Source organism: Haematobia irritans, chromosome 1, assembly GCF_050003625.1.
Source record: "Haematobia irritans isolate KBUSLIRL chromosome 1, ASM5000362v1, whole genome shotgun sequence".
In the NCBI taxonomy this organism is placed as follows: Eukaryota; Metazoa; Arthropoda; class Insecta; order Diptera; family Muscidae; genus Haematobia; species Haematobia irritans.
In genome coordinates this window covers 236,924,669-238,078,101 of record NC_134397.1, presented here as the reverse complement: position 1 = coordinate 238,078,101, position 1,153,433 = coordinate 236,924,669, and the positions used below count along the sequence as shown (strand labels likewise).

At 30.8% G+C, this 1,153,433-nt stretch overlaps 25 protein-coding genes and 4 long non-coding RNA genes across 40 annotated transcripts; 15 read left to right on the top strand and 14 right to left on the bottom strand.

The window, feature by feature from the left end:
* Positions 1-191,365: 191,365 nt before the first annotated feature.
* Positions 191,366-195,725, bottom strand: LOC142235440 (uncharacterized). Its single transcript, XM_075306697.1, has 4 exons — positions 195,681-195,725; positions 195,380-195,433; positions 195,222-195,240; positions 191,366-192,687 (listed from the first exon to the last, which is right to left on the bottom strand). The coding sequence occupies exons 1-4, from the start codon at positions 195,723-195,725 to the stop codon at positions 191,366-191,368; spliced, it is 1,440 nt and encodes a 479-aa protein (XP_075162812.1).
* A 62,595-nt stretch (positions 195,726-258,320) lies between these two features.
* Positions 258,321-297,147, top strand: Octalpha2R (alpha2-adrenergic-like octopamine receptor). The gene is made up of 3 exons (XM_075306692.1): positions 258,321-258,368; positions 259,111-259,269; positions 295,662-297,147. Exons 1-3 carry the CDS (start codon positions 258,321-258,323, stop codon positions 296,838-296,840), a joined length of 1,386 nt encoding a protein of 461 aa, XP_075162807.1. The 3' UTR covers positions 296,841-297,147.
* Positions 297,148-310,070: 12,923 nt separating this feature from the next.
* LOC142219580 (uncharacterized) lies at positions 310,071-310,485 on the top strand. Its single transcript, XR_012717642.1, has 3 exons — positions 310,071-310,154; positions 310,213-310,311; positions 310,416-310,485. It is a non-coding gene; the product is annotated as an uncharacterized LOC142219580 (long non-coding RNA).
* Positions 310,486-359,603: 49,118 nt separating this feature from the next.
* LOC142235425 (uncharacterized) lies at positions 359,604-364,496 on the top strand. The gene is made up of 3 exons (XM_075306678.1): positions 359,604-363,719; positions 363,775-363,839; positions 363,905-364,496. The coding sequence occupies exons 1-3, from the start codon at positions 359,604-359,606 to the stop codon at positions 364,494-364,496; spliced, it is 4,773 nt and encodes a 1,590-aa protein (XP_075162793.1).
* A 60,389-nt stretch (positions 364,497-424,885) lies between these two features.
* LOC142235782 (sodium-coupled monocarboxylate transporter 2) lies at positions 424,886-831,872 on the top strand. 8 transcript variants are annotated; one of them, XM_075307177.1, is made up of 15 exons: positions 424,886-425,180; positions 449,752-450,094; positions 570,490-571,263; positions 611,591-611,617; positions 665,635-665,656; positions 702,661-702,878; positions 708,579-708,726; positions 791,156-791,330; positions 793,073-793,208; positions 805,044-805,203; positions 817,742-817,960; positions 818,151-818,424; positions 818,747-818,857; positions 826,210-826,496; positions 830,635-831,872. In XM_075307177.1, exons 6-15 carry the CDS (start codon positions 702,668-702,670, stop codon positions 831,407-831,409), a joined length of 2,496 nt encoding a protein of 831 aa, XP_075163292.1. In that variant the 5' UTR covers positions 424,886-425,180; positions 449,752-450,094; positions 570,490-571,263; positions 611,591-611,617; positions 665,635-665,656; positions 702,661-702,667; the 3' UTR covers positions 831,410-831,872. The 8 variants fall into 8 exon arrangements, with proteins under 8 accessions (XP_075163292.1, XP_075163245.1, XP_075163177.1 ...); XM_075307130.1 differs by lacking the exons at positions 611,591-611,617; positions 665,635-665,656 and having other exon boundaries at positions 424,886-425,071; XM_075307062.1 differs by lacking the exons at positions 611,591-611,617; positions 665,635-665,656.
* Positions 444,734-445,273, top strand: LOC142219579 (uncharacterized). Its single transcript, XR_012717641.1, has 2 exons — positions 444,734-445,023; positions 445,086-445,273. It is a non-coding gene; the product is annotated as an uncharacterized LOC142219579 (long non-coding RNA).
* LOC142235420 (uncharacterized) lies at positions 602,675-611,601 on the top strand. The gene is made up of 3 exons (XM_075306672.1): positions 602,675-603,650; positions 603,905-606,589; positions 611,591-611,601. The coding sequence occupies exons 1-3, from the start codon at positions 602,675-602,677 to the stop codon at positions 611,599-611,601; spliced, it is 3,672 nt and encodes a 1,223-aa protein (XP_075162787.1).
* LOC142235416 (uncharacterized) lies at positions 675,997-679,917 on the top strand. Its single transcript, XM_075306668.1, has 2 exons — positions 675,997-676,973; positions 677,082-679,917. The coding sequence occupies exons 1-2, from the start codon at positions 675,997-675,999 to the stop codon at positions 679,915-679,917; spliced, it is 3,813 nt and encodes a 1,270-aa protein (XP_075162783.1).
* A 7,198-nt stretch (positions 831,873-839,070) lies between the features above and the next one.
* On the bottom strand, positions 839,071-839,804 carry Bet5 (blocked early in transport 5). Its single transcript, XM_075288503.1, has 3 exons — positions 839,589-839,804; positions 839,387-839,529; positions 839,071-839,326 (listed from the first exon to the last, which is right to left on the bottom strand). Exons 1-3 carry the CDS (start codon positions 839,685-839,687, stop codon positions 839,131-839,133), a joined length of 438 nt encoding a protein of 145 aa, XP_075144618.1. The 5' UTR covers positions 839,688-839,804; the 3' UTR covers positions 839,071-839,130.
* A 1,286-nt stretch (positions 839,805-841,090) lies between these two features.
* LOC142219575 (uncharacterized) lies at positions 841,091-842,513 on the top strand. Its single transcript, XR_012717639.1, has 3 exons — positions 841,091-841,425; positions 841,490-841,595; positions 841,661-842,513. It is a non-coding gene; the product is annotated as an uncharacterized LOC142219575 (long non-coding RNA).
* Positions 842,514-842,655: 142 nt separating this feature from the next.
* Epg5 (ectopic P-granules autophagy protein 5) lies at positions 842,656-911,854 on the top strand. 2 transcript variants are annotated; one of them, XM_075306905.1, is made up of 23 exons: positions 842,656-843,822; positions 846,846-846,966; positions 869,682-869,858; positions 869,931-870,248; positions 877,565-877,713; positions 878,058-878,285; positions 878,352-878,575; positions 884,027-884,202; positions 884,275-885,236; positions 885,305-885,698; positions 885,768-886,105; positions 890,627-890,750; positions 890,822-891,120; positions 891,191-891,665; positions 891,728-891,931; positions 896,442-896,994; positions 897,056-897,280; positions 897,366-897,538; positions 902,260-902,594; positions 902,662-902,985; positions 905,802-906,383; positions 906,460-906,519; positions 911,353-911,854. In XM_075306905.1, the coding sequence occupies exons 1-23, from the start codon at positions 842,900-842,902 to the stop codon at positions 911,612-911,614; spliced, it is 7,626 nt and encodes a 2,541-aa protein (XP_075163020.1). In that variant the 5' UTR covers positions 842,656-842,899; the 3' UTR covers positions 911,615-911,854. The 2 variants fall into 2 exon arrangements, with proteins under 2 accessions (XP_075163020.1, XP_075162991.1); XM_075306876.1 differs by having other exon boundaries at positions 842,657-843,822; positions 877,556-877,713.
* On the bottom strand, positions 852,800-853,601 carry LOC142235675 (uncharacterized). Its single transcript, XM_075306951.1, has 3 exons — positions 853,430-853,601; positions 853,171-853,314; positions 852,800-853,110 (listed from the first exon to the last, which is right to left on the bottom strand). The coding sequence occupies exons 1-3, from the start codon at positions 853,512-853,514 to the stop codon at positions 852,905-852,907; spliced, it is 435 nt and encodes a 144-aa protein (XP_075163066.1). The 5' UTR covers positions 853,515-853,601; the 3' UTR covers positions 852,800-852,904.
* On the bottom strand, positions 861,192-861,813 carry LOC142235733 (uncharacterized). Its single transcript, XM_075307008.1, has 3 exons — positions 861,718-861,813; positions 861,490-861,627; positions 861,192-861,435 (listed from the first exon to the last, which is right to left on the bottom strand). The coding sequence occupies exons 1-3, from the start codon at positions 861,791-861,793 to the stop codon at positions 861,230-861,232; spliced, it is 420 nt and encodes a 139-aa protein (XP_075163123.1). The 5' UTR covers positions 861,794-861,813; the 3' UTR covers positions 861,192-861,229.
* Positions 911,855-950,096: 38,242 nt separating the features above from the next.
* On the bottom strand, positions 950,097-951,213 carry LOC142219574 (uncharacterized). The gene has a single exon (XM_075288502.1). It carries the CDS (start codon positions 950,762-950,764, stop codon positions 950,228-950,230), a length of 537 nt encoding a protein of 178 aa, XP_075144617.1. The 5' UTR covers positions 950,765-951,213; the 3' UTR covers positions 950,097-950,227.
* A 45,049-nt stretch (positions 951,214-996,262) lies between these two features.
* CycB3 (cyclin B3) lies at positions 996,263-1,001,303 on the bottom strand. Its single transcript, XM_075306801.1, has 2 exons — positions 1,001,143-1,001,303; positions 996,263-1,001,073 (listed from the first exon to the last, which is right to left on the bottom strand). The coding sequence occupies exon 2, from the start codon at positions 1,000,769-1,000,771 to the stop codon at positions 998,927-998,929; it is 1,845 nt and encodes a 614-aa protein (XP_075162916.1). The 5' UTR covers positions 1,000,772-1,001,073; positions 1,001,143-1,001,303; the 3' UTR covers positions 996,263-998,926.
* Positions 1,001,304-1,001,784: 481 nt separating this feature from the next.
* On the top strand, positions 1,001,785-1,002,288 carry LOC142219573 (uncharacterized). The gene is made up of 2 exons (XR_012717638.1): positions 1,001,785-1,002,017; positions 1,002,075-1,002,288. It is a non-coding gene; the product is annotated as an uncharacterized LOC142219573 (long non-coding RNA).
* Positions 1,002,289-1,005,082: 2,794 nt separating this feature from the next.
* Vps15 (vacuolar protein sorting 15) lies at positions 1,005,083-1,013,576 on the top strand. The gene is made up of 11 exons (XM_075306737.1): positions 1,005,083-1,005,314; positions 1,005,379-1,005,559; positions 1,005,620-1,006,074; positions 1,006,139-1,006,766; positions 1,007,908-1,008,325; positions 1,008,400-1,008,992; positions 1,011,479-1,011,878; positions 1,011,943-1,012,399; positions 1,012,463-1,012,898; positions 1,012,965-1,013,140; positions 1,013,207-1,013,576. Exons 1-11 carry the CDS (start codon positions 1,005,220-1,005,222, stop codon positions 1,013,439-1,013,441), a joined length of 4,074 nt encoding a protein of 1,357 aa, XP_075162852.1. The 5' UTR covers positions 1,005,083-1,005,219; the 3' UTR covers positions 1,013,442-1,013,576.
* Positions 1,013,577-1,017,192: 3,616 nt separating this feature from the next.
* On the bottom strand, positions 1,017,193-1,019,231 carry P5CDh2 (delta-1-Pyrroline-5-carboxylate dehydrogenase 2). The gene has a single exon (XM_075306686.1). The coding sequence runs from the start codon at positions 1,019,027-1,019,029 to the stop codon at positions 1,017,275-1,017,277; it is 1,755 nt and encodes a 584-aa protein (XP_075162801.1). The 5' UTR covers positions 1,019,030-1,019,231; the 3' UTR covers positions 1,017,193-1,017,274.
* Positions 1,019,232-1,023,051: 3,820 nt separating this feature from the next.
* Positions 1,023,052-1,023,737, top strand: LOC142235350 (uncharacterized protein C15orf61 homolog). Its single transcript, XM_075306628.1, has 3 exons — positions 1,023,052-1,023,209; positions 1,023,281-1,023,467; positions 1,023,528-1,023,737. Exons 1-3 carry the CDS (start codon positions 1,023,108-1,023,110, stop codon positions 1,023,656-1,023,658), a joined length of 420 nt encoding a protein of 139 aa, XP_075162743.1. The 5' UTR covers positions 1,023,052-1,023,107; the 3' UTR covers positions 1,023,659-1,023,737.
* Positions 1,023,738-1,026,986: 3,249 nt separating this feature from the next.
* Positions 1,026,987-1,029,995, bottom strand: LOC142235287 (juvenile hormone esterase-like). The gene is made up of 5 exons (XM_075306562.1): positions 1,029,082-1,029,995; positions 1,027,827-1,028,037; positions 1,027,441-1,027,764; positions 1,027,253-1,027,385; positions 1,026,987-1,027,184 (listed from the first exon to the last, which is right to left on the bottom strand). Exons 1-5 carry the CDS (start codon positions 1,029,898-1,029,900, stop codon positions 1,027,001-1,027,003), a joined length of 1,671 nt encoding a protein of 556 aa, XP_075162677.1. The 5' UTR covers positions 1,029,901-1,029,995; the 3' UTR covers positions 1,026,987-1,027,000.
* Positions 1,029,996-1,037,735: 7,740 nt separating this feature from the next.
* LOC142235195 (juvenile hormone esterase-like) lies at positions 1,037,736-1,043,961 on the bottom strand. Its single transcript, XM_075306487.1, has 5 exons — positions 1,043,026-1,043,961; positions 1,039,462-1,039,672; positions 1,039,080-1,039,403; positions 1,038,866-1,038,998; positions 1,037,736-1,038,357 (listed from the first exon to the last, which is right to left on the bottom strand). The coding sequence occupies exons 1-5, from the start codon at positions 1,043,845-1,043,847 to the stop codon at positions 1,038,171-1,038,173; spliced, it is 1,677 nt and encodes a 558-aa protein (XP_075162602.1). The 5' UTR covers positions 1,043,848-1,043,961; the 3' UTR covers positions 1,037,736-1,038,170.
* Positions 1,043,962-1,049,669: 5,708 nt separating this feature from the next.
* LOC142235115 (carboxylic ester hydrolase-like) lies at positions 1,049,670-1,055,346 on the bottom strand. The gene is made up of 5 exons (XM_075306391.1): positions 1,054,427-1,055,346; positions 1,050,688-1,050,898; positions 1,050,286-1,050,606; positions 1,050,073-1,050,205; positions 1,049,670-1,050,000 (listed from the first exon to the last, which is right to left on the bottom strand). The coding sequence occupies exons 1-5, from the start codon at positions 1,055,273-1,055,275 to the stop codon at positions 1,049,814-1,049,816; spliced, it is 1,701 nt and encodes a 566-aa protein (XP_075162506.1). The 5' UTR covers positions 1,055,276-1,055,346; the 3' UTR covers positions 1,049,670-1,049,813.
* A 4,645-nt stretch (positions 1,055,347-1,059,991) lies between these two features.
* LOC142235040 (venom acid phosphatase Acph-1) lies at positions 1,059,992-1,076,577 on the bottom strand. Its single transcript, XM_075306293.1, has 5 exons — positions 1,076,026-1,076,577; positions 1,068,204-1,068,299; positions 1,067,873-1,068,115; positions 1,067,272-1,067,811; positions 1,059,992-1,060,297 (listed from the first exon to the last, which is right to left on the bottom strand). Exons 1-5 carry the CDS (start codon positions 1,076,173-1,076,175, stop codon positions 1,060,130-1,060,132), a joined length of 1,197 nt encoding a protein of 398 aa, XP_075162408.1. The 5' UTR covers positions 1,076,176-1,076,577; the 3' UTR covers positions 1,059,992-1,060,129.
* A 9,033-nt stretch (positions 1,076,578-1,085,610) lies between these two features.
* LOC142219572 (glutathione S-transferase 1-like) lies at positions 1,085,611-1,086,293 on the top strand. The gene has a single exon (XM_075288501.1). The coding sequence runs from the start codon at positions 1,085,622-1,085,624 to the stop codon at positions 1,086,288-1,086,290; it is 669 nt and encodes a 222-aa protein (XP_075144616.1). The 5' UTR covers positions 1,085,611-1,085,621; the 3' UTR covers positions 1,086,291-1,086,293.
* A 7,435-nt stretch (positions 1,086,294-1,093,728) lies between these two features.
* Positions 1,093,729-1,094,434, top strand: LOC142219571 (glutathione S-transferase 1-like). Its single transcript, XM_075288500.1, has one exon. It carries the CDS (start codon positions 1,093,756-1,093,758, stop codon positions 1,094,428-1,094,430), a length of 675 nt encoding a protein of 224 aa, XP_075144615.1. The 5' UTR covers positions 1,093,729-1,093,755; the 3' UTR covers positions 1,094,431-1,094,434.
* A 2,676-nt stretch (positions 1,094,435-1,097,110) lies between these two features.
* On the top strand, positions 1,097,111-1,097,932 carry LOC142219570 (glutathione S-transferase 1-like). Its single transcript, XM_075288499.1, has one exon. It carries the CDS (start codon positions 1,097,181-1,097,183, stop codon positions 1,097,856-1,097,858), a length of 678 nt encoding a protein of 225 aa, XP_075144614.1. The 5' UTR covers positions 1,097,111-1,097,180; the 3' UTR covers positions 1,097,859-1,097,932.
* A 7,359-nt stretch (positions 1,097,933-1,105,291) lies between these two features.
* Positions 1,105,292-1,106,071, bottom strand: LOC142234946 (glutathione S-transferase 1-like). The gene has a single exon (XM_075306186.1). The coding sequence runs from the start codon at positions 1,106,052-1,106,054 to the stop codon at positions 1,105,377-1,105,379; it is 678 nt and encodes a 225-aa protein (XP_075162301.1). The 5' UTR covers positions 1,106,055-1,106,071; the 3' UTR covers positions 1,105,292-1,105,376.
* A 5,355-nt stretch (positions 1,106,072-1,111,426) lies between these two features.
* On the bottom strand, positions 1,111,427-1,112,426 carry LOC142219569 (uncharacterized). Its single transcript, XM_075288497.1, has 2 exons — positions 1,112,275-1,112,426; positions 1,111,427-1,112,192 (listed from the first exon to the last, which is right to left on the bottom strand). The coding sequence occupies exon 2, from the start codon at positions 1,112,053-1,112,055 to the stop codon at positions 1,111,537-1,111,539; it is 519 nt and encodes a 172-aa protein (XP_075144612.1). The 5' UTR covers positions 1,112,056-1,112,192; positions 1,112,275-1,112,426; the 3' UTR covers positions 1,111,427-1,111,536.
* Positions 1,112,427-1,118,132: 5,706 nt separating this feature from the next.
* Positions 1,118,133-1,135,801, bottom strand: LOC142234696 (fibroblast growth factor receptor-like 1). 4 transcript variants are annotated; one of them, XM_075305897.1, is made up of 6 exons: positions 1,135,517-1,135,801; positions 1,134,684-1,135,235; positions 1,125,346-1,125,626; positions 1,119,637-1,119,752; positions 1,118,911-1,119,136; positions 1,118,133-1,118,853 (listed from the first exon to the last, which is right to left on the bottom strand). In XM_075305897.1, the coding sequence occupies exons 3-6, from the start codon at positions 1,125,470-1,125,472 to the stop codon at positions 1,118,243-1,118,245; spliced, it is 1,080 nt and encodes a 359-aa protein (XP_075162012.1). In that variant the 5' UTR covers positions 1,125,473-1,125,626; positions 1,134,684-1,135,235; positions 1,135,517-1,135,801; the 3' UTR covers positions 1,118,133-1,118,242. The 4 variants fall into 4 exon arrangements, with proteins under 4 accessions (XP_075162012.1, XP_075162077.1, XP_075162138.1 ...); XM_075305962.1 differs by having other exon boundaries at positions 1,134,684-1,135,123; XM_075306023.1 differs by lacking the exon at positions 1,134,684-1,135,235.
* Positions 1,135,802-1,153,433: the final 17,632 nt, after the last annotated feature.

The window sequence follows — 1,153,433 nt, the reverse complement described above, 5'->3', positions numbered from 1 at the left end:
TGTGATTGTTTCTTAAATTTCAATTTTCTTCGAGGCTAAATGACAATGAAATGATTTACTTTGGTATTTTTTCTTTTCATTCTGTTACTACTGGAAAATGTTGATGTATTGGGGTGGAACGAATTAATCCGTTGCTCTATTATTCTATCTGCAACTTCTCATCGGTGGAAATCTGGCTGGTATCGCCAGGTTTAATTTTCTTAAAGATCGTTTCTTTTCTTCACAATAACTCATTTTTGTGATTACTTTGCCCACTAAAATTATGAAATATTTCATTACACTTTTTTACCCCAACTTTTGAATGACCATGAATCAAATATTGAATTGGTTTAGTCATATCCGATTGTCTGTCTCTCCATGCATTACCTGGCCACCACTGTGGCCTTCTCCCTTTTCTGGCCTTCTCCAAATTCTTAGGAGGATAAAAATATCCTAAAAATATGCTAAACTTTCATATACTCTAAAAAATTTACTATCATTCAAAGACCTTCCCTTAAGGCTTTTGGTAGCAAAGAACATTTTTCGGGAGCTGTAGGCTTTATAAATTTGTAAAAAATTTTTATCAAACAAAAAATCTTTAATAAAAAAAACAAGTAAGTAAAGAAAAAAGTCGGGCGGGGCCGACTATATCATACCCTAAACCACCCTTACTGAATTAGTAATCATAAACATTTGTGGGGTAACATTGATATAGGTCTGGGAGATAAACCGCAGTTGCATATTTAAGAAAATTAAGGGGTACATGTTTATGGGTGCTTTGTCTCAATCTGACTATAGCTCATAGTCAATGTTGCCAGGGTAAATATTCGGTTTAACCTACAAAGTCAAAAAGAGTTCCCTACTTTCCCATACAATTTTCCCTACAATATTTTTCGTTTAATTTAAAAAAAATTTACAAAACAAAAATGGTTTATTATCTAAAAACATGAATATGCAACGTATATAACTTAGAATATAAATTTGTATTACCACCACGGTTGCCGTAGTTGGTAGAATTCTACCCAAAATAGTAATCTTTTTTGTTCAATCTGTATATAAAAAAAAACTTTTAGAAAAAGTTTCTATAAACAAATTTTTGTGAGAAATTTTTCTGTAGAAAAAAAAAATTTTGACAATAAATTGTATAGAAATAAAATTTTGAGAAAAAATTCCATAGAAATAAAATTTTGAGAAAATTTTTTATAGAAATAAAATTTTGAGAAAAAATTCCATAGAAATAAAATTTTGAGAAAATTTTTTTATAGAAATAATATTTTGAAAAAAATTTCTATAGAAATACAATTTTGACAAAATTTTCTATAGAAATAAACTGTTGACAAAATTTTCTGCAGGAATAAAGTTTTGGCAAAAATTTCTATAGAAATATTTGTTTGCTAAATTTGTGGTAATCTTCAAATTTTGTTAGATTTTTTTTGGGCACGAGTGGTAACTGTTGTTACCACACATTGTTAAAGATCAAGCCTTGACGGCTTCTAATTTCCTCCTCTAGAGTCACCAAAATGTAAAAATTATTGCAAATTATGTTGGATGAAAATGTCCCTACATTGTGGCCCTACGTCCCTACAAGACGCTAAATATTAGAAAAACCCTACATATAGGGAATTTCACCTACTTCTAGCTACACTGACTGTGTTGATATTGCACCTACGGAGTTAGTATGCCACTAATATTGAGGCCATTATTAAAAAAAGAGAAAATCGTTCAATTAGTGTGGGTAATAAATACAAATTTGTAAAAATCGAGCAATATTCTTATGTAAGAGCTACAAGTACGTATAAGAACGATCGGCTAGTACATAAAAATTTGAAATTTGAGTAACGTTGGTTAATAAATAAGAGTACTATGGCCAAATTTGGGAAAATCGAGCGATGCATATATATGGAAGCTATATCTAAATCTGATCCAATTTGCATAATATTTTGTGGGTTTGATTAATACCACAAAAGGTTACCTTGTGCACAATTTGAGTAAGATCAGTTAAGAAATGAGGCCTCTATGGTCAAACATAAGGTTATTAGGGGCAAATTTTTCAAAATCGGGCGATACATATATGGGAGCTATATCTGCATATGAACCGATTTCGATGAAATTTTGCACATATAGTTAGTACTATAGAGGACTGGATCTAGCCAACTTTGAGTAAGATCGGTTAATAAATAAGGGGTCTATGGCCAAATTTGGGAAAATCGGGCTATACGTATATATGAGAGCTATATCTGCATATGAACCGATTTCGATGAAATTTTGCACATATAGTTAGTGCTATAGAAGACTACATTTAGCCAAGTTGGGGTAAGATCGGTTGATAAATAGGGGTTTTATGGCCAAATTTAGAAAAATCGGGCGGTACATATATATGGGAGCTATAGCTAAATCTGAACCGATTTCGATGATTTTTTGCACATATAGTTAATGCTGTAGAAGATTATATTTAGCCAACTTTGAGTAAGATCGGTTAATAAATAAGGGTTCTATGGCCAAATTTAGAAAAATCGGGCTATACATATATATAGGGGCTATATCTACCTCTGAACCGATTTCGATGATTTTTTGCACACATAGTAAGTGCTATAGAAGATTACAATTAGACAAATTTGAGTAAGATCGGTTGTTAAATAAGGGTATTATGGTCAAATTTAGAAAAATCGGGCGGTACATATATATGAGAACTATAGCTAAATCTGAACCGATTTTGATGATTTTTTTTCACATATAGTTAGTGCTATAGGCGATTACATTTAGCCAACTTTGAGTAAGATCGGTTGATAAATAAGGGTTTGGTGACCAAATTTGGGAAAATTGGGCGATACATATATATGAGAGCTATATCTAAATCTGAACCGATTTGGATGAAATTTTGCAGACTTGAAGGGCGGTGAAAAAGATTACCTTTTGCCAAGTTTGGTGACGATCCGTTTGAAAAAAAGCGCAACGTGACCCCATTTGTCGAAATCGGGCGATACATATATATGGGAGCTATATCTAAATTTGATCCGATTTCCAAATTCAATAGCGTTCGCCCTTGTGCCCAAAAACTCCCTGTACCAAATTTCATCCAAATCGGTTAATAATTGCGACCGGAATCCTGTGAACAACAAATACATGGACAGACGGACGGACAGACTGACGGACGGATAGACGGACACCAAGCGCTAGATCGACTCAGGAGGTGATTCTGAGTCGATCGGTATATATTTTATGGGGTATAAAATCAATATTTCTGGTAAGCACATTTTTTGGCAGATCAAACTTATTATTAAAATTTTGACAAAATTTACTATAGAAATAAAATGTTGACAAAATTTTCTATAGAAATAACACTTTAACAAAATTTTCTATAGAAATGATACTTTAACAAAATGTTCATAGGAATAAAATTTTAATAAAATTGTCTATAGAAGTAATATTTTGACAAAATTTTCTTAGAAATAAAATTCTGAGAAAATTTTCTATGGATATAAAATTTTGACAAAATTTTCTATAGAAATAAAATTTAGACAAAATTTCCACTAGGAATAAAATTTTGACAAAATTTCCAATAGAAATAAAGTTTTGACAAAATTTTCTAAAAAAAATAAAATTTTGAGAAATTTTTTTATAGAAATAAAATTTCGACATTTTCTACAGAAACAATATTATGACAAACTTTTCTTAGAAATAAAATGTTGACAAAAATTCTTATAGAAATAAAATTTTGACAAAATCTTCTTCTATAGAAATAAAATTTTAACAAAATTTTCTATAGAAATAAAATTTAGACAAAATTTCCAATAGAAATAAAATTTTGACAAAATTTCCAATAGAAATAAAGTTTTGACAAAATTTTCTAAAAAAATAAAATTTTGAGAAATTTTTTTATAGAAATAAAATTTCGACATTTTCTACAGAAACAATATTTTGACAAACTTTTCTTAGAAATAAAATGTTGACAAAAATTCTTATAGAAATAAAATTTTGACAAAATCTTCTATGGAAATAAAATTTTGACAAAATTTTCTTAGAAATTAAATTTTGACAAAATTTTCTTAGAAATAAAATGTTGACAAAATCTTTTATAGAAATAAAATTTTGACAAAATCTTCTATGGAAATAAAATTTTGACAAAATTTTCTATGGAAATAAAATTTTGACAAAATTTTCTGTAGAAATAAAATGTTGACAAAATCTTCTATAGAAATAAAATTTTAACAAAATTTTCTATCGAAATAACACTTTAAGAAAATTTTCTATAGAAATAAAATTTTAACAAAATTTTCATAGAAATAAAATTTTGATAAAATTGGCTATCGAAATAACTAATTAATAATAATACATTTTGACAAATTTTTCTATAGAAATAAAATTTTGACATAATTTTATATAGAAATAAATTTTTGCGAAAATTGTCTATAGAAATAAAATTTTGCCAAAATTGTCTATAGAAATGAAATTTTGAAAAAATTTTCAATAGAAATAAAATTTTGACAAAATTTTCTATGGAAATAAAAATGATCTCCCAATTTAATTTCTTAATGGTCCAGAATCATATTTTTAATCCTCCTATTAACCCTTTTACTACCGATGTCCACCTAGGAGGACATTCGAAAACGACACCAAACTCTATTTTCCCATTTATTTAGTTTCGATTTATTTCGATCGATGTTATTTTAAAGTAGAGGCTGCAATCTAAATAAGCTATAAATAGTTTCCATATTGGTGAGCACTAAAATGCATTTTTATAAACTTCTTTAAAAATAAACGAAAAAATACGAAACTTTGAGTCCATTTTTCTTCTGTATGTCTCTAGTAAATGCACATTCGTACAAAAACTATAGCTGATATTTTTTCGGGTTCTTTTTTGTATTTTTTCTCACACTTCGATAGATATAATAGGGCAGCACTCAGTGATAAGAGAGAAGTTCACCAATGTGGTATCACAATGGACTGAATAGTGTAAGTGAGCCTGATACATTGAGCTGCCACCAAACCTAACCTAGGTCAAATAGTGCTTATTTTCATAGAGCTTCGTGGTCACAATTCAAGAATCTAGTTTTCAGAACAAACTCATATAGCTTTTAAAGTAATTGAGATAGGTCTTCAGAATTACAATTTTTATTCTACATGCTGTTAATATAAGTAAAAACAGAAGAAGTTTGTAACATTAGGTTTATTTCGGTAATGAAAGGGTTAATTAATTTATTTCTCTATTTATTTATTTACTGTTTATTTTCCTCTACTCACCCTAATGTCTCGAACTGTATATCATTAAGTTATAGTACTTTCTAACTTATTTACTTCTACAGCATTGCATTACAAGCAAATTTCTTTTGGTTTCTCTTAAAGACGACCATGCCCGCCCAATTGCCACCCCCGTATGGGTCTTGGTCTTGGTCAATTTAAAAGATTTAAATTTTATTCTTGAAAAACTTTAAGTCTTAGAATCGTTGCGAGATAATTAAATTCACTTATAATAGGAGTTATGTTCAACTTTTATGGGCTTAAGTTAATTTATAAATGCATCAATAGTTGGATAAACTATGACAATGAAATCTAATAGTCAAAGTAATTAAAGTTTTGCGTATTAGCGGGGAAAACGAAAGTGATGGTAATCCTATATTGAAATTCAGTGTTCTGATGATAGTCATGACAGTGTTTGAGTATTAAATTAACATTTTAATACTCTTCATTTCAAGCAAATCTTTATGTGTACAAATAAATTGTATTATTATCATTTATCATCATTTAAACCACAAACATTGACAATTTAAATGATGTGAAAATGGTCACTTTTAATACTAGCAATGAATTATTTTAATATTTATTTTTACAATAATATTTTAAAATGGAGATTCACTATTAATAAATTCTTGCTAATTTATTGCTTTTTGTTTTTAATTTCAGGTAAGTTTTACCCTTTTTATAACAATTAAATATGATGGGTGGAAGTGGAAAGGACTAAAGTAAGAAAACCGATTATGCTTTAACCGTAAATATAATTTTAAAGTAATGCCCGAGATGCACATGCCGAAGAGGACACTTAAAGGGTGGTAAATTAATTTATGCTGTGCCAAATTTGACACCGATCGGTTAGTAATAAAGCGCCATCTGACCCCACTAATGGAAATCGGGCGATACATACATATGGGAGTTATATCTAAATTTGATGCAATTTTTTTCAAATTTAATAGCGTTAGTTCATGACAAGAGTACGCCACTTACCAAGTTTCATTAAAATCGGTGAATTATTACGAGCGTAATCCTGCGAACAACACATGCATGGACGCCAAGGACTAGATCAACTCAGGAGGTGATTCAGAGTCGATCGGTATATATTTTATGGGATCTAAATTAAAAATTTCTGGTAGACACAGTTATTATACCCTGCCCACTATGTTGGTTTAAGTTATAAAAAAGCCGATTAAATACCAATATAAGCCAATTTATTCCTTGAACGGTATATATAGAGGAGTTAGAGGTGTGCACGTGAGTAATAGTTTACTCACGCTCACGCACACTCACGACTGAAAAATCATACTCACGCACACTCACGCACGATATTTTTTGGTAGGACTCACGCTCACGCACACTCACGAAAAGAAAATTTGTACTCACGCACACTCATGCACGAAAACGTCGTGATTCACGAAAAATACCGTGACTCACGAAAAATGTCGTGACTCACAAATAATTCTATGATTAATTTACCTTACCGAAGTGTCTGAAAACATGAACATTATTAAAATCGAGACTGTTATTAAACTCTTAACATCCCAGGTGTCACTAGAATTGTAATTGAATTTAACTCTTAAGCGTTTTATTTTTGTGAGCAGGAATATTTTCGTGAGTGTAATTCGTTACTCACGCACACTCACGAAGATATTATTTTCGTGAATCACGCTCACGCACGACATTTTGGTTTGTTATTCATGCTCACGCACACTCACGCTGTTGTCATGAGCGTGACTCACGCACGAATCACGAAAATTTTCGTGAGTCACGACTATTTTGTGTCACGTGCACACCTCTAAGAGGAGTCTGTTCAACCGAATCGGAAATTTATTCCTACATAAAGCTCCAGAAGTCAAATTTAATTATCGGTTTGTATGGGAGCTATGGAAATAAAATTTTGACAAAATCTTCAATGGAAATAAAATTTGGAGTGAAATTTCCTTTAGAAATACAATGTTGACAAAATCTTCAATGGAAATAAAATTTTGACAAAATCTTCTATAGAAATAAAATTTTGACAAAATTTTCTATAGAAATAAAATCTTGACAAAATTTTCTATAGAAATAAAATTTTGACAAAATTTTCTATAGAAATAAAATTTTGCCAAATTTTTCTATAGAAATAAAATTTTGACAAAATCTGCAATGGAAATAAAATGTTCACAAAATCTTCAATGGAAATAAAATTTTGCAAAATTTTCTATAGACAGAAAATTTTGAGAAAATTTTCTTTAATAATTAAATTTTGACAAAATGTTCCATAGAAATAAAATAATGTAAAAATTTCTTTTTATAGTCAAAATTTTAAGCAAATCTTCTACACAAAAGATAATTTAACATTTTCTATGAAAAAAATTAGGAAAATCTTCTACACAAAAGATAATTTAACATTTTCTATAAAATAAAAAAAAAAAACAATTTTCTATAAAAAATTTGACAAAATTGTCTACAGAAATAAAATGTTGAGAAAATTTTCTATAGAAATAAAATTTTGACTAAATCTTCTATGGAAATAAAATTTTGACAAAGTTTTCTAAGAAATAAAATTTTGACAAAGTTTTCTTAGAAATAAAATTTTGACAAAATTTTCTATAGAAATAACATTTTGACAAAAGTTTCTATAGAAATAAAATTTTGACAAAATTTTCTATAGAAATAAAATTTTGACAAAATTTTCTATAGAAATAAAATTTTGACAAAATTTTCTATAGAAATAAAATTTTGACAAAATTTTCTATAGAAACAATTATTTAACAAAATCTTCTATGGAAATAAAATGTTGACAAAATTTTCTATAGAAATTAAATTTTGACAAAATTTTCTATAGAAATAAAATTTTAACAAAATGTTCTATAGAAATTAAATTTTGACAAAATTTCCTATAACATAGAAATAAAATTTTGACAAAATTTTCTATAGAAATAAAATTTTGACAAAATTTTCTATAGAAATAAAATTTTGACAAAATTTTCTATAGAAATAAAATTTTGACAATATTTTCTATAGAAACAATTATTTAACAAAATCTTCTATGGAAATTAAATTTTGACAAAATTTTCTATAGAAATTAAATTTTGACAAAATTTTCTATAGAAATAAAATTTGTACAAAATTTTCTATAGAAATAAAATTTTGAAAAAATTTTCTATAGAAATAAAATTTTGACAAAATTTTCTATAGAAACAATTATTTAACAAAATCTTCTATGGAAATTAAATTTTGACAAAATTTTCTATAGAAATCAAATTTTGACAAAATTTTCTTAGAAATAAAATTTTCATAGAAACAAAATGTTCCATAGAAATAAAATGTTGTCAAAATTTCCTTTAATATTCAAAATTTTGAGCAAATCTTCTACACAAAAGATAATTTAACATTTTCTATAAAAAAAGAAATAACAAAATTTTCTATAAAATTCAATGGAAATAAAATTTTGAGAGAAATTTCCTTTAGAAATACAATGTTGACAAAATCTTCTATAGAAATAAAATTTTGACAAAATTGTCTATAGAAATAAAATGTTGACAAAATCTTCAATGGAAATAAAATTTTGATAAAAATCTTATATAGAAATAAAATTTTGACAAAATTTTCTATAGAAATAAAATTTTGACAAGATTTTCTATAGAAATAAAATTTTGACAAATCTTCAGTGGAAATAAAATTTTGACAAAATCTTCTATGGAAATAAAATTTTTACAAAATTTCCTTAGAAATAAAATTCTGAGTAAATTTCATATAGAAATAAAATTTTGACGAAATTTCCTATAGAAATAAATTTTGACAAAATCTTCAATGGAAATAAAAGTTTGACAAAATCTTTTATGAAAATAAAATTTTAACAAAATCTTCTATGGAAATAAAATTTTGACAAAATTTTCTATGGAAATAAAATTTTGACAATATCTTCTATGGAAATAAATTTTGACAAAATCTTCAATGGAAATAAAATTATGACAAAATCTTCTATGGAAATAAAATTTTGACAAAATTTTCTATAGGAAAAAAATTTTGACAAAATTTTCTATAGAAATAAAATTTTGACAAAATGTTCCATAGAAATAAAATGTTGTCAAAATTTCCTTTAATAGTCAAAATTTTGAACAACTCTTCTACACAAAAGATAATTCAACATTTTCTATAAAAAAATGAGAAAATCTTCTACAAAAAAGATAATTTAACATTTTCTATAAAAAAAGAAATAACAAAATTTTCTATAAAAAATTTGACAAAATTGTCTTCAGAAATAAAATTTTGAGAAAATTTTCTATAGAAATAAAATTTGGACTAAATCTTCTATGGAAATAAAATTTTGACAAAGTTTTCTTAGAAATAAAATTTTGACAAAGTTTTCTTTGAAATAAAATTTTGAAAAAATTTTCTATAGAGATAACATTTTGACAAAAGTTTCTATAGAAATAAAATTTTGAAAAAATTTTCTATAGAAATAAAATTTTGACAACATTTTCTATAGAAATAACATTTTGACAAAATTTTCTATAGAAATAAAATTTTGACAAAATTTTCTATAGAAATAATTATTTAACAAAATCTTCTATGGAAATTAAATTTTGACAAAATTTTCTATAGAAATAAAATTTTGACAAAATTTTCTATAGAAATAAAATTTTAACAAAATTTTCTATAGAAATAAAATTTTAACAAAATTTCCTATAGAAATAAAATTTTGACAAATTTTTAATAGAAATAAAATTTTAACAAAATTTTCTATAGAAATAAAGTTTTGACAAATTTTCTATAGAAATACAATGTTGACAAAATTTTCTTTAGAAATCAAAATTTTGAGAAAATCTTCAATACTCCAAAAAAAAACTATATAACAAAATTTTTAATAAAAATTTGACAATATTGTCTACATAAATAAAATTTTGAGAAAATTGTCTACAGATATAAAATTTTGATAAACTGTTTAGAAATCGAAATTGTGGGAAGGTTTTCTATAGAAATAAAATTTTGAGAAAATTTCCTATAATAATAAAATCTTGACAAAATTTTCCATAGAAATGAAATGTTGTCAAAATTTCCTTTAGAAATTAGACAAAATTATCTACAGAAATAAAATTTTGAGAAAATTTTCTATCGAAATAAAATTTTGACAAAATCTTCTATGGAAAGTTTTCTTAGAAATACAATTTTGACAAAGTTTTCATAGAAATAAAATTTTGACAAAATTTTCTATAGAAATAAAATTTTGACAAAAGTTTCTATAGAAATAAAATTTTAACAAAATTTTCTATAGAAATGAAATTTTGACAAAATTTCTATAGAAATAAAATTTTGACAAAATTTTCATAGAAATAAAATTTTGACAAAATTTTCTAAAGAAATAAAATTTTGACAAAATTTTCTGTAGAAATAAAATTTTTACAAAATTTTCTATAGAAATAAAATTTTGACAAAATTTCCTATAATAAAATCTATAGGACTAAAGTTTTGACAAAATTTTCTTTAGAAATGAACATTTTGAGAAAAAAATCTACAGAAATAAAATTTGGAGAAGATTTTCTATAGAAATAAAATTTTGAGAAAATATTCTATAGAAATAAAGTTTTAAGAAAAAAAATCGTATCTAGCGATGGACAATACCTCGATTGATCAGTCTTTTATTTCGGAATAAAATAAAACAAATCCACTTTCCTTCTCCCCAAATAGGGTTTTCCCAATTTTAAATTTTATACCTCATTCCTCTCCTATTTTTGAAACGTTTTTCGCAATTCACCTTTAGTGGCCATGGTAAAAAAATCTGTCGCCACTTGTTTGTCTTTCTATCACATAAAGATTAGGTTCCACTAACTAGTGACTATAGCCAATTGAAATTAACTTCAATGAAATGATGGGCATGTTTCCACGACATCCGGTCAGTTATATCCGGTCACGGGAAATAAAATGAAAATAGCTGCCATGAAAATATTTTGCACAATCGATAACATAAAATCTAATGTTCCATTTAAATAAAACAGAAAAAAAGATAAAGTTGCTCACGAGAGCAAAATAAAAATGGATCTACGTTGTGTTGAGGGGGTCATCATATTGCGTACAATATGAACTTTGACCTTTCTCAATGCTGAATATTATTTGGGATCACCCTCATCCTGCATGCTTTAAATTTACGTCTTCCCTGTTTGTTTATTTTTGTTTTTTTTTATGTTTTGCTTTTTTGTCCATAATATTAATAACATCCTTCCGATGTTTCATCCTTTTTTTTCGCCGTCATTGTAAACGCTTTTGATTATGATGCTGATGTGATGATGGCGATGCTGATAATGACAGTTCATCCAGAATCATGACGATGATGCTATGCTCTTGGATATGCCAAAATGAATGAAATAACGACAGCATAGCTGAGGATGCTGATGGCGACGATGATGATGGAGGCATGTGAATATCTTGCCTCTTCTGGAATGTTTGCTTGGATACCCACCCGGCCACCATATATATGCCTGAACATTGTTGGGCCTATGAAATTTAAAGCTGACTGCTGTTGTTGACATTTTCGAGGACATTAACTTTTATTTCGCATCGCTTGAACTTGAGCAAGATTTTTAGGAAACGGATACATTTTCAAAAGTTTACGGGAGTATCAACAGAATTAGAGGGGAATAGCAAACAAAGTTCGACAGAGTTGATTCTCGTAGGCATTCGTTTACAAATTATTCTCCCAAAAACACTAGATGGGCGGACAAAGGTAAATTGAATCTGAATTTTCTCGTCTCTAACCCTATTTTGATATTAATTAAATGGAATGGGTATGTGCAAAATTTGTGTAGGATCGGTTTGTAATATGGATGGTAGGGGTTAAAAATTCAAGGGCAATAATTTTGAAACCGGGCAAGATTGTTTTCTGTGTATATATTTATTTATTTTTTAATTTCATCAAAAAACGGTAATAACACAAAATGTTCGTCTTCTTTGAATTGATTTCTTTTGGCATGAAATATGGCCTTCAAGTTACCGACAAAGTCATAGCAGAAAATCTATAGAAAATTGTCTTGTCTTATAGAAAATTATGTCAAAAATTTATTTCTATGGAATATTTGTCAAAATTTTATTTCTAACGAAAATTTCTTCAAAATTTTATTACTATGGAAAATTTGTAAAAAATTTATTTTTACAGAAAATTTTGACAAAATTTATATTTACAGATAATTTTGACAAAATTTATATTTACAGAAAATTTTGACAAAATTTTAGTTCTAAAGAAAATTTTGTCATAAATTTATTTCTATAGAAAATTTTGTCACAATTGTATTTCTATATAAAATGTTGCCAATTTTTTATAGAAAATGTGGTCAACATTTTATTCCTATAGAAAATTTAGCAAAATTGTTTCCATAAAAATTTTATATCTACAGAAAATTTTGTCAAAATTTTATATCTACAGAAAATTTTGTCAAAATTTTATATCTACAGAAAATTTTGTCAAAATTTTATTTCTATAGAAAATTTTGTCAAAATATTATTTCTATAGAAAATGTTTGAAAATTTTCATTTCTAGCGAAAATTCTTTCAACATTTTATTTCTATAGAAAATTTTGTCACAATTTTATTTCTATAGACAATGTTGCCAATTTTTTATAGAAAATGTGGTCAACATTTTATTCCTATAGATTTTTTTTTTAAATTTATGTTATTTCTATAGAAAATTTTGTCAAAAATTTATGTCTATAGAAAGATTTTGACTAAATTTTACTTTATAGAAAATTTTGTCAAGTTTTATTTGCAGATACATTTTTGTCAAGATTTTATATCTACAGAAAATTTTGTCAAAATTCTATTTCTATAGAAAATTTTGTCAAAATATTATTTCTATAGAAAATGTTTGAAAAATTTCATTTCTATAGAAAATTTTGTCACAATTTTATTTCTATAGACAATGTTGCCAATTTTTTATAGAAAATGTGGTCAACATTTTATTCCTATAGATTTTTTTTTTAATTTATGTTATTTCTATAGAAAATTTTGTCAAAAACTTATGTCTATAGAAAGATTTTCACAAAATTTTACTTTATAGAAAATTTTGTCAAGTTTTATTTCCAGATAAATTTTTGTCAAGATTTTATTTCTATAGAACATTTTTTCACAATTTTATTTTCATAGAAATTTTTGTTAAAATTTTACTTCCATAGAAAACATTGACAATTTTTTCTTTAGAAAGTTTGGTAAAATTTTTTTCTATCGAAAAGTTTGTCAAAATTTTATTTCAATCGAAAATTTTGTCAAAATTTTATTTCTATCGAAAATTTTGTCAAAATTTAATTTCTATCGAACATTTTGTCAAAATTTTATTTCTGTTTAATTTTGTCAAAATTTTATTTCTATAGAAAATTTTGTCACAATTTTATTTCTGTAGGAATTTTCAAAATGTTATGTCTATAGAAAATCTTGTCAAACTTTTGTTTCTATAAACAATTTTTATACCCACCACCATAGGATGGGGGGTATATTAACTTTGTCATTCCGTTTGTAACACATCGAAATATTGCTCTAAGACCCCATAAAGTATATATATATTCTGGGTCGTGGTGAAATTCTGAGTCGATCTGAGCATGTCCGTCCGTCCGTCCGTCTGTTGAAATCACGCTAACTTCCGAACGAAACAAGCTATCGACTTGAAACTTGGCACAAGTAGTTGTTATTGATGTAGGTCGGATGGTATTGCAAATGGGCCATATCGGTCCACTTTTACGTATAGCCCCCATATAAACGGACCCCCAAATTTGGCTTGCGAGGCCTCTAAGAGAAGCAAATTTCATCCGATCTGGCTGAAATTGGGTATATGGTGTTAGATATGGTCTCTAACAACCATGCAAAAATTGGTCCACATCGGTCGATAATTATATATAGCCCCCATATAAACCGATCCCCCGATTTGGCTTGCGAGGCCTCTAAGAGAAGCAAATTTCATCCGATCCGGCTGAAATTTGGTACATGGTGTTAGTATATGGTCTATAACAACCGTGCAGAAATTGGTCCACATCGGTCCATAATTATATATAGCCCCCATATAAACCGATCCCCCGATTTGGCTTGCGAGGCCTCTAAGAGAAGCAAATTTCATCCGATCCGGCTGAAATTTAGTACATGGTATTGGTATATGGTCTCTAACAACCATGCAAAAATTGGTCCACATCGGTCCATAATTATATATAGCCCCCATATAAACCGATCCCCCGATTTGGCTTGCGAGGCCTCTAAAAGAAGCAAATTTCATCCGATCCGGCTGAAATTTGGTACATGGTGTTGGTATATGGTCTTTAACAATCATGCAAAAATTGGTCCACATCCGTTCATAATTATATATAGCCCCCATATAAACCGATCCCCCGATTTGGCTTGCGAGGCCTCAAAGAGAAGCAAATTTTATCCGATCCGGCTGAAATTTGGTACGTGGTGTTAGTATATGGTCTCTAACAACCATGCAAGAATTGGTCCACAGCGGTCCATAATTATATATAGCCCCCATATAAGCCGATCACCAGATTTACCCTCCGGAGCCTCTTGGAAGACCAAAATTCATCTGATTCAGTTGAAATTTGGTACGTGGTGTTAATATATGGCCTCAAGCTCCCATGCAAAAAGTGGTCGAAAGTGGTAAATAATTATATATAGCCCCCATATAAATCGATCCCCAATCACACAAAAATTGGTCCATATCAAGTTCATAATTCTATATAGTCCCGATATAAGCGACCCCCATATTTCAATTCTGGCTCTCTACGTACCGTGCAAAAGTCCATGTCGATTCGTAATTATTTGTAGACTTACCCATGCATAACTTTTTTGTCTAATATATACCACGTATGGACTAACTCACAATTTAGAAAACGATGTTAAGAAGTTTTAAGATACCACAACCCAAGTAATTCGATTGTGGATGACATTATTTCGTAGTTTCTACGTATATACTTGTTTTAGAAATAAAATTACGTATATACTTGTTTAAAAAAAATAGAAGATTTTGTCAAAATTTTACTTCCATAAAAACATTTTTTAAAATTTTATTTCTATAGAAAATGTTGTCCAAATTTTACTTCTATAAAAAAATTTGTCAAAATTTTATTTCTATACAAAATTTTGTCAAAATTTTATTTCTATAGAATTTTTTGTCGATATTTTATTTTTATAGCAAATTTTGTCAAAATTTCATTTTTATAGAAAATTTTGTCAAATGTTATTCCTATAGAAATTTTACTTCTATAAAAAAATTTGTCAAAATTTTATTTCTATACAAAATTTTGTCAAAATTTTATTTCTATAGAATTTTTTGTCGATATTTTATTTTTATAGCAAATTTTGTCAAAATTTCATGTTTATAGAAAATTTTGTCAAAATGTTATTCCTATAGAAATTGTTTTCAAAATTCCTATAGACATTTTTCTCAAAATTTCTATAGGAAATTTTGTAAAAATTTTATTTCTATAAGAAATTTCCTCTAGAAAAAAATTTTATTTCTACAGAAAAAGGTTTCAAAATTTCATTTTACTGGAAATTTCTAACGATAGCCACTTGAGATTTTCCAACCAAATATAAAGAAATTACACTATTATACTTGAATTTCATCACGAATATTTTTATTTCTTAATGCAATAGATCAAAATGCTTTTATCAGCTGTCAGACGAGGGGTTTTGAATTAATACCAACATGAAGTTTGTTGCAATCCATATCAGCCACCTGGTACTGTACTCTGATACCGGCAAAAAATGTTCATTACCAAATAATATCGGAGATAAGTTAGTTCAAAATTGGTGAGTTAGCCAAGCATACGAATGCTCGTAAGTTAGGTCAGGTTAGGTTAGATGCAGTGGCAGTCTGTGATTTCACTCACTCATTGTGATTTCGCTTCCATTGTAATACCATAGTGGTGAGCTTCTCTTAGTAAACAGTTTTTCACCTCATATAATTAGCCAGTTTTTTGTGCAAATGAAAAATAACAGCATTTCTCTTTGTACAATTCTCTGAGGAGCTTATTTGCATGGTTTGGATATAAAAAGAGAGAGAACGTTTTAAAGAAACCCTGTAGCTTAGATTTCAAAGCAAATTAGCTAGGGCATTTTCTTTATTATTAAAAGGATTTATTGGAAAATTTTATACAAGCTTCAAAGAGCTGTACTACTAAATATTGGTTAAAATAAAAGCAAATAAACACGAGGTACTTTTTTTCGTATGGACATGACAATCGCATAAATTTTAAGTCCCACAGCTTCAGGAAAAGTAGTTTAAATTAAAGGGGTATAGTGCAAAAAATTATACAAATAATACTATCTGAAACTAAGTATTTTGTCATTAATTTTCTTTTTTTATTTCGTTGATTTTTCTTTTTTTTTCTCGCTTGACTTATAATGAAGAAAAACGACAAACTCATAGCAAAATTTGTTTAGTGTGCTTTGGCCTTTAGTTTCTTGATATGAAAATAATGTGCTTTTGAACAAAATCTCGTCAAAAACTTTTTTAAAAGTCATGCCTACAGAATGTATGGCGGCGCTGTGGAATGATGACGACTGTCGGCTGGCTGGTGGGATATATGAAATTAATACCGTAAATTTTCACAGCACCATAAACAACCCAGTGAATAACTGTGATTCTCTCGATGTCTACAAAGGAGAGTGTATAAGAGTTTACATACCAGATTTTGTTGGTGTGTGTGTGAGTGTGTTTGTTTAAATGGGAAAGTGTTACAAAAACAAACTTAAGGTCGTTTGAACATATGAAGCTTATGACGACGTCGATGATGATATTCTACCCTGATCTCATATCAATTACACTCAAGCAAGCAGCCGGCATTTTATTATCAGCCAATTTCGGTATTGTTGGCTTGCCGTTCATCGTAAACAAAGAAACAAACAAGATAAAAAAAAAATACGAAGGAAAGTATTCAAGAAAGGAAAGGAGGAAAGCAACAAAAGATTATTTATTAAATAATAAAAATAAGAAGGGGTTCTTTATTATTATTATTATTCGAACTTGGTGGTATATGCATATGAGAGAATCACATTCATATACATATGGGTTGGTGTTGCTTTTTATTCTCGCCGTAATAGGTTGGTAGAGTATACACGATATGCTATTACGTTTGTAACACTACGAAATGGGTTAGCAAGGAAAAAGTTTTTTTTGTTTTTTTGAAAATATTGTTAACGGAAAAAATCATAATCAGATTTGGTTGCCATAACAAAAAAAATATATATATTTTATCTTATATATAACCCCTGTGTAAGAATGAGTTTGCTAGAATTTCTAAACCGCTGACAGGTTTATTCCTGTAACAATCCATTTTATTATTTACGAAATCATTTTGATCTATTGCATTAGGAAATAAAGTTATTCGTGATGGAATTCAAATGTGATAGTATGATTGCTTTATATTTGTCTGGAAAACCTTAAACCTAAATAGCGGGCATTGAAGAAACAAATATTTTCCAAAATGAGAATATTTTAGTTTTTATTACAGCATCTCAATATTTTGAAAGGAATATTGTCTATACCATATTCGTCCGCAAATGTGAAACGTGAAATGTGTTTTTTGAAACGCCCAGAAGGAGACGAAATACATACATGGTGTCTTTCGCAATAATGCTTAGAGCTGGCCCATGAGCCGTTTCCCGCAAAAATAGTAAATTTTTTACTGTTTTGTAGATTGGTAGAATTCTTAATATTGGTAGATTTTGCAAAGAGGGATTTCTTCATAAATTTTCTATTGAAATAAAATTTTGACAAAATTTTCTGTAGAAATACAATTTTGACAAATTTTCTATAGAAATAAAATATGGATAACATTTTCTACAGAAATAAAATTTGGACAAAATTTTCTATAGAAATAAAATTTTGCCAAATTTTTTATAGAAATAAAATTTTTTGACAAAATTTTCTACAGAAATAAAATGTTGACAAAATCTTCTACAGAAAATAAATTTTGACAAAATTTACTACAGAAATTTTTTTTTGACAAAATTTACTATAGAAATAAAATTTTGACAATATTGTCTATAGAAATAAAATTCTGACAAAAGGTTTTACAGAAACAAAGTTTTTAAAAAATTTTCTATAGAAATAAAATTTTGACAAATTTTGTACAGAAACAAAGTTTTGAGATTTTTTTTTATACAAAAAAATTTTGAAAAATTTTTTACAAAAACAAAGTTTTGAGCAAATTTTTATTGAAATAAAATTTTGACAAAATATAGAAATAAAATTTTGCCAACATTTTCTATAGAAATAAAATTTTGCCAAAATTTTCTATAGAAATAAAATGTTGACAAAATTTTCTATAGAAATAAAATTTTGGCAAAATCTTCGACAGAAAAAAATGTTGACAGAAAATGAAAAATTTTTTGACAAATTTTTTTTATAGAAATAAAATTTTGACAAAATTTACTATAGATATAAAATTTTGACAAAATCTACTACAGAAATAAAATTTTGCCAAAGTTTTCTATAGAAATAAAATTTTGCCAAAATTTTCTATAGAAATAAACTGTTCACAAAATTTACTATTGAAATAAAATTTTGACAAAAATTTCTCAAAACTTAGATTCTGTAAAAAATTTGTCAAATTTTTTTTTATAGGAAAGTTTCTCAAAACTTTGTTTCTGTAAAAAATTTTGTCAAAATTCTATTATCTATTTTGACAAAATTTTCTACAGAAAAAAAGTTTTGAGAAACTTTTCTATAGAAAAAAAAATTTGACAAATTTTTTACAGAATCTAAGTTTGAGAAAATTTTTTGTTGCAATAAAATTTTGACAAAATTTTCTATAGAAATAAAATTTTGACAAAATTGTCTATAGAAATAAAATTTTGACAAAATTTTTTATGGAAATAAAATTTCTATAGAAATAAAATTTTGAAAAAATTTTCTATAGAAATAAAATTTTGACAAAATTTTCTATAGAAATAAAATTTTGATAACATTTTTTTATAGAAATAAGGTTAGGTTAGGTTAGGTTAGGTGGCAGCCCGATGTATCAGGCTCACTTAGACTATTCAGTCCATTGTGATACCACATTGGTGAACTTCTCTCTTATCACTGAGTGCTGCCCGATTCCATGTTAAGCTCAATGACAAGGGACCTCCTTTTTATAGCCGAGTCCGAACGGCGTTCCACATTGCAGTGAAACCACTTAGAGAAGCTTTGAAAACCCTCAGAAATGTCACCAGCATTACTGAGGTGGGATAATCCACCGCTGAAAAACTTTTTGGTGTTCGGTCGAAGCAGGAATCGAACCCACGACCTTGTGTATGCAAGGCGGGCATGCTAACCATTGCACCACGGTGGCTCCCTTTATAGAAATAAACTTTTGACAAAAATTTTTATAGAAATAAACTTTTGGCAAAATCTTCTACAGAAAAAAAATTGACAAAATTTACTATAGAAATAAAATTAAAAAAAAAAATAGAAATAAAATTTAGACAAAATTTTCTGTGGAAATAAAATTTTGCCAACATTTTCTATACAAATAAAATTTTGACAAAATTTTTTATAGAAATAAAATTTTGATAAATTTTTTTATAGAAATAAAATTTTGACAAAATTTTTTATAGAAAAAAACTATACTAATTTGTTTATAGAAACAAAGTTTTGACAAAATCTACTACAGAAATAAAATTTTGCCAAAATTGTCTATAGAAATAAAATTTTGAAAAAATTTACTATAGAAATAAAATTTTAACAAAATTATTTTATAGAAATAAAATTTTGACAAAATTTTCTATAGAAACAAAATCTTGGCAAAATCTTTTACAGAAAAAAAATTTGACAAATTTTTTATAGAAATAAAATTTTGAGATAATTTACTATAGAAATAAAATTTCGAAAAAATGTTAATTGAAATAAAATTTTGACAAAATTTTCTATAGAAATAAAATTTAGACAAAATTTTTTACAGAAAGAAAGTTTTGAGAAAATTTTCTATAGAAATAAAATTTTGACAAAATTTTCCATAGGAATAAAACTTTGACAAAATATTTTATAGAAATAAAAGTTTGACAAAATTTTCTGTAGAAATAAAATGCTAAATTTTCAATAGAAATAACATTTTGACAAAATTTTCTATAGATTAATTTAATTTGTAAAAATGGTCGGCTGGTACGAATTTTGGAAAAATGTTGGTACAAAATAAAAAATTATTGTGGCAACGCTGGTGTTGAGGGTGTACATTGATAGAATATTTGTTCTATTCATATTCAATACAAGTAAGTAGTCGGATATACGAGGGCGGTTCGGAAACTTCTTAGCCTATCAATGAAAGAGAATAGTTAGTTTTTCAAAAATATTTTTATTTTTCCATATAATCTCCGGAAATTTAGTCCAACGCTTTTCTAGCTAATCTATCCCTTGACTAAAATATTTTTCCTCAAGGTCTTCAAAATAGTGATTTACAACTGTAATTCCATCTTCATTTGAGGTAAAACACTTGCCAGCAAGGATTTTTGTTAGATTTGGGAACAAGTAAAAGTCACTGGGAGCAAAATCAGGAGAATAAGGTGGGTGGTCAAGCAACTCGTACTTTAATTCGCTGATTTTAGCCATTGTTAAAACACTCTGCGCTGGTGCGTTGTCTTGATGAAAAATATTTGTTTTTTTTTTTTGTAAGCCAGGACGTTTTTCTCGAATTTGTACATTTCATTGATCCAAAAGGTTGCAATAGTATTCTGAATTTATTGTTTACCCTTTTGCAGATAGTCAATCAATAAAATACCTTTGAAGTCCCAAAAAACCGTTGTCATAACCTTACCGGCCGATTGAATTGTTTTTGCCTTCTTTGGGGCACTTCCTCCAGCTTCAGTCCATTGTTTGGATTGTTCTTTTGTCTCTGGAGTATAGTGGTGGATCCATGTCTCATCAACAGTTATGAAACGATGTCTAAAATCCATTTTATTTCGCTTAAAATGATCCAAACAAGCTTGAGAAATGTTCATTCTTATGCGTTTTTAATCGACTGTTAACAAATGCGGCACCCATCTTGCAGAAAGCCTTTTCATCTGTAGTTCTTCATGCAAAATTAAATGGACTCGATCATTTGAGATGCCCATGATATTAGCAATTTCACGCACTTTTATTCGTCGATCATTTAATACCATATCATGCACTTTGGCTACAATTTCTGTTGTTGTTGCTGTTTTTCGACGTCCACTACGTGGTTCATCTTCAATGCTTGTACGACCATCTTTAAATTCAGCAACCCAACTTTTTTACTGTTGCATATCACCTAACACATTCACCATATCATTATGAATTTCTTGTCCCGATAAACCTTTTTTATGTAAATATTTAATGGCAGCACGCATTTCTAATTTTTCCATTGTAAAAAAATTGCGGATGCGTCTTTTGTGAACACCTGTTTCTATATGAAGGAGTTGCCAGATCGAAACAAAATTTAACATGTGTTCATAACAGAGATGGAAGTTCCCAAAACACTTCACTTTTTGACACTAAGAAATTTCCGAACTGCCTACGAGGGCAGTTCCCCTTATGAGTACTCTTTTTCATTCTGTGATCATTACATTAATAAAATGTTTCTAAATGGTTCCATTGTGTAGGGTTTATATCGTTCGACTCTGCCACTTTTACTTCTATTCAGATTCTTCGATTTATTTTATGAAGTCATGTATACGGCTCGAATAGATATGGCATAGCGTTTAAAAGTGGAAGTAAATTGTTTGCCATAACTCATTTCGTTTCGTTTCGTTTCGTTTGCCTTAACCGCCAATGGAAAAAGACCAAGGAAAGGCCAAGTTTCCCAGCCAAGGGATGAAAACAGCAAATATTGGCTATGAAAACTTTTGATGGTAAAGATTTTTGTTTTGTTACAACTGCTTCTTTGGTGTTAACACCAAGATTTGATGCTATATTTTATCTTAAAGCAAGCAATTGGGTTCGGAGGGTATCCAAAACAGTTTCTTGCAATGGCCGGTCTTTGTTTATTTACGATGCCATTTATTGCGAATATTTTGTTTTTTTTATTCGTACTTTTCGGAGTATAAATGATGTTTATAGACCAAATAATTTCCACTTTTATCAGCGTTTTTCTATCGTTATTCAAATATGGCCTCACAACAAAGGGCTCTTTTTTTTCTTCTCCCACCAATCCTATGCAAATAGCAATGAAGTGAAATGATATAAAATTATTTGATTTTTATTTTGGGCCATTTTTGTTGTATAAATTTTTGTGTTTTATTTTATACAGCTATAGCCATAATTTCGATTTGGTTCAGTTAAGTTGAGTTGAGTTCACTTTATGGATTTTCTATATATATTTTTTTATTTTGTTTTATTTTTTCCATAATAGAGAGGGGGAGTGGGCCAGTTATAGTCTGTATAAACCATCATTGAAATCATTCACATATGCTGAATAGCCCTACATGAAAATATATCATGGCCATAAAAATTTAACCGTATCTTTGCTAGACCAGATGTCGTCTTTATGTTATCATTTAGGAAATCTCCTTCCAGTCGTAGGTCAGTAATTTTTATAGATTTTCGATCTTTTGGGGGAGTTTTTTTTGTACTGGCATATTTCATAGAATGTTATTCATATTTTTTTTATAGGAAAAACTATAATTTTTTCAAATCATTTATATTGTATTGTACATTATATTATTTTTTTTTTTTTTGTATTTTCATGATCAAAAATATAAGATTATTGGGTTACAAAATTCATGACTCAATTACAAATTTGAAAGGACCACTGTTAAGTCTATTTTATTAAAGACCATATAAATATTTTTATAGTCATTCATTTGGAGGGCAAGTAAAATATATTATTATTATTATATTATATCTAAGAATTTCTTATTGTGTTTTTGTAAAATAAGTTATGGCACACAAATGTTTGAATTTAATACTATTACTCATTTGTAATATAGCACAAGCGGGTATAAATAAGACCTCAAAGCTTGAAAAAGGAGACGTTTATTCCTAGCTAGTATAGGTTAATCGATAGATGATAACTAACTTCAAGTTAAATGAAATTAATGCAGAGTAAAACAATGTACTTACTTTCTGGAACATCGTAATGTTAAAATAGTTTGTTAATTTCATATAAAAGTAATCCAAGTATCAACCACCAATGTTAGTTAAAGTTAACAGAATGTATGACAGAGATTTGTTGATTCTCTTTTCTGTTGATGTACAACATTTCTAATGTTAACCGCTGCTCATATGCTATAGATATTGTACTGATTTCCTCATGTTTTCTCTGAAGTTGGATGATTATATCTCTGATGCAGGGATGCCAAAAAAAATTTTAAGAAGAATCGTCACTTTTTTCCGAAGAAATCGTCATAATCGTCACTTCCATATTAAAAATCGTCAAAAAATCTGCAATGTAAATAATATTAAAACCAAACTAATTTTTTGGTTAAAAACAGAAGTATTTATTTCATATAAAGAACAGAAAGTTAACATACATAACTATGCATTTCAACAACAAAAGCATGAATTCAGCTTTGTATAAAAATAACAAAAAAAAAAAACATATTTATGCTAGCGAAGCATTGCAATTCAAAAAATAATATAAAAATTAATTTTTTAATATATAGTTACTAATTCAGTAAGATTTTTATTTAATAGTAAAAAAATTGGAAAATCGGACAACACATACGTAAATAGTATGCGTTGCCCAATTTTCCAAAATTTTCCCTCCTATTACTTGACACTTCAATTAAGAAGTAAAATCTTCTATAGAAATCAAATTTTAACATAATCTTTTTTATTTTTATAAAATCTTGAAGAACATTATTTTATAGAAATAATATTTTGACAAAATTTTCTATAGAAATAAAATAATAAAATTTTGATAAACTTTTCTAAAGAAATAAAATCTTGACAAAAATGTCTATAGAAATAAAAATTTTACAAAATTTTCTAAACAAATAAAAATTTGACAACATTTTCTATAGAAATAAAATTTTGACAAAATTTGCTATAGAAATACAATTTTGACAAAATTTTCTATAGAAATAACATTTTTACAAAATTTTCTATAGAAATAAAATTTTTACAAAATTTTCTATAGAAATAAAATTTTTACAAAATTTTCTATAGAAAAAATTTTTTTACAAAATCTTCTTAAGAAATAAAATCTTGACAAAAATGTCTATAGAAATATAATTTTTACAAAATTTTCTATAGAAATGAAATTTTGACAAAATTTTCTACAGAAATAAAATTTTGACAAAAATTTCTATAGAAATAACATTTTGACAAAATTTTCTATAGAAATAAAATTTTGACAACATTTTCTATAGAAATAATATTTGAAACAAATGTAAATAATAATATAAACAAATATAATTTTGACAAAATTTTCTATAGAAATAATATTTAACAAAATTTTCTATAGAAATAAAATTTTGACAAAAATTGCTATAGAAATATAATTTTGACAACATTTTCTATAGGAATAAAATTTTAACAAAATTTTCTATAGAAACAAAAAAACAAACAAACAAAATTTTCTATAGAACTTTGACAAAATGTTCATAGAAATAAAATTTCGCGAAAATTTCTATAGAAATAACATTTTGAGAAATTTTTCTATAGAAATAAAATTTTAACAAAAAAAAAATTGACAAAATAAAGAAATAAACATTTTACAATTTTTTTTTATAAAAAAGAAATAAAATTTTGAAAAAAATTTCTTTAGAAATAAAATTTTAACCCAATGTTCTATAGAAATAAAATTTTGAAAAAAATTAATATAGAAATATAATAATAAGCAAATGTTTCGCTATTCTAATATAATTTTGACAAAATTTTCTATAGAAATGATATTTTGGAAAAATTTTCTATAGAAATAAAATTTTGACAAAATTTTCAATAGAAATACAATTTTAACAAAATTTTTTTATAGACATAAAATTTGACAAAATTTTCTATACAAATAAAATTTTGACAAAATCTTCTTTAGAAATAAAATTTTGACAAAATTTTCTACAGAAATAAAATTTTGACAAAATTTTCTACAGAAATAAAATTTTGACAAAATTTTCTATAGAAATACAATTTTGACAAAATTTTCTATAGAAATATTTTTTGTTTTAATATTTTCTATAAAAATAAAATTCTGACAAATTTTGCTATAAAAATTAAATTTTGACAAAATTTCCTATAGGAATAAAATGTTGATAAAATTTCCTATAGAAATAAAATTCTGACAAAAATTTTCTATAGAAATACAATTTTGACAAAATATTCTATAAAAATAAAATTTTTACAAAATTTTCTATAGAAATCAAATTTTGACAAAATTTTCTATTAAAAAAATATTTCGAAAAAGTGTTCTATAGAAATAAAATTTTGACAAAATTTTCTATAAAATAAAATTTTTACAAAATTTTCTATAGAAATAAAATTTGAACAAAATTTTCTATACAAATAAAATGTTGACAAAATTTTCTATAGAAATAAAATTTCGACAACATTTTCTATAGAAGTAAAATTCTGACAGAAATTTTCTATAGAAATACAATTTTGACAAAATTTTCTACAGAAATAAAATTTTGACAACATTTTCGATAGAAATATTTTTTTTTACAAAATATTCTGTAGAAATAAAATTTTGACAAAATTGTCTATAGAAATAAAATTTTAACAAAATTTTCTATAGGAATAACATTTTTACAAAATTTTCTATAGAAATCAAATTTTTACAAAATTTTCTATAGAAATAAAATTTTTAAAAATTTTCTATAGAAATAAAGGTTAGGTTAGGTTAGGTTATGTGGCAGCCCGATGTATCAGGCTCACTTAGACTATTCAGTCCATTGTGATACCACATTGGTGAACTTTTCTCTTATCACTGAGTGCTGCCCGATTCCATGTTAAGCTCAATGACAAGGGACCTCCTTTTTATAGCCGAGTCCGAACGGCGTTCCGCATTGCAGTGAAACCACTTAGAGAAGCTTTGAAACCCTCAGAAATGTCACCAGCATTACTGAGGTGGGATAATCCACCTCTGAAAAACTTTTTGGTGTTCGGTCGTAGCAGGAATCGAACCCACGACCTTGTGTATGCAAGGCGGGCATGCTAACCATTGCACCACGGTGGCTCCCTATAGAAATAAAATTTTGACAAAAGTTTCTATAGAAATAAAATTTTAAGAAAATTTTCTATGGAAATAAAATCTTGACAAAAATATATATATAGAAATAAAATTTTTACAAAATTTTTTATAGAAATAAAATTTTGACAAAATTTTCTAAAGAAATAAAATTTTGACAAAATAATCCACAGAAATAAAATTTTGACAAAATATTCCACAGAAATAAAATTTTGACAAAATTTTCTATAGAAATAAAATTTGGCAAAATTTTTGATAGAAATATAATTTTGGCAAAATTTTTGATAGAAATATAATTTTGGCCAAATTTTCTATAGAAATAAAATTTGGTAAAATTTTTGATAGAAATAAAATTTGTACAAAATTTTCTATACAAATATAATTTTGACAAAATTGTCTATAGAAATAAAATTCTGACAAAAATTTCTATAGAAATACAATTTTGACAAAATTTTCTATAGAAATACTTTTTTTACAAAATTTTGTATAGAAATAAAATGTTGACAAAATTGTCTATTAAAATAAAATTTTTACAAAATTTTCTATAGAAATAAAATTTTAACAAAATTTTCTATAGGAATAAATTTTTAACAAAATTTTCTATAGAAATAAAATTTTGACAAAATTTTCTATAAAAAAAGTTTACAAAATTTTCTATAGAAATAAAATTTTGACAAAATTTTCTATAGAAATAAAATTTTGACAAAATTTTTCTATAGAAATAAAATTCTGACAATTTTTGCTATAAAAATAAAATTTTGACAAAATTTCCTACAGGAATAAAATGTTGATTAAATTTCCTATAGGAATAAAATGTTGAGAACATTTTTCTAAAGAAATACAATTTTGACAATATATAGAATATAGAAATAAAATTTTTCTAGTATGGGATGTGCTTATAACTTTTCGACAAGAGGACCCCTTTGACTAAGCAGGTTGGAGTGTGAGAGCCGTTACAACTTATGGCAGGAGATTAAGATAAACAATAAGTTAAAATCTCTCACAGAACTTTTAGGTATATTTGAAACTTAGGATGAAACAACGACAAAAATATTCTCTAACAAATAGTGCATTATCACTACGCTCATCTGCCTTGGGTATTGTAATGATTTTCCCCCTGTTTACTGTGAAGTTAGATGCTTGAATTTCCATTTGCCTTATTTATGATGTGTCTGTAAATGTGAGAAATGTTATCTGTAACTGTAATTTGTAGGTGATTCTCTTTTCTGGAGTGATACCAGCGATTATTGGTATCATTGGTGTGATACCAGTGTTGATATACAACATTTCTAATGTTAATAGTTTAATGGTGCCCCCTTTCACTCTCTCTCTCTCTCTCACTCTCTAATTGGAAGTAAGAGCTCATTGGTGTGATTCTGGAGTGATGCCAGAGTTGATGTACAACATTTCTAATATTAATCGCTTAATGTTGCTCTCTCTCTCTCTCTCTCTAATTGGAAGTAAGAAATAAATTCTCATAGGTTAACCCTTAATAATATGCGTGAGTATCGGAGCCAATTTCCTTTGTGTTTAACATGGCAATATCAGTTATTGGAAATTCAATCTACATACTTTTACCAAATGAATAATAAAACGAAAACTATTTCAAATAATCAGAAAATATACATTAAAGGATAAAAGAAATAATCAATTAAATATTAAGACCAAATATATTGCGTCAGTCACCTATATTAATTTCTACGGATGGAACTAGGGATATCTGTATTTTGATTTAAAGTTTCGATGGCTCAATTGAAAAGACAACATGTGTTCGAAGGACAAAAACGGATCAGGTAATCTAAATCTGCCAAATCCCTTGGCTTTTTTACTGTTTTCGGCTATTCAATTTAACAATGTCCATCTCTCGGGATACCATATTTTTCGAAACAAAATTCAAATCCTCTATATGCATGTACATTGATTAAATTAAACTACAATGTTGCAAGAGATTTTCAAATAAAATTGGAAATGTGACATTTATTATTTAATGTTTTTGCATAAACAAAACTATTCCCCACAACTGAGAAAACACAACAAACACCTTTACTTTACTTTGGTGAGAAAAGTTTTGTACATACGTTGGGAAGAAAAAAAAAACAACCCAAAAAATTTTGTCATAAAAATATTTTCATTTAGTACTTAAAGTTACAGAGATGAGTTTTCCTTATTTCATTGCAAAGTCATAGGAGAGAAGTTCACTTCATACGTTTTATGATGTTAACATAACACGATTGCTTTCTTATTCCAACGCCATAGTTGCTCTTATACATGGGGAAGATTCTAAGGAAATAATCAAAGAAGAACACAAAAAAAAAACTACAAAGTAACTTTGTTAAATATTTTGCCAAAAACTTATAACAAGTTTTCTTATATGACATGTTTAGAATATCTTGGGTTTTTATACCCACCACCATAGGATGGGGGGTATATTAACTTTGTCATTCCGTTTGTAACACATCGAAATATTGCTCTAAGACCCCATAAAGTATATATATTCTGGGTCGTGGTGAAATTCTGAGTCGATCTGAGCATGTCCGTCCGTCCGTCCGTCCGTCTGTTGAAATCACGCTAACTTCCGAACGAAACAAGCTATCGACTTGAAACTTGGCACAAGTAGTTGTTATTGATGTAGGTCGGATGGTATTGCAAATGGGCCATATCGGTCCACTTTTACGTATAGCCCCCATATAAACGGACCCCAAAATTTGGCTTGCGAGGCCTCTAAGAGAAGCAAATTTCATCCGATCCGGCTGAAATTTGGTACATGGTGTTAGTATATGGTCTCTAACAACCATGCAAAAATTGGTCCACATCGGTCCATAATTATATATAGCCCCCATATAAACCGATCCCCCGATTTGGCTTGCGAGGCCCCTAAGAGAATCAAATTTCATCCGATCCGGCTGAAATTTGGTACATGGTGTCAGTATATGGTCTCTAACAACCATGCAAAAATTGGTCCACATCGGTCCATAATTATATATAGCCCCCATATAAACCGATCCCCCGATTTGGCTTGCGAGGCCTCTAAGAGAAGCAAATTTCATCCGATCCGGCTGAAATATGGTACATGGTGTTAGTATATGGTATCTAACAACCATGCAACAATTGGTCCACATCGGTCCATAATTATATATAGCCCCCATATAAACCGATCCCTCGATTTGGCTTGCGAGACCGCTAAGAGAAGCAAATTTCATCCGATCCGGCTGAAATTTTGTACGTGATGTTAGTATATGGTCTATAACAACCATGCAAAAATTGGTCCACATCGGTTCATAATTATATATAGCCCCCATATAAACCGATCACCAGATTTGACCTCCGGAACCTGTTGGAAGACCAAAATTCATCTGATTCATTTGAAATTTGGTACGTGGTGTTAATATATGGCCTCAAACTCTCATGCAAAAATTGGTCGATATCGGTCCATAATTATATATAGGCCCCATATAAACCGATCCCCAGATTTGACCTCCAGAGCCCCTTGGAAGAGCAAAATTCTTGCCATTCGGTTGAAATTTGGTACGTGATGTTAGTATATGGTATCCAACAACCATGCAGGAATTGGTTCCTATCAGTCCATAATTATATATGGCTCCCATATAAACCGATCCCCAGATTTGACCTCCGGTGCCTTTTGGAGAAGCAAAATGCATCCGATATGCTTGAAATTTGGTACGTGGTGGTAGTATATGATATTTAACAGCCATGCCAAAAGTGGTCCATATCAGTCCATAATCGTACATAGCCCCATATAAGCCGATCCCGAGATTTGGTTTTGGAACCTCTTGGAAGAGCAAATTTCATCCGAGTGAGTTGAAATTTGGTACATTGTGCTAGTATATGGTCGTTAACAACCATGCCTAACTAGGTTCATATCGGTCTATAGTTATATATGGCCCTCAGATAAATCGATCCCCAATCACACAAAAATTGGTCCATATCAAGTTCATAATTGTATATAGCCCCCATATAAGCGACCCCCATATTTCAATTCTGGTTCTCTACGTACAAAAAGTCCATATCGATTCGTAATTATTTGTAGACTTAACTATACATAACGTTTTTGTCTAATATATACCATGTATGGACTAAATCACAGTCTTTCGTAGAAGTTTCTACGCAATCCATGGTGGTGGGTACATAAGATTCGGCCTGGCCGAACTTGCGGCCGTATGTACTTGTTTTTTACTATTTTGTTTTAGTAGATTCAGGCAGGCAAATTTTAGTATATATAAGGGTGATGGAAGCCCAAAATCCCATGAAAATGTGCCTCAACAAAATTTTAACCGAAGTATGAAAATAGACTACAAAATTAGGTAAATTAGGAGCCATTTTGACCGTGTGACAATGAATCTTAACTGATGGAAAAATATGGAGTTTTAGGAAAAAAAGTACATATCGATCTCTTGCGAATCGCGTAGGTCCACTTTAGACTCTGTACATTTTTTTCATTTTAGTATAACACATGACCTTTAAGGCATTTTTGGACTTAGTAAAAACATTGACCTCCAAAGTAATCAGAAAATATATTCATCCTTTCTCCACTTCAGCTTATCCTTAATTGCTTTCACTTTCGAGTCCACCCAATGTTCCATATCTTCTATAGAAATTTCAAAACTTTATTACAGTCATTTGCTTCTTCTTCTTCTTTATGGAGAGGAAAAACCAGCACACACCACAAAGTGCCGTAAGTGTTTCTCATTAAATATATTTTCTTTAATAGGATTTGTCTTGGTTTTGTTGCATTGCAAACCAAAAAAAGTGCAATCCTTTATATGTATTTGGTGGTAAGATTTACCTGCTACTATAACCATAAATTCCACAAATGTACATAAAACAAAACGATAAAAAAGTTACATTTACTGTATCTACATACGTGGTCGAAAAGTTATCGTCGGAAATTAAAACAAAGTTGGATACTGCATAGGAGTCTCAGGTAGTCCATGAGACCTGAAGTAACAACTTTACAATCTAATTGTAATTAGAAACTTTGTCTCAAGAGTGGCATATGAGAAAAATCCCTAATTGATGTCGAATGCACCAAAATACCATGTTTAAATTATAGATAGTGCATATATTCACGATCTTGTCCAAATTCTGGGATGATCATACAATGGCCATATGTCTGTTATACAACAACCCTATGCTATGTTGTCTCTTTTACTCACTTAACAGCCTGGGTTAGTTTGTTTTTTCTCCAGATGCCCATTTTACTTGTCTAAAGCTCTACTCAACTCATCTCATATTAGATACAATAGAAAAGTAACAGATAAGAAGAGACTTGTTCTCACTATAAATAACAGAGCATATGGTCAAAACTTCTCTTCAGTCTATTTGTGTTGTTTATGTATGGGAAGCAGGGATATGATATTGACGAAAAAGTACTCAAAATTTATTAAACATTTACTTTTCGAAGCAAAAAGATGCTAAAATTATATAATATCAAAATAAACGACTTGTGTAAAAGTATACGTATATTTAAATCTAGACCAATTTGTACATTTTTTTTAGCTTTTCTAAAAAAACAAATATTTTGCAAAAAATTTTTTTTTATCGGAATTTTTGTCAAAATTTTATTTCTATATGAAATTTTGTCAAAATTTTATTTCTATATGAAATTTTGTCAAAATTTTATTTCTATATGAAATTTTGTCAAAATTTTATTTCTATAGAAAATGTCAAAATATAATTGCTATAGCAGATTTTGTCAAAATTTTATTTCTATAGAATTTTTGTCAAAATTTTGTCAAATTGTTATTTCTATAGAAAATTTTATTTCCATAGAAAATTTTGTCAAAATTTTTTTCTATTGAACATTTTTTGAAAATTTTATTTCCATAGAAAATTTTGTAAAAATTTTATTCCCATAGAAAAGTTTGTCCAATTTTTATATTATAGGAAATTTTCTCAAAATTTTATTTCTATAGGAAAAATTTTATTCATATAGAAAATTTTGTCAAATTTCATTTCCATTGAAAATTTTGTCAAATTTTATTTCCATAGGAAATTTTGTCCAAATATTTTTTCTGCAGAAAATGTGAAAATTTTATTTGTCAACCGGCTCAGGGAACAGCTCGTCTGTTCCTCAGGTGGCGGAAAAAATCACATTACACACCCAGAGAAGGAATATGATCACCTCAAACATGTTTTAAGAGCAAAATGTTATTTTTGGGTGGTGACCATGTAACATGGTTTTCGCAACCATGTTAGTTTCTCGGAAATCATGTATCTGATTTCGGCAAGCAGGTTATATTTGACGAGAAAATAACATTTTAGTGACAAACATGTTACATGGTCACCATACAAAAATAACATTTTGCTCATGAAACATGTTTGAGGTGATCATATGCCTTCTCTGCGTGCACGTTTTACATTTGCGGACAAATGTGATATAGACAATATTCCTCTCAAAAATGTTGAGATCCTGTAATAATCCTCACATATTTCAATGTTTATTTCTTCAATGTCCGCTACTTAAAATTTTTTAGAGTTGAGTTGATATCTGAGAAACGTTCACATTTAGGGCAGAATTACTCTATATAGAGTTATTGTGATGAAAAACTACCAAATGGCTCGCGGACGAGCCACGGTGCTTTTGGCAGTCGAAATGTATCAAAAAAAGCACAAACGTGTCAACTTTATCAACCCTGATGGGAAGCTGAAAAAATACAAGAGAGAGAGAGAGAGTTTGTAATTAATGGTGGTGGAACAGGAATGAAATGTCAAATTTTTAAGGAATGAAAAGTCAAATTTTTAATATTTATGCTGGAGAGCTTTACAATCATCGTACCTCACAAAGGCTGACACCTCACTCGGATTCGGATATAATATAGCTACACGCAAAAAATTGATTTATTTTCTGATAAACAAAATTTTAGACCAATGAAGTTTTCTTCTGTTATTAGAGAAGTTTCCTTCACACTAAAAAAAGTTCGTTGGGAACAACGTGTACCAATAACAACGAAAGGCAAATAGCCTTTAAAGAGAAAACTTTACATATAAAAAAACTTCGTTTGTCTAAAATTTCATTTCTGAGGAATGAAACATTTTTTTTTTGCATTGGGATGAATAAAATTTCCCTTGTCCCTCGATATTCGTGGGAAATTTTTTCTTTGATCATAACAACTCAAAATTCCAAATCTATTCACAACCAATGAGTCTATTGTCAAAGCCTTCATTTTGTTTGTATGACAATTTTCAGACAAACCAAATTGGGACATAAAGGAGACGTTGAGAGTTTCAAAATCTTATGGTGATTTCGATTGGTAAAAAATATGTTGCATATTTTACACCTTACCCCCATAAATCAAAAATTTTTTGTTCGATTGGAAAATTCATTGCGGCCTACCTAAAATGTGCACGTTCGATTGACGAGGTGTTCCCATCGCAAGAGCAAAAGTGCAACCCATTTTACACCGTACCTGGTCTACAGTGCAGATGGTTACACTTTCAATCAGATGTTGAAGACGCTTTTATTCTTCGACCTAAATAATAGCGTTGTTTCAAATGGAAAAGAAAGTGTGTGACGCGTGTATTGTGGTTGCTTTTCAATTTCTTCAACACAGCTGATTATGTGCAAAAATTAAAAAGTATGTACCTAGTTCCCACTTACGGACAACCTTCTACTTTCAATTTTCAAAAAAATCGGACAAAAGGAATACTTTCCCCACCTTCGCTCCAACCCGACCACGTATCGGAAAATCACGGACCCTAAATTCATTTTACAAACTACCCAAAGTTCCTTATAAATTCCAAGTAAATCGACAAAGTTTATTTTACTATTCCTCTTTCCCAACCATACATCGAAAAATCATGTAATTTTATCACCTCCTCCCACGTTCCCTGTAAATTTCAAGTAGATCGGAGAAGGTTAAATTTTGCTCTATTTTTTTTAAGGGACGTCACTTCCCCGAAAATTTCAAGAAAATCTAGAAACTTTCCTTCAAGTGTGGGGAAAGGAGAAGGTTCCCTCCCCACCCAAAAAAAAAGGTACACGATATCTCATAACCTCCCCCATAGCCTTTTGTAAATTTTAAGAAAACCTAAGAATTTTAAATTTTTCAGTTTTAGAGGAGGTTCCCCTTCCTCGATAAAGGAAGGCCTCTCTTCCCGTCCAAATATCTCAAAATCAGGTATCCAATATTAATTTCATAACCACTCCCCACGTCCTCTGCAAATTTCAAGCAAGTCGAAAAGTTTAATTGGTTCTCTGTATGTACTTAAGAAGAAGCGGGTGTCTCCCTATGCCGTTTTATTTTTCCCCGACCAAATATTACAAAATCAGGAACCTGGTATAAATTTCATATCCTTACCCAGTTTTCCGTATATCGAAAAATAAAGTTGTATTTTTTTGTCTAGACGCCCCCTTTACCCTTCCCTGAAAAATTCAACCAAATCGGATAATTTTGTTCCAATTTTCAAAAAGTCGGACAAGGGGCAGGCCTTCCCTCTCCGTCCAAATATGAACGCATCAGGCACTCCATATTAATTTCATAACCTCACCGCATGTTCTCTGTAAATCTCAGATAAATTATAGAATTTTAGTTTTTTCACTGTACTTTAAAAAAAGTCGGACAAAGGGATGGTCCCCCTTCGTGAACAAATATCGAAAAATAAAGTAGCGGATCTTTGTCTAGATGCCAACCCCAACCTTCAATGAAAATTTCAAGCAAATCGGTCAACCTTGGTCCAATTTTTAAAAAGTCGTACAAAGGGGAGGTCTCCCTCCGCGACCAAGTAAAGGTTATACGGTCAAAATTTGGTCAAGGGAAAACGCGTGTAAATCGGTGAAATCGTTTATTTAAAAAATCAAATTAAATTTCTTTTTCAAGTTCAATTAGTATAAAATTCAGGAAAAATATTCAGTTAGGCTTTCGCTTTTCCAAATCCGAATTGCTGGGCCTCACGCTTGACACCTGCCATCAGATTTGGTACAGCAACCTTGTCCACCTTCTTCGCCGCAGAAAGCCAGTTTGCCTTGAACTGCTGCTCGTCCTTAGCAGTTTTTTGGTCTACTTTAGGATCCGCTTGACAATAGCCAAGTATTTCTCAATTGGGTGGAGCTCTGGCGTGTTGGGAGGGTTCTTGTCCTTGGGAACCACCTGCACGTTGTTGGCGGCGTACCACTCCATGGCCTTTTTACCGTAATGGCAAGATGCCAAATCCGGCCAAAACAGTACGGAATAACCGTGTTTCTTCAGGAAAGGCAGCAGACGTTTATTCAAACACTCTTTCACGTAAATTTCTTGGTTGACAGTCCCGGAAGCTATGAAAATGCTGCTTTTCAAGCCACAGCTACAGATGGCTTGCCAAACCAGATATTTCTTTGCGAACTTTGACAGTTTTATGTGCTTGAAAATATCTGCTACCTTTCCCCTTCCTTTTACCGTACAAAACTCCTGTCCCGGAAGCTGCTTGTAGTCGGCTTTGACGTAGGTTTCGTCGTCCATTACCACGCAGTCAAACTTCGTCAGCATCGTCGTGTACAGCCTCCGGGATCGCGCTTTGGCCGTCGTATTATGTTTATCATCGCGATTTGGAGTCACTGCCTTCTTGTAAGTCGATAGTCCGGCTCGTTTTTTTGCTCGATGCACGGTTGTAGACGATACACCCAGCTTATTTGCGGCATCTCGGAGAGAGAGGTTAGGGTTTCGCTTGAAACTACCGACAACTCTCTTTGTCGTCTCAGCGGCTTCCGGTTTTCGATTTCCCCCCGATCAAGACTTCCTGGCTGTCGACAAACGTTCCCCAAACACTTTAATTACATTTGTAACGGTTGATTTGGCAACTTTTAGCGATTTTGCCAGCTTTGCGTGCGAGTAGCTCGGATTTTCGCGATGCTCGAGCAAAATTTTGATACGCTGCTCTTCTTGCTTGGACGGCATTTTGACAACTGAAGAGTGAATTCCAAAATCAAAATAGGAGTAACATTCTACACACACACACCTTCAAAATGAGGGGTATTCAGGTTTTTTAAATACAAAATTGAAAGAAATACGTCAAGTTTATATTGACCAAATTTACTGATCCCACTTATACCTAAGATTATCACCATTTCAAGATAGCTCACATAACGATCTGGCACATGACGATCAGTTGGCGCACATCATCAAGGGTTTTCAGAACCACTGCTATTGGATGACCTTCACGGAATTCGTCTTGGAGTGAACTATGACCTCGTTTAAATTCTCCATAACATCGATAAACCCTGGTCCATGAGAGAGTTTCATCGCCAAAAGTTGAATTAAACTCAACGATGCACTGTTGTTGAATCGAGTTAATCCATGTCGAAAGTTGTCAGGATAAATTCATAATTGTCCAACATTTGAAATATCAATTGCCACTCGTGCCATCTAAGGGGTATCCTATGGTTTACATCATACAACTTAAAGTCTTTCGCTGTTTGTTTAATGATATAGCAATAGATACTAATTAACATTTACCTACAAATGTCAACTCTTTTACTTTCAGAAAATCTTCAGCCTTCAATTGAAATTACATTCTAGGATTTGCAAACAAAATTTGCAATTTGCAATTGCAATTCCTTCCAAGTAAACAAGAATGAAGCTTCTTTAGCTCCTTACCCAAAAATAATTTCCTCTTTACAATTTTGTCAAAGAGTCAATTGATTTACAGAAGTAATCGATATGTGTTCTCTGGCAATACCGATACCAATCAATCAAGAAATTCCATTTATAGATTTCATAACGAGTATGGTAAAGAACATAAAATAAGGACATATTAGAGCAAGTGCTTCACAAAATTGTCAAAGAGACAACATTTTTAGAACGTTGATGGATGAATAGAGGCACATCATAGGAAAGCCATAATGGATGCTATGCTAAATTTTCCTTTTGGTTTGCAATAGCATGGAATTGTAAAAATTGCACAAAAGCATCATATTTGGTACATAAAAGAGGAGCACATGCATATCAAGGCCATATACTTTGCTCCATAAAATTTTGCAAAGTATTTCAAACATTTTTTTTTCCAATTTTCTATTTTGAATTAAGACAAATTCTCATTCTGCATTTTGATTATGGAATTAAAATAGCTTTAAAAATTTTTCGTTTGCAAATATGTAGTTCTGTGTTACTATTATAAATTGTAAGTTATAGTCATGAATATTCTAAAATTGATAAATACTACAAAAAAAACAAGGATTTTTACAAATATTTTTACATATTTTAATATTAATTGCAATATAAAATAAAGCTCATGGATTTTTATCTTAAGTTTTTTCTGAAAAATTGTTTATACCCACCAGCATAGGATGGTGATGGATGAAATTTTCTTGCGATTTATTTTCATTATTTAAAGTCATAATATTTTTTTTTATTTAATACACAAATTAATAAACTTTGTCTTTCTCCTTTCAGGTAAGTGTATGCGTAGAATTAAAAACAAATTATATTAGTTGCGGTAAGTTCAAGTATAAGAAACTCAATCCATCAAACATTTATCGAAATAGCTGAGAATTTTCCAAGATTATTTGTGCTAACATGAATAGTATAAAAGAGAGCAACATACATATAGACGACGAGCTGATGGCCTTAGTAGCCAATGCTACTTTTCTCTTTTTCATCACACATTTACTGTATGATTAAAATAAACAATAAATAAATAAAAATATATATAGAAGACGAGAGTATGTTAGCGGTGCATTTAGATGATTCAGAGAGATTATTCATGTTAAATACACATTACAATGTTAAATAGTCATTGCTGTGCTAGTGATCATTGACAATAACAAAATATTTAACTCTCTTGCTCTTATTATGTTAAATATGCGATCAAGGCTGTCAATTTTGTCGATTTCATGACATTTTGACGATTTTTGCCTCAAAAAATAGCAAATGTCGATTTTCCGATTTTTGACGATATTAGCTCCGTTCAAAAATGTTTACTAGAAGCCGTTTGTTAACACGTTTAGAGCCAACAAAAGAGAAAATACATTTCACAGTTGTCAAATAGAGAAATAGCAATTTTTTCTAGAGATTTCTTACATTTCGGAGCTATATTTAATTTTACACCTATGGTATTGGTATCACGGTTGCCACTCGTGCCAAAAATAATCCACCAAAACTTGAAAAAAATTTTACCAAAAATTTACCAAATTTAAAACAATTTTGTTTTGAAGTTATTGATCAAATTTTGTGCGTGGTATTAAAAAATTTTGTTTTATTCGAAAGAAATGTTTAATATTTAATTTATAGAAAATTTTAACAAAAATTTAATTCTATAGCAAATTTTATCAAAATTTTATTTCTATAGTATATTTAACCAAAATTTTATATCTATAGAAAAATTTTGTCAAAATTTTATAGCTATAGGGAAATTTTGTCGAAATTTTGTTTCTATACAAAATACACTAGCCAACAACCATTTTGTGAATTGTTTCTAGCATATTTTTTCTTATTGATTATGACCTATTAAACACGAAAATGATTTTTAAAAAATTTTCTGTCGATTGGTTTTCGAGATATAATTTTTTTAATTTTTTTTTTAAATTTTTGGAGGTACACCTACAATTTTGAGCATATCTTTCGTTTTCTTTGACCTTTTTGATCCTAATACTACTCAAATTAAAGAAAATTGAGCCGTCTACAACTCATTCTCAGAAAATTTTCAAATCGGGTAAGTAGTTTGGATGTTAGCGGCTTAAAAAGGTAAAAAAACGGCGTTTTTTAAGTAAAAATGTGGCAAAAAAAACATATAAAAATTCATATAAAATATAAAAAAATTTCTAACGGCAATTTTTTGTTTTTTTACGTGTAGCTTTACAAAGAAATTAAGCCCTTACTTAACAAAATCTGACAACAAATAGCGGACTTTATATCTCGAAAACTAATCGACAGAAAATTTTTTAAAAATCATTTTCGTGTTTAGTAGATCATAATCAATAAGAAAAAATATGCTAGAAACAATTCACAGAGAAAAGTTTGTTATTTGTTGCCTAGTGATATTGGCAAAATGTTATTTCTATAGAAAATTTTGGGAAAATTCTATCTCTATAGAAAATTTCGTCGCAATTTTATTTCTATAGAAAATTTGTGAAAATATTATTTGTCTAGAAAATTTTGTCAAAATTTTATATCTATAGAAAAATTTTGTCAAAATTTTGTAAAAATTTTAATGTTTAATATTGAATTTATAGAAAATTTTGGTAAAATTTTATTTCTATAGAAAATTTTATCAAAATGTTATTTCTATAGTAAATTTAACCAAAATTTTATATCTATAGAAAAATTTTGTCAAACTTTTATTTCTATACAAAATTTTGTAAAAATTTTAATGTTTAATATTGAATTTATAGAAAATTTTGGAAAAATTTTATTTCTATGGAAAGTTTTATCAAAATTTTATTTCTATAGTAAATTTTGTAAAAAATTTAATGTTTAATATTGAATTTATAGAAAAATTCAAATGTTATATGTTTAATATTGAATTTATAGAAAATTTTGGCTATAGGGAAATTTTGTCGAAATTTTGTTTCTATACAAAATATTGGCAAAATGTTATTTCTATAGAAAATGTTGGGAAAATTCTATCTCTATAGAAAATTTCTTCGCAATTTTATTTCTATAGAAAATTTGTGAAAATATTATTTGTCTAGAAAATTTTGTCAAAATTTTATATCTATAGAAAAATTTTGTCAAAATTTTGTAAAAATTTTAATGTTTAATATTGAATTTATAGAAAATTTTGGTAAAATTTTATTTCTATAGTAAATTTAACCAAAATTTTATATCTATAGAAAAATTTTGTCAAACTTTTATTTCTATACAAAATTTTGTACAAATTTTAATGTTTAATATTGAATTTATAGAAAATTTTGGAAAAATTTTATTTCTATGGAAAGTTTTATCAAAATTTTATTTCTATAGTAAATTTTGTAAAAATTTTAATGTTTAATATTGAATCTATAGAAAAATTCAAATGTTATATCTATAGAAAAATTTTGGCAAAATTTTATTTCTATATAAAAATTTTGAAAAATTTTAATGTTTAATATTGAATTTATAGAAAATTTTGGCAAAATTTTATTTCTATAGAAATTTTATCAAAATTTTATTTCTACAGTAAATTTTGTCAAAATTTTATATCTATTGAAAAATTTTGTAAAAATTTTAATGTTTAATATTGAATTTATAGAAAATTTTGTCAAAATTTTATTTCTATAGAAAATTTTGTCAAAATTTCATTTCTTTAGAAAACTTTCTCAAAATTCTTGCAAAAATTTACTTCTATAGAAAATTTTTGCCAAAGTTAGTTTCTGAAATGAATTCTTGCAAAATTTTATTTCTATGAAAATTTGTGCAAAATTTTATTTCTACACAAAAAAAATTCCGTAGTCAAACTAACGCTAAATTTTACTTATTTTTATTGGAAAAAAATTATTTGCTAGTAGTTAAATTTTATTATTTTTTCGAAAAATAATAAAAATCGTACTTATTTTAAGTATGTCTCAAAAATTTTATGAACTAAACGTGGGTATAAAGTTCAATGACCGTACACATAAGTTCAATATGAACTTAAGCAAACGTAGATTTTCGTACAATTCTGTGGTGTTCTAACATGCGACTCTATGGTCCTAAAATGGACTCACCATTTTATTAAACATTTGATATTGGTATTTGATGTAATAGCATTTACCTATCTTGAAATATTTGATGCCCAAATATTTTCAAAGATAATGTCTGAGCAATTCGTTTGGAATCTCTGCAAAAAAAAAAAAAATACCTCTCGAAAAATAACAGTCTCTCACGCAAAGCTGTTCATATAATTTGTATGTATTTGTAAACGGAGAATAACATAAAACGTGTTTATTATTCAGATTTAAATGGGAATGAGTGTGAGTATATTATTCACACTAACATACACATACATGTCCAACATGTGACATAAGTACGTACTCCAAAATAGACCAAAGAAAGGCGAATGCTATATGGAAAACAATATGTAACGACTGAGGGGAGAGGTGGGGGTGAGTATTGCTCCCATGCCTGTTTGTCTATCACGACAGTTGCTATCTGTCTGTCTCTCTCAATGTGAGGGTAATGGTGTCCTTAAAAAGATAACTGATGATACCAAGTACTAACTGCTGTTGACTATGTATGTTGCCTTTACTGCTACGCTATCACACAGAACTATGTTCATATCAGGGATCCGGAGCGGAGCGGAGCGGAGCGTGGAGCGGAGCGGAGCAAGCCCTTTTTTTGCCGGAGCGGGAGCGGAGCGGGAGCGGCATTTCTAAAATCCGGAGCGGAGCGGGAGCGGAGCGGTTTCCAAATGAAAAACCGCTCCGCTCCGAATAAAATATTACTTGAATGAAATGTGTAACTTTGAAATTACACTGTGTAGGTAATTTCAAATTTAGCTAGTACTTAGCGTAGTGTGAGTAAACGTTTAAAATGTACGATATGTATTTTTGTACGTACGTACATTGGGGAAAACACAACGTGTTTTTTAGTAATTGTTTTCAAAAACGGCAAATGTCAAAATATATATCTAGTATGTGTTGTAAAAGTAACAACAGTACTTTCGATCAATTTCATCCCGTATTACTACAAAGATGTTTGTAATGAACGTCAAATAAATGCAATTAAACGATCTTATTTATATTTAATTTTTTAGTTTTCTACACTGAAAAAAATATTGTCGTGAAGTCAAAGATTCCATGTCCTTAGAAAAAGAATGCAAATTTTGCTTAACATGGAAGACGCATTTCTCTAAAATATAGTTTTTTATACCCATCACCATAGAATGGTGACGGGGGTATAATAAGTTTGTCATTCCGTTTGTAACACATCGAAATATCGATTTCCGACTATATAAAGTATATATATTCTTGATCAGGGAGAAATTCTAAGACGATATAACGATGTCCGTCTGTCCGTCTGTCTGTCTGTTGTAATCACGCTACAGTCTTCAATAATGAAGCAATCGTGCTGAAATTTTGCACAACCTCGTCTTTTGTCTGCAGGCGGGTCAAGTTCGAAGATGGGTTATATCGGTCCAGGTTTTGATATAGTCCTCATATAAACTGACCTCCCGATTTGGGGTCTTGGGCTTATAGAAAGCGTATTTTTTATCCAATTTGTCTGAAATTGGAAATCTAGGGGTATTTTCGGACCATAAAGAGGTGTGCTGAAAGTGGTGAGTATCGGTCCATATTTTGGTATAGCCCCCATATAGACCGATTTCCCGATTTTACTTCTTGGGCTTCTAGAATCCGAAGTTTTTATCCTATTTGCCTGAAATTGGAAATCTAGAGGTATTTTCCGGTCATAAAGAGGTGTGCCGAAAACGGTGAGTAGCGGTCCATGTTTTAGTATATCCCCCATAAGAACGATCTCCCGATTTAACTCCTTGGGTTTCTAGAAACCGTAATTTTTATCTGATTTGCCTGAAATTGTAAATATTCTGGTATTTTAGGCTCGGTCCATTTGGTAATGCCTCCATATAGACCGACTTCACTTGAATTGCTTGAAACTCAATGTAAAATTTCCAGATTTTACTTCTCCATATTTAAGATTTCAAATCAAGACGCTATTTTATAATTTTCTTGCACACTTACAAGAGATGTTAATGATTCCTCTAAAACTCAAACAAAAATGGTTCTTATAAATCCAGAACCTGATATAGTCCTCATAGGTGAAATCTTTAAATTTATCTTCGGGAAGTGTCCTCAAGTCCTCACGCCCTCCTAAAATTTCAAAGGAAACCCTAATATTTGGTTCATGGTGGTGGGTATTTAAGGTTCGGCCCGGCCGAACTTAGTGCTGTATATACTTGTTTTCTTGTCCAAAAGGCAATAAACTTTTGATTGAAGTTGTAATGTCCTTATAATTAAGTGATTTTACTTAAAAATGTGTATCATAACATGAAAGATAAAATTTTTGAGGTAAGGTCAACGTGACTTTAATAATTAAGAAAAATTCTTTAAAATTAATAAAATTGTCTTTAAATTTGTTTCCTTTTTGCATCTTGCCTACAAAGCCAAAAAATCGTTAAAAAATAAGACATGTTTTTCAACACTTTATTTTAAAGACGCTTTTTACTTGAAACATAGCATAATTTCTACTGGAAGTCGAGTCTTAATATGGAAAAAAAAAAATAACTCGTTAACTCGTTTTTAAAGGATTTTGATAACAACTGACGAAAAAAATCTAAAAAAATTAAAAATTAACATATGCTTCCTAGAATGCTTCCTTTAATGAAGTCAAAATGGATTTAATATTTCTGAAAAAATCTTCAAAATTAATAAAATATTTCAACACATTGTTTTAAAGTCATTATACCCTAAACCACATAGTGGTTAGGGTACAACAAGTTTGATCTGCCAAAAAATGTGCCTACAAGAAATATTGAATTTAGACCCCATAAAATATATACCGATCGACTCAGAATCACCTCCTGAGTCGATCTAGCGCTTGGCGTCCGTCCGTCTGTCCATGTATTTGTTGTTCACAGGATTTCGGTCGCAATTATTAACCGATTTTGATGAAATTTGGTACAGGGAGTTTTTTTGGGCACAAGGACGAACGTTATTAAATTTGGAAGAAATCGGATCAAATTTAGATATAGCTCCCATATATATGTATTGCCCGATTTCGACAAATGGGGTCACGTTGCACTTTTTTTACTAACCGATCGTCGTCAAATTTAGCACAAAATATTCTTCTGTATCACCCTTTAAGTCTGAAAATTTCATCGAAATCGGTTCAGATTTAGATATAGGTCCCATATATATGTATCGCCCGATTTTGTCAAATTAGGTCATAAAACCCTTATTTATCAACCGATCTTACTCAAAGTTGGCGAAATGTAATCTTCTATAGCACTAACTATATGTGCAAAAAATCATCGAAATCGGTTCAGATTTAGCTATAGCTCCCATATACGTACCGCCCGATTTTTCTAAATAAAATAAAACTCCATTGAACAAATAATACAATGTTTGTACTATAATTTTCTCGAAGAGGAGCGGAGCGGAGCGTGGAGCGGAGCGGAGCGATTTTTTTTTTCTCGGAGCGGAGCGAGGAGCGGAGCGGTTTTTTTTTCTCCGGAGCGGGAGCGGAGCGGAGCGAAAATAATGGACCGCTCCGGATCCCTGGTTCATATCATCATATTTTTTATGGTATTTTCTTATTTTTTTTCTCTTTCGTTGAATGGGAAGTTATTTTACTTTGTAAAAAACTATTTTTTTGAGAGCACAACAAAAAACCACAAACACACAAAAATGGTATTTCAATCTCAGTACCAAGGACCAATATACGTATGTGAATAGATATCAGATGTCTTTGACAGTGTGTGTGTGTGTGCGTGTGTTTGGGGTGTAAATAAATATGAGTGTATGTATGTGTGTGATGGTATGTCCTCTAATAGTACACCATTGTGGTAGTTGATGACTTTTGAAAAAGTAAAACACACGCAAACAAATACTTTTCTTGCTAACGTAAATTTTTCCAGGGAAAAGAATATTTTTATACACTCCTCCCTAGCACAATGCCTCCCTCCTTCCTTGTCTCCCTCACCACCTTTCATTCCTTTGTCGTTTACATTGTCAGTTCTTCATTATTATTGTGATTTTTGTTTTTATCATATTTTTTATGAGGTTTTATCTTTTCAATCCAAAAAAGAAAAAAAAAAAACAAAAAAAGTGTATGTAAACAAACAAGACAGCGGGTGTATGAGGGAAAAAACCATATGACAATAAATTCTATTAATGTGTGTGCGGGTATTTGTATAGGGATATCTTATAGCCATGGCAAATGTGGTCTCTTGCTCTGTGTCCTTTTATGAAATCGCAAATGTGACAAAAAAAATACAAAATGTTATAAAAATATTGAAATTTATTGTCAATAGGGAGGAGGAATAGGACAGAGATTTTAAAACAACGTCATATTGAGCATATATGGTGTCAACAGAAATTTAAAATTTTTCGATTTACATTTGAATGACATTTTCCATAAATTATTGCACAGATAAATTCATGATAATTTTCGTTTTTTCCTTTATTAAAGTCAATAAATTTACAAGGTACAATTGTATCATTGAAAAAATAGATATTTGAGTTCACGAAACAATAACAAAAGTACGTATAGAAATAAAATTTTGGCAACATTTGTTGTAAAAAAATGGCAAAATTTTCAATAGAAATAGATTTTCAATAGAAATACAATTTTGAAAAAAATTTCTATAGAAATAAAATTTTGACAAAATCTTCTATAGAAATAAAATGTTGACAAATATTTTTATAGCAATAAAATGTTGGCAAATTTTCGTTAGAAATAAAATATTGACAAAATTTCTATAGAAATAAAATTTTTTTGGCAACATTTTTTAGAGAAATAAAATTTCGACAAAATTTTATTTCTAAATTTTGACAAAATTTTCAATAGAAATAAAATTTTGATAATATTTTCTATAGAAATGAAATTTTTACAAAATTTTCTATAGAAATACAATTTTGACACAATTTTCTATAGAAATAAAATTTTGACCAAATTTTCTATAGAAAAAAAATGTTGACAAAATTTTCTTTAGAAATAAAATTTTGACAAATTTTCTATAGAAATAAAATTTTGACAACATTTTCTATAGAAATAAAATTTTGACAAAATTTTCTATGAAAATAAATTTTTGACAAAATTTTCTATAGAAATAACATTTTGACAAAATTTTCCTTTGCAATAAAATTTTGGCAAAATTTTCCAAAAAAATGACAAAATTTTCCATAGAAAAACATTTTGACAAATATTTTTAAAGCAATAAAATGTTGACAAAATTTTCTGTAGAAATAAAATTTTGGCAATTTTTTTGTTTGTTTTAGAAATAAAATTTTGACAAAATTTTCTGTAGAAGAAAATTGTGACAAAATTTGCTAAAGAAGAAATTTTTAACAAAATTTTCTATTGAAATAAAATGTTGACACTTATTATTTAGATACAAAATTTTGAAAAATTTTCTATAGAAATAAAATTTTGAAAAATTTTCTATAGAAATAAAATTTTAACAAATTTTCTATAAAAATAAAATTTTGACCACATTTTCTATAGAAATAAAATTTTGGCAAAAATTTTCTATAGAAATAAAATTTGGGCAAACATTTTCTATAGAAGCAAAATTTTGACAACATTTTCTATAGAAATAAAATTTTGACACTATTTTCTATAGAAATAAAATTTTCACAAAATTTTCTGTAGAAATAACATTTTTACATAATTTTCTATAGAAATCAAATTTTGACAAAATTTTCTATAGAAAAAAAATTTTGACAAAATTTTCTATAGAAAAAAAATTTTGACAAAATTTTCTATAGAAATAAAATTTTGACAACATTTTCAATAGAACTAAAATTTTCACAGAATTTTCTATAGAAATAAAATTTTGACAAAATTTTCAATAGAAATAACATTTTGACATATTTTTTTTATAGAAATTAAATTTTGACAAAATTTTCAATAGAAATAAAACTTTAACATAATTTTCTATAGAAATGAAATTTTGACAAAATTTTCTATTCAAATAAAATTTTGAAAAATTTTCTATGAAAATAAAATGTTGACAAAATTTTCTATTGAAAAAAAAATTTTGACAAAATTTTCGTTAGAAATAAAATTGTGGAAAATTTTTCTATAAAAAAATAACAAAATTTTCCATAGAAATAAAATTTTGACATATATTTGTAAAGCAATAAACTGTTGACAAAATTATATATAGAATTAAAATTTTGACATTTTTATACCCTTCACCACTACTATGGTACAGGGTATAATAAGTTTGTGCGTTTGTATGTAACGCCAAGAAGGAAAAGTCTGAGACCCATCGTTTAGTATACCGATCGTCTTAGAACTAAATTCTGAGTCGATTTAGCGATGTTCGTCTGTCTGTCCGTCTGTCTGTCTGTTCATGTATTTTTGTGCGCAAAGTACAGGTCGCGGTTTAAGTCCGATCGTCCTCAAATTTGGCACAGGGTCGTTTTGGGGAACAAAGACGATCGCTATTGATTTTTTTAAAAAATCGGTTCAGATTTAGATACAGCTGTCTTATATATAAGTATCCCCGATCTGGTTATAATTGGCGTGTTTATCAACCGATGTTCTTCAAATTCCGTACATCCGAATATTTTATGAGTCTCGAAAAACTTGCGAAATATTATCCAAATCGGTTCATATGTTGATATAGCTCCCATATATATCTTTCGTCCGATTTACACTCAAATGACCACTAGGGCCAGAGTTATACTCCCATTTACGTGAAATTTTGCAGAAATAGCAGAATTATTATTGTAAGTATGCATGTCAAATTTGGTCAATTTTCGGTTCAGATTATATGTAGCTCCCATATATACGTACACCAGAGTTGGGAAAATATGATAGACTATTTCATATTTTAGACCCATTTTCAATGGGATTTTTCTCCAATTGACTGGATAGTTTCCTCAGAGAATACAAATATGGTCAAAAATCTCACACTTTACACAAAATTCTGTGATGATTTCCCCATATTTTAGCCATATCCTACACACTGCAATGCCATAATTTCCACAGAACGGATGAGTATCAAATAATATATCACAACCCACACTTGACCACAAATCTTGGTACGATCTAACCAATGTCCTTGTAAAATCGCCACTGATGAGTGGCAAAAATTGCAAATATTACTAAAATTGTCCTATATCTCGAATACATATATATCGCTTGATTAATCATAAAAGCTCTTTTGTACAATTGCATTAAAATTTCTCTCGCTTCATATGTCCCATATTTTTTTAGTAACATTGTTTTTCATCCCAGGGCGTGATCCGATTTAGATTTTAATTCTAGAGATTTTTTATAGAAATACAAACAATTGTCTCCATTAAAAGTAATTGTATCTGGAAACGCAAACCTTTGTACAGCTCCCAGCAAATTTGAAGTAGTTGAGATGGTAACACAAATGTTTGTGTACATAGTGGTGAAGGGTATAATATACTCGGCCCCGCCCGACTTTAGACTTTACTTACTTTTTATTTTTTTTTTCTTTTTTTTTTAGAAATAAAATTTTGACAAAATTTTCTCTAGAAGAAAATTGTGACAAGATTTGCTACAGAAGAAAATTTTAACAAAAATTTTCTATAAAAATAAAATTTTGACACTTATTGTTTAGAAATAAAATTTTGAAAAAAAAAATTTTAAATAAAATTTTGACGAAATTTTCTATAAAAATAAAATTTTGACCAAATTTTCTATAGAAATAAAATGTTGACAAAATTTTGTATAGAAATAAAATTTTGACAAAATTTTCTATAGAAATAAAATTTTGACAAAATTTTCTATAGAGATAAACTTTCACTTTATAGTGATTCCATTTAGCCCACTATTAATTTTAAAATTTTCATATTTCGTTTGAAAATTTAACCCAAATAATTAAAATACTTCTCTTAAATGTATCACACAGTTATCAGTTAGGGCTGCCTTAAATGACATTAATTTGGAATGCTATTAGAAAAAAGTCATTATCCCCCACATGCGTGACCATTGCCGAAAATATTTTGTGTCGGAAGTTTTTCTCTGTTAGCCAACATCCTTTTCACAATTTTTGTTATTCAAATGAAATATTCTGTTGGGTCTTTTGTTTTGCTTCTAAACAGAAAAAGTTTTAGTTGCTAACACGAAAACCATATACAACTCAAAAATCACCAGAAAAAAAAACCGGAAAAACTTTAAAATATTGAAACACACTTTCAAAAACACAACACAACTGAACACAAAACCCATCTATTCAAGGATGTAAATAGTCATTGGAATAATTTCCATATTTTCACAATTTTCTCAGCTTCCATGAAATTGTCATGAAACCAAAAGGATACAGTTTTTGTAGACGAAGAGTAGAGAAGAAAACTAAAACTATGCCTCATTTTTTTAGCTATTCCATTATTTAAGAACAATTGCTAATGGTGTTGGTTGTAGGGAAGAGGGTAGAAGAACTTTCTGTATGCCACATTATGTGGGTATAATTTTTTTTTTTTTTTTTGTGACAAATACATGAAGTTTGAAGTCCAATAACCTGAATAACTACAACTTGCAAAATTATCAACTATAAGCATGAAAACAAGAAACCAAGAAAAAATAAAAACACCATCAGGAATGAATTGGTATAAGGAGTTTTGTTTGTTTGTTTGTTATGTTTGTTAGAAGTTTACTTTTTTATATATACAGAGTAGCTGATATATAATGCAATAAACTAAGATGATTTTTTTATTATTGTTTTTCTTAATTTTATTGCTCAAAAGCAAAAATGTAGGAAATGACATCAAAATTTAGAATCAATTTAGATTTGTTCAACCATGGCACGAACAATGGTCGCCAAAAGACAAACAAAGCCATCATACGCTGCATGAATGTTGCTCTACGGTATATTGCCGCAATCCCAACGAAGTGTTGTCTTGAGGTGAGCGACACCTTTGTATGTTTTAATGCCATCTTTACTCTCCAAAAATGCACCAGGCGCCAAATTCCATAGGATTGAGATCAGGAGATTTTGGTTGCCATTTCAGATATGAAGCGAGGGACTTACTTTCTAAGTCATTAGCTCTTTTGTATCTATAGACATTTTTGTCAAAATTTTATTTCTATAAAACATTTTGTCGAAATTTTATTTCTATGGAAAATTTTGTCGATATTTTATTTCTATAGAAAATTTTGTGAAAATTTTATTTCTATACAAAATTTTGTCAAAATTGTATTTCTATAGAAAATTTTGGTCAAAATTTTATTTCTATAGAAAATTTTGTCAAAATTTTATTTCATTCGTTTTCTTTGTTATTGTTGGCTTCTCTTCAATCGTTATTGTTGTTTTTTTGTTTTTTGATCTCAGCTTAAAGCCATGCATTGACTAAACTACAAGTGTAGCTTAACCAACAGAGGAAAAGTATGCTTGTCAAATTTATTTGGGCAAAGCCCTATAGACTGCAAGATGGTTGGATGTACAGCTGTTTCGGAATTACCACATTCCTCATCAGCATCCCCTACTTGCAGCAAAACTATCAACCAATTATCAGAATAAATTCGGGTAATTCACTCAACCCAACGTGAACTACACTTGAACATCCCGAGTATTATTTCTATAGAAAATTTTGTCAAAATTTTATTTCTATAGAAAAATTTGTCAAAATTGTTTTTTATAGAAAATTTTGCCAAAATTTTATTTCTATAGAAAATATTATCAAAATTTTATTTCTATAAAAATTTTGTCAAAATTTTATTTCTATAGAACACTTTGTCAAAATTTTATTTCTATAGAAAATTTTAATTTTATAGACAATTTTGTAAAAAGTTTATTTCTATAGAACATTTTGTCAAAATTTTATTTCTATAGAAAATTTTGTAAAAATTTTATTTCTATAGAAAATTTTGTCAAAATTTTATTTCTATAAAAAATATTGCCAAAATTTTACTTCTAAAGGGTGATTTGTTAAGAGCTTGATAACTTTTTTTAAAAAAAAAAACGCATAAAATTTGCAAAATCTCATCGGTTCTTTATTTGAAACGTTAGATTGGTCCATGACATTTACTTTTTGAAGATAATTTCATTTAAATGTTGACCGCGGCTGCGTCTTAGGTTGTCCATTCGGAAAGTCCAATTTTGGGCAACTTTTTCGAGCATTTCGGCCGGAATAGCCCAAATTTCTTCGGAAATGTTGTCTTCCAAAGCTGGAATAGTTGCTGGCTTATTTCTGTAGACTTTAGACTTGACGTAGCCCCACAAAAAATAGTCTAAAGGCGTCAAATCGCATGATCTTGGTGGCCAACTTACCGGTCCATTTCTTGAGATGAATTGTTCTCCGAAGTTTTCCCTCAAAATGGCCATAGAATCGCGAGCTGTGTGGCATGTAGCGCCATCTTGTTGAAACCACATGTCAACCAAGTTCAGTTCTTCCATTTTTGGCAACAAAAAGTTTGTTAGCATCGAACGATAGCGATCGCCATTCACCGTAACGTTGCGTCCAACAGCATCTTTGAAAAAATACGGTCCAATGATTCCACCAGCGTACAAACCACACCAAACAGTGCATTTTTCGGGATGCATGGGCAGTTCTTGAACGGCTTCTGGTTGCTCTTCACTCCAAATGCGGCAATTTTGCTTATTTACGTAGCCATTCAACCAGAAATGAGCCTCATCGCTGAACAAAATTTGTCGATAAAAAAGCGGATTTTCTGCCACTGATTTTGGTAATAAAATTCAATGATTTGCAAGCGTTGCTCGTTAGTAAGTCTATTCATGATGAAATGTCAAAGCATACTGAGCATCTTTCTCTTTGACACCATGTCTGAAATCCCACGTGATCTGTCAAATACTAATGCATGAAAATCCTAACCTCAAAAGAATCACCCTTTATAGAAAATTTTGTCAAAATTTTATTTCTATAAAAAATTTTGTCAAAATTTTATTTCTATAGAAAATTTTGTCAAAATTTTATTTCTATAGAAAATATTGCCAAAATTTTACTTCTACAGAAAGTTCTGTCAAAATTTTATTTCTATTAAAAATTTTGTCAAAATTTTATTTCTATAGAAAATGTTGTCAAAATTATATTTCTATAGAAAAATTTGTCACAACATTTTATTTCTATAAAAAATTTTATCAAGCTTTTATTTCTTTAGATCATTTCGTCAAAATTTTGCCTGTATAGAAAATTTTGTCAAAATTTTATTTCTATAGAAAATTTTGTCAAAATTTTATTTCTATAGAAAATTTTGTCAAAATTTTATTTCTATAAAAAATATTGCCAACATTTTACTTCTATAGAAGATTTTATCAACATTTTATTTCTATAAAAAATTTCTATAGAAAATTTTGTCAAAATTTTATTTCTATAGAAAATATTGCCAAATTTTTACTTCTATAGAAAATTTTATCAAAATTTTATTTCTATAAAAAATTTTGTCAGAACATTTTATTTCTATAAAAAATGTTGTCAGGCTTTTATTTCTTTAGAGCATTTTGTCAAAATTTTACCTTTATAGAAAATTTTGTTAAAATTTTATTTTCATAGAAAACTTTATCAACGTTTCATTTATTTCGAAATTTTTTTTAGTTTTATTTCTATAGAAAAGTTTGTCAAAATTTTTTTCTTTAGAAAATTTTATAAAAAGTTTATTTCTTTAAATTCGTTTTTCATTTTATTTCTATAGAAAATGTTGTCAAAATTTTATTTTTATAGAAAAATTTGTCAAAATTTTATTTCTATAGAAAATATTGCCAAAATTTTATTTCTATTAAAAATTTTGTCAAAATTTTATTTCTATCGAAAATTTTGTCAAAATTTTATTTCTATAGAAAAATTTGTCACAACATTTTATTTCTATAAAAAAATTTATCAAGCTTTTATTTCTTTAGACCATTTCGTCAAAATTTTACCTGTATAGAAAATTTTTGTCAAAATTTTATTTTCATAGAAAACTTTATCAACATTTTATTTATTTCGAAACTTTTTTTTTTAAATTTCATTTCTATAGAAAAGTTTGTCAAAATTTTATTTCTTTAGAAAATTTTATAAAAGGTTTAATTCTTTAGAAAATTTTATTTCTATAGATAATTTTGTCAAAATTTTATTTCTATACAAAATTTTGTCAAAATTTTATTTCTATAGAAAATTTTATCAAAATTTTATTTCTATAGAAAATTTTATCAAAATTTTATTTCTATAGAAAATTTTATCAAAATTTTATTTCTATAAAAAATTTTGTCACAACATTTTATTTCTATAGAAAATTTTGTCAAAATTTTATTTCTATAGAAAATATTGCCAAATTTTTACTTCTATAGAAAATTTTATCAAAATTTTATTTCTATAAAAAATTTTGTCACAACATTTTATTTCTATAAAAAGTTTTATCAAGCTTTTATTTCTTTATAGCATTTTGTCAAAATTTTACCCATATAGAAAATTTTGTCAACATTTTATTTTCATAGAAAACTTTATCATCGTTTTATTTATTTCGAAACTTTTTTTAATTTTATTTCTATAGAAATTTTGTCAAATTTTTTTTTCTTTAGAAAATTTTATAAAAAGTTTATTTCTTTAGAAAATTTTATAAAAAGTTTATTTCTTTCATTTTTTTTAATTTTATTTCTATAGAAAATGTTGTCAAAATTTTATTTCTATAGAAAATTTTGTCAAAATTTTATTTCTGTAAAAATTTTTGTCAAAATTTTATTTCGGTAGAAAATTTTTTAAAAATTTATTCTAAAGAAAATTTTGTCAAAATTTTACTTCTATGTAAAATTTTGTCAAAATTTTATTTCTATAGAAAATTTTGTTAAAAAAATTTATTTCTATAGCAAATTTTTTCAAAATTTTATTGCTATACGAAAAAATTTTAGAATTATTTTTCTATAGAAAATTTTGTCAAAATTGTTTTTTTATAGAAAAATTTTTCAACATTTTAATTCTATTAAAAATGTTGTCAAAATTTTATGTCTATATAAGATTTTGTCAATCCCCCATTTTGAATACTTGGTCACTTAGACACCGCAATTTTAATGCAATTCTCTTGAAATTGTTAATCTAGAGCTATTTTAGAGCCATACGTGATATGGCAAATTTTGTGTGTAACGGGTGTGTATTTTGAAGTATCCAGGGCGGGGAGGGGTGTCATCTACACTAAATCCGTGGAGGTGATATTGTGAGTAATGTAGACGGGTACACTTAAAAAAAGTTTACTTGGATCCAAAGATTTTGATCTTCCTTTAAGGATTTTGGTATTGATTCCGAACCAAAGATGCGGCTTCTTTAAAATAAAGAAATTTTTTAGCGACCTATCCGGCTTTTAATCTAGGACCAATAAAATTAAAATTTTGATACAGATCTCATTTATCAAATATTCATTCTCTTTTCGCGGTTTATTAATTAAAAGTAATGAGGTACAAACAAATGTCAGTTTAAAAATTCAAATTATATGATGCCTACACTGAAAAAAATATTGACCTAATATGGAAGATAATGCAACTTAAATTTTAGGACTCAAAATTAACGCAATGCTAAGGACAAAATTTTTTAAAACAATGACATTTTAATTAAAAGAAAGTTTATAATACTTGCTTCAAAAATTTTTCATTAAATTTAGGACACAAATCTTGAAATTTTGCATCTCTCATGCTGAAGTTGTAGATCTTTGAAGTAAGGAAAATTTTCCTTAAAATAAAGAAAAGCATTTTTAATTTAAAGAAATCGTCATAAACTTCTTTGATTATTTAAATCTAAGATAAAAACGCTTCAAATATAAGCTAAGACTTATTTTAAGGATTTGCGTCTTTGGTTTAAAGTTTGTTTTTAGCATTAAGAAAACTGTTTTTACTTTGAAGTACCTGCCATAATTTGGATTTTGAAATTGGAATTTGTTTGTACATAAAAACCTTTATTAATATATCGCAAAAAGAAAATAAAAACTGGATGAGTGAGATATGTGTCCAATTTTAATTTATTTGATCCTAGATTTAAAGTCAGGGAGGTCCGTAAAAAATGTCTTTATTTTAAGGAAGCCGCATCTTTGGCTCGGAATCAATACCCAAATCCTTAAGAGAAGGTCAAACTCTTTGGATCCAAGTAAACTTTTTTTTTGAGTGTAAATATACCGGTCTTCCAATTAAATTGTTCTAGGACGTGACATGTGGAATGAGTCCAAGTCGTGCCATAAAATATAAATTTACCCCGTCAGAACTGGGTGTGGTTCGTATTTTGCTGGGATTAGTCCTGTACCGGTCCCGGGGGTCAATCCATTTACTGTACTTTTTTAATAACATCCTTTAGTTTCATGCTAAAAGAAAGCAAAACAAAAAAAATTGTTTATAAATTTAATATATCTATATATTAAATTAAATTCCTTGGCAGAAGAAATTCCACAAATCCCCCTCAAATTTAAAAAAAAAAATTCATACAAATGTTGACTTCATTTAGTTCGATTCGTTTTCAAAAACAATTTGTTTTGTTTCTCCTATGAATACAATGAATTGAATAAGATTGCTTTTTATATGTTTGTCAATTAAATACATCAGTAATACCTAGAGATTTTTCTCTTCATAAATGAATACATTTACATTCCTATTTACTGTCAATCTCTATAGGTTTTAAGCTGTTACATATGTTTCGTTTTGAGAACATTGATATCAGTGTTCAATAGACAGAATTCTCATTTTCGATGTTGTATTTTTTTATATCTTATTTAGCAGTACAATAACTAAGTGTGCGTGTGTGTGTTGTGTGCGTGCGTGTTAAGGTCCATGAATATGCGTGTGATCGTTATTTGCTTATTTTTATATCTTGTTCATGTTTTTCTGGTCTCTTTGCCATGCCCAGCCATAATATTTCTATAACATTATTGCTGCTGTGTTACAGTTGTTGTTATTGTTGTTGTTACCTTCTGTTGTCTCCATATCGATAGGAGCAATTACCACCAATCACACATTCAAACTATTTCATACACGTATTGCCATTAAGGGAGATGGCAAATCTCAGAGCAGACATTTACTTGTAGTCTCGAACACACACACACAATGTCTCCCACACTCTTCCCCATTCCCACTCTCTCCGTCTATTTCAACTCTAGTTGTAACTACCTCAACGCTTTACGCTTTATTCATACATTACATACACATACATTTTGTTTAACATCGACCCACATGTGAGTTTACTCAGTCACTGAGAAAACCATACAGCACAGCACACCTTTTGTCAGGGATAAAAACAAATTGGTTGTCTGTGTATTGAGTATCCTGTATTTTTCATGTTATTCCCTGTTTGTCAACGTATGAAAGAAATAAATGAATGAATGAATTCATGCTACATAAGCTCTCTCGTGTGTATGGCTGGGTATTAAAAGTAAATGCTTACGTTTTTTCACTATCTCACAATCGGCCTTATAGATACAGGTGCGTGTGTTATTATAAACATTTACACACTCTACCCTACCCCCCTCCCTCGAACACTCTAACTCAACACACATGATAAACAAAGTATCAGAATCTTGAGTAGCATAGTTTTTCTTTTACTCTCTCCCTTCCTCTCTTTCTGACTCACATAACATTAGCTTTATTCCTCATGTATATGCGAACAAGTGGACGTATACGTTATATGATTGTGAAAATTAGCCATACGTCACGTTGTACAAACCATAGAATATTTTGCACGTATCATCACTTTTCTCCTATTAGATTTAATTTATATAGTATTTCATAGATATATGAAGAAAATCAAATACATGGTCACTATATATATATTACAAATCAAGTGGCATAAAATCTCAAGAACAAAAGGGAATCTAAAAAAGTATGAATTTCATTTAGACACCTGTTATTGAGATTAAACGGTGAAACGAAAGTGAATGAAACACATTGAAATTTATACGATTTATTTAACAATTTTTTCTCCCCATGCCTTTACGTTACGGTTGTATAAGTGTATGAAAATCTGATAATCGAAATTATTGGATTTAAAATTACTTACCGATGTGGTTAAAATCTAAATATAATAGAGAAGATTTGGAAGATATTCCACACACATTTCGATTTAAGCGCTTCTTGAAATCTTGTACATTTTTTATACCCTACACCATAGGATGGGGGGTATATTAACTTTGTCATTCCGTTTGTAACACATCGAAATAATGCTCTAAGACCCCATAAAGTATATATATTCTGGGTCGTGGTGAAATTCTGAGTCGACCTGAGCATGTCCGTCCGTCCGTCTGTTGAAATCACGCTAACTTCCGAACGAAACAAGCTCTCGACTTGAAACTTGGCACAAGTAGTTGTTATTTATGTATGTCGGAAGGTATCGCAAATGGACCATATTGGTCCACTTTTACGTATAGCCCCCATATAAACGGACCCCCAAATTTGGCTTGCGAGGTCTCTAAGAGAAGCAAATTTCATCCGATCCGGCTGATATTTGGTACATGGTCTCTAATAACCATGCAAAAAATTGGTCCACATCGGTTCATAATTATATATAGCCCCCATATAAACCAATCCCCCGATTTGGCTTGCGAGGCCTCTAAAAGAAGCAAATTTCATCCGATCCGGCTGATATTTTGTACATGGTGTTAGTTTATGGTCTCTAATAACCATGCAAAAATTGGTCCACATCGGTCCATAATTATATATAGCCCCCCATACAAACCAATCCCCCGATTTGGCTTGCGAGGCCTCTAAAAGAAGCCAATTTCATCCGATCAGGCTGATATTTGGTACATGGTGCTAGTATATGATATTTAACAACCATGCCAAAATTGGTCGATATCGGTTCATAATTATATATAGGCCCCATATAAACAGATCCCCAGATTTGATCTCCAGAGCCCCTTGGAAGAGCAAAATTCTTCCCATTCGGTTGAAATTTGGTACGTGATGTTAGTATATGGTATCCAACAACCATGCAGGAATTGGTTCCTATCAGCCCATAATTATATATAGCACCCATATAAACCGATCCCCAGATTTGACCTCTGGTGCCTTTTGGAAAAGCAAAATTCATCCGATCTGGTTGAAATTTTGTACGTGGTGGTAGTATATGATATTTAACAACCATGTCAAAAGTGGTCCATATCAGTCCATAATCATATATAGTCCCATATAAACCGATCCCGAGATTTGGTTTTGGAGCCTTTTGGAGGAGCAAATTTCATCCGAGTGAGTTGAAATTTGGTACATTGTGCTAGTATATGGTCGTTAACAACCATGCCTAACCAGGTCCATATCGGTCTATAGTTATATATATCCCTCAGATAAATCGATTTCCAATCACACAAAAATTGGTCCATATCAAGTTCATCATTGTATATAGCCCCCATATAAGCGACCCCCATATTTCCATTCTGGCTCTCTACGTACCGTGTAGAAGTCCATATCGATTCGTAATTATTTGTAGACTTAACTATACATAACTTTTTTGTCTAATATATACCACGTATGGTCTAACTCACAATTTAGAAAACGATGTTAAGAAGTTTTAAGATACCACAACCCAAGTAATTCGATTGTGGACGACAGTCTTTCGTAGAAGTTTCTACGTAATCCATGGTGGAGGGTACATAAGATTCGGCCTGGCCGAACTTACTATAGACCGATATGGACCTAGTTAGGCATGGTTGTTAACGGGTATATACTAGCACAATGTACCAAATTTAAACTGACTCGGATGAAACTTGTTCCTCCAAGTGGCTCCAAAACCAAATCTCGGGATCAGTTTATACGAGGGCTATAACATATATGATTATGGACTCATATGGACCACTTTTGGCATGGTTGTTAAATATTATATACTACCACCACGTACCAAATTTCAACCAGATCGGATGAATTTTGCTTCTCCGAAAGGAACCCGGGGTCAAATCTGGGGATCGGTTTATATGGGGGCTATATATAATTATGGACTGATATAAATCAATTCCTACATGGTTGTTGGATACCATATACTAACATCACGTACCAAATTTCAACCGAATCGTATGAATTTTGCTCTTCCAAGGGGCTCCGGAGGTCAAACCCGTTTATATGGGGCCTATATATATTTATGGACCAATTTCGACCAATTTTTGCATGGTTGTTAGAGGCCATATACCAACATCATGTACCAAATTTCAGCCGGATCGGATGAAATTTGCTTCTCTTTGAGGCTCCGCAAGGCAAATCTGGGGATCGGTTTATATGGGGGCTATATATACCCTGCGGGAAATTGGTGCATATTGCCACTGACGGACCTATCACAGGACTGGTACCGGTGATCCAGTGTGTCGCAGTTTTTATTTTAAATACTCATAATTTAATGATTTCCATACTCGCTTGATATAAAAATCTTATTGGATCTACACATTTAGTGAAGTAGAATTACCAGAATAACCTATTGTTCAATATATATCAAAAGTTTTTCATTTCTGGTGCGATTCGCATAACCAAACTGAAACAGATTCCTAAGAGTTTTTCGAGACTGGTTCATGAGGACCTGTCTACGGAGTGCTACTATTAAAATGTCCCAGGACGTGTCCTAAGGAATGAGTCCAAGACGTGTCCTAAAGTGTAAATTTGCCCCGACAATGACAAACCCATGTTAAAGTGACCGGTCCCTTCCATACATCTTGACCAGAACTACGACTGGTCCATGCACACCAGGGACTAGTCCTGTACCGGTCCTGTGGTTGATCCATTTCCCGTAGGGTAATTATGAACCGATGTGGACCAATTTTTGCATGGTTGTTAGAGACCATATACCAACACCATGTACCAAATTTCAGCCGGATCGGATGAAATATGCTTCTGTTACAGGCTCCACAAGCCAAATCTGAGGGTCCATTTATATGGGGGCTATACGTAAAAGTGGACCGATATGGTCCATTTTCAATACCATCCGACCTACATCAATAACAACTACTTGTGCCAAGTTTCAAGTAGATAGTTTCGTTCGGAAGTTAGCGTGATTTCAACAGACGGACGGACGGACGAACATGCTTAGATCGACTCAGAATTTCACCACGACCCATAGGGTCTTAGAGCAATATTTCGATGTGTTACAAACGGAATGACAAAGTTAATATACCCCCATCCTATGGTCGAGGGTATAACAACATCTCGTGAAGTAGTTGGAATGTTATAACTTGATGTCATATTACATTCATATAAAAGCCATTTTAATAGACTTTGAATGTATCACGTTCAATGGATTTTTTGGGTGAATCTGCTTTTTGTTATTTTGTCAACATACCCAGATTCAGCACCTGGTTGCCGGGAAAAAAATCTTTCAAATTTTAAAAATTAAAGGTAATAGTTGCGATGATATGTCCATCTGTCTGTCTGTATATGTAATTTTGTGTGAAAAGTACAGTTCGTACATTAAGTCCGATCATCCTCAAAATTGACGTAGAGTCTCCATTCGGGTCAAAGACAATCGCTACAGGACAATTAGATAAGACACCAACTTTTGTAGAAGTCGCTAGATTTGACTAAATTATATGTCACAACCCATAATTTACCACATATCTTTGAGAGATGTAGCCAATATCCTTGTAAAATTTCCACTGCTATGTAGTAAAATTTGTAAAAATGCCTCAAATTGTCCCATGTCTCTAGTACATATGTATCGCCCATTAAATTAAATTGCATGAAAATGCCCAGCAAAAAAGAGCTTCAAAAAACGTAGTTTGGATCCCCAATCTGTGATCCGGAAGTAGTGCATACTTGGATCATCTCCAATGAATTTTATATGGGCTTGTCATAGGACGGAAGTACTCACTTTTTCGATCCTTTGCATTGCTTTAGAAGTTGTGCCCTAGAATTTAATTGAATGAAGAAATTTAAAAAGCGAAAAAAATTGTTCAACTCATTTCACTTTTTTTCCATCCATATGTTTTATTACAGTATTATTTTCCTATTATCTAATTTTTACAATTTGAATAACTTTTCTGTTCCGCTAAGAAGTCTTGTCGGTTTAGATTTAAATGTATGTTTATGGGAACTTGAACCTTTATAACAGGTTGGCTGATAAGTCCCCAGTCTAACAAGGAAAAACACATTTGTTTGTCAAAATTCGTTTTTATTATTCAACACAGTTCGCTTCAAGAGCGATACAACGATTATAACGACCTTCCAATTTTTTGATACCATTTTGGTAGTACTCCTTCGGTTTTGCCTCAAAATAGGCCTCAGTTTCGGCGATCACCTCTTCATTGCAACCAAAGTTTTTCCCTGCGAGCATCCTTTTGAGGTCTGAGAACAAGAAAAAGTCGCTGGGGACCAGATCTGGAGAATACGGTGGGCGGGGAAGCAATTAGAAGCCCAATTCATGAATTTTTGCCATCGTTCTCAATGACTTGGGGCACGGTGCGTTGTCTTGGTGGAACAACACTTTTTTCTTCTTCATATGGGACCGTTTTGCCGCGATTTCGACCTTCAAACGCTCCATTAACGCCATATAATAGTTACTGTTGATGGTTTTTCCCTTCTCAAGATAATCGATAAAAATTATTCCATGTGCATTCCAAAAAACAGAGGCCATTACTTTGCCAGCGGACTTTTGAGTCTTTCCACGCTTCGGAGACGGTTCACCGGTCGATGTCCATTCAGCCGACTGTCGATTGGACTCAGGAGTGTAGTGATGGAGCCATGTTTCATCCGTTGTCACATATCGACGGAAAAACTCGGGTGTATTACGACTTAACAGCTGCAAACACAGCTCAGAATCATCAAAACGTTGTTGTTTTTAGTCAAATGTGAGCTCGCGTGGCACCCATTTTGCACAGAGCTTCCGCATATCCAAATATTGATGAATGATATAACCAACACGTTCCTTTGATATCTTTAAGGCCTCTGCTATCTCGATCAACTTCATTTTACGGTCATTCAAAATCATTTTGTGGATTTTTTTTGATGTTTTCGTCGGTAACCACCTCTTTCGGGCATCCACTGCGTTCACCGTCCTCCGTGCTCACTTCACCACGCTTGAATTTTGCATACCAATCAATTATTTTTGATTTCCCTGGGGCAGAGTCCTGAAACTCATTATCAAACCAATTTTTTGCTTCCACGGTATTTTTTCCCTTCAGAAAACAGTATTTTATCAAAACACGAAATTCTGTTTTTTTTTCCATTTTTTCACAATAACAAAAGTTCCTTCACAAAAGACGCTCTATCTCACAAACTAATTGACTTACAGACGTCAAATTTTGACACGAATCATATGCATTTAATACTAGCGACGCCATCTATGTGTCAGACCGGGGACTTATCAGCCAACCTGTTATATAGCACCCAACAAATTTGAACGATTTCAGATGGTATCGAAAATGTAGATCTACAAATTGGTGCAGGGTATAATATTGTCGGCCCCGCCCGACTTTAGATTTTCTTTAATTGTTTTTTACTAACATTGTGTTTTGTCCCAGGGCGTTTGCCGATTTAATTTTTAATTGTAGATACTTTGTAGAAGTGTGATGAATAAATATGTTTATTCATATCACTTCAGATTTAAATACATGTATATTCCAATTTAGAGCTTTATACAGTTCCCAATAAATTTGATTGATTTAAGATGGTATCAAAAATTTTTTGTCTTCACTGTGGTGAAGGGTATTATATAGTTGGCCCCGCCCGACTTTAGACTTTACTTATTTGTTTTTCATATTTTTAATGAATTTTTTTTAACTTTTTGGTCTTCAAAAATATTAAAATGTTAAAAATTGTTCAAATTTTGTCGGAAAAATACTAACTCTTTCGAACAAAAATTTCGATTTTTTGTTAAATATTTTAGGTCATACGTTTCAGACAAGCATTAGAATGAATTAAAATTATAAAAAAATATTAAAATTATTTGGCAAAATATCACAATGTTTTTTTTTTTATTGATTCACATCCAAAACACTGAATTCGTATCAAATCTTAAGAAGTCTTATGACAAGCTCATATTAAAATCATTGCTTTTGCGACATCTAAAAGAAAATTTTTCACAACTTTTTTGGCGACGATTTTTTAATCCAATCACCAAGCTCAAAAACTAAAATTTAAATAAAATATGGTTCCATTCAAATCTCTACTAGTTTTTATTTGTTAATGACAATTAAATCCCATAATTCATAAATCACATGAGTTGGTATTCATAACCTGTCCCAAACCACAACACAAACTTATTTAATAATTAAAAAAAAAAAATAAGAAACGTCAGACAACTAAAGCTGACACCATCACAACATATAAGTTATTGTCCATCTAAATTTATTTAAATCCCAACTGTTTCATTTTCACTTGCTATACTCATATGTGTGTGTGTAGTATGTGACACTAGTGAGTGTATGTAATATAATGTGACATAAATTTTCTCTCTCACATTACATATAGAGCAACAATCACATATACAAAGGCTTTTGCAGAACATTACTCTAGAGGAAATATGCTCTCTCCTTCTCTCTTTCTTACCCTCTCCATTGCCTAGCTGGTTATGTTACTATAGTAGAAAACCTTGAGATAATCACATACACAAACACAGTCACACTCGCTATAGTTGATAGAGTCTGAGGGGAAAGTCATAGCATCCCCGTTGATGGTTGGATTCTACTGAGAGGATAATAATATAAGTGACCTTCAAATAAACTTAAATATTTATCCCTATTAAATGACACACACCACAGTTTCCATGCCGCCACTGCTACTCCGACTACTACTACCCAGCAAAAAAAGCGTCGCCAAAAAAGTAAGGAAAATGTTCTTTTTGGATACGGAAGTGGTGCAAAATTGATGCAGAAGCGATGAATTTAACATGGGGTTGTCATAGGACGGAAGTCCTCCATTTCAACAGCCGTTGCACAGAATTTACATCACTTCTTTAGGTGTGATCCGAATTCAATGTTTTGAATGTAAATTAAAAAATTCTGTGATATTTTGTTAAATAAATAATTTTTATAATTTTTTATAATTTTTAATGTATTCTAACGTTTGTCGGAAACATTTGACCACAAATATTTTTAGATTGGATTTAGCATTTTTTTTTCGACAAAATTTAATTGATTTGTACCCTTTTATGAATTCTTACTCTATTTGAAACAAATAAAAGTTAAAATTACCCTTTGATAGTATGAAAAACCAATTTATAAAAAAAAACTGAATTAAAAGAACTTCCTAGGTAGTTAAAATAAAGAACATCATTGGGAGTGCATCTTCTGGAAGTGCTCTTAAAGTTGTGCCTTTGGAAGAACTTCCAAATTTTTTTGCTGGGTACTGCAGAACAAATCAACAAAGCAATACACTCTGACCCCGTTCAAAATACTCACTGTTCCATGGTCGTACAAATGGTTGACCGCCTAGCTGGCTGGCTGGCTAGTTAGTCGCCTGACTCACTGACTGACTAACTGCTGTTTCATTGTTGTCTCTCCCTCTCTTTGGCGTTTGGGGTTTTGCTGTTAGTAAATCCTTAATGCTTTGCTCACAGCAAAAATGCTAAAGTGTCACATCATGGCAGAAGAGGAGGTTAAACTTCTTCTCTGGTATTTGTGTCCCAGAAGAGTAGAAAAATTTATGACTTGCTTTTAAAGCAAGCCGAGTTAAATTATGGCAACCAATGTGTCGGCCACGTTTTTGGCCAATTGATGTCTACATTAAATATTTGAATCGCAGATGAACGTAGTTCCATTTGACCAAGGCATTTAAATGTGAAAGCTTATTACTGAAGTGTTAAGGGCATAAGCGTAGGAAGGCCTCTGGGGAGGGGGCTTAGACCCCCCAGACAAATTTTAGCCCCCCCAGAATTTGAAACTCTATTTATGATTCTCCATTTTTCAATAAATGTCAATAGTTTTTTTTTTTTTTAATTTTTATAACAATTAAACAAGTATATACAATCGCACAAAGTTCCGCTAAAGACTTTCATGAACAATCGAATTACTTGGGTTGTGGTAGCAGTTGCCGATGGCAATGTTTGAAGTCAGATATTTACGAAATAAAGCTGTGGTTGAACTTATGATTGATTTTGTTTAGTCAATTTAATTAAAAAATAGTAATTGATATTAAAATTATTCTTTCATAAATTAATATCTTAATAATGCTGCGAAAAAGCGTCGCCAAAAAAACAGTGAAAATGTTCTTTTTGGGTCTAGAAGTGGTGCAAAATTGGCGGAGAAGCAATGAATGTAATATGAGCTTGTCATAGGACAAATGTCCACCGTTTCAACAGCCGTTGAATTTGCATCAACGGAAAAATTTCCAAAATTATCGATTTTTCTACAATGGATTTAGCAGTTTTGTGTCAAATTTGAATAATTTGTACCAATTTATTTATTCTTACTCTTTTTTTTAAACTATTTGAAAAAAAAGAAACAAAAAATTACACATTAAAATATGAAAAAAATGAAGTAAAAAAACTTCCTGTGTAGTTAAAATAATTGAGGACAAGTACTTTTAAAGTTGTGCCTTTAGAACAACTCACAATTTTTTTGCTGGGAAAAGTGTGATTGCTTTAGTTTAGTTGCTTTATTATAAATTAATTGTCGAGTTATTTTGATGTCTAATTTTTTATTCACTTTTATGAAATAAAACATTATTTGAACCTATAAGTTCATCTATAAATTTTTAGCTAGGGGGGCTATAGCCCCCCTAGGAAAATGGTCTAGCTACGCTAATGGTTAAGGGGAAGTAGCCGATTACATTTTCAGTAGATTATATCAAATCTTTATAGGAAATGAAATTAAACAAAAAATGTAATTTGCTATAAAGTGCAAGAGTATGATTTAAACAAATATATTAAAAAAAAAAAAAAACATGTAAGAAAATCTAAAGTCGGGCGGGGCCGACTATATTGCACAAAAGTTAGTAGACTTCTATAAATTCCCTAGACATAAAATTTAAATTGGCTACGAAACACTGAGGTGAAACAAACATGTTAGTAAAACAAAAAAAAAAAAAATTCAATGAAATCAAGGTAACACTCTGGCTTCCGGTGCCACATAAGTCCATATCGGGCGAAAGATGTAAATGGGTGTTAAATAAATCTAAATCTGAACCGCGACGAAATCAGAAATACATATATATGGACGCTAATCTGAATCGATTACAACCAAATTTGAAATGCTCATAATATATTTAATGTTGGAATAGACGTTGATACTCGAGCTTACTTTACATAAGCTACAATAATTATTGCGGTTCCAACAGGAATTAATATTTTTAGAGGATTAGCTACTCTTATGGAATTCAATTAACTAATTCTCCTGCTATTCTATGAGCTTTAGGATTTCATCAATATAAATTCTATTCCCTGTGTCAAATTTCATATAAATCGTATTAGAACTTTAACCTCTGCGGTCTTATGGGTGAAAATCGGGGGAAACATATATATGGGAGCTATATTTAAATCTGAACCGATTTCAACCAAATTTTCCATTGCAATATTAGTTCTACTCCCTTTTTAAAATTTAAAGCAAATCAGGAAAAAATTCTAGCTTCTGGGGCCATATAAGCGCATATCGGACGAAATGTATATATGGGAGCTATATCTAAATCTGAACCGATTTCTTTCAAAATCAATAGGGTTCTACTCTAATCCAAAGCACATGCTTGTGCCAAATTTAAAGGCAATTGGAATCAAATTGCGACCTAGACTTCAAAAATGTGTTCACAGACAGACGGACATGGCTAGATATACTCAGGGGCACGGTAGCCACAGTTTTTGATGTTTTGGTAGATTTTGCAAAATATTCCTCCCCAACTAAGAAGTACTTCAAAAATTCTCTGTAGAAATAAAATTTTTAAACATTTTCTATAGAAATACAATTTTTAAAATTTTCTTTTATAGAATGAATATTTCTATAGAAAAAATTTTGACAAAATTTTCAATAGAAATAAAATTTTGATAAAATTTTCAAAAGAAATCAAATGTTGATATAACTTTCTATAGACATAATATGTTGGTAAAATTTTCTATAGTTATAATATGTTGACTCAATTTTCTATACAAATAAAATTTTGACAAAATCTGCTCCAGAAGAAAAATTTCTGACAAAATTTTCTATAGAAAAAAATTTTGACAATAATTTCTTTAGAAATCAAATAATGACACAATTGTCTGTAGTAATAAAATCTTGTTAAAATTTTCTTTAAATAAACATTTTGACAAAATTTTCTATAAAAATAAAATTTTGACAAAATTTTCTATAGAAATAAAATTTGACAAATTATCTTATAAAAATGTAATTTTGACATAACTTTCTACAGAAAAAATATGTTGACAAAATTTTCCATAGAAATAAAATGTTGACAAAATTTTCTATAGAAAAAATGTTGGCAAAATTTTCCATAGAAATAAAATTTTAACAAAACTTTGTATAGAAATCAAATGTTGACAAAACTTTCTATGGAAATAATATGTTGACAAAATTTTCTATGGAAATAAAATGTTGACAAAATTTTCTATAGAAACAAAATGTTGACAAAACTTTCTATAAAAATAAAATGTTGACAAAATTTTCAATAGAAATAATATGTTGACAAAATTATCTATAGAAATAAAATTTTGACACAATTTTCTATGGAAATAAAATTTTGACAAAATTTTCTATAGAAATAAAATTTTGACAAATTTTTCTATGAAAATAAAATTTTGTTTTTTATTGTTGGTTTGTTCTTCACTCATATTTGTTGTTTTGATCTCAGCTTTAAAACCATTTTGTTGACTAAACTACAAGAGTAGCTTAGCCAACAGAGGAAAAGAATGTTTGACAAATGCAAGATGATTGGATGGACGCACGTTTCGGAATTACCACATCCCTCATCAGCATCCTCTACTTGCAGCAAAACTATCAACCAATTTTCAGAATAAATTCAGGCAGTTCGCTAAACCCAAAGTTAACCACACTTGAACCTTCCGAAAAAATGTTTATGATAGCCGGCTTATGCCGAAATAAATTCACACAAACATCTCTCTATTGTTTTGCCACTATCAAATCATCGATTTGAGTGCAGTTGGCTGGGTTTATTTTGAGCGTGCTCTCTCTTACTTCACTCGTGTTTTGTTTTTTATTGTTGGTTTGTACTTCAATCATATTTGTTGTTTTGATCTCAGCTTTAAAACCATTTTGTTGACTAAACTACAAGAGTAGCTTAGTATATAGGGCTTTGCCCAAATGAATTTGACAAACATTCTTTTCCTCTGTTGGCTAACGTACTCTTTAAAACTGAGATCAAAACAACACATATGAAATAAAATTTTGACAACATTTTCTATAGAAATAAACTGTTGAAGAAATTTTCCACAGAAATAAAATTTTCGCAAAATTTTCCATAGAAATAAAATTTTGACAAAAGTTTCTATAGACATAACGTGTTGACAAAATTTTCTATAGAAATAAAATTTTGACAAAATTTTCTATAGAAATAAAATTTTGACAAAATTTTCTATAGAAATAAAATTTGGCAAAATTTTCTATAGAAATAAAATTTTGATAAAATTTTCTATAGAAATAAAATTTTGACAATATTTTCTTTGGAAATAAAATTTTGACAACATTTTTTATTGAAATAAAATAATAATAATAACAAGTAAGGAAAGTCTAAAGTCGGGCGGGGCCGACTATATTATACCCTGCACCACTTTGTAGATCTAAATTTTCGATACCATATCACATCCGTCTAATGTGTTGGGGGCTATATATAAAGGTTTGTCCCAAATACATACATTTAAATATCACTCGATCTGGACAGAATTTGATAGACTTCTACAAAATCTATAGACTCAAAATTTAAGTCGGCTAATGCACTAGGGTGGAACACAACATTAGTAAAAAAATATGTGAAACATTTAAATCTGAAGCAATTTAAGGAAACTTAGAAAAAGTTTATTTATGATTTATCGCTCGATATATATGTATTAGAAGTTTAGGAAAATTAGAGTCATTTTTACAACTTTTGGACTAAGCAGTGGCGATTTAACAAGGAAAATGTTGGTATTTTGACCATTTTTGTCGAAATCATAAAAACATATATATGGGAGCTATATCTAAATCTGAACCGATTTCAACCAAATTTTGCACGCATAGCTACAATGCTAATTCTACTCCCTGTGCAAAATTTCAACTAAATCGGAGCAAAAAAATTAGCCTCTGTGGTCATATGAGTGTAAATCGGGCGAAAGCTATATATGGGAGCTATATCTAAATCTGAACCGATTTCAACAAAATTTGGCACGCATAGCTACAATGCTAATTCTACTCCCTGTGCAAAACTTCAACCAAATTGGGGTAAAACTCTGGCTTCTGGGACCGTATTAGTCCATATCGGGCGAAAGATATATATGGGAGCTATATCTAAATCTGAACCGATTTCAATAAAATTAGGCACACTTAACTATAGTACTAATTGTTCTTCTTGTGCAAAATTTTAAGTAAATTAGAGTAAAACTCTGGCTTCTGGGGCCATATAAGTCCATATCGGTCGAAATATATATATGGGAGCTATATCTAAATCTGAACCGATTTCTTCCAAAATCAATAGGGATCTATTCTGAGCCAAAACACATACTTGTGCCAAATTTGAAGTCGATTGAACTAAAACTGCGACCTAGACTTTGATTACAAAAATGTGTTCACGGACAGACGGACATCGCTATATCGACTCAAGAGCCCACCCTGAGCATTTTTGCCAAAGACACCATGTGTCTATCTCGTCTCCTTCTGGGTGTTGCAAACATATGCACTAACTTATAATACCCTGTTCCACAGTGTGGCGCAGGGTATAACAAGTATATACGGCCGTAAGTTCGGCCAGGCCGAAACTTATGTACCCTCCACCATGGATTGCCTAGAAACTTCTACTGAAGACTGTCATCCACAATCGAATTACTTGGGTTGCGGTAACACTTGCCGATGGCAAGGTATCTTAAAACCTCCTAACACCGTAATATATACCACATAGTCCATACGTGGTATATATTAAATTTTGACAACATTTTCTATAGAAGTAAAATTTGGAAAAAAATTTCTAAGAAATAAAATTTGGAAAAAATTTTCTATAGAAATAAAATTTGGAAAAAATTTTCTAAAGAAATAAAATTATGACAAGATTTTCTATAGAAATAAAATTTTGACAAAATTTTCTATAGAAATAAAATTTTGACAAATTTTTCTATAGGAATAACATTTTGACAATGTTTTCTATATAAATAAAATTTTGGTAGATTATTTTTGGCTCGAGTGGCAACCATGATTATGAACCGATATGGGCCAATTTTTGTGTGATTGGGGATCGGCTATATATAACTATAGACCGTTGGCATGCTTATTAGCGGCCTTATACTAACAATTCAACCGGATCGGATGAATTTTGCTCTTCCAAGAGGCTCCGGAGGACAAATCTGGGGATCGATTTATGTGGGGGCTATATATAATTATGGGCCGATATGGACCAATTCTTGCGTATTTGTTAGAGACCACATTCTAACACCATGATCCAAATTTCAACAGGATCGGATGAATTTTGCTCCTCCAAGAGGCTCCGGAGGACAAATCTGGGGATCGATTTATGTGGGGGCTATATATAATTATGGGCCGATATGGACCAATTCTTGCATGGTTGTTAGAGACCATACACTAACACCACGTACCAAATTTCAACCGGATCGGATGAATTTTGCTCCTCTAAGGGGCTCCGGAGGTCCAATCTGGGGATCGGCTTATATGGGGGATATATAAAATTATGGGCAGATGTGGACCAGTTTTGGCATGGTCATTAGAGAACATATACCAACATCATGTACAAATTTCAGCCGGATCGGATGAAATTTGCTTCTCTTAGAGCCTCCGCAAGCCAAATCGGGGATCGGTTTATATGGGGGCTATATATAATTACGAACCGATGTGGACCAATTTTTGCATGGTTGTTAGAAACCATATACTTACACCATGTACCTAATTTCAGCCGGATCGGATGAAATTTGCTTCTCTTAGAGGCTCCGCAAGCCAAATCGGGGGATTGGTTTATATGGGGGCTATATATAATTATGGACCGATGTGGACCAATTTTTGCATGGTTGTTAGATACCATATACTAACACCATGTACCAAATTTCAGCCGGATCGGATGAAATTTGCTTCTCTTAGAGCAATCGCAAGCCACATTTGGGGGGTCCGTTTATATGGGGGCTATACGTAAAAGTGGACCGATATGGCCCATTTGCAATACCATCCGACCTACATCAATAACAACTACCTGTGCCAAGTTTCAAGTCGATACCTTTTTTTCGTTTGGAAGTTAGCGTGATTTCAACAGACGGACGGACGGACGGACATGCTCAGATCGACTCTGAATTTCACCACGACCCAGAATATATATATTTTATGGGGTCTTAGAGCAATATTTCGATGTGGTACAAACGGAATGACAAAGTTAATATACCCCCATCCTATGGTGGAGGGTATAAAAATAATAATAAAATAATAATAATAATAAAAAAATAATAAAAATTTTCTATTGAAATAAAATTTTGACAAAATTTTCTATAGAAATAATATTTTGACAAAATTTTCTATAGAAATAAAATTTTGACAAAATTTTCTTTAGAAATAAAATTTTTTATAGAAATAAAACTTTGACAAAACTTTCTATTGAAATACAATTTTGACAACATTTTCTATAGGAATAAAATTTTAAATGATACTGGGATTTTCTATGTTACTGGGAACCTCACCTCACTCATTATCCTTCGTAAAGATAACCTGTTTAAAAAACCCCATCTTTTCGAATCAAATTTCATCCTAATGAAATTTAAAATTTTAATATCAAAAAGAATATTCCAGTGTAATAAGATATTCTTGTATGCCCTTGTATGCGTTCCATGCTTTTTTTTTCCTTTTGGTACTATTCCAAGTGAAATGCTTAACTTAATAAATGTGCCATGGCTCATTCATGCTCTTTTTCACTTCTTACTTATCCTCCTCTATTTTTAAGTAGTACGCGAATACGTCAGATTGTGTCAAAAATGAAGATTTTCTTCGCACTTGCTTTTATTCATTTCATCACGTTTCACTTTTCTTGCTGCTACTGTTGCTGCTGATGATGCTGATGTGCTGCCACATTTAAGTAAACAAAATAAAGTTTTTTAATTAAATAATGTATTTTTCGTTACGTCATTTCCAATGAATGAAGCTAAGCAAAAAAAAAAAACGAAACGAAACGAAAAAAAATCCACCATCTCAACGGAAGTTAAGAAAAGGGAAACATGCTGCGTTTTAAGTTGAAAAGATTTTAAGTAGTCACATTGGAATGTCTGCTTAGTTCATTAAAATGTGAAAAAGAATTTGAAAATTTTTTAAAAAATATTATCACACATACACACACACACAAAACAAAAGAAGAATTTTAATTGGAATCAAATCACGAAATTTGAAATTCTTAAACAAAAAACATTTTTGTATAGTCAGGAATTTCGATTTGAATGTTATAGGGCAGGCGAGAGAAAATGACGTTCAAATTCTTTTGATTATAAACTTCTTTGTCGCTAAACCCGATCATTTGCATACTGCCCAACTGTTGAGAATTCTCGTAGGAGAGGACCAAAATTCGACAACTTGTGTGCCATCGAAGCAACTGCTTGGCTCTTTCTTGCCTAGCTTTGTTTTGTGGATCCATGAGCTCCTGAACTCTTTGGAACTTCAAATTGCAATATCTCATAGGAGATAAGATAGGCACATGGTTTCTATGGTAATATTGATATATAGCATTTATATATAGCAACCAACACATTTGACGGATTTGATATGATGTGGATCTACAAAATAGCGCAGGGTATAATATAGTCGTCGCTGCCCGACTTTAGGCTTTCCTTACTTGTTTTTTACTAGCAATATTCTCAAGTCGCAGGACTTTAGCCTATTTAAATTTTCTAGAAGTATAAAAAAAATACCAAATCGGTTTAGTATTTTAATCCGATATTGGAATATACAACTTAATATATATCGCTCCCAACAAATTTTACGGATTTGTATAGTACCCAGCAATAAAAAAGAGTTTCCCAGTAACATAGTTTGGATCCCAAACTTGTGATTACGGTTGCCAAAATTGGTAAAATTCTACCAAAAATGGTAGATTTTTTACTGTTTGGTGGATTGGTAGAATTCTTAATATTTTGGAAGATTTGTAAAATATTACTTTCGTAACAGTATTTTGACGAAATAAAATTAAAAAAAAAATTCTATAAAATAAAATTTAAAAAAAAATTTCTATAGAAATAAAATTTTAAAAAAAGATTTCTGTAGACATAAAATTAAAACAATTATATACGGCCGTAAGTTCGGCCAGGCCGAATCTTATGTACCCTCCACCATGGATTGCGTAGAAACTTCTACGAAAGACTGTCAGTTAGTCCATACGTGGTATATATTAGACAAAAGAGTTATGTTTAGGTACGTCTACAAATAATTACGACTCGATATGGACTTTTACACGGTACGTAGAGAGCCAGAATTGAAATATGGGGGTCGCTTATATGGGGGCTATATACAATTATGAACTTGATATGGACCAATTTTTTGTGATTAGGGATCGATTTATCTGAGGGATATATATAACTACAGACCGTTATGGACTTAGTTGGGCATGGTTTTTAACGGCCATATACTAGCACCATGTACCAAATTTCAACTGACTCTGATGAAATTTGCTCTTCCAAGTGGCTCCAAAACCAACTATCAATTGATCGGGATTGGTTTATATGGGGCCTATATATGATTATGGACTGATATCGACACTTTTGGCAAGGTTGCTAAATATCATATACTACCACCACGTACCAAATTTCAACCAGATCGGATGAGTTTTGCTTCTCCAAAAGGCACCGGAGGTTAAATCTGGGGATCGGTTTATATGGGGGCTATATATAATTATGGACTGATATGAACCAATTCCTGCATGGTTGTTGGATACCATATACTAACATCACGTACCAAATTTCAACCGAATTGGATGAATTTTGCTGTTCCAAGGGGCACCGGAGGACAAATCTGGGGATCGGTTTATATGGGCTATATATAATTATGGACCGATTTCGACCTACTTGTGCATGGGTGTTTGAGGCCATATATTAACACAACGTACCAAATTTCAACTGAATCAGATGAAATTTTGGTCTTCCAAGAGGCTCCGGAGGTCAAATCTGGTGATCGGTATGTATGGGGGATATATATAATTATGGACCGATTTCGACCATTTTTTGCATGGGTGTTAGGGTCATATATTAACACCAGCCGGATCGGATGAAATTTGCTTCTCTTAGAGGCTCCGAAAGCCAAATCGGGGGATCGGTTTATATGGGGGCTATATATAATTATGGACCGATGTGGACCAATTCCTGCATGGTTGTTGGATACCATATACGAACACCATGTACCCAATTTCAGCCGGATCGGATGAAATTTGCTTCTCTTAGAGGGTCTGCAAGCCAAATTTGGGAGTCCGTTTATATTGGGGCTATATATAATTATGGACCGATGTGGACCAATTTTTGCATGGTCATTAGAGACCATATACTAACACCATGTACCAAATTTCAGCCGCATCGGATGAATTTGCTTCTCTTAGAGGCTCCGCAAGCCAAATCGGGGGATCGGTTTATATGGGGGCTATATATAATTATAGACCGATGTGGACCAATTTTTGCATGGTTGTTAGAGACCATATACTTACACCATGTACCAAATTTCAGCCGGATCGGATGAAATTTGCTTCTCTTAGAGGCTCCGAAAGCCAAATCCGGGGATCGGTTATATGGGGGCCTATATATAATTATAGACCGATGTGGACCAATTTTTGCATGGTTGTTAGAGACCATATACTTACACCTTGTACCAAATTTCAGCCGGATCGAATGAAATTTGCTTCTCTTAGAGGGTCTGCAAGCCAAATTTGCGGGTCCGTTTATATGGGGGCTATACGTAAAAGTGGACCGATGTGGCCCATTTGCAATACCATCCGACCTACATCAATAGCAACTACTTGTCCAAGTTTCAAGTCGATAGCTTGTTTCGTTCGGAAGTTAGCGTGATTTCAACAGACGGACGGACGGACGTACGGACATGCTCAGATCGACTCAGAATTTCACCACGACCCAGAATATATATATATACTTTATGGGGTTTTAGAGCAATATTTCAGGTTTTAGAGCAATGTGTTACAAACGGAATGACAAAGTTAATATACCCCCATCCCATGGTGGAGGGTATAAAAGAAATCTATAGAAATAACACCTTAAAAATTTTTTCTATAGAAATAAAATTTTGAATAAAAAATCTATAGAAATAAAATTTTGACAAAATTTTCTATAGAAATAAAATTTTGGGAAAATTTTCCATAGAAATAAAATGTAGAAAAAAATTTTCTACAGAAATAAAATTTTGACAAAATTTTCTATAAAAATAAAATGGTTTATGAGATAAAAAATCATAAAAATTAAAATAAAAAGGTCAACAATATCAACAACAAAGACAAAATAAAATTTTGACTAATTCTTCTATAGAAATAAAATTTAAAAAAAAAAAAATTCCTATAGAAATAAAATTTTTGACAAAATTTTTATAGAAATAAAATTTTGATTAAACTTTTTATAAAAAATAAAATGTTGATTAAATTTTCAATAAAAATAAAATTTTTAAAAGTGTTAATATAATTTTCGGTAAAATAAAATTTTTACGAAATTTTCTATAGATTTTTGACAAAATTTTCTACAGAAATAAAATCTTGACAAAATTTTCTACTGAAATAAAACATTGACAAAATTTTCTATAAAAATACAATTTTGATGAACTTTTCATAAAAAATAAAATTTTGGTTAAATCTTCTATAAAACTAAAATTTTTATAAACTTTTCTATAGATATAAAATTTTAATATCATATTTTGTAGAAAATAAAATTTTGACAAAATTTTCTAGAGAAATTAAAGTTGCTTCAGAAATTAAGTTTTGAAAAAATAAAATTTGACAAAATTTTCTATAAAAGTAAAATTGTGACAAACTTTTCTACAGAAATAAAATGTTGGCAAAATTTTCTATAGAAATAAAATTTTGACAAAACTTTCTATCAGCAGTAAAATTTTGACAAAATTTTCTATAGAGATACAATTTTAAACATAATTTTGTATAGAAAAAAAATTTTGACAAAAATAAAATTTTGACAAAATTTTCTATAGAAATTAAATTTTTATTAAACCATTTGAAAAAAATGAAATTTTGATTACATTTTCTATAAAAATTGTCAAAATATATTCTATAGAGATAAAGTTTTGACAAAATACTTTCCATAAAAATAAAATTTTTAAAAATTTTTCTATTGAGATAAAATTTTGAACAAAATTTCTACTGAAATAAAACTTTGACAAAATTTTCTATAAAAATAAAATTTTGATAAAACTTTTCATAAAAAATTAAATTTTGATTAAATTTTCTATAAAAATAAAATTTTTATAAACTTTTCTATAGAGATAAAATTTTAATATAATTTTGACAAAATATTCAATAGAAATAAAATTTTGAAAATTTTTTTTGGAGAAATAAAAGTTGCTGCAGAAATTAAGTTTTGACAAAACTAAATTTTGACAAAATTTTCTACAAACATACAATTTTGGCAAAATTGTCTGTAGAAATAAAATGTTGACAAAATTTTCTACAGAAATAAAATGTTGGCAAAATTTTCTATAGAAATAAAATTTTGACAAAATTTTCTATAGAAATAAAATTTTGGCAAAATTTTCTGCAGAAATAAAATTTTGACAATATTTTCTATAGAAATAAAATTTTGATAAAACTATTTAAATTTTGATTAAATTTTCTACAAAAATAAAATTTTCAAAAATTTTGCTTTAGAGATAAAATTTGAGAAAATTTTCAACAGAAATAAAACTTTGACAAAATTTTCTATAAAAATAAAATGTTGATAAAACTTTTCATAAAAAATAAAATTTTGATTAAATCTTCTATAAGAATAAAATTTTTATAAACTTTTCTATAGAGACAAAATTTTAATATAATTTTCCGTATAAATAAAATTCTGACAAAATTTTCTATAAAATAAAATTTTGACAAAATTTTCTAGAGAAATAAAATTTTCTGCAGAAATTAAGTTTTGACAAAAATAAATTTTGACAAAATTTTCTATAAAAATAAAATTTTGAACAAACATTCTATCGACAGTAAAATTTTGACAAAATTTTCTATAGAGATAAAATTTTAACATAATTTTCTATAGAAATAAAATTTTTGTTGTTTTTTATTTCAGCTTAAAACCATACATTGACTAAACTACAAGAGTAGCTTAACAACAATGCTTAAAGAGCAAAACCAACAATAACAAAACAAAACAAATGGAAAAGAAGAGGAGGCACGCTCAAAATAAACCCAGCCATGTGAATTCAAATCGATGATTTGACAGTGGCATAGGAAAAGAGATATGTTTGTTTCGAATTTATTTCGGCATAAGCCGGCTATCAATGTAAAACCTTTTTTCGGAGGGTTCAAGTGTGGTTTTTGTTGGGTTTAATAAACTGCCTGAATTTATTCTGATAATTGGTTGATAGTTTTGCTGCAAGTAGAGGATGCTGATGAGGAATGTGGTAATTCCGAAACGTGCGTCCATCCAACCATCTTGCAGTCTATAGGGCTTTGCCCAAATAAATTTGACAAACATTCTTTTCCTCTGTTGGTTAAGCTACTCTTGTAGTTTAGTCAATGTATGGTTTTAAGCTGAAATAAAAAACAACAACAATGCTTAAAGATCAAAACCAACAATAACAAAACAAAACAAAAAAAAAAAAAAAATAAAATTTTGACAAAATTTTCTATAGAAATAAAATTTTGACAAAATTTTCTACAGAAATGAAATTTTGACAAAATTTTATATAAAAATAAAATTGTGACAAAATTTTACTACAGACATAAAATTTTGGCAAAACTTTCTATAGAAAAAAAAATTGTTGACAACATTTTCTACAGAAATAAAATTTTGGCAAAATTTTCTATAGAAATAAAATTTGGACAAAACTTTCTAACAACAGTAAAATTTTGACAAAATTTTCTATAGAGATAAAATTTTAACATAATTTTCTATAGAAATAAAATTTTGACAAAATTTTCCATAGAAATAAAATTGTTGCAAAATTTCTATAAAAAATAAAATATTCACAAAATTTTCTACAGAATGAAATTTTGACAACATTTTATATAGAAATAAAATTTTGATAAAAATATTTATATAAAAAAATTTATTAAATTTTCTATAAAAATAAAATTTTCACAATTTTTTCTATGGAGATAAAATTATGACTAAATTTTCTACAGAAATAAAACTTTGACAAAATTTTCTATAAAAATAAAATTTTGATAAAATTTTTCATAAAAAAAAAAACAAATTTTGATTAAATTTTCTATAAAAATAAAATTTTTATAAACTTTTCTATAGAGATAAAATTTTAATATAATTTTGACAAAATTTTCTATAGAAATAAAACTTTAACAAGATTTTCTAGAGAAATAAAATTTTCTGCAGAAATTAAGTTTTGACAAAAATAAATTTTGACAAAATTTTCTATAAAAATAAAATTGTGACAAAATTTTCTACAGAAGTAAAATTTTGGCAAAATTTTCTATGGAAATAAAATTTTGACAAAACTTTCTATCAACAGTAAAATTTTGACAAAATTTTCTATAGAGATAAAATTTTAACATAATATTTTATAGAAATAAAATTTTGACTAAATTTTCTACATACATAAAATGTTGACAAAATTTTCTATAGAAATAAAATTTTGACAAAATTTTCTACAGACATAAAATTTTGACAAAATTTTCTATAGAAATAAAATTTTGACAAAATTTTCTATAGAAATAAAATTTTGACAACATTTTCTATAGAAATAAAATGTCTACGGATCCAAATATAAAATTTTCATTGCTTGGTTGGCTACGCTTTTGTTTTTTGGTGGTGGGATTATTCCAGTACGGCTTTTAATTTTTGGTACCCTGGGATATTTATCTAAGCACGGAATATTATCGATTTAGTACAAAGCAATTTATCAAAAGCTGCTCATTTGAAATATTTCATCAGCTAATATCAATGATTTCATTAATATTTCGTTTTTTAACATTTTGTTGCTCTGACAAAAAAAAAACTCAAAGACCAAACGCCAAACATCATTTATTCAATCAAAATCATGAAAACTCCTTAAAGAAAGCAACACGAAAGAGTGTTTTGAAGAAGAGAAGAAAATGAAATAAATGGCAAAGTGGTCTTTAAAAGTTTCAAGAAACTTGTATTGATTCAATAAATCATGTTTGTTGGTTGAAAGGCAACAAAAAATAAAAAAAGTTTGAATTTTATTAAAACAACAGCAAGAACAAAAATACACAATAACGATAAGAAAGAAAACGAGGAGAAAGTATGAAGTATAACAGCTAACTCATCCAAAAAGCTGGGGCCAACTCATCCATACATAAACAAAACCGACCCACACACACACCCATACAAGTCTAGGTAATAAGCATTGTTGTCGATATAAATGAAAGCCGCCAACTAAAAGAGATTAAAAACTTTTCGTTTATGTACTGGAAACAATTTCCTAAATAATTATTTCCCTCCAAAAAAAAGCAAAAAAAAAAAAAAACAAAAACAAAATTAATTTCTTAGTTGGCCCTTCTTAGTGTCTGCCAGTAAAATCAGTTTTGTTTTTTGTGGGGATTTTATTTTTTCATATTCGCCATTACCTTCCATTTCTCTCTCGGAGTTTTTGGCAAACATCGACTGCTGTCAATCATCCTGCTGCCTAGACTCTTTACTTTGGACCCAACCTCGCAAACTCTTTCCCCCGAAACTTTGGAGTTTATAGTCCAATGATTGGCAGTAGCTACTAAGAAAAAAAAGAAAACAACTGCTCCTTATTTAGCACAACAGCTAATGGTTCATTATATTCTTCACTAGCATTGCCATTAAAATCTCTCTCTCGCTCTCACTCTCTCCCACTCTCCTTCTTTTTCGATTTTGGCTTAAATCCAACCCCAAGCAGGAAAAGAGTAAATGTGAACGCTTTCACAGAAGCATGAACGTATCAATGGATGGGGATGCATGCAACCAACCAAGATTTTGTTGCGAAAAGATAAAGTAGCTGCACCTTTAAAAATAAGTTGGGTCATAAATAAGGTTTCGTCCTTTGACAGCATGGATAAATCCTTATTCGTCGTCGTCTGTAAAGAGATTATTTTTCAAAGGAGGGATTTATATGCCATTACGAAACTCTATTGGTACCACATTATTTATAATTGGGAGTGTATGTGTGTGCAATTGACAACAACTAAATTGACTTTTTAAATTGAAATAATATATTAAAATTCCCATGCGAGAGCAATATTTGTGAAAATTTAATGAGAATTTATTTCAGCTACCGAGAAGAAATGAGTTCAACTGAATTGAAAATTTATATAAAACAAGTAAGGAAAGTTTAAAGACATTCAACACTATGTTTATAAAAATGTTTATTTTCCTATATACATTTACTTAAATCTGAACCGATTACCACAAAATATGTTGCACTTCTGAAAAATTACTAGATCTAAAATTTAAATCGGCTACTGCCTATTGTGCAAAATTTTAAGTGGACTGGAAGAGTAAAACTGCGAACTTTGATTACACAAATGCGTTCACAGACAGATGGACGGACAGATACACATGGCTAGATCGATTCAGGGGCCGGCCCTGAGCATTATTGCCAAATACACCATAAGTCTATCCTGTCTCCTTCTGGGTATTGCAAGCATACGCACTAACTTATATAACCCTGTTCCACTGTGTGGAGTAGGTTATAAGTATGGGGGTAAAATATAATAATTTTTTTTAGTATTTGCAACATTATATATTATGATCGCTCATATTAGCGTCAATTTAGTGCGTGTGAAAATATTCCTAAAATTATAAATGTGTCGAATTTTAAACGCTCTAACGATTAAAGCTTGTATAAACAAGGGGAAATTACTACTTCCACAAAAATGGCGAACTTATGGACACACAATGACTTAAAAAATAAAAATTTTAAAGATATTGAATTTATAGAAAATTTTGTAAAAATTTTATTTCTATTGAAAAATTTTCTCAAAATTTTATTTCTATAGAAAAATGTCTCAAAATTTTATTTCTATAGAAAATTTTGTCAAAATTTTATTTCTATAGAAAGTATTGTCAAAATTTTATTTCTATAGCACATTATCACAAAATTTTATTTCTATAGAAAACTTTCGCAAAATTTTATTTCTATTGAAAATTTTGCCAACATGTTATTTCTTTAGAAAATTTTCGCAAAATTTTATTTCTACAGAAAAGTTTGTCAAAATTGTATTTCTATAGAAAATTTTCTCAAAATTTTATTTCCATAGCAAATTTTCACAAAATTTTATTTCTATAGAAAATTTTGTCAACATTTTATTTCTATTGAAAATTTTACCAAAATGTTATTTCTTTAGAAAATGTTCTCAAAATTTTATTTCTATAGAAAAATGTCTCAAAATTTTATTTCTACAGAAAAGTTTGTCCAAATTATATTTCTATAGAAAATTTTGTCAAAATTTTATTTCTATTAAACATTTTGTCAAAATTTTATTTCTATTGAAAATGTTGTCAAAATTTTATTCTCAAAAAAATGTTTTCAAAATATAATTTCTGTAGAAAATTTTGTCAAAATTTTATTCTCAAAAAAATGTTTTCAAAATATAATTTCTACAGAAAATGTTGTTAAAATTTTATTTCTATAGAGAATTTTGTCACAATTTTATTTCTATAGAAAATGCTGTTAAAATTTTATTTCTATAGAGAATTTTGTCAAAATTTTATTTCTATAGAGGTTAGGCTAGGTTTGGTTAGATGGCAGCCCGATGTATACGGTTCACTTAGACTATTCAGTCCATTGTGATACCATATTTGTGAAAATGTTCACAAAATTTATTTCTATAGAATATTTTGTCACAATTTTATTTCTGTAGAAAATTTTGTCAAAAATTTATTTCTATAGAAAATTTTGTCAAAATTTTTTTTTCTATAGAAAATCTTGTCACAATTTTATTTCTATAAAAAATTTTCTCATACTTTAGTTTCTATAGAAAATTTTGTCAATATTTTGTTTCCATAGAAATATTTTTCAAAATTTTATTTCTATGGAAAATTTTGACAAAATTTGATTTCTAAAGAAAATTTTCTCATACTTTTATTTTTATAGAAAATTTTTCAAAATTTTATTTCTGTAGAAAATTTTGTCAAAATTTTATTTCTATAGCCGATTTTGTCAAAATTTTATTTCTATAGAAAATTTTGTCAAAATTTGATTTCTATAGAAAATTTTATCAAAATTTCATTTCTATAGAAAATTTTCTCATTCTTTTATTTCTATAAAAAATTTTGTCAAAATTTTATTTCTATAGACAAGTTTGTCAAAATTTTATTTCTATAAAAAGTTTTGTCAAAATTTTATTTCTATAGAAAATTTTGTAAAAATTGTATTTCTATAGAACATTTTCTCATACTTTTATTTCTATAGAAAATTTTACCAAAATTTATTTCTATAGCCGATTTTGTCAAAATTTTATTTCTATAGAAAGTATTGTCAAAATTTTATTTCTATTGTAAAAATTGTATTTCTATAGAACATTTTCTCATACTTATATTTCTGTAGAAAATGCTGTCAAAATTTTATTTCTAGAGAAAATTTTCTCAAAATTTTATTTCTATAGAAAATTTTTCAAAATTTTTTTTCTACAGAAAATTTTATTAAAATTTTATTTCTATAGAGAATTTTTGTTAAAATTTTATTTCTGTAGACAATTTTGTAAAAATTTTTATAGAATATTTTGTCAAAATTTTATTTTTATGGAAAATTTTGTCAAAATTTAATTTCCATTGAAAATTTTGTCAAAATTTTATTTCGATAGAACATTTTGTCTAAATTTTATTTTTATAGAAAATTGTGTCAAAATTTTATTTCTATAGAAAAGTTTGTCAAAATTGTATTTCTATAGAAAATTTTGTCAAAATTCGATTTCTGTAGAAAATTTTGTCAAAATTTTATTCTCAAAAATATGTTTTCAAAATATAATTTCTACAGAAAATGTTGTTAAAATTTTATTTCTATAGAAAATTTTGTCACAATTTTATTTCTATAGAAAATTTGTCAAAATTTTGTTTCTATAGAAAATTTTATCAAAATTTTATTTCTGTAGAAAATGTTCACAAAATTTATTTCTAAAGAATAGTTAGTCTATAGAAAATTTTTTTAAATTTTGATTTCTATAGAAAATTTTCACAAAATTTATTTTTATAGAATATTATGTCAAAATTTTATTTTTATAGAAAATTTTGTCAAAATTGAATTTCTTTAGAAAATTTTATCAAAATTTCATTTCTATAGAAAATTTTCTCATTCTTTTATTTCTATAGAAAATTTTGTCAAAATTTTATTTCTATAGACGATTTTGGCAAAATTTTATTTCTATAGAAAGTTTTGTCAAAATTTTATTTCTATAGAAAATTTTGTAAAAATTGTGTTTCTATAGAACATTTTCTCATACTTTTATTTCTATAGAAAATTTTGCCAAATTTTATTTCTATAGAAAATTTTGTCAAAATTTTATTTCTATAGAATATATTGTCAAAATGTTATTTCTATAGAAAATTTTGTCAAAATTTCATTTCTAAAGAAAATGTTCTCATACTTTTATTTCTATAGAAAATGTTGTTAAAATTTTATTTCTATATAGAATTTTGTCGCAATTTTATTTTTCTAGAAAATTTTCTCAAAAATTTATTTCTATACAAAATTTTTTCAAAATTTTATTTCTATGGAAAATTTTGTCAAAATTTTATTTCTATAGAAAATTTTGTCAAAATTTTATTTCTGTAGAAAATATTGTCAAAATTTCATTTCTGTAGAAAATTTTGTCAAAAGTTTATTTCTATAGAAAATTTTGTGAAAATTTTATTCTCAATAAAATGTTTTAAAAATATAATATATACAGAAAATGTTGCTAAAATTTTATTTCTATAGAAAATTGTGTCACAATTTTATTTCTATAGAAAATTTTGTCAAAAATTTATTTCCCAAAAAAATGTTTTCAAAATATAATCTCTACAGAAAATGTTGTTAAAATTTTATTTCTATAGAGAATTTTGTCACAATTTTATTTTTATAGAAAATTTTGTTAAAATTTTATTTCTGTAGAAAATTTTGTCAAAATTTTATTTCTATAGAAAATCTTGTCAAATATTTATTTCTGTAGAAAATTTTGTGAAAATGTTATTCCCAATAAAATGTTTTAAAAATATAATCTCTACAGAAAATGTTGTTAAAATTTTATTTCTATAGAAAATTTTGTCACAATTTTATTTCTATAGAAAATTTTGTCAAAATTTTATTTCTATACAAAATTTTCACAAAATTTTAGAATATTTTGTCAAAATTTTGTTATTTTATTTCTATAGAAAATTGTCTCTGATTTTATTTCTATAAATAATTTGATCAAATTTTTATTTTTATAGAAAACTAGCGTAACCCGGCCCGCTTCGCTGCGCCTTCCGAAGCGTATTTGGAGGAACATTTTGCATTAACTTAGTCAACTATATCCTTCGTGCTGAAAACAAATTCGAAGATTTCAATTCTTTTAAACAAATCGGACTACTTGATTTTTCGTTTATAGGTACAAATACGGCGGGAGAGGGTGTACCCTTTCCTCCAAATTTTTTTAATAATGTTCTGTATTCAAGTAGTTGTACAATCTTCTATATTTCTTGTGAATTTTAAGTGGGGTTTGTCAAGGAAAGGTATCCTCAACATATCTGAAAATTAAGCACTATATTATAATAATATACAAAGAATTGCTGTTTCCCATCCAATAAATCGGAAAAAGCAAAAGTAGTAAAAAATTTTACCACATTAACATTTGCTAAAATGTTGGAAAATGATGCACCCTCTACGTTGGCTGCCAATTTCTTGTAAATTTAAGTTCTTTACTAAAAAGAAGTCTGGCAGAAGCCTGTACAAAAATCATAAAATTATGTACCGAGTTCCCATTTACGGACAACCCTCTACTCTCAACTTAAGAAAAAAAAACGGACAAAAGGTAACCCTCTCTTTACTAAAAAGAAGACTAAAAAGAAGTCTGGCAATTTCAATTCAATTCAATTTTCCCCTTCCCCAACCAGATATCGAAAAATCATATAGTAATTTAAAAATTATGTATACATTTAATCACCTCCTGCCACGTCCCTGTAAATTTCAAGTAGATCGGAGATGTTTAAATTTTGCTCTATAGTTTTAAAGGGACGTCACTTTCCCCGATACAATATCGACACCCCTAACCTTCCCTGAAAATTCTTGAAACTTTCCTTCAAGTGTGGGGCAAGGAAGGTTGCCTCTTCGTTCATAACCTTTACCTTTGCAAATTTCAAGAAAACTTAAATTTTTTTTGTAGTTTTAGAGGAGGACCTCCTCCCCGACCAAATATCGAAAAGTGATTTAGCGCTTTTTTTGTAAACGTCCCAGAAAATGTCAAGCAAATTATAAGCCTAACGGGGCGGCCTCTCTTCCGTCCAAATATCACAAAATCAGGTATCAACTATTACGGTTGACGGAGGTTACGATCTCTCCCCAGTCCTCTGTAAATTTCAAGTAACTCGGTAAAGTTTAATTGTTTCTCTGTATGTACCTAAGAGAAGCGGATGTCTCCCTATGCCCTTTTATTTTTATTAAAAAATCAAGTTTAGTTTTGTTTGAACTTTCAAAAAAAAAAATTTGGGCAAAGGGGTGGTCCCCCTCCCCGACCAAATATGGAAAAATAATGTAGCGGATTTTTGTCTACATGCCAACCCCAACATTCAATGAAAATTTCAAGCAAATCGCATAATTTTGTTCCAAGTTTCAAAAAGTAGGGCAAGGGGGAGGTCCCCCTCCCCATCCACATATGACATCATCGGGTACCCCATATTAATTCCATAACCTCACCACATGTTCTCTGTAAATCTCAGATAATTTAGAGAATTTTAGTTTTTTCACTGTACTTTAAAAAAAGGCGAACAAAGGAGAGGCCCCCCCTCCGCCATCAAATATCGAAATAAAAAGTAGCGGATCTTTGTCTAGATGCCAACCCCAATCTTCAACGAAAATTTCAATCAAATCGGTCAACTTTGGTCCAATTTTCAAAAAGTCCGACAAAGGGGAGGCCCCCCTCCGCGACCAGTTGTCAAAAAATGAGGTACCCTATTTTCACCACAAGAACGCCCCCTACGATCTCTGAAAGTTTCAAGTAAATCGGTTCAGCCGTTTCGGAGCCAACTCGGTACATACAAACAAACAAATAAACAAACATAGATTGCATTTTATATATATAGATTTTGTCAAAATTTTATTTCTCACCAAAATTTTCTCAAAATTGTATTTCTATAGAAAAATTTGTCAAGGTTTTATTTCTGTAGAAAATGTTGTCAAAATTTTATTTCTAGAGAAAATTTTCTCAAAATTTTATTTCTATAGAAAATTTTGTCAAAAATTTTTTTCTACAGAAAATTTTGTTAAAATTTTATTTCTATAGAGAATTTTGTCACAATTTTATTCCTATAGAAATTTTTGTTAAAATTTTATTTCTGTAGACCATTTTGTCAAAAATTTTTTTTTCTCAAAAAATATTTTCAAAATATTATTTCTACAGAAAATTTTGTCAAAATATAATTTCTACAGAAAATTGTGTTAAAATATAATTTCTACAGAAAATTTTGTTAAAATTTTATTTCTATAGAAAATTTAGTCAGTATATTATTTCTATAGAAAATTTTGTCAAAATTTTATTTCTATAGAAAATTTTCACAAAATTTATTTCTATAGAATATTTTGTCATAATTTTATTTCTATATAAAATTTTGTCACAATTTTATTTCTGTAGAAAATTTTGTCAAAATTTTATTTCTATACAAAATTTTGTCGAAATTTTATTTCTATAGAATATTTTACCATTTTTGTTTTTTGTAGAAAATTGTTTCAAAATTTTATTTCTATAGAAAATTTTACACCTTAGCTTTAAGTTCTTATTTTAGTTGCGTTTTTGTTGGTCCACTAAAAATTTCATTTGGTATTTGTACGGGTTCAAAAACCCTCCACTTTTAACGTTAATGAACCGCCATCAATGTCTAGCCATTGCCAGTCGCCCTCATCATCCTGGTGGATAACTTGCCAAGTGGCAAAAGTTGCTATTTATTTTGTTCGTAGAGCGTAAATATGTCAACCTTAATAAATTGGCTAATATGCATAATTTATGACAACTTCCAGAGAAGATGCTATTTTTCTATTTATACACCTTGAGAAAATATATAGATGCTATTTTTCTATTTATACACCTTGAGAAAATAAAAGTTTTTTTTTTCACGAATGATTCTGAAGCAGGGTAGATTTTTTTTTTAATTCAATTTTAGATTTTATTTTACTTAATGAAAATGTAAAAATTCTTATCCAATCTTAAACATTTCTTAAAGCAATGTAAATTTTTTTCTTATTAATTTTTTAGGCTTGTTATTTATCGATATAGACACAAGCGTTCTAAATCTAAGTGTTTTCCAATATTCGAAATAAATTATATTTTTGTTGTCCAGTTTAAAGCAATCAAAACCATTTCCGCCTCCAAAAAAAATGTAATCTACCAAAATTTATTGTTGATTTTTCGAGAAAATTTCATGGTTATTTTGTTTAGTTTCATATGACTCCGGACAGAATAAAATAAATTGTTGCCCTATGTCCCCAAGAGGTATATTTACCATAGAATTTAGTACTGCCGTTCGGCCAACATAGAGAATCGCCGTTTATTTTGTCCCAGGTAAATGATAGATATCCATTAATGATGGTTATTGTGATTACAAAGAAGCAACAAAATAGGCACACGAATAATTATGGCAAATAGCAACACAGTTTATGGGATACCAGAGATTTATTTTTCTTTGTCACTTTTGGGTCTAGGAAACATAAATTTCGTTATCATATTGGGCGTGTGCTGCTAGCTCGTTTAAACCGGGCAAAGTTTTTGTTGTTTTTTTTTATCATTTCCCTCGGTTGGTATCCTAAAGGCAAACAAGATAAATAATTAACATAATATAATTTAAAATGTCTAATGTCCAAGGGGATTATTTGTCACAGTGATGGTAGATAGTAAAATGGTTTTCTTCGTTTTTTTACGTATTGGAATATATACAAATGTTCCGATATGAGAAAGAAATTATTATTAAGATGATAATAAAAATTTGTAGGGAGGAATTTATAATTCGAAGAAGACGATTTCGAAACTATCAGACAATAATTTGTGACAGTAAAATTCGGTAGGACCTCGTTTTTACATCCACACATATTCAATCCCTATGAGTTGGAGAATTGAGTTTCCTTTTAATAATATTCTATACAAGTAATACTAGGTTAAACTGGCAGCCCGATTAAGATTCAGGCTCACTTAGACTATTCAGCCCATTGTGATACAAGTAATATTAACTAAAATGTGATTAATTTTCCTTAACATTCTATTGGATAAAAACAAAAATGTACGAGAAATAAAATGCACTTGCGATCCATCAGTTATTTTAGTTTAACGCACCCATGTGAACGCCATCTGTCGAGCATTAAATCTACACACATTGTTGCTTCGGAGGTCAACTGACTGATAGCTAATGTCCGTTATGTGAGTGTGTGTGCGTATGTGTAATAAAGCTGCAGCCTATAAGAGAGACTCGTTGCTCAGCAAAGGGTGCCAAGTTGCCACAGATGGTAGAATTCTACCAAAAATGGTAGATTTTTTACTGTTTGGTGGATTGATGGAATTCTTTATGTTTTGGTAGATTTTGAAAAATAATCCTATCGAACTAAGAGGCACTTCATAAATTTTCTATAGAAATAACCTTTTGAAAAAATTATCTATAGGAACAAAATTTTGACAAAATCTTTTATGGAATAAAAATGTTGACAAAACTTTCTAAAGAAAGAGAATTTCGACAAGATTTTCTATAGAAATAAAATTTTGACAAAATTTTCTATACACTTAAAAATTTTTAACAAAATTTTCTACAGAAATGAAATTTTGACAAAATTTGCTATAGAAATATTTCTATAAAAATAACATTTTCTATAGAAATAAAATTTTGACAAAGTTTTTTATAGAAGTAAAACTTTGAGAAAAAAAATTTCTATGGAAAAAAAACTTCCGACAAAATTTTCTGTAGAAATAAAATTTTGACAAAAATTTCTAAAGAACTAAAATTTAGACAAAATTTTTTATAGAAACGAAAATTTTGACAAATTTTTCTATAGAAATTTGACAAAATTTTGACAACATTTTCTATAAAAATAAAATTTTGACAAATTTTTCTATAGAAATAAAATTTTGACAAAATTTTCTATAGATATAAAATGTTGACAAAAATTTCTACAGAAATAAAATTTTTACAAAATTTTCCATACAAATAAAAAAATTTTGACAAAATTTTCCACAGAGATAAAATTTTCACAAAATTTTCTATAGAAATGAAATTATGACAAAATTTTCTATAGAAATAAATTTTTGACAAAATTTTCTATAGAAATGAAATTTTGACAAAATTTTCTATAGAAATGAAATTTTGACAAAATTTTCTATAGAAATAAAATTTTAACAAAATTTTCTATAGAAATAAAATTTTAACAAAATGTTCTATACAAATAAAATTTTGACAAAATTTTCTATACAAATAAAAAAATGTTGACAAAATTTTCTAGAGAAATGATATTTTAACAAAATTTTTTATAGAAATTAATTTTTGACAAAATTTTCTACAGAAATAAAATGTTGACAAAATTTTCTATAGAAATAAAATTGTGACAAAAATTTCTACAGAAATTAAATTTTGACAAAATTTTCTATACAAATAAAAAAAATTTTGACAAAGGAATAAAATTTTCTATAGAATGAAATTATAGCAAAATTTTCTATAGAAATAAAGTTTTGACAAAATTTTCTACGGAAGTAAAACATTGAGAAAAAAAATTTCTATAGAAATAAAATTTTGACAAAATTTGTTATAGAAATTAAATTTTTTTATATTTTCTATAAAAATAAAATTTTGACAAATTTTTCTGTAGAAATACAATTTTGACCAAATTTTCAATAGAAATAAAATCTTGAAAAAATTTTCTATAGAAAAAACTTTGAGAAAGTTTTCAATACAAGAAAAAATTGACAAAATTTTCTGTAGATATAAAATTTGACAAAATTTTATCAAAAATTTCTATTGGAATAAAATTTTGACAACATTTTCTATAGAATTAAAATTTTGACCAAATTTTCAATAGAAATAAAATCTTGACAAAATTTCCTATAGAAATAAAACTTTGAGAAATTTTTCTATACAAAAAAAAATTGACAAAATTTCCTGTAATATAAAATTTTGACAATATTTTCTATAGAAATACAATTTGGGCACACTTTTCTATAGAAATAAAATTTTGACAAAATTTTCTATAGAAATAAAATTTTGACAAAATTTTCGTTAGATATAAAATGTTGACCACATTTTCTATAGAAATGAAATTCAGAAAAATTTTCTATAGAAATACAATTTTGTCAAAATTTTCTATAGGATTTAAATTTTGACAAAATTTTCTATACAAATAAAAAAATTTTGACAAAATTTTCTATAGAAATGAAATTTCAATAAAATATTCTATAGAAATGAAATTTCAACAAAATTTTCTATAGAAATGAAATTTCAACAAAATTTTCTATAGAAATAAAATGTTGACAAAATTTTATATAGAAATAAAATTTTGACAAAAATTTCTACAGAAATTTTGACAAAATTTTCTATACAAATAAAAAAAATTGACAAAATAAATATAAAATAGAAATAAAATTTTCACAAAATTTTCTATAGACATGAAATTATGAAAAATTTCCTATAGAAATGAAATTTTGACAAAATTTTCTACAGAAATTAAATTTTGACAAAATTTTCTATACAAATAAAAAAATTTTGACAAAATTTTCTACAGAAATAAAATTTTTACAAATTTTTCTATAGAAGTAAAATGTTGACAAATTTTTATATAGAAATAAAATTTTGACAAAATTTTCTATAGAAATAAAATTTTTACAAAATTTTCTATAGAAATGAATATTTGACAAAGATTCTATAGAAATAAAATTTTCTGTAGAAATTACATTTTAGCAAATTTTTCTATAGAAATAAAATTTCCACAAAATGTTCTATAGAAATAAAATTTTGACAAAATGTTCTATAGAAATAAAGTTTTGCAAAATAAATTTTTTTTTTTTTGATTGGTAGTTTTTTTGTAAAATTTTCTCCAAATTTTGGTAGATTATTTTTGGCTCGAGTGGCAACCGTGCTTACAGTTCACCGCTGAGATCTTTATGTCTATAGTTCCCCTCCGAGACCTTTTACAGGGACTAGGTTAGGTTAGGTTAGGTGGCAGCCCGATGTATCAGGCTCACTTAGACTATTCAGTCCATTGTGATACCACATTGGGACTAGGGACTACAATTGCACCACAGAGATCTTGGGATTTACAATTCCGTCAGTGAGACCTTCGAACCTACAATTCCCCATTGAGAACTTCGCGCCTTCTGACACACTGAAATTTTCTGACCTACAGTTCCATCACTAATTCTTTCGGTCCTACAGTTACACCACTGACATCTTCGGAGCTATACAGCTCCACCCTGAGACCTTTTGGCCTACAGTTTCCCATTGACACCTTGGAGTCTAAAGTTCATCACTGAGGCCTTCGGTCCTACAGTTTCACCACTGAGACATTCTGACCTACTGATCACTGAGTTATTCGGATGTATAAAGTTGCGCCACTGTGGCATTCGGGCCTACAGTTCCACCACTGAGATTTTCGGATCCACAGTTGCACCACTGGAACCTTCGGATCTACGGTTACACCATTGACACATTCAGGCTTACAGTTCAACCACTGAGACCTTCGGACTTACAGTTCCAATTACTAATATAAATATCTTCAATTACAGAAGTGATAGGTTCAATCATCAAAGTCAATTACGAAATTAATAGTTAAAATTAAAAATTAATTGATGCAATTAATTTTCGTGAATGATTTTTGTTTCGATAAAAAAATTTGTTGAATCAATGAAATTTTTAGTTGAATATTGTTTACAATTAAATTAAAATTTTAATTGGAAACATTTTAGTGATATTTTTTTCTGTGTAGATACATTGGCGTATATCACACAAGCTGTTTATAAAATATTTTAAATCATCAAAAGCTAATTATTTAATATTTAATTCGAGAGAGATAAAGACTTGTGTTCTTATTCCGTAAACATCCATTAATTACAGAGACCCTGGAGACGACTGAGCTTACCTCAGTCAATGAGAAAACCCCATTACGCCGCCCTATGTTAATGACACTACAAATTAAATAAATAAAATAAATATTGTAAATCACAGAAAAAAAAAGTTTGAAAACACTAAATTTAAATGACTTGAAATAAAATTCATAATACTTAATTTTTTGTATCTCAGTGTATATGGTTGAAATGCTCACCCTTAAAATGTATAATTTTCCCACAGAGAATAGTTTTCCAGATTTTCACCTTTCTAAAATGTTTAAAATATTGCCGCCTACAACTTGCTGCAAAAATTTAAAGCATAAATATTTCTTTAGAAAAACTCAAACAATAACAATCATTTACCATAACCACAATTTACACCTATTCTACCAACACCACCACCACCAACTCAAAAACACACACATATTGTAAATCTGTCAAATCGGTAGCACAACAGCCTAAATGGAAAAGTCAATCCACCGTGTCATGAGGCGTCTGTAAATTTCAAGTAAAAATATGCAAATTGCCTTCATAAATAGAATAAAAGGGCGGCAAACATTGAAGATAATAAAGATAACAAACAGTAGCAGCAAAACAGACACAGCGACAAAGACAGTGACAATCTGACAAATGTGTCTAAAAATAAATATTTTCTAAATTTAATTTCTTCTGACTTATACAACCGGGTGACTCTCAACACACACACAAAAAAAAGAGAATAACGGTAAGACAAAATGTTAATGCGAGGTAAATAGGAGTAGGAATGAGAAAGAGTCGTAGGGTGTGGTGAAAATCATAATTGTTGACTTTTAAATTATGTTCACATTTTATTTGTGCCTCAGTGAAATTATGGCGTTGAAGGAAAGCAAGAGAGAGAGGGATATACAGAAATTTAATCTCGCCTATACAGAGACTCATTGAATTCATAACATTTATCCATTTACCTGGGTCCTCAGTAGTAATGCCGATACAAGGAATACACATAGCTCTCACTCCCATCAAAGACACACACACAACCGTACCAATGGAAAACTCATTGGAGAAACATTCACTCACACCATCCATTTATGGGCTCACAGCACTCACAATTTCATTCATTCGTTAATGGCTTAAAAGCTTTTTTCGGTTCATATCACTCAGAGTAAATTATAATAACTTTTTCACAGCCTTTAGTTTATGTGAAGGCTGTTGTTGTAGTAGTAGTAGTAGTTGTTGTTGTTGTTTTTACTTTTGTATTAGCTGTATAGGTTTTCAATGTTAGTTCAACTAAGAGCTATTACACTATTTCAGTTCAAAAATTTTCAATCATGCGGGACTAGCTGATATTGAAAATTAAATAAAACAACTTTTCACAACACAACTGATAATTTTGTGTATTAAAAAGAGTGGCCGAAAAAATATGATTTTTGCGTCCATTAAAAGGAAATAATTTATAATCAATGTTAGGTATACAAAAGAAAAATAATTTAAATATATAGAAAGTAGTAGATATTTTCTATATTTAAAATTAGAAGAGATTCGGTACACTGAAAACAAAAAACGCATGTCCGTTTCCAAAGATTTTTTTACACTAATGATTCTGGTATTGATTGCGAGCCAAAGAAGTGGACAATTGTAATAAGGAGTAGAGTTTTGCGTACTCTAGAAAACAAATTTTAATTTATTCGCTTTTTCAGCTTTTTTCTTCATGTGCTATGAAAGTCCATTAAAATTTTAAATTCACATTCCACTTCAAGTAGAAATTATGCTATGTTTCAAATAGAAAACATCTTTGAAATACTCGTAAAGTGTTGAAATACATCTCATAACAGGTTGGCTGAAAAGTCCCCGGTCTGACACATAGATGGCGTCGCTAGTATTAAATGCATATTATTTTTATATAGTACCAACCTTCAAATGATTAGTGTCAAAATATGACTTGCTTATAACTTGTCGATAAGAGGACCCCTTTGACTGAGCAGGTTGTAGGCTGAGAGCCGTTACAACGTATGACTGGAGAATAAGATATATATTAAGTTAAAATCTCTCACAGAACTTTTAGGTATATTTAAAACTTAGAATGAAACAACGAAAAAAATATTCTCTAACAAATAGTGCATTATCACTACGCTCCTCTGCTTTGGATATTGTACGAGTAATGATTTCCCCTCTGTTTACTGTGAAGTTAGATGCTTGAATTTCCATTTGCCTTTCCTGTAATTTGTAGGTGATTCTCTTTTCTGGAGTGATACCAGTGTTGATGTGCATCATTTCTAATGTTAATCGTTTAATGTTGGTCTCTCTCACACTATTTGTTAGTAATTAAGAGCTAAGTACTCATTGGTGTGATTCTGGAGTGATGCCGGAGTTGATGTACAACATTTCTAGTGTTAATCGCTTAATGTTGCTCTCTCTCTCTCTAATTGGAAGTAAAGCTAAAGCTAAAGTTCTCATAGGTTCACCCTTAATAACATAATTGTAAAAGTTTGTTTTTTTTTTCTTTGTAGTCAAGATACAAAAAGTCGAAAAAATGAAAGACGATTTCATTAATTTTTCAGAATTATTGAAGTCAAGTTGACCTTATTGAAGCAAACCAAACAAACGAAATTTATAAATAAATAAATTTTTACTAAAAGAAAACTCAAATTCTTTGCATTAATATATAAGGAAAAAATTTTGTATATATATATAAAATTCAATCTATGTTTGTTTATTTGTTTGTTTGTATGTACCGAGTTGGCTCCGAAACGGCTGAACCGATTTACTTGAAACTTTCAGAGATCGTAGGGGGCGTTCATGTGGTGAAAATAGGGTACCTCATTTTTGGACAACTGGTCGCGGGGGGGGACCTCCCCTTTGTCCGACTTTTTGAAAATTGGACCAAAGTTGACCGATTTGCTTGAAATTTGGGGTTGGCATCTAGATAAAGATCCGCTACTTTATACTTCGATATTTGGTGGCGGAGGGGGACCTCCCCTTTGTTCGACTTTTTTTTTTAAAGTACAGTGAAAAAACTAAAATTCTCTAAATTATCTGAGATTTACAGAGAACATGCGGTGAAGTTATGGAATTAATATGGGGTACCTGATGGTTTCATATGTGGACGGGGAGGGGGACCTCCCCCTTGCCCTACTTTTTTAAACTTGGAACAAAATTATGCGATTTGCTTGAAATTTTCATTGAATGTTGGGGTTGGCATCTAGACAAAAATCCGCTACATTATTTTTCGATATTTGGTCGGGGAGGGGGACCACCCCTTTGCCCAACTTTTTTTTTTTAAAGTACAGTGAAAACAAAACTAAACTCCCCCGACTCAAATTTTACGGGAAAATTAGTGAGGTTATGATATTTATATTAGGTTCATAATTTTTTAATAAAAATAAAAGGACATAGGGAGACATCCGCTTCTCTTAAGTAACTACATACAGAGAAACAATTAAACTTTACCGAGTTACTTGAAATTTACAGAGGACTGGGGAGAGGTTACGATATTAATAGTTGATACCTGATTTTGTGATATTTGGACGGAAGAGAGGCCGCCCCTTTAGGCTTATAATTTGCTTGACATTTTCTGGGTGGTTTACAAAAGATACGCTACATCACTTTTTGAAATTTAGTCGGGGAGGAGGTGCTCCTCTAAAACTGCAAAAAAACAACAATTCTTAAGTTTTCTTGAAATTTATATAGGCAGTGGGGGAAGGTTATGAACGAAGAGGCAACCTTCCTTGCCCCACACTTGAAGGAACGTTTCAAGAATTTTCAGGGAAGGTTAGGGGTGCTATTCACTATGGTGTTTGTCGATATTGTATCGGGGAAAGTGACGTCCCTTTAAAACAATAGAGCAAAAGTTAAACATCTCCGATCTACTTGAAATTTACAGGGAACGTGGGAGAAGGTGATTAAATGATACATGATTTTTAAATTAGTATATGATTTTTCGATATCTGGTTGGGGAAGGGGAAAATTGAAATAAACTTTGTCGATTTACTTCGATAGAATTTATAGGGACCACTGAGTAGTTTCGAAATTAATATAAGGTACGTGATAGTCCGATATCAGGTCGGAGTGGAGCGAAGGTGGGGGGAGGGTTCCGTTTTGTCCGTTTTTTTTTTCTTCTTAAATTGAAAGTAGAGGGTTGTCCGTCAATGGGAACTCGGTACATAATTTTATGATTTTTGCACAGGCTTCTGCCAGACTTCTTTTTAGTAAAGAACTTAAATTTACATGAAATTGGCAGCCAACGTAGAGGGTGCATCATTTTCCAACATTTTAGCAAATGTTAATGTGATAAAATTTTTTACTATTTTAGCTTTTTCCGATTTATTGGATGGGAAACAGTAATTCTTCGTATGGTTTTATAATATAGTGCTTAATTTTCAGATATGTTGAGGAGAAGGATACCTTTCCTTGACAAACCACACTTAAAATTCACAAGAAATATAGAAGAAGGTACACCCTCTCCCGCCGTATTTGTACCTATAAACGAAAAATCAAGTAGTCCGATTTGTTTAAAAGATTTCAAATCTTTTCGAATTTGTTTTCAGCACGAAGGATATAGTTGGCTAACTTAACGCAAAATATTCCCACAAATACGCTTCGGAAGGCGCAGCGAAGCGGGCCGGGTTACGCTAGTATTATTAATGAAATAAAGACTTTCAATAAAAAAAAAAACCTAAAAGAAGCCTTTTATATTTTACCTCAAACGTAATTTTGGTAACATTTAAATAAAGTACATTTCTAGAATAGCATTTTAGCATGTATATTAAAATTATTACCAGTCAATCATAAATATATTTTTATATAAAAATATCCATAAGCCTTCTCATTTGACGGATATGTCATTTTGGTAACATTTTGTTTCAATTACCCTGTAATGGGCACTATTTTATTTTAATTTTACTTGCAAAATTACTGTACTGTTGTATTATTCTCTTCGTACGTCAAAAATGTAATATCTATTAATTACCGTTTTCTTTTTTCTAGGTAAGTGTAATATTACGTTAAGAGTAACGGTTGGTGAGTTATACAACATTGTCAATTTTTCAAAAGCTTCAGTTTATATCTAAAATTTTATTTTATTATTAATATATAACATATTAAATAAGATTTCATTCATTTTACCTTATCCACTATGTGAATTTAACAATTACCTGCTTAATGCGGACCAAACAAAAGTCTTTTGCTTTTCAAAGCCACCATCTCTTAATGGTGACTTTCAACCCAACAACAATGAAGTGCAAATTTCCCACTCAAAATTCACGAAAATTTCATTTTTATAGCCTCTGCTAAATAATTTTTAAATGATTTGAACGCATTGTAAAACTTTTAGCTGTTAAACCCTTTTTTTCATTTCGATGGCCTGGCAAATGTGGAATGGCCATAAATTGTGATCGTTTTAATGTCGCCAAAGGGAATAAGGATATTAGCGTAGTGCCAAATGTTAACAATAAAATAAAAAATATCACCGATATAAAGTTGAGACATAATCGTTAAGAGTCGACCAAGAGTATGGGCATTAACATTAGGAGGAACTAATAAAACGCCTAAGAATTGCAAAAACAACAACAACAAAAAGAACAAGGGAAGTTTTGTTTCTTTTATCGCCACTTGGAGAGAGAGACATTAAGATAGCGGGCCAATAGAGTGTTAGAGATTTTTTTCTTGATTTTTTTATAAGGCAATTTTCTGATGGGGAAATTGCATATTTAAAAGTAGATTTTTTGTTTGTTTGATTAATGCAAATGATTTCTTTAATTGTATATTAAATTAAATAAATGTTGCGAAAGGGTTTTCTCAATACAATTTAGTTCGAGTTATCAATTGTAATGGAATGGGGGGGGGGGGGGGGTGAGAGAGAAGTGGCGAATATCAGTAGTATAGTACTAAAATGAGAACAAGGCAAGATGAAAAGGCATTGTGGAGAACAATATTCTAGAGAAAGAGAGAGAAGGCTAGGAAAATCAGAGAGAAAAAGAGCGCTTTTATCTTTCTCTCGAGTTGTGATGAGACCATTTATTGTGGGACTTGGCATATTTAAAGAGTTTTTGTTTTCTTGATTAATGAAAGTGCTTTCATATCATTAAAATGGTTTCTCAATACAATCAGTTCATGTTATCAATTATAATGGTTAGGTGGATATTGGTTGTATTTAGCTAAAATGAGAACAACAACTGAACTGAAGCCATGAAGAAGAGTAATATGGTAGAGGAAGAGAGAGAAAACCTGCTCCACACTGTGGAACAGGGTATTATAAGTTAGTGCATATGTTTGCAACACCCAGAAGGAGACGAGATAGACACATGGTTTCTTTGGCAAAAATGCTCAGGGTGGGCTCTTGAGTCGATATAGCGTCTGTCCGTCTTTCAGTGAACACATTTTTGTAATCAAAGTCTAGGTCGCAGTTTTAGTCCAATCGACTTCAAATTTGGCGCAAGTATGTGTTTTCGCTCAAAATAGATCCCTATTGATTTTGGAAGAAATCGGTTCAGATTTAGATACAGCTCCCATATATATATTTCGCCCGATACGGACTTATATGGCCCCAGAAGCCAGGGTTTTACCCTAATTTACTTAAAATTTTGCACAAGAAGAACAATTAGTACTATAGTCAAGTGTGCCAAATTTTATTGAAATCGGTTCATATTTAGATATAGCTCCCATATAAAGGGTGATTCTTTTGAGGTTAGGATTTTCATGCATTAGTATTTGACAGATCACGTGGGATTTCAGACATGGTGTCAAAGAGAAAGATGCTCAGTATGCTTTGACATTTCATCATGAATAGCCGAACGATCTGCCACAACGTCGAATTTTCAGTGAATGGGCTCTAGAAAAGTTGGCAGAAAATCCGCTTTTTTATCGACAAATTTTGTTCAGCGATGAGGCTCATTTCTGGTTGAATGGCTACGTAAATAAGCAAAATTGCCGCATTTGGAGTGAAGAGCAACCAGAAGCCGTTCAAGAACTGCCCATGCATCCCGAAAAATGCACTGTTTGGTGTGGTTTGTACGCTGGTGCAATCATTGGACCGTATTTTTTCAAAGATGCTGTTGGACGCAACGTTACGGTGAATGGCGATCGCTATCGTTCGATGCTAACAAACTTTTTGTTGCCAAAAATGGAAGAACTGAACTTGGTTGACATGTGGTTTCAACAAGATGGCGCTACATGCCACACAGCTCGCGATTCTATGGCCATTTTGAGGGAAAACTTCGGAGAACAATTCATCTCTAGAAATGGACCGGTAAGTTGGCCACCAAGATCATGCGATTTGACGCCTTTAGACTATTTTTTGTGGGGCTACGTCAAGTCTAAAGTCTACAGAAATAAGCCAGCAACTATTCCAGCTTTGGTAGACAACATTTCCGAAGAAATTCGGGCTATTCCGGCCGAAATGCTCGAAAAAGTTGCCCAAAATTGGACTTTCCGAATGGACCACCTAAGACGCAGCCGCGGTCAACATTTAAATGAAATTATCTTCAAAAAGTAAATGTCATGGACCAATCTAACGTTTCAAATAAACAACCGATGAGATTTTGCAAATTTTATGCGTTTTTTTAAAAAAAAAGTTATCAAGCTCTTAACAAATCACCCTTTATATCTTTCGCCCGATATGGACTAATACGGTCCCAGAAGCCAGAGTTTTACCCCAATTTGGTTGCACAGGGAGTAGAATTAGCATTGTTGCTATGCGCGCCAAATTTGGTTGAAATCGGTCCAGATTTAGATATATCTCCCATATATATCTTTCGCCCGATGTGGACTAATATGATTCTAGCCAGAGTTTTGGCCCAATTTGGTTGAAATTTTGCACAAGGAGTAGATTTAGCATTGTAGCTATGCGTGCCAAATTTGATTGAAATCGGTTCAGATTTAAATATAGCTCCCATATATATCTTTCGCCCGATATGCACTTATATGGACCCAGAAGCCAGAGTTTTATTCCGATTAGCTTGAAATTTTTCACAAGGAGTACAATTGGTAGTATAGTCACGTGTGCCAAATTTGATTGAAATCGGTTCAGATTTAGATATAGCTTCCATATATATTTTTCGCCCGATATGGACTTATATGGCCCCAGAAGCCAGAGTTTTGGCCCAATTTGGTTGAAATTTTGCACTAGTAGTACGATTTGTAATATAGTCATGTGTGCCAAATTTGGTTGAAATCGGTTCAGATTTACATATAGCTCCCATATATATGTTTTTCTGATTTCGACAAAAATGGTCAAAATACCAACATTTTGCTTGTAAAATCGACACTGCTTAACCGAAAGGTTGTAAAATTGTCTCTAATTTTCCTAAATTTCTAATACATATATATCGTGTGATAAATCATAAATAAACTTTTGCGAAGTTTCCTTAAAATTGCTTCAGATTTAAATGTTTACCATATTTTTTTTACTAACATTGTGTTCCACCCTAGTGCATTAGCCGACTTAAATTTTGAGTCTATATATTTTCTAGAAGTCTATCAAATTCTATAATTCTATAATATAGACGGCCCCGACCGACTTTAGACTTTCCTTACTTGTTTTTTACTAACATTGTGTTCCACCCTAGTGCATTAGCCGACTTAAATTTTGAGTATATATTTTCTAGAAGTCTATCAAATTCTGTCCAGATCGAGTGATATTTAAATGTATGTATTTGGGACAAACCTTTATATATAGCCTCCAACATATTTGACGGATGTGATAAGGTATAGGAAATTTAGATCTACAAAGTGGTGCAGGATATAATATAGTCGGCCCCGCCCGACTTTAGATTTTCCTTACTTGTTGTTATTATTTTTGGTGGATTATTTTTGGCGCAAGTGGCAAAATGAGCAAAAACTTGCAATTTGCCTATCTAACAACTGTCAAATGCATTTTCTTTTTTGCTGGTTCTAACCGTGTAAACGAACTGCTTCTAGTCAAAATTGTTGAACGGAACTAATATCGTCATTGTTGGGGCAAAAATCGGAAAATCGGCATTTGCTATTTTTTTGAGTAAAAAATCGTCAAAATGCCGATAAATCGGCAAAATTGGCAGTCCTGGTCAGAATAAAGAGATATAGAGAGGGAGAGTGAGAGTGAGAATGTTACGAAAATCTCTGTAAACTTTATCTTTTGCAAAATTTAGTTTGAAGCAAACTAAATAATCACTTAAATAAGAAGTATTCAATTAACACATAATAGGATGCAACGTTATACTAGAGAAAGAGAGCTAGGAAAACTTTTAAACCAAACCAAACCAAATTGCACAGGTGTGTGGGGGGATAGCAACGATAGCGGGGATGAGTGGAATAATGATGGAATATCCCTGAAGAGTATGAGAAGTGGACTGTGTCTTTTGTATAGGCCAATTTATTATTTTTATACCCTCCATCATAGGATGGGGGTATATTAACTTTGTCATTCCGTTTGTAACACATCGAAATATTGCTCTAAGACCCCATAAAGTATATATATTCTGGGTCGTGGTGAAATTCTGAGTCGATCTAAGCATGTCCGTCCGTCCGTCCGTCCGTCCGTCCGTCTGTTGAAATCACGCTAACTTCCGAACGAAACAAGCTATCGACTTGAAACTTGGCACAAGTAGTTGTTATCGATGTAGGTCGGATGGTATTGAAAATGGGCCATATCGGTCCACTTTTACGTATAGCCCCCATATAAAGGGACCCTCAGATTTGGCTTGTGGAGCCTCTAATAGAAGCATATTTCATCCGATCGGGCTGAAATTTGGTATATGGTGTTGGTATATGGTCTCTAACAACCATGCAAAAATTGGTCCACATCGGTCCATAATTATATATAGCCCCCATATAAACCGATCCCCAGATTTGGCTTGTGGAGCCTCTAAGAGAAGCATATTTCATCCGATCCGCCTGAAATTTGGTACATGGTGTTGGTAGATGGTCTCTAACAATCATGCAAAAATTTGTCCACATCGGTCCATAATTATATATAGCCCCCATATAAACCGATCCCCAGATTTGGCTTGTGGAGCCTCTAAGAGAAGCATATTTCATCCGATCCAGCTGAAATTTGGTACATGGTGTTGGTAGATGGTCTCTAACAATCGTGAAAAAATTGGTCCACATCGGTCCATAATTATATATAGCCCCCGTATAAACCGATCCCCAGATTTGGCTTGCGGAGCCTCAAAGAGAAGCAAATTTCATCCGATCCGGCTGAAATTTGGTACATGATGTTGGTATATGGTCTCTAACAACCATGCAAAAATTGGTCCACATCGGTCCATAATTATATATAGACCCCATATAAACCGATCTCCAGATTTGGCTTGCGAAGCCTCAAAGAGAAGCAAATTGCATCCCATCCGGCTGAAATTTGGTATATGATGTTGGTATATGGTCTCTAAGAACCATGCAAAAAGTGGTCCACATCGGTCCATAATTATATATGGACCCCATATAAACCGATCTCCTGATTTGGCTTGTGAAGCCTCAAAGAGAAGCAAATTGCATCCGATCCGGCTGAAATTTGGTACAGGTTATTGGTATATGGTCTCTAACAACTGTGCAAAAATTGTTCCACATCGGTCCATAATTATATATAGCGCCCATATAAACCGATCCCCAGATTTGGGTTGCGGAGCCTCAAAGAGAAGCAAATTTCATCCGATCCGCCTGAAATTTGGTACATGATATTGTTATATGGTCTCTAATAACCATGCAAAAATTGGTCCACATCGGTTCATAATTATATATAGCCCCCATATAAGCCGATCCCCAGATTTGGCTTGCGAAGTCTCCAAGAGAAGCAAATTTCATCCAATCCGGTTGTAATTTTGAACATGGTGTTAGTATATGATCTTTAACAACCGTGCCAGAATTGGTCCATATCGGTCCATAATTATATATAGCCCCCATATAAAACGTTCTCCAGATTTGACCTCCGGAGCCTCTTGGAGGAGCAAAATTCATCCGATCCGGTTCAAATTAGGAACGTGGTGTTAGTATATGGTCGCTAACAACCATACAACAATTGGTCCAATCACACAAAAATTGGTCCATATCGGTTCATAATCATGGTTGCCACTAGAGCCAAAAATAATCTACCAAAATTTTATTTCTATAGAAAATTTTGTCAAAATTTTATTTCTATAGAAAATTTTGTCAAAATTTTATTCGGTTCATAATGAAATGTTCATCATCGACAAAATTTTATTTCTATAGAAAATTTTGTCAAAATTTTATTTCTATAGAAAATTTTGTTCAAATTTTATTCGGTTCATAATCATGGTTGCCGCTCGAGCCAAAAATAATCTACCAAGATTTTATTTCTATAGAAAATTTTGTCAAAAGTTTATTTCTATAGAAAATTTTGTTACAATTTTATTGCTGTAGAAATTTTTGTCAAAATTTTCTTTCTATAGAAAATTTTGTGAAAATTTTTATTTCTATAAAAAATTTTGTGAAAATTTTATTTCTATAGAAAATTTTATTTCTGTAGAAAATTTTGTCAAAATTTTATGTCTACTTTGTCAAACTGAATTGTAGACGTATTGGATCGATCTTTTTTGATTTAATATATACCACGTTTGGACTTACATACAATTTAGAAGATGGTGTTAGGAGGTTTTAAGATACCTTGCCATCGGCAAGCGTTACCGCAACTTAAGTAATTCGATTGTGGATGGCAGTGTTTAGAAGAAGTTTCTACGCAATCCATGATGGAGGGTACATAAGCTTCGGCCTGGCCGAACTTACGGCCTTATATACTTGTTCAAATTAATGAGAAATAATTAATTAAAATCCAAACGAAACCCAACCGGAAAGTGATGTAAGAAATAAAAAGATGAACAAACAATGAATTTCAATTTACAACAACAAATTTATTGATGATAAACAAGTAAGTAAAGTCTAAAGTCGGGCGGGGCCGACTATATTATACCCTTCACCCCTATGTAGGCCAAAATTTGTGTTACCATCTCAACTACTTCACATTTGCTGGAAGCTATATAAAGGAGACAATTTTTTTACTTCTACAAAATCTCTAGAATTAAAATTTAAATCGGCTAACGCTATCCAGTTAATTGGAGGAAACTTCCATTGAAAATGGGTCTAAAATGTGTAACAGTCTACCATATTTCCCCAACTCTGGTGTACGTATATATGGGAGCTATATATAATCTGAACCGATTTTGACTAAATTTGACATATATAGTTAGAATAATAATTCTGCTATCTATGCGAAATTTCACGTAAATGGGAGTATAACTTGGCCCCCCTCGTCATATGAGTGCAAATCGGACGGAAGATATATATGGGAGCCATATCTAAATCTGAACCGATTTCAACCAAATTTGCCACAATTACCTATACTACTAAACGTACTCCTTGTGCGAAATTTGAAGCAAATCACGGCAAAACCCTGGATTTTGAGGCCATATAAGTTCAAATCGGACGAAATATATATATGGGAGCTATATCTAAATCTGAATCGATTTTGACCATATTTGGCACATGCAATAGTATCGTTAAAAGTACCGCTTGTGCAAAATTTGAAGTAAGTCAGGGCAAAACTCTGGCTTTTGAGACCATATAAGTCCAAATCGGGCGAAAGATATATATGTGAGCTATATCTAAATCTGAACGGATTTTAACAAAATTTGACACACTTAACGATACTACTAAACGTACCCCTTGTGCAAAATTTGAACTAAATCTCGACAAAACTGTGGCTTTTGAGGCCATATAAGTGCAAATCGGACGAAAGATATATATGGGAGCTATATCTAAATCTGAACCGATTTCAATAAAATTTACCAAGCATTGGTAGAATGTCAATTCTACTCTTTATGCAAAATTTCACGTAAATCGGTAGTAAACTTTGGCCTCTGTGGTCATATGAGTCTAAATCGGACGAAAGATATATATGGGAGCTATATCTAAATCTGGACCGATTTGGCTGATATTTTGCAAGTTTTTCGAGACTCATAAAATATTCGGATCTACTGAATTTGAAGAACATCGGTTGATAAACTCGCCAATTATGACCAGATCGGTGATAAATATATATGGCAGCTATATCTAAATCTGAACCGATTTTTTCCAAAACCAATAGTGATTGTCTCTGTCCCAAGAAACGGCCCTATGCCAAATTTGAGGACAATCGGACTTAAATTGCGAGCTGTACTTTGTGCACAAAATTACATATACAGACAGACGGACAGACAAACAGGCAGACAGACGGACATAGCTAAATCGACTCACAATTTAATTCTAAGACGATCGGTATACTAAACGATGGGTCTCAGACTTTTCCTTCTTGGCGTTACATACAAATGCATAAAACTTATTATACCCTGTACCACAGTAGTGGTGAAGGGTATAAAAAGGGAATTAGAAAGGAGAAGAGAGGCTCACCTTTATGATGCGGCAGGAAAATTAGCAGTGAGCGATAGAAAAGAAACTTAAAACCAGCTAACTTAAGGTACTAAATTTTAATATGCGATAATTCACAATAGATTTTAATTCAGCAATTTGGCAATTCAAAATATTAATTTTAATTATGATTTTATGGAAATTCAATAACAATAATTCAGGTTATAATAATTCAAAATTCATTTACAATAATTCAACTGAGCTCATTTTAATAAATTCAAAATAGTTGACAAACGTGAAGTTTATCCATGCCCTCGGCCTTTCACTTATGCAAAATTCGATTTGCAAAGCACCTTAGCAATGGACTTTAGCCTCGGCCAGAATGTGCTGGTTGCGCTTGGGACGTTGGTTGGAGCGTCTCTTCTTAATTATGTTGTTAGTGTGAGCATGTTGTAACGTGGACTGTTTTGGTTGACTTCTTGTTGTAGTTGGTGTTTGCGGTATAGGGTTCTTCGTGAACCATCTGATGAGCCTTCTGGTTTGTGGAGTAGTTGTATAGTTTTGTCTTCCCGTGATTACGATTCGTTTCGTAGTGGTATTGTTTCGTGATGTTGTTTGGCGTGTCGTTGTGTTCCCGGCCGTCCGTTCCCTAGGCAGGCGCTGTTGCGGATGACGTCCTCGCTATTTGTGGATGAAACATCGTGTAATTCTGATAGCCGCATTTACGGCAGGTCGCAGGTGAATTGCACCGTTCCGCTGTGTGGCTTTTTGCCAAACAGTTCATGCAGTAGTTGTAGGTGCGAACCGTCACCCTCCTATCCGTCATAGGCATAATTATCGCGCAAAGAATGTCTCTCTTTGCAGATGCCGCAGTCATAGACCTGATGGCGGGACATTTTGGTTTAGGGATCTGTAAATGAAAAGGACTTTAGTAAGCAGTAAGCACTTGGTAGTATTGAATTAAGACAAAATACATTCGGACCAGTATAGTTTATGTCAAATTTCTAGTAAAGCACATTAAATTAAATCTACTTGATGAAGTCACAATTTAATCATACGGACAAATATTTTGTCATTTACTTATATCTTTAGTATAGAGCACAAAATTAAGTAACAACTTAGTTCATGCCGAAATGTGTCTTGCCTGCAAATACTAAACGAACGATAGTCAAGTAGAAGCATTAACAAAAAAAAAAGACAACAACAAAAGAAAGAAATATAAAATATATTATATTTAACCCCTTTCTTCGTTATACAAAGAGCATACGAAAAAAAAAATCCCAACTTAAAATTCAATGAAATCCAAAAGATTTATTAGCTTTTCCTAGAAGTTTATGCGTTTTTAATCCGCTTGCTGCTATAACAATGTTCTAAAGTGCTCGTATTAGTTATTTCCGTTGATAATTTATTAATATTTACAGCAATATCCGTTACATGAAAATCCTTTGCTACAAAAAAAAATCATAATTATTCTGCTAAATTGTGAACAAAACTTCAACAACCATGGAAAGGCAATAAGTACTGAAACAATAAGCTAGAGCAAGAGAACGAGAAAGAGGGAGAGAGCGAGGGCCATGTAAAACTCTGGAAACTTTAGTTTGAGAGCAACTGAACATTAATCACTGAAATTAGCAATATTAAGTGCACTACTCTAACAATAAATGAACTCATTTCATCTATGACATTTCATAGTAAACTCTTCAAGCAAGGTTATTTTCGGGGCACTAGAAGAATGTAAAGATGCAAAAAAAATATTAGCAAGTTAAAAGTTAAATGAAATATTATTTTAATATTATTTATTTTGTTATTATTTTTATATCATGGACCAATACTACACATCGCGAACATCATTGTGTTAGTAGGGGACTTTATAAACAATACATCGAAACCAAAAAAAAAGAAAACATTAACAAAAAAACTTAGCAACTATGAAAATAATTTTCCATTAATGGTTGTTATATTGAAACATCGGATATTTCAAAAGCTGTTGCCTTGAAGCTTTTCCTCTAATTACAGAATTAATAACCAGTAAGGAATCAACCTCAGACAAACATGGATAAATCGAATCGGGGCACGGTTGGGGAAATAAAGTTTTGACAAAATTTTCTATAGAAATAAAATATTGTCATAATTTTTTTATAGAAATAAAATCGTGAAAAAATCTATACAAATAAAATTTTGACAAAATTTTCTATAGAAATAAAATTTTGACTAACTTTTCTATAGAAATATGTTAAAGTCTTAATAAAATTTTCTAAAGGGTGGTTAAAATTTCAAGGGCCGATGTTGATTTTGAATAAAACACAAACTATTTAGGAAATTATTGTAATTTTATTTTATTATGATATATTGGTATTATTCAATTATGTATGGAACAAAATATCGGCCAAATAGGCGCCGCGACCTCGGTGGCACACCTTCATCCGATGGTGCAAATTTTCGATGACGCTGAGGCATAATGGAGTTTCTATGCCGTTAATGTGCCGAATTATCTCATCCTTTAGCTCTTGAATTGTTGCTGGTTTATCAACGTACACCTTTTCTTTCAAATAACCCAAAAGAAAAAAAGTCCAACGGTGTCAAATCACATCATCTTGGCGGCCAATTGACATCGCCATTACGTGAGATAACACGGCCATTGAATTTGTTGCGCAAAAGAGCCTTTGTTTCGTTAGCTGCGTGGCAAGTGGCACTGTCCTGCTGAAACCACATATCGTCCACATCCATATCTTGCAATGCGGGCCATGAAAAGTTCTTTATCATCTCACGATAGCGAACACCATTCAAAGTAACTGCCTGACCGGCCTCATTTTGGAAAAAATACTGCCCGATGATGCCGCCAGCCCATAAAACGCACCAAACAGTCACTCTTTGTGGGTGCATTGGTTTTTCGACAATCAATCTTGGATTCTCATTCGCCCAAATGCGGCAATTCTCCACTGAGGTGAAAATGTGCCTCATCACTGAAGATGATTTTCTTCGAAAATTGATCATCCACTGTTGCCATTTCTTGGAACCATTCTGCCCATTCACGATGTCCATGGTTCAAATTGAGTATAAAAACAAAATTAAAAAACAAAAAAAAAAACTTTTCTATAGAAACATAATTTTGACAAAATTTTCTATAGAAATAAAATGTTGACACAATTTTCTATAGAAATAAAATTTTGACAAAATTTTCTATAGAAATAAAATTTTGACAAAATTTTCTATAGAAATAAACTTTTGACAAAATTTTCTATGGAAATTAAATTTGGACAAAATTTTCTATGGAAATTAAATTTGGACAAAATTTTCTATGGAAATTTAATTTTGACAAAATTTTCTATAGAAATAATATTTTGATAAAATTTTCTGTACAAATACAATTTTGACAAAATTTTCCATTGAAATAAAGTTTTGACATTTTCCATTAAAATAAAAATTTCGTCAATATTTTCTAGCGAAATAAAATTTTGAAAAAATTTTCTTCAAAAATAAAATTTTTACATAATTTTCTATTGAAATAAAAATTAAATTTTCACACAATTTTCTATAGAAATAAAATTTTGACACAATTGTCTATAGAAATAAAATTTTGACAAAATTTTTTATAGAAATAAAATTTTGACACAATTTTCTATAGAAATAAAATTTTGACAAAATTTTCTATAGAAATAAATTTTTGACAAAATTTTCTATAGAAATAAAATTTTGACAAAATTTTCTATGGAAATTAAATTTTGACAAAATTTTCTATGGAAATTTAATTTTGACAAAATTTTCAATAGAAATAATATTTTGATAAAATTTTCGGTACAAATAAAATTTTGACAAAATTTTCCATTGAAATAAAGTTTTGACAACATTTTCCATTTCCATTAAAATAAAAAAAATTAAAAATTTTCCATTAAAAAAATTTTTCTAGTTAAATAAAATTTTGAAAAAAATTTCTATAAAATTAAAGTTTTTGCAAAATTGTATATCAAAATGAAATGTTGACAAAATTTTCTTCAAAAATAAAATTTTAGCATAATTTTCTATTGGAATAAAAATTACATTTTGACAAAATTTTCTATAGAAATAAACAAATTTTCAGTATAAATAAAAGTTTGGTATTTTCTACAGAAACAAGTATATACGGCCGTAAGTTCGGCCAGGCCGAAGCTTATGTACCCTCCACCATGGATTGTGTAGAAACTTCTAGTGAAGACTGTCATCCACAATCGAATTACTTGGGTTGCGGTAACACTTCCCGATGGCAAGGTATCTTAAAACTTCCTAACACCGTAATATATACCACATAGTCCATACGTATAAAATATTAAACTAAAAAAGGCCGATTAAATACGTATATAATTAAGTTTAAAGTTTCTATAGAAATAAAATTTTGACAAAATAAAATTTTTCAACATTTTTTATAGAAGTAAAATTTGGAAAAAATTTTCTATAGAAATAAAATTAAGATAAAATTTTCTATAGAAATAAAATTTAGATAAAATTTTCTATAGAAACAAAATTCTGACAAAATTTTCTATAGAAATAAAATTTTGACAAAATTTTCTATAGCAATAAATTTTTAACAAAATGTTCTATAGAAATAAAATTTTGACAAAATTTTCTATAGAAATAAAATGTTGACAAAATTTTCTATAGAAATAACATTTGACAATGTTTTCTATAAAAATAAAATTTTGGTAGATCAATTTTGGCTCGAGTGCTAACCATGATTATGAACCGATAAGGACCAATTTTTGTGTGATTGGGGATATAGCTATAGACCGATATGGACCAATTTTGGCATGGTTATTAGCGGCCTTATACTAACACCACGTTGCATATTTCAACCGGATCGGATGAATTTTGCTCCTCTAAGAGGCTCCGGAGATCAAATCTAGGGAACGGTTTATATGGGGGCTATATATAATTATGGACCGATATGGACCAATTCTTGCGTGTTTGTTGGATACCACATTCTAACACCACGTACCCAATTTCAACCGAATCGGATGAATTTTGCTCCTCTAAGAGGCTCCGGAGGTCAAATCTGGGGATCGGCTTATATGGGGGCTATAAATAATTATGGACCGATATGGACCACTTTTGGCATGGTTGTTAGAGACAATATACTAACACCATGTACCAAATTTAAGCCAGATCGGATGAAATTTGCTTCTCTTAGAGCAATCGCAAGCCAAATTTGGGGGTGCGTTTATATGGGGGCTATACGTAAAAGTGGACCGATATGGCCCATTTGCAATACCATCCGACCTACATCAATAAGAACTACTTGTGCCAAGTTTCAAGTCGATAGCTTGTTTCGTTCGGAAGTTAGCGTGATTTCAACAGACGGACATGCTCAGATCGACTCAGAATTTCACCACGACCCAGAATACATATACTTAATGGGGTCTTAGAGCAATATTTCGATGTGTTACAAACGGAATGACAAAGTTAATATACCACCATCCTATGGTGGAGGGTATAATAAAGTTTTCTATAGAAGTAAATTTGTTTTGCAAATTTCTAACAAAATTTTCTCTAGAAAAAACTGTTGACAAAATTTTTTATAGAAATAACATTTTGACAAAATTTTGTATTGAAATAACATTTTGACAAAATGTTCTATAGAAATAATATTTTGATAAAATTTTCTGTAGGAATAAAAATTTTTAAAAATGTTTCCATTGAAATAAAATTTTGATAAAATTTTCTAAAGAAATAAAATGTTGACAAAATTTTCTATAAAAATAAAGTTTTTAAAAAAATTTCAATATAAATAAAAGTTTCGTATTTTCTACAGAAATAAAATTTTCTAAGGAAGTAAAATGTTAACAGATTTGTAACAAAATTTTCTATAGAAAAAAAATCTGATAAAACCATAAATTGAAATAAAATTTTGACAACATTTTTTGTTAAAATAAAAAAATTCGACAATATTTTCTAGTGAAAAAAAAAATTTCTACAAAATTAAAGTTTTTGCAAAATTTTATATCAAAATAAAATTTTGACAAAATTTTCTAATAAAATAATATTTCTAAAAAGCTTTAGTTTGAAGTAATATTTTGACAAAATTTTCTTTTGAAATAAAATTTAATAGAATTTTCTATTGTAATAAAATTTTGACAATATTTTCTATAGATAAAGCTTTTCCAAAACTTTCTATAGAAATAAAATACTGACAGAATTTTATATAGAAATAAAATGTTGACAAATATTTCTGAAGAAATTACATTTTAACAAAATTTTTTATAAAAATAAAATTTTGACATTTTCTACAGAAATAATAGTTTGACAAAATTGTGTATTGAAATAAAATTTTGGCAAAATGTTTACAAAATTTTCTATAGAATATTTTCTACTGAAATAAAATTGAGACAAAATTTTCTATTGAAATAAAATTGTGGCAAAATCTTCTATTGAAATGAATGTTGACAAAATTTTCTATTGATATAAAATGTTGAGAAAAATTGCTATGGAAATAAAATGTAGAAAAAATTTTCTATTGTAATAACATTTTGGCAAAATTTTCTATTGAAATAAAATTTTGACAAAATCTTCTTTACAAATAAAATTATGACAAAATTTTTAATAGAAGTAAAATTTTGAAAAAAAAAATCTATAAAAATATAAATTTTCTATAGCAATAAAATTGGATCAAAGCTTCAAAATAAAATTTTTTACATTTGGAAGATTTTTGGTAAAGGGTGCTTAAAATTTTGTTGGAACGAGTGGCAACCGGCCCTGAGTATTATAGCCAAAGACACCATGAATCTCATCTCTTTCTGGGTGTGGTTTAGGGTATAAGTATAACAATACACTCGTCAGCAATACACTGAAATTATTTTAATATTTTTTTCCTACTAATAAAGCCTATTTTAAGCTAACTTTTTAATAATGGAGGCTGTAATCAAGAACACTTCATTAAATTGAACTAATAACCTCAAATATTATTTGGTTTACTGAAAATCGATCGATTCTACACCATCATGTTTTCCAATTAATTAACGTAATACTTATTTTTCTTTTTATCTAAAATATTAAACCCATGCTCTTTGAATAAAACACATAATTACTTAAATTTCCACGTGCCATGAAGTCATACAATTAAAGATAAAAAAACATTTATGAGCAATGAACGAAGGTCCTTAAATATCTACCGAAAAAAGGGAAACCCCCTTAGACAAGAACGACATGACTATAAAAACCACAAAGACACGTTCTTGTATCTGATACACCTGAGGTCAGAATTGAGGGTACAATAAAAAATAAAAACAAATTTTAAAGAGATTTTCCAAATGTTTCTCCTTTTCTATGGCTTTTATATGGGACATTAAATTTATACCCATACTTGATAACATATAGATGAGCTCTTCCTCACACACTCTCTCTAAAACAAGAGAGAGAGAGAGAGAGAGAGAAGAAGTTGAGAGAAGCCCACTAAGATATTCAGTATCACCTCTACTTAATTTTTCATTACAACGCCAACCAGTAGAATATACCCGTCTCAACTATGAGTATCAATTTTGCTCTCAACTGTTACTCTCTTGGCATATGTTTCTTATGTGTGTTATTCGTTTTTCTTGTGGTATGTATTTTTGTCGTTGTTGTTGTTGTTGCTACTCTTTGCGTTTTGTTTTTTGTAACACATTGTGTATGGCTAAATTACATACAGAGGCTGTTGTGTCATTTTACCAACTAAATGCCGACATTTAAAAGCATAAAACTAATTTAGAAGGTAATGCAAAAACACACAGACATAATTTCGTAATTTTTTACATACACACCCAGAGACGCGTGAGTCAAAATCAACCAACACAGCATGTCCCAGTGGGAAAATTGCGAAGTACCGCAAAAATCATACCTTCTTAGCCCATGATTTTGGGATCCTTAACACCTTCCCATATGCCTGCTCCTATCATGCATTCTATAATGCCTTGCACTTCCTTTCTAAAAAATGCCCGCACACATTATTCTGTGCCTTCTTTGGGAATTGGAAAAAGAAGGACCTACATTGTTGTTATAAGAACGAAAATTCAGTTTTACAGACAGTTTTAATCAAATCTTTAATTCGTGAAATTGAATCTGACTTTAGGTGAAATTAAAAGCAATATTTCTTCCTTGAAGTTAAAGAAGCAAACAAATTGTCTTTGATAGATCAGCTCGCCCATTCTCTCTAGTAATTTTGACAACTTGTTTCACGGTATGAAATTGAAATCTTTTTTAATGCGAATCGTAAAGTCCAATAGGAAAACATGTATTAACTCATTCTCATATTAAACAAGTAAGGAAAGTCTAAAGTCGGGCGGGGCGGGGCGGGCTATATTATACCCTTCACCACTAAGTATACCAATATCTTAACACCTTCAAATTTGTTAGGAGCTTATAGAGGTTTATGTTATTTTCCCATATACAAATATTTAAATATGAACCGATTTGGGCATTTTTTTTAAACATTCACAAAATGTTTAGACTCAAAATTTACATTGGTCTATGACCCGGACGGACAACAGTGTTAGTAAAAAACAAGTAAGGAAAGTCTAAAGTCGGGTGGGGCCGACTCTATTATACTCTGCACCACTTTGTAAATCCACATTTTCGACACTATATCAAATCCGTCAAATGTGTTGGGCGCTATATATGAAGGTTTTTGTCTGACTCCATCTGAACAAAATTTATAACCTATAGACTTAAAATTTAAGTCGGCTAATGCCCTGGGATGATACACTATGTTAGTAAAAAAATATGGGAAACATTTTAATCTGAACCAATTTTGAGGCAACTTCGCAAAAGTGTATTTATGATTTATCGGTCGATAGATATGTATAAAGGAATAAAGGAAAATTTGAGTCACTTTTACAAGTTTTCGACTTAGCAGTGGAGTTTTTGTAAGGAAAATATGGGTATTTTGGTCATTTTTGCCCAAATCGGAAAAGCATATATGGAAGCTATATAGAAATCTGAACCGATTTTAAACAAATTTGACATGCATACTTACGGCCATTTTCATGAAGATCCGTTAGGCTTTAACTCCCAGTTAACAGAAAATAAATTGCAAATATCTGCTCTCCGGTTAACTTTAACTGAAAATTTTTTGGCAGTTAAGTTCCTAACTGACATATGGAATATATAGGCAAGATTGCAGCTATGGCCATACTACGGTTTAACGGATCACTAACGGAGCTTCATGAAAATGGGAGTTATTATTTTAATTCTACTCCCTGTGCAAAGTTTCACGTAAATCGGACTAAAACTTTGAACTCTGTGGTCATATGACGGAAAATCGGGCGAAAGATATATGGGAGCTATATCGAAATCTGAACCGATTTCAATTAAAATTCGATCGCATATCCAGAACCTTAATTCTACTCCCAGTGCAAAGTTTCAAGTAAATCGGGGTAACTCTTTGGTCTCTGTGGGTATATGAGTCGAAATAGGTCGAAAAATATATTCGGGAGCTATATCTAAATCTGAACCGATTTAAACTAAATTTGGTATAATTAACAATACTATTAAACGCACTCCTTGAGCAAAAAAACTCTGGCTTTTGGGGCCATATAAGTCCAAATCGGACGAAAGATATATATGGGAGCTATATCTAATAATTTTGCATATTTGACGAGAGCCCCCAAATATTCGGCCTTGCGAATACGTTGATAAATACGTCAATTATGGCCATATCGGTGATAAATATATATGACAGCTATATCTAAATCTGAACCGAAGTCAATAGCGATTGTCTTTGAGCCAAGGTAAAACTCTGTGCCAAATTTGAGGACGATCGGACTTAAACTGCGACCTGTACTTTTCACACAAAATTACATATACAGACAGACAGACGGACATCGCTAAATCGACTCAGAATTTAATTCTAAGACGACCGGTATACTAAACATACAAATGCACAAACTTATTATACCCTGTTCCACAGTAGTGGTGAAGGGTATAAAAACGAACTAAAAATAAGGACAAAATCATTGGCATTTCATTATATTTTTTTGAATCGTACGAACATTTTCTTTTGCTTTAGTTCATATGGAATTTATGCTTGCTTTAGTTCATATGGAATTTATAAAATGTTTGAGACATACGTACAAAAAACGAAAATTTCATTGGGATGTGGAAAATTTCGAAAAAAATAAATAAATTTAACTACAAACAAATAATCAATAGTTATCAATAATTATTGTGCAATAAAAATAAGTTAAATTTAGCGTTCGGTTAACTACGGATTTTTTCGGTGTAGTAATATCGTCTTTTCATTTTCCCCTAATCAAGTATATATACACTGTATATAGTCGGAAATAGATATTTTGTTGTGCGGAATGACAAATTTATTGTACCCCCATACCATTCTGTGACGTCAGGTATAAAAAGGATTTCATACTCATTCTTTGTTGGCTGCCAAGCTATTAATTTACTTATTTCTAGTTACTCCTAACTTTGGCCTTCTAGAAGGCATTCTCTGTAACATATAAAAGATCCGATACCCATTATACGTTCACTTCCAATGGAAGGGAACGCGGAATGACCTCACGTGTAGCTTAAGTTTACCTTTTGGTGCTCACATCACTTAAATGTGTCGTAGGCCAGTGGATGAGTGTAGGACTATCAATAACGAGGACCCCGGTTCAAATCCCGACGGAGCAGAAAAATAAAAATACACTTGAGGTAAATATTAAAATCTCAAAAATAAGATAAACTGTATAGGAAAAGTAAGTCAAATTAAGTTCTAATATAAAAGGTATGAGGGCAAATGTTCAGTTCATAGACAACCTTGCTTTCAAAATATTTATTTTTACACGCTTTCTTTTATGCCTTCCTGTCCAGGCCTTTTTGAGGGCCTTCTTTGGAAGGCATGATTTTTGTACTTAGTATGAAGGCCTGATAACATGGCATCGACGACATCACCTCTAGAAGGCATACGAATAGAAGCGAGAGGCAAGGCCTTGGTCTCCAATCCAATCCAATGTTATTTTGAAATGAACACGTAATGCAGCGCCCAGGCCTTATAGCTACCCGGACAGCACTTCCATCATCGATTCCACGTCGCTTCCATTTCCCGCTGGGGTAAGAGCAAACAGGACACGTGTACATGGCACACATATATATCCAATTATTTTAGTGTGGCTGTGTGTGCGCCTATTTGTAGGGGGTGTAAATACAATGTACAATGATGACATGGTGTGTGATAAGTACCTTCATTAAGGACCCTCAAAGAAAAGTACACTGCAAAACTAGCTGCTGTTTATAATAGAAAAAGGCTTTGTTATAAAAAAACAATAAGGAAAATACAGTGCATTACAATTTTCAAACTTTTTACACACAATTTAGGAAAAATAAAATAGGAAAAACAAACAATACACAATATACATAAAATGTTTTAATAATTGTTTCGATAAGGACTACACACTTAAGAAAACATAAGGGAAGGCCTCGGCTGACTATATTGGACGTGGAAGTCAAAAAACATCCAGGACAGACGAAGAAGTTTGAAGATTCTGAATTTGAAGTATTATCCGATGAAGACTTGTGACAAGATAGTTCAAAGTTACATCCCAAGGATGAGCTTAGGTTTCCTCGTCGGCTTAGGTAAGCTCAGTTACCTTCAGACTCTATGCCAGGACACACTAAACCTTTCAGAATAAAATTATAAGTGTTTATCTCTTTCTCTCTCTCTCTCTCTCTCTCTCTCTTTCTCTCTGATTGTTAATCGGTAAATGGAATCTTTACTAAGATGAAGGAGGAATTCGCTTCGTAGCTAATCAGAGAAACTTCCGATAGGAACGTATCCGTGGTGAAACTGTAGATCGGTAGATCTCAGCGGTTGAACTATGGGTACGAAATCCTCTGCAGTGTAGCTGTAGGTCGAAAATCTCAGTAGTGAAACTGAGACCTGAAGGCCTTAGTGGGGCATTGTAGGCCCGAAGGTCTCAATGGGAAACTGTAGGCCCGAAGGTCTCACAAATGAATTGTATAGATGCGAAGATTTCAGTGGTTGAAGTATAGACCAAAAGGTTTCAGTGGAATAACGTATGACAAAGTGGGAAGATGAAGGCGTGGTTGCTACGAGACAAAAACAATCTACCACAATTTGGAGAAAACTTTGCCAAACAAAAAATCTTACGTTGCAAAATTTTATTTGTATAAAAAAAGATACCAAAAATTTATTTCTATATAACATTGTGTCCAAATTATATTTTTATGGGCACGGTTGCTACTCATGCCAAAAATAATCTACCATAATTTGGGAAAAATTTTACAAAAAAAGTCTTACTTTGCAAAATGTTATTTGTATAGAAACATTCAACAAAAATTTATTTACATAGAATAGTTTGTCAAAATTACATTTCTATAGAAACTTTTGTCAAATGTTTATTTAAATAGAAAGTTTTGTCAAGTATTTATTTTAAAGAACTTTTTATCAAACTGTTATTTCTGCGGAAAATTTTATTAAAATTTTATTTCTAAAGAAAATTTTCTCAAAATTTTATTTCTAAGAAATTTTTCTCAAAATTTTTTCTATAGGGGTTTTTTTCAAACTCTTATTTTTATAGAAAATTTTGTCACTATTGTATTACAATAGAAAATTTTATCAAAACTTATTTCGATAGAAAATTTTACTTCTGTAGAATATTTAGTAAACATTTGGTTTCTATAGAACAATATGTTAAAATTGTTAACTTTTACCCAAAATTTTGCCAAAATTTTATTTCTGTAGAAAATGTCAAAATTGTATACCTGTAGAAAATTGGCAATTTGTTTTTTTACTTCTATAGAAAATTTTGTAAAGATTTTATTTTTTATAGAAAATTTTGTCAATAATTTATTTATAAAGAAAATATTGGCAAAATGTTATTTCTACAGAAATTTTTGTCGAAATTCTATTTCTATAGAAAATTTTGTCAAAATCTGATTTTCATAGAAAATTTTGTTAACATTTTAGAGGATGCTGATGAGAAATGTGGTAATTCCGAAACGTGCGTCCATCCAACCATCTTGCAGTCTATAAGGCTTTGCCCAAATAAATTTGACAAACATTCTTTTCCTCTTTTGATTAAGCTACACTTGTAGTTTAGTCAATTTATGGTTTTAAGCTGAAATAAAAAACAACAACAATACTTAAAGAACAAAACCAACAATAACAAAACAAAATGAATGGAAAAATTTTATTTCTATAGAAAATTTTGTAAAAAAATCTTACTTCCATAGGAAATTTTGTCGAAATTTTATTTGTCAATCTATTAGTTCTACAGAAAATTTTGTCAAAATTTTATTTCTATAGAAAATTTTTTCAAAATTTTATTTCTGTAGAATTTTGTCAAAATTTTATTTCTATATAAAACTTTGTAAAAATTGTATTTCTATAGAAAATTTTATCTAAATTTTACTTTTATAGAAAATTTTCTCAAAAATTTATTTCTCTAGAAAATTTTATTTCTATAGTAAATTTTCTAAACATTGTATTTCTATAGAGTTTTTTTTTCAAAATCTTATTTCCATAGAAAAATTTGTCAAAATTTTATTTCTATAGAAAATTTTGTTAAAATTTTGTTTCTATAGAAAATTTTGTCAAAATTTTATTTCTATAGAAAATTTTGTCAAAATTTATTTTATATCTATAGAAAATTTTGTAAATTTTTTTTCTATAGAAAATTTTATCAAATTTTATTTCTATAGAACATTTTACTTCTGTAGAATATTTTGTAAACATTTTTTCTATAGAAAAATATGTTAAAATTGTTTACTTTTAACAAAAATGTTGTCAAAATTTTATATCTATAGAAAATTTTGTCAAAATGTTACTTCTTATTTCCATAGAAAAATTTTTCAAAATTTTATTTCTATAGAAAATTTTGTCAACATTTTGTTTCTATAGAAAATTTTGTTAACATTTTATTTCTATAGAAAAATTTACTTCTGTAGAATATTTTGTAAATAATTTTTTTTCTATAGAAAAATATGTTAAAATTGTTTACTTTTAACAAAAATTTTGTCAAGATTTTATATCTATAGAATATTTTGTCAAAACTTTCTTCTATAGAAAAATTTGTCAAAAGTTTACTTCTATAAAACATTTTGTCAAGATTTTATTTTTTAAAGAAATTTTGTCAAATTTTATTTCTATAGAAAATTTTACTTCTGTAGAATATTTTGTAAACATTTTTTTTCTATAGAAAAATATGTTAAAATTGTTTACTTTTAATAAAAATTTTGTCAAGATTTTACATCTATAGAATATTTTGTCAAAATTTTACTTCTATAGAATATTTTGTCAAAATTTTACTTCTATAAAAAATTTTATCAAGATTTTATTTTTTATAGAAAATTTTGTCAACATTTTATTTCTATGGAAAATGTTGTCGAAAATTTATTTCTATAGAAAAGTATGTCGATTCTCATTTCTATAGAAAATTTCGTCGAAATTGTATTTCTATAAAAAATTTCGTCGAAATTGTATTTCTATAGAAAATTTTGTCTCAATTTTACTTTTATAGAAAATTTTCTCAAAATTTTATTTCTCTAGAAAATTTTGTTAATATTTTATTTCTATAGAAAATTTTGTTAAAATTTTATTTCTATTGAAAATTTTATCAAAATTTATTTAATTTCTATAGAAAATTTTGTAAATTTTTTTTTTCTACAGAAAATTTTGTCAAATTTTATTTCAATAGGTTAGGTTAGGTTAGGTGGCAGCCCGATGTATCAGGCTCACTTAGACTATTCAGTCCATTGTGATACCACATTGGTGAACTTCTCTCTTATCACTGAGTGCTGCCCGATTCCATGTTAAGCTCAATGACAAGGGACCTCCATTTTTTATAAGCGAGTCCGAACGGCGTTCCACATTGCAGTGAAACCACTTAGAGAAGTTTTGAAACCCTCAGAAATGTCACCAGCTTTACTGAGGTGGGATAATCCATCGCTAAAAAATTTTTGGTGTTCGGTCGAAGCAGGAATCGAACCCACGTCCTTGTGTATGCAAGGCTGGCATGCTAACCATTGCACCACGGTGGCTCCCAATTTCTATAGAAAATTTTACTTCTGTAGAATATTTTGTAAACATTTGTTTTTTATAGAAAATATGTTAAAATTGTTTACTTTTAACAAAAATTTTTGTCAAAATTTTACTTCTGTAGAAAAATGTGTCAAAATCTTATTTTTGTCAAAATTTTGTTTCTATAGAAAATTTTGTTAAAATTTTATATCTATTGAAAATTTTACTTCTGTAGAATATTTTGCAAACATTTTTTTCTATAGAAAAATATGTTAAAATTGTTTATTTTTAACAATAATTTTGTCAAAATTTTATATCTATAGAAAATTTTGTCAAAAATTTATTTCTATAGAAAATTTTGTCAAAAATTTATTTCTAAAGAAAATTTTGTCGAAAATTTATTTCTGTAGAAAGGTTTGTCAATTTTTTTTTTTTCTATAGAAATTTTTGTCAAAGTTGTATTTCTATAGAAAATTTTGTTACAATTTTACTTCTGCAGAAAATTTTGTCAACATTTTATTTCGATAGAAAGTTTTGTCATATTTATATTATTTTTAATCTCCTTGGCTTTTTTCTGGCAGTGTATATAATTAGGATTTTTCCATGTGTGTTGTTATGTATCTTTTGTCCTTTGTGCATACATGCAGTGCCGTATTACCACATTTTCAACACTTGTAACAAAAACGAAATGGGGAAATGAGGCGACAAAAGATATTTTAGCGGAAAGCTAAATGAGTTCAAAAAGAGAACCACAAAAAAAAATAACATTTTCAAACATTAGAATAAAAATACGAGCAAAACCAGACGTGTGTTAAACCAGCAATGTCACTTTAGTGTAAAAAACAAGAAGAGTCCTTATGTGTATGGGGTGCCTCTGACTCACGACCGCAATAAATGAGAGCCAAAAAGGGCGAATTAAATATTCAAACAGTGCTAAAGGTAGCGTAAAAGCTCCAAATACAATTTTAACAGTTTTCTTACAATACTGGATTTCAAGTAAAATTACGCAAAAAAACTATTGGAATTAGGGAAAAGTAAAACAAGTCTATAAATAATTGTGAACCGTTATAAACTTAATTTCTAACGGTAATTAGAGTTTTTAACCTAATCGTATGAAATTTGTTTCTAAATTTTTGGCCAAATTTTCTATGGAACTAAATTTTTGGCCAAATTTTTATAAAGAAATGAAATTTTGACAAAAGTAGTTAGTGAAAAAGCCCAAATTGCAGCAGAATCCCTAACAATTAATTTTAAATTAAGGATGAACTACCAACACAGAACTCCCCACTATCATATATATATATATATATATATATATATATATATATATATATATATATATATATATATATATATATATATATATATATATATATATATATATATATATATATATATATATATATATATATATATATATATATATATATATATATATATATATATATATATATATATAAATTTAGTTCCATAGAAAATTTGGCCAAAAATTTAGTTCTGTAGAAAATTTTGTCAAAAGTTTATTTCTACAGAAAATTTGGGCAAAAATTTATTTTTACAGAAAATTTTGTCAAAATTTTATTTCAATAGAAAATTTTGTCACATTTTATTTCAATAGAAAATTTGGCAAAAATTTATTTTTATAAAAAATTTTGTTCCAATTTTATTTCTATAGAAAATTTTGTCAAAATATCTTTTCTATAGAAACTCTTCTCAAAATTTTATTTCTATCGAAAATGTTGTAAAAATATTATTTGTTAAAATTTAATTTCTATAGAATTTTTTTGCCAAAATTTTATTTCTATAAAAATTTTTGTCAAAATTTTATTTCTATAGAAAATTTTGTCAAAATTTCTTTTCTATAGAAAATATTCTCAAAATTTTATTTCTATCGAAAATTTTGTCAAAATTGTATTTCTATAGAAAATGTTTGCCAAGATTTCATGTCTATAGAAAAATTTTTAAAAATTTTTTATTTCTATAGAAAATTTTTTAAAAATTTTTTATTTCTATAGAAAATTTTGTAAAAATTTTTTATTTCTATAGAAAATTTTGTAAAAATTATTTATTTCTATAGAAAATTTTGTTAAAAAATTTATTTCTATAGTAAATTTTGTCAAGATTTTATTTATAGCAAATTTTGTCAAAATTTTAATTCTATAGAACATTTTATTTCTATAAAAGATTTTGCCAAAATTTTATTTCTATAGAAAATTTTGTCAAAATGTGTTTTTGGTATATTTTTTTTTTTTAATTTTATTTCTATAGAAAACTTTGCTAACATTTTTTTCTATAAAAAATTTTGTCAACATTTAATTTCGGTTTAAAATGTTGTCAAAACGTTATTTCTATAGAATATCTTGTTTAAATTGTAATTTATAGAAAATTTTGCAAAATCTTATTTTTATAGAAAATGTTGTCAACATTTTATTTCTGAAAAAAAAAATTGTCAAAATTTTATTTCAATAGAAATTTTTGTCAAAATTGTATTTTGATATAAAATTTTGTTAAAATTTTACTTCTATAGAAAATTTTGTCAACATTTTATGTCTATAGAAAATGTTGTCAAAATTTTATTCCGGTATAAAATTTTGTTAAAATTTTATTTCTATAGAAAATTTTGCCAAAATTTTATTTCTATAGAAAATTTTTTCAATATTTTATTTTAAAGAAAATTTTGCAAAGTTTTATTTTATAGAAAATGTTTTAAAAATTTTATTTATATAGAAAATTGTTTCAAAATTTTATTTCGGTATAAAATATTGTTAAAATTTTATTTCTATAGAAAATTTTGTCAAAATTTTATTTCGGTATAAAATTTTGTTAAAATTTTACGTATATAGAAAATTTTGTCAACATTTTATGCCTATAGAAAATTTTGTCAAAATTTTATTTCGGTATAAAATTTTGTTAAAATTTTATTTCTATAGAAAATGTTGTCAAAATTTTATTTCGGTATAAAATTTTGTCAAAATTTTATCTCTTTATATAATTTTGTTAAAATTTTATTTCTATAGAAAATTTTGTCAAAATTTTATTTCTATAAAAGATCTTGCCAAAATTTTATTTCTATAGATAATATTGTCAAAATTTTATTTCTATAGAAAATTTTGTCAAAATGTGTTTTTGGTAGAAATTTTTTTCAAAATTTTATTTTTATAGAAAACTTTGCTAACATTTATATCTATAAAAATTTTGTCAAAATTTAATTTCGGTATAAAATGTTGTCAACATGTTATTTTTATAGAAAATCTTGTTTAAATTGTATTTGATAGAAAATTTTGCAAAATCTTATTTTTATAGAAAATGTTGTCAAAATTTTATTTCGAAAAAAAAAATGTTGTCAAAATTTTATTTCAATAGAAATTTTTGTCAAAATTTTATTTTGGTATAAAATTTCATTTCTAAAGAAAATTTTGCCAAAATTTTATTTCGGTATAAAATTTTGTCAAAATTTTAGTTCTATATCTATTTTATATCTATAGAAAATTCTGTCAAAATTTTATTTCTATAGAACATTTAATTTCTATAAAAGATTTTGCCAAAATTTTATTTCTACAGAAAATTTTGTCAAAATGTGTTTTTGGTAGAAAATTTTTTCAAAATTGTATTTCTATAGAAAACTTTGCTAACATTTATTTCTATAAAAAATTTTGTCAAAATTTCCTTTCAGTATAAAATTACAAAATTTTATTTAGAAACAAATTTTGTCAAAATTTTATTTCAATAGAAATTTTTGTCAAAATTTTATTTTGGTATAAAATTGTATTTCTATAGAAAATGTTGCCCAAATTTTATTTCGGTATAAAATTTTGTTAAAATTTTATTTCTATAGAAAACATTGTTAAAATGTCATTTTATTTCGGTATAAAATTTTGTCAAAATTTTAGTTTTATAGAAAATTTTGTCAAAATGTTATATCTATAGAAAATTCTGTCAAAATTTTATATCTATAGGAAATTCTGTCAAAATTTTATTTCTATAGAAAATTTGTCAAACTTTTATTTCGGTATAAAATGTTGTCAACATTTTATATCTATAGAAAATTCTGTCAAAATTTTATTTCGGTATAAAATTTTGTAAAAATTTTATTTCTATAGAAAATTTTGTCAAAATTGTATTTCGGTATAAAATTTTGTCAAAATTTTATTTCCATAGAAATTTTGTCAATAGTTTATTTTGTAGAAAATTTTGCAAAGTTTTACTTCTATAGAAAATTGTGTCAAAATTTTATTTTTATAGAAAATTTTTTCAAAATTTTATTTTTATAGAAAATTATTTCTCAATGTTATTTTTATTGAAAATTCTGTCAAAAATTTTTTTTCTATAGAAAAATTTCTCAAATTTTTATTTCGGTATAAAATGTTATCAATATTTTATTTCGGTATAAAATTTTGTCAAAATTTTATTTCAATAGAAATTTTTGTCAAAATTTTGTTTTGATTTAAAATTTTATTTCTATAAAAAATTTTGGCCAAATTTTATTTCGGTATAAAATTTTGTTAAAATTTAGAAAATTTTGTCAAAATTTCATTTCTATAGAAAATTTTGTCAAAATTTTATTTCGGTATAAAATTTTGTTAAAATTCTGTAAAGTCTGTTTATGTGGTAAAAATGCCTTCATTTCAAAGAAGCACCATCTTTGGCTCGGATTTAATTTCAAAATCTGTAATAACGGTGAAATGTTGAGATCCCAATCTAGTTTTGTTTAATATGGGTTCTAGATACAAAAATTTAAAAATTTCATCTCTAAAATCTTCGCTAATCCCTCGCAGCTTTAATTAAATATGGCAGAAGCGTACATATGTCAATTAATGACGTTTTCTTTGCAAACAACGAAACGAAATGAAAAAGCACAAACGTTTGAAAAAAATATTCACATTTCTCAGCTTGATTTCAATTATAGATGTTGGTAGATTTCATCTTTTTTTTTCGCCAAAGTCAATTAACTTTTTAATCATAAGGGCACACATTCATACACATGCATGTTAATGCAAACTGCTCCCAATTTTTCTTTCGCGAAATGTCATCAATGGCAAACAAAATGTCAATGAGAATGGAAATTATTTCCTTAGAAATTGAATACGCGGGGTTCTGTAAATTGTAAATTATAGATTAACAAAATGGTGAACGGTTTCCAATTTCCCTTTGATGTCAAACGAGAAATGTTATAAAATAAAATGTTTGTGGTAATTTTTAAGAAAAATAGTCAATTATTAAAAAAAAAACAGGTGATAAAATATTCCTATCTGGCAAAATATAATTTTCTCCACTATTACACAAGAGGATAGTGGAAAAAGTATTTTCATATTGCAAATTCAATTCATTACCGTAGTTTTTTTAAATTGGTAAAATTTTAGTGGAGCAATTTGCATTTTTGTATATATTGTAACGTTGTTCAGTTTGATCAGCTGTTGTTAGTTTGGGTAGCTGATATTTGCTTGGTTGTTTGTGTGTGTGTTGTATTGTTATGCTGGTATGGAAAGTTTGAGAGTCACTTGGAGAGCAATTATAGGAGGTGAGAAAGAATGAGTTAAAGCAATCACATTAATATTACTGTATTTTGTCAATGCAGTAGACAAACTATGGAAATAACTAAAATGGAGCTTCCGAAACCAATTTGTACTAACCTAAAAATATGATTAATATTTAATGATTAAAAATAACAAGTGTAGAGAATATTATTGAAAAAGAGTTTACCAATTAATGGGAAATTTGACATTTTTTTTTGTTCAGAATGCTGTATAAGTACGTCCCAAATCAGTTTCAACCTGAAGGCAAATGTGTCGAAAAGTTTTTTCTTGCATATATAAGTTGACGAAAATTGTATCAAAATTTGTATAATGTGTCAAGAAGATGTATGTACATGTTCAGGTAATGTAATCAGAAAATTAGCCATTGCAACTAAATGTAGTAAACGAATATTAATGAAAACCAACAAACTAGGTTGGCTGATAAGTCCCCGGTCTAACAAAGAAAAACACATTTTTTTGCCAAAATTCGTTTTTATTATTCAACATAGTTCCCTTCAAGAGCGATACAACGATTATAACGACCTTCCAATTTTTTGATGACATTTTGGTAGCACTCCTTCGGTTTTGCCTCAAAATAGGCTTCAGTTTCGGCGATCACATCTTCATTGCAGCCAAATTGTTTCCCTGCGAGCATTTTGAGGTCTGAGAACAAGAAAAAGTCGCTGGGGGTCAGATCTGGAGAATACGGTGGGTGGGGAAGCAATTCGACGCCCAATTCATGAATTTTTGCCATCGTTCTCAATGACTTGTGGCACGGTGCGTTGTCTTGGTGGGGAACAACACTTTTTTCTTCTTCATATGTGGCCGTTTTGCCGCGATTTAGACCTTCGAACGCTCCAATAACACCATATAATAGTCACTGTTGATGGTTTTTCCCTTCTCAAGATAATCGATAAAAATTATTCCATGCGCATCCCAAAAAACAGAGGCCATTACTTTGCCGGCGGACTTTTGAGTCTTTCCACGCTTCGGAGACGGTTCACCGGTCGCTGTCCACTCAGCCGACTGTCGATTGGACTCAGGAGTGTAGTGATGGAGCCATGTTTCATCCATTGTCACATATCGACGGAAAAACTCGGGTGTATTACGAGTTAATAGCTGCAAACACCGCTAAGAATCATCAACACGTTGTTGTGTTTGGTCAAATGTGAGCTCGCGCGGCACCCATTTTGCACAGAGCTTCCGCATATCCAAATATTGATGAATGATATGACCAACACGTTCCTTTGATATCTTTAAGGCCTCTGCTATCTCGATCAATTTCATTTTACGGTCATTCAAAATCATTTTGTGGATTTTTTTATGTTTTCGTCGGTAACCACTTCTTTCGGGCGTCCACTGCGTTCACCGTCCTCTGTGCTCATTTCACCACGCTTGAATTTTGCATATCAATCAATTATTGTTGATTTCCCTGGGGCAGAGTCCGGAAACTCATTATCAAGCCAAGTTTTTGCTTCCACCGTCTTTTTTCCCATCAGAAAACAGTATTTTATCAAAACACGAAATTCCTTTTTTTTCCATTTTTTTCCCAATAACAAAAGTTGCTTCACAAAAGACGCTCTATCTCACAAACTAATTGACTTACAAACGTCAAATTTTGACACGAATCATTTGAAGGTTGGTACTATATAAAAATAATATGCATTTAATACTAGCGACGCCATCTATGTGTCAGATCGGGGACTTATCAGCCAACATGTTATTTTTATAGAACATTTTGCAAAAATTCTATTTTTTATAGAAAATTTGGTTATCATTTTATTTTTATAGAAGATTTTGCCAACATTTTATTTCTATATAAAATATTGCTAAAATTTTATTCCTATAGAAAATCTTATCAAAATTTTCTTTCTATAGAAAATTTTGTCTTAATTGTATTTCCATAGAATATTTTGTCAAAATTTTATTTCTATAGAAAATTTTTATAAAACTTTATTCCTAAAGAACATTTTGCTAAAATTTTATTTCTATAGAACATTTTGTCGAAATTTTATTTCTATTTGTTTTGTTTTGTTATTGTTGGTTTTGTTCTTTAAGCATTGTTGTTGTTTTTTTATTTCAGCTTAAAACCATACATTGACTAAACTACAAGAGTAGCTTAACCAACAGAGGAAAAGAATGTTTGTCAAATTTATTTGGGCAAAGCCCTATAGACTGCAAGATGGTTGGATGGACGCACGTTTCGGAATTACCACATTCCTCATCAGCATCCTCTACTTGCAGCAAAACTATCAACCAATTATCAGAATAAATTCAGGCAGTTTATTAAACCCAACAAAAACCACACTTGAACCCTCCGAAAAAAGGTTTTACATTGATAGCCGGCTTATAGTTTAGTCAATGTATGTAGTTTAGTCAATGTATGGTTTTAAGCTGAAATAAAAAAAAACAAAAGCTACTCTTGTAGTTTAGTCAATGTATGGTTTTAAGCTGAAATAAAAAAACAACGAAATTTTATTTCTATAGAAAATTTTGTCAAAAATTTAGTTCTATAGAAAATTTTGCCAAAATTTTATTTCTATGGAAAATGTTGTTAAAAAAATTGTTAAAATTTTGTCAAAATTCTATTTCTATAGAAAATTTTGTCAAAATTTTATTTCTTTAGAAAATTTTGTCAAAATTTTATTTCTATAGAAAATTTGTCAAAATTTTATTTCTATAGAAAATTTTGTCAAAATTTTATTTCTATGGAAAATTTGTCAAAATTTTATTTCTATAGAACATTTTGTCAAAATTTTATTTCTATAGAAAATTTGTCAACATTTTATTTCTATAGAAAATTTTGTCAAAATTTTATTTCCATAGAATATTTTGTCAATAATTTTATTATTATAGAAAATTTTGCAAAAATTTCTATTTTTAAAGAAATTTTTGTTAACATTTTATCTTTATAGAAAATTTTGTAAAAATTCTATTTTTTATAGAAAATTTTATAACATTTTATTTTTATAGAAAAATAAAAAAAAAATATTTTTATAGAATATTTTGTTGACATTTTATTTTTCTAGAAGATTTTGTCAACATTTTATTTCTATAGAAAATATTGCTAAAATTTTATGTCTATAGAACATTTTGATAAAATTTTATTTCCATAGAAAATTTTTTCAAAATTGTATTCCTATAGCAAATATTAGCAAAATTTTCTTTCTATAGAAAATTTTGTCTTAATTATATTTGTCAAAATTTTATTTCTATAGAAAATTTTGTCAAAATTTTATTTCTATAGAAAATTTTGTCAAAATTTTATTTCTATAGAAAATTTGTCAATATTTTATTTCTATAGAAAATTTTGTCAAAATTTTATTTCTATAGAAAATTTGTCAACATTTTATTTCTATAGAAAATTTTGTCAAAATTTTATTTCCATAGAATATTTTGTCAAAAATTTTATTTTTATAGAAAGCTTTGTTAACATTTTATCTTTATAGAAAATTTTGTAAAAATTCTATTTTTTATAGAAAATTTTATAACATTTTATTTTTATAGAAAAATAAAAAAAAATATTTTTATAGAATATTTTGTTGACATTTGATTTTTCTAGAAGATTTTGTCAACATTTGCTAAAATTTTATTTCTATAGAACATTTTGCTAAAATTTTATTTCCATAGAAAATTTTTTCAAAATTTTATTCCTATAGCAAATATTATCAAAATTTTCTTTCTATAGAAAATTTTGTCTTATTTATATTTCCATAGAATATTTGGTCAAAATTTTATTTCTTTAGAAAATTTTTATAAAACTTTATTCCCAAAGAACATTTTGCCAAAATTTTATTTCTATAGAAAATTTTGTTAAATTTTTATTTCTGTAGAACATTTTGTCAAAATTTTGTATCTATTAAACATTTTGTCGAAATTTTATTTCGAAATAAATATTAAAACAAATCAATAATCGATTGTTTCTATGACCTCAAGCCGAACAAAATTAATAATCAGAAATTTTATTTCTATAGAAATTTTTTTCAAAATTATATTTCTATAGAAAATTTTGTCAAAATTTTATTTCTATAGAAAATTCTGTCAAAATTATATTTCTATAGAAAATTTTGTCAAAATTTTTTCCATAGAAAATGTTGCCAAAATTTTATTTCCATAGAAAATTTTGTCAAAATTTTATTCCTATAAAAAATCTTGTCAACATTTTCTTTTTATAGAACATTTTTTCTTAATTATATTTCCATAGAATATTTGTTCAAAAATTTTTACTTATTTAAAATTTTGCAAAAAATTATATTTTTATAGAAAATTTTGTTGACATATTACATTTATAGAAAATTTTGCAAAAATTCTATTTTTTATAGAAAATTTTATAATATAATTTAAATTTATAATTTAAAAAACAAAAATTTATTTTTATAGAATATTTTGCCAACATTTTATTTCTAAATAAAATATTGCTAAAATTTTATTTCTATAGAACATTTTGCTAAAATTTTATTTCCATAGAAGATTTTATCAAACTTTTACTCCTATAGAAAATATTATCAAAATTTTCTTTCTATAGGAAATTTTGTCTTAATTATATTTCCATAGAATATTCGGTCAAAATTTTATTTCTTTAGAAAATTTTTGTAAAACTTTATTCCCAAAGAACATTTTGCCAAAATTTTATTTCTATAGAAAATTTTGTTAAATTTTTATTTCTGTAGAACATTTTGTCAAAATTTTGTTTCTATTAAACATTTTGTCGAAATTTTATTTCGAAATAAATATTAAAACAAATCAATAATCGATTGTTTCTATGACCTCAAGCCGAACAAAATTAATAATCAGAAATTTTATTTCTATAGAACATTTTTTCAAAATTATATTTCTATAGAAAATTTTGTCAAAATTTTATTTCTATAGAAAATTCTGCCAAAATTATATATTATATCTATAGAAAATTTTGTCAAAATTTTATTTTTATAGATTTTTTTTTAATTTTATTTTTATAGAAAATTTTGTCAAAATTTTATTCTTATAGAATTCCTATAGAAAATTTTGTCTTACTTTTATTTCCATAGAATATGTTGTCAACATTTTATTTCTATAGAAAATTTTATTTATATAGAAAATTCTGTCAAAATTGTATTTCTATAGAAAATTTTGTCAAAATTATATTTCTGTAGAAAATTTTGTCAAAATTTTGTTTTTATAGAAAATTTTCTCAAAATTGTATTTTTATTGAAAATTTTGTCAAAAAAAAATAAAATTTCTTTAAGTTCTATAAAACAAAAAATGTAGCAGTTGACTAATTTCATAGGTTTAGTATGGAATTGCTCCTCAGGGTTTCCCCTCCATTCCTTATCAATATAATAAATGGCGTGGACTTTAATAAATAGAATCCCACCATTTATATTTCCTTGGAAAAAAACAATCAACAAAATCTCCCTGAGGCAATATTATAATTCTCAGAAATTTCAATGTATATCGCTATCATCATGATATTCCAGCTAAATGTCCGCTGATTGACAATTCAAATATTTTACATTAACTTTGCCTCATTTATTTGTCGCATAAAAAGGACGGAATTGTCAAACAAAAATGTGAGCCATCACCTTTATTCATTTTGTTTATGGGACATTGGTCTGTTTTTTCTTTGCAAATCATCCTTTGGTGATGTAATTATTTTTCCGGGACAAGGAGCCCATAACGATAAATTCTTGAGAAATGATATTTACTTTTGTGTGTGTGTTTTTTTTTCTTCCTCTTCTTATTTTTTTTTTTTTAATTTTTCGTTCTTTACTACCTTCAGAGACATTGAAACGGTCTTTTATGGCAAATTGACAGTGTAAGTGTTGAACTGTGCCAGGTGGCAGCTGTGTGTGTATGTGTGTCGCAGGAATAGCAACCAATGCAGAGCTGAAATCGTTTTGTTTTTTCTTCGTTTATAGTCTAAACGGCTCTCAAGAAAGATGAATCGCAAATGACATCTGGGCATAGAAATGATTTTTACAGAGCTTTGTAAACGAAAACGATATATTTTTTTGTGATTTATTTGGGCCAGGTGTTTCCGCCAAGTGATTTAGGAACCATGATATAAAAGTCAATAGAATTTTTATTTTAACGAAACATTTAAGTAGGATAATTTGTTTTTAATAAATTGGATCATCAAAAACGTGGGGATAATTGAGGGTGACTTAAGGTGGGTATTATGGTCGGATTTTGATAGCGGCTTTTTCCAACTGTCACTTAGTCGAATCAATCAATTTTAAACGATAAAATTGTGAACAATCATTGCTTTAAAACTTTTGCATACATGCTTCGACAAGATTTAATAAAAATATACTCGCCGTCATAAACATTTGAACACTTTTAATTTAGAGTCTTGGTGGAAACGTGATGTTGCCTTTTCTTTTTACACTGAAAAAAAGGCATACTCGGTTCCAAAGATTTTGTCTTTACTTTAAAAAATTTGGTATTGATTCCGAGCCAAAGAAGCGAAGAATACAAGTAAGGATACTTTTCAGACACAATTCTCTTTTAATTTTAAATTTTGTGTACTTGCTTCTAGGAAGCAAATTTTAATTTTTCGCTTTCTCAGCTTTTTTTCTTCATACGCTATCAAAGTCCTTTAAAAACGAGTTAACGGCAACTTTATTTTCCAAATTAGGACTCGACTTCCAGTAGAAATTATGCTATGTTTGAAGTAAAAAACTTCTTTAAAATAAAGTTTTGAAAAACATGTCCTATATTTGAACGAGTTTTTGGTTTGTAGTCAAGATGCAAAAATACAACAAATTTAAAGACAATTTCATTAAATTTAAAGAATTTTTCTGAATTATTAAAGTCAAGTTGACCTTTGCCTATAAATTTTTCCTTTCATGTTAAGATACCCATTTGTAAGTCAAATCACTTAATTATAAGGACAATACGACTTCACTGAAAAGTTTATCGACTGTTGGACAAGGAAAATAAATTTATTTTAGAGAAATGCGTCTTCTATGATAAGCAAAATTTGTATTCGTATTTTAAAGACATGAAATCTTTGACCTCACGACAATATTTTTTTCAGTGTAATTGCGAAAATTTCCATTGAAGCCCTTTGACTTTTTCACTTCCAAGGATGTCCTCCGCATAAGGTTTTCCAAACTACGATGTTGCCTTCGTTGTGTTAGTTTGAGTAGCTGTTTGATTGGCTGCATGTGTTGTGTTTGATTTTATACTGATATGGACAAAAATAGTTTGAGAGTTACTTGGAGAACATTGATAGCAAAGTTGCCACAATTGGTAGAATTCTACCAAAAATTGTAAACATTTTACTGATTGGCGGATTGGTAGAATTCTTGATGTTTTGGTAAATTTTTCAACATATTCCTCTCCAACTAAAAGGTACTTCATACATTTTCTATACAAATAAAATTTTAACAAAATTTTCTATAGAAATAAAATTTTAACAAAATTTTCTATAGAAATAAAATGTTCACAAAATTTTCAATAGAAATAAATTTTTGACAAAATTTTCTATAGAAATACATTTTTGACAAAATTTTCCATAGAAATAAAATTTTAAGAAAATTTTCTATAAAAATAAAATTTTGAAAAAAATTTCTATAGAAATAAAATTTTAGCAAAATTTGCTATCGAACTAAGATTTTAACAAAAAATTTTTTAAGAATAAAATTTTGGCAACATTTTCTATAGAAATAAAATTTTGACAAAATTTTCTATAGAAATAAAATTTTGGCACAACTTATATTAGGAATAAAATTTTGGCAAATTTTTCTAAGGAAATATAATTTTGACAAAATTTGCTATAGAAATATAATTTTGACCAAATTTTCTACAGAAAAAAAGTTTTGGCAAAACTTTCTATAGAAATAAAATTTTGACAAAATTTTCTACAGAAATAAAATTTTGACAAAATTTTCTATAGAAATAAAATTTTGACAAAATTTTGTATAGAAATGAAATTTTGACAAAATTTTCTATTGAAATAAAATTTTGACAAATTTTTCTAAGGAAATATAATTTTGACAAAATTTTCTATAGAAATAAAATTTTGACAAAATTTTCTATAGAACTAAAATTTTGAAAAAAATTTCTATAGACAAAAATGTTGACAAAATTTTCTATAGACACAAAATTTTAACAAAATTTTCTATAGAAATAAATATTTGGGAAAAATTTTTTTGGGAATAAAATTTTGGCAAAGTTTTCTATAGAAATATAATTGTTGTTGTTTTTTTTATTTCAGCTTTAAACCATACATTGACTAAACTACAAGAGTAGCTTAACCAACAGAGGAAAAGAATGTTTGTCAAATTTATTTGGGCAAAGCCCTATAGACTGCAAGATGGTTGGATGGACGTACGTTTCGGAATTACCACATTCCTCATCAGCATCCTCTATAATTTTGCCAAAATTTTCTATAGAAATAAAATTTTGTCACAACTTATGTTAGGAATAAAATTTTGGCAAAGTTTTCTATGGAAATATAATTTTTACAAAATTTTCTATAGAAATATAATTTTCACAAAATTTTCTATAAAAATAAAATTTTGACAAAATTTTCTATAGAAATAAAACTTTAGCAAAATTTTCTATCAAAATAAAATTTTAGCAAAATTTGTTATAGAAATAAAATTTTGGCAAATTTTTTTTAAGAATAAAATTTTGTCAAAATTTTCTATAGAAATATAACTTTGACAAAATTTTCTGTAGAAATAAACTTTTGACAAAATTTTCTATAGAAATAAAATTTTGACAAAATTTTCTACAGAAATAAAATTTTGACAAAATTTTCTATAGAAATAAAATTTTGACAAAATTTTGTATGGAAATGAAATTTTGACAAAATTTTCTATAGAAATAAAATTTTGACAAAATTTTCTATAGAAATAAAATTTTGACAAAATTTTCTATAGAAATAAAATTTTAAAATTTAATTGTACTCCTAGTGCAAAATTTCAATCAAATTAGGCCAAAACTCTGGCTTCTGGGGCCATATAAGTCCATATCGGGCGAAAAATATATATGGAAGCTATATCCAAATCTGAACCGATTTCAACCAAATTTAGCACACATGACAATATACCAGTTGTACTCCTTGTGCAAAATTTCAAGCTAATCGGGATAAAACTATGGCTTCTGGGTCCATATACGTGCATATCGGGCTAAAGATATATATGGGAGCTATATCTAAATCTAAGTCGATTTCAATTAAATTTTGTACACTTGACTATACTACTAATTGTACACCTAGTGCAAAATTTCAACCAAATTCAAATACAAAAATTTTGTATAGAAATGAAATTTTGACAAAATTTTCTATAGAAATAAAATTTTGACAAAATTTTCTATAGAAATAAAATTTTGACAAAATTTTCTATAAAAATAAAATGTTGACAAAATTTTCTATAGAAATAAAATTTTGACAAAATTTTCTATAGAAATAAAATTTTAAAATTTAATTGTACTCCTAGTGCAAAATTTCAACCAAATTAGGCCAAAAATCTGGCTTCTGGGGTCACATAAGTCCATATCGGGCGAAAGATATATATGGGAGCTATATCTAAATCTGAACTGATTACAGTCAAATTTTGCACACTTGACTATACGACCAAGTGTTATGTTTGTACAAAATTTCAAGCAAATCGGTATAAAACTCTGGCTGCTGGGTCCATATTAGTGCATATCGGGCGAAAGATGTATATGGGAGCTATATCTAAATCTGAACCGATTTCTTCCAAAATCAATAGGGTTCTGTTCTGACCCAAATTAGAAACATGTGCCACATTTGAAGGTGATTGGACTTAAATTGCGACCTAGACTTTGATCACAAAAATGTGTTCACAGACAGACGGAGGGACGGACGGACAGACGGACATGGTTATATCGACTCAGGGACCCACCCTGAGCATTATTGCCAAAGACACAATGTGTCTATCTCGTCTCCTTCTGGGTGTTACAAACATATGCACTAACTTATAATACCCTGTTCCACAGTGTGGCGCAGCGTATAATAAAATTTTGTTGTTGTTGTTGTTGTTTTTTTTTTTTTTTTTTTTTTTTTTTTGATTTCATCTTAAAACCATACATTGACTAAACTACAAGTGTAGCTTAACCAACAGAGGAAAAGAATGTTTGTCAAATTTATTTGGGCAAAGCCCTATAGACTGCTAGATAGTTAGATGGACGCACGTTTGGGAATTACCACATTCCTCATCAGCATCCTCTACTTGCAGCAAAACTATCAACCAATTATCAGAATAAATTCAGGCAGTTCATTAAACCCAACAATAAACCACACTTGAACCCTCCGAAAAAAGGCTTTACATTGATAGCCGGCTTATGCCGAAACAAAATTTCTCTATAGAAATTAAATTTAAGGAAAATTTTCTATAGAAATAAAATTTTGAAGAAATTTCCTATAGAAATAAAATTTTGATAAAATATTCTATAGAAATAAAATGTTTTATAAAAATTCTAAATAAATAAAATTTTCTATAGAAATAAAATTTTGACAAATAAAATGCAACCCTCGTACATTTTGACAAAATTTTCTATTGAAATAAAATTTTGACAAAATTTTCTATTGAAATAAAATTTTGACAAAATTTTCTATTGAAATAAAATTTTGACAAAATTTTTTATAGATATACAATTTTGACAAAATTTTCTGTAGAAATAAAATTTTGGAAAATTTTTCTTATGAAAATAAAATTTGTACAAAATTTTTTATTGAATTAAAATGTTGACAAAATTTTTTATAGAAATAAAATATTGACAAAATTTTCCAAAAAATTAAAATATTGACAAAATTTTCTAAAGAAATAAAATGTTTTACAAAATATTCTATAGAAATAAAATTTTGACAAATAAAAGGCAACCCTCGTACAATTAAGGTTCTACAAATCTTTCAAATGTTTTCCAGTGTAGTATACAATACCTTTTACCGTAGTATTACACTCATAACTAAGTTGCAGAACTATAAAAACTGCAACACACTTCTAATTTGCGAATTAACAATAGCATGGAAAAAATCCATAATTCGTTGAAATAGGTTAATTATTATTTTACCACCCAACCATAAAAACCAGTAATTAAAAGAAAGAAGTAAATCCTTTTCTGGTCATTAACAATGAAACATTCTAATGGAGTTGCATTTTTTTAGAATGAATGCAAAGCGCATTCCGGATTGTATGGTAAACCATAAAAAAAATGTTTCCCATTTCAGACGGGCCATTTGAAATATGAGTACTACGGCCGCTGCCTTTGCTGCTGCATGAGAGACTCTATGAATGTGCATACAATCCCATTTTATTTATTTCGAAACACAAGACATAACTTTTTTTATGCCACCCTCTAAACCAATTGAATATGGAGTAAGGAATAGAATCTAACACCTACATTCACCCGCCTGCCATAAGTCGTATAACCCAGTTTATGTGCAAGCATTTTTTTTTGTGCTGCCCCACTTCTATATCTCTAATTACATTTCAAATGATGCCATAAAATTCTTTGCACCCTCAAGCGTTGTATGGTGGGATTTCCCCTCACCCCTTGAGGGTTTCAGTTAACACATGTTCCACATGTGTAATACAAGCTTTCTAGATTTAATTTAGAAGGATATTGTACCATGTGATGTAGATGAGGTTTAAACTCAAATTTCTTTGGTCACCCATAGCACGAAGTATACGAAGCATGGTGGACTCATAAAACCGTGTTATTAAATTCTACAAAAAAATGCACTAAAAAATCACCAAAAAGAGAAAAAAAACTTTGAATGACAACATATATGGTGGAATGTTACGCTGTATGCGTGTGCGGGTGTGTGAGGCCAATTCGCTATATCTCTCTCTTTCTCTCGATGTCATAACAGAGAACTGAGTTGAGTATGATAAGAAACGAAATTAAAAAATGTCAATAAATTCGTTTGGTTGAACTTGAGAATACCTATGGATTTTTAGCCATGCCAGAGGCGGATTGGATTTGTTCCATATATTTTTCAATAAAAACAAGAGAGAACAATGAAATAAAAATTTTCACATATCTTATATCTTTTTTACAGCTTGATGACCTATTACTGTTTATTATTTAATTCGACAATGTACATTAAAGAATTTGAACGTACAGGTCCGAAATAGCATAGTTACTGGTCAGCCTTTACACCCGTTGGAAATATACATCTAATCCTGCTTGGATATATCATGGGCTAAAATAGCAAGAAATATAAAATCAGAAAAAACTGCGACTTATGTCAAAAGGTTAAATTCGAGACAAAGGCGAGACAGGCACTTTGGGAGTGAGTCGAGCGTGAAGGTTCATTAAATTTGAATTAGGATTTTTTTATTTTATTAACTGAGGGGGGTTTTGTCAAAATTTTATTTCTATAGAAAAGTTTGCCAAAGTTGTATGTCTATAGAAAATTTTGTCAAAACCTTTTCCCTATAGAAAATTTTATTTCTGTAGAAAATTTTGTCAAAAAATTATTTTTATAAAAATTTTTGTCAAAACCTTTTTTTTATAGAAATTTTGCCACAATTTTATTTCTATAGAAAATTTTCTCAAATTTTTCTAAACATTTTATTTCTATATAATATTTTTTGTTAACATTTTATTTCTATAGAAAATTTTGCCAAAAATGTATATCTATAGACAATTTTGTCAAAGTTTTATTTCTATAGAAAAATTTGTCAAAATTTTGTTTCTATTGTAAATGTTGTCAAATAATTTTTTAAAATTTAAAAAAAATATTCATTCAAAAATTAATTAATTCAATGAATTTTTTAATTGAAACGAAAATTAAAAAAAAAAAACATATTTTTTAATTGCATCAATTAATGTTTTAATTGGATCGATTAATTTTTTAATTGACTTTGGTTATTGATACTATCATTTCCATGATTGAAGACATTTCAATTAAACATTAATTGCATCAAGTAATTTCGTGATTGAAGGCAAGAAATATTTTGTGTGTGTGTAGTTACGATAATGAAGTGCCCGCTTGTTCGGCAAGAAGCCATTGTCGCATTTTCGCTTTTTATATAAACAACTACAAGGTGGACTGGTTATTTAAGAGGAGATAAGTAATTCTGGGAATAGTCGAATAATTATAACACAGATAACTGGTTGCCTGTAAAATCGATGCGGGAGAACTCTCTTATTTGCTGGACAATTTTTACAGCTCTCTGAGATAATTATCCGTTATTTTGAAGAACAAACAAAGCAACAAAGCTCATCTCAATACTTTAGAATTTTCAGAAACTCATAATTTAGTTAGTTTTCTGTTGGTTTCGTAGCAAGAAGTTTTTTGCAGAGCATTAAAAAACAATTTAATAAAAACGTGTTTGGATATATTGCGGAAGTTTTTTAGTAAGTACACTAATAATATGGTATACATTTTGCATTATTTTGTTAATTATATTATTTATTTTCAGGTACCACTATATCATTCAGATACACATGCTATGCGGTGCGTTCCCGTAAAGACACCTTTCTATTATGTATTCAAATTAAGTTTTATATTTTGTATTTTTCAATTTAACGTTTAAATATGTTTGTGAAATATATTTAATTTTAATTTAATATAATTCATGTTAATAAATAAATTAAAATAATCAAATTATATTTTAATCGATTTGTGGTATACTTATTACAATACTGAAATTAAGGTATTTATATATGTATCCCACAGTTACTATTTATTTCTTGGGCTATACGTAATGGTAAGGATATCCAATTGGCTCCCTCCAATGACATCCCCATGTTAAATTCACCAGTTAAATACATGTCGAGTAGATTTGGTAGTAACTAGTGGTACATATTGGTGATAGGTGAATTTGATAGTCAATAACTAGTTACTTGAACAAACGGGTGGTTACGTGAAATTTTGGGCAGGCTTACTTGGTAATATAAGTTTTTCCTGGGAGTATTTTCAAAATTATAAGTAAATATTCAAAGTCTTCAAAAATAGACTTAAAACTGTAGAGGACATTTAGGTTCACTAATAGATGCACCGAATAAAGGGTAAATCGGTCCACGAAGGAGACGAGATAGCCACATGGTTTCCTTAGAAAACATTGAGAAAATTTTCTACAGAAATAAATTTTTGAGACAATTTTCTATAGCAATAAATTTTGATAAAATTTTCTATAGCTATACAATTTTGGCAAGATTTTCTGTAGGAATAAAATGTTTGACAAAATTTTCCATAGAAATAAAATGTTGACAAAATTTTCTACAGAAATAAATTTTTGATAAACTTTTCTATAGAAATAAAACATTAAAAAAAATTTCTATAGAAATAAAAATTTTTACAAAATTTTCCTATAGAAATAAAATTTAAAAAAAAATTTCCTTCAAAAATAAAATTCTGACAAAATTTTCTACAGAAATAAAATGTTGACAAAATTTTCTATAGAAATAAAATTTTGACAAACTTTTCTATAGAAATAAAATTTGAAAAAATTTTATATAGAAATACAATTTTGGCAAAATTTTCTATAAAAATAAAATTTTGAGAAAATCTTCTTCAGAAATAAAATTTTGAAAAAACTTCTATAAAATTAAATTTTGTCAAAATTTTCTATATATTCAATATCTTCAAAAAATTTGATTTTCGTTTCAATTTCAATTGTTTGAAATTGTCTTTATTAGTCTTCATTTCTCAATATAATTACTATGCTGAGATTTTAAAAGTGACAGCATGATTAAGTTTCAGGCTCACTTAGACTATTCAGTCCATTGTGTCATGTTAGATCATACTATGAAAATCCATTGTGAGTAAGTTCTGCATTTTTTACATTTGGTAATTTTTTTTTTTTTAACAAAACATTGGTAGATTTTTGCTCGTTCTTATTCTCAACCGTGCCCCTGAGTCGATCTAGCCATGACCGTCTGTCCGTACGCACGTCGGTCTTTTAATACATTTTTGTAATCATAGTCTAGAGCGCATCTTTATTCCAATCGACTCAATTTGAAATAATTTTTGAAACGAGGTGAAAAATATGAAGTAAATATATATTTGTTATACCATAAATTAAACTAAAAGCTTATAATCTGAGCTATAAAAAAAATAAAATTATTTCAGAAATAAACTTAAGGGAATAAATAACAAAAAAACGCTAATTACGCTTAGCAAAAAACTTGTACACAAAACATTAATAAAAATTGTTGTTCAAATACTAAATATGATAAGTTTTAATAATTTTTATGGTAGCCTTAATCGTTTTACAGCCAGGAGTCTCTTTGGCATTGAGTGAGATAGGGTTTCGTCAAATTTACGCGAATTGAACTTGTTTTTACCATTTTTCTCTTAGGCTGTATAATTAACATTCTAACTATGTATGTCAAATTTGAGGACATTTTAAATGCTTATTGTCATTATATATTTTTCTATAGCCGAGAAAGCAACTATTTCCGCAATGACAAAATCCATGCCAATCATGAAATTGCATTGTCATGTTCGCCATCAACAACACCCCTGTTTTTTTGTAGTTGTGTTTATATACGTACCTTTGAATGCAAAGGCAAAACTATTATGCATTTCCCATTTTCTCGCAACTACAGAGACAGCTTAATGTCTAACAAAAGCTAAGGAATAACAAAGTACATAACCTCACAACAAGCCCCTTGGACAGACTCGAAGACTTTATTTCGATGCTTGGAAATAAAGTTTATTAATTTCATTTGAAGATTTCCTCTTATAGAAATTCACACTCACAAACATAATAGCAAATGGAATTGAGTGCAGTACAAAAACAAAAAAATGAGGACATCAGCATGAGATTACTAATCTATGGCCCACAGAGAGACAAAAAGAGAGAGCAAGAAAGAGAACAGCAATTAGATGCAGACATGGTGGATTTCATTCACCATTGAATCTTGTGTGACATTTTGCAAGAATAAAACTTGGAATAGAAATTAAAATGGATGAAACATTAAAATAAAAGCAATTAAGTGAGTGCTTAATATGACAAACGAAGTGTCCGTTCTTCGTTCTTATTCTCCACAGAGATTTTAAACGTCGATCTACATTTGATTAGCTTACACAATTAAGGTCAATGGAGTAAGCTGAGTGAGTGGAAATGAAATTCAATTACAATGGACATGGTTTTCAACACAGAAAATGAAAAACAAAAACAAACACAAACAAAAAAAAAATAATAAGTGTTTCTTACCAAGAATAGGGGACTTCATTCCCTAACTACAGCGACAACATTATTCTCTTAATATGAATGATTATGAAACCCTAATTTGGGAGCACTTAGTTTACACTAAAATAAATACTAGACAAAATAAAATAAATACTAGACAAAAAATTTATTGCAAATAATTTAATTTTAATTAAAAATTTTTATCATTAGTGTTTAAATTAATATAATTCAATTTTAGGCCTTCACTTGCAAGAATGATTTTTATTACTTTTACAGCAATGGTCTTTCAAAGACATAAGGAGAAAACCATCTAAGAGTATTTATCCTTCTATAAATCCCTTAGAAGCTTATTGCTATGGTTCGGAAGCAAAGAGAGAGTTCTTATCAAAAACAATTACATTGTTTTAAAAATAATTTAATTATGTTATTATTTTATTTTTAAAACTTATTTTTTTATCCTATAAAACCATATCAAATTGTACAGGTATACATAAAGTTAATTAAGCAAAAATAAAAAAGCAAATAAAATAAAATAAATTTGTATCTACTTGGCGATGTAAAATCGAAAGAAGCTCTTTTTTAACATCAACATGCCCAGATCGAACGTTATGGAACCCTTGTTGTTCTATACGAACTGATACAGCATTGCCACCATAACCTTTTTTATACCCTCCACCATAGGATGGGGGTATATTAACTTTGTCATTCCGTTTGTAACACATCGAAATATTGCTCTAAGACCCCATAAAGTATATATATTCTGGGTCGTGGTGAAATTCTGAGTCGATCTGAGCATGTACGTCCGTCCGTCCGTCTGTTGAAATCACGCTAACTTCCGAACGAAACAAGATATCGACTTGAAACTTGGCACAAGTAGTTGTTATTGATGTAGGTCGGATGGTATTGCAAATGGGCCATATCGGTCCACTTTTACGTATAGCTCCCATATAAACGGACCCCCAAATTTGGCTTGCGATTGCTCTAAGAGAAGCAAATTTCATCCGATCTGGCTGAAATTTGGTACATGGTGTTAGTATATGGTCTCTAACAACCATGCAAAAATTGGTCCATATCGGTCCATTTTACGTATAGCCCCCATATAAACGGACCCCCAAATTTGGCTTGCAATCGCTCTAAGAGAAGCAAATTTCATACGATCCGTCTGAAATTTGGTACATTGTGTTAGTATATGGTCTCTAACAACCATACAAAAATTGGTCAATATCGGTCCACTTTTACGTATAGCCCCCATATAAACGGACCCCCAAATTTGGCTTGCGATCGCTCTAAGAGAAGCACATTTTATCCGATCCAGCTGAAATTTGGTATATGGTGTAAGTATATGGTCTCTAACAACCATGCAAAAATTGCGGAGCCTCTAAGAAACGAAAACTTCATCCGATCCGGTATATATGCTCTAATGACCATGCAAAAAATTGGTCCATATCGGTCGATAATTATATGTAGCCCCCATATAAATCGATTCCCAGATTTGTCCTCCGGAGCCTCTTGGAGGAGCAAAATTCATCCGATCCGGTTGAAATTTTGAACATGGTCTTAAAATGTCGTCTCTAACAAACACGCAAGAATTGGTCCATATCGGTCCATAATTATATATAGTCCCCATATAAACCGTTCCCCAGATTTGATCTCCGGAGCCTCTTGGAGGAGCAAAATTCATCCGATCCGGTTGAAATTTGCAACGTGGTGTTAGTATAAGGCCGCTAATATCCATAACAAAATTGGTCCATGTCGGTCTATAGTTATATATAGCCGATCCCCAATCACACAAAAATTGGTCCATATCGGTTCATATTCATCGTTGCCACTCGAGCCAAAAATAATCTACCAAAATTTTATTTTCATGGAAAACATTGTCAAAATGGTATTTCTATAGAAAAGAATATCTTGTCAAAACTTGATGTCTACAGAAAATTTTGTTAAAATTTTATTTCTTTACAAAATTTTATGAAAATTTTTTTCTATGGATAGTTATGTAAAGTGTTTATTTCTATAAATAATTTTCTACAAATTTTATTTCTATGGACCATTTTGTTAAAATTTTATTTCTATAGAAAATTTTGTCGAAATTTTATTTCTATAAAATATTTTGTCAATATTTTATTTCTATAGATTATTTTGTCAAAATTGTATTTCTATAGAATATTTTTTCAAAATTTTATTTCTATAAATAATTTTCTAAAAATTTTATTTCTATAGAAAACGTTGTCAAAATTTTATTTATATAGAAAATATTGTTAAAATATTATTTTTATAGAAAATTTTGTCAAAAATTTATTTCTATTAATAATTTTGTAAAAAATTTTATTTCTATAGAAAATTTTGTCGAAATTTTAGTTCTACAGAAAATTGTGTCAAAATTTTATTTCTATTGAATATTTTGTTAAAATTTTATTTCTATAGAAAATATTGTTAAAATATTATTTTAATAGAATATTTTTTCAAAATTTTATTTCTCTAAATAAGTTTCTAAAATTTTTATTTCTATAGAAAATGTTGCCAAAATTTTATTTTTTATAGAATACTTTGTCAAAATTTTATTCTTAAGAAAATCTTGTCAAAATTTGATGTCTATAGAAACTTTTGTTAAAATTTTATTTCTTTACAAAAGTTTATGAACATTTTTTTCTATGGATAATTTTGTAAAGTTTTTATTTCTATAAATAATTTTCTAAAAATTGTATTTCTATGGACCATTTTATTAAAATTTTATTTGTATAGAAAATTTTGTCGAAATTTTATTTCTATAGAATATTTTGTCAAAATTTTATTTCCATAGAATATTTTGTCAAAATTTTATTCTTTAGAAAACGTTGTCAACATTTTATTTGTATATATTATTTCAAAATTGTGTTTCTATAGAATAATTTGTCAAAATATTATTTCTGTAGAAAATATTGTTAAAATATTATTTTTTCAAAATTTTATTTCTATAGAAAATTTCCATAGAAAAAAATAATAATTTTCAAAAAATTTAATTTCTATAGAACATTTTGTTAAAATTTCTATTTCTACAGAATATTTTGCCAAAATTTTATTCTTTAGAAAATCTTGTCAGAATGTGATCTCTATAGAAAATTTTGTTAAAATTTTATTTCTTTACAAAATTTTATAAACATTTTTTTTTATGGATAGTTTTGTAAAATGTTTATTTCTATAAATAATTTTCTAACAATTTTATTTCTATAGAACATTTTGTTAAAATTTTATTTCTATAGAAAATATTGTCAACATTTTATTTCTACAGAATATTTTGCCAAAATTTTATTCTTTAGAAAATCTTGTCAAAATTTGATGTCTGTAGAAAATTTTGTTAAAATTTTATTTCTTTACAAAATTTTATCAACGTTTTTTTTTATGGATAGTTTTGTAAAATGTTTATTTCTATAAATAATTTTCTAAAAATTTTATTTCTACAGAAAATTTTGCCAAAATGTTATTTCTATAGAAAAATTTGTCTAGATTTTATTTCTATAGAAAATTTTGTCAAAATTGTATTTTTTAGAAAATTTTCTCAAAACTTAATTTCTATAAAAAATTTTCTCAAAATTTTATTTCTGCTGAACATTTTATTTCTATAGAAAATTTTGTGAAAGTTTTATTTTTATACAAAATTTTGTCATAATTTTATTTATATAAAAAAATTTTGTCAAAATTTTATTTATATAAACAATTTTCTAAAATTTTGATTTCTATAAATAATTTGCTAAAAATGTTATTTTTGTAGAAAATTTTGTTAGAATTTTATTTCTTTAAAAAATTTTGTCAAAATTTTATTTCTATGGAAAATTTTGTCAGAATTTTATTTTTATAAAAAATTGTGTGAAAATTTTATTTCTATAGATAATTTTGTAAAATTTTTATTTCTATTAATAATTTTCTTAAAATTGTGGAAATTGTGTATAAATTTTATTTCTGTAGAAAATTTTATTTCTATAGAAAATTTTGTAAAAATTTTATTTCTATTGAAAATTTTTTAAAATTTTTATTTCTTTACAAAATTTTGTTAAAATTTTATTTCTATAGAAAATTTTGGCAACATTTTATTTCTGTAGAGAATTTTGTAAAATCTTTATTTGTAGAGAATATTTTGTCAAAATTTTATTTCTATAGATAATTTTGTAAAATTTTTATTTCTATTAATAATTTTCTTCAAATTGTGGAAATTGTGTATAAATTTTATTTCTATAGAAAATTTTATTTCTATAGAAAATTTTGTAAAAATTTTATTTCTATAGAAAATTTTTTAAAAAATTTATTTCTTTACAAAATTTTGTTAAAATTTTATTTCTATAGAAAATTTTGGCAACATTTTATTTCTGTAGAGAATTTTGTAAAATCTTTATTGGCAGAGAAATTTTTTTTCAACATTTATTTCAAAACGTTTAGAGTAGGTAGACCTTTTAACCTGAGGATTGCAACACTATGTTACCCCATTTCCGAAATATAAAAGGCAAAACTCGTACTATGCATGCCAAATTTGTTTGAAATCGGTTCAGACTGAGAAATATAGTGCCTACATGTCTCGCCCGATTTACACTCATATGACTACAGAGGCCATATTTTTACTCCCGTTTATTTTATTAGCATTGTGCATCGTTGCAGAAAATTAGGCGGTTTAAAATTTATGTCTAGAGATTTTGTAGAAGTCTTAAAAAATGCTCTTCAAATAGGTTCAGATTTTAATATGTGTAAATTTGATATGGTATAAAAAATGTAGATCGACGAAGTGCCGCAGGTTATAATATTGTCGGCCCCTTTCTACTATAGACTTTATTTAATTGTTTAGCTTAAAATATCCCCTTTGCAATACCATGAGGTGCAACACAACACTGTAAACAAGCGACACTGTAAAAAAGCGACTTTAACGGCCTCTATTGACAAAGTACGATAATATATTTTTGCGACTACCCAAATATTATTCAGATTAATAATCCATCGATATTTTGAAGCACAACTCGCTATCTTTGACACTATCGACTTTTGCTGGGATTTAATCCATTAAGTTTTTTTTATCATTCTTTCAGTGAGCCATTACAACCAGCTACACAATTCGCTTCCATAAACTTCATGAAAAACCACCCTAATACGCAATCACAATTTTTGTATTTTTTTACATATCAACATGCTCTTGACTTTTACGACGAAAACACGCTTCCTCTCACATAAAATAGAAAAAAAAAGAAGCATTTGACAAAGGCCAAGGTCAAGTGCTTGTCAAAAAGGATATTCCATTATTTTCTTTTGATTTGTATTGGAATCAGCCATCATCCAAGAACACAGACAAAAAAAAAAAAAGAAATCTCAACTATTTATGATAAATTTTTCGTGTAGAAGGAAAAAACAAATGGCTATGATGAATTATCGTAAAATTTATGAGTCAGTTTTGTTTTTTGCCAGCAACAGTGGCTGGAAATATAGCGTCGGAATGGCAAATGAAATCCAAGTAAATGGAAATCAAATTGAATCAAAGGATATGAAATATTTTCTATTTTACCCTCTTAGAGTTAAAAGATGTCATACCGTTCTTTGACAAATATTAATTTAGTAGAGACAAATTTTTAGACAGTGTTGGACATAAGAGACTTGGAAGATATAAAGAAGGCCTCATATGATAGTTTGTCTATCATGCTGCAAACTTGGCTTTATATACAACAGAGGTGTTAACGTGATACAAATTTGAAGCCAATTCGATCTTGAATGTAAGAAAAAGCGACCTCAGTTAGTTGGGGGGATATGCTCCATTATAATCGAACATTTTTATCTGTCAAGTGAAAAACGAACGAAAAAATAAAAGTATAAGAATATCTCAAAAACTGATCCCTAAAAAAATTTGACCTTTATTTTCGAATTCAGCAGATGAAAAGCAGATAAAAAAAGTCATCTCTCATCAAATGTACATGAAAACAATTTTACTTTGTAAATTAGTGTAATCTGTGAACATAGTTTTTTTCCGAATAGAGGCATTTAAAATGTTTGGCCTTTATTGAACAACTTTTCTCCCTATTTTTTCTAACAAATATAATAGAATCAACAATAAAAAAAATCCTCTCATTATTTATATGAATCTCATTTTCTCTTTGTCAATGGACAAAATAAATTAAAGTTATGTCAACTCTTAGATATCGTTGCTTTATTTGTATCTGCCTCTCTCACCCTCTCTTCCTAATGAGTTTTCTTAGATACATTTGTTTGCTCATCTCTTAAGAGATGTTCATATAACTGCTTTGCTCATCTCGTTTTTTTTTTCTCGAGAGGTTACGATGAAGAGTAGTGATGCTGTTACATTTATGTTGTTTCCAATTCAAAAAATATAACTGACACTTGATATTCATCAGAGATAGAGAAAAACAAAAATCTGCAATACCTTTAAAATTACCAGTAATCAATATCCTGCAACTCGCAGCATCAAAAAGAAAATCGAAGCCCATTGTGACCCTTCTTTATTCAAAGGATTTTTTTTATTAAATATCTTGGAGGAATACTTCCAGGATAATATTTCTTTAACATATTTATTTTTTTAAAACATAGTTTTCCATCTTATAAAATATTTTGTGGTCAGAGGTTGTTGGGATCCTTAGTACTAGGAAAAATTAATGCCAAATATCGTTTGGAATAAGACATGATGCCAATAAAAAATACCCTTTGTTTTTGGTAAGTTATAAAATACTATCGATTTTCACCCCTAAAATCTAAAACCTGTAGATTAAATGATTACAAAAAGTAAAATCAGGAAAGTTTACATACAGTTTCAAGCAATTTTCATGATCAGTGTGCCTTCTATACCCTCAAGAAATGAAATCGGTCTATATGGAGGCCTTACCAAATGGACCGATAAAAACTAAATCCGATACACGTTTTTGTGAGTCTAAAATACCAATAAATGTACATGGACCGGTACTCACCGGCACACCTCTTTATAGTCTTAAAATACTTCTAACAGGTTGCAGAGATGGTCTGTATCAAACTTTTTTAGGTTTGCGACTGTCACAAAGTTGTAAACGTCGTAAACGTCACATACGCATCGTAAATGTAGAAAAAATAACAAAAGTCGCAAACTGAAAATACTTTTATCGCGTCGGCTAGGCAGCGAATTCGATGATATCCAAGACGATGGTAGGTGCGAAGAAGTTTCAATTCTTAGGAATGTTCACAATTTTCGGTTTTAGTCCCCACATTTTCCCTATTGCCTTTTGCACGAGTACAGGGTAACCGTGGATTTTCTTGTCCTTTCTTAGCTTTAAGTTCAGTCTCCTGTCCAATATAACTCCAAGGTATTTTACACACTCACTAACGGGAATTTCGATACCACCTAAGAAAATAGGCTTGACCATGGGAAAACTTTCACAAATTTCTGCAGAAACTCATAGCAAATGCTGTCAAACTAAATTAAAAAATGTTCAGGATTTCTTCTATTCAAAATTTTGTTTTCTACAGTAGGTTTACGACTTTTACGACATACGTATTATACCGTCGCAAACGTATGTCGCAAAAGTCACAGTTTGTGACAGGCCAACCCTGACAGGTTGGGTGATAAGTTCCCGGTGTAACAAAGAAAAACACATTTTTTTGTCAAAATTCGTTTTTATTATTCAACATAGTTCCCTTCAAGAGCGATACAACGATTATAACGACCTTCCAATTTTTTGATACCATTTTGGTAGTACTCCTTCGGTTTTGCCTCAAAATAGGCCTCAGTTTCACCTCTTCATTGCAGCCAAATTGTTTCCCTGCGAGCATCCTTTTGAGGTCTGAGAACAAGAAAAAGTCACTGGGGGCTAGATCTGGAGAATACGGTGGGTGGGGGAAGCAATTCGACGCCCAATTCATGAATTTTTGCCATCGTTCTCAATGACTTGTGGCACGGTGCGTTGTCTTGGTGGAACAACACTTTTTTCTTCTTCATATGGGGCCGTTTTGACGCGATTTCGACCTTCAAACGCTCCAATAACGCCATATAATAGTCACTGTTTATGATTTTTCCCTTCTCAAGATAATCGATAAAAATTATTCCATGCGCATCCCAAAAAACAGAGGCCATTACTTTGCCAGCGGACTTTTGAGTCTTTCCACGCTTCGGAGACGGTTCATCGGTCGCTCTCCACTCAGCCGACTGTCGATTGGACTCAGGAGTGTAGTGATGGAGCCATGTTTCATCCATTGTCACATATCGATGGAAAAACTCGGGTGTATTACGAGTTAACAGCTGCAAACACCGCTCAGAATCATCAACACGTTGTTGTTTTTGGTCAAATGTGAGCTCGCGTGGCACCCATTGTGCACAGAGATTCCGCATATCCAAATATTGATGAATGATATGACCAACACATTCCTTTGATATCTTTAAGGCCTCTGCTATCTCGATCAACTTCATTTTACGGTCATTCAAAATCATTTTGTGGATTTTTTGATGTTTTCGCCGGTAACCATCTCTTTCGGGCGTCCACTGAGTTCACCGTCCTCCGTGCTCATTTCACCACGCTTGAATTTTGTATACCAATCAATTATTATCAAGCTCATTATCAAGCCAAGTTTTTGCTTCCACCCTTCAGAAAAGAGTATTTTATCAAAACACGAAATTCTTTTTTTCCATTTTTTTTTTTTCACAATAACAAAAGTTGCTTCACAAAAGACGCTCTATCTCACAAACTAATTGCCTTTCAGACGTCAAATTTTGACACGAATCATTTGAAGGTTGGTACTATATAAAAATAATATGCATTTAATACTACCGATGACATCTATATGTCAGACCGGGGACTTATCAGCCAACCTGTTAATTTTCTATAGAAATAAAATGTTGACTAAATTTTCTATAAAAATAACATTTTGACAAATATTTTCTATAGAAATAAAATTTTGACAAAATTTTCCATAGAAATAAAATTTTGACAAAATTTTCTATAGAAATAAAATTTTGACAAAGTTTTCTATAGAAATAAAATTTTGACAAAATTTTCTACAGAAATAAAATTTTGACAAAATTTTCTAGAGAAATAAAATTTTGACAAAATTATCTATAGAAATAAAATTTTGATAAAATTTTCTAAAAAAATAAAATTTTGATAAAATTTTCTAAAGAAATAAAATTTTGACAAAATTTTCTATAGAAATAAAATTTTGACAAAATTTTCTATAGAAATAAAATTTTGACAAAATTTTCTATAGAAATAAAATTTTGACAAAATTTTCCATAGAAATAAAATTTTGACAAATATTTTCTATAGAAATAAAATTTTGACAAAATTTTCCATAGAAATAAAATTTTGACAAAATTTTCTATAGAAATAAAATTTTGACAAAGTTTTCTATAGAAATAAAATTTTGACAAAATTTTCTACAGAAATAAAAGTTTGACAAAATTTTCTAGAGAAATAAAATTTTGACAAAATTATCTATAGAAATAAAATTTTGATAAAATTTTCTATAGAAATAAAATTTTGACAAAATTTTCTATAGAAATAAAATTTTGACAACATTTTCTACAGAAATATTCTATTTCTTCAAAAGAGTATCAAGCTTTAAATAATGAAGAACTGCTTACTATAAAAAAAATAATTGACACTTGATATCTTTCAGAGATAGAAAAATATTTTTCCACTCAAAAAACACCTCGGGTCACCTCGAATTTGCCCTCAATTCGAAGACTCACTTATTCTTCAGAGAGAAAGAGAGAGAGAGAGAGATAGGCCGACAGAGGAAAGATATCGAAAATATATATGAATAACTACAGTAAAGCCAATCAAAAACAAGTAAGGAAAGTCTATAGTCGGGCGGGGCCGACTATATTATACCCTGCACCACTTTGTAGATCTAAATTTTCGATACCATCCGTCAAATGTTGGGGGCTATAACATATACATAGGTTTGTCCCAAATACATACATTAAAATATCACTCGATTTGCACAGAATTTGATAGACTTTTACAAAATCTATAGACTCAGAATTTAAGTTGGCTAATGCACTAGGATGGAACACAATTTTAGTAAAAAAAAATATGGGAAACATTTAAATCTGAAGCAATTTTAAGGAAACTTCGCAAAAGTTTATTTATGATTTATCGCTCGATATATATGTATTAGAAGTTTAGGAAAATTAGAGTCATTTTTACAACTTTTCGACAAAACAGTGGCGATTTTACAAGGAGAATGTTGGTATTTTGACCATTTTTGTCGAAATCAGAAAAACATATATATGGGAGCTATATCTAAATCTGAACCGATGTCAACCAAATTTGGCACGCATAGCTACAATGCTAATTCTACTCCCTGTGCAAAATTTCAACTAAATCGGAGTTAGAAATTGGCATCTGTGGTCATATGAGTGTAAATCGGGCGAAAGCTATATATGGGAGCTATATCTAAATCTGAACCGATTTCAAAAAAATTTGGCACGCATAGCTACAATGCTAATTTTACTCCCTGTCAAAATTTCAACTAAATCGGAGTTAGAAATTGGCATCTGTGGTCATATGAGTGTAAATCGGGCGAAAACTATATATGGGAGATATATCTAAATCTGAACCGATTTCAACCAAATTTGGCGCGCATAGCTACAATGCTAATTCTACTCGCTGTGCAAAATTTCAACTAAATCGGACAAAAAAATTGGCCTCTGTGGTCATATGAGTGTAAATCGGGCGAAAGCTATATATTGGAGCTATATCTAAATCTGAACCGATTTCAACCAAATTTTGCACGCATAGCTACAATGCTAATTCTACTCCCTGTGCAAAATTTCAACTAAATTGGAGCAAAAAATTAGCCTCTGTGATCATATGAGTGTAAATCGGGCGAAAGCTATATATGGGAGCTATATATAAATCTGAACCGATTTCAATAAAATTTGGCACACTTGACTACACTACTAATTCTACTTTCTGTGCAAAATTTCAACCAAATTGGGGTTAAACTCTGGCTTCTGCGACTGTATTAGTTCATATCGGGCGAAAGATATATATATGGGAACTATATCTAAATCTGAACCGATTTCAATAAAATTTGGCACACTTGACTATAGTACTAATTGTTCTTCTTGTGCAAAATTTTAAGTAAATTAGGGTAAAACTCTGGCTTCTGGGGCCATATAAGTCCATATCGGGCGAAATATATATATGGGAGCTATATCTAAATCTGAACCGATTTCTTCCAAAATCAATAGGGATCTATTCTGAGCCAAAACACATACTTGTGCCAAATTTGAAGTCGATTGGACTAAAACTGCGACCTAGACTTTGATTACAAAAATGTGTTCACGGACAGATGGACAGACGGACATCTTTATATCGACTCAGGAGCCCACCCTTAGCATTTGTGCCAAAGACACCAAAAGTCTATCTCGTCTCCTTCTGGGTGTTGCAAACATATGCACTAACTTATAATACCCTGTTCCACAGTGTGGAGCAGGGTATAAACACCGACGGTCGCAGACAAGTTTTAGAATGTATCAAAAATCATAAAATTTTTTTAAAATTTTTAATTTGGTAAAATATGACAGAATTTTATAATTCATGTTTAAAACACTGCATTCGGATCACACTTTAAGAAGTGGTGCAAATTTAGTTCAACGGCTGCTAAAATGATGGTCATTCGTCGTATGACAAGCCCTTGCTAAGTTCATCACTTCTGCGCCAATTTGACACCACTTCTGGATCCAGAAATTTTTCACAAATTTTTGGGGACGCTTTTTTTGCTGGGTACTTAAAGCTATGACTTCAATGATTCTGACAATGACATTTCGGTGACCTTGAAGAGCTATTGTTCATAATTTATTTGTCTGTTTACAAATCAAATCAACATGAAAGATGTTTATCAAAACCGTAAGTGAGTGCTCAATGTTCTATAGATGAGTGAAAAACAAAAAAAAAAAAAAACCAACATACATATGTCGATTCTGTATAATGTCAATGTCCACAAAACCGAAAAGAAAGATGAAACAGAACATCGAGGCTCATAAAAATGATGGGAACACCATTTCATTTTGTCTCTTCCCGTTTTTTTCTGTGCCATCTTTCGATCAAAACAATCTTATTACCCACAAACTCAATTTCCACTTGAATATCCTTGTTTGGGGATATCAGGATATCACTCACTGTGGATGTGTATGAGTGTATAGGCTATGGGGGCTTGTAAGCCTCCATAAAAACAAGCATCCCAATACCATAGTCAATGTTTTGCATCAGTGCTTTGCATTTTCTTCTCGGTAAAATTTTCGAACTTTCTTTTTTTCTTCTTGTGTTATGTCCTGTCATCGCTACCCATCAAGAGTTTATATGCTGTCATTTTTCTCTCCTCATTTTTTTTCGTTGAAGACTTGAATTGTTTTTCGCCTCTTAAGTGTCATATGTTTGGATGATTTTGGTTTGGCCTTTACAGCGGCCTTTTGCCTTCTACACAAGGAGAATTTTTTTTTTGGTATTTAAATGCTAAAAAATATTGCCCATGAAGCCATTTTATTATGACAATTAATCGAAGGAATTTTCATAATACACTCAAACAAAAATATTTATTGGATCCAAGGATATTGGCTTTGCCTTAAGGATTTTGATTCTGTGTCATTTGAATTTTTTTCTCCCCGTGTATCTGTCCATTTATCCATCCAAATACACAATGTTCCGTTTTTTGTATGAAATGCCAAAGATTCTGTACCATTGACAATATCCTTCCGTCCTTCCATGGGTTATGCATAAAGACACATTTTCTTGTATTACATGAGGAAGAGGGAAATGTCCTATTAAGCATTATTGTATTGGATTGATTTTATTTTCATTTGTCTTTACGTGCAACCCCTGTGCCTGTGCCAAAGGACATTGTGGCCAAGGGGGACTAGCAATAAAGAGCCATGAGGCTGCTGGCAAGACGTTTTGATCCGGTGACTTTTATAAATGTTTTGATTGATTTGTGGTTATTTTTTTTGTGTCTTCTTAGAAAGCAGGCGAGAAAAGGAGAGAGTGAAAAAGAAAGAGAAAGAGAAGGATACCAATAAAAATATTTTTTGGTGGCCCTTTTTATGTTGGCCAGCAATAATGCCAATATTTGCTTAATTTGTATGCAAATCTAATTTTATTGGCTGGGACGTGTGTATCAAAAGTAATGACTTCATTTTCCTTCAATCACTCACCATGACCCTCCCTTCTCCATCCTTTTCATTCTATTTGGTGGCATTTGGTAATGGTAATGGCGTGGCGGTCTTCGTAAATATTATGTCCTGGCATTTGATAAATTGATGTTCTTTTGGCAAACTCTCTCTCTCCAAATTTTCGGTATGGACTAACAGATGCGACAAACATTTCTTGGATTATATTGGGGTGTTATTTTCTCTCCTTCTACTTTGACTTCTTCGTTATTTTCTTATACTTAATTTCATTGTTCATTCCAAAATCACTTTGATTTCCTTTGATATTGAAATAAAACAAGGGAATACAAAACCAAAAATATTTGCAATATTGGCTGTGGGCCAAATTATTTTTCGGATGGCATCATTTGTTTTGAAGTGCCCTAAGGATGACATTTGCACACACACACACATATACTCACACACCAAAGTACTGCAGTCACATGACAAATTTACAAATAATCCTCATAATAAGATTTTCATAACTTTAGCAAAATCAATAGTCTCACTGCTTAAGATATGTAAGAATAAATTTAAGTGGATTTTCAAGATCAAGTCGGCTAGAGAGCTTGGTTGAAACTCGTGCAAAAATAATCTACCAAAATTAGAAGAAAAATGTACCAAAAATCTACCAAATAAAAAAAAACCTATAGAGAATTCTGACAAAATTTGATTTCTATAGAACATTTTATCAAAATTTAATTCTATAGAAAGTTTTTGTCAAAATTTTATTTCTATAGAAAATTTAGTCAAAATTTGATTTCTATCAAAAACTTTTGTCGAAAATTTATTTTTATAGAAAATTTTTGTCAACATTTTATTTCTTTAGAAAATTTTGTCAAAATTTTAATTCTATTGAATATTTTGTCAAAATTTGATTTCTATAGAAAATTTTGTCAACATTTGATTTCTATAGTAAATTTTATCAAAATTTGATTTCTATAGACATTTTAGTCAAAATTTTCTTTCTATAGATTTTTTTTTTTCAAAATTTTATATCTATAGAAAATCTTGTCAAAATTTGATTTCTGTAAAAAATCTATCTATAGAATATTTTATCAGAATTTTATTTCTATAGAAAATTTTGTCAAAATTTTAATTCTATCGATTATTTTGTCAATATTTAATTTCAATTTAATATTTTAAATTTGATCTATAGATTTTTTTAATTTTATTTCTATGGAACATTTTGTCAACATTTTATTTCTGTTGAATATTTTGTCAAAAATTTTATTTCAATAGAAAATTTTGTCAAAATTTTATTTCTATAGAAAATTTTGACAAAATTTTATTTCTATAGAAAATTTTGTCAAAGTTTTAATTCTTTTGATTTTTTTGTCAAAATTTGATTCATGTAGAAAATGTTGTCAAAATTTAATTTCTCACTGCTTAAGATATGAAAGAATAAATTTAAGTGGATTTTCAAGATCAAGTCCGCTAGAGAGTACGGCTGCCACTCGTGCCAAAATAATCTACCAAAATTAGAAGAAATTTTTACAAAAAATCTACAAAACTTAACAAAAAAAATTTATTTCTATGGAGAATTTTTGTCAAAATTTGATTTGTATAGAAAATTTTGTCAGAATTTTATTCCTAGAGAAAATTTTTGTCAACATTTTATTTCTATAGAAAATTTAGTCAAAATTTGATTTCTTTCAAAAACTTTTGTCGGAATTTTATTTATATAGAAAATTTTTGTCAAAATTTTATTTCTATAGAAAATTTTTGTCAAAATTTAATTTCTGAATATTTTGTCAAAATTTGATTTCTATAGAAAATTTTAGCCAAAATTTGATTTCTATAGAAAATTTTTTCAAAATTTTATATCTATTAAAAATCTTGTCAAAATTTGATTTCTGTAGAAAGTATAGACAATCTATTCTATAGAAAATTTTATCAAAATTTTATTTCTATAGAAAATGTTGTAAAAAAATTATTTCTATAGAAATTTTTATTCTATAGAAAATATTGTCAAAATTGCAATTATATTGATTTTTTTTTTAAATTATATTCTATTGATCATTTTGTCAAAATTTTATTTCTATTGAATATTTTTTGTCAAAATTTTTATTTTTATAGAATATTTTGTCAAAATTTTATTTCTAAAGAAAATTTTTGTGAAAATTTTATTTCCATAGAAAATTTTGTGAACATTTTATTTCTGTAGAAAATTTTGTCAAAATTTTAAGTTTTTGATTTTTTGTCAAAATTTTATTTCCATTGAATATTTTTTTTTTTTTTTTTTTTTTTTTTTTTTTTTTTTTTTTTTTTTTATTATTAATAATAATTCATAATAAATTCATATACAATTCAAGAATTAAATGTCCCCCGCGAAGTTTATAAACTTGTATGCAAGGGAAAAGAAAAATAAATATTGTTATATATACAAATAATTACAAATGATTATTCTGAAGAATATTGGATTCCAATCAATATTAACTATTAAATAGTAGAATATTACAAAAACTTTTGATTATGGTATATATAATAAGCAATCTTTAATAATATGCCTTCATTGTGAGAGTAATAACTGCCGCTTTATTAATTTTTTTCGCTTATGCCTGTTTCCACTATTTAGAGCTTCTAGTGGCATCGAGTTGAATATCATAGGTAGCTGTACGTTTAATGACCTTTTTCCGTATTTGTTGTTGTGTTGCGGTACATAAAATCGTCCTTCAACACGTCTTCTTGTGTTATGTATGTGACTAATTGGTTTTAAGATTGAATCTCCATGAAATTCATTTAGTATTGTGTTTTTGTATAAGTTCGAGACGCTTAAAATACTGTGTTGCTGTGCAAAGATTGTTACATTTTGTCGAGGATTTGTAATTTGCTGTGATATATCATCGTTGTTATTGGTTATTATATTATGATCATTGGTTCTGTTTTTCATCAACATCTTTAAAAGCCTGTTCTGTGTTAATTGTAGTATTTTGCAATGTGATGATGATCCGAATGATGTTATTCCATGCCGTAGTTGTGATTCCACAAGTGCAAAGTAAGCCTGTTTAGTTACTGCCAAAGGTGCAGAGTTGTTGAGGTGATAAAGTATATATAAAGCTTTACGCAGTTTCTTGTTCAGTTCCTGTATATGGGACTTCCAGTTAAAATATTTGTCAACTACCACACCAAGATATTTTATTTCATCCACTACTTCAATAAATGTTTCGCAAGAATCATTATCAGCCGAATTTCGATATGAGTGAAGACATTGAGTACTATGAAATTTTAACTTAATGCTCGTATTACTTAAACTCGGCAGTCTTATGTGTAGCAGTTTGGTCTTATCGGCATTTATAATAAGTCCGTTATCATGGCACCATCTCGCGATATTATTTAACTCTGTTTGCATAATTATTTGTGCATCTTCCAGATTTGGGTGTGATACAATAACTGCAGTATCGTCTGCGTAGGCAAAGGCTTTACTATTCTTTAGGATATTAAGCAGTTCATTAGCATATATTAAGTACAGTACAGGTCCTAATTTAGATCCTTGGGGAACTCCATATTTTATTGGTATCTGTTTACTGACGTTATCGTCAATTTGTACTCTAAATGATCTACATTCTAGGTAGTTTTTAAACCATTGTAAACATTGTCCACGGATTCCATTTCTCTCTAAGGTAGACAACAACTTTCCATGAGAAAGACTGTCAAATGCCTTACTAAAATCAATAAATAAGGCAATACAGTGAGCTCTTTGATCAAGTTTTTGATCGACAAAGTTGGAAAAATGACCTAGAAGTTTGTTAATGTTTTTGCCTTTTTGGAAGCCGTATTGATTATCGTTAATGATGTTGTACTTGGATAGGAAATTATTCAATCTCCGTACTATGATTTCTTCCAAAACTTTTTCTAGCACTGGCAATATGGATATCGGTCTGTAGTTGTTGTAGTCGTCTTTTTGTCCCTTTTTGTAAATAGGTCTCACTAGAGATGTTTTCAGAAGTTGCGGTATTTTACACTCGTTTAGACTAGAATTTACAAACGTTGTAATGATTGAAACTAATTGCTCAGCGTTGTTTCGTACATCCTTTGGGCGAATTCCATCTACACCGGGTCCTTTTTTGAGGTTCAGAGTCTTCAATATATTTAATATTTCCAGTTCATTGGTTTCCTCAAAGTATATCGAGTTATGAATGCGAGTTTCTTGATAGGTAAATGTTTTAATGTTACAATCGTGTAGAATGGTTTTTACGTTTTCATCAAATTTTATTGCAAAGTTTTCTGTTACAACTCTTAAATTATCGTTTTTGAAATTTCTCTTTATTTCTTGATCCAGACTTAAAACTTTCTTACCAAGAATTACATTTAATGTTCGGTGTCTCTTTATTTTCTCCATTATTTCTCTTTTTTTCTTGAGAGAGGTAAACTCTACAATTACTTTGTTTTTGCTTTTTATTTTGTACATGTTCTCTATATCATTCTCATTTATAACTATATTAATCTTTGTTGCAATTTTTTCTATTATTTCTCCCGCACTTAAAGTCTCATTTTTTATATTACTTATTTCAATGTTCTTTCTTATTAGCTTCTGTTCTAACTTATTGATTGTCATTTCCATTTCGAGCAGTTTCTTGTCTTTTTCTTTGTTTTGTAGTTGTAATTCAGTAACCTGAGTATTCAAATTTACAAGGTTTTCGTTAATATGTGTAAGTGTGGTTTGTTGGTTTTGCAGTTGAGCGTTGATGGAAGAAAGTTGAGCAGCAATGTTTTGCATCATCATTTGCATTCCACCATGTTCTTCTGAGGTTGTTTGTTTTTGTGTTATGGGCGATTGTATTTGAAAAATCGGATTGTTTTTTATAGGATTAGTGGAGTTATTTTTCTGACGTTTGTTTGATTCGTCAAAGACATCATCATCATTGTCATCTTCTTCGCATCTCTTTTGTTTTTGTGCACTATTTTCACTTGAAGATATAACTATTTGGTAGGCAGTGTTCGAAGGTTTGCGTTCTCTACATTTATGGCATTTCCAGGCAGCCTTTTTTACTGCATTCATTCCAGCATATGATGATTGTTGTAAAGAACAACAAGGGGAAAAGTGAAAGTGTTGGCCACATTCTCCACATATCATATGTTTTTCCTTTATAGTTAGTCCGCATTGGGCACATAATGGAACAGTTCCTGATGGACTTGCCATTTTCGCGAAAATATGAATAAAGAAATATTACAGAAAAAGTTTAACACAGTTAAAATTGTTGTAATCGACGTTTAGTTTGTGCGCTATTGATAACAACACGTCCTTTCACAACGAAGGCTGCAGGCAAACTGCAGCCTTCGTTGATTTATGTAGAAAATTTTGTCAAAATTTAATTTCTATAGAAAATTTTGTGAAAATTTTATTTCTATAGAAAATTTTGTAAAAATTTGTATTATATTAAATATTTTGTCAAAATTTGATTTTTATAGAAAATGTTGTTAAAATTTGATTTCTATAGAAAATTTTATCAAAATTTGATTTCTACCGAGAATTGTAGTCAACATTTTATTTCTATAGAAATTTTATCAAAATTTGATTTCAAGAGAAATTTTTTTTTCAAAATTTGATTTCGATAGAAAACTTTATCAAAATTTTATTTATATAGAAAATTTTAGTCAACATTTTATTTCTATAGAAAATTTTATTTCGATAGAAAATATTGTCAAAATTGCAATTCTATTGAATTTTTTTTTAAATTATATTCTATTGATCATTTTGTCAAAATTTTATTTCTATTGAATATTTTTGTCAAAATTTTTATTTTTATAGAATATTTTGTCAAAATTTTATTTCTATAGAAAATTTTTGTGAAAATTTTATTTCCATAGAAAATTTTGTGAAAATTTTATTTCCATAGAAAATTTTGTAAAAATTTTATTTCTGTAGAAAATTTTGTCAAAATTTTAATTCTTTTGATTTTTTTGTCAAAATTTGATTTCTATTGAATATTTTTTCAAAATTTGATTTATGTAGAAAATTTTGTCAAAATTTAATTTCTATAGAAAATTTTGTGAAAATTTTATTTCTATAGAAAATTTTGTAAAAATTTTTATTATATTGAATATTTTGTCAAAATGTGATTTTTATAAAAAATGTTGTCAAAATTTGATTTCTATAGAAAATTTTATCAAAATTTGATTTCTACAGAGAATTGTAGTCAAAATTTTATTTCTATAGAAATTTTTTTCAAAATTTGATTTCAATAGAAATTTTTTTTTTCAAAATTTGATTTCGATAGAAAACTTTATCAAAATTTTATTTCTATAGAAAATTTTAGTCAACATTTTATTTCTATAGAAAATTCTATTTCGATAGAAAATATTGTCAAAATTGCAATTCTATTGAATTTTTTTTAAATTATATTCTATTGATCATTTTGTCAAAATTTTATTTCTATTGAATATTTTTGTCAAAAATTTTATTTTTATAGAATATTTTGTCAAAATTTTATTTCTATAGAAAATTTTTGTGAAAATTTTATTTCCATAGAAAATTTTGTGAAAATTTTATTTCTGTAGAAAATTTTGTAAAAATTTTATTTCTGTAGAAAATTTTGTCAAAATTTTAATTCTTTTGGTTTTTTTGTCAAAATTTGATTTCTATTGAATATTTTTTCAAAATTTGATTTATGTAGAAAATTTTGTCAAAATTTAATTTCTATAGAAAATTTTGTGAAAATTTTATTTCTATAGAAAATTTTGTAAAAATTTTTATTATATTGAATATTTTGTCAAAATTTGATTTTTATAGAAAATGTTGTCAAAATTTGATTTCTATAGAAAATTTTATCAAAATTTGATTTCTACAGAGAATTGTAGTCAAAATTTTATTTCTATAGAAATTTTTTTCAAAATTTGATTTCAAGAGATTTTTTTTTCAAAATTTGATTTCGATAGAAAACTTTATCAAAATTTTATTTCTATAGAAAATTTTAGTCAACATTTTATTTCTATAGAAAATTTGATTTCGATAGATTTTTTTTTTCAAATTATTATTTCCATGGAACATTTTGTCAAAATTTTATTTCTATTGAATATTTTGTCAAAATTTTATTTCAATAGAAAATTTTGTCAAAATTTTATTTCTATAGAAAATTTTATTTCTGTAGAAAATTTTGTCAAAATTTTACTTCTTTTGTTTTTTTTTGTCAAAATTGGATTTCTATTGAATATTTTGTCAAAATTTGAATCATGTAGAAAATTTTGTCAAAATTTAATTTCTCACTGCTTAAGATATGTAAGCACGGTTGCCACTCGTGTCAAAATAATCTACCTAAATTAGAAGCCATTTTAACCAAAAATCTACAAAGCTTAAATAAATTTATTTCTATGGAGAATTTTATGTCAGAATTTTATTCTTAGAGAAAATTTTTGTCAACATTTTATTTCTATAGAACATTTAGTTAAAATTTGATTTCTATCAAAAATTTTTTCCGGAATTTTATTTTTATAGAAAATTTTTGTCAACAGTTTATTTCTATAGAAATTTTTTTTATCAAAATTGTATTTCTATATGAAATTTTGTTAAAATTTTAATTCTATTGAATATTTTGTCAAAATTTGATTTCTATAGAAAATTTTGTCAAAATTTGATTTCTATAGCAAATTTTATCAAAACTTGATTTCTATAGAAAATTTTAGTCAAAATTTGATTTCTATAGAAAATTTTATATCTATCGAATATCTTGTCGAAATTTGATTTCTGTAGAATATCTGTTCTATAGAAAATTTTGTCAAAATTTTAATTCTATTGATTATTTTGTTAATATTTGATTTCTATTAAATATTTTGTCAACATTTGATTTCTATAGAAAATTTTATCAAAATTTTATTTCTATACAAAATTTTGTGAAAATTTTATTTCTATAGAAAATATTGTCAAAATTGCAATTCTATTGATTTTTTTCTTCAAAATTATATTCTATTGAACATTTCGTCAAAATTTTATTTCTATTGAATATTTTGTGAAAATTTTTATTTCTATAGAATATTTTGTCAAAATTTTATTTCTATAGAAAATTTTTGTGAAAATTTTATTTCTAAACAAAACTTTGTGAAAATTTTATTTCTGTAGAAAATTTTGTCAAAATTTTAATTCTATTAATTTTTTTTTGTCAAACTTTGATTTCTATTGAATATTTTGTCAAAATTTGTTTTATGTAGAAAATTTTGTCAAAATTTGATTTCTATAGAAACTTTTGTAAAAATTTTATTCTATAGAAAATTTTGTAAAAATTTTAATTCTATTGAATATTTTGTAAATATTTGATTTCTATAGAAAATTTTATCAAAATTTTATGTCTATGGAAAATTTTAATCACAATTTTATTTCTATAGATTTTTTTTTTAAATTTTTTTTCTATGGAATATTTTGTCAAAATTTTATTTCTATTGAATATTTAGTGAACATTTTATTTCTATAGAAAATTTTGTCAAAATTCGATTTCTATAGAAAATTTTATCAAAATTTGATTTCTGCAGAGAATTGTAGTCAAAATTTGATTTCTATAGAAATTTTTTTCAAAATTTGATTTCTATAGAATTTTTTTTTTTTTCAAAATTTGATTTCGATAGAAAACTTTATCAAAATTTTATTTCTATAGAAAATTTTATTTCGATAGATTTTTTTTTTCAAAATATTATTTCCATGGAACATTTTGTCAAAATTTTATTTCTATTGAATATTTTGTCAAAATTTTATTTCAATAGAAAATTTTGTCAAAATTTTATTTCTATAGAAAATTTTGACAAAATTTTATTTCTATAGAAAATTTTGTCAAAATTTTACTTCTTTTGATTTTTTTGTCAAAATTTGATTTCTATTGAATATTTTGTCAAATTTGATTCATGTAGAAAATTTTGTCAAAATTTAATTTCTCACTGCTTAAGATATGTAAGCACGGTTGCCACTCGTGTCAAAATAATCTACCAAAATTAGAAGACATTTTAACCAAAAATCTACAAAGCTTAAAAAAATTTATTTCTATGGAGAATTTTGTCAAAATTTGATTTGTATAGAAAATTTTGTCAGAATTTTATTCTTAGAGAAAATTTTTGTCAACATTTTATTTCTATAGAACATTTAGTCAAAATTTGATTTCTATCAAAAATTTTTCCCGGAATTTTATTTTTATAGAAAATTTTTGTCAACAGTTTATTTCTATAGAAATTTTTTTTATCAAAATTGTATTTCTATATAAAATTTTGTTAAAATTTTAATTCTATTGAATATTTTGTCAAAATTTGATTTCTAAAGAAAATTTTATCAAAATTTGATTTCTATAGCAAATTTTATATCTATCGAATATCTTGTCGAAATTTGATTTCTGTAGAATACCTGTTCTATAGAAAATTTTGTCAAAATGTTAATTCTATTGATTATTTTGTTAATATTTGATTTCTATTAAATATTTTGTCAACATTTGATTTCTATAGAAAATTTTATCAAAATTTTATTTCTATACAAAATTTTGTGAAAATTTTATTTCTATAGAAAATATTGTCAAAATTGCAATTCTATTGATTTTTTTCTTCAAAATTATATTCTATTGAACATTTCGTCAAAATTTTATTTCTATTGAATATTTTGTCAAAATTTTATTTCCATAGAAAATTTTTGTGAAAATTTTATTTCTATACAAAATTTTGTGAAAATTTTATTTCTGTAGAAAATTTTGCAAAAATTTAATTCTATTAATTTTTTTTTGTCAAACTTTAATTTCTATTGAATATTTTGTCAAAATTTGATTTATGTAGAAAATTTTGTCGAAATTTGATTTCTATAGAAAATTTTGTGAAAATTTTATTCTATAGAAAATTTTGTAAAAATTTTAATTCTATTGAATATTTTGTAAAAATTTGATTTCTATAGAAAATTTTATTTTTATTTTATTTTTAAAAATTTTATGTCTATGGAAAATTTTGATCACAATTTTATTTCTATAGATTTTTTTTTTTAATTTTGTTTCTTGGAATATTTTGTCAAAATTTTATTTCTATTGAATATTTAGTGAAAATTTTATTTCTATAGAAAATTTTGTCAAAATTCGATTTCTATAGAAAATTTTATCAAAATTTGATTTCTGCAGAGAATTGTAGTCAAAATTTGATTTCTATAGAATTTTTTTTCAAAATTTGATTTCTATAGATTTTTTTTTTTTTTCAAAACTTGATTTCTTTAGAAAATTTTATCAATATTTTCGGAGGGTTCAAGTTTGGTTTTTGTTGGGTTTAATAAACTGCCTGAATTTACTCTGATAATTTGTTGATAGTTTTGCTGCAAGTAGAGGATGCTGATGAGGAATGTGGTAATTCCGAAACGTGCGTCCATCCAACCATCTTGCAGTCTATAGGGCTTTGCCCAAATAAATTTGACAAAAATTCTTTTCCTCTGTTGGTTAAGCTACACTTGTAGTTTAGTCAATGTATGGTTTTAAGCTGCAATAAAAAACAACAACAATGCTTAACGAACAAAACCAACAATAACAAAACAAAACGAATGGAAAATTTTATTTCTATAGAAAATTTTAATCAACATTTGATTTCTATAGATTTTTTTTTTTCTAAATTTTATTTCTATGGAACATTTTGTCAAAATTTTATTTCTATTGAATATTTTGTCAAAATTTTATTTCAATAGAAAATTTTGTCAAAATAAAATAACATTTTATAGAAAATGTTTTTTCAAATTGAATATTTGTTAAAAATTTGATTTCTCTCAAAAATTTATTTCTATAGAAAATTATTTAGAGAGACATGTTTATTTATGCAAAATCAACCAAAACATCAAAAATTCTACCAATCTACCAAACAGTAAAAAATCTACCATTTTTGGTAAAATTCTACCAACTGTGGCAACAGTGCTAGAGAGGCAACCGAAGAAAATTATAATATTTCAAAATTTAAATATCTAAAACTATATAGATACATAACCCGATCGCATCATGTACGTATTAATTAGACCTAACAAATGTTTTTGATTGAAAACCAAATTTTTGTAATAAAAAAAAATTATTAAAAAAACTAAATATATTTTTTAATTGGATCAATTGGCATTATTTTGGTTGCAAAATTCAATTAACTATACTCTGCATCGTGGAAAAGGGTATTATAAGTTAGTACATATGTTTGCAATACCCAGACGGAGGCGAGATATACACATGGTGTCTTTGCCAATATTGCTCAGGGTGGGTCCCTGAGTCGATCTACCCATCTCTGTCTGTCCATCAGAGATAGTATGTATCAAGCTATTTTAGGTTTGCGACTATCGCAAAGTTGTAAACATCACATACGCGTTGTAAATGTAAGAAAATTAGCAAACGTCGCAAACTCAAAATACTTTAATCCCTTCAGCTAGGCACCGAATAATATCCAAGATGATGATATGTGCGAAGAAATTTAAATTCTCAGGAATTTTTATAAAATTATTAACGAGTTTAGAAAACTTGAGAAAAGAGTTATTTCAATTGGAGGCTCCAAGCCGAAATTACAATGAACTACGTGATGGTGCGGTAAACGTGACGATCGGTATTCGCTCATCTTTTCTTTGCAAAATTTCCGCAGAAACTGGAAGGAAGACTACTTGAGTCTTGCAAAAGTGAATTTTTGGGTCAAATAAAACAAAACTTAGTTAAAACTGTTCAAGAGGCTTTGCAACTTATACTGAATTTTACCGTATACATTTTTCTAGGTAAGTTTTCTCGGCATTTTCTAGGTAATTGGGGCATTTACGACTTTACGACTTTTGCGACATACGTATTATACCGTCGTAAACGTATGTCGTAAAAGTCACAGTTTGCGATAGGCCAACCCTGCTGTCCGTCCATACGTCTGTTTGTGAATACATTTTTGTAATCAAAAGTCTAGGTCGCAGTTTTAGTCCCATCGACTTCAAATTTGGCACACGTATGTCCTTTGGGCCTGAATATTTAGAAACCTTTCGATTTTGAATATGGCCCCAAAAGCCAGAGTTTTACACACATATGACACCAGAGGCCGTAGTTTCACTCAGATTTACTTGAATTTCTGCATAGGGCGTAGAACTAAAAGGTACACTTTGATAGAGTACCAATTTTGGTATGCTCATATATCGCGCTAGAAGTCAGAGTTTTACTGATTTTGACAAAAATTTTCTATAGAAATAAAATTTTGACAAAATTTCCTATAGAAATAAAATTTTGACAAAATTTCCTATAGAAATACAATTTTGACAAAATTTCCTAAAGAAATAAAATGTTGACAAAATTTTCTGTAGAAATAAGATTTTGATAAAATATTCTTTAGGCATGACATGTAGACAAAATTTTCTTTGGGAATAAAGTTTTGACCAAATTTTCTTAAGGAATAACATTTTGATAAAATTTTTTAAGAAATAAAGTTTAGACAGAATTTTCTTTCGGAATAAAATTATGACAAAATTTAGAAATAACATTTGACACAATTTTCTTTGGGAATAAAATTTTAGAAAAATTTTCTTTGGGAACAAAATTTTGACAAAATTTTCTATAGAAATCGACAGAATTTTCTTTTGGAATAAAATTTTGACAAAATTTTCTTTACGAATAAAATTTTGAGAAAATTTTCTTCATATATAAATAAAGTTTTGACAACATTTTCTTTGGGACAAAATTTTTTAAGGAATAAAGTTTAGACAGAATTTTTTTGGAATAAAACTATGACAAAATTTAGAAATAAAATTTCGACAAAAGTTTCTTTGGGAATAAAATTTTAGAAAATTTTTCTTTGGGAATAAAATTTTAGAAAAATTTTTTTTGGGAATAAAATTTTAGAAAAATTTTCTTAAGGTATAAAATTTTGACAAAATTTTCCTAAGGAATAAAATTTTGACAAAATATCTTTAGGAATAAAGTTTCGACAGATTTTTTTTTTTTGCAATAAAATTATGAAAAAATTTTCTATAGAAATTAAGTTTTGACAAAATTGTCTACATAAATAAAATATCGACAAAATTTTCTTCGGGAATAAAATTTTTGCCATATTTTTTTAAGGAATAAAATTTTGACAACATTTCCTTTAGTAATACAATATAGACAGAATTTTCTTTGGGAATAAAATTTTGACAAAATTTTCTTTAGGCATAACATGTAGACAAAAATTTCTTTGGGAATAAAATTTTGGTCAAATTTTCTTAAGGAATAAAATATTGACAACATTTCATTTGGTAATACAATATAGACAGAATTTTCTTTGGGAATAAAATTTTGACAAAATTTTCTTTACGAATAAAATTTTGACAAAATTATATACATATATAAATAAAATTTTGACAACATTTTCTTTGGGAATAAAATTTAGATAGAATTTTCTGTAGAAATAAAATTTTGAAAAAAATTTTCTTTAAAAGTAAAATATAGACAGAATTTTACTTAAAAATAAAACTATGACAAAATTGTCTAAGGAAATCAAAATTTGACAAAATTTTCGATAAAAATAAAATTTTGACAAAATTTTCTTTGGGAATAAAATTAAAAAAAAAAAATTCGTCAGTAATAAAATTTTGATAAAATTTTCTTTTGTAATAAAATTTATACAGAATTTTAATTAGGAATAAAATTATGACAAAATTTTCTATAAAATTCGAATTTAACAAAATTTTCTTTAGGAATAAAATTTTGACAAAACTTTCTGTAGGAATAAAAGTTAGACAAAAATTTCTGTAGGAATAAAATATTTATGCAACGTTTTTTGGGAATAAAATCTTCAGAAAAATTTTTTGTGGGACAAATGTTTGACAAAACTTTCTTTGGGAATTAAAATTTGGACAAAATTTTGTTGGGAATAAAATTTTCAGAAAATTTTCTTTAGGAATAAAATGTAGACAAAATGTTTTAAAGGCATAAAATTTTGACAAAACTTTTTTAGAAATAAAATTTACACAGAAGTTTCTGTAGGAATAAAATTTCCATAGGTCGAAAACCTTAGTTCTTAGTACCTTTATTTTTTTGTATTTATCTTCACAATTTATTACAATAAACTAGTAAAGTAAAGTAAATTTTCACAAAATTTTCTTTAGGAATAGAATTTGCTTTGGGAATAAATTCCTGACAAAATTTTATAAAAAACAGAACGTCAATCCTATTATACCATCATTCTATGGTAGTTGGTAAAAAATATCGGAAAGTTGATTTTTGAACATTTTGATTTGGTCGAAGGCCAAACTAATTTTTCTCACCCTGTTTGCGGCAAAAAAGTCCGCTATATTATCGTCCAGTGATCGTTTTAGCCTTCGTTAGATGGTAGATGTCGATCAAAATTTGTTTTCTCCAAACAAGGCTGGCAAAGACCTTGCCAGCCATTGGGACATATGCACTTTACTATTTATTTTCTCCAGAGTGAGCCGCCTTAGATTAGGTTAGATCTATTCAGACTCTTGTGATACCATACGCGTATATCGCGTAACACATCATAACTAAGCACATTTCATATCTTTACAATACAGAAAATGTCCACTTAGCGACTTAGTCTACAATCCCATTAAGGCATCAGTGGCACACATCGAATTTGTCCTTGCGAAAACTTTGCTCGTAGCTGTGGTATTCACTAAAGTTGCTAAAAGCAACCATATATTATTCCAACACCAATCTAAATGGCAAGAAATAAAAACGAAAAACTTTTCCCAGTATTTGTAACAAAAATTAATTCTATACAGAATCTTTTTTGTGGTTTAGCTAAATATTCCCCATTTTAGTTATATCGCTTGTTGCCCTCCCCCAAGGACAACTATTTATGCCATTGACAAGGGAGAAAATATTTCATTATTGGGGTAAAATAACAAAAAAGATAAAAACTTTGAAATAATAATTATCCAAAAATATTGAAAGTCATATAAAGACACAAACACACACACACATACTTGCATTTGTATAAGCAACCATGTATGCGAAGAAACCTCTTTACTAAATGATTTTTATTTAAAGCATACCTTTGGGGGTTTGTTATAATTGAACATAGTTTTGGCGGTATATTAGAATTTTGCCTTATGGGATTTTTAGATTTCACTAAAAGGTAGCAAACTTATAAAGATAATTTAAAGAAAGGTGGAATCTGCTCAAAAACCCTCTTGATAGTGGTATTTAAGTTTTTCCAAAAATTTAATAAATTCCCGGCCCCCTTTTCAATTTCAATGACTGTTGACGAAATTATCATGAAAGCGAAAGTCTATCGTAACCATGTGGTTACAACAAAACCCATTAGCCCACCCGCATTCTACAAATGCCGGTTGCCGGTCTATCTAGACTAATTGTGAAAAAGGTTGTATTTGTTTGTTTACCTTCCCTCCTTTCCCACTCAAAGGCACAGAAACAATCTGCAAACTTAGAAATCCCCTGTAACTACCACAACACTTCAAAATTAACTAATGAACGTTAAACGACAATTTTTGGCCTTCCATTCCCGTATACCATGATACTCGTAATGACAGGAGTATGCTGGCTTTTGCTTTGCATAACTCTCGCATGGCATTTACCCAGCCATTTACGTGTCTCATTCATTTGCATTACAAACTATGTGAAATTATACCTTTCTGTGTTCAACAACAAACCCAGCCAGTTCATTCCGCACTCCACCGAAGATCAGATGAGTATACATTCCGTGAAAAGGGGCCTCCGGAGAGATTTCGTCATGGTTTAAAACCACGGTTGCCATTCGAGTCAAACATAACATACCAAACCAAAAATCTCGTTTTGTCAAAATATTATTTCTATAGAAAATATTGTCATCATTTTATTTCTTTAGAAAATTTTGTCAAAATTGTGTTTATATAGAAAATTGTATTTCTATAAAATTTTTTTTCAAAATTTTATTTCTATGAAAATTTTCTCGAAATTTTATTTAAAATAAAAATTCTCAAAATTTTATTTCAATAGAAAATTTCCTCAAAATTATATTTCTATAGGAAATTTTGTCAAGATTTTATTTCTATAGAAAATTTTCTCAAAAGTTTATTTTTATTGAAAAATTTTTTTTTTAATTTTATTTCTATAAATTTTTCTTTTTTAATTTCATTTCTGCGAAAATTTTTTCAAAATTTTATTCCTATAAACAATTTTCTATTTTCTTTAAATTTGTTTCTATAGAAAATTTTTTTAAAATTTTATTTGTGTAGATAATTTTTCCAAAATTTTATTTCTATAAAAAATTTTGTCAAAATATTATTTCTATAGAACAGTTTGTCAACATTTTATTTCTATAGAAAATTTTGTCAAGATTTTATTTCTATAGAAAATTTTTTTAAAGTTTTATTCCTATAGAAAATTTTCTCAAAGTTTTATTTTTATAGAAATTTTTTTTAAAATTTTATTTCTATATATATTTTTTTTAATTTTATTTCTGCGAAAAATTTTTCAAAATTTTATTTCTATAAACAATTTTATTTCTTTTTTCTTCAAATTTTTTTCTATAGAAAATTTTGTTTAAATTTTATTTCTATAGAAAATTTCCTCAAAATTTTATTTCTATAGAAAATTTTGTCAAAATTATATTTCTATAGAAAATTTTGCCAAAATTATATTTCTATAGAAAATTTTGTCAAAATTTTATTTCTATAGAAAATTTTGTCAAAATTTTATATCTCCAAAAATTTTCCTCAACATTTTATTTCTATAGAAAAATTTTTTCAAAGTTTTATTCCTTAAGAAAATTTTCTCAAAAATGTATTTTTATTCAAATTTTTTTTTTAAATTTTATTTCTATAAATTTTTCTTTTTTAATTTCATTTCTACGAAAATTTTTTCAAAATTTTATTTCTATAAACAATTTTCTATTTTCTTTAAATTTGTTTCTATAGAAAATTTTTTCAAAATTTTATTTGTGTAGATAATTTTTCCAAAATTTTATTTCTATAGAAAATTTTGCCAACATTTTATTTCTATAGAAAATTTTGTTAAAACTTTATTTCTATAGAAAATTTGTCAAAATTTTATTTCTATAGAAAATTTTGTCAACATCTTATTTCTATAGAAAATTTGTCAAAATTTTATTCCAATAGAAAATTTTGTCAAAATTTTATTCCTATAGAAAATTTTCTCAAAGATTTATTTTTATAGAAAATTTTTTTAAAATTTTATTTCTATATATTTTTTTTAATTTTATTTCTGCGAAAAATTTTTCAAAATTTTATTTCTATAAACAATTTTATTTCTTTTTTCTTCAATTTTTTTTCTATAGAAAATTTTGTTTAAATTTTATTTCTATAGAAAATTTTGTCAAAATTATATTTCTATAGAAAGTTTTCTCAAAATTATATTTCTATAGAAAATTTTGTCAAAATTTTATTTCTATAGAAAATTTTGTCAAAATTTTATTTCTATAGAAAATTTTGTCAAAATTTTATTTCTATCGACAATTTTGTAAAAATTTTATTTCTATCGACAATTTTGTAAAAATGTTATTTCTATCGAAAATTTTTTCAATTTTTTCTATGAAAATTTCCTCGAAATTTTATTAAAAAAAATTCTCAAAATTTTATTTTTATAGAAAATTTGGTCAAAATTTTATTTCTATAGAAAATTTCCTCAAAATGTTATTTCTATAGAAAATTTTGTCAAAATTATATTTCTATAGAAAATTTTGTCAAAATTATATTTCTATAGAAAATTTAGTCAAAATTTTATTTCTATCGACAATTTTCTAAAAATTTTATTTCTATCGACAATTTTGTAAAAATTTTATTTCTATCGAAAATTTTTTCAATTTTTTCTATGAAAATTTTCTCGAAATTTTATTAAAAAAAAATTCTCAAAATTTTATTTCTATAGAAAATTTTGTCAAAATTTTATTTCTATATAAAATTTCCTCAAAATGTTATTTCTATAGAAAATTTTGTCAAAATTATATTTCTATAGAAAATATTGTCAAAAAAATTTTTTTTATAGAAAATTTTGTTAAAATTTTATTTCTATAGACAATTTTGTCAAAATTTTATTTCTATAGAAAGTTTTGTCAAAATTTTATTCATCTAGAAAACTTTGTCAAAATTTTATTTCTATCGAAAATTTTGTACAAATTTTATTTCTATCGAAAAAATTTTGTCAAAATATTATTTCTATAGAACATTTTGTCAACATTTTATTTCTATAGAAAATTTGTCAAAATTTTATTTCTATAGAAAATTTTGTCAAAATTTTATTTCTATAGAAAATTTTGTCAAGATTTTATTTCTATAGAAAATTTTTTTAAAGTTTTATTCCTATAGAAAATTTTCTCAAAGTTTTATTTTTATAGAATTTTTTTTTTTAAATTTTATTTCTATATATATATTTTTTTTAATTTTATTTCTGCGAAAAATTTTTCAAAATTTTATTTCTATAAACAATTTTATTTCTTTTTTCTTCAAATTTTTTTCTATAGAAAATTTTGTTTAAATTTGATTTCTATAGAAAATTTCCTCAAAATTTTATTTCTATAGAAAATTTTGTCAAAATTATATTTCTATAGAAAATTTTGCCAAAATTATATTTCTATAGAAAATTTTGTCAAAATTTTATATCTCCAAAAATTTTCCTCAACATTTTATTTCTATAGAAAAATTTTTTCAAAGTTTTATTCCTTAAGAAAATTTTCTCAAAAATGTATTTTTATTGAAATTTTTTTTTTTTAATTTTATTTCTATAAATTTTTCTTTTTTTATTTCATTTCTGCGAAAATTTTTTCAAAATTTTATTTCTATAAACAATTTTCTATTTTCTTTAAATTTGTTTCTATAGAAAATTTTTTCAAAATTTTATTTGTGTAGATAATTTTTCCAAAATTTTATTTCTATAGAAAATTTTGCCAACATTTTATTTCTATAGAAAATTTTGTTAAAACTTTATTTCTATAGAAAATTTGTCAAAATTTTATTTCTATAGAAAATTTTGTCAACATCTTATTTTTATAGAAAATTTGTCAAAATTTTATTCCAATAGAAAATTTTGTCAAAATTTTATTCCTATAGAAAATTTTCTCAAAGATTTATTTTTATAGAAAATTTTTTTAAAATTTTATTTCTATATTTTTTTTTTTTAATTTTATTTCTGCGAAAAATTTTTCAAAATTTTATTTCTATAAACAATTTTATTTCTTTTTTCTTCAAATTTTTTTCTATAGAAAATTTTGTTTAAATTTTATTTCTATAGAAAATTTTTTCAATTTTTTCTATGAAAATTTTCTCGAAATTTTATTAAAAAAAAATTCTCAAAATTTTATTTCTATAGAAAATTTTGTCAAAATTTTATTTCTATATAAAATTTCCTCAAAATGTTATTTCTATAGAAAATTTTGTCAAAATTATATTTCTATAGAAAATATTGTCAAAAAATTTTTTTTTATAGAAAATTTTGTTAAAATTTTATTTCTATAGACAATTTTGTCAAAATTTTATTTCTATAGAAAGTTTTGTCAAAATTTTATTCATCTAGAAAACTTTGTCAAAATTTTATTTCTATCGAAAATTTTGTACAAATTTTATTTCTATCGAAAATTTTTTCAAAATTTTATTTCTATAGAAAATTTTGTAAAAATGTTATTTCTATAGAAAATTTTGTAAAAATTTTATTTCTATAGAAAATTTTGTCAAAATTTTATTTTTACAAAACTTTTCCTCAAAATTTTATTTCTGTAGAAAATGTTTTCAAAGTTTTATTCCTATAGAAAAATTCCTCAAAATTTTATTTCTATAGAAAATTTTTTTAAAATTTTATTTCTATAATTTTTTTTTAATTTTATTTTATTATGTGAAAAAATTTTCAAAATTTTATTTCTATAAACAATTTTATTTCTATTTTCTTAAATTTGTTTCTATAGAAAATTTTGTTATAGAAATAGTTTTGAAAATTTTATTTTTATAGAAAATTTTCTCAAAATTTTATACTCTATAGAAAATTTTGTCAAAACTTTATTTCTATAGAAAATTTTATCAAAATTGTATTTCTATAAAAATTTTTTCAAAATTTTATTTCTATAGAATATTTTGTCAACATTTTATTTCTATAGACTTTTTTCACAAGTTTATTTCTTTCGCTTTTTTTCACAAATTTATTTTAATAGAAAATTTAGTCATAATTTTATTTCTATAGAAAACTTTGTCAAAATTTTATTTCTATAGAAAATTTTGTCCACATTTTTTAGAGATTTTTTCACAAGTTTTTTTTTTTCTATGAATTTTTTCACAAGTGTATTTTTATTGAAATTTTTTTCAAAATTTTATTTCTATAGAAAATTTTTTCAAATTTTTATTTCTATAGATTTTATTTTAATTTTATTTCTAAAGATTTTTTTTTTTCAAAATTTTATTTCTGCCTATACAATTATTTTTCGAGCTTTATGGACAGATATAGATTAAGGAACATGGTCAATAGAGCAATTGAAAAGAAAACGCCAGATACAAATCTATATTTTTACTTTTTCTATTTTTTTTTTCTTTTCAATTGCTCTATTGACCATGTTCCTTAATCTATATCTGTCCATAAAGCTCGAAAAATAATTGTATAATTAGATATAATGCATTTGGACGTCAATTGCCTGTTTCGGTATCAGGCTAACATGAAATATATTTTTATTTCTGTCAAAATTTTATTTCTATAGAAAATTTTGTCAAAATTTTATTTTTATAGAAAACTCTCTCAAAGTTTTGTTAATATGGAAAATTTTCTCAAAATTTTGTCACCATTTTTGCTGTAGAAAATGTTGTCAAAAATTTTCTGAAAATTTTATTTTATAGAAAATTTTGTTGCTATGGAAAATTTTCTGAAACATTTTTTTCTATAATTTTTTTTTTTTAATTTTATGTTTATGGAAAATTTTCTCAAAATTGTATTTCTATAAAAAATTTTGTCAAAATTTTATTTCTATAGAAAATTTTCTCAAAATATTATTTCTATAGAACTTATGTTTTAAATTTTATTTCTATAGACAATTTTTTTATAATTTTATTTCTATGAAAAATTTTTCAAAATTTTATTTCAATAAAAAATGTTATTTCTATTTTATTTCTAATTTTTTTCTATTGAAAATTTTGTTATAGAAATTGTTTTGAAAATTTTATTTCTTAGAAAATTTTCTCAAAATTTTATACTATATAGAAAGTTTTGTCAAAAATTTACTTCTATAGAAAATTTTATCAAAATTGTATTTCTATGAAAAATTTTTTTCAAAGTTTTATATCTATAGAAAATTTTGTCAAAATTTTATTTCTATAGAAAATTTTGTCAAGGTTTTATTTCTATAGAAAATTTTGTCAAAATTTTAGTTCTATAGAAAATTTTACTTCTATAGAAAATTTTATCAAAATTTTATTTCTATAGAAAAATTTTCAAAATTTTATTTCTGTTAAAAATTTTGTCTAAACTTTATTTCTATAGAAAATTTTGTCAAAAGTTTATGTTTGTAGAAAACTCTCTCAAAGTTTTGTATCTATGGAAAATTTTGTCAAAATTTTATTTCTATAGAAAATTTTCTCAAAATCTTATTTTTATAAAAAAATTTTCCAACATTTTTTTTCTATAGAAAATGTTGTGAAAATTTTCGGAAAATTTTATTTCTATAGAAAACTTTGTTGCTATGGAAAATTTTCTGAAAAATGTTTTTCTATACACTTTTTTTTTTAATTTTATGTCTATGGAAAATGTTCTCAAAATTGCATTTCTATAGAAAATGTTGTCAAAATTGTACTTCTATAGAAAATTTCTACCCGTAAAAAATCTACCAACTGTGGCAACCGTGGTTAAAACCCCTAGGGTTACAATGGCAATAAACAGAAATTTAATGAAATATTTTAACAGAACCTAAAATCGTATGGAAACTATAATAAAATGATGGTTCGTGTAGGTGGGGTGGTGACAGATGGGTGGGGAAAGCTTCAAGGGTTCGGTAATAAAAATAACGAGCAACTGCCACCACAAAAACCCCAACAAAGGAAATGTGGCCTTATGAAAACACAGCACTTGGGAATCATACCTAATGCCCCGCAGTTGTACGATTTTGGTATTTCCACGAAAAAGGTTATTAAATGTAAACTATACCTGTAGCTATTATTTTGCAAATGATTTTATACTTGAGGCCTATTGTCGATTTAGAGCAAAATTTTTAATTTCATTTAGGAAAATAATTAACATTTTGCTACATAATTATTTTTGGTTTAAAATTTAATTGAATGAAAAAAACAATTTTTCTTAAATAGTATTTTCATAGAAATGTAATACAAATGAAATCTTTACGCATCTACACTCAAAAAAAAAGTTTACTTTAATCCAAAGATTTTGTCCTTCTCCTAAAATTTTTAAACCCTGCACCACACTGTGTTATAACACAGTTTGTGTCATTGGCAATAATGCTCCGGGTGGGTCCATGAGTCGATCTAGCCATATCCGTGTGTCCTTCTGTTTGTGAACACATTTTTGCGATCAAAGTCTAGGTCGCAGTTTTAGTCCAATCGACACAAGTTTTTGCTTTGGATCAGAATAGAATAAAATCGGTTCAGATTTAGATATAGCTCCTATATATATCTTTCGTTTGATATGCACTAATATGACCACAGAGGCCAATGTAGTACCACGACCTAAAATATATTTTATATACTTTATGGGGTCTTGAGCAATATTTCGATGTGTTACAAACGGAATGACAAATTTAATATACCCCATCCTATGGTGGAGGGTATAAACATTAATTCGAATTCGAATGAGTGCTTTTCTTTCGAATAGGTTTTCATTCGATTAACAGACTATTTTTTGCAACATATTTGTACGTTATTTAGATTTTATTCCAACGTTTAATTCATCAAATTGGGGAGATATATTTAAGATGATAAAAATTGCATTTGGTTGTAGAAAACATCGAAACCAACATTATAAAATTATTTAATATTATTTTTTTAATAGAAAACCTTAAATATAAAATCAATTTAAGGGCGATTTTTTTTCCTTTTTTTGCGATTGGCAAAAAAATATATATTTTCTCTGTTCATAGTTTTTGCCGCCATAATAGCATTTTCACAAGAATAATTTTCTTATATTCGTTCAAAAAGTTCTGCCAACATTATAACACTTTAATGAAATCAATTTGCAATGATCATTCGCTTTTGTATGAGTGTATGTGTGTGCATGTATGTGTATCAGTATGTGGGTGAACAACAGGAAATGCAATCATAGCGAATAGCTTGTTTTTCTTGTTTTCATTTCGTGTGTTTTTGTCCAACCACTATGACCGGAAATGAAATGAGTTTGGCCAGTTATTGTTGATTATAAGGGCACTATGGGCACATGAACATTTTTGTTGTTGCTATAAAGCTCTTGTTTTTTTGTTGAACTCTCTTTCACACAAGAGTGAGAGACAGTGAGAGGGAGAGAGAGAGGAAGTGAGGTCTATTTTGTATTGAGGTGAGTTTTTGTGTTTGTCCACATATGTGCGTGTGTGTTTGTCGGTGAATGTGCTCTCTAGTTCACAGTGTAGCAAAGGTGTCCACACTGTTTAATATCCGACAGCCTCCATGTTTGTAGTCCGGACATGCATTGTGAATGTTGTTTGAGGCGTTACAATTTAGTTTTTCCTTTTTTATGTGGTTTCCCTCCCGGAGTTTTCCAATGCAGGCATGTATTTGTCTTACTTTATTGGCATGACCGTTATTGTAGGCTGTTGCTTTCCCCGTCGTTCTATTTATCATGAATAGTGAACACAAAAAAAAACAACAACAACAAAAATACATGAAATTCCTCATATCACTATAAACTATAGAGTGTATGTGTGTGTTTCAGTGCATTTCGCTAAAATCTGATAATAGCATGTAGAGTGGGTCAGTCAGTTGCAGTAATGCCAACAATTTAAATGAAATTTGAATTTTCACCTATAAAATATTTTTGCAGGTGTTACACACTAATTTCGAAAAAATAAAAATAACTACAGATCAGCAAAAAAAACCGCCACATATCCATATAGGTGGAGATAAACTATGGCAGGATGTAATAATGATTATTTTTGGAATTTATTAAACATTTGGGTATTGCATGCATGAATTGCATCAAGGTAATATGATACTATGTTAAATGGTATGTGTACACATTTAGATAATTAGATATTTTATGTTGTTTGGTGTTTAAAATTGTAGATAAATATACTAAAAGAAAAAAAAAAACACTTAAACTGGGTGTACATTTTTAAAATTAAATTATTTTATGGAAAAAATTAACTTTTTTTGGAGAAATTTTTTTTTTTTTTTCTTGACATTATTGGATTTTGAAGTACGATTTACGAAATTCTTCCTTTCCATAGAAACAAAACAGAACGACAAGTAAAGAACAAAACCATTGGCCCCTTACCATATTAGCCATGCTTTAGTTCACTATTCTTCTGCTCTAGTTAGCATCAAAATTATTTGTACGGTCACTGAAATTTATAAAATTTTTGAGACTTACTTGAAACATAGAAAATTTCATTGGGCTTGGTTGGGAAAATTAAAAAAGCAAAATTAAAAAAAAAAATAAAAACAAAAATGTGCAATGAAAATAAGTTCATTTTTTCATTAGTTTAAACGCAAACTGTGGATCAAAGTTCCACGGCCAATACTTCTTCAAGGAACAGATCCTAACAAACTCTACAGGAGAGCCTAAGGGCTTTGAGCATGGCATCTGTCTGGGCAGGACCCAAGGGCCTGAATGTTAAACCTAAGAAGATACAATTATGCCTATTTATTAGAGGGACTAAAATTGTCCAATATATCGAACAGAGCTTTTTGGGCAAGACGATTAGACATCTAACTGAATTATAAACGCCACATCAAAGACAAGACTGAAAAAGCCTACAGGTGGTGGATACTGTGCAGAAGATCGGTGGGCTTTGTGGCCTAAATATAATGATGATGCACTGCATATGTGAGAGCGCCATAAGGCCAGACCTGACATACCCATCGATAGTCTCGTGGACTTCGATGCAGAAAAAATGAGGAAGCGCGAAGCATGACAAACCATTAAAGGATAATTGGAGAGACGGTGGGTGAAATGGCAAATGCCGCCACAACCCATGATCGTATAACTAAGGTGACCATAGCTACCGCGGGTGACATTCCGACGCCAGTAAGATGGTCTTGGGAGAGGCGAATCCTAGAACAGACACCAGTGGGAAACAACTGCAACATCGATGAATCGCAGATGGGACTGGGCATATGTGTGGAGGACCCAGACTTTGAAATCCTATCACGGTTGCCACCGTTTTAGAGTAGTAGATTTACTGTTTGGTAGAATTCTTGATATTTTGGTCTTTGATTCTTCAAAATCTTCTTCTCCAACTAAGAGGTAATTCAATTTTCTATATATAGAAAAACAACTTCGACAAATTTTTCTACAGAAAAATTTTTTTTTTTTTACAAAATTTCTTATAGAAATAGAATTCTGACAATTTTTCTTATAAAAACAAATAAATAAAAAATTTCCTATAGAAATAAAATTTTGGAAAATTTCTTATTGAAATAAAATTTTGACAAAGTTTTCGACACAAATAAAATGTTCACAAAATATACTATAGAAATAAAATTTTGACAAAATTTTCTATGAAGATAAAATTTTGAGAACATTTTCTATAGAAATAAAATTTTGACAACTTTTTCTAAAGAAATAAAATTTTAACAAATTTTTCTAACGAAATAAAATTTTGAGACAATTTTCTATAAAAATAAAATTTTGAGAAAATTTTCTAAAAAAATCTAATTTTAAGAAAATCTTCTATAGAAATAAAATTTTGAGAATTTTGTTTATTGCAGTAAAATTTTTGCAAAATTTTCTGTAGCAATAAAATTTAGGCAACATTTTCTATAGAAATAAAAGACAAATTTTCTATAGCAATAAAAATTTGGCAATTTTTTCTATAGCAATACAATTTTGACCAATTTTTCTAAAGAAATAAAATTTTAACAAACATTTCTAAAGAAATAGAATTTTGAGAAAATGTTTTATAGAAATAAAACTTTTAAAAAATTTTCATTAAAAATAAAATTTTTACAACATTTTCCATGCAGAAATAAAATTTTCACAAAATGTTCCACATAGAAATAAAATTTTGACAATATTTTCTATAGAAGTAAAATTTTGACAAAATTTTCGATGTTAATACAATTTTGACAAAATTTTCTACAGAAATAAATTTTAGACAAAATTTTCTATAGAAATAATTTTTTGAGAACATTTTCTAAAAAAATAAATCTTTGAGAAAATTTTGGTTCGAAATGAAATGTTGGAAAAAATTTTTATAGAAATAAAATTTTGAGACAATTTCCCATAGAAATAACATTTTAAGAAAATTTTCTATAGAAATAAAATAATGACAAAATTTGCTATAAAAAAATATTTTATAAAAATTGCCTATAGAAATAAAATGTTGACAAAATTTTCTAAAGGAACACAACGTTGAGAAAATTTTCTATAGGAATAAAATTAGGAAAAAATTTTCTAGAGAAATAAAATTTTGACAAAATTTTCTATAGAAATTAAACTTTTAGAAAATTTGCATTAGAAATAATATTTTCTATTGAAGTAAAATTTTGACAAAATTTTCGATGTTAATCAAATTTTGACAAAATTTTCTACAGAAATAAATTTTAGAAAAAATTTTCTATAGAAATAATTTTTTGAGAAAATTTTCTATAGAAATAATTTTTGAGAACATTTTCTAAAAAAATTTTTTGGATCGAAATAAAATGTTGAAAAAAATTTTTAAAGAAATAAAATTTTGAAAAAAAAAAAATTATATAAATAAAATTTTGACAACATTTTTTATGGAAACAAAATTTTGACAAAATTTTCTACATAAATAATTTTCTGATAAAATTTATTATATAAATAAAATTGTGACAAAATCTGTTTGTTTATTTGTTTGTTTGTTTGTTTGTATGTTCCGAGTTGGCTCCGAAACGGCTGAACCGATTTTCTTGAAACTTACAGAGATCGTAGGGGGCGTTCATGTGGTGAAAATAGGGTACCTCATTTTTTGACACCTGGTCGCGGACTTTTTGAAAATTGGACCAAAGTTGACCGATTTGCTTGAAATTTTCATTGAAGGTTAGGGTTGGCAACTAGACAAAGATCCGCTACTTTATATTTCGATATTTGGCGGAGGGGGGCCTCCCCTTTGTTCGACTTTTTTTAAAGTACAGTGAAAAAGCTAAAATTCGTTAAATTATCTGAGATTTACAGAGAACATGTGGTGAGGTTATGGAATTAATATGGGGTACCCGATGATTTCATATGTGGTTGGGGGGGGACCTCCCCCTTGCCCTACTTTTTGAAACTTGGAACAAAATTATGCGATTTGCTTGAAATTTTCATTGAATGTTGGGGTTGGCATGTAGACAAAAATCCGCTACATTATTTTTCGATATTTGGTCGGGGAGGGGGACCACCCCTTTGCCCGATTTTTTTTTTTGAAAGTTCAAACAAAACTAAACACCCACGACTGAAATTTTACGGAAAAAATGGGTTATGAAATTTATATCAGGTTCCTGATTTTTTTAATAAAAATAAAAGGGCATAGGGAGACATCCGCTTCTCTTAAGTACATACAGAGAAGCAATTAAACTTTTACCGAGTTACTTGAAATTTACAGAGGACTCTGGAGAGGTTACGATATTAATAGTTGATACCTTATTTTGTGATATTTGGACGGAAGAAAGGCCGCCATTTTAGGATTATAATTTGCTTGACATTTTCTGGGACGTTTACAAAAGATACGCTACATCACTTTTCGATATTTAGTCGGGGAGGAGGTCCTCCTCTAAAACTACAAAAAAAAAACAACAATTCTTACGTTTTCTTGAAATTTACATAGGCAGTGGGGGCAGGTTATGAACGAAGTGACAACCTTTCTTGCCCCACACTTGAAGGAAAGTTTCAAGAATTTTCAGGGAAGGTTAGGGGTGCTATTCACTACGGTGTTTGTCGATATTGTATCGGGGAAAGTGACGTCCCTTTAAAACAATAGAGCAAAATTTAAACATCGCCGATCTACTTGAAATTTACAGGGAACGTGGGAGGAGGTGATTTAATTTATACATGATTTTTAAATTAGTATATGATTTTTCGATATCTGGTTGGGGAAGGGGAAAATTGAAATAAACTTTGTCGATTTACTTCGATAGAATTTATAGGGACCATTGAGTAGTTGCGAAATTAATATAGTGATAGTCTGATAGTCCGTGATAGTCCGATATCAGGTCGGAGTGGAGCGAAGGTGGGGGAGGGTTCCCTTTTGTCCGTTTTTTTTTTTTTTCTTAAATTGAGAGTAGAGGGTTGTCCGTAAATGGGAACTCGGAACATAATTTTATGATTTTTGCACAGACTTCTTTTTAGTAAAGAACTTAAATTTACATGAAATTGGCAGCCAACGTAGAGGGTGTATAATTTTCCAACATTTTAGCAAATGTTAATATGGTAAAATTTTTTACTATTTTTGCTTTTTCCGATTTATTGGATGGGAAACAGTAATTCTTTGTATGTTATTATAATATAGTGCTTAATTTTCAGATATGTTGAGGAGAAGGATACCTTTCCTTGACAAACCCCACTTAAAATTCACAAGAAATATAGAAGAAGGTACACCCTCTCCCGCCGTATTTGTACGTATAAACGAAAAATCAAGTAGTCCGATTTGTTTAAAAGAATTCAAATGTTTTCGAATTTGTTTTCAGCACGAAGGATATAGTTGACTAAGTTAACTCAAAATATTCCTCCAAATACGCTTCGGAAGGCACAGCGAAGCGGGCCGGGTTACGCTAGTCTTCTATAAAAATAAAAATTTAAGAAAATTGTTTAAAGACATACCATTTTGAGAAAATATTTGAATTAGACAATTTTCTATAGAAATAAAGCGTTGGCAACATTTTTTTATATAAATACAATTTTGACAAAATTTTTTTATAGAAATAAAATTTTGACGAAATTTTCTACAAAAATAAAATTTTGAGAAAATTTTCTATAGAAGTAAAATTTTGATAAAATCTTCTATAGAAATAAAATTTTAAGAAAATTTTCTATAGAAATAAAATAATGACAACATTTCCTATAAAAAAATAATTGATCAAAATTGCCCATAAAAATTAAATGTTGGCAAAACTTTCTAAAGGAACACAACGTTGAGAAAATTTTCTATAGGAATAAAATTAAGAGAAAAATTTCTAGAGAAATAAAATTTTGACAAAATTTTCTATAGAAATAAAATTTTATATAAAAAAAATAATTTTGAAAAAATTTTTGTATAAAAATAAAATAGAAAATATTTATTCAAGCTTGAGATAATTGTTTTCTATTTAATAAAAAAGAAAGATCGAATAAAATCAAAATTTCTAATAAAAATAAAATTTTATTAAAATGTTGTAGAGAAATGAAATTTTAACATTTTCTGAAAAATTTTTAGACTATTTTTGGCACAAGCTGTAACCGTGATAGGATCCATGGGTGTAGCTCGTGCTCCGATTACCGGACCACATCACAATAACTCAGGCTGAAGGTGACGCACTTGATATATAAGACCGTTTTATGGAAACACTAAAATTGAGAGCATATATGTGATGAATATGATCAGCAAATGATGGTGCATGTAGGGCATGTTTTGAGGATAATGAGACCTGCGAACACTATCTTTGTCATTTCCCTGCCTACACGAGACAGAGACCAAAGTCAAAGACCATTAAAAAAATTCATTCAAAAATTCAAAAAATCTAGTTTTAGTTGAAAACATATGACCTTAAGTCGAACGAATAAATTTTCCAAAACTATTTCACTCCGGCAATTCAAACATATCCTTAAATCAAGCTCAAATGCAATTAAAAGAATTTCTTCCATTAACCAGCAATAATCTCAAGTGTGTACTTAAGAACGATTGACATGTCCTATATTACCAAATAAATGTTGCTAATTTAATACAATAATGACAATGGCAATTGTGGGATATCTCTTAATGGCAAACATATATTTGGTTACATTTTAAGTACCCTTATTGACCTTGTTTCCTACATTAATGTGTACTCATGGGATGGATTTTAAGTGGATACTTTAGGAAGCGTGATCATCCACTTTGGAAAATAAATTATCCCCATAGTTCATAAAGAAGATATGGATTATAAAGATTGAAATTAATAATTTAATAGGCGGCCATTGCAACCTACCAATACTACTCCTCCTTTACCACTCCTCTCATACGAGTACTAAATAACAGCAATGTCGTTAAGCATATTGGTCATATTTAACACCTCAACATTTTTAGATAGGCACTTAAATACATGTCCTTGATTTTTGTTGGGGCGGACGGAGTTGAGAGGCTAATATTCTGTGTTTTATTACCATCATCGTTAAATTCTTTGTTGACTTTAGAAGCTAGTCATGGTCCCCTGAGATATTTACTTGGGCAAATCTTTGGTTCTCTTAAAGCGTGAGCAATAAAGAGAGAGAGGGAGCGAGAGAGTGTGTGGGGAAGTTACATTTTTCGCAGTATAATGTTTATGCTTGTGTTATCATAAATTATGATCCTAGTCCTAGGTATATGAGTTTTCCTGGTGATATTGCTTCTGGAACAGTTATAGCGTAAACGTTTTCAGACCCCCCCCTCCCAAAAAAAAAAAAAAACATAATTTGAAGCCTATTAAAAGCAGCAGTTAATTTATGATAATAGTGTGCTCCCGAAATGCTATTAACTCAGGTAAATTACAATACAATGAGATTTGTTTGCCTATGGGGGATGCCTGAGGTGAATAACGTATCTGTGTATGGGAGTGTTTTGAGATTAGCTTGTGTTACTGTAGTAACACAAGTCGAATACAGTCTCATGATTTATTCGAATTTTATTTCTGTATATAAGAGAGCTAAATTCGTAATTGTCTGTCCAGTGATGATAATGACAAACGTGAATATAATTGATAATACAAATTAGAACAAATGCAATTGTAAATGGTTTTATGAATTCTTTTATCTTTTTCTTAGCTATTAAATATTATGTATATTAATTTATATGTTGAAAAAATCTTTAAATTATTTTAGGTTCATTAAATTTCGATTATTGTTTGGTATTAGCTATGATTATAAATCTAGAGACTCGTATCATTATTAAAATATGTTTTTTTTTTCTTCTCGTTTCAGGTAAGTGCTTTCAATTGCTCTAAACTATGGTAAGGTAAGATAGACTAAATGTGTGTGTGTAGTGATGGTTCGACTTTAATTTCTTCGCGAAATACAAGGTAGTGTACAAGTGTTACCATTTTTAACGACCAAAATAAAGAAAAATCCATAGAAAAATCTGATGACACAATTAACTTATGTTTTTTGAAAAAATTAATTTTATTTTTAAAATTAAAAAAATAAATAATAATACAGTCTCTTGCAATGAAAAAAGATTTTGTCGCTAAAGATTTTTATATTGATTCTGAGCTAGAGAATCAGAGAATTGCACAAAAGATATTCAGGGTGCCTGCAACAAAGTTAAACGCTATTTTTTACTTTTTATTGTGTCTACAACTGTAATGAATGCTTGCTCACAACCAGTGATTTTAGTTGCCTCTATTTTTCTACTTTCTACTGAAGTAAGAGAGCTTAAGAGTATGTCTATTGTGTTTCTTGAACGGCCTAACACAACTGCAAATATCACATACAATGCTGCTTCTTGATCGAATACTGCTTTTCCATCTATATCTGTTGTGCCAAATTAATCTTCTGCATTGCCGTTGATGGCTGTCTTTGATGCTCTCCCATTTAATGAGAATTCAAGGTTGGTTTAGAGAAGCTTATGTATACCTGTTAAGCCTACTGTGACTGTTGAAGCCATTGTGCATGTTGTTTGTGCTAATACGAGTATGAATGCTGTTGTTATCAGTCATGAGGTGCCTGTTGTGAACATAGATTCTATATCTGTTGCGCCAAATTCATCTTCTCCATTGCCATTGAAGGCTCTATTTGATGCTCTCTCAATTAATGAGAATTCCAGTTTGAATTAGAGAGGCTTATGTATTCCTATTAGGCTTGCTGACACTGTTGAAGCCATTGCGCCTGTTGTTGTTGCTAATACGAGTATAAATGCTGGCGCTATCAGTGATGAGTTGCCTGTTGTGAACATAGATTCTGGTGCTAACATAGACACTGTTGTGTTGGATGATGTTGGTTGTGTTAAAAATTACATATCAGCAAACAATTTACCATGGAATACTGTTCAGCCAAGAAGAAATCGTAAAAACGATGTAATTGGGCAAAATGATAATGAAGACTTGGATGTCGTTACCAGGAAAGAAAAGGGTACACATCTCCTAGTTCCGTCCTACTGTTATTGAAGAAATGATTTTAAACTCGTACGTAGCCAAATATTTTAAGATTAATGCCAAAAAGTTTTCTAGCTACAAACTTGTAAAATGGATACCATTTTTAAGGAATAAAAAAATGGTATCCATTTTAAATTGTGTATTTCGCCAGAAGTTTAAACTTATGTCAAAATTTTATTTCTAACGAAAACGTTATACAAATGATTATTTCTATATAAAATGTTGTCAAAATTTAATATAGAAATTTGTGTCAAAATTTTATTTCTATAGAAAATTTGGGCAAAATTTTATTTCTATAGAAAATTTTGTCAAAATTTTTATTTCTATAGAAAATGTTGTCAAAATTTTTATTCCTATAAATAATTTTGTCAGCATTTTATTTTAAGCATTTATAGAAAATTTTGTAAAAATTTAATTTCTATAGAAAGTTTTATCAAAATCTTATTTCTATAGAAAAAGTTGTAAAAATTTTATTTCTATAGAAAATGTCATCAAATTTTTATTCCTACAGAAATTTTTGTAAAAATTTTATTTCTATAGGAAATTTTTATCAAAATTGTACTTCTACAGAAAATTTTATTAAACATTTTATTTCGATAGAAAGTATTGTCAAAATTTTATTTCTATAGAAAATTTTATCAAAATTTTATTTCTCTAGAAAATTTTGTCAAAAATTTATTTCTTTAGAAAATTTTGTCAAAATTGTATCTCTATAGAAAATTTTGTTCAAGTTTTCATTTCTATACAAAATCTTGTCAATTTTTATTTCTATAGAAAGTTTTGTCAAAATTGTATTTCTATAGAAAATTTTATCAAAATTTTATTTCTATAGAAAATGTTATCAAAATTTTATTCCTACAAAAATGTTTGTCAAAATTTAATTTCTATAACAAAGTTCATCAAAATTTTATTTCTATAGAAAATTTTGTCAAAAATGTATTTCTATAGAAAATTTTGTCCAAATTGTATTTCTATAGGAAATTTTGTCAAAATTGTACTTCTACAGAAGATTTTGTCACACATTTTATTTCTATAGAAAATTTTGTCAAAATTTCATTTCTACAGAAAGTTTTATCAAAATTTTATTTCTATCGAAAAAGTTGTAAAACTGTTATATCTATAGGAAATGTCATCAAAATTTTATTCCTACAGAAATTTTTGTCAAAATTGTACTTCTACAGAAAATTGTATCAAAAATTTATTTCGATAGAAAGTTTTGTCAAAATTTCATTTCTACAGAACATTTTTTTAAAACATTTTATTTCTATAGAAAATTTTGTCAAAATTTTATTTCTATAGAAGATTTTATTAAAATTTTATTTCTCTAGAAAATTTTGTCAAATATTTATTTCTATAGAAAATTTTGTCAAAATTGTATTTCTATAGAAAATTTTCTCAATCATTTTATTTCTATAGAAAATTTTTTCAAAATTTCATTTCTATAGAATTTTTTTTCATAACATTTTATTTCTATAGAAAATTTTGTCAGAATTTCATTTCTACAGAAAATTTTGTCAAAATTTCATTTCTATAGAAAATTTTTTCAAAATTTTATTTCTATATAGAAAATTTGTCACAATTTTATTTCTATAAAAATTTTGTCAATATCTCATTTTTATAGAAAATTTTGTCAAAATTTTATTTCAATGGGAAATATTGTCAAAATTTTATTTCAATGGGAAATTTTGTCAAAATTTTATTTCTATGCAACATTTTGTCAAAATGTCATCAAAATTTATTTTTATAGAAAATGTAACCAAAATTTTATTTCTATACAATGTTTATACCCTGCGCCACACTGTGGAATAGGTTATTATAAGTTAGGTGTATTTGTGAAAAATGCTCAGGGTGGGCTCCTGAGTTGATATAGCCATGTCCGTCTGTCTGTGAACACATTTTTGTGATCAAAGTCTAGGTCGCAGTTTTAGTCCAATCGACTCCAAATTTGACACGAGTATGTGGTTTGGCTCAGAATAGAACACTATTGATTTTGGACGAAATCGGTTTAGATTTAGATATAGCTGCCATATATATCTGTATAATTTTGGGTGATCTACGAGAGTGGACTGTAAATATGCTTGCAAACTCCCAAAATTATATCCAATTTGGTAGTTTCCAAGGCAAAAAAACAAAGAAAAGGCAAAAGGATTTCAGTTTAAATATGAATTACAATTTATTAGGTGATCTGCTTTCCGTCTTACCGCTTGTGTTGTAGCTGCCTAAGTGAAATACAAGCCAAACATTAAGAGGTCGAATAATGCAATTCAGCTAACATTTCAGTGGAAATTACGTTAAAATGGTGGTCCTTTATCCAATTGAGCAAAAGCTTTAATTTCATGAGTAGGTCAATTGGATATAGGGTTGCCATGAATTATGAACTAAATTATGAATCTTAATGTAATTAATGACAAAAATCCAAATAGAAATTCATATACATAAGACTATTCTTAACAGAATTCATTTTTAATTCTACGGAATAATTTTGTTAGAGATTCAATATAAACTTCATTAAAGGAAAAAAAGCTGTTGAAGGCACTTCAACATGTCGCCCCCCTTGCAGTATGGCAACATTAAAAATGACAAGGACCAGATATGGTCCAGCCAAAAACCGTGCTTTGAGCTATTGGCATAGATGTAGAAGTTTGGATAAGACCGGCTCGTAAAACATGTGGAATTAGATCGTTGGCAAGCATTATTTCAATATTGGTCGGATTAAAGAAATTGGGATCGGCAAGATCGGTTAAGTGTTTATAAACGTTCATTAATTTCTTATCAGTGGTATCTTCGGGAAATGTAGTATTAAGTTGCGACCTTACTTCTCCAGAAATTTGGACCTTGGCTGATCTGTCATGGTATGATAATAAGTTTATGGTACAGAAAAGTTTGTTTCCTTTATGTGTTGTAGGCAAACGCAGTCTTTCAACCAGGCCAGTCGAAATTACAGTTTGTGCTGCGCCCGAATTAAGTATAAGCCGCGCCTTCATGGGTCCTTGTGGACTGAGAACTCTAGCCAGAGCTGTGGGCAAGAAAATATGAGTTCGGTTGCGGTTGCTAAGGCGATCGCTTACGTAAGATTTTGAACTGGATTTTCGTTGGCTACTTGCTGGTTTTCGATTATGTTCGTTTTGTTTCGTTCTGATTGATGTAGAGTGGCTACGTCTTTAAAGAATGTCTCTCGTGGCACACCTTGCATTTGGGTAAGCTGGAAGTATTGCTGAAACGTAAAATTTTATTTAATATGTGAACGGATTTTAAAACTAGGCAACAAACGGTTAGATACTGGGCAATATACATAATTTACTTAAAGGTCGAACAATATTTCCGTTGTTAGTTCTGATTTCCGCAACACGAACATTCGAGTCATTACCATGAAAAACTTTTATCACTCGACCAAGACGCCATTCGGTAGGCGGTAATTGATCGTCCCTTACTATAACGAAATCATCCTCCTTAAGATTTTTCTGTACGGTTTTCCATTTATATCGACGTTGTAGCTCGCAAATATATTCAGTTTTCCAACGTTTGGCAAAGTGTAATTGTATGATCTTCAGTCTTTGCCAACGATTCAACAATGAGAGATTATCAGATATATCTTCGGGGATAGCAGTTAGTGCGGCACCCCTGATCAGGTGGCCCGGTGTCAACGGTGCCAATTCCGATGGGTCTTCACTGATAGGGGATAACGGGCGTGAGTTCAATATACTTTCAATGCGAATAAGTAAAGTAGAAAACTCTTCAAAGGTATATTTATAAGTGCCGGCAACCTTTTTTAGGTGAGTTTTCAAACTTTTTACACCCGCTTCCCACAAACCTCCCATATGGGGAGCGTGTGGTGGGATAAAGTGCCAAGTGAAGTTGTGAACATTGTATTTCGAGACTAAAGCCTTTCCGCGGATCGGAGGAAACATTTGTATTCTTGTTTTAGGATTCTACTCCCACCGACGAAATTCGTCCCATTATCCGAAAAGATCTTATTTGGGAAACCTCTGCGACCGACAAATCTACTGAATGTTGCTAAAAACGCCTCCGACGATAGATCGGAGCAAGTTTCTAAGTGGATGGTTCGTGTTGATAAACAAACGAAAACAGTTGCGTATCCTTTTTGAATTTTCGCATTTCTAAGGCATGACGTTTTCAAGTCAAACGGTCCAGCAAAGTCGACTCCAGTGTTGGTAAACGGTAATGAAAACGTACACCTTTCCAAAGGTAAGGCAGCCATGATTTGGTGTTTAACTCGATTTTTGTAAATAGTACATGTTCGACAATTTCGTATACAATGACGGACAGAGTTCTTTAGTCGGATAACATAAAATTCTTGCCGTATAGCTCTTAACATGATTTGATGTTCAGCATGTAAGGTAATTTTATGTGTAAAATCGATGAACAATTTACAAAATCGAGATTTTTCTGGGAGAATGATCGGATGTCGTTCATTATAACTTATATCTGCATTCGCCAAGCGGCCGTTAACACGTAGAAATTGATTTTCATCCAAAAAAGGATTTAGTGTTAATAGGCGGCTTTTTAAACTTATGGGATTCCGAGATTGCAGAGCACTATATTCAGGAAAGTAATATGTCTTTTGCGCAATCATAATTAATTGAATCTTAACATAATTTATTTCCGCTGCTGTGATAAATCTGGTTTCCATTTGAGGTGTTAATCTTTTCTGGCATTTCCTGACAAAACGAAACATGAATGAAATAACCCTCAATGCTCTATCAAGTGAAGAAAACCTTTCTAAAATCTCTTCTGATTGTAATGTAGTGTGATTGGTGTTAACTTTCCTTTCCAATGACAATTCCTTTAGTGAAGTTTGCTTTGGCCAAAATTCTAAAGGTTGTGTTAACCAATTCGGTCCATGCCACCAAAGGTTATTCGAATTCAACTCCGATGCCGTAGTGCCTCTCGTACCTATGTCTGCTGGATTGTCAGCTGTTGGGACATGTCTCCATGTGACATTGCCTACATTATCGAGTATCTCAGAAACTTTGTTAGCAACGAAAGTCTTCCAGTGGAAGGGTGGTTTGCTGAGCCATGCCAAAGTTATCGTAGAATCCGACCACAGGTAAATTTCAGAAACTGGTAAAGTAAGAGTTTCACATACAGATTTGAGAAGCCTTGAGAGTAATGCCGCTCCACATAGTTCCAGTCTTGGTAAATTTATTGTTTTTAAAGGTGCTACTTTACTCTTTGAAACTAATAAATTTGACGAAAATGTGTTATTCTAGTTAGTCACTCGTATGTATAAGCATGCACAAAATGCCTTTTCAGAGGCATCGCAAAATCCATGAATTTGCAAATGAGAAATAAAAAAATTCCATTTTTCGAAAGAGTGTTGTCTTATTTCTTCATCCCAATCTGTACCATCGACCCAGAGCTGTTGCATCAAAACTTTTGCTACGACGATGATGGGAGCAAGCCAACCCGCAGGATCAAAAATTTTAGCTACAATCGATAAAATTTTGCGCTTTGTCATCCGGTTCGAAGGACCATGTATAGTTTTGGGTGATCTACGAGAGTGGACTGTAAATATGCTTGCAAACTCCCAAAATTATATCCAATTTGGTAGTTTCCAAGGCAAAAAAACAAAGAAAAGGCAAAAGGATTTCAGTTTAAATATGAATTACAATTTATTAGGTGATCTGCTTTCCGTCTTACCGCTTGTGTTGTAGCTGCCTAAGTGAAATACAAGCCAAACATTAAGAGGTCGAATAATGCAATTCAGCTAACATTTCAGTGGAAATTACGTTAAAATGGTGGTCCTTTATCCAATTGAGCAAAAGCTTTAATTTCATGAGTAGGTCAATTGGATATAGGGTTGCCATGAATTATGAACTAAATTATGAATCTTAATGTAATTAATGACAAAAATCCAAATAGAAATTCATATACATAAGACTATTCTTAACAGAATTCATTTTTAATTCTACGGAATAATTTTGTTAGAGATTCAATATAAACTTCATTAAAGGAAAAAAAGCTGTTGAAGGCACTTCAACAATATCTTTCGCCCGATATGGACTTATATGGCCCCAGAAGCCAGAGTTTTACCCTAATCTGCTTAAAATTTTGTACAAGAAAAACAATTAGTACTATAGGCAAATGTGCCAAATTTTATTGAAATCGGTTCAGATTTAGATATAGCTCCCATATATATCTTTCGCCCGATATGGACTAATACGGTCCCAGATGCCAGAGTTTTACCCCGATTTGGTTGAAATTTTGCACTAGTAGTACAATTAGTAGTGTAGTCAAGTGTGCCAAAATTAGTTGAAATCGGTTCTGATTTAGATATAGCTCTCGTATATAGCTTTCACCCGATGTACACTCATATAACCACAGAGGCCAATTTTTTTACACCGATTTAATTGAAGTTTTGCACAGGGAGTAGAATTAGCATTGTAGCTATGCGTGCCAAATAGAGTGACCGCAACTTATATGGAGCAAAAAAAAATGTCGGAATCTTGTTCGCCTTAACCCCACAAAACGAATCCCCTTTCCACATATTGGAATAACCAAAATTTGAGCCCGATTAAACGACGTTAATACGTGCCGCTCGTCGCTCAAAATTTGAAAAAAAAACTAATATTTTGGCCAAAAAGTTGACGTATTGAGCCATAACTCGAGAACGGTATACAATAAACACACACACGATATCACAAACGATAGCTTATTTTGTTCTTAAAAATTTATGTTATGAACAAAATTGTTGTAACTGTGAGTCAAACCGAGTTACGCCAGCCTTTAGCTTCGAAAACGCGACCTGGTTCCACTAGGAGCATTCGCCTCAACCCCACACAGAGCGAGTGATATTTAAACGTATTGTATTTGCGACAAACCTTTAGATATAACACCCACCACATTTGACGGATATGATATGGTATCGAAAATTTACATCCACAAAATAATCGGCCCCGCCCGACTTTAGACTTTCCTTACTTGTTTTCTATATAAAATTTTCTCTAAAATTTATTTCTATAGAAAATTTTTCCAAAAATTTATTTCTTCCGACTTTTCTTAATTGTTTTTTATAGAAAATATTGTCGACTTTTTGTATTTTACTTACTGGTTTAATAATGTACTCAGTATTAGTGACCTACTTACTCTACAGTGGTAATATCAAGTATAGCTCATAATATCAGGCATTTCTGTTAGATTGAGATAAATCTCCCATAAACATGTACCCCATAATTTTCTTAAATTTGGAAATACAAATGCTTATAATTACTAATTTCGTAAAAGTGGTTTAGAGTATGATATGGTTACTCACTTGTTTTTATTTGTGTTCTAATTCGTCAATACACCCATCACAGAAATGGAGAGTGGAAAAGTTTTCCAAATATTTATTTTTAAAATTTTCAAATTCTTTCGAATATAAAATTCTTCCTTTTAAAGTCTCTCTTTTCTCCATTGCCAAAGTTTCATAAGTCATATTTGCATAACGTCATATTGGTTTAAGGCTCAATAATGAAAAGTTAACGTTTATAGTTGAACATATGCCAGTTGTAAGATATCTGTGGTGCATGAAGTGTTGAATGCGAATACGAATGAATTCAATGGGAAAGTATGCAACAAAATGTTTTAACTCTCTTACACCTAAAACTATGCTATATTTTTATTTGGGGGCAAAACATTGAAAATAATGCTTCCTATCGACATATAAAACACATTCCAATTGACACACAGAAACAAACACACAACCACATAGATGCAGGCTTACACGTACGTACCATTTACCAAGACTGGATACTAAGAAGTGTATAAGAATTCATATTGAAAAATACTTTTAGCAATAATTTGCATACAATTTGAAGCAAACAAACTTTTGCACATACATCCTGTACGTGCTTTGTGCAGTAACATTCACAATACGAGAACACACACACACATCTGTACACACAATTTCTTCCAAGTTCGATATTTTTGTATGTCTCTCCGACATCTAAACGAAAAGCACGCACACATAAGCATTCATAAATATTTTCTGAATGCTATGCAATTCTTTCAAATGGTATTTTAATGTTGCCACCCTATAGGGAATTGTTTTTCTCCCTACCTCCGGGAGATTACACAGAGCGAGAGTAAGTGAGTAAGGGAGAAAAAAGGTACTTCGATTCTTGTGTGTGTTGGTTCGTAAACTTTAATTTTATTACCCTGTAGATCCTTAAAGTAAGCTTTCAGGCGCTTACAAATTGATGTCGCATAGTAGTTTCTTCGTCTTCTTCTTTATCCATTTATGGCCCATATAAATGCTAATATGGGGGAACTATTTCTGTATTGAGAACATGAACATCACATAGCCTTCGCTGGATATGCAATGGCATTAGCAACTGGTTTAAAATAACATTTCATGGCATATTGAAGTACCCAGGAGTAATACCTAGAAATATGCTATAAAAATGTCGTAAAATTATGATGTGCAAAAAACAAGTCACCTCGAAATATCAGCATTAAACACCATCAGATAAGAAGGTGCTGATTAAGGTAGTTTTAGATTTTTGAAATGAAAAAAAAAACGAGACCTTAAAGATTTTCATTAAAATTCAGACTCATTAAAATTTGCTTGCATTGAAGATGGAACACAGCCCCGATGAACTTAAAGAAGGTCACATCCAAGCTGATAAAAAAACAAATTCGCAAATACCATTTTGTATCGTATTTTTGACTTCAATTCAGGGGTACTACAATCGGGTATTTGATCGATGGCGTATACATATATATCTCAAAAAAAAAAAAAAAAAACTTTACTTGAAACGTACGTTTTTGACCTTGCTTTCAAGAGTTTTGGTATTTATGTTATATCGAGCATTAAATCTTTTTTATATTAAAGAACTTAAATTTAAAATTAAATCAAATTTTTTTTTTTAAATTTTACTTCTATACAAAATTTTAACAAAATCTTAATTCTATAGAAAATTTTGTCGAAATTCTATTTCTATAAATTTTGTCAAAATCTTTTTTTTATAGAAAATTTTGTCAAAATTTTATTTCTAATTTTACAATTATTAATCGAGCTCTATGGACAGATTTAGATTAAGGAACATGATTAATAGAGTCATTGAAAAGAAAACGCCAGATACAAATCTATACACGCCTGGACTGTACATGTTTCGATTCGGGCGAATGAATCTTTCCACAGCCTTTAGTATAGATCTGGTTGGTAGAGATAACTGTCCATAAAGCTCGATTAATTATTGTAAAATTAGATATAATGCATTTGGACGTTAATTGCCTGTTTCGGTATCAGGCTAACATTTTTGTCAAAAAATTATTTCTTTAGAAAATGTTATCAAAATGTTTTTTCTATATATATTAAAATTAAAGGCAAAGTTAATTAATTTATTTATTTCCTTAGAAAATTTCGTCAAAATTTTATTTCTATATTTATTGAAATTAAAATTATTTATTCCAATGAAATGTAGAAGATTTTTTAAAAAAATATTTCTATAGACGACTTTGTCAAAACTTCATTTCTATAGAAAATTTTGTCAAAATGTTTTTTTTTTTCTATATATATTAAATTCAAAGTCAAAAATAAAATTAAATTTAAATTTAAATAAAAAAGTAAAATTTAAATTAAAATAAGTAAATTTTGTGAAAATGTTATTTCTATAGAAAATATTGTCAAAAACGTATTTCTTTAGAAAATTTCGTCAAAATTGTATTTCTATATTTATTAAAATAAAAATTATTTATTCAAATAAAATGTAGAAGATTTTTTAAAAATTTATTTCTATAGACAACTTTGTCAAAACTTCCTTTCTATAAGAAATTTTGTCAAAAATTTATTTCTTTAAAAAATGTTGTCCCAATGTTTTTTTCTTTATATATTAAAATTAAAGTCAAAGTTCAAAATAAAATTAAATTTAAATAAAAAAGTAAAATAAAAATTTAAATTCTATTTCTCTAGAAAATTTTGCCAAAAATTTATTTCTTTAGAAAATTTCGTCAAAAATTTATTTCTATATTTATTGAAATTAAAATTATTTATTCAAAAAAAAAACGTAGAAGATTTTTTTAAAATTTATTACTATAGACGACTTTGTCAAAACTTCCTTTCTATAGAAAATTTTGTCAAAATTTTATTTCTATAGGAAATTTTGTCAACATTTTATTTCTATAGAAAATTTTGTCAAAATGTTTTTTCTACATATATATTAAAATTAAAGTCAAAGTCAAAGTTAAAAATAAAATTTAATTTAAATTTAAATTTAAATTAAAAAAGTAAAATATAAATTTAAATTAAAATAAGAAAATTTTGTGAAAATTTTATTTCTATAGAAAATTTTTTAAAAAATTTTTTTCTTTAGAAAATTTTATCAAAATTTTATTTTTATATTTTTTAAAATTAAAATTATTTATTAAAATTAAATGTAGAAGATTTTTTTAAAAAAATTATTTCTATAGACAACTATGTCAAAACTTCTTTTCTATAGGAAATGCTGTCAAAATTTTATTTCTATAGAAAATTTTTCAAAATTTTATTTCTTAAGAATTTTTTTTTTTTCAAATATTATTTCTATATATATTAAAATTAATCTTAAAAATAAAATTTAAATTTAAATTTGAATTAGATATAAAATTAAAACTAACATTAAAATTTTTTTTTCAACCAAATTTGGCACGCATATTCTACTCCCTGTGCAAAATTTCAACTAAATCGGAGTTAAAAATTGGCATCTGTGGTCATATAAGTGTAAATCGGGCGAAAGCTATATATGGGAGCTATATCTAAATCTGAACCGATTTCAATAAAATTTGGCACGCATAGCTACAATCCTAATTCTACTCCCTGTGCAAAATTTCAACTAAATCGGAGTTAAAAATTGGCCTCTGTGGTCATATGAGTGTAAATCGGGCGAAAGCTATATATGGGAGATATATCTAAATCTGAACCGATTTCAACCAAATTTGGCACGCATAGCTACAATGATAATTCTACTCCCTGTGTAAAATTTCAATTAAATCGGAGTAAAAGATTGGCCACTGTGGTCATATGAGTGTAAATCGGGCCGACGGTATATATGGGAGCTATATCTAAATCTGAACCGATTTCAATAAAATTGTGCACACTTGACTACACTACTAATTGTACTCTTAGTTTAAAATTTCAATCAAATTGGTGTAAAACTCTGGCTTCTGGGACCATATTAGTCCATATCGGGCGTAAGATATATATGGGAGCTATATCTAAATCTGAACCGATTTCAATAAAATTTGGCACACATGACTATAGTAATAATTGTTCTTCTTGTACATAATTTTAAGCAAATTAGGGTAAAACTCTGGCTTCTGTGGCCATATAAGTCCATATCGGGTGAAATATATATATATGGGAGCTATATCTAAATCTGAACCGATTTCTTCCAAAATCAATAGGGATCTATTCTGAGCCAAAACACATACTTGTGCCAAATTTGAAGTCGATTGGACTAAAACTGCGACCTAGACTTTGATTACAAAAATATGTTCACGGACAGACGGACATGGCTATATCGACTCAGGAGCCCACCCTGAGCATTTCTGCCAAAGACACCATGTGTCTATCTCGTCTCCTTCTGGGTGTTGCAAACATATGCACTAACTTATAATACCCTGTTCCACCGTGTGGCCCAGGGTATAGTTAACTTTATAAAAAAGAAACTTTATAAACTTTGTTAAAAAAAAAAGTTTTTTGGTTCGATGATATTTAATCGAATAGATTATTTCCTTTATAGAATTTTTTTCAATTTGAATTTCCACAAAACACTTTTCTCCCTATACGTTTGTTATATTTTAGAAGAAATAAATTACACCAGTAAAACAAAAAAATACAAGTTTGAGAATCATGCAAAAATCCAATTGAATTTATTTCAATGCAATTTCACGACAAACAAACAAAAAACTATCTCACCACAGCCAGCATGTAATCATCAATGACATTTCAATGAATTTCTTATGTTTGTCATGCATAATAAAAGTTTGCCACTCAAGCAACCATCCAGCCAGAAGTGGGCTGGCTGGCAGTTTCGTAATGACGCTTCCTTGCTGTGTTCCTGCGTTTGTGGGTTCTGAACAGAAGCTAAGTTGGAAATAAATTTCCAATATTTTGTAGATTACAAATTACCATGATACTCGTGGTTTTCTCGCTCCTTCAATTTGCTACGTGTTCAGAGCAAATAAAAGCTTTGAGACAACCTCCTGCTGTTGTCTTAATGACCAAGTGACTGTAGGAGGACGAAAACGACGAGTAAATATTCAAGTTATACGTTAAGAAAGGAGTTTCGTTTTACAGATGCGAGTTTCACATTAAAAGTTTTCAAAAAGGAGAAAAGTATTTGTTTTTTTTCACTGAGGAAAATATGAATTTCTATGTTGTTTGCATAAAAGAGTTAATATTGTGCTATAAGTTTATGTATGTACAAAAAATGTTTGCGATGGAAATATAGCATTTGATTGAGAATATGTATCGATATTTCGATATGTAGCAAACGGAATGCAAACTTTTTATACCACCATCCCACACACATTTGATAGTTCATCATTAAAACATGTACACTGGTGCGTATACATATCGTAATGCAAGCATGTTGAGTATTCGCACCATGGTACGGTTGCCACTCGAGCTAAAAATAATCCACCAATTGTAATATGTATTATACCCAATGGATTTTGATGGTATGACATAAAACGAAAATTAAAAAAAGAAAATTTAGACAAAATTTTATTTCAAGTATATATCGAAATTTTTGTTTTCTATGGAAAATTTTGTCAAGACTTTATTTCAACAAAAAATTTTGTCAAAATTTTATTTCAATAGAAAATTTTGTCAAAGTTTTATTTCTATAGAAAATTTTGTCAAATTTTTTTCTATAGAAAATTTCGTCAAAATTTTATTTCTGTAGAAAATGTTGTCAAAATTTTATTATTATAGAAAATTTTGTCAAAATTTTCTTTCTTTTTATCTTTAAAAAATTTTGTCAAAATTTTATTACTTAGAATATTTGTGAATATTTTGCCAAAAATTAATTTGTTTAGAACATTTGGTCAAAAATTATTTCGTAAGAAAATTTTGTCAAAATTTTCTTTCTATAGCGAATTTTGTCAAAATTTTGTTTCTACAGAAAATTTTATCAACTTTTAATTTTCTATAGAAAATCTTTTGAAAATTTTACTTCTAAAGAAAATTATGTTACAATTTTATTGTTTTAGAAAATTTTGTAAAAATTTTACTTCTATAGAAAAATTTGTGAAAATTTTATTTGCTATATTTGGAACGTTTGTCTATATTTTATTTCTATAGAAAATTTTCTCAAAATCTATAGACAATTTATATAGAAATTTTTGTTTTCCACAGAAAAATTTTCAAGATTTTATTTCAATAGAAAATTTTGTCAAAAATTTATTTCAATAAAGAATTTTGCCAAATTTTATCAAAATTTTATTTCTATAGAACATTTTGTCAACATTTTATTTCTATAGAAACTTTTGTAAAAAGTTTCTTTCTATCTTCAGAAAATTTTTTCAAAATTTTATTACTTTAGAAAATTTTGTGAATATTTTGCCATTATTATATTTGTTTAGAACATTTTGTCAAAAATTTATTTCGTAAGAAAATCTTGTCAAATTTTTCTTTCTCTTGCGAATTTTGTCAATATTTTATTTCTATAGAAAATGTTACTTCTACAACAAATACTTAAAAAATTTAATTTTTATAGAAAATTCTGTAAAAAAGTTTATTTCATTGTTTTAGAAACTTTTGTAAAAATTTTACTTCTATAGAAAAATTTGTCAAAATTTCATTCGCTATAGAAACTTTTGTCAATATTTAATTTCTATAGAAAATTTTCTGAAAATCTATAGACAATTTATATAGAAATTTTTGTTTTCTACAGAAAAATTTGTCAAAATTTTATTTCAATAAAGAATTTTGCCAAATTTTATCAAAATTCAATTTTTATAGAAAATTCTGTAAAAAAAATTGTTTATTGTTTTAGAAAATTTCGTAAAAATTTTACTGCTATAGAAAAATTTTTCACAATGTTATTTCTATAGAAAATGTTCTCAAAATCTATAGGCAATTTATAAAGACATTTTTGTTTTCTAAAGAAAAGTTTGTCAAGATTTTATTTCAATAGAAAATTTTGTCAATTTTATTTTAATAAAGAATTTTGCCAAATTCTATCAAAATTTTATTTCTATGGAAAATTTTGTAAAAAGTTTCTATCTATCTTCAGAAAATTTTGTCAAAATTTTATTACTTTAGAAAATTTTGTGAATATTTTTCCATTATTATATTTGTTTAGAACATTTTGTCAAAAATTTATTTCGTAAGAAAATTTTGTCAAAATTTTCTTTCTATAGCGAATTTTGTCAATATTTTATTTCTATACAAAATTTTACATCTACAACAAATACTTGAAAAATTTAATTTTTATAGAAAATTCTGTAAAAAAATTATTTCATTGTTTTAGAAAATTTTTTTCTATAGAAAAATTTTTCAAAATTTTATTTGCTATAGAAACGTTTGTCAATATTTTGTTTCTATAGAAAATTTTCTCAAAATCTGCAGACAATTTATATAGAAATTCTCGTTTTCTACAGAAATTTTTGTCAAGATTTTACTTCAATATAAAATTTTATCAAAATTTTATTTCGATAAAGAATTTTGCCAAATTTTATCAAAATTTTATTTCTATAGAAAATTTTGTCAAAATTTTATTTATATAGAAAATTTTGTCAAAATTTTATTTCTTTAGAAAAATTTGTCAAAATTTTATTATTATAAAAAATTTTCTTTCCATAGAAACTTTTGTCAAAATTTTCTTTCTTTCTATCTTTTGAAAATTTTGTCAAAATTTTATTACTATAGAAAATGTTGTGAATATTTTGCCAAAAATTTATTTGTTTAGAAGATTTTGTCAAACAATTATTTCGTAAGAAAATTTTGTCAAAATGTTCTTTCTATAGCGAATTTTGTCAAAATTTTATTTCTATAGAAAAAATTTTATTTCTAAAAATTTAATTTTTATAGAAAATTCGGTAAAAAAATTTATTTCAAAATTTTATTTTTGTAGAAAATTTTGTAAAAATTGTACTTCTATTTTGTTAAAATTTTATTTCTATAGAAAATTTTGTTAAGATTTTATTCCTTTAGAAAATTTTGTCAACATTCGATTTCAATAGAAAATTTTGAAAAAGTAGATTTTCTATAGAAATATTTGTCAATATTTTATTTCAACAGAAAATTTTCTAACAACGTTATTTTTATAAAAAAAAATGTTATCAAGCTTTTACTTCTTTAAAGCTTTTGTCAAAATTTTGCCTATATAGGAAATTTTGTCAAAATTTTATTTCCATAGAAATTTTTGTAAAAATTTTATTTTATAGAAAATTTTCTCAAAATTTTATTCCCATAGAAAATTTTGCCAAAATTTTATTTTCGTAGAAAATTTTGTCAACATTTTTTCTATAGAAAATGTTGTCAACATTTAATTTCTATAGAAAAATTTGTCAAAATTTTATTACTTTAGAAAATTTTGTTAACATTTGAATTCTTTTGAAATTTTTTTTCAAAATTTTAGTTCTTATTTTGTTAAAATTTTATTTCTATAGAAAATTTTGTTAAAATTTTATTTCTATAGAAAATTTTGTTAAGATTTTATTTCTTTAGAAAAATTTGTCAACATTCGATTTCTATAGAAAAATTTGTCAAAATTATATTTGCTATAGAAACATTTGTCAATATTTTATTTCTGTAGAAAATTTTCTAACAACGTTATTTTTATAAAAAAATGTTATCAAGCTTTTATTTCTTTAAAGCTTTTGTCAAAATTTTGCCCATATAGAAAATTTTGTCAAAATGTTATTTTCATAAAAAACTTTAGCAAAGTTTCATTTATTTAGAAACTTTTTATAAAATATTATTTCTATATAAAATGTTGTCAAAATTTTATTCCCATAGAAAATTTTGTAAAAATTTTATTTTATAGAAAATTTTCTCAAAATTTTATTCCCATAGAAAATTTTGCCAAAATTTTATTTTCGTAGAAAATTTTGTCAAAATTTTTTCTATAGAAAATGTTGTCAACATTTAATTTCTATTAAAAAATATTTGTTAAAATTTTATTACTTTAGAAAATTTTGTTAACATTTTAATTCTTTTGAAATTTTTTTTCAAAATTTTAGTTTTTAAGAACATTTTGTTAAAAATTTATTTCTATGGAAAATTTTGTCAAAATTTTATATACTAAATTTATTAAAAATTAATAAAATATTAATCAACTATATCGACCAAAATACCTGCTTATTGTATTTTTGTGTGTTTGGTTAAAATATTAAATTGTTTTTTTAATAAAAAATATATATATATATATATATATATATATATATATATATATATATATATATATATATATATATATATATATATATATATATATATATATATATATATATATATATATATATATATATATATATATATATATATATATATATATATTTTACATTAATATATATATATATATATATATTAATGTAAAAATTGTCTATTTCACATGAACATGAAAATCGTCCCACAACAACTAATTACATGCATATCTTTTATGCTAGCGGCCGCAGACGTATGGCCTTAAGTCGTTGAGACGCAACAATTTTGCCATCTTTCGGCTTATTCAACCTCGTATAATTTACATTAAAATTATTTTACAGACATTATTCGCGCCTGGAGCGAAACAAGGAAAATCGTTCTCGATAATAATTCTTTTTTTTTTTGTTTTTGATAGAGGTGTGCGTGACTTTAAAGCATAAAATATATTCCTTCTTTGGCAACAAATAACTATAAATGTTGCTAAAAGAAAAGAAAACACACGCACACACACCCAATAGGACTTTTAAATATATTTATAGGTCATTTATAATGGAAAATTTACTGTTGATAATTTTTTTTTGTCATAAGTGTCTGGGAAGTTTAAAGTACCCAGCCGAGACAGGGAGGAGTTTTCGAATAGCCCAAAAAAATGTTAACATTCATCTCAGTTATCAGGCACGTGGAATAAATTCAACGGCAACTGACTTCAGTTTATAACATGGATTGTTTGAGTGAGAAGTACAGATTGTCGGTGCAATAACTTTTTAGGTTTGTGACTGTCGTAGCGTAGTAAAAGTTGAAAAAAGAAAACGTATACATCCCATACAGGGTTGCGGATATGTATTGCAATCTCAATTCAAGTAGCTATAATTTTTAAACCGCTCTGCATACAACTTACAGATTTGATTCAGCGACAGTGTCCCTTTTATTGTATACCTTTCTTATAAAAGCATTTTGATCCAATGCATTCAGAAATATAGCTATTCGTGATGGAAATCAGACGTGAAATTGTGATGGCTTTATATGTGGCTCGAAACCCCCAAAAGAGGCAATCGTAAGAGCCCTCCATAATTAAAATATAAAATATGAATTTCTTGTAGACCAAAGAAAAAGGCAACCACACCAGAATTGATCCGAAAAGTGAAGTCCAAATATGATAGAAATCCACGCCATAGCTTACTTACTCGTGAGCTAAACATACTAAACTCATATTGAAACATGAGCATATATTTCGACAAAATTTTCTATAGAAATAAAATTTTGACAAAATTTTCTATAGAAATACAATTGTGGTAAAATTTTCTATAGAAATAAAATTTTGTTGTTTTTTTTTTATTTCACCTTAACACTATACATTGACTAAACTACAAGTGTAGCTCAACCAACAGAGGAAAAAAATGTTTGTCAAATTTTTTTGGGCAAAGCCCTATAGACTGCGAGATGGTTGGATGGACGCAAGTTTCGGAATTACCACATTCCTCATCAGCATCCTCTACTTGCAGCAAAGCTATCAACCAATTATCAGAATAAATTCAGGCAGTTCATTAAACCCAACCATGAACCACACTTGAACCTTCCGAAAAAAGGTTTTGTATGATAGCCGGCTTATGCCGAAATAAATTCGAAACAAACATAGCTCTTTTCCTATGTTTCGAATTTATTTCGGCATAAGCCGGCTATCATACAAAACCTTTTTTTTTTTTTTTTTGAAATAAATATTTTTTTTTTTAATTTTCTATAGAAACAAAATTTTTGTTACAAATTTCTAAATAAATAAAATTTTTATAAAATATTCTATAGAAACAAAATTTGTACAAAATTTTCTATAGAAATAAAATTTTGGTAAAATTTTCTATAGAAAATATTTTGATAAAATTTTCTATAAGAACAATTTTTTGCCAAAATTTCTGTAGAAACAAAATTTTGACAAAATTTTCTAAAAAATAAAATTTTGACACAATTTTCTATAGAAATAAATTTTTGACAAATATTTCTATAGAAATATAATTTTGAAAAAAAAAATCTCTAAAGAAATAAACTTTTGACAAATTATGGCAAACTTTTCCATAAAAAAGTTTACAAAATTTTCTATATAAATTCAATTTTGACAACAGTTTCTAAAGAAATAACATTTTGACAAAATTTTCGATAGAAATAAAATTTTGACAAAATTTTCTATAGAAATAAAATGTTGACAAAATTTTGTATAGAAAAGAAATAAACTATTGACAAATTATGGCAAACTTTTCCATAAAAAAGTTTACAAATTTTTCTATATAAATTCAATTTCGACAACAGTTTCTAAAGAAATAAAATTTTGACAAAATTTTCTATAGAAATAAAATTTTGACAAAATTTTCTATAGAAAATAAAATTTTGACAAAATGTTCTATAGAAAATAAAATTTTGACAAAATTTCCTATAGAAATAAAAATTTGACAAAATTTAAAAAAGTTTTTAACAAGATAATTTTTACAAAATTTCGCAAATTTTTGTAGAAAAAAGAATTGATAAAATTTTCCATAGAAATACAATTTTGAAAAAAAAAATCTGAAGAAATAAAAAAAATCTAAAAGTTTTCAACAGAAATAAAAATTTTCTTCAGAAACTAAAATTTTGACAAAATTTTCTATCGAAATAAAAATTTGAAAAAATTAAAAAAAACATTTTTTTGACAACATTTTTTATAAAAATAAAATTTTTAGAAGATTTTCTAATGAAATAAAATTTTGACAAAAGTTTCTATAAAAGTAAAGTTTTGACAAAATTTTCTATTAAAATAAAATTTTGACAAAATTTTCTATAGAAATAAAATGTTGACAAAATTTTTTATAGAAATTAATTTGACAAAATTTGGGAAATTTTTCTGTAGAAAAAAAATTATAAAATTTTCCATAGAAATAAATTTAAAAAAAAAAAAATTGTAAAGAAATAAAATTTTGACAAAATGTGGCAAATTTTTCCATAAAAAAATTGACAAAATTTTCTATATAAATTCAATTTTGACAACAGTTTCTAAAGAAATAACATTTTAACAAAGTTTTCGATAGAAATAAAATTTTGACAAAATTTTCTATAGAAATAAAATTTTGACAAAATTTTCTATAGAAGATAAAATTTTGACAAAATTTCCAATAGAAATAAAAATTTAACAAAATTTTCAAAAAAAAATTTTTTTTTGACATTTTTTATAGAAATAAAATATTTACAAGATTTTCTAAAGAAATAAAATTTTGACAAAATTTTCTATAGAAATAAAATATACACAAAAGTTTCTATAAAAATAATATTTTTGCAAAAATTTCTATTAAAATAAAATTTTGACAAAATTTTCTATAGAAATATAATATTGAGAAAATGTTCTATAGAAATAATATTTTGACAAAATTTCGCAAATTTTTCGGTAGAACAAAAAATTGATAAAATTTTCCATAGAAATAAAATTTTGAAAAAAAAATCTGAAGAAATAAAATCTAAAAGTTTTCAACAGAAATAAAAATTTTCTACAGAAACTAAAATTTTGACAAAATTTTTCATAGATAATAATTTTGACAAAATTTTCCATAGAATTTAAATTTTGGCAAAATTTTCTACAGAAATACTTTTTTGACAGTTTTTTCTAAAGAAATAAAATTTTGACAAAATTTTCTATAAAAATAAAATTTTGACAAAATTTTCTATGAAAAGAAAATTTTGACAAAATTTTTTATAGAGATAAAATTTTGACAAATTTTTTTATAAAAATAAAATAGAGTTAGCATTTTTTTTTGACAAATTTTAATTTATACCATTTTGATAATTCGTATTCTTTTAGTATTTTAAACGTTAAAAAAAATTAAATTACCCGTTCATAATATGAAAAAAGCGAGTTATAAAAAATTTAATTAAAACAATTCCCTGTGTAGTTAAAATAAAGAACATCTTTGGGAGGTTTTTTATCCTATGTGCTTTTAGAGTTGTGCCTTTAGAACAATTTTGCTTTTGTGGACCTTTATGTTTTATTTTTTTACAGTCTTTTTATTTACCTTTTCCTAATTATGCAAATTCCTTTTGAGTAAAAATTTCAAAATATTAATTTTATAAAACAAATTTAGAATACTTCAATTTGATGTTAAAAATATGATCGTGAAGGTATTTTTGATATTTTTTTACGTTTTTTACGTCTTGGACAGATATATGACGTTTTCGACGTTTACAATTTTTGACAAGGGAAAACCCAAAAAATTGCTGCCTCGGACCATCTCTGATATGAACTAACGCATATGTTCAATTCAAACTCATATGGAGCTTAAATTAATTTTTTCCGTAACCGTTTCTACTTGGTTACAATTTATGCTCTCTTTTAAAATAATTAAAAGAATGTCTTTCAATGCAAAAATATCATTATCCACACATGAAAATCCTTAAACTTAAAAAAAAACTGACTCATTGTACTGAGGACATCTTTGACATTAATGCCAAAGTGCCAGGTGCTAAAACAGCATTTGTAGCTCAAAACAAATTGTAGCAATTTCCTTTTGTGTTCGATTGTGAACATTCTTTGTTTTTGTTTTTGTAACACAATTACTATGGTTCTCCGTGTTGTTGTTGTTGTAACAAAACTGTTGCTCCACCCATTCGTGTAGAAAATATGGAACATAATGAGAACCACACCACGCCACACCACGCCACACCACTATGGACGCGCTCTTGCATTTAACTTGGAAAATACACAGACACACACATACACAGAAAACGTACACAAATCTAAAGTGGATTTAACAAGGAAGCCTTTTATTTATTGCCATGGCAAAACAAAGACAAATTACACAAAATTTACGCTGACATTACATAGCACAGTGAATTGCAGAAAATATTTAGGTATTATGTAAAATTATGCAACGAAATTTTTAATAAAAAAATTAGAATAACAAAAAGAACAAAAAATTTAATAAAAATTATTTTTTATTTTTTATTTTTAAAATTTATAGATTTTTTGTATTAAATTTATTAAAACAAGAAAAACAGAACGCAAAAGAAATTAATACAAATTATATTTTTATACCCTTCACCACTACTGTGGTACAGGGTATAATAAGTTTGTGCATTTGTATGTAACGTCAAGAAGGAAAAGTCTGAGACCCATCGTTTAGTATACCGATCGTCTTAGAATTAAATTCTGAGTCGATTTAGCGATGTCCGTCTGTCTGTCTGTCTGTCCGTCTGTCTGTTGATGTATTTTTGTGTGCAAAGTACAGCTCGCAGTTTTAGTCCGATTGTCCTAAAATTTGGTATAGGGTCCTGTTTCGGCTCAAAGACGATCCCTATTGATTTTGGAAAAAATCGGTTCAGATTTAGATATAGCTGCCATATATATTTGTCACCGATCTGGTCATAATTGGTGTGTATATCAACCGATCTTCCTCAAATTCCGTACATCCGAATATTTTATGAGTCTCGAAAAACTTGCAGAATATCAGCCAAATCGGTTCAGATTTAGATATAGCTCTCATATATAGCTTTTGCCCGATTTACACTCATTTGCCCACAGAGGCCAAGTTTTTGCTCCGATTTAGTTGAAATTTTGCGCAGGGAGTAGAATTAGCATTATAGCCAAATTTGGTTGAAATCGGTTCAGATTTAGATATAGCTCCCATATATAGCTTTCGCCCGATTTACACTCAAATGACCACAGAGGCAAATTTTTTGCTCCGATTTAGTTGAACTTTTGCACAGGGAGTATAACTAGCATTGTAGATATGCCTGCCAAATTTGGTTGAAATCGGTTCAGATTTAGATATAGCTCCCATATATAGCTTTCGCCCGATTTACATTCATATGACCACAGAGGCCAATTTTTAACTCCGATTTAGTTGAAATTTTGCACTGGGAGTAGAATTAGTATTATAGCTATGCGTGCCAAATTTGGTTGAAATCGGTTCAGATTTAGATATAGCTCCCATATACAGCTTTCGCCCGATTTACACTCAAATGACCACAGAGGCCAATTTTTTGCTCCGATTTAGTTGAAATTTTGCACAGGGAGTATAATTAGCATTGTAGCTATGCGTGCCAAATTTGGTTGAAATCGGTTCAGATTTAGATATAGCTCCCATATACAGCTTTCGCCCGATTTACACTCAAATGACCACAGAGGCCAATTTTTTGCTCCGATTTAGTTGAAATTTTGCACAGGGAGTATAATTAGCATTGTAGCTATGCGTGCCAAATTTGGTTGAAATCGGTTCAGATTTAGATATAGCTCCCATATACAGCTTTCGCCCGATTTACACTCAAATGACCACAGAGGCCAATTTTTTGCTCCGATTTAGTTGAAATTTTGCACAGGGAGTATAACTAGCATTGTAGATATGCCTGCCAAATTTGGTTGAAATCGGTTCAGATTTAGATATAGCTCCCATATATAGCTTTCGCCCGATTTACATTCATATGACCACAGAGGCCAATTTTTAACTCCGATTTAGTTGAAATTTTGCACTGGGAGTAGAATTAGCATTGTAGCTATGCGTGCCAAATTTGGTTGAAATCGGTTCAGATTTAGATATATCTCCCATATATAGTTTTCGCCCGATTTACACTCATATGACCACAGAGGCCAATTTTTAACTCCGATTTAGTTGAAATTTTGCACAGGGAGTATAATTAGCATTGTAGATATGCGTGCCAAATTTGGTTGACATCGGTTCAGATTTAGATTTAGCTCCCATATATATGTTTTTCTGATTTCGACCAACATTTTCCTTGTAAAATCGCCACTGCTTAGTCTAAAAGTTGTAAAAATGACTGTAATTTTCCTAAACTTCTAATACATATATATCGAGCGATAAATCATAAATAAACTTTTGCGAAGTTTCCTTAAAATTGCTTCAGATTTAAATGTTTCTCATATTTTTTTTACTAAAATTGTGTTCCACCCTAGTGCATTAGCCATCTTAAATTTTGAGTCTATAGATTTTGTAGAAGTCTATCAAATTCTGTCCAAATCGAGTGATATTTAATTGTATGTATTTGGGACAAACCTTTATATATAGCCCCCAACACATTTGACGGATGTGATATGGTATCGAAAATTTAGATCTACAAAGTGGTGCAGGGTATAATATAGTCGGCCCCGCCCGACTTTAGACTTTCCTTACTTGTTTATTTCAATTTTTTTTATTTTTTATTAAATTTATGGATGAGCCATGGAAATTTGTCTCTCTCCATTAAACTCTTATGTCTTTAAATTACGAAAACTTTTATTTAAAGCAAGGAAGCTTTGTATCGCAAAAAAGAGAATAAAAATTCGATTAATGCGATCGGGATCTTTATTTCAATTTTAGAAGGCGTAAATTAAAAGCTCGCAAGCTTCCAAAAAAAATATATTTCTATCTTTGGCTCAGAATCAATATCAAAAACCTTGAGGGAAAATTAAAATCTTTGGGTCAAGTAAGCCATTCACCCCAAAAATGGCTTATTTGACTCAAAGATTTCCCTGCAAAAATATAGATTATTATTCAAAGGACAATATGTTGAAGACAAACCTATTTTTAATTCCCAGAAAAACTTCTACACTAAGTCTTGATGAATTTGTAAACGAACGAAACGAATTTTACTCTATCTGCACAACATGCCCTCTTATCTCCCACTGTATTCGTAAAGGGAGAACAGAAAAAAAGACCCAGATAAATGTTCATATACAATTGAAGAATACAGATCCGGACACAATCTGCCGGATGAACTGTTGAAGAACAATGTTAGGTAAATAGAAACAGGAACAGAAACTAAACCAATTATACACAACACAAAAATTGAAGAGAACAGAGTCGAAGCTTTTTATTGCAAGAGAAATTGCAGGAATTCAAGAATTAGCAGTCCACAGCAAAGTACAATGCAATTTCCCAAGAAAGGTAATAAAGTTAAGGCAGCAAAGCCATTCAGACTTTAGACAAAGAACTTGGACAAATAAAGAAATAGACTTCAAAGTTGCATTGTCCACAGGATGTCATTGAAAAGGTTTAAGGAATTATTTGTTTTTTTTTTTTTTTTTTTTTTTGGGCTAGAAAGGAAGAATAGATGCGATGACATTGAAGTCTAAAATATTAAATACTATTCAGTTTTGAAATATTTATGGAAATGTACATTAGAATGGAAGAGATTCTGGAAATTTATTATACATCTGAGTAATGTAGAAATTTAATTAATTTGTACATCCATTTACTCCTAACGATATACTTTTTATATCCTGCTCCACACTGTGGAACAGGGTATTATAAGTTAGTGCATATGTTTGCAACACCCAGAAGGAGACGAGATAGACACATGGTGTCTTTGGCAAAAATGCTCAGGGTAGGCTCCTGAGTCGATATAGCCATGTCCGTCTGTCCGTCTGTCCGTCTGTCCGTGAACACATTTTTGTAATCAAAGTCTAGGTCGCAGTTTTAGTCCAGTCGACTTCAAATTTCGCACAAGTATGTGTTTTGGCTCAGAATAGAACCCTATTGATTTTGGAAGAAATCGGTTCAGATTTAGATATAGCTGCAATATATATCTTTCGCCCTATATGGACTTATATGGCCCCAGAAGCCAGAGTTTTACCCTAATTTGCTTAAAGTTTTGCACAAGAAGAACAATTAGTACTATAGTCAAGTGTGTCAAATTTTATTGAAATCGGTTCAGATTTAGATATAGCTCCCATATATATCATTGGCCCAATATGGACTAATACGGTCCCAGAAGCCAGAGTTTTACCCCAATTTGGTTGAAATTTTACACTAGGAGTACAATTAGTATTATAGTCAAGTGTGCCAAATTTTATTGAAATCGGTTCAGATTTAGATATAGCTCCCATATATATCGTTCGCCCGATTTACACTCATATGACCACTGTGGCCAATCTTTTACTCCGATTTAATTGAAATTTTGCACAGGGTGTAGAATTAGCATTGTAGCTATGCGTGCCAAATTTGGTTGAAATCGGTTCAGATTTAGATATAGCTCCCATATATATCGTTCGCCCGATTTACACTCATATGACCACAGAGGCCAATTTTTAACTCCGATTTAGTTGAAATTTTGCACAGGTCGTAGAATTAGCATTGTTGCTATGCGTGCCAAATTTGGTTGAAATCAGTTCAGAGCTAGATATAGCTCCCATATATAGCTTTCGCCCGATTTACACTCATATGACCACAGAGGCCAATTTTTAACTCCGATTATTTGAAATTTTGCACAGGGACTGGAATTAGCATTGTAGCTATGCGTGCCAAATTTGGTTGAATTCGGTTCAGATTTAGATATAGCTCCCATATATATGTTTTTCTGATTTCGACCAACATTTTCCTTGTAAAATCGCCACTGCTTAGTCTAAAAGTTGTAAAAATGACTGTAATTTTCCTAAACTTCTAATACATATATATCGAGCGATAAATCATAAATAAACTTTTGCGAAGTTTCCTTAAAATTGCTTCAGATTTAAATGTTTCTCATATTTTTTTTACTAAAATTGTGTTCCACCCTAGTGCATTAGCCGACTTAAATTTTGAGACTATAGATTTTGTAGAAGTCTATCAAATTCTGTCCAGATCGAGTGATATTTAAATGTATGTATTTGGGATGATGTCATAATTTTTTATTAATAGGAAATTTTTTACAATTTTAAAATTTTGTATTTATAAGAATTTGTTCACTATGTCATGTCCATAGAAATTTTATAGGAATTTCGTAGGAGCTTTAGCTAATATACCCTATATGTATCATATATCTGGAAATTTTGTCAAAAATGTATGATTTTAAATTTTAACAAAATAGGAAAAACATTGAATTCAATTTATAATTACCTAGACATTTGTTTTTTGTGTACCACTCGTAAAAAAAAAAAAAAACAATTAAATGTATGAGTATGTTATTTGCGAAATAAGTTATTAAAATGTTTGCCAGTGAAAATTCATGTTAACGCTTTTTTATGAGACAGTTCCTCAGAAAAATGTGTTAAAAGAAATTCATAGAAAATGAGGAAAAATTAACGCGAAAGCTTAATAACATCGCTTGCATATTTAACCAAGCAGCCATGCATGCAACCAACATCACCATCATCATTATCATGAAATGTGAAGACATTAAAAAATGAATGAAAACGAATTGTTTGGGTTAGGGGGAGGGGGGGATGAAGATGAAAAGAAAACGAAGATTTTCACTTTATGGTCTTCGTTTATGGGGCATGAAACATCCACCTCTTACATTAGGCGGTTAGTCGGCCTTGTGGTTGTGTCGACAGAAAGCGAAAGGATAACGTCTTTTGACATAAAAACAAACAAACAGACATCAAGATAGACAACAACATGACTGAAGAGATTGATGGATGGTCATACTATAGTCGTGTTTTAGTTTAGATCCAAGTGGAAATTTCTTAAATTTAATAGAAAACAAGTATATACAGCACTAAGTTCGGCCGGGCCGAATCTTAAATACCCACCACCATGAACCGAATATTAGGGTTTCCTTTGAAATTTCAGGAGGACTTGAGGACACTTCTCGAATATAATTTAAAGATTTCACCCATGAGTATTTTATCAGATTCTGAATTTATAAGAACCATTTTTGTTTGAGTTTTAGAGGAATCATTAACATCTCTTGTAAGTGTGCAAGAAAATTATATAATAACGTCTTGATTTGAAATCTTAAATCTGTAGAAGTAAAATCTGGAAATTTTACATTGAATTTCAAGCAATTTTCATGATCAGTGCGCCTTCTACACCCTCAAGAAGTGAAGTCTATATGGAGGCATTACCAAATGGACCGATAAAAACTTAATCCGATACACGTTTTTGTGAGCCTAAAATACCAGAATATTTACAATTTCAGGGAAATCAGATAAAAACTACGGTTTCTAGAAACCCAAGGAGTTAAATCGGGAGATCGTTTTTATGGGGGCTATACTAAAATAAGGACCGGTACTCACCGTTTTCGGCACACCTCTTTATGGTCCTAAAATACCTCTAGATTTCCAATTTCAGACAAATTGGATAAAAACTACGGTTTCTATAAGCCCAAGACCTCAAATCGGGAGGTTGTTTTATATGGGGACCTTACCAAAGTATGGACCGATACTCACAATTTTTGGCACACGTATTTGTGGTCCTATAATACCTCTAGATTTCCAATTTCAGGTAAATTGAATAAAAACTGCGGTTGCTATAAACCCAAGAAGTAAAATCGGGAGATCAGTCTATATGGGGGCTATACCAAAATATGGACCGATACTCACAATTTTTGGCACACATATTTGCGGTCCTACAATACCTCTAGATATCCAATTTCAGGTAAATTGAATAAAAACTGCGGTTTCTATAAGCGCAAAAATTAAAATCGGGAGATCGTTCTTATGGGGGCTATACTAAAATATGGACCGGTACTCACCGTTTTCGGCACACCTCTTTATGGTCCTAAAATACCTCTATATTTCAAATTTCAGGCAAATTGGATAAAAAGTACGATTTCTATAAGCCCAAGATCCCAAATCGGGAGGTCGGTTTATATGGGGACTATATCAAAACCTGGACCGATATAGCCCATCTTCGAACTTGACCTGCCTGCAGACAAAAGACGAGTTTGTGCAAAATTTAAGCACGATTGCTTCATTATTGAAGACTGTAGCGTGATTACAACAGACAGACAGACAGACGGACAGATGGACAGACGGACAGACGGGCAGACGGACATCGTTATATCGTCTTAGAATTTCTCCCTGATTAAGAATATATATACTTTATATAATCGGAAATCGATATTTCGATGTGTTACAAACGGAATGACAAACTTATTATACCCCCGTCACCATTCTATGGTGGTGGGTATAAAAAATCATGTGATTGCAGAACAACTTATAACCAACAAATAGTACCAATTAAAATATTGATTGAAACTGAAATCGTATTCAATTAAACAATTAGCTGACCAAATTAATTTATTAAAAAAACTAAAGTCACTTATGAAAATCCCTTTTTCTTACAAAATAATAAAAATGTGGCGACTTTTTTCATTCATTGTTAAAAAGCTGTAACTTCTCCGAATTATTTTTTTTTTTTTTATAAATCAAGCTTAAAAGGTCAGCTCTCTAACACCATTTGGTGCCCAAAAATTATATTTTTATATAAACCTTAAAAAAATAAACAAATAATTCTATAAAAATTTTATTAATTCTTATTTCTTCATTTTTTTCTCTTTCTGTCTTGTAGTAATTTCGTTTCTGTAGATTTTTTTTTATTTTTCGTCTCTTGAGTTTAAGCAGAAATTAATTTATTATAGTGCTAAAAAAAATAATTTTATATAAAGCTTAAAAAAAAATATTTTTATACATTTATTATTTTTTTTCTTTTTTAATTTCTTCATATTTTTTATTTTTCGAAATTCCCTTCAAATAAATTTTTTGTAGCTTTCCTGCTCTTTTGTTTTGTTTTTTTTTTTTTTGTAGTTATATAAAGAAAACACGGCTATTGTCTGCCTGACAATAAGTCAATTGTTTTTCATGGTGAGTAGTACTTTGAAAAAAGCAGCCAAGAAAACACCATCATAAGCACAACCCATTCAAACAACTTCTACAATAAAATACCCAAGATCACGCAAAAAATGTGTTTTTATTTTATAGGCAATTAAAGTTCTCCAAAATAAAGAAAGATATATAAGTAAAAACAAAAACTTTAAAGAAACATACTAAAAACAAAAGTCATCTAAAATAATAGAATAATAATATCAAATTAAATTTGAAGAGGAGTAGGTGCAAAGATTTCATATTTACGTACAATTATTTTCTTATTTGACCCTAAGTCGATAAATTTTCCGGCAACAAAATTCGTTACTATTAGCAAATTTTTTGTCCTTTGGGTGAGATGGTGATTCGACTTTAAAATGGTAATCTTATAAATTAAAATTCTGTTAAACTGAAGTCAAATCAGTTTTAAAATATCTGATCAACTGTTCACGAATTGTATTTCTATTTCTATAGAAAATAGAAAAATAATTTTTTCAAAATATTATTTCTATACCAAATTTTGTCTAAATTTTATTTCTATGGAAATTTTTGTCTTAATTTTATTTCTATAGAAAATTTTGTCTAAATTTTATTTCTATAGAAAATTTTGTCTAAATTTTATTTCTATTGAAAATTTTGTAAAAAATTTATTTCTATAGAATATTTTCTCAAAATGTAATTTCTATAGAAAATGTTGTCTAAATTTTATTTCTATAGCCAATTCGATCAAAATTTTATTTATATAGAAAATATTTTCATAATTTTATTTTTATAGAAAATTTTGTCAAATATCTATTTGTATGGAAAATTTTGTTAAAAGTCTATTTCAATAGAAAAATTTGCCAAAATTTTATTTCTATAGAAAATTTTGTTTAAATTTGATTTCTATAGAAATTTTCGTCGAAATTTTATTTCTATGATATTTTGTCAAAGTTTATTTCTATAGAAAATTTTGTCACAATTTTACTTATATAGCCAATTTTGTAAAAATTTTATTTTTATAGAAAATTTTGTCAAAATTTAATTTTTATAGAAAAGTTTTGTCAAAATGTTATTCTATAGAAAATTCTTGTCAAATTTTTTTCTATAGAAAGTTTTTTCAAAATTTTATTTCCTTAGAAAGTTTTGTCAAAATTTTATTTCCTTAGAAAGTTTTGTCAAAATTTTATTTATATCGAAATTTTATTCCTCAAATTGATCGAAATGTTATTTCTATAGAAAATTTTGTCAACATTTTATTTTTATAGAAAATTTTCTCAAAATTTTGTTTATATCAAAATTTTATTCCTCAAATTGGTCAAAATTTTATTTCTATTGAAAATTTTGTCAAAATTTTATTTCTATAGAAAATTTTGTATAAATTTTATTTCTGTAAAAAATTTTGTCACAATTTTATTTCTATGGACAATTTTGTCAAAATTTTATTTTTATAGAAAATTTTGTCAAAATTTTATTTCTATAGAGAAGTTTTGTCAAAATGTTATTCTATAGAAAATTCTTGTCATTTTTTTTTTCTATAGAAAGTTTTGTAAAAATTTTATTTCCTTAGAAAGTTTTGTCATAATTTTATTTATATCGAAATTTTATTCCTCAAATTGACCAAAATGTTATTTCTATACAAAATTTTGTGAAAATTTTATTTCTATACAAAATTTTGTGAAAATTTTATTTCTATAGAAAATTTTGTAAAAATTTTATTTCTATTGGAAATTTTGTCAAAATTTTATATTATAGATAATTTTGTCAAAATTTTATTTCTATAGAAAATTTTGTCAAAATTTTAGTTTTATAGAAAATTTTGTCAATATTTTATTTCTATAGAAAATGTAGTCAAAATTTTATTTCTATAGAAAATTTTATTTATATCGAAATTTTATTCCTCAAATTGACCAAAATGTTATTTCTATACAAAATTTTGTGAAAATTTTATTTCTATAGAAAATTTTGTCAAAATTTTATTTCTATATAAAATTCTGTCAAAATTTTATTTATATTGAAAATTTTTTCTAAATTTTATTTCTAAGGGAAATTTTTGGTCAAAATTTTATTTCTATAGAAAATTCTGTCAAAATTTTATTTATATGGAAAATTTTTTCTAAATTTTAATTCTAAAGGAAATTTTGGTCAAAATTTTATTTCTATAAAAAGTTTTTCAAAATTTTATTTCTATAAAAAGTTTTTCAAAATTTTATTTCTATAGAAAATTTTGTCAAGATTTTACTTTTATAGACAATTTTGTAAAAATTTTATTTCTACAGAAAATTTTGTCAAAATTTTATTTCTATAGTAAATATTCTTAAAATTTTATTTCGTTTCCGAAAATTTTGTCAACATTTTATTTCTACAGAAAACCTTATCAAAATTTTATTTCTGTGGAAAATTCTGTCAAAATTTAATTTCTATATAAAATTTTGTCAACATTTCTATAGCAAATTTTGTCATAATTTAGTTTATATAGAAAATCGTGTCAAAATTTTATTTCTGTAGAAATTTTGGTCAAAATTTTATTTCTAAAGGAAATTTTGTCAATATTGATACGAATGTGATATTAATACCCTTCACCAGTACTGTGGTACAGGGTATAATAAGTTTGTGCATTTGTATGTAACGCCAAGAAATAGTGGTCATAGACCCATCTTTTAGTATACCGATTGGCTTAGAATTAAATTCTGAGTCGATGTAGCGATGTCCGTCTGTCTGTCCGTCCGTCTGTCTGTATATGTAATTTTGTGCAAAAAGTACAGCTCACAATTTAAGTCCGATCGTCCTCAAATTTGGCATAGGGCCATTTTTTGGGACAGAGACAATCGCTATTGGTTTTGGAAAAAATCGGTTCAGATTTAGATATAGGTGCCATATATATTTATCCCCGATTTGGTCATAGTTAGCGTGTTTCATAACCGATTTTCTTGAAATACCGTACATCCAAATATTTTATGAATCTCGAAAATCTTGCAAAATATCAGCCAAATCGGTTCAGATTTAGATATAGCTCCCATATATATCTTTCGTCCGATTTGAACTTATATGGCCACAAAAGCCAGAGTTTTGTCGTGATTTGTTTCAAATTTTGTACAAGGGGTACGTTTAATAATATCGTTAAGTGTGTCAAATTTTGTTAAAAGCGGTTCAGATTTAGATATAGCTCACATATATATCTTTCGCCCGATTTGGACTTATATGGTCTCAAAAGCCAGAGTTTTGCCCTGACTTACTTCAAATTTTGCACAAGCGGTACTTTTAACGATACTATGTGCCAAATATGGTCAAAATCGATTCAGATTTAGATATGGCTCCCATATATATCTTCCGTCCGATTTGCACTCATATGACCAGGGGAGCCAAAGTTATACTCCCATTTACGTGAAATTCCGCATAGATAGCAGAATTATTATTCTAACTATACATGTCAAATTTAGTCAAACTCGGTTCAGATTATATATAGCTCCCATATGTACGTACACCAGAGTTGGGGAAATATGGTAGACTTTTACACATTTTAGACCCATTTTCAATGGAAGTTTCCTACAATTAACTGGATAGCGTTAGCCGATTTAAATTTTAATTCTAGAGATTTTGTAGATGTAGAATTGTCTCCTTTATATAGCTTCCAGCAGATGTGAAGTAGTTGCGATGGTAACACAAATTTTGGCCTACATAGGGGTGAAGGATATAATATAGTCGGCCCCGCCCGACTTTAGACTTTACTTACTTGTTTTAGATTTAAGTTTATTTAAATTAGTTTCCGTTAATTTAAATTTCAAATTGTAACGATAAAATTACGTCATAACTTGTTAGAGACATTTCTTTATTTTCTAGTACTTTCCTAAACATCTTTTGTGTTCTTAGTTTTCCAATCGTTCATTGTAAAAGTAACGCCTTTTGTTTTACTTATTGTTATAATTGTAGTAATATGACCATAATCACTTGTGTTATGCCTGCACGACATCTACCAGATAGTAGAATGCACTAGATTATTAGCCAAGATAATGAGCATAAGCCTAAAAGTATGTATGCCATATCACCTGTACAATAACGCCCGATAGAAAGTTCTAGATAGCCAAGACAATGAACATAAGCCGATAAATATGTGCGTACCAGATAGTAGTAGATTAATCTAGAAGGTTGCAGGCCAATTAGCGAGAACATTCGAAATCGTCATATCTCGGTATATAAACCCCTGGCGGAGAGAGCTGTCAAGTCAGTCGTAAGCCAAAATTTATACAGTACACATCGTAGAGCAAATAAGTGAAACCAATCAGTTAAACAAATAAATTGTAGATTGTCGTTATTTGAAAAGAACTGTGTTTTAATTATCGGGTTATTAAACACGCCTCAATATAAAAACGTAACAATATTTTATTTTTATAGAAAGTTTTTCAAAATTTTATTTCTATAGCACGCCTCAATATAAAAACGTAACAATATTTTATTTTTATAGAAAGTTTTTCAAAATTTTATTTCCATAGCAAATTTTTTCAAAATTTTACTTTTATAGAAAATTTTGTCAAAAGTTTATTTCTTTAGAAAATTTTGCCAAAATTTTATTTCTATTGAAAATTTTGTCAATTTTTTTTTTTTTTATAAAAAATTTTTCCAAAATTTTTTTAAATAGAAAATTTTGGCAAAATTTTATTTCTATAGAAAATTTTGTCAAAATTTTATATCTATAGAAAATTTTGTCAAAATTTTATTTCATTAGAAAATTTTGTCAAAATTTTATTTCTGTAGAAATGTTGGTAAAAAATTTATTTATAAAAGAAATTTTGGTCAAAATTTTATTTCTATAATAAGTTTTTCAAAATTTTATTTATATAGAAAATTTTGATAAAATTTTACTTTTATAGAACATTTTGTCAAAGTTTTATTTCTAAAGGAAATTTTGACAATATTTTATTTTTATAGAAAGTTTTTAAACATTTTATTTCTATAGAAAATTTTATGTCTAAAGGCAATTTTGTGAATATTTTATTTCTATGTTATATTGATTTACTTTTATAGAAAATTTTGTCAAAATTTTATTTCTATAAAAAATTTTGTCAATATTTTACTTATATAGAAAATCTTGTCAAAATTTTATTTATATTGAAAATTTTGTCATTTTTTTTATAGAAAATTTTGTCAAATTTTTTTTATATAGAAAATTTTGTCAAAATTTTATTTTTATAAGAAATTTTGTCAAAATTTTATTTCTATAGAAAATTTTGTCAAAATTTTATTTCATTAGAAAATTTTGTCTAAATTTTATTTCTGTAGAAATTTTGGTAAAAAATTTATTTCTAAAAGAAAATTTGGTCAAAATTTTATTTCTATAATAAGTTTTTCAAAATTTTATTTATATAGAAGATTTTGTCAAAATTTTACTTTTATAGAAAATTTTATTTCTAAAGGAAATTTTGTCAAAATTTTATTTTTATAGAAAGTTTTTCAAAATTTTATTTCTATAGAAAATTATATGTCTAAAGGCAATTTTGTGAATATTTTATTTCTATGTTATATTGAAAATTTTGTGAAAATTTTATTTCTTTTGAAAAATTTGTCAAAATTTTATTTTTATAGAAAATTTTATCCAAATTTTAAGATGTCCGTTGGACCCGTAGTATAATTTCATTGTTGCAATTTCTCTACATTGATATCCACCAGTGCCCAAATTCTGTGGTTTTTCTCAATTGATGTTTTCAGTACATTTACTTGTCCAAGTTAGATAGTCTTGCCTACAAAACTTCGTTTTAGTCCTTTTAGAGTATAGGTATAGCTCTGTCTTGTCCAGTGGTTCTTACGTAGCCCGCATGTAAATAAAGTACCGAGTTGGTTTCTTGAGCACCCTGACACAGGAAATTTAGAGGTAGTTCAGAATTGCGACCGAAATCCTGCGAATGACAAATAATTGGACAGATGGATGAACATCAAGGTCGAGGCCGTCTCTTGAGGTGATTCTGAGGTTATCGATATAAAATTTAAGGGATCTAAAATAAATATTTCTGACAATTAAACCAAAGATTATGATAATTTTACTAGAAATTTGTTTCTTGCGTATACTTAAATTGATGTTGAATTTCACATCATATCAGGGCAATATTTTGCTCATATTTCTCTTTTATTGAAGCATTTACGGATGTGATATCTTTCAAATTCACTCTTCACTTTAATGTACTTTACAAGGCTCCTTCCTTAAAATGTAATCGTAGTTTCTTTAGAGTTAAATTCACTTTTTTTTTGTCATACATCCTTAATGTCATCACATCGGCCAACATATTCAGTCAGCAATCAAATTCAAGTCGTATTTAAAACAAAACAGAAAAACTTTTATCCGGATGCAGTCAAGGTAATCACAAATCTCAAAGAGCAATAACGAAGTAAAACGCTCTTTTTCTCACCCTCTCTCTATCACACACTCACTCACTTTCTCAAAGAGAGATAAAGGGAAATAGAATCGAGAAAAAATAAAGCAAAAAAAAATTCACAAAAGGCCACAAAAATAAACTAAAACAGAAGAGGAAGCATCAAATGAATACTAAAGAGAAAAACAAAAATATTAACATTGCATCTGCAACAGATTCAACTGTTCAACTGTTCTTTGACTAGTTTTTTTTTTGTTTTTGTTTTTATTCTGCTTTGTTATCTAAGGATGATGATAGTTCTACGAATTGACGACGATGTCTACGTTGGTGATTATCCCAACGATGATAGCAGAGTGGAGGGAGAACAGCTTGATTGTCGAGGAAGTTCAAAATCAAAAAGAGCAACCAACAAAATGAAAGAGGACATAATTTATTAAAAAATCAAATCATGAAATGAACATTCAGGAAATGCAAATTGAAAACTTAGGAAAAAGGATGAAAAGCGGAAAAAACAAACGTTTGAGATTTCTTTGCAATTGATAGAAATTTAATGTTTATGACAAACTTCCATATTTTATTGTTATTTAGACTTTTTCAAGATCAGCATTTTGTGTTTAGTCACATTTGGATTATAACTCAAAAAAATCAAAATGTGCAAGCCCGCAACTATAATACCTTAGACAATCTCCAAAAAATTTGTGATAGATAACTAAGATGTGCTAAATTCATTTGTCATACCAAACATTCAGAAGGATTGGTACACCGGAAAAAATATTGTCGTAAGGCTAAAGATTTCCTTGAAATGGTTCGTTTAGCATAGAACACATTTTTCTGATATGAAATTTTTTTAATGTTGTTATGCTTTTTTACTTTCATTCAATTCATTTTGATCACAATGACTTTCATAATTTAAAATATGTTTTTTCAGAGGAGAAATAAATTTGTCTATATTAAATTTGGAAATACTAATATTGGGAGGGACTCTATTTCTTATTTCAATTAAGAATGCTTTTATGATTTTTTTTTTTAAATTTATTTTATTGAACAATTCACCTTTGGTACAATACAAATCTGTCTCGCGCCATAAGACATTAATGGGGTTATTTGGCAAATTATTTATACAATATTAAAAACAACAAGTATATACGGCCGTAAGTGAGGCCAGGCCGAAGCTTATGTACCCTCCACCATGGATTGCGTAGAAACTTCTACTGAAGACTGTCATCCGCAATCGAATTGCTTGGGTTGCGGTAAGTTTTGCCGATGACAAGGTATCTTAAAACTTCCTAATACCGTAATATATACCACGTGGTCCATACGTGGTATACATTAAACTTAAAATTCACCTTTGGTACAATACAAATCTGTCTCGCGCCATAAGACATTAATGAGGCTAATTGGCAAATTATTTATACAATATTAAAAACAACAAGTATATACGGCCGTAAGTGCGGCCAGGCCGAAGCTTATGTACCCTCCACCATGGATTGCGTAGAAACTTCTACTGAAGACTGTCATCCGCAATCGAATTGCTTGGGTCGCGGTAAGTTTTGCCGATGACAAGGTATCTTAAAACTTCCTAATACCGTAATATATACCACGTGGTCCATACGTGGTATACATTAAACTTAAAATGGCCGATTAAATACGTAAATAATTAAGTTTGACAAAATTTTCTATAGAAATAAAATTTTGACAAAAAAAAATTTGACAACATTTTCTATAGAAGCAAAATTTGGACAAAATTTTCTATAGAAATACGATTTTAACAAAATTTTCTATAGAAATAACATTTTGACAAAATTTTCTATAGAAAAAAAAATTTTAATAAATTTTCAAAAGATTTAAAATTTTGACAACATTTTCTACAGAAATAAAATTTTGCCAAAATTTTCTATAGAAATAAAATTTGACAAAATTGTCTATAGGAATAAAATTTCGACAAATTTTGCAAGATTATTTTTGCTCGAGTGGCAAGCACGTTTATGAACGGATATGGACCAATTTTTGTGTGATTGGGGATCGGCTATAAATAACTATAGACCGATATGGACCAATTTTGGCATGGTTATTAGCGGCCATAAATTAACACCACGTTGCAAATTTCAACCGGATCGGATGAATTTTGCTCGTCCAAGTGGATCCGGAGTTCAAATGGGGATCGGTTTATATAGGGGCTATATATAATTATGGACTGATATGGACCAATTTTTGAATGGTTCTTAGAGACCATGTGCCAACACCACGTACCAAATTTTAACCGGATCGGATGAATTTTGCTCCTCTAAGAGGCTCCGGAGTTCAAATCTGGGGATCGGTTTATATTGGGGGCTATATATAATTATGGACCGATAAGAACCAATTTTTGCATGGTTGGTAGATACCATATATTAACACCATGTACCAAATTTCAGCCGGATCGGATGAAATTTGCTTCTCTTACAGCAATCGCAAGCAAAATTTGGGGTTCCGTTTATATGGGGGCTACACGTAAAAGTGGACCGATATGGACGAATTTTTGCACGGTTGTTAGAGACCATATACTAACACCATGTACCAAATTTCAGCCTGATCGGATGAAATTTGCTTGTTTTAGAGCAATCGCTAGCCACATTTGGAGGTCCGTTTATATGGGGGCTATACGTAAAAGTGCACCGATATGGACCAATTTTTGCATGGTTGTTAGAGACCATATACTAACATCATGTACCAAATTTCAGCCGGATCGGATGAAATTTACTTCTCTTAGAGCAATCACAAGCCAAATTTGGGGGTCCGTTTATATGGGGGCTATACGTAAAAGTGGACCGATATGGCCCATTTGCAATACCATCCGACCTACATCAATAATAACTACTTGTGCCAAGTTTCAAGTCGATAGCTTGTTTCGTTCGGAAGTTAGCGTGATTTCAACAGACAGACGGACGGACGGACATGCTCAGATCGACTCAGAATTTCACCACGACCCAGAAAATAAATACTTTATGGGGTCTTAGAGCAATATTTCGATGTGTTACAAACGGAATGACAAAGTTAATATGCCCCCATCCTATGGTGGAGGGTATAAAAATTATACGTATTTAAAAAAGGATTCATTCATATATGATTTAATGCAAACGTTTTTAATAACATCTTTATCAAGTTTAGAAATTCTGCACTCGTTGCTATACTTTTCAAAAGAATACCCTAAATAACAATATTGATAAAAAAAGGATCATTACCACCTTCATTACAATCAAATTCTATATTTGACAATATAGTTGAGTTACTTAAGCTTTTGACAGTCGTTTCAGAATTTTTGTATGAAAAGATGTTGTCAATTAAACTCATTACTGTTTAAATTGAAAAAAAATCACCGAAGGCACTAAATGAAAAGACCAGAAAGCAACAAGTTGGTACTTTTTTTAAGACATTAAACACACCAAATTGGCATCACTGAACACTACGCTCGTCTGTTACTGATATTGCCTTATTGATTTCCCTCTTGTTTTCTCTGATGTTGGCTACTTGTATATCTACTTGTGTTAATAATTATTTGTCTGTATTTGTGAGCAATATTATCTGTATCTGATTTATAGTTGATTCTCTTCTCTGATGATACATTGTAGATGTACAACATTTCTAATTTTAGTTGGCTTACTGTTGCTGCTCTCTCTCTCTCTCTCTCTCTCTCTCTCTCTCTTTCCATCAATCTCACATCACCCTAACTGTGACGATGTGCGAGTATTGGATAGGGAAAGAGCAGCAACAATAAGCGATTAACATTAGAAATGTTGTACACAGTTGGAATAAAATTTCAAGAATAATCGTCACTTTTTTTCCGAAAAAATCGTCATAATCGTCAGTTCCATTTTAGAAATCGTAAAAAAATCTGCAATGTTAATATATTAAAATAAAACTAATTTTTTGGTTAAAAACATGCATCTCAACAACAAAACCCTAATGAATTCAGTCTTGTATAAAAATAAAACAAAAAAACATTTTTATGCAATGCTATGCAATTCAAAACAATAAAATAAAAAATATATTTGTTTAATATATAGTTTTACATCAGTAAGTTTTTTATTTAAAAATAAAAAAAGCGACCTTTAATAATGTTGCCCGATTTTCCAAAATTTGACAATTTGCCAAAAATTTTTTAACAATAAAATTTTGCAAAATTTTCTTAGAAATACAATTTTGCACGAATTTACAATAGAAAAAAAATGCACAAATGTTCTATAGAAATAAATTTTTGCACGAATATTCTATAGAAATAAAAATGTGTCAAAATTTTCTACAGATATAAAGGCTTTATAACGTTTTCTATAGAAATAACATTTTGACAAAATTCTCTATAGAAATAAAATGTTGACAAAATTTTCTATAGAAATACAATTTTTACAAAATTTTCTGTAGAAGTAAAATTTTGACAAAATTTTCTATAGGAATAAAATGTTGACAAAATTTTTTATAGAAATAAAATTTTGACAAAATTTTCTATAGATATGAAATTTTGACAAAATTTTTTATAGAATTAAAATTTTGACAAAATTCTCTATAGAAATACTATTTTGACAAAATTTTTTATATAGAAATAAAATTTTGACAAAATTTTCTGTCGAAATAAAATGTTGAAAAAATTTTCTATAGAAATAAAATTTTGACAAAATTTTCTGTAGAAGTAAAATTTTGACAAAATGTTCTATAGAAATAAAATTTTGACAAAATTTTCAATAGAAATAAATTTTTGCCGAAATTTTCTACAGAAATACAATTTTGACAAAATTTTCTATAGAAATACAAATTTTGACAAAATTTTCTATAGAAATGAAATTTTGACAAAATGTTCTATAGAAATGAAATTTTGACAAAATTTTCTGTAGAAATAAAATTTTGACAAAATTTTCTATATAAATAAAATTTTAACAAAATTTTCTGTAGAAATGAAATTTTTACAAAATTTTCTATAGAAATAAAATTTTGACAAAATTTTCTATAGAAATAAAATTTTGACAAAATATTTTATATAAATAAAATTTTAACAAAATCTTCTACAGAAATACAATTTTTCAACTATAAATCAGATACAGATAACATTGCTCACATATACAGGCACATCATTAATAAGACAAGTAGATATGCAAGTAGCCAACATCAGAGAAAACAAGAGGGAAATCAATGCAATATCAGTAACAGACGAGCATAGTGTTTAATGTTAAGCATTATGTGTTGTTGTTGTTAGTTTCCGCTTTAATGTTATTTATATGTAAGTGTACCGTGAACGTTTTTTTTTTATTTCCTGATAAAATTGATAGAAATCATTAACCATTAAATTCGCACTGTATCGTTTAAGATACAAAGAGAATTTTGACCAAATTCTATGAAATGAAGTCTTATGTATTTAATACATATAGCACTATTTTCGAAAATATTTTTCTGTATCTGATTTATAGTTGATTCTCTTCTCTGATGATACATTGTAGATGTACAACATTTCTAATTTTAGTTCGCTTACTGTTGCTGCACTCTCTCTCTCTCTCTCTCTTTCCATCAATCTCACATCACCCTAACTGTGACGATGTGCGAGTATTGGATAGGGAAAGAGATAGAGCAGCAACAATAAGCGATTAACATTAGAAATGTTGTACACAGTTGGAATAAAATTTCAAGAATAATCGTCACTTTTTTCCGAAAAAATCGTCATAATCGTCAGTTCCATTTTAGAAATCGTAAAAAAATCTGCAATGTTAATATATTAAAACAAAACTAATTTTTTGGTTAAAAACATGCATTTCAACAACAAAACCATAATGAATTCAGTCTTGTATAAAAATAAAATAAAAAAAAAACATTTTTCTGCAATGCTATGCAATTCAAAAAAATAAAATAAAAAATATATTTGTTTAATATATAGTTTTACATCAGTAAGTTTTTTATTTAAAAATAAAAATAACGACCTTTAATAATGTTGCCCGATTTTCCAAAATTTGACAATTTGCAAAAATTTTATTAACAATAAAATTTTGCAAAATTTTCTTAGAAATACAATTTTGCACGAATTTACAATAGAAAAAAATATGCACAAATGTTCTATAGAAATAAATTTTTGCACGAATATTCTATAGAAATAAAAATGTTTCAAAATTTTCTACAGATATAAAGGCTTTATAACGTTTTCTATAGAAATAACATTTTGACAAAATTCTCTATAGAAATAAAATGTTGACAAAATTTTCTATAGAAATACAATTTTTACAAAATTTTCTGTAGAAGTAAAATTTTGACAAAATTTTCTATAGAAATAAAATGTTGACAACATTTTTTATAGAAATAAAATTTTGACAAAATTTTCTATGGATATGAAATTTTGACAAAATTTTCTATAGAAATAAAATTTTGACAAAATTTTCTGTCGAAATAAAATGTTGAAAAAAATTTCTATAGAAATAAAATTTTGACAAAATTTTCTGTAGAAGTAAAATTTTGACAAAATGTTCTATAGAAATAAAATTTTGACAAAATATTCAATAGAAATAAATTTTTGCCGAAATTTTCTACAGAAATACAATTTTGACAAAATTTTCTATAGAAATGAAATTTTGACAAAATGTTCTATAGAAATGAAATTTTGCAAAATTTTCTGTAGAAATAAAATTTTGACAAAATTTTCTATATAAATAAAATTTTAACAAAATTTTCTGTAGAAATAAAATTTTTACAAAATTTTCTATAGAAATAAAATTTTGACAAAATTTTCTATAGAAATAAAATTTTGACAAAATATTTTATATAAACAAAATTTTAACAAAATCTTCTACAGAAATACAATTTTTTTATAGAAATAAAATTTTGACAAAATTTTCTATAAAAATGAAATTTTGACAAAATTTTCTATAGAAATAAATTTTTGACAAAATTTTCTTTAGAAATAAAATTTTGACAAAATTTTTTATATAAATAAAATTTTAACAAAATCTTCTACAGAAATACAATTTTGACAAAATTTTCTATAGAAATGAAATTTTAACAAAATTTTCTATAGAAATGAAATTTTGACAAAATTTTCTATATAAATAAAATTTTAACAAAATTTTCTACAGAAATAAAATTTTGCCGAAATTCTCCATAAAAATAAAATTTTGACAAGTTTTGCTGTAGAAATAAAATTTTAACAAAATTTTCTATAGAAAATTTTCTATAGAAATAAAATTGTGACAAAATTTTCTATAGAAATAAAATTTTGACAACTTTTTCTGTAGAAATAAAATTTTAACAAAATTTTCCATAAATTCCATATAAAATATTTCTATGGAATAAATCAACATTTTTGTATATACTAACCACAAACATTTTATCAACAACTTCAAGATATTTTTGTAATTTGATAGATTTTTGATACAATTTTCTTCAAATTTTGGTGGATTATTTTTGGCACGAGTGGCAACCGTGATCATACTTGGTTAGCTGCCATCGCAATAAAGTTCCAGACAAAACCTGAAATCTTATTTTCTCTTTTTGGTATTTTACAATTCCTGGAGACTCTTAAACCGCAATTGCTTAACAGTCCATTATTCAAGGAGCTCATCCAGAATTGTACTGTAGATGTAAAATTAGGTATAGCTCCTACATGTATGAAATCTCTAACAAAAACTTGAAATTTCTCTGACTATTGTCAAATGTATTCTCTCTTTTGCTGGCTCTAAATGTGTAAACGAACTGCTTGTAGTCCAAATTTTTGAACCGAGCTTATGTCGTCATTTTTGGGGCAAAAATCGGAAAATCGGCATTTGCTATTTTTTGAGTAAAAACTCGTCAAAATGCCGATAAATCGGCAAAATTGGCAGCCCTGGTTGTACATCAATAATGTACCATCGGAGAAGAGAATCAACTATAAATCAGATACAGATAACATTGCTCACATATACAGGCACATCATTAATAAAACAAGTAGATATGCAAGTAGCCAACATCAGAGAAAACAAGAGGGAAATCAATGCAATATCAGTAACAGACGAGCATAGTGTTTAATGTTAAGCATTATGTGTTGTTGTTGTTAGTTTCCGCTTTAATGTTATTTATATGTAAGTGTACCGTGAACGTTTTTTTTTTATTTCCTGATAAAATTGATAGAAATCATTAACCCTTAAATTCGCACTGTATCGTTTAAGATGCAAAGAGAAAAAAATTCTTACGTCTTACAATTTTTTGTATTTAATACATATACCAATCTTTTCGAAAATATTTTTTTCCGGAAAATATGTTGTACTTCTGAGTAATCTGCAGTCAAACATAAAAATCAAATTTTGACCAAAAATTAAAAAAAAAAAAAAAAAAACAAGTAAGTAAAGTAGAAAGTCGGGCGGGCCGACTATATCATACCCTAAACCACCATTACAGAATTAGTATTCATATTTAAGCATTTGTGGGGTAACATATAGGTCTGGGAGATAAACCGCAGTTGCATAGTTAAGAAAATTAAGGGGTACATGTCTATGGGTGCTTTGTGTCAATCTGACTATAGCTCATAGTCAATGTTGCCAGGGAAAATGTTCGGTTTACCCTACAAGGACAAAAAAATTTCCCTACTTTCCCATACATTCCCAAACAATTTTCCCTACTATATTTTTCGTTAAATTTAAAAAATTTTACAAAACAAAAATGGTTCTAAGTACTTTATTATCTTAAAACATGAATATGCAACGTATACAACTTAGAATATAAATTTGTATTACCACCACGGTTACCACAGTTGGTAGAATTGTACCCAAATTAGTAATCTTTTTTGTTAAATCTCTATTAAAATAAAATTTTGGAAAAAGTTTCTATAAACAAATTTTTGTGAGAAATTTTTCTATAGAAATAAAATTTTGACAATAAATACTATAGAAATAAAATTTTGAGAAAAAAATTCCACAGAAATAAAATTTTGAGAAAATTTTTTATAGAAATAATATTTAAAAAAAAATTTCTATAGAAATCAAATTTTGGCAAAATGTTCTATAGAAATAAAATGTTGACAAAATTTTTTACAGAAATAAAGTTTACCACACATTGTTAAAGGTCAAGCCTTGCCGGCTTCTAATTTCCTCCTCTAGAGCCACCAAAATGTAAACATTATTACAAATAGTATTGAGTGAAAATGTCCTACATTGTGGCCCTACGTCTCTACAAGACGCTAAATATTAGAAAAACCCTACATATAGGGAATTTCCCCTACTTCTAGCAACACTGAGTGTGTTGATATTGCACCTACGGAGTTAGTATGCCACTAATATTGAGCTCATTATTAAAATAGAGAAAATCGTTAAATGAGTGTGGGTAATAAATACAAATTTGTAAAAATCGAGCAATATTCTTATGTAAAAGCTACAAGTACGTATAAGTACGATCGGGAAGTACATCAAAATTTGAAATTTGAGTAACATTGGTTAATAAATAAGAGTACTATGGCCAAATTTTGGGAAAATCGAGCGATGCATATATATGGAAGCTATATCTAAATCTGAACCAATTTGCATAATATTTTGCGGGTTTGATTAATACCACAAAAGGTTACCTTGTGCAAGATTTGAGTAAGATCAGTTAAGAAATGAGGCCTGTATGGTCAAACATAAGGTTATTAGGGGCGAATTTTTCAAAATCGGGTGATACATATATGGGAGCTATATCTACATCTGAACCAATTTCGATGAAATTTTGCACATATGGTTAGTACTATAGAGGACTGGATCTAGCCAAATTTTAGTAAGATCGGTTAATAAATAAGGGTTCTATGGCCAAATTTGGGAAAAATCGGGCTATACATATATATGGGAGCTATATCTAAATCTGAACCGATTTCGATGATTTTTTGCACATATAGTTAGTGCTATAGAAGACTACATTTAGCCAAATTTGGGTAAGATCGGTTGATAAATAAAGGTTTTGTGGCCAAATTTGGGAAAATCTGGCGATACATATATATGAAAGCTATATCTAAATCTGAACCGATTTGGATGAAATTTTGCAGACTTGAAGGGCGATGGAAAAGATTACCTTTTGCCAAATTTGGTGACGATCCATTTGAAAAAACGCGCAACGTGACCCCATTTGTCGAAATCGGTCGATACATATATATGGGAGTTATATCTAAATTTGATCCGATTTCTTCCAAATTCAATAGCGTTCGTCCTTGTGTCCAAAAAACTCCCTGTACCAAATTTCATCAAAATCGGTTAATAATTGCGACCGGAATCCTGTGAACAACAAATACATGGACAGACGGACGTACGGACGGACGGACACCAAGCGCTAGATCGATTCAGGGGGTGATTCTGAGTCGATCGGTATATATTTTATGGGGTATAAAATCAATATTTCTGGTAGGCACATTCTGGTGGTCGATCAAACATATTATACCCTGGCCACTATGTGGTTTAGGGTATAAAAACTACAAATTGGAAGTTAAATAATATTTAAAGGGTGATACGGTCAACATTTGGTCAATATAAACTTGACGTATTTCTTTCAATTTTGCATTTAAAAAACCTGAACACCCCTCATTTTGAAGGTGTGTGTGTGTGTAGAATGTTGCTCCTATTTTGATTTTGGAATTCACTCTTCAGTTGTCAAAATGCCGTCAAAGCAAGAAGAGCGCGAATCAAAATTTTACTCGCGCATCGCGAAAATCCGAGCTACACGCACGCAAAGCTGGCAAAATCGCTAAAAGTTCCCAAATCAACCGTTACAAATGTAATTAAAGTGTTGGGGGCCAGGAAGTCTGGATCGGGGGGAAATCGAAAACCGGAAGCCGCTGAGACGACAAAGAGAGTTGCCGGTAATTTCAAGCGAAACCCTAACCTCTTTCTCCGAGATGCCGCAAATAAGCTGGGTGTATCGTCTACAACCGTGCATCGAGCCAAAAAACGAGCCGGACTATCGACTTACAAGAAGGTAGTGACTCCAAATCGCGATGATGAACAAAATACGACGGCCAAAGCGCGATCCCGGAGGCTGTACACGACGATGCTGACGAAGTTTGACTGCGTGGTAATGGACGACGAAACCTACGTCAAAGCCGACTACAAGCAGCTTCCGGGACAGGAGTTTTATACGGCAAAAGGAAGGGGAAAGGTAGCAGATATTTTCAAGCACACAAATCTGTCAAAGTTCGCAAAGAAATATCTGGTTTGGCAAGCCATCTGTACCTGTGGCTTGAAAAGCAGCATTTTCATAGCTTCCGGGACTGTCAACCAAGAAATTTACGTGAAAGAGTGTTTGAATAAACGTCTGCTGCCTTTCCTGAAGAAACACGGTTGTTCCGTACTGTTTTGGCCGGATTTGGCATCTTGCCATTACGATAAAAAGGCCATGGAGTGGTACGCCGCGAACAACGTGCAGGTGGTTCCCAAGGACAAGAACCCTCCCAACACGCCAGAGCTCCGCCCAATTGAGAAATACTGGGCTATTGTCAATTGGAACTTAAGAGGACCAAAAAAACTACTAAGGACGAGCAGCAGTTCAAGGCAAACTGGATTTCTGCGGCGAAGAAGGTGGACAAGGTGGCTGTACAAAATCTGATGGCAGGTGTCAAGCGTGAGGATTTGGAAAAGCGAAAGCCTAACTGAATATTTTTCCTGAATTTTATACTAATTGAACTTGAACAAGTACATACGGCCGCAAGTTCGGCCAGGCCGAATCTTATGTACCCACCACCATGGATTGCGTAGAAACTTCTACGAAAGACTGTGATTTAGTCCATACATGGTATATATTAGACAAAAAAGTTATGTATAGTTAAGTCTACAAATAATTACGAATCGATATGGACTTTTTGTACGTAGAGAACCAGAATTGAAATATGGGGGTCGCTTATAAGGGGGCTGTATACAATTATGGACCGATATGGACCATTTTTTGTGTGATTGGTGATCGGTTTATCTGAGTACTATATATAACTATAGACCGATATGGACCTAGTTAGGCATGGTTGTTAACGGCTATATACTAGCACAATGTACCAAATTTCAACTGACTCGGACGAAATTTGCTCCTCAAAGAGGCTCCAAAACCAAATCTCGGGATCGGTTTATATGGGGCTATGTACGATTATGGACTGATATGGACCATTTTTGGCATGGTTGTTAAATATATACTACCACCATGTACCAAATTTCAAGCAGATCGGATGAATTTTGCTTCTCCAAAAGGCACCGGAGGTCAAATCTGGGGAACGGTTTTTATGGGAGCTATATATAATTATGGACTGATAGGAACCAATTCCTGCATGGTTGTTGGATACCATATACTAACATCACGTACCAAATTTCAACCGAATGGCAAGAATTTTGCTCTTCCAAGGGGCTCTGGAGGTCAAATCTGGGGATCGGTTTATATGGGGCCTATATATAATTATGGACCGATATCGACCAATTTTTGCATGGGAGTTTGAGGCCATATATTAACACCACATACCAAATTTCAACTGAATCAGATGAATTTTGGTCTTCCAAGAGGTTCCGGAGGTCAAATCTGGTGATCGGTTTATATGGGGGCTATATATAATTATGAACCGATATGGACCAATTTTTGCATGGTTGTTAGAGACCATATACTAACACCATGTACCAAATTTCAGCCGGATCGGATGAAATTTGCTTCTCTTAGAGGCCTCGCAAGCCAAATCGGGGGATCGGTTTATATGGGGGCTATATATAATTATGGACCGATGTGGACCAATTTTTGCATGGTTGTTAGAGACCATATATTGACACCATGTACCAAATTTCAGCCGGATCGGATGAAATTTGCTTCTCTTAGGGGCCTCGCAAGCCAAATCGGGGGATCGGTTTATATGGGGGCTATATATAATTATGGACCGATGTGGACTAATTTTTGCATGGTTGTTAGAAACCATATACTAACACCATGTACCAAATTTCAGCCGGATCGGATGAAATTTGCTTCTCTTAGAGGCCTCGCAAGCCAAATTTTGAGGTCCGTTTATATGGGGGCTATACGTAAAAGTGGACCGATATGGCGTATTTGCAATACCATCCGTCCTACATCAATAACAACTACTTGTGCCAAGTTTCAAGTCGATAGCTTGTTTCGTTCGGAAGTTAGCGTGATTTCAACAGACGGACGGACGGACGGACGGACGGACATGCTCAGATCGACTCAGAATTTCACCACGACCCAGAATATATATACTTTATGGGGTCTTAGAGCAATATTTCGATGTGTTACAAACGGAATGACAAAGTTAATATACCCCCCATCCTATGGTGGTGGGTATAAAAAGAAATTTAATTTGATTTTTTAAATAAACGATTTCACCGATTTACACGCGTTTTCCCTTGACCAAATTTTGACCGTATCACGCTTTACCAGAGATCAAAGTAATGTTGGTAGTGTAAACATACTGTATGTAAAGAAAGTGTTTTGACAATAGGATACAAATCATGTTTTGTTCCAAAATTAAATATAATGAAATTTTAAAAAATATTTTCTTATGTATTTTGAAAATTATAAAAACTTAGTTTAATTCACACCGTATTTTTTAATTTTTTTCCCCTAAAAAACACTTCTTTTTTTGAAAAAAAAAGTGGTATACAGATGTTGTTTATTTACCATTTTTCATATTATATGTTTTTTTTTCGGAGGAGTCGGTGACCTTGTGCATTTAATAATTAATTATTTATAAACTTTTTTTGTCATATTAATAAATTAGTATAAATTGTCATAATTTTCATGCAGAATATCTGTGACCAATAATTAAATTAATTTAAAATTTCAAGAATTCTTATAGTGGATTACCTCCTAATGAAGCAATTCAAAGCAATTGTAAAATATTTAACAATAATAAAATCCAATTCATATATATATTAATACGCTACACTTTTTTTTGGGTACATATTGTGGGCGTGTGAGAGGGTATTGTGTGGTAAATTTGGTATCAAATGAAAGGTAATTTTCTGTAGATATGGCGAATTGTTTTAGTTTTTTAAATTGATGCATGGATGCATGGAGTAAATTGCATTTTTCTAAAATTATTGACGTTGTTGTGTTGTAGTTTGAGAGTGAGAGCGTGAGAGTTGTTGTTTGGTTTGTGGGTGTGTGTGTAGTTTTGTATGCTGGCATGGGGAATTATGCTTGAGAGTCATTTGGAGAGCAGTGACAGTGAGAAGAAAGTGAGTTAAAGCTATGGGAGTAACATAATTGTATTTTGTATACGTAAACGATGGAAATAGTTAGAGTGGGTGGGGGAGTGTGGTGGGTGGTTGTATTTTTTACGTTTTAATATGATCAGTAGTAAATTTTCAAAGTAATATTACTCTAATTTTGTTTAAGAAAATATAAAACAATAAATTACACTGCTTCGATTTAATTTGTATGTGATTGCTACTATAAAAATGCAATATATGGATATGCGACTGATATAATAATAACATATTTTGGATAACTGGAAAGTCATTGCATTACTGTTTTTCCTTAATATTCAAAATTATCTTTTTACCAAAACTATTGAAATTCCCTTGAATCTGCAAACGAAGTTTTCATAAATAAAAGATAATAACAAGTATATACGGCCGTAAGTTCGGCCAGGCCGAAGCTTATGTACCCTCCATCATGGATTGCGTAGAAACTTCTTCTAAACACTGCCATCCAGAATCGAATTACTTAAGTTGCGGTAACGCTTGCCGATGGCAAGGTATCTTAAAACCTCCTAACACCATCTTCTAAATTGTATGTAAGTCCATACGTGGTATATATTAAATCATAAAAGATCGATCCAATACGTATATAATTCAGTTTGACAAAGTAGACATCAAATTTTGACAAAATTTTCTACAGAAATAAAATTAAAAAAAAAAAATTTCTATAGAAATAAAATTTTCACAAAATTTTCTATAGAAATAAAAATTTTGACAAAATTTGCTATAGAAAGAAAATTTTCACAAAAATTTCTACGGAAATAAAATTTTAACAAAATTTTCTATAGAAATAAACTTTTGACAAAATTTTCTATAGAAATAAAATCTTGGTAGATTATTTTTGGCTCGAGTGGCAACCATGATTATGAACCGAATAAAATTTGAACAAAATTTTCTATAGAAATAAAATTTTGACAAAATTTTCTATAGAAATAAAATTTTGACAATGATGAAAATTTTATTATGAACCGAATAAAAATTTAACAAAATTTTATCTAGAAATAAAATTTTGACAACATTTTCTATAGAAATAAAATTTTGGTAGATTATTTTTGGCTCTAGTGGCAACCATGATTATGAACCGATATGGACCAATTTTTGTGTGATTGGACCAATTTTGGTATGGTTGTTAGAGACCATATACCACGTTCCTAAGTTGAACCGGATCGGATGAATTTTGCTCCTCCAAGAGGCTCCGGAGGTCAAATCTGGAGAACGTTTTATATGGAGCTATATATAAATATGGACCGATATGGACCAATTCTGGCACGGTTGTTAAAGATCATATACTAACACCATGTTCCAAATTACAATCGGATTGGATGAAATTTTCTTCTCTTGGAGACTTCGCAAGCCAAATCTGGGGATCGGTTTATATGGGGGCTATACATAATTATGAACCGATGTGGACCAATTTTTGCATGGTTGTTAGAGTCCATATACCAACATCATGTACCAAATTTCAGCCGGATCGGATGAAATTTTCTTCTCTTTGAGGCTCCGCAAGCCAAATCTGGGGATCGGTTTATATGGGGGCTATATATAATTATGGACCGATGTGAACCAATTTTTGCACGGTTGTGAGAGGCCATATACCAACACCATGTACCAAATTTAAGCCGGATCGGATGAAATTTGCTTCTCTTTTAGGCTCCGCAAGCCAAATCTGGGGATCGGTTTATATGGGGGCTATATATAAGTATGGACCGATGTGGACCAATTTTTGCATGGTTGTTAGAGACCATATACCAACACCATATACCAAATTTCAGCCGGATCGGATGAAATATGCTCCTGTTAGAAGCTCCACAAGCCAAATCTGAGGGTCCCTTTATATGGGGGCTTTGCGTAAAAGTGGACCGATATGGCCCATTTTCAATACCATCCGACCTACATCGATAACAACTACTTGTGCCAAGTTTCAAGTCGATAGCTTGTTTCGTTCGGAAGTTAGCGTGATTTCAACAGACGGACGGACGGACGGACGGACATGCTTAGATCGACTCAGAATTTCACCACGACCCAGAATATATATACTTTATGGGGTCTTAGAGCAATATTTCGATGTGTTACAAACGGAATGACAAAGTTAATATACCCCCATCCTATGATGGAGGGTATAAAAAAATATCTTTCTTATAAAATGTTTGTGTAAATAATTATGTTTTTCCATAAAACCAACATTTTTATCTTTGGCGAATATATTTAATAAAAACAATGAACCCACCAGGAAGAAAATTTTTGGTTAATTTTAGAAAAATTTAATTAAACAGTATTAAAAACGCTGACATCACGCCGATATCACAAAAATGAGTAAATATTTGTCGACAAAGTCAAGAACATACATTAGACATAATTAATTTTTTTTTACTGTTTAAAGAAAATTTTGTAGTTTGAAGAACAAAATTGAAATTAAAACTTGCAAGAATGTTTTTAAAGTCATACGAAGTTTAAGATGGGCGCATTTGTAGTAAAATTTACAAATTTAAAGAAATAATGAACTATTTTGTGAGAAGTGCGAATTCAGCAAATCTTTATGCTTCATTTGTGTATGATTTTTCCTCTTTTTTTAGTTAATTTAATTAACGTATGCCAAAATTGCTAGAGTAAAGGAAAATTTTTCCAATTCCATGTACTAAAATAAAGTTAGATTGGCTTTAGTGGAATGTGTAAGATATTATTATCTCTAAAACTTTAAGGATATCATTTTTAAGATTCTCGAGTCCCACTACATTGCAAACATGAAACTGGGGATAAAACAATTTTGATGTGGGAATTAGGAAAATTTACTAAAGATCGGTTTGCATGACTTAACTGTTGACAGGTTGGTGACGTGACACTATGAAATTTTAACTTATTTGTCCAAAATCAATAAATGTAACAAACTAAAGATCAATTCCAAATTGAAGACGATCGGGCTTTAATAATAAAGACGGGACAACGGAAATATCTAATTCAATTTTGAATTTATTTCTTAGGATTCGGATACTGAGAAGACAATTTTAATAGGATAGGTTGTTATAAAACTAAACACTGGGCACATTAGTGTGTTGAGGAGTGAGAATTGCTTTCAGTACAGGAGCAATATAGAATACATATATACTAATCTCCTGAGTTTTAAGTTTCCAAAAAAAATTTCAATGTGGACTCAAAATTAAAATGTAGGGAAATTGCATTAAAAATTCATCATATTAGTATCTTTGAGAGTCTCTTTTATTTAATAACCTTGATTGAATTCTAATTGTTTTTAATTTCAAAATTTAATTTCATTACAGTGGCGAAAATATTTCTATTTGTTTTATTTAAAGTATGTTGGTTTAAAATACGGAAATTGTTTTTAAATTAGTGTAAGCGAATTGTCTTTTTTAATTTTTATATAAAAGTTGGTATTAAGTTCGCATTATGGCGCTAAAATAGCAAATTTTTCACGGTTGATTTTCTTCAATAATTAATTCGAAAAATATACTTCGAAATTTATACTTTGGACCATTCCCCAATAATAAAATTTTGCCAAAGATATAATTTCTTTCTGTTCTTACTGCTTTATTTTCGATTTTAGCGGCTGAACTCGAACTTAACATCCACCTTAAATGAGTAACATCAAACAAACACTAACTTGCACACACTATATTAGAAGAACAATATCAATTACTGAATTTAGAGTAGACTGTTTTAAAAACTAAAGAAGCTAAGTGTGTAATTTGTGTGATATGTGGATATAAAGTTCACTAGAGTTCCATATCATCTAGGACCTTTATACCACCCGTTAATGGCTTACAATGCACTCGATTTTCGAGTGCCGGGAAGGCTAGTAGAGTATAAAATCTCGATCTCGAACTTCTTTTCTATTCGATTAATAATTTCCGCTTTCAATATGTAAATATACGCATTTTAAACTCGATTCACAATGCCTTCAATCAAAATTCCATGAACTTTGGTAAGAGAAATTCGTATTTTAAGATAACCGAAAAACGTCACCTGTGTGATTTCAATTTATTTTTCTTAGTGTAACTTTCCGACACTTCTCCTTTCTTTTTCTTATGCTAAAAGCATTGCACTATTCTCTCGTCAATATCGTGCTGTCATGATGACCTTGTCACAATTTAAAATGCATTTATGCCCCAACACTGAGCAGTTATCATCAGCATAAGGCCAAAGGTATTGAAGATGATGGTAAGGCATACGCAGCATCATCCTGTGGATGGTTTATTTTCTATTCTATTCTTAGATGTCATTTTTATTGCTGTAAAATGAGATTTTGTACACTAGCTTTGAATGCAAAATGCAGATTATTGGTAAACAACAACAGCAACAACAACAAAAAGACCAGATCTTATTACGCTCACATGAATCCTTAACGTAATCCTATCATCCTTTCGCTTTCGAAAAATGGTTATTGTCAAATGCAATATGTGTGCAAGAAGGATATATAAGTGAACGAGAAGATGTATCTGTGTGTGTGCGAGAGAGAGAGAGAGTGTGTGATTGTGGTTGTATAGTTGCAAAGTTGCACTATAGTCTACTTGAACTTAATATGATTTTGCCAGCTATTTGTTGGTGTTATTGACGTTGTACATCTTTGAGATTGGCATTTCCCAAATTCTTCCCTGCCATCATCATCGTCATCATCATTATTTTTCCGTGGACCCAAAGCCCTTATCCTATACGTTTCTCTTCTACAAAGTTTATACATTCCCATCTAAAATCCAAACAATATCAAACGAACCGAAAAAGGATAATAAAATCCTTTGAAGTCTTGTTAGTCTTAACGAGAACTCAGAACTCAGCATACTCCTGAACTTCATATTGTGGACATACCCCAACGATGACAACGATTTATAGCGTTAGTTAGCATTTCGTTAAGCTTTCTTCGTTATGATGGCTATGGTGAAGGGTGAAGACCATCACTGGAATATCACCATCCCTGCCATCGTTCTCATAATCATCACCATCGCCATCTCTATTGGCATTCTCCATTCTAATGCGATTGTTAAGGAATATGGTTTGCCAAAATATTTTTCATACTCATCTTGGATTTGAGTTTTTTTTTTTTTTTTTTGGTTTCTTATCCTCAAAAGTCCTTGCAATAAACTACCATATATAAAAATCCTGAGTGTATTCAAGTGATATTAAACTACTCGCTTGATGATGGTGATGATGCTGATGATTTACGGCAACTCGTAATTCCCCCCTTTTTCGAACAGTGGGATGGATAATGAAATATCCCTGGAGAAAATGAAAATCTAAAGTGGATAATTTTCATGAGACGCCTTTTATATTAAAAATAACCTGCCATAAGTGGGCACTTTCCAAATATAGATAAAATTTGGGCGACATTTAGTGTCACTCGAGCCAAAAATACTCAACCAAAATTTGGAGAAAATTTAACCAAAAAACTACAAAACAAAAAATAATTATATTGCAAAATTTTATTTCTATAGGAAATGTTGTCGAAATTTTATTTCTATAGAAATTTTGCCAAAATTTTATTTCCATAAAAAAATTTGTCCAAATATTATTACTATAGGAAATTTTGCACAAATTTTATTACTATAGAAACCGTTGTGCAACTTTTATTCCTATAGGAAATTTTGTCAAAATTGTATTTCTATATAAATTTTTGGCAACATTTTATTTCTATACAAAATTTTGTCCACATTTTATATCCGTAGAAAATTTTGCCCAAATTTTATGTCTACAGATAATTTTGTCCAAATTTTATTTCTATAAAAAATTTTGTCCAAATTTTATTTCCATAGGAAATTTTGTCCTAATTTTATTTCTATAAAAATTTTATTGCCATAAAAAATTTTATCCACATTTTATTTCTATAGAAAATTTTGTTCAAATTTTATTTCCATAGAAAATTTTGCCAAAATCTAATTTCTATAGAAAATTTTTTTCAAATTTTATTTCTGTAGAAAATTTTGTTCAAATTTTATTTTTATAGAAAATGTTCTCCAAAATTTATTTGTAAAGAAAATTTTGTCAAAATTTTATTTCTATGGAAAATTTTGTCAAAATTTTTTTTCTATGGAAAATGTTGTGCAAATTTTATTTCTATAGAAAACTTTGTCCAAATTTTACTTCCAATGAAATTTGTTGTTTTCAAACTTTACTTCTATAGAAAATTTTGTCAAAATTTTATTTCTATGGAAAATTTTGTACAACTTTTATTACTATAGAAATTTTTGTCGAAATTTTATTTCTAAATAACATTTTGTAGAAACTTTATTTCTATAGAAAATTTTGTTCAAATTTTATTTAAATATAACATTTTCTCCAAATTTATTTCCATAGAAAATTTTATGCAAATTGTATTTCCAATGAAGAAAACATTTTTTTTTAATTTTATTTCTATAGAAAATTTGGCCAAACTGTATTTCTATAGATAATGTTGTTCAAATTTTATTTCCATAAAAAATTTTGTACAAATTTTATTTCTATTGAAAATTTTGTTCAAATTTTATTTAAATAGAAAATTTTCTCCAAATTTATTTCCATAGAAAATTTTATGCAAATTTTATTTCCAATGAAGATTTTTTTTTTTAATTTTATTTCATAGAAAATTTTGTCCAAACTGTATTTTTCTATATACAATTTTGTCCAAATTTTATTTCCATAGAAAATTGTATGCAAATTTTATTTCCATAGAAAATTTTGTTCAAATTTTATTTCTATAGATAACTTTGTCTAAATTTTATTTTTATAGAAAATTTTGTTCAAATTTTATTTCTATAGACAATTTTTCCAAATTCCATTTCCGTAGAAAATTTTGTCCACATTTTATTTCTTAGAAAATTTTGTCCAAATTTTATTTCTATAAAAATTTTCTCAAAAATTTTACTGCCATAAAAATTTTCATTTCTATAGAAAATTTTGTCCAGATTTTATTTCCTATGAAATGTTTTTTAATGTTATTTCTATAGAAAATTTTATTTCTATAAAAAATTTTGTCAAAATTTTAGTTGTATAAAAAAAAATATATATATAGAACTTTATTTTTATAGACAATTTTCCCAAATTTGTTTGCATAGAAAATTTTGCCCAAATTTTATTTCTATAGAAATTTTTGTCAAAATTGTGTTTCTATATAAAATTTTGGCAATATTTGATTTTTATACCAAACTTTGTCCACATTTTATTTCCGTAGAAAATTTTGTCCAAATTTTATGTCTATAGATAAGTTTGTCCAACTTTTATTTCCATAGAAAATTTTGCCAAAATCTAATTTCTATAGAAAATTGTGTGCAAAATTTATTTCTAAAGAAAATTTTGTCAAAATTTTATTTTTTTTTTTCAATTTTTTATAAATTTTGTTCAAATTTTTATTTTTATAGAAAATTTAGCTAAAACTTGTTTTCTATAGACAATTTAGCTAAAACTTGTTTTCTATAGACAATTTTTCCAAATATCATTTCCATAGAAAATTTTGTCCAAAGTTTATTCCATAGATTTTTTTTCAAATTTTATTTCTATAGAAAATTTTGTCTCTATATAAAAAAATTTATTTCTATAAAAAATTGTATTTCCATAGAAAATTTTGTCCAAATTTCATTTCTATAGAAAAGTTTGTCCAGATTTTATTACCAATGATTTTCATTAATTTTATTTTTATAGAAAATTTTGTCCAAATTTTATTTCTATAGAAAATTTTGTCAAAATTTTATTTTCTTAGAAAATTTGGTCAAAATTTTATTTCTATACAAATTTTTATCAACATTTTATTTCTAAAGAAAATTTTGTCAAAAATTTATTTCTATAGAAAATTTTGTCAAAATTTTATTTTCTTAGAAAACTTTATTTCTATACAAAATTTTATCAACATTTTATTTCTATAGAAAATTTTGTCAAAATTTTATTTCTATAGAAAATTTTGTCAAAATTTTATTTCTATAGAAAATTTTGTCACAATTTCATATTCTTAGAAAATTTTGTCAAAATTTTATTTTCTTAGAAAATATTGTCAAAATTTTATTTTCTTAGAAAATTTTGTCAAAATTTTATTTCTATGGAAAATGTTGTTAAAAAAATTAGTTAAAATTTTGTCAAAATTTTATTTCTATAGAAAATTTTGTCAAAATTTTATTTCCATAGAAAATTTTTCAAAATTTTATTTCTGTAGAAAATTTTCTCAAAATTTTGTTTCTATAGAAAATTTTCTCAAAATTTTATTTGTATTGAAAATTTACTCAAAATTTTATTTCTGTATAAAGTTTTGGCAAAATTGTATTTCTAGAAAATGTTGTCAAAATTTTATTTCTATAGAAAATTTTGTCAAAATTTTATTTTCTTAGAAAATTGTATCAAAATTTTATTTTCTTAGAAAATTTTGTCAAAATGTTATTTCTATACAAAATTTTATCAAAATTTTATTTTCTAAATTTCGAATCTAAAGGACCTTACAAAGAAAATTTTGTCGAAATTTTATTTCTATACAAATTTTTATCAACATTTTATTTCTATAGAAAATTTTGTCACAAATTTATTTCTATAGAAAAATTTGTCAAAATTTTATTTCTATACAAAATTGTATCAACATTTTATTTCTATAGAAAATTTTGTCAAAATTTTATTTCTATAGAAAATTTTGTCAAAATTTTATTTTCTTAGAAAATTTTGTCAAAATCTTATTTCTATACAAAATTTTATCAACATTTTATTTCTATAGAAAATTTTGTCAAAATTTTATTTCTATAGAAAATTTTGTCAAAACTTTATTTCTATAGAAAATTTTGTCAAAATTTTATTTTCTTAGAAAATTTTGTCAACATTTTATTTTCTTAGAAAATAAAATTTTATTTCTATACAAAATTCTATCAATATTTTATTTCTATAGAAAATTTTGTCAAAAATTTATTTCTATAGAAAATTTTGCTAAAATTTTATTCCTATAGACAATTTTTCCAAATACCATTTCCATCGAAAATTTTGTCCACATTTTATTTATATAGAAAATTTTGGCAAAATTTTATTTCTAAAAAATTTTGTCCAAATTTTATGTCTATAAAGGAGTTTGTTTAAATTTTATGTCTATAAAGCAGTTTGTCCAAATTTTGTTTCTATAGAAAATTTTATACACATTTTATTTTTATAGAAAATTTTGTCCAAAATTTATTTCTAAAGAAAATTTTGTCAAAATTTTATTTCTATGGAAAATTTTGTGCAAATTTTATTTCTATAGAAGATTTTGTCCAAATTTTATTTCCATAGATAATTTGGTCCAAATTGTGTTTCTATAGAAAATTGTGTCCTAAATTTTCTATAGAAAATTGTGTCCTAAATTTTCTATAGAAAATTTTTTCCAAATGTTACTTCTATAGAAAATTTTGTCCAAAATTTATTTCTAAAGAAAATTTTGTCAAAATTTTATTTCTATAGAAAATTTTGTCCAAATTTTATTCCTATATAAAATTTTGTTCAATTTTTATTTCCATAGAAAATCTTACCAAAATTTTATTTCAATAGAAATTTTGCCAAAATTGTATTTCCATAGATAATTTGTCCAAATTTTTTTTCTATGGAAAATTTTGTCAATATTTTATTTCTATAGAAAGTTTTGATTAATTTTAGAAAATTTTGGTTAATTTTAGAAAATATAACTGAACTGTATTACAAACGGAGATGTCACGCCGATTTTACAAAATAAGTAAATAGTTTTCGATAAATTTAAGGATATTGATCAGATATAATAATTTGTTTTTTTCACTTGTTAAAGAAAATTTTGAATATGAAAAAAAAATTTGAAAAAATTGGAGTTCAAAATTTTAAAAATGTCTTTATTGGCATACGAATTTCAAGATGGACAAATATGTAGAAAAATGTACAAATTTAAAGAAATAATTAACTATTGGAGAAGCTAAAGATTTACTTAATTCGTGGGAGACACGAATTAAGTAAATCTTTATGCTTCATTTGTGAATAATTTTACGCAAAAACTTATTTTAGTAAGGAAAACTTTCTCCAAACATAATAATTCCATGAACTAAAATAGAGTTTAGGTTAGGTGGCAGCCCGATGTATCAGGCTCACTTAGACTATTCAGTCCATTGTGATACCACATTGGTGACCTTCTCTCTTATCACTGAGTGCTGCCCGATTCCATGTTAAGCTCAATGACAAGGGACCTCCTTTTTATAGCCGAGTCCGAACGGCGTTCCACATTGCAGTGAAACCACTTAGAGAAGCTTGAAACCCTCAGAAATGTCACCAGCATTACTGAGGTGGGATAATCCACCGCTGAAGAACTTTTTGGTGTTCGGTCGAAGCAGGAATCGAACCCACGACCTTGTGTATGCAAGGCGGGCATGCTAACCATTGCACCACGGTGGCTCCTGTATTTCCTTAATTGGCTTTAGGGAAATACAGGCTTCACTTTTTTTTAGTGTATATGGTCGATTTCTGGTCTTCGCCTACTCGTACTTACCCGTTTATGCAGAGACCTCCCTGTATACTATCTCAAATTGTATCTGCCCAATTTTCACTGACTGCCAGTACAAGATTCGCTGCAAATGTCACCATCTATACATATTTTCTTCTTGGAGACATTTTAAAATAAATTTAAACAATTTATTAAACCACTGTAGCTCATCAATGATGATTTCGTCATCATCTCACCATCATTTTATAGCAAAATTTTACTATGGCACACAATTCATCCAGGGAATTGTTAACGAAACGAAATCATAATAAATCGTCATCTCATCACTTAGGTGCAAAGGCAAAAGGGGAGAGCGGTGTAGGGCTTTGTGTTGATAGATTGAGTGAGTACTGCAGCATATCCTACTCTAGAACTTGCTCAATGCTATCACATCATGTACACATACCCAAAGAGCACAGACACTTAATACCTCTTGTTAAGGACAATTTTATTGACAGTTGTATACGAGTATGGCGCAATAAGAGAAACTTGAGAATTGACTCCAAAATATAAACATTGAATACTGTAGTAGTAGTAGTGGTAGTTAAAATAGCTGAGGCAAATCAGCACATAAAGAAATGCTTCTAAATACTTCTCATGTAACAAACAGAGAGGGGGAGATGGAGAGAGAGCCATGGGGGATATGAGATAAATAAATCAAGTGATTGGAATAAACGAATCACATGAAAGATATCGATGCAATTATGTTAATGCTACAAATGAGATTGATCCCCATTGTAGCCATAGGCCACAAAATTAATATGGACAATTTTATTATCTCATTGATGTCTAACATTACACACCAATGACATTTTATTCGAGCAGTTGTTGTTTATTTCCAATTTTATTGACAAATCGAATACAAAAGGCACCAAATAAGTTATTTGAAATATATCCGGTGGCTAATCATGAAGTCATAGGAATATAAATTAACCTTGTCACCATAATATATGGTGTCGTCCTTTATGTTTGCACCCTGTTTTTTATGGAAATTGTTAAATAAAATGTATAGAATAAAGTTTTATGGGAGATTCGTTACAATGATTTTATTATACAGAATCAGGTGTTTATGTCAAAAAGGTGTCAATATAGTCTTAGTACTTATCCCATTCTATGAAGGCTATATAGTTAAAGTATCAAATTAATGGAGAAAATTAGATTTTCACTCAAAATCTGAAAACTTCATTCATTTTATGGACTCATAGATACGGATATTGCTGATGGTAGAATTATAACAAAAAATGGTAGACTTTTCATTAATTGGAGATTTTTCAAAATATTCTCTCCAACTAAATTAAATTTTATATAGACATAAAAATATCTATGGAAATAAAATTTTCTATAGAAATAAAATTTTGACAAAATTTTCCATTGATTAACGAACTTTTCTATAGAAAAACAAGTATATACGGCCGTAAGTTCGGCCAGGCCGAATCTTATGTACCCTCCACCATGGATTGCGTAGGAACTTCTACTAAAGGCTGTCATCCACAAACGAATTACTTGGGTTGCGATAACACTTGCCGATGGCAAGGTATAGTAAAACTTTTTAACACTGTCTGCTAAATTGTAAGTTAGTCCATAAGGGGTATATATTAAACAAAAAAAAGGCCGATTAAATACGTATATAATTCAGACAAAATTTTTTATAGAAATAAAATTTTGACAAAATTTTCTATAGAAATAAAAACTTGACAAAATTTTCTATAGAAATAAAATGTTGACAAAATTTTCTATGGAAGTAAAATGTTGACAAAATTTTATATAGCAATAAAATTTTGACAAAATTTTCTATAGAAATAAAATGTTGACAAAATTTTCTATAGAAATAAAATGTTGACAAAATGTTCTATAGAAATAAAATGTTGACAAAATTGTCTATAGAAATAAAATGTTGACAAAATTGTCTACAGAAATAAATTTTTTACAAAATTTTCTATAGAAATAATATTTTGACAAAATTTTCTATGGAAATAAAATGTTGACAAACATTGCTATAGAAATAAACTTTTTACAAAACTTTCTATAGAAATGAAATTTTGACAAAACTTTCTATAGTAATAAAATTTGACAATTTTTACATGGCTGTTAGAGGCCATATACTAACGAAATGTACCAAATTTCAACCGCATCGGATGACTTTTGCTCCTCCAAGAGGCTCCGGAGGTCAAATCTGGGGATCGGTTTATATGGTAGCTATATATAATTATGGACCGATATGGACCAATTTTTGCATGGTTGTTAGAGACCATATACTAACACCACGTACTAAATTTCAATTCGATCGGATGAATTTTGCTCATCCAAGAGGCTCCAGAGTTCAAATCTGGGGATCGGTTTATATGGGAGCTATATATAATTATGGACCGATATGGACCAATTTTTGCATGCTTGTTAGAGACCGTATACTAACATCAGGTACCCAATTTCAAACGGATCGGATGAATTTTGCCCCTCCAAGAGGCTCCGGAGGTCAAATCTGGGGATCGGTTTATATGGGAGCTATATATAATTATGGACCGATATGGACCAGTTTTTGCATGGTTGTTAGAGACCATATACTAACACCACGTACCAAATTTCAATCGGGTAGGATGAAGTTTGCTCCTCCAAGAGGCTCCGGAGGTCAAATCTGGGGATCGGTTTATATGGGAGCTATATATATTTATAGACCGATATGGACCAATTTTTGCATGGTTTTTAGAGACCGTATACTAACATCTGGTACCAAATTTCAACCGGATCGGATGAATTTTGCCCCTCCAAGAGGCTCCGGAGGTCAAATCTGGGGATCGGTTTATATGGGGGCTATATATAATTATGGACCGATATGGACCAATTTTTGCATGGTTATTAGAGACCGTATACTTAGATCACGTACCAAATTTCAACCGGATCGGATGCATTTTGCTGCTCCGGAAGGCTCCGCAAGCCAAATTTGGGGATCGGTTTATATGGGGGCTATACGTAAACGTGGGCCGATATGGCCCATTTTGAATACCATCCGACCTACATCAATAACAACTACTTGTGCCAAGTTTAAAAGTCGATAGCTAGTTTCGTTCGGAAGTTAGCGTGATTTCCACAGACGGACGGACAGCCGGACAGACGGACGGACGGACGGACATGCTTAGATCGACTCAGAATTTCACCACGACCCAGAATATATATACTTTATGGGGTCTTAGAGCAATATTTCGATGTGTTACAAACGGAATGACAAAGTTAATATACGCCCATCCTATGGTGGAGGGTATAACAAGTAAGGAAAGTCTAAAGTCGGGCGGGGCCGACTATATTATACCCTGCACCACTTTGTAGATCTAAATTTTCGATACCATATCACATCCGTCAAATGTGTTGGGGGCCATATATAAAGGTTTGTCCCAAATACATACATTTAAATATCACTCGAACTGGACAGAATTTGATAGACTTCTACAAAATCTATAGACTCAAAATTTAAGTCGGCTAATGCACTAGGGTGGAACACAATGTTAGTAAAAAAATATGGGAAACATATAAATCTGGAGCAATTTTAAGAAAACTTCGCAAAATTTTATTTATGATTTATCGCTCGATATATATGCATTAGAAGTTTAGGAAAATTAGAGTCATTTTTACAACTTTTCGACTAAGCAGTGGCGATTTTACAAGGAAAATGTTGGTATTTTGACCATTTTTGTCGAAATCAGAAAAACATATATATGGGAGCTATATCTAAATCTGAACCGATTTCAACCAAATTTGGCACGCATAGCAACAATGCTAATTCTACTCCCTGTGTAAAATTTCAACTAAATCGGAGTTAAAAATTGGCCTCTACGGTCATATGAGTGTAAATCGGGCGAAAGCTATATATGGGAGATATATCTAAATCTGAACCGATTTCAACCAAATTTGGCACGCATAGCTACAATGCTAATTCTACTCCCTGTGAAAAATTTCAACTAAATCGGAGCAAAAAATTGGCCTCTGTGGTCATATGAGTGTAAATCGGGCGAAAGCTATATATGGGAGCTATATCTAAATCTGAACCGATTTCAACCAAATTTGGCACGCATAGCTACAATGCTATTTATCCTCCCTGTGCAAAATTTCAACTAAATCGGAGCAAAAAATTGACCTCTGTGGTCATTTGAGTGTAAATCGGGCGAAAGCTATATATGGGAGCTATATCTAAATCTGAACCGATTTCAACCAAATTTGGCACGCATAGCTACAATGCTAATTCTACTCCCTGTGCAAAATTTCAACTAAATCGGAGCAAAAAATTGGCCTCTGTGGGCAAATGAGTGTAAATCGGGCGAAAGCTATATATGGGAGCTATATCTAAATCTGAACCGATTTGGCTGATATTTTGTAAGTTTTTCGAGACTCATAAAATATTCGGATGTACGCAATTTGAGGAAGATCGGTTGATATACACGCCAATTATGACCAGATCGGTGAAAAATATATATGGCAGCTATATCTAAATCTGAACCGATTTTTTCCAAAATCAATAGGGATCGTCCTTGAGCCGAAACAGGACCCTATACCAAATTTTAGGACAATCGGACTAAAACTGCGAGCTGTACTTTGCACACAAAAATACATCAACAGACAGACAGACGGACAGACAGACAGACAGACAGACAGACGGACATCGCTAAATCGACTCAGAATTTAATTCTAAGACGATCGGTATACTAAACGATGGGTCTCAGACTTTTCCTTCTTGGCGTTACATACAAATGCACAAACTTATTATACCCTGTACCACAGTAGTGGTGAAGGGTATAAAAATTGTGACAAAATTTTCTATGGGAATAAAATTTTGAAATAGTTTTCTCTAGAAATTAAATTCTGATAAACTTTCCTATAATAATAAAAATTTGACAAAATTTTCTATAGAAATAAAATTTTGACAAAATTTCTATAGGAATAACATTTTGACAAAAAGGAATAAAATTTTGAGAACATTTTCTATAGAAGTAAAATTTTGACAAAATTTTCTATAGAAATAAAATTTTGACAAAATTATATAGAGAAATAAAATTTTTAGAAAATTTTCTATAGAAATAAAATTTTGACAAAATTTTCTATAAAAATTAATTTTCTATAGAAAAAAAACAAGTAAGGAAAGTCTAAAGTCGGGCGGGGCCGACTATATTATACCCTGCACCACTTTGTAGATCTAAATTTTCGATACCATATCACATCTGTCAAATGTGTTGGGGGCTATATATAAAGGTTTGTCCCAAATACATACATTTAAATATCACTCTATCTGGACAGAATTTGATAGACTTCTACAAAATCTATAGACTCAAAATTTAAGTCGGCTAATGCACTAGGGTGGAACACAATGTTAGTAAAAAAATATGGGAAACATATAAATCTGAAGCAATTTTAAGGAAATTTCGCAAAAGTTTATTTATGATTTATCGCTCGATATATATGCATTAGAAGTTTAAGAAAATTAGGGTCATTCTTTCAACTATTCGACTAAGCAGTGGCGATTTTACAAGGAAAATGTTGGTATTTTGACCATTTTTGTCGAAATCAGAAAAACATATATATGGGAGCTATATCTAAATCTGAACTGATTTCAACCAAATTTGGCACGCATAGCAACAATGCTAATTCTACTCCCTGTGCAAAATTGCAACTAAATCGGAGCAAAAAATTAGCCTCTGTTGTCATATGAGTGTAAATCGGGCGAAAGCTATATATGGGAGCTATATCTAAATCTGAACCGATTTCCACCAAATTTGGCACGCATAGCTACAATGCTAATTCTACTCCCTATGCAAAATTTCAACTAAATCGGAACAAAAAATTGGCCTCTGTGGACAAAGGAGTGTAAATCGGGCGAAAGCTATATATGGGAGCTATATCTAAATCTGAACCGATTTGGATGATATTTTGCAAGTTTTTCGAGACTCATAAAATATTGGGATGTACGGAATTTGAGGAAGATCGGTTGATATACACGCCAATTATGACCAGATCGGTGAAATATATATATGGCAGCTATATCTAAATCTGAACCGATTTTTTCCAAAATCAATAGGGATCGTCTTTGAGCCGAAACAGGACCCCATACCAAATTTTAGGACAATCGGACTAAAACTGCGAGCTGTACTTTGCACACAAAAATACATCAACAGACAGACAGACGGACAGACAGACAGACAGACAGACATCGCTAAATCGACTCAGAATTTAATTCTAAGACGATCGGTATACTAAACGATGGGTCTCAGACTTTTCCTTCTTGGCGTTACATACAAATGCACAAACTTATTATACCCTGTACCACAGTAGTGGTGAAGGGTATAAATATGACAAAAATTTCTATGGAAATAAAATTTTTACATAGTTTTCTCTAGAAATTAAATTCTGACAAATTTTTCTATAATAATAAAATTTTAACAAAATTTTCTGTAAAAATAAAATTTTTGCAAAATTTTCTATAGAAATAAAATTTTGACAAAATTTTCTATAGAAATAAAATTTGACAACATTTTCCATAGGAATAACATTTTAACAAAATTTTCTATAGAAATAAAATTTGACAAAATTTTCCATAGGCATAAAATTTTTACAAAATTTTCTATAGAAATACATTTTTGACAAAATTTTCTATAGAAATAAAATGTTGATAAAATTTTGACAAAATTTTCTATGGGAATAAAATTTTGAAATAGTTTTCTCTAGAAATAAAATTCTGATAAACTTTTCTATAATAATAAAATTTTGACAAAATTTTCTATAGAAATACAATTTTGACAAAATTTTCTATAGAAATAAAATTTTGACAAACTTTTCTATAGGAATAACATTTTGACAAAATTATCTATAGAAATAAAATTTTGACAAAATTTTCCATAGAAATAAAATATTGAGAAAATTTTCTATAGAAATAAAATTTTGACAAAATTTTCTATAGAAATAAAATTTTGACAAACTTTTCTATTGGAATAACATTTTGACAAAATTATCTATAGAAATAAAATTTTGACAAAATTTTCTATAGAGAAATAAAATTTTGACAAAATTTTCTATAGAGAAATAAAATTTTGACACAATTTTCTATAGAGAAATAAAATTTTGACAAAATTGTCTATAGAAATAAAATATTGAGAATATTTTCTATAGAAATAAAATTTTGACAAAATTTTCTATAGAAATAAAATGTAGGTAAAATGTTGTATAGAAATAAAATGTTGACACAATTTTCTATGGAAATAAAATTTTCTATAGGAATAAAATGTTGTCAAACTTTAAAATTGTGACAAAATTATCTAGAGAAATAAAATTTTTACAAAATTTTCTATAGAAATACATTTTTGACAAAATTTTCTATAGAAATAAAATGTTTATAAAATTTTGTATAGAAATAAAATTTTGACAAAATTTTCTATAGGAATAACATTTTGACAAAATTATCTACAGAAAAAAAATTTTTACAAAATTTTCTATAGAATTACATTTTTGACAAAATTTTCTATAGAATTATGAATTATTGTAATCCTAATTAAGATGGATATTATTTCAACTAATGAAATCTGCACTATAATTATAAGACATTGTCTTGCTGTGTAGAAATATACAAATAAATAAATAAATAAATAAATAAATAAATAAATAAATAAATAAATAAATAAATAAATAAATAAATAAAAAATAAAATAAAATGTTGATAAAATTTTTTTTAGAAATAAAATTTTGACAAAATTTTCTATTGAAATAACTTTTCTATAGAAAAAAAATAGTACAACATTTTCTATGAAAATAAAATTTTGACATAGTTTTCTCTTGAAATTAAATGTTGACAAAATTTTCTACAAAAATAGAATTTTGACAAAATTTTCTATAAAAATAAAATTTTGACAAAATCTTCTATGAAAAAACAATTTGACAAAATAAATAAATTAAATAAAATTTTGACAATATTTTCTATCGAAATAAAATATGGACAAAATTTTAAATAGGAATAAAATTTTGACTAATTTGTTGATAGAAATAAAATTTTGACAAAATTTTGTATAGAGAAATAAAATTTTTACAAAATTTTGTATAGAGAAATAAAATTTTTACAAAATTTTCTATAGAAATAAAGTATTGAGAACATTTTCTATAGAAATAAAATTTTGACAAAATTTTCTATAGAGAAATAAAGTTTTGACAAAATTTTCTATAGAAATAAAATATTGAGAAAATTTTCTATAGAAATACAATTTTGTATAGAAATAAAATTTTGACAAAATTTTCTAAGAAAATAAAATTTCGACAAAATTGCCAAATTTTCTATAGAAATAAAAATGTCCCTAATAGGAGAGATCATAATATATAATATTACAAATACTTAAACAAAATTTTAAAAGAAAATAATTAATAATTTCTTTCGAAGAAAACAATTATTACCCCAAAATTAGACCAACAACTTCGAAAGAAATTTTTGTTTTAAATTTGGTAGATTTTTTGTAAAATTTTCTTTAAATTAAAATTTGATTTAGAAAATCCTCTTATTTTGAGGTATTAGCTTAAAATTATATTTACGACATCATAGAAAAATATTTATTAAAAATTTCACAAAACTATGATATTTTCACTTTAATGTTCATAATCTTAAACAATTTGTCAATTAAGCCATAGATAACATATCTCCTATACACATAACTTTTAACTACCATAAAAGTTTATCTCTCAAACATGCAGTTTAAAATGCATTGGCCATGATATTGCCATGAAGAAAATCCTCTCAATATTATAAAAGTTTTATGAGATAGAAAGATTAACTGCAACTCGTACTTATGCCATCATTTGATACCAGACCAAAGAAGGAGAAAGAAAGCTGCTTACGTCAAGTTCTTTGAACTGAGAAGTAGATTCTGTTGTTGTTGTTTTTGCTATTGCATGGTTTGCTTGGTCGATTGTTTGGTCACCCAACTTTGTTTAACTACCGAAAATTTAGTGATAAACAAGAGCAACAACAAGAACAAATCGCTTTAGTTCAACAAAGAAAAAAAGAAGAAACCAGTGGAACGATGCCATAGACCAAAGATAGTGTACAACAAACTAACCAAGCCATCTAGCCTAACCTTATTCACATTAGTAAACTTTTGCCATGTAAGAACATAGCAAGGATTTATAGTTTCTGGTAAGCAAGCTACAATATATATTTTATATATTATACTCTAAGCTCTTGGAATTTTCCTCAATATTTATTGTTGCTCTCAAAAGAGATAGAGAGAGGGAGAAAAAATCTAAGAATGAATAGCTAAAGCCAAAATCCAATATAGGATTTTGGTTAAATTTAATTTTGTTGCACACACATGAAATGTCTCTTGTGCTGGAGAGGTGGAGGGTGGGGTTAAGTTAAGCAACGAGGTAGGTTTGGTGAATGCAAAAGAGACTTTGTGCTCAAAGAAAATTTCTAGGAAATTATATATTAAGGAAACATTTCATATTTCTTGAATTCCGCTAGGCAATAGGCAAAAACAAGTTTCTAAACTAGAAGAGAAAGGGAGAGCGAGAGAGATAAAGTCAGGTCTTAGCAAAATCCTACAGAGGATTTTTGGTTAGATTTTATTTTGTTGCACGCATATGAAAGTTGTCATGGGGTGGAGAGGGAGCGAGGTCAAGTGAAGTAACGAGGTAGGTTTTGTGAATGCCAAAAACAATCACTCTGTTCTCAAAGAAAATTCTATTTTAGGGAATTATTCAAAATTTCTTTAATTTCGCTTGGCAATAGGGAGAAACGATTGAATTCCGCTTAGCAATAGGAAGAAACAATTTTCTAAACTAGAAAATAAGCGAGAGAGAGAGAGAGAGAGAGAGAGAGAGAGAGAGAGAGTAAGTAGTATTCATTCATTTGCTAAACCCAATATTGTACTTTGGTTACATTTCATTTTGTTGCACACATATTAAATATGTTATGTTGTGGAGAGGTGTCAGTGAAGCAAAGAGGTAGGTATGGTGAATGCAATAATCCCGTTAGACAATAGGGGAAACAAGTTTCTAAACTAAATAGTAATAAAGAGAGTGAGAGAGATATACGCAGGCCTTTGAAAACTCAATGTATGATTTTGAATACACAATTTAATATTGTAGCACACCTATTACATGTATCATGTGGTGGACAAGTGAAGCAACGATGTAGGTGTTCTAAGAAATTTTTAAATACTAAGGGAGAGAGAGTCAAAAGACAAAGTCAGGCTTTTCCAAATTCCAATATAGGATTTTAGTTGACTTGAATTTTGTTGCGATCATATAAAACGTGAAATTTGCGGGATAGGGGGTGAAGAGAAGCAACAAGGTAGATTTGGAGAATGCAAAAATAATTCGTTTTCTACTCAAAGAAAATGTCTACGTTAAGCAAATATCCTATATTTCTTGAATTTCGGCGATAGGGAGAAACAAGCTTCTAGGCGACAAAGTAAGAGAAAGTGAGAGATAAGTCCAGGCCTTTGCAAACTCCAATAAATGATTTTGATCAAATAATTTTTTTTTTTTTTTTTGCATACATACAAAAGGTGTCTTGTTGTAAGGGGGTCAAGTGATGCACGAAATAGGCTTTGCGAATGCATAACGAATTCGCAAATTTCTTGAGGGAGAATCCAGTTTCTAAAGTAAAAGCATATACCTTATAATACATAGATGAGCCATGGGTGTCAAACTATGTTTGAAAGTTCCGAAGATTAAGAATAAATGAGAAAAATAAGAGCACGCTTACATTCTCTTTCGTTTTCCTTTTTGTAGTTTGCCAATTTTACACAAAATTGGAACGTTTATGATGCACCAGAGGATTTATAAATAAATTAATATATTAAAAGTTCATATTTGAACAAAAAATTGTGACCAAAACCGCGAAAATACGAAATTTAATTTTGAGCAGCATTGCTCTTTACGAACAACACAAAAGCTAATGCACGAAAATTAATGTTTGGGACTGACTCTTTACGAAAAAATCAAAACGAAATGTCAGAAAATTAATTTTTGGAACTGACACATTTTTTTAAAAGAGAATAGTGGATCAACTATGTATTATAAGATCTATGAGGTAACTATGTATTATAAGATCTATGAGGTAAGGTAAGATAGAGAGGGAGAGAGTGTGTAAAATCCACATAGGATTTGTGGTTAGATTAAATTTTGTTGCACACATATGAAATATGTCGTGAGGGAAGGGGGTCAAGAGAGGCAACAGAATAGGTTTGGCAAAAGGATCGCTTTGAGTTCAAAGAAAATTGTTAGAAAATTCTATGGTAAGGAAATAATCAAAATTTGAATTCCGCTAAGCAAAAGCGAGAAACAAGTTTCTAAACTAGATAGTAAGAGAAAAAAACGAAAGAGAGATAATGTAAGGTCTCTTCTGGTAAAACCTTCTCTTTAAGAGAAGCTAAAGAAAATCGAATATTTCAAATTTTCGCCAATAAAAACGAGAGCTTTTATAAAAAGATATAATAAAATTATCTTTAAAATGGCAAAAATTTATTAAAACAAACAAAACTAGAACCATAAATAAAACCTTTAATTTTATGTACAAAAAAAAATAATGCATTTCTTTTTTACGACACCTGATATATTAACTCGAAATGGATTACCTTTATGTAATTTACTTAAAGATCGCACAAAATAACTTTTAAAATGAAAAATAAATTTTATATATTTGTGAGATAAAAATTTTCATACTACACACATACATATTTTTAAGGAATACAATATTAAAACTTCATTTGAAATTTATGACATACATTTTAATGCCCATTTTTATATTTTATTTTTTTTTTTCTCTCTCTCCCCCCAATCACATTTTTATGGACTTACAGCTTAGTGAAGATATTGGATATGTACTGTATTCAGCGTTGGGTTCCTTCTACATTCCCAGCTGCATAATGGTTTTCGTTTATATACGAATTTATTTTGCCGCCAAGGCGCGTGCGAGACGCGGCATTAAAAAACATCCGCGCAAAACAAACAACGAACAGGTAAGTCAGTCAGTCAACACAAATACTAACATAAAGTAACGACCATGCAAACAAACAAACGAACACCTGACAAACAATATTGAAGATTTAAATGCAACTAAATCTAAAATCAAGCACGTGCCTTTGGCATTCCAAAAATAGGAGGTTGAATGTTGGAACAAGTAGTGAATGCCAGAAGCTACCAGGTCTTTGTGATATTAATGTAACCAAAAAAATAAATAAAGGCGATTATGTTGACAGTTGGAATTTAAACTTCAAATTTGATTTAAGATGAGCAACAATCCACATAACCTGAGGACAATAGACAGACATTTTTAATGTTAAGGATTACGAGGGTATTTTTAAATGTAAGGGGAATGGGGCAGTTAAGCTAGTTAATCCTATGGCTTAAATGTAATTTCCTTTTCTATTTTCTAGGGACAAAAAAAATCCTATTTTTAGATTTTTCTATACTCTGAGCCACACTGTGAATCGGGATGTTTTTAACACTCAAAAGGAGATGGGATAGATGCACGGTGTATCTGGCAATAATTGTAAGGGCAGGCTTCTAAGCACGGTTGCCAAAGTTGGTAGAATTCTACCGAAAATGGTAGATTTTTAAGGTTTCATAGAGTGGTAGAATTCTTGATGTTTTGGTAGATTTTCCAAAATATTCCTCTCCAACTAAGAGGTACTTCAATTTTCTATAGAAAAAAATGTTTACAAAATACAACTCTAACAAAATTTTCCATAGAAATAAAATTTTGACAAAATTTTCTATAGAAATAAAATTTTAACAAAATTTTCTTTAGAAATAACATTTCGAGAAAAATGTCTATAGGAACAAAATTTTTAGATAATTTTCGATAGACATTAAATTTTGAGAAAATTTTCTTTAGAAATTAAATTTTGAGAAAATTTTCTATAGGAACAAAATTTTGAGAATATTTTCTTTAGAAATAAAATTTTGAGAAAATTTTCTATAGAAATAAAATTTTGGGAAAAATTTTTATAGAAATAAAATTTTGAGAAAATTTTCTATAGAAATAAAATTTGAAGAAAAATTTCTATTGAAATAATATTTTGAGATAAATTTCTATTGAAATAACATTTTGAGATAAATTTCTATAGAAATAAAATTAGGATAAAATTTTATATTGAAATAACATTTTGAGATAAATTTCTATATGAATAACATTTTGAGAATATATTCTATAGACATAAAATTTTGACAAAATTTTCTATAGATATAAAATTTTGACAACATTTTCTATAGATATAAAATTTTTACAAAATTTTCTATAGAAATGAAATTTTGAGAAATTGTTCCATACAAATAAAATTTTTACAAAATTTTCTATAAATAAAATTTTGACAACATTTTCTATAGAAATAAAATTTTGAGAAAATTTCTTTAGAAATCAAATTTTGAAAATTTTGAATAGAAATAAAATTTGAGAAAAATATTCTATAGAAATTGTGAGAAAATTTTCTGTAAAGACAATATTTTAAAAAGTTTTAATTTTCGTCATACAATAAAAGTATATCAAATATAATTTGGACAAAATTTTCTATAAATAAAAAATTTTGACAAAATTTTCTATAAAAATAAAATTTTGACAACATTTTCTTTAAAAATAAAATTTTGACAAAATTTTCTATAACAATAAAATTTCGAGAAAATTTTCTTTAAAAATAAAATTTCGAGAAAATTTTTTATAATAAAATTTTGACAAAATTTTCTGTAAAAATAAAATTTCGAGAAAATTTTTTATAATAAAATTTTGACAAAATTTCTATAGAAATTATATTCTGAGAAATATTTGTATTGAAATAGCATTTGAGAAAATATTCTATAGAAATAAAATTTTGACAAAATTTTCTACAGGAAAAAAATGTTGACAACATTTTCTATAGAAATAAAATGTTGAGAAAATTTTCTTTAGAAATAAAATTTCGAGAAAATTTTTTATAATAAAATTTTGACAAAATTTCTATAGATATAATATTTTGAGAAACATTTCTATTAAAATAACATTTTGAGAGAAATTTCTATGGGAACAACAATTTTTTATAAAAATAAAATTTTGACAAAATTTTCTTTAAAAATAAAATTTTGACAAAATTTTCTATAAAAATAAAATTTGGACAAAATTTTCTATAAAAATAAAATTTTGACAAAATTTTCTATAAACAAAAAATATTGAAAAAATTTCTATAAAATAAAATTTGGACAAAATTTTCTTTAAAAATAAAATTTTGACATTTTCTTTAAAAATAAAATGTTGACAAAATTTTCTATAACAATAAAATTTCGAGAAAATTTTCTTTAAAAATAAAATTTCGAGAAAATTTTTTATAATAAAATTTTGACAAAATTTTCTGTAAAAATAAAATTTCGAGAAAATTTTTTATAATAAAATTTTGACAAAATTTCTATAGAAATTATATTCTGAGAAATATTTGTATTGAAATAGCATTTGAGAAAATATTCTATAGAAATAAAATTTTGACAAAATTTTCTACAGGAAAAAAATGTTGACAACATTTTCTATAGAAATAAAATGTTGAGAAAATTTTCTTTAGAAATAAAATTTCGAGAAAATTTTTTATAATAAAATTTTGACAAAATTTCTATAGAAATAATATTTTGAGAAACATTTCTATTAAAATAACATTTTGAGAGAAATTTCTATGGGAACAACAATTTTTTATAAAAATAAAATTTTGACAAAATTTTCTTTAAAAATAAAATTTTGACAAAATTTTCTATAAAAATAAAATTTGGACAAAATTTTCTATAAAAATAACATTTTGACAAAATTTTCTATAAACAAAAAATGTTGAAAAAAATTTCTATAAAATAAAATTTGGACAAAATTTTCTTTAAAAATAAAATTTTGACAAAATTTTCTATAACAATAAAATTTCGAGAAAATTTTCTTTAAAAATAAAATTTCGAGAAAATTTTTTATAATAAAATTTTGACAAAATTTTCTTTAAAAATAAAATTTCGAGAAAATTTTTTATAATAAAATTTTGACAAAATTTCTATAGAAATTATATTCTGAGAAATATTTGTATTGAAATAGCATTTGAGAAAATATTCTATAGAAATAAAATTTTGACAAAATTTTCTACAGGAAAAAAATGTTGACAACATTTTCTATAGAAATAAAATGTTGAGAAAATTTTCTTTAGAAATAAAATTTCGAGAAAATTTTTTATAATAAAATTTTGACAAAATTTCTATAGAAATAATATTTTGAGAAACATTTCTATTGAAATAACATTTTGAGAGAAATTTCTATGGGAACAAAAATTTTTTATAAAAATAAAATTTTGACAAAATTTTCTTTAAAAATAAAATTTTGACAAAATTTTCTATAAAAATAAAATTTGGACCAAATTTTCTATAAAAATAAAATTTTGACAAAATTTTCTATAAACAAAAAATGTTGAAAAAAATTTCTATAAAATAAAATTTGGACAAAATTTTCTTTAAAAATAAAATTTTGACAAAATTTTCTATATAAATAAAATTTTACTAAAATTTTCTAAAGAAATAAAATTTTACCAAAATTTTCTAAAGAAATAAAATTTTACCAAAATTTTCTAAAGAAATAAAATGTTCACAACATTTTCTAAAGAAATAAAATGTTCACAACATTTTCTATAGAAATACAATTTTGAGAAAATTTTCTTTAGAAACAAAATTTCGAGAAATTTTTTTAATAAAATTTTGACAAAATTTCTATAGAAATAATATTCTGAGAAATATTTCTATTGAAATAACATTTTGAGAAAATATTCTATAGAAATAAAATTTTGACAAAATTTTCTACAGGAAAAAAATGTTGACAACATTTTCTATAGAAATAAAATGTTGAGAAAATTTTCTTTAGAAATAAAATTTCGAGACAATTTTTTATAATAAAATTTTGACAAAATTTCTATAGAAATATTTTGAGAAAAATTTCTATTGAAATAACATTTTGAGAGAAATTTCTATGGGAACAAAAATTTTCTATAAAAATAACATTTTGGCAAAATTTTCTATAAAAATAAAATTTGGACAAAATTTTCTATAAAACCAAAATTTTGGCAAAATTTTCTATAAATATAAAATTTTGACAAAATTTTCTATAAAAATAAAATGTTGACAAAATTTTCTTTAAAAATAAAATGGACAAAATTTTCTATAAAAATAAAATTTTACAAAATTTTCTAAAAAAAAAATAAAATGTTCACAACATTTTCTGTAGAAATAAAATTTTTACAAAATTTTCTATAGAAACAAAATTTTGACAAAATTTTCTATAGATATAAAATTTTGACAAAATTTTCTATAGATATAAAATTTTTACAAATTTTTCTATAGAAATAAAATTTTTACAAAAATTTTCTATAAATAAAATTTTGACAACATTTTCCATAGAAATAAAATTTTGAGAAAAGTTTCTTTAGAAATCAAATTTTGAAAATTTTGTATAGGAATAAAATTTGAGAAAAATATTCTATAGAAATTGTGAGAAAATTTTCTGTAAAGACAATATTTTAAAAAGTTTTAATTTTCGTCATGCAATAAAAGTCTATAAAATATAATTTTGACAAAATTTTCTATAAAAATAAAATTTTGACAAAATTTTCTATATAAATAAAATTTTAACAAAATTTTCTAAAGAAATAAAATGTTCACAACATTTTCTATAGAAATAAACTTTTGACAAAATTTTCTATAGAAATAAATTGTTCCATAGAAATAAAATTTTTAAAAAATTTTCTATAAATAAAATTTTTACAACATTTTCTATAGAAATAAAATTTTGAGAAAAGCTTCTTTAGAAATCAAATTTTGAAAATTTTGTATAGAAATAAAATTTGAGAAAACTATTCTATAGAAATTGTCAGAAAATTTTCTGTAAATACAATATTTTAAAAAGTTCTAATTTTCGTCATACAATAAAAGTCTATTGTAAGTTCTCTCTTTGTATAAAAGTAGTAACTTTCTCTGTCTGGTGCAAGCTAAAATCGTTAATACAATACGTTTACAATTCCAGCCACATTTTTGCTCCCAAAGAATTATCGCTAAAAGTAGAGATAATAATATGAAAAATTTTAAATTTAAAAAAAAAAAATTGAAATTTGGTATATATTTTACCAAAAATTTTTAAAATTTTGGTACATTTTTTTTGGCATGAATGACAAGAGTGCTTCTAAGTCTATATAGCAATGAACGTCTGTCTGTGAACAGATTTGTGTGATCAAAATCGCACCAGTTTTAAATGAAGCTCCCGTATAGTAGTTGCCTTATTTACACTCAAATGACCAAAGCGGCTAAAGTTTTATTCCTACTTTCGTGGAACTTTTCACAGGGATTTGCATGAAAACTTTGGTTGAAATCTTTTCAGATTTAGATATATGTTACCACCCATATATACTTTTTGCCCGAGATGCACTCATATGACCACAGAAGCCAAAGTTTAACTCCGATTTACTTGAAATTTTGCACAGGGAGTAGAATTAACATTCATATTATGTACAGTGAAACTTCTCAAAATTGGACACTCTGATAACTCCCAAATGTGGACAGTTGTTTGGGGACGTTTGCTATATTAACACATTAAAATTAGCCTTTCATAAGTGCACACCTCCTAAATGGGGACACAATTTTGGAGACCGTGAGTGTCCACCTTTCAGAGGTTCACAGCATTCCATATTCAAATCGGTTCAATTTAAATATAACTCCCATATGTATCATTAGCCCAATTTACACTCATATGACCATCGTAGGTCAAAATTTCTTTCCGATGTACTTGAAATTTTCGACAGAGAGTAGAATGAACATTTTAGCAATTTGTGCCAAACTTGGTCAATTCAAAAAAATCAAAATATGAGAAATTGTGTAAAAATTTGGTTTAGATATAAATATTTCCCAATAGTAAAGCCAAATATCTTAAATCTAATGAGCTGGTTTATGTTAAATAGTTTTAAAAAAATATTCGCCATTCCATTAACTTTTAACACCTTAAAGCTCCGAATAGTTTGTGATGTTTATAGAAACAAAAAATACGAAAAAATCTTACTCTTCCAATTTCACTTCACGTATTTGCTCCATGTTTAATTCACCGATTCTAATTCAAGTCATTGGTCAATGACAAATGCTTAAGTTTGCCATAGCAATTGGAGTATAATCATCACACAAAAGATGATCATTGCATTCACAAACATCATTGTGGACACACACTAGATTGGTTATTTCGTAGCATTGCTAAAGAGAGGAAAAAAAATGTGACAAGGTGTTAGTGCCACAATCTCACTCACTCACCAATACACCCATTTATGCATTGCATTGCATTCTCGCACATGAATACCCACAAAATATTCAAGCATTGTTAGACTAAGGCTACAGGTCTCTTCAGTTCTATGTCGGTGCAATGACAACATCAACATTTGCTTGAAATACCACAAGCAATTAACGCTGCTCAAACACTAAATTCGGCATGAGTCTAACTCGTTTGTAATTACATTGGAGTGGGTCGCGATGTCGAAAATGAAGAAACAAAAAACACAAATTTTAGTCGAAAATAATGGTTGGAGAATATAGCCCCATACTTACTCATATTCTATTGAATATAAGAGAGAGAGAGCAACCGTTCTATCGACACATATACTCAACACACCAATAATATTCCACCATTAATGGCATACTCTCTCTCTCTCTCTTGTAATCTCTGTAGATAAATATGCAAAAGAGATGTTATGTCCATATGCTATGGTTGTAGTTCAAAATATATCTCATTTCACAAAGATTGTTATGCTGTGACACTGATATTGCCAGAATAGCGAGTTATCAAGAAAAATTCTTAGAAAATTTTCTGTATATACGAGGGTTGCCTTTTATATTTCGGGATTGGAGAACAAAAACAAATATTAATTATCGAAAATTATTTTTTCAAAATATTCCCCATTAAGAAGTACACACCTCTGTATGCGTTTGAACCAATAGTCGAAGCACTTTCGCCACTCTGATTGAGTGTCTCCAAAGCATGCATTCTGCATGCAGTAACCGCTTCTTCAGGTGTTGAAAAACGTTGGCATCTCTTTTTATTTTTTACGTATGGGAATAAGAAGAAGTCATTCAGTGCCAAGTCAGGATTATACGAGGGACGACTCATCAAATCAATGTTAAGAGTGCTCACATATGCAGTTGTGTGAGAGCTCGCATTGTCATGGTGAAAGGTGATTCGTTTTCGGTGATTAGTATCCTGATTTCTGGAAAGACAAGTGGCCAACAAGGGGTTCTGCACCACTAAGAACAACACACGCAGAGACGGAAATGGCTATATCGACTCAGGGGCTGATCATGATCATTATTTCCAAAGACATCATGTGCCTATCTCGTCTCCTTATGCTTGTTGCAAACATATGCTAACTAGCTAATTTTTAGTGCCCTGTTCTACAGTGTGTGGCAGGGTATAAAAAGAGCTGCATCACGTTAACCTTTTAACTGAAATTTGACTTTGTTGCAACTCTTCGATTTTGGTTATAAAAAGTTGTGACCATTAGCAAACGTCAATTGGCTTAGACTTTTAAAAATATATAAAACATTTGTTGTTGCAAATTATAAAAGTTCGACTTTGAGTTTTCGATTTACAAACAAAATACAACAAGTATATACGGCCGTAAGTTCGGCCAGGCCGAATCTTATGTACCCTCCACCATGGATTGCGTAGAAACTTCTACGAAAGACTGTCATCCACAAATCAACTCACTTGGTTGTTAAATATCATATGCTACCACCACGTACCAAATTTCAACCAGATCGGATGAATTTTGCTTCTCCAAAAGGCACCGGAAGTCAAATCTGGGGATCGGTTTATATGGGAGCTATATATTATTATGGACTGATAGGTACCAATTCCTGCATGGTTGTTGGATACCTATACTAACATCAAGTACCAAATTTCAACCGAATGGGAAGAATTTTGCTCTTCCAAGGTGCTCCGGAGGTCAAATCTGGGGATCGGTTTATATGGGGCCTATATATAATTATGGACCGATATCGACCAATTTTTGCATGGGTGTTTGAGGCCATATACTAACATCACGTACCAAATTTCAACTGAATCAGATGAATTTTGGTCTTCTAAGAGGCTCCTGAGGTCAAATCTGGTGATCGGTTTATATGGGGGCTATATATAATTATGGACCGATATGGACTAATTTTTGCATGGTTGTTAGAGACCATATACTAACACCATGTACCAAATTTCAGCCGGATCGAATTAAATTTGCTTCTCTTAGAGGCTCCGCAAACCAAATCGGGGGATCGGTTTATATGGGGGCTATATATAATTAAGGACCGATGTGAACCAATTTTTGCATGGTTATTAGAGACCATATACTAACACCATGTACCAAATTTCAGCCGGATCGGTTGAAATTTGCTTCCCTTAGAGGCTCCGCAAGCCAAATCGGGGGATCGGTTTATATGGGGGCTATATATAATTATGGACCGATATGGACCAATTTTTGTATGGTTGTTAGAGACCATATACTAACACCATGTACCAAATTTCAGCCGGATCGGATGAAAATTGTTTCTCTTAGAGGCTCTGGAAGCCAAATCGGGGGATCGGATAATATGGGGGCTATATATAATTATGGACCGATGTGGACCAATTTTTGCGTGGTTGTTAGAGACCATATACTAACACCATGTACCAAATTTCAGCCGGATCGGATGAAATTTGCTTCTCTTAGAGGCCTCGCAAGCCAAATTTGGGGGTCCGTTTATATGGGAGCTATACGAAAAAGTGGACCGATATGGCCCATTTGCAATACCATCCGACCTACATCAATAACAACTACTTGTGCCAAGTTTCAAGTCGATAGCTTGTATCGTTCGGAAGTTAGCGTGATCTCAACAGACGGACGGACGGACGGACGGACGGACGGACATGCTCAGATCGACTCAGATTTTCACCACGACCCAGAATATATATACTTTATGGGGTCTTAGAGCAATATTTCGATGTGTTACAAACGGAATGACAAACTTAATATACCCCCCATCCTATAGTGGAGGGTATAAAAATAATGTTTCGTCTATTGTATCTCTTATAGTGCGTTCTTGCATTAAAAGCATGAAACGTGAAAAGTGAGAGTGACCACATATGGGGAGACCATAGCTTTGTTGTACAAGCAAACAAGAATATTTGCATTTGCCCATGCCTGTGTGTGTTTTTGTGTGTATGACAATGGCAGATCGTCAACTACGAGTATGTTGGCTATTTGTACGGTTTCATTTTGCTTTGCTTTCCCCCCTCCCCCATATTCAAGAGAAAAGAGAATAAAATTGCAAAGTAAACACTCTTTGGGGCCAACCACAATTGATGCCAGAACAGAATCTACCTCATAATCAACACCACCATTATACAAATACATTTGCACATGGAATGGCTACAATTTTATACGCACTATGGTAAATAGAGAGTTTGCAATTTGTACGCACTTGCTCTATTTCTAAAAAAACAACAACAACAGCAACAAAAAATGCAAAGAATTACAATGGCTTTGAGAGGTTTTCAGATGGTGAATGAGTTAATGCATAGCCTTAAAGTGGAGCCGAAATCCACGGTGGGATTTAAGTTTTTTTCTTGTTTTTTTTTTTTGTTTTGCATTCACTTTGAGGATTAATGGCAATGAAAAAAAAACATACAAAGTGAAATACCTACAAGAAAGAGAATTTTTAATAGGATAGACTAGGAACTAGTATTGCTATTTTGTTGCCAACGAAATAAAAGCCACAGCATGTAAATATGCTTTGTAAGTTTTGTATGCTGCTACGTACAGTAAAACATAGGAAATATTTTATCATTTTACGACATGGGTATTTTCGATTTTCGAAATAGAAAACAAGATTTAAACCAAAAGAATGTACAAACAATAAAAGTAATTTTTTGAAATTCTGCCCATATATGCTCGTATTAACACAGCGGCACACATTGTGACCTTGTGAAAGGTCTTTATCGGTCATCATCAGAATTCGGTGATCATCACAGTCCTCCACACCTCGTTCGTAAGACAACGTCCACTGGTTTAAAAGTGCTATGGTCGTAGGTGTCTATTGTTGGATCTAATTCTAAATAAATTTGAATCCTATACTATAAATATCAGATTTTTGTTCTATTGTGTAGATAGTCAATCCACCTCATCAATCAATCAACAAAAAAACTATTTCGTAATGCGCTTAAACATCCAAAACACTACTCTGAAATGTTATGTCTGTTGTTTGAGTATACGGAGATTATGGGTTCTCCGCATCTTTCAATATCTTTCTAATGGCCAAATTTTCATACGGGATTTAACATACGCAAACATTTCAAATGAATAATATTTCAACTATCTATTGCAATTTCAATAGGGAAGGTCTGCTAACACTAGGTCACGGATTTTTGTAACTTTATCCTTCATGATATCCATTTTCGAAATACCTCGGTCATCCAAAACTAATATATGCACATACGTAACTTCCAATGAAAAACACCTTTTGAAATTTCTACTGTCTTAGCTTTCAATCGAGGGTCTTCATGTTCAATATCACAGAAAGAAAAATTATATTCATTAGAGAGTATATTACAATATTTACTCATATTCTATAGAATATGAGAGAGTAGAGGCTCCATATATCCATGTACTTAACATCCGAAATCTTTTTCACCACCATTAATTGCATACTCTCTCATGAATTCTCTGATTTCCATACGTAAATAACATAAATATATTGAAGAGCAGTTATACCGTTATGCTGTGTTTGTTATTCAAAACCTATGTGGGAGCACTGATATTGACAGATATACGAGAATACTAAAGAGAAGACTCACAGAAAACAAAATCAGGTGCTGAATCGAAGTACATATCGGATCATAATCACCCCAAGTTAGACGAGTAAAAATCGACACAAAGAGAGGTGTTGCAAAATGCCTTAATCTAAGTACTCGCCATATAGACGCTTCTTGAATTCAAGTGCCATTAAAGATTATAGCGTTTCAAACCAGCGTTTATGGACTCTTAAAAATCCCTTGGGGAAAAATTCGCGAAAAAGGATATATTGTCCAAAGCAAAAGTACCGCTTCACGACTCCAAATCTATATTGACACGGTGAATGGAATGCAAACCAATGCTTTCAGAGGTGGTGGGGTTTTTAATATCAACACTCAAACATGGACACAAATTTCAAAGTGTCATAAGGGAACATTACTTCAGCGAGGCCGATTCTTATGTACCCTCCACATATTAAATTTCAATCGGATCGTATGAAATTTGCTTTTCCAAGAAATAAAATCTGGGTATTAGTATATTATGATATGAACCAACATGTGCACGGTTTTTAGGGGGCATATACTAATGTCACATCTACCGGATTGGATGACCGATCCCTAGATTTGAATTCCAGGAAGCTCCAGAATTCAAATCTGGGGATCTGTTTATATGGGGCCTATATATAGTTATGAACCGATATGGACCAATTTGGTTAGAGGCGATGGACTAAGATGAAATTTGCAAAGGACACCGCAAGCCAAAATGTGGGGGTCGGTTTATATGGGGGCTATACCAAAAAGATATGGACCAGTTTGCAATACCATCCGACCTATATTAACGACAACTACTGGAGTCAAGTTTCAAGTGGATAGCTTGTTTCGGACGGACAGAAGGACAATGGTAGATTGACTCAAAACTGGACCGACTCCGAACTTCACTACAATATACTTTATGTGGTCTGAGACCAATATTTCGATGTGTTACAAACGGAATGAAAAAGATAGCCCTGCAGTGGAGGCTATAATAATTTATCTTCAATATGTATCAAATGAATAAGCCAAATTTTGTAATTTTCAATTTCCATCCCACTGTTCCAAACAAAACCAACAAAAACAAAAACCTTGTAGCAAACATCTGAGTTTAATCAAGTTCCACTTACATTTGTGAATGTTAAATGACTTCGTATTTGCAGAAACAATTTTTTTCACCACCACCACACATACACACACACAGTTACGCATTGCCACACAGCCACAGCCAAGAAAGAGAGAGGGAGAGTGAGCGAGGTAAGAGGAGCGTAACAGCTTTCAAGAAGAGATATTGCAAATATTTAAGGGGTTATGCCAACAATTGTTTCCAGTTCAAAAATTAAATTAAATTCTTGGGATTCTTCATACAAGTGCCTTCCATCGCCTCCCCCCGCTTCCAACCATCCCATTCCATTCCATGGTGGAAATAAACACCATTAAAACGAAAAACGATGATAGTAGTGGGTGACCACAATGCAGCTAATGCTCACAAAGGGAGTAAATTCTCCGAGGACATGTTGTAGAGAATTTATTGAAACAATCATTTGCTTGGTAGAATATTTGGTTAGTTAGTTGGATGCTTTTTCAAATGGATTTTCCTCATTATAGTGTGTGGTGGGTATCAACGAACGAAACCAACATGAAATTGTCCGTATGTTTATGGGAATCATCAGTTTAGTTTAGCATTGAAGCAAGATGAGATCATTGTAGGCTTTTCTTTATTTTGTCACAAAGTTGGCAATGAGGAGGTGATCAATGTGTTTTAATTAACGTAGACGAAAAACAGGGGATGCGGTTTTGGTGTAACAAAAGCAATCTAGATTTCGAATATATGTGTATGAGAACAAAAAATGTTCTCTCTTCTTTTCTAACTGCCTGTTTATTAAAATTTAATTTTGAGACTAAAGAATCGTCAATAATCACTGAGTGGTGTCTCAAGAGCTAGAGTCTATAGCTTGGAAATGCATTCTGAACGCATAATGACTACTTTAGTTGCCAAAACAAGTATATACGGCAGTAAGTTCGGCCAGGCCGAATCTTATGTTCCCTCCACCATGGATTACGTAGAAACTTCTACGAAAGACTGTCATCCACAATCGAATTATTTGGGTTGTGGTATCTTAAAACTTCTTAACATCGTTTTCTAAATTGTGAGTTAGTCCATACGTGGTATATATTAGTCAAAAAAGTTATGTATAGGTAAGTCTACAAATAATTACGAATCGATATGGACTTTTTGTACGATACGTAGAGAGCCAGAATTGAATTATGGGGGCTATATACAATTATGAACTTGATATGGACCAATTTTTGTGTGATTGGGGATCGATTCATCTGAAGGCTATATATACCCAGCAAAAAGATTTGGAAGTTCTTCTAAAGGCACAACTTTAAAAGCACTTCCAGAAGATGCACTCCCAATGATGTTCTTTATTTTAACTACCCAGGAAGTTCTTTTAATTCAATTTTTTATAACATGGTTTTTTCATACTTTTGATGGATAATTTTAACTTTTTTTGTTTCAAATACGTTAAAAACAGAGTAAGAATCCATAAAATGGTACAAATCATTTAAATTTTGTGTAAAAAAATGCTAAATCCAATCTGAAAAAATTGTGAATTTTTGAAAATATTTGAGGTCAAACGCTTCCGACAAGCGTTAGAATCCATTAAAAATTTTAAAAAATTATAAAAGTTATTTATTTGACAAAATATCACAGAATTTTTTAATTTACATCCAAAACATTGAAGTCAGATCACACCTAAAGAGTGATGCAAATTCAATGCAACGGCGGTTGAAATGGAGGACTTCCCTCCTATGACAAGCCCATGTTAAATTCATCGCTTCTGCGTCAATTTTGCACCACTTCCGGATCCAAAGAGAATATTTTCATCACTTTTTTGGCGACGCTTGTTTTGCTGGGTAACTATAGACCAATATGGACCTAGTTAGGCATGTTTGTTAACGGCCACATACTAGCACAGTGTACCAAATTTCAACTGACTCGGATGAAATTTGCTCCTCCAAGAGGCTCCAAAACCAAATCTCGGGATCGGTTTATATGGGGGTTATACATGATTACGGACTGACATAGACCACTTTTGGCATTAAACCTTATCGGATGAATTTTGCTTCTCCAAATGGCAACGGAGGTCAAATCTGGGGATCGTTTTATATGGAGGCTATATATAATTATGGACTGATATGAACCAATTCCTGCATGGTTGTTGGATACCATATACTAACATCACGTACCAAATTTCAACCGAATCGGATGAATTTTGCTCTTCCATGGGGCTCGGGGGGTCAAACCTGGGGATCGGTTTATATGGCGCCTATATAATTATGGACCGATTTCGACCAATTTTTGCATGTGTGTTTGAGGCCACATATTAACAACACATACCAATTTAACTGAATCAGATGCATTTTGGTCTTCCAAGGGGCTCCGGAGGTCAAATCTGGTGACCGGTTTATATAATTATGGCTATATATAATTATGGACCGATGTGGACCAATTTTTGCACGGTTATTAGAGACCATATACTAACATCATGTACCATATTTCAGCCGGATCGGATGAAATTTGCTTCTCTTAGAGGCTCCGCAAACCAAATAGGGGGATCGGTTTATATGGGGGCTATATATAATTATCAACCGATGTGGACCAATTTTTGCATGGTTGTTAGAGACCATATTCTGACACCATGTACCAAATTTCAGCCGGATCAGATGAAATTTGCTTCTCTTAGAGGCTCCGCAAACCAAATAGGGGGATCGGTTTATATGGGGGCTATATATAATTATGAACCGATGTGGACCAATTTTTGCATGGTTGTTAGAGACCATATTCTGACACCAAATTTCAGCCGGATCAGAAGAAATTTGCTTCTCTTAGAGGATCCGCAAATAAAATTTGGGGGACCGTTTATATGGGGGCTATACGTAAAAGTGGACCGATATGGCCCATTTGCAATACCATCCATATACATAGCAACACCATATATATACTTTATGGGCTCTTGGAGCAATATTTTCATGTGTTACAAACTAAATGACAAAGTTAATATACCCCCCATCCTATGGTGGAGAGTATAAAAAAAGCCATTCGGTACCAGATCAGGACCAAAGGGCAGAAGATTTTGTCAAAGTTTTATTTCTATAGAAAATTTTGCAAAATTCGAATATTTTCTCAAAATTTTATTTCTGTCGAAAATTTTGCAAAACTTTTGTTTCTATAGGAAATTTTTTCAAGATTTTATTTCTATAGAAAATTTTTATTTCTATTGAAAATGGTGGTCTTAGAGCAATATTTCCTTGTGGTACAAACGGAATGACAAAGTTAATATACCCCCCATCCTATGGAGGGTATAAAAAAAGCCATTCGGTACCAGATCAGGACCAAACGGCGGAAGATTTTGTCAAAGTTTTATTTCTATAGAAAATTTTGCAAACATTTTATTAATTTCGAAAATTTTGTCAAAATTTTATTTCTGTCGAAGATTTTGTAAAAATTTTTTTTCCATAAGAAATTTTGCCAAGATTTTATTTCTATAGAAAATTTTGCTAAAATTTTATTTCTATCAAAAATATTGACAAAAATTTATTTCTGTCGAAAATTTTGTCAACATTTTATTTCTATAGAAAATTTTCCGAAAATTTTATTTCTGTCGAAAATTTTGTCAAAATTTTGTTTCTGTCGAAAATTTTTTCAAAATTTTCATAAAATTTTATTTATATAGAAAATTTTGACAATATTTTATTTCCATAGAAAACTTTGCCAAAATTTTATTTTTGTAAAAAATTTTGCTAATATTTTGCAAATTTTACGAAAATATTATACCAAACAGTAAAAAATCTACCATTCTTGGTAGAATTCTACCAACTATGGCAACTGTTCCGGAAACAAGCACAAAGATGCTATGCTCAGTAAGATTGTTATGCCAACATTTAGTACGCCTTAGCCCAACTTTGGTGTAAAATTAGTTGTCATTGGCAACAATTGCAGTGAGATCCATTTGAAATCTCTAATAAAACACCGTACTGTTCGGCTTGGATTCTAACTGAATACTAATTACTTTATTGACTAAAAACTTACATCTAGAATAATGAGAATCTTAAGCTATTATCATTCTTCTAGCTTTCTTATCACCTAACAAACGATCCCAAGTGAACATGCAGCACACATGCAGTTGCAACCCTTTGAATAGACCCTCACCTCACACATAAGTGTTTCTTAGCATCGCTGGTTCATATAGATCTTTTCTCTTATCTCATGAATGGAAAGGGAATGTAATAAAGTCAAGTGTAAACACTATGCTAGAGATTAGTGATATCTAGAGATATTTAAGTACATAGGACGTAGTTGTTCCATATGCATTTGTTTTAATTAGAACCCCTCAGAGATCCCATGTTCAAAGCATATTTGTTTTGAACAGGTTAGTTTTCTCTCTTTCTCTTTCTCTCTCTCTCTCTCTCTCTCCTATGGCTACTAGCAAGTTCATGGCAAAATTCTTCTACTATAAAAACCTATCTGTTCCATTTATCCACATTGTGGGATACAAATAATGTCAAGGCAGATAATTTCAACTCAACTCTTTGTGTTCATAACAAACTCTTTGTATTGTTCACCTGGACAATCACAGCATCCCACCACACCACAACACATACCCCGACAGTCTTTATTCTGATCTTCTGGTACAATGATTACCTTGTGCAATATGGTTTGATGGCTTTCCACTTTTCTTCTTCTACTCTTCTATCATTTTTCTGCCTGGTTTACAATTCATTATCGTTAGAAGGAAATCATTTGCGTCGACACTTGAAACTAAAAGGAAAACTATCTTCAACTTTAGCCAACAATGAAATGCTGTTTTTTCAATGGCATTATTGTACTTGTCCCCATTTTCAAATGGAATTCTCTAGAGAACATCCTTCGCGGCCATTTTCTTCATCGGGGAATAGTTTTGCCCAACACAAACGTTTTCGATTCGAAGATGAGATAGAGTCTAACACACAATGACAACTTAGAAATAAAGCAAAGGAACATTAAGGAACTTTTTCATTAAAAGCGATTGCGATAAATTGATTAAAAGTTTTTCCATTGTATAGTGGTTGGCCGCTTTTGTTCTAATTCTATGGCTGACATTAGGGACAGTAGACCAAGTATGATAATCGTTAGAAAAAAAGTTCATAAGGCCTTAATTTTGTTCTGAGAAATTAAAAGACTATATAGCTATGTCCGTCTTTCTGTCTGTTATAATCACGCTGAAGCCCTTAATAATGAAGCTATCATCCTGAAATTTTGCTTAAACTCATCCTTTGTCTGCAGGCAGGTTTGAAGATGGGCTATATCAGATTTTTATAGATCTTCAATACTAATCAAATCGTTTTGAGGTCTTGAGCGTCTAGACATCGCAATTTTTTCTGATTTTCCTGAAATTCAAAATTTAGAGGAATTTTGTGTGCACATTTTTTATTTTTATAGAAAATTTTGTCACAATTTTATTTCTAGAGAAAATTTTGTCAAAATGTTATCAAAATTTGTCAAAATTTTATTTCTATAAAAAATTTTAATTTAGTGGAATTTTGTGTGCACAAATAAGTGTGCCGTATATCGTAAAAATTTTCTAAAGAAAACGTTGTCAAAATTTTATTTCTATACAAATTTTATTTTTATAGAAAATTTTGTCACAATTTTATTTCTAGAGAAATATTTTTCACAATGTTATCAAAATTTTATTTCTATATATAATTTTGTCAAAATTTTATTTCTATAGAAAATTTTAATATAGTGGAATTTTGTGTGCACAAATAAGTGTACCGTCTTTCGTAAAAATTTTCTAAAGAAAACGTAGTCAAAATTTTATTTCTATAGAATTTTTTTTTTCAAAATTTGATTTCTGTAGAAAATTTTGTCAAAATTTTATTTCTAGAGAAAATTTTGTCAACATGTTATCAAAATTGTATTCCTATAGATAATTTTGTCAACATTTTATTTCTATAGACAATTTTATGTTTATAGAAAATTTTGTCAAAATTTTATTTCTATAGAAAATTTTGTGAAAATTTTACCTCTATAGAAAACTTTGTCAAAATTTCATTTTTAACGAAAATTTTGTCAAAATTTTATTTCTATAGAAAATTTAATCAAAACTTTATTTCTATAGAAAATTTCATCAACATTTTTTTTTGTAGAAAATTTCATCACAATTTTATAGAAAATATATTATAAATTTTTAACGACATTTTCTTACTATAGAATTTTTTTGTTTAATTTTTTATTGCTATAGAAAATTTTCCCAAAATGTAATTTTCTATATAAAATTTTGCCAAACTTTAATTTCTATAGAAACTATTGCCAAACTTTTATTACAATAGCAAATTTTCTCAAAATTCTATTTCTATGTTAAATGTTACCAAATTTTATTTCTTTAGAGAATTTTGTAAAAATTTAATTCTATAAAAACTTTTGTCAAAATTCTATTTCTATAGAGAGTTTTGGAAAAATATTTATTTCAATAGGCACTTTTGTCAAAATTATATTTCTATAGAAAATGTTTTAAGATTTTTATTTCTATAGAACATTTTTTAAAAATTATATTTCTATGAAAATATGGTCAAACTTTTATCTCTATAGAAAATTTTTTTAAAATTCTATAGAAAATTTTATTTCTATTGCAAATTTTTTTCAATTTTTTTTCTATAGCAAATTTTGTCAAAATTTTATTTTTATCAAGAATTTTGTAAACATTTTAATTCCATCGAACATTTCGTCAAAATTTAGGTTAGCTTAGGTTATGTGACAGCCTGATGTATCTGGCTCACTTAGACTATTCAGTCCATTGTGATTCCACATTTGTTAAATTCTCTCATATCACTGAGTGCTGCCCGATTCCATGTTAAGCTCAATGAAAAGGGACCTCATTTTTATAGCCGTGTCCGAACGGCGTTCCAAACTGCAAATTTTATTTATATAAAAAATATTATCAAACTATTATTTCTATCAAAAATTTGGTAAAAATTTTTTCTATAGAAAATTTTGTCAAAATTTTATTTTTGTTAAATTTTGTCAAAATTTTATTTCTATAGAAAATTTTAACAAAAATTTATTTTTGTTAAATTTTGTCAAAATTTTATTTCTATAGAAAATTTTGTAAACATTTTACGACAATCGAAAATTGTTGTCAAAATTTTATTTCTATAGAAAATTTTGTCAAAATTTTATTTCTATAGAAAATTTTGTCAAAATTTTATTTCTATAGAAAAGTTTGTCAAAATTTTATTTCAATCGAAAATTTTGGTCAAAATTTTTTTTTCTGTAGAAAATTTTGTCAAAATATTATTTCTATAGAATATTTTGTCCAAATTTTATTTCTTGCGGAAACGTTGTCACAATTTTATTTCTATAGAAAATGTTATTTCTATAGAAAATTTTATTTCTATAGAAAAGTTCATCAAAATATTATTTCTGTAGAAAATTTTCTAAAAATTTTATTTTTATAAAAAAAAAATTATCAAAATTTTTCTTACTATGCAAATTTTGTCGAAATTTTATTTCTATAAAAAATATTGTCAAAATTTTATTTCTATAAAAAATATTGTCAAAATGTTATTTCTATACAAAATTTTATCAAAATATAGAAAATTTTGCTAAAATTTTATTTCTACAGAAAATTGTATAAAAAGTTTATTTCTAAAGAAAATTTTGTAAAAATTTTATTTCTATATACAATTTTGTAACAAATTTTATACCCATAGAAAATTTTGTCAAAATTTTTTTTTTCTAAAGAAAATTTTGTCAAAATTTTATCCCTATAGAAAGTTTTGTCAACATTTTATTTCTATAGAAAATTTTGTCCAAATTTTATTTCTTGCGGAAACTTTGTCACAATTTTATTTCTATAATTGTCAAAAAATTTTTTCTGTACAAAGTGTTATCAAAATTTTATTTCCAAAGAAGATTTTGACAAAATTTTAGCTCTATAGAAAGTTTTGTCAAAATTTTTATACCCTCCATCATAGGATGGGGGTATATTAACTTTGTCATTCCGTTTGTAACACATCGAAATATTGCTCTAAGACCCCATAAAGTATATATATTCTGGGTCGTGGTGAAATTCTGAGTCGATCTAAGCATGTCCGTCCGTCCGTCCGTCCGTCCGTCCGTCTGTTGAAATCACGCTAACTTCCGAACGAAACAAGCTATCGACTTGAAACTTGGCACAAGTAGTTGTTATCGATGTAGGTCGGATGGTATTGAAAATGGTCCACTTTTACGTATAGCCCCCATATAAAGGGACCCTCAGATTTGACTTGTGGAGCCTCTAACAGAAGCATATTTCATCCGATCCGGCTGAAATTTGGTATATGGTGTTGGTATATGGTCTCTAACAACCATGCAAAAATTGGTCCACATCGGTCCATAATTACATATAGCCCCCATATAAACCGATCCCCAGATTTGGCTTGTGGAGCCTCTAAGAGAAGCATATTTCATCCGATCCGGCTGAAATTTGGTATATGGTGTTGGTAGATAGTCTCTAACAACCATGCAAAAATTGGTCCACATCGGTCCATAATTATATATAGCCCCCATATAAGCCGATCCCCAGATTTGGCTTGCGTAGCCTCAAAGAGAAGCAAATTTCATCCGATCCGGCTGAAATTTGGTACATGGTGTTGGTAGATAGTCTCTACCAATCATGCAAAAATTGGTCCACATCGGTCCATAATTATATATAGCCCTCATATAAACCGATCTCCAGATTTGGCTTGCGAAGCCTCAAAGAGAAGCAAATTGCATCCGATCCGGCTGAAATTTGGTATATGGTCTCTAACAACCATGCAAAAATTGGTCCACATCGGTCCATAATTATATATAGACCCCATATAAACCGATCTCCAGATTTGGCTTGCGAAGCCTCAAAGAGAAGCAAATTGCATCCGATCCGGCTGAAATTTGGTACATGATGTTGGTATATGGTCTCTAACAACCATGCAAAAATTGGTCCACATCGGTCCATAATTATATATAGACCCCATATAAACCGATCTCCAGATTTGGCTTGCGAAGCCTCAAAGAGAAGCAAATTGCATCCGATCCGGCTGAAATTTGGTACATGATGTTGGTATATGGTCTCTAACAACCATGCAAAAATTGGTCCACATCGGTCCATAATTATATATAGACCCCATATAAACCGATCTCCAGATTTCGCTTGCGAAGGCTCAAAGAGAAGCAAATTGCATCCGATCCGGCTGAAATTTGGTACATGGTATTGGTATATGGTCTCTAACAACCATGCAAAAATTGGTCCACATCGGTCCATAATTATGTATAGCGCCCATATAAAACGATCGCCAGATTTGGGTTGCGGAGCCTAAAAGAGAAGCAAATTTCATCCGATCCGCCTGAAATTTGGTACATGATATTGTTATATGATCTATGATATGATTCTAGAGAAAATTTTGTTAAAATTTTATTCGGTTCATAATAAAATTTTCATCATTGTCAAAATTTTATTTCTATAGAAAATTTTGTTCAAATGTTATTCGGTTCATAATCGTGGTTGCCACTCGAGCCAAAAATAATCTACCACAAGGCCGTAGCCAGGATTTTAATTCGGGGGGGTTCAACTTAAAAAAAAATATTCATATAATCTCATGTGTAGAAAATTTTAATTATGCATAGGTGTGTATACAATATTTTTATAATATTAAATTGAACCGACGGGATTTTTGGGCGGCAAATATATCAATGACTTCTTCAGTCGGCACATTTATTCGGCGATGAACCGACATTAATGCCAATCCTTTGAGTCTACTCTCGCTAGTCGAATTTCTAAGATACGTCTTTAATCTCTTCCATGGCTGAATAAGGAGGTTGAATCACGATAACAAAAACAACAAATTTCAATATGTTGTTTACAATTTTAAGAAGTCAAAATCAGCTGATAAAAGAATCGCATGGCATTGGTAAAAGTGGCAATTATTTATTCTTTCAATTGTCCTGAAAAAATAATTCAAATCCAGAGAAAAATAAAGGTTCAAATTTAATTGCGTCACCTATGAGTTATTGTGAAGTGGATAATTCATCCGAGGAACGCCGATATGAGACCAAAGTAAATAATGGAAGTCAGTCAAATGGATATTCGCCATCTATTAATAAAAACAGTTTATGATGCAGTTTAAAAACTGATGTGCGTGGTATTTTGGGTCTGGAATATGTTATCAAGATACTCAAGTCAACAATTCTCCAGCTATGAATGCGCGAGTTTGTTTGAGATGCATTTGCTATGCAGTGTCATTTGGAGAGCTGCAATCACCATAAACATATGATTTTGACATCTTCAAATTTGGTCGAAATAAAAAAATTTTAATCATATGGCCCCATGATTTAACCTTCTTGTTCAGCCATGAATCTCTTCATTGTTGAAAATGAACGTTCGGATGAGCACGTAGTAACTGCAGGGATGGAAAATGCAGTACTATAGTACTTTTTTCAAAACTTTTTCACCCCGGTCAGTAACGTAGTACCCCCGCGAATGATTTAGTACCTTTTGTGTAGACATTTTTGAGTCGATATCAGATTTATGGTATTTGACAAAATATTTTAATATTTTGAGAAAGTCTTTATCAACCTTATTTGCTACTAGTCTTTTACAAATATGGCAAAACAGACATGTTCATGTGGGAAGAAAATCTCGATTTTGTAAAAGACATAGTCAAAAACAGGATTTTATTGAACTTCAAGAATGTTTTAGTCGAAAAAAGAATGCGATTCTATATTATCGATTTTTTATTTCTGTAGAAAATGTTGTCAACATTTTATTTCTATATAGAATTTTTGCAAAATTTTATTTTTATAGAAAATTTTGTCAAAATTTTATTTCAATTGAAAATTTTGTAAAAATTTTATTTCTATAGGAAATTTTTGCAAAATTTTATTTCTATAGAAAAAATTTTGCAAAATTCTTTTTCTATAGAATTTTTTTGCAAAATTATTTCGGCATAAGCCGGCTATCATACAAAACCTTTTTTCGGAGGGTTCAAGTGTGGTTCATTGTTGGGTTTAATGAACTGCCTGAATTTATTCTGATAATTGGTTGATAGTTTTGCTGCAAATAGAGGATGCTGATAAGGAATGTGGTAATTCCGAAACCATCCAACCATCTTGCAGTCTATAGGTATTTGCCCAAATAAATTTGACAAACATTCTGTTCCTCTGTTGGTTAAACTACATTTGTAGTTTAGTCAATGTATGGTTTTAAGCTGCAACAAAAAAACAACAATGCTTAAAGATCAAAACCAACAATAACAAAACAAAACGAATGGAAATTTTTATTTCTATAGAAAATTATTGCAAAAAATACCTTTTTTGTACTTTCTTAAAAATTTTATTTTCCATCCCTGAGTAACTGGCAAAGTGACCAAAATTTTTAAAATATGCACGTTTGGATATATCCCTTTATTGCTTCCATCGCTAAATTAGGCAGGTTCTTTTCGCAGGTTTTGCTCCATTTCATTTACACACGTGTGTTTGGCTGTTTCGTTGTTGTTCTATGGCCAAACAAAGCGAGTCATGTTCACAAAAAGAACAACAAACACACATAAAAAGCAGAAATACATTTACCAAAAATGAAATTTGTGGTGCGAGAACAAAAACAATTTGTTTTTTTCGACCGTCGTTTGACGGGCTTTTCAACTAGTATTCTATGATTTGTGCAAGTTTTATAGGTAAGCGTTTTTCAAAATAAAACCTCCAGCTTTTCTTCAACATCTTCGATAAGATTTTTCTATGCAGCTAAAAATATATGTATTTATTTACATAAAAATATTCATTCATTTCGGGGGGGGTTTGATCCCCCTCATCCCCCCCCCTGAATACGGCCTTGATCTACCAAGATTTTATTTCTATAGAATATTTTGTCAAAAGTCTATTTCTATAGAAAATTTTGTTAAAATTTTATTTCTGTAGAAATTTTTGTCAAAATTTTCTTTCTATAGAAAATTTTGTCAAAATTTTTACTTCTATAGAAAATTTTATTTCTATAGAAAATTTTGTTAAAATTTTATTTCTGTAGAAAATTTTGTCAAAATTTTATGTCTACTTTGTCAAACTGAATTATATACGTATTGGATCGATCTTTTTTGATTTAATATATACCACGTATGGACTTACATACAATTTAGAAGATGGTGTTAAGAGGTTTTAAGATACCTTGCCATCGGCAAGCGTTACCGCAACTTAAGTAATTCGATTGTGGATGGCAGTGTTTAGAAGAAGTTTCTACGCAATCCATGATGGAGGGTACATAAGCTTCGGCCTGGCCGAACTTACGGCCGTATATACTTGTTTTTCTATAGAAAATTTTGTCCAAATTTTATTCTATTGACAATTTTGTAAAAATTTTATTTCTATAGAAAATTTTATTTTTATAGAAAATTTCTATAAAAAATTTTATTCCTATAGAAAATTTCATCACAATTTTATTTCTCTAGAAAATTTTGTCAAAATTTTATTTCTATAAAAACTATTGTCAAAATTTTATTCGATATAAAACTTTGCTAAAATTTTATTTATATAGAAAATTTTGCTAAAATTTTATTTCTATAGAAAATTTTACTAAAATTTTATTTCTATAGAAAATTTTGTTAAAAGTTTATTTCTATATACAATTTTGTAAAAAATTATATATCCTTAGAAAATTTTGTAAAAATTTTATATCCATAGAAAATTGTGTCAAGCTTTTATTTCTATAGAAAACTTTGTCAAAATTTTATTTCTATGGACAATATTACCAACATTTTATTTCTGTAAAAGAATTTGTCAAAATTTAATTTCTATATAAAATTTTGTGAAAATTATATTTCTATATAAAATTTTGTGAACATTTTATTTCGATAGAAAATTTTGTCAAAATTGTATAGTAAATTTTGTCAACATTTTATTTCTGAAGAAAATTTTCATAAAATTGTATTTCTATAGAAAACTTTGTAAAAAATGTATATCTATAGAAAATTTATTCAAAACTTAGGTAAGGTTAGGTGGCAGCCCGATGTATCAGGCTCACTTAGACTATTCAGTCCATTCTGATACCACATTGGGGAAATTCTCCCTTATCACTGAGTGCTGCCCAACTCCATGTTAAGCTCAATGACAAGGGACCTCCTTTTTATAGCCGAGTCCGAACGGCGTTCCACATTGCAGTGAAACCACTTAGAGAAGCGTTGAAACCCTCAGAAATGTCACCAGCATTACTGAGGTGAGATAATCCATCCTTGAAAAACTTTTTGGTGTTCGGTCGAAGCAGGAATCGAATCCACGACTTTGTGTGTGTAAGGCGGGCATGCTAACCATTGCACCACGGTGGCTCCCAAAATTCAAAACTTTATTTCTATAGAAAAATTTATCAAATTTTATTTTTATAGAAAATTTTGTCAAAATTCTATTTGTATAGAAAATTTCATCAAAATTTTACTTCTATAGAAAATTTTGTTCAAATTTTATTTTCGAAAGAAAATTGTGTTAAAATTTTATTTCTATTGCTGATTAATTTTTGGACCAATCTCCCAATTGCAGTGAAAACATTACGGCTTTTTCCATACGGACCAAATATATTCACTACTCTATTAATTAACAATGAATTGGAAATTGTTGAACATTATACAAACCCTAAAGATAATCAAATTCATCTACCTTACACATCAATCGACATCAATCATCGTCCTAAAACGAGAAGAAAAAAACACTTAATAATATTGACAAGAATAAATGCTGTTGTTCTTTTCCGTATTTCATTAAAAACGAACACGCGCCCCACACCCCATCTTTTTTCAGTCATACATAAATACGATGGCAAAAACGAATTCCATAATCCTAGCATACAAAAATATTTTGATTGTAATCAATCATATGAACATTTTAATGAACTGTTCAAGTATCCCCAATGAGTATTCTTATACAACCACATTACAGAGAACTCATGAGAGGAGCACAAACTCACACACACACACACACACACACACCGACATACTCTCCCACCAACACACAATGACTACTCTCATATTCGTATTTACTGATAATCTGCAAAATCCCATTGTCATTGCTTGTGGCCAAGGATGAGGGATCCTGGCAACATTGAGCACCACAACGAAAACAACAACAACAACATATCTTTAATCAGATGCTTTAATGATTATTTGCAAAGCATTTGCAAATATTCCGAAAATAATCTTCTGTTGAAGAAAAGCTCAGCCTTAGGCTAGAATCTTGAAAAAAAGGAAGAATTACTTGTCTTAAGATTTGCATGAAAGTAGCAATGCCTTGAAGGACATGATTCGCCCTAAAAAAATATTCACGGGTGAGAAGAGTGGAACTGATGGGAATCGTTTTACATGCTTCGAAGGGCAAATTCATCAATAGTAACACATCCAATGGTGTGTTAGCGAACACTGGGGGAAATTGAAAAGGCACTTGCGGCCCTTGTAATAAAATATAAAATTCGAAAATAACCAAAGGAATAATTTATGCTTACTTCGAAAATCTCAGCAAAAAAATTGCAAGTAATTCAACAAGTATTTCTTATTAAGAGCATCCCGGAATCCTCCATCAATTTTCTTCTACTTTCGATTATTAACTCATTTTGAAGTAGAATCTTGACAAAAATTTTTATAGAAATAAAATTTTAACCAAATTTTCTATAGAAATCAAATTTTGACATAGTTTTCTATAGAAATCAAATTTTGACATAGTTTTCTATAGAAATATAATTTTGACAAAATTTTCTATAGAAATAATATTTTGACAAAATTTTCTATAGAAATAAAATTATGACCATATTTTCTATAGAAATAAAATTGTGACAAAATTTTCTATAGAAATAAAATTTTGATAAAAACTTTGAATAAAAATACAATTTTGACAAAATTGTCGATAGAAATAAAATTTTGAAAAAATTTTCTATAGAAATAAAATTTTAACAAAATTTTCTATAAAAATTAAATTTTGAAAAATTTTCTATAGAAATAAAATTTTGACAAAATTTTCTTTTTTGACAAAATTTTCTATTGAAATAAAAGTTTGCAAAATTTTGTATAGAAATAAAATTTGGCAAAATTTTATATAGAAATAAAATGTTGTTAAAATTTTTAATAGAAACAAATTTTTACAATTATCTAACAAAATAAAATTTTGAAAAATTTTTCTATAGAAATAAAGTTTTTGGAAAACTTCCAAAGAAATAAAATTTTTATACAATCTTATGTAAAGGTAACATTTTCACAAAATTTTATATAGAAATCAAATTTTAACCAAATTTTCTATAGAAATCAAATTTTGTCATGGTTTTCTATAGAAATATAATTTTGACAAAATTTTCTATAGAAATAAAATTTTGACAAAATTTTCTACAGAAATAAAATTTTGACAAAATTTTCTATAGAAATAAAATTTTGACCATATTTTCTATAGAAATAAATATTTTCTATAGAAATAAATTGTGTTTCTATAGATACAAAATTTTGAAAAAATTTTCTATAAAAATTAAATTTTGACAAAAATTTTTATAACAATAATTTTTTTTTTTAATTTTTTTAATAAAATAAATTTTTGTGAAAATTTTCTATAGAAATAAAATTTTGACAAAAATTTCTATATAACTCAAATTTTGACAAAATTTTCCATAGAAAAAAATTGACAAAATATTCTATAGAAATAAAATTTTGACAAAATTTTCTATAGAAATAAATTTTTCTATAGGAACAAAATTTTGAAAAAATTTGTGTAAAAATAACATTTTGAAAAAATTTTATATAGAAATAAAATTTTGATAAAATTTTTTATAAAAATAATTTTTTGTTAAAATTTTCTACAGAAAAAAAATTTGACAAAAAATTCTATAGAAAAAAAATTGACTAAATTTTCTATAGAAATGAAATTTTGGATAAAAACTTTGAATCGAAATACAATTTTGAACATATTTTCTATAAAAATAAAATTGTGACAAAACTGTCGATAGAAATAAAATTTTGAAAAAAATTTCTATAGAAATAACATTTATCAAATTTTTCCATAAAAAAAAATTGAAAAAATTTTCTATAGAAACAAAATTTTGAAATAATTTTCTTTAGAAATAAAATTTTGAAAAAATTTTCTATAGAAATAAAATTTTGACAAAATTTTTTATAAAAATAAATTTTTGTTAAAATTTGCCATAAAAATAAATTGTTGTTAAAATTTTCTACAGAAAAAAAATTTGACAAAAATTTCTATAGAAATAAAATTTTTACAAGATTTTCTATAGAAATAAAAATTTGACAAAATTTTCTATAGAAATAAAATTTTGACAAAATTTTCTATAGCAACAAAATTTTAACAAAATTTTTCTATAGAAATAAAATTTTGATAAAAACTTTGAATAAAAATACAATTTTGACCATATTTCCTATAGAAATAAAATTGCGACAAAATTGTCGATAGAAATAAAATTTTGAAAAAATTTTCTATAGAAATAAAATTTTAACAAAATTTTCTATAGAAATAAAATTTTAACAAAATTTTCTATAGAAACAAAATTTTCTATAGAAACAAAATTTTGAAAAAAAAAATTTCTATAAAAATAAAATTTTGACAACATTTTCTATAGAATAAAAATTGACAAAATTTTCTATAGAAATAAAATTTTGACAAAATTTTCTATTGAAATAAAAGTTTGCAAAATTTTGGTATAGAAATAAAATTTGGTAAAATTTTGTATAGAATTAAAATTTTGTTAAAATTTTTAATAGAAACAAATTTTTAAAATTATCTAACAAAAAAATTGGAAAAGAAATAAAATAATAATTTTGGAAAAGAAATAAAGAAATAAAATTTTTATAAAATCTTATGTAAAGGTAACATTTTGACAAAATTTTCTATAGAAACAAAATTTTGAAAAAAAATTCTATAGAAATAAAATTTTGACAAAATTTTCTATAGAAACAAAATTTTGAAAAAAAAAGTTCTATAGAAATAAAATTTTGACAAAATTTTTTATTAAAAAAAATTTTGTTAAAATTTTGTATCAAAATAAATTTTTGTTAACATTTTCTATAGAAATAAAATTTTGACAAAATTATCTATAAAAAAAAATGTTTGACAAAATTTTCTATTGAAACAAAATATGGCATAATTTTGTACAGAAATAAAATTTTGTTAAAATTGTCTATAGACAAACAATGCGTTACAATTATCTATAGAAATAAAATATTGAAAAATGTTTCTATAGAAGTAGTTTTTGAAAAATTTCCAACGAAATAAAGTTTTTACAAAATTTTCTATAGAAATTAAATTTTAACAAAATTTTCTATAGAAATAAAATTGTAACAAAATTTTTTATAAAAATAAATTTTTGTTAAAATTTTTTATTAAACAAAATTTTTGTTAAAATTTGCTATAAAAATATAATTGTGACAAAAATTTCTATAGAAAAAAATGACACAATATTCTATAGAAAAAAAATTGACACAATACTCTATAGAAATTAAATTTTGACAAAAATGTCTATAGAAAAAAATGTTTGACAAAATTTTCTACATAAATAAAATGTTGGCAAACTTTTTATAGAAATAAAATTTTTACAAAATTTTCTATTGAAATAAAATTTGGCAAAATTTTGTATTGAAATAAAATTTTGTTAAAATTTTTCTATAGAAAAAAAAATTGTCACAATTATCTATAGAAATAAAGTTTTTCAAAATTTTGCAAAGAAATCAAATCTTTACAAAATTTTCTATAGAAATAAAATATAGACAAAAATTTTCTCTAGAAATAAAATGTTCTATAGAAACAAAATTTTGACAAAATTTTCTATAGAAATAAATATTTGACAAAATTTTCTATAGAAATAAAATTTTGACAAAATTTTCTATAGAAATAAAATTTTAATAAGATTTTCTATAGAAATAAAATTTTAATAAGATTTTCTATTGAAATAAAATTTGGCAACATTTTATATAGAAATAAAATGTTGACAATATTTTCTATAAAAATAAAATTTTTTACAAAATTCGTATTAGATCTTTTTCCAATAAATACCTGCGCATTTATCTTCCACTGTGCAAACCTACTCCGTCATTTTAACTTAAGCAGTTACTGTTGTGCTGCATAATAAGCATCGAGGAAAAGCCTCTTAATAACGCATTTCTGACAGCAGATCAATGAGTAAAACAAAAGAAGGTAAAAAAAATAAAATCGAGCGAGGGAAAAAACGCTGACATATTTCGTTTGGGAATGAAATCCAATTAGTGTGAATTTATATAACACATTTGCATTCATTCATTCGCTTGTATTTCAGTCAGCCAGCCATTCAGTCAGTCATACAGGCAGGCATGGAAGCAAGCATCCTTTTTGGCAGACTCTATACTGGTCCATATTGTGATAGATTGCACAAAGTCTGGGCTCATGACTACAATACATACACGCTAGTCTATGAAGGAGTCGAGTCGAGGACATGTCCTCGATGTTTTCGTTAGGTCTCATTTCCATGAGGGTGAGAGGGGCCGTAGGACTTTGTGAGTAAAATGAGTGACATTGTAGATTTATACGCGTCTATATTTTTGAAAACAGGAAATTGATCCATGTGTAAAAACTCGTGAGTAATGAACAGCTGCTTTTCACCATATGGGTATTGAGTTTATGTACGCCAAGGTCGAAGATGTCTTGGATATACGATACGTGGCATATGAACATATACGATTCAGGAAAAAAGTTAATTTATTACTATGGTGAAAGTAATTGGAATTTTTTATATTATTTTTTTTTTTAATAATTGGATGTGCATTGTAGAGAAAATGCCATTAAAATGAAAAAATTCTAAAAGCTTTTTTGAAAAAAATTTCAAAAATTTTGATTTTTATTAGAAAATTTTGTATAATACACAAAATGTATGTGACATTATTTGTTCTGAATTTGATGTCTATGAGAATAAAGATGATTTTTTAAATTTTGTTTTAATAAAAATCGAAAATAAGAAAAACATCGTTGTAAAAATTAAAAACAGGAAAGTTTTTAGAGCATTTTTTTGTAAAAAAAAATCAACTTGGATGTAATCTATTCCGAATTTTAAGACTCTTCAATACCCGCCTCAGAAACTTCCACCAAGTCTATGAAAATGGTCCAATATTCGTGTAAATTAGTTTTAATTAAAATGGGAAAAAATTCCTAAATTTTTTTTTCGACGGCTGAGGTAAGTTCAGTCACATCCAGGGTCTCCGTAAGGACTCACTAAAGTTTTGGAATAAAGAAGAATAAGGAAGAAGGAATACGGTTGACAGATAATCGTCAGGTTGTAAGTACTCCCCCTACGGGAAATGGATCAACCCCTGGATCGGTACAGGACTAGTACCTGGTGTGTTTGAACCAGGCCCAGTTCTGGTCCAAACGTATGGAAGTATCGGGTCACTTTAACATGGATTTGTCTTTGGCGGGGTAAATTTACACGATAGGACAGGACTTGAACTCATTCCAAAGGACACGTCCTGGAAAAACTTAGAAGGACTACCCCATAGACTGGTCCTCATGAACTAGTCTGGGACAAACTCTTAGGAAACTGTATCATTTTAAGCATCCGAATCGCACCAGAAAGGACAAGTTTTTCCAATATGTTGAACAATAGATAATTCTGATTGTTGTATTTTAGTAGAAGTGTAGATCCAATTAGATTTTAATTCCAAGCGAGTGTAGAAATCAATAAATTATATAAAAATTTAAAAAAATGTGATAAACTGGAGCACTGGTACTAGTCCTATGATAAGTCCATTCATGTCAATTTGCACCAATTTTCCGTAGGGTCGATTTTTCAGTTGGATGATGATGGGGATTTCGTTTCGATAATTAGTAGTCGGTGAAAACTTCGGCTCATTTATAATCGGGATAGCGGTGATTTGTAGATAATCGGAAACTGGTATTTTCGCTGAGATGAAGAAGGAATTCGGTTCCTTGATAATTGATAATCGATTAGAAATTCGGTTTATCGATGTTCGGTGAATGATGAGAAGTTCGGTTTGTTTATAAGCGTTAGTAGAAAAAACGTCGATAATCTGTAGTTGATGAGAAATGCGGTTCGTTAACGAGCGGTAATAGATGGGAACGTAGGCTCGTCGATAATCGGTTCGTTGTCTGGTTTGTTGGTGATTGGGAAGTTGTGTATTCGTAGTGAATTTCGCTTGATCCATGTTCGCTAGTTGATGACAAGCTCGGTTCGTTTATAATCGGGATTCCATTGATTTGTAAATAATCGAAAACTGGAAATAATCGAAGGAATGCGGTTTCCAGATAATCGTCTTTCTTTATGATCGTTAGTTATTGAGAATTCGGTTCTTTGATGATCGTTGGAGGATGAGAACGTCCGCTCGTAGAGATTCGGTTATTGATGGGGAATTCGTTTCTTTGATAATTGCAGGTCGATGAGTAATTTGATGATGAGAACTTCGATTTATCGATGTTCGATAGTTGATGAGAACTTCGGTTTTGTTATAATCGGTAGTAGAGAAGAAGAAGTCAATGATCAATAGTTGGCGATAAATTCGATTCGTTGATGAGCGGTAAAGTATGAGAACGTCGGCTCGTCTACAATTGGTAGTTTATAGTTCGTTGACAATTTGGGGGCTATTTCATCCGTAGACGATATCGATGCTGCTGAGTAGTTCGGTTCGTTGGTGATTGCAAAGTTGTGTATTCGTAGTGATGAGAACTTCGGATGTTCGCTAGTTGGTGCTAGGTTAGGTTAGGTTAGGTTATGTGGCAGCCCGATGTATCAGGCTCACTTAGACTATTCAGTCCATTGTGATACCACAGTGGTGAACTTCTCTCTAGTTGGTGCTAAGTTCGGTCCATAGTTGGTGCTAAGTTCGGTCTATATAATCGGAATGCCGGCGATTTTTTAATAATTGAAAACTGATATCATCGCTGAGAAGAAGAAGGAATTAGGTTCACAGATAATCGTCAGATTATCGTAATCGTAGTTAGATTCTTCGATTGCTTTTTGATCGGTATTTGATGAGAAATTCGTTGATGATCGTTGGTGGATGAGAAGGTCGGCTGATATAGATTCTGTTATTTACGGGGAATTCGTTCTTTTCGTTGATAATTGGTACTCAATGAGAAATTCGGTTCGTTTATAATCGGTAGTAGGGAAGAACGTCGATTATGGGTAGTCAATTAGAAATGCGGTTCGTTGATGATCAGTAGTGGAGGATAATGTCGACTCGTTGATAATCGGTAGTTGATGGTTCGTTGACAATTGGAGGCAATTGCATCCGTAGATGATTGGCTGCTGCTGAGTAGTTCGTTTCGTTGGCGATTGGGAAGCTTTGAATTCGTCGATTTGTAGGATATCGGGAACTGCTGATGATATCCTAGGTTTCCAGATGGGTTTTAGGGTTGCTACACTTGACTGATGTATAAGCGGTATGGTATCAACTTCGGTATGGGCAGTAGCTACAGCTACTAGTCGACGAGCGAACAGTAGGCCCGAAGGTCTCTGTGGTGGAATAGTAGGTCCGAAAGCCTTCTGTGGAGAACAATAGACCCGAAAGCCTTCTGTGGAGGACAGTAGGCCCAAATGTCTCTGGTCGGAACAGTATGCCCGAAAGTCTCTTCGGGGAGCAATAGGCCCGATGACCTCTGTGGGGAACAGTAGGCCCGAACTTCTCTGTGGGGAAAGAGTAGGCCCGAACTTCTCTGTGGGGAAAGAGTAGACCCGAATGTCCCTGTGGTAGAACAGTAGGACGAAGGGGTCTGTGGTGGAACAGTAAGTCCAAAGGTCTCTATTTTCGAAACAACAGGTCTAAAGGTCTCTGTGGTGGAACAGTAGGCCCGAAGGTCTCTGTTGGGAAGAGTAAGCCTAACGTTTTCTATGGTAGAACAAAAGGCCCGATGGTCTCTATGGTGGAACAGTAGGCCCGATTGTCTCTGTGGTGGAACAATATGTACAAAGGTTTCTGTACGGAACAGTAGGTATGAAGGCCTCTATGGTGGACGGGTAAGTCCGAAGCTCTCTATGTTGGACCAGAAGGCCCGAAGGTCTCTTTGGTGGAATGGTAGGCCCGATGGTCACTGTGGTGTGCGGATGAGCCCGAAGGTGTAATGGAAGGCCCGAATGTCTCTGTGGCGGAACAGTAGGCCCGATGGTCTCTGTGGGGAACAGTAGACCCGTAGTTCACGGGTGTGGATCAATAGGTCGAAGGTCTCTGTGGGGAACAGTAGACCCGTAGTTCACGGGTGTGGATCAATAGGTCGAAGGTCTCTGTGGTGGATCACTAGGCACGAATGTCTTTGTGGTGCAACAGTACAGTAGGCCCGAAGGTCTCTGTGGTGGAACGGTACACCCGTTGGTATCCGTGGTGGATAAGTAGGCCTGAACTTATATGTGGTGGAACATTAGGCCCGAAGGAACAATAGGTATGAAGGTCTCTATGGTGGACGGGTAAGTCCGAAGCTCTCTATGTTGGAACAGAAGGCCCGAAGGACTCTTTGGTGGAATAGTAGGCCCGATGGTCACTGTGGTGTGCGGATGAGCACGAAGGTGCAATGGAAGGCCCGAATGTCTCTGTGGAGGAACAGTAGGCCCGATGGTCTCTGTGGGGAACAGTAGACCCGTAGGTCTCGAGTGTGGATCAATAGGTCGAAGGTCTCTGTGGTGGATCACTAGGCATGAACTTATCTGTGGTGGAACATTAGGCCCGAAGGAACAGTAGGTATGAAGGTCTCTATGGTGGACGGGTAAGTCCGAAGCTCTCTATGTTGGAACCGAAAGCCGAAGGTCTCTTTGGTGGAATAGTAGGCCCGATGGTCACTGTGGTGGACGGATGAGCCCGAAGGTGTAATAGAAGTCCCGATGGTCTCTGTGGGAACAGTAGGCCCGTAGGTCTCGGTTGTGGATCAATAGGTCGAAGGTCTCTGTGGTGGATCAATAGGCATGAATGTCTTTGTGGTGCAACAGTACAGTAGGCCCGAAGGTCTCCGTGGTGGAACCGTAGGCCCGACGGTCTCCGTGGGGAACAGTAGGCCCGTAGGTCTCTGGTGTGGGAGCCACCGTGGTGCAATGGTTAGCATGCCCGCCTTGAATACACAAGGTCGTGGGTTCGATTCCTGCTTCGACCGAACACCAAAAATTTTTCAGCTGTGGATTATCTCACCTCAGTAATGCTGGTGACATTTTTGAGGCTTTCAAAGCTTCTCTAAGTGGTTTCACTGGAATGTGGAACGCCGTTCGGACTCGGCTATAAAAAGGAGGTCCCTTGTCATTGAGCTTAACATGGAATCGGGCAGCACTCAGTGATAAGAGAGAAGTTCAACAATGTGGTATCACAATGGACTGAATAGTCTAAGTGAGCGTGATGCATCGGGCTGCCACCTAATCTAAGTCTCGGGTGTGGATCAATAGGTCGAAGGTCTCTGTGGTGGATCAATAGGCATGAATGTCTTTGTGGTGCAACAGTACAGTAGGTCCGAAGGTCTCTGTGGTGGATAAGTAGGCCTGAACTTATCTGTGGTGGAACATTAGGCCCGAAGGAACAGTAGGTATGAAGGTCTCTATGGTGGACGGGTAAGTCCGAAGCTCTCTATGTTGGAACCGAAGGCCCTAAGGTCTATTTGGTGGAATAGTAGGCCCGATGGTCACTGTGGTGGACGGATGAGCCCGAACGTGTAATAGAAGACCCGATGGTCTCTGTGGGGAACAGTAGACCTGTAGGTCTCGGGTGTGGATCAATAGGTCGAAGGTCTCTGTGGTGGATCAATAGACATGAATGTCTTTGTAGTGCAACAGTACAGTAGGCCCGAAGGTCTCTGTGGTGAAACGGTAGACCCGTTGGTCTCCTATGGTGGAACATTAGGCCCGAAGGTCTTCGTAGAGAACAGTAAGACCTATGGTCTCTGCGAAGAACTCTTCGGTGGGACCGTAGGCTCGAAGGTCTCCGTGGTGGAAGAGTAGGCCCATAGGTCTCCGTAGTATAATAGTATGTCCTAAGGTCTCTGTGGTATAATAGTATACCCGAAGCTCTCAGCGTTGGAACAGTGGGCCCAAAAGTCTCTGTTGGGGAACAGTAGGGCAGAAGCTTTCTTTGGTGTAACAGTAGGCCCGAAGGTCTCAATGAAGGAACTCTAGGCCCGAAGTTCTCTGTAGGGAATCTGTATGCCCGGTGGAACAGTTGGCCCGAAGGAATCTGTGTTAGAACAGTAGGCCAGAAGGACTCTGTTGTGGAACAGTAGAGCTGTAGGTCTCTGTGGGGAAACAGTAGACCCGAAGGTCTCCGTAAAGAACAGTACAGCCGAATGACTCTGTGTTGGAAAAGTAGGCCGGAAAATCTCTGTTTATTTCTATTTTTTCGCGTCTACGAATAAATAAACTCAGAATATTATAGCCCTGCAAATAAAATACCAAAATTATCAAAAATCTTAAACTTTTTAGGGAGAAGGTAAAAGTAACTCTCTTACCGCTCCCTCCTTAGTAAAACAAACCCAAAACATCTCTAATTCTCTTCCATTCTCTCTCTTCTGTTTCTCATTTTCAGGTTACCAGCTTTACCACCGCCAATAAAAAAGGTACCATACCAATGCCATCCTCCAGTTCGGCATTACAAAAACATCAACAACACCAAATAGCCACCATAGAAACACCACCGAATAGTGCTGGAGCACTACCAATGCAAATACCCACAGTTACCTGCGATCTAGCCTCGGATATATCAACATCGGAGGCAGCCGAAATGGAACCACATCCCCTAATGTATCCCAATGCAGCAGCAGCGACAGTGGGGTCAGTGAGTTCAGACAATGCAATGGCACCATCTGCCAACCTAGATAGCCCAACGACGAATAACTCAACGTCCAATTGCAATGATGCCTCATCGTTGCGTGTGAGTACAATAACCACAGGGCATGGGGCAATAAATGTTCCGGTGCCTCCATCAATGGCTGCCAATAATAATAGCACATCAACGACCACAGCATTGGCGGCGGCAATGAATAACAACAACAATGGCTCGTTGCCAACAACAGCTACGGCTGGAACAACATTGACGGCAACGACAACTTTGCTCAATACCAAACCCACAACGACATTATCGACGGCCACCAATGAACTGAAAGTCTCACCGATTGCCGGACGTTGTAGAGCCCTATCGGTGGGCATAGATACCGATATGGTCAGTGAATTTGATCCATCGAGTTCGGACTCGGGTGTAGTGAGTCGTTGTGCTGTGGTGAAACCTTTGAAATTTCGTTTATGTCAGCCTATTTTTGGACGTAAATCCAATAATAGACGACAAAATGAAGCCAAAGCAGCGGCGGCCGCTGCTGCAGCAGCAAGTGCCAAAGATGGAGGCTCCTCATCGACGCCCACAACGGCAACAACAAAGGCGGAAATTGTGAAAGCCGAGCTCGAACCTGCCATACCCAAACCCCAGAAGCCTCGTGATCCCGAAAAGGAGAAACGACGAATAGCCCGCAAAAAGGAGAAACGGGCCACTCTAATTCTGGGCCTTATCATGGGCTCATTCATAGCCTGTTGGCTACCCTTCTTCTTCCTCTATATCCTGATGCCGGCGTGTAGTACTCATTGTCATATACCGGATTCGGCGTTTGCCATTGCCTTTTGGTTGGGCTACATGAATTCGGCGCTGAATCCGGCCATCTACACCATTTTCAATAAGGACTTCCGCCGGGCATTTCGGCGTATACTCTTCAAGTGATGTTTGGCCTATGTGTGCTGTTATCGGTGCGTTCATGCCAGTATCGAAAAGGCAACGGAACGTGCTATGGGCAGCACACCCATGGGTTATAACATGTATCATTTGCGACGTTAGATTTGGTTATTTGCTTAAATTTTGTTATTGAACGAAAACAAAATGCCCACCACATAACTACACTAATGACGATGATGGTGACGGTGATGGTAACGTGAGAGGGGATCATTTCTCCTTGCCCCAGGTTTCGTAAGTGATTACAAAATGTAAAAAAAAAAAAACGTAATTTATTTATCAAAAGCATGCAATCAAAACTCATTCAACTCGCAATTTTGAAAAACAAAACAAACAACACCAAACCAAAATTAAAAATTATTCGATCTAAAATCATACGAAATGATTAAAAATTTGTGGACTATCTAAGGACATGTGAAACATTTCACCAAATCAAAAAAAAAAACTCATCAATTTAAGTAGAACTCTATATAAAAATTTTGTTTTGAAAAAAAAAAATAACGAAACGAAATATTAATTTTGACATTTAATATTCTTTCATATTCAGTTATTATTGAAAAATGTAGGAAAAAAACCTCCATATGGGAGTTATTTGTAAGTCAGAATTTTTTATTATTATTTTCTATTGGTTAAAGGAAAAAAGCTCATTTTAAAAGCATTAAAAGGCTGTGACATGTATTTGCTAATTTTAATTTCTTTTTTCTTATTCGATTTCATTCGATATTTTTCGATTATCTATTTCAGTTGGGTAAGCTCTATAACTGAGGTTTCTCTTAAATTAATATTTCAGTAAATTAAATAAAATATTTCTCTCAAAGCAAAAAAACACAGTTTCTCATAGTTGGAATAAAACAGACAATCTTAGAATCTTTAATAAGCAGAAAAAAGCTAATTTAAATTTTAAACATTAAAACTATATTAATTCTATGAAATTTTGTTATGAAATAAGAAATTATCTATAATTTCTCTTGAGCACAAATTTAATTCAAACCAAAAATGGGCAAAGAGACTACGTGGCGTTTCGCTCTCACTCTCCAAAATGTTCTCTTGCTAAGCAAGAACACAAAATCCATATTTGATATGCCACCAAATATTTTCTCGCACCTGTTTCCCATGGTTTCAAGAGAGCTGTTTAGAAAGCCATAGGGAATACGAGAGTATTACAAATCATGAGAAAAACGACTTTGAAAACCTTTCGAATAGCTAAAGAAAAATCTTCAGAGCCTGAATTTATTTTTTGTTGCATATTTCAAGTTACATTTATCGAAAAGATTGGTCATATGGACTCCCACACAATCACAAATTTCTCTCTGCTCTCATCCCTGATTTAACCCCTAATATGCAGTGTTGCCATTTTAGCATTTTTGCTAAATTTAGCTGTTTTTTTTTTTTTTTTGTATTTAACAGCAATATGCCACCCAAATTTTTTTCGCACCTGTTTTCCATGATTTCAAGAGACATTTTTAGATATACATTATTAGTCATAAAAGCAAAAACATCTTTGAAAACCTTTCGAAAAAAAACTAGAAAGCCTTATCTTGTAGTAGACTTGTTTTTGTTCCAAAGTTCAAGCAACATTTATCGAAGTAACATACATAAAGAAAGTGGTTTTATGGATTCGCACATAATCGCAAATTTCCCTGGTTTGAGAATTTTGAGAAAATTTTCTTTGGAAATGAAACTTTGAAAAAAGTTTCTATAGAAATAAAATATTGACAAAATTTTCTATACAAACAAAAATTTTGATAACATTTTCTATAGAAATAAAATTTTGAAAAAAAAAATCCAAAGAACTAAAATTTCTACAATAATTTTTCTTTAGGAATAACATTTTGAAACAATTTTCTATAGATATACCAATTGGACCAAATTTTCCATAGAAATAACATTTTGACAAATTTTCTATAGAAATAAAATGTTGGCAAAATTTCCTAAAGAAATAAAAGTTCGGCAAAATTTTCATAGAAACAAAATGTTTAGAAAAATTTCTTAGAAATAAAATGTTTAGAAAATTTTCTATGCAAATACAATTTTGACAAAATTTTTTTCTATACAAATAAAATTTTGTCAATATTTGCCATAGAAATAAAATGTTGACAAAATTTTCTTAGAAATAAAATGTTGACAAAATTGTTTGAATAGAAATAAAACCTTGACAATTTTTTTGTACAGAAATACATTTTTAAGAAAAAATTTTTCTATTGAAATATTTGAGAAAATTTTCGTTAGAAATAAAATTTTTTGAAAATTTTCTTTAGAACTAAAATTTGAGAAAATTACCTTTAGAAATACAATTTCAAGTAACATTTATCGATGTACATAAGAGACTGGTCATATGGATTCGCACAAAATTGTAAATTTCTCTCTGCCTTTACACCCCTTTTGAGAATTTTAACAAAATTTTCTTTAGAAATGAAAATTTGACAAAATTTTGAAAAAATATTCCATCGAAATAAAATTTTGAAAAAATGTTCCATAGAAATAAATTTTTGACAAATTTTGTCTCTATAAATAAAATTTTTACAAAATTTTCTTTAGAATTAAAATGTTGACAAAATGTTTGTCTGGAAATAAAATTTTGTCCAAATTTTCTATAGAAATAAACTTTTGACAAAATTTTCTATAGAAATAAATATACGACAAAATTTTCTATAGAAATACAATTGTGACAAAACTTTTTTATAGAAATAAAATTTTAACCAAATTTCTATAGCAATACCACTGTGACAACATTTTGTCAATATTTTCCATAGAAATAAAATGTTGACAAAATTTTTTGAATAGAAATAAAATATTGACAATTTTTTATACAGAAATAAATGTTTAACAAAATTTTTTTTATTGAAATATTTGAGAAAATTTTCGTTAGAAATAAAATTTTTAGAAAATTTTCTTTAGAACTAAAATTTGAGAAAATTTTCTTTAGAACTAAAATTTGAGAAAATTTTCTTTAGAACTAAAATTTGAGAAAATTTTCTTTAGAACTAAAATTACCTGTAGAAATACAATTTCAAGTAACATTTATCGAAGTACATAAAGAGACTGGTCATATGGATTCGCACACAATTTCTCTCTGCCTTTAAACCCTTTTTAAGAATTTTGAGAAAATTTTCTTTAGAAATGAAAATTTGACAAAATTTTCCATAGAAATAAAAATTTTGAAAAAAAATCCATAGAAATAAAATTTTGACAAATTTCTTCTCTAGAAATAAAATTTTAAAACAATTTTCTATAGAAATAAAATTGTGGCAATATTTTGTAAAGAAATAATATTTTCACAAAAATTTTTATAGAAATAAAATTTCGACAAAATTTTCTTTAGAAATAAAATGTTTAGAAATTTTCTATAGAAAAAAAAATTTACAAAATTTTTTGAATAGAAATAAAATCTTGACAATTTTCTTTTACAGAAATAAATTTTTAAGAAAATTGTTTTCTATTGAAATATTTGAGAAAATTTTCGTTAGAAGTAAAATTTTTATTATTCTTTAGAACTAAAATTTTGAGAAAATTACCTAAAGAAATACAATTTTAAGTAACAATTATCGAAGAACATAAAGTACGATTGTGTGCGAAGGTCATATGGATTCGCACACAATCGCAAATTTCTCTCTGTCTTTAAACCCTTTTTGAGAATTTTGAGAAAATTTTCTTTAGAAATGAACATTTGACAAAATTCTCCATAGAAATAAAATTTTGAAAAAAATGTTCCATAGAAATAAAATTTTGACAATTTTTTTCTCCAGAAATAAAATTTTGAAACAATTTTCTATAGAAATAAAATTTTGAAACAATTTTCTATAGAAATAAAATTTGGATAAAATTTCATAAAGAAATAACATTTTTACAAAACTTTTTATAGAAATAAAATTTCTACAAAATTTTCTTTAGAAATAAAATGTTTAGAAAATTTTCTATAGAAATAAAATTTTGTCAATATTTTCCATAGAAATAAAATGTTGACAAAATTTTTTGAATAGAAATAAAGTTTTGATAATTTTTTTTACAGAAAACAAATTTTAAGAATTTTTTTTTCAATTGAAATATTAGAGAAAATTTTCGTTAGAAATAAAATTTTGACAAAACTTTTCTATAGAAATAAAATTTTAGCCAAATTTCCGATAGAAACACAATTTTGACAAAATTTTTTCTATAGCAACACCATTGTGACAAAATTTTGTCAATATTTTCCATAGAAATAAAATGTTGACAAATTTTTTTGAATAGAAATAAAATATTGACAATTTTTTTTACAGAAATAAATGTTTAACAATTTTTTTTTTCTATTGAAATATATGAGAAAACTTTCGTTAGAAATAAAATTTTTGAAAATTTTCTTTAGAACTAAAATTTGAGAAAATACATTCAGAAATACAATTCCAAGTAACATTTATCGAAGTATATAAAGAGACTGGTCATATGGATTCGCACACAATCGCAAATTTCTCTCCGCCTTTAAACCCTTTTTGAGAATTTTGAGAACATTTTCTTTAGAAATAAAAATTTGATAAAATTTTCCATAGAAATAAAATTTTGACAATTTTTTTCTCTAGAAATAAAATTTTGAAACAATTTTCTATAGAAATAAAATTTGACAAAATTTTCTATAGAAATAAAATTTTAACAAAATTTTCTATAAAAATAAATATATGACGAAATTTTCTATAGAAATAAAATTTTGGCAACATTTTTCTCTAGAAATAAAATTTTGGCAAAATTTTTCTATAGAAATAAAATGTTGTCCAAATTTCCTATAAAAATATCATTTTGACAAAATTTTGTCTCTATAAATAAAATTTTTACAATATTTTTCTATAGAAATAAAATTTTGACAAAATTTGCTATACAAATAAAATGTTGAAAAAATTTTCTATAGTAATACAATTGTGACAAAATTTTTTATCGAAATAAAATTTTGATAAAATTTTCTAGAGAAATAAAATTTTGGCAATATTTTCTATAGAAATAAAATTTTGACTAAATTTTTTTTTGAAATAAAATTTTGATAAAATTTTCTATTAAAATAAAATTTTGACAAAATTTCTTTTAGATATAAATTTTTAAAAAATTTTCTACCGAAATAAAATTTCGACAAAAATTTTTAAGAAATAAAATTTTGACAAAATTTTCTATAGAATTAAAATTTTGACAAAATTTTCTATAGAAATAAAATTTGGACAAAATTTTCTATAGAAATAAAATTTGGACAAAATTTTCTATAGAAATAAAATTTGTCCAAATTTCCTATAAAAATGTCATTTTTGTCTCTATAAATAAAATTTTTACAATTTTTTCTATAGAAATAAAATTTTGACAAAATTTGCTATAGAAATAAAATTTTACCAATATTTTCCATAGAAATAAAATTTGGACAACATTTTCTATAGAAATAACATTTTGAGAAAAGTTTTCTTTAGAAATAAAATTTTTACAATTTTTTTTTCTATAGAAATTAAATGTTTACAATATTTTCTAAAGAAATAAAACTTCGACAAATTTTTTTCTATAGAAAAAAAATTTTGAGAAAATTTTCTTTAGAAATAACATTGTTAGAAAATTTTCTATAGAAATAACATTTAGACAAACATTTTTCTATAGAAATAAAATTTTAATATTGTTTCTTGAGAATTAGAATTTTGACAAAATTTTCTATAAAAATAAAATGTTGGCCAAATTTGTGACAGACATTTTTACAAAAATTTTTTCTATAGAAATAAAATTTGTACAAAATTTTCTATAGAAATAAAATTTGGATAATATTTTTTCTAAAGAAGTAACATTTTTACAATATTTTCCATAGAAATACATTTTTTACAACATTTTCTATAGAATTACAATTTTGACAAATCGTTTCTTTAGAAATAAAATGTTGAAAAAAAATTTCCTAAAGAAATAAAATGTTTACAATATTTTCTAAAGAAATAAAATTTCGACAAAATTTTTTCTATAGAAATAAAATTTCGACAAAATTTTTTCTATAGAAATAAAATTTTATGAAAATTTTTGTTAGAAATAAAATTTTAATAGTTTTTCTAGAGAACAAAAATTTGGACAAAATTTTCTATAGAAATAAAATTTTGCCAATATTTTCCATAGAAATATAATTTTACCAATATTTTTCCATAGAAATAAAATTTTGACAAATCGTTTCTTTAGAAATAAAATGTTGAAAAAATTTTTCCTACAGAAATAACATTTTGACTTTTTCTATTGAAATACAATTTTAAGAAAATTTTCTTTAGAAATAAAGTTTTAAGAAATTTTTCTTTAGAGATAAAATTTTGATAATTTTTTTTTCGATAGAAATAAAAATTAGACAAAATTTTCTAAAGAAATAAACTTTCGACAAAATTTTTTCTATAGAAATAAAATTTCGACAAAATTTGTTCTATAGAAATAAAATTTTAAGAAAATTTTTGTTAGAAATAAAATGTTAATATTTTTTCTAGAGAAATAAAATTTTGAAAAAATTTTCTATAGAAATAAAATTTTACCAATATTTTCCATAGAAATATAATTTTACATTTTTTTATAACATTTTGACTTTTTCTATAGAAATAAAATTTTAAGAAATTTTTCTTTAGAAATAAAGTTTTAAGAAAAATTTTCTTTAGAGATAAAATTTTGATAAAATTTTTTTTCTATAGAAATAAAAATTAGACAAAATTTTCTAAAGAAATAAACTTTCTGATTATTAATTTTGTTCGGCTTGAGGTCATAGAAACAATCAAAATATTGGAAATAAATATTAAAACACATCAATAATCGATTGCTTCTATGACCTCAAGCCGAACAAAATTAATAATCAGAATAATCATAAAATAGGTCAACAACACACAAAAATACGAAATAAACTTTCGACAAAATTTTTTCCATAGAAATAAAATTTTGAGAAAATTTTCTATAACATAGAAATAAAATTTTGGCCAAGTTTCCTATTCCATTCAATTTTGAATACATTTTTCTATAGAAATAACATTGTGACAAACATTTTTCTATAGAAATACAATTTTAATATTTTTTCTAGAGAAATACAATTTTGACAAAATTTTCTACAGAAATAAAATATTGTCCAAATTTTTCTATAGAAATAAAATTTTGGCCAAATTTCCTATAGAAATACCATTATGACAAATTTTTTTCTATAGAAATGAAAATTTTGTAAAATTTTCTACAGTTTTGACAAAATTTTTATTGAAACTTCAGACGCTCTCCTTCTCCATTTTTATTCAGTAAGCATTCTTCGATTCGGATAAACCGTTTCTGAGTACCCATACCTATTTTTTAGTAGGTAGTTAGGACGAAAATAAGAAATCCCACTAAATCAATTATGGTCAAATTTATGTCATAATTTAGAGGAAAATATGTAATAATATTCACGCTAATCAATGAATATTGATATTTTATCAAAAATCAAAATTCTCCGCCAAAAAAAAAAAACGTTAATCCCACTCAAAGTCAGTATCATTAAGGCGACTTTAGAGTTGAGTTTGTTTTTTTTTTGTTCACTTTTCAATTGCAAAAACGGAAAATCGAACCGAATATTTGGCAAACTATGTGCATATAACTCAATGAACAAGCAAGGACGACCATCTCTACAACAGGTTCATCCATACAGAAATATTTTTTTTTGCATCTGTAAAGACTCTGTGACTCCCAAACACTTTGCCATGGAAACAATTCCATGGCATTTTACAATGATCGCATATGCAAATTCAATTCCAATTACAGGTTCGATTGAAACAAGAATGTGTGAAAGATGGTTGGGGAGTTGAACAAGTAATTTGCATTTTTTTGTGTTTTTTGTTTTTTATTTCTCCTTTGAGGGTATATGGGGGAATGAGAATGGTGTGCAGCTTGTATTCATGCATTTTTTCAGAGCATTCATTTAAGGGCAAATGAAAGGAGCCAACAACTAAACAACACACACTCATATACACATACTCAGAGAGAGAGAGAGAGCGAGAAGAATATGAACATCACGTAAAGTACCATTCGTTGTATCGATAACTTGATATTGGTTTGAAGAGTACTAAGGCTACAATACTCAAAGTTCAATTCAAGCAAATAGCTGACGTATCGCATATGCGGAAGCACACAGATACGTTGTTTCCTTAATCTGCTGGTGATAGTGGATAGAGGTAAAAGTTAAAAGTTAACAACGAATTAATTATAGCATACTTTTGGGGGTGATTAAGAAATATAAGAAACTTGTAGATTTGTTGGGATAAATTTTTATAAAGTGGAGAATTTTAAGATTTTAACCTCTATTTGATAAACACACATTTACGAAATCGGAGAAGTTGAAGTTGCATTGACATCCGGCTAACATAAAAATAGAAAATTTAAAAAACCTTTCAGCGATATAAAAATATCAACATTAAAAATTATCTACATTTTGACATATTTGTAAAAGTGTTTTTTAGTATTAAGAAAAAATTGTTTTTTCATATAAAAATCCAGGCTATAAATTGAATTTGTTTTCTAGAATATTCATGATTTATTTCTGTAGGAAGCTTACGAGGGTAAACTTTATTGAATGTTATAGAATTTCTAATTTAATTTCAAAATGGTAAGCAACATACCTATTGAAATTAACAAAGTTCCCAGCTACGGAGTGAAACACCTACCATGGCAATGAAAATAATAAATCATATAAGTTGAATTGCAAAAGCAATTATCCTTTTCCACAATACAATACTTTTAGATATCAGAAAAAAAATTTTTTTCAAAGTCATAAAAGATATTTTTTCATAGCTAGTGATAAAATAAAATGCTGGCAAAAAAAAAAAAAGAGCTAAACCGACTACAACTAAAATATTTGCTTTTAGAAAGTTTTCTGGTATTAGTTTTTTTTTATTGCCAGAGAAAATTAAAATATAGCTACAATTCATTTGAATGAGATTGAAACAAAATAAACTTAGAAACGGTGAACGAGGAGTATAAAAGAAGAGACTATGAGAAAACAATTTTTTAAAAATAAAATTTAATATATGTGTTTTGCAATTTTATTTTTTAACATACTAACGGCCATTTTCATGTATCTCCGTTAGACTTTAACTCCCAGTTAGCAGAAAGTAAAATCGAAATATCTTCACTCCGGTTAACTTTAACTGAAAAATTTTTAGAAGTTAAGTTCCTAACTGGCATATGGAATATATAGAAAAGATGACAGACATGTCCATAATATTTTTTCGTGTCTGCTGCTACATGCTTTTTAAATTTACTTATCTATCCGGCCCTCGAAAATCGAGTATATTGAATAATGAATAATTTATATAATTTTATATTAATATTAAAATATCGGTGAAAACGTTTACCTAGAGGAACCATTAAGACGATTTATTTCTTTAAAGTTTGATATTAAGTTCGTGTTACACAAGTGAAAATCACAAATGTTCCTTGTTACTTATCATTAATATGTTATTTTAAAGAAAGAAAACTTAGGTTTTACAAGGAAAAAAAGTCATGTCTTATTTATTTAGCCGTAGTTCGACATGGAAGCATTTGTTGTACATGTTTTAAGAAATTCAAAATTATTTTCTTGGAAATTTAGCCAACTTTTATATTTCATTTGTGTATAAAATTTTCCTCACTTTTATATGAAGTAACCAATGTATGCGAAAAATTATTAATATCAAGGAAATATTCTCAAAACTTAATAATTCACGATTTAAAATAGAGTTAAATTGGCTTTAGTGCTATAGAAAATTCACTTTTTTGTAGTGAAATAATTTGGTTTTTTTATTTGTTTAAAGAAAATATATTTTACTTTCTTCAACGATTTTGAAAAATATCCGATTAACCTCTCTTTTTGCATCTCATTCTCAATCTCACCACATTTCTCTAAGTATATGCATTCAAAATGCAATCGTATTGCTCTCATTGTTTTAGCTCACTCTCTTACTACCAAAAATTACCCAGACTTTCAAACTAACTTCCCCATACCAGCATAACAAGAGGCATACACAACCAACCAAACAACAGTTACTCAAACTAGCACAACAATGTCAAAATTTTTTCGGCTAGTCAATTTATAGATCACTAGCAAGATTTTATTATTTTTCTGGAATAAAAATATCCCTACTTTGCAAAATTTCTACAAAATTTCGTGCCTACCATATTCCCATCAGTAAATGCATACAAAGTAAAATTGAACTACTCTCATTGTATTAGCTCACTCTCTTCTGAAATGACTCTCAAAATTACTTCCTCATGCCAGCATAACAAAAGCCACACACAACCAACCAAACAACAGTTACTTATCAGTGAATTCTTGTACTAGGTTCAGGGATTTTTAACTTTTGTCGGTATATCGAATGATTATAACCTCATATAAAATTATTGCAAAAATTAAAGTAAAATTCTTGCGGCTTTTTTGGTGTTGCTATAACAAAATTGGAAATTTCAAAAGTCTTTAATTTTTCTAAAAACTTAAAATTCTATATCTCAAAAACGTTGCAATATATTTTAAAAATCTTTTCTTTTTTTTTGTTCATTTTAAATAACATGGGGACTGATAATATTTTTGGCTAAACTGCAGTTTATGGGCCCCTAACCAAATTGCTTGAAATTAATATATGTTATGTAGTCTGATGTACTGATTCTAACAAGGTAAAATTTTTGTCCCGGAAATGCCCTGGTCTTGAGATATAGCCCTCCAAAGGGCCAATAATATCTCCTTTTTTTATTGTCCAATCTTAACAAACTTGGTATCATATGAAAGCTTATTTAATGCACTTTTATACGCAATAAACTTTTTTAAAAAATCTTTTCTTTTTTTTTGTTCATTTTAAATAACATGGGGACTGATAATATTTTTGGCTAAACTGCAGTTTATGGGCCCCTAACCAAATTGCTTGAAATTAATATATGTTATGTAGTCTGATGTACTGATTCTAACAAGGTAAAATTTTTGTCCCGGAAATGCCCTGGTCTTGAGATATAGCCCTCCAAAGGGCCAATAATATCTCCTTTTTTATTGTCCAATCTTAACAAACTTGGTATCATATGAAAGCTTATTTAATGCACTTTTATACGCAATAAACTTTTTATAAATATGAAATATAGTTTGAGAGATATAAATAAAAATAGAAAATTTTTACCCTTATTATTTGTTATTTTCGTTATATCTCAATAAGTCTTCGATTATAACCTATGGTTTTCTGCACATATTTTAAAAGCCTATACTCTGGCCTTTTGATTGATGTATAGGTCCACTTTTCGCAAAGTTATTGAGCTTTTGTTCTGAGTAGGAACAAAAAATATTGATTATTACTGAAACATTTCCCCCACCCTTCTTTCTGCGTTAGCTCACTTTGGACTCTGCCCATAGGAGAAAGTCTTAAACCCCGGCCGAAGGCCGGCTACTTACCCCCCTTGGGTCTTCGTTAGCCCACTTTGGACTCTGTCCATAGGAGAAAGTCTTAAACACCGGCCGAAGGCCGGCTACATTCCCCTTTGGGATTGCGTTAGCCCACTTTGGACTCCGTCCATAGGAGAAAGTCTTAAACACCGGCCGAAGGCCGGCTACTTTCCCCCCTTGTGTCTGCGTTAGCCCACTTTGGACTCTGTCCATAGGAGAAAACCCCGGCCGAAGGCCGGCTACTCTCCCCCCTTGGGTCCACGTTAGCCCACTTTGGACTCTGTCCGGCCGGCTACATTTCCCCCTTTGGGATTGCGTTAGCCCACTTTGCACTCTGTCCATAGGAGAAAGTCTTAAACCCCGGCCGAAGGCCGGCTACATTTCCCCCTTGGGTCTGCGTTAGCCCACTTTGGACTCTGTCCATAGGAGAAAGTCTTAAACCCCGGCCGAAGGCCGGCTACTCTCCCCCCTTGGGTTAATTATAAGTATTAACATACAAAAATTATTTCAGTAATACTCAGAATAAAAACTCCATAACTTTGCTGAAAGTGGACCTATAAAGACATGTTGTACATCAATCAAAAGGCCAAAATATAGGCTTTCAATCTGTATATAAAAAATGTTATAATCGAAGACTTTTCGAGATATAACGAAAATAACAAAAAATTTGGGTAAAAATTTTCTTTTTTTATTTATATCTCCCAAACTAAGTTAAATATAAAAGGAATATATAAAGTATAAAAGTGCATTGAATAAGCTTTCATATGATACCAAATTTGTCAAGATTGGGCAAAAAACAAAAAAGATATATCACGTTTTTATTGACCCGTTGGAGGGCTATATCTCAAGACCCGGGTACTTCCCCCGGGTATGGGTCACTATGTTAGAATCAGCTCACCGAATGACACAACATATATTAATTTTAAGTAATTCGGTGAGGGGCCCATAAACTGCAGTTGCTCCATATTTGTTTAAATATACCTTGAATAAAATATTAGTATTTTAACTATATAGCATCAGCCAAATAGATCTGGTTATCTTTCAGGAATAAAAATATCTCATAGCCCTACAAAATTTCTATTATGAACATCTCTGAAAAATATCCGACAAAACTGATTTGTTTGCACCTAAAAAAAATCTCATCCTCACCCTATTTCCTTCACAAAATACGATCGTAATACTCTCGTTTCTTTACCTCACACTCTTATTAGCAATGGTTGCTCAATTACTCTCCAACTTTCTTCTCAATACCAGCATAACGAAAGCCACACACAACCGACCAAACAACAGCTACTCAAACAAAGGAAACAATTTTTTTCCACCAGTCAACTTATAGAATGTCAACAAGATTTATTTTGTTAGCTTTCCTAAATTCGTAGTATTAAGACCTTTGAAAAATATCCAACCAACTGATATGTTTGCATCTAAAAAAATTTCGTCCCTACCATATTCCCATATATACATACAAAGCTCAATCGTACTACACACAGAGAACAATTTGGTTGGAAATCGGTTCTGATAATGAAAATTCTACATTTAGAATTATATATTAGGTGTGTCCACCTATTTTCTTTAATGCAATCATCTTTTTATGCTTACTATCATTTGGCAATCATTTCAATAGAATTTCGTTTGTGATACAAGACAAATGGTTGAAGCAACAAAATCTATATATTTTGAAGCATTTGTTTCGAATTCTGTTGGCACAACCAACTTTAAATAAATTTCGTAACTGCCATTTAGCAATCAGAACTGACATACAGTATTCACAACCGAATCATATTTGAAATATTTTTAAATGTCACTTCAATTTTTGTTAATTACTTGGTTCTCAAAGAAGATATTTTTTTTTTGTTTTTCAATTAAACGTAACAAATGACGATTTTTAAAGCGCTACAAAGTGGCATCCACAATGTTGTTCAAAGCATTATTTTGAGGACGTAAGTAAAAGATACGTAACGATATAGGAGTGGATCATTTATGTTGGGTATATTATAGGGCATAAAAATCATACGTACCCCAATCGGATTTAATGACATATCTCCAGGATGCTTTGTGTACTTGGAACCTCACAGAGATGTCATTGTGAATAAATTGGTAGGTTCTGAACTGTTTATATACACATGAGTGCGCCTAAATCTAACTAATTTTATTTGATTTAATTTTAAACAATAATCCAATATGTCAACGTTGTACAACAGACCCAAGTGGATACAAAGGGCCATGGGCCAGATTATTTTTCATAATGCCTAACACACTATCGGGACGCACTCAGCAATAAGAAGAAGTTCATCACTTTTGATTTCAAAATTGGCTTGCTTGTCCAAACGTGTCTGTAGGCACAGACCAAAATAACTTATAGCGACCAAAAATAACTTATATGCAAAAACTAGTAATACGGGTCCATTTTTATGCATTTTAATATTTAAAAAAGTCGACTTTCAACTGAAGGTCATAATGGGATGTGTATTAAATTTTGTTTGCCCAACCGCCAAAACATTTTAAGGACATTAATTGTTATCATACATTGTATTTAGCTATACATCTTTAATACAAATATTTAAACGTATTTAAACCAAATAAAAAAAATAAAATTTAAATGAAATTAATTTGTAATTGGGGATGGGTGACACAACCAAATGAAGGGAACAACGAAAAATTCCATCGTCTGATACAACCAACTCCATATATAGTATTAGTTGGAGTTCCCATAATTCGATTGAGTCGACCGAATTTGTCGGGTGACACAACTGCCAACTGATAGTTGGTGCAACTGCCAAAAGGAGGTTGGCAATAAATTCGGTTATCACAACCAATCTGTATTCTCTGTGTACTATCATTGTTTTAGCTCACTATCATACTGTCAATAGTCAATTTCTCATGCCGGCATAATAAAACCCACCCACAACCAACCGAACAACAGTAACCAGGGATGGAAAATGCAGTACTATAGTACTTTTTTCAATACTTTTTCACCCCGGTCAGTACCGTAGTACCCCCGCGAATGATTTAGTACCTTTTGTGTAGACATTTTTGAGTCGATATCAGATTTATGGTACAATAGCTTTGACAAAATATTTTAATATTTTGAGAAAGTCTTTATCAACCTTATTAATAGTCTTTTACAAATATGGCAAAACGGATAAGTTCATGCGGGAAGAAAATCTCGATTTTATAAAAGCCTAGTCAAAAACAGAATTTTATTGAATTTAAAGAATGTTTTAGCCGAAAAAATAATGCGATTCTATATTATCGATTTTTTATTTCGGTAGAAAATTTTGGCAAAATTTTATTTCTATATAAAATTTTTGCAAAATTTTATTTCCATAGAAAATTTTGTCACAATTTTATTTCAATTGAAAATGTTGTAAAAATTTTATTTCTATAGGAAATTTTTGTAAAATTTATTTGTATAGAAAAATTTTTGCAAAATTTATTTTCTATAGAAAATGTTTGAAAAATTTTATTTCTATAAACATTTTTTGGAAAATTTTATTTCTATAGAATATTTTATCAAAATTTTATTTATATAGAAAATTTTGTCAAAATTTTGCTTCTATAGAATTTTTTTTCAAAATTTTATTTCTATAGAAAATTTTGTCAAAATTTTATTTTCTTTAAAATTCAGTCTAAAGGAGCTCTTGACAATAATCTTCCAGTGAAATTTTTGTTGAAATTTAGTAAAAAGTACCTTTTCGCTCAAAAAATACCTTTTTGTACTTTCTTAAAAATTGTATTTTCCATCCCTGACAGTAACACAAACTAAAACAACAACATCAAAAATTTTCGACTAGTCAATTTGTAGAGCACTAGCCGGATAAATGTTATCTTTCTGGAATAAAAATATCCCATATACCCACATTGAAAAAATGTTTAGAATTAACGCCTTTGAAAAATATCCGACTAACTGATTTGATTTTGTGCCTAAGAATTCTTATCCCCACTATATTGCCCCCCAGTGTATTCATACAAAATACAATCGTATTACTCTCATTGTTTTAACTCACTCTCTTATTGCCAATGACTCTTCTAATGACTTTCAAACTTACTTCCCCATGCCAGCATAACAAAAGCCTTGCACAACCAAAGAACAGCTACTCAAACTAATGGAACTACGTTAATATGTTTTGAGTAGTCAATTTTGATCGACATCACAAGTCGATTAATTTGACTCATTTTTAAAACAAATACTCAAAAGTCTATCAATCATCTTTTGATTATTTTTAACAATAAATCTATATCGACTTTTCGATCGGTTCGTCACCAAATCCTCGTTGAAGTAAAACAACGACAGATGGTATATGACATTCGCAGCCAGTCGTTTCTTTTTCTCTCTCCAATCTGAAATGGGAATCTAAAACATCTGACCATTTCGATTAAATTAATTTCTTTTGCTCTCTTGTTTTCTTTTTATTACCTAGCATCTCTTGAACGCTAAAGTAGGTGTGCAACAATGACAACAAAATCGTTTAATGCTTAAAGCTTTATCTACTAAATCCATTAACTAGAACTTAGTAAAGCCAAGATATGATATTTGGTGTGACATTTCCTCCGTCTGCATAGACTTTTACCAGTCGTTTACAACAGAATTTCAATTTAAATTGCATTGTTCTTTTTTTCATCTTTTTTTTTTTATTTTATTCTTTGTCACTCACCACTCTTGAACTTTAGACGTTATTCTTTGTTCCTATTTTATTTATTGCCAGAGCGGTCTTTTGAGGCTTTTTGTGTTTTTGTCTATAAAAGGACTTTTCAATGGGGTTGAGTTAGAATTGTGTTTTAGTTTTTTTTTTTTTGTTGTTGTTTGGTTCCATCTGCAAACCTTGCCACACAACTGTGGTTCTCTATTTTGCATTTTAGTTTTGCCCACTCTAAAAGCAATTCAGTGTGAAAGTGTCATTTAAAATGCACTTTTGATGTGGAAATTCACACTTTTTTATTTATTTTGTGCGTTCTGTGGATATTTGCTTGTTTTTTCTTTCTATTCAATTTCAAACTAAATTGGAGCCACGAAAATGTTGAAACGGGGGAGGTTTTAGTTGGTTCGTTTTCTATCGAGCTAGTATTTGATTTCCGATTGATGATTTGTAGGATTTGTGTGTTTTTTAATTTTTTTTTTTTTTTTTTAAATACTAGAAATTGCAAATTGACATATGAAATGCCAATAAAATTGAAACTGAAATTCTATTCAAAGTGATGTGAGCTTTATTTTGAATTTACTGATGGTGTCAACTTTTAACAAATAAATGCTATTTTGTTTTAAAATTGATGTTTTGGTATTTATATGAAAATATTTCCAATTTTTTGTAATAAAATATTTTAAGAGAGCCAATCATGCTTTGTGATATACACAATAAAGAAAATTTAAGAAATCGAATTTAAAATTGAAAAATTAAATTTTAAAACTTTATACAAAATTTTTGTTTTTTTTATTTTTCTATTTCTTTATAATATTTCTTTGTTGTTTTTTTTTTAAGGATTTAAGATTTGTGATTTTTATTTATTTGTTTGTTTTTTTTTTTATGGAAAAACATACTACGAATTGTTTATTGCCGTATAAAATTCCAATAAAATAATATAAATTAATAGAAATTCTATTCAAAGTGCTGTGAATTTTATAATTATTATTATTTTTTTTTCATGGTATACACATTAACATATAAACGTTATATTATAATTTTTTCATAAAATATTTTAAATAAAAATAAAATAATTTTTCTAGAGTCAATAACTTTTTATTAGACTATAAAAATGATTGCCTAAATTCAACGAAAGCAAAGTGTATACAGCAAAGCAAAGCAATGTTAAAATTTAAGAAGTTAGGTTCAACAATTTATACAATGCTAATCTTTTTTCTTATATTAAACAGTTGCACAAATTAATTTTTCTGTTTTGTTTTTTGCTTATTTATGACTTTTCAGGTTTTAGAATTTGTTTTTTATTTTACATTAAAAAGTAGCACAAATTAAATGTCAACAAAAGCGAATTGAAATTTTATTCATTCATTCTTTATTGATTTTTTTAAAATTAAATTTGTGGTAGTTTTGTGAAAGTATAAGTTTAAAATTTAAAAAGTTAGGTTCAACAATTTATCCACTGCTTATATTTTTTCTATATTAAGAAGTAGCAAAAAAAATATTTTTCTGTTTTGTTTTTTGCTTATTTATGATTTTTCAAGTTTTAGAATTTGTTTTTTTTTTTTTTTTTTATTTTATATTAAAAAGTAGCACAAATTAAATGTCAACAAGAGCGAATTGAAGTTTTATTCATTAATTCTTTATTGATTTTTTTTTAAATTAAATTTGTGGTAATTTTGTGAAAGTGTTTAATTTTTTCCCCACGTTTTATTTATTTATTTTTTATTTAGGATTGGTTTTTTTATTTTATTTGGAATTTATATAAAGACTTTCAAGCTTACTACTGACCCATATCGTATTTTTCAACACCTAATATAATTAACAATTTCTATCACTCAGTGCATTAATTGGTAACATATGCTCAATTCATGCTGAGTAGTAAGAACTTTTAATTATAATCCAAAAGTAAGAAATTCGGTGATGAAAAATACGACCTAATACCCAACGTAGTATAAGGGTTAATTGATCTTTTCAAACCCAAAAAAAATATTCCCATCAGTATATGGATATAAAGTACAATCGTAAACCTCACCCTCTTATTATCCATGATTTCTCAATTATGTTACTCTCAAACTTACATCTCCATACCAGCATAACAAGAGGCACACACAACCAACCAATCAACAGTTACTCAAAATAGTACAAGAACGTCAATATTTTTCCTACTAGTCAACTTATAGAGCACTAGCAAGATTTTGTTATCTTTCTTGGGATAAAAATATTCTTACTTTGCAAAATTTTTACACAATTTCGTTCTTCGACCATATTCCCATCAGTATATGCATTCAAAGTTCAATTGTAATACTCTTTATTGTTTTAGCTCACTCTCTTATTGTCACTACTCATGAAATGACTCTCAAACTTACTTTCTCATGCCAGCATAACAATAGCCACACACAACCAACTAAACGAGAGTTACTCAATCTAACACTACAATGTCAATAATTAAAAAATCAATTTTCTCCTTAAATGTTGTTTTAACCATTTAAAAGTATATTTTGTTCATCCTCAAGATATACAGCTTGATTATTCTATTTATTTGATTATTTTAATACTAGGAAACGCAAATTCACTTATTGCACATATGAAATGTCAACAAAAGCGAACTGAAATTCCATCTATTCTATTCGTTTATTTTTTTTTTTTTACTTTTTTATAAAATTTTCGGTAGTTTTCTGAAAGTGTTTAATTTTGTTTCACAATATTTTATTTTGCTTCTTTTGTTTGTTTTTTTAATTTTAGGATTTTATTTATATATTTATTTTATTAGTTTTAATATTAGATAACGCGAATTCACTTATGAAAGGCCAATAAAATAGTACTCAAAGTGATGTGGGTTTTATTTTGTTCTTTGGGATTGAACTTAAATAAATAAATTTTATTGTTTTAAATTAAATCTTTTGTTTGTTTTTTAATTTTAGCATTTTATTTATTTATTTATTTTATTAGTTTTAATATTAGGTAACACGAAGTCACTCATGAAAGGCCAATAAAATAGTACTCAAAGTAATGTGGGTTTTATTTTATTCTTTGGGATTGAACTTAAATAAATAAATTTTATTGTTTTAAATTAAATATTTGGTATTTATATGAAATAAAATGTTTTTTGTAATAATAATATTTTAAAAAGCAAACAATCTGTTCTTATATACACAATAAATTAAAAAAATAAACATAAAAACCTCTACGAGTTAAGCGAAATCAAATTTAAAATTGAATAAGTAAAATTTATCCAATGCGAATATTTTTTAATTTGTCTAATTTATTGGTTTATTTTTTTACGGTTTAGGTTTTTTATATATTTATTTGTTTTGTTTTTTTCTTTTTTTTTTTAATTTTTATTTATTTTTTTAATACAACAAATTTACACATTAACACAAAATTTGCTGTGTTTTTGTTAAATAAAAAAATTCATATTTATACGTAAGTTTTTTTTTTGTGGCAAACCACCAACAATCGTTTATGATAAAATAAAAATTATTGCTTAAAAAATGCATACAGGTTAAGCCAAAAGAAATTTAAAATGTAGAATTTTAAAATTTAGAAATTTAAAATTTACAAATTTAAAATTTAGAAAATTAAAATTTAAAAATTTTAAATTTAGAAATTTTTATTTTAAAGTTCACTGAAAAAATTGCACGAACATTTTTCCAATTAAATTAAATTTAATTTAAATTTGAGGATCTTAGATGAGTTTTAAATTCAATTAAAAATTTTATTTAGTCAAAAAAACATTTTTTTTGTGTTCCACAAGTTATCTAATGTGAATAATTTTTAAGATTTCCCTTTTATTGATTGTTATTTTTTTATGTTTTGGAATTTGTTTTTTATATTCAAAGTTGCAAATATGAAATCCCCATAAAAGTTAATTGAAATTCTATTCAAACTGATGTGAGTTTTTATTCTGATGTTAAGCACTTTAACAAATAAATTTATTTTTGTTTTTTATTAAATATTTGGTAGTTTTTTAAAAGCGTTTATAGTTTTCTTCTTTTTTTAGTTTAGGAAATGGTTTTTATTTTATTTAATTTAGTATATTTTTTATGTATTTATTGATTTTAATTTTGTTTAATGCTAGGAAATGCATATTCTCTTATGAGATGCCAAACAAATTGAACTCAAATTCTATCCAAAGTGATGTGAGTTTTTTTTTATTTGTTTTTGTTTTTCTAGTGATTTGCTTTAAAAAATAAATGATATATTTTTGGAGATAAATGTTTGATATTTATTTATTTATAACAAAAATAGTTAGAACTTTAACAAATAAATGCTATTTTTTATTAAACGTTTGGTATTTATATGAAGCATTAGCTTTTTGCTTTTTGGTTTATTTTTATTTACTTCATTGTAACGAAACTTTTAGAACCAAACATTCATATGCTTCCAATAAAATGTATTATTGTTACTAATGGTAAGAAAATGAAGAATGTAAATTCACAACTTAACCCAAGCGAATAATTTTGGGATTTTTATTTATTTTTATAATTTTTCATTTAATTTTTTATTATTACTATTTTTTTATTAAAAAAAAAAAATAATTTCAATTACACCCTCAAAAAAAATCGCTTCTCTAACATATGTTCCAAACATATTTTGCAGGAAACACATATATTATTGGATACTGCAGAAACATTAATATGTTTGTTTTATCTGAGCGTATTATATGTTTGGAAGCATTTTGATTCCAAAAATAGTATATGTTTGGAAGAATTCCCCAAAGAAGATTGTGCTCATTCCCTCACATAATTTTCACTACCACGAAATTTTTGAGTTCTTCGCATCTTTTTCTGTAATACAAATATGCTGTTTTTTCTTTCAAATGTCTATTCTCTTGGTTCCGAATGTATATTCTCTTTATTCTGAATACTCATTCTAATATTCAAATTAAATAGTAATTAGACTTAAGCATATAAAATTTATGGCCTTATCATGAAACAGTTTTCCGAACCAACATACAAGCGGTTTCACAGAAATTGCTCTCATTTCATTCTATCGCTGTGTTATGTTGATATCTTTTTATTCAACCATCCCGGTTTCCATCTCTATTTATTTCTCTATACTAACTCTCTCTCTCTCTGGCGCTCTTTGAATAAAGTATCACAACATATATATGTTTACTCGAAATTTGTAAATTTATATATGTTTACATTCACACATATTATTTTTATGAAACATTCATGCCCCAAACATAATATATTCTAACATATTAACATATGTGTCCCAAACATTTTGTGTTAGTTTAGGAACATTACATGTTTGCACTTAAATATATTGTGTTTAAAAATTGTGCCCGAAACACATTTTGTTTATATCGGAACATATTAAAAACATATTTTTCTAACAGTGTACCTTTTGAATTTGTCTCCTGCTTTATGGTTTACTGTAGCCCATGCTTTATTATCCTTTGCATTCAGTAAACTCATCAGTTGTTCTTTATTTTTACCAAGAAGGATTTGTTTGTATTTTTTCTTTATATTGAGAACATTGCAGTGACTATGGAGGAGGATAGTTATCAAGGTCAGTTTGTTTTACTACCAACCACAAGGGATCATAAACAACCGATAATGACACAGATGTTCAGAATTTATGTCATAGTTATTTTTATTTTTTACCCATAAACAATTCTGTTGAAGTATTTGCAAAATCAACTTGGAGTAGGGTGGATCGAAGAAAACATATAGCACTACATAGGCTTGCAGTGTGTGTGTATGTATGTGTGGGTTCACTGCCGTGAGCTGAGCTAAATTTACACAACTGTTGCTGTTGTTGAGTGGTGGCTTAGCTAATGGGTTACTTTCATGTTTAAATTGTATAGGGATGCAATATTATGAATTTTAATACTCTTCACCACTACTATGGTGAAGAGTATAAGGTTTGTGTGTTTGTATGTAATGCTGAGAAAGAGTAACCTAATAGTCATCGCTTAGTATACCTTGATCAGTGATGCCAATTTGGTGCTTTTAGCACCAAATGTAGTGCTTTTTGATTTCTAAAAAGCACCAAATTGCCTTTTTGGTGCGTTTTCAAAAAAAGCACCACCTTGCTGCTTTCTGGCATTTTCATTTAGTGCTTTTTTCATTTTGAACAGTATTAAGTTTAATTGATACAAAAATTTGGATTAAACTTGCAAGAGCTTAAGAAACTCAACTTTATTGCCAAATATAGAATTTGATTGTTATGAAGGTGGTATTGATTATTATACCCACCACCATAGAATGGTGACGGGGGTATAATAAGTTTGTCATTCCGTTTGTAACACATCGAAATATCGATTTCCGACTATATAAAGTATATATATTCTTGATCAGGGAGAAATTCTAAGACGATATAACGATGTCCGTCTGTCCGTCTGTCTGTCTGTCTGTCTGTCTGTCTGTCTGTCTGTCTGTCTGTCTGTCTGTTGTAATCACGCTACAGTCTTCAATAATGAAGCAATCGTGCTGAAATTTTGCACAAACTCGTCTTTTGTCTGCAGGCAGGTCAAGTTCGAAGATGGGCTATATCGGTCCAGGTTTTGATATAGTCCCCATATAAACCGACCTCCTGATTTGGGGTCTTGGGCTTATAGAAATCGTAGTTTTTATCCAATTTTCCTGAAATTTGAAATCTAGAGGTATTTTATGACCATAAAGAGGTGTGCCAAAAATAGTGAGTATCGGTCCATGTTTTGGTATAGCCCCCATATAGACCGATCTCCCGATTTTACTTCTTGGGCTTATAGAAACCGCAGTTTTTATTCAATTTACCTGAAATTGGAAATCTAGAGGTATTGTAGGACCACAAATACGTGTGCCAAAAATTGTGAGTATCGGTCCATATTTTGGTATAGCCCCCATATAGACCGATCTCCCGACTTTACTTCTTGGGCTTATAGAAACCGCAGTTTTTATTAAATTTACCTGAAATTGGAAATCTAGAGGTATTGTAGGACCACAAATACGTGCGCCAGAAATTGTGAGTATCGGTCCATGTTTTGGTATGGTCCCCATATAAAACGACCTCCCGATTTGGGGTCTTGGGCTTATAGAAACCGTAGCTTTTATCAAATTTGTCTGAAATTGGAAATCTAGTGAGATTTTAGGACCATAAAGAAGTGTGCCGAAAATGGTGAGTATCGGTCCATATTTTGGTATAGCCCCCATATAGAACGATTTCCCGATTTAACTCCTTGGGTTTCTAGAAACCGTAGTTTTTATCCGATTTGCCTGAAATTTTAAATATTCTGGTATTTTAGGCTCACAAAAACGTGTATCGGATTAAGTTTTTATCGGTCCATTTGGTAATGCCTCCATATAGACCAACTTCACTTCTTAAGGGTGTAGAAGGCGCACTGATCATGAAAACTGTTTGAAACTCAATGTAAAATTTCCAGATTTTACTTCTATAGATTTAAGATTTCAAATCAAGACGTTATTTTATAATATTCTTGCACACTTACAAGAGATGTTAATGATTCCTCTAAAACTCAAACAAAAATGGTTCTTATAAATCCAGAATCTGATATAGTCCTCATAGGTGAAATCTTTAAATTTATCTTCGGGAAGTGTCCTCAAGTCCTCAAGCCCTCCTGAAATTTCAAAGGAAACCCTAATATTTGGTTCATGGTGGTGGGTATTTAAGATTCGGCCCGGCCGAACTTACTGCTGTATATACTTGTTTTTTAATTAATATTGTTATTTAGCAAAAGCACGCACAACTGAAATAAGCAATAGACTCCTTCCATATATTAATATTTTGAAAGTTGAAAGACATCACTGATCAAAATGAATTGGATGAATGCATTAAAACTGATCACGGAGTATGAAGTTGAATAGCGGTTCATAACTTCATAAAATTACAAATTCAATACACAAAAGTTCTATAATACATCTTCGGAAGTAGAGCATTTAATTTTCGATTTTGTGGTGGGAAGTGGTATGTTAGAATTTATAATATATTTTTGGTGCTTTTTGCCCTTAGGGAGTTGGCAACACTGCCTTGATTGTAAGAATCAATTCCAAAGATGATTTAGCTATGACCGTCTGTATGTTCATTTATTTTTATGCTCAAAGTTCAGATCGCAAATTAAGTGCTATCGTCGTCAATTTTGTCACAAGTATTTTTCTTTGTTCAAAGATAATCTCGATTGATTTTTAACAAAAAAAAAAAAATAATGCCGGTTAAGATATAGATATAGCTGCCATATATGAATATTTAACCCTGCAAGGTTATTCTTATTTTTTGTACACTAAAGTCATCTTTCGTCCTTTTTGACGGCCTACTTCAAGATGCTTTAAATTGCATCATGATCAAAAACAAATAAACCAAACCTCAGTTTAATTTTTTTCAGTTCATTTTTAATTACTATTAAACAAAAATTCATGAAATCTTTGTATAAGAATAACATAAATTTGTCTATTGCAATCGACCAAAATACAATTTAGATCCAAAATTAAATTAACCCTTTCACTACTGATATCCACCTGGAAGGACATGACTTTGAGCGTTGATTATTCGTTATCCTTGTACGTTTTATTTAAAATTTTTGTTGGAGTAAGTTAAGGGGGTCCTTCTAATATTAACTTGCCAGTTTTATATAGTCCAATATGTGTTTCGTCAATTTTATGCAAGTTTTTTTCTATGAAAAACGTGAAATCCCCATTTTTTGTAATTTCTGATATTGCCCTTGAGTAGTTATGGTGTCCTATTTATAGTATACAATTGTTGATTTTTTCTGTATGATAGGAAGTGTTATTTAACAAAAAGGACATAAAAAATTGAAAATTGGGTATACGGTATAGACAGGGTAAGTCGATTAAGTCATATCCTCTATAATGGACATCGGTAGTCAAAGGTTGCAAAGTTCATACAGCCATTTAAATAGTATTAGACAAAAATATGTAACATGAAATGGCAAAATTCGAATTTATTGTAAAACAGAGTTTATATAGGGTACTTCAAATTCCATATGTATTGTAAAACTATTTCGACGAGTTTGAGATTTCATAGAATTCGACCCAATTTAAGGAAGTAAGCATCAAGCACTCAAAAATCTCAGTTTCATGGTCGCAAAACAAAAAAACATTTTATATAATATTTGTAGTGTAAAAATAAAACAATACCGTTAACATACTCCAACAAAGCTTATAAGAGTAATGTGCACGACTTTGAGAAGGTCTACTGCACATTACCCCATAGACAATAGATTTTACATAGATGATCCACTATTCTCTTTAAAAAAATGTGTCAGTTCCAAAAATTAATTTTCTGACATTTCGTTTTGATTTTTTCGTTAAGAGTCAGTTCCAAACATTCATTTTCTGGCATTTGCTTTTGTGTTGTTCGTAAACAGAAATGCTGCTCAAAATTAAATTTTGTATTTTCTCGGTTTTGGTCACAATTCTTTGCTCAAATATGAACTTTTAATATATTAATTTATTTATAAATCCACTGGTGCATCATAAACGTTCTAATTTTGTGTAAAATTGACAAACTACAAAAAGGGAAACGAAAGAGAATGTAAGCGTGCTCTTATTTTTTTCGTTTATTCTTAATCTTCCGAATTGTCAAACACAGTTTGACACCCATGGCTCATCTATATAATATCTATTGTGTATGCATTACCCTTGTAAGCACGGTGGACAGATTTTTTGGGAGAGATACCCAAAATTTCGAAATCCATGTTTTTACACCTATCATATGAAATAATACTACATTCTAATACATGTATATAAATAAGATATATCTAGTGGTAGCAAAACAATTTTTTTATGTTTTCGAAATGAATAGAAAAATGAATAACATTATTTTTGAATAGGAATAATGAAATGAATATAGTTAATTTAATAGAATAAAATGAAAATGTGAATATTTTTCTTATTTAGCGCCTAATTTCATACTATAAACCTACTAAAAATAAGAAAGAAAACATTATTTTTAAACTTAGTAGAAAGATACATATTAAATAAAATTAATTACAAGTCAATTGACTCCGTTGACTACCAATGTCCACTCAGGTGGACATCTTACTACACACACACTAACGTAAGTACACACCCAAAAATTGTCGTTTTGTACTATTTAACACTAGAATAAACAAGTTTTGAAGAAAAATAAATTTTTCAATGGCTACTTTTACTTCGGTAGTGAAAGGGTTAAGCATTGTCATCTGATGACGTTCTACGGTTAAATAGTGATTTATCAACGAACTTCTTCAAATTTCATTGTCTTATGAGTCTCCTAACATTTTCAAAGCTTCAGACAAAATGGTTCAGATTTAGACATAACTCCCATATAATGTATGTATCAGCCAGTTTTTACAAATATGGGTTTATTACTTTTATTTGTAAAACGATATTATTTCAATTTGACACCAAGTCTCAAAATTTTACCAGATTTTTATAAAATTTGGCAAAAGATTAGAAAAATATTATTAAACAATAATTTAAATTATTTAACACAATGGGAGAGCACAGCTGAAGCATAAAGAAGATCCCAGCCGGTTAGTGATACCTTTTTAAACATTTTTTTTCTAAAAATTCCTTGCTATAATCCCTAAATGTACTTTCCGATAATCCATAGATGGCATATGGTCACAAGTAAACATTAACATTATTTTTGTTTACTTAGAACAATGTTTGACTACTCCTTCGCATGTGTGTTTTAATGTCCACTTCATGGCCATTAACCCAAAAGAAATTACACAAGCCATTTATTTGCTAATGGTTGATTTGTTGTTTTTTTTTCTCTCTGTTGTAGTGGTTTATTTGCAGAATTTCTTTCTCTTTTTGTTTGATTGCATGTGTGTGGGAAGAGGGTAGATAAATAGTTTTGTTGTGCAATGCCACCATAAATTGTCGCCATCAAGTATTTTGGAGGGACAATGTTGAGTTTACCGAATGCCATAGCACTTCATAGCTATATATCTTGGAGTTTGGGATCCACTTCACACTCACTCTCTCGCTCTCTCCGCCGTCATTTGTTCAGCCCAGATGAACCATTAAGATAATCCCTACAGTTTGTGTCCGGTTTTATATTTATTAAAAATAAATTACTTGTAAAACATTGACATAGAGAAGGAGTGAGAGAGGGAGAGAAGGAGAGAGAAAGAGTGGTATTGCAATGAATTGGAGTGAAAATGAATATTTCGTATGAAGAGATTCCGATATTGACAAATAAGGGCCTTGTAAACTGATGCAGAGATAGAATTGAGTCGACAGACTTATTTATTTATTACATTTACAACAAAATTATAAATATAATTGTAAACTTACACTACCAGGGTCTTAAACTAAAACTTATTGCATATGGATCCTATAAGATTAAAATTTTATTTGTACAATATATTTCTGCGTAGAGAATCTTCGAAATATTTATGAATTACAATAAATAAATTAAAAATTGATAAATTGGTTATAGAATCCATAAATTGGCTGCATTTTTTCATAATTGTCACAAAGTTTTACTGGATGTTGTAGGTTTACCGATAAATGAGACCATTTTATAAACAAAGAAGTTGTAAATATAATTGTAAGCTTACACTACTGGGGTCTTAAGCTTAGACTTATTACATATGGATCCTATTAGACTAAAATTTTATTTGTACAATATATTTCTGCGTAGAGAATCTTCGAAATATTTATGAATTACACTAAATAAAAATAAAAATTGATAAATTTGTTATCGAATCTATAAATTGGCTGCATTTTTCATAATTGTTACAAAGTTTTACTGGATGTTAAAGGTTTACTGACAAAAAACAAGCAAATGAGACAATTTTATAAACAAAGAAGTTGTAAGTTTTTTTTTTTTTTGGTACTGCAATATTCTGATTTTTTCATCATTCCAAGGTCCTTGTAAACTGAAGCTTAAGGAATTTCTAGTTTCAAATAATACAAGATAATATCGATCAATTGAAAATCGACTCAGTGACGAGATATATTTACTAATCGTTATTTAGGGAACATTTGTGAAGTTAAAAGTATAAAGTCGCCTTTTTTAATAAGAGTAAATTTAAAAATCGAAAAGTAGATTTTTAATTACAATCTCTAGCGGCATCTCTAACAATCTCTTTTTTCTTACAATTTGACATGAAAATTACGCTTAAATCGGTTCAGTTACTAGTTAATTAAAAACTCCCGGGACAAAGGTTAACGTTCACCTCTATGACAAATATTAAAAAATGAGGTATTATATTTCTTTTCTCCTTTTTTTTAGATAGATGGAATTTCTTTGTCTATTAGAAACACAAAAATTACTGAGAGATCAACCTAAAGGAAAAAATCAATAAAAATATCGTACTCTCTTTCCACCTCAGAAACTCTATTTTTAATTCAAATTAAAGAGATATACTACAAACATGGTCTCAGAAACTCCTCCTTCTTTCTCTCTCTCTATTTCCTCTACTCTATTTCCACCTCAGAAACGCTATTTTCAATTCAAATTAAAGAGAGGTACTAGAATATGGCCTCAGTAACTTCTCTTTCTCTCTATCTGTTTCTATTTTTTTTTTGCAAATATTTAACGGTGTATTAAAAACACCAACGCCCATGGGGTGGTGCATTTCTAACCACCACCATATATGAGAAAACACTTAACCCTCTAATGCCCCAATGTTATTCAATGTTAACGACACAAAAGCAAGAAAACTAATCAAGAAAAATTTATACGGTAAAATTCAGTATTTGCTGCAAAGACTCCTGAATAGGTTCAACTAAGTTTTCTTTTTATTTTATTAATTTTTGTTGTCTTAAGGTGTGTTTTACTAAAAGTTTCCTTATTTAATGAAGCCCGCCTAAAGGCTGGATTGGGCATTAGAAGGTTAAATGGAATAACTCGGCAGTTATAAATTAAGCGATTTAATTCTTCGTCAATAGCTTTTTTACAGGATGTAGATCCTAATAAAATTGATAAAAATTAATAAGAACAAGTATATACAGCACTAAGTTCGGCCGGGCCGAATCTTAAATACCCACCACCATGAACCAATATTAGGGTTTCCCTTGAAATTTCAGGAGGGCTTGAGGACTTGAGGACACTCCCCGAAGATAAATTTAAAAATTTCACCTATGAGGACTATATCAGATTCTGGATTTATAAGAACCATTTTTGTTTGAGTTTTAGAGGAATCATTAACATCTCTTGTAAGTGTGCCAGAAAATTATAAAATAACGTCTTGACTTGAAATCTTAAATCTGTAGAAGTAAAATCTTGAAATTTTACATTGAGTTTCAAGCAATTTTCATGATCAGTGCGCCTTCTACACCCTCAAGAAGTGAAGTCGGTCTATATGGAGGCATTACCAAATGGACCGATAAAAACTTAATCCGATACACGTTTTTGTGAGCCTAAAATACCAGAATATTTGCAATTTCAGGCAAAGCAGATAAAAACTTCGGTTTCTAGAAACCCAAGGAGTTAAATCGGGAGATCGTTCTTATGGGGGCTATATTAAAATATGCACCGATACTCACCGTTTTCGGCACACCTCTTTATGACCCGAAAATACCTCTAGATTTCCAATTTCAGGCAAATAGGATAAAAGCTTCGGATTCTAGAAGCCCAAGAAGTAAAATCGGGAAATCGGTCTATATGGGGTCTATACCAAAATATGGACCGATACTCACCATTTTCGGCACACCTCTTTATGGTCCTAAAATACCTCTAGATTTCCAATTTCAGACAAATTGGATAAAAACTACGGTTTCTATAAGCCCATGACCCCAAATCGGGAGGTCGTTTTATATGGGGACTATACCAAAACATAGACCGATACTCACAATTTTTGGCACACGTATTTGTGGTCCTACAATATCTCTAGATTTCCAATATCATGTAAATTGAATGAAAACTGCGGTTTCTATAAGCCCAAGAAGTAAAATCGGGAGATTGGTATATATATTGGGGCTATACCAAAATATGGACCGATACTCACAACTTTTGGCACACGTATTTGTGGTCCTACAATACCTCTAGATTTCCAATTTCAGGTAAATTGAATAAAAACTGCGGTTTCTATAAGCCCAAGAAGTAAAATCGGGAGATCGGTCTATATGGGGGCTATACCAAAACATGGACCGATACTCACCATTTTTGGCACACCTCTTTATGGTCATAAAATACCTCTAGGTTTAAAATTTTAAGCAAATTGGATAAAAACTACGATTTCTATAAGCCCAAGACCCCAAATCGGGAGGTCGGTTTATATGGGGACTAAAGGGTGATTTGTTAAGAGCTTGATAACTTTTAAAAAAAAAAAACGCATAAAATTTGCAAAATCTCATCGGTTCTTTATTTGAAACGTTAGATTGGTCCATGACATTTACTTTTTGAAGATAATTTCATTTAAATGTTGACCGCGGCTGCGTCTTAGGTGGTCCATTCGGAAAGTCCAATTTTGGGCAACTTTTTCGAGCATTTCGGCCGGAATAGCCCGAATTTCTTCGGAAATGTTGTCTTCCAAAGTTGGAATAGTTGCTGGCTTTTTTCTGTAGACTTTAGACCTGACGTAGCCCCACAAAAAATAGTCTAAAGGCGTCAAATCGCATGATCTTGGTGGCCAACTTACCGGTCCATTTCTTGAGATGAATTGTTCTCCGAAGTTTTCCCTCAAAATGGCCATAGAATCGCGAGCTGTGTGGCATGTAGCGCCATCTTGTTGAAACCACATGTCAACCAAGTTCAGTTCTTCCATTTTTGGCAACAAAAAGTTTGTTAGCATCGAACGATAGCGATCGCCATTCACCGTAACGTTGCGTCCAACAGCATCTTTGAAAAAATACGGTCCAATGATTCCACCAGCGTACAAACCACACCAAACAGTGCATTTTTCGGGATGCATGGGCAGTTCTTGAACGGCTTCTGGTTGCTCTTCACTCCAAATGCGGCAATTTTGCTTATTTACGTAGCCATTCAACCAGAAATGAGCCTCATCGCTGAACAAAATTTGTCGATAAAAAAGCGGATTTTCTGCCAACTTTTCTAGGGCCCATTCACTGAAAATTCGACGTTGTGGCAGATCGTAAGTCTATTCATGATGAAATGTCAAAGCATACTGAGCATCTTTCTCTTTGACACCATGTCTGAAATCCCACGTGATCTGTCAAATACTAATGCATGAAAATCCTAACCTCAAAAGAATCACCCTTTATATCAAAAACTGGACCGATATAGTCCATCTTCGAACTTGACCTGCCTGCAGACAAAAGACGAGTTTGTGCAAAACTCCAGCACAATTGCTTCAGTATTGAAGACTGTAGCGTGATTACAACAGACAGACGGACATCGTTATATCGTCTTAGAATTTCTCCCTGATCAAGAATATATACTTTATATAGTCGGAAATCGATATTTCGATGTGTTACAAACGGAATGACAAACTTATTATACACCCGTCACCATTCTATGGTGGTAGGTATAAAAAACTTTTTGCAGACTCAATTAAGAAATTAATTGATCCAATGAAATTTTTGATTGCGTTGTTTTTTTTCAATCACAAAAACTAAAAGTTCAATTTAAAATTTAACTCTTGGACACTTTCGATTATTTTTTTATCTGATCCAGTTAAAACTTTAAGTCGTGTTGATCGGTAAAATCCGTAATTTTTTAATTGAGGCAATCAATTATTTAGTTGGACTTCATCTCCATTCACCATAACGTTTTTGATTTATATAAATTATATATAATTTAGCATTTTCTGAAGTGTTTTTCGATTATATTTATAGTTTTTCCATAGATTTGAGTAAACTTTTAAGTATTAAAATTTTTTTTTTATTTAGAAATATTTTTCAATTAATTTTCATTGGGATAATTAATATTTCAATTAGAAACATAAAAATTTGCAATAATTTTTTAATTGACTTTATTTTTGATCACAATAGTTTAGTCACACACTTTCAGTCAACTTTTTAATGAGAAATATTTTGATTACATTTTTTCTGTGTAAAAGCAATTATTTTTTTTTTGTTTCACAATAGGCCCAAATAGGGGCTTCTTTTAATATTCTATTATGTGGCTATACTCTCATGGCTATATGTAGAGAAAGTCAACACATTACCTACCTACATGTGAATGTGAATATTTTCTTTCAATAAATACATACATATGTTTGCTGTTTGTTGCCATTATTTCATGTCATACACTGGAACATATGCCCACATATAAGCTGGACCTTACCAATATTACTCTCACTGTCACTCTCCCTCTCTCATTCTCTCAATGTATCATTGTACTTACTGGTCGTTGAATACGAATATGAAGTGTTTGTTGGCTTTTGTAATACACCATGCTTGTAGAACACTCACACACGTACAATTAACTATACACGACCAAGCAACAAAAACATTAAATTCCTCTTTATGACATGATATGTCTGCACTTGACAGAAGCTTAAGAATCTCTTTGCCTTACACTTGAATATATATATGGAAATTAAAAGGCATACAAAGCTAACTAAAAGTGGAGAATAATGGTTAAGCTTTAATGACTTTAGCTTTGAAGCATTTTTTGTTGTTTTGAAAATGCAAAACTATTCTCCCATGTTGATTTATTCATAACAATAGTAGGTAATAATAATTATGCCAGTTTTATTATCATTAAGAGTAAACATTTAATTAAATCATATTGTATTGCAGAGCAAAATTTGATATTGTTGAAAATTTCAGTAATATTATTTTGAGTCTATTGGTATTTTATTTTTCAAATAAAATGATAATAGTCTCACTCAGGTTTCATTTAAGAGGATTGCAAATTGTGGTTATTTTTATTTTGGTCTTTTCGAGAGAAGATTTAAATTTATTTTGGGCAGTAAATGAAAGATGGGCAGATGGGGGGAATTGATTCAAAATAAATAGTATATGTATATAATATTTTCTTCTTTGAACTAAATTGAGTATGCAAATATATATGAATATATTTGTCTTAAATAAATACATGTTTCAATTGATGTATAGATATCTTGTAAATATATTCATATTTACCATATTGATGGGGAAAATGTAAATTGAAATTGATTCAAAGTGAAAGATGTTTGTAAAACTTGTGTATACATCGAATAAATATATTTTGTTTTCTTTGAAGTTACAGAAAATTGAAATAAACAATTAATATTTAATTTTAATATTTATCTAAGAAAATGTATCGAAGATATGATACAATTTTTTTATTGGTCATCTAGTTGTTATTTTGATAAGTCAGTTTATCATTCAGGTAAATTCAGCAATGCTTCAAAAATAAATTTCGAATTCCTGCTGCATTAGTTAAGTAACAAAACAAGATTAAGGGATTGCAGTAAAGTGTAAAATCTATCGCTGTAGTAACTCATACTGGATGATTCTGTCCCTATGCCATCCAAACCCTCAGCCCAATCATATTCGTTGAGTTTCATCACCTTATCCACGATTTGCTTTCAACTTAAAATTGAGAAAAAATTTCACAGAAAAAAACTCTTAAAATGCAAACATATTCTTTGAAGTAAATTATTTAAATTTACCTTCTAAAATATTAAAATGTAAATAAAATATTGTGTCGATTCTGCCAATATCAAGAAAAAAAACAAGAGAAAATTGTTAAATTGAAACAATATAAAATATTTCACAAAACAAAAAGGACATCACACATTATATATGTATGTATTACAATGCTATTGAATATATATTCATGAAAATTGTACAATATGAAACAATTGAAGTGGAATCTATAAACAAATTGATTTTTTTTCGCGGAAATTTATTCATTCAAACGATCATTCGTTGCTTCGTTGTTCATTCATTCATACTATGGTTCGCAAAAACCATATTTATTTATTCATTTAGCTGAATGTTTTATCCTCATTCTCCACATTCCAAATAGAGATAAAAGAGAAAATAAAATGATATTAAAGCAAAGGAAAAATGGAATCATCGTACAGCTACCACCAAATATAATAAATAACCAATATGACAGACTACAACTATTCAAAAATTCATGTGATATGAAAAATAATTATTCGATGGAGGAAAGAGAATATTAACAAAATTCCAAGAAAATAAAAGAAACTTGAACATTGTTCTCCATCTTTCGATGAATGAAGAATATCCTTGAAATTTCATCGGAAGCAAAAATTCCATGGAAGAAATCCCTTCCAAATTCTTTTTATGATACCATATATTTTCGCAATAAATCTTACATATTTTTTTGTGCTCTTCATCATTTTGATGGATGTCAGCAGACTTCATATGATGAAGGAATGCGATGGTCAATGGGAATAATGGAGATTCTGTTCCTATAGGAGGAAACCATAGACACTTTTTAAGACTGTAGTGGTGGTCTAGTTGAAAATTCAAATAAGAGAGTAAAAAAGTGAATTTCTATAGAAATCAAATTTTGACAAAATTTTCTATAGAAATAAAATTTTGATAAAATTCTCTATAGACATAAAATTTTGACAAAATTCTCTAAAGAAAAGAAATTTTGACAATATTTTCTACAGAAATTAAATTTTGACAGAATTTTCTATAGAAATAAAATATTGACAAATTTTATTACAATAGAAAATTTTGCCAAAAATTTTATTTCTATAGAAAATTTAGTCAAAATTTTATTTCTATAGAAAATTTAGTCAAAATTTTATTTCTATATAAAACTTTGTCAAAATTTTATTTCTATATAAAACTTTGTCAAAATTTTATTTATATAGAAAATTTTTTTCAAAACTATAGACCATTTTGTAAAAATTTTATTTTTGCAAATTTTTTTTTATTTCTATATAAAATTTTGTCAAAATTTTATTTCTATGGAAAATTTGCCAAAATTCTATTTCTATCGAAAATCTTATAAAAAATTTAATTTTTATAAAAAAATTTTATTTCTATAGAAAATTTGATCACAATTTTATTTCTATAGAAACTTTTGTTAAAATTTTATTTCTATAGAAAATTTTGTCAACATTTTATTTTTATAGAAAATTTTGTCAAAATTTTATTTCTATAGAAAATTTTGTCAAAATTTTATTTCTATAGAAAATTTTGTCAAAATTTTATTTCTATAAAAAATTTTGTCAAAATATTATTTCTATAGAAAAATTTCTCAAAATTTTATTTGTATAGAAAATTTTCTAAAATTTTATTTCTATAGAATATTTTGTACCAATTTTTTTTCTATAGAAAATTTTCTCATGTTATTTATTTCACAAACTTTAATTTCTATTGAAAATTTTGACAAAATTTTATTTGTGTATAACATTTTCTGAAAATTTTATTTCTTTAGAAAATTTTGTAAAAATATTATTTCTTTAGAAAATTTTGTAAAAATTTTATTTCTTTAGAAAATTTTGTAAAAATTTTATTTTTATCGCAAATTTTGCCAAAAATTGTATTTCTATTGTCCAAACTTATGAGTTTAGACTTATAAGCCATTACTCATATGTGGAAATGTTGTAGTTTTACGATACCATTTGAATAATTGAAATAACATTAAGATACTATTGTGAATTACGAATTTAGTACTAAGATATTTCGTGGCAAGTCATTGAATTACAATTTGGCCACTTGCTTTTTATACTTCAACGGTGAGCATAGAACAGACTCAATAAACCTGTAAAAATAGAACCCTAATATTCCTTTATTGTCTTTTGGTTCACTTGCCCATAATAACTCTTCCCTGAGATATTATGTTTGGCAAAACATTCCATGGTTGATCTCCTCTCCCTTTTGTTATCGTCCCTGCTGGTGGGAAGTAAATTCCAGAGGCCTATTCCCTATACAGTCCACTATCACTCCAGAGGTTGGTAAGAGTGAATTCAATCTCTCCAGACTTCATCTCTCGATACACATAAGTTTAAACACTATAGAAAATTTTGTCAAAATTTTATTTCTATATAAAATTTTAACAAAATTTCTTTCGAAAATTTGGCCAAAAGTTTTATTTCTATAGAAAATTATGTCAAAATTTTATTTCTATATAAAATTTCGTTAAAATTTTATTTCTATAGAAAATTTTAACAAAATTTTATTTTGAAAAACTTTTGTCAAAATTATATTTCTATAAAAAATTTTGCCAAATTTTATTTCTATAGAAAATTTTGTCAACATTTTATTTTTATAGAAAATTTTGTCAAAATTTTATTTTTATAGAAAATTTTCTCAAAATTTTATTTCTATAGAAAATTTTCTCAAAATTTTATTTCTATAGAACATTTTGTCCCAATTTTATTTCTATGGAAAATTTTGTCATTTTATTTATTTCTCAAACTTTAATTTCTATAGAATTCTCTATAGAAATAAAATTTTGCAAAAAATTCTCTAAAGAAATTATATTTTGACAATATTTTCTACAGAAATAAAATTTTGACAGAATTTTATATTGAAATAAAATATTGACAAATTTTATTACAATAGAAAATTTTGTCAACATTTTATTTCTCTATAAAATTGTGTAAAAATTTTATTTCTATGGAATATTTTGCCAATATTTTATTTCTATGGAATATTTTGCCAATATTTTATTTATGTAGAATATTTTGTCAAAATTATATATCTGTATAAAATTTTGCCAAAATTTTATTTCTATAGAAAATTTAGTAAAAATTTTATTTCTATCGAAAATTATGTCAATATTTTATTTCTATGGAATATGTTGCCAAAATTTTATTTCTATAGAATATTTTGTCAAAATTTTATTTCTATTGAAAATTTTGTCATTTTATTTATTTCTCAAACTTTAATTTCTATAGAAAATTTTGACAAAATTTTATTTGTGTACAACATTTTCTGAAAATTTTATTTCTTTAGAAAATTTTGTAAAAATTTTATTTCTATAGAAAATTTTGCCAAAAATTTTATTTCAATCGAAAATTATGTCAATATTTTATTTCTATGGAATATTTGGCCACAATTTTATTTCTATAGAATATTTTGTCAAAATTTTATTTCTATAGCAAATTTTGACAAAATTTTATCAAAATTTTATTTCTATATAAAAATTTGTCAAGATTTTATTTCTATATAAAATTTTGTTAAAATTTTATTTCTATAGAAAATTTTGTCAAAATTTTATTTCTATAGAAAATTTTGTCAAAATTTTATTTCTATAGAAAATTTTGTCAAAATTTTATTTCTATAGGAAATTTTCTCACAATTTTATTTCTATAGAATATTTTGTCCCAATTTTATTTCTATAGAAAATTTTGTCATTTTATTTATTTTTCAAACTTTAATTTCTATAGAAAATTTTGACAAAATTTTTTTTGTGTATAACATTTTCTGAAAATTTTATTTCTTTATAAAATTTTGTAAAAATTTTATTTCTATAGAAAATTTTGCCAAAAATTTTATTTCTATAGAAAGTTTTGTCAATATTTTATTTCTATATAAAATTTTATCAAAATTTTATTTCTATCGAAAATTATGTCAATATTTTATTTCAATGGAGTATTTTGCCACACGGGAGCCACCGTGGTGCAATGGTTAGCATGCCCGCCTTGCATACACAAGGTCGTGGGTTCGATTCCTGCTACGACCGAACACCAAAAAGTTTTTCAGCGGTGGATTATCCCACCTCAGTAATGCTGGTGACATTTCTGAGGGTTTCAAAGCTTCTCTAAGTGGTTTCACTGGAATGTGGAACGCCGTTCGGACTCGGCTATAAAAAGGAGGTCCCTTGTCATTGAGCTTAACATGGAATCGGGCAGCACTCAGTGATAAGAGAGAAGTTCACCACTGTGGTATCACAATGGACTGAATAGTCTAAGTGAGCCTGATACATCGGGCTGCCACATAACCTAACCTAACCTAACCTTGCCACAATTTTATTTCTATAGAAAATTTTGTCAAAATTTTATTTCTATAGAAAATTTTGACAAAATTTTATTTTGACAAAATTTTGTCAACATTTTATTTCTATTTTTTCCCCATAGAAATTTTTGTCAAAATTTTATTTCTATAGAAAATTTTGTCAAAATTTTTATTTCTATGGAAAATGTTGTCAAAATTTTGTTTCTATAGAAAATTATGTAAAAACTTTATTTCTATAGAAAATCTATTTAACATTTTATTTTTATAGAAAATTTTGTCAAAATTTTATTTCTATAGAAAATTTTGTCAAAATTTTATGTCTATAGAAAATTTTCTTACAATGTGATTTCTAAAGAAAATTGTGTCATAATTGTATTTCTATAAAAATATTTGTCAACATTTTTTTCTATAGAAAATTTTGTCAAAATGTCATTTCTATAGAAAATTTAATTTATATAGAATAATAGCGTAACCCACCCCGCTTCACTGCGCCCTCCGACGCGTATTTGTCATTACATATATCGAAAAATCATATATTAATTTAATCATGTATTAATTTAATCACCTCCGTGGGACGTTCCCTTAAATTTCGAGTAGATAGGAGAAGTTTAAATTTTGCTCTATTGTTCTAAAGGGACGTCACTTTCCCCGATACAATATAGACAAACACCGAAGTGAATAGCACCTTCCCTGAAAATTCTTGAAACTTGCCTCCAAGTGTGGGGCAAGGAAGGTTGCCTCCCCGTTCATAACCTATTCAAGAAAACTTAAGAATTTTTTTTTAGTTTTAGAGGAGGTCCTCCTCCCCGAACAAATATCGAAAAGTGATGTAGCGAATCTTTTGTAAACGTCCCAGCAAACGTCAAGCAAATTATAAGCCCAAATTTAAAAAACCAGGACAAGGGGCGCGGCCCCTCTTCTGTCCAAATATCACAAAATCAGTTATCAAATATTAACATCGTAACCACGCCCCAGTCCTCTGTAAATTTCAAGTAGCTTGGTAAAGTTTAATTGTTTCTCTGTATGTACTTAAGAGAAGCGGATGTCGCCCTATTCCCTTTCATTTTTGCCCGACCAAATATTAAAAAATCAGGAACACGATATAAATTGCATAACCTCACACATTTTTTCGTAAAATTTCAGTCAGGGAGTTTAGTTTTGTTTTCAATGTACTTTAAAAAAAAGTCGGGCAAAAGGGTGGTCCCCCTCTACGACCAAATATCGAAGAAGAATGTAGCGGATATTTGTCTAAATGCCAACCCCAATCTTCAATGAAAATTTCAAGCAAATCTCATTTTGTTCTAAGTTTCAAAAAGTAGGGCAAGGGGGAAGTCCCCCTCCCCATCCACATATGAACCCATCAGGTACCCCATATTAATTTCATAACCTCACCGCATGTTCTCTGTAAATCTCAGATAATTTAGAGAAGTTTAGTTTTTTTCACTGTACTTAAAAAAAGGCGAGCAAAGGGTAGGTCTCCCTCCGCCGTCCACAATATCGAAATATAAAGTTGCGGATCCTTGTAAAGATGTCAACCCCAATGAATGAAAATTTCAAGCAAGTCGGTCAACTTTGGTCCAATTTTCCGAAAGTCCCCTCCGCGACCAGGTGTCAAAATTTTATTTTTATACAAAATTTTGTCAAAATTTTATTATACCCTGCGCCGCACTGTGGAACAGGGTATTATAAGTTAGTGCATATGTTTGTAACACCCAGAAGGAGACCAAATAGACACATGGTGTCTTTGGCAATAATGCTCAGGGTGGGTCCCTGAGTCGATATAACCATGTCCGTCCATCCGTCCATCCGTCCGTCCGTCCGACGCCTTCAAATTTGACACATGTTCCTAATTTGGGTCAGAATAGAACCCTATTGATTTTGGAAGAAATCGGTTCAGATTTAGATATAGCTCCCATATATATCTTTCGCCCGATATGCACTAATATGGACCCAGCAGCCAGAGTTTTATACCGATTTGCTTGAAATTTTGTACAAACATAACACTTAGTCGTATAGTCAAGTGTGCAAAATTTGAAATCGGTTCATATTTGGATATAGCTCCCATACATATCTTTCGCCCGATATGGACTTATATGGCCCCAGAAGCCAGATTTTTGGCCGAATTTGGTTAAAATTTGGCACTAGGAGTAGAATTAGTAGTATAGTCAAGTGTGCAAAATTTGATTGAAATCGGTTCAGATTTAGATATAGCTCCCATATATATCTTTCGCCCGATATGGACTAATATGGTCCTCCAAGCCAGAGTTTTGGCCCAATTTGGTTGAAATTTTGCACAGGGAGTAGATTTAGCATTGTAGCTATGCGTGCTAAATTTGGTTGAAATCGATTCAGATTTAGATATAGCTCCCATATATATGTTTCGCCCGATGTGCACTTATATGGACCCAGAAGCCAGAGTTTTATCCCGATTAGCTTGATATTTTGCACAAGGAGTACAATTGGTAGTATAGTAATGTGTGCCAAATTTGATTGAAATCGGTTCAGATTTAGATATAGCTTCCATATATATTTTTCGCCTGATATGGGCTTATATGGCCCCAGACGCCAGAGTTTTGTTCCAATTTGGTTGAAATTTTGCACTAGGAGTATAATTAGTAATATAGTCATGTGTGCCAAATTTGATAGAAATCAGTTCAGATGTAGATATAGCTCCCATATATATGTTTTTCTGATTTCGACAAAAATGGTCAAAATACCAACATTTTCCTTGTTAAATCGCCACTGCTTAGTCGAAAAGTTGTAAAAATTACTCTAATTTTCCTAAACTTCTAATACATATATATCGAGCGATAAATCATAAATAAACTTTTGCGAAGTTTCTTTAAAATTGCTTCAGATGTAAATGTTTCACATATTTTTTACTAATATTGTGTTCCACCCTAGTGCATAAGCCGACTTAAATTTTGAGTCTATAGATTTTGTAGAAGTCTATAAAATTCTGTCCAGATCGAGTGATATTTAAATGTATGTATTTGGGGCAAACCTTTATATATAGCACCCAACACATTTGGCGGATGTGATATGGTATCGAAAATTAAGATCTACATAGTGGTGCAGGGTATAATATAGTCGGCCCAGCCCGACTTTAGACTTTCCTTACTTGTTTTTATACAAAATTTTGTCAAAATTTTATTTCCATAAAAAAAAATTGTCAAAATTTTATTTCAATAGAAAATTGTGTCAAAATATTATTTCTTTAAGAAATTTTGTCAAAATTTTATTTCTATAAGAAATTTTGTAAAAATTTTATTTCTATACAAAATTTTATTTCTACAGAAAAATTTGTCAAAATTTTATTTCTACAGAAAATTTTTTTTTCAAAATTTTATTTCTATAGACAGTTTTGTTAAAATTTTATTTCTATAGACAATTTTATCAAAATTGTATTTCTTGATATCCGGGCATACAATAACAATGGTCTTTTCAAATATTCAAATATTTGTGAGCTCAATTATTTCAAATCACCACATAATTGACCATTTTTTGCAAACACGAAGAAAAGATGATACACTCGACTCATGTTAAACTCCATGCATTCATCAATTTTTACTCACTTCATACATTTCATTATTTTCTTGATTTTACCCCAGATATAATGAAAACGCTCTAAAATTTCACCTGCAGCACATAATTAATTTTTGGCTACCAACATCCTCATGATTTCAAATGCCAGATAACGAATGTCACTAACACACTGACATGGGCAAAATGCCAACAAAATGAACGGTGTTTTGTTTGATTCCATCTCCATTAAATGATGGTTGTTCTGTGGTTATTCAAGGCAATGAATTAAATCAAAATATACAAGACCGAAACAAAAACAAAACCGAAAATGCAGGTTAAATAATTCATTCATATTCCTCGAAAGGCTAAAGAGCTTTTTTACTTAGTTATGTAAATAATATTTGCAAAAAATTGTTTAAATTTATTTTTCTATTATTTTTAAATTAAATTAAAAAAAAAATCAACAAAAAATCTAAATTGATTTAAGTCCTCAAATGAATGCAATTTAAAGTTTCACAACAATACCAACGAATAATTTCTCTTTGTCAAAAATAAAAATGAAATAAAAACTTAAAACAAAAAACCCCATAAATGAAATAACCATGAAAACCATGTATTTTTGCCTTAGTTCAATACTAAAATACCAATGAAATTGAAAAAAAAATTTCAATTGTTGATTCTGCCACGAATGTGGCCAAAAACAAAAAACCAAAAATACACATACAAATAAAACTATTGCCCAGATTAAAGAGTAACTGAATTGAGTTGTAGCCACAAAATAAATAAATAAATCACCTACAACATTCGACCGAAAATAAATCAACAAAATATTCCGCAACATATTTTTGCAATAACAAAAATTCTGAAAAAAATACCCACGAAACCTTATACTGAATTTATAAAAATATTAATATTTTTAGTGGTTTTTCATTTGTACTAATGGAAATGTTGGTGGCCCCGGGGCTTGCGGCTATCACTAGTTGTAGATATATGTGAGTTATTTACATATTGAAGGATTTAGGTAAAAACAATTTAAATGATTAAAGGTATTACACGGAAACCAAAACAAGTACTAAATAGGGCCAAAATTAGTGATAAATACAAACTTATATAATGTTCATCATTTATTGAAATATTTTGGCCCGGTTGTGGGAAATTTTCAATAATTTAAACCACACACTGTATTATTGACCATAAACACATAATGAAATACGAACCAATTTCTTAATTTCATTCTCCTACTTCAATCACGGTTGCCACACTTGGCACAATTGTACCACCGTGGTGCAATGGTTAGCATGCCCGCCTTGCATACACAAGGTCGTGGGTTCGATTCCTGCTACGACCGAACACCAAAAAGTTTTCGAGCGGTGGATTATCCCACCTCAGTAATGCTGGTGATTTTTCTGAGGGATTCAAAGCTTCTCTAAGTGGTTTCACTGCAATGTGGACCGCCGTTCGGACTCGGCTATAATATGGAGGTCCCTTGTCATTGAGCTTAACATGGAATCGGGTAGCACTCAGTGATAAAAGAGAAGTTCACCACTGTGGTGAATAGTCTAAGTGAGCCTGATACATCGGGCTGCCATATAACTTAACCTACCAAAACTGGTATAAAAATACAATTTTGAGAAAATTTTCTATGGATATAAAATTTTGAAAAAATTTCTGTAGAAATAAAATTTTGACAAAATTTTCTATTGAAATTAAAGTTTGAGAAAAAATACAATGACAAAATTTTCTATAGAAAAAAAATTGGGACAAAATTTTCTATAGAAATAACATTTTGAGAAAATTTTCTATAGAAATAAAATTTTGACAAAATATTCTATAGAAATAAAATTTTGGCAAAATTTTCTATAGAAATAAAGTTTTGACAAAATTTTGAATAAAAATAAAATTTTGACAAAATTTTCTACAGAAATAAAATTTTTAAAAATTTTCTATTGAAATTAAATTTCGACAAATTTTTCTATAGAAATAAAATTTTGACAAAATTTTCTATAGAAATAAAATTTTTTGGTAAAATTTTCTATAGAAATAAAATTTTGACAACATTTTTTATAGAAATAAAATTTAGACAAAATTTTGTATAGAAAGAAAATTTTGACAAAATATTCTATAGAAATAAAATTTTGACAAAATTTTCTATAGAAATAAAATTTTAACAAAATTTTCTATAGAAAGAAAATTTTAACAAAATTTTCTATAGAAAGAGAATTTTGACAAAATTTTCTATAAAAATAAAATTTTTGGCAAAATTTTCTACAGAAATAAAATTTTGACAAATTTTTCTACAAAAAAAAAATTTTAACAAAATTTTCTAAAGAAATAACATGTAAAAAAAATTTCTATTGAAATTAAATTTCGACAAATTTTTCTATAGAAATAAAATTTTGACAAAATTTTCTATAGAAATAAAAATTTTGGTAAAATTTTCTACAGAAATAAAATTTTGACAAAATTTTCGATAGAAATAAAATTTTGACAAAATTTTCGATAGAAATAAAATTTTGAAAAAAAAAAATTCTATAGGAATAAATTTTTACAAAAAATGTTCTATAGAAATTAAATTTTAAGAGAATTTTCTGAAAAAATAAAATTTTGACAAAATTTCCTATAGAAATAAAATTTTGACAAAATTTTCTATAAAAATAAAATTTTGAAAAAAATTTTATAGGAATAAAATTTTACAAAAAAATGTTCTATAAAAATAAAATTTTCAGAAAATTTTCTATAGAAATAAAATTTTGACGAAATTTTCTACAGAAATAAAATTTTGAAAAAAAAAACTATAGGAATAAATTTTTACAAAAAATGTTCTATAGAAATTAATAAAATTTTGATAAAAAACTATAGGAATAAATTTTTACAAAAAAATTTCTATAGTAATACAATTTTAAGAAAATTTTTGTGTAAAATAAAATGTTGAAAAAATTTTCTATAGAAAATAATGTTGACAACATTTTCCATAGAAAAATATTCTATGGGAATAAATTTTTACACAAAATGTTCTATAGAAATAAAATTTTAAGAAAATTTTCTGTAATATAAAATATTGACAAAATTTCCTACAGAAATAAAATGTTCACAAAACTTTCTATAGATATAAAATTTGAAGAACTTTTTCTGTAAAATAAAATGTTGACAAAATTTTCTATAGAAATTAAAGTATGAGAAATAAACAAAATGACAAAATTGTCTATAGAAATAAAATTTTGCCAACACTTTCTATACAAATAAAATTTTGAGAAAATTTTCAATAGAAATAAAATTTTGACAAAATTTTGTATAAAAATAAAATTTTGATAAAATTTTCTATAGAAATAAAATTTTTGGCAAAATTTTCTATAGAAATAAAATCTTGACAAAGTTTTCTAAATCAATAAAATTTTGAAAAAAAAATTATATAGGAATAAATTTTACAAAAAAATGTTCTATAAAAATAAAATTTTCAGAAAATTTTCTATAGAAATAAATTTTTGAAAAAAATCTATAGGAATAAATTTTAGCAAAAAATTTTCTATAGAAATAAAATTTTGACAAAATTTTCTACAGAAAAAAAATGTTGACAAAATTTTCTACAAAAAAAAAATGTTGACAAAATTTTCTATAGAAATAAAATTTTGACAAAATTTTCTATAGATATAAAATTTAAGAAAACTGTCGATAGAAATAAAATTTTAAGAAAATAAATTTTAAGAAAAAAAAAAAATGTTGACAAAATACTATAGAAATAAAATTGGGACAAAATTTTCTATAGAAATAAAACTTTGACAAAATTTTTTATAGAAATAAAATGTTGACACAATTTTCTATAGAAAAAAAATTGACAAAATTTTCTACAGAAATAAAATTGGGTTGTCCCAATCTTCTACAGAAATTAAATTTTGAGAAAATTTTTTATAGAAATAAAATTTGAAGAAAATTTTCTATAGAAATGAAATTTTGACAAAATTTTCTATTTTATTTTGTGAAATTTTGTTATAGAATAAAATTTTGACAAAATTTTCTATAGAAATAAAATTTTGACAAAATTGTCTTATATAAATAAAATTTTGACAAAATTGTCTTATATAAATAAAATTACAAAATTTTGTATAGAAATAAAAAGACAAAATTTTCTCATGAAATACAATTTTGACAGAATTTTCTATAGAAATAAAATTTTGCAAAATAAGATTTTCTTGTTTGTAGTTTTTTGATGAAATTGTCTCCACATTTTGTTAGATTATATTTGGCTCCAGTTGCAACCGTAACTCCAATATGAATATCATATTTCATATGAATTTTCTAAATACTAATTTGTATACAGTTTTCATGGCCTTTGTAAATCATGATGAACCAACTCAACAAACATAATTCAAATCGTACATTTAGGCATTTTTTTTTTTTTTTTTGATAGGCCTATTTAACGGATGATTAACCAAAACAAATTGATTCTTTGTGATTATGAATATATGTATGTAGAAAAAGAGAAGAAGTGAAAAAACACACATACTCTCTCACATACATAAGTAATGTGGAATATAGGTAGATATGAGAGCGCTTTGAAGAGAATATGTGTGGAATTTACATGAATGAGTTAGGGTGAGGTGTATATTCCAGGAAAAGAATGTGATAAACCTATCTACCATGAAGGAGATATTTCTTTCAAGTGCAAACACTAAATGATGAGAATTGTAAATTAGATCATATACTCAAGAAAACATAAAACAAATTTATTTAGATCCAAAGATTTTAACCTTCCCTTAAGGATATTGGTATAGATTCCGATCTAAAAATTCAGTTTCTTTTAAATTAAGAAATTTTCTTTGGAAGCTATATCGCTTAGCTTTTAATCTAGGTTTTGTAAAATTAAAATGAGGATACAGTTCTATTTTAACGAATTTATATGCTTTTAACAAAGATATATTAACAAAGTAATTTACATAAAAATAAATATGAGATTGATAATACAAATTATAACAGATACTTTAGCTTTTTTCTACGAACTTCTACATTATGTAGGAATTTTAATGAAGTTTTAAACCCAAATTTTAAAAATACATACAAATTAATTAAAACTTAAAATGTTAATCTCACCTTTATAAATAATTTTAAATAGTAAAAATCTGATATGGTAGTTAAAAAAACCAACCTACTGCAAAAAGCTTTATCACTTTCATTGAAAAAAAAAAAAAAAAATATTCATTGAAATTTAATGTTTGATTCTTTTTTGTTAGCTTATTAACAAATTGATTTATATATATGGTATTATGAAGGTAATGTCATATAATGGATATTATCCTCTTGGAATGTGCAATTGCAAAATATTTATTATAATGAGTGTAATATGCATACGTGTACAATAATTAATATTAATTATGTAAATACGATTTTTTTAATGCAATATTTATTGGTTTAAAAATTGACCAAATGCCACGGATATAGGTTTTTTTGTTGTTTGTTGTGGTTTCTGTTTACGAACCGCAAATATAAAAAACCCATTAACTAAAGTTGTTATTGACACAGCCATATTTGCAGGAAATAATTTGAAAATTATCGGTATCGATATGTTTTTTTAATAAAGTAAATAAAAATGGCTTCTTCTTCGGTGAACTTTACTTTTTGTCACTAACACTCATCAAAATTGCTATAAAGTCTTTTTTGCCTAGCAACAATGTTTTGACCACAGCGTGGAGTAGTGACATAGGTGAACACATATTATAAAGTAATACGTATAATACATAATAAGAGCATAATAATGATAAAAGAAAATTTTTGATAGTTATGTCGAATCGCAGTAATGTTTCTAATTGATTTAATTTTAGTGGAGACATTAGTATACTTCTAAAAATATTGACGTTGTTTTATTAGTTTGAGAAGCTGTTGTTTTGATGAGTGTGTGGGTGTGGGTTTATGTCAGAGATGGGCCGAGAGACATTTTTGTTTCTATGAGAGTCCGTATGATTGCTCTCTTTGTGTACTTTGACAAATATTAATTGAATTTGGAATTAAAAACAGACCAAGTTTACTTCGATATTAAGTTCTCTAATTCATTTTATTACATTTTTGAAGAAAGTTAGTGCATATTTTATCCATCTTATTTATTTAAAGATCCCTTTCATAACTAATAATATTACCATACTCCCTATAAATTGCCCAAGATAATGTTTGAGAGAGTAAGAGCATAACGCCGCTTAGTCTCTATGCCCATCACTGGTTTATGTTATGTTTCTTTTTTTATACTGACGAGGGGAAACATAGTTTATGTGACTAAAGAGCAAGAGAGTGAGTTAAATGCAATGAGAGTAATATGATTTTACTTTGTATATGTTACAGATAGTGGATGGGTGGGAGAATGTAAAGGGCATTGAGTGTTTTAGGTGTTAATATAACCACATAGTCAGATATTTTTGCTAAAGCCTTTCAAAATATTAATTATGTCAAATTAAACCTATTTACTTCAGAACTCATTCAGAAGAAAATTTAGAAAAATTATAAAATTTAGAAATATACACTCCGAAATTAAAAAAAAATAATAATAATAAAAATTTGGACAAAAAACAGGACACTGCTCTAAAAAGTTAAAATGACGAAAAATAATTCTTAAGCCTGTATAATTGGTATGGCACTTGGAATTTACCACAAAATCTGAAAAAAGAACTATTTGCCCAAATGTAGCCAACCAACATCGTCGAAATTCGCTTATTGATGGAAATGTTCCAGCCAAGGAATTTTTTGACAATTGACCTTCCTGTGCATAGTGCATCTTTGATACATACATTTTCGGAATGGATTGATTGGCTGTTAAAATATCGCGACCATCAACGCACACATGCTCAGGCGCCTGCCTTACGTTTCCGCTGCTGTCGATTTATTTAAAAGTAACTTACGCCAATCGATTGATAAAGCCACTGCATTCACAAGCCAAACTGAAGCAAATATAAAAACTCAAATCTAAATGGACAGTTTTAGTTACAAATATTTGTTTATGATTTTTTGCGTATTTAACATTTTTATACCCTCCACCATAGGATGGGGGGTATATTAACTTTGTCATTCCGTTTGTAACACATCGAAATATTGCTCTAAGACCCCATAAAGTATATACATTCTGGGTCGTGGTGAAATTCTGAGTCGATCTGAGCATGTCCGTCCGTCCGTCCGTCTGTTGAAATCACGCTAACTTCCGAACGAAACAAGCTATCGACTTGAAACTTGGCACAAGTAGTTGTTATTGATGTAGGTCGGATGGTATTGCAAATGGGCCATATCGGTCCACTTTTACATATAGCCCCCATATAAACGGACCCCCAAATTTGGCTTGCGAGGCCTCTAAGAGAAGCAAATTTCATCCGATCCGGCTGAAATTTGGTACATGGTGTTAGTATATGGTCTCTAACAACCATGCAAAAATTGGTCCACATCGGTCCATAATTATATATAGCCCCCATATAAACCGATCCCCCGATTTGGCTTGCAGAGCCTCTAAGAGCAACAATTTTTATCCGATCTGGCTGAAATTTGGTACATGGTGTTAGTACATGGTCTCTAACAACCATGCAAAAATTGCCAAAATTCATCTGATTCAGTTGAAATTTGGTACGTGATGTTAATATATGGGCTCAAACACCCATGCAAAGATTGGTCGACATCGGTCCATAATTATATATAGGCCCCATATAAACCGATCCCCAGATTTGACCTCCGGAGCACCTTGGAAGAGCAAAATTCTTCCCATTCGGTTGAAATTTGGTACGTGATGTTAGTATAGGGTATCCAACAACTATGCAGGAATTGGTTCCTATCAGTCCATAATAATATATAGCTCCCATATAAACCGATCCCCAGATTTGACCTCCGGTGCCTTTTGGAGAAGCAAAATTCATCAGATCTGGTTGAAATTTGGTACGTGGTGGTAGTATATGATGTTTAACAACCATGTGAGTTGAAATTTGTTGATGACAGTCTTACGTAGAAGTTTCTACGCAATCCATGGTGGAGGGTACATAAGATTCGGCCTGGCCGAACTTACGGCCGTATATACTTGTTTTCTATGACGTATAGTGACACTATGGAAATATGTGCCCAAAATGAATATCCAGGAGCCCTTTCGAAATATTTGTATAACGTTTTTAGCAAATACTCTTATTGTGATATTTCCAATACGAGCTAAAAACGTTTGCTAGTTTGGCTGTGGCTTTGAATGAGCAAAAAGATCACTAATTACTTATGGAGAAGTAAATTTGGACAAAACTCAAATGGCTCAAGACTTCATAAGTATTGAATAAGCTAGAAACAATATTTGCCAGTATTGGGGATTCGTCCGCAAATTGGGGATATTTTTCGTCGATGGGCACGAAATTTTTGTATTGGACCCTTTGAGATTTGGTAGGAAATTTCTAGAAATTTAGGGATCGTTCGGAAATTGTTCAGTATAATAAATCATGTGTGGAGTAATGGTTTATATTTAATTCTTTTTGCTACATTCTTAAAAAAAATGGATTAAAGAATTACAGCGAATCTTCAAACAAAATCCTCTTCTTTATTCCACGGCATTTACAATTTATTACAATTTAATATATACAATTAACAATTTAACATACAATACAATTTAACAACTTACTCTACTTGGCTAAGAAATGTGTATAACATTGTTATATTATTTTGTGAGGACTCGGTTATGAATGTACATTAATGATTTGGACAAAATATTCCATAAATATAGAATGTGGTTCCTTCGTATTGATCGAGCTTTCAATTTTATTTCTTTTTTTATTTATTTAAAATTTTGATGACTTTATAACCATAATTAATTCAGACTTTTCTGATATTTTGAGCAACCGTCTCCTGCTTTTGTGTTTCGAAATTTTGATCTTATTGCAACTCGAAAATTAGCATAACAACAATTTCATATTTTTTTTTTTTTTTGTTTTTTTTTTTCAAAAAACCAAAGGCAAAAATAAACATAAAATAAGTTTATTTTTGCCTTTGTTTTTTTTTCAACAAAAAAATGTCAAAAATTTATTAGAGATTTTTAAAAGGAATTTTAATTAAACTTGGGAATTTAGTGTTGCCACTGAGTACAAGTCACATTTAAATTAGAAAAAGTTTGACTTTAATTGGATTCAAGAAATTGTTACAGCGTTATTATACCCTGTACCACTCTGGTGGTGAAGGGTAAAAATATTTCTGTGCATTAAAAAAAACCAAATTATTTTATACGTTATTAAATGCAATCTAGTGCCAGATCTCGTATAACGATAATTCTCTGTGAGAATGTTTATATCTCAGATACTGTAACTAGACGCCTCTCTTTATTCGTGTTGCAAATTCATCACACTGTTAACCATTATAAAATGTTGTTGTTGCTATTGCTTTCAAACTAGCGGGGACATTTCAACTCAATGAATCTCTTCATGAAACTCACCACTTTTATACTCACTCTGCTCTATGAATGACAAAGCATAGGTACAGAAACGCGGGAATGGGAGAAATAAACTGTTAGCTTATGAAATTTACTTGCTATTAACTTACTCGAGTGAAAGTTTTAGGTGAGCTTGTGTGATAGTGTGGGTTTGATGCAACATCAATATACCCTGCAAGCAATTGAGTGTTTGTTTTATCGTCTTTCGCAAAAATGTCACTACTTCCAATCGCTAAGAAGTTTTCTGGTAGTAATATCTCAACCACAACAACAGTAAATACAACTATCGCGTGGGGTGTTTCCGTTGCGAAACAAATTCGACTCTAACAGCGATCAAAAATCTAAATATAAACTCCTTATGTCGACGTAGCTAATTTTTCAATAAACCCTCTATGAGAGTACATGTATGTAAAAAGCCACTATTAACCAACAAAGCGTGGGTAGCACAGAGGGAGAGCCTCTGACTTGAAAACGAAAGGTTCTAAGTTCAAGGCTCGGTGCGAGCGATCATAATTTTTATTTATTTATTAATTTTTTTTTTAATAGCGTTCGCTTTTTTGACTTCTTTTAGTCATTTGTTCCCCAACAAAGACTCTAACTCGATAAAAAAGTTTTATCTTTCATGGCGAAACTACTTCGATACACTTTCGATAGAAAATGTTTGCAGAGTTTAGGTGTTGATATAACCACATAGCCGAATATTTTTGCTAAAGCCATACAAAAGATTAATTTTGCCAAATTAAACCTAATTATTTCAGAATTCATTCAGAAGAAAATTCAGAAAAATTATAAAATTAAAATACCAAGAAAATTAATAAAATGTATATAAATAATAAATAATAAAAAAAATCTAAATTGTACAAATGACGAAAATACAGTATGTATCATTGGTAGGGCACTTGGAATTTTCCCGAAAAAAATATTGGCCCAACTGAAGCCAACCAAAATCGACGAAATTTGCTTATTCATAGAAATATTCCAGCCATGGAATTTTTCGACAATTAGCCATTGAAATCAATAGCCAAAATGAAACAAATATGAAAACTCAAATCAATTTGACATAAGATAAAAAAACTCTTTATAACCATAAATAATTTTGACTTGTATCTGTTAGTTTGAACACCCATCTCCTGGTTTTGTGTTTCGGAATCTTGATTTTATTGTAATTCGCAAAATGACATAACAAACATTTCATAGTTTTTCGATTTTATTTAATTTTTATTTTTTCAGTTTTTTTTTTTTTCAATAATAAAATATAAACTAGGGATTGTTAGGGATTTTTGTGAGGAATTTTAATTAAAATTGGGAATACCAAAGAGTCTCAATTTGGGGAAAAGATCCTAGAAAATAGTACGAACACTGGGTAGAAAATACCTTCAAATTGCAAAAAAGTTTGGTTTTAAGTGACTTTTACAGGGTTATTATAGCCTATACCACGCTAGTGGTGAATGGTTTAATATTTCTGTGCATTAAAAAAAACGAATTTATTTTATCCGTTATTAAATGCAATCTAGACTCAGATCTCGCCTTAACGATAATTTTTTGTGGGAATGTTTATATCTCAGGTACTGTCTATACTCCTCGCTTCATTCAAGTCACAAATCCATCACACCATTAACCATTACGAATGATTTTTTGTCGTTGCTATTACTTTTTACTGGCGGGATCACCTCAGCCCAATAAATCTCCTCATGAAACTCACCACTTTTATACTCACTCTGCTCTGAGAATGACAAAACATAGGCAGAAAACCTCATGAATGAGAGAAACAAACTGTAAGCTTATGAAATTTACTTGCTATTAACTTACACGAACGTTTTAGGTGAGCTTGTGTGATAGTGTGTGTGTGTGTGTGATACAACATCAATATCAGACTATTCATCGGCCATGGTTGCGTATAATTTATACGTGATATGTATATCATACGTCACCATGTTCGCAAAAATAGGCATCAATGTCATTTAACAATCAATTGAGAAATATAGGGATGTCCAATAAGTGGTGTTATTTTGGTATAAAAAGAAAAATTTCGTTTTTCAGGATAAAAGTTTTAAAGTTTATTTTATAACAAAGGTATGCTTATCAAGGATATTTTGGTGGTATTCGAGCTGCATGTGCGACAATTTTGCTTGGTTATTTAGCCAACGAAGAGGACAACAATTTTATACCAGAGAAATGCGTCTTCCATGCTAATCAAAATTCGCGTTCGTATTTTAAGGCCATCAAATTTTTGGCCTCAAGACAATATTTTCTTCAGTGTGGGTTATATATCCCTGTATCTCTCTAGACAGTACCAACTGCCTACAAAACAACCGAATCAGCGCTGATTTTTGTTGGCGATGTCCCGATTTAGAGCAGCTTCTACATAGCGCTGACGTGATTGCTCATTGTAATAGAAATATTGCTCAGAAGTGATATAAAATCTTGAGTATAGTATTGTTGGCGTGAAGGAAAACAGTACTACCTTTCATGCATCTATACTGTATGAATTGGTTGCAATAACGTAAACGAATGATCATAAACTAGTTTGATTACACGTTTACATTATTGCCACCGATTCATGCAGTGTGGATGCACTGCCTAATTTATTGTATACCAAAAAGCGCAACTAAACTCTTACTGCCGAAGTATTTTTTGCTGAGACTTTTATAAGCCATACAAATCATTGGGGATTCGAATCAAAATTCCCTTTCAAGTCAAACCCGTATTGTCGACTTTTTCATTGAAAGTGAATTAGTCGATATTTGAATTTACATACAGTGAAACTTCTCAAAGTTGAACACTCTAAAAAGCGGACACCTCTCAAACGTAGACAGTTTCCAAGAGACATTTTCAATATGACCACAGCAAAATTACCCTCTAAAACTTGGACACCTCCCGAGATGTGGACAAAATGTAAACGATCGTATGTGTCCACTGCTGAGAGGTTTCACTATATATAATTGAATTCCTAGGTTACCAAAAGTTGACTTTGACTTTTCGTTTTTTTTTTTTTTTTTGGGAAAAAATCGTTTATCCGAAAAGTAAAATTTCAATGTTTATTACACTAAAATCTCACAACAGGCTAATTCATAATAAAATATTTTTATAATATTTAAATTTTGTCCATATACTATTCTAAAAATTATTAGCTAGCTTGTAATTTTAATAATTTTTTTTTTTAATATTTGTATACCCTCCACCATTGGATTGGGGGTATATTAACTTTGTCATTCCGTTTGTAACACATCGAAATATTGCTCTAAGACCCCATAAAGTATATATATTCTGGGTCGTAATGAAATTCTGAGTCGATATGAGCATGTCCGTCCGTCCGTCCGTCCGTCCGTCCGTCCGTCTGTTGAAATCACGCTAACTTCCGAACGAAACAAGCTATCGACTTGAAACTTGGCACAAGTAATTGTTATTGATGTAGGTCGGATGGTATTGCGGTCCACTTTTACGTATAGCCCCCATATAAACGGACCCCCAAATTTGGCTTGCGAGGCCTCTAAGAGAAGCAAATTTCATCCGATCCGGCTGAAATTTGGTACATGGTGTTAGTATATGGTCTCTAACAACCATGCGAAAATTGGTCCACATCGGTCCATAATTATATATAGCCGCCATATAAACCGATCCCAGATTTGGCTTGCGGAGCCTCTAAGAGAAGAAAATTTCATCCGATCCGGTTGAAATTTGGTACGTGGTGATAGTATAAGGTCGCTAATAACCATGCCAAAATTGGTCCGCATCGGTGCATAATTATATATAGCCCCCATATAAACCGATCACCAGATTTGATCTCCGGAGCCTCTTGGAAGTAAAAAATTCATCTGATTCAGTTGATATTTGATGCGTGGTGTTAATATATGGCCTCAAACACCCATGCAAAAATTGGTCGAAATCGGTCCATAATTATATATAGCCTCCATATAAACCAATCCCCAGATTTGACCTCTGGTGTCTTTTGGAGAAACAAAATTCATTCGATCTGGTTTAAATTTGGTACGTGGTCCATAATTATATATAGCCGCCATATAAACCGATCCCAGATTTGGCTTGCGGAGCCTCTAAGAGAAGAAAATTTCATCCGATCCGGTTGAAATTTGGTACGTGGTGATAGTATAAGGTAGCTAATAACCATGCCAAAATTGGTCCACATCGGTGCATAATTATATATAGCCCCCATATAAACCGATCATCAGATTTGATCTCCGGAGCCTCTTGGAAGTCCAAAATTCATCTGATTCAGTTGATATTTGGTGCGTGGTGTTAATATATGGCCTCAAACACCCATGCAAAAATTGGTCGAAATCGGTCCATAATTATATATAGCCTCCATATAAACCAATCCCCAGATTTGACCTCTGGTGCCTTTTGGAGAAACAAAATTCATTCGATCTGGTTTAAATTTGGTACGTGGTGGTAGTATATGATATTTAACAACCATGCCCAAAGTGGTCCATATCAGTCTATAATAATATATTGCCTCCATATAAACTGATGCCGAGATTTGGTTTTGGAGCCTCTTGGAGGAGCAAATTTCATCCGAGTCAGTTGAAATTTGGTATATTGTGTATATGGCCGTTAACATCCATGCCTAGTTAGGTCCATATCGGTCTATAGTTATATATAGCCCTCAGATAAATCGATCCCCAATCACACCAAAATTGGTCCATATCAAATTCATAATTCTATATTGCCCCCAGATAACACAAGCGACTCCCATATTTTAATTTTCATGTCGATTCGTAATTATTATTAGACTTACCTATACATAACTTTTTTGTCTAATATATACCACGTATGGACTAACTCACAATTTAGAAAACGATGTTAAGAAGTTTTAAGATACCACAACCCAAGTAATTCGATTGTGTATGACAGTCTTTCGTAGAAGTTTCTACGCAATCCATGGTGGAGGCTACATAAGATTCGGCCTGGCCGAACTTACGGCCGTATATACTTGTTTATCATGATATTGCCAACGAGTTTATCTTCCATCATCCTCACTGAAATGATGATGATGATAAACAATATCAATTTCTATTTAACTATGATTAATGGCAAATATAACAAATGGATATTAATGTAAATTGCTTGCATGTCATATAAAATAATTTCATTCATTATTTAATTAAAAAGGCCAATGGATAATATGAAAAGGAGAATATACGAGTATTAAAAATTAAAAAAAAAAAAAAAAAAAAAAAACAAACAATAAGCCTTTGTTATTTTTTCTATAAATCATAAAGTCATTGATTTTTATTGCCAATTTAGTATACAATAAAAAAACGCCGGTGTTTTGTTCTAATTGTCATCTTTTCTGGTCGATTTTTTCCAACATTTTAAATTGTGATTTTGTTTTTTGATAAATCATAAAGCCAAAAATCAATTGGCAAAGGTCCAATTTAATATATAATACAAAATGCTGGTCTTTTATTTCTAATTGCCCACATTCCTAGATTTTTCCCTAACATTTTAATATGTTAGGTTAACACCCCAAATGTGGAAAATTTAGGGGTGCTATGGAAAATTATATTAAATTTCTTAATAAATTATACTCTCTAAAGAATATTAATTTTTTTAATCACATCTTCCCATTACGTCTCAAGTCCACCTTTTTATTTATAATTGCCCACATTCCTAGATTTTTTGCTAACATTTGAATATGTTAGGTAAACACCCCAAATAGTTGTGGACGATTTAGGGGTGCTATGAAAAATTGTATTAAATATCTTAATAACTTAAACTCTCTAAAGAATATTAATTTTTTTAATCACATCTTCCCATTACGCCTCAAGTCCACCTACATCAATGACTATAAAATATAAATACCAAAGTAAATAAAATTTCACAAAAGCCTAATTCAATTGAATACCTTCACTTTTTAGTTAATATCTTTATTAATCTAATGGCAACCACGAACAATAATAATAATAATAACAAAAAAAGGGCTGCAATAACATTCAAATCCTTTTCAAAATCCTCTTTCAAAATGTAAACAATTAAGGCCTCTATCAAAACAAAACCCACAAAAATGGAAAGCTATAAAAATAAAAAAAAAAACCCCTGAAGCCAAAAATTCGTATGAAGTATGCAAATAAACTTGGAAATGGGTATCAAAAGATAAATAAAAAAAAAAAACAAATACGAAATGGTCTTATTTGAATGAATCGCACATAAAATTATGTAAATTCGTATTTTCTTTATATAGGCCATATATCATATCCACAAAAATGGGAAAATGCAAGTCAAAATGTATTTCTTGAGAAAAAAATGGTGGTTGTTTATGAACATTTTTAAGGATTTTTATATTTTCATTTTAGATAAAATCCCAATCTAGACTCATTGTCAAATGATTACTAAGGTTTATGTTTTTAGAAAATATTCATAATTAGTTCGGACACTATTTGTCTCTCCTGACCTTAGGTTAGGTTAGGTTAGGTGGTAGCCAGATATATCAGGTTCACTTAGACTATTCAGTCCATTGTAATACCACATTGGTGAACTTCTCTCTTGACCTTAAATTAAAATCTAATCTGAACCAAAGTTCGCGACAATAAGATCAGCATTAATGGAGGCTGAAACTACCTTAGACACCTATAAGTTTACCTTTTAACCTTTAAGTTGTTTTTTGACGAATTTTCAACTTTAATACGTGAAAGGTTTCTTATTAAAGGAATTGTTGAACTGCGTTCCACAAAATCTATATAAATTTCTTTAAATCTTTCAAATGAAGTAATTTATGTGAATTATAATCCAATATCACGAATTTGTATTATCATAACATAGTGAATTATTCGAATATATTATAAGTAATTCTTCTAAATTAGGCTATATCTATATGGCAACTATCTATCCATGAACTTATCGATAAATATTTCTCAAATATAATATGTTCTCCATATTTGAATTGTTGTTCTAATAGATAAATCAATTTCACTCAAATAATCATAACGCCTGCGTGCGAACCATTTTACTTCACTTGTGCATTACAATCTGAAGCGGTAAGAAGCTATCCCCTGTCAATAAACTGCATTAAACTGAATCTGGATTACTTTTTTTCTTCTACTTGCATATAATATAACTGCATAAACTCTTGCGGAGATATACATTAACACCATACAGTCCACTTATAGAATCCCGCAATTGTTCATGGTCCTTTCGATCCGTCAGGAAAAGTGAAGGAACTGATTTGCTATATTTTGTTGGATCACGTCCACTGCATTTTAATTTGCAAACATATTTTCACCAAATATTATGGAGAGGAGGTACGTACAATTTATTAAATTGTGAACGGTCAGGGATATCAGTGTTTGGTTTAAAACTTAAATTGGAATCAACTAACTTTGTACAGTGAAATTGATGGTTATAATTATGCACTGAATTTACTGCTTTTTTCCATCTGAAAATTTGATTCAGAGAGCACATAGTCACCGCGTATTAAACACAATTTGTAAGCTTTGTTACGCAAGGCTAGTGGAGATAAGAGAGTAGAACTCTTTTCGATGTTACTTCATTTAATTTGGTGCTTCACGAGTATCCAATATATAAATTTCACCTGCGTTTCATATAGACACGTGAATTTAGGAATATATTAAGATCATTCTTTCCGAGGAGAAATAAATATTTGAATGGAAGAGGAAGTTATCTCTTTGGAAAGATTCTGACAACACTTTGTGTTAAAATTGTTCTACGGCTTCTTTATGCTGCCAAATAAAGGAAAAGAAAACGGAACGAAGAGACAACGTATGACTTACATTTACATGGAGTATTAATTTCAGTTTAACATATATCTTCTGTTGTCAATGCTTTGTGTTTGATTTTCTTTTACTTACCGGTAACATTGCACTGTTATCATATGTCTATTTATTGTCTGCATTTAAATTCCACATATTCCATGCATACTGTAAACATTGATGATCGACATTTCATATGACTAATGGTAATGTTTATTACATACATTGGCTCTGGCATCAAATTATTCTTACATTATTAACATTTGTAAAGACATCTTAACATTCATTCATTCTCTCTTGCAACATTCCTACAATAATAATAAACATCGGCTGTTGTTTAACGCTCACCTGCAACATATTTACCAACATTCCAACTCACCTACAACAAACCAGAGAGGAACTCTTTAAATGTTACCTTTAGTGGAAATATACCATAATATCATTCGAACGAGAAAAATAATTCCAACGAGAAAAATAAACGCAAAATACAGCCCAATTATTACTTCATTTCATAGTCACATATTATATTGAAATTATTTATCTGTCATTGTGGCTCTCATCAGAAAGTCTCCCGTCAGAGTTGCCAAGTGTCTTGGATTATCGAGAGGAAAATTCCTAATTTAACTTTCGTTCATATATTATCTATTGTAATCGTTTTCTTGAATTTAGACTGTTTTCGTTGTATTTGATTTTTTTTTTTAAATTTAAAGTTAATTCCACGTTGTCATTACTGGGAAATAAATGGATAAGATAAATTTCCATTTAATACTTGTTCAAAAAATAAGAAAACACAAGTCGGATTTCGAAACGTAGTGAGGCAACACTGATTTTCTTTCAATTCATTAATGCCCAATATTAATGAAGTGAGAATAGTATCTTGATCAGAGTCCAGTGTCATATGTGGTGATCATTCTACTTTGATATCAAGAAGTGCACACGTGATCAAGAATTTGAGAAATTAATTTTGGAAATTTATGAACTACATTTGTGATGGAATTTAATATGAAGGAACTTAATAAAGAGGAAGAAAGTGATTATTAACGAAAATAAGAGAAAAGCTAGAAAGTTACTGTGTTGTTTGCTAAAAACAAGGAGAAGCAGTTATTGGTTTTTGTGCATGAATATCCCATTTGGAAACTCCTACTATTTTCCGTTGGAGAAGGGATTTGTGTGGCCATTGGAGTGAAAATTTTCCCTAGAGTTTGTATTTGTGTTGGAACTGGTTCAATACTTGCCATTGGTGGAGTGTCTAACGATGCCCTGGTACACGGTTTAAGTTGTGGGTGGATACCAAAGGCAACAAGGTGTTTAGTCTTCTTGTATTCGGTGAGTCATCTTATATTCGGTGAGTCATATTGTAATTGTTTGGGTTACTAACATCTTGTTTACGGAAAGAAGCTTGCGTAAATAAAGACGAGGGAAAGTTCCTAAATTCTTTTCTTGATAAAAAAAAGAAGACAAATTTCATACTTAGTCATATTATGTTTATGACCGCTCCAGATGGAAGAGGGGATAAATTGGAAATTAAATAAAATAATTTTCATAATTGGCATACACCGAAACTGAAAAAACATTTTGAAAAGTTTGATAGTAGAGTTTGGCTGGAAGATAATAATTTTCTTTGAAAGAAATATTTATTGTCGTATCATATTCAAGTTTCTGTAAATCTGAGTCATATTTTATGCGAATATTACTTGTTTTTTAAATGTATTTAATGATTGCATATGGGAAATACTATTCCTAAAATTGCGGAATGACACAAATATTTTGAGAGAAGGATAATTGAAGTACCTCTTGAGTACTGGTGAGCCCATTGAAGGATCTATTATTACTTACTGGTTATTTTGTTGAAATTTACCCAACGTTACACTCAAAAAAAAAAAAAAAAAAAAAAAAAAAAAGAGTTTACTTGAGCCAAAGTTTAGCCTTCCCTTAAGTATTTTGGTATTGATTACGAGTCAAAGATGCGGCTTCTTTAAAATAAAGAAAGTTTGAGTGACTTATTTGGCTTTAAATCTGTAAAAAAAAAAAAAATAATTAAAATTAGAATACAGATCTCATTTATCAAATTTTCATTCGTTTTTCGCGGTATATAACAAATGCCAATTTAAAAATCCAAATTATAATGGATACTTCGAAGCAAAACATGTTTTCATAATTCAAAAAAGAAAGAAGGGAAAAGAAACTTTAAACCGACGCTAAATCTTTAAAATAAGTCTTGGCCTATATTTGAAGAGTTTTTAGATCTAAAGTTTCAATATTAAGGTTAATTTAAGGACAATTTCTTTAAATAAAAAATATGTTTCTTTATCGTAAGGAAAATTGGCGTAAGTGCAAAGTTATGCGACTTTATCTGAGTGACGGAAACATATAAATTCGTGTCATATATTTAATCGAAAAATTTTGAAGCAAAGATTATAAACTTAATTTAATTAAAATTTCATTATTTTAAAGAAATTTGTCCTCAATATTTTACAAATTTCGTATCCTAAGATATAGGTTGCGTAAACCTTAAAATTGCGTAAAATTTTTTTCAATGTACATGTAACAATTTTTTGGATATGCTGTTGAACTTTGCACATATTTACATATTGTTGCAAGACACTGCTATTTTTGGATATTTATTGATTTATTATAAAGAATATACCTGCATTTTGAATTTTTTGAATTGGAATTTATTGTTGTTGAATTTTTAAATATAAATGGTTTAAACAAAAGGAAAAGATATAAAAGGAAATTAGACCAAACTGAAGTTGTATGATTTCATGAGTATACATTAATGGAACAGTATTACCACAACCTCATTGCTTACTGAAATTACATGCAAAAAACAAAAAAAAAAGTTTTACCTTATACAGAAGGAAAAGAAACCCATAAAGGTAAATACTCAATTTTTTTTTTCTCATTTCACATCATGAATCCCTATCATTGGAATTGTTTCTATTTATTTATTTCGTCACAATGAATTAAGACGTGAATTTAATTTTGTGTTAACACGTCATTTTAAGATTGGAACCCTTGAAAACAAGTTGAAGTCAACTGGAAGTCGAATTATTTTCTCCATGGGTTTGATTTCAAAAAAGTTATGCTAATATCAACAATATTGCAAAAGTTAATTATTGATACGTCCAATACCCTGCAACAGCAACAACAACAGTTAATTTGAGGCGAAATATTGTTCTATGAATGCATGTTGAGGATAAATTTGGAAGAGAGTTATAGAGTGAATGTATGAAACCAAATTTCAAAGAGAGACTGTTTACAAATGTTCATGTCTGAAATTTCTATTTGAAGAGAATTTATAGCTATCCACATCATTCTGATATCTAAACAATTCATTGGATGTTACATGAGTATTTCGGTATTCATAGAACTGTAAAGAAGGAGAAAGAAAACTCTGTAGACTTTCGAGCATCGACCTGTAAACTTAGCTTTCTCTTATCATAGTCTTTTTTAACAACAGACATCTGTTAGTTATTATTCTTTGCTCTATAGAAAGAGACTTTGTTAAGAGAGATAATTTACTCTTGATTGGAAACCTGTTCTCTTGGGTGTATCTCACAGATACACAACGAGAAGTATCTCATTTAATATTGGAATAAAGATAACACTACACAATCTAGATATTTTTTAAAAGTTTCTGTAATAAAAACTTATTTTTCTTTGGGTGTGAAACATACGAACAATTACTGAACTGAATTTAGGAATTTTATAATTGCTCTAGTGGAGCTAAAACTTGTTCATTTATTTCATCTGTTGCATATGAACTCTTCATTTGTTGAATGATAAAATTTGCATTATTCATATTACTCTGGTTTAAATACTTACTTCATTTGGGATATTTGTACTTGTGAAACTGAAGAAAGGGATTTGAATTGAATTTAAGAATTACTCTAGTGAATTTTAAACTTTGATTTTATTTCATTTGTCGCAAGTAAGAGTCTCAAAGAATACTTATTGAATTGCTCTAGTAAGCTGTCACACTTTCGGCTCTTAAATTTGTAAGAGTGTTCGAATATTTGCTGACTATATTCCATATCGATCCTGCTGAGACATGTCTTCACAAAAGTTTATTTTCTTTTCTGACCAATTGGTCACTTACTGTGCGAACTTTAATGCTTGCGATATATCTGAGCATACACATTCAAGCTTGCAAGTTGACTTGGAAGACTTAGAACGCCGATGGCACACTTTGACGCAAGTCTATGAAAGTGATATGACTACGCAGGAGGGGTTCACTAAGGAACAAAGGGAATCAATGCATTCAAAGTTCAATGAGTCTTGCAAATCTTACAAAATTTGCAAAACTGCTATTTTAGATTTAATCGGAATTGAGAAAAGGAGAATGGAAGAACAACGGCGTCCAAATACCATTCCTGAAAGTAGGCCTACGGATGACACGGGATTCTCAATAAAAGTTCCACCGTGTGATACGGAATTATTTAGTGGCGGTTACGATAAATGGCCCAGTTTTCGAGACATGTTCTCTGCTATTTATATTAAACATCCGAAACTTTCACCTGCACAAAAACTATTTCATTTGCGAGCCAAAACGCGAGGAGAGGCAAATCAAATTATAAAACAATTTGCGCTCACTGACGACAACTTCAATTTGGCGTGGGAGGCTCTACGCCAACGATATGAAAATAAACGTATATTGATTAATCATCAATTGAGGAAAATTTTTGAGGCTGAGCGTGTGGTTTCGGAAAAAGGGAAATCTTTACGCAACTTGCAATATACAATAAATAATTGTCTATCCGTTCTGAAAGCCTACAATATATCTATTCTTTCATGGGATCCTATTTTAGTTTTCTGGGTTTCATCACGGTTACCGGATGAAACATTAACAGCATGGGAAAATTCGCTTACTGACCATAAGGAATTACCATCGTGGAAACGGTTGGATGAGTTTATTTCGAAAAGGCTTGATATGTTAGAGTCAATCTCAGATATGAGAAAACCCTCGAGCACAACCAACATGCAACAGAAAACTCAAAGTTTTCATACTAAGACCGAAAGTAACTACAGACCTTGTAAAGTTTGCAAGCAAAATCATGCTTTGCGAACATGTTCTAAATTCAAATCCTGGACAACATTTCAAAGAAAGAAATTTGTAACTGAAAATAGCGTATGCGAAAATTGTCTCTCATATGGCCATACTACATCAGCATGTCAAAGCGATCATTTATGCCAAAAATGTCAACAGAAACATCATTCACTTTTGCATCCTGAAAGTCGAGGTAGACACCAACGCAATCTGTCGTCACAGGTTGCAACATTTCATGCTGACACCTCATCCGATGATCAGCCGACCACGTCGGCGAACGCTTACTCTGAACCCAGTTCCCACGTTCACTCAAACTTTGCTAGTTCTGATGAGGAGACTGTTCTACCGACTGCTTTGGTTGATATGGAACATTTAGGTACGGTTTTCACTATTCGAGTTTTTATAGATCAGGGATCCCAGGAATCGTTCATTTCCACTAGAATTGTTAATCGGTTCTCAATTCCGACCAAGAAATCTTTCACGAGGATATCTGGTCTTGGGGGAGCTGTTTTAGAAAATTCGACTAGAATATGCAATGTCACTTTGAAATCTCGGAAATCGAAATTTACGTTACACACTTCTGCTTTGGTCGTTTCAAACTTGAAAAATCTAATGCCATGTGCACCCACGTATATCTCGGATTGGTCCAACTTAGATCGACTCGATTTGGCTGACCCAAACTTTTTCAGGCCTGGTCCCATTGATATGTTGCTGGGAAGTGATGTTTTACCGACCATTATTAAACCGGGTATAGAGAAAAACTTAGCAGGAAGCCTCTTGGCTCAGAACTCGGAGTTTGGTTGGCTTATCAGTGGCCCTCCAAAGCGACGAACAATCACTTCTTTCGCTTCATGGGTTACGACAAAGGAAACATTGAACGAAGATGTTAGGAATTTTTGGGAGCTGGAGGAAATCCCAAAAATTAAACAACGTTCAGACACTGATATTTGGTGTGAAGATTTTTACCGCAAGACAACACGTCGTTTGCCGAATGGGAGATACAAAGTGAAACTTCCATTTCGTCATGATCTCCCGGCCGAAGTGGCTCTTGGATCTTCCAGACGATCCGCTATGGGACAATACTTACACATGGAGAAGAATTTACAGAAAACTCCAGAACTTTTTAATGAGTACTCAAATGTCTTATCTGAATATATTGAACTTGATCATATGGAACAAACTGTATCAACTGAGCTCTGTCAAAATTCACGATACCAATCCTTTTATCTACCGCATCATGCCATAGTGAAGCCGGAGCGTACTTCGACTAAGGTTCGAGTGGTATTTAATGCTTCAAAGAAAACATCTACTGGATTTTCTTTGAACGACATTTTGCACACTGGGCCTATCTTGCAAAACGATCTAATGAACATTATACTGCGTTGGCGTTTCTTTAGATATGTTTTCAACGGCGATATTCAAAAAATGTATCGTCAAATTTATGTACATGAAGACGATCGTCAATTCCAGCGAATTCTATTCAGAAATTCTGAAACTAATTTCATACGAGATTATGCCTTAAAAACTGTGACATTTGGAGTAAACTGTGCTCCATATTTAGCCATCCGCACACTGTTACAACTTAGTGAAGATGGAAAATCCACTCATCCAACTGCGTCATCCATTTTGCAGAACCAAATATACGTTGATGATGTTCTTTCTGGGGGACATTCTTTGCCTGAAGCGAAATATTACTTAACTCAACTTGTTGATCTACTTGACTCCGCGGGATTTCCTCTGAAAAAGCTTACAGCAAATCATACTGACATTTTGGAAAATTTGCCCCCCGAAGATCTTCTAAATGAAGATTTCTTGAAACTGGAGAATACAAGTGAAGCGAAGACATTAGGCATTCGATGGAATGCAATGAATGACTTGTTTTATTATAAAGTTTCGGTTATTACTGTTCCGACTCCTCCTTTGACAAAAAGGAAAATACTGTCCATTATTGCCAAGATATTTGATCCCGCTGGCTGGTTAGCTCCGATTATAATTATGGCTAAAATCCTTTTGCAACAACTGTGGATTGACGGCACTGAATGGGATGAGGAAGTCAAACCTCATTCACTTGAGAAATGGAACCAATTTATTTTGAACTTTCCTGATATTGAACTCATTAAGATCCCCCGCTGGATTCACTACTCCCCCGAAAAACGGGTCCAAATCCACGGCTTTTGCGATGCTTCGGAGAAAGCATATTGTGCTTGCATATATGTTTGCACCATTTCCTCGGAAAATACTCGAACTTCGCATTTACTCGCATCAAAAAGCAAAGTGGCTCCCTTGAAAACGTTGAGTGTGCCTAGATTAGAACTCTGTAGCGCAGCGCTGTTGTCGAGATTATTGAAAACTGTTTCTCAAAACTTGACTTTCTCAATAACTGATATATATTTATGGTCTGATTCTACGATTACCTTGGCTTGGCTAGACAAGCCACCATACAATTGGAAAACCTTTGTAGCCAACAAAGTTTCAGAAATATTGGAAAATGTGGGAAACGTCACGTGGAGACATGTTCCAACGACAGATAATCCCGCCGATATCGGTACTCGTGGGTGTACCGCATCGGAACTTAGCACTAACTTGCTTTGGTGGCACGGGCCGAAATGGCTTTTAAAATCTGATGAATTCTGGCCAAAATCCATTACATTCAAGGAACCTGATCTAGATCGAAAAGTATGCACTTTCCACACTGACATGCAAACTGAGGATATATTAGATCGTTTTTCTTCTTTCGATCGAGCTCTACGAGTATTATGTTACATTTATCGATTCATAAGAAAATGTAAGAATCAAACTTTGCCGAACATACAAAATAACTTTATCACTAAGGAAGAAGTAATGATTGTCAAATTCAATTTAATACGTTCGGCGCAAAAAATGTACTATCCATCTGAATATCAAGCACTTGAGAGCAACATGCCCATTAATTCAAAAAGTAAATTGCTAACGCTAAACCCAAAACTTGATGAGTACAAACTGCTACGAGTAAATGGTCGATTGGCGAATGCTGATCTTAGTTACAACGAGCGACATCCAATAATATTGCCTGAGAAATCACGTTTCTGTAAGCTATTTATTGAATTCACTCATAAGATGCTGCTCCACTCTGAACACCAAGTCATGTTGCGTGCAATTCGCCAGGAATTTTATGTGGTCCGCTTAAAAAGTTCCATAAGACAGTGTATAAGAAACTGTCACACCTGTGCGATTTATAAACACCGTATTCGTACCCAGATAATGTCGTCCCTGCCAACTGAAAGATGTACTTTTTCCTTGCCATTTACATATACTGGAGTGGACTTTGCGGGACCATTTGATTTGAAAACATCTAGACTTCGGAACGCAAAGCTGCACAAAGGATACGCTGCAATTTTTGTATGTATGTCAACTCGTGCTGTTCACTTAGAGGTTTGTTCGGAACTGACAAGTGAGGCTTTTTTGTCTACTTTCACTCGATTTGTAGGAAGGCGCGGATTCCCTAATAAAGTTTATTCTGATAACGGAACGAATTTTGTTGGTGCTAGTAGGGTACTGAAAACTGAATATGAGAATTTTTTGAGAAATGTCTAAGTATCTGTTTCTGAAAAATATAGTACACATGGGTTTTCGTGGCAATTTATTCCGCCTCACGCCCCACATATGGGAGGATTGTGGGAGGCTGCTGTGAAGAGCATGAAAACTCACTTACGAAAAGTGGCTTCCAATATTAAATTCACTTTTGAGGAATTTTCCACTTTGTTGATTCGGATAGAAAGCATTTTGAATTCTAGACCCCTTTCACCAATCAGCGAAGACCCCAATGAACTGATTCCACTGACTCCTGGTCACCTTTTGAGGGGAGCTCCTCTTATTGCAGTTCCTGAAGAATACTCTGATAACTTGACACTTATGAATCGCTGGAAACGACTAAAGACACTACAAATACAATTTGCGAAAAGGTGGAAGACAGAGTACATTTGTGAATTGCAGAAACGACACAAATGGAAATCCACCCAACTGAATTTGAAAGTCGATGACTTTGTAATAGTAAAGGAAGATAATCTTCCACCTAATGAATGGTGTCTTGGTAGAGTTACAAAGGTTTTCAGAGGTAGTGATTCTAATGTTCGTGTCGCTGAAATTCGGACACAAAACGGAACACTGATTCGCCCATTAGTAAAACTCTGTATATTACCAAATGCTTAGAAATTACATTTCCAACCGTTCACAACTTAATAAATTTACGTTTACAGCTCACTATCTAGCCTTCCAAAATGCCGCATTTGTTTCAAGAGGCATACATTGAAAAACTGCCAAGCTTTTTATAACATGGATGTTACAAAACGAAGACAAGAAGTGAAAGAAAAGCGATTTTGCTTCAAATGCCTGTGTTCATCTCATACCCGTGAGTGGTGTAGATCTCGCAAAACTTGCATTGTGTGTAACAATAATCATCATACACTATTGCACGTCGATGACCACAACAAGCCTCGCCGTTCTCACCAAACTAATAATTCCAGCTCGTCACAAAGCTCTCACCGCCAAACTGAAAATTGCAGTCGCCCTAATTCAACATGTTCATCGACTAGAGCTAATCAGCCACGTCATCACGTTACCGGCAAAAACCAAGGTTCACTGCGTACTCCTCCATTGGTACACGAACGACTGAGTCGGAAAAGGAAAATTCACGTTTTCCTCCCCACCGCTTTAGCAAGGCTTCTCACACCTGATGGTCCTGTAAAAGTGAGATTACTGTTGAATTCAGCTGGCCTACGAACTTATGTTCTCAAATCTATGGTACAACGTTATCATCTACCAACAACGCGGAAAAACGAAGACGAATTCTGCACACTCAGCCTGCAATCGTTCTACGACTCAGCAGTAAAGATTCAGATCACGGGAGTGGTTCAACGTCGATTTGAGGTAGAAATACCAGAGACCACGGAGGACAAAAAACTGCAATCAATTTACAATCATATAGTGGACTTAGCTGACCCTCATTTCTTCAACCCGGTTAATATTGAAGTGGTTATTGGAAATGATCAGCTTTCTAAGATTCTATTGGCGGGCCTTATCCAAACATCCACCTCTATGCCTATTGCTCAAAGTTCAGTTTTTGGTTGGGTTATATCTGGTGCTTGTAATTATTAACTTGCAACGCTGCAAAGGGGGCGGAATGTTGAACTGCGTTCCACAAAATCTATATAAATTTCTTTAAATCTTTCAAATGAAGTAATTTATGTGAATTATAATCCAATATCACGAATTTGTATTATCATAACATAGTGAATTATTCGAATATATTATAAGTAATTCTTCTAAATTAGGCTATATCTATATGGCAACTATCTATCCATGAACTTATCGATAAATATTTCTCAAATATAATATGTTCTCCATATTTGAATTGTTGTTCTAATAGATAAATCAATTTCACTCAAATAATCATAACGCCTGCGTGCGAACCATTTTACTTCACTTGTGCATTACAATCTGAAGCGGTAAGAAGCTATCCCCTGTCAATAAACTGCATTAAACTGAATCTGGATTACTTTTTTTCTTCTACTTGCATATAATATAACTGCATAAACTCTTGCGGAGATATACATTAACACCATACAGTCCACTTATAGAATCCCGCAATTGTTCAGGAATATAAATGCAATTATGATTCAGTGGCTACAAGTTTCATCCCTTAGAGTGGGTTTTTGTCGCTCTATACCTACTGAGCAAAAGAGACAACGATGCCTATGACTAACTCGGTGCTATCCCAGCTACATATACATACCCGCAGTTACATACACAAAATAACAACTTCTTTTCCCTAAAACGAAATGTGTGACCCCGATGAAATTTGTTGCGCTAAAGAAACAAAAAAACTCTAAAAGAAATCTTGGTTGGTCTAAAATTTCCAAAAATAATCTATCAAAATTTTACCCAAAAACTACAAAATTTAAAAGAAATCTCATTTTGAAGGTTATAATTAATGAAAGTATGAAAAATGTTTTTTTTTCTTCTTTGAATGAAACCCTTCCCGCTTCGCTGCGCCTTCCGAGGCGTATTTGTAGGAACATTTTGCGATAACTTAGTCAACCATATCCTTCGTGGTGAAAACAAATTCGAAAAGATTAGAATTCTTTCAACCAAATCGGACTACTTGCTTTTTCGTTTATGGGTACAAATACGGTGGATATGCATATGTAAAACGGTTCGTCTTAAAAAATGTGGGGGAAAGGGTGTATCCCTTCTGTATTCAAGTAGTTGGACAATCTTCTATATTTCTTGTGAATTTTAAGTGTGGTTTGTCAAGGAAAGGTATCCTTCTCCTCCACATATCTGAAAATTAAGCACTATATTATCATAATATACAAAGAATTACTGTTTCCCATCCAATAAATCGGAAAAAGCAAAAGTAGTAAAAAATTTGCAAAATTAACATTTGTTAAAATGTTGGACATGGAGAACATTCCTTTCCCGAACATATACCGGAAAATGATACACCCTCTACTTTGGCTGCCAATTTCATATAAATTAAAGTTCTTTACTAAACAGAAGTCTTACAGAAGCCTGTGCAAAAATCATAAAATTATGTACCGAATTCCAATTTACGGCCAACCCTCACTTTTCCCCTTGCCCCAACCAGATATCGAAAAATCATATATTAATTTAATCACCTCCTCCCACGTACCCTGTAACTTTCAAGTAGATCGGAGAGGTTTAAATTTTGCTCTATTGTTTTAAAGGGACATCATTTTCCCCGATACAATATCGACAAACACCGAAGTGAATAGCACCCTTAACCTTCCCTGAAAATTCTTGAAACTTTCCTTCAAGTGTGGGGCAAGGAAGGTTGCCTCCCTGTTCATAACCTTCCCCCACTGCCGTTGTAAATTTCAAGAAAACTTAAGAATTTTTGGTTTCTTTGTTTTTCAGTTTTAGAGGAGGTCCTCCTCCCCGACCAAATATCGAAAAGTGATGTAGCGTATCTTTTGTAAACGTCCCAGAAAATGTCAAGCAAATTATAAGCCCAAATTTCAAAAAGCAGGGCAAGAAGCGGTCCCTCTTCCGTCCAAATATCACAAAATCAGGTATCAAATAATAATATCGTAACCTCTCCCCAGTACTCTGTCAATGTCAAGTAACTTGGAAAAGTTCAATTTTCTCTGTATTTTCGTAAAAGAAGCGGATGTCTCCCTATGCTCTTTTATTTTTCCCCGACCAAATATTAAAAAATCAAGAACCTGATATAAATTTCATAACCTCAAACATTGTTTCCGCAACATTTCAGTTGGGGGAGTTTAGTTTTGTTTTCAATGTACTTTAAAAAAAGTCGGGCAAAAGGGAGGTCCCCTCCGCAACCAAATATAGAAATATAATATAGCGGATCTTTTTCTAGATGCCAACCCCAACCTTCAATGAAAATTTCAAACAAATCGAATAATTTTGTTCCAAGACTCAAAAAGTAGGGCAAGGGGGAACCCATCAGGTACCCCATATTAATTTTACGTTCTCTGTAAATCTCAAATAATTTAGAGAATTTTAGTTTTTCACTGTCGAACAAAGGGGAGGCCCCCCTCCGCCACAAATATCGAAATATAAAGTTGCGGATATTTGTATAGAAGCCAACCCCAACCTTCAAAGAAAATTTCAAGCAAATCGGTCAACTATGGTACAATTTTCATAAAGTCCGACAAAGGGGAGGTCTCCCTCCGCGACCAGGTGTCCAGAAATGAAGTACCCTATTTTCACCATATGACCGCCCCCAACGACCTCTGAACGTTTCAAGACGTTTACGAGTCTACCCGGAACATATAAATAAAAAAACATACTTTGAAGTTTATATATAGATTTTATTTCTATAGATTTTGTCAAAACTTTATTTCCATAGAAAATTTTCTAAGAATTTTATTTCTATAGAAAATTTTATCAAAATTTTATTTTTTTTTATTTTATCAAAATTTTATTTCTATAAAAAATATTGTCAAAAATTTTATTTCTATAGAATTGTCAAAATATTATTTCTAATGAAAAATTTCACAAAATTCTATTCCAGTAGAAAATTTTCAGAAAATTTTATTTCTATAGAACATTTTCACAAAATGTTATTTCTGTAGAAAATTTTTTGTCAAAATTTTATTTCTGTAGATAATTTGGTAAAATTTTATTTCTATAGAAAATTTGTCAAAATTTTACTTCTATAGAAAATTTTGTTAAAATTTTATTTCTATTGAAAATTTTCGCAAAATTTTAGTTTAGTAGAACATTTTTTCAAAATTTTTGTTTTTATCGAAAATTTTGTCAAAACTTTATTTTTATAGAAAATTTTGTCAAAATTTTACCTCTATAAATATTTTTGCCAAAATTTCATTTGTATAGAAAATTTTCTGAACATTTTATTCCTATAGACAATTTTCTGAAAATTGTATGTCTATAGAAAATTTTCTGAAAAATTTATTTCTATACAAAATTTTCTGAAAATTTTATATCCAAAGAAAATTTTATGAAAATTTTATTTCTTTAAAAAAATTCTCAAAATTTTATTTTTATAGACAACTTGCTCAAAAATTTTATTTCTATAGAAAATTTTGTCAAAATTTTATTTTCATCGAAGATTTTGTCAAAATTTTATTTCTATAGAAAAATTTCCCAAATTGTATTTCTATAGAAAATGTTGTCAATGTTTTTTTTCTCAATAATATATTCCTAACGAAAATTTTACTTCTATAGCAAATATTGTCAAAATTTTATTTCTATAAAAAATTTTTTCAATGTTTTATTTATGTAGTAAAATTTTCTCAAAAGTTTATTTGTATAGAAAATTTTGACATAAGTTTTATTTCTGTAGAAAATTCTGACAAAATTTTATTTCTATAGAACATTTTGTCGACAATTTTATTTTTATAGAAAATTTTGTTGACAATTTTATTTCCATATAAAATTATGAAAAAATTTTAGTTCTATAGAAAATTTTGTCAAAAATTACATAAAGGGTGAACTATGTAATAATAGATTTTGATAATAGGGCCTAGCACAAAAATCAGAATTTATAAAGATATTGAATTTATATAAAATTTTGTCAAAATTTTATTTCAATAGAAAATTTTATCGAAATTTTATTTCAATAGAAAATTTTATCAAATTTTATTTTTATAGCAAATATTGTCAAAAATTTTGTTTCTATAGAAAATTTTATCAAAATTTTATTTCTATAGAAAATATTGTCAAAAATTTTATTTCTATAGAAAATTTTGTCAAACTATTATTTCCATAGAAAATTTTGTCAAAATATTATTTCTATAGAAAATGTTCTCAAATGTTCTCAAAAAATTCACAAAATTTTATTCCAGTGGAAAATTTTCAGAAATTGTTATATCTATAGAAAATTTTCTCAAAATTTTATTTTCATAGAAAATTTTTTCAAAATTTTATTCTCATAGAAAATTTTTTCAAAGTTTTATTTTCATAGAAAATTTTTTCAAAATTTTATTTTTATAGAAAGTTTTTTTTTCAAAATTTTACCTCTATAAATAATTTTTACAAAATTTCATTTGTATGGAAAATTTTCTGAACATTTTGTTCTGTTAGACAAAATGTTGTCCAAATATTATTTCTAATTAAAAAGTTTTTTTTTCAAAAATTTACCTCTATAAATAATTTTTACAAAATTTCATTTGTATGGAAAATTTTCTGAACATTTTGTTCTGTTAGACAAAATGTTGTCCAAATATTATTTCTAATTAAAAATTTCACAAAATTTTATTCCAGTAGAAAATTTTCAGAAATGTTTATTTCTATAGAAGATTTTCATAAAATGTTTTATCTGTAGAAAATTTTCTGAAAATTTTGTTTCTGTAGACAATTTTCTGAAAATTTTGTTTCTATAGACAATTTTCTGAAAATTTTATTTCTATAGAAATTTTGTTTAAAAATTTTATTTGTATAGAATTTTTTTTTGAAAATGTTATTTCTATAGAAAATTTTACTGCTATAAAAATTTTTCTGAAAATTATATTTCTATAGAAAATTTTCTGAAAATTTTATTTCTATAGAAAATTTTCTGAAAATTGTATTTTTATAAAAAAATTTCTCAAAAATTGTATTTCGATAGAAAATTAGCTCAAAAATGTTATTTCTATAGAAAATTTGCTCAAAAATGTTATTTCTATAGAAAAATTTAATTTCTATAGAAAATTGTGTCAAAATTTTATTTCAATTAGGGGAATCTTATTTATGGATACAAAGAAAATCTTATTTTAGATGGTTAAAAAAAATAGTGGCCGTATAGAATTGGTTTTTGGAAAAAAAACAAAAGAAATTTTATAAATCCTAAAAACTAATTTCCAATTTTCTTCATTTTTAACAAAGAGTCGACTAATCGTAAAGTCGATATACGATTAAAATGTAATTGTCTTTCACCCACTTTCAGCTCAATTGCAAACATTCACATTAGCATAAATATACACTTGAACAAAATTAACACACAAATCCGTAATTTAAATTTTCATTTAAAATGGGCAAATAAGGTATTTTCTAAGACTTGTCTACACGAACTTCATCAGTAAAGGAAAACAATTGTTGAATATACCGGAATATGCTTAAATAGAAATCTTCGGAAAGCAACTTTCCTTAGTTATTGCCAAAGAGAATTTTAACATATAAAATTTCTATGAATTTATTTTTTCGAATTAATTGTGAAAAAAATGTAAATATGCCAACAAAAGTTTTATTTGCCACAAAGAGGTAAATACTTTTTTTAGTCGTGCGCTATACTTTTTTGCTTAAAAAAAAATCACAATTATGTGGATTAATATTTGAAGAAAACATCAAAACTAGAAATGAAGGTAATAACAAAAAAAAAAACTACCAGAAAACAAAACTGAAAAGAGAAACCCAACTTTTTTATTTCAATCATTCTTTTTGTTTTATTTAGGTTACCTATTTATTTAAAATTCACTCTTTTTCCCTTGTTTGTTGATTTTTACTATAAAAAAAAAAATCAACAACATTAGAGTGAAAAATTCAAAAAAAAAAGAACAAGCCATAAAGGTAACAACACATAAAAAAAGGAAGAAATTATAGAAACGACTTACAAATAACCCTTGAGTAATATTAAAAAATAATAATATTTGCATAGGAAAATTCAAAATAAACAAAAACTACAGTAACAAAAAATAAAACAAATTATACCATACAGAAAATGGAATGTAGCTAAACAAAAAAAATAATTTAACAAGGATAATAACTGAACTGAGAAATTGAAGTTTCAAACGCAGGAAAAGAAGAACTTTTTTTGTAATTAAAATTTATGAATGACTGCCAAAAGGTAAATGAATGTTAACATACAAAATAAACTCGACTAAAGAAAGTTAAATAAAGAAATATCAAACAAGTTAAAAAAAAAAAACTACAAACAAACATAAATGAGCAGATAGCAAAATAACCAAATCCAATGTCAAAAATGAAACGAATACCAGAAAAATAGTAAACAAAAAAAGCCACACCGCCACACTTCCTAGAATCCACAGATAACACACATAACGAAAAATTAGTAATAAAAAATAATAGTTTAAGTTTCTTATTATTATCATTATTATTATGCGATTTATGATTATCATTTAGATACTGATAGGCAAAAAAGCAAAACTTGAAAGGATTTTATGTTATGCTGTATGACATTGAAGGTAATTGAAGTCTGCATTATTTCCATGATAATTAAATGTATCCAACATTTTTATACTGCCATAAAATATCATAACTTTTAAAAGAATCATCATTAATATGTTTAATTTTTTTTAAATTTATTCAAAGAACTCCAAATGAATTACTTTAATTAAAGAAACAAAAATCCATCTTTGAACCACTTAAATATGAAGAATGAATTCAGGTGCGATCGGTCATTGCACTATTAATTACCGATATCTAGAATCAATTTTTCTTATAACAAAAAAAAATCAAGATATCCTTGGCGAATTCAATTTTTTTTTTTAATTAAATTTTTAATTTAATTTTTTTATGAAAACAATCGATGCTATTTTTTCCCTCATATACCCTTGGAGAATTATTTTTAATTAAACTAACTAATTAATTAAACTAACTAAATAATGAGGTGGGAATATGGCATCTACGGAATCGCCAGGATTTATTTTTCAAATGACAAAAAATGTGACACTCTTGATCAATCCAAGTTTTATATTTATTTATTTTTATACCCTCCACCATAGGATGGGGGTATATTAACTTTGTCATTCCGTTTGTAACACATCGAAATATTGCTCTAAGACCCCATAAAGTATATATATTCTGGGTCGTGGTGAAATTCTGAGTCGATCTGAGCATGTCCGTCCGTCCGTCTGTTAAAATCACGCTAACTTCCGAACGAAACAAGCTATCGATTTGAAACTTGGCACAAGTAGTTGTTATTGATGTAGGTCGGCTGGTATTGCAACTGGGCCATATCGGTCCACTTTTACGTATAGCCCCCATATAAACAGACACCCAAATTTGGCTTGCGATTGCTCTAAGAGAAGCAAATTTCATCCGATCCGGCTGAAATTTGGTACATGGTGTTAGTATATGGTTTCTAACAACCATGCAAAAATTGGGTGACATCGGTCCATAATTATATATAGCCCCCATATACACCGATCCCCCGATTTGGCTTGCGGAGCTTCTAAGAAAAGCAAATTTAATCCGATCCGGCTGAAATTTGGTACATGGTGTTAGTATATGGTCTCTAACAACCATGCAAAAATTGGTCCACATCGGTCCATAATTATATATAGCCCCCATATCACCAGATTTGACCTCCGGAGCCTCTTGGAAGACCATAATTCATCTGATTCAGTTGAAATTTGGTACTTGGTGTTAATATATGGCCTCAAACTCCCATGCAAAAATTGGTCGATATCGGTCCATAATTATATATAGGCCCCATATAAACCGATCCCCAGATTTGACCTCCGGAGCACCTTGGAAGAGCAAAATTCTTCCCATTCTGTTGAAATTTGGTACGTGATGTTAGTATATGGTATCCAACAACTATGCAGGAATTGGTTTCTATCAGGCCATAATTATATATAGCTCCCATATAAACCGATCCCCAGATTTGACCTCCGGTGCCTTTTGGAGAAGCAAAATTCATCCGATCTGCTTGAAATTTGGTACGTGGTGTTAGTATATGATATTTAACAACCATGCCAAAAGTGGTCCATATCAGTCCATAATCGTATATAGCCCCCTTATAAACCGATCCCGAGATTTGGTTTTGGATCCTCTTGGAGGAGCAAATTTCATCCGAGTGACCTGAAATTTGGTACATTGTGCTAATATATGGTCGTTAACAACCATGCCTAACTAGGTCCATATCGGTCTATAGTTATATATATATATATATCCCTCAGATAAATCGATTTCCAATCACACAAAAATTGGTCCATATCAAGTTCATAATTGTATATAGCCCCCATATAAGCGACCCCCATATTTCAATTCTGGCTCTCTACGTACCGTGCAAAAGTCCACATCGATTCGTAATTATTTGTAGACTTACCTATACATACCTTTTTTGTTTAATATATACCACGTATGGACTAACTCACAATTTAGAAAACGATGTTAAGAAGTTTTAAGATACCACACCCCAAGTAATTCGATTGTGGATGACAATCTTTCGTAGAAGTTTCTACGCAATCCATGGTGGAGGGTACATAAGCTTCGACCTGGCCGAACTTACGGCCGTATATACTTGTTTATTTTAATTGTATTATTATATTTTTATTTTAAAGTAAATTTTCTTACAACGAAAACAGTAGAGCTTCTCTGGAATCGAATTTTATTTATTTATTTATTCTAGTTTATTTTTTTAATTTAATTTTTAACAAATTAACTTCTTGTTCATGAAATCGATATTGCCAAATTTTAAGTTGGGGTTATGAAAATATCATCAAACGAAAATTTTACCATTTGACATTCCGAATATGAGAAGCTAATGTGCCCAAATCCAATACCGATAAACACGACTCCAATACAAAAACCGAAACCGATTAGTGAAAAAATTGCATTTTCGATTAAACCGAAAACCTGATTTTAAACCACACTTAACCGGTTTTCAAAATTTCGATGGAATTTCTACCTATTTTTATACCCTGCGCCACACTGTGGAACAGGGTATTATAAGTTAGTGCATATGTTTGTAACACCCAGAAGGAGACGAGATAGACACATGGTGTCTTTGGCAATAATGCTCGGGGTTGTTCCCTGAGTCGATATAACCATGTCCGTCTGTCCGTCTGTCCGTCCGTCCGTCTGTCTGTGAACACATTTTTGTGATCAAAGTCTAGGTCGCAGTTTAAGTCCAATCGACTTCAAATTTGGTACATGTTCCTTTTTTGGGTCAGAATAGAACCCTATTGATTTTGGAAGAAATCGGTTCAGATTTAGATATAGCTCCCATATATATCTTTCGCCCGATATGCACTAATATAGACCCAGCAGCCAGAGTTTTATCCCGATTTGCTTGAAATTTTGCACGAGGAGTACATTTGGTAGTATAATCCGGTGTGGAAAATTTGATTGAAATCGGTTCATATTTAGATATAGCTCCCATATATATCTTTTGCCCGATATGGACTTATATGGCCCCAGAAGCCAGACTTTAGGACCAATTTGGTTGAAATTTTGCACGTGGAGTACAATTAGTAATGTAGTCAAGTGTGCTAGATTTTATTGAAATCGGTTCAGATTTAGATATTGCTCCCATATATCTTTCGCCCGATATTGACTAATATGGTCCTATAAGCCAGAGTGTTGGCCCAATTTGGTTGAAATTTTGCACTAAAAGTACAATTAGTAGTGTAGTCTGTATGTCAAATTTGGTTGAAATCGGTTCAGATTTAGATATAGCTCCCATATATATCTTTCGCCCGATATGGACTAATATGATCTTAGAAGCCAGAGGTTTGGCCCAATTTGATTGAAATTTTGCACTAGGAGTACAACTAGTAGTGTAGTCAAGTGTACCAAATTTGATTGAAATCGGTTCAGATTTAGATATAGCTCCCATATATAGCTTTCGCCCGATTTACACTCATATGACCACAGAGGCCAATTTTTTACTTCGATATAGTTGAAATTTTGCACAGGGAGTATAATAAGCATTGTTGCTATGCGTGCCAAATTTGGTTGAAATCGGTTCAGATTTAGGTATAGCTCCCATATATATGTTTTTCTGATTTCGACAAAAGTTGTCAAAATACGAACATTTCCCTTTTAAAATCGCCTCTGCTTAGTCGAAAAGTTGTAAAAATTACTCTAATTTTCCTCTACTTCTAATACATATATATCGAGCGATAAATCATAAATAAAAGTTTGTGAAGTTTCCTTAAAATTGCTTCATATTTAAATCTTTCCCATATTTTTTTACTATCATTGTGTTTTACAATAGTGCATTAGCCGACTTAAATTTTGAGTCTATAGAATTTGTAGAAGTCTATCAAATTCTGTCCAGATCGAGTGATATCTAAATGTATGCATTTGGGACAAACCTCTATATATTCAGCACCCAACACATTTGACGGATGTGATATGGTATCGAAAATTTAGATCTACAAAGTGGTGCGGGGTATAATATAGTCGGTCCCGCCCGACTTTAGACGTTCCTTACTTGTTATCATATATTTCCGTATTGAAGAAGTGAAATAGCTCACTCATTACAAGAAATCTTGAATGCTTTCCCAGCGACTCTCAAACTTATTTCCCCATGGCAGCAAAACAAAAGCCAAACACAGCAGCATACACACAAAACCAACCAAACAACAGTTAATCAAACTAACAGAATAATAATAATTATTATTATTTTTATATGTTTAGTGTTAAAACTAACAGAATAACATCAATATTAAAAAAAAAATATTTTCCACACTAAAACTTTATAAATTTCACAAAACCCACACTACACCCCCACCACCAAGTCCAACACAGTTGGTGTTGGACTCGCTTTAGCTCGCTCTTTGGCTATAAATTCTCTCTCACAAGTTCACTCTCAAATTTACTTACTCATGCTAACTTAACAAAAGCCAAACAAAAGCACACATATACAAGAAGACAAACAACAGTAACTCAAACTAAAACAAAACTCAACTCAATTCAAACTAACGCTTTAATGCGAATTTCTCCACAAATACTTCATCAATTAATAAATTTTGATAAACGTAAATAAATTTAATTACATTTAACTTATTTTTATTGCTAAGAAATTATTTTGGTTTAGTTGAATTTTTTTATTCTTTTTCCCATACGAAATTTTTATAAGATTTCTAAAAAAGTTTTTTTTTTTTTTTCACAAGGGGTAATTAAATTTTCCCACTAAAGAGTTTATATTTTTTTTTTTTTGTTTATAGTTATAATTTTGATCACTTTATTCTTTGTAACTATCTTAAGTTCATTAAGGGTTCAATTTCACAAAAACGAAACTTTATAGGCAATAACTCAAAACGTTTCACCAAAAATAAATGGCATAAATTTTTATTGGACTTAAATAACAAAACTTTGCCATTGATAATTTATTTATTTTGTTCAATCACATGTATAATTGCCAGGAAATGATGCAGAACTTCAAATATGCAAATAAGGAAATAAGAAAAACATAACATAAAGAATGTCCCTACAGAAGAGAAATCTTGTTAACTTTAATTGACTGATGTTAAATAACAACAACAAAAAAATAAAAAAACTAAAAACTAACTAAAAACCTAAACCATAAAAAAAATATTTGAAATATTGAAAACAATAAATGTATACTGAATCTAAATAAAGAGAAATAAATACCAAAAAAAATCAATATTATATAAAATAATATATAAAATTTATATAAACTTACCATTATATATTAAAAAAATAATAATTATAAGAATTTTTCTATTTTTATGTCTGAATGTGTAGATAACTAGAGAAAAATAATTCAAAACAAACAAAAAATCTTAGAAATAAAAAAAGAAAAAAATTGTAAAAAACTTGTTTATAACAATCTAGAAAAAAAGCGAGCAAGAAAACAAAATTAAAAAATTTTTTAAAATATTTTTCCTAAATTATTCTTATATTTAAAGATCACTATAAACCATATGGAAATATCTAAACTATACTAATTATGTTGTTAAATAAATTTATATAAGCTAAAACAAATTGTTTAAATAAAGGTTTTTTTAGTTTTAATTGATAAAAACAAAATATAAAATTAAATTAAATAAAAAAATAAACTAAAAAGTATTTTTTAAGCGGAAGTCTTCCACTATTGTTACTGTTATATATAAACTATAAACGAAAAGAAAATCTGAAAATATATAATATTTATAAATAAAACAAAAAGAAATTTTCCTATAAACTAATTTTCCATATTGTCTGTCTTCATCCAAAAAAAAAGACATAAATCAAATGATCATTATAAATAATCTCAAACTTCCATTTGTTTCTGTAAAATATCACAAAAACTTTCGATAAATGTAATTTCAAATTACTATAATATATAAGAAAATTTCATATATAAATAAATACAAAAAACAAATGTCACAACTGACTCTATAAATATTGTATAAATTAGAAATAATATAAATATGTCTCTAACATTATTAAAATGTATGGACTAGTGTATATATATTTGTGTATTAAAATAAAATTTGAAAAAAAAAATAATAACTAATTGAAAAATTAATTAATATAATTTTTTTTAATATATACTACTACTTATGTCCTATACACTTCTTAAATATTCATTCTCATATGCATATAAACACAAAACAAAAATTGCATTTTACATTTTTTTTCAAAAAATATCCATACATCACCAACAAAATACTCTTACTAGTATAATACTTAATAATAAAAATAATAAATTTGTAAAATTTATATGTATTTATTGAACAGGAAATAAAACTATATAATATGCTATTCCTAATCCTCCCTTGAAATGTAAAAAAAAAATATCTCTTAAAATAACAAATATGGTTTCGTAAACTATTACATATTAATAGAAAACCCCAATACAATAAATTACTAAAGTTTATATATACATATAAATAACTATGCAGTAACAATAACAATAACCGACCTACCACAAAAACGAACGAAAAAATATAAATCATAAATACATTTGGTTGCTAAACAAACAAACAAAAAAAACGTACTTTATTGATTATGCGGTTTTTTTTACCACAAAATTAAATAAAAATTATACATACACAATGATTTTGATTATGGTTAACTAAACTCAATTATATAAAATAGTTACAGTACTACATTGAAATTTAATAAACCAAGTCATCAAATATTAGGAGATATTTTTTTTAATTCAATTGATTTAAAAACTGAGATTTTTTTAATTGCGAAACAAAGGATTTTTTTTTAATTTCCAAACTACATAAAATGAAATTTTTCTCTAGTGAAGAACAAAATTTTAGACAAAAAATGTTGATTTTTTAAGCATGTAAAAAGGTTAGAGATAAACGTTGCAATGTTTGTTGTTAATTAGAATCATAAAAAAAAAACTTTTTTAAAAATTGTCTAAAAATTCCTTCCTGAGAAAAATATATTTTTCTTTGTTGGTAAGTCTAAGCTGAGAGTATCCAAAAACAAATTTTAAAAAATTTCCTAACCCATGCCAGATTTTTCCGCATTATATTGTTATTTAGGGTCTTAAAAAATACTCTTTTTTTAAGAATTGTGTAAAAATTCCATCCTGAGAAAAATATATTTTTCTTTTGTTGTAAACCTACCGCTGAGAGTATCCAAAACCAAATTTAAAAGAAAAATCCTAACCCATAATTGTTAAAAAATTATTATATCAGTGTTTTCCTCATTGTATTGTCCATTACTTATAGTTTTCCCCATCAAGATTTACAGATTGAAAGTCATCTGCCATCAAGTAAAACCCCCACTAGAAATATTAGCATACTTTTAGGAGTATGCATAATTGACCATGCAAATATTTGACAAAAATGAGCGTCAAAAATTTTTTCCCAAGAGAAGTTTCGAAATATATGGATAACATTTTTAAAAAAATACTCTTATTGTGATGTTATATATGCAATATGAGATTAAAATATTTTCTGGTTTGACTGTGGTACCGAATTCTTTTTTTGATTTCTGTCAAATATTTTCCCAATGTGACCGTACCGTTACTGTAGGCAAAATAATAAGGGAAAACGTTGTCAAGTTAGCACAGTGGCCTTATGAGACATAGGGAACGAACTTTTAGAAACAAATCAGGAGCCTACACGGATGCAGGTACTAATAGCCAGCTTTTTTGCAATGACGATTTTATTCATCTCCAAAAATTTCCTATAATTTTCTATAATATAATTTCGACAAAATTTTCTTAAAAATAAAATTTTGACAAAAATTTTCTATTGAAATAAAATTTTGACAAAACTTTTTCTATAGAAATAAAATTGTGACAAAATTTTCTTTAAAATAAAATTTTGACAAAAATTTTCTATTGAAATAAAATTTTGACAAAATTTTCTATGGAAATAAAATTGTGACAAAATTTTCTATAAAATAAAATTTTGAAATAATTTTCTATAAAACTAAATTTTGAAAAAAAATTCTGTAGAAATAAAATTTTGACAACATTTTCTATAGAAATAAAATTGTGACAAAATTTTCTATAACAATAAAATTTTGAAACATTTTTCTATAAAAATAAAATCTTGAAACAATTTTCTATAAAAATAAAATTTTGAAAAAAATTTCTGTAGAAATAAAATTTTGACAAAATTTCTATAGAAATAAAATTTTGACAAACATTTTCTATAGAAATAAAATTGTGACAAAATTTTCTGTAAAAAATGGAATTTTGAAAAAAAATTTCTGTAGAAATAAATATTTGACAAAAATTCTATAGTAATAAAATGTTGACAAAATTTCTATAGTAATAAAATTTTGACAAAATTTCTATAGAAATAAAATTTTGACAAACATTTTCTATAGAAATAAAATTGTGACAAAATTTTCTATAGAAATAAAATTTTTACAAAATTTCTATAGAAATAAAGTTTTGAAAATTTTTTTTTCTGTAGAAATAACATTTAAAAGAAAAGAGTTCTATAGAAATAAAATTTTGAAAAAAAAATTCTATAGAAATAAAATTGTGGCAAAATTTTCTATAAAAATAAATATTTGAAACAATTTTCTATAAAAATAAAATTTTGAAAAAAATTTCTGTAGAAATTAAATTTTGACAAAATAAAAATAAAATTTGGAAAAAATTTTCTATAGAAATAAAATTGTGACAAAATTTTCTATAAAAATAAAATTTTAAAACAATTTTCTATAAAAATTAAATTTTGAAAAAAAAATTGTAGAAATAAAATTTTGACAAAATTTTCTATAAAAATAAAATTTGGACAAAATTTTCTATAAAATAAAATTAAGACAAAAATTTTCTATAGAAATAAAATTTTGACAAAATGTTCTATAGAAATAAAATTTTGACAAAATTTTCTATAAAATAAAATTGTGACAAACATTTTCTATAGAAAAACAATTGTGACAAAATTTTCTATAGAAATAAAATTTTGACAAAATTTCTATAGAAATAAAATTTTGAAACAATTTTTTATAAAAATAAAATTTTTAAAAAAAAATTATGTAGAAATAAAATTTTGACAAAATTTCTAAAGAAATATAAAAAAAATTTTCTATAGAAATAAAATTTTGACAAAATTTCTATAGAAATAAAATTTTGCAAAAATTTTCGGTAGAAATAAATATTTGACAAAATTTCTATAGTAATAAAATTTTTAAAAAATTTTTATACTAAAAAAGTTTTGACAAAATTTTCTATAGAATAAAATTTTGACAAAATATTCTATAAAAATAAAATTTTGACAAAATTTTCTGTAGACATAAAATTTTGACCAAATTTCTATAGAAATAAACTTTTGACGACATTTTATATAGAAATAAAATTTTGACAATATTTTCTATAAAAATAAAATTTTGAAAAAAATTTTGTATAGAAATAAAATTTTGACAACATTTTCTATAGAATAAAATTGTGACAAAATTTTGTATAAAAATAAAATTTTTAAACAATTTTCTATAAAAATAACATTTTGCAACAATTTTCTGTAAAAATAAAATTTGGACAAAATTTTCTGTAGAAATAAAATGTTGACAAACATTTTCTATAGAAATAAAATTGTGACAAAATTATCTATAGACAAAAAAAAAATTGACAAAAAAAAATTCTGTAGAAATAAAATTTTGAAAAAAAAATCTATAGAAATAAAATTTTGACAAAATTTTCTATAAAAATAAAATGTTGAAACAAATTATGTAGAAATAAAATTTTGACAAAATTTCGAAATACGAAATACAATTTGGCAAAATTTCTATAGAAATAAAATTTTGACAAAATTTCTATAAAAATAAAATTTTGAAAAAATTTTCGGTAGAAATAAATATTTGACAAAATTTCTATAGTAATAACATTTTGACAAAATTTTTATACTAATAAAGTTTTGACAAAATATTCTATTGAAATAAAATTTAGAAAAAAAAAATTCTATAGAAATAAAATTTTGACAAATTTTTCTATAGGAATTAAATTTTGACAACACTTTCTATAGAAATAAAATTTAATATAGAAATAAAATTTTCACAAAATGTTCTATAGAAATAAAATTTTTACAACATTTTCTATAGAAATAAAATTGTGACAAAATTTTCTTTAAAATAAAATTTTGACACAAATTTTCTATTGAAATACAATTTTGACAAAATTTTCTATAGAAATAAAAAATTTTATAGAAATAAAAAAAATTTATAGAAATAAAACTTAAAAAACAAAAAATTCTATAGAAATAAAATTTTGAAAATTTTTCTATAGAAATAAAATGTTGACAAAATTTTCTATAGAAATTAAATTTTGCAACATTTGCTATAGAAATAAAATTTTATATAGAAATAAAATTTTCACAAAATGTTCTATAGAAATAAAATTTTGACAAAATTTTCTATAGAAATAAAATTTTGAAACAATTTTCTATAAAAATAAAATTTTGAAAAAATTTTCTATAAAAATAAAATTTTGATAAAATTTCTATAGAAATAAAATTTTGACAATATTTTCTATTAAAATAAAATTTTGACGAAATTTTCTATAAAAATAATATTTGGAGAAAATTTTCTATAGAATAAGATTAAGACAAAAATTTTCTATAGATATAAAATTTTGACAAAATTTTCTACAAAATAAAATTTCGACAAACATTTTCTATAGAAATAAAATTTTGACAAAATTTCTATAGAAATAAAATTTTGGAAAAAATTTTCTGTAGAAACAAAATATTGACAACATTTTCTGTAAAAATAAAGTTGTGACAAAATTTTCTATAAAAATAAAATTTTGAAACAATTTTCTATAAAAATAAAATTTTGACAAAATTTTCTATGGAAATAAAATGTTGACAACATTTTCTATAGAAATAAAATGTAAGAATTTTCTGTAGAAATACAATTTTGACAAAATTTTCTATAGAATAAAATTTTCTATAATTTTCTATAAAAATAAAATGTTGAAAAAAAATTTTGTAGAAATAAATATTTGACAAAATTTCTATAGAAATAAAATTTTGACAACATTTTCTATAGAAATAAAATTGTGACAAAATTTTCTATTGAAATAACATGTAAACAAAAATTTTCTATAGAAATAAAATTTGGACAAAAATTTTGCTGGGAAGCTATGCAACAATTATCTCTAATCCTTTTTATTTACTTTTAAAGGTTTTTAGTGTCAACGCGAAACTTCAAAACACTTTCTTCTATTTATTAGAGTTTTAGATAGATTTCAAGTTGATCTTCGTTACATTTTACGAAAGCTAAATGCGTCAATATATCTTGGAATCAGCAGAGCGAAATATAAATAAAACTCACTCACCACGTTGGCAATTTTTTTTAACTTTTGCATGTGAAGGTTTCGAACAGCATTAGCAGAATTTTGACACACATTATATTTTCACCACACTCTCACAACAATATTATCATTCAAAATACATTCGTGTATTCTCAGTGCTTTACCTCACTCTGTGGCTTACAATGCTCTTCCAATGATTATCAAACTGTTTTCTTCATGCAAGCATAGCAATAGACAAACCGAGATACAAAACACACAACCAACCAAACCAATGCTATTGAAACTGACACAATAACTACAAATATGTATACCCTGCGCCATACTGTGGAACGGGATATTATAAGTTAGTACATATGTTTTTATGCATTATTGCCTAATATTTGATGATATGTTTTTAATAACAAAATACAATCTAGATTATACCATAAATTGCCAAAACATTTATTTTATTTTTTTTTTACATTATTGTTTTTTTATTTTCATTCCACATGTATAGAAGAACCAATAATTTCCATTTTAAACAACGAATTATCAAAAAACACGGTGCTATGAATTAATAATTTTCAGAAAAAAATAAATAAAAACAAAAACCTATTAAATATAAAACCAATACAATTCGAAATGAGTTCAAATTGAAGAAATCGGTGATTAAAAGAAAAACGATAAAAATGAGCCCCTTTATCGTTTCTCCATAAAGAAATCAAATTCATAATATATAAATTAAAAAAAAATCATCAAAAAAGAGATTTCCTTCAATTTGAATACATAATGAATATGTAAAAATTACAGTTTTCCATAAAATACAACAAAAAATAAAAAAAAACACATAAAATCTTAATATATATTTTTTGAATTCAAATTATAATTTATAAAACAAAAATGTAAAATAAAGACGTGATGTGAACGATATGAGAGTGGTGTAAACTATAAATTTAAAATATTCTGAGATTTTTTTTATTTATTAAAAAAACTTTAAACCACCTAGAGAGATGTAAACACTCGGACACAAAAATAATTATAAATACTAAGTTAATATTATTTGAAATATTAAAAAAAAAATTAATATAATTTCAGTTTATTATTTTTTTTTTTTTTTAATAGAAAATGTTTTAAAAATTTAAAAAATAATTGAAAAAATACCAAATTTAATCTCTAAGAATTTTTCAAAACGAAATTAATTAAGGAATTGTAAATTTATCCTAAATAGCCTATAAGTATAAATATCAAAAAATATTGCAAACATGTAAAATTGAAAATTTGAAGCCACTATGAATTGATTTTTTCGTAAGTAAGACCTTTTTTTGGAAAGGCAACAAATTAAATAAAAAAAAAAACAAATAAAGGTGATCAAAATAAAATTAAGACGACATTTTCATCCATCCATTATATATCGATTTAGATTTTCTATTTGTCATAGTCGAAAGTAAAAAAATCTCTAGATCTTTTGTTTTGGTCACCTTTGTATGCTAAATAGAATTTAATATAAGTCTTAGAAAATTATGTAGAATTTTTGTTAATATTTTAGAAAAATTTTTATGTATAAAAATATTTGATTTTGATTTTCCTAATACCCACCCCCCAACAAATGCAAAAACTCCACTTTAAGTTAGCCTTTTGACTGGCCTTTCTTTTTTCGAAAAAACAACTCCAAAAAATATTATGAAAATAAAAAAAAAAATACAAATCGTCTAACCATCAATCAATCAAATGTAATTCGAACGAAAAAAAACTATTAATAACAAATCAAATTAGTTGTTAAGCATTAAATTTAATATATAAAAATCGAAAATACCATCTAAACTAAAATAGTTATCATTTCACAAATTTTCCTATAAATATAAATAATAACAATAATTTAGATAATTTAAAAATTTAACAAATAATATTAACATAATTAAATAAATCTAAGTATGTCCACTTCATTATGGACAATAAAAATACACATAAATAAAACGTAATATAAATACTCATTCAAAAACCATGAAAGTGTTATCAAAACATATGTAATTAATATTATTAACAACATAACAAAAACCCTAACTGAAATCAGAATAATATAAATAATTAATATGATAATGATTAGTGTAATTAATTAAACTCATTGCCCTATGATAATGATGACGATGATGATGATGTAGATGAGAGATAAAACCACAACTAAAACGGAAACATATAAACTATGAAAATAACAAAAATTACAAATAAATTAAAAATATATTTCAAAAAAAAAAATGTGTGCAATGCATTGTTTTCATTACCAGGCAATTTTAATGGTAAGTAATAGAAGCCAAGATCTAATCCTAATAGGCATAATAGAGGGCTGCATCGAATAACTTTTCACTGCTTTTCACTCTCTTTCTGTCAGAGCGCAAAAGTGAATTAATGAGAACAGTTGTTTATCAAGGCTCATATAAAAATGTAATTACCAGAGAAAGAGTACTCTACGTGCATTTTGTTCACCTCACGTGGTCAGTGTTGCCAACTTAGATACTTTATAGCAAGATCGAGCGCTTTTTATACCCTCCACCATAGGATGGGGGTATATTAAATTTGTCATTCCGTTTGTAACACATCGAAATATTGCTCTAAGACCCCATAAAGTATATATATTCTGGGACGTGGTGAAATTCTGAGTCGATCTGAGCATGTCTGTCCGTCCGTCCGTTGAAATCACGCTAACTTCCGAACGAAACAAGCTATCGACTTGAAACTTGGCCCAAGTAGTTGTTATTGATGTCGGTCGGATGGTATTGCAAATGGGCCATATCGGTCCACTTTTACGTATAGCCGCCACATAAACGGACTCCCAAATTCCTCCGCTTGCGATTCCTCCAAAAGAAGCAAATTTCATCCGATCAGGCTGAAATTTGGTTCATGGTGTTATTATATGGTCTCTATCAACCATGCAAAATTCCTATTCAACCGTCGAACGGAACGGACGTGTTTTTTCAATAGCGGATAAACTCATAGTAATAGGTACCTACTACGAATTTCAAGTGTGGTGGGATATTAAGCCACCATGCAGCGAAATTCCAAGTCATCCACTGGGTTGCTAACTTCAGGGCCCAGTGGACGGGTATCGACTGGAGTTATAAATCTGGGCAATGACCAAGAGTTAGGCCCAATTAGTCGACCTGTAGACGGGTCGACAGGTGGCGACACACTGACAAGTCGAACTTTTTCTAAGGTAACGACATCAAAAGGAGGTAATCCCTCACGAAAGAGATTCAAGGAACGCAGAAATGCTTTGTTTATCCTAAAGAAGTTAGGATCAGTCGACCCAAGCACGTTGTCGGCTAAACAAAGCGATTCCTTAAAATGGGCTCAAGGAATTCTTGAGACTGGAAAAAGGGAACGATCGCCGGATGAGCTGCCATCCTCCAAAAGGGATCAAAGATCGTTTGCCTCAGTTGCTAAAGATAGCCTTGTGATGGCTATCATTAATAAAGGAGCATTGGACGGTATGGTTCCAAAGCAAAAATGGGGGGAAATTGAGAATGCTCTATCTGTCGTCTACTCACAGGTACTGGAAAAGTTTCCCGGCCCAGATCCTCGACACCAAGAGGCTGGTTGGTATCAAGGACGATTTAAGCTAGTCGCATTTGAGGACCAGAGGTCTATAGAATGTTTTAAAGCTGCTCTGATACTAATTGGTGAAGTTTGGGAAGGAGCTGCTCTAGAGTTAGTCGAGAAGAAAGACATACCGGCTAGACCTAGAGCACATGCCTGGATACCTGCAAACCCTTCTGACCCTGAATCTATTTTAAATAGACTGAAACGATGCAATCCAGATCTTCCAACAGCTGATTGGAAGGTTGGCCGTTTGGATGAAGTGGATGGACCAAGACGGCATGCAGTGTTTATATTGAACACTCAGTCTTTGCCACATCTGGCAAAGTCCCAGGGCCGTGTATGTTATGGCTTTCATTATATCCAAATGAAGGTGTATAAAAACGATCAGCTAAAGGATTCAGAAATGGACAAGCCTCTGTCTGAATCAGAAGTAAGCGGATCCTCTTGCGAAGTCGAGGGGGATACCAAGACATTTGAAGACATGGATAGATACCGTATGCGTGAGGAGGCTTCTACTGCCTCAGAACTCACCAAAGTCGAACCTATGGTTATTGCGAGAGTCACCGATATCTCTGAAGAGGACATTCTTGATGACTCGATCGAAGCGGCTGATGTGACGGTTGTTGAAAATCTCGATGGTCCTACGGATCCTCCAGATAAATCTTCATCATTGTAAGGCTGCATGTGCTGCCTTAAAAGTTCTCCTGATGAAAGGGGACATAGATATAGTTCTTATTCAAGAACCATATGTTTACAAAAACAAAATATGTGAATTAAGTACTCCGGGGTTCAAACTATTGCAGTATACTGGTAATGATGTAAATCGAGCCTGTATAATTGCTAAAAACGAGCTCAATTTGTTTCTGCTTCCCTCAATGTGCAATACAGACACTGTCGTTGCAAGTTTAGAAATAGCCAAATGCAAATATTGGGTATCTTCGGTCTACATGGGACATGACAGGGAGATGCCTCCATATGCCGTTAAGACCTTAGTGGAGGAGTCACTGAAAACAAAGGCGAAACTCATTATGGGATGCGATGCGAATGCACATCATAGTATATGGGGAAGTAGTGATACTAATGCAAGGGGAGAGTCGCTAATAGAGTTTATTTTGCGTACTAATCTGGTAGTTTGCAACAAGGGAGATGTCCCAACCTTTGTCACTAAAAACAGGCAAGAGGTTTTGGACATCACCTTGGCCTCGCAAGAACTAAATGAAATGATATCTGAGTGGCAGGTTTTAAGTGAACACAGCTTCTCAGATCATCGCTACATCAGTTTCAAATTTGATGTTCATATCACCAAGATCATATTTCCGCCAAATGTTAGGAAAGCTGACTGGAATAGGTATAGGGAATCGTTCAATATGATGATACCGGAAATAACAGAGACAAATATGAGAAATGTGCAAGATATCGAACACGCAGTGGAGCGGATTACTAAGGCCTTCAACATCTCACTGAAAGCTGCATGCCCTAGAGGAAAGCCAAGGGGGAAACATCGACCACCATGGTGGTCTACGGAATTAAGTAATATGAGGAAATCCTGCAGGAAGCTCTTTAACAAGGCAAAGTCCACCAGAGCCCCTGAGGACTGGGACGCTTACAAGAAGAATCTGAGAGGATACAAGAGAGAACTGAGAAAGGCTCATCATAACTCTTGGAATGATTACTGCAGCAGTATTGAGAATACGTCCGAGGATTCCAGACTACGGAAGGTACTAGCAGCCACTAAATCGGCTCCAGGTTTCATTAAAACATCGGAGGGCAATTGGACAACGTCCAGTAAGGAGACGCTGGAGGTACTATTGGACACACATTTTCCTGGAAATCAGACGGTTGAACCATGTACTGGCGGTGCCACAGTTGCTCAGCGGTCGTTTCCTGTCGAGGAAATTGTATCGGAAACTAGAATAAGATGGGCGCTAAATAGCTTTGGACCATTCAAATCCCCTGGACCTGATGGAATTACTCCGGCGGAGTTACAAGCTGTAACTGACAAAATTATCCCCTGGTTGTCGGTGATATATAAAGGATGTATCAACTTATCATATATCCCAGGAAAGTGGAGGGAAACAAAAGTCGTTTTCATACCTAAAGCGGGAAAAGCCTCTCACTCGAGGGCGAAGGATTTCCGACCAATCAGCTTATCCTCATTCCTACTTAAGACTCTGGAGAGGATGATAGATATTTATCTTAGAACTAGCATCGATTCAAGTTTGTTCTCGAAACGACAGCATGCATACTCGAAGGGCAGGTCTACTGAGACCGCACTACATGAACTAGTCAGCTTTATTGAAAGCTCACTATCTGTCAAAGAATACACAATCGTGGCGTTTCTAGACATCGAAGGGGCGTTCAATAATGTCCATCCGAGCTCGATATTAAATGGACTGACAACTCTGAATGTTGATCCATGTATACTCAGGCTGTTAGACGAACTGCTAATGAAGAGACGTATTTCAGCCACACTAGGACAAGCAAACATACAAAGGTATGTGAACAGAGGCACTCCCCAAGGAGGAGTCCTATCACCTCTTCTTTGGAATGTTGCTATAAATAGCCTTCTGGTTACTCTAGAAAAAGAAAGGATAAAAGTGGTGGCATACGCAGATGATGTGGCTCTGGCAGTCAGGGGAAAATTCCCATCCACAATCAGAGATATTATTCAGAGGGCCCTCCGGATGACTGAGAAATGGGCGAAAGACAATGGTCTTGGGGTAAATCCTGCAAAGACAGAATTAGTCATGTACTGCAACGATCGCAAAACTCCCACGGTTAGGCCTATTTCCTTAGGGGGTATTGAAATTCCCTTTGGTGAATGTGCAAAATACCTTGGCGTTATTATGGACAGGAAGCTGAACTTTAAGCTTAATATTGAAGAAAGGGCGAGAAAGGCAACTGTAGCTTTGTACTCGTGCAAAAAGGCAATAGGAAAAAAGTGGGGACTGAAACCAAAAATTGTGCATTGGCTATACACGGCAGTGGTTAGACCTATAATGCTATATGGTGTTGTAGTCTGGTGGCCGGCACTTCAGAAACCGACTTGTTTAGATAAAGTTCAGCGTATGGCGTGTTTGTGTATTTCAGGCGCATTCAGCAAGACAGGAACAAATTCCCTTAATGTCGTGCTGCATCTATTGCCTTTAGACATTTTGGCCAAACAGTCAGCTGCAACAACGGCTGTGCGGTTGCGCGAACTATCGCTGTGGTCGGAAAAAGGTTACGGTCACAGTTCTGTCCTCAAAACAATGCCAGATGTGCCTAACGTAGTGGATTACACTTTGGCGAGTCCACTTTTCGACAAAAAGTTTGAGACTCTAATCCCCAACAGTGAGGCGTGGTGCACACAGACCCCGGGGAATAAAGAATATATAGATTTCTACACTGATGGCTCCAAATTGGATGGACAAGTGGGGTTCGGAGTATATTCTAATGATCTGGAACTTCGAATAGCGAAAAGATTACCTAATCACTGTAGTGTTTTTCAGGCTGAAATATTAGCAATAAGAGAGGTGGCGAATTGGCTGAGAAGTAATGTTCCAAAAAATGTGGGCATTAATATATACTCAGACAGTCAACCTGCAATAAAATCCTTGGACTCTGTGTTCCTCAACTCGAAAACGGCCATCGACTGCCGCAAATCTCTCAATGAGATGGCTGAGCAGTACAATATTCACCTAATATGGGTGCCTGGCCATAGGAACATACCGGGGAACTGCGAAGCGGATGAGTTGGCAAGGCTAGGGACTACCTTACATATTCCAGGGGAACTAGAATTTGTTGGTATGCCCCTAGCTACCTGCAAGCTCATGCTGCGTGAGAAGGCTGTTATGATGGCAAATGTTCGATGGGAGAATTGCAAGGGTTGTAACGACACCAAGCAAATATGGCCCCATTTCAACTTAAACCGCACACTAGATATGCTAATGTTCTCGAGACGTCAGATATCACTCCTGATATCTGCTATAACGGGTCGCTGCCTGATAGGCGATTTTGCAAAAACTATTGGCGCGAAGTATAATGACTATTGTATGAGCTGTCATGATGCGGAGGAAAAAGAATCAATTAAACACCTCTTGTGTGAGTGTCCTGCATTTTGTGTAAAGCGCAAGCAACTTTTAGGAGCATATAGCTTCAGATTACTGGCGGATCTGGAAAACGTTAACTTAAGCAGTCTGCTACTGTTTTTGGAACAATCTGGTTGGTTCAACAAAGAAAAATAATCAAGAAGGTTCAGCGGTTAAAACTAGAAGTGCCCATATGTAATAGGTACTTTTAGTTAATGTGGTATCACAATGGACTGAATAGTCTAAGTGAGCCTGAATCTTAATCGGGCTGCCACTTTAACCTAACCTAACCTAACCATGCAAAAATTGGTCCATATCGGTACATAATTATATATAGCCCTTATATAAAACGGTCCCCCGATTTGGCTTGCAGAGCCTCTAAGAGAAGCAAATTTCATCCGATCCGGCTGAAATTTGGTACATGGTGTTGGTATATGTTCTACAATGACCATGCAAAAATTGGTCCACATCGACCCATTATTATATTTAGCCCCCATATAAGCTGATCCCCAGATTTAATCTCCGGAGAAGCAAAATTCATCCGATCCGGTTGAAATTTGGTACGTGGTGTTAGTATATGGCCTCTAACAACCATGCAAGAATTGGTTCATATCGGTTCATATTTATATATAGCCCCCATATAAACCGTTCCCCAGATTTGTCCTCCGGAGCCTCTTGGAGGAGCAAAATTCATCCAATCCGGTTGACATTTGGAACATGGTGTTAGAATGTGGTCTCTAACAAACACGCAAGAATTAGTTCATATCGGTTCATAATTATATATAGCCCCCATATAAACCGTTCCCCAGATTTGATCCCCGGAGCCTCTTGGAGGAGCAAAATTCATCCGATCCGGTTGAAATTTGTAACGTGGTGTTAGTATAAGGCCGCTAATAACCATGCCAAAATTGGTCCATATCGGTCTATAGTTATATATAGCCGAACCCCAATCACACAAAACTTGGTCCATATCGGTTCATAATCATGGTTGCCACTCGAGCCAAAAATAATCTACCAAAATGTTATTTCTATAGAAAATTTTGTCAAAATTTTATTTCTATAGAAAATTTTGGGAAAATTTTATTTCTATCGAAAATTTTGTCAAAATTTAATTTCTATAGAAAATTTTGTCAAAATTTCATTTCTATAGATCATTTTGTCAAAATTTTATTTCTATAGAAATTTTTTTTAAATTTTATTTCTATAGAAAATTTTGTCAAAATTTTATATCTTTAGAAAATGTTGTCGAAATTTTAATTTTAATTCTATAGAAAATTTTCTCAAAATATATTTCTATAAAAAATTTTGTCAAAATTTTATTTCTATAAAAAATTTTGTCAAAATTATATTTCTATAGAAAATTTTGTCAAAATTTTATTTCTATAGAAAATTTTCTCAAAATTTTATTTCTATAAAAAATTTTGTCAAAATTTTATTTCTATAGAAAATTTTGTTAAAATTTTATTTCTATAGAAAATTTTGTCAAAATTTTATTTCTATAGGAAATTTTGTCAAAAATGTATTTCTAAAGAAAATTTTAATTCTAAGACAATTTTGTCAAAATTATATATCTTTAGAAAATTTTGTCAAAATTTTATTTCTATAGAAAATTTTCTCAAAATTTTATTTCTATTGAAAATTTATTTCAACCCAGAGTTCTTTGAAAATAAAAACTGTTTGCTCAATTCACATTTCTAATTTGTGACGAAATTGCAGTCACCTCTTTTCAATAAACAAAAACGATTTTTTTCCTTGTAATTGTTCATAACATGGTAACCCTTTTCGAAATTCAAGGACAAGGATATTGCTATAGAAAATTTTGTCAAAATTTTATTTCTATAGAAAATTTTGTCAAAATTTTATTTCTATAGAAAATTTTCTCAAAATTTTATTTCTATAAAAAATTTTGTCAAAATTTTATTTCTATAGAAAATTTTGTTAAAATTTTATTTCTATAGAAAATTTTGTCAAAATTTTATTTCTATAAAAAATTTTGTCAAAATTTTATTTCTATAAAAAATTTTGTCAAAATTTTATTTCTATAAAAAATTTTGTCAGAATTTTATTTCTATAGAAAATTTTGTCAAAATTTTATTTCTATAAAAAATTTTCTCAAAATTTTATTTCTATAAAAAATGTTGTCAAAATTTTATTTCTATAGAAAATTTTGTTAAAATTTTATTTCTATAGAAAATTTTGTCAAAATTTTATTTCTATAGAAAATTTTGTCAAAATTTTATTTCTATAGAAAACTTTGTCAAAAGTTTATTTCTATAGAAAATGTTGGTAAAATTTTATTTCTAATAAAATTTTGTCAAAATTTTATATCTTTAGAAAATTTTCTCAAAATTTTATTTCTATAGAATATTTTGTCAAAATTTTATTTCTGTAGGAAATTTTGTCAAAAATGTATTTCTAAAGAAAATTTTAATTCTAAGACAATTTTGTCAAAATTATATATCTTTAGAAAATTTTGTCAAAATTTTATTTCTATTGAAAATTTATTTCAACCCAGAGTTCTTTGAAAATAAAAACTGTTTGCTCAATTCACATTTCTAATTTGTGACGAAATTGCAGTCACCTCTTTTCAATAAACAAAAACGAATTTTTTCCTTGTAATTGTTCATAACATGGTAACCCTTTTCGAAATTCAAGGACAAGGATATTGCTATAGAAAATTTTGTCAAAAGTTTATTTCTATAGAAAATTTTGTCAAAATTTTATTTCTATAGAAAATTTTGTCAACATATTATTTCTATAAAAATTTTGTCAAAATTTTATTTCTATAGAAAATTTTGTCCGAATTTTATTTCTATAGAAAATGTTGTCCAAATTCTATTTTTAAGAAAATTTTTTCAAAATTTAATTTCTATAGAAAATTTTATCAAAATTTTATTTCTATAGAAAATTCTCTCAAAATTTTATTTCTATAGAAAATTCTCTCAAAATTTTATTTCTATCGAAAATTTTGTCAAAATTTCATTTCTATAGAAAATTTTGTCAAAATTTTATTTCTATAGAAATTTTTTTTAAATTTTATTTCTATAGAAAATTTTGTCAAAATTTTATATCTTTAGAAAATGTTGTCGAAATTTTAATTTTAATTCTATAGAAAATTTTCCCAAAAGTTTATTTCTATAGAAAATTTTGTTAAAATTTTATTTCTGTAGGAATTTTTGTCAAAATTTTATTTCTATAGAAAATTTTCTCAAAATTTTATTTCTATAAAAAATTTTGTCAAAATTTTATTTCTATAGAAAATTTTGTCAAAATTTTATTTCTATAGAAAATTTTGTCAAAATTTTATTTCTATAGAAAATTTCTAATAAAATTTTGTCAAAATTTTGGTTCTATAGAAAATTTTGTCAAAATTTTATATCTTTAGAAAATTTTCTCAAAATTTTATTTCTATAGAATATGTTGTCAAAATTTTATTTCTATAGGAAATTTTGTCAAAAATGTATTTCTAAAGAAAATTTTAATTCTAAGACAATTTTGTCAAAATTATATATCTTTAGAAAATTTTGTCAAAATTTAGTTCTATAGGAAATTTTGTCAATAATGTATTTCTAAAGAAAATTTTAATTCTAAGACAATTTTGTCAAAATTATATATCTTTAGAAAATTTTGTCAAAATTTTATTTCTATAGAAAATTTTCTCAAAATTTTTTTTCTATTGAAAATTTATTTCAGCCCAGAGTTCTTTGGAAATATAAACTGTTTGCTCAATTCACATTTCTAATTTGTGACGAAATATGAGTGACCTCTTTTCAATGAAAAAAACTACTTTTTTCCTTGTAATTATTCATAACATGGCAACCCTTTTCGAAATTCAAGGACAGGGACATTGCTGGCATGCCTGTAAACAACACTGTAGCCATTTACAGTTGCAATGTTACGAAACGAACATTTAATACTCGCGGTAGCTCACTAAAACTATTGTCGTCGTCTAAAGAACAATAAACAGAAAGAGAACAAATGAAATACCAACAAAAACAGAAACTCACATTATATTGATATAATACTAAGAGAAAATGATAAGGTAAGCTTAAGGAGTCATCATTGTGCTGTAATGCATGGAAATGTATATCAAGAACGTGGTTTATTTTGTGTGAATGTGATAATATTGATTTTTACAATGTGCAATGTGCTTAGAGTACGTTCATGCAAGTAGCCATGCCAAGTTGTACAATTTTTAAATGTACGTAAAAAGAACTCGGAATCGGCACGAGGCGATTTGGAATGTAACTAAAATAACTCAAAAGTGTGTGCTGCAAGACTCACACTTAAGTTTGTAAATATAACCACAGCGATAGGTGAATACTTGTTTACGTGGATTTCTTATGGGAAGACCAAACTCCACGACGGAATACCGTAACGGCTTTCGTCGTGTCGCCAAATTGAATTTTATTTTAATTCCTTGGCGGTAAATGGGATAGTGTTGCCATCGCTTATAAAATTTCTAAACTCACATTGCTATTGCCTGGCCACGTGGACATTCTTTTAGCTTCAAATAACTCAACATTACAAGATATTAAATGTATTTATTCAACTCCAATATTAAATATTGAAAAATTATTCTACACTTAAAAAAAATGACGTGAAAATTGCATGTCCTTACGAATGCGAATTTTCCTTAGCATAGAAGACGCATTTCTCAGATATAAAGATTTTTTTCCTTATCCAAAAGTCGATAAACTTTTCAATAAAGTCGTTAAGTGGTTCGAATTAAAAATGGGTGTCATTATATGAAAGAAACTTTAATAGTTATGAAATATTTTTCAAAATTAATAAAAAAAATAAATTAAGATTTGCTTCCTGGAATCAAGTGTGCAAAACTTAAATTTTAAAAGAGATTTGTATCCTTCAATTCTCCACTTCTTTGCCTCAGAAACAATGTCTATACAGCCAAGTCCGCTTCAATTGAAGAAGATATAAAGACAATCGTAAAATGAATCCCCGATTCGCGCTGCTGATTTTAGTCGCCGCCGTGGATTTTTGGCCAGTCGACATTTGCCAAAATTTTCTACAGAAATAAAAATGTTGACAGAATTTTCTACAGAAATAAAATTTTGACAAAATTTTCTAACGAAATAAGATTTTGATAGAATTTTCTAAAGAAATACAATTTTGAATCATCCATAGAAATCAAATTTTTCTATCGAAATAAAATTTTGACAAAATTTTCTATAGAAATAAAATTTTGAGAAAATTTTCTATAGAAATAAACTTTTGAGAAAATTTTCTATAGAAAAAAAATTTGAAAAAATTTTATATAGAGCAAAAATTTTTGACAAAATTTTCTTTAGAAATTAAATTTTGACAAAATTTCTATAGAAATTAAATGTTGGCAAAATTTTCTAACGAAATAAAATTTTGACAAAATCTTCTATTGAAACAAAATTATTGCTCTTTTCATTTCAGCTTAAAACCATGCATTGACTAAACTACAACTACCAACCAATTATCGGAATAAATTCGGGTAATTCATTAAACCCAAAATGAATTAGACTTGAATCTCCCAAAAAAAGGTGTTTGATAGTGGGATTTGCCTAAACAAATTTACAACATAGCACTTTTAACAAAATTTTCTATAGAAATACAATTTTCACAAAATTTTCTATAGAAATAAAATTTTGACAACATTTTGTATAGAAATGAAAATGTGACAAAAGTTTTTATGGAAATAAAATTTTCTATAGAAACAAAATTTTGACACAATTTTCTATAGAAATAAAATTTTGTGAAAATTTTCTATAGAAATAAAACTTTGGCAAAATTTTCCATAGAAATCAAATTTTGACAAATAAAATGTTGACAAAATTTTCTATGGAAGTAACATTTTGACAATATTTTCTATAGAAATAAAATTTTGAGAAAATTTTCTATAGAAATAAAAATTTGGACAAAATTTTCTATAGAAATAAAAATTTAACAAAATTTTCTGGGAATACAAATTTGACAAAAATTCTATAAAAATAAAATATTGACAAAATTTCTATAGAATTAATATTTGACAAAATTTTCTATAAAGTCATTATAATGTTATAATACTATCAAAAGTCCATTGCAAATTCTCCCTTTTTAGCAGAAGAAGCAATTTGCCATATATAACATTTCGACACATTTATAATTCACGTTTACTTATTATTTGATAAACAAACAAATAATTGATCATTTCTTGCGAAGAAACATTTTTTGTTCATAATAATTACAAAAATTTGATCAAAATCTTCAAAATAAGATAGATTTTGGGTAAAATTCATTTGTGGTACCACGATGGACTGAATAGTCAAAGCGAGCCAAAAAATCTAACGGACTGCTACTATACCTAACCTACCCAAACTTAGCACATCTTCAAATTTGGCCGGCTTGTAAATAAAATACGAATCTTGTCAAATTTCAGAATGAAAGCCCTTTTATTTAAGGATTCAGCGCTAATAAAACAGTCAGACGGACACCAGAAATCGATATTTCGATGTGTCACAAACGGAATGGCAAAGTTATTATACCCACACAACCATCCTTAGTGGTGGGTATAAAATTTTTTTTGTATGTGTGAGTGTATTTAACAAGCAGAGATGCCATTATTGTGAAATAGGTAATTTTAAAATTGTTGATAATTATTGTTCGTATTTGTAAAGCATATTTTTAGGATGTTAGATAAAAATATAATCTAATGAAAAATTTACTATGCAAAAGTTTAGCATACTATTAGGCAAATGGAAATTGACTATAATATAGAATGAAGAGAGCTCTCGAGTCTCAACAATTTTTATACCCACCACCATAGGATGGGGGGTATATTAACTTTGTCATTCCGTTTGTAACACATCGAAATATTGCTCTAAGACCCCATAAAGTATATATATTCTGGGTCGTGGTGAAATTCTGAGTCGATCTGAGCATGTCCGTCCGTCCGTCCGTCCGTCCGTCTGTTGAAATCACGCTAACTTCCGAACGAAACAAGCTATCGGCTTGAAACTTGGCACAAGTAGTTGTTATTGATGTAGGTCAGATGGTATTGCAAATGGGCCATATCGGTCCACTTTTACGTATAGCCCCCATATAAACGGACCCCAAAATTTGGCTTGCGAGGACTCTAAGAGAAGCAAATTTCGTCCGATCCGGTTGAAATTTGGTACATGGTGTTAGTATATGGTCTCTAACAAGCATGCAAAAATTGGTCCACATCGGTTCATAATTATATATAGCCCCCATATAAACCGATCCCCCAATTTGGCTTGCGAGGCCCCTAAGAGAAGCAAATTTCATCCGATCCGGCTGAAATTTGGTACATAGTGTCTGTATATGGTCTCTAACAACCATGCAAAAATTGGTCTACATCGGTCCATAATTATATATAGCCCCCATATAAACCGATCCCCCGATTTGGCTTGCGAGGCCTCTAAGAGAAGCAAATTTCATCCGATCCGGCTGAAATTTGGTACATGGTGTTAGTATATGGTCTCGAACAATCATGCAAAAATTGGTCCACATCGGCCCATAATTATATATAGCCCCCATATAAACCGATCCCCCGATTTGGCTTGCGAGGCCTCAAAGAGAAGCAAATTTCATCCGATCCGGCTGAAATTTGGTACATTGTGTTAGTATATGGTCTCTAACAACCATGCAAAAATTGGTCCACATCGGTTCATAATTATATATAGCCCCCATATAAACCGATCACCAGATTTGACCTCCGGAACCTCTTGGAAGACCAAAATTCATATTATTCAGTTGAAATTTGGTACGTGGTGTTAATATATGGCCTCAAACTCCCATGCAAAAATTGGTCGATATCGGTCCATAATTATATATAGTTTCCATATAAACCGTTTCCCAGATTTGACCTCCGGTGCCTTTTGGAGAAGCAAAATTCATCCGATCTGCTTGAAATTTGGTACGTGGTGGTAGTATATGATATTTAACAACCATGCCAAAAGTGGTCCATATCAGTCCATAATCGTACATAGCCCCATATAAACCGATCCCGAGATTTGGTTTTGGAACCTCTTGGAGGAGCAAATTTCATCCGAGTGAGTTGAAATTTGGTACATTGTGCTAATATATGGTCGTTAACAACCATGCCTAACTAGGTCCATATCGGTCTATAGTTATATATGGCCCTCAGATAAATCGATCCCCAATCACACAAAAATTGGTCCATATCAAGTTCATAATTGTATATAGCCCCCATATAAGCGACCTTCATATTTCAGTTCTGGCTCTCTGCGTACAAAAAGTCCATATCGATTCGTAATTATTTGTAGACTTAATTATACATAACTTTTTTGTCTAATATGTACTATGTATGGACTAAATCACAATTTAGAAAACGATGTTAAGAAGTTTTAAGATACCACAACCTAAGTAATTCGATTGTGGATGACAGTCTTTCGTAGAAGTTTCTACGCAATCCATGGTGGTGGGTACATAAGATTCGGCCTGGCCGAACTTGCGGCCGTATATACTTGTCGAAGTTAATATTGTCTATCTGTGGTAAACATTTTTCCCAAAAGAAAAATATTTCAAAAAATTATTTTTTGGCCATATGAAACTGAAAGGACTTTGTAAAAGTGTAATAGAATTTATGTAAATTAAAATAACATACATATAAGCTACCCGAGAATTGTTTAATTCAAGAAACTACACCCTCAACAAAATCGCTTCTTTAACATATGTTCCAAACATATTTTGCAGGAAGCTCATATATTATTGGATACTGCCGAAACATTAATATGTTTGCTTTATGTGAACATATTATATGTTTGGAAGCATTTTGAGCCCAAAAATATTATATTATTATAAAATATTATATGCTTGGAAGAATTTTTCCCAAAGACGATTGTGCTCATTGCCCAACATACTCGTAATTTTCAATTCCACGAAATATTTTAGTTCTTGGCACCTTTTTCTGTAATACAAATAATGTTGAAGAAATTATTCACTTTTATAAATTTTTTAAATTTTACCTTTCGCCTGCACGGAGAATCGAACCGAGGACCATACAGTTTGTAAGCCAACACACTATCCACTGGGCTACGTAGCTGTTATGGTCACCAGCACATAATTATCGTTATAAGTTACATTTATATAGCATAGTTTGCAGCGCCCACGAGCACATGCAAACATAACATTATTTAACAGAAACATACATTTGTTTGCCACGTGGAGCAGTGGTTAGCATGTCTGCCTTGCATGCAAAGGGTCGTGGGTTCAATCCCTGCCCCGACCGAACACTTTTTTTTTTAATTTACACATTTATATTTATACTATATTAAATTTTTATAATGAAAATTTGAAATGTGGGTTATTAATCATTTTACTGTCCCAACTCTAAAAAGAGTATAGTGCCCTTTCGTTATTTTTATGGAGACCCCTCATTTCTTTTAACGAACCAAGAAAAAAATTGTGCCCATAATGCCAAAATGATAAACAAAATACATGTCCACACATACATAAAATGCTGCTCTCAAGGCGAAAACATATGCTGTTTGATTTTCAAATGTCTATTCTCGTTACTCCGAATACTCATTCTAATATTCAAATTAAATAATATTTAGACTTAAGCATATCCAATTATTCGCCTTATCATAAAACAGTTTTCCGAAACAACATAAAAGCGATTTCACAGAAATTGTTCTCTTTTGATTCTTTCGCTGTGTTATGTTGATATCTTTCGTGAACTCTCCCGGTTTCCATATCTATTTCTTTCTCTATACTCTCTCTGTCGCGTTGGATAAAATATCACAACATATGTATGTTTAGTCGAAATTTGTAAATATATATAAGTTTGCATTCACACATATGATTTTTATGAAACATTCATGTCCCAAACATAATATATTCTAACATATTAACATAGATGTCCCAAACATTTAGTGTTAGTTTAGGAACATTACATGTTTGCACTTAAATATATTGTGTTTTAAATTTGTGCCCGAAACACATTTTGTTTATATCGGAACATATGAAAAACATATTTTTCTAACAGTGTATAACAGTTCTTAAAATTTAAAATAATATCAAAATTGCTAATATACTTAGTAAGGTTCATTATGTTTGTCGCCTATTTTCGAATTGAATTTGTCCTCTCCTGTTTTGCTTAACATCATCCTGGACTCACACAACAATAGCTTATGTTGACAATTGCCAATTCATTCATTTATTCATTCACTTACTTAATTGTATGAAACCACAAAATATATTTATTATCCAGTACTAATATGTACTAATTTGAACACATCTAAATGCAATCACAGGCATTAACCAATACATCCCCATGTGTTTGGACACATTAAATTGCAGTAGAATTTCATAGTGTCTTCCTTATCGGTATTATATACAAATACACATATTCAACGGCACAAACAAATGAACATAGGTAAATATTTACAGACAACAAAAGGAAAGGAATTCAATGTTCAATTAATATGAAATTAAAGTAAGATATACAACATCCCAGCAAAAAAAAAGCGTCGCCAAAAAAATTAGTGAAAATGTTTTCTTTTTGGATGCGGCAGTGCCGCAACATTGGCGCACCTACAAAAAAATATCACCAACTTTTTTTGAAATTAAAATTTTAATTGAATTCAAAACAAGTATATACGGCCGTAAGTTCGGCCCGGCCGAAGCTTATGTACCCTCCACCATGGATTGCTTTGAAACTTCTACTGAAGCCGATGGCAAGGTATCTTAAAACTTCCTAATACCGTAATATATACCACACAGTCCATACGTGGTATATATTAAAGTAAAAAAGGCCGATTAAATACGTATATAATTAAGTTTAAAGTTTCTATAGATATAAAATTTTGACAAAATGAAATTTTGACAACATTTTCTATAGAAGTAAAATTTTGACAAAATTTTCTATAGAAATAAAATTTGTTATTGTTGTTTTTTTTTTTTTTTTTTTTTTGATCTCAGCTTAAAGCCATGCATTGACTAAACTACAAGTGTAGCTTAACCAACAGAGGAAAAGTATGCTTGTCAAATTTATTTGGGCAAAGCCCTATAGACTGCAAGATGGTTGGATGTACAGCTGTTTCGGAATTACCACATTCCTCATCAGCATCCTCTACTTGCAGCAAAACTATCAACCAATTATCAGAATAAATTCGGGTAATTCACTCAACCCAACGTGAACTACACTTGAACCTCCCGAAAAAAAAAAAACAACAATATCGATTGAAGAGAAGCCAACAATAACAAACAAAACGAATGAAGATAGAGGAAGCACGCTCAAAAACAAACCCAGCCAAATACATACAAATCGATGATTTGAGTTTGGCAAAGGAAAAGAGATATGCTGGCAAATTTGTTTAGGCAGTAGCCGACTATCAAACCATTTTTCGGGAGGTTCAAGTGTAGTTCACGTTGGGTTGAGTGAATTACCCGAATTTATTCTGATAATTGGTTGATAGTTTTGCTGCAAGTAGAGGATGCTGATGAGGAATGTGGTAATTCCGAAACAGCTGTACATCCAACCATCTTGCAGTCTATAGGGCTTTGCCCAAATAAATTTGACAAGCATACTTTTCCTCTGTTGGTTAAGCTACACTTGTAGTTTAGTCAATGCATGGCTTTAAGCTGAGATAAAAAAAAAAAAAAAAAAAACAACAATAACGATTGAAGAGAAGCCAACAATAACAAACAAAACGAATGAAATAAAATTTGGAAATAATTTTCTATAGAAATAAAATTTTGACAAAATGTTCTATAGAAATAAAATTTGAAAAAAATTTTCTATAGAAATAAAATTTTGACAAAATTTTCTATAGAAATAAAATTTTGACAAAATTTTCTATAGAAACAAAATTTTGACAAAATTTTCTATAGAAATAAAATTTTGACAAAATTTTCTACAGAAATAAAATTTTGACAAAATTTCTATAGAAATAACATTTTGACAATATTTTCTATAATAATAAAATTTTGGTAGATTATTTTTGGCTCGAATGGCAACCATGATTATGAACCGATATGGATCAAGTTTTGTGTGATTGGGGATCGGCTATGTATAACTATAGACCGATATGGACCAATTTTGATATAGTTATTAGCGGCCTTATACTAACACCACGTTGCAAAAATCAACCGGATAGGATGAATTTTGCTCCTCCAAGAGGCTCCGGAGATCAAATCTGGGGAACGGTTTATATGGGGGCTATATATAATTATGGACCGATATGGACCAGTTTATGCATGGTTGTTAGAGACCATATACTAACACCATGTACCAAATTTCAGCCGGATCGGATGAAATTGGCTTCTCTTAGAGCAATTGCAAGCCAAATTTGGGGGTCCGTTTATATGGGGGCTATACGTAAAAGTGGACCGATATGGCTCATTTGCAATACCATCCGACCTACAGCAATAACAACTAATTGTGCCAAGTTTCAAGTCGGTAGCTTGTTTCGTTCGGAAGTTAGCGTGATTTTAACAGACGGACGGACGGACATGCTCAGATCGACTCAGAATTTTACCACGGCCCAGAATATATATACTTTATGGTGTTTTAGAGCAATATTTCGATGTGTTACAAACGGAATGACAAATTTTCTATTATATCATAAACATTACACTATTACATTAAATTCAAAGAATCCATTCCCAATACTTTTCACTTTACTACATGATTTAATTCTTTTGTTCAATTAACTTTCACTTATTGTTAATAAATATGAATTCTAAACTTTAAATTACTTATTATCTCACGAAAAATGAAGGCGCGTTAACGAAAAGTTACTCTAAACACCCTACAATGGCAGGGTGAGTTAATATATTAGTGGTGGTATGACATCTTTAATCACTATCCCAAGTACTGGATCCCTATTATTGTTTTCATTCACCTCCTTTATTCTTTCTATTCCTCTATTTCGTACTTCAATGAGCTACCTTAAATTTTTATTTATGTCAACGTACCCGTATCCATTACTTGAGAATAAAAACCCCCCTAAGGACTGAGCACGGCTGGGGCTAGAAGGTAGCCACTTTTCACAAGTAATGTATCAGATAGCGAGGAGGGTCGTTACATATTTAATGGCATGGGCAGCACTCAGTGATAAGAGAGAAGTTCACCAATGTGGTATCACAATGGACTGAATAGTCTAAGTGAGCCTGATACATCGGGCTGCCACCTAACCTAACCTATGGTTAAAAGAATAGCTTTGTAGTGACTCTTGCTCTTTATATTTAAAACTTTAACATAAACATAAATGACTTTAACATAAATGACTAAAAATTGTAGTAGGCTGCACACTTGAAATTTGTGTATTTGATTTTCATTTTTGGGTATATCGAATTTTTAATTGACGTTAGTGATTAATACTATCATTTTTGTGATTGAAAAAATTTCAATTAAAAATTAATTGGATCAATTAATTTCGTTGTTGAAGACAAACAATATTTTTTTTTTTTTCTGTACAGAAGCGATGAATTGACCATGGACTTGTCATAGGACGGATGTCTACCATTTCAATAGCCGTTGCAATGAACTTGCTTCTTAAGGTATGATTCGAATTTAGTATTTTGGATGGGAATTAACAAAACTTTTGTGATATTTTGTCAAATAAATAAGTTTAATAATTTTTTACGATTTTTAATGCATTCTAACGTCTCACAGTGGGGTTTTTGATGTCAAAAGTGGGAATTAATTCGAAGTAGCTTTTCCTGTTTATAGTTTTAACTTTTTTCGGCCAAATTCACTAAAAGACATAAAACCAATCAAATTTTAAATATTTTTTAGTCCACATTTTATTTGTTTTCCATTAGTTAATTTGCAACAAAAAAAAAGAGAATGAATATCTGCTTTTTGATCTGATTCTTAACAATTATTATCATCATCATCACAATCACCATCGTCAGTAAAATTACTATATGTATCATTATCATCAACACTGGCATTTTGATCACCATCAAGATTTGACTCAAATATCAACATTTGAATTGCTTCCATAGGCAAGTTGTGGGGTTTCTTCTCTTTTAATTTCTCATTTCTGATATAACTGGATCCGAAGTAAAGGGTGATTCTTTTGAGGTTAGGATTTTCATGCATTAGTATTTGACAGATCACGTGGGATTTCAGACATGGTGTCAAAGAGAAAGATGCTCAGTATGCTTTGACATTTCATCATGAATAGACTTACTAACGAGCAACGCTTGCAAATCATTGAATTTTATTACCAAAATCAGTGGCAGAAAATCCGCTTTTTTATCGACAAATTTTGTTCAGCGATGAGGCTCATTTCTGGTTGAATGGCTACGTAAATAAGCAAAATTGCCGCATTTGGAGTGAAGAGCAACCAGAAGCCGTTCAAGAACTGCCCATGCATCCCGAAAAATGCACTGTTTGGTGTGGTTTGTACGCTGGTGGAATCATTGGACCGTATTTTTTCAAAGATGCTGTTGGACGCAACGTTACGGTGAATGGCGATCGCTATCGTTCGATGCTAACAAACTTTTTGTTGCCAAAAATGGAAGAACTGAACTTGGTTGACATGTGGTTTCAACAAGATGGCGCTACATGCCACACAGCTCGCGATTCTATGGCCATTTTGAGGGAAAACTTCGGAGAACAATTCATCTCAAGAAATGGACCGGTAAGTTGGCCACCAAGATCATGCGATTTGACGCCTTTAGACTATTTTTTGTGGGGCTACGTCAAGTCTAAAGTCTACAGAAATAAGCCAGCAACTATTCCAGCTTTGGAAGACAACATTTCCGAAGAAATTCGGGCTATTCCGGCCGAAATGCTCGAAAAAGTTGCCCAAAATTGGACTTTCCGAATGGACCACCTAAGACGCAGCCGCGGTCAACATTTAAATGAAATTATCTTCAAAAAGTAAATGTCATGGACCAATCTAACGTTTCAAATAAAGAACCGATGAGATTTTGCAAATTTTATGCGTTTTTTTTAAAAAAAAGTTATCAAGCTCTTAACAAATCACCCTTTATGTTAATTAACAGTCTTTTAAATATCTCTTCATTTGACTTTTCCATAGAACATTTTCGCAAAAAATGCTCTCTAAAATTTTTAAAATCTTTGTTTCTAGCTTCTTGCGCTTCTTCCGACAACTGTCCAATTGGAAGTAAAGCGTGGTTAATTATTTCTGCTCCAAGTAATAAATATTTGTGCACAGTTGGGGACATATAGTACCAGGGGTTGAAAAATGTATTTCCATTTAATTTCAAAATGTGCAAAAAAGTGCAGACAACTTTTTCATCTATGCTTTCAAAAGAGTTTATTGTTTTAGAAAAAAATAAACTTTTTTACTTAATTTGGCTTTATTCACAACTATTTGTCGACATATTTCTCGAAATCCTCTAATTTAAAGACTTACGAGCGAAACTAAATTTCAAATAATAACACAAGTCACATATAAAAACAAAAAACACAAAAATAATCTTATTAACCTGAGGATGAAGGTTCCATTATTATTTTTTTAATTATCGCTTTAGAAAACACTCAAAACAAAATTTTAAGACACCAATAATTTACATTTATATCGCACGCAAGGAAAACGTAAAATAACTCCAACTTCAAACATATATAGTGACACAACGGTACTTGTCAAAGACACAATTTTTGCGCTAGTGATGTGGAATTTTGTGTAATTTTACCGACTATAAAAATTTTTTCGGTTCTCCTAAATTTAATTTTTCAATTAATTCCCATTTTTGGTATCAAAAACCCCAATGTGCGTCTGTCTGAAACGTTTGAATTCAAATATTATACGACAAATTTGCAAATTTTCTGGAATGAATTTAACATTATTTTCAACAAAATTTAATTAGTTTGTAGCATTTTATTAATTATTAATATGTATTTGAAAAAGTTAAAATAACTCATAAACAAATATATACGGCCTTAAGTTCGGCCATGCCGAATCTTATGTACCCTCCACCATGGTTTGCATAGAAACTTGTACTAAAGACTGTAATCCACAATCGAATTACTTGGGTTGCGGTAACACTTGTCGATGGCAAGGTATCTCAAAACTTCTTAACGTCGTCTTCTCATACGGGGTATATATTAAACAAAACAAGTATATACAGTAGAAAGTTCGGCCGGGCCAAATCTTAAATACCCACCACCATGGATCAAATATATTAGTTTCCATTGAAAATTTCAGGGGGTGTTTGATGACAGATATTTTCCCAAGCAGATCAGTTCAACCAGTACGCTTCCCACAGATAAATGTAAAGATTTTACCTGTGAAGACTACATGAAATTCTGAATTTATAAGAACCATTTTTTGTTTGAGTTTTAGAGGAATCATAAACATCTCTTGTATGTTAAGTGTGCAAGAAAATGATGAAATAACGCCTTGATTTGAAATCTAAAATCTGTAGAATTTCTTCCCAATTATTTAAATGATTACGGGAAGTAAACTCTGGTTTCAAGCAATTTTCATGATCAGTTCGCCTTCTAACAGGTTGCCTGATATGACCCCCGGTCTAACAAAGAAAAACACATTTTTTTGTCAAAATTCGTTTTTATTATTCAACATAGTTCCCTTCAAGAGCGATACAACGACTATAACGACCTTCCAATTTTTTGATACCATTTTGGTAGTACTCCTTCGGTTTTGCCTCAAAATAGCCCTCAGTTTCGGCGATCACCTCTTCATTGTAGCCAAATTTTTTCCCTGCGAGCTCCGTTTTGAGGTCTGAGAACAAGAAAAAGTCGCTGGGGGCCAGATCTGGAGAATGCGGTGGGTGGGGAAGCAATTCGAAGCCCAATTAATGAATTTTTGCCATCGTTCTCAATGACTTGTGGCACGGTGCGTTGTCTTGCTGGAACAACACTTTTTTCTTCTTTATATGGGGCCGTTTTGCCGCGATTTCGACCTTCAAATGCTACAATAACGCCATATAATAGTCACTGTTGATTTTTTGTTTTTCCCTTCTCAAGATAATCGATAAAAATTATTCCATGCTCATCCCAAAAAAACAGAGGCCATTACTTTGCCAGCGGACTTTTGAGTCTTTCCACGCTTCGGAGACGGTTCACCGGTCGCTGTCCATTCAGCCGACTGTCGATTGGACTCAGGAGTGTAGTGATGGAACCATGTTTCATCCATAGTCACATATCGATGGAAAAACTTGGGTGTATTACGAGTTAGCAGCTGCAAACACCGCTCAGAATCATCAACACGTTGTTGTTTTTGGTCAAATGTGAGCTCGCGCGGCTCTCTTTTTGCACAGAGCTTCCGCATATCCAAATATTGATGAATAATATGACCAACACGTTCCTTTGATATCATTAGGTTAGGTTAGGTGGCAGCGATCTATCAGGCCCACTTAGACTATTGTGATACCACATTGGCGAATTTCTCTCTTATCACTGAATGCTGCCCGATTCCATGTTAAGCTCAATGACAAGGGACCTCCTTTCTATAGCCGAGTCCGAACGACTTTCCACATTGCAGTGAAACCACTTAGAGAAGTTTTGAAATCCTCAGAAATGTCACCTGCTTTACTGAGGTGGGATAATCCACCGCTGAAAAACTTTTTGGTGTTCGGTCGAAGCAGGAATCGAACCCACGACCTTGTGTATGCAAGGCGGGCATGCTAACCATTGCACCACGGTGGCACGGTGATATCATTAAGATCAACTTCATTTTACGGTCATTCAAAATCATTTTGTGGATTTTTTTGATGTTTTCGTCGGTAACCGCCTCTTTCGGGCGTCCACTGCGTTCACCGTCCTCCGTGCTCATTTCACCACGCTTGAATTTTGCATACCAATCAATTATTGTTGATTTCCCTGGGGCAGAGTCCGGAAACTCATTATCAAGCCAAGTTTTTGCTTCCACCGTATTTTTTCCCTTCAGAAAACAGTATTTTATCAAAACACGCAATTCCTTTTTTTCCATTTTTTTCACAATAACAAAAATTTGCTTCACAAAAGACGCTCTATCTCACAAACTAATTGACTAACAGACGTCAAATTTTGACACGAATCATATGAAGGTTGGTACTATATAAAAATAATATGCATTTAATACTAGCGACGCCATCTATGTGTCAGGCCGGGGACTTATCAGCCAACCTGTTATACCCTCAATAAGTGAAATCGGTCTATATGGAGGCCTTACCAAATGGACCGATAAAACTAAGTCATATACACTTTGTGATGGGTCTAAAATGCCAGTATATTTTAAATTTGTGACAAAACGGATAAAAACTACAATTTCTAGAAACCCTAGGAGTTTAATCGGCAGTTCGGTGTAATGGGGGCTATACCAAAACATGGAAGGACACACAGTATTCAGCACATTTAATTGTAATTCTAGAATCTCGACCCCAGATCGGAGGGCTGATTTATAAGGGGGCTATATCAAAAACTGTACCGATACTCAATATATTCGGCATACCTTTTTATGGTCCTAGAATTGGATAAAAACTACGGTTTCTAGAAGCCCAAGAAATAAAATCGGGAGATCGGTCTATATGGGGGCTATATCAAAACATGGACCGATAATTTTCGGCACATCTCTTTATTTTCCTAGAATATCTCTAGATTCAAAATTTCTGGCAAATTGGATAAAAACTACGGATTCTAGAAGCCCAAGAAGTAAAATCGGGAGATCGGTCTATATGGTGGCTATATCAAAACATGGACCGGTACTCACCATTTTCGACACACTTTGTATGGTCCTAGAATATCTCTAGATTTCCCATTTCAGGCAAATTGGGTAAAAACTACGGATTCTAGAAGCCCGAGAAGTAAAATCGGGAGATCGGTCTATATGGGGGCTATATCAAAACATGAACCGGCACTCATCATTTTCGACAGACGTCTTTATAGTCCTAGAATACCTCTAGATTCCAAATTTCAGGCAAATTGGATAAAAACTACGGATTCTAGAAGCCCAAGAAGTAAAATCGGGAGATCGGTCTATATGGGGGCTATATCAAAACTTGGACCGATATAGCCCATCTTCGAACTTGACCTGCCTGCAAACAAAAAATGAATCTGTGCCAAATTTCAGGACGATAGCGCCATTAATGAAGGTTGTAGCGTGATTACAACAGACAGACGGACATGCTTATATCGTCTTAGAATTTCTCCCTGATCAAGAATATATATACTTTATATAGTCGGAAATCTATATTTCGATGTGTTACAAACGAAATGAAAAACTTATTATACCAACGTCACCATTCTATGGTGGTGGGTATAAAAAAGGCCGATGAATTATATACGTATTTAATATAATTCAGTTTGACAAAATTTTCTATATAAATAAAATTTTGACAAAATTTTAGCCGAATCGGATGAAATTTGCTTCTCTTAGAGGCTCCGCAAGCCAAATCTGGGTTTATATGGGGGCTACATATAACTATGGGCCGATATGGACCAATTCCTGCATGGTTTTTAGATACCATATACTAACGCCATGTACCAAATTTCAACCAGATCGGGTGAAGTTTGCTCTTCCAAGAGGCTCCGCAAGTCAAATCTGGGGATCGGTTGATATGGGGGCTATATATAATTATGGACCGATATGAACCAATTTTTGCATGGTTGTTAGAGACCATATACTAACACCACGTACCAAATTTCAACCGGATCCAATGAATTTTGCTCCTCCAAGAGGCTCCGGAGTTCAAATCTGGGGATCGATTTATATGGGGGCTATATATAATTATGGACCGATATGGACCAATTTTTTCATGGTTGTTAGAGACCATATACTAACACCACGTATCAAATTTCAACCAGATCGGATGAATTTTGCCCCTCCAAGAGGCTCCGCTAGCCAAATCTGAGCGTCGGTTTATATGGGGGCTATATATATTTATGGACCGATGCGGACCAATTTTTGCATGGTTATTAGAGACTATATAATAACATCACGTACCAAATTTCAACTGGATCGGGTTAACTTTGCTCTTCCAAGGCGCTCCGGAGGACAAATCTGGGGTGCTGTTTATATGGGCGCTACATATAATTATGGACCGATATGGACCAATTTTTGCATGATTATTAGAGACCTGAAGTTTGCTCTTCCAAGAGGCTCCGGAGTTCAAATCTGGGGATCGATTTATATGGGGGCTATATATAATTATGGACCGATATGAACCAATTTTTGATGGTTGTTAGAGACCATTTACTAACACCATGTACCAAATTTAAACCGGATGGGATGAATTTTGCTCCTCCAAGAGACTGCGCAATCCAAATCTGAGCGTCGGTTTATACGTGGGGGCTATACGTAAAAATGATCCGATATGGCCCATTTGCAATACCATCCGAACTACATCAATAACAACTACTTGCGTGGAGTTCCAAGTCGATAGCTTGTTTCGTTCGGAAGTTTGTGAGATTTCAACAGACGGACGGACATGCTCAGATCGACTCCGAATTTTACCACGACCCAGATATATATATAAAGGGGTCTTAGAGCAATGTTTCGATGTGTTACAAACGGAATGGCAAAGTTAATATCCCCCCTATCCTATGGTGGATAGGGGGGTTATTAAAATATGGTATAAAAATATGAAAAAAAGCGAGTTATAAAACTTGATTCAAAATAGCTTCCTTTGAAGCGAAAATAAAGAAAGATCTTTGGGAGGACATTTTTGGAAGAGCTTTTAAAGTTATGCCTTTAGAACAACTTCCAAATTTTTTTGCTGAGATATTTTGTGGACTTTTGACAATTTTCATATCCTTAAAATACGAACCCCAATAAATTTTCGTCTTGGCCAATAAGCTCGAATAAATATTATAATAAAATTTAGTATAAATAATTTAAACATTAAATCAGCTTGAATTGATGTCAGGCTAGCATAAGAATACAAATATAATTATGATTTTTATTTAAAATGTGTTTAAATTAATTTTTCTACTTTATTTTATTTATTGTTTTTTTTTTTTTTTTTAATAATATAATACAAAGCAAGTCACATTAGTTGAATATTTCTTTTAAGTGCATGGTACCAATATTTCTAGTTGAAAATTTCATATTAAAAATTGCTATCTTAAAGATATTCTCTTTGTTATAGGAAACCTATGAGAACGCACATTTTTGTTTCTTCCGTGCTTGCAGTGAATATTTTATGAGACAACAATAAAAGTAAGACTAGAAATCCTCATTAATGTCTTAAGTTGGATTTTAATGGATGCATACGTAAGTGTGTGTATGTGTGTGGTATCCGTGTTGTATCTGTGGCTTTTTTTAAGTTTCTTTTTATCAGCAATTCCCCTGCGGTTGCAACTAATTAGAACCACATTTACAGGCATCTACAAGATAGTAAATGAGAATCCATCCATACAAGCAATGACATAGAGATTCAAACGTATGCTCACTATTCCAAGGTAACCAATTTGCCAAGTGACACGTTCGTTTTCATTTTGTTTTGTCAAAACCACAAAAAATACTTACTTGTGTTATTTGAGATTTCCTTGGAAAATGTTTATATTTAAATTAGTGTTTTATTTTCAATTTTATTAAAAAAAAAAACTAAACTAAACATGACAAAAATCCGCTAAAGATATGTGGCAAAGCTATTGCATTGTATAGTCTAAAATAAGGGATTGTCACTAAACGTAACCTAAATTAATTTAAAATGAAAATTCATCTATTTTGGAATTTAAACTCCTAAGGCAATTGAAAACCTAGAGCACTTGCACTAAACAATTTAAACCTCTAAAATCCTAATCACTCGCCCCAAAACCACCGCTATTAGCAATTCCACTTATAATTACATTTAAATATCCAATTCCAATAATTGGGAAATTTAATATTTGTGCTAAATCTCTTTATGCCAAAGTTGATTTCTTCGAAATGGGTTTATCATCGACTGTCGAAAGAATTCAAATAATATTCAGTTTAGTGAGTTTAAATCGTGATAGTTATTTAATTGCTATGTTCATAGAATAATGAAAATTAACGATTGAATGATTCTCATTGAGTTCCAAGAAGAATCATTTAATTTCTATAAACATTTCAGTTAATACTGAGAGCACATATCATGATTGTGCACTATGAAGAGCTTTGACTAATTATGGTATTTACTACATAGAAATTAATAATTTTTATTTAACAAAAAATAAAAAAACAATAGATAGTTTTCTACACTAAAACCACAAGATTATATTTGGAACGTTCTTTAGGGAGCCACCGTGGTGCAATGGTTGGCATGCCCGCCTTACCAAAAAGGTTTTCAGCGGTGGATTATCCAACCTCAGTAATGCTGGTGACATTTCTGAGGGTTTCCAAACTTATCTAAGTGGTTTTACTACAATGGGGAACGCCATTCGAACTCGGCTATAAAAAGGAGGTCCCTTGTCATTGAGCTTAACATGGAATCGGGCAGCACTCAGTGATAAGAGAGAAGTTCACCAATGTGGTATCACAATGGACAGAATAGTTTAAGTGAGCCGGATACATCGGGCTGCCACCTAACCTAACCTAGGGAGTTATCTAGCTTTATATCATGACTCTATAAAATTAAAAGCTATTCACTGACAAATTAACGTCTGTTTAAATCTCGATATTACAGTAAAGTAAAAATGTTATTCTTTAAAAAAACAACAACAATTTTGTCAAAACTTTGTTTCTATAGAAAATTTTGTTAAAAATTTATATCTATATAAAACTGTATCAAAATTTTATTTCAATAGAAAATGTTGTTCAAATTTTATTTCTATTGAAAATTTTGCCACCATTTTTTTATAGAAAATTTTGCCAACATTTTATTTTTATAAAAAAAAAAATTTTAAATTGCACTTCTATAGAAGAGTTTTATCACAATTTTATTTCTATAGAAAGTTTTGTAAAAATGCTATCTCTATAAAAAACTTTGTCAAAATTTTATTTCTATAAAAAATGTTCTCAATTTTATTTGTATAGAAAATTTCTTCAAAATTTTTTTACTATAGGAAAATTAGTCTTAATTTTATTTCTATAGAAAATTTTATTTCTATTGAAAATTTTGTCTTAATTTTAGTTCAATAGAAGATTTTAATAAAATCTTATTTCTATAGAGAATTTTGTAAAAATCTTATTTTTATAGAAAATTGCATTTCTATAGAAAATGTTTTCAAATTTTTATTTCTATAGAAATTTGTCAAAATCTTATTTCTATAAACAATTTTGTCAAAATTTTATTTCTACAAAAAATGTCAAAATTTTATTTGTATAGAAAATTTTGTAAAAATGTTATTTCTATAGAAAATTTTGTAAAAATTTTATTTCTATAGAAAATTTTGTAAAAATTTTATTTCTATAGAAAATTTTGTCAAAATATTATTTCTATCGAAAATTTTGTCAAAGTTTTATTCTATAGAGATTTTTGTGAAAATTGTATTTCTATAGAAATTTTTGCCAAAATTTTATTTCTATAGAAAATTTTGTCAAAATTTTATTTCTATAGAAAATTTTGTCAAAATTTTACTTCTATAGAAAATTTTGTCAAAATTTTACTTCTATAGAAAATTTTGTCAAAATTTTATTTCTCCAGAAAATGTTGTCAAAATTTTATTTCTATAGACATTTTTGTCAAAATTTTATTTCCCTAGAAAATTTTGTCAAAATTCTTTTTCTGTAAAAAATTTTGTAAAAATTTTATATCTATAAAAAATTTTGTTAATATTTTTTCTATAGAAAATTTTGCCAAAATTTTACTTTTATACAAATTGTTTTAAAAATTTTATTTCTACAGAAAATGTTACCAAAATTTTATTTTTATAGTAAAATTTGGCAAAATTTTATTTCTATAAAAAACTTTGTCCAAATTTTATTTCTATAGAAAATCTTGTCAAATTTTTTTTCTATAGAAAATTTTATATCTATAAAACATTTTGTCAATATTTTATTTCTTTGGAACATTTTGTTAATTTTTTAAAGAAAATTTTATCAAAATATTATTACTCTACAAAATGTTGTCAAAATTTTATTTCTATAGAGACATTTTTGTAAAAATTGCATTTCTATAGAAAATTTTGCCAACATTTTAATTCTATAAAAAGTTTTATCAAAATTTTATTTCTAGAGAAATTTTTGTCAAAATTTCATTTCCATAGACAATTTTGTCAACATTTTATTTCTATAAAAAACTTTGTCCAAATTTTATTTCAATAGAACATTTTGTCAAATTTTTTTTCTGTACAAAATTTTGTAAAAATTTTATATATATAAAAAAATTTTATTATATATATAAAAATGCAAATTGTTTTAAAAATTCTATTTCTACAGAAAATGTTACCAAAATTTTATTTTTATAGTAAAATTTGGCAAAATTTTATTTCTATAAAAAACTTTGTCCAAATTTTATTTCTATAGAAATTTTTGTCAAAATTTAAAATCTTGTCAAATTTTTTTTCTGTAGAAAATTTTATATCTATAAAACATTTTGTCAATATTTTATTTCTTTAGAACATTTTGTTAATTTTTTAACGAAAATTTTATCAAAATATTATTACTCTACAAAATTTTATTTCTATAGAGACATTTTTGTAAAGATTGCATTTCTATAGAAAATTTTGCCAACATTTTAATTCTATAAAAAGTTTTGTCAAAATTTTATTTCTACAGAAATTTTTGTCAAAATTTCATTTCTATAGACAATTTTGTCCAAATTTTATTTCAATAGAACATTTTGTCAAATTTTTTTTCTGTAGAAAATTTTGTAAAAATTTTATATCTATAAAAGTTTTTGTTAAACTTTTTTTCTATAGAAAAATTGGCCAACATTTTGTTTCTTAGAAATTGTTTTAAAAAGTTTATTTCTACGGAAAATTTTACCAAAAAATTTTATTTTCATAGAAAATTTCGGCAAATCTGTATTTCTATAAAAAACCTTGTCTAAATTTTATTTCTATAGAAAATCTTGTAAAATTTTTATTCTGTAGAAAATTTTGTCAAACTTGTTGTCAAAATTTTATGTCTATAAAATTTTTTTCAAAATTGTATTTCTATAGAAAAATTTGTCAAAATTGTGTTTCCATAAAAAATTTTGTCAACATTTTATTTCTATAAAAAAATCTTGTCTAAATTTTATTTCTATAGAAAATCTTGTCAAAATTTGTTTTTCTGTAGAAATTTTTGTCAAAATTTTATATCTATTAAAAATATTGTCAATGTTTTATTTCTACAGAACATTTTGTTAATTTTTTTTCTATAGAAAATTTTGTCAAAATTTTATTTCTATAGAAATTTTTATGAATATTGTATTTCTATAGAGAATTTTGCCAAAATTTTAATTCTATAAAAAGTTTTGTCAAAATTTTATTTCTACAGAAATTTTTATCAAAATTTTATTTTTATAGAAAATGTTGTCAAAATTTTATTTCTATAGAAAATTTTGTCAGAATTATATTTCCATAAAAGAATTTGTCAACATTTTATTTCTATAAAAAACTTTGTCCAAATTTTATTTCTATAGAAAATCTTGTCAAAATTTCTTTTTCTGTAGAAAATTTTGTCAAATTTTTTTTTCTGTAGAAAATGTTTTCAAAAATTTTTTATCTATAAAACATTTTATCAATATTTTATTTATTTCGAACATTTTGTTAATTTTTTATAGAAAATTTTACCAAAATAGCATTTCTCTAGAAAATTTTGTCAAATTTTTATTTCCATAAAAAGTTTTGTCAAAATTTTATTTCTACAGAAATTTTTGTCAAAATTTAATTTTTATAGAATGTTTTGTCAAAATTTTATTTCTATAGAAAATTTTGTCAAAATTTTATTTCTATAGAAAATTTTGTCAAAATTTTATTTCCATAAAAAATTTTGTCAACATTTTATTTCTATAAAAAATTTTGTCCAAATTTTATTTCAATAGAAAATTTTGTCAACAATTTTTTTCTGTAGAAAATTTGGTAAAAATTTTATATCTGTAAAAAAATTTTGTTACATTTTTTTCTATAGAAAATTTTGCCAAAATTTTACTTCTATAGAAATTGTTTTAAAAATTTAAAATTTTATTCTATAGAAAATTTTGTCAACATTTTTGTCCAAATTTTATTTCAATAGAAAATGTTGTCAAATTTTTTTTCTGTAGAAAATTTTGTAAAAAATTTATATCTATAAAAAATTTTGTTAAATTTTTTTTCTATAGAAAATTTTGCCAAAATTTTATTTCTATAGAAATTGTTTTAAAAATTTTATTCCTTAGACAATTTTGTCAAAATTTTATTTCTTTAGAACATTTTGTCAAAATTTTATTTCTCTAGAAAATTTTTTTGGAGAATTCTACCAACTGCAAGTAGAGGATGCTGATGAGGAATGTGGTAATTGCGAAACGGACGTCCATCCGACTATTTATTATAACTTAAATTAATTTAAGGTAAGTATTTCATATCGTCTCACAATTTATTTCACATTGGTGTACAACTTTTTTTGCTGATTGTTGAGCCATTTCTCCGTATGTATATTAGAGGTGTGCACTAGATAGGGTCACGGCCTAAAGGAAAAAAAAAGTTGATGCGGTCACCCTCCAGTTTTGTAGCATATTCGAAGACAATTTCAGAACACCAAAACTTTTTTTCGTGCACCCTACGACCCCCCGAAATACAATTTATTGTGCTGTGTCGTAATTTGAAGTCCGATCGAAAAGAAATGCATAACGTTGTTCGTGGTTGATCATGGGCTATATTTCGTGCATTGGTCATTTTTGACTCCGACGTCAAATTTGATTTTTAATTTTTTTTATTTCGCTTCGTATACCCCTATGATGCCCCTTTCTGACAACCATTATAAAGATTTTAACAAAATATGAAACGTTTGCTTTTGGAGTATTTACTTGTATTCATAAACAAAAAAGTTACAGAGATTTTAAAAAGTCAATAGGTCACCACCCTACACACCACCAAATAGTTTTTGCTGTGTTGTCATGATGTCCGATCGAAACCACATGCACATCGTTATTCACATCTAAGAAATTAATTTACAAGTCATTTAGAACACAAAACCTGTTTATCTGTAAATTTCTAACGGTACCGTTGTATACATACTCGTTGTTTGCACTACGGCATTTTCTGCGTTGTGCAAAGTGCATGTGTTTTTGCTAGAACAATTTGAGAGCCTACTGTTTTAAAATTCTAACAATCACTTTCGCTACATGATTTTTAAGTCTGTCCATATTTTTGTGACCAATTGACTTTTTAAAATCTCGGTAACTTTTTTGTTTATGAATATAAGTAAATACTTCAAAAGCAAAAGTTTCATATTTTGTTAAGATCTGTGTAATGGTTATCCGAAATGGGCATCATAGGGGTATACGAAGCCAAATAAGAAAATTAAAAATCAAATCTGACGTCGGAGTCAAAAATGACCAATGCACGAATCAACCACGAACAACGATATGCATTTCTTTTCGATCGGACTTCAAATGACGACACAGCACAATAAATTGTATTTCGGGGGGTCGTAGGGTGCACGAAAAAAAAGTTTTGGTGTTCTGAAATTATCTTCGAATATGCTACAAAACTGGGGGGTGACCGCATCAACTTTTTTTCGTGACCCTATCTAGTGTGCACGTGAGTAATATTTTGCTCACGCACACTCACGACAGAGAAATCTTATTCACGCTCACTCACGCACAATATTTTTGGTAGGACTCACGCTCATGCACGCTCAAACATGAGTATGGTAACAATCGACTGCGTTATAAAACTCTTACCACATAGGATGTCACTAAAATTATAAATTCAACTCATAAGCATTTTATGTTCGTAACCGGGATTATTTTCGTGAGCGTGTTTTTCGAAATTCGTTATTTACGCACATTCACGAAAATATTATTTTCGTGGCTCACGCTCACGCACGACATTTGTTTGGTTAATCACGCTCACGCACACTCACGCCGTCGCCGTCGTGAGTATATGTGTATGAGAGTCTCTCATTTTTCAAAAGAGTTTACCCCTCTACAAAAAACTAAGACTCTCTCTCCATTTTTATATCATACAACAAATTTAATATGCAACAGGTTGCCACAACGATTTTTGTTCTTGACATAGAGCGGATCAATTATTCAATTCGAAAAGTCCATCTTCCCATAATAAGTTTTAAAATCACTGTGCGTTGTAACGAACCTTTCTTGTTGTTGCTGTTGTGTTTTTTGTTTCTTGTGTGACGTGAAGGTCTTATATGAGTTTTGTAATTGCTTTTGGTCAAGTGCAATGACGTAGATAGGTATTATGAGCTTCTGTCACAATAGCGTTTCATATTTAAATGAAAGAAAACAAAAAATAACAAATTGGACAAAATTAATTACAGAAAGAATAACGAATAAGTATGCATAAATTGCAATTAAACGAAGACATCCAAATGATCTTCGTGCTGGTTGTTTGTTGCCTAAGGCGCGGGTTCACATGAACGAATGAATGGGCGAAGGAATGAATGTTCAAGTCATTTTGAGTTCATTCAAGTCTGTGTTTTGATAAATGGGATAGAGAATTTTTTCATTACTGAAATATAATTTTTCATTACTGAAATATACAAGAAAAGAAAAGCTATGTTTGTCAAATTGATTATGGCAAAATCCTTTTCGGCTGCATGTTTATTTGGAAGCGGGTTACTTGATCATATATAAAATTTCAAGGGTTTGATGACAGATATTCTCCCAAGCAGATCAGTTCAACCAGTAGGCTTCCCGAAGAAAAACTTTAAAGATTCTACCTATGAAGACTAGAAGAGATTCTGGATTTATAAGAACCATTTTTTTGAGTTTTAGAAAAATCATAAACATATCGTGTAATTGATGAAATAACGCCTTGATTTGAAATCTTAAATCTGTAGACTTTTTCCGCCATTATTTAAATGATGACGAATAGTAAAATCTGGAAATTTTAGTTTCAGTTTAAAGCAATTTTCATGATCAGAGCGCCTGCTATACCCTGAAAGAAAAGTTTTCTTTTTTGAGGAAAGAAATTTTAGACAATCAAAGTTTTCTTTGATATGTCTGTCCGATTTTTTTTATAATTATATTATCCTATAATACCATTTGAGATTATTAACTAAAAGTAATTAAGATTTACACTTCTTTAAATTATTAAATGTTTAATACTGTGATATTTATGAAATGTAATTTCTATAAATCTATTGTAGACCCCTGAGGAAGCGATTCAATATCGTAATCGCGAAATATTGGGAATAATAAATAAAATATTTTAAAAAGACCTCGAGCTTGAAGAACCATTAATTTATAATTTTGACAAAAATTTTAGAGACAATCCTTGAATCGCGTATCAAAAATTCAGATTAATTTGCTCTAAACGAAAATGCTTTATACGAAAGGAAAGGAATTTCGTTTGTCTAAAATTTATTTCCGGAGGAAAATAGTTTTTCTTTGGGTGCATCGATGCCTTACCAAATGGACCGGTAAAAATAAATGCGATACTGATTTTTGAGGATCTAAAATACCAGTATATTTACATTTTCGGGCAAAGTGGATAAAAACTACGGTTTCTAGAAGCCCAAGGTTAGCCGTATTCTAGAAGATCTAGAAATAAATTCGGGAGGAAGGTCTGTACGGGGGCTATACCAATACATGGACCAATACTCACCATTTTCGACACACCTCTTAATGGTCCTCAAATACTTCTAGAATTCCAATTTCAGACAAATTGGGTAAAAACTACGAATTCTAGACACCCAGGAAGAAAAACCGGGAGATCGGTCTATATGGGGGCTATACCAAAACATAGACCGATAGGCACCATTTTCGGCACACCTTTTTATGGTCCTAAAATACCTCTAGATTTCCAATTTCAGGCAAATTGGATAAAAACTACAGTTTTTAGAAGCCCAAGAACTAAAGTCGGGAGATCGGTCTATATGGGGGCTATACCAAACTATAGACCGATTCGGACCATTTGCGACACAACTCTTTATGGTCCCAAAATACCTTCACATTTCCATTTTAAGGCAAATCGGATAGTAAATACAGTTTCTAGAAGCCCACGAAGTAAAATCGGAAGATCGGTCTATAAGGGGGCTATACCAAAACATGGACCGATACACCCCATTTGCGATACACCTATTTGTGATCTTAAAATACTTCTAGATTTTTAATTTTATGCAAATCGGATAGAAAATATAGTTTCTAGACGCCCCGGGAATAAAATCGGGAGATCGGTCTATATGGGGGCTATACCAAAACATGGACCGATGCAACCCAATTTAGGCACACCTATTTGTGGTCATAAAATACTTCTAGATTTAAAAGTTTAGGTAAATAGGGTTAGTAGTTACAGTTTCTAGAAGCCCAAGAACTAAAGTCGGGAGATCAGTCTATATGGGGGCTATACCAAACCATGGACCGATACACACCATTTTCTACCCACTAACTTATGGTCCTAAAATACCACTAGATTTCAAATTTAAGGTAAATCGGATAGAAAATACAGTTTCTAGGCGCCCAGGAAGAAAAACCGGGAGATCGGTCTATATGGGGACTATACCAAAACATGGATCGATAGGCACCATTTTCGGCACACCTTTTTATGATCCTAAAATACCTCTAGATTTCCAATTTCAGGCAAATTGGATAAAAACTACGGTTTTTATAAGCCGAAGACCCCAAATCGGGAGGTAGGTTTATATGGGGACTATATCGAAACTTTGACCGATGTAGCCCATCTTTGAACTTGATCTGCCTGCAAACAAAAAACGAACCTGTGCTAATTTTCAGGACGATAGCGCCATTATTGAAGGCAGTAGCGTGATTACAACAGACAGACAGACGGTCATGCTTATATCGTCTTAGCATTTCTCCCTGATCAAGAATATATATATTTTATATAGTCGGAAATCGATATTTCGATGTGTTACAAACGGAATGTAAACTTATTATACCCCCATCACCATTCTAGGGTGGTGGGTATAAAAAAAAATTTTAATTTTGACAAAATTTTCTATAGAAATAAAAATTTTAAAAAATTGACTATAGATAAATTTATAAAAAATGCTATAGAAAAAAAAACTTAAAAAAAAATTCTATAGAAATAGAATTTTGACACAATTTTCTATAGAAATAAAATTTTGACAAAATTTTCTATAGAAATAAAATTTTTAGAAAATTTCTATAGAAATAAAATTTTTGCAAAATTTTCTATAGAAAAAAATTAACAAACTTTGCTATAGAAATAAAATTTTTAAAAAATTTTCTGTAGAAATAATAGTTTGAGAAAATCTAAAAATCTAAAAAAGAAATGTTTTGACAAAATTTTCTATAGAAATAAAATTTTGACAACATTTTCTGCAAAAATTTTCTATAGAAAAAAACAAGTATATACGGCCGTAAGTTCGGCCAGGCCGAATCTTATGTACCCTCCACCATGGATTCCATAGAAACTTCTACCAAAGACTGTCATCCACAAGCGAATTACTTGGGTTGTGGTATCTTTAAACTTCTTAACATCGATTTCTTAATTGTGAGTTAGTCCATACGTGGTATATATTAGACAAAAAGTTATGTATAGTTAAGACTACAAATAATTACGAATCGATATGGACTTTTTGCACGGTACGCAGAGAGCCAGAATTGAAATATGGGGGTCGGTTATATGGGGCCTGTATAAAATTAAAACTTGATATGGACCAATTTTTGTGTGATTGGGGATCGATTTATCTCAGGGCTATATATAACTATAGACCGATATGGACCTTGTTAGGCATGGTTGTTAACGGTCATATACTAGCACAATGTAACAAATTTCAACTGACTCGGATGAAATTTGCTCCTCCAAGAGGCTTCAAAACCAAATCTCGGGTATCGGTTTATATGGGGGCCATGTATGATTATGGGCTAATATGGACCACTTTTGGCATGGTTGTTAAATATCATATATCATATACTACCACCACGTACCAAATTTCAACCAGATCGGATGCATTTTGCTTCTCCAAAAGGCACCGGAGGTCAAATCTGGGGATCGGTTTATATGGGGGCTATATATAATTATGGACTGATATGAACTGCATGGTTGGTGGATACCATATACTAACATCACATACGAAATTTCAACCGAATCGGATGAATTTTGCTCTTCCAAGGGGTTCAGGAGGTCAAATCTGGGGATTGGTTTATATGGGGCCTATATATAATTATTGACCGATTTCGACCAATTTTTGCATGGGTGTTTGAGGTCATATATTAACACCACGTACCAAATTTCAACTGAACAGATGAATTTTGGTCTTCCAAGATGCTTCGGAGGTCAAATCGGTGATCGGTTTATATGGAGGCTATATATAATTATGTACCGATGTGGACCAATTTTTGCACCGTCATTAGAGACCATATACTAACACCATATACCAAATTTCAGCCGGATCGGATGAAATTTGCTTTTCTTAGAAGCTCCGCAAGCCAAATCGGGGGATCGGTTTATATGGGGGCTATATGTAATTATGGACCGATGTGGACCAATTTTTGCAAGGTTGTTAAAGACCATATACTAACACCATGTACCAAATTTCGGCCGGATCGGATGAATATTGCTTCTCTTAGAGGGTCTGCAAGCCAAATTTGGGGGTCCGTTTATATGGGGGCTATACGTAAAAGTGGACCGATATGGCCCATTTGCAATACCATTCGACCTACATCAATAACAACTACTTGTGCCAAGTTTCAAGTCGATAGCTTGTTTCGTTCGGAAGTTAGCGTGATTTCAACAGACGGACGGGCGGACGGACGGACATGCTCAGATCGACTCAAAATTTCACCACGACCCAGAATATATATACTTTATGGGGTCTTAGAGCAATATTTCGATGTGTTACAAACGGAATGGCAAAGTTATTATACCCCCATCCTATGGTGGAGGGTATAAAAACTTTGACAAAATTTTCCGTAAATTCAATATTCTTAAAAATTTTAATTTTCGTGTTTCGGTCATGCTATCAAAGTCTATTTTGAGTAAGTTTTCCTTTTTTGTAGAAGTTGTAACGTCCCTTGTTCGTGCAAGCTAAAATTGTTAAAACCTTTAAAATTCGACACATTTACAATTCAAAGCATATATTTATACACTCAAAAAATTGTCTCTAATAGGAAAGATCATAATATATAAAATCGCAAATACTGAAAAAAAAATCTGAAATAAAAAATTGAAACATATCTTTCGAAGAAAACTTAAAATTATTTTTTTTTTTAATTTGATCGATTTTTGTTAAAATGTTATTTAAATTTTGGTAGATTATTTTTGGTCCGAGTGGCAATTGTGATAACAAGCCCATGTTACATTTATCGCTTCTGCGCCAATTTTCAATAACTTCCTGATACAAAAAGAACATTTTCACTAGTTTTTTGGCGACGCCTCAAATGCATCAATTGAATTCGATTCGTTATTGCAAATTTCGTTATTCAGTAGGCCATAGAATCTTTTGAAATGAATTGAGTTTTATTCTTTGCTTTGCTTACTTATAGTCTTCATTATCTGTATTTCTTCCGATTCGGCTTGTTTTATTTCACATATAATCAAAATTACCAAATTAATAGAAATGAATTGAAAACGAATACAAAATATTCTTCGTGGCATAACCAAATTTTCGTATAAGAAATATAGTTGTTTATAGTTTTCTTATAAAAGTTTTTCGTACAAATTCCCAAAAGGCATGGTGTTTTGCTAAATTTTTGTATTAGCATCTCTCTTCTTATATCTCATGTAAGCTTACAGTCGTTACATTACTGTATAAAACAAAAACACCCACTGTGTACCCACAGGCTATGTTAACACTGAACGAGGATCATCTTTGTTACATTCGTTTATGTTGTTGCGCTTCCGTAAACGTTGTCGTCTACTACATCGTCATTGTTGTTGTGGTCGTTGTTGTGGTCGTCATTTGATAAACGACGAAATGCATCGTTGATTATAGGTAAATAAAAAAATCACTACGACGAAATGCATCTCAGAATATCCATATGAGAGAATAAGTAAACGAGTGAGTGAGCATATCAGAGTAGTGGACATGCAAAAAAATACAAAAAAAAAAATAAACAAATGCGAAAGAAAACAAAACAGAAGCACAGAAATAAAAAAAGAAATCAAAACGAAAAACCTTACAGCGTTGAGGATAGTCGGATATGAACCTTTGCCGAAAACGGAACGAGTAACGCGCGGTTTAAGAAAACGGGTTAGAGTTTAGTGAGAAGTTGAAAAAAAAAATAAAGAACCAAAAGAAAAGAATATTTTTGAAGAGTAAACGAAATGACAATTAGCTATTAACTGTAATAATTAACAAGTGTACTAATTAAAGGTGATTATTAGAAAAATAAATGTGTTAAAAATAAATTTATATAATAGTGATGTGAAAATTTTACATAAAAAAATTATTTTGAAAAGCAAGCAGGTGGCTGGTTATAAAGGTATAAATTGCAAGGTGTTTTTGGTCTATAATAATTTCTTAAAATAATTTGAAAATTAACTAATATGTGATATTATAAAATATAAAATCATAAAAATGCTATGCCCAATTACCATTGTGATCAACGTCAACATAATCAATGCCATTATAAGAATGTTACTATCGACAAAAATAGCTGTCAAATAATGAATCACAATTGTCAAACATCATTGCTGTTGTTGTTATTTAATGCTCTTCCGCCCATCGGGGATGGCTCGTTTCAACAGCCATATGATCATGATCAATGAGAAAGTGTTAAAATGTTATCTCCGTGTTAATCAATTGTCAAAATAAAAATATTTTATAGATTTTTTTTGTGTTTATCTTAATATCGATTTGTATTCTATCTGCAAGCGTCTTGGATATAAAAAGTATTTTTATAGTAAATAAGTGTTTTTTGTCTTCTAAACCAAACTCGCGTGTCTTTGTCGTCATCGTCATTAGCTTACAATATTTTAAAGTGTTCAATTATATAAAATCGATTGAAAAAAAAATTTTTGACAAAATTTTGTATAGAAATAAAATTTTGACAAAATTTTGTATAGAAATAAAATTTTGACAAAATTTTCTATAGAAATAAAATATTGAAATATCTATTTCAACGATAAATTGATTAATTTTTCTATATTTGATCACGGTAATATAATTACTCTATGGTAAAAAGCCGCAACAGAAATGTTTACTAATACTAGCCAGGAATGGAAAATGCAGTACTATAGTACTTTTTTCAATACTTTTTCACCCAGTTCAGTACCGTAGTACCCCCGCGAATGATTTAGTACCTTTGTGTAGACATTTTTGAGCCAATATCAGATTTATGGTACAATAGTTTTGACCAAATATTTTAATATTTTGAGAAAGTCTTTAACAAAATGATAGTCTTTTACAAATTTGGCAAAACAGACAAGTTCATGCGGGAAGAAAATCTCGATTTTGTTAAAGTCATAGTCAAAAACACGATTTTATTGAATGTAAAGACTGTTTTAGTCGAAAAGCACACTCAAAAAAAAAACATACTCGGTTCCAAAGCTTTTGTCTTTACTTTAAAAAATTTGGTATTGATTCCGAACCAAAGAAGCGGAGAATACAAGTAAGGATACTTTTAAGACACAATTCTCTTTTAAATTTAGGTTTTGTGTACTTGCTTCTAGGAAGAAAATTTTAATGTTTCGCTTTCTCAGCTTTTTTTCTTCATATGCTATCAAAGTCCTTTCAAAACGAGTTAACGGCAACTTTATTTTCCAAATTAGGACTCGACTTCCAGTAGAAATTATGCTATGTTTGAAGTAAAATACTTCTTTAAAATAAAGTTTTGAAAAACATGTCCTATATGTGAACGATTTTTTGCTTTGTAGTCAAGATGCAAAAAGACAACAAATTTAAAGACAATTTCATTAAATTTAAAGAATTTTTCTGAATTATTAAAGTCAAGTTGACCTTAGCCTATAATTTTTTTTTTTTTCATGTTAAGATACCCATTTTTAAGTCAAATCACTTAATTATAAGGACAATATGACTTTATTGAAAAGTTTATCGACTTTTGGACAAGGAAAATAACTTTATTTTAGAGAAATGCGCCTTCTATGCTAAGCAAAATTTGTATTCGTATTTTAAAGACACGAAATCTAAAGACATGAATTGTGATATTTTATTCAGAGAGCGACAGAGAGAGAGAGAGAGAGAGAGAGTATAGAGAAAGAAATAGAGATAAAAACCGGGAGGGTCGACGAAAGATATCAAATTAACACAGCAAGAGAATCAAAAGAGAGCAATTTCTGTGAAACCGCTTATATGTTGTTTCGGAAACTGCTTTATGATAAGGCCAAAAATTGTATATGCTTAAGTCTAAATATTATTTAATTTAAGTCTAATTATTATTTAATTTGTGTATATTATAACATTATTTATGTATGTTTATACTCGACCCCACGTTCTTCCTTTGTTAGAGTTTTTGAATTCCTTCCAAAATTTCAAACTTTTATACCAAAACCAGTTTTTTATTACAAAATTGTTATTTTTGCAATAAAAAAATAATATCTTAGCCAAAAGCTCAGTCCATTTCGTTTATATCAAGCACTGTTTCTGACTGTAAATCTTTAATAACCCACATTTCGAAGTTTCATTATAAAAAATTAATATAGTATAAATATAAATGTGTAAATTAAAAAAAAAATTGGTGTTTGGTCGGAGCAGGGATTGAACCAACGACCCTTTGCATGTACGCCAGACATGCTAACCACTGCTCCACGTTGCCAACACATGTATGTTTCTGTTAAATAATGTTATATTTGCATGGGCTCGTGGGCGCTGCAAACTATGCTATATAAATGTAACTTATAACGATAATTGTCTACTGGTGACTATCACAGCTACGTAGCTCAGTGGTAGTGTGTTGGCTAACAAACTGTATGGTCCTCGGTTCGATTCTCCGTCCAGGCGAAAGGTAAAATTTAAAAAAATTATAAAATTGAATAATTTCTTCAACATTATTTGTATTACAGAAAAAGGTGCCAAGAACTAAAAAATTTCGTGGAAATGAAAATTATGTTAGGGAATGAGCACAATCTTCTTTGGGGAAAATTCTTGCAAGCATATAATATTTTTGGGCTCAAAATGCTTCCAAACATATTATATGTTCACATAAAACAAACATATTAATGTTTCGGCAGTATCCAATAATATATGTGCTTCCTGCAAAATATGTTTGGAACATATGTTAGAGAGGCGATTTTTTTTGAGGGTGTATAGAAAATTTTGTCAAAATCTTATTTCTATAGAAAATTTTGTTAAAATGTTATTTCTATAGAAAATTTTGTCAAAATTTTATTTCTAAAGAAAATTTTTTTTTAAATTTTATTTCAATAGAAAATTTTGTTAATTTTTTTTCTATAGAAAAATTTTCAAATTTGTATTTTATAGAAAATTTTGTCAATTTTTTTTTTTCTATAGAAAATTTTGTCAAAATTTTCTATTGTTAAAATGTTATTTCCATAGAAAATTTTGTTAAAATTTAATTCTATAGAAAATTTTTTCAAAATTTTATTTCTATAGAAAATTTAGTCAAAATTGTATATCTATAGAAAAATTTTTCAAAACTTTATTTCTATAGAAAATTTTGTCAACATTTTCTTTCTATAGAAAATTTTGTCAAAATTTTATTTCTATAGACAATTTCGCCAAAATTTTATTTCTATAGAAAATTTTGTCAAAATTTTATTTCTATAGAAAATTTTGTTAAAATGTTCTTTCTATAGAAAATTTTGTTAAAATTTTATTTCTATAGAAATTTTGTTACAAAGTTTATACTATAGAAAATTTCATCAGAAAGTTTGTTTCTGTAGAAATTTTTGTCAAAATTTTATTTCTTTAAAAATTTTTGCAAAAATATTATTTCTATAGAAAATTTTCTATAGAAAATTTTGTTAATTTTTTTTTATAGAAAAATTTTCAAGTTTGTATTTCTATAGAAAATTTTGTTAATTTTTTTTTATAGAAAAATTTTCAAATTTGTATTTCTATAGAAAATTTTGTCAAAATTTTTTTTTCTATAGAAAATTTTGTCAAAATTTTCTATTGTTAAAATGTTATTTCCATAGAAAATTTTGTTAAAATTTAATTCTATAGAAAATTTTTTCAAAATTTTATTTCTATAGAAAATTTAGTCAAAATTGTATATCTATAGAAAAATTTTCCAAAACTTTATTTCTATAGAAAATTTTGTCAACATTTTCTTTCTATAGACAATTTCGCCAAAATTTTATTTCTATAGAAAATTTTGTCAAAATTTTATTTCTATAGAAAATTTTGTTAAAATGTTATTTCTATAGAAAATTTTGTTAAAATTTTATTTCTATAGAAATTTTGTCACAAAGTTTATACTATAGAAATCAGAAAGTTTGTTTCTGTAGAAATTTTTGTCACAATCTTATTTCTTTAAAAATTTTTGCAAAAATTTTATTTCTATAGAAAATTTTGTCAAAATTTTATTTCTATAGAAAATTTTGTCAAAATTTTATTTATTGCGTTGTGAAAAAGGTTGCCATATTACAGCAAAAAAAAAAAATTAAAGGCACAGCTTAAGAAAAGCTGCTCCATAAATTGTTCTTTGTTTTAATAACACAGGAAGTTTTGTAATTTAATTTTTTATAACTTGCTTCTTTTCTATTATTAATGAGTAATTTTAACCTTTTTTGTTTCAAATACGTTAAAACTACAGTAAGAATTAATACATGTAAGGATAATGTAAAGTCTCGCGGGACCGACCGCAACTTTAGATTATCCTTACTTGATTGATCTTACAAGATCTAAATTTTCGATACCATATCAAATATTAAAAATTTATTGGTTTCCTTATATAAAAAGGTTAATATTCTCATATGCCTAAATCTGAACCGATTTGGGAAAAAAATGTATAGGCTTCTACAAATAGTAAAAAATATGCTGGGAAATATTTTATTCAATTTTGGTCAAATTTGGCAACCATTGCAAATATTTTAATTTTAATATTTTCGTAGTGAATCTTTGACCTCTGTGGTTATAGGAATTTATATCGGGCGAAAGCTTTATTTGGGAGATATATCTAAATCTGAACCGATTTTTACCAAATTTGTCATGCATAACTAGAATATAATTCTACACTAGGGGAAAATTTTGAAGTAAATTGGAGTGAATTAGTTATCATATAAAGTTGACAAAATTGTTCACGAAATACGAGTTTTTAAGAAAAAAAAAATACTTTGTTCCATTTGATGTCAACTTTTTTAATAGTTTCAAATACATTCTTCTTACTGAATACAAAAATAAAAAAAATTTAAATAATTCTTTGAATATTATGTTTTAGAGATATTAATTAAATGTGAATTGAAGAAAATAGTATGAGACTTTCTGTAAAAAAGAGAAAACTAAAACCTTGGCAGAAAGTGGCAGGGCCCTTTCTTTTAACAGAATAAAAGGGAGAAGTCATAGCTAATGACTAATGAATAATTGACAGATAAAAATACTACCAAATTTATATTAACTTTTAGTACTTAATAGCTTATACTAAATACAGCGTATCACATATATTATTGTTAAACAAGGTTTAACAGAATAATTATGACCTCTAGCGGAAAAGTTGTATTTGTTTTCTCTCATTATTTTGTGTGACCTCCGCCTGCTTTTATTCGTTTTTGCATACTTCTTACGAGTATATTTAGCACCTCTGGATCAATATTTACCCAGACTTCAATTCTGTCAAAACTTTATTTCTATAGGATATGTTATCAACATTTTATTTCTATAGAAAATTTTGTGAAAATTTTATTTCAATAGAAAATTTTGTGAAAATTTTATTTCAATGAAAAATTTTGTGGAAATTTTATTCTATAGAAAATGTTGTCAAAATTTTAATTCTATAGAAAGTTTTGCCAAAAATTTATTTCTATCGAAAATTTTATTTCATAAAATTTTGTGAAAATTTTATTTCTATAGCAAATTTTGTCAACATTTTATTTCTAAAGAAAGTTTAGTCAAATTTTTATTTCTAAAGAAAATTTTATCAAAATTTTATTTCTCTAGAAAATTTTCTCAAAATTTTATTTCTGTACAAAATTTGTCAAAATTTTATGTCTATAGAACATTTTGTCAAAATTTTATTTCTATCGAAAATGTTGCCAAAATTTTAGTTCTATAGAAAATTTTGGCACAATTTTAGTTCTATACAAAATTATGTCAAAATTTTATGTCTGTGAAAATGTTGTCAAAATTTTATTTCCAAAGAAAATTTTGTCAATTTTTTATACCCTGCGCCACACTGTGGAACAGGATATTATAAGTTAGTGCATATGTTTGCAACACCCAGAAGGGGAAGAGATAGACACATGGTGTCTGTGGCAAAAATGCTCAGGGTGGGCTCCTGAGTCGACATAGCCATGTCCGTCTGTCTGAGAACACATTTTTGTGATCAAAGTCTAGGTCGCAGTTTTACTCCAATTGACTTCAAGTTTGGCACAAGTATGTGTTTTGGCTCCGAATAGAACCCTATTGATTTTGGAAGAAATCTGTTCAGATTTAGACATAGCTCCCATATATCTTTCGCCCGATATGCATTTGTATGTCCCCAGAAGCCACCGTTTTATCCTAATTTGCTTGAAATTTTGCACAAGGAGGGAAATTAGTACTATTGTCAAGTACGCCAAATTTGATTGAAATCGGTTCAGATTTAGACATAGCTCTCATATATATCTTTCGGCCGATATGCACTTATATTAGGTTAGGTTAGGTTATGTGGCAGCCCGATGTATCAGGCTCACTTAGACTATTCAGTCCATTGTGATACCACATTGGTGAACTTCTCTCTTATCACTGAGTGCTGCCCGATTCCATGTTAAGCTCAATGACAAGGGACCTCCTTTTTATAGCCGAGTCCGAACGGCGTTCCACATTGAAGTGAAACCACTTAGAGAAGCTTTTGAAACCCACAGAAATGTCATCAGCATTACTGAGGTGGGATAATCCACCGCTGAAAAACTTTTTGGTGTTAGGTCGAAGCAGGAATCGAACCCACGACCTTGTGTTTGCAAGGCGGGCATGCTAACCATTGCACCACGGTGGCTCCCATGCACTTATATTGCCCCAGAAGCCCGAGATTTACCCCTATTTGGTTGAAATTTTGCACAAGGAGAACAAGTATGCCAAATTTTATTGAAATCGGTTCAGATTTAGATATAGCACCCATATATATCTTTCGCCCGATTTTGCGTTATATGACCACAGAGGTCAAAGTTGCAATTCGAGTTACGTGAAATGTTACACAGGGAGTAGAATTAACATTTTAGCTATGCTTGTCAAATTTGGTTGCAATCGGTTCAGATTTAGATATAGCTTCCGTATATATGTTTTTGGGCAAAAAATGGCCAAGATACCCACATTTTCCTTATAAAATCACCACTGCTAAGTCTAAAACTTGTAAACATGACTCCAATTTTTATATAATTCTAATACACATCTATCGACCGATAAATCATAAATACACTTTTCCGAAGTTGCCTCAAAATTAGTACAGATTTAAATGTTTCCCATATTTATACCCTACCCCACACTGTGGAACAGGGTATTATAAGTTAGTGCATAGGTTTGTAACACCCAGAAGGAGACGAGATAGACACATGGTGTCTTTGGCAATAATGCTCAGGGTGGGTCTCTGAGTCGATATAACCATGTCCATCTGTCCGTCTGTCCATCTGTCCGTATGTCCCTCTGTCCGTCCGTCTGTCTGTGATCACATTTTTGTGATCAAAGTCTAGGTCGTAATTTAAGTCCAATCGCCTTCAAATTTGGCACATGTTCCTAATTTGGTCAGAATAGAACCCTATTGATTTTGGAAGAAATCGGTTCAGATTTAGACATAGCTCCCATATATATCTTTCGCCCGATATGCACTAATATGGACCCAGCAGCCAGAGTTTTATACCGATTTGCTTGAAATTTTGTGCAAACATAACACTTAGTCGTATAGTCAAGTGTGCAAAATTTGTTTGAAATCGGTTCAGATATAGATATAGCTCCCATATATATCTTTCGCCCGATATGGACTTATATGCCACCAGAAGCCAGATTTTTGGCCGAATTTGGTTGAAATTTTGCACTAGGAGTACAAATAGTAGTATAGTCAAGTGTGCAAAATTTGAAATCGGTTCAGATTTAGATATAGCTCCCATATATAGCTTTCGCCCGATATGGACTAATATGGTCCTAAAAGCCAGAGTTTTGGCCCAATTTGGTTGAAATTTTGCACAGGGAGTAGATTTAGCATTATGGCTATGCGTGCCAAATTTGGTTGAAATCGATTCAGATTTAGATATAGCTCCCATATATATCTTTCGCCCGATATGGACTAGTATGGTCCTAGAAGCCAGAGTTTTGGTCCAATTTGTTTGAAATTTTGCACTAGGAGTACAATTAGTAGTGCAGTTAAGTGTGCAAAATTTGATTGAAATAAGTTCAGATTTAGATATAGCTCCCATATATATCTTTCGTCCGATATGGACTAATATGGTTCTAATAGCCACAGTTTTGGCCGAATTTGTTTGAAATTTTGCGCTAAGAGTAAAATTATTAGTGCACTTAAGTGTGCCAAATTTGATTGAATTCGGTTCAGATTTAGATATAGCTCCCAAATATATCTTTCGCCCGATATGGACTAATATGGTTCTAATAGCCAGAGTTTTGCCCCAATTTGGTTGAAATTTTGCACAGGGAGTAGATTTAGCATTGTAGCTATGCGTGCCAAATTTGATTGAAATCGGTTCAGATTTATATATAGCTCCCATATATAGCTTTCGCCCGATTTACACTCATATGACCACAGAGGCCAATTTGTTACTCCGATTTAGTTGCAATTTTGCACAGGGAGTAGAATAACATTGTAGCTATGCGTGCCTAATTTGGCTGAAATCGGTTCAGATTTATATATAGCTCCCATATATATGTTTTTCTGATTTCGACAAAAAGGTCAAAATACCAACATGTTCCTTGTAAAATCGCCACTGCTTAGTTGAAAAGTTGTAAAAATTACTCTAATTTTCCTAAACTTCTAATACATATATATCGAGCGATAAATCATAAATAAACTTTTGCGAAGTTTCCTTAAAATTGCTTCAGATTTGAATGTTTTCCATAATTTTTTACTAACATTGTGTTCCACCCTAGTGCATTAGCCGACTTAAATTTTAAGTCTATAGATTTTGTAGAAGTCTATCAAATTCTGTCCAGATCGAGTGATATTTAAATGTATATATTTGGGACAAACCTTTATATACAAATTTAGATCTACAAAGTGGTGCAGGGTATAATATAGACTTTCCTTACTTGTTTTTACTAACATTGTGTTCCACCCCAGGGCATTAAGTTTTAAGTCTATAGGTGTGATAGAAGTCTACAAAAATTGTGTTAAGATCGAGTCAGATTTAAATGTATATATTTGGTAGAAAACATGTATATATAGCACCCAACACATTTAACGGATTTGATATGGTATCGAAAATGTGGAACTACAAAGTGGTGCAGGGTAAAATATAGTCGGCCACGCCCGAATTTAGACTTTTCTTACTTGTTTTTCTTTGATTTTTTGTAACGAGAAAATAATATTTTCCTTTCAAAATTATGTGTTTTTAAGAAAACCGGTTGAACTGGTTATGCCGCTTATTTGTTTCAAAAAAAAAAAAAAAATACCGTCTCCCGTTTTGGAAATAAAGTCCGGGGATTTAAAACCGAGAAAAAGATTTTGATAAAGCTCCCACATTAACCAACCCGCCTATTTGTCTGAATTTGGAAATATAGATGTTTTTGGGTCCATAAACAAGTACACCGAAGATGGCGTGTATCTATGGCTATGTTTGACTTCATGGATTTCTGGATACCGCTATTTTGTAATCGATTTACAAGTAATTGCAAATCTAGCGGTATAAAATATTGAGTGTATCAGGCACGTTTCGGTACAGCTCCCACAAAGCCCAATCTGCCGATTTGACTTCATAGGCTTGTGGACATTGTAATTTTTATCCCATTTACCTGAAACTGGAAATCTAGAGTTATTTTGGATTCATAAACAATTGGGCCGAAGATGGTGTATATCATTCCGTGTTTTGATATAACCCTATATAGACCGATCACCGGATTTGAAGGTCCATGTTTTGATTATATAGTTTTGCTTGGCAGAGTATCTGTCATTAAATCCACCTAAAACTTGTAAATATTTTCAAGTAACCTGCTATGACGAAACGTTTTCAAATTCAAGAATTATATTTAATTCATAGTAGTGGGTATTTAATATTCGGCGCGGGCGAACTTAAACAGAAAGTTGAACAACAGCATTGTTCCAAATTGAATTCAAGTCAAGTTCTGAACCACATACTAAAGTAATAATAAACTAGAAAGCATATAAAATATAATATATAAAGATATATTTCATCAGATACTTTCCAGCGAACACTGGTATAAATAGCTATAAACCACTTGGAATATTTTTAATAAGTCGAGAAATAATTACAAACGTTTTAATTTGGAATATTTAATTCAGAATATAATCGTTTTTGTTTTTTTCAGTAAAATATAAATTTGAATGTTTTTTAGATAAAGCCGTTTTATTTATCTAATAAAAAAGAAAACATTTTTAATAACAATATTTGTTTTTCCCTTTTCAAACCACAAAATAAAACCAATTAATTTAGAATTAAAAAATATTCCACCATTGTCAATGGCTTGAAGGTATTGTCATAAATATGATTCTTATACAATTTTGTGAAGGTTAAAAAGCAATATCAACCAATCTAATATGAAAGATAATTTCCAATTAATTTTTAGGACAATTTTCTTAATGAATGTAATTAAAAGAAACCACCAAATTTTTGCTTTAAATATTTTTTTTTATTAAATTTAGGACACCAATTCTTAAAGTTTGTGTGCCACCGTTAAAATCTTATGTCTTTGCAGTAAAGCTAATTTAAAAATGACATGTTTGCAATCCATAGAAAATAGATTTTTCTGGTATAAAGATTTTTTTACTTTACCGAAATTTGATAAAGTTTTCATTGAAGGTTCGTTTCGTCCTTTGACATTAAAATGGGTATCTCTATATAAAAGGAAATGCCAATAAAGTAAAGACTATTGGTTATTGATAATAAATCTCAAAAATTCTAGGAAAGGTTTTTCATGATTTTATTTTGAAGACTCTTTTGTAGTTAAAAAATGGCATTATTAATACTTAAATGCGAATTTGAATTTGTCACTTTTAGGAGATTGACATGCCTGAATCTTAAATATATAATATAAATTATATTCCTACAGAAAATGTTGTTAAAATTTTATTGCTAGAGACAATTTTGTCAAAAAGTAATTTCTACTGAAAATTTGCTCAAAATTTTATTTCTATAGAAAATTTTCTCTAAATTTTATTTCTATAAAACATTTTGCACAAATTTTATTTCCTTAGAAAATTTTCTCAAAATTTTATTTCTATAGGAAATTTTGCCAAAATTGTATTTCCTTAGAAATTTTCTCAACATTTCTATAAACAATTTCTATAGAAAATTTTCTCAAAATTTTATTTTTAAAGAAAATTTTGTCAAAATTTTATTTCTATAGAATTTTTATACCCTGCGCCACACTGTGGAACAGGGTATTATAAGTTAGTGCATATTTATTTTTCTATAGAAGATTTTGTCAAAATTTTATTTTTAGAGAATATTTTGTCAAAATTTTATTTCTATAGACATTTTTTCAAAATTTTACTTCTATAGAATATTTTGTCAGAATTTTATTTCTATAGAAATTTTTTTTCAAAATTTTATTTCTATGGAAAATTTTGTCAAAATTTTGCTTCTATAAAAAATTTTGTAAAAAATTTATTTCTATAAAAAACTTTGTCAAAATTTAATTTCTATAGAAAACTTTCTCAAAATTTAATTTCTATAGAAAATTTTGTCAAAATTTTATTTTTATAGAAAACTTTATTTCTATAAAAAATTTTGTCAAAATTTTATTTCTATGGAAAATTTTGTCAACATTTTATTGCTATAAAAAATTTTGTCAAAATTTTATTCCAATAAAAAAATTCTGTCAAAATTTTATTTCTATAGAAAATTTCGTAAAAATTTTATTTCTATAGAAAATTTTGTCAAAATTTTATTTCTATAGAAAATTCTGTCAAAATTTTATTTCTATAGAAAATTTTGTCAAAATTTTATTTCTATAAAAAATTATGTCAAAAATGTATTCCTATAAAAAATTTCGTAAAAATTTTATTTCTATAGAAAATTTTATCAAAATTTTATTTCTATAGAAAACTTTGTCAAAATGTTATTTTTAAAGAAAATTTTTCCAAAATTTTATTTCTATAGAAAATTTTGTCAAAATTTTATTTCTATAGAAAATGTTTTCAAAATGTGATTTCTATAGAACATTTTGCCAAAATTTTATTTCCTTAGAAAATTTTATTGCTAGAGACAATTTTGTCAAAAAGTAATTTCTACTGAAAATTTGCTCAAAATTTTATTTCTATAGAAATTTTTCTCTAAATTTTATTTCTATAAAACATTTTCTCAAAATTTTATTTCTATAGAAAATTTTGTCAAAATTTTATTTCTATAGAAAATTTTGTCAAAATTTTATTTCTATTGAAAATTTTGTCAAAATTTTATTTCTATAGAACATTTTCCCAAAATTTTATTTCCTTAGAACATTTGCTCAACATTTCTATAGAAAATTTCAATAGAAAATTTTTTCAAAATTTTATTTTTAAAGAAAATTTTGTCAAAATTTTATTTCTATAGAATTTTTTTTTTTCAAAATTTTATTTCTATAGAAGATTTTGTCAAAATTTTATTTCTATAAAAAATTTTCTCTAAATTTTATTTCTATAGAACATTTTGCCAAAATTTTATTTCTATAGAAAATTTTGTCAAAATTTTATTTCTATAGAAAATTTTGTCAACATTTGATTTCTATAGAAAATTTTGTCAACATTTTATTTCTATAGAAAATTTTGTCAAAATTTTACTTCTATAGAAAATTTTCTCAAAATTCTATTTCTATAGAACATTTTGCCAAAATTGTATTTCCTTAGAAATTTTCTCAACATTTCTATAAAAAATTTCTATAGAAAATTTTCTCAAAATTTTATTTTTAAAGAAAATTTTTTCAAAATTTTATTTTTAAAGAAAATTTTGTCAAAATTTTATTTCTATAGAATTTTTATACCCTGCGCCACACTGTGGAAGAGGGTATTATAAGTTAGTGCATATTTTTTTTTCTATAGAAGATTTTGTCAAAATTTTATTTTTAAAGAATACTTTGTCAAAATTTTATATCTATAGACATTTTTTCAAAATTTTACTTCTACAGAATATTTTGTCAGAATTTTATTTCTATAGAAATTTTTTTCAAAATTTTATTTCTATGGAAAATTTTGTCAAAATTTTATTGCTATAAACAATTTTGTCAAAATTTTGTTACTATAAAAAATTTTGTACAAATTTTATTTCTATAAAAAACTTTGTCAAAATTTAATTTCTATAGAAAATTTTGTCAAAATTTTATTTTTATAGGAAACTTTATTTCTATAAAAAATTTTGTCAAAATTTTATTTCTATGGAAAATTTTGTCAACATTTTATTGCTATAAAAAATTTTGTCAAAATTTTATTTCTATAGAAAATTTTGTGACAATTTTATTTCAATAAAAATTTTTGTCAAAATGTTATTCCCATAAAAAATTTCGTAAAAATTATATTCCTATAAAAAATTTCGTAAAAATTTTATTGTCAAAATTTTATTTCTACAGAAAATTCTGTCAAAATTTTATTTCTATAGAAAATTTTGTCAAAATTTTATGTTTAAAGAAAATTTTTTCAAAATTTTATTTCTATAGAAAAATTTTTCAAAATTTTATTTCTATAGAAAATGTTGTCAAAATGTGATTTCTATAGAACATTTTGCCAAAGTTTTATTTCCTTAGAAAATTTTCTCAACATTTTATTTTTAAAGCAAATTTTGTCAAAATTTTATTTCTATAGATTTTTTTTTTCAAAATTTTATTTCTATAGAAGATTTTGTCAAAATTTTATTTCTATAGAAAATTTTCGCTAAATTTTATTTCTATAGAACATTTTGCCAAAATTATATCTCCTTAGAAAATTTTCTCAACATTTCTATAGAAAATTTCTACAGAAAATTTTGTCAAAATTTTATTTCTATAGAAAACTTTGTCGAAATTTTATTTCTATAGAAAATTTTCTCAAAATTCTATTTCTGTTGAAAATTTTCTCAAAATGTTATTTCTATAGGAAATGTTCTTAATATTTGATTTCTTTAGAAAATTTTCTCAAAATAGTATTTCTATAGAAAATTTTGTAAAAATGTAATTTCTATAGAATTTTTTTTTTTTAATTTTATTTCTATAGAAAATTTTATCAAAAGTTTATCTCTATAGAAAACTTTGAAATTTTTAAAAATTCTATTTCTATTGAAAATTTTCTCAAAATTTTATTTCTTTAGAAAATTTTGTAAAAATTTAATTTCTATAGAAATTTTATTTCTTTAGAAAATTTTGTCAAAATTTTATTGCTATAAAAAATTTTGTGAAAATTTTATTTCTATAGAAAATTTTGTCAATAGTTTATTTCTATAAAAAATTTTGTCAAAATGTTATTTCTATAAAAAATTTTGTCAAAATTTTATTTCTATAGAAAATTTTTTCAAAATTTTATTTCTATAGAAAATTTTGTCAAAATTTTATTTCTATATAAAAATTTTGTCAAAATTTAATTTCTATAGAAAATTTTGTTAAATTTGTATTTCTTTAGAAAAGATTGTGAAAATGTTATATCTATAGAACATTTTGTCAAAAGTTTATTTCTATAGAAACTTTGCCAAGATTTTATTTCTATAGAAAACTTTTTCAAAATTTTATTTCTATAGAAAATTTTGTCAAATTTGTATTTCTTTAGAAAAGATTGTGAAATTTTTATCAAAAGTTTATTTCTATAGAAAACTTTGTCAAAATTTTATTTCTATAGAAAATTTTCTCAAAATTCTATTTCTATTGAAAATTTTTTCAAAATTTTATTTCTATAGGAAATGTTCTCAAAATGTTATTTCAATAGGAAATGTTCTCAAAATTTTGTTTCTATGGAAAATTTTCTCAAAATTGTATTTCTATAGAAAATTTTGTAAAAATTTAATTTCTATAGAATATTTTGTCAACATTTTATTTTTATAGAAAATTTTGTCAAAATTTTATTTCTATAAGAAATTTTGTCAAAATTTTATTTCTATGGAAAATTTTGTCAACATTTTATTGCTATAAAAAATTTTGTCAATATTTTATTTATATAGAGAATTTTGTCAAAATTTAATTTCTATAGAAAAATTTGTCAAAACCTAATTTCTATAGAAAAATTTGTCAAAATTCTATTTTTATAGAAAATTTTGTCAAAATTTTATTTCTATAGTAAATTTTGTCAAAATTTTATTTCTATAGAATATTCTGTCAAAATTTTGTTTCTATAGAATATTTTGTCAAATTTGTATTTCTTTATAAAACATTGTGAAAATGTTATATCTATCGAAAATTTTGTCAAAAATTTATTTCTATAGAAAATTTTGTCAAAATTTTATTTCTATAGAAAATTTTGCCAAAATTTTATTTCTATAGAAAATTTTGCCAAAATTTTATTTCTATAGAAAACTTTGTCAAAATTTTATTTCTATAGAAAATTTGTCAAAATTTTATTTCTATAGAAAATTTTCTCAAAATTGTATTGCTATACAAAATTTTATATCTATAGAAAGTTTTTTCTTGTTGCAGAAAATTTATAAAATACACCTTAGTTAGACAGAAATATTTTACAAAATGTACCAAAATATTTTGTAGAATTCTACCAACTGTGACAACCATGCTCCCAACACCATTCTATGGTGTTGTTTATAAAAATGAAAAAACTAAGGTTTGTGTCTTAGTATTAGGTACAAAAATCCTAAATTTAAAAGTGAATAGCATATCAAATGTATCCTTAGATCAACTTACTTCTTTGTTCCGCAATCAATACCATAAAAATTTAAATAAATACAAAATCTTTGGAACTGGTTAAATTTTTTTGAGTGTACTTATCAACTACCAAGAAGCTTTCAATTATTTGTGACACATTGTATTTCATTTAATTGAATTTTTACAATTGCTCACGCAGAGAATATTATATAAGTTTTATTATAGAACAATTGAAAGATATATTCGACGATCTTGCCGAAAAAAATACAAACAAAAAAATTAAAACCATTGTAATCTATAATTATTATAGTGATATCAATAGTGTCATTACATTAATTATTGCTGGGAATTCTCAAAATTCAACTATTATGACATATAAAACAATAGAGTTTATTATCGGAGATATTCAAAATGCTTTCAAATAATGACAATGGTGACAAATAAAAAAATTCCAACATTTAATAAAAATAATTTGCCGATTATCTAGTTTGAAAACAAAAATCCCAAATTGGCCCCAAATGGATGCGGGTACTCATCACAGGTTGCCTTCAATGAATATCAAATAATTTGCCAGTCAGCATTTCCGCCAACAAAATACAAGAGTGTTTTGTATTTTTGTTGTTTTTTTTTTATAAAATAAAATTTCTACAAAAATATATAGCACAACAAAGTGTTATTTATTACAACAAATTAAACACTTGTTGGTAATTAAAATTGCATGCAAACAGCAGCAACAGCAATAAAAACAACAACAACCAGAGAGAACAATTATAATAATCATAGCACCTAACGCCAAAACTAATAACTGCCAATGACAAAATATTGCATTATCAAATTCAAATAAAAACAATTAAATGCTGAAATTCATAATTATTTCCTCTTATAATCCTCTAATGTGTGTTTTACGAAAATAAATAAATCTCCTGTGATTTCATATAAATCCATATACATTTGCAATACAAACTGAGAATAAGAGAAATCAGGAGACTTAGAGCAAGAGAGTATGGGAGAGTTGTTAAAAATAAACTAACGAGACATTGTAAATGAAAATGAAAAGTCAAGTTCAATGTTAATGTGTCTCTCTCTCTCTGTTGGCGTTTGCTATTTATTCTTGACACTGAAGTGTTGCAAAATGTAAACAAAGAATTATTGCATAGTTGGTGTTTGACTGTTTGTTTGTTTTTTTTTTGTCATCTCTTTGTGAAAATCATACAAAGTGAAAGAGAACATCTTGGCACATTTTTGGCAGAGGGGAGCATCCCAAATGTAAGTGTATGAGACACAATAATCAAAGATTTTGTCAAATGCAATAGAAGAATAAATTGAGAAGAATCTTGGTAGTATACGGAAAATTCCTATTCTTTTGATTATGGTCTCTATCATAAATGATGACTGTATTTTCTTTGGCGCTAGTTCACGCTTGGTTTGGTTACTAGCCAAATAAATATCACCCAAGAAAAAAAGAAAATAATGACCACTAGTTTTCTTTTAAATGCAATAGTTGGTGCTTATAAAAATATATTTATTAGTGGAAGATTATAAAAATTAAAAAAAAAAAAAAAAACAAGTATATACGGCCGAAGCTTATGTACCCTCCATCATGGATTGCGTAGAAACTTCATCTAAACACTGCCATCCACAATCGAATTACTTAAGTTGCGGTAACGCTTGCCGATGGCAAGGTATCTTAAAACCTCCTAACACCATCTTCTAAATTGTATGTAAGTCCATACGTGGTATATATTAAATCAAAAAAGATCGATCCAATACGTATATAATTCAGTTTGACAAAGTAGACATAAAATTTTGACAAAATTTTCTACAGAAATAAAATTTTAACAAAATTTTCTATAGAAATAAAATTTTGGTAGATTATTTTTGGCTCTAGTGGCAACCATGATTATGAACCGATATAGACCAATTTTTGTGTGATTGGACCAATTTTGGTATGGTTGTTAGCGACCATATACTAACACCAAGTGCCTAATTTGAACCGGATCGGATGAATTTTGCTCCTCCAAGAGGTTCCGGAGGTCAAATCTGGAGAATGTTTTATATGGGGGCTATATATAATTATGGACCGATATGGACCAATTCTGGCACGGTTGTTAGAGACCATATACCAATACCATGTACCAAATTTCAGCCGGATCGAATGAAATATGCTTCTCTTAGAGGCTCCGCAAGCCAAATCTGGGGATCGGTTTATATGGGGGCTATATATAATTATGGACCGATATGGACCAATTTTTGCACGGTTGTTAGAGACCATATACCAATACCATGTACCAAATTTCAGCCGGATCGGATGAAATATGCTTCTCTTAGAGGCTCCACAAGCCAAATCTGGGGATCGGTTTATGTGGGGGCTATATATAATTATGGATTGATGTGAACCAATTTTTTCATGGTTGTTAGAGACTATATACCAACACTATGTATCAAATTTCAGCCGGATCGGATGAAATTTGCTTCTCTTTTAGGCTCCGCAAGCCAAATCTGGAGATCGGTTTATATTGGGGCTATATATAATTATGGACCGATGTGGACCAATTTTTGCATGGTTGATAGAAATATGCTTCTGTTAGACGCTCCACAAGCCAAATCTGAGGGTCCCTTTATATGGGGGCTATACGTAAAAGTGGACCGATATGGCCCATTTTCAATACCATCCGACCTACATCGATAACAACTACTTGTGCCGAGTTTCGATAACAACTACTTGTGCCGATTGCTCTAAGAGAAGCAAATTTCTTCCGATCCGGCTGAAATTTGGTACATGGTGTTAGTATATGGTCTCTAATAGCCACGCAAAAATTAGTCCATATCGGTCCGTAATTACATATAGCCCCCATATAAACCGGTCCCCCGATTTGGCTTGCGGAGCCTCTAAGAGAACCAAATTTCATCCGATCCGGCTGAAATTTGGTACATGGTGTTAGTATATGGTCTCTAATGACCGTGCAAAAATTGGTCCACATCGGTCCATAATTATATATAGCCCCCATAAAAATCGATTCCCAGATTTGTCCTCCGGAGCCTCTTGGAGGAGCACAATTCATCCGATCCGGTTGAAATTTTGAACATGGTGTTAGAATGTGGTCTCTAACAAACACGCAAGAATTGGTCCATATCGGTCCATAATTATATATAGCCCCCATATAAACGGTTCCCCAGATTTGATATCCGGAGCCTCTTGGAGGAGCAAAATTCATCCGATCCGGTTGAAATTTGCAACGTGGTGTTAGTATAAGGCCGCTAATATCCATGCCAAAATTGGTCCATATCCGTCTATAGTTATATATAGCCGATCCCCATTTTCTATAGAAAATTTTGTCAAAATTTTATTCCTATAGAAATTTTTTTCCAAATTTTTTCTATAGAAAATTTTTTCCAAATTTTACTTCTATAGAAAATGTCGTCAAAATTTTATTTTGTCAAAATTTTATTTCTATAGAAACTTTAAACTTAATTATATACGTATTTATATGTAATTAAGTTTAAAATTTTATTTTTATGGAAAACGTTGTCAAAATGTTATTTCTATAGAAAATATTGTGAAAATTTTATTTCTATAGAAAATTTTGTAAAAATTGTATTTGTATTGAAAATTTTCTAAAAATTTTATTTCTATAGAAAATTTTGTCAAAATTTTATTTCTAGAGAAAATTTTGTCAAAATTTTATTCCTATAGAAAATTTTTTCCAAATTTTTTTCTATAGAAAATTTTTTTCCAAATTTTACTTCTATAGAAAATGTCGTCAAAATTTTATTTCTATAGAAACTTTAAACTTAATTATATACGTATTTAATCGGCCTTTTTTAGTTTAATATATACTACGTATGGACTACCTTGTAACTTAGAAGACGGTGTTAGGAAGTTTTAAGATACCGTGCCATCGGCATGTGTTACCGCAACCCAAGTAATTCGATTGTAGATGACAGTTTTCAATAGAAGTTTCTACACAACAACTGAAAACGAAATATTTCTTATTCGTTTCGAAGTTTATCTGCCTCATCCGTGGACTGCCTATAAAATATTGTCGTGAACAACTCGCGCCGTGCGAAACTGGCCTTAGTACACTATATTGGCTGTGAAACTAAAATAATACACAGCAATATTGGCTATATTGCAAACAAATAGCTTCAGGGTACTAAATGCTACGGTGCGCATCCTCAATATGGTATAATTTCATTGTGTTTAACAAGGCGGCTCTGAAAAAATCGATCTCTACATCTGCCTTAAATGTATGAAACCCCAAGAAAGTGATCATCGTGGATAGGTTCGTATGTCGTTTTTAAAACTCCACACTAATTTCTTTACTTAATTTATTGTGTGTTTTAGACGGGCTATAGATAGTTCGGACACCATCTATAAGTACTCTTATGCTAAGAGTACCAAAGATTTAGCTCCATTATCTGTCGATTGCCCAAATTTTAAGGGTGAACATTTTTTATAATGTATTAATATATTGTATTTAATTATATGTACCTTCCTATCATCTAATAAATATATATATATAAAATGCAGTATTTTGTGGGATTTTGTTATTCAATTCGGTCATGGTGCTTTAAAGTTGAGAGATACAACCAAATGAAGAAGGGAGCAACGACCAATTTCATCGTCTGACACAACCAACTCCATATATTGTATTAGTTGGGTTTCCCATCATTCGATTGAGTCGACCGAATTTGTTGGGTGTCACAACTGCCAAAAGGAGGTTGGCAATAAATTCGATTGTCACAACCAATCTGTATTCTCTGTGTACACTACTAATTGTACTCCTAGTGCAAAATTTCAACCAAATTGGGGAAAACTCTGGCTTCTGAGACCGTATTAGTCCATATCTAAATCTGAACCGATTTCTTCCAAAATCAATAGGGATCTATTCTGAGGCAAAACAAATACTTGTGCCAAATTTGAAGTCGATTGGACTTAAACTGCGACCTAGACTTTGATCACAAAAATGTATTCACAGACAGACGGACATGGCTATATCGACTCAGGAGCCCACCCTGAGCATTTTTGCCAAAGACACCATGTGTATATGTCGTCTCCTTCTGGGTGGAGCAAACATATGCACTAACTTATAATACACTTTTCCACAGTGTGGCGCAGGGTATAAATACAATGTTGACACAATTTTCTACAGAACCAAAATTTTGACAAAATTTTCAATAAAAATAAAATTTTGACAAAATTTTCTATATAAATTAAATTTTTACAAAAATTTGCTATAAGAAGAAAATTGTGATAAAATTTTCTATAAAAATAAAATTTTGACAAAATTTTCTAAAAAAAAATAAAATTTTGACAAAATTTGTTATAAAAATAAAATTTTGACAAAATTTTCTATGGAAATACAATTTTGACAAAATTGTCTATAGAAATAAAATTGTGACCAAATTTTCTATAGAAATAGAATTTTGACAAAATTTTCTATAAAAATAAAAATTTGACAAAATTTTCTATAAAAATAAAAATTTGATTAAATTTTCTATAGAAATGAAATTTGACAATTTTTTTTTATAAAAAAAATCTCAATACTTTAGTTTTGCTGTAGTTTTATTCAAAGCTATCAATGTATGGTCGAAGAGGGCCTAATTGATTACATAAATGTTGGAATTCAATTGAAAATAAAATTTTAACAAAATTTCTATAAAAACAAGTAAGTAAAGTAGAAAGTCGGGCGGGCCGACTATATCATACCCTAAACCAGTCTAACTGAATTGGTAATCATAAGCATTTGTGGGGTAACATTGATATAGGTATGGGAGATAAACCGCAGTTGCATATTTAAGCAAATTAAGGGGTACATGTTTATGGGTGCTTTGTGACAATCTGACTATAGCTCATAGTCAATGTTGCCAGGGAAAATGTTCGGTTTACCCTACAAGGACAAAAAAAGTTCCGTACTTTCCCATACATTCCCGAACAATTTTCCCTACTATATTTTGCGTTAAATTTAAAAAATTTTACAAAACAAAAATGGTTCTAAGTACTTTATTATCTTAAAACATGAATATGCAACGTATATAACTTAGAATATAAATTTGTATTACCACCCCGGTTGCCACAGTTGGTAGAATTCTACCCAAATTAGTAACCTTTTTTGTTAAATCTCTATAAAAATAAAATTTTGGAAAAAGTTTCTATAAACAAATTTTTATGAGAAATTTTTCTATAGAAATAAAATTTTGACAATAAATTCTATAGAAATAAAATTTTGAGAAAAAATTCCACAGAAATAAAAATTTTAGAAAATTTTTTATAGAAATAATATTTTGAAAAAAATTTCTATAGAAATACAATTTTGACAAAATGTTCTATAGAAATAAAAGGTTGACAAAATTTTCTACAGGAATAAAGTTTTATTTATTATTAAAGGTCAAGCCTTGCCGGCTTCTACTTTCCTCCTCTAGAGCCACCAAAATGTAAAAATTATTACAAATTATGTTGAGTGAAAACGTCCTACATTGTGGCCCTACGTCCCTACAAGACGCTAAATATTAGAAAAGCCCTACATATAGGGAATTTCCCCTACTTCTAGCAACACTGGCTGTGTTGGTATTGCACCTACGGAGTTAGTATGCCACTAATATTGAGCCCATTATTAAAAAAGAGAAAATCGTTAAATTAGTGTGGGTAATAAATCCAAAATTTGTAAAAATCGAGCAATATTCTTATGTAAAAGCTACAAGTACGTATAAATACGATCGGCTAGTACATCAAAATTTGAAATTTGAGTAACATTGGTTAATAAATAAGAGTATTATGGCCAAATTTGGGAAAATCGAGCGATGCATATATATGGAAGCTATATTTAAATCTGAACCAAATTGCATAATATTTTGCGGGTTTGATTAATACCACAAAAGGTTACCTTGTGCAAGATTTGAGTAAGATCAGTTAAGAAATGAGGCCTGTATGGTCAAACATAAGGTTATTAGGGGCGAATTTTTCAAAATCGGGTGATACATATATATGGGAGCTATATCTAAATCTGAACCGATTTCGATGATTTTTTGCACATATAGTTAGTGCTATAGAAGACTACATTTAGCCAAATTTGAGTAAGATCGGTTGATAAATAAGGGTTTTATGGCCAAATTTAAAAAAATCGGGCGGTATATATATATGGGAGCTATAGCTAAATCTGAACCGATTTGGATGAAATTTTGCAGACTTGAAGGGCGATGGAAAAGATTACCTTTTGCCAAATTTGGTGACGATCCGCAACGTGACCCCATTTGTCGAATTCGGGCGATACATATATATGGGAGCTATATCTAAATTTGATCCGATTTCTTCCAAATTCAATAGCGTTCGTCCTTGTGCCCAAAAAACTCCCTATACCAAATTTCATCAAAATCGGTTAATAATTGCGACAGTAATCCTGTGAACAACAAATACATGGACAGACGGACGGACGGACGGACACCAAGCGCTAGATCGACTCAGGAGGTGATTCTGAGTCGATCGGTATATATTTTATGGGGTCTAAAATCAATATTTCTGGTAGGCACATTTTTTGCCGATCAAACTTATTATACCCAAACCACTATGTGGTTTAGGGTATAATAAAATGTTGACAAAATTAAAAAATTTGAAAAAAATTCTATACAAATAAAATTTAGACAAAAACAGATTTTATTGTTAGCCATTTTTGATCAAATATGCACCAAGTTTTGGTATTTTTTTTTTGTCTTGAACATTTATTCAAATTAAGAGTTTTTATTTTTGATTTTTAAGTTTAAGTACAGACTTAAATTAAATAATAAAATCGTAGATATAAAAGTTGAAATAAATAAATTCGTATGCAGAGTTTATTTCCTTTTCAGGTCACAAAGTGGCTAATTAAATGAGATTAGAGCGACTCGCTGATTCAAAAAAGTTGCAGTCCAATTCAATTTTGCTTGTTATACCCTCCACAATAGGATGGGGTATATTAACTTTGTTATTCGGTTTGTAAAACATCGAAATATTGGTCTAAAATATGTATATATTCTGGTTCGTGGTGAAATTCGATGTAGCGATGCCCGTCCGTCCGCTAGCTATCAAGTTAAATCTTATCACTTTTACGTTTAGCCGACATATAAATCGATCCACAGATTGGGCTTGCAGAGCCTCTTAGAGACGTACATTTTATCCTTTCCGGTTGCAATGTGATACGTGGTGTAAGTATATAGCCTCTAACACCCAGGCCAAACTTTGTCCATATCGATCCATAAGTATATCCCCATATAAACAGATTTGAACTCCGGAGCCTCTTCGAGGGGCAAATTTCATTCGTTTCGTTTTGTTTTTGTTAGCATATGTCCATGAAAAAATTTATCTATATCGGTCCATAATAATATATAGCACCCATATAAATCGACCACCATATTATTATATATTTCCCTGAACTAAATAAATATAAATTCGGAAAAGCACGCCCTGTTTGCCATTGTCTCATTTCAAATTACTACAAAAAAAATTGACAGTAAAATAAATACAACACTTTGGCAACGTGTCACATGACAGAGATTTCGGCAAAAAAAAAGCAAAATAAATCACAAGATTCCAATGCGTAAAATTAATAGTGCAACATTTAATAACCTTAATGATTTCATGACAACATGTGATGATTTATAATAAAAATGTTAAAAAAAAGATAAACGTCGCAAGCCATTATGTGTTAATAAAACCAATACAACATCTCTTCGTCAATAAAAATTCCCTCACCAAGAAAAAAAAGAGATAATTAAAATTTCCCTTTTTTGCGTGTAGTTCACAAGCCAATGACAGATGTGAATATATTTTATTTATTTATTTTTTTTTTTTTTTGTTTATATATTTTTCATACATCCATATGAATTTAATCAATATATGCAAAATTGTTAATTAAAACCCATTCGTTTGTGAAAAATATTAAATTAAATAGGCTAGTTTTTTGGGAGACTTTGTTAATATTTCTCTGATGTAATCCCAGGGCAAATCATGTTCATGTTTTTTTGTACTTTTTTTTCAGAAAACGACAGCAAATTATTTACCAACAAAAAGGAAACGACTCGCAAAAGTACTCCTCGAATAATATCAACATCAAGTGCTAAAGTGCTAAAAACTTTTAAAAATAGCACCGTTTCACATTGTAAGGCATGTGGAGAAAAAAAATGTTAAATAAAAAAAGTGTTAAAAATTCTTTGCATGAATAAAAACTACTATTAACCAGTAGACCATCACAGAAAAAAAAAACAAAATAAAACCAAATTCAACGACAAATTCCAATTATATATTATATCAATATTACTCACCCCTTTCCCAATTTGAGATTTTCTCGAGCGCCATTCAACGGTCATTGACTATAGTGATATGTAAGTACTTAACACCTCCCCAAATTACACTAGTCTACAAAAAAAAGCTATTTTAGTCGAGACACAAACCCCAATAGTCATTTAACATGTTGGTAATTGAGAATACAAATTTTATTTAGACTGCAAAAAAATATTCTATAAAAATAAAATTTTGCAAAAATTTTCTATTGAAATAATATTATAGACAAAAAATTATGACAAAATTTATATAGCAATACAATTTTAACCAAATTTTCTATAGAAATATAATTTTGTCAAAATTTTCTATAGAAATAAAATTTTGACAAAATCTTCTTTAGAAATGAAATTTTGCAAAATTTTCTATAGAAATACAATATTGCAAAAATTTTCTATTGAAATATATTTTTACAAAAATATTCTATAAAATAAAATTTTGAGAACATTTCAATAGAAATAAAATTTTCTATAGAAATAAAATTTTACCAAAATTTTCTATGGAAAAAAATTTGCAAAATTTATGTTTAGAAATAAAATTTTGCAAAAATTTTCTAAAAAAATAAATTTTTACAGAAATTTTCTATAGAAATAAAATTTTGACAAAATTTTCTATAGATATAAAATTTTGACAAATTTTTTTAAAGAAATAAAATGTTGACAAAATGTTCTAAAGAAATGAAATTTTGCAAAATTTTTCTATATATCTCTTCCGACCGATTTTGAATCATATAACCACAGACATCAAAAGTTTACCCCGATTTACTTGAGAAAATTTTCTATAGAAATAAAATTTAGACAAAATTTTCTAAAGAAATATAATTTTGAAAAAATCTTCTATAGAAATGAAATTTTGCAAAAATTTTCTATAGAAATAAAATTTTACAAAAAATTTCTATGGAAATACAATTTTGCAAAAATTGTCTATAGAAACAAAATTTTGTAAAAATTTTCTGTGGAAATAAAATTTTCAAAATATTTTCTATAGAAATAAAATTTTGACAAAATAAATAAAAATAAAATTTTGACAATTAAAAAAAAAAAAAAACATTAACAAATTTTTCTATAGAAATAAAATTTTGCAAAAACTTTCTATAGAAATAAAATTTTGAAAAAATTGTCTATGATTTTTTTTAGAAATAAAATTTTGCAAAAATTTTCTATAGAAATAAAATTTTGCAAAAATTTTCTATGGAAATAAAGTTTTGCAAAAATTTTCTTTAGAAATATAATTTTGCAACATTTTTTAAAGAAATAAAATTTTAACAAAATTTTCTATAGAAATAAAATTTTGACTGAAGTTTCTAAGAAATAAAATTTTGACAAAAGTTTCTGTAGAAATAAAATTTTGACAAAATTTTTTATAGAAATAAATTTTGACACAATTTTCTATAGAAATGAAATTTTCCAAAAACTTTCTATAGAAATAAAATTTTGCAAAAATTGTTTATAGAAATAAAATTTTGCAAACATTTTCTTTAGAAATAAAATTTTGAAAAATTTTCTAAAGAAATAAAATTTTGCAAACATTTTCTTTAGAAATAAAATTTTGCAAACATGTTCTAAAGAAATAAATTTTTCAAAAATTTTCTATAGAAATAAAATTTTGACAAAATTTTCTATAGAAATAAAATTTTGACTGAAGCTTCTAAAAAATAATATTTTGCAAAAATTTTCTTCAGAAATAAAATTTTGCCAACATTTTCTAAAGAAATAAATTTTTGCAAAAATTTTCTATAGAAATAAAATTTTGACAAAATTTTCTATAGAAATAAAATTTTGACTGAAGTTTCTAAAAAATAAAATTTTGACAAAAGTTTCTGTAGAAATAAAATTTAGACAAAATTTTCTAAAGAAATATAATTTTGAAAAAATCTTCTATAGAAATGAAATTTTGCAAAAATTTTCTATAGAAATAAAATTTTACAAAAAATGTCTATAGAAATAAAATTTTGCAAAAATTGTCTATAGAAACAAAATTTTGTAAAAATTTTCTGTGGAAATAAAATTTTCAAAATATTTTCTATAGAAATAAAATTTTGACAAAATAAATAAAAATAAAATTTTGACAATTAAAAAAAAAACATTAACAAATTTTTCTATAGAAATAAAATTTTGCAAAAACTTTCTATAGAAATAAAATTTTGAAAAAATTGTCTATGATTTTTTTTTTAGAAATAAAATTTTGCAAAAATTTTCTATAGAAATAAAATTTTGCAAAAATTTTCTATGGAAATAAAGTTTTGCAAAAATTTTCTTTAGAAATATAATTTTGCAATATTTTTTAAAGAAATAAAATTTTAACAAAATTTTCTATAGAAATAAAATTTTGACTGAAGTTTCTAAGAAATAAAATTTTGACAAAAGTTTCTGTAGAAATAAAATTTTGACAAAATTTTTTATAGAAATAAATTTTATCTAATTATACAATTATTTTTCGAGCTTTATGGACAGATATAGATTAAGGAACATGGTTAATAGAGCCATTGAAATTTTGACACAATTTTCTATAGAAATGAAATTTTCCAAAAACTTTCTATAGAAATAAAATTTTGCAAAAATTGTTTATAGAAATAAAATTTTGCAAACATTTTCTTTAGAAATAAAATTTTGAAAAATTTTCTAAAGAAATAAAATTTTGCAAACATTTTCTTTAGAAATAAAATTTTGCAAACATGTTCTAAAGAAATAAATTTTTCAAAAATTTTCTATAGAAATAAAATTTTGACTAAATTTTCTATAGAAATAAAATTTTGACTGAAGCTTCTAAAAAATAATATTTTGCAAAAATTTTCTTCAGAAATAAAATTTTGCCAACATTTTCTAAAGAAATAAATTTTTGCAAAAATTTTCTATAGAAATAAAATTTTGACAAAATTTTCTATAGAAATAAAATTTTGACTGAAGTTTCTAAAAAATATAATTTTGACAAAAGTTTCTGTAGAAAAAAAATTTTGACAAAATTTTCTATAGCAATAAAATTTTGACTGAAGTTTCTAAGAAATAAAATTTTGAAAAAAGTTTCTGTAGAAATAAAATTTTGACAAAATTTTCTATAGAAATAAAATTTTGACTGAAGTTTCTAAGAAATAAAATTTTGACAAAAATTTCTGTAGAAATAAAATTTTGCAAAAATTTTCTATAGAAATAACATTTTGCCAAAATTTTGTATAGAAATAAAATGTTGCCAAAATTTTCTATAGGAATAAAATTTTGCAAAAATTTTCTATAGAAATAAAATTTTGCCAAAAATTTTCTTTAGAAATAAAATTTTGCCAAAATGTTCTATAGAAATAAAATTTTGACAAACTTTTTTTTAAAGAAATAAAATTTTGACAAACTTTTTGTTAAAGAAATAAAATGTTGACAAAATTTTCTATAAAAATGAAAATTTGCAAAAATTTTCTGTAGAAATAAAATTTTGCACAAATTTTCTATGGAAATAAAATTTTGCCAACATTTTCTAAAGAAATAAATTTTTGCAAAAATTTTCTATAGAAATAAAATTTTGACAAAAGTTTCTGTAGAAATAAAATTTAGACAAAATTTTCTATAGAAATAAAATTTTGACTGAAGTATCTAAGAAATAAAATTTTGAAACAAGTTTTTGTAGAAATAAAAGTTTGACAACATTTTCCAGTGAAATAAAATTTTGACTGAAGTTTCTAAGAAATAAAATTTTGCCAAAATTTTCTATAGAAATAAAATTTTGCAAAAATTTTCTTTAGAAATAACATTTTGCCAAAAATTTTCTTTAGAAATAAAATTTTGCCAAAATGTTCTATAGAAATAAAATTTTGACAAACTTTTTTTTTAAAGAAATAAAATTTTGACAAATTTTTTTTAAAGAAATAAAATGTTGACAAAATTTTCTGTAGAAATAAAATTTTGCAAAAATTTTCTATCGAAATAAAAATTTGCAAAAATTTTCGGTAGAAATAAAATTTTGCAAAAATTTTTTATTGAAATAATATTTGGACAACATTTTCTATAGAAATAAAATTTAGACAAAATTTTCTAAAGAAATGCAATTTTGACAAAATCTTCAATAGAAATGAAATTTTGCAAAATTTTTCTATAGAAATAAAATTTTACAAAATTTTTCTATAAAAATAAAATTTTGCAAAAATTTTCTATAGAAATACATTTTGTAAAATTTTTCTGTAGAAATAAAATTTTCCAAAAATTTTCTATAGAAATAAAATTTTGACAAAATTTTCTATAGAAATAAAAATGTGACAATTAAAAAAAAAAAATTAACAAATTTTTCTATAGAAATAAAATTTTGCAAAAACTTTCTATAGAAATAAAATTTTGCAAAAATTGTCTATGATTTTTTTTTATTTTTAGAAATAAAATTTTGCCAACATTTTCTAAAGAAATAAATTTTTGCAAAAATTTTCTATAGAAATAAAATTTTGACAAAATTTTCTATAGAAATAAAATTTCGACTGAAGTTTCTAAGAAATAAAATGTTGAAAAAGTTTCTATAGAAATAAAATTTCGACAAAATTTTCTATAGAAATAAATTTTGACACAATTTTCTATTAAAATAAAATTTTGACAAAATTTTCTATAGAAATAAAATTTTGAAAAAATTTTCTATAGAAATGAAATTTTGCAAAAATTTTCTATAGAAATAAAAATTTGCAGAAATTTTCTTTAGAAACAAAATTTTGCAAAAATTTTCTATAAAAATAAAATTTGGACAACATTTTCTATAGAAATAAAATTTAGACAAAATTTTCTATAGAAATGCAATTTTGACAAAATCTTAAATAGAAATGAAATTTTGCAAAATTTTTCTATAGAAATAAAATTTTACAAAAATTTTCTATAGAAATAAAATTTTGCAAAAATTTTCTATAGAAATAAATTTTTGCAAACATTTTCTTTAGAAATAAAATTTTGCAAACATTTTCTTTAGAAATAAAATTTTGCAAAAATTTTCTATAGAAATAAAATTTTGACAAAAGTTTCTGTAGAAATAAAATTTTTCAAAAATTTTCTATAAAAATAAAAATTTTCTAAAGAAATAAATTTTTGCTAAAATTTTTATATAAAAATAAAAAAAAATAGAAATAAAATTTTGAAATTTAAAAAAAAAAATAAAATTATGACAAGTCTTTCTATAAAATTATATATATATATATATATATATATATATATATATATATATATATATATATATATATATATATATATATATATATATATATATATATATATATATATATATATATATATATATATATATATATATATATATATATATATATATATATATATATATATATATATATATATATATATATATATATATATATATATATATATATATATATATATATATATATATATATATATATAAAAGGTGATTCTTTTGAGGTTAGGATTTTCATGCATTAGTATTTGACAGATCACGTGGGATTTCAGACATGGTGTCAAAGAGAAAGATGCTCAGTATGCTTTGACATTTCATCATGAATAGACTTACGATCTGCCACAACGTCGAATTTTCAGTGAATGGGCCCTAGAAAAGTTGGCAGAAAATCCGCTTTTTTATCGACAAATTTTGTTCAGCGATGAGGCTCATTTCTGGTTGAATGGCTACGTAAATAAGCAAAATGGCCGCATTTGGAGTGAAGAGCAACCAGAAGCCGTTCAAGAACTGCCCATGCATCCCGAGAAATGCACTGTTTGGTGTGGTTTGTACGCTGGTGGAATCATTGGACCGTATTTTTTCAAAGATGCTGTTGGACGCAACGTTACGGTGAATGGCGATCGCTATCGTTCGATGCTAACAAACTTTTTGTTGCCAAAAATGGAAGAACTGAACTTGGTTGACATGTGGTTTCAACAAGATGGCGCTACATGCCACACAGCTCGCGATTCTATGGCCATTTTGAGGGAAAACTTCGGAGAACAATTCATCTCAAGAAATGGACCGGTAAGTTGGCCACCAAGATCATGCGATTTGACGCCTTTAGACTATTTTTTGTGGGGCTACGTCAAGTCTAAAGTCTACAGAAATAAGCCAGCAACTATTCCAGCTTTGGAAGACAACATTTCCGAAGAAATTCGGGCTATTCCGGCCGAAATGCTCGAAAAAGTTGCCCAAAATTGGACTTTCCGAATGGACCACCTAAGACGCAGCCGCGGTCAACATTTAAATGAAATTATCTTCAAAAAGTAAATGTCATGGACCAATCTAACGTTTCAAATAAAGAACCGATGAGATTTTGCAAATTTTATGCGTTTTTTTTTTAAAAAAAGTTATCAAGCTCTTAACAAATCACCCTTTATATGTTTTTCTGATTTCGACAAAAATGGTCAAAATACCAACATTTTCCTTGTAAAATCGCCACTGCTTAGTCGAAAAGTTGTAAAAATGACTAAAATTTTCCTAAACTTCTATTACATAAAGGGTGATTCTTTTGAGGTTAGGATTTTCATGCATTAGTATTTGACAGATCACGTGGGATTTCAGACATGGTGTCAAAGAGAAAGATGCTCAGTATGCTTTGACATTTCATCATGAATAGACTTACGATCTGCCACAACGTCGAATTTTCAGTGAATGGGCCCTAGAAAAGTTGGCAGAAAATCCGCTTTTTTATCGACAAATTTTGTTCAGCGATGAGGCTCATTTCTGGTTGAATGGCTACGTAAATAAGCAAAATTGCCGCATTTGGAGTGAAGAGCAACCAGAAGCCGTTCAAGAACTGCCCATGCATCCCGAAAAATGCACTGTTTGGTGTGGTTTGTACGCTGGTGGAATCATTGGACCGTATTTTTTCAAAGATGCTGTTGGACGCAACGTTACGGTGAATGGCGATCGCTATCGTTCGATGCTAACAAACTTTTTGTTGCCAAAAATGGAAGAACTGAACTTGGTTGACATGTGGTTTCAACAAGATGGCGCTACATGCCACACAGCTCGCGATTCTATGGCCATTTTGAGGGAAAACTTCGGAGAACAATTCATCTCAAGAAATGGACCGGTAAGTTGGCCACCAAGATCATGCGATTTGACGCCTTTAGACTATTTTTTGTGGGGCTACGTCAAGTCTAAAGTCTACAGAAATAAGCCAGCAACTATTCCAGCTTTGGAAGACAACATTTCCGAAGAAATTCGGACTATTCCGGCCGAAATGCTCGAAAAAGTTGCCCAAAATTGGACTTTCCGAATGGACCACCTAAGTCGCAGCCGCGGTCAACATTTAAATGAAATTATCTTCAAAAAGTAAATGTCATGGACCAATCTAACGTTTCAAATAAAGAACCGATGAGATTTTGCAAATTTTATGCGTTTTTTTTAAAAAAAAAGTTATCAAGCTCTTAACAAATCACCCTTTATATATATATATATATCCCGATTTGCACTAATACGACCACAGAGGCCAAGGTTGTTCTCTGAGTTACTTCCAATTTTGCAAAAGGAGTACATTTAACATTCTAACTAGGCTTGCTAAATTTGATTCAAGTCGTTTCAGATTTAGATATAGCTCCAATATATATCTTTCGACCGATTATGAATCATATAACCACAGAGATCAAAGTTTTACCCCGATTTACTTGAAACTTTGCACTGAGAGTGGAACTCATTATCTGAATATGCATGCCAATTTTGGTTGGAATCGGTTCAGATTTAGATATAGCTTCCATATATATGTTTTTCTGATTTGGCAAAAATTTTTGTATAGAAATAATAATCTGGGAAAAATTCTATATCAACAAAATTTTGAGAAATAAAATGTTGACCAAATATTCTATAAGAATAAAGTTTTGACAAAATTTTCTACAGGAATAAATTGTTGACAAAATTTCTATAGATTTCTTTGGTAGATTTGTGGTAAGATTTTTTTAAAATTTTGGTAGATTTCTTTTGGCACGAGTGGTAACCGTGTTTACCACACATGGTTAAATATCAAGCCTTGCCGGATTCTAATTTCTTCCTCCAGAGCCACCAACATGTAAAAATTATTAAATAAAATTGTGTTGATTGAAAAAGTCGCTACATTGTGCCCCTACGTCCCTACAAGACGCTAAATATTAGAAAAAAACCTACATGTAGAGAATTGCCCCTAATTCTCGCAACACTGTTTACTGTTCAAATTCGCATATGCTTACATTTATTTATTATTTCGTTGGGCAATTTCATGGTCACATCGTTCAGAAATAGCATCTTCATTTCATCGCAAATAAAATGCATTTTATCAGTTTCCATAAAGTCTCCATATATCCAAATATAGTCAAGAATACTCTCTAACGAACAGCTGGAAGCCATATCCACTGTTACCACTACTAACAGGAAAAAAAACGTAGAGGCCATTTAGGATCCATCTACATGACTAAATTCAAAATCCACCCATCAGTCCTTCATGTTACCCAAAGAGAGAGAGAGCGAGAGTGAGAATGAGAATGATTCAGGGACAATGAACACATGAAACCAACTGACACTGCCACCAAATCTACTTGACAATGAACTCAAGTGTGAATGATGAGGAGAACTAGGAAGAGAACATTATCTATATCACCTGGAAAAGAATTTGGACATGATACTTGTGGCAAGGGTTCTACTCCAATGGTATCGTTTCGGCTTGGTCATGTCTTTCAACGTCAGCACGTGCATCGTTGTTGCTTGCTACTGCATGCACAACGTAGTGGTGGTTGTAGCAACATCATCAACAGCAGCAGCAACAGCAGAAATATTAACAACGAAACAGAACAACGACATTAAATGCAAGTATTCCACTAAGCATGATAAGCCAAACATAAGCGCCTTAAGGCGCTTCTTTTTTCCACCAATACCGGTTTCTAGCAATGCGAATAACTTGTGTTTTTGTATTTTTTGTCTTCAATGTTCGGCGTGAAACATCCCATTCAAATGATGTCTTTTGCTTTTTTATCTTCACTCATTTGTTTTCATTTTTCTTTTTTGCTTCTTCAAAAATATAAAAATAGCTTTAAGTGTGAATCCAAGGGTATGCTTGAATAGACCATTTGTCACATTATGGACTACACCTGCAGCCATGGTGTGAAGGCACAGTGTTTTGTTGGCCAATATATCTATCTATCTATACTCGTACACTCAACTAAAAAAATATATTGCATCCAAAGATTTTGACCTTCTCTTCAGGTTTTTGGCATGTATTCCGAATCAAAGATTAAAATCAGGATACAGATCACATTTATCGAATTTTCTTTCTCTATTTCCAATACCCTAAGAAAGCTGTTAACGCACAAACGAAAACCTGTTAAAAAATAAAACTACATATATTTCAAAATAAAAAAAGTTTTCTTGATTAAAAAAAAAAAAAAAACAAGTATATACGGCCGTAAGTTCGGCCAGGCCGAAGCTTATATACCCTCCACCATGGATTGCGTAGAAACTTCCACTGAAGCCGATGGCAAGGTATCTTAAAACTTCCTAACACCGTAATATATACCACCAGGGATCCGGAGCGGAGCGGAGCGGAGCGTGGAGCGGAGCGGAGCAAGCCCTTTTTTTGCCGGAGCGGGAGCGGAGCGGGAGCGGCATTTCTAAAATCCGGAGCGGAGCGGGAGCGGAGCGGTTTCCAAATGAAAAACCGCTCCGCTCCGAATAAAATATTACTTGAATGAAATGTGTAACTTTGAAATTACACTGTGTAGGTAATTTCAAATTTAGCTAGTACTTAGCGTAGTGTGAGTAAACGTTTAAAATGTACGATATGTGTTTTTGTACGTACGTACATTGGGGAAAACACAACGTGTTTTTTAGTAATTGTTTTCAAAAACGGCGAATGTCAAAATATATATCTAGTATGTGTTGTAAAAGTAACAACAGTACTTTCGATCAATTTCATCCCGTATTACTACAAAGATGTTTGTAATGAACGTCAAATAAATGCAATTAAACGATCTTATTATACCCTCCATCATAGGATGGGGGTATATTAACTTTGTCATTCCGTTTGTAACACATCGAAATATTGCTCTAAGACCCCATAAAGTATATAAATTCTGGGTCGTGGTGAAATTCTGAGTCGATCTAAGCATGTCCGTCCGTCCGTCCGTCCGTCTGTTGAAATCACGCTAACTTCCGAACGAAACAAGCTATCAACTTGAAACTTGGCACAAGTAGTTGTTATCGATGTAGGTCGGATGGTATTGAAAATGGGCCATATCGGTCCACTTTTACGTATAGCCCCCATATAAAGGGACCCTCAGATTTGGCTTGTGGAGCCTCTAACAGAAGCATATTTCATCCGATCCGGCTGAAATTTGGTACATGGTGTTGGTATATGGTCTCTAACAACCATGCAAAAATTGGTCCATATCGGTCCATAATTATATATAGCCCCCATATAAACCGATCTCCAGATTTGGCTTGCGAAGCCTCAAAGAGAAGCAAATTGCATCCGATCCGGCTGAAATTTGGTAGATGGTATTGGTATATGGTCTCTAGCAACCGTGCAAAAATTGGTCCACATCGGTCCATAATTATATATAGCGCACATATAAACTGATCCACAGATTTGGGTTGCGGAGCCTCTAAAAGAAGCAAATTTCATCCGATCCGGCTGAAATTTGGTACATGGTATTGGTATATGGTCTCTAGCAACCGTGCAAAAATTGGTCCATATCGGTCCAAAATATATATATTGTCCCTATATAAAACTTTCTCCAGATTTGACCTCCGGAGCCTCTTGGAGGAGCAAAATTCATCCGATCCGGTTCAAATTAGGAACGTGGTGTTAGTATATGGTCGCTAACAACCATACCAAAATTGGTCCAATCACACAAAACTTGAAACTAGAGCCAAAAATAATCTACCAAAATTTTATTTCTATAGAAAATTTTGTCAACATTTTATTTCTAGAGAAAATTTTGTTAAAATTTTATTCGGTTCATAATAAAATTTTCATCATTGCCAAAATTTTATTTCTATAGAAAATTTTGTTCAAATTTTATTCGGTTCATAATCATGGTTGCCACTCGAGCCAAAAATAATCTACCAAGATTTTATTTTTATAGAACATTTTGTCAAAAGTTTATTCCTATAGAAAATTTTGTTAAAATTTTATTTCTGTAGACATTTTTGTCAAAATTTTCTTTCTATAGAAAATTTTGTGAAAATTTTTATTTCTATAGAAAATTTTGTGAAAATTTTATTTCTATAGAAAATTTTGTTAAAATTTTATTTCTGTAGAAAATTTTGTCAAAATTGTATGTCTACTTTGTCAAACTGAATTATATACGTATTGGATCGATCTTTTTCGATTTAATATATACCACGTATGGACTTACATATAATTTAGAAGATGGTGTTAGGAGGTTTTAAGATACCTTGCCATCGGCAAGCGTTACCGCAACTTAACTGCCACTTGTGGGTGACAGTGTTTAGAAGAAGTTTCTACGCAATCCATGATGGAGGGTACATAAGCTTCGGCCTGGCCGAACTTACGGCCGTATATACTTGTTTATATTTAATTTTTTAGTTTTCTACACTGAAAAAAATATTGTCGTGAAGTCAAAGATTCCATGTCCTTAGAATAAGAATGCAAATTTTGCTTAACATGGAAGACGCATCTCTCTAAAATAAAGTTTTTTATACCCATCACCATAGAATGGTGACGGGGGTATAATAAGTTTGTCATTCCGTTTGTAACACATCGAAATATCGATTTCCGACTATATAAAGTATATATATTCTTGATCAGAAATTCTAAGACGATATAACGATGTCCGTCTGTCTGTCTGTCTGTCTGTCCGTCTGTCTGTCTGTTGTAATCACGCTACAGTCTTCAATAATGAAGCAATCGTGCTGAAATTTTGCACAACCTCGTCGTTTGTCTGCAGGCAGGTCAAGTTCGAAGATGGGTTATATCGGTCCAGGTTTTGATATAGTCCCCATATAAACCGACCTCCCGATTTGGGGTCTTGGGCTTATAGAAATCGTATTTTTTATCCAATTTGCCTGAAATTTGAAATCTGGTGGTATTTTATGACCGTAAAATGGTGAGTATCGGTCCATGTTTTGGTATAGCCCCCATATAGACCGATCTCCCGATTTTACTTCTTGGGCTTATAGAAACCGCAGTTTTTATTCAATTTACCTGAAATTGGAAATCTAGAGGTATTGTAGGACCACAAATACGTGTGCCAAAAATGGTGAGTATCGGTCTATGTTTTGGTATGGTCCCCATATAAAACGACCTCCCGATTTGGGGTCTTGGGCTTATAGAAAGCGTATTTTTTATCCAATTTGTCTGAAATTGGAAATCTAGGGGTATTTTCGGACCATAAAGAGGTGTGCTGAAAATGGTGAGTATCGGTCCATATTTTGGTATAGCCCCCATATAGACCGATTTCCCGATTTTACTTCTTGGGCTTCTAGAATCCGAAGTTTTTATCCTATTTGCCTGAAATTGGAAATCTAGAGGTATTTTCGGGTCATAAAGAGGTGTGCCGAAAACGGTGAGTAGCGGTCCATGTTTTAGTATAGCCCCCATAAGAACGATCTCCCGATTTAACTCCTTGGGTTTCTAGAAACCGTAATTTTTATCTGATTTGCCTGAAATTGTAAATATTCTGGTATTTTAGGCTCGGTCCATTTGGTAATGCCTCCATATAAACCGACTTCACTTGAATTGCTTGAAACTCAATGTAAAATTTCCAGATTTTACTTCTACATATTTAAGATTTCAAATCAAGACGTTATTTTATAATTTTCTTGCACACTTACAAGAGATGTTAATGATTCCTCTAAAACTCAAACAAAAATGGTTCTTATAAATCCAGAATCTGATATAGTCCTCATAGGTGAAATCTTTAAATTTATCTTCGGGAAGTGTCCTCAAGTCCTCAAGCCCTCCTAAAATTTCAAAGGAAACCCTAATATTTGGTTCATGGTGGTGGGTATTTAAGGTTCGGCCCGGCCGAACTTAGTGCTGTATATACTTGTTTTCTTGTCCAAAAGGCAATAAACTTTTGAATGAAGTTGTAATGTCCTTATAATTAAGTGATTTTACTTAAAAATGTGTATCATAACATGAAACATAAAATTTTTGACTTTAATAATTAAGAAAAATTCTTTAAACTTAATAAAATTGTCTTTAAATTTGTTTCCTTTTTGCATCTTGCCTACAAAGCAAAAAATCGTTAAAAAGTAAGACATGTTTTTCAACACTTTATTTTAAAGACGCTTTTTACTTGAAACATAGCATAATTTCTACTGGAAGTCGAGTCTTAATATGGAAAAAAAAAAATAACTCGTTAACTCGTTTTTAAAGGATTTTGATAACAACTGACGAAAAAAATCTAAAAAAATGAAAAATTAACATATGCTTCCTAGAATGCTTCCTTTAATGAAGTCAAAATGGATTTAATATTTCTAAAAAAATCTTCAAAATTAATAAAATATTTCAACACATTGTTTTAAAGTCATTTTACCCTAAACCACATAGTGGTTTGATCTGCCAAAAAATGTGCCTACAAGAAATATTGATTTTAGACCCCATAAAATATATACCGATCGACTCAGAATCACCTCCTGAGTCGATCTAGCGCTTGGCGTCCGTCCGTCCATCCGTCCGTCTGTCCATGTATTTGTTGTTCACAGGATTTCGGTCGCAATTATTAACCAATTTTGATGAAATTTGGTACAGGGAGTTTTTTTGGGCACAAGGACGAACGTTACTGAATTTGGAAGAAATCGGATCAAATTTAGATATAGCTCCCATATATATGTATTGCCCGATTTCGACAAATGGGGTCACGTTGCACTTTTTTTACTAACCGATCGTCGTCAAATTTAGCACAAAATAATCTTCTGTATCACCCTTTAGGTCTGAAAATTTCATCGAAATCGGTTCAGATTTAGATATAGGTCCCATATATATGTATCGCCCGATGTTGTCAAATTAGGTCATAAAACCCTTATTTATCAACCGATCTTACTCAAAGTTGGCGAAATGTAATCTTCTATAGCACTAACTATATGTGCAAAAAATCATCGAAATCTGTTCAGATTTAGCTATAGCTCCCATATATGTACCGCCCGATTTTTTCTAAATAAAATAAAACTCAATTGAACAAATAATACAATGTTTGTACTATAATTTTCTCGAAGAGGAGCGGAGCGGAGCGTGGAGCGGAGCGGAGCGATTTTTTTTTTTCTCGGAGCGGAGCGAGGAGCGGAGCGGTTTTTTTTTCTCCGGAGCGGGAGCGGAGCGGAGCGAAAAAAATGGACCGCTCCGGATCCCTGTATACCACATAGTCCATACGTGGTATATAATAAACTAAAAAGGACGATTCAATACGTATATAATTAAGTTTAAAGTTTCTATAAAAATAAAATTTTGACAAAATAAAATTTTGACAACATTTTCTATAGAAGTAAAATTTTGACAAAATTTTCTATAGAAATAAAATTTTGAAAAAATTTTCTATAGATATAAAATTTTGACAAAATTTTCTATAGAAATAAAATTTTGACAAAATTTTCTATAGAAATAACATTTTGGCAATGTTTTCTATAAAAATAAAATTTTGGTAGATTATTTTTGGTTCAAGTGGCAACCATGATTATGAACCGATATGTACCAATTTTTGTGTGATTGGGGATCGGCTATATATAACTATAGACCGATACGAACCAATTTTGGCATGGTTATTAGCGGCCTTATACTAACAGAACGTTGCAAATTTCAACCGGATCGGATGAATTTTGCTCCTCCAAGAGGCTCCGGAGGTTAAATCTGGGGATCGGCTTATATGGGGGCTATATATAATTATGGGTCGATGTGAACCAATTTTTGCATGGTCATTAGAGAACATATACCAACACCATGTACCAAATTTCAGCCGGATCGGATGAAATTTGCTTCTCTTAGAGGCTCCGCAAGCCAAATCGGGGGATCGGTTTATATGGGGGATATATATATAATTATGGACCGATGTGGACCAATTTTTGCATGGTTGTTAGAGACCATATACTAACACCATGTACCAAATTTCAGCCGGATCGGATGAAATGTGCTTCTCTTAGAGCAATCGCAAGCCAAATTTGGGGGTCCGTTTATATGGGGGCTATACGTAAAAGTGGACCGATATGGACCAATTTTTCCATGGTTGTTAGATACCATATACTAACACCATGATAGCTTGTTTCGTTCGGAAGTTAGCGTGATTTCAACAGACGGACGGACGGACGGACATGCTCAGATCGACTCAGAATTTCACCACACCGAAAGAATTCTCTTCATTAATTTTACGAAGAATTCTTCATTAACTATTCTTCGTGAATTCTTCATTAAAATAACGAAATTTTCATTCATTTTCGTAAATTTTACGAAGAACATTTTACGAATATACGAAACTTCTACGAAATATTCTACATTAACTTTTCTTCGTAAAAAGTTCGTACTTTTAACGAAACTTTCTTCATATTTCATGAATTTTGTGAAGAAGTTTTTACGAATATTTTACGAAACATTCTGCGTTAAAATTTCTTCATAAAAAGTACGAAACATTTTCTTTGAAATAACGAAGAAGTTTCATTGAAGTTGTAAAATTTCCGTTCGCGGAATTAAATTGTCTTTTATAATGTGCTTGAGTGTATTCCTCTATTCTATTTTTTATGCAAGTCTATGCTACTTCTCATTTGGGTGATAGCGCGCTATGAATAAAAGTGAAGCAATAAAACTAAAAATTATTCAAAAACTTAAGATGTAAAGTAGTTATGTCATTTTTCACACTTGCAACTACAGCCAATTGCACTTTCGACTATACATTTTTTTTCTAAAAGTTCGAACATTTTTGAGAAAAAAGTACGAAAGTTTTTCATAAAAAGTACGAACATTTTTCATAAAAACTACGAAAATTTTTCATAAAAAGTACGAAACATTTTCATAAAAAGAACGAAATTGTTTCATAAAAAGTACGAAGATTTTTCATAAAAAGTACGAAGATTCTTCATAAAAAGTACGAATTTTTTTCTTACAAACTACGAAAATTTTGGAAGAACTTTTCTTCGTAAAAAGTACGAAATATTTCGTACTTTTAATGAAAAGTTTCTTTGGTTGTAAAACAATGACAAATTTCGTACTTTTAACGAAATTTTTCGTTCTTTTTATGAAGAAAATTCTTTCGGTGCACGACCCAGAATATATATACTTTATGGGGTCTTAGAGCAATATTTCGATGTGTTACAAAAGGAATGACAAAGTTAATATACCCCCATCCTATGGTGGAGGGTATAAAAAGTATATAAATAAAATATTTACGGCCGTATGTTCGGCCAGGCCGAATCTTATGTACCGTCCACCACGTATTGCGTAGAAATTTCCAACTAAAGATGGCAAGGTATCTTAAAACTTCTTAACATCGTCTTCTAAATTGTATGTTAGTTCATACGGGGTATATATATAAGAAAATGCCGATTGAATACGTATATAATTCAGTTCTTGACAGGTATATATAGGGAAGACTGCAAATAATTACGAACCGATATGAACTTTTGCGCGGTAATTAGAGTGCTAGAATTGTAATATGGGGGTCGCTTTATAGTAGACTAGTAGACTAGTAGAATTCTTGATGTTTTGGTAGATTTAGCAAAATCTCTCTCCTTGACAACATTTCTATAGAAATAAAATTTTTATTTTGTTTTTGATTTCAGCTTAATGAATGGTGCATTGACTAAACTACAAGTGTAACTTAACCAACAGAGGAAAAGTATACTTGTCAAATTTATTTGGGCAAAGCCTTATCGACTGCAAGATGGTTGGATGTACAACTGTTTCGGAATTACCACATTCCCCATCAGCATCCTCTACCTGCAGCAAAACTATCAACCAATTATGAGAATAAATTCGGCTAATTCACTCAACCCAGAGTGAACTACACTTGACCCTTCCGAAAAAAGGTTTGATAGTCGTCTACTGCCTAAAAAAAATTGCAAGCATATCTCTTTTCTGATGAGGAATCTGGTAATTCCGAAACAGCTGTACATCCAACCATCTTGCAGTCTATAGGGCTTTGCCAAAATAAATTTGACAAGCATACTTTTCCTCTGTTAGTTAAGCTACACTTGTAGTTTAGTCAATGCATGGCTTTAAGCTGAGATCAAAAACAGCGATAACGAAATAAAATTTTGACAAAATTTTCTATAGAAATAAAATTTTGACAAAATTTTCTATAGATATAACATTTTGACAAAATTTTCTATAGAAATACAATTTTGACAAAATTTTCTATAGAAACAAAATTTTGACAAAACTTTCTATAGAATTAAAATTTTGAAAAAAATTTCTATAGAAACAAAATTTTGACAAAATTTTCTATAGAAATAAAATTTTGACAAAATTTTCTACAGAAATAAAATTTTGACAAAATTTTCTATAGAAATAAAATTTTGACAAAATTTTCTATAGAAATAAAATTTTGACAAAATTTTCTAAAGAAATAATATTTTGACAACATTTTCTATAGAAAAAAATTTTGACAAAATTTTCTAAAGAAATAAAATTTTCTATGGAAATAAAATTTTGACAAAATTTTCTATAGAAATAAAATTTGGCAAAATTTTCTACAGAAATAAAATGTTTAAAAATTTCCTACAGAAATCAAATTTTGCAAAAATTTTCTATAGAAATACAATTTTGACAAAATTTCTACAGACATAAAATTTTGGCACAATTTCTATAGAAATAAAATTTTGACAAAATGTTCAATGGGAATACAATTTTGACAACATTTTTTTATTTAGAAATAAAATTTTGACAATTTTTTTTTATAGAATTAAAATTTTGAAAAAATTTTCTATAGAAATAAAATGTGGACAAAATTTTCTATAGAAATAAAAGTTTGACAACATTTTCTATAGAAATAAAATTTTGAGAAAATTTTCTATAGAAATAAAATTTTGACAAAATTTTCTATAGAAATAAAATTTTGACAAAATTTTCTAAAGAAATAAAATTTTGACAAAATTTTCTATGGAAATAAAATTTTGACAAAATTTTCTATAGAAATAAAATGTTCTACAGAAATAAAATGTTTAAAAAATTTCCTACAGAAATCAAATTTTGCAAAAATTTTCTATAGAAATACAATTTTGACAAAATTTCTACAGACATAAAATTTTGGCAAAATTTTGTATAGACGTAAAATGTTGACAAAATTTCTATAGAAATAAAATTTTGACAAAATGTTCAGTGGGAATACAATTTTGACAACATTTTTTTAGAAATAAAATTTTGACAAATTTTGTATAGAAATAAAATTTTGACAAATTTTCTATAGAAATAAAATTTTTACAAAATTTTCTATAGAAATAAAATTTTGACAAATTTTCTATAGAAATAAAATTTTGACAAAATTTTCCATAGAAATAAAATTTCGACAAAATTTTCTATAGAAATAAAATTTTGACAAAATTTTTTATAGAAATGAAATTTTGGTAGATTATTTCTGGCTCGAGTGGCAACCAATCGATATGGACCATTTTTTGTGTTATTGGGGATCGGCTATATATAAGTACAAACCAATATGGACCAATTTTGGAATGGTTGTTAGCGGCCATATACTAACATCACGTTCCAAATTTGAACCGGATCGGATGAATTTTGCTCCTCCAAGAGGCTCCGGAGGTCAAATCTGGAGAACGGTTTATATGGAGGCTATATATAATTATGGACCGATATAGACCAATTCTGGCACGGTTGTTAGAGACCCTATACTAACACCAGGTTCGAAATTTCAACCCGATCGGATGAAATTTGCTTCTCTTAGAGGCTCCGCAAGCCAAATCTGGGGATCGGTTTATATGGGGGCTATATATAATTATGAACCTATGTGGACCAATTCTTGCATGGATGTTAGAGACCATATACTAACACCACGTTCTACATTTGAACCGGATCGGATTAATTTTGCTCCTCCACATGGTTTATATGGAGGCTATATATAATTATTGAACGGTATGGACCAATTCTGGCACGATTGTTAGATACCATACACTAACACCATGTTCCAAATTTTTACAGGATCGGATGAAATTTGTTTCTCTTTGAGCCTTCGCAAGCCAAAACTGGTGATCGGTTTATATGGGGGCTATATATAATTATGGACCGATGTGGACCAATTTTTGCATGGTTGTTAGATACCATATACCAACATCATTCACTAAATTTCAGCCGGATCGGATGAAATATGCTTCTCTTAGAGGCTCCGCAAGCCAAATGTGGGAATCGGTTTATATGGGGGCTATATATAATTATGGACCTATGTGGACCAATTTTTGTGTGGTTGTTAGAGACCATGTACAAAATTTCAGCTGGATCGGATGAAATATGCTTCTCTTGGAGGCTCCGCAAACCAAATCTGAGGGTACGTTTATATGGGGGCTATACGTAAAAGTGGACTGTTATGGCCCATTTGCAATACCATCCGACCTACAACAAAAACAACTACTTGTGCCAAGTTTCAAGTCTGACCTTTATATTTCGGATTATTTCTGGTGTAGTTACCGCTTTTTTTTCATCCACTTTTTGGACGCAATGCCACCTGCCAGTATCACGGGCCTGAGCGAAGAGAAACGAGAAACAAAAGATTTATTCATATTTAAATGGTGAAAGGCCCTAAAAACCAAATGCTGTTCATAATTTATATAAAATCGGATCAGATATATTTGCAACATTAAGCAACCAGACCAAACGAAAACTACATTTGATCGTTTATCTTAAGAAACGACTGACCTCTTGTTTTGTAATTTCTCTATTTTCTGAGTTCTTTTTTTTAAGTTTCGCGTATATAAATAAATATTCAGTCTCAAAATTGTTATGACTATTTTACGAACTACTAAAGTTATTTCCATACCAAGGGTTATCTATTCATTCAGTTATTGACCTTTTCCAGGGGACACACTACGAAAATTCATCCACAGAAATTTTGTTTCTGTGGTTGTTGTTGTTCTTGCTGGTTCCAGTATCTTTGTGTCCTTCAGAGTGTGTAAAATCTGCATAATTTTATCCTTTTTAATGGGAATGCTATATCACTCCATTTCCTTAGCTATAATCAACACCAGTCTATTTCTAAATATGGTGTAAAATTAAAAAAAAAGAAGACTAAACCAATGGTGTAAAGGAAAAAAACCCATGTCCTTTATGGCCACCAAGTATTTTGTTAAAGAACAAGAAATAAAAAAGAAACAACAACAACAGCTTAAAAAAAACGATTCTTCGACACCAATACACACAAAACTAAATGAATTGAAACTAAACTAAACATGATTTCCAAGGACGAAACTAATATCCAAAGCAAGAGCATAGGAGCTGGGAGGAGAGATGAGAAAAACACAACACAACGCACTATCATCTCACATCCCCACTCAAAAGAGTGAAATAAAAACCCAATGAGCTGTTTACACAACACCATGATACGAGTAAAGGAATTTCTGTGGTATCATCACAAAAGAGCTTTTCGCTCTTAATTTAGGGATGCCAATCTCTTTGCTGTTTGGTACAAAATAGAAAGAGAGGGAGTAAAAAATCGTTTTGAAAATTTGGACAATTTTGTTTCTTCGTGATACGAGTAAGAGAATTTTTGGGGTATTATCACAAAAAGAGTTTTTCGCTCTTAAATAGGGAATATCTATCTCTTTGTTTTTTTACGGAATAAAGAAAATTAGATGGAGTAAAAGATCATTTTGGAAATTTAAAAATTTTGTTACTTCGTGATACTAGTAAAATAATATTTCTGGTATCATCACAATAGAGCTTCTTGCTCTTAATTTAGGGATATCAATCTCTTTTTTTTATACCCACCACCATAGGATGGGGGGTATATTAACTTTGTCATTCCGTTTGTAACACATCGAAATATTGCTCTAAGACCCCATAAAGTATATATATTCTGGGTCGTGGTGAAATTCTGAGTCGATCTGAGCATGTCCGTCCGTCCGTCCGTCCGTCTGTTGAAATCACGCTAACTTCCGAACGAAACAAGCTATCGACTTGAAACTTGGCACAAGTAGTTGTTATTGATGTAGGTCGGATGGTATTGCAAATGGGCCATATCGGTCCACTTTTACGTATAGCCCCCATATAAACGGACCCCAAAATTTGGCTTGCGAGGCCTCTAAGAGAAGCAAATTTCATCCGATCCGGCTGAAATTTGGTACATGGTGTTAGTATATGGTCTCTAACAACCATGCAAAAATTGGTCGACATCGGTCCATAATTATATATAGCCCCCATATAAACCGATCCCCCGATTTGGCTTGCGAGGCCCCTAAGAGAAGCAAATTTCTTCCGATCCGGCTGAAATTTGGTACATGGTGTCAGTATATGGTCTCTAACAATCATGCAAAAATTGGTCCACATCGGTCCATAATTATATATAGCCCCCATATAAGCCGATCCCCCGATTTGGCTTGCGAGGCCTCTAAGAGAAGCAAATTTCATCCGATCCGGCTGAAATTTGGTACATGGTGTTAGTATATGGTCTTTAACAACCGTGCAAAAATTGGTCGACATCGGTCCATAATTATATATAGCTCCCATATAAACCGATCACCAGATTTGACCTCCGGAACCTCTTGGAAGACCAAAATTCATCTGATTCAGTTGAAAGTTGGTACGTGGTGTTAATATATGGCCTCAAACTCCCATGCAAACATTGGTCGATATCGGTCCATAATTATTTATAGGCCCCATATAAACCAATCCCCAGATTTGACCTCCACAGCCCCTTGGAAGATCAAAATTCTTGCCATTCGGTTGAAATTTGGTACGTGATGTTAGTATATGGTATCCAACAACCATGCAGGAATTGGTTCCTATCAGTCCATAATTATATATAGCTCCCATATAAACCGATCCCCAGATTTGACCTCCGGTGCCTTTTGGAGAAGCAAATTTCATCCGATCTGCTTGAAATTTTGTACGTGGTGGTAGTACATGATATTTAACAACCATGCCAAAAGTGGTCCATATCAGTCCATAATCGTACATAGCCCCATATAAACCGATCCCGAGATTTGGTTTTGGAACCTCTTGGAGGAGCAAATTTCATCCGAGTGAGTTGAAATTTGGTACATTGTGCTAGTATATGGTCGTTAACAACCATGCCTAACTAGGTCCATATCGGTCTATAGTTATATATGGCCCTCAGATAAATCGATCCCCAATCACACAAAAATTGGTCCATATCAAGTTCATAATTGTATATAGCCCTCATATAAGCGACCCCCATATTTCAATTCTGGCTCTCCACGTACAAAAAGTCCATACCGATTCGTAATTATTTGTAGACTTAACTATACATAACTTTTTTGTCTAATATATACCATGTATGGACTAAATCACAATTTAGAAAACGATGTTAAGAAGTTTTAAGATACCACAACCCAAGTAATTCGATTGTGGATGACAGTCTTTCGTAGAAGTTTTTACGCAATACATGGTGGTGGGTTCATAAGATTCGGCCTGGCCGATCTTGCGGCCGTATATACTTGTTTTTTTTTTTTTTTTTTTAAAAGGTGTGCCGAAAATGGTTCTCATCGGTCCATGTTTTGATACAGCCCCCATATAGACCGATCTCCCGATTTTGCTTCTTACGCGTCTAGAAACAGTATTTTCTATCCGATTTGTATGAAATTGAAAATCTAAAGGTATTTTGGGACCATAAAGAGGTGTGTCGAAAATGGTCCGCATAGGTCCAAGTTTTGATATAGCCCCCATATAAACCAACCTCCCAATTTGGTGTCTTGGGCCTACAAAACCCGTAGTTTTTATCCAATTTGCCTGAAATTGAAAATATAGAGGTATTTGAGGACCATAAAAAGGTGTGCCGAAAATGGTTCTCATCGGTCCATGTTTTTGCATATAGACCGATATCCCGATTTTGCTTTTAGGGCTTCTAGAAACTATATTTACCATCCGATTTGCCTGAAATTGGAAATCTAGAGGTATTTGAGGACCATAAAAAGGTGTGCCGATAATGGTGCTCATCGGTCCATGTTTTGATATAGCCCCCATAGAGACTGATCTTGGGATTCTAGAAACTATATTTTCTATCCGATTTTTCTGAAATTGAAAATGTAGAGTTCTTTTGGGACCATAAAAAGGTGTGCCGAAAATGGTGCCCATCGGTCCATATGGGGGCTATATAGACCGATCTCCCATTTTGCTTCTTGGGCTTCTAGAAACTATATTTAACATCCGCTCTGCCTGAAAGTCTTGAGCTACAATAAACTATATTTATTATTACATGATTTGCCTGAAATTCGAAATCTAGAGGGATTTTTAGACCACAAATAAGAGTGCCGAAATTGAGGTATATCGGTCCATTTTTTGGTATAACCCCTATATAGACTGATCTCTCGATTTTTACTACTTTTTCTGGCCGATTTATTTGAAATTGAAAATCTGGAGGTATTTTAAGATCACAAATATGTGAGTAGCAAATGGTGCCTATCGGTGCATGTTTTGGTATAGCCCCCATATACACCGATCTCCCGGCTTTATTTCTTGGGCTTCTAGAATCCTTAGTTTTTATCCGATTTGCTGGAAATTAGTAATTTATAATAAAATTTTAGACAAACGAAATGTCTTTTTCTTATAAAGTGTTTTCGTTTATTCAACGATTATCTCTAATATTTGTGTCAAAAGAAAACTTTGCTTTCTCAAAAAAGAAAACACCTCTTTCAAGGTATAGCAGGCGCACTGATCATGAAAATTGCTTCAAACTGAAAGTAAAAGTTCCAGATTTTACTCATCGTATTTAAATAAATGCGGAAAAATCTACAGATTTAAGATTTTAAGTCAAGGCGTAATTTCAACATATACACGATTTGTTTATATTTTCTCTAAAACTCAAACAAAATTGGTTCTCATAAATCCAGAATCTTATCTGGCCTTCATAGGTAGAATCTTTAAAGTTTGTCTTCGGGAGCCGGTTCGTTTGGGAGAAGATTTGTCATCAAACCCCCTACAATTCTATATATTATCAAGTAACCCACTACGACGAAGAGTTTTCATAGTAAACTATTATACTTGATTCATGGTGGTGGGTATTTAAAATTCGGCCCTGCCGAATTTACTGCTTTATATACTTGTTTTTTCTTTAAAATAAATAGTAAGAGAGAGAGAGAGCAAAAATCATTTTGGAAATTTTAGTGATACGAGTAAAAGAATTTCTGATACGAGTAAAAGAATAACAGGTTGGCTGATAAGTCCCCGGTCTAACAAAGAAAAACACATATTTTTGTCAAAATTCGTTTTTATTATTCAACATAGTTCCCTTCAAGAACGATACAACGATTATAACGACCTTTCAATTTTATGATACCATTTTGGTAGTACTCCCTCGGTTTTGCCTCAAAATAGGCCTCAGTTTCGGCGATCACCTCTTCATTGCAGCCAAATTTTTTCCCTGCGAGCATCCTTTTGAGGTCTGAAAACAAGAAAAAGTCGCTGGGGGTCAGATCTAGAGAATACGGTGGGTGGGGAAGCAATTCGAAGCCCAATTCATGAATTTTTGCCATCGTACTCAATGACTTGTGGCACGGTGCGTTTTCTTGGTGGGGAACAACACTTTTTTCTTCTTCATATGGGGCCGTTTTGCCGCCATTTCGACCTTCAAACGCTCCAATAATGCCATATAATAGTCACTGTTGATGGTTTTTCCCTTCTCAAGATAATCGATAAAAATTATTCCATGCGCATGCCAAAAAACAGAGGCCATTACTTTGCCAGCGGACTTTTGAGTGTTTCCACGCTTCGGAGACGGTTCACCGGTCGCTGTCCACTTAGCCGACTGTCGATTGGACTCAGGAGTGTAGTGATGGAGCCATGTATAGTCACATATCGATGGAAAAACTCGGGTGTATTACGAGTTAACAGCTGCAAACACCGCTCAGAATCATCAACACGTTGTTGTTTTTGGTCAAATGTGAGCTCGCACGGCACCCTTTTCGCACAGAGCTTCCGCATATCCAAATATGACCAACACGATCCTTTGATAGCTTTAAGATCAACTTCATTTTACGGTCATTCAAAATCATTTTGTGGATTTTTTTGATGTTTTCGTCGGTAACCACCTCTTTCGGGCGTCCACTGCGTTCACCGTCCTCCGTGCTCATTTCACCATGCTTGAATTTTGCATACCAATCAATTTTTATACCCTCCACCATAGGATGGGGGTATATTAACTTTGTCATTCCGTTTGTAACACATCGAAATATTGCTCTAAGACCCCATAAAGTATATATATTCTGGGTCGTGGTGAAATTCTGAGTCGATCTAAGCATGTCCGTCCGTCCGTCCGTCTGTGCGTCTGTCTGTCCGTCCGTCTGTCCGTCTGTCCGGCTGTCCGTCCGTCTGTGGAAATCACGCTAACTTCCGAACGAAACAAGCTATCGACTTGAAACTTGGCACAAGTAGTTGTTATTGATGTAGGTCGGATGGTATTGAAAATGGGCCATATCGGCCCACGTTTACTATAGCCCCCATATAAACCGATCCCCAAATTTGGCTTGGGGAGCCTCCCGGAGCAGCAAAATTAATCCGATCCGGTTGTAATTTGGTACGTGGTCTAAGTATATGGTCTCTAACAACCATGCAAAAATTGGTCCATATCGGTCCATAATTATATATAGCCCCCATATAAACCGATCCCCAGATTTGACCTCCGGAGCCTCTTGGAGGGGCAAAATTCATCCGATCCGATTGAAATTTGGTACCTGATGTTAGTATATGGTCTCTAACAACCATGCAAAAATTGGTCCATATCGGTCCATAATTATATATAGCCCCCATATAAACCCATCCCCAGATTTGACCTCCGGAGACTTTTGGAGGGGCAAAATTCATCCAATCCGGTTGAAATTTGGTACCTGATGTTAGTATACGGCCTCTAACAACCATGCAAAAATTGGTCCATATCGGTCCATAATTATATATAGCTCCCATATAAACCGATCCCCAGATTTGACCACCGGAGCCTCTTGGAGGAGCAAAATTCATCCGATCCGGTTGAAATTTAGTACGTGGTCTTAGTATACGGTTTTTAACAACCATGCAAAAATTGGTCCATATCGGTCCATAATTATATATAGCCCCATATAAACCGATCCCCAGATTTGACTTCCGGAGCCTCTTGGAGGGGCAAAATTCATCCGATCCGGTTGAAATTTGGTACCTGATGTTAGTTTACGGCCTCTAATAACCATGCAAAAATTGGTCCATATCGGTCCATAATTATATATAGCCCCCATATAAACCGATCCCCAGATTTGACCTCCGGAGCCTCTTGGAAGAGCAAAATTCATCCGATCCGGTTGAAATTTGGTACATGGTGTTAGTATATGGTCTCTAACAACCATGCAAAAATTGGTCCATATCGGTCCATAATTATATATAGTTCCCATATAAACCGTCCCCAGATTTGACGTCCGGAACCTCTTGGAGGAGCAAAAGTCATCCGATACGGTTGAAATTTGGTACATTTTGTCAATATATGGCCTCTAACAGCCATGTAAAAATTGGTCCATATCGGTCTTTAGTTATATATATCCGATGACTTATTACACAAAAATTGGTCCATATCGCCAAAAATAATCTACCAAAACTTTATTTCCATAGAAAATTTTGTCAAATTTTATTACTTTAGAAAGTTTTGTCAAAATTTAATTTCTATAGAAAGTTTTGTCAAAAGTTTATTTCTATACAAATGTTTGTCAAAATTTTATTTCCATAGAAAATTTTGTCAAAATTTTATTTCTATAGAAAATTTTGTAATCTACCAAAACTTTATTTCCATAGAAAATTTTGTCAAATTTTATTACTATAGAAAGTTTTGTTAAAATTTCATTTCTATAGAAAGTTTTGTTAAAAGTTTATTCTATAGAAATGTTTGTCAAAATTTTATTTCTATAGAAAATTTTGTAAAAAATTTATTTCTATAGAAAATTTTGTCAACATTTTATTTCTATACTAAGTTTTGTCAAAATTTCATTTCTATACAAAATTTTGTCAACATTTTATTTCTATAGAAATATTTGTCAAAATTGTATTGCTATAGAAAAATTTGTCAACATTTTACTTCCATAGAAAATTTTGTCAACATTTTATTTCTATAGAAAATTTTGTCAAGTTTTTATTTATATAGAAAATTTTGTCAAATTTTTATTTCTATAGAAAATTTTGTCAAAATTTTATTTCTATAGAAAATTTTGTCAAGGTTTCATTTCTATAGAAAATTTTGTCAAACTAGATTATATACGTATTTAATCGGCCTTTTTTTGTTTAATATATACCCCGTATGGGCTAACTTACAATTTAGAAGACAGTGTTAAAAAGTTTTACGATACCTTGCCATCGGCAAGTGTTATCGCAACCCAAGTAATTCGATTGTGGATGACAGCCTTTAGTAGAAGTTCCTACGCAATCCATGGTGGAGGGTACATAAGATTCGGCCTGGCCGAACTTACGGCCGTATATACTTGTTTTTATTGATTTAGAATTTAACATTAGTTATGAAATATTACAATATTTTGTACCTCAGCACCCTTTATTGTTGATTTCCCTGGGGCAGAGTCCAGAAACTCGTTATCAAGCCAATAATATGCATTTAATACTAGCGACGCCATCTATGTGTCAGACCGGGGACTTATCAGCCAACCTGTTATACTCGTAATTCTATTGTCGTTGCCTACATTCGGAGATCGAATATGTAAATTAATAAGAAAAGATACGCTTATATAGTTTAGGCTTAAACTATTTATCACTTTTCCCATAAGGACATCCCTATTCACAACCCCCATGGTGTATAACAAAGTAACCTTTTTTAGTTTTTTTTTTTTTGGTTTGTGTGCAAACGCCCGCATTCCGTGCTAAGGACCACAAGATGCACCCAAGAGATATCACCATGGGCCAGCACACATAAGAAACCAGTAAAAGAAACAGCATCAGCAACAGTGGCAAAAACTACAAAAATACCAACAGGGGGGCAAAACTAAAAATAAATAAGCAGCAAAGACTGCTGTGGGGCCAAATGTAAAATATCCACTCAAGCCATCTTCTTCAAAAAATGACGTCAACAATTAGATTCTTTGAGCTAATATAAACGGTGGTATACGATATACAGTGTGGTTAATGTATATTGCAACCAACTTCAGGTTGCTATAATTTCTAAACCGTTCGTCTTTTTATTCTAGTGACAGTTCATTTTATTGTTTACAAACATACCAAATCATTTTAATCTATTGCATTTGGAAATTAATAATTATTCACAATGGAATTCAAATGTGAATGTTTTATAGTTGGCTGGAAAACCACAAGTGACTATCATTAGAGCTCTCCAACTTTTAACTGTGAATACATCTTTTGTTTTTCGTGCCTTTGCTCGTAACCGTGATACTGGCAGTGTGGCAGCACATTCAAAAAGTGGACGAACAAGAGCGATAACACCACCAGATATGATCCCAAAATTGAAGACCACATTTGATCGAAATCCACGACACAGTGGTGTAAAGCTTGCTAATGAGCTAAAGATATCGCGTGGAAGGATGCAACACATATTGAAATATTAGCGTCATTGAAGTTCCATAAACTGAAAGAGATTACCGATGTAATTGGAATTGCTTCGCTTGCACGAAAGTGACTGAATTTGGGTTTCTCCTATCATTCCAAATTGAATAGTTTTTGAGTAACAAAATTATCGGGTTTATTTGCCAAAGCGGTCAGCTGAAAATTTACATCTTAAGGTGGTTACCAGAAATCAAGCGCCTCCAATGCCAATGATTTGGATGGTCACTCCCCCCTTGTATTCATTTACCGTGGCGTCAAAATAAATGCCGAATATTATCGGAAAATGTTCTAAAGGCAGTACTAACGCCCTGGACAGACAAACATTTCAACAGAACTCAACATCATCGCAATCAGTAGGCATCAATAAAAAACAAGTATATACGACCGTAAGTTTGGCCAGGCCGAAGATTATGTACCCTCCACCATGGATTGCGTAGAAACTTCTACTGAAGACTGTCATCCACAATCGAATTACTTGGGTTGCGGTAACACTTGCCAATGGCAAGGTATCTTAAAACTTCCTAAAACCGTCTTTTAAATTACAAGGTAGTCCATACGTAGTATATACTAAACTAAAAAAGGCCGATTAAATACGTATATAATTAAGTTTAAAGTTTCTATAGAAATAAAATGTTGACAAAATAAAATTTTGACAACATTTTCTATAGAAGTAAAATTTTGACAAAATTTTTTATAGAAATAAAATTTGGAAACAATTTTCTATAGAAATAAAATTTGGACAAAATTTTCTATAGAAAAAAAAATTTGACAAAATTTTCTATAGATATAAAATTTTGGTAGATTATTTTTGGCTCGAGTGGCAACCATGATTATGAACCGATATGGACCAATTTTTGTGTGATTGGGGATCGGCTATATATAACTATAGACCGATACGAACCAATTTTGGCATGCTTATTAGCGGCCTTATACTAACACCACGTTGCAAATTTCAACCTGATCGGATGAATCTTGCTCCTCCAAGAGGCTCCGGAGATCAAATCTGGGGAACGGTTTATATGGGGGCTATATATAATTATGGACCGATATGGACCAATTCTTGCGTGTTTCTTAGAGGCCACATTCTAACACCATGTTCCAAATTTCAACCGGATCGGATGAATTTTGCTCCTCCAAGAGGCTCCTGAGGACAAATCTGGGGATCGATTTATATGGGGGCTATATATAATTATGGACTGATACGGACCAATTCTTGCGTGTTTCTTAGAGGCCACATTCTAACACCACGTACCAAATTTCAACCGGATCGGATGAATTTTGCTCCTCCAAGAGGCTCCTGAGGACAAATCTGGGGATCGATTTATATGGGGGCTATATATAATTATGGACTGATACGGACCAATTCTTGCGTGTTTCTTAGAAACCACATTCTAACACCATGTTCCAAATTTCAACCGGATCGGATGAATTTTGCTCCTCCAAGAGGCTCCGGAGGACAAATCTGGGGATCGATTTTTATGGGGGCTTTATATAATTATGGACCGATATGGACCAATTCTTGCATGGTTGTTAGAGACCATATACTAACACCACGTACCAAATTTCAACCGGATCGGATGAATTTTGCTCCTCCAAGAGGCTCCGGAGATCAAATCTGGGGAACGGTTTATATGGGGGCTATATATAATTATGGACCGATATGGACCAATTTTTGCATGGTTGTTACAGACCATATACTAACACCATGTACCAAATTTCAGCCGGATCGGATGAAATTTGCTTCTCTTAGAGGCTCCGGAGGTCAAATCTGGGGATCGGTTTATGTGGGGGCTGTATATAATTATGGACCGATATGGACCAATTCTTGCGTGTTTCTTAGAGACCACATTCTAACACCATGTTCCAAATTTCAACCGGATCGGATGAATTTTGCTCCTCCAAGAGGCTCCGGAGGACAAATCTGGGGATCGATTAAATGGGGGCTATATATAATTATGGACCGATATGGACCAATTCTTGCATGGTTGTTAGAGACCATATACTAACACCACGTACCAAATTTCAATCGGATCGGATGACTTTTGTTCTTCTAAGAGGCTCCGGAGGACAAATCTGGGGATCGGTTTATGTGGGGGCTGTATATAATTATGGACCGATGTGGACCAATTTTTGCATGGTTGTTACAGACCATATACTAACACCATGTACCAAATTTCAATCGGATCGGATGACTTTTGTTCCTCTAAGAGGCTCCGGAGGACAAATCTGGGGATCGGTTTATGTGGGGGCTATATATAATTATGGACCGATATGGACCAATTCTTGCATGGTTGTTAGAGACCATATACTAACACCACGTACCAAATTTCAATCGGATCGGATGAATTTTGCTCCTCCAAGAGGCTCCGGAGGACAAATCTGGGGATCGGTTTATGTGGGGGCTGTATATAATTATAGACCGATGTGGACCAATTTTTGCATGTTTGTTAGAGACCATATACTAACACCACGTATCAAATTTCAGCCGGATCGGGTCTTAGAGCAATATTTCGATGTGTTACAAACGGAATGACAGAGTTAATATACCCCCATCCTATGGTGGAGGGTATAAAAAGCTTAAAAGGAGGTTCCTAGCTTCATTTCTAACGTATAATGACACAAAAATCTACCCATCTCAATCCGTTAGACTTTTGCCCCTGGGATATTTTGGAGAATGGGATGGCACTAAAATACACAAAAAGATGATAATCTCTAATCTCACTAAGACAAATCGCTCATATTGGGCCAATGTGCTGCATAACCACTTTCGTGCAGTGTGCGATGATTTTGTTGGTCATTTAGGCCAAATCTAAACTCATGCTAAAATTTGATGCTATTTCTAACATATTTATACCGTCCAATCTGATTTAATTATAACCAGGGATCCGGAGCGGTCCATTTTTTTCGCTCCGCTCCGCTCCCGCTCCGGAGAAAAAAAAACCGCTCCGCTCACCGCTCCGCTCCGAGAAAAAAAAAATCGCTCCGCTCCGCTCCACGCTCCGCTCCGCTCCTCTTCGAGAAAATTATAGTACAAACATTGTATAGCTAAATCTGAACCGATTTCGATGATTTTTCGCACATATAGTTAGTGCTATAGAAGATTACATTTCGCCAACTTTGAGTAAGATCGGTTGATAAATAAGGGTTTTATGACCTAATTTGGCAAAATCGGGCGATACGTATATATGCACTGTTAGAAAAATATGTTTTTCATATGTTCCGATATAAACAAAATGTGTTTCGGGCACGATTTTAAACCACAATATATTTAAGTGCGAACATGTAATGTTCCTAAACTAACACTAAATGTTTGGGACATCTATGTTAATATGTTAGAATATATTATGTTTGGGGCATCAATGTTTCATAAAAATCATATGTGTGAATACAAACATATATAAATTTACAAATTTCGACTAAACATACATATGTTGTGATATTTTATTCAAGCGACAGAGAGAGTATAGAGAGAAATAGAGATGGAAACCGGGAGAGTTGACGAAAGATATCAATATAACACAGCAAAAGAGTCAAAAGAGAACAATTTCTGTGAAACCGCTTGTATGTTGTTTCGGAAAACTGTTTTATGATAAGGCCAAAAATTTGATATGTTTAAGTCTAAATATTATTTAATTTGAATAAAGAGAATATACATTCTGAACCAAGAGAATAGACATTTGAAAAACAAACAGCTTATGTTTTCGCCTTGAGAGCAGCATTTTATGTATGTGTGGACATGTGTTTTGTTTATCATTTTGGCATTATGGGCACAATTTTTTTCTTGGTTCGTTAAACGAAATCAGGGGTCTTCATAAAAATAACGAAAGGGCACTATGCTCTTTTTAGAGTTGGGACAGTAAAATGAAATAAGGAGGAAATAGTGAAAAATTACACAGTAAAATGTAAAAAAACAAACTTTAGTTCCTCTTTATTAAAAAGTAGTCCACGAGGAGTTGACGGACACCATCAAATATAAAAGCGGGAATTAAGTTCGAGTTTTACAGCTAAAACAATTTAAAAAGTTTATTTTCTTTAAAATGAATTATTAAAGAAAAATAAAAGGAATTTTAGAGCGATGGTGTTAAATGCTAGTAAAAAACTGTTCACTCCTAAATAAATTTATGTTTATAGTATAAAATTATGTATGTATGTTTATACTCGACTCCACGTTCTTCTTTTGTTAGTTTTTGAATCCCTTCCAAATTTTAAAGTTTTGTACAAAAACAGTTTTTTATTACAAGATTGTTATTTTTGCAATAAAAAATAATATTTTATCCAAAAATCAGTCAATTTCGTTTATATCAAGCACTGTTACTGACTATAAATCTTTAATAACACACATTTCGAAGTTTCATTTAAAAAAATTAATATAGTATAAATATAAATGTGTAAATTAAAAAAAAAAAAAAAAAAAAAAATGTTCGGTCGGAGCAGGGATTGAACCCACCTTTGCATGCAAGGCAGACATGCTAACCACTGCTCCACGTGGCAAACAAATGTATGTTTCTGTTAAATAATGTTATGTTTGCATGGGCTCTTGGGCGCTGCAAACTATGCTATATAAATGTAACTTAAAACGATAATTATCTACTGGTGACTATAACAGCTACGTAGCCCAGTGGATAGTGTGTTGGCTTACAAACTGTATGGTCCTCGGTTCGATTCTCCGTGCAGGCGAAAGGTAAAATTTAAAAAATTTATAAAAGTGAATAATTTCTTCAACATTATTTGTATTACAGAGAAAGGTTCCCATAACTAAAAAATTTCGTGGAAGTGAAAATTACGAGTATGTTAAGGAATGAGCACAATCGTGTTTGGGAAAAATTCTTCCAAGCATATAATATTTTTGGCTCAAAATGCTTCCAAACATATAATATGTTCACATAAAACAAACATATTAATGTTTCGGCAGTATGCAATAATATATGTGCTTCCTGCAAAATATGTTTGGAACATATGTTAAAGAAGCGATTTTTTTTGAGGGTGTGGGACCTATATCTAAATCTGAACCGATTTCGATGAAATTTTCAGACTTAAAGGGTGATACAGAAGATTATTTTGTGCTAAATTTGACGACAATCGGTTAGTAAAAAAGTGCAACGTGACCCCATTTGTCGAAATCGGGCAATACATATATATGGGAGCTATATCTAAATTTGATCCGATTTCTACCAAATTCAATAACGTTCGTCCTTGTGCCCAAAAAAACTCCCTGTACCAAATTTCATCAAAATCGGTTAATAATTGCGACCGAAATCCTGTGAACAACAAATACATGGACAGACGAACGGATGGACGGACGGACACCAAGCGCTAGATCGACTCAGTAGGTGATTCTGAGTCGATCGGTATATATTTTATGGGGTCTAAAATCAATATTTCTTGTAGGCACATTTTTTGGCAGATCAAACTTATTATACCCTAACCACTATGTGGTTTAGGGTATAATCACTTTAAAACAATGTGTTGAAACATTTTATTAATTTTGAAGATTTTTTCAGAAATATTAAATCCATTTTGACTTCATTAAAACGAAATTTGCATTCATGTTAGGATACACATTTTTATGTCGAATCACTTAGCTATAAGGATAAACAGACTTCATTGAAAAGTTTAGAGACTTTTAGACAAGGAAAAACTTTTTTTCAGAGAAATACGTCTTCTATTCTAAGCAAAATTCGTATTTTAAGCAGGTGAAATATTTGGCCTCCCGACAATATTCTTTGCGGTGCACCATCTACTATAAAATTTATGAAAATGGACCAAATTCTGTTTGGTCTGACCATCGGACCAAATTTAAAAATTAGAAATCTTTTGGACCAATTTTGGTCCGATCGGACCAAAACGGCAACGCTGATTGGAATTGAAAGTCTATACACAGAGTAGAAGTACTACTCTCCGAAAGTTTTTTTTTGTTTTGCAACAGACGTAGAGAAGAGGTTTTGTTATATTTGTAATGTGTGTGTGTGTGTGTTTATGTTTGCAACAACCTCCATCGACATCAGTCCGTGGTATATCTACGAATATTCTTACTCAGATCTAGTGTTACCTAATTTCGCTTTTTTCCCCTTTATTGTATAATAAATGTATATGCGCACATTTTTCTACCAAAATTGAAACTATCCATGATTTTAATTAAATTTTCGAGAACTAATATCAGAAATAAGAGAATGCTAGGATATAGTACAATAGTAAAGCAAATATGAATGTCCTTACACTGAAAAAAAGCATGCCCGGTTCCAAAGATTTTGTCTTTACTTTAACAGTTTGGGTATTAATTCCGAGCCAAAGAAGCGGAGAATACAAGTAAGGATACTTTAAAGACGTAATTCTCTTTTAAATTTGGGGGTTATGTACTTGCTTCTAGGAAGCAAATGTTAATTTTTCATTTTTTTAGATTTTTTTTCGTCAGTTGTTATCAAAATCCTTTAAAAACGAGTTAACGAGTTATTTTTTTCCATATTAAGACTCGACTTCCAGTAGAAATTATGCTATGTTTCAAGTAAAAAGCGTCTTTAAAATAAAGTGTTGAAAAACATATCTTATTTTTTAACGATTTTTTGCTTTGTAGGCAAGATGCAAAAAGAAACAAATTTAAAGACAATTTTATTAATTTTAAAGAATTTTTCTTAATTATTAAAGTCACGTTGACCTTACCTCAAAAATTTTATCTTTCATGTTATGATACACATTTTTAAGTAAAATCACTTAATTATAAGGACATTACAACTTCATTCAAAAGTTTATTGCCTTTTGGACAAGAAAAAACTTTATTTTAGAGAAATGCGTCTTCCATGTTAAGCAAAATTTGCATTCTTATTCTAAGGACATGGAATCTTTGACTTCACGACAATATTTTTTTCAGTGTAGAAAACTAAAAAATTTAGTATAAATAAGATCGTTTAATTGCATTTATTTGACGTTCATTACAAACATTTTTGTAGTAATACGAGATGAAATTGATCGAAAGTACTGTTGTTACTTTTACAACACATACTAGAGATATATTTTGACATTTGCCGTTTTTGAAAACAATTACTAAAAAAACACGTTGTGTTTTCCCCAATGTACGTACGTACAAAAATACATATCGTACATTTTAAACGTTTACTCACACTACGCTAAGTACTAGCTATATTTGAAATTACCTACACAGTGTAATTTCAAAGTTACACATTTCATTCAAGTAATATTTTATTCGGAGCGGAGCGGTTTTTCATTTGGAAACCGCTCCGCTCCCGCTCCGCTCCGGATTTTAAGAATGCCGCTCCCGCTCCGCTCCCGCTCCGGCTAAAAAAGGGCTTGCTCCGCTCCGCTCCACGCTCCGCTCCGGATCCCTGATTATAACAAGTAAAGGGTTAAATTAAATTTCAAGGGCCGATGTTGATTTTGAATAAAACACAAACTATTTAGGAAATTATCGTAATTTTATTTTATTATGATATATTTGTATTACTCAATTATGTATGGAACAAAATATCGGCCAAATGGGCGCCGCGACCTCGGTGGCACACCTTCATCCGATGGTCCAAAATTTCGATGACGCTGAGGCATAATGGAGGTTCTATGCCGTTTATGTGCCGAATTATCTCATTCTTTAGCTCTTGAATTGTTGCTGGCTTATCGACGTACACCTTTTCTTTCAAATAACCTCAAAGAAAAAAGTCCAACGGTGTCAAATCACATGATCTTGGTGGCCAATTGACATCGCCATTACGTGAGATAACTCGGCCATTGAATTTGTTGCGCAAAAGAGCCATTGTTTCGTTAGTTATGTGGCAAGTGGCACCGACCTGCTGAAACCACATATCGTCCACATCCATATCTTCCAATTCGGGCCATAAAAAGTTCGTTATCATTTCACGATAGCGAACACCATTCACAGTAACTGCCTGACCGGCCTCATTTTGGAAAAAATACGGCCCGATGATGCCGCCAGCCCATAAACCGCACCAAACAGTCACTCTTTGTGGGTGCATTGGTTTTTCGACAATCACTCTTGGATTCTCATTCGCCCAAATGCGGCACTTCTGTTTATTGACGAATCCACTGAGGTGAAAATGTGCCTCATCACTGAAAATGATTTTCTTCGAAAATTGATCATTTACTGTTTCCATTTCTTGGAACCATTCTGCCCATTCACGATGTTTGGAATGGTCAAGAGGCTTTAGCTCTTGAGCCAATTGCACCTTGTAAGCGTGTAAATGCAAGTCTTTATGCATAATGTTCATCAACGACGAGCGTGAGAGGTGCAATTGTTGGGCACGATGACGTGTTGAGGTGGACGGCTCTTCAGCCACACTATCGCGAACAGCAGCAATATTTTCTGCAGTACGAGCTGTACGAGCATGCACTTGTGTTCTCACATCTTCTACAGACCCGGTTTGCTCGGAATTTTCTACGATTTTTGCGATTGTACGCACATTTGGACGATCAAATTGACCAAAAAATCACGAAGTGCACGATATGCATTTTGATTTGAACGCCCATTTTCATAATAAGTCTGGATAACTTTAACACGTTGTTGTATATCTCTCCATGGTTCAAATTGAGTAAGTCTGAAATAGAGAAATGTCAAATAAAATTCGGAAAAAAACTTGGCGTTTAGGTGTAGTTCACATTCAACATCGGCCCTTACAATATGTAATTTACGATCCACCCTATTGTTGCTCTTTATCAATCAATCAATTTTGGTTGATTTAAAAATTTTCAGATTTATATGTGACGAAATGGCAAAGAACGTGGAGTCTATAAATTAATTTTGAAATTGGTTTTATTAAGTAACACATATTCTTAATTGCCTGTTCTTAATTTCATGTAAATCCCTTCAGTTTAAGATATATGTGCAGTACTATACGCCAATTTGAACGTCCCTTATTGATTTTTAGTGCGATTTTTAAATTCCTTACATTATGAATCAATAAAACTATCCCAAAAGCTCTATCTTAAGTACATGTAAAAGCATTAACCCCAGAGAGCAAGACCATAGAAAGACAATAAAATAATGACAATTTTTTTAGTGAAAAGCTTCAGCAATTCAATACGCATTTATTCGCCATGCCATCACCTGCACCATAGCCCTTTAACACTCATGTTAGAGGTCGTCATTATTATCATCTGCAGCATCGTCACTGCATTGCATATCGCATCCAAGTGATGTTGTTGTCATTAACATTTCAATATACTTCGATTGTCTCCCATAATAGTCATGGGAAAACTAAAATTTCCATTAAAGCTAAAACCGAATAAGTTTCGGTTTGCTAGTTGTTTTTTGTTTTTTGTTTTTTATAAGACCGGCCGAAGAGAACTTCCATATGCTATAATTAGGGAATAATGACTTTGTTCATCATGTCTACAAACTAGTCAAATATATCGGAACAAACTTCTGCTACAGTTCAATATTCAGTGCACATTATTGCCATATTACAGTGAAATCTCTCAAACTTGGACACTCTGTAAACTGGACACCTCCCAAACGTGGACTGTTGTCTGGGGACGTTTGCTATATTAACACATTAAAATTGATCTCTCATAATTGGACACCTCCCAAAAGTGGATACAACTTAGGCGACCGTGAGTGTCCAACTTTCAGAGGTTTTACGTAATTAAATATGATTTGTTTTTTTCGTTGAATATGTCTTTAGGCTAGTAGAGATAAAATTTCTATAAATATACACTCACCAAACCAACAAAATTGAATAATCTCTTTCCGAATCACATTAATCGGTGGGACTCTCTCTCTCTCTCTCTCTATCCTCTTGCTCATATTCGCACATGCTACTCCAAATGAATTGCTCATTTCGTATTAACAAAAGAAACTTGAAAGTCCCGTGTGTGTGTGAGAGTGTATGTGCCCTGTAAAAATTCTCCATTAAAGTAAATGAGTTTTTCTGTTAATGCTATGCTAAAGGAGTTTGGTAAATGCACCCGCGTCAAGGCTGCCAGTTTTGCCGATTTATCGGAATTTTGACGATTTTTTACTCACAAAATGGACAATTCCGTTTTTTTTCCGATTTTAACGATATTAACTCCGTTCTTTAGACACATAGTTTAGGGAGTTAAAGTTTTTACATTTTGAAGAAATTTTTGAAAATATTAAAATAAATTTGAAAAATTTTGGGAAAAAGTTCGGACAAAACGTGGAGTACTTTGGCTTTTCGAGTTTTGTCAAAATTCGTACAAATAATCATGATTCTTCCACACTCCACAGCAAACGTAGAAATTTTTAAGCAAAAAACTAAAATTAGATTATAGTTGGAGAATAATTCATTGGAAGGAATATTCTGCTCAAAAAATAACCTTAAATGAAATAACTCAAGTTATTTTAATATCAAAATTGATAATGATTTACTCAGAATATGCAATAGAAACTTTTACTAATTATGATAAAATTCTAGTAGAGTACAAAAAAATAACCACATATAAACGTATCTATCGGAAACACCATAAAAAATCACCTGTTTTGGAAAACACGGGACTTTTTCTTGAGTTTCAAAATATTTACTGAAATAATGGAAATATTTTAGAAAAATAGATTGTTTATACAAAAATTACAAACTAGTTTTGTTTAACTAGAATGTGATTTTTATGTTAGGTTAGGTTAAAGTGGCAGCCCGATTAAGTTAGTTTTCGAGTTAAGGAATACAGAGTCCAAGGATTTTATTGCAGGTTGACTGTCTGAGTATATATTAATGCCAACATTTGTTGGATTATTACTTCTCAGCCAATTCGCCCTCTCTTATTGCTAATATTTCAGCCTGAAAAACACTACAGTGATTAGGTAATCTTTTCGCTTTTCGAAGTTCCAGATCTTTAGAATATACTCGGAAACGCACTTGTCCATCCAATTTGAAGCCATAAGTGTAGAAATCTATGTAGGGTATATTCCCTTAACATTTTATGTTAATGTTATTTGTATACAAAACTGACATCTTTATATTTTTTTATTGAAATGCATAGTTGTGTACATTAATTTCTTTTTTTGTATATGAAATAAATACTTTTGTTTTGTGTTTACCCAAAAACTATGTTTAATTTTAATATTATTTATATTGCCGATTTTTTGACGATTTTTAAAATGTAAGTGCCGATTATGACGATTTTTATCACAATGGACTGAATAGTCTAAGTGAGCCTGAAATTTAATCGGGCTGCCACTTTAACCTTTAACCTATCGAAAAAAGTGACGATTTTTCTTGAAATTTTATTGGCAGCCCTGACCCGCGTAGCAAAATGCACTGGCATCAGGGATGGAAAATGTAGTACTATGGTATTTTTTCAATAATTTTTCAGTAATACCGTAGAACCCCCGCGAATGATTCAATTCCTTCCCAGCAAAAAAAAGCGTCGCCAAAAAGTAGTGAAAATGTTATTTTTGGATCCAGAAGTGGTGCAAAATTGGCGCAGAAGCGATGAATTTCACATGGGCTTAACATAGGACGGATGTCCACCATTGTAACAGCCGTTGTACTGGATTTGCATCACTTCTTATGGTGCGATGGGAATTCTGTGTTTTGTATGTGAATTATTTATTTGATATTTTGACAAATAAATAATTTTTTTTTATTTTAATTTTTATGAGTTTTACCCCCATTTTCATAAAGCTCCGTTAGTGTTCTGTTAACTAACCAACTTTTGAACCGTATTATGGACGAAGCTGTCATCTTGCATATATATTCCATATGCCAGTTAGGAACTTAACTGACGAAAATTTTTCAGTTAAAGTTAACTGGAGAGAAGATATTTGCAATTTACTTTCTGTTAACTGGCAGTTAAAGCCTAACGGAGCTACATGAAAATGGCCGTTAATGCATTATTACGCTTTTTTTTAACCTATTTGAAACAAAAAAATTTTAAATTTTCCATTAAAAATATGGAAAAAAGCGAGTTATAAAAAACTGAATTAAAAGAACTTCCTGTGCAGCTAAAATAAAGAACTTCTTTGGGAAAACATTTTTGGAAGTGTTTTTAAAGTTGTGCCTTTAGAAGAACTTCCAAAATTTTTTGCTGGGTTTTGTATATACATTTTTGAGCCGATATCAGATTTATGGTACAATAGTTTTAACGAAATATTTTAATATTTTGAGAAAGTCTTTAATAAACTTATTTTCTAATAGTATTTTACAAATTCGGGAAAACAGACTAGCTCATGAGGGAAGAAAATTTCGATTTTGTAAAAGTCATCGTCAAAAACACGATTTTATTGAATTTCAAGAATGTTATAGTCGAAAAACGCTTCCACACGAACACTTTCTACACATAGAAAAAAGTGAGCACTTCGTTAAGTTAAAATGAACTCATTGTGAAAAAAGTTGAACTTCGTTGCTGCGTAACGATTTTGTCCTTCTTTTACAATTTCAATACCTACAAATATAAAAAAATCATAAACCAATTTTTTCACAAAAGGTTAGCATCATTGAATATTACCTGATAATTGAAGTTTCCAAAATTTTGGTGTTTTCTTTGTTTATACACCATCACGAACATTGATAGACTTATTATTATTTATGTTCAATAATATTCAAAAAACGAAAAATTTTCTCACTAATTTAAAATAACAAATGTTTTATATATTTTATTTGTTATTATATTATTTTACTATATTATTTTTTAACAATCTCTCCATATACCATAACAACGTGATTCCAACTAAAAAAACAACCCACGCGCAAACATATCGATTACATCGATGACAGGTATCGATTGCACTTAGATAAAAGAAACATAGGAAAATTTCCTATATTCTAACAAGTGTGTTCCCTTAAGTTTTGAAAGGATTGAATACTTCTTAGTACGAATGAACTAAACTATTTTTCTATGCCAAGTGTTATTCGTATGTATGATAAGCTTTCTACAATAAAGGAAGTCAAAATTATAATTTTATAAGAAATTTTACTACATTTGAGGAAACTTGGTTTTAGTTCGGATTTTGTTTATTTTTACGAATGCTTTGTTATCAGTGAATAAAATTTTCTTGTTCAGTAGTAAAATCTTATACCCAGCGAAGAAAACAATGTTAGTAAAATTCGATGCCTTATTCTAGTTATTGAACTATTACTAACTGCTTCAGTTTAGGAAACAAGTATATTTTATTATATTACACAAAAGTTTAACTTAATGCAAATAAAATGGCTAAACTAAATTGATGAAAATGTTTTCCTTTGGTTTCGAAGGCACTTTTTTCTGGGCGTAGATAAGAAGTTGTCGATCGTGCGAACCATTACAGTCATGGCCAAAACTTGAGAGAAAAATAATCTACCAACATTTGGAGAAAATCTTACCAAAAAATCCCAAAAATATTATTTTGCAAAAAATTATTTCTGCAGAAAATTTTGTCAAAATTTTATTTCTATAGGAAATTTTGTCAAAATTTTATTTCTATATGAAATTTTTTCAAAATTTTATTTCTATAGAAAATTTTGTCAAAAATTAATATTTATAGAAAATTTTGTCAAATTTTTATTTCTATAGAACATTTGGTCAAAATTATATTTTTATAGAAAATTTTGTCAAAAATTTTATATCTATAGAAATTTTTGTCAAAATTTTATTTTTTATGGAAAATTTTGTCAAAATTTTATTTTTATGGAAAATTTTCTTCAAAATTTTATTTCTATAGAAAATTTTATTTCTTTAGACAATTTTGTCAAAATTTTATTTCTACAGAAAATTGTCAAAATTTTATGTAATTTTTTGTCAACATCTTATTTCTATAGAAAATTTTGTCAAAATTATATTTCTATAGAAAATTTTGTCAAAATTATATTTTGATAGAAAATTTTGTCAAAATGTTATATCTATTGAAAATTTTGTTAAATTTTTATATATATAAAAAATTTTGTCAAAATTTGATTTCTATAGAAAATTTTGTAAAAATTTTATTCCTACAGAAAATTTTGTCAAGATTTTATTTCTATAGAAAAATTTTTATTTCTGTAGAAAATTTTGTCAACATTTTATTTCTATAGAGAATTTTGTCAAAATTTTATTTCTATAGAATATTTTATCAAAATTTTATTTTTTAGAAAATTTTGTCAAAATTTTATTTCTATAGAAAATTTTGTCAAAATTTTATTTCTATAGAATATTTTATCAAAATTTTATTTTTATAGAAAATTTTGTCAAAATTTTATTTCTATAGGAAATTTTGTCAAAATTTTATTTCTATAGGAAATTTTTTCAAAATTTTATTTCTATAGAAAATTTTGTCAAAAATTAATATTTATAGAAAATTTTGTCAAATTTTTATTTCTATAGAACATTTGGTCAAAATTATATTTTTATAGAAAATTTTGTCAAAAATTTTATATCTATAGAAATTTTTGTCAAAATTTTATTTTTTATGGAAAATTTTGTCAAAATTTTATTTTTATGGAAAATTTTCTTCAAAATTTTATTTCTATAGAAAATTTTATTTCTTTAGACAATTTTGTCAAAATTTTATTTCTACAGAAAATTGTCAAAATTTTATGTAATTTTTTGTCAACATCTTATTTCTATAGAAAATTTTGTCAAAATTATATTTCTATAGAAAATTTTGTCAAAATTATATTTTGATAGAAAATTTTGTCAAAATGTTATATCTATTGAAAATTTTGTTAAATTTTTATATATATAAAAAATTTTGTCAAAATTTGATTTCTATAGAAAATTTTGTAAAAATTTTATTCCTACAGAAAATTTTGTCAAGATTTTATTTCTATAGAAAAATTTTTATTTCTGTAGAAAATTTTGTCAACATTTTATTTCTATAGAGAATTTTGTCAAAATTTTATTTCTATAGAATATTTTATCAAAATTTTATTTTTTAGAAAATTTTGTCAAAATTTTATTTCTATAGAAAATTTTGTCAAAATTTTATTTCTATAGAATATTTTATCAAAATTTTATTTTTATAGAAAATTTTGTCAAAATTTTATTTCTATAGAAAATTTTGTCAAAATGTTATTTCTATAGAAAATTTTGTCAAAAATTTATTTTTATTTATCTACCGAAGTACCATGAATTCTACCAATCTAACAAATAGTAGAATTCTACCAGTTGTGGCAACCGTGACTACAATACTACTGTAGTCTTTGTAATAAAACTAAAAAAAATATTAAAAATGTATTTTCTTTAAAAATTTGTCTAAAGGAGCTCTTGAGAATAATCTTACAATGGATTTTTTGTTGAAATTTTGTAAAAATTACTTTTTCGCTCAAAAAAATACCTATTTTGTTCTTTCTTAAAAATTGTATTTTCCATCCCTGCTCGGCATAAACAATCTACTACTCGTATTGGCTTCCCTCTCCACCATTCTTTCTCTCTCTCTATCATCATAATAAAGTTCATTTTACAATCTTACTCTGAGATATGGTTGTATACTTGTGGGACGACGGCAACAATGCATCTTATGTCACCTATGCTCAGTGGGGCGTGGATACAATGTAAGCGTGTTACTGACATTGACACGGTAGTCCATAAGCCAGTGATCACGTTCTAAAAATAAGGGCACAATGTTCTTCTTGTAGCTTACATTGCATCAAAGGTTCATACTGATGATGCTGCTGCTGCCACTACTGCTGGTACCTGTAATACATTAACATGCAGCATGCAATGTGTAAAGGCTGCCGAAGAGACGGATGTAGGATAAAAGAACAAATGTTTAAAAACTTGAAGTTAAAAGCATATGCAGAGCATTATGTGTACAAGCGACATTCTCATTAATAGATAAGAGCTTAAGAAGTTATAGTTTTAAGAGTTTTTCTATTTTTTTCTGCATTTTATATGGGTAATACCAAGAGTGTATGTTAAAGAGTACACGAGTGACTTGTTGCCAACTTGACAACAAAGAAGTTGAATATATCCTTATTATGTTTTTATAATCTCCATGCAGAATACATACACATAGATAGCGAATATATTTTAAAATTTCAATATTTAGTGGAAATCATAATAATATGTGATCAGGGTATAGAAATGGCTTACTGTAATATATGCTTTCCAACTTCATATCGTAGCCCTAACAGTTCGTCCGTTTAGCCATATATTTTGGGGGTCGGCAAAATAGAGGTTGACGATTTTTTTTTGAGGAAAGTTTCAATTTTGAAAACAAAAATTAATGCATATGCCATTTTCTTTTTGCTATACGGGGGTTGCCTTTTATATTTCGGGATTAGAGAACAAAAATACATATTAATCATCGAAAATCATTTCATTATACCCAGCGCCACACTGTGGAACAGGGTATTATAAGCTAGTGCATATTTTTGCAACACCCATTAGGAGACGAGATAGATATATGGTGTTTTTGGCAAAAATGCTTAGAGTGAGTCGATTTAGTCATGTCCGTTCGTCTGTCTGTGAATACATTTTTGTGATCAAAGTCCAGGTGGCAATTTGAGTCCAATCGAAATTTGGCAAAAGTATGTGTTTTAGGTCAGAATAGGACCCTATTAATTTTGGAAGAAATCGGTTCAGTTTTAGATATAGCACTCATATATATCTTTCGCCCAATTTGCACTAATATAACCACAGAGGGCAAAGTTGTATTCTGATTTACGTGAAATATTGCACAGGGAGTAGAAATAACATTCTTACTATGCTTACTAAATTTGATTGAAATCGGTTGAGATTTCGATATAGCTTCCATATATCTATATGTTTTTCCGAGTTGGGCACAAGTGACCAAAGTACCCAAATTTTCCTTATAAAATCGCCACTGCTAAGTTGAAAACGAGTAAAAATTACTCCAATTTTCCTATACTTCTAATATATATCTATCGACCGATAAATCATAAATACACTTTTGCGAAGTTGCCTCAAAATTGGCTCAGATTTAATTTTTATACCCACTACCATAGAATGGTGACGGGGGTATAATAAGTTTGTCATTCCGTTTGTAACACATCGAAATATCGATTTCCGACTATATAAAGAATATATATATTCTTGATCCGGGAGAAATTCTAAGACGATATAAGCATGTCCGTCTGTCTGTCTGTTGTAATCACGCTACAGCCTTCAATAATGACGCTATCGTCCTGAAATTTGGCACAGATTCGTATTTTGTTTGCAGGCAGGTCAAGTTCGAAGATGGGCTGTATCGGTCCAAGTTTTGATATAGTCCATATATAAACCGATCTCCCGATTTGGGGTCTTGGGCTTATAAAAACTGTAGTTTTTATCCAATGTGCGTGAAGTTGGAAATCTAGAGGTATTTTAGGGCCATCAAAAAGTGTACCGAATATGGTGCCTATTGGTCCATGTTTTGGTATAGCCCCCATATGGACCGATTTCCCGACTTTGCTTCTTGGGCATCTAGAAAGTGTATTTTCTATACGATTTGCCTAAAATTGGAAATCTAGACGTATTTTAAGACCCTAAAGAGGTGTGCCGAAAATGGGGTGTAACGGTCCATGTTTTGATATAGCCCCCATATAGAGCGATCTCCCGATTTTGCTTCTTGGACTTCTAGAATCCGTACTTTTAATCCAATTACCAGAAATTTGAAATCTAGAAGTACTCTATACACAAAGAAAATGTCATTGAAATTGAGCCAACGAAAATTTTTCATTGACACAACGAAACATTTTCATTAAGACAATGAAAATGTTCGTTAATAGTACGAAACGTTTCGTTGACTAACAAAAGATTCTTTATAATAACGAAAAATTTCGTTATATCAATGAATTTGTTTCATTGGCTCAATTTTAATGACACATTTCATTAATATAACGAAACTTTTTCTACCAGTGTAGGACCCTAAAGACGTGTGCCGAAAATGGTGAGTACCGGTCCATGTTTTGATATAACCACCATATAGACCGATATCCTGATTTTAGTTCTTGGGCTTCTAGAATCCGTAGTTTTTATCCAATTTGCCTGAAATTTGGAATCTAGAGGTATTCTAGGACTACAAAGACGTCTGTCGAAAATGGTGAGTACTGGTCCATGTTTTGATATATCCCCCATATAAACCGATGCGAATTGCCGGGCCTCACGCTTGACACCTGCCATCAGATTTTGTACAGCCACGCTGTCCACCTTCTTCGCCGCAGAAAGCCAGTTTGCCTTGAACTGCTGCTCGTCCTTAGCAGTTTTTTTGGCATTCTTTAGGTTCCGCTTGACAATAGCCCAGTATTTCTCAATTGGGCGGAGCTCTGGCGTGTTGGGAGGGTTCTTGTCCTTGGGAACCACCTGCACGTTGTTGGCGGCGTACCACTCCATGGACTTTTTACCGTAATGGCAAGATGCCAAATCCGGCCAAAACAGTACGGAACAACCGTGTTTCTTCAGGAAAGGCAGCAGACGTTTATTCAAACACTCTTTCACGTAAATTTCTTAGTTGACAGTCTCGGAAGCTATGAAAATGCAGCTTTTCAAGCCACAGGTACAGATGGCTTGCCAAACCAGATATTTCTTTGCGAACTTTGATAGTTTTATGTGCTTGAAAATATCTGCTACATTTCCCCTTCCTTTTGCCGTATAAAACTCCTGTCCCAGAAGCTGCTTGTAGTCGGCTTTGACGTAGGTTTCGTCGTCCATTACCACGCAGTCAAACTTCGTCAGCATCGTCGTGTACAGCCTCCGGGATCGCGCTTTGGCCGTCGTATTTTTTTTATCATCGCGATTTGGAGTCACTACCTTCTTGTAAGTCGATAGTTCGGCTCGTTTTTTGGCTCGATGCACGGTTGTAGACGATACACCCAGCTTATTTGCGGCATCTCGGAGAGAGAGGTCAGGGTTTCGCTTGAAACTAACGGCAACTCTCTTTGTCGTCTCAGCGGCTTCCGGTTTTCGATTTCCCCCCGATCCAGACTTCCTGGCTGTCGACAAACGTTCCCCAAACACTTTAATTACATTTGTAACGGTGTACTTTGCGTGCGAGTAGCTCGGATTTTCGCGATGCGCGAGCAAAATTTTGATACGCTGCTCCTCCTGCTTGGACGGCATTTTGACAACTGAAGCGTGAATTCCAAAATCAAAATAGGAGCAACATTCTACACACACACACCTTCAAAATGAGGGGTGTTCAGGTTTTTTAAATGCAAAATTGAAAGAAATACGTCAAGTTTATATTGACCAAATTTTGACCGTATCACCCTTTAGGTCCCTTAAAAACCGGCCCTCCGATTTGGGGTCTAGATTCTAGAAGTACAATTAAATGTGCTGAATACAGTGTGTATCCTTCCATGTTTTGGTATAGCCCCCATTACACCGAACTCCCGATTTAACTTCTAGGGTTTCTAAAAATTGTACTTTTTATCCGATTATCCACATATTGAAAATATACTGGCATTTTAGACCCATAACAAAGTGTATATGATTTAGTTTTATTGGTCAATTTGGTAAGGCCTCCATATAGACCGATTTCACTTATTGAGGGTATAGAAGGCGCACTGATCATGAAAATTGCTTGAAACTGAATGCAAAATTTCCTGATTTTACTTCTCGTAGTCATTTAAATAATTGGGATGAAAATCCACAGATTATAGATTTCAAATCAAGGCGTTATTTCATCATTTTCTTGCACACTTACAAGAGATGTTTATGATTCCTCAAAAACTCAAACAAAAAATGGTTCTTATAAATTCAGAATCTCATCTAGTCTTCATAGGTAAAATCTTTACATTTATCTGTGGAAAGCGTTCTAGTTGAACTGATCTGCTTGGGAAAATATCTGTCATCAAACCCTTCTGAAATTTTCGAAGGAAACTAGTATATTTGATTCATGGTGGCGGGTATTTAAGACTCGGCTCGGCCGAACTTATTGCTATATATACTTGTTTTTTAGTAACATTGTATTCCACCCCAGGGCATTAGCCGACTTAAATTTAAATTCTATAGATTTTGTAGAAGTCTAAGTCTAAAGTTTGCCCAGACCGAGTCAGATTTAAATATATGTATATGGGAACTTAAACCTTAATATATAGCACCCAACACATTGGACGGATTTGATATGCTATAGAAAATGTGGATCTACAAAGTGGTGCAGGGTATAATATAGTCGGCCCCGTCCGTCTTTAAACTTTCCTTACATTTTTTTTTTTAAATATTCCCCACTAAGATCTACACATTATTGCATGTGATTGAACAAATTGTTGAAGCACTCTTGACACTCTGCAGTGAAAAAAATATTGTCGTTAGGCCAAAGATTTTATGTACTTCAAATACGAATGCTTTGATTGCTTAGTATAGAAGACGCATTTCTCTAATATAAAGTTTGTTTCCTAGTCCAAAAACCGATAAAATTTTCATTGAATTTTATTTTTTCTTTATAATTTAACGATTCGACTTAAAAATGGGTATCTCAACATGAATGCAGATTTTGAAAACCAATAAATTGGATTTTCCTTATATGGGGTATTCGTTAAACAGAGCTACGACTATTTTTAGAAATAACACCAACATATTTTTACTTGTGGTTCTTTTATATATATTCGGAATAATATTTATTTTACATGGCAATTGAATCATTATTAATAATTTTTTTGTATAATTGCTTGAGCACTATTTCTACCAGTTCTACTGGTCACCCCAATATTCTTGTGGTTAAATGCTTGATTGCGGTAGAGTTTATTTTGAATGCGGTTGCATACAAAATAAAAGAAAAATAATAAAAAAAAACATCACGTGACTATTTACTTAACAATTTGCGTGGCGATTATCATTTCTGCATCTTGTCAGTTTTTCACTTTTTTTTTAAATTTTTTTAACCAACTTGCAGCCGGTTTCGGTTAATACACAGCTAAACAAACTGGACGTAACTTGAGTATGCGTCCTTTGCTGACACGCACTAATTGACGATGATCGTATGATTAGGTAGGAATTGAAAAGAGGAGGATTTTTACACATTTTTATACCCTGCTCCACACTGTGGAACAGGGTATTATAAGTTAGTGCATATGTTTGCAACACCCAGAAGGAGACGAAATAGACACATGGTGTCTTTGGCAAAAATGCTCAGGGTGGGCTCTTGAGTCGATATAGCGATGTCCGTCTGTCAGTCTGTCCGTGAACACATTTTTGTAATCAAAGTCTAGGTCGCAGTTTTAGTCCAATTAACTTCAAATTTGGAACAAGTATGTGTTTTGGCTCAGAATAGATCCCTATTGATTTTGGAAGAAATCGGTTTAGATTTAGATATAGCTCCCATATATATATTTCGCCCGATATGGACTTATATGGCCCCAGAAGCCAGAGTTTTAACCTAATTTACTTAAAATTTTGCACAAAAAGAACAATTAGTACTATAGTCAAGTGTCCCAATTTGATTGAAATCGGTTCAGATTTAGATATAGCTCCCATATATATCTTTCGCCCGATATGGACTAATACGGTCCCAGAAGCCAGAGTTTTACCCCAATTTGGTTGAAATTTTGCACACGGAGTAGAATTAGCATTGTGGCTATGCGTGCTAAATTTTGTTGAAATCGGTTCAGATTTAGATATAGCTCCCATATATAGCTTTCGCCCGATTTACACTCATATGACCACAGAGGCCAATTTTTTGCTCCGATTTAGTTGAAATTTTGCACAGGGAGTAGAATTATCATTGTAGCTATGCGTGCCAAATTTGGTTGAAATCGGTTCAGATTTAGATATATCTCCCATATATAGCTTTCGCCCGATTTACACTCATATGACCGCAGAGGCCAATTTTTAATTGAAATTTTGCACAGGGAGTAGAATTAGCATTGTTGCTAAGCGAGCCAAATTTGGTTGAAATCGGTTCAGATTTAGATATAGCTCCCATATATATGTTTTTCTGATGTCGACAAAAATGCTCAAAATACCAACATTTTCCTTGTTAAATCGCCACTGCTTAGTCGAAAAGTTGTAAAAATTTCTCTAATTTTCCTAAACTTCTAATACATATATATCGACCGATAAATCATAAATAAACTTTTTCGAAGTTTCCTTAAAATTGCTTCAGATTTAAACGTTTCCCATATTTTTTTACTACACCCAGAAAAAAGTGCCTTCGAAACTACAGGAAAAAATTTTTATCAATATAGTTTATCCATTTTATTTCCATTAAGGTAAATTTTTGTGAAAAATAATAAAATTTACTCGTTTCAGTAAAAAAATCCTAAATTGTAAGCAGTTAGGAATAGTTCATTAACTAGAATAAGGCATGGAATTTTACTCATACTATTTTCTTCGCTGGGTATAAGAATTTACTAATGAAAAAGAAAATTTTATTCACCGATAACAAAGCATTCGTAAAAATAAACAAAAACCGAACTAAAACCAAGTTTCCTCAAAATTAGTAAAATTTCTTATAAAATGATAATGGCGACTTCCTTTATAATAGAAAGTTTTTCATACATACGAACAACACTTGGCATAGAAAAATATTTTAGTTCATTCGTACTAAGAAGTATGCAATCCTTTCAAAACTTAAGGAAACACACTTGTTAGAATATAGGAAATTTTCCTAAATTTCTATTGTCTACCTGTAATCGATACCTGTCATCGTAATCGATGTGTTTGCGCGTGGGTGTAATCGATATATTTGCGCGTCGGTTGTTTTTTTAGTTGGAATCGCGTTGTTTTGGTATACGGAGAGATTGTTAAAAAATAATATGATAAAATAATATAATAAATAACAAATAAAATATATAAAATATTTGTTATTTTAAATTAGTGAGAAAAATTTTCTTTTTTTTAAATAAATCTATCAATGTTCGTGATAGTGTATAAAGAAAGAAAACACCAGCAGAATAACAACCCTTTCATTTGTCTTCATTTTGGAATCTTCAATTATCAGGTAATATTCAGTGACGCTAACCTTTTGCAACAAAAATGTTTTATGATTTTTTATATTTGTAGGTATTGAAATTGTAAAAGGAGGACAAAATCGTTAGGCAGCAACTTATTAAAAGTGAAAAGTACAAGAAGAAGAAAAAGTGCGTTTTACAGTTGATAATATCACACGGAAATTGGAAATAGTGGAATAATAAACTAATATTTCAAAGAGATTCGATGCTGTTGATTCTTAATAAATATATTCAATATATTAATAAAACATGTCTTTTATTGAAGATAAAATTGCTTATAGAAATAAATAAAATTGTATTTAAAAACGAAGGTAAGCAGTTCTAATTATGAAGTAAAAGTTTTACCACAAATGTGTAAGATTTGTCGAAATGAATGAAAACATTTCAATAAAATCATTCCATATATGAATTCAAATTAGTTAAATTTTTTCATTCTATAGTATAGTGGTATATAAATATAGGAAAATGTTAACTAATATGTGGAATGCATTATTCCTAATTTCTACGAAAATCACATCGTTCAAACAAATAAAAATGTCTTTGGCGCTATACGAAGTTCAACTTTCTTCACAATGAGTTCATTTTAACTTAAAGAAGGGGTCACTTTTTTCTGGGTGTAACATTGTGTTCCACCCTAGTGCATTAGCCGACTTAAATTTTGAGTCTATAGATTTTGTAGAAGTCTATCAAATTCTTCCAGATCGAGTGATATTTAAATGTATGTATTTGGGACAAACCTTTATATATAGCCCCCAACACATTTGACGGATGTGATATGGTATCGAAAATTTAGATCTACAAAGTGGTGCAGGGTATAATATAGTCGGCACCGCCCGACTTTAGACTTTCCTTACTTGTTATTCTTATTTTTGAGTCATGTGAAATTTTCAGTCAATTATTGATACAAGCAAAGATTACTGGCCTATTCGGAAAATTGTGTGTGTACTAAAGGTGAGCAATTAATTATTGTAAAAAAAGGTCTCAAATGCAAAGAAATTTCCGCGATGCCCGTTTGCCTGGGTCTGTATTATTTAACCTGCACCCTATATAGCACTACAGCCAATTTATTTTATTCCCTTCATGAAATTATTATGTTTTGAGAAAGTTTTCTTTACTTTAATAATTTTTTGTGTACATTAGTTAAATGCACTGGAAAAGGTAGACATTTATACACAAATAAAGATTTATTAAATTCTTTACTCCCACAAAATTGTTTAGAATTTCTTCAAGTGTGTAAAGTAATAATAATGATTTGCCCATCATGAACTTCGAATGGTACTAAAGACGTTTTTACAATTTTGAACTTCATTGTTTTTTTTAAGTGAAAAAAAAAATAAATAATAAATTTTCTCGTATTGTCGAAAAATATGTACTTTTTTGTGAAATCGGCATTTGTAATAGTGTTTAATTAAAATTTTCCAAAATCTTCATAAAAACATATATCGTACACAGAAAAATATCACCAATATATTTCCAATTAAAAACATGTTTTGGACGCATATGAAAGTTTTTCGGGGTAAATCAGGTATCAAATGAACGGTAATTTTCCGTAGATTTGTGGCGAATTGCTTTAATTTTTTTTTAATCTTGCCGTTTTAGTAAAAAACATTGCATTTTTCTAAAATTCCTGACGATCTTGTGTTAGTTTGAGAGCAGCTGTTGTTTGATTTGTTGTAGCGTATGTATCAGGGATGGAAAATGCTGTACTATAGTACTTTTTTCAATACTTTTTCACCCCGGTCAGTACCGTAGTACCCCCGCGAAGTATTTAGTACCTTTTGTGTAGACATTTTTGAGTCGATATCAGATTTATGGTACAATGTCTTTGACAAAATATTTTAATATTTTGAGAAAGTCTTTATCAACCTTATTTGCTAATAGTCTTTTACAAATATAGCAAAACAGACATGTTCATGTGGGAAGAAAATCTCGATTTTGTAAGAGACATAGTCAAAAACAGGATTTTATTGAACTTCAAGAATGTTTTAGTCGAAAAAAGAATGCGATTCTATATTATCGATTTTTTATTTCGGTAGAAAGTGTTGTCAAAATGTTATTTCTATATAGAATTTTTGCAAAATTTTATTTTTATAGAAAATTTTGTCAAAATTTTATTTTTATAGAAAATTTTGTCAAAATTTTATTTCAATTGAAAATTTTGTAAAAATTTTATTTCTATAGGAAATTTTTGCAAAATTTTATTTCTATAGAAAAAAGTTTGCAAAATTTTATTTCTATAGAAAATTTTTGCAAAATTTTATTTATATAGAAAATTTTGTCAAAATTTTATTTTCTTTAAAATTCAGTCTCTTGACAATAATCTTCCAGTGAAATTTTTGTTGAAATTTAGTAAAAAGTACCTTTCCGCTCAAAAAATACCTTTTTTGTACTTTCTTAAAAATTGTATTTTCCATCCCTGGTATGTATTATTGTGTTTGGCTTTTGTTATGCTGAGAGAGAGACTCAGAGAGCATTGATAAGGAGAAGAGAGTGAGATAAAACCATAGATAACTAAGTAATAGATGACCCATCGCTCTCCGACCAGAAAATGTTGAAGAAACCAAAATGAATTTTCGGACATTTCGTTTTGTGTTTTTCGTCAAGAGAAAATTTGCTCGCAATTTATTGTTCAAATATAAATTTTTGAATATTTAATTTGATTATAAATCATCTGGTGTATCAAAAATGTTAAAATGCACTTTTTTCAGTATGTATAAATCGTGTGTTACATATGCATCTGTTGCTTGTACACAATATTTTTTTTCTGGATATGTGGTAGATATAAAAGAGTTAATGGGATAATATCCACAGACTCAGAATTTAAAGACGTAGGGTGATACAACCACAGGCATTCACAATCTTTCAAACACACATGAAATTACAAGCACGTACACCAGAAAAAAAACAAAACTTTCGCCAACGCTAATGACATTTAATAACGACCTTTGTAACAACCAAAAGTAAAAGACGAATTAAGGGGAATACCTGGTTTTGTTAGTTATTTGTGTGTCTTTTGTTCATAGTCATAACTATAGCAGCAATCACATAACAACAGATACAGTTATAAAATGGTTTTAAGCCTCTAAAAAAAGCAAGATAAATAGGGTATACTTATGAAAAAAAATAGAAATAATATACGAATATATGATTATTTAAATGAAATTTTATTGGCAGCCCTGAGAACAATCCTACTATTATCTTTCCTTTAAAAACCTCTCTGTTAGCTAGCAGAAGGTTCTCCCAGTAACTCTCAAACTGTGTTTTTAAGCGACTTCAAAAACTGACTATGCCATATAGTATAGAAACGTCAAAAGGGTTTAAAAAGCAACTTAAAATTATTTACCACATTAATGCAGACACCATCGTTTTTGCCCCATACTTTTGATATAAAATTAATTTCCGTTTTTTTAGCTCTCTCAATCTCAAGAGGATCTGACATAGTAACATTGCTATTAATTTCTGATTTTTATCGTCCATAGATTTATATACTTTTTGCATTTTTATAAGCATTTCGTTTTTTTTCTGTGAGTTGTGCGTTGTGCACAACAAGTTTTCGGATTTAATTTAAAACGCAAAGTTATTGTGGTTTTCTGGCCACAAGTGGCTAAGGATGTCTTTTGCAGTTGGTTGGTTGGTTGGTTGAACATTACTCCAAAACAAATCAATAATTCATGTAAAGTCCTGTTTTTGCTATGGTTGTTGCTGCTGTTGTTGTTCAAGTTATTATAAAGCATATTTTGTTGCATTTTGTTATTTGCTGTTTTTTTTTTATTAATTCCTTTTGAGATTTGTGCGTTATATTCGTGACACTCTTGGCCTTTGTAGATAACCATCATCAAATAAATACGAGTACCATTGGAGTTTACTGACCTATGACAGGGTTACACAAATTGAAGGTAGATGAAAAAATGAATTTTCTTAATACAGAATTCATTTATTTGTTTAGGGATACTTATAAACAATTCCATTGATATGAACCAGAACTTCAACAAATAAAGGGCAACTGTTACAAAGTGTTTCTAATTAAAAATTATGGATCCAAATAAAAAAAATTGTACGCCCTTCAATCAAAATTTTAGTTCTATAGTAAATTTTGTCGAAATTTTATTTCTATAGAAAATTTTGTCAAAATTTTATTTCTAAGAAAATTTTTTCAAAATTTTATTTCTATAGAAAATTTTGTCAACATTTTATTTCTATAGAAAATTTTGTCAACATTTTATTTCTATAGAAAATTTTGTCAAAATTTTATTTCTATAGAAAATTTTGTCAAAATTTTATTTCTGTAGAAAATTTTGTCAAAATTTTATTTCTTTAGAAAATTTTGTCAAAATTTTATTTCTATAAAAAATTTTATAAACATTTTATTTCTATAGAACATTTGGCAAAATTTTATTTCTGTAGAAAATTTTGTCAAAGTTTTATTTTGTAGACAATTTTGTCAAAATTTTATTTCTATAGAAATTTTTTGTCAAAATTTTATTTCTGTAGGAATCTTTTGTCAAAATTTTATTTCTATGGACAAATCTTATTTCTATTCTATATTTTGTGCAAATTTTTTTTATAAAAAATTGTGTCATAACTTTAATTCCATAGAAAATTTTGTTTTTATAAGAAATTTTGCTGAAATTTTATTTCTACAGAAAATTTGTAAAAAATTTATTTCTTTAGACAAATTTTTTAAAAATATTATTTATATAGATTTTTTTTTTAAATTTGAACGGTATAAAACATTTTTAAAAAATATTATTTCTATAGAAAATTTTGTCAAAATTTTACTTTTATAGAAAATCTTATCAACATTTTATTTCTATAGAATTTTTTTTCAAAATTTTATTTCAATAGAAAATTTTATCAAAATTTAATTTCTAAAAAATGTTGTCAAAATGTCTCACAATTTTGTTTCTTTAGAAAATTTAAAAAAAAATATTAATCCTAAAGAAAATTTTGTCAACATTTTATTTCTATAGAAAATTTTGTCAAAATTTTATTTCTTTAGAAAATTTTGTCAAAATTTTATTTCTATAGAAAATTGTATCAAAATTTGTTTCTATAGAAAATTTTATAAAAATTTTATTTCTATAGAAAATTTTGTCAAAAATTGTCAAAATTTCATTTCTATAAAAAATTTTGTCAAAATTGTATATCTGTAGGAAATTTTATTTCTACAAAAAAATTTGTGAAAATTTTATTTTTATAGAAAATTTTGCCTAAATTTTATTTCTATAGAAAATTTTTTCAAAATTTTATTGCTGTACACAATTTGGTCAAAATTTTAATACGACAGAAAATTTTTTTAAAAATATTATTTCTATAGAAAATTTTGTCAAAATTTTATTTCTATAGAACATTTGGCAAAATTTTATTTCTGTAGACAATATTGTCAAAATTTTATTTCTGTAGAAAATTTTGTCAAAGTTTTATTTCTGTAGACAATTTTGTCAAAATTTTATTTCTATAGAAATTTGTTGTCAAAATTTTATTTCTATGGACAAATTTTATTTCTATTCTATATTTTGTGCAATTTTTTTTTATAAAAAATTGCGTCATAACTTTAATTCCATAGAAAATTTTGTTTTTATAAGAAGTTTTGCTGAAATTTTATTTCTACAGAAAATTTGTAAAAAATTTATTTCTTTAGACAAATTTTTTAAAAATATTATTTATATAGAATTTTTTTTTTTAAATTTGATTTGTATAAAACATTTTTAAAAAAATATTATTTCTATAGAAAATTTTGTCAAAATTTTACTTTTATAGAAAATCTTATCAAAATTTTATTTCTATAGAAATAAAATTTTTACAAAATTTTCTATAGAAATAAAATTTTGACAAAATTTTCTATAGAAATAAAATGTTGACCCAATATTCTACGGAAATAAAATGTTGACAAAATTTTCTTTAGGATTAATATTTTTTTTTTTTTTTTTTAATTTTCTAAATAAACAAAATTGTGAGACATTTTTCTATATAACTAAAATTTTGACAACATTTTTTAGAAATTAAATTTTGACAAAATTTTCTATAGAAAAAAATTGGACAAAAATTTCTATAGAAATATAATAAAAAAAATTCTCTAGAAAAAAATATTATTTCTAGAGAATTTTTCTATTCTATAGAAATAAAATTTTGAAAAATTTTATTTATAAGAATTTTGTCAAAAAAAAATTTTGACAAAATTTTCTATAGAAATAAATTTTGTTTGACAACATTTTCTATAGAATTAAAATTTTGTCAAGATTTTATTTCTATCGAAAGTTTTGTCAAAATTTTATTTCCACAGAAAATTTTCTGAAAATTTTTATTTCTATAGAAAATTTTCTCAAAAATTTAATTTCTATAGAAAATTGTCTCAAAATGTTGTTTCCATGGAAAATTGTGTCAAAATTTTATTTCTATAGAAAATTTTGTAAAAATTTCTATAGAGAATTTTGTCCATCTACCATTTATGGTAGAATTCTACTAACTTTGGCAACCGTGATTGCTACCCATTTGAGAACCACTGCGTCTTTGAGCACAAACTGAAAAAAAAAACAAACATAAATTAAAACAAATATGCAAACTTGTGTAGAAAAATCAACAACATAAAGACCATAACTAAAACGACAAAATCAACACCAAAATGTAATAAATTATACCAAATACGACTACCTCCTCTTCGTCTTCTTCTTCCTCTTTCAAGTGGATGTAAAAGTCCATACACACGCACAGCTACAAATTCCTGCTTTAAATTTGTAATGACAGTAACATAATCTGCAACCAAAGCCACCGCCCCCCAACCCCTCTCCAACATCATACAAAAGTGTGTGAAGCACCATTATTATTCGAAAACAGCAACAGCAGCAGCCAGTCAATGTTATTGTTGGTCGCTTTGTGAATTAAATAGCACTATGTCGTGTCACTCACACACGCCAGCGAGTATTAATAATGGCAACTAATGCGTGCTTGGCACACGCGACATGTCCGCTGGACAGAAACGCACCGCATCACATATCACACAGCTAAATTCGTTCGTTCGTTCGATTCAACAGAGGATGAACGTGTGGACACGCTTCAATTCTATGCTTGATGCTAAACAAAAATGAACTGTCGCAGTTCATAAATTCCATATGAATTTGCTGCTATTCGCAAAGCCGATTAGTTGTTGCAAGCAAGTTGTGTGTGTGTGTGTGTGAGGTGGGAATGGAGGCTTGGGTTTTGTTGTGGTGCGTGTGGGAGGCAGTACTCACATACACCATCACCACCTCCTCTCCTATGTGATGATTAATTGTGAAAGAGCGAATTTTCATGAGTTTTTACTACAAATACGAAATAACATTTAATCTCTAAAGAGCTATAAAAATTAAGCTTATTAAGGACGAAGTGAAATGCAGTTTTATACTAACAGAGATTAGAGAATTTATTTTTTTAGTTTAGTTTTTTTTTTTTTTTTTGTTAAAAGAATTAAATTTTAAATTCTGGATGCATTTTTTATAGAAAAGGGATCGGGTTTGAATATAAAAGTAGTGTTTGCAGATCGAAGTATAAGGAACCCCATAGGTTGGTGGGAGGTGGAGGCGTATACTAACTACACCCAGAGAAGGAATATGATCACTTCAAACATGTTTTAACATGGTTTTCGCAACAATGTTATTTTCTCGGAAATCATGTATCTGATTTCGGCAATCAGGCTATATTTAACGAGAAAATAACATTTTAGTGACAAACATGTTATATGGTCACCATACAAAAATAACATTTTGCTCTTGAAACATGTTTGAGGTGATCATATTCCTTCTCTGCGTGCATGTAATTCATTTTGTAATGTAACGAAATACTGGTCTCAGACTATTTTCTGAGTTGATCTAGCGATGTTCGTCAGTCCGTCTGTTCAAAATCACGCTAACTTCTAAACGCCGTTATTAATGTAGGTCGGCTGGTATTGCAAATGAGTCATATCCATTTTTGGGGATATCCTTCGGGAAGAGCAAATTTCATATTTAGATAAAGCCCCCATAAATATGTTCTTCAAAGTTGGGTAAAGAAAATTTTGACAATAAAAAATTTGTCAAAATTTTGTTTCTATTGAAAATTTTGTCAAAATTTTATTTCTATACAAAATTTTGTCAAAATTTTATTTCTATACAAAATTTTCTGAAAATTTTATTTCTACACAAAATTTTCTGAAAAAATTTTTTCTATGGAAAATTTTGTCAAAATTTTATTTCTATAAAAAATGTTGTCAACATTTTATTTCTATAGAAAATGTTGTCAAGATTTTATTTCTATAGAAAATTTTGTCAAAATTTTATTTCTATAGAAAGTTTTGTCAAGATTTTATTTCTATAGAAAATTTTGTCAAAATTTTATTTCTATAAAAAATTTTGACAAAATTTTATTTCTAAAGAAAATTTTGTCAAAATTTTATTCCTATAGAAAATTTAGTCAACATTTTATTTACATGGAAAATTTTATCAAAATTTAATTTCTATAGAAAAATTTGGCAAGATTTTATTTCTATGCAAAATGTTGTCAAAATTTTATTTCTATAGAAAATGTTGTCAAAATTTTATTTCTATAGAAAAATACAATTTCGACGAATTTTTCAATAGAAATAAAATGTCGAAAAATTTTTCTACAGAAATAAAATTTCACCAAAATTTTCTATAGAAATAACATTCTGACAACATTTTCTATAGAAATAAAATTTTGACAAAATTTACTATAGAAATAAAACTTTGACAAATTTTTTTAGGTATAAAATTTTGACATAATTTTCTATCGAAAAATACAATTTCGACGAATTTTTCAATAGAAATAAAATGTCGACAAATTTTTCTACAGAAATAAAATTTCACCAAAATTTTCTATAGAAATAACATTCTGACAACATTTTCTATAGAAATAAAATTTTGACAAAATTTACTATAGAAATAAAACTTTGACAAATATTTTTAGGTATAAAATTTTGACATAATTTTCTATCGAAATAACATGTTGACAAAATTTTCTACCAAAATAAGATTTTCACAAAATTTTCTAAAGAAATAAAATTTTGGCAAAATTTTCTTTAGAAATAAACTTTTATCAAAATTTTATATAGAAATAAAATTTCGGTGAAATTTTACATAGAAATAAAACTTCGGTAAAATTTTCTATAGAAATAAAATTTTGACAAAATTTTCTACAGAAATAAAATTGTGACAAAATTTTCTATAGAAATACAATTTTGACAATATTTTCTATAAAAATAAAATTTTGACAAAATTTTCTATAGAAATAAAATTTTCTATAAAAATTAAATTTTGACAAATTTTTCGCTAGAAATCAAAATTTTGACAATATTTTCTATAAAAATAAAATTTAACAAGTATATACAGCAATAAGTTCGACCGGGCCGAATCTTGAATACCCACCACCATGAACCAAATATTAGGGTTTCCTTTGAAATTTCAGGAGCGCTTGAGGACTTGAGAACACTTCCCGAAGATAGATTTAAAGATTTCACCTATGAGGACTATATCAGATTCTGGATTTATAAGAACCATTTTTGTTTGAGTTTTAGAGGAATCATTAACATCTCTTGTAAGTGTGCAAGAAAATTATAAAATAACGTCTTGATTTGAAATCTTAAATCTGTAGAAGTAAAATCTGGAAATTTTACATTGAGTTTCAAGCAATTTTCATGATCAGTGCGCCTTCTACACCCTCAAGAAGTCGGTCTATATGGAGGCATTACCAACTTGACCGATAAAAACTTAATCTGATACACGTTTTTGTGAGCATAAAATACCAGAATATTTACAATTTCAGGCAAATCAGATAAAAACTGCGGTTTCTAGAAACCCAAGAAGTTAAATCGGGAGATCGTTCTTATGGGGGCTATACTAAAATATGGACCGATACTCACCGTTTTCGGCACACCTCTTTATGACCCGAAAATACCTCTAGATTTCCAAATTCAGGCAAATAGGATAAAAATTTCGGATTCAAGAAGCCCAAGAAGTAAAATCGGGAAATCGGTCTATATGGGGGCTATACCAAAATATGGACCAATACTCACCATTTTCGGCACACCTCTTTATGGTCCTAAAATAACTCTAGATTTCGAATTTCAGACAATTTGGATAAAAACTACGGTTTCTGTAAGCCCAAGACCCCAAATCGGGAGGTCGTTTTATATGGGGACCATACCAAAATATGGACCGATACTCACAATTTTTGGCACACGTATTTGTGGTCCTACAATACCTCTAGATTTCCAATTTCAGGTAAATTGAATAAAAACTGCGGTTTCTATAAGCCCAAGAAGTATAATTGGGAGATCGGTCTATATGGGGGCTATACGAAAACATGGACCGATACTCACCATTTTTGGCACACCTCTTTCTGGTCATAAAATACTTCTAGATTTCAAATTTCAGGCAAATTGGATAAAAACTACGATTCCTATAAGCCCAAGACCCCAAATCGGGAGGTCGGTTTATATGGGGACTATATCAAAACCTGGACCGATATAGCTCATCTTCGAACTTGACCTGCCTGCAGATAAAAGACGAGTTTGTGCAAAATTTCATCACGATTGCTTCATTATTGAAGACTGCAGCGTGATTACAACAGACAGACAGACAGACGGACAGACGGACATAGTTATATCGTCTTAGAATTTCTCCCTGATCAAGAATAGATATACTTTATATAGTCGGAAATCGATATTTCGATGTGTTACAAACGGAATGACAAACTTATTATACCCCCGTGGTGGGTGAAGAAATAAAATGTTGACAAAATTTTCTATAAAAATTAAAATTTTGACAAAATTTTCTATAGAAATAAAATTTTAACAAAATTTTATATATAAATAAAAGTTCGAAAAAATTTTCTATAGAACTAAAATTTTGGCAAAATATTCTATAAAAATAAGATTTTGACAAAATTTTCTATAGAAACAAAATTTTGGCAAACTTTTCTATGGAAATAAAATGTTGACAAAATTTTCTATAGAAATAAAATTTTGACAAAATTTTCTATAGAAATAAAATTTCTACAAAATTTTCAATAGAAATAAAATGTCGACGAATTTTTCTATAGAAATAAAATTTCAAAAAAATTTTCTATAGAAATAAATTTTTTTATTCGTTTTGTTTGTTATTGTTGGCTTCTCTTCAATCGTTATTGTTGTTTTTGATCTCAGCTTAAAGCCATGCATTGACTAAATTACAAGTGTAGCTTAACCAACAGAGGAAAAGTATGCTTGTCAAATTTATTTGGGCAAAGCCCTATAGACTGCAAGATGGTTGGATGTACAGCTGTTTCGGAATTACCACATTCCTCATCAGCATCCTCTACTTGCAGCAAAACTATCAACCAATTATCAGAATAAATTCGGGTAATTCACTCAACCCAACGTGAACTACACTTGAACCTCCCGAAAAAGGGTTTGATAGTCGGCTACTGCCTAAACAAATTTGCCAGCATATCTCTTTTCCTTTGCCTAACTCAAATCATCGATTTGAATGTATTTGGCTGGGTTTGTTTTTGAGCGTGCTTCCTCTATCTTCATTCGTTTTGTTTGTTATTATTGGCTTCTCTTCAATCGTTATTGTTGTTTTTTTGTTTTTTGATCTCAGCTTAAAGCCATGCATTGACTAAGCTACAAGTGTAGCTTAACCAACAGAGGAAAAGTATGCTTGTCAAATTTATTTGGGCAAAGCCCTATAGACTGCAAGATGGTTGGATGTACAGCTGTTTCGGAATTACCACATTCCTCATCAGCATCCTATACTTGCAGCAAAACTATCAACCAATTATCAGAATAAATTCGGGTAATTAGTTCAACCCAAAGTGAACTACACTTGAACCTCCCGAAAAAGGGTTTGATAGTCGGCTACTGCCTAAACAAATTTGCCAGCATATCTCTTTTCCTTTGCCTAACTCAAATCATCGATTTGAATGTATTTGGCTGGGTTTGTTTTTGAGCGTGCTTCCTCTATCTTCATTCGTTTTGTTTGTTATTGTTGGCTTCTCTTCAATCGTTATTGTTGTTTTTGATCTCAGCTTAAAGCCATGCATTGACTAAACTACAAGTGTAGCTTAACCAACAGAGGAAAAGTATGCTTTTTTTCTATAGAAATAAAATTTTGCCAAAATTTCCTATAGAAATAAAATTTTGACAAAAGTCTCTATAGAAAAAAATTTTTGACAAAATTTTCTGTAGAAATAAAATTTTGGTAAAATTTTCTATAGAAGATTTTTTTGTTTCGTAGTTTTTGGTAGAATTTTCTCCAAATATTGGTAGATTATTTTTGGTTTGAGTGGCAGCATATGTATCTCATACTTATTATATTTTTGTGTGGAATGTTCTTTCTATAGAAAACCCTCTTAATGGGATTTACCTGTGATAGATATTACTTTGCATGATTCATTGAAGTAATTTCCTTCTTTTAATTCAAATTAAACAATTAGACAGTTTTGCATGAATAGCATTAATTATATATGTATATAAAACACTTTAATTATAGACACATTACAAATTGCATTACATATTACAAATACACATGAGATGAATGTACAAATGATTGAAAGCGAAGCTCGTCCAACACTGTTACTCTCTATGCCGGTTGTTATTTAATATGTAACGTGTGAATAATTAAATGCGGCAAAACAATTGCTCGTTGATTTAGCGATTTAATTTGTGCGACATGTTCATCCATCATGTATCTCTGGTTTTTACACTCAATGAAATATCCCCCTACCCTTCCCTACGCTCGCGAATTTACACAATATCATTTTCTCTGTACACTCTATGCATAGTGTTGACTTGACTAGGGAGGGGGCCGCCGTCATTATTGTTATTTTTAACCACTACATTTCTTTGGCACTTGTGTATTACTTTTGTTAACAGCAGCAAAGCATTGACGCTGTTATTGTGGTTATCCATACCATCCATCTCACCCCCTAGAAAATGTCACTCTCAGTGTTTTGGCTGGTATATATGGTGAGCAGGGCTTCAGTTGGAGCATATTGGTCTATCAACCTACCAATCCATTAATCATTCATGAGAAGAATAATGAGTTTGTGGTATGTTTATATATGACCACCACATGATGAGTGTGGCTATGTATGTGTGTGTGTGTTTCATTGTAAATCAAAGAGCGAGTTGCGATTGTTGTAGAGGTGTCACTCTTATTATGGCAACTTATGAATCAGTTCATCAATAGTGAGTGACTCGATTTATTGTTGTTTAATTGTTTTTATTGTTAAAACAATTAAGTTCTAAATGTTTACAAAATGCAAATAAAAAATGTTAGGGATTTATTGCTGATGAAAGTCTTTTTTTAAAGTCACATCTTAGCTGATAGCCTAAGTAGCTAATGCTAGATTTTTTTCTGTATTATTCTTATATTTACTATAAGTTTAATAAATAAATAAATAAAGTCACATCTCTAATGATTAATTTTTAATCAATTACAATGTGTTATCCTTTCTTTTTTTTATTACAAAAAAATGTTTGGTTTAATTGATGAGAAGGTCATAAAGTCTTTGGTGATATATCAATTTAATGGACTTTTTTTTTTGAATCGGCCTAAATGTGATAGCTTTTTAGATAGAATCGTACTTTAAGAATATCAAATTAATCAGATAAATTATCGAAACAGAATTCTTTTAGAATTTAAATTTTTTATACAACAATTTTATTTTTTATAATAATTTATTTCAATTCTATGATTTAAATGACAGAGATCACAAGCAATATAATCTAAAATAAAATTTAAAAAAAATCACAAACAATATAAGCTAAAATAAAATTAGTCATCATCCGCGACGTTTGTTTATTGCCTCTCTTTCCTCTATTGTTTTGGAATTGTTCCAAGAAATTGTCAATTACTTTCAATTCAATATAATAGAAATAAAAAAAAAAAAAACAAACACAATACTTAACACTTTATTATGGTAAATTATTTGGCATGCTTCAAAGAATTTTAATTTTTTCCCTATCGTTTGAATCATTTCTTATAGTTTTTTTTTAATACTGGTTATCACGGTATTTCACTTGATCCAATAATTGTAAATTAAACGTTTTTGCTGTTTTTTGTTTTTGTTTTTTTTTTTTTTTTGTTCATTATCGGGGAGGTTCCGTCTCAAATTAATAGCAGTGAATTGGTTTTATTTTTTTTTATTTCACCATTAATTGGTAACGACAGTAGTTATGGGGAAAAAATTGCCAGTTATAATTGAAGCTAATATGTCAAATGAATGAGATGCATTTCAAATAATCAGTGTTAAATGATTGACCGTTTCGCAAATAACTTGTGTATATCACCCATTGGATGGGAGGGTAATTAAATTAAATGAAAAAAAAAAAACATTTATGTCAATGCATTGATTACACTCAGACACAAGGGTTTAGCACTTAAAGGAACAATTAAATAATATTATATTTAAAATTAGGAAAATATATAAATGATTAATAATTAAATTAAAGGTGGTTTCTCGTCTATAAGTAAGAGATCAAGTTTGAAGATTTTTTTTTGAAGAATTGCAATATTGCTATTACAAAAAAAAATTAAAATTATTTTTTGATTTCATCTCGACATATCAACAATTTAGAATTAAAAAGTTTGAAAACTAAATTTAATTATTACAAAAAACGAGACAATAATTTTTTAACGTTTATTGCATTTGCTTATAGCATTAAGTCAATTACCTTACCGAACATATCCTATAGATAGAATTAGACGTGAGTAGAAAAACAAAATTACTAAATTACAAAATTACTGCGGTTAATATAGTTCATTGGCCTATTTAATATTACAATGAAATTTATATCATAAAATTATTGTTTACATATAAAAAAATTATAACCACAATTTATTTAAATTCGATATTCATGAGATATTTAAACGAACCTGTTAAATCATCGCATTCATAACAGGTGTCAATTTCCCAATAAAATTCATTGAGGTAATAAAAATTATTCAAACAATAAACAGGTAACAATGAATTTTATCTAACTAACTAACTAAATTTTATTATATGGTATTTTTAACACCTATAATGATACCCATTTGACGTTAGACTACAGTCGAATAAATATAAAAAAAGCTATAATAAGATTTTTTTGGTTTTTGTTCTCTAATCCCAAAATATAAAATGTCAACCCCCGTAATTTTCGCTCCTATAGTTCAACAGATCCTTTTCTTATTTAATATCTCATCCTACTTTGGTCAGCTATTTGACACCATCAGAGACAAAGAGACTCTCTGAGGGAATAGAGAGATGGTGGACGATGTAAGCTGCATTTATATATTAATACGTCACAATATTTTTTTTGGTAAATAATATGAGCGTATACCAAGCGTATTTACAAGCAAAAAGCTTTGTAAATTTGCTATCAAATGTAGATATGGCGAATTGCATTAATTTTTTTAAGTTTATTAAGTTATACTATAAAATTTTTCTAACTTTATTGACTTTGTTGCATCACTTTGAGAGAGAGTTTTTTGGTGCGTGTGTGTGTGTGATGCGTTTGGTTTTTGTTATGCTGTCATAGTCAGTGATGTCAATTGAGATATTTTATGGCTAGATCTAACTATTTTTATACCCTCCACCATAGGATGGGGGTATATTAACTTTGTCATTCCGTTTGTAACACATCGAAATATTGCTCTAAGACCCCATAAAGTATATATATTCTGGGTCGTGGTGAAATTCTGAGTCGATCTAAGCATGTCCGTCCGTCCGTCCGGCTGTCCGTCCGTCTGTGGAAATCACGCTAACTTCCGAACGAAACAAGCTATCGACTTGAAACTTGGCACAAGTAGTTGTTATTGATGTAGGTCGGATGGTATTGAAAATGGGCCATATCGGACCACGTTTACGTATAGCCCCCATATAAACCGATCCCCAAATTTGGCTTGGGGAGCCTCCCGGAGCAGCAAAATTCATCCGATCCGGTTGAAATTTGGTACGTGGTCTTAGTATACGGTCTCTAACAACCATGCAAAAATTGGTCCATATCGGTCCATAATTATATATAGCCCCCATATAAACCGATCCCCAGATTTGACCTCCGGAGCCTCTTGGAGGGGCAAAATTCATCCGATCCGGTTGAAATTTGGTACCTGATGTTAGTATACGGCCTCTAACAACCATCCAAAAATTGGTCCATATCGGTCCATAATTATATATAGCTCCCATATAAACCGATCCCCAGATTTGACCACCGGAGCCTCTTGGAGGAGCAAAATTCATCCGATCCGGTTGAAATTTAGTACGTGGTCTTAGTATACAGTTTTTAACAACCATGCAAAAATTGGTCCATATCGGTCCATAATTATATATAGCCCCCATATAAACCGATCCCCAGATTTGACCTCCGGAGCCTCTTGGAGGGGCAAAATTCATCCGATCCGGTTGAAATTTGGTACCTGATGTTAGTTTACGGCCTCTCATAACCATGCAAAAATTGGTCCATATCGGTCCATAATTATATATAGCCCCCATATAAACCGATCCCCAGATTTGAACTCCGGAGCCTCTTGGAAGAGCAAAATTCATCCGATCCAGTTGAAATTTGGTACATGGTGTTAGTATATGGTCTCTAACAACCATGCAAAAATTGGTCCATATCGGTCCATAATTATATATAGTTCCCATATAAACCGTCCCCAGATTTGACGTCCGGAACCTCTTGGAGGAGCAAAAGTCATCCGATACGGTTGAAATTTGGTACATTTTGTCAATATATGCCATGTAAAAATTGGTCCATATCGGTCTTTAGTTATATATAGCCGATGACTTATTACACAAAAATTGGTCCATATCGCTAAAAATAATCTACCAAAACTTTATTTCCATAGAAAATTTTGTCAAATTTTATTACTGTAGAAAGTTTTGTCAAAATTTCATTTCTATAGAAAGTTTTGTCAAAAGTTTATTTCTATACAAATGTTTGTCAAAATTTTATTTCCATAGAAAATTTTGTCAAAATTTTATTTCTATAGAAAATTTTGTAATCTACCTAAACTTTATTTCCATAGAAAATTTTGTCAAATTTTATTACTATAGAAAGTTTTGTTAAAATTTCATTTCTATAGAAAGTTTTGTCAAAAGTTTATTTCTATAGAAATGTTTGTCAAAATTTTATTTCTATAGAAAATTTTGTAAAAAATTTATTTCTGTAGAAAATTTTGTCAAGGTTTCATTTCTATAGAAAATTTTGTCAAAATTTTATTTCTATAGAAAATTTTGTCAAACTAGATTATATACGTATTTAATCGGCCTTTTTTGTTTAATATATACCCCGTATGGGCTAACTTACAATTTAGAAGACAGTGTTAAAAAGTTTTACGATACCTTGCCATCGGCAAGTGTTATCGCAACCCAAGTAATTCGATTGTGGATGACAGCCTTTAGTAGAAGTTCCTACGCAATCCATGGTGGAGGGTACATAAGATTCGGCCTGGCCGAACTTACGGCCGTATATACTTGTTTACGTTGAATTGCTAGGGAACGTGTATAACTGCTATTTGTTAGAAATCTAGCTACTTTTGATTTCAATTTTGCTACTTTTGCTATTTTTAGAGACAAAACGATAAAGGATTTTCATTGTAATCACCAATCTCATGCAAATTACTATCAATAGTCACTTTTTTGTGTTATCGAGAAAAAAGAAAAATAACAACAAGCGTGTAGCCAGAGAAAAAGGTCCCCAGAAATGGTTTACAAACAAAAAATTTGAGATTCTTATTTCAATTGAAAATTTTGTCAAAATTTTATTTCTATAGAAAATTTTGATTTCGATAGAAAAATTTGTCAAAATGTTAATTTTTTATAGAAAATTTTGTCAAAATTTTATTTGGATAGAATTTTTTTTTTCAAAATTTTATTTCAATAGAAAATTTTGATTTCTATACAAAAATTTGTCAAAATTTTATTTCTATAGAAAATTTTGATTTCTATAGAAAAATTTGTCAAAATTTTAATTTTTATAGAAATTTTTTTCAAAATTTTATTTGGATAGAATTTTTTTTCAAAATTTTATTTCTATTGAAAATTTTGTCAAAATTTCATTTCTATAGAAAATTTTGTCAACATTTTATTTCCATAGAAAATTTTTGTCAAAATGTTATTGCTATAGAAAATTTTGTCAAAATTTTATTTCTATAGAAAATTTTGTCGAAATGATATCTATAGAAAACTTTGTCAAAATTTTATTTCCATAGAAAAATTATAAAAATTTAATTTCTATCAAAAATTTTGTCAAAATTTTATTTCTGTAGAAAATTATATTTCTTAAGTAAATTTTGTTAAAATCTTATTTCGATAGAAAACTTTGTAAAAATTTTATTTCTATTGAAAACTTGGTAAAAATTTTATTTCAATAGAAATTATTTTCAAAATTTTATTTTAATAGACATTTTTTTCAAAATTTTATTTTGATATAAAACTTTGTAAAAATTTTATTTCTATAGAACATTTTGTAAAAATTTTATTTCTATAGAAAGTTTTGTAAAAATTTTATTTCAATATTATTTCTATAGAAAATTTTGTTAAATATTTATTTCTATAGAAAATTTTGTTAAATATTTATTTCTATAGAAAATTTTGTCAATTTTTTTTATAGTAAATTTTGTCAAAATTTTATTTCTATAGAAAATTTTGTCAAAATTGTATTTCTATAGAAAATTTTGTCAAAATTTTATCTATAGAAAACTTTGTCAAAATTTTATTTCCATAGAAAAAATTTGTCATCATTTTATTTGGATAGAAAATTTTGTCAAAACTTTAATTCGATATAAAACTTTGTAAAAACTTTATTAAAAATTTTGTAAAAATTTTATTTCAATATTATTTCTATAGAAAATTTTGTCAAAATTTGTTTTTTTTTATAGTAAATTTTGGCAAAATTTTACTTCTATAGAAAATTTTATCAACATTTAATATCTATAGAAATCTATAGAAATTCAAAATTTAATTTCTATAGAAAAGTTTCCAAAATTTAATTTCTATAGAAAATTTTGTCAACATTTTAATTCTATAGAAAATTTTGTTAAAATTTTATTTCTGTAGAAAATTTTGTCAAAAATTTACTTCGATGGAAAACTTAGTAAAAATTTTATTTCTATAGAAAATTTTCTTAAAATTTTACTTCTATAGAAAATTTTATCAAAATTTCAGAAAGAATTTAAAGATTGGGTAGCAAAGGATGTCTCGGACGAAACAAAAGTATTTTGTATATAGTGGAAATGTCGAGCAAAATTTTGTAGCAGCCTTAAGCTGAGCATACCTCATTTCAAACCAGTGTTGGTCAAAATTTATTCTAAACTAGCGTTACACGGCCCGCTTCGCTGCGCCTTCCGAAGTGTTTTTGTAGGAACATTTTGCGTTAACTTAGTCAACCATATCCTTCGTGCTGAAAACAAATTCGAAAAGATTTGAATTCTTTCAAACAAATCGGACTACTTGCTTTTTCGTTTATAGGTACAAATACGGTTCGTCTTAAAAAATGTCGGGGAGAGGGTGTACACTTTCCTTCAAAATTTTTAAATAATGTTCTGTATTCAAGTAGTTGGACAATCTTCTAATAATAACAATAATAATAATAACATAACATACAAAGACTTACTGTTTCCAATTCAATAAATGGGAAAAAACAAAAGTAGTAAAAAATTTTACCACATTAACATTTGCTAAAATGTTGGAAAATGATGCACCCTCTACGTTGGCTGCCAATTTCATGTAAATTTAAGTTCTTTACTAAAAAGAAGTCTGGCAGAAGCTTGTTCAAAAATCATAAAATTATGTATTATGTAAAATTATAAAATCACGTACCCCTATATTAATTTCACAGCTACTCAATGGTCCCTATAAATTCTATCGAATTAAATCGACAAATTTTATTCAAATTTTCCCCATCCCCAACCAGATATCGAAAAATCATATACTACGAATGCACACCTTTAAAACGTCTGCATGAAAGCGACGTTGATTCCCTTTTCAGGTCGCCTAAATGTATCCAGTGGGCAGTGACTCTAAAGAAACTTCGCTCATGTGATGACAAAATATCAACAGTTGTACAAACAAACTTGCTCTTTTTAAGTTTCAGCTTAGTTTCCACCACATGGCTCTGAAAATTTTTTTATCTATTTCACGACCAAGCTGGCGCCTTGATATTATTTGTCCTGAGGTACATCCTTCACATATTTTTTTGAAGTATTGATTTTCTACTACTCTAAAAGGCACCAACGAATCAATTACAAATTTTGTAACTTCTTCGTTCAACTCAAAGAGACTCAGATGCTTCCCTTGTTTGTCTCTTGCACACTTGTTTCTCATTACCTCCTTCGCTTGAGAACGTTTTAGGCATTATAGCTCTGGTACTCTTCAAACGCATCCTTACCATGTCGCCTCTTAAGGTGAGATATGAAGTTTGATATTGAATTTTTCTCTCCGCACACAGCACTGATATTCTTTACTCCGTCTTCTAAAATTATGTAGAATTTTCCATCAAAAATGGAAAAACCAGATTCACTTGAATCACTATTTTTTTGGATGTTGTACCTTCCGGTTCCATTCCTAGTTATAAAGACAATTATCGCTCTTCAAAAAAAGATTATTTTATCAGAAGAATTCAATAAATTCAATTTATTTTTTTCAATTCAAAAAATTATTATTTGTATGACAAATAACAACTAACGAATGACGAATAATTATTTGTGACACAAATAAACAGATAACAGTTGAAATTTGATTTCAAAAAATTCCAAATGAAAAATAACGAATAAAAAATTATTTGTTATTTGAATAAAAATTTATTGAATAACGCCCAACACTGTTTCAAACCATTGACAGTGAGCAGACTTCTTGAGCAATGGATTGAAATAAAATGACACTTCAATATTGACATGGATATTGCTCTTCGAATATTATCCCTCAATGATGTTTCTTCTCGGCGTGCAGGTAATAATCCTTTCGTTTTATTAGCTGAATTTGTTATATGTATTCTTTCTTTGCCTTGGACAAATGCACAAGTTGAACCAGAGTATCCAGCCAAGAGAACACTGTGAAAATAACGTCAAGAAATAGTACGAATATCGATACCCTTAAATCTTTTTTGTTTATAAAGTAATTTTTACAATTAATTTCGTTTCCATAAGCATAAAAAGTGTTGTTACAGTTACATTGTACTAAAAATCTACCTTAAGAAGATTACAACTACCCAGCAAAAAAAAATTGGAAGTTCTTCTAAAGGCACAACTTTAAATGCACTTCCAAAAATGTTCTCAGATGTTCTTTATATTATTTACTCAGGAAGTTCTTTTAATTAAATTAAGACACGCTTTTTCACATTTTTAAAAAGTAATTTAAACTTTTTTTGTTTCAAATAGGTTAGAAACGTAGTAAGGATTTAAAATAGGATGCAAATTATTTAAATCCATTCTAGAAAACCTACGCATTTTTGAAAATATTTTAGGTCAAACGTCTCAGACAAACGTTAGATTGCATCAACCCTTATACTACGTTGGGGTCATTTGATGACCCATGTCGTATTTTTCATCACCGCATTTCTTACTGTTCGAATATAATTAAAAATGTCTATCACTCAGTGCATGAATTGGTGACATATGCTGAATTCATGCTGAGTAGTAAGAACTTTTAATTATAGTCCAACAGTAAAAAATTCGGTGATGAAAAATACGACCTAATACCCAACGTAGTATAAGGGAGCCACCGTGGTGCAATGGTTAGCATGCCCGCCTTGCATACACAAGGTCGTGGGTTCGATTCCTGCTACGACCGAACACCAAAAAGTTTTTCAGCGGTGGATTATCCCACCTCAGTAATGCTGGTGACATTTCTGAGGGTTTCAAAGCTTCTCTAAGTGGTTTCACTGGAATGTGGAACGCCGTTCGGACTCGGCTATAAAAAGGAGGTCCCTTGTCATTGAGCTTAACATGGAATCGGGCAGCACTCAGTGATAAGAGAGAAGTTCACCACTGTGGTATCACAATGGACTGAATAGTCTAAGTGAGCCTGATACATCGGGCTGCCACATAACCTAACCTAACCTAACGTAGTATAAGGATTAAAAATCAATAAAAATTTTAAAAATTATTTATTTATCAAAATATAATTTTTCAAATCCCATCCAAAACACTGAACTCGGATCACGCCTTAAGAAGCAATGCATATTCAGTGCAACGGCTGTTGAAATGGTGGACATCCGTCCTATGACAAGCCCATGATAAATTCATCGCTTCTGCGCCAATTTTGCACCACTTCCGGATCCAAAAAGAACAATTTCTGTACTTTTTTTTTGGCGACGCTTTTTTTTGCTGGGTAATTAATCTTAAACACAAACAATAAAGATACTATTGATTTAGGTAACATTGTACTACATGCTTCAAAGTTTCTATTTTAATTCACAAATAAATAAATTTTATTTCTCTAATTTTTTTGCTATTTAGCTACTTTTGCTATATTTTCTTTGGTGCAAAATAAAGAAATTTTATTTAGCGATTTTTCTGGTTATTTCTTTTTTAATTTAGCCATTTTCTGTTATATATTTTTCGTGGTCTAGATATTTTTGCTTCCCACTAATTGTCAATACTGGTCATAGTGAAGTAAGTTTGAGAGTCATTGGTGATACTTTCCCAATAGCAAGAGAGTGGGTTAAAACAATGAGAATAATAGGATTACATTGTATAGGTAAATGAGTGTAACAGTTAGGATGGGTGGGGAGTGTGGTGAGTGGTTGTATGTGTTAAAATGATCAGTTAGCCGTATTTATATTCTTCTTATAAATGCATATGCTTCTTCTTCTTGCATTACTTGCTTATACATCAGAGTTTTAAGGTTTTATTATTCAAAGAAACGAGCAAACGATGAAAAGAGGCAAAAAAGGCCAAGCTCTTTGGAGAACGAAATTACCAATGACTAGTGTCCTTAATAGATTGCTGGCCAATTTGGACAATGCTAATCTAATGGGAGCCACCGTGGTGCAATGGTTAGCATGCCCGCCTTGCATACACAGGGTTCGTGGGTTCAAACCCAGTTTCGACCAAACACCAACAAGTTTTTCAGCTGTGGATTATCCCACCTCAGTAATGCTGGTGGCATTTGTGAGGGTTTCAAAGCTTCTCTAAGTGGTTTCACTGGAATGTGGATCGCCGTTCGGACTCGGCTATAAAAAGGAAGTCCCTTGTCATTGAGCTTAACATGGAATCGGGCAGCACTCAGTGATAAGAGAGAAGTTCACCACTGTGGTATCACAATGGACTGAATAGTCTAAGTGTGCCATTATACATCGGGCTGCCACATAACCTAACCTAACCTAACCTAATCTAATGAAAATATATACATTTTAAATACAAAATTTCAGCAAATTGTATCAACATAATGATAAAGAAACATTTTGTAGTATGACTGTATTTAACCCCACGATATCCTACAAATACATTTATTTCCATTACCATTTCCCTCATGCTATGTTATGCCTGCAAAATGGTATTTCGCTGCTGCTAATATTGCTTGTGCTACTTAATCTACTGCATTACCTTTCAATCAGCGCCGAATTGACTACCATATGGATGAATTTTTGCTATTTTTCAATTCCTCTCTACATTTCTCAGCACAATTTTGAAATATTATTGATTATTGGGAAAATAAAGCATAAAAAACAAACAAATATTTGAGTGGAGAAACAAAAAAAAAAACGAAAACAAATGGAAAATTGGCATTCCCATCGCATGTTCATGTACCAGAGAGAAAGAGAGAGAGAAGGATTGTTTGGATGCCAATACCCTATTGCAGGCCATATACAAGACCTGTTAAAGATTGAAGTTAAGAAAAAAGCAAAGAATTTCAGCTTTGATAAATGTGCTGCATTAGATTTGAGGCATGCTTAAAATCAAGAATGGGATGTGATTTCATATCATTAATTTGATGAAAGCAAAGAAACAGACATGAAACAATGAATAAATGAATGATTTTTGGATAAACGAATATTACAAAAATTATGTAGTCAGAATAAAGGATAAAATATTTTATTTAAAAATGTCAAAAGTTTAAAGTTTACGTATATATTTTGGATATGGGGGTAGTAGTAGTAGTAATTCTTTATTTTATCCAAAATTGTTTACAAACTATTTGATTGAATTTAAACAGTGCAATATATGTTTAGTGAGATAGAAAATAAGAATTGTATTGATATAAACCGAAGACTATGACCTATGGTCGTCAGTCCATAGGTCTGTACAATACCATTTGTATAGCAGAGTACACGAGTACTTGCTATTTTACATGAGTACATCTATTTGAGAGAGTCGCAAAATAATTGGAACACATTTTGATGAACACCAAAAGCTACGAGTAACTTCTTGTTGTTACTCTGATATCTTTACTACCAATGCATACATTTCAGGGATGGGAAAATGCAGTACTATAGTACTTTTTCAATACTTTTTCACCCCGGTCAGTATCGTAGTACTGACAATTTTTTAGCCGATATCAGATTTATGGTACAAAAGTTTTGACAAAATATTTTAATATTTTGAGTCTTTAACAAACGTATTTGCTAATAGTCCTTTACCAATTTGGCAAAACAGACAAGTTCATGCGGGAAGAAAATCTCAAAAACACGATTGTATTATATTTCAAGAATGCCTTAGTCGAAAAAAGCATGTAATTCTATATTACGCTTCCACACGAACACTTTCTAGATAAGAAGTTATCGATGGCGTACTAAAATAATGCGAACCATTACAGTTACCGTCGAAACTTGAGACAAAAGTAATCTACCAACATTTAGAGAAAATCTTACCAAAAACTATCAAAAAATATTATTTTGCAAAAAATTATTTATTCAAAAAGTATGTCAAAATTTTATTTTTGTGGAAAATGTTATATCTATAGAAAATTTTGTCAAAAATTTTATTTCTATAGAAAATTTTGACAAAATTTTATTTTTATAGAAAATTTTGACAAAATTTTATTTTTATAGAAAATGTCTTTAAAATTTTATATCTAAAAAATTTTGTGAAAATATTATTTCGGCAGAAAAGTTTGTCAATATTTTATTTCTATGGACAATTTTGTCAAAGTTTTATTTATATAGAAACTTTTGTGAAAACTTTATTTTTATAGAAAATTTTGTCAAAAGTTTATTTTTATAGAAAATTTTGTCAAAGTTTTATTTTTATAGAAAATTTTATTTTTATAAGAAATTTGGTAAAAACTTTATAGCTATTCAAAATTTTGTCAAAAATTTTATTTCTATAGAAAATTTTGACAAAATTTTATTTTTTTAGAAAATGTCGTTAAAATTTTATATCTAGAAAATTTTGTGAAAATATTATTTCAGCAGAAAAGTTTGTCAATATTTTATTTCTATGGACAATTTTGTCAAAACTTTATTTTTATAGAAAATTTTGTCAAAATTCTATTTTTATAGAAAATTTTGTCAAAATTTTATGTTTGTAGAAAATTTTGTAAAAAATTTATTTTGATAAGAAACTTTATAGCTATAGAAAATTTTGTCAAAATTTTATTTCTATAGAAAATTTTGCCAAAATTTTATTTCTATAGAAAATTTTGCCAAAATTTTATTTTTGTAGAAAATGTTGTCCAAATATTATATTTATAAAATATTGTGAAAATTTTATTTCGTTAGAAAATTTTGTCAATATTTTATTTCTATAGACAATTTAGTCAAGGTTTTATTTCTATAGAAAATTTTGTGAAAACTTTGTTTCTGTAGAAAATTTTGTCAAAAATTTATTTTTATTGAAAATTTTGTCAAAATTTTATTTTTATAGAAAATTTTGTCAAAATTTTATTTCTATAGAAAATTTTGTTAAAATTTTATTTCTATAGAACATTTTGTAAAAATTGTATTTCTTTTTTTATATAGAAAATAATTATTCAAGCTTAAGGTCGTTTTTTTGTATGTATTAGTTCTTTTTATTCTTCTCTAGAATTATTTACAATTTGATAAATAATTCGTGGTTAAAAATATCAATCAATTTTATTGTAGATCTACTGCTGATGAAGCAATTCAACGTAATTGCGAAAAGAATAAAAGGGTATTAGTTCGTTTTACCTTTTGGCGGATATAAAACTTAAAAAAAAGTATTTAAACTTGAGGAGTTGACAAACAAAATTTTATTTTGTTTTAAATTCAGTCTAAAGGAGCTCTTGACAAGAATCTTCCAATAGATTTTTTGTTGAAATTTAGTGAAAAGTACTTTTTTTTGCTCAAAAAATACCTTTTTTATACTTTCTTAAAAATTGTATTTTCCATCCCTGACACATATTCCTCTTACGCTCTTATTAATGTGTACTCAGAGTGATCACGTCGAGTATGCTGCGGGAACAAAACTGCATAGAATACTCTATGTAAAACGTGCAGTTTGAGAAATAAAAAAAAAAAAAAAAAAAACAGTTACTTACCTATATTTTTTTTTGGGAGCCACCGTGGTACAATGGTTAGCATGCCCGCCTTGCATACACAAGGTCGTGGGTTCGATTCCTGCTTCGACCGAACACCAAAAAGTTTTTCAGCGGTGGATGATCCCACCTCAGCAATGCTGGTGACATTTCTGAGGGTTTCAAAACTTCTCTAAGTGGTTTCACTGCAATGTGGAACGCCGTTCGGACCCGGCTATAAAAAGGAGGTCCCTTGTCATTGTGCTTAAAATGGAATCGGGCAGCACTCAGTGATAAGAGAGAAGTTCACCAATGTGGTATCACAATGGACTGAATAGTCTAAGTGAGCCTGATACATCGGGCTGCCACCTAACCTAACCTAACCTACCTATATTTTATATGATCGGATATTGGCATTCCGATGTGAGAATCTTATTATACTTATTATGTGGGGGGATACCCCACAAGTCTTGATGTAAAATTCCACTCATATCCGTTCAATTTTGAGCTCTCACTTTTTTGATTATTTTGGATGATTCACTATCCAAACTTGGTAATTATATTTAAGCATCGATTCCAATAAATTTTAGCACCTTGTTAATTAATATTAATGTATTAATGAATACATTAGTCCGAAATCAGTTCAGTTCAGTACAGTTGTTTGCTTCTCTCTGCCGTCATCAATGGGGGACGCATTGATATTCAAAACATGATTGCATCTTCTCCAACTGTAATGTGAGAATATGGAACGTGACACAATTTTTTATTATGTTGTTTTTTTTTACTTCATTTCAAATAAGTGAAATTAATTAATCAACAGCGAAATCTTTTCACAAGAGCCAAATAAACAATTAAACAAATATTTTATTTTAATGTCTGGCAATGCACAGTAGTGAATGCAAAAAAAAAATGGAAGATAAAAAACGTAATGTCGCAAAATAATTAAAAAACAAATCTCTTGAATTGAGCAAATAACTTCAATACAAAATAAGTTTTTTTTTTGCAAATTGAGATATTTTTAGATCCGGAATATACGAAAGAAAAAGTCAGCACCTGTTTGTGTTAAAATGTCTTCAGAAATAACCAAGGCAACATATTTTATCAAAACTTATAATTTAGTGGCATTTGGTATATTGTCATTAAAGGCAAAATTTTTTTTGTTAAATGTACTTTCGTTAAATTCGTTTCAGAAGAATTCCTGAATATTTGTTAAATATTACCACAAACTTATACCAAAGATTATATCATTACAATCCATGTGGAGAAAACGTTTAGTGATCCATATCCGTTAATTAATATTTTATTCGATGATTGAAAGTCAATTAAAATATAAAAGATATTTATCACATTTTGAAGAGATTGCTTTATATAATTTTAAAAACAAAATACTATACTAATTAAATTTTTATATTGACAAAATTTTCTATAGAAATAAAATTTTGCCAAAATTTGCTATTGAATTATAAAAAAATAAAAAAACACAATTTTTGCCATGATTTAATATTTCTACTAGCAGGTTTATATTTAAGAAGAAATTGTTCAAAATTTTGCAGGGTAATAATGTATTAATTATCACAATCATATATATATAATCTGTTAGAGCTAAGAGCCGATAGATGAAATAAATCAATAAATAACAATTTTGACAAAACTTTCCATAGAAATAAAAGTTTGACAAAATTTTCTATAGACATGAAATTTTGAAAAAAATTTTCTATAGAAATGAAATTTTAAAAAAATTTTCTACAGAAATCAAATTTTGACATAATTTTCTATGTAATAAAATGTTAACAAAATTTTCTTCAGAAATAAAATTTTGACAATACTTTCTATAGAAATAAAATTTTGATAAAAATTTCTATAGAAATAAAATTTTGACAAAATTTTCTAAAGAAATAAATATTTGACAAAATTCCAAAAATTTAAAGAAATTTTTCTATTAAAAAACCAAATTGACAAAATTGTCTACAGAAATAAAATTTTGACAAAATTTTCTATAGAATTAAAATGTTGACATAATTTTCTATTGAAATAAAATTTTAACAAAATTTTCTTCTGAAATAAAATGTTGACAAAACTTTCTATAGAAATAAAATTTTGATAAAAATTTCTATAGAAATAAAATTTTGACAAAATTTTCTACAGAAATAAAGTTTTGACAAAATTCAAAAAAGTTGAACAAATTTATCTGTAGAAATAAAACATTGACAAAATTTTCTACGGAAATAAAATTTTGACAAAATTTTCTATAGAATTAAAATGTTGACATAATATTCTATAGATATAAAATTTTAACAAAATTTTCTTCAGAAATAAAATTTGGACAAAATTTTCTCTAGGAATAAAATATTTACACAATTTTCTAAAGAAATAAAATTTTAACGAATTTTTTTTCCAGAAATAAATTTTTGAAAAAATTTTCTATAGGAATAAAATGTTGTTACAATTTTCTATAAAAAGAAAATTTTTACAAAACTTTCTATTTTGTTAAAATTTTCTATAGAAATAAAGTTTTGACAATATGTTTTATAGAAATAAAATTTTGACAAAATTTTAACAAATTTTTTTATAGTAGTAAAGTTATGACAAAATTTTCGATAAGAATAGAATTTTGGTCCATTTTCAATAAAATTAAAATCTTCCATAGAAATGACATGTTGACAAATTTTCTATAGAAATAAAATTTTGGCAAAATTACTATAGAAATAAAATTTTGACAAAATTTTCTATAGAGGTATAATTTTAACACTAATTTCTATAGAAAAATAAATTTTGACAAATTTTCTATAAAAATAAACCTTAGAAAAAAAAAATTTGGACAAAATAAAATTTGGACAAATAAATAATAAAATTTGGACAAAATTCTCTATAGAAATAGAATGTTGACAAAATTTTCTATAGAAATAAAATTTGGACAAAATTAAAAAAAAAATTGACAAAATTTTCTATAGAAATAAAATTTTGACATAATTTTCTATAGAAATAAAATTTTTACATAATTTTCTATAGAAATGAAATTTTAACATACTTTTCTATAGACATTAAATTTTACAATTTTGGGAATTTTCTATAGAAATAAAATTTATGTATGACAGTATTTTTTATAGAAATGAACTTTTGATAATATTTTCTATAGAAAAAAAAAATTGACAAAATTTTCTATAGAAATAAAATTTTGACATAATTTTCTATAAAAATAAAATTTTGACATAATTTCCTATAGAAATTAAATTTTGACAAAATTCTCTATAGAAATAGAATTTTGAGAAAATTTTCTATAGAAATAAAATTTGGACAAAGTTCTCTATAGAAAAAAAATTTGACAAAATTTTCTATAGAAATTAAATTTTGACAAAATTCTCTATAGAAATAGAATTTTGACAAAATTTTCTGTAGAAACAAAATTTTTAAATATTTTTTAAGAATATTGGATATTGTAAACAAATACACTAAAGTGTTGACAATTTTGACAAAATTTTCTATAGAAATGAAATTTTGGCAAAATTTTCGATAGAACCAAAAAGTAAAATTCTGACAAAATGACAAAAAAAAATGTTAACAAATTTTTCTTAAGAAATAAAATTTTAACAAAATTTTCTATAAAAAAACAAATGTAAAAAATTTTCTATAAAAATAAAATTTTGACAAAATTTTCTATAGGGACATAATTTTGACAACAATCTCTATAGAAATAAAATGTTCACAAATTTTCTATAGAAATAAATTTTTGAAAAAAAAATTTTGATAAAATTTTCTATAGAAATAAAATCTATATTTTGATAACATTTTCTATAGAAATAAAATTCTGAGAAAATTTTCTACAGAAATAAAGTTTAGACAAAATTTCCTACAGAAATAAATTTTTGACAAAATTTTCTATAGAAATAAAATTTGGACTAAATTTTCAATAGAAAAAAATTTGGACAAAATTTTCTATAGAAATAAAATGTTGACAACATTTTCTATAGAAATAAAATGTCGACAAAATTTTCTATAGAAATACAATTCTGACAAAATTTTCTATTGAAATAAAATTAAAACAAGTATATACGGCCGCAAGTTCGGCCAGGCCGAATCTTATGTACCCACCACCATGGATTGCGTAGAAACTTCTACGAAAGACTATCATCTACAATCGAATTACTTGGGTTGTGGTATCTTAAAACTTCTTAACATCGTTTTCTAAATTGTGATTTAGTCCATACATGGTATATATTAGACAAAAAAAGTTATGTATAGTTAAGTCTACAAATAATTACGAATCGATATGGACTTTTTGAACGTAGAGAGCCAGAATTGAAATATGGGGATCGCTTATATGGGGGCTATATACAATTATTAACTTGATATGGACCAATTTTTGTGTAATTGGGGATCGATTTATCTGAGGGCCATGTATAACTATAGACCGATATGGACCTAGTTAGGCATGGTTGTTAACGACCATATACTAGCACAATGTACCAAATTTCAACTCACTCGGATGAAATTTGCTCCTCCAAGAGGTTCCAAAACCAAATCTAGGGATCGGATTATATGAGGCTATGTACGATTATGGACTGATATGGACCACTTTTGGCATGGTTGTTAAATATCATATAATACCACCACGTACCAAATTTCAAACAGATCGGATGAATTTTGCTTCTCCAAAAGGCACCGGAGGTCAAATCTGGGGATCGGTTTATATGGGAGCTATATATAATTATGGACTGATAGGAACCAATTCCTGCATGGTTGTTGGATACCATATACTAACATCACGTACCAAATTCCAACCGAATGGGAAGAATTTTGCTCTTCTCTGGAGGTCAAATCTGGGGATCGGTTTATATGGGGCCTATATATAATTATGGACCGATATCGACCAATTTCTGCATGGGAGTTTGAGGCCATATATTAACACCACGTACCAAATTTCAACTGAATCAGATGAATTTTGGTCTTCCAAGAGGTTCCGGAGGTCAAATCTGGTGATCGGTTTATATGGGGGCTATATATAATTATGAACCGATGTGGACCAATTTTTGCATGGTTGTTAGAGACCATATACTAACATCACGTACCAAATTTTAGCCGGATCGGATGAAATTTGCTTCTCTTAGAGGCCTCGCAAGCCAAATCGGGGGATCGGTTTATATGGGGGCTATATATAATTATGAACCGATGTGGACCAATTTTTGCATGGTTGTTAGAGACCATATACTAACACCATGTACCAAATTTCAGCCAGTTCGGATGAAATTTGCCTCTCTTAGAGGCCTCGCAAGCCAAATCGGGGGATCGGTTTATATGGGGGCTATATATAATTATGGACCGATGTGGACCAATTTTTGCATGGTTGTTAGAGACCATATACTAACGCCATGTACCAAATTTCAGCCGGCTCGGATGAAATTTGCTTCTCTTAAAGGCCTCGCAAGCCAAATTTTGGGGTCCGTTTATATGGGGGCTATACGTAAAAGTGGACCGATATGGCCCATTTGCAATACCGTCCGACCTACATCAATAGCAACTACTTGTGCCAAGTTTCAAGTCGATAGCTTGTTTCGTTCGGAAGTTAGCGTGATTTCAACAGACGGACGGACGGACGGACGGACATGCTCAGATCGACTCAGAATTTCATCACGACCCAGAATATATACTTTATGGGGTCTTAGAGCAATATTTCGATGTGTTACAAACGGAATGACAAAGTTAATATACCCCCATCCTATGGTGGTGGGTATAATAATATGGGTATAAATATGGGAAACGTTTTAATCTGTACCAATTTTGAGGCAACTTCGCAAAAGTATATTTATGATTTATCGGTCGATATATATGTATTAGAAATAAAGGAAAATTTGAGTCACTTTTACAAGTTTTCGACTTAGCAGTGGCGATTTGATAAGGAAAATGAGGGTAATTTGTTCATTTTTGGCTAAATCGTAAAAACATACTTAGTATTTTAATTGTACTCCCTTTGCTAAATATCACGTAAATCGGACTACAACTTTGAACTCTGTGGTCATATGACGGAAAATCGGGCGAAAGATATATATGGGAGCTATATCTAAATCTGAACCGATTTCAATAACACTGCACACTTGACTACACTACTAATTGTACTCCTAGTGCAAAATTTCAACCGAATTGGGCTAAAACTCTGGCTTCTCGGGCCATATAAGTGCATATCGGGCGAAAGATATATCTAAATTTGAACCGATTTCTTCCAAAATCAATGGGTTCTATTCTGACCCAAAACAGGAACTTGTGCCAAATTTGAAGGCGATTGGACTTAAACTGCGACCTAGACTTTGATCACAAAAATGTGTTCACCGACAGACGTCCGGACAGACGGACAGACGGACATGGCTAGATCGACTCAGGGACCCACCCTGAGCATTATTGCCAAAGACTCCATGCGTCTATCTTGTCTCCTTTTGAGTGTTGCAAACATATGCATTAACTTATAATACCCTGTTCTGCAGTGTGGCGCAGAGTATAAAAATGTACAAAATTTTCTATAAAAATAAAATTTAGACAAAATTTTCTATAAAAATAAAATTTTGACAAAATGTTCTATAGGAATAAAATTTTGACAAAATTTTATATAGAAATAAAATTTTGAGAAAATTTTTGTAATAAATAGAATTTTGCATAATAAATGCTTTTTTGTTGTGGCGCAGGGTATAAAAATGTACAAAATTTTCTATAAAAATAAAGTTTTGACAAAATTTTCTATAAAAATAAAATTTTGACAAAATTTTCTATAAAAATAAAATTTTGACAAAATTTCCTATGGGCATAAAATTTTAACAAAATTTTCTTAAAAATAAAATTTTGACAAAATTTTCTATAGAAATAAAAATTTGACAAAATTTTCTATAGAAATTAAATTTTGACAAAATTTTCTATAGAAATAAAAAAACATTTTCTAATAAATAAAATTTTGCAAAATAATTGTTTTGGTTTTGTAGTTTTGTGTTAAAATTTTCTCTAAATTTTTGTAGAATATTTTGGGCTCGAGTGGCTACCGTGTTTGTGATGCGCATTCTTCTTGAGGAATTCTACCAATTTACCAAACAGTAAAAAATCTACCATTTTTTGTAGAATTCTACCAACCGTGACATCCGTGATTGCAACACGGTGGCTCCGTCTTAGACTTGATTACAAAAAAGTGTTCACAAACAGACGGACATGGCTGTCCGGCTCAGGGGCTGGCCCTAAGCGAATACTTCCAATGACATCATGTATCTATCTCGTATTCTTCTGGATATTGTAAATATATGCACTAACTTATAATACCCTGTCCCATAGAATGGTTCAGGGTATAAAAATGAACCGATTATTTTTTTTTAACAACATCATCAAATCATTAAGAATTTAAGATTTGTTGCAATAATAGAATATTAGTATTTTATAAAACTTGTCAATATAAAGTATTACGACAATCATTATAAATCAACAAAAAACAGACACAACAATTTATTTTTATGAAATGCATTTATTTTATTTCAATAAAAAAAGAAAAAAAACAAAACACATGTTCCAACTGACACATAACCGGCCACATTATGAGTATCATGTCAAAATATACCCTAGATAGAAATCGATGTCAAACGATTTTATTATTATACGAGGTAAACAAACTCTAGACACGAGTTTCTGTCACAATTCGACAAACAAACACATGTTTCTGTTTTTTTTTTTTGTTTTTGCTTTATTTGCACAATTATTATGAATGCAATTATTTGAATTGAATTTTGTTGCTTAGATACTGATTTCAACATTTAGTATAAATAAACATAAAAAGATAATATAGCAATAAAATAAAATTATCATCATCTGAAATGCTCCAATCCAATGCTTTCCAAAAAACAAACATGCATCACTTATCCAAAATTGGTCTAGGTGACAAAAATATTTTCCGCCCATTGCTCTCGAATTAGTTGATAATTATAATCTATGGCTTTGGTATAAATTCCTAGATTGATTATTGACCTTTATGTCAGTGCCAAAAATAATACTCGTGTGTTTAGTTAGCTAATATTATTTATATTTTTGTCGTATTTATTTAATTTGTCATGTGATATGTGGGTAAATTATAATTATATATCAACTCAAAAAAAAAAGGCAATAAAATAGGTGGGAATGTTTTTGTTTTCATTATTGTTCACAGTGATTTAATTTGATTTAGTTGACACGCATATCAATTATCACGATGATTTCAATTGAACCATTAAATTTTGATTTCGAAATACTCATTAAGTCAAATGATTAGGTAGTAGAATAAAATTAGTTAATATAAAGGGTGATTCTTTTGAGGTTAGGATTTTCATGCATTAGTATTTGACAGATCACGTGGGATTTCAGACATGGTGTCAAAGAGAAAGATGCTCAGTATGCTTTGACATTTCATCATGAATAGACTTACTAACGAGCAATGCTTGCAAATCATTGAATTTTATTACCAAAATCAGTGGCAGAAAATCCGCTTTTTTATCGACAAATTTTGTTCAGCGATGAGGCTCATTTCTGGTTGAATGGCTACGTAAATAAGCAAAATTGCCGCATTTGGAGTGAAGAGCAACCAGAAGCCGTTCAAGAACTGCCCATGCATCCCGAAAAATGCACTGTTTGGTGTGGTTTGTACGCTGGTGGAATCATTGGACCGTATTTTTTCAAAGATGCTGTTGGACGCAACGTTACGGTGAATGGCGATCGCTATCGTTCGATGCTAACAAACTTTTTGTTGCCAAAAATGGAAGAACTGAACTTGGTTGACATGTGGTTTCAACAAGATGGCGCTACATGCCACACAGCTCGCGATTCTATGGCCATTTTGAGGGAAAACTTCGGAGAACAATTCATCTCAAGAAATGGACCGGTAAGTTGGCCACCAAGATCATGCGATTTGACGCCTTTAGACTATTTTTTGTGGGGCTACGTCAAGTCTAAAGTCTACAGAAATAAGCCAGCAACTATTCCAGCTTTGGAAGACAACATTTCCGAAGAAATTCGGGCTATTCCGGCCGAAATGCTCGAAAAAGTTGCCCAAAATTGGACTTTCCGAATGGACCACCTACATTGGCGGAGCTAGAAATTTTCTCTGGGGGGGGCTATGCCCCCCCCAGACACCCTTCAAAATTTTGTCGAAATTTCCGAAGCGATAAATTACGCCTATTGATAAAACTATACATCCTCAATTTTATTGCGGTGTTAAAGGCAATATGCAGCAAAATCAATCAAAAACAAAAAAAAACTCAATCACAAAAATTAGTTGTATCAATTAATTTTTTAATTGGCTTTGATGATTGATACTATCATTTTTTTTTATTGAATACATTTCAATTAAAAACAAGTAAGTAAAGTCTAAAGTCGGGCGGAACCGACTATATTATACCCTTCAACACTATGTAGACAAACATTTGTGTTACCATCTCAACTACTTAAAATTTGCTGGGAGCTATATAAAGGTTTGCATTTCCAGATACAAATACTTTTAATGGAAACAATTTTTTGTACTTCTACAAAAACTCTAGAATTAAAATTTAAATCGGCTAACGCCCTGGGATGATACACAATGTTAGTAAAAAATATGGGAAATATGAAGCGAGAGAAATTTTAATGCAATTGTACAAAAGAGATTTATGATTTTTCAGGCGATGTATTCGAGATATAGGACAATTAGAGTAATATTTGCAATTTTTGCTACTCAGCAGTGGCGATTTTACAAGGATATTGGTTAGATCTCGCCAAGATATGTGTAGGGCGACTTGGAGCCTTATTTAAAACTCATCCGTTCTGTGGAAATTTTGGCATTGCAGTGTGTAGGATATGCCTAAGATATGGGGAAATCATCACAGAATTTTGTGTAAACTGTGAGAATTTTGGCCATATTTGTATTCTCTGTGGAAACTATCCAGTCAATTGGAGGAAAATCCCATTGAAAATGGGTCTAAAATATGAAACAGTCGACCATATTTCCCCAACTCTGGTGTACGTATATATGGGAGCTATATACAACCTGAACCAATTTTGACTTAATTTGGCATGCATAGTTAGAATAATAATTCTGCTATCTATGCGAAATTTCACGTAAATGGGAGTATAACTTTGGGCCCCCTGGTCATATGAGTGCAAATCGGACGGGAGATATATATGGGAGCCATATCTAAATCTGAATCGATTTCAACCAAATTTGGCACAATTACCTATACTACTAAACGTACTCCTTGTGCGAAATTTGAAGCAAATCACGGCAAAACCCTGGATTTTGAGGCCATATAAGTTCAAATCGGACGAAAGATATATATGGGAGCTATATCTAAATGTGAACCGATTTCAATCAAGTGTACCAAGCATTGGTAGAATGCCAATTCTACCCTCTGTGCAAAATTTCATGAAGATCGGTAGTAAATTTTGGGCTCTGTAGTCATATGAGTCTAAATCGGACGAAAGATATATATGGTAGCTATATCTAAATCTGAACCGATTTGGCTGATATTTTGCAAGATTTGCGAGATTCATTAAATATTTGGATGTACAGTATTTCAAGAAAATCGGTTGATAAACACGCTAACTATGACCACATCGTAGATAATTATATATGGCAGCTATATCTAAATCTGAACCGATTTTTTTCCAAAACCAATAGCAATTGTCTCTGTCTCAAGAAACGGCCCTATGCCAAATTTGAGGACGATCGGACTTAAATTGCGAGCTGTGCTTTGTGCACAAAATTACATATACAGACAGACGGACGGACAGACAGACAGACAGACGGACATCGCTAAATCGACTCAGATTTTAATTCTTACCCGATCGGTATACTAAAAGATGGGTTTATGACCACTATTTCTTGGCGTTATATACAAATGCACAAACTTATTATACCCTGTACTACAGTAGTGGTGAAGGGTATAATTAATTAGATCAATTAATTTCATGGTTGAAGACAAAAAATATTTTATTGTGTGTGGGAGCCGGTTCCACGACACCGCTATAAATAATCAAATAGCAACTTACCATTATTTAATATAACAAAAAATAAAAGCATTGCTTTAAGTATGTGTTTGAAAAATATTTTATTTAAAATGTGTGTTTTAAAACAGGACTAGAAATCATAAAGCAAAACATAAACTTAACATATTCATCGTGTATAAAAAATACTAAGAATAAAAAAATTAAATAAAAGGCAAAAAATAAATTGAATATTATAAAACGTCTATCTTCGATTAGTTTTTAAAAATTCTGTGAGAACAGAATACAACGAAGCAACTGTTGAGAGCAGCGGTGCCAACTCTGTGGATTTTTCGTGATTTTGACGATTTTAGATGGTAAATTGGGCATGTGACGATTCATGATTTTAATCAACGTAGTTATAAATTGACTATTTTTGAAAATGTGCGTCTCAAGTTTCCTTTTAGTGTTTTTATTACGTGTTTTTAGTTGTAATGTAAATATCAATACTAAAAAATATGCTTAACATACTCTCTCTGCCACAATCTTAATTGGATTAAACACATCGCAAAGCTTGAATTAAAATATAAAACAACTGTAGCTTTGATTATTCTGGGGGGGGCAAGAACTATTCTGGGGGGGGCATAGCCCCCCCCAGCACCCCCCTAGCTACGCCAATGACCACCTAAGACGCAGCCGCGGTCAACATTTAAATGAAATTATCTTCAAAAAGTAAATGTCGTGGATCAATCTAACGTTTCAAATAAAGAACCGATGAGATTTTGCAAATTTTATGCGTTTTTTTTTTTTAAAAAGTTGTCAAGCTCTTAACAAATCACCCTTTATTTGCTTCGCTAATTGTCCATAATATACACAAACAAAAAAGCTTGAAAATTTTACAGATTTTGCCTTTACTCCAATGCATTTGATTTGGATTCCAAGCCAAAGCAGCTAGGAATTGCACTGAGGATGATTTTAAGTCGTCTCGTGTTGTTGCGGAAAAGGAACGCCAGAAACTTGTTCCGTCATTTTCGCTCCTATATAGTTCAGCCGATCATTTTCTTACTCAATATCTCATTCTACTTTGGTCAGTTGTTTAACACTATCAGAGACAAAAGAGTCTCTCTGAGATAGGGATAGAGAGAAAACAAATGTAACAAGTATATACGGCCGTAAGTTCGGCCAGGCCGAAGCTTATGTACCCTCCATCATGGATTGCGTAGAAGCTTCATCTAAACACTGCCTTCCTCAATCGAATTACTTAAGTTGCGGTAACGCTTGCCGATGGCAAGGTATCTTAAAAACTCCTAACACCATGTTCTAAATTGTATGTAAGTCCATACGTGGTATATATTAAATCAAAAAATCGATCCAATGCGTATATAATTCAGTTTGACAAAGTAGACATAAAATTTTGACAAAATTTTCTACAGAAATAAAATTTTAACAAAATTTTCTATAGAAATAAAATTTTCACAAAATTTTCTATAGAAATAAAAATTTTGACAAAATTTTCTATAGAAAGAAAATTTTGACAAAAATTTCTACAGAAATAAAATTTTAACAAAATTTTCTATAGAAATAAACTTTTGCCAAAATTTTCTATAGAAATAAAATCTTGGTAGATTATTTTTGGCCCGAGTGGCAACCATGATTATGAACCGAATAAAATTTGAACAAAATTTTCTATAGAAATAAAATTTTGACAATGATGAAAATTTTATTACGAACCGAATAAAATTTTAACAAAATTTTCTCTAGAAATAAAATGTTGACAAAATTTTCTATAGAAATAAAATTTTGACAAAATTTTCTATAGAAATAAAATTTTGGTAGATTATTTTTGGCTTCAGTGGCAACCATGATTATGAACCGATATGGACCAATTTTTGTGTGATTGGACCAATTTTGGTATGGTTGTTAGCGACCATATACTAACACCACGTGCCTAATTTGAACCGGGTCGGATGAATTTTGCTCCTCCAAGAGGCTCCGGACGTCAAATCTGGAGAATGTTTTATATGGGGGCTATATATAATTATGGACCGATATGGACCAATTCTGGCACGGTTGTTAAAGATCATATACTAACACCATGTTCCAAATTACAACCGGATTGGATGAAATTTGCTTCTCTTGGAGACTTCGCAAGCCAAATATGGGGATCGGTTTATATGGGGGCTATATATAATTATGAACCGATGTGGACCAATTTTTGCATGTTTGTTAGAGACCATATACCAATATCATGTACCAAATTTCAGCCGGATCGGATGCAATTTGCTTCTCTTTGAGGCTCCGCAAGCCAAATCTGGGGATCGGTTTATATGGGGGCTATATATAATTATAGACCGATGTGAACCAATTTTTGCATGGTTGTTAGAGACCATATACCAACACCATGTACCAAATTTCAGCCGGATCGGATGAAATTTGCTTCTCTTTTAGGCTCCGCAAGCCAAATCTGGAGATCGGTTTATATGGGGGCTATATATAATTATGGACCGATGTGGACCAATTTTTGCATGGTTGTTAGAGACCATATACCAACACCATATACCAAATTTCAGCCGGATCGGATGAAATATGCTTCTGTTAGAGGCTCCACAAGCCAAATTTGGGGGTCCGTTTATATGGGGGCTATACGTAAAAGTGGACCGATATGGCCCATTTTCAATACCATCCGACCTACATCCATAACAACTACTTGTGTTAAGTTTCAAGTCGATAGCTTGTTTCGTTCTGAAGTTAGGGTGATTTCAACAGACGGACGGACGGACATGCTTAGATCGACTCAGAATTTCACCACGACCCAGAATATATATACTTTATGGGGTCTTAGAGCAATAATTCAATGTGTTACAAACGGAATGACAAAGTTAATATACCCCCATCCTATGATGGAGGATAAAAACTGTTGAATTTCATATATAAGGTGGACGATTAAAGCTGCATTTATGATTAAAGTGCAGTTTCTTCGGTGCAAATTTGGTGTCAAAGACAGATGTGGCGAATCCCATTAATATTTTAAATTGACTAAGTTCTAATTGAGAAAAATTTGCATTTATTAAATTTATTAATGCTGCTTCATTAGTTTGTGTGGCACTTATTCATTGTGTGTATGGTTGGTTGTGTGTAAGTTCTGTTATGCTACCATTGGGAAGTAAGTATGAGAGTCATTGGGCACACTCTCTCAATAGCAATGGAATGAGCAATTTTGCTGATTTATCGGCATTATGTTGATTTTTTTAAGCAAAAAAAAAAATAGAAAATTCCAATTTTCGAATTTTTGCCTCGAAAATGACGATATTAGCTCCGTTCAAAAGTCGTTCGTTTACAGCGAAAAGCCAGCAAAATAGAGACGGAGAGAGACTACATTTGGCAGTTGTCAGAAAAATTTCAATTTTTTGCTAGAGATTTCTTCCGTATTGAATTAGGAAACTTAAGCATGGGAGGGGTATTACTAAAATAATTTTTAGAGATAAACCTAAATTTTATACGATATGGTTGATACTTCATCTTGCTATACATATGCAAATTTCAAGAAACAGGGCAATACATATAAATGGGACCTATACTAAATCTGAACCGATAAAAATAATTCTTTCCTCCCAAACGAAATTTTAGACAAACAAAGTTCGTTTCTCATTTGCTTTTCGCTGTAAGGAAGTGTATTTGGAAGAAAAGTACATACTTTTTGTGATAAACGTTTATTCTTTTCCAGGAGTTAAAAACAATTTCATAAAAACAAACTCATAAATAAAAAAACATTGTTTTCTTGCTAATTGCATTTTCCCTCACATCTTTCTCACATCCACGAGGTTTTTTAGTTCTTAACACCTTTTCCTGTAATACCAACAATGTAGAAGAAATTATACGATTTTATACATTTTTAAAATTTTTTTACCTTTTGCCTGGACGGAGAATCGAACCGCAGACCATGCACTTTGTAAGCCAACGCACTAACCACTGAGCTATGTACCTGTTATGGTCATCAATAGATAATTATCCATATAAGTTATATTTATATAGTATAGCTTGCGGCGCCCACGAACCGAATAAACAAAGTTTATTTAACAGAAACAAATATTTAGTTTGGCACCGTGAAGCAGTGGTTGCTACGTCCAGATATGTTCGGAAGATTCCGAAAAAATGTTCAACATTACATTGTAGTACATTAAATTTTGATCTGTAAAATGTGTCTTATTAAAGATCTAAAGTCAGAAAAGAACAGTGTTTGATATAAACGAAATGGACTGTGTTGTTGATTCAAAAATAATTTTTTTTATTATTGAAAAAATAAAAATTTTGTAACAAACGAATTTTTTTGGTGATAAAAGTTTAAAATTTTCGAAGCAATTCAAAAAACTCTGACAAAAGAAAAACGTTTTCGGTACACGTTTTCCAAACTTTTTTTTTTTTTGCGTGTAGGAGTTTAGTCTCTATTATGGAATACTACATTGTGCCAACTTTGAATAAGAACGGCTAAAAATTAGGGTATTATGGCCAAATGTGGGAAAATCGGGCGATACATATATATGGCATCTACTTCGATGAAATTTTGTGTACTTTCAAATTACTTTGGGTTAAATTTGAAGATGATCGGTTAGTAAACAAGCGCAATGCCACCCCATTTGGTGAAATCTAGTGATACATATACACAGTCTTACACAAGTTTACATACCATTGAGTTTTTTTACCTTTTAACTAAACATATTTCCTGTTGTTGTTTATAAACCAGACTAAAAAAATCATCTTGCAAATGCATATATATATGCATATTTTAGTATATTTTGTTATATAAAAATCATCATCAACATTATTTTCTATAGAACTAAAATTTTGACAGAATTTTCTACCATAATAAAATTTTGAGAAAATTTTCTATAGAAAAAAACTTTTGACCAAATCCTCTATAAAAATAAAATTTTGAGAAAATTTTCTATAGAAATAAAATGTTGACAAAATTTTCTATAGAAATAAAGTTTTGACAGAATTTTCTACCAAAATAAAATCTTGACAAAATTTTAAATAGAAATAAAATTTTTAATAGAAATAAAATTTTGATAGAAATACAATTTTTACAAAATTTTCTATAGAAATATAATGTTGACCGAATTCTCCATAGATATAAAATTTTGACAAAATTTTCTACAGCAATAAAATGTTTACAAAATTTTCTATAGAAATAAAATTTTTACAAAATTTTCTATTGAAAAAAAATTCTGACAAAATTTTCTATAGAAATTTGTATAATTTTAAGAAAATTTTCTTAAGAAATAAAATTTTGCAAAAAATTTCTATAGAAATAAAATTTTGACAAAATTATCTATAGAAATAAAATCTTGGCAAACTTTACTATAGAAATACAATTTTGATCAAATTTTCTATAGAAAGAAAATTTTGCAAAAATTTTCTATAGAAATAATTTTTTGAGAAAATTTTCTATAGAAATAAAATTATGACAGAACTTTCTACCAAAATCAAATCTTGACAAAATTTTAAATAGAAATAAAATTTTTAATAGAAATACATTTTTTGATAGAAATAACATTTTGACAAAATTTTCTATAGGAATAAAATGTTGACCGATTTTCCATAGAAATAAAATTTTGACAAAATTTTCTACAGCAATAAAATGTTTACAAAATTTTCTATAGAAATAAAATGTTTACAAAATTTTCAATTGAAATAAAAATCTGACAAAATTTTCTATAGAAATTTGTATAATTTGAAAAAAATTTCTTAAGAAATAAAATTTTGCAAAAATTTTCTATAGAAATAAAATTTTGACAAAATTATCTATAGAAATAAAATCTTGGCAAAATTTACTATAGAAATACAATTTTGATCAAATTTTCTATAGATATAAAATTTTGACAAAATTTTCTATAGAATTAAAATTTTGGCCAAATATTCTACAGAAATAAAATTTTTACAGAATTTTTTTATAGAAATTTTGCCAAAATTTTCTATAGAAATACAATTTTGACAAAATTTACTAAAGAAATAAAATTTTACCAAAATTTTCTATAGGAATTAAATGTTGACAAAATTTTCTATAGAAATAAAGTTTTGACAAAATTTTCTATAGAAATAAAATTTTGGCAAAATCTTCTACAGAAAAAAATGTTGACAAAATTTACTATAGAAAATTTTTTTGACAAAATTTTTTATAGAAATGAAATTTTGACAAAATTTACTATAGAAATAAAATTTTGACAAAATTTTCTATACAAATAAAATTGTGACAAAATTTTCTATAGAAATAAAATTTTGACAAAATTTTCTATAGAAATAAAATTTTGACAGAATTTTCTATAGAAATAAAATTTTGACAAAATTCTCTATAGAAATAAAATTTTGCAAAAATTTTCTATAGAAATAAGATTTTGAGATAATTGTCTATAGAAATAAAATTTTGACAGAATTTTCTACAAAAATAAAATCTTGACAAAATTTTAAATAGAAATAAAATTTTTAATAGAAATAAAATTTTGATAGAAATAAAATTTTGACAAAATGTTCTATAGAAATAAAATTTTGACAAAAATTTCTACAGCAATACAATGTTTACAAAATTTTCTATAGAAATAATATTTTTACAAAATTTTCTACAGGAAAACAATTCTGACAAAATTTTCTATACAAATATGTATAATATTGACAAAATTTTCTATAGAAATAAAATTTTGAGAAAATTTTCTATAGAAATAAAATTTGGACAAAATTTTCTATAGAAATAAAATTTTGACAAAATTGTCTATAGAAATAAAATTTTGACAAAATTTTCTATAGAAATAAAATTTTAACAAAATTTTCTATAGAAATCAAATATTGACAAAATTTTCTATAGAAATCAAGTTTTGACAAAATTGTCTATAGAAATCAAATGTTGACAAAAAGTTTCTATAGAAATAAAATGTTGACACAATTTTCTATAGAAATAAACTTTTGACAAAATTTTCTATAGAAATAAATTTTTTAACAAAATTTTCTATAGAAACAAACTTTTAACAAAATTTTCTATAGAAATAAAATTTGGACAAAATTTTCTATAGAAATAAATTTTTGAGAAAATTTTCTATAGAAATAAAATTTTGAGAAAATTTTCTATAGAAATAAAATTTTGAGAAAATTTTCAATAGAAATAAAATTTTGAGAAAATTTTCTATAGAAATAAAATTTTTTGAGAAAATTTTCTATAGAAATAAATTTTTGAGAAAATTTTCTATAGAAATAAAATTTTGAGAACATTTTCTACAGAAATAAATTCTCGAGAAAATGTTCTATAGAAATAAAATTTTGCGAAAAATTTCTATAGAAATAAAATTTTGCGAAGAATTTCTATAGAAATAAAATTTTGCGAAAATTTTCGATAGAAATAAAATTTTGACAAAATTTTCTACAGAAATAAAATTTTGAAAATTTTTCCATAGAAATAAAATTTTGACAAAATTTTCTATAGAAACAAAAAATTTGTCATACTTTTCTATAGAAATAAAATTTTGAAAAAGTTTCGAAATAAAATTTAAAAAATTTGCTCTTGAAACCTAGTGATCATATTCCTTCTCTGGGTGTGGTAATGACTATTAAAGATTCGGTCATATTTATTTGTTTTTATATCAAATCATGTTAAGACAAAAATCTCAACATTTAATTAGAACTCAACTGTCATAATTCTTGTTCACTGAAAAAATCAAAAAAACTTTGTCAACTCATTTATCAACACGATTTGGGGGGAAAAATTAAATACAAATGAAATTAAGACGTCAGAAACTAGAAAATATATTTCCAAATAAATCCATTCAGATTAAAATATTCCCACTGGGGGTTTTCAACAGAAAATAATCAACATAATTGTGGCTGTCTATAACAAAACAAAAATGTAGAGGCTAAACCGAATTATTGAATCAACTTTCAACCAAGTTTGGTTTGGCTAAAAATCAAAATTTTCAAGAAACTTTCTCAAAGAAAACCACACAACCTTTTTTTGGGGGCAGGGTTGGCGCGAAGGGGTTGAGTGTTATTCATGATAAATGTAGAACAAGAGCCAAGCAGCCTCAAAGAATTATCAAGATAACTAAAATTTCCAATGAATAGTTGGATTAAAATCCTAGAATAACTAACCCTACCACATATTTGAAAGGTCATTTGATATTTCATCGTCCAAAAAGAGAAAATTAAAACTAAAAATTTTCATTTTTACCCACACAAAGCAAAATCAAAAAACTTCGTAATGAAATCAAACCACCATGAGGCTTTGAAGCAAACTTTTTCACTCACACATCAGAGAGAGAGAGAGAGAGGAGGAGGCAATTGAAAAACTGGATGAATGGTTTCTGGCATAAAACATCACCACCTACGCCATCTCCCCTATGATAATATCTCAATGTCAGAATCAATAGAAGAAATAAACTTTTGACAAAGGATTACATCCGAGAGATATGTCAAAATATGAATTGATGACAATCCCAAACAAAAAAACTAACCAAGAGAATTTGTGTTTTACCCCCTGCAACACCATATTGTTCTCAGTTATGGGACTGTAAGCCCGAAGCCTTAAGTGGTGGATCTGTAGACCCAAAGGTCTCGGTGGTGGATCTGTAGGCTCGAAGGTCTCAGTAATGGAACTTTTCGACCCGCATCTTACAGAGGTGGAACTGTAGGCTCGTAGGACTCGGTGGTAAAAATATGGCCCTAAGGTTTCGTCGGTGCAACAGTAGACCCAAGGCTCTTGTGGTATATGTGGTAGAATTTAGGGCCGGAAGGTCTCAATGATGAAACAGCAAGACCGAAGGTTTCAGTTGTGGAACGAAGGACTTAGATGTGCAACTGTAAGTTAGTAGGTTAGGTTATGTGGCAGCCCGATGTATCAGGCTCACTTAGACTATTCAGTCCATTGTGATACCACAGTGGTGAACTTCTCTCTTATCACTGAGTGCTGCCCGATTCCATGTTAAGCTCAATGACAAGGTACCTCCTTTTTATAGCCGAGTCCGAACGGCGTTCCACATTGCAGTGAAACCACTTAGAGAAGCTTTGAAACTCTCAGAAATGTCACCAGCATTACTGAGGTGGGATAGTCCACCGCTGAAAAACTTATTGGTGATCGGTCGTAGCAAGAATCGAACCCACGACCTTGTGTATGCAAGGCGGGCATGCTAACCATTGCACCACGGTGGTAGGAGTCAGTGGTAAAATTGTGCACCGAAGATCTCAGCGATGGAACTGTAGCCTTGAAGGTATGAAGTTCTGAATTACTGAACTGCTGGTTCGAAGGTTTCTGTGGTGGAATTGTTGGCACGAAGGTCTCAGTGGTTCAACCATTGACACTTAGGTATCTACGTCCGAGCTGGGGAACGAAGGTGGGCGGAAGTGTAAGATCTAGGTGCCAGTGATGGAACTTTAGGGAGTAGAAGGGGTTGGAACTTTAAGCCTGACGATATTGGAACTGTAGATACGAATGGTGGAAGTGTAGGGCCGAGGGTTTCAGAAGTGAAACTGTAGGTGCTATTGGTGGATGTGTCGTACATTGCTACGGTGGATCTGTGGGCCCGAAGATCTCAGTAGTGAAAATGTCGGCCTGAAGATCTCAGTGGTAAGTCCGAAAGTACCAGTTATGGGAACTGTAGCAGCTTAGGTCTCAGGGGTGAAATTATGGTCAAAGTTACTGTAGCCCACAAATGTCAGTGGTGGAACTGTATGTCTGAAGTTCTTAGGCCCGGAATTTTTAGTGTTGGAACTGTAGACCTAAGATCTCCATAGTGAATCTGTGGCTTCAAGGTTTATGTGGTGGAACTGTAGGCCTGAATGTCTCAGTGATGGAACTGCAGGCCCAAAGGCTTCAGTGCTGAAGTTGTACGGACGAAGGTTTCAGTTGTGGAAGCATATGCCCACAGGTCTCAGCGGTGAAGCTGTAGACACGAATGTGTTGGAACTGTAAGACCCAGATTCCGGTGGTGGAATTTGGGGGGCCCAAGGTATTAATGGTGCAACTGTAAGCCCAATGGTGGCGGAAGTGAGGGTGGTAGAGTATGGAAGTGTCGTAAATCGCTGTGGTGGAACTGTAGGTCCGAAGGTACCAGTTATAGAGACTGTTGGCCCTTAGATCTAAGTGGTGAAGCTGTTGCCAAAGGTTTCACTGATAGAATTGTAGCCAACAAATGCCAGTGGAGGAACTGTATGGCTGAAGTTTTTGGTAGTGGAATTGTAGCCCCGGAATTCTCAGTGGGGGAATTTTAGACCCAAGTTGTAATGGTGGAACTATAGGCCCGAAGGTCTCAGTAATGGAATTATTTTCCCGAAGACTTCAGCAGCCAGAAGGTCTCAATCATCGAATTGCAGGTCCGAAGGTTTTAGTAGTGGAACTATAGGCCCGAAGGTCTCAGTCGTAGAACCATGGGCCCACATGATGGTTAGGTTAGTTTAGGTGGCAGCCCGATGTATCAGGCTCAATTAGACTATTCAGTCCATTGTGATACCACATTGGTGAACTTCTCTCTTATCACTGAGTGCTGCGCGATTCCATGTAAAGCTCAATGACAAGGGACCTCCTTTTTAAAGCCGAGTCCGAACGGCGGTCCACATTGCATTGAAACACCTTAGAGAAGCTTTGAAACCCTCAGAAATGTCACCAGCATTACTGAGGTGGGATAATCCACCGCTGAAAAACTTTTTGGTGTTCGGTCGAAGCAGGAATCGAACCCACGACCTTGTGTATGCAAGGCGAGCATGCTAACCATTGCACCACGGTGGCTCCCCGGCCCACATGATGAAGCTGTAGGCACAAAGTTGGTGCAAACGTAGGTCACAAATGCCAGTGGTGGCCCAATGATCTCAGTAGTCGAACTGAAGGCCTCAGTCCGAAGGTACCAGTTATGGCACTGTAGGCGGTTAGATCTCAGAGATGAAACTGTATCCAAGGGTTTCACTGATGGAACTGTAGCACACCAATATCAGTGGAAGAACTGTATGCTAGAAGTTCTTAGCAGTGGAACTGTTGCCCCAGAATTCTCAGTGTTGGAATTTTAGACACAAAGGTCTCAGTGGAAGAACTGTAGGGTCAATGGTAAAACTGTGACCTGAGGGCCACATCAGTACGACGGCATCAGTGGTGGAACTGTGTGCCCAAAAGTCTCAGTGGATAAACTGTCTATGGTGAAACATTACACAGGAAGGTCTCACTAGGAACGAAGGCTTTAGTTGTGGAACTGTAAGCCCGAAGGTCTCAGTGATGGAGCTGTAGTCTTGAAGATTTCAGTGGTGAAAGTGCAGGCAATAAGGTCTCAGTTTTTTAACCATAGACCCCTAGGTCTCAACGGTGAAGCTGTAGGCACGACGGTGGTAAAATTTTAGGTCCCAGGCACCAGTGGTGGAAGTGTATCACCGAAGGTGCAACTGTAGTGCCCAAGAGGATGGAACTGTAAGACTGTAAGTGTTGAAACATTAGGTACCAGTGGTGGAAGAGTCGTAAATCGCTGTGGTGGAACTGTGGGTCCAGAAGGTCTCAGTTGGCTGCAGCCAAAGATTTCACTGATGGAACTGAAGCTCACAAATGACACTGGACTGGAACTATATGCACTTAAACTGAGTTCAATCATCTGTTATCGTAACCATAAGAAAAAAGGCCCTGTGATATTTTAATTTAGATATATATTTTTTTTATTTTTGAAATTATTTTAAATTTTGTTTTTAATGTTATGGGGTTCATGTGCCGTCGCTTTTTACCGTTGAATAATATCGAAAACATGAAGAAAGACTAAATATTTCATAAAATTCATCCCAAAAGAAGTTAGAAACAAAACGTTGCATAAAAATATGAAAAAAATCCGATTTAGAATTTATCTAAAAAATCCAAATTAATATATATTACTATTAATGTATCAATTAACTTTTTGTTCTGTGTAGAGATATCTTGAAAATATAAAATATGATTGATTATTTATTTCGTATTTTAAAATATAACTAGATTGATTGCATAGATGAACAGTTTCTCTCCAAGAATAAATTGTGTTAATACCGAAGATTCCGGCATTTGCTTTTGTGTCGTTCATAAAGATCAAATTCACTCAAAATTTAATTTTTATTTACTCGGTATTGGTTGCAATTTTTGAACTATCTATGTAATCTATGATTCAATACAATATGACTATGTATTGGGATATACTCTTTAGTGTTACTCACTTTCTCTCTCTCTCTCTCTCTCTCTCATAGCAAACGATAATAGAGTACTTACACACTATGACTAGCCCATGTTAAATCCGTTATCGGCAATAATTTATTGAAAGTTCTTTGTACTTTAGTTAACAAAGAGAGAGAGAGAAAGAGAGAGAGAAATATCATTACAGAAGTAAGCTCCTTATATTTAACATTTCGAACGTAGTCTTTAAATACAAATAAAATATGATGAAGATAACATTTTGAAGAAGTATGATTTCTTCAAAATGTTATTCTTGTACGGTATCTTTTATTTGTCGATTTTTATACCCTCCACCATAGGATGGGGGTATATTAACTTTGTCATTCCGTTTGTAACACATCGAAATATTGCTCTAAGAACCCATAAAGTATATATATTCTGGGTCGTGGTGAAATTCTGAGTCGATCTAAGCGTGTCCGTCCGTCCGTCCGTCTGTCCGGCTGTCCGTCCGTCTGTGGAAATCACGCTAACTTCCGAACGAAACTAGCTATCGACTTGAAACTTGGCACAAGTAGTTGTTATTGATGTAGGTCGGATGGTATTGAAAATGGGCCATATCGGCCCACGTTTACGTATAGCCCCCATATAAATCGATCCCCAAATTTGGCTTGCGGAGCCTTCCGGAGCAGCAAAATTCATCCGATCGGGTTGAAATTTGGTACGTGGTCTAAGTATACGGTCTCTAACAACCATGCAAAAATTGGTCCATATCGGTCCATAATTATATATAGCCCCCATATAAACCGATCCCCAGATTTGACCTCCGGAGCCTCTTGGCGGGGCAAAATTCATCCGATCCGGTTGAAATTTGGTACCTGATGTTAGTATACGGTCTCTAACAACCGTGCAAAAATTGGTCCATATCGGTCCATAAATATATATAGCTCCCATATAAACCGATCCCCAGATTTGACCTCCGGAGCCTCTTGGAGGAGCAAACTTCATCCTACCCGATTGAAATTTGGTACGTGGTGTTAGTATATGGTCTCTAACAACCATGCAAAAACTGGTCCATATCGGTCCATAATTATATATAGCTCCCATATAAACCGATCCCCAGATTTGACCTCCGGAGCCTCTTGGAGGGGCAAAATTCATCCGATCCGTTTGAAATTGGGTACCTGATGTTAGTATACGGTCTCTAACAAGCATGCAAAAATTGGTCCATATCGGTCCATAATTATATATAGCTCCCATATAAACCGATCCCCAGATTTGAACTCTGGAGCCTCTTGGATGAGCAAAATTCATCCGATCCAATTGAAATTTAGTACGTAGTGTTAGTATATAGTCTCTAACAACCATGCAAAAATTGGTCCATATCGGTTCATAATTATATATAGCTCCCATATAAACCGATCCCCAGATTTGACCTCCGGAGCCTCTTGGAGGGGCAAAATTCATCCGATCCGTTTGAAATTCGGTACCTGATGTTAGTATACGGTCTCTAACCAGCATGCAAAAATTGGTCCATATCGGTCCATAATTATATATAGCTCCCATATAAACCGATCCCCAGATTTGACCTCCGGAGCCTCTTGGAGGAGCAAAAGTCATCCGATGCGGTTGAAATTTGGTACATTTCGTTAGTATATGGCCTCTAACAGCCATGTAAAAATTGTCAAATTTTATTACTATAGAAAGTTTTGTCAAAATTTCATTTCTATAGAAAGTTTTGTAAAAAGTTTATTTCTATAACAATGTTTGCCAACATTTTATTTCCATAGAAAATTTTGTCAAAATTTTATTTCTATAGAAAATTTTGTAAAAAATTTATTTCTGTAGAAAATTTTGTCAACATTTTACTTCTATAGAACATTTTGTCAACATTTTATTTGTATAGAAAATTTTGTCAACATTTTATTTCTATAGAAAATTTTGTCAAAATTTTATTGCTATAAAAAATTTTGTCAACATTTTACTTCCATAGAAAAGTTTGTCAACATTTTATTTCTATCGAAAATTTTGTCAAGTTTTTATTTCTATAGAAAATTTTGTCAAAATTTTATTTCTATAGAAAATTTTGTCAAACTGAATTATATACGTATTTAATCGGCCTTTTTTTGTTTAATATATACCCCTTATGGACTAACTTACAATTTAGAAGACAGTGTTAAAAAGTTTTACGATACCTTGCCATCGGCAAGTGTTATCGCAACCCAAGTAATTCGATTGTGGATGACAGCCTTTAGTAGAAGTTCCTACGCAATCCATGGTGGAGGGTACATAAGATTCGGCCTGGCCGAACTTACGGCCGTATATACTTGTTTCATCTATAATCTTATGTATTAAAAATATTGGTAAATATTTGGTATGGAAATTGTGTAAACAATAGGAATATAGCATGAATTTTTGGTTTCATTTATTTCTTATTTTAAGAGTATACTTATATACTTCTGCTCAATATCATTCTGTTCTGTTATTTTATTCTTCTATTAGGGAATACTTTTTTTTAAATTCTCCTTCATTTTTTTTTTTGTCTTACACTCACAATAGAAAATCTCATGCTATGAATGTCTAACGAGTATTTTTTTCTCCTCCTCATTTGGTTGTTTTGAGGATTCTCCTTTTATTGTGTTCGGTTTATAGATGATTACTTGCAAATTAAAAATAGTCAAACATGGAGAGAAATTTAAGGATAATTTTTGAAATAATTTGTAATAATTCATATATAAAATTAAAAATTGGTACAATCATAAAATTTATCGATAGACAATATTTTTAATTTAATCACAGAAATTATAAATAAAATTATAAATAAAATAAAATATTTTTTGTTAAACTGTTTTTATTTTTGTTAAATTCTTAGTTATCTGCTAATAATTTTTTTTTACAGTGTTTGCAATTTCCTCTCAAAAGTATTTTTTTTTTGCTCTTTATTTATCCGTCCAAGTATTCAACATTTGAATTTGTGGTTTGTTGGTTAATGTTTACCATCACATCATCTGGTGTAATCAATTTTCTGTTTAATGTTTATCCCATTTCGGTAACCGGTAATTGGAATTGCATTGAATCCACACATGAAGAATACAACAAAAAAACAGGGAGATGATTGCCAATGGTTTGAACACAAGGATTTTCAAATAAATGAAGAAGAAAAATATCCTTTTTCTTTTGTAAAGTGTAATGCTTAAATTGGAAATACCAAATACTAAACTCAACAAACAATAATCGTTTATTTACAAATGCAAATAACATACAGATATGGATTCGGATTTACCTGGTAATAGAAAAATTTTCTAAGAAACAAAAATTCTGAAATGAATGAGAAAATTGATTGATTTTGCTATACAATCTATTTTGATTGTAAATTTTATATTTTAGAGTAAATAATCTTTTGCAATAAACATGTAGGGATGTTTATTATGTACCCTCCATTAAAGACTTTACCGACCTCAAAGCAATACTTCTGAACCTTGTCTTCAGATTGTTAGAAAAAAGGCAGATTAGAACCCAAATATATAGAGGAGTCTTTCTTTCGCAAAGTAATTAGATAGCCAAATTTCAAGCTCATCGAATGAAAATTGATCTTCCATGACCACACAATAGCCATCAAAACCTTGAGATCCGTTGCTCCTGGTGTATTTGGAAGAGTAAGTTTTAATGTTTCAAAATATTGACGATGTTGTGTTAGTTTGAGAGTAGCTGTTGTATGGTTTGTTGTAGCGTGTGTGCGCATGTGTGTTTAGCTTGTTTTATGCTGGCATTGGGCAGTAAGTATGAGAGTGATATGGAGAGAACTGATAGGGAAAAGAGAGAGAGAGAGAGCTAAAAATATGAGAGTAATAGGATTGTAATTTGTGTGTGCGCCTGTGTGTTTAGCGTTTGTTATGCTGGCATGGGAGTGATATGGAGAGAACTGATAGGGAGAAGAGAGAGAGGGCTAAAGAGATGAGAGTAATATGATTGTAATTTGTAAACGATGATGATTGATAGTAGAGGTGAGGGAGTATTGTGGGTATGGTTTACATGCTAAAATGATCAGTAGTAATTTTGCATAGTAATATAATGTTTTAATTTAAATATGTATGTGGCTACATACATATTTAAATTAATAATATGTTTAATGGTCTTCCCAACCATTTTGGACAACAATTTAACGTTTCCAAACACCATAAAAATAACCAGTAAAAATAGTCTAATAAATTAGTCATTACTTCGTATAACAAAACAATCTCGAATGAGCATCACAGATGCCAAATGCATTTTAATGTGGGAAATATTTAAATCTAAAGCCATTGCAATAAAATTTCGCAAATTTGCATTTATGATTTATCAATCAATACATACGAAATAGAGTCTAGATAAATTTTAATCATTTTTACGAGTTTTTGACCTAGCAGTGTCGATTTTACAAGGAAATGTGAGAATTTCGAAAGAACATAAGTATTTGGCACCTATTACTAAAATTTTAATTGCACTCTCTGTGCATAATTTCAAAATATTCGGTATAAAACTTTGACCTCCGTGGCACGGTTGCCACTCGAGCCAAAAATAATCTACAAAATTCGTAGAAAGTTTTACCAAAAACCTAGCAAACAAAAAAATAATTTTGCAAAATTTTATTTCTAAAGAACATTTTGTCAAATTTTTATATCTATAGAAAATTTGTCAAAATTTTATTTCTATTGAAAATTTTATTTCTATACAAAATCTTGTCAAAAATTTTTTCTACAGAAAAATTTGTCAACATTTTATTTCTATAGAAAACTTTGTAATAATTTTATTTCTATAGAAAATAATGTCAAACTTCCGTTTCAATAGAAAATTTTATCTCTATAGAAAATTTTTTCAATATTTTTTTCTTTATACAAAATTTTGTCAAATTTTTATTTCTATAGAAAATGTGGTCAACATTTTTTATTTCCATAGAAAATTTTGTCAATTATTTTTTTTTTGTTTCTATAGAACATTTTGTGAAAACTTTATTTCTATAGAAAATTTTGTCAAAATTTTATTTCTATAGAAAATTTTGTCAAAATTTTATTTCTATAGAAAATTTAATTTCTGTAGAAAATTTTCTAAAAATTTGATTTCTATAGAAAATTTTGTCAAAATTTTTTTCTATAGAAAATTTTGTTAACATTTTAGTTCTATAGAAAATTTTGTTAACATTTTAGTTCTATAGAAAATTTTGTCATAATTTTATTTCTATAGAAAATCTTATCAAAATTTTATCTCTATAGAAAATTTTGTCAAAATTTTATTTCTATAGAAAATTTAATTTCTGTAGAAAATTTTGTAAAAATTTGATTTCTATAGAAAATTTTGTCAAAATTTTTTTCTATAGAAAATTTTGTCAAAATTTTTTTCTATAGAAAATTTTGTTAACATTTTAGTTCTATAGAAAATTTTGTTAACATTTTAGTTCTATAGAAAATTTTGTAAAAATTTTTTTCTATAGAAAATCTTGTTAACATTTTAGTTCTATAGAAAATTTTGTTAACATTTTTTTTCTATAGAAAATTTTGTCAAATTTTTATTTCTATAGAAAATTTTGTAATAATTTTATTTCTATAGGAAATGTGGTCAAAATTTTTTATTCCTATAGAAAATTTTGTCAAAATTTTGTTTCTATAAAAAATGTTGTTAAAATTTTATTTCTACAGAAAATTTTATGAAAACTTTATTTCTATAGAAATTTTTGTCAAAATTTTATTTCTATAGAAAATTTTGTCGAAATTTTATTTTTCTATAGCATATTTTGTCAACATTTTATTTTTCTATAGAAAATTTTCGCAACATTTTATTTCTATAGAAAATTTTGTCAAATTTTAATTTCTATAGAAAATTTTGTCAAAATTTTATTTTCATAGAAAATTTTCTCAACATTTTATTTCTATAGAAAATTTAGTCAAAATTTTATATTTCTATAGAACATGTTGTCATTTTTGTTTTTTGTTTCTGTAGAAAATTTTGTAAAAATGTTATTCTATAGAAAATTTTGTCAAAATTTTATTTCTATAGAAAATTTTATAATAATTTTATTTCTATAGGAAATTTTGTCAAAATTCCGTTTCTATAGAAAATTTTGTCATAATTTTATATCTATAGAAAATTTTATCAAAATTTTATCTCTATAGAATTTTTTTTTCAACATTTTTTTTTATATAGAAAATTTTGTCAAATTTTTTATTTCTATTGAAAATTTTTTAATAATTCTATTTCTATAGGAAATGTGGTCAAAATTTTTATTTCTATAGAAAATTTTGTTAAAATTTTATTTCTATTGAAAATGTTGTTAAAATTTTATTTCTACAGAAAATTTTGTGAAAACTTTATATCTATACAAAATTTGGTCAAAATTTTATTTCTATAGAAAATTTTGTCAAAATTTTATTTTTCTATAGCAAATTTTGTCAACATTTTATTTTTCTATAGAAAATTTTCTCAACATTTTATTTCTATAGAAAATTTTGTCAAATTTTAATTTCTGTAGAAAAATTTGTCAAAATTTTATTTTCATAGAAAATTTTCTTAACATTTTACTTCTATAGAAAATTTAGTCAAAATTTTATATTTCTATAGAACATGTTGTCATTTTTGGTTTTGTTTCTATAGAAAATTTTGTCAAAATTTTTTTCTATAGAAAATTGTGTCAACATTTTATTTCTATAGAAAATTTTATAATAATTTTATATCTATAGAAAATTTTGTCAAAATTCCGTTTCTATAGAAAATTTTATCAAAAATTTATCTCTATAGAAAATTTTTTCAACATTTTTTTTCTATAGAAAATTTTGTTAAAATTTTATTTCTATAAAAAATTTTGTTAAAACTTTATTCCTATAATAAATTTTGTTAAAATTTTGTTTCTATAGAAAATTTTGTTAAAAATTTATTTCTATAGAAAATTTTGTGACAACTTTATTTTTATAGAAATTTCTGTCAAAATTTTATTTCTATAGAAAGTTTTGTCAAAATTTTATTTCTATAGAAAATTTTCTCAATATTATATTTCTATAGAAAATTTTATTTCTGTAGAAAATTTTGTCAAAATTGTATTTCTACAGAAAATTTTGTAAAAATTTTATTTCTATAGAAAATTTTTTCAACATTTTTTTCTATAGAAAATTTTGTCAAATTTTTATTTCTATAGAAAATGTGGTCAACATTTTTTATTTGTATAGAAAATTTTGTCAAAATTTTATATTTCTTTAGGACATGTTGTAATTTTTTTTGTTCCTATAGAAAATTTTGTTAAAATTTTATTTCTATAGAAAATTTTGTAAAACTTTTATTTCTATAGAAAATTTTGTAAAAATTTTATTTCTATAGAAAATTTTGTTAAAATTTCTTTCTATAAAAAATTTTGTTAACATTTTATTTCTATAGCAAATTTTGTCAAAATTTTATTTCTATAGAAAATTTTGTCAAATTTTAATTCTATAGAAAATTTTGTAAAACTTTTATTTCTATAGAAAATTTTGTAAAAATTTTATTTCTATAGAAAATTTTGTTAAAATTTCTTTCTATAAAAATTTTTGTTAACATTTTATTTCTATAGAAAATTTTGTCAAAATTTTATTTTAAATAAAAATTTCTTAACATTTTATTTCTATAGAAAATTTTATTGCTGTAGAACATTTTGTCAAAATTTTACTTCTAAAGAAAATTTTGTAAAAATTTTATTTCTATAGAAAATTTTGTCAAAAATTTTTTTTATAGAAAATTTTGTTAACATTTATTTCTATACAAAATTTTGTCATAATTTTATTTCTATAGAAAATTTTGTCAAAATTTTATTTCTATAGAAAATTTTTTCAACATTTTTTTCTATAGAAAATTTTGTCAAATATATATTTCTATAGAAAATGTCAATTTTTTTTTGTTTCTATAGAAAATTTTATTTCTGTAGAATAGTTTGTAAAAATTTTATTTTTATAGAAAATTTAGTCAAAATTTTATTTTTATAGAAAATTTTGTAAAAATTTTATTTCTATAGAAAATTTTGTAAAAATTTTATTGCTATAGAAAATTTAGTCAAAATTTTATTTCTATAGAAAATTTTGTCGAAATTGTATTTCTATAGAAAATTTTGTCCAAATTTTATTTCTATAGAAAATTTAGTCAACATTTTATTTCAATAGGAAATTTTGTCAAAATTTTATTTCTATAGAAAATTTTGTCAACATTTTTTTCTATAGAAAATTTTGTCAACATTTTTGATTTCTATGGAAAATTTGTGAAGTTCCTCTTAGTCGGAGAGGTATAATTTTCTAAATCTACCATAACATCAAGATTTCTACCATGTGCCAGTACAGTAAAAAATCTATCATTTTTGGTAGAATTCTACCAACTGTGGCAACCATGATCAAATCTAATCTAAATCTTGCGAGAGATATATATGGGTGTTATATTTAAATCTATGCTATGATGTTGACCAAATTGGCGTATTTAGAATGGTGATTCTAATCTCTGTGCAAAATTTCAACTAAATCGAAGTGAAATTTTAGCCTCTGGGGCTACATATGTGCATATCGGGTGAAAATTTCGAGATCGACTTAGGTTGCACGGTTGATAGAATTCTACCAAAATTGGTACATTTTTTACAATTTGGTAGTTTGGTAGAATTCTTGATGTTTTAGTAGATTTTCCATAATATTCCTCTACATGTAAGAGGTACTTCATAATTTTTCTATAGAAATAAAATGTTGACAAAATTATCCATAAAGATAAAATTTCGTAAAAATTTTCTATAGAAATAAAGTTTTGCGAAAAATTTCTATAGAAATCAAATTTTGCGAAAATTTTCTATAGAAATCAAATTTTTGCGAAAATTGTCTATTTATAAAAATTTTGCAAAAATTTTCTATAGAAATAAAAACAAAATTTTATTTCAAGTTTCTATTGAAATAAAATTTTGTCAAAATTTTCTATAGAAATAAAATGTTGACAAAGCTTTCTGAAAAAATAATTTTTTGCAATATAATATTATTTTGGTAAGATTTTCTCCAATTGTTGGTAGATTCAAGACTCAAGTTTTGACTGTGACTGTAGTGGTTCGCATTATTTTAGTACGCGATCGATAACTTCGTATCTGGAAAGTGTTCGTATAGAAGCGCAATATAGGATCACATGGTTTCTTCGCCTAAAACATTCTTGAAATTCAATAAAATCATGTTTTTGACTATGGCTTTTACAAAATCGAGATTTTCTTCCCGCCGGAACTTGTTTGTTTTGCTAAATTTGTAAGAGACAAAAGACTTTCTTAAAATATTAAAATATTTTGGCAAAACTATTGCACCATAAAATGTCTATACAGAAGGTACTAAACCATTTGTGGGGGTACTACTACCTTACGTACTGAAAAAGTACTATAGTACTGCATTTTCTATCCCTGGAGGGAATATAGTTCAAACTACATATACCATTGCGAAGAATTCATCTTGGTTTTTTTTTATGGAATTTCATATTTTTATTTCCTAACATTTTCCATCAATTGTAACCACCTTGTCACCTGGTTTTTTAATGTTCTTCATAATATTGAGTATTTCTCAAAGAACCAATTCATAATTATAAAGCACGTAGCAATGACATTCTCACAACAAATGAAAACAATTGTCATGAGGTAGGAGGTATATGATATGAATGTGAATGATAGGGGGACGTTGTGAGTGCAATAATTTATAATGATTGTAATTAAAAACGTCACACATATTGCTAGCAAGAGTCATACAAATGTCATTTCATTTTTAAGTGTTGCCTTAAAATGACATTGTAGAAATGCATTTGCAACCATCGTAGATGCATGGAATTCGTCTTCTTTCTTTATGGCAACTATGACGACAACAAAAACCCAAATACAAATTGTGTATAAAGGGTGTTCATGAACAAGGTGATGAGTTTTCAAAACTCATAATTTGCGAATTTTTCTATGCAAGTGCCCACAGCTCGAAGCAACTCCTTAGCGCCTTCCATTCGGAATGAGAACCGTAACTCCGGTCAACTAACTGGAGGGATTGTAAACTCGGAGATCGCAGTGAGGGAACTATATATACGAAACAAATCTGTGGGGAAATTGTAGATCTGAATATATCAGTGGGATAACTGCAGATCCAAAGTACTCAGTATGGGTATTGTAAATCCGAAGAACTCAGTGGAGGGACTCCAGATTTGGATAAATCAATGTGGTAACTATTGAACTCAGAGGAGGAACGTTAGATTCTAAGGAAATAAGAAGAAGAACGGTTAATCTGAAGCTTTTTTTGGGCATCAGGGACCTACTGCACTTTTTGGAACTTCAATAGCTCATTTTTCAATATATCAAAATTTTAAATTAAATATGAAAACAAAAAATGCGATCACCCCAACGCATTGTCCCCTGTAACATATGGTCTATTCCTTGTCTTTAGTGTGTCATAAGAATAAACGAACTAGCATTTGATGGAGTACATGGTGCTACTGCAATTATACAATAAATGTTCACTTTTTTTCTTTTGTACCCCCTCATTTTTTTATTTTATTTTGTGATACGGTATGCCACAACATTTGTTATCGTTTTTCCTTCTCGTTTCTCCTTTCTGAAAATCATATTGAAGAAAATTTCTCTCCAAGGAACAAATGGAACCCCACATTTGTCACGAACAAACGAAAATTTAGAAATGGAATTTTTTGCAAAGATTATTAAAACCATATGGTCCCAGAATTGCAGATTTGGAGAGTAAGAGGATGAAGGAAAAAAGCTCTGACTTTGATTTTAGACAAAGATGTTAGTTAAATGTCAACTTGGAATTGGCAAATTTGTCCTGCGTAATGGACGCAAAACCACAATCCAGCCAACCACAAAATCGAAGCTAAAACAGAGATTATATTTGATGATAAACAAAAAAAATAAGAAATTTATGGACAGAGTATCGGGTGTAGACTCGTTAAACAGTCAAAAGACTTTTAAATTATATTCTGTTATAAATTGTAATAATAAATAAATTTTGAAGTAGCGTGACATCTGATGAATTACAATGAAGTCAAAATTTAGCAGACGTTCAGGGTCTGCAAAAAAATTTGCAAAAGTCCTCCAACGGATCGTGACATTCTTGCTGAGATCGGGAGATTTTGAGCTCTTCGAATTTCCGGCGATTTCGTGAAATTTGAGATGTTTGTTACTATTATCTCGGGGAAGGGTAGTCGGAGTGGAATTTCTTACGTTACCCGAACTGACTATTTCACGTCGGGTACTGACAACAATTTGCCAGCGAAACTAAATGGGAAATGTGGTCCCGAAGATTTCAATGGGGGAATTGTAAGTCCGAAGAGCTCTTTGAGGGAACTGTGGATCCCAAGAACTCAGTGTGAGAACTAGAGATTCAAAATGCTCATTGGGGGAAGTGTAAATCCGAAGATGTCAGTGAGTGGACCATAGACCCGAAAATCTCTGAGTAAGAACTGAAGATCTAAAGATGATAGTGGAGGAACTGCAGGTCCGACGAACTCAGTAATGGAACCCTCCGAATCACACAGTGATGGATTCGAAAACCATCGAAGAAGATTCAAAGAACTCACACTGAGCAACTAGCCGTAAATCCAAAGAACTTAGAAAGGCAACAATTTGCCAGCGAAACTAAATAGGAACTGTGGTCCCGAAGATTTCAATGGGGGAATTGTAAATCCGAAGAGCTCTTTGAGGGAACTGTGGATACCAAGAACTCAGTGTGAGAACTAGAGATTCAAAATGCTCATTGGGGGAAGTGTAAATCCGAAAATGTCAGTGAGGGGACCATAGACTCGAAAAACTCTGTTTAAAAACTGTTGATCTTAAGATGACAATGGAGGAACTGAAGGTCCGACGAACTCAGTAATGGAACCCTCCGAATCATACAGTGATGGATTCGAAGACCATCGAAGAAGATTCAAAGAACTCACACTGAGTAACTAGCCGTAAATCCTAAGAACTCAGAAAGGAGACTCAAGGGAAGCTCTAGTGTGGGAGCTCTAGTTTTGGAGTTCTAGTTCCGAATATTATAATGTGGATCGGACTGTAGATCGGAAGAATTCAGAGTCAAAACTGTAAATCCGAACTTAGAGGTGAAATTATAACTCCAAAGATATGCCCGAAAAATTCTGTGGGAGAACTTTTTATCTGAAGATGTCTATATGGCACCCAAAGATTCGGAGACCTCAGTTTGGGAACTGTAAATCCTAAGGTCTCAGGGGGGGGATCTCTAGAACCGAAGTATTCAGTATGGAAACTGTAGTTTGGAAGAACCCAGAGTGCGGGAGCCACCGTGGTGCAATGGTTAGCATGCCCGCCTTGCATACACAAGGTCCCACGTCCGATTCCTGCTTCGACCGAACACCAAAAAGTTTTCAGCGGTGGATTATCCCACCCCAGTAATGCTGGTTACATTTCTGAGGGTTTCAAAGCTCCTCTAAGTGGTTTCACTGCAATGTGGAACGCCGTTCGGACTCGGCTATAAAAAGGAGGTCCCTTGTTATTGAGCTTAACATGGAATCGGGCAGTACTCAGTGATATGAGAGAAGTTCACCAATGTGGTATCACAATGGACTGAATAGTCTAAGTGAGTCCGAAGGACTCAGTGGGGGATCTCTAGAACCGAAGAATTAAGTGTGAGGACTGTTCTTTGGAAGAACCCAGAGTGAGAAATGTAGATCCGAACAACTGGGAGTAAGAACTGTAACTCCGAACAACTCAGAGTGAGAAGTGTAACTAACTGTGAGAACTATATACACGAAACAAATCTGTGGGGAAATTTTAGATCTGAATATATTGGTGGGATAACTGCACATCCGAAGTACTCAGTAAGGGAATTGTAAATCGGAAAAACTCAGTGGTGGAACTAAAAATTCGTATAATTCAATGTGGTAACAATAGGTTCGAAGAACTCAGTGAACGAATGCTAGATCCTAAGGAAGCAGGAGGAAGAACTGTTATACCGAACAGACTGAATATGTGAAGAAAATATAGCTTCGAAGATGTTGGTTAGGAAACTGGAAATCCGAAGAACTCACTGATGAAACTCTGGATCTGATGATTTTAGTATGGCACCCATAAATCTGAAGAACTCAAAGTGGAACTTGTAGATCGGAAGAATTCAGAGTGGAAACTATAAATTCGAAGAACTCAAATTGTATTGGAATTGTAAATCAGAAGATATGCCCGAAAATCTCTGAGGGAGAACTATATATCTGTAGATGTCGATATGTCACCCATACATCCGAAGACCTCAGTTTGGGAAATGTAATTTTAAAGGACTCAGTGGCAGATGTCTAGATGCGAAGAATTCCGTGTGGGAACTGCAGATCGTAAAAATTCGGAGTGAGAACTGTAGATCCGAAGAACTAGGAGTAAGAACCGTAACGCCGCACAACTCAGTGGTGCAAATCCAAAAATCTCAATGGAGGAACTATATTCCCGCAAAATTCTGTGGAACAACTTTACATCTGAATATATCAGTGGGTACATCCAAAATACTCAGTCTGGAGACTGCAAATAGGATGAACTCAGTAGGGAAACGGCAAATCCAAAGATGCCGGTGGGAGAACTGTTCATCCGAAGAACTCTCTTACGGGAACTCGCTACAGCGCTCATACACAAGGAGATAAGGAAGATTTAATTTTTGGGGGATGGTCACAATGAACCTTCATTTCGCTCCGGCAGGTATACTATAATTTTTGATTGTTTGAAGACTCTCATAATTTGGTTTTTATTTACTTTTCCATTACTGATAATGTGAAACATGCATATAAGGCTGACACTTTTAGGATCCACTCTCATGATATATGAAAAATTGCTTTCCTTTCGCAATGAAACCATCCAAGTTTATTGCCCACTGTGCAACATCAATGACAATGAAATAAATCATATGCATGTCCACATGCGTATGCAATATGCTATCAATCATATCATAACTAATGTCACACCATTAGCATATTGTATTTCGTGTTTAGCAAATAAAAAATTATTTGAATTTAATTTGAATATTTTGTCTGAACAACTGATATCTCATGTCAAAATAGAATTCATCAACCACAAAAACAAAACAAACAAACTTCTTATCAAAAATGTCGCTTTGATGATTTTGACATTAATTCTCATTTTTTTTTGTTTGTTATCGCTACTCGAACTCAAAAAAAAAATTTGCATTATATCTACAAAACTAATAACTAAACGACCAACAAAAACACCGGCAATGACCAACAGCAACAACAACATCAACAAAAATGGCAAATATGTATTAAAACAATAGCTAAAGTTTGAAGCATGAAAGCAATTAGTCAAAAAGGCAGCCATGTGCATCTCACTGAGAATGACATTATGACAACCACTAACATCCATGTAATGACTATGACAGTCATTTGTTTTTGTTTTTTTCTCTCTCTCTCTTGCTCTACTGTAACTACTCAGAGCATGCCAAGTGGTAGTTGAAAAATTGATGGAAAAGGCGTTACAGCAACAAAAAAACATCGTAGAAGGGACTATGAAAAAATCGCTACATCAATTACTGACGTTTCAAGTTGTAAAACTAATAAAAAAGGAAGAGTTTTTTAAACAATTTTTTTGGAGAGCAAATACTACAAAACATTGAATAAATTAAGAGATAAATCCATGCCTCTCATATAGCACTTTGGACGACACAAAACGAAAAGAGCAAATGTTTTAATGGATGTATAAGAATGGCTGAGAAAAAAAATTCTCTTTAACTTAATAAAAATATCACAATTGCCTTATTCAAATATTCATTATATTTTAGTGACAGTTTATCGAAGGAATTTGTATGGTACTAGTGGGTTTAAAGTTTACTTAACTATTAACTACAGTACTGGTGGTAAATTTTACGCTCTCTTATTGATTTTGTTTTTTAATTTACTCTCTTGAATTGAGTGCTATCAATGCTTGTTTTGCTTAACTACAAATCTGATATCTTTAATTTCTTACTTTAGCAATTTAAAAAATCTAACTCATATTAAAAGCAAACAAGTATATACGGCCGTAAATTCGGCCAGGCCGAAGCTTATGTAACCTCCACCATGGATTGCGTAGAAGCTACTAAATACTGTCATCCACAATCTAATTACTTGGGTTGCGGTAACAATTGCCGATGGCAAGGTATCTTAAAACTTCTAAACACCGTCTTCTAAATTGTAAGTTAGTTCATACGGGGGAGCCACCGTGGTGCAATGGTTAGCATGCCCGCCTTACATACACAAGGTCGTGGGTTCGATTCCTGCTTCGACCGAACACCAAAAAGTTTTTCAGCGGTGTATTATCCCACCTCAGTAATGCCGGTGACATTTCTGAGGGTCTCAAAGCTTCTCTAAGTGGTTTCACTGTAATGTGGAACGCCGTTCGGACTCGGCTATAAAAAGGTGGTCCCTTTTCATTGAGCTTAACATGGAATCGGGCAGCACTCAGCGATAAGAGAGAAGTTCACCAATGTGGTATCGCAATGGACTGAATAGTCTAAGTAAGTCTGATACATCGAGCTGCCACCTAACCTACCCTACCTACCCTAGTTCATACGGGGAATATATTCAACTAAAAAAGGCCGATTAAATACGTATATAATTCAATGTGACAAAATTTTCTATAGAAATAAAATTTTGACAACATTTTCTATACCAATAAAATTTTGACAAACTTTTCTATAGACATAAAATTTTTAGACAATTTTGTATAGTAATAAAATTTTGACATAATTTCCTATAGAAATAAAATTTTGACAAAATTTTCTATAGAATTAAAATCTTGACAAAATTTTGTATAGTAATAAAATTTTGACAAAATTTTGTATAGTAATACAATTTTGACATAATTTCCTATAGAAATAAAATCTTGACAAAATTTTCTATAGAAAGAAAATCTTTAGAAAATTTTGTATAGTAATAAAATTTTGACATAATTTCCTATAGAAATAAAATTTTAACAAAATTTTCTATACAAATAAAATTTGACAAAATTTTGTATAGTAATAAAATGTTGACATAATTTCCTATAGAAATAAAATCTTGACAAAATTTTCTATAGAAATAAAATCTTTAGAGAATTTTGTATAGTAATAAAATTTTGATATACTTTCCTATAGAAATAAAATCTTGGCAAAATTTTGTATAGTAATAAAATTTTGACAAAATTTTGTATAGTAATAAAATGTTGGCAAAATTTTCTATAGAAATAAAATTTTGACAAAATTTTCTATAGAAATAAAATGTTGACAAAATTTTGTATACTAATAAAATCTTGACAAAATTTTGTATAGTAATAAAATTTTGACAAAATTTTGTATAGTAATAAAATTTTGACATAGTTTCCTATAAAAATAAAATCTTGACAAAATTTTCTATAGAAAAAACATTTTGACAAAATTTTCTATAGAAAGAAAATTTTGTCAAAATTTTATAATTTCCTATAAAAATAAAATCTTGACAAAATTTTCTATAGAAAAAAATTTTGACAAAATTTTCTCTGGAAATAAAATTTTGACAAAATTTTCTATAGAAACAAAATTTTCTATAGAAACAAAATTTTCTATAGAAATAAAATTTTGACAAAATTTTCTACAAAAATATAATTTTGACAAAAATTTCTACAGAAATAAAATTTTGACCAAATTTTCTATAGAAATAAAATTTTGAAATTTTTTTTAAAGAAATAAAATGTTGACAAAATTGTCTATAGAAATAAAATCTTAGCAAAATTTTCTATAGAAATAACATGAATTTGGTTGGATGAATTTTGGTTTTTCAAGAGGCCACCGAGATCAAATATGGGGATCGGTTTATATGGGGGCTACATATAATTACAGACCGATATGGATCAATTCCTGCATGGTTGTTAGAGACCATATACCAACACCATGTACCAAATTTTACCCGGATCGGATGAAATTTGCCTCTCTTAGACGACCCACATCTGGGGGTTAGTTAATATGTGGGCTATACGTAAAAGTGGACCGATGGACTACTTATGCCAAGTTTCAATTCGATAGCTTGTTTCGTTCGGAAGTTAGCACGAATTCAACAGATGGATGGACGGAATTGCTTTGATCGACTCAGAATTTCACTATGACCCAGAATATTTTGTCAAAATTGTATTTCTGTAGAAAATTTTCTCACAATTTTATTTTTATAGAAATTTTTCTCCAAACGTATTTCTACAGAAAATGTTGAAAAATTTTTATTTATATAAAGAATTTTGTCAAAATTGTATTTCTATAGAAAATGTTGACAAAATTTTATTTCTTTAGAAAATTTTATCAAAATTTTATTTCTATAGAAAATTTTGTCAAAATTTTATTTCTATAGAAAGTTTTATCAAAATTGTATTTCCATAGAATATTTTGTCAACATTTTTGTTTCTATAGAAAATTTTGTCATAATTTTATTTCTATAGAAAATTTTATTTCTATAAAAAATGTGTGAAAATTTTAGTTCTATAGAAAATTTTATTTCTTTAGAAAATTTCATCAACATTTTATTTCTATATAAAGTGTGTCAACATTTTATTTCTATAGAAAATATTGTCCAAATTTTATATCTATAGAAAATGTTGTCAAAATTTTATATCTAAAAAAATTTAATTTCTATAGAAATTTGCGTTACAATTTCATTACCATGGAATATTTTGTCAAAATTTTATTTTTATAGACAATTTTCTCAAAATTTTATTTCTATAGAAAATTTTGATACAATTTTAATTCTAAAGAAAATTTTGATACAATTTTAATTCTATAGAAAATTTTGATAAAAATGTTGTCAAAACTTTACTTCTAGAGAAAATTTTGTCAAAATTGTATTTCTATAGCAAATTTTTTCAATATTTTATTTCTATAAAAAATTTTTGTCAAAATTATATTTTTATAGAAAATTTTCTCAAAGTTTTATTTCTATAGAAAATTTTGATACAATTTTAATTCTATAGAAAATTTTGATAAAATTTTAATTCTACAGAAAATTTGGTATAGTAATAAAATTTTGACATAATAAAATAAAAACTGAAAAAATTTTCTATAGAAATAAAATTTTGACAAAATTTTCTATAAAAATATAATTTTGACAAAAATTTCTATAGAAATAAAATTTTGACTAATATTTTCTATAGAAATAAAATTTTGAAAAATTTTTTATAGAAATAAAATTTTGACAAAATTCTCTATAGAAATAAAATCTTAACAAAATTTTCTATATAAATAAAATCTTGACAAAATTTTGTATAGTAATAAAATTTTGACAAAATTTTGATAAAAATTTAATTCTATAGAAAATTTTTCAACATTTTATTTCTAATAGCAAATTTTGTCAAAATTTTATTTTTCTAGAAAATATTGTCAAATTTTTACTTCTATAGGAAATTTTGTAAAAATTTTATTTCTATAGAAACTTTTGTCAAAATTTTATTTCTATAGAAAATATTGTCAAAATTGTATATATACAGAAAAAGTTTTCAAAATTTTATATCTAAAAAAACTTATTTTTTATAGAAATTTGCGTCAAAATTTTATTACGATGGAATATTTTGTCAAAATTTTATTTCTGTAGAAAATTTTGTCAAAATTTTATTTCTGTAGAAAATTTTGTCAAAATTTTATTTCTTTAGAAAATTTTATCAAAATTTTATTTCTATAGGAAATTTTGTAAAAATTTTATTTCTCTAGAAAATTTTGTCAAAATTTTATTTCTATAAAAAATTTTGTCAAAATTTTATATCTCAAATAATTTAATTTCTTTAGAAATTTTTATCAAAATTTTATTTCTATAGGAAATTTTTGTTTTCAAAATTTTATATCTAAAAAAACTTATTTTTATAGAAATTTACATCAAAATTTTATTACGATGGAATATTTTGTCAAATTTTGTAAAAATTTTATTTCTCTAGAAAATTTTGTCAAAATTTTATTTCTATAAAAAATTTTGTCAAAATTTTATATCTCAAATAATTTAATTTCTTTAGAAATTTTTATCAAAATTTTATTTCTATAGGAAATTTTTGTTTTCAAAATTTTATAGCTAAAAAAACTTATTTTTTATAGAAATTTACGTCAAAATTTTATTACGATGGAATATTTTGTCAAAATTTTATTTCTGTAGAAAATTTTGTCAAAATTTTATTTCTGTAGAAAATTTTGTCAAAATTTTATTTCTTTAGAAATTTTTATCAAAATTTTATTTCTATAGAAAATATTGTCAAAAATTTTATTTCTATAAAAAATTTGTCAAAATTTTATTTCTAAAGGCTGTCGAATGTGACACCGAGAATCTTGGTGCAATTTTTAGTCGGAATTGTTTCGGCGTCGGCCATCTTATATATATATATAAATTAGTTTAGTATAGTTCGAATTTTTTGCACTAAACTTAATTTTTACATATTATCACCTCACTCTATTTTAGGAAATTAATAAATTTCCAAAGGGATTACAACTAAAATCTGATGTATTCTAATCAAGTTTATCTATATATTGTATATAAATTTTAATTTTATTTACTTTTATTTAAAAGAATATAAAACATATTTTGTCTATATGCACAACTTATAATTAATCAATTAATAATTCTCTCTCACTCCCTTTTCTCTTTCATTTTTAGAAATCTGTTGAGATACAAATAAATGTTCACACACACACACATGCATACTAATTGAATAATTTGTAAACGTAAGAATCTGCTCCGCTCATAAGGGAGTGTGGTTGTGTGTGCGTATTGCACTCATCTAAAAAACTCATGTGGCTCATTATGCTTCAATTAAATCACAACGTTTATTAAGACATTGTAAGATAAAAACCAAAGCTACACACAACGAATACTAACGTCAACTTGGTAGTCTAAAAGGAAGTAAAAACACTTACATGCATCATTGACAATTACAAGCAAACCCCTTTACCTAATCACCAGCCAGTCATCCAGAAATAAATTCTAAGACGGCATATATGAAGCCAGCATCAAAACAAACGGCAGCCAACTAGGTTACCCTTAGTATTTAATGAGCGTCAGATCTTAACCCATTTAATTTCCCCCTTAAGTTGATCTACTCTCTTAACATCAAGGCGTGTGGTTGGGAGTATTCGAGAGTGTGTGTTTATGTGTGAGTGTCAAGGTTACCATAGATTTTGCCGTCATCCTTCAGTGCACAAAAGAAAAAAACCATCAATTACTGTGGCTGCTGTGACAGCATCATTGCTTGTGCGCTGAACATTGTTCGCATCGACAGACAAGCCACAGTGACTTTCAAATTAGCATAAATTAATTAATTACTCTCGGCCTCTTCGTACCCTCATCCCTCATCCATTGATAGTACGTTGCTGTAGAAGATCTCCTCCTTGGCAAGTGAGCAAGGACTTGGACTTCGTAGTAAAAATAAAGGTAAGTATATACCCGCCACTTTAATGTTGTGAAAAAATTGACATTGGTTTCGCAAGACCATAACACATGTCTGGAGGCTTGCGAATGGTGGTGGGCGTTTATTCGATGTTTATATGTCAATAATACGCCTACAATTAACACCTTAGTTTTGAGTTTATATAGCTAGACTGGGGTAATTTATCGAATGGTCTTTAAAATGTATAAGGGGTTGCTCGCATTAGCATGATTAATGATTAATTCATATTGACTACTAAATTATTTTATATTAAAATTGTTGTTCTTTATTAGCATGGCAATCTTGAATTGTCTTTCGAGAATACTAAGGCGAAAACACGGTTCGAATGGAGGTTATATTAATAAGAAATGATTATTACACCAATTTCTCACGAAAATTAAAGCTAGTTATGGCGACCACGGAATAAAGTGTTTTCTTTTTCAATGAAAACAATTTTACAGTTGCTTTTACACTCAGGTAACCATTGCAATGCCCGCCATACTTGGAATAATTCATAACACAGGGGAATTTCGCATGCCTTTTATTTGATTCCGTATTTAGTATTTTTGTTTCTACCAAATATTTGATGTAGAGATCGACTTCACATACTCTTCTGAAGCGATATAGCTCTAAATTTTATTATAGAAATTTTATTTATAGAAAATTTTGTGAAAATTTTATTTCTAAAGAAAATTTTGTTAAAATTTTATTTTTAAAGAAAATTTTGTTAACATTTAAGTTGCATAGAAAATTTGTCAAAATTTGATTTCTATGGAAAATTTTGTCAAAATTTTATTTATATAGAAAAATTTTTACAAATTTTATTTCTATCGAAAATGTTGTCAAAAATTTATTTCTGTGGAAAATTTTGTCAAAATTTTATTTATATAGAAAATTTTGTCAAAATTTTATTTCTATAGAAAATTTTGTCAACATTTTAAATTTTTAGATAATTTTGTGAAAATTTTATTTCTTTAGAAAATTTTGTTAAAATTTTATTTTTAAAGACAATTTTGTTAAAATTTTATTTTTAAAGAAAATTTTGTTAAAACTTTATTTGCATAAAAATTTTTGTCAAAATTGTATTACTGTAGAAAATTTTGTCAAAATTGTGATTCTGTAGAAAACTTTGTTAAAATTTTATTTGTATAGAAAATGTTGCCAAAATTTTATTAGTATAGAACATTTTGTCAAAAATTTATTTATATAGAAAAATTTTGTGAAAATTTTATTTCTATAGAAAATTTTGTGAAAATTTTATTTATATAGAAAATTTTGTGAAAATTTTATTTCTATAGAAAATTTTGTCAACATTTTTTTATAGAAAATTTTGTCAATTTTTTTTATAGAAAATTTTGTCGATTTTTTTTTAGCAAATTTTGTCAAAATTTTATTTCTATAGAAAATTTTGTCAAACTTTTATTCTTAAAGAAAATTTTGTTAAAATTATATTTGTATAGAAATTTTTGTCAAAATTTTATTTCTATAGAAAATTTTGTCAAAATTTTATTTTTATAGAAAATTTTGTTAATATTTTATTTTTATAAAAAATTTTCTTAAAATTTTATTTTTAAAGAAAAAAAATTTTATTTGTATAGAAATTTTTGTCAAAATTTTATTTCTATAGCAAATCTTGTCAAAATTTTATTTCTATAGCAAATCTTGTCAAAATTTTATTTCTCTAGAAAATTTTGTCAAATTTTTACTTCTATAGAAAGTTTTGTCAAAATTTTATTTCAATAGAAAATTTTGTCAAAATTTTATTTCAATAGAAAATTTTGTCAAAATTTTATATTTAATTTTGTCAAAATATTTTTATAGAGAATTCTATCAAATTTTTTTTTATAGAAAATTTTGTGAAAATTTTATTTCTATAGAAAATTTTGTGAAAATTTTATTTCTATAGAAAATTTTGTTAAAATTTTATTTTTAAAGAAAATTTTGTTAAAATTTAAGTTGCATAGCAAATTTTTTTGAAATAAATTCTATTTTATAGAAAATGTTGTCACCATTGTTTTTAGAAAATATTGTCAAAATTTTATTAATATAGAACATTTTGTCAAAGTTGTATTTCTATAGAAATTTTTTTAAAAATTTTATTTCTATAGAAAATTTTGTGAAAATTTTATTTCTATAGAAAATTTTGTTAAAATTTTATTTTTAAAGATAATTTTGTTAAAATTTTATTTCTATAGAAAATTTTGTGAAAATTTTATTTCTATAGAAAATTTTGTGAAAATTTTATTTCTATAGAATATTTTGTTAAAATTTTATTTGTATAGAAAATTTTGTCAACTTTTTATTTCTATGGAAAATTTTGTCAACAATTTTTATAGAAAATTTTGTCAATTTTTTTATAGAAAATTTTGCCAATTTTTTATAGAAAAATTTGTTACATTTTTTATAGAAACTATTGTAAAATTGTTTTTGATAGAAAATTTTGTCAAAACTTTATTTTTATAGACAATTTTGCCAAAATTGTATTTCTATAGAAAATTTTGTCAAAACTTTATTTCTATAGAAAATTTTGTAAAAATATTATTTCTATAGAAAATTTTGTAAACATTTTATTTCTATAGAAAATTTTGTCAAAATTTTGTTTTTTTATAGAAAATTTTGTGAAAATTTTATTTCTATACATTTTTTTTTTAATTTTATTTGTAAAGAAAATTTAGTTAAAATTTTAGTTGTATAGAAAATTTTGTCAAAATTTTATTAGTATAGAAAATTTAGTCAAAATTTTATTTCTATAGAAAATTTTGTAAAAATGTTATTTATATAAAAAAGAATTTGTAAAAATTTTATTTCTATAGAAAATTTTGTCAAAAATTTATTTCTATAGAAAATTTTGTCAAAAACTTATTTCTGTGGAAATTTTTGTCAAAATTTTAATTTCAATATTTTTTTTTAGAAAATTTTGTCAAAATTGTATTTCTATAGAAAATTTTTTCAAAATGTTATTTCTATAGAACAATTTGTAAAAATTTTATTTCTGTAGAAAATTTTGTCAAAAATTTATTTCTGTATAAATTTTTGTCAAAATTTTATTTCTATAGAAAATTTTGTCAGAATTTTGTTTCTGTAGACCATCGACCGTTACAAACAGTCGACCAAGTCATTATACGCTGCACGATATATGCTCTGCCGTAGTTTGGTCCATTCGCGGCGAAGCACTATATTTAGATGATGGACTAGTTGTTATTTGATAGAGACAACCTTACACTCATTATCTTACTCTCCAAAATGCCCAAATGGGCAAATTCCAACGCATTGAGATGTAGATATTTGTGTGGCCCTTGCGATGTTGAAATGAAACGATGACCCTTCTTATTAAGACATTCATGCATGAGTGCTGAGTCCTGTTGGAATGTCCACGTTGGGCGGACGAAATGAGTGTCTATCCAGGACTCCAAAAATAACGAATTCGAACGGGAGCGACCATCGACCATGACAGTGTCGCCCACATGGTAATAGAGACACTTGTGGGGCAATCGAAGGTTTAAATTTCATCATTCAAATCTTCTTCCCATATCATTAATTTGGAATGGCTTCTCATCGAGCAAGCGAATCAAATCCTTTCCAGTTTAATTTTTTGTGCATCGGTGAGCTCTTGCATTTCTTGGAACTTCAATGATTTTGGACTAAACTCATTTTTCATTCTTTGCACGCAGAGAAGGAATATGATCTCCTCAAACATGTTTCAAGAGCAAAATGTTATTTTTATATGGTGACCATGTAACATGTTTGTCACTAAAATGTTATTTAATCGTCAAATATAACCTGCTTGCCGAAATCAGATACATGATTTCCGAGAAAATAACATGGTTGCGAAAACCATGTTACATGGTCACCACCCAAAAATAACATTTTGCTCTTAAAACATGTTTGAGGTGATCATATTCCTTCTCTGGGTGTGGTGCATGCGTTTTCGCATGCTGGAATTACTTCACGAATAACTTTATTTCTGAATGCAATAGATCAAAATGCTTATGTAAGATTTAGACAATAAAATGAACTGTAACTAGTATAAATTTATCAGATGTTAAACGAGCGATTTGGAAATACCAACCCGAAGTTGGATGCGATATTTATCAGCCACCCTTTCAATTTTTATAATACATAATCTCAAAAGGCGAAAGTCGATTTTTTTTACAATTTTAAAAAATCGCTTCTTTTGCAATTTTCGAAAATGTCGAATGTCGACTTTCTCAAATTAAAAATGTTCGAGTTTTTCAAAATTTTCAAGAGTCAATTTTACGATTTTTATTATCCCATTACAATCCCGAATATGAGTGACTATGAAATTGTTATAAATATACCATAAATATTTTGTGTTACAATTTAAATCATATTTTCTTTATGATTTAATTAAAGTTTCAGTATAAGATATTCATCACATAGGTATTTGGGTTCTAGGTATAATTTTTAGTACCATTAATAAAGTAAATTCATTTATTAGAATTTTTTCCGAATGTTCCAAATAAATGAATTCCCTAAATTATTCATATAAGGCCTTAGCAAAAGATATAAAATAAAATTAATTTCAATTTGCAGGGAAACTGGTTTCAATTTATTGGCCAATAAATTGTTCTTACTTTTAAACTTTCATCACTTTCCATTAAATAGACTTTAAGACCTTTAATATATCTATTCAACCAAGTTTTAAGTCCTTTAAGTTTTCCATGTTTTTCTTTCTCAGTTTTCCCAATAGAGCGGTTGCCATTGCCATGTTACCTCTAGTAATGCTGTTAAGCAGACATATTTTTCAATAAATCGTCGACGAAAAGTGAAACAAACTTGGTAATTTTAAATCCTTTTCACAGGTAACCCAGAACAAAAAACCCAGAAGCAAAGGACTTAGAACTCCTTCACCATTATTACATGCAAAACCGGAAGAAAAATAATCCTCCCCACCATTATCATGTCCCTGCACCCCACCATAGCCTCAACCATCCAGTACCTCCAAAAAATACAAACCTTTTCCCTCATTTTCATCCCTGGTAACAAAAATTTATTTGCATACTTTGTTTAAAGGGGCTTTACTGCGCTTATTCTGTTGCTTTTACTGATTCTGTCAAAATATTTTACACGGTTGGCAAAGGTGATGGTGTTGGAAAAACAAAATTCTATGACATACAATGTTCTTGTAGAACTAACAGTGGTCCTACAGCGATTTCCCATGATGGTGATGAAAAAAAATGGAAAACAATATTGATTAAATAAACTGGACATTTTTTTATGGAGTTGCATTGTTTTCCTTATATATCCTTTGGTGAGATTTGGTTTTTCAATGAAGGGCTGTTGTTTTTTGTCGTCCAGGTTTCGATGGTTTATTTATTTCCCATAGCACAAACAAAGGGGCTTTTGATGCAACAACCAAAAATTGTTTAGAAGCAATATAGACATAGTAGAATGACCCCCACCACCAAACCAGTGTACCCAAAAGAGAAGGAATATGTTCTCTATGGATTCTGAAATAGGAATCAGAGAATGAAAAAATGTTTCCACAAGAGAATATATCGCAATGTTTACTCAATTTACTCTTGAATATGTGAGAGCAAACACTCCATTGATCCATATACTCAACAGTGTTGCCGACTATTCAGAAGCACAAATAGCTAGATAAAATAAAAAGTATAGGCCAAAATAGGTAGATTGTGTAAAAAATAGTCAAATAAACAAATGAAATTAATATATTTTTTAAATAAAATTTTAAATAAGTATTACTATATTTAAATAAGTATTACCATAATATTTAATTCGATTATTATTCTACATTATTGATATTGCTACACCCATAGAAAAAATCATGAACGTCGTGGCCATTTCGAAACGATCCGTTCATGAAAGTTAATCAATACACATGTGTTGTCAAACTGAGAACAGTTGGGGTCAATCTGACAACGTAAAAATGTCATCATACGTTGTCAAAACAACAACCAGCGTTTATGATCTGAAAACGTAATGATTACGAATTTATAAACAAAATTAAAAAAAAAGACTTCCGCTACCGTGACTCGAACCTGTGTTACCCGCACAATACGCCTTAGCACATTGCATCAACGGCGGAGTTGCCATAACAACAGCTAACGATTATTTTAAGATTTTTCATGGCCAAAGAAAAACGAATGGCGTTCATGAAATCGTGAACGCCCGTGGACGAAATCTCGAAGTTTCCGTTTTGGTTTTTTGTGAACGTTTTCGTTTCATTATGACAAAGTCCGTTCACGATTGTGAAATGCAATTTTTTCTATTAGTGTATAAGAATCATTAGTTTCAATAATTAGGTAAGTTTTGGATATAGTGTAGGTATACAAAATTCGAAAATTACATTTTTTACCGATCGACTATTTCTTGTATAAAAGTCGAAATCAACTTTTGGACATATTACATTTCTTATAGAAAAAAAATCAGTGACCAAATTTTTCTATAGAAATACAATTTGTACAACATTTTCTATAGAAATAAAATTTTAGAAAGTTTTTCGAAAAAAAAAACAAAATTATGCAAAAATATTTGACAAAATAGAATTTTAATGAAATTTTCTATTGAAAAAAACGTGTATAGCATTTTCTATAGAAAGTTTTAACAAAATTTTCTATAGTAATAAAATTTTGGCAAAATTTGCTAAAGAAATAAAATTTTGACATAATTTTCTATAGAAATACAATTTTGACAAAACTTTCGAAAAACAAAAATAAAATTATGCAAAACTTTTAACAAAATAAAATTTTCTATAGAAATTAAATTTTGACAACATTTTCTTTAGAAAAAAAATTTTAGTAAAATTTTGATAACGTTTCCTATAGAAATAAAATTTTGATAAAATTTTTCTATAGAAATAAAGTTTTGGAAAAATTTTCCAAAAAAAATAAATTATGTAAAAATATTTCACAAATTTTAAAGCTGATGGCCTTCGTAGCCAATGCTTTGTCAGTCCTTTTGTTTTATCTTGTATTTATTATAAGATCAAAATAAACAATAAATAAATTTTAACAACATTTTTTTTTATAGAAACCACTTTTACATAATTTTCTATGGAAATAAATTTTTGACAAATTTTCTATAGAAATAAAATGTTGACATTATTTACTATAGAAATAAAATTTAGATAAAGTTTCCTATAGAAATAAAATGTTTAACATTTTTTTAAAAATAAAATTTTGACAAAATTTCTCATAGAAATAAAATTTTCACAAAATTTTCTTTAGATATAAAACTTTGACAAAATTTTGAATAGACAAATTTTTCTATAGAAATGAAATTTTCACAATTTATAGAAATAAATTTTGACAACATTTTCCATAGAAATAAACAAATTGACAAAATTTCCTATTTTAAAAAAATTTTAACAAAATTTCATATAGAAATACAATTTTGACAAAATTTTCCATAAAAATAAAATTGTGAAAAATTTTCGAAAAAAAATAAAATTATGCAAAAATATTTGACAAAATAAAATTTTAATAAAATTTTCTATAGAAAAAAAAATTTACTAAATTTTCTATAGAAAAAAAAATTTACTAAATTTTCTATAGAAATAAAATTTTGAAAAAAAATCTACAGAAATGAAATTTTGACAAAATTTTCTACAGAAATAAATTTTTGACAAAATTTTCTATAGAAATAATATTTCTTTCATTCGTTTTGTTTTGTTATTGTTGGTTTTTGTTCTTTAATCATTGTTGTTGTTTTTTTATTTCAGCTTAAAACCATACATTGACTAAACTACAAGTGTAGCTTCGACAAAATTTTATATAGGAATAAAATTTTGACAGAATTTACTATAGAAATAAAATGTTAAACATTTTTTATAGAAATAAAATTTTGACAATTTATAGAAATAAATTTTGACAACAATTTCTATAGAAATAAAATGTTGACAAAATTTACTATAGAAATAAAATTTTTGCAAAATTTCCTATATTAAAAAAATGTAGACCAAATTTCCCATAGAAATAAAGATATGACAAAATGTTCTATAAAAATAAAATTTTGACAAAATTTTCGCAAAAAATCAAATTTTGACAAAATTTTCGCAAAAAAATAAAATTATGCAAAAATATTTGACAAAATAAAATTTTAATAAAATTTTCTATAAAAACAACTTTTACAACATTTTCTATAAAAACAACTTTTACAACATTTTCTATAGAAATAAAATTTTGCCAAAATTTTCTATAGTAATAAAATTTTGAAAAAAAAATTTTAAATAAAATTTAAAAAAAAAATTCTATAGAAATGAAATTTTGACGAAATTTTCTACAGAAATAAAATTTTGACAAAATTTTCTATAGAAATAAAATTTTGACAATATTTTCTATAGAAATAAAATATTGACAAAATTATTTACAGGAATAAAATTTTGCCAACATTTTCTATAGAAATAATATTTTGACAACATTTTTTATGCGAATAAAATTTTGACAAAATTTTCTATAGAAATACATTTTTGACAATATTTTCTATTAAAATAGAAATAAAGATGTGACAAAATTTTCTATACAAATAAAATTTTGACAAAATTTTTGAAAAAAAAATATAAAATTATGCAAAAATATTTGACAAAATAAAATTTTCTATAGAAAAAAAATTTACAACATTTTCTATAGAAATAAAATTTTGACAAAATGTTCTATAGAAATAAAATTTAGAAAAAAAATTTCTATAGAAGTAAAATTTTGAAAAAAAAATTCTATAGAAATGACGAAATTTTCTATAGAAATAAAATTTTGAAAAAAAATTCTATAGAAATACAATTTGGACAAAATTTTCTATAGAAATAAAATTTTGATAATATTTTCTCTAGAAATAAAATTTTGAAAAAAATTTGTTTGAAATAAATTTTTGAAAAAAAAATCTGTAGAAATGAAATTTTGACTAAATTTTCTATAGAAATAAAATTTTGAAAAAAAATCTATAGAAATGAAATTTTGACTAAATTTTCTATAGAAATAAAATTTTGAAAAAAAATTCTACAGAAATAAAATATTGACCAAAATTTTTACAGGAATAAAATTTTGACAAAATTTTCGATAGAAATAATATTTTGACAAAATTTTATATGGGAATAAATTTTTGACAGAATTTTCTTAGAAATACATTTTTGACAATATTTTCAACAAAAATAGAAATAAAAATGTGACAAAATTTTCTATAAAAATAATATTTTGGAAAATTTTTCGAAAAAAATAAAATTATGCAAAAATATTTGACAAAATAAAATTTTAATAAAATTTTCTATAGAAAAAAAATTTTAGAACATTTTCTATAGAAATAAAATTTTACCATTTGTTTTGTTTTGTTATTGTTGGTTTTGTTCTTTAAGCATTGTTGTTGGTTTTTTATTTCAGCTTAAAACCATACATTGACTAAACTACAAGAGTAGCTTAACCAACAGAGGAAAAGAATGTTTGTCAAATTTATTTGGGCAAAGCCCTATAGACTGCAAGATGGTCGGATGGACGCACGTTTCGGAATTACCACATTCCTCATCAGCATCCTCTACTTGCAGCAAAACTATCAACCAATTATCAGAATAAATTCAGGCAGTTTATTAAACCCAACAAAAACCACACTTGAACCCTCCGAAAAAAGGTTTTACATTGATAGCCGGCTTATGCCGAAATAAATTCGAAACAAACATATCTCTTTTGACAAAATGTTCTATGGAAATAAAATTTTGAAAAAAAAAAAATTCTATAGAAATAAAATTTTGAAAAAAAAATCTATAGAAATGAAATTTTGGCGAAATTTTCTATAGAAATAAGATTTTGAAAAAAATATCTATAATATTTGGACAAAATTTTCTACAGAAATCAAAAATATCTATAGAAATAAAATTTCGACAAAATTTTATATGGGAATAAAATTTTTACAGAATTTTCAATAGAAACAATATTTCGACAAAATTTTATATGGGAATAAAATTTTTACAGAATTTTCAATAGAAATAACATTATGACAAAATTTTCTATGGATTTAAAATTTTGACAAAATTTTCTATAGAAAAAAATTTTCTGTAGAAATAAAATTTTGGCAAAATTTGCTATACGAGTAGAATTAAAGTTAAGAAAAAAATTATTTCAATGGAAAACAAAAATGGTTAAGCTACCCTTGTAGTTTAGTCAAGGCATGGTTTTAAGCTGAAATCAAAGCATTAACAAATAAAATTTGGACAAAATTTTCAATAGATTTTTTTTAATTTGGTGGATTTGTGGTGAAATTTTCTTCATAAATGTTTTCTTCTTTTGTTAAATTATTTTTGGCACGAATGGCAAACGAGCTGCTGGCACCATATGCCAAATTTTAATCCTATCGGATGAGAAATGTGATTGCGGTTGAAGTGAAGGCTCAAGAACTGAGGATCGATTTATATGGCCCAAGAGGGCCCGTTTACAATGCTGTCTAACCTACATCAATAAACGCTACTTATACAAAAATTCAAGCCGATATTTTGTTTCCTTCAGAAGTTAGTGTGATTTCAAAAGTCAAAAGGACATAGCTGGATCGTTTCGGAATTTCACCTCGATCCAGAAAGTATATGCATTATAGAGTCTAAAATCAATATTTTGATGCAATAAATACTCAGAAGAGAGTATATCCCAATATACACACATATTGCATTGAATGAGAGATGAAGAGCAAATACACTATCGATATACTCAACACACGACACCTATTTCAACACCATTAATAGCATTCTCTGTTTCCTATATATACATGAACAACATAAATATGTTGGAGGAGAGTCCAGAGTTCATATGTTCCTGCTTGTTGTTCAAAGTCTATATAACATCGCAAAGATTGGTGTACGATAGCAATTATATTGGCAGATATATGTATTGCTGATAAACAAATACCTAAAGATAGATATTTCAGTATGCTGACGGTGGATATAAACATGCATAAACCTGAGTTTAGTGTTCCGCCTTTATCAAGAGTGCGTGCGTGTGTGGATTTGAAATAAATAAATCAAAATTCTCAAATAATCGAGGGAAAAAAGTATATTGTTTTTAACAACATAGCCACGTTGAGAAAGTTTATTTCCATACCCCAATATAGACCACTGTATCTGCTTATTTTCGTAAGTTTCCTTAAGCTTTATTTTAGGTTCATACTTTTAACACGTTTCTTGATATTTCATGAAAAATATATTAACATCAAGTATACAGAGTATAGTCGATGCATAAACTGCTGCCATATAAAATGGCATGCTAACAGAGACCAGCATTACCCAGGCTTGAATAAAGATCCAAACATAAATTTTCATTAAAAACCAAAAAACAAAAACAAATTAACAAACAAAACATTAAAATAAGGACCTCCCAAAACAAAAAACAAAAAAACATCAAAAGAAAGTGTAAAGCAATTTCTTTAGCTTATATTTTGGCCGGTAGTCTTTTCCTATTAACTTCCATCTACAAAATGTGGGTGGGTTACCTCACAAAAAAAACTGGAACTCTTCACAGTTCACAGCAGCTCCTGTAAACAGAACCACCATTTTTGGTGGCTAGAATTTTATTTTATAATTTCATAATTACTAATATACGAGTATGGCATTTCTCTGAAATAAAGAAGTGAAGCCGCCTACAAAAAAGGACATATACCATGTGAAAGGACCAACAATTCAACACGGAACAGTAACAAATAATTTTAATGCAAAAGAAGCTGTAGGCAATTTGCATACAAGCATTACAAATGTCAACAACATGGACGGCGTATTAGAGGGAGACTATGAGAGCAAGAGGGAGAAGAAGAGGGTAGTAAAATTGTTATTCCATTTATAACACCACATTTTTTTCACATTTGGGAGGTGTCCACTTTTATCAAAATTTTATTTTTATAGAAAATTTTGTTAAATTTTTTTTCCGTAGAAAATTTTATTAAAATTTTTTCCATAGAAAATTATGTAAATTTTTTTAAAGACACTTTTGCTAAATTCTATTTCAATAGAAAATTTTGTAAACACTTTTGTTTCTATAGACAATTTTATCAACATTTAATTTCTATAGAAAATTTTGTCAAAATTATATTTCTTTAGAAAATGTTGTCAAAATTTTATTTCTACAGAAAATTTTATTTCTATAGAAAATTTTGTCAAAATTTTTTTTCCGTAGAAAATTTTATTAATTTTTTTTTTCCATAGAAAATTTTGTCAATTTTTTTATAGACAGTTTTGCTAAATTCTATTTCAATAGAAAATTTTGTAAACACTTTTTTTCCATAGACAATTTTATCAACATTTAATTTCTATAGAAAATTTTGTCAAAATTATATTTCTATAGAAAATTTTGTCACAATTTTATTTCTACAGAAAGTTTTATCAAAATTTTAGTGCTATAGACAATTTTGTCAGGTTTTTATTTCTATAGAGAATTTTGTCAAAATTGTATTTCTATAGAAAAATTTGACAACATTTTTTTAATATAAAATTTCGTGAACATTTTATTTCTATAGAAAATTTTATCTATACAAAATATTGTAATTTTTTCTATTTTGTCGAATTTTATGAAAATTTTATTTCTATAGGAAATTTTGTATTTTTTTTTCTATATTTCAATAGCAAATTTTGTAAACATTTTTTCTATAGACAATCATTTAGTCAACATTTAATTTCTTTAGAAAATTTTGTCAAAATTTACGTTCTATAAAAAATTTTATGTCTATTGGAAATTTTATCAAAATGTTATTTCTATAGAAAATTTTGTCAAAAATTTATTTCTATAGAAAATGTTAGTTCGATTGAAAAATTTGTCCAAATTTCATTTTTATAGAAAATTTTGTAAAAATTTAATTTCTTTATAAAATGTTGTCAAAATTTTATTTCTATAGAAAATTTTGTCAAAATTTTATTTCCATAGAAAATTTTGTCAGAATTTTATTTCTACAGAAAATTTTCTCAAAATTTTATTTCTATAGAAAATTTTGTCAAAATTTTATTTCTATAGAAAATTTTGTCAAAATTTTATTTCTATAGAAAATTTTGTAAAATTTTTTTGTAGAAAATTTTATCAATTTTTTTTTTCCATAGAAAATTATTTCAATTTTTTTATAGACAGTTTTGCTAAATTCTAATTCAATAGAAAATTTTGTAAACACTTTTTTTCTATAGACAATTTTATCAACATTTAATTTCTATAGAAAATTTTGTCAAAATTATATTTCTATAGAAAATTTTGTCAAAATTTTATTTCTACAGAAAATTTTATCAAAAATTTTGTTTTCCGTAGAAAATTATGTCAATTGTTTTGATACAGTTTTGCTAAATTCTATTTCAATAGAAAATTTTGTAAACACTTTTTTTCTATAGACAATCTTATATAGAAAATTTTGCCAAAATTTTATTTCTACAGAAATTTTTATCAAAATTTTATTGCTATAGAAAATTATGTCGAGTTGTTATTTCTAAAGAGAATTTTGTCAAAATTTTATTTCTATAGAAAAATTTGACAAATTTTTTTAATAGAAAATGAACATTTTATTTCTATAGAAAATTTTATGAAAATATTCTATCTATACAAAATTTTGTATTATTTTCTATTTTGTCGAATTTTATGAAAATTTTATTTCTATAGGAAATTTTGTATTTTTTTCTATTTGGTCGAATTTATTTTTATTTTGTCATATCGATTATGTTGGCATGAGATTGAGGGCTTTAGTTATCATAGTTAGAGTGATCCGATTTAGGTTAAAAGAACGTCATTAATATTGTTATGGATCTCTCATAGAAGTCCTAGTTAATATAGGCAAATTTTTGAGACAGTCGATTTTCTCTTGAAGCGAATTTTTGTACAGCAAAATTGTTCGCCAATTATCAGGAACAAAAGGAAATCACTTGGTGCAATGTTCGGACTATAGGGTGGATGCCCAAGAACCATCCAACAATGCTGGCAAAATTTCTTGCCAGGCGTTAGTAATGTGTTTGGCTTGGCGTTATCTTTATGGATCACAAGTCCTCTCCTATTGCCCAAAGCTGGCCGATTGTTTCGTTAAGACAGTCCAATTGTTTGGAGTTTTGTCGCATTTCAATTAAAATCTTATATAAATTAAGAAAAATATAAAATTAAAAAAAAATAATTGATTTCATTAAGTTTTTAATAAAAAAATCAATTATAAAATTTAGTTGAATCAAAATAATTTCCAATAGCAAACTTTTTTTAGTTGGCGCTGATTGCGGGTTTATTTTAATTAAATTGTTTTATTTGAATTAAAAATTCATTGGATCAATTCATTTAGGGATTGTAGAAAATTCCCTTATAATCGTACCAAACGCACAAAACTTTTCTGGCTGCCTATTCCTGCTCTTACCTTCCACTACGAAATTTCATTTTTTAACGCCATCTAGCGGAACCCGATGGCACTTATACAATACGAAATGCAGATAAACACCTTGCTTTACTACGTCGATTAGTTACTATTAAGATTCCAATACGCTCCTGCATTTTTGGAGAACACCTATTTCGAACATTAACATCATTACTAAATACAGCTACCTGAGCACTTAGAACTTCTCTCCAGCATTTTTTGCCCAAAGGAGAAAAGATGTAAATGAAATATACTTTTGTTTGTTATGACTGTTCCTATTGCTCACTGAATTTCATGTAATTTGCATTTGAGTTTCCATATTTTCATGTAAAGGAAAAAAACGAACCTACATATTTATACATAACCATATTTATACATAAATGTACTTTATGAGATTTTTGCATTCTCTGGCACAAACACCGCTACACCCCATCATTATACACTTTGAGATAGAGAGAGAGAGAGAGAGGGAGAGAAAGTGACTTTCAAAAATGCTAATGGCGAAGGTGGATAGTGATATCCATTTTGAAGGCTGTTTTGCATTGAAAAACTTTCCCTTCTTATGTTAGACGCGCGATGTAGTAGCACAATACAATTCATGTTGTAGAATTGTAAAGTAGTACTTACTTATTTAACTGTTGTCCCTTTTCGATGGGAATGGTTGTTTGGGGAAGGGACAGACTCTAGAGCTTGATGCTCCTTTTATATGCAAGTATTTCTTCTTCTTCTTGGGATGAGAGTAATGGACAAAATGCTCTTGTAGTTATCCAGTGGGTAATGAGAGGTAGTATTAGCTCTCTTTAGGTGCAAGTATTTTTTTTTTTTGCGGGGATGAGACACAATGAACAAAATGCTCGTAAATAAGAGCATATAGGATACAACATCTACACCGATTGGGTTGCCATAGTGGACAGAATTCTAGCAAAAATAGTAGATTTTTTACTGTTTGTTAGATTGGTAGAATTCTTGATGTTTTGGTAGATTTTGCGAAATATTTCTCCCCAACTAAGAGGTACTTCAATTCTCTATAGAAATAAAATGTTGACAAAATTTTCGATAGAAATAACATTTTGACAAGATTTTCTATTAACCCTTTCACTACCGAAATAAACCTAATGATAAAAACTTTTATTTCTCTTCTTTTTTTACTAACTGCATGTAGAACAAAAATTTTCATTTTGAAAACCTACCTCAATTACTTCAAGAGCTATATGAGCTTGTTCTGAAAACTTGATTCTTGAATTGTGACCAAATGGCCTTACGAAAATAAGCGCTATTTGGCCTATAATATCTTTCAAAGTGTGAGAAAAAATACAAAAAGAACCCGTAAAAATATCAGCTATAGTCCATTTACTAGAAACATACAATACAAAAATTGTCTCAAATTTTTATATTTTTCGTTTCTTGTTAAAGAAGTTATAAAAATGTATATTAGACCCCACCAATATGAACAATATTTATACCTTACGTAGATGAAAGCCTCTACTTTAAAATAACATCGAGAAATAAATCGAAACTAAGTGGGAAAATCGAATTTGGTGTCTTTTTCGAATGTCCTTTTAAGTGGACATCAGTAGCGAAAGGGTTAAAATAAAATTTTGACAAAATTTTCCATAGAAAAAAATTTGACAAGATTTCCTATGGAAATAAATTTTGACAAAATTTTCTATGGCAATAACATTTTGATAAGATTTTTTATAGAAATAAAATTTTGACAACATTTTTCTATAGAAATAAAATTTTGACAAAATTTTCTATAAAAATAAAAATGTTGACAAAATTTTCTGCAGAAATAACATTTTGCCTATAGAAATAAAATTTTGACAATATTTTTTGCAAAAAAAAAACTTTGACAAGATTTTCTATAGAAATAAAAATTTGACAAAATTTTCTATAGACATAAAATATTATCAACATTTTCTATAGAAATTAAATTTTGACAAAATTTTTATATAGAAATTAAATTTTGACAAAATTTTCTATAAAAATAAAATTTTGACAAAATATTCTATGGAAATAAAATTTTGACAAAATTGTCTATAGAAATAAAATTTTTACAAAATTGTCTATAGAAATAAAATTTTGACAAAATTTTGTATAGAAATAAAATTTTTCAAAATTTTGTATAGAAATATTTTTTTTTTTTTTTAATTTTCTATGGAAATAAAATTTTGACAAGATTTTCTATAGAAATAAAATTTTGACAAAATCTTTAGCAATAAAATTTGGACAAGATTTTCTAAAGAAATAAAATTTTTACAAAATTTTCTATAGAAATAAAATGTTGACAAAATTTTCTAAATAAATAAAATTTTGGCAAAATTTTCTAAATAAATAAAATTTTCTAAATATATATAAATAGAAAACAAATTTTGACTAGACAAAAATTTTGACAAAATTTTCTATAGAAATAAAAATTTTGATAAAATTTTCTGTAGAAATAACATTTTGACAAAATTGGCTATAGAAATAAAATTTTGACAAAATTTTTTGCAAAAAAACAACTTTGACAAGATTTTCTATAGAAATAAAAATTTGACAAAATTTTCTGTAGACAAAAAATATTATCAACATTTTCTATTGAAATTAAATTTTGACAAAATTTTTATATAGAAATTAAATTTTGACAAAATTTTCTATAGAAATAAAATTTTGACAAAATATTCTATGGAAATAAAATTTTGACAAACTTGTCTATAGAAATAAAATTTTGACAAAATTACCTATAGAAATAAAATTTGGACAAAATTACCTATAGAAATAAAATTTTGACAAAATTGTCAATAGAAATAAAATTTTGACAAAATTTTGTATAGAAATATTTTTTTTTTTAAATTTTCTATGGAAATAAAATTTTGACAATATTTTCTATAGAAATAAAATTTTGACAAAATCTTTAGCAATAAAATTTGGACAAGATTTTCATTAGAAATAAAATTTTTACAAAATTTTCTATAGAAATAAAATGTTGACAAAATTTTCTAAAGAAATAAAATTTTCTTAATATATAATATAGAAAACAAGTTTTGACAAGATAAAATTTTGAAAAAAAATTTCTATAGAAATAAAATTTTGACAAAATTTTCTATAGAAATAAATTTTTGACCAAATTGTCTACAGGAATTAAATTTTGACAAAATTTTCTACAGAAATGAAATTTTAACAAAATTTTCTATGCAAATAAAATTTTTACAAAAATTTTTATAGAAATAAACTTTTGGCAAACATTTTTTTAGAAATAAGATTTTTTACAAAAATTTCTATAGAAATAATTTTTACAAAATTTTCTACAGAAATAAAATTTTGACAACATTTTCTATAGAAATAATATATTGACAAAATGTTCTATAGAAATTAAGTTTTGACAATATAGAAACAAAATTTTGACAAGGTTTTCTATAGTAATAAAATTTTGCCAAAATTTTCTATAGAGATAACATTTTGATAAAATTTTCTATAAAAATAAAATGTTGACATGATATTCTATAGAAATAAAATTTTGACAAAATTTTCTATAGAAATTTATTCACTTACATTTTCTCTATCTTACTCACGCCCACACACTCACACAGAATCTCGAAATTATGTCCAAATCAGGCGTGGATTTCACAATCTCTTATTTCTTAGTCTATATTTAAAATTTTCAATATTTCTTGCGTTTTTGAAAGGCCTTGTACAATACCATCCGTTCCTGTGTTGTGTATTATTGTACGAGTTTATATGAATAAATGTGAATATAGTCTCCTTTTGAGATACTTTTTTAATAAAGTAGCATAGTCATAAAAATACAAATGTAATAAATTTTGTTTGAGTTTTATGTAAAATTATGCATACCTGTCACCATATGAGTTTTCGAAAAAGTTACAAAAAGAAGACATATGGTACTAAAATTCCAGGAAAAAATATTAACTTGCAATTTACACTAAGTATACAACAGCAACTTGATTGTGCATTATATCGTCTAAGATTACAAATTACGACTAACTGAACAAAATTGTAGACACAGAGTGGCAATAGGATACCACAGAGCCTGAAATGTGGAAACTTAAGATTGTCGGATTACTTAAAGTTTTTGGCGAAAATTGAGTGTCGTTCCTTAAAAAAATATTGATTAGTCGAAATCAATTTCATGTAACAGTATGTTTATGATATCTGGACCTGCTTAGAATACGTTGCAGAAAGTTAGGATCAACCCTTACATTCCTATTCATTGCCTATCAACAAGATGGTGATTTGGCTACTACGATAGCATTCCCTAATTCACACTATGGGCATATTTTGAATCGACACGACCAATGGTTTAGAAATTATGATACTATCTCCAAGTATTTTTGATATGCCCCAATGTGTGATGCTACATGTCTTCAATACGAAACACAAAATGCGCTGAAATATTAAACAATAACTACCATCAGTTGACATCACTTAAGAGAACTGAGAGAGAGAGAGAGAGAGAGAGTACCCAATAAAACTGTTTAGGTATGAGGTAAATATTTTGATTATTTTGCTCCGTTATTTTTGGGAGACCAACACTCTTACTTACAAGCACCAACAAAGATCGGTTGCTTTTATTATTGGTGGTTTAATTTGTTTTAACAACAACATCATTTTCTGATATTGAGTTCTTTGGTCAGAATTGTTGTTAAATTCTTAGTCGATTTCCGTCTGTAGTCCATTGAACGCACGTTAACTTTCTCCTCATATATAACAACGAGTTTTAATTTGCACAACGATAAATGAAGAAACTATTCAGAAACTATTATATATAAGATAAAATCCGGCCCTATCGTTTTTTATGAATATGTACTAATTCAAATTTATTTCTAACCGCAAATGATGGAGTTTTGGCTTTGAAACTTTTTTCAACAGTCTTTTAAATTTAAGATCCAGAATTTGTATATGACCTTCGGACCAAAGGTCGAATTCTGGAATATTTTTACTTGTTTTCTCTGTAATAATCTCCATTATTTAAACGATATCATGGGATTCTAACAACAAAAGTTGAGGTTAAATTATGTTAAGATTTAATAACATAGTAGAGAAATATACCCAAAATATCCAACGCACTTTGGTGCTCAAACCTCTAAAACAAACAAACTAACTAAACCATCTACCTGGCTTGACCAAATGGTCATTCTGTAAATATTCTCGTTAATTTTAAAACACCGGCTTGAAGACATTTCTTAAAAAATAAAACAGAATAATGAAATTTTTTGTCTTCTGCCCTATGCAATATGAAATTAAAGAAACAAAACTTGCTCTTGCGTTAGTATGGAAGTTTGGATCATTGTACGATTCACTTTCTCGAAAAGATCATAAGAGAAAATTCTATCTTACGGTTTAAAGGCATCTTATAATAAAATTTCTTGTCTCATGCCATTCGTTCTGCTTAGCCTATCTATACACTATGAAATTAACAGTGATGCAAATTTAGATCATTGTACCATTCTATTCCATGTAAATAGCATAAAAGAAAATTCTCTCTTGCATAATGAGGAAATTCGAATGCTAATGAGCAAATCAAAACTATATAGGCTTCTCTACAGCCTATGGTTCGGTGTACTACAAAAGTTACAAAGTTCATAAATAATAGAGACAGAAGCTGAAAGTATCTCAGTTGCTCTTGGGTGAGTGATGGAAATATCGATCATTGTAAAGAGCATAAGAGAAAATTCTCTTTTGCTGTTTAAAGGCATTTCAGCAGAAAATGGAAGATAATAAATTTTCTTGTCTTCTGTCCCTCTTTCTGTTTAGTCTATCACCATGAAATGAACAGTGATGCAAATTTAGATCATTGCAGCATTCACATTCATGTAAAGAGCATAAGAGAAAATTGCCTCTTGCATTATTTGAGAGAAGTCCCTAATGGGGAAATTGAATGCTAATGATCAAAGCAAATCTGCATAGGCTTATCTACAGCTTGTGGTACGGTGTACTATAAAAATTTGAAAGTTCATGAATAATAAAAAGAGAGAGAGAGAGAGAAGCAGATATTCTCTCTATAGGCTTATCTACAGCCTATGGTACGGGGTACTACAAAAGTTAGCATGTCCATGAATAATAATTTCTGCACTTTAACCTTACTATTCCAAGTGACTTCTACTAATATTATAGAGATTTCTATAATTCATAGAATTAATTGATTATAATTATTTTAATATGTCCTGTAAATTATTCATCTCTTTGCAAATGCAAATGACAGTATTTGGATTTCTACTTAGAATCATCACGAAACCACAGGACACATATCTCCAGCATTTGCATTTTGCTCATATCTTAGATACTGTAGTAGTAGATCCTCTTTCATGTTAAATTTTCTTCAACAAGATTATCTACTCATTTATTATGAAAATTTTAAATTTTGAAATGTAATGGACAGACTGGTCATGCCTTTTTGTAATTATTTTATGCTTGTCCTATGAAAGAATTATCAGTGTTAACTGTATAAGATTTTCCCCAAAATATTTTATTAAACTGATGTCCTCCTACTTTTGGGTGGAATTTTCATCCAAATGTAACAGTTTGTCATATAAGTGACAAATTGAGCCAGATTTTTAACACCCCATGGGTAAATAATACTTGAAAAACTGAATTCCAAAGTGGGAGTAACAGCCTAATTTGGTTTCACTGCTTCCCACTCAACCTACAATCATCTATTAAGCCACAAAATTCAATCCTGGTCATCTGTCAACTGTGGCATATCACAGTACAAATTTCTCCAGCATTATTAATAATAATAACAACAATAATAGCAATGAATGCAATAACAACAACTAATGTTTGTGTGATATTTCAACAAACAAAAAAAAAAATAAAACCATAAAATGACAACATCCAAGAGATTACAGCTCACAAACAGACAGCATAAAATGGCTTGAATGTCCAGAATACACAAAATGCCAAGTACATTTGAAATTTCCTTTAAATGCCCATTACTAAAGTACAGCAACAACAAAAATCTCTAACAATTAATTCTCTGTTGATCCTATGCCATAGAATAAAGTAAGGGGGAGGGGGGTCGAGGGAAAATTTTGCCAAAATGACAAGCAAATTGTGGATAAGAATCCAATGATTAATGACACTGCTTTAAACAAATGAATGAATGGCAAAGCTTTTAAATAATTCAAAATCAAAAGTGTTTTGTTAACTGCCTAAACATGAGTTCGTTATTCAATATTAAATACTTCATAAAACTGTTAACAAACTCCAAGAGAGAATACTAAGAGACAATCATTGGTTTCTTTACAGGATGATTGTTTTAAAAGTTTCTGTGTGGCGTATTTAATGCAATTACAATGAAGAGAAAAGAGGGAGAGAGGTAGTATGTACATATATCATTTGATAAAAGCCAAGAGTGTTACAACCATATGGGACAGCCAGTATGTCTCATCTACCTTTTTTAGATTACATAAATTTCTGAGCCGAAGAGAGCATGCTTGTCCAATGAACATCAGTGAGTTAGTCAGTTAATTCAAAGCGAATCTCTTCGAAGAAGAAATATATCAGAGCGAGAGATAGTGTGTGTTTTCTTAATTTCATACTAGAAAAGAGTTGTTCAAATGTCAAAAAATATCTATTAACACAATAGGAGGGTTACCTTTTATATTTCGGATTTAGAAAACAATTAAAAATAGAAAATCGCTTTTTTAATATATTCCCCATTACGATCTATACACTTTAGCATGCGTTTGAACCCACTGTCGAAGCACTTTTGATTGAGGTATCTCCTTTTTCAGGTTTCGGACTAATGATACGATTGCCACATGTCCAGGTTTTCCGAAAAAACTGTCGATCATTTGCTTGGCAGAGCTTTGTGCGTGAGCAACTTTTCTTGGATTTTTCTCATCTTAAAACACCCACATAGTCGACTGCTTTTTCCTTTCGGGCATCTACGTATAAATCCAAGATTAGTCACCTCCGACGATCTCATAAACGTGTTTGGAAGCACTGCGATCGTATTTTTGGACACGATCCATTTTTTGAGCGTTTTACAAATTGTGTGGGACCATTGAGAACACTCTTTTTGACGATGAAATGTTCATGCAATATTGCATGTTTACCAATTCCTCTGATGTCTAGGTTTGCTTAGGTTGGGTCATGTTAGGTTAGGTGCCAGCTCGATGTATTCACTTACATTATTCAGTCCATTGTGACACTTCTCTCTTATCACTGAGTGATATAGTTAGTTATGATATTATAGCCGAGTCCGAACGGCGTTCCACATTGCAGTGAGACCACTTAGAGATGCTTAGAAACACTCAGAAATATCACCAACATTACTGAGCTGGTATAATCTACCGCTGCCAAATTTTTTGCTGTTCGGTCGAAGCAGCGATCGAACCCACGACATTGTGTATGCAAGGCGGACATGCTAACCATTGCACCACAGTGACTCCCTAATGCATAAGGTTGTCTCAAGCTCACGATAGGTCACATGATCACCTTGCACTATCAGCTGACGCCCGGCATCAATGGTTTCCGGAACACCAACTGATTTTGGACGACCTTCAGGAAATTTTATTCCTACAGAGAATTTTCTCAAATTTTAGTTCTCTAGAAAATTTTGTCAACATTTTATATCTATAGAAAATTTTCTCAAAATTTTGTTTCTATAGAAATTTTGTAAACATTTTATATCTATAGAAAGTTTTCTCGAAATTTTATTTCTACAGATAGTTTTCTCAAATTTTATTTCTCTAAAAAATTTTGTCAAAATTTTATATCTATAGAAAATTTTCTCAAAATTTTAATTCCATAGAAAATGTTGTCAAAATATTATTTGTATAGAAAATTTTGTCAAAATTTTATTTCTACAGACAATTTTGTCAACATTTTATTTCTATAGAAAATTTTGTCAGAATTTTATTTGTATAGAAAATTTTGTCAAAATTTTATTTGTATAGAAAATTTTGTCAACATTTTATTTCTATAGAAAATTTTGTCAAAATTTTATTTCTAAAGAAAATTTCGTCAAAATTTTATTTCAAAAGAAAATTTTGTCAAAATTTTATTTCTAAAGAAAAATTTGCCAAAATTTTATTTGTATAGAATATTTTGTCAAAATTTCATTTGTATAAAAAAATTTGTCAAAATTTTATTTGTATAGAAATATTTAATTTGTATAGAAAAATTTTATTTCTATAGAAAATTTAGACAAATTTTATTTCAAAGAAATTTAGACAAATTTTATTTCGATAGAAATTTTTGTCAAAATTTTGTTTCTATAGAAAATTTTGTCAAAATTTTGTTTCTATAGTAAATTTTGTCAAAATTTGGTTTTTATAAAAATTTTGTCAAAATTTTATTTGTCTAGAAAATTTTGATTAAATTTTATTTGTCTAGAAAATTTTTTCAAAATTTTAATTGCAAAATGTTGACAAAATGTTCTATAGAAAATGTTGTGAACATTTTATTTCTATAGAACATTTTGTCAAAATTTTATTTCTGTAGAAAATTTTGTCAAAATGTTACTTCTATAGAAAATTTTGTCAAAATTTTATTTCTATTGAACATTTTGTAATTTTTTTCTATAAGAAATATTGTGAACTACTACTTAGTTGGGGATGAATATTTTACAAAATCTACCAAAGCATAAGAAATTCTACCAATCTACCACAGAAAGTGAATATTTTCACAGATTATCGCGAACGGAATGCGGCAGCATACGCATCATATATGTATTGTGACATGCCGAAATAAGAGAAAGCGTAAAGAAACGAAAATTGTCAAAATTTTATTTCTAAAGAAAATTTTGCCGAAATTTTATTTCTAAAGAAAATTTTGTCCAAATTTTATTTCTATAAAAAAATTTGTCAAAATTTTATTTCTATCGAAAATTTTGTCAAAAATTTTATTTCTCTAGAACATTTTATCAAAATTTTATTTCTACAGACAATTTTGGCAAACATTTATTTTTATAAAAATTTTGTCAAAATTTTATTTCTCTAGAAAATTTTGTCAAAATTTTTATTTCTATAGAATATTTTGTCAAAATTTTATTTGTATAGAAAATTTTGTCAAAATTTTATTTGTATAGAAAAATTTTATTTCTATAGAAAATTTAGACAAATTTTATTTCTATAGAAAATTTTGTCAAAATTTTATTTCTATAGAAAATTTAGACAAATTTTATTTCTATAGAAAATTTAGACAAATTTTATTTCTGTAGAAAATTTTGTCAAAATTTTATTTGTATAGAAAATTTTGCCAAAATTTTATTTCTATAAAAAATTTTGTCAAAATTTTGTCAAAATTTTATTTCTATTGAAAATTTTATTAAAATTTTATTACTACAAACATTTTTTGCAAAGTTTTATTTCTATAGAAAATTTTGTCAACTTCAAAATGTCAAGCTTTTCGAACTTCAAAAATGTCAAGCTTACGATAGAGCTATCAATTGGTAGATTGTTACATGTGGATTGTTATGTGGCTGAATCAAGAAATATAAAAGACGGTTTTCGTATCCTTAATTATGGGAAAACAATTTGAAACACTAATTACCAATTTTTTTTTTTTTGTAATTAAATTGACTTTATTTTAAACCATTTCATTTTAGAGGAATATTTTGTCCAGTGTAGAATATAACCATAATTTTTTTCATTTTCACTGTTTCTTGGTTATTGGTGCTTTTAAATAAAAACATTTTAAAATACCGTACCAACATTGGTTTTGTTAGAATTCCCAATCTGCTAATCTCTGCCAATATACTTGCTATTGAATCTACCTTCGTTTATCATTAAGTGACTTTGCAATTTCCGTTTCCGCTTAAGACGGTGGCTACTATTCAACAAAAAAAAAACTCTCTGCTAATGGGAGTGATCACATTTCACAAGAAAATCTTGGACTAATAATCTTCAATAACTGTGTAATTTCATAACAAATGCTCTAACGCCATTTTACCATGGTAGAAATCTCTAGCACTCTCCCTCTCTCTCTCTCTCTCTCTCTCTCTCTCTGTCTCTCTTGTGCTCTCAATGAAATAAATGAATAACGACGATTGAATGATTCTCCCAGATTACTTCCACCTTCGGATAGATGGTAATTATTTTGTCATTGTGTCAATGCTGTGATTGTGGAATTGAGTGATGATGCTGAAGCATTTTGTTGTTTTCGTTTCATCTTTTTTTTGCTTTATTTGTCATGCGAGTATAAATAATTGACGTATTTAGTTTAGACAACAACTCTCACATGCTTTAATTTGTTTAATTGTTAGCTATTGAGTTTATTTCTTTTTGCTACTGTATTTTATTTAATTTGTTGTTGTTTCTTTTAATTTTACATTACACTCTGTTTTATGTACTGGGCTCAATGATTGACTCCTAGCTCCCACCCCCCTCCACTTCCATGATTCTTAATAATAGAGCCGTTTACTCAGTTGCTGTTGTTCCGAACGGAACAGTTGTGTGGTTTGTTCGATTTTTTTGTGTGTTGTTGTTGTGTTTTTTTTTTTCGTTTTATATTTTTTATTTTATCACCATTACGACAACGATGGTAATGAGTTAATACCCCACATTATAGGGAAAGTACAATGGCATAGACCATATTGGGAAACAGTGTGGTTTGTGGAGTAGACTTGTCCTAAAAAGAAATTACAGTTTTACGGCTTTATACACACCTCGAGTGTTTACGCTTAGTTTTGTTGTGAAAAGTAAAAAAAATATATTTTGCCGATTTTCATGTGTAAAAAATCAATTTAATTGTGTTTGTACTGCGTTCAAATTTTAACAGTTTGTTCCATAGTAAGTAAAAATTAAAAACTGAATCTTAACTAATATGCACAAAAATGTAATCAGGAGTTAGAAAAATACAACATTTTTCTTTCAATAAAATATTGAAAATAGTTTCAGTGAGAAAGAAAATTTAGAATATCGCAACTAGTCGAGAAACAAAATTACGATATTGCTTTTATTTGCCGGGCAACCCATCACACGCTGCTAGAAAGTGGCTCTGCGCCGCACAGTGCTTCGATCCCATACAACGAATGGACTAAAATAGAGGTGTGCACGTGAGTAATAGTTTACACACGCTCACGCACACTCACGAAAAGAAACTTTGTACTCACGCACGAAAATGTCGTGACTCACGAAAAATACCGTGACTCACGAACAATTTTTTGAGTAATTGACCTTAGCGACGTGTCTGAAAACATGAGCATTATTAACATCCATAGCGTTATTACACTCTTCACATCCAAGGTGTCACTAAAAATGGAAATGAATTTAACAGTTAAGCATTTTATGTTGGTGAGCGGGATTATTTTCGTGAACGTAAATCTTTACTCACGCACACTCAAGAAGATAATATTTTTTTGACTCACGCTCACGCACGACATTTTGGTTTTTTAGTCACGCACACTCACGCTGTTTCCATGGGCGTGACGACTCACGCATGAGTCACGAACATTTTCGTGAGTCACGACAATTTCGTGTCACGTGCACACCTCTAGAATAAAATATAAGAAGGCATCGTAAGAAAGCAAAGCCTTTTAGGGCCTTGTTGATGCTATTGCCTTCATTGCCCTCCGAGCCACCTCACACTTTTCGTTTACCTTTACGCTCTCCCTTATTTCGGCATGTCGCAATATATATATGATGTGTATGCTGCCGTATTCCGTTCGCGATAATCTGTGAAAATATTCACCTTCTGTGGTAGATTGGTAGAATTTCTTATGCTTTGGTAGATTTTGCTAAATATTCATCTTTAACTAAGTACTACTTCACAACATTTTCAATAGAAAAAAAGTTTTGACAAAATTTTTATAGAAATAAAATGTTGACAAAATTTTCTATAGGAATAAATTTTGACAAAATTTTCTATAGAAATAAACTTTTGACAAAACTTCCTTTAGAAAAAAATGTTGACAAAATTTTTATAGAAATAAAATGTTGACAAAATTTTCTATAGGAATAAATTTTGACAACATTTTCTATAGAAATAAACTTTTGACAAAATTTTCTATAGAAAAAAATATTTAAGAATTATTTTTCATAGTTTCGGCTATAGGTCGATTAAAAAACATAGATATGATGTTTTTCTTTTATTTTTATTTCCAATATTTCGGTTGACTTCGTCAAAACCGTTTTCAAGGATTTGTTCTGGTGTACACAGCTTCACACTCTGTTTTTTGAAGCTGTGTACACCAGAACAAATCCCTGAAAACGGTTTTGACGAAGTCAACCGAAATATTGGAAATAAAAATAAAAGAAAAACATCATATCTATGTTTTTTAATCGACCTATAGCCGAAACTATGAAAAATAATTCTTAAAGATAAATAAAAAGGTCAACGATAATTATCCAGAAAAAAAAAAAAAATATTGACAACATTTTCTATAGAACTAAAATTTTGACAACATTTTCGATAGAAATAAAATTTTGACAAATTTTTCTATAGAAAAAAACTGTTGACAACATTTTCTATAGAAATAAATTTTCGACAATATTTTCTATAGGAATAAATTTTGACAACATTTGCTATAGAAATAAAGTTTTGATAAAATTTTCAATAGAAATAAAATTTTGCCAAAATTTTCTATAGAACTAATATTTTAACAAAATATTCTACACAAATAAAATTTTGACAAAATTTTCTACACAAATAAAATTTTGACAAAATTTTCTATATGTTAGCAATAAAATTTTGACAAAATTTTCTATAGAAAACAATCTTGACAACATTTTCTATGGAAATAAAATTTAAACAAAATGTTCTATACAAATACAGAAATAAAATTTCGACAAAATTTTCTATAGCAATAAAATTTTGACAAAATTTTCTACAGCATTAAAATTTTGACAAAATTTTCTATAGAAAACAAACTTGACAAAATTTTCTATTGCATTAAAATTTTGACAAAATTTTCTATAGAAATAAAATTTTGACAAAATTTTCAATAGAAATAAAATTTTGTCAACATTTTCTAACAAAATAAAATTTTGACAAACTTTTCTATAGAAATAAAATTTTAACAAAATTTTCTATAGAAATAGAATTTTGACAAAATTTTCTATAGAAATAAAATTTTTCTATAGCAATAAAATTTTGACAAAATTTTCTATAGAAAACAATCTTGACAAAATTTTCTATAGAAATAAAATTTGACAAAATTTTCTATAGCAATAAATTTTTGACAAAACTTTCTATAGAAATAAAATCTTGACAAAATTTTCTATAGAAATAAAATTTTGACAAAATTTTCTATAGAAATAAAATTTTGACAAAATTTTCTTTAAAAATAAAATTTTGACAAAATTTTCTACAGAAATAAAATTTTGACAAAATTTTCTATAGAAATAAAATGTTGACAAAATTTTCTATCGAAAAACAATGTTGACAAAATTTTCTATAGAAATAATATTTTGATAAACATTTTTATAAAACCAGGAATAAAATGTTGACAAAAATTTGTATCGAAATAAAATTTTCACAAAATTTAATATAGAAATAAAATTTTGACAAAATCTTCTATGGAAATAAAATGTTCACAACATTTTCTATAAAACATTTTGACAAACTTTCCTATAGAAATAAAATTACGACAAATTTTCTATTGAAATAAAATGTTAATAAAATTTTCTATAGAACAAAAATTTAAACAAAATTTTCTATACAAATAAAATTTTGAAAAAAATTTCTATAGAAATAAAAATTTGACAAAATTTTTATAGAAATAAAATTTTGACAAAATTTTCTATCGAAATAAAATTTTGAAAAAATTTTCTATAGAAACAAAATTTTCTATAGAAATACAATTTTGACAAAATTTTCTATGGAAATAAAATTTTGACAAAATTTTCTATAGAAAAAAATTTGACAAAATTTGCTATAGAAATAAAATTTTGACAAAATTTTCTATAGAAATAAAATTTTAACAAAATTTTCTATAGAAATAAAAATTTGCCAAAATTTTCTATAGAAAAAAAATTTTGACAAAATTTTCTAAAGAAATAAAATTTTGACAAAATTTTCTATAGAAATAAAATTTTGAAAAATTTTCTATAGAAATAAAATTTTGACAAACTTTTCTATAAAAATAACTTTTTGACAAACATTTCTATAGAAATAAAAGTTTGACAAACTCTTAATATAAATAAAATTTTAACAAAAAAAAATTAACTAAATTTTTATAGAAATACAATTTTGACAAAATTTTCTATCGAAATAAAATTGTGACAACATTTTCTATAGAAATAAAATTTTGACAAAATTTTCTATCGAAATAAAATTTTGACAAAATTTTCTATAGAAATAAAATGTTGACAAAATGTTCTATAGAAATAAAATTTTGACAAAATTTTCTATGGAAATGAAAATTGGCAACATTTTCTATAGAAATAAAATTTTGACAAAATTTTCTATAGAAATAAAATTTTGATAAAATTTCCTATAGAAATAAAATTTTGAGAAAATTTTTATAGAAATAAAATTTTGACAAATTTTCTATCGATATAAAAATTTGACAAAATTTTCTATCGAACTAAAATTTTGAAAAAAAAATTCTATAGAAATAAAATTTCGACAAATTTTCTATCGAATTAAAATTTTTACAAAATTTTCTATGGAAATAAAAATTTTACAATATTTTCTATAGAAATAAAATTTTGACAGAATTTTCTATAGAAATAAAATTTCGACAAAATTTTCTATAGAAATAAAATTTTGACAAAATTTACTATAGAAATAAAATTTTGATAAAATTTTCTATAGAAATAAAATTTTGACAAAATTTTCTAAATAAATAAAATTTTGACAAAATTTTCTAAATAAATAAAATTTTGACAAACTTTTCTAAAGAAATAAAATTTTGGCAAAATTTTCTATAGAAAAAAAAATGTTGACAAAATTTTCTATAGAAATAAAATTTTGTCAAAATTTTCTATAGAAATAAAATTTTGTCAAAATTTTCTATAGAAATAAAATTTTGACAAAATTTTCAATAGAATGTTGATGGTTCGACGTGTTTCCGCCCATTCTTCCAACATCTTCAATATCATCGCAGCCATCGGGGCGTCGTGTTTGATTTGATGCCTACAGGTCTTAAGTCTCCAAGGCTTTTGGTTGATGTTCTACGACAAATTTTCCATTTCACAATAAGCTGACTCAGCGTGTTTTCCAAAATCCCTACATCTTAAAAACATTGCCGACAATTGTATTCTATTGAATTGTTGGTTGTAATTAAATGCAAAGCCCATTATGACTATACCTAAGGCAAATAATTTCATAAAGACTAACATACTAAACAAAGTTGAATTAAATTAAATGAAATGAAATCAAATAAGTTCACTCAACTTAGAGTGAAATTGTTACCAAATACCAAGTGTCATGACGATTCCAGGAAAAACGTAGCATTTTTACAATATCTATACCATTGCAACTAGGCAACGAAATTAGCAGCTAACTAAACTTTAAACTCTCATCATCGACACAGCATACTGAGTAGGTTACAAGTGTTTTTGAGGTAATTACGACGACGATTTAATTGCAACTAAACTGGAAAATTTTTAGGATAGACAACACTCAACACTACATTAACATCCCATTCAAAAGAATGACAAGCGTTTGAAGTACTTAGAATTGTTTGCTAGTTCAAAAGTATATCTGGTCATTGACCTTTTTTAGGACATTTTTTTAGTATATTTAGGTTGGCATGTGTTATTTTAAAATTTAATTTATTACATCGTAGTAATTAGTTCATATTTTGTTTAATGAAGATAAACAAATTAAAATTTTGTAATCTAGAAAAGTTATTGTTTTCATCAAGGCAAAAATATTAATTAATACAAATTTTTAGGAAAATTTGGAACAACATTCCAATTGCTTTTATCGTGAGTATCTTGTCCATTGTGATACCACATCTTCTCCTTTTGTCGATGACTATAACTTAATGATAACTCGGTGTGATCACAAAGCATATTGGAATACGACGTTTATCAACAACTGAATACTCTTAGGAAGGATAGGCATTACAAACAAACAAAGAGTGTAGACAAAATTCCAAATCCGTGAAGCAAATCGAGAGAACAAATCCTGAGAGCACTGGTCTATTCCAGCTGACATGAGACGGGAAATTTTGGGCCCTCTTGCCACACTAACTAATATTGAATAATTTGAATGATAAAAAGTCAAACTAAAAAGAAAATTCTGTGCAAACGTTGCGAAGAAGAAATCAAAGAGGAATCGGAAGATTTCATACAGTGCGACAAGTGCAGTAACAGTTACCACTCTCAATGCTCAGGTCTGAGCAAGAGAGAATTCAATCGATTGTGTGAGAATGATAAAGAGGCATTTATCTGCCAAGCATGTGAACCATTGGGTGGTGAAGATGGAGAAATAAAGAGAGAGCTAAAAACAATCAAAACTGAACTTAAGAAACTTGAGAAATTGGAAAAATTGGATCAGCTGACTGATTCGATTAAATTTATGTCTGAGAAGTTTGATGAATTAATTAAGGACGTGAAAGATAATAAAAAACAAATTGTTGAAATTAAAAGAGAAAATGCGAAGCTAAGGAATGAAGTTGTAAATTTACAATCATCTGTTAAATATCTAAATGATCGAATTGTAAAAAATGATTGTATCATAAGTGGACTAAAAGTAAACAATGATGTTAATGCCAAGGATGTTGTTGTGAAACTGTCAAAAGATGTTGGAGTGGAAATGACTGAAAGTGAAGTGGAAGATGCATATTTTCTGCCAAATAGAAATAAAACACAAGAGAAAAAAGCTGTTGTGGTAAAATTTGCATCCAAGAAAAATAAAGATAAACTAATGAACATAAAACCAAAACTAAAGGAAAATGAAAACACAAAAAATATTTACATAAATGATTTTTTAAGCAGAGAAACATTGAGTCTGCTCAATTACACGAAATCCTTGAAAGCAATCGGTTATAAATCAGTTTATGCTAAAGATGGAAAGGTGTTTTGTAGAAAAACTGAAATTTCAAGAAGTATTGTCATCAGATCTGAAGAACATGTTGACCAAATCCTCACGGAAGCAACAACAAACAAGCACTGGAATAGAAGATCCAATGTACAGAATAGACAATTACTTATTCCCAGTGATGATGAGGAAGAAGATGGAGCAAGTTATGTTTCCCCTAATCAAAATTAAAATTCAATTTTGTTATTACAGTATTTGTTGGAAAATAGTTATATTGTATATTTATGATTAAAAATCAATATTTTACTAAATTTAACGATTTTGAAAAATATATATTTCAGTTAAATTGTGGTTTTTTTAATATTATAAGTTTAAATGCAAGGAGCATAGCATCACTAAATAAATTCAATAGACTAAAATCCTTATTGTGTAAATTTCCAAAATTACCTGATGTAATAGCAATACAGGAAACTTGGTTCAAAAAAGAAATTACCCAATTATATTCAATGCCAGGTTTTGAAAGTGTTCATTGTTGCAGAGAGGATGGATATGGTGGTACATCATTATATATAAACAGCAAAATTCGATATTCTGTTGAATTATCTACAAGTGTGAATTTCTTGGATGTATTAAGTGTCAAATTTCCCGAATATAAAGTTGAGAATAAGCCGTTGATGGTTACGTCATTCTATAGATCACAGAAATGCGGTGTCAATGACTTCATAAACTCTTTAAGTGAAATTTTGAGTCTTCAAGCTAGAAATCAACTGATTGTAGTTGGAGATTCAAATATTGATCTAAACCGGGACCAACGAAGTGTTGATTACTGTTCTATGTTTCAGAGTTACGATTGTGAAAGTGCACATAATATGATAACAAGACCAGAAACTGGAACCTGTATAGATCATGTTTTCAGTAACGTATCGTCAAGGTTGTTTATTGATTCGATTGAGTGTAAGCTTTCAGATCACAATTTGATTTGTTGTAAGGTTAAAATGCAGGCAAATGCGCCTGGCTTCATAGAGACTACAAATACTTGCGTTGATTTTATTAAGGCAAGGAGTATTTTAAATGAAATACTACCTGGGAATTTTTTGCCTTATACGGCAACTGGTTTGACTAAGGAGGTATTATCGTCTATTCAACATGCAGTTCAAGAATCGTCCAATACTGTAAGAAGGAAAACGGAAATTAGATTTGTTCTTGCTCCATGGATTAATAAGGAACTTCAGGAATTAATACTGTTTAAGGAGAAATTACTTCGACAGAGACGTAAAGTAGGGATAGGAGAAAAGGTTAGATTGAACCTGCAGTTAAAAAGATTAGGCAAGGTTATAAGCTCCTCAGTAAGAATTTGTAGGATTCGTTATTATGCTGAAAATTTGAAACGAAGCGAAAATGATTCAAGGAAGACGTGGGATTTTTTGAATAAGGTTTTGGGAAGGAATAAGACAAATGAAATAAGACTGTCCAACTCTCAAGGTGAGCAAATAGTTTGTGACCAAGAGAAGGCGGATTTGTTCAATAATTACTTCCTTTCATCAATTTGTGACTTGAAGTCTCAGATCGAAGTCAAACCGGATGACTCGATAAATCTATTTGGTACACTTGTTAGATTAAATAATAGATTTCTTATGGAGAATATTGATTTGCAGGAGATAAAGGATGCCATTCTAAACTTGAAGATAGACAAGAGTGCTGGGAATGATAATATTTCTCCGAGATTTATTCAAGAATGTGTAGAGAAGATTTCACCATTCCTCAAAGAGATTTTCAATAAGATGATTTATTCTTGCGAATATCCAGATATTCTAAAGATTCACAAAACTGTTCCAATTCCTAAGAAAGCTAATCCAAAATCTGAGGGAGATTTTAGACCCATTTCTATACTCTCAACTATCGATAAAGTCTTTGAGAGGATTATATACGAGAAACTGTCGAATTATTTTGAATGTAATAAGTTGCTCTATGATCTGCAATTTGGTTTTAGGAGAGGATGTGGTACAGAGGATGCAGTCTTGAATGTAATGCGTTATGTTTGCCAGGGTTTAGATAAAGGTTATTGTGGAGTCGCAGGAATATTTTTTGATTTCACCAAAGCCTTTGATATGGTTGATCATCAAATCTTGTTGAAGAAACTTGAATGTTATGGTGTTCAAGGGCCTGAACTTAAATTATTCAGAAGTTATTTGACAAATAGGAAACAGTTTGTGCAAATTAAGGATACACGAAGTTTTTTGGGTAACGTTTGCTATGGTGTACCACAGGGTAGTGGTCTTGGGCCCCTACTATTTGCTATATATTTGAATGACCTAATGAATATGGACTTTGTTGGCAAGCTTTTCATGTTTGCGGATGATGTTTGCCTTTTTTATCCTTATAAGTATGACGTGGCTTTAAAATCTTTCATGGAAAGGGATTCAGCGATGTTGTTTGAGTTTGCCAGGATCAATGGTTTACTTATCAATCCAAGTAAGACAAAGGTTGTTCGTTTTCGCCCTCATTCTACAGCTATAAATCATGAATTTCGCGTGGTTATTGATGGAAGGGCCATTGAGGAGACAAATCATGTCAAGTATTTGGGTATTGTTCTCCAAAGTAACATGTCATGGGACTTGCATATTGATGATGTGAAGAGAAAGATTGCTCCAGCCATTGGTATATTGTATAAATTGAAATGGAAACTCGATGAGAGGACAAAACTAATGATTTATCAATCTTTGATAATGTCGCATGTGAACTATTTAGCTAGTGTTTATGGCTACAACAGTAATTGTAATGCTTTAAGATCGCTACAATTCTGTCAAAATAGGGCATTGAAAGTTATTTATAATTTACCACTGAACTACCCAACAAATCTTTTGTTCACAACAGCTGCGAAGGATATTCTAACCATTTATGGAATTCATGAATATCAGGTTCTAGTTTTCGTGTATAAATGCATTCATAAATTGGGTCACCATACAATAAATTTTATACAAAATCAGACACATTGCAATACAAGAAATCAGCAGAATCTCAGAATTCCGCTGTGCAGATTGGAAAAAAGTAAACAAAGAATAGATTTTACTGCAAGCTTCAAATATAATAATCTACCACAGAGTATAAAATCCATTACCAGAATCTCAGCATATAAAAGAGCATGTAAAGATTATATATTAAGGAAACAAATAAATATTTTGTAATTACTTATATAATATATACTATATCAATCAGTTATTTAATTCTATAAATATATATATTTTTTTTTTATTATGTATAATAATGTTGCCGCTTGCCTCTACAATGCCTACTTGGCGCTGAGGCCATTAAAAGAATGAATTTAAATTTATGTAGAAATAAACTTACAATAAAAAAAAAAAAAAAAAAAAAAAAAAATTAATTCTTAAAAAAAATTGCATCATACATTAAAAAAAAAAACAACTTAAGTCGAATTATCACTTAGCCTTATAACAGAAGTGAGGGGTTATATTGAGAGTAGTTGTGGGAGCTTGCCACAAAGCCTTAGACTCAATGTGGCCTAAAGTAGTAGTGTACTCTCACTTGTCTCTCATTTGTCTCTTATTATAACGAGAGGCCCCCTATTACCAGTGTTACCAAATTTAGTGTTTTTTCTTTTGGATTTCCAAAAAGCATCAACTTGGTGATCTCTAGGATTCTACCAAAAATGGTTGCTTTTTTACTGTTTGGTAGAATTTTTAATGTTTTGGTAGACTTTACAAAATATTCCTCTATAACTTAATGTAATTCATAAATAGAAATAAAATTTTGAAAAAATTTTCTGTAGAATTAAAATGTTGACAATATTTTCTATAGAAATAAAATTCTGAAAAAAAAAAATTTTATAAATATAAAATGTTTATAACATTTTCTATCAAAATAAAATTTTGACTAAATTTTCTACAGAAATAAAATTTGAAAATTATTTTAAGGGTATAAAATGTTGACACCAATTTTGAAAAAATTTTCTATAGAAGTAAAATGTTGACAATATTTTCTATAGAAATAAAATTCTGACAAAATTTTCTATAAAAATAAAATGTTTACAACATTTTCTATAGGAATAGAATTTTGACAATATCTTCTATAGACCTAGAATGTCAAAATTTTCTACAAAAATTCAATTTTGTAAAAATTTTTAATAGAAATAAAATCTTGACAAAATTTTCTATAGAAATAAAATTTTAACAACATTTTCTATAGAAATAAAATGTTTCTATAAAAATAATATTTTGGAAAAATTTTATATAGAAATAAAATTTTGATTTAATTTTATATAGAACAAGTAAGGAAAGTCTAAAGTCGGGCGGGGCCGACTATATTATACCCTTCACCACTTTGTAAGTCCACATTTTCGATACCATATTAAATCCGTCCAATATGTTGGATGTTATATGAATCCATACATATATATTCTGTATATCTGAGCAGATCTGTACAGAGTTCTGCAATACTTATAGATTTTATATTTAAGTCGGCTAATGCGCTGAGGTGGAACACAATGTTAGTAAAAAAATATAGGAAACATTTAAATATGAACCAATTTTGGGGCAACTTCGCAAAAGTGTATTTATGATTTATCGGTCGATAGATGTGTAATAGAGTAGTAGGAAAATTTGAGTAATTTTGATAAGTTTTCGACTTGGCAGTGGCGATTTGATAAGGAAAATGTAGGTATTTCGGCCAGTTTTGCCTAAATAGGAAAAACATATATATGGAATCTATATCGAAATCTGAACCGATTGCAATCAAATTGCACATGCATAGTTACTATGTTGAATCTACTCCCTGTGCAAAATTTCACGTAAATCGGATAACAACTTTGACCTCTGTGGTCATATGACGGAAAATCGGGTGAAAGATATATATGGGAGCTATATCAAAATCTGAACCGATTTCAACCAAAATAAACACGCATATGCAGAACCTTAATTCTACTGCCTGTGCAAAGTTTCAAGTTCAATTCTACTTCCTCTGCAAAATTTCACGTAAATCAGAGTAGCACTTTTGCCTCTGTGGGCATATTAGTCCAAATCGGGTGAATGATATATATGGGAGCTATATCTAAATCAGAACCGACTTCAACTAAATTTTGCACAATTAATGATACTATAAAACGTACTCCTTGTGCAAAATTTCAAGCAACTCAGGGCAAAACTCTGGCTTTTGAGGCCATATAAATCCAAATCGGATGAAAGATATATATGGGAGCTATATCTAAATCGGAACCGATTTTGACCAAATTAAGTACACTCAACGATACTATTAAACGTACTTGTTGTGCAAAATTTGAAGCAAATCAGGGCAAAACTCTGGCTTTTGGGGCCATATAAGCCCAAATCGGTCGAAAGATATATATGGGAGCTATATCTAAATCTGAACCGATTTCAACTAAATTTGGCACAATTAACGATACTATTAAACGTACTCCTTGTACAAAATTTTAATCAAATCAGGGCAAAACTATGGCTTTTGAAGCCATATAAGTTAAAATCGGACGAAAGATATATAGGGGAGCTATATCTAAATCTGAACCGATTTCAACTAAATTTGGCACAATTAACGATACTATTAAACGTACTCGTTGTGCAAAATTTGTAGCAAATCAGGGCAAAACTCTCGCTTTTGGGGCCATATAAGTCAAAATCGGACGAAAGATATATATGGGAGCTATATATAAATCTGAACCGATTTAGTTCATATTTGGCAGTTTTTACGGGACTGACAAAACATTCAGATGTACAAAATTTGAAGAACGTCGGTTCATAAATACGTGAATTATGATCAAATCGGAGATAACTATATATGGCAGCTATATCTAAATCTGAACCGATTTTTTCCAAAACCAATAGCGCTTGTCTCTGTCCCAAGAAACGGCCCTATACCAAAATTGAGGACGATCGAACTTAAACTACGACCTGTACTTTGTGCACAAAATTACATATACAGACAGACGGACGGACAGACAGACAGACGGACATCGCTAAATCGACTCAGAATTTAATTCTAAGCCGATCGGTATACTACAAGATGGGTCTATGACAATTATTTCTTGGCGTTACATACAAATGCACAAACTTATTATACCCTGTACCACAGTAGTGGTGAAGGGTATAAAAAGCATTTCGACAAAATTATATATAGAAGTAAAATTTTGACATAATTATCTATAAAAGTAAAATTTGGACAAAATTTTCTATGGAAATAAAATTTGTTTTGTTTTGTTGGTTTTGTTCTTTAAGCATTGTTGTTGTTTTTTATTGCAGCTTAAAACCATACATTGACTAAACTACAAGTGTAGCTTAACCAACAGAGGAAAAGAATGTTTGTCAAATTTATTTGGGCAAAGCTCTATAGACTGCAAGATGGTTGGATGGACGCACTCTCTCTTGCAGCAAAACTAAATTCAGGCAGTTTATTAAACCCAACAAAAACCACACTTGAACCCTCCGAAAAAAGGTTTTACATTGATAGTCGGCTTATGCCGAAATAAATTCGAAACAAACATATCTCTTTTCCTATGCCACTGTCAAATCATCGATTTGAATTCACATGGCTGGGTTTATTTTGAGCGTGCCTACTCTTCTTTTTCCATTTCCAACCGCATGGTTGTAACTTGAAATCAAAGCAATAAGAAATAAAATTGGACATAAATTTCTATAGAAATACAATTACGTTAACTAAACTGCAAGAGTAGCTTAACCCACAGAGGAATAATATGTTTGCAACATTTTCTATAGAAATAAAATTTTGACAATATTTTTTATAGAAATAAAATGTCAAAATTTTCTATAAAAATTCAATTTTGTAAAAATTTTTTATATAAATAAAATCTTGACAAAATTTTCTATGGAAATAAAATGTTGATATAATTTTATATAGAAAAAGCATTTTGACAAAATTATGTATAGTAGTACAATTTTGACAAAATTTTCTATGGAAATAAAATTTTGACAAAAATTTCTATAGAAATAAAATTTTGACTAAATTTTTTTTAGAACTAAAATTTTCACAAAACTTTCTTTAGAAAAAAATATTTTGACAAATTTTTCTATAGAAATAAAATTTTGACCAAATTTTCTATAGCAATAAAATTTGTCAACATTTTGTATAGAAATAAAATTTTGACAAATCTGTATATAGAAATAAAATTTTAACAACATTTGCTATAGAAATAAAATTTTGACAACTTTTTCTATAGAAATAAAATGTAGACAAAATTTTCTATAGAAATAAAATTTTGACAAAATTATTTTAACAATTTTGTCAAAATTTTCAATAGAAATAAAATGTTGACTAATTTTTTTTAGAAATAAAATTTTGACAAAACTGTGTATAGAAATCAAATTTTGACAAAATCTTCTATGGAAATAAAATATCGGCAATATTTTTTTCTGTTGGTTAAACTACCGATTTAGTTTAGTCAACGCATGGTAGTAAGCTGAAATCAAAGCAATAAGAAATAAACTGCACGAGTAGCTTAACCAACAGAGGAATAATATGTTTGTCAATTTTTTTTTTTTTAATTTGGTAGATTTGTGATAACATTTTCTTCAAATTTCGGTACACAATTTTTAATACGAGTAGCAACTGTGGTTGTGTTTCGAAATCTTGATCTTTGACAATACTTTTTATATTTTTTAAATATTTATTACTACAATTTTTTTACTATTATTACTAATTTTCTACAGCAGAGCCTATTTCTTAATTTTTTTCTTTATAAAAAAATATTGGGGATGTTTGTGAAGAATTTTAATTTAAATTGCGGATTTTCGGGGACAAAAGCATAATAATTTGCGAACAAGATCCAAAAAATATTGGCAACTCTGGTTGTATTTCATTTTACAATTATTTTTGTCCCCTTTTCGGTTTATTGCTCTTGTTCTTGTGTATTTTGTTGGTTTCAAGAACTCTTCAAATTTTATCTCTAAATTCTCTCTTCGGTCTCTCAACAATATTCTCACATGTTGAAGATTTGGTATATGTTTGTTATCTGTGCATTATTGAAGCAATGTTGCCTTCACCTCTTCCTCATTCACAAAACTTACGTAGTTTGTTTTTTTTTTTTTTTGTTTTTTAATTTTTTTTTATTTACATAGGAAAATATTTCATAAATTGATTACTATAATTATTCTTTATTTTCAGGTAAGCCTTGAATAGGCAATATTATTGGTGAGTTTAACAATTGTTTATATATATGTAAATTAATTCAGTCTAATCGATAGTTAAGTAGGTGTATACATTTAACGATTCATTACACGCTTGTCCCGGGAATTCTCTGGAATTTCCCTTCTCTTTCCCGGAAAAATCCTATATTACATATAAATTCAATATTTGGCTGTAGAAAATTGGCTATATTGCAATAATTCAATTTAAATCATACAATTTCCACTACAATAATCATCAATGGCCATGACATCCATTAATGACCATGGATTAGGAAAACATAAATGACCACTTACACATACACACCGCACACAGAAGCACATGCAACCAAACAAACCGAAAGAGTATAATCATTTTATTTACCCAAAAAAAAAGAAACAACGGAAACATTCTCCTTTTACACATAATCACACACACCCATATATATATACACAAAGGAGAGAGAGTGAATGGATAATATTTATGGGGGAGAAATGCAATTTTGAATATCACTAAAAACGTGTGGCATAAATTACACACACATTTGCTTTGGTATTGGTGGCTAATCCAGAGATCGTTTTCACATGTACAAATGAATGAGATACTCTCGCCCTGTTAATCCCCAATAGTAGCAAATATTTTTGCTCGAGAATATTTATGGCTGTAGCTAATTACACAAATTGAACATAGCAAAACATTTTGGCCATGGCTAATTTTACGTATGCTAATGCTACTGTGGCGAAATATGAACGCAAAAATGCCATAATATTTTTGGGTCATAACAATTCGATTACAATGGTTTTACATAATGGTAGCATATTGGAAATGGTGAAAATGCACTCAAAAAAAATGAAGCCCACAAGAAAGACAATTTAGGGTGATTTTTGGGAATTTTTACTAAACTATATTACAAATGCCAAAGGGAAATATTTCTTATTAGACCTATAAAATTTTTTCTACTTGACAATGGAGTTGAAAATTGCAAAAACGTCTTTAGTTCACGATGGATGATTTTTTGGTAAAATTTAAAATTTTCTAAGAAAATGTTAAACTATTTTGCAGGAAATTGAAATTTTTTAAAATGTTTTTCTTCATTTGTGTATAATCTTTTTTAGGTAAATTTTATACAAAACATAATAATTTTTAGTGTATCCTTTTTTGAGTGTGTTCACATATAATGCCATTGATTTTACACACATACACATTCTTACAAATGAGGCTGAATTTATGATCTAAACGCAAATGACATTAAGCACTTGGAAAACTTTTAATGAGGCATTAATTTTGACCTGCTTATTTTAGCAAATGTATAAGTGAATATAATTAAAGATAAATTATTAAATTGCTAATTGTGTTTCATAATTAAACTTTCTTATCCCTAATCCTAATATTCACTATTTCAGTTAATTTAAAGATTATTTATTTAAAACTTATTACAAAGGTTCAAAAAATTGTGTCCAAATTGTAAATAATAAATTTTTAAAATCAATGATTCTCATAATTAAAATTGGGTGTCCTAAAAATTTAGGTTACATAATATTTTAAATTAGGTCGATATGTTTTTCGGTGTATAAACCCAAAAATGTCAAGTTTTACGATAGAGCTGCCAGTTGGTACATTGTAACACTTGGGTCGCCCAATTCCGCCAAATAAAAGGCAACCCTCGTATGTTTCCTTTAGGCTTAAAAATAAGTTACGAATTTTTACTTAACATACACTTTATCCTCCATGACAATCAAAACCGACATTTGACAACATTGCAATTCGTTAACAAAATTTTTTGTGGTAGCAATCTAATTTGAAATTTGCAACAAATTTGATAAATATTGAAAAGATACACAGAAAATACAAAGGATTTAAACCAAGGCGAAATAAAATATGCGGTCTAGTCCACCATTACAATTCACGAATTAGTTTTCTGTAGGTCATCTTGTGGACAACCTCAACCCACCTAAAATGTATCTCCTTCTTTTCTAAATATTTCACAAAAATTTCTCACAACATATTAAAAGAAAAACAATAACGTTTTTCCTATCCTCAACATGTCAAACTTGTCCATAGTTTTGTTAAAACTATGCATAAAATATGCAAAATCTTGGAAAGTATAAAAAAAAACAGAGAGTTGACTCTCTCTCTCTCTCTCTCTCTCTCAAAAAACCTTCCTTCTATAAAGTCATCAAAAATTTTACAATATTCCTGGAATAAATTATGGAAATGCAGACAGAGAGAGAGAGAGGACATGTGTTGACAACTAAGGCGAATGAATGTTGCACCACCACCACCACATCAACATCAGGAATATGCGAGTAGAAGCATATTCCGAAGCATAAGCTGCTGCAGCAACACTTGATGCTAACAACGAAACATGCTGGGTGGAATTTGATTTGCCACTGATCCTTTATGAACTTTTCGACAATTTTTCCAATTGCCTAGCTTTTCCTCTCCTTATCTTCACACTGCGTTATAGTAAACGAAAGACAATGAAATCTACTTTAAATCGATGCGTTACATCAAGGAAGTGGCAAATTTTTGGTGGTATAAACCATGTTTACTAAGGAACATATTAAGGATAAAAAAAGCAAATGCGAAGTTACGTAGGGTTCCTAAAAGTTAACTGACTTAGCTTCTTGCCATAATAATGGAAAAGTTTTATATGAGTGCAAAGCAAAAAGTGATTTTATTACAGCGACTTTTTGCATTCCATGATTATGACACATTTTGTGTTCACATTCGCAGCGGTTAGAAATCTAAAACAAATATTTTTCCTAACTTCATAGCTGCAACAAAATTTTCAATTGGCGCATTTGTGAAGATGGCAAAGTTTTCGTAATTTTTACAGAGAATTAATATAATTGTTTGTTTCTTTTTTCACGAAAAGTTGTTCCTTTAACGTGGAGCAGTATAATGACAAAATTCGCCTACACATGAGCGATTTCATTGAAATTTATATGGCACAATACCTGCAATTGTTTCACAAAAAAATTTCTATATAAATTATTTAAGACGAAATTTCTATGTGAATTCACCTAAAAGGGGAATTCGCCTAACGATGAATTTTCATAGAAAATTGTTATAGCTAATACAATAAAACGTAAATTAAAGGGAAAGGTAAAACATCGAGCTAAAATTGCATTATCAAAAGCAAACCATAGAAAATGCATCGTTAGAGGAATTTCCACAGAAACTTCATCAAAATTCATCGTTAGGTGTATTTACATAGAAAATTAATATTTAGGTGCATTTTTATAGAAAGTTCATATTAGGTGCATTTTTAAAGAAAATTCATATTTAGGTGAATTTTCATAGAAAATTTATCGTAAGGTGAATTTTCATAGAAATTTCATCGTGAGGTGAATTTTCATAGAAAATTCATCATAATTCATCAATGGACTGAATAGTCTAAGTGAGCCTGAAATTTAATCGGGCTGCCACTTTAACCTAACCTAAGGTGAATTTTCATAGAAAAGATAGAATTTTTCATCTTAACCGATTTGCACTAATTTTTTTTAGATTTTTTTCAAAATCACTTAGAATTCTACCAAAAATGGTAGATTTTTTACAGTTTGGTTTATTGGTACAGTTTTTGATGTTTTCGTAGAAAAATTAAATTTTGACTAAATTTTCTATAGAAATAAAATCTTGACAAAATTTTCTGTAGAAATAAAATTCTGACAAAATGTTCTATAGAAATAAAATTCTCACAAAATGTTCTACAAAAATAACATTTTGACAAAATTTTCGATAGAAATACAATTTTGACAACATTTTCTATAGAATAAATTTTTTACAAAATATTTTTTTTTCACAAAGAATAGAAATAAAAGTTTGACATAAAATAAAAACAAAATAAAATTTCGACAAAATTTTCTATAGAAATAAAATTTTGACAACATCTTCTATAAAAATAAAATTTTGACAACATTTTCTATAGAAATAAAATTTAGACCAAATTTTCTTAAGAAATAAAATTTTTACAAAATTTTCTTAAGAAATAAAATTTTGACAACATTTTCTATAGAATAAATTTTTTACAAAATATTTTTTTCACAAAGAATAGAAATAAAAGTTTGACATAAAATAAAAATAAAATAAAATTTCGACAAAATTTTCTATAGAAATAAAATTTTGACAACATCTTCTATAAAAATAAAATTTTGACAACATTTTCTATAGAAATAAAATCTAGACCAAATTTTCTTAAGAAATAAAATTTTTACAAAATTTTCTTAAGAAATAAAATTTTTACAAAATTTTCTATAGAAATTAAATTTTCACAAAATTTTCTATAGAAATAAAATATTCACAGAATTTTCTATAGAAATAAAATTTTGACAAAATTTTCTATAGAAATACAATTTTGACAACATTTCCTATAGTAATTCGTTTTGTTTGTTGCCTTTAATAAATAAAATTTTGACAAAATTTTCTATAGAAATACAATTGTGACAACATTTCCTATAGAATAAAATTTTGATAAAATTTTCTTAAGAAATAAAATTTTCACTAAATTTTCTATAGAAAAAAAATTTTCACAAAATTTTCTATAGAAATAAAATTTTGTCAAAATTTTCTATAGAAATAAAATTTTCACAAAATTTTCTTAAGAAATAAAATTTTCACAAAATTTTCAATAGAAATAAAATTCTGACAAAATTTTCTATAGAATAAAATTTTGACAAAATTGTCTATAGAAATAAAATTTTGACAAAATTTTCTAAAGAAATAAAATTTTGATAAAATTTTCTAAAGAAATAAAATGTTGACAAAATGTTCTTAAGAAATAAAATTTTCATTAAATTTTCTTAAAAAAGATAAAATTTTCTATAGAACTAACATCTTGACAACATTTTCAATAGAAATAACATTTTGATAAAATTGTCTTCAGAAATAAAATTTTGACAACATTTGCTATAGAAATAAAATTTTGACAAAATTTTCTATAGAAATAAAATTTTGATAAAATTTTCTATAGAAATAAAATTAAATTTTTGACAAATTTTTTTATAGATATAAAATGTTGACAAAATTTTCTATAAAAATAAAATTTTGTATAGAAATATAATTTTGACAAAACATTCTATAGAAATAAAATCTATATATATAAAATGCAATCTATGTTTGTTTGTTTGATTGTTTGTTTGTATGTTCCGAGTTGGCTCCGAAACGGCTGAACCGATTTACTTGAAACTTTCAGAGATCGTAGGGGGCGTTCATGTGGTGAAAATAGGGTACCTCATTTTTTGACTCCTGGTCGTGGAGAGGGACCTCCCCTTTGTCGGACTTTTTGAAAATTGGACCAAAGTTGACCGATTTGCTTGAAATTTTCATTGAAGGTTGGGGTTGGCATCTAGACAAAGATCCGCTACTTTATATTTCGATATTTGGTGGTGGAGGGGGACCTCCTTTTTGTTCGACTTTTTTTAAAATACAGTGAAAAAAACTAAAATTCTCTAAGTTATCTGAGATTTACAGAGAACATGCGGTGAGGTTATGGAATTAATATGGGGTACCTGATGATTTCATATGTGGACGGGGAGGGAGACCTCCCCTTGCCCTACTTTTTGAAACTTGGAACAAAATTATGCGATTTGCTTGAAATTTTCATTGAATGTTGGGGTTGGTATCTAGACAAAAATCCACTACATTATTTTTCGATATTTGGTCGGGGAGGGGGACCACCCCTTTGTCCGCCTTTTTTTTTGTTTTTGAAGTACAGTGAAAACAAAACTGAACTCCCCCGACTCAAATTTTACGGAAAAAATGGTGAGGTTATGCAATTTATATCAGGTTCCTGGTTTTTTAATAAAAATAAAAGGGCATAGGGAGACATCGGCTTCTCTTAAGTACATACAGAGAAACAATTAAACTTTACCGAGTTACTTGAAATTTACAGAGGACTGGGGAGAGGTTACGATATTAATAGCTTATACCTGATTTTGTGATATTTGGACGGAAGAGAGGCCGCCCTATTAGGCTTATAATTTGCTTGACATTTTCTGGGACGTTTACAAAAGATACGCTACATCACTTTTCGATATTTGGTCGGGGAGGAAGTCCTCCTCTAAAACTGCAAAAAGAAAAAAAGCCAAAAATTCTTAAGTTTTCTTGAAATTTACCATGGCAGTGGGGGAAGGTTATGAACGAAGAGGTAACCTTCCTTGCCCCACACTTAAAGGAAAGTTTCAAGAATTTTCAGAGAAGTTTAGGGGTGCTATTCACTACGGTGTTTGTCGATATTGTATCGGGGAAACTGACGTCCCTTTAAAACAATAGAGGAAAATTTAAACATCTCCTATCTACTTGAAATTTACAGGGAACGTGGTCCCTGATTAAATTTATATATGCGTTTTAAATTAGTATATGATTTTTCGATATCAGGTTGGGGAAGAGGAAAATTGAAATAAACTTTGTCGATTTACTTCGATAGAATTTATAGGGACCATTGCGTAGTTGTGAAATTAATATAGGGTAAGTGATAGTCCGATAGTGGAGCGAAGGTGGGGAGAGGGTTCCCTTTTGTCCGTTTTTTTTTTTCTTAAATTGAAAGTAGAGGGTTGTCCGTAAATGGGAACTCGGTACATAATTTTATGATTTTTGCGCAGGCTTCTGCCAGACTTCTTTTTAGTAAAGAAGTTAAATTTACATGAAATTGGCAGCCAACATAGAGGGTGTATCATTTCCCAACATTTTAGCAAATTTTAATGTGGTAAACTTTTTTACTACTTTTGCCTTTTCCGATTTATTGGATGGGAAACAGTAATTCTTTGTATGTTATTATAATATAGTGGTTAATTTTCAGATATGTTGAGGAGAAGAATACCTTTCCTTGACAAACCATACTTAAAATTCACAAGAAATATAGAAGATTGTCCAACTACTTGAAATATCACAATGGACTGAATAGTCTAAGTGAGCCTGAATCTTAATCGGTCTGCCACTTTAACCTAACTACTTGAATACATAACATTATTTAAAAAATTTGGAGCAAAGGGTACATCCTCTCCCCGACATTTTTTAAGACGAACCGTATTACATATGCATATCCGCCGTATTTGTACCTATAAACGAAAAAGCAAGTAGTTCGATTTGTTTGAAAGAATACAAATCTTTTCGAATTTGTTTTCAGCACGAAGAATATGGTTGACTAAGTTAACGTAAAATGTTCCTACAAATACGCTTCGGAAGGCGCAGCGAAGCGGGCCGGGTTACGCTAGTTTTCTATAGAAATAAAATTTTGATAAAATTTTCGATAGAAATAAAATGTTGACAACATTTTCTATAGAAATAAAATGTTCACAAAATTTTCTATAGAAATAAAATTTTGATAAAATTTTCTATAGAAATCAAATGTTGACAAAATCTTCTTAAGATATAAAATATTACATAGAAATAACATTTTCACAAAATTTTCTATAGAAATAACATTTTTACAAAATTCTCTATAGAAATAAAATTTTGACAAAATTTTCTTAAGAAATAAAATTTTGACAACATTTTCTATAGAAATAAAATTTTCACAAAATTTTCTATAGAAATGAAATTTTGACAAAATTTTGTATAGAAATAAAATTTTGACAAAATTTTCTATAGAAATAAAATTTTGATAAAATGTTCTATAGAAATAAAATTTTGACAAAATTTTCTATAGAAATGAAATTTTCACAAAATTTTCTATAGAATAAAATTTTGACAAAATTCTCTATAGAAATAAAATTTTAGCAAAATACAATACAATTTTGATAAAGTTTTCTATAGAAATAAAATTATTCTATAAAATAAAATTTTGACAAAATTTTCTATAGAAATAAAATTTTGATAAAATTTTCTATAGAAATAAAATTTTGACAAAATTCTCTATAGAAATAAAATTCTGACAAAATTTTCTACAGAAATATAATTTTGAAAAAATGCTCTATAGAAATAAAATTCTGACAAAATTTTCTATAGAAATAAAATATTATAGAAATAAAATTTTTACAAAATTTTCTTTAGAAATTACATTTTGACAAAATTTTCTATAGAGAAATTATTTTTAGATGCAATTTCTTATAAGAATAATCTTTAGATGATTTTTCACAGCCTGGTGCAGTAGGCAATAATTTCCTTTCTGACTGGCATTTGCTTGTGCTTGCTGTGTTTTTTAGTGAAATTAATCATTACTTAATAAAGCTACTGTTTGGATATTGTTTTCCATTTGCCTACTTACATTGTGTATTTTGACTTTATGGATATGTTTACAACATTGTGTCTTTTGTATGTGTGAAGCAAATGTTGTTGCAAATGTTACCGACATGAAGCAATGACATGAACAAGTGAGATACACTGTTGGCTGAGTATCATTAAAACAGCTCATTAGGAAAATTTGTTTGGAAGTTTATCAAATACTCGTGGTTGTTGGAACTTGTGTGTGTGTGTGAGTGTGTGTGGAAAGGCAACAAACAAAACGAATTACTACAAAAGTCAAGCCCAAGATAAAGAATCAGGAAATTGTTGTGATGATGATGACGATGATGGTTTTGCTGTCGTTTAGCCCATCAAGATGGGCAATGAGCCCAACCATGAAGACCGACTAAAAATGAAGACCGAATGAAAGAATAAAACGAATTGCCATAGTTCAAAGACTACAGTTAAGGGAATGTCATAGTGAATGGTCTTTCCTCATTGAATGTTCGTTCTTGGTGATAAGAGAGCAAACAACAAGAGGTAGGAGACAAGAGAAGAGAGAGGAAGATCTAAAATGACGTTGAAAGATAACAAAAGTTGACTGCCATCAAGTGAGTGCACTTGATTTAAGGGAGTGCTTGTGTCTTTTCTGTTCTTTTTTTTAAGTCACGCAAAGTGTTTTTAAGTGGCAATTTATGCCGTTATGGGGGGAGGGGGGTGTTGGTGAGAAATTGCTGCAAACGTTAAGGTGTCACTGTAAATAAGAAATAGTTTGACAAAAATCAAATATTGATTTTTTCGATGGAAATTGAAATCCTATAAACCTTAGAGGTTTATAGAGAGAGTTGTCAATCGAGATAAATTTTCTAAGCTTAAGACCCTAGCAGTCAGAGCTTATAATTATATTTATAATTTTATTGTAAATGTAATTAATTAATAAATAAATAAATAATTAAATAAAATAAATTTTCTATTCCATTTGAAACACATCGAAATTTCGAAAGGTTAATTTTAATGTGATATTATAACAAGAGTCTCACGGAAATTATCCAATTTTTGAGAGGAGTCTGCTTTACGGAGTGTCCAATAGCAGCAAATAATGCAGGTACTCACCCCCATCATTCTGTACAGGGAGAGTGTTGGAAGAGAGAGAGAGTAAAACAGCATTTACACATCTAACAAGACAGTCTTTCGTCCATCGATATATGCCGATAATACCGGCCAAAAACACTGTTGCCAGATTTTTGCGAGAGAGATTCCCAAAATTTCGAAAGTATTTCCGCAAAAAATCCCCACCGAAAAGTGAATATAATTTCATTCTACAAAAAATAAAAACAACCTCATATTATCGAATTATTTAATAGATAAGAACTTTAATACGTGTGTAAGGCGGTCAACAGTTGATGTGTGGTTTGCTATAAAATTTACCAACTTTATGTGTAGAATGTTTAAAATGTTTTTCTTCTGAAACAACACTTACAATAAAAATTTATACAAAGTTGTCTTATTTTGGTTATTATTTTGGTCCGTTTATTAGTTTCTAAAATTTCCCATTTGTATATTGCATTGTTCCCAACGTTTCGACATTTTTTTGTCTTCATCAGGGAAATTCGTCTATTAAATAAAAACACATTATAATTTTGTACTCTTTACAATACCATAAACATTTCCACTTAAAATATTATTTTAACTTAAGTTACATTAATTTACAGTATACACGAAACATATAAAACAACAAAATTACAGGTACTTTTATATTTTTATTTTATTTCTTTTGTATTTTCTGATCACCAAAGAAAATCGAAATGAAACAACAACACTCAAAAAAGAGTGAACCCACTAGGTTAATTTTAGAAAATTTTAAATACGAAGGCAAATGCCACGCGGATTTCACAAAAATAAGTTTCGAAATTTGAACGAAAAAATTGGATTTCAAAATTGCAAAAAGTTTATGATGGACGCCATATTGGTAAACTTTAAAAATTTTAAGAATTTCGAAACTATTCTGTGGGAGGCACGAATTTAGAAAATTTTTATTCTTAATTTGTGTATATTTTTCTCCAGTTTTTAGTTTAGCCCAACCTTAAAGATTAACGTATAACTCTTATTGTACTTCGCTTTTAAACGTTCTATAACAAATTTAATACCTTCTGATTGATGGTGGAAATATCCCCAGAAAAATCCCCAAACCACGGCTTTATACCCAGCCAAATCTCAAGATCCCCAAAGTTAAAAAAATATCCCAAACTAATCTGACAACACTGCTAAAAACTCGACACTCTTGGAGTTTTACTTCAAATCGGTACCATTTCAACCTTACTTCAAGGTGAACTCCATGTAGGTGCTTGACAATTTCTTCTGATTTCGTCTCAGCCTATTGTGTGTACAGCCGGTGGATTGGATTTTATATTTCAAGATTAAAGAAAATTTTCACCATTAAGATCTAATGGGAAGAAATTTTCTAGTTCCCCTCTTTCAATATCAGTGCCAGCTGGAGAAAAAATGTTCAGGGATGTGCATGAGATGTGATCCTATGTGTTGGATACCAGACATCCATCACAATTTCTTTAGGGAAGCACATAATTTGGCAGAGGGGAGGGCCAAGGTCTGTAGCAGGAATCGAGCTGATCCAAAGATCTTGCCAAGAACCGGCTGCTGGCCAACTATAAGAGAGACAAGTAGCGCCAACATCTAAAAATTCAGATCTCGAATTCAGTTTTGTACAACGATGTTATATATAAGGTCCTGCACTGCAATACCATTATCGACCGACCATCAAATATATTTTCAACGGTGAATTATTCTCCCTCATTAATTTAGTGGTTGATCTGTTTGTTGCAAGTTCGAATCGAGGTGTCCTTCACGTTTGTATTACCGCTGCGATATCGTCTACGTATCCTATCAAAAAAGTGTCTACTGGCATCTCAATTTCTAGATCTCATTGGAGATCTTAGCAAGTCCGAAAAACTCGGTGGTTGTATTGTACTGCAGTAAATCTCAGCGGTTGACATGTAGGACCGAAGGTGTCAGTATTGGAACTGTAGACTATCGGCCCAAAGGTTAGGTAACTGTAGATTTGAAGATCTCAATGGTTTGGGTATACATCCAATATAAGTTAACAAAGAGGAGGGCTAAGGTCTGTAACAATGATCGAACTGATCCAAGGTCTTGGCAAAAACCGGCTGCTAGCCAACTATAAGCGAGGCAAGTAGCGCCAACATCTAGAAATTCAGATCTCGAATTCAGTTTTTTACAACGATGTTATATATAAGGTCCTGCACAAAAAGGATTATAGGTTCAATACCATTATCGACCGACCATCAAATATATTTTCAACGGTGATTTATTCTCCCTCATTTACTGAGTGGTTGATTTGTTATCTGTCTTGTTTGTTGGAAGTTCGAATCTAGGTGTCTTTCATGTATCCTATCAAAAAAGTGTCTACAGGCATCTCTATTTTTAGATCTCATTAGTTGAACTGCAGAGCCGAAGATCTTAGCAGGCCCGAAAAACTCGGTGGTTGTATTGTACTGCAGTAAATTTCAGCGGTTGAACTGTAGGACCGAAGGTGTCAGTATTGGAACTGAAGACTATCGGCCCAAAGGTTATGTAACTGTAGATTTGAAGATCTCAATGGTTGGGCTATACATCCAAAGGTCTCATATAAGTTAACAAAGAGGAGGGCTAAGGTCTGTAACAGTAGTCGAACTGATCCAAGCTCTTGGCAAGAACCGGCTGCTGGCCAACCAGCCAAGTAGCGCCAACATCTTTCCACCGACCACCACAAATATTTTAAACGGCGGATTATACCCCTTCACTTTTGAGTGCTTGACAAAAGCTCTGTCTTGTGTGTTGCAAGTTCTAATCGAGGAGTTCGTAACCAGGATCTTGCCAGTGTCATAACATTTGTAAGATTTTGCTGTATATCTATGGTAGTTCGTCCTTGTATTACCGCAAAGTAACGTCTACATGTCCGATCAAAAAAGTGTCTACAGGCATCTCAATTTTTAGATCTCATTGGTTGAACTGTAGAGCTGAAAGTCGCAGAGTTGAAACTGCAGATCCAAAGGTGTCAAAGAGGAGGACTAAGGTATGTAGCAGTGATCGAACTGATGAGATATTGGCAAGAACTGGCTGCTGGCCAACCATAAACGGGACATGTAGCGCCAACAAAATGTTCAACGGTGGATTGTCCCCTCTCATTTTTTAGTGCTGAGGACAACAGCTTTGTCTTGTGTGTTGCAAATTCTAGTCGAGGTGTCCTTAACCAGGACCTTGCCCGTGTCATCTACCTGGGTAAAATTTTTCTGTACATCTATGGTAGTTCGCGCTTGTGATACCGCTGCGATATCGTCAGCGTATCTGACCAAAACATTTTGTAAGATCTCGTCGTAGCCAATATTCCACATATGGGGCTTTGGGATTAAGCCCTCGGCAGCACTTTGTGTGATTCCAACTCTTCTAGTTCTTCCGTAGTTTGCGCTTGTTTTACCGCAGCGATATCTTAAGCGCATCCGACCAAAAAATTTTTAAGATCTCGTCGTAGCCAATATTCCACAAATGGGGCTCTGGGATTAAGCTCTCGTCAGCACCTTGTGTGATTCCAACACTTCTAGTTCTTTCGTTGGTATTAAAGATCAATACCCTAGTATCGAGTGTTTGTTAAAGCTCCCAGAAAGTAAGATTGTAAAGGAGACAGTGCTCCCATCGTGAATTTCCTGGATCCCATGCCACTAAATCTTCCCATTGATATTTCTATAGAGCAATTGTTAAAGCTCCCAGAGAGTATACCTAGGATCCCAGCGCTACATCAGGCATATTGTAAAGAACCAATATTGTAACAACTAAATGTCGGAAAATGAAGAATGGAAATTGTGGAGAATTTTGTGAAACAACTTCATGACACCATGATGACAGAGACTGCAAGCTCTTCAGGTTTGTAATGGCAAAGCTTCCTCTTCCTGCTACATAATCCTCTTTGACAGTGCTTTGTTCTGAAAGGTCTTTGTTATTCCCTTCGTAGGCCAATTTCTTATTATTCATATGAGGATCAAATGATTTTAAAATGTCCGCTAATCTGAAACCATTAAAAGCATGTTTTTTTACGTCTAAGGTTGCAAGTAGTACGACAGGTCTGTTGTGGCGGTCAGCCCTATAGGTTAGGTAAGGTTAGGTTAGGTGGCAGCCCGATGTATCAGGCTATGCTAACCATTGCACCACGGTGGCTCCCTATGGGTTGCTGAAGCCACCTCCATTACATCCTTAAGTACTCCCAAGGATTACCTGGAGCCCATATTAATAGATCTGTGTATTGGATCTTCTAGTATCGAGTGTTTTTTAAAGCTCCCAGAAAGTAAGATTGTAAAGGAGACAGTGCTCCCATCGTGAATTTCCTGGATCCTATGTCACTAAATCTTCCCATTGAAATTTCTATAGAGCAATTGTTAAATCTCCCAGAGAGTATACCTAGGACCCCAGCGCTACTTCAGGCATATTATAAAGAACCAATATTGTAACAATTAAATGTTGGAAAATGAAGAGTGGAAATTGTGGAGAATTTTGTGAAACAACTTCATGACACCGTGATGACTGATACTACAAGCTCTTCAGGTTTGTAATGGCAAATTTTCCTCTTACTGCTACATAATCCTTTTTGACAGTACTTTGTTCTGAAAGGTCTTTGTTATTCCCTTCGTGGGCCAATTTCTTCTTATTCATATGAGGATCAAATGATTTTAAAACGTCCGCTAATCTGAAACCATTAAAAGCATGTTTTTTTACGTCTAAGGTTGCAAGTAGTACGACAGGTCTGTTGTGGCGGTCAGCCCTATAGGTTAGGTAAGGTTAGATTAGGTGGCAGCCCGATGTATCAGGCTATGCTAACCATTGCACCACGGTGGCTCCCTATGGGTTGCTGAAGCCACCTCCATTACATCCTTAAGTACTCCCAAGGATTACCTGGAGCCCATATTAATAGATCTGTGTATTGGATCTTCTAGTATCGAGTGTTTTTTAAAGCTCCCAGAAAGTAAGATTGTAAAGGAGACAGTGCTCCCATCGTGCATTTCCTGGATCCTATGTCACTAAATCTTCCCATTGAAATTCCTATAGAGGAATTGTTAAAGCTCCCAGAGAGTATACCTAGGATCCCAGCGCTACTTCAGGCATATTATAAAGAACCAATATTGTAACAATTAAATGTTGGAAAATGAAGAATGGAAATTGTGGAGAATTTTGTGAAACAACTTCATGACACCGTGATGACTGAGACTACAAGCTCTTCAGGTTTGTAATGGCAAATTTTCCTCTTATTGCTACATAATCCTTTTTGACAGTACTTTGTTCTGAAAGGTCTTTGTTATTTATTCCCTTCGTAGGCCAATTTCTAAAGAGAACGTTTTTCTCTTTAAAGAGAAATTTGTGGAATATGGGCCTTCCAACCCATACTCCATGATTGCATTTACTAGGATAAATTACCAATTAGAATGACACAATATTTTCTTAGCATATATTCTTCAAGAATCATAACTATGGTAGACTTAATTGGATACAAAAGCAAATGTGTCATTGCCACAAATTAACTTCTTTGGTTTTTGGTTTTTGTGTGGGGGGGGATTTCAACAGGTCCTATAAAACAAAACAAAAAAATATCTCAATCTCTTTACATTTCCTTAGACATTAAACATTAATTTCCCCTCGACGTGATCCTTTTGTTGATGTTGCTGTTACTTCTGTATTCATTACAATTATAAATGTACTTAAGGTTATAACTTAATTTACTTGTACTATTTCTCTCTCTATTGTAAGGCAAGAACCATAACAAAATAAAAAATAAAACAGCCGTCTAAGGCTTTATTTAGTTTCAACAACAGAATGAATAAAATGGACTACGACGACCAAAAGACAGGTCATGAAAATCATGTTCCTGTTTCGTGTGTGTGTGTGCGTGTGACTGTGCGTGTTTTCCTTCAGATCATGAAAGTAATTTGGCCAATGTGTAAATGGCTGCAGGAGTTCCGTACAATGCCGGAAACGTTCCATACAAGTAGTTCTTCATTAACATGAATTTTACTTAATCTCGACAATAAATTCTAATCAAGAAAAAAGAAAAAATAACGGAAATGACAATAAAGAAGAAATTCCGTTTTCTCTGGAATACAAAAATAACTTCTGGGATATTTTCAAGATATCTAGGGAGAAAAAAAAAACAAAAACACATACAAACAATGGTGACATGAAGATTAAGTGGCTATTAAGTTTTCCACATCGAGGAAAATAGGAACCATTGCTTATAACTGAACTTGAAATTAACTGGGAGGATACGGCAGGTGTATGAAGGGCCACGTATTCCCTATTTTTGACATCTGAATGGAGACATCAACAACATAAACGACCTAGCCCTCATCTTAGTCGGTTATACGGACCAGGTTTCCAACCCAGTGTAAGTTCAGCCCAAGGACTGCAGCTATATTTTCATCTTATCCTCCAATAGAATTGGAGTTTCCCGAAATCACAGATTTCATGGACGAAAATATAACGGAAATCACAGATATCATGGCGCGAAGTAACTCCCTAACAACAACATATTCATTCGTTCAGTAACCCTGTCACGATGGTGTGAGAAAGTGTGGTTTTGGTCAACGTATGAATCTTCGACGGGATGGGATGGAGGGACACGGTGAACGTCGGATGTCGATCCGTCTTTGGACGGGACTAGGGTGGTCGCACACGAAGAAGTGAAGGAACACGTGGCTAGAGTGTCAACACACCTCTTGCTGAGAGATATGAGGAATGGGGGAAAGGAGAATACGTGACTAGAGTGATTGCACACTTCTAGCTGTAGAATAGAAAAAGGGTGAGGAAGGACAAGGTTAACATGTGACTAGAGTGATCGCACACCTCTCTCTGTGAGAAAGGAAAGGATGAGGTGGAGGGAGAACACGTGGCTAGAGAGGTCGCACACCTCTAGGGTAGGAAAGGAGGAGGGAACGTACGAACACGTCGCGTTACAATGAAATTCTTACGATACTCCACTTACCTCGTTGATGCGTCCTTATTGTCTGATGTTGATCGACTGACCCCGATCTCACACAGGGCTTGAATTTTACGGCCGACGGTCTCAGGGGTGGATCTGCAGATACGAATGTGTTTCAGTGGTTGAACTGTATAACCAAAGGCTTTAGTGTTGAAACTGTATATTCGAAGATCTCAACGGCTGTAGGCCCGATGGTTTCAGTGATGTAGCTATAGGTTCGAAGATCTCAGTGAGCTACAATTCAAAAGATCACTGCAGGACCGAAAAACTCAGACGTGGGACAGGAGAACCGGATATCTCAGTGATTGAACGGTACGGCCGAAAATCTCAGTGTTGGATCAACAGATCCATATATCTCATTGGTTCAATTGTAGAGTGTTGGAACTGTAGATCTAAAGACCCCAGTAGGCCCGAAAGATTTGGTAGTTGAATTGTACGAAGGTGTAAGTTTACGAACTGTACATTTGAATATCTCAGTGGTTGAACTATAGAACTATAGAACCAAAGATCTCGGCAGACCCGAAAAACTCAGTTGTGGAATAGCAGATCCGGAGTTCTCATTGGTTGACTTGTATAGCCGAAGGTCTCAGTGTTGGAACTGTAGATCCAAAGATCTCAGTGGTTGAACTGTAGTTCTGAAGATCTCAGCAAGCCCTAAAGACTCGATGGTTGTATTGTACGGCCGTAGGTCTCAGAGGTTGAACTGTAGGGTCGAAGGTGTCAGTGTTTTAACTGAAGATTTGAAGATCTCAGAGCTTGGGCTATAAATTCAAAGATCTCAACAGGCCCGAAAAACTCAGTGGTGGAACACCAGATCCATAGATCTCAGTGGTTGAACTGTAGACCCGAAGGTCTCAGTGATGGAACTGTAGACGCAAAACTTCCAATGATTGAACTGTACGCCCAAAGATCTCAGTGGTGGAACTGTAGATCGTAGATCTCGTTAGTTGAACTGTAGAGCCGAAGGTTTCAATGTTGGAACTATAGATCTGAAGAACTCTGCAGGCCTGTAGGTCTGGTTAAATTGTAGGGTCGAAGGTGTCAGTTTTTGAACTGTAGATTTGAAGATCTCAGTGGTTGGGCTATCGATTCAAAGATCTCAGCAGGGCCGTAAAACACAGTGGTGAAACACCAGATCCGTAGATCTCAGTGGTTGAACTGTAGACACAAAGGTCTCAGTGATGGAACTGTAGACGCAAAAATCCCAGTGGATGAACTGTATGCCCGAAGATCTCAGTGGTGGTACGGCAGATCCGTAGATCTCATTGATTGAAATGTAGAGACGAAGGACTCATTGTTGGAACTGCAAATCCGAAGATCTTAGCATGCACGAAAGACTAGGTGCTTGGATTGTTCGGCTGTAAATCTCAGTGGCTCAACTTTAGTGCCGAAGGTATCAGTATTGGAACTGTAAATTCGAAGATCTCAGTGAGTGAACTGTAGTCCCAAAGATGATGTAACTGTAGGTTCGAAGATCTCTGTGATTGGGCTATATATCCAAAGTCTCAGTGTTCGAACGGTAGATCCACTGATCTCAGTGGTTGAATTGTATATCCAAAGATCTGAGTGGTTGAACTGTAGATCTAAAGATCTCAGCAGGCCTAAAAGACTCGGTTGAACCGATCATTAGTATCCTAAGATCTCAGTGATTGAACTAAAGGCCAAGGGTGTTAGTGATGTAATAGTAGATTCAAAGATCTCAGTGGTTGGGCTATAGACCAAAAGGTATCAGTGTTGGAACTATAGCTCCGAAGTTCTCTGCAGGCCCGAAAGACTAGGTGGTTGAATTGTACGCCCGACGGTGTTGGTGGTGGAACTGCAGATCTGTAGGTATCATTGGTTGAACTGTATGACCGAAGGTCTCATCATTAGAACTGTATATCCGAAGATCTAAGTGTTTGAACTATACGCCCTTCGGACTAAAAAGGATCTGGCTGTAAACAGGAATTTCCCCTTGAATCCTGTTAGACTTGCCTGGTATGCTGTCTGATCTAGAGGCTCTCTTTTGAAACACAGGATTTCTTGCTCTAGAAAGTAGAAATCAACTCTATCCACAAGACAGCGATTTGGATGATTTGGCTACTGCGAGAGCAACCTAGGAGATACTGCTTTGAAAACATGTAATTGTATCTATGCACCGATATGATCCAGGGGCGTACTGTTGATAAGTAAGAACCCTGCCGGTAGGCCAGAAACCTAACGTTGTGCTTGGCATTTTACAGAATCCATGTTGATGGTTGCCAGTTTGAGAATTCTCCTCAAGACTGGGTAGAAGTAGTGCCTCAAGCATCTTGTCTTCTGGCGAGAGAAGGGAGATTGTCTGCCTGGGTTCAGTAGTGGAATCACTCTACCCATTTCCCGACATCTTGTTTAATGAGCGATTCCAAGGACAAATTGAGTTAGTCTGGTCAAATCCCAGTATTCCCAGATGATTCAGCATTAGCATAGAAATTCTGTCGGGGCCTAGGGCCTTTGATGGTTTTGCGCTGTTGATGGCAGGGGTATCCTTGGCTGGGGTAAACTGTGGTATGTCGCTGGGTCGGATACAAAGAATTGCTCTCCTATTCGCTCTACCTGTCTCGGGGTTCTCAATAAACTGTCGCGCATCACGACGATGATCACCGTTTCCTCCGGGATGTTGAGCCTCACCTTGCTGGGTATACAGCAAGCAACTGCTGCGTTGTTGATGTCCCGGAATACCATCTGGGAAACATGAAGATGGAGGATCAGATCAGTCACCGTCACGTTGCCAAAGGTGACTGAGATCCCTTGTAGAGGTATTCAAGAGGCCTTTAACAGTTGACTAAAGTTACCTGTGTCAATGTTTACGTTATAGAATGCTTCAGATTCTCTAACCATGTAAAGGGTGATACGGTCAAAATTTGGTCAATATAAACTTGACGTATTTCTTTCAATTTTGCATTTAAAAAACCTGAACACCCCTCATTTTGAAGGTGTGTGTGTGTTGCTCCTATTTTGATTTTGGAATTCACTCTTCAGTTGTCAAAATGCCGTCCAAGCAAGAAGGGCAGCGTATCAAAATTTTGCTCGCGCATCGCGAAAATCCGAGCTACTCGCACGCAAAGCTGCCAAATCAACCGTTACAAATGTAACTAAAGTGTTTGGAGAACGTTTGTCGACAGCCAGGAAGTCTGGATCGGGGGGAAATCGAAAACCGGAAGCCGCTGAGACGACAAAGAGAGTTGCCGGTAGTTCAAGCGAAACCCTAACCTATCTCTCCGAGATGCCGCAAATAAGCTGGGTGTATCGTCTACAACCGTGCATCGAGCCAAAAAACGAGCCGGTCTATCGACTTACAAGAAGGTAGTGACTCCAAATCGCGATGATAAACAAAATACGACGGCCAAAGCGCGATCCCAGAGGCTGTACACGACGATGCTGACGAAGTTTGACTGCGTGGTAATGGACGACGAAACCTACGTCAAAGCCGACTACAAGCAGCTTCCGGGACAGGAGTTTTATACGGCAAAAGGAAGGGTAAAGGTAGCAGATATTTTCAAGCATATAAAACTGTCAAAGTTCGCAAAGAAATATATGGTTTGGCAAGCCATCTGTACCTGTGGCTTGAAAAGCAGCATTTTCATAGCTTCCGGGACTGTCAACCATGAAATTTACGTGAAAGAGTGTTTGAATAAACGTCTGCTGCCTTTCCTGAAGAAACCCGGTTGCTTCGTACTGTGTTGGCCGGATTTGGCATCTTGCCATTACGGTAAAAAGGCCATGGAGTGGTACGCCGCAAACAACGTGCAGGTGGTTCCCATGGACAAGAACCCTCCCAACACGCCAGAGCTCCGCCCAATTGAGAAATACTGAGCTATTGTCAAGCGGAACCTAAAGAAGACCAAAAAAACTGCTAAGGACGAGCAGCAGTTCAAGGCAAACTGGCTTTCTGCGGCGAAGAAGGTGGACAAGGTGACTGTACAAAATCTGATGGCAGGTGTCAAGCGTGAGGCCCGGCAATTCGGATTTGGAAAAGCGAAAGCCTAACTGAATATTTTTCCTGAATTTTATACTAATTGAACTTGAAAAAGAAATTTAATTTGATTTTTTAAATAAACGATTTCACCGATTTACACGCGTTTTCCCTTGACCAAATTTTGACCGTATCACCCTTTAGTCTGGTCAAATCCCATTATTCCCAGATGATTCAGCATTAGCATAGAAATTCTGTCGGGACCTAGGGCCTTTGATGGTTTTACGCTGTTGATGGCAGGGGTAAACTGTGGTATGTCGCTGGGTCGGATACAAAGAATTGCTCTCCTATTCGCTCTACCTGTCTCGGGGTTCTCAATAAACTGTCGGGCATCACTACAGATCAGTCACCGTCACGCCGCCAAAGGTGGCTGAGAGCCCATCATCCCTTGTATAGGTATTCAAGAGGCCTTTAACAATTGACTAAAGTTACCTGTGTCAGTGTCTACGTTATAGAATGCTTCAGATTCTCTAACCATGTATTCTGCTTGTGGTCGTCGACTACCTTATCAATCTCTAGATTCAGTTCCCCGATGCTTGGGTCAACAGAGGATTAGCCCGACGGCGATGATCACCGCTTCCTCCGGGATGCGGAGCCTTGCTGGGTATACAGCAAGCAACTGCTGCGTTGTTGATGTCCCGGAATACCATCTGGGAAACATGAAGACGGAGGAGTAGCGGGAGCTCGTTGAAGCGGCAATCTATGTATTCTCTGAAATCCTCCCAGTTGACTTGCTTTTCAATGGTGAGAATTATGTAGAGTGTCCAGATCCCAGTGAAATGACGGGTTGCCAGGAAACGTCATTTATCAGACCAGGCGATGCTAAAGATATATCGGGCGAACTGCTGCAATCACCCATAATTCTCGTTCACCGTACAAAATGTGGAGTCATCTATCTGCTCTGCCAAAGCTATGCCTCTCTGGTCATTACCCAGGAGAGAATGTCATCATGGGGATTAAAATCTTCTAGCATCAATCGGTTATGCTCACACAACAGCCACTCAATATTTGGGCTATAACCTGGAGCACTGCTAACAACCGGCGGTATATACACTTTGAAGCATATATCCACCTACCTCCATGGATGTGGAGGTACTATGAACTGTTGCAACCGAGTTACTGGATCACGGGAGATTAGCCTCACATAGACCATACCTCGATTGACCACAATTATTCTTATTCTTATTTCGCCCTCCAAATAAATAACCAAATACCACAATCTGAAGAATGCATTGAATTTTGCTTGCCTAAAGTCTTCCATCGAATTGAGACTGCTATTAACTTTTGATCCACCGACGGAGAATATCACAGCTTTTTAATTTCATTGTTTAAAGCTGGTGGTGGCACAGCTGGTGGTTATCATTAAAACACCATCCAACTCTAAGAACTTCAAGTGACAAATGTCGCAACACTTCAGTGGTCGTGTAAGAAGGGAACCACAATGCTTCCCAATAACCAAATTGAAAGATTTATACAACGAAGACATTCAAAATCATGGATGAAGGTGGTGTTTTTTCATTTTTGCAATTTTAATTTCATGTTTACATTAAACTCTCATTGTGAAAGGGCAAGTGTGTGATACTTGTTGAGATTTCTTTACTTGCTTATCTTTGGGCTAAATGACCTTAAGGCTCTATATCTTTATTATGCCGATAAGCAGAAATGAAACGCAAGGACGTAGTGCGAGTCCTTCTGTATATCAGCCATATGTTTGTCCATTTATTGACCTTATGTCTGAAATGTCAACACACCTACCGACGACGGTCATCACCGTCCACTTAAAACATTCTTTTTGGGATCATACTTCAGGCAGAGAGGGAGTATTTGACAGACATAGGGGTGTATGATAGAGAATTAATCTTTACCATCATCCAACAACACAAAAGAACATTAAAAGTTCTGTTTTTTTATTTAGTTTAGTCAAAAGAACAAAGGACTATGGACTATAGTGAAGCATCATGGTGACCACTAAACGGATGTCCGTCATTAAGTTTTCTTTAAATATGACAAGAAGGCAACAAATTTTGGGGGAAGGTTGGTGGCGGTGGGTAAACAAATATTGTCCCAGGCTTTCTTTCTTCTGTATATTTCTCTTCAAAACTTAAACGTAAAAAGATTTTCAGGTTAAGTTACAGAACTTGGTGACAGTATTTAACTTCCACGGGCCTATAATTTTTATTTACAAAAAAAATGACCCTAGGATGTGGGGGTATACAAAATATGTCATTCTACTTGTAATATGTCGAAATATTGGTTTCATACCCCATAAAGTATATAGCGAAACCTCGCAGAAGTGGACACCATCGGTCGCCTAAGTTTTTTCCACATTTGGTAGGTGTCCCTCTATGACCGCTTTTTAGAGTTTCCCAGTTTAGCAGGTGAATGTGAATCGATGTTCACCCGTCCGTCGACATTTAAGGTGAATTAAAGAATAAATTAGAATTAAGCTTAAATTTATAGAAATAACATTTTGACAAAATTTTCTAGAGAAATAAAATTTTGACAAACTTTTCCAGAGAAGTAAAAATTTTCTACAGAAATAAAATTTTAACAAAATTTTCTCTGCAACTAAAATTACAACAAAATATTTATAGAAACGAACATTTTCTATAGAAATAAAATTTCGACAAAATTTTCTATAGAAATAAAATTATGACAACATTTTCTATAGAAATAAATTTTGAGAAATAAAATAAAATTTTGACAAAATTTTCTATAGAAATAAAATTTTTACAAAATTTTCTATAGATATAAAATGTTGACAAAATTTTCTAAAGAAATAAATTTTAACAAAATTTTCTATAGAAATAAAATTTTTAGAAATTTTTCTATAGAAATAAAATGTTGGCAAAAATTTCTTTAGAAAAAAATTTGATAAAATTGTTAATAAAAATAAAATTTTGACAAAATTTTGTATAGAAATTAAATTTTAATAACATTTTCTATAGATATAAAATTTCGACGAAAATAAAATTTTCTCTAGAAATAAAATTTTGACAAAAATTTCTATAGAAATAACATTTTAAAAAAATTTTATATACAAAATAAAATTTTTACAAAATTTTTTGTAGAAATAAAAACTTTCAATAATTTTCTACAGAAATAAAATTTTGACAAAATGTTCTACACAAATAAAATTTCAATAAAATATTCTATAGAAATAAAATTTTGACAAAATTTAATATAGAAATAAAATTTTGACAAAATTTTCTATAAAAAAAATTTTACAAAATTTTCTATAGAAATAAAATTTTGACAAAATTTTGTAGAGAAAAAAATGTTGACAAAATTTTGCAGAGAAATAACATTTTGATAAAATTTTCTATACAAATAAAATTTTGACAAAATTTTCTAAAGAAATAAAAATTTTCAACAATTTTCTACAGAAATAAAATTTTGACAAAATTTTCTATACAATTAAAATTTCAACAAAATATTTATAGAAATAAACATTTTCTATAGAAATAAAAGGTTCGGAAGGTTCAAGTGTCGTTTACTTTTGGGTTTAGTGAACTGCCTGAATTTATGCTGATAATTGGTTGATAGTTTTGCTGCAAGTAGAGGATGCTGATGTGGCAATTCCGAAACGTGCGTCCATCCAACCATCTTGCTATAGTCTATAGGGCTTTGTCCAAATAAATTTGACAAACATTATTTTCCTCTGTTGGTTAAGCTACACTTGTAGTTTAGTCAATGCATGGTTTTAAGCTGAAATCAAAAACAACAACAATGAAATAAAATTTCGACAAAAATTTCTACGGAAATACAATTTTCTCTAGAACTAAAATTTTGACAAACTTTTGTTCGGAAATAAAATTTTCTCTAGAAATAAAATTTTGACAAACTTTTGTATGGAAATAAAATTTTGACAAAATATTATATAGAAATAACATTTTAACAAAATTTTATATACAAAATAAAATTTTGACAAAATTTTTTGTAGAAATAAAAATTTTCAAAAATTTTCTACAGATATAAAATTTTGACACAATGTTCTACACAACTAAAATGTCAACAAAATATTCTATAGAAATAAAATTTTGACAAAATTTAATATAGAAATAAAATTTTGATTAAATTTTCTAAAAAAAAAATTTTACAAAATTTTCTATAGAAATAAAATTTTGACAAAATTTTGTAGGGAAAAAATTTTGACAAAATTTTGCAGAGAAATAACATTTTGATAAAATTTTCTATACAAATAAAATTTTGACAAAATTTTCTAAAGAAATAAAAATTTTCAACAATTTTCTACAGAAATTGTTTGACAAAATTTTCTATACAATTAAAATTTCAACAAAATATTTATAGAAATAAACATTTTCTATAGAAATAAAAGGTTCGGAAGGTTCAAGTGTCGTTTACTTTTGGGTTTAGTGAACTGCCTGAATTTATGCTGATAATTGGTTGATAGTCTTGCTGCAAGTAGAGGATGCTGATGTGGCAATTCCGAAACGTGCGTCCATCCAACCATCTTGCCTGTGGGTTAAGCTACACTTGTAGTTTAGTCAATGCATGGTTTTATGCTGAAATCAAAAACAACAACAATGAAATAATATTTCGACAAAAATTTCTACGCAAATAAAATTTTCTCTAGAACTAAAATTTTGACAAACTTTTGTATGGAAATAAAATTTTGACAAAAATTTCTATAGAAATAACATTTTAACAAAATTTTCTACAAAAATTTTCTTGACTAAATATTCTATACAACTAAAATTTCAACAAAATATTCTATAGAAATAAAATTTTGACAACATTTTATATAGAAATAATTTTTGACAAATAAAATACAATTTTGACAAAATTTTATATAAAAATAAAATTTTATAGAGAAAAAAATTGACAAAATTTTCTAAAGAACTAAAATTTTAACAAAATTTTCAATTTAAATAAACTTGTTTTTTTTTATTTACATATAAATGTTTTACTATTATTTATGCATGTCATTTTAGTTGAAGCCAATTCTACTATTTTTTTTAGTCTTCCGCCAATCGTGATACATCGTTAAAATCGGTATACGTTTCTGCCAAAGCCCAGGTCCATAATATGTCCAAAATAGCCCAAACATGGCTCCACCTAAATGTGCAGCATGATCAAAAAATTTCCATCCCATGATGCAACCGGCCAAATCAATACCATAAAATTAATATAAAACATTTCTTTCGATTAAAATAACATATTTTTATACTAACCTCAAAAATTTGATCAACAACTTCAAATTAAGTTTTTTTTTTAATTGGTAGATTTTTGGTAAAATTTTCTTCAAATTTTGGTAGATTATTTTTGGCACGAGTGGCAACAAACATAAGCTGCGTGCTAGCCAACCATTGCAGGACACTTTTATAGAAATTGGGAATATTTACAATAGCTACACTGGAAAAAATAATGTCGTGAGGCCAACGATGTCTGTGAACATATATCCCAAATAAAAAAGATCCCAGCAAAAAAAGCGTCGCCAAGAAAGTAATGAAAATGTTCTTTTTGGATCCGGAAGTGGTGCAAAATTGACGCAGAAGCGATGAATTTAACATGGGCTTGTCATAGGACGGAAGTCCTCCATTTCAACAGCCGTTGCACTGAATTTGCATTACTTCTTTAGGTGTGATCCGAATTCAATGTTTTGGATGTAAATTTAAAAAATTCTGTAAATTTAAAAAATTCTGTGTGGATGTAAATGTAAAAAATTCAAATAAATAATTTTTATAATTTTTATAATTGTTTATAATTTTTATTGGATTCTAATGCCTGTCGGAAACGTTTGAACACAAATATTTTCAAAAATGCACAATTTTTTCAGATTGGATTTAGCATTTCTTTTCGACAAAATTTAAATGATTTGTACCATTTTATAAATTCTTACTCCGTTTTTAACGTATTTGAAACAAAAAAAAAGTTAAAATAACCCATTAAAAGTATGAAAAAACCAAGTTATAAAAAATTTAATTAAAAGAACTTCCTGGGTAGTTAAAATAAAGAACATCATTGGGAGTGCATCTTATTAATTATTAAATATTTTTGTTAATATTCCATACTGCAACAATTTCTTTAGAGTGGCTACATTTTATCTACAATGGCCAATGGAAGACCAATGTATTGGTTTTTCACCACACCAAACAATAGCTCAACATCTTTCAATGGAGAACAATGAGTGCTGAGAACCTCTCTCTCTCCCCTTTTCTCTCATTGCACTGCGTTAAGTGCAATTGCTGTAGAATGAACTGCAGCAGAGATACATTAAACCACCATCGTCGAGTGTAGTTGCTCATCATTAAAAATGGATTTGGATGTGGTCTTGGGAAACTTTTTTCGGTTGACTGGTTAAATGCGGATACTCCTCACTTACTCTTATCCTCCAAGAAGTTTTTAGCAAAGTTTTGGCCTTTTTTTATAATCGAAGAAGATGAGGGCTAGAGTTATCCATAGGGAGATAGGGAGAGAGCGAGAGGATAGGAAAGACAGAGTAATAGAAAATATCAAATTTGTTGTTGTATTGCTGTTTATTGAAATAAACTGAATAATGACCACAAGTTAGCAATTTAAATATAGCCATTATTGTTGAACATAATTTTTGGCGGGTGGTTCTAATGTTCCAATATTGATTTTTAATTTTTGCTAGAGTAGAGAGTATGGGTTGCTCGCTGCTTTTATTTGTTTATTTTTTAGCTCTTAAAAAGCCCTAACCATTTGTTATTAATTTATTTTCGAAAACTAATTATAATTCAATGACAAAGTTTTCCATAAAAAGAGTCAAAGAGTGGCAATTATGGCCAACATAAACATAAATGGCCAAATTATTCCACTCAATTTCGTAACATCATTTTATAAACCATTATTGTTAATTCCACCATGATGATGACGACAACAATTATGATGATAATGAATAAGAATTGCTTTTACATTTTTTCTGATTGAGTGGGGGGAATGAATTAATTTTGAATTTAACTTTCTAATTTAATAAAACGTATTTGATTGGAATTAATCAAGAGGATGGCTTGGATTCTTGTTTATTACATTTAACAAAGTTTGTCAAATCAATAAAATATATTTTAGAAAAAACAAATTTTCGTTTTGTTTGTTGTTGTTGGTTTCTCTTCAATCATTATTGTTGTTTTTGATCTCAGCTTAAAACCATGCATTGACTAAACTACAGGTGTAGCTTAACCAACAGAGGAAAAGTATACTTGCCAAATTTATTTGGACAAAGCCCTATAGACTGCAAGATGGTTACCACATTCCTCATCAGCATCCTCTACTTGCAGCAAAACTATCAACCAATTACACTAGTTTACACTCAAAATGTACCATTGATAAAAACCAACTTTTCTTGTGTATTTTAAGCTGCTGAATTCGAAAAAAATGTTTAAAAATTTTTTATGGAACCGTTTTTGAGATATCCCCTTATTTTTAAATTTTCGCTCTTTTTTCCTAAACACAATATATCTCGAGTTAAAAACGTCCGATTATATTTTTGCATGATTTGACGTCATAAAATTGCTTATAACTTTGTCATTTTTCAATCGATTTTCTTCTTGTTGGTCTTGTTACTTACGTCTATACGACCATGAAGAGAAAAAAAATTTATTAAAATTGGTTTATACTTTTCTAGCGGAAGAGGTCCTTTGTAAAACACGAATTTTTCGAAAATTTTGAATTTTGGCATTGATATTTTTTGAACCACTTAACTTATCACTAATTCAATTGCACACGATTATTCGTCATCTTATAACCTTTAATTTAAGTATCAACAACGTTATAATCGGAAGCTTCTAATTCGAGATATATTGTGTTTAGTGAAAAAAAGAGAACATTTAAAAATAACGGGATATCTCAAAAACCGTTCCATAATTTTTTTTTAATTATTTTCGAATTCAGCAGCTCAAAATACATAAGAAAAGTTGGTTTTTATCAATGGTGTATGAAAAAAAAAATTTTCTAAACTAGTGTTATCAGAATAAAGTCAGGCAGTTCACTAAACCCAAAAGTAAACCACACTTGAACCTTCCGTGTGGTTTACTTGTAGTTTAGTCAATGCATGGTTTTAAGCTGAAATCAAGAAACAAAAACAAAATTTTATTTCTATAGAAAATATTGTCAAAATTTTATTTCTATAGGAAATTTTGTCAACATTTTATTTGTATAGAAAATTTTGTTAAAATATTATTTCTATAGAAATTTTTGTTAAAATTTTATTTCTATAGAAGATTTTGTTAAAATTTTATTTCTCTAGAAAATCTTGTCAAAATTTTATTTCTATAGAAAAGTTTGTCAAAATTTTATTTCTCTAGATAATTTTGTCAAAAGTTTATTTCTATAAAAAATTTTGTCAAAATTTTATTTCTATAGAAATTTCTTGTCAAAATTTTATTTCTATAGGAAATTTTGTCAACATTTTATTTGTATAGAAATTTTGTTAAAATTTTATTTCTATAGAAATTTTTGTTAAAATTTTATTTCTATAGAAGATTTTGTTAAAATTTTATTTTTCTTGAAAATCTTGTCAAAATTTTATTTCTATAGAAGATTTTTGTCAAAATTTTATGTCTATAAAAAGTGTTGTCAAAATTTTATTTCTATAGACAATTTTGTCAAAATTGTATTCCAAATAAAAGTTTTTCTGTTTTATTTTAATTTAATTTTTTATGTTTAAGTTTATTCCTATCGAAAGTTTTTCTCAAAATTTTATGTATATAGAAAGTTTTGTAAAAATTTTATTTCTATAGAACTTTGTCAAAATTTTATTTCTAAAGAGAATTTTGTCAAAGTTTTATTGCTATAGAGAATTTCGTCAAAATTTTATTTCTATAGAAATTTTTGTTAAAATTTTATTTCCATAAATTTTTTTTTTAATTTTATTTTTATAGAATATTTTATTTCTATAGATAAGTTTGTTAAAATTTTACTTCTGTAGAAAATTTTGTCGAAACTTTATTTCTATAGAAAATTTTTGTAAAAATTTTATTGCTATAGAAAATTTTGTAGAAATTTTATTTCTATAGGAGATTTCGTCAAAGTTTTATTTTTATAGATTATTTTTTCAAAAGTTTATTTCTATAGAAAATTTTGTAAAAATTTTATTTCTATAGAAAATTTTGTCAAAAGTTTATTTCTATAGCAAATTTTGTCAAAATTTTATTTCCATAGAAAATTTTGTTAAAATTTTATTTCTATAGAAAATTTTGTTAAAATTTTATTTCTATAGAAAATTTCTATTTTGGTTTTTATTTCTGTAGAAATAAGAAAATTTTGTCGAAGTTTTATTCCTATACAAAATTTTGTCAAAATTTTATTTAAATAGAAAATTTTGTCAAAATTTTATTTCGATATAAAATTTTGCCAAATTTTATTCCTATAGAAAACTTTGTTCAATTTTTTATCTTTATGTAAAATTTTGTTAAAATTTTATTTCTATAGAAAATTTTGTCGAAATTGTATATCTGCAGAAAATTTTGTCAAAATTTTATTTCTATAGAACATTTTTGTCAACATTTTATTTCTATAGAAAATTTTCGTCAAAATTTTATACATATAGAAAGTTTTGTCAAAATTTTATTTATATAGAAAATTTCGTCAAAATTTTATTTCTATAGAAAATTTTGTTAAAATTTTATTCCCATAGAAAACTTTGTCGATTTTTTTATCCTTATAGAAAATTTTGTTAAAATTTTATTTATATAGAAAATTTTGTGGAAATTTTATTTCTATACAAAATTTTGTCAAAACTTTATTTCTATAGAAAATTTTGTCAACATTTTATTTCTGTAGAAAATTTTGCCAAATTTTATTCCTATAGAAAACTTTGTCGAATTTTTTATCTTTATGGAAAATTTTGTTAAAATTTTATTTCTATAGAAAATTTTGTCGAAATTGTAGTTCTGTAGAAAATTTTGTCAAAATTTCATTTCTATAAAAATTTTTTGTCAAAACTTTATTTCTATAGAAAATTTTTATCAAAATTTTATTCCAATAGAAAATTTTGTCAAAATTTTATTTACATATAAAGAAAATTTTGTCAAAATTTTATTTCGATAGAAAATGTTGCCAAATTTTATTCCTATAGAAAAATTTGTCGAATTTTTTATCTTTATGGAAAATTTTGTTAAAATTTTATTTCTAAAAAAATTCTATAAAATTTTGTTAAAATTTTATTTCTATAGAAAATTTTGTCGAAATTGTATTTCTGTAGAAAATTTTGTCAAAATTTTATTTCTATAGAAAATTTTGTCAAAATTTTATATCGGTAGAAAATTTTGTCAAAATTTTATTTCTGCAGGAAATTTTGTCAAAACTTATTTCTATAGAAAATTTTGTCAACATTTTATTTCTGTAGAAAATTTGCCAAATTTTATTCCTATAGAAAACTTTGTCAAAATGTTATTTCTATAGAAAATTTTGTCGAAATTGTATTTCTGTAGAAAATTTTGTCAAAATTCCATTTCTATAGAAATTTTTTGCCAAAACTTTATTTCTATAGAAAATTTTTGTCAAAATTTTATTCCAATAGAAAATTTTGTCAAAATTTTATTTCTATAGACAATTTTGTCAAAATTTTATTTCTATAGAAAATTTTGTGAAAACTTTATTTCTATAGAAAACTTTGTGAAAATTTTATTTCTATAGAAAATTTTGTGAAAATTTCATTTTTATAGAAAATTGTGTCAACATTTTATTTCTATAGAAGATTTCGTTAAAATTTTATTTCTATAGAAACTTTTGTCCAAATTTTATTTCTATAGAGAAAACTAAAAAAATGCTTTAAGTCGTTTTTCGTAATCTAAAGGCATCTGTTTGATTTATGTACCTCATCTGTCCCCTGAAAAATTCTTATTTATTAGGATAATAACTTAATTTCGAACTCCTGTATAAGAGCCTCTACCACTTTTAAATAAAAACGGTAACCACAAAGTAGTCTGAATAGTTTAACTAAAATACTTGGCTAGTTTGCTACCACATTGCCACAACCAAAACGATTTTCTTCATTTCGACCACAAGAAACACCAGCAAATAAAAATAAATCCAACATAGCCACGTAACTCGCTCACTCACTCACTCACAACAAACAGCACAAGATACACAAATCCATTTTGCGATTCTACAGAAACTTAAAGTTTTTTGCAAACTATTATCACAAGTGCCATTGGAATAATGGGAAAAAATTGTAGTGGAAAATATCTTGAGAAGTTGAAAGTGAATTGATATGCATGCGATTATTACCTGGGCAAAAAGTTTTCCTCTATCAGCCATAAGCGATGAACAAATGTTCAAAGTTTTGAGCCATTGGATGATAGCGGGATTAAGTTTTGTTGGCTAATAAATTTCACTTAGGATCAGTTGAGATGCTTTATTGAAATGTAAACAAGGCATAAATGGTGGAGGAGGTGGAGGGGTGGCGAAAACAAACGTCCGTCCTTAAAAATACACACAAAGAAAATGTTATTAATTTTAAATCGAACAACATTTTTGTACCCTACGCCACACTGTGAAAGTCTAGGTCGCAGTTTTAGTCGATTTCACAGAGGCCAAAGTTGTACCCTGATTTATGTGAAATTTTGCAGAGGGAGTAGAATTAACATTCTAACTATACTTGTTTAACTTGGTTTAAATCGGTTCAAATTTAGATATAGCTCCCATATATATATTTCGCACGATTTAGACTCATGCAACCACAGAGACCAAAGATTTAACCCGATTTACTGGAAACTTTTCACCGGGAATTTGTAATCCGATGTATTTGTAATCAAATTTTGCACAGGAAGTAGAATTAACATAGCAACAATGCATATCAAATTTGGTTGAAATCGGTTCAGATTTCGATATAGGTCTCATATATATGTTTTTCCGAGTTGGTTATATATGGCCAAAATACCCATATTTTCTCGAAATTTTATTTCTATAGAAAATTTTGTCAAAATTTTATTTCTATAGAAAATTTTGTCAAAATTTTATTTCTATAGAATATTTTATTAAAATTTTATTTCTATAGAAAATTTTGTCAAAATTTTATTTCTATATAATATTTTGTCAACATTTTATTTCTGTAGAAATTTTTCTCAAAATTTTATTTCTATAGAAAATTTTGTCAAAATGTTATTTCTTTAGAAAATTGTATAAAAATTTTATTTCAATAGCAAATTTTTATTTCTATAGCAAATTTTGTCAAATTTTATTCCTATAGAAAATTTTGTCAAAATTTTATTTCTATAGAAAATTTTGTCAAAATTTTATTTCTATAGAAAATTTTGTCAAAATTTTATTTCTCTAGAATATTTTCTCAAAATTTTATTTCTATATAAAATTTTCTCCAAATTTTATTTCTATAGAAAATTTTGTCAAAATTATATTTCTATAGAAAATTTTATCAAAATTTTATTTCTATAGAAAATTTTGTAAAAATTTTATTTCTATAGAATATTTTCTCAAAATTTTATTTCTATAGAAAATTTTCTCAAAATTTTATTTCTATAGAAATTTTTTTCAAAATTTTACTTCTATAGAAAATTTTGTCAAAATTTTATTTCTTTAGAAAATTTTTGTCAAAATTTTATTTCTATAGCAAATTTTGTCAAAATTTTATTTCTATAGCAAATTTTGTCAAAATTTTATTTCTATAGATCATTTTGTCAAAATTTTATTTCTATAGAAAATTTTATCAAAATTTTATTTCTATAGCAAATTTTGTCAAAATTTTATTTCTATAGAAAATTTTGCCAAAATTTTATTTCTATAGAAAATTTTGTCAAAATTTTATTACTATAGCAAATTTTGTCAAAATTTTATTTCTATAGAAAATTTTGTTAAAATTTTATTTCGGTAGAAAATTTTTTCAAAATTTTACTTCTATAGAAAATTTTATAAAAATTTTATTTCAATAGCAAATTTTTATTTCTATAGCAAATTTTGTCAAATTTTATTCCTATAGAAAATTTTGTCAAAATTTTATTTCTATAGAAAATTTTGTCAACATTTTATTTCTATAGAAAATTTTGTCAAAATTTTATTTCTCTAGAATATTTTCTCAAAATTTTATTTCTATATAAAATTTTCTCCAAATTTTATTTCTATAGAAAATTTTGTCAAAATTATATTTCTATAGAAAATTTTATCAAAATTTTATTTCTATAGAAAATTTTGTAAAAATTTTATTTCTATAGAATATTTTCTCAAAATTTTATTTCTATAGAAAATTTTCTCAAAATTTTATTTCTATAGAAATTTTTTTCAAAATTTTATTTCTATAGAAAATTTTGTCAAAATTTTATTTCTATAGAAAATTTTGTCAAAATTTTATTTCTTTAGAAAATTTTTGTCAAAATTTTATTTCTATAGCAAATTTTGTCAAAATTTTATTTCTATAGCAAATTTTGTCAAAATTTTATTTCTATAGATCATTTTGTCAAAATTTTATTTCTATAGAAAATTTTATCAAAATTTTATTTCTATAGCAAATTTTGTCAAAATTTTATTTCTATAGAAAATTTTGCCAAAATTTTATTTCTATAGAAAATTTTGTCAAAATTTTATTACTATAGCAAATTTTGTCAAAATTTTATTTCTATAGAAAATTTTGTTAAAATTTTATTTCGGTAGAAAATTTTTTCAAAATTTTATTTCTATAGAAAATTTTTTCAAAATTTTATTTATATAAAAAATTTTGTCAAAATTTTATTTCTATAGATAATTTTGTCAACATTTTATTTCTGTAGAAAATTTTCTCAAAATTTTATTTCTATAGAAAATTTTGTTTAATTTTTAGCCGACTTAAATTTTAAGTCTTCCTATAGAAAATTTTGTCAAATTTTTATTCCTAAAGAAAATTTTGTCAAAATTTTATTTCTTTATAAAATTTTTGTCAAAATTTTATCTCTATATAAACCTTTGTCAAAATTTTATTCCTATAGAAAATTTTGTCAAAATTTTATTTCTATAGAAAATTTTGTTAAAATTTTATTTCTATAGAAAATTTTGTCAAAATTTTATTTCTATAGAAAATTTTGTCAAAATTTTTCTATAGAAGATTTTGTCAAAATTTTATTTATATAGAAAAGTTTGTGCAAATTTGATTTCTATAGAAAATTTTGCAAAATTTTTATTCCTATAGAAAATTTTGTCAAAATTTTATTTCTTTTGAAAAATTTCTCAAAATTTTATTTCTATTGAAAAATTTCTCAAATTTTTATTCCTATAGAAAATGTTATCAAAATTTTATTTCTATAGAAAATTTTGTCAAAATTTTATTTCTATAGAAAATTTTGTCAAAATTTTATTTCTATAGAAAATTTTGTTTAATTTTTAGCCGACTTAAATTTTAAGTCTATAGATTTTGTTGAATTCTAACAGATTTTGTCCTGATCGATTCAGATTTGAATATATGTATATAGGAACACAAACCTTTATATATAGCACCCAACACATTGGACGAATTTGATATGCTATCGAAAATGTGGATCTACAAAGTGGTGCAGGATAGAATATAGTCAGCCTCGCCCGACTTTAAACTTTCCTTTTTTGTTTTTACTAACATTGTGTTTCGTTTCAGGTTGTTAAATTTCTGTTTATTTCTGAAGTTTTGTAGAAGTATAAAAATAATTTCGAAATCGGTAAAGATTTAAATATTTCCATATGGAAGTATAAACCTTTATATAATTGCCAACAAATTTGAAGAAGTTGAGATGGTAACAAAACTTTTGGTCTACATAGTGGTGAAGGTTATAATATAGTCGGCCTCACTCAACTTTATCTTTGCTTTTAGTTTTTATTTATTCCTTTCATAACTAGTGTACATTTTCCTTATTTCAGAAAGTGGAGAAAGTGCAATTTTTTCCCCCATAAAACAATTTACCACGATGTTTTTTTCTACCAGTGCAGATAACTTTAGTAAAACCACTTATAGAGAGGCACAGTTTTGTTGTACTAAATTCCATATTCATGGTTTGAGATTGATACACAAGCTCACCTATATTCTTGCTTTCTCTTCTAATTTCCAAATCCTAAAAATGTTTAACATTCCTCGCACAATTTCAAATGTAAATACATTTTCATTACAACCACATATTAGAAGTAAAATTCTTATAGAAATAGTTTTTCTGGCAATTTTAAAAAACACCCCAAACTCTCCCTTCCTTTCTCTCTCCCCTTCCTTACTTCGCCCTACTCTACTTCATTGGCTGAAATCTTAGTTTGAAGAAAATGGAAAATCGTGTTCAAATTTATTAGCAAATTAAAGCAATACAAAGTAATTTTGTGCAAAGATTTCATTGTAAGAGATTTTACACCGCTTTAGGGTATAGATGGAGAAAGGATTTAACCTACATTCCCATCCCCTCACCCCTTTTCCGCCAACTAAATCAAAGCGGCGACGATTTATACGCCAACAAAACGAAAAAATCTCTAAAACTTTGTTTTACAACAATCAGCCACTTAAATGGTGAAGAGAAAAACAAAAAAAAACACCACACTCTGAGAACATGGTAGGTTGTGTAGGTGTAGTTGTAGGTGGTGGTGGTGTTGTACACCGAACATCATCTAAATGCTATAAAACTTTATGATATTTCGCGTTTCCTTTTCTTTTGCTGAGAGCAACCCAAGATGGGCAGGAAGGATATCACTGTGCTGCGGTGGTTGCTTTGGGTGTGTGTGTGTATGTGCAAACAAATACACGCAAATGGAAATAAAGCAAATCGGAAAGAGAAAGAAACTTTGTAGTAAAGCAACATGCACATAGTCTCACACACACACATAAGAGAGTACGAGTATATATTGATACCATTATGATCTGGTTATTAGAATAGAACCCAATAAACATTTTGCTAAACCACATTTTTATACTCACCACTATAGGATGAGGGTATAATCAATTTGTCAATCCATTTGTAACATATCGATGTAGCGATTTCCGATAATGTAAAGTATAAGACCGCCTGTCGATAATTCGCTGTGTTACAAATGAAATGGCAAAGATGTTATACATCCATCCTATATAGCACAGTAAATCAAAATCATTTTATTTGTATACCCTCCACCATAGGATGGGGGGTATATCAACTTTGTCATTCTGTTTGTAACACATCGAAATATTGCTCTAAGACCCCATAAAGTATATATATTCTGTGTCGTGGTGAAATTCTAAGTCGATCTAAGCATGTCCGACCGTCTGTTGAAACTTGGCACAAGTAGTTGTTATTGATGTAGGTCAGACGGTATTGCAAATCGGCCACATCGGTCCACTTTCACGTGTGGCCCTTATATAAACGGACCCCCAGATTTAGCTTGCGAATCCTCTAAGACAAGCAAATTTCATCCGATCCGGCTGAAATTTGCTACATGGTGTTGGTATATGGTCTCTAATAACCACGCAAAACTTGGTCCACATCGGTCCATAATTATATATAGCCCCCATATAAACCGATCCCCAGATCTGGCTTGCGGAACCTCAAATAGAAGCAAATTTCATCCGATCCGGCTGAAATTTGGTACAACCACGCAAAAATTGGTCCACATTGGTCCATAATTATATATAGCCCCCATATAAACCGATCCCCAGATTTGGCTTGCGAAGCCTCAAAGAGAAGCAAATTTCATCCGATCCGGCTGAAATGTTGTACATGGTGTTGGTATATGGTCTCTAACAACCACGCAAAACTTGGTCCACATCGGTCCATAATTATACATAGCCCCCATATATACCGTTCTCCAGTTTTGACCTCCGGAGCCTCTTGGAGGAACAAAATTCATCCGATCCGGTTGAAATTTGGAACGTGGTGTTAGTATATGGCCGCTAACAACCATACCAAAATTGGTCCATATCGGTCTATAGTTATATATAGCCGATCCTCAATCACACAAAAAGTGGTCCATATCGGTTCATAATCATGCCACTCGAGCCAAACATAATCTACCAAAATTTTATTTCTATAGAAAATTTTGTTAAAATTTCATTTCTATAGAAAATTATGTCAAAACTTTATTTCTATAGAAAACTTTGTCAAAATTTTATTTCCATTGAAAATTTTATTTCTATAGAAAATTTTGTTAAAATTTCATTTCTATCGAAAATTTTGGCAAAACCTTATTTCTATTGAAAATTTTGTCAAAATTTTATGTCTGTAGAAAATTTTGTCAAAATTTTATTTCTATAGAAAATTTTGTCAAAATTTTATTTCTATAGAAAATTTTGTCAAAATTTTATTTCTATAGAAAATTGTGTCAAATTTCATTTCTATAGAAAATTTTGTCAAATTTTTTTTCTATAGAAAATTTTGTTACAATTTTATTTCTATAGAAAATTTTGTCAAACTGAATTATGTACATATTTAATCGTTTTTTTTTTTTTTTAATTTAATATATACCACGTATGGACTTACTAACATTTTAAATGACGGTGTTAGGAGGTTTTAAGGTACCTTGCCATCGGCAAGCGTTACCGCAACCCAAGTAATTCGAGTGTTGATGGCAGTGTTTAGAAGAAGTCTCTACGCAATAAATGGTAGAGGGTAGTACATAAGCTTCGGCCTGGCCGAACTTACTGTCCGTGATTGTAATCAAGATCTAGGTCGCAGTTTTAGTCCAATCGACTTCAAATTTGGCACAAGTATGTGCTTTGGCTCAGAATAGAACCCTATTGATTTTAGATTTCTTCCAAAAATTGACATGCATGGTAAAAAATAAAATTCGAAGATGGGCTACACCGTCCCAGATATTTATATAGACTCCCTATATATGTATGTGAGTGCAAAATGTCTACTGGGATATTCCTATATTCCAGAGGCTATTGTAGAAGCAGAAAATGAGTTAAGCCCCACAATCCATTCCAGCATTCCCAAAGCCACACAAAAAAATATTTCCATTCGTTTTAGAAAAACGAGGAAAAGTTCCCAACGTTTTAGATTTCTTTCAGTTTGTGGGTGTGTGTGTCTGTTTTTCTCATCTTATTTTCTTCTTGTTTCTGGTCCATTTTACCCCTTTTTTTTGAAATCATTGTATGTTTGTTATGGGGTTTCCGATGATATCCAATGTCATCCGCCAGAAGGAAAAATATATGAGTTGAACAGACTTTGTGTGTTCAGAAACCAGAACACTTACCGTTTGCAACAAAAGAAAATACAAAAAAATCTATATAGAGTAGAATCAGAGCCAAAAAAAAACAAAGAATTGATTCCCTTTCAACACGGTGGCAATTTTGTTTTCGCTTTCTACATTTTAGCCAATCATCCCCCCTGAGGTTAGTACTTCAAGGTTCTGCATTGGCCAAAAGCAATATGAAAACCCTCTTATTTTTCTGGGAGGGCTGAAAGAAAGGAAATGCATTACTGGTTGTTGCATTTCCTATATCGATAAACAATCAGAGTTTATTTGTTTTTTTTTTCGTTCATCCATTTTTTCATTCTTTCAATATTGTAAAAGAAATGTTTCCATATTTGAAAAGATTGAATTATTTTACAATAAACAAAAACCAAAAAAAGGAACAACAGCTAAATTTATTGTACCATGAGAAATTTAATGAAAAGATGACAAATTCAATTTTAAAATAACGAAATCCGCATCATTGGATTTCGTAACCAAAAATCTTGGATTTTATATATGCAGCAAATTTTTGAAAAGCTTTTAGTCGATAAATTCATTTAAAATGCTTCAATGTTATATGGAAAATTTTGAAAAAATTTAATTTCAATAGACAATTTTGTCAAAATTTTATTTCTGTAGAAAACTTTGTCAAAATTTTATTTCTCTAGAAAATTTTGTCAAAATTTTATTTCTTTCGAAAATTTTGTCCAAATTTTATTTCTATAGAAAATTTTGTCAAAATTTTATTTCTATAGAAAATATTGTCAAAATTTTAAAAAATTTTACTTCTAAAGAAAATTTTGTCAAATCTTTATTTCTATAAAAAAATTTTGTCAAAATTTTATTTCTATAGAAAATTTCGTCAACATTTTATTTCTATAGAAAATTTTGTCAAAATTTTATTTCTATAGAAAATTTTTTCAAAATTTTATTTCTATAGAAAATTTGTCAAAATTTCATTTCAATATAGAAAATTTTGACAAAATTTTATTGCCATAGAAAATTTTGCCAAAACTTAATTTCTATAGATAATTTTGTCAAAATTTTATTTCTATAGAGAATTTTGTCAACATTTCATTTCAATATAGAACATTTTGTCAAAATTTTATTTCTATAGAAAATTTTGTCAAAATTGTATTTCTATAGAAAATTTGTCAACATTTTATTTCTATAGAAAATTTGTCAAAATTTCATTTCAATATAGAAAATTTTGACAAAATTTTATTTCTATAGAAAATTTTGTCAAAATGTTATTTCTATAGAAGACTTTGTCAAAATTTTATTTCTCTAGAAAATTTTGTCAACATTTTATTTCTATAGAAAATTTTGTCAAATTTTATTTCTATAGAAAATTTTGTCAAATTTTATTTCTATAGAAAATTTTGTCAAAATATTATTTCTATAGAAAATATTATCAAAATTTTATTTTTATACAAAATTTTGTCAAAATTTTACTTCTAAAGAAAATTTTGTCAAATCTTTATTTCTATAAAAAAATTTTGTCAAAATTTTATTTCTATAGAAAATTTTGTGAAAATTTTATTTCTATAGCAAATACTGTCACAAATTTATTTCTATAGAAAATTTTGTCAAAATTGTATTTCTGTAGCAAGTTTTGTCAAAATTTTATTGCTATAGAAATTTTTTCCAGATTTTATTTCTATAGAAAATTTTGTTTCTGTAGAAGAAAGTTTCGTAAAAAGTTTATTTCTATAGAAAATTTTGTCAAAATTTTATTTCTCTAGAAAATTTTGTCAAAATTTTATTTCTATAGAAAATTTCGTCTAAATTTTATTTTTATAGAAAATTTTGTCCAAATTTTATTTCTATAGGAAATTTTATCAAAATTTTATTTCTATAGAAAATACTGTCAAAATTTTATTTCTATAGAAAATTTTGTCAAAATTTTATTTTTATACAAAAGTTTGTCAAAATTTTATTTCTAAAGAAAATTTTGTCAAAACTTTATTTCTATAAAAAAAAAAAATTGTGAAAATTTTATTTCTATAGAAAATACTGTCACAAATTCATTTCTATAGAAAACTTTTCAAAATTTTATTTCTATAGAAAATTTTTCAAAATTTTATTTCTATAGAAAATTTTTCAAAATTTTATTTCTATAGAAAATTTTGTCAAAATTTTATTTCTGTAGCAAGTTTTGTCAAAATTTTATTTCTATAGAAATTTTTTTCCAGATTTTATTTCTATAGAAAATTTTGTTTCTGTAGAAGAAAGTTTTGTGAAAATTTTATTTCTTCAAAAAAAATTTTATCAAAATTTTATTCCTATAGAAAATTTTGCCAAAATTTTATTTCTATAGAAATTTTTGTCAAAATTTTATTCCTAAAGAAACATTTGTCAAAATTTTATTCCTTTAGAAAAATTTTTCAATTTTTTTTCTATAGCAAATTTTGTCACAATTTTATATCTATAGAAAATTTTTTCAAAATTTTTCATGTAAAATTTTGTCAATATTTTATTTCTATAGAGAGATGAGATAGATAGATGGTGTCTTTAGCAAAAATGCTCAGCGTGGATCTAGCCACGTCCGCCTGACCGTGTGTTTGTGAAAACATTTTTGTAATCAAAATCTAGGTCGTAGTTTTAGTCCAATCGACTTCAAATTTGCCACAAGTTTCTGGTTTGGGTCACATTAGAATCCTAAACTAAAACCTAACTCAAATTTAAAATTAACAAGTAAGGAAAGTCTAAAGTCAGGCGGGGCCGACTATATTATACCCTACACCACTTTGTAGATCTAAATTTTCGATACCATATCATATCCGTGCTATATATAAAGGTTTCGGGAGATCGGTTTATATGGGGCTATATCAAAACATGGTCCGATAATCACCATTTTCGTCGCATATCTTTATTTTCCTACAATACTTCTTGATTTCTAACTTCAGGTAAATTGGATTAAAACGACGGATTCTAGAAGCCCAAGAAGTAAAATGGGGAGATCGGTCTATATGGGGGTTATACCAAAAAATAGACCGATACACCTCAATTTCGGCACACCTATTTTTGGTCCCAAAGTAACTCTAGATTTCCAATTTCAGGCAAATCAGGTAATAACTACAGTTTCTAGAAGCAGTAAAATCGGGAGATCGGTCTTTATGGAGACTATACCAAAACATGGACCGATATACCCTATTTTAAGGTCGAAAAATACTTCCAGATTTTCAATTTCAGGCAAATCGGATAGAAAATACATTTTCTAGACGCCCAAGAAGCAATATCGGGAGATCGGTCTATATGGGGGCCATACCGAAACATGGACCGGTACGGACCATTTTCGACACACACTTTTATGGCCCCAAAATACTTCGAGATTTTCAATTTCAGGCAAATCGGATAGAAAATACAGTTTATAGAAGCCCAAGAATAAAAATCGTGAGATCGGTCTATATGGGGGCTATATCAAAACATGGACCGATACACCCCATTTTCAGCACACCTCTTTATGGTCGTAGAATACCTCTAGACATTAGCGTAGCTAGACAATTTTCCTAGGGGGGGGCTATAGCCCCCCTAGCTAAAACTTTTTAGACTGAACTTATAGGTTCAACTAATGTTTTATTTCATAAAATTGAATAAAAAATAGGCATCAAAATAGCTCGATAATCAATTTATAATAAATCAACTAAAAGTACCCTACGGGAAATTGGTGCAAATTGCCACTGACGGACCTATCACAGAACTGGTACCTGTGCTCCAGTTAGTTGCAATTTTCACATTTAGTGAAATAAAATTATCAGAATAACCTTTTGTTTGACATATTTCAAGTTTTTTTTTTTTCATTTCGGGTTCGATTAGGAGCCCAAATTGAAAGAGATTTCTAAGAGTTTGTCCGAGACTGGTTCCTGAGGACCTCTTTATGGGTTGCTCCTGCTAAATTGTCCCAGGACGTGTCCTTTGGGATGAGTCCAAGACGCGTCCTAAAATGTAAGTTTACTCCGTCAATGACAAACCCATGTTAAAGTGGACGGTCCCTTCCATACGTTTTGATCAGAACTGGGACCGGTCCATACACACCAGGGACTAGTCCTGTACCAGTTCTGTGGTTGATCCATTTCCCGTAGGGTAGTTCCACACTTTTCCCAGCAAAAAATTGGGAGTTGTTCTAAAGGCACAACTATTTTAACTACACAGGAAGTTTTTTACTTCATTTTTTTATATTTTAATGCGTAATTTTTTGTTTTCTTTTTTTAAATAGTTAAAAAAAAGAGTAAGAATAAATAAAATGGTACAAATTATTCAAATGTTGCCACAAAAATGCTAAAAATCGATAATATTTGAAAAAACGTTTCAAACAAGCGTTAGAATGCATTAAAAATCATAAAAAAGAATAAAAATTATTTATTTGGGAAAATATCACAAAATTTTTAATTCACATTCAAAGCACTGAATTCGGATCACACCTTAAGAAGTGATGCAAATTCATTGCAACGGTTGTTGAAACGGTGGACATTCGTTCTATGACAAGTTCATATTACATTCATCGCTTCTCCGCCAATTTTGTACCACTTCCAGACCCAAAAAGAACATTTTCACTTCTTTTTTGGCGACGCTTTTTTGCAGCATTATTAAGATATTAATTTATGAAAGAATAAGTTCAACCACAGCTTTATTTCATAAATATCAGACTTCTACCACAACCCAAGTAATTCGATTGTGCATGAAAGTCTTTAGTGGAACTTTGTGCGTTCTACGAGTATATACTTGTTTAATTTTAATAAAAATGTAAAATCGTAAATAGGTTTTCAAATTCTGGGGGGGGCTAAAATTTTTCTGGGGGGGTCTAAGCCCCCTCCCCAGAGGCCTTCCTACGCTTATGCCTCTAGATTTCCAATTTCAGGTAAATCGGATAGAAAATACACTTGCTAGTCGCCCAAGAAGGAAATGGTGAAATCGGTCCATATGAGGGTTATACCGAGACATGGACCGATAGGCACCATTTTCGGTACACTTTTTGGTGGTTCTAAAATACCTTTAGATATCAAATTTCAGGCAAATTGGATAAAAACTACAGTTTGTATAAGCCCAAGACCCCTAATCGGGAGGTCGGTTTATATGGGGACTATATCAAAACTTGGACCGATATAGCCCATCTCCGAACTTGACCTGCCTGCAAACAAAAGACGAACCTGTGCCAAATTTCAGGACGATAGCGCCATTATTGAAGGCTGTAGCGTGATTACAACAAACAGACAGACGGACATGCTTATATCGTCTTAGAATTTCTCTCTGATCAAGAATATATATACTTTATATAGTCGGAAAACGATATTTCAATGTGTTACAAACGGAATGACAAACATATTATACCTCCGTCGCCATTCTATCGTGGTGGGTGCAAAAATATGGGAAACATTTAAATCTGAAGCAATTTTAAGGAAACTTCGCAAAAGCTTATTTATGATTTATCGCTCGATATATATGTATTAGAAGTTTAGGAAAATTAGAGTAATTTTTGCAACTTTTCTGCCAAGCAATGACGATTTTACAAGGAACATCTCGTATATATGGGAGCTATATCTAAATCTGAATCGATTTCAACCAAATTTGGCACGCATAACTACAATGCTAATTCTACTCCCTGTACAAAATTTCAATTAAATCGGAGTAAAAGATTGGCCACTGTGGTCATATGAGTGTAAATCGGACGAACGATATATATGGGAGCTATATCTAAATCTGAACCGATTTCAACCAAATTTGACACACATAGCTACAATGCCAATTCTACTCTCTGTGTAAAATTTCAATTAAATCGGAGTAAAAGATTGGCCACTGTGGTCATATGAGTGTAAATCGGACGAACGATATATATGGGAGCTATATCTAAATCTGAACCGATTTAAATAAAATTTGGCACACTTGACTACACTACTAATTGTACTCTTAGTGCAAAATTTCAACCAAATAGGGGTAAAACTCTGGCTTCTGGGTCCATATAAAAAAAGATATATATGGGAGCTATATCTAAATCTGAACCGAATTCGTCGAAAATCAATAGGGTTCTATTCTGAGCCAAAACACATACTTGTGCCAAATTTGAAGTCAATTTGACTAAAACTGCGACCTACACATTGATCACAAAAATGTGTTCACAGACAGACGGACATGGCTATATCGACTCAGGAGCCCACCCTGAGCATTTTTGCCAAAAACACCATGTGTCTATCTCGTCTCCTTATGGGTGTTGCAAATATATGCACTAACTTATAATACCCTGTTCCACAGTGTGGCGCAGGGTATAAAAAGTACATCTTAATTGCATCCTTAGTGCAATTCTGTTTTTTTTTTTTTTTTTTTTGCCCATATACTAAAACCTAAAATCAAATTTAAAAGTAGATTGCGCCTTAATTGCATCCTTAGTGCAATTCTGTTTTTTGTTTTTTTTTTTGTGGCCCAAAATCAATGACAAAATCATTATTGAAAAGACAAAATCTTTGGAACTTGGTAATGTTCTCTCAGTTTATGCCAATATTTCGATGTGTTAAATGATGGGTGGCATAAAAACTAAAATAAATTTCGGCAACGCTTATCACTAATTGTTGATTTCTACCTAATTTCTAGCAATGTTACAAAGTCTATAAATATATTTTATTCTATAAAATAACTAATTTGGCCGCTTTGCATTACACTCATTGTTATTCATACTCATTGTCTTCTACAACCTTTGCTCTTTCTCTCTCTCTCTGTTTCTCTCTCAATGAAAGAGAGTGGATCCTAATTCTAAACTGTGTTTCATAACAAATACATATATATTCTTAATGATCTAGAGCCATATAGTTCAATATTTGTATGTATCACAAACTGAATGACGAATTATGATTCCTATAATCACACAGAAAAATGATCACTAGTAAAAATTAACGGAATCAATTACAATTAATGAAATAAATGCTTTTATTGAATTAAAAGTTTATATAGATGTGATTGATATAACAATTTCCGTGGTTGAAGTAATTTCCATAATATAAATTAGAGCAATTAATCATTATTGAATCCACCTAATTTTAAGCTTAAACACAATTTTTTTATTTCAAAAAATTAAATTTATTGAAAAAATATAAAAAACTTTTTTCTATTATTTATATCCATAATTTATTATGGTTATAAATATTATAAACAAATAATTAAATAAATATTTATGATTTTCCAAAACACTTTTCCTAATTGGAACTGAATGCAATTTCATTTCAAAATCACACATTTCCTTTAAACCCACACCCAAATAGAATTTACAATTTCTCTGCCACCACCGCCAGCCCCTTTCCCTTGTTTAGTTTTCTGGTTCATGCACCATCATCAAAATTCACTTGAGCTCTTAATGAAATTTTACCAATTTCATAGAGTTTTACAAAAGCAGTTTTCACACCCAGAAAATCACAAAGTTTTTCATTCTAACACTATTACGAGGTCTTTGTCTAAAATTAAAATTTAATCTTGGCTTTTTGGGGAGAAAACTTAAAGGAAGAGCACAAGTGCTTTAGTCTTAGTCTAATTAAGGCCATATGTTGCAGTGGTGCATACGGACGATATAAAATGAGAAAAGAGAACAACTTTACAGAAATCTAATGTTAATAGGACATATCGAATTTTCGCCAAGAGTGTATAAGTAGTGTGTGGGGGGAGGAGGAGAGAGGGAATCAACAAAGATGGGGTTCATGACTAGGTCATCATCAAAAGCAAACTCTTTGGCTTTTTCATGGGAATTATGAGAGAGAGAACAGTTGTCGTTTACAATGTCCCCATGGATTGTTGATGCTTATATTTCTACGAGAGCTAACTGGTGTTGGCCTGTGACCAACGTTGTTCATGATGATGATGACGACGACAATGACGCCAAGTAAACGCACTATGATGTCCCGACTACAAAGGTCTCAAGTGTATTGCACTTGGTATTGTCAGCTACCAACCAGCCAGCCAGTCATCTAACCAGTCAAACAGGAGTCATTCAGCCATGACTTTTCTTGGAATGTTTTGTGTAGATGCTGTGCATGAGTATACTCTGGATGTCCTCTAAATTAACTGAGACATTTGGCGCCACATGGTGTTAATTTGATAGGGTTTCAGCTTCAGCTTTCCTAGCCTCCACACAATTGCACACTACCCCGACCCCCCTGTCGCATTTGTTTCCCCACTTTACTTTTGGTTTCATTCCATGGAATTATTTTGTCCTTTTGTTTATTCCTTTACTAGGACAGCCTGTTTGGTTGTGTTCTTTGCCATCATTTGGTCCATGTTTCCCAGTGGTCATTACTTTATTGGTAATGGGCTAATGGAATTAGGAAAAGCCAAGTTCTAAAGTTCTAAAAGAAAGTTTTTCAACACTTTCTCATGAAATGGAAAAAATCGCTTAAAATACACATAGAGACCATAAGAAGCTAAGAATTCAACACTGGTCCACGAAGTGATTGTGACTAGAGGTCTGCATCGAATAACTTTTCACTACATGTATGCAATTCGCTGTCGAATATAGTACATACACTGTCTTTCTCTCAGAGCGCAAGTAGTGAAGTGAAGAGAACGCTTGCTTGTCAAATACCACCAAGTACTTATCCGAAACAATATGTGTTCCGAAAAAAAGGAACAATAAAAATGTAAGTACTTGAGAAAAAGTACAACATGGATTCTCTTCACTTCACGTGGTACCACAAGTATTGCTTAGCTATGTGCGAAGCAAAACTTTCCATTATTATTAATCATAGATATGTATGTATGTCACATATTTCATATATTTATGTATGTCACACACTTACCTTAACGTTTTCCGTTCTTTATATCAATCCGAAAACATATATTATGGAGAGTAACTGTTTTCTTGTATTTCTGAAACTTCACGTGGTACATGGAGTACTCTATGAAGTTTTGTTCTCGCAACATACTCGACGTGATCAATCTGAGTACACTTCAATAAGAGAGAAAGAGGAATATGTGTTTGTTGGTAGTGAAGACATCAGAGTAGCAACAAGAAGTTACTCGTGGCTTTTGATGTTCATTAAAATATGTACCAATTGTTTTGCGACTCTCTCAAATAGATGTACTCATGTAGCAAGTACACGTGTACTCTGCATTTACAAATGCAATTGTGCAGACCTCTAATTGTGACAATCAAATGGGTTCAAGGAATTGTCACTTTCGTTTAAAGTGAAAAATTTAAGAAGGCGAATTTGAATCTAAAATCATAGACAATTTGAAGAAACCTACAAAGTTGTAATCTGAGAGAGGAAACCCATATATTTACATGTTCCCAATATAACCAAATACCTAAGTAAAAATTAGTTAAATTAGTCAAACTAGAAATTCTAGGAGAAAACAAATTTATGAGAGTCTAGTCCAGAGATGGACAGAGAGAAATTTTTGTAATCCTTCTCTTTATGTATTCCGAGAAGTGTTGCGCCACACTGTGGAGCAGGGTATTATAAGTTAGTGCATATGTTTGCAACACCCAGAAGGAGACGAGATAGACACAGGGTGTCTTTGGCAAAATGCTCAGGGTGGGCTTTTAAGTCGATATAGCCATGTCCGACTGTCCGTCCGTCTGTCTGTGAACACATTTTTGTGATCAAAGTCTAGATCGCAGTTTAAGTCCAATCGCCTTCAAATTTGGCACAAGTTCCTGTCTTGCGTCAGAATAGAACCCTATTGTTTTTGGAAGAAATCGGTTCAGATTTAGATATAGCTCCCATATATATCTTTCGCTCGATATGCACTTATATGGACCCAGAAGCCAGAGTTTTACCCTGATTTGCTTGAAATTTTGCACAAACATAACACTTGGTCGTATAGTCAAGTGTGCAAAATTTTATTGAAATCGGTTCAAATTTAGATATAGTTCCCATATATATCTTTCAGCCGATATGTACTTATATGGTCCCTGAAGCCAGAGTTTTATCCCAATTTGGTTGAAATTTTGCACTACCCAACAAAAAAAAGCGTCGCCAAAAAAGTAATGAAAATGTTCTTTTTGGATCCGGAAGTGGTGCAAAATTGACACAGAAGCGATGAATTTAACATGGGCTTGTCATAGGACGGAAGTCCCCCATTTCAACAGCCGGTGCACTGAATTTACATCACTTCTTTAGGTGTGATCCGAATTCAATGTTTTGGATGTAAATTAAAAAATTCTGTGATATTTTGTCAAATAAATAATTTTTTATAATTTTTAATGGATTCTGACGCTTGTCTGAAATGTTTGACCTCAAATATTTTCAAAAATTCACAATTTTTTCAAATTGGATTTAGCATTTTTTTTTTGACAAAATTTAAATAATTTGTACCTTTTTATAGATTCTTATACTGTTTTTAACCAATTTGAAACATAAAAAGTTAAAATTGACCATTAAAAATATAAAAAACGTCTGTTTTAAAAATTGAATGAAAAGAACTTCCTGTGTAGTTAAAATAAAGAACATCATTGGGAGTACATTTATTTTAAAAATTGAATGAAAAGAACTTCCTGTGTAGTTAAAATAAAGAACATCATTGGGAGTACATCTTCTGGAAGTGCTTTTAAAGTTGTGCCTTTGGAAGAACTTCCATATTTTTTTGCTGGGTAGGAGTACAATTAGTAGTGTAGTCAAGTGTGCCAAATTTTATTGAAATCGGTTCAGATTGAGATATAACTCTCATATACATCTTTCGCCCGATATAGACTTATATGGCCCCAGAAGCCAGAGTTTTAATCCAATTTGGTTGAAATTTTGCACTAGGTGTACAATTAGTAGTATAGTCCAGTATGCTTAATTTTATTGAAATCGGTTCAGATTTAGATATATCTTCCATATATAGCTTTCGCCCGATTTACACTCATATGACCACAGAGGCCAATTTCTTATTCCGATTTAGTTGAAATTTTGCACAGGGAGTAGAATTATCATTGTAGCTATGCATGCCAAATTTGGTTGAAATCGATTCAGAATTAGATATCGCTCCCATATATATATATATGTTTTTCTGATTTCGACAAAAATGGTCAAAATACCAACATTTTCCTTGTAAAATCGCCACTGCTTAGTCGAAAACTTGTAAAAATTACTCAAATTTTCCTTTATTTCTAATACATATCTATCGACCGATAAATCATAAAAACACTTTTGCCAAGTTGCCTCAAAATTGGTTCAGATTAAAATGTTTCCCATATTTATACCCTGCGCCACACTGTGGAGCAGGATATAAATATGTGTCTATCTCGTCTCCAGAAGGAGACGAGATAGACACATGGTGTCTTTGTCAAAAATGCTCAGGGTGGGCTTCTGAGTCGATATAGCCATGTCCAACTGCCCGTCCGTCCGTCTGTCTGTGAACACATTTTTGTGATCAAAGTCTAGATCGCAATTTAAGTCCAATCGCCTTTAAATTTGGCACAAATCGGTTCAGATTTAAATATAGCTCCCATATATATCTTTCGCTCGATATGCACTTATATGGACCCAGAAGCCAGAGTTTTACCCTAATTTGCTGAAAATTTTGCACAAGAAGAACAATTAGTACTATAGTCAAGTGTGCAAAATTTGATTGAAATCGGTTCAGATTTAGATATAGCTCCCATATATATCTTTCGCCCGATATGGACTTATATGGCCCCAGAAGCCAGAGTTTTACCCTGATTTGCTTGAAATTTTGCATTAGGAGTACAATTAGTAGTGTAAATAGTCAAGTGTGTCAAATTTTATTGAAATCGGTTCAGATTTAGATATAGCTCCTATATATATAGTTCGCTCGATTTACACTCATATGACCATAGTATCGAAAATTTAGATCTACAAAGTGGTGCAGGGCATAATATAGTCGGCCCCGCCCGACTTAAGACTTTCCTTACTTGTTTTTTATTTAAAGATACATTTCATCACTAATAATATTATACTTCTCCCTATGAATAAAAGAGAACGTTTACTAGAGTAACGCCGCATAGTCTCTTTGCTCATACGTGGTGAATTTCACACAAAACACATATTCCCCCATAATAATAAGTGAATGTATGGGGTGATGAATACTTCTTTCTTTTAACACTCTCTTTAGTGCAATGCTCTCTTTATTTCTCTTTTGAAATTATTGCTTCTTCTACGTATCTCTCAGTCTCTTCCTTCATCACTACAAGTTCAATAGTGCCATTGCGTTCACCCTTAAAATTCATTCGTAGAGATCATAGCTCAACGTTCGTTAAGTTTTGTGAGAGTCTCTCTACATCGGCTCCACAAGTGCACAACATAAGAATGGTCCAATAGGATGGTAGGCGGTTTATATCCATAAAATAGGAGATATTACCTAGTTTTTAGCTTACCTATCCATCAAAGTGAAATTTGTGTCGATATTTTCTTTAATACCGAAAAAAATTAACCGATTTATATCAATAGCTGGTTTAGAAAGAAAAATAAAAAAATAAATAAATAGCGAAGATAGCTCTGTTAAAATCGGATATTAAGTTCGAATTTAGCCGCTAAAATCACCATTTTTTAACAATTACTTTTCTTTAATAGCCCATTTTTAAACTTTATGAAAATTTGCTTTGGACTCTTCCCCATCAAGTTATAATAAAATTTGAATCAAAGAGGTCTAATTTTATACCTTTTTTACTGATTTATTTTTGGTTTTAACGGCTAAACTCGAACATAGAAAGAAAAGTAAAAAGTGTTTGTTTTTTTTTTAATCTTGCAATTTTTTATAAAATGTTTCCCCTGCTGCACTTATTAGATATGAATTCTCCTTAGAACCGGAGATAATAACTGGCTCATATCCATATCCGGTTTAACATGAAAAAAAAATTGACTTGCGACGCTTATGTCAGATATACTGAATTCTCCTTAGAACCAGATATATTACCGGTTTATATCCATATTTTGTTTAAAACTAAAATGTTTACAATGCGGCACTTATTACATTCAAACTTCCCTTAGAACCAGATATATTAACCGGTTTATATTCATAAACGATTTAAAAAAATATAAATTTACCTGAGGCACTTTCCAAATCTAAATTCAATAACAACAAACATTCGCAAACATACACGCAAAGAAAAAAAACGTTTGGAAAACGTGTACCGAAAACGTTTTTCTTTTGTTAGAGTTTTTTGAATTGCTTCGAAAAGTATACACTTTTATCACCAAAAAAATTCATTTGGTACAAAATTTTTATTTTTTCAATAAAAAAAGTTATTTTTGAACCAAAAACACAGTCCATTTCGTTTATCTCAAACACTGTTCTTTTCTGACTTTAGGTCTTTAATAAGACACATTTTAAAGTTCATAGCAAAATTTAATATAGTAGAATGTAATGTTGAACATTTTTTCGGAATCTTTCGACCATCTCTGGAATATATGTAAAAAAAAAAAAAAAAAACTTTGGTCGAAGCAGGGATCGAACCCACGACTCTTGGCATGCAAGTCGGACGTAGCAACCACTGCACCACGGTGCCCAACTAAATGTATTTTTCTGTTAAATAAACTTTGTTTAATCGGCTCGTGGGCGCCGCAAGCTATGCTATATAAATATTACTTATATGGGTAATTGTCTATTGATGACTATAACGGCTACATAGCTCAGTGGATAGTGTGTTGGCTTACAAATTGCATGGTCCGCGGTTCGATTCTCCGTCCAGGCGAAAGGTAAAAAAATTTAAAATTTATAAAATCGTATAATTTCTTCTACATTACTTGTATTACAGAAAAAGGTGCTAAGAAATAAAAAACTTCGTGGAAGTGAGAAAGATGTGAGGGAAAATGCAATTAGCCAGAAAAAAATTTTTTTGAGTTAGTCTTTATGAAATTGTTATTACATCCTGGAAAAGAATAAACGTTTATCACAAAAAGAATATACTTTTCTTCCAAATACACTTCGTTTCAACGAAAAGCAAATGAGAAACGAACTTTGTTTGTCTAAAATTTCGTTTGGGAGGAAAGAATTATTTTTTTGCGTGTAGTGATGTGGGTTTCCGAAAAATTTATCGACTAAAACTAGGTTCGAATAACCGGTTTAAACCCGGTCATTTTTTATTCTATTCCGAAAAACACTTTTATATAAAATTGTACATAATAATTTTCTATACAAAATGGCAATGCATCAATGACTACCTCAGGTTCTTTCATGTAAAGGCAGAGGCGTTGACTTCAATTTGAAAAAATTGAATTATTGTTAATTAAAAATTTGGCCTTAAAAAAGGTTAAAAACGCTCTTAAATTTATCGACATTACTATTGTGAATAACTATGTATGTACGTATGTAAGTTTCTTGGTAGGCTATACTCACCGTTTACCCGATCTCAAACGGTGAACATAACAAATAAACTCGAAAATTCTCCTCTAGTAACCATTGGGTGTTTTCTCATTTCTCCATTACCTAGTTGTTGCTAATTTCTCAATATGTGAGAATTAATGTTCACACACCTACCACAGTTAAATGCTAGATCCATTGTCGTATCTCCGGACCTCCCTGAAATACACGTAGAAATTGGTGTCCACCGAATTCTCCATACACAGCTGTGTCACCAATAAGCCCTCCTTTAAACGCGAATTTAGAGTGACATAGATTTCTACTTTAGCTAGCTAACATTATCAAGACAAAAACACAAAAGATATTTTCTACTAAAAATCATTAAATTGTTAAATAACACCACAAAAACAACTATGCCAGGATAATAGCTTTAAAAAATCTAAAATCTCCATATGCAAATTGTTGGCTGGCATTAAATGTAGCATTTTTGTCCTTTTAACACAAAGGTCACAGACCATAAATTATAATCACACACTGTGAAACATTTTCTCTTTCTCCAGTTGAGAACTTCACATTTACTTTATCACACAAACACAGACACACACACACGCAAACAAATGATTTGCTAGTGGAAAAGCTGTGTTTTCTTTTTTTTTGTGCGTTTTAAAAGAGAGAGAGAGCAAAATGTCTGGCAATAAAACCACACATTCAACGAACCGAAGAAAGTGCTCATAAATGTTTTTGAGTACCCAATAGTTTGTTGGATAGGGGAAAGAAGGGGGCCACCATGACCAACTTAATACAGATCTTGAATTTCAAATATGTTAGGGTTATCCTCTTACTGAGAGGGGGTACATTTCTAAACCCGGAACACAAACCACAATACAACTCTCGAGTGCTAGCTAGCAGTTAAAGCCTGACACATTCTTCTCCCCACCCCCCCACTTACTAAACGTTGAGCATCATCACAAGAGCAATTGAATGAATGCAGGTGAGTTATTTCCTACTTCTGGTACTGAGAGACAAAACATACTCAAATCTATAGAGCATTTGGAAAGCACATTGGGCACGGAGGAGTGGAGAAGGGCTGAATGAAAACTATTATAGCAAATGGTTGTTCAGCTGTTTTGAATCATCATGACTGTTAAAATGGTTTTAAGTAAATACGAGAGTTTTAACTTTCGATTAAATGGCAGACTTGTTATAAATGAAAATTGAAGGGGAGCTTCTCTGTAGCATGCTACCATGTCTCAATGTCAAATAACATTCAAATAATTGAGAAGGCCACTTCATTCCTCATGTCCGGGGGTGGGGGATTGTTTGTATAGCTGCAAAAATTCTCCCAGGCTGTTTGATTAACAGTCTCTAACAATAACAATGATATTTACTGTGGTTCAACAAAAATGCAATGTGTGTGATAATCGTTTGCCAAATGTCAGTATATTATGCATTCAAAATTTCCTTGTATATACAAAACACATTTTTTTATTTATATCATTAGATAATTTTGTTTTTATATTTATTATTTAAATTTCATTAACAGTCAACTTTTTTAATTTTCCATTGCAGGTAAATAACACGGCCAAGATACGTAAGTGACAATGCTAAAATATTCCCCCATATTCCGATAGTCGTAATGGTATAGCGAAATAATAGCAAATTGCGAGTTGTTTTGCGAACTCTTATGCTTAACTTGAATCTGACATAAATTCATTTTGGAAAAAAATATCTGTGCAAAATATCACCAAGTGTAAATTCTTTAAAATCACAAATCCCCAGTTATTTTTAATGGAGAACATAAATGCAGCCATTTTTTTTGTGAATCATTGAAATATTTGGCAAACAACGGTTTTGTTTTGCCAAATTTGGACAAATCGGGCGATGCATATATATGGTAGCTTTATCTAAATCTAAACCGATGTAGATAATATTTCGTTGGTTTATTTTGTACTACCTAAGGTTACATTGTGCTAAATTTGAGTAAGATCGGTTAATAAATAAGGGTTTTATGGCCAAATTTGGCAAAAATCGGGCGATACATATATATGGCAGCTATATCTAAAGCTGAACCGATTTCAATGTTATTTTGTAGACTTAAAGGGTACTACCGAAAAAAAAAACATAGTGTTAAATTTTACAACAATAGGTTAGTAAATAAGCATAATATGACCCCATATTTGTCGAAATCAGGCGATACATATATATGGGAGCTATATCTAAATTTGATCTTATATTTTCCAAATGCAATAGCGGCCATCAATGGAAACCAATGGAAAACTCTGCACCCAATTTCATCAAAATCGGTTTATAATTGCAACCGGAATCCAGCGAACAACATATACATAGACAGACAACTAGATCAAAGTTATTATACCCTGACCTAATGTTGCCAGCTTAGGGGATTTTTCCCCAAATTGGGAATATCTCTTCTTGAATGAAGACCAAATTTCTCAGTTGGAAACTTGGGGATTTGGTGGCGAATTTCCAAAAATTTGGGAATTTTTGTGGAGATTTTCTTGAAAAATTTTATTTCTATAAAAACTTTTGTCAAAATTTTATTTTTATAAAAATTTTGTCAAAATTTTATTTCTATAGAAAATTTTGTTAAAATTTTAGTTCTATAGAAGATTTTTTCAAAATTTTATTTTTACAAAAAATTTTGTTCAAATTTTATTCTCTACAGCAAATTTCGTCAAAATTTTATTTCTATAGAAAATTTAGTCAAAATTTTTAATTCTATCGAAAATTAGTCAAAATTTTTTTCCATAGAAAAGTTTGGCAAAATGTTATTCCTATAGAAAATTTTGTCAAAATTTTATTTCTATAGAAAATTTTGTCAAAATTTTATTTCTATAGAAAATTTTGTCAAAATTTTATTTCTATAGAAAATTTTGTCAAAAATTGATTTCTATAGAAAATTATGCTAAAATTTTATTTCTATAGAAAATTTTGTCAAAATTTTATTTCTATAGAAAATTTTTTTCAAATTTTATACTCTATAGAAAATTTTGCCAAAATTTTATTTCTATAGAAAATTTTGCCAAAATTTAATTTCTATAGAAAATTTTGCCAAAATTTTATTTCTATACAAAATTTTGTCAAAAATTTATTGCTATAGAAAATTTTGTTAAAATTTTATTTCTGTAGAAAATATTGTCAACATTTTATTTTATAGAATATTTTGTCAATTTTGTATTTCTATAGAAAATTTTGTCAAAATTTTATTTCTATAGAAAATTTTGTCAAAATTTTATTTTTATAGAAAATTTGCTCAAAATTTTATTTTTATAGAAAATTTTCTCAAAATTTTATTTCTGTAGAGAATATTGTCAAAATTTTATTTCTATAGAAAATTTTGCCAAAATTTTATTTCTATAGAAAATTTTGCCAAAATTTTATTTCTATAGAAAATTTTGCCAAAATTTTATTTCTATAGAAAATTATGCTAAAATTTTATTTCTATAGAAAATGTTGCCAACATTTTATTTCTATAGAAAATTTTGCGAAAATTTTATTTCTATAGAAACTTTTGTCAAAATTTTATTTCTATAGAAAATTTTGTCAAAATTTTATTTCTATAGAAAATTTTGTCAAAATTTTATTTCTATAGAACATTTTGTCAAAAATTTATTTCTATAGAAAATTTTGTCAAAATTTTATTTCTATAGAAAATTTTGTCAAAATTTTATTTCTTAGAAAATTTTGCGAAAATTTTATTTCTAAAGAAAATTTTATTTCTATAGAAAATATAAAAAAAATTTGCCAAAATTTTATTTCTATAGAAAATTTTGCGAAAATTTTATTTCTATAGAAACTTTTGTCAAAATTTTATTTCTATATAAAATTTTGTCAAAATTTTATTTCTATAGAAAATTTTGTCAAAATTTTATTTCTATAGAACATTTTGTCAAAAATTTATTTCTATAGAAAATTTTGACAAAATTTTATTTCTATAGAAAATTTTGTCAAAATTTTATTTCTTAGAAAATTTTGCGAAAATTTTATTTCTAAAGAAAATTTTGTCAAAATTTTATTTCTAAAGAAAATTTTGTCAAAATTTTATTTCTATAGAACATTTTGTCACAATGTTATTTCTATAGAAAATTATGTCACAATTTTATTTCTATAGAACATTTTGTCACAATTTTATTTCTATAGAAAATTAGTCAAAGATTTTTTTTCTATAGAAAAATTTTTAAAAATTTTATTTCTATCAAAAATTTTGTAAAAATTTTATTTCTATAGAAAATTTTGTCAAAATTCTATTTCTATCGAAAATTTTATTTCTATAGAAAATTTTGTCAAAATTTTATTTCTATAGAAAATTTTGTCAAAATTTTATTTCTATAGAAAATTTTGTCAAAATTTTATTTCTATACAAAATTTGGTCAAAATTTTATTTCTATAGAAAATTATGCGCAAATTTTATATCTATAGACAATTTTGTCAAATTTTTATTTCTATGGACAATTTAGTCAAAATTTTTAATTCTAACCAAAATTAGTCAAAATTTTTTTCTATAGAAAAGTTTGGCAAAATGTTATTCCTATAGAGAATTTTGTCAAAATTTTATTTCTAAAGAAAATTTTGCCAAAATTTGATTTCTATAGAAATTTTGTCAAAATTTTATTTCTATAGAAAATTTTGTCAAAATTCTATTTCTATCGAAAATTTTATTTCTATTGAAAATTTTGTCAAAATTTTATTTCTATTGAAAATATTGTAAAAATTTTATTTCTATAGAAAATATTGTCAAAATTTTATTTTTGTAGAAACCTTTGCGAAAATTTCATTTCTATATAAAAAATTTTGCCAAAATTTTATTTCTATAGAAAAGTTTGTCAAAATTTTATTTCTATATAAAATTTTATAAAAATTTTATTTCTATAGAAAATTTTGTTCAAATTTTATACTCTATAGAAAATTTTGCCAAAATTTTATTTCTATAGAAAATTTTGTCAACATTTTATATCTATAGAAAATTTTGTCAAAATTTTATTTCTATAGAAAATTTTGTCAAAATTTTATTTCTATAGAAAATTTTGCCAAAATTTTATTTCTATAGAAAATTTTGTCAAAATTTTATTTCTATAGAAAATTTTGCCAAAATTTTATTTCTATAGGAAATTTTATCAAAATTTTATGTCTATAGAAAATTTTGTAAAAACTTTATTTCTATAAATAAATTTTTCAAAATTTTATTTTTACAGAAAAATTTGTCAAAATTTTATTTCTAAGGAAAATTTTGCCAAAATTTTATTTCTAAGGAAAATTTTGCCAAAATTTTATTTCTATACAAAATTTGGTCAAAATTTTATTTCTATAGAAAATTTTGTCAAAATTTTATTTCTATAGAAAATTATGCGCAAATTTTATATCTATAGACAATTTTGTCAAAATTTTATTTCTATGGACAATTTAGTCAAAATTTTTAATTCTAACGAAAATTTGTCAAAATTTTTTCTATAGAAAAGTTTGGCAAAATGTTATTCCTATAGAAAATGTTGTCAAAATTTTATTTCTATTATTGTCAAAATAATTTTGCTATAGAAAATTTTATTTCTATAGAAAATTTTGTCAACATTTTATTTCTATAGAAACTTTTGTCACAATTTTTTTTCTACAAAAAATTTTGTCAACATTTTATTTCTATAGAAAATTATGCGCAAATTTTATATCTATAAACAATTTTGTCAAAATTTTATTTCTATAAACAATTTAGTCAAAATTTTTAATTCTAACGAAAATTAGTCAAAATTTTTTCTATAGAAAAGTTTGGCAAAATGTTATTCCTATAGAAAATTTTGTCGAAATTTTATTTCTATAAAAAGTTTTGTCAAAATAATTTTGCTATAGAAAATTATGTCACAATTTTATTTCTATAGAAAATTTTGCGAAAATTTTATTTCTATAGAAAATTTTGCGAAAAATTTATTTCTATAGAAAATGTTGTCAAAAATTTATTTAAGAACTTGTCAAAATGTTTTGGGGATTTTTGTGAGGAATTTAAATATAATTTTGGGACAAGAGCCAGAAAAATACTGGAAACACAGATCCCAACCACTATGTGGTTAAGGGTGTAATAAGAAAAGATACAGCGATTTACTTTGTTGCATTATATATCAGCCACCCTATAAGTCTGACCAATAATGTTAACAAGTTCATTACCAGAATATCAGAGCATAATATCATTGGCCTAAAGTAATCCCAAGCCATTTGTTAGCCATACAAAACATGGAATATTACTGAAATCCATATCTACCTAAAATGTTTTACAATCTATGTCCTGTTATCCAAGTCGCTTATCTCAATGGCTCCAACAATTCTAGGGAATTTAGTGTCAATCCGATGTTATTCCAGATGTAATGAATTGACTCGCAACTTGCTTGAACCAAATCGTCGAGAATGGTGGAATTTTCACAGAAACACGGGAAATTTCGACCACTCCCATTTCATATAGGGTGACCGAAAATAGAATTCATCTTTTTGATAGCCGAGCCCGAACGGCGTTCCAGTGAAACTACGTAGAGAAGCTTTAAAACCCTTAGAAATGTCACCATCATTACTGAGGTTGGATAATCCACTGCTGAAAAACTTGTTGGTGTTTGGTCGAAATTGGGTTTGAACCCACGAACCCTGTGTATGTAAGGCGGGCATGCTAACCATTGTACCACGGTGGCTCCTAAGACGCTTACCTCAATGGCTCCAACAATTCTAGGGAATTTAGTGTCAATCCGATGTTATTCCAGATGTAATGAATTGACTCGCGACTTGCTTGCACCAAATCATCGAGAATGGTGGAATTTTCACAGAAACACGGGAAATTTCAACCGCTCCCATTTGGTATAGGGTGACCGAAAATAGATGTAGAGAAGCTTTACAACCCTCAGAAATGTCACCATCATTACTGAGGTTGGATAATCCACTGCTGAAAAACTTGTTTGTGTTTGGGTTTGAACCCACGAACCCCGTGTATGTAAGGCGGGCATACTAACCATTGTACCACGGTGGCTCCCAAGTCGCTTACCTCAATGGCTCCAACATTTCTAGGGAATTTAGTTTCAATCCGATTTTATTCCAGATGTAATGAATTGACTCGCGACTTGCTTGAACCAAATCGTCGAGAATGATGAAATTTTCACAGAAACACGGGAAATTTCAACCGCTCCCATTTCATATAGGGTCACCTAAAATAGAATTCATATTTTTGATAGCCGAGCCCGAACGGCGTTCCAGTGAAACTACGTAGCGAAGCTTTAAACCCCTCAGAAATGTCACCATCATTACTGAGGTTGGATAATCCACTGCTGAAAAACTTGTTGGTGTTTGGTCGAAACTGGGTTTGAACCCACGAACCCTGCGTACGTAAGGCGGGCATGCTAACCATTGTACCACGGTGGCTCCCAAGTCGCTTATCTCAATGGCTCCAACAATTCTAGAGAATTTAGTGCCAATCCGATGTTATTCCAGATGTAATGAATTGACTCGCAACTTGCTTGAACCAAATCGTCGAGAATGGTGGAATTTTAACAGAAACACGGGAAATTTCAACCGCTCCCATTTCGTAAAGGGTGGCCGAAAATAGAATTCATCCTTTTGATAGCCGAGTCCGAACGACATTCCACATTGCGGTGAAACTACGTAGAGAAGCTTTAAAACCCTCAGAAGTGTCACCATCATTACTGAGGTTGGATAATCGACTGCTGAAATGTTTGTTGGTGTTTGGTCGAAACTGGGTTTGAACCCTCGACCCTGTGTATGTAAGGCGGTCATGCTAACCATTGTATCACGGTGGCTCCCAAGTCGCTTACCTAAATTCTAGGGAATTTAGTGTCAATCCGATGTTATTCCAGATGTAATGAATTGACTCGCAACTTGCTTGAACCAAATCGTCGAGAATGGTGGAATTTTCACAGAAACACGGGAAATTTCAACCGCTCCCAATTCGTATAGGGTCATCGAAAATAGAATTCATCCTTTTGATAGCCGAGTCCGAACGGCGTTCCAGTGAAACTACGTAGAGAAGCATTAAAACCCTCAGAAATGTCACCATCATTACTGAGGTTGGTTAATCCACTGCTGAAAAATTTATTGGTGTTTGGGTTTGAACCCATGAACCCCGTGTATGTAAGGCGGGCATGCTAACCATTGTACCACTGTGGCTCCCAAGTCGCTTACCTCAATGGCTCCAACAATTCTAGGGAATTTAGTGTCAATACGATGTTATTCCAGATGTAATGAATTGACTCGCAACTTGCTTGAACCAAATCGTCGAGAATCATGAAATTTTCACAGAAACACGGGAAATTTCAGCCGCTCCCATTTCGTAAAGGGTGACCGAAAATAGATGTAGAGAAGCTTTACAACCCTCAGAAATGTCACCATCATTACTGAGGTTGGATAATCCACTGCTGAAAAACTTGTTTGTGTTTGGGTTTGAACCCACGAACCCCGTGTATGTAAGGCGGGCATGCTAACCATTGTACCACGGTGGCTCCCAAGTCGCTTACCTCAATGGCTCCAACAATTCTAGGGAATTTATTTTCAATCCGATGTTATTCCAGATGTAATGAATTGACTCGCGACTTGCTTGAACCAAATCGTCGAGAATGATGAAATTTTCACAGAAACACGGGAAATTTCAACCGCTCCCATTTCATATAGGGTCACCTAAAATAGAATTCATATTTCTGATAGCCGAGCCCGAACGGCGTTCCAGTGAAACTACGTAGCGAAGCTTTAAACCCCTCAGAAATGTCACCATCATTACTAAGGTTGGATAATCCACTGCTGAAAAACTTGTTGGCGTTTGCTCGAAACTGGGTTTGAACCCACGACCCCGTGTATGTAAGGCGGGCATGCTAACCATTGTACCACGGTGGCTCCCAAGTCGCTTATCTCAATGGCTCCAATAATTCTAGGGAATTTAGTGTCAATCCGATGTTATTCCAGATGCAATGAATTGACTGGCAACTTGCTTGAACCAAATCGTCGAGAATGATGGAATTTTCACAGAAACACGGGAAAGTTCAACCGCTCCTATTTGGTAAAGGTTATGTTAGGTTAGGTTAGGTGGCAGCCCGATGTATCAGGCTCACTTAGACTATTCAGTCCATTGTGATACCACATTGGTGAACTTCTCTCTTATCACTGAGTTCTGCCCGATTCCATGTTAAGCTCAATGACAAGGAACCTCCTTTTTATAGCCGAGTCCGAACGGCGTTCCACATTGCAGTGAAACCACTTAGAGAAGCTTTGAAACCCTCACAAATGTCACCAGCATTACTGAGGTGGGATAGTCCACCGCTGAAAAACTTTTTGGTGTTCGGTCGAAGCAGGAATCGAACCCACGACTTTGCGTATGCAAGGCGGGAATGGTAACCATTTTACCACGGTGGCTCCCTCCCATTTCGTATAGGGTCACCGAAAATAGAATTCATAGATAGATTTTCTTGAGCCATTGGAGGAGGCGTTCCCACCACCAGTTCTTCTTGTTTATCTTGGTTCTCGCTCTCTCTACTCTAGGATTTCAAATTGGAGGAGAACGAAACATTTCCTTTTTTTGAGAATTCAATACTTTTTCGGGGTCACTAATTGACTGAATTTTAATATTCCATGTTTGGCAAATGACTAGAGACCTCATTTTTTATAGTAGGGTTCGAACGACATTTCACATTGCAGTGAAGCTTTGAATCTCTCAGAAATATCACCAACATCACTGACGGGGGATTACCCGCAGATGAAAAACTTTTAGATGTTCGGTGGAAGCAGGGATTGAATCCACGATCCTGTGTATGCAAGTCGGTTATGCTAAGCATTGAACCAGAATGGCTTCCTGCCCCTACTTTAAATATCAGCTCAATGGTTTTCTATACGTTCCAATGAATTTATTCCCTAGTCTTCATTTCAACAATATTCCTTAAATATCCCTAACCTGATATTCTTCCGATTGGTTTGACTACCACCAAAGCTGTGGGGACAAAGCTAACTTATCTTCACTCCCCATGGAAAATTGATATCAGAATCTACCTGCACTTGGCAATTAACATTTCATATTTGCATACATTTAATTAAAACTTTCCCACACTCCATTAAATGTGGATTTTCAATTTCAAATTCCATTTGCATCCATCCTCCATCCTCTTCTGCTTTGTACTCACTAATGAACTTCATAACTCTTACACTCAATCGATTTGGAACAAAAGGGGCCAACGTAAAAACAAAATCTCATTAACAAATGCATTTAATTTAATTTCCAATTCTCCAGCATTACTTTTATCCTTACTCTCGTTTGTGTTTTTGTTTTACGTTTTCGTCCATGCTAGATTTAGGTTGGCGCATTAGACGATACCAACTGAAAACGAGCTCATATTCATTTTAGTCCATTCCTCGGTATTACATTTTATGGAATTGATGTTGCTGATACTGCTAAAATGGAATAACAATCGTTAAAAGTAGCATTTAATGAGTTTGCAAAACAATCAATAGATTTTATGATCCTTCGTTGAGCCATTGGAAATACCATCGAACACCAATGCCAACGCCATCCACATACTTAGCTATAATAATCGTTATTTAATTAAATTCCAACTAGAAGGTTATCACAGTAGGAATAGAAATCAAGTACCCAGTAAGAGAATGTGAAAAATACTTGGGAGTTTAGTGGCTTTGTTGCCATCATTTTAGTCATAGAAGATTTTAAGTAAATTTTAGTTCATGGTGTTTTTCTATGTTCCTTAAAGCCATATTGCATTTATTGCTTCAACCAAGGCTGTAAAGCTATACACACTCTGACTGAGATCGAAAAAACGAAAGGTTGTTGGATTTCCCCTCATCTCAATTGGTTGCACATACCGGCACTGACAGACCAAGGAATGAAATCCACTCCATCCAAAGTCATATTCCCTTTTCCCCCTTTACCTTTTTCTCCTTAGGTGGATTGTGCCGACTAGTTAACTCAGACTCCTCTTTCTTGCTTCAATCCCAGTTTTGAGCGTTGTCTTTTCTAGGGTGTGCAAAAAATGTGTTCCGGCATCCGTCTGAATTTCCTCAAAAAATCATCAAGTTGTCTGACAGGTTGATTCCAGGATCCAAAGTCTTCACAAAGAGATCGCCGTGCCCGTCGCCAACAACAAGCGAGGGTTGTGCAAGCATCTGGACGAGTAAGATCACGAATCCAGGCGGCTGAATAGAACCATCTGCAATTTCTTCAACCTGAAAAGTAAGGTCAAGACTGTCATAACTTTTGAGGGGCAAATTCAGCGCCAGTGCGAGAAATATTCTGGAGCGTTGTCTTTTCTAGGGTGTGCAAAAAATGTGTTCCGGCATCCGTCTGAATTTCCTCAAAAAATCATCAAGTTGTCAGACAGGTTGATTCCAGGATCCAAAGTCTCGACAAAGAGATCGCCGTGTCCACACAGTGATAAAGGCCGCCACTATCAAGATTCCAAGAATTTTTAAGTCCCTGTTTCTTTTTACCAAGCATGCAGCACTGGCCGCCATTAACGTTGGATGTGCAAAGCCTGACTGACTGGCCACATGTGAGGTAAAGGCTGGGAGACAATCCTGACGACATTCAAATCTATAGGGCCTCCTTTGACAGACCACTCTGTGATCTCTCCGATGAAACCATCCCCATCACGTTCGACTTTAGTTAGGAACTAAGTTCAATTGCTTATCTGATCGGTGGATCGGGGATTGGCTCATACGGAAAAGGTTCAGGAGGCAGTGCTGACCAATTGGAACTGTCTTATTTTCAATGCAAGACCACTAAACCAACAAATTGGCAACATTGGTCGTATAAAGTCGTGTTTTGTTTAGCTCTCCGAATATAAAATATAATTAAAACTTTTTGAGTGAATTGCCTGGTTTTTTGTATTGTAATTTAATTGGTTACGTTACACAAACTATTTTGGAACTTGAAGTTCAACAATGACAACACGACGTAGCCTTAAAAACAAAATTTTCTGTGCACACTGCAAAAAAGAAGTGAAGGAGAATGAGAATAGCATAGAGTGTGACAAATGTTCAGAACAATATCATGCTCGTTGCACAAATTTGAGCAAGAGTCGGTTTGACTACTATTGTAAACATGAAGATGAGGAATATGTTTGTCATGTATGTGAGAATAATGCGAGCACATCGAGCAACATAGCAAAATCAAACTCTTCTTTTGAAACTCAACTTGATGTCATCAATATGAGACTTAAAAAACTTGATCAACTGGACAGCTTATCTGATGCTGTGAATTTCATGTCCAGCAAATTTGATGAAGTCTTGAAAGGAGTAGCAGAAAATAAAAAGAAATTAGAGGTAATGCAGAGAGAGAATAAAGCCTTGAAAGATAAAGTGAGTGAGCTGCAGGCATCTGTTAAGTTTTTGAACGACCAGCGAGTGAAGTATGACTGTGTTGTAACTGGCATACAAACAGCTGATGGTGTCTCAGCTGAGGCGGCTGTAATAAAGTTAGCGAGCGACGTTGGTGTTAGTGTAAGTCAAGAGAGCATTAGTGATGCCTACTTTTTGAAAACAAAAAACGACAAGAAGTCTATTGTGGTGAAACTCAATTCACAAAAAACTAAAGATAAACTTATGCTTGTCAAGAGTAAACTTAATGAGAAGGATGAAACCAAGAGTGTGTTTATTCATGAATATCTTAGCAGAGAAACAATGGCATTATTAAACTATGCAAAGTCTTTGAAAAATATTGGATACCGTTCCGTTTATGCAAAAAATGGCAGAATTTTCGTTAAGATGTCTGAATTATCAAGACCGAGACAACTTCAAAACATGGAAGAAGTTGATGAGTTATTGCTACAAGCTACAGTTCAAAATAATAAAAGGAAATCAAAACAATTAATACAAGTTGAAGCTGATGATTCCGATGATAACACTTATGTATCACCAACGTAATTATTTAATTAATACTTCATTCCATAGTGTTTTAATTTTCCTTTATTATTTTTATTTATGAATTACAATCAATATATAAATAATTTTGAATCTTTTAAAACTAGTTATTCGCATTGTAGTTATTTTAATATAATGTCTATAAATATCAGGAGCTTGTCGTCGGTTTCGAAATTTAACAAATTTAAATCTTTGATTTCGCAGCTACCACAGCTACCTTCTGTAATTGCTATACAAGAAACATGGTTTCAGAAAGATTTAGTTCAAGTATATGACATACCTGGGTATAAGGCAGTACATTCTTGTAGATTTGACTCGTATGGTGGGACTTCCATATATATTCGTAATTTGCTACCTTTCTCTGTAATGGAAATTACAAGTGAAGGTTTCATAGATTCGGTAGTATTGAGATTGAATGATGTCAAAGTTAATGGTAAACCAATGATATTTACATCCTTTTATAAGTCCCCAAAGTGTGGAATAAACAACTTTTTCAATTTTATGGAAAGTACATTGGAGAGATATGGAAGAAATCCTTGTGTATTCGTTGGGGATGCTAACATTGATTTACTAGAGCATAGAGTATTTGCAGACCTTTTAAATATTTTAATGAACTTTGACTTCAGGAATTGCCATGAGCTGGTTACAAGACCTCAAAGTGAATCATCAATTGATCATGTGTATAGTAACATTGAGAAACAATTTTTTATAGATTCCATTGAGTTTGATTTGTCTGATCACAATATCATTTTTTGTAGAATCGCTTTGAAAGTTAGAAATGGTGAATTTGATAATGAAAGTTATTTAGTTTGTGATTATGAGAGAGTGAAAGATTCTCTACAACACAAGGTGCAGGATTTGTGTTACACTGGCAATCCATCAATAGATACTGCTAATTTAATAGAGTGCCTGGGAGAAGCTATAAGTAGTTCAACAGTGACTAAGAGTACCAAATTAAGCTTGAGAAATAAGATAGCACCATGGGTGAATGGTAACTTAAAGAAGCTGCTGTTATATAAGGATCGTCTACTAAGGCTTCGGAAGAAGAATTCACGACCTGACATTGAGATACGTTTGAAAAGGATTAGCAAGGTAATCAAAAAGGCTTATAGGGACTCAATGAATAATTATTATGCTGACACTCTTTCTGATTTGGGGAATGATTCCAAGAAGACATGGAGTTTTTTGAACAATACACTAGGGAGAGGTCGAGTAGATGATATATGCATTAGGGACAGTGTTGGGAATCCAGTTGAATGTGATCAAGCTAAAAGTGAAGTGTTGAATACTTATTTTGTGGAGTCGGTTCAGAAAGTCAAATCAAGTATTGGAGAATTCCCGGGCGATGATCTCAATGATTTGGGAACATTGAGTACATGTAATTATAGATTTTATTTTAGTTACACGTCTATTGAGGAAATGCATAGTGTTATTTGTGGCTTATCTCCTACCAAGAGTAGTGGGCATGATGGTATATATCCTAAAGTTCTTTTAACTTGTGTTGGCATATTAACACCATACTTAGTACGGATTTTTAATGATGTGGTAAGGACATCAATTTATCCACAAATACTTAAGATACATAAGGTCATTCCAATACCTAAGAAAAGTAATGCAGGAGAATTGAAGGATTTTCGTCCTATATCAATATTACCTATAATTGGAATTGTTTTTGAGCGTTTATTACATAAACAACTGTATATGTATTTGTCGGAAAATCGTTTATTGAATGATTATCAATATGGCTTTCGTAAGGGTTGTGGCACTGAGGAAGCAATTGTTAATGTTCATAGATGTATCTGTAAAGGATTGGATGAGGGTTATAGGGCTGTAGTTGGGGTGTTTTATGATTTGTCGAAGGCCTTCGATCTTGTCGATCACAATTTATTAATAAGGAAAATGGGGTTTTATGGAATTTGTGGAAAAGAGATGATGCTCTTAGGTAGTTATTTAGGTAATCGGCGACAATTTGTTGAAGTTAAGGGACAGAGAAGTTCTATGATGGAGGTCAAGTACGGAGTACCCCAAGGCAGTGTTTTGGGGCCTCTTCTGTTTTCTCTTTATATTAACGACCTGGGGAATCTTACTTTGGATGGGAAAATGTTTATTTATGCAGATGACATCTGTCTTATGTATCCGTATAACAATGAGAGCATGGTTAAACTTTATATAGAGAGAGATGCTTCGTTGATTTTTGAGTTTGTTCGTCTCAACAAGCTCTTTATGAATACTGATAAGACTCAATTAATGAGATTTAGGCCTCGTTTTAAATTCAATAATGTTTTTAATATTAGTATTAACGGAAGGGAGATAACGGAAGTTCCCATAGTTAGATACTTAGGTTTGTACTTACAGGGAAACCTCTCGTGGGATAGACACATACAGTACCTGAAATCTAAGATATCACCAGCTATTGGTTTACTGTATAAATTCCAATACAAATTCGATAGGAAAACTAAACTGTTAATTTACCAGTCCTTGATACAAAGTCATTATTGTTACTTGTCAATAGTATATGGTTATAAGAAAACTACTGAACTAAGATCTCTTCAAAGGCTTCAGAACAAAGCTCTTAAAGTTGTGGCGAATTTGAGTGTAACCCATTCCACTTTGAATTTATATAGGATAGAACATCCAACCGTTTTACCCATTTATGGAATTCATAAATGCCAAATGATTGTATATATATTTAAATGTTTAAATAATATTGGACATCACACCATACGTTTTAGGAGAAATCAAGAGGTGGTTAATACACGTAATAATAACCTTTTAAAAGTTGCATTTTGTCAATCTGAAACAACCAGGCAGCGTATTGATCATCTTGGTTGTAAATATTTTAATGATCTACCGCTTAATTTAAAAGAGATTGAAAATCTTTCTGTTTTTAAAACTAGTCTGAAAAAATACTTACTAGAACGCATTGATGAGCTCCTGATATAATGTTTGTATTATAAAATATATCAGTTTTATATAATGAATTTTTGTTAAATGATTTGTATTCTTTGATAATATTTATTAGTTAATGAACACATAAACATATGTATATATTACCAAGTCAGTCTCTATAATGCCTAATGGCGCAGAGACGAAGTAGAGCTATGTTTTGTAATTATTTTTCTCAAAAATACTAATAAATACAAAAAAAAAAAAAAAAAAAAAAAAAAAAACGACGAGAGACAAGAGAATGTTGCCTAGAGAGTATTTAACGGTGATATTTTGTCTCTGGTCTGGTAACAGGTTGGCTGTTAAGTCCCCGGTCTAACAAAGGAAAACATTTTTTTGTCAAAATCCTTTTTTATTATTCAACATAGTTCCCTTCAAGAGCGATACAACGATTCTAACGACTTTCCAATGTTTTGATACTATTTTGGTAGTACTCCTTCGGTTTTGCCTCAAAATAGGCCTCAGTTTCGGCGATCACATCTTCATTGCAGCCAAATTTTTTCCCTGCGAGCATCCTTTTGAGGTCTGAGAACACGAAAAAGTCGCTGGGGGCCAGATCTTAAGAATACGGTGGGTAGGGAAGCAATTCGAAGCCCAATTCATGAATTTTTGGCATCGTTCTCAATGACTTATGGTACGGTGCGTTGTCTTGGTGGAACAACACTTTTTTCTTCTTCATATGGGGCCGTTTTGCTGCTATTTCGACCTTCAAACGCTCCAATAACGCCATATAATAGTCACTCTTGATGGTTTTTCCCTTCTCAAGATAATCGATAAAAATTATTCCATGCGCATCCCAAAAAACAGAGGCCAGCGGACTTTTGAGTCTTTCCACGCTTCGGAGACGGTTCACCGGTCGCTGTCCACTCAGCCGACTGTCGATTGGACTCAGGAGTGTAGTGATGGAGCCATGTTTCATCCATTGTCACATATTGACGGAAAAACTCGGGTGTATTACGAGTTAACAGCTGCAAACACCGCTCAGAATCATCAACACGTTGTTGTTTTTGGTCAAATGTGAGCTCGCGCGGCATCCATTTTGCACAGAGCTTCCGCATATCCAAATATTGATGAATGATATGACCAACACGTTCCTTTGATATCTTTAAGGCCTCTACTATCTCGATCAACTTCATTTTACGGTCATTCAAAATCATTTTGTGGATTTTTTTTATGTTTTCTTCGGTAACCACCTCTTTCGGGCGTCCACTGCGTTCACAGTCCTCCGTGCTGATTTCACCACGCTTGAATTTTTCATACCAATCAATTATTGTTGATTTCACTGGGGCAGAGTCCGGAAACTCATTATCAAGCCAAGTTTTTTTTCCTTCCACCGTATTTTTCCCTTCAGAAAACAGTATTTTATCAAAATACGAAATTCCATTTTTTCCATTTTTTTTTTCACAAAAGACGCTCTATCTCACAAACTAATTGACTTACAGACGTCAAAGTTTGACACGAATCATTTGAAGGTTGGTACTATATAAAAATAATATGCATTTAATACTAGCGACGCCATCTATGTGTCAGACTGGGGAGTTATCAGCCAACCTGTTATCTCCGGATACCTAAACATCAATCTTTCGCTCGTTGGAACCTGCAATAGAGGATGATCTTCACCCATCACGCGACACATGGACAAATCCAATCGATGTATTTCAATTCGTCTCTAAGTACTCCGTAAGACTTCCATGTTTTATTTACAACCTATCTTGGGTTAGATTTATAGAGTACACAAACCCTTCCAATTCCCTATTGATTTATTTACAATGGAAACCTTGAAAATATTACCTGCTTATCTGCATCCTATATTTTCTCCCTTCAATGTAAGAATTTATAGCTTCGAGCATTTTAATAATCTCACACTTATGTCTGTTGACACAGAGCATTGTGTTCACACCCCCCCCACAATGTCGAATGCCGAAGGAAGGGGAGGTGGGGGGACGAAAATTCATGTGGTTTCATTCGTGATAACCCTGTTTCTGTTTCTTGCCTGCTGTTTGAACAATTGCCATTTTCACACCCCCAATTTCAAATATCCATACTCAAGTAACCGGATGAAGGACTATTCCAACGACCTACCACCAAGGATAATAACAATTATAATTTTAATTCGATTGGCATACCCAAGAGACACCGGCTGTGAATGGCTTACATGAATTTGCCATGGCATACAGGCAATGGGCCTTGCCCCACCTAAATAAAATAAAACTAAAAAGGTGGATTTTGAGCAAACGAACTATGTTCTTATGATCACAAAAAAGGTCATTTATGCATACACCTTAGGTCTTGTTTTGTGTTTTAATTCTACTTTGGAATGTATTCAACTAATAAGCCTCGAAGGGAAGGCGAGAATGTTCAAAAAAGTGCAAACTAAAAGTTATAAGACTCTTGCACTCTGGGCTATGAAAATTCCAGTAGCGTAGTATTTAAGGTCTTATATGGGAAAAGCCCAATATAAAGTAGCTTAGACTCAGTAAGGCTTAGTGTCAAAATTTATATTTTCCAAGCCATAATGTACGAGTATTCCATCTCGTTCATCTTTTGTTATCAATCCCTAATTTAGTCTTTAGGCTCTCTATTTTCGGACTCTGAAGAGTTCATTTGTTTTTTAATTTTTCATTTAAATTTCCTTCTTTAAAATGTTCCCTTGCCATTTTCGTATCTGAAAACATAGAATATCATTTTCAATTTCTCCACTCATTGGAGCAACCTATGCTACATAAGCCCCATCCCCATGCAAGCACCCTTGTGGGAGCTTTGTCTTTGCTGCATTTGTTGTAGAGATAAAATTTATTCTTTAAAAGACCAAACTGCAGACACCGGACATAAGGACGACAATGACCACACGATGGCGGAAACAGGAAAAGGCTTGCCAACATCAGCTGGTCATGTGGTTGGTCGTTTATTTAAGCTCAATTGAATTAAGTTTTGAATTTTGAGTATACAACGTTGGTCACTCATCTTGCTCGTCCCCGTTGTGCTCATCCTCGTCGTCGTTGCCGATAGCGGCCTTAGAATAATATGTGGAGCAAGAAAGGACCACACAGTCTGTAGCGGTAGGAAACTGAATCTCGTACTCGTATCTTCAAAATTGTATTTGGTCAACTCGTCAAGTTATCAGGGTCTTTCAAAAGTTTCACAACTTTCTATTGAAATTTTGTCAATTTTTTTTTATAAAATAAAAATTTTCCTAAAATTATATTTCTATTTGTTAAAACTTCTATAGCAGATTTTGTCAAAATTTTATTTCTATAGAACAATTTTGCAAAATTGTATTTCTATAGAAAATGTTGTCAAAATTTTATACTCTATCGAAAACTTTGTCAGAATGTTATACTCTATAGAAAATTTTGTCAAAATTTTTGCTGCAATTTTATTTCTATAGAAAATTTTGCTAAAATTCTATTTCTATAGAAAATTTTGTTAAAATTTCTATAACAGATTTAGTCAAAATTTTAGTTTTATAAAAATGTTTGCAAAATTTTATTTCTAGAGAACATTTTTGGAAAATTTTATTTCTAGAGAAAATTTTTGGAAAATTTTATTTTATAGAAAATTTTTGTCAAAATTTAATTTTATAGAAAATTGTTGTCAAAATTTTATTTCCACAGCACATTTTGTGAAAATTTTATTTCTATAGAAAATTTGGTTAAAATTTTATAAAAATTATAATTTTTTAGTTCTATAGAAATATTTGCCAAAAAAAAAATTATTTATATAGAAAACTAGCGTAACCCGGCCCGCTTCGCTGCGCCTTCCGAAGCGTATTTGGAGGAACATTTTGCGTTAACTTAGTCAACTATATCCTTCGTGCTGAAAACAAATTCGAAAAGATTTGAATTCTTTTAAACAAATCGGACTACTTGATTTTTCGTTTATAGGTACAAATACGGCGGTAGAGGGTGTACCCTTTCCTCCAAATTTTTTTAATAATGTTCTGTATTCAAGTAGTTGGACAATCTTCTATATTTCTTGTGAATTTTAAGTGTGGTTTGTCAAGGAAAGGTATCCTTTTCCTCAAAAAATCTGAAAATTAAGCACTATATTATCCAATAAATCGGAAAAAGCAAACGTAGTAAAAAATTTTACCACATTAACATTTGCTAAAATGTTGGAAAATGATGTACCCTCTACGTTGGCTACCAATTTCATGTAAATTAAAGTTCTTTACTAAAAAGAAGTCTGGCAGAAGCCTGTGCAAAAATCATAAAATTATGTACCGAGTTCCAATTTATGGACAACCCTCTACTTTCAATTTAAGAAAAAAAAAAAAAAACGAACAAAAGGGCACCTTTTCCCCACCTTCGCACCACTCCGACCTGATATCGGACTATCACCTACCCTATATTAATTTCGCAACTACTCAATGGTCCCTATAAATTCTATCGAAGTAAATCGATAGAATTTACTTCGATAGAATTCCCACGTTCCCTGTAAATTTCAAGTAGATCGGCGATGTTCCCACGTTCCCTGTAAATTTCAAGTAGATCGGCGATGTTTAAATTTTGCTCTATTGTTTTAAAGGGACGTCACTTTCCCCGATACAATATCGACAAACACCGTAGTGAATAGCACCTAACCTTCCCTGAAAATTCTTGAAACTTTCCTTCAAGTGTGTGGCAAGGAAGGTTGCCTCTTCGTTCATAACCTTCCCCCACTGCTTTTGTAAATTTCAAGAAAACTTAATTTTTTTTGCAGTTTTAGAGGAGGACCTCCTCCCCGACCAAATATCGAAAAGTGATGTAGCGTATCTTTTGTAAACGAAAATGTCAAACAAATTATAAGCCTAAAGGGGCGGCCTCTCTTCCGTCCAAATATCACACAATCAGGTATCAACTATTAATATCGTAACCTCTCACCAGTCCTCAAGTAACTCGGTAAAGTTTAATTGTTTCTCTGTATGTACTTAAGAGAAGCGGATGTCTCCCTATGCCCTTTTATTTTTATTCAAAAATCAGGAAAGTGATATAAATTTCATAACCCGTTTTTCCGTAAATTTCAGTCGGGGGAGTTTAGTCTTGTTTGTACTTTCAAAAAAAAAAATCGGCAAAGGGGAGGTCCCCCTCCCCGACCAAATACCGAAAAATAATGTAGCGGATTTTTGTCTAGATGCCAACCCCAACATTCAATGAAAATTTCAAGCAAATCGCATAATTTTGTTCCAAGTTTCAAAAAGTCGGGCAAGGGGGAGGTCCCCCTCCCCATCCACATATGAAATCATCAGGTAGCCCATATTAATTCCATAACCTCACCACATGTTTTCTGTAAATCTCAGATAATTTAGAAAATTTTAGTTTTTTCACTGTACTTTAAAAAAGTCGAACAAAGGGGAGGCCCCCCTCCGCCACTAAATATCGAAATAAAAAGTAGCGGATCTTTGTCTAGATGCCAACCCCAATCTTCAATGAAAATTTCAAGCAAATCGGTCAACTTTGGTCTAATTTTCAAAAAGTCGGACAAAGGGGAGGTTCCTCTCCGCGACCATATGTCAAAAAATGAGGTACCCTATTTTCAGCACATGAGTGCCCCCCACGATCTCTGAAAGTTTCAAGTAAATCGGTTCAGCCGTTTTCGCGCCAACCCGGAACATACAAATAAACAAACAAACAAATAAACAAACATAATTTGAATTTTATATATATAGATTTTCTCAAAAATTTATTTCTACAGAAAATTTGGTCACATTTTTATTAACATAGAAAAATTTTTCAAAATTTTATTGCTATAGAAAATTTTGTAAAGATTTTATTAATATAGAAAATTTTATTCCTACAGAAAATATCCTCAGAATTTTATTTTTATATAAAATTTTGTCAAAAATTTATACAAAATGTTATTTTTATAAAAATTTTTGTTAAACTTTCATACTCTATAGAAATTTTATTTCTACAAAAAAATTTGTCAAAATTTTATTTTGTTAATTTTTTTTATCTGTAGACAATTTTGTCAAAATCTTATTTCTATAGAAAATTTTTGCACAATTGTATTTTTATAGAAACATTTTGCAAATTTTATTTCTATAAAAAATTTTGTCAAAATTTTATTTCTATAAAAATTCTTGTCAAAATATTATTTCTATAAAAATTCTTGTCAAAATTTTATTAAAATTTTATTTCTGTAGAAAATTTCGTCAAAATGTTTTTTATATAGAAAATGTTGTGCAGTTCAATCTCTATAGAAATGTTTGTCAATATTTTAAGAAATTATTAAAAACTTTATTTCTATAGAAATGTTTGTCAAAATTTTACACCCCATAGAAAATTTTCTCATAATTCTATACTCTTAATTCTATAGAAAATTTTGTCAAATTTCTGTAGAATTTCTACAGAAAATTTTGTCATCATTTTATTTCTATAGAAAATTTTGTGAAAATTTTATTTTTGTTGAAAATTTTGTCAAATTTTTATTTCTATAGAAATTTTTATGAAAATTTTTTACTAAAGAAAATTTTGTTAAAGTTTTAATTCTATAGTACTTATTTTCAAAAATTTATTTCAAAAGAAATCTTTTCAAAATTTTATTTAAAAAGAAATCTTTCCAAAATTTTATTTCAATAGAAAATTTTTGCAAAATTGTATTTTTATAGACAAATTTTGCAAATTTTTTTACTATGAAAAATTTTTACATAATTTTATTTTGTTAAAGTTTTAATTCTATAGTTATTTTGTTAAAGTTTTAATTCTATAGTACTTATTTTCAAAAATTTATTTTAAAAGAAATCTTTTCAAAATTTTATTTAAAAAGAAATCTTTCCAAAATTTTATTTCAATAGAAAATTTTTGCAAAATTGTATTTTTATAGACAAATTTTGCAAATTTTTTACTATGAAAAATTTTTACATAATTTTATTTCTGTAAAAACTTTATTTCTATAGAAAATTTTGTTAAAATTTTACTTCTGTAGAAAATTTCGTCAAAATGTTATTTCTATAGAAAATTTTATGAAGTTCAATTTTTATAAAAATTTTTGTCAACATTTTAAAAAAATTATTCAAAATGTTATTTCTATAGAAAAGTTTGTCAAAATTTTACACTCCATAGAAATATTGATAAAAATTTTTATTCTTAATTCTACAGACAATTTTTTCAAATTTCTGTAGAAATTCTACAGAAAATTTTGTCAACATTTTATTTCTGTAGAAAATTTTATAAAAATTTTATTTTTATTGAAAATTTTGTCAAAATTTTATTTCTATAAAAAAAATTGTCAAAATTTTATTCCTATAGAAATTTTTATGAAAATTTTTACTACAGAAAATTTTGTTAAAGTTTTATTTTTATAGTACTTATTTTTAAAATTTTATTTCAAAAGAAATCATTTCAAAATTGTATTTTAAAAACAATTTTCAAAATTTTATTTCTATAAAAAAATTTTGCGACGTTGTATTTTTATAGAAAAATTTTGCAAATTTTATTTCTATATAAAATTTTGTCAACATTTTATTTCTATAAAAATCCTTATCAAAATTTTATTTCTATAAGAATTCTTGTCAAAATTTTATTAAAATTTTAATTCTGTAGAAAATTTCGTCAAAATGTTATTTCTATAGAAAATTTTATGAAGTTCAATTTTTATAAAAATTTTTGTCAACATTTTAAAAAAATTATTCAAAATTTTATTTCTATAGAAATATTTGTCAAAATTTTACACTCCATAGAAAATTTTCTCAAGATTTTATACTCCTAATTCTATAGAAAATTTTGTCAAATTTCTGTAGAATTTCTACAGAAAAATTTGTTAACATTTATTTTTGTTGAAATTTTTGTCAAAATTTTATTTCTATAAAAAATTTTATGAAAATTTTTTACTACAGAAATTTTTGTTAAAGTTTTAATTTAATAGTACTTATTTTCGACATTTTATTTCAAAAGAAATCTTTTCAAAATTTTATTTAAAAAACAATTTTCAAAATTCTATTTCTATAGAAAATTTTTGCAAAATTGTATTTTTATGGAAAAATTTTGCAAATTTTATTTCTATAAAAAATTTTGACAATATTATTTCTATAGAAAATTTTGTTAAAATTTTATTTCTATAGAAAATTTTCGTCAAAATGTTATTTCTATAGAAAATTTTGTGATGTTCAATTTCTATAGAAATTTTTGTTAAAATTTTAAAAAAATATTCAAAATTTTATTTCTATAGAAATGTTTGTCAAAATTTTGCACTCCATAGAAAAATTTTCTCAAAATTTTATACTCTTAATTCTATAGAAAAATTTGTCAAATTTCTGTAGAAATTCCATAGAAAATTTTGTCAACATTTTATTTCTATAGAAAGTTTTGTGAAAATTTTATTTTTGTTCAAAAATTTTTCAAAATTGTATTTCTATAAAAAATTTCGTCAAAACTTTATTTCTATAGAAATTTTTATGAAAATTTTTTAATACAAAAAATTTTGTTAAAGTTTTATTTCTATAGTACTTATTTTATTTCAAAAGAAATTTTTTCAAAAATTTATTTGGAAAGCAATCTTTTCAACATTTTATTTAAAAAACAATTTTCAAAATTTTATTTATATAGAAAATTTTTGCAAATTTTATTTCTTTAAAAAATTTTGACATAATTTTATTTCTATAGAAAATGTTGTTAAAATTTTATTTCTATAGAAAATTTTGTTAAAATTTTATTTCTGTAGAACATTTCGTCAAAATGTTATTTCTATAGAAAATTTTGTGAAAATTTTATTTTTGTACAAAAATTTGTCAAAATTGTATTTCTATAAAAATTTTTTCTAAAGAAAATTTTTTTAAAATTTTATTTCTGTAGAAAATGTCGTCAATATTTTTTTATTTCTATATAAATTTTTTTCAATTTTTTTTTTCTGTAGAACATTTTATTCAAAATTTTGAAATCGTTTAAAAAGTAGGGTCAGAGGAAATCTGGCACAAAAACTGAAGTACAGGTTAATCACTCCATGGCCTCCATACACGTGCCGCGTACATTTCAAAAAAAATCGGACTACTTTTTCGTTTTTTCGTTTATATACAGAAATAGGGTGGTTATGCAGATGTAAAACGGACCGGCTTCACAAATGTTGGGTAGGGGGGTGTTGCCTTTCAACCAGTTTTTTTTTTTTTGAATTGTTCTGTCTTCAAATCGTTGGAGGGGCGGTATATTTCTCCTCAACATACCGTCCAATAAATCGAAAAAAGTAAAAGTATTTTAAAATTTACCATATTAAAGTGTTGGACACGGAGAACATGCCTTTCCCAAACATATACCGGAAAATGAAGCACCCTCTACGTTGTCTGTCAATTTCATGTAAATTTATTTTTTTTTTTACTTAAAAAGTCTGGCAGAAGCCTGTGGAATAATCATAAAATTATGTACCGAGTTCCCATTTATCGACAATCCTCTACTTACTATTTTCAAAAAATCTGGCAAAAGGGAACGCCCTCCGTCACTCTTCCCCGACCAGATATCGTAAATTCACGTACCCTATATTCATTTCACAAACTACCCAACTTCACTATTCCCCTTCCCCAACCAGACATCGACAAATCATATACCCTGTATAAATTTAATTATCAAAATCAGATATCCTTTATAATAATATAACCTACCACACATCCTCTGTAAATTTCAAGTAAATTGGAAAAGTTTTACGGTATGTACTTGAGGAGAAATGCGATCAATTCAAATTATAAACTTTTGTAATGTGCACTGTATGTAAAAAAAGATTTTCCCGCTTTTCCGTTGATACTGTTCTTGAGTTTTCTTTGCTATAAAACTCACAGATCCCGAGACCTTTCCAATGAGAACCCGTGGAAATCGGTTCGTGCATTCTGGAAATGCATCAGAGATGGCGCTGCATATAAAAAAGAATTTCAAGCTTTTCCGTTAAAACTTTTCTTGAATTTTCTCTGCTATAAACCTTACGGAGCCCGAGACCTTTCCAACAAATGCAAAACTATGGAAATCGGTTTGTGCGTTCTGGAGTTAAAGCGTGAGGAAGGAAAACCCAACTTAATTTTATTTCCATAGAAAATTTTCTCGCAATTTTATTTCTATAGAAAATGTTTGCTAGATTTTATTTCTATTTAAAATATTATCAGAAATCGAGAATAAAAGAAATTTACCACACAACTTTTTAGGTGAACATATTGTTGTAGTTTATCTCAGTTTTTATATATTTCATTTAGAGGAAATTTCAAAGTTTTCCTCCTTAAACTTCTTTCTCTGCCCCACGTCCCTCAGATGAAAAAGCTAACAGTTCTCATGCCAGTATTTAGTTGAACATTTTCAACACACGAAAAGCTGATGTAGTATATCTACGTTAAATGTATATTAAATGTGGTCTTGATATTTTTATTACCCTCTCTGCGGTTGATGTTGTCTACATCATTGTAGGTCTACAAATATACCAACCAGCCACCAACATCAAATGTACAATTTCGACTTGCAATTTTCGTGTAAGCATGCAAAAGGAGTGTCCAACACTCTAGACCAGCAAAACGGAAACGGAAAGAAAACAGGACAAGCAGCAGCAACGGGCTGGTCATAAGGAAGTATGGCAATATTTTAGAGAAATTATTTTCAGTTTATTCTGGTAATGCTTTGCCATTGTCAAAGAATCCATTTGAGGCAGAGTTTGCTGGGAAGGGGGGCTGAATAATAAAATGTTGATGATAATTGAATCTAAGCTAAATCTAATACACAGCAATGACTATGGCATAAAGGCTTTTTGGGAATGGACAATGGATGGCCAAGAATAGTTGCAAATGAAATTATATTAAATTATATTTTAATGTATTTACATGAGAACATCTTTTGGTTTCAAAGGAGAAGAAAACATGCAATAAAGGAAAATGCATTAAAATGACAGCAAACCATTTCAATGTCAGTTTTAGCAAAAACAAGTATATACGGCCGCAAGTTCGGCCAGGCCGAATCTTATGTACCCACCACCATGGACTGCGTAGAAACTTCTACGAAAGACTATCATCCACAATCGAATTAATTGGGTTGTGGTATCTTAAAACTTCTTAACATCGTTTTCTAAATTGTGATTTAGTCCATACATGGTATATATTAGACAAAAAAGTTATGTATAGTTAGTCTACAAATAATTACGAATCGATATGGACTTTTTGTACGTAGAGAGCCAGAATTGAAATATGGGGGTCGCTTATATGGGGGCTATATACAATTATGAACTTGATATGGACCAATTTTTGTGTGATTGGGGATCGATTTATCTGAGGGCCATATATAACTATAGACCGATATGGACCTAGTTAGGCATGGTTGTTAACGACCATATACTAGCACAATGTACCAAATTTCAACTCACTCGGATGAAATTTGCTCCTCCAAGAGGTTCCAAAACCAAATCTCGGGATCGGTTTATATGGGGCTATGTACGATTATGGACTGATATGGACCACTTTTGGCATGGTTGTTAAATACCATATACTACCACCACGTACCAAATTTCAAGCAGATCGGATGAATTTTGCTTCTCCAAAAGGCACCGGAGGTCAAATCTGGGGATCGGTTTATATGGGAGCTATATATAATTATGGACTGATAGGAACCAATTCCTGCATGGTGGGTGGATACCATATACTAACATCACGTACCAAATTCCAACCGAATGGGAAGAATTTTGATCTTCCAAGGGGTTCTGGAGGTCAAATCTGGTGATCGGTTTATATGGGGCCTATATATAATTATGGACCGATATCGACCAATTTTTACATGGGAGTTTGAGGCCATATATTAACACCACGTACCAAATTTCAACTGAATCAGATGAATTTTGGTCTTCCAAGAGGTTCCGGAGGTCAAATCTGGTGATCGGTTTATATGGGGGCTATATATAATTATGAACCGATGTGGACCAATTTTTGCATGGTTATTAGAGACCATATACTAACATCACGTACCAAATGTCCGCCGGATCGGATGAAATTTGCTTCTCTTAGAGGCCTCGCAAGCCAAATCGGGGGATCGGTTTATATGGGGGCTATATATAATTATGGACCGATGTGGACCAATTTTTGCATGGTTGTTAGAGACCATATACTAACACCATGTACCAAATTTTAGCCGGATCGGATGAAATTTGCTTCTCTTAGAGGCCTCGCAAGCCAAATCGGGGGATCGGTTTATGTGGGGGCTATATATAATTATGGACCGATGTCGACCAATTTTTGCACGGTTGTTAAAGACCATATACTAACACCATGTACCAAATTTCAGCCGGATCGGATGAAATTTGCTTCTCTTAGAGGCCTCGCAAGCCAAATCGGGGGATCGGTTTATATGGGGGCTATATATAATTATGGACCGATGTGGACCAATTTTTGCGTGGTTGTTAGAGACCATATACTGACACCATGTACCAAATTTCAGCCGGATCGGATGAAATTTGCTTCTCTTAGGGGCCTCGCAAGCCAAATCGGGGGATCGGTTTATATGGGGGCTATATATAATTATGGACCGATGTGGACCAATTTTTGCATGGTTGTTAGAGACCATATACCAACACCATGTACCAAATTTCAGCCGGATCGGATGAAATTTGCTTCTCTTAGTGGCCTCGCAAGCCAAATTTTGGGGTCCGTTTATATGGGGGCTATACGTAAAAGTGGACCGATATGGCCCATTTGCAATACCATCCGACCTACATCAATAACAACTACTTGTGCCAAGTTTCAAGTCGATAGCTTGTTTCGTTCGGAAGTTAGCGTGATTTCAACAGACGGACGGACGGACGGACGGACGGACGGACGGACGGACGGACGGACGGACATGCTCAGATCGACTCAGAATTTCACCACGACCCAGAATATATATACTTTATGGGGTCTTAGAGCAATATTTCGATGTGTTACAAACGGAATGACAAAGTTAATATACCCCCCATCCTATGGTGGTGGGTATAAAAAGGTATTTACATGGACATGAGGATATAAGAAATTATTTTGTCTGTTATTTCTTGTACATATGGATCCAATCTCAGAAATAATAATATTAATCACATTTCGGAATTAAATAACAAAAACAAAATATTAATAATGGTAAAGAGCTTTAAAAAAATAAATAAGCTTTTTTTTTTAATTTTCTATCGAAATAAAATTTTGACAATATTTTCTATAGAAATAAAATTATGACAAACTTTTCTATTGAAATAAAATTTTGACAAAATATGCTGCAGAAAAAAATTTTCAAAAAATTACCATAGAAATACAAAATTGACAAAATATTCTATAAAATAAACTTTTGACAATATTTTCTATGGAAATAAAATTTTGAAAAAAGTTTCAATAGAAATAACATATTGACAAAATTTTCATTAGAAATAAAATGTGGACAAAATTTTTTGCAGAAATAAAATTTTGAAAAAAAATTCTATAGAAATAAAATTTGACATAATTTTCTATAGAAATAAAATTTTGACAAAATTTTCTATAGAAATTAAGTTTTGACATAATTTTCTATAGAAATAAAATGTTGACAACAGTTTCTATAGAAATAAAATGTGTCTATTATTATTGTCTATTATTTCTTGTACATATGGATCCAATCACAGAAATAATAATATTAATAATATTTCGGAATTAGATAACAAAAACAAAATATTAATAATGGTAAATAGCTTTAAAAAAATAAATAAGTTTTTTTTTTAAATTTTCTATGGAAAAAAATTTGGACAACATTTTCTATAAAAATAAAATTGTGACAAAATTTTCTATTGAAATAAAATTTTGACTAAATATGCTGCAGAAAAAAATTTCAAAAAATTGCTATAAAAATACTAAATTGACAAAATATTCTATAAAATAAAATGTTGACAATATTTTCTATGGAAAAAAAAATTTACAAAAGTTTCTATAGAAATAACATTTTGACAAAATTTTCTATAGAAATAACATTTTGACAAAAGTTTCTTTAGAAACAAAATTTTGGCAAAATTTTCTATAGAAATAAAATTTTGACAAAATTTTCTATAGAAATAAAATTTTGACAAAATTTTCTATAGAAATAAAATTTTGACAAAATTTTCTATAGAAATAACATTTTGACAAAATTTTCTATAGAAATAAAATTTTGAAAAAATTTTCTACAGAAATAAAATTTTAACAAAATTTTCTATAGAAATAAAATTTTGACAAAATTTTCTATAGAAATAAAATTTTGACAAAAGTTTCTATAGAAATAACATTTTGACAAAATTTTGTGTAGAAACAAAATCTAGAAAAAATTTCTATAGAAATTAAATTTTGACATTTTTTTTTCTATAGAAATAAAATTTCGGCACAATTTTCTAAAGAAATAAAATTTTGGCAAATGGTCCATAGAAATAAAATTTTGAAAAAAAAAATCTATTTAGTTTAACATTTCTATAGAATAAAAATTATGACAAAATTTTCTATAGAAATTAAATTTTGACAAAATTTCTATAGAAATAAAATTTCGACAAAATTTTCTATAGAAATAAAATTTTGGCACAATTTACTATAAAAATTAAATTTTGGCAAAATTTGCTGTAGAAATAAAATTTTGACAAAATTGTTTGTAGAAATTAAGTTTTTGACATAATTTTCAATAGAAATAAAATTTTGACAAAAGTTTCTATAGAAATAAAATTTTGACAACATTTTGTTTAGAAATGAAATTTTGAAAAATATTTCTATAGAAATATCATTTCGACACAAATTTCTATAGAAATAACATTTTGACAAAATTTTCTATAGAAATAACATTTTGATAAAATTTTCTATAAAGTATTAAATTTTGACAAATTTTCTATAGAAATAAAATTTTGACGAAATTTTCTATAGAAATAAATATTTGACAACATTTTCTATAGAAATAAAATTTTGACAAAATTTTCTATAGAAATAAAATTTTGACAAAATTTTCTATAGAAATAAAATTTTGACAATATTTTCTACAGAAATAAATTTTTTATACAATTTTCTACAGAAATTAAGTTTTGACATAATTTTCTATAGAAATAAAATTTTGACAAAAGTTTCTATAGAAATAAAATTTTGACAAAATTTTCTGTAGAAACAAAATTTTGACAATTGTTTTTTCTATAGAAATAAAATTTCGGCAAAATTTTCTAAAGAAATAAAATTTTGGCATAGAAATAAAATTTTGAAAAAAAAATCTATATAGTGTAACATTTGACAAAATTTTCTCTAGGAATAAAATCGTGACAAAATATTCTATAGAAATAAAATTTTGACAAAATTTTCTACAGAAATAAAAATTTCACAAAAGTTTCTATAGAAATAAAATTTTGACAAAATTTTCTATAGAAATAAGATTTAGAAAAAAATTCTATAGAAATAACATTTTGACAAAATTTTCTGTAAAAATAAAATTTTGACAACATTTTCTATAGAAATAAAATTTAGACAAATTTTTTTTCTATAGAAATAAAATTTCGGCAAAATTTTCTAAAGAAATAAAATTTTGGCAAATGGTCCATAGAAATACAATTTTGAAAAAAAATTCTATAGAGTTTAACATTTGACAAATTTTTCTATAAAAATAACATTTTGACAAAATTTTCAGTAGAAATAAAATTTTGACAAAATTTTCAGTAGAAATAAAATTTTGACAAAAATTTTCTATAGAAATAAAATTTTGACAAAATTTTCTATAGAAATAAAATTTTGACAAAATTTTCTATAGAAATAACATTTTGACAATATTTTCTTCGGAAATAAAATTTTGACAAAATTTTCTATAGAAATTAAGTTTTGACATAATTTTCTATAGAAATACAATTTTGACAAAATTTTCTATAGAAATAAAATTTTGACAATATTTTCTACAGAAATAAACTTTTGGCAAAATCTTCTATAGAAATAAAATTTTGACAAAATTTTATATAAAAATAAAATTTTGACAATATTTTCTACAGAAATAAAATTTTGACAAAATTTTCTATACAAATTAAGTTTTGACATAATTTTCTATAGAAATAAAATTTTGACAAAATTTTATATAGAAATAAAATTTTGACAATATTTTCTTCGGAAATAAAATTTTGACAAAATTTTCTATAGAAATTAAGTTTTGACATAATTTTCTATAGAAATACAATTTTGACAAAATTTTCTATAGAAATAAAATTTTGACAATATTTTCTACAGAAATAAACTTTTGGCAAAATCTTCTATAGAAATAAAATTTTGACAAAATTTTATATAAAAATAAAATTTTGACAATATTTTCTACAGAAATAAAATTTTAACAAAATTTTCTATACAAATTAAGTTTTGACATAATTTTCTATAGAAATAAAATTTTGACAAAAGTTTCTATAGAAATAAAATTTTGACAAAATTTTGTGTAGAAATAAAATCTAGAAAAAAAAAAATTCTATAAAAATAACATTTTGACAAAATTTTCTGTAGAAATAAAATTTTGACAAAATTTTCTGTAGAAATAAAATTTTGACAAAATTTTCTATAGAAATAAAATTTTGACAATTTTTTTTTATAGAAATAAAATTTCGGCAAAATTTTCTAAGGACATAAAATTTTGGCAAATGGCCCATATAAAAAAAGTTAAAAAAAAAAATTCTATATAGTTTAACATTTGGCAAAATTTTCTATAGAAATAAAATCGTGACAAAATTTTCTATAGAAATAAAATTTTGACAAAATTTTCTATAGAAATAAAATTTTCTATAGAATTAAAATTATGACAAAATTTTCTATACAAAATTTTGACAAATTTTTTTTTCTATAGAAATAAAATTTCGGCAAAATTTTCTAAAGAAATAAAATGTTGGCAAATGGTCCATAGAAAAAAAATTTTGAAAAAATTTCTATAGAGTTTAACATTTGGCAAAATTTTCTGTAGGAATAAAATCGTGACAAAATTTGCTATAGAAATAACATTTTAACAAAATTTTCTATAGAAATAAAATTTTGACAAAATTTTCTATAGAAATAAAATGTTCACAAAATTTGCTATAGAAATAAAATTTTGACAAAATTTTCTATAGAAATAGAATTTTCACAAAATTTTCTATAGAAATAAAATCGTTCTATAGAAATAAAATTTGACAAAATTTTGTACAGAAATAAAATTTTGACAAAATTTTCTATAGAAATAAAATTTTATCTAATTATACAATTATTTTTCGAGCTTTGTGGACAGATATAGATTAAGGAACATGGTTAATAGAGCCATTGAAAAGAAAACGCCAGATACAAATCTATACACGCCTGGACTGTACATGTTTCGGTTCGGGCGAATGAACCTTTCCACAGCCTTTAGTATAGATCTGGCTGGGAGAGACAACTCAATTTTGGGCCCTTTATGCTAACTCCTTATGGAGAAAACATTTGGGAAATTACCTCTTACAAATTGAATCATCTTTTCTCCCACTGTACATCATCTTTTCATATAACTTACAAGTCCCTTAATCTTATTTTATTTCGTTTTGTTACATAGTAATGCAACAACACGAAATTTATTTTTAGAAGCTAAATTTGTTAGAATTAACCTAAGTGGTGAACAGTCGAACAATGCTTATTGTTTCTAGAGTCAACTACAAACAACATGTGACAACTTACAGAAACTGGTTTCCCGGATACAACAACAATTCTAACTCGTACATTAGTCGTGTTTTGACATAATTTTCTATAGAAATAAAATTTTTTCAAAAGTTTCTATAAAAATAAAATTTTGACTAAATTTTGTGTAGCAATGAAATTTTGAAAAAATTTATATAGAAATAACATTTTGACAAAATTTTCTATAGAAATAAAATGTTGACAAAATTTTCTATAGAAATAAAATGTCAGCAAAATTTTCTAAAGAAATAAAATTTATGCAAATGGTCCATAGAAATAAAATTTTGAAGAAAAAAATTCTACAGAGTTTAACATTTGACAAAATTTTCTATAGAAATAAAATATTGACAAAATTTTCTATAGAAATAAAATTTTCCATTTGTTTTGTTTTATTATTGTTGGTTTTGTTCTTTAAGCTTTGTTGTTGTTTTTTATTGCAGCTTAAAACCATACATTGACTAAACTACAAGTGTAGCTTAACCAACAGAGGAAAAGAATGTTTGTCAAATTTATTTGGGCAAAGCCCTATAGACTGCAAGATGGTTGGATGGACGCACGTTTCGGAATTACCACATTCCTCATCAGCATCCTCTACTTGCAGCAAAACTATCAACCAATTATCAGAATAAATTCAGGCAGTTTACTAAACCCAACAAAAACCACACTTGAACCCTCCGAAAAAAGGTTTTACATTGATAGCCGGCTTATGCCGAAATAAATTCGAAACAAACATATCTCTTTTCCTATGCCACTGTCAAATCATCTATTTGAATTCACATGGCTGGGTTTATTTTGAGCGTGCCTCCACTTCTTTTTCCATTTTGACAAAATTTTCTACAGAAATAAAATTTTGACGAAATTTTCTATAGAAATAAAATTTTGACATAATTTTCTATAGAAATAAAATTTTGACAAAATTTTTCGTCGGAACCGTTTTCAAGGCTACAAATTACAAAATTGTACAAAATTTAGTTACAAAATTCACAAAATAAAATCATACTGTCTATTATAAATTATATTTTCTCCGCTGTCTTGCTACTTCGCTGTCTGTGTGTTGACAAAAGTTTCTATAGAAATAAACCTACGAACCTATTGACTCAACTCTTCTGTCGCTCTGAATGAGATATTTTTTTTTGCTATTTTTGGTCATTTATTACAAAAAAATAATTATTTTTTGCTTTAAATTTAATTTAATCTAGCTATTTTTACCTCTCAATAATTGGCAACACTGATTGTCACTCACATGTCTCTCATTGTCTCTTGTGCTCTCATATACAATTCAATTCAATATTATTTTTATTAAAGATAATTTTCCATAAATTAATTAAACCAATACCATGGAAATATAGACAACTTAAATACTTTCAACAACGATAGTTTCATTACAGCATTAATACCATTATGAATGCCTTGCAGTTGTATATACATTCGTAATATTCTCACAAAGCTTTCTCACACAGACCCATACTAAGTCACGTAAATAATTAATCACCCTTACTTGCCTCTATCATCCACTATCTCTAGGCTGCTCATCATCAATCTGTAACTCCCTGAGGCTAAACAATTTACTTCAAATGATTAAATCTACAAGTCCCAAGTGGCTCTGTTTGCTTCAACATAAAAGATGAGCTCGGGGAAAGGGGACATTTATTCACCCATTCACTCGGTCGTCCATTTAAAATTCTAAAGTGAGAAAATAAATCCATCATCGTCATCATCATTATTCTGATGTATGAGTGATGCAAATATGATGTCAATAGTATAGGCATTGCCCTCGAGGGCCAAACACAACAAAGAAAAAAAGAGAATAGTAACCAAGTACCAACAAAATCGTAGTTCTCTTTCCTCCCGGAGAACTATGGACAATTTTTGTGAAATGTGATAGTGTTGTGTCAACTAAATGATACAACTCAAAAGTCCCTTTTATTTAATACCTCTTGAATGTGGTGGTTGTGTACTCGCCAAAAACAAAACACGACATATTTTAAATTGCCAGCATCCAGTCAGCAAGCAAGTCGCCCATCTAGCAAAATGGGAATAGCGTAATTCATGCATCTAACTAACAATTGTCGGTTACATGAGCTTATATGGTAACATCCAAAGGATGGCCATTATGTAGAGGTGAATATTGGTTTTGAAAAAAAAAGAAAAAACCAAAACAGAAAAAGGATCCCAACTGTGACACAAACATCATATGAGACGACAATTTTGAAAAAGAGAAGCAAGTCAAAATTGAGAAACTAATCTCTCAACACAGACTTACACTCATAGTTACATTTGATATGATGAGGAGAAGGAGAGCACAAGCCTCAAGTAATTTTGTTTTTGTTGTTGTTATTTGATTTTCTAATTTTTCTGAGTGAATTCTATGCTCTGAAAAAAAAATACAGTTCTTATGTGAACGATAAGGCGATCTAATAAGTAATACAAATTTTTAAATCAATTATGAGCCTTATTTTGGGGGTTCTGAATTGTGCTTTAAGTTTTTTTTTGTAATAGGGTTTACTTTGAAGAATTTGTTATAGTTTGAATTTGTAAACTGATACATATTTGTAGTTGAATGGATTTGTTAATAATTGAAAAAAGAGAACAAAGTTTCGATAAATCAGACTTTTATCCTAATTTAAATTTTATAGAGCCTACACTCAAAAAAGGTGAAAAAGAGAAAAATTATACACAAACGAAGAATAGAGGTTTACTAAGTGTCTCCCACAAAATAGTTCAGAATTTCTTTAAATTTGTAAATTTTACCAATAATGCGCCCATCTTGAACTTCGTATGACACTAAACCCATTTTTGCAATTTTGAAATCCAATTTTTTCCTTCAAAATAATAAATTTTCTCTAACAAGTCAAATAACAAAATTATGTATAGCAAATTTTCTTGAATTTGTCGAACAATTTGCACTAGTTTCCAATTTTCCTTATATCCATTTTCATGAAGCATATATCATATCTGTTATCTTGTCTGTATATTTATGCTAGTTAGAAACTTAACTGCTGAAAATTTTTCAGTTAAAAATAACCAGAGAAAAGATATTAGCAATTTACTCTCAGTTAGTCGTTATAATAGAATGAATTTCAAAAACTATACCAGGATAGACTCAGCGGGTAACAGGGTCGTTACAAACCATTTATTTTTAGTTGACTGCCAGAGAAAGAAACACTGCTTATTTCTTTTACATGCACAAAAGTTATTCATTTACACAGGTTGAACACAATAATCACACAAAAATGTTAAATATAGTCACAAATCTAGTCGTCCCACGCAGATAGTTACTCCTCGCGGCGCTAGGAGTGGGCGGGCGGATATACGGGCCCGTTTTCTTCTATTGACGATCCAGGGGAACTCGGACACAGGGGTTAGGGGTTGTAGATTGGATGGCGAAGTTCTGTTTCGATGGTGAAGGGGAGCGGTGAGGAGGTCAGAGAGAAAGGGATGGTCAGACGAAGATTATACTTCTCTGAACAAGGTGGCGAGGAGAGGGGTGTCAAACGAAGATTATACCTCGCTAAGCAAGGGAGGGGTTTCAGACGAAGATTATACTTCGCTGACCAAGGAGGGGTGTCGGACGAATATTATACTTCGCTGGCCGAGCTGCGCTGGGTGGAAGATCCTCTTTTGTGGTTTGTATTAATTTTATTTGAAGCTGAGATTTACTCAGCATTAACTAAAATTAGTTCTTACCTCTTTGGCGATCGCCAACCAACCGCCCAGTTTCTTGTCTCGCTACTCCTTTTATAGCCACAGCCGCTCGGCCACTCACACATCACGCAGCTGTTGACCTACACAGCTGACAGCTCAAGTAAACATTGCTTGTCAAATCCAATAGATGACGTTATCCTATACTCTAGTACATTAGTGTTGTGGGTAAAAACAAGCCATCTGGCGACTTTTGCCATCACAATATTAATACTAATACTAATACTAATACTAATACTAATACTAATACTAATACTAATACTAATACTAATACTAATACTAATACTAATACTAATACTAATACTAATACTAATACTAATACTAATACTAATACTAATACTAATACTAATACTAATACTAATACTAATACTAATACTAATACTAATACTAATACTAATACTAATACTAATACTAATACTAATACTAATACTAATACTAATACTAATACTAATACTAATACTAATACTAATACTAATACTAATACTAATACTAATACTAATACTAATACTAATACTAATACTAATACTAATACTAATACTAATACTAATACTAATACTAATACTAATACTAATACTAATACTAATACTAATACTAATACTAATACTAATACTAATACTAATACTAATACTAATACTAATACTAATACTAATACTAATACTAATACTAATACTAATACTAATACTAATACTAATACTAATACTAATACTAATACTAATACTAATACTAATACTAATACTAATACTAATACTAATACTAATACTAATACTAATACTAATACTAATACTAATACTAATACTAATACTAATACTAATACTAATACTAATACTAATACTAATACTAATACTAATACTAATACTAATACTAATACTAATACTAATACTAATACTAATACTAATACTAATACTAATACTAATACTAATACTAATACTAATACTAATACTAATACTAATACTAATACTAATACTAATACTAATACTAATACTAATACTAATACTAATACTAATACTAATACTAATACTAATACTAATACTAATACTAATACTAATACTAATACTAATACTAATACTAATACTAATACTAATACTAATACTAATACTAATACTAATACTAATACTAATACTAATACTAATACTAATACTAATACTAATACTAATACTAATACTAATACTAATACTAATACTAATACTAATACTAATACTAATACTAATACTAATACTAATACTAATACTAATACTAATACTAATACTAATACTAATACTAATACTAATACTAATACTAATACTAATACTAATACTAATACTAATACTAATACTAATACTAATACTAATACTAATACTAATACTAATACTAATACTAATACTAATACTAATACTAATACTAATACTAATACTAATCCTGATTACTTTAGTCTAAATTTTAAAAATGTCCCAATTTTTTTTACCATTCTTTGATTTTTTCTCTCCGATTTTTTTCCATTTCAGCATCACCATGGCCAAAGAACTGAACACACTGGGATGGGATTATTTGATGTTTGCCCTATTCATCGCTTTTACGGTATTCACGCCACTATGGAAACGCTTGTTTGGTAAACAGAAAGCTCGCAGTAAAGCCGATTATGTATTTGCAACAGGCGGTGTTTCCATTGTAGCCGTAATGATTTCCATAGCCAGAGGTACTCTGGGCGTAAGGACTGTTCTAGGTAAGTTCACACAAAACAAAGAATTTTTAAATTCTTGGCATTATAGCGAGAGATGGTGGTGGTGGTGCCTACAAACCTCTATATGGGGATTTTGTCCCCAAAAAATTCACGATGTTTGTGTCCACTGTTTGTTTGCTAGAGTTGAGGCTAGGTCAGTGGTCACATTTGGAAGCGTGGGAACAAACTTTGTTGTGAAAGTTTTTTGTGTGTGTGTGTATGTTGTTTTTTGGAATATTTTGTCGACACTCATGGTTTGGGCTGACCAAACAACCAAGAAAAAGGGAATAAAAAGAGACTCGAAAACCATAGGTTAGTTACCATTAACCACATAGCCCAAATATCCAGACCCATAGCCACACACATGCAAACCCTAGTTCCTAAGGTCAGAAGGCATAGCAAATATGTCCTGTGTTGGTTTTTTTTATGGCATTTATGTCGCTTGTTTTTTTCTCTCAACCTCATTCCCAATAGAAAAAGAAACAAAATTTTAACATCGAACTACAATACTTTTAGGTATCATAAGCGGGAGAGTTTTAATGTTTTTCGATCACAGCTTTTGCCTGTGTTTTGTTTGCTTCCCCAAAAAATATCTCACAGATGAGATTGTAATAAATGATACTCCTAGAGAGAGAGAGAGAGAACTCTTACTTAAAAACACACACATATATTAGGACAAAATGAAAGAAGTTTATGTGTAGATGCAGAATTAATGTTTATTGTTTAGTCCCATGTCCAATGTCCGACTTGCCTACACGGTTTTCTAATGTATCCTTAAATCAAAATTAGCTTAGGGAATCATAAAGTTCGTAGAATAAATTATAATACCTGTACCTTATTGTGTTACTCCCATTCTCTGTTTTGTTTTGTGTGCCATTGGAAAATAAATGGAAGCAAGGTATGGTCAAGAAATAAAAGTCGGTTGAAATAAGGGGAGAATTAATTCAAGGTGAACAAAACAAAAGCGATTTTACTTGAGACCAAGATAGTGTGAGGTTCTTAATTTTTAATAGACTCTAAAAAACAATGGGGCCTTAGTACTGTAAGTCTATATAGACACAATTTTTGTACCATTTTAGTGACAAATACACCATTTTTTTAATGCGATGCTAATTTGCGCCACAATTTTTATACCCTCACTACCAACTACCCGACTACCTTATATGTGGTTTAGGGTACAAAAAAAAAGGAATTAAATACATTTGTATTAAAAATAAAAAAAAACAAAAATAATTCAAACAATAAAGCAAAAAATATGTCATTTAGTGACACAGCAAAAATAATGGCACAAATGTGTCAATGCTTAAAAAAAATCGAAATTTTTTCCACGAAAGAGAGATAACGGATGATGGATGATGATATACATAGAAAAAAATCGTTCTTTACTCCTAAACGAAATTTTAGACCAACGAAGTTTTCTTCTATTGGTAAAGTTAGCTATATAAATGTTTCCATATATAATAAATCGCATGGTTTATATTATTCGTTGGCACATTTGATCCCAACGAAATTTGTCTAAAATTTCATTTCCCACTAACAAAATACATTTTTACGTGTACTATCTTTATTATTCCGTCATTGTAACGCATCGAAATATTTGTCTCAGAAGAGATTTATTTTGTAAAGAACGAAAATTTCTTTTCATGCCAAAGAATTAGAAAAAACCGTTGGATCGTTTCTCATAAATTTGCTTTTATTTACTATTAAATAAAATAATTTGCATTAAACGAAATTCCCGTTTATCAAAAATTTTATTGCCCTGACTTCCGACCGAATCCGAAGCATGGTTGCACAGTTGGTAGAATTACCAAAAAATGATAGACTTTTTACTGTTTTACTGTTACAATTTTTTATGTTTTGGTAGATTTTGTAAAATATTCCTTTCCCTCTTAGCAGTACTTCAATTTTTTATAAATAAAATTGCAGAAATAAAATTTTGACAAAATTTTCTACAAAAATAAAAATTTTGACAAAATTTTCTACAAAAATAAAATTTTGATAAAATTTCCTATAGTTATAAAATTTTGAAAAAAAAAATCTATAGGAATAAAATTTTAACAATTATAGTATATAAATAATAGATATGTTAGTATTTGGTAAATTGGTAGAATTCTTGATGTTTTGGTAGGTTTTGCAAAATATTCCACTCAAAATAAGGAATACTTCAATTTTCTATAAAAAATAAAATTTTGACAAGAATTTCTATAAAAATAAAATTTTGTCAAAATTTTCTACAGAAATAAAATGTTGTCAAAATATTCTATAGAAATAAATTTTTGACAAATTTTTCAATAGATATAAAATTTTGACTAAATTTTCTATAGAAATACAATTTTGACAAACTATTCTATAAAACTAAAATTTTGACAAAATTTTCGATAGAAATAAAATTTTGACAAAATATTCTATAGCAAAAAAAAAAATAAAAAATATTCTACAGAAAAAAATTACAAAATTTTTTCCAGAAATCAAATTTTGGCAACATTTTCTATAGACACAAAATTTAGAGAAACTTTTCTATAGAAATACATTTTTGACAAAATTTTCTATTGAGTATAAAATTTTGATAAAAAATTTTATAGAAATAAAATTTTGAAAAAAATTTCCGTAGATGTAAATTTTGACGAAATTTGCGATAGAAATAAAATTTTACAAAATATTCTATAAAAATAAAATTTTAACAAAATATTCTATAAAATTAAAATTTTGACAAAATTTTCGATAGAAATAAAATTTTGACAAAATTTTCTATGGAAAAAAAGTATAAAAAATTATATATACAAAGTATTCTATAGAAAAAAATTGACAAAATTTTCTCCAGAAATCAAATTTTGACAACATTTTCTACTGGCACAAAATTTTCCAAAGAAATACAATTTTGACAAAATTTTCTATAGAAATATATTTTTGAGAAAATTTTCTATTGAGTATAAAATTTTGACAAAATTTTTTAGAGAAATAAAATTTTACAAAAAAATTTCCATAGATGTAAATTTTGACGAAATTTGCGATAGAAATAAAATTTTACAAAATATTCTATAAAAATAAAATTTTGATTTGATTTTCGATATAAATAAATTTTTAACAACATTTTCTATAGCAAAAAAATTTTACAAAATATTCTACAAAACAAAACTTACAAATTTTTTCTCCAGAAATCAAATTTTGACAACATTTTCTATAGACACAAAATTTAGAGAAAATTTTCTATAGAAATACATTTTTGACAAAATTTTCTATTGAGTATAAAATTTTGACAAATTTTTTATAGAAATAAAATTTTGAAAAAATTTTCCATAGCTGTACATTTTGACGAAATTTGCGATAGAAATAAAACTTTACAAAATATTCTTTAAAAATACAATTTTGACAAAATTTTCTATACAACTAAAATTTTGACATAATTTTCAATAGAAATAAAATTTTGATAAAATTTTTGATAGAAATAAAATTTTCACAAAATTTTTTATAGAAATACAATTTTGACAAAATATTCTATAAAACTAAAATTTTGACAAAATTTCCTATAGAAACAAATTTTTGATAAAATTTTTTATAGAAATAAAATTTTGAAAAAAATTTCCTTAGATGTAAATTTTGACGAAATTTGCGATAGAAATAAAATTTTACAAAATATTCTATAAAAATACAATTTTACAAAATATTCTATAAAAATAAAATGTGGCCAAAATTTTCTATCGAAAAAAAAAAATTTACAAAATATTCTATAGAAAAAGATTGACAAAATTTTCTCCAGAAATCAAATTTTGAAAACATTTTCTATAGACACAAAATTTCAGCAAAATTTTCCAAAGAAATACAATTTTGACAAAATTTTCTATAGAAACAAAATTTTGGCAAAATTTTTTATAGAAATAAAATTTTGAAAAAAAAAATTCCATAGATGTAAATTTTGACGAAATTTTTGATAGAAATAAAATTTTACAAAATATTCTATAAAAATAAAATTTTGACAAAATATTCTATAAAATTAACATTTTGACAAAATTTTCGATAGAAATAAAATTTTGACAAAATTTTCTATCGAACAAAAAATTTTACAAAATATTCTACAGAAAAACATTGTCAAAATTTTCTCCGGAAATCAAATTTTGACAACATTTTCTATAGACACAAAAAATTGAAAAAATTTTCTATTGAAATGAAATTGACAAAAATGTTTATAAATATAACATTTAAAAAAAAATTCCATAAATGTAAATTTTGACGAAATTTGCGATAGAAATAAAATTGTACAAAATTTTCTATAGAAATGAAATTTTGACAAAATATTCTATAAAATTAAAATTTTGACAAAATTTTCTATCGAAAAAAAATTTTACAAAATATTCTACAGAAAAAGATTGACAAAGTTTTCTCCGGAAATCAAATTTTGACAACATTTTCTATAGACACAAAATTTCGACAAAATTTTCCGAGGAAATACAATTTTGACAAAATTTTCTATTGAGTATAAAAACTTTGACAACATTTTTTATAGAATAAAATTTTGAAAACAATTTTCCATAGAAATAAATTTTGACGAAATTTTCGATAGAAATAAACATTTAAAAATGTTTCTATAAAAATACATTTTTGACAAAATATATAAACTAAAATTTTGATAAAATTTTCTATAGTAATAAACTTTTGGAAAAATTTTCTATAGAAATAAAATTTTGATAAAAATTTCTTTAGGAATAAATTTTTGACAACATTTTCTACAGAGTATAAAATTTTGAGAAAAAAAATTTCTGTAGAAAAAAATTTAACAAAAGTTTCTATAGAAATAACGTTTTGACAAATTTGTCAATAAATTCAAAATATATAATAATTTTAAGTTTCGTGTTAGGTCACAAAAACAAAAAACAAAAACGAACAAAGTCCATTGTTAGTAAGTACTCCCTTTTTAAAGAAGTAGTAACTTTCCCTTGTTGGTACAAGCTAAAACTTTCCCTTGTTGGTACAAGCAATAAAATTCGACACTTTGACAATTCAAAGAATATTTATACACCAAAAAAAAAAAATGTTTCTAATAGGAGAGATAATAATATATAACATTGCAAATACTGAAAAAAAAGTTATAAAATAAAACATATCTTTCGAAGAAAAAAAAAAACATTTTTTCATACTAGCCACAAAACAGTAATCAAAAACTTTCAAAGTACGATTTTTAAATTTGGTAGATATTTTATTAAATTTTAATAGATTATTTTTGGATTGCACAAGAAGTTGTTACAGATGTAAAATTGTATGGCAAATCGGTCATATCGGACCGCATTTAGTTATCGCCCTCATCTACACCGTTTCCCAGACTTGATTTCTTGAGTCCCATAGAGCCAAAAAGTCATTGATATTTGGCATGTGATACTCTCTATTATCCCCTTATAGCGATTTTCAAACATTGTGTTGGACAAGTAAATCACATCACTATTTTAAAATGTACCCCCAAATATTGGTCGCAGACCCCATATCGAACCCCATATAAACCGACCTCCTCATTTGGTTTGCAGAGTCCCCTGGACGAGCAAATTTCATCGGATCGAAATTTGCTATTTTATTTTACTTTATTTATTTCTTTAAATTATTTATATTTATTGTGAAAATAACCAAGCCTATAGGCCAATAGAAGATGGTTACAAAAACAACAAAAAAAAAATTAACTTTACAACTCTATTCTATACTCTATCCTATATATTTCAGGTTATCCCAGTGAGTTATACTATCGCGGATCAGCCATGTGGGAAATCATTTATGGCATGGCCAGTGCATATCCCTTAGTGTGTTTCATCTTTGTTCCAGTCTATTTCAATTTGGGTATAACATCAGTCTATCAATATTTGGATTTAAGGTAAGCAATTTCCCAATTGCCCCAATCCACAAGTGGATGAAAGAAGAGAAGCTAAAACAAACGAAAAAACACACAGAATGTGAAAAAAAACCAAATAATATGCTAAAGACAATAGCTTAATGTAAATAATTAAGAAAGCCATTAACATTTCAAGTGAAATCCATAACAAAATGAACGAAACTCAACAAGTCTTAATGACTTTTTCATTAAAAACGAAATGACACTGAAATTGAAATTAAATTTACAATTCTATGGCAATCTTCAAATATTCCCCCCTAAAAAAAGAAAGAAATGAAACTCTGTATGTTTGTGTGTGTAGAGTGAAGAAGAATTAATTTCAACAAAATCTTTGAGTGAGAATACATTGAGAGAAACAAAAATCGATTTAGTATGCAAAAACCGGAAGATAACATATTGTTTTGGAGTTTAACAATTAAGTGGATGGTTGTGATGACGGTTCTGATTGCCCCCCCATCCTCCCACCGCCTTAATCAATGACATACAATTCGCTAGTTCTCCCAAGAGTGAGGGAATCTAAAAATGAGAGAACTGTGGAATTGTACGTCATGGGATTGGAGTAGGGGGAACAAATATCATCAGTATACGGCCCCAAAAACTTTAACTGTGATCAGGAATATATATTTCGACAAAAAAAGACTTTTCCTAGTAATCTATCTATGAATATCAATTTCCATGAAATCCAAATCAACAAAACAATCCCAGTGTACAGAAATAATTCATTCTCATAGTCAAACTTTTCATTTCTCCACTTTGCAGTTAGTTTGATTTCTCTCCCTCTCTCTCATTTTGTATTTTGCATTCTCTTTGCTGTTGATGATATTGGTGGCAATGGTGTTAGTGTTGCTTTAGTATGTTTATGCAAACAATTTCGGATTTCGAAAAATTCTCAACTGCTACTTGTCTATCTTGTCATTGTTGTTGCTGTTGTTGTTGTTATTGTTTCTATGTTTTGGACAGCATTAACAAATTGGAACTTGAATATGGATTTGTTAAGAAATACGAAAACTATGCTGGCTATGCTTCTACATTAACATCCTTGAATAGGATAATGAGTAAACGGACATCACTTAAGATTAAATTAACATAGAGAATCATCTCATTACTACCTCTGAGTACTTAGCCTAAGAGTATTGTTTCCAAAACAAAAAAAAATTCCTCACCAACAAATGAGAGTAGAAAATGTATGCCAAATTAAGGTACAAGTGAGGATAATTGATAAGGAGATAAGGTTGTTGCTTTTGTTACTTTATTTGTTAAAAGATTTCACATAAAGATATTTGACACAGGAAAAATATTTACAATAACAAAGAGTCAATATGGTATGGCTCTACGGAGAAAACGGAAAACTAAGGAATTTACAAATTTAAGCGAGTTTAATGATAAATAGCTAAGAATAGAGCGAATCCGATTTTTAAAAAAATCTACATTAGCCCGACTGGAAAAATTCTATTGCTATATAAAAGAAACTGGAAAATATAAGTTAAAAAAGACAGTAAAATGATCCTACAAGAGTCCATCTTTGGCTCGGAATCAATACCAAAATCTTTAAGTGAAAGTCAACATCTTTGGATCCAATAAAACTTTTTTTGAGTGTACGTAATATAAAATAAGAGTTCAATGTTTTTCGACACCTGAAGAAATGGTTGATGCGTTCAGAATCCATGTATTGGAGATAAGGAGAATATGCAGAAAACCAATAAAGAAAATTTCCATTATTAATATTGGGTTTTGTTCTCCAATCCCGGAATATAAAAGGCAAACCTCGTACTTATGCATATTGACGATATCCTAATATTTTTTTCTCGATAATGCGTAATTTTGCCAATATTATTATATATGCTATTTATGTACGCGAAAACCAGAATGACAAAGAGAGATAGAGAGTTTGAAATGCTGGTGACATATGTTTGGTGTGATGAATATATGCAGTGTTGCCAATTATTGAGAAACCAAATAAATGTTATAGCAAAAAGCTAGAGAATTTTCTCAAGATTTTATGTCTATATCTAATTATACAATTATTATTCGAGCTTTATGGACAGATATAGATTAAGGAACATGGTTAATAGAGCCATTGAAAAGAAAACGCCAGATACAAATCTTTTCTATGTCTATAGAAAATTTTGTTAAATTTTTATTTCTATAGAAAATTTTGCCAAAAATTTTTACTGTTGTTTTTGATCTCAGCTTAAAACCATGCATTGACTAAACTACAAATGTAGCTTAACCAACAGAGGAAAAGTATGCTTGTCAAATTTATTTGGGCAAAGCCCTATATACTGCAAGATGGTTGGATGTACAGCAATTACGGAATCACCACAGGAGCCACCGTGGTGCAATGGTTAGCATGCCCGCCTTGTATACACAAGGTCGTGGGTTCGATTCCTGCTTCGACCGAACACCAAAAAAGTTTTTCAGCGGTGGATTATCCCATGCTGGTGACATTTCTGAGGGTTTCAAAGCTTCTCTAAGTGGTTTCGCTGTAATGTGGAACGCCGTTCGGACTCGGCTATAAAAAGGAGGTCCCTTGTCATTGAGCTTAATATGGAATCGGGCAGCACTCAGTGATAAGTGAGAAGTTCACCAATGTGGTATCACAATGGACTGAATAGTCTAAGTGAGCCTGATACATCGGGCTGCCACCTAACCTAATCTAACCTACGGAATCACTACATTCCTCATCAGCATCCTCTACTTGCAGCAAAACTATCAAGCAATTATCAGAATAAATTCGGGTAATTCACTCAACCCAAAGTGAACTACACTTGAACCTTCCGAAAAAAGGTTTGATAGTTGGCTACTGCCTAAACAAATTTGCAAGCATATATCTTTTCCTTTGCCACACTCAAATCATTGATTTGAATGTAGTTTTTTTTTTACTATAGAAAATTTTGTCAAAATTTTATTTCTATAGAAAATTTTGTCAAAATTTCATTTCTATAGAAAATTTTGTACATTTCTCTAGAAATTTTATTTCTATAGGAAATTTGGCAAAATTTTATTTCGATAGAAAATTGGAAAATTTTCTCAAAATTTTATTTTGTCAAAAAATTTTTACTATAGAAAATTTTGTCAAAATTTTATTTCTATATAAAATTTTGTACATTTCTCTAGAAATTTTATTTCTATAGGAAATTTGGCAACATTTTCTTTCGATAGAAAATTGGAAAATTTTCTCAAAATTTTATTTTGTCAAAAAATTTTTACTATAGAAAATTTTGTCAAAATTTTATTTCTATAGAAAATTTTGTAAATTTTTCTAGAAAGTTTTCTAAATATTTTATATCTATAGAAAATTTGTCAAAATTTTATTTCTATAGAAAATTTAATTTCTATAGGAAATTTTGTCAATATTTTATTTCTATAGAAAATTTTGTCAAAATTTTAGTTCTATAGAAAATTTTGTCAAAATTTTAGTTCTATAGAAAATTTTGTCAAAACTTTATTTCTGTAGAAAATTTTGCCAAAATTTTAGTTCTGTATTAAATTTTCTAAACATTTTATTGCTATAGTAAATTGTGTCTATACAAAATTTTGTCAAAATTTTATTTCTATAGAAAATTTTGTCAAAACTTTATTTCTATAGAAAATTTTGTAAAAATTTTAGTTCTGTATAAAATTTTCTAAACATTTTATTTCTATAGAAAGTGTTCCCAAAATTTTATTTGTATAAACAATTTTCTCAAAATTTTATTTCTATAGAAAATTTTGTCAAAATTTTCCCCATAAAGAATTTTCTCACAATTTTATTTGTATAAACGATTTTCTCAAAAATTTTATTTTTATAGAAAATTTTCTCAAAATTTTATTTTATAGAAAGTTTTGTCAAACTTTTATTTCTATAGAAAATTTTGTCAGAATTTCATTTCTATAGAAAATTTTGTACATTTCTCTAGAAAGTTTTCTAAATATTTTATATCTATAGGAAATTTGTCAAAATTTTATTTCGATAGAAAATTTTGTCAAATTCTTATCTCCATAAAAAATTTTCTCAAAATTTTATCTCTATAGAGAATTTTGTCAAAATTTTATTTCTACGGAAAATTTTGTCAAAATTTTATTTCTATAGAAAATTTAATTTCTTTAGGAAATTTTGTCAAAATTTTATTTCTATAGAAAATTTTGTCAAAATTTTATTTCTATAGAAAATTTTGTCAAAATTTTAGTTCTATAGAAAATTTTGTCAAAACTTTATTTCTGTAGAAAATTTTAGTTCTGTATTAAATTTTCTAAATATTTTATTGCTATAGAAAATTGTGTCTATACAAAATTTTGTCAAAATTTTATTTCTATAGAAAATTTTGTCAAAACTTTATTTCTATAGAAAATTTTGTCAAAATTTTAGTTCTGTATAAAATTTTCTAAACATTTTATTTCTATAGAAAATTTTCCCAAAATTTGATTTGTATAAACAATTTTCTCAAAATTTTATTTCTATAGAAAATTTGTCAAAATTTTTCCTCATAAAGAATTTTCTCAAAATTTTATTGGTATAAACGATTTTATCAAAAATTTTATTTTTATAGAAAATTTTCTCAAAATTTTATTTCTATAGAAAGTTTTGTCTAACTTTTATTTCTATAGAAAATTTTATCAAAATTTTTCTTCTATAGAAAATTTTTATCAAAATTTAATTTCTATAGAACAGTTTGTCAATATTTTATTTCTATGGAAAATTTTCTCAACATTTTATTTCTACGGAAAATTTTCTCAAAATTTTATTTCTATTGAAAATTTTCTCAAATTTTTATTTATATAGAAAATTTTGTCAAAAGTTTATTTCTAAAGAAAATTTGTGGAGTAACTCAACTAAGAGGTATATTTGCCATAATCTAACATAACATCAAGATTTCCACCAAATTACCAATTAGTACAAAATCTAGTTTTGGTAGAATTCTATAATCTGTGGCAACCGGATTAGTACACAAAATGCGATCAAGCTAGAAAATATAACAGTTCACATAAAATAAAATTAGATGGCAATCAATTAGTTTTTAACATTATTTTCAAAGTGTTCCCTTGACTAAATACTCTTCCGACTTCTGCATTTAACCACGGCTAAACAATTAATTTAGCTAATTCGGCAGATAAAATCGAAGAGGTGTCGTTGTATTTTACCTCTTCAGTTAACACACTAATTTTCAATCGGAAATATGTGGTCCTGTAGGTTCAATAAATCAAATCTATATCGGAGCTATATGTAATTATGGTCAGATATGGAACAAATTTTGTATGGAAGCTTAAGATCGGGTGAAAAATGCGGCCCCAAGAAGCTCAAAGTCAAACATGTGCATTGGTTTATATGGGACTATATCTAAATATGGTTTCAAAGCGACTTCTTGTTTCGTGCGGAAGTAGGCGTGATGTCAACAGACAGATGGACGGACATTGATATTGATATTGATACTGATATTGATATTGATCATATTGATATTATGGTGGTAACACAGAACATTTCATAAATAATCGTGATATACAGTAAGCGGCAAACGCAATTTATATCAAAAATGGCTAAATGTGTGGTTAATAGCAATTTTACAAATTTTGTAGCAGCTCAACATCAAAAATATATCTAGCTATAAATTGGCATTACTGAATATTTGAATCGATTCTCCTCTCTCTCTCTCTCATAATCAGTACAATATGGCTAAGGCTTGGGATATACTATCTTGAGTATACTTCTTCATTCTCTGAAATGCATGCTCTCTCCCTCTCTCTCACACATTCAGTACAATATGAGTAAGACTTGGGATATACTCTCTTGAGTATACTTCTTCATTCTCTAAAATGCATGCCTCCCATTATAAGCACAAGGACGGTACATATGACGGGTGCATCAACGAGCTGGATCCATTGAGCCCATCTGGTACTGAGAACTCAATGTAAAGAAGTAGCTCTATCCTCTTTAAAGTGTGTTGTTATAAAAAAACACTTTATTTCAACTGACCTTTCAAAAGTCTTCTATTACTTGCCAACACTGAATAAAGATTCAAATGCCCCTTGGAAAATTTTAAATTTAATGTTTAAATTTAACTATCAACCATCACTATCATCAGCTTAACACAAAACAGAAGCTTTTGATTATTTTGCACAAAATTAACAGAAATTTTCATTGCTGTAAATGCTTGTGCTTCCAGGATCTTAGTCTACTATCAATGATGTTTCTGATGCTTCTTCTGCTTTTCCTAATTATTTCGTTGTTAAAATTAACAACAACAACAATAGCAACAGTATAGCTACAATTAGATGGTCTCAGGAAAACTAAACATCCTTTAATTTGGTGTCCTCTCCAAGACATGCTAAACAAATTGGCCACCAAATAAATAGGATGCCGTTGAGAAGAAGAAAAAAATATATATGCCCCAAAGGGGTATTTTTAGTAAGGCTTGGAAGGGGGCTACAAAATGGCGTGAACATTTCAGTTTGCGACAACAACGAATATTTGAATATTTTGTTAAAATTAGCAACTACTACAACAACATGCCAACAAAATTTCCTTATCAAGTGATGACATGTCTTTTTGCAAAGTGAAGCCAGTGAATCTGTCCGTCCCTTACGACAATGCTGGCAAATGGGAAAATTGAAAATTAATTAAATACTGTAGTGACATGAGGAGCAGTGTAGGGACAACAAAAAAACAAAAACAAACAAACTTGCCTTTAGATGGAGCCTTGATGACACGCAAAAGCAAAATCTAACTGGCTTAGGGTTGAACAAACGAAAGTAATGGAAATATCAATGGCACTGTGGGGACAATGGGAAATCTGAAGGTCTCTAAAAATGGGTTAGAAAAATTACAAAAAAAAGCATCAAAAGGTTCTGATGTAAGTCAATCGAGAGATTGTGTTATATGGGATCTCTTTACAACATAATCTTTCTGCATATACAGAGGAACCGAGGCAGCTATTTTAGAAGCTTATATTCTATAGGCCAATCAGGGCCAAGAGAATCGTCGTATTTAGGTGACGACCCAATCGTCTATGGAACTCGCTTACTTCTGGAGACTCGCCTGCAATCTCTCCTTGGTCTTATTCGCCTAGTTCAGATTGTAGGAGAACAACATCTGAGAGAATTTCTCTCTCTCTCTTTCTACAAAATCTCTTAGGAGCTTATTCGCATAGAGCGGATGTAAAGAAAGCCTAATAGTGAAGTGGTAGAAGAGATTTTGAACAGGAAATTGATCTTCGTCGAATTATGCAGGTCGTTCATTTTGATGCGTGTCTTCAAGGTGAAAGTCATAGTATTTGAATTTTTGTGCCGCAATTACCAAGGCTGCCAGAGAATTCTACCCAAAATAGTAGAATTCTTCCAAAAATGGACAAAATTGTAACAAAATTTTCTATAGAAATAAGATTTTAACAAAATTTTCTATAGAAAAAAAATGTTGACAAAATTTTCTATAGAAATAAAATATTTTATTAAAAAAAAAATTTTGTATAGAAAAATTTGTCAATATCTTATTTCTATAGAAAATTTTGTCACAATAATGTCAAAATTTTATTTCTATAGAAAATGTTGTCAAAATTTTATTTCTATAGAAAACTTGTGGAGTTGGATTTTGCAAAATCTACCAAAACTTCTACAAAACAGTACAAAATTCCACCTGCTTGGTAGAATTCTACCTACTGTGGCAACCGTGACTGGAATTTTCTACAGAAATAAAATTTTGACAAATTTAATATAGACATAAAATTTTGACAAAATTTTCTATAGTAATAAAATTTTGTCAAAATTGTTCTATAGGAATAAAATAATGGTTATTGTTGTTTTTTATCTCCGCTTAAAGCCATGCATTGACTAAACTACAAGTGTAGCTTAACCAACAGAGGAAAAGTATGCTTGTCAAATTTATTTGGGCAAAGCCCTATAGACTGCAAGATGGTTGGATGTACAGCTGTTTCGGAATTACCACATTCCTCATCAGCATCCTCTACTTGCAGCAAAACTATCAACCAATTATCAGAATAAATTCGGGTAATTCACTCAACCCAAAGTGAACTACACTTGAACCTCCCGAAAAAGGGTTTGAAAGTCGGCTACTGCCTAAACAAATTTGCCAGCATATCTCTTTTCCTTTGCCAAACTCAAATCATCGATTTGAATGTATTTGGCTGGGTTTGTTTTTGAGCGTGCTTCCTCTATCTTCATTCGTTTTGTTTGTTATTGTTGGCTTCTCTTCAATCGTTATTGTTGTTTTTTTTATCTCCGCTTAAAGCCATGCATTGACTAAACTACAAGTGTAGCTTAACCAACAGAGGAAAAGTATGCTTGTCAAATTTATTTGGGCAAAGCCCTATAGACTGCAAGATGATTGGATGTACAGCTGTTTCGGAATTACCACATTCCTCATCAGCATCCATGCTGATGAAGTTTCATATTTTGTTAAGATCTTTATAATGGTTATAAGAAATGGGCATTATAGGGCTATACGAAGCGAACTAAATATATTAAAAATCAAATTTGACGTCGGAGTCAAAAATGACCAATGCACGAAATATAGCCCCTGTTCAACCACGAACAACGATATGCGTTTCTTTTCGATCGGACTTCAAATGACGACACAGCACAATAAATTGTATTTCGGGGGGTCGTAGGGTGCACGAAAAAAAAATTTTTTTGGTGTTCTGAAATTGTCTTCGAATATGCTACAAAACTGGGGGGTGACCGCATCAACTTATTTTTTTCCTTTAGGCCGTGACCCTATCTACTGTACATCCAACCATCTTGCAGTCTATAGGTCTTTGCCCAAATAAATTTGACAAGCATACTTTTCCTCTGTTGGTTAAGCTACACTTGTAGTTTAGTCAATGCATGGCTTTAAGCTGAGATAAAAAACAACAACAATAACGATTGAAGAGAAGCCAACAATAACAAACAAAAGGAATAAAATAATGACAAAATTTTCTATGGTGATGACTATGGAAAAAAATATACAGAAATAAAATTTTGACAAAATTTTCTATAGAAATACGATTTTGACAAAATTTTCTATAGAAATAAAATTTTGACACAATTTTCTATAGAAATTAAATTTTGACAAAATTTTCTATAGAAATAAAATTTTGACAAAATTTTCTATAGACATAAAATTTTGACAAAATTTTCTATAGCAATAAAATTTTGACAAAATTTTCTATAGAAATAATATTTTGACAAAATTTTCTATAGAAATAAATTTTTTATAGAAATAAAATTTTGAAAAAAAAATCTATAGACAAAAAAAATTGAGAATATTTTCTATAGAAATAAAATTTTGAGAAATTTTTCTATAGAAATAAAATTTTCGATAGAAAAAAAAATTAACAAAATTTTCTATAGAAATAAAATTTTGACATTTTCTATAGAAATAAAATTTCAACAAAATTTTTAATAGAAATAAAATTTCGAGAAAATTTTCTATAGTAATAAAGTAGAAATAAAATTTTGACAAAATTTTCTATAGAAATAAAATTTTGACAAAATTTTCTATAGAAATAAAATTTTGACACAATTTTCTGTAGAAATAAAATTTTAGCACAATTTTCTATAGAAATAAAATTTTGACAAAATTTTCAATAGAAATAAACTTTTTACAAAATTTTCTATAGAAATAAAATTTTGAAAAAAAAAAATCTATAGAAAAAAAATGAGAATATAGAAATAAATTTAATTTTAACAGATTTTGAAAATAACATTTTGACAAAATTTTCTATAGAAATAAAATTTTGACAAGTTTTGCCATGGCAACAAAATTTGGAAAAAAACAGTATAGAAATAAAATTTTAACAGATGTTGGAAATAAAATTTTGACAAAATTTTCTATAGAAATAAAATTTTGACAAATTTTGCCATGGCAACAAAATTTTGAAAAAATCTATAGAATAAAATTTTAACAGATTTTGGAAATAAAATTTTGACAACATTTTCTATAGAAATAAAATTTTGACATTTTCTATAGAAATATAATTTCGAGAAAATTTTCTATAGTAATAAAATTTTGACAACATTTTCAATTGAAATATAATTTCGACAAAATTTTCAATAGAAATAACATTTCGAGAAAATTTGTTATAGTAATAAAATTTTGACAAAATTTTCTACAGAAATAAAATCTTGACAAAATTTTCTCTGGAAATAAAATTTTGACAAAATTTTCTATAGAAATAAAATTTTGACATAATTTTCTATAGAAATAAAATTTTGACAAATTTTTTTATAGAAATAACATTTTCACAAAATTTTCCATGGAAAAAAATTTCGTCTAAATATTCTATAAAACCAAATAAAACATATAATTGAATCATCCGACCCCGCCAGATCTATGGAAACTTGCATTAGCTAGCAAAGAAACATATGTCGGGTATCTGGTGTTTTTTGTCAGTAATACCAATTCCTTAATCTTAATGTCTATCTAAAATAAAAATGAAATGTTTTGCAAAAATTATTTGCAAACATTTTTTTCTTAGTTGTTTGGTAAACTTTTCTCCATATTTTGGTATATTTCTTTTGGCTCGAGTGGCAACCGTTGTAGATACCCCTTCTCCGTTCACACTGTATATACCATGATCGTCTGCGATCGATTTTTGACCTCAATTATATTATTTCTTTGAAACAAACTCTAAAGCCCCAACCAAAAACTCAATCTAAACTATATTTAATTAATTTTAATTTAATTTTCTTTCAACAAATCACTATTCTATTTTGACCTACTGTAAACTTCTCCCGATTGCATCCAACTTACAATGGTAACATTGTATTCTGTGTGAACACCATGTAGTAGTTCTTACTGTGCTCTTCGTGATTGGTATATTGACTGTTTTGCTTTTTTTTTGCCGTGATGCTAAAAATTGGATGGTAATCGACCGAAGTTTATAGGATGCTCCCAGTAGGAAAAAGCGTCGTGTTTCAGTCATTATAAAGTACCTTATTTAGGAGCCAGTAGTGATGCCACACAAATGCAAACTCTATTTCCAAATAACATTGGGTGTCATTGGGGGCCAAGGCCTTGCCCTCTCACTTCAATATATAGTGCTGATATAAGGCATGATATTATTAGGAGAAAAAATTACCTTTAATAAGGCCTTCGAAATAAGTTGTCTTGTAAGGTCTTGGAAAAAAATAAAAAAAAATTGTGCTATTTTTAGATTTATTGTTTTTGTTTTTAATGGGTTTCCCCAATTGCTTAATGTATGTTGACATAGAATTTATTGTTATTACAATTTAATTTTACCTTTATAAAATTTCTTCTGAAAGCGGTGTCGAACTCACGACCATTGACTTGATAAGCGCACACTCTACCCACTCGGCTACGGTCGGCTGTGCTTTGCACAGAGCTAAATGCTAATTTAAATGTAACATACATAAACACATTATCCTCCGCATTCCATGAGAGCTGTGTTAACAGGTCTGTTATTAGAAACGACAACATAATGAATAGTGATGCTGCTCTACCAAAGAAGCATTGTACTTCCAACACACCAGTTTTTAGAAACCGAAAAATATTCACTACTCATGATTCTCTGCATTGCACAATCAGGGGCTTTCTAACGTCTAATAGCGGGATATTAAATTCGAAAGCATTGTTAAATGTTGTTGACCAGTTACTAGCAACAGCGATGTAATGAGAACAAAGTCAAAAAGTCAAATTAAAAAAAATTGCTTTAAACTTTATTAAATATTATATATTAATATACATACTCGAAATTTAATTATACCCTGCGCCACACTGTGGAACAGGGTATTATAAGTTAGTGCATATGTTTGTAACACCCAGAAGGAGACGAGGTAGACATATGGGGCTTTGGCAATAATGCTCAGGGTGGTTCCCTGAGTCGATATAACCATGTCCGTCTGTCCGTCCGTCCGCCTGTCTGTGAACACATTTTTGTGATCAAAGTCCAATCGCCTTCAAATTTGGCACGTGTTCCTTTTTTGGGTAAGAATAGAACCCTATTGATTTTGGAAGAAATCGGTTCAGATTTAGATATAGCTCCCATATATATCTTTCGGCCGATATGCACTTATATGGCCCCAGAAGCCAGAGTTTTGGCCCAATTTGGTTGAAATTTTGCACTAGGAGTACAATTAGTAGTATAATCATGTGTGCCAAATTTTATTGAAATAGGTTCAGATTTAGATATAGCTTCCATATATATCTTTCCCCCGATATGGACTTATATGGTCCTAGAAGCCAGAGTTTTGGCCCAATTTGGTTGAAATTTTGTACTAGGAGCACAACTAGTAGTGTAGTTAATTGTACTCAATTTGATTGAAATCGGTTCAGATTTAGATATAGCTCCCATATATATCTTTCGCCCGATATGGACTAATATGGTCCTAGAAGCCAGAGTTTTGGCCCAATTTGGTTGAAATTTTGCACTAGGAGTACAATTAGCAGTATAGTCAAGTGTGCCAAATTTGATTGAAATCGGTTCAGATTTAGATATATCTCCCATATATAGCTTTCGCTCGATTTACACTCATATGACCACAGAGGCCAATTTTTAACACCGATTTAGTTGTAATTTTGCACGGGGAGTATAATTAGCATTACAGCTGTGCGTGTCAAATTTGGTTGAAATCGGTTCAGATTTAGATATATCTCCCATATATATGTTTTTCTGATTTCGACAAAAATGGTCAAAATACCAACATTTTCCATGTAAAATCGCCTCTGCTTAGTTAAAAAGTTGTAAAACTGACTGTAATTTTCCTTAACTTAAAATACATTTATATCGAGTGATAAATCATACATAAACTTTTGTGAAGTTTCCTTAAAATTGCTTCAGATTTAAATGTTTCCCAGTGCATTAGCTGACTTAAATTTTGAGTCTATAAATTTTGTAGAAGTCTATTAAATTCTGTCCAGATCGAGTGATAGTTAATGTATGTATTTGGGACAAACCTGTATATATAGCCCCCAACACATTTGATGGATGTGATATGGTATCGAAAATTTAGATCTACAAAGTGGTGCTTTAGACTTGCCTTACTTGTTTTTAACATGTGATTAATTATGTCTAATAAATTTTCTTGAATTTGTCGAAAAATATATATAATATTCAATATAAATAATCTACATTTTCTAAAATGAACGAACAATTTCCGGTGGGTTCACTTTTATCTGTGACATTTGCCCTGTAGTGATACTTTCATAGAAAACGATGCCTTTTATTGCTTAAGACTTAAGAAAATATGTAATTTCAACTTCATCTAATGTAAACTGTAATTTCAAAAATTTTCCGCCAGAAATAATAAGTGTCATTCGTTTTTAAATGAAATAATTTGAATAAAAAACAAGCCTTCTCGTGTAAGTTGAAATGTCATTAGTAGTCGTTCCGATGTTGGGCTAAAAATAGACATTATAATAGGCTTGATTTAAGAAGCGAATGGGCAATGCCTATTGAATCTTTTCGTCTTAAGAAAATTTTTAAAAACACAGATGTTAAAGCACCTTATCATGTAAGCTGTGTTGGAAGTTTCATTGACGCTTTTATAATGCGTATTTTCAGCTCTTATAAATGCAGGGCCCACGAATTATCCGACTGGGCTGTTATATGTGGGCGAGTGTGTGTGTGTGTGATATTGGTTCAAAGAGCTACATCAACAATTTTGGTGATGACGTCGATGATAGCAACGATGAAGCCACTCTACTATACTACAACCACCACCATCATTATTGTTCGTAGATGTCATTTAAATTGGTTTCACTCTTTATTGATGTTGTTGTTGTTGATGTTGCTGAGATGTTAGTGTTCTCGTTATTGTTGTAATTATCACCAATCTGACATTATAAGAGGATATTTACTATGCCTTTAGGCTATACTATCGCGAGAGAACAAGTAAATACAATCAAATAAAGCAACAAACAAATACATTTACAAGTGATGTATTTGTAAATGTATTTGTTATTGCGAATAAGCGATGTGAAATTATTATCAATTTTAATGATTTCATTCAATGTGTTTAGGAGGATGATAATCAATGACATGACGGTTTTATTTAATTATTGTTATTACCCTCAAAATTTAATCGTGTTTAATTTAGCTTGAAGTAAATCGAAATATTTGGCATAGAAATTTCAGTATGCATTAATACAGAAAAAATAGCAACAACAGCATTAGCTCAACAGCGCATGGAGAACATACATAATGCAGATCTTCAAAATGTGAGAACATTGGAAAAGAGAGAATAAAAGATATGCATTAGAGAATTTACCGATACAACCAAAACCAACAAGTGCAATAAATAGAAAATAAAACAAAGACAATTCTAGCACCAACTACAGCATTAATTATTTTATTATTATTATTATTATTCAATTATTCAGTATTTTCTTTTTACTTTCATCTATCATTTCATATTAGCTTGTTCTGGGATATTATGAAAACTTTTGCAACATATAATTGTAATTATCTTTCGAAACCGTATACATTTTTATAGTTATATGTCATTTTAAAGAAAATTATTTAATATTTATTTCATGTTGTGCAGTATTAATATCTTATTATTAAACGTATTTGTTCTCTTTTTTGCAAATGTAATTGACAACAATTTGATTATAAGTGTACCTTATATGGAAAGTAATTGAATAGTAGCCTAGCCCAGCAATACATCCTGGACAAAAAACAATAGATGAAAAATTTTTTAAATTGAAAAGTTGCCTGTGGGCAACTGTGGGCACTTGTGGTAGTAAAATTACATATTTTTGGACATAAGACCTAACATAGAGAAAAAAGGTTTGGGATTGGGATGTTCCAGTGACGAGAAATGCGGCGATGATGTGGAAAACATATCTGCATGCAGGAGGGAATTTGGAAGGAATCGTAAAAAGGGAGGAAGTCATATATATCGACCTTCTTGGCAACATACTAGTGGATTAGCACGAATATTGGCCCTTTATAATACTTTGGTTTTTTATACCGCCAGTTAAATTGACATGGGTTCAAAACAAAAAAAACATTTTCGTTAATCACGCGTGATACACACGAAGCCGTGAATGAAATTTAAACGAAATCTCGTGAATGTGCGTGAACGGGATAAACCAAAATGTGTGGCCAGTGAGCGTGAGTAAAAATCAAATTGTATTCGTGATTGTCAGTGAGTAAAATTTATCCGAAATCACGCTCCTGATAAAAATTCACTTTCACGATCCAACTCACGCTCAAGATAAATTTCATGTTCACGATAAAATTCACACTCACGGTAATACAGAGACACAAAAAGTCACAATCACGAACAAATTCACGTTCACGATTAAATTCACGCTCACCAATTTTAATCGCCTTTACTTATTTAATCACGCTTAAGATTTCAATAGAGTGAGTCACGAGAAATTTCGTGAATTACGAGAATTTTATTGAGCCACGAAAATTGTCGTGTTCCGAAAATATTTGTGAATCACGAGATTTGTCGTGAAGTACGAAAATTGTGGTGAATCATGCGAAAGCGTGAGGCATAAACGTCGTTCATGTGTGAGCGTGCGCGAGTATGACTTTTTATTTCGTGAATTGGCATGAGCGTGAATTCCTACCCACATGGCGTGCGTGAGTACAAACACTTTTTCGTGAATGTGTTTGAGCATGAGTGAAATTCCACTCACGCGCGCACCTAAGTATTTATTTACTGTAAAATAACAAAAAACGTACAAAAAATCCAATAAAACGTAATACGACTATCATTACAAAACAAACTATTTCGTAGTCACAATTGCCCAAAGTTGCCCACAGGCAACATTCTCTACCGCCCAAACCAATGGGCGTGGCGAAATTTTGGCTAGACGCTTCTTAAATGACTTCAACATGATTTAAAGTAAACAAAAAACGAAACCTATAAAAACAATAAATAACACGCAAACTTGTGTTTGCCTATCGTCTACGCGAAAAATTAAATACAATTTTAATCAAAATTTCCCATAAAACAGGATAAATTTTTTCAGTGTAGATAAATCAAAATATCTCCTTAGGCCACGTTTCATTAATTCCAAAATCAAACCCGTTTTCTCATAGCTTAATAATCTAAGAACAATCGTATTACTCTCATTGCTTTAGCTTACTCTCTTACTCTTAATGCTCTCCCCATGACTCTGCAATTTACTTGCTGATGTTATCATAACACAATCGTATTACTCTCATTGTTTTAACTTACTCTCATACTCTTAATGCTCTCCCCATGACTCTGCAATTTTCTTGCTGATGTTATCATAACACAAGCCATAACAAACCAACCAACTGATCTTTTCCGTGTATGCATACAAACAGTGATGCCAATTTGGTGCTTTTAGCACCAAATTTAGTGCTTTTTAATTTCTAAAAGGCACCAAATTACCTTTTTGATGCCTTTTCAAAAAAAGCACCAACTTGGTGCTTACTAGCATTTTCATTTAGTGCTTTTGGTATTTTTTTCATTTTGAACAGTATTAAGTTTAATTGATACAAAAATTTGGATTAGACTTTAAAGACCTTAAGAAACTCAACTTTATTGCCAAATATAGAATTTTATTGTTATGACGGTGGTATTGATTATTGTGTAATTAATATTGTTATTTAGGGTAGTCTGTTGAAAAGTGTAGCGACGAGTGCCGAATTTTTGAACTAGATAAAGATGTCATTAAAAATGTTTGTATTAAATTCACAAAAGCACGCACAACTGAAATTAGCAATAGACTCCATCCATATATTAATATTTTGAAAGTTGAAAGACATTACTGATCAAAATGAATTGGATGAAAGCATTAAAACTGATCAAGGTGTATACTTCATGGGAAGTGGTAAGTTAGAATTTATAATATATTTTTTGTGCTTTTTGGCCTTGGGGAGTTGGCAACACTGCATACAAAATACAGTTATATTACTCTCATTGCTTTAGCTCACTCTCTTACTCTCAAAGCTCTCCCCATGATTCTTAAATTTACTTACTCCTGTCATCATAACAAAAGCCGCAAACAATCAACCAAACAACGGTTATTTTAACTAACACAACAATATATAACACGCAAACATATGTTTGCCTTTCGTCTACGCAAAAAAAAATAAATACAATTTTGATCAAAATTTCCAATAAAACAGGTTACATTTTTTCAGTGTAGATAAATCAAAACTGGCCCTTACGTCACTTTCCATTAATTCCAATATCAAATCCGTTTTCTGATAGCTTAATAAGCTAAGAACAATCGTATTACTCTCATTGCTTTAACTCATTCTCTTAATCTCAATGCTCTCCCCATGACTCTCCAATGAATTTACTGAAGCTAGCATAACACAAGCCATAAACAACCAACCAAACAACGGAATACGAACTAACGGAGTTGTGCACGTGATACGAAATTTTCGTGACTCACGACTCACGCGTGAGTCACGCAACGGCGTGAGTCGTGAGTGTGCGTGAGTCACGAAAATAATATCTTCGTGAGTGTGCGTGAGTAACGAATTTTGGAAAAACACGCTCACGAAAATAATCCAGTGTACGAACATAAAATACGAGTTCAATTCATATATAATTTTAGTGACATCCTAAGTGTTAAAAGTTTTATAACGCTCTCGATTTTAATCATACTCATATTTTCAGTCAGGTTCTATAGGTAAATTACTCATAAAATTATTCGTGAGTCACGACATTTTTCGTGAGACACGATATTTTGTCGTGAGTCACGACATTTAAATGATTTTCGTGCGTGAGTACAAATTTTCTTTTCGTGAGCGTGGGTTAGAGTGAATCCAACCAAAAAATATCGTGCGTGGGTGTGCGTGATAAGATTTCTCCGTCGTGAGTGTGCGTGAGTTAAATATTACTCACGTGCACACCTCTACTAACTAACACAACAACGACAACAACAAAAAGAAATACATGCGTTGGCCTATAGTCTACACCTTATGCTCACACAAAAAAATCGAATACAATTTTAATCAAAATTTCCCATAAAACTTACTTTTTTACTTTACTTTTTTCAGTGTAAATAAATAAAAATTGGCCTCTAGGCCACTTTAAATTAATAATTCCAAAATCTAAACCATTTTCTCACAGCTTAATGTGCTAAGAATAAAATACAATAGTATTACTCTTATAGCTTTAGCTCACCCTCTTACTCTCACATGCTCACCATGTGACTCTCCAATTTACTTTCTCATGCCAGTAGAACAAAAGCCACAAACGACCAACCAAATAAAGGCTATTCTAACTAACACAATAACTACAAAATTAAATAAAAATAGACTCAAACATGTATTCGCATACTCTCTATTAATGTGAATATGTTTACTCCTTAAGCTCACAACAACAAAATTCGAATACAATTTTGATTAAAATTTCCCATAAACCAGGTTACTTTTTTTTCAGTGTAAATAAATGACAATAGACCTCTAGGCTGCTTTAAATTAAATCCCAATTCTAAAGAATTTTGCTTAAAATCAAGCGAAAGAGTTAAAGCCGATAATCATTTCCTCTTCTATGGGGGCCACGTGTTATAGATGGGCGTGGTTATGGGCGTGAAAAGCTTCTAGCTTGTATTTAGAAGAGAAAACATTGAATATTTCTTAATGAAGTACTTAAGCATTTCTAATGAGCTAAATCATTAAATTGTTATTTAAAAATATTGTCGTAATCAGCAACAAAATACAAAAGCTATTACAGCAACATCATCCACACCTACCAGCGAAATCAAAAGGGGACAGGCATTAGCAAAATAGCTCTTTACTGCAACATTAGCAATGACAGTTTGCAAAATATGTGGATAAACGAAACATCTCTGAATGGGTCTTATGGCCTACGATAAGCGATAAGAAGACGCAAGCAGATAGAACTTTGATATTTGCTAACTTGATTTTTTTTGGTGGGGGGGGGCTTAAGCATTTTAAGTTAAAATACAAATAACGAAGATGATGAGCATCAGCAGTAGCTGGGGAAAAATAATTAGAAATTCAATTAAGAATTTCAAAACATTGGGTATTTTGGCGTATAGGATTCCCAGTTCGCCTCCAGAAATCAACAAAAACAGAATTAAGCCCATTCATTTAACCTCCCTCACCTTCCTATGGCAAGTGTAGGGCCATGGCTGAAAGGAAATTTATAATGGCATTTGTCATTTGAATCTGGTAAATTTAAATTTCATGGTAATAAGTCAATATTTTACAATACCCCTCGTTTGTGTTCTTGTCTGTTTGTGGTGGGGTTGCTAACGAAGAAAGAGAGGCTAAATCACCAATCAAAGAAACACTTACAGCATTTACTCATTATCCCCGCCTCCCCCCACAACCACTAAACTCATTCATTTCATTTGATTTTACAAAATCAGATGCGATAGTAGGCTTTTCGGAGAATTTCAAGAAAAGTATCTATGAAAATATAATTTGGCACGCATTTCACTTACCCACATCTCATTATCTTATGATTGCAAAACCGCCTTCCGCTATTCAAATCAAAGGAGTAAATGCTTACTTTTGGGTACTTAGAGCGTATACTTAATATTCCTCTAATTATTCCACTAACAATACGCAACCTAGGATGTTTATGTGATGGAAGTACCGGTGGCGTATGATTACTCTTCGAGTTGAAATTATCAATTCGCACCGGATGCCAAATTAGCAGATTTAAGCTTGTTAGCGATATTTGTGCCAATTTTGATTGCAATATTCTTGCAGGGCTGGGACTTCATTAAATGGCAAGTGATTTATGCAGTTTTCGACAGAGATTGCAATAAAATGACCAAGGATGAAGACATTATAAAAACGATCAAGGGAACATTTTAATGGAAGAGGATTTAACATATTTGTAATTTTAGAAATCAGATTAATTTAGTCATTATTAAATTCCAATTTCCAAAACTATTTTTGTCTTCCCTTTAAACAATAAACTAAAATATTCCCTAGCTACCATTTTCAAGCTTATTTCCATGACATAGCCTATATAGAGTTCAATTACTCTTTTTATCACAATTATATTTTTTTTTTTTGCAAAACAACAGAAATCAATTAAAAATGTCTGCAAAGTTCTTTTATCTTCTTTTGTTGGCTTCCAATACAAAAAACAAAAAGATGATGTTGAGTTGAGTCAGTAATTGAAAATTGCTCTTACATTAAATGACTGCATATTTTATCAGCAGTAAACATTGAAAAAACCAACACCAGCAGTAGTTGCACCATCACGATAAAAACTATAGTATGGAGTGGTAATAAAATGGAAAATAATGGAAAAAATTGATTGAGAAAAATCTTCAGATTTTATTTTTTTATCTGTAAGTCGGACTTTTGTCCCGATTAGCTAAAAACTAGAAATACCGTGTTGAGCTACAGATATAGTTGAAATATGGATAAAGGCTTAATTTTTATGATTAAAGGCCAAATTTCCTATGGAATGAAATTTTGACAAAATTTTCTATAGAAATGAATTTATAAAAATTTCCCAAGAAATATATATTTTTTGTTTTAATTTCATATAGAAATGTCCTATGGAAATCAAATTTTGACAAAATGTCCTATAGAAATTAAAGTTTGATAAAATTTGTTATAGAAATAAAATTTCGATAAAATTTCCTATATAAATGAAATTTTTAAAATTTTCTTTAGAAATGAAATTTTGACGAAATTTCTTATCGAAATTAAATTTTGACAAAATTTTTCTATGGAAATGAAATTTTGACGAAATTTTCTATGGAAATAAAATTTAGATAGAATTTTCTATGCAAATTAAATTTTTAAAACATTTCCTATAGAATTGAAATTTTTAAAAAAGTTTCTATAGAAATAAAATTTTGATAAAAATTTAGAAATGAAATTTTTACGAAATTTCTTATTGAAATAAAATTTTGATAAGATTTCTTATGGGAATGACATTTTGCCAAAATTTGCTATAAATGAATTTTTCAACAATTTTTTTTTTTTAATTTCCTATAAAATGGAATTTTTCAAAAAATTCTTATAGAAATCTAATTTTTAAATAATTTCCTATCGAAATAAACTTTTGATAAAACTTCCTTTATAAATAAAATTTTGACCAAACTTCTTATTAATAATTTTTAAAAAAAATCCTATAGAAATTAATATTTCAAAAATTCATAAATAAATGAAATTTAAAAAAAAATCCTATAGAAATTAATTTTTCAAAAATTTCCAATAAAATTACTTATTTTTTAATTCCTACAGAACTAAAATTTTTAAAAAAGTTCCTATCAATTTTTTTTTTTAATTTTCTATAGAAACTAAATTTTGACAAAATTTTCTAAAAAAATAAAATTTTGACAAAATTTCTTAAATTGAATTTTTAAATTAAAAAAAAAAATAATTTTTCAAAAATTTTCTACAGAAATCATTTTTTAAAATTTCTATAGAAATGAAATTTAAAAAAAAATATATATATAAAAATAAAATTTTGAAAAAATTTCCTAAAGAAATTAATTTTTTAAAAATTTCCTCCAGAAATATATAGAAATGAAATTTTGACGAAATTTCTAATTGAAAAAAAAATTTCCTATAGAAACGAAATTTTTCAAAAATTTCCAATAAAAATTAATTTCTTAACTAATTTTATCAAAATTAAATTTTAACAAAATTTCCGATAGCAATAAAACATTGAAAAAATTTCCTGTAGAAATACAATTCTGACAAACTTTCCTATAGAAATGAAATATTAAAAAATTTCCTATAAAAATGAATTTTTCAAACATTTCCTACGAAAATCATTTTTTAACACATTTCCTATAAAAATGAAAATTTAACGAAAATTTTTATGGCAAAAAAAACTTTGACAAAATTTTCTATTGAAATACAATTTTTACCAAATTTCCTGTGGAAATCAAATTTTGGCAAAATTTTCTATAGAAATGCAATTTTGACAAAATTTCCTATAGAAATGAAATTTTTACAACATTTCATATACAAATGAAATTTTGACAAAACTTCTTATTAATAATTTTTAAAAAGTTTCCTATAGAAATTAATTTTTAAAAAAATTCCTATAGAAATTAATTTTTAAAAAATTTCCTGTAGAAATTAATTTTTAAAAAATTTCCTATAAAAATGCTTATTTTTTAATTCCTATAGAACTAAAATTTTTAAAAAAGTTTCTATCAATTCTTTTTTTTTAATTTCCTATAGAAATTAAATTTTGACAAAATTTTCTAAAGAAATAAAATTTTGACAAAATTTCTTAAATTGAATTTTTAAATTAAAAAAAAACATAATTTTTCAAAATTTTCCTAAAGAAATCTTTTTTTAAATTGTCTATAGAAATTAAATTAAAAAAAATCTATAAAAATAAAATTTTGACAAAATTTCATATAGAAATGAAATTTTGACAAAATGTCATATAGAAATTAAATTTTGACAAAATTTCCTAAAGAAATTAATGTTCTAAAAATTTCCTCTAGAAATATATAGAAATGAAATTTAGAGAAATGAAATTTTGACGAAATTTCTTATTGAAATAAAGTTTTGAAAAAATTTCCTATAGAAATTAAATTTTCAAAAAGTTTCCTATAGAATTGAATTTTTCAAAAATTTCCCATAAAAAATAATTTTTTAACTTATTTTATAAAAATGAAAATTTTACAAAATTTCCGATAGCAATAAAACTTAAAAAAATATCATGTAGAAATAAAATTTTGACAAAAATTTTCTATAGAAATGCATTTTTCAAAAAATTCCTGCAAAAATATGTTTTTTAACAAATTTCCTATAAAAATGAAAATTTAACAAAATTTTTATAGCAATAAAACTTTGACAAAATTTTCTATACAAATAAAATTTTTACAAAATTTCCTGTGGAAATGGAATATTGGTAAATTTTTCCATAGAAATGAAATTTTGACAAAATTTCCTACAGAAATGAATTTTTTACAAAATTTCCTACAGAAATGAAATTTTTACAACATTTCCTATACAAATAAAATTTTAACAAAAAATATGGAAATGAAATTTTTACAAAATTTCCTATAGACATAAAATTTCTAAAAAAAAATCTTATAGACAAATTGAATTTTTAAATTAAAAAAAAAATCATTTTTCAAAAACAGAAATCTTTTTTTTTAATTTCTATAGAAATGAAATTAAAAAAAAAATTATATAAAAATAAAATTTTGACCAAATTTCCTAAAGAAATTAATTTTTTTAAAATTTCCTCTAGAAATATATAGAAAGGAAATTTTGACGAAATTTGTAATTGAAAAAAAATTTTCTATAGATATGAAATTTTTCTAAAATTTCCTATAGAAATGAATTTTTCAAAAATTAAAAATTAAATTAAATAAAAATGAAATTTTAACAAAATTTCCGATAGCAATTCAACTTTGAAAAAATTTCCTTTAGAAATACAATTTTGACAAACTTTCCTATAGAAATGAAATTTTTAAAACTTTCCTATAGAAATGAATTTTTCAAAAAATTCCTGCAAAAATATTTTTTTTAACAAATTTCCTATAAAAATTAAAATTTAACAAAATTTTTATAGAGAAATGAAATTTTGACGAAATTTCTTATTGAAATAAAGTTTTGAAAAAATTTCCTATAGAAATTAAATTTTCAAAAAGTTTCCTATAGAATTGAATTTTTCAAAAATTTCCCATAAAAAATAATTTTTTAACTTATTTTATAAAAATGAAAATTTTACAAAATTTCCGATAGCAATAAAACTTAAAAAAATATCATGTAGAAATAAAATTTTGACAAAAATTTTCTATAGAAATGAATTTTTCAAAAAATTCCTGCAAAAATATGTTTTTTAACAAATTTCCTATAAAAATGAAAATTTAACAAAATTTTTATAGCAATAAAACTTTGACAAAATTTTCTATACAAATAAAATTTTTACAAAATTTCCTGTGGAAATGGAATTTTGGTAAATTTTTCCATAGAAATGAAATTTTGACAAAATTTCCTACAGAAATGAATTTTTTACAAAATTTCCTACAGAAATGAAATTTTTACAACATTTCCTATACAAATAAAATTTTAACAAAAAATATGGAAATGAAATTTTTACAAAATTTCCTATAGACATAAAATTTCTAAAAAAAAATCTTATAGACAAATTGAATTTTTAAATTAAAAAAAATCATTTTTCAAAAACAGAAATCTTTTTTTTTAATTTCTATAGAAATGAAATTAAAAAAAAAATTATATAAAAATAAAATTTTGACAAAATTTCCTAAAGAAATTAATTTTTTAAAAATTTCCTCTAGAAATATATAGAAAGGAAATTTTGACGAAATTTGTAATTGAAAAAAAATTTTCTATAGATATGAAATTTTTCTAAAATTTCCTATAGAAATGAATTTTTCAAAAATTAAAAATTAAATTAAATAAAAATGAAATTTTAACAAAATTTCCGATAGCAATTCAACTTTGAAAAAATTTCCTTTAGAAATACAATTTTGACAAACTTTCCTATAGAAATGAAATTTTTAAAACTTTCCTATAGAAATGAATTTTTCAAAAAATTCCTGCAAAAATATTTTTTTTAACAAATTTCCTATAAAAATTAAAATTTAACAAAATTTTTATAGCAATAAAACTTTGACAAAATTTTCTATAGAAATAAAATTTTTACAAAATTTCCTGTGGAAATGGAATTTTGGTAAATTTTTCCATAGAAATGTAATTTTGACAAAATTTCCTACAGAAATGAATTTTTTACAAAATTTCCTATAGAAATGAAATTTTTATCACATTTCCTATACAAATAAAATTTTGACAAAAAATATGGAAATTAAATTTTTACAAAATTTCCTATAGACATAAAATTTCTAAAAAAAATCTTATAGACATTAAATTTTTAAACAATTTCCAATAGAAATGAATTTTCAAAAATTTCCTAAAGAATTAAATTTTTTTTAAATTTTCTATAAAAATGGAATTTTTAAAAAATTTCCTATAGAACTTAAATTTTCCAAAAATTTCTTATAGTAATGAAATTTTGGCAAAATTTCCTGTAGAAATGAAATTTTATTTTATTTATAATGCAGAAAGATAGATATAAATGAACTTAAAATACAACTAATTCCCAATATAACGGTCTCTTTAAATGGTTATGGCAATCCCAAAAAAACTTAAAAAAAAACAAAAAATTATGGCCGTTAGAAAAAAGAAAAACATCAAAACTATTAAAGATCACCATTTACTAACCGAGTCTTACAGCTTTCCATTTGACTTTCAAACTACCATAGAGATGACAAACATTTCATCACAGTTTTATTTTTGTTTCCCCCTTCCTTTTCTTCGTCCATAATGGGAAAATGAACATGAACAGGATTATTACGTGCATTGTCATTGTATTGCTCATCATGCAGCAGTGAAAGCTGGAAGTATGTTAAGTAGAGCGTCTTTTTTTGTGTATGTCATTACACAAAATGTCTGTTTCGCCAGTCGCCTTTATTGTGGTGCCATTCACGTTTGACTTGATTTTTTTTTTGTCAGCCCAAATACACAATGCCCAAACACTTGACTTTGATCTGAGGTGATTCATTCATTTCACCTTAATGGGGAAAGCTTGAGAGTGGGTGGTGGCGGGGGAAAGAGAGAGAGAATGGTCTCAAACGCAGAATAACGAGCGAAATATTACAAATACAATGGAATACATTTGCCATGTAACGGTATTCTCATTCATTCATATCCACACACACATACAACACACATTTGAAATCTAAGCAATGCTGAGTACAAATATGAGTATGGTTTGAGTATGAATATGAGTGTTGTCGTATGGATTGTTGTCATTGTCATCGATGGAACATAATTTTCTTATTAGGATGATTTTTGTTGCTGGTGTTGTTGCTTTTCGCCTTTGCTCTTATTACTCCCATTCGAAAGTGGAGGCATTATGTAATCAAACCGCCCCTTCAATGGGTCGTGACACTAGTGATGCCTCACGTTTTCCCATCATTGAGGATGTTGTTGTGGCAATGATGATGGCAATGGCGATGATGATGACGATGATGAAATGTTTTGAATACAATGGCAATGGTATTGACAAAATTCCATGAACTTGCTACCTTCATATGACATCGACACGTAGTTAATGTACCATTCCGAATACTAAAAAGCATCCTTCCAAGGATGACTGAGATGTATGAGATGTGGTTTTGTTTGTTTTTGTTTTTTCCTTTTTGCAAACAACTCACAATGTTTCGGTTAACAACAACAATGGGAGTGCTATATTTAAAATTACTTGAAATAAATTATTCAAAGGTAGACATTTAATGACGGTCTGTTAATAGTTAATGCCACACATAGGTTAGAGAAATTTAAATGGGATTCTCATTTTCTTTTATTAATTTTAATGGATATGAGTATTACCTCACTCTTTCTCTTAGACAAAAGAGATCTTATGAGTTTTAAAGTTTTTAGGGACTACCATAAATTGCCATAATATGGAAGAATTGTCAAGTAAATTGGACTTGCGAGTATTTTCGTCAACAGACAACCCAATTGCGATAATTAACTATCTCCCTCCATATTTTAAATATATCAATATTATGGCACCGGAAAATCTTGGACTAAAACACTGCCTCTACACTGAAAAAATCACTCACTCAAATTAAATGTGATATTAGATAATTGTAGATTGATCTATAGGCCGAAACGGTGATCCACATTAGCACTAACTGGAAAAGGGAAAAATGATTACAAGTGATGTTCAATAGACAATTATTGGCCCGATATGACTCTAGATTGAAGATAAACGGGTCAGCTCATGAAAAACATGATATTTCGTTATGGTAACGCACCTGCTCACATCTCCTGCCTGTCCTCTATAAAATTTGTGGAATTATGTTCTGGATTTCTGGCCTTTTTACTAAATTTTACTGATTTTGTCCCGTGCGATTTTGTGTCTCAAGCTTATAAAAGTCAATCGATTGACACAAATATCAACCAAATTACAACAGACGGGTAATAATCTTACAGATTAAGACTCACCATACACAGAAAACTGATGCTTTTACAGCTAATAAATTTTTGCAAACTAGCGCTTATATTGAACTTCTTCTAACAAAAAGGTAGAGCAAGCTAACAAGAAGGTTAAAATTTATATGCATGTTATAAAATTGTGAGGTGTTCTTGCATATCTGTGGCATGGTTTCTGTGTTAGTTTGAGAACCGTTGTTGGATGATTTTTTGATAGGAACAGTTGGGAAATCATTGGAAGACCATTGATAGCAAGAGAGAAAGTTAACACTGTGACAATTTCTAGTTCGTTAACACAATTTTAACAGAGCAGAGTTAAAAGGAAGCTCTCTTTTACAATTTTCCAAGTAAAAAAGTAAATTTTTTCTTTGCGTTTGATATTACGTGATATTACAATTGACAATAATTCACATTCTGTGAAAAACTAACATTTATTAACTTAACTTATTAACCGTTATTATTATTTTCTTCCATATCCGTACTTTTAACCGAATTTTTTGCTCTGAGAGAATTTGTTGCACTTCTCTTCTTTAATGCCAGCAGGACTGCCAATAAAATTTCAAGAAAAATCATCACTTTTTTCCGAAGAAATCGTCATCACCGTCACTACTATTTTAAAAATCGTCTAAAAACCTCTAATGTAAATAAAACAAACAAATTTTAAAACAAACTAATTTTTTGCTTAAAAACAAAAGTATAATCATATAAAGAACAGAAAATTAACATACATAACTATGCATTTCATCAACAAAAGCATAATGAATTCAGTTTTTGGATAAAAATAAAAAAACCTTTTTATGATTGATTTAAGTTTTTATTTAAAAATAAAAATAAAGATCTTTAATATTTACGTGTATAATCGTGCTACAATTTTCCACAATTTGATCATTAAATTTTTCACAAAATTTTCTATGGAAATGAAATTTTGCAAAAATTTTTCCTAGAAATGAAATTTTGACAAAATTTTTCCTAGAAATAAAATTTTGCAAGAATATACTATAAAAAAATGTTCTAAAGAAATAAATTTTTACAAGAATGTTCTATAGAAATAAAAATGAGCAAAAATTTTCTACAGATATAAAGTTTTGAGAAAGTTTTCTATAGAAATACAATTTTCACAAAATTTTCTATATAAATACAATTTTCACAAAATTTTATATAGAAATAAAATTTTGACAACATTTTCTATGAAAATAAAATTTTGACAAAATTTTCTATGAAAATAAAATTTTGACAAAATGTTCAATGGAAATAAAATGTTTACAAAATTTTCAATAGAAATATAGTTTTTACAAAATTTTCTATAGAAATATAATTTCCAAAAAAAATTCCATAGAAATAAAATTTTCACAAAATTTTCTATAGAAATAAAATTTTTACAACTTTTTCCCAGAAATGAAATTTTGACAAATTTGACAAATGTTCTATAGAAATAAAAATGTGCAAAAATTTTCTACAGATATAAAGTTTTGAGAAAGTTTTCTATAGAAATAAAAATTTGACCAAATTTTCTATAGAAATAAAATTTTGACAACATTTTCTATGGAAATAAAATTTTGAAAAAATTTTCTATAGAAATAAAATTTCGACAAAATTTTCAATGGAAATAAAATTTCGACAAAATTTTCTATAGGAATAAAATTTTGAAAAAATTTTCTATAGAAATAAAATTTTGACAAAATTTTCTATAGAAATATAATTTTGAAAAAATTTTCCATATAAATAAAATGTTGACAACTTTTTCTGTAGAAATAAAATGTTAACAACATTTTCTATAAATTCAATATAAAACATTTCTCACGAAAAAAAAACAAAAATTGTTTATATACTAATCACAAAAATTTGATTAACAACTTCAAAATATTTTTATACCCACCACCATAGAATGGTGACGGGGGTATAATAAGTTTGTCATTCCGTTTGTAACACATCGAAATATCGATTTCCGACTATATAAAGTATATATATTCTTGATCAGGGAGAAATTCTAAGACGATATAACGATGTCCGTCTGTCCGTCTGTCTGTCTGTCTGTCTGTCTGTCTGTTGTAATCACGCTACAGTCTTCAATAATGAAGCAATCGTGCTGAAATTTTGCACAAACTCGTCTTTTGTCTGCAGGCAGGTCAAGTTCGAAGATGGGCTATATCGGTCCACGTTTTGATATAGTCCCCATATAAACCAACCTCCCGATTTGGGGTCTTGAACTTATAGAAATCGTAGTTTTTATCCAATTTGCCTGAAATTTGAAATCTAGGGGTATTTTATGTCCATAAAGAGGTGTGCCAAAAATGGAGTGTATCGGTCCATGTTTTGGTATAGCCCTCATATAGACCGATCTCCCGATTTTACTTCTTGGGCTTATAGAAACCGCAGTTTTTATTCAATTTACCTGAAATCTAAAGAAATCTAGAGGTATTGTAGGACCACAAATACGTGTGCCAAAAATTGTGAGTATCGGCCCATATTTTGGTATAACCCCCATATAGACCGATCTCCCGATTTTACTTCTTGGGCTTATAGAAACCGCAGTTTTTATTCAATTTACCTGAAATTGGAAATCTAGAAGTATTGTAGGACCACAAATACGTGTGTCAAAAATTGTGAGTATCGGTCCATGTTTTGGTATGGTCCCCATATAAAACGACCTCCCGATTTGGGGTCTTGGGCTTATAGAAACCGTAGTTTTTATCCAATTTGCCTGAAATTGGAAATCTAGAGGTATTTTAGGACCATAAAGAGGTGTGCCGAAAATGGTGAGTATCGGTCCATATTTTGGTATAGCCCCCCATATAGACCGATTTCCCGATTTTACTTCTTGGGCTTCTAGAATCCGAAGTATTTATCCTATTTGCCTGAAATTGGAAATCTAGAGGTATTTTCTGGTCATAAAGATGTGTGCCGAAAACGGTGAGTATCGGTCCATATTTTAGTATAGCCCCCATAAGAACGATCTCCTGATTTAACTCCTTGGGTTTCTAGAAACCGTAGTTTTTATCTGATTTGCCTGAAATTGTAAATATTTTGGTATTTTAGGCTCACAAAAACGTGTATCGGATTAAGTTTTTATCGGTCCATTTGGTAATGCCTCCATATAGACCGACTTCACTTCTAGAGGGTGTAGAAGGCGCACTGATCATGAAAATTGCTTGAAACTCAATGTAAAATTTCCAGATTTTACTTCTACAGATTTAAGATTTCAAATCAAGACGTTATTTTATAATTTTCTTGCACACATACATGAGATGTTAATGATTCCTCTAAAACTCAAACAAAAATGGTTCTTATAAATCCAGAATCTGATATAGTCCTCATAAGTGAAATCTTTAAATTTAACTTCGGGAAGTGTCCTCAAGTCCTCAAGCCCTCCTGAAATTTCAAAGGAAACCCTAATATATGGTTCATGGTGGTGGGTATTTAAGATTCAGCCCGGCCGAACTTAGTACTGTATATATTTGTTTTTTTTTTTTTTTTGTAATTTGATAGATTTTTGGTAAAATTTTCTTATAATTTTGGTGGATTATTTTTGGCACTAGTGGCAACCGTGATACCAATACTGCAGATATAAAATGAGGTAAAGCCCTTACATATCTGAAATTTCTAGCAAAAACTCTCTTTTCGTGGCTCTAAACGTCTAAACAAACTGCTTCTATTCAAAATTTTTGAACGGAGCTAATATCGTCATTTTTGGGGCAAAAATCGGAAAATCAGCATTTGCTATTTTTTGAGTAAAAAATCGTCAAAATGCCGATAAATCGGCAAAATTGGCAGCCCTGACTGCGAGTAAAGTAACACAACTATTATATTGGTAGATGATTTGTTATTTTGTTTATATCAAGAGAGAGATAGAGAGAGAGAAAGTTTATGCAATGACAATAATAAGATTATATAGTGTTCAGTTATAATACTCTACATTGTTATAATACCCTATAAAGAGTATTATGGTGTTTTAGATGTTGAATTAAACTTTATTGGTGTCACACTGGTATGCTTCAATCTTTAGATCGATTATATTTAAATAAATAAACATAAATAAATAAATTATAAATAATAAAATACTTAAAATAATTGGTAAAGAATAATAAAAGATTCTCAAGAAAGTAGACAATTGGTTTTTATGCAAGAGATTTTGAAATGAATAGGAAAATCTTTTATAAAGACTTTTGTAATAAACATTACACGTGAATCAATTTTGAAACCAAATTTTTAATTTAATTTATAATAACATTTTTAAAGGAAAAAATCCTTCAACTTCTCAGCTACAAAGAACCTTCCAAAAAATAGTTTGCATTCCCAACGTATAATCGGGACTTATTATCAAATAGTTTTTCGAATAATTGTGTTATTTTCTTGTGCTTTCTTTTTTTGCATACTTTTTTGTATAAATATATTTTTTCCATTTAAAATCAACAAAAAAAATTTTAAATTCTCGTAATTTGATAAACCTTCTCTGGCACAGGTTCCGCGGGATTAAACCGTTTAATATAATTTTCATTGTTTTTTACTTTTTTTTTACTTTTTGCGACATTTAATTATCCAAAATTTGAATTTTGACTTTAAACGGCCTAAAATACGCTATTTTTTAACACCGACCCAAAAGAACTTCATGGGAATTGGAAAAAAATTAATCGGCGATGCTCTGGAGGATCAGGGATGTTTCTGGAACAAATTCGAATTTTTTGTTGTTGGATTAATGTTGGCGCTTAAAGGCTACTGCTTTCATGTTTCCTTAAATACAATAGTAACTAATACATAATAATTTATAACTAGAAATATATTTTAATTTGCATTATTATTGCTTAACAATATATCGGTTTAACTAACCATTTCCTTTTCTGGCGTTTTTATTTAATGCTTTTGGTTTTTGTTTGAATAGTATTGAGTTTAATTGACGGCATCGTTTCATATAAAAATTCTGATTCGACTGTCAAAAGCTTAGGAAACTCAACTACATTGCAAAATATAGAATTTAATTTTTATTGATCCCTTTTTAAACAATATTGTTATTTAGAATATTCTTTTGAAAAGTCTAGCGACGAATGAAAAATTTCTGAACGTGATAAATATGTCATTAAATTCACAAAAGCACTCACAATTGAAATAGACTCCCTCCAAATATTAATAATTCCAAATTTAATGTAGAAAAAAAATTATTTCCTCCTCTGAAAAAAAACATATTTTGAAACTTGAAAGTCATTGGTGATCAAAAAGAATTGAATGAAAGTAAAATAAGCATTATAAATTATAAAGCTGTACAATTGCATAGGTAAAATTTAAAATCCTTCAAATCACATAAATACTCAAAAGTTCTAAAATACATCTTTGGAAGTTTTTTTTAGTAGTACATTGAAGTTTAAGTGGGTGGAGTAGTTTTTATGTTGGGAACTAGTATGTTAGCATTTATAATATATTTTTGGTGTTGTTTGCCCTTCGGGATTTGGCACCAGTGATTCTCGTTGCATTAGCTCAATCTCTTGCTTTTCATACTCTCCGAGTAACTCTCACACTTATTTCCTAATGCATGCATCATAACAAAAGCCAAACTCAACAAAGCAAACAATAGCCCAAGTGTCTATTCAAAATAACACAATAAAGTTTATATTTTAAAAAAAATTCGTAATTCTCCACAAAATTGTAATGGTATTGAAAAATTATTGTATATCTACAGAAAATTTATTTTCGTTTGATACTTATCCCCCGCAAAACTTCCGTAAGCGCTCACCAGCGTTGCCAGAATTGTTTCACCAAAAACCGCTAGATTTGCCCAAAAAGATAGCTAACAAGTATATACGGACGTAAGTTCGGCCAGGCCGAATCTTATGTACCCTCCACCATGGATTGCGTAGAAACTTCTACGAAAGACTGTCATCCACAAATTTCAAATTACATGGTTGTTAAATATCATATACTACCACCACGTACCAAATTTCAAGCAGATCGGATGAATTTTGCTTCTCCAAATGGCACCGGAGGTCAAATCTTGGGATCAGTTTATATGGGAGCTATATATAATTATGGGCTGATAGGAACCAATTCCTGCATGGTTGTTGGATACCATATACTAACATCACGTACCACATTTCAACCGAATGGGAAGAATTTTGCTCTTCCAAGGGGCTCTGGTGGGCAAATCTGGGGATCGGTTTATATGGGGGCTATATATAATTATGGACCGATGTGGACCAATTTTTGCATGGTTATTAGAGACCATATAGTAACACCATGTACCAAATTTCAGCCGGATCGGATTAAATTTGCTTCTCTTATAGGCCTCGCAAGCCAAATATAATTATCGACCGATTTCGACCAATTTTTGAGTGGGAGTTTGAGGCCATATATTAACACAACGTACCAAATTTCAACTGAATCAGATGAATTTTGGTCTTCCAAGAGGCTCCGGAGGTCAAATCTGGTGATCGGTTTATATGGGGGCTATATATAATTATGGACCGATGTGGACCAATTTTTGCATGGTTATTAGAGACCATATACCAATATGATGTACCAAATAACAGGCGGATCGGATGAAATTTGCTTCTCTTTGAGGCTCCGCAACCCAAATCTGGGGATCGGTTTATATGGGCGCTATATATAATTATGGACCGATGTGGACCAATTTTTGCATGGTTGTTAGGGACCATATACCAATACCATATACCAAATTTCAGCCGGATCGGATGAAATATGCTTCTGTTAGAGGCTCCACAAGCCAAATCTGAGGGTCCCTTTATATGGGGGCTATACGTAAAAGTGGACCGATATGGATTTGGCTTGCGAGGTCTCCAAGAGAAGCAAATTTCATCCAATCCGGTTGTAATTTGGAACATGGTGTTAGTATATGATCTTTAACAACCGTGCCAGAATTGGTCTATATCTGTCCATAATTATATATAGCCTCCATATAAACCGTTCTCCAGATTTGACCTCCGGAGCCTCTTGGAGGAGCAAAATTCATCCGATACGGTTCAAATTAGGAACATGGTGTTAGTATATGGTCGCTAACAACCATACCAAAATTGGCCCAATCACACAAAAATTGGTCCATATCGGTTCATAATCATGGTTGCCACTAGAGCCAAAAATAATCTACCAAAATTTTATTTCTATAGAAAATTTTGTCAAATTTTTTTTTCTAGAGAAAATTTTGTTAAAATTTTATTTCTGTAGAAAATTTTTATTTCTATAGAAAATTTTGTGCAAATTTTATTTCTATAGAAAATTTTGTTAAAATTTTATTTCTGTAGAAAATTTTGTCAAAATTTTATGTCTACTTTGTGAAACTGAATTATATACGTATTGGATCGATCTTTTTTGATTTAATATATACCACGTATGGACTTACATACAATTTAGAAGATGGTGTTAGGAGGTTTTTAGATACCTTGCCATCGGCAAGCGTTACCGCAACTTAAGTAATTCGATTGTGGATGGCAGTGTTTAGAAGAAGTTTCTACGCCATCCATGATGGAGGGTCCATAAGCTTCGGCCTGGCCGAACCTACGGCCGTATATACTTGTTTTTTGTATAAAAAGTCACATTTTTGATTGAAATTTAACAAACTTAAAGGCTTTATTTCACTTAAAATGCATATTATTTTCATTTTAATTTATTTTAATTCCACTTCTGTTAGACTGTAACAATATCTAAGGCATATTAGCTATGTTTGCGTATTCGATACATTTTGATTACTATTACAATTTTTTTATTGGAAGTCCTTCGGTTTGTAGGAGCTACCCCCAACACCTCTATTTTATTTACTTGTTATTTTAAAATATTAAATAATCTAAGCATGCTTTGGATATGGTACAAAATGATTTGTCATTTTTATACCCTCCACCATAGGATGGGGGTATATTAACTTTGTCATTCCGTTTGTAACACATCGAAATATTGATCTAAGACCCCATAAAGTATATATATTCTGGGTCGTAGTGAAATTCTGAGTCGATCTGAGCATGTCCGTCCGTCCGTCCGTCCGTCCGTCTGTTGAAATCACGCTAACTTCCGAACGAAACAAGCTATCGACTTGAAACTTGGCACAAGTAGTTGTTATTGATGTAGGTCGGATGGTATTGCAAATGGGCCATATCGGTCCACTTTTACGTATAGCCCCCATATAAACGGACCCCCAAATTTGGCTTGCGAGACCTCTAAGAGAAGCAAATTTCATCCGATCCGGCTGAAATTTGGTACATGGTGTTAGTATATGGTCTCTAACAACCATGCAAAAATTAATCCACATCGGTCCATAATTATATACAGCCCCCATATAAACCGATCCCCCGATTTGGCTTGCGGATCCTCTAAGAGAAGCAAATTTCATCCGATCCGGCGGAAATTTGGTACATGGTGTTAGTATATGGTCTCTAGCAACCATGCAAAAATTGGTTCACATCGGTCCATAATTATATATAGCCCCCATATAAACCGATAACCAGATTTGACCTCCGGAGCCTCTTAGAAGACCAAAATTCATCTGATTCAGTTGAAATTTGGTACGTGATGTTAATATATGGCCTCAAACACCCATGCAAAAATTGGTCGATATCGGTCCATAATTATGTATAGGCCCCATATAAACCGATCCCCAGATTTGACCTCCGGAGCACCTTGGAAGAGAAAAATTCTTCCCATTCGGTTGAAATTTGGTACGTGATGTTAGTATAGGGTATCCAACAACCATGCAGGAATTGGTTCCTATCAGTCCATAATAATATATAGCTCCCATATAAACCGATCCACAGATTTGACTTCCGGTGCCTTTTGGAGAAGCAAAATTCATCCGATCTGGTTGAAATTTGGTACGTGGTGGTAGCATATGATATTTCAGAACCATGTGAGTTGAAATTTGTGGATAACAGTCTTTCGTAGAAGTTTCTACGCAATCCATGGTGGAGGGTACATAAGATTCGGCCTGGCCGAACTTACGGCCGTATATACTTGTTTAAAATAAAATTTTAATTTTGTTTTGAAATTGTGATATATTCGAAATACATTACTTTTATTTAAATTGTAGAAAATATCTACAGTTTACATTTACCAGTAAAAACATTTTCCTTTTCTTCATGACCTATCAAAGTGCTTTAATAACGTGCTAACGCCAACTTAAATTTCCAAAATCAGCAATTCACATCTACTATTTTAATTCAGTAATATCGTTATAACTTTAGAATATTATAATAACATAAAAAAGATAAACGAGTCAAATGATAACTTTTATGAATATGATGAAAAGACTTTACAACAAGGTGTATTTGCTACAAAAATGCCCGCATAGTGGCTGGAATCATTATTAATGTTTCAACTGAGCTTTGAAATATGTGGAAACCCTTATTCTTGAAGCAAGGCTTAGATAAAAACGCCGTTTTATCCATATTTCAATAGAAACATGTCGAAAATAAAAAAGCCAAAATAGCTAAAAGGGTCATAATAGCTAAAAGGGTCAAAATAGCTAAAAAGCCAGAAAAAAAGCAAAAAGCTAAATGCATTTTTTCCCGCTAAACGTCTTCAAAAAAAGCCAAATCTAGCGGGAAAAAGCTAAATTGGCAACGCTGGCGCTCACATATATATACTCACGCAATGCTCCCCCAATGACTCTCTAACTTTTTTCTCCATACCAGCCTAATAAAAGCTTAACACTACACTCACATACAACAAACCAAACAAACGCTATTCAAACTAACATAGCATATAAAACAATGTCAATATTTTTTAAAACATCTATTTTCTTCACTAAACAAAGATTATATTCAAATCTTAATCGATTTCATTTGTGAAATGATGTATTGTAAATGACATCATGATTACAAGAATACATGGACAAATGAACGAATTAATATCGTTTAGTAAAATATATTTTGCCAAAACCACTAAGGGTATATCCCCTCGTCTCCTAATCATATATTTTGTCACAAGGTCATAAGACCCTAACCACCCTACCAAAAATTTCGTAGAGTATAATTAATCGAAACACTAAATCTCCTATTCCCCCTCCCCCCACACGATAAAAACATTTAAATGAAATACAACAAATCCATACTTATGTCCTTGCAACAATAGGCTATGGCTTTCTAATTTCATTTCATATCCACAAATTCACCCAATGGCAATTATCCAATACCATTAGCAATATAGATTTCGTTGTCGTTATTGGTATTTGTATTCGTATCGGTATCAGAGCATCATCGTCATTATTTATTAAATTTTCTGTCATAATGATTAATTTAAAATGTTACTCTCTATTCATCATTCGATCGCATAGCAAAAACCGCAACAAATTAACATTTTAATTAGTTTATGGTTTTGTATTTCCTAGAGTGAGTTTAAGCATTTATGGATGTATGGGTGTCTCAGTTAGTGTGGGTGTGTGTGTATGTGCGTATATAATATTCATTATATTATCTCGACCCGGACCAGGCGTTTTTGCATTTTGAGTCTCTCTCACTCGTTGGCTTCATCACATTAAAATAATCCCCCAATTTATTATGCATTCATCATGTCCAGAAATATATATTCATCCACATCAAGGCAAGTGTACTGTGTTTTATTCCGCTTTGTCAATCCAGACCATTCGACCGACCCTCTGGGTACTAAACCAATTTTGTGGATGATGGTAGAACATGAAACAAACGCCTTCTAATTTGCACATACGAGAGCCTATCGTGGGAGAGGGAGAGAGAGAGCGGGAGTATTAGTGGTGAGCATGAGGATGGTGTAGAAACAAGACTACCACATCAACCAAATCGAAACAAATCGTGAATGAATAACAAATGTAATTCCAACTTACCAAAAAAAGAGAAAACAAATACAAAATATGGTGACACTGGCAGACATATAACAGTACCACAAATAAAAGCAAATCTCATTGAAGCACAATGGGGTGAATTGGGCAAAAATGTAAAGATGTGATGACTTAGACTGTATCGAATTTCATTGGTTTTTTATGTGAAAGTGAATACTATAAAGCAAATTTCATTGAATTGAGGTATTACTAAGGGTCGCCATCACGAAATGTTACCAATTTAAATTACCATATTTTTTGCTGTGAAAATAGTTTTCATTGATTAAAAAAACTTACCAAAAACATGAAAATGAATACTCTAAAGCAAATTTTATTAAATAGGTATATTTTGCATGTTATCAATTCAAATGACTATATTTTTGTGGGACAATATTTTTTATTGATTGGAAAAAATTTCGAAAATTTTCTAAACTAATCTATATTCTAGAAACCATTTATTTTTTTCTCCATTATCTTTTGCTGTTAATGCAGAGCCAACAAAGGGAGAATTAGGGCCTTTCCAAAAAATTAATTCAAGTTTTTATGTAAAACTTCCGAAAAACTGGGTACCCATTGCTTGATAGTTGGATAGAGAGAAGTCATCCTTTTTATACCCACCACCATAGAATGGTGACGGGGGTATAATAAGTTTGTCATTCCGTTTGTAACACATCGAAATATCGATTTCCGACTAAATAAAGTATATATATTCTTGATCAGGGAGAAATTCTAAGACGATATAACGATGTCCGTCTGTCTGTCTGTCTGTCTGTTGTAATCACGCTACAGTCTTCAATCGTGCAATCGTGCTGAAATTTTGCACAAACTCGTCTTTTGTCTGCAGGCAGGACAAGTTCGAAGATGGGCTATATCGGTCCAGGTTTTGATATAGTCCCCATATAAACCGACCTCCCGATTTGGGGTCTTGGGCTTATAGAAATCGTAGTTTTTATCCAATTTGCCTGAAAATTGAAATCTAGAAGTATTTTATAACCATAAATAGGTGTGCCAAAAATGGTGAGTATCGGTCCATGTTTTGGTATAGCCCCCATATAAACCGATCTCCCGATTTTACTTCTTGGGCTTATAGAAACCGCAGTTTTTATTCAATTTACCTGAAATTGGAAATCTGGTGGTATTGTAGGACCACAAATACGTGTGCCACAAATTGTGAGTATCGGTCCATATTTTGGTATAGCCCCCATATAGACCGATCTCCCGATTTTACTTCTTGGGCTTATAGAAACCGCAGTTTTTATACAATTTACCTGAAATTGGAAATCTAGAGTATTGTAGGACCACAAATAGGTGTGCCAAAAATTGTGAGTATCGGTCCATGTTTTGGTATGGTCCCCATATAAAACGACCTCCCGATTTGGGGTCTTGAGCTTATAGAAACCGTAGTTTTTATCCAATTTGTCTGAAATTGGAAATCTAGAGTTATTTTAGGACCATAAAGAGGTGTGCCGAAAATAGTGAGTATCGGTCCATATTTTGGTATAGCCCTCATATAGACCGATTTCCCGATTTTACTTCTTGGGCTTCTAGAATCCGAAGTTTTTATCCTATTTGCCTGAAATTGGAAATCTAGAGGTATTTTCGGGTCATAAAGAGGTGTGCCGAAAACGGTGAGTATCGGTCCATATTTTAGTATAGCCCCCTTAAAAACGATCTCCCGATCGAACTCCTTGGGTTTAGAGAAACCGTAGTTTTTATCTGATTTGCCTGAAATTGTAAATATTATGGTATTTTAGGCTCACAAAAACGTGTATCGGATTAAGTTTTTATCGGTCCATTTGACAATGCCTCCATATAGACCGACTTCACTTCTTGAGGGTGTAGAAGGCGCACTGATCATGAAAATTGCTTGAAACTCAATGTAAAATTTTCAGATTTTACTTCTACAGATTTAAGATTTCAAATCAAGACGTTATTTTATAATTTTCTTGCACACTTACAAGATATATTAATGATTCCTCTTATAAATCCAGAATCTGATATAGTCCTCATAGGTGAAATCTTTAAATTTATCTTCGGGAAGTGTCCTCTAGCCCTCCTGAAATTTCAAAGGAAACTCTAATATTGGGTTCATGGTGGTGGGTATTTAAGATTCGGCCCGGCCGAACTTAGTGCTCTATATACTTGTTTTCTTGTTGTGTTTTTTTTTTTTGCAATACTATCATGTCAATTTACTTAAACTTTCGAAAATTAAAAGGGTATTCACTAGGTGATTGGCTTCAAATTTGATGAGAAACGAAGGAAGGATTCTTGGTGGAAAGAATAGTTTTCCTTGCATATCATTCATTCTGAAATTATTTTGCAATTTTTTCCTATTTCAATCTACTGTGCAGTTGTCAATTGTCCCATCAATATGAAAAACTATTTAAGCCCAAAACAAAACGAAATCATGTCAAATGGACAATAACAAGAACAACAACAACTACAATATCATAACAATAATAATTGCAAATATTAGAATTGTGTATTTGTGTGAGTGTAATAATATAATAAATATGGTAGGTGGATATGATATAACATATATTAGGGTGGATCAGAAAAAAATTGACAATTCAAAGAATTTTCAAATTTTTACAAAAGTTGAAAGTTATTTAAGGATTCTAATCGCAGGAGTGATCGGCCCATATCTGAAATACCTACATACATGGATCAAATGTAATATTTACCTATGGAAATCCCTCGGCATAGGAATTTGATGAAAAATACTCCCTCAAAGATATCGATTCAAATGGTACGGTTCCCGAAGTTGAATTTAAAGTTCCTACATATGGAGACTCCATTAGAGACCATTTTTGTCTACGTTTTAGAAGAATCAAAAACTTCTCGTCTAAGTGTGAAAGAAAATTGTTTCACCGTAACGTGAAACCCTTGGACTCAGTTATAACAAGTATATACGGCCGTAAGTTCGGCCAGGACGAATCTTATGTGTCCTCCACCATGTATTGCGTAGAAACTTCTACGAATTTCTTGGGTTGTAGTATCTTAAAACTGCTTAACATCGTTTTCTAAATTGTGAGTTAGTCCATACGTGGTATATATTAGACAAAAAAGTTATGTATAGTTACGTCTATAAATAATTATGAATCGACATGGACTTTTGCACGGTACGTAGAGAGCCAGAATTGAAATATGGGGGTCGCTTATATGGGGGCTATATACAATTATGAACTTGATATCGACCACTTTTTGTGTGATTGGGGATCGATTTATCTGATGGCTATATATCTATAGACCGATATGGACCTAGTTAGGCATGGTTGTTAACGGCCATATACTAGCACAATGTACCAAATTTCAACTGACTCGGATGAAATTTGCTCCTCCAAGAGGCTCCAAAACCAAATCTCGGGATCGATTTATATGGGGGCTATATATGATTATGGACCACTTTTGGCATGGTTGTTAAATATCATATACTAACACCACGTACCAAATTTCAACCAGATCGGATGAATTTTGCTTCTCCAAAAGGCACCGGAGGTCAAATCTGGGGATCGGTTTATATGGGGGCTATATATAATTATGGACTGATATGAACCAATTCCTGCATGGTTGGTGGATACCATATACTAACATCACGTACCAAATTTCAACCGAATCGGATGAATTTTGCTCTTCCAAGGGGTTCCGGGGGTCAAATCTGGGGATCGGTTTATATGGGGCCTATATATAATTAATGACCGATTTCGACCAGTTTTTGTATGGGTATTTGAGGCCATATATTAACACCACGTACCAAATTTCAACTGAATCAGATGAATTTTGGCCTTCCAAGAGGCTCCGGAGGTCAAATCTGGTGATCGGTTTATACGGGGGCTATATATAATTATGGATCGATATGGACCAATTTTTGCATGGTTGTTAGAGACCATATACTTACACCACGTACCACATTTCAACCGGATCGGATGAATTTTGCTCCTCCAAGAGGCTCCGGAGGTCAAATCTGGTGATCGGTTTATATGGGAGCTATATATAATTATGGACCGATGTGGACCAATGCTTGCATGGTCATTAGAGACCCTATACTAACACCATGTAACAAATTTCAGCAGGATCGAATGAAATTTGCTTCTCTTAGAAGCTCCGCAAGCCAAATCGGGGGATTGGTTTATATGGGGGCTATATATAATTATGGACCGATGTGGATCTATTTCTGCACGGTTGTTAGAGACTAACACCATGTACCAAATTTCAGCCTGATCAGATGAAATTTGCTTCTCTTAGAGGCTCCGCAAACCAAATCGGGGGATCGGTTTATATGGGGGCTACATGTAATTACGGACCGATGTGGACCAATTTTTGCATGGTTGTTAGAAATCATATACTAACACCATATACAAAATTTCAGCCGGATCGGATGAAATTTGCTTCTCTTAGAGCAATCGCAAGCCAAATTTGGGGGTCCGTTGGCCCATTTTTTATTTCTATAGAAAATTTTTTCAATATTATGTTTATAGACAAATTTATCAAAAGTTTAGTCCTATTGAACATTTTGTCAAAATTTTATTTCTATACAAAATTTTAGTCCTATAGAAAACTTTGTCAAAATTTTATTTCTATAGATTTTTTTATACCCACCACCATAGAATGGTGACGGGTATTATAAGTTTGTCATTCCGTTTGTAACACATCGAAATATCGATTTCCGACTATATAAAGTATATATATTCTTGATCAGGGAGAAATTCTAAGACGATATAACGATGTCCGTCTGTCCGTCTGTCTGTCTGTCTGTCTATTGTAATCACGCTACAGTCTTCAATAATCAAGCAATCGTGCTGAAATTTTGCACAAACTCGTCTTTTGTCTGCAGGCAGGTCAAGTTCGAAGATGGGCTATATCGGTCCAGGTTTTGATATAGTCCCCGTATAAACCGACCTCCCGATTTGGAGTCTTGAGCTTATAGAAATCGTAGTTTTTATCCAATTTGTATTTAGAGGTATTTTATGACCATAAAGAGGTGTGCCAAAAATGGTGAGTATCGGTCCATGTTTTGGCATAGCCCCCATATAGACCAATCTCCCGATTTTACTTCTTGGGCTTATAGAAACCGCAGTTTTTATTCAATTTACCTGAAATTGGAAATCTAGAGGTATTGTAGGACCACAAATACGTGTGCCAAAAATTGTGAGTATCGGTCCATATTTTGGTATAGCCCCCATATAGACCGATCTCCCGATTTTACTTCTTGGACTTATAGAAACCGCAGTTTTTATTCAATTTACCTAAACTTGGAAATCGAGAGGTATTGTAGGACCACAAATACGTGTGTCAAAAATTGTGAGTATCGGTTCATATTTTGGTATAGCCCCCATATAGACCGATCTCCCGATTTTGCTTCTTTGGCTTATAGAAACCGCAGTTTTTATTCAATTTACCTAAAATTGGCAATCGAGAGGTATTGTAGGACCACAAATACGTGTGCCAAAAATGGTGAGTATCGGTCCAAGTTTTGGTATAGCCCCCATATAGACCGATCTCCCGATTTTACTTCTTGGGCTTATAGAAACCGCAGTTTTTATTCAATTTACCTAAAATTGGAAAGCGAGAGGTATTGTAGGACCACAAATACGTGTGCCAAAAATTGTGAGTATCGGTCCATGTTTTGGTATGGTCCCCATATAAAACGACCTCCCGATTTGGGGTCTTGGGCTTATAGAAACCGTAGTTTTTATCCAATTTGTCTGAAATTGGAAATCTAGAGGTATTTTAGGACCAAAAAGAGGTGTGCCGAACATGGTGAGTATCGGTCCATATTTTGGTATAGCCCCCATATAGACCGATTTCCCGATTTTACTTCGTGGGCTTCTAGAATCCGAAGTTTTTATCCTATTTGCCTGAAATTGGAAATCTAGAGGTATTTTCGGGTCATAAAGAGGTGTGCCGAAAACGGTGAGTATCGGTCCATATTTTAGTATAGCTCCCATAAGAACGATCTCCCGATTTAACTCCTTGGGTTTCTAGAAACCGTAGTTTTTATCTGATTTGCCTGAAATTGTAAATATTCTGGTATTTTAGGCTCACAAAAACGTGTATCGGATTAAGTTTTTATCGGTCCATTTGGTAATGCCTCCATATAGACCGACTTCACTTCTTGAGGGTGTAGAAGGCGCACTGATCATGAAAATTACTTGAAACTCAATGTAAAATTTCCAGATTTTACTTCTACAGATTTAAGATTTCAAATCAAGACGTTATTTTATAATTTTCTTGCACACTTACATGAGATGTTAATGATTCCTCTAAAACTCAAACAAAAATGGTTCTTATAAATTCAGAATTGATATAGTCCTCATAGGTGAAATCTTTAAATTTATCTTCGGGAAGTGTCCTGAAGTCCTCAAGCCCTCCTGAAATTTCGAAGGAAACCCTAATATTTGGTTCATGGTGGTGGGTATTTAAGATTCGGCCCGGCCGAACTTACTGCTGTATATACTTGTTTAAATTTTAGTTTCTTGTTTTTTTTCTTTTATTTCTTTCGAGAATTTTATCAAAATTTTATTTCTATAGAAAATTGTGTCAAAATGTTATAGAAAAATGTATCAAAATTTTATTTCTACAGAAAATTTTGTCAACATTTTATTTTTATAGAAAATTTTGTCAAAATGTTATTTTTATAGAAAACTTTTGTCAACATTTTATTTCTTTAGAAAATTTTGTCAAAATTTTATTTCCATAGAATATGTTTTCAACATTTTATTTCTATAGAAAATTTTGTCAAAATTTTGTTTCTATAGAAAATGTCAAATTTTTACTTCTATAGAAAATGTAAGTACCTCTTAGTTGGAGAGGAATATTTTGCAAAATCTACCAAAACATCAAGAATTCTCAATCTACCAAACAGTAAAAAATCGACGTTTTTTGGTAGAATTCTACCAACTTTGGCAACCGTGCTAAAAATACCTCTAGGATTCCAAGCTCAGGCGAATTGTGTCTAGATGCTCATGAAACCAAATTGGGGGTCGCTTGTATGGGGACTACACCAAAACAAGGACCGATATAGCCCACAGTCGACCTGCTTAAAGACATTGTAGTTTTTCGCCCGGAATGGCAAACTTATTATACCGCTATGAAGTCATTTTACGAAATTTGATATTCCCAAAACATAGTTCATATTATTCTAAAATGCGTGCATCTTCTTTAAATTATATTCACAGTTTTTTAGATTGGGTAAATTTTACTTCAATTTTGTTCGTCATGAACATTTAAGCAATATTTAACTCCATTTTTGTTAAGTACATCTATATAATGTTGCTATTCGTGAAATATTTTATATAAAATTTTTCGAAAATAAAACTAAATTTTCTCTCATGATAATTTTACTTTTTTCTATGTGTAGTGTATTTCCACCTCTTTAATATTGTGCGTCACTAGTCATTTGTAGATTAGTCTGTGGCTGTCATTTCATCAGCCACAAAAGTTCAACAAAACCCACAAAAAAAACACAGTTCTCTTTCCCCACGCTTCAAACGAATTAAAGAGCACAAAATAAGAGAATGCGAATGGGAAGTGATGGTTGGTGGTTTGTGATGTTGCTGCTGTTTGTCGAACAACATGTAAACGAATAAGCATAAATCAAATAAATCATGTCGGGAATTGTCAAAAATAAGCAAATATCAGAGTAGAAAAAAACACAACCTCCCGGGAGTTGAAAGACCAACACATGGACACATAAATTGAATAAACATGGGCCTCCCATTGCTCAAAACATGCATATATGAGAATGAGAGTGTATAATGGAGTGTGTGTGTGTGTGTGGTCGTATGTTCTTGAGCTTGATTATTTGATTTGGAATTCGTTATGATGTTAAAAAGGGTAGCCCCAAAGGCGGTGATATATAAACCATCAGAACATATGGAGAAAATTATTCAGCAAAAGGGATAAATGGGATGAATTTATTGATAAAACACACAGGGTGTTAACTTTGCAAATATTAAAGTCTCAGAAAAATATCCACCACTTAGAAAAATCTATAGCTTTGTTTTAAAATTATAAAACATGAGTTTATTTAGGTTGGTCAATCTTCATCTTCAAGCTATAGAAAAATGCAAGTCCCTTCGTAAAAATCCGATACCAAATTTCAAGATAATTTCCTCGTCTGTTTTTGTTTTCATTGCTAAATTGATTACAAATTCGATAATATTCATGTCAATATTACTCTCTATAGAGTCTCAAACTAATATAAAAATGTGTTACTAGCAATAGCATGTTACCACTGTGCATATAGAAGGTCATGGATTAAATCCCAGTTTCGACCAAATACTAAAAAAATTCTAAAGTGGCCTCTTTAATTCTAGTAATATTTATGAGTGTTTCAAAGCTTCTCTCGGTGGTTTCACCATGGCTAACTCATCAAAATATCACTCTAGGTTTCTGATATGATGGTTTCCCAAAAACCTTAATTATTTTTTAAAAATATAAAATTTACAACAAATATCAAAAATTTGCAAAAATGCTGATATTTGCTCTCGCATTATTCCATAAGATCTAAACCTTTAAAATATCCCACATAGAGGATATACAAATAAAAACTCAAACATACAGTCGCTCACGCTCTCTCTATCTTTCTCCTATTCTTTCCTCCCAATAGGTAGGCATTCAGCTTTAGGCAATTGGATTGTATTACTGTTATTCTTCAATATTTCCATAAATGTCTGAATGTGTGTGTGTATGTGGAAACAAATCTATGCAGATACACTCGCATTTGTTTTTTAAGGCTCTCATTCACTCGCAGCAGACATTTATATATGGAGAATTTGTCACCAAATAAAAAACCTACGTACACACACTTTTGACCGCAAAAGTTTATATGAACAAACACACATGCATGCACACACATTCTCCTCTCTCATAGAGTACAATCAACAAACAACAGCAACAACATCAATAGCTATAGCTACATTGTGTTGTGAACGACTCAATGGTTGCTTGAATCGATGATTCATTGATTGAATGATGGAATGTCCTATGGACACAATCTCATCTGATAAATCTCTTCTATTTATACGAATCGTTTGATTTCTATATGAGAATCAATGCTATTGCCTATATTGATATTGTAAGTGTATGTACATATAAGCGATGGTGGGTGTAGGAACGCATGTGTTTCTGGGTGTCTATAAAGGGGATCACTGCCCAAAAATATTCAATCGTTGTGGCTTCTGTGGTTCAAAGATTTCAAGTGAATTTGCTGCTTCACACAGGCATATAGATTTAGCTTTGATTTCCGTAGATAAACCAAAGATGAACGAATGAATAGGTGAATTGGTGGTCGAATGAATGAAGGGCATTTTGTGAATTCTATGGTCACAATAATTCAAAGATATTTACTTTGCGGAATGTGAATGGAGGAGTAAATAAATTTGTCGTGGCATAGTTGTATGTTTGAGTCTTGTGAACTATGTACAGTGAGATAAGCAATTCAAGGAATAAAGATTTCAAATAGAAATTAAATGTGAATGTGTAAACTCTTACTTCGGTAAAAGGAGTAAAAGGATAGCGGGTTATTGTTGTCATTATCTCGATGACAAGGGATATCCACAAAATGGAATACACGAAAGAGAGAAAATATCACACAGATGTGGCTACATGTTTCTCCAAATTTAGACTTTTTTGTGATTCGATTGTGATGTTATAGTTTCTGACATTCTCTCTTACACCCAGGGAAGGAATATGATCACCTTCTAGAGCACGATATTATTTTAGGACAGCAAAAATTTTACATGTTTGTCGCAACAATATTATTTTCCCGGCCGTTGGGTATCTGATTTTGAAAGCCGTGTGACAAGAAAACAACATTTTTATTATATAAATGTTCCATGTTCCCCATCTAAAAATAACATTTTCCTCTAGGAGGTGATCATATTCCTTCTCTGCATGTATCAAGGGTGTAACTCGATTTTATTTTAAGCTCAATAATAAAGGGGGACCATTTTATACTGCGAAAGGCTATTTACAAAATCACTGAAAGATGCTCCGAAGTATCCAAAAATGGCCACGACTTCAATCAGTCACTTCAGGAGTCAGTTAGATACCGGAGGGATACTTAAATGACCCAAGTTCCTTAGAGTGGTCAGGACCTTGACTCAGATTAAAAAAAAATTCTAATACTGATATTTTCGGCAAGCACATTTCCACATTATAACCTAACTACATAGTAGTTTAGGTCATCGTTATGGGAACACATTTTGCCCACAAAGTGTTTGAGACACATTGCCTTCAAATATGTAGGTTATTATTTTACTACAAGACGGTAAGGCCATTTCTTTCCCAGCAAGTGGCCGGAATATTTTCCCCAGAGAACATGTCCCCAAACTATATTTCCCGAGATATTTTCGGAAAAAAGTAACATTTGTCCATCTTTTTAAAGAATATTTTCGAAAATAAACCATAACAATTTATCTTAGTTTTTGGAAAAAGAGGTTTTGAACACATACTTTTGGTGAAATAAATGTTTATATTACTTTTACTGCAACATATTTCGGGGACATTTGTTTAACAAATTTATTTGTGAACATTTTTGTAGTCAAGCGGTTCAGGTATCTTCGCTACTTATTGTCGTTAAAATATATCGATAAAGATAGTATTTTACCCCAAGAAGGTAGGACAATTTTTCCCAGACTATAGGTATGTCCCCAAAATATGTTCCCGTGGTATTTTCGTAAATAGGGCAAATAATCATATTTGTCCATAGTTTTTAGGGATATCTTCGAAAATTTCCTCTAACCTTTTGTAAAAAAAGTGTTATAAACATTTATTTTACTTTTGGTAAAATAATTTTTTTTTATAATTTTTCTGCAACATGTTTCGGGGACAATTTTTTTTCATCATATGTTGGGAACATTTTTACGAAGGTGTATCGATTGTCAGAAACATGTCTGAAGGTCTATAAATGAGTGAGGGTCTGTATTTGCCTTCCCTAACAAGTGTCGGAGACACATTTTCCAGAAACGCACATATTTCTATTAACCACATACAGCGTAGGATAATTTCCCTAAAAGTCACCTAAAAAGTATCCGAAATACATTTCCGATCAAATATTTGAAACGGGGAAACCATAGTATAGAGAATTGTAGCTCAGCAACATGTTTCGGGGACTTTTTCTCCATAAAAGTATTGTCCCCAAAATATGGCGTCGACTGCAGGTATCTGCAGGTAAAAACTCGTTCTCCGTTAAAATATATCGATATGGAGTGATAGGGTAATTTCTTTCCATTAAGTAACCGGAACATTTTTCCCAGACTATATGTCCCCAAAATATGTTTTCGCAAATAGTGCAAATATTCTTATTTGTCCATAATTTTTAGGGATATTTTCAATAACTTACCATAACAAAATTCATCTAACCTGTTGACACATACTTTTTGTAAAAGAAATGCTTATATCATTTTTACATATTTTAGGGTCATCTGTTTACCAAATTTATTTATGAATATATTTGTACTAAACCAAAATTTTGGGAGCCTATTAACCGCATATAACGTAGGATATTTTCCCCAAAAAGCCGTATAGTCTCCCAAAAAGTATCCAAAATACATTTTCAATTAAAATATTTGAAAAATTTACCCATATTATCGAGAATATGTTATTAAGTTACATATTTCAGGGACATTTATTTATTAACGTGTTTGCCATGAAATATATGAAAACAACATTGGGGATCGTGTCGTTCATTAAAATATATCGGTAACAAAAATTTTGCACAATTTACCCAGGGAATGACTATTTGATTTTCCTACTTTAATTGTTGGCAACATTATCGAATTTTTAACTTGAAACTAACTCCCCTCAAGAAATGACGAAATTCAAATGGACGTTACATCTAAAGTACCCGAACATCAAAAAGTTTTTCAGCGGTGGATTATCACACCTCAGTAATGCTGGTGACATTTCTGAGGGTCTCAAAGCTTCTCTAAGTGGTTTCACTGTAATGTGGAACGCCGTTCGGACTCGGCTATAAAAAAGAGGTCCCTTGTCATTGAGCTTAACTTGGAATCGGGCAGCACTCAGTGATAAGAAAGATGCGGTATCACAATGGACTGAATAGTCTAAGTGAGCCTGATACATCGGGCTGCCACCTAACCTAAAGTACCCAGTGTCGGGGACATATTTTTCGTAAGTCCCGTTGATGATTTTCTCCATAGCGTTTAGTATAGCATTTAAGCAACATGTTTCGGAGACACATGTTTTCCTACTTGTGTTGAGAACATTTTTGTTTAACAAAGTATCTCGATTTTCAGAGACATAATTAAGAAAAAAATGTGTGAGGGTATATAATTTTCTTTCTTAACAAATGACAGGACATATTTTCCATAAAATCCGTTGATGATTTTCCCATACTATGGAGTATAGTTTGTAAGCAACATATTTCGGGGACAAATTTTTTTCATCATATGTTGGGGACATTTTTTTACGAAGGTGTATCGATTGTCAGAAACATGTTTTTATACCCTCCACCATAGGATGGGGATATATTAACGTTGTCATTCCGTTTGTAACACATCGAAATATTGCTCTCAGACCCCAAAAAGTATATATATATTCTGGGTCGTGGTGAAATTCTGAGTCGATCTGAGCATGTCCGTCCATCCGTCTGTTGAAATCACGCTAACTTCCGAACGAAACAAGCTATCGACTTGAAACTTGGCACAAGTACTTGTTATTGACGTAGGTCGGGTGGTATTGCAAATGGGCCATTTCGGTCCACTTTTACGTATAGCCCCCATATAAACTGACCCCTAAATTTGGCTTGCGAATCCTCTAAGAGAAGCAAATGTCATCCGATCCGGCTGAAATTTGGTACATGGTGCTAGTAAATCACGCTAACTTCCGAACGAAACAAGCTATCGACATGAAACTTGGCACAAGTACTTGTTATTGACGGAGGTCGGTGGTATTGTAAATGGGCCATTTCGGTCCACTTTTACGTATAGCCCCCATATAAACGGACCCCCAAATTTGGCTTGCGAATCCTCTAAGAGAAGCAAATTTCATCCGGTCCGGCTGAAATTTGGTACATGGTGTTAGTATATGGTCTCTAATGACAATGCAAAAATTGGTCCACATCGGTCCATAATTATATATAGCCCCCCATATAAACCGATCACCAGATTTGACCTCCGGAGCCTCTTGGAAGACCAAAATTCATCTGATTCAGTTGAAATTTGGTTCGTGATGTTAGTATATGGTATCCAACAACCATGCAGAAATTGATTCATATCAGTCCATAATTATGTATAGCCCCCATATAAACCGATCCCCAGATTTGGCTTGCGAAGTCTCCAAGAGAAGCAAATTTCACCCAATCCGGTTGTAATTTGGAACATGGTGTTAGTATATGATCTTTAACAACCGTGCCAGAATTGGTCCATATCGGTCCATAATTATATATAACATTCTCCAGATTTGACCTCCGGAGCCTCTTGGAGGAGCAAAATTCATCCGATCCGGTTCAAATTAGGAACATGGTGTTAGTATATGGTCGTTAACAACCATACTAGAATTGGTCCAATCACACAAAAATTGGTCCATATCGGTTCATAATCATGGTTGCCACTAGAGCCAAAAATAATCTACCAAAATTTTATTTCTATAGAAAATTTTGTCAAAATTTTATTTCTATAGAAAATTTTGTTAAAATTTTATTCGGTTCATAATGAAATTTTCATCATTGTCAAACTTTTATTTCTATAGAAAATTTTGTCAAAATTTTATTTCTATAGAAAATTTTGTTCAAATTTTATTCGGTTCATAATCATGGTTGCCACTCGAGCCAAAAATAATCTACCAAGATTTTATTTCTATAGAAAATTTTGTCAAAAGTTTATTTCTATAGAAAATTTTGTTAAAATTTTATTTTTGTAGAAATTTTTGTCAAAATTTTCTTTCTATAGAAAATTTTGTCAAAATTTTTATTTCTTTAGAAAATTTTGTGAAAATTTTATTTCTATAGAAAATTTTGTTAAAATTTTATTTCTGTAGAAAATGTTGTCAAAATTTTATGTGTACTTTGTCAAACTGAATTACATACGTATTGGATCGATCTTTTTTGATTTAATATATACCACGTATGGACTTACATTCAATTTAGAAGATGGTGTTAGGAGGTTTTAAGATACCTTGCCATCGGCAAGCGTTACCGCAACTTAAGTAATTCGATTGTGGATGGCAGTGTTTAGATGAAGTTTCTACGCAATCCATCATGGAGGGTACATAAGCTTCGGCCTGGCCGAACTTACGGCCGTATATACTTGTTTTTTCATCATATGTTGGGGACATTTTTTACGAAGGTGTATCGATTGTCAGAAATATGTTTTTGAAAAATATGTGTCTACATTTTCCTTTACTAACAATTGTAGGGGACATTTTGCACACATGTTATCAAGCAACATATTTCGGGGACAAATTTGTTTCATCATATGTTGGGGACATTATTTTACTAAGGTATATCGATTGTCCGAATTTTTTTTAATATGTGCAGGTCTATATTTTCCTTCCCTAACAAGTGTCGGCGATACATTTTCCAAAAACTCGTGCCATTTTCCCCTATGGCATCAAGTAAAGTTATTAAGCAACGTGTTTTGGGGACAACGAGTTTGCAGTTTTTAACATCAAGAGAATCAGAGACTTGCTTTTTTCCAAAAAAAAATTTTTGGACCATATTTTCCTTCCCCAATAAGGGTCTGGAACACATTTTCGATAAAAGTCGTTGAAGATCTTTAGGCAACATAATTTTCAAGCAACTTATATCGGAAACATTTATTTAGCAACATGGGTTGAGAACAGTTTGTTTTACTAAAATGTTTCGCAAATCAGCGACATGTTTGCAAAAAAAGTTTTTTGAGGGACTATAGTTTCTGCCATAAAAAGGAACATTTCTCCCCAAATTCATGTTGACCCCGTAAAAAGCAAAATGTTGCAGACACTTTCCTTCCAAAAATATTTGAGTCCAAAATAAATCATTGAAAAAAAAGGATCGTGCAATTTTCTCTACTTAATGATGCTTGTACACAATCGTCCCCCTTAAATTGTTAACGACAAAATTTTCCAATGAAAAAAATATACCTGATTGCACAATGACCAAACTTCTAATATCCTTTCCAAAGAGTTAAGATCAAAAAGTTGACATTAAAAGCCATTTAAAGTTAAATGCACACACATTACAACGAAATGTTGAACAGTTAAAAAACCATGATTGCTTTGATGCTTACCACCTTACCCTTGTGGCTTTTACCAATGTTCCATTGTTGATCTTAGTCCTTTGAGGTTTTTCTTGTGTAATTTTGTGATTTCTTACTTTTTGATGATATCCGTAGGGTGGGTGGTACAGGATTTTATGCGGAATGGTTCACTTGATGATTTGATATCTATTTTTCCGATTACATTCACTTTTTATGTGATGCTTCTAGGTAAAGTTTATCGTCATCTTCTTCTTCCTCTTGCGGTACTTTTGCATCAATTGTGGCCTAACATTGTCCTTTGTATGTTTGTCCTTTGGGGGACCACATGGGGGACCATATCTGGGTAGCGTAGTGTATTTTCTTGATTATTGTTGTCGAACATATCACAAAATAAGTAAGATGACACTAAAGCAGAAAAATCCATAAAAGTTTCCACATTTTCCTTAAAATGATAATCGTTTAGCAAATAACAGACGTTTTTCCGAATCGAACATTTGTGTGATGTGTAACGATGATGGTGAGTGAAACTATAGAGATAAGTGCTTAGCTAGAGTCGAGGAAAAATGTCATTGAGTTGAGGCAAGTTGAGAGTGATTTTTTTGGAAATGAAGTGAAATGAAATGAACGAAATTAATTAACTACACGCAAAAAAAAAATTCTTTCCTCCCAAACGAAATTTTAGACAACCAAAGTTCGTTTCTCATTTGCTTTTCGTTGAAAGGATGTGTATTTGGAAGAAAAGTATATACTTTTTGTGATTAACGTTTATTCTTTTCAAGGATGTAAAAACAATTTCATAAAGACTAACTCAAAAAAATTTTTCTGGCTAATTGTATTTTCCCTCACATCTTTCTCACTTCCACGAAGTTTTTTAGTTCTTAGCACCGTTTTCTGTAATACAAACAATGTAGAAGAAAATATACGATTTTATAAATTAATTTTTTTTTACCTTTCGCCTGGACGGAGAATCGAACCGCGGACCATGCAATTTGTAAGCCAACACACTATCCACTGAGCTATGTAGCCGTTATTGTCATCAATAGACAATTACCCATATAAGTTATATTTATATAGCATAGCTTGCGGCGCTCACGAGCCGATTAAACAAAGTTTATTTAACAGAAAAATACATTTAGTTGGGCACCGTGGAGCAGTGGTTGCTACGTCTGACTTGCATGCCAAGGGTTCGATCCCTGCTTCGACCAAAGTTTTTTTTTTTTATACCCTGCGCCACACAGTGGAACAGGGTATTATAAGTTAGTGCATATGTTTGCAACACCCAGAAGGAGACGAGATAGACACATGGTGTCTTTGGCACAAATGCTCAGGGTGGGCTCCTGAGTCGATATAGCCATGTCCGTCTGCCCGTGAACACATTTTTGTAATCAAAGTCTAGGTCGCAGTTTTAGTCCAATCGACTTCAAATTTGGCACAAGTATGTGTTTTGGCTCAGAATAGATCCCTATTTATTTTGGAAGAAATCGGTTCAGATTTAGATATAGCTCCCATATATATATTTCGCCCGATGTGGACTTATATGGCCCCAGAAGCCAGAGTTTTACCCTAATTTGCTTAAAATTTTGCACAAGAAGAACAATTAGTACTATAGTTAAGTGTGCCAAATTTTATTGAAATCGGTTCAGATTTAGATATAGCTCCCATATATATCTTTCGCCCGATATGGATTAATACGGTCCCAGAAGCCAGAGTTTTACCCCAATTTGGTTGAAATTTTGCACTAGGAGTACAATTAGTAGTGTAGTCAAGTGTGCCAAATTTTATTGAAATCGGTTCAGATTTAGATATAGCTCCCATATTTATCGTTCACCCGATTTACACTCATATGACCACAGAGGCCAATTTTTGGCTCCGATTTAGTTGAAAATTTGCACAGGGAGTAGAATTAGCATTGTAGCTATGCGTGTCAAATTTGGTTGAAATCGGTTCAGATTTCGATATAGCTCCGATATATAGCTTTCGCCCGATTTACACTCATATGACCACAGAGGCCAATTTTTAACTCCGATTTAATTGAAATTTTGCACAGGGAGTAGAATTAGGATTGTAGCTATGCCAGCCAAATTTGGTTGAAATCGGTTCAGATTTAGATATATCTCCCATATATAGCTTTCGCCCCATTTACACTCATATGACCACAGAGGCCAATTTTTAACTACGATTTAGTTGAAATTTTGCACAGGGAGTAGAATTAGCATTGTAGTTATGCGTGCCGAAATCGGATCAGAGTTAGATATAGCTCCCATATATATGTTTTTCTGATTTCGACAAAAATGGTCAAAATACCAACATTTTCCTTGTAAAATCGCCACTGCTTAGTCGAAAAGTTGTAAAAATGACTAAAATTTTCCTAAACTTCTAATACATATATATCGAGCGATAAATCATAAATAAACTTTTGCGAAGTTTCCTTAAAATTGCTTCAGATTTAAATGTTTCCCATATTTTTTTCTAACATTGTGTTACACCCTAGTGCATTAGCCGACTTAAATTTTGAGTCTATAGATTTTGTAGAAGTCTATCAAATTCTGTCCAGACCGAGTGATATTTAAATGTATGTATTTGGGACAAACCTTTATATATAGCCCACAACACATTTGACGGATGTGATATGGAATCGAAAATATATATCTACAAAGCGGTGCAGGGTGTAATATAGTCGGCCCCGCCCGACTTTAGACTTTCCTTACTTGTTTTTTGTTAAAATGTTTTCTTGTTTGTTAAAATGTTTTCTTTTGGAAAATTTTGTTAAAATTTTACTTGATTTTTTTTTCAACATTTTATTTCTATAGAAAATTTGGATAGAAAATTTTATCAAAATTTTATTTCTATAGAAAATTTTGTCAAAATTTTATTTCTATAGAAAATTTTGTCAAAATTTTATTTCTATAGAAATTTTTGTCAAAACTTTATTTCGTAGAAAATTTTATTTCGGAAAATTTTGTCAATATTTTATTTCGGTAGAGAATTTTGTGAAAATTTTATTTCGGTAGAAAATTCTGTCAAAATTTTATTTCTATATAATATTTTGTCAACATTTTATTTCAATAGAAAATTTTTTTTCTATACAAAATTTTGTTAAAATTTTATTTCAAATTTAAAATTCAAATTAAATATAAAATTCTTTAAAATTCAGTCTAAAGGACTTGACAATAATCTTACAATGGAAGTCTTGTTGAAATGTAGTGAAAAGTACTTTTTCGGTCAAAAAAATACTTTTTTGTACTTTTATAAAAATTGTATTTTCCGTCCCTGTCTCTTAGGAGCTTATTACCATTATTCGGATGTAAATAGAGCGTTCTAATGAATCTCAGGAATATTCATTCTATGAATAACATGAGATAGTAGTTACATGAATTATGTCCTCCAAGATTATCTCTCTTAATGCTAAATGCTCCTAGGAACATTTCTCTTTCTGCAACTCTCTCATGAGCTTATTTCCATGGGTTGGATTTAAAAAGAGCGTTAAAATGATTCTCTGAATATTCATTCTGTGAACAAGAGAGCGTTTGTTAGGGATGGGATGGCTATTGTTATTAATGTTTCATATTTAATGTTGGTGACATTGAAAAATGATCTTATTTCCATGGTTCGGATGTAAAGAGAGCGTTCTAACGATTCCCAGGAATATCCGTTCTAACGATTCCCAGGAATATCCGTTCTATGAACAACAATAAATCGTAGTTGAATGAATTATCTCATCCAAAATTATCTCTCTGAATTCTAAATGTTTTTAAAAGCATTTCACCTATGGTTATTCCCATGGTTCGGATGTAGAGAGAGAGCATTGTAATGAATTTCAGGAATAATTGTTCTAAGGCTGTAGTTGAATGAATTATCTTCTCCAAAATTATCTATCTGTCTTCTAAATTCTCCTTAGAACATTTCTCTTTGAAGCTTATTTCCATTTTTCGGATATAAGGAGAGGGTGGTGTAATGAACCTCCGGCATATTCTTTCTGTGGACAATATGAGATTGTAGTTCCATAACTTATCTCATCCAAAATTGTCTCTCTAAATTCTAAATTTTCCTAAGAGCATTTCACTTTACCACAGCTCTCTTAGGAGCTTATATCCATGGTTCGGATTTAAAGAGTGCGTTATAATGATTCTCATGAATATTCGTTCTGTAAACAACATGAGGTTGTATGTTAATTGCATAAATTATTTCCTTAAAAATTATCTCTCTGAATTCTAAATTTTTCTAAGAGCATTTCACTTCATCATTGCTCTCTTAGGGACTTACTCCAATGGTTCGGATGTAAAGAGAGGGCGTTCTAATCAATCTCAATCTTTGAATTATCTCAAAATTTTCCTTGAGTGTATCACTAAGTGATAGTGATGTCTTATGCTTATGCTCTTTACATCTTGACATCTATCTGAGTGTGACATGTATGGATAATGGCGAAGGACATAATCATAGGAGGTCCTCCCACATTGTTACATTTGCTGTTACATGTTGTTGGCACTTGTGGCATTGCTGACGTTTTATGTGAACTTTTGAGAATATTGAAGACATTAACAAGTCATTATGTTATATCCTCCGCCTGGTCATGTGGTGACATCATTTGTCATTTTATTGTCACCTTCTATTATACCAATATTGTCACACAATCGGCTTAACACCTGTCATTGGAAACACAGCATTTTTTTTTCCTGTTGTTTGCTTGGATTATAATTTTCGACTTTTAGTTTAATTGCCGCAAATTGATTTAATGGACCCACTATATAAACCAACTTAAACAAAAGCCTTTTGGGTAGAAGCAAAACGATTGATTAGTTGTTGCTATAAAAACAAACAATTACACTCATTAAGAGTAAAGGACAGCGAATGTAAGTGACATGTAATGGAATAATGGCTATATGTTATGGCACCATATGGGTAAATAGTTCCATAGGAACATTGAGTAAATATTGGCTATGACCTTGATATCGTCAATTATTTCATTTAATTCATTTAATTTCCTAGACCAACTATTTTCTCTCTTTCTCTCATATTATTAAGATCATAAACAAATCCCTTTATTACTAATGTTTCCTTATTGAAAATTTGATTTCCCCCCGAAGTTTCCAAAGTTGATTAGGGATGGGATGGCTATTATTATTAATGGTTCATATGTAATGTTGGTGACATTGAAAAATGATATATGACAAAAAATAAAATAAAAACGATAGGAAATTCTTACAATGTTACGGCTGACCAGAGGAAAACTTATATACATGAAAAACATCTCAAAAGGGAAATTCGACAGGACTAATATTGATATTAAAAAATAAAAATGTGAATACAAAGAATTTTAGTTAATTCAAGGAATACACAAAATATGTAATGACCGATTCTATCATCGATTTACATTAAATCAATTTCTTTATTATTATACTTACGAGGGTTGCAGTTTATATTTTGGCATTAGAGCACAAAAACAAATATCAATAATCAAAAACCACTTTATTGTTTTTCAAAATATTCCCTACTAATATCTATATAATTTTGCATGCCTTAGAACCATTTGTAAAAGCACTTTTCTCACTCTGATTCTAAACACATCAATCACGTTTTCAGGTGTCGAAAAATATTAACCTTTCATTTTATATTTTACGTGCAGGAACAAAACTAAGTCATTCGGTGCCGAGTTAGGATGACCGATCAAATCGATGGTTTGAATGCTCAAAATTTCAGTTCTTTGTGCCGATTTTAACAAAATTTTCCTTAGAACTAAATATTTGGACAAAATTTTCTATAGAAATAAAATTTAGACAAAATTTTCTATAGAACTAAATATTTTGACAAACTTTTCTATAGAAATACAATTTCTAAAAAAAAATTCTATAGAAAAAAAAGCTGACAAAATTTTCTATAGAAATAAAATTTTGAAAAAAATTTCCATAGAAATAAAATTTTGACAAAATTTTCCATGGAAGAAAAATTTTGACAAAATTCTATAAAAAATAAAATTTTGACCAATTTTACTATAGAAAAAATATGTAGACAATTTTCGTTTAGAAATGAAAGTTTGACCAAATTTTCTATAGAAATAGCGTTTTTGACAAAATTTTCTATAGAAATAAAATTTTTGACAACATTATCTACAGAAATAAAATTTTGACAAAATTTTCTATAGAAATAAAATTTTGACATAAATTTCTAAAGAAATAAAATGTTGACAAAATTTTCTATAGAAATAAAATATTGGCAAAATTTTCAAGAGAAATAAAATTTTGACAAAATTTTCTATAGAAATAACATTTTGCCATAGATTTCTATTGAAATAAAATGTTTAAAAAATTTTCTATGCAAATGAAATTTCGACAAAATTCTATAAAAAAATTAAAAATTGGCCAAATTTTCTATAGAATCTAAATGTAGACAAATTTTTCTTTAGAAATAAAAGGTTGACCAAATTTTCTATAAAAAAAACGTTTTCACAACTTTTCTATAGAAAAAAAATTTGACAAAATTTTGTATAGAAATAACATTTTGGACAAAATTTTCTATAGAAATAAAATTTTGGACAAAATTTTCTATAGAAATAAAATTTTGACAAACATTTCTATAGAAATAAAATTTAGACAAAATTTTCTATAAAAAAAAATGTTGTCAAAATTTTCTATACAAAAAACTAATTGACAAAATGTTCCACAGAAATAAAATTTTGACAAAATTTTTTATAGAAATAAAATTTTGAAAAAAAAATTATAGAAATAAAATTTTGACCAAATTCTATAAAAATAAAATTTTGACCAAATTTTCTATAGAAATTAAATTCTAAAAAAAAAAAATTTTTTTGACCAAATTTTCTATAGAAATTAAATGTAGACAATTTTTTTAGAAATAAAAGTTTGAGTAAATTTTCTATAGAAATAGCGTTTTGACAAAATCTTCCAAAGAAATGAAATTTTGACAAAATTTTCTATAGAAATAAAATGTTGACAAAATTTTCTATGGAAATACAATTTTGAAAATATTTTCTATGGAAATAAAATTTTGGCCAAATTTTCTATAAAAATAAAATTTTTATAAATTTTCTATGGAAATAAAATTTTGACCACATTTGCCATAGATTTCTATTGAAATAAAATGTTTACAAAATTTTCTATGCAAATGAAATTTCGACAAAATTCTATAAAAATAAAATTTTGACCAAATTTTCTATAGAATCTAAATGTAGACAAATTTTTCTTTAGAAATAAAAGGTTGACCAAATTTTCTATAAAAAAAAACGTTTTCACAACTTTTCTATAGAAAAAAAATTTGACAAAATTTTGTATAGAAATAACATTTTGGACAAAATTTTGTATAGAAATAAAATTTTGGACAAAATTTTCTATAGAAATAAAATTTTGACAAACTTTTCTATAGAAATAAAATTTAGACAAAATTTTCTATAAAAAAATGCTGTCAAAATTTTCTATACAAAAAACTAATTGACAAAATGTTCCACAGAAATAAAATTTTGACAAAAATTTTTATAGAAATAAAATTTTGAAAAAAAAAATTTATAGAAATAAAATTTTGGCAAAATTCTATAAAAATAAAATTTTGACCAAATTTTCTATAGAAATTAAATTCTACAAAAAAAAAATTGACCAAATTTTCTATAGAAATTAAATGTAGACAATTTGTTTAGAAATAAAAGTTTGAGTAAATTTTCTATAGAAATAGCGTTTTGACAAAATCTTCCAAAGAAATGAAATTTTGACAAAATTTTCTATAGAAATAAAATGTTGACAAAATTTTCTATGGAAATACAATTTTGAAACTATTTTCTATGGAAATAAAATTTTGGCCAAATTTTCTATAAAAATAAAATTTTTATAAATTTTCTATGGAAATAAAATTTTGACAATTTTTTCTATGGAAATAAAATTTTGACCACATTTTCTATAGAAATAACATTTTTACAAAATTTTCTATAAAAATAAAATTTTCTATGGAAATTAAATTTTGACCAATAGAAATATAGAAATAAAATTTGGACAAAATGTTCTATGATAATAAAATTTAGACAAAATTTTCTATAGAAAAAAAAACTGACAAAATTTCCTATACAAAAAAAATTGACAAAATGTTCCACAGAAATAAAATTTTGACAAAATTTTCTATAGAAATAAAATTTTGAAAAAAATTTGTATTGAAATAAAATTTTGAAAACATGTTCTATGGAAATAAAATTTTGAAAAAATTCTATAAAAATAAAATTTTGACCAAATTTTCTATAGAAATAAAATGTAGAAATTTTTTTAGAAATAAAAGTTTGGCCAAATTTTCTATAGAAATAGCGTTTTGACAAAATCTTCCAAAGAAATGAAATTTTGACAAAATCTTCCAAAGAAATGAAATTTTGACAAAATTTTCTACAGAAATAAAATTTTGAGAAAATCGTCTATAAAATAACATTTTTGACAACATTTTCTAAAGAAATCAAATTTTGACATTTTTTTTTATAGAAATAAAACGTTGACAAAATTTTCTATGGAAATACAATTTTGAAAAAATTTTCTATGGTAATAAAATTTTTACCAAATTTTATATAGAAATAAAATTTTCAAAAATATTTTCTAAAGATCTAAATATTTTGACAAAATTTGTATAGAAATAAAATTTCGACAAAATATCCTATAGAAATAAATATTTTGAAAAAATTTTCCATAGAAATAAAATTTTGATAAAATTTCCTATAGAAATAAATATTTTGAAAAAAATTCCCATAGAAATAAAATTTTGACAAAATTTTCTATAGAAAAAAATGCTGACAAAATGTTAATAGAAATAAAATTTGGACAAAATTTTCTATGGTAATAAAATTTAGACAAAATTTTCTATAGAACTAAATATTTTGACACTTTTCTATAGAAATAAAATTTAGACAAAATTTTCTATAGAAAAAAAATGCTGACAAAATTTTCTGTACAAAAAAAAAATGACAAAATGTTCCACAGAAAAAAATTTGGACAAAATTTTCTATAGAAATAAAATTTTGACAAAATTTTCTATGGAAATAAAATTTTGACAAAATTTTCTATGGAAATTAAATTTCGACAAAATTCTATAAAAATAAAATTTTGACAACATTTTCTACAGAAATTAAATGTCAACAATTTTTTCTTTAGAAATAAAAGGTTGACAACATTTTCTATAGAAATAACGTTTTCACAAAAGCTTCCAAAGAAATAAACTTTTGACGAAATTTGCTACAGAAATATACTTTTGAGAAAATTTTCTATAGAAATAATTTTGTCAAAAATTGACAACATTTTCTGTAGAAATAAAATTTTGACAACATTTTCTATAGAAATAAAATGTTGACAAAATTTTCTATGAAAATACAATTTTGAAAAAATTTTCTATGGAAATAAAATTTTGAAAAAATTTTCTATAGAAATAAAATTTTGGCAAAATTTTCTATGGAAATAAAATTTGGACAAAATTCTATAAAAATAAAATTTTTACCAAGTTTTCTATAGAAATAAAATGTAGACAAATTTTTCTTTAGAAATAAGAGGCTCACCAAATTTTCTATGGAAATAACGTTTTGAAAAAATCTTCCAAAGGAATAAACTGTTGATCAAAATTATCTATAGAAATAAAATGTTGACAAAATTTTTTATAGAAATAAAATTTTAACAAAATTTTCGATGGAACTAAAATTTTTACAACATTTTCAATAGAAAAAAAATTTTGTCCAAAATTTCTATAGAAACAAAATTTTGGTAAAGTTTTCTTTGGAAATAAAATTTTGGTAAAATTTTCTATAGAAATAGAATTTTGACAAAATTTTCCATAGAAGTAAAATTTTTACAAAATTTTCTATGGACATAAAATTTTGACAAAATTTTCTATAGAAATAAAATAATGACCAAATTTGGTATAAAATGAAAATTTTGAGAATTCTTTCTGTAGAAATAAAATTTTGAACCAATATATAAATAGCTTTAAGAATTTTTAGAAGTGGTAACATTCCTTAGTTGCTACAAATTGTTAAAACATTTAAAATTCGACATATTTACAATTCAAGGGATATATGTACACCAAAAATTTTGTTGCTAATAGGAGATATCTTAGTTTATATAATATAGCAAATACCGAATTAAACTGCTCAAATAAAACAAGTAAACATTTCTTTCAAAGAAACCATTTCTTTTTTCTTTCATAATAACCACAAAAATGTCAAAACAATATTCGTTTTTAATTTAATTTTCTTTAAATTTTGGTAGATTATTTCTGACACGAGTGTTAACCGTGCTCATATGTCAAAACGTTCCGAGTACGTATAACCTCAAAAATGTTAATCTTTACGATATAGCTGTCATTTGGCAGATTCCAAAACTATGGTTGCCAAATACCGAACCCTCGTAAGCACTTGTTGGAATAGGATTATTTCTTAGCTGACAGGGTATTCTGATTATTACACTCTGTTGTCCATTGTAATAAAAATTGGTTTAAATTTTGAAATTTTCGTTAATTATTTATGTAATGAGAGCTATTGCCTTCAAGCGAAAACAAAATAAAACTCAATGTTAATTAAATACGGCGATCTCTTGAAGTTTATTTCCAACAAAATTACGCACATTTGTGAACATTAAGCCATGGTAAATTATTTATAGAAAATCACTATATAAAATATTCTTGTAGATTTTGGAACTTTTTGAAAAAAAATCACTCATATTTCAAGCTTTTTCACAATGCCATAAAGCTTATATAAAGATAGGATCCATTTAAAATGTAACTCAGTTCTCTTTTGTTGAGAGAGTAAACATCAAGGCTGTTGTCGCTATTGCTTCAGTATGAGTAGCAATGCAATTTGTGTAGCTTGTAGCATACAGTTTAAAAGACATTGCGCGAGCATTATTTGAAAAGAGAGTGTGTCACAAACGCAAAACGCAAATGATATGTAATCGTAAAAAATTCTCCCTACGTAATCCATTTACCCAATTTCTGTCATTTTATTTCATTCCTTTCCATGATAAGAATTTAAAATTTATGAGACACTCGTAGCGCTTGTGAATAGTTGATTGCAATGAAAATGTAATAAAATAACTTTAATTTTAATTTTCATGATTTCGTTTTTTTTTTTATTTTCATTATCGTCAACTGTCATCGTCCATAAATTTACCGATGGTCAGCAATAATTAAATAAATGTCCATGGAACTTAAAAATAAAACAAAAATGTATCGGAAAGAAAACAGAAGGAAGAATTGTGAACAAAATTCTAGGAAAACCTTACTTACCATTGTACTACACTGAAAAAAAAAAAATTAGTAATAAGCACAAAAAGTTTTTATCTTCAAAATACAAGTACCATTTTTGTATAGTCGCATTTCTATGATATAAAGATTTTTTACGGGAGTAAAAATTTCAATTGACAACTTTTAAAGCAAGGTAAAGGATGGGAAACGAATTACTTTCGTCATATGATAAGCCCATGTAAAATTCATTAGAGATGATCAAGATTTTCAATACTTCCGGATGACATGTTGGGTACACCACATGTCATCCACTCGTGCCAAAAATAATCTAACAATATTTTAAATAAGAAATTGAAATTTTGAAGATTTTGATCAAAATTTTGTGGTTAGTACGAAATAATGTTTTTTCTTCGAAAAAACTGTTTTATTATTTTATTTTAGTTATTTCAGTTACTACTTCTACAAAAAGGAAGAACTAACTCACAACGGACTTTGATAGTAGAACCACACACGAAAATTAAAACATTTACAAATATTAAATATTTATAGAAAATTTTGTTCAAATTTTATTTCTATTGAAAATTTCGTCAAAATTTTATTTCGATAAAAAATTTTCTCAAAATTTTATTTCTATAGACAATTTTGTCAAAATTTTATTTCTATGGAAATTATAAATAATTTTATTTTTATAGAAAATATTTTAAAAATTGTATTTATATACAAAATTCTGTCTAAATTTTATTTCTATATAAAAAATTTTCTCAAAATTTTATTTTATTATTTCTATAGAAAATGTTTTAAAAATTGTATTTATATAGAAAATTCTGTCTAAATTTTATTTCTCTATAAAAAATTTTCTCAAAATTTTATTTTATTATTTCTATAGAAAATTTTGTCAAAATGTTATTTCTATAGAAAATTTTGTCAAAATTTTATTTCTATAGAAAATTTTATCAAAATTTTATTTCTATAGAAAATTTTGTCAAAATTTTATTTCTATAGAAAATTTTGTCAAAATTGCACTTATATACAAAATTCTGTCTAAATTTTATTTATTTATAAAATTTTATTTTTCAAAATTTTATTTTATTATTTCTATAGAAAATTTTGTCATAATTATATTTCTATAGAAAATTTTGTCAAAATTTTATTTCTATAGAAAATTTTGTCAAAATTTTATTTCTATAGAAAATTTTGTCATAATTTTATTTCTGTAGAAAATGTTTTAAAAATTGTTTTTATACAAAATTCTGTCTAAATTTTATTTCTATATAAAATTTTTTTTTTCAAAATTTATTTTACTATTTCTATAGAAAATTTTGTCATAATTTTATTTCTATAGAAAATTTGGCCAAAATTTTTTATCTATGGAAAATTTTGTCAAAATTTTATTTCTATAGCAAATTTTGTCAAAATTTTATTTCTATAAAAAATTTTGTCAAAATTTTATTTCTATAGAACATTTTGTCAAAATTTTATTTCTATAGAAAATTTTGTCAAAATTTTATTTCTATAGAACATTTTGTCAAAATTTTATTTCTATAGAAAATGTTTTAAAAATTGTATTTATATACAAAATTCTGTCTAAATTTTATTTCTATATAAAATTTTTTTTCAAAATTTTATATTATTATTTCTATAGAAAATTTTGTCATAATTTTATTTCTATAGAAAATTTTGCCAACATTGTATATCTATAAAAAATGTTGTCAAAATTTTATTTCTATAGAAAATTTTGTCAAAATTTTATTTCTATAGAAAATTTCGTCAAAATTTTATTTCTATAGAAAATTTTCTTAAAATTTTATTTCTATAGAAAATTTTCTTAAAATTTTATTTCTATAGAAAATTTTGTCAAAATTTTAGTTCTATAGAAAATTTTGTCAAAATTTTATTTCTATAGAACATTTTGTCAAAATTTTATTTCTATAGAAAATTTTGTCAAAATTTTATTTCTATAGAAAATTTTGTCAAAATTTTATTTCTATAGAACATTTTGTCAAAATTTTATTTCTATAGAAAATTTTGTCAAAATTTTATTTCTATAGAAAATTTTGTCAACATTTTATTTCTATAGAAAATTTTGCCATAATTTTATTTCTATAGAAAATTTGGCCAAAATTTTTTATCTATGGAAAATTTTGTCAAAATTTTATTTCTATAGAAAATTTTGTCAAAATTTTATTTCTATAGAAAATTTTGTCAAAATTTTATTTCTATAGAAAATTTTGTCAAAATTTTATTTCTATAGAAAATTTTGTCAAAATTTTATTTCTATAGAAAATTTTGTCAAAATTTTATTTCTATAGAACATTTTGTCAAAATTTTATTTCTATAGAAAATGTTTTAAAAATTGTATTTATATACAAAATTCTGTCTAAATTTTATTTCTATATAAAATTTTTTTTCAAAATTTTATATTATTATTTCTATAGAAAATTTTGTCATAATTTTATTTCTAATTATACAATTATTTTTCGAGCTTTATGGACAGATATAGATTAAGGAACATGGTTAATAGAGCCATTGAAAAGAAAACGCCAGATACCAATCTATACACGCCTGGACTGTACATGTTTCGGTTCGGGCGAATGAACCTTTCCACAGCCTTTAGTATAGATCTGGCTGGGAGAGATAACTCAATTTTGGGCCCTTTATGCTAACTCCTTATGGAGAAAACATTTGGGAAATTTCCTCTTACAAATTGAATCATCTTTTCTCCCACTGTACATCATCTTTTCATATAACTTACAAGTCCCTTAATCTTATTTTTATTTCGTTTTGTTACATAGTAATGCAACAACACGAAATTTATTTTTAGAAAGCTAATTTGTTAGAATTCACCTAAGTGGTGAACAGTCGAACAATGCTTATTGTTTCTACAGTCAACTACAACATATGACAATTAACAGAAACTGGTTTCCAGGATACAACAACAATTCTAACGCGTACATTAGTCGTGTTTTTCCTAGTTTTACGACGGGCTCATCGTTGCTTATTATATTACATGTTAGCCTGATACCGAAACAGGCAATTGACGTCCAAATGCATTATATCTAATTATACAATTATTTTTCGAGCTTTATGGACAGATATAGATATATCTCTATATAGATATATATATATCTCTATATAGATATATCTCTATATCTGTCCATAAAGCTCGAAAAATAATTGTATAATTAGATATAATGCATTTGGACGTCAATTGCCTGTTTCGGTATCAGGCTAACATGTAATATAATAAGCAACGATGAGCCCGTCGTAAAACTAGGAAAAACACGACTAATGTACGCGTTAGAATTGTTGTTGTATCCTGGAAACCAGTTTCTGTTAATTGTCATATGTTGTAGTTGACTGTAGAAACAATAAGCATTGTTCGACTGTTCACCACTTAGGTGAATTCTAACAAATTAGCTTTCTAAAAATAAATTTCGTGTTGTTGCATTACTATGTAACAAAACGAAATAAAAATAAGATTAAGGGACTTGTAAGTTATATGAAAAGATGATGTACAGTGGGAGAAAAGATGATTCAATTTGTAAGAGGAAATTTCCCAAATGTTTTCTCCATAAGGAGTTAGCATAAAGGGCCCAAAATTGAGTTATCTCTCCCAGCCAGATCTATACTAAAGGCTGTGGAAAGGTTCATTCGCCCGAACCGAAACATGTACAGTCCAGGCGTGTATAGATTGGTATCTGGCGTTTTCTTTTCAATGGCTCTATTAACCATGTTCCTTAATCTATATCTGTCCATAAAGCTCGAAAAATAATTGTATAATTAGATATAATGCATTTGGACGTCAATTGCCTGTTTCGGTATCAGGCTAACATGTAATATAATAATTTTATTTCTATAGAAAATTTTGCCAAAATTGTATATCTATAGAAAATGTTGTCAAAATTTTATTTCTATAGAAAATTTTGTCAAAATTTTATTTCTATAGAAAATTTTGTCAAAAGTTTATTTCTATAGAAAATTTTGTCATAATTTTATTTCTATAGAAAATGTTTTAACAATTGTATTTATATACAAAATTCTGTCTAAATTGTATTTTTATATAAAAAATGTTTTCAAAATTTTATTTTATTATTTCTATAGAAAATGTTTTAAAAATTGTATTTATATAGAAAATTCTGTCTAAATTTTATTTCTATATAAAAAATTTTCTTAAAATTTTATTATTTCTATAGAAAATGTTGTCAAAATTTTATTTCTATCGAAAATTTCGTCAAAATTTTATTTCTATAGAAAATTTTCTTAAAATTTTATTTCTATAGAAAATTTTGTCAAAATTTTATTTCTATAGAAAAGTTTGTCAAAATTTTATTTCTATAGAAAATTTTCTCAAAATTTTATTTCTATAGAAATTTTCTCAAAATTTTATTTCTATAGAAATTTTTTCAAAATTTTATTTCTATAGAAAATTTTGTCAAAATTTTATTTCTATAGAAAATTTTGTCAAAATTTTATTTCTATAGAAAATTTTGTCAAAATTTTATTTCTATAGAAAATTTTGTCAAAATTTTTTTTCAAAATTTTATTTATATAGAAAATTTTGTCAATTTTTTTTTTCAAAATTTTATTTCTATAAAAATTTTTTTCAAAATGTTATTTCTATTTTCTCAACATGTTAGTTCTATAGATAATTTTTTGAAAATTTTATTTCTATAGAAAATTTTGTCGAAATTGTATTTCTATAGAAAATTTTGTCGAAATTTTATTTCTGTAGAAAATTTTTTCAAAATGTTATTTCTATTGGAAATTTTGTCAAATTTTCACAAAATTTTATTTCTATAGCAAGTTTTGTCAAAATTTTATTTCGAAAGAAAATATTCCCAAAATTTTATTTCTATTGAAATTTTTGTCAAAATTTTATTTCTATAGAAAATTTTCTCAAAATTTTATTTCTATTTTCTCAAAATTTTATTTCTGTAGAAAATTTTGTCGAAATTTTATTTCTATAGAAAATTATCTTAAAATTGTATTTCTGTAGAAAATTTTTCAAAATTTTATTTCTATAGAAATTTTCTCAAAATTTTATTTCTATAGAAAATTTTGTCAAAATTTTATTTCAATAGAAAATATTGTCTAAATTTTATTTCTATAGAAAATTTTGTCAAAGTTTTTTTCAAAATTTTATTTCTATATAAAATTTTCTCAAAATATTATTTATATTTTCTCAACATTTTATTTCTATAGATAATACTTTCAAAATTTTATTTCTATAGAAAATTTTGTCGAAATTTTATTTCTACAGAAAAGTATCTTAAAATTTTATTTCTATAGAAAATTTTGTCGAAATTTTATTTCTGTAGAAAATTTTTTCAACATTTTATTTCTATAGGAAATTTTGTCAAAATGTTAGTTCTATAAAATTTTTTTGTCAACATTTTATTTCTATAGAAAATTTTCTAAAAAATTTGATTTATTTAGAAAATTTTGTCGAATATTTATTTCTAAAGAAACTTTTATCGAAATTTTATTTGATTCGTTTTGTTTTGTTATTGTTGTTTTTTTCTTTAATCATTGTTGTTTTTTTATTTCAGCCTAAAACCATGCCTTGACTAAACTACAAGTGTAGCTTAACCAACAGAGGAAAATAATGTTTGTCAAATTTAGTTGGGCAAAGCCCTATAGACTGCAAGATGGTTGGATGGACGCATGTTTCGGAATTACCACATTCCTCATCAGCATCCTCTACTTGCAGCAAAACTATCAACCAATTATCAGAATAAATTCAGGCAGTTCACTAAACCCAACAGTGAACCACACTTGAACCTTCCGAAAATAGGTTTTACATGATAGCCGGCTTATGCCGAAATAAATTCGTACAAACATATCTCGATTTGAGTGTAGTTGGCTGGGTTTATTTTGTGCGTGCTTCCTCTTTTTCTCATTCGCTTTGTTTTGTTATTGTTGTTTTTTCCCTTTAATCATTGTTGTTGTTTTTGATTTCAGATTATTTCTATAGAAAATTTTTTCGAAATTTTATTTGTAAAGTAATTTTATATATAAAGCAAATATATGTACTATCTTAGTTGGAGAGGAATATTTTGCAAAATCTACCAAAACATCAAGAGATCTACCAATCTACCAAACTGTACAAAATCTAACATTTTTGATAGAATTCTACCAACTGGAGCAACCGTGGTTGGGGATCGAAACGACTTTTTTGTAAGCTTTTTTTGCTGGGTAATTGATCGTACGTATGAGAATTTAAGCCTTAAAAATCCAAATCCATGGTTTTGTTCAGTGTGGGTATAATGATTGCTCTAGCGTTGTTGTTCTTGTTAATAAATTTTCAGTAATAATATTATTAACACAAATTTCATTTAAATAAATATTGTTTTTTTCTTTCGTTTATCCTTATGGATATGGATGCTAGCTATGTTGTCGACTGACTCACCACGTCCCACGAACAACATGCTGGGTATGAGGCTGATAGTATGACAGCAAATTTTATGACAGAGATAACCCTTGGAAATGAAAAACTTGATGTAATTCAAGAGGAAGTCATAAATATATGAAATTTCCTGAATACAGAAAAAAACGACAGGATATCCATATGGAAAAGCATCACCACCGATGCTACATATCGTCGGTGTGACATAGCGGAAACGAGCTCTAAGTTGGGTTTTGTTGTAGCCTTTGAATTCCATCATCATCATCAACACTTTTTTTTTATCATTCAGTGTTTGTTGTAACAATTAACCCGTCTGGCATCATTTGCCGAGTAGGTCTTTTATTTAAAAGAACTGTCACATGGATTTGTGAAATGATATAAAAATTGGGTTTTATAATATATGGTCATTGGTATTGTTGCAGTGAAATGTGTCTTAAGATGATAAATATTTGTCGCGTAGTGTTGGAATAGTATAGAGGGATATACGATATGCGAGTGTCTCGTTACAACATTTCTATGATCATTTCCTTAATATTGTATTGCATTTTTATACCTTTTGTTATTTATTTAATTTCCGTAAAATATAAATATGGAATAATTTCTCAATTTTATATCGTAACGTTAAGAAAAGTCATATTAAATTTTTATGTAATAGTTTTAGTATCATTGCTTTTGTTAAGATGTACTTTTGTTCTCTGAGGTTAGTAACCAATAAAGTCGCAACTAATTATATTAATTAAGGGGGGAATTATATTCTTCTTTTCCTTTATTCTTTTGGAAAACCTCTACGAATTTTATTGGCTCTTGATTGACAATTAGAACTAACGTACGTATTATTATAAATTTCCCCATAGAGAAAACAGAGATTGTAAGTGTTTTGAGAGATCCTCTCAAAACTTATTGAGACTAATATGCTTGTCGCGTTAGTTTGAGGAGCTATGGTTTGGCTGGTAGTGCGTGTTTTTGTGTGTTGCCTTTTGTTTTTCTACCATATGAAAAGTAGTTTGAGAATCATTGCTAACAGTTTCTATACGGTTATCGTTCTTCGCTTTTCGGTAATCAAAAGCAATGACATTGTATTTGTTATTTCTGAGTCAGTGTGTATTTGGCTTTTGTTAGGCTGTCATGGAAAAGTATCATTTTTTGCTATTCGCTGCTCTAAATGACAATATTATTCTTCTGTCTTTACTCAGAATTTCGATAATCGAATTTTCCACAGTTTGTACCAAAAATGGCAGATCTTTTACTGTTTGGTAAATTGGTAGAATTCTTGATGTTTTGGTAGATTTTACCAAATATTCCTCTCCAACTAAGAGGAACTTCATAAATTTTCTATAGACATAAAATTTTGACACAATTTTCCATAGAAGTAAAATTTATACAAAAATTTCCATAGAAATACAATTTGGACAAAGTTTTCTATTCCAATAAAATTTTTATTTTTTTTTTTAATTTTCTATAGCAATAACATCTTGACAAAATTGTGTATAGAAATAAAATTTTGACAAAATTTTCTATCGAAATAGAATTTTGCTAAAATTTTGACAAAATTGTCTAAAGAAATAAAATTTTGAACAAATTTTCTGTAGAAATAAAATGTTGAAAAAATTTTCTAGAGAAATAAAATTTTGACAAAATTTTCTAGAGAAATAAATTTTTGACAAAATTTTATAGAGAAATAAAATTTTGACAAAATTTTATAGAGAAATAAAATTTTGACAAAATTTTATAGAGAAATAAAATTTTGAACAAATTTTCTGTAGAAATAAAATGTTGGCCAAATTTTCTATAGAAATAACATTTTGACAAAATTTTCTATAGAAATAGAATTTTGACAAAATCAAAAAATCCTAAAGAAAAAAAATTTAACAAATTTTTCTCTGGAAAGAAAATTTTGATAAATTTTCTATACAAATAAAATTTTGACAAAATTTTCTATAGAAATACAATTTTGACAAAATTTTCTATAGAAATAAAATTTTAAAAAATTTTTTACAGAAATAGAATTTTGACAAAATTTTCTGTATAAATTAAATTTTGCCAAAATCAAAAAATCTTAAAGGAAAAAATTTTAACAAATTATATTCTGGAAGTAAAATTTTGACAAATTTTTCTGTACAAATAAAATTTTGCCAAAATTTTCTATAGAAATAAAATTTTGACAAAATTTTTAAAGAAACAGAATTTTGACAAAATTTTCTGTAAAAATAAGATTTTGACAAAACTAAAAAAAAATCCTATAGAAAAAAGTTTAACTAATATTATTCTGGAAATAAAATTTTCACAGATTTTTCTATACAAATAGAATTTTGAAAAAAAATTTTATAGAAATAAAATTTTGGCTAAATTTTTTATAGAAATAACATTTTGACAAAATTTTTTATAGAAATAAAATGTCGATAAAATTTTCTATTTAAACTAAATTTTGACAAAATCAAAAAATCCTCTAGAAATCTAATTTTATTCTACAAATAAAATAGTGATAATTTTGTCGTACTAATAAAATTTTCTCTAGAAATAAAATTTTGGCCAAATTTTATATAGAAATAAAATTTTGACAAAATTTTTTATAGAAATAAAATTTTGACAAAATTTTCTATAGAAATAAAATTTCGACAAAATTTTCTGTAGAAATAAAATTTTGACCAAATATTCTATAGAAATAAAATGTTAACAATATTTTTCTATAGAAATAAAATTTTACCAAATTATCTATAGAAATACAATTTTGACAAAATTTTCTATAGAAATAAAATTTTGACAAAATTTTCTATAGAAATAAAATTTTGACAAAAATTTTCTATAGAAATACAGTTTTGACAAAATTTTCTATAGAAATAAAATTTTGACAAAATTTTCTATAGAAATAAAATTTTGACAAAAATTTTCTATAGAAATAAAATTTTGACAAAATTTTCTATAAAAATAAAATTTTGACAAAATTTTCTATAGGAATAAAATTTTAACAAAATTTTCCAAAGAAATAGAATTTTCTATAGAAACAAAATTTTTTTAAAATTTTCTATAGAAATAGAATTTTGACAAAATTTTTTATAAAAATAAAATTTTGACAAAAATTTTTTATAAAAATAGAATTTTGACAAAATCAAAAAATCCTTCAGAAAAAAAAATATTAAAAAAATTTTACTCTGGAAATAAAATTTTTATAAAATATTCTATAGAAATAAAATTTTGACAAAACCAAAAAATCCTATAGAAAAAAATTGTAACAAATTTTTCTCTGGAAATAAAATTTTGGCGAAAATTTCTATAGAAATAAAATTTTGATAATATTGTCTATACAAATAAAATTTCGACAAAATTTTCTGTAGAAATAAAATTTTGATAAAATTTTCTTTAGAACTAAAACAAAATATTCTATAGAAATTCTATATAAAATATTCTATAGAAATTCTATGCAAAATATTCTATAGAAATAAAATGTTAACAATATTTTCTATAGAAATAACATTTTAACAAATTTTTCTATAGAAATAAAATTTTAGAAAGTAAAATTTTTTGTTTGGTAAAATTTTCTCCAAATTTTGGTAGATTTCTTTTTGGCTCGAGTGGCAACTGTGATCTCAAGACAACATTTGTTATCTATGCAATTGTACAAAATACTTTTGATAATATAGTATCATGATGTAAAATCACAAAACTAAAATGTTGCTTGATTTAATTTTAAATCTTTCATTATTTTTGTTTCGTCAAATCCCTTGTCAGCAATTCGAACCTTATACAAAGTTGCTTGAAATTTAAAGAAACCTTCAGAGTGTGTCATTCAAATGGAGGACAATGCAATTCAAACGATAACATCGAATGCATGCATCCTTGTCATCCATTTGGGTTACACGACTCATTTCCACATCAAACACTAGGGACACATTGTAACGACTTGAGAAATATTTCACCACCTTCAAATGGAAATCAACGGATCCCACATACCAGCAGCGGCAGGAGCTGAAGCTATAGTCGAATTGGCAAAAGAAATTAATTATTTTGTAGAGATCGAGTAGCAGCAGTGTGTCTGCAAGGCAACGTCTTGCCTTGCCCTCCCCCTCAGCAAAATGTGAATGAAGAAGATTTTTAAAATAAATTTAATTTGCAACAATTTGAAAGGTTTCCAAATGTTCTTCAGCAATATTGTGTTTTGTCTTCGCATTCCCCCTTTACCCATTTCAACATTCATGGACTAAAGAATTTCTCTAAGACACAACAACAATGCCCAGGAGCAATACATAAATAAGTTTCTTGAGAATACAGAGGAATCTAATCTTGGTGAACATTGTAGCAACAAGAGATTGAATGAGTGAGTGTTGCTTTACAAGGCAACAAATCTTCATAAAATAGATATATATGTGGGAATATACATTCATCTAAATGAACATCATAGAGGTTGCAAATTAGCGAAAATGAGAGATTGTGGGATTTTTCTTTTGCATTGGAGTCCATCAATCCAACCAAGAACAAAATTAAACCATCTGTGGTGAAGGTTTTCTGCGGATGTTTCAGGAGCATAATGTTACATTTCCACGGGTAACATGTTTTATGTTTGTCATAATCATGTTTTTTTCTTGGAAATAATAACCGAGACGGATTCTTACAATAAAATTTTCTGAAGCTTTATCAAAATCTGACCGAATGTGTGATCACTTTAAAATCTAAAATGTCCAACTCTCACTGCACATACATCCTCCCCCATACCTATCATTATCTTTCACTTAATCCTATTACTCTCATTGCTTTGGCTCACTCTCTTGCTATCAACGATCTCCTAATGACTCTCAAACTATGTTTTTCATATAGTTATTACCAAAGCCAAATACAAAACCAAACACATATGTAAACAACAGCCACTTAAACTAACACAACAACCCCAACGATTGACCCCAAATGTATATCGTAAAATCTAAGAGGAATTTTACGAGATAAATTTTATGAGAATAGTTCCGAAGCTTTAGTAACACTAATTTAAACAATTATATACGGCCGTAAGTTCAGCGAGGCCGAAGCTTATGTACCCTCCACTATGGATTTCGTAGAAACTTCTTCTAAAGACTGTCATCCACAATCGAATTACTTGGGTTGCGGTAACGCTTGCCAATGGCATGGTATCTTAAAACCTCCTAGCAACGTCTTCTAAATTGTAAGTAAGTCTATAAAATAAAATTTTGACAAAATTTTCTAAAGAAATTTTAAAAAAATTTTCTATAGAAATGAAATTTTAACAAAATTTTCTATAGAAATAAAATTTTAACAAAATTTTCTATAGAAATAAAATTTTAACAAAATTTTCTATATAAATAAAATTTTGGCAAAATTTTTAATAGAAATAAAATTTTGGCAAAATTTTAACAAAATTTTCTATAGAAATAAAATTTTAACAAAATTTTCTATAGAAATAAAATTTTAACAAAATTTTCTATATAAATAAAATTTTGGCAAAATTTTTAATAGAAATAAAATTTTGGCAAAATTTTCTATGGAAATAAAATTTTGGTAGATTATTTTTGTCTCGAGTGGCAACCATGATTATGAACCGATATGGACCAACTTTTTTGTATGAACCAGTTTTGGTACGGTTGTTAGCGGACATATACTAACACCACGTTCCAAATTTGAACCGGATCGGATGAATTTTGCTCCTCCATGAGGCTTCGGAGGTGAAATCTGGGGAACGGTTTATATGGGAGCTATATATAACTATGGACCGATATGGACCATTTCTGGCATGGTTGTTAGAGATCATACACTATGTTAAATTTCAACCGGATCGGATGACATTTGCTTTTCTTAGAGGCTTCGCAAGCCAAAACTGGGGATCGGTTTATATGGGGGCTATATATAATTATGGACCCATGTGGACCAATTTTTGCTCCTCCAAGAGGCTCCGGAGGTCAAATCTGGGGATCGGTTTATATGGGGGCTATATATAATTATGAACCGATGTGGACCAAATTTGCATGGTTGTTATACTAACACCACGTTCCAAATTTGAACCGGATCGGATGAAATTTGCTTTTCTTTGAGTCTCTGCAAGCCATTATGGACCCATGTGGACCAATTTTTGCTCCTCCAAGAGGCTCCGGAGGAGAACGGTTTATATGGGGGCTATATATAATTATGGACCGATGTGGACCAATTCTGGCATGGCTGTTAGAGACGATATACCAACATCATGTACCAAATTTCTGCCGGATCGGATGAGATTTGCTTTTCTTTGAAGCTCCGCAAGCCAAATCTAGGGATCGGTTTATATGGGAGCTATATATAATTATGGACCGATGTGGACCAATTTCTGCACGGTTGTTAGAGACGATATAACAAAACCATTTACCAAATTTCAGCCGGATCTGATGAAATTTGCTTCTCTTTGAGGCTCCGCAAGCCAAATCTGGGGATCGGTTTATATGGGAGCTACATATAATTATGAACCGATGTGGACCAACTTCTGCACGGTTGTTAGAGACGATATAACAACACCATTTACCAAATTTCAGCCGGATCGGATGAAATTTGCTCCTCTTTGAGGCTCCGCAAGCCAAATCTGGGGATCGGTTTATATGGGGGCTATATATAATTATGGACCGATGTGGACCAATTTTTGCATGGTTGTTAGAGACTACATACCAACACTATGTACAAAATTTCAGCCGAATCGGATCCAATTTGCTTCTCTTTGAGGTTCCGCAAGCCAAATTTAGGGATTGGTTTATATGGGGGCTATATATAATTATGGACCGATGTGGACCAATTTTTGCATGGTTGTTAAAGATCATATATCAACACCATGTACCAAATTTCAGCAGGATCGGATGAAATTTGCTTCTCTTTGAGGCTCCGCAAGCCAAATCTGGGGATCGGTTTATATGGGAGCTATATATAATTATGGACCGATGTGGACCAATTTCTGCACGGTTGTTACAGACGATATACCAACACCATTTACCAAATTTCAGCCGAATCGGATGAAATTTGCTGCTCTTTGAGGCTCCGCAAGCCAAATCTGGGGATCGGTTTATATGGGCGCTATATATAATTATGGACCGATGTGGACCAATTTCTGCACGGTTGTTAGAGACGATATACCAACACTATTTACCAAATTTCAGCCGGATCGGATGAAATTTGCTTCTCTTTGAGGTTTCGCAAGCCAAATCTGGCGATCGGTTTATATGGGGGCTATATATAATTATGGACCGATGTGGACCAATTTTTGCATGGTTGTTAGAGACGATATACCAACACCATGTATCAAATTTCAGCCGCATCGGATGAAATATGCTGCTCTTTGAGGCTCCGCAAGCCAAATCTGGCGATCGGTTTATATGGGGGCTATACGTAAACGTGGACCGATATGGCCTATTTGCAATACCACCTGACCTACATCAATAACAACTACTTGTGCCGAGTTTCAAGTCGATAGCTTGTTTCGTTCGGAAGTTAGCGTGATTTCAACGGACGGACGGACATGCTTAGATCGACTCAGAATTTCACCTCGACCCAGAATATATATACTTTATGGGGTCTTAGAGCAATATTTCGATGTGTTACAAACGGAATGACAAAGTTAATATACCCCCCATCCCATGGTGGGTGGTATAAAAACCCCCATTTCTAGTTACACATAACCGACTAGGATCCCAGTTAATCATAAAGCTATTGATTTCGATCTACATAAGTGTATAGGGCATAGCAAATATACATGGTAGCTGATATGTAATGCGACAAATTAAAGCGTTATATTTTGTTTATTTTCAATTTTATTGTTCAAAAGAAAAAATGTCGGAAATAATATTAAAGTTTAGAACCAGTTTACATTTGTGTCACTAATCAAACTATCGACAAAGAGATCACACCATGCACGAAGCACCGTCTCGTAATGATCGGTACTTTGATATTTTTTAGTTCCAGCCTTACTCCCAGCGCAAAAGTCCAACGAATTGAGATCCGGAGATTTTTTATTACAACACACGGACGGACATCATTATATCGACTAAAAATTCCCCCCTGATCAAGAATTTTTGTAATTTATATAGTCAGTTATCGATGTCTTACAAACATCACTATTCTATGCTGGTGGGTATAAAAATAGCAAAATTATGCCAATATTTACTATTTTTATTTGTACGTAGAATCTACTATAATGTTGCACACCCTCCATAAACCCAATATTTTATTATCTTTTAAAAAATTCAACAAAAATAAAATAAATCAAAAGGATTGAAAATCCCTTCAAACTTTCCATGAGAAAAAAATCTACATCCCTAATACCAACATACACATAGACGTACACTTTTAAACACAAACCCGCATCTAAACAGATGTCCTTTTTTACATTTTTATTTTTCTATGGCTTTGAATTGTAAGGGGGAGCTTCTAGGTATTTTCACCAAAGGGGAAATGGTAAATTTCTCTTCGTTTCCATTTCTCTTTGAAATTTTGAAGACAAATGCACTTAATTTTTACAACTGTTCTATTGTTCCTGAGAACATTTACACATACACACACACACCCATACGCACACCCAACACACAAGCTATTCCATCTTTTGTTGCCTCAAGGATCGTTAAGTTTTAGCAACAACTCCGATGAGTTAGTAACCTCCTCAACATAAGGGAGAAAGTTTGATTATATGGAGATAAAAGGAGATAAATTTTGTATTTTCTTGAGCTATAAGCAGTGAGTGAGCAGAGAAGAAATAGTCATGGTGTTAGATGATATAACAGAAGAGACATATGAAGTTGTTGTTTTTGCTGTTGCTGTTATCATGCAAAAGGGAACCAATATCTTTTAGAGTTAAATGCATGCATGCGTATAAGAGTAAAACTAAGTTTTTCAAATGAATGATTTGAATTTTGTAAAGTTTAGCAGTTGAAGAGGACTTTGAATACATGGAAATCCTATAATTTATGTTTTGTTTTCCTACACTCAAGCAATGGCATGACAGTGGTCAGTGAAATAGTATTCAAAATTGGGTTTGTAATATTATTAAGAGCTTAGATTAAGTTCTAAGGTCAAGAGTATTCCGAGACACAAATGTTAGATCGTCAGATGTTCTTTAATCTCACTAAAGAAAACCTAGCCATCGAGCCATCATGGAGCAATGGTTAGCGGCCGTCTTGCATACAATGGGTCATGGGTTCAATGCCACACACAAAGAAGGAATATGATGACTTCCCAGAGTCACCCAGCAAACAAATTTGGAAGTGCTTCTAAAGGCACAACACTTCCAAAAATGTCCTCCCTAAGATGTTCTTTATTTTAACTGCACAGGGAGTTTATTTGAGTCATTTTTTTATAACTCGCTGTTTTTCATATTTTTAAAGGGAAATTTAATTTTTTTTGTTTCAAAAAGGTTAAAAACAGAATAAGAATTATTACAATAGTGTAAATTATTTAAATTTTGCCGAAAAACATGCTAAATCCTTTTTAGAAACATTGCGATTTTTTGAAAATATTTGATGTCAAACGTTCCAGACAAGCGTTATAATGCATTAAAAATCATAAAAAATTTTAAAAATTACTTATTCGTCAAAATATCACAAAATTTCTTAATTCACATCCAAAACATTGGATTCGCTTCACACCTTAAGGAGTGATGGAAATTCAGTCAAACGGCTGTTGAAATGGTGGACATCCGTCCTATGACAAGCCCATGTTAAATTCATCGCTTCTGCGTCAATTTTGCACCACTTCCGGATACAAAAAGAACATTTTCACTGCTTTTTTGGCGACGCTTTTTTTTTTTGCTGGGCAATTGTTATTTTTGGATGGGGAGAAAAATAACATTTTTGCTCAAGGAGGTGTTTTCTACACCCAGAGAAGGAATATGATCACCTCAAACATGTTTCAAGAGCAAAATGTTATTTTTGGATGGAGACCATGTAACATGTTCGCCGCAACCATGTTATTTTCTCGGAAATTATGTATCTGTTTTCGGAAAGCATGTTATGTTTGCAGAGAAAACAAAATGTTTGCGACAAACATGTTACATGGTCACCATCCAAAAATAAAATTTTGCTCTTGAAACATGTTTGAGGTGATAATATTCCTTCTCTGGGTGTAAGTAATGCTGAAAATATTAGTTAGTTAGATAATTATGGTAACAATATCACCAATATTTTTTATACCCTCCACCATAGGATGGGGGTATATTAACTTTGCCATTCCGTTTGTAACACATCGAAATATTGCTCTAAGACCACATAAAGTATATATATTCTGGGTCGTGGTGCAATTCTGAGTCGATCTGAGCATGTCCGTCCGTCCGTCCGTCTGTTGAAATCACGCTAACTTCCGAACGAAACAAGCTATCGACTTGAAACTTGGCACAAGTAGTTGTTATTGATGTAGGTCGGATAGTATTGCAAATGGGCCATATCGGTCCACTTTTACGTATAGCCCCCATATAAACGGACCCCCAAATTTGGCTTGCGATCGCTCTAAGAGAAGCAAATTTCATCCGAACCGGCTGAAATTTGGTACATGGTGTTAGAATATGGTCTCTAGCAACCATGCAAAAATTGGTCCATATCGGCTCATAATTACATATAGCCCCCGTATAAACCGATCCCCCAAATTTGGCTTGCGATCGCTCTAAGAGAAGCAAATTTCATCCGAACCGGCTGAAATTTGGTACATAGTGTTAGTATATGGTCTCTAGCAACCATGCAAAAATTGGTCCATATCGGCTCATAATTACATATAGCCCCCGTACAAACCGATCCCCCGATTTGGTTTGCGGAGCCTCTAAGAGAACCAAATTTCATCCGATCCGGCTGAAATTTGGTACATGGTGTTAGTATATGGGCTCTAACAACCATGCAAAAATTGGTCCACATCGGTCCATAATTATATATAGCCCCCATATAAACCGATCCCCCGATTTGGCTTCTAAGAGAAGCAAATTTCATCCGATCCGGCTGAAATTTGGTACATGGTATAGGTATATGCTCTCTAACAACTATGCAAAAATTGGTCCATATCGGTCCATAATTATATATAGTCCCGATATAAACCGTTCCCCAGATTTGATCTCCGGAGCCTCTTGGAGGAGCAAAATTCATCCGATCCGGTTGAAATTTGCAACGTGGTGTTAGTATAAGGCCGCTAATATCCATGCCAAAATTGGTCCATATCGGCTTATAGTTATATATAGCCGATCCCCAATCAAACAAAAATTGGTCTATATCGGTTCATATTCATGGTTGCCACTCGAGCCAAAAATAATCTAACAAAATTTTATTTTTATGGAAAACATTGTCAAAATGTTATTTCTATAGAAAATTTTGTAAAAATTTTATTTCTATAGAAAATTTTGTAAAAGTTTTATTTCTATAGAAAATTTTGTCAAAATTTTATAATATTTTTTTTCCAAATTTTATTTCTATAGAAAATTTTTTCCAAATTTTAATTCTATAGAAAATGTTGTCAAAATTCTATTTTGTCAAAATTTTAGTTCTATAGAAACTTTAAACTTAATTATATACGAATTTAATCGGCCTTTTTTAGTTTAATATATACTACGTATGGACTACCTTGTAATTTAGAAGACGATGTTAGAAAGTTTTAAGATACCTTGCCATCGGCAAGTGTTACCGCAACCCAAGTAATTCGATTGTGGATGACAGTCTTCAGTAGAAGTTTCTACGCAATCCATGCTGGAGGGTACATAAGCTGCGGCCTGGCCGAACTTACGGCCGTATATACTTGTTTTAAATTAAAAACTTAATAGAATTTTAAAAAAATTCAATTTCAAAATTAATTTATTCATTCGTTTTTTAATGCAAACAAAAAGTTGTTGCTTGCTAGCTGATATGTTAAAATCTTTCATAATCCGTTTGCAAAAACTTAATTATTACATCTCTATAGAATCTCACTATGAATTCTCTCTATAATCACATACCTTTTACCAATGTCCACTTTATTTTTGTACTCTTTCTAGATTTAAATCTCGCATGGTTCGTTGTTTGGCTTCAGCTACCTATATTATACGTCAAATATGTTCACTTGGCGTCACTGTCTATACACCAAGTGTAGCCTTGGCCACTGTTATTGGCATTCCATATTGGGCATCCATTAGTGGTATGGCGACAATTTGTATATTTTTCTCCATTAAGGTAAGTAATGTTTCGCTATATTGTGCAACATCATAAAGCAGGATATAATAGTAAAGCAACAAACCGTTCAAATGTTACAACAAGCACTCACCGGCTATGGGGTAGATTTACCCTACATCAATAACTGCCCAAAATATAATAATTATGATCTACCAAATCTTATCACAAATAATCTATGAATCTTTAAATCAATGAAAAAATCCAAGACACACAAATAACGTGTCATACATTATGAATAACTTTAAATCCGTAAATCCATATACATTCATACAGTCATGGCTGTCCGTCCGTCTGTCCTCTTATTTCTGTATTCGCAAGAGAGTTCTTGAATTTTTCTCCTGATTTTCAAAGATTTCACACGAGGTAATTAATTTAGCGAAAATATATATGTACCATCCAAATTAAAAACAAAAAAACCTTTCATTTATTAACCGAATTTCTTTAAATCTATGAAAAAATCCAAGACAACATGAAAAAAGTCTCTCTTAAATTGCTACACTCCAGCATTTCATCATGTAGTACTCTCTTAAGATAATACTCTATTCAATATTGCCACTTTGTACTCTGTTAATATATTTATCAAAAGTGCAAAATAAAGTGAATCTATCCATGTAAATCATATCTCTCAAATGTACCTTTAACCCTCTAATTCCCATTTAATAGGAAGCTTTTAGTAAAACACACCTTAATATGTTACAACAAAAATGGGCAAAATAAAAAGAAAACTTATTTGAAACTATTCAAGAGGCTTTGCAGCATATACCGCATAAATTTTTCTTGGTTAGGTTTCTTGCTTTTGTGTCGTTAACATTGAATATTTAATCAGCTGGCAAAAAAATTGGGGCATTAGAGGGTTCACATAGACAAAACGAAAAGGACACATACTCTAAACGAAAAGTGGCTAAGAGCAACTCATTATTTCGCCAAATGGGTCTCTCTTAAAATGATACTCTCTTCTGATAGATCTTTAACATTTTATGCGACAATATACTTATCAAAAGTACAAATACTTATCGTATCCATATCAGATATATTATAAATCCACTGTAAATAAAATGAAACTATCCATGTAAATGAGATCTCTCAAATTTTCCATGTACCATTAACATAAACAAAACGAAAAGGGCATATTTTGTGGCTAAGAGCAATTCACTATTTCGCCAAGTGGGTCTCTCTTAAAATGATACTCACTTCAGATAGAACTCTAACATTATATGCCACATGGTACTCATTTAATATACTTACCAAAAACACAAATACCTATTGTATCTATATCAGGTTAAGAGGTAGATCAGGGATGGGCAGAGAGGATTTTATGTTTGTGTGCAAGTTCTTATAATTCCTCACTTTATGCACATCGAGAAGTGTGACTCGAATTTGGAATTAACAAAAATTTGTTTCATTTCCATTTGGAAGGAAGGCTTTGCCAAGTTTTTTTTTTAATTTTTTCTATTTAAAGATACATTTCATCACTAATAATATTATATTTCTCCTTATGAATAAAGGAGTATGTTTTGGAGAGTAAAAGCAAAACACTGCCCATCTCTGATGTAGATCCACTGTAAATAAAATGAAATTATCTAACGGCAATAAGATCTCTCAAAAGTACCAAACACCATTAACATAAACACATTTGCTTAGAGTGCTATATAGTCGGTTTCTCTCGACTTTATCCCTTTCTCAATTTTTTGATCTTTTTTTTTAATGCTTCATTTGCTGTTTTTTCTCTTCCTTTCACACAGGGTGGACTTAAAGCAGCCATAAATGCTGATGTTATACAGACGGTTACCGTTATAATAGTTTCAATCGTCATAATTGTCAAAGGCACCATATACAGCGGTGGCCCAAAGGAGGTATATGACATAAATCGTAGAGATGGTAAGTTTCTAAAAACGAATGCGGGTAATTATTAGAGTGGAAAGAGAATTTTTAGTTGAGCACTGTTGCAATAGTATTTGTTATCCCGTTTTGTTTAACCGTGATTTAGCATTGGAGTAATATGAGTCACCATTGCAGTTCATCATCTTTGTGTTAATTTAGATGGAGATATACTGAATATAAATAAATGTAAAATCAACCAAGAGATAATAATAAAAATAATAATAAAATAAAAAATTGCTATTTCCCTAAAGATTTTTTGGGCATAAAAAATCAAAATGATTGATGCTTTTCTCACTCCGGGCAATAAACCCTTAGACTATACCAAAGAAGTATTTGACTTTGTTTAAGGTCATAGGGAGAGATATGACCGATATAAGTTGATGATATGATTACTAAATTTAACATCCTTTATTTGTCGCTGTTGGAAACTGCACAGTTTTCATTTGGTTTCCAGTGAAAATGCTCTATATTGATCCATTCGAATTTATTTTTTTAATTGTTTCATTTAATCCTAGAGATTTCTAATGACAGCGTTGGTTTTATCCTGTATGAGTTTTTGGAAATAAAAATTGAGATGTCGTTTTGTTCACTCCGGACATTAAGGGGAATCCATAGACTATTCCAAAGAAGTGTTTGACTTTGTTTAAGGATAATGATAGAGAGAGAGAGTCTACCTCGAAATAAGCCGATCACTAGATTTTACATCGTTTATTTCTCTCGCAATCGCCGTTGGAACCTTCAAAGCTTTTATTTGGTTTTCAATGAAAATATTCAATATTGGTCCATTAGCATTTAATTTTCACATTTAATTAAATAATTATTTTTTTCAAAATTTATTTTAGTTTATTTTCATTCCCAACACCACTCTATTGTGCGTAAAGTGCATCCACACACAGTGGAATGGAGATTATTGGAATCATAATTGCTCAGCATATATTCGTTTATACTAAGCCATACATCATTGGCAATGCCTTCATATCTTTGCTGAATGTGGACGGGAACTGGGCAATAATTTTTCCATGGTTAGATGGATGAATGAATGATGACTACTCACACTCCAGATTTTATGGGCTTCAATGATTTCATTGCGTGAATTGTTGTAGTTTTAATACTACTCTGTGGTATGGCAGTTATTATGCACATTCACAGATTACTCTTTTAAACGCACGACAAGAATTCTGCGGAATCCATTATGTTGATTTTTTTCTATTACTCTCACCCTTACCCCTCTCTCTCTCTGTCTCTCGCTCCGATAAAATACCATTCACTTGCAGTCATCACTCACACTTGAATGTACAATAGAAATCAAGCAAACGAGTGAGTAAGTGAGTAAGGGAATGCAATGAGAGTATTTACATTAGGGAGTACATTTACTGTTAAAATCCTCACCATTCCATAGTCACCATAATGTGATTTCGAGTGTGGCATCAAATTACATAGCTATAATAACAGTCTCATTATGCCTATAATTGTTCTGTTGCAATTGTTGTTGTTTTTTTTTTTGCATTTACATACTTCCTTCTCTCTATTCACATATGACTCTCCGCAGTATCTCTTTATATTTAGTCCATGCATTTGTCTATCAGTGTCCCCCATTGCAATTTTATCGATTTTGTGTGGAAAAACCACATTTTCCTTAATTAGCTCTAACAACGCCGCCGTCTGCGTTAATACGACGAGTCAAGGGAAGAATGAACGTTAATGTGCCCTTTTTTTTAGAAGAGTTTCTGTATATGATTCCATCCGAGCTGTATTATGTCAATATTTTGTTTCAAATGACACTTTAACGCTAAAGATTGATGGATGTGTCGTCATTAGAATACAATGTCACAAAAAAGAAATGATTCCTCCGTTCTGTGAATAATTAGCTTTGATGATATTTCTCTCACAAACTTCATAATAATGGTGATTTAATTGGTATGGAAATTCGAGGAGGAATTTTTAAATGCGGTCTGTTGAGTAATGAGCTAATTGCTAATTTATTAAATGAATTTGAAGAAGACCTGTAAACAAAATGGGGCAATTTGGTTTTATATTTTTTTTAAAATCACAGTATATATAAAATTGGAATAGTTTTTAAATGTAGTTTTTAAGTGTACTGACAAAGAGTTCAATTTATCTATTCTACTTTTTTCAATTCGTATGAAATATCCCCTGAACTTTAAATGTGTCAAATGTTAAATGTTGTAATAATTTTAGCTTGCACCAACAAGGGAAAGTTATCACTTCTACAAAAAGGTATAACTTACCCACAACGGAATTTGATAGCACGAAAATTAAAAGTTTTAAAGGTATTGAATTTTTTCAGTAGAAAATTTTGCCAAAATTTTACTTCTATAGAAAATTTTGTCAAAATTTTATTTCTATAAAAAATTCTGTCAACACTTTATTTCTATAGAAAATTTTGTCAAAATGTTGTCAAAATTTTGTTTCTATAAAAAATTTTGTAAACATTTTAGTTCTATAGATAATTTTGTCAAAATTTTATTTCTATAGAAAATTTCGTCAACATTTTATTTCTATAGAAAATTTTGTCAGAATTTTATTTCTATAGAAAACACTTTCCCAAAATTTTATTTCTATAGAAACTTTGGTCAAAATTTTATTTTTATATAAAATTTTGTCAACATTTTATTTCTATAAAAAATTCTGTCAACATTTTATTTCTATAGAAAATTTTGTCAAATTTTTTTCTATAAAAAATGTTGTTAAAACGTTATTTCTATAAAAAATTTTGTCAACATTTTATTTCTATAGCAAATGTTGTCAAAATCTTATCTCTATAGACACTTTTGTCAACATTTTATTTCTATAGAAAATTTTGTGAAAATTTTATTTCTATAAAAATTTTGTCAAAATTTTATTTCTATAAAAAATGTTGTCAAAATTTTATTTCTATAGACAGTCTTGTCATCATTTTATTTCTATAGAAAATTTTGTCAAAATTTTATTTCTATAGAAATGTTGTCAATATTTTATTTCTATAAAAAAAATTGTCAAAATTTTATTTCTATTGAAAATGTTGTCAAAAATTAATTTCTATAGTAATTTTTACTCTATTTTTGTTCAAAGAAAGTTTTGTTAAAATTTTATTTCTATGGAACTAAAGTTTTGACAATATTAACTTTAGTTCTATAGAAACTTTGGTCAAAATTTTGTCAAAATTTTATTCCTATAGAAAATTTTGTCAACATTTTATTTCTATAGAAAATGTTGTCAAAAATTTATTTTATAGATATTTTTGTCAAAAATTTATTTCTATAAAAATTCTGTCAACATTTTATTTCTTTAGAAAATGTTGTCAAAATTTTATTTCTATATAAGATTTTGTCAAAATTTAATTTTTATGGAAGATTTTGTCAATATTTTATTTCTATAAAAGTGTTATCAAAATCTTATTTCTGTAGACAGTTGTCAACATTTTATTTCTATAGAAAATTTTGTCAAAATTTTATATCTATAGAACATTTTGTCACAATTTTATTTCTACAAATTTTATCAAAATTTTATTTCTATAGAAAATTTATTTTTATAGAAAGTTTTGTCAAAATTTTATTTCTATAGAAAATGTTGTCAAAAATTTATATTTATAGATATTTTTGTCAAAAATTTATTTCTATAAAAAATTTTGTCAAAATTTTATTTGTACAGAAAATTTTGTCAACATTTTACTTGTATAGAAAATTTTGTCTAAATTTCATTTTTATAGAAAATTTTGTCAAAACTTTATGTCCATAGAAAATTTTGTTTCTATACAAAATTGTGTAAATATTTAATTTCTATAGGAAATTTTTTCAACATTATATTTCTATAGAAACTTTTGTCAAAATTTTATTTCTATAGAAAATTTTGTCAAAATTTTATTTCTATAGAAAATTTTGTCAACAATTTATTTTTATGGAAATTTTTGTCAAAAATTTATATTTTTAGATATTATTGTCAAAAATTTATTTCTATAGAATATTTTGTCAAATTTTTATTGCTATAAAAAGTTTTGTCAAAATGTTCTATCTATAGACAATATTGTCAAAATTTTATTTGTACAGAAAATTTTGTCAACATTTTATTTGTATAGAAAATTTTGTCTAATTTTTTTTATAGGAAATTTTTTCAAAACTTTATGTCTATAGATAATTTTGTCAAAATTTTATTTCTACAGAAACTTTGTTCATAATTTTGTCAAATTTGTTCAACATTTTATTTCCATACAAAATTTTTTCAACATTTCATTTCTATAGAAAATTTTGTCAAAACTTTACTTCTACAGAATATTTTATCAAAATTTTATTTCTATAGAAACTTTGGTCAAAATTTTATTTCTATAGAAATTTTTATCAAAATTTTATTTTTATAGAAATTTTTGTCAAAATTTTATTTCTATAGAAAAATTTGTCAAAATTTTATTGCAATAAAATATTTTGTAAAAAGTTTCTATCTATAGAAAATATTGTCGAAATTTTATTTGTACAGAAAATTTTGTCAAAATTTTAGTTCTATAGCAAATTTTGTTAAAATTTTATTTCTATAGAAACTTTGGTCAACATTTTATTTCTGTAGAAAATTTGGTAAAAATTTTATTTCTATAGAAAATGTTGTCAAATTTTTATTTCTATAAAAACTTTGGTCAAAATTCTATTTCTATAGAAACTTTTGTCAAAATTGTATTTCTATAGAAAATTTTGTGTGAAAATTTTCTATCTATATAAAATATTGTCAAAATTTTATTTGTACAGAAAACTTTTTCAACATTTGATTTGTATAGAAAATTTTGTATAAATTTTATTTTTATAGGAAATTTTGTCAAAACTTTATGTCTATAGAAAATATTGTCAAAATTGTATTTCTATAGAAACTTTGTTTAAAATTTTATTTCTATAGAAAATTTTGTCAAAAATTTATTTTTATAGAATTTTTTTTCAAAATTTTATTTTTATAGAAACTTTGGTCAAAATTTTATTTCTATAGAAAATTTTGTCAAAATTTTATATTTATAGAAATTTTTGTAAAAATTTTATTTCTATAGAAAAATTTGTCAAAATTTTATTGCTATACAAAATGTTGTCAAAATTTTACTTCTATAAAAAATTTTGTCATAATTTTATTTCTATAGAAACTTTGGTCAAAATTTTATTTCTATAGAAAATTTTGTCATAATTTTATTTGTATAGAAAATTTTGTTAAAATTTTATTTGTATAGAAAATTTTGTCAAAATTTTATTTTTATAGGATATTTTATCAAAATTTTATTTTTATAGAAATTTTTGTCAAAATCTTATTTCTATGGAAAATTTTGTCAAAATTTTATTTCCATAGAAAATTTTGTCAGAACTTTATTTCTATAGAAAATTTTGTCAAAATTTTATTTCTATAGAAAATTTTGTCAAAACTTTATTTCTATAGAAAATTTTGTCAATATTTTATTTCTATAGAAACATTGGTCAAAATTTTATTTCTATAGAAAATTTTGTCAAAATTTTATTTTTATAGAAATTTTTGTCAAAATCTTATTTCTATAGAAAATTGTGTCAATATTTTATTTCTGTGTTTAGGGTATGATATAGTCGGCCTTTCTACTTTACTTGCTTTGTTTGTATTCCAACCCTTATGGCAAACAAACTAGAGAATTTTGAAATTTCTCCATGTATTCTGATTAATTCCCTTATTTTGCAGTCATTTATGTTATTAAAGCTTTTATATGAATTTCACTTCATAAACTAACCCAAGTCAATTAAAATTAAATGGCCAATGAATTTAAAAACCTTTCTTGCTAACTGAGAGGGGTCAATGAATTTATCTAGTTCATTATAAATTTCCACACTTTTCAGATTTGAGCTTCATAAAAACTGCAAAAAAAAGAAAGCCTGAAATCATTAGCTTTTGCCTAAAGTGTCTGGCCTTGTGAATGAGTGCACGAAAAAAATCCATAACCTAATCCAATTATGGTAAATAAAATTCCCTTGCCGAAATTCATGCAAAGCCGCCATCTCATCCATTAAGCCAATTTATGATGTTATTTTGTTAGCCGTATTATTTTCCAAAAAAAAAATGAAAACGAAAATAATAAAGCATATATGGTCATGTGAAAGTAAGCCACATATATCATAAAATGAACATTTATTTAGTCAAATGCCCTTTTAAGTGTTTCTAAGAGCTTGCTTTGCTTCATCCTCAAAATATCTTTAGGTTAAAATGGACACACATTTTACATGGGTCTTTAACTTCCTCTAACAACCGCACAAACACACACACACCCACACAATGTGGGTCTATGCAAAAATAAGGTTTATTCCTTTTTACTTTATTTTATTTTTTTTTTTTCATTTGGGATCTATTTATTCTTTGAATCAAATGGCCGAAGCAAATTTACTAACCAAAATTTCATCTTTACCTCTACAAATAACCGTTGGGCTACAATTTAACCATGATTTGTGGCAATAATTGTGGTTAGTAGCCCCATCGTTCTGACCATTATCCAACATAAGATGCTTCATAAAATCAGAGAAGAGACCATTCAAATAAACCCAAACGTTTGTAGGACAGTGAGGTAAACTGGAGAAGAAAAATATTTACGCGATGGCATTCTCTTATGGGGGAGAAAAATTTTTAGCATTATCATTTATTGTTTACTACAAAGATAATATCATTTGTGATGAAAAAATGTATAAAACTTTGCCGAGATTAAGCAAGGGTACACTGGTATATCTGCCAAATTAGAAATACAAGTTATGCAATTTTTTTATTAACATATCGTTATATTATTTAAAAGGGACCAAAAGCATTTGCGTCAGAATTTATTTGTTCGTGATGGAGTTAAGGCATGCACAGAAAAAAATAGTTAAAAAAGGAATAGTTTGCAATTATTTTATAATAACTCTGAAGGCGATATCTAGGCGATTTTATTTTAAAAATTATTTTGAAAGGAATTCATATGCACAGACCTTCGGTGAATACAAATTTGTAAAATTATCTGTTAAACACGCAGTCCAAAATTGTTATACCCTCCACCATAGGATGGGGGGTATATTAACTTTGTCATTCCGTTTGTAACACATCGAAATATTGCTCTAAGACCCCATAAAGTGTTTATATTCTGGGTCGTGGAAAATTCTGAGTCGTTTTAAGCATGTCCGTCCGTCCGTCTGTTGAAATCACGCTAACTTCCGAACAAAACAAGCTATCGTCTTAAAACTTGGCACAAGTAGTTGTTACTGATGTAGGTCGGATGGTATTGCAAATGGGCCATATCGGTTCACTTTTACGTATAGCCCCCATATAAACGGACCGCCAGATTTGGCTTGCGGAGCCTCTAGGAGAAGCATATTTCATCCGATCTGGCTGAAATTTGGTACATGATGTTGGTATATGGTCTCTAATAACCATGCAAAATTGGTCCATATCGGTCCACATCGGTCCATAACTATATATAGCCCCCATATAAACCGATCCCCAGATTTGACTTGCAGAGCCTCTAAGAGAAACAAATTTCATCCGATCCAGTTGAAATTTGGTACGTGATGTTAGTATATGGTCTCTAACAACATTGCCAGAATTAGTTCATATCGGTCCATAATTATATATAACCCGATCCCCAGATTGACCTCCGGAGCCTCTTGGAGGAGAAAACTTCATCCGATCCGGCTGGCATTGGGTACATGATGTTGGTAAATGGTCTATAGCCACCATGTAAAAATTGGTCCAAATCGGTCCATAATTATATATAGCCCCCATATAAACCGATCCCCAGATTTGATTTGCAGAGCCTCTAAGAGAAACAAATTTCATCCGATCCGGATGAAATTTGGTACGTGGTGTTAGTATATTGTCTCTAACAACATTGCCATAATTGGTTCATATCGGTCCATAATTCTATATAGTCCTTATATAACCCGATCCCCAGATTTGACCTCCGGAGCCTCTTGGAGGAGCAAACTTCATCCGATCCGGTTGAAACTTAGTACGTGGTGTTAGTATATGGTATCTAACAAGCATGTAAAAATTGGTCCATATCTGTCCATAATTATATATAGCGCCCATATAAACCGATCCCCAGATTTGGCTTGCGGAGCCTCTAAGAGAAGCATATTTCATCCGATCTGGCTGAAATTTGCTACATGATGCTGGTATATGTTCTCTAATGACCATGCATAAATTGGTCCACATCGGCCCATAATTATATATAGCCCCCATATAAGCCGATAATTATATATAGTCCTTATATAAACCGATCCCCAGATTTGAACTCCGGAGCCTCTTGGAGGAGCAAAATTCATCCGATCCGGTTGAAACTTAGTACGTGGTGTTGGTATATGGTATCTAACAACCATGTAAAAATTGGTCCATATCGGTCCATAATTATATATAGCGCCCATATAAACCAATCCCCAGATTTGGCTTGCGGAGCCTATAAGAGAAGCATATTTCATCCGATCTGGCTAGAATTTGGTACATGGTGTTAGTATATGGTCTCTAACAACATTGCCAGAATTGGTTCATATCGGTCCATAATTATATATAGCCATTATATAACCCGATCCCCAGATTTGACCTCCGGAGCCTCTTGGAGGAGCAAACTTCATCAGATCCGGTTGAAACTTAGTACGTGGTGTTAGTATATGGTCTCTAACAATCATGTCAAAATTGGTCCATATCGGTCCATAATTATATATAGCCCCCATATAAACCGATCCCCAGATTTGACCTCCGGAGCCTCTTGGAGAAGCAAAATTCATCCGATCCGGTTGAACCTTTGTACGTGGTGTTAGTATATGGTCTCTAACAATCATGTCAAAATTGGTCCATATCGGTCCATAATTATATATAGCCCTCAAATAAATCGATCCCCAATCACACAAAAAATCCCGATTGCCACTCGGGGCAAAAATAATCTAGCAAAATTTTATTGCCATAGAAAATTTTGTCAAAATTTTATATTTCTATACAAAATTTTGTCAACATTTTATGTCTTTGGGAAATTTTGTCAAAATATAATTTCTATACAAAGTTTTGTCAAAAATTTTTTTGTATAAAAAATTTTGTCAGAATTTTATTTCTGTAGAGAATTTTGTCAAGATGTTATTTCTATTGAAAATTTATTAAGCATTTCATAGTTGGAGAGGAATATTTTGCAAAATCTTCCAAAATATCAAGAATTCTACCAATCTACTAAACAGTAAAAAATCTGCCATTTTTGGTAGATTCGTGTTCATAATTATATATAGCCCCCATATAAAGCGACCCCCATATTTCAATTCTGGCTCTATAATTACCGCACAAAAGTTCATATCGGTTCGTTATTATTTCTTCCCTATATATACCGGTCAAGAACTGAATATATACGTAATTAATCGACCTTTCTTTTGTCTGGACTAACTTACAATTTAGAAGATGATGTTAAGAAGTTTTAAGATGCCTTGCCATCGGCTGCAACCCAAGTAATTTAATTGTGGATGACCGTCTTTAGTAGAAGTTTCTACGCAATCCATGATGGAGGGTACATAAGATTCGGCCTGGCCGAACTTACGGCAATATATACTTGTTTAATTTAAATATTAATTTCCATTCTCTTGTTACGACCTATTAACAAAGTTATTCACCAGCAAACATTTTTTCCATGCCTTTTTCTACTTGGGATCTCACGGATATTAAGTTTTTTATTTAACCCTTTCGACCCTAAAGTTGCCTGTGGGCAACTTTTTGTGTTTTGAGACTCACTGTCAGCGTTGTTTTTGTTTTTGTTCATAAAACTGTAACGGTATCGAAAGCTACAAGTGTTTTCTTCAAGTTGAATGAAAAATCAGCTAATTTGGTTGTCAATTAGCAAAAAATTTTTCATTAATACGCACGTACCTCAAGAAAAAAATATTTGCGAATTTAAAAAGGGGTTTTTATATATGTGACTTTTTTCAAAAATTACAACTAAAATGTTGAAAGTTTTTATTAAATCTATTGTAGTACATGTCAAGTAAAATATTTCTGGAAGTCAAATCTTAGAATTGCAAAAAAACAACAGATGGGAAATTTTTAAAATTGAAAAGTTGCCTGTGGGCAACTTTGGGCAATTGTGGTAGTAAAATTACATATTTTTGAACATAAGACCTGGAGAAAAAAGGTTTGAAAAACAATGATTTTAAAAAAAATTTGAACTTCAATTGGGATGTCCCAGTGACGAGAAATGCGGCGATGATGTGGAAAACATATCTGCAGTGCAGTGGGGAATTTGGAAGGAATCGTAAAAGAGAGGAAGCCACTTCTTGGCAACATACTAGTGGATTAGCACGAATATTGACGCTTTATAATACTTTTGTTTTTTACACCGCCAGTTAAATTGACGTGGGTTAAAAACAAAAAATAACAAAACATTTTCGTGAGTCACGCGTGATTCACGCGAAGCCGTGAATGAAATTTAAACGAAACCTCGTGAATGAAATTTAAACGAAACCTCGTGAATGTGCGTGAACGGGATTAAAGAAAAATGTGTGGCGCGTGAGCGTGAGTAAAAATCAAATTGTGTTCGTGATTGTGAGTGAGTAAACTTTCTCCGAAATCACGTTCCCGATAAAAATTTACTTTCACGATCCAACCCACGCTCACGATCCAACTCACGCTCAAGATAAAATTCACGTTAACTATAAAATTCATGTTCACGATAAAATTCACACTCACGGTAAAACAGAGACACAAAAAGTCACAATCACGAACAAATTCACGTTCACGATTAAATTCAAGCTCACCGATTTTAATCACCTTTACATATTTAATCACGCTTAAGATTTCAATGGCGTGAGTCACGAGAAATTTCGTTAATTACCAGAATTTTATTGAGCCACGAAAATTTTCGTGTTCCGAAAATATTCGTGACTTACGAGATTTTTCTTGAATTACGAAAATTGTCGTGAATCGTGCGAAAGCGTGAGACATAAACATTGTTCATGTGTGAGCGTGTGCGAGTATGACTTTTCATTTCGTGACCGTGAATTCCTACCCACATGGCATGCGTGAGTACAAATATTTATTCGTGAATTGAAATTCCACTCACGCGCGCATCTAAGTACATATTTACTGTAAAATAACAAAAAACTTAACAAAAATCCAATAAAACGTAATACGTCTATCATTACAAAACAACATAGTTTGTAGTCACAATTGCCCAAAGTTGCCCACAGGCAACATTCTCTACCGCCTAAACGAATGGGCGTGGCGACCCGAAATTTTGGCTAGACGCTTCTTAAATGACTTGAACATGATTAAAAGTAAAAAAAAAATTTTAGCGATACCTATAAAAATTCGGGGTCGAAAGGGTTAATCATTATTCTGCTTTTGTTTTTTTATTTTAATTTTTAATTTTTTATGAATTTGTCTTTCCTGTACACCACTGTTCATCCCTTCATCCCCACAAAAAAAGGATAATGATTAGTGGTGAACGAATGAACTGCTATTTGGCAATGGCAATGATGCCAAAATTGTAAATGTCATAGAAATGTTCGAAAGATTTCTTTGAAATATTGTTTTGGTCATTTGAGATATTGAGGAAAAATTGGAATCAAAAATGCAAAAAAAAAAAAACAGAAATCCTAGAGAGAAAGTGAATGTTTTATAGCTAAATTTTTCCTTTGCTTTGATTTGAATGTAGAGGTATTTTTAGTTTCGTTTGAACACACTCAAATCTATGTGTATGTGTGTTCAAGAATTTTTGTATTCTTCGAAAGTTGCTTTATTACTTTACTTGCCACTAGATGGCTTTTCAGTCAATTAGCCTCCTTTAAATATGGGATTTTACGATATGTGTTTTGAATTAATATATTTTTCTTTTCATGCTTTTTTATTTAATGACAGGACGTTTTTCTTTCTTTGATTTCACTGGCGATTTAACTGTACGAGTCGATACTACATCTGCTTGGCTGGGTCAATTATTTGTGTCACTTTCACAATTTGGATGTCAGCAAAATTTTATGCAACGTTATGTTAGTCTCAAATCTATGAAAGAAGTTAAACGGTAAGTTGACCTATTTTATGTAAAGTATTTCAGGGTTAACTGAAGTCCAAAAATTCTATTATTAATCTCAAACTCACATAAATGATGCGTGAAATTTCTACACATGTTCCAGCTTTGAACTTCGCACCAAAGTTTCAGTGTTTGCATTGCACATAGAAATTTTGAGAATTTGACCAGCATGTCAAAGCCTTAGGAATGCAGTATACAATATACACCGTGGATGTGTGTAAGCTTGTTTGTTGATATTGTCCGTGTGCATCTTGTGACATTGTGAAATAAATTATGTAGATTTATGATCGATTTTACACTGGTTGGTTTCGAAATGAAAACATGCCTCATGATATCGGTCTAATTTTCTTCATGGCTAAAAGCTAATCTAATCGAATATTTACTGCCGACAGTGTTGCCAGTATTTTTCTGGCTCTTGTCCCCAAATTATGATGTTTTAATCACCAAAAATCTCCAATTTAAATTAAAACTCCTCAAAAAAATCCCCAATACATTTTTGACAAATTAAAAAAATAAAGAAACAAAATTTTGAGAAAATTTTCTATATAGAGATAAAATTTTGACAAAATTATCTATAGAAATAAAATGTTGATAAAATATCCCACCGTGGTGCAATGGTTAACACGCCCGCCTTGCATACCCAAGGGTTCGATTCCTGCTTCAACCGAACACCAAAAAGTTTTTCAGCGGTGGATTATCCCACCTGTAATGCTGGCGACATTTCTGAGGGTTTCAAAGCTTCTCTAAGTGGTTTTCACTGCAATGTGGAACGCCGTTCGGACTCGGCTATAAAGAGGAGGTCCCTTGTCATTGAGCTTAACATGGAATCGGACAGCACTCAGTGATAAAAGAGAAGTTCACCAATGTGGTATCACAATGGACTGAATACTATAAGTGAGCCTGATAAATCGGGCTGCCACCTACCCTAACCTAACCTAACCTACATAGGAAAAACAATTGATACAATTTTTCCAGTGTGTTAGTCCCCAAATTTCAATTTAAATTTAAACTCCTTAAAAAATCCCCGTTTTTGACAAATTACAAAAAAAATAAAGACATAATATTCTAAGAAAATTTTCTATATAGAAAAAAAAATTGACAAAATTTTCTATATAGAAAAAAAATTTTGACAAAATTTTCTATAAAAATAAAATGTTGACAAAATTTTCTATAGAAGTAAAATTTTGACAAAATTTCCTATAGAAATCCAATTTTGACGAAATTTGTTAGAGAAAAAAAATTTTGAAAACATTTTCTATAGAAATAAAATCTTGGCAAAATTGTCTATACATAAATAATTTTCACAATATTTTCTATAGATATAAAATTTTGACAAAATTTTCTATAGAAATCAAATGTTGATAAAATGTTCTATAGAATTAAAATCTTGGAAAAATTGTCTAAAGAAATAAAATGTTGATCAAATATTCCAAAGAAATAAAATTTTGACAGAATTGTCTATAGAAATAAAATTTTGACAAAATTTTCTATGGAAATCAAATTTTGACGAAATTTGTTAGAGAAAAAATGTTTGAAAACATTATCTATAGAAATCTAATCTTGGCAAAATTGTCTATAGATACAGAATTTTCACAACATTTTCTATAGATATAAAATTTTCTATAGAAATAAAATTTGGCAAAATTGTCTATAGAAATAAAATGTTAATAAAATATTCCAAAGAAATAAAATTTTGACAGAATTGTCTATAGAAATAAAATTTTGACACAATTGTCTATAGAAATAAAATTTTGGAAAAATTGTCTACAGAAATAAAATTTGGCAAAATGGTCTATAGAAATAGAATTTTGAAAAAATTTTCTATAGAAGTAAAATTTTGACAAAATTTTCTATAGAAATAAAATTTTGACAAAATTCCCTATAGGAATAAAATTTTAACAAAGTTGTCTATAGATAAAGAATTTTGACAAAATTTTCTATAGAAATCAAATTTTGATACAATTTTCTATAGAAATAAAATCTTGACAAAATTTGACAAATTACAAAAAAAAAGAAATAATATTTTAAGAAAATTTTTTATATAGAAAAAAATTTTGGGAAAATTTTCTACATAGAAATAACATTTTGACAAAATTTTCAATAGAAATAAAATATTGACAAAATTTTCTATAGAAATAAAATTTTGACAAAATTTTCTATGGAAATAAAATTTTGACAAAATTTTATATAGAAATAAGATTTTGACAAAATTTTCTATAGCAATAAAATTTTGACAACATTTTCTATAGAAATAAAATTTTGACAACATTTTCTATAGAAAAAAAATTTGACAAAGTTGAATTTTCACAAAATTTTCTATAGATATAAAAATTTGACAAAATTTTCTATAGAAATAAAATCTTGACAAAATTTGACAAATAACAAAGAAAATAAAGAAATAATATTTTAAGAAAATTTTCTATATAGAAAAAAATTTTGGGAAAATTTTCTACATAGAAATAATATTTTGACAAAATTTTCTATAGAAATAAAATTTTGACAAAATTTTCTATAGAAATAAAATTTTGACAAAATTTTCTATAGAAATAAAATTTTGACAAAATTTTATATAGAAATAAGATTTTGACAAAATTTTCTATAGCAATAAAATTTTGACAACATTTTCTATAGAAATAAAATTTTGACAACATTTTCTATAGAAATAAAGTTTTGACAACATTTTCTATAGAAATAAAATCTTGGCAATTGTCTATAGAAATAAAATGTTGATCAAATATTCCAAAGACAAAATTTTCTATAGAAATCAAATTTTGACAAAATTTGTTATAGAAAAAAATTTTTGAAAACAATTTCTATATAAATAAAATCTTGGCAAAATGGTTTATAGATAAAGAATTTTCACAACATTTTCTATAGATATAAAATTTTGACAAAATTTTCTATAGAAATAAAATTTTGGCAAAATTGTCTATAGAAATAAAATGTTGATAAAATATTCGAAAGAAATAAAAACTTTGACAGAATTGTCTATAGAAACAAAATTTTGACAAACTTTTCTATAGAAATAAAATTTTGGCAAAATTGTCTATAGAATAAAATTTGGCAAAATGGTCTATAGAAATAGAATTTTGACAAAATTTTCTATAAATGTAAAATGTTGACAAAATTTTCTATAAACATAAAATTTTGACAACATTTCCTATAGAAATAAAATTTTAACAAAGTTATCTATAGATAAAGAATTTTCACAAAATTTTCTATAGAAATCAAATTTTGATAGAATAAAGAAACAATATTTTAAGAAAAAAAAACCAACAATAACAAAACAAAACGAATGAAAATTTTCTATATAGAAAAAAATTTGAGAAAATTTTCTACATAGAAATAACATTTTGACAAAATTTTCTATAAAAATAACATTTTGACAAAATTTTCTATAGCAATACAATTTTGACAACATTTTCTATAGAAATAAAATTTTGACAACATTTTCTATAGAAATAAAATTTTGACAAAATTTTCTATAGAAGTAAAATTTTGACGAAATTTTCTATAGAAATCAAATTCTGATAAAATTTTCTATAGAAATAAAATCTTGACAAAATTTGACAAATTACAAAAATAAAATAAGGAAATAATATTTTAAGAAATTTTTCTATATAGAAAAAAATATTGAGAAAGTTTTCTACATAGAAATAATATTTTGACAAAATTTTCTATAGAAATAAAATTTTGACAAACATTTTTTTTGTTAAAAATATATTAAACCTATTTCACGAAAAAATGCCCACAAAAATCCCCAAATTTATGGAAATTTCCCACCAGATCCCCAAGATCCCAACTCAGCAATTTCGTCCCCATTCACGAAAAAATAACTGCAATTGGGGAAAAGTCACCAATACTGGCAACACTGACTGCCGAACCCAAATAGTTTTTAGCATTTTGCTTGGCCCTTGGTACGTATGAATAATGTTCACAATATCCACTTTGTAATAGCAATCATACGCACCACATTCCCTTATTGAAGAATGGTACATCTAATAGCACTGTAAGATTATAATATATGTGTAATCTGTATAAAAACATTCTACATAAAATCTGTGGCTTTATTCAGCTTACCGTGTCAACAAAGAAGCACAAATAAAGTTTACCAAAAACGAAGAATCAGTCAGACTAATGTTTGGTTTGGAACTTACAACAATTATTTAATTTCAATTCATTTTGAGTTTTAGGATTTTAGTGTTATCGCATAAAGGTTTACAATGAGTAGAAAATTCAAGTATCCATAATTCAAAATATTCAAATTTTAATACTAAAACTAAAGGTTGGCGGACGGAATTCAACAGGGGCTGTGTTTAAGTCAAGTTCTCACCAAATTTGGCACACAATGCCAAATTTGTATTTTCTCTGCAATATTTCAGAATTTTCGGAATGAAGCTTTGGCCTCCGTCATCATATGAATCTAAATCGGGCGAAAGATATATATGGGAGCTGATTCGAAACCTAAATCGATTTTGACCAAATTTGCCATATCTAGATTATGCAACCTAAATTTTAGGTTACCACAATTTACACAATATTAATTAAATAAAATAAAGAAATTTTAATTAAAATAATGTTTTTAATCTTTGATTTTTTCTTTTCTAAACTTAGGACAAGAATCTTTGAAATTTACGGCCTCTGTCAAATTCGCATGTCTTTGAAGTAAGGCAATTTTTTAAAGTAAAAAAGAAGTAAAACAAATAACGTTTTTTCTTAAAGTAAAAAAAGACATGTACAAAACGTTAAAGAAAACGTCAAGCTTACTTTTACCATATAAATTAAAATTAAAGATTATTTTGTAAATGGGCAACAATCTTGAAATTAAGTGATATATGGAATCTATGGATTAAAGATAAAATAGCTTCAAATATAGGACTTACATTAAGGATTTTGCCTATTAGGTTTAAAGTTTTTTTTTTTTGTTTAATTAAGAAAACATTTTTTACTTTGAAGTATCTGTTAGAATTTGAAGTTTGAAACTGATTGTTATGTTTTTATTATATTAATATATCACAAAAAAATTAAAATTCTATATCAGGTCTGTATCATATCCCAGCAAAAAAAGAGCTTCCAAAAAAGTAGTTTGGATCCCCAATCTGTGATCCGAAAGTAGTGCAAACTTGGATCATCTCCAATGGGTTTTACATGGGCTTGCCATAGGGCGAAAGTACTCCCTTTTTGGATCCTTTGCATTGCTTTAGAAGTTGTACCATGGAAGTTAATTTGAATGAAGAAATTTAAAACGCAAAAAACCATTTTCAACCAATTTAATTTTTTTTTCAACCATATTTTTTATTACACTATTATTTTCCTATTACCTAATTTTTTACAATTTGAAAAACTTTTTCGCTCCGACCAGGGGTTGAACCTGGGTTTGATGGCACCATAACAGAACGCCTTAGCACACTCAGCCACAAACGCCATTGAACATAATAGCGTCGAAAGGTCAATTCAAATGTTTGTGATACGATCGTAATACGACACCAAAGAATAACATTCTAATTGCTTCTCGAGATGTTCTTTATTAGTATGAACGAAAAAAAATATTTTTTTATGTTTTGCATCGTTTTTATTTTCGGCATATATTTTCGTATAAATATATTTAAAAATCAACAAAAAATTAAAAATCCTCGTAATTTGCAAACCCTTCCCAAAAGAACTTCCATGGAAGCGAAAAAGTCAAACGGCATAGGTTCAAATCCCAGCGGGGATGCAAATTATTTTTTTTTATTATTATTTTTTTACTTATTTATTAATTTTCTATTTTTTTTTTGTGAAATTTAATTGTTCAAAATTTTCATTTAAAATAGCCTGATTGCGTACTTTCGAATACTTGTCCACAAGGACTGCATCGGAAGTAGAAAAAAATCATTGGGGGATCCCAAGAGCGCTTTAGAAGAAATGATTGTGGACTTGTCCAAATGGACTGCATCGGGAGTGGAAAAAAATCATTGGAGGATCCCACGATATGCTTTAGAAGAAATGTTTGTGGACTTGTCCAAAAGGACTGCATCGGAAGTTGAAAAAATCGATGGGGAATAATGGGATGGGCTTTAAAATAAATGTTTGTGGAACAACTTCCAATTTTTTTTGCTGGGATAATTCTAATTTTATACAGCCCAGATTTAAAGACAAATAACTCCCTAAAAACTGGCTTTATTTTAAATAAGCAAAATCTTTGGTTCGGAATCAATATTAAAATCCTTAAGGAAAGTCAAAATCTTTGGATCAAAGTAAACTTTTTTTGGGTGTAGTTAGAATTTCAATTCTACTATCTCGACACGCAAATCAGAGTAAATGTTGGCCAATGTGGCCATATGGGTGTAAATCGTGCAAAAGATATATATGGGAGCTATATCTAACTTTGAACCGATTTCAAACAAATTTAACGTACTTTAAGACACTAACAAATGCACTCCTTGTGCAAAATTTCAAGCAATTTAAGGTAAACCTTTGGCTTCTGCAACATATCGAAAATCAGTAGGGTTCTATTATGATCCAAAGTAAATACTTGTGCCAAATTTGAAGTCGATTGGACTAATACTGCGACCTAGATTTTGATTACAATAATGTGTTCACAAACAGATGGACGGACGGACGGACAGCCGTACAAGGCCAGATCGACTGAGAAAACATGCCAAACTATATTTCTGTGTCTATCTCTTCTCTTTGTGGGTGTAGCAAACATATCACAATGTTGTTTCCTGACTATAAAGGGATTCATAATCTTGATCAGGGAGACATTTTAAGACAATTTATCTATACGGCTGTCTGTACGAGGGCGGTTCGGAAACTTCTTAGCCTATCAATGAAAGTGAATAGTTAGTTTTTATACCCTAAACCATATAGTGGAAAGGGTATAATAAGTTTGATCTGCCAAAAAATGTGCCTACCAGAAATATTGATTTTAGAGCCCATAAAATATATACCGATCGACTCAGAATCACCTTCTGAGTCGATCTAGCGATTGGTGTCCGTCCATCCGTCCGTCCGTTCGTCTGTCCATGTATTTGTTGTTCACAGGATTTGGGTCGCAATTATTAACCGATTTTGATGAAATTCGGTGCAGGAAGTTTTTTGGGCACAAGGACGAACGCCATTGAATTTGGAAGAAGATTTTGTATCGCCCGATTTCGACAAATGGGGTTACGTTGCGCTTTTTTCAAACGGGTCGTCACTAAACATTGCAAAAGGTAATCTTTTTCATCGCCCTTCAAGTCTGCAAAATTTCATCCAAATCGGTTCAGATTTAGATATAGCTCTCATATATATGTATCGCCCGATTTTCCCAAATTTGGTCACAAAACCCTTATTTATCAACCGATCTTACTCAAAGTTGGCTATATGTAATCTTCTATAACACTAACTATATGTGCAAAAAGTCATCGAAATCGGTTTAGATTTAGCTATAGCTCTCACATATAACAGGTTGGCTGATAAGCCCCGGTCTAAAAAAGAAAAACACATTTTTTTGTCAAAATTCGTTTTTATTGTTCAACATAGTTTCCTTCAAGAGCGATACAACGATTATAACGACCTTCCAATTTGTTGATACCATTTTGGTAGTACTCCTTCGGTTTTGCCTCAAAATAGGCCTCAGTTTCGGCGATCACCTCTTCATTGCAGCAAAATTTTTTCCCTACGAGCATCCTTTTGAGGTCTGAGAACAAGAAAAAGTCGCTGCAGAGAATACGGTGGGTGGGGAAGCAATTCGAAGCCCAATTCATGATTTTTTGCCATCGTTCTCAATGACTTGTGGCACGGAGCGTTGTCTTGGTGGAACAACACTTTTTTCTTTTTCATATGGGGCCGTTTTGCCGAGATTTCGACCTTCAAATGCTCCAATAACGCCATATAATAGTCACTGTTGATGGTTTTTCCCTTTTCAAGATAATCGATAAAAATTATTAAATGCGCATCCCCATTACTTTGCCAGCGGACTTTTGAGTCTTTCCACGCTTCGGAGACGGTTCACCGGTCGCTGTCCACTCAGCCGACTGTCGATTGGGCTCAGGAGTGTAGTGATGGAGCCATGTTTCATCCATTGTCACATATCGATGGGAAAAACTCGGGTGTATTACGAATTAACAGCTGCAAACACCGCTCAGAATCATCAATACGTTCTTGTTTTTGGTCAAATGTGAGCTCGCGCGGCACCCATTTTGCACAGAGTTTCCGCATATCCAAATATTGATGAATGATATGACCAACACGTTCTTTGATATATTTAAGGCCTCTGCTATCTCGATCAACTTCATTTTACGGTCATTCAAAATCATTTCGTGGATTTTTTTGATGTTTTCGTCGGTAACCACCTCTTTCGGGTGTCCACTGCGTTCACCGTCCTCCGTGCTCATTTCACCACGCTTGAATTTTGCATACCAATCAATTATTGTTGATTTCCCTGGGGCAGAGTCCGGAAACTCATTATCAAGCCAAGTTTTTGCTTCCACCGTATTTATTCCCTTCAGAAAACAGTATTTTATCAAAACACGAAATTCCTTTTTTTCCATTTTTTTGACAATAACAAAAGTTGCTTCACAAAAGACGCTCTACCTCACAAACTAATTGACTTACAGACGTCAAATTTTGACACGAATCATTTGAAGGTTGGTACTATATAAAAATAATATGCATTTAATACTAGCGACGTCATCTATGTGTCAGACTTATCAGCCAATGTAAAATTTCCAAATTTTACTCCTTGTTATCATTTAAATAATGGCGGTAAAAATCTACGGATTTAAGATTTCAAATCAAGGCTTTTTTCATCATTTACACGATATGTTTATGATTTATCTAAAATTCAAACAAAATTGGTTCTTATAAATCCAGAATCTGATCTAGTCTTCATAGGTAGAATCTTTAAATTTATCTTCGGGAAGTGTACTGGTTGACTTGATCTGCTTGGGAAATATCTGTCATCAAACCCCCTTAAATCCTACACTGGGAAAACAGTGAACCATTTTCCATTGCAAAATGAACTAAACTGTAGTAATATTGAACATGATTTAGCCCTTACGATTTTTTTCAACTTGTCTAGTTTATAATTTTCTTAAATTTTAGTTCATCTATAACATTATAGTTTAGTTCATTTTTACAACACCATAAGATTTATATACCACTACCAAGTTAAAAAGTCAGTATTATTTTGGTTTACTTGCTTATTTTGTGGGAAACCCGATAATAAAAATTGGTTAACAGTCTCTTTAAAATGTCGACGACTAAACTATTTTTAAATCAATAATTCCACAGTACAGAGAAATTAAATAATTAAAGGAACAACAAACCGTTTTACTATTATGAAAAATTTCAAACATTAAAATTAAACTTTTTTTAAGCAAAAGTTGTTTATTATAAAAACTTATGATGAAAGTTCTTATACAATGTTTTTTGTGAATAAAAATTATGACCACGTGGAACAGAGAGTAGTTCATTTGAACCCGCTGTTTGGACATTTTGACTTATCCTTTTTTTATTCATCGTAGGTAAATTTTTTAACTTATCTTGCTGGAAAAAATAGAAACAATAATGAAAATTGTTAAAAATTAACACCATGTAATGAAATATAATTTTTAATGCTTCATTTTAGCTTGTAACTTACCATATTTGGGGCATTTTATCAAATGGTGTAAGGAATTCAACCTTTCTTTGGAAAACGTATCTCATAAAATGTATACCTGAAACAATTAGAGAAATAATGAAATATTCTATATAAACTCATAAAACTGTGTTCTTATCGATGTGAAGGATGTAATAAAATAAATATTCTAGGTGAAAGAAAGCAAAAGTTATAATATAAAACTTACCAATTCTCTATTAAATTGTACGCTGAGGGGAAATATAAAAAGTTGTCCAAATTTATTTGAGTTACTCTGAAATTAAATATTTATTTTTTACATTAAATAAAATTATTAAATAGTTTTCCAAAAAATCTAATGAAAAAAATAATAATATGCATAAAAACCCAAATATTCTGGTTAACCATAGACATTCATCATTCGTCAAAATGACGACACGTAATTTCATTTTCGATTTAAACTGCATTTTAGTCTATTGGGAAATGGTAAATTTAAGTTATGCTAATTCGACCGTTTTATGAATTTTTGTTTTATACTACTTAAAACCAAATTGAATAAGCAAATAAATTCAAGTTTGGTTCACTTTTTCGCTCACGATGAAAAGGGGTTATTCTGGAATTAAATATTTGTTTTTACATTAAAAATATTACATTGGTTTCCAAAAAAATTTGATTAAAGAAATACTAAAATAAGGTATTAAAAACCTGCAATTTTGATGATAAAAAGGTCATAAAAACGTAAATATTCTAGAAAGAAAGCCAATTTTTAAAAGAAAACTTACCAATTCTCTATTTTTTAAATTTGTTCGAATCCATCTGGAGTTGCTCTGAAATAAAATATTGTTTTTACAACAAAGAAAAACATTAAACTTCTTTCCAAAAAAATTAATTAACAAATAATAATATACATAAAAAATATTCTTTTTAAAAGAAAGTCATATTAAAAAAAATACTTACCAATTTATGAATAAACTATACGCTGAGATATAACAAAAATTTTCCAAATTCATCTGGAATTGAATATTAATTTTTTACATAGAATAATAAAAATTTCAATACACTTTCAATTTCAGCATATTTTCCTAAATATTCTTAATAACTTTTTTCTAAACTACCAATAAAATATTAATAACTTTCATTTAAAAGGTTTAATAAACAAACACCAATATATGTCTCAAAAATCCAAAATATTCCATGCCTTTATATTCCCTTATTGCATACATGCTTAAAAGATGCAACAGCCCACGCCAACGCCAGCTATACAACTGAAGCATGCCAAACAAAACCAAGCAAAGCCAAAACATTCCTACAACAACAAAAACACATGTGCCTTTATTGAAAACAACACCTCATCCAGCCAAATAAACCAAACACACACACACAAAGCACTAAATGAACAAAAATAAAAACAACCCCACGCTCATGTATACACAACAAAACTCAAGTAATGCACTTTACAGAGTATCAGTTATTCCGGACGGAATGTCGGGGTTTGTAAAGAATCTTACAGTGTGTCGGATCGATACGACTTGTCGGCGATGACTAAATAATCGGTAAATGTGTTATCGATCCCATAAACATGCAGCAGTATCGATTATGCCTTCGGACTTATAATGTGCACAATATATGGGATATGTTCGACACGAGTACTGTCGTCCGGAATAACTGATAGTCTGTAAAGCGCATAACATCATCTTTACATTAATCACATTTCACTATGCCGATAAAGATCTCTGTATTATGCATTAGTTCATCGCATCTGCTGACAATTTACTCTAAGAATAATATTCGTAAAGGCACACCAGTTTATGAACGATGAAACGTTTAACTTAAAATTTGCAAAATTTTCATGAAATGTTATCTACCATTTTTGACGAAAATGTCTATAAATTTAATTACATGTGAACTAAAAATATTTCATTGGGTAATTTTTTACCAACAATTATTAACTATAGGAATTGTCAGTAAGAAATTGCTATCCACTTTCAAGTTCATTTTTCGTAAAAAAATATTTTCTCATACAAAAAACTCTTATAGTAAATTGCACTTATTATTTAGAAAATACTTTACATTTCACAAGTAGTTTTATAGCATGACAGACGAATTTTTAACTACCAGTTCAGAAATTTTTTAAGGAAATTTCCATCGTATTTTGTAGGCCATGAACTAAACGATTGCTACTTAGAATTTGTAAAAGTTCCTTTCGAGTAGTTAATTTTCGTTGAAGATACGAAAAATTAACTAAAATTCTGGATAATTCTTGTAATAAATTTTGTAAAAATCTTTTTAATTTACGAGACACTTTTTTTCTGTGTACATATATTATCAAGGTACCTGTACCGACGAAGAATTTTCCAAGGAAACTATTATATTTGATTCATGGTGGTGGGTATTTAAGATTCGGCCCGGACAACTTACTACTGTATATACTTGTTTTCTCATAATAACCACAAAAATTTGATCAAAAGCAACAAAATAACATTTTTTTTGATTTGGTAGTTTTGTAATAAAATTTTCTTCAAATTTTGGTAGTTATTTTTTGGCTCGAGTGGCAACCATGATTCCAAACCACTATATATCCGAAATATTAGGCCCTGACCTAATACTAAAATCCTATTTTTTAGGGATTTCAAATCTCTTTTTATAAGGCAATCTAGTTCAAATAGATTTTGGTAGTATAATGTCAATGCCGTATTAGAGTCGGTTTAAAAAAATCATTGAACCTAAAAATTTTATATCATATGCTTAATATTAATTTTTTTTGTGATACATTTTATGTAATAATATTATATATGTTACAGTACATAATATCAGTCCAATCTTGTTGTAGGAATATGGAAAATAAAGAATCAATCTATCAATAACAACTTGCCGCTGTACAAAATCTAACCTAACATTGTTTTCAAAAATTTTGACATAATTGTTTACCCTCTTCTATATTTCCAGAGCCATGATGTCCAATATCCCAGTAATTTTCATATTCTTTTCCCTATCTTGGATAACGGGTTTGGTTATCTATTCCTCATATGCATCCTGTGATCCTTTGGCTGAGGGCTATATAAAAAAGGCTGATGAAATTCTACCATTCTATGTTGAGGATCAATTGAGTTTTATTCCTGGCTTTTTGGGTATATTCATGGCAACCCTCTTCAATGGAGCTCTGTGGTAAGTGCATCTGATAGCCTTGAATTTTAAAGACATTTCAATTATTGACAGCATGTCGGCTGGTAATGATAAAGCTTCTAGCGATTGCCATCATTCTCAGCGCTATGCTGAGGTGGTGTGTGTGTGTGGAAAGTGGCAATATCACAATATTCATGTTCCATTTTGTTTTTTCTTTTGGTCCCCCATACAGCATGATGGTATCCAATTTGAATTCTATGGCCACCGTGATATGGGAAGACTTTTTGACATTGATACCGAAATTCAAGAACTTAAGCGACCGCCAACAATTGAGCCTTATCAAAACAGTGACGGTGGTATGTGGCATTCTGATAATGGCCGTAGCCTTTGGTGTGGGTCTACTCTCCGGTGTGATTGAATCATCAATGATGGCATTTTCAGCAACATCCGGACCTTTATTGGGTTGTTTCATTTTGGCCATGTTGGTGCCAATTGCCAATTGGAAGGTAAGTAGTATACATGCACCACCATCACAACCATCACAAGAAAGCCAAAGACTCCTTTGTAGGAGTCATAGAATTGTATGCCTTTGTCCATTGTTTGTCATGTTTGCCGGTTGATTGCTGATTGATTCCCGGGATGTCGGCATGATGATATTGGCAATTACCTGAATGGCAATGAATATGAGGCCTTTTCAGTTTTTTTTTTGTTTCCACTTCGTCATCAGCATCATCAATTACCACTACAACAACAACAACAGCAGCATCGTCTTAACGATAAACACACACATACTAACTAATAACAATTTCCGTTTCCCTTATGTTAAAGGGTACTTCCGCTGGCATGATATCGGCTTGTGCTTTCGTTCTTTGGATCATTGCTGGAGCATCAACTGTAGATAAATCAGCCAGTAATCAATTTCTACCAACATCAACAGAGGTTTGTTAATAAACAATAAATAAATAAATAAATTGCTCACAAAATTTAGCTTTGAGTGCGTGCCTTAAATTGTGGCCAAAATGCACGCACTAAATATTGGGTGTATGATTTCATAATTGACTTATGGAATACAACGAAATATTTTCGCTTTTCACCGAATAAATAGTCCAGTCGTAGATGTCTGAATTAAAAAAAAAATAAAGATACTTCGATGAATTAGTCCAAAGCTGGAATAGCACAGATTTGTCTCTTTCCCTCCTTGGTGATGGTCTTCCTCCAAGTACCACACCTGACTGGCGTTGATCTTCTGACCAGCTCTTGATGTACTACCTTTTTTTGTACTTTTTGCGGTACTGATGGGTCAGAGAGATGCAGTGCTTCCTAAGGTGTCTATGACTGGGAGCCTGCTGCACAATTTCCTGTACTCTTTGGTGATTTCGACATTGGGTAAGATTTATTTCAAAAGAGAAAATATAGATTATAAATCGTAACGAGAAAGCGGACTTTTATTCTTCTTTTTTCCAAATTTGGACGACTCTTCGACATGTCTACTTTCTTAAATATTAAAGAAACGACTTTCCGATGTTTTCCAAATTTTGTGTTTTCTAGTGTTTTTTTACGATTTTTTGCTGAATCAGACTTTTTGACATTCTGACATATTTTCACAACATAAAAAGTCGACTTTCCGACATTTTTTAATTGAAAATTTATCAACTATTCAAGCTCTACAAAAGTCGACTTTTGGAATTTCCGATTGTTTCCAAATTTTGAAAAGTCGACATAGACTTTTGAAATTTGAATTATTAGCTTTCCGACTTTTTTTTATACCCACCACCATAGAATGGTGACGGGGGTATAATAAGTTTGTCATTCCGTTTGTAACACATCGAAATATCGATTTCCGACTATATAAAGTATATATATTCTTGATCAGGGAGAAATTCTAAGACGATATAACGATGTCCGTCTGTCCGTCTGTCTGTCTGTCTGTTGTAATCACGCTACAGTCTTCAATAATGAAGCAATCGTGCTGAAATTTTGCACAAACTCGTCTTTTGTCTGCAGGCAGGTCAAGTTCGAAGATGGGCTATATCGGTCCAGGTTTTGATATAATCCCCATATATACCGACCTCCCGATTTGGGGTCTTGGGCTTATAGAAATCGTAGTTTTTATCCAATTTGCCTGAAATTTGAAATCTAGAGGTATTTTATGACCATAAAGAGGTGTGCCAAAAATGGTGAGTATCGGCCCATGTTTTGGTATAGCCCCCATATAGACCGATCTCCCGATTTTACTTCTTGGGCTTATAGAAACCGCAGTTTTTATTCAATTTACCTGAAATTGGAAATCTAGAGGTACTGTAGGACCACAAATACGTGTGACAAAAATTGTGAGTATCGGTCCATATTTTGGTATAGCCCCCATATAGACCCATCTCCCGATTTTACTTCTTGGGCTTATAGAAACCGCAGTTTTTATTCAATTTACCTGAAATTTGAAATCTAGAGGTATTGTAGGACCACAAATACGTGTGTCAAAAATTGTGAGTATCGGTTCATATTTTGGTATAGCCCCCATATAGACCCATCTCCCGATTTTACTTCTTGGGCTTATAGAAACCGCAGTTTTTATTCAATTTACCTGAAATTGGAAATCTATAGGTACTGTAGGACCACAAATACGTGTGCCAAAAATTGTGAGTATCGGTCCATATTTTGGTATAGCCCCCATATAGACCCATCTCCCGATTTTACTTCTTGGGCTTATAGAAACCGCAGTTTTTATTCAATTTACCTGAAATTGGAAATCTAGAGGTACTGTAGGACCACAAATACGTGTGCCAAAAATTGTGAGTATCGGTCCATATTTTGGTATAGCCCCCATATAGACCCATCTCCCGATTTTACTTCTTGGACTTATAGAAACCGCAGTTTTTATTCAATTTACCTGAAATTTGAAATCTAGAGGTATTGTAGGACCACAAATATGTGTGCCAAAATTTGTTAGTATCGGTCCATGTTTTGGTATGGTCCCCATATAAAAAGACTCCCCGATTTGGGGTCTTGGGCTTATAGAAACCGTAGCTTTTATCCAATTTGTCTGAAATTGGAAATCTAGAGGTATTTTAGGACCATAAAGTGGTGTGCCGAAAATGGTGAGTATCGGTCCATATTTTGGTATAGCCCCCATATAGACCGATTTCCCGATTTTACTTCTTGAGCTTCTAGAATCCGAAGTTTTTATCCTATTTGCCTGAAATTGGAAATCTAGAGGTATTTTCGGGTCATAAAGAGGTGTGCCGAAAACGGTGAGTATCGGTCCATATTTTAGTATAGCCCCCATAAGAACGATCTCCCGATTTAACTCCTTGGGTTTCTAGAAACCGTAGTTTTTATCTGATTTGCCTGAAATTGTAAATATTCTGGTATTTTAGGCTCACAAAAACGTGTATCGGATTAAGTTTTTATCGGTCCATTTGGTAATGCCTCCATATAGACCGACTTCACTTCTTGAGGGTGTAGAAGGCGCACTGATCATGAAAATTGCTTGAAACTCAATGTAAAATTTACTTCTACAGATTTAAGATTTCAAATCAAGACGTTATTTTATAATTTTCTTGCACACTTACAAGAGATGTTAACGATTCCTCTAAAACTCGAACAAAAATGGTTCTTATAAATCCAGAATCTCATATAGTCCTCATAGGTGAAATCCTTAAATTTATCTTCGGGAAGTGTCCTCAAGTCCTCAAGCCCTCCTGACATTTCAAAGGAAACCCTAATATTTGGTTCATGGTGGTGGGTATTTAAGATTCGGCCCGGCCGAACTTACTGCTGTATATACTTGTTTAAATTTAAGGAAGTTTTGTAAAATGACTTTTGTAAAAGTCGACTTTTCGACATACCCGTTTTCAAATATGGAAATAATTGAAAAAGTCGACTTTCTACAATTTGGCATTGTCAAAAATCGACTTTCACCATTTGACTTTTCAAAAATTGACTTTTCTTCTTTTTTCAAAAGAAGAAATTTCCAATTGTTTTCAAACTTGGAAAAACCGATTTTTGACTTTTGGAAATTTAAAAAATGTCCGATTTTTGTCAAATTGAAAAAAAAATGCATTTGTCGACTTTTTTCCAATATGAAAAAGTCGATTTTCGTCTTTGGGAAATTTTAGATTTACAAACCTTAGTCAAATTTAAGGAAAAATAGGCTTGTCGACATTTTCCAGGTTTTGAAAAATCGATTTTTCGGCATTAGAAATATTTTTGAAAAGTTAACTGTAGGACTCTTCATAAACGTAGATTTTTCAACAAATCGAATTTTCAAAAGTAGAAAAGTCGATTTTCGATTTCGATTTAAAATTAAAAATTTTTCACTTCGCACTATTCGACTTTGGCAAAATTTGTCTTTCCCCTTTATTCGAACTTTCGAATTTTTATTTTTCATTTTTCCGACTTTTTTGAAATTTAAGGAAGTCGACATTCGACTTTTGCAAAAATGTAATTTTTGACTATTTTCTAATTTAGATTTTTTTACCTTTTAAAAATTACAAAAGTCGACTTTCCGACTAACTATAAAAATCGATTTTTCGATAAATCGACTTTTACAAAAATAGACTTTTTGATATTTAGAATAGTCGACTTTTTCCAAATTTCGATTTTTCTACTCTTTAGCTTTTCATACCATCCATCCAACACATCGAAATATTGCTCTAAGACCCCATAAAGAATATATATTCTGGGTCGTGGTGAAATTCTGAGTCGATCTGAGCATGTCCGTCCGACTGTTGAAATCACGCTAACTTCCGAACGAAACAATCTATCGACTTGAAACTTGACACAAGTAGTTGTTATTGATGTAGGTCGGATGGAATTGCAAATGGGCCATATCGGTCCACTTTTACGTATAGCCCCCATATAAACGGACCCCCAAATTTGGCTTGCAGACCCTCTAAGAGTAGCATATTTCATCCGATCTGGCTGAAATTTGGTACATGGTGTAAGTATATGGTCTCTTGCAACCATGCCAAAATTGGTCCATGTCGGTCCATAATTATATATAGCCCCCATTTAAACCGATACCCAGATTTGGTTTGCGGATCCTCTAAGAGAAGCAAATTTCATCCGATCCGGCTGAAATTTAGTACAAAGTATTAGTATATGGTCTCTAATAACCATGCAAAAATTGGTCCATATCGGTCCATAATTATATATAGCTACCATATAAATCGATCCCCAGATTTGACCTCCGGAGCCTCTTAGAGGAGCAAAATTCATCCGATCCGGCTGAAATTTAGTACATGGTATTAGTATATGGTATCTAACAACCATGCAAAAATTAATCCATATCGGTCCATAATTATATATAGCTCCAATATAAACCGATCCACAGATTTGTCCTCCGGAGCCTCTTGGAGGAGCAAAATTCATCCCATCCGGTTGAAATTTGGTACGTGGTGTTAGTATATGGTCTCTAACAACCATGCAAAAATTGGTCCACATCGGTCCATAATTATATATAGCCCCCATAAAAACCGTTCCCCAGATTTGATCTCCGCAGCCTCTTGGAGGAGCAAAATTCATCCGATTCGGTTGAAAGTTGGTACGTGGTGTTAGTATATGGCCGCTAATAACCATGCCAAAATTGGTCCACATCGGTCTATAGTTATATATAGCCGATCCCCAATCACACAAAAATTGGTCGATATTGGTTCATAATCATTGTTGCCAATCGAGCCAAAAATAATCTAACAATATTATATTTCTATAGAAAATTTTGGCAAAATTTATTTCTATGGAAAATTTGCAAAATTTTATTTCTATAGAACATTTTGGCAAAATTTTATTTCTATAGAAAATTTTGTCAAAATTTTATTTCTATAGAAAATTTTGTCAACATTTTATTTCTATAGAAAATTTTGTCTAAATTTTACTTCTATAGAAAATTTTGTCTAAATTTTACTTCTATTGGCATTGTCAAAAATCGCATTTGACTCTTCAAAAATTGATTTTTCTTCTTTTCCCAAAAGAAGAAATTTCCAACTGTTTTCAAACTTGGAAAAGTCGATTTTTGACTTTTGGAAATTTTAAATTGTCCGATTTTTGTCAAATTAAAAAAAATGCATTTGTCGACTTTTTTCCAATGTGAAAAAGTCGATTTTCGTCTTTTGGAAATTTTAGATTTACGAACTTTAGTCGAATTTAAGAAAAACTAGGCTTGTCGACATTTTCCAGGTTTTGAAAAATCGATTTTCGACACGTCTACTTTCTTAAATTTTAAAAAAGTTGACTTTCCGATGTTTTACAAATTTTAAAGAGACGATTTTTTCGTCTTTTTCCAGAGTGGTGTTTTCAATTTTGGCTGAAGTAGATTTTTTGACATTCTGACATATTTTCGAAACATAAAAAATAGACTTTTCTACTTTCCGACATTTTTTAATTGAAAATTTATCAACTATTCGAGCTCTACAAAAGTCAACTTTTCGAATTTTCGACTGTTTCCAAATTTGGAAAAGTCCACATTGACTTTTGCAAAATTTGAATTATTAGCTTTCCGACTTTTTTTCAAATTTAAGGACGTTTTGTAAAAGGACTTTTAATGACTTTTGTAAAAGTCGAATTTTCAACATACCCGTTTTCAATGTGAAAAAGTCGATTTTCGTCTTTTGGAAATTTTAGATTTACGAACTTTAATCAAATTTAAGGAAAAATAGGCTTGTCGACCATTTTGGCAAAAATTGTTTTTCCCATTTTTTCGAACTTTCGAACTCCTTAATTTCATTTTTCCAACTTTTTTGAAATCTGGGGAAGTCGACTTTTGCAAAAATGTAATTTATGACTATTTTCTAATTTAGATTTTTTTTACCTTTTAAAAATTACAGAAGTCGACTTTCCGACTAACTAACATATAAAAATCGATTTTTCGATAAATCGACTTTTACAAAAATAGACTTTTTAATATTTAGAATAGTCGTCGACTTTTTCCAAATTTCCATTTTTCGACTCTTTAGCTTTTTCCTAATTTAAAACTTCACTTACCACTATTCGACTTTATTCAAACGTTCGACTTTTTGGAAAATTCGTCTTCAGACTTTGGCAATTTGTGAAATTGTGAATTTGACAAAGCAATTTCGACTTTTTGGTTAATTTCTACATAAAAAGAGTTAGACAACATTCACTTAGTATTCGAATTTTCGAACAATCAAGTTTGTTCACTATAAAGAGTCGATTAGTCGATTTTGACCAAAATCAAAAGTTAAGGTGACACCATTTTGAAAAACAAAATCAAAAGTCGGTTTTGAAGGTTACAAAAAGTCGAATTTCCGATTTTTTTCCCAAATTTGGAAAGTCGATTGTTTTGATATTCAAACTTTTTAATTTCCAACATTTTTAAAAAATTTCACTTTCCAGTTTTGCACAATTTTAGACTTTTCGATATTGTCCACATTTAAAAAAAATGGACTTTCTGGTAATCTACTTTTACAAAAACAAAAACGATTTTTCAATATTTTCCAAATTTGAAAACTTTGATTTTTTGATTAAAAAATTAACTTTGGAATTCTTTAAAAATTAAAAAAAAACGTTTTTCGGCTATTTATGAGGAAATACGAAAAGTTAACTTTTGTAGAAATCGAATGGTCTTCGAATTTCCCACTTTTTCCATGTTATCGGAAGTCGACTTTCAAATATTCTATATGTGAATCTATCGACTTGTAGTTTTTTTTTCAAAATTTGAAAAACCCAATATTTCAGCTTTTTAAAAAATTGGCTAAAGTCAATATTCCAACTCTTTAAAAATAACAAAAGTTTATTTTTTTTCAAATTTTTAAAAGTCGACTAATCATCTTTTCATATTTCCCACATGTTCCACATTTTGGAAAAGTAATTTTTTCGACTTACAATTCGACTGAAAATTAAAAAAACCGACGTTTGGGATTACTGAAATGTCGATTTTGATGTCGTGAATTCGACTTTCTGGGAAATTTTCTCCATGACTTGCATATTAGCGTTCGAGTTTTCGACTTTTTCGTTAAGAATCTATTAATCGATTTCAGTCACTATAAAGATTCGACTACCTGATTTTGACCAAAAATCGGTTTGACTCGATTTCGAAAATTACAAAAACTCAATTGAACTTTTATTTATTTTTTTTTTTTTTGGTTTTGACAAAAAGTATATGTTACGCATTTGTAGTCCTATTATCGACCTCGTTTTTTTAAATATTTCAACTAAAGCCAAATACAAAATCGTACACCCAATATTTTTAGGAATCTATCAAGTTTGAAATTTCATGCCATAGCAACAACAACAACAGCTCACTTGTTTACTTTCTTGAATATTTCTTCCTGTAGGGTTGCACAAATTTCACATTTTCCCCATGGATACACAAGCCCGCCATCGATGGCTATGATTTCTTGCCAACTCAATCATCCTGGCTAATGCAGCATACTCCAGTAGCGGAAGAGCTATCACCCAGCAGCAGCAGCAGCTTTGGCATAAGAAATATCAGTAGTGGTGTTAACAGTAATTACGGAATGTTAAACGGCACACTGGCAACGATGGCAAATCTCACAAGGACAATGGCGACAACAATGACACCACCTACAACAACAACAACTACCAAAGCTCCAGGAGAACGGTAATAAAATCACTTTCCTCATTGATGCAACAGGACGGACGAACGAGAACGGTTAAGTGAGAGACAGACATAAGGACATACCGACAGTATGACTATACAGAGCAAAGGACGGACCCTTGAAAACTGAGTGACAGCGACATGCTGTAGATTCCAACAAATTGCTTCGTACTTTGTTGTTTGAGCGAGTGAGTGGCATAAAGGTCTATGTGGTCTCCAAAGCTTTTGGACAGAGTAGGATTCATGGCTTGTAGCTATCGTTTTCAGTTGTCAATGTCCTTGGACATTTTGTTGGTGTTGGTGTTTATTATTATTTCCAAACCACAACACATTCGGTCACATACGATAGTAGTACTTCAATGCACCAAGAGAAAATGTAAAATGTTTAACTTTATGGAAAACTACAATAATTAGAGCGGGCAGGCATCATTCCATGGGTAAATTTTGTCGTCGATTTATATTTATCGAAAAACGATCCGCAATGTCCGCAAACATGTCTGCCATTTTCGTAAGACATGTCCCCAATATATGTTTATAAATGAATGTCCCCGAAAAATATTCTCGATACCATAGGTCAATTTTCAAATATTTTTTTTTTTCGAAAATGTATTTCGTATATTTTTTGGGGAAAAAATTATTCTATTGCTTTTTTCTGGGGAGAGTATCTAAACATTTTCCTCACTTTTTGAAAGTTATTATTTTTCAAGGTAAAGTCTCAATAATGTTGCTATCAATTAAAGTAGGAATATACAATAGTCATTCCATGAGTAAATTTTTGTATTGTCCCCAATCATGTCTGCCATTTTCGTAAGAAATGTCCCCAACATTTGATGATAAATGAATGTCCCCGAACAATATTCACGATACTATATGGACAATTTTCAAATATTTTTTCGAAAAATTATTTCGTATAATTTCTATTGCTTTTTTGGGGAGATTATGATCTAAAACTTTCCATCACTTTTTAAGATTTATTATTTTTCAGGGTAAAGTCCCAATTAAAGTAGGAATATACAATACTCGTAGTCATTCCATAGGTAAATTTTTGTCATAGTTTTATTTTAGCGAAAAACTATCTGCAATATCCCCAAACATGTCTGCCATTTTCGTAAAAAATGTCCCCAACATATGTTGATAAATGAATGTCCCCGAAAAATATTCTCGATACTATAGGGACAATTTTCAAATACTTTTTCCAAAAAGTATTTCGTATAATTTTTGGGAAAAAATCTTCTATTGCTTTTTTTGGGAGATTATGATCTAAAACTTTCCATCACTTTTTGAGAGTTATTATTTTTCAAGGTAAAGTTTAAATAATAGGGCTGTTTTCTTTTAGTACTAGTATCGTTGCACTGGTGTTCTATCCAGAACATCTTATCAGTGCAAGTCGTGCCGATATTGCCAGATTGTATTTTGATAAGTGACGCTACTTCGATTCACAATAGCACACTATTGTGACTATTTTATCGAAAAACAAAAAATTCAAAGTGGGACAGTGTCATAAATAATCGCAGCAGTAAATATTTATTATTAATTGGAGCATTTCATACATTAAAAATGCAAGATATCACTTCTTTTCTGAGATTGTTTTTAAACAGGTGATGACAGTGTTGCATATTTTTGGAGATGTCCTGGATAAACGAGTACTCTGTTTTATTTTAGTCCTTCACGGCTCAGGGTATCCAGTGATAAAAGAAAACAGCCCTAATGTTGCTATCAATTAAAGTAGGAATATACAATAGCCATTCCATGACTACATATTCGTCATCGATTTATTTTATCAAAAAACGATCCGCTATGTCCCCAAACATGTCTGCCATTTTCGTAAACAATGTCCCCAACATATGTTGAGAAATGAAATTCCCTGAAAAATATTCTCGATACTATAGGGACAATTTTCAAATATTTTGTTGATTTCATATACTTTTTGGGGGGAAAAGTCGGCTTGGGTTTTGTTTTATTTCGAGACAAATATGCTGTCCCCAAATATATTTTGGGGACAGGTAGTGGTGAAAAAAAGGTTAGATTAAGTAAAAGTGGGTTCTATGTTTGGTGTTCGAATTAAAATTCAATTTATTTTCGCGATTACTTTTCTTGAAATAATGAAAATTATAAATGAAGATCAACGTATTCCTGTAAAGTCCTGTAAAATCTAGAGAAACAAGAAAATGCGCTTCAATTGAGTTAATTTATCTGCTTTATATGGAACTGTTTTAATTAAGTAACTGCGAAAATTTCAACGCGAAAAGCGAACATAGTACTGACCTTTAGGTATAATTGCAGCCTATTATATTAAACTGTTCAGTTCACGAGTGTGAATTTATCTCCTATCAATGAGTGCTGCTCGATTTTATACTTAGATCAATGAACAATGTTTTGGCGAAATGTTCCCCTTTTTGGCTACGATAAGACTCCGGGCCAGGTTACCCACAGACCTATTGGTTTTAGTTGACAAAGAAGAGAGAAGACAAGTTTATGGCTAAGGAGAAAAATAATAAACGTCACTATTTTCTCCTTAGCCATAAACTTGTCTTCTCTCTTCATTGTATTGGACTGGTCCTCGGACTTGGTATTCTCGGCGGGGATTTTGTAGTGAACAAATGGTGGCGAGCGTGCTCGGAGGCCGTATGCCGCAAGTGTATCGCTTCCCTTGCGGTCGAATGGTGTGTCCAGAGAAACTACCCTCCTCCAGGGCAAGGATAAGGTTGTGTATGAGGTCTTCGAATCTTACGAGGTGAAATGGATTAAGACAACTTATGACTAGAGAGACAGCACTCCTCTAATGTAAGAATGGTTAACGGGAGAAAGTAAACGACTAGAGAGACAGCACTCCTCCATATTTAGAGGCGGGAAAGGAGTAAAGTAAAAGAAGACTTACGACTAGACAGACGGCTCTCCACCAGTTTAATAAGGGGGAATGGAAAAAGCAGATTTACGACTAAATTACATGCTGACGGCTCTCCTCCAGTATAAGAAGGAATGTGTAATGGGAAAAGGAAACTTATGACTTCAGAGACAGCTCTCCTCCAGTGCAAAGGAAATTGAGTAGGGAAACGGCTCTCCTCTAATGTAAGAGGGTAAATGTGTAATGGGAACGGAACGATGAAAACAAACGCTCTAAACTAAAGATACGCACTGATCGCGTGGGAGGAAAGACTCCGACGCGATCAGTGGGCGATCGGTGAGAGGGTAAATTTGTACCCTACTGATGGCTTGTTTTCACCCGATTCGCTTGAAATTTGTCATATTGGTATATACCCTTAAAAGACACAACACAAATATTGGTCTATAGAATTAGATATAACCCCCAAGTAGCCAGGCATCCAGATTTGACTTCTTGAAGACGGGAGAAAGTAAACGACTAGAGAGACAGCACTCCTCCAGATTTAGAGGCGGGAAAGGTGTAGAGTAAAAGAAGACTTACGACTAGACAGACGGCTCTCCACCAGTTTAAAAAGGGGGAATGGAAAAAGGAGACTTACGACTAAAGAGACGGCTCTCCTCCAGTGTAAGAAGGAATGTGTAATGGGAAAAGGAAACTTACGACTTCAGAGACAGCTCTCCTCCAGTGCAAAGGAAATTGAGTAGGGGAAACGGCTCTCCTCTAGTGTAAGAGGGTAAATGTGTAATGGGAAAGGAACGATGAAAACAAACGCTCGAAACTAAAGATACGCACTGATCGCGTGGGAGGAAAGACTCCGACGCGATCAGTGGGCGATCGGTAAGAGGGTAAATATAAGCCCTACTGATGGCTTGTTTTCATATTGGTATATACCCTTAAAAGACACAACACAAATATTGGTCTATAGAATTAGATATAACCCCAAGTAGCCCGGTATCCAGATTTGACTTCTTGAAGACTGTTTTTCTCCGATCCGCCTGAAATTCAGATTTGATTGACTGAGTGTCCCGAAGGGCTTAGTTGTCATCCTTTCCGGTCCAAGATATCCGTATTCATCCTTAATAATAATACATTCTATTCTTTATGTAGGCATCTCGATCCAGCCGAATATTTGCCTTTCCTCACGTGCTCCAATTAGCCTTTAATATTATCACCTAACCCATTATCTTTTTTTTTTTCAGTGTACCTAATCAACTTCCATTCTCTGAACATTCCTTCCGTCTATATATTTCATTTCAGAACACCATTGCAGTATATGTATTCCATTAGCTACATGTACTACAGTCTCATAGGCACAGCGCTGACTGTGCTCATTGGCTACATAGGTAGTTTTCTGACACAGGACCCTAAGGATGCTTACGATGCGAAACTACTGCATCCAGTTGTGTTTAGATTTTACCAGCGTTACTGGAGAGGCGACAAGCCCTACTACATCAAAGATGTCAACACGGTAGTTACAAACATCACCACCACAGCCACCACCGCAACAAATACGCTTGGTTCAAATGGCAATGTGGTGGTATGCCAAGGAGGAGGTGGTGGTGCCAATGGCACAAGCGATGCTAGTGAAACTAATGGTCATAATGCAGCTAATTCTGGGGCCAAAATTAATCATGCTTTTGAGCCACAAAACGAAGCCAATATTTTAATTGGCCTTGGTAACAACAGAGGCAAAGAGAAGAATTCTAATCCTTTGGAAGTTGGTTTCACAAATCATTCTCTCTCAACACCCGAATCAAAGGTAACATCGCCCACAATCTTGACGACGGGTATAATTAAACATCCTACATCGGAACCTCAACGCGCCCATACATCGATGGGTCAAAAAAATTTCAACGGTGACGCTGGCGTTAACGTTGATAGTATAGCCTTAGAAATGCCGAAATCTCTACACAAAAATACCTCATCATCAGAAAGTAAGGACACATCCACGTCCATGGACAATAACAAATTGAAGCTAAGCAATGTCAGCCGATCACATATGCCTGGTCCAGAGGGACGGGATAATGTGTGATTTGAGTGAATCTCAATAACCTAACAAAAAAAAAGAATCATCCATGACTAAGCCGCCTTTGCCTCCTCATTGTCCTGGAATTGTATGAATAATACAACTGTACCAACATCTGCTGGTCAGTCAATCAGTCAGTCAATAGTGATTGTTATAGTGACTTAATTGATATTTACTTAACTATTGAAGATATTTTTATAAATTTAATTAAAAACAACAACACAAATATTATTATTATTATTAATTGCTTTAATGTAACATTTAACTCTCTTAATTGACCTAGAAATGAATTTTATTTATTCTTTAGATGATTTTAAGACAAATTTAGTTTTTTAAGAGATTAAGACAACTAAGTACACCGAAAGAAATACAAATGTAATGTCAATTAATTGAATAGTGTATTGTTAGTAGTTAGAAAAGAAACAAATTGATTTAAATAAAAAAAATTGGACTAAAATTAAAGACGAAATTATAAGAGTGAGTACTTTTTGTTTTACTTGGTCAACAAAAAAAAGACTTTGGAGATAAATGTGGTATATTCGTCTGTAAAATAAATATATACACGCAAAGAAAAAAGAAAACGTTTGGAAAACGTGTACAGAAAACGTTTTTCTTTTGTTAGAGTTTTTTGATTTGCTTCGAAAATTTTAAACTTTTATCACCAAAAAAAAAAAATCGTTTGTTACAAAATTTTTGTTATACCCTGCGCCACACTGCGGAACAGGGTATTATAAGTTAGTGCATATGTTTGTAACACCCAGAAGGAGACGAGATAGACACATGGTGTCTTTGGCAATAATGCTCAGGGTGGGTCCCTGAGTCGATATAACCATGTCCGTCTGTCCGTCCGTCTGTCTGTGAACACATTTTTGTGATCAAAGTCTAGGTCGCAATTTAAGTCCAATCGCCTTCAAATTTGGCACATGTTCCTAATTTGGGTCAGAATAGAACCCTATTGATTTTGGAAGAAATCGGTTCAGACTTAGATATAGCTCCCATATATATCTTTCGCCCGATATGCACTAATATGGACCCAGCAGCCAGAGTTTTATACCGATTTGCTTCAAATTTTGTACAAACATAACACTTAGTCGTATAGTCAAGTGTGGAAAATTTGATTGAAATCGGTTCAGATTTAGATATAGCTACCACATATCTTTCGCCCGATATGGACTTATATGGCCCCAGAAGCCAGATTTTTGGCCGAATTTGATTGAAATTTTGCACTAGGAGTACAATTAGTATTATAGTCAAGTGTGCAAAATTTGATTGAAATCGGTTCAGATTTAGATATAGCTCCCATATATATCTTTCGCCCGATATGCACTTATATGGACCCAGAAGCCAGAGTTTTATCCCGATTACCTTGAAATTTTGCACAAGGAGTACAATTGGTAGTATAGTCATGTGTGCCAAAGTTGATTGAAATGGGTTCAGATTTAGATATAGCTTCCATATATATTTTTCGCCTGATATGGACTTATATGGCCCCAGAAGCCAGAGTTTTGGCCCAATTTGGTTGAAATTTTGCACTAGGAGTACATTTAGTAATATAGTCATGTGTGCCAAATTTGATTGAAATCCGTTAAGATTTAGATATAGCTCCCATATATATGTTTTTCTAATTTTGACAAAAATGGTCAAAATACCAAAATTTTCCGTGTTAAATCGCCACTGCTTAGTCGAAAAGTTGTAAAAATGACTCTAATTTTCCTAAACTTCTAATATATATATATATATATATATATATATATATATATATATATATATATATATATATATATATATATAAATAAATAAATATATATATATATATATATATATATATATATATATATATATATATATATATATATATATATATATATATATATATATATATATATATATATATATATATATATATATATATGTGTGTGTGTGTGTGTGTGTGTATGTGTGTGGGTGTGTGATACTGTTCTTTTCTTACTTTAGGACTTTAATAAGACACATTTTACAGTTCAAAATTTAATATACTACAATGTAATGTCGAATATTTTTTCGGAATCTTCCGAACATATCTGGAATATATGTAAAAAAAAAAAAAAAAAACTTTGGTCGAAGCAGGGATCGAACCCACGACCCTTGGCATGCAAGTCGGACGTAGCAACCACTGATCCACGGTGCCATACTAAATGTTTGTTTCTGTTAAATAAACTTTTATTATTCGGTTTGTGGGCGCCGCAAGCTATGCTATGTACATATAACTTATATGGATATTTATCTATTGATGAGGTACATAGCTCAGTGATTAGTGTGTTGGCTTACAAAGTGCATGGTCCGCGATTCGATTCTCCGTCCTGGCGAAAGGTAAAAATATTTTAAACATTTATAAAATCGTATAATTTCTTCTACATTGTTGGCATTACAGGAAAAGGTTTTAAGAACTAAAAAACCTCGTGGATGTGAGAAATATGTGAGGGAAAATGCAATTAGCAAGAAAACAATTTTTTTTTTTTTTTTGAGTTTGTCTTTATGAAATTGTTTTTACATCCTGTAAAATAATAAGCGTTTATCACAAAAAGTATATACTTTTCTTCCAAATACACTTCCTTACAGCGAAAAGCAAATGAGAAACGAACTTTGTTTGTCTAAACATGCGTTTGGGAGGAAAGAATTATTTTTTTGCGTGTATGTGCAAAAATTGTTTCATTTCTCTTTTGGACGAAAATAACGGTACTAATTTTTTTTTATACCCTCCACCATAGGATGGGGTTATATTAACTAGAGGTCTGCATCGAATAACTTTTCACTACATGTATGCAATTCGCTGTCGAATATAGTACATACATTGTCTTTCTCTCAGAGCGCAAGTAGTGAAGTGAAGAGAACACTTGCTTGTCAAATACCACCAAGTACTTATCCGAAGCAATATGTGTTCCGAAAAAAAGGAACAATAAAAATGTAAGTACTTGAGAAAAAGTACAACATGGATTCTCTTTACTTCACGTGGTACCACAAGTATTTCTCAGTTATGTGCGAAGCAAAACTTTCCATTATTATTAATCATAGATATGTATGTATATCACATATTTCATATATTTATGTATGTCACACACTTACCTTAACGTTTGCCGTTCTTTATAATAAACCAAAACATATATTATGGAGATTAACTGTTTTTTTGTATTTCTGAAACTGCACTTGGTACATGGAGTACTCTATGAAGTTTTGTTCTCGCAACATACTCGACGTGATCACTCTGAGTACACTTCAATAAGAGAGAAAGAGGAATATGTGTTTGTTGGTAGTGAAGACATCAGAGTAGCAACAAGAAGTTACTCGTGGCTTTTGGTGTTCATCAAAATGTGTACCAATAGCTTTGCGACTCTTTCAAATAGATGTACTCATGTAGCAAGTACACGTGTACTCTGCATTTACAACTGGAATTGTGCAGACCTCTAATATTAACTTTGTCATTCCGTTTGTAACACATCGAAATATTGTTCTAAGACCCCATAAAGTATATATATTCTGGGTCGTGGTGAAATTCTGAGTCGATCTGAGCATGTCCGTCCATCCGTCCGTCTGTTGAAATCACGCTAACTTCCGAACGAAACAAGCTATCGACTTGAAACTTGGCACAAGTACTTGTTATTGATGTAGGTCGGATGGTATTGCAAATGGGCCATATCGGTCCACTTTTACGTATAGCCCCCATATAAACGGACCCCCAAAGTTGCTTTGCAATTGCTCTAAGAGAAGCAAATTTCATCCGATCCGGCCGAAATTTCGTACATGGTGTTAGTATATGGTCTCTAATGACCGTGAAAAATTGTTCCACATCGGTCCATAATTATATATAGCCCCCATATAAACCGATCCCCCGATTTGGCTTACCGAGCCTCTAAAAGAAGCAAATTTCATCCGATCCGGCTGAAATTTGGTACATGGTGTTATTATATGGTCTCTAACAACCATGCAAAAATTGGTCCACATCGGTCCATAATTATATATAGCCCCCATATAAATCCCCAGATTTGACCTCCGGAGCCCCTTGGAAGAGCAAAATTCATCCGATTCGGTTGAAATTTGGTACGTGATGTTAGTATATGGTATCCAACAAACATGCACGAATTGGTTCATATCAATCCATAATTATATACAGCCCTCATATAAACCGATCCCCACACTTAAACTCTGGTGTCTTTTGGAGAAGCAAAATTCATCTGATCTGGTTGAAATTTGGTACGTGGTGGTAGTATATGATATTTAACAACCATGCCAAAAGTGGTCTATATCAGTTCATAATCATATACAGCCCCCGTGTAAACCGATCCCGAGATTTGGTTTTGGAGCCTCTTAGAGGAGTCATCCGAGTCAGTTGAAATTTGGTACATTGTGCTAGTATATGACCGTTAACAACCATGCCTAACTAGGTCCATATCCGTCTATAGTTATATATAGCCCTCAGATAAATCGATCCCCAACCACACAAAAATTGGTCAATATAAAGTTCATAATTCTATATAGCCCCCATATTTCAATTCTGGCTCTCTACGTACCGTGCAAAAGTCCATACCGATTCGTAATTATTTGTAGGGTTACCTATACATAACTTTTTTGTCTAATATTAACCACGTATGGAAACGATGTTAAGAAGTTTCTACGCAATCCATCAGTGCTGCCGCTAGTGAAAAATTGAGTGAAGTAGATTTTGGAAAAAAGTGGAGTAGATTGAATAAAATTGAAGTAGCATTCATTTTTGAAAACAAAGCAATAGAATTCATTTTATTATACCCTCCACCATAGGATGGGGGTATATTAACTTTGTCATTCCGTTTGTAACACGTCGAAATATTGCTCTAAGACCCCATAAAGTATATATATTCTGGGTCGTGGTGAAATTCTTAGTCGATCTGAGCATGTCCGTCTGCTGAAATCACGCTAACTTCCGAACGAAAGAAGCTATCGACTTGAAACTTGGCACAAGTAGTTGTTATTGATGTAGGTCGGATGGTATTGCAAATGGGCCATATCGGTCCACTTTTACGTATAGCCCCCATATAAACGGACCCCCAAATTTGGCTTGCTGATCCTCTAGGAGAAACAAATTTCATCCGATCAGGCCGAAATTTGGTACATGGTGTTAGTATATGGCCTCTAATAACCATGCAAAAATTGGTCCACATCGGTCCATAATTATATGTAGCCCCCATATAAACTGATCCCCCGATTTGGCTTGCGGAGCCTCTAAGAGAACCAAATTTCATCCGATCCGGCTGAAATTTGGTACATGGTGTAAGTATGTGGTCTCTAACAACTAGGCAAAAATTGGTCCACATCGGTTAATAATTCAATGATTAAAACCGATATGTTCATCGTAATTAAAGGAATAGGAAAAACAATTAGGTAATATGGGGAAAAATTTAAAAATTTGAAGCAGAACAAAAAGTGAAGCAGATTTTTGGAAGAAGGAGTGACGAAGTAAATTTTGTGAAAATGAAGCAAAATACTTCGATTGAAGTAGTAGCGGCAGCACTGCAATCCATGGTGGAGGGTACATAAGATTCGGCCTGGCCGAACTTACTGCCGTATATACTTGTTATTTATTTATTTTTTAATGGAAAATAAGTATATGCCGAAAGAAAAAAAAAACAGAATAAAAACGATGTATAACATAAAAAAATATATTTTTTAGAAAAATATTTAATAAAAAATTTCCGCTGTTCAGATTTGAATTAGAGTTCTTTATTTTTCATTCTTAATAATGGTGCCATGGTATCATATTAGGTTCATATCATAAACATTTCAATAAACGTTTTGATGCACCGTGTTGAATGGCGTTTGTGGCTAAATATGCTAAGGCGTTCTGTTATGGTGCCAACAGACTCAGGTTCAACCCCCGGTGGAAACGAAGAAGTTTTTCAATTTGTAAAAATTAGATAATAAGAAAATAAAAGTGTAACAAAAAATTCTGATAAAAATAAAAAGTGAAATAGGAAAAAAATTTTGTTTTTATTTTTTTTTTTAATTTCTTCAACCAAATGAACTTCCAAGGCACAACTTGTAAAGCAATGCAAAGGATCTAAAAACGGAGTACTTCCAGCACCTGAAGCACTATAAACTAGCCACAAGCCCTGGTAAGTCATAGTAAACAGTAAGAGCCCTCTCGAGCCCCGCTACAAGGGATGATGAGTTATCAAAAAAATGTGAATCGTAGAGACCGATTTCCCTTCTCTCGCCAGTATCCAAAATACTTGAAGCTCTATTTCTCTCTAGCCTTTTGGAGAATTTTCTAGCAGTCAAACGCCAACATGGATTCCGGAGAGTACATAGCACAACAACGGCTTTGCATGCCATTACAGTATTGATAAATTTAGGACAAAAGCAGACGAAGCCGCGCCAGGCTCTTGACCTGTCGAATGCATTCGAGACGGTCAGACATGCCAGAACACGTTCCTTCCGGCAAGAATCAAACTTTGTAATCTTAATTATGTGTGATAGAAAGTCAAGGCCTTGCAGAGTGAAACTACTCCTAAATACTTTTCACCGGACCCCTGCACATTCATGGCAGGGTTTGGACAAAGAAATCTTATTAGTTACCTAAAAGACAATTGGCCGTCGACAGTGTAGACAAGTGACACACAGTGGAATAACATACAGATCTGTCAGAACAGTGCGCTTAGAACTGTGACAGGGGGTCTCTGCAGTACACCCCTGGATCATCTTCATGTGGAGATCAAGATAATCTTGATTGTTACCTAGAAGACAATTGGCCGACGACAGTGTAGACAAGTGATACACAGTGGAATAACATACAGACCTATCGGGACAGTGCGCTTAGAACTGTGACAGAGGGTCGCCGCAGTACACTTCTGGATCATATTCATATGGAGACCAAGACTATCCCCGAGCATATACACAATTGCACAATTACATGTTCTCAAATAGGTATATCCAGGTTTGTTGTGGCAATAACCATCTACATCACTAACTTTTGAATAGACAACCACAACCCAGGGATGTAAAGGTTAATCTTCACCTAGAGCGCGAGATCCAGTGTTACAAAAGAGAGTCTCACGATAAGGCTGCATGCCAGCCAGGTCTGAAAGGGATTCGCCTGTTCGACATTACCTGAGATTTTGCGTTCTTGCAATGATACGGGTGCTCAGCGAACCCTGAATATTCCCATGTAGCATCCAGCATCTAGAAAAATCATTGAAATTGGACATTCATTACATTTGTTTTTCATTATTCTGTTTTTTTTTTTTTTTTTTAAGTCTGAAATTTCGGCTCTACATTTTCGATCTGATTTCCTTTGTGTTCTAGTATGTATACTAAAATGGTTAGCCCTTCGTTGCATTTAATAAGCTATGGGAGATATGAGAATCTGTTTCCGCCATCAAATCAATAGTTCAATAGATTTATGACATCCTGTACTAATTAGTAAATGAGTTAATAGGGATCATCTGGTATTTAAATGTGGTTTTCCAAAATATAATAGATGTCATCTGTTAATATATTCTTGTTACCCCTTTTTTTACTTCCAGTGCCTTTAGAAATCGGATTTTTCACTTTCTTTACATCCATTTGGAATGTTATTCTACATGACCTTTGATCATTTGGTCCAGCATATCGGCGTTCTTGTTTATTGTTAGTTGATTTTTAAAGCAATTCCCTGAATGTGAGTTTGTATAGACAATTGATAAATCTCGGTTTTATTTTGTCTACCAAACCTTATTATTTTAAATATTTCTTAGACCAAAAATTGGTGACTGTTTTATAAATTCATCTAATTTTATTTGAAATAGCTCCGATGTCACCGGAGTACCAGGTGTCCACAATGGATCTCGAACCACATATTCCACCCAAATTTTACTATAGATTTGTTGCAGCAATTCCTTGACATTTGTTGCATTTGTGTCGGTATTCAAAACAAATCTGAAACGAAAGAAATGGATGTCATTTATTCTAGTTTTTCTATACATTAGAATTACTCACTTTAAACCAGAGGGTGTTTCCAAATAATGCAAAGCATATTTGCTAGTTTTGTAATAAAGAAAACCTTCTCGGGGATCATGCGGTGATAGTTTGCTCACAAAGGATTTTATTGAAGATAACATACCGTATGTGAGTTTCGCTTCCTTTAAAGATGTATATAGTGTCATTATGGGAAAATAGTTCAATGTATCTCTGGACATACCTCTTCTTGTGTTAAACCAGACTTTTTGGTACGGTTCCATTCGGCATAATACATAAGTGTTCCAAATTTATCAAATATGTACAAGTTAAAAACCTTCATTGTTCTTTATTTTCCTATTGTGGGCGATTTCTTGTAATGATGAAAACAAATGTTCAGCGTTTCCTAGACGTTGTACTATTTTGTGGTTGATTTTTGCAGATTCTATTTAACAACAAAGATCAGCTGTTGCAAACCATATGTTTCTCTACCTAAGCAGAGTTGCCAAATTTCGTTCTCTAAACAAAATACTAAGATGACTACCTTGTTTTCATATTTGCTTTAGAATAGGGCTGACATTCTGGATTTTTTTAGTCCCGGAATTTTGTGGGATACCAGAAAAATAATCCTAATTTGTAGTTTGTCAACCTTTTTGTTACAATAATAAATTTATATTTCTTCAACCTCGAGCTTGAAAAAACATCAATTTATTACTTTCAATATTTTTCACATTTCCCCATCATAGTTGATAATAATAATTGCACTCATGCCACGCCAAATTACTACAAAAAAGTATCGCATGAATGCAATTATTAGGTGCCCTTCTGGATACATTTAGAAGGGCGCCAATAACAGTCCCTTCAAACAATCAGAGAAAGTGCATTTTAAGATAGTTGGAAAAGAATCATTGTGGTCAAGTAAAACACGAATGTTTAGATGTTAATTAATTTTATTAAATTACTATATTATTTGTAAATTCTCAAAAATATAACATTTATACAACTATCACATTTAACATATTTGTATGCATTAATAAAAGATTGATGTTGTGTTACAAGTTGCAAATTACATGTTGTAGCGTTTATCAGCCAGTGTTTTTATTCCCAATGGAGGCAGCGTGTCTGGAAAAATATTTGAAAAACCATCACTTTATTCCATTTGGAAAGTCAAAAATTGTTCACCAATATACCTTTCACAATTTTAAGCGAAATAACTAAGTTTTTCAGCACTTCATTATCGTTTTTATTTAAATAAATTATGAGAAGCTAGTTGTGCTTGGTGTTACACAAAATATAAAATGGCTCTTGTAACAATAGTGATGGCAAAATACTATCACAGTTGGCGATTGTTGCAGTGTCACTTACGAGTCTGTGGTAGCGATGAGGATGAAATGGAACTTTGAAATGCTGGCAGGGGTTTTTCACAAAATATAAAATGGCTCTTGTAACAATAGTTATGACTAAATACTTTCATGTACATTTTGTACTTCATGATACGCTGCCCCCCCAATCACATTTGACGATTGTTGTAGTGTCATTTACGATTAGGATGAAATGGAACTTTTAAATGCTGGCAGGGATGCTCCGCTCATATTGTACTTTTATTTGGGCAAATTTTTGGGGATTCTATATAAAACAAATGATAACGCAGTTTTGATTCATAAAGATTTCTTCTGATTCAAACCTGCATTGGCATGTTTTGTATATAGAACCTCAAAAACGTGGTCCAAATAATAGTACATACCCAATAAACACAGGATGAGCGTTTTTCAAATGCAACAACTTTTCAGTTTGAGGGTAAATATAATTTTCAACATAAATTCAACTTGACTTGAAATAGCTCATCTTCAATGCATCTTCAAATTGTTTACGAATTACTTCCAATTTGCCAAAATGTTGACGAAATCTTTGAAAAGGTGTTGAAGATAATATGAGAAAACATTGACAAGACACTACCCTAAAATGCAACGAAAAAACCATGTGGTTTTCAATACTTATTTGTGCAACGAAGTTCGTGGTCAATTGCAAGAAATAAAAAAAATGGAAAATTTTAGACACAACCAAATAGTTTATAAAAATAGGTAAGTGAAAATAATAAATGAAATAAAACTTTAAGGAAGTCACTAAATGTATATCTCTTTGCAGAAAACTAAAATTGTGGATTCTACGTTTTTGAAAACATTAAAAAGCTGACCGATGAAAAAATGGTGGACAATTAACTGGAACTGCTTCAAATAGTTTATAATAATTGGTACGTCAATATGAAAAATTAAATCAACACTTTAGAGAAGTCACTAAATTTAAATCTCTTTGCAGAAAACTAAAATCTTTGGATGCTACATGCTTGCAAACATTAAGAAGCTGACCAATGAAAAATGAGTAGCTTATCGACAAGAAAAAGTTTCCAGAAACATTACAAGTGCAACCAATTAAAATTGTTAAAAACAATAAATTGTTGAAATCAACAACTTCTGGATGAAAATGTGCATCACATCGTCAGTTTAATTCATATGCTATTATCAGTTTAAAATGGATATTTTGTGAATTCCTTCTGCTGGAAATCAATTCTAACACGCGGTCCAGTACGTTCCTAATTTCAAATTGCCCGCATGTTAATAAATTTTAATGCTGTTTTATGACACCAAAAGGAAGGAAATCGAATTATCAATGCAAAAGTGTTTACTAATAATGTTTAAGATATTTAAAGTTTTGTTGTTTGTTTTTTATTTGTTGATATGTTTAATAAGATTATTATTTATCAATTGGTATTGTAGTGTATTATGTAGGTAGTGAATTATTATATATTTTATTTTGATAAAAAAGAATAAATTATACAAAATTCATAGAATTTTGGCTTTGACTTTCAATTTGAAGTGGGGATATCATTCATAAAAATTTAGGTTGAAAAGTATTTGCAACGATGTTAATTTTGAATTTGACTCGCATCGAAAATTGTTTGACAAATTATTGAGTAGCGATCCATTTCAATTTGAGGATAACACTTGAGATATTATTGCTAATGTGTTGAATTTCACTGTTGAGGGTAATGTCTGTTTTTTGTTGAGAACGCGATTTTCTCAACAATTTCTCAACTTGAATATTACCCTAATCCTTTGAAAAAATGTTTGAAAAATTGTTGAAATTTAGCATATCTCAAACGTTTGTGTTTATTGGGTATGAACGACAAATTTCGTATTTGCAAATCAATAAGTAGGTTTGCAATTTTATAACTTGGCAACTCTATTTGAAATGGCACGTCAACACTGTTCTATTTAAACATCCCTGTACTGGAACATATGTTGTCTAATATTCTCCCAGATCATTGTTGATTGTTTGGACTTAAGACGGGGATTTTTTTGATTAAAACAAGTGCATAAATACGTGATAAAAGTTAACTTTAATAAATCACCAATTAAAGTGATGAATTACTTTACTTAAATTTCGACTTTATTGTATATAGGAGAAACAACTCCTTAAAAAGCTGAAAATCTGATTACAAAGTTCTATAAAACAAAATTTGCATAGTGAATATTAACAAAAGAAAAATCTGTCGAAATGGCGACTATGGAAAAGCCCAAGAAAAAAACAAAAAAATCTAAACCAAAAAATGAAGAGCCTACGCCTTTATTCGATACAAAAGAAGTGGAAGAAGACTCTGACAGTGAAAGGCCAATAACAAAGGATTGTGAAGAGCCGCAGACAGAGATTCGAAAATCTAGTATAGAAGATATTATTCAGATCGCAACATCGACAGCCAACATAGATAACATAGTGACTCAAGAATGTTTTATTGCTTCGGACTATAAACGAAATGAAAATGAAAACAAAAAAGAGGTCATGGAAGATATCGAAGAGGATAAAAAGGAGAATGATACTGGAGAAAAGCAAAATAATGATTCAAATACAGAGGTTTATACTGATACTCCCAATATCATAGCAGCAGAAGAAGTGGAGGCAAAAGATGAGGAAATTCTCACTTCGCCTTCGGCCCCACCAGCATTGGTGGCTACACCTACAATGGCAACTGCATTCCCCATTGATACACATGCTTCTCAAGTTATTCAATATCCTCAACTTGAAATGCTAAGGCATGAGGAAACAGTTGCCGAAGTGGTCTATAATCCTCCGCGTATTCGGTCACCTGGTTTTCGTCTCTCGTCTAGTAAACTACAAGCTTTCTCTCAAGAGCAATTACAACAATATTACTACTGTCCCGAATTGTCTATGGTACAACAATTTGAAATGGAATTTCTTATGGACTCTTTGTTGGAAAGCTACGAGAATGATCCCTTATATGCAGCATTACAACAATACTATCATATGCAAAGTAAATTGACCATGAATTTGCATGATGTTAAGAAATTTCGCAAAGAAGCTGCAGCTGCCCAAGAACATATTTGGGTTGAAGTTCCCATTACTAAAACGTTTTCCGATAAATGTGGTGATAAAGTTGAAGTTCGAGAGACTGTAACATATAAGTAAGTATATACATTTATAAGGTAGCGCAAAAATGATAAAAACAACGTCCATTAGCGCCACTTGTACATGTGTAGGTTAGTCGATTTTGTATACAGGTTAAATTCGAAGATGACCCATATTCCGAAATAATACTAAAATAGATCGATCATTTGATTTAGCCTAGGAAGCATATTTGTAATCTGATTCAATCAAAAAATTGGTATAGTATACCAGGAAATCGATCTTTTTTAAGGTATCGCAAAAATGATAAAAAAAACGTCCATTAGCGCCACCTGTACATGAGTAGTTTAGTCAATTTTGTAGACAGGTTAAATTCCCATATTCCGAAATAGTCCTAAAATATATCGATCATCCGATTTCAATCAAAAAATTGGTATGGTATGGTATACGAGGAAAACAATCTCTCGTTTAATTCTTAGGAGTCTAGAAGCCGCATTTTTGATATATTTTACCGGCACCCATCTTTTGGCCCATTTTTTGATATTTTATCCCCATCGCTGTCACAAAAAACTTAAATGACAATCGTCAAATGTATGTACCAAAAAAAAATTGAAAATATTTTGCCGTAGCTATTATTAGAATAGTTGTTGTTGTAACAGTTTATTGTGATCTCATCCATTTCATGTTATACGCTTGGTACATCAGCTTGTTGGCAGATCAAGGAACTCTGCGACTAAGATGGGGTGTGTCCAGAGTGATCTGGTGGTAAGTCGGGTTGGTTTGGCTGGGCAAGAGAAAAGATGACGCGTGTCGTGTGGCCCTTGGTTGCAAATTGGACAAACGTCAGCTACGCTGCTATCAATCACCGATAAGTAGGAATTGAGGCGGCTGCACTTGCCTGATCTTAATTGAGCCAAAACTACCCTAGTCTGCCGTGGGAGGTCTCTTTCCTCCGGTGCTATGGGCGGTGGTCGGACTCCAAGAACAGGATTAACCTTGTAGCTTCTCACCGCTTCAGCTACAGTATCCTCATGAATCCTGTTCAAACCTGCCTGGTACGCTGCTTGATCTAGAGGCTCTCTTTTATAGCGCTGGATCTCGCGCTCTAGATTATGTATATCAACCCTTACGTTCCTGGGTGGTGGTTGTGTATCCATAAGATGGTGGTTTGGATGATTACTGCGATAACAACCCAGGAGATACTGCTTTGACAACATGTAGTTGTGTCTTCGCACAGGGATGATCTTTGTCTCCACATAAAGGTGATCCAGGGGTGTGTTGCGGAGACACCCAGTCGCAGTTCTAAGAGCAGCGTTCTGGCAGGTTTGTATGTTATTCCACTGCGTATCACTGGTCTGCGGTGTCCACACTGGCGCTGCATAGTTTACCACTGACCGGCCAATTGCCTTATAAGTAGTTAGCAAGGTTTCTTTGTCCGCACCCCAAGTACTGCCGGCTAGTGACTTGAGGACCTTGTTTCTACCACGGAGCTTATTACAAATTGCAGTGGCATGGGCAGATGACCTAAAAAGGCTGTTGAATGTGACCCCAAGAATCTTGGGGTAATTTGTGGTCGGAATTATTACTCCATCGACTCTGATATTCAACTGCCTGCGCACTTCTGCCGTCCATGTAGTAAATAGTGTGGCTGAGGATTTGGTGGGGGATATCCTCAAGTTTCTCGCAGTGAAATAACTGGTAAGATTAGCTATGTAGACGTTCAACCGATCGCAAATGTCATCAACATTGGGCCCAGATGCCAAGATTGTACAGTCATCCGCATATGATACAATATCGACGCCGTCAGGAGGGGGTGGAATCGAGGACATGTAGAGGTTAAACAGTGCCGGAGATATCACCCCACCTTGGGGAACTCCCTGTTTAACTCTACGCGGTCTTGACTTTCTGTCCCTGAATTCCACGTACGACTGGCGTCCACACATATAATTCAGCACCCAACGCTTCGCTCCTGCCGGTAGGGACGTATTCTCGATGTCCTCAAATAATGTGGCATGGTTGACCGTATCGAATGCTTTCGATAGGTCAAGCGCCACGAGGACCGTCCTGTGACACGGCCTGGGCTGGTTAAGTCCCTTATTAATATGTGTCGAAATGGCATGTAAGGCTGTTGTCGTACTATGTACCTTACGGAATCCATGTTGATGGTGGGCAGCTGGAAAATTCTCCACAAGGCTGGGGAGGAGTAATGCCTCAAGTGTCTTGGCTACTGGCGAAAGAAGGGATATCGGTCTGTACGATTCACCTTTGCTCGAATCTTTGCCCGGTTTCAGTAGTGGAATCACCCTTCCCATTTTCCAGACATCGGGTATAATGTGTGATTCCAAAGACAAATTGACGAGTCTGGTCAGGTACTCAACTCCCAGTATTCCCAGATGCTTCAGCATTAGCATTGAAATTCCGTCAGGGCCCAGCGCCTTAGATGGTTTCGCGCTGTTGATGACATTGGTAACTTCGGCTGCAGTAAATTGTGGTGTGTCATCGGCTCGGAGACCACGTACACGACGGGTGGCTCTCCTTTTCGCTCTATCACTCTCGGGATGCTCGACAAACTGTCGGTTGAAGTATTTGGCGCACCTCTTCGGATCAGTCACAGTCACGTCGCCAAATGTGACTGAAATCCCATCATCCCTTGTGGAGGGGTTCGAGAGGGCTCTAACTGTTGACCACAATTTACCAGTTCCTGTTCCTAAGTTACATTGCTTCAGAATAGTAATTTAGATTTGTTGTGAAAAATAAGAGTAAAAATATTTTTTGGTAAGAAATTGTCGATATTCAAAATGAAAAAAGTGTAATTTTTCTAATCATGGTGAAATGTACTTATTGGGTCCTGGAAATATCTTTATTGCTTTACAAAAGACGCAAAGCAAATATACTTTTACCCCAAATTTGAATAACAAATCCCTGGGAATTTTTCCCTATTCCCATTTCCCCTATTCTAAACGAACTCTCCCCGGGGTATTTTTCTCTTTTGGTATTAAAAATGACAATAAAAAGTGAAAAACGTATTATTTTTTATTTGCCAAAGATATTAATCTAATGTTCAATTTTGTTTTTATTACAGTATTGTTCAAGTTGATGGTAGCAATTTGGAGGCAGCTACATCCTCGCTCACGGTTCTTTTTGATATTATTTCGAATACATATACCAGCAATTTAATTACAACGAAGATTATAAAAATTAAAGTAAGTTCTCATTATAAAAAAATGTACATACAAATATAAGCCTTTTGTTAAAAAATGCATTGAGTGAGAATTGTTTTCCCCTTTCAAGACCCACATTTAAACTGGAACAATGTGTTGGCCATGATCGAATTTTTGCAGTTCACAACTTAGTCAACGCAATTATCTGCAATTAGTAATACTTTGCTGTACAAAATTTTCATTACAAAATTCAGCGCTTTTTTCTGCACATATAAGGCTAGAATGTCTTCATAAATCTGACAAAAGGTTGTAAATAATGGTTATGATGAAATCAGCGCAGTTGAGTTGCACTAAGGTTAGCGGGTACCTCATCTCTCGCTTAGAAGGTTGGCACTCCTGTAAAGAAGAGTTGTTCGTGTTTTTCTCACGATTTCTTACGAACTATGCAGCAAATTACGATTTCATTTTCTTCACATCTATATATTCTGCTTCTGATAGTGATGAAATCCATACTTAGAAGAAATGCACCAAATTTTTTTATTAACAGGTTGGCTGATAAGTCCCCGGTCTAACAAAGAAAAACACATTTTTTGTCAAAATTCGTTTTTATTATTCAACATAGTTCCCTTCAAGAGCGATACAACGATTATAACGACCTTCCAATTTTTTGATACCATTTTGGTAGTACTCCTTCGGTTTTGTCTCAAAATAGGCCCCAGTTTCGGCGATCACCTCTTCATTGCAGCCAAATTTTTTCCCTGCGAGCATCCTTTTGAGGTCTGAGAACAAGAAAAAGTCGCTGTGGGCCAGATCTGGAGAATACGGTGGGTGGGGAAGCAATTCGAAGCCCAATTCATGAATTTTTGCCATCGTTCTCAATGACTTGTGGCACGGTGCGTTGTCTTGGTGGAACAACACTTTTTTCTTCTTCATATGGGGCCGTTTTGCCGCGATTTCGACCTTCAAACGCTCCAATAACGCCATATAATAGTCACTGTTGATGGTTTCAAGATAATCGATAAAAATTATTCCATGCGCATCCCAAAAACCAGAGGCCATTACTTTGCCAGCGGACTTTTGAGTCTTTCCAAGCTTCGGAGACGGTTCACCGGTCGCTGTCCACTCAGCCGACTGTCGATTGGACTCAGGAGTAGAGGTGTGCGCGTGACACGAAGTTTTCGTGACACGCGTGATTCACGCGTGAGTCACGTGATTCGTGAATGAAATTTAGACCAAATCACGTGAATGTGCGTGAATGGGACTGAACAAAAATGTGTCGTGCGTGATCGTGCGTGAACATCAAATTCTGTTCGTGAATGTGCGTGAGTAATTTTTTTTCAAAATCACGCTCACGACAAAATTCACGTTCACGAAAAAATTCACATTCACGAAAAATTCACGCTCACGACAAAATTCACGCTCACGAAGAAATTCGCGTTCACGAAGAAATTCACATTCACCAAATCTTCACACTCACGATGACATTCACGTTCACGAAAAATTCACTCTCACGAGAAAATTCACGTTCACGAAAAATTCACTCTCACGAGAAAATTCACGTTCACGAAGAAACTCACATTCACGAAAAATTCACGCTCACGATGAAATTCACGTTCACGAAAAAATTCACATCTTTTGGCCCATTTTTTGATATTTTATCCCCATCGCTGTCACAAAAAACTCTTAAATGACAATCGTCAAATGTATGTACCAAAAAAAAATTGAAAATATTTTGCCGTAGCTATTATTAGAAGAGTAATTTAGATTTGTTGTGAAAAATAGAGTAAAAATATTTTTTGGTAAGAAATTTTCGATATTCAAAATAAAAAAGTGTCATTTTTCTAATCATGGTGAAACGTACTTATTGGGTCCTGGAAATATCTTTATTGCTTTACAAAAGACGCATAGCAAATATACTTTTACCCCAAATTTGAATAACAAATCCCTGGGAATTTTTCCCTATTCCCATTTCTCACATTCACGAAAAATTGACGCTCACGATGAAATTCACGTTCACGAAAAAATTCACATTCACGAATTAATTCAGCCTCACGAGAAATGATACGTTCACGAACCTATTTACGCTCACGACAAATTTTATATTTACAAAAATGTCTTGCTCACGATAAAAAGTATGTATGAAATATCTGAAATACTAAAAATTAGAAATTGTATTGGACTTCATACTAGATTTTATTAAAAACAACATTTTCATTATTCATGTTTCGCAGCTAAAATTTATTTTTTAATAATTAGCTTTAAAAAGTAAGATTTACTCAAGTATATTTTACTAAAATTTTTAAACATGTACACAGTCTTACACAAGTTTACATACCCCTGAGTTTTTAACCTACTAACCAAACATCTTTCTTGTTGTTTTTTATAAACCACACTAAAAAAATTCTGAATAATGTATTGGGGTATAACTGACGTCGTCATTCCGGTTGTAACACATTGATACAGAATAATATTCTGGGTCGTGGTGAAACTCGATCTAGCGATGCCGGTCCGCATGTTGAAACCAAATTTCCGAACGAAACAAGCTATCGATATAAAACTTGGTATAAGTAGTTGTTATTTATGTAGGTGGATGGTATTACAAATGGTCCCCCATATTTGGCTTCCGGAAGAGCAAATTTCCATATGGGTCCTTAGTTATATATAGCTCCCATTTTAACCGCACTAATAATATGATCTGCTTTGAATGGTATGATTTAGGGAAAATGCAACAACACACACAATTTAACGTAATTTTGGGCCTGGTTTACTTGCTAGATATGTCGAGGACAACCATTCGGACGAAAGATAGTTTTCTATGCATTCAAGACATTTTCTGCAGCAAAAAAAAAAAGCCATATCTATCGCTATTCTTTATAACGAAGTCAATTGTTTCATAGTATTATAATTTCATGTATTATATGATCTTTGAATACATTTTTAAACATAAGCAGCATTTTATTTTTAGATATTGCCACAGATTAGATATCAATCACAGAATTAATAAGAAACAAGAAGCCTTATTTGATTAAACAATAATTGATTTCTTCCAGCACTTTCAATGAATTACTTAATTGGTTGTGGTCGAAACTTAATTTTTTAATTGAGGCAATAATTATTTATTGTATTGTTTATTTATTTATAATTATTGGTTTCTTCGATGAAATAATTTATGGTAACTTTACAAGAGTTTACACTTTCTTATGTGCTTTCTGATTATATTATAGTTGGATTTTTTCTTTACATGAAAAAATATCAGTAAAATATTTCCAATTGAAAAGTTGATTGGAATTGAAAACGTAATCAATTAATTAATTAACTTATAAAATTAACTTGTTAATCAAAATAAATAATAAAGCCAACTAAGATAATGATTGAACATTTTTACATTTTTAAATTGAAAACATACTTCCAAATATAAAATTAACAATTTTCGGAAATAATTGGTTTCATTGGTTCATTAAATTTTGGCTTAGATCTGAAAAAATAATTCTATATAGTATAATTATAATATATGTAATTATAATATAATAAAAAATAAAATAAGTAAACAATAACACTATAAATCATTGATTGCCTCAATTAAAAATTAATTAAGTTTTTCGGACAAAATCAATTCAAATTTTAATTGAGTTTATATTTTGATTTGATTAAAATGTTAATTGTATCTGTTAATTTTTTAATTGAGTACGTTTTCAACTTCAGATTTTTAATTAGAAATATTTTGGCGAATTTGTGTGGGTAGCTCATTTGTATCACAAGCGAGAGTGAGAAAGTTTTTAAGTTTTGTAAGTATAATAGTCGTGAACGAGTGTGAGTTGATTTTACATCGTGAGCGTGCGTGAATAGTTTTTATGAATCGTGAATGTGCGTGAGTTGCATTTTACATCGTGAGCGTGCGTGAATAGCTTTTATGAATCGTGGGTATGGGTGAGTAAGTTTCGTATGTCGTGAACGTGCGTGAGTTGCATTTTACATCGTGAGCGTGCGTGAATAGTTTTTTTATGTATCGTGGGTGTGTGGAAGTACGTTTCATTGTTCGTGAACGTGCGTGAGTAGTTTTTTTCGAATCGTGAGTGTGCGTGAATAAGTTTGTTGTTCGTGAACGTGCGTGAGTAGTTTTTTCGAATCGTGAGTATGCGTGAATAAGTTTGTTGTTCGTGAGTTGATATTTATGTCGTGAGCGTGCGGTAGTCACTATTCTGCAATCGTGAGTGTTTATCTTTGCAGGTTTTTGGTTCGTGAACGTGCGTGAGCGTGAATCAATAAAAACCTTCGTGCGTGAATGTTACGAATTCATTCGTGAGCGTGCGTGAGTGTGAGCAATTCAGAAACGGGCGTGCGTGATCGTGCGTGAATGTTACGAATTCGTTCGTGAGCGTGCGTGAGCGTGAGCAATTCTAAAAAAGGCGTGCGTGAATGACATTTTGAATTTGTGAGCGTGCGTGAAAAATCCCTCACGCGCACACCTCTACTCAGGAGTGTAGTGATGGAGCCATGTTTCATCCATTGTCACATATCGACGGAAAAACTCGGGTGTATTATGAGTTAACAGCTGCATCAACACGTTGTTGTTTTTGGCCAAATGTGAGCTCGCGTGGCACCCATTTTGCACAGAGCTTCCGCATATCCAAATATTGATGAATGATATGACCAACACGTTCCTTTGATATCTTTAAGTCCTCTGCTATCTCGATCAACTTCATTTTTTATTTTTATTTATTTATTTATTTCAAAATTTTTTCGTAATACAAAGCCTATAAGGCCAATTAATTTTACGGTCATACAAAATCATTTTGTGGATTTTTTTTGATGTTTTCGTCGGTAACCACCTCTTTCGGGCGTCCACTGCGTTCAAGTCCTCCGTGCTCATTTCACCACGCTTGAATTTTGCATACCAATCAATTATTGTTGATTTCCCTGGGGCAGAGACCGGAAACTCATTATCAAGCCAAGTTTTTGCTTCCACCGTATTTTTCCCCTTCAGAAAACAGTATTTTATCAAAACACGAAATTCCTTTTTTCCATTTTTTAACAATAACAAAAGTTGCGTCACAAAAGACGCTCTATCTCACAAACTAATTGACTTACAGACGTCAAATTTTGACACGAATCATTTGAAGCTTGGTACTATATAAAAATAATATGCATTTAATACTAGCGACGCCATCTATGTGTCGGACCGGGGACTTATCAACCAACTTGTTAATTCGTCAATGAATTCCTTGCAACCCGTTAATTCGCCAATGAATTCCTTGACTGTTATTCCTTCACACAGCTGCTGGAAATTCAGAAAGTTGTTTGCCGGGACCCGACTAATGCATAGGATAAAACTTTTTCGCTATGATAGTACAAGTAATTTTCGACGGTGTCTTCATAAGTATTTAGTAAAAACACAACACCGAGAAAGACAATTATTTCTGTTCATCTAGGGAGCCACCGTGGTGCAATGGTTCGGTCCTGCTTCGACCGAACACCAAAAAGTTTTTCAGCGGTGGATTATCCCACCTCAGTAATGCTGGTGACATTTCTGAGGGTTTCAAAGCTTCTCTAAGTGGTTTCACTGCAATGTGGAACTCCGTTCGGACTCGGCTATAAAAAGGAGGTCCCTTTTCATTGAGCTTAACATGGAATCGGGCAGGACTCAATGATAAGAAAGAAGTTCCCCAATGTGGTATAACAATGGACTGAATAGTCTAAGTGAGCCTGATACATCGGGCTGCCACCTAACCTAACCTCTGTTCATCATGGGAAGTTAACACTCCAATTGTGGCACTGAAATTCCCTAATTTGGTTGTTCAAGTTCGAGAAAAGTGACATTTATTGTGATACATAACATAAATTATTATTGTGATACATAAAAAACAACGTCGAACCATAAAGTGGAAACATATTTTTATTGCGTTTTTTTAACGACGATTACAAAAAATGAAAACAAAAGTTTTATTTGTTTAATAGTTGTGGTTTTATACAACTAACTCTCTCAAAACATAGTCCAATAGAACCACATTATTGAACTAATCATCATATATCGGCTTAAAATCACTCGCATTGATAGAAAATTTGCTGCGACCCCATCACAGCGATTATTAATATTACAACCATTAAAATTGCATGTGCAACAATGATATCCTACGGTATGACATACTTCCATGTCATCACATCCTCGTTGTAGTCGCTTGGTTATATCTAAAATTAGTTACAAATATCTATGGTAAATTTGATGCCTTATTCATTTATTCTTATTACCATATAATCCTATTTCTCCAGTAGGTCCCAACATAACAGCACATCCTGTTTTACATGTTGTCATCATATTGAACCTTGTTTTGAAACTACCCAAACTGAAACATTCAATGGCCGAGCCGTCACATTCATAGCATTGGATACCATCTAATTTTTGAAAAATCATTGTAAGAGAACATTTGAGGATAGAAAATGAAAATATAGAAATATTGATGTTTTTACAAAAAAAAATTTTTTTGTTTTTTCGTATAGCCATATTTACCTCCTTGATCATCTTTTGGCGTTTTGTTATCACCATTCACCATGGGGTACACCAGACAGAAAATGCAAATGAAAATTATTTTCATTGTAAACAATGAGAAACAATTTATTTAAAATTGTTAATTATGTAAAATGTCAATGTTATCGATTGATATTATTCATGGGTTACTTGACTTCTGGGGTTTAATGGCAAAATGCCAAATTTGATCCAATTAAAACTAAATATATTTTAAGCGTCGACATCTACCTCAAGAAAGCAAACGAGCTTTTCTTATCTTATTTTGTCAAAATTTTATTTCTATAGAAAATTTTGTCAAAATTTTATTTCAATAGAAAGTTTTGTCAAAATTTTATTTCTATAGAAAATTTTGTCAAAATTTTATTTCTATAGAAAATTTTGACAAAATTTTATTTCTATAGAAAATTTTATGAAAATGTTATTTCTTTAGAAAATTTTGTCAAAATTTTATTTCTGTAGAAAATTTTGTCAAAATTTTATTTCTATAGAAAATTTTGTCAAAATTTTATTTCTATAGAAAATTTTGTCAAAATTTTATTTCTATAGAAAATTTTGACAAAATTTTATTTCTATAGAAAATTTTGTCAAAATGTTATTTATTAATAGGAAATTTTGTCAAAATTTTATTTCTATAGAAAATTTTGTCAATTTTGTCAAAATTTTATTTCTCTAGAAAAAATTGTCAAAATTTTATTTCTTTAGAAAATTTTGTGAAAATTTTGTTTCTATAGAAAATTTTGTCAAAATTTTGTTTCTATAGAAAATTTTATTAAAATTTTATTTTAATTATTTTTTATTTAATTCTATTTTCTTATTTTGTCAAAACTTTATATTTCTGTAGAAAATTTTGTCAAAATTTTATTTCTATAGGAAATTTTGTCAAAATTTTATTCCAATAGAAAATTTTGTCAAAATTTTATTTCTATAGAAAATTTTGTCAAAATTTTATATTTCTGTAGAAGAGTTTGTCAAAATTATATATTTCTGTAGAAAATTTTATATATCTGTAAAAAATTGTGCCAGAATTGTATTTCTACAGAAAATTTGTCTACATTTTATTTCTATAGAAAGTTTTGTTAAAATTTTATTTTAATTATTTTAATTATTTTTTATTTAATTCTATTTTCTAATATTTCTGTAGAAAATTTTATTTCTATAGAAAATTTTGTCAAAATTTTATTTCTATAGGAAATTTTGTCAAAATTTTATTTCTATAGGAAATTTTGTCAAAATTTTATTTCTATAGAAAATATTGTCAAAATTTTATTTCTATAGAAAATTTTGTCAAAATTTTATTTCTCTAGAAAAAATTGTCAAAATTTTATTTCTATAGAAAATTTTGTCAAAATGTTGTTTCTATAGAAAATTTTGTCAAAATTTTATTTCTATTGAAAAAATTGTCAAAATTTTATTTCTATAGAAAATTTTGTTTCTATAGAAAATTTTGTCAAAATTTTGTTTCTATAGAAAATTTTGTCAAAATTTTATTTCTATAGAAAATTTTGTCAAAATTTTATTTCTACAAAAAAATTTTGTCAAAATTTTATTTATTTATAGGAAATTTTGTCAAAATTTTATTTCTGTAGAAAATTTTGTCAAAATATTGTTACTATAGAAAATTTTGTCAAAATTTTATATTTCTGTAGAAGAGTTTGTCAAAATTATATATTTTTAGAAAATTTTATATTTCTGTAGAAAATTGTATATTTCTGTAAAAAATTGTGCCAGAATTGTATTTCTACAGAAAATTTGTCTACATTTTATTTCTATAGAAAGTTTTGTTAACATTTTATTTTAATTATTTTTTATTTAATTCTATTTTCTTATATTTCTGTAGAAAATTTTATTTCTATAGAAAATTTTGTCAAGATTTTATTTTATTTTATTTTAAATTTTAGTTCTATAGGAAAATTTGTCAAAATTTTATTTCTATAGAAAATTTGGTCAAAATTTTAGTTCTATAGAACATTTTATCAAAATTTTATTTCTATAGAAAATTTTGTCAAAATTTTGTTTCTATATAAAATTTTGTCAAAATTTTATTTTTTTAGAAAATTTTGTGAAAATTTTGTTTCTACAGAAAATTTTGTTTCTATAGAAAATTTTGTCAAAATTTTATTTCTATAGAAAATTTTGTCAAAATTTTATTTCTATAGAAAATTTTGTCAAAATTTTATTTCTATAGAAAATTTTGTCAAAATTTTATTTCTATAGAAAATTTGGTCAAAATTTTATTTCTATAGAAAATTTTGTCAAAATTTTATTTCTACAAAAAAAATTTGTCAAAATTTTATTTCTACAAAAAAATTTTGTCAAAATTTTATTTATTTATAGGAAATTTTGTCAAAATTTTATTTCTATAGAAAATTTTGTAAAAATATTGTTACTATAGAAAATTTTGTCAAAATTTTATTTCTATAGAAAATTTTGTCAAGATTTTATTTTATTTTATTTTATTTTATTTTAAATTTTAGTTCTATAGGAAAATTTTTCAAAATTTTATTTCTATAGAAAATTTGGTCAAAATTTTATTTCTATAGAAAATTTTGTCAAAATTTTAGTTCTATAGAACATTTTATCAAAATTTTATTTCTATAGAAAATTTTGTCAAAATTTTGTTTCTATATAAAATTTTGTCAAAATTTTATTTCTTTAGAAAATTTTGTGAAAATTTTGTTTCTATAGAAAATTTTGTCAAAATTTTATTTCTATAGAAAATTTTGTCAAAATTTTATTTCTATAGAAAATTTTGTCAAAATTTTATTTCTATAGAAAATTTTGTCAAAATTTTACTTCTACAAAAAAATTTTGTCAAAATTTTATTTATTTATAGGAAATTTTGTCAAAATTTTATTTCTATAGAATATTTTGTCAAAATATTGTTACTATAGAAAATTTTGTCAAGATTTTATTTTATTTTAAATTTTAGTTCTATAGGAAAATTTGTCAAAATTTTATTTCTATAGAAAATTTGGTCAAAATTTTATTTCTATAGAAAATTTTGTCAAAATTTTAGTTCTATAGAACATTTTATCAAAATTTTATTTCTATTGAAAATTTTGTCAAAATTTTGTTTCTATATAAAATTTTGTGAAAATTTTATTTCTTTAGAAAATTTTGTGAAAATTTTGTTTCTATAGAAAATTTTGTTTCTATAGAAAATTTTGTCAAAATTTTATTTCTATAGAAAATGTTATCAACATTTTATTTCTATAGAAAATTTTGTGAAAATTTTATTTCTATAGAAAATTTTGTCAAGATTTTATTTCTATAGAAAAAATTTATTTCTATAGGAACATGGATCGATACTGACCATTTTCGAAACATCTCTTTATGATCCCAAAATACCTCTAGATTTCCACTTTCAGGCAAATCGGATTGTAAATATACACGCAGAGAAGAAACATGATTGTCACGATCATATTCGAAGAGCAAAATAATATGATAGGAACTATTTTTGCGGCGACCATGTAACATTTTCAACTATGTTGGCTCAGTGAACATGCTTCCAAGAAAAATAAAATTGTCCTCATCTAAAATGTTATTATATTGATAAAAAGAATTTTGTTTGAATCAAAAGACAATGGTCACGATCTAAAATGTTATGGTATTCGTCAAAAATGTTTTTCTTCCAGGTAAAAGAACATGGTCACAACCTAAAATGTTATGATCTTTATGAAAAAACATTTTTCGTTTATTTTTTTGTTTTTAATTATTTATAAACTTATTAATTGTTTATTTATATTTATAATGTCGTGTAAGAAAACATCACATATTTTTACACACTCTATTTTGGTTCAATTTCAACAATAAGTCATAATTCCATCATGTACACCCAGAGAAGGAATATGATCACCTCAAACATGTTTTAAGAGCAAAATGTTATTTTTGGGTGGTGACCATGTAACATGGTTTTCGAAATCATTTCCGAGAATCATGTATCTGATTTCGGCAAGCAGGTTATATTTGACGAGAAAATAACATTTTAGTGACAAACATGTTACATGGTCACCATACAAAAATAAAATTTTGCTCTTGAAACATGTTTGAGGTGATCATATTCCTTCTCTGCGTGTAAAAACAAGTAAGTAAAGTCTAAATTCGGGCGGGCCGACTATATTATACCCTTCACCACTATGTACACCAAAATTTGTGGTAACAACTCAATTCCTTCAAATTTGTTGGGAGTTTTATATTCAACTCCTTCAAATTTGTTGGGAGGTTTATATTCCCATATATAAATATTTATATATTAACCGATTTGGGACAATGTTTTGTCTCTAGAGTTAAAATTTAAATCGGCTAACGCCGTGAGATGAAACGCACTGTTAGTAAATCATCACAGAATTTTGTGTAAAATGTGGGTATTTTGGCCATATTTGTATAAACGGGAAGAAAAAAATATATGTAGGCTTTATCTGAAATCTGAACAAATTATAACAAATCAAGATGACACACTTCAATAGCATAACAGGTTGGCTGATAAGTCCCCGGTCTGACACATAGATGGCGTCGCTAGTATTAAATGCATATTATTTTTATATAGTACCAATCTTCAAATGATTCGTGTCAAAATTTGACGTCTGTAAGTCAATTAGTTTGTGAGATAGAGTGTCTTTTGTGAAGCAACTTTTGTTATTGTGAAAAAAATGGAAAAAAGGAATTTCGTGTTTTGATAAAATACTGTTTTCTGAAGGGAAAAATATGGTGGAAGCAAAAACTTGGCTTGATAATGAGTTTCCGGACTCTGACCCAGGAAAATCAACAATAATTGATTGGTATGCAAAATCCAAGCGTGAAAGAGCAAAGCGAAAGAGGTGGTTGCCGACGAAAATATCAAAAAATCCACAAAATGATTTTGAATGACCGTAAAATTAAGTTGATCGAGATAGCAGAGGCCTTAAAGATATCAAAGGAACGTGTTGGTCATATCATTCATCAATATTTGGATATGCGGAAGCTCTGTGCAAAATGGGTGCCGCGCGAGCTCACATTTGACCAAAAACAACAACGTGTGGATGATTCTGAGCGGTGTTTGCAGCTGTTAACTCGTAATACAACCGAGTTTTTACGTCGATATGTGACAATGGATGAAACATGGCTCCATCACTACACTCCTGAGTCCAATCGACAGTCGGCTGAGTGGACATCGATCAGTGAACCGTCTCCGAAGCGTGGAAAGACTCCAAAGTCCGCTGGCAAAGTAATGGCCTCTGCTTTTGGGATGCGCATGGAATAATTTTTATCGTTTATCTTGAGAAGGGAAAAACCATCAAAAGTGATTATTATATAGCGTTATTGGAGCGTATGAAGGTCGAAATCGCGGCAAAACGGCCCCATATGAAGAAGAAAAAAGTGTTGTTCTACCAAGACAACGCACCGTGCCACAAGTCATTGAGAACGATGGCAAAAATTCATGAATTGGGCTTCGAATTGCTTCCCCACCCACCGTATTCTACAGATCTGGCCCCCAGCGATTTTTTCTTGTTCTCAGACCTCAAAAGGATGCTCGCAGGGAAAAAATTTGGCTGCAATGAAGAGGTGATCGCCGAAACTCAGGCCTATTTTGAGGCAAAACCGAAGGAGTACTACCAAAATGGTATCAAACAAGTATATACAGCACTAAGTTCGGCCGGGCCGAATCTTGAATACCCACCACCATGAACCAAATATTAGGGTTTCCTTTGCAATTTCAGGAGAGCTTGAGGACTTGAGGACACTTCCCGAAGATAAATTTAAAGATTTCACCTATGAGGACTATATCAGATTCTGGATTTATAAGAACCATTTTTGTTTGAGTTTTAGAGGAATCATTAACATCCCTTGTAAGTGTGCAAGAAAATTATAAAATAACGTCTTGATTTGAAATCTTAAATCAGTAGAAGTAAAATCTGGAAATTTTACATTGAGTTTCAAGCAATTTTCATGATCAGTGCGCCTTCTACACCATCAAGAAGTGAAGTCGGTCTATATGGAGGCATTACCAAATGGACCGATAAAAACTTAATCCGATACACGTTCTTGTGAGCCTAAAATACCAGAATATTTACAATTTCAGGCAAATCAGTTAAAAACGACGGTTTCTAGAAACCCAAGGAGTTAAATCGGGAGATCGTTCTTATGGGGACTATACTAAAATATGGACCGATACTCACCGTTTTCGGCACACCTCTTTATGACCCGAAAATACCTCTAGATGTCCAATTTAAGACAAATTGGATAAAAACTACGGTTTCTATAAGCCCAAGACCCCAAATCGGGAGGTCGTTTTATATGGGGACCATACCAAAACATGGACCGATACTCACAATTTTTGGCACACGTATTTGTGGTCCTACAATACCTCAACATTTCCAATTTCAGGTAAATTGAATAAAAACTGCGCTTTCTATAAGCCCAAGAAGTAAAATCGGGAGCTCGGTCTATATGGGGGCTATACCAAAATATGGACCGATACTCACAATTTTTGGCACACGTATTTGTGGTCCTACAATACCTCTACATTTCCAATTTCAGGTAAATTGAATAAAAACTGCGCTTTCTATAAGCCCAAGAAGTAAAATCGGGAGATCGGTCTATATGGGGGCTATACCAAAACATGGACCGATACTCACCATTTTGGCACACCTCTTTATGGTCATAAAATACCTCTAGATTTCAAATTTCAGGCAAATTGGATAAAAACTACGATTTCTATAAGCCCAAGACCCCAAATCGGGAGGTCGGTTTATATGGGGACTATATCGAAACCTGGGCCGATATAGCCCATCTTCGAACTTGACCTGCCTGCAGACAAAAGACGAGTTTGTGCAAAATTTCAGCGCGATTGCTTCATTATTGAAGACTGTAGCGTGATTACAACAGACAGACAGACAGACAGACGGACAGGCGGACATCGTTATATCGTCTTAGAATTTCTCCCTGATCAAGAATATATATACATTATATAGTCGGAAATCGATATTTCGATGTGTTACAAACGGAATGACAAACTTATTATACCCCCGTCACCATTCTATGGTGGTGGGTATAAAAAATTGGAAGGTCGTTATAATCGTTATATCGCTCTTGAAGGGAACTATGTTGAATAATAAAAACGAATTTTGACACAAAAAAAATGCGTTTTTCTTTGCTAGATCGGGGACTTATCAGCCAACCTGTTAAAGTATTCAGAAAGTATTGGGTTTAGACCAATTGTACACGCAGAGAAGGAATATGATCACCTCAAACATGTTTCAAGAGTAAAATGTTATTTTTGTATGGTGACCATGTAACATGTTTGTAACTAAAATGTTATTTTCTCGGCAAATATAACCTGCTTGCCGAAATCAGATACATGATTTCCGAGAAAATAACATGGTTGCGAAAACCATGTTACATGGTCACCACCCAAGAATAACATTTTGCTTAAAACATGTTTGAGGTGATCATATTCCTTCTATGGGTGTAGATTTTTTGCGTTACTCTTTCTAACCCCCATTTTCAGGAAGCTCCGTTAGTGCTACGTTAGCTAACGAACTTTTAAACCGTACTATGGACATGTCTGTCATCTTGTCTATATATTCCATATGCCAGTTAGGAACTTAACTACTAAAAAAATTTCAGTTGAAGTTAACCTGAGAGAAGATATTTCAATTTTACTTTCTGTTAACTGGGAGTTAAAGTCTAACGGAGATACATGAAAATGGCCGTAAATGTTCTATTACCCTGCAAAGAACCATAAAAGAGGTAAAACAATATCACATAGGATTTACAAATCATTTATAATTCCCATAATTTATTTTAAACGAAGATCCAATGAAGAAATATGATGAAAATCCCAATTACATGTGGCTTTACTATAACTGCTTGGGATTCAAAAGTTTCAGATATTCCAGTACAATAATTGTTGATATTACATCCGTTAAACGAGCATGTGCAACAGTGGTAGTCACCTTCCTGGCATTTTTCCATATCATCACAGCCTCGTTCATAGCTAACCGACGGATCTAAATGAAAAGAACTGAATAACATTCTTCCTTTCTAATGGAGATAATTCTTACCATATTTTCCCATTTCTCCTATTGGTCCCAGGAGAACAGCACAACCAGTCTTACATGTTTGTAAAAATTTAACTCTTGACTTGAAGCTGACTAAACTTAGACATTCTATATCCGAAGATTGACATACGTAACATTGGACTAAAAATAGTATGCAAATGTGTTTGTAGTGAAATTTATTTCTTTTTTTAATGGAGACCATATTTTTTTTATCCACGAATTTATACTTACCACCTTCATCTGCTGCTTTGACCAGAGCACACTGCAGAAGGAATACTAAAATTAATATTGACAATATTTTCTTCATTTCAAATGAGAATAAAACTTCCGTATGACAAATATTTGAAAAATGAAATTTCATAGTCAATTAAAATTGTTTGAAGGTATTGTACGGTGTTTCAAGGTAACTTACATTTCATGTTGAGTTCGATACGCCCTCAATGAAGATGGATTGAGTTTCGCTTCATTCTCCTCTAGAGGCCCTCTCGTACTTTTTAAAGATTTTTTGTGATACTCTCCTTTAATCGAAAAAGTAGACGCTTTGTGTTTTTGTTAGTGTTAGGTTAGGTTAGGTTAGGTTGTAGAGGATAACATCAATATTGTGTTGAATTGATGTCCACTTAGACCAGTATAGATCCATTGTGATTCCTCGATGTGATCTTTCCATCTTCTTCATTTCGATGCGGCCCCCTTTGGAATAGTCCCAGAATTTCCACCTGCTCGTTTTCTTTAAAAGAAATCTTAGAACAATCAACCAGAGGCCGTGGTGATTGTAAGTATGTTCCTTAAGATGCACTCCCGCAGATCAGTGAGAGCCTGCAAGAAAAAGGAGCCCAGTATCTTGTTTCTTCTAAAGGATAAAACTAGACACTGGCTCAAGAAGTGGTACGAATCCTCCGTAACTTCCGGGTCCAGGCACCATCTACAGGTGTCATCCTCTCTAAGGCCTATTCTTACCATGTATTTCCCAAGTGTGTTATGTCCTGCTATTATGCCAATCAATGGCCGCAATTCCTCTCTGTTCATCGACATCAAAATTTTGCAGTTCCTACGTTTCTTTTATTTATTTATTTTTATTGAATTTTCGAGTTTCACATACAACAAGATATTAATAATCTTATAATTACAGTATGCCAGACTAGTTGATTGCTAGTTAACAAGATGATAGTAAACAAGGAATTTAAATAATAGAAAAAATAAATAAGTATTTAATTAAAAATAATAAATAATTAATTATAACAAAATTTATGGACAAAAACCAAAAAAGGAAATAAATGAAAAAAAAATAATTAAAAACAAAAATTTAAAGGTAAAAATAAATGTTATAAAAGTTAAATTTAAATTTAACAAGTATATACGGCCGTAAGTTCGGCCAGGCCGAAAGACTGTCATCCACAAATTCATCGCCAAAATAAAAAGAAATACAATTTTGACAAAATTTTCTGTAGAAATAAAATTTTGACAAAATTTTCTATAGCAATAAAATTTTGACAAAATTTTCTATTGAAATAAAATTTTGACAAAATTTGCTATAGAAATAAAATTTTGACAAAATTTTCTATAGAAATACAATTTTGACAAAATTTTCTATAGAAATAAAATTTTGACAAAATTTTCTATAGAAATAAAATGTTGACAAAATTTTCTATAGAAATACAATTTTGACAAAATTTTCTATAGAAATAAAATTTTGACAAAATTTCTTATAGAAATAAAATTTTGCCAAAATTGTTCTATAGAAATAAAATTTTGACAAAATTTTCTATAGATATAAAATTTTGACAAAATTTTCTATAGAAATAAAATGTTTACAAAATTTTCTGTAGAAATAAAATTTTGACAAAATTTCTTATAGAAATAAAATTTTGGCAAAATTGTTCTATAGAAATAAAGTTTTGACAAAATTTTCTGTAAAAACAAATTTTACAAAATTTTCTATAGAAATAAAATTTTGACAAAGTTGTCTATAGAACAAAAATGTTGACAAAATTTTCTATAACAATAAAATTTTGACAACATTTTCTATAGAAATACAATTTTGACAAAATTTTTGTATAGAAATACAATTTTGACAAAATTTTCTATAGAAATGAAATTTTGACAACATTTTCTATAGATATAAAATGTTGACAAAATTTTCTAAAGAAATAAAATTTTGGAAAAATTTTCTATGGAAATAAAATTTTGACAAAATTTTGTCAAAATTTTCTATAGAACAAAAATTTTGAAAAAATTTTCTATAGAAATAAAATTTTGACAACATTTTCTATAGAAATACAATTTTGACAAAATTTTTGTATAGAAATACAATTTTGACAAAATTTTTGTATAGAAATAAAATTTTGGCAAAATTCATCGCCAAAAATTGAATTAAGTTCAGCGATTCAATGATGTTGAATTAATCCACGTCGAAAGTTGTAAAAAATGATCGCACGAAATTGTTCACGATTTAATTAATTTTTTTTTATAATCTCAAAAATGTCTAGATTTACGATAGAGGGCTTGTTCGAAACCGAAACTTTTTACTATGGTGAGATATCAATTTACTATGGTGAAAACCAATTGCTAATTTAGTGTACTCATTTCTTTAACAAATAAAAGTACTTTTTGTTCGTTTTGAAATAATCAAAACATGTCAAAAGCATGCCTACACTTAAAAAAAATTTCACGAAAAATTTTTCCATTAAAATTTTAATTGAGTTTTAAAAAATATTCAATTAAAAATTTAATTGAATCAACAAATTTTTTAATTGAAACAAAAATCAATCACAAAAATTAATAGTATCAATTAATTGTTTAATTGGATCAATTAATTTTTTAATTGACCTTCAATTAATTTTTTAATTGATACTATAATTTCTGTGATTGAAGACATTTCAATTAAAAAATTAATTGGATCAATTAATTTCGTGATTGAATCAGAAAATTTTTTTTTGTGTGTAGTGATGTCGAGAATGTCAAAAATTTTCAACAAATGTCAAATTTCTTACTAGCGCCCTGAGCTAGTGAAATTATACTCACCTCGATTTACGTCAAATTTTTACCAATGCTAGTAAAAAGTTTCGGTTTCGAACAGGCCCAGAGTTGTCAGTTGGCAGATTGCAACACTAGCATTGCCCTCAATCCCGAAATAAAAAGCAACACTCGTATGGACGAAATAAAGCGACATTCTTGTTTTGCAGCTACTTTTTTCCAAGTCCATAGTCTAAGTCACCGCGATGCAAGGTAATTACACTATTACGCTTGCACTTAATTAGGAATAATTTTCATTTCCAATAAACTCATAGACACATGCTTTTGGTGACTTTTAAACAATATAATGAGCTGGCAATGCAATAATTATCATATAACTGGTTTCGTGTTCGACTGAGACAGTAACATATCGTATTGGATACTCTATAATGATCCTACCTAATTTATACAGCCAAAGAAAATTGGTATTAGAGACATCAGAAAAATCTGCTAAAATAACTGAAGTCTGCGGAAAAAAAGTAAAGTCTCCTATTTTTATACCCTCCACCATAATGCATAAGTAGAATTGTTGATTTTGGAGTGAAGATCAGCCAGAAGTTTTGCAAAAGCTTCCAATGCCTCCACAAAAATTCACAGATTGGTGCGGTACATGGAGTTTGGTGAACATTTTATTTCACATCCGGGACCAGTCAATAGGACGCCTAGATCGTGCGATTTGATGCCTTCAAAGTATTTTTGTGGGGCTATGCGGAGGGACGGCGGTCAATATTTGCATGAAATAATCTTCAAACATTAAATTATATGGACCGTACTATCGATTTAAATTAAGATTTCATACACTTTTCTGATTTTTTTTTCTTTGAAAATTTTTAGTTTAAGCTGAAATCAAAAAAACAACAATTATTAAAGAAAAAAAAACAACAAAACAAAACGAATGAAAACAAGTATATACGGCCTTAAGTTCGGCCAGGCCGAATCTTATGTACCCTCCACCATGGATTGCGTAGAAACTTCTACGAAAGACTGTCATCCACAATCGAATTAATTGGGTTGTGGTATCTTAAAACTTCTTAACATCGTTTTCTAAATTGTTAGTTAGTCCATACGTGGTATATATTAGACAAAAAAGGTATGTATAGGTAAGTCTACAAATAATTACGAATCGATACGGACTTTTGCACGGTACGTAGAGAGCCAGAATTGAAATATGGGGGTCGCTTATATGGGGGCTATATACAATTATGAACTTGATATAGACCAATTTTTGTGTGATTGGGGATCGATTTATCTGATGGCTATATATAACTATAGACCGATATGGACCTAGATAGGCATGGTTGTTAACGGCCATATACTAGCACAATGTACCAAATTTCAACTGACTCGGATGAAATTTGCTCCTCCAAGAGACTCCAAAACCAAATCTCGGGATCGATTTATATGGGGGCTATATATGATTATGGACTGATATGGACCACTTTTGGCATGGTTGTTAAATATCATATACTAACACCACGTACCAAATTTCAACCAGATCGGATGAATTTTGCTTTTCCAAAAGGCACCGGAGGTCAAACCTGGGGATCGGTTTATATGGGGGCTATATATAATTATGGACTGATAGGAACCAATTCCTACATGGTTGTTGGATACCATATACTAATATCACGTACCAAATTTCAACCGAATGGGAAGAGTTTTGCTCTTCCAAGGTGCTCCGGATGTCAAATCTGGGGATCGGTTTATATGGAGCCTATATATAACTATGGACCGATATCGACCAATTTCTGCATGGGTGTTTGAGGCCATATATTAACATCACGTACCAAATTTCAACTGAATCAGATGAATTTTGGTCTTCCAAGAGGCTCCGCAGGTCAAATCTGGTGATCGGTTTATATGGGGGCCATATATAATTATGGACCGATATGGACCAATTTTTGCATGGTCATTAGAGACCATATACTAACATCATGTACCAAATTTCAGCCGGATCGGATGAAATTTGCTTCTCTTAGAGGCTCCGCAAGCCAAATCGGGGGATCGGTTTATATGGGGGCTATATATAATTATGGACCGATGTGAACCAATTTTTGCATGGTTGTTAGAGACCATATACGAACACCATATACCAAATTTCAGCCGGATCGGATGAAATTTGCTTCTCTTAGAGGCCTCGCAAGCCGGTCCGCGGTCCGTTTATATGGGGGCTATACGTAAAAGTGGACCGATATGGCCCATTTGCAATACCATCCGACCTACATCAATAACAACTACTTGTGCCAAGTTTCAAGTCGATAGCTTGTTTCGTTGAGAAGTTAGCGTAATTTCAACAGACGGACGGACATGCTCAGATCGACTCAGAATTTCACCACGACCCAGAATATATATACTTTATGGGGTCTTAGAGCAATATTTCGAAGTGTTACAAACGGAATGACAAAGTTAATATACCCCCCTCCTATGGTGGAGGGTATAAAAACTCAGTGAAGACAATAGAAAGCTACGATGAGTTTGAAAAATAATTAAAAATGAATTTCTTGTGAAGGTATTAGCGTCGCCAATGAATTGGATTGATGGAGGCAATGAGTGCCAAATACGGGTAGCAGTTCTTTTCGTCCCATATCATCTTGGTTTGCTCCCAACCATCCGAAGAGTCCCAGCGTCTTCACCATAGATAGTGGAGGAAAAACGTCCGCTAGGACATTATTCGTTCCTTAGCCAGCACATCCGCTTCCTCATTTTCTATTATCCCACAGTGCTCAGGTACCAGGCACAGTTACGAGGGCGGTTCGGAAACTTCTTAGCCTACACTAGGTCACAAATAACAAAATTGTCTCTGTTATTTGTTTCTAGCGTACTTTTTCCCATTTCCCTACTAAACACGAAAATGAGTTTTAAAAATTTTTCTGTCGATTGGTTTTCGAGATATAAATTTTTTATTTTTTTTTTTTTAATTTTTGGAGGTACACTTACAATTGTGAGCATATCTTTCGTCTTCTTTGACCTTTTTGATCCTACTACTACTACTCAAATTAAAGAAAATAGAGCCATCTACAACTCATTCTCTGATCGGGTAAGTAGTTTTGATGTTGGCGGCTTAAAATGTTGAAAAAACTGCGTGTTTTTTAGTTAAAATGTGGCAGAAAAAACCATATAAAAATTCATATAAAATATAAAACACGATGCTAAATAATCTCCTGAAACTTCAATAACTTAGTCCAACGCTTTTCTAGCAATTCTATCCCTTGATTAAAATAGTTTTCCTTAAGGTCTTCAAAATAGTGGTTTACAACTGTAATTGCATCTTCATTTGAGGTAAAACGTTTGCCAGCAAGGATTTTTTTATATTTGGGAACAAGTAAAGTCACTAGGAGCTAAACCAGGAGAATAAGGTGGGTGGTCAAGCAACTCGTACTTCAATACCTTGAAGTCCCAAAAAACCGTTGTCATAACCTTACCAGCCGATTGAATTGTTTTTGCCTTCTTTGGGGCACTTCCTCCAGCTTCAGTCCATTATTTGGATTGTTCTTGTGTCTCTGGAGTGGTGGATCCATGTCTCATCAACGCTTAAAGTCCATTTTATTTCGCTTAAAACGATCCAAACAAGCTTGAGAAATGTTCATTCTTATGCGTTTTTGATCGACTGTTAACAAATGCGGCACCCATCTTGCAGAAAGCTTTTTCATCTGTAGTTCTTCATGCAAAATTAAATGGACTCGATCATTTGAGATGCCCATGATATTAGCAATTTCACGCACTTTTATTCGTCGATCATTTAATATGTTACCATATCATGCACTCTGGCTACAATTTCTGTTGTTGTTGCTGTTTTTGGACGTCCACTACGTGGTTCATCTTTAATGCTTGCACGACCACGTTTAAATTCAGCAACCCAATTTTTTACTGTTACATATGAAGGAGCACTTTCACCTAACACATTCACCATATCATTATGAATTTCTTGTCCCGATAAACCTTTTTTATGTAAGTATTTAATGACAGCACGCATTTCTAAATTTTCCATTTAAAAAAAAATGCGGATGCGTCTTTTTTGAACACCTGTTTCTATATGAAGGAGTTGCCAGATCGAAACAAAATTTAACATGTGTTCATAACAGAGATGGAAGTTTCCAAAACACTTAACTTTTTTCTGTTTATACCGCGCTTTTTGTGCTAGGCTAAGAAGTTTCCGAACTGCCCTAGTATATTATGCTATTCAGTGAGAACCTTGAGTTATGTACGACAGAGGCTGACTACCTTAAATAGACCTTATGTCAGCACTGCACAATGCTTTTATAGTTACCTGACTGTCGATGAAGAAGCTGATATTGCTTCTGAATAACGGTCTGATCAACAGCGACTCAGCAGCCTTTGCGGTCGCAGAAATGTCAGCCTGAAAAATACTGCAATCACTATCCAGCGTGTAAGACTCCCTTATTCCCAGTTCACTACAATAGATTCCGCTTCCCGTTCCTTCCTCCATCTTTGATCCGTCCGTATACATGGTCAGGGTTCCGAAGCGTATCCTCCTGTCTTCCCACTCCTCTATACTTGGTATAATGTGTGCCGGTTTGTGATGATAAACATGCTCCGTGGCCATATGGTCCGTTTTCCCTGACAACACTGACTATGAGCTATAGTCAGATTGATACAAAGCACCCACATGTACCCCTTAATTTTCTTAAATATGCAACTGCGGTTTATCTCCCATACCTATATCAATGTTACCCCACAAATGCTTATGTTTACTAATTCAGTAAAGGTGGTTTAGGGTATGATATAGTCGGCCCCGCCCGACTTTCTACATTACTTACTTGTTTGTACTAACATTGTGTTCCACCCCAGGGCATTAGCCGACTTAAATATAAAGTTTATAAATATTGTAGAACTCTGTCCAAATCTGGTCAGATTTAAATATATGTATATGGGGATATAAACCTTTATATATAGCAAGCAACACATTGGACGGATTTGATATGATATCGAAAATGTGGATCTACAAAGTGGAGCAGGGTATAATAAATAATCGGCCCCGCCCGACTTTAGACTTTCCTTACTTGTTTTTCTTTATGTGGTACATTTTAAGCGTGTAAAATTTTATAAAAATCGCTTCAGTTTTAGATATAGCTTTTATATATGAGTTTAGCTCCCACATATATATATAGTATAGCCCGATTTTCCCAAATTTACAATGTTTCCTATTTTCCCATATTTTTCAGATTGATCAAATGATTGATGAAATCATTATGTTTCCCCTGAAACGTCATGAACCGCTGTTGGAAGGACCCCTAAGACTGCAACCACAATTGGATGCAGATTGTTTGCAAATAATTACAAATATTAGAAGAGCATTAAGTATCCTATTCCATTTCTCTCGCAAACTATCACCAAATAAAGTAAGTTCATTATGTGATTAGACCATCTTTTAATATCTAAAACGAGTGTATGTGTGTTTGTTTGTTATTTAGGATTTCGATCGCGACCTAAAATCATGGTTTCAAAAACTCATTTCTTTGCATTTACGTTTGGCCACCAAAGAAGACCATTGGTTTTTACTCTTCAACATATTGCGTTGTCCCAGTGGTGTGGGCTCATGGGCAAGTGAATTCCTGCAAGTACCTTGTAATAAGAAAGAAATGACGCCGGTGGCATCATCACCCACAGCACATACGAATGAAGTTCCATTAAAATTAAATTCACCCGAAATTGCTCATTGTATGGCAGTGCTGCAAATTTTGTTATTGCCCATCAAAAAAAGAAATGAATATTTAAAACAATTTACACAGGTAGGTATTATGATCAATGTATATACAGTGAAACCTCTCAAATTGGACAACTCCCAAATGTGGATAAAAATTTAGGCTAAAGTCAGTGTCCACTTTTTAGAATTTTCACTGTAGTATCATGTATAGGGTATTCCGCGAGAAAAATTACCATACATTTCAAGTTTACATGTATCCAACATTTTCGTTCTGAATATTTCAATCGATCGATTTTTATTTAAAAAAAAAAAACTCGACTTTTTAAAACTTTCCTACTTCATTAAAATTTTTGACTTTTCGACTTTAAAATTTTTGAATACATTGACTTCTGATTTTTTCGATCATTGTAAAGTTGTCGGCCTACAGCTACATCAGATTGCTCTTTCAATTCAATGTAGTGTTGGGTTAGGTTAGGTTAAAGTGGCAGCCCGATTAAATTTCAGGCTCACTTAGACTATTCAGTCCATTGTGATACCACATTTAACTAAAAGTACCTATTACATATGGGCACTTCTCGTCTTAACCACTGAACCTTCTCTATTATTTACTTTTGTTGAACCAACCAGATTGCTCCAAAAACATTAACAAACTGCTTAAGTTAACGTTTTCCAGGTCCGCCAGTAATCTAAAGCTATATGCTCCTAAAATTCGCTTACGCCTTACACAAAAAGCAGGACACTCACACAAGAGGTGTTTAATTGATTCCTTTTCCTCCACATCATAACAGCTTATACAATAGTCATTATACTTCGCTCCTATAGTTTTTGCAAATTCGCCTATCAGGCAGCGACCCGTTATAGCTGATATCAGGAGTGCTATCTGACGCCTTGAGAACACTAGCATATCTAGTGTGCGGTTTAAGTTTAAATGGGGCCATATTTGCTTGGTGTCGTTACAACCCTTGAAATTCTTGAATATTGGCCATCATTACAGCCTTCTCACGCAGTAAGAGCTTGCAGATGGCCAAAGGCATACCAACAGATTCTAGTTCCCCTGGAATATGTAAGGTAGTTCCTAGCCTTGCTAACACATCTGCTTCGCAGTTCCCCGGTATGTTCCTATGGCCAGGCACCCATATTAGGTGAATATTGTACTGCTGAGCCATCTCGTTGAGCGATTTACGGCAGTCTATGGCCGTTTTCGAGTTAAGGGCTAGTGACAATGGTGCTTACAGACTGACGAAATTTTATACACCACCGTTCGGTTTCGTGGTGATGTAACAGGTGCCTAAGTGGGGGTACTTTCGATATTGCTCCGCCCTAACATCGCAGCGGGAGTAAAGTCATACAGACTACGTGGCAGGACGCTGTGCCAACGACAGTGTAGTGGGTCGTCAGATTACGTGACCCCTCCGACATCTCCCGCGCAACAATATTTTCCGCCGCAGCATCTTATTCCCAATATGGTTGTACCTGTTCCGGAAAGTGCATCGTTTTTGAAATTTAATTGCGCGGCTACTAGGTAAGATTGGTGAGATTGTAGAATTTATGAATCGGAAGAGAAATCGAGTCCAAGAGACGAAATAGAATCAATCCCACGGCGGCGGGTTCTTTGTACTGGATTGATCCAATGGATCGTACCCATTGGCCAGCGTATCCATATTTTTATGTTGGAGAAGGTGCATCCCGGGGAGGCTTCTCCGTTTGCTGTTGGTCCGAGCCGGGATAGAGGAAAACCCCGGACCATGGTACTGTTCGGTCTGCCGGAACCTGATCCACCACCGTAGGGTTTTGGTGAGATGAAAACGCTGCTTGGAAAGGGCGCGCTTCCGGAACTGCTCCGGCCTAACATCGCTGCGGGAGTATAGTCATACTGACTACGTGGCAGAATGCTGTGCCAACGACAGCAGCATTGGGTCGTCAGACTATGCGACCCCCCCCCCCCCCCCCACCATTCTCCGCCGCAGCATCTTACACCCAATATTGTTGTACCATTTCCGGATAGTGCATCATTTTCGCAATTTAATTCCAACGGGCTCCGAGGTAAGATTAGTGAGATCGTGGACTTCATGAATCGGAAAAGGATAAGGGTCGCGGCAATCCAGGAAACTAATCTGAATGCCACTTGCAGCCCACGCCATTGTGATGGATACAATGTGCTACGAAAGGAAAAAAAGTGTAGGTGGTGACCTGACTTTCATATTACACTGATCCGTGCCGTATAACCCCATCTCGCTTGAGCCAGAAACTTACGATATGAACCTTACATGGAATGTATGGGGGTAGTAGTAAAGTTTATGGCTGCTGAGATAGAGCTATACAAAGTGTGTATACCGCCGGTTGGTATCTGTGCTCCAGTTTATACCTTAACCGTTCCCAGTCCAGTTTATACCTCAACCGACTTTAATGCCCACCATGAACTTTGGCATTATCTTCCTGGTAATGACCAGAGAGGCATAGCTTTGGCAGAACAGATAAATGACTTAACTGGGATCTGACCATTTCCCCATAATTTGCACCACTTCACTGAACTCTTGTCCCCTTCCCAAGTTCAGGTTGCCCAGGCGGAACACATGGTTAGAGCACCTGATACAATGTAACTTAGACACAGGAACAGGTAAGTTGAGGACAACAGTAAGAGCCCTCTCGAATACCTCTACAACAGATGATGGCATCTCAGTCAACTTTGACCACGTGACAGTGACTGATCCGAAGCGGTGCACGAGATTTTTCAATCGACAGTTTATCGAGCGTACCGATAATGATAGAGACAAAATTCCGTGGTCTGCGAGCTGATAATACACCATAATTTACAACAGCCGAAATTATCAATGTTATCAACAGTGCGAAACCATACAAGGCGCTAGGCCCCGACGGAATCTCTATGCTAATGCTGAAGGATCTGGAAATACTAGGAGTTGAGTATTTCACCAGATTCCTCAATTTATTCTTGGAATCGCTCATTAAACCCGTTGTCTGGAAAATAAGTAGGGTGATTCCACTACTGAAGCCAGGCAAAGAAACGAAGGTGACTCGTACAGACCGAGCTCCATTCCATTCCTTCGACAGTAGCCAGGACCAGATCGGACCAAAATTGGTCCAAAAAATTATTAATTTTTAAATTTGGCCGGACCAAATGGAATTTGATTTAATTTGGTCCATTTTCGTCAACTCGGTAATTTTTTCAAAATTTTCTATAGAAATAAAATGTTGACAAAAATTTCTGTGGAAATAAAATTTTGACAAAATTTTCAATAAAAGTAAAATTTTAACAAAATTTTCTATGGAAATAAAATTTAGTACAGAAATAAAATTAAAAAAAAATTGGCATAGATACAAAATTATGCAAAAATTTTGTATAGGAAGAAAATTTAGTAAAAATTGTAATAGAAATCAAAATTTTCCATAAGTTTCTATAGAAATAAAATTTTTCCATAACTTTCTATAGAAATAAAATTTTGACGAAATTTTCTATAGAAACAAACTTCTGACAAAATTTTCTATAGAAATAAAATTTTGACAAAATTTTCTATAGAAATAAAATTTTGACAAAATTTTCTATAGAAATAAAATTTTGCAAAATTTTCTATAGAAATAAATTTTGACAAAATTTTCCGGGAGCCGGGGTAGAGGAAAACCCCGGACCATGGTACTGTTCGGTCTGCCGGAACCTGATCCACCACCGTAGGGTTTTGGTGAGATGAAAACGCTGCTTGGAAAGGGTGCGCTTCCGGAACTGCTCCGGCCTAACATCGCTGCGGGAGTATAGTCATACTGACTACGTGGCAGAATGCTGTGCCAACGACAGCAGCATTGGGTCGTCAGACTATGCGACCCCCCCCCCCCCCCCCCACCATTCTCCGCCGCAGCATCTTACACCCAATATTGTTGTACCATTTCCGGATAGTGCATCATTTTCGCAATTTAATTCCAACGGGCTCCGAGGTAAGATTAGTGAGATCGTGGACTTCATGAATCGGAAAAGGATAAGGGTCGCGGCAATCCAGGAAACTAATCTGAATGCCACTTGCAGCCCACGCCATTGTGATGGATACAATGTGCTACGAAAGGAAAAAAAGTGTAGGTGGTGACCTGACTTTCATATTACACTGATCCGTGCCGTATAACCCCATCTCGCTTGAGCCAGAAACTTACGATATGAACCTTACATGGAATGTATGGGGGTAGTAGTAAAGTTTATGGCTGCTGAGATAGAGCTATACAAAGTGTGTATACCGCCGGTTGGTATCTGTGCTCCAGTTTATACCTTAACCGTTCCCAGTCCAGTTTATACCTCAACCGACTTTAATGCATAGCTTTGGCAGAACAGATAAATGACTTAACTGGGATCTGACCATTTCCCCATAATTTGCACCACTTCACTGAACTCTTGTCCCCTTCCCAAGTTCAGGTTGCCCAGGCGGAACACATGGTTAGAGCACCTGATACAATGTAACTTAGACACAGGAACAGGTAAGTTGAGGACAACAGTAAGAGCCCTCTCGAATACCTCTACAACAGATGATGGCATCTCAGTCAACTTTGACCACGTGACAGTGACTGATCCGAAGCGGTGCACGAGATTTTTCAATCGACAGTTTATCGAGCGTACCGATAATGATAGAGACAAAATTCCGTGGTCTGCGAGCTGATAATACACCATAATTTACAACAGCCGAAATTATCAATGTTATCAACAGTGCGAAACCATACAAGGCGCTAGGCCCCGACGGAATCTCTATGCTAATGCTGAAGGATCTGGAAATACTAGGAGTTGAGTATTTCACCAGATTCCTCAATTTATTCTTGGAATCGCTCATTAAACCCGTTGTCTGGAAAATAAGTAGGGTGATTCCACTACTGAAGCCAGGCAAAGAAACGAAGGTGACTCGTACAGACCGAGCTCCATTCCATTCCTTCGACAGTAGCCAGGACCAGATCGGACCAAAATTGGTCCAAAAAATTATTAATTTTTAAATTTGGCCGGACCAAATGGAATTTGATTTAATTTGGTCCATTTTCGTCAACTCGGTAATTTTTTCAAAATTTTCTATAGAAATAAAATGTTGACAAAAATTTCTGTGGAAATAAAATTTTGACAAAATTTTCAATAAAAGTAAAATTTTAACAAAATTTTCTATGGAAATAAAATTTAGTACAGAAATAAAATTAAAAAAAAATTGGCATAGATACAAAATTATGCAAAAATTTTGTATAGGAAGAAAATTTAGTAAAAATTGTAATAGAAATCAAAATTTTCCATAAGTTTCTATAGAAATAAAATTTTTCCATAACTTTCTATAGAAATAAAATTTTGACGAAATTTTCTATAGAAACAAACTTCTGACAAAATTTTCTATAGAAATAAAATTTTGACAAAATTTTCTATAGAAATAAAATTTTGACAAAATTTTCTATAGAAATAAAATTTTGCAAAATTTTCTATAAAAATAAATTTTGACAAAATTTTCTATAAAAATAAAATTTTGACAAAATATTCTATAGAAATAAAATTTTAACAAAATTTTCTATAGAAATAAAATTTTGACAAAATCTCTATAGAAAAAAAATTCTGACAAAATTTTCTATAGAAATAAAATTTTGACAAAATTTTCTATAGAAATAAAATTTTGACAAAATTTTCTATAGAAATAAAATTTTGACAAAATTTTCTATAGAAATAAATTTTGACAAAATTTTCTATAAAAATAAAATTTTGACAAAATTTTCTATAGAAATAAAATTTTAACAAAATTTTCTATAGAAATAAAATTTTGACAAAATTTTCTATAGAAATAAATTTTGACAAAGTTTTCTATAAAAATAAAATTTTGACAAAATTTTCTATAGAAATAAAAATTTTGACAAAAATTTCTATAAAAATAAAATTTTGACCAAATTTTCTATAGAAATAAAATTTTAACAAAATATTCTATAGAAATAAATTTTTGACAAAATATTCTATAGAAACAAAATTTCGACAAAATCTCTATAGAAATAAAATTCTTACAAAATTTTCTATAGAAATAAAATTTTGACAAAATTTTCTATAGAAATAAAAGTTTGACAACATTTTCTATAGAAATAAAAGTTTGACAACATTTTCTATAGGAATAAAATTTTTTTTATAGAATAAATAGAAATAAAAATTTCACAAAATTTTCTATCGAAGTAAAATTTTGGAAAAATTTTAAAAGTTAAAATGATATTAATTTAATATGGAAAAATTATCCTCTGGTACGAATTTTGGTCCAATTTTGGAAAAATGTTGGTCCAAAATAAAAATGCATTGTGGCAACGCGCTGGCCAGGACCCTTGAGGCGCTATTATTTTCCGTGCTACAAACCATCAACATGGATTTCGTAAAGTGCATAGCACCACAACAGCTTTACATGCATTTCAGCGTACATACATAAATAGCGGACATTGTGGTGCTTGACCTATCGAACTCATTTGATACAGTCCACCATGCCAGACTATTCGAGAACATCGATAATTCCTCCCTACCGGCAAGAACCAAGCGTTGGGTTACTAATTATCTGTGCGGGCGCCAATCTTGAGAAATTTAGAGATGTGTGTTCTCCAAGAAGGGTGATACCTCCGGCGTCCGATCATCGCATTCGAGCCCATTGTTTTATGATATCTGCAAAGAAACCTTGTTTTCTACCTATATGGCAATTGGTCCATCTATGGTAAACAATGCAGTGTCAGTGTGGACACCTCAGACAAGTGATACGCAGAACGCTGCCCTTAGAACATAGGCAGGATGTCTCCGCGGCACTCCCCTGAATCACCTTTATGTGGTGCAATCGTTAGCATGCCCGCCTTGCATACTGGGTTCAAACCCAATTTCGTCCAAGCACCAACAATTGTTTGAGCGGAGGATTGTCGTTGGTAAGGCGTCGGTAACTCGGTCGATAATTCGGTTTTTTGAATGTTCGTTAACGATTCGTTGATACGGCGTCGGTGAATGTTCGGTGTTGATATCGGCAATTCGTGTCTTTATTTTAACTCGGTCGCCTTTGTTTATTCGTTAATTAGCTGGTACGGCTCGTGCCTTCGGTATAGTATAGCCGAACCCGAACAATTCAGAAAGTACTGGGATCAATTCCTTCGTCTAACTCACTTTAGATGTTGGCCAGAATCGAACTTCAATGCCGTAACTAATAATAAATCGAGACGCTAAATATCGATTTCTTTATAAATTAGAACAAGAGAAAAAAGTCAAACTTTTTTTTTTTTTAATTTGAATCAGAAGTAACCTATTGCAAATTTTAATAAATGACTGTTTAATTCTAACTAAAATCCTTCATTTTACCCTCACACAAAATGTGGGCTTAATGCATATATGTAGCATCACTCTGAATTTTTCATATACTAATTCAAATAAAGTCTCAAAAGGAAATCACCGATCCTGCTAAAGAAGAACGCTGGATTCTTATTGATTCCGATGGTGAAGATAGTCATACAGCCTCTGGAGATTGTGTGGGTCTAAAAGAGAGTGATTTAATTGCTTTAGTTAATCAAATACCATTTGAAGAATTATTCAGGTAAGTTTATTACACCCAGAGAAATTTGTTAGTAGACACAGCAGAAAAGTTTGCTAAAACAGCAAAAACATCTGTTGAAAAAGGGAAACAATCACTGCCTGCTAAATAGTAAAGCCTTCAAATTAAGGATTTGGGAGCTTTTAAGGATATTAGAATGCAGCTGTATAAAAAAATAAACTATTTTGGTTTTTTTTTTATTTATTTATTTTTTTTTTAAATTTTTAAGTGCAAAAATATAACAGCAGACATTGACTGCTATTTTTAGCAGACTTTTCTAAAAGTGTCGTAAATATTTTCAATACTTTTGCAAAGTTCAAAGTCTTTTGAGTCTGTGTTCATTTCAGATCTGCATTAACTATTGAAAAATTTCTAGACGATTATATAATTGAGGCTGATTTAATATCAGCACATCAAATGCTTAAAGTATTGGCCTTTTTCTCACAACTTGTGAGCTTATTTGGTGAGGGTATGTTAACCTATAGTACAGAACGTTATAAGCAATTGGCTAAGCGTTTGGGAAGATTGATGAGACACTCACTGCAATATGTTTCCGATTATTACGATTTATTCAGGTGTGTATTGAATTTTGTGAATTTTATTTTCCCAGTTTTAAGATATGCTGCAATTCTTATTTACAGGCAAAATAATCTTTCTAAAGATGTGGCCATTTGTGAACGCATTGCCTTGGAAGCCAATGTATTGTTATTGAAAGCCTGTAGTTATATCTATCGAACACGAAATTTGGCTACTTGGCAATATTTTTCATCTTTACCCTTTTCAACAATGGACTCGGATATTGTTTGGCAAATATTCTATTATTTGAATGTGGGATTTCCTGTGGAATTTACAATGCCCGAAGAAGGTAAGTAGAGTTTTTTTATTCTAAGAAAAAATATTTTTTGGCTTCATAAAATTATATCATAAAATTATTTGAACAATTAAAAGTTTTTTTTTTAGAATTGATTAAAGTGTTTTATGTACATAGGAACACTATAGCCAATATTTTTATACGCACCAGTATAGAATGGGAAATATTGGTCTGGACCAAAAAATATATATAATAGTCGGATATAATAGTCGAGTAAAAATTGAGAGATCTAATTTGATACAATTAGATATGAGAATATCCGAAATATGGTAAGATCTAATCATATCTAATTACTATGGAGATAGATCTGATCAGATCTCAATATTGGCCTAGATCTAATGTCTTAGATATGATTATATCTGTCCCTATATATAGTTGGATCTGATGTTAGATCTCGTCATATGTGGAATTATATATAATTCTCTCTCATTATATCTAGGTAAATCTGCTTAGATCTAAAGTGGCCAATTTTGAGATCTAATAATATCTAATTAGATCCTCCAATTTTTACACGTGTCTTGTCGGTTATAACAGGTTGGCTGATAAGTCCCCGGTCTGACACATAGATGGCGTCGCTAGTATTAAATACATATTATTTTTATATAGTACCAACCTTCAAATGATTCGTGTCAAAATTTGACGTCTGTAAGTCAATTAGTTTGTGAGATAGAGCGTCTTTTGTGAAGCAACTTTTGTTATTGTGAAAAAAATGGAAAAAAATGAATTTCGTGTTTTGATAAAATACTGTTTACTGAAGGGAAAAAATACGGTGGAAGCAAAAACTTGGCTTGATAATGAGTTTCCGGACTCTGCCCCCAGGGAAATCAACAATAATTGATTGGTATGCAAAATTCAAGGGTGCAATGAGCACGGAGGACGGTGAACGCAGTGGACGCCCGAAAGAGGTGATTACCGACGAAAACATCAAAAAAATCAACAAAATGATTTTGAATGACCGTAAAATGAAGTTGATCGAGATAGCAGAAGCCTTGAAGATATCAAAGCAACGTGTTCGTCATATCATTCATCAATATTTGGATATGCGGAAGCTCTGTGCAAAATGGGTGCCGCGCGAGCTCACAATTGACCAAAAACAACAACGTGTTGATGATTCTGAGCGGTGTTTGCAGCTGTTAACTAATAATAGACCCGAGTTTTTTCGTCGATATGTGACAATGGATGAAACATGGATCCATCACTATACTCCTGAGTCCAATCGATAGTCGGCTGAGTGGACAGCGACTGGTGAACCATCTCCGAAGCGTGGAAAGACTCAAAAGTCCGCTGGCAAAGTAATGGACTCTGTTTTTTGCGATGCGCATGGAATAATTTTTATCGATTATCTTGAGAAGGAAAAAACCATCAACAGTGACTATTATATGGCGTTATTGGAGCGTTTGAAGGTCGAAATCGCGCAAAACGGCCCCATATGAAGAAGAAAAAAGTGTTGTTCCACCAAGACAACGCACCGTGCCACAAGTCATTGAGAACGATGGCAAAAATTCATGAATTGGGCTTCGAATTGCTTCCCCACCCACCGTATCCTCCAGATCTGGCCCCCAGCGACTTTTTCTTGTTATCAGACCTCAAAAGGATGCTCGGAGGGAAAAAATTTGGCTGCAATGAAGAGGTGATCGCCGAAACTGAGGCCTATTTTGAGGCAAAACCCAAGGAGTACTACCAAAATGGTATCAAAAAATTGGAAGGTCGTTATAATCGTTGTATCGCTCTTGAAGGGAACTATGTTGAATAATAAAAACGAATTTTGACAAAAAAATGTGTTTTTCTTTGTTAGACCGGGGACTTATCAGCCAACCTTTTATACACAAAAAAAAAATCTGATTCAATCACGAATTAATTGATCCAATTATTTTTTTAATTGACATGTCTTAAATTCACAGAAATGATAGTATCAATTAAAAAATTAATTGATACTATTCATTTTTGTGATTAATTTTTGTTTCAATTAAAAATTGTTCGGTAAAATTTTAGCCAAATTTTGGTAGATTACACTTGGCTCGAGTGGCAATTGTGCTCCTGACGCCGAAGGCGGAATATCGATTTTTGGCCGAATACCAAAGCCGATTATTCGGTCGAGCTCTACTAAATATTAATTGGACAAAGAGAAGTTCAGCAGCTGTGATACCACTATGGACTGAATAGTCTAAGTGAGCCTAAAAAAATAATGTTGGACATACCAAATCTGTTCCGAGAATTGGAAAAATGGGACAAGATAAGATAAAACTCAGTTTTTTAAATTGAAAAAAAAAAATCAATTACGTAAATGATAATATCAATTGAAAACCTAATTGTTCCAATTAAAAATTTAGTTTAATCTTAGAGGAGCAAATTTCATCCGACCCGGTTAAAATTTGATACGTAGTGTTAGTATATGGTATCCAACAACCATGCATAAATTGGTACATATCGGTCCATAATTATATATAGCCCCCATATAAACCGATCCCCAAAATTTTATTTCTATAGAAAATTTTGTCAACATTTTATTTCGATAGAAAATTTTGTCAAAATTTGATTTCTGTAGAAAATTTTGTCAAAATTTTTATTATTTATTTATTACTTATTATTTTTTTTTATTATCTAAAATCATTGACAATGATTTTTAAGACCATTGGGAATAAAATCTGCAAATTCATTTCTTAAACGTACCAATGCTTAAAAACTTAACTGCAGATTTTTAATAAATAAATCAAAGCAAAACTCTGGCGCCTGAGCCATATAAGTGAAGTAACACCGCATTTGGTCCGAATCTAATATAGCCCCAGGAGCCACAGTTTCACTTTGATTTGATCAAAAATTTGCTAAGAAGTACAATTAGTGGTATAGTCAAGTGGTCAAATTTTGGTGGACGTCGGTACAGATTTAGATATACGAGGGCAGTTCGGAAACTTCTTAGCCTAGCACAAAAAGCGCGATATAAACAGAAAAAAGTTAAGTGTTTTGGAAACTTCCATCCCTGTTAAGAACACATGTTAAATTTTGTTTCGATCTGGCAACTCTTCATATAGAAACAGGTGTTCAAACAAGACGCATCCGCAATTTTTTTACAATGGAAAAATTAGAAATGCGTGCTGTCATTAAAAATTTACATAAAAAAGGTTTATCGGGATAAGAAATTCATAATGATATGGTGAATGTGTTAGGTGAAAGTGCTCCTTCATATGCAACAGTAAAAAATTGGGTTGCTGAATTTAAACGTGGTCGTACAAGCATTGAAGATGAACCACGTAGTGGACGTCCAAAAACAGCAACAATAACAGAAATTGTAGCCAAAGTCCATGATATGGTAACATATTAAATGATCGATATCATGGGTATCTAAAATGATCGAGTCCATTTAATTTTGCATGAAGAACTACAGATGAAAAAGCTTTCTGCAAGATAGGTGCCGCATTTGTTAACAGTCGCTCAAAAACGCTGATGAGACTGTTGATGAGACATGGATCCACCACTATACCTCAGAGATAAAAGAACAATCCAAACAATGGACTGAAGCTGGAGGAAGGACCCAAAGAAGGCAAAAACAATTCAATCGGCTGGTAAGGTTATGGCAACGGTTTTTTGGGACTTCAAAGGTATTTTATTGATTGACTATCTGCAAAAGGGTAAAACAGTAAATTCAGAGTACTATTGTAACCTTTTGGGTCAATTAAATGTACAAATTCGAGAAAAACGTTTTGGCTTACAACACAAAAAAATAATTTTTCATCAAGACAACGCCCCAGCGCACAAGAGTGTTTTAACAATGGCTAAAATCAACGAAATAAAGAACGAGTTTCTTGACCACCCACCTTATTCTCCTGATTTAGCTCTCAGTGACTTTTACTTGTGCCCAAATCTTACTAGCAAGCGTTTTACCTCAAATGAAGGTTAGGTTAGGTTACGTGGCAGCCCGATGTATCAGGCTCACTTAGACTATTCAGTCCATTGTGATACCACATTGGCGAACTTCTCTCTTATCACTGAGTGCTGCCCGATTCCATGTTAAGCTCAATGACAAGGGACCTCCTTTTTATAGCCGAGTCCGAACGGCGTTCCACATTGCAGTGAAACCACTTAGAGAAGCTTTGAAACCCTCAGAAATGTCACCAGCATTACTGAGGTGGGATAATCCACCGCTGAAAAACTTTTTGGTGTTCGGTCGAAGCAGGAATCGAACCCACGACCTTGTGTATGCAAAGCGGGCATGCTAACCATTGCACCACGATGGCTCCCTACCTCAAATGAAGATGCAATTACAGTTGTAAACCACTATTTTGAAGACCTTGAGGAAAACTATTTTAATCAAGGGATAGAATTGCTAGAAAAGCGTTGGACCAAGTGTATTGAAGTTTCAGGAGATTATATTGAAAAATAAAAATATTTTTGAAAAACTAACTATTCTCTTTCATTGATAGGCTAAGAATAGGAATAGGCTAAGAAGTTTATTATCACAATGGACTGAATAGTCTAAGTGAGCCTGAATCTTAATCGGGCTGCCACTTTAAGAAGTTTCCGAACCGCCCTCGTAGAAAATGCTGTTATATTTCTATAGAAAATGTCAAAATTTTATTTCTATAGAAACTTTTTGTCAAAATTAGATTTCTATAGAAAATTTTGTCAAGATTTGATCTCTATAGAAAATTTTGTCAAAATTTTATTTCAATAGAAAATTTTGTCAAAATTTTATTTCTATAGAAAATGTTGTCAAAATTTTATTTCTATAGAAACTTTTTGTCACAATTTGATTTCTATAGACAATTTTGTCAAAATTTGATTTCTATAGAAAATTTTGTCACGATTTGATTTCTATAGAAAATTTTGTTAAAATTTTATTTCTATAGAAAATTTTGTCAACATTTTATTTCTATAGAAAATTTTATCCAAATTTTATTTCTATAGAAAATTTTATCCAAATTTTATTTCTATAGAAAATTTTTTCCAAATTTTATTTCTATAGAAAATTTTGTCCAAATTTTATTTCTATAGAAAATTTTGTCAAAATTTTATTTCTATAGAAAATTTTGTTAAAATTTTATTTCCATAGAAAATTTTGTCAAAATTTTATTTCTATAGAAAATTTTGTCAAAATTTTATTTCTATAGAAAATTTTGTCAAAATTTTATTTCTATAGAAAATTTGTCAAAATTTTATTTCTATAGAAAATTTTATTAAGAAGTTTTAAGGTACCTTGGCATCGACAAGTGTTACCGTAACCCAAGTAGTTCGATTGTGGATGACAGTCTTTAGTAGAAGTTTCTATGCAATCCATGCTGGAGGGTACATAAGATTCGGCCTGGCCGAACTTACGGCCATATATACTTGTTGTTTTATTAAAAAATTAAACGAAAATATTAATTGGAGAAATATTGGTGACATTGTATTTTTTTATATATGCAAACATTTTAAAAAGGTTCTCTGCTCTTTTTATCTCTGGATTTACAGATTATACGGATTATTTCAATGCCTCCGATTTTTGGGATAAATTTAAATTAGCCAATGCTGATTCATCAGATGAAGATCTCTATTATCTTTTACAAGCTTTCTTTGAGATGGCTAATGACCGTGATAGAACAAAAGACTGGGAATTAATTAAAACAATATGTCTACATATTTTCCATGTAGGTTACAAAAAAATTAAAGCTGAAGCATACAAATAAACGTTGTTAATGGAAATTTGTTTGTCTTTTTAGATTGGTTACCTCAATGTGGATACTCGTGATATTTGCTATAAAACAGCTCGTGATATGTTGGTCAATTTAACATTGGCCTATGAAGACTTGCTCTCATGCCTCTTAACTCAATTGAAAATACGTTTTAATGAATGCGAAAATGTGGTGTATCTTTTTAAATCATTGCCTCTGGAAAACTGGAAGCCATCAATGGAAAGTTTCGAAGTTATTTCCAATTGGTTGTTACATTTCGATTTTAGATCTCCGGAGAATATGCTGGCGCGCATTATTATCAGTCATCTTAATTGGTCATTTGATTGTGATGGTCGCCTCTTCCTGCCTCACAATATACATGTTCGCATGGCTTGCCTGATATCAGAAGCTTTGACCAAACATGCCCCCGAAGTTTTGGGTCTATCGGGTATTTCGGAAAGTGTTCGTCAAGTTTCAAGTCTTATTGATTTCAGTCATTCAACAAAAGAACAATTTACCACTTGGTGTTGGAGTATAGTTTCCCTATTGCGATTACATATAATGGATCAAAATGTGGAGACTATAAAACGTTGTTTGCAAAATCCCTCTGAGGGTTTGATGTTTGTCTCAGAACTGGAACGCATCGATATGATCCATCAGGGGGTGAATGAAAGTAGACCATTGGCTTTATATGTGGCCATATTGGTATCGCTGCATGGTCATTCGATACCAGTGATTTGTCAAAAAGGTTTTGAATTAATGCAACGTCTGTTAAGTGATCATCGTCATTCGGCTGTGATAAGATGTCTTGAATTGATAGTACCCTTGTTTTTGGAGACCCCTGATACTTTGGGCAATTCAGAGAGATTTCATGGAATATTGAATAATTTGCTAAATGCTGATAAGACATATTTGAAAATGGCCAAGGATATGGTATTTCCCAATACAGTAGGTCCAGTATTGGAATTGTTGGATAATATGATACATCATCAAATAACCTCATATACAAGGTAAGATGCACCAAAACCGAAATCATCATACATGATAGCTTAACTGAATAGAATCCTCTTTATTCTAGATATGGTCTGACATCACCATTGAATCTGATTAATGTATGGCTAAACTGTCTTACAGCCTTGCCCAATTGGCAAAATACTTATGTTGTCTATTTATTGGATAAAATATTACGTGTAGCCTATCAATATCCCGATGCCCATATGCAATGTATGGAATTTTTCTCTAACTACTATAGAGAATGTATGGAATGGAAGGGCACAACAAAGATGTCTAGCATAAAGGGTTTCTTTGGGGGCAATCAATCGAAAGTACCCGTTCTATCACCCTATCAACCTTGGTTGGCCATGGTCTTATTAGAGATTGAATTTAAAACTCAAGACACCTACATATGGATGGAAATGTTACGACAATTGAGTGCAGCTGGTGTAAATGGAAATGTTGAGACAACTTTAAAGGTAAACATTATTCTCCCTATAATATTCCAATTAATATTGACGTATTTTTTTTTTTTTTTTTTTTTTTAGAAAACATTATCCATTTCTAAAAAGCCTTCATTTCCGGCTAATATGTTGGTTGTCTATAAATATGCCAATTTGGTGGCCTATATGGATATAAATCATGCTCTTTTCCCTATTGTTAATCAGAAATTCTTTGAATTGTATTTGGCTCGTGTCCCACCGAATTATGATGAGCATAGTTTCCAACAGATAAATGGTGTATCCGATAAATTCTATGAGTATAATGTGCCGCTTATGAAAAAGATAAAGACACAGCTAAAAGCTGCTGAAACTTTCTATGACAATGAAGCAAAAACTCATGCCAACGATGATAGTTTGAGCTATTACTATAGGAATTGTACCAAGTAAGTTATTAGAAATATAAAAAATTTTGCGTGTATATGCATCTCATTTGAAGAAAGTATAACCAAAGAATTTTTAGTGCGACATTTGAGACATTTGCCCTCCATGAAAAAAACTGCGAAAACAATCAGTCGCGATCGCTAGTTATTTCTTTTTTCCATCCTTCTGGTAATATACGGATGGATACCACTATGAAGAAACTACTCGTCTTTTGACTCAATCCTCGTACGATCCAATTTTTGGCTTCCTCATAAGAATGAAAATACTGATCAGACAGGGGTTATGCATCATCGATGGGAATAAGAATAGCGTAGGACTTCTCATTTGTGTTTTTCCAAATAAGTTTTTACGGGTTATGCAGCATGTGGCTAAGCTGAAAATCACATTGTCGTGTCTTTTCAAATATTGTGGACGGCTCAAACGCATCAAACGGAATGTTCGGCTAAAATGCATCGGGCGAGATCAGTCTATATGAGGGCTATTCCAATGCATGGATTATGCCGATCAAAAATTGCGTTGCCTAGAAGGCCAAGAAGACTAAATTCGGAAGATCGGTATATATGGTGGCTATATTAAAACAATCAAATTCGGGGTATATATGGGGTATATTCAGCGCATATATGCGTTAACACCAAATATCTCTAGATTTCAAATTTCTAAACAAATCAGATACAAATTACGGTGTCTAAATGGCCGAGAAGTAAAACGCATCAAAACGCCTCTAAATGTCCAATTTAAAGCATTACGACGTCTAGATACTAAAAAAATCAAATCGGGAAATCATCTTAATGGAGGCTATACCAAAACACGGTCGAATGAACACCATATTCGGCACACCTGTTTGTGGACATGAAATATCTGAGACATCCAATTTCAGACAAATCGAATAAAAATTTTTGTGTTTAGATGCCCAAGAAATCAAATCGATGGGATCGGTTTCTATGTTGGCTATATCAGTACAACACGGACATCCCGTCCCCCTCCCATGTTCATGCTTTCAGAGGGTGTTCTGGGAAATTGTCAACGCTCGCAGGGGAGCGTCGTGCTAACCTTGTAAATCCTAGAATCACGAAACTGAATCTAAAACACAAGCGGAACACATGGTTAGAGCATCTGAACCAATCTAACCTAGGCACTCACATACATAGGTAAGTTGTGGTCAACTGCAAGAACCCTCTCGAACCCCTCTACAAGGGATGATGGTACCTCAGTCACCATTGACGATGTGACTGAGATGACCGAAGACATGTTCGGAGTTTTCAACTGAAAGTTTATTGAGCATCCCGGGAGTGATCTAACGAGAAGGAGATCTACACGTCGCATCTGTGGTCCCCGAACCAGCGACATACCACAATTTCCCCCAGCCAAAGTTACCAACATCAAGAACAGCCCAAAACCATCCAAGGCGTCGGGCCCCGACGGAATTTTTATGCTAATGCTGAAGTATCTGGGAACATTGGGAGTTGAGTACTTGACCACTCTCCTCAATTTGCTCTTGGAATCACTTATTATACCCAATGTCTGCAAAAGAGGTAGGGTGATTTAACTACTGAAGCGAGGCAAAGACTTGAGAAAGGAAGATTCGAACAGACTGTGTTGGCAACACTGTAACATGAAAGAGTAATTTTTCTGCGACTGCTGACTTATCCGATTTTTTTTTTTTAATTTAACAACAAGTTATCCATATATTTTTACATCAACACACCTACATTTAATGGCGCCCGCAACAACAAATATTGTTTGCCCAGTGTCCAAAGAAAAAGTAACAAAAACATCTGGTGGTGTTTTATATGTTGCAACTGGTTTCTATAGAAAATTTTGTAAAAATTGTATTTCCATAGAAAATTTTGTCAAAATTTTATTTCTATAGAAAATTTTGTCAAAATTTTATTTCTATAGAAAATTTTGTCAAAATTTTATTTCTATAGAAAATTTTGTCAAAATTTTATTTCTATAGAAAATTTTGTCAAAATTTTATTTCTATAGAAAATTTTGTCAAAATTTTATTTCTATAGAGATTTTTTTCAAAATTTTATTTCAATAGAAAATTTTGTCAAAATTTTATATCTATAGAACATTTTGTCAAAATTTTATTCCTATAGAACATTTTGTCAAAATTTTATATCTATAGAAAATTTTGTCAAAATTTTATTTCCATAGAACATTTTGTCAAAATTTTATTCCTATAGAACATTTTGTCAAAATTTTATATCTATAGAAAATATTGTCAAAATTTTTTTCTATACAAAAATTTTGTCAAAATGTTATTTCTATACAAAATTTTGTTAAAATTTTATTTCTATACAAAATTTTATTTCTATAGAAAATTTTGTCAAAATTTTATTTCTATAGAAAATTTTGTCAAAATTTTATTTCTATAGAAAATTTTGTCAAAATTTTATTTCTGTAGAAAATTTTGTCAAAATTTTATTTCTATAGAAAATTTTGTCAAAATTTTATTTCTATAGAAAATTTTGTCAAAATTTTATTTCTATAGAGATTTTTTTCAAAATTTTATTTCAATAGAAAATTTTGTCAAAATTTTATTTCTATAGAAAATTTTGTCAAAATTTTATTTCTATAGAATGTTTTATCAAAATTTTATTTCTATACAAAATTTTGTAAAAATTTTATTTCTATAGAAAAATTTTGTCAAAATTTTATTTCTATAGAAAATTTTGTCAAAATTTTATTTCTATAGAAAATATTGTCAAAATTTTTTTCTATACAAAAATTTTGTCAAAATGTTATTTCTATACAAAATTTTGTCAAAATTTTATTTCTATACAAAATTTTGTTAAAATTTTATTTCTATACAAAATTTTATTTCTATACAAAATTTTGTCAAAATTTTATTTCTATAGAAAATCTTGTCAAAATTTTATTTCTATAGAAAAATTTGTCAAAATTTTATTTCTATAGAAAAATTTGTCAAAATTTTATATCTATAGAAAATTTTGTCAAAATTTTATTTCTATAGAAAATTTTCTCAAAATTTTATTTCTATAGAAAATTTTCTCAAAATTTTATTTCTATAGAAAATTTTGTCAAAATTTTATTTCTATAGAACATTTTGTCAAAATTTTATATCTATAGAACATTTTGTCAAAATTTTATTCCTATAGAACATTTTGTCAAAATTTTATTCCTATAGAACATTTTGTCAAAATTTTATATCTATAGAAAATTTTGTCAAAATTTTATTTCCATAGAAAATTTTGTCAAAATTGTATTTCCATAGAAAATTTTGTAAAAATTTTATTTCTGTAGAAAATTTTATAAAAATATATAAAATTTTATTTCTTTCATTCGTTTTGTTTTATTATTGTTGGTTTTGTTCTTTAATCATTGTTGTTGTTTTTTTTATTTCTTTCATTCGTTTTGTTTTGTTATTGTTGGTTTCGTTCTTTAATCATTGTTGTTGTTTTTTGATTTCAGCTTAAAACCGTGCATTGACTAAACTACAAGTGTAGCTTAACCAACAGAGGAAAGAATTGTTGGGTTTAATGAACTGCCTTAATTTATTCCGATAATTGGTTGATGGTTAGGTTAGGTTAGGTGGCAGCCCGATATTTCAGGCTCACTTAGACTATTCAGTCCATTGTTATACCACATTGGTGAACTTCTCTCTTATCACTGAGTGCTGCCCGATTCCATGTTAAGCTCAATGACAAGGGACCTCCTTTTTATAGCCGAGTCCGAACGGCGTTCCACATTGCAGTGAAACCACTTAGAGAAGCTTTGAAACCCTCAGAAATGTCACCAGCATTACTGAGGTGGGATAATCCACCGCTGAAAAACTTTTTGGTGTTCGGTCGAAGCAGGAATCGAACCCACGACCTTGTGTATGCAAGGCGGGCATGCTAACCATTGCACCACGGTGGCTCCCATTGGTTGATAGTTTTGCTGCAAGTAGAGGATGCTGATGAGAAATGTGGTAATTCCGAAACATGCGTCCATCCAACCATCTTGCAGTCTATAGGGCTTTGCCCAAATAAATTTGATAAACATTCTTTTCCTCTGTTGGTTAAGCTACACTTGTAGTTTAGTCAATGCATGGAATCAAAAAACAACAACAAAATTTTATTTCTATAGAAAAATTTGTCAAAATTTTATTTCTATAGAAAATTTTGTCAAAATTGTATTTATATAAAAAAAAAAAAATGGCAAAATTTTATTTATATAAAAAAAATTGGCAAAATTTTATTTCTATAGATATTTAATGTATCTCTTAGTTGGAGAGGTATATTTTACAAAATCTACCAAAACATCAATAATTCTACCAATTACCAACTGTGTCAACCTTGTACGTGATGCCCTAGCAGCTACAGAAAAAACAAATGAATCTTTGACTGTTGCGGTTATCAATCATAAAAGTCGTATTAAACCTTTTTTTTATTTCAGCCAAACTAAACATGCTATAGCATAATCGAGTTTAAAAACCAGCATACAATGTTTTAGCAGCATTTTTATGTTCCTTCCCTTAACGGGGATTTATAATTTATTTTAATTTCTAATTTCAGAATAATGAAAACATATGCCCTGTGGCTAGAAGATACTGCCATCAATAAAATGTCAAAAGATCAAGATTCATATCCACCACAATATAATAATGAAAAATTAAAAGAAATTTTCAATGGACCAACGGTATATCAACTATTTCCTCTTAACATTATAATGGAATTTTCTTAAGAATTGCAATTAATTTCGTTTTTCAGAATCACTGGACAGAATTTTTATATTTACCTTTAATACGTAAACAACAACGCTATCAATCAGATCAATGGGCAAGAAGATGTTTCCGTTTCCAAACTGCCAAACAACTACGAAGTCCTTTGCAAGCTAAACCTAAAGCTACTCCTATACAACGTATAAAGGCACATTTAAGTTCATATGATAAGCATTTGGAACCTCCCAAATATGTGAAACCAGATATGCTTATGCATCATAGTGATATAAATCAAAACTCCCTGAAGGAGTTGAAGGAAAAACTAAAAGCTCTAACAAATACAGCAACGTAATTATAAAAATTTATATATAAAAAAGAATAGTTTTTATATAAATTATTCCTTATTGTTTTTTTTTAGAAAATTCCATTTCAAAACTTCCGAGTTAAATGCAATTAATCGCAACTATATGGATAATATTGTTCAGCTTTATAAAATGGTGCCTTATGAAGAGATAAAAATTAAAAATTGTAATTCTTTGGTTTTCAATCGTCGTTGCTCGAGTCCAGCTCGCATAGTAACAATTCTGGAGAAAATACGCAAAGATGAACAAATACAACATAAGATTGATACATTTCGTGAAAGACACGATAAAATAGTCGATGAAATGTTGAATGAAAATGTTGAGGAATTTGCTCGTTGTGTGGGAAAAATTGGACAAATATTACGTTTATTGCTAACAAGGCAAATGAATGGTGAACATAATCCTGAGGATCGTTTAAAATCGAATATTGGTATTGCCTTTTTCTATCATGTCATTGAAAATATGTCCGAAATAACAATGAAATTCAATGCAACGAATAAATTTTACACCGAATTGCTTAATGATTTAGGTGTAAGTATGCAAATGGAATTGTTTGTAGTATTTTTACAATATATATATTGTTTGTTTGCCAGGTATTTATTCAAGAAAATCAAGAAGAAGAAGGCATGAAGATTTTAGAATTGGCCCTGAAACGCCCTAATTTGCTGAAAGAATTAGCTGGTGTCTTTGTTCCCTGTCAAACACGACCTCCCTACTTTCTACAGATGTATAAATTTCTTATCGAATCCCATTTAAAACTCTGTGATACTAAAACCTTATTTGTTCTATTTTCAAAGGTAAGTATAATGTCCATATTCATAATATTTTACCGACAGTTTATTGAAGAAATTTATATGGTAATAGTAGTTTTAAAGTTTACGTTAACTTTTATGAATACTTGTACGAAGTTTCACACACAATAAAATATAAACTTTTGATTTCAGTATGTATATATTATGCTATACAATTTAAAATACCTAAAAGAGATAGATTATCGGACTTATTATTAAAAATCATTGACAATGATTTTTAAGACTATGGAGAATAAAATCTGAAAAGTCATTTCTTAAACGTACCTTATAAGAGTCTATGCTTAAAAACTTAACTGCAGATTTTTAATAAAAACATTTTAAGTAAATAAAGGCAAAACTCTGGCCCCTGAGCCATATAAGTGAAATAACACCGCATTTGGTCAGTATCTAATATAGCCCCAGGAGCCACAGTTTCACTTTGATTTGCTCGAAATTTTGTAAAAAGTACAATTAGTGGTATAGTCAAGTGGTCAAATTTTGGTGGACGTCGGTTCAGATTTAGATATATCTCCCATACAAGTCTTCCGACCAAGTTAGACTCATATGACCTCCGAAGAACAAATTTTCACTCTGAGACCATAGTTTCACTCCGATTTACTTAAAATTTTGCACAGGTAGTAGAATTAAAATTCTAGATATATATACCGAATTTGAATCGATTCAGATTTAGATATAGATCCCATATATATCTTACGCCCGATATGCCATTATGTGACCCCAAAAGCCAGGAGTTTTCTCTGACTTGCTTCAAATTTTGCACAAAGAGTATATTTGATAGTATCGTGAAGTGTGCCATGTTTGGTTTAAATCGGTTTAGATTTATGTATAGCCTCCATATAAAACCATTTTCACAGAATTCTCAATTTCCAGATTTATTATTTATATATTTACAATCATAATGGATTATAAAAATAAACAGGAAATATAGGTGTTAACCAAGGACAATATACTTAGATGGGAGATTGACAAGGGTCACACCAAATGTTGCTGTACGGCGCTAGGTCCATACAGGATATTATAAGTTAGTGCATATGTTTGCAACACCCAGAAGGAGACGAGATAGACACATGGTGTCTTTGGCAATAATGCTCAGGGTGGGTCCCTGAGTCGATATAAACATGTCCGTCCGTCCGTCTGTCTGTAAACACATATTTGTGATCAAAGTCTAGGTCGCAGTTTAAGCCCAATCGCCTTCAAATTTATATATTGTTTCCTTTTTTTAAATAATTGTTACCCATATTATTATTATTATTTTTAGTCTTAAGTCATTATGTTTTTATAATTTTGTATTCTAAATTTTGGAGTAGTCTTTATTGTAATTTAATCTATATCGGCCCATGGCTTCAAATTACAAAATCGAGAAAATAAAAAAAAATAAATAAAAAATAAATAAAAATAAAAATTTGACACAAGTTCCTCTTTTGGGTCACAATAGAACCCTATTGATTTTGGAAGAAATCGGTTCACAATTAGATATAGCTCCCATATATATCTTTCGCTCGATATGCACTTATATGGACCCAGAAGCCGAGAGTTTTACACCCCATTTGCTTGAAATGTTGAGTACTTCATAAATTTTCTATAGCAATAAACTTCTGATGAAATTTTGAGAAAATTGTGTATATGGAAAAAAAATTCTACATAAAAATAAAATTTTGACAAAATTTTCTTTATAGAAATAAAATTTTGACGTTTTCTTTATACAAATAAAATTTTTACAACTTTTTTTATATAAATAAAATGTTGATAAAAGTATCCTTATCATCATCTGATCTGATAAATGACGTATCCTGGTAATCAGTCATTTCACTGGGATCACATCCCTTTAATTCTCACCATTGACACACCTTACGATTTTATAACCACCGAATGCCGGACGTTCATCAACCAAATGAATGTCAACTGGGACGGCTTCGGTGAATACAAAGATCGCCGCTTCCGTGAGCTCCTGTCCCTTTGCCAAGTTGATATGTTCCGGGGCATCATCAAGGCCCCGCTTCATACCCGCTGGTCGAATTGCCGAGGTCAGGCCCAACTTCCCAACCGACAAGTCATGACTCGCGGACGAGTGTGATAAACGCTGTTGCCCTATCCCTGCTGATTCTAGAATCAGGAAACTGAATCTTGATGTTAGTAAGATAGTCGACGAGCACAAGCGGAACACTTGGTTAGAGCACCTGAAACAATGTAACTTAGGCACAGGAATAGGTAAGTTGTGGTCAACAGTGAGAGCCCTCTCGGACCCCTCCATAAGAGATGATGGAATCGACATTTGGCGGCGAGACGGTGACTGATCCGAATAGATGATAATTTTGAGAAAATAGATAATTTTTGAGAAAATTTTGTATATGGAAAAAAATTTCTACATAGAAAAAAAATTGACAAAATTTTCTTTTTAGAAATAAAATTTTGACAACATTTTCTTTATAGAAATAAAATTTTTACAACTTTTTCTATATAAATAAAATGTTGATAAAATTTTCTACAGAAATAAAATTTTGACAAAATTTTCTATAGAAATAAAATATTGAAAAAATTTTCTAAGGAATTTCGTCCCATTCACGAAAAAATATCCCCAATTTGGGAAAAATTCCCAATACTGGCAACACTGTTTGGGCATATCGTAAACAGGGTTGCCATTTTGGTCCGATCAGATCAAAATGGGTCCAAAAAAATTTTAATCTTTAAATTTGGTCCGATGGTCGGATCAAATGGAGTTTGGTTGATTTTGATCCATTTTCGTCAAATCGATAACTTTTTCAAAATTTTCTATAGAAATAAAGTTTTAACAAATTTTTTGTAGAAATTAAATTTTCACTAAATTTTTTATATAAATAAACAAACAAAATTTTCTGTAGAAATAAAACTTTGCACAGAAATAAACTTTATAAAATAATTGTGTATAGATACAAAATTATGCAAAAATGTTACATAGGAAGAGCTTTTTGTAAAATTTGTATATAGAAATAAAATTTTGTGATAACTTTTTATAGAAATAAAATATTGACAAATTTGCTATAGAAATAAAATATTAACAAAGTTTTCTATACACTCATAGAAAAAAGTCTGCTAAAAACAGCAGTCGATGTCTGCTGTTATATTTTTGTACTTCAGGGCCTAATGAACAACAATTTATAAAATTTTTAGGTTATAAAATTTTCCCCAAAGCATATTTAAGAACCAAAAGTAGTTTTTGGTATATTTTCGCTCTGTAATATACTTACAAGCTCCTAAATACGATCAGCAAACATTTTGTTTGCTGTTATGCCTCAATTCGATAAATATTCAGATTTTTGGTCAAATACTATAGATATTCATAAAATATTGTGTTAATTCTTTTAGGATAGCTCCTATGTTGACATTTTGCCAAAATAAAACATATTTTAGTGTAATCGAGCTTAAAAAATAGCAGGAAATGCTATTTCAGCAAATAGTGACTGCTGTCCCTTTCTTTCTGCTGTTTTAGCAGACTTTTCTGCTGTCCCTACTTACAAATTTCTTTGGGTGTAAAAATAAAATTTTGGCTAAATTTTCTATAGAAATACAATTTTGGCTAAATTTTCTATAGAAATAAAATTTGAACAAAAATTTCTAATGAACTAATTTTTTTTTTCAAAATTTCATTTCTATAGAAAATGTTGACAAAATCTTCTATACAAATAAAATTTTGAAAAAATTTTCTATAGAAATAAAAATGGGAAATAAAAATTTTATAAAAATAAAATTTTGTCCAAATTTTCTATACAAATAAAAGTTTGACAAAAAGTTCTATAGAAATAAAATTTTGACAACATTTTCTATAGAAATAAAATTATTAAATAGAAATAAAAATTTGACAAAATTTTCTATCGAAGTAAAATTTTGGAAAAATTTTAACTTTTAAATTAAAATTTTGGAAAAATTTTAACTTTTAAATTTAATTTGGAAAAATGGTCCGCTGGCACGAATTTTGGGGAAATGTCGGTCCAAAATAAAAATTCATTGTGGCAACGCTGATCGTAAATGAGCGATTTCTACCCTCTTTATTTCTTTATACTCTTTGGTGCTAACAACATAGGTGAGAAAGGTTATATTTGCAATACTCTCTTGTATCATCTTCACAGCTTCCTCTGATGCACTCTTCTTCGGAAATAATAGCGGCTTATTTGAGGTGTTTCCCATCTGCAATTGATGGCCCTGTGTCCAATGTTAATTTGCCTTCCAAAACTAGATCACTTTTTTTAGATTCTTCTGTTATTTTTTTGGGGTTTTGAAGGTCAGGTATTTTAATGCGAATACAAGATCAATTTATTCCATTTTTGTCATCCAACGCTTCGCTGGGGGATTCCAGCTTCTTCAGGGATGGTATTTTATTGAATATTTAATCTTTTAGTAAAAAAGTATTTTTTAAGTTTTCATAGTGGCTAGAACAATTAAAGTTTAGAAGTCACTATTTTCTCATTTATTTTTTACTCTAACTTACCCATATAATTTACTTCTACTCATTTCTTTTCAGTTTGATTTAATATTATGGCTTGAATCATTTAGTCCTAAACTCGTCGATATCAATCAGTTGTTACAATTGGTCTTACAAGGCTTAGAATCATGGTCTCAACCATCATCAAGTCTTCTGCAAGATCAATTTCGTCGCCATTTAGTTCATATCTTTGATTATGATTTTCCCGAACACTATGGAGAGGTTATGCAGATGGTCTTGGATCGCGTATCCGATAACAAATTGATGCCAGTGGTCTTACTTGATCTATTGAATAGTTTACTTGTGCAATATAATTGTGAAGTATTTGCTGTGGATACACCGCAACATAAAATCCAAGAGACTTCGATGGATTTCGCTAGAAGACAATCGTTGTTTAATCTTAAAGCAGCTACAGATACGGTAATGTTGTTTGCTCGTCATTTTCAAAAGGAACGTCTCAACCATGGTCTTCATGGTCTCTATCCAAAACATAAAGACTATTGTAGGCCTTTGGCCATGTGGTTTTCCTGTTTTGGTCATTGTGTGGTCGTGTCGGCTATATGTACCTATCAAGAACTACTAGCCGATCAAAGTAAGTTTGTTTTTTTTTCAGATCTGTGGATTTCTTTCTAATTTTAATTTCGCTATTTCAGTTTGTGATTTAATATTTGGCTCAATTATTGAAATGTATTCGCCATGGCTTATAACCTATACTGAGCAAACTATCAAACAGTCATCGGCTAATTGGATAAAACAGCTTGTGGAGAGTGGTAATGGTAAGGTTTTATATCCCTGGAGCCCCCAACATGCCCAGACAAGTAAAATCATGATAAAAAATTATGTGCAAACTTTGAAGTTTATCATTGAAAATCTTCCCAGTAAGTACCAAGGCTTTCAAAAGATCTCAAAGGGCTCTAAAAAATATAAATAATCCGATTTTAAAATTTATTTCCATTTTTATAGTATCCCATAAAATATTGGCCCATTGTTTTGGTTGGTATATTCATCATTTTGCTGTCCCCAATATGGAAAGCCATATTTATGGTCCCATTCATGAAGGTATTGCAGAATTGTCTTGGGAACATTTTCAACCCCAACCGGAATATGTGGATATGCTTTATGATAGTCTTCAAAAGGTAAAATAATTTTTTCATTATTTTCCATTTGTGAGGTAAGAGATTCATACTTTTGGATTTTTCTATAAAAATTTTTAAGAAATCGACAGTTTTCGAAATCGCAGTGAAACAGTTTTTCATTGCTCGGATTGTGCCATTTCTTTTCTAAATGGTTTCACCGCAATGTGAAACATCTTTTGAACTCGGCTATAAAAAGCAGGCGCATTTTCATTGAGGTAAAGCATCGGGTAGCACTCATGGCAAGAGAGAAGTTCACCACTTGTGGTCAATCCCACGGGGGCGGGTTCCCAGCATCGGATTGAACCGTCTTTTTGTGTTGGAGGAGGTGCATCCCGAAGTGCATTCTCCGTTTGCTTTTGACCCGAACCGGAACAGAGGAAAACCTCGCGCCATGGTACTGTTCAGTCTGCCGAAATCAAATTCACCACCTTTCGGTTTCGGTGAGGGTAACCGGTGCCTGAATTAGGTGCACTTGCGGAATTGCTCGATTTTAATATCGCTACAGGAGTAGTCATATTGACTACGTAGCAGTATGCAATGCCAACAACATCAGCAGTGGGTCATAAGATTACTTAACCGCACGGCGGTGTGGGGTCCAACTCACCAATCAGCGGCTGCCACATCAGTGTACGTGTTGTTCTGTCCGTCGTTTTGTGTTGGAAGAGGTGCATTCCGAAGAGCCTTCTCCGTTTACTCTCGGTTCGAGCCGGGATAGGGAGAAACCGCGGACCATGGCATTGTTCAGTCTGCCGAAACCAAATTTACCACCGTTCCGTTTCGGTGAGGTGTAACCGGTGCCTGGAGTGGGTGCACTTCCGGAACTGTTTCGGCCTAACATTGCTACGGGAGTAGAGTCACACTTAGTACATAGCAGGATGCTGTGCCAACGATAGCAGCAGTGCGTCATCAGATTATGCGGTCGCCCCGACATCTCTCGCACAACAAAATTCTCTGCCGCAGCATCTAACATCCAATATTGTTGTACCAGTTCCGAGAAGTACATCATTTTTGCAATTTAATTGCAATGAGCTCCGAGGTAAGATTAGCGAGATTGTTTACTTTATGAACCTGAAGAGAATCAGGGACGCGGCGATCCAAGAGACGAAGCTTGTGATGGATACAATGTGTTACATATAGTCACACTGAGTACGTAGCAGGATGCTGTGCCAACGATAGCAGCAGTGCGTCATAAGACTATGCCGTCGCCCCGACATCTCCCGCACAACAAAATTCTCCGCCGCAGCATCTAACACCCAATATTGTTGTACCAGTTCCGAGAAGTACATAATTTTTGCAATTTAATTGCAATGAGCTCCGAGGTAAGATTAGCGAGATTGTTTACTTTATGAACCGGAAGAGAATCAGGGACGCGGCGATCGAAGAGACGAAGCTTGTGATGGATACAATGTATTACGTAAGGATTGCATAATAAATGGATATGGTGGCCCGGTGCATCGTTCCGTGCAGTATACACCTAGACCTCGGTTTGCGTCGTTTTGTTTTGCGGTGTTTCAAAGTTGCGTTTTGAAAATCACTTTGCGTCGTTAGATTTTCAAAATTGCGTTATTATCTATCTCCAATCTTTGCATAGTTTGCCATAGAAACTCATAATTCACCTTGATTTTAATTCACTTGATGATTTTAATGCCCACCATGAACTTTGGTATCATCTCCTGGGTAATGACCAGAGATGCATAGTTTTGGCAGAGCAGATAGATGACTCCACATTTTGCACGGAGCACGAAAATGCCCCCTCGAGAATTATAGGGGATTGCAGCAATTGGCCAGATATATCCTTAACATCACTTGATCTGATAAATGACGTATCCTGGCAATCCGTCATTTCACTGGGATCACATCCCTTTAATTCTCACCATTGACCCATCTTACGATTTTATAACCACTGAATGCCGGACGTTCATCAACCTGGTCGAATTGCCGAGGTCAGGCCCAACTTCCCAACCGACACGACGTGACTTGCAGACGAGCGTGATAAACGCCGTTGCCCTATCCCAGCCGATTCTAGAATCAGGGAACTGAATCTTGATATTAGTAAGATAGTCGACGAGCACAAGCGGAAGACTTGGTTAGAGCACCTGAAGCAATGTAACTTAGGCACAGGAACAGGTAAGTTGTGGTCAACAGTGAGAGCCCTCTCGGCTACGTGACGGTGATTGATCCGAATAGATGTGCCAGATTTTTCAACTGACAGTTTGTCGAGCATGCCGAAAGTGATAGAACGAAAAGGAGAGCCAATCTTTGCATTTGTGGTCTCCGAGCCTATGATACACCACAATTTACCATACCCGAAGTTACCAATGTCATCAACCTTTTAAGGCGCTAAGTTCCAACGGAATCTCTATGCTAATGCTGAAGCATCTGGGAACACTGGGAGTTGAGTATTTGACCAGACTCCTAAATTTGTCCTTGGAATCACTCATTATACCCGATGTCTGGAAATAGTTAGGGTGATGCCAGGCAAATACTCGAGTAAAGGTGAATCGTACAGACCGATATCCCTTCTCTCGCCAGTAGCCAAGATACTTGAGGCAATACTCCTTCCCAGCCTTGTGGAGAACTTTCCAGCTGCTAACAATCGGCATGGATTCCGCAATATACACGGCTTTGCATGCCATTTCAGCAAACATTAATAGAGGACTCAACCAGCCCAAGCGGTGTCATAGGACGGTCCTCGTGGCGCTTGACCTATCGAAGGCATTCGATGCCAGACTCTTCGAGGACGTCGAGAATAAGATCCTCAACCAGCCTAAGCGGTGTCATAGGACGGTCCTCGTGGCGCTTGACCTATCGAAGGCATTCGATGCCAGACTCTTCGAGGACATCGATAATACGTTCCTACCGGTAGGATCCAAACGTTGGGTGCTGCATTATGTCATCTGAGCGGGCGCCAGTCGTATGTAGAATTTATTTATTTATTTATTTATTGTTTATTTTAATCATACAGTAAATGTATGATAAAAAAGAAAAGGGAAAAGTAGCATTGGCTGCTAAGGCCATCACGAAGCCAAGACCCCGTAGAGTGAAACAGGGAGTTCCCAAAAGTGGGGTGATATGTCCGGCACTGTTTAACCTCTACTTGTCCTCTATTCCACCCCCTCCTGACGGCGTCGAGTTTGTATCATATGCGGACGATTGTACAATCATGGCATCCAGACCCATTGTTGATGATATATGCGATCGATTGAACGTCTACCTTGCTGATCTTACCAGTTATTTCACTGATATAAATTTGAGGGTATCTCTCACCAAATCCTCAGTCACAGTATTCACTACATGGACGGCGGAATTACGCAGGCAGTTGAATGTCAGAGTCAACGGCGAAATAATTCCGCCCACAAATTAACCCAAGATTCCCGGGGTCACATTCGACAACCTTGTTAAATCGTCTGCCCATGCCACTGCAATTTTTGATAAGCTCCGCGGTACAAACAAAGTCCTCAGGTCGCTTGCCGACAGCACTTGGGGTGCGAACAAAGAAACTTTGTTGTCTACATATAAGGCAATTGGTCGGTCTGTGGTAAAATATGCCGGTCAGTGTGGACACCTCAAACGAGCAACACGCAGTGGGTTAAAATCCAGATCTGTCAGAACGCTGCCCTTAGAACTGCGCCAGGATGTCTCCGCAGTACACCCCTGTATCACCTTTATGCGGAGACCAAGATCATCCCAGTGTGTCGACACAATTACATGTTGGCAAAACAGTACCTCTTGGGTTTCTATCGAAGTTGCCATCCAAATCGCCATCTTGTGGATAAGCAACCACCACCCAGGAATGTAAGGGTTAATCTCACCTTCTAGAACGCGAAATCCAGCGTTATAAAAGAGAGCCTCTATATCAGGCTGCATAGCAGATAGGTCTGAACAGGATTCATGAGGATATTGTAGCTGAAGCGGTGAGAAGCCACATGGTTAATCCTGTTCTCGGAGCTCGACCACCACCCACAGCACCGGAGGAAAGAGACCTCCAGCAGATAAAGGTAGTTTTAGGCAAACTAAGATAAGGCAAGTGCAACCAGCTCAATTCCTACCTATAAGTGATTGAAAGCAGCGTAGCTGACGTGTTTCCCATCTGTAGTCAAGGGCCACAAACCTCCCTTCTCACCACCAGATCACTTTGGACACATGCCATACTTGTTGCAGAGTTCCTTGATCTGGATACTAATTGAAGCATAGGTTAGGTTAGGTTAGGTGGCAGACCGATGTATCAGGCTCACTTAGACTATTCAGTCCATTGTGATACCACATTGGTGAACTTCTCTCTTATCACTGAGTGCTGCCCGATTCCATGTTAAGCTCAATGACAAGGGACCTCCTTTTTATAGCCGAGTCCGAACGGCGTTCCACATTGCAGTGAAACCACTTAGAGAAGCTTTGAAATCCTCAAAAATGTCACCAGCATTACTGAGGAGGGATAATCCACCGCTGAAAAGCTTTTTGGAATCGAACCCACGACCTTGTGTATGCAAGGTGGGCATGCTAACCATTGCACCACGGTGGCTCCCAAAGCATAGAACAAAATGGATTACATTAAAAACTGTTGCAGCAACAACAACTAAGAAATGTCACTTTACTCTACGGCTGAAATTTGTTAGTGTTTGGTCGAAACTGGACTGGAACCTTTTGTATGCAAGGCGGCCATGCTAACCATTGTCCCCTTTTAAACACCATAAACTAACAATGTCAAATGGTTTCCATTTCAGTTCATCCCAGAGTCTCATGCCATGTTGGGTCACATATTTATACGCATTAATTGGAACGATTGGTTTGCCAACACTTTACCTTCCATTCCATCAGGAGCACATAAACACTTGGTTTCACGACTTTTTACAATCTTCATAAAAATTGCCTTCGAACCAAATATTCACATGCAAATCAATACGAGTAAAATTTTGGAGGATGCCATTAAATATCCCTGGTATATGGTGGAATACAGTGAATTGGAGAATCTTCTAAAATGGTTTTGTACCACGGTGGAACCCACAATCGTATTGAGAATACCAGAAGAAACCAATTATGTAGATCGAGCTGTACTAGAGTATGTAGTTCTTTTGTAGATTGTATAGTTGAAACAAATTTCTCAAGCCAATTACCATATTTTATAGTCTACTACGTCTTACTTGTGCAATGATGCCTGAAATTGGTAATGAAATACAACAGATATCGAATGCAACAGCCAAAAGGATTTTGTATACCAGATCAATGATACGTTTACAACGATCATGTGCTGTTAAAAATCCCAAACTTTTTGCCACCAAGGAAGGTAAAATGGTTTTCAATAATGCTTTCATAGAATTGTTGGAAACTCTTAATCAATCATTGAAGTCTTTGGCCACAAGCAAATCGCATGAGGAACAACGCAGAGAAGCCTTAAACGTTATGTTGGAAATAATTTTACCCATGCAAACACAAAGCGAAGAAACATCAAAGTGAGTATGAAATTAAGCAAATTTATATTTTTCCATAGACTTTAGTGTAGATCTGGCAGGGTGAGTTACTTGAATCAATTAAATGCTTAAATTACTATTTTAAAATTCCAATTATCATCGACCACAACGACTTGTATCTCATATCAGATTCTTTCCGATGCTTCAGCACTTAACTCGCATTACCCGGATCTTTTTCACATCACTCAAGACCTAATCCCTCCGTAATGTGTCCAGAGTGATCTGGTGGTGAATCGGGTAGATTTAGCTGGGCAAGCAAAAATGTGAGGAGTGTCATTTGACCCTTGGTTACAGATGGGACACACGTTAGCTACGCTGGTATCAATCGCCGATAGATAGGAATTGAAGCGGCTGCATTTATCTGATCTTAGTTGGGACAAAACTACCATTGATTTGGGGGAAATCTCTTTCCTTCAGTGCTATGGACGGTGGTCGAGCTCAGATAACAGGATCAACCTTGTAGCTTCTCACTGTTTCAGCTTATGAATCCCTGCTTATGAATCCTATTCAGATCCGTCTGGTATGCTCCCGAGATCGAGATGATCTCTTTTGTAACGCTGGATCTCGCGTTCTAGACGGTTAAAATCAAACCATACATTATATCCACTAGATTGTGATTTGGATGGTTAGTGCGATAACGATAACAACCCTGCAGAAAATGCTTTGACAATATGTTATGGTGTCTACGCCCATGGCTGTTATAAGACTCCACATAAAGATAATGAAGCGGTGTGCTATGGGCGGTGGTCGGACTCCGAGAACAGTATTAACCTTGTACTTTCTCACAGCTTCAGCTACAGTATCCTCATGAATCCCTCCTTGGTACGCTGCTTGATCTAGAGGCTCTCTTTTGTAGCGCTGAATCTCTTGATTTAAATGATGTATGTCAACCCTTACATTCCTGTGTGGTTGTGGTAGTTGTCTATCCATGAGATGGTGGTTTGGATGATACTGCGATAACAACACAGGAGATACTGTTTTGACAACATGTAGTTGTGTCTATGCGCAGGGATAATCTTTGTCTCCATAGTGTGCTGCGGTGACATCCAGTCGCAGTTCTACGGGCAGCGTTCTGGCAGGTCTGTATGTTATTCCACTGCGTATCACTTGTATTCCACGTAAGACTGGCGCCCGCACAGATAATTAGTAACCCAACGTTTAGTTCCTGCTGGTAGGGACGTGTTCTCGATGTCCTCGAGAGGTCTGACAGGATTGACTGTATCGAATGCCTTCGATAGGTCAAGCGCCACGAAGACCGTCCTGTGACACGGGCTGATTGAGGTCCCTATTTATAAGAGCTGAAATGTCATGCAAAGCCGTGACAGTAGTGTGTACTTTGCGGAATCCATGTTGATAATTAGCAGCTAGAAAATACTCCACAATGCCGGGGGGAGTAGTGCCTCAATTGCCTTGACAACTGGCGAGAGAAGGGAAGGGAGAGCGAGCGGCTGCTGCGTTGGTGATGCCGAGGAAGACCCTCTGGGTGTTCCCATGAACATTGGAGCGGGACTGGAGCTCACTGAAGCAGCGATCTGTGTATTCTCTGAAGCCTTCCCAGTTGGCTTTCTTTTGGTTGATAAAGGTTTGTGATTCAGAGGTTATGAAATCGGAGGCTCGGTTAATAGTGAGAATTATGGGGTTATGGTCTGATGCTCCAACGTTCATGAGAACACCCAGAGGGCGGGACTGGAGCGATCTGTGTATTCTCTGAAGCCTTCCCAGTTGGCTTTCTTTTGGTTGATAAAGGTTTGTGGTTCAGAGGTTATGAAATCGGAGGTTCGGTTAATAGTGAGAATTATGGGGAGATGGTCTGATGCTCCAACGTTCATGGGAACACCCAGAGGGCGGGACTGGAGCTCACTGAAGCAGTGATCTGTGTATTCTCCGAATCCTTCCCAATTGGCTTTCTTTTGATTGATAAAGGTTTGTGGTTCAGAAGTTATGAAATCGGAGGCTCGATTAATAGTGAGAATTGTGGGGAGATGGTCTGATGCCAGTGAAATGACGAGTTGCCAGGATACGTCATTTGTAAGACCAGGTGACACAAAAGATATATCTGGCGAACTTCTGCAATCACCCATAATCCTCGTAGGGGCATATTCGTTCACCATGCAAAATGTGGAGTCATCTATCTGGTCCCTCCCTGGGGAACTCCCTGTTTCACTCTACGGGGTCTCGACTTTCCATCCCTAAATTCCACATACGACCGGCGCCCACACAGCGGTGCCCCAAGTGTCTTGAATACTGGTCTACTGAAGGGAGATAGGTCAGTACGCATCTCCCTTACTCGAGTCTTTTTCCTGTCTTTAGCAGTGGAATCACCCAACCTATTTTCCAGACATCGTGTATAATGAGTAATTCCAAGAACAAAGTCAGGGGTCTGGTCAAGTACTCAACTCCCAGTATTTCCAGATGCTTCAGCATTAGCATAGAAACAATGTATCGATGTATGATTGACTGCAGTGAGGTTTAGTTGCAATTACAACAGTGCATTGTTTTTATCGAAGGATTAGTTGCTGCGCTAAGAATCTGTTAACACGTGTCTACAAGTAGGAACTATGCTTCTAGTATGGAATGCATCCAGAGTTAGTGATGAGATGCCAGAAAATTTGATTTCTCTTTACAATTACAACATTTTCAATTTTATGTTTGGAAAATCAAAAAAATAAATATTTCACCCTAAATTTTGATAACTAAAAAAATATATCTGGAGAAGGTCTTAGACCGAAGCAGTTTACGATAAATCTTTTAAAATTTTATCATGTGTATTTCTCTCTCCTTTTTTTTCTTGTTTTTAGTCTCCATATCGAAAGTATAATGAAATGGCAATCGACCAGAGCAGAGCCAGGCAATATCTTAATGTGCAGCGTACTATCTGCCTTGGGACATATGAAGGCATTTATAGGAGGAACATATTCACTCCTCGAATCTAGTATTGGATTCTATTTCCGTTCTTCCGAATCTAGTCTTGAGTGGCATACTCCCACCTGGGTGAATCTACTACAAATTCTTCATATGTCTTTGGAAAAATTGGAATTGATGCCAATTATGCGTAATTCATCGATATTTACATTACACATTTTCGTTTTGTATAAAATGGAGAAAATGCCAACAGTAGGTGATCGAATCACATTTATGCAAGATCTCTGTCAACTAATCGAAAGTATAAAAACGGAGCCTGCAACTGAATCAATAATGGCATTAGTTTGGGGTTGTATGATTGCATGGGGCTGTAAAATATTTCAAAAGGAACCACAAAATTCCAAAAAACCACTTATTATGCTAGCGCGTCATTTGCAATATCTCTCATCACAAGCAGAAGGTTGGGGTGATGGTCTATTGGGAGCCATTGGTCTGAAGAAGGATATAGTCACAAATAAGTAAGTTGCATATTGAGAAAAAAATATTCAATGGAAAAGGATGTAAATAAAAAATGTTTTAACTTTTATTTTACAGGCGTAAAGTCTTAACACGTTGCTTAGCGTTAGTGATATTGTCACTATTCCCAACTAAAAGGTAAGAATTTAAAAACTGTTTCAGTAATAAAATGAAAAAATAGAACAAGAGAATTCGATGTTAAAAGTCGGTCCTATGAATATAAGAGCACGATTCGACTTTTTAATTGGTCATCGGTAAAGAAGGATACCATGCTTGTGCTAGACAATCTCATGACGGCGGGTTCTCTGTACCGGATCAACTGACCAGCGGCTACCGCATCAGTGTATGTGTTGTCCGTGTTTTTGTGTTGGAGGACTTTTTAATTGGTCATCGGTAAAGAAGGTGGTGGTGGTCAATCTAATGGTGTCGGGTTCTCTGTACCGGATTAACCGGTCAGCGGCTACCGCATCAGAGTATGTGTTGTTTCGTCCGTGTTGTTGTCCCGAGGAGCCTCCTGCGTTTGTTTTTGGTCCGAGCTGGGATAGAGGAAAACCCCGGATAATGGTACTGTTCAGTCTGCCGAAACCAAGGTGGGTGCGTTTCCGGAATCGCTCCACTGCGTGGCAAGATACTGTGCCAAACACAGCAACAGTGGGTCATCAGACTACGTGACCTCTCCCGACATCTCCCGCACAACAATATTCTCCGCCGCAGCATCTGACACCCAACATTGTTGTACCAGTTCCGGAACGTGCATCGTTTTTGCAATTTAATTGTAACAGGTTCCGAGATTAGTGAGATTGAAGAGAATCAGGGTCGCGGCGATCCAAGAGACGAAGCTGAAAGTTAACTGTAACCTGCACCATTCTGATGGATACAATGTGTTACGTAAGGATCGTACAAGAAATGGAGATGATGGCCTGGCTTCCACATTACTTCGTTCTGTGCAGTATATACCCATCTAGCCTGTGCCAGACACTAGGACCGCTTCATGGAATGTGTGGAGGGTAGCAGTCCAGTCTGGGGCTGCCGAGTTACAGATATACAATTGTACATACGGCCCGTTGACGTGTCCTGGCAACCCGACATTTCACTGGAATCCGTCCACCTCCTCATAATTCTTACCATTATCCGACCCTGCCATTTCATTTATAAGCCAAAGAAAGCCAACTGGGACTGCTTTAGAGAATATACAGATCACCGCTTCTTCGAGCTCCCGTCTTCATCCCATGTTCATGTTGTCCAAAGGGGGTTCCGGGGCATCATCAACGCAGCTTTATACCCGCTGACCAGGTGAGACCTAAGTTCTCAGCAGACGAGCATGATGAATACCGTTGTGTTAACCCTGCTGATCCTAGAATCGGGAAACTGAATTTAGAGATTAGTAAGATAGTCGATAAGCGGAACAAATGGTCAGAGAAGCAATGTAACTTAGACACAGTAACAGGTAAGTTGTTGTCAGTAGTAAGAGTCCTTTCGAACCCCGCTACAAGGGATCATGGGATCTCGGCCACCTTTGGCGACATGGCGGAGATCGATCTGAAGAGATCGCCGAGGTTTTTCAACTGGTAGTTTATTGAGCATCCCGATAGTGATAGTGCGAAAAGGAGAGCCATTCATCGCATCAGTGGTCTCCGAGCCAGCGACACACCACAGTTACCAATGTTATCAATAGCGCAAAACCATTCAAGGTGTTGGTTCCGACGGAATTTGTATACTAATGCTGAAGCATCTGGGAGTACTGGGCGTTGACCAGACTTCTCAATTTGCCCTTAGAATCGCTCATAATAACCGATGTCTTGTGATTCGTACAGACCGATCTCTTGCTTCTGTGCGTATGATGATACGGGCGAGAGCCAGTAGCCAAAACACATGAGGCACAACTCCTACCCAGCCTTGTGGAGAATTTTCCAGCTGCCAACCGTCAACATGGTTTCCCACAGTACAAAGCACCACAACAGCTTTGCATGCTATTTCAGCATAAATAAATAGAGGATTCAATCAGACCAAGTAGTGTCATAGGACGGTCCTCATGGTGCTTGAACTATCGAGGACATCGAAAATACGTCACAACCGGCAGGAACCAAGCTTTGGATTCAAAATTATTCGTGGCAGTCGTATGTGGAATTTAGGGACAAGATATCAAGACCCGCTAGAGTGAAACAGGGAGTTTCCCAAGGTAGGGTAATATCTCAACCACAGTTCAACCTCTAACTATCAAAATTTTTGACTATAACTTTCCCCAAGATTCTCGGGGTCACATTCGACAACCTTTTCAAGTTGCTTGCCCATGCAACTAGAGGTGTGCACGTGACACGAAATTGTCGTGACTCACGAAAATTTTCGTGATTCGTTCGTGAGTCGTGAGTCACGCTCATGACATCAACGTGAGTGTGCGTGATTAACAAACCAAAATGTCGTGCGTGAGCGTGAGTCACGAAAATAATATCTTCGTGAGTGTGCGTGAGTAACGAATTACACTCACGAAAATATTTCTGATCACCAACATAAAACGCTTAAGAGTTAAATTCAATTACAATTTTAGTGACACCTGAGATGTTAAGAGTTTAATAACACTCACGATTTTAATAATGCTCATGTTTTCAGACACTTCGGTAAGGTAAATTAATCATAAAATTATTCGTGAGTCACGATATTTTTCGAGAGTCACAGTATTTTTCGTGAGTCACGACGTTTTCGTGTGTGAGTGTGCGTGAGTACAAATTTTCTTTTCGTGAGTGTGCGTGAGTTCTACCAAAAAATATCGTGCGTGAGTGTGCGTATGATTTTTCAGTCGTGAGTGTGCGTGAGCGTGAGTAAACTATTACTCACATGCACACCTCTACATGCAACTGCAATTTGTAATAAGCTCCGCTATAGAAGCAATTTTCTCAAGTCTCTTGCCGGCAGCACTTGAGGTGTGGACAAAGAAACCTTGTTGGCTACATATAAGGCAATTGGCCGGCCACTGGTAAACTATGCAGCGCCATTGTGGACATCTCAAACGAGAGGCACGCAGTGGACTTGTCAGAGCAATGCCCTTAGAACTGCGACAGGATGTCTCCGCAGTACACCCCTGTATCAGCTTCATGCGGAGACCAAGATCATCCCAGTGTGTCGACACAATTACATGGTGGTAAAGCAGTATCTCCTGGTGTGGTATCGCAGTAATCATCCAAATCACCATCTTGTGGATGAGGAACCATCACCCGGGAATGTAAGGATTGATCTTCAGGTTCTATAGCGCTAGATCCCGTGTTACAAAAGAGAGCATCTTGATCTGGCAGCATAACAGACAGGTCTGAACAGGATTCATGATGTTAGGTTAGGTTATGGAGGATGAGACCAGGCCGTAACAAAAAGGGCTGGCTCACACATAGACCATGTTGATCCATTGTGTTTCCTCATTGTTGTTCTTCTTCGTCCTCCTTAATAATTTGGGTTTGCAGGCGAGTTCCAAAGAAAGTTTTCCTAGGTTTTCCATCCCGAGACCTTTATGAAGGCAAGTATATCTTTCATGTTGCAGTTCCGTACGTCCGTTATAAGCTGAAAGAAAAAAGAGCTCAGTATCTTGTTTCTTCTAAAGGATAATGCTGGACACTGGCACAGAAAATGGTAGGAGTCTTCTGTTGCCTCTGGGTCCAGACACCATCTACAAATATCATCAGTCATTAAGCCAATCCTTACCATGTGTTTTCCAAGGGTGTTTTGTTATGATGCCTATCAATGCTCTCAGATCATCTCTGCGGGTCGCCATCAGGAAATCAGAGTTCTTGCGGCTCTTGTCGTCTCACATCAGTTTGGTTTGCTCGCAGACGAAACCCAACGTTCCTTCCATAAATCATCGTATATTGATCCTGTAAGTATATAAGGATAGCGGGGGAAGACATCAGTAACGTGGTTGTTCGTCCCGCATGCGCCTTCATTACCCAACACATCCGCCTCCACATTTCCCCTTATTCCATAATGTCCACGTATCCAGCACATGGTGATATTATGCAGTTCAGTGAGAACTCTAAGCTCTCTACAACAGCGGCTGACTACCTTCGACGTTATATTCGGGTTTCCTAAGGCCTTAATTGCTGCCTGACTGTCGATGAAGAAGCTTATATCGCTCCTGAATATCGCTCTCATCAACAGTAGTTCTGCAGCCTTCGCAATGGCAAACACCTCTGCCTGAAAGATGCTGCATCCGTCATCCATCTTATATGAATCGCTGATACCCAGCTCTTCGCAGTAAATACCACTGCCCGTGCACTCATCCACCTTCGAGCCGTCCGTATATATATTCAGGTCCCCAAAATGTATGCGTCACTCTCTCCACTCCTCTATACTTGGTATAATCGATCTCAGCTGTCCTTATTTATACACGATGAGTCGCCATAAAGTCCCTCCTAATATCTCGCCCAACTGAAACAATGAGTTCCATGTGTCTGCTTACCGCATTTCCTAGCGAGTCTAGGCTCTTCAGCCTCATGAGTATAATCTAGCCTGTTCTTCTGATATGCAGATCCAGCGGGGTGACTCCCATCAGTACCTCTAGTGCTGTAGTTGTAGCTGAAACGGTGAAAATTACAAGGTTAATCCTGGTCTCAGAGCTGGATCATAGCACCGGTGGAAAGAGACCTCCCGCTGCAGACTAGGCTAGTTTCAGTCATTATGGACTGAATAGTCTAAGTAAGCCCGAAACAAAATCGTGCTGCCACTTTAACATTTAACCTTGGGCGCAACTAAGATCAGACGAGTGCAGTCGCCTCAATTCCTACCTCCCAGTAATTGATAGCAGCGTAACTGACGTATTTCCCTCATGCAATCAAGGACCAAATGGCATGCGTACCAAAAATGAAAACCAAATGAAAGTTCATAAAAAGTTATACAAAGAAAAATTTTATCAAAAATTTAATTTTTACGTATAAATTAGCAATTTTTTAAAATTTTCTTAAAATAAAAAAATACTATTTTCTCTTGCAGCTATACTGGTGAACGCTTAGAACCTAACGAAGAATATTGCTCGTCCATGCGGGAACTTTCTATGTTATTAGCTAACAAAAAGTTTTTGGATGATAAACCATTAATTGTTCAAGCAATTGGTATACTTAAGGAAAATACCCTACCCAAAGTTGAAGATGTTTCACATTTGGTTTGTCGACTGATATCATTATTCTATACCAATGGATTTTTAACTTCTGTTCCCGAAGTTTGGCAAATGGATTTTCATATACCGAATTCGTAATTTTTTGTTTTAATTTGAAATTAAATTTTTTTTTTGTTCTACATTTTTATCCATTTGTTTGATGTTTTACCCTCATACATACACATATTTTGTCTATTGCATATATACTTTTATTACATACATTGCATAAATATTTTACATATTTACCGAAGCATAGCTATACTAAACGTCATAAAAATGTTATTTTGTAGTCATTTTTCATACATATATAAAAAATAAAGAAAATTATATAACACAAAATTTATTGATATAGATGATACCTTATATGAATTGCACACCCAGAGAAGGAATATGATCACCTCAAACATGTTTCAAGAGCAAAATGTTATTTCTGGATGGTGATCATGTACAAAGACAATAAACTTGAGGAAGATGGGAAATTGGCTACTGAGGAGATCAAACCATTTACCGTGTTAGTTTCATACTCGAACCAAACGCGTATACGACAAGTATTGACATAGCATTAAAATGCAAATAAAAAGAAATTAAGTGCACGAAATAAATTTCAATAGAGGGGAAAATGTATTTTTTTTTTGTTGTTGCCTAAAATTTAACATTGTTTCATTAAGAAAATTAAGTTTTTCATTTAAAAAATAAAAACATGTATGGAACTAACATGGTAAATGCAACATTTGGTATGACGCAAGCCAATTTCCTATCTTCCTCAAGTTTATTGTCTTTGATCATGTAACAGCTTTGTAAAAGCTTTTTAAATAATTTACAGTGCACTCGCGGTAACGTGAGCTAATTAAAACCAAGAGAGTTCACGTTGGCGAATTTCAGAACAAAACAGAGCCATATTCGTGAGTTTTATACGTTCTAGCGTGATAGACTTTTATTTTATTTATTAAAAAAACTTAATTTAATTTCATCGAAAAAAATGTAAAAAAAGAGATCGGGAAAAAAATCAGTGGGTTTGGAATTATAAAGCAATTTAAATTAACAATTAAAATTCACGAAAAGAAAAGTTGAATTCACGAAAGAGTTGAGATGATCAACGTGCTGCTGATAGGTACTTGAAAGAAATTTCGCACGCGATATGCTACCTCTTCTTCCAGCATATGAAATAACAAGTATATACGGCCGTAAGTTCGGCCAGGTCGAATCTTATGTACCCTCCACCATGGATTGCGTAGAAACTTGTACGAAAGACTGCCATCCACAAATTTCAACTCACATGGTTGTTAAATATCATATAAATACTACCACCACGTACCAAATTTCAACCAGATCTGATGAATTTTGCTTCTCCAAAAGGCACCGGAGGTCAAATCTGGGGATCGGTTTATATGGGAGCTATATATTATTATGGACTGATAGGAACCAATTCCTGCATGGTTGTTGGATACCCTATACTAACATCACGTACCAAATTTCAACCGAATGGGAAGAATTTTGCTCTTCCAAGGTGCTCTGGAGGTCAAATCTGGGGATCGGTTTATATGGGGCCTATATATAATTATGGACCGATATCGACCAAGTTTTGCACTGGTGTTTGAGGCCATATATTAACATTACGTACCAAATTTCAACTGAATCAGATAAATTTTGGTCTTCCAAGATGCTCCGGAGGTCAAATCTGGGGATCGGTTTATATGGGGGCTATATATAATTATGGACCGATATGGACCAATTTTTGCATGGTTGTTAGAGACCATATACCAACACCATGTACCAAATTTCAGCCGGATCGGATGAAATTAGCTTCTCTTAGAGCAATCGCAAGCCAAATTTGGGGGTCCGTTTATATGGGGGCTATACGTAAAAGTGGACCGATATGGCCCATTTGCAATACCATCCGACCTACATCAATAACAACTACTTGTGCCAAGTTTCAAGTCGATAGCTCGTTTCGTTCGGAAGTTAGCGTGATTTCAACAGACGGACGGACATGCTCAGATCGACTCAGAATTTCACCACGACCCAGAATATATATACTTTATGGGGTCTTAGAGCAATATTTCGATGTGTTACAAACGGAATGACAAAGTTAATATACCCCCCATCCTATGGTAGAGGCATATCTATCTATTAACCCTTTCACTACCGAAATAAACCTAATGTTAAAAACTTTAATTTTTCTTCCGTTTCTACTTGTACTAACAGCATGTACGAGGGCGGTTCGGAAACTTCCTAGCCTATCAATGAAAGAGAATAGTTGGTTTTTCAAAAATTTTTTTATTTTTCAATATAATCTCCTGTAACTTCAATACACTTAGTCCAACGCTTTTCTAGCTATTCTATCCCTTGATTAAAATAGTTTTCCTCAAGGTTTACAACTGTAATTGCATCTTCATTTGAGGTAAACCGCTTGCCAGCAAGGAATTTTTTTAGATTTGGGAACAAGTAAAAGCCACTGGAGCTAAATCAGGAGAATAAGGTGGGTAGTCAAGCAACTCGTACTTTAATTCGTTGATTTTAGCCATTGTTAAAACACTCTTGTGCGCTGGCGCGTTGTCTTGATGAAAAAAATTTTTTTTGTGTTGTACGCCAGGACGTTTTTCTCGAATTTGTACATTTAATTGATCCAAAAGGTTGCAATAATACTCTGAATTTATTGTTTTACCCTTTTGCAGATAGTCAATCAATAAAATACCTTTGAAGTCCCAAAAAACCGTTGCCATAACCTTACCAGCCGATTGAATTGTTTTTGCCTTCTTCGGGGCACTTCCTCCATCTTCACTCCATTGTTTGGATTGTTCTTTTGTCTCTGGAGTATAGTGGTGGATCCATGCCGCATCAACAGTTATGAAACGACGCCTAAAATCCACTTTATTTCGCTTAAAACGATCCAAACAAGCTTGAGAAATGTTCATTCTTATGCGTTTTTGATCGACTGCCATCTTGCAGAAAGCTTTTTCATATGTAGTTCTTCATGCAAAATTAAATGGACTCGATCATTTGAGATGCCCATGATATTAGCAATTTCACGCACTTTTATTCGTCAATCATTTAATACCATATCATGCACTCTGGCTACAATTTCTGTTGTTGTTGCTGTTTTTGGACGTCCACTACGTGGTTCATCTTCAATGCTTGTACGACCACGTTTAAATTCGGCCAATTTTTTACTGTTACATATGAAGGATCACTTTTACCTAACACATTCACCATATCATTATGAATTTCTTGTCCCAATAAACCTTTTTTATGTAAATTTTTAATGACAGCACGCATTTCTAATTTTTCCATTGTAAAAAAATTGCGGTTGCGTCTTTTTTGAACACCTGTTCCTATATGAAGGAGTTGCCAGATCGAAACAAAATTATACATGTGTTCATAACAGAGATGGAAGTTTCCAAAAAACTTAACTTTCTTCTGTTTATACCGCTTTTTTGTGCTAGGCGAAGAAGTTTCCGAACTGTAAATATTTGGGTTGTTGAAATAAAAAATTGGGTTGCTGAATTTAAACGTGGTCGTACAAGCATTGAAGATGAACCACGTAGTGGACGTCCAAAAATAGCAACAACAACAACAGAAATTGTAGCCAAAGTGCATGATATGGTATTACATGATCGACGAATAAACGTGCGTTCATCCAACCATCTTGCAGTCTATAGGACTTTGCCCAAATACATTTGGAAAACATTCTTTTCCTCTGTTGGTTAAGCTTCTCTTGTAGTTAAGTCAACATTATGGTTTTAAAGCTGGGTTCAAAGCAACAAATATGAAATAAAATTTTGACAAAATTTTCTATAGAAATAAAATTCTGACAAAATTTTCTAAAGAAATAAAATTTTGGAAAATTTTTCTATAGAAATAAAATTTTTTTAGACTTCCTATAGAAATAAAATTTTGCCAAATTGCCTATAGAAATAAAATTTTGACAAAATTTTCTATAGAAATAATATTTTTACAAAATTTTCTGTAGAAATACAATTTTAACAAAATTTCCTAAGAAATAAAATTTTGGAAAAATTTTCTATGGAATTAAAATTTTGTAAAAATTTCCTATAGGAATAACATTCTGACAAAATTTTCTAAAGAAATAAAATTTTGGTAAAAATTTTTTTTTTGAAATAAAATTTTGTTAAAATTTCCTATAGAAATAAAATGTTGACAAAATTTACTATAGAAATAAAATTTTGGCAAAATTTTCTATAGAAATAAAATTTTGACAAAATCTTCTACAGAAATAAAATTTTGACAAAATGTTGTATAGCAATAAAATTTTAACAAAATTTTCTATAGAAATTAAAATTTTGACAAAATTTTCTATAGAAATAAAATTCTGACAAAATTTTCTAAAGAAATAAATTTTTGGAAAAATTTTCTATAGAAATAAAATTTTTTTAGACTTCCTATAGAAATAAAATTTTGCCAAATTGTCTATAGAAATAAAATTTTGACAAAATTTTCTATAGAAATAATATTTTTACAAAATTTTCTGTAGAAATACAATTTTAACAAAATTTCCTAAGAAATAAAATTTTGGAAAAATTTTCTATAGAAATAAAATTTTGTAAAAATTTCCTATAGGAATAACATTCTGACAAAATTTTCTAAAGAAATAAAATTTTGGTAAAATTTTTTTTTTTTGAAATAAAATTTTGTTAAAATTTCCTATAGAAATAAAATGTTGACAAAATTTACTATAGAAATAAAATTTTGGCAAAATTTTCTATAGAAATAAAATTTTGACAAAATCTTCTACAGAAATAAAATTTTGACAAAATGTTGTATAGCAATAAAATTTTAACAAAATTTTCTATAGAAATTATATTTTTACAAAATTTTCTGTAGAAATACAATTTTAACAAAATTTTCTAAAGAAATAAAATTTTGCAAAAATTTTCTATAGAAATAAAATTTTGACAAAATTTTCTACAAAAATAATATTTTTACAAAATTTTCTGTAGAAGTACAATTTTAACAAAATTTTCTAAAGAAATGAAATTTTGGAAAAATTTTCTATAGAAATAAAATTTTGTTAAAATTTCCTATAGAAAATTTTGTTAAAATTTCCTATAGAAATAAAATGTTGACAAAATTTTCTATAGAAATAAAATTTTGGCCAAATTTTCTATAGAAATAAAATATTGACAAAATGTGCTATAGAAATAAAATTTTGGTTAATTTTTTCTATAGAAATAAAGTTTTGACAAAATTTTCTATAGAAATAAAATTTTGACAAAACTATCTATAGAAATAAAATTTTGACAAAATTTTCTATAGAAATAAAATGTTGACAAAATTTTCTATAGCAATAAAATTTTGACAAAATTTTCTATAGAAATACAATTTTGAGAAAAGTTTCTATAGAAATAAAATTTTGAGAAAATTTTCTATAGAAATAAAATTTTGAGAAAATGTTCTATAGAAATAAAATTTTGACAAAATTTTCTATAGAAAAATAAAATTTTCTATAGAAATAAAATTTTTACAAAATTTTCTATAGAAATAAAATTTTGACAAAATTTTCTATAGAAATAAAATTTTGACAAAATTTTCTATAGAAATAAAATTTTGACAAAATTTTCTATAGAAATAAAATTTTGGCAAAATTGTTTTATAGAAATAAAGTTTTGACAAAATTTTCTAGGAATAAAATTTTGACAAAATTTTCTATACCAATAAAATTTTGACATAGGAACATCCTTCAAAATAAGAGTTTTTAAATTTGCTAGATTTTTGGTAAAATTTTGATAAATTATTTTTGGCACGAGTGGTAACCGTGCCTCATACGCGCACATGTCACTATGTCATAGACAAGTATATTTGAATCATTGACAAATTTTGTGAGATCCACCGCGAACAAATTTTTTGACTGTCACTCAATCTTACAATAGGTCACATGAAGATCTTGCAATATCAGTTGGCGAACAGCATCAACACTAACTGATTTTAGATGACTTTCACGAAATTTGTCTTGGAGTGGACAACGACCTTGGTTAAATCACCATACCATCGATAAACACTGGCCCTTGACGGAGTTTCATCGCCAAAAATTGGATTAAGTTCAGCGATTCAATGTTGTTGAATTAATCCACGTCGAAAATTGTAAGAAATGATCCCACGAAAATGTTCACGATTTAATTAATTTTTTTGTATAATCTCAAAAATGTCAAGATTTACGATAGAGTTGTCAGTTGGCAGATTGCAACACTAGGATTGCCCTCAACCCCGAAACAAAAGACAACCCTCGTATGGACGAAATAAAGTGACATTCTTGGTTTGCAGCCACTTTTTTCCAAGTCCATAGTCTAAGTCACCGTGATGCAAGGTAATCACACTATTACGCTTGAACTCGAATCAAGGGGCTAATCACGGCATTCGATATCGAAAACGATGTAAAATACAAGAAAAAAATGTTTTACGATAGAAATTTACCAATCGAAAAAAGGTTCGATCAATAAAACTCGATATCGACTCCCGTGATCCGAAAATTTTAGATTTCGATCAAAAATTCTCGATATCGAATGCCGTGATTAGCCCCCAGGAATAATTTTCATTTCCAGTAAACTCATAGACACATGCTTTTGGTGACTTTTAAACAATATAATAAGCTGTCAATGCAATAATTACCACATAACTGAGACAGTAATACAAACTTGCTAACATATCGTATTGGATACTCTGTAATGATCCTACCTAATTTATACAGCCAAAGAAATTTGGTATTAGACACATCAGAAAAAATCTGCTAAAATAACTGAAGTCTGCGGAAAAAAGTAAAGTCTCCTATTTGTATACCCTCCACCATAATGCATAAGTAGAATTGTCAATTTTGGAGTTAAGATCAGCCAGAAGCTTGCAACAGCTACCAATGCCTCCACAAAAATTCACAGATTGGTGCGGTGCATGGAGTTCGGTGAACATTTTATTTCACATGCGGGACCAGTCAATGGGACGCCTAGATCGTGCGATTTGATGCCTTCAAAGTATTTTTGTGGGGCTATGCGGAGGAACGGCGGTCAATATTTGCATGAAATAATCTTCAAACATTAAATTATATGGACCGTACTATCTATTTAAATTAAGATTTCATACACTTTTCTGATTTTTTTTCTTTGAAAATTTTTCGTTTAAGCTGAAATCAAAAAACAACAATGATTAAAGAAAAAAACAACAATAACAAAACAAAACGAATGAAAATAAGTATATACGGCCGTAAGTTCGGCCAGGCCGAATCTTATGTACCATTCACCATGGATTGCGTAGAAACTTCTACGAAAGAATGTCATCCACAATCGAATTTCTTGGGTTGTGGTATCTTAAAACTTGTTAACATCGTTTTCTAAATTGTTAGTTAGTCCACACGTGGTATATATTAGACAAAAAAGGTATGTATAGGTAAGTCTACAAATAATTACGAATCGATGTGGACTTTTGCACGGTACGTAGAGAGCCAGAATTGAAATATGGGGGTCGCTTAGATGTGGGCTATATACAATAATGAACTTGATATGGACCAATTTTTGTGTGATTGGGGATCGATTTATCTGAGGGCTATATATAACTATAGACCGATATGGACCTAGTTAGGCATGGCTGTTAACGGCCATACACTAGCACAATGTACCAAATTTCAACTGACTCGGATGAAATTTGCTCCTCCAAGAGGCTCCAAAATCAAATCTCGGGATCGGTTTATATGGGGGCTATATATGATTATGGACTGATTGGACCACTTTTAGCATGGTTGTTAAATATCATATACTACCTCCACGTACCAAATTTCAACCAGATCGTATGAATTTTGCTTCTCCGAAAGGCACCGGGGGTCAAATCTGGTGATCGGTTTATATGGGGGCTATATATAATTATGACTGATATGAACCGATTCCTGCATGGTTGTTGGATACCATATACTAACATCACGTAACAAATTTCAACCGAATCGGATGAATTTTGCTCTTCCAAGGGGCTCCGGAGGTCAAATCTGGAGGGCGACCGGACATATCCCCCAACGGACATTTCGCCCAAAATGATTTTTGGGCGTTATGACCTCCACTGGGGCGGTCACATCGCCCAATTTAAGTTTGGGCTTTATGTCCTCCCTCATCGCGGCCATAAGCCCCATAAAAAAATGTGGGTGTTATGACCGTTTGAATATAATTGAATATAAACAATAGTTTAAAATAACAAAATATATTTTTTTTAAATCATTCAAAAGCTATATATGATTACTTCATCTATCCATATTTTTATACCCTCCACCATAGGATGGGGGTATATTAACTTTGTCATTCCGTTTGTAACACATCGAAATATTGCTCTAAGACCCCATAAAGTATATATATTCTGGGTCGTGGTGAAATTCTGAGTCGATCTAAGCATGTCCGTCCGTCCGTCCGTCTGTCCGGCTGTCCGTCCGTCTGTGGAAATCACGCTAACTTCCGAACGAAACTAGCTATCGACTTGAAACTTGGCACAAGTAGTTGTTATTGATGTAGGTCGGATGGTATTGAAAATGGGCCATATCGGCTCACGTTTACGTATAGCCCCCATATAAACCGATCCCCAAATTTGGCTTGCGGAGCCTTCCGGAGCAGCAAAATTCATCCGATCCGGTTGAAATTTGGTACGTGGTCTAAGTATACGGTCTCTAACAACCATGCAAAAATTGGTCCATATCGGTCCATAATTATATATAGCCCCCATATAAACCGATCCCCAGATTTGACCTCCGGAGCCTCTTGGAGGGGCAAAATTCATCCGATCCGGTTGAAATTTGGTACCTGATGTTAGTATACGGTCTCTAACAACCATGCAAAAATTGGTCCATATCGGTCCATAAATATATATAGTTCCCATATAAACCGATCCCCAGATTTGACCTCCGGAGCCTCTTGGAGGAGCAAACTTCATCCTACCCGATTGAAATTTGGTACGTGGTGTTAGTATATGGTCTCTAACAACCATGCAAAAACTGGTCCATATCGGTCCATAATTATATATAGCTCCCATATAAACCGATCCCCAGATTTGACCTCCGGAGCCTCTTGGAGGGGCAAAATTCATCCGATCCGTTTGAAATTGGGTACCTGATGTTAGTATACGGTCTCTAACAAGCATGCAAAAATTGGTCCATATCGGTCCATAATTATATATAGCTCCCATATAAACCGATCCCCAGATTTGAACTCTGGAGCCTCTTGGATGAGCAAAATTCATCCGATCGAATTGAAATTTAGTACGTGGTGTTAGTATATGGTCTCTAACAACCATGCAAAAATTGGTCCATATCGGTCCATAATTATATATAGCTACCATATAAACCGATCCCCAGATTTGACCTCCGGAGCCTCTTGGAGGAGCAAAAGTCATCCGATGCGGTTGAAATTTGGTACATTTCGTTAGTATATGGCCTCTAACAGCCATGTAAAAATTGTCAAATTTTATTACTATAGAAAGTTTTGTCAAAATTTCATTTCTATAGAAAGTTTTGTAAAAAGTTTATTTCTATAGCAATGTTTGTCAACATTTTATTTCCATAGAAAATTTTGTCAAAATTTTATTTCTATAGAAAATTTTGTAAAAAATTTATTTCTGTAGAAAATTTTGTCAACATTTTATTTCTATAGACAATTTTGTCAATATTTTATTTCTATAGAACATTTTGTCAACATTTTATTTCTATAGAAAATTTTGTCAACATTTTATTTCTATAGAAAATTTTGTCAAAATTTTATTGCTATAGAAAATTTTGTCAACATTTTACTTCCATAGAAAATTTTGTCAACATTTTATTTCTATAGAAAATTTTGTCAAGTTTTTATTTCTATAGAAAATTTTGTCAAAATTTTATTTCTATAGAAAATTTTGTCAAACTGAATTATATACGTATTTAATCGGCCTTTTTTTTGTTTAATATATACCCCTTATGGACTAACTTACAATTTAGCAGACAGTGTTAAAAAGTTTTACGATAGCTTGCCATCGGCAAGTGTTATCGCAACCCAAGTAATTCGTTTGTGGATGACAGCCTTTAGTAGAAGTTCCTACGCAATCCATGGTGGAGGGTACATAAGATTCGGCCTGGCCGAACTTACGGCCGTATATACTTGTTTTTTTTAATATTTAATAGATAGATATGCCTCTTATTGACAAATATCGAATCCTGCTTTTATTGTGTATGCTGGAAGAAGATGTAAAACTAGCATAACTGGGCTTCATCGTTTGTTTTAATTGTTTTTGACTGGAACATAATTTTTGACTATTTTTCTTCTCAGCGTATGATTGAAATGGAAAAGCGGCTAAAGTGGCACTACGAAGACCTATTTCGCTCGTGAAATAGGTCGGTTAAAGCTCCAAGACATTTGAATTTATATATTGAAACATGAATATTCGGAAATTGATAATTTTTTTCTTTTGAACAAACCAGACAAATGCTGAATTGAAAATTATGTATTTTAAACTGAAAATTGGAACAAGATGAGATGATCGATTTGCTGCTGATGGGTACGTGAAAAAAATCGCGCGCGCGATTTATTTCAAGTACCCATCAGCTGCACATCGATCATCTCATCTCTTTCCAATTTTAATGTTTAGAACAAGATAATAAAACGAAAGTTGCAAGAATGTGAGGATGAACTAAATGTGATGAATTTAAAACAGGATTCGCGCGCACGATTTGGAGGCAGATGAGATGATCGACGTGCTGCTGATGGGTACTTGAAATAAATCGCGCGCGCGATTTTTTTTCAAGTACCCATCAGCAGCACGTCGATCATTTCATCTCTTTCCAATTTTAATGTTTAGAACAAGATAATAAACTGAAAGTTGCTAGTATTTGAGGACGACGAGAATTCGCGCACGCGAATCCTTTGTTAAATTCATCACATTCAGTTTGTCCTCAAGTTCTTGCATCTTTCGTTTTATTAACTTGATTTAAAAAATTAACACAGTTATACTGACATGTCGTTTGTAACCTTCGTAAATATTAGTAATTTCTTGTACCCATAAGATAAAATGGAACGACCGAAAAAGGGACATCAATAAAACAATAGCATCTCCATCATCCATATTATTCATTATTTCAGTTACTGGGGTGGAACACAAAGAGACTGTATGCCAAATCGGCTTCCATAATAGTGGTTTGCTAAAATATCTTTTCCGGCACACTTTCGCACATTTAGTATTCACTCATATGTTCTGATTTGGCAAATAGTGCAATGGGTTCTTGGGGGCTTTGTGGAGCGTTTTGCACCATTTTATCCTTAATTTTCTTATAGACCACGAGATCTGCACTGTCTTTCTAGTTACGGCATTTTGAATTAAATACCGTACGTATTTAGTTAACCAAAATTGGGGATCAAAACTACTTCATTTAGGACAGTTTTTGATTTGTATTCCGACATTATTTTCCCCATAAAATATTGGGCGTTTTGACCGCCTATTTTTTGGGACATATGACCGCTATGAGGGAGGACATAAAGCCCAAACTAAAATTGGGCGATGTGACCGCCCCATTGGAGGTCATAACGCTCAAAAATCATTTTGGGCGAAATGTCCGTTGGGGGATATGTCCGGTCGCCAAATCTGGGGATCGGATTATATGGGGGCTATATATAATTATGGACCGTTTTCGACCAATTTTTGCATGGGTGTTTGAGGCCATATATTAACACCACGTACCAAATATTAACTGCATCAGATGAATTTTGGTCTTCCAAGAGGCTCCGGAGGTCAAATCTGGTGATCGGTTTATATGGGGCTATATACAATTATGCACCAATATGGACCAGTTTTTGAATGGTCATTAGAGACCATATACTAACACCATGTACCAAATTTCAGCCGGATCGGATGAAATTTGCCTCTCTTAGAGGCTCGGCAAACCAAATCGGGGGATCGGTTTATATGGGGGCTATATATAATTATGGACCGATGTGGACCAATTTTTGCATGATTGTTAGAGACCATATACCAACACCATGTACAAAATTTCAGCTGGATCGGATGAAATTTGTCTCTCTTAGAGGCTCCTAAAGCCAAATCGGGGGATCGGTTTATATAGGGGCTATATATAATTATGGACCGATGTGGACCAATTTTTGCATGGTTATTAGAGACCATATACTAACACCACGTACCAAATTTCAGCCGGATCGGATGAAATTTGCTTCTCTTAGAGGATCGGCAAGCCAAATTTGGGGGTTCGTTTATATGAGGGCTATACCATCTGACCTGCATCAATAACAACTACTTGTTCCAAGTTTCAAGTCGATAGCTTGTTTCGTTCGGATTTTAGCGTGATTTCAACAGACGGACGGACGGACGGGCATGCTCAGATCGACTCAGAATTTCACCACGACCCAGAATATATATACTTTATGGGGTCTTAGAGTAATATTTCGATGTGTTACAAACGGAATGACAAAATTAATATACCCCCATCCTATGGTGGAGGGTATACAAAGAGGAAGCCCGCTCAAAATAAACGCAGCCCACTGCACTCAAATCGATGATTTGACGGTGGCAAAGGAAAAAAGATATGTTTGTACGAATTTATTTCGGCATAAGCCGGCTATCATGTAAAGGGTGATTTGTTAAGAGCTTGATAACTTTTTTTTTAAAAAAAACGCATAAAATTTGCAAAATCTCATCGGTTCTTTATTTGAAACGTTAGATTGGTCCATGACATTTACTTTTTGAAGATAATTTCATTTAAATGTTGACCGCGGCTGCGTCTTAGGTGGTCCATTCGGAAAGTCCAATTTTGGGCAACTTTTTCGAGCATTTCGGCCGGAATAGCCCGAATTTCTTCGGAAATGTTGTCTTCCAAAGCTGGAATAGTTGCTGGCTTATTTCTGTAGACTTTAGACTTGACGTAGCCCCACAAAAAATAGTCTAAAGGCGTCAAATCGCATGATCTTGGTGGCCAACTTACCGGTCCATTTCTTGAGATGAATTGTTCTCCGAAGTTTTCCCTCAAAATGGCCATAGAATCGCGAGCTGTGTGGCATGTAGCGCCATCTTGTTGAAACCACATGTCAACCAAGTTCAGTTCTTCCATTTTTGGCAACAAAAAGTTTGTTAGCATCGAACGATAGCGATCGCCATTCACCGTAACGTTGCGTCCAACAGCATCTTTGAAAAAATACGGTCCAATGATTCCACCAGCGTACAAACCACACCAAACAGTGCATTTTGCGGGATGCATGGGCAGTTCTTGAACGGCTTCTGGTTGCTCTTCACTCCAAATGCGGCAATTTTGCTTATTTACGTAGCCATTCAACCAGAAATGAGCCTCATCGCTGAACAAAATTTGTCGATAAAAAAGCGGATTTTCTGCCACTGATTTTGGTAATAAAATTCAATGATTTGCAAGCGTTGCTCGTTAGTAAGTCTATTCATGATGAAATGTCAAAGCATACTGAGCATCTTTCTCTTTGACACCATGTCTGAAATTCCACGTGATCTGTCAAATACTAATGCATGAAAATCCTAACCTCAAAAGAATCACCCTTTAAAACCTTTTTTCGTAAGGTTCAAGTGTGGTTTACTTTTGGGTTTAGTGAACTGCCTGGATTTATTCTGATAATTGGTTGATAGTTTTGCTGCAAGTAGAGGATGCTGATGAGGAATGTGGTAATTTCGAAACTTGCGTCCATCCAACCATCTTGCAGTCTATAGGGTTTTGCCCAAATAAATTTGACAAACATTCTTTTCCTCTGTTGGTTAAGCTACACTTTTGGTTTAGTCAATGCATGGTTTTAAGCTGAAATCAAAAAACCACAACAATGATTTTTCGTCTTCATATTAAAAAATCACCCTTTACTATGAAATTCCTTTGCCTGAAAAGTAATACTACCAAAGCACATACCGTTTACTCTAGTGACTCAATAGGTAACCTTAAACTTGACTTACATATCAGAGAATCCAAAAAGGTAAATAAACTCTATTTCAAAAATAATAAAATGTGTAAAAAGTGTAACATAAAAAACAAACACTACTTAATTAAATGCAATTAATTTATTCATTACACGTTTTTTCGTTTATGGCAATACAACACACTCATCACGTCATGACACACCTCTTAAAAATAATAATAATAAAACAATTCACTATACATTAATAAAATAAGCATCTACAGAAAAACTATGTATGGACGACAGGCATTAACCTTCAGGATAAAATGGTTGTCCAGGATACGGACGTTCTCTTACAAATACATATTGATCGGGATTTACAATACGAGCTATATCCATATATGATCGACCATATGAAGCGGATCTTCTTCGGCCATTTGCATTGGTGCGATACCAATTCTGAGCCCATATCAAAGGTATACAAATATTTATAAATATTAGTATGAGCAGAAGTATCTTCATTGTCTTCCTGTTAACTGACAATATGTGTTCTCTTTCGATCTTTATTTTTATTTCGAAATAATCAGCTCTTCAATCGGCTACTACTTCGACGATGGCAATGGCAACTTGGTTATAACTGAAACATTGATTCATATCTAAATTCATTTTATGCTATTTACTAGAAATCTGTTCTTCCCCTCTCTATGGTGAAATTATTCTTTGGACATATACGATACCATACGATACAAGCGACCACAAAGAATGATCAACATTCTCTCCATTTCATTAGCAAGAATATTCGAATCACGTATTTACAATTCTTGCCATAGCGCATCATTCTAAGACAGTTATTGAAAAATTACACAAGTCTTGATGAGTTTGAACACAATGTTGTATGTATTGCAATAAGAGGCTGATATGTTGTACAGTACACTGGTAGAAAAAGTTTGGTAATATTAAAGAAATTTAATATTACCAAAAATAATTCAGTTAATATAACGTAATTGTTAGGGTGCCCAAATAACCGGTTTTTTGAAAAGACGGTTTTCGGTTTATGCGAAAATCCCAATTTTAAAAAAACCGGGTTTCGGTTTTCTTTTCTGAGGACCGACATTTTAGACATACAACATTGTCTTTACAAGCAAATAAAAAAAGATTTTAGACAATGTCACAACGCTTCTAATAAATTCGGGATTATTTGCGCTCAAAGAAAGGACTTTATAACTAAGTGGAATGTCGTTTGAATAAAACCTATTAACTTACTTAGTGAAACTGTATTGGGAAAAGGATCAACCCCAGGACCGGTACAGGGTTAGTCCCTGGTGTGTATGGACCAGTCACAGTTCTGGCCTAAGCGTATGGAACCGAACCGGTCACTTTAACATGGATTTGTCATTGGCTGGGAAAATTTACACTCTAGGACACGACTGGGACTCATCCCAAACGACACGTCCTGGAACTTAGTAGGACTTCCCCATAGACAACTGCTCATGAAACAGTCTGGGACAAACTTTTAGGGCCCTGTTTCCATCCATATCGCACCAGAAAGGAATATGTTGAACAATAAATAATTCTGATAGTTGTATTGCAATAAAAGTGTGGAGTCAAAAAGATATTAATATTTTGCAAAATCTTCCAAAACATCAAGAATTCTACCAATCTACCAGTTAGTAAAAAATATGCCATTTTTGGTAGACTCGTGTTCATAATTGTATGTAGCCCCCATATAAAGCGATCCCCATATTTCAATTCTGGCTCTAGAATTACCACACAAAAGTTCATATCGGTTCGTAATTATTTCTTCCCTATATACCGGTCAAGAACTGAATATATACGTATTTAATTGACCTTTCTTTTGTTAATCGAGCTTTCTTTTGTCTACTATAAGAGGTTGGTTGATAAGTCCCGGTATAACAAAGAAAAACACATTTTTTTGTCAAAATTATTTTATTATTATTCAAAATAGTTCCCTTCAAGAGCGATACAACGATTATAACGACCTTCCAATTTTTTGATACCATGTTGGTAGTACTCCTTCGGTTTTGCCTCAAAATAGGTCTCAGTTTCGGCGATCACCTCTTCATTGCAGCCAATTTTTTTCCCTGCGAGCATCCTTTTGAGGTCTGAGAACAAGAAAAAGTTGCTGGGGGCCAGATCTGGAGAATACGGTGGGTGGGGAAGCAATTCGAAGCCCAATTCACGAATTTTCGCCATCGTTCTCAATGACTTGTGGCACGATGCATTGTCTTGGTGGAACAACACTTTTTTCTTCTTCATATGGGGCCTTTTTGCCGCGATTTCGACCTTAAAACGCTCCAATAACGCCATATAATAGTCACTGTTGATGGTTTTCCCCTTCTCAAGATAATCAATAAAAATTATTCCATGCGCATCCCAAAAAACAGAGGCCATTACTTTGCCAGCGGACTTTTGAGTCTTTCCACGCTTCGGAGGCGGTTCACCGGTCACTGTCCACTCCGCCGACTGTCGATTGGACTCACGAGTATAGTGATGGAGCCATGTTTCATCCATTGTCACATATCGATGGAAAAACTCGGGTGTATTACGAGTTAACAGCTGCAAACAACGCTCAGAATCATCAACACGTTGTTGTTTTTGGTCAAATGTGAGCCCATTTTGCAAAGAGCTTCCGCATATCCAAATATTGATGAATGATATGACCACACGTTCCTTTGATATCTTTAAGGCCTCTGCTATCTCGATCAACTTCATTTTACGGTCATTCAAAATCATTTTGTGGATTTTTTTGATGTTTTCGTCGGTAACCACCTCTTTCGGGCGTCCACTGCGTTCACCGTCCTCCGTGCTCATTTCACTACGCTTGAATTTGCATGCCAATCAATTATTATTGATTTCCCTGGGGAAAGTCTGGAAACTCATTATCAAGCCAAGTTGCTTCACAAAAGACGCGCTTTCACAAACTAATTGACTTACAGACGTCAAATTTTTACACGAATCATTTGAAGGTTGGTACTATATAAAAATAATATGCATTTAATACCAGCGACGCCATCTATGTGTCAGACCGGGGAGAATTTTTGTCTTTTCTGAGGACCGACATTTTAGACATACAACATTGTCTTTACAAGGGAGTCACCGTGGTGCAATGGTTAGCATGCCCGCCTTGCATACACAAGGTCGTGGGTTCGATTCCTGCTTCGACCGAACACCAAAAAATTTTTCAGCGGTGAATTATCCCACCTCAGTAATGCTGGTGACATTTCTGAGGGTTCCAAAACTTCTCTAAGTTCTCTAACGCCGTTCGGACTCGGCTATAAAAAGGAGGTCCCTTGTCATTGAGTTTAACATGGAATCGGACAGCACTCAGTGATAAGAGAGAAGTTCACCAATGTGGTATTACATCGGGCTGCCACCTTTACAAGCAAATAAAAAAAGATTTTAGACAATGTAACAAAGCTTCTAATAAATTCGGGATTATTTGCGCTCAAAGAAAGGACTACAACTAAATAAGTGGAATGTCGTTTGAATAAAATCTATTAATTTACTTAGTGAAACTGTTTTGTAAATACCCTAAGGGAAATGGATCAACCCCAGGACCGGTACAGGGTTACTCCCTGGTGTATATGGACCAGTCACAGTTCTGGTCCAAGCGTATGGAACCGAACCGGTCACTTTAACATGGATTTGTCACTGGCTGGGACACGACTGGAACTCATCCCAAACGACACGTCCTGCACCCTCACAAAAAATCGCTTCTGTAACATATACTCCCAAACATATTTTGCTTCAAGCATATACATTTTTGGGTATTGCCCAAAAATTTATATGTTTGATCTCTTCCAATATATAATATGTTTGAAAGCATATTGGTCTAAACAATATATGTTTGGGTAGTCTAAGTTCCAAACATTTTTTATTTTTGCATCCAAATTCATCCAAATGTTGTATTCCAAAAAACAATATGTTATATGTGAACATGTTCCTTAATCTATATATTTGCATAAAAGCTCGAAAAATAATTGTATAATTAAATATAATGCATTTGGACGTCAATTGCCTGTTTCGGTATCAGGCTAACATGAAATATAATAAGCAACGATGAGCCCGTCGTAAAACTAGGAAAAACACGACTAATGTACGCGTTAGAATTGTTGTTGTATCCTGGAAACCAGTTTCTGTTAATTGTCATATGTTGTAGTGGACTGTAGAAACAATAAGCATTGTTCGACTGTTCACCACTTAGGTGAATTCTAACAAATTAGCTTTCTAAAAATAAATTTCGTGTTGTTGCATTACTATGTAACAAAACGAAATAAAAATAAGATTAAGGGACTTGTAAGTTATATGAAAAGATGATGTACAGTGGGAGAAAAGATGATTCAATTTGTAAGAGGAAATTTCCCAAATGTTTTCTCCATAAGGAGTTAGCATAAAGGGCCCAAAATTGAGTTATCTCTCCCAGCCAGATCTATACTAAAGGCTGTAGAAAGGTTCATTCGCCCGAACCGAAACATGTACAGTCCAGGGGTGTATAGATTTGTATCTGGCGTTTTCTTTTCAATGGCTCTATTAACCATGTTCCTTAATCTATATCTGTCCATAAAAGCTCGAAAAATAATTGTATAATTAAATGTTTGGAAGCATTTTGCACCCAAAAATATTATATGCTTAAAAAAATTCTCCCAAACTATATTGTGCTCAAAATTTTATTTATTTATTTATATATTTACAATCATAATGAATTATGAAAATAAACAGGTAATATAGGTGCTAACAACATAGGTTTTCGACCTGAATGCTCAAAATTTTGTTTCTGCCTAATTGTATATTCCCCCACATCTTTCTCACTTCCACGAGATTTTTTAGTTCTTAGCACCTTTTTCTGTAATACAAACATTGTAGAAGAAATTATTCAATTTTATGATTTTTTTTATTTTAATTTTACCTTTTGCCGGACGGGGATTCGAACAGCGGACCACACAGTTTGTAAGGATCAAAGAAGTAGCAGATCAATTGCCCAAGGAAAAATAAAATGTTAATTTTGTAATAACAAGCAACAACCACCATCTTAATTCAATATCGCTCCCTGTTAAATAGCGCTCCAAGCTACTAAACACATATATGTTTATAGACTATTTCTAAATTAATATATGTTTGCATCCAAGCATATTATATTTACAAACATTTTATGTCCCAAACATAATATGTTCTAACATATTAACATATATGTCCCAAACATGTTATGCTAGTTTATGAACATTATATGCTTGCACTCAAAAATATTGTGTTTAAAAATTTGTGTTCCAAACATATAATGTTTATAGCCAAACATATGAAAAACAGTCTTTTTCATCCGTGTGGAACAACTAAGTAGGACTTCCCCATAGACAACTGCTCATGAAACAGTCTGGGACACAATTTTAGGACCCTGTTTCCATCCATATCGCACCAGAAAGGAATATGTTGAACAATAAATAATTCTGATAGTTGTTTTGTAGTAAAGGTGTGGATTCAAAAAGATTTTAATATCAAGTGAGTATAAAAATCAATAAATTATATGACATTTAAAAATGTTGATAAACTGGAGCACTAGTACCAGTCCTGTAATGGGTCCATTAGTGGCAATTTACACTAATTTCCCCTAGGGTAGTCATTTGTTTCTCAACTTCAGTATATCGCTGCAAAAAGTTCCACTTTTGGAAGAAATATATGAAAAATAGAATGAAATTTCGTTGAAATACAGAAAACCGGTAAACCGATGGTCAAAACCCGGTTTTCGCCGTTAACCGAAAATGCCAATTTTTTCATTATCCGGTTTCGGTTTGTGTAACTGAATCCGGCTAATCGGTTAACCGGTGTCGGTTTTGGACACCCTACACACAAAAAAAATTTCATTAAAATTGAGCCAATGAAAATTTTTCATTGATATAACGAAACATTTTCATTAATACAATGAAAATATTCGTTAATAGTACGAAACGTTACGTTGAGTAACAGAAAATTCATCATAATAACGAAACATTTCATTGGATTAACGAATTTGTTTCGTTGGCTCACTTTTAATGACACATTTCGTTAATATAACGAAACTTTTTCTATCAGTGTAGTAATTGTTCATTATTGCACTGAATTTTTAGTTAAATCATGAAACATTACATACTACGAGAGTTACGTTCTATATACGAAAACAAATATTAATCATCGAAAACCGCTTTATTGTTTTTCTTTTTTTTTTTTTGCAAAATATTCCCCATTAATATCTATACATTTCGCTTGATTCAATTGTCGAAGCATTTTTGCCACTCTGATTGAGGTATCTCCAAAAAAATGCATGCTGAACTCATTAGCCGCTTGTTCAGGTGTCGAACTTTCTACTGCTGTTTACTACCGGGCTCATACGCGTAAATCCACGATTTTTTAAATTCGATTTTCACGGTTTTAAAAACCCCGAATCTTTTTGCAAAACCTGTGGACGTCGTTTTTTTAAACAAACAACCGGCATGACCGGTTTTCATAAAAATGCGTTTTTTTTTAACAAACAATCGGCAAACCCGATTTTCATAAAAGTACGTTGAAAGTAATTTCTAATTTTTTTGTCACAAAAGATCTACGAAAAAACTAATTCAATAATTTATTAAAAGTTGGACACATTTTTTATACCCTCCACCATAGGATGGGGATATATTAACTTTGTCATTCTGTTTGTAACACATCGAAATATTGGTTTAATATTGGAATCGGACAGCACTCAGTGATAAGAGCGAAGTTCACCACTGTGGTAACACAATGGACTGAATAGTCTAAGTGAGCCTGATACATCGGCTGCAACATAACCTAACCTAACCTAACCTGACCTAACCTAACCTAACCTAACCTAACCTAACCTAACCTAACCTAACCTAACCTAACGTAACCTAACCTAACCTAACCTAACCTAACACCATGTACCAAATTTCAGCCGGATCGGATGAAATTTTCTTCTCTTAGAGGCTCCGCAAACCAAATTTGGGGGTCCGTTTATATGGGGGCTATACGTAAAAGTGGACCGATATATATATATATATATATATATATATATATATATATATATATATATATATATATATATATATATATATATATATATATATATATATATATATATATATATATATATATATATATATATATATATATATATATATATATATATATATATATATATATATATATATATATATATATATATATATATATATATATATATATATCTTAATGTACGTCGCATGGTATTGCAAATGGGCCATATCGGTCCACTTTTACGTATAGCCCCCATTTAAACGGACCCCCCAAATTTGGTTTGCGGAGCCTCTAAGAGAAGAAAATTTCATCCGATCCGGCTGAAATTTGGTACATGGTGTTAGGTTAGGTTAGGTTAGGTTAGGTTAGGTTAGGTTAGGTCAGGTTAGGTTAGGTTCTCTCAGGTTAGGTTAGGTAGCTCCCATATAAACCGATCCCCAGATTTCACCTCTGGAGCCTCTAAGAGGAGCAAAATTCATCCGATCCGGTTAAAATTTGCTACGCGGTGTTAATATATGGTCTCTAATGACAGTGCAAAAATTGGTCCACATCGGTCAATAATTATATATAGCCCCAATACAAACCGATCATCAGATGTTATCTTTTTTTTTGTAATGTTATCTTTTTAAATAAAAATGTTTCATTTGTGCATGTTTTATTTTTTGAAATATGACCTCCGGAGCCTGTTGGAAGACCAAAACTCATCTGATTCAATTGGAATTTGATACGTGGTGTCAGCATATGATCTCTAACAACAATGCAAAAATTGGTCCACATCTGTCCATAATTATATATAGCCCCCATATAAACCGATCCCCCGATTTGGCTTGCGGATCCTTTAAGAGAAGCAAATTTCATCCGATCCGGCTGAAAGTTGGTACATGGTGTAAGTATATGGTCTCTAATGACCATGCAAAAATTGGTCAACATCGGTCCATAATTATATATAGCCGCCATATAAACCGATCACCAGATTTGACCTCTGGAGCCTCTTGGAAGACCAAAATTCAGTTTCAATTCAAATTTGGTACGTGGTGTTAATATATGGCCTCGAACACCCATGCAAAAATTGGTCGAAATCGGTCAATAATTATATATATGCTCCATATAAACCGATCCCCAGATTTGACCTCCGGAGCCCCTTGGAAGAGCAAAATTCATCCGATTCGGTTGAAATTTGTTACGTGATGTTAGTATATGGTATCCAACAATCATGCAGGAATTGGTTCATATATAGCTCCCATATAAACCGATCCCCAGATTTGACATCCGGTGCCTTATGGAGAAGCAAAATTCATCCGATCTGGTTGAAATTTGGTACGTGGTGGTAGTATATGATATTTAACAACCATGCTAAAAGTGTCCATATAAGTCCATAATCATACACCCTCACAAAAAATCGCTTCTGTAACATATACTCCCAAACATATTTTGCTTCAAGCATATACATTTTTGGGTATTGCCCACACATTTATAAAGGGTGATTTGTTAAGAGCTTGATAACTTTTTTAAAAAAAAAAACGCATAAAATTTGCAAAATCTCATCGGTTCTTTATTTGAAACGTTAGATTGGTCCATGACATTTACTTTTTGAAGATAATTTCATTTAAATGTTGACCGCGGCTGCGTCTTAGGTGGTCCATTCGGAAAGTCCAATTTTGGGCAACTTTTTCGAGCATTTCGGCCGGAATAGCCCGAATTTCTTCGGAAATGTTGTCTTCCGAAGCTGGAATAGTTGCTGGCTTATTTCTGTAGACTTTAGACTTGACGTAGCCCCACAAAAAATAGTCTAAAGGCGTCAAATCGCATGATCTTGGTGGCCAACTTACCGGTCCATTTCTTGAGATGAATTGTTCTCCGAAGTTTTCCCTCAAAATGGCCATAGAATCGCGAGCTGTGTGGCATGTAGCGCCATCTTGTTGAAACCACATGTCAACCAAGTTCAGTTCTTCCATTTTTGGCAACAAAAAGTTTGTTAGCATCGAACGATAGCGATCGCCATTCACCGTAACGTTGCGTCCAACAGCATCTTTGAAAAAATACGGTCCAACCAGCGTACAAACCACCAGCGTACAACCAGCGTACAAACCACACCAAACAGTGCATTTTTCGGGATGCATGGGCAGTTCTTGAACGACTTCTGGTTGCTCTTCACTCCAAATGCGGCATTTTGCTTATTTACGTAGCCATTCAACCAGAAATGAGCCTCATCGCTGAACAAAATTTGTCGATAAAAAAGCGGATTTTCTGCCACTGACTTTGGTAATAAAATTCAATGATTTGCAAGCGTTGCTCGTTAGTAAGTCTATTCATGATGAAATGTCAAAGCATACTGAGCATCTTTCTCTTTGACACCATGTCTGAAATCCCACGTGATCTGTCAAATACTAATGCATGAAAATCCTAACCTCAAAAGAATCACCCTTTATGTTTGATCTCTACCAATATATAATATGTTTGAAAGCATATTGGTCTAAACAATATATGTTTGGGTAGTCTAAGTTCCAAACATTTTGTATTTTTCCATCCAAATTCAATAATGTTATCTTCCAAAAAACAATATGTTATTATGTGACCATATAATATGTTTGGAAGCATTTTGCACCCAAAAATATTATATGCTTAAAAAAAATTCTCCCAAACAATATTGTGCTCAAAATTTTATTTATTTATTTATATATTTACAATCATAATGAATTATGAAAATAAACAGGTAATATAGGTGCTAACAACATAGGTTTTCGACCTGAATGCTCAAAATTTTGTTTCTGACCAATTGTATATTCCCCGACATCTTTCTCACTTCCACGAGATTTTTTAGTTCTTAGCACCTTTTTCTGTAATACAAACATTGTAGAAGAAATTATTCAATTTTATGATTTTTTATTTTATTTTAATTTTACCTTTTGCCGGACGGGGATTCGAACAGCGGACCACACAGTTTGTAAGGATCAAAGAAGTAGCTGATCAATTGCCCAAGGAAAAATAAAATGTTAATTTTGTAATAACAAGCAACAACCACCAACTTAATTCAATATCGCTCCCTGTTAAATAGCGCTCCAAGCTACTAAACACATATATGTTTATAGGCTATTTCTAAATTAATATATGTTTGCATTCAAGCATATTATATTTACAAACATTTTATGTCCCAAACATAATATGTTCTAACATATTAACATATATGTCCCAAACATGTTATGCTAGTTTATGAACATTATATGCTTGCACTCAAAAATATTGTGTTTAAAAATTTGTGTTCCAAACATATAATGTTTATAGCCAAACATATGAAAAACAGTCTTTTTCAACCGTGTATATAGCCCCCATATAAACCGATCCCAAGATTTGATTTTGGAGCCTCTTGGAGGAGCAAATTTCATCCGAGTCAGTTGAAATTTGGTACATTGTGCTAGTATATGGCCGTTAACAGCCATGCCTAACTAGGTATATATATAGCCCTCAGATAAATCGATTCCCAATCACACAAAAATTGGTCCATATCAAGTTCATAATTGTATATAGCCCCCATATAACCGACCCCATATTTCAATTCTGGCTCTCTACGTACCGTGCAAAAGTCCATATCGATTCGTAATTATTTGTAGACTTACCTATATTTTTTTAGCAGTGTGTATATATTATATGATATTAAACTAAATGTCCGTTACTTTCAAATAAATACTTGACACACATACATTTGTATAAATAAATATATGATTTGGGTGATTCCCTCTGGAATTAAATGTGGATATATGGGAATTTAACCACAACTTTATGTGAGTAAAATACTTATGTAGTCAATAATATGGACATACAATTAAATTTACAATCAATTAAATTATATATGACGAAGATTTTTTAAATTTTATTTCAACATTTTAACCAACTAAAAATGTGTTACAATTGAAATGATGAACGTCTTTTATTCAAAATCAAATTTTCTATTATATAACTTATTACAATAGAGAAGGCGGCATCATTTGGGATTATTGTTACTTTTTGTCTTCTTGTGATTGGATTTTTTTTTTGTTATAAGTACAAATAATTAAAGAAATCACTTGTGATAAACATAAACTCAACATGTCTGCATTGTGGACCATTTCACATACAACATAGCCTGGCATTTAGTAAATTTGCTACATTTCAATTTCATTGTCATTTGTTGAAGAATGTAATTATCTATGCTCATAAACAGTAATAACAATTAACACATTAAGTATTACATGATCTGGCGACGTGTTCCATGAGTGTACAAAAAAATAGGTCTTATATATGATATGCAAGACAGGTTATAATCAGCCTTCTGCACTGAAACAAATTTTGAAATTGCTAAGAAAGACTACATTGAAAAAAAAAACTTGCCAGATTCCAAAGATTTTGTCTTTCCACTTATGATTTTCATATTGATACCAATCCATAGAAGTCAACATTTTCTTTGTAGAAAAGTTGTCAAAATTTAAATCTAACAGGTTGGCTGATAAGTCCCCGGTCTGATACATAGATGACGTTGCTAGTATTAAATGCATATTATTTAATACTAGCAAATGCTTCGTGTCAAAATTTGACGTCTGTAAGTCAATTAGTTTGTGAGATAGAGCGTCTTTTGTGAAGCAATTTTTGTTATTGTGAAAAAAATGAAAAAAAAAGGAATTTCGTGTTTTGATAAAATACTGTTTTCTGAAGGGAAAAAATACGGTGGAAGCAAAAACTTGGCTTGATAATGAGTTTCCGGACTCTGCCCCAGGGAAATCAACAATAATTGATTGGTATGCAAAATTCAAGCATGGTGAAATGAGCACGGAGGACGGTGAACGCTGTGGACGCCCGAAAGAGGTGGTTACCGACAAAAACATCAAAAAAATCCACTAAATGATTTTGAATGACCGTAAAATGAAGTTGATCGAGATAGTAGAGGCCTTATATTATTGCTTTCCCACCCACCGTATTCTCCAGATCTGGCCCCCAGCGACTTTTTCTTGTTCTCAAACCTCAAAAGGATGCTTGCAAGGAAAAAATTTGGCTGCAAAAATTTGATCGCCGAAACTGAGGCCTATTTTGAGGCAAAACCGAAGGAGTACTACCAAAATGGTATCAAAAAATTGGAAGGTCGTTATAATCGTTGTATCGCTCTTGAAGGGAACTATGTTAAATAATAAAAACGAATTTTGACAAAAAAAAATATGTTTTTCTTTGTTAGACCGGGGACTTATCAGCCAACCTGTTATAGAAAAAATTTGTCAAAATTTTATTTCTATTGAAGATTTTGACAAAATTTCATTTCTATAGAAAATTTTGCCAAAATATTATTTCTACAGACAATTTTGTCAAAATTTTATTTGTATAAAAAATGTTGTCAAAATTTTATTTCTACATAAAATTTCGTCGAACATTTTGTCAAATTTTATTTCTATAGAAAATTTTGTCAAATTTTATTTCCATAGAAAATTTTGTCAAAATTTTATTTCTATAGAAAATTATGTAAAAATTATATTTTTATAGAAAAGATTTGTACAATTTTTATGTCTTTATTTTGTCAATTTGTATACACTGTGCCACACTGTGGAACAGGGTGTTATAAGTTAGTGCATATGTTTGCAATATCTAGAAGGAGACGAGACACATGGTGTCTTTGGCAAAAATGCTCAGGGTGGGCTCCTGAGTCGATATAGCCATGTCCGTCTGTCTGTAAACACATTTTTGTGATCAAAGTCTAGGTCGCAGTTTTAGTCCAATCGACTTCAAATTTGGCACAAGTATGTGTTTTGGGTCAGAATAGAACCCTATTGATTTTGGAAGAAATCGGTTCAAATTTAGATATAGCTCCCATATATATCTTTCGCCCGATATGAACTTAAATGGCCCCAGAAGCCAGAGTTTTACCCCAATTTGGTTGAAATTTTGGAAAATTAAAATTCCAACTGTCTGTACCAAATTTGGTTGAAGTCGGTTCAGATTTATATATAGATCACATTTATAGCTTTCGCCTGATTTACACTCATATGACCGCAGAAGCCAATTTTTTACTGCGATTTAGTTGAAATTTTGCACAAAGAGTAGAATTAGCATTGTAGCTATGCGTGCCAAATTTGGTTGAAATCGTTTCAGATTTAGATATAGCTCCCATAAAATCGCCAACGCTTAGTCGAAAATTTGTAAAAATGACTCTAATTTTCCTAAACTTCTAATACATATATATCTATAAAAAATATAGTCGGCCCTCCCGACTTTCCTTACTTATTTTTTTTATACCCTCCATCATAGGATGGGGGTATATTAACTTTGTCATTCCGTTTGTAACACATCGAAATATTGCTCTAAGACCCCATAAAGTATATATATTCTGGGTCGTGGTGAAATTCTGAGTCGATCTAAGCATGTCCGTCCGTCCGTCCGTCCGTCTGTTGAAATCACGCTAACTTCCGAACGAAACAAGCTATCGACTTGAAACTTGGCACAAGTAGTTGTTATCGATGTAGGTCGGATGGTATTGAAAATGGGCCATATCGGTCCACTTTTACGTATAGCCCCCATATAAAGGGACCCTCAGATTTGGCTTGTGGAGCCTCTAACAGAAGCATATTTCATCCGATCCGGCTGAAATTTGGTACATGGTGTTGGTATATGGTCTCTAACAACCATGCAAAAATTGGTCCATATCGGTCCATAATTATATATACCCCCCATATAAACCGATCCCCAGATTTGGCTTGTGGAGCCTCTAAAAGCAGCATATTTAATCCGATCCGGCTGAAATTTGGTACATGGTGTTAGTATATGGTCTCTAACAATCATGCAAAAATTGGTCGACATCGGTCGATAATTATATATAGCGCACATATAAACCGATCCCCAGATTTGGGTTGCGGAGCCTCTAAGAGAAGCAAATTTCATCCGATCCGGCTCAAATTTGGTACATGGTATTGGTATATGGTCTCTAGCAACCGTTCAAAAATTGGTCCATATCGGTCCATAATTATATATAGCCCCCATATAAAACGTTCTCCAGATTTGACCTCCGGAGCCTCTTGGAGGAGCAAAATTCATCCGATCCGGTTCGAATTAGGAACGTGGTGTTAGTATATGGTCGCTAACAACCATACCAAAATTGGTCCAATCACACAAAAATTGGTCCATATCGGTTCATAATCATGGTTGCCACTAGAGCCAAAAATAATCTACCAAAATTTTATTTCTATAGAAAATTTTGTCAAAATTTTATTTCTAGAGAAAATTTTGTTAAAATTTTATTCGGTTCATAATAAAATTTTCATCATTGTCAAAATTTTATTTCTATAGAAAATTTTGTTCAAAATTTATTTATATAGAAAATGTTGTTAAAATTTTATTTCTGTAGACATTTTTGTCAAAATTTTCTTTCTATAGAAAATCGAGCCAAAAATAATCTACCAAGATTTTATTTCTATAGAAAATTTTGTCAAAAGTTTATTTCTATAGAAAATTTTGTTAAAATTTTATTTCTGTAGACATTTTTGTCAAAATTTTCTTTCTATAGAAAATTTTGTGAAAATTTTTATTTCTATAGAAAAGTTTGTGAAAATTTTATTTCTATAGAAAATTTTGTTAAAATTTTATTTCTGTAGAAAATTTTGTCAAAATTTTATGTCTACTTTGTCAAACTGAATTATATACGTATTGGATCGATCTTTTTTGATTTAATATATACCACGTATGGACTTACATACAATTTAGAAGATGGTGTTAGGAGGTTTTAAGATACCTTGCCATCGGCAAGCGTTACCGCAACTTAAGTAATTCGATTGTGGGTGGCAGTGTTTAGAAGAAGTTTCTACGCAATCCATGATGGAGGGTACATAAGCTTCGGCCTGGCCGAACTTACGGCCGTATATACTTGTTTTAATTTTATTTTTTTATATTATTTAGAAAATTTTCTCAAAATTTTATTTCTATTGAAATTTTGCCATTTTATTTCTATTGAATTTTATCAAAATTTAAGTTTTATAAAAAAAAATTGTCAAATTGTATTTCTATAGAAAATTTGTCAAAATTTTATTGTTATAAAAATTTTTTCAAAATTTAAATCTATAAAAAAAACTGTCAAAATTTTATTTCTATAGAAAATTTTGTCAAAAATTTTTTCTATAGAAGTATAATTTTTTCAAAATTTTATTTCTATAGAAAAATTCGTCGAAATTTTATTTCTATGAACATTTTGTCAAATTTTATTTCTATAGAAAATTTCGCCAAAATTTTATCTCTATAGAAAATTTTGTCAAAATTATACTTCTATAGAAAAATTTTGTCAAAATTCTATTTCATTAGAAAATTTTGTTAAAATTGTATATCTATCGAAAATGTTATCAAATTTTTATTTCTATGAACATTTTGTCAAACTTTTATTTCTATAGAAAACTTTGTGAAAATTTTATTTCTATAGAAAATTTTGTCAAAATTTTATTTCTATCGAAAATTATGTCAAAATTTTACTTTTATAAAAAAGATTTGTAAAATGTTTATTTCTTTATTTTTTTTTTTTTGTTAAAACTTTATTTCTATAGAAAATTTTCTCAAAATGTTATTTCCATAGAAATTTTCGTCGAAATTTTATTTCTATAGAAAATTTTGTCATAATTTTATTTCTATAGAAAAGATTTGTAAAATTTTTATTTCAATAGAAGACATTTTTCAAAATTTTATTTCTACAGAAAATTTTGCCAACATTTTTTTCTAAGAAAATTTTGACGAAATTTTATTTCTATAGACATTTTGTCAAATTTTATTTCTATAGAAAATTTTGTCAAAATTTTATTTTTACAGAAAATGTTGTCGAAATTTTATTTCTATAAACATTTAGTCAATTTTTTTTTTTATAGAAAATTTTATATCTACAGAAAATTTTGTCGAAATTTTATTTCTATAGACATTTTGTCAAATTTTATTTCTAAAGAAAATTTTGTCAAAATTCTATTTCTATAGAAAATTTCGTCAAAATTATATTTCTGTAGAAAATTTTGTCAAATTTATTTGGGCAAAGCCCTATAGACTGCACGTTTCGGAATTACCGCCTTCCTCATCAGCATCCTCTACTTGCAGAAAAACTATCAACCAATTATCACAATAAATTCGCGTAGTTCACTAAACCCAAAGTGAACCACCTTGAACCTTCCGAAAAAAGGTTTATGATAGTCGGCTTTTGCCGAAATAAATCTTTCTACAAACATTTTCATTATTTCTAAGAACATTTTGTCAAAATTTTAGTTGTATAGAAAATTTTGTCAAAATTTTATTTCTATAAAAAACTTTGTAAAAAATTTAATTTCTATACAAAATGTTGTCAAAATTTTATTTCTATAGAAAATATTGTCAAAATTTTATTTCTATCGAAAATTATGTCGAAATTGTATTTCTATAGAAAAGATTTGTAAAATTTTTAGAAAAAATTTGTTTAAAATTTTTTTTATAAAAAAATTTGTCAAAATTTTATTTCTATAGAATTTTTTGTCAAAATTTTATTTCTACAGAAAATTTTGTCAAAATTTTACTTCTACGGAAATTTTGTCAAAATTTTATTTCTATAGAAATTTTTTCCATATTTTATTTCTATGGAAATTTTTATCCATATTTTATTTCTATAGAAAATTTTGTCCAAATTTTATGTCGATAGAAAATTTTGTCAAAATTGTATTTTTATAGAAAATTTTGTCAAAATTTTATTTCGATAGAAAATTTTGTCACTTACACTGAAAAAAATATTGTCGTGAGGTCAAAGATTTCATATCTTTAAAATACGAATACAAATTTTGCTTAGCATAGAAGACGCATTTCTCTAAAATAAAGTTATTTTCCTTGTCCAAAAGTCGATAAACTTTTCAATGAAGTCGTATTGTCCTTATAATTAAGTGATTTGACTTAAAAATGGGTATCTTAACATGAAAGAAAAAATTTATAGGCTAAGGTCAACTTGACTTTAATAATTCAGAAAAATTCTTTAAATTTAATGAAATTGTCTTTAAATTTGTTGTCCTTTGCATCTTGACTACAAAGCAAAAAATCGTTCAAATATAGGACATGTTTTTCAAAACTTTATTTTAAAGAAGTTTTTTACTTCAAACATAAGCATAATTTCTACTGGAAGTCGAGTCCTATTTTGGAAAATAAAGTTGCCGTTAACTCGTTTTTAAAGGACTTTGATAGCATATGAAGAAAAAAGCTGAGAAAGCGAACAATTAAAATTTGCTTCCTAGAAGCAAGTACACAAAACCTAAATTTAAAAGAGAATTGTGTCTTAAAAGTATCCTTACTTGGCTCGGAATCAATACCAAATTTTTTAAAGTAAAGACAAAATCTTTGGAACCGAGTATGTTTTTTTTCAGTGTAGGATAAACAAACATTGGTGAATACCTGAAAAAAGTGAATCCACCATGAAAGAAAATCTTAGTTTATTTTAGAAAATTTTAACTAAAATAATTTACTAATTGCAACATGATACATGTCATTAGAGTAAGCTAAAAAAAAAATGGTTTGAACATATTGACCAAATTCAACTAAACTCAACAAATCCTCATTAACTAAAATAATGTTAAATCGGGCGTAAAAAATTCCTTTGCTTTTTTCTGGGGGTTTATTATGTAACATTTTATGTTTTTAATAATTTAAATTAAAATAATGTTTACTTTTTATTAAAACTACATTTATTATTTCAGTATAGAACTTTTTGAATATTTTCAATTAGTGACCACCAAATGGAGCAAAGGGTTGAGCCGGATATGGGTTTTTGTCAACGAATATATAAGGATTTCCATTCATTCTTCTTGCAATATCAGTATAGGTACGTCCGGTACGTTTTGCATTTCCGCTATTACTGGGTCTATATGACGAACCATAATTTTTGACCCTCTTTCCTCCAACACCATAATAATAACCATTGGTAGGGTAATTGTTGTATTGGCTATTGTATCCATAATAATAATAAGGATTTTGGTAGGCAAAATCTGATCCAATACCATTGGTATGGTAACTATTGTATCCATAATGACAAGGATTTTGGTAGGCAAAATCTGATCCAGTACCATCGGAGAAATATGATTTCTTTGCACTATGAATCCAGGGTTTAAAGAATAGAGCTGAACACATATTACCAGACAGGATGGTTACAAGCAATATTGATATAATATTTAAATACTTCATAGCGAGGATTTCGATTATGTTTATTTGGGATTTTAAATTCAACGAAATTTCTTCTTTACTCGCGTAATGTGATTCTAGAGATTGATCATTTAAATAGTCTGGTATCAGTATTTATGTAGAATGAAAAAAAAAATATAATCCACGATGAATTGTTCTGAGCCCAAGAAAAAGCAATTAACTTTAGATTATCCAATTATCTCGTTCTTGTTTAAGACTCCTCCGGATTGTGATAAAGAGAGGACAGCTTTTTGTTCACTGGTTTATTTTTTTGTGATTTATTCGAAACTTCAATTCAAATCACGTCTTAACACTATGACTTTAGGCCGGTAAATGCAGGCTACTGGACAATCATCTTAAATTTGTATTAGGCATAGTTTTATGTTATTCAGAGAATGGTCATTTTATTGGGAGATCTTTCATACGATTTTCTTTTTAGAAAACGTGACTTTTTCAATCTGCATTTGTTTCAATTGTTAACAAAGTGTAATTGTCTCAATGTTTTGATCAAATTTTGTTTTAATTTTTTTTTTCTCTGAATTAGGCCTACCACATACGTAAATTTTAAGATGCAAACGGTAAATGGAATTTTCAAGAGAGTATATTTTTGTGTGAAAAAAAACTTTTGTCGTCAGCAAAAAGAATTCATGTTCTTAAAACTCAATTGGCATTTTTGTGAAGCATAGTCAGCATAAAAAAATACTTGACCAAAAATTGATAACCTTTTCATTGAAGAGTTTGTTCTTAGAGTTAAGTTTACTTGGATCCAAAGATTTTTAACTTCCCTTAAGGATTTTCGTATCAATTCCGAGCCAAGCATGCGGCTTCTTCAAAATAAAAACATTTTACAGATATCTATCTAACCTTAAATGTAGGCTCGCTACCCATGCCGCTTCCATCTTATGTGACTCCATCTAATTTGCAACTCTTTGCTGTAAATACAACTGCCGGTGCCTTCAACAATTTTCGAGTCATCCGTATAAATGTTCAGATCCCCAATATGTATGCGCTTTTCATCTTAATATTCTACAATTGGGATAATCGATTTCAACTTTACCTCATATACATGCTGAGTCGCCATATAGTCTGTCCTCATATATTGACCAACTGAAGGAACGAGTTCTGTGTGTCTAGAATCCGCGCTTCCAAGCGAGCCCATGCTCCTCAATCTCATTAGTACCACGTCCTGATATGCAAATCAAGTGGCCAGACTACCATCAATACCTCCTGTGGTGACCGTTGTTCTCATTGCACCAGTTTTATAATTAAGAGCCGTCCTGTTTATTCCTTTGAATTTCTGTCTATGATTCCGGTGGTTAGTAATGGTCTACCAGACGTGGCATCTGGCCTTATAACTATTGTAAAAAGCCAGAAAAAGAGACAGGTCTTATTTCCCCAACGTTCCCCAACCAAATTTTGGTATGCATAATACATTTTCCAGCCAGTTTGGCCTGGAGTCTTATGATTCAATCTCGTTCTTGAAATGTTGGACCAGGTCTTCCTCTAGTGAACCACTATTTTTATCCCTTTCTTATGCAGAAAAGTCAGAATCTCATCTACTGTGAGTGACTAATATAATCACGATATCACACCCCCTTTAGGTAGTCCCCTTGTTGTAGCCGTATTTTGTATAGTTTGCTACTCCCGCTTCGACATTTCTACGAAATAACATTCCCTCAATCCAGTCTATTACAAAATAACTAACACCATTCCTTTCTAATGCAAGTAATACCGTTTCAATTGAGAGTCTCTTAATATCGAGGAAAGACGCCAGTGTATGTTCCATGAATGTCATAGAGAGGGTTACCATTTTGGTCCGATCGGACCAAAATTTGTCCAAAAAAACTATTCATTTTAAAATTTGGTCCGATGGTCGGCCAAATGGAATTTGGTTAATTTTGGTCCATTTTCGGTGTTTTTTTTTTTTTTTAATTTTCCATAGAAATAAATTTTTTAAAAAATTTCTGTAGAAATAAATTTTTTACAAAATTTTCTGTAGAAATAAAATTTTGATAAACATTTCTATAGAAATATAATTTTAACAATATTTTCTATAGGAATAAAATTTTGCCAAAATTTTGTATAGAATTAAACTTTAAAAAAATGTTATATAGATACAAAATTATGCAAAATATTTGTATAGGAAGAAAATTTTTTAAAAATGTTATATAGAAATAAAATATTGGCAAAATTTTCTAAAGAAATAAAATTTTGGCTAAATTTTCTATATACATAAAATTTTGGCTAAATTTTCTATATTCATAAAATTTTGGCTAAATTTTCTATAGAACTGAAACTTTGACAAAATTTCTTAAAGAAGTGAAATTTTGACAAAATTTTCTATATAAATAAAATTTTGACAAAATTTTCTATAGAAATGAACTTTTGACAAAATGTTCTACAGATATGAACCTTTGACAAAATTTTCTAATGAACTCAAATTTTAATAAAGTTTTCTACAGAAATAAAATATTGACAAAATGTTCATAGAAATAAAATTTCAACGAAATTTTCTATTTACATAATAATTTCTCAAAATTTTCTATAGAACTGTAATATTTTCGCTAAATTTTGACAAAATTTTCTATAGAAATAAAATTTTGACAACATTTTCTACAGAAATGAACTTTTGACAAAATTTTCTAATGAACTAAAATTTTAATAAAGTTTTTTACAGAAATAAAATTTTGACAAAATTTTCTTTTCGCTAAATTTTCTATAGAACTATAATATTTTCGCTAAATTATGACAAAATTTTCTATAGAAATAAAATGTTGACAAAATTTTCTACAGAAATGAACTTTTGACAAAATTTTCTAATGAACTAAAATTTTAATAAACTTTTTTACAGAAATAAAATTTTGACAAAATTTTCTACAGATATAACTTTTGTCAAAATTTTCTATAGAAATAAAATTTTGAGCATATTTTATATAGAAATAAAATAAATATTCTGTATAAATAAAATATTGACAAAATTTTCCTAAAGAAATAAAATTTTTACAAAATTTTCTATAGAAATAAAATTTTGACAAAATTTTCTATAGAAATAAAATATTGACAAAATTTTCTATAAAAATAAAATTTTGACAAAATTTTCTATAAACATAAAATTTTGACAAAATTTTCTATAAAAATAAAATTTTGTCAAAATTTTCTATAGAAATAAAATTTTGACAAAATTGTCTCTAGAAATAAAATGTTGACAACATTTTCTATAGAAATAAAATGTTGACAAAATTTTCTATAGAAATAAAATGTTGACAAAATTTTCTATAGAAATAAAATTTTGACAAAATTTTCTATAAAAATAAAATTTTGACAAAAATTTCTATAAAAATAAAATTTTGACAAAATTTTCTATAAAAATAAAATGTATAAATAAAATATTGACAAAATTTTCCTAAAGAAATAAAATTTTTACAAAATTTTCTATAGAAATAAAATTTTGACAAAATTTTCTATAGAAATAAAATATTGACAAAATTTTCTATAAAAATAAAATTTTGACAAAATTTTCTATAAACATAAAATTTTGACAAAATTTTCTATAAAAATAAAATTTTGTCAAAATTTTCTATAGAAATAAAATTTTGACAAAATTGTCTCTAGAAATAAAATGTTGACAACATTTTCTATAGAAATAAAATGTTGACAAAATTTTCTATAGAAATAAAATGTTGACAAAATTTTCTATAGAAATAAAATTTTGACAAAATTTTCTATAAAAATAAAATTTTGACAAAAATTTCTATAAAAATAAAATTTTGACAAAATTTTCTATAAAAATAAAATTTTGACAAAATTTTCTATTAAAATAAAATTTTGACAAAATTTTCTATAGAAATAAAATTTTGTTTGTTATTGTTGGTTGTCTCTTCAATCATTATTGTTGTTTTTGAGTTCAGCTTAAAACCATGCATTGACTAAACTACAAATATAGCTTAACCAACAGAGGAAAAGCATCTTGTCAAATTTATTTGGGCAAAGCCCTATAGACTGCAAGATGTTTGGATGTACAGCTGTTTCGGAATTACCACATTCCTCATCAGCAAACCTATCAATCAATTATCAGAATAAATTCGGGTAATTCACTCAACTCAAAGTGAACTACACTTGAACGTTCCGATTTTAAGCTGAAATCAAAAACAACAATAAATTAAATTTTGGCAAAATTTTCTATAGAAATAAAATTTTGGCAAAATTTTCTATAGAAATAAAATTTTGGCAAAATTTTCTATAGAAATAAAATTTTGACTATATATACACTGTTAGAAAAACATGTTTTTCATATGTTCCGATATAAACAAAATGTGTTTCGGGCACAATTTTAAAACACAATATATTTAAGTACGAACATGTAATGTTCCTAAACTAACACTAAATGTTTGGGACATCTATGTTAATATGTTAGAATATATTATGTTTGGGGCATGAATGTTTCATAAAAATCATATGTGTGAATGCAAACATATATAAATTTACAAATTTCGACTAAACATACATATGTTGTGATATTTTATTCAAAGCGACAGAGAGAGTATAGAGAAAGAAATAGAGATGGAAACCGGGAGAGTTGACGAAAGATATCAACATAACACAGCAAAAGAATCAAAAGAGAAACCGCTTGTATGTTGTTTCGGAAAACTGTTTTATGATAAGGTCAAAATTTTGATATGCTTAAGTCTAAATATTATTTAATTTGAATAAAGAGAATAGACATTCGGAACCAAGAGAACAGACATTTGAAAAACAAACAGCATATGTTTTCACCTTGAGAGCAGCATTTTATGTATGTGTGGACATGGGTTTTGTTTATCATTTGGCATTATGGGCACAATTTTTTTCTTGGTTCGTTAAAATAAATCAGGGGTCTTCATAAAAATAACGAAAGGGCACTATACTCTTTTTAGAGTTGGGACAGTAAAATGAAATAAGGAAGAAATAGTGAAAAGTTACACAGTAAAATGTATAAAAACAAAGTTTAGTTTCTCTTTATTATTAAGTAGTCCACGAGGAGTTGACGGACACCATCAAATATAAAAGCGGGCATTAAGTTCGAGTTTTACAGATAAAACAATTTAAAAAATTTATTTTCTTTAAAATGAATAATTAAAGAAAAGTAAAGGCATTTTAGAGCGATGGTGTTAAATGCTAGTAAAAAACTGTTCACGCCTAAATAAATTTATGTTTATATTATAAAATTATTTATGTATGTTTATACTCGACTCCACGTTCTTCTTTTGTTAGAGTTTTTGAATTCCTTCCAAATTTTAAAGTTTTGTACCAAAAACAGTTTTTGTTACAAAATTGTTATTTTTGCAATAAAAAATAATATTTTATCCAAAAATCAGTCAATTTCGTTTATATCAAGCACTGTTACTGACTATAAATCTTTAATAACCCAAATTTCGAAGTTTCATTATAATAATTTAATATAGAATAAATATACATGTGCAGGGATTGAACCCACGACCCTTTGCATGCAAGGCAGACATGCTAACCATTGCTCCACGTGGCAAACAAATGTATGTTTCTGTTAAATAATGTTATGTTTGCATGGGCTCGTGGGCGCTGCAAACTATGCTATATAAATGTAACTTATAACGATAATTATCTAATGGTGACTGTAACAGCTACGTAGCCCAGTGGATAGTGTGTTGGCTTACAAACTGTATGGTCCTCGGTTCGATTCTCCGTGCAGGCGAAAGGTAAAATTTAAAAAATTTATAAAAGTGAATAATTTCTTCAACATTATTTGTATTACAGAAAAAGGTGCCAAGAACTAAAAAATTTCGTGGAAGTGAAAATTACGAGGAATGAGCACAATCGTGGTTGGGAAAAATTCTTCCAAACATATAATATTTTTGGCACAAAATGCTTCCAAACATATAATATGTTCACATAAAACAAACATATTAATGTTTCGGCACTATCCAATAACATATGTGCTTCCTGCAAAATATGTTTGGAACATATGTTAAAGAAGCGATTTTTTTGAGGGTGTATTCAATAGAAATAAAATTTTGACAAAATCTTCTATAGAAATAAAATATTGACAAAATTTTCTATAGAAATAAAATATTGGCAAAATTTTTGTATAGAAATAAAATTTTGACAAAATTTTCTATAGAAATAAAATATTGGAAAAATTTTGGTATAGAAATAAAATATTGGCAAAATGTTCTACAGAAATAAAATATTGACAAATTTTTCTATAGAAATAAAATTTTGATAAAAGTTTCTATAGAAATAAAATTTTCTATCGAAGTAAAATTTTGGAAAAAAATTTTAACTTTTAAATGATATTAATTTAATTTGAAAAAATGGACCCCTAGTACGAATTTTGGTCAAATTTTGGAAAAATGTTGGTCCAAAACAAAAAAAATTTATGTAGCACCTAATTCACAGATTTGTCTTTTAAATAAGAATGTTGACAGTTCGTTAACTTTCTGTGCAGTTTATTCCTTATGTGGTTATCCAATACCGTTTTTAGAAAGGAAAACCTAAGTCGCGAATATATTTTTCTACGTATAATTTTATATATATATATTTTTTTTAATAATTCTATGTATAGGAATTTCTACAAATTGTTTTCTATTTATGGCTATAACTATTCTATAAACTAAATATAATCCACCAAATTCCACTATCCACCAATAGGATAGAATGGTTGGGCAGGAAATGGTCTGGAACCAACGAAGGCATACGGATTGGCATTTATCACCTTGGCAATATCGGTATAAGTGCGACCGGTCCTGTGTCCACCACCTCTCTTGTTAGGTCTATAGTATGATCCATAACGGCTGCTTCCTCCTCCACCACCATAATGATAACCATAACTGTTATAATTATTATATCCATAGGGATAGGAATTATGGTAGCCATAGCTGGAATCGGATGCACCATACCAAAGTGATCTTTTTAAACTTTTAATCAATGGTTTCAGAAATATGGCAGCACAAATATCCGTCCATAGGACAAGGGATAGAAATATGAAAATCCATTTGATGATATCCATGTTCAGAAGGATTCGATGTGGCTTTGGTTGAAGCTTTAGTATTTTTCCAATATTATCCAAACGGTCAGCTCTGGTGTTCTTATTCAATACAATTCCACTATGTGATGACTTCAAAATGCAAGAACCGGTATTTATATAAAATGGGAACAAAATTCTAAAATTCATAGAATCACTCAGAAAAAGTACACATTTTGTTTCTTCGTTAATTTAATTTTGTTTGTTCTTATTCTGAAGCGAATATCCCAGTTTCAATTTCGCCGTAATTTGTTCAATCCCGAACTCTTGTGTTTTTGTTTTCTTTTTTTTTTTTTGCTATACATGCGCATATGATTCACTTTAAATTATTCCAGATTTGTTTTTATGTTTTTTTGGTGAGCGTTTTTTTCACAATTTAGAAGTTTTTTTTTTTTAACAAAAACAAATCGAACTGCAAAACCTTCTTTTAAAGAACATATCTTCTGTGGTCCGTTGCCTTATTTACACACATTTTTCTTCTGCTTGAATTTTTTGTGTCGCCGTTATGACATTTGCGATTTACACAATAATTCAAATTCGAATCACGTCTTAACGGTTTGAGTTCGCGCCGATTAATGTTAAGTGATTGCATGCGGTAAGCGGACATACAACTCAAATCTTTACTATGACCGACCATCCATCCATCCATCTTTCATGGTGAATTTATTCAATGATGCTTTTTAGAGATTTGCTCTTTTCACAATAACAGAAGCTTATGATTTATGGATTGAAATTCCATATTTGTGCCTATTTTCTTGGTTGAACTACTAATTTACATGTTGTATTGTCTACTTTTAAATGGTACCAAATATGAGGGTGTGCAAAGGGGAATTTTATATAAATGGCTGGATAATCATATATGCAAAAGTTGTATCGAGAGGAACAACATATGTAGAGATTATCGCACCTATTTTACCCCCATCGTTACATTAAAAAAAAAAGGATTCCCGGTTCCATAGATTGTCTTTACACTAATGATTCCGAGCCAAAGAAGTGGAGAATTGAAGTAAGGATACTTTTAGGACACAATTTGAGTTTTGCGTACTTGATTTTAGAAATAAATTTAAATTTATTCGACTATTAAGCTTTTTTCTTCATGTGGTATCAATGTCCTTTAAAAATGTGTTAACGACATCTTAAATTATGCCATGCTTTTTTAAGTAAAAAACGTTTTAAAATAAAGTTTTGAAAAGTAAATCCTAATTTTGAACGATTTGTTTTCGTTGTATTCAAGATGCAAAAAGTCAACAAATTTAAAAACTATTTCATTAATTTTGAAGAATTTTTCTGAATTATTACCTTGATCTTAGTCAAAGAAAATGTTCTTTAATTTAAAGATACCCATTTTTAAGTCGAATCACCTAACTATAAGGACAAAACGACTTTATTGAAAAGTTTATCGACTTTTGGACACGGGGAAAAACTTTATATCAGCGAAATGCGTTTTCTATGCTAAGCAAAATTCGTATTCGTATTTTAAGGACATGAAATCTTTGATCTCACGACAATATTTTTTTTTTTTCAGTATATCACCGATATAGGGAAAATGTACCAAAAATTTTAACTGAAAGAGCGAAAAATTTAAATTTGCTTCCTAGAAGCAAGTACACAAACCCCAAATTTAAAAGAGAATGAGAAAGAGAGTCTTAAAAGTATCCTTATTTTAATTCTCCACTTCTTTGGCTCGGAATCAATACCAAAATCATTAGTGTAAAGACAAAATCTTAGGAACCGAGCATGGTTTTTTTTTCAATGTAGCGTTGAGAAGTATTCCCACTCCATATTACTAAATTAAAGGATTATTTGTGTATATTTATTATGCCTCTATTTTTGAAACAATAAAATTTCAAAATTGTGTGGTATATTTCCCACCACAGTTGACGATTGTTACTTAACCCTTAAATGCGCACTGTATCTTTTAAGATACAACTAAAAAAATACGTCTTAAAATTTTAACCGGATTCTATGCAATCAAATTTGTTGTATTTAATACATCATAGAGTTATTTTTAAAAATATGTTTTCTGGAAAATTTGTTGTACTTCTGAGTAATCTGCGTCAAAAAAAATCAAATTTTGACCAACAATTCAACAAAATACAAATTGGAAGTTAAATGATATTTACCAGAGATGAAAGTAAAAAAAGCAGTGTATTCTGTATTCTCTATTCTCTTCTAAAATCAAATTGTTTATTTGTAAATAAAAATTTAGTTGATTCGCACCGTATTTTTATACCCACCACCATAGAATGGTGATGGGGGTATAATATGTCAAGTTTGTCATTCCGTTTGTAACACATCGAAATACTGCTCTAAGACCCCATAACGTATATATATTCTGGGTCGTGGGGAAATTCTGAGTCGATCTAAGCATGTCCGTCCGTCCGTCTGTTGAAATCACCCTAACTTCCGAACGAAACAAGCTATCGACTTCAAACTTGGCACAAGTAGTTGTTATTGATGTAGATCGGATGGTATTGCAAATGGGCCATATCGGTCCACTTTTACATATAGCCCCCATATAAACGGACCCCCAAAGATTTGGCTTGCGGAGCCTATAAGAGTAGCATATTATCTCCGATCTGGCTGAAATTTGGTACATGGTGTAAGTATATGGTCTCTAACAACCATGCAAAAATTGGTCCATATCGGTCCATAATTATATGTAGCCCCCATATAAACCGATCCCCAGATTTGGTTCGCGGATCCTCTAAGAGAAACAAATTTCATCCGATCCGGCTGAAATTCGGTACATGGTATTAGTATATGGTCTCTAACAACCATGCAAGAATTGGTCCATATCGGTCCATAATTATATATAGCCCCCATATAAATCGATCCCCAGATATGTCCTACGGAGCCTCTTGGAGGCTCCGTAGGACATATCTGGGGATGGACCGATATGGCCCATTATCCGATCCGGTTGAAATTTGGTACGTGGTGTTAGTATTTGGTCTCTAACAACCATGCAAGAATTGGTCCATATCGGTCCATAATTATATATAGCCCCCATATAAATCCATCCCCAGATTTGACCTCCGGAACCTCATGGAGGAGCAAAATTCATCCGATTCGGTTGAAATTTGGTACATGGTCTTTTATGGTCTCTAACAACCATGCAAAAATTGGTCCATATAGTCTCTAACAAACACGCAAGAATTGGTCCATATCGGTCCATAATTATATATAGCCCCCATATAAACCGTTCCCCAGATTTGATCTCCGGAGCCTCTTGGAGAAGCAAAATACATCCGATCCGGTTGAAATTTACAACGTGGTGTTAGTATATGGCCGCTAATAAACATGCCAAAATAGGTCCATATAGGTCTATAGTTATATATAGCCGATGCCCAATCACACAAAAATTGGTTCTAATCATGGTTGCATCTCGAGCCAAAAATAATCTACCAAAATTTTCTATAGAAATAAAATTTTGACAAAATTTTATTTTTATGGAAAATTTTGTCAAAATTTTATTCCTATAGAAAATTTTTTAAAATTTTATTTCTATAGAAAATTTTGCAAAATTTTATTTCTATAGAAAATGTTGTCAAGATTTTAATTCTATAGAGAATGTTGTCAAAATTTTATTTCTATAGAAAATTTTGTCAAAATGTTAGTTCTATAGAAAATTTTGTCAAAATTTTATTTCTATAGAAATATGCCCAATCACACTCGAGCCAAAAATAATCTACCAAAATTTTATTTTTATGGAAAATTTTGTCAAAATTTTATTCCTATAGAAAATTTTGTCAAATTTTATTTCTATAGAAAATTTTGCAAAATTTTATTTCTATAGAAAGTGTTGTCAAGATTTTAATTCTATAGAGAATGTTGTCAAAATTTTAATTGTCTTGAAAATTTTGTCAAAATTTTATTTCTATAGAAAATTTTGTCAAAATTTTATTTCTATTTCTGGATGATTATCGTTGACCTTTTTATTTATCTTTAAGAATTATTTTTCATAGTTTCGGCTATAGGTCGATTAAAAAACATAGATATGATGTTTTTCTTTTATTTTTATTTCCAATATTTCGGTTGACTTCGTCAAAACCGTTTTCAAGGATTTGTTCTGGTGTACACAGCTTCAGTGTAAAACAGAGTGTGAAGCTGTGTACACCAGAACAAATCCTTGAAAACGGTTTTGACGAAGTCAACCGAAATATTGGAAATAAAAATAAAAGAAAAACATCATATCTATGTTTTTTAATCGACCTATAGCCGAAACTATGAAAAATAATTCTTAAAATTTTATTTCTATAGAAAATTTTGCCCAAATTTTACTTCTATAGAAAATGTTGTCAAAATTTTATTTCTATAGAAACTTTTATCTAATTTTTATTTCTGTAGAAAATTTTGTCAATCTTAATTATATGCGTATTTAATCGGCCTTTTTTAGTTTTATATATACCACATATGGACTACCTTGCAATTTAGAAGACGGTGTTAGGAAGTTTTAAGATAGCTTGCCATCGGCAAGTGATACCGCAATCCAAGTAATTCGATTGTGGATGACATTCTTCAGTAGAAGTTTCTACGCAATCCATGGTGGAGGGTACATAAGCTTCGGCCTGGCCGAACTTACGGCTGTATATACTTGTTTTTAATTTCCTTTGCCTGAATATTTTGACTTACTCCTCGTACGTTCCGATTTCTTTTAACGAATCAAGAAAAAATTGTGCCCATAATGCCAAAATGATAAACAAAACACATGTCCACAAATACATAAAATGTTGCTTTCAAGGCGAAAACACATGCTTGGTTCCGAATGTCTATTCTCTTTACTCCGAATACTCATTTTAATATTCAAATTGAATAATATTTAGACTTAAGCATATCAAATTATTGGCCTTATCATAAAACAGATTTCTGTGGTTATGTTGATATATTTCGTCACCCTCCCGGTTTCCATCTCTATTTCTTTCTCTATACTCTCTCTCTGTCCCTCTCTGAATAAAATATAACAACATATAAAGGGTGATTCTTTTGAGGTTAGGATTTTCATGCATTAGTATTTGACAGATCACGTGGGATTTCAGACATGGTGTCAAAGAGAAAGATGCTCAGTATGCTTTGACATTTCATCATGAATAGACTTACTAACGAGCCACAACGTCGAATTTTCAGTGAATGGGCCCTAGAAAAGTTGGCAGAAAATCCGCTTTTTTATCGACAAATTTTGTTCAGCGATGAGGCTCATTTCTGGTTGAATGGCTACGTAAATAAGCAAAATTGCCGCATTTGGAGTGAAGAGCAACCAGAAGCCGTTCAAGAACTGCCCATGCATCCCGAAAAATGCACTGTTTGGTGTGGTTTGTACGCTGGTGGAATCATTGGACCGTATTTTTTCAAAGATGCTGTTGGACGCAACGTTACGGTGAATGGCGATCGCTATCGTTCGATGCTAACAAACTTTTTGTTGCCAAAAATGGAAGAACTGAACTTGGTTGACATGTGGTTTCAACAAGATGGCGCTACATGCCACACAGCTCGCGATTCTATGGCCATTTTGAGGGAAAACTTCGGAGAACAATTCATCTCAAGAAATGGACCGGTAAGTTGGCCACCAAGATCATGCGATTTGACGCCTTTAGACTATTTTTTGTGGGGCTACGTCAAGTCTAAAGTCTACAGAAATAAGCCAGCAACTATTCCAGCTTCGGAAGACAACATTTCCGAAGAAATTCGGGCTATTCCGGCCGAAATGCTCGAAAAAGTTGCCCAAAATTGGACTTTCCGAATGGACCACCTAAGACGCAGCCGCGGTCAACATTTAAATGAAATTATCTTCAAAAAGTAAATGTCATGGACCAATCTAACGTTTCAAATAAAGAACCGATGAGATTTTGCAAATTTTATGCGTTTTTAAAAAAAAAAAAGTTATCAAGCTCTTAACAAATCACCCTTTATATGTTTACTCGAAATTTGTAAATTTATATATGTTTACATTCACACATATTAACATATTTTTATGGAACATTCATGTCCCAAACATAATATATTCTAACATATTAACATATGTGTCCCAAACATTTAGTGTTGGTTTAGGAACATTACATGTTTGCACTTAAATATATTCTGTTTAAAAATTGTACCCGAAACACATTTTGTTTATATCGGTACATATGAAAAACATATTTTTCTAACAGTGTAGTTAAGAACCACAATCATGTTTTTTATACAAAAAAAATTCGGGTGTAATTATATTTTTACTTTATTTTAAAACAAATCTGTATAATGTGGATCACTTTAAAATATATATTCAACTTCACTTTTCGGATCGTTTGGATCATGACGTGGTGATGAGGGGGGTGCATAAGGCCTTGCTGGTCGATAGCCTTTAGGTATTGTCGGTGTATTGGGTGATGGCGTTTGATAAGTCCATATATAATTGGGATATTGTGATCCTGGATATAAACCACTTCCTGGTTGATTTAAAGTTGGATATGATGGATAATATTGTTGCGGATAATAGGATAATATAGTTGACGGATAACTATAAGTGGGTACCACAGGTAAACTAAATCGCTCTGTCGTCCGTAATGCATTTTTATTTACAGCCTCTTTAGCGGTATCTGCCATCGCAAGGCAAATAAGGATGCCAAAAATACCAAAAATATAAAAACGCATTTTGTGCAATTCTGAAGACGTTTGAAATGTTACAGATTTAAATGTTAACTGAATAAAAATAACAAACAAATGATCTTTCGTTAACCAGGTATTCTTAACTTTACTGTGAAACCATTCTGTCATCTCCAGTTATGAGTAATCAGGGAAAAAGTTGTTCGCTAATCTCTTATGTATCAAACAAGTCTTTCACTTCACTATGTAACCGCAAAATCTACATTTATGGTGGGATTTATTGCCACAAATGTTAGAGTCTGGGGCTTTACGAAATTTAATAAATTATTTACACTTACTCATGTGTTGTGATACAGTGTATGATGGTGTGTCACCAAAGTGGTTGTTTAATATATTTAAATTGGTCATTACTACCTATAGAAATTACCTTAATTAAAAAAAATGATTAATGTTGGTCTAAAGAATGGTGCAGGGTACACAGACAAAAAGTCATCAAAATATTCCCAAATATAAGGTTGATTGAACACAAAAAAAAAAACAAGTAACGAAAGTCTAAAGTCGGGCGGGGCCGACTATATTCTACCCTGCACCACTTTGTAGATCTACATTTTCGATACCATATCACATCTGTCAAATGTGTTGGGGGCTATATATAAAGGTTTGTCCCAAATACATACATTTAAATATCACTCGATCTGGACCGAATTTGATAGACTTCTACAAAATCTATAGACTTAAAATTTAAGTCGGCTAATACGCTAGGGTGGAATACAATGTTAGTAAAAAAATATGGGAAACATTTAAATCTGAAGCAATTTTAAGGAAACTTCGCAAAAATTTATTTATGAATCTGAATCGATTTCAACCAAATTTGGCACGCATAGCTACAATGCTAATTCTACTCCCTGTGCAAAATTTCAACTAAATCGGAGTTAAAAATTGGTCTCATATGAGTGTAAATCGGGCGAAAGCTATATATGGGAGATATATCAAAATCTGAACCGATTTCAATAAAATTTGGCACGCATAGCTACAATGCTAATTCTACTCCCTGTCCAAAATTTCTACTAAATCGGAGCAAAAAATTGGCCTCTGTGGTCATATGAGCTTAAATCGGGCGAAAGCTATATATGGGAGATATATCTAAATCTGAACCGATTTCAACCAAATTTGGCACGCATAGCTACAATGCTAATTCTACTTCCTGTCCAAAATTTCAATTAAATCGGAGTAAAAGATTGGCCACTGTGGTCATATGAGTGTAAATCGGGCGAACGATATATATGGGAGCTATATCTAAATCTGAACCGATTTCAATAAAATTTGGCACATTTGACTGCACTACTAATTGCACTCCTAGTGCAAATAGTAGTATAAATATTACCAAAAATATTCCCAATTAAAAAGTTGATAGAAGTTGAAAACTTTTCTAATTAAAAAATTAACTGATACTATTAACTTTATAATCAAACTAGAAACCTTAAGTCAATGATTGAAATTTTTAAATGTTCATTTAAAACATTAATTGATACAAATAACTTTTTAATCAAACTCGGAATACTAAAGGGTGATACGGTCAAAATTTGGTCAATATAATTTATTTATTTATTTATTAAACTTATAGTAAATATAAGAATAATAGAGAAAAATCTAGCATTAGCTACTTAGGCTATCAGCTAAAAACTTGGTTTATATGAGGGCTATATATAACTATGGACCGATGTGGACCAATTTTTGCATGGTTGTTAGAGACCATATACTAACACCATGTATCAAATTTCAGCCGGATCGGATGAAATTTGCTTCTCTTAGAGCAATCGCAAGCCAAATCGGTTTATATGGGGGCTATATATAATTAAGGACCGATATGGACCAATTTTGGCTTGGTTGTTAGAGACAATATACTAACACCACGTACCAAATTTCAATCGGATCGGATGAATTTTGCTCCTCTAAGAGGCTCCGGAGGTCAAATCTGGGGATCGGTGGACCAATTTTTGCATGGTCATTAGAGAACATATATCAACACCACGTACCAAATTTCAGCCGGATCGGATGAAAGTTGCTTCTCTTAGAGGCTCCGCAAGCCAAACCGGGGGGTCGGTTTATATGGGGGCTACATGTAATTATGGACCAATTTCTGCATGTTTGTTAGAGAACATATACCAACATCATGTACCAAATTTCAGCTGGATCGGATGAAATTTGCTTCTCTTAGAGGCTCCGCAAGCCAAATCGGGAAATCGGTTTATATGGGGGCTATATATAATTATGGACCGATGTGGACCAATTTTTGCGTGGTTGTTACACACAAAAATTTTTTTTTCTGATTCAATCACGAAATTAATTGATCCAATTAATTTTTAATTGAAATGTCTTCAATCACAGAAATGATAGTATCAATTAAAAAATTAATTAAAGGTCAATTAAAAAGTTAATTGATCCAATTAAAAAATTAATTGATACTATTATTTTTGTGATTGATTTTTGCTTCAATTAAAAAATTTGTTGAATCAATTACATTTTTAATTGAATAGTTTTTAAAACTCGATTAAAATTTTAATTGGAAAAATTTTCGTGAAATTTTTTTGTGTGTAGAGACCATATACTAACATCATGTACCAAATTTCAGCCAGATCGGATGAAATTTGCTTCTCTTAGAGGCTCCGCAAGCCAAATCGGGGGATCGGTTTATATGGGGGCTATATATAATTATGGACCGATGTGGACCAAATTTTGCATGGTTGTTAGAGACCATATACTAACACCATGTATCAAGTTTCAGCCGGATCGGATGAAATTTGCTTCTCTTAGAGCAATCGCAAGCCAAATTTGGGGGTCCGTTTATATGGGGGCTATACGTAAAAGTGGACCGATATGGCCCATTTGCAATACCGTCCGACCTACACCAATAACAATTACTTGTGCCAAGTTTCAAGTCGATAGCTGGTTTCATTCGGAAGTTAGCGTGATTTCAACAGACGGATGGACGGACATGCTCAGATCGACTCAGAATTTCACCACGACCCAGAATATATATACTTTATGGGGTCTTAGAGCAATATTTCGATGTGTTACAAACGGAATGACAAAGTTAATATACCCCCATCCTATGGTGGTGGGTATAATAATTATGTCTATTATATATTTTTTTAATTTGTCGAAAAATATCGACTTATTTTTCTGATATCGGCGTGATGTCAACATTTTTAATATTATTTAGTTAAAATTTTCTAAAAAATAATATTAAGTTTCTAAAATTAAGGAAAATTTTTCTTTCTGGTGGGTTCACTGTTTTTTCAGTTTAATTGCAACATAATACAAATAAGTTTATAATTTTCATCAAATTGAAGAAAATTTATTACAAATAATATTTTTATTTTCGTTTGTTTAAGAAAATTTGTTATTTTGAAGGAACATTTTTTAGTTCATATAGCATTGTCTTCAGTGAAGTTCATGACAGACACAATTTGAGAAAAATGTACTCATTTTAGAAACTTATTAATGCAGTTTAGTAATATTCACACATTTGTGAACTATTATTCAATTTAGTAATATTGTGTACTTCATTTTTAAATAAAATTTCAGCCGGATCGAATGAAATTTGCTTCTCCTAGGGGCCTCGCCAGCCAAATCGGGGGATCGGTTTATATGGGGGCTATATATAATTATGGACCGATGTGGACCAATTTTTGCATGGTTGTTAGAAACCATATACTAACACCATGTACCAAATTTCAGCTGGATCGGATGAAATTTGCTTCTCTTAGAGGCCTTGGGGTCCGTTTATATGGGGGCTATAGGTAAAAGTGGACCGGTATGGCCCATTTGCAATACCATCTGACCTACATCAATAAGAACTACTTGTCCCAAGTTTCAAGTCGATAGTTTATTTCGTTCGGAAGTTAGCGTGATTTCAACAGACGGACGGACGGACATGCTCAGATCGACTCAGAATTTCACCACGACCCAGAATATATATATATATATATATATATATATATATATATATATATATATATATATATATATATATATATATATATATATATATATATATATATATATATATATATATATATATATATATATATATATATATATATATATATATATATATATATATATATATATATATATATATATATACTTTATGGGTTCTTAGAGAAACATTTCGATGTGTTACTAACGGAATGACAAAGTTAATATACCCCCCATCCTATGGTGGAGGGTATAAAAAAGCTTCAAAAAAACTAATAAAAATTGTTTGGATTTTTTTAATTAACTGTTTTAAACTATTTGTTATAATTTGAATTTTTAAACGTGACAAATATTTATACAAGAATATCTTTGTTGATATATTTCAAAAAAGAAAATTCGATAAATGAGATCTGTATCCTAATTTTAAAAACAACAAAGCCTAGATTTACAGCTAAATAGCTCCCTAGAAAAGTCTTTATTTTAAAGAACCACACAGAAATAAATTTCAGGAAATTTGTTCCAGCTAAAGTCTTGAGTTTTTAAAAATATTCAGTTAAAATTTTTATTGATTCAACATTTTTTTAATTGAAACAAAAATCAATCACAAAAATTAATAGTATCAAATATTTTTTTAATTGATACTATCATACTTTGATTGAAGACATTTCAACTAAATATTAATTGGATCAATTAATTTCGTGATTGAATCAAAAAAAAATTGTTGGTGTGCAGTATCTTTGGCTCAATACCAAATCCTTATGGAAAGGTAAAAATCTTTGAATTCAAGAAAATTTTTGTTGAGTGTAGAGATTTGCATAGACACATATTCTTTTTCAACTTCAATCACCCTTGTAATATTTAGGTGATATATTTTTCTTTGTATTAGCCACTATTTTTTTACTTATGCGTTATGCTAGACCGTTTTTAGGGATTTATTCACAGAATTAGTTTCACTCTAGTTTGTATTGTTGGGTAATAATTATGCAAATAATACCTCATACCTATTGAAAACACATGAAAATCTTATTAAACGAATTATTGATTGGCACCTTAGGGACAGATGTTCGTCTCTAAGGTACCACAAACCAACCGGCAAGCAAGCACGAGTTAATTATGAAAAACAAAAACTAAAGAAAAGAAAATTTTGCCCAGCAACAGCTGAAATTTTCTCTCAAAGAAACAATAACCGTGTGTCAGTGAGAGCTGGGCTACTAAACAATAGTCTTGAAATCCATTGATTTGGATTTGTTGTCTTTTGTTTGTTGGAATATGTCCGAATCTAAATACAAAACACCTTGTAAAGGACATCATAAATTTCTGTATTTTCATGGATGATGTGATGTTACAAATACGTCGGTTAATATGTGCAAAAAAAATTGATTTTTTAGTTCAATAGTCTGCCACAAAGAACAAAGTCGTCATTTATTCTAAACAATGTTGTTGCGTACAATCCTTGAGGAATATACCTCAAGGAGTATACCGTACGCTGATGCGATGTGTGATAGTATGAGTTTTGTTGGTTTCCTTTAGTCCTTTTTCTCCTTTAAAGAAATTGTGTGTCCTTTAATTTTCGTTTTCTTCTAGCGCATACTGTGAAGACTCAGACTCAGAGGTAGGATATGATTAAGGAAATAAATAATTACAAAAAAGGATATAAAGAACAACAACAATAATAATAAAAAAGGAAAGTGCAACAAACATTCAAACAAACGCAAACGCTTATTTTCAACGGATCGATCCCAATATAAAAGCCACAAGTATATTTAAAGAAAACGGTTGATGTAAATCGACAGCTGATGTGTATTCGAACAAAACATTAAATAAAGATGAATAAATACTATTTTAGGTTTTACACTCAAAATAAGGATTAACATAGTTGGCCTTCAATTTAAGTCAATAATTCATGCAATCATAAAAAAAGGTTACTTCTGTCCAAAAATATTGACCTTCTCTTAAAGATTTTGGTATTGATTCCGAGCTAAAGAATGCCAGTTTAAAAATCCGAAATATAACGGGTACTTCAAAGTACAAAATGTTTTCTTAGATCAAAAAAAAAAAAAAACATTAAACCAAAGATGCTAAATCCTAAAAATAACAGGTTGGCTGATAAATCCCCGGTCTAACAAAGAAAAACACATTTTTTTCTCAAAATTCGTTTTTATTATTCAACATAGTTCCCTTCAAGAGCGATACAACGATTATAACGACCTTCCAATTTTTTGATACCATTTTGGTAGTACTCCTTCGGTTTTGCCTCAAAATAGGTTTCAGTTTCGGCGATCACCTCTTCATGGCAGCCAAATTTTTTCCCTGCGAGCATCCTTTTGAGGTCTGAGAACAAGAAAAAATCGCTGGGGGCCAGATCTGGAGAATACGGTGGGTGGGGAAGCAATTCGAAGCCCAATTCATGAATTTCTGCCATCGTTCTCAATGACTGTGCCACGGTGCGTTGTCTTGGTGGAACAACATTTTTTTCTTCTTCATATGGGGCCGTTTTGTCGCGATTTCGACCTTCAAACGCTCCAATAACGCCATATAATAGTCACTGTTGATGGTTTTTCCTTCTCAAGATAATCGATAAAAATTATTCCATGCGCATCCCAAAAAAACAGAGGCCATTACTTTTCCAGCGGACTTTTGAGTCTTTTCACGCTTCGGAGACGGTTAACCGGTCGCTGTCCACTCAGCCGACTGTCGATTGGACTCAGGAGTGTAGTGATGGAGCCATGTTTCATCCATTGTAACATATCGACGGAAAAACTCGGGTGTATTACGAGTTAACAGCTGCAAACGCCGCTCAGAATCATCAACACGTTGTTGTTTTTGGTCATATGTGAGCTCGCGCGGCACCCATTTTGCACAGAGCTTCCGCATATCCAAATATTGATGAATGATATGACCAACACGCTCCTTTGATATCTTTAAGGCCTCTGCTATCTCGATCAACTTCATTTTAGGTCATTCAAAATCATTTTGTGGACTTTTTTTATGTTTTCGTCGGTAACCACCTCTTTCGGGTGTCCACTGCGTCCACCGTCCTCCGTGCTCATTTCACCACGCTTGAATTTTGCATACCCATCAATTATTGTTGATTTCCCTGGGGCAGAGTCCGGAATCTCATTATCAAGCCAAGTTTTTGCTTCCACCATATTTTTTCCCTTCAGAAAACAGTATTATATCAAAACACGAAATTCCTTTTTTTCCATTTTTTTTCACAATAACAAAAGTTGCTTCACAAAAGACGCTCTATCTCACAAACTAATTGACTTACAGACGTGAAATTTTGACACGAATCATTTGAAGGTTGGTTCTATATAAAAATAATATGCATTTAATACTAGCGGGGCCATCTATGTATCAGACCGGGGACTTATCAGCCAACCTGTTAAGTCTTAGCCTATTTTTGAAGAGCTTTCATCTTAAATCTAACGATTCAATATTTCAGTTAATTTAAGGACAATTTCTTTAAATCAAAAATGTGTTTCTTTACATTAAAGAAAATTTGCCTTAGTTTAAAGACCTCCGACTTTAACGGAGGGACGCATATTTCCAAAATTTTTGTCCTATATTTAATGAAAAAACAAGTAAGGAAAGTCTAAAGTCGGGCGGGGACGACTATATTATACCCTGCACCACTTTGTAGATCTAAATTTTCGATACCATATCACATCCGTCAAATGTGTTCGGTGCTATATATAAAGGTTTGTCCCAAATACATACATTTAAATATCACTCGATCTGGACAGAATTTGATAGACTTCTACAAAATCTATAGACTGAAAATTTAAGGAAAATTTTAAGGAAACTTCGCCAAAGTTTAGGAAAATTAGAGTAATTTTTACTTTTGGACTAAGCAGTGGGGATTTAACAAGGAAAATGTTGGTATTTTGACCATTTTTGTCGAATTCAGAAAAACATATATATGGGAGCTATATCTAAATCTAAACCAATTTCAACCAAATTTGGCTCGCATAGCTACAATGCTAATTCTACTCCCTGTGCAAAATTTCTACTAAATCGGAGTAAAAAATTGGCCTCTGTGGTCATATGAGTGTAAATCGGGCGAACGATATATATGGAGCTGTATCTAAATCTGAACCGATTTCAACCAAATTTGTTACAGACAGTTGGAATGTTAAATCTACTTCCTGTGCAAAATTTAAATCGGAGTAAAAGATTGGTCACTGTGGCCATATGAGTGTAAATCGGGCGAACGATATATATGGGTGCTATATCTAAATCTGAACCGATTTCAATAAAATTTGGCACATTTGACTACACTACTAATTGTACTCCTAGTGCAAAATTTCAACCAAATTGGGGTAAAACTCTGGCTTCTGGGACCGCATTAGTCCATATCGGGCGAAAGATATATATGGGAGCTATATCAAAATCTGAACCGATTTCAATAAAATTTGGAACACTTGACTATAGTACTAATTGATTTTCTTGTGCATAATTTTAAGCCAATTAGAATAAAACTCTGGCTTCTGGGGCCATATAAGTTCATATCGGGCGAAAGATATATATGGGAGCTATATCTAAATCTGTACCGATTTCTTCCAAAATCAATAGGGTTCTGAGCCAAAACACATACTTGTGCAAAATTTGAAGACGATTGGACTAAAACTGCAACCTAGACTTTGATCACAAAAATGTGTTCACAGACAGACGGACTCAGGAGCCCACCCTGAGCATTTTTGCCAAAGACACCAAATTTCTATCTCGTCTACTTCTGGGTGTTGCAAAGATATGCACTAACTTATAATACCCTGTTCCACAATGTGGCGCAGGGTATAAAAATTGAAGCAAAGATTAAAAACTTTATTTTAATTAAAATTTCGTTATTTTAAAGAAATTTGTCCTTAATATTTTGTAAATTGTGCATCCCAAAATTTAGGTTGCGTAATCTTTAATATCACGTAAATATTTTTTTCTGTGTAGAATTAAATGATGGGTTAAAATCAAAATTATAACAAACACCTCAAAGTAAAAATTGTTTTTTTCTTAATTTCAAAAAAGAAAACTTCAAACCAAAGATGCGAAATCCTCAAAATAAATCATGGCCTATATTTGAAGCCGTTTTGTCTGTAATTCAAACATTCATTATCTCAACACCAATTTTTTAAATATTTTGCTTTACTTTGAAGTATGGCAATTCAAAGACGTATGATTTTAACGGAGGAACGCAAGTTTCAATAATTCGTGTCCTTAATTTAAAGAAAAACGTTTTTAAATTAAACATTATAATCTTTCTTTTAATTAAAAATTCTCTATTTTAAAGAAATGTGTCCTTAATATTCAGTAACCCATTAAACAAAATTTGAAGTTGTTTTAAAGGCACAACTTTAAGGGCACTTCCAAAAAAGTCCTCCCAAAGTTATTCTTTATTTTTTATACACAGGAAGTTCTTTTAACGGCCATTTTCATGTATCTCCGTTAGACTTTAACTCCCAGTTAGCAGAAAGTAAAATCGAAATATCTTCTCTCCGGTTAACTTTAACTGAAAAATGTTTAGCAGTTAAGTTCCTAACTGGCATATGAAATATATAGACAAGATGACAGACATGTCCATAGTACGGTTTAAAAGTTCGTTAGCTAACGGAGCTTCCTGAAAATTGGGGTAAATCAATTTTTAATGGGTATTTTTAACTATTTTTGTTTCAAATAGGTTGAGAGCATAGTAATAATTAATAAAATAATACACATTATTTAAATTTTGTAGAAAAATTGGGAATTTTGGAAAATATTTGAGGTCAAACGTTTCAGACAAGCGTTAGAATGCATTAAAAATCATAGAAAATTTTAAAAATTTGTTTATTTGGCAAATATCACAAAATTTTTTAATTCATATCCAAAACACTGAATTCGGATCACACTTTATGAAGTGATGCAAATTCAGTGCAACGGCTGTTGAAATGGTAGACATCCATCCTATGACAAGCCTGTGTTAAATTCATCGCTTCTGCGCCAATTTTTGCGCCACTTCCGGATCCAATAAGAACATTTTCCCTACTTTTTTGGCGACGATCTTTTACTAGGATAAATGCCATAATCATTCATAGTAGGTCAATATTTTTTCAGTTCAGAAATTATTTGGTTATAGTCAAAATTTTCCCAATATGAGAAAGTATCATTTAATTTTTTTTTATTTTTGATTCAATTGATCCAATGAAATTTTTTAATTGAAATTGTTTCAATCACGAAAATGGTAGTATCAATTACAGAATTTATTAGAAATAATAAATATACTTGATTAAAAACTTAATTGATTTGTTCGACCCTTCCAATTATTTTTTAATTGGTTCAATTATAATTTAATTGATTTTTTTGTATTTGTATTTGATTTTGGTCGCAGAACTTAATTAATTTTTTAATTGTTTATTAATTATTTTTTAATTGATTATAAATTAATCTTTTATTTAATTACGATTTCATCTTTAATCAATTAATTTTTTGTTTTTCATTATTTTTTAATTGATTATCAATTAAATTTTTATTTGCGTTCAACTTCAATGGATTTTTTAATTAGATAAACGGATAGACACACTGAACCAGGACAGAGAAGAGTCTGAGGACCTAACCGAAAATCTGACTATTTACGGAAAAGAAAATACAAGAAATAAAATGACACTAAGATCGGTTTATATGGGAGCTCTATATATAATTATGGAACGATATCGACTAATTTTTGTGTGGTTGTTAGAGGGCATATAACTACTACACTGAAAAAATTATTTACGCAACCTAAACTTTAGGATGCGCAATTTACAAAATTTTATTTTTATTAAGGACAAATTTCTTTAAAATAACGAAATTTTAATTAAAATAAAGTTTATAAACTTTGCTTCAAAATGTTTTTCATTAAAATTAGGACATACATTTTGGAAATTTGCGTCCCTTCTTTAAAGTTGCATGTTGTTGAATTAAGGCAAATTTTTCTTAAAATAAAGAAACACATATTTGATTTCAAGAAATCGTCCTTAAACTAACTGAAATGTTGAATCTTTAGATTTAAGATAAAAAAAGGTAGCCACCGTGGTGCAATGGTTAGCATGCCCGCCTTGCATACACAAGGTCGTGGGTTCGATTCCTGCTTCGACCGAACACCAAAACGTTTTTCAGCGGTGGATTATCTCACCTCAGTAATGCTGGTGACATTTCTAAGGGTTTCAAAGCCTCTCTAAGTGGTTTCACTACAATGTGGAACGCCGTTCGGACTCGGCTATAAAAAGGAGGTCCCTTGTCATTGAGCTTAACATGGAATTGGGCAGCACTCAGTGATAAGAGAGAAGTTCACCAATGTGTAGTCTAAGTGAGCCTGATACATCGGGATGCCACCTAACCTAAGATAAAAAAGCTTCAAATATAGGCTAAGACTTAGTTTGAGGATTTAGCATCTTTTGTTTAAAGTTATTTTGGAATTAAGAAAACATTATCCGCTATAATTTGAATTTTTAAACTGGCACGTGAATAGCTTTATTAATATACCGCGAAAATAAAATGAAAATTCGATAAATGAGATCTGAATCCAAATTTTAATTTTATTGATCCTAGATTTAAGGCCAGGGGCCAAATCACCGCAGTCGAAATCGAGTACTTCGTCTTCGTAATGTAGTTTACGCGGATCACCGCAGTCGTTATCGAATTGTTTCTACTCGAAGTTGAGCACGATAGGTAGCATGCTATCGAAAACGAAGTATGTAGTGATTTTTTAGCAGAAAAAAGGTAAACAAAAAGAAAAAAGTTGGTGAAAATGTAATTATTATTCCATTTTGGCAAAATACATTTAAGAAAATATAATATTACTTGCATTTAGGGAATCGGATCAAAGAAAGGAATGCTCAGTAGCCGCTTCAAAAAAACTTATTTTTTCAAGAACATATTTAAAAGCTTCTTTTGACATATGAAAACGTCTTTTAAATCTATGGATGTTAAAAACACAATTTACTCTTACTCTACTTCAGGCAATGCTAAAGGACTGCTTTTGTCACGAATATTTTTCCTTATAATTGCCACTTTGTACTCATCGTCTGAATCCGAAAACGAGGAAAAAAACACTTGGATTCATAATATATTTTTACACATATATTTTAACACACAAAAACAATATAAATATCTCAGAAATAACATAATTTGATAACAAAACATTATTTTGAAATTCTACTCTCTTTCAATTTTTTATTACCATATGTTTACAGCAATGTAAAAAAAAGTAGTAGACAAAATAAATTACGATCGAATGCGGTGATCCAAAAATTTAATGCGATCGAAATGTTTCTCTATACGAAACAGAACTCGATGACGAATGCGGTGATTTGGCCCCAGATACATGGACGAAAAATACTGTTTTTCATATGTTTGGATGTAAAAATTATATGTTTGGAACTGAAATTTTTTAACACAATATTTTTAAGTTCAAGCATATAATGTTCATAAACTAGCATAACATGTTTGGGACATATATGTTCATATGTTAGAACATATTATGTTTGGGACATAAAATGTTTGTAAACATAATAGGCTTAGATGCAAACATATATTAATTTAGAAATATCCTATAAACATATATGTGTTTAGAAAGAGACACCTAGATAGTATGCTGCAAGTAAAATAATGGAAGTAACCAATTGGCGCCTTAAAAATATATCCACACAAAGAAAATTACATCAAAAATTTTTCTGCCAGTGTATGCCCTAAGGTGAAACATAATATGTTTGAACAATACAAACAATATTTTGTTTGAACCAATCCTGAAAATATATATGCTTGAAGCAAAATGTGTTTGGGGTACCACAGGTTGGCTGATAAGTCCCCAGTCTGACACATAGATGGCGTCGATAGTATTAAATGCATATTATTTTTATATAGTACCAACCTTCAAATGATTCGTGTCAAAATTTGACGTCTGTAAGTCAATTAGTTTGTGAGATAGAGCGTCTTTTGTGAAGCAACAAAAGTCCGCTGGCAAAGTAATGGCCTCTGTTTTTTTGGGATGCGCATGGAATAATTATCGATTATCTTGAGAAGGGAAAACCCATCAACAGTGACTATTATATGGCGTTATTGGAGCGTCTGAAGGTCGAAATCGCGGCATATGAAGAAGAAAAAAGTGTTGTTCCACCAAGACAACGCGCCACAAGTCATTGAGAACGATGGCAAAAATTCATGAATTGGGCTTCGAATTGCTTCTCCAACCACCGTATTTTCAAGATCTGGCCCCCAGCGACTTTTTACTGTTCTCAGACCTCAAAAGGATGCTCGCAGGGAAAAAAATTGGCTGCAATGAAGAGGTGATCGCTGAATCTGAGGCCTGTTTTGAGGCAAAACCGAAGAAGTACTACCAAAATGGTATCAAAAAATTGGAAGGTAGTTATAATCGTTGTATCGCTCTTGAAGGGAACTATGTTGAATAATAAAAACGAATTTAAAAAAAAATGTGTTTTTCTTTGTTAGACCGGGGACTTATCAACCAACCTGTTATGTTACAGAAGCGATTTTTTTTTGAGGGTGTAGGTCGCTAGAAAATGTCTTTATTTTAAAGAAGCCGCCTCTTTGGCTCGGAATCAATACCAAAATCCTTAAGAGAGGTCAAAATCTTTGGATCCAAGTAAAAAGTTTTTTTTTTTTTTGAGTGTAACATCACGTACAAAAATTCCGCAGAACAAATCTAGGGATCGGTTTATATGGGGCCTATATATAATTATGGATCGCTATGAATCAAGTTTTGCACGATTTTTAGAGGGCATATACTGAGATCACGTACCGAATTGCAACCATATGGTAGAGTTCATAATAAAAAATTTGCAAAATTGATAAAAAAAAAGAAATTTATGAAGACTGATTCCACCATAAAATTGTTTTCTTTCAGTGCATATGTCATTTGTAAACAAAGATTTGATTTTGAGTAGATTTACAAGATATTAACCTTTTCGTTCTCTTCCTCTACCTTGATTTTCGTTATACATTTAGGAAAAAATCAAACCGGAATGATACATCCACAGCATGCTACCCTCTATAGCCAACAAAGTCATAAGGCTTGTTGCATTCGTACACAGTCTTACACAAGTTTACATACGGTTTAAGAAATTGTATTTTCTTTAATTATTAAAATATAATAAAATATGCATATATATGCTTTAGATTTTGTAAATTAATTTGAAAAACAAAGTATTTGTCCATTTTCAAGAAGATGTTTTTTGTCTGGATTATAAACAACAACAAGAAACATGTTTAGTTATAAGGTAAAAACCTCAAGGGTATGCAAACTTATGTGAGACTGTGTATGTATGAATCAAGGCAGGGAGTCTAGCGATTCCATGTAATTTTAATGAGTCTCCCCTCAATGTCTCGCAGGTTTCTTTAGCCATCCACAAAAAAACAGTGACGGCATGAGAACGAGCGATCAGCCTTTTAAGGAAGCAATATGCAATCAAACAAGAACAACAACAAACAAATCCAGGTAAAGATTTTAAGATTTCTTTAGGGTGCATACGACGATGATGAGACAGACGCCTTTACTCCAAGAGATCTGTTGATTTTTTGTTTCTTTACGTTAAAAAGGACAATGACAATCATTTGTACAAAATATTTAATGCATGGTAGGAAATAAATAAGGATACCCACTTACCGGCAGAATAAACATTCAAACTGAGGAAATTGGCGCAAGTTTGTTTGTGTGTGTGTGTGTATATGAGCAGATTGAATATTTTGTGTATTTGCTTTAGCCTTTTGCTTATATCCTTCATCATACAAAGGCGACAAATTCGGATATGACGTTTATGGCATCTACACGCTCACAAAAAATCGCTTCTGTAACATATACTCCCAAACATATTTTGCATCAAGCATATACATTTTTGGCTATTGCCCAAACATTTATATGTTTGATCTCTTCCAATATATAATATGCTTGAAAGCATATTAATCTAAACAATATATGTTTGGGTAGTCAATTTCCAAACATTTTGTATTTTTGCATCTAAATTCAATAATGTTGTCTTCCAAAAAACAATATGTTATTATGTAAACATATAATATGTTTGGAAACATTTTGCACCCAAAAATATTATATGCTTAAAAAAATTCTCCCAAACAATATTGTGTTAAAAATTTTATTTATTTATTTATATATTTACAATCATAATGAATTATGAAAATAAACAGGTAATATAGGTGCTAACAACATGGGTTTTCGACCTGAATGCTCAAAATTTTGTTTCTGCCCAATTGTATATTCCCCCACATCTTTCTCACTTCCACGAGATTTTTTAGTTCTTAGCACCTTTTTCTGTAATACAAACATTGTAGAAGAAATTATTCTATTGTATGATTTTTTTATTTTAATTTTACCTTTTGCCGGACGGGGATTGGAACAGCGGACCACACAGTTTGTAAGGATCAAAGAAGTAGCTGATCAATTGCCCAAGGAAAAAAATGGTAATTTTGTAATAACAAGCAACAACCACCAACTTAATTCAATATCGCTCCCTGTTAAATAGCGCTCCAAGCTACTAAACACATATATGTTTATAGGCTATTTCTAAATTAATATATGTTTGCATCCAAGCATATTATATTTACAAACATTTTATGTCCCAAACATAATATGTTCTAACATATTAACATATATGTCCCAAACATGTTATGCTAGTTTATGAACATTATATGCTTGCACTCAAAAATAATGTGTTTAAAAATTTGTGTTCCAAACATATAATGTTTATAGCCAAACATATGAAAAACAGTCTTTTTCATCCGTGTAACATCCAACGCAATATGGTCCTATAATCTACCTTCCGTAACTTTCTAAGAGAAGATACAACGTAAATTTGGTGTCAATATTTATAGGATGTTTTTGAATCTATATCAAATAAATAGATTACGTAGAAATGTATTCTAGCATAACATACACCCAAAGAAATTTGTTAGCAGATAGGGAGAGCAGCCCCCATTTGATGACATATCAAAAGAATACATTAATATCAATAATTCTCAAATTAAAGCATGACTGCTAAAAAAGGTTTGCTAATCGCATTTAGACGCTTTGAGAGGCATTGAAATTTTGTCTTTAATTGTGTTTTGGATACCACACTCAAAAAAAAGTTTACTTGGATCCAAAGATTTTGACCTTCCCTTAAGGATTTTGGTATTGATTCCGAGCCAAAGATGCGGTTTCTTTAAAATAAATACATTTTTTACGGACCTCCCTGGCTTTAAATCTAGGATCGATAAAATTAAAATTGGATACATAACAGGTTGGCTGATAAGTTCCCGGTCTAACAAAGAAAAACACTTTTTTTGTTGTCAAAATTCGTTTTTATTATTCAACATAGTTCCCTTCAAGAGCGATACAACGATTATAACGACCTTCCAATTTTTTGATACCATTTTGGTAGCACTCCTTCGGTTTTGCCTCAAAATAGGTCTCAGTTTCGGCGATCACCTCTTCATTGCAGCCAAATTTTTTCCCTGCGAGCATCCTTTTGAGGTCTGAGAATAATAAAAAGTCGTTGGGGGCCAGATCTGGAGAATACGGTGGGTGGGGAAGCAATTCGAAGCTCAATTCATGAATTTTTGCCATCGTTCTCAATGACTTGTGGCACGGTGCGTTGTCTTGGTGGAGCAACACTTGTTTCTTCTTCATATGGGGCCGTTTTGCCGCGATTTGGACCCTCAAACGCTCCAATAACGCCATATAATAGTCACTGTTGATGGTTTTTCCCTTCTCAAGATAATCGATAAAAATTATTCCATGCGCATCCCAAAAAACAGAGGCCATTACTTTGCCAGCGGACTTTTGATTCTTTCCACGCTTCGGAGACGGTTCACCGGTCGCTGTCCACTCAGCCGACTGTCGATTGGACTCAGGAGTGTAGTGATGGAGCCATGTTTCATCGATTGTCACATATCGACGGAAAAAATCGTGTGTATTACGAGTTAACAGATGCAAACACCGCTTAGAATCATCAACACGTTGTTGTTTTTGGTCAAATGTGAGCTCGCGCGGCACCCATTTTGCACAGAGCTTCCGCATATCCAAATATTGATGAATGATATGACCAACACATTCCTTTGATATCTTTAAGGCCTCTGCTATCTCGATCAACTTCATTTTACGGTCATTCAAAATCATTTTGTGGATTTTTTTTTATGTTTTCGTCGGTAACCACCTCTTTCGGGCGTCCACTGCGTTCACCGTCCTCCGTGCTCATTTCACCACGCTTGAATTTTGCATACCAATCAATTATTGTTGATTTCCCTGGGACAGAGTCCGGAAACTCATTATCAAGCCAAGTTTTTGCTTCCACCGTAATTTTCCCCTTCAGAATAGAGGTGTGCACGTGACACGAAATTTTCGTGACTCACGCGTGAGCCGTGAGTCACGATTTAGTCAATCTCGTGATCGTGCGTGAGCGTGATCAAGCTGAAAATTTTCGTGCGTGAGCGTGAGTCACGAAAAAAATTCTTCGTGAATGTGCGTGAGTAAAAATGTTTGATAATTACACTCACGAAAACAAAATCACGCTCACGATTTGAATCACGATAACTACTTTAATCACGCTCACGATTTAAATCAGGCTCACGATTTTAATCATGCTCACGATTTGAATCACGCTCACGACTTGTATCACACTCACGATTTGAATCACGCTCACGAGTTGAATCACGATCTCGATTTGAATCACGATCACGATGTCAATCGCACTCACGATGTCAGTCACGCCCACGATTTTAATCACGCTCACGACATTGGTCACACTCACGACTTTGGTCACACTAAAACTTCCAATGTATGGATTGTGTAATAGTTTTTCATTTAAAATTAATTGATTAAAAAAGTAATGTTGAAGCGCTGGTTTTCGGTGCAAAAACCGAGTATAGTGCCGTTCCTTAAACAATAAAACCTTTTATAAAATATTGCTTTGTTTTTTTTTTCTAACGAAAATGAGAAATATTGTCGAAAAAGTGCACCATAAAAAATTGGTAGATTAAATAAAATTCGAATTAACGAGTAAAGTAGAAAGTCGGGCCGAGCCGACTACATCATACCCCAAATCACCCCTACTGAATTAGAGAACATTGTTTGTAGGGTATCAATGATATAGGTTTGGGGAAAACCACATTTCCATATTTAATAACATTACTGGGTACATGGGAGTTTTATCATAATCTGAACAGAAATGTCTGATATTAACATAGGAGTATAGTTGATTCTGAACCTACAGAGTTATTTAGTATGCTACTAATATTGAGTCGTTTATTAAAAAAAAACTGGAAATCGCTCAATTAGTGTGGGTAATAAATTCAAATTTCTGAAAATAGGGTAATAGATTGATGTAATAGCTACATACAAGTCTCAATACGATCGGCTAATACATGTTTATTTGAAATTTGAGCAACATAGGTTAATAAATAAGAGTATTATGGTCAAATTTGGGAAAATCGATCGATGCATTTATATGGGAGCTATATCCATATATTGGTTGATACCACAGAGGGTTGCCTTGTGCTAAATTAGAGTAAGATCGGGTATTAGATAAGGCTACTATGGTTAGAAATAAAGTTACAAGGGGTACATTTTTCAAAAACGGGCGAAATACATATATAAGAGCTATATCTAAATATGACCCGATTTGGATTATATTTTGCAGGTTTTGTTGATATTACAGGACTTTACCTTGTGCTAACTTTGAGTAAGATCGGTTAATAAATGAGGCCACAATGGTCAAAAATAAGGTTATAAGGGGCAAATTTTGAAAATTGGGCGCTACATATATATGACAGCTATATCCAAATCTGCACCGATTTGGATGATATTTTGCACATAGAGTCAGTGGATTACATTGTGACAAATTTGACGCCGATCTTTTAGTAAATGAGCGCAATCTGACCCCATTTATCGAAATCGGGCGATACATATATGTATATGGGAGCTATATCTAAATTCAATAGCGTTCGTCCTTGTGCCAATAAAGAGCCACATACCAAATTTAATCAAAATCGGTTAATAATTGCGACTGGAATCCTGCGAACAACAAATACATGGACGGACACCAAGGGCTAGATCAACTCAGGAGGTGATTCTGAGTCGATCGGTATATATGTATTTTAATTTCCATTAAGTTAGCATAGAAAAATATTTTAGTTCATTCGTACTAAGAAGTATTCAACCTTTCAATTAAGCCAACTGCCTAAACATTTGAGAATAACAATTGGAAAATTACCAAGAAGTATTTATTTTTGTCATTACAAGTAAGTCATTATAACTCATCGCAATGTAATGCAACGTGTAATGACAGCTTTACTCCTGGTAATGCCAATTCTAATGAGATGTGGTTGTCTAGTTTTTGCTGGGTATATATATTATTTATCGTCAAATTAGCATTTCTACAGTCGTGAATGTGCGTAAATTCTTCACAAAATTTTTCGTGCATTAGTAACAATTCTCTGTCGCGAGTGTGAGCGTCAAGAACAATTTTCGTGCGTGAGTTTTGGAAAATAAATTCCTTCGTGAGTGTGCGTGAGTGTGAGCGGCTCGAATATTTTTCGTGCGTGAGCGTGCGTGAGCAAAAATTTTTTTCGTGAGTGTGCGTGAGCGTGAATGCCTCGAATTTTTTTCGTGCGTGAGTGTGCGTGAGTAGATTTTTTCTATCGTGAGTGTGCGTGAGCGTGATTTTTTAAAATAAATTCATTCGTGAGTGTTCGTGAGCGTGAGCGGTTCGAAAATTTTTCGTGCGTGAGTGTGCGTGAGTAAGATTTTTCCGTCGTGAGTGTGCGTGAGCGTGAGTAAAATATTACTCACGTGCACACCTCTACTAAGTATATCACAATACTTACTCAAAAGAGTTGGAAATGTCCAAGAATACAGCGGGGTAGACTTGTTTTTTGTCGAAGGCTTTTTCAATACTATCGGTGACTCTATGAATTTGTTCGAATAGCTTACCATTCACGAAGTAAAATGTTTATTCATGCACGCTCACCCACGATACGTATAGTAGCTCACTCACTCACACGCACATTCACGAAATGAAAACCAGCACCCACGCACGCTAACGAACGTACATCTTTGAAAGGTTCACGTTGAAGCACGATTCACGATATTTTCCGACCAGAAATGAACAAAGGTAACAAAATTCGTAAATAGAATATATTTCGACAGGTAAATTAATTTCAGTTAAAATACGAGTAAGAATTATATTTTTCGTGAGCGTGATCTTGCATAAATTTAATTCACGCACATTCCCGAACCGGTCTTATTTCTCACGCACGACATATTTGTTTGAGTCCCATTCACGCACATTCCCGAGAGTTGCTTCAGATTTTGTTCACGACTCACGTGATTCACGCCTCACACTCCCAGGTGTCCACTAGACTCTTCCAATATTTGTCACACCTATTCTATACCAATGGCCGTTTTTCTCCCTTCCAGTAGTTCCTTGGCTCTGATCCCATTTGACTTCCCTTATAGTCTCGACCTTCCGCTCATAAGTTATTCCAAAATTCGATTTGTGCTTACTGCGGCCATTCATAACAATTGTCACTATTATGGTGCATTATCTAAGTTGATCTCCTGCAGCACCCTATTTCATGACTCCATATTATTGGCTATTTCGTTTCCTAATCATCCTCCTCCTGCATTCCATGCAGTTGTTGGTGTCTGATGTTTTTTAGGTTTTAACATGGTATCCAAAACACAATTAAGAACAAAATTTTAATGCCCCTCAAAGCTTCTAAATGCGATTAGCAAACATTTTTTGCAGTTATGCTTTAATTTGAGAATTATTCAGTACATGACATAACAGGTTGGCTGATAAGTCCCCGGTCTGACACATAGATGGCGTCGCTAGTATTAAATGCATATAATTTTTATATAGTACCAACTAGAGGTGTGCACGTGACACGAAATTGTCGTGACTCACGAAAATTTTCGTGATTCGTGCGTGAGTCGTGAGTCACGCTCATGACAACAGCGTGAGTGTGCGTGAGCGTGATTAACAAAACAAAATGTCGTGCGTGAGCGTGAGTCACGACAATAATATCTTAGTGAGTGTGCGTGAGTAACGAATTACACTCACGACAATATTCCTGCTCACCAACATAAAACGCTTAAGAGTTAAATTCAATTACAATTCTAGTGACACCTGAGATGTTAAGAGTTTAATAACACTCTCGATTTTAATAATGCTCATGTTTTCAGACACTTCGGTAAGGTAAATTAATTATAAAATTATTCGTGAGTCACGATATTTTTCGTGATTCACGGTATTTTTCGTGAGTCACGGTATTTTTGTGAGTCACGACCTTTTCGTGCGTGAGTATGCATGAATATAAATTTTCTTTTCGTGAGTGTGCGTGAGCGTGAGTCCTACCAAAAAATATCGTGCGTGAGTGTGCGTGAGTATGATTTTTCTGTCGTGAGTGTGCGTGAGCGTGAGTAAACTATTACTCACGTGCACACCTCTAGTACCAACCTTCAAATGATCCGTGTCAAACTTTGACGTCTGTAAGTCAATTAGTTTGTGAGATAGAGCGTCTTTTGTGAAGCAACTTTTGTTATTGTGAAAAAAATGGAAAAAAAGGAATTTCGTGTTTTGATAAAATACTGTTTTCTGAAGTAGAGGTGTGCACGTGAGTAATATTTTACTCACGCTCACGCACACTCACGACGGAAAAATCTTACTCACGCACACTCACGCACGAAAAATTTTCGAACCGCTCACGCTCACGAACACTCACGAATGAATTTATTTTAAAAAATCACGCTCACGCACACTCACGATAGAAAAAATCTACTCACGCACACTCACGCACGAAAAAAATTCGAGGAATTCACGCTCACGCACACTCACGAAAAAAATTTTTGCTCACGCACGCTCACGCACGAAAAATATTCGAGCCGCTCACACTCACGCACACTCACGAAGGAATTTATTTTCCAAAACTCACGCACGAAAATTGTTCTTGACGCTCACACTCGCGACAGAGAATTGTTACTAATGCACGAAAAATTTTGTGAAGAATTTACGCACATTCACGACTGTAGAAATGCTAATTTGACGATAAATAATATATATACCCAGCAAAAACTAGACAACCACATCTCATTAGAATTGGCATTACCAGGAGTAAAGCTGTCATTACACGTTGCATTACATTGCGATGAGTTATAATGACTTACTTGTAATGACAAAAATAAATACTTCTTGGTAATTTTCCAATTGTTATTCTCAAATGTTTAGGCAGTTGGCTTAATTGAAAGGTTGAATACTTCTTAGTACGAATGAACTAAAATATTTTTCTATGCTAACTTAATGGAAATTAAAATACATATATACCGATCGACTCAGAATCACCTCCTGAGTTGATCTAGCCCTTGGTGTCCGTCCATGTATTTGTTGTTCGCAGGATTCCAGTCGCAATTATTAACCGATTTTGATTAAATTTGGTATGTGGCTCTTTATTGGCACAAGGACGAACGCTATTGAATTTAGATATAGCTCCCATATACATATATGTATCGCCCGATTTCGATAAATGGGGTCAGATTGCGCTCATTTACTAAGATCGGCGTCAAATTTGTCACAATGTAATCCACTGACTCTATGTGCAAAATATCATCCAAATCGGTGCAGATTTGGATATAGCTGTCATATATATGTAGCGCCCAATTTTCAAAATTTGCCCCTTATAACCTTATTTTTGACCATTGTGGCCTCATTTATTAACCGATCTTACTCAAAGTTAGCACAAGGTAATCTCCTGTAATATCAACAAAACCTGCAAAATATAATCCAAATCGGGTCATATTTAGATATAGCTCTTATATATGTATTTCGCCCGTTTTTGAAAAATGTACCCCTTGTAACTTTATTTCTAACCATAGTAGCCTTATCTAATACCCGATCTTACTCTAATTTAGCACAAGGCAACCCTCTGTGGTATCAACCAATATATGGATATAGCTCCCATATAAATGCATCGATCGATTTTCCCAAATTTGACCATAATACTCTTATTTATTAACCTATGTTGCTCAAATTTCAAATAAACATGTATTAGCCGATCGTATTGAGACTTGTATGTAGCTATTACATCAATCTATTACCCTATTTTCAGAAATTTGAATTTATTACCCACACTAATTGAGCGATTTCCAGTTTTTTTTAATAAACGACTCAATATTAGTAGCATACTAAATAACTCTGTAGGTTCAGAATCAACTATACTCATATGTTAATATCAGACATTTCTGTTCAGATTATGATAAAACTCCCATGTACCCAGTAATGTTATTAAATATGGAAATGTGGTTTTCCCCAAACCTATATCATTGATACCCTACAAACAATGTTCTCTAATTCAGTAGGGGTGATTTGGGGTATGATGTAGTCGGCTCGGCCCGACTTTCTACTTTACTCGTTAATTCGAATTTTATTTAATCTACCAATTTTTTATGGTGCACTTTTTCGACAATATTTCTCATTTTCGTTAAAAAAAAAAAAAAACAAAGCAATATTTTATAAAAGGTTTTATTGTTTAAGGAACGGCACTATACTCGGTTTTTGCACCGAAAACCAGCGCTTCAACATTACTTTTTTAATCAATTAATTTTAAATGAAAAACTATTACACAATCCATACATTGGAAGTTTTAGTGTGACCAAAGTCGTGAGTGTGACCAATGTCGTGAGCGTGATTAAAATCGTGGGCGTGACTGACATCGTGAGTGCGATTGACATCGTGATCGTGATTCAAATCGAGATCGTGATTCAACTCGTGAGCGTGATTCAAATCGTGAGTGTGATACAAGTCGTGAGCGTGATTCAAATCGTGAGCATGATTAAAATCGTGAGCCTGATTTAAATCGTGAGCGTGATTAAAGTAGTTATCGTGATTCAAATCGTGAGCGTGATTTTGTTTTCGTGAGTGTAATTATCAAACATTTTTACTCACGCACATTCACGAAGAATTTTTTTCGTGACTCACGCTCACGCACGAAAATTTTCAGCTTGATCACGCTCACGCACGATCACGAGATTGACTAAATCGTGACTCACGGCTCACGCGTGAGTCACGAAAATTTTCGTGAGTCACGAAAATTTCGTGTCACGTGCACACCTCTAATACTTAGCTCATACCTGAGTAATCGATTTTGTAGAGTATGCCAAGATAATGAATTTACTAATTTATATCAAATAGCTGTAAGAGTTCCGCAGGGCAGTACACTTGGACCTATGCTGTATCTACTTTACACTCACGATATGCCTGTTAACGAAGACTGTTTCATTGGAACATTTGCTGATGACACAGTTTTAATGTCAACAGGAAAAAATACAGATGTATCCATACATAACCTCCAGGGGTCTTTAAACAAGATTCACCAATGGACAAAAAATTGGGGTCTAAAGCCCCCAGTTCTATCGAAAAAATACAAAGGTTTCAAAACAAAGTGATAAGAAGTGCAGTAAACGCTCCATGGTATGTTCGAAATAGTGACCTCTACCGAGACTTAAAAATTACTACGATCAAAAAGGAAATCTCTAGAATTGCAGAAAAACATCTTATCCGCCTACAGAACCACACAAATCGCGAAGCCAGTAATTTACTCCAAACTTCCAATCAACCTAGAAGATTGTGCCGCTTCAAACCACATGATTTATTAATTCGCTTTAATATATGAAAGTCTCAATTCAAAATAAAAATTTCAGAACAATAATTGTTGTACACCGAAAAAAAAGTAAACTGTTTTATAGGAAGATTAACTAACTCGTACGATTGAATTGAACTAAATTTTACTCCACATTTTTACTATTTTTGGGAATCGTACGAAAATTTTCATTTGCTTTAGTTCATATTGAACTTATGTGTACGGTCATTGAACTTTATACTCACGTTTAGTTCTTAAAATGTTTGAGACATACTTAAAAAACGAAATTTTCATTGGGCTGTGGAAAATTTCGCAAAATATAATAAAATTTAACTACAAACAAATAATTTTTTGCAATAAAAATAAGTTTAATTTAGCGTTAGTTTAACTACGGAAATTTTTTTCTGTGTAGTTTAGTCTTTAATTTTAATTTCTATAAGTCTATTGATTGTTAATAAATCAACTACTGGTTAGTCACTTCTTCATAATAGAGACTAGTTGTAGTATAAGTTAAGCATCATATATGTATTCGCTTAAATAAAAAAACTTCGTGAATGTGAGTGAAATTTCACCTGAGTGATTTCCTGATTTCCACGAAAATTTATGTCCTCCAGCGTCTCCTCACTGGACATTGTCCAACGGCCCTCAGATGTTTTAACGAAACCTGTACCAGAGTGTGAACATGAGTCATGAAAATAATCTCTTCGTGAGTGTACGTGGGTAAGAAATTTCGGAAAGATAAGCTCAAGAAAAGTTATAAATTCGCTTATAACTTTACACACGCTGAAATTGAACGACCCAGCAAAAAAAAGCATCGCAAAAAAATTGTCAAAAATTTATTTCTATAGAAAATTTTGTCAAAATGTTATTTCTATAGAAAATTTTCTCCAAATTTTATTTCTGTAGAAAATTTTGTTAAAATTTTATTTCTATAGAAAATTTTGTCAAAATTTTATTTCTATAGAAAATTTTGTCAAAACTTTATTTCTGTAGAATATTTTGTCAAAATTTTATTTCTATAGAAAATTTTGTCAAAATTTTATTTCTATAGAAAATTTTGTTATAATGTTATTTCTATAGAAAATTTTGTCAACATTTTATTTCTATAGAAAATTTTTTCAAAATGTTATTTCTATAGAAAATTTTGTCAAACTTTTATTTCTATAGGAATTTTTGTCAAAATTTTATTTCTATAGAAAATTTTGTCAAAATTTTATTTCTGTAGAAAATTTTATCAAAATTTTATTTCTATAGAAATTTTTTTAAAAATTTTATTTCTATAGAATTTTTTTTTTTTTAAATTTTATTTCTATAGGAAATTTTGTCAAAATTTTATTTTTATAGAAAATTTTGTCAAAATTTTATTTCTATAGAAAATTTTGTCAAAATTTTATTTCTATAGAAAATTTTGTCAAAATTTTATTTCTATAGAAAATTTTGTTATAATGTTATTTCTATAGAAAATTTTTTCAAAATGTTATTTCTATAGAAAATTTTGTCAAACTTTTATTTCTATAGAAAATTTTGTCAAAATTTTATTTCTATAGAAAGTGTTGTCAAAATTGTATTTCTAAAGAAAATTTTGTCAAAATTTTATTTCTATAGAAAATGTTGTCAAAATTTTATTTCTATAGAAAATTTTGTTAAAATTTTATTTCTATAGAAAATTTTGCCAAAATTTTATTTCTATAGAAAATTTTGTTATAATGTTATTTGTATAGAAAATTTTGTCAACATTTTATTGATATAGAAAATTTTGTCAAAATGTTATTTCTATAGAAAATTTTGCCAAACTTTTATTTCTATAGAAAATTTTGTCAAAATTTTATTTCTATAGAAAGTGTTGTCAAAATTGTATTTCTAAAGAAAATTTTGTCAAAATTTTATTTCTATAGAAAATTTTGTCAAAATTTTTCAAAAATGTATTTCTATAGAAAATTTTTGTCAACATTTTATTTCTATAGAAAATTTTTTTAAAATTTTATTTCTATAGAAATTTTGTTAAAATGTTATTTCTATAGAAAATTTTTCAAAATTTTATTTCTATAGAAAAGTTTGTCAAAATTTTATTTCTATAGGAATTTTTGTCAAAATTTTATTTCTATAGAAAATTTTGTCAAAATTTTATTTCTATAGAAAATTTTGTCAAAATTTTATTTCTATAGAAAATTTTGTCAACATTTTATTTCTATAGAAAATTTTGTCAACATTTTATTTCTATAGAAAATTTTGTCAACACTTTTCAACATTTTATTTCTATAGAAAAGTTTGCTAAAATTTTAGTTCTATGGAAAATTTTGCTAAAATTTTAGTTCTATAGAAATTGTTGTCAAAATTTTATTTCTATAGAAAATTTTGACAAAATTTTATTTCTATAGGAATTGTTGTCAAAATTTTATTTCTTTAGAAAAATTTGTCAAAATGTTTCAAAAATTTATTTCTATAGAAAATTTTATTTCTATAGAAAATTTTGTCAAAATTTTATTTCTATAGGAATTTTTGTCAAAATTTTACTTCTATAGAAAATTTTCTCAGAATTTTATTTCTATAGAAAATTTTGTCAAAATTTTATTTCTATAGAAAATTTTGTCAAAATTTTTCAACGTTTTATTTCTATAGAAAAGTTTGCTAAAATTTTAGTTCTATAGAAAATTTTGCTAAAATTATAGTTCTATAGAAATTTTTGTCAAAATTTTCTCAAAATGTTATTTCTATAGAAAATTTTCTCAAAATTTTATTTCTGTAGAAAATTTTGTGAAACTTTTATTTCTATAAAAAGTTTTCTCAAAATTTTTTTTTATAGAAAATTTTATTTCTATAGAAAATTGTTTCAACATTTTATTTCTATAGAAAATGTTGTCAAAATTTTATTTCTTTTCGTCCGTGTTGTTAGCCTAACATAATCGTAAGCATATTTGTGAAAGTCAAGCGATCATATACATGGAAGCTATATATATATTAGGTATGTACTGTCCGTCGTCTGCTCATTACTGTGTCGCACGATAGGTGTCGAAATTTTTTGTCAAAAAATTTTCGAAATTTTTTAAAATTCAGTATATTTGTAAATTGTAAATTTTCTAAAGATATAGTTAGATTTTCATTTATTGAGTCCATAGTCAATGTATGCTTTTCCGTATATTTAATCCATAAAATAAAAAAATGTATATCGTCTTAAAGCTCCTTCAACTGTCTTATTCAGAATACTTCCTTTCTCCGTTATCATCTTAAATTATTTGTAAGAAATTTCCTCAACAAACCAACGAAATGTTTTATCATCTCCCAATTCACAAGAAAAATCTACTCTTATCACCAAAGCGCCCCACGTGAATCTTTGTATAAAATCGAAATTTTTCCTTGAAATTATCAGCAGTCCACCATAAATACCAATTTGAACAATAAAATATTTTAATTTTAATATGATGAAATCGACAATCACATTCATTGTCCTTCTGAGTGTCTTGAGCTTTGTGGCATCTGCTCCAACTTTAGATGTCGTAACGGGAACTCTCCATAACATCCTTGACCAAGTGAATTCGATTGTAGATCTAAATGGAAGAGCACAACAACCATCACCACCATGCCCACATGTCCACTATGAAGGTTATTATCCATTAGTACCTGGCGTTCCACAATATCCTGCTGTGCAAAGAGTTTATTACCCGAATACTGTTCCGGTATTAGGAGAAGAAAACTACATGCTTCCAACATCTAGGCCAGCAATAAGACCAACTCAACGACCTCGTCAGCACATTGTTGATACTGGTTGTCGAGGACCTAGATGTGTACAGCAAACAAATTATTCTGTACAACCACCCCAGCTTCTAAATAGCGAGCCACAAATCCATTAAAATGTTAATTAACAAAACATGTTAATTCAAAAAGGATTAAAAACTGACAAGCAGACAAAAACTGCTGATGAAACAATTAAGTTTTGTTTTGCTGTTATTACTAACTTTTTCATTTGAGTGTAGTATTAAGAATATCTCAAGAAAGGAATAAATAATAATAAAAAACAATTTGTGATTCTAAGAAGTTTGTTTTTGCAATATTGTAATGACTGACAATAAGGAGTATTCGCGCAGTTTAAAGCCAATCTTTTGTTTTGTTCGGACTCAAAATTTCACCACGATCTCTGGATATAATGGATATACATACAAAATTTCGATGTATTAAAAATGCTATGACAAAATTAGTATACACTCATAGAGAAAGGTCTGCAAATAACCGATGTTTGTTGATTCATATTTTAAATTGATTTATCGAACAAATCTGTCGAAATTTGTATAAAAAATATTTTTTAAGTATTCCTATATTTCACAAGCTTTCCTTAGTTTTTGTAAAAAATGCAACAAAACGTCTGCTGAAACCCGGAAAACAATCACTGTTTCCTGAAATAGCAAAACATTGTCTAGTATTTTGTATATTCCACAAAATCTGAACTTTTATCAAAGTAAGGCATAACAGTACACCCAAAGAAATTTGTTAGTAGTCATAGTAGAAAAATCTGCTTCACCAACTGTTGCAATAGACAATTTTCTGTAACAGGTTGCAATAAAAGACCCGCCGCCAAAACGTCTGCAGTGTGCTAAAAATTAACATTCCAAAAGAAATTTATTTGTAGACACAGCAGAAAAGTCTGCTAAAGCATCAAAAAGTCTGCTGAAAACGTGAAAGCAGTCAATACTAATATAGGAAACATTGTCTGACATTGTTTTCCCCAAAAACTTTGAATATTTATCATATTAAGGCATAACTGCGCACCCAAAGAAATTTTTTGTAGACATAGCATAGCAGACAAATCTGCTGCACCAACTGATGCAGTAGAAAAATTGCTGTAACAGTTTGTAATAAAAGACATGTCCCCAAAACGTATGTAGTGTACCATAAATGCGTCCCTAAAGAAATTTGTTAGTAGACACAGAAGAAAAGTCTACTAAACCTTCAAAAATTCTGTTGAACTAAAAATGAAAATTCCCAAAGAAATTTGTTTGTAGACACACCAGATAAGTCTGCCGAAAACGAGAAAGCAATAACTGCTAAAATAGCAAACACTGACTTTTTTTAGCAGAAAAGTCTGCTAAAACATCATAAAGTCTGTTGAAAACGAGAAAGCAGTCACTGCAAAAATAGCAAGCATTGCCAGCCATTTTTATTTTGTCCAAAAATCTGAATTATCAAATTAAGACAAAACATCACTCCCAAAAAAATTAGTTAGTGGACACAGCAGAAGTCTTCAGTAAAAAGCGAAATATGAAATTTCGCTTCCTTCACGGTATAGAGGTTACGTAAACGTTCAAATTGCGTCAAGCAAGTATATTTTTGTGCATTTTCAAAATACCCGTGTCTTTACACCCAAAGAAATTTGTTAGTGGACAAAGCAGAAAAATCAGTTGAAAAAGGGAAAGCATTCACTGTTTTCGGAAATAGCAAACATTGTCTACTATGCTCGATTACACTAAAGCATGAAACAAACAAAAAAAATTGTGGAAGTTATTATAACACAATAAAAATATTTGTTAACCCATTTTAATATTTATCAAATTATGACATAACAACAAACAAAAATTTGCTGATCGCGTTTAGGAGCTTTTAAAGATCTTAGAGTGCAGAGATATACAAAACAAGTATATACAGCAGTAACATAAGATTCGGCCGGGCCGAATCTTAAATACCCACCGCCATGAATAAATTTTATAGTTTCCTTTGAAATTTCAGGGAGGCTGGATGACAAATATTCTCCCAAGCAGAGTAGTTCAAACAGAACACTTCCCGCAGATAAATTTAGAGACATATGGAGACCATTTCAGATTTTGGATTTATAAGAAAAATTGTTGTTTGAGTTTTAGAGGAATCATTAGCATCTTGTAAGTGTGCACGAAAATGATGAAATAACGCCTTGAGTTGAAATCTTAAATCTGTAGATTTTAAAATTTCAGGCAAATTGGGTAAAAAATACGGTTTCTAGAATCTTAAACAATAAAATCATTTCTTGCACACCTATTTATAGTCCTAAAAATTCTCCAGAATTTCAATTTCAGGCAAATTGGACAACATCTACGGTATCTACAACCCCAAAAAGTAAAATCGGATGACCGCTCTATATGGGGACTTACTAAAAACTACGGATTCAAGAAGCCCAAGAAGTAGAATCGGGAGATCGGTCTATATGGGGGATATACCGAACCATGGACCGATACTCACCATTTTTGGCACACCTCTTTATGGTCCTATGACACCTCTAGATTTTAAATTTCAGGCAAATTGGATAAAAACTACGGATTCTAGAGGCCCTAGAATTAAAATCGGGAGATCGGTCTTTATGGGGGATGTACCAAAACATGGACCGATACTTATCATTTTTGGCACACCTCTTTATGGTCCTATGACACCTCTAGATTTAAGGCAAATTGGATAAAAACTACGGATTCTAGAAGCCCAAGAAATAAAATCGGAAGATTGGTCTATATGGGGGCTATACCAAAACATGGACCGATACTAACCATTTTTGGCACACCTCTTTACGGTCCTTTGACACCTCTAGATTTTAAATTTTAGGCAAATTGGATAAAAGCTACGGATTCTAGAGGCCCTAGAATTAAAATCGGGAGATCGGTCTTTATGGGGGCTGCACCAAAACATGGACCGATACTCACCATTTTTTGGCACACCTCTTTATGGCCCTAAAATACCTCCAGATTTCCAATTTCAGGCTAGTTGGATAAAAAGTACGGTTTCTATAAGCCGAAGAAGTAAAATCGGGAGATCGGTCTATATGGGGGCTATACCAAAAAGTGGACCGATACTCACCATTTTTGGCACATCTCTTTGTGGTCCTAAAATACCTCTAGATTTCCAATTTCAGGCAAATTGGATAAAAACTACGGTTTCTATAAGCCCAAGACCCCAAATCGGGAGGTCGGTTTATATGGTGATATAGTCCCCCTGGACCGATATAGCCCATCATCGAACTTTACCTGCCTGCAGACAAAAGACGAGTTTGTCCAAATTTCAGTACGATTCCTTCATTATTGAAGACTGTAGCGTGACAGCCAACAGACAGCCAGACAGACGGACATGGTTATATCGTCTTAGAATTTCTCCCTGATCAAGAATATATACTTTATATAGTCGGAAATTGACATTTCGATGTGTTACAAACGGAATGACAAACTTATTATACCCCCGTCACCATTCTATGGTGGTGGGTATAAAAATAGAAGTGTTTTTTGGTGAACCTTTTAAAGTGTAAAAATTTACAATTTCTTGTTTGCTAGTCCCTAAAGTACAAAAATATAACAACAGACTCCGACTGCTGCTTTTTAACAGACTTTTTTCTATGAGTACAGTAAACTTAGTAAGCAATTTGCTGAAAAGGGGAAAGTCGCTGTTTGCTGAAATAGCATTCATTGCCCGCCATTTTTGTGGTCTGTATTACACTAGAACATGCGGTATTACACTAGTCTGTATTACACTAGAAATAGCACAAAAATCTACTAAAACAGTATTAGCTTTCGGTAGCACAGGGGAAGTGCATTGCCGGATTCAGTTCCCGCCCGGAGTCACAATGGCATGTAAAGGGTGGTTAAATTGTAAGGGCCGATGTTGAATGTGAACCACACCTAAACGCCAAGTTTTTTCCGAATTTTATTTGACATTTCTCTATTTCAGACTTACTAAATTTGAACCATGGACGTCGTGAATGGGCAGAATGGTTCCAAGAAATGGCAACAGTGGATGATCAATTTTCGAAGAAAATCATCTTCAGTGATGAGGCACATTTTCACCACAGTGGATTCGTCAATAAACAGAATTGCCGCATTTGGGCGAATGAGAATCCAAGAGTGATTGTCGAAAAACCAATGCACCCACAAAGAGTGACTGTTTGGTGCGGTTTATGGGCTGGCGGCATCATCGGGCCGTATTTTTTCCAAAATGAGGCCGGTCAGGCAGTTACTGTGAATGGTGTTCGCTATCGTGAGATGATAACGAACTTTTTATGGCCCGAATTGGAAGATATGGATGTGGACGATATGTGGTTTCAGCAGGACGGTGCCACTTGCCACACAGCTAACGAAACAATGGCTCTTTTGCGCAACAAATTCAATGGCCGTGTTATCTCACGTAATGGCGATGTCAATTGGCCGCCAAGATCATGTGATTTGACACCGTTGGACTTTTTTCCTTGGGGTTATTCGAAAGAAAAGGTGTACGTCGATAAGCCAGCAACAATTCAAGAGCTAAAGGATGAGATAATTCGGCACATTAACGGCATAGAACCTCCATTATGCCTCAGCGTCATCGAAAATTTGGACCATCGGATGAAGGTGTGCCACCGAGGTCGCGACGCCCATTTGGCCGATATTTTGTTCCATACATAATTGAATAATACCAATATATCATAATAAAATAAAATTACAATAATTTCCTAAATAGTTTGTTTATTCAAAGTCAACATCGGCCCTTGAAATTTTAACTATCCTTTAAATACATGCGAAAATTTATCGAATACATCACATGCTCTAGTGTCCACTGATACAACATAGTGGCGCTTATCTGAAATGCTCGTCCCCAAATATTTTCAAAAAATTTCCAATTTTTTTAGAATGGTTTTAGATTTTTTTCGATAAAATTAAAAAAAAAAATTAAACCTATTTGAAAAAAATTACCGTTTAAAAATATGAAAAATCGAGTTAGAAAACAGACCCACAACATGAATGAATTTAGCTTCTCCAAGCTGTTACTAAAACAGCAAATATTTGCTATAATAGCAAACATTGTCTGTTGTTTTAATACCAATTACACTAAAACATGCTTCATATTGTAAGGGCTAGCGTACACTCATAGTAAAAAGTCTGCTAAAAACAGCAGTCGATGTCTGCTGTTATATTTTTGTACTTCATGGCCAAATGAAAAACAATTTATAAAATTCTTAGGTTATAAATTTTTCCCCAAAGCATATATAAGAACCAAAAGTGGTTTTTGGTATATTTTTGTACTGTAATATACTTACAAGCTCCTAAATACGATCAGCAAACATTTGTTTGCTGTTATGCCTCGCTTCGATAAATATTCAGATTTTTGGTCAAATACTATAGATATTCATAAAATATTGTTTTAATTATGTTAGGATAGCTCCTAAGTTGACATTTTTATTTGTTTTAGCCAAAATAAAATATGTTTTAGTGTAATAGAGCTTCAAAAATAGAAGGAAATGTTTGCTATTTCAGCAAACACCGACTGCTGTCCCTTTTTCAGCAGACTTTCTGCTGTTTTAGCAAACTTTTCTGCTGTCCCTACTAACAAATTTCTTTGGGTGTAGCACATTAAGAATACGTCTTTTTGCTCAAGAATCTGGCAGCAGATACCGACTGCTGTTTTCAGCAGATTTTTCTGTGAGTGTATGGATATGGATTTAATAGTGGCAGCGCTTTGCTTCAAACTGCGGACCAGTTATGTAACATGATTTTTTTTTTTTTTGTTTGCCTCAGTCAATGTCATGTTTTTGCAGCGATGTCTTTAAATTGTTTTATAAACAGCAAGGATTTCTATGGAAATCAATATCAAATGGTAGCATCAGTTCAATGTCTAAACAATTAATTGCAAATGATCATCTTCCTATTAATACGCAGATTTAATTCAAAAATTCATTCTCAAGAACAAAAGAAGCCAACCGACCTCAATTCTTATCACATTTGTTGTTTCTTTTAATAAATTGTTTTTTTTTTTTTTTAATTTACAAACAACATCTTTAGCATATCAATACAGCAATTTCCATTTTAGTCTTTATTAAAATTTCGCAAAGAAAACATCTAACAATTAAAACTGAAAATTACAATGAAATATCTAAGCTTTTTCATCGTTATGGCCATATTATGCCGAGTGGCTTTGTCCAAACCCACATTTGATATTTTGGCTAATATATTACACGATATTGTGCATGATCCCTCTCAGCCGAAAGATCATCGAAATTACTATGGTGGACAACAGAGTGGACCATACCCTTCTTATCATCATAATAATCAATACCAAGATCAAGTATACAATGGACAAGGCTATTATCAAGGGCCACCATACAACCAAAATCCCCATAAATATAACAGTTATGATGACTATGGATATCAAAATCAACCACAATATAATTATCAAAGTCCTTACCAAAATGGAGGATATCCTGCGAAAACCAGTTATCAAAGCCCTCCACATCGAGGTTATCAAAGTCCACCACCATATAGTTACCAAAACCCGGGCTATTAGTATTATAATAAGTTTTACAAAATGTTGTAATGTATATTAATAAAAAAGAATAAAAATTGTGTTATTTTTCTTTATGTTAGTTTGTATATCGCGGTGTTAGCCCACTACAACGATTTAAAGGGGTTGATGGAAATACACGTTTGTGCAAACAGATCAAATTGAAATATAACCTTTGGGAAGCCCAAGAAGTAATATCAGAGGATAATTTTATATACGGTATATACCAATATATGGTCTGAAATGTCTATTTACAATGCACAGAAAAAAAATATCACTAAAATATTTCCAATTAAGCTGGAAACTTTTTCAATTAAAAAATCAATTGAAACATTTTACTTTTTAATCAAACTAGAAACATTAAGTCAATTAGGTTAATGATTGAAAATGTATAAATTTTAATTAAAAAATTATTTGATACTATTAACTTTTTAATCAAACTAACTTAGACTTCAGTTAAAAAAAAATGATTTTGTTTTTAATTTTTAATAAAAAAAAAAATATTGATACAATCATTTTGTTAACAAAATAAAAACACAAGGTCTATGAAAAAAGTGATTGAAAATAGTTACGTCTTTAATTAAAAAATTAATTGATGCAATCCATTTTTTAATAAAACTAAGAACACAAAGTCAGATAAGAAAACGAGTGAATTTTCTTTTAATTTTTTTTAAATTTATTATTACAAGTAACAATTTAATAAAAAAATTTAATTGATGTCGATTGCAAAATTCAATTAATTGTTTAACTGATTTCATTTAAAAGTTTAATAAAACAATTAATTGAATCAATAAAAAAACGATTGAGTTTTCCAATCGATATGATTTAAAGTTTTGTTTGAATCAATTACAATATTAATTGATTTTTGCAAACATCAATAAAATTTTTAATTAAATCAATTAAAAAATTAATTGAAATTTTCTAATTAAAACAATTAATTTTTAATCAAATATTTAAAATTGTGATTTATACTACCATTTCGTGATTGAAGACATTTCAATTAAAAACTTAATTGGATTAATTAATTTATTTACACGGCAACCTACTTTAACCCCTTCACTACACAGAAAAAAAAATTCACCAACATTTTTCCAATTAAAGTCTTAATTGAGTTTTAAAAACAATTCAATTAAATTTTTTTTAATTAAAACAAAAATCTATCACAAAAATTAATAGTATCAATTAATTATTTAATTGACTTTCAATTCATTTTTTAATTGATACTATCATTTTTATAATTGAAGACATTTCAATTAATTTCGTGATTGAAGACACAAATATTTTTTGTGTGTACCGAAATAAAACTAATGTTAAAAACATTTATTTTTCTTCTGTTGTTACTTTTACTAACAGCATGTAGAACAAAAATTTTAATTTGAGGACCTACCTCAATTACTTCAAGACCCAGCAAAAAAATTTGGAAGTTCTTCTAAAGACACAACTTTAAATGCACTTCCAAAAATGTCCTCCCAAAGATGTTCTTTATTTTAACTGCACAGGAAGTTCATTCGGGTCATTATTTTTATACCCTTCACCACTACTGTGGTACAGGGTATAATAAGTTTTTGCATTTGTATGCAACGCCAAGAAGGAGTAATCATAGACCAACCGTTTAGTATATGGATCGGCTTAGAATTAAATTCTGAATCGATTTAGCGATGTCCGTCTGTCTGTTGATGTATTTTTGTGTGCAGTTTTAGTCCGATTGTCCTAAAATTTGGTATAGGGTCCTGTTTCGGCTCAAAGACGATCCTTATTGATTTTGAAAAAAAATCGGTTCAGATTTAGATATAGCTGCCATATATATTTTTCACCGATCTGGTCATAATTGGCGTGTATATCAACAGATCTTCCTCAAATTCCGTACATCCGAATATTTTATGAGTGTCGAAAAACTTGCAACATATCAGTCAAATCGGTTCAGATTTAGATATAGCTCCCATATAGTATAGCTTTCGCCCGATTTACACTCATATGACCACAGAGGCCAATTTTTAACTCCGATTTAGTTGAAATTTTGCATAGAGAGTAGAATTAGCATTGTAACTATGCGTGCCAAATTTGGTTGAAATCGGTTCAGATTTGGATATAACTCCCATATATAGCTTTCGCCCGATTTACACTCATATGACCACAGAGGTCAATTTTTAACTCCGATATAGTTGAAATTTTGCACAGGGAGTAGAATTAGCATTGTAGCTATGTGTGCCAAATTTGGTTGACATCGGTTCAGATTTAGATATAGCTCCCATATATATGTTTTTGTGATTTCGACAAAAATGGTCAAAATACCAACATTTTCCTTGTTAAATCACCACTGATTAGTCGAAAAGTTGTAAAAATGACTAATTTTACTAAACTTCTAATACCTATATATCGAGCGATAAATCATAAATAAACTTTTGCGAATATAGTCGGCCCCGCCGGACTTTAGACTTTCCTTACTTGTTTTTTTAGAACTCGCTTTTTCATATTTTTAACGAGAAATTTAAAATTTTATCCTTTCAAATAGGCTAAAAACAGATTAAGAATTAATAAAATAGTGTAAATTATTTAAATTTTGCCAATTATTGAATATTTGATTTGATGTCAAACGTTCCGGACAAGCGCTACAATGCACTAAAAATCATAAAAAAAATTTTATTCGTCAAAATATCACAAAATTTCTTAATTCACATCCAAAACACTGGATTCGCCTCACACCTTAAGAAGTGATGCAAATTCAGTGCAACGGCTTTTGAAATGGTGGACATCCGTCCTATGGCAAGCCCATGTTAAATTCATCGCTACTGCGTCAATTTTGCACCACTTCCGGATACTAAAAGGACATTTTTACTATTTTTTTGCTGGGGAGCTATATAAGTTTGTTCTGAAAACTTGATTCTTGAATTGTGATCAATGGCCTTATGAAAATAAGCGCTATATCTTTCGAAGTATGAGCAAAAATACAAAATAGAATCCGAAAAAATATCAGCTATAGTTTTTGTATGAATGTTTACTGGAGAGATACAGTATAAAAAGGGTCTCAATATTTCGTTATTTTCGTTTATATGGAAAATATTTATAGTTGATATAGATTAAAGCCTTTACTTTAAAATAAAATCGAGAAATAAATCGAAACTAAGTGGGGAAAAAGAATTTGGAGTCGTTTTCGAATGTCCTCCTAAGTGGACACGGGTAGTCAAAGGGTTAATAAGTATTTGTGCAAAATTTCAAGCCAACATCTCCAATATGTTCGGCCCAGAATACTATTTCAGTACGATGCACACAGAATGACAAAGTGAATACTTTCGCTAGCCTATTATAAAGGGTCGATTAGTTGGCACCAAATCCTAAGAGACAATTCGTAGCTATGCCAGTGAATATAAATATATCCCTAATAGTTTGATAATCAACCCCAAAGTTTGGATTTCAAGCCAGTATTTTTTTTTTTTTTTGCAGAATAAGTTATTATTAATAAAATTGGTTAACAAATACGACCAAAAAAATAAAATTTTAAATTTCATTTTTTTTTTTAAATAAACACTATACACTATGTATATAAAATAAATAAAAAAATATATTAAAAAAAAATAATAAACAAAAATGGTTTTAGTTAATTATAAAAAAACGTATTTATTAACCAAAAGTAAATAATAATAACTTAGACTACATACACGAAAAGTAAACATAAATATAATTTTCGAGTTTTTTTTGTTTTTCAACAGTGGCGATGAAAACAGAAAATACATAACAAAACATGGCAGCACAAAAAATACATATGTTAAAAAATAGAAAACAAAACATTAATTGTTAAATGATAAGGTCAAAGAAATCTTAATATAATACGAAAAAAAAATTGTTTAGTATATAAAGAAAAAGTTAAAAAAATATGGGTCTTCTGAAAAAAGAAAGTAAGGCAAAAAAATATAAATTGTCAAAAAATATGGGGTGTCGCTGATGATGGTAACCATATACAAAAATGAACAAAGAAGACAAAAAAAAGGATAACAAAAAACGATATATAATAACCAGGGTTTTAAAATAAATAACTTGGAATATAGATAAAGAAGGAATCAATCAATAGAAGAATGAAAATTTAGATCACACCAACAAGCCAATTAAACATTTGCTATAAACAAATGTGGCAGTAGTAGATTATTATTTTGCTTGCATTTTGTAGAAATTTATTAAATAAAAAATGAGTAATAAGGTAATTAGCATTTGTTCGTTGTTGTTGTTGTTTTATCTTTATAGTTATTATTATAATGTAAGTTTGTTGATATAAAATACTAATAAACATAACTTAAAAATTACTAAAATTTTAAATTGATTTATAGTAATAAATGTTAGTTTTTTCGTGTGTTTGTTTTCAATTCAAATTAGAATGGCTAGCAATGAACAACAAAAGAGATTATTTTCAACTTGAGATTTCGAAATGTCTAGTTGTGGTTTTAATCTTAATAAGTCTTAAATCGTTAACTCTTTTTTTAAAATGCTTTTTTTTGCTGATGATGTTTTTTAAGCATTTTAATCATAATTCTATATTGTACCTTGGGTGGGATGGGGGCGTGGTAGTGTGTGGTCTTCTTAATATTTTTGGTTGGGATAATTTACTTTTATTTTGTCAATTTTATATTATTACATTAATTTGTTTGTTTTTAGAAGATAGCAACAATAAAACAAAAGAACTTGCAAAACCAAACATTAGGCAAAAACAAACGTAAATTTTCTTTGAGAGAGAAAATTTCTTTTCTTCTTTTTTTTTAATAAAAAAAAAAATTGTTTAACAAAATAAACAAATTATTTTTCAAAAAAAAATTAAAAAAGAATTTATGAAATATATTATCTAGCAAAGTATTATAGAAGCAATAGTGAAGAGATAGATATTTAAAGAATTTAAGAAGAAAAGTAAGAGGTAAAACTTGCGACATGATTATTATGGATCCAACAAAGACGTAAACATTTTCAAATTTGTTATTGTATAAACATTTCCAAGGAGTATTCTCGACCTTATATTTTATAGAGGTTTAGGTTCGATGTTTCAATGCGAATGAATATATTCCTTTTTTTTAATTATGTAAATAGAATTTCGTGGGAATAATTTCTTGTATTAAATGAATATCTGTATTTTTTCACATTGAAACATGGAAGTTGTAACCATATATAGAAGAAAACTTGTATAAAGAACAATTTCGCATTTCATTCTATGCGAATAAAATTCCTATTATTTGCAGATCTTATGGTGTCAATTGGAAAACCTAAAGAAAAAAATTGTAAAAAAATAAATACACCAATTGATGGTGTAAAAAAAAGAAAAGTTTATGGCAGAACAAAAGGGTTGTTCATTGAATTCGATGGGAACAATAAATTTGAATGCAATTAAAATTTCTCCCATATATGCATTGTACGTAAATTGAGATAAAAGCCTTGAATATAGCTAGCTAGTGAAAGAACTGGCAAAGCTTGATAAACTTCATCATAGCCCTTCTGTGTGCCCTATTTCTTCCAACAATTGGTATTTGTGGCTTATCTTGGCCGGGTACATTGCTGGAAAATCCACAAAAAGGACTACCAATTTGGTTTGTCTTTGTTGAAATATACTGAAAATACGGATTATAATTGAAATCAAAAAAGTCGACTTTTCGACATTTTCAAAGTGTGGAAAATTCGACTTTTCTGATTTTTTTTTATAAAGTGGAATTCGTTAAAAATTGTAATTTAATTTTAAGCTCTGATAAGAAAGTATACCATCAACTGTTGAGAAGAGTGCAGCTAAAATCTTGGGTATTGCTGGGAAACTAGGAGTCGAATTTTGAAATACTTGGACGTCTTTTTCGGATCCTTTAAAACCTGATTTTGGGCAAACATTATTTTAGATCACGAAAACAATTTAAATTTACCTAAAAAAAACAATACAAATATGTTGGCAATAAATCAATTATACGACCTTCGACTTTCGACCATATATGTGAAATTTCATGGTTTTCAAAATCGGTTGAAATCAAGTTTTGCACATTTCAAAAAGACAACTTTGACTTTTACACAATTCTTAGCGCAAATAATTTTAGATAATTCCCGATGTTGTGGTATACGAAACAGGCAGGGACTAGGTTCATTATCAAATTATATTTACAGATTGACTTAGAAGAATTGCAATATTCAAGAAATGAGGCTATCAAAAATATCTGCATAAAATGAGGCAGCTACTGGAATAAGGTAAGTATGATAACATTAACTTTAAGTAATACATGAATGAAGAGCGAAAAACTCCTTTAACTATCCTAGGGAAATTGAAGAAAATCTAAAAGAAAGCTTCTCTGTCAATTAAGCGAATTTATTAATTAATTATACACCCTTGCTTGAAGTAATTGTAAATTATGCCAAGAGACAATTGCTCCTTTCTGGTGAATAATTTGAAGATTAGCACAAGGTGTCACACCGAAGGAATGTCTATCCCTATATTTGCAAGCCTAGATGATTTGCATGCAGAAATAAAAAAACAATATCCTTTAAATTTGTAAATAATCTGCAACATGCTACAGAATCGAATCGGTCCTAGACCTAATTCAACAAACTTGAAATCAAATTATAAAAAACCTCATTTCCTGTTTTTTTTCAAAATACTATAAAATGCTCAAATGTTCATACAAGTTTCCTGTTGATATTGCCTCCTAAATATTGATGTGCCAATGGAAATGTTTAAATTGATTTTCAAAAATTCTATGTAAACTCTTTCTTAACACCTTTGAAAAATGTTTGCGTGTTTTTTTTTCGTGTGTATAACCCAGCAAAGGTCTTTTGTTTTTCTTTTGCTAAACTTGATGATCATCTTCTATGTCTAGTATTAGTACTTACAACTCTAAAAATTATCTATAATTTCATATTCTTTTCTTCACCTCCTCCTCCTCCACTAGCACCACCTTGTGGCTTTGTTTGTTTTTGTGTTTGTTGTTGTTGCTGTTGTTGTTGTTCATTTGTTAAACTTAAATTAAAATCTAATTGCTTCTCAAATAACTTCTCTGTGGTCATCAGTGCAACTTTAGCTACTTCGTGGAATATCTTATGTGAATATTTACTACGTATAGTTTTAATGGTACCCTTTGGTTTGCGATGTAAGCCAGCGTTCAATATGGGCACAATGTCAGCAAAATCCGCTAATTTATAGCCGGTATAGTAGGTGAGTGTCGTTGACCAAGGCTGGGGATCTCCATTTAGGCGCAAAGCCATAAATAGAGCAGCACAGGCCATTTTGGAATCACTAAATGTTATACAATCATAGTCCATCAATGATAATTCTAGAATATAGCGAGCTAAGGTCAATGTTGGCATTGGTACTTTGGCACAGCGGGCATAGCGGCGTAGGAAACGATACGACAATGGGATGCCCAAATCGAATTGTATTACTTTGAGTGTGGCCATTTCCATGTGAATAAGCTCATTATGCTTATAGGCACCATCACATATATAGAGGAAATCCTCAATGAGTGGTGGTGTTCTCTCATCAAACTTGCAAGCTATGAAGAGAGCTGCTGCACCAAGCAATTGTAGTTTGTCTTTGTTTATCACCTCCTTGCATAAAAATTGATCAACAATTTTTACTGCCAAATACAAGGTTTCATGATTGAGTTCAAATGTTTCCTGAACCTCAACCATCCAGTCTACGAGCAAAGAACGCATCCATTTGGAAAGATGTATCTGACGTTCCATGTAATCATCTACTGGGAATTCCGATTCACGTTCTTTCAGATAATTGAATATGTCCATGGCATAATGGGACACTTGGAAGGGATCATTCCAATTGATTTTATCAAAATCCTCTACACCTTCAGGAACTTCATGAACAGGAGATTGTTTTTCAGCATTTTTGGCTTGATCATCAGTCTTGGCTTGGTTTTGTTGTTGCTGTTGCAACAAAATCGAACGCCTTTTGGCCGCTTCGAAATTCCCCGACAAACGTAGAGAATCCGAAGCGGAAATATCCTCCAGAGCGGACATGTACAAGGATTCTTCAGTCTTATTAAATTCATTGGAAATGCGTCTTACTGGCTTGCTGGGCACCTTCTGTTGTTGCTGCTGCATAACAGGCTGCAATGGGGCTGCCGGAATATCATCCTTTACCGCCAATTTCGTTTTCATAGAAGTCAACAGAATTGACTCCTCCTCTTCAAAGATCTTTGAGGTTATGTTGTTTTCTTTTTGGTTTTCCTTGGAGGCAGCCACAGAATCTTTTTGTGCATTACGGCTGGATGCCCTTGTTAATACTTTTATGGCCTGTTGTTGTGATTGCTTTTGCAAAGCGGCTCCTTGAGCCTGTTGTAGGAGAATATTTTGTGTTTCCTTAAATATTTGCATAGTGTTCTCCTGTTGGTGTGCAGCCGAGAATATGCTTTGCACCATTTCCTTCTTTTTGGCCACATTGTGTTTGACATCGTCATCTTGATGTATATTCGTCAATTGATTGTTATTATTTGTATTCAAATTATTCGTGAGGTTTCCCAAAGCTGACCTTTTAATCTTCTCATTTTTGTGTGGGCTGTGCTCCGCTTTACGTTTGGCGCGCGTCTGCATAATGTCCGTGTTATTATTATCCTGGACATTAACTGCATTACGACGGGTTAAGCCTTTGCGAGCCAATGGCATTAGATTTGTTAAAGTTGTGGTGGCCACAGATGATTGTTGCTTGGAAACTGCACGGGTACTCTTTGTGGGCGCCATTTTCAAACTTTTTGTCTGTTTACGGTTTGTGTTCAGCTGCTATTGCTGCTTCTTCTTCCTCTGTTTATTACCCTCTTCGCACACACACGCACACAGAACAACGAATTGTTTTTCTTTTTGCCAAAATGTTCCTTCAGCGTCGTTGTTCCTTTGGTATTTGTTGGCTTGTGGCGGCTTTAATATTATTTTTATATTTCGATCAGAAGTTTTCTGTTTCTTTAATTTTTCTATGGATTATGAAATTGGTTTTCTTTCAAATTTTGTACTATCTTAGTTTCATTTTATTCTCTTGCTTTATATATCTGTAATTTGTTAATGGAGTACATGTCTCAAAATAGTGCTCTCAGTTAAATTACTAACACTTTGCTTACCCAAATTTATGTTAATTTATTTAAATATAGAAACATTCCTTCTTTATGTGTAACACCTGGTGCTTTTCAATTTATATTCTATTTTGTATTTTCCACTCTGCCGCTTTGGCGAAGTAACGGCGATTAACCAAGACAGCCTTTCAAAGAATACAAGCGTTCCCGCACGCTGAATCACTGAAGTTGGTTGCAGTTGAAGCGCAGGGTTACCGTGTCTACAACAAATTTTTCGCAGAGTTGTTTTGTCTCAATTTTGCTTTCGACTATTTACAATTTGCTGCCATGATGCGCCGTTCATAGAGTACTTTTATTTGGACGAATTTTTTGCAATTTCATATAAAACCATAGACCAAGAAAGATATAGACGTCTCAAGTCCATTCACATCGCTGTAGTTTGTCTACACACCTTAGACGACGCTTTTTAGTCTGCAAATCAATGATTGGTCCTAAAGTTGATTTTCTTTATTTCGTTCTTTTGATAAAAGGCAACATTTTTTAAATCACTGCCAGCATTTCAAAGTTCCATTTCATCCTCATCGCTACCACAGACTCGTAAGTGGTACTACAACAATCGCCAACTGTGATGGGGGAAGCGTATCAAAAAGTATGAAATGTACATGAAAGTATTTTGCCATAACTACCCTGCCAGCATTTCAAAGTTCCATTTCAACCTCATCGTTACCACAGACTCGTAAATGTCACTTCAACCATCATGAAAAGGTACATCAAAAAGTACATGCAAGTAATTTGCCATCCCTACTGTTAAAAAAGCCATTTTTTTGTGAAACGCCAAGCGCAACCAGCTTGTTATATTTTAATTAAATAAAAACGAAAATAAAGTTCTGAAAACATAGATTATACGCTTAAAATTGTGAAAGGTATATTGGTGAACAATTTGGTGATTTTCCAAATGGAATAAAGTGATTGTTTTTCAGATATTTTACAGACACGCTGCCTCCATGGAATAAAAACACTGGTTGATAGACGCAGCAACATGTAACTCTCTACTTGTAACTCAACATCATCATTAATGCCAAAAATTATGTTAAATGTAATGTGATAGTGGTATAAATGTTATATTTTTAAGAATTTGTAAATGTTTAATCAAATTAATAAATATCTAAACAAACGTGTTTTACTCGACCACAATGATTCTTTTACAACTATCTTAAAATGCACTTTTTCTGATTGTTTGGAGGGTCCCTTATTGGCGTCGTTCTAAATTGATCTATAAAGGCACCTAATAATTGCAATCATGCGAAACATTTTTGTAGTAACTTGGCGTGGTACAACTTCTCAATAGTGACGGCGCTTTTCCGACGAGTTTTTGATGTCGTATATGATCGTTTTCGACGTAGTGGGGATTCTCAGAAGAGTCCCCAAATTCAAAAAATGTTGGCAGGGTATTCCCTGCCAGCATTTCAAAGTTCCATTTCATCCTCATCGCTACCACACACTCGTAATGCGCTTTACACTCTATCACTTATTCCGGACGGAATGTTGGTGTTTGTAAAGAATCTTACAGTGTGTCGGAGCGATACGAGTTGTCGGCTATTACAGACTATCAGTTATTCCGGACGACAGTGCTCGTGTCGAACATATCCCATCGATCGATAACACATTTACCGATTATTTAGTCGTATCGATCCGACACTCTGTAAGATTCTTTACAAACACCGACATTCCGTCTGGAATAACTAATAGTCTGTAAAGCGCATAACCCTGCCAGCATTTCAAAGTTCCATTTCATCCTCATCGCTAGCACAGACTCGTAAGTGACACTGCAACAATCGCCAACTGTGATAGTATTTTGCCATCACTATTCGCATGAAAGTATTTTGCCATCACTATTGTTACAGGAGCCATTTTATATTTTGTGAAACACCAATCACAACTAGCTTCTTATAATTTATTTAAATAAAAACGATAATGAAGTGCTGAAAACATAGTTATTTCGCTTAAAATTGTGAAAGGTATATTGGTGAACAATTTTTGACTTTCCAAATGGAATAAAGTGATAGTTTTTCAAATATTTTTCCAGACAGGCTGCCTCCATTGGGAATAAAAGCACTGGCTGATAGACGCTACAGCATCCCTGCCAGCATTTCAATGTTCCATTTCATCCTCATCGCTCCCACAGACTCGTAAGTGACACTGCAACAATCGCCAATTGTGATAGTATTTTGCCATCACTATTCGCATGAAAGTATTTTGCCATCACTATTGTTACAAGAGCCATTTTATATTTTGTGAAACACCAAGCGCAACTGGCTTATTATAATTTATTTCAATGAAAACGAAAATAAAGTGCTGAAAACATAGTTATTACGCTAAAAATTGTGAAAAGTAAATTGGTGAACAATTTTTGACTTTCCAAATGGAATAAAGTGATAGTTTTTCAAATATTTTTCCAGACACGCTGCCTCCATTGGGAATAAAAGTACTGGCTGATAGACGCTACAACATTTAACTTACAACTTGTAACTCAACATCAATCTCTTATTAATGCATAAAAATGTGTTAAATGTGATGTGATAGCCGTATAAATGTTATATTTATGAGAATTTATAAATGTTTCATAAAATTAATAAACATCTGAACAATCGTGTTTTACTTGACCACAATGATTCTTTTACAACTATCTTAAAATGCACTTTGTCTGATTTTTTGAAGGGGCTCTTATTGGCGTCCTTCTAAATGTATCCAGAAGGGCTCCTAATAATTGCACTCATGCGATACTTTTTGTAGTAACTTGGCGTGGTACAACTTCTCAATAGTGACGGCGCTTTTCCGAGTAGTTTTGGATATCGTATACGACTGTTTTCGACGTAGTGGGGATTCTCTGAAGCGCCCCCAAATTAAAAAAATGTTGGCAGGGATGTAACTTGCAACTTGAAACTCAACTTCAATCTTTTATTAATGCATAAAAATATGTTAAGTGTGATGTGATAGTCGTATAAATGTTATATTTATGAGAATTTATAAATGTTTAATAAAATTAATAATCATCTAAACAATCGTGTTTTATTTGACCACAATGATTCTTTTACAACTATCTTAAAATGCACTTTCTCTGATTGTTTGAAGGGGTCCTTATTGGCGTCTTTCTAAATGTATCCAGAAGGGCACCTAATAATTGCACTCATACGATGCTTTTTTGTAGTAACTTGTCGTGGTACAACTTCTCAATAGTGACGGCGCTATTCCGAGGAGTTTTGGATATCGTATACGACTGTTTTCGACGTGGTGGTGATTCGCAGAAGTGCCGTCAAATTCAAAACATGTTGCAGGGGAATACTGCTGTTGAAAGCAATGTCTGTTTTTTGTTGAAAATTATATTTTCTCAGAATGAAGTATAAAGTAATCCTTCGAAAAGATGTTAGAAATCGAGGTGAATATAAACATTTCTCCAATGCGTTTATTGTGTTTGTTTTAATTTGCATTTGAAGTTGTATCAATTAAGGCCTGGTTATGTATATAAAAATGTAGCGTAGCCGTAACATAACGACAACGTATGCTTTTTTGGCGATTAGCCAATTTGAAAAAAAAGGACCAACAAACTATCAAGAACAGGCAGAAAGAAGTTTGTTTTTTTACATTTAAAATGAATTTCGGGAAAAATATTAATTTCTCATCGACCATTTTAACCGAAAACAACACAATACTAAATTTTTAATGAAATATATTTTCACGCTTATAGCATTTTTCATCGATGACACGCTTGTTTTTTGATCAGCTGATACGACAACGATACGTAAATTTTTGTTTTTTCGGAATCTTACGGCACACTTACGTTGTGCAAATGTTGGGCAATTCTTTGTATGAGCTGTCTTTACAATCTCTCAAATCTTTGTGTGTTTGCAGTAATTTCCCAGTTCCTATTGGGATATATATGTTTTCCAACACTAGTTTTCTTCTTATCATATTGACCAGCTGTTTTGGTTTAGCAGAAGAAGAAGCAGTTGCAATTGAAAACAATACAATAAACTTCGGAATATTATCTTCGAGTGCAACAATAAATACAGGAAAAAAACCTCGGAATTTTTGTTTCATGACTTTTGAAGTGGCTGCATACAAAAAATGGGAAATCAATTAGTTGGTATAGCTCCATCACAAATATACCCGGTCGAACATTATTTCTCGGGTCAATTTGGTGATATTGTCTTCGACTCCAAGTAAGTATAGACACCAAACGACCCAAATTGTAGGCGTTTTCCAATAAGATTTCTTCCCCGTTAGTATGGGTAGCACTCGCTTTTTTAAGGTGGCCAAAGCAAAGTCAGAAGAAGGCCTTATTGTAGTTAAAGTGTTTGTGATACATGACCCAACACTGCCATTGGAGGATCATAAAGCTCGAGTAGAGTCCATAAAAAAGTCCCTCACAAATGCTGTGAATTGTTTACCTTTTCAAAGAGTCGAGGTAAGGCAATATAACAATTCATTGGAGTAAACTAATTTTCCCATATGTGTATTGTTTCAGATTACCGATAAAGCTGCCTACATAATGCGCGAGTATGTTAAACATAGTCTGTATGATCGCGTCTCCACACGTCCTTTCCTCACAGTTTTGGAAAAGAAATGGATAACATTTCAAATTTTATGTGCTCTTAATCAATGCCACAAACAGAAAATATGTCATGGGGATATTAAACTAGAGAACATATTGATTACATCCTGGAATTGGATATTATTGTCGGATTTTGCTTCTTTTAAACCTACATATTTGCCGGAGGACAACCCAGCAGATTATACCTACTTCTTTGATACAAGTCGCAGACGTACTTGCTACATTGCCCCCGAAAGATTTGTTAAAACCCTATCATCAGAAGATATGGATGGCAATGCTGCAATGTTTCCCACTGATTCGATAATACGATTGGGTCCACATTATTCCGGGAATACATTATTGCCTGCTATGGATATATTCTCAGCAGGGTATGAATCACTTTGATATTCATAGATTTAATAGATGCTATGGTATTTAATTATTTGTTTTTAGATGTGCCTTGTTGGAGCTGTGGACTGAGGGTACAGCCCCTTTTGAACTATCCCAACTATTGGCCTATCGCCGTGGGGAACGTGAGCTCGTGGAAAAACATCTCCAAGGCATTGAAAATGAACGCTTACGTAATTTACTGGCATCTATGATAGATATCAACTCAATAAATCGTAAACGTGCCGAAGAGTATTTGGATCAAGAGAGGGGTCGTTTATTCCCAGACTATTTCTATTCGTTCCTACAATCGTATTTGCAAATGTTTTCCTCTTCGCCCATTATGTCGCCAGATGATAAAATCATACGTCTGCATACAGATATAAATCATTGCATTAAGGTCTTAACATCTGGTCATTGTTCAGATTTAACACCTGAGTCTGATGAAATGGACGAAAAGCATAATATTGCTAAGGAGTTGGAAGATATCGAAGGCCAAGAAAAGAAAGACCCAGAATCATGTGCAAATATTGCTCCAGATCAAGATGGTCTCATACTAATTATTACCGTGGTCACATCATGCATCAGGGGATTAAAACATTCGAATACGAAAATATGTTCACTGGAAATATTGCAGAAACTGTCAAAGTATACAACATCGGAGACCATTTTGGACCGCATATTGCCATACATAGTATGTATATGTATTGTGTTTTTAAAAATCCGAATTTTCTGTGGAAAATTCGAATTTATATTTCTATACAAAGTTTCCTTGAATTTTATTTCTATACAAAATTCCGTCGACATTTTATTTGTACGGAAAATATCAAACATTTTATTTCTATAGAAAATTTTGTTGAAATTTTATTTCTATAGAAAATTTCGTCGAATTTTTTTTCTGTAGAAAATTTCATCTAGATTTTATTTCTATAGAAAATTTCGAAATTTTATTTTATTTTGTCAAATTTGGCTTTCTGTAGAAAATTTCGTCGAAATTTTATTTCTATTGAAAATTCCGTTGAAATTTGATTTCCATAGAAAATTTCGTCTAAATTTGATTTTTATAAAAAAATTCGTCAAAATTTTATTTCTATAGAAAATTTCGTCAAAATTTTATTTCTATAGAAAATTTCTTCGAAATTGTAGTTCTATAGAAAATTTCGTCGAAATTTTATTTCTATAGAAAATTTCGTCGAAATTTTATTTCTATAGAAAATTTCGTCGAAATTTTATTTCCATAGAAAATTTCGTCGAAATTTTATTTCTATAGAAAATTTCGTCCAAATTTTATTTCTATAGAAAATGTCTTCGAAATTGTAGTTCTATAGAAACTTTCGTCGAAATTTTATTTCTATAGAAAATTTCGTCGAAATTTTATTTCTATAGAAAATTTTGTCGAAATTTTATTTCCATAGAAAATTTCGTCAAAATTTTATTTCTATAGAAAATTTCGTCGAAATTTTATTTCTATAGACAATTTCGTTGATATTTTATTTCCATAGAAAATTTCGTCGAAATTTTATTTCTATAGAAAGTTTCGTCGAAATTTTATTTCTATAGAAAATTTTGTCAAAATTTTATTTCTATAGATAATTTTGTCGAAATTTTATTTCTATAGAAAATTTTGTCGAAATTTTATTTCTATAGAAAATTTCATCGAAATTTCATTCCTATAGAAAATTTTGTTGAAATTTTATTTCGAAAGAAAATTTCGTCAAAATTGTATTCTATAGCAAATTTCGTTGAATTTTTCATTTCGTCGAAAGTTGAATCCTTAACTGAAAAAAAAAAAATTAAAAAAGAAATTTTGTCTATTAATTTCCCTCTTTTTGCAGATTCATTTAGCCCAAAATTCCTCTGCAAAAGTTCAAGTACAAGCCATTGAAACATTAACGGCTTGTCTCAGTATGGTTAAGGACATTCCACGAAGTGATGCTAATGTGTTTCCCGAATACATTCTGCAATCTATAACCCAATTGGCTAACTGCGATCAAAGTGCTGTTATTGTGAGAGTAGCCTTTGCTAGAAATATAGCGAAATTGGCCAAAATCGCCATATATTTCCTTGAAGAAACACAACGCAATTCACCGAATGATATGCCCACACGACGCTATGAAGCTGAGTTAAATGCTCTTCATGAAATCATACGTCTAACGGTATTGAGTTTATTAACCGATCCCAAAGCGGTAGTAAAACAAACATTAATGGAATCGAATATATGCGATTTATGTGCATTCTTTGGCAAAGAGAAAGGTAGTCCACATGAAATTTCTTGATTGTATTATAAAATTTATCATTAACTTATTTCTTTTCTTTATTTCCTATAGCAAATGATGTTATTTTATCACACATCATGACTTTTCTTAATGATGAGGATAAAAATTTGCGTGGTTCATTCTATGACAATATAGCAGGTGTTGCTGGCTATGTGGGTTGGCAAGTATCGGATATACTGGTCCCACTGTTGCAACAAGGTTTCACAGACCGTGAAGAATTTGTTATAGCCAAGGCGATACGTGCCGTTACCATACTCATCGAATTGGGACATATTAAGAAACCTACAGTTACAGATATAGTACAAGAAACCGCCTGTTATCTGTGTCATCCCAATTTATGGATAAGACATGAAATTTGCGGTATGATAGCGACAACAGGTCGAAGTCTTTCGGCCATAGATGTGCAATGCAAAATCATGCCGGCTATACAGAAATTTCTCAAATCACCCATAATACAAGTGGAAAAGCCAGATATATTGTTGGATTGTATTTTGCCTCCAATACCAAGACAGGTTTATGACATCGTCATACGTTATGCTGATGTTCACATGTTTATACATGCCCTAGAAGAGAGGGCTAAAATACGTAATGCCACTAAACCGGGATTAACACCACAATATGGAGATTTGGGAAATTTGGGGGGTGTAAGTATATTTTTGGTAAACGGTTTCTTATATACAATAGTGGAAAGAGATTGGAAAATAGTTTGAGGTGTACTAGCAGCGAATAGAGTGTACTAGCCGCGAATAGAGATTGTAAGGACTATTGTCAGTGAAGTTTTCTTTCATAAAATTCTTTGAGAAGTCGATTTTATCGTAAGTCGACTTTGTACAAATCTTTTTCAACACGACGTCTTCTCTCGACGGTTTTCCATTTTTTGCATGTTCCCAAATCTGGAATAGTCGATTTCCCAAATTTGTTTTTTTCTTTATTTCATTCCACTTGGGAACTTAGAACCTTTACAAGAAAATTTCATTCTATTATATTGTGAAAAATAATTTTTACTTCCCATGACTTATTCAACCTCTTCTGTTCCATAGAGACAGATCTTCGCCACGTATTTCCAGGTCGTCCTGGGCGTTTGGTTCCTTGGGGATTCCAATCCAGAACAGTTTTTGAAATGCAGCTGGGACATTTGCGTAGAGTATGTCCTATCCGCTTCCATTTCCTTCTGGTTATCTGCCTTTTTATAGGTTCTTCGTTTGTTCTATTCCATAATTTCGAATTTGAAATTTTCCTTGGCCAAAAGATGCCGCTATTGGTACGTAGGCATTTTTTTTACGAAGGCTTGTAATTTTTCGTCGCTGTGGTTGATGAGAGCTAGGATTTAAGGCAAGCATTGAAAATACGCTGTTTCGTTTCGTGTGGGGAACATCATGAGAGACAATACATGGGTAAGAAAAACGACATCTGCGGAAAACAACCTTAGGTCTGATAGCTTAATCATGTGGGAAAATTTAGAATCTAATAAACGGACCAATAATAATCAAGACAATGACGAAAGTTTTATAGAACTCTGCCAGGCAACACAACTTATCGGTGGTTCTCTATTCCCAACCCGAAAAGGATTCAAAAATACACATGGACATCGCCAGATAGCAACACACATAGTCAAATCAGCCACATATGCGTACTAAGAAAATGGAGAAACTCCCTAATCGATGTGTGCAACAAACGAAACACCGATATTGATAGAACGACCACTAGCTTGTAGTCAACAATCAAAATCAAGCTGAGATGATCTCGCGCTAAGAATCCGAATTTTTAAATTGTCAGCATAAAATGAGCTGCATCACATTCCCCATTCAAATTGTAGTCGGATCTTTGATTAAAAAAAATCGATTAGTCGATTTTGGTACATAACGAAAGTCGACTATACTGATCTTCCGATTTCATTTCTTGGGCTTCTATACACAGAAATTTGTATCCGATTATCCAAAAATAGCTGCGCCAAATATGGTGTGTATCGGTCTATGTATTGGTATAGCCCCCGCAATTTTTAGCTGATTTGCCGGAATTTGAAAATCTTGAGGTATTTTAAATGTGTCAAATATGGTATATTTTAGTATAACCCCCATATAGACCCATCGCTCGATTTGATTTTTTGGGCGCCTATACACTCCAATTTTTATCTGATTTGACAGGAATTAAAAAAAATCTAGAGGTATTTTCAGTTCACAAATAGATGTGCCGAATAGGGTGTGTATCAGAGAACGGCTGCGATCTACTGACCAATCAACCGACCAGTGTATTTAGTAAACACCAACATTTGCAATCTTAAAACACCAATTGGTAAAAAAAAATCAACTACTAATATCCAGTGCAACGGACGACTGTCGGTTTTTGTTAGTATGAGTCTTGGTCTCTCGTGTTTTTATTCTCGCATTTGCATCAATGTAAAAGATCACATGGTCTTACTCACTGCCACCCACATTTTGTGGGTAACATTGCAATGCGAAAAAAGCCACCGGTTGCAGTTCTCTGGTGTGTATCTAGTTTTGGTTTACCCCCATGTAGACCAATATAACGATTTGACTTTTTGGGCATCTAGAAACCCTAATACTTTCCGATTTTGCTGAAATTGGAAATCTAGAGGTATTATATGTTAAAAAAGACCTCTGCCGAATTTGGTTTATATCGGAAAGGGTTTTATGTAATTGTCATATACACCGGTCTACCAATATAACTTCTATAGAAGGCGCTCTGATCATCCAATCTGGTCGAACCTAGAAGGAAGGAAATCTATAGCATTTAGATTTTAAAACAGATTTTCTTGCACGTTTAGACGAGATGTTGAAAATTCATAAAAAAAAAAAATCCAACAAAATTTTTTATAAATCTAGAATGTGATGTAGTCCCCATCTAGAAATTATCGTCGGGATGGGTACCGTTTGATTAGTACATTTGAATTATATTTGATTAATGGTGGTGGGTAGTTAAGGTTCAGCCTTAGATGTCTCAGATTTTAAGGCCTAGGACTAATTTATGTTGAAGCAATTTTATTTAGGTATGTTTATAGAAAGATGGTTTACAGCTCAAATTAAAATTAGTGCAGACTTCGTCATCTTACTCCGAGTAAAAATTTATATAAAACAGGCAACAATAATACACTTCATTGATTTCTATTTAGCTTTTCCGACGTTTAACCTCCGATGGCCTAACAGAACAAGTCGAAAAACAATTATTGGCTATGAAAAATTTTCTGGTAAAATTAAAATATAAATCTCAACAAGATGCTGATGAACCTACGGTATCGAGTAATGGTCGTATTACTTTGAGGCGTAAATTTATTGTTTGTCACGAATTTCCCTTGGGCGATCGTCATACAAATACTAAAATAAATTTGGAACCTAGAGGAAATGATGGCATCACACCCACATCTCCCATATCGGATGCTGGGATATCACCGGGAGGTAATATGTCTGGTTCGCCTGCATCAGGGGTAATTGTTTTGGGTACACAGCAAACAACAGTTAGTGCAGCAACTTCATTGGGCGAGTATACTATGCCCGAAAGGAATTATTGGCAAGGTAAGATTTGAAAAAAAAAACAATAAATTACAAATAATACTCCCTTCTATTTCATGCAATACAGAACGCTCTTCGGAATGTCGTAAAGATTTGGAAAATCTACGCAGCAAAATGAAAAGCCAATATAGTGTATTAGCTCTTTCGCAGCGTAGTCATATTGATAAATTAAATTCTCCCTATCCCCATGGTTGGCGTTTGAGTGGAACCATGGTAGCCCATTTGCATGAACATTCCGAATCTGTTATCAAGCTAACCCCATTGAAACCGAATGGTCCTCTATTTGCTAGTGGAAGTATTGATGGTACGGTTCGTTTGTGGGATGCCAACAAATTGAGTGTACACAATGGTATTAACAAATCACGGCAAGTGTATACGGCGAACACACCCATATACTCGCTGGCAGCATGTGACAATGGACAATCTTTAGCCGTAGGTGGAAAGGATGGAAGTTTACTAATAATGAGAATCGATAGAAATTCCTCAAAGATGACATTGCAACAAGCTTTACATTTGGATCAAAAGTAAATCAAAAAGCAAACATCTATTAAATTTTCAAGATTTGTGAATTTTTTTTCCATTTACAGTGAAAATGAAGGGCCAGTGGTGGATATGCATTCCTATGAGCAGTGTGCACAAAGTGTTATAATTTATGCCACACTTTATGGTGGCATTGTTGCTTGGGATACACGTATGCAAAACAGTGCTTGGCGCTTGCAAAATGAACTTCGTCATGGTGTGATAACCACTATATGTGCTGATCCCACTGGTTCATGGTTGGTTACCGGAACAAGTGGTGGTAAACATATTTGCTGGGATTTAAGATTTCGTTTGCCCATAAATGAAATAAAACATCCAGCCGATTCTTGGATACGTAAAGTGGCCTGTCATCCCACAGAGCCATCATTTTTGATTTCAGCATCACAATCGAATAATGAAGTCTCATTGTGGAATATTGAAACTGGACATCGTCATACAGTTCTTTGGGCAAGTTCGGCACCTGCAATGTCCTATACGAGTATGGTAAGAGGAAAAACACTTCCCTCTATAGGAATTCAGAGAAATATTTAACTCTTTGGGGTTTTTTAGAATGATCCAGCTACAACTTGCGGTCTTCTAAGTGGTATTGTAGAAAATTCACCTTTCATTATAACCGGTAGTTCTGATCAAAGACTGAGATATTGGGATTTGGGTCAACCTAAAAATTCATCAATGATTGTTCCCTCAGCCAAAGATAATCTCAATCTTATCTCCTTCAATTATAAGTAGGTGTTATTGAAATCATTTATCACCTGTGTTTTTTTATCATAATTTTTTTTTTTTTTAATCAGCAACCGTTTAATAGAGGGTAGTCAAGCTATAGAGGAGCATATCATTCCTTTGGGCAATGCGGCCGATATGAATTCTTTAAGAGCTTCTACAGAAGAAAATCCAAGATCTGGTCCGGAAATGCCTTCAGCAAGTCATCATGATGCTATAACGGATCTACTTATGTGCAAAAATGATAAAGATCAAATATATGTGGCTTCAGCATCGCGTGATGGTGTCATTAAATTATGGAAATAGATAATTGTGGAGTCCATTATGTTTATCCTATATTTAGTATCTTTTACTGTGATTATTTGTTAAGCATACCCTCGTGTTTATTTAGCCACCTCATATGTTCTTAAATAAATGGTGTCCATATATTTATGATGGGAATTTTTTTACTTCTTCAGTCCGAAAATAATAACGCCATTATGGATACCTTAGACCTGTCAGAATGCTGGCCTTGGAACTGCGTCAGAGTGTCTCCGCATTATACACCTGGATCACCTTTATATGGAGACCAAGATCATCCCCGTGCCTAACCATCCAAATCACCAATATTGTGCATAGACAACCACCAGGAATGTTAGGGTTAATCTTCACCTTCTAGAGCGCGAGATCCAGCGTTACAAAAGAGGGCACTATGGCAGGTATGAACTGGACTCACGTAGCTGAAACGGCGAGAAGCAACAAATTTAATTCTGTTCTCGGCGGCCGACCATTTCGAGCACTTCTCAGTATTAGTCGCTGTCACGATTGCACAGGTCATCTCTGCTACCGAAATTCGAGATGACGCTTATGGTATTCTAAAACGTACATGCACCTCAACCCGAGTTGCATAAAGTGCTTTAGCTTGTATTCTCTGATTCAAGGATCAGCATGCTTATTTCGACGCAAATCAACACCCTTTGTGGATATGTTTAAAAATTAGGTCTCAGCTAGGCCAATTGACCAGCGGATATAAAGCTAGATTCTGTTTCGTTGTTGATGTCCTGGAACTTCCTCTCAAGTGTTCTAATTGGATTTTTTCTGATTAATAATAGTCAGAAGGTCTGTCATCATTGAAAATTAAGGGGAAGAGGACCGAACACTATGAAATGCTGTGTTTGCAGGTTACGTCATATATCAAATCAGGGGACGCTGATGAATAATTCACAGCCCTGAGGAGTACTGTCATCTAAGAGTTAGGAATTGAAGTGCCGAGCGCTGGTCGTTTCTAACGACTTGTCTTTTAGTTTAATCTATGGGGAGCAGTTCTTTGGCAACTCAGCTCTCTGGCTAATGGACATCACAAAAACACAACAGGTAAGTATCACAATAGACAACAATTTCAAAGATTTTCACGTGTCTTGGTTGCAGGAATGCCGGCTTTTCTAGTAATGATGTGGCCTATCCCTCCCCAAACCATGGTTTCCCCATGCCCAACACATCCGTAAGACTTCAAATACGTCTCACCCGTTTCATACATCGTTTTTACTGCTGTTCTCCTAGGTAACGACCGAAGAGGAGAAAATGCGACGCTAGAATATTATTGTCACTGCAGGCGGTATTCACTTTAGCCACGGACTCGAGTCTGTTGCTGTTACAGCTTCTGGAACTGACACAACAATTATCTGGGCGATATTCTACGGGGTTAATATTGTTTTTCGGAAGAATTCGAATTGTCGTATAATCTATCGAACCACTGTTGTACTCCGGCGACATTAGGCCTGTGCACCTACGTTAAGCACTAACATGGTACGTGAGAATGTTCCCCAATGTAGACCACTTAACACTATGGCCGGCGAAGTGGACCCATCGGGACAATCCAGAACAGTAGATCCGCTGCCACTGGATTGTAAATGCTTGTAGAAGCAGAAGTGATAATTTCATAATGACTTCGCTCCGTTGCAAACGCTGCCGGTTAAGCACTGGTAAGGGGGAATGTTTCCCGAGTTACAAGTGAAAAATGTAGACCACTTAACAAACAATGCCTGGCGAAGTGGTCTGGTCAATCTAGAACAAAAGATCCGCTGGATTATAAATGTTGGGAGAAGCTGAAGGGATAAGTTCATAACGGTTCCATGGGAACCGGCTGCACTTGCAATTTTCCCTCAACGGATTTAAATTAGTTCAGTTTCGCCACTATTCTCCGCTAGAGGTGCTGGTGTTATAATTATTTACAGTTATTTTGTTGGTGTTATTAAAGCTAAAGATCTCTTTTTATACACACCACCATAGAATGGTGACGGGGGTATAATAAGTATAAACGGAATGACAGTTCGTCTCTCTGTCTGTTGTAATCACGCTACAGTCTTCAATAATGAAGCAATCGTGCTGAAATTTTGCACAAACTCTTCTTTTGTCTGCAGGCAGGTCAAGTTCGAAGATGAGCTATATCCAGGTTTTGATATAGTCCCCATATAAACCGACCTCCCGATTTGGGGCCTTGGGCATATAGAAACCGTAGTTTTTATCCAATTTGTCTGAAATTGGAAGTCTAGAAGTAGAAAGTAGAAGAATCTAGAAGAAGAAGAAAATGGCGAGTATCAGTCCATGTTTTGATATAGCTCCCATATAGACCGATCACCCGATTTTACTTCTTGGGTTTGTAGAAACCGTAGTTTTTATGCAATTCGCCTGAAATTGGAAATCTTGAGGTATTTTAGGACCATAAAGAGCTGTGCCAAAATCGATGAGTATCGGTCCATGTTTTGGTATAGCACCCATATAGACCGATCTCCCGATTTTACTTCTTGAGCTTCTAGAAACTGTATTTACTATCAGAATTGGCTAAAAGTGGAAATCTAGAGGTATTTTAAGACCATAAAGAGGTGTGCCGAAAATGATGAGTATCGGTCCATGTTTTGGTATCGCCCCCATATAGACCGATCTCCCTATTTGACTTCTTGGGTTTATAAAAATCGTAGTATTTTTTCCAATTTGCCTCAAATTGAAAAATCAAGAGGTATTTTAGGACCATAAAAAGGTGTGCCGAAAATGGTGAATATAGGTCCATGTTTTGATATAGCCACCATATAGACCGATCTCTAGATTTTACTTCTTGGGCTTAGAGAAACCGTAGCTTTTATCCAATTTGCCTAAAATTGGAAATCTAGAGGTATTATAGGACCATAAAGAGGCGCTTGTTTATTTATAAAATATTTGATTATATTAATTTTTATTCTATAGAATAGAATTTATTTTTATTTTACGCAATCTTCCCTAATACCCATATACGGATAATAGATTTCGTTTTGTGGCACAAAACTTTCCTTAACGACCATAGGTGAAGCCCAGCGCAACAAATAGAAAGGACTGTAGTCCCCATATAAACCGACCACCCGATTTGGGGCCTTGGGCATATAGAAACCGTAGTTTTTATCCAATTTGTCTGAAATTGGAAGTCTAGAAGTAGAAAGTAGAAGAATCTAGAAGAAGAAAATGGCGAGTATCAGTCCATGTTTTGATAAAGCTCCCATATAGACCGATCACCCGATTTTACTTCTTGGGTTTCTAGAAACCGTAGTTTTTATGCAATTCGCCTGAAATTGGAAATCTTGAGGTATTTTAGGACCATAAAGAGCTGTGCCAAAATCGATGAGTATCGGTCCATGTTTTGGTATAGCACCCATATAGACCGATCTCCCGATTTTACTTCTTGAGCTTCTAGAAACTGTATTTACTATCAGAATTGGCTAAAAGTGGAAATCTAGAGGTATTTTAAGACCATAAAGAGGTGTGCCGAAAATGATGAGTATCGGTCCATGTTTTGGTATCGCCCCCATATAGACCGATCTCCCTATTTGACTTCTTGGGTTTATAAAAATCGTAGTATTTTTTTCCAATTTGCCTCAAATTGAAAAATCAAGAGGTATTTTAGGACCATAAAAAGGTGTGCCGAAAATGGTGAATATAGGTCCATGTTTTGATATAGCCACCATATAGACCGATCTCTAGATTTTACTTCTTGGGCTTAGAGAAACCGTAGCTTTTATCCAATTTGCCTAAAATTGGAAATCTAGAGGTATTATAGGACCATAAAGAGGCGCTTGTTTATTTATAAAATATTTGATTATATTAATTTTTATTCTATAGAATAGAATTTATTTTTATTTTACGCAATCTTCCCTAATACCCATATACGGATAATAGATTTCGTTTTGTGGCACAAAACTTTCCTTAACGACCATAGGTGAAGCCCAGCGCAACAAATAGAAAGGACTGCCAGGTTTGTCATTAGTTCCCGATAGTTTACCACCGCCGAAGGGTTGTTGACCTACCACAGCCCCAGTGGATTTGTCATTAATGTACAAATTACCAGCTGTGTTACGTAGTTTCATCAAAGCCTCCTTTAAAAAATTCTCATCTTGGGCAAATATTGCACCCGTTAGGGCATATTTGGTTGTACTTGCTATCAAATCCATGACCTGCACTATATCTTTATCTTTGTACACATACACCGATAGAAGTGGACCGAATATTTCTTCTTTAAAAAGAATATCATGAGGATCACGACACTCAACAATTGTGGGTTCGATAAAATAACCACGTAAATTGGAACAGCGACCACCAACTAAAACATCACATTGGGGATTAGTTTTTGCCAAATCCAAATATTTGGCAATACGCAAGAAGGCTTTATCATTTATAACGGCTCCCAGAAATGTTTGACGATCACAAACATCGCCCATTAGTAGGTTTGCGGTTTCTTCACAAAGAGAATTCTTAATGGTAGACTGCCACAGGCTCTCAGGTACGTAAAGTCTTGAACAAGCCGAACATTTTTGACCTCCATATTCAAAGGCACTGCGTATTGTAGTGGCCACTACGGTATTAACATTAGCCGATGGATGTACAAAATGATAATTTTTCCCACCACATTCACCACTCAAACGAGGAAAGGCTTTATAGTAAGACAAATTCTTGGCCACCAGTTTCCAAAGTGTTTGGAATGTAGCCACAGATCCAGTGAAATTAATTCCACCCAAATTTGTAGAATATGTTATAGTATTACCAAAAATTTCACCTTCTGCAGGGATAAAATTTACCACTCCATCTGGTAAGCCTGCCTCGCGCATGATTTTGAAAATTAACCAACTTGATAATATGGCAGAATCGGAGGGCTTCCACAATACACAATTGCCCATTAAAGCGGGTGTATATGCTAAATTACCACCTATGGCAGTGAAATTGAAAGGACTTATAGCAGCCACAAAACCATCTAAACCTCTCCAGAGAAAATGATTCCTTGAGATTGTCGTATCAATATTAAGGGGTTGATATTTGAGAAGGTCATTTAAAAAAGTGCAATTTAGTCTAGTAAAATCGATTAGTTCTGCTGCTGCATCAATTTCTGCTTGATAAATTGTCTTCGATTGTCCCAACATAGTGGCTGCAACTAGTTGTGCTCGATATTTGGTGGACATAAGATCGGCTGCCTTTTGCCAGATTTCTATACGAGATTTTACATCTATTCGATCCCATTTATTTTTGGTTTCGATAGCTGTACGTATGGCCTTATTGATTATTGTCTCATCAGCAAGATAATATTTGGCAATAATTTGATGGTGTCTATGTGGTATAATTTGGGAACGTTCATATGCTGTTTTTATTTCCCTGCCGCCTATAACAATGGGTATATCTTGTACATTTGATTGAAATGCCTCCAGAGTTTCTCGCAATTTAGCAAATTCTTCGGATCCTTGGTGGTATTGTAAAATGGGTTCATTTTTCACGGTCAAATCATTATTGAATTGAGGAACATCGACAACAGATTTGGCTTTCCATTTAGTGCTATTAGTTTTTGTTTTTGCAATTGAAGAAGAAAATTTCCGAAAGAAATTAAATCTTTGTCCAAATGTCATTTTCTTATGTTTGGCTGAACAGATCCTAAGATTGCTTAAAGTCGTATGATGTCAAAAATTCTCGGTCAATTTGGTTTCCAAAAAGAACTTATTTTGATACACTTTTAGAAAACTGTCTTCGATGAAGTTTGAATATTTTCCGAGCGCTAATTAATATAGAACGACAAGTGCGATGTATTTATTTATTTCATATATATTTTATAATGAGAAAAACGTTAGAATAAAAAGAAAATTAAAAAGTTATAAAAGTATAGAAATAAAATTTTGACAAAATTTTCTATAGAATTTAAATTTTGATAAAAATTTCCATAGAAATAAATTTTTGACAAAATTTTGCATACACACAAAAAATTTTCACGGAAATTTTTCCAATTAAAATTTTAATTGAGTTTTAAAAAATATTCAATTAAAAATTTAATTGATTCAACAAATTTTTTAATTGAAACAAAAATCAATCACAAAAATAATAGTATCAATTAATTTTTTAATTGGATCAATTAACTTTTTAATTGACCTTCAATTAATTTTTTAATTGATACTATCATTTCTGTGATTGAAGACATTTCAATTAGAAATTAATTGGATCAATTAATTTCGTGATTGAATCAGAAAAAAAATTTTGTGTGTAGAATAAAATTTTGATAAAAGTTTTATTAGAAATAAAATTGTAATAAAAATTTCATTAGAAATAAAATTTTGAGAAAATTTTCTAGAGAAATAAAAAGTTGACGGAATTTCCCATAGAAGTAAAATGTTGACAAAATTTTCTATAGAAATAAAAATTTGATGAAATTTTCTATAGAAATAAAATTTTGACAAAACTTTCTACTTTAAAAAGAAATAAAATGTCTGCAAAATTTTCTACAGAAATGAAATTTCGACTAAATTTTCTATATAAATAAAATTTTGACATTTTCTACAGAAATAAAATTTTGCAAAAATTTTCCATAGAAATAAAATTGTAATAAAAATTTCATTAGAAATAAAATTGTGATAAAAATTTCATTAAAAATAAAATTTTGAGAACATTTTCTATAGAAATAAAATGTTGATAAAATTTTCTAGAGAAATAAAATTTTTACAAAATTTTCTATAGAAATAAAATTTTTACAAAAATTATCCATAGAAGTAAAATTTTGACAAAAATTTCTATAGAAATAAAATTTTCTATAAAAATAAAATTTTGAGAAAATTTCCATAGAAATAAAATTTTGGCAAATTTTTCATAGAAATACAATTTTGAAAACATTTTCTTTAGAAAAAAAATTTGAGAAAATTTTCTATAGAAATAAAATTTTGAAAAAATTTTCTATAGAAATAAAATTTTGATAAAATTTCCATAGAAATAAAATTTTGACAAAATTTTCCATAGAAATAAAATTGTGATTAAATTTTCCATAGAAATAATTTTTTTACAAAATTATCTATAGATAAAATATTTGGCAAAATTTTCTAGAACTAAAATGTTTGCAAATTTTCCATAGAAATAAAATTTTGAGAATTTTTTTTTATAGAAATAAAGTTTTGAAAAAAATTTCTATAGAAATAACACTTTGATAAAATTTTCTATAGAAATAATATTTTGAGAAATTTTTCTAGAGAAATAAAACTTTTGAGAACATTTTCTAGAGAAATAAAATGTTGACAAAATTTTCAATAGAAATAAAAATTTGATGATTTTTTGACATTTTCAGCAAAATTTTCTATAGAAATAAAATTTCGACTAAATAAAATTTTGACATTTTCTATATAAATAAAATTTTGCAAAAATTTTCCATAGAAATAAAATTTTGATAAAAATTTCATTAGAAATAAAATTTTGACAAAACTTTCAATAGAAATAAAATTTTGACAAAATTTTCCATAGAAGTAAAATTTCGGCAAAATTTTCTATAGGAATAAAACTTAGACTAGATTTTCTATAGAAATAAAATTTTGAAAAAAAAAAAATCTATAGAAATAAAATGTTGATTTTTTTAAGTTTGGTAGATTTTTGGTAAAGTTTTCTTCAAATTTTGGTAGATTATTTTCGGTACGAGAGGCAACCGTGTCAATGAACCGAATCATCAACACCGAACAACCACCGACGTCGTATTCGTTCGCCAATGACAAACCCGAATTTACTAAACCGAAGCCACCTTTCCAGAACAAACAACATTCCCCCCACCAGCAAAGCCAAGCCAGATCGTCAACGAACGTCAACTGTACCTAGCCGAAAGCTGTGCAGCATCAAATCCCACACAGTCAACGTGTACTGTTATTCTGTAAACTAATCCTGTGATTTAATTTACCTCAACCGGCGAAACGACATTACAGCATTCGATTTGTCTTCTACGAGGAAATGGATAATGTTCGTTTATGGCTCATGCTTATTTTGGGTAGATGACACGAGTCTATCTATTAAGCTAGAAAGTTTGTAAAACTTTAAACAATCTTTCTAACGGTATTTATTCCAATTTAAGTGAAACGGTTTTTGAACTATGCAACACTAAGTTTCCTACAGCTGTAGTGATCAGATGTTTTTGTTTACATTTTCCCCGGCGTAACAGCTGATAGCAGCAAGAAAAAAATTATACAATGCAACTGAGCCGTATTTTGTTTAAACCTAATGCGCTTTACAGACTATCAGTTATTCCGGACGACAGTGCTCGTGTCGAACATATCCCATATATTGTGCACATTATAAGTTAAGTCCGAAGGCATAATCGATACTGCTGCATGTTTATGGGATCGATAACACATTTACCGATTATGTAGTCATCACCGACTAGTCGTAACGATCCGACATATTGTAAGATTCTTTACAAACACCGACATTCCCTCCGGAATAACTGATAATATGTAAAGCGCATAAAGGTGTGTACTATGTTCGTTTTTCAAGTTGAAAATCACTATATTTTCGCGATTACTTTTCCTGAAATAATCAAAATTATAAATGAAAACAAACATATTCCCGTAAAGTCATGCCGAAATCTATAGGAACAAGAAGTTGCGCATCAATTGAGTAAATTTATCTGCTTTATATTGCATTGTTTCAGTAAAGTAACCGCGAAAATTTCAACTCGAAAAGCGAACATAGTACTTACCTTAAGGCATCACAAGTTTCAACAGCATATTTCCCATAGAAGTAAAATGTTGACAAAATTTTCAATAGAAATAAAAATTTGATAATTTTTTGAAATTTTCAGCAAAATTTTCTATAGAAATAAAATTTCGACTAAATAAAATTTTGACAACATTTTCTATATAAATAAAATTTTGCAAAAATTTTCCATAGAAATAAAGTTTTGATAAAAATTGCATTAGAAATAAAATTTTGACAAAACTTTCAATAGAAATAAAATTTTGACAAAATTTTCCATAGAAGTAAAATTTCGGCAAAATTTTCTATAGGAATGAAACTTAGACTACATTTCTATATCTATAGAAATAAAATTTTGAAAAAAAAAATCTATAGAAATAAAATATTGATTTTGTTAAGTTTGGTAGATTTTTGGTAAAGTTTTCTTCAAATTTTGGTAGATTATTTTCGGTACGAGAGGCAACCGTGTCAATGAACCGAATCATCAACACCGAACAACCACCGACGTCGTATTCGTTCGTCAATGACAAACCCGAATTTACTAAACCGAAGCCACCTTTCCAGAACAAACAACTTTCCCCCCACCAGCAAAGCCAAGCCAGATCGTCAACGAACGTCAACTGTACCTAGCCGAAAGCTGTGCAGCATCAAATCCCACACAGTCAACGTGTACTGTTATTCTGTAAACTAATCCTGTGATTTTATTTACCTCAGCCGGCGAAACGACATTACAGCATTCGATTTGTCTTCTACGAGGAAATGGATAATGTTCGTTTATGGCTCATGCTTATTTTGGGTAGATGACACGAGTCTATCTATTAAGCTAGAAAGTTTGTAAAACTTTAAACAATCTTTCTAACGGTATTTATTCCAATTTAAGTGAAACGGTTTTTGAACTATGCAACACTAAGTTCCCTACAGCTGTAGTGATCAGATGTTTTTGTTTACATTTTCCCCGGCGTAACAGCTGATAGCAGCAAAAAAAAAAATTATACAATGCAACTGAGCCGTATTTTGTTTAAACCCAAGGCATCACAAGTTTTAACAGCATATTTGAAACAATGCAACGAACCTCCTTGGACTTCCTATTTTATTAAGGTAACACACGTGGTTTCTTGAACACATCACACAAAAATCTTACCTCTTTGTATTTCCCACCATCCCAACAGTTAAAGGATGTCGAAAATGACCAGTGGGGAAAATCACATTTCAACTGGACTTTAGATACAGGAGCTAATTATCATATATTAAGAACCGCTTGTTATCCTTATTTAAAATATCATTGTACTAAAAGAGAATTTCAAGATTTGTCATTGGAGGACAAGTTTTTTCGATTTTTAAAAATCATCAACTTGGGTAAGTGTACATCGAAAATATTTGGACAATAAATAATACATTTGTTTTGTTTGTTTTAAGGTTTGCCAATGCTTTTTTATGGTTTAGCTGCAATCCGTCTAATCAGCCATGAAGAATCTGTTATAATGCCCAATGGTGATAAAATATCCATATACTTTTTGTATGAAGAAGACAAAGGTTCTAGATTTTAGACAAATATTTTCAAGTGTTTCAATTATAGGAGGGATTTGCAAGAGATCTGTAATAAATTGAAATCTTCCATAATTTAAATATTGACAGTTTCCAATTTAAATCAGGTAAGTTTATAGTTTGCCGCTGATAGCAGATTATATATTTCGTATGGAACCAAATTGTAACAATCGATAACAACCACTCGCGGTGTTTTCGTTGCAAAAGTAACAATAACAATTTGATTTTAAAGTTCTGCCAGATATATGTATAAGGCTTTAAGTTCGATAGTTAAAAATGGTAGATTTTTTTATTGTTTAGTTGAATTCTTGATGTTCATGTAGATTTTGCAAACTATTCCTCTCTGACTAAGAAGTACTTAAATTGTTTATAGAAATAAAATTTTGACCAAATTTCCTATAGAAATACAATTTCGAAAAAAATTTCTACAGAAATAAAATTTTCACAAAATCTTCTGTAGAAATAAAATTTTGGGAAAATGTTCTATACAAATACAATTGTGGTAAAATGTTCTATAGAAATAAAATTTTCACAAAATTTTCTATAGAAATCAAATGTTTGCAAAATTTTCTATAGAAATAAATGTTTGGCAAAATTTTCTATAGAAATAAAATTTTATCAAAATTTTCTACAAAAATAAAATTTTGGCAAATTTTCTATAGAAATAAAATTTTGGCAAAATTTTCTATAGAAATACAAGTTTTACAAAATTTTCTATAGAAATGAAATTTTCACAAAATTTTCTATAGAAATAAAATTTTGGCAAAATTTTCTATGGAAATAAAATTTTGCAAAATTTTTTATGGAAGTAAAGTTTTGGCAAAATTTTCTATAGAAATAAAATTTTGGCAAAATTTTATATAGAAATAAAATTTTGGCAAAATTTTCTATAGAAATAAAATTTTGGCAAAATTTTCTATAGAAATAAAATTTTTGCAAAATTTTCTATAGAAATAAAATTTTATTTCATGTTAGCCGAAACAGGCAATTGACGTCCAAATGCATTATTTCTAATTATACAATTATTTTTCGAGCTTTATGGAGCGTGTTGTTGCCTTACTATGTAACAAAACGAAATAAAAATAAGATTAAGGGACTTGTAAGTTATATGAAAAGATGATGTACAGTGGGAGAAAAGATGATTCAATTTGTAAGAGGAAATTTTCCAAATGTTTTCTCCATAAGGAGTTAGCATAAAGGGTCCAAAATAGAGTTATCTCTCCCAGCCAGATCTATACTAAAGGCTGTGGAAAGGTTCATTCGCCCGAACCGAAACATGTACAGTCCAGGCGTGTATAGATTTGTATCTGGCGTTTTCTTTTCAATGACTCTATTAACCATGTTCCTTAATCTATATCTGTCCATAAAGCTCGAAAAATAATTGTATAATTAGAAATAAAATTTTGGCAAAATTTTTTATGGAAGTAAAATTTTGGCAAAATTTTCTATAGAAATAAAATTTTGGCAAAATTTTCTATAGAAATACAATTTTTACAAAATTTTTTATAGAAATACAATTTTCACAAAATTTTCTATAGAAATAAAATTTTGGCAAAATTTTCTATAGAAATAAAATTTTGGCAAAATTTTCTATAGAAATACAATTTTTACAAAATTTTTTATAGAAATACAATTTTCACAAAATTTTCTATAGAAATAAAATTTTGGCAAAATTTTCTATGGAAATAAAATTTTGGCAAAATTTTTTATGGAAGTAAAGTTTTGGCAAAATTTTCTATAGAAATAAAATTTTGCAAAATTTCTTATAGAAATAAAATGTTGGCAAAATTTTCTATAGAAATAAAATTTGGCAACATTTCTATAGAAATAAAATTTCGACAAATTTTTCTATAGAAATAAAATTTTGGCAAAATTTTCTATAGAAATAAAATTGGGGTAATATTTTCTACAGAAATAAAATTTTATCAAAATTTTCTATAGAAATAAAATTTTGGCAAATTTTCTATAGAAATAAAATTTTGGCAAAATTTTCTATAGAAATACAATTTTTACAAAATTTTCTATAGAAATAAAATTTTGGCAAAATTTTCTATGGAAATAAAATTTTGGCAAACATTTTTATAGAAGTAAAGTTTTGGCAAAATTTCCTAAAGAAATAACATTTTGGCAAAATTTTCTATAGAAATAAAATTGGCAACATTTCTATAGAAATAAAATTTCGACAAATTTTTCTATAGAAATAAAATTTAGGCAAAATTTTGTATAGAAAAAAAGTGGGGTAATATTTTCTATAGAAATAAAATTTTGGCAAATTTTCTATAGATATAAAATTTTGGCAAAATTTTCTATAGAAATAAAATTATGGCAAAATTTTACAATAGAAATAAAATTTTGGCACTATAAAACTATGAAGTTGGAATAATAATTAATTATAAACTCGTGTATTTTGACGTTAATCGATTATTTCGATATCAGGCTATATGAGAAGTAAATCTCATTTTCTCTAGATATTAATATGGGATTTTAAGCAGAAATTTATCTTCCAATCCTTAGCTCGGGAAAGAGATATTTTCGTTATTCATATGAAATGCGTTACTATATTTGCTAACGAACATCCCAGACACATTGTTATCGATCGTTTACATTTTGCTCCAGCTATAATGAATGCAAGGTAAAACGAAATTTTAGCTCTTGAGATAATTTAGTTTGTATGTCGATAAAACAGTTTTGTTATGTATTGAGTATAGAAGCAAAATATAAACAATCGATAATAACGTCTCAGGGAAATAGTAAATAGACAGCAATGTGTTTCTTATGGGTAGCGGACATTTCAGCTAAAGATGCATACTGGGCTTCAATGGAAGAAAGTGGAGACGGTCGATAACATCGTCTCTCTTAAAGTTTCGCAAAAATTACTTTTGTAGACCAATAATACGTGCGGCAAAAATACAGATACATTTCTTAAGGGTAGCAAAAATTTCGCTAGAGCTGTATACTGGACTATAACCATAAATTCGACTTTCAGGAAAATACGATTACTTTTGAATTTTCTACTTTCGAAAAGTCGACATCAACTTTTGCGATTATTGGAAAGTCAACTTTTGACGTTGCGACTTTCGATTTTTGATGAGTTGTCAGCATAATTAGAACTACAACACAATCGCTTTTAAAAACAAAATCGATTTCTCGATTTTTTCGTAGATATTCCACTGATAGATTTTAGTCATTATCAAAAGTCGATTCTACGATTTAACTCGATTGAAAAAATTACATTTCAAGTAGCTGATTTTAAGGATTATAAAAAGTCGATTTTCGTCTTTTGTATTGCTACAAGAAAATAAAATTTCTAAATAACTAAAACAGTTCTCATTTATACACCATTATCATTGACAATTTATTACATCACTCACAGGAAATGTTCGATCCCACAATTGCATACGTTCTGGGTATATATCACCCATTTTAACATTTAAACCCCTACCGATTTCCAAATACTGTTTATTTTTATCATCATACAAAGGCCATTTCAAAGAGGAGATATATTCATCGGAAGAATTTTCAGGATTACTGAAGAAATAAAAACGTAAGTTTTAATATATTTTATATTTTCAAATTAGCTTTTAATTTGTTCATACCTCTTTTTTGCAAATTCATACCACATTCTAGTTAACCTTTCAATCGTATTATTTTCTTGATCAGTTTTTGTAAACATTGGAGTCATAAGAGGAACGTAAAACAAGTACAAGAGCTCATCATGATGCATTGCTCCTTCAAGAAATGAAAATATATACAGTGAAATTTATAATGTTGATTTTACACTTACCCAGTGTTTGATTAGTATCGGGATTCTTGAAATGGCTGTAACGTCCTTTATAGGTGAATAAGTACGTATAAACTGGAGTATGTTTTGAGACCATTTTCAGAAAACGATGATAGGCAAAAATAATCAAACCATCACTGTATAATTCACCAAATGCCATTGTTGATTGTGGATACTCGATGGAAGAGTTTTTAAAATAGAAACTATACAAAGCTTTACTGATGTTCTGAGATTTTGGTGAATCGGCTTCGTACAGAAAGTAAAGTGGGGTATTCTTTTCAAATTCCAGACTAAAAAGGGGACGTGTATTCTCATCACGAAGAGTATCTATAAAGTGAAATATTTAAATACAATCGATTTATATATATATTTTTTTAATTTATACTTACAATGAGCCAAATAGTAGAATTCATATTGGGTTACACCCATGATTATGGGTACCTTGTAGAAATTACCATTTATCATAGTTTTATAGGGATCTTCTACAAGAAAACGTTCTTGACCAAAATCGGGTTCTACTACTGGCAACCAATTGTAAACGGGATTCCAATTAGAATAAAACATATCGGCTGTGGTGTTTACAAAGTCCATCATGGGTTTCTGGAAATTAGGCAGGAAATAAATGCTACATCATTTAGAGCAAGTTATATTGTAAGTGTTAATCCCGATAAGCATCTCTTTTGTTGCATGTCGATCAGGCAGTTCTGTCATGTGTTTGTTATAGCCTGGTATGTAACTCTAGCGAAAATTTTGTTTGTAAACCTATAACACTTTTTTGCCATGTATATCTTAGGGCAACAACGTTTTGTAGAATTTTCGGTAGCAAAAGTTTCATTTTCATTTTTGGTTTCATTAGACTTGCATATCGGCCTTTAGCATTGTTGGTTTCGTTAAAGTTGCATACCGGCCTTTTGCACGAAAAATTCATTTGCGTGCCAATAACACAGTGGTCAAAGACCAGTATGTAGCTCTAGCGGAAATTTCGTTTGCGTGCCAATAACACAGTTTTTTTATGGGAGCAAAATGTAAACAATCGATAAGAAGGCCTCACCGAATTTTCATTAGTAACTATAGCAAAACATTTCTTATGAGTTCTTATGAGCACGATTAAAATCGAGAGCGTTATTAAACTCTTAACATCCCAGATGTCACTAAAATTGTAAATGAATTCAACTCGTAATCGATTTATGTCCGTGGGATGGATTATATCGTGAGCGTATTTTTCCGAAATTCGTTACTCACGCTCACGCACGACATTTGTTTTGTTAATCACGCACACTCACGCCGTTGCCATCAGCGTGAGTCACGACAATTTCGTTTCACGTGCACACCTCTAGTACATACCTGCATATATGGGGAAAAATAAACACCGATAATACCGTTGTAACTAAAATGTCTATAATAAAAATATCGATATATGCCTTATGGATATTGAAAAATTCTGCTAGCGACCTGTCGTGATTTGTCAAAGTTAAAACGTAAAATGTCGATAACAAAGTCTAATAAATGTTTAATAACCGAAATAGTTAATTATTCCTTTAGGGAAGAAATTTCTTCATCAGATTTTACTTATTTTTCTACGATATGTCTTTAAATTGATACCTCCCGTAATGCTTATAGACGTATTTTTTAAATGAAACTTACCCCCTGGAGGCACTTTACCATGTCCTGAATTGGTGAAAGGGGACACTTCAAAAGCTTTGCTTGTTTCTCAGCCAATTGTTTTTGATTGCTGTCATAACGAAATTGAGCCAATGGTGAGGCACTTTGCATTATGGCCCGATGAAATAGACCCTTGGACATAGGTGAAATCATATGTAGGCCAATACTAAAACTACCTGCACTATAGCCCCATAAGGTAACCGATTTTGAATCACCTCCAAATTTCTCTATATGAGTTTGTATCCATCGCAAAGCCATTACTTGATCCTTTAGACCCATATTGCCAGTGGCCTCCTGGGTTCCGGTAGCCAAAAATCCCAATGTAGCCAAACGATAATTTAAAGTCACCAATACTATATCACGTTCCATAAAATAGTCGGGTCCAAAAAATCGATTCATTCCGGAACCAGCATAGAAACCACCAGGATGTATGTAAACTATAACCGGATTCAGATGTTTCGTCTCATTTCCCAATGACTTGGTATAAATATTTAAACGCAAACAATCTTCAGATATCCAAGATCTATTTTCAATTTCCTGCGGACACAAAGGACCATCTTGGGTAGCATCATAGACTTTTGGTTTCCAGCTTCTTACAGCTTGTGGACTTTGAAAACGTAATTCACCCACGGGAGCTTCGGCATAGCGAATACCTCTAAATGACCAGAATTTATTGTTGAAACGTGTCTCCACCTGAATGCCCTTTATAGTACCCAGCGAAGTATCCACATTAACTGTTGTCTCCTTGCCATGGCAAAATGTTATCAGCAAAATTCCAAAAACTGTTGAGGTAAGTGACATTGTATGAGCTGCAATTATTTCCAAGAAAACAGCAGCGAGTTGTGTCTAGTCCGTGTCGACTAGAGACTGATTGCTGTTAATTTTTATTTTACAGAGCTTTATTTATAGTCTGTATTGAAGAACAGATGCAACCACAATAAGTTTTCATTTGTATAGTAAATAAGAAATAGCTAAAGTCGGGCGAGGCAAGTTTAATTATAGCCTACATCAAATGAATGAATGAAAATATTTAAGATATATTTTTTCCGATATTTTGATACCCATAAGAAATATGCTAGCGAAAATTTCGTTAGAACGATGTTATGGTTGTTTACATTTTCTTCCATGACAAATACACTCAAATGAGTTTCTTAGACACAGCCGGAACATCTATATTACTCAGCAAAAAAATTGCGAAAAAGGGAGAGTAATCACTTTTTGCTAAAAAGGATTGCAAAATTTGAACATTCGTCCTAACGAAAATTTCGCAGATAAAGTGGCCATTCAATTCTTAAGCTTCCTGTTGGATGCCAATAAGTCAACTTTTCATGTGGTCCGATATGCTTCTCTAGCGGAAAATTTATTTCATTCTTAACGAACATTTCCATAAAAAAATACACAGCAAAAATAAAAAAAATCCAATTAAAGTTTTAATTGAGTTTTAGAAAAAAATCAAATAAAAATTTAATTGATGCAACAAATTTTTTAAGCTTCCTGTTGGATGCCAATAAGTCAATTTTTCATGTGGTCCTTAAAGCCCGATATGCTTCTCTAGCGGAAAATTCATTTAATTCTTAACGAACATTTCCCATAAAAAATACACAGAAAAAAATAAAAAAAAAATCCAATTAAAGTTTTAATTGAGTTTTACAAAATATTCAATAAAAAATTTAATTGATTCAACAAATTTTTTAATTGACACAAAAATAGTATCAAGTCATATTTTAATTGGATAAATTTATTTTAATTGACTTTCAATTAATTTTTTTAATAGATACTATCATTTCTGTGATTTAAGACTTTCAATTAAAAAATTAATTGGATCAATTAATTTCGTGATTGAATAATAATTTTTTTATTGTATGTAAATAGCTATTATCTAGGATAAATTTAGTTTACATGCCGATAATGAAGTTTCGTTATGTGTTTTTTATGGTAGCAAATGTAAATGCACCTCTAGCGGAAATTTCTTATAGGTGCAAAATGTCAACAGTCGATAATAACACTTGGCGGAATTTTAGTTAGCAAATGGAGCTATCCATTGTATATGTGTACCGGAAAATTCGTTAGAAGTACATACTGGCCTTAAGCAATTATATATTATATATATGCCGCACGGACTTTTCGTTATAGGTGCATACCGAATTTACCGACATTTTCGTTTGTGAGCTATTATCGATTCATCTTTTCTTACTGCAAACTGGGCTAAAGCATCTCACGAAATTTCATGTTGAATGCCAATAGTTTTGCCATTTGTTTGTTATGGGAGCAAAATGTAAACCATCGATAATACCGACTTTTCATTAGTAAAAATACCACTACGTGTTTTATGTTTAGTACTACACACAAAAAAAAAAATTCTGATTCAATCACCAAATTAATTGATCCAATTAATTTTTTAATTGAAATGTCTTCAATCACGAAAATGATAGTATCAATCACAGTTTTAATTGGGCATAGAAAAAATTCTTGATTAAAAAGTTAATTGATTTTTGCAGCAAATTTCAATTAATTTTTTAATTGATTCAATTAAAAATTTAATTGATGTTGATTGCAAAACTCAATTAATTTATTAATTAAATAAGGTAACTATTTTTAATTACTTTCTGAATTGGCTTAGAGTTTTTACTTGGATTAACAAATGATTGTTTGAAATACATTTTTAATTAAAAATTAAAAAAGAAATCAGCGCTTTTTTTAACTGAATTAGTCTTCCGAATTTGATTAAAAAGTTAATTGTATCAATTAATTTTTTAATTAAAAATTTTAAAATTTTCAATCATTGACTTAATTAACTTAATGTTTCTATTATGATTAAAAAGTTAATTGTATCAATTAATTTATTAATTGAAAAAAATTTTCAACTTCAATTAACTTTTTAATTGGAAATATTTTGGTGATATTTTGTCTGTGTAAGTTCGTTTCTGCGAAAAACGAATATCTTCATCTATCTCCGTAAATAGGGTCTCAACCCCATGGATGTTAACTTATTTATGCGAAATAATATACCTGCTTATTTTTTCGTGCGAAAAATCCAGGGTTGTCTAAATATGTGTTTGAAAATGCTCAAAACAAAGATTTCGTATTTATTCCGCGCTAACGTTTTTTATATGGAGTATAACAGTTTTTCGTGCGAAAACGTGATCTTAGTACTAGGCTTTATCCGTAAAAATTGGTTACCGGTTTAAGCCTAGTTTTCGCACGAAAAACTGTTATACTATTGTGTAAAAAACGTTTGCGAGGAATAAGTGCGAAATTTTTGTTTTGAGAGATGCAAGTTGCATCATGCAACTCTGAAATTTACGCAGGAAAAACTGTTATACTTTCGCACAAAAAAATCTTATACTCTACACAAAAAAAGTTCGCGCGGAATAAGTGCGAAATTTTTATTTTGAGAGATGCCTCTGAAATTTACACATTCGAAAAATAAACCAATGAGTTTGGAACCCTTTTAACTGTTATACATGCTGATATTCGTTCTTAGCGCTAACGAACTTGCTATTAAGCATTATGCCTAGAAAATTTAAAATTTTAACAACGCTTCACAGAAAACCGAAAGCTTAAATAACAAATTTTCATGTTTTTTTTAGAAACGTTAACCCCAACACAAGTTTTTATTCGCTAGACTATTAATTACCGAAATATAACACCAGAAACAGACTTCTGTTTTTAGCAGATTTTTTCCTAGCTACACTATATGTTTTGCTGATCGTATTCAATAGGTTTTGAGAAACAAACAATATCCGTTGGGTAACATTTTAAATTATAATAATTCTATACAAACAAAATTTTGGCAAAATTTTCTATAGAAATAAAATTTTGGCAAAAATTTCTATAGAAATAAATTTTGAAAAGTTTCTATTAAAAAAAAAAATTTTGCAAAAATTTTCTATAGAAATAAAAATTTGGCAAAATTTTCTATAGAAATAAAATTTTGGCTAAATTTTCTAAAGAAATAAAATGTTGGCAAAATTTTCTATAGAAATAAATTTTTGGCAAAATTTTATATAGAAATAAAATTTTGGCAAAATTTTCTATAGAAATAAAATTTTGGTAAAATTTTCTATAGAAATAAAATTTTGGCAAAATTTTCTATAGAAATAAAATTTTGGCAAAATTTTCTATAGAAATAAAACTTTGCCAAATTTTTCGATAGAAATAAAACTTTGCCAAAATTTTCTATAGAAATAAAATTTTGGCAAAATTTTCTATAGAAATAAAACTTTGCCAACATTTTCTATAGAAATAAAATTTTGCCAAAATTTTCTATAGAAATAAAATTTTGCCAAAATTTTCTATAGAAATAAAATTTTACCAAAATTTTCTATAGAAATGAAATTTTGACAAAATTTTCTATAGAAATAAAATTTTGGCAAAATTTTCTATAGAAATAAAATTTTGGCAAAATTTTCTATAGAAATAAAATTTTGGCAAAATTTTCTATAGAAATAAAATTTTGCCAAATTTTTCTATAGAAATACAATTTTTGCAAAATTTTCTATAGAAATACAATTTTTGCAAAATTTTCTATAGAAATAAAATTTTGACAAAATTTCTTATAGATTTTTTTTTGTAGTTTTTTGGTAGAATTTTCTCTAAATTGTGGTAGACTATTTTTGGTTCGAGTATCAACCGTGATTGTTGTTCGCTGTATCAAATATTAGAAAATGTTAACATCAGTCATTGACTGCTGTTTTTGTCGTCTTTTTTATGAGTGTACGCATTTCTTACGGGTATCAGAAATTTCTATAGAAATGATCAAGGTGACAATTTGCCTATATTTTGAAGGGGAATTTTATTTTACACACACGAATTTACTATTCCATAATACAGCGGATTGGAGCTTTTACCTCTACAGTATGTAAAGCACCGAATGGAAATCCCCTAATGGGAGCAAAGTGTATCAAGTGTAAACTCAATCCTATGAATATTTTGACAGGTGCAACATATGTACATTTAACGTAGAAATTCATAATATTGCAACCTCTCTTTACACTCAGAAGAAAAAGTTTGTCATGTACAGTGTTTTTTGTCTAATTAGAAATTTCAAAGAAAAAGCTGGAATATTACACAGAAAAAAAAGATATCACCGAAATATTTCCAATTACGCAGTTGATTGAAGTTCAAAAAATTTTCCATTAATAAATTAATTGGTACATTTAACATTTTAATGAAGATAGAAAGAAGAATTAAGTGAATTAAGTCAATGATTGAAAATTTTTAAATATTAAATTAAAAAAATTATTGACAACTTAAAGTTTTTTTTTTTTTTTTAATCTCGAATGACTAAGTCAGTTAAAACAGTGATGAATTTTTTTTTTTTTAAATTTTAAATAAAAATTTATTTCAAACAAAAATGTTTTTTAATCAAACTAAAAACACAAAGCCAGATAAGAAAGTAATTTAAAATACACACAACAAAATTTTTCTGATTCAATCACGAAGTTAATTGATCCAATTAATTTTTTAATTGAAATGTCTTCAGTCACAGAAATGATAGTATCAATTAAAAAAATTAATTGACAGTCAATTAAAAAATTAATTGATTCTATTTATTTGTGTGATTGATTTTTATTTCAATTAAATAAATTGTTGAATCAATTAAATTTTTAATTGAATATTTTTTTAAATTCAATTAAGATTGTAATTGGAAAAATTTTCGTGAAATTTTTTTCTGTGTAGTTAAGTTTTTAATTCAATCAATTTAATGCAATCAACATCAATTAAATTTTTAATTGAACCAATTAAATAATTAATTGAAGTTTTCAAATTAATTCAATTAATTTTTTAATCAAATATTTTTGATGCCCAATTGAAACTGTGATTGTCCGTCTGTTTTTCTGTCTGTTGTAATCACGCTACAGCCTTAAATAAGGATGCAATCGTGGTGAAATTCGTTTTTTTGTCTCCAAGTTCGAAGATGGGCTATATCCAGGTTTTGATATAGACCCTATATAAACCGACCACCCCATTTGCGGACTTGAGAAATATCTCGATTTCAATTCTTCGGTTTTTAGGAAACGTAGGTTAGGTTAGGTTAGGTTATGTGGCAGCCCGATGTATCAGGCTCACTTAGACTATTCAGTCCATTGTGATACCACGGTGGTGAACTTCTCTCTTATCACTGAGTGCTGCCCGATTCCATGTTAAGCTCAATGACAAGGGTCCTCCTTTTTATAGCCGAGTCCGAACGGCGTTCCACATAGCAGTGAAACCACTTAGAGAAGCTTTGAAACCCTCAGAAATGTCACCAGCATTACTGAGGTGGGATAATCCACCGCTGAAAAACTTTTTGGTGTTCGGTCGTAGCAGGTATCGAACCCACGACCTTGTGTATGCAAGGTGGGCATGGTAACCATTGCACCACAGTGGCTCCCTTTAGGAAACGTAATTTTTATCATATTTGCCTGCACAACATTTTTTTTCAGAATCAATGACAAAATTAATTGATCCAATTAATTTTTTAATTGAAATGTCTTCAATCACGAAAACGATAGTATTAATCACAGTTTTAATTGAGCATCCAAAAAATACTTGATTAAAAAATTAATTGATTTCATTAGCAAATTTCAATTATTTTTTTAATTGATTCAATTAAATGTTTAATTGATGTTGATTACAAAATTCAATTTATGTTTAATTAAAAACACTATACTATATTTCAATCACTTTCAATAACTAATTGTAATACTTTTTAGTTTGATTAAAAAATTAAAAAAAATCAAAAAACATTAGTTAAGAATTAAAAAAAATATCCATAATTTTTTAACTGTCCTACTCTTCGAAGTTGGATTTGGAAGTTAATTGTATCAATTAATTTTTTAATTTAAAATTTAAAAAATTTCAATCATTGACTAAGTTGACGTAATGTTTCTAGTTTGATTAAAAGGTTAATAGCATCAATTAATTTTTAATTGAAAAAGTTTTCAATTACAATCAACTTTTTAATTGGGATATTTTTTTCTGTGTGATATTCAAAATCGGGAGGTATGTTAAAAGAGATCAGAGGTGTGCACGTGAGTAATATTTTGCTCACGCACACTCACGACGGAGAAATCTTATTCTCGCACGATATTTTTGGTAGGACTCACGCTCACGCACGAAAATCTTTTAAATGTCGCGACTCACGAAAAATGTCGTGACTCGCGAAATTTGGATGAAATTTGCTTCTCTTAGAGCAATTGCAAGCCAAATTTGGGGGTCCGTTTATATGGGGGCTATACGTAAAAGTGGACCGATATGGCCCATTTGCAATACCATCCGACCTACATCAATAACAACTACTTGTGCCAAGTTTCAAGTCGATAGCATGTTTCGTTCGGAAGTTAGCGTGATTTCAACAGAGGGACGGACATTCTCAGATCGACTCAGAATTTCACCTCGACCGTGAATATATATACTTTATGGGGTCTTAGAGCAATATTCCGATGTGTTACAAACGGAATGACAAAGTTAATTTACCCCCATCCTATGGTGGAGGGTATAAAAAAAAATAATAATTATGGGTTTTTTGAAACAAATTGTGGTTGCATCTTAAAATCTACAGTGCGCATTAAAGTAAGTTTTTATTTACAAATAGTAGAGAATATACAATATAGATATTTTAACACTACACAGTTTTTCCCCAACATTACTTTCAAATTAAATTTATTAGTTTTTTCAATTTTTGGTCAAACTTTGATTTTCAATTTTGACTGCAGATTATTCAAAAGTAATACAAAATTTCCAAAAAAGCATATTTTTAGAAAAAGCGTTATCATGCTTCAAATGCCACAATCTTGATTTCGTAGAATTCGGTCAAAATTGAAAGTCGTAACAATTTTTTTCTGATTGTATCTTAAAAGAAACTTTGCTCATTTAAGGGTTAAGGAATGACTTCATGTCCCAGCAAAAAAAGAGCTTCCAAAAAAGTAGTTTGGATCCCCAATCTGTGATCCGGAAGTAGTGCAAACTTGGATCATCTCCAATGAATTTTACATGGGCTTGTCATAGGACGGAAGTACTCCCTTTTTGGATCCTTTGCATTGCTTTAGACGCTGTGCCTTGGAAGTTAATTTGAATGAAGAAATTTAAAAAGCGAAAAAAAAACAAATTTTTTTTCAACCAATTTCATATTTTTTCATCCATATGTTTTATTACACAATTATTTTCCTATTATCTAATTTTTACTTTTTGAAAAACTTTTTCGCTCCGACCAGGGGTTGAACCTGGGTTTGCTGGCACCATAACAGAACACCTTAGCACACTCAACCACAAACGCCATTGAACATAAAGCTTCGAAAGGTCAATTCAAATGTTTGTGATATGATCGTAATACGACACCAAGGAATAACATTCTAATTGCTTCTCGAGATGTTCTTTATTAGTATGAACGAAAACATAAGAAACGCAGGTTCAAATCTCACCAGCGGCAATTTTTATACCTTTCAGCACTACTGTGGTACAGGGTATAATTTTTATCAAATATTTTTCTAAAAAATTATTTTTTTATGTCATGCATCGGATTTATTTTTATTTTCGGCATATATTTTCGTATAAATATATTTTTTCCTTTAAAAATAAAAAAAAAATTCTCGTAATTTGCAAAACCTTCTCTAAAGGACTTCCATGGAAGCGAAAAAGTCAAACGGCACAAGTTCAAATCCCAGGGGGGATGAAATTTATTTTTTTTATATTATTTTTTTACTTTTTTTATTAAATTCAATTTTTTTAGTTTTTTTTTATTAGTTTTCTATTTTTTTTTTTGTAAAATTTAATTGTACAAAATTTGCACTTAAAATAGCCTGATTGCGTTCTTTCTAATACTTGTCCACAAGGACTGCATCGGAAGTAGAAAAAAATCATTGGGGATCCCAAGATACGCTTTAGAAGAAATGTTTGTGCACTTGTCCAAAAGGACTGCATCGGAAGTGGAAAAAACTCGATGGGGGATTCTGGGATGGGCTTTAAAAGAAATGTTTGTGGAACAACTTCCAATTTTTTTTTGCTGGGATGTTGTTACTTGTAGCTAGTTTAGCTTATTTCTATTATTTTATTTTTAACATTATTCAATATTATTCAGCTGATAAATATTATAAATTCCTATTAATCATATTCTGTATGGGAAAGAGGTTATCCCAAAGTTGCATACGATCCGAGAAGATTCCATTCGATTTGACATTCATGTCCAAGCCAATTTCAAGATATTGCTTCATTTTCTGATCATAAAGAGGCCATTGAAGATTCTTCAAGTATTCATCTGAGGGATTATTAGGATCACTGTAAAATGAATGATAAAATAATTAAGTACAGAAAAAAAATCTGATTCAATCACGGAATTAATTGATCCAATTAAAAAATTAATTGATACTATTAATTTGTATGATTGAATTTTGTTTCAATTAAAAAATTTGTTGTATCAATTATATTTTTTATTGAATATTTTTTTAAAACTCAATTAAGATTTTAATTGAAAAAATTTTCGTGAATTTTTTTCTGTGTATATTAGAATATTTGATTCATGTTAGGTATTTTTGTCAGTTAAATAATTAAATTATTCATCGAACTGGCCCGAAAAACGGAGAAATGAGAAAATATTTAAACTAGAAGATAATTTGCTGTTATTGGGAAATATGCCTTAGGAATAATGCTGACCGGAGATTTCAAGTTGCCGCTGAAAATGTACCCACGCATAGGTTCAATCCCAGTTTCGGTAGAATACCAATATGTTCTTCAGCCAAAAATGGTGATCTGAAGTATATTAAAACTTTTACTAGGATTTACTTACCCTTTTTTGGCAAATTCATACCACAATCGAGTTAAACGTTCAACAATAGGATTTTCCGGATCACTTTTACCAAACATAGGTGCCAAAAGAGGCATATACAACGTGTATAACAGTTCATCATGATGCATAGCTCCTAAAAGTATAAAATAAATTATGATAAAGTAATTAAAACAACACCATTACCAAGAGATTGAAAATGTATTAATGTACTCACCATGGGTTTGATTTGTATCGGGATTTCTAAAATGACTATAACGCCCATGGTAGGTAAACAAATAGGTATATACGGGAACATGCTTGGAGACCATTTGCAGGAAACGATGATATTCGAAAATGATCAAACCATCACTATAAAGTTCACCAAATGCCTTTAGCGATTGAGGAAATTGCAACGTTTGATTTTGGAAATAAAAAGAACGCATGGCCTGGCTAATACGTTGAGACGCGGGAGTATCCCGTTCATATAAAAAGTAGATTGGATTATATTTTTCAAAGTTCTGATTGAAAAGTTGACGTTGGGTCTCATTGCTTAGGGTGGCTAAAACAATAGACGAAAGCAATAAGCAATACTCACATTTTTTTTTCATTATACTCACAATATGCCAAGTAATAGAATTCATATTCTGTTACACCAGTAATTAATGGCACCTTCTGTATATCACCTCTTAGCATTGTTTTATGAGGATCTTCAACAAGAAACCTTTCTTGGCCACAGTTAGTTTCAACAACTGGCACCCAATTGAGAACTGGATTCCATTCATACTCGAACATAGCATTAATTGTATCTACGAAGTCTAACATTGGTTTCTGTGGGAAAAAAGACAGTGTACAATGGTGTAATTTAACGGTACAAAATATTAAGATCAACATATTGTTCGACCTGCACATAACTTTAGCGAAATGTAAACTACATATTTTATATACACTCAAAAAAAGTTTACTTGGATCCAAAGATTTCGACCTTCAGTTAAGGATTTTTGTATTGATTCCGAGCCAAAGATGTGGCTTCTTAAAAATAAAGAAATTTTTAGCGACCAATCTGGTTCTTAAAAATATTTTCTTAATTCCAAAAATACTTTAAACAAAAGATGCTACATCCTCAAAATAAGTTTTCATCAACATTTGCAGCATTTTTATCTTAAATCTAAAGATTCAATAACAAGTTAGCTGATAAGTTCCCGATCTGACACATAGATGGCGTCGCTAGTATTAAATGCATATTATTTTTATATAGTACCAACCTTCAAATGATTCGTGTCAAAATTTGACGTCTGTAAGTCAATTAGTTTGTGAGATACAGCGTATTTTGTGAAGCAACTTTTGTTATTGTGAAAAAAAAGGGAAAAAAGGAATTTCGTGTTTTGATAAAATACTGTTTTCTGAAGGAAAAAAATACGATGGAAGCAAAAACTTGGTTTGATAATGAGTGTCCGGACTCTGCTCCAGGGAAATCAACAATAATTGATTGGTATGCAAAATTCAAGTGTGGTGAAATGAGCACGGATGACAGTGAACGCCCGAAAGAGGTAGTTACCGACGAAAACATCAAAAAATCCACAAAATGATTTTGAATGACCGTAAAATGAAGTTGATTGAGATAGCAGAGGCCTTAAAGATATCAAAGGAACGTGTTGGTCATATCATTCATCACTATTTGGATATGCGGAAGCTCTGTGCAAAATGGGTGCCGCGCGAGCTCACATTTGACCAAAAACAACAACGTGTTGATGATTCTGAGCTGTGTTTGCAGCTGTTAACTCGTAATACACCCGAGTTTTTCCGTCTATATGTGACAATGGATGAAACATGGCTCCATCACTACACTCCTGAGTTCAATTGACAGTCGGCTGAGTGGACAGCGACCGGTGAACCGTCTCCGAAACGTGGAAAGACTCAAAAGTCCGCTGGCAAAGTAATGGCCTCTGTTTTTTTGGGATGCGCATGGAATAGTTTTTATCGATTATCTTGAGAAGGGAAAAACCATCAACAGTGACTATTATAAGGCGTTATTGGAGCGTTTGAAGGTCGAAATCGCGGCAAAACGGTCCCATATGAAGAAGAAAAAAGTGTTGTTCCACCAAGACAACGCACCGTGCCACAAGTCATTGAGAACGATGGCAAATATTCATGAATTGGGCTTCGAATTGCTTCCCCACCCACCGTATTCTCCAGATCTGGACCCCAGCGACTTTTCTTGTTCTCAGACCTCAAAAGGATGCTCGAAGGGAAAAAATTTGGCTGCAATGAAGAGGTGATCGCCGAAACTGAGGCCTATTTTGAGGCAAAACCGAAGGAGTACTACCAAAATGGTATCAAAAAATTGGAAGGTCGTTATAATCGTTGTATCGCTCTTCAAGGGAACTATGTTGAATAATAAAAACGAATTTTGACAAAAAAATGTGTGTTTTTCTTTGTTAGACCGGGGACTTATCAGCCAACCTGTTATTTCAATTAATTTAAGGATGATTTCTTTAAATAAAATATGTGTTTCGTTACTTTAAGGAAAATTTGCGTTAGTTCAAAGTCAAACGACTTTAACGAAGAGACGCAAATTCCCCAAATTTGTGTCCTAAATTTAATAAAAACATTTGAAGCAACGATTATAAACTTATTTTAATCAAATATCCATTATTTTTAAGAAATTTGTCCTTAATATTTTGTAAATTGCTCATCCTAAAATTTAGGTTGCGTAATCTTTGATATCACGTAAATAGTTTTTTCAGCATAGCGAAAATGTAAGGACATTTTTATGAATTCCCCGAGTAGGCGACATCTCTAGAGGAAATTGCAATCCGGCATCTCTAGAGGAAATTTCAATCACGTGTCGATAATACAGTTTACAATTTACTATTCGTGCTGTTTATTTTAGTCAACGACGATTTTAGGGTAGTCGACGCCGCCGCCGATTAAATTAGTTCATGTCAACCGAAATTCAGCCCATCAGTCAATACAGATTCCTTGAAAGTTGAAAAGTCTTCAAAATTTGTCCATTATCCATTATAAAATAGATTTGAAATTATTCGAATGGTAATGAAATTAGTTGTACAACTAATCTTACAATCACATTTACATTTTAATCAAATTTGATATTGACCAGAGAATGAAGCCGCCGAGTCGCGCCACTGATTTCAGTCGACGCCGACCAGTTTTTGCCAGTCGACGCCGCCGCCGAATATTTCGACTCATCTCGAAATATTCGAGATGAGTCGAAATATTCCGCCAATTAATCAAAAATAACAATTTAAATCAGAAAAAAATTATTAATAATTGTCGTTTTTTGCAACAGTTTTGCAAAAATTTAGTTTAGACATTTTTAACGAAATGTAAATTTGATTATAAGATTCGTTCTACAACTAATCTCATTACCATTCGAATAACTTCAAATCGATTTTATAATGGATAATTGTGTGCCTCCGAATGGACAAATTTATATCGGCTTAGCCGTCAAGCCGCCGCCGCCGGAGGCAAAAATTTAGTGTAAGCCGCCTCCGACAAAAATTGGTCGGCTTCATTCTCTGAGTGTGATCTTAATTGTCGATAAGTAATCATTTAACGAAAATTTTGTTTGCGTATAGTTTTATCGATAACTACGTCTTTCGGATTTATCGCTGGCAACAATAGTCGGCATAAATGAGTTTTTAAAAGTAGTTTCATTTCGTGAATGTGCATGAGTGTGATTGGCAACCATACGTATTGTGCTTGAATTAACATTTTTCTTCGTGAATGTGAGTGAAATTTCACTCACGCGCACACCTCTAATGTGAATGTCGGCTTTTATGCCTGGTATGCAATTCTAACGAAATTTCCGCTACCTATAAGAAATGCATTGCTATATATTTTAAGAAAACTCCGTGAGACGTTATTATCGATTTTTACATTTTGCTCCCTTAAAAATACATTGCAAAACCGTGTTATTGGCACGCAAACGAAATATCCGCTAGAGGTGCAAACCGGGCTTTAACCTGGAAATTTCATTTACATGCCAATAGCGCAATTTTGCCACGCGTTTTTTTTTGTGGAAATAAAATATAAAGAAGTGCTAATGACGTTTCACGGAATTTTCGTAAGCAAAACTGTTGTTTCGTTTCGTTAGAGGATTTTTATATGTTTTGCAGAAATTTCTGTTAACGTGCATTATATACTTCAGGGTTCACACTTACCTCTTTCAAACACTTCACCATATCTCTCACTGGTTTTGTGGGACACTTCAAAAGCCGTGCTTGTTTCTCAGCCAATCCTATTTGATTATTGGCATAACGAAATTGTCCCAATGGTGAAGCACTCTGCATGATAGCCCGATGAAATAGACCCCTGGACATTGGTGAAATCATATGTAGACCAATGCTAAAACTACCTGCACTATAACCCCATAGTGTAACGGAATTGGGATCTCCGCCAAAATTCTCAATGTGCTGTTTAATCCAACGCAATGCTATGACTTGATCCTTTAGACCCATATTGCCGGGAGCATCTTCAGTGCCGGTAGCCAAGAAACCCAAAGAGGATAGGCGATAATTAATTGAGACTAGAACTACGTCACGATCCATGAAGTTTTGTGCGCCTGCATAGGCATTAATGGCCGAAACCGCATAGAATCCTCCAGGATGTAGATAAACAATAACAGGCTTTAAACCTTGGGATGACACATTCAGGTTTTTGGTATAGACATTTAAACGTAAACAATCTTCTGATAGCCAGGTTCGATTCACTGTCACTTGAGGACACATAGGTCCATCTTTGGTAGCATCGAATTCTAGGGGTTTCCATGCCTTTACTGGTAGGGGGTTTTGAAAACGTAGCTCCCCCTCTGGTGCTTGAGCATAACGTATGCCTAGAAACGCCCAGAATTTGCTGCCCAATCGACTTTCCATCTGGACGCCTTTAATGGATCCCAATGATGTAGTTACACTTATAGTTTCTTCAGCCGTAGTCCATGTTATTAATAACAATAGGCCGGTAAAAATACCGGCAATGGAGGACATTTTTTTTAAATTTTTTATATTAACTTTAGTTGTTTAATTATTATTTGTTTTGTTTCTTTGCCCACCAATTTGCCGGTTATGAATGTTTATTGTCTTACGAATCAGAGCTTTTTAAATGACGATCTGTTGTGGTCGCTCTATTTATGCGATTTTTTCTTTGCAACCGTTAACAAATGAAAATATTGCAAGTGGTTTGAGTCATATCAGTTTATACTCGTGAAAAAATCCCAGGTCAATACTTACGTTTACGCAATGTTAAGAATACGGGAAATGTGAAATACAGGCAAACAAAAAACATTTTTGGAAAAGGAATGTAGTAAACGTTGTTATTTGGTATCTCAAAAAATCATGTCATGGTGTTTTCAATTTGTCTAACATCTTTTTTATACCCTCCACCATAGGATGGGGGGTATATTAACTTTGTCATTCCGTTTGTAACACATCGAAATATTGCTCTAAGACCCCATAAAGTATATATATTCTGGGTCGTGGTGAAATTCTGAGTCGATCTGAGCATGTCCGTCCGTCCGTCATTCTGTTGAAATCACGCTAACTTCCGAACGAAACAAGCTATCGACTTGAAACTTGGCACAAGTAGTTGTTATTGATGTAGGTCGGATGGTATTGCAAATGGGCCATATCGGTCCACTTTTACGTATAGCCCCCATATAAACGGACCCCCAAATTTGGCTTGCGAATCCTCTAAGAGAAGCAAATTTCATCCGATCTGGCTGAAATTTGGTACATGGTGTTAGTATATGGTCTCTAACAGCCATGCAAAAATTGGCCGAAATCGGTCCACAATTATATATAGCCCTCATATAAACCGATCCCCCGATTTGGTTGCGGAGCCTCTAAGAGAAGCACATTTTATCCGATCCGGCTGAAATTTGGTACATGGTGTTAGTATATGGTCTCTAACAACCATGCAAAAATTGGTCCACATCGGTCCATAATTATATATAGCCCCCATATAAACCGATCCCCCGATTTAGCTTGCGGATCCTCTAAGAGAAGCAAATTTCATTCGATCCGGCTGAAATTTTGTACATGGTGTTAGTATATGGTCTCTAACAACCATGCAAAAATTGGTCCACATCCGTCCATAATTATATATAGCCCCCTATAAACCGATCCCTCGATTTGGCTTGCGGAGCCGCTAAGAGAAGCAAATTTCATCCGATCCGGCTGAAATTTGGTACGTGATGTAAGTATATGGTCTCTAATAACCATGCAAAAAATGGTCAATATCGGTCCATAATTATATATAGCCGCCATTTAAACCGATCACCAGATTTGACCTCCGGAGCCTCTTGGAAGACCAAACTTCATCTGATTCAGTTCAAATTTAGTACGTGGTGTTAATATATGGCCTCAAACATCCATGCAAAAATTGGTCGAAATCGATCCATAATTATATATAGGCCTCATATAAACCGATCCCCAAATTTGACCTCCGGAGCCCCTTGGAAGAGCAAAATTCATCCGATTCGGTTGAAATTTGGTACGTGATGTTAGTATATTGTATCCAACAACCATGCAGGAATTGGTTCATATCAGTCCATAATTATGTATAGCTGCCATATAATCCGATCCCCAGATTTGACCTCCGGTGCCTTATGGAGAAGCAAAATTCATCCGATCTGGTTGAAATTTGGTACGTGGTGGTAGTATATGATATTTAACAGCCATGCTAAAATTGGTCCATATCAGTCCATAATCATATATAGCCCCCATATAAACCGATCCCGAGATCGGAGCCTCTTGGAGGAGCAAATTTTATCCGAGTCAGTTGAAATTTGGTACATTGTGCTAGTATATGGCCGTTAACAACCATGCCTAACTAGGTCCATATCGGTCTATAGTTATATAGCCCTCGATCCCCAATCACACAAAAATTGGTCCATATCAAGTTCATAATTGTATATAGCCCCCACATAAACGACCCTCATATTTCAATTCTGGCTCTCTACGTATCGTGCAAAATGTCCATATCGATTCGTAATTATTTGTAGACTTACCTATACATAACTTTTTTGTCTAATATATACCACGTATGGACTTACTCACAATTTAGAAAACGATTTAAGATACCACAACCCAAGTAATTCGATTCAGGATGACAGTCTTTCGTAGAAGTTTCTACGCTATCCATGGTGGAGGGTACATAAGATTCGGCCTGGCCGAACTTGCGGCCGTATATACTTGTTAAATTTTAAAAATGTCGACTTTTGACGTCGCAACTTTCGATTTTTTCATTCAAAGTCGATTAGCCGATTTTGGATAATATAAAAATGCCATTAGTCGATTTGACTCAATTTTCTATAAGCTCCAATTTGAAGATTACAAAATGTCAACTTCGAATTTTTCGAACAAAAAAATCGGTTAAAACGAGCAAGGAAAGTCTATATATAAAGGTTTGTCCCAAATACATACATTTAAATATATATCACTCGATCTGGACAGTCGGGCGGTCCAACTTTATTATACCCTGCACCACTTTGTAGATCTAAATTTTCTATACCATATCATATCCGTCAAATGTGTTGGGTGCTATATATAAAGGCTTGTCCCAAATACATACATTTAAATATATATCACTCGATCTGGACAGAATTTGATAGACTTCTACAAAATCTATAGACTCAAAATTTAAGTCAGCTAATGCACTAGGGTGGAACACAATGTTAGTAAAAAATATGGGAAACATTTAACTCTGAAGCAATTTTAAGGAAACTTCGTAAAAGTTTATTTATAATTTATCGCTCGATATATATGTATTAGAAGTTTACGTTTAAAGTTTTTTTGGTCTAGTTAAAGTCATGATATTTTTATAAATTGGTTCATGTATTGCGTGCTAGTTAATTTTCGCTGTACACAGCAAAAATATCACCAAAATATTTCTAATTAAAAAGAAAAAAATAAATTAATTGTTACAATTAATGAACATAGAAACATTAAGTTAATTAAGTCAATAATTGAAAAATTTTAATTTTTAATTGATACTATCATTTCTGTGATTGAAGACATTTCAATTAAAAAATTAATTGGATCAATTAATTTCGTAACGAATCAGAAAAAAATTTTTTGTGTGTATAAAATTTTAACTGTTATTTACGAAAAATAAATAATCCATAGTAAGATTGAGCACTATTTAGTGTCAAAGTTTTTGTTTGGTCTAGTTAAAGTCATGATATTTTTATAAATTGGTTCATGTATTGCGTGGTAGTTAATTTTCGCTGTACACAGCAAAAATATCACCAAAATATTTCTAATTAAAAAGAAAAAATAAATTAATTGTTACAATTAATGAACATAGAAACATTAAGTTAATTAAGTCAATAATTGAAAAATTTTAATTTTTATTTTAATCAAACTCGGAAGACTATGCTAAGTAAGTTAAAAAATTGATGTTTTTGTTTTAATTTTTATTTATTTTTAATTTTTATTTAAAAATTTATTTCAAACAATCTATATTTTAATCAAACTAAAAACACAAAGTCAGTTAAGATGTGTAATTTAAAAAAGTAACGTTTTTAATTAAAAAATTTATTGAGTTTTGATGTTGATTTAATTTTAATTAAAATTTTATTTGAATCAATTAAAATAAAATAAAATTTGCTCATGAAATCAATTAATTTATTATGCCCAATTAAAACTGTGATTGATACTCATTCTTTGTTGTGATTGAAAACATTTCAATTAAACAATTAATTGGATCAATTAATTTCGTGATTGAATCAGAAAAAAATTTTGTGTGTGGTCACAAAAAATTAACTATATTATAGTAAATTTTTTAAACCTGAAATGAGAAAGTCAAAATTTGTCGTTAAATTTACAAGATTCTATTTTTTCTGTGCATATATACTATTTATACTTACTATACAATTTATAATAATCAATGATTCCACCTTAAGGGATTGAGATAAGTAATAAGTATCTCATTGTAGATTATGATGCTGTTCTTAGAATCCGAAATCAACACAATCACAAATAAAATACAACTTTTTTATTTCAATCTATACGCAGAGAAGAAACATGACCTCGGGGAACATACACTCAAAGAAAAGTGAACTCTCTATTTCACTAAAGCCAATTTAACTTTATTTTAGTTCATGGAATTATTATGTTTAGAGAAAGTTTTCTTTACTCTAATAATTTTTTGTGTACGTTAGTTAAATTAACTAAACCCGAGGAAAAAAATATACTCCAATGAAGCATAAAGATGAACTAAATTCGTGTCTTCCACAAAATAGTTCAGAATTTCTTTAAATTTGTAAATTTTACCACAAATATTCAAAATTTTCTAAAATTAACCGAAAGTTTTCTTCCTGGTGGGTTCACTGTTTTTTCAGTGTATTTGAAGAGAAAAATAAAATGAACTATTTTGTTTGAATTTTGATATTTTAAAATCCATTTGTATAAAACTTTTACGAAAAATAAATAATCCATAGTAAGATTGAGCACTATTTAGTGTCAAAGTTTTTGTTTGGTCTAGTTAAAGTCATGATATTTTTATAAATTGGTTCATGTATTGCGTGGTAGTTAATTTTCGCTGTACACAGCAAAAATATCACCAAAATATTTCTAATTAAAAAGAAAAAATAAATTAATTGTTACAATTAATGAACATAGAAACATTAAGTTAATTAAGTCAATAATTGAAAAATTTTAATTTTTATTTTAATCAAACTCGGAAGACTATGCTAAGTAAGTTAAAAAATTGATGTTTTTGTTTTAATTTTTATTTATTTTTAATTTTTATTTAAAAATTTATTTCAAACAATCTATATTTTAATCAAACTAAAAACACAAAGTCAGTTAAGATGTGTAATTTAAAAAAGTAACGTTTTTAATTAAAAAATTTATTGAGTTTTGATGTTGATTTAATTTTAATTAAAATTTTATTTGAATCAATTAAAATAAAATAAAATTTGCTCATGAAATCAATTAATTTATTATGCCCAATTAAAACTGTGATTGATACTCATTCTTTGTTGTGATTGAAAACATTTCAATTAAACAATTAATTGGATCAATTAATTTCGTGATTGAATCAGAAAAAAATTTTGTGTGTGGTCACAAAAAATTAACTATATTATAGTAAATTTTTTAAACCTGAAATGAGAAAGTCAAAATTTGTCGTTAAATTTACAAGATTCTATTTTTTCTGTGCATATATACTATTTATACTTACTATACAATTTATAATAATCAATGATTCCACCTTAAGGGATTGAGATAAGTAATAAGTATCTCATTGTAGATTATGATGCTGTTCTTAGAATCCGAAATCAACACAATCACAAATAAAATACAACTTTTTTATTTCAATCTATACGCAGAGAAGAAACATGACCTCGGGGAACATACACTCAAAGAAAAGTGAACTCTCTATTTCACTAAAGCCAATTTAACTTTATTTTAGTTCATGGAATTATTATGTTTAGAGAAAGTTTTCTTTACTCTAATAATTTTTTGTGTACGTTAGTTAAATTAACTAAACCCGAGGAAAAAAATATACTCCAATGAAGCATAAAGATGAACTAAATTCGTGTCTTCCACAAAATAGTTCAGAATTTCTTTAAATTTGTAAATTTTACCACAAATATTCAAAATTTTCTAAAATTAACCGAAAGTTTTCTTCCTGGTGGGTTCACTGTTTTTTCAGTGTATTTGAAGAGAAAAATAAAATGAACTATTTTGTTTGAATTTTGATATTTTAAAATCCATTTGTATAAAACTTTTGTTCTCATTTTTAATTCAAGTCATTACAGTTAGCAACCAAAAAAAAAAAAAAAATAATAAGAAAAATAAGAAAATTTTTCACATTTGGCAAAATTAAGGTAAAATTTATTTATTTTCATAAGCTAAACAAAAATTTTATAGCTATAGATATTTTCGTTTAATTTTTTCTGAAGATTCAAATGATTTTTGATGATTGATTTTTTTTTGTTGCTGATATTTTATAAATTCTTATTGACCATATCCTCCAAGGGAAATAACCGATCCCATAATTGCATACGTTCCAGAAAAATTCCATTTTGTCTAACATCTAATTCATATCCTATTTGCAAGTACTGTTTCTTACGATCATTGTAAAGAGGCCATTTGATATTTTTCAAATATTCATCCATTGGTTGATTGGGATCACTTTAAGAAGAATAATAGAAAAATATATTCTATTAATATTTACTATAATTAGATATGTGATTTATTTTCTACCTTTTCTTGGCAAATTCATACCACATGCGGGTTAAACGTTCCACTGTCTCATTTTCAGGATCACCACGGCCAAATAAAGGTGTTACTTCGGGTAAATATAATAAATACCAAAGTTCATCAAGATGCATAGCTCCTTTAGAATTTAGAATTTTTATAAACGCAAGTAGGTTGGATTAACTTTAAAAATTAAATAAAAAATCATTAACCCCTTACCATGTGTTTGATTAGTTTCAGGATTTCGAAATGTACTATAACGTCCTTTATAAGTGAAAAAATATGAATATACAGGGACATGTTTAGCTACCATATTCAAAAATCGGTGATTTTGAAAACCCACAACATCGGCATACATTTCTCCAAATCGTTTCAACGATTGAGGAAATTCTAATGTGGTATTTTGAAAATAAAACGAACGTATTTCCTCACTTATGCGCTGCGACTTTAGAGTATCTCGTTCATAGAAAAAGTAAATGGGAGCATATTTGGCAAAATTTTCATTGAAACGTTTTCGTTCGGTTTCATTACGCAGACTATCTATGGTTGAGTTGAGAAAGGATTAAATTTAATTGAAATTGTTATTAGTGGTTTTTGTTTTGCTCCAAATATTTTTTTTACCATATGCTCCATAATAGAATTCATATTCAGTGACTCCTGTAATCACTGGCACTCTATGAATATTTCCCTTTAGCAAAGATTTGTAGGGATCTTCGATGAGGAATTTTTCCTGACACCCTTGCAATTCTACAACTGGCATCCAATTCAAACCGGGATTCATTTCGAATTCAAACATACCCATCGTACTGTCTACAAAATCCATCATAGGTTTCTGAAGATCAAAGAAAAATATAAATAAAATATTATATTGTACAAACTCGGAACTAAATATCACCAAAATATTTCCAACTAACTAGTACAATAAATTTCTTAATCAAATTAAAAAATATAGGCAACTGAGAAAAAACTTATTTTTTTTAACAAAAACACTATTTCCAATTATAAATATAGTTCAACGTTTTGCTCGTCTCATTAAATTTTGACTCAAATCTAAAGACAGATCCAATAATTATAATCAGAAAATGCAGAAGAAGGAATCAATTCTTGTGAAATTTCAAAAAATTAATAATATTACAATTAACATAATTATAAATAAATAAATAAACAATAATATAATAAATAATTTATTGCAATAATTAATAAATTAATGGAGTTTTTCGACCAAAATCAATTCAATTTTCAATTGAACTAATTGAAAGATTAATTAAAAGTACCGAAGAAATTAATTAATTGTTTAATCAAGTATATTTTTAAAAATTTTTTAAAAATTTTCTATAGAAATAAAATGTTGAAAAATTTTCTATAGAAATAAAATTTTGCAAAATTTTTTATAGAAATAAAATTTTGACAAAATTTTCTATAGAAATAAAATTTTAACAACATCTTTTGTAGAAATAAACTTTTGACAAAATTTTCTATAGAAATAAAATTTTGACAAAATTTTCTATAGAAATAAAATTTTGATAAAACTTTCTATAGAAATATAATTTTGACAACATTTTTTATAGAAATAAAATTTTGACAAAAATTTCTATAGAAATAAAATTTTGATAAAACTTTCTATAGAAATACAATTTTGACAACATTTTTTATAGAAATAAAATTTTGACAAAATTTTCTATAGAAATAAAATTTTGACAAAATTTTCTATAGAAATAAAATTTTAACAAAATTTTTTATAGAAATAAAATTTTGCAAAATTTTGTATAGAAATAAAATTTTGCAAAATTTTTTATAGAAATAAAATTTTGACAAAATTTTCTATAGAAATAAAATGTTGACAAAATTTTCTATAGAAATAAAATTTTGACATAATTTTCTATAGAAATCAAATTTTTAGAAAATTTTCTATAGAAATAAAATTTTGACAAACTTGTCTATAGAAATATAATTTTGACAAAATTTTCTATAGAAATAAAATTTTTACAAAATTTTCTATAGAAATAAAATGTTGACAAAATTTTCTATAGAAACACAATTTTGACAAAACATTCTATAGAAATACAATTTTGACAACATTTTCTATAGAGATAAAATTTTGACAAAATTGTCTATAGAAACATAATATTGACAACATTTTTTATAGAAATAAAATTTTGACAAAATTTTCTATAGAAAAAAATTTAAAATTTTTATAGAAAAACAAGTAAGTAAAGTCTAAAGTCGGGCGGAGCCGATTATATTATACCCTTCACCACTATGTAGACAAACATTTGTGTTACCATCTCAACTACTTAAAATTTGCTGGGAGCTATATAAAAGTTTGCATTTCCAGATACAAATACTTTTAATGGAAACAATTTTTTGTACTTCTACACTAGAATTAAAATTTAAATCGGCTAACGCCCTGGGATGAAACACAATGTTAGTAAAAAATATAGGAAATATGAAGCGAGAGAAATTTTAATGCAATTGTACAAAAAAGATTTATGATTTTTCAGGCGATACATATGTATTCGAGATATAGGATAATTAGAGTAATATTTACAATTTTTGCTACTCAGCAGTGGCGATTTTACAAGGATATTGGTTAGATCTCACCAAGATATGTGGTCAAGTGTGGGTTGTGATATATTATTTGGTCTAGTCGGGCGACTTGGAGCCTTATTTAAAACTCATCCGTTCTGTGGAAATTTTGGCATTGCAGTGTGTAGAATATGGCTAAGATATGGGGAAATCATCACAGAATTTTGCGAAAGATATATATGTGAGCTATATCTAAATCTGAACCGATTTTAACAAAATTTGACACACTTAACGATACTATTAAACGTAGCCCTTGTGCAAAATTTGAAGCAAATCACGGCAAAATTTTTCCGAATTTCGGAAAATTATTTTTGGCTCGAGCGGCAACCGTGCCGGCCCTGAGCACTATTGCCAAATACATCATGTGCCTATCTCGACTCTTTCTGGGTGTTACAATCATATGCACTGACTTTTGTGGCCATATAAGTTCAAATCGGACGAAAGATATATATGGGAGCTATATCTAAATTTGAACCGATTTCAATCAAATTTACCAAGCATTGGTAGAATGTCAATACTACCCTCTGTGCAAAATTTCACGAAGATCGGTAGTAAACTTTGGCCTCTGTGGTCATATGAGTCTAAATCGGACGAAATATATATATATGGGAGCTATATATAAATCTGAACCGATTTGGCTGATATTTTGCAAGATTTTCGAGATTCATTAAATATTTGGATGTACGGTATTTCAAGAAAATCGGTTGATAAACACGCTAACTATGACCACATCGGTATCACAATGGACTGAATAGTCTAAGTGAACCTGAATCTTAATCGGGCTGCCACTTTAACCTAACCTAACCTATGACCACATCGGTGATAAATATATATGGCAGCTATATCTAAATCTGAACCGATTTTTTCCGAAATCAATAGCGATTGTCTCTGTCCCAAGAAACGGCCCTATGCCAAAGTTGAGGACGATCGGACTTAAATTGCGAGCTGTCCTTTGTGCACATAATTACATATACAGACAGACGGACGGACAGACAGACGGACATCGCTAAATCGACTCAGAATTTAATTCTAAACCGATCGGTATACTAAAAGATGGGTCTATGACCACTATTTCTTGGCGTTACATACAAATGCACAAACTTATTATACCCTGTACCACAGTAGTGGTGAAGGGTATAAAAATTGACAAAATTTTCTATAGAAATAAAATTTTTACAAAATTTTCTATAGAAATAAAATGTTGACAAAATTTTCTATAGAAACACAATTTTGACAAAACAATTTTTAAAATAAGATATTTTCTATTTGGTAGATTTTTGGTAAAAATTTTTTCCGAATTTTGGAAAATAATCTTTGGCTCTAGCGGCAACCGTGCCGGCCCTGAGCACTATTGCCAAATACATTATGTGCCTATATCGACTCTTTTTGGGTGTTACAATCATATGCACTGACTTAGAATACCCAGTTCCAAAGTGTGATGCAAGGCATAAAAAATTGAAACAGATTTAGCATTTTACATTGTTGCATTGCAAATCAGTTACCCTGTAATAGTATAAGCATAAAAATAATTATTTCCGACCGAAATTTTTAATTATATATTTAATTGGAAATATTTTTATGTAATTAAAATTTTAATTCGGATTATTAATATTTTAATTAAAAGCGTAAATATTTGCAGTAATTTTTTAATTTCATTTCATAAAAAGATAATTGGGTTAAAGTTCTCAGTTTCAATCAACTAATTAATTGAAATTATTTTGTTTAACTTTTTTCTGTGTATTATAGATATTTTATTATTGAATAATTTACTTACTGTTTTCAAGCATTCGATCATATCCCGTATAGGTCGTATGGGACATTTCAATAACTTGGCCTGTTTCTGCGCCAAATCCAATTGATTACTCTCATATCTATACTGAGCCACTGGTGATCCACTTTGAAGAATGACACGATGAAATAATCCCTCTGACATGGGTGACATCATATGCAGGCCAACACTCATCCCGCCAGCACTATATCCCCAGAGGGTAACAGAATGGGGATCACCGCCAAATGGCGAAATATGCTCTCGTATCCAACGTAATGCCATTACCTGATCTTTAAGGCCCATATTGCCGGGAGCATCTTCTGTTCCAGTAGCGAGGAAACCCAAGGATCCCAAACGATAATTTAATGTGACCAAAACAATATCACGATCGAGAAAATTTTGTGGTCCAGCATCAAGACTAATGGCAGAAAATAAATAAAATCCTCCAGGATGTAAATACACCACGACAGGTTTCATCAGTCCCCTGGGTGAATTCAAATTGTTGGTATAGATGTTTAACCGCAAACAATCTTCTGAAAGCATGTATTTTCTGTTCTCTGTTATTTGAGGACACATGGGTCCATCAAAGGTGGCATTGAAAATAGCAGGTTCCCATGATTTAACTGTTTGGGGATTTTGAAAACGTAGTTCCCCCACCGGTGGCTGAGCGTAACGTATGCCACGAAAAGACCAAAACTTTGTACCCAAGCGAGTTTCCATTTGCAAACCCTTTATGCGTCCCAGTGTTGTATTCACGGTTATGGTCGTTTCCTCTGCTCCACATATTGTCAAGAATAGCAATAAAATGCTACAAACTCGCAGATTGATGGCCATTGTCTCCATTCGTCTGGACATATGTTTTAGTTATTTCTATGTGCTGTGGAAAAATCCCAGTGTTTTGTTGATGTTTATTGTCTTTCGATGCGAAGCTAAAGGGTGATTTGTTAAGAGCTTGATAACTTTTTTTTAAAAAAACACATAAAATTTGCAAAATCTCATCGGTTCTTTATTTGAAACGTTAGATTGGTCCATGACATTTACTTTTTGAAGATAATTTCATTTAAATGTTGACCGCGGCTGCGTCTTAGGTGGTCCATTCGGAAAGTCCAATTTTGGGCAACTTTTTCGAGCATTTCGGCCGGAATAGCCCGAATTTCTTCGGAAATGTTGTCTTCCAAAGCTGGAATAGTTGCTGGCTTATTTCTGTAGACTTTAGACTTGACGTAGCCCCACAAAAAATAGTCTAAAGGCGTCAAATCGCATGATCTTGGTGGCCAACTTACCGGTCCATTTCTTGAGATGAATTGTTCTCCGAAGTTTTCCCTCAAAATGGCCATAGAATCGCGAGCTGTGTGGCATGTAGCGCCATCTTGTTGAAACCACATGTCAACCAAGTTCAGTTCTTCCATTTTTGGCAACAAAAAGTTTGTTAGCATCGAACGATAGCGATCGCCATTCACCGTAACGTTGCGTCCAACAGCATCTTTGAAAAAATACGGTCCAATGATTCCACCAGCGTACAAACCACACCAAACAGTGCATTTTTCGGGATGCATGGGCAGTTCTTGAACGGCTTCTGGTTGCTCTTCACTCCAAATGCGGCAATTTTGCTTATTTACGTAGCCATTCAACCAGAAATGAGCCTCATCGCTGAACAAAATTTGTCGATAAAAAAGCGGATTTTCTGCCAACTTTTCTAGGGCCCATTCACTGAAAATTCGACGTTGTGGCAGATCGTTCGTCTATTCATGATGAAATGTCAAAGCATACTGAGCATCTTTCTCTTTGACACCATGTCTGAAATCCCACGTGATCTGTCAAATACTAATGCATGAAAATCCTAACCTCAAAAGAATCACCCTTTATTTGTAATTCATTGTTGTGATGTTGTGCCATTTATACGTTTCACTTGGAGCTTGCATTTGTAGCTTTTATTTCCAAAGAATTTTCTTTAAAAGTGTTTTTGTTTTATTCACATTAGACTCGAAGAAAAATATTGAACAATTCATATTCAAAAAAATTATTTTTTACTTTTAATTAGTTAGTATTAATGAAAGTGTTCACTATATCTATGCAAAATCACATCTCTACACAAAATATCACCAACATTTTTCCAATTAAAATTTTAATTGAATATAAAAAAAAAAAATTCAATTAAATATTTAATTGGTTCAACAATTTTTTTCATTCAAATAAAAATTCAATCACAACAATTAAATGTATAAATTAATTTTTTAATTGGAACAAATTTTTTTTAATTGACTGTGGTGATTGATGCTATCATTTCTGCGATTGAAGACAATTCAATTAAAACCTAATTGGACCCTAATGAAGACAAAAAAATATTTTTTCTGCACTGAAAAAAATATTGTCGTGAGGTCAAAGATTTCATGTCTTTAAAATACGAATACAAATTTTGCTTAGCATAGAAGACGCATTTCTCTAAAATAAAGTTATTTTCCTTGTCCAAAAGTCGATAAACTTTTCAATGAAGTCGTATTGTCCTTATAATTAAGTGATTTCACATAAAAATGGGTATCTTAACATGAAAGAAAAAATTTATAGGCTAAGGTCAACTTGACTTTAATAATTCAGAAAAATTCTTTAAATTTAATGAAATTGTCTTTAAATTTGTTGTCTTTTTGCATCTTGACTACGAAGCAAAAAATCGTTCAAATATAGGACATGTTTTTCAAAACTTTATTTTAAAGAAGTTTTTTACGTCAAACATAGCATAATTTCTACTGGAAGTCGAGTCCTAATTTGGAAAATAAAGATGCCGTTAACTCGTTTTTAAAGGTCTTTGATAGCATATGAAGAAAAAAAGCTGAGAAAGCGAAAAATTAAAATTTGCTTCCTAGAAGCAAGTACACAAAACCTAAATTTAAAAGAGAATTGTGTCTTAAAAGTATCCTTACTTGTATTCTCCGCTTCTTTGGCTCGAAATCAATACCAAATTTTTTAAAGTAAAGACAAAATCTTTGGAACCGAGTATGCTTTTTTTCAATGTGTGTATAGTGAACAAATTTCAAAAACACTGTTTTTTCCTTCCCATTTTCTTGTATCTATATAATTTCTGTTTTCTAGAGGTGTGCACGTGACTCGTGATTTACGCGTGAATCACGTGAGTCGTGAACAAAATCTGAAGCAACTCTCGTGAATGTGCGTGAATGGGACTGAAACAAATATGTCGTGCGTGAGCGTACGTGATAAATAAAATCAGTTCGTGAATGTGTGTGAATAAAATTTCTGCAAAATCACGCTCACGAAAAAATCAAGATTTAATTCTTACTCATACTTAACTGAAATTAATTTAACAGGTTGGCTGATAAGTCCCCGGTCTAACAAAGAAAAACACATTTTTTGTCAAAATTCGTTTTTATTATTCAACATAGTTCCCTTCAAGAGCGATACAACGATTATAACGACCATCCAATTTTTTGATACCATTTTGGTAGTACTCCTTCGGTTTTGCCTCAAAATAGGCCTCAGTTTCGGCAATCACCTCTTCATTGCAGCCAAATTTTGTTCCCTTCGAGCATCCTTTTGAGGTCTGAGAACAAGAAAAAGTCGCTGGGGCCGGATCTGGAAAATACGGTGGGTGGGGAAGCAATTCGAAGCCCAATTGAATTTTTGCCATCGTTCTCAATGTCTTGTGGCACGGTGCGTTGTCTTCTTCTTCATATGGGGCCGTTTTGTAGCGATTTCGACCTTCAAACGCTCCAATAACGCCATATAATAGTCACTGTTGATGGTTTTACCCTTCTCAAGATAATCGATAAAAGTTATATGGAATATGCATCCCAAAAAACAGAGGCCATTATTTTTCCAGCGGACTTTTGAGTCTTTCCACGCTTCGGAGACGGTTCACCGGTCGCTGTCCACTCAGCCGACTGTCGATTGGACTCAGAAGTGTAGTGATGGAGCCATGTTTCATCCATAGTCACATATGGAAGGAAAAACTCGGGTGTATTACGAGTTAACAGCTGCAAACACCGCTCAGAATCATCAACACGTTGTCGTTTTTGGTCAAATGTGAGCTCGCGCGGCACCCATTTTGCACAGAGCTTCCGCATATCCAAATATTGATGAATGATACGACCAACACGTTCCTTTGATATCTTTAAGGCCTCTGCTATCTCGATCAACTTCATTTTACGGTCATTCAAAATCATTTTGTGGATTTTTTTGAGGTTTTATCGTCGGTAACCACCTCTTTCGGGCGTCCACTGCGTTCACCGTCCTCCGTGCTCATTTCACCACCCTTGAATTTTGCATACCAATCAATTATTGTTGATTTCGCTGGCACAGAGTCCCAAAACTCATTATCAAGCCAAGTTTTTGCTTCCACCGTATTTTTCCCTTCAGAAAACAGGATTTTATTAAAACACGAAATTCCTTTTTTTCCATTTTTTTCACAATAACAAAAGTTGCTTCACAAAAGACGCTCTATCTCACAAACTAATTGACTTACAGACGTCAAAATTTGACACGAATCATTTGAAGGTTGCTACTATATAAAAATAATATGTATTTAATACTAGCGACGCCATCTATGTGTCAGACCGGGGACTTATCAGCCTGTTATACCCACGTTTAGTTCGTAAAATTTTAGAGACATACTTAAAACAAGTAAGATTTCATTAAGATGTGAAAATTTTCAAGAAAAAAATTAAATATACCTACAAACAAATATTTTTTTCCATTAATAATAAGTTAAATTAAGCGATAGTTTAACTACGAATTCTGTTCTTGGTAAGGAAACAATGTTTTTTTCATGGTGGTGGGTATTTAGGATTCGGGCCGGCCGAACTTAAGTCCGTATATACTTGTTTTGTCTAACATAGACTCCATAGGACTAACTTACAATTTAGAAGGCAATGTACAATTTAGAAGGCCATCGTTCAGTGTAATAATATTCAGCCTGACCGATCTTACGGTTGAGTTCACATTTTAATTTATGAACTTAAAGGTTTAAACATGTACCGCGGGGGTACTATGGTACTTTCTATGGTTCTTTCTCAAATAGTGTCAAAAAGAAGTACACAGAAAAAATTTCTGTAGTTAAACTAACGCTACATTTAACTTGTTTTTATTGGAAAAAATTTATTTGCTTGTAGTTAAATTTTATTATTTTTATCGAAATTTTCCACAGCTTAATGAAATCTTACGTTTTTAAGTATGTCTCAAAAATTTTATGAACTAAACGTGAGTATAAAGTTCAATGACCGTACACATAAGTTCAATATGAACTAAAGCAAAAGAAGATTTTCGTCCGATTCTCAAAAATAGTAAGAATGAACTACGTATGGTTAAAATGGTCATGATTTGGCGCCAATGATTTTCTTCTTTACTTTTAGTTAATTTTTTCTTCTATGAGTTGATGTAATTTCGTGAACTGCAGTTAAAAAGTACAACAGGGCATTAAAATTTCCTGGTTTTAACAAAGCTTTGTCATTTTTAACGAGATCAACGGAGTTTATTTCCGTGTTAAAAGGAAAGAAATATTAAACAATAAATTGTTTAATTGATTACTGTAGGCCTACATTTTCTTTAAAATAAAGTTCAAACTTTAAGAAACAAAAAATATTTATTAAGTGGTTGCATATCACACATCAGTTCAAGTACGTACATTTATGAAAACATAATTACACTTAACAATAATACTCAACTATTTAACAACAAAAGAAAAACGAAATAATAAAATCTTTAGGTTTTGCAGTCCTCCGGTTTCGGGTTCTCACAGGTCTCATCGTAGTTATCCAAAAGTAAATGACTAATCGATGCTGTAAAGTGTGTCAATGAGCACGGAGCATCACAATTCGGAATTGTCAATTCTTTGGGAAATTTATCTTCACTGTTGTAGTAGTAAACGATCTGAAATTATAAGAAAACTTTTTGTAGAAACTAGTAGAAATGCAACAACATTCATATTTGACCAATCGATCAGAGTCTTTTATTTGAAATTGTGTGGAATCGAATGCAAACAAATGTGAAAACGTTGTACGGATAACCTTAAAAATGTCATGCTTTACGATAGAGCTGTCAGTTGGCAGCAATCCTCGTACACTTTATGTTGACGGAAATCAATATTTCGATGTGTTGTAAAAGGAATGACAAACTTATTATACCCCATACTATGGTGGTGGATATTGTCTGCTGATTAATCCGTTCCCAAAAGTCATACTCAAAATGCTAAACTTAATTTAGACTTATCAATGTCTTTGAAAAAATTTAATGAAGTACTAGAATCTTACTACTTTTAGTTTACGAGCTAGTCTGTAAGGATTTTGTATATCCATAGACTTAAATAAATAAATAAATACCCATAGTGGGGGGTTTTTTATACCCTACGCCACACTGTGAAACAGGGTATTATAGCCTTGTCCGTGTGTCCGTAAACACATTTTTGTGATCAAAGTCCAGGGGCCAAATCACCGCATTCGTCATCGAGTTCTGTTTCGTATAGAGAAACATTTCGATCGCATTAAATTTTTGGATCACCGCATTCGATCGTAATTTATTTTATCTACTACCTTTTTTTACATTGCTGTAAACATATGGTAATAGGAAATTGAAAGAGAGTAGAATTTCAAAATAATGTTTTGTTATCAAATTATGTTATTTCTGAGATATTTATATTGTTTTTGTGTGTTAAAATATATGTGTAAAAATATATTATGAATCCAAGTGTTTTTTTCTCGTTTTCGGATTCAGACGATAAGTACAAAGTGGCAATTATAAGGAAAAATATTCGTGACAAAAGCAGTCCTTTAGCATTGCCTGAAGTAGAGTAATAGTAAATTGTGTTTTTAACATCCATAGATTTAAAAGACGTTTTCATATGTCAAAAGAAGCTTTTAAATATGTTCTTGAAAAAATAGGTTTTTTTTGAAGCGGCTACTGAGCATTCCTTTCTTTGATCCGATTCCCTAAATGCAAGTAATATTATATTTTCTTAAATGTATTTTGCCAAAATGGAATAATAATTACATTTTCACCAACTTTTTTCTTTTTGTTTACCTTTTTTCTGCTCAAAAATCACTACATACTTCGTTTTCGATAGCATGCTACCTATCGTGCTCAACTTCGAGTAGAAACAATTCGATAACGACTGCGGTGATCCGCGTAAACTACATTACGAAGACGAAGTACTCGATTTCGACTGCGGTGATTTGGCCCCAGGTCGCAGTTTTAGTCCAATCGACTTCAAATTGGCACAAGTTTCTGTTTTGGGTCAGAATAGAACCCTACTGATTTTAGAAGAAATCGGTTCAGATTTAGATATAGCTCCCATATATATCTTTCGCCCGATATGCACTTATATGACCCTAGAAGCCCGAGATTTAACCTAATTAGCGTGAAATATTGCACTAAAGGGTGATACGGTCAAAATTTGGTCAATATAAACTTGACGTATTTCTTTCAATTTTGCATTTAAAAAACCTGAACACCCCTCATTTGAAGGTGTGTGTGTGTGTGTAGAATGTTGCTACTATTTTGATTTTGGAATTCACTCTTCAGTTGTCAACATGCCGTCCAAGCAAGAAGAGCAGCGTATCAAAATTTTGCTCGCGCATCGCGAAAATCCGAGCTACTCGCACGCAAAGCTGGCAAAATCGCTAAAAGTTGCCAAATCAACCGTTACAAATGTAATTAAAGTGTTTGGGGAACGTTTGTCGACAGCCAGGAAGTCTGGATCGGCTGGAAATCGAAAACCGGAAGCCGCTGAGACGACAAAGAGAGTTGCCGGTAGTTTCAAGCGAAACCCAAACCTCTCTCTCCGAGATGCCGCAAATAAGCTGGGTGTATCGTCTACAACCGTGCATCGAGCCAAAGAACGAGCCGGACTATCGACTTACAAGAAGGTAATGACTCCAAATCGCGATGATAAACAAAATACGACGGCCAAAGCGCGATCCCCGACGATGCTGACGAAGTTTGACTGCGTGGTAATGGACGACGAAACCTACGTCAAAGCCGACTACACAGAAAAAAATTTCACGAAAAATTTTCCAATTAAAATTTTAATTGAGTTTTAAAAAATATTCAATTAAAAATTTAATTGATTCAACAAATTTTTTAATTGAAACAAAAATCAATCACAAAAATTAATAGTATCAATTAATTTTTTAATTGGATCAATTAATTTTTTAATTGGTCTTCAATTAATTTTTTAATTGATACTATCATTTCTGTGATTGAAGACATTTCAATTAAAAAATTAATTGGATCAATTAATTTCGTGATTGAACCAGAAAAAAAATTTTTTCTGTGTACAAGCAGCTTCCGGGACAGGAGTTTTATACGGCAAAAGGAAGGGGAAAGGTAACAGATATTTTCAAGCACATAAAACGGTCAAAGTTCGCAAAGAAATATCTGGTTTGGCAAGCCATCTGTACCTGTGGCTTGAAAAGCAGCATTTTCATAGCTTCCGGGACTGTCAACCAAGAAATTTACGTGAAAGAGTGTTTGAATAAACGTCTGCTGCCTTTCCTGAAGAAACACGGTTGTTCCGTACTGTTTTGGCCGGATTTGGCATCTTGCCATTACGGTAAAAAGGCCATGGAGTGGTACGCCGCCAACAACGTGCAGGTGGTTCCCAAGGACAAGAACCCTCCCAACACGCCAGAGCTTCGCCCAATTGAGAAATACTGGGCTATTGTCAAGCGGAACCTAAAGAAGACCAAAAAAACTGCTAAGGACGAGCAGCAGTTTAAGGCAAACTGGCTTTCTGCGGCGAAGAAGGTGGACAAGGTGGCTGTACAAAATCTGATGGCAGGTGTTAAGCGTGAGGCCCGGCAATTCGGATTTGGAAAAGCGAAAGCCTGACTGAATATTTTTCCTGAATTTTATACAAATTGAACTTGAACAAGTATATACAGCAGTAAGTTCGGCCGGGCCGAATCTTAAATACCCACCACCATGAACCAAATATTAGAGTTTCCTTTGAAATTTCAGGAGGGCTTGAGGACTTGAGGACACTACCCGATTTCACCTATGAGGACTATATCAGATTCTGGATTTATAAGAACCATTTTTGTTTGAGGTTTAGAGGAATCATTAACATCTCTTGTAAGTGTGCAAGAAAATTATAAAATAACGTCTTGATTTGAAATCTTAAATCTGTAGAAGTAAAATCTGGAAATTTGACATTGAGTTTCAAGCAATTTTCATGATCAGTGCGCCTTCTACACCCTCAAGAAGTGAAGTCGGTCTATATGGAGGCATTACCAAATGGACCGATAAAAACTTAATCCGATACACGTTTTTGTGAGCCTAAAATACCAGAATATTTACAATTTCAGGCATATCAGATAAAAACTACGGTTTCTAGAAACCCAAGGAGTTAAATCGGGAGATCGTTCTTATGGGGCTATACTAAAATATGGACCGATACTCACCATTTTCGGCACACCTCTTTGTGACCCGAAAATACCTCTAGATTTCCAATTTCAGGCAAATAGGATAAAAACTTCGGATTCTAGAAGCACAAGAAGTAAAATTGGGAAATGGGGGCTATACCAAAATATGGACCGATACTCACAATTTTTGGCACACGTATTTGTGGTCCTACAATACCTCTAGATTTCCAATTTCAGGTAAATTGAATAAAAACTGCGGTTTCTATAAGCCCAAGAAGTAAAATCGGGAGATCGGTCTATATGGGGGCTATACCAAAATATGGACCGATACTCACAATTTTTGGCACACACATTTGTGGTCCTACAATACCTCTAGATTTCCAATTTCAGATAAATTGAATAAAAACTGCGGTTTCTAAAAGCCCAAGAAGTAAAATCGGGAGATCGGTCTATATGGAGGCTATACCAAAATATGGACCGATACTCACAATTTTTGGCACACGTATTTGTGGTCCTACAATACCTCTAGATTTCCAATTTCAGGTAAATTGAATAAAAACTGTGTTTTCTATAAGCCCAAGAAGTAAAATCGGGAGATCGGTCTATATGGGGGATATACCAAAATATGGACCGATACTCACAATTTTTGGCACAAGTATTTGTGGTCCTACAATACCTCTAGATTTCTAATTTCAGGTAAATTGAATAAAAACTGCGGTTTCTATAAGCCCAAGAATAAAATCGGGAGATCGGTCTATATGGGGGCTATACCAAAACGTGGACCGATACTCACCATTTTTGGCACACCTCTTTATGGTCATAAAATACCTCCAGATGTCAAATTTGAGGCAAATTGGATAAAAACTACGATTTCTATAAGCCCAAGACCCCAAATCGGGAGGTCGGTTTATATGGGGACTATATCAAAACCTGGACCGATATAGCCCATCTTCGAACTTGACCTGCCTGCAGATAAAAGACGAGCTTGTGCCAAATTTCAGCACGATTGCTTCATTATTGAAGACTGTAGCGTGATTACAACAGACAGACAGACAGACAGACAGACAGACGGACAGACGGACATCGTTATATCGTCTTAGAATTTCTCCCTGATCAAGAATATATATACTTTATATAGTCGGAAATCGATATTTCGATGTGTTACAAACGGAATGACAAACTTATTATACCCCCGTCACCATTCTATGGTGGTGGGTATAAAAAGAAATTTAATTTGATTTTTTAAATAAACGATTTCACCGATTTACACGCGTTTTCCCTTGACCAAATTTTGACCGTATCACCCGTTAGGTGTACAATTAATAGTTTGGTCAAGTGTGCTAAATTTTATTGAAATCGGTTCAGATTTAGATATAGCTCCCATATATATCTTTCGCCCGATTTTCACTAATATGACAACAGAGGCAAAAGTTGTACTCTAATTTACGTGAAATTTTGCACAGTCAGAAGAATTAATTTTCTTACTATTCTTGCCAATTATGGTTGAAATAGGTTCAGATTTAGATATAGCTCCCATATATATTTCACGCGATTTTCCATCATACGACCACAGAGGTCAAAATTTCACATTTCACAGGGAGTACAATTAACATGTCCGTCTGTCCGTCTGTCTGTCTGTTGTAATCACGCTACAGCCTTCAATAATGGCGCTATCGCCCTAAAATTTGGCACAGATTCGTCTTTTGTTTGCAGGCAGGTCACGTTCGAAGATGGGCTATATCCGTCCAAGTTTTGATATAGTCCCCATATAAACCGACCTCCCGATTTGGTGTCTTTGGCTTATAGAAACTGTAGTTTTTATCCAATTTGCTTGAAATTGGAAATCTAGAGGTATTTTAGGACCATCAAAAAGTGTACCGAAAATGGTGCCTATCGGTTCATGTTTTGGTATAGCCCCCATATGGACCGATTTCCCGGTTTTGCTTCTTGGCCGTCTAGAAAGTGTATTCTAGTGTATGTCTATCCGATTTGCCTGAAATTGGAAATCTTGAGGTATTCTAGGACCATAAAGAGGTGTGCCGAAAATGGAATGTATCGGTCCTTGTTTTGATATAGCACCCATATAGACCGATCTTCCGATTTTATTTTTACCCAATTTGCCTGAAATTGGAAATCTAGAGGTATTCTAGGAAAATAAAGAAATATGCCGAAAATGGTGATTATCAGACCATGTTTCGATATAGCCTCCATAACATATAGAACGATCTCCAGATTTACTTCTTGGGCTTCTAGAATCCGTACTTTTTATCCAATTTGCTTGAAATTGGACATCTAGGGATATTCTAGGACCATAAAGAGGTGTGCCGAATATATTGAATATTGGTACAGTTTTTGATATAGCCCCCTTATAAACCGGCCCACCGATTTGGGGTCTAGATTCTAGTACTACAATTAAATGTGCTGAATACTGTGTGTATCCTTCCATGTTTTGGTATAGCCCCATAACACCGAACCGGGAGTTCGGTGTAATGGTAATTTAACTCTTAGGGTTTCTAGAAATTTTAGTTTTTATCCGATTTGGTACAAATTGAAAATATACTGGCATTTTAGACCTATAACAAAGTGTATATTAATTTGATTTATCGGTCCATTTGGTAACGCCTCCATATAGACCCATTTCACTTATTGAGGGTATAGAAGGCGCACTGATCTGCTTGGAACAATATCTGTCATCAAACCCCTCCCCTGAAATTTGCAAATGAAACTGTTATATTTGATTCATGGTGGTGGGTATTTAAGATTCGGCCCGGACGAACTTACTACTGTATATACTTGTTTTTACAAACATTGTGCTTCACCTCAGGCCATAGGCCGATTTAAATTTTAACCCAAGAAATTTTGTATAAGTCTAAAAATTTTTGGGAATAAAAACCTTTATATATAACCCAGAAAATTGGAAGGATTTGATATGGTATCGAAAATATGGATCCACAATGTGGTGCAAGGTATAATATAGTCGGTCCCGCCCGACTTTAGACTTTTTTGTTTGGTAATTTGCATAACTCTCACCTATTTACCGCTAGGATATTGAAACCTTAGTCACCACAGTTGGGAGTCACCGTGGTGCATTGGTTTGCATGCCTGGCTTGCATACAAAGGTTTAGGGGTTCTATCCCTATAAGTTCAAAATCTATTTTGTAAAGGGAAGAACTCGTATACCACTTAGTCAAAATGGACAATCTTTATTAAGAAGCAATAAAAAGGTGGACTAAAAGAGGATTGAGGAGCGCCATTTTCGAAAAAAATATTACAAATTCGGATTGCAGTCCATTGCGACAGCAGTTTTCCTTCCATAGGATATTTTCGTCAGGAAAAAATTTTGGAAACTGATTTGGAAACACAAATTTCAATCGAAGGCAATGGGACATGAATTTTGGTCGTATGCATAGATAACAATACGTGTCAGATACTATGTAGAACACTTGACCTATTCAGACTCTTATAAGACTCTTTACTTCAACTCACCTTAACTTCAAAATCATCTTTGAACAACGAACTGTGATGTAACTCAAATGCCAAAGCTGAAGCATATTCGGGTAATTTTGCTGTCTGATCCAGAATATTCAAGGAATTCATCACATTAACTAATGTGACATCATGACCAGCATAGAGGAATATTTTGCGATCTGGATTAAGATTTCGTTTACGTTTATTTATCATTTTTGAATGGATTTCCGTTAGAAAGGCTCCGCCTTTGACTTTTTTCATGAGATTCGTTTCGGTGAATAGAGTATAGCTACGTTCGGCCAATGGTTCCAAACGATCCGGATATATATTTTCAGTCCAATCGGGTAATGTAAGACCGGCTTCACTTTCAATTTTCAATATCGTATACAAGAGTTCAACATCCAAAACGTTTGTGATATTTTTCCCAGTGTGTTTTGTTAATAAACGATAAAGGTTATAGTTATCGTCATTGATTTTCTTCAAATCTGGTGGTGGCGACTTATATAATTTCTCCAGGATTGTATCGTATTTGAGGCAGGGTTTCTTTTGGGCTAGTAACTAAAATTGTACGAAAATTAATTAAAATTCAGCAAAAAACTTTGAAATTTTGTTTTTGTACCGTATCTTCATTCCTTGGTATCGAATTTACCGCCACTGTCTGCCATTCTATGGGCAAAGGATTATTATGTTCCAATGGTGGCATAAATCCAGCCAATAAACTATTCGCACTCATTAGGCATCTTTCTGCTGAGGAACTTAAAACCGAAACCTGTTGTTGTGTATAAAGTCCATTTGGAGGCAATAGGCGATAATACCGCATTCGTAGATTCTTACCCAAGTTATAGGATTGTAAACTTCCTTTCTGAAACAAAAGGTCGACTCTTTAATATTTACTTGGAGTAGATTTTTTTTTCGAAAATTAAAATACAAAGAGGCTTCATTCTACCTACTTGTGTTAATGCTCCAAATCCACCTTGCCAATCATGGGTAGCATGAGGATCATTAGGATATAGGGCACTGGGATTTTTCTCGCCATGTCTGAAGAGCTATAAAGAAAACCAAAAAAGATGAAATGCATTACAAAAATATATCAGAAAGTTGTCGGCTTAATGGGTGCCGCGAAGTGAAGCTGTTTAAGCGCTGATAGAGTTTCTACTTCGTTTAATGGTAATCCCCAAAACATGTATTCGTTGGTATATATAACGGAAGCCAAGTCCGAGTAGTACCTTCAGCCAGAGGTAGAATATGATCACCTCCTGGAACAAAATGTTATTTCTGGACGGTGAATATGTAACATGTTTGTCGCAACCACTTTATTTTCTCGGACATTATATATCTGGTTTCAACAAACATTTTATGTTTGGCGAGAAAACAAAATTTTTGCAGCAAAAATGTTCCATGTTCCCCATCCGGAAATAACATTTTGCCCTAGGAAGTGTTCATATTCCTTTTCTGCGTGTTACGTACTCCCAAGAAGTCTAAAAGATGATGGTGACCGTTTTCCAGTTGTCATCCAAATCGACTAGCTAGATAACGATAAGCTCCACCGTATACTGTATTATTGGACTCTGGTTCAATAGTGATCATCATGGTTTCAGTATCGACCAAAAGTTTTTCAGCGGCGGATTATCCCCTCTCATGAATGCTGGTGACATTTCAGCATTGAGCTAAACCTAGCACTCATTGATAAGGGAGAAGATGGTTACTTGTTTCACAATGAACTAAATAGTCTACGGGAGCCGAAAATAACGGGCTACCACTATATCTAACCTAATCCATTAAACCGATTAAAATACTACTTGGAGAATAAACCGTCCCACCCATTCAAATTTTGCAGAATTATTTCTAAAGATATCATGATTTTTTGTTTTGTTTGAAACTTAAGCTTTGTATGAGTTCATGGGCAGAGAATGAAGCCGTCGAGTTGCGCCACCGATTTTAGCCGACTCCGACCAGTTTTTGCCAGTCGAAGCCGCGCCGAATATGTCGACTCATCTCGACCCAAAATTAGCCGAATAATTAACTTATTCAGAAAAATGTACTAATTGTTGGTGTATTTTTGTCAAAATGTTTAAGTTTCCGCCCAAAGTCCATCAGTACCAAGTAGCTATAATAATTTTGCTAAAATTTAACTCAGAAAATTTGAATGAAATGTATATGTTATGTGACAGAGAATGAAGCCGCCGAGTTGCGCCCCTGATTTCAGTCACCGCCGACCAATTTTTGCCAGTCGACGCCGCCCCTGAATATGTCGACTCATCTCGACTCAAATTTAGCCGCCAATTAATCAAAAATATAAATTTAAATGAGAAAAATGTAATTATAATTGCTCTATTTTTACGAACATTTTGAAAACTTTGAATTTAGCTTAGAAAATTTTAACGAAATGTAAATTTGATTGTAAGATTGGTTGTACAACTAATCTCATTACCATTCGAATAACTTCAAATTGACTTTATAATGGATAATTGTCCGCAGCCGAATGGAGAAATTTATATCAGCTTAGCCGTCAAGCCGCCGCCATTTTTGAGGCGTACAATTTAAAGTGAATTTCATAAAACTTTGTATTAGATATGAGTATATACATTTATACCATAAGTTCTATTTAAGTAGCTGATGCAGATAAACGTAAAGTGTTGCATATGTATATTTATCTTTTAAGTTATAGAGTTAGGCCTATTGCTCTATATATGTAATAAGAAAATGAAATGAAAATAAATGGTTACAATGAAAAAAAAAAAAAAAAAAAGCCGCCGCCAACAAAAATGGGTCGGCTTCATTTTCTGATATGTGATTGTAAGATTGGTTGTACAACTAATCTCATTACCATTCGGATAACTTCAAATTTATTTTATAATGGATAATTGCCCGCCACCGAATAGACAAATTTATATCGGCTAGCCTTTAAGCCGCCGCCGTCGGAGGCAAACAATTAGTGTTAGCCTTCATTCTCTGTTCATGGGCAAAGCGATTTGGAATCACTGTACGTACCTTTGCGGAAGAAAAAAAATCTTCCACTACGACAACACATCAGGGATGATAAATTTGGTACAAAAATTGCATAGAAAATGTACTTGTTTAAGTAAAAAGGTTCTTTCAACAAAAATATATTGAATTTTCATATTAATATGGAAAAAGCTTCACGAATAAAATAGGGATAGGCCTTTGAACATATAAATTTGTTCTAAATATAGATCAAAACCAATTACGAAATAAATTAGCAAATCAATATGCATTAGGAAGATAATTCTGCTACCAATTCGAAATGGACAATTTCATCTCTCCTAAAACACTTAATAATTGTTTGAAAAAAATTGATTGCCAGATTTGTTGTACAATTAATCTTACAGCGATTAACTTACCATTAATTTTATCTCTTAATGGCCCGAATGACAAATTTGTATTGGCTCGTCGCCCATAAAAATACGACGTCGGCTTAATTCTATGATTGGGAGATATATCTACGACTATATGATAAGCAGAATTGCATTTCCATGTTGAAGAAACTTGAATTTTATATAGTAAAAAACTATATATAAAGTAAAAACACTGAGAGCGTAAAAAAGTACCAAATAATTTGAGGGTGTATGGACGTACTGTTGTAGTTCAAACTGTACCAAAAATAGTACAAAAGTTGTCATCCCTGTAACACATAGACTTACTTATATATTTTAACAAACTTAAGAATGTTGGAGATCCCAATAAACATTTTCTTAGTGTAGTTTAATCGTATGCACATTTTATAAATTTCCGAATATTCTTTGTTTGCGATGCAATTATTATTTATCGCGACATTGTCAATTTGTCTCGACTACCACAATTTAAAACGTATGCAGAGATAGAGAGGGAAAGAGCTATGAGAGCCCATACGTGAATCTAAAAAATAGTGTAATGCTCTTATCAAATTCTCATATAAAAAATATAAATTAAAAAAAAATACGATATCTTTTTAAGATTGAGAAAATGCGTGAATGTAAAATTAAATTCATACAAATATTGGCATTTGTTTGGATGCATCTGGGAGAACCGCTCTGTTGCATCAGTAAACAAGAAAATCAACATCACTGGTATCAATATACATATATAGGGATTTGTTGCTTTGCAGTGGTTTACCAATTCTCATATTTATTTAAAACAAAAATCCTACAGTGACTCAATGCAGAAAAACCAAACTGTACACCCTCAAAAAAATCGCTTCTGTAACATATACCCCAAACACATTTTGCTTCAAACATATATATTTTCTGGATTGGTCCAAACAAAATATAGTTTGTATTGTACAAACATATAATGTTTCACCTTAAGGCATACACTGGTAGAAAAAAATTTTAATGAAATTTTCTTTGTGTGGATATATTTTTAAGGCGCCAATTGGTTACTTCCATTATTTTACTTGCAGCATACTCTCTAGGTCTCTCTTTCCAAACACATATATGTTTATAGGCGATTTCTAAATAAATATATGTTTGCATGTAAGCATATTATATTTACAAACATTTTATGTCGATTTTCTTTGTGTGGATATATTTTTAAGGCGCCAATTGGTTACTTCCATTATTTTACTTGCAGCATACTCTCTAGGTCTCTCTTTCCAAACACATATATGTTTATAAGCGATTTCTAAATAAATATATGTTTGCATGTAAGCATATTATATTTACAAACATTTTATGTCCCAAACATAATATGTTTTAACATATTAACTTAAAAATATTGTGTTAAAAAATTTGAGTTCGAAACATATAATTTTTATACCCAAACATATGAATATACATACATACATCTTAAAAACAAGTAAGGAAAGTCTAAAGTCGGGCGGGGCCGACTATATTATACCCTGCACCACTTTGTAGATCTAAATTTTCGATACCATATCACATCCGTCAAATGTGTTAGGGGCTATATATAAAGGTTTGTCCCAAATACATACATTTAAATACCACTCGATCTGGAAGAATTTTATAGACTTCTACAAAATCTATAGACTCAAAATTTAAATCGGCTAATGCACTAGGGTGGAACACAATGTTAGTAAAAAAATATGGGAAACGTTTAAATTTGAAGCAATTTTAAGGAAACTTCGAAAAAGTTTATTTATGATTTATCGCTCGATATATATGTATTAGAAGTTTAGGAAAATTAGAGTCAGTTTTACAACTTTTCAATTAAGCAGTGGCGATTTTACAAGGAAAATGTTGGTATTTTCACCATTTTTGTTGAAATCAGAAAAACATATATATGGGAGCTATATCTAAATCTGAACCGATTTCAACCAAATTTGGCACGCATAGCAAAAATGCTAATTCTACTCCCTGTGCAAAATTTCAACTAAATCAGACTTAAAAATTGGCATCTGTGGTCATATGAGTGCAAATCGGGCGAAAGCTATATATGGGAGCTGTATCTAAATCTGAACCGATTTCAACCAAATTTGGCACGCATAGCTACAATACTAATTCTACTCCCTGTGCAAAATTTCAACTAAATCGGAGCAAAAAATTGGCCTCCGAACGAAACAAGCTATCGACTTGAAACTTGGCACAAGTAGTTGTTATTGATGTAGGTCGGATGGTATTGCAAATGGGCCATATCGGTCCACTTTTACGTATAGCCCCCATATAAACGGACTCCCAAATTTGGCTAGCGGGGACTCTAAGAGAGGCAAATTTCATCCGATTCAGCTGAACTTTGGTACATGGTGTATGTATAGGGTCTGTAACAACTATGCAACAATTGGTCCACATCGGTCAATAATTATATATAGCCCCCATATAAACCGATCCCCAGATTTGGCTTGCGGAGCCTCTAAGAGTAGCAAATTTCATCCTATCCGGCTGAAATTTGGTACATAGCGTTAATATATGGCCTCAAACGCCCATGCAAAAATTGGTCGAAATCGGTCCATAATTATATATAGCCCCCATATAAACCGATCACCAGATTTGACCTCCGGTGCCTTTTGGAGAAGCAAAATTCATCCGATCTGAAATTTGGTACGTGGTGGTAGTATATGATATTTAACAGCCATGCCAAAAGTGGTCCATATCATTCCATAATCATATATAGCCTCCATATAAACCAATCCCGAGATTTGGTTTTGGAGACTCTTGGAGGAGCAAATTTCATCCGAGTCAGTTGAAATTTGGTACATTGTGCTAGTATATGGCCGTTAACAACCATGCCTAACTAGGTCCATATCGGTCTATAGTTACGTATGGACTAACTCACAATTTAGAAAACGATGTTAAGGAGTTTTAATATACCACAACCCAAGTAATTCGATTGTGAATGACAGTCTTTCGTAGATGTTTCTATGCAATCCATGGTGGAGGGTACATAAGATTCGGCCTGGCCGAACTTACGGCTGTATATACTTGCTTATGTTAGCTTGCTATCAATGCAGGCTGGTTAAATGTCCAAATTGTTAATACTACAAATTATTACAATTTACACTGAAAAAACAGTGAACCCACCAGGAAGAAAAATTTTGGTTAATTTTAGAAAATTTTAACTCAACAGTATCACAAACGCAGACATCACGCCGATATCACAAAAATATGTAAGTATTTTTCAACAAATTTAAAAAATTTATTAGACATAATAATTTTTTTCAATTATTAAAGAAAATTTTGTAGTTTGAAGAAAAAAATTGTAGTTCAAAATTGCAAGAATGTCTTTAATGCCATACGAAGTTCATGATGGGCGCATTTGTAGTAAAATATACAAATTTATGGCCTGTTCCTGTATATCGAAAGAAAGCTTTCTTTCGTATTCCAAACGAAAGAAATTTGATTTTTGTTCTTCTATTTCGAAAGGCAAGTCACTTCATATTTTTTTGTCGAGCAATAAACGAACATATACAATAAGTTTCAAGAAAAAAGTAAAAACATTGTTAACATTTGAATGAATTCTCAGGCCAAAAATTTGAAAATACTCATTTTTGATATTCAATGTATTCTCATACAACCGAAACGAACTTTCAAAAATATAAAAACTCAAATTCATTCGAATTCGAGTGACTTTCGAATGGGTTTTCGTTCGATATACAGGAACAGGGCATTAAACTGTCAACCAAAGATACTAAATCCTCAATATAAGTCTTAATCTATATTTAAATCGTTTTTATCTTAAATGTAAAGACTCAATATTTCAGTTAATTTAAGGGTGATTTCTTTAAATCAAAAATGTCTTTATTTACTTTAAGGAAAATATGTCTTAGTTCAAGGCAGTGTTGCCAGGTGATTTTTGATTCTTCCCCCCAAATCTTAAGACAAAAATCCCTAAATTTGTCTAAGCTTTTTTTCAAAAACCCCCAAAAAATTTCAGGATATAAAAGTACACAAAGTGGTCCCAAAATTACGTGAAAAAAATCCTGTAGTGATACACTTTAAAAATTAAATTTAACACAAATATATATCCTGAAAGAAGAGTTCTTTCCTGAGAAACGACATTTTAGAAAAACTAAGTTTTCTTTTGATGCTAAATTTTTTTTTCGTTTGAAGTAAATAAAAAATAAAATTTGATATTTAAGAAAATACTTTAAAACAAAAGACATTTTCGTTTGTTTAAAATTTCATGTCTGAGGAAATTATTTTTTCTATGGATGTAATAATACAATATGTATATCAATTTAAAAAGTGGGCTTACTCTTAAAAAGCTTTCAGCTGCTAAGTTAAAATACGATTGTTTTTAATTTTGTCAAATATTAAAAATGCCCTTTCAACAGAAGAGTTTAAAAAAGATAACGAAAATAATGCTATTGGATACTTGTTTGTATTTAGGATCTTCTGGTTGACTTTCCGCATCTTTTTTCTCATAATTCATGCTAGAATTGTTCAGAATTTGCTTGAGAATTGCTCCACTTTATAAGGTCTGAAATAATTTTTTACCCCCAAAAATCCCCCCAAATAAATTTTACCCCTAAAAATCCCCCTAAACGTGAAAAAACCCCCTAACTTTGGGGGGGAAACCTCTAACCTGGCAACACTGGTTCAAAGGCATACAGTTTCACCGGAGTGACGCAAATTTCCAAAATTTGTGTCCTATATTTAATAATTTTTTTTAGTAAATATTATAAACTTTATTTTAATTAGAATGTCAATATTTTAAAGAAATTTGTCCTTAGTACTATGTAAATTGCACATGCTAAAACTTAGTTTGTGTAATCTTTAATATCACATAAATATTTTTTCAGTACATCTTTATTATTTTCCTTTATTCTCCCTCATTATATTTAAATTTTACGAAAATTTTCCCAATTAAAGTCTTAATTGAGTTTTAAAAAATATTCAGTTAAAAATTTAATTGATTTAACAAATTTTTAAATTGAAATAAAAATCAATCACAAAAATTAATAGTATCAATTATTTTTTTATTTTGCTTTCAATTAATTTTTTCAATTGATACTATCATTTCTGTGATTGAAGACATTTCAATTAAAAATTAGTTGGATCAATTAATTTCGTTATTGAAGACAAAAAATATTTGTTGTGTGTAACCGGCTGCGATGTGGAATTTTCAGAGGACACTATTACATTTGATTCATGGTGGTGGGTATTTAGAATACAGCCCGTCCAGCTTACGACTGCACATACTTCTTTTTTATAATGATCTTCGATGTGACCACATCCGACATGTTTTCTACGTAATTGTTGAATCATATTACCCACTCTAATGTTTTTTTATTTTGATTTAACCTAGTGACATTTTCACATAAATAGCATTGCACTTTGAGCCACAGTACGAGTCAATGTACCTGTACAGCCTACTTACAATCGATATCATTCGCAAATTGCGTAGTCCTCGTTCATCATTATTATCGCCGAAGACGAAATAGGCCATCATTACAGTACATAATGCACCTCCTAAAATGATCACCGATATTTTGGTGCCACGCCTCGATTTACAATCGATTTGTACCATTTTTGTTAATTATTGTACACTCTTTTTTTTTTAATTAAATAATAATTTATATTCTTTAAGCCTGCTTTGCTTAAAGCATTAAAGCAGCAACACTTTTCACAATTTTTTCATTTCATTGAATAATCTCACGTTCACATTTAAATCCATGAATTCATAATTTGCATTGTTTATTAATATTATGCTGTGGTTGTTGTTATTATTTTTGTTAGTTTCTTGTTTTATTTCTAAAAATAATATTTTTTTAGTTTTTATAAGGCGAATCGTCGTTTTTTGTTCAATGAAATCCGAAAAATTTCATTAAATACACGTCGTGCGATGGCGGCAATCGCAACGTACTGACAAGTACTGACTCTGAGTACTTGTCTTCGACCGACCATCCAATTCAATATGGTTGACGCCTCTGTTGCAAACTGATGAAATGTGTGAGCGCTAAGTGTGTGCTGCTGAGCTAATGAAATGAGAGCGAGAATAAATGGCCCAGACAAAAGTTCAAATGCGTTTTTTGCATATTAACGAGTAGTTTTGTTTTTGCTTCTGATGGCATTGTTGTTGTTATCGTTATGTTTATTTACTATTGTTTATTTTTTAGTTTCGTTTTGTTTAGAGCACAGATATTTGAGAGAAAACAAATCTCGTGTATATGTATGTATCTGTGAAATAAGTGCTGTTGAAAACATGTAATGCCCTACATTAGGGTACGGTATTAGGTCTGGACGATTTTTAAACATTTGTTTTTAAAAACTTTGTTTCAGATTTTTGTGATAAATGTGGACAGGTTGTGAAAAAATTTCAATAAATACTAGTTAAATTTGTTTTTTATTTTCAGGCTAATTTTATCTTCCCTACAAAAAAAAATCACCAAAATATTTTCAATTAGAAAGTTGATTGAAGTTGAAAATTTGTTCAATTAATAAATTAATTGATATAATTAACGTTTTAATCAATGATTGAACATTTTTAAATTTTTGATTAAAAAAATGTATTGATCTGGACGATACAATTAACTTTTTCATCAATCAATCAGTCAGTTAAAAACAGTGATGGATTTTTTTTTTATTTTTTATTAAAAATTTATTTCAAACAATCAATTTTTTAATCAAACTAAAAACTCTTAAATCAATTAAGAAAGTAATTGAAAATAGTTAGGTTTTTATTTGCAATCAACATCAATTAAATTTTTAATTGAATCAATAAAAAAAATAATTGAAATTCGCTAATGAAATCAATGCATTTTTAATCAAGCACTTTTGTATGCCGAATTAAAACTGTGATTGAAGACGTTTCAAAAATAATATGTTCTAACATATTAATATATATGTCCCAAACATGTTATGCTAGTTTATGAACATTATATGCTTGCACTTAAAAATATTGTGTTAAAAAATTTGAGTTCCAAACATATAATGTTTACACCCAAACATATGAAAAACAGTCTTTTTCGTCCGTGTATAGAGAGACGGACCATATGGCTACGGATCATGTTTACCATCACAAGCCGAGGAGTGGGAAGACAGGAGGATACCCTTCGGAACCATGAACATGTATACGGACGTATCAAAGATGGAGAAAGGAACGGGCAGCGGAATCTATTGTAGTGAACTGGGAATAAGGGAGTCTTACACGCTGGATAGTGATTGCAGTATTTTTCAGGCTGAGATATCTGCGATCACAAAAGCTGCTCAGTCGCTGTTAATGAGGCCGTTATTCAGAAGCGATATCAGCTTCTTCATCGACAGTCAGGCAGCTATAAAGACATTGTGCAGTGCTGACATAAGGTCTAAGGTAGTCAGCCGCTGTTGTAGAGAACTCAAGGTTCTTACTGAACAGCATAATACAACTCTGTACAGGGTACCTGTGCACTATAGGATAATAGGAAATGAGGAAGCGAATATGCTGGCTAAGGAGGGCGCTCGTGGAACGAATAATGTCCTAGCGAACGTTTTTCCTCCACTAAGATAGTGGAGGAAAAACGTTCGCTTATGATTGCAGGTCAAATATGACGAACTATGGCGAAGACGCTGGGTCTCTTCGGATGGTTGCGAGCAAACCAAGTTGATATGGGACGAAGAGAAACATAGGAACTGCGAAATTTTGTTGTCGATGCACAGAGAAGAATTGCGGCCATTGATTTGTATCATAACAGGACATAACACACTTGGGAAACACATGGCAAGAATAGGACTTAAAGACGATTATATCTGTAGATGGTGCCTGGACCCGGAAGTTAAGGAGGACTCGTACCACTTCCTGTGCCAGTGTCCAGCTTTATCCTTTAGAAGAAACAAGATACTGGGCTCCTTTTTCTTTCAGGCTCTCACTGATCTGCGGGAGTGCAGCTTAAGGAGATAAATTATTATTCATCAGGAGCTCTGGTTGGTTGTTCTGAGATTCTTTCGAAGACAACGAGCAGGTGGAAGTTCTGGGACAAAGCGGACCGCATCGGAAGGAAGAAGATGGAAAGATCACATCACGATGGACCTATACTGGTCTAATTGGACATCAACACAAAATTTATGTCATCCATGCATTCATCAGAGCCTCTGGTTGGTTGTTCTGAGATTTCTTTCGAAGACAACGAGCAGGTGGAAGTTCTAGGACAAAGCGGACCGCAACGGAAGGAAGAAGATGGAAAGATCACATTGAGGAATCACGATGGACCTATACTGGTCTACTTGGACATCAATTCAACACAAAATTTATGTCATCCTCAACAACTTAACCTAACCAAGTCTACACTGAAAAAAAGCATGCCCGGTTCCAAAGATTTTGTCTTTAAAAATTTTGGTATTGATTCCGAGCTGAAGAAGAGGAGAATACAAGTAAGGGTACTTTTAAGACACACTTCTCGTTTAAATTTAGGTTTTGTGTACTTGCTTCTAGGAAGCAAATTTTAATTTTTCGCTTTTTCAGCTTTTTTTCTTCATATGCTCTCAAAGTCCTTTAAAACGGCTTTAAAATAAAGTGTTGAAAAACATGTCCTATATTTGAACGATTTTTTTCCAAACTTATAATTTTTACACCGAAACATATGAAAATAAGTCTTTTTTCGTCTGTGACATAAAGAATGTAGAAGCAAATATTCGTTTTATAAATTATTTTTAAATTGTATCTTTCGCCCGTACGGAGAATCGAACCACGGACCATTCGGTTTGTAAGCCAGCACACTATCCACAGAGTCATTCAGCTCTTATATATACAGAGAAGGAATATGATCATCTCAAACAAGTTTCAAGAACAAAATGTGGGCGGGAAACATCGACTATTTTTGTCACAACTCATACAACCATATACTACAATGGAATTCATAAGTGCTATGAACAGTTTTCATTAATGATGGAAAAATTTTCATAAAATTTTATGATTTCTTTTTATAAATTTTAATTAGGACACCCAGAAAAAAGTGCCTTCGAAACTAAAGGAAAAAATTTTCATCAATATAGTTTATCCATTTTATTTCCATTAAGGTAAATTTTTGTGAAAAATAATAACATTTACTCGTTTCAGTAAAAAATCCTAAACTGTAAGCAGTTAGGAATAGTTCATTAACTAGAATAAGGCATGGAATTTTACTCATACTATTTTCTTCGCTGGGTATAAGAATTTACTACTGAAAAAGAAAATTTTATTCACCGATAACAAAGCATTCGTAAAAATAAACAAAAACCGAACTAAAACCAAGTTTCTTAAAAATTAGTACAATTTCTTATAAAATGATAATTGCGACTTCCTTTATAATAAAGGGTGATTCTTTTGAGGTTAGGATTTTCATGCATTAGTATTTGACAGATCACGTGGGATTTCAGACATGGTGTCAAAGAGAAAGATGCTCAGTATGCTTTGACATTTCATCATGAATAGACTTACTAACGAGCAACGCTTGCAAATCATTGAATTTTATTACCAAAATCAGTGGCAGAAAATCCGCTTTTTTATCGACAAATTTTGTTCAGCGATGAGGCTCATTTCTGGTTGAATGGCTACGTAAATAAGCAAAATTGCCGCATTTGGAGTGAAGAGCAACCAGAAGCCGTTCAAGAACTGCCCATGCATCCCGAAAAATGCACTGTTTGGTGTGGTTTGTACGCTGGTGGAATCATTGGACCGTATTTTTTCAAAGATGCTGTTGGACGCAACGTTACGGTGAATGGCGATCGCTATCGTTCGATGCTAACAAACTTTTTGTTGCCAAAAATGGAAGAACTGAACTTGGTTGACATCTGGTTTCAACAAGATGGCGCTACATGCCACACAGCTCGCGATTCTATGGCCATTTTGAGGGAAAACTTCGGAGAACAATTCATCTCAAGAAATGGACCGGTAAGTTGGCCACCAAGATCATGCGATTTGACGCCTTTAGACTATTTTTTGTGGGGCTACGTCAAGTCTAAAGTCTACAGAAATAAGCCAGCAACTATTCCAGCTTTGGAAGACAACATTTCCGAAGAAATTCGGGCTATTCCGGCCGAAATGCTCGAAAAAGTTGCCCAAAATTGGACTTTCCGAATGGACCACCTAAGACGCAGCCGCGGTCAACATTTAAATGAAATTATCTTCAAAAAGTAAATGTCATGGACCAATCTAACGTTTCAAATAAAGAACCGATGAGATTTTGCAAATTTTATGCGTTTTTTTTAAAAAAAAGTTATCAAGCTCTTAACAAATCACCCTTTAGAAAGTTTTTCATACATACGAACAACACTTGGCATAGAAAAATATTTTAGTTCATTCGTACTAAGAAGTATGCAATCCTTTCAAAACTTAAGGAAACACACTTGTTAGAATATAGGAAATTTTCCTAAATTTCTATTGTCTACCTGTAATCGATACCTGTCATCGTAATCGATGTGTTTGCGCGTGGGTGTAATCGATATATTTGCGCGTCGGTTGTTTTTTTAGTTGGAATCGCGTTGTTTTGGTATACGGAGAGATTGTTACAAAATAATATGGTAAAATAATATAATAAATAACAAATAAAATATATAAAATATTTGTTATTTTAAATTAGTGAGAAAAATATTAGTTTTTTTAAATAAATCTATCAATGTTCGTGATAGTGTATAAAGAAAGAAAACACCAGCAGAATAACAACCCTTTCATTTGTCTTCATTTTGGAATCTTCAATTATCAGGTAATATTCAGTGACGCTAACCTTTTGCAACAAAAATGTTTTATGATTTTTTATATTTGTAGGTATTGATATTGTAAAAGGAGGACAAAATCGTTAGGCAGCAACTTATTAAAAGTGAAAAGTACAAGAAGAAGAAAAAGTGCGTTTTACAGTTGATAATATCACACGGAAATTGGAAATAGTGGAATAATAAACTAATATTTCAAAGAGATTCGATGCTGTTGATTCTTAATAAATATATTCAATATATTAATAAAACATGTCTTTTATTGAAGATAAAATTGCTTATAGAAATAAATAAAATTGTATTTAAAAACGAAGGTAAGCAGTTCTAATTATGAAGTAAAAGTTTTACCACAAATGTGTAAGATTTGTCGAAATGAATGAAAAAATTTCAATAAAATCATTCCATATATGAATTCAAATTAGTTAAATTTTTTCATTCTGTAGTATAGTGGTATATAAATATAGGAAAATGTTAACTAATATATGGAATGCATTATTCCTAATTTCTACGAAAATCACATCGTTCAAACAAATAAAAATGTCTTTGGCGCTATACGAAGTTCAACTTTCTTCGCAATGAGTTCATTTTAACTTAAAGAAGGGGTCACTTTTTTCTGGGTGGACGCAATCAAGAAAATTTTAATATTATGTAAAATTCATTACTATTATGTACACTTATTTTTGTGTACAATTTCGAACGGGTACATTTAGAATGTTTGGCATTACATAGTAATATATTAAATTTTTACTACGAAATTTCATGCGCTGTAAAATCATTGGTTCTTCAGAAAATATTGGAAAAAAATGTTTTTATTTACGGCATTTTAACATTTATAATAAATATTTATTTGTATAAACATTTTATAATAAATATTTATTTATATAAACATTTTATAATAAATATTTATTTTTTATGATGAAGGTTTGAACCTTTTTGGGAGACACAAGAAAGTGTAGCAAACGTACATTCGTTTTCCAAACGTTTTATTTTGTTTTTGCACATAAATGTATTTGTTTTAAATTTATTAAATAATAGTAGTGCCCATGAGAGTCTGTGTATAACCAAAAGCAATTAATTTTTCATATTCATCATTTTCATGGTTAAGCCAAGTAGGAGACTTCTCATTGCAAGTGATATTGTCCAGCTATTTGTGATAGTAGATAGTTTTAGGCAGAAAAGTGGAGTAATATATTCCGGGAATAGGGATGTTATAGTGTTGATTCCAGGATTTTACAGAATCCATTCTGAATAAAAGCTTGTCTGATTCCAAAGATTTTGTCTTTGGATTTTGGATGTAGGAATGATTTAAGACACAATTGTCCCTTAATCGGAGTTTTTTTCTTTGGAAAAAAAAATTTTGTACAAAAAATATTTTTTGTGAGAAACGTTTTTCAAAGACATTAAAAAAACTGTAACAAAAGGACAACGTTTACGATATCCATTTTCCAAATGTAAAGGGAAGTTTGACTCTACTTTAAATATACAGCTTAACTCGGTCGAAACGAATGTATGGTATAACTTACGTTTAGGCAGTACACTCAGGGAAGAAATATCATCACCCCAAGGTTAGGTTAGGTTAGGTGGCAGCCCGATGTAACAGGCTCACTTAGACTATTCAGTCCATTGTGATACCACATTCTCTCTTATCACTGAGTGCTGCCCGATTCCATGTTAAGCTCAATGACAAGGGACCTCCTTTTTATAGCCGTGCCCGAACGGCGTTCCACATTGCAGTGAAACCACTTAGGGAAGCTTTGGAACCCTCAGAAATGTCACCAGCATTACTGAGGTGGGATAATTCACCGCTGAAAAACTTTTTGGTGTTCGGTCGAAGCAGGAATCGAACCCACGACCTTGTGTATGCAAGGCGGGCATGCTAACCATTGCACCACGGTGGCTCCCATCATCACCCCAAGAGCAACATTTTATTTGTGGACGGTGAACATGGAACATTTTTATCGCAAATTGTTGTTTTCTCGGCAAACATATACATGTTTGTTTTGTTTAGTTTCGAGAAACTAACGTGGTTGCAACATGTTTGATATTCAAACCTACTCCTTGTCTGAGTGTACTGCCTAACCGGAAGTTAAATATATCAATATTTAGAGGAAAACGCTTTGGTTTTGTCGAGGTTAGCCTGCTTGTCTTATTTTATTTTATTTTATTTTAGCCTCTCTTGTTTTTTCGGTATAGCCCGTGGGTCGTGAACTCTTTCATTTAACATTCTCTTAACTCATGCGCTCTCATAAAAAAAGTGTAAACAATCATAAAGCGTCCATAATTTAATTAACAAGTTTTATCAATAACAAAGCAAATAAAATAAAACAACGATTGTGATAACAAACAATGTACACTTAAAAAAAACGTTTACTTACAAAAATTTAGAAAAATCATATTCACGATAACCAGGTGTTCACTATAGAGGGCGTTAACAGTATCCCCAGATGTGACTGTATATTCCTCTCTACTAAAGGCCGATACTATGTTCGATTTTCTAGTTGAAAATCACTTTATTTTCGCTATTACTTTTACTTAAATAATCAAAATTATACATGAAAACAATCATATAACTATTTTAACAGTAATATATATACACGCAAAGAAAAAAAGTTTGGAAATCGTCTACCGAAAACGTTGTTCTTTTGTTAGAGTTTTTGGAATTTCTTCGAAAATTTTAAGCTTTTATTACCAGAAAAAATCTTTTGTTACAAAATTTTTATTTTTATGTTAGCCTGATATCAATGCAGGTTGGTTCAATGTCCAAATCATCTAAAATAGAAATTATTACAACACCCAGAGAAGGAATATGATCACCTCAAACATGTTTTAAGAGCAAAATGTTATTTTTGGGTGGTGACCATGTAACATGGTTTTCGCAACCATGTTATTTTCTCGGAAATCATGTATCTGATTTCGGCAAGCAGGTTATATTTGACGAGAAAATAACATTTTAGTGACAAACATGTTACATGGTCACCATACAAAAATAACATTTTGCTCTTGAAACATGTTTGAGGTGATCCTATTCCTTCTCTGCGTGAATATTTATTCGAGCTTATTGGACAGGAAGATTAAGGGAATTGACATTATTAAGTTACTGAAAAGAAAATGCCAGATACCCATCTCGCAAGCCTGACTAAACATATATGTTTCAGTGTTGGCCACTACACATTTCCATAGTCTTTAGCAAGATCTGGCCGGGTGAGATGATTCAATTTGGTTCTTTTATGTTAATTTCTTATGAAATTTACATACGAGAATTATTCTTCCCACATTTAACCATTTTTTCAATTAAAAAAATATTTTTGAACCAACAACACAGTCCATTTTGTTTATATCAAGCACTGTTCTTTTCTGACTTTAAGTCTTATATAAAATACATTTTACAGTTTAATATTAAAAGTTTAATATAGTAGTATGTAATGTTGAACACCTTTTCGGAATCTTCCGAATATATCTAGAATATCTGTTAAAAAAAAAAAAAACTTTTTAGTGTTCGGTCGAGGCAGGGATCGAATCCAGGACCCTTGGTATGCATTGATCCACGGTGCCCAACTAAATGTATGTTTCTGTTAAAAAAAAATTATTTAAACGGCTCGTGGGATAATCGACCGCTGAAAAACTTTTTGGTGTTCGGTCGAAGCAGGAATCGAACCCACGACCTTGTGTATGCAAGGCGGGCATACTAACCATTGCACCACGGTGGCTCCGTGGTGCAATGGTTAGCATGCCCATATGCCTCGACAACCATTCGATGTGACTCTGCAGCACTTTTCTTCAAATGAAAACAAAAAATTAATGATTTCCACAAATCATCACTTTCTGATACAAAATTCGACATTTTTAACACGAGGAAATGTTGTCTTTTCAATGGCTTGATGTATACAAAATATTTTTCACATATGTCATAGTAAACAAAAAAATAAGGACTCATTTACAACAAATGTTCACTATCGAGACATTCGACGCTCACTTCTTACCGGTATGCCTGGTATATTGGACAAAATTATTGTTATAAATTGCCGGTGCAAATTCTAGAGCAAATTGAAAGAAATAGATAACTGTAATACAATTGTACGTTTGGAAAGTAAGCTGTACCAAATTTAGTACAATTGTGCCAACTTTTACATACCTGCTACTTCCTATGCACATTATACATACACCTCCCCTCCACATACATGCTCTCTTTAAAAAATTCCATAAACGATTTCTCTTCATCGAGATAAGATAATCCAGTCGAAAATAGATTTTTATAATAAAGCCATACAAAATATAACACAACAAATATAATTTAGTTTAATTTCATTGACCATGACTACAAAACCAACTCTCTATGGAACATATACAAGTCCTGGTGTAATCGCAGTACTAATGACTCTTAAAAGTCTTGGAGTTGATTATGATTTCTGTGAAGTAAGACCGATGCAGGGGGAAACTAACTCTTGGGAATATTTAAGAAAAAATCCCACTGCCACCATACCCGCTTTGGAGACAGAACAACATGAATTCATAGGCGATTCACATGCCATTGTAGCATATTTGGTAGATCGTTATGGTCAAGATGATACCTTATATCCTCGCGATTTATATGCGCGTGCCAAGGTGCAACAGTTACAACATTTTGCTGATAGTTGGCTTTTTGTAATGTGTGTCAAACCAGCTTTGGCTCCGATATTTGCCCATTTATCAAATACTGTAACCGAAGATATTCTAAAGAATATCGAGCAGGCTTATGCGATGATGGAAAGATTTTTGGCTCAACATAAATGGATTGCTGCCGATCATTTGACAATTGCTGATTTTAATTGTATCACATGTATATGCGGTTTGGCTTATATACATCCAATCAACGAAGAAACATATCCCCGATTACATGATTGGTTTATACGAATAATGGATAATCCCCACGTTTACGACACTGTTGGTAATGCAATGAATTTGTCTCTCAATTTTTTAAATAAAACTGTATCGAAAATGTAAAAATGTCATGGATTTGGTAATTTCTTGTTGTTGATATTGGTATTATTTTCGTCTTATAGAGGCAAAATCAATAACACATATTTTTCTCAAAATTTGCAAACGCTAAATATGGGATTAATCAAACCAAATTTATGGCGATTTCGATTGGGAAAAAAGGTGCAACATTCTCGAAATTGATTGCCAAATATAAAAGACACTGTCATAGATTTTGGATCCTGTATCCCTCGCAATATTATTAATTAACAATCACTTTGAATGACACTATTATTTGAGCGGAAATACAATGAGGGAAAAAGTAGTGTAACACCAGGGCAACATATTTTTTGCGAAACGAAAACGCCCTTAGTGTTTTTAACTGATTTTTGGCGTTAAGAACGTAATAATAGGTTGTCTGATAATTCCCCGGTCTAACAAAGAAAAACACATTTTTTTGTCAAAATTCGTTTTTTATGTTTTATTTAGCTAATTGGACCTAAATTCAAAAATTTTTACATTTTTATCCCAACGCTTCGTCAATACTTGTTGACTTCTTCCAGGGGATTTCGTCTATTTGAAAAATAATAAAATTATTTGAATTAATTGAAATTGAAATTAATTGGAACATTTCAACTTACAAAATTATTTTCTCAAAATTTACATTTAAATACTTGTATTACATCACAGTTTTTTAAAACATAAATTTTAAACGGACAATCTGAATATAAAATTAAAATAGAAATTAAAACAAAACACAGCTTAAATTTAGTATCACCGTGAATTAAGTTACTCTGTAACTAACGCTTAAATTGTCAGTGTCCTCTTTAACATTCATTGTTCTGCCAATCTTTTGTTGGATTCGTAAACTTTCTAAGGTTAGTCTCTTTCTCTCTTTATTTTCCCTCTCTAGTATGCGTACGTTTTTAAAATCAGCTGTGTGTCCATGGCGCAATACATGTTGTGATATGTAATGCTGTACTCTCCTTTTTCTTTTCTATGTCCATTCGATGTTCAGTTATTCTTGTATGTAAATTTCGTTTTGTTGTTCCTATGTATAAGAGATCGCATGGTTCATTATTGTTGCCTCTGCATGGAATTTCGTAAACAACATTGCTTTGTTGTTGTTTGTCAATTGGGGTTTTTACTTTCGAGAAGATGCAACTGAGTGTGAAGTTGGGCTTATAAGCAAAACATATGTTTTTAGTTTATATTATTGGCTTCAAATATTTTTTGTCGGTTAGTCCAGGTACGTACCGTACACTATAAAAAACTTTTTCAGCTGTTATGTTATTGTGGTCTTTGATGAAGTCAAGTTCTTCTGAGCTGTATGTGATTTTTCCTTTTATTTCGTTTATAAGTTCTTCAGTTAGTTTCTTCGTTTTTATTATTCAACATAGTTCCCTTCAAGAGCGATACAACGATTATAACGACCTTCCAATTTTTTGATGCCATTTTGGTAGTACTCCTTCGGTTTTGCCTCAAAATAGGCATCAGTTTCGGCGATCACCTCTTCATTGCAGCCAAATTTTTTCCCTGCGAGCATCCTTTTGAGGTCTGAGAACAAGCAAAAGTCGCTGGGGGCCAGATCTGGAGAATACGGTGGGTGGGGAAGCAATTCGAAGCCAAATTCATGAATTTTTGCCATCGTTCTCAATGACTTGTGGCACGGTGCGTTGTCTTGGTGGAACAACACTTTTTATTCTTCATATGGGGCCGTTTTGCCGCGATTTCGACCTTCAAACGCTCCAATAACGCCATATAATAGTCACTGTTGATGGTTTTTCCCTTCTCAAGATAATCGATAAAAATTATTCCATGCGCATCCCAAAAAACAGAGGCCACTACTTTGCCAGCGGACTTTTGAGTCTTTCCACGCTTCGGAGACGGTTCACCGGTCGCTGTCCACTCAGCCGACTGTCGATTGGACTCAGGAGTGTATTGATGGAGCCATGTATCATCCATTGACACATATCGACGGAAAAACTCGGGTGTATTACGAGTTAACAGCTTCAAACACCGCTCAGAATCATCAACACGTTGTTGTTTTTGGTCAAATGTGAGCTCGCGCGGCACCCATTTTGCACAGAGCTTCCGCATATCCAAATATTGATGAATGATATGACCAACACGTTCCTTTGATATCTTTTAGGCCTCTGCTATCTCAATCAACTTAATTTTACGGTCATTCAAAATCATTTTGTGGATTTTTTTGATGTTTGCGTCGGTAACTACCTCTTTCGGGCGTCCACTGCGTTCACTGTCCTCCGTGCTCATTTCACCATGCTTGAATTTTGCATACAAATCAATTATTGTTGATTTCCCTGGGACAGAGTCCGGAAACTCATTATCAAGCCAAGGTTTTGCTTCCACCGTATTTTTCCCCTTCAGAAAACAGTATTTTATCAAAACACGAAATTCCTTTTTTTCCATTTTTTCACAATAACAAAAGCTGCTTCACAAAAGACGCTCTATCTTACAAACTAATTGACTTACAGACGTCAAATTTTGACACGAATCATTTGAAGGTTGGTACTATATAAAAATAATATGCATTTAATACTAGCGACGCCATCTATGTGCCAGACCGGGGACTTATCAGCCAACCTGTTAGTACCAAAAACAAAATTTGCAATATTGATTATCGGGAAAAAAAGAACTCTACTCCCTAGGTACTTTATAACTCGTAATCACTCTCTCTCACTCTTTTAATAACTTCATAAACGTTTTCTTGTCGTCGAGATAAGATAAACCATTCTAAAATAGATTTTCATAATAAAGCCATACGAAGTAAAACCAATGCAGGGGAAACTAACTCTCTGGAATATTTAAGAAAAAACCCACTGCCATCATACCTGCTTTGGAGACAGAAGAACATGAATTCATAGGTGATTCACATGCCATTGTAGCATATTTGGTAGATCGTTATGGTCAAGATGATTCCTTATATCCTTGGGATTTATATGCGCGAGCCAAGGTGCAACAGTTACAAAGATTTGCTAATACACGCAAAAAAATAATTCTTTCCTCCCAAACGAAATTTTAGACAAACAAAGATCGTTTCTCATTTGCTTTTCACGGTAAGCAAGTTCATTTTGGAAGAAAAGTACAGTTTGTCAAGAAAGTGTTTTGACAATGGGATAAAAATTATGTTTTGTTCCAAAATTAAATATAATGAAATTTTAAAAAAATATTTTATTATGTATTTTGCAAAGTATACATACGTACACAGAATTAAAAATTTAATAAAATATTTAATATTTCAATTATTTCTAGAATTTGAAATATTTGGCAATGTCAAAAGACTTTCTTGACATACTGTATATACTTTTTGTGATAAACTTTTATTATTTTCCAGGATGAAAAAAAAAAACAATTTCATAAAGAATAATTCAAAAAAAAAAAACAATCTATTCTGGCTAATTGCATTTTCCCTCACATCTCACTTCCACGAGGTTTTGTAGTTCTTAGCATCTTTTTCTGTAATACAAACAATATACAACAAATTATTCAATTTTATAATTTTTTTAAATTTTACCTTTCGCCTGGACGGAGAGGACCGAGGACCATACAGTTTGTAATCCAACACACTATCCACTGGGCTACGTAGCTGTTATAGTCATCAATAGAAAATTATCTTTATAAGTTATATTTATATAACATAGTTTGCGGCGCCCACGAGCCGATTAAACAAATTTTATTTAACAGAAACATACATTTAGTTGGGCACCGTGGAGCAGGGGTTGGTACGTCCGCCTTGCATACCAAGGGTGCTGGGTTCGATCCCTGCTTCGACCGAATACCAAAAACTTATTTTGTTTTGTTTTACATATATTCCAGATATGTTCGGAAGATTCCGAAAAGATATTCAACATTACATACTACTATATTAAATTTTTGCTATGAAACTGTATGTGTCATATTAAAGACTTAAAGTCAGAAGAGAACAGTACTTGATATAAATGAAATACACTGTGTTGTTGGTTCAAAAATATTTTTTTATTGAAAAAATAAAAATTTTGTAACAAACGAATTTTTTGGTGATAACAGTTTAAAGTTTTCAAAGAAATTAAAAACTCTAACAAAAGAAAATCGTTTTCTTTACATATTATTACAATTTTAATACGAGCTAACAGGTTGGCTGATAAGTCCCCGGTCTGACACATAGATGGCGTCGCTAGTATTAAATGCATATTATTTTTATATAGTACCAACCTTCAAATGATTCGTGTCAAATGACGTAATTGACGTAAGTCAATTAGTTTGTGAAATAGAGCGTCTTTTGTGAGGCAACTTTTGGAAAAAAAGTAATTTGGTGTTTTGATAAAATACTGTTTTCTGAAGGGAAAAAATATGGTGGAAGCAAAAACTTCCCAATAAACACAGGATGAGCGTTTTTCAAATGCAACAACTTTTCAGTTTGAGGGTAAATATAATTTTCAACATAAATTCAACTTGACTTGAAATAGCTCATCTTCAATACATCTTCAAATTGTTTGCGAATTACTTCCAATTTGCCAAAATGTTGACGAAATCTTTGAAAAGGTGTTGAAGATAATATGAGAAAACTTTGACAAAACACTACCCTAAAATGCAACGAAAAAACCATGTGGTTTTCAATACTTATTTGTGCAACGAAGTTCGTGGTCAATTGCAAGAAATTAAAAAAAATGGAACATTTTAGACAAATAACCAAATAGTTTATAAAAATAGACAAGTGAAAATAAAAAAATGAAATAAAACTTTAAGGAAGTCACTAAATGTATATCTCTTTGCAGAAAACTAAAATTAAGGGATCTACGTACTTGAAAACATTAAAAAGCTGACCGATGAAAAAATTGTGGACAATTAACTGGAACTGATTCAAATAGTTTATAATAATTGGTACGTCAATATGAAAAATTAAATCAACACTTTGGAGAAGTCACTAAATTTAAATCTCTTTGCAGAAAACTAAAATCTTTGGATGCTACATTCTTGCAAACATTAAAAAGCTGACCAATGAAAAATGAGTGGCTTATCGACAAGAAAAAGTTTCCTGAAACATTACAAGTGCAACCAATTAAAATTGTTAAAAACAACAAATTGTTGAAATCAACAACTTCTGGATGAAAATGTGCATCACATCGTCAGTTTAATTCATACACCTAGACCTCGCTTTGCGTCGCAGATACGTTCCAAAAAAATACGACGCGTGAGTTATGACTTTCTATGGCAAACCATGCTGGATATTTGGTGAATTCCTTCTGCTGGAAATCAATTCTAACACGCGGCCCAGTACGTTCCTAATTTCAAATTGCAGGTTAATAAATTTTAATGCTGTTTTATGACACCAAAAAGAAGGAAATCGAATTATCAATGCAAAAGTGTTTACTAATAATGTTTAAGATATTTAAAGTTTTTTTTTTTTCTTATTTGTTGATATGTTTAATAAGATTATTATTTATCAATTGGTATTGTAGTGTATTATGTAGTGTAGTGTATTATTATATATTTTATTTTGCTAAAAATGAATAAATTATACAAAATTCATAGAATTTTGGCTTTGACTTTCAATTTGAAGTGGGGATATCATTCATACAAATTTAGGTTGAAAAGTATTTGCAACGATGTTAATTTTGAATTTAACTCGCATCGAAAATTGTTTGACAAATTATTGAGTAGCGATGCATTTCAATTTGAGGATAACACTTGAGATATTGCTAATGTGTTGAATTTCACTGTTGAGGGTAATGTCTGTTTTTTGTTGAGAACGCGATTTTCTCAACTTGAATAATGCCCTAATTCTTTGAAAAAATGTTTGAACAATTGTTAAAATTTAGCATTTTTCAAACGTTTGTGTTTTTTGGGTTGCCTTGATAATGAGTTTCCGGACTCTGCCCCAGGGAAATCAACAATAATTGATTGGTATGCAAAATTCAAGCGTGGTGAAATGAGCACGGAGGACGGTGAACGCAGTGGACACCCGAAAGAGGTGGTTACCGAAGAAACCATCAAAAAAATCCACAAAATGATTTTGAATGACCGTAAAATGAAGTTGATCGAGATAGCAGAGGCCTTAAAGATATCAAAGGAACGTGTTGGTCATATCATTCATCAATATTTGGATATGCGGAAGCTCTGTGCAAAACGGGTGCCGTGCGAACTCACATTTCACCAAAAACAACAACGTGTTGATGATTCTGAGCGGTGTTTGCAGCTGTTAACTCGTAATACAATGGAGTTTTTCCGTCGATATGTGATGGATGAAACATGGCTCCATCACTACACTCCTGATTCCAATCGACAGTCGGCTGAGTGGACAGCGACCGGTGAACCGTCTCCGAAGCGTGTAAAGACTCAAAAGTCCGCTGGCAAAGTAATGCACTCTGTTTTTTATCGATTATCTTGAGAAGGGAAAAACCATCAACAGTGACTATTATATGGTGTTATTGGAGCGTTTGAAGGTCGAAATCGCGGCAAAACGGCCCTATATGAAGAAGAAAAAAGTGTTGTTCCACCAAGACAACGCACCGTGCCACAAGTCATTGAGAACGATGGCAAAAATTCATGAATTGGGCTTCGACTTGCTTCCCCACCCACCGTATTCTCCAGATCTGGCCCCAGAGTCAAAAGAATGCCCCAGAGTCAAAAGGATGCTTGGCTGAAATGAAGAGGTGATCGCCAAAACTGAGGCCTATTTTGAGGCAAAACCGAAGGAGTACTACCAAAATGGTATCAAAAAATTGGAAGGTCGTTGTAATCGTTGTATCGCTCTTGAAGGGATCTATGTTGAATAATAAAAACGAATTTTGACAAAAAAAATGTGTTTTCCTTTGTTAGACCGGGAACTTATCAGCCAACCTGTTAATTGGACATGAAGATTAAGGAATTGGTATTATTAAGCTATTGAAAAGAAAATGCCAGATACCCACAAGCCTGACTATACATATGTTTCAGTGTCGGCCAATCCACATTTCCATATTCTCTAGTAAGATCTGCCTGGGTGAGATGATTCAATTTGGGTCTTATATGCTAATTTCTTATGAAAATTACATACGAGAATTATTTTCTCCCAAGTTGAACCATTTTTTCACCACCACTGTACATCATCTTCTCATATAGCTACAATCCCTTAATCCTATTTTTTTCGATTTCAATTTGTTACTACATTACTGCAACAACAAATCGAAACCTATTTTTAGAGACATTGCTGAATTCACCTGACGTTTTCGGTACACGTTTTTTCTTTGCGTGTACTGAGGTGGGATAATCCACCGCTGTGAATTATATTATTATTTAGCCATTACTCTATGCGTAGGGTATTGCATAGGGTAATCCACCCATCGCTTGCTATTGTTTGTTGACCCTTAAACAGTCTCACTTTTTAACAATCTAGAATCGATTGATACTCATTGAGATAAGATAATCCAGTTCAAAACAAAAAACATGTTTTTTTTTTTTTAATTCAGACCCCCACCAAACATGCGAATTTAGTTTGCTATCATTTGTCATGGCTACAAAACCAATTCTATATGGAACATATACAAGTCCCGGTGTAAATGCTGTACGTATTACTCTTAAAACTCTTGGAGTCGAATATGATTTTTGTGAAGTGCGACCAATGCAGGGTGAAAACAATTCTCCCGAATATTTAAGAAAAAATCCCACAGGCACCATACCAGCATTTGAGACCGAAAATGGTGAATTCATAGGTGATTCACATGCCATTGTAGCATATGTGGTGGATCGTTATGCCAAAGATGATTCCTTATATCCGCGCGATTTATATGCGCGAGCCAAGGTTCAACAGTTACAACATTTTGCTGATAGTTGGCTTTTTGCATTGTGTGTTAAACCTGCGTTTGCTCCAATATTTGCCCGCTTATCCACTACTGTACCCGAGAATATTCTGAAGGATTTCGATCGAGCCTATGCGATTTTGGAAAGATTTCTGGGTGATCATAAATGGATAGCTGCCGATCATGTGACAATAGCTGATTTTAATTGCATCACCTGTTTATATGGAATGTTCTACTTGCATCCATTCACCGCAGATACACATCCCCTTCTAAGTGATTGGTTTAATCGAATGATGTCCGATTCCAATGTTTATGATACAATTATGTCTGGTTCCGCAATGACTTCTTCTTTAAGCTTTCTAAATAAAACCGTGTCGAAATTATAATAAATTTGTGTTCATGATTTATGTATCCTCTTCCTGGAAACATCTGGAAAACGTATAATATGTTCATAAGGACACCTATACATCAATAAGGACCAAGTCTACAAGATCTTTGGAAGTTATACTGGACATTAGATAAAATTGATAATATTGGGAGAATGTACAGAAACATGGCGATGCATTGAAAAATAAAGGGAATATGGTATAAGTGGCTGCGAATACAGCATCAACCCATATCCGTTGAGTGTACACCCATGGAAAAAACCATGAACGGCATGCTGATTTCAAAACGTTCCGTTCATGAAAGTACAAGAAAATACTGACAAAATTTTCTATAGAAATAAAATTTTTTATAGAGTATAAAATTTTCTATAGAAATAAAATTTTGACAAAATTTTCTATAGAAATAAATTTTTGACAAAATTTTCTATACCAATAAAATTTTGACAAAATTTTCTATACACCCTCAAAAAAATCGCTTCTGTAACATATACTCCCAAACATATTTTGCTTCAAGCATATACATTTTTGGGTATTGCCCAAGCATTTATATGTTTGATTTCTTCCAATATATAATATGTTTGAAAGCATATTGATCTAAACAATATAATATGTTTGGGTAGTCTAAGTTCCAAACATTTTGTATTTTTCCATCCAAATTCAATAATGTTGTCTTCCAAAAAACTATATGTTATTATGTGAACATATAATATGTTTGGAGGCATTTTGGACCCAAAAATATTATATGCTGAGAAGAATTTTCTCCCAAAGAATATTGTGCTCAAAATTTTTTTTCTGCCTAATTGTATATTGCCTCACATTTTTTTCGCTTCCATGAGTTTTTTTAGTTCTTAGCACCTTTTTCTGTAATACAAACATTGTAGAAGAAATTATTAAATTTTATAATTTTGTTTCAATTTTACCTTTTGCCGGACGGGGATTCGAACAGCGGACCACACAGTTTGTAAGCCAGCACACTAACCACTGGGCTACGTAGCTGTTATGGTCATCAAGAGATAATTATCGTTATAAGTTATATTTATATGGCATAGTTTGCGGCGCCCACGAGCCGATGCAAACATAACATTGTTTAACAACATAACATTGTTAAACATACATTTGTTGGCAGCGTGGAGCAGTGGTTGGTCGTCCGCCTCGCGTGACAGGGGTCCTGGGTTCGATCCCTGCTTCGACCAACACCATTTTTTTTTTAAATATATTTTTTAACATATATTCCAGATTCGTTCGGAAGTTTCAGCATTACATACTATTATATTAAAGTTTTACTACGAAATTGTAAAGTGTGTTTTATAAAAGACTTAAAGTCAGAAAAGAAAAATGCTTGATATAAACGAAATGGACTGAGTTCAAATCAAATATTATTTTTTTATTGCAAAAATAAAAATGGTGTAACAAATAAAGGTTTTTGTATACAAGTTTAAAATTTTCGAAGAAATTCAAAAACTCTTACAAAAGAAGAACGTGAATTCGAGTATATAAAAATATTTTTCCATCGAATCCTAAGGTTAACGATAACCATTCAAAAGCACATTATATTTAAATTCTAAACAGTAATTTTACAACAGCACATAAATTTATTTTGGTGTGAACAATTGTTTGCTAGCATGTAACACCATTAATTTAGAAATGCAAATAAATATGAATTTTTTTTAACGAATAATTTTGTACTTAATTTAATTCTTAAGGCCGGTATAAATTGGTATTATCGCGTTAAAATGGTCATGTTTACCCTTTTACTTTTCTTTAATAATTTCTTTTAAAGAAAATAAACTTATTCAATTGTTGCTTTGGATCTTTTCCCACCATAACCTAATCTAACCTAAAATTTCGACAAAATTTTCTATAGAAATAAAATTTTGATAAAACTTGCTGTAGAAATAAAATTTTCTATAGAGTATAAAATTTTCACTAAATTTTCTACAGAAATAAAATTTTGACAAAATTTTCTGTAGAAGTAAAATTTCGACACAATTTTCTATCGAAATAAAATTTTGACAAAATTTTCTTTAGAAAAAATTGTCTATATATTTGAACTGAAAAATTATCTATATATTTGAACTGAAACATAATATTTTATATAAGGTTTATATTTTTGTCAGTGTGATCATTTATTCAACTTACTCTATGCTAACCTAGGTTAGGTTAGGTTATGTGGCAGCCCGATGTATCAGGCTCACTTAGACTATTCAGTCCATTGTGATACCACAGTGGTGAACTTCTCTCTTATCACTGAGTGCTGCCCGATTCCATGTTAAACTCAATGACAAGGGACCTCCTTTTTATAGCCGAGTCCGAACGGCGTTCCACATTCTAGTGAAACCACTTAGAGAAGCTTTGAAACCCTCAGAAATGTCACCAGCATTACTGAGGTGGGATAATCCACCGCTGAAAAACTTTTAGGTGTTCGGTCGTAGCAGGAATCGAACCCACGACCTTGTGTATGCAAGGCGGGCATGCTAACCATTGCACCACGGTGGCTCCCTAGCCGTACTTGTAATGATCTTGTGCTAAAAAATCATATTGATCTTTGAATTTAAAAAACAAAAAACGTACAAACTTGAAATCTCACAACACTAAAACATATAATCTCTGTCAGAAATACATAGACCAACATTCAAAACGATAAGATATACGCCATACTCATTAATATACTAAAGTACAATATTTTATACTTTTTTTTAGCCACTTCGGTATTTGGCTATTTTTATGAATTTAGTGTGATATCAACAATCATGGTAACGAAACCAATTCTGTACGGTTCCTTAACTAGTCCCACAGTAAATGCTGTGGTAATCACGTTCAAAGCTTTAAATGTTGACTATGAGCTGATCGATGTGAAACCGATTAAGGGAGACAATAAAAAACAGGACTATCTAAATAAAAATCCCACTGGCACTATACCAGCCTTAGAGACCGAAGATCATAAATTCATAGGAGATTCACATGCCATTATTTCCTATGTGGCAGATCATTATGCTCACGGCGATGATGATTCCTTGTATCCGAAGGATTTGTATCAGCGAGCTAAGGTTCATCAATTGCAGCATTTTGCCAATAGCATTATGTTTTCGTTATGTGTAAAACCAGCTTTCGCCCCATTATTTTCGCGGCAAACCACCGAGGTACCCGAAGAAATTCTACGAAAATTTGATGAAGCCTATGAAATGATGGAGAGATTCCTATTGCAGCATAAATGGGCTGCTGCAGATCATATGACAATTGCCGATTTCAGTTGTATCACCTGTATTCATGCCATGTATCATTTAAGAAAATTTACGGCAGAATCATATCCCCATCTGATGGATTGGTATAAACGAATGCTGACCACAACCTATGTAAATGAAACATTTGACAGTGATCCCATGAAGGCGACCATTCAATTTCTATATAAATATGTTATTAAAGATTAAGAAAAGATTCTTTTGTAATAAAAACTGCATATAAGAAATTTTCAAAAATATCTTTCGATAATTTTGAAAATCAACTCTAATCGACTTTTAATGTTGGACAAAACGGATAAGTAGTCTACTTGAAATGGGTATGTAAAGCAAATATCTTTATACAGTGCAATCGCGGTAACATGAACTAATTAAAACCAAGAGAATTCACGTTAGCGAAAATATACACGTTAGCGAATTTCAGAACAAAACATATCCATATTCGGGTAATTTACACGTTCTAGCGTGATAGTAATTCAATTTCATGAAAAAATTAAAAAAGAAAAAAAACCAGGTATATACGGCCGTAAGTTCGGCCAGGCCAAATCGTATGTACCCTCCACCATGGATTGCGTAGAAACTTCTACGAAAGACTGTCATCCACAATCGAATTACTTGGGTTGTGGTATCTTAAAACTTCTTAACATCGTTTTCTAAATTAGTCCATACGTGATATATATTAGACAAAAAAGTTATGTATAGGTAAGTCTACAAATAATTATTAATAATTGACATGGACTTTTGCACGGTATGTAGAGAGCCAGAATTGAAATATGGGGGTCGCTTATATGGGGGCTATATACGATTATGAACTTGATATGGACCAATTTTTGTGTGATTGGGGATCGATTTATCTGAGGGCTATATATAACTATAGACCGACATGGACCTAGTTAGGCATGGTTATTAACGGCCATATACTAGAACAATGTACCAAATTTCAACTGACTCGGATGAAATTTGCTCCTCCAAGAGGCTCCAAAACCAAATCTCGCGATCGGTTTATATAGGGGCTATATATGTGTATAGCCTGATATGGACCACTTTTGGCATTGTTGTTAAATATCATATACTAGCACCAAGTACCAAATTTCAACCAAATCGGATGAATTTTGCTTCTCCAAAAGGCACCGGAAGTCAAATCTGAGGATCGGTTTATATGGGGGCTATATATATATATGGACTGATATGAACCAATTCCTGCATGGTTGTTGAATACCATATACTAACATCATGTACAAAATTTCAACCGAATCGGATGAATTTTTCTCTTCCAAGGGGCTCCGGAGGTCAAATCTGGGGATCGGGGCTATTTATAATTATGGACCGATTTCGACCAATTTTTGCATGGGAGTTTGAGGCCATATATTAACACCACGTACCAAATTTCAACTGAATCAGATGAATTTTGGTCTTCCAAGAGGCTCCGGAGGTCAAATCTGGTAATCGGTTTATATGGGGGCTTTATATGTACCGATGTGGACCAATTTTTGCATGCATGTTAGAGACCATATAGTAACACCATGTATGATGATGAAATTTGCTTCTATTAGAGGCTCCGCAAGCCAAATCAGGGGATCGGTTTATATGGGGGCTATATGTAATTATGGACCGATGTGGACCAATTTTTGCAAGGTTGTTAGAGACCATATACTAACACCATGTACCAAATTTCAGCCGGATCGGATGAAATTTGCTTCTCTTAGAGCAATCGCAAGCCAAATTTGGGGGTCCGTTTATATGGGGGCTATACGTAAAAGTGGACCGATATGGCCCATTTGCAATACCATCCGACCTGCATCAATAACAACTACTTGTGCCAAGTTTCAAGTCGATAGCTTGTTTTGTTCGGAAGTTAGCGTGATTTCAACAAACGGACGGACATGCTCAGATCGACTCAGTATTTCACCACGACCCAGAATATATATACTTTATATGGTCTTAGAGCAATATTTCAATGTGTTACAAAAGGAATGACAAAGTTAATATACCCCCCATCCTATGGTGGAGGTATAAAAAGAGATCGGAAAAATATCAGTGGGTATGTATAATTCCATACCCAGTGATATTTTTCCGATCTCAATTTAAATCTACTATATAAAAATAAGTCGGGTTTTCCTTCCTGACGCAATAACTCAAGAACGCACGAACCGATTTCCACAGTTTTGCATTCGTTGGAAAGGTCTCGGGCTCTGTGAGGTTTATAGTGAAGAAAAAAGTTTCAATGGAAAAGCGGGACATTACAAAAATATATAATTTGAATTCATCGCAGTGCTTTTGTTATAAAATAATTTTATTTTTTCACATGAAAAATGTTCGGAGAACGTAGAGGGTAATCATGTGGTGAAAATAGGGTACCTCATTTTTCCTCATTTGAAATTTCCAATGAAGGTTAAGGGTGACCCGCTACTTTATTTTTCGATATTTCGCGGAGGTGGACCACCACTTTATACGATTTTTGTTTAAAGTACAGTAAAAAACAAAAATTCTCTGATTTATGTTACTTTAGATTTACAGAGAACACGCCGTGAGGTTATGAATTTATTATGGGGTACGCAATTCTTTAATATTTGGACGGGAAGGGGGACCCCCCTGTCCCTTTTTGAAAATTGGAACAAAATTATCCGATTTGCTTGAAATTTTCATGGAAGGTTGAAGGAGGCGTCTAGGCAAAGAAGAGCTACTTTAGTTTTCGATATTTGGTCGAGGAGGGGGTCTCCCCTTTGTCCCACTTTTTTCAAAGTACGGTGAAAAACTAAAATTTGTGGACTTATTGAAATTTTACGGAGAATTTGGGGGAGATTATGAAATTTTTATTAGGTATATGATTTTTGTAATATTTGGTCGGGGAAAAATAAAAGGGCACAGGAAGACCTCCTTTCTCTTCCAGTACATACCGTGAAACAATTAAGCTTTTCCAATTTACTTGAAATTTACAGAGGATGTGGGGTAGGTTATATTATTGTACTGGATATCAGATTTTGTGATATTCGAAAGGGAAGGGGGCATCTCCTTGCCCTGCTGCTTAAAAACGTCTACACAATGTACGCTATATCATTTTTCGATATTGAGACGGGGAGGGAGACCTCCTCAAAAACTGAAAAAAATAGAATTCTCAAGTTTACTTGAAATTTACAAAGCCGTAGGGGAAGGTTATGAAATCAATTTGGTGTACTTGATTTTTGGGAATTTGGACGGGAACCTTCCTCTTGCCCCTCCCCAATAAACACAGGATGAGCGTTTTTCAAATGCAACAACATTTCAGTTTGAGGGTAAATATAATTTTCAACATAAATTCAACTTGACTTGAAATAGCTCATCTTCAATACATCTTCAAATTGTTTGCGAATTACTTCCAATTTGCCAAAATTTTGACGAAATCTTTGAAAAGGTGTTGAAGATAATATGAGAAATCTTTGACAAAACACTACCCTAAAATGCAAAAAAAAACCATATGGTTTTCAATACTTATTTGTGCAACGAAGTTCGTGGTCAATTGCAAGAAATTAAAAAAATGGAAAATTTTAGACAAATAACCAAATAGTTTATAAAAATAGGTAAGTGAAAATAAAAAATGAAATAAAACTTTAAGGAAGTCACTACATGTATATCTCTTTGCAGAAAACTAAAATTATGGATTCTACGTTCTTGAAAACATTAAAAAGCTGACCGATGAAAAAATGGTGGACAATTAACTGAAACGGCTTCAAAAATTTTATAATAATTGGTACGTCAATATGAAAAATTAAATCAACACTTTAGAGAAGTCACTAAATTTAAATCTCTTTGCAGAAAACTAAAATCTTTGGATGCTATATTCTTGCCAACATTAAGAAGCTGACCAATGAAAAATGAGTGGCTTATCGACAAGAAAAAGTTTACAGAAACATTACAAGTACAACCAATTAATATTGTTAAAAACAACAAATTGTTGAAATCAACAACTTCTGGATGAAAATGTGCATCACATCGTCAGTTTAATTCATATGCTATTATCAGTTTAAAATGGATATTTTGTGAATTCCTTCTGCTGGAAATCAATTCTAACACGCGGTCCAGTACGTTCCTAATTTCAAATTGCCCGCATGTTAATAAATTTTAATGCTGTTTTATGACACCAAAAGGAAAGAAATCGAATTATCAATGCAAAAGTGATTACTAATAATGTTTAAGATATTTAAAGTTTTGTTGTTTGTTTTTTTTTTCTTATTTGTTGATATGTTTAATAAGATTATTATTTATCAATTGGTATTGTAGTGTATTATGTAGTGTAGTGTATTAATATATTTTTTATTTTGATGAAAATGAATAAATTATACAAAATTCATAGAATTTTGGCTTTGACTTTAAATTTGAAGTGGGGATATCATTCATACAAATTTAGGTTGAAAAGTATTTGCAACGATGTTAATTTTGAATTCGCATCGAAAATTGTTTGACAAATTATTGAGTAGCGATGCATTTCAATTTGAGAATAACATTTGAGATATTATTGCTTATGTGTTGAATTTCACTGTTGAGGGTAATGTCTGTTTTTTGTTGAGAACGCGATTTTCTCAACAATTTCTCAACTTGAATATTACCCTAATCCTTTGAAAAAATGTTTGAAAAATTGTTGAAATTTAGCATTTTTCAAACGTTTGTGTTTATTGGGTCGCTATGAAACTTGAAGAGAAGTTTACAGATTTTCTTGGAACTTGCAGAGAAAGTGACGTCCCTTTACAAAAAAATAGAGCAAAATCCGATTTACTTGAACTTGGGAGAAGATGGTTAAGTTTATACATGGTACATGAGTTTTCGATGTCTGGTTGGGGAAGGGGAATAGTATAGTTGGGTAGTTTGTGAAATAAATATAGGGTACGTGAATTTACTATATCTGGTCGGGGAGGAGCGAAGTAGGGGCGGTTCCTTTTTGCCCAATTTTTTAAAAATAGAAAGTAGAGGATTGTCGATAAATGAAAACTTGGTACATAATTGTATGATTTTTCCATAGGCTTCTTGCCAGGTTTTTTTAAGTAGAAGGCAACGTAGAGGGTGCTTCATTTTCCGGTATATGTTTGGAAAAGGCATGTTATCCGTGACCAAATCTTTAACAAATGTTAATATGGTAAATTTTATTGGTATTTATTGGACGGTGTGTTGAGGAGAAGTATACCTCCAACCATTTGAATACAGAACAATTAAAAAACAAACAAAAAATGGTTGAAAGCGAACACCCCCTACCCGACATTTGTTAAGCCGGTACTTCATTACTTCAGTTTTTGTGCCTGATCCTACTCTTTAAAAGAGTTCAAATCTTTTCGAATTTGTTTTCAGATCGAAGGATATGGATGACTAAATTAACGAAAATATGCTTCGGGAGGCGCAGCGAAACGGGCTGGGTTATGCTAGTTACTCGTAATAATAAAAATTCACGAAAAAAGCCAAATTAGTGCCCATGTTCCCAAATCCACTTCCAGGTGAATGTGAATCAATTCCACGATTTTCGAGTCCTACAATCCACATTCACCGGAATTTTCGTGAAATCAATTCACTTGCAAAAGTCTTGGTGAAAGTTGAATTATGTCCAAGATTTCCGGTTAAAAAAAGTGCTCGCGTAAAAAATTTGAAATGTTTTATATTTAATACACGAGTTTTATTAAAACTGCGTCATTTTTAATTAAAAAAATAATAAATTATAATAAGTCTATTGATTCCACTTATTTTGATTTCCGCCTTAGTGAATTTTTGGGTGATTTGCGCAACCCAGCTGGTTACAGAAAAGTTCAAAAAAGAGCGTGGAATTAAGAACACCAAATTTTCACGTTCGTGGATTTGACGTGAATAGTGGAAGTAGAATTGAAGTGGATATCGGAACATGGGTGTAGATCAATAAAATAGAGCTGCTATATCTAAATCTGAACCGATTTTTTCTAAAATCAATAGCGATTGTCTTTGAGCCAAAGTACAACTCTGTGCCAAATTTGAAGATGATCGAACTTAAACTGCGAGCTGTACTTTGCACACAAAATTACATATACAGACAGACAGACAGCCGGACAGACGGACATCGCTAAATCGACTCAGAATTTAATTCTAAGACTATGGGTATACTAAACGATGGGTCTCAGACTTTTCCTTCTTGGCGTTACATACAAATGCGCAAACTTATTATACCCTGTACCACAGCAGTGGTACATATATATTCCAAAGCTTTTTCGCAAGTTTTAGAGTGGTCCAACTCAGGATGTGTGTAAGTTTATACGACGAAAGAATTCATTTACATATTTTATTAAAGTTTTCTGCGAATTTTGCAAATTTTACGAACGACTTTTTACGAATATACGAAATATATACTTAATATATTATATTAACTTTCCATCGTAAAAAGTTAGTGCTGTGAAACAATCGTGATTGGTCGTGATCTCGACTAATAATCGAAGTCACGAGAGCTCTCGTGAGTCTAAAAATTGTTGTGAATCGTTAACCGCCTTTAAAAGTTCTGTTTGCGTGAATGTACATCAGTATTTCGTAAATATGCTTGAGAGAGAGGAAGAGTTCCTAACACGTCACACGTTAGACTCACAATGAAAATGTTCATTTTTACTAAGAGAAATCTTTGAGTGTACTTTCCAAAAAAATGCGTTTGGCCAAAAACACTAGTATTTAGATAAAGGTACTTACCTGCGAGAAAATATAATATGATGCGCCAAAAATTTTGTTAATGTAATCATTTCGGCTCGCGGTACCGATACCGCGGTTTATTTGCGGGTAAATTCGACCATGTACTTACGAAGTTTCTTAATAATAAAAATAAATGACATTTTATTGTTTCTATTTATTTATTTTTCGTTCGTAGCAACGTCATAAACAATTTTATCAGGCAATTACACATTATACTTAAATCAATAACATTTACACTTGGTCCAATTGAACATAGTAATTGATGTGTTGTGAATTCAATAACAGGGAATTTTGATATTTTTGGAACATTTTCATTCAATTATTCCATTCTTTTCATATTTGACTTAATAAATTATTTTCATATTTGACTTAATAAAAATCGTATTTGATATATTTTTTTCAGTCAATTATGCCAATAATTGATTTTTATTTTGCTTCAGTTTTTTCTGTGTAAATATCATTTCCCATTCGCTTTTCACTATAAGGAAGTTTGTTAAGGAGAGAACTATATATAGTTTTTGTGATAAACGATGATTATTTTACAGGATGTAAAAAAAAATCATACCGACTAAAAAAATTGTTTTCTTCCCTCACATCTTTCTAATTTCCACGATGTTTTTTTTTAGTTTTTAGCAACATTTTCGGTAATACAAACAATGTAGAAGAAATTATCCAATTTTATATATTTTTTTTAAATTTTACCTTTCGCATGGGCGGAGAATCGAACTGCGGAGCATACATTTGTAAGCTAACAATAGACAATTATCGCTATAGCCATCAATGCACAAGCATCACAGACAGTCAAGCAGATATATTTATAAAGCATAGTTTTCGGCGCACACGAGCCGACATAAAAAAAACTTTATTTTTTTCAGTGTAGTTATGAAAGGGGGAATTTTTAATCCATCGATTTGGCCGATCTTTGTGTTTGGCTTTGTGAGTTAGATTTTAATAAACAATGGTTGCACTTTTAAAGCTATTTATTGTACAAACAAATTTAATTTAATTTAAGCAAATGATTCATGAACATTGACAACACTGTTCTTACTACAAGTGTGATATAGCGGTATGTTTTTCTAAAAATCGACGAGATGACAACATTGGTTCACTCATCAAAGTATCCCTAACATAAGATATTGCCAACATTCGATTATACCAATCCAATATCTTGGGATATGTCTCCTTTGTTATCGGACGGAGCCCATTCATCGAAATTACTGAACAAATACAATTAAAATCTGCAACCGTCATATGATTGGCAGCAACCCATACGTTTTGTTCTAGAAATCTTTCCAACATTGCATAGGCCAAATCAAAATTAATCAAAATATCTTCGGGTACAGTTTTCGATTTACGGGTAAACAGTGGATGATAAGCGGCTTTAACGCATGTTGTGAATAGAACATTGTTGGAGAAATGTTGCAATTGTTGTACTTTAGCACGTCTATACAAATCCTTAGGATACAATGTGTCATCTGCAGCATAACGATCAACGAGATATGCACATATGGCATGTGAATCACCTATGAACTGATGATCTTCAGTTTCCAAAGTTGGTATTGTACCAGTGGGATTTTTACGTAAATATTCGTCAGTTCGTGTTTCTCCCTTCAATGGTTTGATTTCGCGAAATTCATAGTCAACTTTTAAAGCTTTTAATGTGATGACAACGGCATTAACAGTCGGACTGGTGTGTGAACCGTAGACAATTGGTTTCGATACCATGATTGGCTAAATTAAACTAAAAATAAAAATTGTTGGACTTTCGAATACAGGTCTTTTTCTATAAACAACAAACAACAACTCTCTTTGTATAAGAGATTATCTTATCTGCATATGCTCTCTGTGACAAATGAGATTTGGCCTACCACCGGTACTTTGAAAAAAAAAAATGATTTGTGAACAATACGCAAAAAATTCTTTTCTTAGAAATGTAAAATAAGAATTTTTGGGAATAGTAAAAAAAACATTTCGCATAAATAAATTATTGTAGAAATTTATGACAATTGCTCTATATAGATGGCACTGAATATTACACTGAAAAACATATTATCGTGCGGCCAAAGTAAATGTAAAGATTTACTAAATTCATATTTCCAACAAAATAATTCAGAATTTCTTAAAATTTATAAATTTATAAACATATATATGGGAGCTATATCTAAATCTGAACCGATTTCAACCAAATTTGGCACGCATAGCTACAATGCTAATTCTACTGCCTGTGCAAAATTTCAACTAAATCGGAGTAAAAAATGTGCCTTTGTGGTAATATGAGTGTAAATCGTGGGAAAGCTATATATGGGAGCTATATCTAAATCTGAACCGACTTCAACCAAATTTGGTACAGCCAGTTGGAATGTTAATTCTACTTCCTGTGCAAAATTTCAAGTAAACCTGAGTAAAAAATTGGCCACGGTGGTCATATGAGTGTAAATCGGGCGAACGATATATATGGGAGCTAAATAAATCAGAAGCGATTTCAATAAAATTTGGCACACTGTACTACCCCAGCAAAAAAATAGCTACCAAAAAAGTAGTTTGGATCCCCAATCTGTGGTCCGGAAGCAGTGCAAACTTGGATCATCTCCAATGAATTTTACATGGGCTTGTTATAGGACGGAATTACTCCCTTTTTGGATTCTTTGCATTGCTTTAGAATTTGTGCCCTGGAAGTTAATTTGAATGAAGAAATTTAAAAAGCGAAAAAAACATTTTTTCAACCAATTTCACTTTTTTCATCCATATGTTTTATTACACAATTATTTTCCTATTATCTAATTTTTACATTTTGAAAAACTTTTTCGCTCCGACCAGGGGTTGAACCTGGGTTTGCTGGCACCATAACAGAACGAATTAGCACACTCAGCCACAAACGCCATTGAACATAAAGCGTCGAAAGGTAAATTCAAATGTTTGTGATATGATCGTAATACGACACCAAGGAATAACATTCTAATTGCTTCTCGAGATGTTCTTTATTAGTACGAACGAAAAAATAAGAAACGCAGGTTCAAATCTCACAAGCGGCAATTTTTTTATCAAATATTTTTCTAAAAAAATATTTTTTTATGTCATGCATCGTTTTTATTTTCGGTATATATTTTCGTATAAATATATTTTTTCCATTAAAAATCAACAAAAAAAATAAAAATTCTAGTAATTTGCAAAACCTTCTCAAAAGAACTTCCATGGAAGCGAAAAAGTCAAACGGCACAGGTTCAAATCCTAGCGGGGATGAAATTTATTTTTTTTTATTTTTTTATTTTTTTTACTTTTTATTAATTTTCTATTTTTTTTAGTTTTTTTATTAGTTTTCTATTTTTTTTTTTGTAAAATTTAATTGCACAAAATTTGCACTTAAAATAGCCTGATTGCGTTCTTTCTAATACTTGTCCCCAAGGACTGCATCGGAAGTAGAAAAAAATCATTGGGGGATCCCAAGATGCGCTTTAGAAGAAATGTTTGTGCACTTATCCAAAAGGACTGCATCGGAAGTGGTAAAAAATCATTGGGGGATCCCACAATGCGCTTTAGAAGAAATGTTTGTGGACTTGTCCAAAAGGACTGCATCGGACTTGTCCAAAAGGACTGCTTCGCTCGATGGGGGATTCTGGGACAACTTCCAATTTTTTTTGCTGGGACACTACTAATTGTACTCCTAGTGCAAAATTTCAACCAAATTGGGGTAAAACTCTGGCTTCTGGGGCCATATAAGTCCATATCGGCCGAAAGATATATATGGGAGCTATATTTAAATCTGAACCGATTTCAATAAAATTTGGCACACTTGACTATAGTACTAATGGTTCTTCTTGTGCAAAATTTTAAGCAAATTAGGGTAAAACTCTGGCTTCTGGGGCCATATCGGGCAAAAGATATATATGGGAGCTATATCTAAATCTGAATCGATTTCTTCCAAAATCAATAGGGTTCTATTCTGAGGCCAAGACACATACTTGTGCCAAATTTGAAGACGATTGGACTAAAACTGCGACCTAGACTTTGATCACAAAAATATGTTCACAGACAGACGGACATGGCTATATCGACTCAGAAGCCCACCCTGAGCATTTTCGCCAAAGACACCATGTGTCTATCTCGTCTCCTTCTGGGTGTTGGAAACATATGCACTAACTTATAATACCCTGTTCCACAGTGTAGCGCAGGGTATAAATATCGGCAAAATATTTCCAATTAAAAAGTTGATAGAAGTTTTAGATTTTTTCAATTAATAAATAAATTGATACAATTAACATCTTAAAAAAAGATAGAAAAATTAAGTTAAACTTTTAAATTAAAAAATTAATTGATACAATTAATTTTTTAATCAAACTCGGAAGACTAATGCCCATATTAATAATAGTTTACTAACAGTTTATGGAAGGATTTGTATGATGGTTTAACGTTTACGTTAACTTTTAAAAAAATTTTCAGTTAAAGTTAACCGGAGAGAAGATATTTGCAATTTACTGTCTGTTAACTGGCAGTTAAAGCCAAACGGAGCTACAAGAAAATGACCGTTTACGGTGTGTGTGTCAATTAAAAATAGTTGAATCAATTAAATTTTTAATTGAATATTTTTTAAAACTCAATTAAAATTTTAATTGGAAAATTTTTCGTACCAAATTTCAAGTCGATAGCTTATTTCGTTCGGAAGTTAACGTGATTTCGTTAGACAGGCAGACATAGAGGACATGCGGACGGACATAGCTAGATCGACTCAGAATTTCACCACGACTTAAAATATAGTATATACTTTATGGGGTATTAAACCAATATTTCGATGTGTTACAAACGGAATGACAAAGCCCCATATAAAACCCCATCATATTGTAGAGGGTAAAATTAATTGGATCAATTAATTTCGTGATTGAATCCTGGAGTCACTGGTTCTCTCCGAGCCAATAAAACATCACAATTTAACAAAGTCTTCAACAGCGCCATACCCTCCAAAGCTCTGGGTCTGAACGAAATTTTAAAGATGATACATTTTCTGGATTTACTCCCCAGCAAAAAACATTGGAAGTTGTTTCACAAACATTTCTTTTTAAGAGCATCCCGGTTATTTTGAATCAGTCTTAGAAATGCGTCATTTAGCCGTTTTGAAGGCAAAATTTAAATTTTGAACAATTAAATGTTGCAAAGAAAATTAGAAACAAAATCAACAAAAAAAAGTAAAAAAAAATAAAATTAAAATTTTCATGCCCGAAATTCAAACAAAAAATTTAAAAAATAAAATTAAATTTTTCACGCCCGCGAAAAGTTAACAAAAATCATAATTAGAAAATAAAATTGTAATAAAAAATAATGATAAAAATAAAAAGTGAAATTGGTCGAAAAATTTTATTTTTTCTAAATTTCTTCATTCAAATGAACTTCCAAGGCACAACTTCTAAAGCAATCAGCAATGCAAAGGATTAAAAAACGGAGTACTTCTGTCCTATGACAAGCCCATGTGAAATTCATTGGTAATGATCCAAGTTTGCACTACTTCCGGATCACAAACTGGCGATCCAAACTACTTTTTTGGAAGCTCTTTTTTTTCTGGGTAGCAGTTTAGTACCTGAAGTTATCAGGTACTTCTCTCCTCTACAAAGGTCGAATGAGAGTGAATAGTAGAGGTTACGATAGTCTCCGTTATCCAAAACAATTGAGGTATTATTCTCCCAACGATATGACTGTGACACTTCACCATGGATATACGAATAATTCAAAACGAAACAGTCTTGAAACACATTATTTGAGGACATCGAGAATACGTCCCTACCGGCAGGAGTGAAACGTTGGGTGCTGAATTATATGTGTGCACGCCAGTGGTACGTGGAATTCAGGGACAAAAAGTCAAAACCCCGTAGAGTTAAACAGGGAGTTCCCCAGGGTGGGGTGATATCTCCGGCACTGTTTAACCTCTACCTGTCCTCGATTCCACGCCCACCTGACGGCGTCGAGATTGTATCATATGCGGATGACTGTACAATCTTGGCATCTGGGCCCAATGTTGATGACATCTGCGATCGTTTAAATGTCTACTTAGCTAATCTTACCAGTTATTTCACTGCGAGAAACTTGAGGATATCCCCCACCAAATCCTCAGCCACACTATTCACTACATGGACGGCAGAAGGGCGCAGGCAGTTGAATATTAGTATCGATGGTGAAATAATTCCGACCACAAATTACCCCAAGATTCTTGGGGTCACATTCCACAGCCTTTTTAGGTCGTCTGCCCATGCCACTGCAATTTGTAATAAGAAACAAGGTCCTCAAGTCACTTGCCGGCAGTACTTGGGGTGCGAACAAAGAAACCTTGTTAACTACCTATAAGGCAATTGGCCGGTCAGTGGTAAACTATGCAGCGCCAATGAGGACACCGCAGACTAGTGATACGCAGTGGAATAACATTCAAACCTGTCAGAACGCTGCCCTTAGAACTGCGACTGGGTGTCTCCGCAGCACACCCCTGGATCACCTTTATGTGGAGACAAAGATCATCCCTGTGCTAAGACACAACTACATGTTGTCAAAGCAGTATCTCCTGGGTTGTTATCGCAGTAATCATCCAAACCACCATCTCATGGATGCACAACCACCACCCAGGAACGTAAGAGTTGATATACATAATCTAGAGCGCGAGATCCAGCGCTACAAAAGAGAACCTCTAGATCAAGCAGCGTACCAGGCAGGTTTGAACAGGAGTCATGAGGATACTGTAGCGGTGAGAAGCTACAAGGTTAATCCTATTCTCGGTGTCCGTCCACCGCCCATAGCAACGGAGGAAAGAGACCTCCCATGGCAGACTAGGGTAGTTTTGGCCCAGTTAAAATCAGGCAAGTGCAGCCGCCTCAATTCCTATTTATCAGTGATTGATAGCAGCGTAGCTGACGTATGTCCAATCTGCAACCAAGGGCCACACGACACGCGTCATCTTTTCTCTTGCCCAGCTAAACCTACCCGACTTACCGCCAGGTCACTCTGGACGCACCCCACATTAGTCGCAGAGTTCCTCGATCTGGCCACAAGCTGAAGTATCAATGAATATAACATAAAAATGGATGAAATCACAATAAACTGTTACAACAACAACAACAACAGTCTTGAGACTTTGTAGAAATTTCTATATCTCTATTACGCTTTATACAAAATATACATATACAAAATATATACATATTACACAAAATTCTTATATATTTTAATGATGTGAGCACTATTTCTCATCGGAAGGCTCTTCAACTATATAACCTTCTTTGGCACGATATACAAGTGATTTATTTGCCTTTTCGGCTGTAACATTGTTTTTATCATTCGAGACCATTTGTTCATGCTCCTCCATTTTTACAATACCCCCTCGAAGTCTTTCAGGAGGATTATAGTAATCATCCGCATCAATTTGAGGCAAACGCACAATCATATTTCCTGGATAAGTTAGAATCGGTTGATATTCGTATAATGGTATGAAAGTAGATTGAACTGGGAGGATGCCGTAAGCAAAATCGCCAAATGGAAATTGTCCATATGGATCCATGGAACGTAAGGACACATGAGACCGAAAAGCCATCCAAGGTTCCATTTGGTACAATGTATTTGCTTGTGTTACATCATAATGAAGTGTGGGCAATTGTGGTGTTGTACTATAAACTCCCGGTGGAAAATATTCCGATTCCTCCCTGCAGTCTGCTTCATCTACATCCATTACGATAACCGAATTTCTCGGTTGAAATGACATGAAATGACTTTTTATAAGATTTTTGTTTTGTTATTGAATTCTTTCTTCAGTCCAAAATATCCAGAGGTTGCTCAATAGGTTCCCATTGATTGGCAATATTAATACATATGCGAATATAAAATGCATCCACTTGTAAACTACGAGTCAAATAAAATTTCAGAAGAAGCTCGAAAATCATCAGATTTAGACTGAATAATGCGTGAAGGTATTATTACGCACTGCAGTTCTTTATGGGAATCCAAGCTTTATATGACCCCAAATATTCCACAAAAAAAAATCCTTCGGCTGGTTATACAAAATATATAGAATTTTTTTTCTTGCTGAAAATTTTGAAATAAATTTGTTTGTTTGAATTTATTTTGACAATGAACACATCGCCAAAGAAAATTTGGTGAAATACACCAAACGAAAAATTGTTTGGAAATGGATATTTAATCAATAAGTTTAAGTCAAAGCATATTAGGGAAGGAGCTTTCAGTATAACGGTATTTGAAAATTGTCGAAAAAATCAAATTTTTTCAAATGAAAAACTTATTTTGGCCTTAGCTCCTTAAATATGCGTACTACAGTGAAGAGCACCTCAATTCGCGACAAGAAGAAACATGCTTCAAAGAGTGAAAAGGAAAAATCAAATTTTTATATGAAAAACTTATTTTCAAAATCGTCGAAAAATTCAAATTTTTATATGAAAAACTTATTTTGGCCATAACTCCTTAAGTATGCGTCCTAGAGCAAAAAGGACTTCAATTCGTACCACCCCCAAAAATCAAAATTACGATGAAAATCGTCGAAAAATTCAAATTTTATATGAAAAACTTATTTTGGCCATAACTCCTTAAATATTCGTACTAGAGCGAAAAGGACCTTAAATCGTGACCACCCCAAAAAATCAAAATTTCGATGAAAATCGTCGAAAAATTCAAATTTTTATATGAAAAACTTATTTTGGCTATAATTCCTTAAATATGCGTCCTAAAGGACCTCAATTCGTGACCACCCCCAAAAAAATAAAATTTCCTCAAAAAATTTATTTTTATATGAAAAACTTATTTTTGTCATAACTCCTTAAATAATCGTCCTAGGGCGAAAAGGACCTCAATTCGTGACCACCCCCAAAAAATCAAAATTTCGATGAAAATCCTCGAAAAATTCAAATTTTTATATGAAAAACTTATTTTGGCCATAACTCCTTAAATATTCGTCCCAGGGCGAAAAGGACCTCAATTCGTGACCACCCCCAAAAAATCAAAATTTCGATGAAAATCCTCGAAAAATTCAAATTTTTATATGAAAAATTTATTTTGGATATAACTCCTTAAATATGCGTCCTAGAGCGAAAAGGATCTTAATTCGTGACCACCCCAAAAAAATCAAAATTTCGATGAAAATCCTCGAAAAAATAAAATTTTTATATGAAAAACTTATTTTGGCCATAACTCCTTAAATATGCGTCCTAGAACGAAAAGGACCTTAATTCGTGACCACCCCAAAAAAATCAAAATTGCGATGAAAGTCCTCGAAAATATAAAATTTTTGTATGAAAAACCTATTTTGGCCATAACTCCTTAAATATGCGTGAGCCACCGTGGTGCAATGGTTAGCATGCCCGCCTTGCATACACAAGGTCGTGGGTTCGATTCCTGCTTCGACCGAACACCAACAAGTTTTTCAGCGGTGGATGATTCCACCTCAGTAATGCTGGTGACATTTCTGAGGGTTTCAAAGCTTCTCTAAGTGGTTTCACTGCAATGTGGAACGCCGTTCGGACTCGGCTATAAAAATGAGGTCCCTTGTCATTGAGCTTAACATGGAATCGGGCAGCACTCAGTGATAAGAGAGAAGTTCACCAATGTGGTATCACAATGGACTGAATAGTTTAAGTGAGCCTGATACATCGGGCTGCCACCTAACCTAACCTAACCTAACCTAACCTACAGCGAAAAAGAACTTAATTCGTGACCACCCCAAAAGATGAAAATCTTCGAAAAATTAAAATTTTTATATGAAAAACTTATTTTGGCCTCAAATATGCGTCCTAGAGCGAAAAGGACCTCAATTCGTGACCACCCCCAAAAAAATCAAAATTTCGATGAAAATCGTCGAAAAATTCAAATTTTTAAATGAAAAACTTATTTTGGCCATAACTCGTCAAATATGCGTCCTAGAGCGAAAAGGATCTCAATTCTTGACCACCCCAAAAAATCAATATTTCCTCGAAAAACTCAAATTTGTATATGAAAAACTTATTTTGGCCATAACTCCTTAAATATGCGTCCTAGATCGAAAAGGACCTTAATTCGTGACCACCCCAAAAAACCAAAATTTCGATGAAAATCCTCGAAAAATTCAAATTTTTAAATGAAAAACTTATTTTGGCCATAACTCCTTAAATATTCGTCCTAGGGCGAAAAGGACTTTAATTCGTGACCACCCCAAAAAAATCAAAATTTGGATGAAAATCCTCGAAAAAAATAAAATGTTTATATGAAAAACTCATTTTGGCCAAAACTTCTTAAATATACGTCCTAGAGCGAAAATGACCTCAATTCGTGACTATCCCCAAAAGATCAACATTTCGATGAAAATCCTCGAAAAATTCAAATTTTTATATGAAAAACTTATTTTGGCCATAACTCCTTAAATATGCGTCCTAGAGCGAAAAGGACCTCAATTCGTGACCACCCCCAAAAAATCAAAATTTCGATGAAAATCTTATTTTGGCTATAATTCCTTAAATATGCGTCCTAGAGCGAAAAAACCTCAATGCGTGACCACCCCCAAAAAAATAAAATTTCCTCGAAAAATTCAAATTTTTATATGAAAAACTTATTTTGGCCATAACTCCTTAAATATTCGTCCTAGGACGAAAAGGACCTCAATTCGTGACCACCCCCAAAAAATAAAATTTCCTCGAAAAATTCAAATTTTTATATGAAAAACTTATTTTGGCCATAACTCTTTAATATGCGTCATAGTGCGAAAAGGATCTCAATTCGTGACCACCCCAGAAAAATCAAAATTTCGATGAGAATCCTCGAAAAATTCAATTTTTTTATGTGAAAAACTTATTGTGGCCATAACTCCTTAAATATTCGTCATAGAGCGAAAAGGACCTTAATCCGTGACCACCCCAAACAAATCAAAATTTAAGTGAATATCCTCGAAAAATTCAAATTTTTATATGAAAAACTTATTTTGGTCATAACTCCTTAAATATGCGTCCTAGAGCGAAAAGGACCTCAATTCGTGACCATCCCCAAAAAATCAAAATTTCGATGAAAATCCTTGAAAAATTCAATTTTTTATATGAAAAACTTATTTTGGCCATAACTCCTTAAGTATGCGTCCCAAATCGAAAAGGACCTAAATTCGTGACCACCCACAAAAAATCAAAATTTCGATGATAATCCACGAAAAGTTCAAATTTTTATATGAAATTCTTATTTTGGCTTTAATTCCTTAATTATGCGTCCTAGAGCGAAAAGGACCTCAATTTGTGACCACCCCCAAAAAAATAAAATTTCCTCGAAAAATTCACATTTTTACATGAAAAACTTATTTTGGCTTTAATTCCTTAAATATTCGTCCTAGGGCGAAAAGGACCTCAATTTGTGACCACCCCCCAAAAAATCAAAATTTCGATTAAAATCCTCGAAAAATTCAAATTTTTTATGAAAATCTTATTTTGGCTATAATTCCTTAAAAAAGCGCCTTAGAACAAAAAGGAGCTCAATTCGTGACGACCCCCAAAAAAAATAAAATTTCCTCGAAAAATTCAAATTTTTATATGAAAAACTTATTTTGGTCATAACTCCTTAAATATTCTTACTAGAGCGAAAAAGACCTCAATTCGTGACCACCCCCAAAAAATCAAAATTTCGATGAAAAATCGTCGAAAAATTAAAATTTTTATATGAAAAACTTATTTTGGCCGTAACTGCTTAAATATGTGTCCTAGTGCGAAAAGGACCTTAAATTGTGACCACCCCAAAAAATCAAAATTTCGATGACAATCCTCGAAAAATTCAAATTTTTATATGAAAAACTTATTTTGGCCATAACTCCTTAAATATGCGTCCTAGAGCGAAAAGGACCTCAATTCGTACCATCCTCCTTAAATATGCGTCCTAGAGCGAAAAGGACCTCAATTCGTGACCACCCCCCACAAAATCAAAATTTTCTCGAAAAATTCAAATTTTCATATGAAAAACTTATTTTGGCCATAACTCCTTAAATATGCGTCCTAGAGCGAAAAGGACCTCAATTCGTACCATCCTCCTTAAATATGCGTCCTAGAGCGAAAAGGACCTCAATTCGTGACCACCCCCCACAAAATCAAAATTTTCTCGAAAATTCAAATTTTTATATGAAAAACTTATTTTGGCCATAACTCCTTAAATATGCGTCCTAGAGCGAAAAGGACCTCAATTCGTACCATCCTCCTTAAATATGCGTCCTAGAGCGAAAAGGACCTCAATTCGTGACCACCCCCCACAAAATCAAAATTTTCTCGAAAAATTCAAATTTTCATATGAAAAACTTACTTTGGCCATAACTCCTTAAATATGCGTCCTAGAGCGAAAAGGACCTCAATTCGTGACCACCCCCCAAAAAAACCAAAATTTCCTCGAAAAATTCAAATTTTCATAAGAAAAACTTATTTTGGCCATAACTCCTTAAATATGCGTCCTAGAGCGAAAAGGACCTCAATTCGTAACCACCCCCAAAAAATCAAAATTTCCTCGAAAAATTCAAATTTTTTATGAAAACTTATTTTGGCCATAACTCCTTAAATATGCGTCCCAGACTGAAAAGGACCTCAATTCGTGACCACACCCCAAAAAAATCAAAATTTCTATGAAAATCCTCGAAGAACTCAAATTTTTATATGAAAAACTTATTTTGGCCATAACTCCTTAAATATGCATCCTAGAGCGAAAAGGACCTCAATTCGTGACCACCACCAAAACATTAAAATTTCGATGAAAGTCCTCGAAAAAATTGTCATGTAAAAAGAAAAACTTATTTTGGCCCTAACTTCTTAAATATGCGTCCTAGAGCGAAAAGGACCTTAAATCGTTACCACCCCCCAAAAAATTAAAACTTCCTCGAAAAATTCAAATTTTGATATGAAAATCTTATTTTGGCTATAATTCCTTAAATATTCGTTCAAAAAAGTTCGATGAAAATCCTCTAAAATTTAAAATTGTTATATGAAAAACTTATTGTGGCCATAACTCCTTAAATATGCGTCCTAGAGCGAAAAGGGCCTCAATTCGTTACAACATCCCAAAAAATCAAATTTCGATGAAAATCGTCAAAAATTTAATTTTTTATATGAAAAACTTATTTTGGCCATAACTCCTTAGACCGAAAAGGACCTTACTTCGTGACCACTACCAAAATATTAAAATTTCGTTGAAAATCCTCAAAAAATTCAAATTTTTATATGTAAAACTATTTTGGGCATATGCGTCCTAGAGTGAAAAGGACCTTAAATCGTGACCACCCCAAAAAATCCCAATTTCGATGAAAATCCTCGAAAAATTCAAATTGTTATATGGAAAACTTGTTTTAGCCATAACTTCGTAAATATGCGTCCTAGAAAAAAGGCGAAAAGGACGTTTATTCGTGACCAACTCAAAAAGTTCAATGAAAATTCTCGAAAAATTAAAATTTTTATATGAAAAACTTATTTTGACATCTTACTTTGTAAACCCCACATTTATCACTTTGGAATTTCGTTAGCACACTTTGGACTCTGCCAATAGTAAAATGAAGTTACATTCTAAAACAGATAAAAATGTATTGTTGTTATTTTCTATATCATGTTGAAGCTCATTGTCGTGGGGTCCATTTTCATAGCGCCTGAGGCCTAATTTTATTTTTGGGTCGATTGTCATGCTGCAGTAACATTTTGGTGTGGATCATGGGCTTATATTCATTATGAAGAATCACCCCACATTTAAGGCCGTATTTTGTTGGAGTCCATTTTCATCCGCCATCAATTAGGCGATATGACTCAGGATATGACCCATCTCATTTATATTACCCAATTTACCATTTTTAAAATAAAATTTAAAATTTTTAAAATATTTTAATTTAATTTACATTCTTATATACATAAAACAGTTGCATACAAAAAAACAAAAACTTTGGTATTCATTGCATCTAAAGTTATCACTATCTATGATCTTAACATACGCTGCTGATCTGTGGCTTGCATTTGTTCTTCGGAAAAATCCACGGGATCCTCTACATCTCTGCGATGACATCGTTTATGTACGACATAACACAACCACACTGATAAAGGTAATATAGCCAAACCGACAGGCATTAAGAATAGGAGCCAAAATTCCTGGGGATCACTGTGACCCAAATCTACAGTCTCTTCACTATAATCCGACCAATAGGTGGCAAATTCTTCATCCTCCAATGGATCGATTTGAAGATATGCCTCACGTATACTATGACCACGAACAGTTATAGGTACACAGGCATAGAAGCCTTCATCCTGTGACCTTACCTCATTCAATATCAATTTGCTTAGATAGACATCACCTCCTATGGGCTTCTCACGAGGTGTGGTTAGCAGTTCATATGCTCGTCCATTGTAATAGACGATGGAATGTAAACTTTCGTAATCGACGAATTTGAGATCAGGCAAACGGCGAAACCATTTAATAGTGGGATATTCCTCCGAATATACTCGACACTGGAACACCACTTGAGAACCCAAACTTGCAGAGCTATTCAATGGATAGTTATCCAAAAATGCGGGAATTTTGTGTGAAATATCTATAAGAAGATATGAATATATTAGATCATCTCTTGGGTAGGAATATTTCTACTTACTTTTAATATCCAAATGAAAAGTTCTCACCAACTTTACATCCACAAGATTACTTCCAGCATTGGGCACCACTGTACATTTGTAAAGGCCCGAGTATTTTTCGGTAACATTTTTCAATTGAAGTTCCGATTTACAGAAATTATCTTCACATGGTAATTGTGTCCAATCGTCACTACCATCGTTGTTATGGTAACAGTTCGTTGTACTGGCAGATTCTACATCACATTGCTAGAAATTTACGAGAAATATTTTTTATATTATAATGACAAAAAAAAAAGTTATCAACATTTCAGTATCAAGTCACTTCCGCCCAATATGACCATTATTAATCTTTAACATACTCGCTAAAAAACAAGTCATATTTGACCCTTCCCATTATTGTTGTCGTTGCATTAATTTGGAGAAGCTGACGTGGTATTCTTTAAGTAGCATTTTAATCGTGCAGTTGGAGTGTATGCAGCCCCTTTTTCGCAGTTTATGATTGTTTATTGAATACTACAGTGGCCATAAAGCAAGACGGATTTTAAAATTTAAACTTAAATATCGGGCGATTCAAATTTTAAACTAGTTCATTTATCTCTTGAGTTAGCATGACTGACTATACCCGAAAGGAACTATTTGGCGTGTTTCGATAATCGGAAAAAAATTTTGCGTATGTGTATTATGTCATGAGGGATTAATTTCATAAACAAATTCACCTCAATTTCTGGCCACCTTTGCTAACTTACCTTAAAATACCACAAATATTTGATATTATTGTCCTTAGTTTCGTCTATAAGACCATTTGTGCTGCATTGAAGTGTTATATTGTAACCACTATGCTCCCGTATTAGTTCAGTATTATCTGCAATAAGAAATAACATTAATTGAAATTGTATAAAAACAAGTATATACGGAATTAAGTTCGGCCGGGCCGAATCATAAATACCCACCACCATGAATCAAAAAATATAATTGTTTCCTTAGAAAACTCTTCGTCAGGCTACTTAACCCTTATACTACGTTGGGGTCATTTGATGACCCATGTCGTATTTTTCATCACCGCATTTCTTACTGTTCGAATATAATTAAAAATTTCTATAACTCAGTGCATGAATTGGTGACATATGCTGAATTCATGCTGAGTAGTAAGAACTTTTAATTATAATCCAACAGTAAAAAATTCGGTGATGAAAAATACGACCTAATACCCAACGTAGTATAAGTTAGAAGAAGGTTGGCTGATAAGTCCGCGGTCTAACAAAGAAAAACACATTTTTTGTCAAAATTCCTTTTTATTCTTCAACATAATTCCCTTCAAGAGCGATACAACGATTATAACGACCTTTCAATTTTTTGATACCATTTTGGTAGTACTCCTTTGGTTTTGCCTCAAAATAGGCCTCAGTTTCGGCGATCACCTCTTCATTGTAGCCAAATTTTTTCCCTGCGAGCATCCTTTTGAGGTCTGAGAACAAGAAAAAGTCGCTGGGGGCCAGATCTGTTGAATACGGTGGGTGGGGAAGCAATTCGAATCCCAATTCATGAATTTTTGCCATCGTTCTCAATGACTTGGGGCACGGTGCGTTGTCTTGGTGGAACAACACTTTTTTCTTCTTCATATGGGGCGTTTTGCCGCGATTTCGACCTTCAAACGCTCCAATAACGCCATATAATAGTCACTGTTGATGGTTTTTCCCTTCTCAAGATAAAAATTATTCCATGCGCATCCCAAAAAACAGAGGCCATTACTTTGCCAGTGGTCTTTTGAGTCTTTCCACGCTTCGCAAACGGTTCACCGGTCGCTGTCCACTCAGCCGACTGTCGATTGGACTCAGGAATGTACTGATGGAGCCATGTTTCATCCATTGTCACACATCGACAGAAAAACTCGGGTGTATTACGAGCTGCAAACACCGCTCAGAATCATCAACACATTGTTGTTTTTGGTCAAATGTGAGCTCGCGCGGCACCCATTTTGCCTATGCTATCTCGATCAACTTCTTTTTTCGGTCATTCAAAATCATTTTGTGGATTTTTTTGATGTTTTCGTCGGTAACACCTCTTTCGGGCGTCCACTGCGTTCACCGTCCTCCGTGCTCATTTCACCACTCTTGAATTTTGCATACCAATCAATTATTGTTGATTTCCCTGGGGCAGAGTCCGGAAACTCGTTATCAAGCCAAGTTTTTGCTTCCACCGTATTTTTTCCCTTCAGAAAACAGTATTTTATCAAAACACGAAATTCCTTATTTTCCATTTTTTTTTTCACAATAACAAAAGTTGTTTCACAAAAGACGCTCTATCTCACAAGCTAATTGACTTACAGGCGTCAAATTTTGACACGAATCATTTGAAGGTTGGTACTATATAAAAATAATATGCATTTAATACTAGCGACGCCATATATGTGTCAGACCGGGGACTTATCAGCCAACCTGTTATTAAGGCCGGTACTATGTTTATTCTTGCGAAAAAATGTTATAGAAACCATTATTTCGCACATAGAAAGCGGTGTTTATTTAGGTAACAGGGAGCGATATTGAATTAAGTTGGTGGTTGCTGCTTGATATTACAAAATTAACATTTTATTTTTGCTTGGGCAAATGGAAATTTTTCGCTAGTTTTTCGCATTTTGTGGTTTTGTATAGAGTTTCAACGCGAAAACCGAACAGAGTACAGGTCTTTATATAAAAATAAGTTGGGTTTTCCTTCCTGACGCAATAACTCAAGAACGCACGAACCGATTTCCACGGTTTTGCATTTGTCGGGCTCTGTGAGGTTTATATTGCCCTACTTTTTGAAAATTGGAACAAAATTATACGATTTGCTTGAGATTTTCAGGGAAGGTTGAAGGAGGCGTCTAGGCAAAGAAGAGCTACTTTAGTTTTCGATATTTGGTTGAGGGGGGACCCCCTCCCATTGTCACACTTTTTTCAAAGTACAGTGAAAAACTAAAATTTGTGGACTTTTTGAAATTTTATGGGGAACTTGGGGGAGATTATGAAATCTATATAAGGGATATGATTTTTTAATATTTGGTCGGGGAAAAATAAAAGGGCACAGGGAGACCTCCTTTCTCCTCAAGTACATACCATTAAAACCATTTAACTTTTCCAATTTACTTGAAATTTAAGAGGGTGTGGGGTAGGTTATATTATTATAATGGATATAACAATAATGTAATGGATTTGCCCTGCTGTTTAAAAATTGGGCTTATAATTTGTTTACGATTTTCTGGCACGTCTACACAATGTACGCTATATCATTTTTCGATATTGGGACGGGGAGGGGGAGACCTCCTCAAAAACTGAAAAAAAAAACTAGAATTCTCAAGTTTACTTGAAATTTACAAAGCCGTAGGGGAAGGTTATGAAATCAATATGGTGTACTTGATTTTTGGGTATTTGGACGGGAACCTTCTCCTTGCCCCACACTATGAAACTTGAAGGAAAGTTTACAGATTTTCTTGGAACTTGCAGAGAAAGTGACGTCCCTTTACAAAAAATAGAGCAAAATCTAACCTTCTCCGATTTACTTGAACTTGGGAGAATGATTTTTCGATGTCAGGTTGGGGAAGGGGAATAGTGTAGTTGGGTAGTTTGTGAAATTAATATAGGGTACGTGAATTTACCTGACCTGACCCTACTCTTTAAAATAGTTCAAATCTTTTCGAATTTGTTTTCAGATCGAAGGATATAGTTGTCTAAATTAACGAAAATATACTTCGGGAGGCGCAGCGAAGAGGGCCGGGTTAGGCTAGTACATATATATTTACAGACCGAAAATACCTTTAAATTTTGAATTTTCGGCACATCGGATAAAAATTGCGGTGTCTCGTAGTCAAATCGGGAGATCGGTCTATATGTTGGGTATATCAAAATCGACCGATATGCCCCATCTACAAATCTGCAGATGGATACACACTATGTTCGGCGTACTTATGCGTAGACCCAAAATATCTCCAGATTTTGAATTTCAGGTAAATCGGGGGGAAAAATTGTGGTGTCAGAAGCCCAAGACATCAAATCGCCCGATATGGGAGCTATACCAAACCGTCAAATCGCCCGATATGGGAGCTATACCAAACCGTGGGATATGGGAGCTACACCAAACCGTGGGCCGATACCCTGCCAGCATTTGAAAGTTCCATTTCATCCTCATTGCTAACACAGACTCATAAGTGACACTATAACAATCGCCAACTGTGTTGGGTGAAACGTACCAAAAAGTACGAAATGCACATAATTTTGCCATTACTATTGTTACAAGAGACACTTGTGATAGTCGTATAAATGTTATATTTATAAATGTTTAGTCAATCATTAATTGATCCAATAAATTTTTTAATTGAAATGTCTTCAATCAAAATCTTTGGATCCAAGTAAACTTTTTTTTGAGTGTAGCAAAACTCCTGTCATCGATTAGAAATGTACCTATTTCTGTTAAAAATAATATTGTGAAAACGTTATTACCGGCACATAAATGGTATTTCATGTAAATACATATCAAAGGGGACAATCGATAACAAAGCTCACAGAATTTTCGCGATCGAAAATGCAATATCAATGCATTTCTGTTGTCAATACGTAACATACTGGACTTTAAGCCCGATATGCACCTCTAGCGGGAATTTTGTTTATATGTCGATAACACAATTTCCCATATTCCAATTTTTGAAGAACAATGAAATAAGTCGATAATAACTTTTTACCAAAATGTTTGTTGACAAAAATTTCGCTTAGATGCCAATAGTATAGTTGTAAAATTAAATATATGTTTTAGGTGAGAATCGTTAATAAAGCTCGGCAATCGATAACAAAATTTTCAATGCATTTCTGATACACCTAGGACGATGTTACCAAGTGTCAATAAGAATAAAAACAACACGTGGTAAAAATGCCTTATTGTCATCCAAGAAGTATTTTCCCTATAATATGGTTTGCCAGGAACATTGGAACAGAATGTAAAAATCGATAATAGTGTCTTACAGATTTTTCTACAGCAAAAGTACTAATGCATTTCTTATGGTTAGCGGAAATTTTTGTTAAAAATGTATATAAGGCTTAAGCGGACCTTAGACGGTCGGAAAACACTACGACAGAGACTTGCCTATTTGTTGTGTGTTCGTTCAAGTTTTACCCTCACACTGCACGAACAATTATGATAACAACATGAAGAAATAAGAATAAGCACACGGATGAAAAAGACTGCTTTTCATATGTTTGGCTATAAATATTATATGTTTGGAACACAAATTTTTAAACACAATATTTTTGAGTGCAAGCATATAATGTTCATAAACTAGCATAACATGTTTGGGACATATATGTTAATATGTTAGAACATATTATGTTTGGGACATAAAATGTTTGTAAATATAATATGCTTGGATGCAAACATATATTAACATTTTGTTTTTCCTTGGGCAATTGATCAGCTACTTCTTTGATCCTTACAAACTGTGTGGTCCGCTGTTCGAATCCCCGTCCGGCAAAAGGTAAAATTAAAAAAATCATACAATTGAATAATTTCTTCTACAATGTTTGTATTACAGAAAAAGGTGCTAAGAACTAAAAAATCTCTATGTTGTTAGCACCTATATTACCTGTTTATTTTCATAATTCATTATGATTGTAAATATATAAATAAATAAATAAAATTTTGAGCACAATATTGTTTGGGAGAATTTTTTTTAAGCATATAATATTTTTGGGTGCAAAATGCTTCCAAACATATTATATGTTCACATAATAACATATTGTTTTTTGAAAGACAACATTATTGAATTTGGATGCAAAAATACAAAATGTTTGGAACTTAGACTACCCAAACATATATTGTTTAGACCAATATGCTTTCAAACATAGTATATATTGGAAGAGATCAAACATATAAATGTTTGGGCAATACCCAAAAATATATATGCTTGAAGCAAAATATGTTTGGGAGTATATGTTACAGAAGCGATTTTTTGTGAGCGTGCATAAACACAAACAATTAAGATGGACGAAAAGTTAGGTGTGTAAAGCCATTTTTTAGTAAAAATGGAAGAAACAATAAAAATTCCAAGCAGAATTAGCGACCCCTCATTAATTTCATTGCAGAAATGCTTGTTTTAATTATGAAAATAAATTTGTTTTTGCTAATGTTTGGCGAACATCTCCTTTCACGTGAAGACTTGTGCCTCCCAACCGGAAAAAATCAAAGTTGTTTTGATTTTATGCCAACACGTCCCCGCAACACGCGAACATGGCCTTATACTAGCGGATTTGTCGCCGCAACGTGTTGTGTCGTAGGGTTTATCCGACCGTATAAGGTGCCCTTTACATGGGAGAAAATTCTAACAATTCGCAATCCATAGCAATGTTCTCTAGACTTTATCATTATTATTTTTTTTGCTATTGACAACATTAAAAACGAAAACTATTAAATACACTTAATAATGGGGGGCTTACCTGCATAATCAACAAATAGACCATTAGCACTGTAGCCAAGACCTCGATATATGATAGTTAATAGCAGAATTATTAATTTAATGCATTTTTGTAGCGTTCCAATATTCTCCACAATTTCACTGACCATCTTCAATGCCAACCCAAAGAAACACAAGTAAACATTATAGCTTACAATTTTATGGTTCTTTGCTCCTTTTTGTTTATTTATTTTCGTTTAGTCGAAATAGATTTGCTTTTGTAGACGAATGCATAAGTTTGGATTTATATACAGTGAGTATCATCTGTAAGTACATAAAGTTAGGAACATTTTTTTAGGAATATTATAAATAACAAATGAACAATATTATAATTAGTTGTGGAAAATTGTATATAATTTTAGCATAAATAACCATGCATCCAGAGATTGGAAAAAATGTACATAATCACATTTATCGTTTCGTTTATCGTAAGGAGCAAATAGTTTACTACCATATTTTTTTGTGAGCTGGAAGAAACACCTCATTTCGGCTATGAATAAAGTTTGTTGTTATATTTTAACTATAGAAAAAATCCACAATAAAAGACACACATGAGAATACTTCATGAGAATTCTGTTACACAGCAAAAAAAAAATATTTTTAATATTTAATAATCACGAAATTAATTGATTAGTTTTTTTTACAATTTCTTCAAGCACAAAAAATGGTTGTATCAATCCCCAATCACGGTTGTCACTCGAGCCAAAAATAATCTACCAAAATTTTACCAAACAACTACCACACAACAAAATCTTATTTTGTCAAAATTTTGTTTCTATAGAAAAAAAATTTGGCAATGTTTTATTACTACAAAACATTTTTTTCAAAATTTTATTTCTATAGAAAATTTTGTCAAAATTTTATTTCTATAGAAAATTTCATTAAAATTTTATTTACACTACTAATTGTACTCCTAGTGCAAAATTTCAAGCAAATCGGGGTAAAACTCTGGCTTCTGGGTCCATATAAGTGCATATCGGGCGAAAGATATATATGGGAGCTATATCTAAATCTGAACCGATTTCTTCCAAAACCAATAGGGCTCTATTCTGACCCAAAATGGGAACTTGTGCCAAATTTGAAGGCGATTGGACTTAATCTGCGACCTAGACTTTGATCACAAAAATGTGTTCACAGACAGACGGACGGACGGACAGACGGACATGGCTAGATCGACTCAGGGACCCACCCTGAGCATTACTGCCAAAGACACCATGTGTCTATCTCGTCTCCTTCTGGGTATTGCAAACATATACACTAACTTATAATACCCTGTTCCACAGTGTGGCACAGGGTATAAAAAATTGGTAATATTTAATTTCTATAAAACATTTTTTTAAAAATTCATTTCTGTAGAAAATTTTGTCCAAATTTTATTTCTATAGAAAATTTCATCAAAATTTTATTTCTATAGAAATTTTTGTCAAAATTTTATTTCTATAGAAATTTTTGTCACAATTTTATTTCTATAGAAAATTTTTTCAACAATTTATTTCTATGGAAAATTGTTTCGACAATTTATTTCTATAGAAAATTTTGTCAAAATGTTATTTCTATATAAAATTTTATCAAAATTGTATTTCTATATAAAATTTTATCAACATTTTATTTCTATAGAAAATTTTGTCAAATTTCATCAAAATTTTTTATCTTTTTTATTTTATTTTTATAGAAAATTTTGTCAAAATTTTATTTCTATAGAAAATTTCATCAAAATTTTATTTCTATAGAATTTTTTGTCAAAATTTTATTTTTATAGAAAATTTTGTCAAAATTTTATTTTTATAGAAAATTTTGTCGAAATTTGATTTCTATAGAAAATGTTGTCAAAATTTTATTTCTATAGAAAATTTTGTCAAAATTTTAATTCTATGGAAAATTTTGTCGAAATTTTATTTCTATAGAAAATTTTGTCAAAATTTTATTTCTATAGAAAATTTTGTCAAAATTTTATTCCTATAGAATTTTGACAACATTTTCTATAGAAATAAATTGTTGAACAAATTTTCTATAGAAATAAAATGTTTTAATTAAAACAAAAGTCACTCACAAAAAATTAATTGTATCGATTAATTTTTAATTGATGTTGGGGACACGGTTGCCACAGTTGGTAGAATTCTACCAAAATTGGTAGATTTTTTATTGTTTGGTAGATTGATAGAATTCTTTATGTTTTGGTCAATTTTGCAAAATATTCCTCTGTAACTAAGAGGTACTACAATTTTATTTCTATAGAAAATTTTGTCAAAATTTTATTTCTATAGAATTTTGACAACATTTTCTATAGAAATAAATTGTTGAACAAATTTTCTATGGAAATAAAATGTTTTAATTAAAACAAAAGTCACTCACAAAAAATTAATTGTATCGATTAATTTTTAATTGATGTTGGGGACACGGTTGCCACAGTTGGTAGAATTCTACCAAAATGGTAAATTTTTTATAGTTTGGTAGATTGGTAGAATTCTTTAAGTTTTGGTCGATTTTGCAAAATATTCCTCTGTAACTAAGAGGTACTACAATTTTCTATAGAAATAAAATTTTGATAAAATTTTCTATAGAAATAAAATTTTAGTACCTCTTAGTTACAGAGGAATATTTTGCAAAATCGACCAAAACATAAAGAATTCTACCAATCTACCAAACAATAAAAAATCTACTATTTTTGGTAGAATTCTACCAACTGTGGCAACCGTGTCCCCAACATCAATTAAAAATTAATCGATCGATTTGTGAGTGACTTTTGTTTTAATTAAAACATTAGTTGAATCAATAACATTTTTAATTGAAAATTTTTTCAAATTCAATTAAAATTTTAATTGAAAAAAATATGTGACATTTTTTACTGTGCACTTATTCACTAAGAACATGGGTCAATTTTGTCCTAACTAAATATCGTTTACCTATAACCAGTATAATCACATAAAAATCCATTAAAGAACTAGTAACAAATGATTGATATAGGGCAATTTTTCAACACTGAGTGTATATTTATGCAAGCGTTTGCATTTTTACAGGCATCCATGTCACTGCATTTTATTTAGTTAAATGGGTGGTCGCCTTGGGTTTCTTTATTTTCAATTGCGACTTAGACACAGGTTAATGTTTCTGGGCCAAAACAGCTGAATTAGCACAAAAAAAAGTTCACTTGTTAATTCTTATGGGGCCATATCAAGAAGAGTAATTTAAAATGGGGACTTCAATCAGATGCAAAATGTCATCTTTATGACGACTTCTATAGAGAACGATTTCGATTCTTTCAAAGAAATCAACGTTGACTTGGCTAAACGGTTTCCCTAGAAAAAAATTTTCGTTTTTTTAAAGAAATCAACTTTAACTTGGTTGTTCGCTCGAACGTGGGATTGGCTTGGGTTTTCACTGAATTTGGGAATTCACTGAATTTATTGTGATAATTGATTGAAAGTTTCGCTGCAAGCAGAGGAATATGAAGAATATGGATGTTCCGAAACGATTTTCGATCTAACCGTCTTGCTGTCTTAAAGATGCTTGCTCTAATTTGATAAACTTAATATTTCCTCTTTACGTTAACCCTTAAATACACAAGAACACGGATTCCTAAAAAAATATATAATATGCAAAATGGTAAAAAATAGCACACTTTTTTCAAAATTTTGTTCTTTTTGTATAATGCGCATTAAACTAAGTTTTTGATTGCAGTTAAGCATAGAGAATAGAGATATTTCTACACTACACAAATTTTTTACCAACATTCGTTTTATTTCTGGTAAAAATTCATTATTCTCCAATTTGTAGATTTTTGAATTTTCGTGCAAAATTTAAATTTTGGTTCCAGTTTATTTTCAGGATTTGTCCAAACAAAATATTGTTTGTATTGTTCAAACATATTATGTTTCATCTTAGGCATACATATATTTTTAATACGCCAATTGCTTACTTCAAATTTTATATATATATATATATATATATATATATATATATATATATATATATATATATATATATATATATATATATATATATATATATATATATATATATATATATATATATATATATATATATATATATATATATATATATATATATATATATATATATATATATATATATATATATATATATATATATATATAAATATATATAAATATATATATATATATATATATATATATATATATATATATATATATATATATATATATATATATATATATGTATATATATATATATGTATATATATATATATATATATATATATATATATATATATATATATATATATATATATATATATATATATATATATATATATATATATATATATATATATATATATATATATATATATATATATATATATATATATATATATATATATATATATATATATATATATATATATATATATATATATATATATATATATATATATATATATATATATATATATATATATATATATATATATATATATATATATATATATATATATATATATATATATATATATATATATATATATATATATATATATATATATATATATATATATATATATATATATATATATATAAATATATATATATATATATATATATATATATATATATATATATATATATATATATATATATATATATATATATATATATATATATATATATATATATATATATATATATATATATATATATATATATATATAATATATATATATATATATATATATATATATAAAGGGTGATTCTTTTGAGGTTAGGATTTTCATGCATTAGTATTTGACAGATCACGTGGGATTTCAGACATGGTGTCAAAGAGAAAGATGCTCAGTATGCTTTGACATTTCATCATGAATAGACTTACGATCTGCCACAACGTCGAATTTTCAGTGAATGGGCCCTAGAAAAGTTGGCAGAAAATCCGCTTTTTTATCGACAAATTTTGTTCAGCGATGAGGCTCATTTCTGGTTGAATGGCTACGTAAATAAGCAAAATTGCCGCATTTGGAGTGAAGAGCAACCAGAAGCCGTTCAAGAACTGTCCATGCATCCCGAAAAATGCACTGTTTGGTGTGGTTTGTACGCTGGTGGAATCATTGGACCGTATTTTTTCAAAGATGCTGTTGGACGCAACGTTACGGTGAATGGCGATCGCTATCGTTCGATGCTAACAAACTTTTTGTTGCCAAAAATGGAAGAACTGAACTTGGTTGACATGTGGTTTCAACAAGATGGCGCTACATGCCACACAGCTCGCGATTCTATGGCCATTTTGAGGGAAAACTTCGGAGAACAATTCATCTCAAGAAATGGACCGGTAAGTTGGCCACCAAGATCATGCGATTTGACGCCTTTAGACTATTTTTTGTGGGGCTACGTCAAGTCTAAAGTCTACAGAAATAAGCCAGCAACTATTCCAGCTTTGGAAGACAACATTTCCGAAGAAATTCGGGCTATTCCGGCCGAAATGCTCGAAAAAGTTGCCCAAAATTGGACTTTCCGAATGGACCACCTAAGACGCAGCCGCGGTCAACATTTAAATGAAATTATCTTCAAAAAGTAAATGTCATGGACCAATCTAACGTTTCAAATAAAGAACCGATGAGATTTTGCAAAATTTTATGCGTTTTTTTTTTAAATGTTATCAAGCTCTTAACAAATCACCCTTTATATATATATATATATATATATATATATATATATATATATATATATATATATATATATATATATATATATATATATATATATATATATATATATATATATATATATATATATATATATATATATATATATATATATATATATATATATATATATATATATATATATATATATATATATATATTTATAAATAAAAATATAAAACATTATTCAATGTCAATTTTAGCATCAATTTTACAACGGACTTTTTTAATAATTTGCAAATGAAATGATATTTCAATAAAATTATTAAAAAAAATGAAATTAAAACAAAATATTATATACATATAAAATGTCGACAAAACTTTCTATAAATATTAAATTTCGACAAAATGTTCAATAGAAATAAAATGTACAGCCTGTTTCTATATGTCGATCGAGCTCTATCGATCCACTGAAATGGAAACAAAGAGCTGAATTTATAACCAAAAATCAGCTCTTTCTATGTAGTTCAATCGATTGATAGAACCCGATCGACATGCAGAAACAGGCTGTTACTATTGGAAATTTCATTCGAATAGTATATTCCTTCCAATGTCCACTTCAGGTGATTCACGATAAATTCACGAGTCTCGCGACATTTTCCCACCGGGAAGTCTCATACTTTTCCTTCTTGGCGTTACATATAAATGCACAAACTTATTATACCCTGTATCACAGAAGTGGTGAAGGGTATAAATAGAATACCGTTCGACATCTAAATTAATTTCTATTATTCAGATAATATACGTGATTAACATACGATTAAGGCGTAAATCTTGACTTTTCGTGAGCGTGATTTGGCAGAAATTTTATTCATGCACATTCAAGAACTGATTTTATTTCTCGCTCACGCACGAATATATTTAATTTAGTCCCATTAACGCACATTCACGAGAGTTTCTTTGGACTCACGTGATTTATGCGTGAATCATGCGTGTCACCGCACACCTCTAATTTCTAGACACAGAAAAAATGCCATCGTTAAACTGGTTTTGTTTGTATTTAAATTTTATTTTTTTTTTTCGAATGTTTCACATCCCAATGCAATTTCTTTGTACCAAATATATGTCAAAACCCCTTGACTCCTTGAATATTGTCAATTTAAATTAAGCAAAAGAAAAATTTCGTAATATTCCCAAACATAGTAAGAATGAATAATTACTGCAAACAGAAATGCACCAACATATTTCCAATAAAAAGGTTGGTTGAAGTATAAACTTATAACACCCTGTTCCACAGTGTGGCGCAGGGTATAATTAACTGATGCAATGAACGTGACTAATCAAATTAATAAATAAAGTCAGCTAAGAAAATGGGAGCCACCGTAGTGCAATGGTTAACATGCCCGCCTTGCATACACAACGCGTTCGATTCGTGCTTCAACCGAATACAAAAAAGTTTTTCAGCGGTGGAGATGTTCACCACTGTGGTATCACAATGGACTGAATAGTCTAAGTGAGCCTGATACATCGGGCTGCCACCTATCCTACCTACCTACACCCAGAGAAGGAATATGATCACCTCAAACATGTTTTAAGAGCAAAATGTTATTTTTGGGTGGTGACCATGTAACAAGGTTTTCGCAACCATGTTATTTTCTCGGAAATCATGTATCTGATTTCGGCAAGCAGGTTATATTTGACGAGAAAATAACATTTTAGTGACAAACATGTTACATGATCACCATACAAAAATAACATTTTACTCTTGAAACATGTTTGAGGTGATCATATTCCTTCTCTGCGTGTACCCTAAGAAAATGATTGAAAAATTTTATGTTTTCAATTATAACGTTTCTAATTATTAATTGTATCTAATTAAAATATATTTTCAATTAAAAATATAATTGAAACTTTTATTCGGAAATAATTCAGACAAAAAATATTTTTGTCGTCAATCACGAAATTAATTGGTCCAATTAATTTTTAATTGAAATGTCTTCAATCACAGAGATGATAGTATACATTAAAAAATTAAAGTCAATGTGATTGATTTTTGTTTCAATTAAAAAAATTGTTGAATCAATTAAAGTTTTAATTGAATATTTTTTAAAACTCAATTAAGACTTTAAATGGAAAAAATTTCGTTAATTTTCTTTGTGTAATTATAAATAAATAAGAGAAATAAAAATACTATGTCAATTTAGAAATTAATTGAGATTTGCGACCAAAATCAAATAAATTTATTAAAAAAAATTAATTGCAAGTTCCGAAGAAATCAATTAATTTTTTAAGTATAATTTTTATTTTTAATTAAATCTGTAATTGATATTATCATTCTAGTGATTGAAGCAATTTCTATTTAAATTGTAACCCATTAACGTCCAAAATTAAACTGCTGAAACTTTTTTAGAAAAAAGGGTGTCCCCATGTGGGGACACTGGGTAGATTAAGTATGAAATTCTCCAAAAATCTCCATTAAATGGTAGCACAATTTTAAACTTTTTATTACAATAAACTTAACAGTTTTATCTACACACAATCAAAATATTATATGCGAAGAATTGTAAATTTGAGATCACTTGGTACACACAAAAAAATTTTTTTTCTGATTCAATCACGAAATTAATTGATCCAATTAATTTTTTAATTGAAATGTCTTCAATCACGAAAATGATAGTATCAATCACAGTTTTAATTGGGCATAGAAAAAATTCTTGATTAAAAAATTAATTGATTTCATTACCAAATTTCAATTAAGTTTTTAATTGATTCAATTAAAAACTTAATTGATGTTGATTGCAAAACTCAATTAATTTAGTAATTAAACAAAGGTAACTATTTTCAATTACATTCTGAATTGGCTTAGAATTTTTAGTTGGATTAACAATTGATTGTTTGAAAAAAAAATTAATCAAAAATTTAATCACTTTTATAACTGACTTAGTTTTCCGAATTTGATTAAAAGTTAATTGTATCAATTAACTTTTTAATTAAAAATTTTAAAATTTTCAATCATTGACTAAATTAACTTAATGTTTCTATCTTGATTAAAAAGTTAATTGTACCAATTAATTTATTAATTGAAAAAAATTTCAACTTCAATTAACTTTTTAATTGGAAATATTTTGGTGATATTTTTTTCTGTGTACACATAAAAATATTGAAAGTATTTTACCAAAGTTATCGGAATATTAACAAGAATATTACGCACTGAATATGGCACTTGTTTGTCAAATGCGACCAAGTGTCTTTGTTTATGTTTTTGATCAGATGCAGTATAAAGCTGTCTAACGTGTATTTAAATTAAATTACAAAAATAACGGGTATCTCATAGTTGTTTGACTTAAAACAGGTGTCCTCATATGGAGACAGAGGGCGGTAATAGGTTAACTGGACCAATTAATTTAGTCATTGAATTAAAATTGTTTTCTTTGCATGGTTAAAAGGGACATGGTTTGTCTCCAATGATTATTTCTTTACATTTTATATAATGCCAAATTATTACATTATCCTTATTTTAACAGCTCATAGTTGGAATCCCAAAAATTTTACTACAATTTAGTTTTGTTAACGCATTAAATTAGTTAATTTTTTTCTGTCTATTAATATAAATATTTTAAAATTCATCCAAAATTCTCTATACAAAGTAAATTTTCAAAAAAATTATCTATTAAAAATAAAAAAACCATTTTCAATAAATATTTTCTTACCACATCATTCTTATTAGATAATTATTCAATAATACCACAATTTATTGGCACTCTTCTATTATATGACGTTTTTAGTAGTTTTTATCAAAAACCGATTCCATCGTCTTTGGAATACCAACGAAATAGTAGATAAAAAAATGGGAGCTATGTTGTATTGCTAAAGGTGGCGGTAGTGGCCCTCGGCAAATGCGTGCAATGTATGTATATTTTTACTGAGTGGTGGGGAGGTTGGTAGCGGTGGTGATGGTGATGGTGATGGTATCTTATCCATTAACCACTGGTAGTATGTACTGCGTAGGAACTACTTATTTTATAGATTTTATATGCCATAAATTTACTATTTTATATTGTTTGGGGTTTATTAATTTGTTTAGTGTGGTGCGCTCACATGTATTTTCTGATCGATTTGATTATTTTGAAAGTCGTCCACTTGCAGTAACCTCGATAGAATAATATTCAATTATATGTGGGTATGTTTTTGTTTGTTTTTAGTAATTTGTTTGTAATTGCCAATATGTTTCCGTTATGCTAAACGTGTTTTGTTTTTTTTTGCTACTCAACAAAAGGAAATTCATTTATAAACAACTCATGACTTATAATCCATGATGTTTTCTTTTACAACATTTCAAACTATATAACCATTGGAAATATTTTTTTCTTTACACAATTTCAAATCAAATAACCGTTGGAAATAAATCTAATTTTGCACATTTCTTTTCACCAAATTGTTTGTTTAACAAACAAAATTTCTTTTATTTTTTTTTTTTTTCAAAAAATATGGAATATTTTTTTTTCTACACAATCATTTTCATACACACACGTCGTCTGATTACCATTTGATCAATCTCAATCGATGACGGCGCCGTTCTAACATACGACCTACACAATTTTCCAAATATCGCCCAGTAGCAATGTTGAACAAGTAGTGTTACACAGCTTAATGCCAGTGTAGTAATGATAGTACTTGCAGTGTAAGAAAAGTAAAAGACCTACCCCCCCAGCATGCATTGGGAAAGGGCGACAAGTATTGTGTGGTTTATTATGACAATACAATGACTACCGGCGACGGAATGTTCGCTCTAAATCTTCTAGCTTGCAATCGAAACAAAATAGTACTGCTTGAATAAATAGACTAATTGTGCCTACTCAATGTACCCAATCGATATATTCTGTTAGAGCGCTTCCTAACGATGGCGTCAACGGCGACGTCTACTGCGTATAGAGAAAATTAACATTGAAGTGATCGGCAGCCCACCGCCAACTGATATCCGACGAATATTTACTATGTCTGCTACTGCTGCTGCTACTGCCGCTCACATTTGTTTATTTTCTCCATCTATCTATTGTAGTGACATATCAATGTGCAAATATACGGTAGTCAATGTTGATAAATACTACAATGGATAGTATGTTACATTGTGTATGTCTGCTGTGCGATGTAGGAACGATGAGCATATTGCAAGAAGCAATGCAGTTATCGACTGCTTTGGAAAAAGGTGTGAGAGAAGTTGTCGTTATTATTCGGTAATAATCGTTTTGTGTCTATGAATTGATTAGATTGCACAGTGGTCTCGTTTACATACATATGTTGTTGTCAGATAGTCCAGCAAATCAGCTTACTAAAATTATTCAGGAGCTAATTGATTTCATTTTTTTTTTATACCCTCCACCATAGGATGGGGGTATATTAACTTTGTCATTCCGTTTATAACACATCGAAATATTGCTCTAAGACCTTATAAAGTATATATATTCTGGGTCGTGGTGATATTCTGAGTCGATCTGAGCATGTCCGTCCGTCTGTTGAAATCACGCTAACTTCCGAACGAAACAAGCTATCGACTTGAAACTTGGCACAAGTAGTTGTTAAAAGGCCGTATTTAATCGGCCTTTTTAGTTTAATATATACCACGTATGGACTATGTGGTGTATATTACGGTGTTAGGAAGTTTTAAGATACCTTGCCATCGGCAAGTGTTACCGCAACCCAAGTAATTCGATTGTGGATGACAGTCTTCAGTACAAGTTTCTACGCAATCCATGGAGGAGGGTACATAAGCTTCGGCCTGGCCGAACTTACGGCCGTATATACTTGTTTTTTTTTTTTTTTTGTAAAGCCCAAAAGTAGAATTTACACTGAAAAAATAGTGATTTAATACTATCTTAGACTTAATTTATGTTTAGAATTTCTAGTCTGTAAGGAATGTATTCCATAGATTGAATAAATAAATAAATCCACCAGGAAGAACAATTTTGGTTAATTTTAGAAAATTTGGATTATTTTTAGAAAATTTTAACTAAACAGTAGAGGTGTGCGCGTGACACGAAATTGTCGTGACACGCGTTATTCACGCGTGAATCACGTGAGTCGTGAATAGAGTCTGAAGCAACTCTCGTGAATGTACGTGAATGGGACTAAAACAAATATGTCGTGCGTGAGCGTGTGTGCGTAATAAAATCGGTTCGTGAATGTGCGTGAATAAAATTTCTGCAAAATCACGCTTACGAACAAAAAATCAAGATTTAATTCTCACTCGTATGTTAACTGAAATTTATTTAGCTGTGGAACTATAATCTATTCATGAATTTTGTTACCTTTGCTCATTCCTGGTAGGAAAATGTCGTGAGTCTCGTGAATTTGTCGTGAGTCACGTGAATTGTCGTGAATCGTGCGTGAACGTGAGTCTTTAAAAGTAGTTCGTGCGTGACCGTGCGTGAGTACTGGTTTTCATTTCGTGAATGTGCGTGAGTGGGATTGGCTACTACACGTATCGTCCGTGAGCGTGCGTGAATAAATATTTGACTTCGTGAATGTGCGTGAGTGTGAGTGAAATTTCACTCACGCGCACACCTCTACTAAACAGTATTACAAACGCTGGCATCACGCCTAGAGTGATCACAACCGGTCGATGAAAACCGGTGGACCGGTTTTTCGTTTTGCACCAATTGTAGGTTTTGTATTAAATCCCATTTTCGGTGGACCGGTAGAACAGGTGTTTTTTATTTTCAATGTAAAGGTGGGTATTAAGTTCGAGTTTAAGGTGGGTATTAAGTTCGAGTTTAGCCGCTAAAATCGTAATTTTTTCACGATTACTTTTCTTTAATAATCCATTTTATGGAATACAAACTTTATGGAAATTTACTTTGGCATTCAAGTTATAATGAAATCTGTAACAAATATGTATAATTGTATGCCTTTTTTACTGATTTAATTTTCACTTTAGCGGCTAAACTCGAACTTAGTACTCACCTTAAACTGAAATAAGAAAACATCCAGAATGTATTTTCTGCGCACATCCAACTCATTTCTGAACACTTCCAACATAGTATTCGTCCAAGATATCAAATAAAATACGTTGGTTTTCTAAAGAAATCCCAATTAAATAAAAGCAAATCGTGCGTATGGACCCAAATGGAACCAAAAACAAGTAAGGAAAGTCTAAAGTCGGGCGGGGCCGACTATATTATACCCTGCACCACTTTGTAGATCTAAATTTTCGATACCATATCACATCCGTCAAATGTGTTGGGTGCTATATATAAAGGTTTGTTCCAAATACATACATTTAAATATCACTCGATCTGGACAGAATTTGATAGACTTCTACTAAATCTATAGACTCAAAATTTAAGTTGGCTAATGCACTAGGGTGGAACACAATTTTAGTAAAACAATATGGGAAACATTTAAATCTGAAGCAATTTTAAGGAAACTTCGCAAAAGTTTATTTATGATTTATCGCTCGATATATATGTATTAGAAGTTTAGGAAAATTAGAGTATATTTTACATTTTTTCGCCTAAGCAGTGGCGATTTAACAAGGAAAATGCTGGTATTTTGACCATTTTTGGCGAAATCAGAAAAACATATATATGGGAACTATATCTAAATCTGAACCGATTTCAATCAAATTTGGCACACATGACTATATTACTAATTGTACTCCTAGTGCAAAATTTCAAACAAATTGAGCCAAAACTGTGGCTTCTGGGGCCATATAAGTCCATATCGGGCGAAAAATATATATGGAAGCTATATCTAAATCTGAACCGATTTCAATCACATTTGGCACACATGACTATACTACCAATTGTACTCCTTGTGCAAAATTTCAAGCAAATCGGGATAAAACTCTGGCTTCTGGGTCCATATAAGTGCATATCGGGCGAAAGATATATATGGGAGCTATATCTAAATCTGAATCGATTTCAACACGCATAGCTACAATGCTAAATCTACTCCCTGTGCAAAATTTCAACCAAATTGGGCCAAAACTCTGGCTTTTAGGACCATATTAGTCCATATCGGGCGAAAGATATATATGGGAGCTATATCTAAATCTGAAGCGATTTCAATCAAATTTTGCACACTTGACTATACTACTAATTGTACTCCTAGTGAAAAATTTCAACCAAATTCGGCGAAAAATCTGGCTTCTGGGGCCATATAAGTCCATATCGGGCGAAAGATATATATGGGAGCTATATCTAAATCTGTACCGATTTCAATCAAATTTTGCATACTTGACTATACGACTAAGTGTTATGTTTGTACAAAATTTCAAGCAAATCGGTAGAAAACTCTGGCTGCTGGGTCCATATTAGTCCATATCGGGCGAAAGATATATATGGGAGCTATATCTAAATCTGAACCGATTTCTTCCAAAATCAATAGGGTTCTATTCTGATCCAAATTAGGAACATGTGCCAAATTTGAAAGCGATTGGACTTAAATTGCGACCTAGACTTTGATCACAAAAATGTGTTCAAAGACAGACGGACGGACGGACAGACGGACATGGTTTATCGACTCAGGGACCCACCCTGAGCATTATTGCCAAAACACCATGTGTCTATCTCGTCTCCTTCTGGGTTTTATAAACATATGCACTAACTTATAATACCCTGTTCCACAGTGTGGCGCAGGGTATAAAAATCCAACAGACAAGGTACTTAATTTTTACATTAAAACATTGAAGTATTTTTTTTTCTTCATTAAGAGGTTTTGCTAGTTTTGGGGAAACCGGTTGGACCGGTTAAGCCGGTTATTTCATTTTTCAAAACCCCGCCCTCCGGTTTTAAAAAATGATCCGGTTTTTCAGAACCGAGGAAATCCGACTTTCAAAAAACTCGGTTTTTTGATCACTCTAATCACGCCGATATCACAAAAATAAGTAAAAAGGAAAAAATTGGAGTTCAAAATTGCAAGAATGTCTATACGAAGTTAAAGATGGGTGTATTTTTAGTAAAATTTGTGAAAAGTACGAATTTATTAAATCTTTTGCTTCATTTGTGAATAATTTTTTTTCCGTTTTTGAGTTCAATTTGCTTAACGTACGCAAAAAATTATTACAGTAAATAAAGTTAAATTGACTTTAGTGGAGTAGAGGGTTCACTTTTTTTGAGTGTAGCGAATATAATTTTTGTATACCCATACGACACTTGGAACTCTACACTCAAAAAAAAAGTTAACTTAGATCCAAAGATTTTGATATTGATTCCCAGCCAAAGATGCGACTTATTTAACCCATTAACGCCCAAAATGAAATGGACAGAAATTGATTTTATGGTTTTTTATTAACTCAGTTACGACAAAATAAAAAGATTTTAATAAAAAAGCTGACACTTTTTAGAAAAAAGACGACATTGGGCAGATTAAATACACTGAAAAAAAGCATGCCCGATTCTAAAGATTTTATCTTTACGTTAACAATTTTGATATTGAGTCCGAGCCAAAGAAGCGGAGAATACAAGTAAGGATACTTTTAATACAAAATAGGGTTCTAAATTTGGGTTTTGGATACTTGCTTCTAGGAAATAAATTTATTTATTTTTTTGTTTTTTAATCTTTTTTTTCTTCGTCCAATTAATTTTTTAATTGAAATGTCTTCAATCGCACAAATGATTAAAAAATTAATTGAAAGTCAATTTAAAAATTAATTGTTCCAATTAAAAAATTTATTGATACTATTAGTTTTTGTGATTGATTTTTGTTTCAATTAAAAAATTAGTTGAATCAATTAAATTTGTAATTGACTATTACTTTAAAACTCAATTAAAATTTTAATTGAAAAAAATTTGGGATTTTTTTTTTTGTGAATGGTGATATTTATTTAATAATTTGTGAAGGCAGAAAACTTTTAAATTACAAAATGAAAGCATGAAGCTAACATAGTGTGAAATGATTCTTCGATACAGTCTAATATCCCCATAAATATAATCGTGATAACCAAACAATGGTCTCTGTTGAAATCGTATTTGTTTGTTCATAGAAAAATCAACAGTAGATGGTCATTTCACGAATTCCATGTACTTCGATCCCTCTAATGGCAGTTTAGTAGGCTCCCCCGTCAGAAAATGAACACTTCCAAAGATAAAGACTCAATAGGTAGTTAAATAAATTTTTAATTAATTGATTTGACCATTATAAGATTTTCTCATATTATATTGGTATTGGTATAAATATGTGGAGAAAATAGTTTATTTAGTATTATCAAATATTTTTCAATAACCCTCAACCAAGTAGATAAACTATCATTCAATTGGAAGATTATCAACCACTTGCATGTGGCCAAAACGGTTGCCCGGGATAGGGTTGTGCACGTACAAATGCATATTGATTAGGATTGACAATACGAGCTATGTCTTCATAAGAACGTCCTGGGCGCTGATCAGTAAACTTTCCATAGAGATTATTATCACCATAGACTCCGAATGAGTGTATCACTACTATCAGCCAAAATAAAGTTAAATAGAAGGATCTGATGATTTGCCACGAGGAATACATTGCGTTAAATGAATCTCATGGCTTACAGTATACAATATTTATATAAGGATTTTACCAGATATTTTTCATTGGATATGGTCAGCCATACATTATCTTACGACATTCTTGGTTATTTTTATAGGGGAACCCTTAATTATTTTTTTGTCAATTCCAAAAAAGTAACTATTTTACGATAAGATGAAATGATGCTTTTTTGTTGATGGATCATTTGTTCACTGGGCCATCATTGTGTCGTCATCTACATGATTCTACAACTTTACTCTCTCCCTTTTCATGGATATTTATTCATATTATTCATCGATATTCACCAACAAATAAACTGGTATTGTTTAGCGTTTTTTTTATTTTTTTTATTTTTTGTTATTTTGGCATCGGCGAATATGAAACTTGTTCTGAACAATCTTTAATATATGGGTCTTTCCTTGATGAATTATTAAAATGGATTTTAATACTAGAGCTACATTTCTTGGGTAAATAAGATAATAAAGTAATTTGATTTTTGAAGGTCATGAAAAGAAAACTAAATTCTCTAACTCAGTGACAAGGGTCCTCTGTAAAACTTTTCGATGTTCGGTTGAAACTTTATATGCAATGCGGGCATGCTACACACTCAAAAAAGGGAGCCCTAATGCCAACTTAACTTTATTTTAGTTCATGAAGATTAGTTGATTTTAGTTAAGATTTGCCCAATGTGAGCAAATGTTCCTTATAAGTATAATTTTGCCTAACTTTAACGACGTGAACTAAAAATAATAAAAAAGTTGTATACAAATATAGTGCACAATTTAACTAAAAAACCAGTAAGGAAAGTCTAAAGTCGGGCGGGGCCGACTATATTATACCCTGCACCACTTTGTAGATCTAAATTTTCGATACCATATCACATCCGTCAAATGTGTTGGGGGCTATATATAAAGGTTTGTCCCAAATACATAAATTTAAATATCACTCGATCTGGAAGAATTTGATAGACTTCTACAAAATCTATAGACTCAAAATTTAAGTCGGCTAATGCACTAGGGTGGAACACAATGTTAGTAAAAAAATATGGGAAACGTTTAAATCTGAAGCAATTTTAAGGAAACTTCGAAAAAGTTTATTTATGATTTATCGCTCGATATATATGTATTAGAAGTTTAGGAAAATTAGAGTCATTTTTACAACTTTTCGACTAAGCAGTGGCGATTTTACAAGGAAAATGTTGGTACTTTGACCATTTTTGTCGAAATCAGAAAAACATATATATGGGAGCTATATCTAAATCCGAACCGATTTCAACCAAATTGGGCACGCATAGCTACAATGCTAATTCTACTCCCTGTGCAAAATTTCAACTAAATCGGAGTTAAAAATTGGCCTCTGTGGTCATATGAGTGTAAATCGGGCGAAAGCTTTATATGGGAGATATATCCAAATCTGAACCGATTTCAAGCAAATTTGGCACGCATAGTTACAACGCTAATTCTACTCCCTATGCAAAATTTCAACTAAATCGGAGCAAAAAATTGGCCTCTGTGGTCATTTGAGTGTAAATCGGGCGAAAGCTGTATATGGGAGCTATATCTAAATCTGAACCGATTTCAACCAAATGTGACACGCATAGCTACAATGTTAATTCTACTCCCTGTGCAAAATTTCACCTAAATCGGAGCAAAAAATTGGCCTCTGTGGGCAAATGAGTGTAAATCGGGCGAAAGCTATATATGGGAGCTATATCTAAATCTGAACCGATTTTGCTGATATTTTGCAAGTATTTCGAGACTCATAAAATATTCGGATGTACGGAATTTGAGGAAGATCGGTTGATATACACGCCAATTATGACCAGATCGGTGAAAAATATATATGGCAGCTATATCTAAATCTGAACCGATTTTTTCCAAAATCAATAGGGATCGTCTTTGAGCCGAAACAGGACCCTATAACAAATTTTAGGACAATCGGACTAAAACTGCGAGCTGTACTTTGCACACAAAAATACATCAACAGACAGACAGACAGACGGACAGACAGACGGACATCGCTAAATCGACTCAGAATTTAATTCTAAGCCGATCCGTAAACTAAAAGGTTGGTCTATGATTACTCCTTCTTGGCGTTACATACAAATGCACAAACTTATTATACCCTGTACCACAGTAGTGGTGAAGGGTATAATAAAATAGTTCATATTTTCCTAAAATAGGAGAAATTTGTTTAAATTGAGTTCAAAAGTCTCTCGAATGAGTACATTTTACTAAAATAGTATCTGTGTTGAACTTCGTACAGCGCTAACGGCATTTTAACAATTTTTAAATCCAACATAAATATTATTTTTACTAAAATATTATTTTTAATATTATTTTTAATAAATTTTCTAGAAACATATTGTTAATTAAATAGAAACATTATGTTAATTAAATCAATGATTGAACATTTCTAAATTTTTAATTAAAAATTAATTGATACAATTAACTTTTTAATCAGCTCGGAATACTAAATCAGTTAAAAACAAATATATATGGCCGTAAGTTCGACCAGGCCGAATCTTATGTACCCGCCACCATGGATTGCGCAGAAACTTCTACGAAAGACTGTCATCCACAATCGAATTACTTGAGTTGTGGTATCTTAAATCGTTTTCTAAATTGTGAGTTAGTCCATACGTATATATATTAGACAAAAAAGATATGTGTAGGTATGTCTACAAATAATTACGAATCGATATGGACTTTTGCACGGTACGTAGGGAGCCAGAATTGAAATATGGGGGTCGCTTATATGGGGCCTATATAAAATTATTAACTTGATATGGACCAATTTTTGTGTGATTGGGGATCGATTAATCTGAGAGCTATATATAGCTATAGACCGATATGGACCTAGTTAAGCAAGGTTGTTAACGGCCATATACTAGCTAGAGGTGTGCACGTGACACGAAATTGTCGTGACTCACGAAAATTTTCGTGATTCAAGACGTGAGTCGTGAGTCACGCTCATGACAACAGCGTTAGCGTGATTAACAAACCAAAATGTCGTGCGTGAGAATAAGTCACGAAAATAATATCTTCGTGAGTGTGCGTGAGTAAAGAATTACACTCACGAAAATATTCCTGCTCACCAACATAAAACGTTTAAGAGTTAAATTCAATTACAATTTTACTGACACCTGGGATATTAAGAGTTTAATAACACTCTCGATTTTAATAATGCTCATGTTTTCAGACACTTCGGTAAGGTAAATTAATCATAAAATTATTCGTGAGTCACGGTATTTTTCGTGAGTCACGACGTTTTCGTGCGTGAGTGTGCGTAAGTACAAATTTTCTTTTCATGAGTGTGCGTGAGTCCTACCAAAAAATATCGTGCGTGAGTATGATTTTTCAGTCGTGAGTGTGCGTGAGCGTGAGTAAACTATTACTCACGTGCACACCTCTAATACTAGCACAATGTACCAAATTTCAACTGACTCGGATGAAATTTGCTCCTCCAAGACGTTCTTGGGATCGGTTTATATGGGGGCTATATATATTTATGGACTGATATGGACCACTTTTGGAATGGTTGTTAAATATCATATAGTAAAACCACGTACCAAATTTCAATCAGATCGGATGAATTTTGCTTCTCCAAAAGCCACCGGAGGTCAAATCTGGGCATCGGTTTATATGGAGGCTATATATAATTATGGACTGAAATAAACCAATTCATGCATGGTTATTGGATACCATATACTAACATCACGTACCAAATTTCAACCGAATCGGATGAATTTTGCTCTTCCAAGGGGCTCCGGAGAACAAATCTGGGGATCGGTTTATATGGGGGCTATATATAATTATGGACCGTTTTCGACCAATTTTTGCATGGGTGTTTGAGGCCATATATTAACACCACGTACCAAATATTAACTGAATCAGATGAATTTTGGTCTTCCAAGAGGCTCCGGAGGTTAAATCTGGTGATCGGTTTATATGGGGCTATATACAATTATGCACCGATATGGGCCAGTTTTTGCATGGTCATTAGAGACCATATGCTAATACCATGTACCAAATTTCAGCCGGATCGGATGAAATTTGCTTCTCTTAGAGGCTCCGCAAGCCAAATCGGGGGATCGGTTTATATGGGGGCTATATATAATTATTGACCGATGTGGACCAATTTTTGCATAGTTGTTAGAGACCATATACTAACACCATGTACGAAATTTCAGCCAGATCGGATGAAATTTTCTTCTCTTAGAGGCTCCGCAAGCCAAATCTGAGGATCGGTTTATATGGGGGCTATATATAATTATGGACCGATGTGGACCAATTTTTGCATGGTTGTTAAAGACCATATACTAACACCATGTACCAAATTTCAGCCGGATCGGATGAAATTAAAAGTGGACCGATATGGCCTACTTGCAATACCATCCGACCTACATCAATAACAACTACTTGTGCCAAGTTTCAAGTCGATAGCTTGTTTCGTTCGGAAGTTAGCGTGATTTAAACAGCCGGACGGACGGACATGCTCAGATCGACTCAGTATTTCACCACGACCTAGAATATATACTTTATGGGGTCTTAGAGCAATATTTCGATGTATTACAAACGGAATGACAAAGTTAATATACCCCCATCCTATGGTGGAGGGTATAACAAGTATACACACAAAGAAAATTTCATTAAAAGTCCGCCAACGAAAAATGTTCATTGATATAACGAAACATTTTCATTAATACAATGAAAATATTCGTTAATAGTACGAAACGTTACGTTGATTGGCAGAAAATTCGTTATATTAACAAAAAAATTCGTTGTATTAACGAATTTTTTCATTGGATGACTTTTAACGACACATTTCGTTAATATAACGAAACTTTTTCTATTAGTGTATACAACAGTAAGTTCGGCCGGGCTGAATCTTAAATACCCACCACCATGAATTAAATATAATAGTTTACTTCGTCGTAGCGGGTTACTTGGTAGTACATAGAATTTCAGGGGGTTTTATGACAAATATTCTCCCAAGCAGATCAGTTCAACGGGTACGCTTCCCGAAGATAAATTTAAAGATTTTACATATGAAGACTAGATCAGATTCTGGATTTATAAGAACCATTTTTGTTTGAGTTTTAGAGGAATCACAATATCTCGTGTAAGTGTGCAAGAAAATGATTACATAACGCCTTGATCTAAAATCGGTAGATTTTTACCCCCATTATTTAAATGATTACGAGAAGTAAAATCTGGAAATTTCATTTCATTTTCATTTTATTGAGTACCTACACAACAAGATTAAAATCTTATAATTACAGTGCAGGATTATAAATGTTAAAAACATCTCCGATTTATAATAAGTATATACAATCATTTAATTTAAAGATAAAAAGAAAATAAATTAAAATTAAAATAAATAAAAATTGTATTAATAATAATAGAAAAAAAAAAAAATATATATATATATATATAGAAATTACTTTTAATATTCAATTGCATTGTATTATTGATGATTGAAATTGAAATTGTGATACTATATTATATCTACAAGCAAATTTTTAATGATAAATATTCTAATTTTGAAATAAATTTTGAATACTCTTCTTAAAAGATGATGCGTTGCTGATGCATTGTGGTAGAGTGTTCCAGAGACGTATTGTGCCAATAAATTTTACATTCAGTTTCAAGCAATTCTCATGATCAGTGCGCCTTCTATTCCCTCATCAAGAAGTGAAATCGGTCTATATGGAGGTTCTAGAATCTAGACTCCAAATCGGAGGGCCGGTTTATAAGAGGGCTATATCAAAACCTCTACCGATACACAATATATTCAGCTATAAATAAGTAGTCCTAAAAACCTTCAGATTTTCAATTTCAGGCAAATTGGATAAAAACTACGGTTTCTAGAAGCTCAAGAAGTAAAATCGGGAGATCGGTCTGTATCAAAACATGGACCGATACACTCCATTTTCGGCACACGTATTTATGGTCCTAAAATACCTCCAGATTTCTAATTTCAGGCAAATTTGATAAAAACTACAGTTTCTAGAAGCCCAAGAAGTAAAATCGGGAGATCGGTCTATGTGGGGGGCTATATCAAAACATGGACCGATGCAAGCCATTTTCGGCACACGTATTTGTAATCCTAAAATACCTCTAGATTTCTAATTTAAGGCAAATTTGATAAAAACTACGGTTTCTAAAAGCCCAAGAAGTTAAATCGGGAGATCGGTCTATATGGGAGCTATATCAAAACATGGACTGATACTCGCCATTTTCTTCTTCTAGCTTCTTCTAATTTCTACTTCTAGATTTCCAATTTCAGGCAAATTGAATTGAAACTACGGTTTCTATAAGCCCAAGACCCTAAATCGGAAGGTATGTTTATATGGGGGCTATATCAAAACCTGGACCGACATAGCCCATCTTCGAACTTGACCTGCCTGCAGACAAAATACCATTATTGAAGACTGTAACTTGATTACAACAGACAGGCAGCCAGACAGACGGACATGGTTATATCGTCTTAGAATTTCTCCCTGATCAAGAATATATACACTTTATATAGTCGGAAATCGATATTTCGATGTGTTACAAACAGAATAACAAACTTATTATGTCCCCATCACCATTCTATGGTGGTGGGTACAAAAACGATGGAAACTTGTTTAATTTTTAATTAATTTTTAATTAAAACTAAAACACCAAGTCAGTTTGGAACGTAATTGCAAATAGTTACATTTTTAAAAATTAATTTAAAAAAATCAAACAAAAGAATTAATTGACTGTAATTGAATTAAACTTTTAATTGAATCAATTAAAAAATTAATTGAAATTTGCTAATTAGGTTAGGTAAAAGTGGCAGCCCGATTTAGTTTCAGGCTCACTTAGACTATTCAGTCCATTGTGATACCACATTTAACTAAAAGTACCTATTACATATGGACACTTCTAATTTTAACCACTGAACCTTCTCTATTATTTTCTTTTGTTAAACCAACCAGATTGTTCCAAAAACATTAACAGACTGCTTAAGTTAACGTTTTCCAGGTCCGCCAGTAATCTAAAGCTATATGCCCCTAAAATTTGCTTACGCCTTACACAAAATGCAGGACACTTACACAAGAGGTGTTTAATTGATTCCTTTTCCTCCGCATCATGACAGCTCATACAATAGTCATTATACATCGCGCCAATAGTTTTTGCAAAATCACCTATAAGGCAGAGATCCGTTATAGCAGATATCAGAAGTGATATCTGACGTCTTGAGAACAATGGGGCCATATTTGCTTGGTGTCGTTACAACCCTTGCAATTCTCCCATCGAACATTTTCCATCATCACGGCCTTCTCACGCAGTAAGAGCTTGCAGGTTGTCAGATACATACCAACAGATTCTAGTTCCCCTGGAATATGTAAGGTAGTTTCTAGCCTTGCTAACTCATCTGCTTGACAGTTCCCCGATATGTTCCTATGGCCAGGCACCCATATTAGGTGAATATTGTACTGCTCAGCCATCTCGTTGAGAGATTAGTGGTGGCCTTTTTCGAGTAGAGTCCAAGTCGATGGCCTTTTTCGAGTAGAGTCCAATGATTTTATTGCAGGTTGACTGTCTGAGTATATATTAATGCCAACAATTTTTGGAACATTACTTCTCAGCCAATTCGCCACCTCTTTTATTGCTAATATTTCAGCCTGAAAAACACTACAGTGATTAGGTAATCTTTTCGCTATTCGAAGTTCCAGATCTTTAGAATATACTCCGAAACCCAGTTGTCCATCCAATTTGAAGCCATCAGTGTAGAAATCTATATATATTTTATTCCCCGGGGTCTGTGTACACCACGCCTAACTGTTGGGAATTAGAGTTTCAAACTTTTTGTCGAAAAGTGGTTTCGCCAGAGTGTAAATATGCTAATACAATCAATTCATTTTTTAATCATGTATTTTTCTTATGGCCAATGAAAACTGTGATTGATACTATCATTTTCGTGATTTAAGACATTTTAATTAAAAAATTAATTGGATTAATTAATTTCGCGATTGAATCAGAAAAAAATTTTTGTATTTGTAATTTCTTTATTTTAAAGAAACTTGTCCTTGGTATGGTGTAAATGGCGTGGGCTTAAATTTACTATGCAAAATCTTTCATATTATTTTTTCAGGGTACGTAAGAAGTATCAAGGGCAAACGTCAATGCTGTCCCATGGGTGGTTAAAATTTCAAGGGCCGATGTTGAATTTGAATAAAACACAAACTACACTCAAAAAAAGTTTACTTGGATCCAAAGATTTTGACCTTCCCTTAAGGATTTTGGTATTGATTCCGAGCCAAAGATGCGGCATCTTTAAAATAAAGAAATTTTTTACCGACCTATCTGGCTTTAAATCTAGGACCAATAAAATTAAAATTAGGGTACAGATATCATTTATCAAATTTTCATTCTCTTTTCGAGGTTTATTAATAAAGTTAGTCACGTACAAATAAATGCCAGTTTAAAAATCCAAATTATAACGGATACTTCAAAGTAAAAAATGTTTTCTTAATTCCAAAAAAAACTTTAAACCAAAGACGCTACATCCTCAAAATAAGTCTTAGCCTATAGTTGAAGCGTTTTTATCTTAAATGTAAAGTTTCAATATTTCAGTTAATTTAAGGACAATTTCTTTAAATCAAAAATGTGTTTCTTTACTTTAAGAAAAATTAGCCTTAGTTCAAAGACATGCGACTTTAACGGAGAGATGCAAATTTACAAAATTTGTGTCCTAAATTCAATGCAAAAAATTTTTGAAGCAAAGATTACAAACTTTATTTTAATTAAAATTTCATTATTTTAAAGAAATTTGTCCTTAATATTTTGTAAATTTCGCATCCTAAAATTTAGGTTGCCTAATCTTTAATATCACGTCAATATTTTTTTCAGTAAATTTGGGAAATTATTGTAATTTTATTTTATTATGATATATTGGTATTACTCAATTATGCATGGAACAAAATATCGGCCAAATGGGCGCCGCGACCTCGGTGGCACCCCTTCATCCGATGGTCCAAATTTTCGATGACGCTCAGGAGGTTCTATGCCGTTAATGTGCCAAATTATCTCATCCTTTAGCTCTTGAATTGTTGCTGGCTTATCGACGTACACCTTTTCTTTCAAATAACCCCAAAGAAAAAAGTCCAACGGTGTCAAATCACATGATCTTGGCGGCCAATTGACACCGCCATTATGTGAGATAACACGGCCATTGAATTTGTTGCGCAAAAGAACCAATGTCTCGTTAGCTGTGTGGCAAGTGGCACCGGTCTGCTGAAACCACATATCGTCCACATCCATATCTTCCCATTCGGGTCATAAAAAGTTCGTTATCATCTCACGATAGCGAACACCATTCACAGTAACTGCCTGACCGGTCTCATTTTGGAAAGAATACGGCCCGATGATGCCGCCAGCCCATAAACCGCACCAAACAGTCACTCTTTGTGGGTGCATTGGTTTTTCGACAATCACTCTTGGATTCTCATTCGCCCAAATGCGGCAATTCTGTTTATTGACGAATCCACTGAGGTGAAAATGTGCCTCATCACTGAAGATGATTTTCTTCGAAAATTGATCATCCACTGTTGCCATTTCTTGGAACCATTCTGCCCATTCACGAAGTCCATGGTTCAAATTGAATAAGTCTGAAATAGAGAAATGTCAAATAGAATTCGGAAAAAAAACTTGGCGTTTAGGTGTGGTTCACATTCAACATCGACCCTTACAATTTAGATAAGAAATCTCAAGGGTATCGAGTCAACGGCTTGATCAATATATGAACCAATATCTATAGAATTAGTGGTACTTGTCCTTTAATTGCACTCTCCTAGGTAAATAAAATTGTATTTTATTCAAACAATTGTAAAGGGTGATTTGTTAAGAGCTTGATAACTTTTTAAAAAAAAAAAACGCATAAAATTTGCAAAATCTCATCGGTTCTTTATTTGAAACGTTAGATTGGTCCATGACATTTACTTTTTGAAGATAATTTCATTTAAATGTTGACCGCGGCTGCGTCTTAGGTGGTCCATTCGGAAAGTCCAATTTTGGGCAACTTTTTCGAGCATTTCGGCCGGAATAGCCCGAATTTCTTCGGAAATGTTGTCTTCCAAAGCTGGAATAGTTGCTGGCTTATTTCTGTAGACTTTAGACTTGACGTAGCCCCACAAAAAATAGTCTAAAGGCGTCAAATCGCATGATCTTGGTGGCCAACTTACCGGTCCATTTCTTGAGATGAATTGTTCTCCGAAGTTTTCCCTCAAAATGGCCATAGAATCGCGAGCTGTGTGGCATGTAGCGCCATCTTGTTGAAACCACATGTCAACCAAGTTCAGTTCTTCAATTTTTGGCAACAAAAAGTTTGTTAGCATCGAACGATAGCGATCGCCATTCACCGTAACGTTGCGTCCAACAGCATCTTTGAAAAAATACGGTCCAATGATTCCACCAGCGTACAAACCACACCAAACAGTGCATTTTTCGGGATGCATGGGCAGTTCTTGAACGGCTTCTGGTTGCTCTTCACTCCAAATGCGGCAATTTTGCTTATTTACGTAGCCATTCAACCAGAAATGAGCCTCATCGCTGAACAAAATTTGTCGATAAAAAAGCGGATTTTCTGCCAACTTTTCTAGGGCCCATTCACTGAAAATTCGACGTTGTGGCTCGTTAGTAAGTCTATTCATGATGAAATGTCAAAGCATACTGAGCATCTTTCTCTTTGACACCATGTCTGAAATCCCACGTGATCTGTCAAATACTAATGCGTGAAAATCCTAACCTCAAAAGAATCACCCTTTATTACTTTTGCCTAGTCTGAATGACCCATACAGTTCAACATCTTCATCTCCGTAAAGTACTACATATATTTGTTTGTCATTGTTATTATCACGTAAGTGGTTCACATCATCATCACTTGCTAGGGAAAATATAATTAGTATTAGTATTCTTGCTGATTTCAAGCTATTAACATCAATGTGTCGATTTTAGAATTTTGAAATAAAACAAAAATGATAAACGAAAAAAACGCGTTAAATATTAAAAATTTGGCAATTCTTATTATTGTCTTATCATCGACGCTATCTCATTCGGTGGCAAGTGGTCAAGGAAATCGTACTCCACAAAATAATGGCAATTCTGATATAACTACAATATACGTTATATATTATGATGATCCAAAACCGCAACAACAACAACCACAAGTTAGACAAAACCAACAGATTCAAAATCCGCGAAATATATATCCACAATATCCTCAGCAATCAATACAAAATCAAGGAAAATCATCCACTCAGTATCCACAATACCAAAATTATAGATTACCAGCCGCTCAACAGCCTTTTCAGAATCAAGCATCAAGGCTTCAAGGAACACTGCAATATCAACAACAACCTCTAGCAAATCCATGGCTAACGACTGTTAAACCCTCTGTTCCACAATTTACGCAGCAGCAGTTTCAAAATCCTGTACAGTATCCTTTATGCATTGAGGGACAACTAACATGTCAGTTCCCTCGATATCAGAACCAGAGAAATCCAGCTACTCAGAATCAACAACAATATCCCCAAACCGCTCAACAACAATTTCAGAATCAATATCCACAAAATCTACCACAACCATTAATACAAAACCCATCGAATCCCACTTCTCAGTCTAACCAAAAAAATACTCAACTCCCGCAATATCCAACGAATCAAATTCGACCCAATCAGGGGCCAGCAAGATCTCCGGCCCAATATTCTCAAAATATGCCACAACCATATGACACAATATCCATTCAACAGCAAGCACCGAAAAACCAACAAGGGCTGAATTCTAATTCCAATTCGGACACTGGAACTAGTAACATTGCAACACAAAACTCTAATCCAAAGAGTGCTTTAATATCACAGGTTGTAGATAATCCGCTTTCTAATATCTCGCCCTCAACGACTAATCTACCACCCACCACGAGAACCA

Excerpts from the sequence above, each read along its gene's own strand:
- LOC142235440 (XM_075306697.1), bottom strand. The coding sequence starts at position 195,725 with ATGGATAAAGAAGAAGACGAAGAAACTACTATGCGACATCAATTT. Across the intron at positions 195,434-195,680 it reads CTACTATGCGACATCAATTT|ATGTCGGAGAGACATACAAA; the intron begins GTAAGCGCCTGA and ends CTTTTCGTTTAG.
- Octalpha2R (XM_075306692.1), top strand. The coding sequence starts at position 258,321 with ATGTATTATAAGATCTATGAGGTAACTATGTATTATAAGATCTATGAG. Across the intron at positions 258,369-259,110 it reads TGTATTATAAGATCTATGAG|CTTAGTGAAGATATTGGATA; the intron begins GTAAGGTAAGAT and ends ATGGACTTACAG. Across the intron at positions 259,270-295,661 it reads GCAAAACAAACAACGAACAG|GTTACCAGCTTTACCACCGC; the intron begins GTAAGTCAGTCA and ends TCTCATTTTCAG.
- LOC142235425 (XM_075306678.1), top strand. The coding sequence starts at position 359,604 with ATGGAAGAACAACGGCGTCCAAATACCATTCCTGAAAGTAGGCCTACG. Across the intron at positions 363,720-363,774 it reads CTCGTGCTGTTCACTTAGAG|GAAGGCGCGGATTCCCTAAT; the intron begins GTTTGTTCGGAA and ends CTCGATTTGTAG. Across the intron at positions 363,840-363,904 it reads ATTTTGTTGGTGCTAGTAGG|TACACATGGGTTTTCGTGGC; the intron begins GTACTGAAAACT and ends TGAAAAATATAG.
- LOC142235420 (XM_075306672.1), top strand. The coding sequence starts at position 602,675 with ATGATAAAAAGTCAAACTAAAAAGAAAATTCTGTGCAAACGTTGCGAA. Across the intron at positions 603,651-603,904 it reads TGAGGAAGAAGATGGAGCAA|CAATACAGGAAACTTGGTTC; the intron begins GTTATGTTTCCC and ends CTGATGTAATAG.
- LOC142235416 (XM_075306668.1), top strand. The coding sequence starts at position 675,997 with ATGACAACACGACGTAGCCTTAAAAACAAAATTTTCTGTGCACACTGC. Across the intron at positions 676,974-677,081 it reads AACACTTATGTATCACCAAC|TTATTCGCATTGTAGTTATT; the intron begins GTAATTATTTAA and ends TTTTAAAACTAG.
- LOC142235782 (XM_075307130.1), top strand. The coding sequence starts at position 702,668 with ATGGCCAAAGAACTGAACACACTGGGATGGGATTATTTGATGTTTGCC. Across the intron at positions 793,209-805,043 it reads TGACATAAATCGTAGAGATG|GACGTTTTTCTTTCTTTGAT; the intron begins GTAAGTTTCTAA and ends ATTTAATGACAG. Across the intron at positions 818,425-818,746 it reads TGCCAATTGCCAATTGGAAG|GGTACTTCCGCTGGCATGAT; the intron begins GTAAGTAGTATA and ends CTTATGTTAAAG.
- Bet5 (XM_075288503.1), bottom strand. The coding sequence starts at position 839,687 with ATGAAGGTTTTTAACTTGTACATATTTGATAAATTTGGAACACTTATG. Across the intron at positions 839,530-839,588 it reads CTGGTTTAACACAAGAAGAG|GAAGCGAAACTCACATACGG; the intron begins GTATGTCCAGAG and ends ACATCTTTAAAG. Across the intron at positions 839,327-839,386 it reads GAAACACCCTCTGGTTTAAA|ATTTGTTTTGAATACCGACA; the intron begins GTGAGTAATTCT and ends CTTTCGTTTCAG.
- Epg5 (XM_075306876.1), top strand. The coding sequence starts at position 842,900 with ATGGCGACTATGGAAAAGCCCAAGAAAAAAACAAAAAAATCTAAACCA. Across the intron at positions 846,967-869,681 it reads CGAAGATTATAAAAATTAAA|ATTGATCAAATGATTGATGA; the intron begins GTAAGTTCTCAT and ends CATATTTTTCAG. Across the intron at positions 878,286-878,351 it reads GATTATTACGATTTATTCAG|GCAAAATAATCTTTCTAAAG; the intron begins GTGTGTATTGAA and ends TCTTATTTACAG.
- LOC142235675 (XM_075306951.1), bottom strand. The coding sequence starts at position 853,514 with ATGAAAATAATTTTCATTTGCATTTTCTGTCTGGTGTACCCCATGGTG. Across the intron at positions 853,315-853,429 it reads GCCAAAAGATGATCAAGGAG|ATGGTATCCAATGCTATGAA; the intron begins GTAAATATGGCT and ends TTCAAAAATTAG. Across the intron at positions 853,111-853,170 it reads TGGAGAAATAGGATTATATG|ATATAACCAAGCGACTACAA; the intron begins GTAATAAGAATA and ends AACTAATTTTAG.
- LOC142235733 (XM_075307008.1), bottom strand. The coding sequence starts at position 861,793 with ATGAAGAAAATATTGTCAATATTAATTTTAGTATTCCTTCTGCAGTGT. Across the intron at positions 861,628-861,717 it reads CAAAGCAGCAGATGAAGGTG|TCCAATGTTACGTATGTCAA; the intron begins GTAAGTATAAAT and ends TACTATTTTTAG. Across the intron at positions 861,436-861,489 it reads AGGAGAAATGGGAAAATATG|ATCCGTCGGTTAGCTATGAA; the intron begins GTAAGAATTATC and ends CTTTTCATTTAG.
- LOC142219574 (XM_075288502.1), bottom strand. The coding sequence starts at position 950,764 with ATGAATTTTAGAATTTTGTTCCCATTTTATATAAATACCGGTTCTTGC.
- CycB3 (XM_075306801.1), bottom strand. The coding sequence starts at position 1,000,771 with ATGGCGCCCACAAAGAGTACCCGTGCAGTTTCCAAGCAACAATCATCT.
- Vps15 (XM_075306737.1), top strand. The coding sequence starts at position 1,005,220 with ATGGGAAATCAATTAGTTGGTATAGCTCCATCACAAATATACCCGGTC. Across the intron at positions 1,005,315-1,005,378 it reads GATATTGTCTTCGACTCCAA|TATGGGTAGCACTCGCTTTT; the intron begins GTAAGTATAGAC and ends CTTCCCCGTTAG. Across the intron at positions 1,006,767-1,007,907 it reads ACCGCATATTGCCATACATA|ATTCATTTAGCCCAAAATTC; the intron begins GTATGTATATGT and ends CTCTTTTTGCAG.
- P5CDh2 (XM_075306686.1), bottom strand. The coding sequence starts at position 1,019,029 with ATGACATTTGGACAAAGATTTAATTTCTTTCGGAAATTTTCTTCTTCA.
- LOC142235350 (XM_075306628.1), top strand. The coding sequence starts at position 1,023,108 with ATGCAACTGAGCCGTATTTTGTTTAAACCCAAGGCATCACAAGTTTTA. Across the intron at positions 1,023,210-1,023,280 it reads GGACTTCCTATTTTATTAAG|TTAAAGGATGTCGAAAATGA; the intron begins GTAACACACGTG and ends CCATCCCAACAG. Across the intron at positions 1,023,468-1,023,527 it reads TTTAAAAATCATCAACTTGG|GTTTGCCAATGCTTTTTTAT; the intron begins GTAAGTGTACAT and ends GTTTGTTTTAAG.
- LOC142235287 (XM_075306562.1), bottom strand. The coding sequence starts at position 1,029,900 with ATGTCACTTACCTCAACAGTTTTTGGAATTTTGCTGATAACATTTTGC. Across the intron at positions 1,028,038-1,029,081 it reads TGGTAAAGTGCCTCCAGGGG|AAACCCATGATGGACTTTGT; the intron begins GTAAGTTTCATT and ends CCTAATTTCCAG. Across the intron at positions 1,027,765-1,027,826 it reads ATTCTACTATTTGGCTCATT|ATACTCTTCGTGATGAGAAT; the intron begins GTAAGTATAAAT and ends TTCACTTTATAG.
- LOC142235195 (XM_075306487.1), bottom strand. The coding sequence starts at position 1,043,847 with ATGTCCTCCATTGCCGGTATTTTTACCGGCCTATTGTTATTAATAACA. Across the intron at positions 1,039,673-1,043,025 it reads TGGTGAAGTGTTTGAAAGAG|AAACCAATGTTAGACTTCGT; the intron begins GTAAGTGTGAAC and ends TTTTTCCCACAG. Across the intron at positions 1,038,358-1,038,865 it reads TATGAATTTGCCAAAAAAGG|TGATCCTAATAATCCCTCAG; the intron begins GTAAGTAAATCC and ends TTCATTTTACAG.
- LOC142235115 (XM_075306391.1), bottom strand. The coding sequence starts at position 1,055,275 with ATGTCCAGACGAATGGAGACAATGGCCATCAATCTGCGAGTTTGTAGC. Across the intron at positions 1,050,899-1,054,426 it reads TGATCGAATGCTTGAAAACA|AAACCTATGATGGATTTTGT; the intron begins GTAAGTAAATTA and ends TTTGATCTTCAG. Across the intron at positions 1,050,206-1,050,285 it reads TGAAACTAATCAAACACATG|GAGCTATGCATCTTGATGAA; the intron begins GTAAGGGGTTAA and ends TAAATTCTAAAG.
- LOC142235040 (XM_075306293.1), bottom strand. The coding sequence starts at position 1,076,175 with ATGGTACAAATCGATTGTAAATCGAGGCGTGGCACCAAAATATCGGTG. Across the intron at positions 1,067,812-1,067,872 it reads TACCAAGGAATGAAGATACG|TTACTAGCCCAAAAGAAACC; the intron begins GTACAAAAACAA and ends GTACAATTTTAG. Across the intron at positions 1,060,298-1,067,271 it reads AAGATGATTTTGAAGTTAAG|ATCGTTTACTACTACAACAG; the intron begins GTGAGTTGAAGT and ends TTATAATTTCAG.
- LOC142219572 (XM_075288501.1), top strand. The coding sequence starts at position 1,085,622 with ATGACTACAAAACCAACTCTCTATGGAACATATACAAGTCCTGGTGTA.
- LOC142219571 (XM_075288500.1), top strand. The coding sequence starts at position 1,093,756 with ATGGCTACAAAACCAATTCTATATGGAACATATACAAGTCCCGGTGTA.
- LOC142219570 (XM_075288499.1), top strand. The coding sequence starts at position 1,097,181 with ATGGTAACGAAACCAATTCTGTACGGTTCCTTAACTAGTCCCACAGTA.
- LOC142234946 (XM_075306186.1), bottom strand. The coding sequence starts at position 1,106,054 with ATGGTATCGAAACCAATTGTCTACGGTTCACACACCAGTCCGACTGTT.
- LOC142219569 (XM_075288497.1), bottom strand. The coding sequence starts at position 1,112,055 with ATGTCATTTCAACCGAGAAATTCGGTTATCGTAATGGATGTAGATGAA.
- LOC142234696 (XM_075305897.1), bottom strand. The coding sequence starts at position 1,125,472 with ATGGTCAGTGAAATTGTGGAGAATATTGGAACGCTACAAAAATGCATT. Across the intron at positions 1,119,137-1,119,636 it reads AATATTTGTGGTATTTTAAG|CAATGTGATGTAGAATCTGC; the intron begins GTAAGTTAGCAA and ends GTAAATTTCTAG. Across the intron at positions 1,118,854-1,118,910 it reads TTTTCATTTGGATATTAAAA|ATATTTCACACAAAATTCCC; the intron begins GTAAGTAGAAAT and ends ATCTTCTTATAG.